The 975,175-nt window shown below is 38.0% G+C and overlaps 1 protein-coding gene across 10 annotated transcripts; it reads right to left on the reverse strand.

Moving 5' to 3' along the window:
* Positions 1 to 397,738: 397,738 nt before the first annotated feature.
* UTRN (utrophin) lies at positions 397,739 to 974,376 on the reverse strand. Of its 10 annotated transcripts, XM_050787306.1 has the most exons (75): positions 974,273 to 974,376; positions 968,923 to 969,093; positions 860,597 to 860,658; positions 842,304 to 842,396; positions 840,642 to 840,719; positions 840,180 to 840,272; positions 837,795 to 837,967; positions 835,312 to 835,427; positions 834,457 to 834,617; positions 829,585 to 829,788; positions 828,141 to 828,322; positions 827,008 to 827,158; positions 825,393 to 825,512; positions 821,245 to 821,346; positions 818,300 to 818,407; positions 817,838 to 818,017; positions 816,831 to 817,000; positions 812,736 to 812,859; positions 809,285 to 809,372; positions 804,088 to 804,329; positions 803,745 to 803,925; positions 801,796 to 801,941; positions 800,260 to 800,472; positions 790,000 to 790,113; positions 789,066 to 789,221; positions 783,882 to 784,052; positions 781,512 to 781,691; positions 778,743 to 778,877; positions 776,551 to 776,700; positions 775,409 to 775,570; positions 774,057 to 774,185; positions 773,156 to 773,329; positions 770,796 to 770,951; positions 765,759 to 765,929; positions 753,995 to 754,174; positions 750,982 to 751,110; positions 750,195 to 750,365; positions 748,634 to 748,795; positions 748,072 to 748,209; positions 742,881 to 743,072; positions 741,860 to 742,032; positions 733,860 to 734,010; positions 731,785 to 731,960; positions 727,364 to 727,499; positions 725,590 to 725,739; positions 722,135 to 722,210; positions 716,080 to 716,294; positions 713,890 to 714,007; positions 709,719 to 709,924; positions 707,330 to 707,484; positions 687,899 to 688,088; positions 585,293 to 585,465; positions 564,083 to 564,239; positions 527,253 to 527,382; positions 509,184 to 509,452; positions 505,626 to 505,772; positions 502,783 to 502,861; positions 499,596 to 499,656; positions 485,614 to 485,675; positions 483,217 to 483,291; positions 475,490 to 475,691; positions 462,645 to 462,730; positions 457,591 to 457,748; positions 453,182 to 453,348; positions 447,956 to 448,067; positions 430,540 to 430,676; positions 423,791 to 423,829; positions 423,501 to 423,566; positions 422,320 to 422,385; positions 415,167 to 415,325; positions 414,253 to 414,493; positions 411,523 to 411,634; positions 409,959 to 410,051; positions 403,998 to 404,020; positions 397,739 to 399,756 (listed from the first exon to the last, which is right to left on the reverse strand). In XM_050787306.1, exons 2-75 carry the CDS (start codon positions 968,999 to 969,001, stop codon positions 399,748 to 399,750), a joined length of 10,305 nt encoding a protein of 3,434 aa, XP_050643263.1. In that variant the 5' UTR covers positions 969,002 to 969,093; positions 974,273 to 974,376; the 3' UTR covers positions 397,739 to 399,747. The 10 variants fall into 10 exon arrangements, with proteins under 10 accessions (XP_050643263.1, XP_050643266.1, XP_050643267.1 ...); XM_050787309.1 differs by lacking the exons at positions 968,923 to 969,093; positions 974,273 to 974,376 and adding an exon at positions 931,493 to 933,426; XM_050787310.1 differs by lacking the exons at positions 968,923 to 969,093; positions 974,273 to 974,376 and adding an exon at positions 930,793 to 930,799.
* Positions 974,377 to 975,175: the final 799 nt, after the last annotated feature.

Consider the following 975,175-nt stretch of genomic DNA (forward strand, 5'->3'; position numbering starts at 1 on the left):
TTAGAGACTTACAAAGAGACTTAGACTCCCATACAATAATAATGGGAGACTTCAACACTCCACTGTCAACATTAGACAGATCAACGAGACAGAAAGTTAACAAGGATATCCAGGAATTGAACTCATCTCTGCAGCAAGCAGACCTAATAGACATCTATAGAACTCTCCACCCCAAATCAACAGAATATACATTCTTCTCAGCACCACATCATACTTACTCCAAAATTGACCACGTAATTGGAAGTAAAGCACTCCTCAGCAAATGTACAAGAACAGAAATTATAACAAACTGTCTCTCAGATCACAGTGCAATCAAACTAGAACTCAGGACTAAGAAACTCAATCAAAACCGCTCAACTACATGGAAACTGAACAACCTGCTCCTGAATGACTACTGGGTACATAACGAAATGAAGGCAGAAATAAAGATGTTCTTTGAAACCAATGAGAACAAAGATACAACATACCAGAATCTCTGGGACACATTTAAAGCAGTGTGTAGAGGGAAATTTATAGCACTAAATGCCCACAAGAGAAAGCAGGAAAGATGTAAAATTGACACTCTAACATCGCAACTAAAAGAACTAGAGAAGCAAGAGCAAACACATTCGAAAGCTAGCAGAAGGCTAGAAATAACTAAGATCAGAGCAGAACTGAAGGAGATAGAAACACAAAAAACCCTCCAAAAAATCAATGAATCCAGGAGTTGGTTTTTTGAAAAGATCAACAAAATTGACAGACCACTAGCCAGACTAATAAAGAAGAAAAGAGAGAAGAATCAAATCGACGCAATTAAAAATGATCAAGGGGATATCACCACCGACCCCACAGAAATACAAACTACCATCAGAGAATACTATAAACACCTCTACGCAAATAAACTGGAAAATCTAGAAGAAATGGATAATTTCCTGGACACTTACACTCTTCCAAGACTAAACCAGGAAGAAGTTGAATCCCTGAATAGACCAATAGCAGGCTCTGAAATTGAGGCAACAATTAATAGCCTACCAACCAAAAAAAGTCCAGGACCAGATGGATTCACAGCTGAATTCTACCAGAGGTACAAAGAGGAGTTGGTACCATTCCTTCTGAAACTATTCCAATCAATAGAAAAAGAGGGAATCCTCCCTAACTCATTTTATGAGGCCAACATCATCCTGATACCAAAGCCTGGCAGAGACACAACAAAAAAAGAGAATTTTAGACCAATATCCCTGATGAACATCGATGCAAAAATCCTCAATAAAATACTGGCAAACCGGATTCAGCAACACATCAAAAAGCTTATCCACCATGATCAAGTGGGCTTCATCCCTGGGATGCAAGGCTGGTTCAACATTCGCAAATCAATAAACATAATCCAGCATATAAACAGAACCAAAGACAAGAACCACATGATTATCTCAATTGATGCAGAAAAGGCTTTTGACAAAATTCAACAGCCCTTCATGCTAAAAACGCTCAATAAATTCGGTATTGATGGAACGTACCTCAAAATAATAAGAGCTATTTATGACAAACCACAGCCAATATCATACTGAATGGGCAAAAACTGGAAAAATTCCCTTTGAAAACTGGCACAAGACAGGGATGCCCTCTCTCACCACTCCTATTCAACATAGTGTTGGAAGTTCTGGCTAGGGCATTCAGGCAAGAGAAAGAAATCAAGGGTATTCGGTTAGGAAAAGAAGAAGTCAAATTGTCCCTGTTTGCAGATGACATGATTGTATATTTAGAAAACCCCATTGTCTCAGCCCAAAATCTCCTTAAGCTGATAAGCAACTTCAGCAAAGTCTCAGGATACAAAATTAATGTGCAAAAATCACAAGCATTCTTATACACCAGTAACAGACAAACAGAGAGCCAAATCAGGAATGAACTTCCATTCACAATTGCTTCAAAGAGAATCAAATACCTAGGAATCCAACTTACAAGGGATGTAAAGGACCTCTTCAAGGAGAACTACAAACCACTGCTCAGTGAAATAAAAGAGGACACAAACAAATGGAAGAACATACCATGCTCATGGATAGGAAGAATCAATATTGTGAAAATGGCCATACTGCCCAAGGTAATTTATAGATTCAATGCCATCCCCATCAAGCTACCAATGAGTTTCTTCACAGAATTGGAAAAAACTGCTTTAAAGTTCATATGGAACCAAAAAAGAGCCCGCATCTCCAAGACAATCCTAAGTCAAAAGAACAAAGCTGGAGGCATCACGCTACCTGACTTCAAACTATACTACAAGGCTACAGTAACCAAAACAGCATGGTACTGGTACCAAAACAGAGATATAGACCAATGGAACAGAACAGAGTCCTCAGAAATAATACCACACATCTACAGCCATTTGATCTTTGACAAACCTGAGAGAAACAAGAAATGGGGAAAGGATTCCCTATTTAATAAATGGTGCTGGGAAAATTGGCTAGCCATAAGTAGAAAGCTGAAACTGGATCCTTTCCTTACTCCTTATACGAAAATTAATTCAAGATGGATTAGAGACTTAAATGTTAGACCTAATACCATAAAAATCCTAGAGGAAAACCTAGGTAGTACCATTCACCACATAGGCATGGGCAAAGACTTCATGTCTAAAACACCAAAAGCAATGGCAGCAAAAGCCAAAATTGACAAATGGGATCTCATTAAACTAAAGAGCTTCTGCACAGCAAAAGACACTACCATCAGAGTGAACAGGCAACCTACAGAATGGGAGAAAATTTTTGCAATCTACTCATCTGACAAAGGGCTAATATCCAGAACCTACAAAGAACTCAAACAAATTTACAAGAAAAAAACAAACAACCCCATCAAAAAGTGGGCAAAGGATATGAACAGACATTTCTCAAAAGAAGACATTCATACAGCCAACAGACACATGAATAAATGCTCATCATCACTGGCCATCAGAGAAATGCAAATCAAAACCACCATGAGATACCATCTCACACCAGTTAGAATGGCAATCATTAAAAAGTCAGGAAACAACAGGTGCTGGAGAGGATGTGGAGAAATAGGAACACTTTTACACTGTTGGTGGGACTGTAAACTAGTTCAACCATTATGGAAAACAGTATGGCGATTCCTCAAGGATCTAGAACTAGATGTACCATATGACCCAGCCATCCCATTACTGGGTATATACCCAAAGGATTATAAATTATGCTGCTATAAAGACACATGCACACGTATGTTTATTGCAGCACTATTCACAATAGCAAAGACTTGGAATCAACCCAAATGTCCATCAGTGACAGATTGGATTAAGAAAATGTGGCACATATACACCATGGAATACTATGCAGCCATAAAAAAGGATGAGTTTGAGTCCTTTGTAGGGACTTGGATGCAGCTGGAATCCATCATTCTTAGCAAACTATCACAAGAACAGAAAACCAAACACCGCATGTTCTCACTCATAGGTGGGAACTGAACAATGAGATCACTCGGACTCAGGAAGGGGAACATCACACACCGGGGCCTATCATGGGGAGGGGGGAGGGGGGAGGGATTGCATTGGGAGTTATACCTGATGTAAATGACGAGTTGATGGGTGCAGCACAGCAACATGGCACAAGTATACATATGTAACAAACCTGCACGTTATGCCCATGTACCCTACAACTTAAAGTATAATAATAATAAATAAATTTAAAAAAAAAAAAAAAAAAAAAAAAAAAAAGAAAATTTTCTCATGAAAGAACTGTCTGTGGCAGCCAATAGCCCATCAGCTTGGGAGTGATAAGTTAAAGGTTGATGTAAGCAGACAAGGAAATATTATACAGCCATCAAAAATAATGAAACATATCCCTATCCACTGATGCAGAACAATCTTCTAATTACAGTGTGCAAAGTAGGATGCCAGGTAATATCTCTAATATACTATCAATTGGTGTATACACACACATATACATGCTTAAAAACTGTTTATAGACACATATACACAAATCTATGTGCTCACATTTTATAGCATATTTCTAGGTCGTTAGACAAGAAGTTTAAAACAATGATTATCTTCTAAACTGAAAACTGTCTATTAAAGGGAGAGATCCAGAGGGAGACTCACTTTTCATTACACCTCTTTTTACCTTCAGAATTTTGATGTTGTTTAAGTTGAGAATCAAGATATGAGATCAGCCCAGATAATCAACTTTGGGGTCTGGCCTGAGCAAACCAGAAAGACACCCTAGAGGAACTGATAAAATGTGACAAAACTGCAGTATCAATAGCTTGCAGGTCTCTAAGCTACCAAAACCAGTTACAGTGGGGAATGAGGGTGGTAGGGTACATATTGGACAGTGAAAAGTGTCTGATAAAGCAGTTTCCAAGTGATGACCTGGTGTGGGTTGAGGGTGGCTGATTGCAGAAGAGATAAAGGTCATCTGAGCAAGGAGATCAGGAGTTGTGTTCTAGATGTTTGCAAAATTCATAAAAACACTGCATCAGTTGACACTTTGTTTTTTTTGTTTTTGAGACGGAGTCTTGATGTGTTAGTCTTGATCTATTGCCAGGCTGGAGTGCAGTGGTGCGATCTCGGCTCACTGCAATCGCCACCTCCCAGGTTCAAGCAATTCTCCTGCCTCAACCCCCCGAGTAGCTAGGACTATAGGCACGTGCCACCACGCCCAGCTAATTTTTTTTTTTTTTTCATTTTTAGTACAGATGGGGTTTCATCATGTGGACTAGGATAGTTTCAATCTCCTGACCTCATGATTCGCCCTCCTCGGCCTCCCAAAGTGCTGGGATTACTGGCGTGAGCCACCAAGCCCAGCTGGACACTTTGTTTTCATGAATGTTGCAAACATCTAGAACTACTGGCAAAAGGTAGAAAGGGAAAGTCTGTGAACCAGGACGCAAAGTTTTCTTTGATGGAGAGTAAGGGGTGATCCTGAGGCTGGCATGTGATGGGGCAAGGATGAGGGAGAAGTTGTACAGTCAAATGACATGATCCCCACAGGTTCTATAAGATCCAGGTTTCATTACCTCTGACCTAACTCCTACCACTCTCTCGGGGTCAAGTGCTAGAGCCACGCAATAAGGTCCTCTTACTCCCTGGAGAAGTCTACCTCATAGCTTTGGCACTGGTCATTCCCTCTGCTTGGGGAACTCTTTGCGGGTAGCTGCAAGTTTCCGTTGGGTTTTTGCTCAAATGTTACCCCCTCAAAGAAGTCTGCCTGGGCAACCCACATATAAAATAGTACTCCTTAATCAAATCTTTTTCCTTCCTTCCTTTTTACCCATAACACTTATCATGTTCTTAATCTTCTCCGTTAATTGTTTCCATTCTCTGGAATAGAAGCTCCTTGAGGGCAGGAAATGTATCTGGGTTTTTGTTGTTGTTGTTGTTGTTGGATCCTCAGTGCCTAGAAAAGTGACTGACAATAATATATACTCAATACTATTTGTGGAATGCGTGGAATTAGCTTTTACATAGGGGTAAATGAATAGTAATCTCAAATCACATTTATTTTCTAAGATGTGTGCATTTAAACATAAAGTGCTTTGAATGACTCACAGATAAATCTCTTCTGTTTCACCAAATGTTTATTGAGCACTTGCCAGGTGCTAAGTAAGCACTGCATGGCAATGCAGATAGAAGAGTCAGACAAGGTTCCCAGTCTCAAGGCTTTCATCACCTTGAGGGGGATATGAACATGTATAACCCCTAATAACAACTCAAGGCACAACCAAATAAGGACAAAGTACTGCATTAATCCAGAAAAATACTTTATTGGTTTCCAAAGTGGGAAGTAAGCAACTCCCTGCCACGTGTGATCACCCTGGGGGTCAGGAAGGGATCATGAGCAACAGCATAAATGGTGATGATGACTAACTTGCTCTCAACACTTGGTGGGATTCTTTGCTCCAAGCACATTATAGATGTATCCAGTTCAACTCTTGTTAACCCCATGAGGGAGTTAACAAGATGAGGACATTGAAACTCACAGTAACTTGCTCAATAGGACTTCATTCTCTCGGCAGTGGAGAGCTGTTGTAAGGGTTTTAGGAAATGACATCATCTGTCTTACGTTTGAAAATAATAACTGACCACATTGTGAAAGAAAGGAGAGGGTGAACGCCTACATTTGTTCAAAGGAAATGGAAAAGAGGGCCAGGTTGGAAGTATTTCAGAGGCATAAATGGTGGAACTAGATTAGGCCATAAGGGGTTGACATATGAGTGTTCTATTTACTGAGAGGCAGCATGGAGGAGATAAATAGAGAATTATTAGAACTCAATAAGTTTTTATATTCATTTGTGTCAATCCTTACTATCCAGCAGCAAGGATAGGAAATATAAGTTTAAGTCATTTCTGGGGAAGACATGGAAATTAAATATTCTTCCTTCCAGTCCAACAGAGATTTTACCACCTACTGGTAAATGCAATTTAAAATAACTGTAGTAAAAGGTGTGCATATGTTTTCTCGAAACTGTTTTAATAGCTTTTGCAGTTTTATGGAGATCTTTACCTGGGTCTAGGATTATAAATGGAAAATTTCACCAACTTTCCCTCTGATATTTGTCCCATAAAAGAAAAAAAAAAACCCTACATTCTGATAGTTATTTTTAATTTCAATTTTATATACTAAAATATTTACTCCTCTGAATTTGGCTCACTTTTTCTTGGACTCCCAGTCTCAACTATACACATCAGGGTAAGAGTCAGCAGGGATCCGGCAGATGCAGTGGGGTGAAGGTGGCCCTGGAAGGCACGAGGTGGATTATATGTCCTCCAAGCAAGGATACCCTGAAGACATCACTACAATCTTTGGAGACTATTTCCTCATCCAGAAATGAAGGTGGTGAATGAGACATTCTAATGTTCATTCACTTCCTAATTAGTCATGTAAGTGATACAGGGCACTCGAGCCCCAAAACTGGGGCTTAGTCCAGGAGAATTCTTGGCTTTGCCAAGGAAAGAATTCAAGGGCCAGCCGGTGGTGTCAGACAGCAGCTTTTTTTTTTTTTTTTTTTTTTTTTTTTTTTGAGACAGAGTCTCGCTCTGTTGCCCAGGCTGGAGTGCAGTGGTGCCATCTCGGCTCACTGCAAACTCGTCCCCCCTGGGTCACGCCATTCTCCTGCCTCAGCCTCCCAAGTAGCTGGGACTACAGGCGCCCGCCACCAAGCCCGCTAATGTTTTGTATTTTTAGTAGAGACGGGGTTTCACCGTGTTAGCCAGGATGGTCTCAGTCTCCTGACCTCGTGATCTGCCCACCTCGGCCTCCGAAAGTGCTGGGATTACAGGCGGGAGCCACAGCGCCCGATCTAGACAGCAACTTTATTGACGCAGCAGTGTATAGCAAGAGCAGAGGTACTGGTCCTTGGGAGCAGGGCTACCCCATAGGACTTGGGCCCAGAGTAGCAGCTCAGAGGCAGTTCTACAGTCATATTCATACCCACTTTTAATTATATGCAAATTAAGGGGCCGATTATGCAGACATTTCTAGAAAAGGGGTGGTCACTTCTAGGTATTCGGGTGGTTGCCATGGAAAGGGGTGGTAACTTCCAGGTGCTGCCATGGCAATGGTAAATTGATATGGCACACTGGTGGGCTTGTTTAATAAAAAGCTGCTTCCACCCTGTCCCTGTTTTAACTAGTCCTCAATTGGTCCAATGGCTGAACTCCACCACTGGGTGTCCAAATCCCCACTCCTACCTCACAAGGATTCAACAAACATACATTGAATGTTCACCATATGCAAGTCTTAGAGAGATATAGAGCTGAAAGAGTCAGCTCTAGGTCTAAAGGAGTTTTCAGTTTAAGAATCCCAAGCTAAGTAATTCTGATTTTTAAAATTAATATAATATTTTAAAAGCTACAATTATATCTCAAGGAAGTGGTCTCTGCATTAGAGCCAAATTAACCATTCCATTGAAACACGTTCAAACTTGTTGATATTTGTTTCCTAGATAATTTATGTTTTAGGCTTTCTTTCTAAAAATTGAATGACTCAGGGAGCCAAGGGAACAAAAGCCAGACTGCACAAATATTTGCTTTCTGTCTTCAGTATTGTTGTATCATATTTGTAAAAAGAGGTCTGAATTCAAGAAAGCAATGTGGAGATACTAGGAGACTCCCAGTTTTCCTCCAGCCCTTGCTTTTGCATTTGAAAAAATGAATTATTTGCCATCAGGTGTCATCTGGGGCAGCCTGTATAACTGGGGAAAAACCTGTGCTTCTGACCCCATACCCTCTATTACCCACTGTCTGCAGACACAGAGAAAAGGCAGGTCTCCTGTGGAGCATAAAGAACATTTTCTATGAAACATTGCAGGAGGGCTGCATTGGCACAGGTTCTCACAGCCTGCCTTACATGCATTTCTTTTCTTTACTGGAAATGCACCATTTCTAGAAAGAGTGTATCTGGGGTCTGCTCCCAAGCACAGCGGTGACCATGGGAAGCCTGCTCGCTCATAACAGGAAAGTGCTCACTGTTCCCATTGGCACGCAGGTCCACAGCTGTCAGCACAGTTCAGAGAGAAATGCTTCTTCCTTTAGAGCTTCAGGGATCTGTGCAGAGCATCATTCCCCTGGGATAACACAACCAACCAGCTCTGTTGTGCTCTGTTTAGCTTACACAGAAAGAACCAAGATTTTCTCCAAGCCTGCTTCTGAATATGAATAACAGCAGGGAAACCAAGAGTCAGGGCTTCTGATTCATGGCAGCTGAGATTTGTCTTTTACTACCAACTAAGTCCATGACTTGAAAAATGGTAGATGCTTAATAAATATTTGTCAAATTAATTATAGGTGATTTAATAAGCTAATTAATTTATGGGCCTAAGCCTAGCACAATGCCTGACATATGGTTAGTGTCAATAAATAGTTGATGAGTGAATGAACCAAGAGCAAAGTCTACAATGCAATTAAGTGTTGGGCTCCAGGAGCAGACCCAAGGCAACATTATGAAATGGATGGCACTATTCCAGACTCTCCCGTCCTCACTTTCAGCTCCTGCATACACTTACCAGGGCCTGCATGGTTCACTCGGGATACAGCTAACCTGTATTTCATTCTTTTAGAGTAATAAACAAGGTTCTGAACCCAGAGAAGAAGGGAAAATGGCGGATGCTGCATTTACTTGTTTAATTCATTTGCTTAGAGAATTCCAGAAATATTTATTGGGGGAAATTATTTGTAGTGGTTCCCAAAGTATAGTCCCATGACCAGTACTGACGTCATCTTGGATCTTGCTAGAAATGTAAATTCTCAGCCCCCCTGCAGATCTACTGAATCAGAAACTCTGGAGGTGGACCAGTAACTTATTTTATAATAAGCCCTCCGTGTGATTCTGAGGCACATTAAAGTTTGAGAACAACTGCTTGGACTTTTGTTTTTCTTTTTGTTTTTCTGTTCCCAAATAACTAACTGCATGAGATCCACCCAGGAGCTCTCCCTGAACACACAGTTTGGTCTCTCCCCTAGATTCTGAGAATTTGTATCTCTAGGATTATAGCCAGGGAATCTGCATTTTGAACAAACGGTTCTTTTACACAATTGAATCATTTTCCTGGGTGCTTTGCTTTCTTTCCATCAGCTATTAGTCGATTAGTTTCAACAAAAGTTTATAATTGATTAGATTTATTTTATTACCTTAAAGTGACAACCAGGGATATTTTAATATTTGACATATAACTAAAGGACCCTCTGTCCTAAAACCAAAATAATCACTAATGATGGAAATTCAGGTCCTGCCACAGGCAGCACAGGGTGATTCTAGACTGGGGTGAGGGTCTCCCCTTCAAATTAAACAGCATCGATGGTTTCCTATTCAGCAAAATGAAAGGGGAAAGGAGAAAAGCGGATTACATATTGACTATTATGTTTTTAGAATTTGGCTATTAAAAAACTTGAAAGCCACAGGGAAAATTCAGCCTGCATATATGTGGGATTTTTTTTTTTTTTTTTTTTTTTTTTTTTTTTTTTTTTTTGAGACGGAGTCTCGCTCTGTCGCCCAGGCTGGAGTGCTGTGGCCGGATCTCAGCTCACTGCAAGCTCCGCCTCTCGGGTTCCCGCCATTCTCCTGCCTCAGACTCCCGAGTAGCTGGGACTACAGGCGCCCGCCACCTCGCCCGGCTAGTTTTTTGTATTTTTTAGTACAGACGGGGTTTCACCGTGTTAGCCAGATGGTCTCAATCTCCTGACCTCGTGATCCCCCCGTCTCGGCCTCCCAAAGTGCTGGGATTACAGGCTTGAGCCACCGCGCCCGGCCTTTTTTTTTTTTTTTTTTTTTTTTTTTTTTTTTTTTTACCATTAAAACATTATAAACAAAAAACTGTTAACACTACACAAAAATCCGAATTGCCAGAATTTCTTGAAAGAATGAAACCTCTGGCCACATTGATCATCTATTCCTACATGGTAACAATAAACTAGATCTGACAAGTTGCTGCTTTTTTTAATTCACCACAGTTGCCATCATCCCCTAATGCTTCGCATAATCTCCCCCAGTTTATGATACATTGCTGTTCTCTATAGGTATTTGATTTTGTGATTTTTGCTTTACATGGATCCACTACCACATAGCCTCAGAGGGAAGCATTTAGAGAAGAACTGGAATTCCCTAAGGAACAAGAGAAGGGACTACAGCACCGGTATCCCAGTCACTCCACAGTTCTGGCTAACTCACTTAAAACAACCAAGCTGCTGGTGCTACTGTTGCTGCTCCCTGTTGGTCAGGTGTATGTTCACGCAGTTTGGTAACCATTTGAGTTTTAATGTGCTTTTCTTGTCTCCTAATCTAGGTCAGGAGGATTTGCTAGCTTTCCTGTCCATTGAGAGTTCTTGACAAACATTTTAATGCATTTGGTTACACTGTGATATTTTTCCAAAAAAATTAAGTAAGCCTTTTATTACAGACATTTCTCATGTTTTAAAATTGCATCACAACATTTCCTCGATTTGGTATTCATTCGATTATGAGAGTGGTCATTTTTAACCAAGCATGTAATCAGGCAAAACAAATTATAGCTGGTCCACTTAAAAGCCTGTCCCCACATACCTATCAGAAATATTATATGCCTTATACTGTTATTGTACTATGTATAATGCATGAAAAACTAACCTTATAAATTTATACTATCTGTCCCTACTACAAATAATCTCCCCTGAACAAATATTTCTGGAAATATCTAAGCAAATGAATTAAACAGGTAAATGTGGCATCTGCTATTTTCCCTTCTTCTCTGGGTCCAGGACCTTGTTTATTGCTGTATAGTTATTTAACTAGCAATCTGGGAGTGAAAAGATTTAAACTCATGAGCTCCAGTAGCCACACAAAGACATGTCTTGCTCATGATAGAACAGGTGGATTGAAAGATATCATGCTTTTTTCCCATGGTGATTTTTACAAGGTAGCCATTATTTCCTCCAATGCTCCTCCAAGTGATCTTATGCTAAAATAGAAAAATGTTGCAGAGGAAGAAGATTTGAAACCATGCACACCCATACAAGTTACTGTCGACTTTTAGCAAGACTTTACTATTCCCTTGACTTCATCAACAGGGCTTTACTATTCCAGGAAACTCCTGCCCACAAAGATAAAAGTTGCAGAAAACTTCATTGTTTATTTCAGAGACTTCTCCAAAATTCCACTTAATTTATTATCAGACTGCCCAGCTTTTCAATAAATAGCATCAAATGACTGTTAACTCTCTGAGACTCTTGGAAATCCTACCCGCCCATTTTAAATTAGTATGATTTTCGCCTAATATTAACCCTTACACATACACCCAAATCTCATAAATATTCTGACTTTTTGTTCTCTTCTCCTTGACTTTATGAGCAATAAGCTTGGGTTTGTCTTATCATCAGGTATTTTAATGGTATTGTTCAGGGAACCAGCATTAACACTCCAACACACCAGAACTATCAATGACTTAGTTAATATTTTTACCAACAAGCTGTTTTCCAAGCTCAATTTCACCAAAGCTTCTTCCTCTATTTCAATTTGGTTGTTTCCTGCCGTGATGGGAAGTTGTTTCGAATTGGATTCCAACTCTGAAGCTTCCTACGCCTGCCCACGTTTCTGGTCCATGATGGCTCTCATTTCCATTTTAGATAGCATTTTTATTTTCCTCAGCTTTAACTTCTACTGAAAAAAGTCACTTAGTCACAGAGTAAACCTAATTTTGGCCTCATCCCACAGATACTTCAGCCACACATTACTCACTGTTTTCATTTCCAGAATGTAAATCACAAATACAAAGGAACACTCATCTCTGGACCCTTGGCAGAATCCAGTGTTGCAATGCACATGTCCAGCTTAGCAGGTTTATCCCACAGACAAATCCCTCCAAAGAAAGAGCAATCCAACCCACAGCAGTTCTTATGCAAATGTTAAATGCTTTAAATATTTTATTTTAAAGTTTCTTGTAAAAATCATGGCTCATTAATCCAGTGTGTTTTTGAACAAGTACCATATAGATCCCAGAGAGGTCTTGGGTTTAGCCTTGGGGAACAGTGAGGAATAAGCTTAACATAGTGTCTTCACCATGGAGCTCAGTCTTATGATAAGCAGCCATGAAGCGAGCATTGTAAAAATAATTGCCTACATTGCAATTGTATAAAGTTCTGTGGAGGGGGAATACAGAGGACTGCAAGAGTATGTCACAGGACACATTGTGGAAGACAATGTGGGGATTCCTCAAAGATTTAGAACCAGAAATACTATATGACCCAGCAATCCCATTACTGGGTATATACCCAAAGGATTATAAATCAGTTAACTGTAAAGACACATGCACACGTATGTTTATTGCAGCGCTATTCACAATAGCAAAGACTTGGAACCAACCTAAATGACCAACAATGATAGAAGAGATAAAGAAATGTGGCATATATACACCATGGAATATGATGCAGCCATAAAAAAGAATGAGTTCATGTCCTTTGCAGGGACATGGATGCAGCTGGAAACCACCATTCTCAGCAAACTAACACAGGAACAGAAAACAAAATGCCCCATGTTCTCACTCATAAGTGGGAGTTGAACAATGAGAACACATGGACACAGGGAGGGGAACATCACAAACCGGGGTTGGAAGGTAGGGAGCGAGGGGAGGGAGAGCATCAGGACAAATACCTAATGCATGTGGGGCTTAAAATCTAGATGACAGGTTGATAGGTCTAGCAAGCCACCATGGCATATGTATGCCAATGTAACAAACCTGCACATTCTGTACATGTATCCCAGAACTTAAAGTAAAATTTAAAAAAAAGGGAAAAAAAAGAGTACGTAAAAGGGGAACCTAGACAAACCTGGGAAGCTGGGGAAGGTCGTTCTACGAAAGTAATCTTTAACTGAGACTTGAAATTATTTCACCCTATTCGTCTCCACAAGGACATGTTGAATGTTAATGACATTAACTAAAAGAACAAAACCTTTAAAAGATAAATATTAGCTATTTTGATTTGGTTTGGTTTGGTTTGGTCGAGATATGTGATATGATAAAAAAATTTACAAACTATCTGAGAAAAAAGAGAAATTTGGCATGTTGTAAATTGACAGGTGAGGCTGCTTATACCAATTACTGTAGCTAAATGTGTGCAGTTATTACTGAGGACTGCTTTTGGATTTTTATTTGCTTGTTTGCCAATATAGATATTCATATATACATGCGAGACATATTGTGGTAATCCTCAAGTTTCAGGCCAAAGTTTTCTGTTCCATCGTCTGAAGTATTATAAAATTAAGTTTAGAAAGTAACGAATGACTTAGTAATTCCTTCTAATTTTTGTTTATCTGGAAGATATTCAATTTTATTTATAATATTTTTACCTTTCACATACTGTTTCCCTTTTACTTATATTGCAGAGAAAATGTCACAAGATGACAGGGCTCTAGAACTTCTTGGAGAGGTTAGACAGATTGTATTATATCTGTTTAGAAAGCATAAATGAGAATTCATGAATATAAAATAATGTTTTATTTTTTCTAGTGTCACATAGAATAGATCAATTACCTGACAAGTGGCAGTGATATAAACAGTAAAACATCTCCTCATTTCTATGCAAAAATACAAGACTTAATAAGACAAATAAAAGAAGTATTTGAAAATAAAAAGACAAACATTCTTTTATGTCTCTTAGAGATGCAGTTGAGGATGGGTAACAGAGGAGGAGGGTTTCATAACTGTGTGATTCCTGGCTCACTATGGAAATTGATCAACGCTCCTATTTAAGCCTGGCTTACAGACAATGGGTTTCACAAATATTTTGAAAGCCAAAATATTAAAATATTATTTTTGCTGAGTCAATCTTATAATTCTCACCCATATCAGGCAAGCAATACAACAGGAAAGACGGAGGGAGATAGGGAAGGAAGGAGGGAAGGAGGGAGGAGGGGAGGGAAAGAACAAAGAAGGGAGAGAGGGAGGGAGGGAGGGGGAAAGGAAGGAAGGAAGGAAGGAAGGAAGGAAGGAAGGAAGGAAGGAAGGAAGGAAGGAAGGAAGGAAGGAAGGAAGGGAGGAAGGGAGGGAGGAAGGGAGGAAGGGAGGAAGGGAGGAAGGGAGGAAGGGAGGAAGGGAGGAAGGGAGGACGGAAGGAAGGAAGGAAGGAAGGAAGGAAGGAAGGAAGGAAGGAAGGAAGGAAGGAAGGAAGGAAGGAAGGAACCCTGTCACCTTTGCACAGACACACAGACTCAGTATTCTGTTAAACAAAGCAAGTTGCCCAAAATTTATGTTTCAGTGGAGCTGATTTCTCTCCAACAAAAATGAGGATATTACAAGGATATCCTGAAAAAACTGTCTGAGGAATAACTGGAAAGTCATTATATGGACATTCAAAACCACACAAGCTGTAGATTTTTGGGCCCCTTGAAGGAGAATCTGGAAAGGTGGAAGACTGGGGGTTTTGTGCCTATAACACCTTAAACTGATTCTCTACGAAGTTTCTCATCTTGGTACTATAAGAAATATTTTCTCCCGGGCCTTACAATGGAAGTGCTCCCTGCAGTCAATAGTATGTCTCTCTGTTTAACTGCCCTTTTTCTTTGTTTCTTTGGATTTCCAGTTCAGTAATAAAATAATCGGTTGACAAAGAGTCAAACTCTGTAAAATTCTTGAAGAGATTTATTCTGAGCCAAATATGAGTGCCCATGGCTCATGACACAGCTCTCAGGGGGTCGTGAGAACATGTGTCCATGGTAGTTGGGGTACAGCTTGGTTTTATGTATTTTAGGAAGGCATGAGACATCAGTCAAATACATTTAAGAATTACGTTAGTTTGGTTTAGAAAGGCAGGAAAACTCAAAGCAGGGGTTTTCAAGCTATTGGTAAATTTAAACATTTTGTGGTTGACAATTGGTTGAGGTTGTCTGAAGACCTGGGATCTATAGAAAGAAATATTCAGGTTAAAGATAAAGGATTGTGGAGACCAAGTTTTATTGTACAGAGGAAGCTCTTAGGTAATAGACTTTAGAGAGAGCAGGTTGTAAATTGTTTTTTATTGGACTTAAAAGGGTGCCTGGCTTTTAGCTGATTATCTCCTGGATCTGGGAAGCAAGGAAGGAAAACAAAGGGGGAAGGGGATTCTCTACAGAATGTGGGTTGCAGGGCAATTTTAAAGTATGGCAAGGAAATATATTTTGGGGTTAAATATTTTTTTTCCTTGTCTCATAATGTTATGCCAGAGTCAGATTGAAAGGTAAGCTACAATATACAGGGCCAAATAAAACCCATCGGATGAGAATTTATAGTTTGTAGGGCATGACTCCCTAGACCTCTTAGGTAGGAATTTGGGTAAGGTTAAAAAAAATTCAGAGTGGCTGGGCACAGTGACTCACGCCTGTAATCCCAGCACTTTGGGAGGCTGAGGCTGGTGGATCACGAGGTCAGGAGATCGAGACCATCCTGGCTAACACGGTGAAACCCCATCTGTACTGAAAATACAAAAATTAGCCGGGCGTGGTGGCAGGCACCTGTAGTCCCAGCTGCTAGAGAGGCTGAGGCAGGAGAATGGCGTGAACCCAGGAGGCGGAGCTTGAGGTGAGCCGAGATCTCACCACTGCACTCCAGCCTGGGCGACAGCGAGACTCCATCTCAAAAAAAAAAAAGAGAGAAAAATCAGAGCTTACTCCTCAATTTCCCAATCAGATACATTACCTTAACTTTAACATCTTCTATTTTTAAAGTTTGAATAACATTTTGCACATGAATGCTAATGAAGCATTTTTTTAAAGAAAACGCTAAATTGAACTCCGAGAAATTAAAAGAAACAATTTCAAAATGCCAAGATAATTCCTTTATCTCTTAACTGCTGCAATAGTTTAAAATGAGAGCCAAACAATGTTTTCAAGGGACAAGGTATTTATCAGAAAAGGTTAGGTCCTCAACCCTGTCCAGCATCTCACCCGGCTTCTGGGAAACCTGACTGAATACGTTGCAAACATTCTCACCTTTTGTCAGATTTCCCATAGTTCTTGAGGTGTGCTTGGAGCTAGAAAGATAGAAATGTTATTTTCCAAGGACACATAAATGATGGTAAGCTTAACTCATTGCCCTGGAGCTGTATGGTTAGACCCCCATTTCAAAGTTAATTTCCTTTTTTTTTTCTTCTCAAGATTTTACAAAGATCTTATCATAACACATGAATTAAGTTCGATCATTTGCCTCTCGTAAATCAGTTGTTGTTCTGTCACAGAATATAAAGGAATAGGGTAAATCCGTGCTTCTGAACCAGTAGCCACAGGCACATGTTGCTATTTAAATTCGAATATGTACTAATTAAAGTTAAATTAAGTTAAAAATTCAGCTCCTCAGCCACACTTGCTACATTTCAAGTGCTCAGTAACCACATGCGGCTAGTTGCTTTTGAATTGGCCAGTACAGAAATAGAACATCCACATTTTTGAAAAAAGTTACATTGGACAGTGCTGCACTAAATGGTTAAAGAAATTAGGAAATTAATTGGTGTCTTAACTGGGCTAAGATTATTTTCCATGGTTGTAGATTTTTTTGTTTTTGTTTTTGTTTTTTGGGACAGGGTCTCACTCTGACAGCCAGGCTGGAGTACAGTGGTGCTATCTTGGCTCACTACAACCTCTGCCTCCAGGGCTCAAGAGATCCTCCCACCTCCGCCTCCCAAGTAGCTGGGACTACAGGCATACACTGCCATGCTCAGCTAATTTTTGTATTTTTTTTTTAGCGGCATGGTTTCACCATGTTGTCCAGCTGGTCTCAAACTCTTAAGCTCAAACAAACCACCTATCTGCTTCCCAAAGTGCTGGGATTACAGATGTCAGCGCCATACTTGGCCTCAATGTATTTTTTAACTTTTCACCTCCTTTAGAAAAAAGGCATGCTCTTGCAACCATATAGCTAGACTAGTATCCAACTTGAGAGTTTAATTCAGTGTCCACTGAGGAGCTTATCAGGCTACATGAGCAGACATAGAACGATGTCATGCAAAGAAGGACCAGTTGAATCAGGCTGTTGATCTGGAAGATGCAGGAAATCAGGTGATCAGTGGTCTTTTTCTGTAGCTGAAACCATGGAACAAGTCAGAGGAGTTAGGGTTGGATGCAGATCACAAGGGAAGTTAAAGGAAAAATGCAGCTGCTGGCAAAAGAGCACAGAAGGATTCACAGATAACAGTTGGAGCTCAATGTCAGAGAGTAGTGGTTACTGACAAATGAGGGCAAGTTGTACTTTCCAGACCATGTCAGCAGACCCCCATCTTCCTTTGAAATAGACACTAGAATTTCTAGGTCAGCTGCTCCTTGGATCAAAGGGTCATGGTCATGCCAAGCTGAGAATAGACTAAGTATAATAAAAAAAAAATTCCAATATCTGTGAAAAGATGGCCCTTCTGGACCCTCCCACTTGAACTCTCTTCTAGTTTGTTCCCACCCTGTCCTCACAGACTCTTCTAATCATGAGTTGCAGTGTTCAATATTCTAATTTGTACCTGAAAAAAAACCCTAGCTCTCTCAATTGTTTATTGTAATGAGAATATACACACACACACATATACATACACAGATACATTTATATATAACAGAATATATTTTATATATATTATTATATATAACATAATATATTTTATATATATTATTATATGTGTATATAAAATATATATAAAGGTAGGCTCTACTGACCCTGGAAAGAACTCTTCACAAAGGGAGTGGAAGCTATGCAACACCCTCACTCCCAGGGCTGTGACACCTGAGTAGGAATTTCAGGTTGCCACACATTCATAGACTTGGTCTCCTGGTCCCTTCCCATGAGTGAGGAAGGAAGCAAACAACTTTTCTGACTTAATCAGGTCCATACCCCACCACCCAACATTCTGCCTCAGCTCACAGTCTGGTCCTGTTTTGCTTATTTCTTCCCTAAAGATTCTCCCATAATACAGCCCAGCACGGGGGTCTACCATTAGTATAAATGACAAGGATCTATTCTATATGTGGAAATTGTTGTTTAAATTAAACTATGTCTTTTGAAGGTATTTTATTACTGCTGATATTTCTCTATTGTTTTAGGAGTTGCAGAAAAGTGTGCATGATTAAAGCATGCAAAGCCACCAATGAAATCATGTACCTCCAAATAGCTGTTTCTTTTATTTAATGCACAGAGAAGTTTAAAAAAAATCTGCAATGTTTTTGGCCAGAAAATTACTCATTCAAACTAAAGTGACATCAAGAATTGCTTTTGCCCTGGAAATATTATTGGGATACTGACAGATGATATTTGATATCTCATGTGCCACTCATATGCTTGAGTAGTTTTTAGAATACAAAAATATTCATCTTTCCTATTGTGATGTTACATCAACTTGCTCTACACAAGCCTCCCAATTCCAGAGTACAGTAATGTAAAACTACATGGAGATTACTTGAGACAATTGAAACCTCCAAAAATATCTCTACTAAAATTCAAAAATCTTCTACAAAATTCTTCTATAAAGCTTCTACAAAATTTCAGCTGCCTATCCAATGCATTCTATTTTACATTTATTCTAGACTACTGGCTATTTTATTTATTCTTCACCTTCTTTTTCCTAGGTTTCAATATCTGGATACTATTTCAGGTATAAAATATTTTTGTTGCTAATGTGGTCAAATAAGGTAACTTTTTCTTAAAAAAAAAAAAATACATCTGGCCATCATCATAATAGGGTGAACTTTCCTGTTACACAATGACAGAATATTTCTGGCAGAAGTTCTGGTTAAATTAATCACTATTTTCTGCACAACAAAATCAGAAGTGATATTTCTGAATCCCTCTCAATTGCACTTCCAAGTAACTTGACCCCATACTTCTTGTAAGCAATGTTCAGAGCACAGGATATGACTACTGTTATGTAAAGGCTGACCTTAGTATAAAAGTAGAAGGTTAAAGAGTCATCCCCAGAAACTGAACCTAAAAAACAGCAAGATAAAATGGATGCTGGTTTCCTATGGAACTCTTTCTAGAAAGGATCCTATTCTAATATATATTTTCTTTTAAAAGTATTGCTGATGAGAATAGGGTGTCTTCTAAAATCCATATGCTAAGACTTTTATACAATGAATATAAAGAAAGCTAAGCTTAACTATTTGATACATGATTGTCATTAGAAAGTTGGAGTAATAGGTTCTTTTGCTAGAATGTTGAAAAGAAGTGAGTTGGCTAAGTGAATACTGGTAAGTATTTACTGAGCATCATCCAAAAAAAATTCTGAATTGTTGAAGCACCAGTATTCTAATCACTAGTGTCTTTTTTACTATCTTGTCTGGTAACATAAGAATATCTCTTAGGAAGAAATGGTCCTCAAAACAACCACCTCATGTTCCCTTAAGAGAAATGAGACATTAACAGAGGGCATGAACATCAGCAATAGACATTGTAATTGATTTGCCTGAGAAAAGAAGTGTAATGTGTGGGATTTGTGCCCAAAAGCAAATGGGAAAGATAAGTAAAGAGGAGTGAGAAAGGGAGGATGAAGAGAGGAGTAATGAAATCTCCAGGGATGGGATGGTCTAGATCTCCATTACACTTGTTTTTCCCAGTGCTATTATGTGACCTTCTTCTCTCACTCATTTCCAAAAATCATTAATAAAGTCTACAAGGCATGAACACTTTGTTTGAGAGTGTGTTTTTGGGAAGGTGGGTGCTAAACTTGAAGGGGATGTATTCCATACCTTCGTCATTGTGGTTCATAATCGAGATTGCCAATGTGAACAAGAAAGAAAGAGGAAGAAAAGAAAGAAGGAAGGAGGGAGAGAGGGAAGGAGGGAGAAATGGAAGGAGGGAGAGGGGAAGGAGGGAAACAGAAAAGGAAAGGAATACGTTGAAAATAAAGTCTCTATTAGATTAAGATTCCTTCTAGAAAGAACTCCACAGGAGACCAGCATTCATTTTATCTGGCTGTTGTTAGGTTCAATTTCTGAGAATGGCTCTTTAACCTTCTGCTTTGATACCAAGGGCAGCCTTTACATAACAGTAGTCATACCCTGTGCTATGAATGTTGCTTACAAGAGGAATTTATTTGGTCAAGTTACTTGAAAGTGCAATTGAGAGGAGGGAGGAGGTAAAAGGAAGGGAGAAGAAGGCAAAGGGGAGGGGTGGGAGAGGGGAGGGGAGGAGGGGAGAGAAGAGGGAAAAGGGAAAAGGGAAAGGGAAATTAAAAAAGGAGAAGGAAAATAAAGGAGAGGAGAAAAAGGAGAAAGAGGAAAGGAGAGAAAGGAATTTGGAGAAATCTTGGGGTGTGACTTCCATAGGCTGAGAAACTGTGACAGAGTGCTGGGCTAATGTTATTTAGATCTCAAAATACAGGTGGCCCCAGCAGATACCTCATTGGCCTTAGGAAGAGATGCTCCTTGTGAGGTTCAGTTACTTTCCTAAACTTTTCTAGAATCTCATTATTATTATTCAATGTCTCTTGCCGTGATGCTGACAGACCCTGCCTTGCCTCCCTGCCTTCATCTTTGACAGTTGCCCAAAGTTAGCCATATTGATGAGTAGGATGGGTAACAGCTTTGTTTCCATCACACAGTGGGAATTAGAATTCACTGTCAGGGCTTGGAACAGAAGCACCAGGGACTACCCTTCCCTAATAAGGGATGGCTCAGTGCACAGAGCTCCTTCTGAAAGTACCCTGGCTCCTCCGTTCCATGTTGCCACTTCTCCTCTCTCACTGGAACCAGACTCTGAACCCAATGCCATTTTATCACAGCCATGGTTTGATGTCTTGAGAGTTCCATTTTGTGAGGTAAAGGAAACTACATTCTAGGATTTTCTACAATGAGAGTCCTTCTGATACTTTAATGATCCAACCACCAAATTGAGACCCCTGGTAATGCCCTAGCCTGATGAGTACCTAGACAGCTACTTCTCTGGGGCCCTGCTTCCTGGGGCATGCAGCTATAATTGTTGAAGCCAGCCTTAGCAGCCTGTGATGTTTTCCCCAGCCAGTATCCCTCACCCTTGAGCTGAGTATTCCAGAGTCAAACTAACCTGATGACATAATATTATCTTCATTTCTCAGGGGAAACTGCAGTTTAGAGCTGTTAAGAAGTTTCTCAAGGTCATCTAGCTAAATGAAGTTCTCAGAAACTCTTTTGTCTAAATCTAGACCATATGTTCTCTCTGTGTTGCCACCCAGCCTTCCATTATTTATATTCTGAACTATTCCACAAAGAATTTGAGGCTTTAAAAATTAACAACTGAATTATAAATTATAAGTAATCCTCCTGTGCAGTTGGATAACATAAATAAATTCCACTGAGATTTATCCTCGTGAGAAGCTGGTCTTCAGTATTACAGATCCAGAAACTAGACCAATGGTGAATTCACCAAAATGCCAGCCCCCTCCATAAGGCTACCTGAAACAATCCTGTAGTCTTTCCCAAGTATAGGAACTACCGAGGAAACAGCTGGGCCTCCACGGGCATCACCGCAGATACTGGGGGTGATGCCTCTTATAAGACTGTTTAGCACTGAGACTTGAGATCCAGTTGCAATTATCCTCAGCTCTCGACAAGTCACCTTAACAGCAAATTGAGTTTAACAATTAAACCTTATGTTTAAGCTCAGAATAGTTGCACTGGGATGAGTTGAACGAGTCAGTCCTCCCAACACATTCTCATCTTAACCTGCCATATTGCAATGCTACCCAGCTGCTAGCACTGAGATACTGCCATAATTCTCCTCAGACTTTTTTGGCTGGATCTTGATTTTTGGAAGCCCAATGGGTATTTTATGTGCTTGACAGACACATTTGGCCCAGTTTCCTATTTTCAAAGTGATTATTGCTGGGTCATCATTAAAGAAAATTTTGAAATGTTCTTCCTTTTTGGTGGACCCATTTTGGTTTTCTACCCTGAGAATGGTCTTTGGCAGCCTAGCTCCTAACACTATATGCTTTAGCTGATCTAGCATCCCAAGTCAGTATGTCAATTTCACTAAAAAGAAGGGATATTTTTTCCAAAATGGCAAAGAGTTTCTTTACTCAGCCTGTTCTTTAGTGCCACAGTGGTTGGGATCTCTGGATTTACAACTGAGTGAAAAAGCCAGCACCAGCATTTACCAATTGTGTGGTCTTGGGCAAATTCCTTAATCTGTCTACACCTAATTCCTTAATTCATTCTAAACTCAGCCTTATTCGACCCTGTGATGATTAACAAAATGTATATAAAGGCACTTAGAATACACTCTTACACATAATTAAGTGTTCAGAAAATAATATTTTTATTAAAATTATTGCCATTCATTACATAAAAAGTGAGAAAATGTGAATTACTCCTTCGAAGGTAGAGAAAATCATTTGTGTATCTAAGATATTTATATGAGTTCATGGATTAGGGTTCCATTTAGTTTTAAGAGGTCTGTCTTCAACTTTTTCTCTATATGAATAATATATTTAGCAGGCAACTGACAGAGTAATCTCTCTAAAACTGAGCACTAATCTGGTTGCACACCGTTTAAAAGACATCAATGAATCATCATTGTCAAATAATTTAAACACACACTCTTTGTCTTGACACCCCCACCCTACCCCTACTTGAGACATTAACTATAAAGAGTCCAGAAGAGGGTTTGAAACATAATTGGCACTCATTAAGTCTCACTTTGCCTTCCTTTCCTTGAACATTATTGCCCAACTCAGCAATAACTCCCTCTACACTCCTGTGTGTAAGGACATTTCAGTGTTTCCTGAACGCAACCAGCATTTCCCAGTTCCATTTCTCATCCTATCAGTCAAAACCCTGCTTTTCTTCCAAGCTCAGGTCAAATGTAAACTTGTTTATAAATCTTTGCCTGTAAATTCCTATTTGAGGGAACTCTGTGTGTATGTGTTTGTGTGTGTGTGTATGTGTGTTTTGGAATAACTTTATATTCTTGTATATTTTACTAGTCCTAGAACTCTCCAAACATTCCATACCACTTTGGAAATGCCAGAAAATTTATATGCACTAAAGAAAATGATGCTGGGAGGATGATCTATTAGGAATCCAACACCCTTCCAACCTTAGGACTTAGGCTTGGATGTGTGAAAGAAAGAGCGCAGGCTTCAAGATTCAGCCAACCTGGGTTTGAATCTTATCTCTAGTATTTAATAATTATTTGGCTATGGACAATTAGTGAATGTCTATGAGAATTAATCTGCTCTAATAGGATCATTAATACCCACTTTTGAGGTTTGGTTCTGCAGATTCTAAATAATATAAATGAATTTCAGTGCCTAGCAAAAGGTGTATGCTAAGTAAATGGCAAATGTTATCATTATTTAGTCAACTGGCAAAAGTATTGGCTCTAGTCCTTACTTAAGCCTGTTAAACTGCTCAGGAAGTCCGTAGAATTTTCCTACGATTTAGATGCCATGTTTCAGTCAAGTAATTCAATTCAGCTATGCCTGTGTATCCAACCCAAAATGGTACCTTGCTTTGAGAAGCCCAGTCAGATTCTTCCAGAGGAATATGAATTCCTTTCATAAATGTAATAAACCACGAAGGGAATTGCTTTGACTCAGTGCCATATCCACATTTCCTTTTGAGAAAACAGGACTTAATAAAAGATGAACTGATCCTATGTCTTACAATTTAAGTATCAATTGTAACTGAAAGCAACTCATTTTGTAACTGAAAAATGTGAGGCGAAAGCATTAATGTGTGTATTTTGTCCAACATCTCAAACCTGTTTAATGACAAAACTAGATCTGGAAACCAGGTCTTCTAACTCCTAACACAGCATAACCCACGTGAGACACATGAAAAGGCCCAGCATATCACTAGCATCCACTGTAAGTATTTTTTTTTTCTTTTCACCTATTCCAAGCTAAACCTCTACTAATTACAATGCCTCCAAACTTATTTCAGTTGGGAAGTTTTTTGCAGGGGATCTAAAATGATGGTGATAAAGTGTTTTTTCCCATGGTGAAGTTATGTACTGTTCATGCAATGGAACCAAGTTGGCTAATGATTGTAAATTATTATATTTTTTAGATGGAGTCTTGCTCTGATGCGCAGGCTGGAGTGCAGTGGTGTCATCTCGGCTTGGCCCAGCTCACTAATACCTCCACCTCTTGGGTTCAAGCAATTTTCCTGTCTCAGCCTCCCAAGTAGCTGGGACTACAGTTGCACAGCACCATGCCTGGCTAATTTTTGTATTTTTAGTAGTGACGGGGTTTCACCATATTGATCAGGCTAGTCTCGAAGGATATCTTTCTCTAGTGAGTACGAAACAGTCATTCCTTCCTTTGGTGTAGAGAAAATTGAAGTACAAGGATAAAAGCTATGTCTAAAACATATCAAAACCTCTTAAACTTGCATCTGTATGTTTTTGACACCATGTAGAGTCAATCAAAGTAAAATTCTGCAAGTCTTAGAAAATCAATGTAGATGAATAATGAACAAGATCCAGAACTGCTGGGCCTCTTTTTTCATGACTTCATTAATTCAGCAGCAATGCTTCTGTATTCCTAATTGTTTCTAAGTATATCTATAGTTTTCTCTCAAAAATCACAGTGGCTTTGGAAAATGTTTATCATCTTTAAAGTCAATAGATTGCTTCATAATTAACAAATTGAATTTATTCTTTTTTATCAGACAAAGCGGGCAATCATGTTAGACTAAAATTTCCTCATTGATGGATATTCCAGGATGCTTGGGATGTTGGGAACATTCCTTACCCACACGCTTGTTAAAAAAAAAAATGTAATATTAGATCATTGGTGTTTGTGCAGTTTTTGATGAAGTAGCATTTTAACCAGACATAATTCAGACTCGCATTTTAAAGCCTTAGTAGGGGTAATCCACATGTTTCTCAAAAACGAGGAAACCCTCTTCTTTAATATTTCATAGGGCAAAATTAGGTGAGTCTGGACAAATACAGTCTGCACACTAGAGAGGCCTCAGTTACTCCATCACAGACAACCACTGCTTCACTCTTTCTTCAAAGTTTACACCAACAAAAAGCAGAGATTGCTGTAGAAATTATAGGATTATTCTCAAGGTCTGTGAAGTTCCAAAACCGAACTAGGTTAAAGCTTTATATGCAGATCTGATGTCTTCAATATGAGTCAGCCCATCAACAAAAGCACTCCACTGATTATAGGGAGGAAAGCATGTGGCAGACACTCTCTTGCCTACTAAATACCCATTTCCCTTTATTCCTTACAATAGGAACTCCTATTGTTGCTGTAATATCAATGTTTCCAGATTAAAAACCAAAATCTCAGCCCACCTTGCAGGTGGGCATAGACAGTGACATCCTTCTAGCTAAAGATATGTAAGTGGAAGCCATGAAGTGTGACTTCTCAGAAAGTTATTTGAAAGCAGAGTGACAAATGCCTTTGGCCCTTTGTTCTTTCCATTACTTTTGCATGGAACACTGATGTGATGCTAGAGATGGAGCAGCCATTTTTCAACCTTGAGGAGGTATGATTATGAACAATCTAATCACAAGCTGAGTGGAAAGATAGAAAAAGCCAGGCACTCTGGAACATCAAGGTGCCACTTTACCAGTTCTCAACTTTCTATCTCATGCATTAGTTATTCTAGAAGACAAACAAAAATAAAAACAACTTTAAAGGCTCTAGCTGGATACATCACAATAAATTGCATTTTCTGTTTTATGCATTGAACTGAATTATTTTTCTCTTGAATGGGAACTTTATGTATCCTGTGGAGAGAAATATGAAAAATAACATGGCTTCTTCCTGATGAAGTCATTTTATGACAGGAATAGAAATCTTAATTTATCAGCAGCACAGAGATTCCTATATTGATCATGCCTACCCTGGAAATGTCCACAACCCAAATTAAAATAAGAATTGTTTACTTACATCAGATCCAGCAATAGAACTGATTAAGTCAGCAACTATTTTACTGCATCTATTGAAATGCTTTATATTTTAGGCTGCTAACATGGCAAATAGCATTGATTGATTTTTCCAGTGTTAAATCAACCCTTATTGCTGGTAAATTTCACATGGTTCTGATTTATCCTTCTTTTAATATATAGTTGTATTCGATATGTGAAAATTTTGTAAAATTTTTGTATCTATCTTTATGAGAAATATTGATAAGTATTTCTCTCTCTTTTTGTATTGTCTTCAGTTTTGGTATCAGAGTAACACTGGTCTCATGGAGTGATTTGGAGTCTTCTATTTTCAGGAGGGGTTAGTACAGAATTAATATTATTTCTCCCTTAAATGTTTGTTAGAAATAACTAGTGACCTTTTCGTGGCCTGGAGCAAGCTTTTGTAATTTGTATTTTACAAGAAATTTGTCTATTTCAGATAAGTAACAAATATGTATCATCCTTCTAATGTTTGCATAATCTGTTGTGATGTCCTTTTAATCAGTCCTGTTATTGGTAGCCTAAATCTCTTTTATCTCCATCAGTCTTCCTATAGCTTTATAAGTTTTATTGAACTTCCAAATAACTAATTTTGGGTTTTATTGATATTCTATATTCTTTTTGTTTTCTACATCATTGATTATTCCTCATATTTATTAATTCTTTCTTTTGGTTTTGGGGATTAATTCGTTCTTCTTTTCTTAAGGTAGACACTTATACTATTGAATTAAGACTTTATTAATAAATTATTTATTGCTATAAATCTTCCTCTAACCATGGCTTCAGCTGCATGTCACAAATTTTGTTATGTAGTGTTTTCATTTTACTATGTAAATTTTTTCTTTGACCCATGCTTTATTTAAAAATGTTTTATTTAATTAGCAAATATCTGGAGATTTTCCAGATATGTTTCTCATGTCTATTTTCCATTTAATTTTGTTGTGATGAGAGAACATACTTCTTGAGATTTCAATCCTTTCAAACTTCTTCCATCTTGTTTTGGGTCCCCCCAAAATGTGCATTCTGTTGTTTGGGTGAAGTATTCCATAAATGTCAATTAGATTAAATAGGTTGATTGTGTTGTTCAAGTCTAATGCATTCTTACTGGGTTTTGTGTGTATGTGTGTCTTCCTCTTCTATTTAATGTTATTGAAATGGCGTGTTAAAATTTCCAGACATAATTGTGTATTTGTCTCCTTTTTTTTGTTCTGTCTGTTTTTACTTCAAGTACTTTGAAGCTCTCTTTTTAAGTGAATACTCGTTTGAGATTGTTATATCTTGATAATTTAACACCTTTTAAATAAGAAATGCCACTTATTATCCCTGGTAATATTCCTTGCTTTGAAATGTATTTAATTTGATATAGTTTTCTATTGATTAAAATTTTATGGTACATAATTTTTCATCTTTTTTTGTATTAAACTACCAGTTTCTTATATTTAAACTGTGTTTTTTTCACTTTTATTTTTAGATTTAAGGGTACATGTGCAACATTGTTACATAGGTAAACTGTATGTCATGGAGGTTTGGTGTACAGATTATTTAGTCACCCAGGTAATAAGCATAGTACCCAACAGTATTTTTTAAATCCTCTCCCTCCTCCCCACCTCCACCCTCAAGTAAGCCCTGGTGTCCAGTGTTGCACTCTCTGTGCCCATGTGTTCTTGTTGTTTAGCTCCCACCTATAAGTGAGAACATGCGCTATTTGGTTTTCTGTTCCTGCATTAGTTTACTTAGGATAGTGGTCTTCAGCTCCATCCATGTTGCTGCAAAAAACATGATCTCCTTCTTTTTTATGGCTGTATAGTATTCTGTGACATATATGTACCATATTTTCTTTTTCCAGTCTACTGTTGATGGGTATTAAGGTTGATTTCACATCTTTGCTATTGCAAATAGTGTTTCAATAAACATACATATGCATGTGTTTTTATGGTAAAATAAACTATATTCCTTTGGATATATACCCAAAAATGAGATTGCTGGGTTGAATGGTAATTCTGTTTTAAGTTCTTTGAGAAATCATCATCCTGCTTTCCACAATGGCTGAACTAACTTACATGCCTACCAGCAGTGTATAAATGTTCCCTTTTCTCTACAATCTTACCAGCATGAGTTCTTTTTTGACTTCTTAATAATGGCCATTCTAACTGATGTGAGATGATACCTCATTGTGGTTTTCATTTGCATTTCTCTATTGATTAGTGATGTTGAGCATTTTGTTAATATGCTTTTTGGCCACAGGTATATCTTCTTTTGAAAAATGTCTCTTCATGTCCTTTGCCCACTTTTTGGTGGGGTTTAAAAAACATTTTTTTTAAGGCCATATGTATTAGTTCACTCTCACACTGCTATAAATAACTACCAGGCCAGGTGGGGTGGCTCACACCTGTAATCCCAGCACTTTGGGAGGCCGAGGCAGGTGGATCACTTGAGGTCAGGAGTTCAAGACCATCCTGACCAACATGGTGAAACCCCATCTCTACTAAAAATACAAAACTTAGCCAGGCATGGTGGCAGGCACCTGTAATCCCAGCTACTTGAGAGGCTGAAGCAGGAGAATCACTTGAACCTGGGAGGTTGAGGTTGCAGTGAGCCGACATCACACCATTGCACTCCAGCCTGGGCAACAAAAGTGAAACTCCATCTAAAAAAAAAAAAAAGAAAAAAAGAAGAAGAAGAAGAAGAAAAAGAAAAGAACTATCTGAGACTGGGTAATTTATAAAGGAAAGAGGTTTAATTGACTCACAGTTCTACAGGATGTACAGGAGTCATGGATGGGGAGGCCTCAGGAAACTTACAATCATGGTGGAATGGTGAAGGGGAAGCAAGCGCATCTTCACATGTTGGCAGGAGAAAGAGAGAGGCACAGGTGAAGTGCTACACACCTTCAAACAACTAGATCTTGTAAGAACTCTATCATAAGAATAACAAAGGAGAAATCTACCCCCTCACAATCCAGTTGCCTCCCACTAGGTCCCTCCCCCAACACTGAGGATTACAATTTAACATGAGATTTGGGGTGGTGACGCAGAGCCAAACCATATCACCATATAATTGGATCTTGCTTTTATATCAATCTGACAACCTCTGCCTTTTAGTTATACTGTTAACCCCTTATCTTAATAGGATTATTCATAAAGGAGGACTTATATTAACATCTGGTTATTTTTTATTTGTCCCATCTAATTTTGAGGGTTTGTCCCCCTTTTTCCTGACATTTTGGTACTAATTGAGTGTTTTTTAATATTTCATTTTACATCCGTTGTTGGTTTATTAGCCTAGTCTCTTTGTAGATTTTTTTATAGTAGCTTTAAAGTTTACCATCTATATTGTTAACTTGTACATTCAAGTAATATTGCACAACTTTATTTATAGTATGAGAACTTTACAACAGTATGCTTGTTGTATTTCCATTTCTCTGCTCTGGCCTTGGTGCTATTTTGTCACAGTGTTACTTTTACATATATCGGAAATGCCAAAATATATTATTCTTTGCTTATAAAAGTCTATTATCTATTAAATTTCTCAAAAATATTTTCATAAGCTTTTAAATTTACCCATATGTTTCCTCTTTCTGATGCTTTTTATTTCTTTGTGTAGTAAATTCAAATTTCTGGTAGTATTTTCCTTTTTCATGAAATATTTACGTTAATCTTTTTTGTAGTAAAGGTCTGATGGTAATACATTCTCTTAGCTTTTATTTATCTGAAAAAGTCTTTATTTTGATTTTATTTTTGAAAAATATATTGTCTGGATATAGATTTAGTTTTTCTTTTTCTTTTCAGCACTTTAAAGATATTTCATCATTTCTTCTTGCTTGGGTGGTTCCTGATGTCACATCTGTTGCCATTCCTCTGTACTTGACTTGTCTTCTATCCTCTGGGTGGTTTTAACATTTTCTCTTCATCACTGATATCAGCAATATTACAATAATGTTCCTCGTGGTGGTTTTTTCGTTTTTTCGTTTTTTTTCTGCTTTGGGTAATTTGGGAGTAATTTAGCTGCAATACTGAGACAATAGCTTCCTAAGAACTCTACCCAATGCCTTGTATATAAAAATATATCTCCCCTGTGACCTCTGGAAATAATAACTATTTCTGATCCATTAATGAGCATTTACGATTGTTCTGCCTGCTCCTTTCCGTGATTCTATGATGCTTTCCCTTGAGTCAGGTAGTTTTCTTACCTGCAAGCCTACATCACTATTTCACCAAAGACTTTAGAGGATCACTTTGTAACCTCTGAAGATACCTACCTCAATTTCAAATAGGTAGGTAGACAGATGACAGAAGGATAGATAGAAGATAGATAGATAGATAGATAGATAGATAGATAGATAGATAGATAGATAGATGGATCTAGAACAATATTATATATCATGTATCTAAATATAGAGATAGGGATAGAAAGAGAAAGAGATAATAGAGATAGAGATATATGAAGTGTCTGTCTCTCTGTTCCTCTGCCTCGCAATGCTAGCTTCCTTGGATTTCCAAACACCAAAATCTTTCTTCTTCCTTCAGTAAGATCACTGGGCTCTAGACATATTTGTTAAAATATGTTAATTTTATATTTGTCACTTTCCTAATTTATTTTCCAATTCCCCTTACATTTCCAGCCTCTTCTTTTCAGGCCTTCAGACCAACACAGTTCCAGTATTTTCCCCTTATGTCCTCAGTGTATGATTTAAAAAAAATATATGTAGCCGTAATCACAGTATGATGGAGTATAGGTAAGTAACAATCTAAGCTTTCCAGGAATCAAGTTTCTGTATTTCAAAATTATCTATTCCTGTCCCTCCAACCCAAATTCCTCTTCCTTCTATGATAGATTATAAAAAAATCTGGACCAAATACAGGAGGGCAATGGTTAAGAGGGTGGGCTCTGGAATCAGACTCGCTGTGTTCACATCTCGCCTCTGCTTCTCACTAGATGTGTGACCAGGGCAAGTCACTTAGTTACTCTGAACCTCATTCTCTCTACTTGTAAAGTAGGAATAATTATAGGTACTGTTAGAAGGCACTGTAGGGATTAAATAACATCATCTGATTAAAGAATTTAGGACTGTGACTAGTGTAAGAAATGCTGTAATGATATTAGGTGTTATTATTATTACTCAGTATGTAACTGATGAACCTCTTAGCACTTTCAAAAGACACTTTTATAGTTTTAGAGGGTGTTTATTAGTCCAGATAAACTCTAGATTTGTCAAATATGTAACTCTTTTTCCTTTGTATTATTCTACTTTCAAACAGCATGGATAGGGAACATTACATGGCAGGTCAATTTTTCCTGTGTTGAGTGTAGTCCCCAAGCCCACAATCTAGCTTGATGATTTGCTAGAGCGGCTAACAGGACACAGCATATAGTCATGCTCATGGCTATGACTTATTATAGTGAGATTATACAAAACAAAATCAGCAAAGCAAAAAGGCACTTGGAAAAATCCAGATGAAACCAAGTACAAGCTTCCAAGACCGGAGTCACACAAGACACACTTAATTTCCCCATCTTTGAAATGGGACAACACAAATGTACTAGGCAGCCCATTGAAGATTCAGTGTCCAAGGCTTTTATTGCAATCTGGTAATAAAGGCATTCTCTGCCTAGCATGTACCAAAATTTCAGATTTCCTTAAGGAAAGCAGGTGTTCAGAATAAATTGTATTGTTTGTATAAATAACTTAAGGAGTAAGCACAGTGAGCCACTTGTTTCATTTAAGGAAGTTTTATTAGGGTAGAACGCTGTGTGCCAGTCAAGTTCCCTGATACCAGACAATGCTCAATCTTTCAGGCAGGCCTTTCCAAGAAAAGAAGTATCAGGTCTACTATGTTAATTCTTTTCTCGCATAGTCACCCTCTTCAAGCTTTTAAATCAACTTTTCAAGGCTTCCTGCCTAGCTTAAAATTCTCCAAAACTTCCAATGGTTTCAATGCCAACAGGCTTTCTAATAGAAGGCAATGAAAGGGGAGAAAAGGTATAGTGTCCAGGATTATTTGCACTATTTTTTTATTATAATTCCAGATGAATACAATGTATTTATGAACCATAAATTGCTGCAGATATATTGTATAATGCATTACTGTGTTAGGGGCAAGGTTTTTTTAGATAAGGCCTACTGAAATAAGATAAGATCATAATTGATATTCAAGAATAATATTTTGGCTAGACAGTCTCTTTCTATCTCAGTTGTATTAACTATCAGAACACGTTTATTTTTATAATTGCTACTAGTAATAAAAATGTTTACTGCTCAGATGATAAGTGTACCAAAATCTATCAAATCACCACTGAATAAATTACTCTTGTAATCAAATAGCACCTGTTCCCCCAAAAACCTATGGAAATAAAGAATTAAAAGAAATAAAAATGGTATTATGCTAATCACCTGAGGTTGAATATTTAGGCAAAATAACACCTTCATTTATTTACTTGTAAATATCAACTACTTTTTTCTTTACCTTATTGACATACAATGAAGAATGATACTTACGTGATATGTATATTTATTATAGGATCAGATCTTTATCCATAGCCCTGATAGTAATACATATCTCTCTCTTACTGATTGAAGATGGGAAAATTGTAAGGAGTCATCTTATGCAGCACACTGAGATCTGTAGCTTAACTAATGATGTGCTAATTTATATGATAATTTATCCCATGAAAATTCATTTAGAAAAAGAATATATATATTCTTGGATACAACTGAAATCACATTCTGGTGGATTACAGTGGTGTACCAACCTAGATATTGACTTAGAAATCAATAACAACAACTACAAACCTTATTTTTAAACTTCATATGTATGGAAATTTAAAACCTGCAAGTTTAAACCGTTCATAAGTTCAAGTAGAAGCTCAAATTATTAAAAATTCTCAACTAAATAGATTAGTCAACATACATACACACATGTGTGCATGTATTTTAATTACTAATAACATTGTAAATTGATACAATAATCCTATTTTGTTCTGCTGTATTTGGATTTTACTTTCAGTAGCTTATATTTTAATTTTCTTCCACTTTCTTTAATTTCCAAAGTTTCTACTTTTTCACTATATGTTTTAAGGCTCTAATATTTCCTCTAAATACTATTCAAAACTTTGTCCTATTTCTCCCAATGTGTAACATTTTCATGAAAGTTTTGTCCCTTTTATATTTTTCTTATGATTTCTTCTTTGACCTATAGATTATTTAAACGTCTGGTGTATTTCACATTTTCATTCATATAGAGTAGTAAAATAAATTAGCGATTTCTAAATTAATTGCATAGTGATCAGGACATTTTGTTCAAATTATACTACTTCTTTTAAATTTATTGACACTTGCTTTTTACCTGAATATATGGTCAATTTCATCCTCAAATTGTATCTTTCAGAAATACAGAGCTAGTTGCCATCTCCTAAAAGTGCCAAGCTCTCCCACATGCAATTCTTATTCTTTCGCTTGAAATTGTAGACTCCTTTTTGAATTCATTCCTTCTCATGGTTTACTCCTTATCAGCTTCTCTGACTCCTAATTGAATTAAACACACTTTCCTTATGTTCCCTTATACCTTGTGCTTACCTAGTTTTATAACATCCATTTTTTGTGTCAAGTTTTCTTGTGTGTTGTATGTCCTACCACTTGCATCGGGGATTACTTAAAATACTTCTGAAAAATACAGGTTCAAGGCTTTACTTTCAGACTTATTGGATCAGAAGTAATATAATTGTTTCAAGTAATCAGGCTCTATTAGAGCCCAGGAATCTACAAATTTATCAAATATTGCCAGTGATTTCTATAAACATTCAAGTTGAGGTACCACTAAGGTATGCCATAATCATTTGTTTATTTCTATCTTCCTAATGTTGTTTGCTGATCTATTGTTTATGACTATAACCCCAGGAGCTAACAAAGACTCAATAAATGGTGATGAATAAAACAAACAATAAGTGTGATACAAATTATAAGTAATAAACCAGGCAGTTGCCCATATGGCATCATTGAAGGAAAGGCTAATTGTTCAATCTAATATTAAGTCTGGGAAATTCTATCAGCTTTTAGTGCCCTGAATGCAGTATTAACAGTTGTAGAAGGTTTTAACTGGTCACATTCATTTAAATTTAAATTAATTTATTCATGACTTCATAGAGTCTCAGAATTATAAGAGAACACTGAACATAAATAAGTTAATCCCTGACATTATACAGATGTGTAATATGAGAATGAAAAGTAAAGTTGCTTGACCCAGATGTTTAGCAGGAAGATCACAAAATTGAGACCAGATTCTTCACAATTTGTTCACAAACAAAAAAGGAAACTAATGAAGAATATTGTGGGAGAAAGGGAAGCTGAGGTGAGGAACGGCAAGGAAATTTTACCTGGTTTGTCTTGGTTTATTGAGATGTCAGATAGACCAAACTGTAGAACACAGATGAGAGAAAGAATCAAGCCACAATCAGGCTGATTCACTAAGGGATACAAACAACATGAATACAGAGAATCAAAGATAAAGAAAACGTAAGCAAAAAACTTTCTATTTTTTTAGGTTTTTCTGACATTTGCTTTCATGTCTAAACAATCGCATTTGAATTAAAATCAGATTAGCATTGCCTACTACATTGGGACAATAAATTAATAACTAGACAAAGAAAATACAATTGAAGCCCAAAGTCTTTCTTTGGTTCAGATTAATTTAAGTTACATATGGGCCCAGATTAATTTTACATACATGGCTCCAGGTAAACTAGCATACTGACTCAGTGAAGAAATTTTACCTCCTTAGGTATTTTTAATGATTCTTTTGGTTTTTTTTGTTTTTTAGTTTTTGTTTTTGTTTTTGTTTTTTTTACTAGTTTCTATTTCTCACTCCTCTCAAACATTCCACCAGGTGGCAGTAAATGCACCACCTATTTTTTAAAAAATGGCAACAACCTGCTGAATTATATCAAATTTATCACAAAGTATTTCATAGGGTTAAATTTTCACTGGTGTAAGAAAAAATTTGCAGAAAAAAATGTAGGTTGGATATTTTCTGTGTTAAATTAAGGGTATAGTCATAAGACTAATGATGAAGAAAAAATCAAAAGAAGAACTGAAATAGAGAATACAAAACACTGACCTTTGTAAAAAATCTATAAATTGAGCCAATAAAAGTAAAAAGGCCAAGTCAGCCACATGTTGAATATGTTTTAGTAAAGTTTTGCCTTTCTTTACTTAGTATTATGTTGTCTTTGAATTAGTTTCAAAGATTTCTTTTCTATAGTCCAACCAGAACACGTCAAATAGATAACAAAAACCATTAAAATTAATGCACATCTTCAATCTACTTGAACGTACTGAAACCAGTCAACAAAATTAAACTTCAGTTCTACCTTGTTAATACAGCAGCACATTGAAATTTATTTGACTAAACTTATTCTGGGTCAATAGCTTCTAAAGCTGTCAAAATGTGCCTGTGCAATCACAGATTGCATTATTAGTATAGGATTCAGAGCAAAAGAGGGGATCGTTTAGTTCTTTTGTTTACATTGGTTAAAATACCCTGGGATGTTAGGCTTTGGGCCTATGACTTTAAGGTAATTGAAAAACTGAAAAACATCTAAAGAATGGCAACCACACTCCATCTCTACTGGACCTTTTGGGTGATGTCAGAATATAGCAGAAAGACCAGCAAGGAGAAATTATACTGAGAGGCCCATGTTAGTTCAATACAAAGCAGATGTTCTTTCACTCTCAGTTCTTACATTGGGAACTGAGATAGGAAGTCACTCCTCCTGCTATAAACAACTAGAAATTTGACATAAAACATAACTGAAAAACAAAGTAAATATAAATGGGCCTGTAAGAAGAAAGAAAAATCTCCATGGGACAGAAATGAAAAAGAAAAGAATGCAACCTTCAGGTGAAGTTGAGATAAGCTGGAGAATAGAAGTTTGGACCCAGAAATTTGCCCTGATAGCCAATGGCTTTAACATTGACTTGATCATGACATTTAAGATCTTGGGCTCCAAAGAGCTAGGGAGTTTGAACAGGACTCCTTGCATAAAGCAGACCCTTGGAAAAGCTACATCCTCAGTTAAAATGTGGCTAGAGAGAACTCAGACCATCAATTCAGAGAGAAGTTTGTCTCTGCTCCAGTGGAAGAAAACTCCTCCAGAGCCCCAACTACCCAGACTTCCCAATGAAAGATTGACTTTTCTCTCAGTTGGTATTTCCCAGCAGTGGTATTTACTGCCATTTGCATCATGCAACGCATGAGTTGGTGAGCTTGTAACCACTTGTACCATGGAAAGAAATCAAGTGAACAATTACTTGGGCAGAGTCTTAAAACTCTAATCAGAATCTGGCAAAGAGAGCCTTTAGATGGGATCCTTGAAACACATTCATAAATACACTTTTTAGTTTTTGTCAAATGACACATCCCATAATACACAGAACTTTTTCAAATTGTGTTAAACCTGTGACACTGCCAGAGTCAAAGCTTAACTTCTAAAGAAAAGGAAACAAAGCCAGGACTCAATGGTCTGGAAAATTTTTACTGTATCCTCTTTTGAGCTGCACATGTTACCCTTTGTAAAAGGAGGAACCTGGCTTTCAGGCCTACTTTGGTTTTATTTTTTGTTTGTTTGTTTTTTGTTTTTTGTTTTTTTTAAGACGGAGTCTTGCTCTGTAGTCCAGGCTGGAGTGCAGTGGGGCATCTTGGCTCACTGCAAGCTTCGCCTCCCGGGTTCACGCCATTCTTCTGCCTCAGCCTCCTGAGTAGCTGGGACTACAAGCTCCCGCCACCACGGCCGGCTAATTTTTTGTATTTTTAGTAGAGACGTGGTTTCACCGTGTTAGCCAGGATGGTCTCGATCTTCTGACCTCGTGATCTGCCCGCATCGGCCTCCCAAAAGTGCTGGGATTACAGATCTGAGCCACCGTGCCCGGCCACTTTGCTTTTAACTAAAGGCACTTTGAAGTTATGTTAAGCAACTTATTATCTTCAGCTTCATCTAATTAATTATTCCATAGTTGTAAAAATACTAACAACAACAGCTCTCAGGTATCCAGTGAGAGCTTAGTATGTACCAAGAGCACTTTACATAGCTTTTTTGTTTGTTTGTTTGTTTGTTTGTTTTGTTTGAGACTGAGTCTCACTCTGTCGCCCAGGCTGCTGCAGTGCAGTGGTGCAATATCAGCTCACTGCAACCTCCACCTCCTCGGTTCAAGCAATTCTCCTGCCTCAGCCTCCTGAGTAGCTGGGACTACAAGTGCATGTCACCACGCCTGGCCAATTTTTGTATTTTTTAGTAGAGATGGTGTTTCACCATGTTGGCCAGACTGGTCTGGAGGCTGACCTTGTGATCCACCAGCCTTGGCATTAAAAATTGTAACCTCCGCCAGGCATGGTGGCTCATGCCTGTAATCCCAGCACTTTGGGAGACCGAGATGGGTGGATCACTGGAGATCAGGAATTCGAGACCAGCGTGTCCAACATGTTGAAACCCCATCTCTACTAAAAATTCAAAAATTAGCCAGGCATGGTGGTATGCGCCTATAATAATCTCAGGTACTCAGGGGGCTGAGGCAGGAGAATTCCTTGAACTAGGGAGGCAGAGGTTGCAGTGAGCCAAGATCACGCCATTGCAATCCAACTTGGGCAACAAGAGTGAAACTCCATCTCAAAAAAAAAAAAAAAAAAAAGAAAAAGAAAAAGAAAAGAAAAGAAAGGAAAAGAAAAGAAAAAAAGGCCGGGCATGGTGGCTCACACCTGTAATCCCAGCACTTTGGGGGCCGAGGCAGGTGAATCACGAGGTCAGGAGATCGAGATCATCCTGGCTAACATAGGGAAACCCCATCTCTACTAAAAATACAAAAAATTAGCCAGGCTTGGTGGCGGGCACCTGTAGTCCCAGCTACTCCGGAGGCTGAGGCAGGAGAATGGCGTGAACCCGGGAGGCGGAGCTTGCAGTGAGCGGAGATGGGGCCACTGCACTCCTGGGCGACAAAGCGAGACTCTTGTCTCAATAATAAAATAAATAAATAAATAAAATTTTAAAAAAAATGGATCCTCAGAAAAACACCGTGAAGAAAGTATTATTAAAATGATCATTTTGTATATGAGGAAGTTAAAGTTTAGAAAAGTTGAAAATGATTAGCCAAGGCCACACAGCGGTAGTAAGCAATAGTGATCGCATGGCTAAATAGAAGTCATGTAAATATACAGATTCCAGGTCTCCATTTTGGAGATTCTGATTCTGGGTTGAGGTCTAGCTATTTTATTGAAGGATACCCTTGGTGATTCTGATATGCAGCTAGTTTGGATAACAACTATCATAGACAATACAAATTCACGCTTCCAATAAGGAATTGGTGTAGAATAACTCTAATTCTCCTTTCAATCAGAGACGATTTTAATTATTTGAGAAATTATTGAAAACCCTTAAGCCCAGAGAAGTTGGCCATTCAGAATGAAGATTAACCAATAGACCTAAGTTTTGGGTCTATTCTTTTGCTCTTTCTTTTTTTTTTTTTTTTTTTTTTTTTTTTCTTGCAAAAAGGATTTCAAGTTTAAAGACGTTTTGAAACACTGCATACTGCACCCTTCTATTGGAGAATGACAGTCCACCACAGTACGTTATAGACTGACAGGTCCCGCCATTAAGAAACTAGTTTTGTTTTACTTAGCCCAGGATTTCCCCAACTGTCTGAGTTGATCAAGCTCTTATAACAAAATACTATAGATTAGATGGCTTATAAACAACGTAAATTCATTTCTTACAGTACTGGAGGCTGGGAAGTTTAAGATCAAGGCACCAGAGGATTTGATGTCTAGTGGTGAGGGCTTGCTTTCTCATATATAGCCATTTTCTCACTCTAACCTCACTTAATATAAGAGATGAGGGGTCTCTCTCAGGCTTCTTTTATATAGGGACACTAATCCCATTCATGAAATCTCTGACCATGACTTAATCACCTCCCAAAGGCTGCATCGCCTAATAACATCAACTTGAGGATGAGGATTTCAACATATAAATTTGGAGGGACATAAACATCTAGATGAAAGCACCAACATAGCTCACCACTAACTTCTTTTCTCTTATAGCACCTGTGAAATCCACAGCAGTTCTTAGTCTAGACTGAAGACATTCAGGGGCCTGTGGAAGCAACTACTGCCAGGGCTTTCTGGCTCTGCTGTGTTAATTTATTGCTTCCCGAATTCAGTCTTCTATTAGGCATGTGCCTTTCTACACTTGACCAGTTACCTGCTTTCAAAATGACCAGCCAGATCCACTACAACAGTTCTTGCCTTCCACCTTGCCCTTAACTCATTGTAAACTGGACTGGAAACCTCTAAGTTATTTAAGCTTTCTTAGCTGGCATTTCTGAACCACTGGTCCAAATATTGGAAAGGCTAGAGAAAGATAGTAAGAGACCAGGACCTTGGTTCCACCCCTATAGCTGTCTTTAAATATTAAATGGCAGCCTTGAGAAAGAGAAAGCAGGCTTGTAAGAGACTTCGCTATCCAACATTGGAATGGAAAGCTCCACAAACTAGTAGTGGTCACCCATTCCTTGACATACTCAAGCGGTAGCTGTATGACCATCTTTTGAAGTTAACTTGAAAAGGATTCTTGCAGAGGGTTGAGCTAAATAATCTAATCCTAGAAGTTGTGTCATTTTTAAAGAAACTGCACGTTCTTTATAGAACATTTGCTATGGGCGAACTGATTAAATCACATCTCCAGTGGCTTTAATATAATTAGTGTTGTCTAGTCAATGAAGCAATGGCATAACCAGATTGACTGCTTAAATATTCAGAGAGAGTCAGCGAGGGCTCCCCAGGATGAGGGAATTCTGCATTCCATTTATCATATGCCCCGTGCTGAATGAGTCTGCAAATTTTACTTCAGTCGTTTAGCCATTTGACTACCTGACTGAAAAGATATCATAGGAGAATTATATGAACACAGTTTGTACTTGAAAAAAGATAAAACATTTAAATTGTCTATTTTTAAAGCAAATAAAATTAAATGCTTATTAACACATCATATTTCATGTGTTGATGGAACATTGCCATATTGTGTCTATCCTTCTAGGAGCATATTCTCTGTGTATGACCATGAAAATAAATGATTTGCAACTAGAGATATATACATAAAAATCAGGATAGTCCATAATGTAAAAAGTAGGTATGTTTGCATTTTATTTGCTAATGAATGAGTGATTGATTCGATTTTTGCAAAATCAGGTTTTTGTATCAGTGATTTGAAGGAAATGAAGTCACTCCACTGTAATAAACCTAGTTGTGCTACTGTATTCTAAAGCTGAAAATTTTGTGGCTGATCTTAGTTTTGACAAACAGCTCTCAACAGACTTATAAGTAGAATCTTGCAGTGGGATAAATTGATGGTGTTATACAAAGAATTAATAGCAGAACAAGGAGAAAATGTTAGGTGTCCAGAGCCTTATCTCTGGATAAATAATGCCTGTTATATTCTTAGTGAGTGGGTCTAATCTTTGTTTTTAAAAACTCTGGCTTATCATCCCATTATTTGGTATATACCCAAAGGATTATAAATCATGCTGCTATAAAGACACATGCACACGTATGTTTATTGTGGTACTATTCACAAATGCAAAGACTTGGAATCAACCCAAATGTCCATCAATGATAGACTGGATTAAGAAAATGTGGCACATATACACCATGGAATAATATGCAGCCATAAAAAAAGGATGAGTTCACGTCCTTTTTAAGGACAGGGATGAAGCTGGAAACCATCATTCTCAGCAAACAATCCAAGAACAGAAAACTAAACACCGCATGTTCTCACTCAGGTGGGAACTGAAAAATGAGAACACTTGGACACAGAGTGGGGAACATCACACACTGGGGCCTGTCGTGAGGTGGGGGGAGTGGGGAGGGATAGCATTAGGAGATATACCTAATGTAAATGACGAGTTAATCGGTGCAGCACACCAACATGGCACATGTATACATATGTAACAAACCTGTATGTTGTGCACATGTACCCTAGAACTTAAAGTGTAATAAAAATTAAATAAATAAATGCATAGAAAAAAAAAAAACCCTCTGGCCTACTTAGTATTTAATGTTGAGCCAAGCAAATAGAAAGAAGGCAACAAAATGTCACCAGTAAGAGTCAAGGATCCTAGTGATGAAGACAAAAGAATATCAACAGTTATCAAAGCTGTAAACTGTGATTGTTGGGACACTCAGAATGTGCTGGGGATGTGTCGAATGACTTGGAAGAGAATGAATGATTAGAGGTAAATGAGCTCCTTTAGTGCAGACGTAAGTCTCACTCCAGTTTATATCTTCAGAATATAGGGAAACAGCAAGAACTCGATACATTTTTTGAGTAAATAGATGGATGATTATCTATTATTTATAATTTAAATGAGGAATAAAATACTTGGGCAAGATGATTAGCCAAGAGAAAAATTCAACTGTTTATTAATAGAACTGAAACTGAAGGGAAATATTTTAAAACATGAAACGAGCATTTTCAGCAAAATGAGATCTTGCACGAGACAAAAAGGAGCCAAAGTATGGAAGAAGAGAGATATCAATTTCTTAATTTTTTCAAGCTATTTAAAAAGTTCAAAGTTATCACATCTCTTCCAGCTTTAAAATAACCTTAAAAGAACGAACATCTTTTGAGGTACTATAAGTCTTAACTCTTTTTACACTAAAATTATATTTTCATTTCCATACTATTTTCAGAGAACTATGAATTCAGATACCTTGAGTCTGGGTTTTTCTTTTTAAATAATAAGCCTACCAATTTAAAATAAGTGAAATAAAATGGATGTGAATAAAATAATGAATTTGGAAAAGTCAGTTTATAAAAATTTGACAAATAATGAAACTGTGTATCATTTCCAACTTGTTCTTTTCAAATGTCCATTCTACATAATTAGTTGTTTATAGAGCACTATATCTTATCTGTCAAAATTGGAACAAGATTAGGACACACGTTAATAAACGGAATGGAGTATTTATCTAGACTTTCTATATTTGTTCTTTTTGCCATTGTCCGATGCCAATACCTCATTGAGCTAGACCATCCCAGAAATGAGGTACTAATAATTTAGAAACAAGAAGCTTAGCTACTCGAGGAACAGGAGGTAGAGGCATTTGGATTCAGACTCTATTAACTGAATTTAAATATCAGTTTAGGAATTACTTGAAGTAAAAACTGAATGAATCAAAAATGTTTTTAATAATATTCACCACCTATGAAACACGATCTACATGAGCAGCTTGCCTCCTGTTTGGAACAGCTCAGACATCTAGAGTTAATATCCTGCAAAGTTTGAGATGGATGGGTGAGCTGAACCCTGCCCATTCTCTGTGTCCTCTGATCAAAATAGTTAATACATTCATGCCTGCACCCTATCAAATATAACCTTCAAAGATTGCCCCTCTTTGTCTTACTACAAAGTGAGATTTTTTTCCCCATCTTCAAATTCTGCCAGTTTTAAAAACATAAAGAACAGTTTTTTAAAAGTATTTCCCATGTGTCAGGCACTGTGCTATGTATATTAAATACATGACTTCATTGACTCCTCCCTTTAGTACTGCTCATAGATTATTGTCCCTGTTTTTCTGAAGAAATTGAGGCCTCAAAAGACTGCTATTTGTTTACTTGCCAGCACCTGTTTTTCTCTCCAAAATAAGTTTTGGGGATTGGATTAGACCTTGGGAATGTTCTGTCTCTCTAAAGGAGAGTAGATTTGGTTACAGCAGAATAGACTTCATCCTTATTACCAAGTAAGTCAACCATTTGACTTCAGTCTTGAAGGTGATTTGGCCCTCTCTTTACCGGACTGTTCACTCTAGCTTATTAAGTCAGGTGTGGGTATATTCTTTAAACCAGAGTTCAAGATTTTTAGAATAAATATCAGAAATATAAATCTGGATGTTATACATTTCCCATCAGAATGGGAAAAATAAACAATATTTATTTCCATTTAACAGAATCAAGAATGTATCTGAAATCTCAGAAAGACAGAGGCAGAGATTAGAGAAGCAACATGAGCAAAACCAGCCTCTCTCACTGCTGGGAGATAGGGGCAGGACAGAAATGACAGGAAGTATAAATTCCATTGTTATATATTGTTCATATGGCAAAAAATACCTTGGATTCTAGGTTATTCCTCTCTTCCAGTTGGAAACTTTTCATATTTGTACCATATGCTTACATGTAGAACTTAAGAATAGCATGTTATAATGGCAATGTGCAGGCTGAGGGGTCAGGTCAAGAGGCTTGGGACCAGGCCCAGGTCTGTAACTAAATAGCCTGGGAGATTGAGCAGATACCAAAATGTTTTCTATCTATCTGTATCTATATTGTTCTTGGATCTTACTTTTTCACAAATCAATAAACATTACATCATCTCGAGGGTTCTTTCCAGATATATGACTCTAGAAATACATGGGTTTGCTTTTCTTTAATTTAGTTTTCTTTTTCTCAGTTATTAGTTCATCTATTCCATGCTTAGATGGTATATATCAAATTGCTATCTGCTTTTACTCTGCTAATATTGGAAATGGTCACACATGTTGTGCTCACAGACCCTAGGAACTTTAAGACATATACCGATATAAAACGCCAAATTTTGCTGCATATATATAGACCATATGGATGCATAAACTGATAGTAGACTAACAGTTATTAACTTGAGAATATTTCTTGGTTTATAAGCCATATCTGATGATTTCCATGATCCTGTGGAGTACATATTATTATCCCATTACCTAAATGAAGAAAGTGAGACTCAGAGAGATTAAATTAAAATGCCCAGATTACTCAATCAATGGACAACTCTTCTATTTGTTGAACCATATTCTTCTAACCTAACAAATTCATCTTCTTTCACAATAGCATGATGCTTTTCAGTGGAACAAACATATAACATTTATTGAAATTTGGATGCAAGAGTGAAAGACAGAAGAAAGGGACATGGAAGTTGTATTTCCAGGTTACGTGGAGCCAGAAATTGTTTGCAGTCAGTGAGTAGGGGAGGAAAGTGATGAACTTAAACTGGTCATCAAAAGGGTTTTCAAAATTTTTTTTTTTTTTCCGAAATAGCATACAATCCCCACTGGGAAAAGTTGGACTTATTTCTAACACAGTCGAAATAATAGACATTTCTGCTTTTTCCTGCCAAGACCCCGAGTGGTGAAAACTACAAGATCTAAGCATGTGATGTTAGTGATACATTTATTAGTACCTCTTGGAGTCCATCACAAGGCAGTGAGGCAAGATAAAGGGGAAGCAGAAGCCTAATTAAGAGATAAGATGAGGGAGGTGCCGACTGTTCAACAATACAAAAACAACTGACACACAGGGAAAAGCACATGCTGGGAGCTAAGAAATCCTAATTGCCACACCAAGCATCCTCCCACCCATTAGAGACAAAAACCAGCCCAGCAGAAGCAACCCATTTAAAATGATTTCATTTGCTTTCTCCTGTTAATAGATATAAAGCAAAGTGCATTGCCAATCTTTCTTTGGAACTTTAAGAGATGCCAAATTTAAAGAGAAAGACTATCCCTGTGAAATCTCTTCTCTGATCATGGAGGCTGGGTTGAAGTTGCCCTGGAAAACTTTGTAAAATAATCTCAGAAAAGGACACCCAAAATGAAGATGGCCTGAATGCAGCAGACATGCCTATGAGTATCAATTCAGCACAATCACATTCTTTCTTTCTCACTGTTTCAGACAGAATTTTGGTGAGAAGATTTATTTTTTCCAAGAAAAGGTAGAAAGACTAACAAACCAAGTTAAGATGACACAAGAAAAGCCCCTAAAAAGCTTCATAACTACAAAATTGGTCACGAGGAAGAAAATGTTGCTTTACAAGTCCTGCATAGAGCTTCCTAGCTTGGGGCTATCTCGTGGATGGAGATAATCACCTCCAGCTGACCCATAATTACCTCGTTTGGACTGGATCCACTCTGATTATGTACCAGTAAATGGATTTAACTGAAATTCAGATTTTTCTAAAAATAAAACAGCCAAAGACCCAGAGCAAATAACAGCTTCTAGATGATTCATCATAAAGGCTAAACTTAGCAAGATTACGACGTCTGCTTGCCAGAGCTCTTGCTGTCTTGTTTTTGTAGACATGAAATCTTGTCTTCCTCTAAAATGCTTGAAAGTCAGCAATTCTGTTGAGAACCACATGTACCTGGGAGACTGAAAGATGGCTCTCTGAACACAAACTGGCCCGGTAGCCAGGGGCTACTGCTGTGATGACAGCAAGCTGTGCAGATAGCAGATGAGGTCACTCAGCTACGCTACATTGAGAAGGAAAAACACCATTTCACTAATTCACAAAAGACTATTACCCAGCAGACAGATGACAGCACTTACTGATTTACCACTGTGTGCACAGACTGTCAAATATGCCGGGAGGGAAAGTCGCAATATTGAAGATGCAGCCCTTGCCCTGAAGGACCTCCAATGGTAATTGAAAGGGTAAGGAGAGTAGAGGAAAGTGTGGTTGTGAAAAGAGAACCAGGTGGAGGCTTTATTCACTACTTACCTGCTGAGTGAATTAGGACAATTTACTTATTGACGAGTCTCAGTTATCCCATCAATAAAAAGGGAATCATATTAGAATAATAATATCCTTCTTAAATGAGAATTTCTTTTGTAAACGATGCAAATATGAGTTTCTATTTATTTGAAAAGATGACAGAAATATTTATTGAGGGCTTGAAGTCTCCTGTGTTTGAATTTCTTTTACTTCCTTCCCTCCTGGCCAATTCCCTTTCCCTTTACTCTCTTCCTCAGTCCACGTAGGATAGAAGCATCTATTGGGGTTCCAAAAGGATCATAGTTACTAAAATACTGTCCTCTCTAGAGCAAGATGATTGAAACCTTAAAGCAAACAACATTTTTACACACGGTCACTAACAGAAGTGTTCTTGAAATGCATATACAGTTCTACTACCAATCCCTTGTGCTAACTTCCAAAAGCAAGGGGAAATGAACAGATTTAAGGAACAGGTGCTTGCATCGGAGACGAGAGGAGAAGGATCTCAGTTTGGTACACTGCCATTGCATTAATTGAACACAGCACATCTACCTGCACTCACTGACCCAGATATGTCTTTTCAAGAATGGCCATCCTTGGTGAGAAAGTTCGCTTTGCTGCTGAACCAAGGTTGAGATTAGCCAGCCAGTCATTCACTGTCACAAGTAACGAGCTGACATCTACAAAGCTTGAGAGGAAAATCTCTCTAAGATTGATGAAATAAATACCTAGAATAATGGAAAAAAACAAAAACCCATTGTTGTAAGACAGAGGTTGTTTGTAAATAATCCAGTTATACATTATCATTTTATTGTCAATTTCCGTATGTGAGAAGTAATAGCTTTCATTGCAAAAATTTATTGAAGCGGATTTCCAAAGCAAGGAACCACCTCTTACTTGTCTTAGGCTTTCAATGTCTAGAAAGATAACTTCTGAATCAGGGACAATTCTCTTCCGCTTTACACATTTTTGTGTTTGAGATCTCACACAATCATTATTGTAATAAATTAACATGTTGAATCTGGTTGTTTATGTTAGTGGAAAACTAACGTAGTGGGAAGACATGGAGCTAAAAATTCAAGTTGTATTTTCGCCTCTGTCAATTACCCTATGACTAACAAATATTTACAGACTTATCAAGTATATCCTTAAATTACCTTAAACAAGGCATGTACTCTTTTTGAGCCTCAGTTGCCACATTTATATGATGATGACAGTAATATTTATTCCATTCTTCTACCTCTCAGGGCTGTTGTGAAGACAAATAGGAGGATATTTGAGAACACAGTGTCCTTCGAGTAAATGTTTTACTTTGAAGTGTAAAAGACCAAGTTTTGCAAGATTTTTAGTTTAAAAAATGTGGTGCCCTTCACAGGTAAAGGAAGCCCTTAGTCCATCCTACCCTGATTTTTCCAATTTGATATGCTTCTAATGTAGTGGAGAGGAAATGCAATTAAAAAATAATAAGTTCTTCTCTGAGAGCTCTAAACAATAAGCCAAAGGCTATGTGACCTTTCTGCCCTAACAATAGCATGAGGAAAGCCCATTTTATAAAGAAAAAGAAACACAGTGTCACAAGTATATGAGTAGTGAGAGAAGCCAAGGACATTTTATTTTCAATGGCACCATGTGCTCTCTCTGCTTTAGCAGAGGCCTATCACTTATCACTCTAATAGATTAAGTGAATTATTCTGCAAGACAGAACATCACACTGACATTTCCAGTAGGCTACAAAATGCACAAGACAGAAAACAAGTTAGAAAGGCCCCATGTCTGAGGTGCCACGTCAACATAATTTACTGTAAGACTAATTCACCCACCCCTTGACAATAACCAGGATACAGAGCTATGTGTCAACCCTCTGTAGCTACTATTTCTCTGTTCTGTTTTGAAATGCCCAGAACAGTGCTGGAACACAGTAGGTGTTCAATTAAAACTCACTGATACTAAACCTGTCTTCTTTCACTCTTATTAGCCTTCTTTTTTGTGTTGAGTAACCATTCTGAAGGATCAACTTTTGCTTCTCATTTAAAAACAATGTACATGCTAGAAAGCTGAGAATATAATATGCATAAAGGGCATGAAGTTAACAGATTTGAGCCTAGAAATGACCTGTCTTATGGAAAGAAGAGCTGCAAACTGGAGCACTTCATCACTCTGATGCTTCCACCTTATGTGGAAGAGCTACTCTATGGATTTGAAAGAACAACCGGGAAAACAGTGCAGCTTCCCTCACTTCTCAAAGCTCTGAGGTCACAGTTCCTGACCATCCAGCACTCTGTGAGGACTGGGAATCTGCTGTCATCATGATCCCAAAATAGAAGTAGCAAGTGCCTCTGGGTGAGATGTAAAGCTTCTTTTTCTTGGTTAACTATGCTCTTCTCAACAAATGCATGGGTCTTTCAGTTAGGTCAAAACATTGGCTTTAAAAATATATACACTTTGATTATTATTTTTATTTTCAGACATGGTCTCACTCTGTTGCCTAAGCTGGAGTGGAGTGGCATGATCACGGTTCACTGCAGCTTTTCACAGCAGGGGCTCAAGCAATTCTCCCACCTCAGCTTTCCAAGTAACAGACCACAGATGTGCACTACCATGCCCTGCTAATTTTTTTTTTTTTTTAATTTGTAGAGATGAGGCCTTGCTATGTTGCCCAGGCTGGTCTCAAACTCTTAGGCTCAATCGATCCTCCTTCCTTGGCCTCCTAAAGTGCTGGGAGAACAGACAACAGGCATAAGCCACCATGCCCAACCTGTACCTGGATTTTGTTTGGGAAATTTTGCTGTTTTGTTGTTTAGTTGTGTTTTCATTAGGTGCCATCTCTTATATTGATGATTTAATGAAATGACCATCTCCATGCCTTCTTTTTCTTGTCAGTATACCTGGTTTATTATTTAGAGTTTCGAGGCACTAATGAACATCAAAAATATATTTTTTCATAGAAAATTTCATGATAACATCAAGTTCTGATCTTGATGTAAATAGAGAGGAGTGATCTCCAAAATTCACAATGACATGATATAATTTGCAGGGGTGAAGTGTGAGATAACTATTCAAAACTTGTGATAAATAAAGCACCAAAATGCCACTGCACTGTAGTCAGGATTCATTTGCAATGCACCACGAGCTGGGCTGACATTAGATGACCTTTCTGAACTGGCTGTCTACAACCCACATGCATTTCTCAGAGTGTCAAATGAAGATTAATAAAAATCACTGAGAAAATAGGGAACAAGACTAACAACTACTCCTCCGTGTTTGCTAGCCTAAATAAAACAACAATACATTGGACAATTTTAGAGGTTGCCACAAGTGGGTCAGCGTGAGTAGTGGCAGTGACCTTGCAGTTCTCAGGAATCTATGGGTTGAAATGGGAATACTTGAACAAATTACCATCAGCATTAGACAAGTTGAGGAAGTGGGGTCTGGCTTATAAACATATTTAAAAAGAAATATTTCCCTCAGTGTGCTATCACTACCTACTTTTATCCTATATTTCCAATTTACATTTTGATGGCTTTAGAAAAAGACAGTAAGAGAGCTCTTCCTGGGAGACATGAGAAGGGAGGCCATGACTCCAGGCTGCATCAGTTTTAACCTGGAGGTCTAAATAGCTCTCCATGCTTCATCTTTCTATTTTTCTTTCTGTTTTCCTGCTTATTTTTCTGAGCTACTTCTTTAATATCCCGCTCTGTTAGATTCCTTGCTCTCTTTCCTTCAACTAGATGTTTACTGAGCACCTCCTGTGTGCCAGGCACTGTATTAGACTCTGTGGCATAGCTAGGTGCAAATGACAAAATCCCAGCCCTCAAGAAGACACAGTTCAGAGATAATATTATCTTCTTTAATCCTCACCATAACTCTGGGAAATAGATATAATTTTTTGATTCACAAATGAAGAAACTAGGGGTCAGAAAGGTTGGGAAATGTGCTGCGAGTAGTGCAGAGAGGATGAGGCAACAGATGAAGCTGACCCGGGGGCAGAGCCCTGAGCTTCTCCACCAGGACTCAGCCACATGGATTCTCCTCCTCGGTCTGCCCTCGTTCGTCACTTGGTACTTCCACAGTCTTCCTTCTAACTCCTAACAACTGCCCTTAACTTCTCCACTAGGAGAAAGCGATTATTTTTTAATTGATAGAAGTTCATTAGTTTCTAACCAAGTTGTTGAAAGCCAAGTGAGAAGAACATGACTCATTTGTCCAGCTTTCCACAGATGATGACGAAAACAAGACCTTGAAAGGAGTCAGAGAAAATTATATCCATTCCTTAAAGGACAATTTCTTGAGTTTCTTTATTCCTGTCTGTTTGTTTTGAAGTATATGGGTGTGAGGATTCACCCTGAGTCCTAACCCAATGCTCTTCCACCTTCTGGTATCTTCTCTAGCCCCACTATAAGAACTGAAATATGCCTTCCTGTAGCAAAGCTGGGAAAGAATAAAGAGGAAGGAAGGAAGGAAGAAAGGAAGGAAGGAAGGAAGGAAGGAAGGAAGGAAGGAAGGAAGGAAGGAAGGAGGAGGAGGAGGGAGAGGGAGGGAGGGAGGGAGGGAGGGAGGGAGGGAGGGGAGGGGAGGGAAGGAGGGAGGGAGGGAAGGGAGGGAGGGAGGGAGGGAGGGAAGGGAAAAGGAAGGAAGAGAGAAAAGTAGAAACGGAAGGAGTGGGGAGGAAGGAAGGAAGGGAGAGAAGAAGGAAGGAAGGAAAAGAAGGGAGGGAGGGGCTACCTTCCCCATGCAAAGAAAACTAAAACATCTGCTTTCATGTATCCTGCAAGTTTGTTGTTAACCAACCACAGTGCATTATCACTAAAATAACTTGCACAAACAATTGATCACTAAAAACAGGAAAGTGAGGGGTGGTGGGGAACACAGAAGAAATGAATTCTTTGCCACCAAATAAATAAATATAAAATAATAAAATAAAATAAGATCTGGGTACCATTCCAGAGGAAGGACAGGTGGACTAAATCAGTATCTTTGAATCAAACTATAAAAAAGCAATCCAGTTGGAAACAAACAAGCCTGACAGAAATTGATCACTTGGGAAACAGGACAAGAGGAAAGAGCAGAAACCAGAAAAGCTTACAAATTAGTGGAACTGCAATGTAGGGTTAACATTCAGGTCATCAATACCTAACAACTCAGATTAATGACACCCCTGGCAAAAGAGTCTAACTTTTCCGTATCACTAATGCCCAAATGGGAAGGATGTGACTATCAATCAAAACAAGATAACAATGTGAAACTATCAAATCTCACCTATTCTCAGTATGAAATAAAAAGAGTTTATAGACAGAACTGGTGCCTGCCCACTCCTTTCTTAAAAAAAAAGCATTAATAAGAGTTAACCTGTGACACCTTCCTGCCAACATTTACAAACCATACTACAAAACAGGACTTTCTACTTAGAAGCAAACAAGTCTAGAGGTGGTTTAAAAGAAAAATGCAACAACAAAATCTTACCTCTCATTTAATCTGCAACTAAACAAACTATATAAGTATAATACTTGTAATAACAGATTGCAAAATTTTCCCCATGCTGCATAGTTTTTTAAAAAAATCATTACTTTTCTGGCAAGTACTCTAATCTAATTATATATCTTTTATTTCACTTCTATTTGGATTTATCCTAATTACATTTATAAACAAATACAAATCAATCCATTTTATAGTCACAATTAGATTAAGACATTCAAAATTTTTAATAATTTTGATTCTGAAATATATTTTTGGTTAATAGAATTTGCAGGAAATTATACTTGGAGAGGAAAAAGTACTTTATCTCCATCAAATAATAGAAGCACATCCATTTGTTATTTTTTAAATGCTGACAGCAAAATCAATTCTAAGGGGGGAAAGGAAAATGAGATTCTGAATTTCTCACCATACCTCTAGTTCCCCTTGACACACTAATTAGTCTCCCACCCTTCTTTTTAATGCCTTACAGGATGTTTGTCTGGAGGAAAAATGAAACTGGCAAAACAGAAAATTGGCAGTGACTAATGAAAAGGACAATAGAGAAGTGACAATTTTTTTGAATAGAACCATTAGCTACATGGTGTTTCCGTTGCTCCAGGCCTCAATAGTCAAGCATTTCCAGTGTTTACAAAAGTTCCTATGGAGGGTTATAGACTGTATATGGCCTCATCCTTGACAGTTTGGTACAGTCATGTGTTGCTTAATGACAGGGTTGCATCCTGAGAAATGCATCATTAGGTGATTCCATCATTGTGTAAACATTATAAAGTGTACTTGAAGAATGTACTTCAGAGTGAACTTACACAAACCTAGATGGCATAGCCTTCTACACACCTAGGCTATATGGCCTAGCCTATTACTGCTCAACTACAAATCTGTGCAATATGTTGTATACTGAATAGTGTAGGCAATTGAAACACCATGGTAAAGATTTGTCCATCAAAACCTATTTAAACCTAAAACAGCTACAGTACAAATACAATATGATAACTTAGGAAGTCACTGATGTATATGTGTTCCATCACTGCCCAAAATGTCATTACGCCGTTAATGACTATATTTGTACAATTAAGGGTAGCATATTTTTTTGTTTTGCTTTTCAAGATTCTTACAGCTCTTCTCCGGAGACTGAAGAGGAGATTAGTGTAAAAGATAGTGTCACCTTATAACCATTACCTTGTAGAATTTAAAAGAAACTTTTTAAGTTGTGAATATCAAGTATAGATGACAGTAAAATTCCCTGAAAATGATAAAAAACTGTTATCTGCACAGTGTGTGGCCAAATTCAATATTTTAAAATGTATAAAGTTTGAATTTTAAATTAGGGGGATTATTTTAACACTTGTATTTTTAGGGAGTTTTTGACACAGTACAGAATTAGAGTTGGGATTTTACTAGAAATCACACATCGAAGAAAGCGTGTGACTGGATCCAAAGTCATCAAGAACTAGTAAATTACTAACGCACAAGAAATGTCTTCATTATTGTACTGTTTCAGGCATGATACTACCCTATCATACTTTTATTTAAATGCCCTGTTATACCTCTGAGAAAAAATAAAGCAAATTTAAAAGGAAAAACAACAATAAAATGTCTTTTAACTCTATTTTTATCATTTATTACATCTTCCAAAATGAACTAAGAAGTGCTAATTATTTATTTTTTCACTACAGTGAGGTCTGAGGTTATCCATATCTGTTAGAATTCTGAAATGTTACAAATGGTATTAGATTTAGCTAAGATATGATTTTAAAATTTAGAGTGAAAACATCAAATTGACATTTAGGGATTAAGCTCAGGGGGGAAATCCTGTTGCTGTGGAAACAAGTGTGAACACATCCTCTATATACCTTAAGTTTCTCTGTATCCAAGGGCTAATTCTGACTTAAGTTAGTCATCTACACACACACAAACCTAGTGTTCTCCACACAGACTGGGTTGAGAAGCAGGTTGTGTAGCTGAATTAGTCTCCAAAATATGCCTCTCTGGCATGAGGACTATTTTCAGCCAGTTATTATAAGACCCTTTTGTTAGAAAAAAAAAAAAAAATCAAGTGCAAGTAACTTCCTAGAAGAAGTCACTTACCTATTCACCATATTCAAGGATGGTTTCTACTAGTTGGTAAAGAGGAGTGGATCCTGGAAGCCAATTCATTTCCTCAGGGACCACCTGCCTGTGGATAGTCCTGTCTTCTTCAAGAGCTTCTCTTGAATCCGCCCCTCCATGGCCTGCAACCCTCTAAAATTTAGGTGAATTCCACCTGGGCAAAAGAAACACCAAGAATGAATCCAAACTGCTATAAAGATACCAAGAGCTGACAAACTGATTATGCATCTTACCTTACCAACTTCATCTATGATAATATTGATGGACACGTTATTCCTCACTGTACAGTTTTCTGTCTATAAAATTGGGGGAACATTCTTTTCCTACTGAGTTTAGTGTGAAAAACAGTGACTAATTTTTGTTAGAGCTTAGAAATTGCTTATTAAAATTAATCCTGTTAACAGATGAGTTCAGTTGTATAGAGAAGGCAGCTGAAGCATAGGAGTTCTTCCTTATTCAGGGAAAGTGCCTAAAAACATGTCTTTTAAAGGTTCTTTTAAATATCCACATACTATGAATGTGTAAATTTTATTCTGACATGCAGATTAGAATAGCTATTTGTAGTGATACGGAGTTTGGTGCTTAGTTTACATTGTTTCTCTGTAATGAAAGAGTTGGGGGTCTCTTCTTACCAGAACAAGTCAATCCATAAAATGCTGCCTTATTAATTTCTGCAATACCCTGGTTTCTCCAAATGGCAGAAGTAGAAAATCTAACATCAAAATACTCTGATCTTGTTTTGTTATGTGTTTAGTTATTTCCTTTTATGAGCTTCAGTTTGCTTTTAGTTTCCATTCTGTCTTTTCTATCCAGACAATAGATGAACAAATTAAAAGAAAATATATTCCCATGCAATGGAGAATTGCTAATAAAAACATATTGAGTTTTAACTCAGTATCTTTCTTCCTCACTTCCCACCAACCAGGACTCTCAGGGAAAAATGTCAGTTAAAACCTATGTTTTGAAGTTTATTTATTTATTTTTTTATTTGGGATGTTATACTGTGTCAGACAGAAACTGGCTGGGTGCAGTAGGGAGGTCTCCAGTAGGTAAGATTACAAGAAGACAAGGGTCATGGATTCATCTAGATCCAAGAAGTCTAGAACTCCTCCATGTGGAACTCCAGCCAATTTCATCTATAAGAACTATAGACCAAGAATATGTGCTTTTCTAGAGAAATTGGTGAAACTTACCAAAGGTAACTCAGAGACATATTCACTAGAGCATGAAAGTCTTAAACTATATAAAATTGTTCACTTTCAAGGTGCGATAGAGTAAAAAAAAGATTACAAATGCCACAGAAACAATGGAGAATGTATGTTTGGCATGCAGAGCTTCTAAAAGACTAGATGAGAATATATGCATTCTCTAAAATCCTTACAAAAGGCAAAAGAAAAGTGTAAGCAATTAATTGATTAGAAATAACAGTATATTGACTCTCTCCAACTACACTTTCTCTCTTTCTATTCTTCTCTGCCTGCTCTGAATCTACTAACATTTTAGCTTAGTTACCTTCTCACCCTAAGAATAAAAACAAAATTAAACAAGTGCCTTACAAAATTAGGCCTTCAGAACAATCAGATGTGCTTCTTTAACCACCTGTTCATTTTGATCAAAATCTCGAGCACAGAGAAAAAGTGAAATGTTTTCCTGTCCCGAAGGAAACTTCCATAAAATTGCCAAGAAGTTTAGAATACTCACTGGAGTAAATGATCCAAGACTATGACCTTTGGCAACTTTACATTTACATGATACTGGGACCTGGTAAACCCTGAAAATAGATGGCTAAAGCCAAACGGGAGGTACTGAGAAATATATCAAAGATTTGATTACTTAATCTTCCAAGATAGACAAAGAAAAGGGTTAAGAAAATAACCTCTTAAAACCCAAAGTACTTCCTAAAAAACTAAACAAACCCTAACTGATCATTCAATCCTGTGAAAAGAAAAAGGATGGGCCAGGCAAGGTGGCTCGTGCCTGTAATCCCACCACTTTGGGAGGCTGAGGTGGGTGGATCACGAGGTCAGGAGATCGAGACCACCTGAACACGGTGAAACCCTGTCTCTACTAAAAATACAAAAATTAGCCAGGCGTGTTGGTGGGCGCCTGTAGTCCCAGCTCCTCGGGAGGCTGAGGCAGGAGACTGGCATGAACCTGAGAGGCAGAACTTGCAGTGAGCCCAGACTGTGCCACTGCACTCCAGCCTGGACAACAAAGCGAGACTGTCTCAAAAAACAAACAAACAAACAAAGAACCTGTTTCTGACTATAAGTAAAGGTTAGAAGTATTATTTATAAAAGATTCTAGTCTATCCATGCTGAGTCCATGAAAATGCTCTGTTTGCCCTACTTATTAATGAGCTCCACACTGAACTCAGTAATCTAGTTAAAGAAACACAAATTGGGTTGAGAAGCAGCCTGTGTAGCTGAATTAGTCTCCAAAATACACCTTTCTGGCACAAGGACTATTTCAGCCAGTTATTGTGAGACCCTTTTGTTAGGAAAAAGAAATCAATATATAAAGAATATCTCCATTTGAAAGTGTGGATCTCTCTCTGCACAAGAAAGCAAAAAAAAAAAAAAAAAAAGGCTAAATCACTAGAAACTCTTACACTGGAGAGGTCTCAGCTTAAATCTATAGAACAAATCTTACCTTTGTTTACGTTGCTTTTTTTGGCCATCTTATTTTAACTGGGCCTTTACCTACACCATTCTTTCTGAAAATGATGGTATTAAAGCACAGGTTTAAACTCTGTGCATTTGAGATGTAATTTTTTTGCCTTGTCTTACCTAAGAGCCATTCCTGGAACCCACATGTACAAAAAGTCAGCCCTCCATAGGCATGGGTTTTGCATCCCAGGAATACTGTATTTTCTATTTGCATTTGGCTGAAAAAATATTGGTGTATATGTGGACCTCCACCTTTCAAACCTGTGTTGTTCAAGGGTCAACTTTATTTAGAAACTGGCAAATAAAAAATCTTAAAACTTCTTTTCACAAATAGTAGTAGAAAGTGTTAACTATCAATGAAGAAAATTTTATTTCATCGACCTTCTGATTAATATTATTTTATAAACTACTAGTGAGTTTTTTATTATTGTACATAGTACATGACATAAATTTGCAAACAGAAGCTGATATCATTTGAATTTGTTTCCCTACCCAAATCTCACGTAACTATAATCCCCAATGTTGGAGGAAGGGCTTGAGGGAGGTAATTGGATCATGGGGGCAGATTTCCAGCTTGATGTTCTTGTGATAGTGAGTGAGTTCTCATGAGATCTGATTGCTTAAAACCGTGTAGCACCTCCTGCTCTGTTCTCTTCCTCCTGCTCCAGGCATGTGGAAAGTACCTGTTTCCCCTTTGCCTTCTACCATGATTATAGGTTTCCTGAGACCTCTGCAGCCATGCTTCCTGGACAGCCTGTAGCACTGCGAGTCAATTAAACCACTTTTTTTTTCTTTCTTTTTTTTTTTTTTTTTTTTTTTTCCAGATGGAGTCTTACTCTGTTGCCCAGGCTGGATTGCAGTGGTACAATCCATCCGCTCACTGCAACCTCTGCCTCCTGCGTTCAAGCGATTCTTCTGCCTCAGGCTCCCTAGTAGCTGGGATTAGAGGCATCCACCATCATGCCGGGCTAATTTTTGTATTTTTAGTAGAGATGGGGTTTCACCTTGTTGGCCAGGCTGGTCTTGAACTCCCAAGCTCGAGTGATCCACCAGCCTTGGCTTCCCAAAGTGTTGGATTACAGACATGAGACACCACATCGGGTCAAACCTCTTTTCTTTATAAATTACTTAGTTTTAGATAGTTATTATATAACAATGTGAGAACAGACTAATACAGAAGCTATATGATCTGTATTTCCTTCTGTCTATGTGCTTATGCACATCTATGTATGTATGCAATCTATATGTGATATTCTTCTATCTACAGATGGTATTGACAAAATTAACTTTTAAAAGAGCTTTATTTAATTGGCTTAAGGAAAACTAAGAGCTTATATAAATTAAGTACAGTCATGTGTTGCTTAACAATGAGGATACCATACGTTCTGAGAAATGAGCCATTAGAGGATTTTGTCACCATGCAAATGTAACCAGTGTAGTCAGTTTGCTAGGTTTCTCTAAAAGTAACCCTTCCCTCCCTTCGTTTCTTGCTACACATATATCTAACTACCTGTTCACTGGAGAACTCCAAAGGCTAATCTTAAAACAAACCAGGCATGGGCGAGTGCAGTGGCTCAAGCCTGTAATCTCAGCACTTTGGGAGGCTGAGGCGAGCGGATCATAAGGTCAGGAGATGGAGACCATCCTGGCTAACACGGTGAAACCCCATGTATACTAAAAATACAAAAGATTAGCCGGCGTGGTGGCGGGCGCCTGTAGTCCCACTACTCGGGAGGCTGAGGTAGGAGAATGGCGTGAACCCGAGAGGCGGAGCTTGCAGTGAGCTGAGACTGCGCCACTGACTCCAGCCTGGGTGACAGAGCCAGACTCCATCTCAAACAAACAAATAAACAAAAAACACAATCCTGGCATGAAGTAGAGATGGCAGTTGCACAGTTGATCCATAACCTGATACCAGCCAGGCCTCTGGATAGTCCATTACTCAAGATAACCACTGGATGACAAGCAGATCTATACCCCACACCACTCATGCACATAGTTTCCATGCCACCTTTCCCCTTAAAGCCCCTTTAGTTAGCCTGAAAGTTTGCCATGGCTTTTTGAGACCAGAATATGGCTGTCTCCCAAGCAGTTACCACTTGAATAAACCTGCTTTCCTTCCACCAAACCTCACTTCCAGTGTCTGGCTTTCTGAGCAGCAAGCAGCCAAACGTGAGTTTGGTTACACAAACATTATAGAGTGTATTTACACAAAACTAGCCAGCATGGTCTGTTATATACCTAGGCTACCTAGTGTAGCCATTTGCTCCTAGCCACAAGCCTATATAGGAGGTTATTGTACTGGATGCTGTAAGCAGTTGTAACACAAAAGTATATAGAAAAAGATATGCTATAAAAGATTTTTTAAATGGTGCATTTGCATAGAGTACTTATCATAAATGGACCTTGCAGGATTGGAAATTGCTCTGAGTGAGTCAATGAGTGAGTGGTAAGTGAAGGCGAAAAACAAGACATCATTGGGCACTACTGTAGACTTTATAAACACTGTACACTTAGGTTACCCTAAATTTATATAAAAACTTTCTTTAATAATAAATTAACTTTAGCTTACTCTAACTTTTTTACTTTATAATCTTTTTTAATTTTTTTAACTTTCAGACTTTTATAGTAACAGCTTAAAACACAAACACGTTGTACAATGGTACAAAAATATTTATTTTAAAAATCCTATAGCTTTTTTCTATTTTCAAATGTTTTTTAACTTTTTAAATTTTTGTTAAAAACTAAGACAAAGTACATATGTTAGCCTAGGCCTACACGGGGCAAGGATCATCAAGATCACTATCTTCCACCTCCACATCTTGTCCCACTGGAGGTTTTTCATGGTCAATAACATGTATGAAGCTGCTGTCTCCTATAATGATAAGGCTTCTTCTGGAATACCTCTTGCAAGACCTACCTGAGGCTGTTTTACAGCAATTTTTAAAAATAAGTACAAGAAGTACAGTCTAAAATAATGATAAAAAGTACAGTTCAGTATAGCAGTGAAGTAATGTAAGAATGTGTAAGAAGGCAGGAACTAGGGAGGGGCAAGGAAGAAATCCAACTCATTGAATGTGGTGATCTGGTGAGTTTCAGATATTCGATACTTTTTTTGACAGGCCTGAAGGATGTTTCCTGAGGAAGGAACTCAGATAAAACAAATATAAGTTTTAAACTTTAAGACCAGAAGGGTGGATTTCTACGTTTATTAAAAAAAAAAAAAAACTATCTGTGGAACTATTGGGTCCGTTTCCATTTATGACCAGTGTCATGCATTATGTACTATACATAATCGTTTGTGCTATAATTTACATGACTGGCAGTTCAGTTGGTTTGTTTACAAAAACACATAGACATGTAGTATCATATAAGCATGTGAGTAATGCATTACACTACAAACCATGCTACAAAGCCATTAAGTAACAGGGCTTTTTCAACTTCGTTATAACCTTATGAGACCTCTTTTTATACACAGTCCTTCACTTACTGAAATGTCATTTTGCAGCACATCAGTACTTTTCTTAAACTCTTGGAATTACAGAAACTAACTCAAAATGTGTTTCAAGTTCTCATGATTGGTAAATCTTTGGTAAATAAGATTAGTTTAATATTGTTCATTTATTAAAAATAGCTGTGGCCAGGCGTGGTGGCTCACGCCTGTAATCACAGCACTTTGGGAGGCCAAGGAAGGCTGATCGCCTGAGGTCAGGAGTTTGAGACCAGCCTGGCCAACATGGTGAAACCCTGTCTCTACTAAATATGCAAAAATTAGCCCGGTGTAGTGATGCGTTCCTGTAATCCCAGCTACTCGGGAGGCTGAGGCAGGAGAACCACTCAAACCGCGGAGGGAGGCGGAGGTTGCAGTGAGCTGAGATTGCGCCACTGCACTCCAGCCTGGGCAACAGAGTGAGACTCTGGTTCAAAAAAAAAAACTGCATCTTCTGAGTTTTCAGTTTTAGGTATAATATGAGCTAAATATGTTTATTTTACCTGGATTTACTAGGCAGATACATTTATCTCTACTAGATATTTAATATCATAAAGAAAATATGTGACGTGCAGTGTGCATTACTAATATATTTCAAGCACAAACAAAAAAAAAACCAGTATAGTTAACTTTTTAGGATTCTTGCTTTAATGATGGCTGTCTAACATGTGCATGCAGTGAAAATACCTATAGGGAAATAACTTGATGATGGTTAGCTTTGTTTGATGTTATGTCTACTTTAAAACAGTTTTTCAGATCTCTTTGGTAACTTATTCCCTTGCACTTTTACTCAGTTAAATTAAATAATGAATATTTATTGAATATCTAAATCACTTTCCAAATCAGATAAATACTGAAACAATAATTGTGGAATGTAAGTTTTTCTACACTTGGCTTTTTATTACAGAAGAAAAAAAGATATTTGGGTCTGTTAGTAAACATGAACTGTGCCATATTGAAAGAGAATAGGCAAAACTGAATAGATACAAGAAAGGTGGCCGGGTGTGGTGGCTCATGCCTGTAATCCCAGCACTTTGGGAGGCCGAGATGGGCAGATCACGAGGTCAAGAGATCAATATCATCCTGGCCAACATGGTGAAACCCTGTCTCTACTAAAAATAGAAAAATTACCCAGGTGTGGTGGTGCACGCCTATAGTCTCAGCTACTCAGGAGGCTGAGGCAGGAGAATTGATTGAACTTGGGAGCTGGAAGTTGCAGTGAGCTGAGATCGTACCACTGCACTCCAGCCTGGTGACAGAGCCAGGGTCAGTCTCAAAATAAATAAATAAATAAAAATAAAAAGTAAAGTTGTATGTTTGTGGAAAAATAATCAAATAATGTTAGGAAAGGAATTGTATCTGTGGTTAAGATGGCTAAGATTTGAATGGATTTGTTTATAAGTTATTTTAAAAAATAATCTGCCTTAATATCAAAAGTCCACTGAACTACAACCAGAATTTGATCTTCTCTTTTAAACTAGTTGTGAAAGTTTTTTCTTTACCTTTAAGTAACTCACTTAGGAGAAAAATTCTGTGTTTTATTAAAATAATTTTCTGTGCTTCTTGTTATTAGGTCTTCAAATACTTAAAAAAACTGACTCCTCTTTATTCAAATAGTGAAAGGATAATTTTCCCTAAAACTATGTAACTTTCTGCATTTGCCTTTGAAGTCTTTTAACTATCACTCTGGTTAAATAAGTGACTATTGTTTCAAAGTGACCTGTGATTGTCTTTTAAACCTTTGATATGTTTTAAAACTTTGATATTTTTTTTTACAAACTTTCCAAAATTAAGTTCTAAATTAAGTATTTTTGACCTTGAACTAACTTTGAGAATTTCTAGGGATTTCTGGAATATATAAAAATTATTTCTCGCTCTTTATAAAAGGAACGGTATCACACTAATTAGACTTATTTGATATGTTAAATTTGTATGGGAAGCATTGTCAAATAAAAAATGTTGTTTAACCTTCTTTGAATTATATTTATATGGATATGTTATGAGCGTCACAGAAATTACATGAAATTTCTAAAAATTTGGTGTGTCCTGACACTTTTATCAGGCATAATTTTGGTATTGTGTTAAAATATTGTATGCCATAGAAATATCCAAATTTCCTTGTCAATTTCATCATTATTATAATGAACTCTCTCATCAGATCTTTAACTATGTCCATTTTAAGCATTGATGTCCGTAGATGTTTACTTGTTTTACTCTGATATTCGGAAAGCTTTTGCAAGCATCTGTAGTCCTAAAATGTTTCATCATCAAGAAGATTCATGAAAAAGACTCTAACAAATACAGGTTTCTAACTTTAAGATCACACCATTGAACTAGGTAAAGAATTTCCAGGACTCTAATGAAGAAACTGATTGGTTCGTAAAACTGCTAACCCAACAACAGGCAGAACAAGAATTAATTACATGGGACTGAACAAATAGATTATTAATTTTATGGCCTTTTTGTTTGAAACATTGCTGGCTCTTTAATGTTTTACTTTTTCAGATTTAAGGAAACCATTTTCTTTTCCCTTAAGCTATCTATAACTTACAGCAATTTGATAAAGTATACCTCTGTGAAAAAAGATGAAATAATTACTTTTTCTTTTTACCTGATCCCTCTAGAATTCAAAAGCTATCTGTGAGTATTCTTACTTTATGACAATATCATTATTTGCATAAGTTCAATAGGAATCTGCTTGCCTTGTAACAGGAGACAACTGGAAACTTTGGTTATACAGTATCATTAAGGCTTTAAATGGGACGTTACATTTGAGAATGTGCATAGAATCCGATATGATCAGACAGTTTTAAAAAACTAAGGTTGACTTTATGTAGCCAATAAAGGCCCTTGTAAATAACTGGCCTGACATCTGGCTTTAAAGTTTCCCAAGCCTCGTGAAAGAAGGCCCTAGAACCTCAAAAATATTTCGCGATTCTTAAAAACAGAAGGATTGCCCTACATTTGTAGGTATTACAGGAAAATTCTTATGGCAAGTCTTTGGCTTACTAGCAGGGAGAACACTTTTAAAAGTCTAATCAGAGATTCCTTTTTAAAAGCAGACTTAAAAGGGCCTATATGGTTGATCACTGTTCTTGCTACACTTGTGTAAATAATCAAGTCAAGTTTAATGAGACTAGATCTGTTTTGCAAACAAATTGGTCTTTCTCTGATTATCTGTGGTAGAAATGTAGGCATCTGTGGAGATGCATATTCATATAATCTTTTTAAAATATTGCATCTTGGATAGCTAAAGCAAATACTTTATCTTTTAGTCAAATAATCTAAATAGAAAAATTATAGTACTTCATGGACAGGCATCAATAAATATCCATTTAAAGAATAAATGAATGAGAAATTTTTTATTTTTTTAAAGATTAATAATTTTCCAAATTGCAAATTTAAGAACCACAAAATATATTTTGACTAAAAGTACTAAAACATTAATATTTTAAAGTTTGACCAGAAAACAACTTTTTTCATATTTATTCTTCACTGAAATAAAATCATTTTTAAAATTTTTTATTATGAAACATATTACCTATATTACTGTTCTTGAGTTGTGTCTTTTACAACAAACTATGGAATGTAAATAAAGTGTTTTCCCAAGTTCTGCGAGCTGTTCTAGCAAACTATCAAATCCGAGGAGAGGGTGGTAGAAGCCTCTGATTTATAGCCAGTCAGTCAAAGTACATGAGACCCAGATTTGCAATTAGCATCAAAAATGGTGTTAGTCTTGTGACACCAAAACATTTAACTTGTGTGACCTGATGCTAACTCTAGGTAAATAGTATCAGAATTGGATTAAATTGTGAGACACACAGCTGATATCCAGAGAGATATAAAACTGCTTCATGTGAAAAAAAAAGCACATTTGCTATCAGAAGTGTTATATGTGTAGAGAAATGGTGTTTTCTTTTAGCTAGATCCCTAGGGGTAGTTAGGTTATAGGTTATGTATGTACTCATATATTAGTTAGTGCCTATTTTCCTAAAATTAATTAATTAATTAATTAATTTATTTATTGAGATGGAGTTTCACTCTCGTTGCCCAGGCCAGAGTGCAATGGCACAATCTTGGCTCACTGTAACCTCTGCCTCCCAGGTTCAAGCGATTCTCCTGCCTCAGCCTTCCAAGTAGCTGGGATTACAGGCATGTACTACCACGCCCAGCTAATTTTTTGTGTTTAGTAGATATGGGGTTTCACCATGTTGGTCAGGCTAGTCTAGAACTCCTGACCTCAGGTGATCCACCTGCCTTGGCCTCCCAAAGTGCTGGGATTGCAGACATGAGCCACTGCCCACGGCCCCTATTTTCCTAAAATTTACACCACCTAAAGTGAGTGGAATTCTAATTAATCAATATCCTCTCCATAAATCTGACATTATTAAATTTTCATATTTGCCTAATCTGATGGTAATGAAATATTATAATAATTTTAGTTTAATTTCTCTTAATAAGCTTGAGCATCACGTTATGTTAATCAGCTGTATTTCTTCTTAAATAAAATACCTGCTTATTTTAGTTCCCTATTGTAGCTCTAATTATCACAAATGCAATAGCTCAAAACATACATTTGTTATCTTATAATTCTTGAGGCTAAAAGTTTGAAATGAGCCTTATGGAACTTTGTGATATTATAATATATAATAAAAATGTGATATTATAAAATATAATAAGAAAAATATATTTGATCTCTACACACTCCTCCTTTTTTTATATACATAGTCCCTAAAACCCTGAGAATCTTACAGTGATTAGTGCCTTTTTGTATGCTGATTAGATCCTGGGGGACTAGCTGGGGTATCCTGGATAGCCTCCTGGTGAGGACTTGTCAGGGGAACCAACCTAGTGAAGAAAGGTTTGCAATTTTCAACCTATGGGGAAGGAAGAGAAGCTGGAAGATGAATTAATCACCAATAGCCACGGATGTAGTCAATCATGCTTACATAATAAAACTTCTGTACAGAACCATAAAGGACAGGGTTCCGGGAGTTTCCAGGTTGCTGAACTCCTGAAGATGCTGGGAAGGTGGAGCACCCTGAGGCATCATGGAAGCTCCAGGCTCCTTCCTCCCTATCTTGCTCTTGCATCTTTCATCTGGCTGTTTATTTATATGTTTTTATATGCTTTTATAACACACTGGTAAATGTAAGTAAAGTATTTCCCAGACTTCTCTGAGCAATTCTGGCAAATAACTGAACCTGAGACGGGTACCTCTAATTTATAGTCAGTCAATCAGAAGCACAGGTTAAAACAATCTAGGATATTGCTTGGCATTCGAAGTTGAAAAGGAGGCAGTCTTCAGGGACTCAGCCCTTAACCTGTAGGGTTTGCACTACAGTTAGTGACAGAACTGAATTAAATTATAGGACACCCAGTTGGTGCTGAAGAATTGCTTGATACGGAAAACCTCACAGATTTTGATGACCAGAAGCATCCTCTGTTGAGAGTGTAGTTGGAGAAAAACGTTTGCCTTTCTGCCTTTTTCTATTAATACAGGCTTGAATAAAGATGTCAGCATGGCTGGTATTCCTTTTGAAGGCTCTCTGGGAAAATCAATTTTCTTACCTTTCTCAGCTTCTAGGATAGCCACAAAAAATATAGAATTCGTATATTCTTCCATAAAAAAATTGTTTTTATGTACTATATTGAATCTTTTCAGATTTTTGGATTATCTTTTTATTATACTTCAAGTTCTAGGGTACATGTGCACAACGTGCAGGTTTGTTATATATGTATACATGTGCCATGTTGGTGTGCTGCACCCATTAACTCGTCATGTACATTAGGTATATCTCCTAATGCTATCCCTCTCCCCTCCCCCATCCCCACCATAGGCCCCGGTGTGTGATGCTCCCCTTCCAGTGTCCAAGTGATCTCATTGTTCAATTCCCACCTATGAGTTAGAACATGTGGTATTTGGTTTTCTGTTTTTGTGATAGTTTGCTGAGAATGATGGTTTCCAGCTTCATCCATGTCCCTACAAAGGACATGAACTCATCCTTTTTTATGGCTGCATAGTATTCCACATATTGTCATGTAATTCTCGTGTCATGGTTTTCATCTCTATCAGTTCATTTATGGCCTTCTCTGCATTGATTATTCTAGTTATCCATTCTTCCATTCTTTTTTCAAGATTTTTAGTTTCTTTGTGCTGGGTACGTAGTTCCTCCTTTAGCTCTGAGAAGTTTGATCAACTGAAGCCTTGTTCTCTCAACTCGTCAAAGTCATTCTCCATCCAGCTTTGATCCATTGCTGGCAATGAGCTGTGTTCCTTTGGAGGGGGAGATGCGCTCTGATTTTTTGAATTTCCAGCTTTTCTGCCCTGCTTTTTCCCATCTTGTGGTTTTATCTGCCTTTGGTCTTTGATGATGGTGACATACTGATGGGGTTTTGTTGTGGGTGTCCTTTCTGTTTGTCAGTTTTCCTTCTAACAGTCAGGACCCTCAGCTGTAGGTCTGTTGGAGTTTGCTTGAGGTCCACTCCAGACCCTGTTTGCCTGGTATCAGCTGTGGAGGCTGCAGAAGATAGAATATTGCTGCACAGTGAGTGTTGCTGTCTGATTCTTGCTCTGGAAGCTTTGTCTTATGGGTGTACCCTCGCATGTGAGGTGTGAGGTGTCAGACTGCACCTAGTGGTGGATGTCTCCCAGTTAGGCTACTCAGGGGTCAGGGACTCACTTGAGCGGGCAGTCTGTCCATTCTTAGATCTCAACCTCCGTGCTGGGAGATCTATTGCTCTCTTCAAAGCTATCAGACAGGGGCATTTACTTTTGCCAAGGTTTCTGCTGCTTTTTGTTTAGCTATGCCCTGTCCCCAGAGGAGGAGTCTACAGAGGCAGTCTGGCCTCCTTGAGCTGTGGTGGACTCCACCCAATTCGAGCTTCCTTGCAGCTTTGTTTACCTACTTAAGCCTCAGCAATGCGGGCACCCCTCCCTCAGCCTGGCTGCCGCCCTGCAGTTAGATCTCAGACTGCTGTGCTAGCAATGAGGGAGGCTCCATGGGCGTGGGACCCTCCGGGCCAGGTGTGGGATATAATTCCTGGTGTTCCGTTTGCTAAGACCCTTGGTAAAGCGCAGTATTAGGGTGGGAGTTACCCAATTTTCCAGGTGTTGTGTGTCTCAGGTTCCCTTGGCTAGGAAAAAGGATTCCCTTCCCCGTTGCGCTTCCCAGGTGAGGCGATGCCTCGCCCTGCTTCAGCTCTCGCTGGTCGGGCTGCACCGGCTGACCAGCACTGATTGTCTGGCACTCCCCAGTGAGATGAACCCGGTACTTCAGTTGAAAATGCAGAAATCACATGTCTTCTGTGTCACTCAGGCTGGGAGCTGGAGGCTGGAGCTGTTCCTATTCGGCCATCTTGGGCATGCCTCCTCAGATTATCTTTTATAATACTTTTGCCTTGAAGACTATTTTGTCTGATATTAATACAGATGTACTACCTTGTTTTGATTAATATCTGCTTAATATATCTTTCTATAAACATTTATTCTCAAGCCTCCTGTGTTGTAATGCATTAGATGAATATATTTTAAATTCATGCCATTGAGTATATTTTTTATATCCAGTTGGTATTCTTTGTCACTTTAGACAATTAGGGCCATTTGTACTTATTGTGATTATAGTATATTTGGGTTTATTTCTAGAACTTAATTCTGTGGTAATACTTTTTTTCCCCCATGTGTATGTGCATGCATGTATGCGTGTGTGTGTGTGTGTATTTTGTGCCTTCTTCTGGATCAATGGATTATTTTACTGTTTCTGATTCTACTTTTCTCCCATTTGTTTGAATGTGCTATGCTGTTTGTTATTCTTTAGTTTTTAAAATTTTTTAGTTAAAAAATAATTGTTAATTTTATGAACACACAGTATGTGTATGTATTTATAGGATATATGAGATTTTTATATAGATATAGAATAGATATACAATGTATAATAATCATATCAGGGTAAATGGGGTTTCAGTCACATCAAGAATTTATTATTTCTTAGCGCTATAAATATTACAATTTGACTACTTCAGTTATTCCAAAATGTACAACAAATTACTGCTAACTGTAGTCAACTTGTTGTGATATCAAATATTAGATCTTATTCTTTGTATCTAACTATATTTTTGTATGCATTAACCATCCCCATTTCCCATATCCTCCCCTGCAACTACCCCTCCAAGGCTCTGGTAACCATCATTCTGCTTTCAATTTCCATGAGTTCAATTGTTTTAATTTTTAGCTCCACAAATAAGTGGAAACATGCAAAGTCTGTCTTTCTGTGCCTGACTTATTTCACTTAACCTAATGTCCTCCAGTTCCATCTATGTTGTTGCAAATGACAAGATCTTATTCTTTAAGGGCTGAACAGTATTCTATTGTGTGTAGGTAGCACAATGGAATACTGTTTTTTTTAATCCATTTGTCTGTTGATGGACGTTTAGGTTGCTTCCAAATCTTGGCTTTTGTGAATAGTGCTTCAATAAATATGAGAGTGCAGATATTTATTTGATATACTGATTTCCTTTCCCTTGGGTATTTTCCCAATAAGGAGCTTGCTGGATCATATGGCAGTTCCATTTTTAGTTTTGTTTTGTTTTGTTTTGTTTTGTTTTGTTTTCCAGGAACCTCCATACTCTTGTCCATAGTTGCTGTGCTAATTTACATTTTTACCAACATCGTTTGAGTATTCCCCTTTCTCCACATCTTTGCCAGCATTCTCTATTACCTGGCTTTTGGATAAAAAACATTTTAACTGGGGTAAGATGATATCTTATGGTAGTTTTGATTTGCGTTTCTCTGATGATCAATGAGGTTGAGTACCTTTTCATATGCCCATTTTCCATTTGTATATCTTCTTTTAGAAATGTCTGTTCAAATGTTTTGCCCATTTTTTAATGAAATTATTGGATTATTTCATATAGACTTGTTTAAGCTCCTTATGTATTATGGTTATTAATCTTTTCTGAGATGAATAGGTTGCAAATATTTTCTCCTATTCTGGGCTGTCTCTTCACTTTATTGATTGCTTCCTCTGCTATCTGGAAGCTTTTTAATTTGAGGTGATCCCATTTGTCCATTTTTGCTTTGATTGTCTGTGCTGTTGGGGTGTTACTCCAGAAATATCCAACCAGGCCAATGCCCTGTAGAGTTTTCCCAGGGTTTTCTTTTAGTATTTTCATACTTTGGGATCTTAGATTTAAGTCTTTCATCTATTTTCATTTTATTTTTATAGATAACGAGAGATGGAGGTCTAGTTTTGTTTTTATGCATATGGATATCCAGTTTTCCTAGCACCATTCATTGAAGAGACATTTCCCCCAATGCATGTTCTTGATACTTTTGTCAAAAATGAGTTCACAGTAGATGCATAAATTTATGTGTGGATTCTCTATTTTGTTCCATTGTTTTGTGTGTCTGTTTTTAATGCTAACACCATATTGTTTTGATTACTATAACTCTGTAGTATAATTTGAAATCCAGTAATGTGATTGCTCCAGTTTTTGCTCAGGGTGGTTTTGGATATTCTTGTTCTTTTGTGGTTCCATATAAATTTTAGATTAATTTTTTCTATTTATGTGAATAACATCATTGGTATTTTCATAGGAATTACATTGAATCTTTAGATTGCTTTGGATAGAATAGAGATTTTAACAATATTGATTTCCAGTCCATGAATGTGGAATATCTTTTCATTTTTTGTATCCTCTGCAATATCTTTCATCAATGATTCATAACTTTAATTGTAGAGATCTTTCACTTCTTTAATTGAGTTATTGCCTAGGTACTTAATTTTATTTGTAGCTATTGTAAATTGAATTACTTTTTAGTTTCTTTTTCAGATTGTTTTTTGTTGGCATATAGAAATGCTACTTATTTTGTATATTTATTTTATATCTTTCATTTTTACTGAATTGCTTTATCAGTTCAAATAATTTTTTGGTGAAGTCTTTAAGTTTCTCTAAATATAAGATTATATCATCTGCAAACAGGAATAATTGGACTTATTCCTTTCCAATTTGGATGCCTTTTATATCTTTCACTTGTCTGGTTGCTCTAGCTAGGATTTCCACTACTATGTTGAACAACAGTGGTAAAGATGGGCATCATTGTCCTATTCTACATCTTAAAACAAAGGCTTTCAGTTTTTCCTTGTTTAGTATGATACTAGCTATCTGTCTGGCAAATATAGTTTTTATTGAGTTGAGCTATGTTTCATCTGTACGCATTTTTTAAGGTTTTTTCATGAAGGGATGTCAGATTTTACCAAATGCATTTTCAGCATTAGTTGAAATGATCATATGATTTTTCTCCTAAATTCTCTTAATATGATGTGTCACATGGATTGATTAGTGTTTGTTGAACTATCCTTTGCATATATGGGATGAATCCCATTTGGTCATGATGAATGATCTATTGAATGTGTAGTTAAATTCAGTTTGCTAGTATTTTGTTGAATGTTTTTGCATCAATGTTTGACCTGTAGTTTTTTTTCTTTTTCTTTGTTTGTTTTTTATGTGTCTTTGTCTGGTTTTAATATAAGGGTAATACTGGCCTTGTAGAATGAGTTTGGAAGTATTCCCTCCTTTATTTTTTTGGAGTAGTTTGAGTTGGATTGGTATTAGTTCTTCTTTAAATGTTTGAAAGAATTCAACAGTAAAGTCATTGAGTCTTAGGCTTTTGTTTGCTGGAAGCATTTTTGTTACAGTTTCAATTTCATTATTGGTCATTGGTCTATTCAGATTTTGGATTTTCCCATAGTTCAATCTTTGTAGGTTGTATGTGTCTAGGATATATCCATTTCTTTTAAGTGTTTCGATTTGTTGGCATATTGCTCATGTTAGTCTCTAATGATTCCTTGCATTTCTGTGGTATCAGTTGTTATGTTTCCTTTTTCATCTGTGATTTTTATTTACTTGGGATGTCTTTCTTTTTTCTTAATCAGGCTGGCTAAAGTTTTGTGGATTTTGTTTATCTTTTCAAAAAGTCAACTTCTGTTTTGTTGATATTTTAATTATTTTTTCACTTCAATTTCATGTATGTATGCTCTGGTCTTTATTACTTCTTTTCTTCTACTAAATTTGTGTTCAGTTTTACTTTTCCAGTTTATTTTTATTTTTATGGGCATGTAGTAGTTGTATATATTTATGGAGTTCATGAAATTTTTTTATTGTTTTATTTTTTTGAGATGGAGTCTTGCTCTGTCACCAGGCTGGAGTACAGTGGCACAATCTCAACTCACTGCAACTTCCAATTCCTGGGTTCAAGCGATTCTCCTACCTCAGCCTCCCGAGTAACTGGGATTACAGGTGCCCACCGCCACGCCAGGCTAATTTTTGTATTTTTAGTAGAGACAGGGTTTTGCCATGTTGGCCAGGATGGTCTCGATCTCTTGACCTCGTGATCCACCTGCCTTGGCCTCCCACAGGGCTGGGATTACAGGTGTGAGCCACTGCACTGGGTCCGAAATATTTTTTTGCTGTTTTTTGTTGTTTTTTTTTTGAGATGGAGTTTCACAGGATCTCGGCTCACTGCAACCTCCACCTCCTGGGTTCAAGAGATTCTCTTAACTCAGCCTTCCGACTAGCTGGGATTACAAGCATGAGCTGCCACACCTGGCTAGTTTTGCATTTTTAGTGGAGACAAAGTTTCTCCATGTTGGTCAGGCTGGTCTCAAACTCCTGACCTCAGGTGATCTGCCTGCCTCAGCCTCCCAAAGTGCTGGGATTACTGGTATGAGCCACCGCACCTGGCCAAAATGTACTCCTTTGAAAGGTCTCACTGAGATTCAAACTCGGATTGCTGGATTCAAAGTCCAGAGTGCTAACCGTTGCACCATGGGACCAACCCAAAATGTTTTAATACAAGCATGCTATGTGAAATAATCACATCATGGAGAATGAAGTATCCATCCTGTTAAGCATTTATGCTTCATGTTACAAACAATCCAATTACACTCTTTTAGTTATTTTATAATATACAATCAAGTTATTATTGACTAGAGTCACACTGTTGTACTATCAAATAGTAGGTCTTATTCATTCTTTCCAACTACTTTTTCTTTTCTTTTTTTATTATTATACTTTAAGTTTTGGGATACATGTGCAGAAAGTGCAGGTTTGTTACATTGGTATACACGTGCCATGGTGGTTTGCTGCACCCGTCAAATCATCATCTACATTAGATATTTCTCCGAATGCTATCTCTCCACTAGCCCCAGAATGGGGTTTCACCGTGTTAGCCAGGATGGTCTCAATCTCTTGACCTTGTGATCTACCCACCTGGGACCCAGTGTGTGATGTTCCCCTCCCTGTGTCAATGTGTCTCATTGTTCAACTCCCACTTATGAGTGAGAACATGTGGAGTTTGGTTTTCTATTCCTGTGTCAGTTTGCTGAGAATGATGGTTCCCAGCTTCATCCATGTCCCAGCAAAGGACATTAGCTCATCCTTTTTATGGCTGCACAGTATTCCATGGTGTATATATGCCACATTTTCTTTATCCAGTCTATCACTGATGGGCATTTGGGTTGGTTCCAAGTCTTTGCTATTGTGAATAGTACTGCAATAAACATACGTGTGCATGTGTCTTTATACTAGAATGATTTGTAATCCCTAGGGCATATACCAGTAATGGGATTGCTGAGTCGAATGGTATTTCTGGTTCCAGATCCTTGAGGAATCACCACACTGTCTTCCACAATGGTTGAACTAATTTACACTCCCACCAACAGTGTAAAAGTGTTCCTATTTCTCCACATCCTCTCCAGAATCTGCTGTTCCCTGACTTTTTAGCCATCACCATTCTAACTGGTGTGAGATGGTATCTCACTGTGTTTTTGATTTGCATTTCTCTAATGACCAGTGATGATGAGCTTTTTTTCATATGTTTGTTGGCTGCATAAATGTCTTCTTTTAAGAAGTGTCTGTTCATATCCTTTGCCCACTTTTTGATGGGTTCGTTTGTTTTTTATTGCAAATTTATTTCAGTTCCTTGTAGATTCTGGATATTAGCCTTTTGTCAGATGGATATTTTGCAAAAATTTTCTCCCATTCTGTAGATTGCCTGTTCACTCTCATGATAGTTTCTTTTGCTGTGCACAAGTTCCTTAGTTTAATTAGATCTTATTTGTCAATTTTGGCTTTTGTTGTCATTGCTTTTGGTGTTTTAGTCATGAAGATTTTGCCCATGCTTACATTCTGAATGGTATTGCCTAGGTTTTCTTCTAGGATTTTAATGATCCTAGGCCTTACATTTAAGTCTTTAATCCATCTCAAGTTAATTTTTGTATAAGGTGTAAGGAAAGGGTCCAGTTTCAGTTTTCTCCATATGGCTAGCCAGTTTTCCCAATACCATTTATTAAATAGAGAATCCTTTTCCCACTGCTTGTTTTTGTCAGATTTGTCAAAGATCAGATAGATGTGTGGTATTATTTCTGAGACTTCTGTTCTATTCCATTGGCTATATATCTATTTTGCTACCAGTACCTTGCTGTTTTGGTTAGTATAGCCTTATAGTATAGTTTGAAGTCAGGTAATGTGATGCCTCCAGTTTTGTTCTTTTTGCTTAGGATTATCTTGGCTATATGAGCTCTTTTTTGGTTCCATATGAAATTTAAAGTAGTTGTTTTCTAATTCTGTGAAGAAAGTCAATGGTAGCTTGATGGGAATAGCATTGAATATATAAATTACTTTGGACAGTATGGCCACTGTCACAATATTGATTCTTCCTATCCATTAGCATGGAATGTTTTTCCACTTGTTTGTGTCCTCTTATTTCCTTGAGCAGTGGTTTGTAGTTCTCCTTGAAGAGGTCCTTCACATCCCTTGTAAGCTGTATTTCTAGATATTTTATTCTCTTTGTAGCAATTATGAATGGGAGTTAACTCATGTTTTGGCTCTTTGTTTGTCTACTGTTGGTGTATAGGAATGCTTGTGATTTTTGCACATTGATTTTGTATCTTGAGACTTTGCTGAAGTTGCTTATCAGCTTAAGGAGATTTGGGGCTAAGATGATGGGGTTTTCTAAATATATAATCATGTCATCTGCAAACAAAGACAGCGTGAGTTCCTCTCTTCCTATTTGAATACTCTTTATTTCTTTCTCTTGCCTGATTGCCCTGACCAGAACTTCCAATACTATGTTGAATAGGAGTGGTGAGAGAGGACATCCTTGTCTTGTGCCAGTTTTCAAAGGGAATGCTTCCAGCTTTTTCCCATTTAGTATATTAGCTGTGGGTTTGTCATAAACAGCTCTTATTATTTTGAGATACAGTCCATCAATACTTGGTTTATTGAGAGATTTTAGCATAAAGGGGTGTTGAATTTATTGAAGACCTTTTCTGTGTCTATTGAGATAATCATGTGGTTTTTGTTATTGGTTCTGTTTATGTGATGGATTATGTTTATCAATTTGTGTATGTTGAACCAACCTTGCATCCCAGGGATAAAGCTGAATTCATTGTGGTGGATAAGCTTTTAGATGTGCTGCTGGATTCAGTTTGCCAGTATTTTCTTGAGGATTTTCACATCAGTGTTCATCAGGAGTATTAGCCTGAAATTTTATTTAATGCAGTTTCTTCATAGTGTCTATGGTCTCTACAATTTGGCATGTTTTTCCAGTGGTTAATACCGGTGTTTCCTTTCCATATTTCGAGCTTCCTTCATGAGTTCTTGTAAGGCAGGCCTGGTGATGACACAGTATCTCAGCATTTGCTTGTTTGTAAAGGATTTTATTTGTCTTTTGCTTCTGAAGCTTAGTTTGGCTGGATATAAAATTCTAGGTTTAAAATTATTTTCTTTAAGAATGTTGAATATTGGCCTCCACTCTCTTCTGGCTTGTAGGGTTTCTGCAGAGAGATCCACTGTTAGTCTGATGTGCTCCTCTTTGTGGGAAACCTGACCTTTCTCTCTGGCTGCCCTTAACATTTTTTCTTACATTTGAACCTTGGTGAATCTGACTATTATGTGTCTTGGGGTTGCTCTTCTTAAGGAGTATCTCTGTGGTGTTCTCTGTTTCCTGAATTTGAATGTTGGCCTGCCTTGCTAGTTTAGGGAAGTTCTCCTGGATAATATCCTGAGGAGTGTTTTCCAACTTGGTTTCATTCTACCTGTCACTTTCAGGTACACCAATCAAACATAGGTTTGGTCTTTTCACATAGTCCCATGTTTTTTGGAGCCTTGTTCACTCCTTTCATTCTTTTTTCTCTAATATTGTCTACATGCTTTATTTCATTAAGTTGATCGTCAATGTCTGATATCCTTTCTTCTGGTTGTTGATTCAGCTATTGATACTTGTGTGTGCTTCACAAAGTTCTCATGCTGTGCTTTTCAGCTCCATCAGGTCATTTATATTCTACTCTAAACTGGTTATTCTAGTTAGAAATCCCTCTAACCTTTCTTCAAGTTTCTTCGCTTCCTTGCATTTGGTTAGGACATGCTCCTTTAGCTCAGAGGAGTTTGTTACCACATTCAAAAGCCTACTTCTGTCAATTCGTCAAATTCATTCTTCATCCAATTTTGTTCCCTTGCTGGTAAGGAGTTGTGATCCTTTGGAGAAGAAGAGGCCTTCTAGTTTTTAGAATTTTCAGCCTTTTTGCACTAGTTTTTCCCTCACCTTCATGGATTTATCTACCTTTGGTCTTTGATGTTGGTGAACTTTGGATGGGGTTTCTGTGTGGACATCCTTTTTATTGATGTTGATGCTATTCCTTTCTGTTTGTTAGTTTTTCTTCTAACAGTCAGGCCGCCCTGTTGCAGGTCTGCTGGAGTTTGCTGGAGGTCCACTCCAGACACTGTTTGCCTGGGTGTCACCAGCAGAGGCTGCAGAACAGTAACAATTGCTGCCTGTTCCTTCCTTTGGAAGCTTCATCTCAGAGGGGCACCCACCAGACCCTAGCCAGAGCTCTTCTGTATGAGGTGTCTCTTGACCCCTGCTGGGAGGTGTCTCCCATTCAGGAGGCATGGGAGTCAGGGACCCACTTGAGGAGGTAGTCTGTCCCTTAGCAGATCTCGAGCGCCATGCTGGGAGATCCATTGCTCCCTTCAGAGCAGGCAGGCAGGAATGTTTAAGTCTGCTGAAGCTGTGCCCACAGCCGCCTCTTTCCTCAGGTCCTCTGTCCCAGGGAGATGGCAGTTTTATCTATAGGCCCCTGACTGGTGCTGCTGCCTTTCTTTCAGAGATACCCTGCCCAGAGAGGAGGAATCTAGAGAGGCAATCTGGCTACAGCAGCTTTGTGGAGATGCAGTGGGTTCCACCCAGTTTGAACTTCCTGGCAATTTTCTTCATGTCGTGAGGGGAAAACCACCTACAAAAGCCTCAGTAATGGCAGATGCCCCTCCCCCCACTAAGCTCAAGTGTCCCAGGTTGACTTCAGACTGCTGTGCTGGCATAGAGAATTTTAAGCCTGTCAATCTTAGCTTGCTGGGATCCATGGGGGTGGGATCCACTGAACTAGACCACTTGGTTCCCTGGCTTCAGCCCCTTTTCCAGGGGAGTGAAGGGTTCTGTCTCACTGGCATTCCAGGTGCCACTGGGGTATGAAGAAAAAAAAAAACAGTGACAATAACAACAACAAAAACTCCTGCAGCTAGCTCATTGTCTGCCCAAATGGCCACTCAGTTTTGTGCTTGAAACCCAGGGCCCTGGTGGTGTAGGCACCCAAGGGCATCTTCTGGTCTGCAGGTTGTGAAGACTATGGGAAAAGCATAGTATCTGGGCTGGAATGCACTGTTCTTCAAGGCACAGTCCCTCACAGCTTCCCTTGCCTAGGGCAGGTATTTCCCTGACCCCTTGTGCTTCCCAGGTAAGGCAATGCCCCACCCTGCTTCAGCTCATCCTCCGTGGGCTGCACCCACTGTCTAACCAGTCCCAAAAGAGACGAACCAGGTAACTCAGTTGGAAATGCAGAAATCACCTGCCTTGTGCGTTGATCTCGCTGGGAGCTGCAGACCAGAGCTGTTCCTGTTCAGCCATCTTGCTAGTCACCCCTCTCTAACTAACTTTTCATATTCATTAATTATCCCCACCTCCCTCTACCCCTACTACCCTACTCAGCTTCTGGTTTCCATCCTTCTGCTCTCTATGTCCATGAGTTCACTTGTTTGGATTTTTAGATCCCATAAATAAGTGAGAATATGTGATGTCTGCTTTTCTGTGCCTGGCTTATTTCACTTAGCATGATGATCTCTAGTTCTATCCATGTTTTTGCAAATGACAGAATTTCATTCTTTTTCATGGCTGAATAATGGTACATTGTATATATGTACCACATATTCTTTATCCATTCATCTGTTGATGGTCACTTAGGGTGCTTCCAAATCTTAATGATGGTAAACAATGATGCAACAAACATAGGAATGCAGATACATTTTTGATATACTGATTTTTACTCTTTGGGGTATATGCCCATCAGTGAAATTGCTGGATCTTATGGTAGCTCTAGTTTTAGTTTTTTGAGGAACTTCCAAACTGTTCTCTGTAGAGGTTTTACTAACTTACATTCCCACCAACAGTGTACGAGGGTTCCCTTTTCTCCATATCCTTGTCAGCATTTGCCTGCCTTTGGATATGAGCCATTTTAACTGGGGTGAGATGATATTTCATTGTAGCTTTGATTCACATTTCTTTGATTATCAAAGATGTGAAGCACTTTTTACACAACTGTTTGTCACTTGTATGTCTTCTTTTGAGAAATGCCTGTTCAAATTTTTTGGACGTTTTTTGATTGGATTATTAGTTTTTTCCTTTAGTTATTTGAGCTCTTTACATATTCTGATTGTTAATCCCTTGTCAGAGGGGTAGTTTGCAATATTTTCTCCCATTCCATGGGTTGTCTCTTCACTTTGTTAGTTGTTTCCTTTGATGTTCAGAAGCTTTTTAACTTGATGTAATCCCATTTGTCTGTTTTTGCTTTGATTGTGTGTGCTTGTGGGGTATCACTCAAAAAAATTTTGCCCAGGGCAATATCCTAGAGAATTTTCCCAAAGTTTTCTTGTAGTAGTTTTATAGTTTAGGGTCTTAGATTTAAGTCTTTAACCCATTTTAATTTGATTTTTGTATATGATGAGAGATAGGGGTCTATTTTCATTCTTCTGTATGTGGGTATCCAATTTTCCCAGCAACATTTATTGAAGAGATCATTTTTTTCCTCAGTGTATGTCCTTGGCACTTTCATCGAAAAGGAGTTCACTGTAAGTGTGTGAATTTGTTTCTGGGTTCTTTATTCTGTTCCATTGGTCTATGTGTCTGTTTTTGTGCCAATACCACAACTGTTTTGTTTACTATAGCTCTGTAGTATAATTTGAGGTCAGATAATGTGATTCCTACAGTTTAGTTCTTTTTCCTCAGGATAACTCTGGATATTCTTTGTCTTTTGTGGTTCCATATAAATTTTAGGATTGTTTTTTCTATTTCTGTGAAGAATGTCATTGGTATTTTTATAGGGCCTCTCATTAAATCTGTAGATTGCTCTAGGCAGAACAGACATTATAACAATATTGATTGTTCCAATCTGTGAACATGGAGTATTTTTTTTCATGTTTTTTGTGTCTTCTTCAATGTTTTTCATCTGTGTTTTATCATGTTTATTATAGAAATCTTTCACTTCTTTGGTTAATTCCTAGGAATTTAATTTTATGTGTGGCTATTGCAAATGGAATTATTTTTAAGTGTCTTTCTCAGATTGCTCACTGTTGGCATATAGAAATGCTACTGATTTTTGTATGTTCATTTTGTATCCTGCACCTTTACTAAATTTGTTTATCAGTTATAATAGCTTTTTTTGTAGAGTCTTTAGGTTTTCCCAAATAGAAGATTATATCATCTGAAAACAAGAATAATTTGATTTCTTATTCTCCACTTTGAATGCCCTTTATTTTTTTCTCTTATCTGGTTATTCTAGCTAGGACATCCAGTACTATGTTGAGTAACAGTGTTGAAAGCCAGCATTCTTGTAGTGTTCCAGATCTCAGGGGGAAGAATTTCAGTTTTTTCCCTGTTCAGTATGATACTAGCTGTGGGTCTCATATATAGCTTTTACTGTATTGAGGCATATTCTTTCTATACTCAGTTTTTTGGGGTTTTTATTGTGAAGGGATTTTGAATTTTATCAAATGATTTTTCAGCATCAATTGAAATGATCGTATGGTTTTTTTTGCCCTTCCTTCTCTTGATATAATGTATTACATAGATTGATTTGCATATGTTGAAGCATCCTTGCGTTCCAGGGATAAATTCCACTTGGTCATGATTAATGATCTTTTAAATGTATTGCTAAATTTGTTTTGCTAGTGTTTTGTTCAGACTTTTTTTTTTTTTTTTTTTTTTTTTTTTGGAGACAGAGTCTCCCTCTGTCGCCCAGGCTGGAGTGCAGTGGCCAGATCTCGGCTCACTGCAAGCTCCGCCTCGCGGGTTCACCCCATTCTCCTGCCTCAGCCTCTCTAGCAGTTGGGACTACAGGTGCCCGCCACCATGCCCGGCTAATTTTTATGTGTTTTTAGTAGAAACAGGGTTTCGCCATGTTAGCCAGGATGGTCTTGATCTCCTGACTTCATGATCCGCCTGCCTCGGCCTCCTAAAATGCTGGGATTACAGGCGTGAGCCACCGCGCCTGGCTTGTTGAGAATTTTTGCATCCATATTCATCAGAGATACTGGTCTATAATTTTCTTTGTTTGAAGTGTATTTGTCTGGTTTTGGTATCAGGGTAATATTGGCCTCATAGAGTAAGTTTCAAAATATTCTTTCCTTCTCTGTTTTTATGTAATAGTTTGACTAGGATTGGTATTAATTCTTTAAATGTTTGGTGGAATTCAACAGTAAAGCCATTGGGTCCTGGCCTTTTCTTTACTGGGAGCCTTTTTGAAGTTTTGATCTCATTACTTGTTACAGGTCTGTTCAGGGTTTGGATTTCTTCCTGATTCAATCTTCGGAGGTTATATGTATCTTAGAAATTGTCAATTTATTCCAGGCCAATTTATTGGTATGTAGCTGCTTGTAGTAGCCACTAATGAACCTTTGAATTTCTGCAGTATCAATTGTAATGTTTCATTTTTCATTTCTGATTGTATCTATTTGGATCTTTTCTCTTTTTTTCTTAGTCCAGCTGAAGGTTTGTCAAATTTGTTTAGCCTTTTTAAAAAACCAATGTTCTGTTTCATTTATCTTTTGTATTATTTTTCTTTATCTCAAATTCATTTATGTCTGCTGTGATCTTTATTATTTATTTTCTTCTACTAATGTTGGATTTGGTTTGCTCTCTTCTAGTTTTTTAAGAAGCATCTTGCCGGGCACAGTGTTCACGCCTGTAATCCCAGCACTTTGGGAGGCTGAGGTGGGCAGATCACCTTAGGTTGGGAGTTCAAGACCAGCCTGACCAACATGGAGAAATTCCATCTCTACTAAAAATACAAAACTAGCTGGGTGTGGTGATACATGCCTGTCATCCCAGCTACTCGGGAGGCTGAGGCAGGAAAATCACTTGAACCCGGGAGGTGGAGGTTGCTGTGAGCCAAGATTGCAACATTTCACTCCAGCCTGGGCAACAAGAGCGAACCCCTGTCTCTCAGGGGGAAAAAAAAAAAAATTATCTTTGGATTGTTTATTTAAAGTTTTTTCTCTTTTTTTGATGTAGATGCTTATAGCTATGAAATTTTTAGTACTACTTTTGCTGCATCCTACAGGTTTTGGTATGTTGTGTTTGCATTATCATTTGTTTCAAGAAATTTTTCAGTTTCCTTCTTCATTTCTTCATTGACCCACTGGTATTTTTCTAGTTCTTTAAAATGTATCATTAGGTGACATTTTCTATGTTTTTGAGGTAGGCACTTATTGGTATAAACTTTCTTCTTATAACTGTTTGTGCTGAATCCCATAGGTTTGGGCATGTTGTATTTTCATTTATTTCAATACATTTTTAAATTTCCTTTTTAATATATTCATTGGCCCACTGGTCATTCGGGAGCATATTTTTTAATTTCCATGTATTTGTATAGTTTTCAAAATTCTTCTTGCTATTGATTTCTAATTTTATTCCATTGTGGTCAGAGAAGATATCTAATATTATTTCAATTGTTTTGAGCTTTACAGTATCTTTTTTAAGACCTAATGTGTAGTCTGTCCTTGAGAATTATCCATTATTCTTCTGTTGAAGAGAAGAATGTGTATTCCCAGCCACTGGATGAAATGTTCTGTAAATATTTATGACGTCTATTTCATCTACAATACATATTAGGTCCAATATTTCTTTTGGTTTTCCGTCTGGATAATCTGTCTGGTGCTGAAAATGGGGTGCTGACATCTCCAAGTGTAATTGTTTTGGGGTGTTATCTCTTTCTTTAGTGCTAATAATATTTGCTCTATATGCCTGGGAACTCCAGTGTTTGGTGCATATATATTTAAAATTGTTACAACATCTTGCTAAGTTGATCACTTCATCATTATGCAATTATATTCTTTGTCTCATTTTATTATTTTTGTCTTAAAGTTTGTTCTATCTGATATATGTATTGCTACTACTGCTCATTTTTTATTTCCATTTGCATAAAATGTCTTTTTCCATCCCTTCATTTTTCATTCTATGTGTGTTTTTATAAGTGAAGTGTGTTTTTTGTAGGCATCAGATAATTGAGTCCAGTTTCTTAAATCCATTCAGTCACTGTCTTTTGATTAGAAAGTTTAATTCACTTGTATTCCATGTTGTTATTGATAAGTAAGGACTTAACACCTGCCATTTTGTTATCTATTTTCTCTGGTGGTTTTGTGGACTTCCCTTTCTTTCTTTCTTTCTGCCTTCCTGTCTTCCTTTTTCTGAAAGTTATTTTCTCTGGTGGTATGTTTTAGCTTATTGCTTTATATTTTTTGTGTATCTGTTATAGTTTTTTTAATTAGAGTATATCATGAAGCTTGCAAATAACATCTTATAACTCATTTTTTAAACTGATGACAACTTACTTAATTCTGCTTGCAAAACAAATAAGGAAAGACAAAGCTAATAAAAACTCCACAATGTGACATCATCTCCACTCCTGCTTTTAAGCTTTTTGTTGTTTCTATTTATGTCTTATTATACTGTCCATGTCTTAAAAAGCTGTTGCAGTTGTTATTTCTGATAGGTTAGTCTTTTAGTCTTCCTAGTCAAGATATGAGTAGTTTACACACCACAATTACAGTGTTATTACATCTGTATTTGTCTGTGTATTTACTGATACCAGTGAATTTTGTACCTTCAAATAATTTCTTATTACTCATTGGGATTCTTTTTTGTTTTAGACTGAAGGACTCCCTTTAGTATTTCTCATAGGTCAAGTCCGGTGTTGGTGACAACACTCAGCTTTTGTTTGTCTGGGAAGTCTTTATTTCTCTTTCATGTTTGAAAGATATTTTCACCAGATATGCTCTTCTAGGGTAAAAGGTTTTTCCCTTCGGCACTGTAAATATGTCAAGTCACTCTCCCTTGACATGTAAGGTTTCCACTGAGAAGTCCACTGCCAGTTGTGTTGAAGCTTCATTGTATGTTATGTGTTTTCTCTTGCTGCTTTTAGGATCCTTTCTTTATCCTCCACCTTTAGGAGTTTGGGAAATACATGTCTGGAGGTATTCTTAATTGGGTTAAATCTGCTTGGTGTTCTATAACCTTTTTGTACTTAAATGTTGATATTTTCCTCTACATTTGGAAAGTTCTCTGTTATTATCCCTTTGAATAAACTTTCTACCCCTATCTCTTTCTCTACCTCCTCTTTAAGACCAAAAGCTCTTAGATTTACCCTTTTGAGGCTGTTTCTGGATCCTGTAGGCATGATTCATTATTTTTCATTCTTTATTCTTTTAGTCTTTTTTCTTTTGACTCTTCAGACTGTATATTTTTAAATAGCCTGTCTTGAAGCTCATTAGTTCTTCTCCTGCTTGATCAGTTCTGCTGTTGAGATATTCTGCTGCATTCATTCTTCACTTTGTCAATCAAATTTTTTGGCTCCCAAATTTCTTCTTGATTTTTTAAAATTATTTCATTCTCTTTGTTAAATTTATCTCATAGGATTCTGAAGTCCTTCTCTGTGTTATCTTGGATTTTGTTGCATTTCCCCAAAACAGCTATCTTGAATTCTTTGTCTGAAAAGTCACACAGCTCAGTCACTCCAGAGATGGTCATGATGCCTTATTCAGTTTGTGCTTTGAGGTCATGTTTTCTTGGATGATACTGATGGATGTGGATGCTCATCTATGTCTGGGCATTAAAGAGTTATTTATTCTAATCTTTGCAGCCTGGGTTTGTTTGTACCCACCTGTCTTGGGAAGACTTTCCAAGTATTCAAAAGGAATTGGGTGTTGTGACCTAAGCTTTTGGTCACTGCAGCCTTATCTGTATTAAGGGTCACCCCAAGCCGAGTAACACTGTGGCTCTTGCACATTCATAGAAGTATACTGCCTTGGTGGTCTTGGATAAGATCTGGGGGAATTCCCTGGATTATCAGGCAGAGTCTCTGTTCTCTTTCTTAACATTCCCCCAATCAAATGGAATCTCTCTTTCTTTCTTTTTTTTCTTTTCTTTTTTTTTTTATTTTGTTATCTTTTGACATGGAGTTTCGCTCTTGCTGCCCAGGCTGGAGTGCAATGGCGTGATCTCAGCTCACCACAACCTCCACCTCCCAGGTTCAAGTGATTCTCCTGCCTCAGCCTTCTGAGTAGCTGGGATTTCAGGTGCCTACAACCATGCCAGGCTGATTTTTGTATTTTTAGTAGAGACAGGGTTTCTTCATGTTGGTCAGGCTGGTCTCGAATTCCCAACCTCAGGTGATCCGCCCACCTCAGCCTCCCAAAGTGCTGGGATTACAGACGTGAGCCACCGCGCCCGGCTGGAATCTCTCTTTCTGTGCTGAGCTGCCTGGAGTTGGTGGAGAGTTACAGAAGCACTCCCATGGCACCACTACTGGAATGTATTGGGTCACATCTGAAGCCAGCACAGTATTGGTTCTCCTCCAAGGCCTGTGGCAACTATTTCCTGGCTATTGCTGATGTTAATTCAAGGCCCAAAGGCTCCTTAGTCAGCAGATGATGAATTGTGCTAGGACTGGGTCTTTCCCTTCAGTGCAGCAGGTTCCCTTCTGGTACAGGGTGTGTCTAGAAATGACATCCAGGAGCTAGGGCCTGGAACTAGGGGCTTTAGGAATCTACCTGGTGCTTTATTTGGGGCTAAGATGATATCCAGGTTGCAAGACAAAGTTCTCTTTCCTCTCCTTTTTTCAAGCAGAAGGCATATCTCCCCATGGCCATCACAGCTGGGAATGTGCTGGGGTCACACCTGAAGCCAGCATGCTACTGGGTCTTACACAGTTGCCCATGGCAGCTGCTGCCTGGGTCTTGCTGATGTTTATTCAAGGTCCAAGTGCTCTTTAGTCAGCAGTTGGTGAATTCTGTCAGGACTAGGTCCTTCCCTTCAGTGCTGTGGGTTCCTATCTGGCCCATGGTGGATCTAGAAATGTCATCTGGGGGTTCTGACCTGGAATGGGGGCATCAACACTCTGCCTGGTACTTTATTTTATGGTGGCTGAGCAGGTATCCAAGTTGCAAGACAAAGTCCGTTTTCACCCTTCCTTCTCCCAGAGCTGTGCTGTCTGGAGGGGGGAGGGGTGACGTGTCACAAGTACTCCCTTGGCCACCCCAGCTAGTATCTCACTGGGTTGCATGTACCCCAACTCCACTGGCTCTGAATACATCACAGCACCAGGACTTTTTGGGAATTGCAGTCCTGTGGCGTAGACTGCCATTGCGTTTATTTAGGACCTCAGAATGCTTTAGTCCATAGTGATGAGGCTAGCCAGAATTTAGGTTCCAGCCACTGGGAGGGATGATTCCCCTCTGGTTAAGGCTGGTCTAAATGCTCCCTCCATGGGCACCAGTCAAATTGTTGCTTGCCCTGTGTTGCTTTGCACTGTGACAGAGCAGCACTGAGTTCTGCTGCAAAGTCCCATGGTAACTTTGCTTTCCCTTCCCCAAGCACACAGATTCTCTCTCTATGCCACATAGCATTGCCAGGTGATGGGGGAGAGGTGTTGTCGGCAATTCAATACTGTGTTTCCTACCCTCTTCAGTGCCTCTTTCCTTGATACCAGGGTAAAACCAGGTACTGTGATTGCTCTCCTGATTTTTGATTCTTATGAAGATCCTTTCTTTTGTGGATAGTTGTTAAATTTGGTGTTCCTGTGGGTGCGGGATGATCTCCAGAGGGTTCTATTTAGTCACCTTGCTATACCTCTCCTAATTATGTTTTTAAATAAGCTTTTTATTTGAAATAATTTTAGATACATAAAGAACTTATGTTATTAGGGTCCAGTATTTTACGTATTAAATGTCACTATTGTCATTACTATTATACATTTTGTGTTTGTTTATACTTACTCCTATATGCATTAATATATTTATTCATCTTTCATAAATTTATTTTAAATACTAAACCTAGACATACCTTCCTTCTTGTTGAAGTTGTCCTTTAGAATCCTCTAGCATCCTCTGATGATAAATTCACCAGCTTTTGTTCAGCTCTGAAAAGTCTTTATTTCATCCTCATTAATGAAAGAAAGCTTTCCTGGAGATATAATACTAAATTGGCAGTGATTTTCTCCTGCAATGTTGAAGATGTTATTCTGCTTTCTTCTGGCTTCCATTGTTGCCTTTGAGAAGTCAGAAATCAGTGTAATTTTTGTTCCTTTGTAGGAGGTCTGTAGTTTTCTCTGTCTGCTTTAAAGATATATTTTTTGTTGATATTCAGCTATTTCATGATGGTGTGTCTGTGTGTTGATTTTTTGTTTCTATAAGTAATTCATTGTGTTCCCTATATCTGAAGAATTGTGCCTTTGTACTTTTCAACAATTTTGGTAAAATATCCTCCACTATCTCTTACACATAGCCTCCTCCATTTTATTTCTTTTAATTACCTCTGGAAGATAGATAGATAGATAGATAGATAGATAGATAGATAGATAGATACATAACATATAGATTTATAGATTTTTACATATATTTATATACAGAATATATGAGTCACTTCTATCCTTCATAAGCATAGGAGTTAATCTGCCTTCATTTCTTTCATCTTGTTTTTTTGGATCAGTATACCAAATTTTTTCAGACCTATATTCCAGTTCACTGAGTTCCTTTTCAGTGTATCCAATCTGCTATTTAATTCATCCATAAAATTTTAAATTTTGTTTGTACATTTTTGATTTCTAGAAGTTCTATTTGATTATTTTTCCAAGGTGTTAGGATATTTTTTGTAATCTCTTGTTTGTCCAATGGGCAAGTTGATTTTCAGCTTATTTAGGCATATTCCATAGTTCCATATTTCATATTTCATTTACAATTCAATTTCTGATAATACCAGAAGTACTTGCGGGTCTGTTTTAATGTCTCACCTCACTTGTTCTCACAGGACCTCGTGTGCTTTGGGATTTTCTACTGTGAGCCTGTTCATTTTCCTTGGAATTCTTTCTGTGAGAATACTTTGAGGCCTGGGTTGAAGTTAAGCTTCTCCAGAGAGGTTTTATATCCGCTTGTGTCACAACCTAGGGGTCACTTGCAAACATGGACCAAACTAATTTGCTGCTTGAAGTTTTTTAGACCACATAGATAGATTGAATCAAGATGATGTATCTTCACTAAGGCTAAATTTCGTTACAAATTCTCAGGTGAGATTATTTTTTCCTCCAGCTCACATCAGAGTAAAAATAGTTAAGTCTTCTTGCTTTCCACTACTAAGAAGGTAAAGACTGTAATTATCTGGAGTTTCAGCTTCAAATAAGTCTCCTGTTAGATTCCCCATCATATATACTCTTGAGTCTTCATATCCATCCCCTTTGCTTGTGCAGCCTTCAAAAGGAAAGTTCAAGGTCTCAGTGCAGATAACCCCAGAGTAAATGCTAGCATTAACATTTGCTTAGACCCCAGAATTTTTGTTTAACTTCGTTTTTGCCTCTCCATCTTTCTTCCTTTTCATCAGTGTACTTAAGAAGCTTTTCAAAACATATTTTATCCAGAATTGTACCTGTTTTAGTCAGGAGAGTCATCAAGGTATCTAATTTGCTATATTGATGGAAAAAGAAATTTCTGGGAGCAAAAGTGCTTTAGTTCCATTTTTAGACTCTGTTTTTGCTTCATAGGGGAAGTTTCCCAAGCTCTGTTATGCAAGTTCGAATAATATAACTCATGAATGTCCTACTCTGGTTTTATTTGTATTACTAATGTGTATAAACTGATGTCTGATATACAATAACACACAAACAAAGTGAAAAACACAGTCAACTAAAAGAAGCCCTGTATCTAGCCTCGCCAATTGGAAAAACTACGTCACCGATTCCTCATCAATCACAGTGTAGTGCCAGAGCTAACACTGATACTATGCATATCACTTGTTTGTCAACCCCAAATTATGTGCAAATTACTACAGCATTGCCTGGCACAAAATTATTTGGAGTAGAATAATGAACAGAAATTGAGAGTCAGGCAATGCTAGGCAGTGCTATAGTTAGCAATGCTAACTATCAATAGTGTGCCTATATAATTTGATTAACATTATGTCCTTGTACTTTTGGGTATTTATTTTTTTAACATTATTTATGAAATTACACAAATAAACTTTTTATAAGTTTTCTGAATCAATGGCCACTTTAAATTATAAACTTTTTAGTCTAAAATTTTTTAACTTTATACCTAAACATCAGTGATTAAGCAGTTTGTTATCTAGTCTTATCAGTACTATTCTCTTTTTTTCCATTCTTTAAACCCAACTTCACTTTCAGCAACTGCTGACAACTGTTAAAAGTTTTCTTTTAAATGTAAAGATGCTAAACTAAAATTTAAAACTCTGTTTCAGTTGCTCTTTTAAAATGAAAAAAAAAAATTAACACTCCCTTGATAACCCACTGATAAGTCTGCTAATAATTTTTAGTGCATCAGTAACCCTAGAACTGTGTGAACTACCTTGAAAACTCATGAAAGTGAAATTCTGGTCTTGTTGACAACAAATTTTTATCATCTACATGAACCACTAACAACATTCTAATATCTGCTCTCTGCAAGCTTTATTTTGCCTTGAAAATTAAAGTTACCAAATGACATTGAACACCTGGATTTATTTTAGAAATTAAGCAATAGCATATATGAATTGGCCATAGGCCTTCCACACTTAACTTCAAAATATCAAACACTTTTTTAAAGTAAGCCTATTTATTGAGTGACACTATAAGAAAAAGAGAAAAATACAGAAGCAGCACCAATCAACAAACCTCTGTTAACTTATTCTTGGTGTAAGGTATCTTGTTCCTTTGGTGTTCTTCTGAAAAATAATGTATCTATTAAGCAGTCTGGTGCTGATAACTTCTCTGAACTATGATTTGGTGACTGTTGAGCCATTTTTCTAAGGGATGTTTGACGTTAGCACAAAGAAGCTAGAACTACTCAGTTGCCCCATTCTGAGTTAACTGCTCATTGGAAGCAGACAAGTCATGGGTTGTCCATCTTACCTAAAGCTCTTTCTTTAAAAAGAGAGTTATTTCTCATTGATTTATTTTTTTCTAAGGCTCACTCAGAGAATGAAGTGTAATAATTATTGGTTCAATTAATTTATAAAACTTAAGAAAAATCAAAATATTCTTCCAGGATATATTACTGGTATCAATGACCAGTAATTACTATATTTGATTTATTGTACTTTTAAGCCAAAATAGGCTTAATATCTAATATCAATTCTGTCTGCATTTTATGGCTTTTTTTTCTATAATCTTAACAGTGTTGAATGGAATTCTCCTCTACCTGATGAGATCACAAACAGATTTTTAAGAAATCTATTTGAGAATGAAAAGGGCATGCAAGAAACATAGAATGACTTGGAGATTTTAGACCCAAGTGACAAGATCAGGTGGAACTTTTTTTTTTTTTTTTTGAGGCGGAGTCTCGCTCTGTCGCCCAGGCCGGAGTGCAGTGGCGCCATCTCCGCTCACTGCAAGCTCCGCCTCCTGGGTTCACGCCATTCTCCTGCCTCAGCCTCCTGAGTAGCTGGAACTACAGATGCCCGCCACCATACCCAGCTAATTTTTTGTATTTTATTTAGTGGAGACGGGTTTTCACCGTGTTAGCCTGGATGGTCTGGATTTCCTGATCTCGTGATCTGCCCACCTCGGCCTCCCAAAGTGCTGGGATTATAGGCGTGAGCCACCGCGCCTGACCCAGGTGGAACTATTAATAGAAATAAGGAAGTAAATAGAAGAAAGTGAGTCTAGAGAGAAGGGGAAGAGAAGAAAATTTTTATTTTGGCATATTGATTTTGAATTGGAAATGCAGAAATGAAACGAATCAGTGATCTCCATGTAAAACAAAATGAAACCAATAGTGGTAAGTAATACAGTTAATTAAAAATCCAGGAGCAACTTAAAATATTAATAAATCTGACAATCTAACCATGAAGCCTTTGAATGACAAGAGACACCATAAACAATGTCTCACGATAAATGGAAGATTGAATATAGTACTTTGGCAACTTATAGATAAGACTAGTATCATTTAATACATGCAGAACTTTTAAAAAATGAGAACTTCTTTTAAAAAAGCAATACGAGAGGCATGATTTAAAATATAAATGGACAGTTTACAGCAAAATTGATTCAACTGGCCTTTAAACATAGGAAACAATATTTAGCCTCACTCATGATAAGACAGATATAGATGTTGATTTGCTAAGGAACTACTTTCCCCTGATCAATTAGCAAAAAAATCCATACTTCTCATAAAGGAGGATAAGATAAGACTGAAAGCAAACTTTTCTGAATTTATATACATAATTTGGACTGGAGCCATATACATTTTAATTTATGTAATTTAAATAATAATTTAAAAGTGATCTTTAAAAATCAAAACCAGACTAAAGAAAATGAACCTGCTGCATATGACCTTAACAGCACAATCAAACAGGGAAATAAATTACTTCATGAAGTTAAAATATAGTACCTTAAGAGCAAATCTCTAATGGAATACATTCCAGAACCAAAATAACTGCAGCAAAACTTGAAAGATTTTGTAGACTTGTTAACAAAATTTTAAAATTATTTTCAAATCATTATAGATGCTTTCCATGACAAAGAAAATAATTAATTATATTGATTTTATTAGAATTCAAGATTTTTAGAAAAAGAGAAGAGATTCAAGTATAAAATCCAAGAATTTGAGTAGCAATCATGTAATCTTATATTTAAATTGGAAATATCAGTATAACTAATATTTTATTCTCTTTAAAAGAAGGAGGGTATTTTCTAGTTCTTTCCATCGAAAAAGCAGTAGTAATGACTCGGTAGAAAGAAACACTTCTACAGCTCACATTGTGGTCTTTAAATACCAATTCTCTTTCAAGGAAACCAGGACTCCTTGATAAACATTGCTTCCAGGTATGATCAGGAAATATACAGGATTTGTTCATCATATACCGTGATGCTAGAAAGCTAGCAAAAACAGATGGTATCATGTCTAAGGGGCACAAAAGCCCATTTTAAGAGAGGATCTCACAGCCTAATCTTCAACAATATGAGCAGCATAAAGATTAATGACTGCAAGGCTGGTCACAGTGACTCACAACTGTAACCTCAATACTTTGGGAAGTGAGGTGAGTGGATCCCTTGATATCAAGAGTTCGACACCAGCCTGGGCAACATGGAAAAACTCCTTCTCTGCAAAAAATACAAAAATCACCCAGGCATAGTGGTGCATGCCTGTAGTCTCAGCTACTCAGGAGACTGATGTGGGAAGAACGCTTGAGCTCAGGCGATAGAGGCTGCAGTGCGCGGTGATCATGCCACCGTACTCCAGCCTGGGCAACAGTAAGACCCTGTCAAAAGAAAAAAAAAAAAAAAGAATGACTGCAAAGAAATAAATGATATCAGATATTTTTTAAGAATTATGAGAATATAATGACATGGACCCCTTCAGAAAATAAAACAAAATTAAAAATTTCTTTCTTCAGTATTGAAGTTTGCCAAGGCATCAACTAGTTATTCTGAAAATTCATAAATAAAGGAAACAAATCAAATATGTATACTGTCTTTCTTGTATGAACTGTATTTCATGGTACTAAACAGTTGATCAAGGAAGATTCTTATAAAATTCCAAGTAAACAAAGACAAAATAATATAATAAGGATTTTTAGCCCTTAATGAAATAGTGGATTTAAATAAGGGTTATCAAAGAGTGCCAAAATCATTAGGTTGATGTTGAACTTGACAATGAATAGATCAGAATTATGTAAACAGAACCCAACGATCAACATTAGCATGAATAACATAAGATAACAAGTTATTATGTGCCTAATTATGTGACTCATTAGAAAATACACAGCACTCTCTGCGTATGGTATATTCTTTCCTAATGTAATTGAACTTGGATCTGGTATATGTAAAACGAAACTGGCAAACTATTGACAAGCTAGGTGATAGGAATGTGGAGATTCATGGTATTATTCTTTATATGCAAATGAAAATTTCTATTAAGCAGGTTTTATTTAAGGAAATGTAGGGGAATATCTTGAATAAACACAATACCCATGGAAGCCACCTTCATATAAGTGAGATAAAGAGATAAACCACGAGATAAGAGATCCTTAAAGAGGGCGAGAAAAGAGAGAAGAGAGTCAAAGAAAAAGTTGCAGGGAAATACTGCATTAAGGTCTGTTAGAAGACAATGACCTAGAGAAAGTAGGGAGTGAGAGAGACCTAGCCAGGAGGAAGGTGTATTACAGACCCTTAGAGAAAAGGAAACAAGCCTAACTTCAGAAGGAGGAAAGAAAGAATGGTTGTCACTGTTAAAACTGGGCATTTCAAAGTGACTAGAATGGGAAAAAAAGAAGCTCAAGTTAGAGAATCTCAAATCTCTCAGACAATAGGAATCAAAAGCATATCCTGAGACTGGTGGTCCCAGGGAAGAATTCTTCTAAGTCATCAAAAACATTTTTTATTTTTTTCTCTGCCTGGAACCAATAAACGAGCAGCTTCCTGGACACTGAAGCATGGGCATAAAAATTGAGAAGAAACTAGTTTCATTTGACATGACAAGAAAAGCCATATCATTGACAGAAATCCCTTTAATGGAGTTTTTATCTCTGGTAAGCAGACACACAAACTACAAAATCTGCCAGAAGAGGAATGGTTGATGGTTTAAAAATATCTCGACGAGAATATAATATCCTGCGCTGAGAAAACACCATTTCACATTATACTCTACTGTGAAATCTACAACTAATACCACTTATGCTCCCTAATTCTAAATATAACCACATAAAAAATTCAATGTCTTTTTTCCAATTAGTGGAATATTTGGGTATAAGTATTAGAGATACAGAGTTGTGGAAACATTTTTTTAAAGGAAAAAAAATTTATCCTCCTTGTTTCATCCAGTTTCTTTTACAGCCAGGCAGCATTTCCCCTAACACATTGAGTTGTACAATGTTCTTTACCCAATCTCCCAGGAATGAAATCCAGGCCTTCTTATTGCTGAAACTTACCAGAAATATTAATTCCCAACATATTGCCATGTATAATACATCTGGGAAGGCAAGTTACTCTGGCCATAATAACATTTTGGCAGGATTTTTACTATCACATCATTAGTGCTTACAAATGGGGAGAACATATGTATTAATAATTAGAGAACTCTCATGTGAGATGACATCATCTATATATGAACTGAAGTGTATTCCCCTATAAAATGAAGCCAAATATTTTTCTGGAAGCAACCTAACTCGTTAAGAATCCTAAATCATGTTGCCTGAAAACTTAAAAAAAAAAAAGTTTTTCCAAAATCTAGCATACAGGTCAGCTTCAGTAGTTCTCAGATTTGCTCATATTCCCTATGGTGTGAGGGTGTTTTAATACACCACCAACAGGCCCAAGCTTCTGGGGCCCCAAGGATGTCGTTTTTATATATTTTGAAGTATGTTTGGTGGTTTAAGATGGAAGATATTTCGTGGGATAGGAATAGGTCAGGCTGCAAATATGGGGGGAATTCCTAAACAAAAAATATATCTCATTAGATGTTAATAACCAAATCAATCTGATTACTGTTCCAGAGTAGATTTTAGATAGGACTAATTTGGCAATATAGGGTAAAATGCTTGAATTTTACCAGTTTGCTCAAGTGTTGATCATACACCAAAATTTGAGTGCCATCCACCTTCAAACCATGGTAAAAAGGGAATACCCTTAAACCATAATAGCTTATGAATAAAAATTCAATTAATTGATCCATTCCATCACTCAACCAGTAAATGCCTAAGATGCTTGTGTTTCCATAGAGAGGTGGGTAAAGCACATGAGAAGAACACTGCAATTAGTCAAAAGATGTAGCTACATGATGTTGAACAAGTTACAGTGAACCTCTTCATATGTCCTTTCCTCTGCTGTAAAATGAACAAAATACCTCACAGAATGAAATGAGTGAATGTATATAAACACTTTCCTCTATTCTAAACCAGTTGTTGACCAGAAATTTAGGCTTTGGGGCCATTCATTTTCCTTCCAAGATGTTGACTCTTTTGTCATCCCATTTTCTTTCTACAGAATTGCTAATTAACTTGAAAATAATTTTGTTTAATTACATTTCATATTTTGTTAACTCTACCTACTTCCGACAGATGCTTAAAAGTTAGTTCTTAGAAGATTGTATTAGTCTGTTCTTACACTGCTAATAAAGACATACTCAAGACTGGGTAATTTATAAGGGAAAGAGGTTTAATTGACTCATAGTTCAGCATGGCTGGGGAGGCCTCGGGAAACTTACAGTCATGGTGGAAGGGGAAGCAAACACATCCTTCTTCACATGGTGGCAGCAAGAAGAATGAACAAAATGGGGAAAAGCCCCTGATAAAACCATCGGATCTCATGAAAACCCACTCACTGTCATGAGAACAGCCTGGAGGTAACTGGCCCCATGATTCAATTACCTCCCACCAGGTCCCTTCCATGACTTGTGAGGATTATGGGAACTATAATTCAAGAAGACATTTAGGTGGGGAAACAGCCAAATCATATCATTCAGCTCCCGGGTCCTCCCAAATTTCATGTTCTCACATTTAAAAACACAATCATGCCTTCCCAACAGTCTGCTAACGTCTTAACTCATTCCAGCATTAACAGAAAAGTCCAAGTCCAAAGTCTCATCCGATACAAGGCAAGTCGCTTCTGCCTAAGAGGTTGTAAAGTCATTAGGTGATCATTAGGTTACTTCCTAGATACAACGGGGGTATAGCCATTAGGTAAATACACTAGTTTCAAATGGGATAAATTGTCCAAAACAAAGGGACTACAGGCCCCACGCATGTCTGAAATCCAGCAGGGCAGTCAAACCTTAAAGCTCCAAAATGATCTACTTTGATTCCGTGTCTCACATCCAGGTCATGCTGATGCAATAGATGAGCTCATATGGCCTTAGGCAGCTCTGCCACTGTGGCTTTGCAGGGTGCAGCCCTGCTCCTGGCTGCCTTCATTGGCTGGCATTGCATGTATGTAGCTTTTTCAGGAGCACGGTGCAAGCTGTCAGTGGAGCTACCATTCTGGGGTCTGGAGAACAATGCCATCTTCTCACAGCTCCACTAAGCAGTTCCCCAGTGGGAACTTTGACTTCACATTTCCCTTCAACACTTCCCTAGAAGAAGTTCTCCATGAGGGCTCTGTCCCTGCAGCACACCTATGCCTGGACATCCAGTCATTTTCATACATCCTCTGAAATCTAGGCAGAGGTTCCCAAACCTTAATTCTTGTCTTCTGTGCACCTGCAAAACCAAAATCACATGGAAGCTACCAAGGCTCGTAGCTTGCACACTTTGAAGCCACGTCCCTAGCTATACCTCAGCCCCTTTTAGCCATGGCTGGAGTGGTTCAGATGCAGGGCATCAGCTCCCGAGGCTGTACACAGCAGGGGGGACCCTGGAACTGAACCATGAAACCATTTTTCCATCCTAGGCCTCTGGGCCTGTCATGGGAGGAGCTGCTATGAAGGTCTCTAATATGCCCTGGAGAAATTTTTCCCATTCCCTTGGAGATTAACACTTGGCTGCTCATTACTTATGAAAATTTCTGCAGCCAGCTTGATTTTTTTTCTCAGAAAATGGATATTTCTTTTCTACTGCATTGTCAAGCTGCAAATTTTCCAAACTTTTATGCTCTGTCACCTCTTGAATGCTTTGCCACTTAGAAATTTTTTCTGCCAGATACCCTAAATCATTTATTTCAAGTTCAAACTTCCCTGCCTCTAGGGCAGGGCCAAAATGGTTCCAGTCTCTTTGCATAGCAAGAGTGACCTTTACTCCAGTTCCCAACAGGTTCCTCATCTCCATCTGAGACCACCTCAGCCTGGACTTTATTGTCCATATCACTATGAGCATTTTTGTCAAAGCCATTCAACAAGTCTCTAGGAATTTCCAAGTTTTCCCACATTTTCCTGTCTTCTTCTGATCCCTCTAAATTGTTTTAACTTCTGCCTGTTACCCAGTTCCAAAGTCACCTCCACATTTTTGGGTATCTTTACAGCAGCACCCCACTCCTGGTACCAATTTACTGTGTTAGTTTGTTCTCATGCTGCTAATAAAGACATACCTGAGACTGGTAATTTATAAAGGAGAGATGTTTAATTGTTTCACAGTTCAGCATGACTGGGGAGGCCTTAGGAATCTTACAATCATGGTGAGAGGGGAAACAAACATGTCCTTCTTCACATGGCAGCAGCAAGGAGAACAATGGGCAAAAGAGGGAAAAGCCCCTTATGAAAACACCAAATCTCGTGAGAACTCACTCACTATCACAAGAATGGCATAGAGGTAACCACCCCGATGATTCAATTACCTCCCGCCAGGTCCCTCCCATGAGACATGGGGACTATGGGAACGATAATTCAAGATGAGATTTGGGTGGGGACACAGCCAAATCATATCAGAGACTTCTCTAAAAACAGTCATACTCTTTCTTTATTTTTTACATGTTTAAAAAAGTAACTTTTAAAACACCTATAGGATGGTTTCCTCATTCCTCTTTTAGAGTATCTGGAATTTATTTAGCTATATAAGGGGCTTAAGCCTAAGCAATGAAAACTAATTGTAGGAATGTAATAGGCTGATGAGAGAATGATTTGACATTAGATGGGCTTTTCTAGTGAACATAAAATAATTTTTATCAAACTTAAAGTTAAAAATACCTCTGAGTATGAAGGGCATGCATGCTTAGCTAGTATCTCAAAAGAAACTTCCCCACAAGGAAGCATTACTCCAGATCTTTCTGGACAGAAAGATCTGTCCAGTATACTTTCTATGATGATCAATGTTCCATATTTGCTTTATCTTAGTCCACTTGGACTTTTATAATGGAACACTGTAGACTGGGTAGTTTAAAAACAACAGAAATTTATTTCTTGTTGTTCTGGAGGCTGGGAAGTCCAAGATCAAGGTGATAGTAGATTTTGGGTGTGGGGTTGGCCCTCTTCATGGTTCATAGATGGCCATCTTCTCACTGTATCCTCACAAGGTGGAAGGAGTGAGTAAGCCCCCTTGGGCTTCTTTTATAAAGTCACTAATTCCATTCATGAAAGGTCTACCCTCCTGACCTAATCACTTCCCAACGGCCTCACCTCTGAACACCATCATATTGGGCAAATGAATTTGGAGGGGGACATAAATATTCAGTGTGTAGCAATCCTATGCCAGTTATTTAGGCATTAAATTATAATTTGGTTGTGCATATATGCTTTAACTCCCTAACTTCATTATAAGTTCTTGATAATATAATATCATCTTTTTTTTTTTTTTCTTTGAGATGGAGTCTCACTCTGCTGCCCAGGCTGGAGTACAGTGGTGCGATCTTGGCTCACTGCAACCTCCAACTCCAGGTTCAAGCAATTCTTCTGTCTCAGCCTCTCGAGTAGCTGGGACTACAAGTGAGTGCCACAACGCTAGGCTAATTTTTTATATTTTTAGTAGAGACGGGGTTTCACCGTGTTAGCCAGGATGGTCTCAATCTCCTGACATTGTGATCCACCCGCCTCAGCCTCCCAAAGTGCTGGGGTTACAGGCGTGAACCACTGCACCCGGCCCAACATAGCATTATCTTTTATTTTGCTTGTTACAGTACCTACTATTCTCCCAGACATATATTTATTAAAGATATTTTTGTTCTGTGAATGAGACTTTCCTTTTTAAAGTCAATTCAGTGAAATCTAACCACTAAACACTATTATATCATTTTAAAATCACTATTTCATTTACCTGTTTTCCAATGCCTCCATCTAAGGTAAGGATAGCAGTGTTGCTGCCAAACAGCCTTATGATACTTCTCAGCATAGCTATCCAGGCAGTCAATCTGTCAACCTAGGCTGCCCTCCTTGATCCAAGCCAAGAAACCAACATCAGAGCTACAAGTGATGCAGTAGAGGCACAAATATATTCCACATTCTCTCATTCATAAAAATAATTTTATTTAAATTATTATTCTATTTAAAATATAACCAACTTGCACTATCTTGCCCCCTTCAGTTTTAGTCCCTCCAGAGTCAAGCTTCCTGTAAGAATCACATACATACACCCTGTATTCACTTTGTCCCCTCCCATTCTCTTATCAACCCACACCAATCTAGCTTCTTCTCCACTAAACCACTCAGTGGATTTTTGGTAAGGTCCACCAATAATCTCCAGGGACTCAAACCCAATAGACAGAGTTCTGGCCTATCTCTCCTACCTTCCTGCTTCACTAGACACAGTTGACCATTCTCTACTACTTGAAACAGTTTCTTTTGATTTCTATGACACATCTGTTTCCAGTTTCCCTTATATTAGGTGTATTAGTCAGAGTTCTACAGACAAAGAGAACAAGTAGGATTTACATACATAAATTGAGAGTCACAGGGATTCATTATTAGAAATTAATTCACATGATTGTGGAGGCTGAGAAGTCTCAAGATCTGCAAGCAGGAAACCCAGGAGAGCCCACGGTATAATTCTTGTCTGCTTCTGAAAGCCTGAGAATCAGGGGAAAGAGTGGTGTAAATTCCAGTCTGAGTTCAAATGCAGGAGAAGACAAATGTGTTAGCTTGAAGACTGCCAGGGAGAATGACTTGTCTCTTGCTCAGTCTTTTGTTCTATTCAGGGCTCCAACAAACTGGATGAGGCCCACCTACGCTGGAGAATGGCAATCTGTGTTATTAAGTATACTGGTTTAAATTTAATCTCATCCAGAAACACCCACACAGACACACCCAAAATAATGTTGAACCAACTATCTTGGTACCCTGTGGCCCAGTTAAGTTGACACATAGATTTAGTCATCACACCACTCCAGCTACTCCATCTCAGTTAACAGTTCCTCATTTGTGGGTGTTAGTGTCACTCAGGGCTTAGTCCTGTAAACCAAAAAGTATCTGAGACAGACCTCAATCACTTTAAAAGTTTATTTTGCCAAAGTTAAGGACCTACCCAGAAGTAATAAATGCAGAGTCACAGAAACAGTCTGTAGTAGATGCCTTTCTCCAAAAATGATTATGAGGGATTCATTGTTTAATGGAGAAAAGCAGGTTGGAGGGGAAACAGGGAGGGAATGGTAATCCACATGTTGCAAGAGAAAAGGGGCAGGTAGGGGAATAGACAATTATGTATTCATCTTATGCTCAGTAAATCAGCACTTTACATAAGATAAGGTGAACATAGAACAGGTACCTGTGGAGATATTTCACCTTTTATCTGTAGCTATCTGCTTAGGAACAAAAGGAAAGCAGCTTCTTGCATGACTCAGCTTCCAGCTTAATTTTTTTTCTTCTGGCATAGTGAATTGGCATCCCAAGTTTTTATTTTCCTTTTATCATCCTGGGCCCTCTTCTCTTATTCACTCTCTCCCTAACAACGTGTATATGACAGATGTATATGTATATGTATACATGTGAATACATACAAACACATATACATACTTGGACACACATAGTTTACATTATCTATATAATGAAATTTCACTACATGTATACACATATATATGATTTACATATATATGTATGATTAGAGATATATATATAATTTTGTTATATGTGTACATGAAATATATAAAATATATGTGTATATTTCACATACACATATACCAAAATTATATATACACACATACAGTGGAATAGAAAATATCAAAAAGAATTATATAGACTCACAAACTATTATTGTGTGAAGCTGCTAATTTCAGTATATGTGTTTATACTGAATATGTTAATTTCACACTGAATATGTGAATTTCAGTATACACATATAGTGAGATTAGCAGCTTCTCACAGTAATCGTTTATGAGTCTTTATAATTCTTTTTGATATTTTCTATTCCACTATACTATATTCACTTCTACCCAGTTTTTAAAAATTTTAGTCTTAACTCACAAAAATGATGTAACATCACTAATGGATTGTGACTCACAGTTCTAAAAACACTGTTTTTCTCGTGACTTTAAACAACGTCTATAGGCTGAGGATTCCTAAATTTATCTCTCCTCTTAGCTACAGGCTTGTAAATCCAACTGCCTGTTTGCCACATTGTAAGAAAATCAAATGTGACTTCATAAAAACTGAGGTCTCCATTTTTCCCACAAATCTTTACTTTTCCCAATTAGCAAATGACACTATCTTGCACCCAGTCGATGGAGCCTGAAAACTCTGTGTTGTCCTCATTCTCCATCTCACCTTGGTTCCCACCCTCCCACCCTCAGTCACACAGAAGCAATCTATGATTAGGTCTGGTCAATTCTACACAGGGTCTAAGATGACAATTAGGATCATTGGGATGACTGGGTTCTGATACCAAACTGTAACTTTTTACCTGGAGTTATGCGAGGCCATCCTCACTTCAGTGTCTTGGGACAGCTGTTTAGTACTAGGTCTGTCAGGAAAGTCCTGCCCAACTTTCTTGTAGGTCAGGAGTTAATATGTTCCTCTCTCCATGAAGCCCCTGAGTCTGTTTCTGCTACCATTCTCCCTGGCGGGATGAAGAAATTCAACTAAGAACTCTACTGACGTGTAGTCCTCCAAGCCTCCATTTAACCCATTCCTTCCTTCCCATTACTGGCCTTTAGTCAGCATAATAATTTGGTTGTTTTAAGAAAGAGAGGCTACAGTGTCTCACCCCAAATCTGCATCTAATAAATAATTCACCAAGAGGCAATGCACTCAAAGATCAGTTCTTCAAAAAATCAATTTTCCACATTTTGGAATATATATATATATATATATATTTGAGACAGAGTTTTGCTCTTGTTGCTCAGGCTAGAGTGCAGTGGTGCAATCTTGGCTCACTGCAACCTCTGCCTCCCGTGTTCAAGCGATTCTCCTGGCTCAGCCTCCTGAATAGTTGGGATTACAGGCATCCCCCACCACGCCTGGCTAATTTTTTGCAGTTTTAGTAGAGACGGAGTTTCATCATGTTGGCCAGGCTGGTCTGGAACTCCTGACCTCAAGTGATCCACCTGCCTCGGCCTCTGAAAGTGCTGGGATTACAGGCGTGAGCCACTGTGTCCGGCCATTTTAATTCTTTATACTGCTTATAATATTTAATATCAACTAGACTGACAGGGTCTAGGAGAATTGTGGGAAGCAATGACTGCAGCGTTTTGGAGCCTTCACACTGTCTCTCTGTCTCAGTCCTACTCTACCCTAAGGCTCCTCCTTTCCTGCGACTGGCAGCCTCCATCTTTTCACCAGTGGGAAGTTTCTTGGCTTTGCCCAGCTTCCAATAACTGAGGCAGCAGGGAGTCTGAACAGATGTAAATCAAACATTCTTTTAAAAGTTGTTATGAGCAGACCAAACTAATCTACAGAGATAGAGGGCAGATCCAGGTCTGAGATGGTTAAGGACTGGAAAGGGAGAGGGTCTTCGGATGCTGAAAATATTCTAGACCTTGATCTGGTTCAACAGGCATATATATATATGTTAAAATCCATTGAGTATAACCTTAGCATTTTTGCATTTTGCTGTGTTCATGTTATACCTCAATATGCAATAAAAATACTGAAATCCCTGAAAAATGTTACAAATACTGCATGTCATACTAATTGTTACAAACTTTCTAAACAGTTAAAAGTATTATTTTCTATCAATTTGATAAATTATTTGGTCATTACACACACAGCAAAACCTGAACCCTAAAAATGTCAAAATACAAGACAAAAAGTGATTTCAAAACAATTGTGAAAAAGAAGAAATTGAAACTGAAAACTTCAAAACAAAATTTGAAATGTTTGACTTGGGATCCCATGTTTGACATCCCAAGCTGAAAGTTGAGATGTTTCCTTAAGAATAATATGTTTAATGTATTAAACAAAAATAGTTTCATGAATATATTTAAAGGAAGAATATATACATAATAAGGCTAAACTACTCTTAACTTTTAACAAATTAAAAATTTCTTAAAATTTTGCTAACTATAATGTATTTCTATAATATTTTCATTGAATATATTCAAGAAAAATGCATTCATTAACACATTCATAAGAATATATTCCTATCCATTGCATACATTTAAGAAAATTATTCTCTTTTAAACCATTTTATAAGGTCATATTCAAACAATTGTCATTCAACCAGTGGATGATGCTTCAGCAAATTGTTCTTTGGAGAATTGTTTTTTAAGGAATTGATCTGTTTTTGGTTTAGATGTAAGACTAATTTTTTTTTTTTTTTTTTTTTTTTTTGAGACAGGATCTCACTCTGTCACCCAGGCTGGAGTGCAGTGGCACCGTCATAGCTTACTGCATCCTTGACCCTTTTAGGCTCAATCAATCCTCCCACCTCAGCCTCCCAAGTAGCTGGGACTACAGGTATGCAGCACCACACGCAGACAATTTTTGTAGTTTTTGTAGAGACGGAGTTTTCTCATGTTGCTCAGGCTGGTCTCAAACTCCTAGACTCAAGCGATCTGCCCACTTCAGCCAAACAAAGTGCTGGGATTACAGGCCTGAGCCACTGCACCTGGCAAGACTGATTTTTAAAGCCAGAAACTACTATGGTTGAGCAAAGATTAAAGTCAAATTAGATTAAGGTAAGTGGCAACAGGTAACAGCAAAACCAGTGGGTAGCCTCAGAGCAATTGAACAATTTTGAAAGAAGAGACTACAGGAGAAGAAAAGAAAAAAAAGGGAGGCTAGACACCATCACTGCTTAAAAATTTAAAAACAATAAAAGTAAGAAGAGCCTCTAAAAGAAATAAAAAAACTATGTGATCAATTTGGGAGGCAAGGATCAATAGGAGATGCACGGAAGGGAGTGGTCTGGATCAAGTCAAGTAGCAACTGTGGAGATCCCTTCAAGACCCAGGGTTTGTAGGTAAACTTGTTCAGAAATTAATGAAGATACCCTGCTGTGGGACAACTGTGTTTCCATCTCTCTTCTCCTGCACAGGTACAGGGCTTCTGCTTCATGCAAATACCTCTTCTCCTTAGGGGAACTCCCACCACAGGCTCTCTGTTCCTGCTGTTGCAGAGCTGGGATTTGCTCTGTATTCTTTCCCTCAGAGAGATGTAAAGAGCCAGCACTTTTGAATGTAGGAGTCCTCTCTGATTCCCTCCCCACACATTCCCTACTCAATTTCTACTTGTTTTGGCAGTCCCTTTACTTACTTTGTAGTTCAGGGTTTCATTTGGAATTTGTGCTTTTGTTTCATATCCTCCTGATAGTATTTGTGTGATTTCCAAGAAAGAAGGGGAAAATTCCAACTTCATCATCATTTTCAAGCCAGACATGGCTAAATGTCTGTGAATTTTAATGAAAGCATGAAGTCCAAGGTAATTGTTTTTAATGTAGGGTACCTTTTAATTTCTATAAAATAGACTTCTATGAGGGGAAAGTATTCCATGTTAAAGCAAGCAAACAAACGAACAGAATACCTTTTAAATTTCGAGTGAAGAAGATGTATAGGAGGAACATCTCAGGCAAAGGGGCAAGCTCCTAGTGAGTCTCCCTAGGGGTTTCTCTGATATTTCCTCTTCCACCCTCAAGCCAGGACCTAGGAGAGCCCACCACCCTCCTTTAAAACCCTGCTCCTAGCTATCCTACCCTCTTTTCAAATGGGAAGTTTCCAAAGATATGAAAGAAGCCCTGAGCAGGAAAGGGTATCTCATCAACTGAGACTGATATCCCCAGAAGGATGAAATCCTGAGAGGGTGTCCTGAGGTGGGGGACTGTGAGTGAGAGTGGGAGAAAAGAGGAGGACTCAGAGCACGGACTCTGTGCTGCACTAGGGATTCAGGATGACTTGACTTAGTCAGTTGTCAGGACACACAGGCTAGACAATAGTTGGCTGATGGATTCAAGCACCCTGAAGATGTGCTGTGATCCATGACCCTGAAAATTTTCCAAAAACCTTTTAAGAAATCAGAACAGAGTAGACCGATGAAACTGACATATCATCCCTACAAGGGGACTGGCCTATGTTTTCAGTAAAAGGTAGGGAATCTGAAGACTGGTCAAACTGGAAAAAAATCTCCTTACTTTAGGAAGACATGTAATCCTCTGCAACCTCACCTCTCAGTAGCTCAACAGTGACTTTTTATTTTTAACGAGACTTTGCTGTTTCCCTTTTTAAAGTTGTGGGGCCTAGCAACATGTCAAATGATCAATCAATCAATAACACCGGCTTGAAAGTCACCAAATCAAAATTTTATGTCCTTGTTCCCCTTAGCATAATTGAGAGAAGAATTTTTCCAGAGGAATTTTATTTTAAAAAGTAAAGGAGCCCCAGATAAATTAAATGTACAAAGAAAACACAAAACGCATAAAACACCTTGCTTCAGAGTGCAAATTTCTAATCCTGCAGTAGTTAACTTCCTAACATATTGACTCATTTGTATGTTAAGCCTGATGAAGTGCCACCCCCACCCACACAGATGCACACATCAACACACATTATGCAGCTAACTCTGTTCACATTCATACTCTTGTGTTCTAAATTATTCTCCTCTATATGAGCAGGGCTGTCAACCTGGTTTTGACCTCTCGATTTGTTTCTTTTCTCAGTCCTGCACTCACCCCTCACATCAGATTCTAATCATTGACCACTGATCAGCTCCCTCGTCAGACATGAGCCACAGTTTATCTTCAGATAGCAGCGCTTTCAGATCTACAGAAGCAGCACCAGGAACCCCTCGGTGGTGTTCTCATTGCTCGAATTTACCTTGCAAATCTTGGAAGTAACCTAAACACATTCTGTTCCTTCTAGAAAATGTCAATTCTGAAATTTACATAATCACCTGAACCCTTTCTACTCCGCTCATTCCCATATTGTTTTCTGAACCCTACCAGATTTCTTGCATTCCTAGCAGAAATAATGGAGTGCAAATGAATCAATGATTCTACCTATGTGTTACAAAGAAATTGTCAAGGCATAGAGGCTTCTCCCTTCCACTCTGCCTGCTCCCTGCCTCACTACCCTCCCACTAGCAGAGTCAGGAGATTTTTCTTTCCCTGCTGCAGTTACAAGAGCAAAATGCTGTATAAATTGAACACTGGAAAAGCCCTAAGTGTGGTATTTATTATGGGTTACATTGTTGGGTCTCATATCTACTATGATGCTTCTTGAAAGTACACTGGAAACTAGGGGGAAAAAATCATTGAATGTGTATATAAACATATTTTCTCTTAGAATTTATTAAATTCATACTACATGCCCAAAACTACTAAGGATGAGGGATTCAAATAGGGATAAGAAAAATTATCTGCATTTAAAGAAACCAGATAAAGGCACAGGTAATTAAAATAAATATAATAATAAATATGGGATTGTAGGAGACAGAATAATTAATGTTGGTATGTTGGAGGAAGAATAGCAAAAATTGTTCAGTATTTGAACTGTAGTTGAAGATAGGAAACTGCATGAATTTTCATGTTAATACATGTAACTAATCTGTAAAATGATATCTGTCTCAATTTTCTTAAACTATATATTTATATATGTAGTACTTAACCATATATGTTTAAATAGAAAAAAAAAAAACCACTTAAAACTGCAGTATTCCTGAGAATGCTTTGAAAAGAAGATTTTAAGGATAGAAGTAAATTCAAGTAAAAAGCCAAGGCACCAGGACTCACATTTGTTATACTAAAGAGGTTTGTCTGCTGCCCTTCATGGCACGATAAGAAATATTGACCAGAGGTATCTATTGTACAGGACACTGGCCAAAGAGGAAGGTGACATCTATTCTCAGCTCTCCCACAAATGTGCTCACTGACCTTGGGTAAATCTCTTGACTTTCTTCTGTTCTCTGATTCTCTGTCTGTTCCATTGACATTTACTTTATTTTCTTTATGGGTAGCCAGGATCATGGATGTATCTTCAAAGTGCTCTCAATTCTTAATCAAAATGGAAAACACACATTCAAATGCTTTTGCCCAGATTTGCATACCAAGTTCGAGAGACTCTAAGTCTGTGAAATAAAAATAGTTTCACTAAAGGATAACTAGTGCAATCAGAATAGATTCAAAACTTCCGTGGTGAAACCTGTAGAAAGATTGATTTTTAAGTGATGAATCTGGATACTCCTTGTTTTAATAGCAACAGTCTTCAAAGTGAACAAAACTTAAGAAAAAAAGAGAAAAAGAATGGATAGGTATAAATAGGTAGTGAATAGAGCAGCCAGGATAGGTATACAGGAATTGCAAATGTAATACACAAGGGCCAGCTCTTGTTCACATGAGAGCCAGGTGGAGCAGAAGACAATCTTGAGCTGTGATGCAGGTGTAATGACAGCCTTGTCTGACCACACTGGGTGCCCTGCAGCTACAATGACCCATCAGAGTTGCCCCATGTTGAACCAAAATGCCCTTGAGATATAAACATCCTTAAAGTACAAAAGGAAATTACCCCAGGCTATATTGATATGGTGCCAGTATTTTTATGGCAAATATTCTCTGGGTGTTTTCCTTATCATGAACTTGTATATGATCACTCATATGCCCACTGCACATGGCTGGTCTATCTTCATTCCTAGGTTTAGCTACAATTAGAGTAATAAGTTGGCATTCTTAACAATAAACTCAATTCTTTGTGAGCCTGAAGAACTGTCTAAGCTGATGGAAATAAGTTTGTGCCTACGTTCAGAAGACTACTACTGCTGGGCCATGTTAAAGGGAACACCCCCACAGCCCTTTCTGGGTTCATTCAGCAGCCTTCATCACCCCAGTTAGCCAGGGACTAATGAGACAGGAGATACTCTAGAGCTCTGTCTTTAACTATGACTATATTTAGGATCTATACCATATATCTACCCCTGCACAGGTCTAGATCTAGGTCTGTAGCTGTCTCTCTGTCTGCCTACTTATCTACCTGTCATCCTTCTTGAAATACTTGCATTAAAAGTGTTGGCAAAGCTTAGATGCAGATTCATGATGGCAAGTTATCTTAGAGTGTGACTTCTTTCTTTAGAAGGGGCCCAGAATCACTCGTAGTCTTATAATTATGAAAAGAATATTCACTTAGTACTGTTGGGGAAGCTAAAATGAGGGTACAGTAATCCAAATGTGTACAACTCAAACTGTATCATTAAGTATTTCTGATGTCATGTAAGGCCTCTTAGAGAGAGAATAAGCATAGTTGAGGGAGATGGGATTTTCAAGCTGCAGCTAGTCTGCAGGAGGTGAGAAAGCAGATGGGATGGAAACAGTGTAAGTGAAGAGGCTGAGCATTGGCGAATGAAAGGACAGCCAGCAGAGGTGACATGTGGTCAGAATGACAGATATAGAGAGTTCCCAGACACTGAGGTCTTGCTGTCTTGCATGTGGGCACTCTTCAGGGACTAGACATATGGATTTTGCTCACTTTACTTCATACTTCTACTATACTGTGGTTCAATCTGGCAGATTGGAGAGATGAGTGTGAAAGTAGAACAAGAGTATATTGATTATATGTTGCATGACTTGCTATATTTTAAGGAACAGCAAATGTACTGAATAGAATTATTGATTCTAATTTTTAATGCAATCATTATTATGTGGATAAAGGGAGTCTATGTGTTGATGAGATGCTAAGAATACTGCTTAAAGTAAATCCTGAAGAATAAGCATTAGTGTAAGAAAACACTGGCATACACGATACAGAAAATAAATAATAACAATTACTGTTATCCCACATTTTACAGGTGAGGAAATAAGGCTTAGAGGGATCACACAGCTTGCCCAAGGTCTCACTTCTGACAAATTTTGTTCTCTTGATTTACGCTCTTAATCATTATGTTCAAATTTATTCAATAAACTTATCACAAAGGAAATATTCTAGCCAAAAATACAGTTGAAGAAATTCAAAAATACAATTGAAGAAATACAATTGAAGAAATGGCTTCAGAATCTTGTTTTCAGCATCCTTTCTCATCCCTACTTGCATGGGCCTAGCACGTAAGAACAGAACAAAGGAATCTAATCTATTAGAAAGTTCCCAAGAAAACTGCCGTTTGTCTTCTATCCTATGACTTAATAATTAATGGTGTTAACAGAGTCATTAATTAGAAATAATATTTTATCTGGTCATTTGCAATTTACAAAACGTTTTCATAGACATTATTTCTTCTTTTATCTATGTTTAAATCCTACAAAGCTTATTAGTTCAACTCTATCTGCATGATTCTAAATATTGGGTAAAATGTTTAGGATGAGAGGAAGTGTGAAAATTAGTCATTCAATCATAGCTAGATGCTTTGCATCCTGAAAGTACCACATACGTATGATTGAGTGATTTTTCCCATTCTATCAGGATGTTTTGTTATATGCCTCAATCTAACTTTCAAAAAAACTTGAAAATATATTCAATGTTTCTCATCTGGCAGGTTTCCCAGATATTTCAAATATATTTTATTTACTAGCATCAGAAGTTAAAGTAGGCTGGTTCTCAGTGCTATGCCATTCAATCACTTCTTTTTTTTTTTTAATCTATTCCTACCTGCCTTTTGAAAAACCCATTTATTCATCTGTCCAGATTCATTATCAATAAAGACACATACATTGAAACACACACACACACACACACACACACACACACCTATTTTCCAAATATATAAAATAAAGTTTGTGTTGGTATAGTCCATGTGATTCATTGATAAATATTCATATAGCAATTATGAGCTCTGATTTGTTAAATATAAAATTTATAATTGACATACTACTTGATTAATTAATACAATTCATTTTATCACTATGCCATTAAACATACATTGGTTGTTTTTGATCATCAGTATTGCAAAATCAAGTGACTAGAAATTAGATAAAGGACATATCACCTGTCCCCAGGTTTCAACAAGATGACTCTTAATCCCTCTGTTTCCACCAATTTGAGCATCTCAAAAATTATTTTTTTCATGTCTTGTAAGGCCATTCATGAAAATTAAAGGTGCTTATGTTACTATGCAACTGCAGAATTAAGTGTTTTAAAGTGTTGGAAAAATCCTTGTGTTTTATAAACTGTTATGCTTCCTTTTATATTGTCCCTACTCCTGTGGTTGACATAGAGTTATGACATCCACAGTTTCTCTGTACCCTGATTCTCAGGGGAATCAGAGCTAAGTGTGGCCTCCATTAGCATGTACTGCTCTTCTTGATACTGGTCTTAGGCTGGGTGCTTCGGGGACATATCCTCTACTATTTTTTACTGAGCTCCTATGTTTTATATTTTAAAAGCAAGTGGTTAGAAATTTTTTTAAAGGTTCCAATATCTCAAGAGTGAATCTCTGTCTCAATTCATCCCTAATACATATAAAAATTCTGAATTTCCACAGAATTCCAAATTCCTGAATGAATTACCTTTCCATCCTTGAATAGAGGATCTATGCATCCTGGGTGTTTCCTTCACAGCTGTGGCCATGGCTGCCATGACCACCTCCACTGGAGTCCCTGGAAGTTTACACAGAAGTACGGTTCTATGAGCTATTGTCACAGAGTGCTTCTCGGAGACAAAATATCTACCTGAACATAAAGGTGGCATCTGATGCTCCTGATGCTCTTGCAATAAGTTAATGGCTCAAGAAATGCTCATGTCAGAAAGATGCCCCAAATATTCACTATTCAACCACCTCTGTGGCCTTGCAGTTCACCGCAGGGTATGCCAACTATTTGCCCACATCACAAGGCCCTGTAGGGGTTGCAATGCTCTTCTGGCTGTAGGTGAGGTCAGACATTCACTGTATCTCAACTGCCACTTCAGAACCAGTGTCCTTTTTCCCAGGAGTAGGGTGATGTTGGGCATTCCATTCCCCAACCTCTCTACCCACTTTGTTCAGAGGTTGAAAGAAAGCCTTGCTTTCCCTCCATCTCCCCATATTATTTATTAAATGGCCATTGACATTATTTTCTAAGCCTTCCAGAGAGTAGTCATAGGACAAGGTCTATCCCAATTTAAGCTGAATGCCAAGCAATCTCTCAATGGTATGCACCTAGCAAAGTGAATCCTGAGAGAAAGACATTTTGAAATAAATCCAATCAGAAAGGGAGAAAGAGGTTTGATTTAGGCAGCAAGACCCCATCCAAGAAGTCTTTTTATAATTCATATTATCTGAAGGCAAGGATAACTGAAAAATATGCCCAGTCATCTATTCTAGCAAACTAGTAAAATGATTATCTTGAGGTTTGAAAAGTCCTGAAACAGGAAGCTAAATTTCTATTCTTAGGTTTTTCTCTTCAGAAATGGCATCATCACAGTTAGTCAGACTATACCTTTAAGTCATATTACAATCTTGAAGATCAAGACTTTTGATTGTCTGTAAGAAAATTACATTTCAAATGGAAAAATGAAAGAATACACAACATAAAGCAAAAATCATACATCATACAGGGATCTCAAAAATAACCCACTGAGCAAATAATTGGTCTTAGAGAAGTCTTGAAGGACATCAGATATTTCAAAAAAAAAAAAAAAAGGGTAGCCAATAACTCTTTTATTGACAAAGATTACAAAACAAACCTTACCATGCCAACAATTTTGAAAAATTTGTAAGACTGAACTGCATGGCATCATTGCTAAGAGACAAGAGTTCCTAATTTTAAAGAGTTTCACTGTGTGCCTAAGTTTACTAATTATTTCACCAGCCAATTAGACAAACTAGCAATTCAAGAGATTATAAAATCAATGTAAGATGAAAAAGGGAAGGAAAAAAAATGGTGTTTTTTAAAATATACACAATTATTCATAAAGGACACATTGGCTATTTTCAATAGAACATTAAATACATCTCTTTTGCTTATTGTAAAAAACTTAGTTTAAAACATCTGCCACTCTGTTTTATCTCTTATGTATTTTCACATGCTATTTTTAAATGAAACCTTTCTAATTTTTTATAGACTTTGCAATTTCATTCTCATTAACTCTATATTACAGTACGAACAGTTTTTATATTATCAGATATATATAGTCATCCCTTGGTATCTCTGGGGGACTTTAAGACCTCCTGTGGATACCACAATCCACAGATGCTCAAGTCTCTGATGTAAATATATATATGTATACATGCATAGTTTTTGCGTATAACCTGCACCCATTCTCCCATATACTTTAATTCATCTTTATATTACTAATAATAACTAACACGATATAAAGCCTGTGAAGTAGTTGTTATACTGTATTGTTTGGGGAATAATAAGAAGAAAAAAGTCTGCATATGTTCAGTGCCAAAGCAATTTTTTCAAATATTTCCCATCTATAGTTTCTTGAATCTACAGATGCAGAACCCACCATTGACTGTACCCAGAAATGAGCAGGCAAAAGCAAACCGACAGAAATCAGCAACTTGGGCATGACTATCCAGCTCTACCCTTATGCAGTTGAGTATGTTTTTGTTCTGATTTGTTCCAGGGCATCTTTAAGTGTTAGCCCCATATAATCTTGGCTTTAGAAAATTCTTTTATACCCACTGTCAAGTGCTAAATTAGGGGGAACATACAGCTAGAGGAATCAGACAGACCTGGGTTTATATTCCAGCTCTGCCACCAAAGGTCAATCTAAACAAATAATTTAATGCTGGGAGGCCCAGCACCCTTATTTGTAAGAAGAATTAACAGTGCCTGGCTGGGAGGGGTGGTGTGGAATCAAGTTAATGTACTCGACACATCTAACTGTAGTGTCTCTCATAGACATGGTGCCCAATAAATGATAGATTGTGGCAGTAAACATTGAAACAGTTTGTTTTCCCAAATTCACCTAGTTCCTTCATTCTAACTTCCAAAATCGTTACCTAAAATAAACAATTCTTAACCAATCTCTTCTTGGCTTAGTCTCTTCTTGGCTTAGTCTCTTTCTAATTGTATTATATGGGGGTTCCACACATGCATGACCTGTGAACAAATGAATAAACAGAAATGCTGTTACTCTTACATTAATCTGTTTTTTTAGTATCTCCTTTCTCGAGTTCTTTGCCTCTAGTTTTCTGTATCGCTCTACTCACCATCTCGTTTGGTTATTCTTTATCCATTTGGATAAAAAACAAGTCTATATTCTTATTTGAGTCACCCATTACTAAATTATTTATGCATATTTCTTCTAGGTGCAAGAAAATGTCTTTATTAGGCGTTAATTATTTTAAAAATAGTTATTGTTATCCTCAATGATTTCTTGGTTATGTTAGGGTCTTTCAGCAATGAGATGATATATGTTACTATCCAAGAAAGCATGACACAGATTAGGAACTCAGGTAACAGTGAAGTGGTCCCTTGTCATGCTCCCACGCTACTCTACTAAAGGAATTCTTACTCTGTACTGTATTTTTTTTTTTTTTTCAGCTGATGTTTCCTCCAACAGATAGTGAGTTCTCCCAGGGCAGAGTCTTTGCATTTAAAGAGCCCAGAACAGAATCTAGTTCATATTAGGCTTTCAATACACATTTGTTGAAAAAAAATCCAATGTTTTACCAACATTTTAATTACTATCCCTTACTAATTAAAAAAAAAAAAAAAAAAAAGAAGAAAACTCACTTCTGCCTCTCATCGGATTTCTAAATATTTAAGCTAATTAATTCTACACTTGGCTGCTTACACTAAATTGATTAATCCCATTCTTATAAAGAGGTGAAACAAGATATTCATGCTTGGTCTAAAGTATTCCACTTAATCAAAGTAAAGGAATGGTCACCTGGCCATGTCCAGCCTGAAAGAAAATTCATTTATTGTTATTTTAGTCCTTTAGTCAACTTCAAAGTCCTAAGATTCAAGACTGTCTGTATTCTGTCAGCAGAGGTAACTGCCCACTAAAGACAGCATTCCTACTGAGCTGCCCTTGGTGATGCCAACAGTGAAACTGGGGGAGTCAGCACTTCCCAACTGAACTAGTCCAGAGAACTTAGGTAAAAAATTAATTTAGAGAATCTTCAGTGAGCTGAAATAAACCAGGCAGAATTGGGAGACCTATCCTTTTGGCAAGGAAGCAAAGAGCCTCTGCCCTTTCACCTAGGTCCAAGCTTCCCTACTAAATAGAATCCCTGTATAAAAAAAAAAAAACAAATTTTTACCTAATGCATCAAATATTCCAGTAACACTAGAGCGGATTATCACCTAGCAACAGTATGCACTGCAAAATAAATTACCAAACAGACTGTTCTTGGGGATCCCTTCCCTACTTACAATACCGAATAGCATATTTAAATGTATTTAAATAAAGTTCATTCTAGAATGAATTTCAGGACTGTACAAAAAGGTTATTTCTGTGATGACTGGCAGATGGACAGTTGTAACAGTGCTTTACAGATTTGTTTCCTTGCCCATAAAAATTTTGTTCAATAACACTTTCTGATGAACCATTATCGTAATTACTTCCTGACTATGTCAGAATTGGTCTCTGTAATGAAGAAAATGTTTTCTTTCCTTCTCCTGATTTTATTTACTGTAAATGGCATATTGTCACAATGGAAAAGAACACTATCCAATTTCCCTTTGGGAAGAGAAAAAAAGAGTCCTTGTGGCAAGTTTACATCAAGGTTTTCAAAAGGTCACGGTGTGCATTTTGTGGATAACCTAAAGAATCAATTGTTAGAAGGTAGAGGAGAAGTGATTAATTATTTCTGTGGAAGGAGTGAAATTGAGACATGCCTCAGAGGAGGGCTATGAGAAAGTATCTTCCCTCCCAGCACTTTGTAGAGTAAGTTTGCATTAAAATATTTCCTGACAGGTAAGAAACGTTATTAAATACAAAACTAAACTTTTCAAATGTTCATGAAGTGAAGCAGGAACTTAGCATTTGTGAATGCTCGTGCCCAGGAGAGGCAGTGTATCCTTGAAACAAACGTTTATTGACCATCTGCTGTTTGCTGAACATCTGAGTCCCCATGAACATATAACCTTGTGAGGAATATGCGAGCAAATACTGACAATAAACTACACCATTGGAAATAAAAGGGTGCATATGAGAGGCAATGAAATAACAGAGAAATTAATGCTTCAGATTGCCCAAAGTAATTAGAAAAGATATTATTGGATTTTTGATTCAGTACCTCTTTTTTTTTTTTCTGTGTCACCCTGACAAACAACTTGGACTCATATTTGTTTAATCCTTGCCACCACCAAAATTATTTTGCTGTACCCACCCCACTTCACCCTTCCTGTACCCTACATACAATGCTATGCTAAGCATCAGGGTAGATTCTCCTCCTGCCTCTTCTTTTCCTTGGGCTCACCAGTCCTCATCATGGAGTGACTAGAGGCTTAACTCTCTGCTTAACTTTAGGGCCTAAGGTGAAGGGCCAAGGATGTTACTAAGTTATTTTTAGTGTATGCCAGAGGCCAAGGCCATCAGCGCATCTTTGCCCTTCACTTATGGCCTGGCCCAGACCCTAGCCGTTTGAGATCAAACTATTTTATTTGTTCTTTCAAGAGATATTTATTGAGCTCTACCAGTGCTGGGCTGTGTTCTAGGAGCTGAGGATACAGTAGTAAAACTAACAGAGAAAGCCCTTGCCTTCGTAGGAAATTGAGGTGGAGAGAGGTGAATTTATTTGCTGAAGGTCAGATTGATGTCACTGGCAGAATCAGGCTTAACCCCCCTAGGTCTCCTAACTTACAGAAATCATGGAGGTATTTTTCTATTGTTATAGTTTTGCTACTTTCACATTGACCTTGGACACTCAAGATCCTGAAAGTGTGTGTGTATGTATGTTTATGTGTATTTGTATATGAAGGAGAGAGATAGCATACAAGCACATGTGGTATACGCCCAGCTTCACAGATCCTGCCAGGCTTATTCAGTTCAGCCCATTGCTTATCATAATCTTATGTATGAGACAGTCCATGTCCTCAATAATTTTATTTGGGTAAATTTTAGATAGTACCTTTAAACATAGTAAGTCCTTAATAAATAGTTACAGAATGAATGAATGGACACATGAAATGTGAAATGCCTGGGTAACAGTTTACCATGACTATACTAATTGTGCAGCATCATCCATTAAGATAAATAATTCACAAATGGAGAAGAACCCCAGAATGAGGATGATATGAGAAAGTCAACCCTCTAATTTGGAAACGTTCTATTTCCAAAACAGGCTCCCTTCTAGTTTTTCCACCAATTATTGAATTGACTTGGGATAAATTGATATTGTTCCCAAACCCATTTTCAAATTTAGCTAGAGTTTCTGAAAGGCTGCCAACGTTCATTGTACACAGCAAGTGCACACTCTCACCCCAAATGCCTCGACTGCTGCACAGCAGGAGACTCAATCACTTCAGCTGTTTAGCAATCAATGTGAGTTACTCTCTGCCATCAGTGCTGATTGGGAAAGTGGCTGAAATGGCCGGGACACAGGCATGCATGTGCTCTGCCCAAGTTTGCATATATTTTCCCTCTCAACGTGCCTCTCAAAGCTTCTTTGTTATTAATAATTAGCCTTCATTATAATCTGAAAGATTTCATGTGAAAGAATTTATTACACTTGCTAAAATAAGTGCGTTTTTTTGAATTTCTAATATATTCTTCATGACATTTTTTTCCTCTCCTTGCCATGGCTCTCGGGCTAAATTATTTCTGTGATGGCTTATTTCTCTTGGGCCTCCTTTACTCATAAGCAGGCAAGCTTTAACTCTGACATCCACAGTGTATATTCAAGCCACAGTGAAAATTGCATCTAATTTATTCTCTGAAATGTAGAAAACAATATTGAGGAAGAAGCTATAAATCAAAAGGTAATAAGGTTTGAAGAACAATTCTGCCACGGCTGTCAGAATGCTGATAAAAGGCAGACTCTTCTTCATAATCAGCCCTTTTAAAGTCAGAAGAAGGAAGAAGACAAGGGGCTGGTCCTTTACTTTGTTTTCCCAGTGATTGAAAGGAAATTCTAACAAAGAGACAGACTGAGGCTTCAGTGCTCCGGATGAAGGTACCTGTGTCATTTGTGATAAATCTCATGCTTAAGTGTGAAGAATTGGCACCCTCTTGAAGATCAGAGCCAGAGCCTCCACCATCCCACACCCTCTCAAGGATTTCCCTAATGACTGCAGGGCCTCAGTCCCTAATGACTGCAGGGAAAGAATGCTTTTGAAAAAAAAATTCCTGTGGTGAATAGTACTTGGAACAGAGTTTTTAATGCATTGGTGCTTTTGATAAAACATTGCACTAAATAATCTTTATAAATCCAAGGAATGTCCATTCGTGCAGCAATCAGTAGTAACTTTTAATTTTATATTATTTAATTTTATTTGTTTTATGTTTAATATGTTTTGAATTATATGTTTATTATATTTATTGTATGGCTATTAATAAATACTACGTTTATTTATTATGTATTTTTTTAATAGAGAAAAGATATTGCTGTGTTGGCCAGGCTGGTCTTGAACTCCTGGCCTTAAGAAATCCTCCTGTCTTGGCCTCCCAAAGTGTGTTAATATATTTTTATATTAAAATATAAGAAATACTATGGGGAAAGTGGACTATTTTACATTGGGTTCTCCATAGGCAAAGCCAGAGACAAGGATTTGAGTGGAAATAGTTTATTTGCAGGGTGATTCTAGGGATCACTGGCAAAGGAGTCAGGAAAGAAAACTGGGTTAGGGAAGAAACCAATATGAATGGGTTAATGAGCAGGTACCACTATGGGCAGCCAGGGCTCTAACTCCAAGGAATCCTCCGAGACACTTTGGAAAACATGGCTTAGAGTTCTTCTATCTAAAAGTCAAGGAAGTTGGGGTACTTACCCACCAACATCTGTGTTATTATTGGTAGAGGGATGCTTCCAGGGATGTTAGCACCAACCAAGGAAATTGAGACCTGAATTTCATACAGACTGAGTACACTCCTGTAACAGAAAGCAGAAAGTTAGAGGTGCCACAGTAAGAAGCTGTGCATGTGCATAGAAACATGAACACTAGGGAGAGATGGGCTGGGCATCAGTAGCATCTCCACAATATGCTGGGTCCAACTCCTGGTTAAGGAATCATTTTCTGCAGGCCACTGATTGGATAGTACAGGAAAGGAAGAGTAGGAATTCCATCAAAGGATCAGGGGGACTGCAAAATTGTAGCCCTCTTGTCCTCCATCTTCTACAGTGATTATAAAAAGTGTGTCCCAAAAAAGAAAGAAAAACATTGACAATTGCATGTAAATAAGAGAAATGCAAAAGCATTCTCCCAATATGTCCTGCAGACAACTCCCAGTTTTGCTGCCTTCCCAAGCAATTCTGGCCCTAGCTCATAATAATAATGTATTGTTTTCTACCCTTTTACTTTTCAAAGTATTCTCACTCTTATTAACTTATTTGACCTTGAGGGGGCAGTCTGGTCATTCTCATCTACATTTTCAAAAGAGAGAGCTAAAAGCATATAAATATCAAATGAGTTTCTGAATAGAGCCTGGGTTAGAACTTCAGTCCCATTGAATATGTATGCAGCATCTATATTCCAGAAACTGTGCTTAGTTTGGGGGACATGGAAATTAATAAGACATGGCCCTCATTGTTGAGGAAGTCACAGTCTACTGATGAAAACTGATATATAAACAATTTAATTATAATGTGGAATTCACAAAACAGATGTTTATGCTTATGGTTATTTAGTAAAATGCTGTGTGAATATGGAGTTAGCAGGTAAATCTTCCTGGATGAGTTAGGTATGTGTTATCAGTCAAGATGGGGCAGATTGTGCAATAGTAACAAATGAGTCCAAACTCTTTTGGCCTTAACAGGGCTGAGATTTACTTCTCACTTATACAAATTCTACTGTATTGTGGTCTGATCACCCACCTGGGTAACTCTTCTCTATATGGTAACACACTGGTCCACGGCTGAAGGAAGATTTGCCACTCAGTAGCTTCATCATCTTGAACACATGGCCTCTTCAGTTGATTCTGCAAGGGAAAAAAGAATCAGGCATGGGCTCTTACATGTTTCCAAGCAGAAGAGAACAGTAAACTTCTCACACTGTATTGGCCAAGTCACATGGCCGAACCTAAGTTTAAGGGAATAGAGAAGTATAGTCTTTTATTTACCTGTAAAGGCAAAAGAATCAAAAATATTGGTAAGAAGCATAATCACTTTCTAAAGGAGATCACATTTTAAATAGTCAGAATAATAATTGGGGAAAAAGTACTTTCGGCAGACAAAGAAACCTGTGTAAAGGCACAAAGATATGACATGGCCTGATGTGTTCAGAGATTCAAAATTCAGAGTTTCAGGAACTTGAAGGTAGAAGGTGAGGTTGGTGAGGTTAACAAGAGCTAGATAATTAATGACTAAATTATTTTGGAATTTGTCATCATGAACCAGCAGCAGTTTAAAAGCATACAAAATACATGACTAGCTGCCATTTTTTAAGGAAACATCCCATGTTAATGAGAAATGACTACATTGTGGCATCTCTCAGCTAACACACATTTCTAAGAGTATCTGAAAAGCTACAGAAAAATCTAACAGAAGAAGTATTTGCGTGTGAGAGCAGCAGCAAGTGTCATGATAGATTCAGAGTGCTGGAATCTCTTATACCTACCCAAGACTCATACCCAAATGATGTCTTGAGCACATGGGTATCAAAGCAAGCAAGTATCAATGAACATAAGCAAGACCCTCCCTTCATTTGTCATTGGAATGGCAGAAACTTAAGTACTATCTTTCCCATATGTCCTTGTTTATGATGTTCCTCTGTGAGTCTAGTCCTTTCTTACCTATCCCATGAGAAAGAATGAGGTTGTAGGTATTTTTCCTGTTGCCAAACTTAAATAGAGTAGACCAAACTTTTCATGTAAAAGATAGATTCAGGAGAGGGGTGAAGCAAGATGGCAGAATAGAAAGCTTTACCAACTGTCCCCCACTACAAGGACACAGACTTAACAACTATCTACACAAAAAAATAAGCAACTTCGTGAGAACCAAAAATCAGGTGAGCACTCATGGTACCTGGTTTTAACTTCATATCTCTGAGAGAGGCACCGAAGAAGTAAGAAAAACAGACTTGAATCACTAATGCCACTCCTCCCCCAACAACCGGCAGCAGCGTCATGGTGCAGAGAGCAATTCTCCATGTGGGGAGAGGGAGAGCACAGCAATTATGAAGCATTGAGCTCAATGCTGACCTGTTATAGCAGAAAGAAAAACCAAACCAAATTCAACTGATGCCCACCCACAGAGTGAGTATTTAAACAAGTCCAAACCAGAAGAAAATTTCCAATCCTAGCGAGAATTTGATTTCCCACAAGTCTCACCACCATAGGCTAAATGCTCTGGGGCTCCAAATAAACCTCAATGCTGTGCTGGCCTCAGGTCTGACCCCTAGGGTGGTGGCCACAGGGCTGCATGTGTTACTCCACCCACAGTTCCAGGTGACTCAGAACAGAGAGAGAGAGACTCCATTTGTTTGGGAAAAAGGAAAGGAAAAGGACAAGCGTCTCTGCCTGGTAATCCAGAGATTCTTCTGGATCTTATCCAAGGTCATCAAAGTGGTACCTCTATGAGTCTGTAAGAACCACAGTGCTAATGGACTTGGGGTCCCACTAAAGCAGATGCAGCTTAGATCACAAGACCCAAGTCCTTTCAAATATCAGGAAACTCTTCTGAAGAAGGATGGGTACAAACAAGCCCAGACTGTGAAGACTACAATAAATACCTAACTCTTTGATACCCATACACAGATGAATGACTCCAAGTGTCAAGATGATCCAAGAAAACATTACCTCGCCAAATGAACTATGTAAGGCACAATGGACCAATCCTGGAGAAACAGATATGTGATCTTTCAGATAGAGAATTCAAAATAGATGTTTTGAGGAAACACAAAGAAATTCAAGATAACACAGAGAAGGAAATCAGAATTTTATTAGATAAATTTAACGAAGATATTGAAATAATTTTAAAAAATCAAACAGAAATTCTAGAGATGAAAGTGCAATTGACATGCTGAAGAATGGATTAGACTCTTTAATAGCAGAATTGATTAAGGAGAAGAAAGAATTAATGAGCTTAAAGAAAGGCTATTTAAAAATACACAGTCAGAGAAGATAAAAGAAAAAGGATCAGAAACAATGGAGCACACCTAAAGGATCTGGAAAATAGCCTCAAAAGGGAAAATCTAAGAGTTATTGAACTTTAAGAGGAGGTGGAGAAACAGATTGGGGTTGACAGTTTATTCAAAGGGAAAATAACAAAATAACAAAGAACTTTTCAAACCTGAGAAATACATTAACATCTAAGTACAAGAAGGTTATAGAACACCAAGCCAACTTAACCTGCAAAAAACTATCTCAAGGCATTTAATAATCAAACTCCCAAAGGTGAAAGATAAATAAAGGATTCTAAAAGCAGCAAGAGAAAAGGAACAAATAACATACAATGGCTCTCTAATATGTTTGGCAGCAGAATTTCAGTGGAAACCTTACAGGCAAAGAAAGAAGTGGTTATTTAAAGTGCTGAAGGAAAAAAACACTTTTACCCTAAAATAGTATACCCGGTGAAACTATCATTCAAACATGAAGGAGAAATAAAGATTATCCCAGACAATCAAAAGCTGAGGGATTTCATCAATACCAGACCTGCCTATAAGAAATGCTAAAGGAAGTACTGCAATCAGAAAGAAAAGGATGTTAATGAGCAATAAATAATCACCTGAAGGTACAGAACTCACTGGTAATAGTAAGTACACAGAAAAACACAGAATATTATAATGCTGTAATGGCAGAGTATAAACTACTCTTAAGTAGAAAGACTAAACAATGAACCAATCAAAAATAATAACTACAACAACTTTTCAAGACATAGACAGTACAATAAGATATAAATAGTAACAACGAAGAGTTAAGAAGCAGGAGGATGAAGTGAAGGTATAGAATCTTTATTAGTTTTCTTTTTGCTTGTTTGTTTGCTTGTGCCAACAGTTTTAAGTTGTTATCAGCTTAAAATAAAAGGTTACAAGATAGTATTTACAATCCTGAGGGTAACCTCAAACCAAAAAACATGAGATAGATACACACACACACACAAAAAGGAGGAAACAATCATATCTCCAGAGAAAATCACCTTCACTGAAAGGAAGACAGGAATGAAAGAAAGAAGGAAGATAAAACCATAAAACAACCAGAAAAAAAAAATAACAAAAATAAACAAAATGGCAGGAGTAATTCCTTAGTTGTCAATAATAACGTTGAATTTCAAAGGACTAAACTCTTCAATCAACAGATGTAGAGTGGGCCTGGCACAGTGGATCACACCTGTAATTCCAGCATTTTGGGAGGTCAAGGTGGGCAGATCACTTGAGGTCAGGAGTTCAAGGCCAGCCTGGCCAACGTGGTGAAACCCTGTCTCTATTAAAAATACAAAAATTAGCCAGGCATGGTGGCAGGCACCTATAATCCCAGCTACTCAGAAGGCTGAAGCAGAGAATTGCTTGAACCTGGGAAGTGGAGGTTGCAGTGAGTTGAGATCGTGTCACTGCACTCCAGCCTGGGCAACAGATCGAGACTCCATCTCAAAAAAAAAAAAAGAAAGAAAAAAAAAGAAAGTATTGATCTATTGCTTGCAAGAAACACACTTCACCTATAAAGACACATACAGACTGAAAATAAAAGGATAGAAAAAGATATTCCACACCAACACAAACCAAAGAAAAGCAGGAGCAGATATACTCATATCAGACAAAATAGATTTCCAGACAAGAACCATAAGAAGAGACGAAGAAGGTCACTATATAATGATAAAGGAGTCAATTCAGCAAGAGGATATAACAATTTTAAATATATATGCACACAATACTGGAGGACTCAGATATATGAAACAAATATTATTAAAGCTAAAAGGAGAGATAGACTTCAAAACAATAATAGCTGGAGATTTCAACATCCCACTTTCAGCATTGGACAGATCTTCTATACAGTAAATCAACAAAGAAATATCAGACTTAATCTGCATTATAGAACAAATGAATCTAATAAATATTTACAGAACATTTCATCCAATGGCTGCAGAATACTCATTCTTTTTCTAAGCACATGGATCATTCTCAAGAATACACCACATGTTAGGTCACAAAACAACTCTTAAACCACTCAAAAAATTTAAATAATATGATGCATCTTCTCTGACCACAATGGAATAAAATCAGAAATCAATAATGAGAAATTTTTGAAACTATACAAATATATGGAAATTAAACAATATGCTATGGAATGACTAGTCAGCCAATGAAGAAATTAAGAAGAAAATTTAAAATTTTTTTGAAACATGATAATAAAAACACATATCAAAAGCTTATGGGACAGAGTGAAGTGCCTACATCAAAAAAAAAAAAAAAAAAAAAGGAAAAAGAAAACTTTCAAATAAACAACCTAACAATGCATCTAAAGGAATAAGAAAGCAAGAACCAACCAAATTCAAAATTAGTAGAAGAAAAAAAAAATAAAGAGCAGAAATAAATGAAATTAAAATAAAGAAAACAATAAAAAGACCAATGAAACATAAAGCTGGTTATTTTAAAAGTTAAACAAAGAGAACAAACCCTCAGTCAGACTAAGAAAAAAACCACAAAAGATTCAAATATATAAAATCAGAGATGAAAAAGGAGCTATTACAACAGATAATACAAAAATTCAGAGGATCATTAGTGGCTACTATGAGCAGTTATATGCCAACAAATTTGAAAATCTAGAAGAAATGTACAAATTCATAGACATATACAACCTACCAAGATTGAACCAGGAAGAAACCCAAAACCTGAACATATCAATAACAAATAACAAAATTGAAGCTATAATCAAAAGTCTTCCTGTAAAGCAAAGTCTGGGACTTGAGGGCTTCACTGCTGAATTCCACCAAATATTTAAAGAAGAATTAATACCAAATCCTACTCAAACAATTTCAAGAAATAGACAAAAAGGGAATACTTCCAAACTCATTCTATGAGGCCAGTATTACCCTGATACCAAAACCAGACAAAGACACATCCAAAAAAGAAAACTACAAGCCAATACCCCTGATGAATATTAATGCAAAAATCCTCAACAAAATATTAGCAAACAGAATTCAACAATACATTAAAAAGATCATTCATTATAATCAAGTGGGATTTATCTCTGGGATGCAAGGATGGTTTAACATACACAAAAAAATTGGTAGGATACATCATATCAAAAGAATGAAGGACAAAAATCATTTCGATTGATGCTGAAAAAGCATTTGATAAAGTTCAACATCCCTTCATGATAAAAACCCTCAAAAAACTGGTTATAGGCCAAGCGCAGTGGCTCAAGCCTGTAATCCCAGCACGTTGGAAGGCCGAGGTGGGCGGATCACAAGGTCAGGAGATTGAGACCATCCTGGCTAACAGAGTGAAACCCCGTCTCCACTAAAAATACAAAAAATTAGCTGGGCATCGTGGTGGGCGCCTGTGGTCCCAGCTACTTGGGAGGCTGAGGCAGGAGAATGGCATGAACCCAGGAGGCAGAGCTTGCAGTAAGCCAAGATCGCACCACTGCACTCCAGCCTGGGGGACAGAGTGAGACTCTATCTCAAAAAAAAAAAAAAAAAAGAAAGAAAGAAAAACTGTTATAAAAAGAATATACTTCAACACATATGTGACAGACCCACAGCGAGTATCATACCGAACAGGGAAAATCTGTAATCCTTTCCCCTAAAATCTGGAACATGAGAAGGATGCTCACTTTCACTGCTGTTATTCAACACAACTGGAAGTTTTAGCTAGAGCAATTGGTCAAGAGAAAGAAATAAAGGGCATCCAAATTGGAATGGAAGAACTCAAATTATCCTTGTTTGCAGATAATATGATCTTATATTTGGAAAAGCCTAAACATTTCACAAAAATAACTATTACAACTGATAAACCAGTGCAGTAAAGTTGTAGGATACAAAATGATCATACAAAAATCAGTAACACTTCTATATGCCAAGAGTGAACAATCTGAAAAAGAAATCAAAAATTAATCCCATTTACAATAGTCACAAATAAAATTAAATACCTAGGAATTAACCAAATAAATGAAAGATTTCTATATTAAAAACTATAAAATGCTGATGAAGGAAATTGAGGAGGACAACAAAAACAGGGAAAGATATTCCATGTTTATGGATTGGAAGTATCAAAATTGTTAAAATGTCTATACCACCCAAAGCAATCTACAGATTCAGTGTAACCCCTATCAAAATATCAATGACATTCTTCACAGAAATAGAAAAGAACTATTCTAAAATCTGTATGAAACTACCAAAGATCCAGAATAGCCAAAGCTATTCTAACTAAAGAAAAAAAATAAACTGGAGGAATCATATTACCTGACTTCAAATTATACTTCCGAGCTATATTAACCAAAACAGCATGGTGCTGGCATAAAATCGGGCACATAGACCAATGGAACAGAACAGAGAACCTAGGAGCAAATCCATACATCTACAGTGAACTTATTTTGAATGAAGTTGCCAAGAACAAACACTTGGGAATAGACAGTCTCTTCAATAAATTGTGGTTGAAAAACTGGATATCCATATGCAGAAGAATGAAACTAGACACATATCTCTCAGCATATACAAAAATCAAATCAAATGGTTTAAAGAATTAAATCTGAGACACCAAACTATGAAACTACTGCAAGAAAACATTGGGGAAACTCTGCAGGACGTAGGTTTGGGGAAAGATTTCTTGAGTAATACTCCACAAGAATAGGCAACCAAAGTAAAAAGTGACAAATGGGATCACATCAAATTAAAAAGTTTCTGAACAGCAAAGGAAACAATCAATAAAATGAAGAGAAAACCAACAGAATGGAAAGAAATATCTGCAATCTATTCATATAACAAGGGATTAAAGACCAGAATATATAAGGAGTTCAGACAACTCTATAGGAAAAAAATCTGATAAGCTGACTTAAAAGTGGGCAAAGGATTTGAATGGACATTTCTCAAAAGAAGACATAAAAATGGCAAAGAAACATATGAAAAGGTACTCAGCATCATTGATCATTAGAGAATTGCAAATCAAAACCACAGTGAGACATCATCTCATCCCAGTTAAAATGGCTTATATCCAAAAGACAGCAATAACAAATGCTAGCAAGAATGTGGAGAGAAGGGATGCCTTGTATACTGTTGGTGTGGATGTAAATTAGTACAACAACTATGGAGAACAGCTTGGAGGTTCCTCAAAAAACTAAAACTACAACTATCATACCATCTAGCAATTTCACACTGGGTATATACCCAAAAGAAAGGAAATCAGTATAGTGAAGAGAAATCCATACAATTTTAAATAACTAAGAGTATAATTAGATTGTAACACACAGAATAAATATCTTAAGGGATGAATACTCCATTTTCCATGATGTATTATTGCATGCCTGTACCAGAATGTCTCATGTATTTCATAAAATATACTCCTACTGTATATTTTATATTTAAAAAAAATATTATAAAAATAAAAGAAGTTAAAGATAGAGGAAAAACTGGAGGTGAGGTCTAAAAATAAAAGGCTTTGTTTTCAGTGGCAGCCAAGATAACTCTATGTGGAACTTTTGTCATCATAGGCCTGATTAGAAAATTGCATGGTATCAACTCAATTCTCATATCTGTATTTTGTTTAAGCGTCCTAAAGGAAGATGCACATTCTAGTGTGACTAAGCTCATAATTCAGTGGCTTATTGAGTACCATCATAGTAATAAGAGCAGCAGATATAGCAGGTCCTCTATAAAGAGAAGTGACTTCAACAAAATTATCTATTTATATTTCTTTCCTTGCTATGCTATTAATTCCTCAAAGACAATGACTATTTCTTACGGACCTTTACGTATCTCTAGGGCATAACCCAGTGCCTGGTGCGTTAGATGCTCAATCAATGTTGATTGAATGGAACTGAATTGACCAATAACTACTCACATGTGATAATTGGTGCTACACCAGCCTATAAGAATTAACACACCTTGCCATTGCAGGTATAGATTTCTCTATAGTACCCAATTCAACCGAGTGAAACAGATCATTTGTTTGAAATATGTATCTAAAATGATAAGGGAGACAAGTTCCCAATTTGGTCTACAAATAAAGTCTTAGAGAATGAATACTTACAATCAGGGATGGAGGAAAAATCTGTCTGCCCTAACATTCTCGGGCCACTTAAACATATTACTCTAATTCAGCTGCAAGCAACACCCAGCTCACTTGCGGGAAAGGCATAAAAGAAGCATCTCCTGTTGATTCTGGCCAGCCATTCTGCTGAGAACAAAGAGTGTTGTTTTCTAGAGGTGACCTCACCCTTTGCTACCCAAATCCTGCACAAGTACCTTTGTGGGGTTACCTTTGAGCCAAATACCCAATCAGGTAACTATGCTAGATTTAACATCATCATCTTATGACATATGAATAGATGGAAACAGAATTCTATAAATTTAGTAAATATATCCTTGGTGGCTCATTTTGATGTTTCTCATGAATGTTTCTAACATTCTTGACTTCTATGCTTATTATATGCCACAATCTTTAACACCTTTTACTCACTAATCTACCAAAAGCCTGTTGATTTCACTCAATTTTTAAGATTTTCTTTACTGTTTCCTTCTTCCACTATCACTACCACACACCTCCAATCTCTTCTTCTTTCAGCAAGAATATTTTAAAGTTAAAATCTGATTATGTCATTCCCCTGCTGAAATCCTTTCTATGGTTTTTCAAAACCATGAAAAGAAGCCACAAGACTCTTGCTCTCACTACTGCCTAGGTCACTCACTCATCAACTTCAATACTCATACCACAGATCACCACCTATGCTAAAATGCTTTCCCCTCCAACCCCAAATACACTTTCCCCTTTTGCCTTCTTAACTCCTACTCTTCCTTTGGATTTCTTGAATTTGTCTGTATTAGTCTGTTTTCACACTACCAATAAAGACATAACCAAGACTGGGCAATTTACAAAAGAAAGAGATTTATTGGACTTATAGTTCCAAATGGCTGGGGAGGCCTCACAATAATGTGGGAAAGCAAGAGGCAAGGAGTAGCAAATCGTATCTTACATGGATGGCAAAAGGCAAAAAGAGCTTGTGCAGGCCAATTCCCATATTTAAAACCATCAGATCTCGTAAGATCCATTCACTATCATGAGAACAGCAGAGGAAAGACCCGCCCCCATAATTCAATCATCTCCCACTAGATCCCTCCCATAACATGAGAATTATGGGAGTTATAAAACGTATCTCTAGGGCATAACCCAGTGCCTGGTGCGTTAGATGCTCAATCTTTGGGTGGGGACACAGAAACAAATTTGGGTGGGGACAGATTTGGGTGGGGACACAGAAACAAATCAGATCATTCTGCCTGTGGCCTCTCCCAAATCTCATAGCTTCACATTTCAAAACCAATCATCCCTCCCAACAGTCCTCCAAAGTCTCAACTCATTTCCACATTAACTTAAAAGTCCGCAGTCCAAAGTCTCATCTAAGACAAGGCAAGTCCCTTCTGCCTATGAGTCTGTAAAATCAAAAGCAAGTTATTTACTTCCTAGCTACAATGGGAGTATAGGCGTTGATTAAATACAACCATTCCAAATGGGAGAAATTGGCCAAAACAAAGGGGCTACAGGCCCCATGCAAGTCTAAAATCCAGCAGGGCAGTCAAATCTTAAAGCTCCAAAATTATTTCCTTTGACTCCATGTCTCACATCCAGGTCACACTGATGTAAGAGGTGGGTTCCCATGGTCTTGGGCAGCTCTGCCCCTGTGGCTTTGCAGGGTATAGCTTCCCTCGCAGCTGCTTTCTTAGACTGGAATTGAGTGTCTGCAGCTTTTCCAGGCGCATGGCGCAAGCTGTTGGTGGATCTACCGTTCTGGAATCTGGAAGATGGTGGCCCTCTTCTCACAGCTCCACTAGGTGGTGCCCCAGTAGGGACTCTTTGTGAAGGCTCTGACCCCACATTTCCCTTCTGCACTGCCATAGCAGAGATTCTCTATGAGGGCCCTGCCCCTGTAGTAAACTTCAGCCTAGACATCCAGGCATTTCCATACATGTTCTGAAATCTAGGCAGAGGTTCCCAAACTTCAATTTTTGACTTCCATGCCCTTGCAAGCTCAATACCATGTGGACGCTGCCAAGGTTTGTGGCTTCCATCTTCTGAAGCAACAGCCCAAGCTGTACCTTGGCCCCTTTCAGCCATGGCTAGAGTGACTGGAATGCAGGTTACCAAGTCCCTAGGCTGCACAGAGCAGGGGTGCCCTGGGCCTGGTCCACGAAACCATCTTTTCCTCCTAGGCCTCCCAGCCTGTAATGGGAGGGGCTGCCGTAAAGACTTCTGACATACCCTGGAGACATTTTCCCCATTGTCTTGGGGATTAACATTCAGCTCCTCATTAATCATGCAAATTTCTGCAGCCAGCTTGAATTTCTCCTCAGAAAATGGAATTTTCTTTTCTATTGCATAGTCAGACTGTAAATATTTAGAACTTTTATGCTCTGCTTCACTTTTAAAACTCAATGCCTTTAACCACACCCAAGTCACTTCTTGAATGTTTTGCTGCTTAGAAATTTCTTCCACCAGATACCCTAAATCATCTCTCTCAAGTTCAAAGTTCCATGAATCTCTAGGACAGGGGCAAAATGCTGCCAATCTCTTTGCTAAAACATAACAAGAGTCACCTTTGCTCCAATTCCCAACAAGTTCCTCATCTCCATCTCAGACCACTTCAGCCTGGACCTTATTGTTCGTATTATTATCAGCATTTTTTTGTCAAAGCCATTCAACAAGTCTCTAGGAAGTTTCAAATTTTCCCATATTTTCCTGTCTTCTTCTGAGCCCTCCAAACTATTCCAATCTCTGCCTGTTACCCAGTTCCTAAGTTATTTCCACATTTTCGGGTGTCTTTTCAGCAACACTCCACTCCTGGTATCAATTTACTGTATTAGTCTGTTTTCATGCTGCTGATAAAGACATACCCAAGACTGAGCAATTTACAAAAGAAGGAGGTTTATTGGATTTACAATTCCACATGGCTGGGAAGGCCTCACAATCATGGTGGAAGGCAAAGAGGGGTAAGTCACATCCTATGTGGATGGTGGCAGGCAAAGAGAACTTGTGCAGGGCAACTCCCATTTTTAAAACCATCAGATCTTGTGAGACCCATTCACTATCATGAGAACAACACAGGAAAGACCTAACCCCATGATTCAACCATCTCCTGCTGGATCCCTCCCACAACAGGTGAGAATCATGGGAGCTACAAGATAAGATTTGGGTGGAGACACAGAGCCAAACCATATCATTGTCACACTCTATATATCCTTGGGAATGTCTTTCCTACACACTCTCCCCAACCCTCAGACAAATTTGCATCTCCCTGTTATCTCCATAGCACTCTGCACCTTTTCCTCACAGCCCTTAGAATTCTATTGTTGTGATTCTGTGAAAGAAATAGGAGGAGAACATGATCTGGGTCTATTTTTCCCCCTTTGTATCCCCAGCACCAGGCATCAGGCTTGACCTTCAACATATGCTTGTATCATGTTGAAGAAATGAAGAGAGAGCCTCCTTGTTCATGAATGTGTATGTGGAGTACATGAAGAGGTGAGAGAGCAAGGCTCATTCAGGGAGCCTACCTTATATGGAAACCATTTCTCGCAAGTTAATTTTGCTATTTTAGAGATCATTAGCCCTATTTCAATTTCCACATAATATTAAATTTTGAAAATCCAGGGTAGAATGTGAATGCATATTATTTATGGAATTTAAATTAGTTTTACATTGACCTTCTTAGTTGTATTTTTATTTAAAAGCAACTCCTTTTTTAACAGCCAAGTAAAAAAAAGTACTGTATCGAATATCTCTATATCTTCTCCTTCTATCTATGTCTCAATCCATTGCAATCTGGCTTCAGACTTGATTTTTGCGTTAACTAATTCTTCTCAATTTCCTTTGCTAAAGATATTAATAACTTTCTAGTAGAACTCATGATAGTTGTTATCTCATTGGACCCCAAAGGAGAATTTGACACAGTCAACCAAACTCTCCCCCTGCCAGGTCTGAGACCCATTCTCCAACTTGTCTCCTATCAGTTGACCCATTTGTTGATGATCTTACCTCCATCTACCTACTAGCCTCTTTATCTAACCTTGCACTTTAAAGTTCAGCACAAGGAGAAGAAAAAAGCCTTATAGATTTCCCAAAACATATCACACTCGTTCTTATTTCTATTCCTTTGCACATACTGCTTCCTTTTCCTGGAATTCCATTCTCCTATTTGTTTCCCATGGAATCTTATTTCACTCGAACCTTTTAGGAAAGTCTTCCTCAACTCCCCAGGATTCCACTGCTCCTTCAGCAGTGCACTCATTGAATGTTTTCTATATCCCCATGGAAGCTATTTTCTTGTTGTTTGTTTGCTTATCTCTTTCCCATTCTTTACTGTTAGCTGCATGAGAAAAAGATCTGTGCTTTTCATCTTTGTCACTGCAGTACTAGCACAATTCCTAATATGTGGCATATGCTTCATAAAATATCCGTAGGTTGACAGTTTAGGAGTACAGTTGGAGGGTGTATTTTTTCTTCTATTATAATTTAGATTCACAGAGTGGGAGCATTTGGGGGATGTTACAGTATTAGAAAATGATTGCCCCGGCCGGGCGCGGTGGCTCAAGCCTGTAATCCCAGCACTTTGGGAGGTCGAGACGGGCGGATCACGAGGTCAGGAGATCGACACCATCCTGGCTAACACGGTGAAACCCCGTCTCTACAAAAAAATACGAAAAAAACTAGCCGGGCGAGGTGGCAGGCGCCTGTAGTCCCAGCTACTCGTGAGGCTGAGGCAGGAGAATGGCGTAAACCCAGGAGGCGGAGCTTGCAGTGAGCTGAGATCCCGCCACTGCACCCCAGCCTGGGCGACAGAGCCAGACTCCGTCTCAGGAAAAAAAAAAAAGAAAAAGAAAAAAGAAAATGATTGCCCCTAAGGCCAAGACTATGGAGAAGAATAAGTAGTCCCAGCTGCCATGTCTATGACCCTGGGACCACGTTCCCACACATGTTTTATTTTATAAGGAATCAAGAATTACAGATTCTAGTTCTCTGTCACTAAGTATTTGTAGCATTTGACCAATGATGAGATTTCTACTTAATCTCTAATATTCTCCCCAGCTCAGAAGTTATTTGAGGAGGCGACTTGTGCTTCTAGTGTGATAGAATATCTGAGTCAAATCAGCTTTCCCAATGAGAGCATCTGTAAACACTAAATAAAATATGTTAAAAATAGCAGTTTCTAAAAGATGGAAGAGCAACGAAGGTAGCCAACATTTGAGAGTGACAGATCCTGGAAAGAAGGGAGGCACACTGAGTTGCTTCATTTGCTCCACCATTTTTTCTTTCTGGGTATTTGTTGATTCATATGTAGTGCAATAGTCAGAAGCAGAGCAGAAACCCGTGGTTTTAGCTTTTGGAACTTAAAAGTTTAAGTATACAAAAGCATTGAGTACTTGAGCGGCCAAGATCCTTAAGAAAATGTAATGTCAGGCCAGGCACGGTGGCTCACACCTGTAATCCCAGCACTTTGGGAGTCGGAGGTGGAAGAAACACCTGAGGTCAGGAGTTCGAGACCAACCTGGCCAACATGGTGAAACCCCCATCTCTACTAAAAATACAGAAATTAGCCGGGCATGGTGGTGTGTGCCCATAATCCCAGCTACTTGGAAGGCAGAAGCAGGAGAATCACTTGAACTCGGGAGATGGATGTTGCAGTGAGCCAAGATCGCACCACTGCACTCCAGCCTGGGTGACAGAGTGAGACTTAATCTCAAAAAAAAAAAAGAGAGAGAGAGAATATGTAACCTCAAAGAAGTAAGCCTACATTCTGCACCACATTTTCCCTCAAGACATTATCTTATTTTGCAGCTGCAGGTGGTAACAATGGAAATTAGATAATATTTTACCTAAATGATAAAGAAAAACATAACACAACATAGTTCATGTGATGTAGCTAAAGCCATATTTAGAGGAAAATGTATAACCTTAAATGTATGTATTATAAAAGCAAAAAATCCAAAAATTATATAAAGATCTATCTCAAGCAATTAAAAAAGAATGGTAACTTAAATCTGAAGAATGTAGAAGAAAATAATGATGATAAGAGTAGAAATAACTGAAATAGAAACAAATGTATAATAGAAAACAATTAACAAAACCTAAAGTTAGTCTCTGAAAAGAATAATAAAATTGGTAAATCTTAATAGGATAGATAAAGAAAAAAATAAGAGAGTAGGAACAAATTATAAATACTAGTATTAGAAATGGTACATAATTACAAAACTTATGGACATTAAAAACATAAGGAGATTGTACTATTAATATTATGGCAATACATTTGAAAATGTAGACAAAATTTCTTAAAGACTACAAATATTAAAACTGACACAAGAAATATATACTTACATACATATGTATATGATATGCATATAAAATTCTTAATTTAAAACCTTTCAACAAAATATTCAAGACTCAGATGACATCAGAAGTAATTTATGACATTTAAGAGAGAAGTCACACCATCTTACAGAAGAAATTCTTGCATAGTAGAACAAAAGAGAAAATACTTCAAAGCTAATTTTGAGGACAGCGTAACCTTGATACAAAAACCTGGTAAAGACATTACAAGAAATAAAAATGTAAAGCCAGTCTCTCTCATTAATATAGATGCAAAATTTCTAAATGTAATATTAGCAAATTGGATACAGTGATACATGAAATACGTAAAAATTATGATCAAATTCATGTTTTTACAAGAATACAAGGTTGCTTCAACATTTAAAAATCAATTAACTCAACCCCTTAGTTTATTTGAATAAAGCAGAAAGACCATACGATCATCTCAATACTTTCAGGAAAAACATTTAATAAGTTATTCTAAGTGAAGTTACTTATGCAGGAGTGGAAAACCAAAACTGTATGTTCTCACTTATAAGTGAGAGCTAAGTTATAAGTATGCAAAGGTATACAAAATGCTGTAATGGATTATAGAGACTCAGAAGCAGGGTATGACAGGGGCCTAGGGATAAAAAAAAACCTACAGTTCAGGTACAAAGTACACTATTCAGGTGACCAGTGTCCTAAAATCTAAGAATTCACTATATAATTTATCCATGTAAGCAAAAAAACATTATTAAAATAAACTTTTTAAATTTAACATTGATCATATTTTTTAAATAAAATAACTCTCAGTAGACTAAAATAAAAGAAATTTTGTTTTATTCCAATAAAGGTCATTTACAAAAATTCTCACCAAACATCATGGTTAATGATGAAATATTAAAATCTTTGTACCTGAGTGATCAGAAATGAGACAAAGATCTCCATTTCCTTTAAACGTTGTAATAGAAATCCTAACCAAAGTAGTAAGGCAGTATTTAAAATTTTTTAAATGTAAAGACTGAAAAGAAAGAAACTAAGTGGTCACCATTTGCAGAACACATGATTCTATATGTAAAAAAATTCAAGGAAATCTAATGATAAAAATAGTAAGTTACTCATGTAACCAAACACCACCTGTTCCCCAATAACCTATGACAATTAAAAAAAATTAAAGTGGTAAGTTAATGTATTAGGCAACACCAATCTATGGTGATAGAATTCAGAATAGTAGTTACACTTTGTGGGGGTAAGCTATTAGAATAATAAGTAAAGCTACTAGATTTAATAAGAAAGGATACGAGATACATGGTTAGAATTTCTACATTCTAGCAGAAAACAAACTCCAATTTTTTTTTTTTTTTTTTTTTTTTTTTTTTTGTGAGACGGAGTCTTGCTCTTGTCGCCCAGGCTGGAGTGCAGTGGCGCGATTTCAGCTCACTGCAAGCTCTGCTTCCCGGGTTCACACCATTCTCCTGCCTCAGCCTCCCAAGTAGCTGGGACTACAGGCACCCACCACCTTGCCCAGCTAATTTTTTGTATTTTTAGTAGAGACAGGGTTTCACCGTGTTAGCCAGGATGGTCTCAATCTCCTGATCTCATGATCTGCCTGCCTCGGCCTCCCAAAGTGCTGGGATTACAGGTGTGAGCCACTGCACCCGATCAAAACCAAAAATTTTTAAATGATATCACTGATAAGAGAACTTTCTAAAATAAAATAGTTATGCATAAACCTAATGGAAGATATCCAAATACTTTACACAAAAATTATAAAACATTATTGAAAAAAATGTTTAAAAGCTAAATAGTCATGTATATTGCCAAGAAAAGGCAAGACAATTTTGAAGTTGGAAAGTTGGAATTACATAACAGACATTAAGACTTTTATAACAAAACTTTATTAGTTAAAACAGTGTGATAACTGCTCAAATATAGACACATAAAAAAGTTTAACAGAATAGAGAACCACATATGATCATTTATTTATAAGAAAGTTGACAGAGAAGTGTAATAAGGATAGAATGGTCTTTTCAATAAATAGTAAATTTATTTCTGTTAGTCCATTGGATATCCATATTGTAATATCAGAATCTTGACCTCTACTTCACAAAAATATTATTTTCACACAAAAATATTATTTCCAAGTAGACTGAAGAATGAAATATGAAAGGTAAAACTATAAAAATTCCAAAGCAAACATAGAGGAATATCTTCTTTATTTTGAAATAAGCAAAGTTTTCTTAACAAAGTGCAAGAAACACTAACTACAAAGAAAAAGACTGATAAATTAAATGCTTTTAAAATCAAGGTCATCTATTCATCAAAAGATGCAATTTGGAGACTGAAATGGCAAGTCATAGAACAGGAGAAAGTATTTGCAATATATACCCCTGAAAAAACTTTTGTGTCTAAAATATATAAGGTTTTCTAGAGGCCAATAAGAGAAAAATAGTCTAATTTCAAAAAGACAACTGCAACTCTCATGCACCTGGTGGGGGCATAAATTGGTGCAATTACTGTGGAAAACTGGTAGAACCTGTCAAACCTGAGTATACAGAGAACCCTCAACTCAGCAATTCCATGTCTGTGTACTGTGTTCCAAAAGACCAACAGACATGAATGAACACTTCATAGCAGCATTAACTGTGTAAGCCAACATCTAGAAATAACTCCATTTCCATCAACAGAGAATAAGTAAGTGAAATGTGAAATATGCATATAATAGAATATTCTATGCATTGATGAATAAATTACTGCTACATAATGGTTTAATCTCACGAGCAAAAGAGGCCAGATACCAAAAAATACACACTACATAAATCCAACTGTATAAGTTCAAAAATAGCCAGAAGTAATCTATGAAAAAGAAGTCACAATAGTGGTCTCCTTTGGTGGAGGGGATGACTGGGATGGATGATGAGTTAAGCTACTGGGTGTTTGTAATGCTTTACTGATCTGAGTAGTGCTTACATAGGTATATTTACTTGGGAAGAATTAACTGAGCTAAGTGCAACTTATGATTTGTGCTGATTTTCTATATGGATGCTAAATTTTAAGTTTAAAGAATTATACTTAAAAATAAAGTGATACTATTTTTCTGTTTAGTAGTATACACAAGCAAATGCAGAAATTTGGGACAGAAGGATGAGAGAAGCAGAATGGCATTCAGCTACTGAAAGCACTAAATAGCTCTTCTTTATCAGAACATAACCGTGGGTTACCTGCCAGCCTCGTCTGCACATTTTATGCCATTGCGTATTTGAGCAAGTGGAGAGAGAGCAGCTAGGCAGGCCAGCTAGACCAGTCTCCAGTGTAGACAGAGTATGTGGCCATATTTTGACACCATTAGAGGTTCCTGAAAACCCCCCGCCCACCCTGGTAAAGCCTACTTCCCACTAACCTGCTACAATCCCTGAAATACATACCGGTAGGTTAAAATAGCAGTCTTAAAATGTGAGTCTGACGTTTCCAACCGAATTTTCTAATTTTGTTGTTTCTTGTATGTGGATAAAAATCTTTGAATAGTCTGCCATTATAAAGACTGTTTCTCTTTTGCAGAGACTTTCTTAATAATTTCTTAAGCTTGTGTTGGTGAATATATTGAAGTCCAGCTACATATTTTCCAAGGTTCAGGCAAAACATTTTACCTATAAAATGACTATCTCCAGAATGCTGCAGCTAACATAAAAACATAAAATTAAGTTGTCCAAGAAGGATAATTCCTTAATTATTACCACTTATTACTAGCTTAGGTGAGCCAAGAGGAGGGGTGAGCAAATTATGGTCCAGGGACCAAATCCTAACCAATGCCTGCTTTTTTTTTTCTTTTGAGATAGAGTTCTTGCTCTGCCACCCCAGCTGGAGTACAGTGTGGTGCGATCTCAGTTCACTGCAAACTCGGTTCAAGCACTTCTCCACCTCAGCCTCCCAAGTAACTGGGATTACAGATGTGCATCACTGTGCCCGGCTAATTTTTCTATTTTTTGTAGAGACAGGGTTTCACCTTGTTCACCAGGCTGCTCTTGAACTCCAGGCCTCAAATAACCCGCCCTCCTTGGCCTCCCAAAGTACTGTGATTACAGGGGTGAGCCATCATGCCCTGGCCCAATGACTACTTTTGTATATAAAGTTTTTTTGGCAAACAACCATTCCCATTCACTTACATATTGTTCATGGCTATTTTCCAGCTACAAGAGCAGAGTTGAGTAGTTGTGGCAGAGAAAATTTTAAGCTCACAAAATCTAAAATAGTTCTTTACAGAAAATGTTTGCCAGCCTTTGGCCTAGATTTATATATGATCTTTCTCATCTCAGAGGAAATAATAGTCCTATACACATAAAACACAAGGTAAGTACCTTTCCTTAATGGCAAGATTAATTAGGTTGATGATGAGATAGAGAGCTACCAGAAAGGTCTAGATAGAACAAGCAGCACAGCAAGGAGCACTGTTCACGTGGAGAGCAAGCAAACCTCGTGGTCAATTTTATTAGGAAGGATTGAGGTTCCTTTGCAGGGTTTTTTTAAAGGCACTGTCAAATAGAAGTATTTCCAAAGGATATGTCTTCTAATGCCTTAGCTAGTATATTTAACAGGACAACTAAATGCAATGTATGATTTTTAATAGGATCTTGGATTAAAAAGAAACTGTACAGAATATTATTGAGATTGATGTGTAAATGTTAATATGAGATATAAATTAAGTAATATTGATCATGTTAAATATATCAACTCGATCATTGTCTTATAGTTTTGTAAGAGAAAGTTACTGTTCTTAGAGGATATTTATTGAAATATCAAGGGCTAAAGTTTCATGATTATCTGCAACTAACATTAAAAGGTATAATCAAGTCATCAGAGAGACAGAGAGAAAGTAAATGTGGCAAAATGTTAATAATTGGTAAGTCTAAGTAAACGACATACGGGTGTTGATTATACTATTTTCTCAAATTTTCTGTAAGTTTGACTTTTTTTTTCAAACTAGACTGTAAGAGGAACATTTTAAAGCATAGATATTGAAAGATTTTCCCCCTGTATTTGGGGAAAAGATGGAAGAGATAAAACAAAGAAAACTCTTTTTTTTTTTTAACTGAGAAGCTAAACTCGTCAGCAGCTAATTTATCTAGATATTCCTACACAATTATATTTCCCTCTCTCTTTATGAGGTTTTATCTCAGACCTCTCTGCATCCCTAAAACTCTGCATTTGATTTTCCGCCCATAAGAAAAAATTGTGTTGAATATTTTCCCTAGGAAAACATTATACATATTACACAAGAGTATACCTAAAATGTGTTATAACCATATGCTTCAAATAAACATTTCCTCCAAAAAACAAACCTCAGTTTCAAAATATTTTGCAGAATTTGTCACCTTGTATGATACAAAATGGAAGATAAAAGAGGTTCAAAGGGATCTCAAACACATATCCCTCATTGCTTCTCGGAAATATGGCGCCATATAACCTTGCGAGATTGATGTAGTCACAGATGACAGTAGAGAATTACCAAGGGACATGCAGCTTCGCCTGGCATCATAATATATGTTGTTGGTAACTGTTAACAGATATTCCATGTGGCATTTAGATATGAATCTTGAAGTGTATTTGAGAGCCTACAGCTCTGAGAAAAAGAAGAGGCCTTTTCCCTAAGTTCTTCAAAGCAATTCCTAAATGTTGATGTGCCCACCAACATACGACGAATGTGTTTCAGCAGCTTCATGGATGCCATTCGTCTGTGAGAGGACAAGGCCAGTTCCTAGGTGACTCAGACTCCACTTACCTTGTTACCAAGTAAAATAATATAGGGTATCTGGTCCCATATCCACATCTGGTATGGAAAGCCAGGCATCTCTATCTGGGTTCTAAATTTGAATTCATTTATCTTGTGTGAAGGCATTTTACTTGACCGACTTACAGAGTGGATCCCTCTATGTACTAGTTCTACTTTCTTTTTTTTTTCTTTTTTTTTTTTTTTTTTAACCCCAGGGCTTTTCAGTAGACACCACTTTTCCTTAGAGTTCACAGTTGGAGCAGGGTCGCACAGCACCATTTACAGAGGAGGTGAAGACAAATTGTTACTGGGGAGGGGAAGGGAACAATGGCAGAAGGGGTTTAAAGTGGAATTGAGTGTGTAACAAAAATACTGTGCTTGTCTAATAAGGCTGAAATTGAGTGGTTGCTTGAATATGTCAAGTGAGCCAGTATATCAGAAAGACAAACTCCGTCCTGTCCTGTGTTATGACTGCAACATGGGTAAATGGGGCCACAGAGTCATAACATCTAACTACCACAACAATATAGAACCTCAAAGACATGATACTTCTCTGTTATCATTCATGTTCCAAATATGAAATGAGCAATAATCCTAATGATAAACACCATTTTGATGAAGTGGTCAGCAAGGAGTATCCTTTCTGGGTCAAAATAATGATAGCAATTCCAGGCAATTTACTTATTTTTAAGACAAAAGGATCAATCCTTGATCTTAAATATGAAGTTTGTGAATATTTTTTATACGTCCTAAATTAGGTAGGTAAGATCTAAATGCTGATGATATGGACGTAGATAATCAGTCAGGATAATTATAAAAGAGGCCATGTAAACTTCAAAAATTTAGCACATGCATCAGTTACATTGCAGGAAGAATAAAACACTGTTGGTTTGGGGCTCAGAGTTAATTCAAATAAGCCAAAAAATTATGTGGCTTTTCTGAAGTCCACATAGATGCCACAGTAGTTGAGTACTAACTGCTCTTTTAAAATTCAAAAAAACAAAACAAAACAAAACAAAACAAAACAAAAAAAAAACCTCAGTAAGTCAGATGGACACTAATTAGGAGAGAATCATAGACTATCATAACCTAAGTTTTCTTGCTTACTTTTCCAGTCATAATATCTAAGATAAAAAAAATTTCCATTACCCCTACCCTGTCTCTTTTTGAAAAAGAGCTTCCAAATGGTGAATATTGTTTTATGGGTTTTAAGAACAAGCAATGAGATTAGAAAATTTGTCTGAAAGTCTTGGGAAAGCAAAAGAGGCGAGATATAAATGAAGCCCTTATTTTTCTAAAATGAATCTTTTGGAACAATTATTACCTCACTCAAAGAAATAAATATGAAATATGAAACTGTAAAATCTACATCAAAAGCATCTATACCTGAATGGCAGAGTTTGTCAGTAGCAGATGAAAGATCAAACCAAAATCTATTTGGAATTGCTTTCAATAGATAAATATCTATTTCAAGCTAATTGTTCTAATACTTGGAGAGGAAATGAGAACTACTGAAAAAAGAAAACTACAAAAACGAGAAGACTGGATTTTAGGGGTTGGCTGACACTGACTTGCTTTACAAAATATTCTATATGTTGTTTACAACCCAAGCCAACAGCAGAGATTTTATTTTAGTGGCTTGCTACATGAATTAGCCAAAGAATTCACCCACCCACAGCATTCATACTCCATGAGACTATAAAGTTCCCAAAGGCAGAAATCCTGTCCAATCTAGCCTAAGCCTTGTACATAGTAGGCACTCATGAAATGGTTTAGTGAATTAAAGTTAGAGAGGAGTGAAAGTGTGAATGAATTAAGAAACAAATGCCAAGCTGATAGGAAATATGATGGCATGAGGAGAATCGCTCACATTAACAAATTTCAGAGCTTCTTTACTCGTAAAGAACCAGATTATCAATCTGTGAACTGTATAGCCATTTGCAACAGGAAGATTAATTGTGCATGATATTTTTTTAAATACATATATTTTGTCTAGACTTCAGAAAAACAAAGCTCCGAAAGTGGTGTCTATCATTGCTGTCAGTTCAGAAATTGCCTTGAGCAAAATTGAATGAGAATTTTCACAAACATTCATGAAAAATTTGGTTTGTATGACTAACCTGTCTCACCAGGTCAGATCACTGCCCTTGACATCCAAAGGCAATGCCGTGGGCATCATGCTCTATAAAGGGGGCTGCTCAGATCTGAGAATGAATGTCTGTCCTTTCCATTTGCTACAGAATTTTTTGTTTGGGGTGTTGCTGTTGTTATTGTAATTGTTTGGTTGTTTGGTTGGTTGGTTGGTTGGTTGGTTGGTTGGTCTGGTTTTTTACAGAGCTTTTGTTCTTTTAGTAACCTTATTATTAATTATGGTGCTGATGTTTTTGTCCAAAGTATATTAAAATAGTTCCTACAATACTTTTTTGCAGCAATTTGCATTTCTCAGCCTATGAGTTGTCTAGTGTCTTTTTCTTTGCCTGGTGGTTTCTTTTGTTTTCTTTTTGTCAAAGAAAGCAATCCCACATTCTGGTAAGCTGCTTAAGAAAAATAACTGAATTATCAACATTTTACTTTAGAGAATATACAGATAATCAAATATGGTTTTGTACGCAATTTAGAAGAGCACTGCGTCCAGGTAAGAAGATTGAGGAACTCAAGCCTGAAGCTCTCACGTCTTATATATGTCTGACTTTGATTGATAACTTATTCTCTCTGAATCTTCTTTTCCTTCACTTCAAACATTTAGGACTGATAAGGGGAGACGAGGTGGGTGGCAGCTAGTTTCCTGCCTTACGTGTTTTCAGGGACTATTGTAGACAGCAAGTAAACTGTGAAAGCATTTCAAAAACAAGAACAGTCCTTACCAATCTCAGCGGGGTGAGTTTCAGCTGTGAAACCTCATTTGCTGATTCTCAAGTCTTCTCAATGCAAACGCCCATTTCTTTTCCTGTCCTAGACTGTTTACAGCCCTGAAAAGGAAAGCTAGTGCCGACTGCTGCCCATCCTTTGCTTTCTTAACCAATCCAAATAGCGGAAATTCCCCCAAATTCACACAGTGTCAGGCAGCAAGTCTGTAGCTTCTTAATTGGTCTGTGTTCTTTCTTGAAGGGCTAAAGTGAGGCCATGGACAAAGGTCGGCTACCTTAGAATGCCCTCAGTAAGATCCAGCATGTAATATTAAAACCCAAGTATGCAACTAAGTTGTGTGACTTTGGAAAAGGTTTTTTTAAAAAGCCCATATGTGACTTAATGTCCTAATCTTAATTCAGAGCCTTTCTTATTTCATTTGCGATGCTATCACGAAATGCCATAAGCTTGGAGGTTTATAAACGACAGAAACTTATTTCTCACAATTCTGGAGGCTGGGAAGTCCAAGATCAAGACACCAGCAGATTCAAAGTCTGAGGGGAGCCTGCTTCCTTGTTCATAAGGTGGCTGTCTTTTTGCTGTTACCTCATATGGCAGAATGGATGAGAGAGGTCTCCGGGGCCTCCTTTATAAGGGCACAAATTCTATTCATGAGGTCTCCACCCTCTTGATCTAATCACCTCCCCAAAGTTCCATCTCCTAATACCACCACATTGGAGATTATGTTTCAGCATAAAGATTTTGAAGGGATACAAATATTCCATCTCTAGTAGAACCTTTCTCATGGGGCTGCTGTGGTCATTAAATCAGATAACAAATGCAAAGCACTTAGAAAAGTGTCTGACTGTAGAGTAGGTGCTTACAGAAGGATGTGAACTTATGATCATTGTTACCACTGTTATTAGCACCACTTGGATTGTCTGGCTGATGTCCTTCCCACTGTCTTCATAGGAGAGACTGAGAAACTGTTTCCTGAGACCAGCAACACTTATGCAGTTCACAAATGGCTGGTTTTCCCAATGCTTATCTGAGGTACTATGTGCAATAACTGATGAATGTCTGTTTGCACCTGCTTGCTTTCATAGCCAGGTACATTTAACTTGATTTCTCTCCGGAGTGAGGTCAAGGATTTGCTCACCCACACATACATGCATTATGCTGAGAATATTCAGAGTCCTCCTAGGTGCCAGGAGCTGTTTCAGCTGCTGATGATATAGCACAATGGCTGAGATTCCTGCCCTTAGGGATTTCTTAATGGGAGAAAGACAATAAACAAGTACATTTTAAATATGACAGATGTTGGTCAGTGTTACCAGAAAATGAGACAGAGTAAGGAGAATGGAGACTGAAATGGGAGCAAGAGCTGTTTTAGTTTGGGCAGCACAGGCATCTCTGATAAGGTGGTGTTTGAGCAGAGACCTGATTGAAGAAGGTAGGGGGTGGAATGCAATTGATTGGGAGAAGAGTCTTCCCTGCAAAGGAAGCTTAGGTGCTAAGATGTGTGGGTTTGTGGTGTGTTCCAGGCACATACAAGAGGCCAGTATGGATAAAACGCAGAGGGAAAGGGACAGAGTAATGGAGATGAGGTCAGAGGGATCAAGAGGGGTCAGATCATGAAGGGCCTTCAAGTCCGTGATAGGGACTTTGAATTTTATTCTGAGAGAGACAAAAAGTCATTGGAGTGTTTCCATTGGAGAAGGGACTGTTGTAAAAGGATCTAGCTTTTCTAGATCTTTCAGTTTCTAGAACTGTTGGGAGTTCTAGCTGTTGGCAGAAGAGTACAGCAGGGCAGAGGTGAGAGAAGGGAGATTGGGTAGGAGGCAAAAATCCAGGGGAAAGTGATAGTAACTAGAAATATGGTGGTCATTCTGGAATTAGTAAGAAATGGCAGAATCCTGGATACTCACTGAAGAAAGAGCCAACAGAATTTGCCAATGGATTGCATTTGAAAGAAAGAGGAGGGTCAGCAAAATCATCCATTCTAAGATGTCTGTCAGAAATGCTTGTTCTTCGGTGCCATAAAGAAATAGCACTTGAGCATAACTTTAATTTCTTCAGCAAGGCCATTGTTTTACTTTCTGCAGAAGGGGTACACTTGCCAGCAGTTTTGCTCAAGAGTACACCAAGCAAAGGAGTCACGGTCTTTTATAATTAGATATGTCCGGTTTCCACTGGCTGGAACGGGACCTCACGTTCTGTATTTATCCTGACTGGCTAGCAACTTAGAACTTTTTAAAACAGGCAAAGGCAGAGGAGAACAAAAGAAGGAGGAAGTAACTTGTCGAATGTTGAGAAAGGTAAAAACACCTTCAAATAAGGAAGAGGACCAGGCTATGACCTAATGCTTGCTTGGAACAGTATAAGCATGCCAGGGCAAATATTTAGGCTAAATTGTGGGAGCTAAGAACATAAAGTACATTGATTTCTTTATTATGGCTAGCAGATATTTAAGAATGTTAGCACAGGTCTTTGAATAAATTTTTCTTCTATGAGAAGCTACTATTTATTGCTGATTAGATGGGGAGGAAAGTCTTTGAAGAGGAACCTCTACTTTACTTTTTACATGTCTAAAACAAATATCCCATTAACAAGGCTTCTTGTTTGCAAGGGACAGAAAACTAAGTCAAACTAACAAGTTTAAAAAAAGAAAAAAGTATGAAACCAAACTGAAAAGAACAGGAGTGATACTGGTTTCAGGACTGTTTTCCAGGCTCTTCCATTTATGTCTTTCTGCGGCCAACTTGTTCTCTCAGAGTAGTTTTTCCAAATGGGAGTAGAGGGGCATAGCTACAGGCATTTCTGAGCCCAGGTTCTTACCCTTTTCACCTGGAGAGGATAGGAATGTCTTGGTTCTGCCAGATCTAGAGATTCCTGGGAGGAGAGTCTTTCTGTTATCACAAAGCAGGCCCCCATCAGACATTGAATCTGTTGTTGCCTTGATTTTGGATTTCCCAGCCTCCAGAACTGTGAGAAATAAATTTATGTTGTTTATAAACCTCCCAGTCTATGGTATTTTGTTATAGCATCTGAAATGGAATAAGAAAGGCCCTGAATTATATCTATTCGAGACTAGGAGATTAAGTCACAAATGGGTTTTAAAAAACCTTGCCCAAAGTCACAAAATGTAGTTGCATAGCTGGGTTTCAACTATTGCATGCTGGCTCACAAATTTAAATTGTTAACCACACAGCCTTAAACTGCAAATGTTCTTTACCTACAGTTTGAGATACAGTTCTCATTGCCACTTAGTGTATACACACACAACAACAACAACAACTAAAGTAAAAGCTTTGTAAAACAATACTTTGCCCACTAATGAATTGTGATCAGCACTTCAAAAACTATAGCGATGGGCTCTGTTTTGTCATCCTTTCTTCTGCCATTCACACCTCTACCCTCAATCCTGCCTTTTCAAAAAGATTCTGGGGTGAATTACACTCAAGTCTCTGTTGATTGAAGGATCTTATTAGAGGGCTAACTCTATAAGGAAACGGATGTCTGGGAGGAGCCTCCTAGAGAGAGAGGGAAATGTGGAAAATAGAAGGTGAACAACCAACATCAGCTTCACCTACTACCCAATTTTGCCTAAGGCTAGCCCTGTCCTTCAAGTTGGAGGATTTCTGCCACTCTGCAGAACCAAAGGTGAGTCTCTGTAGTAAATAGAAAGCCTTAACCTACAGAGGCTTTTAACATTCTGCCAGTCTCTTTTAGCCCAGCTCCCTTTCTGCCATTCAGAGGGCAATGTCATTATCAACTGAGGTGCCCTACTAGGATAGGGAGTTTCAGCTATTTTTTAAACTTCAATTGTCTAATTGTGGGGGTTTTTTCCTGCTATTTTTAGCATTACTACTAGACATTTAAAATATTTGTCTTTTTATCCCTTTTATTTGTGCCTTAATACAGAAAAACACTGTAAAAATATCTGAATAAATTATAAACCACTGAATAGAATAACTGTCAGCTTTTATACAACAACCCCTGATTTTCACTCATACTGTCACCATGTTGCCAAAGGTAGTTTAGAAGTTTGGTTCTGCTGGTTCTAGAAAAGAGATTATTTTAGGATGTTTCAAGAGTAACATAACACACTTTATTTGTATGGCAGTTGTAAATGAAAATATTGGAACAAACTAGTTGTCTTTTATAACTCACCATCCTAAAGCCCAACCCAAAAAATCAAATGCAGTTGATTTTTAAAACTTGGACAAGTTTTATCTAGTTGCATTTATGGGTTTTGACCCATTTTCAGCTGATTTTGTGAAACTGTTACAGGACCTCCATAGGCTCTGCATCCTGATTCTAGGTACTTTCCTAATGCTTCACTACCCTTTTTTACATTCCCAAAGGCCTTTTTGGAAAACCAGTCCAGTCCAGGATGACCACAGCTCAGGGCTTGTCTCTGAGCTACAATTTACAATTACAGGCACCCTGGGAATGTAGTCCTAAATTTAATTAGTAATTTCTGCTGTGAAATGCAAAGCCCTTTGGAAAGTTTCTTTGGAAGCTCTAGAATTAGCCTTAAATTGTTCCTCCTTCTACAATAGATCCTAGCATGCACAGTGAAAACTAAACATCTTAGTAGCACTAAACTGAGTCAAAGTTTGTGATCTTGGAAAGAATGATGCTTATAATATCATAAAAACAGAATTAATGGCCAGGCTCCGTGGCTCACACCTGTAATTCCAGCACTTTGGGAGGCCTAGGCGGGTGGGTCACGAGGTCAAGAGATCAAGACCATCCTGGTCAACATGGTGAAACCCTGTCTCTACTAAAACTACAAAAATTAGCCATGCATGGTGGTGCGTGCCTGTAGTCCCAGCTACTTGGGAGGCTGAGGCAGGAGAATCACTTGAACCTGGGAGGTGGAGGTTACAGTGTAAGAGAAAAAAAAAAAAAAAAACAGAATTAATGTCCTAAATCTAAATCTACTACTTATGAGCTATGTGACTTCTGGCAAGCCCTCTGGTCATGATAAGTCTCACAATCCTCATCTATAACATGGAAGGTGATAATGCCTACTTCATTGCCATGATAGATATTAGCAAAATTGCATACAAGCCATCTGCACATGGTACAGTGGGGGAGGAAAAATATCCTTTTATTCTCTACCCATCTTAGGTCATTAACTGGGGCCCTATGCAATTAGATTGACAAAAGACAGATTAATAGGAGAAAAACAAACGGAAGTTTGTAGCATGTGCATTGCACATATGCGTGAGAGATCTCAGTGATGAAAAACTCGAAGGGGTCGTTAGAACTTGGGCTTTTATAGCTTCTTGGCAAAACGACAATAAATTTTAGAGAAGTGACAAGACAAAAGAAAAGGACTTTGAGTGTTTAGGGCAGCAAATTATGGAAAGGTAAATACATAGGAGTAACCAATGGAAGATTAGTAAAGCTGATTAGTGAAGTCTTTTAAGTAAATTCTGCTGAGAAGTTAAGGGTTGAGAGTTTGTCTCTGGTGATTCACTTCTGTCCTTCTTGATAGAGAGGGAAATGGGGACATCTTTACAAATGTATGTCCTGCTCTTAGGCAAATGAAGGAGGACAGAGAGCTTTTCTTGTATTTGCTTCTTCTCACTTATCTTTAGCTCAAAATAATCAGTATCTGGAAGTGGCATATTTGGGGTGGCCTATTCTGCCACCAGTCATTACCTTGATAGAATGCAAGGTCGCATAGTGGCTAAGAGGACAGGTTCTGGAACAAGTCCAAGTTTGAGCTTCCTCCGTTACTTAACGATAGTAGAGCCTTGAACAATTATTTAACCTCTTTTTCCCTCCATTTCTTCATCTATATAATGGAGATAATAATAATAAAAGCTTCTCCTTTATAGAGCCTTTTTACTAAGAATTCAGAACATTTTTAAACATTCAAAACATTTTAAACAAATGTTGTCACGTAGTAAAGGTTAAATAAATATTAACTCTTAGATACTAATAATAGATAATGAATATCCCTTGATGTCTTCCAGGAATAACTTGAGGGGCTTGAATATTTTCTTCAAGATATAGAAATTATATTTTTTTCTCCCCAAATATGGCATTGAAAAGAAAAACACTGAAGGAAAATTTCCTCGACATCTTGTTTATGTGCTTGTTTACTGAACATAAGGCCATTAAAATCATTTAAGTTTATAGAACATTAAAACATGTATTAGGCCAAGGGAAATGCTGATGCTGAAAACATTTGCTTTCATTGTGTTGCTGGTTAAATAAAAGGCAAATCTCACTTGGCCAGTGATATACTGCTTTCTCCAAGAACTCCAGGAAGATTTACTACTCAAGTGCCCTCAAATGATGCCTCTGCTCAAAGCCAATGTATCCTAGGGGCATAACCGACAGCAGAAACAAACAAACATTCTGGCAGAAGCTGAGCTTAATGTGTGCTTTACCTGGCAATGAATAATTTAAATAATCTCCCAATTTTGGGGAAATATGAGAGGAAAAGTTTTATTGTGGATTTGACAAGGTGTAGTCAAGCATGAGTGGCAGCCAGAAATAGTTTCTTCTTTGGCAGTGATGGAAGTGTCCTGGGTTAACTGATTTAGAACAACTGCGGAGACCTTTTTGTATTTGTGTACTAAATCAGCTTTACTTCCATCAATACAGTATACATTTAGGACTTATAAAATGTATTGTGCACTGGCTTGTTTTTGAATAACAATAAATAGTAGAGGAATCAAGCAAAGCAGAGAATAATCTGCTGATGATACAATTTAAACTACTGCCCCTATGTGTTGTCAAATTATATGCTCACTATTATTAGAAGCACTATTATTGTAAGTTGAAATTGACTAGAAGCTATGTTATAGACCAATATGTAGTTTCAACCTCTGTGTAGATTTGGTAAAAATTGCTTCAATCCTATGTGGAGCCCGTGGAATGGATATATATGATTTTGGAAAGTTTACTCCTGGACCAAGCAGCAATTGCTCTTTTTATAATGAATCAAGTTTGGAACCTAAAGAACAATCTGTGCATGGATGTTAGTCACTGGACTAGGGAAACCCAACTGTGTCCTAAGCCCCATCTACCCTTAGAAAGCTCTCATTATTTCCCACTGCTGCCTTCACACTGGTCTCAAAGACCCTGCCACTTTTTCAAATGTTTAGCAGAAGCATCTCTTCAGACCTGTCCTTGTGTACCTAATGATATAACTGATACAAAGCTGAGACATTTGAGTAAGATTTTCTCAAAGTCTCAGGCATAACAGAAAGAAAAAATACATTATAATAGTAATATGACAGTAGATATTACTGCTAAATAGATATGACCCATTTGCTGGGCTCACAGTATCTATATAATATTCAGATCTTAAGAAAAAATTGAAATGATGTATGTGGAAGTACATTATTTACAAGGTACAAATTATGGCTTGAATAGAGGTATAACATTCAAATTTTTGGCATTTTATACATTCTATGCCTTAAATTTCACCATGTATTACTCATGACTAAAAATACACGGGGGTAAGCCCTAGTGATTAAAGAAATATGACTTAGCGTGATACACTTATGGTTAGCTCATGAAACTTTGCACTTTTCTTTAAGATGAGAAAGTTTTCACTCCAGATTGTGGTATACAGAAAATACCATTATATGATTATTTATACTACAAAGGAAATGTGGAAATAACTTGAGAAAGAAAGTGGGAAAGGAGGGCGAGAGAAAAAAAAGAAGAAGAAATTAATTCATAAGGCTTCTAGATTTGCTTCATAATTGAGGTATCTTATTAACTGAATTGTAGTTTGTAGTCATCCCTTGTTACAGATTTGGTTCATTTATTTCTGGTTCATTTGCTTGTCATAAATTCTAGAGCCCCAGAGGTACTAGAAATGCATTGCTGAATAGCATCTTGCCACAGTAACCTTTTATTTCACCACTTAAGGCATATATTTTATGATGCTGGTTTATCTTGGATAATATCAAGTGATTCTGATATAATGCAGGCTCAATAGCACCCATTGAACTTTGTAGAATTCAGACAACTTCTTTCTGCCATTGGCCCCACCTTCTCCCTAAATCTACCACCTGCTCATTTTCTTTACCACTCCTACTTGCCTTTCTTTGTCACCAACACCTTTCTCTGACATGCATATTCCTTGGAGACAATGAAACTTCCAATGTTCAACCAGAAAAAGAATGCTCCCTTATTTCCTTCCTCTGCTCCTCTTTTCCTTCCCTCTTCCTTCCTTCTATCTATCCTTGCTGCCATGTTCTTCATGCAATAAACAGTGAGAACTTCATGCAATAAACAGTGATATGACAGATACTGTGCTATATCTAATAGATACAGATATATACAGTCCCCCAACTATCCAGGATGTTGCAGTCTGATGGGGATGACAGAAACTCCAACATGTTGTTACATGAAAGTGAGAAAATGTGTGAACATGGTGCTATGGGTGCAGAGACACTGGACACACACCTGGAGACAAGGGAGACTGCTTCCCAGGGCATGGAACCTTTGAACCTGTAGAAAAGATGAGGCTGAAGTGGAGACCAGAACAAGAGCATGGGAAGATCAACTGTATCAAGGAAATGAACTTCACCCTGTGGAGCAGAGGTCGGCAAACTAAGGCCCTCAGGCCAAATCTGTATTCTGCCACCTATCTTTGTAAATAGTTTTATTGGAACACAGCCATGCCCATTAGTTCAGTATTGTCTATTGCTACTTTCATGCTACAATGGCAGAAGTTAGTTAACACAGAGACCATATGGCCCACAATGCCTAAATCTTTCCTATCTGGCTCTTTAAAGAAAAATAAAATGCCAGCCCCTGCTGAAGAGCAATATTTTCCAACTGTTTTCCCCCACATCATGGCATATGAAGAAAATGAAAACATCTGAACAGGAAGTTGAGTGAAACAGAGATTCTGTTTCAGACCAAGGACCTGAGCTACCTAGAGCCCAATCTGTAGGGCCTTGGGCTGGGATGAGGGTCAGCATTTCAGTATGCTGGCATCCATCTTTAGCACATTGGTTGGCAAAGGACTCTCTGATAAAATAAGAAGTCACTGGAGAATATTTTAATCAATAATTTACATATGTAATGTTTTAACCAGAAATTAAAAAAGCACTGGAAAATGCAAAAGTAACTTCCTTAGGGAAACCAGAGGTTAAAAATGTATAGTTCTAAGCAGCAAATTGACATCAATCAGGCAAAAAAAAAAAAATCTTTTATTTAACAACTTTTATCTGGAAGATACTCTGCTAGGTTCTGATGCGAAATAAAGACATAGGTCTAATCATGGATCTGGAGTCAACTTGGTAGAGCAGATTGTGTAGCTGAGTCCAAGCTCATACCACTCACCACACCACAGCCAGTAAGTCAAGAGACAGGGTGTTGAGGCTAAGCAAGTGACTTTATTCAAGAGCCAGCTGTTGCAGGAAGTCAGGGACCCCAAATGGAAGGACCGGCTGGAGCCACAGCAGAGGAACACAAATTGTGAAGATTTCATTTTAATATGAACATTTATCAGTTCCCAAATAATACTTTTATAATTTCTTATGCCCGTCTTATTTTAATCTCTTAATCCTGTTATCTTTGTAAGCTGAGGATGTACGTCACCTCAGAACCCTGTGATAATTGTGTTAACTGTACAAATTGATTGTAAAACGTGTGTTTGAACAATATGAAATCAGTGCACCTTGAAAAACAACAGAATAACAGCGATTTTTAGGAAACAAGGGAAGACAACCATAAGGTCTGACTGCCTGTGGGGTAGGGCAAAAAGAGCCATATTTTTCTTCTTGCAGAGAGTCTATAAATGGATGTGCAAATAGGAAAGATATCACTAAATTCTTTTCCTAGCAAGAAATATTAATATTAATACCCTGGGAAAGGAATGCATTCCTTGGGGGAGGTCTATAAATGGCCACTCTGGGAGGGTCTGTCTTATGTGGTTGAGATAAGAACTAAGATATGCCCTGGTCTCCTGCAGTACCCTCAGACTTATTAGGGTGGGGAAAAACTCTGCCCTGGTAAATTTGTGGTCAGACTGGTTCTCTCTTCTCGAACCCTATTTTCTCTTGTGTAAGATGTTTATCAAGACAATAAGTGTACAGCTGAACATAGACCCTTATCAGTAGTTCTGCTTTGCCTTTGTCCTGTTCCATCAGGAGCATGTGATCTTTGTTCTACTTTTTGCCCTTTGAAGTATGTGATCTTTGTACCTACTCCCTGTTTTACACCCCCTCCCCTTTTGAAACCCTTAATAAAAACTTGCTGGTTTGAGCCTCAGGTGGGCATCATGGTCCTACTGATATGTGATGTCACCCCCAGTGGCCTGGCTGTAAAATTCCTCTCTTTGTACTCTTTCTCTTTATTTCTCAGCTGGCTAACATTTATGTATAATAGAAAGAACCTATGTTGAAATATTGGGGATGGGTTCCCCCAATAGCCAGCAAACCAAGAAGATGGCAGATGAGTGTCCTAAAGAACTGTCTTAAGTTAACACAAATTTTAGGCTCCTTCTAGGTTAGGGTAAGCAGGAGAAGGGAGGGAGTTGAAGTTAACAGGTGACCAATGACCAAAGACATCTGGGCAGCAGTGAGGATCTAGGGAGGTTGAGAAACTTCTTTGCCTTTGGTCAGGTCACATTACTCCTATAGATATTTAATGTAACATTGTTATTTGTGTGTACATCTTCCTTATCTCCTTGGGAGCTAGTTTGGGGAAGGGACTATTATTATCCTCACTGTAAACTATAAACTAAATTCCTCCCATAGTTAGCTTAGCCTACTTTCAGAAATAAGCAAAAGTAGCTAACCAGAAGAGATCACTACAGAGGGTTGGGGGGTAGGAACAAGATGGAGTTAGTCATGCTAAGCTTCCTTTTCACCATTACAATTACTCTGGAGAAGAAGGGTGATTAAACACATGTGGTGGTATCAGCAAGGGGCCAGATTGCTGCTGAGTATCTTAGCACATGCTTTCCTCATAGGACTGGATAGAGGGGCATCATTTTTCTGCCCCTGGTTTACTCTGGAGCAGAGGAGAGCTGGTGCCAGCTGTGGCAGCTTTCTGTGAGTGGATGCCCTGGATTGAGATAGAACCCAGAGTCCTAGAAATGCAGGAACTGCCTTCTGCTTACAAACAACAGGCAGTATACGACATGACTTCTTCATTGCCAGGCAAAGCTAGCTGCTCCTGTTCCTGATGTGATGCACCACCCATCCTATTGCCAGAAATTCTGTTATTAGAGGCTCTAGCTTTAAGAATGTCTTATTGAATTGTAAACACCTCTCCCTCCAGAAGTGACTGAGCCTCTTTTATCTAACATCTTATTGAAGCTTCCATCACTCATGAAAAATTTATTGAGCACTTTCATGATTCCAGGTGTTGGGATAAGCCCTGGGGACACAGAGAGAAATTCAACAGCCCCAGCTTAGTGGAGAAATAGCTTCACTAGGCTCTGTAGGAATAAGACTCAGGACAGCTGCAGGAGTTAAGGGGTGGGGGTGATGCATGTGCACGTGTTGGGAGGATGTTGGGGAGATGACAAGGACTTTAGAAGAGGAACAGAGGCAGGTGCAAAAAGAGAATGTGACAACCTTTAGCCACTTCACACATTTAGCCTCAGGCTGTCCCTGTAAGACAATTTCTTTCGATAACATAGGAGAAGCAGTACCACCCAAGCCTCATGTGTCTGCATGAAGAATTTACATACTTCTTTTCACTTCGTTCTCAGAGGGCCAATTGCTAATTTTCCAGTTAAAGGACCTGCTTATTTGGAGAGCAAACCAGGAAAGCAACAGAAATAAGAAACAGATGCTTATCAGAACCAACTGACGCACAAAGCCAAACTGGCATTTTGATTGATAGCTACCATTCTCCTCAGTGACACAACGGCCTTGGAGATACCCTTCTTCCTTCATCAGATGACCTATGACTGTCTTTGCTCCTTTTCTCCTTTCACTACTCCTGGTTTCAGGACGATCAAACTAAGCTGCCCCCACCCCCGCTATAAAAAAAAACTTCTCAATGGATAATATTTCAGTAACTTTCTTGAACAACCATTCAGAGAGCTCAAAAATAATGTGTCAAATAATCTAGGGCACACTTTATTGAAGTCTTTTAAACTCTATCTGGTTTCATTCTTTCTTCACTGTCACAAGGCATATAAGAGGCATTTTGATTCCAAGCCCATTTCTTTGTTGGGAGTAAATCTGGTGTCACATTCCTAGCAGGTGTGGGCCATTAAGAATAGATTGTTTTCAAGATTATTTACCTGATAAATGACTTCCATCATCCCCTAGCAATATAGCCAGTCCTTTATATAATTGCATGGTTACAAAGGAAGCAATTTAAAGTCTTTGCCAGCATGGGAGATCATCCAGTTCAACGACTAAATTTATTCTATTAATAAGGCAAAGAGTGAAGCTTGGAAATGTCATCTGATCTTGAGCCTTAGCAGATATGATCACATCTGCTTAACCTGATGTGGTGCATTGTCCTATGCTCAAAAGCTGATAGAAAATTGTGATGGCATTTACCTGCTTTGCAAATTGCTCTTGAGATATTGCTACTCTCTGGAGAAAATTCACTAAACACACATTTCTCAGAACTTGCTTCTAAAGTATTCAAGTCAATTCAACCCATACTCCAGAGGAAACTACTATATTATGTGCCGGGTATTGGACTAGCCACTTGGAAGCCAGCAGTAAGCAAAATACTCCTACTTACTACCCTCAGGAAGTACAGAAAAAAAGAATGGGAAGTCTGATGGAATTGCTATACAGAGGTTGCTGAATATTCTGTTTGTGTCCCCTCCCCTCTAATCCTCTCTCTACCTTTTCCAACCCTCCCTACTCCTGAATGCTGACCTATGTGGATATTGCCATGGTTAATTTTATGCATCAACTTAGATAAGAATGGTTGCCAGTGGTTTGGTCAAATACCATCTGGATGTTGTGATTGGTGAAGGTAGATTTTTAGATGTGATTAACATTTCAAATAGCAGACTTTGAGCAAAACAGATTACCTTTGATAGTGTGAGTGGCTTCATCCAATCAGGTGAAGGCCTAAGGGAAAAGACCAGAATACTCCAAGAAGGAAGGAATTCTGCCTTACGATTACGTTTAGACTCAAGACTGCAACATCAACTATTCCTTGGATTTCCAGATTGACAGACTGCAGACTTCAGACTTGACAGTCCCCACAATCACATTAGCCAATTCCTTGAAATCTCACCCTCTCTCTCTCTCTACACACACACACACATACACACACACCCCATTGGCTCAGTTTCTCTAAAGAATCCTGAATAATACAGGTCATATTCATAGGCTCTCTTTTCTCTGGCTTTAGATTTGATCAATAGAAGGTGCAGAAAGGAGCTCAGAGAGAGGAAGGAGATGATCCTTTCTTGTGAGGCCATGGGTTAGCAATGACTGCGTCCCTCCTTCTGAAGGCTATGGCACCTGTCCAGTGGTCCTTTCTTATGCTAGTGTTATAGGTCTCCCTCTGTGTCCTGGTATCCACTCTGTCCTCTTACCCTTCAGTCCCAGTGTAAGTGACAGTTCCTAATATTGTTTATTTGGATGTCTACCATACTTAATTGACATTCTTTAATCCTACCTATGTCTATGTAAATAGTTATTCCACCTAAGTTCTCCTAAATGTGTCTATTTGAATGTGCCAGCTATTTCCCACTGAGACTGTGATTCTGGTTCATAAACATCCAACAAAACACTCTATCTTCTACTTCAATCAAAAATAGTTTGAGAATACATAGGATACTTGAATCGAATGAGTGGATCACTTTTTCCTGGTGTCTATGAATTATTTAGGTGGAGAGGTAAATTCTCTTCAGTGTGACCTGAACTTGTTTACAAAGAATTTATTCTTTAATTTTTAGAGCTGAAGGACAATTGATTAAACATTTAGTTCAGTCCTGATCGAATCCTATTTTCACACTCAAGAAATTAAATGCAAAGAAAGGAAGAGATTGCACCAGATTACACCGGTAGCAATAGAACTGATTGTAGAACCCAGGGGAATCTAAAATTGTTAAAGTGGAATTTTATGACTCAGACCATGATTTTAAAAGTATTTTAGATAAGGAGAGTTGTTCTGAACAAACTATAAAACAAATTATTTAAAAGTTATTCTGCAAATAATAATAATAATAATAATAATAATAATAAAAGTCCCACTGAAGAGCTTCTGCTCACTGAATAAGCCAGCATTGCACTTTATCCTCAATTTGCTCTAGTTATGGGTATTTACTCTCCAAAGCATTGGTGGAACACCCTGTTAGAAGCATATATTTATCTGCACAAACACTTATGACTCTACCTGAATGCAGAGGTCTTTTCTTACTACGATAAATTCTATCAACAGATAATGCAACTATGCCTTTGATGGCAGTCAAGGATTAATGAATTAGTAAAACCACACAACTGGTTTCCATCTGAGCAAAGATCTGTGCCTTTGCTTACTTTATTCTTGTTTATCAGTATCAGAGGCTATCTTAATATTTACAATGGTACCATTTCTGATAAATTGGATAAGCCTATCAAAATAAAAATGTGTTTATAAATTCATATCTTAATATATCAATAATAGTTTACATTTGGACAATTATCCCCCATCAACGTTTTTAGGACTTTGGAGTAAACACATATGAAACTATAGCATAGTCAAGAACCAAAAGTAGACTTTTGTAGACTTATAAAAAATGTGTTCAAAGGAACTTAGCCGCTACCCACACTCAATTCTCATAAGCCACTGAACAGCTGACAGGCATCCCTGGGATATTTCGAACTATCTTGCCTGGATCCAACCCACTGAAGCTGAAGCTGCTGTGCTCCACTTGCTAATCCGCTGAACCCTGCAGCTCTCCCGTACTATAGAAGAGAGGTCCTTTTCTGGCTTCCAGCAGGCTCCAGGGGGAAAAAAGAGTTCATTTAGGTTTAGAAAGGCTGGGGATCCACGTGAGCCTGAACACCACAGCAGGCTGTCCTCAGCCAAGGGCTCAGTCATCAGCTCAGCATTTAAGTGCTCCTTGGAAAAGGAGCAGAAGCTCTACCTGAGCTGCTAATATTGCCTCTTCTCCTTCCTTCCCACCTCCAGGACCCTACCATTCCCACCACACACTTTTAAAATATAGATTAAAAGTTTGTGATTCTATTTTTAGTTAAACTGCATTTTGTTAGCTCCAATGTGGTTTTCTCCAAGACATCAGTGTGGAGGTGCTTGTGATTTACCATCAGAGTCACAGGAGAGCAGGAACATGAGTTTCTGAAGCACACTGTCTTCATCGCAGTATTTCAATTTGTTTTTCTGGGAAGAAAACGCATATTCATTTAACATAGAGGAAAGAGGCCTTCCCCTCGCCTTTTTTATCCTCAGACTCCACAGGAAATCTACCACCATAGGAAGATGATTTGCCTGGATTGTGCAAAGCCCAACAGGTGTTCTAGTAGGGCAAAATCCTGTGCAGTTTCAAATGCTCTCAATCAGCGAAGAAGGAAGGGAGGGAAGGAGGGAGGAAAAGAGGGAGAAAAGGAGAAAGGAAGCTCACATTTCTATACACTGTATTTATCCAACCTTTATCAGATTAATTGACCACTAGGTCAAAGTCCACCATATTGAAGGGTGAAGGAGTTAATATGTTTTTGTTGTGTGCTGATCCTTTACATAGTTTTTAATAAAAATATTAGTTTACCCTTTTTAAGGTCTTATGTCAGGCATTATGGAAAGCATTTTCTGTGCTTTCACTCATTTAATGCTTACAACCATCCAGAAACTATTTTTATTTCTGTTTAAAGAGGGGAAAACTGATGCAGTCCTAGGACTTCAGTCAGTGCCTGAGCTGAAATTTTTACATGGAGCACTGCAAAATCTGTCCTCTTTAATTTTTAAAATTCCTCACTAACTTTAAATCTGTTTTAAAGCTAGAAAACTGAGATTAGATGTACTTACATAACTCGTCCAAAACTGGGCATCTATTTAGCTGTGGGCTTTGACACCCAAAGCCCAAGTTCCATCCACAGCACCTTCTTACCTCTTGGATTCTGACTGAAATCAACATGTTTATAATGTTAACAAAAGACCATGAGATCTGTGAAGGAAAAAGGAAGAGCTTTATTTTCTTAAAACAAAACAAAACAAAATCTAAAAATAAGGAAGACACAGTCTTTGGTGTAAAATGAAAGTGCACTCTGAAGAGGGGAGAGGAAGAACTGGCATTTACGTCTTTCGGGGGCTATGTTAGATGTGTATTTAGCAGGTGTGGAGGAAGTCTATGAATATTTATGAGGGAAGTCAAGCCCTGTGGCAGTAGGCAAACATACATAACAAAAATATTGTGCTTATTTTTGGGTGGAGTTTTAACATTAAAGTAAGGTGAAATTTTATGTCAAAAGGTGAACTAAAGAGCAGAAAGATGTTTGCACATTCTCCATGAGCTGGCTGAAACGGAGTTGAAGTCTGTGGCTGTTTATCAGGCAAGAATGTTTGCAAGGTCAGTCTCCTATCCAGTTAGAGTTGCTAGTGGGGCCACAAGGAGGGGTGGGGGCAGTTCAGTTGGCTGCAGTTGGGTTGTACACCCAGATCAGTTGGGAAACTCCCAGTTGTAGCTGTTTTGACAGTTTTTAAGAGCTAGTTTTTGTTTAGTTACAGGAAAGAAGACCTTATGGCAGCTGATAATATAGGGGTACCTGATCAACCCTTCTCCCTGCTATGGACATTTGATTCCATTTCTGGTGTGTCTCCTTTTAGCCACAGGGTGTTCATTTGGTCTGTCAGCTGGGGTATATTTTAACAATAATAATCTAAACCATGCTGGGTAGGTGGAGCCTTTGAATCGCAATTTCTCTGCCTAGCCCCTTTGCACCACTGCCATTCTTATGCCATAGTCTTCGTAGGAACTGAACTTCACCCTCACCAACACAGCTCCCACATGGCCACTATCGCCGTGCCTGTGTTCCTGCTAGTAGCCACACTGCAGCTTGATTACCAGGATCCAAGAAGAGAAGCTTGCATCAGTAATTCAGCATTTTTGCCCTACAGCAAAACTTCAGACATATAGCATTCTTGGCATTTGTTATGCATTCATTCTGCAAACATTTATTAGTATTCCAACATGAACTATGAATGCTCTTAAGTTTTTAGATATGTGCATACTTCAATGAGAGCCCTTATCCACAAAAATCTTAATATTGATATGGACAGGAGGCAGGGAAATACTGAGTAGAAGAGAGCAGTTCCCCAGCAAAGGCCCCACCCTCGAGCCTGGAAACCCATGGCCTTAAAAGAGAACAGGCATTCCTGTTTTCATGCCTGAATGTCGCCTTTTGGTCCACCACAGCTCACAGTCGTGTGCCTGTATAAACCCCAAATCCCAGGCTCCATAAGCAGAAGAGCAGCAAAGCAGCAGAGCAGCAGACTGGTATGGCAGAGAAGGAGAGAAAAGAAGATACGTCTGAACTTTGAGAGGAGTTCAACTGGGAATGGTCAGAGAGGAGATCAGCTGTAGGATGGTTGAACTCCAGGTTGATGGTTGATCACCTCCCCACTCTATCCCCTCTCCAGCTCCTCATCCCACTCAATAAAATCCCCACATTCACCATCCTTCAAGTCTGTGTGACCTGATTCTTCCTGGATACCAGACAAGAATTCAGGGGACACTGGGTGCAGGAACCCAAAAAGGCTGTCACAGTGACTCTTCACTGAGCTATTTAACACTTAAGTTGTCCCTAGACAGAGGGCTAAAAAAGCATTGTAACACCCCTAGACACTGCCATGGGGTCAGATTCCATGGCTCCTTGGCTCCCGCACCTGCCCACCTGCGTGCTCCTCTTCCATAAGAGGTTTGAGCACATGGAGCCCAAATAAATGAGCCACACCCCTGTTGCACATCTCACGAGGGGGTCAGGGAACTCTCCCATTTCAATATATATTTTGGAAATAGATATGTCAGTCAAACATTTATAAATAAATGCCCTAGGGCCTTTAAGTTAAGTTGAGATGCTATTAGTAGACCAAGAAGAAGTACCTAATTTTTCTTAGGGAGTCCCAAAGGAGCTAGCAACTGACCTGAGTCTTGAAAGAAAAATAAGTGTTTGCCAGGCCTAAAAGCTGACACATCATGCAGAAGCCCTAGCATGAAAAAGGAAAAGTGCGCAAAGAGCACAGCAGATTCTGGAAACTCCACATAGTTCCATGATGGGAATAGAGGTGTAGGAAGTGTGGGAGATTTGGTTATGTAAAAAGTTTTGTACTGTATTTTATAGGCCTCTGAGTTCTGAAAGAATCTAAGCTCCTGGTTGCAGCTCAAGCTAAATACATGGCTAGCCTGGTTTAAGGGCTTGACATTGGCTCCATTAGATTGAATGCTCAGTTGTCTTGTCCACTTCATCTCCCTCAGATCTAAGCTGATGGAATGGGACCAGACTTTCTGTGACCTCCTGTCCTTCCAATATGGTTAGAACATCTCCAGCCAATGTGCTCACAGTCTTGCTGGCTCTGTGCTCCTCTCTCTTCCCTCCTCCCAGCAAAGCTTTGAATCTAAGATAAAACCACCTTCTGCCTTAGTGAATAATTACAATAATAATGGTATTTCTAAGAGCTTTGTCTCTCTCCTCTTCTGTCCTGTGGAGACCTCAGGGGACTGATAAACTCAGAAAATGTTACATGATGTGAAAACTAAATCACACATCCAAAAGCTCCCCAATGAGGTTATTTTGGAAGGGAACACTACCCAGAAAGCAGAAATCAAAATGCCAAGAGGCAGAGAAAACAATATTCCAATCATTGCCCTGATATCCAAAGCCAAAGGAAATCCAAGAGGACCAGGAATACTTGAAGTTAACAAAAATCATAATACATTCACAGAAAGCTGATCATCATACAGGTGAGAATATGAAAAATAATAACCCTTTACACTTGTAGAGCAGCATAGGACTCAACATTTCCCCAAAAGCTTTCATAACTGTCATCTCAGTTGAGACTCACATCTGTCGTGTAAAGGATGGACGCTCAGAGAAACTGGGGGCCAGATGTTTGAATAATTCCCATGGCCATGTGATGCACAGGTGGTAAAGCCGGGAGAGAACCCAGGACCTGTGTCTATGGTCAGTATTTACATAATAAGCTGAATTTGACTTTTCTTCCTGGAAGAAATTTATATTATTTCACAAATATATGTTAGCATTGATTATGTACTATTCAATATTCTAAATATTTAAAGATATTGACTCATTTAACATTGATACTAACCCTGGAGGCACAGAGGAACTAATTAACTTGCCCAAGTTGCCACAGCTGATAAATAATAGGGCCAGGATTTGAACCCCTGATGTCTGGTTCCAGAGACAGGGCTCTTAACCATCACATGCTGCTGCTCCCCTAAGTTCATTGATACATTCTGTTCAGACCTATACTTTTAAAACAAAGAAAAATGATTCATCTCTGATGTATATCTACTGACTTTCTAAAGACTGATTGACTTTTTAGAAGCTCACTCTTTAAATTTCTTTGAAGTCAGTGCATTTCATTGTTGCCAACTGGGGGTTCTAATGTCTTACACCTGGAGATCCTCTTAAAGCCCTTTCATGGGATCCCTGAGAATAAATCAATTTTATGGTAATAGTAAGACATTATTTGCCCCTTTCACTCTCATTCTGTCACAAGTGTGCAGTGGAGTTTTCAGAGGTTACTTAATGTGTAATATTGCAGTAGATTAAATGAAGAAGCAAATATCATATAGCCCTTGTCTGTTAAGCCAACATTAACTTGCAATAATATAAGACAATCCCACTCTTCTCATTAAATTGTTTTATTTAGAAAAGCAATTATTCTTTATTAAAAATATTCCAACATGTAATGGGCTTATTATTGCCATTTTAAAAGAAATTAAATATTTTAAATTTTCCATTTTTAATTTCTAATAAGTAATTATCAAAGGCTGTAACTCACATAAACAATAGCTATTTGGGGTCCCCAGTGACTTACGGAGTGCACACGGCTCCTGGAACCAAACTTGGAGAATTCTTGTCTTAGACTATTTTAAATCTAGTATAGAGCCTAGCTATGATGAGCTCTAAGGTAGAGTTCCAGAGATGCTAAATATTGTAACATTTTGGAAGTGCCTTTTTCAATGTCATGTCCACTCCTACTCAATTCTTTATTAATAAGTCAGAAAACTGAGGCTTGGATTGAACATTTTAGTTTAAAACTGGTACTAGAACCCACATTTTCATTATAAATTAAACTGAATTTTTCTCAAGCTTTTGTTTAATAAGTTTGAAGACAGAATGGGAAATTAAAAATAATGATAGGTAAAATGCCACATATTGATAGTATTTTCGAGTTTTCAAAGTGCTTTCATGCTCATAAACTCTGGGAAATCTTGCACTTGTGATGTCTGATTCCTAGGCAGGGTAGATACCCCATTTTTTAAAATTTAATTTTTATCAAATAAATATGAGTATTTAACTTTGAAAGTTAAATAGTGCTATAAGACTTACAGCTAAAATCAGTGATCCTCTGTTTCACCTGTACTTACCATAGAAATCTTATTCTCTAAGAACAACCACTTTTATGTGCTTGAAGTTTTTTTTCTTATGTTTTGTATTATTTCCAGCTACGTTTCTGAACTAATATGCTTATGCTACTATTTCTTGATGACTTTATTTGCTGTTTTTGGACTTTAAATTATGAAAAATAGGATTTAGCAGTTGTTTGGCTCCCCTATTGCTTTATAAAAATCAGCCCCAAAACATAAACGCTCAAAACAACAATCAATTATTACCACTTCTCACAGTTGTGTGGTTCAACTACGTGCAGCTAGACATGTCCAGCTGTCTCAGGGTTCTTCGTGTGGCAGCGGTCAGGCAGTGGCTAAGTCTGAAATCTTCTTCAAGACTTCTGCACTCACACATCTACTGTCTGGACTGTGATGACTCAGATGACTAAGTGCTGAAACAGCTGAAACCTGTGGTCATATATGTCATCTCTCTCTGCGTGGTATGTCCAGCCCTGTGGTCTCAGGGCAAGCAAATCTCTTATATGACAGATGAGACTCTGATAGCAGGAGTTCCAGTAGAAACAGACATAAGTTGCAAGGCCTTCGCTAGCCTAGCCTCAATAGTCACTTAGTGTCACTTCCACTGCATTCTGTCAGCAACAACTAGGTCAGAAGTTTAGTCTAGATTCACCAGAAGTAAAATTGGACTCCATCTCTTGATAGGAGATTGACAAGGTCACATTAGAAAAGAGCATATGGATGGGAAGCAATGATAGGGCCACCTTTGGAAAATACAATCTACCATGGCACTCTTTGTTCAACCTGTACATCCATACTTCCCTTTCTGCCTCTTCTCAATATTCAGTGTTTACATCCTTATTGCCTTATAAATATTTTACATATTGTATATTATGCTGAGCCACATAATATGCAATAACAACATCACTTTTCTTTTACATAGTTTTATTTTTCTGGAAGTTAGGGATTGTACCTTCTCTCTCTGTGTGTTTTATTTTATTTTTTGCTTAATTTCTGTGTGTTTCTATCACTAATTCTTTCCCAAATATTCAACAGAACTGTCAAAATCACCACATCAGGAAATCTAACTACTATGTTTTGGATATGATTTATTTGGCCCTGCCAATTCTCATGTTGAAATTTGATGCACATTGTTGGAGGTGGGGACTGGTGGGAGGTGTTTGGATCATCGGCGTGAATCCCTCACAAATGGCTCAGTGCCATCCTTATGGGAGTGACTGAGTTCTCACTCTCAGTTCCCTAGGGAGTTGGTTGCTGAAAAGAGTCTGGCACCTCCTCCTCTCTTTCTTGCTTCCTCTCTTGCCATGTGATCTCTGTACACACTGGCTCCCCTTTTCTTTCCTCTATGAGTAGAATCAACCTGAGTTCTTCACTAGAATCAGAAGCAATGGTAGCATGCTTCTTGTACAGCCTGCAGAACCATAACCGAAATAAGCTTATTTTCTTTATAATTTACTGAGCCTCAGATACTCCATTATAGCAACACAAATGGACTGAAACACTAACACATCCACTTTTTTTCTTTCTAGAAATTCTTCCTGAAGGCTTTGTCCCCCTGATCCAGTATGTGCCATGTAAGCCAGCTACTCTGTCTCCCTTATAACCAGGTGTCTTTAGAATAACTTCCTTTAGTCATTAGCTTTTTTCTTTCTCTGTGTTGAATCCTCTGTTTGATGGATTTTATTTTTTTCCTTTTTATTAATTTATTTATCGAACAATGATTCTGTCATCTTGATGAGAAAAAAATATGAGAAGATGAGATAAAAATTTTGAAGACCTTACCTATATGAAAATGAGTTTATTCCACATTTACACTCATTTATCTAGATATAGAATCCCAGGTTGGAAAGAACTTTTCCTCCACATTTTGAAGACATTATTTCATTATTTTCTAGTTTCAATGCATTGTTGAAAAGTCTAGAGCTAATCTCATCCACAATCTGATCACACAATCATTTGTGATTCCCTTCCTTTCCTTAGTTCTATGTGAAAATTATATGATGATGGAAGTTCTTCCTCATTGTGCTGGACATGCAGTGGGGCCTTTTGATATGAAGACATACTTGATATTATCTCTTTGATCACCACCTCCAATCACCATCATTTTATTTATTGTTTATTTTTTAAAATTCTGCTCTTCAGATATTGTGCCTTCTTTCTTGTTCTTCTAATTTTTTCCCTCTCGTGCTTTCCACCTCTTTGTACTTTACCCCTAGTTTCCAGGAGATTTTATCATATTCTGTTTTATTTTTCTATTTATCTCTTTGAAATTTTTTTTTCTTTTTTTTTTATTTCTTTTTTTATTATTATACTTTAAGTTCTAGGGTACATGTGCATAACGTGCAGGTTTGTTACATATGTATACTTGTGCCATGTTGGTGTGCTGCACCCATCAACTCGTCAGCACCCATCAACTCGTCATTTATATCAGGTATAACTCCCAGTGCAATCCCTCCCCCCTCCCCCCTCCCCAAGATAGGCCCTGGTGTGAAAAAATGCTCATCATCGCTGGCCATCAGGGAAATGCAAATCAAAACCACAATGAGATACCATCTCACACCAGTTAGAATGGCAGTCATTAAAAAGTCAGGAAACAACAGGTACTGGAGAGGATGTGGAGAAATAGGAACACTTTTACACTGTTGGTGGGATTGTAAACTAGTTCAACCATTATGGAAAACAGTATGGCTATTCCTCAAGGATCTAGAACTAGATGTACCATATGACCCAGCCATCCCATTACTGGGTATATACCCAAAGGATTATAAATCATGCTACTATAAAGATACATGCACACATATGTTTATTGCGGCACTATTCACAATAGCAAAGACTTGGAATCAACCCAAATGTCCATCAGTGACAGATTGGATTAAGAAAATGTGGCACATATACACCATGGAATACTATGCAGCCATCAAAAAGGATGAGTTTGTGTCCTTTGTAGGGACATGGTTGCAGCTGGAAACCATCATTCTTAGCAAACTATCGCAAGAACAGAAAACCAAACACCGCATGTTCTCACTCATAGGTGGGAACTGAACAATGAGATCAGTTGGACTTGGGAAGGGGAACATCTCTTTGAAATTTATGCTATCATGTTCTGTTTTTAATTTTCTAAAAGTTCTTTCTATTTTTAGTACCAATTAATAGTATTCTCTTCTCAATTAATGGATATAATACTTTCCAAAATAATATTGTGAATGGGTTTTAAATGATTTCAGTTGTTTTTCTTACTTTTTTCTTTAATGTTTATTTTGTTTATTTCATATTGAAAGCTTTCTTCACATATCCAGGATGCTTAGTGTTTCATTCATGTTTAATAATTGGGCACTAATAGTTTATTGCTTCTCTATATGGTGATTAAGGAGAAATCAGGCTGTTTCAAGTAAACAATCTGAATGACGACATCTGTTGGTCTTTTCTCCTTGGCCAATGAAGACAAACTGAAAGTTATAAACTTGGTAGCTAGCATTTGGGCACAGAGATGGAAGATGAGGTAAGAAACATAATGACTTTTTTAGACTTTTACATAATCCTTTGGTTTTTAGCAATTTGCTGCTGCCCCTTAATGTTTTTGGTGCTCCAAGAATACAGTTCCTCCAGTTACATTTCTCCAGAGGAGAAGCTGCTCCTCTTCTTCCAGGTGGAAAAGCAGTAGCTAACTGACTACATGGCATATGGGATGGAGTTGAAAAGATTTGCCTGCTCTTTATACAACTTGGGACTGATTCTCCTGTTCTTAGCACCTCCACTTACCTTCACCTTCCAGGAATGGATCATTCCAGTTCCAGTGGGATGAGCATGTACCTGCATCCCGTTGGTGCCCCATCCACATTTGTTTGGGTTTCAGCTGATTCGACACTGCTAAATTAGAGACTGCACATTCACATGCTTTTCTTTCTCTAGATATTTGCTTGCATATCAATCCTGTTGTACTTCTTCCATTTTCTTTGTTCTTGTGGGCTTATGCTTTATTTATTTATTTATTTATTTATTTATTTATTTATATGTACAGTTGGTCCTCTGTACCCAAGGATTTCACATCAGTGGATTCAACCAACTATGGATGAAAAATATTTGGAAGAAAATCCACAAAGTTTCACAAGCAAAATTTGAATTTGCCACACTCTGAGTACTTTGTTGAACCCACTTGAATGAAGCAATGTGTAGGCACTGTATTAGGTATCATAAGTAACCTAGGGGTGATTTAAGTACACAGGAGGATGTGCATAGGTTATCTGGAACTACTACACCATTATACATAAGGGAATTGAGCATCCTCAAATTCTAGTATCCAAGGGGGTCCTGGAATCAATCTCCTATTTATATTGAGGGGCTCAGAGGGTTTAGAAGTTAATGAGGACATGAGTTTAATCTTCTGGAATATTTAGTTATAAATTCTGTTTCCCCTTCTTTTATCTGATATAAAAAGTGATTTTTCCAAAGTTATAAAGATAGCAACTGGTCAAGTAGATCCCAGAGACTGATACTCTATTTCATTCAGAATAAGGGCCACATCCATAGTCATTTGGGATCACATTCCAGTTACAGATTTCATACTTTTTATTTCTAAGGATAATATGCAAGTTTAAATCTTTCTTGCAGAAATGTGCCCGAGGTTAACAAATTATAATACCCCACTTGAAATCATCAATACAAAAGGCTTATGAACCTTGAGAAATGATAACAAAATCTTAGCTTTATTTTTTATTTCAATGTGTTCCTGAATTAGTTGGATGGAAATCTCTCAGCATCATAGTCCAGACTTACCTGTGATGAAAACAACGTGTCAGGCAAGTGCCTATTTCAATTAATTAGTACTTTCCAAGTACTGTACTACTACTTTTTAAAATTTGTTTGTTTATTCTCAGGGTTTTTAAAGGAGATAGTGTTTCACTCTGTTTCCCAGGCTAGGGTGAAGTGGCAATGATCATAGTTTACTGTAGCTTTGAACTCCTGGGCTCCAGCAATCCTCCCACTTCAGACTCCTGAGTATCTAGGACTACAGGCATGCACCACCACACTCAGCTAATTATTTTTTATTTGAAAAGACATGGTCTCACTATGCTGACTAGCCTGGTCAATATTTGGAACTCCTGGCCTCAAGCAATCCTCCTGCCTCAGTCTCTCAAAGCACTGGGATTATAAGTATGAACCACCACACCTGGGCTACTACTTCTTTTGTATTTAGTTTGGAAGGGTATTTTTTATCTTTTGCTTTTCTATGCTTGGTTTTTGTTTCTCCCTTAACTTATTCTTCAGAGCAAATACATAGTTGTTTTTTTTGTTTTGTTTTGTTTTGTTTTGTTTTATAAGGAAAATAAATGTATTTGGCTCATGGTTCTGGAGGCTGGGAAGCCCAAGAGCAGGGTGCCAGCATTTAGTGAGAGTCTTTATGCTGTTTAATGTTTAATACAACTGGAAATAGTTTTAAATTATATCAATTAATTGCACAGCAGTTCTAAGTAGAGATAAGAATTTGCTTGAATGAACAAAGTCATAGAACTTACACCTGAGTGATACTCTCATGAAACCAGGATGATAGCTAGTCAAACTAATGGGAAGATTTCTTTCAGAAAAGGGTTTCTATTGTTTTTGAGTCTGACAAATACCATTCTGGAAGAGGCAGATGATATAATATGAAAGGCTATAGACAACACCAGCTTTAAGGGATAGGAAATATAGTGTTTAAAAGAGATTTTCCTACCAATGACAAGCAATAATCCAGCAGCTGAGTTGTAGCCACATAGCCAATTAGCCTTTGGTTCTATTTAATAATGTTCATTTGATAATATAGTTATTTCTTTACTAAGTAGAAATTATCTAGCTGAGAAGTGGGAAAGAAAGAGGCATGAAATCAAACATATTCATGTTTTACTTAACAATGAGGATACATTCTGAGAAATACATTGTTAGGTAATCTCATCATTGTGCAAACATCATATGGTGTATCTATACAAACCTAGATGGTATAGCCTAATACACACCTAGGCTAGATGGTACAACTTATTGCTTCTAAGCTGCAAATCTATATAACATGTTACTGAACTTAATATTGCAGGCATTTGGAGTGCAATGGTATATGTGTATCTAAACATGTCTAAATATAAAAAAGGTACAGAAAAATACAATATAAAAGAAAAAAATGTATACACCTATATGGAGCACTTACCGGGAATAAATATTTCAGGACTGGAATTTCTCTGGTGAGTCAATGAGTAAGTTGTGAGTGAATGTGAAGGTGTAGGACATTACTGTTACTACTGTAGACATTATAAACACTGTACACTTAGGGTACACTGAACTTATTTTTAAAATAATTGCACTACTCTATCACTAAGTGATATAACTTTTTCAGCTCTACTGACATCTTATGGGACTATTATACATGTGGTCCATTGTTGACCAAAACATTGCAATGGGTTGCATGACTAGATTATTCTCTCTGAATACTGACTTTGTTATTAGTTTTAAAAATGGGTTTTGGGGGCGGAGCAAGATGGCCGAATAGGAACAGCTCCAGTCTCCAACTCCCAGCGCGAGCTACACAGAAGACCGGTGATTTCTGCATTTTCAACTGAGGTACTGGGTTCATCTAACTGGGGAGTGCCAGACGATCGGTGCTGGTCAGCTGCTGCAGCCCCACCAGTGAGAGCTGAAGCAGGGCGAGGCATCGCCTCACCTGGGAAGCGCAAAGGGGAAGGGAATCCCTTTTCCTAGCCAGGGGAACTGAGACACACAACACCTGGAAAATCGGGTAACTCCCACCCCAATACTGCGCTTTAAGCAAACAGGCACACCAGGAGATCATATCCCACACCTCCCGGGAGGGTCCCACACCCACGGAGCCTCCCTCATTGCTAGCACAGCAGTCTGTGATCTACCGGCAAGGCAGCAGCGAGGCTGGGGGAGGGGCGCCCACCATTGCTGAGGCTTAAGTAGGTAAACAAAGCTGCTGGGAAGCTCGAACTGGGTGGAGCTCACAGCAGCTCAAGGAAACCTGCCTGTCTCTGTAGACTCCACCTCTGGGGACAGGGCACAGTAAACAATAACAAACCCAGCCGAAACCTCTGCAGACACAAATGACTCTGTCTGACAGCTTTGAAGAGAGCAGTGGATCTCCCAACACGGAGGTTGAGATCTGAGAAGGGACAGACTCCCTGCTCAAGTGGGTCCCTGACCCCTGAGTAGCCTAACTGGGAGACATCCCCCACTAGGGGCAGTCTGACACCCCACACCTCACAGGGTGGAGTACACCCCTGAGAGGAAGCTTCCAAAGCAAGAATCAGACAGGTACACTCGCTGTTCAGCAATATTCTATCTTCTGCAGCCTCTGCTGCTGATACCCAGGCAAACAGGGTCTGGAGTGGACCTCAAGCAATCTCCAACAGACCTACAGCTGAGGGTCCTGACTGTTAGAAGGAAAACTATCAAACAGGAAGGACACCTACACCAAAACCCCATCAGTACATCACCATCATCAAAGACCAGAGGCAGATAAAACCACAAAGATGGGGAAAAAGCAGGGCAGAAAAGCTGGAAATTCAAAAAATAAGAGCGCATCTCCCCCGGCAAAGGAGCGCAGCTCATCGCCAGCAACGGATCAAAGCTGGACGGAGAATGACTTTGACGAGATGAGAGAAGAAGGCTTCAGTCCATCAAATTTCTCAGAGCTAAAGGAGGAATTACGTACCCAGCACAAAGAAACTAAAAATCTTGAAAAAAAAGTGGAAGAATTGATGGCTAGAGTAATTAATGCAGAGAAGGTCATAAACGAAATGAAAGAGATGAAAACCATGACACGAGAAATACGTGACAAATGCACAAGCTTCAGTAACCGACTCGATCAACTGGAAGAAAGAGTATCTGCGATTGAGGATCAAATGAATGAAATGAAGCGAGAAGAGAAACCAAAAGAAAAAAGAAGAAAAAGAAATGACCAAAGCCTGCAAGAAGTATGGGATTATGTAAAAAGACCAAATCTACGTCTGATTGGGGTGCCTGAAAGTGAGGGGGAGAATGGAACCAAGTTGGAAAACACTCTTCAGGATATCATCCAGGAGAAATGCCCCAACCTAGTAGGGCAGGCCAACATTCAAATCCAGGAAATACAGAGAATGCCACAAAGATACTCCTCGAGAAGAGCAACTCCAAGACACATAATTGCCAGATTCACCAAAGTTGAAATGAAGGAAAAAATCTTAAGGGCAGCCAGAGAGAAAGGTTGGGTTACCCACAAAGGGAAGCCCATCAGACTAACAGCAGATCTCTCGGCAGAAACTCTCCAAGCCAGAAGAGAGTGTGGGCCAATATTCAACATTCTTAAAGAAAAGAATTTTAAACCCAGAATTTCATATCCAGCCAAACTAAGTTTCATAAGTGAAGGAGAAATAAAATCCTTTACAGATAAGCAAATGCTTAGAGATTTTGTCACCACTAGGCCTGCCTTACAAGAGACCCTGAAGGAAGCACTAAACATGGAAAGGAACAACCGGTACCAGCCATTGCAAAAACATGCCAAAATGTAAAGACCATCAAGGCTAGGAAGAACTGCATCAACTAACGAGCAAAATAACCAGTTAATATCATAATGGCAGGATCAAGTTCACACATAACAATCTTAACCTTAAATGTAAATGGACTAAATGCTCCAATTAAAAGACACAGACTGGCAAACTGGATAAAGAGTCAAGACCCATCAGTCTGCTGTATTCAGGAGACCCATCTCACAGGCAGAGACATACATAGGCTCAAAATAAAGGGATGGAGGAAGATTTACCAAGCAAATGGAGAACAAAAAAAAGCGGGGGTTGCAATACTAGTCTCTGATAAAACAGACGTTAAACCATCAAAGATCAAAAGAGACAAAGAAGGCCATTACGTAATGGTAAAGGGATCAATTCAACAGGAAGAGCTAACTATCCTAAATATATATGCACCCAATACAGGAGCACCCAGATTCATAAAGCAAGTCCTTAGAGACTTACAAAGAGACTTAGACTCCCATACAATAATAATGGGAGACTTCAACACTCCACTGTCAACATTAGACAGATCAACGAGACAGAAAGTTAACAAGGATATCCAGGAATTGAACTCATCTCTGCAGCAAGCAGACCTAATAGACATCTATAGAACTCTCCACCCCAAATCAACAGAATATACATTCTTCTCAGCACCACATCGTACATACTCCAAAATCGACCACGTAATTGGAAGTAAAGCACTCCTCAGCAAATGTACAAGAACAGAAATTATAACAAACTGTCTCTCAGACCACAGTGCAATCAAACTAAAACTCAGGACTAAGAAACTCAATCAAAACCGCTCAACTACATGGAAACTGAACAACCTGCTCCTGAATGACTACTGGGTACATAACGAAATGAAGGCAGAAATAAAGATGTTCTTTGAAACCAATGAGAACAAAGATACAACATACCAGAATCTCTGGGACACATTTAAAGCAGTGTGTAGAGGGAAATGTATAGCACTAAATGCACACAAGAGAAAGCAGGAAAGATCTAAAATTGACACTCTAACATCGCAATTAAAAGAACTAGAGAAGCAAGAGCAAACACATTCGAAAGCTAGCAGAAGGCAAGAAATAACTAAGATCAGAGCAGAACTGAAGGAGATAAAGACACAAAAAACTCTCCAAAAAATCAATGAATCCAGGAGTTGGTTTTTTGAAAAGATCAACAAAATTGACAGACCACTAGCCAGACTAATAAAGAAGAAAAGAGAGAAGAATCAAATCGATGCAATTAAAAATGATCAAGGGGATATCACCACCGACCCCACAGAAATACAAACTACCATCAGAGAATACTATAAACACCTCTACGCAAATAAACTGGAAAATCTAGAAGAAATGGATAATTTCCTGGACACTTACACTCTTCCAAGACTAAACCAGGAAGAAGTTGAATCCCTGAATAGACCAATAGCAGGCTCTGAAATTGAGGCAATAATTAATAGCCTACCAACCAAAAAAAGTCCAGGACCAGATGGATTCACAGCTGAATTCTACCAGAGGTACAAGGAGGAGTTGGTACCATTCCTTCTGAAACTATTCCAATCAATAGGAAAAGAGGGAATCCTCCCTAACTCATTTTATGAGGCCAACATCATCCTGATACCAAAGCCTGGCAGAGACACAACAAAAAAAGAGAATTTTAGACCAATATCCCTGATGAACATCGATGCAAAAATCCTCAATAAAATACTGGCAAACCGGATTCAGCAACACATCAAAAAGCTTATCCACCATGATCAAGTGGGCTTCATCCCTGGGATGCAAGGCTGGTTCAACATTCGCAAATCAATAAACATAATCCAGCATATAAACAGAACCAAAGACAAGAACCACATGATTATCTCAATAGATGCAGAAAAGGCTTTTGACAAAATTCAACAGCCATTCATGCTAAAAACGCTCAATAAATTCGGTATTGATGGAACGTATCTCAAAATAATAAGAGCTATTTATGACAGACCCACAGCCAATATCATACTGAATGGGCAAAAACTGGAAAAATTCCCTTTGAAAACTGGCACAAGACAGGGATGCCCTCTCTCACCACTCCTATTCAACATAGTGTTGGAAGTTCTGGCTAGGGCAATCAGGCAAGAGAAAGAAATCAAGGGTATTCTGTTAGGAAAAGAAGAAGTCAAATTGTCCCTGTTTGCAGATAACATGATTGTATATTTAGAAAACCCCATTGTCTCAGTCCAAAATCTCCTTAAGCTGATAAGCAACTTCAGCAAAGTCTCAGGATACAAAATTAATGTGCAAAAATCACAAGCATTCTTATACATCAGTAACAGACAAACAGAGAGCCAAATCAGGAATGAACTTCCATTCACAATTGCTTCAGAGAATAAAATACCTAGGAATCCAACTTACAAGGGATGTAAAGGACCTCTTCAAGGAGAACTACAAACCACTGCTCAGTGAAATAAAAGAGGACACAAACAAATGGAAGAACATACCATGCTCATGGATAGGAAGAATCAATATCGTGAAAATGGCCATACTGCCCAAGGTTATTTATAGATTCAATGCCATCCCCATCAAGCTACCAATGAGTTTCTTCACAGAATTGGAAAAAACTGCTTTAAAGTTCATATGGAACCAAAAAAGAGCCCGCATCTCCAAGACAATCCTAAGTCAAAAGAACAAAGCTGGAGGCATCACGCTACCTGACTTCAAACTATACTACAAGGCTACAGTAACCAAAACAGCATGATACTGGTACCAAAACAGAGATATAGACCAATGGAACAGAACAGAGTTCTCAGAAATAATACCACACATCTACAGCCATCTGATCTTTGACAAACCTGAGAGAAACAAGAAATGGGGAAAGGATTCCCTATTTAATAAATGGTGCTGGGAAAATTGGCTAGCCATAAGTAGAAAGCTGAAATCCTTTCCTTACTCCTTACATGAAAATTAATTCAAGATGGATTAGAGACTTAAATGTTAGACCTAGTACCATAAAAATCCTAGAGGAAAACCTAGGTAGTACCATTCAGGACATAGGCATGGGCAAAGACTTCATGTCTAAAACACCAAAAACAACGGCAGCAAAAGCCAAAATTGACAAATGGGATCTCATTAAACTAAAGAGCTTCTGCACAGCAAAAGAAACTACCATCAGAGTGAACAGGCAACCTACATAATGGGAGAAAATTTTTGCAATCTACTCATCAGACAAAGGGCTAATATGCAGAACCTACAAAGAACTCAAACAAATTTACAAGAAAAAAACAAACAACCCCATCAAAAAGTGGGCAAAGGATATGAACAGACATTTCTCAAAAGAAGACATTCATACAGCCAACAGACACATGAAAAAATGCTCATCATCACTGGCCATCAGAGAAATGCAAATCAAAACCACAATGAGATACCATCTCACACCAGTTAGAATGGCGATCATTAAAAAGTCAGGAAACAACAGGTGCTGGAGAGGATGTGGAGAAATAGGAACACTTTTACACTGTTGGTGGGATTGTAAACTAGTTCAACCATTATGGAAAACAGTATGGCTATTCCTCAAGGATCTAGAACTAGATGTATGACCCAGCCATCCCATTACTGGGTATATACCCAAAGGATTATAAATTATGCTGCTCTAAAGACACATGCACACGTATGTTTATTGCGGCACTATTCACAATAGTAAAGACTTGGAATCAACCCAAATGTCCATCAGTGACAGATTGGATTAAGAAAATGTGGCACATATACACCATGGAATACTATGCAGCCATCAAAAAGGATGAGTTTGTGTCCTTTGTAGGGACATGGATGCAGCTGGAAACCATCATTCTTAGCAAACTATCACAAGAACAGAAAACCAAACACTGCATGTTCTCACTCATAGGTGGGAACTGAACAATGAGATCACTTGGACTCAGGAAGGGGAACATCACACACCGGGGCCTATCATGGGGAGGGGGACGGGGGGAGGGATTGCATTGGGAGTTATACCTGATGTAAATGACGAGTTGATGGGTGCAGCACAGCAACATGGCACAAGTATACATATGTAACAAACCTGCACGTTATGCACATGTACCCTACAACTTAAAGTATAACAATAATAAATAAATTAAAAAAAATAATAAAAAAAATAAAAATGGGTTTTATTGAAATATACCATACAATAAAATACACTAGTTCTAAGTGCACAGCTCAGTGAACTTTTCATGCGTGTATGCCTGACCAACCACTATGCTGTCAAGATAGAGAACCCCAGGAAGTTACCTCATGTCTCTTTCCAGTCAATACCTCACTCACGGGTGATTACTGTGATGACTTAACTTTGCCTACTGTTGAACTTTATGAAAATATAAGCATACAATTTGTACTCTTTTGTTTCTGGATTCTTTCACTGTCACATTATATCTATGAAATTGATACATTTTGTTATGAGTAGCTGCAGTTTTTCTTCTTCTTGTTTTTTCCTTGTTCCATTATAAGAATATTTCACAATTTATTTTTCCATTCCAACTGATGGAGATTTGGGTTGTTTCCAGTTGGGGCTGTTGTGAATAAATATACTATGAACATTGTTACACATAGATTTTTGCGGTTGTATGAACTCATTTCTCTTGGGCATATATCTAGGAGTAGAAGTGCTGGGTCATAGGTCAGGACATCGAGACCATCCTGGTCAACATGGTGAAACCCTATCTCTACTAAAAATACAAAAATTAGCTAGGGGTGGTGGTGGGCACCTGTAGTCCCAGCTACTTGGGAGGCTGAGGCAGGAGAATCGCTTGAACCCGGGGGGGGGAGGTTGCAGTGAGCGGAGATCATACCCTTGCACTCCAGCCTGATGACAGAGCAAGACTCCATCTCAAAAAAAAAGAAATGCTGGGTCATAGGTTATGTATGTACTTAGTTTTAATAGATACTGTCATATCATTTTCCAAATGCAATTGCTATGTTCTTCACGTCTATTTGTAAATTCCTAAATCAACTGACATTGTTCCATAAAATTTAAATTAAGACGAATTGACTGAAATGTCTGGTTTTAGGGATTATTGTAGAACAAATCTTCCATAAGGTACCATTCACTCTGACCGCTAACGTTACTTCTAATGCTTCCTACATGACTGTTAAGGGCTTTTTCTAGGTTCTGGCACTTTCTATTCCCTCTTAAGCCATTTTCAATTTTGCTGTTAATTCTCTGCAGTATACTTGAACGCTTTCACTTTACGCTTTTTATAGAAGTGCCTTTTGAGATATAGAAGTGCCTTTTGAGACTGACTCACAGTCATCAAATCTAAATCACTCTTTCTTAACAAGCAGTTTCTTATTTACTTTGTCACCAAGGCAAATTTTTAAGTTGATTCAATTACTTGAAAGAATACAGAAGAAATTGTAATGAACTGCCCAAATAAGAGTATGTAACTCAGGTTCACAGAGTCTCATCACACTCAATAGGATTATTTAAATATTAAAGGGGAATCATTCCAGTAAAAAGAATTCTGCAAATTAAAGATCTGTTCTACTATCTGAGAGGGATTATCTAGTCCATGTCCAAATCTATCTTGTCATTTCCATTGCCTCTCTTCTTCACCTTACAAGTAAAGTTATAAACCTGAATTTGACTTTGAAAGAGGCTGATTCTTTTTATTTTTTATTTAGGTTGGATGGGCTCACAAAGGGAAAGCAATTACCTGGATCAAATTAAAACTTTAAAGCATTATATAGAAAAAAAAATTGTTAAAGGTGAACTAGTTTATCTTTTTTAGAAAGTAAATTTCATTAATCTACTCAACATGTCCAAAATGGTCACATGGGTAATATTTCTTGAACCTATATTAATAACTGTAAATATTGAAAGGAAAATCTCATGGCAATATCAAAGTGCCACCAAAAAGTGGGCCAGGCTGTATCTTTACAAGGGACCAACTATCTCAAAAAAATGTGACATGGCCCAGTTTGTGATGGTAACTTTTAAGTTAAGCAACTTGATTTTGTCAGCACATAGCAAATATGTCTATCTCTTAGGATTAATTCATAATAAAGCAAACTCACAAAAGACTTGTGCACAAATTGGATGTATAATTTATGGATTAAAAATAAGAAGTATAACTCTTTCAATGTCCAGAACACACCAGCATTTTCTGTGTATTTCCTCCCTGTAAATCCAGTGATTGTCATGATATTGCTTCTTGAGCAATGGGTTGTTCATTAAATGTGTCAATGGCACCAGGCTCAGGTAACTCAATACATCCATTTCTATGGGAAGAAGAGGGAAGGGGCTTTGAAGTACACTTTCTTCTTAGTGCAAATATTTTACCTTAAGCAGGAAAATTTATAAAAGTTATTTATTTATTATTAAAAGCTATTTATTTATTATTCTAGTTTACAGAATCTTTGAAAGACCAAGGCATGGAGGATATGAGACAGGAGTAGCACCAAATCACACCACAGGAGAACTCCAATGATGTCCTTGCTTCCTTGTGTCAGATACTGGACCACTGTAACACATATAAAGCTGTCCAATGTTCTTTATCAATCTTCTTTCATGAAGCTTGAGGTTGGGGGAAATCCCTCCTCAACCCACTGCAGCACAACGTACCTCTTTCCAGATAAATTATCTTGCTTATTTCCAACCTCCTAAGGCACTTCATCATCAGTCCTTTTGTAGCCAAAATGTGAAGAGAACATTTACCACCTGAATCCACATATAATACCCAGAATTTAGGGTCATTTTATCAAAATTGAAATAGAATTCAGCATTAATATCATTTCACACACAATCTTGTCTATAGCCCTACCATCTGAATAAACCACAGTCAATTATTTCATGTATTTCTTTCTTATCTTTTTTTCTGTACAAGTAATTTTTAAAAATTTTACCACATTTCATCAGATTTGTGTTTCCTGGTTTTTAGAAATAACATTTTATCATTAACATTTTAAAGATATTATTATTCTTCAAAAATGTGACTATATATATCTTTATTTACAATAGCTCCACACTGGAAACAATCCAAATAGCCATCAATGGGATGAATTAATACATTTTGATGTATTCATAAAATGGATTACCGTGCATCAATGAAAATGAATTGACTATAATCACATGCACCAACATACATGACAGACACAAAGAGTATGTAGTGTGCAATTTCATTTACATAAAGTTAAAAGACAGGCACAACTAATCAATGGTGATAAAAATTAGAATAGCAGCTACCTTTGGGGAGAGGTATTCACTGGGAGGGGATATGAGGAGTCTTCTGATATACTAAAAATGTCCTATCAGGGTGTTCACTACATGGGTGTATCTGTGTAAAACATATGAAATTCAGCTGGGCATGATGGCTCATGCTTGTAATCCCAGCACTTTGGAAGGTCAAGGCAGGTGGATCACTTGAGGCCAGGAGTTCAAGACCAGCCTGGCCAACATGGCAAAACCCTGTCTCTACTAAAAATGCAAAAAAATCAGCTGGGTGTGGTGGTCCCAGCTATTTGGTAGACTGAGGTATGAGAATCAATTGAACCCAGGAGGTGGAGATTGCCATGAGCCAAGATTATGCCACTGCACTCCAGTCTGGGTGACAGAGCAAGACTACATCTCAAAAATAATAACAAATAAATCAATAAATAATTTTAAAAATATGTAATTAAATATAATATTCACTGTATTAAGTGTAAGTGAATATTGTGTATTAAATATAAGCGAATATTGTATATTCACTTAATACAGTGAATATTGTATTATTGGAGGAACCCCACCCCCGATATTTATAGTGGGTTCTTTTCTATTTCCTAGGCGTCTCGACTGGGTTGAGAAATAAAGGGAAAGAGTAAAGAGAAATTTAAAGCTGGGTGTCCGGGGGAGACATCACATGTCAGCAGGTCCCGTGATGCTCCCCAAGCCCTAAAACCAGCAAGTTTTCATTAGCAGTTTTCAAAAGAGGAGGGAGTGCACAAATAGGGTGTGGGTCACAGAGATCACATACTTCACAAGGTAATAAAATATCACAAAGGAAGTGGAGGCAGGGCAAGATCACAGGACCACAGGATGGGGTGAAATTAAAATTGCTAATGAAGTTTCAGGCACGCATTGTCATTGATAACATCTTATCAGGAGACAGGGTTTGAGAACAGACAACCTGTCTGACCAAAATTTATTAGGCGGGAATTTCCTCGTCCTAATAAGCCTGGGAGCGCTACGGGAGACCAGGGCTTATTTCATCCCTTTGGCTTCGACCATAAAAGGTGATCTCCTTAAGGGGGCCGTCTATAGACCTGTTCTCAGGGCACATTCTCTTTCTCAGGGATGTTCCTTGCTGAGAAAAAGAATTCAGTGATATTTCTCCTATTTACTTTTGAAAGAAGAGAAGTATGGCTCTGTTCTGCCTGGCTCACCGAGGCAATCAGGTTCCAAGTCTTTTCTCCCTTGTTCCCTGAAGATTGCTGTTACCCTGTTCTTTTTTCAAGGTGCCCAGATTTCATTGTTCAAACACACATGCTCTACAAACAATTTGTGCAGTTAACACAATCATCACAGGGTCCTGAGGCAACATATATCCTCCTCAGCTTACAAAGGTGATGGGATTAAGAGATTAAAGTAAAGACAGGCATAGGAAATCACAAGGGTATTGATTGGAGAAGTGATAAGTGTCCACGAAATCTTCACAATTTATGTTCAGAGATTGCAGCAAAGACAGGCATAAGAAATTATAAAAGCATTAATTTGGGGAACTAATAAATGTCCATGAAATCTTCACAATTTTTGTTCTTCTGCTGCTGGCTTCAGCCAGTCCCTCTGTTCAGGGTCCTTGACTTCCCACAACATTGTATATTCACTTAATACAGTGAATATTGTATTTAAGATTTGTGAACTTGATGTATGCTATAACTCAATTTAAAAATTATAGAAGATGTGCAGAAAAAATATGATTAATTTGTAAGGGCTGGATGTCACTTCATCATTGCCCTATATTTATTATTTATTCCTTACTAAGTGGTTAGTGTTTATTTTCCCATTTGCCACTTTAATATGAAAAAAGTAAGTGGTGGAACATCTTTGGGTACATACCTTTTTCCATGGGAGACATTCTTGGAAGTGAAATCACCAGTACAAACATGCTGAGCATTTTTAATGTCTTTCTGACCACATGGCAGTCCCAGAGTCACTCTGAACCCATTCTGGTTCTGGGGACTACCTGTTCATGAATTATTATTTGCTCAATTAAATTCTGTTAAATTTAATTTGTCTGAAGTTTTGCTTTCAACATTGCCTAAATGACCATACACAGTCCCAATGTTTTAAATACCAAGTTAACTCATGAGTTCTTCCTCCAGGATTAACCACTCTTCGAAACTTCCTATTCAATTTTCCACTGGCAACCTAACTGTGACACTAAAGAATCTTAAGTTTCAGTATCCTTTCCTTTTGCAGGCCCATTTAAAGAGCCTGTGTGACATATATCCAACTTGTCATCTGTTTTTATAAAATGTGTAGAGTAATATATTTTACCTGTGGTTGTTTCATAAACCTATCACTTTCCACTTCTCCTTCTCATCTGTCATACCTTCTCTTCTGTTGAATACAGTTGTAGTGACCAAGGGTCATTAGGATGACCTTGTCAAAACGGAGTTAGTACTGAAAGAAATTTAATGTTTAGTTGGATACATTTTTGTCATTTGAAGTTACTTGCAGATACAGTTAAAGTATTGCTAGCCAGCTTCATTTAGCAGTGACTTCCAGGAATACTCCTAATGTCCTGAGTGCTGACTTGCCGAGTCATTACATAAAAAGGTAAGACCACAGATAACATGTTCTGTAGACACCTAGCATCAGATATATTTGGGTAGTGGAGGAAAAACAAGTTTTGAAATGTGTGGAGACAGCACACCCACTGGAATGACTAAAATGTAAAAATACATCCAGTTGAACAACTGGATCGGATACATTTCTACTGAGAGTGGAAAATAGCACAACCACATTGGAGAACTATTTGGCAAGTTCTAGTAAATTTAAAAATACAGCCACCTTATGCTTTACCAATAACACTCCCAGGAATTTAATTAAGTAAAATGAAAATTTCTATCAAGAAAAGTACTTGTACAAAATACATACAGATGCTTTATTCATAATAGCCCAAAACTGGAAAAATCAAAATGGCCATCAAAAGAAGAATGAAAAAATAAATTATGGCATATTTACACAATGGAAAATTACTCAACAATAAAAAGAAAGAAAACTTCTGATACACACAAAAGACATGGATGAATCTCAAAAGCAGAAGAAGCCTGACACAAATCCCACAATGTGTGATCCCTTTTATAAGTTATAGAACAGTAAGAGTTAATCTGGAGAGATAAAAATCAAAGGAATTGTTGCTTCTATAGGAATTATTGACTAGAAAGTGGCATAAGGAAAGTTTTTTGAGTGATGCAAATGTTCTATATCTTATTTTTAATAATGGTGTACAGGGGTGTATACATTGGCCAAAACCCATCAAAATAAACAATATGTGCATTTTACTATCTGCAAAAAAAAAAAAAAAAAAAAAAAAATGAAAGACATGTATAAAGCCATCAGGTAGTCTACAGAAGAGTCTTCAATTATCAAAATTTTAAGTGTAGGGTTGGTTTTTGTTGATGTCTTGTCTCAATGAAAGTTCTCTTTTACCAGGAAAATCCTTAATTATGCAGTATGTGTAACTATAAATGTATCACACTTTTTTCCTTTTCTGATAGAAATTGTAAAATTAGAATTTATCAGAATTCCTGTATTTCTAAGACCAACTTTGTAGAAGTACTACAAATAGGAAGTTCCTCTGTAGTTCTGTATAAAGTTGCATGATTTATGCTTCCTGACCTTCATTAATGTTTTTAAAAATTGAATTGAACATACTAGGGAAAAAATAACTGAAATGATACAGATAGGAGACAAGGGAATACTGGGTAGAAGAGGGTGGTTCCCTGGCAAAGTCTCCACCCTCAAGCCTGGAGACCTACAGCCCTAAGTGGGAACAAACTTTTCTGTTTTCATGCCCAAAAAGCTGCCTTTTGGCCCACCACACCCCCCTATCCTGTACCCATATAAATCCCGAACCCCAGGCTCCAGAAGCAGATGAGGAAACAAGGAGAAAGAAAGCCTAGAATATTCTCCCTTCTTCCCTTCCTCCTTCCCTTCCTCCTTCCCTTCCTCCCTCCCTCCCTCCCTCCCTCCTATTCTCTCTTCCTTCCTCCCTTCTCCCATCCCTTCCTCCCTCCTTCCCTCCTTTTCTTCCTTCCTCCCTTCTTCCTTTTCTTCCTTCCTTCCTTCCCCCTTCTTTCCTCTCTCCCTTCCTTCCTCCCTCCCTTCCTTCCTTCCTCCTTCCCTTCTTTCCTCCATTCCTTCTTCCCTCTCTTCCTTCTTTCCTTTTTCTCTTCCTCCCCCCCGCTTTCCCCTCTTCCTTCCTCCTGCTCTTCCCTAATCCCTTCCTCTCTTCCTTCCTACCTCTATTCCTTCCTCCCTCTCTCTTCCTTTCTTCTTCCCTTCCTCCCTTCCTTCCTCCCTCCCTTCTTTCCTTCTTTCTTTCCTCCCTTCTTTCCTTCTTTCTTTCCTCCCTTCTTTCCTTCCTTTTTTCCTTTCTTCCTCCCTTCTTTCCTCCCTTCCTTCCTCTCTCCTATTATTTAATTTAGGGCTTGGCAAGGAGAAGAACTCTTTGGTATTTAGACAAAAGTAACCCTTCTTAAAACAACTATGAAAAGAAGTTATATGAATTTAAATTATACTAATGTTAGGTTAATTTAAGAAGAATTTATACCTTTAAATAGTGATTTCTTCCATCTAGCTAAAAAATACCCCAATCTTCTTTTATATCTTTCTTAAGCTTTTGTCCTTTTCTTCATATAGAACCTACACATCTCTTTTTATGTTGGTTCATAACTAGTTAATGGTTTGGATGTGTTACAGCAGATGGAAATTTTTTCCATTACAATTGCTTAACAGCTGTCACTGGTATAAAGAAGTATCGATTTTTGTGCATTTCTCTTGATTCACGTGCTTTTTGAACTCTCATTAATTTAAAGTTCTTCAATGGATTCATTTGGATTTTCCAAGACATTTTCAGATGCATTGACACAGAAGATAAGTCATTCTACCAGTATAAGATGTATTTCTTCACTCTGTTTGCAGTCATTTTCTGCTAATTTTTATATTTTACTTTAAATTTAGTTGGTCCTCCTTGTTCCCACACTCATATTGAACACATGTATGCATGTACACACACAGTCATGAAAAACCAATGCCCAAGACATTTACAACATGACAAAGTCAGGACTATCCTTCATCCTCCGCCATGACCAGTTCAGAATTCTTCTAGATGATGTAGTTAACATGGGAAAAGGGATTATTCCATTTAAAAGGTATGAGACCAATTATAAATGGTCCATGATAAATGAAACCAACAATAGTGACGTGGCGTTAAGGTTGTCTGCTTTACACAATTCTATAGCCTGAATAAACTATGACCAGTTATCTCCAGTATTCTAAGCACAGGCTGTTTCAAAGTACTTAGATGCCATTATTTCTGTCACCAGTCATAAAGACAAATAAAAATGAAGAGAAAGTCATGATGTTATTTAGTATTCTTAAAATTGTAAACGTTAAAATGTTTGAAATGAGTCATGAAGCAATTAAACAACATAGCTCACTCATTCTCATGTGTTACTCATTCCTAAGCAGTTTGTAATCCCTGCCTCATCAGCTCTAGGAGTTAGCAGGATGGAGCTAATTTTGTTTTCTTAACATCAGGTGCAATATCAATATTCTTCTGGTTGCAAGAAATGGAAAGTCCAACTCATCCTGTTTTAAACAAAAAAATATATATATAATGGCTCATTGAACATAAAAATGCAGACATAGGATCCAGCTTTATGTAAAGCTTAGTTTAGTAGCCCCTCAATATCACCAAGGGCCTGGTCTCTCTTTGTACTTTGCCATAGCGTCTGCTTCACCCCAGCCTGCTCTGCCCCCAAACCAATACACCCACTCCATCCTTTAGAAGCTCCAGGTTTCCTTCTGTGGAAGCCATAACAAGAACCAATCAATACAAAATAAAAATAGTAACAATAAAAGATGCCGTATTAGTTCTGGCCCTTGCTTCCTTACATTTTTCAAAGAAGAGAAAAAGAGGACTTTCTTTCTTCCTTATAGAAGAAAGAGGGAACTTCTCTTCAGGGCTGCCCCAACAGATTTCTTCTAACATCTAATTCAGTCCACTGGTATGACATGATATCCCTGATCCAGTCACTCTGACTGAGGGAAAGAGACCCACTGATGGACAGTCCAGACTTATCCTTTGAGAGAGCAGTGAGGTCAAAGCCATGAACCCAGTGACTGAGAATGAGGAATGGTGGCCAAAGACAATGTGGGAGGGGGAATGGATGCTAAGAAGCAAACTGCACATACTCACCACTGATGGTAGGTGCTACCTATGGTTTTGTTTAATTCCTGTGTTCTGAAAATCTGTACCTACCCAGTTCACACGGTGTTAAGGCAGAGTCCCTTGTAAGGATTAAAGTCTCCAAATTTGTGTTCAACCAGCATGAATTCATAGTCACTGTGATTTCAAACTAACCAGTCAAAATATTATGGTGTGTTTATAGTTTTCAACTCCTGTCTCCCCTCTTTTGGGGAGCTGAATATAGACAACTTCATAACTATGAAGCCTGTAGATTTCCTCTATCTTAAAGTCTCAGGCTAAAACACTATCCCTGGATTGCTGCAGGCCTCAAAGAGCCTGGGAGGCAGAGGACAAATAATTCAGTGTAAAGTCATCACTTACTACTGAATTCCAAACTCACAGACATAAATAACCACCCTCTCCCCTACTCCTCTAAGAATATCTTTAGTCCTAAATAGGGAATTTGCTTTTAAACAAGAGTGCAGGCTTGATCATACTCATGCTTGAATTCTGACACTACCCCAGAAGACGCCACCAGTTCCATCCAGATGCAGCTATTCTCTCTGTGATACAAGCCCCCACTCCTATGTGGACCCCACAACTTGCTTTTAGAAATGATCATTTCCCACGAGGTGATGGAGCTGATTCTGGACAGGTCTTATCTCAAAATCCTTGCCTGATTCACTCCACAATCCTTTTGATGCTGCTATAAACATTCTATGTCCTCAATAAATATTTTAATGACTTGATTAATTCAAAATCATTTTGCTCTGAGAATTTTATTCCTTTGGAAGAATTATATACCCCTTGAAATGGAACAAGGCAAGCTGAGACTGCATATATAATACACTCTTATTTCACATATATCTCTCATATGAGCAATGTCTCAGTAAAGTCCCTTTTAGATTTCAACACACACACACAAAACAGTGTTTTTCTGTTAACAATGATAAGGAAAATTTTTATATGAATGTCACCAAAACTCATTACAATATCATTAACAACATCATGTGCAGAAAGAAGTCTTAAGTTACACTCAAAGTACAGCATCACCAAGAGTGTAAAGGGGCTGTGAGTGTCTCAGCTGTTAGTGGTGCTGAGAGTAGACCCTAAGAGAGGATCAAACCACAATGAGTCATGCAGAGGCAGTGACAAACATTATGCTGAAACATATTGGTGATATGACAATATTTCTGTTTAAAACTTTTTCTTTGAAATAAGTAAAGTTGTTTGCTTTTAGCATTTTTTCATCCTAAAGCCTCAACCAGCTCCCCGGGAGATTGATCACAACCTCCTGTTCTGGAGCCTTTCAAATAGCCTCAGGAACATGGTGCCTCTTTATCGGTTCCTCTGATTCTGAGAGTTTGCCTAAAATTGTCTTGTCACTGCTGTGGTCTGAATATTTGTGTCCTCCCAAAATTCACATGTTGAAATACTAACTCCCAAGGTGATGGTGTAGGAGATGGAATCTTGGGAGGTGATTTGGCCATACAGATGGAAATCTCATGAATAGGATTAGTATTCTTATAAAAGAGGTCCGAGAGAGTGCCCTCCCCACTTCCACCATGTGAGGACGCAGTGAGAGGCAATATCTAGGAACCAGGAAGCTGGCCTTCACCAGACACTGAATCTGGACTTGTCAGTCTCCAGAACTGTGAGTAATAAATTCTTATTGTGTATAAGCCACCCAGTCAATGGTATTCTGTTACCACAGACCAAGGGGACCAACACAGTCACCCAGGCACAGCAACTCCTCATACCACCTCTTTCCATAACCCTTGACAAACCACTGCTTCAATCCTTCTCCCCAGTTAAATTCTCAACTTTTTTCAAGCTGCAGATGACGAAGAATTTATTACAAGAAATGAACTTTTTATTGTAACTTTTTGTTTTTTCCCTAACAACTTTATTTATTGATGTGTGTTTATTTCTATGCCTTATCATAAACAAAATATTTATGATGTGGTATAAAAACTGTACATGTTACTGTATAAATAGTCATTACTAACATCCTAATTAATTAGTGATCAGAAAGTGATGTTTAAGCTTTTTACTCCTAACATGGCAGTTACTTCTACCTACACATTTTGCTGGGTTTAGTTATCTTTTAGGAAATTGGTGGGTTGTTTTGTGTTGCCATATATTATATTCTTTCTCCTCTTCAAATAGTGGGCAAGAGGTTCTGGTTAGCATTTTCATGCAAAATGCCTGATTTCAGAAACACAATCTTGTAATTATCATTTCATTACATTAGACTGAACAAAACAATTTATTCAGCATTTGTGAAGTTTCTACTGTATTCAAAGAAATGGGCTAGCTGCTACAGAGAAACCAAGATGATCATTATGTGATTCCCCACCTTCAAACAGCCCCAGAATAGTAGGGGAGACAAATGTCTATTCACCAAATCACAATGCAGGTCTAATTGTGGTAAGCAATAAAGTCCAGGCAGAAACAAAGCTCTATGTGAGCAGAGATGCAATCATTCCAATTGCAACAAAGGATGGAGACTTCACAATGAGGCCTAAAACCATCAAGTTAGAAAAAGAAAGTGTATAAGCATTTGCACATATATTGATACATATTAATGACAGCATCAGTGTTCTAAAGACAACAGCAAATATATCACATCCTCACAGATCCCAGCAGTAGTAGGGATGAGAAACAATTCTGCAATGCTGGTGAAAAGGGAAGTTTATTTACTAAACAAATTGTTTAAATAAGAACATGAATGAAACACCTATTTCCTAAGCAAATGATGTGCTTGGATTATTTTTAAATTATATATTAGTCATAAGATCTTGAGCAAGAACTTCTGTTGGCTTCATTTTTCTCATCTGGAAAACTAGGACTTGAATTAAGTAGTATCATTAAGTATAATGCTGTAATTATATCATCTACATACAATTCGCCTAATTTTTGAGTGTGTATAATGCTGTGTACACTGAAAAATAAAAAATTACCATAATGCATAGCCTCTGACTTCAAGAAACATAATCTTTGTGAAAAGGGCCATCAATATCAGGCAGTATGAACCTAAGTGTTGAAAGGAATGGTCCAAATAATAAGCACTGTGGGAACTGAGCACATAGTGTCTAGGAGCCAAGGAAAGCTTCCTGGAGGAGGAAAGTCTTGAAATATAACTCAAAGGAAGTTAAGATTTGAATAGGATATTGAAGGTGGAAGGCAACCACCATCTTCACCCATCTGCTACCCATGGCCAAATGCATCGCCAAGTGGGTGTGCAGGAATCATTCAGGCTCCAAATCACTGTTTGGAAAATATTGTTATTTCATTTCAGCAGTTACCCACTAAATGTCAATATCCAGGCCATGCATTAGAGCAATTGGCAAAGACTGGTTTTCCAGGCTTTTGTAATGGATTAACTTACAAACATTTTATTACTTCTGTTGGCACTGTTCTTAGTTTTATGTAGTCACCAATTTAAACTTTGAAAACAAATCTACAATCTGCAATAGCAGTAGTGATGAAAACCATGTTACCATATTCATAGAGTTTATTATTCATAGAGTTTATTATTAATGATAATAATGCCTGTTCAATGATTCATCCTCCTTCCTACCTGGAGTGCTCATGGCTGCTATTATCTCATCATCACAGGTATTGTAACTGGACATAGTATTCTATGAAGTGTAATGGTCTTGTGATTATTATATTGTGGCATATGAATAATGTAATTCATCAGTTTATAGACTATCCTTTGTGAGAATATGTTACTATTATTTTGATTAAGATTTCTTAGGAAACAAGAATGAAATTTTAATACCAGAGATGCTTTCAGTTAAATACAATGACTCACTCACAACACATGATCATCATACATAGTCAGTTGGGAAAATTAGAAAAAATGCAAAATTATTTACCTTACTTTTTGTTTAAAAGATCGATTTTAAAACATCAACCAAAATGGGAAACAAAATTATGCAAATGTTCCGTGGCTTTGTACACAGTTACAAACAAAACCCATTTTATAATATATACACTCAATGTCATATTTTTTTTTCACTCACTGACTGTGTGGCCAGCTCCTTTGTCATCTTTCCCAAGATGATCTATATACTTTGACTTATTCTTTCCTGTTAGTCTGTCTTTTTTTCTAACTTCCTAAATGATCATCATTACATATACCTTTTGAGATTTGTAAGGTAAGGTAGGTTTTTATCATTTTTAAAGGGTTCTGAGAGCATTCACCTGTTCATGTGAATGTATTACCATGCATTGTTTATGTCCAGTGAAATACATCAAATTCTACTTTGAGGGAATTTGTACCATGAAAACAATTCTGGCTAATGTCTGGATCACACTAAACATCATGACAGCTTCCCTCCAAGCCCTGAACTTAATTCATAACTTGGTCATGATTTTGAAACCCCAAATCATAAATCTACCTTAGACAAGGTAGAAACTGATAACCAAGACTTCAGATGGGTATATCCCTACTCTATCCCCATATGACAAGGATATTAGAAAACTCCAATGCATCAAGGACTTGACACATCCTTGCTCATACTGTCTAAGGAATCTGTGTCTCATAATCTCTCATTTGGCAAGAAGCACTAAAATCCCTTTCTGTGCTAAAAGGGTGAAGCTTGAGGACTAATGAGAAATTTGGAAACAAGATGCCATTTGTCAGAAATGCAAAAGCATTGTCAGTTAATGCATGCCTCATCGAGATAGGAGGTGAAGGGGTGCATGAAAAAAAGGGGAATCATGCTTTTGTACATAATACAGCCAAATTTTTCACTTTCATAAAAAATCACGAAGATTAGTTTTTTAACAATAGGAGTAAAGAGGGGCATAAACACTGAGAGTAAGCATTTCTTATGTAGACTAAACTTGGGAAACTTTTGAAAGAAAATATCAGTTATCAAGGTCACCATACTATTTGTGTCAAAAATTTCTAGAAAAAAATGAGACCACAGCTCTGTTATTGGGCCAAGTTTGAACAAGAGAACCTTCTGTTATCTCAAACCCGTCTTCCTTACAACCAGAAGTCCCCTTCAGCCATAAGGAGACAGTACCTGTTAGAGCAGACAAAGCTCTGCTGACATCTACTCAAGCTACCCGAAGACTAGACTGGAACTACACATGGGACTGAGCAAAGACTCTGGTGAGTTGGGTTAGTCTAGAGAGAGATGGTGTAAACACTGAACAGTGAAGGATTAAAGAGGATTGCACGGGAGGGACTATGAGAAGGATTGTCAGGAGAAGGCTAGCATCATGGAAGGCAGGGGTATCCACCTGAGTCATCCTCTGAAGAAAGACTCACCACAGGAGAACCTATGTTTTACCAGGACTTAATTCCAGATATTCAAACTCTGCTCTTGTTCAGAACACTTAGAAAGAAATCAGTGAAAGGACAACTTATGCTTCCTTTGGAGACTAGTGTGTACTTACTGGAAGAAGATGGGAAAGGTAATAGCTCTTTGGTCCATGGTCATCTGAAGGGCAGTTGCCAACTCCAAGTAAAGGAGTGTACCAGTCTGTACTCATCTAATCAGCCTAGGAGATTTTGAATCTGATGCCCCAAACTCCTCCTCATTCCCCTGCACAGAGGAGCTAAGAGCTACCTCCAAACCCCGAAAACCCTGCTAAGCTGAAGTAACATATCAGTCCATTTGGTGGTGCTCAAGCAAATCTTTTTTTTTTTTTTTTTTTTTTTTTTTTTTTTTTTTTTTTTTTACCTTGAAAAAAAATTTTTTTTATTTATTTATTATTATTATACTTTAAGTTGTAGGGTACATGTGCATAACGTGCAGGTTTGTTACATATGTATACTTGTGCCATGTTGCTGTGCTGCACCCATCAACTCGTCATTTACATCAGGTATAACTCCCAATGCAATCCCTCCCCCTCCCCTCTCCCCATGATAGGCCCCGGTGTGTGATGTTCCCCTTCCTGAGAGTGATCTCATTGTTCAGTTCCCACCTATGAGTGAGAACATGCGGTGTTTGGTTTTCTGTTCTTGTGATAGTTTGCTAAGAATGATGGATTCCAGCTGCATCCAAGTCCCTACAAAGGACTCAAACTCATCCTTTTTTATGGCTGCATAGTATTCCATGGTGTATATGTGCCACATTTTCTTAATCCAATCTGTCACTGATGGACATTTGGGTTGATTCCAAGTCTTTGCTATTGTGAATAGTGCTGCAATAAACATACGTGTGCATGTGTCTTTAGAGCAGCATAATTTATAATCCTTTGGGTATATACCCAGTAATGGGATGGCTGGGTCATATGGTACATCTAGTTCTAGATCCTTGAGGAATCGCCATACTGTTTTCCATAATGGTTGAACTAGTTTACAATCCCACCAACAGTGTAAAAGTGTTCCTATTTCTCCACATCCTCTCCAGCACCTGTTGTTTCCTGACTTTTTAATGATTGCCATTCTAACTGGTGTGAGATGGTATCTCATTGTGGTTTTGATTTGCATTTCTCTGATGGCCAGTGATGATGAGCATTTTTTCATGTGTCTGTTGGCTGTATGAATGTCTTCTTTTGAGAAATGTCTGTTCATGTCCTTTGCCCACTTTTTGATGGGGTTGTTTGTTTTTCTTCAAGCAAATCTTAAAACAATCATGTCTTAAAATGTTTCAGAATAAATTCACACAGTGGTAGGAGTTTGAACAAGATAACTTGTTTGAGTAACCATCTTGTAACTTTACTGGCAAAATTCAGGGTCCTCATCAGTTATCTCCATTTCAGAAAAAAAAAAAAAAAAAGAGGGGTAGAAAGAGGAGAATCAGGAAAAAATAAAGATAGGAATGAGGAGAAAAACACAGCAGACAACATGAGAGTACTTTATTCAGCCTTAAAAACCCGTGTTCTAAAGCCTACAAATATTATGATTTTCTTCTCCAGGCAAGATGGTGTTTTGACTTTTATTTATTGCACTGAGCTGGAAAAATCCAGAGTACCATGAGACAGCCAAAAGGGTTTCACTGGGCCTTTATTTCCTATTGGATGCAGAACCAATTAATATCCAGACAAAACTTTCACTGCTTCCCACTGCCTGAAGATTGGATTCTGTAATTTTCCAAAACATCTTCAACCCACTTAGGGAATCTTCCCACAAACTTGATACAAGGGATAGCAAAAGCATCAGCAGCCTCTTTCAAGAAATCTTTCCTAAGTCCAGCACGTTCTCTCTTAACTGGCTTTGTTGGCTTGGAAGGAAAGATAGCAATTATTTCTTTCCTCTGTGCCTCCCTTGACTGTGGTTCTGTAGATGACTGAGTCAATTTTAAAAGAAATGTCACATTTGGGTGCTGATAGGTTGCCACAAAATGGGGAATGATAGGATGTAGAATTGTCTACACCATCACACCCTCACCTTATACATTTGGAAATACTGTGTTTCCTAAGGTAAATGGCACTGGCACCCAGATTCCTCTGAGTCACTATTGGCTAGGCTTTTGTCAATGAATTAACACAAGTTTTCACACTAAAGTCTCCATGCAGGTTTCCTATGCTGCCTCCCTTCAAGGTTATGATTCTTAATCTTATAGTGAATATGACAAAATAATCAACTTGCTATCTAGAAAAAAATGAACAGATGCACAAATACTCAACATTTCAGAGGGTTCCTGGTCCCCATGAAGGCCATACATTAGGGGCACATCGACATGGAGTTACAAACTCCTACACAATTGAACTACTTCTGGACTTATACCATAAAGATCTCTGCAGCTGAGCTTCTAAAATTAGCAGCTCTAACTCATTTTAATAACTTCAATCACTTGCCTTGGTGCAAATTTTGAAATGAAGAAATGACATTCCCTTAGAGAATTGAATGAAATAGCCCAAAATGCCAGTAACCAGACTTTTAAGAGTGGCATATAGTATCACAAAGATCGAGTGACAGAACTGCAAAAGGATGCATGTCCAAATAATTGAGAATAAATTTAGATAAAGTCTATTGCCTTATGAGCAGACAGCTTCCATATACTTTACATCACTGCAATTCTCAGGAATTACAAACATTTGTCGTATTTCAGACACTGAAAATCTGTGTTTTAGAGGGTTTCTGGGTTCCCTGAAGCCCATGCACTGCTTGCCTAGGGGCCCATGAGTATTTAGTTACTACCTCCTCCACAAGTACATTGCCTCTGGGAATGCTTACACAATTTAATTCTCAATGTGAGAGTTTTGAGTATCATACATTAAGCAGCCAGTGTAGATAAGGTCTTGATAGAACTTTTTTACTTTAACACTAATTCTCACCTTATAAGAAGAACATGATACTTAACCCCAATAGCAAAATTTTAACAATAATTTTGTATGATATTGACATTAAGCAATAAAGTCAATAATATATTAAATAATATCTTAAGTCATTATCAGCAAGAATACACACAAACAATAAGGAAAGACAGTGCAGTGAGTCCAGAAGGAGAAAAAAGAAGCAGAAACAGAGAAGCATGGAACTCTATCTTTAGATACTGAGAAAAATACAGAAATAAGACATGAAAGAAGATTTTAAATACAGATTTATATAAACTTAAAAAATAGAAACTTTCAAAAAGAAAGGGCTTGGAATATTCCAAAGTCAGGAAGGCATGACACACACAAGGACAACGGTAGCTTGATCCCCTAAAAATAAACCCTATAGAATCATTTAAAAGTTTAAAGAATTTTCCAGGAGAATCAATTTAACCTGAAATATAAGGTGAAGTTTAGAATTGAAGAAAAGCTGACAAACAAATTTTTTTCCGCATGTTAGTATCAAATTTCGTATCTTTTTAATGAAGAGGACCATCTGGCTTGCTTTACTTATGTATACAGTCTTTGGAGATGTGGCACTATTTACTTCTGCTTAATTCTGTAATAGTCTCTTTTCTCTTTTTATAGCTTTCATTTCAAGCATGCCTTAGAGAACAACATTCTCTAGAAGACTGCTGAATTGCATGACTTCTGAGTCTTGGGAAAACATTTTGTTGTTCTTGCTATGAGGAAATCTTTGAGGGAAGTTATGAGTATAGTACATTAAAACAATAAATGTTTAAGTGAGTAGGAAGCTGTACATTTTTGTTATGTTATACAAGATGCTATGGTTCTAATGGGTCGGTTAGTATTAGAGTATTATGAATTTGATTATATATTTACATTTATCAGTGAATTTTATACTTTCACATGTTTTCATGTTATATTAGGTTGGTGCAAAAGTAATTGCAGTTTTGCCATTAAAACTAATGGCAAGAATTGCAATTACTTTTGCACCAACCTAATAATTAGTAGCCTTTCTTTCCAGCTTGAAGAACTACCTTTAGCATTTTCTGTAAAGTAGGTCTAGTGACAGTGAACTCCCTCAGCTCTTGTTTGTCTGGGACAGTCTCTATTTCACCCTCCTTTCTGAAGGATGCCTTTGTAAAGTATTCTTCGTTGATAGTTTTTTTGTTTGTTTGTTTTGTTTTTGTTTTTTTGTTTTTGTTTTTGTTTTTATCACTTAGAACTTAGACTCTGTCATTTCATTCTCTCCTGGTCTGTGAGGATTCTGTTGAGAAATCAACTATTAGCCTTACTGGCGCCCCCATGCAAGGGATAACACTAATATGCACAGGTTAGAAGAGAGTTTTCCTTCTTCAGGGGACCTGCAATTCAGCTTTCAGACAAGACATAATAGATACTAAATTCAAGGCAGTATATAATCAGCATCAAGTAAACAGTACACACAAGTGTACAGAGAAAGCAGGGGATCATGTCGGGTTGGGTGATCATGAAAAGTTTCAAGGACTGGGTAGAAATTGACTGTTAGCTGCATGGACACCTGACTAAGATGGAGCTGAATGAAATATGCTGATTATGATGACATTGACCTAGAACCTCATTTCTTACTCATTTTCCTGGTCAAAATAACATGTACTCTAGTGGTCAGCTCTATACAGAGAATCAACTGCTAATCAAATTTTAGGAACTGAGAAATCATATTTAGATTAAAATCAACCTCATACCTACTTGCTCACTAGAATGAACACAACTTTAAAGAAAAGTGGGAAAAACCTAAAGGATTTAATAGTATATATTTAATTGTATTCCATTAGCCATTTTTCTCTTCTTAAGTGATGCTAAGTGGTTTTGGGAATAAAAGGTTATAATGACATAGGTTTTATTAATTATTCAATTAATGTTGGTGATTAATTAACATGCTATCTTACTATTAGTGTGTTAGTACTTTGAGACTCAATGAAGACATAATACTTTTCACCTTTACAATATTATTATTTTATGTGACAGGTGCATGGGTTTTAATGCCTGTATTTCTCACACAATGGCACATTACCTAACAAATGAGTAATGACTAGAAATGGCTCTGGATAGAGAATTTTTTCTAAGCTTCAAAATATTTATGAAGACAAAGAAAATGGGAGAAGAAGCAGATACATTTTCTGTGCCCTGCTCTATTTCCTTTCAGAATTTAAATACATTTGCATAAATTTTGATCCAGATTGTATGCAGCTGGTCTAATTAGATTTAGACCACTCAGTAAGTCAGGAGATATCTGTAGACTCCTTGTACCAGGTATATATTCTAGTTAATTTCCAATAGAAACATGTCTATTAAAAAAGTTCTGTTAAAAGACCAAAATTTTGACTACATTTGATTAAATGTGATTAAAATACTTGTCCCAGAAAGGTTTTTTTATCGTTCTTATCACAAAAAATTCACTAAGTTTCAAGAGGATGCATGGACAACAAGGTGCAATCATTTAAAGCAATATCCTAACTTGCATTTCCAACCCCACATCTCCTTTCCTATCTTCTACCGTCTGGCCCCTGGGTAGAAACCCAGCAGTGTAAACCTCAACTGATACCATGAACTACAAACTAACTGTAACTGAGGCAAAGAGACTCCAGTTTTCTGGACTCCACAGGCACTGAACACATATAAGCTATATTCACAAGATCTGAGGCAATAGTTCTTCTCACAACACTACAACAATCTGGAAAAAGAAAAACAAGAAACTTTAGAAGCTGACAGCCAAAGTCAATGGGATTCATAGGATAGTATTTTTGGTAGGTTAGGGTTTGGGTCGTGTAGGCCAGGTACAGGTGGGGCAGTGGGGCATTTCTAACAAGTCGTCAGATGTTGCCATTGCTGCTGCTCTAGGGGCTTCACTTTCAAAACCACTGGTCCATCGATAAACTCCTTTCTTCCTGTCATCCCACCCATGTGGCAGTTTCTGGGCACACTGAATCATGCAGCATGCCACTGCTCCCTGTCGGCAAGAATGGACTCTTAAATGGTGACACAACATCTGAAGTAACTTCCCTTATTTATTTTTGAAATGATGCAATACCCTTCCTCAAATATCACTAACATTTTTTCTATGAAGACTAATTTTTGAAATTGGAAGTGACAAATTTATCAGAATTCTAACTGTACATTATTTCATATTAAATGCCGTTAGTATGATTTCATTCATTCTTGTTCCCTCTCTGCCCCTAACTCTCCATCTTGCCTCTTTGTAAAATGGCTCAGTAGGGAAAATGAAGCATCTTTTTTATTCTCATGGACTTCTTGCTCTAAAGACATTTAATGAAAGAAAAATAATGCAAATGTTAATTCTGTCCTAGTTCTGTTTCCAGCCTGGGCGACAGAGCAAGACTCCGTCTCAAAATAAATAAATAAAATAAAATAATTTTCATTCCAGAAAATGGGTCCCCATCCTGGTAAAGTATTACCTTTGAATTAGTCTTTCAACTGTGTCTTCAATAAACTGTTCTTCTGTTCTATTGTCTGGCACTACTGGGTACTGTAACATACCAACAGTGAATTCTACAGTCATGGATTCCCATCTGTACCTCCTTTGCTGGAAAGTGTGTCCACTAGTCTGATGTAGTGGGATTTTTGCTTGGGAATCAAACACTCTCTTGGCCCCTGCTGGTGATGCTGGTGGGAGCCCTGCAGGCAAGAAAGGCAAACCATCCATATGTGGAATATGTGTCTATTTCTATAAAAAGGAATCACTGTTCCTTCCAGGGTGGAAGGATTCAAATGTAATTGACATGCCACAAGTAAATATTGGTCTTCCCAAGGGATGCTATTGGTATCTCAACTGTATTGGTAGCTTAACATTGATCTCTGCCACTGGCATTTTGAGAATGTATTGTCAGCTCAATCAGCCTTCTTGCGCTGTTGGGCCCATGCAGAACTTCCACAACTGCAGTCATGACTATTCATTTCATGCATCTGTGTGACAGCGCTGGATTAAATAGAACAGAAGCTGACTGATTTCAATTCTCTATTTGGTTGTCCTGTGCCTCCTCCAGGGCGTATACCCTTTGACAGGTATTAATAGGCAATATAACAATTTTCACAATTGGTGTTTAATCGAAGGTCCACCCACATGCCTCTCCTCCCAGTTCTCTTGGTTCCTGGTCTTCTAATCTGTCTCTTTTTAGGACCCAGGCCAGTCAACCGAGGCATGAACCTCCACTCATGTGTTTGGATATGTTTCATCCTTTAGCCACAAGGAATACCAGATGCACTGCCTGAAGCTCTACTCAAGAACATACCTGAATTTTACTGTAGTGCAGCCACTGTCCATTTTCAGCTAAGCCTTCTGTGAACTTTGCTTGGGCTTTTTCCTCTTCCATCAGCTTGTATAAAGGTTTTCCCATGTTACCACCAATGCAGACTGAGAGGGAGGCACTGAGCCAGTAGTGGTGGGAAAATGGGTGTCCAACGCACATGCTCATCTAGCTTGCTCATGCTCCTGGTTATGTCTCTTGAGTCATCCTAGATGAACATCGCCTATCCTATGAAAAGTTAGCTTCTGAATGTGCCTGACCTGGACTTACTGGGTCTGAACAAACCTAGCTGATAATGGATACTTCTGTCCACATGAGCACTTGGTGCCCATGGTCAGGTGTTCTGTTCTACTAAGGCCCAGATATATGATGAAGTGTTTTTCAAAAATTGTGTTCTCTTCTTCTTTGTTGCCCTAAAGCCCTGCACACATGCACCACAATTTCCCCAGCAGGGGCTTACCATAAACCCCCTGTGGTATGTCCCCTCCACCAGTATCTCTCACACCACAAGGCCTGCCCACTCACCTAGCCCATATTGCAGAGCAGCCTCACCTACTTTTTGCTGTCAAAGCTTTGCATTTTCTGCATTTAATGGTGTTTTCAGACAGAAGCCTGTTTGGTGATTGTTAGTGAATCCTTTCTTGCCCTGAACCTAACTCAAATTTGGCAGCCTTTTGTGTCACCCACTATATAGACATGTCAGAGCAGTGTTCCCAAGTGTGGAATATGCTGCAGCTAGAGTCCAAACAGGCCTGCCACATGCTGGCCTTTCTTCTTTATGGTAGAAGTTGCAAAATGAATAATTTGTCCTTCATTTTCAGGAGATGTGCTGGTGCGGAGAATGTGTAGGCTTGCTAAACATTTGCAGGTTTGATTGCTCATTCTCTGGAGAATGAGTCCTTACAGAGTTCTCCATGATAGCAATTTCTTGCTTATCCATTCTCTTTAGCATGATATTATCATTACAGAGACCAGTGTAATGTTCTACAGTATGGTCTTCTGGTCAGTATTTGACAGCTGGAGGAGGAAGTGACATAACATTGGAACAAAATGGCAAATGCTAACCTCCATTTAAACACAAACCCTTTCTGTTCCTCTTTTTGGATAGAGATGAAAATAATAAGAATACATGTGACTGATCAGTGGTCAGATATCATGTACTTGAAGCTGTGTTAGTCTAATCTTGCAAAGATATGTCTTCAAGCACAGTATATGCGACCGATCAGTTACTGAGTTGAATTTGCGATAATCTGTCATCATCCTCTAGGGCCAGTCTGGTACTTGAAGGAGCCAAACTGGTAAGTTAAATGGAGATACAGTGGGATCAAGACAACTTTAGGACTTTAAAAAAGGCACTCATTTCTGCCCTATACCCCAAGATAAGATTTTTTTTTCCACAGTATTTATTATTGCTAAGGAGGGTAGCAGAACATTTTAGGGATTTTCACCTGACCATTCCTACTATAATAGTTTTACCTCATAGGCCAAAGACGAAGTTGGGTTGAGTGGAGGATTATGACAATTACCTAGTGTGTGTACTTTTGGGTCCCAGGAAAGTAAATGATAGGTTCATCTAAGGACCCATTGAACCTATCATAAGCTGGACCAGATACACATAATGCTCCTACTCTAACAGGTTTCAAGTCTCCAGGAAGTAACTCAGATCCTTGTCCATCAGACCTCAAAATGTTTGGGTGTTGCTCTTTCCTCAGTATATAATTACTCCCACAAATGGCAGAAGTACCATCGGGGGAGGATTGGGAAGATCATGACTAGGTACATTTGGCCAGTATTGCATGGTCTGTCTCTCAGGGGACCTAGCCTTTCTTTCAGTCAATAAATTCTGGGTTCGAAAACTGTTTCAGGTCCAGAAATCGGTTAAGGAATTGTGACATTTTATTGAATTAGCTGCTCATAGCTTCCTGATTACCCAATTTGATTTCCATTGACTGTACAAGTTCAAGTACACTTGTTGACTGCCATCTATTTTGCCTGTAGGTGTGTTTAACCATCTTGATAACTCTCTTTAAGTCAAGCCCCTTTGCTGCCACTAATTATGATAATTGGGTCCACTTGGCTTGAGAGGGTGACATGCTGCTATCTGGATTCTTTTTTTTTTTTTTTTTTTTTCAGGATCCTGTGATTGCCATTGCCATTTCTGAGCCCGAATCTGTAATGGAATCTCGCATTACAGATGGAAGACACGACCTGTAATGATGTCAGCCCTGAGCTTCTCGGTGATGCTGCCTCCATTCTCACCAGTGCATTCCTCACGGGTATGGCCAATGGCATGTCCCGCAGGCACATCCACAGAATATAGGCATCAAGTGGAATTCCCAGAACTACATATTATATCCTCTCTAGCAAGTCTATTTTTCTGAACCTTCAATTCCTTCTTCCATTGTCTGCTGTAGGAATTCTGGCATTTCCATCTGTTGGTGCAGACCACAGCATTTTCTATACTTCTGAGAGCCATCTGAGAAGAACATTCATGGCATCTCCAGATGCTTTCAAGGTGCTAAATTCTGTATCCTGAGAGAGCACTCTCTAATGATAAGTTCTCTTTTATCTAAATTTCTGTTATGCCACCTCTTGGGCTATCACCCTCAGCATACAGTTGCACATGTGCTCTTCTAGCTCCTGCTAGTACATATTGTCCAGGAATCCCATATTCTTCAGTGATTACTCCCTTTCCTCCACTGGAAGACCCTGCATAGCCCTGCCTTTGACCTAGTTATTGCTCTAGTAGCCAGGAAGGGAAGATCCTGAGGGAGCAGATGATGTCTTCCAAAAGAGAGGCCTCCAAATGCTCTTCAAACAAGAAAGGAGTCCCAGTCTTTTACCTCTGTGGGCTCAGAGGAACTTAGGGATATAAGATTTACATGCACATTCAACACATAAGTTTCCATCCTAAATGCAGGGTCCTATTCTCTTCTGATCAGGGCTTTTACTTCGACATAGCAGACCAGTCTTTTTTTTTTTTTTTTTTTTTTTTTTTTTTTTTTTTTTTTTTTTTTTTGAGACAGAGTCTTACTCTGTCCCCCAGACTGGAGTGCAGTAGCATGATCTCGCCTCACTGCAACCTCCGCCTACTGGGTTCAAGAGATTCTCCTGCCTCAGCCTCCTGAGTAGCTGGAATTACAGGCATCTGCCTCCACACCTGGCTAATTTTCTTTTTAGTAGAGATTTATACATTTTAATTTATTTTTAGTAGAGATGGGGTTTCGCCATATTGGTCAGGCTAGTCTCAAATCCCTGCCCTCAGGTGATCTGCCCACCTCAGCCTCCCAAAGTGCTGGGATTACGGGTGTGAGCCACCACGCCTGGCCAGATCCCCTCTGTTTTTTTTTGAGATGAAGTCTTGCTCTGTCACCAGGCTGGAGTGTAGTGGTGTGATCTCGGCTCACTGCAACATCCACCTCCCAGGTTCAAGCGATTCCCTGCCTCAGCTTCCTGAGTAGCTGGGATTACAGGCGTGCGCCACCACATCTGGCTAATTTTTGTATTTTTTTAGTAGAGATGGGGTTTCATCATGTTGGTCAGGCTGGTCTCGAACTCCTGACCTTGTGATCCGCCCACCTCAGCTTTCCAAAGTACTGGGATCACAGGTGTGAGCTACCGCACCCGGCCCAGACCCCGCTTGTTTTAGAGTTCAACCTTCTTTGAACTTTATGAGAAGGCAGGGGTGGCCTTCTGCTTTCTCTGCTGTTCCACTGAAGGAAATGAAAACCTCTTTATAGGCTGCTAAGGAGGCCCTCTGGCTTTCAAATTTGGCTTTTTTTCAACAATTAATCACTCTTAGCTTTAGAATTATCTTTTTTCAGAGTGCAATATTATCAATAGCTGCCTGATTCAACCATCCGTATAGTTCCCAAATTCCTGACACATGGCACCAACTAATGGTACAATTAACTTTCATCAGTATAGCATCCCATTTCATCACCAGTAAACATTTAAATAATTTCACTGTTAGTGCCATGAGCTATCTGTGTTCCACACACCAATAGTTCCATGTTCCAAATGGACAGTAGGCCATCCAACTCTAAAATCCCTTCTCAACCTCCACTTTCATGAATCTGGTACTCGGTTTTGTATTTGAGTCCTCTGGCATATAGACTTTGGTAGAAAGATGAATGTGTACAATGTTAACTAAGGTGTCTTGGAGCCAACATCTGTGCAAAGGAACAGAAGAAAGGAAGATTCGCAGAGGAAGAAAGTGAGCTGTGATGAAGTCCCAGTGAATGTTTTAGCTGACCTCCAGTGAAGTTCTAGAATTTGTCTGGCCGTTTAGTGGTGTCCCAGGTTGAGGCTAGGGATCAAGCTTTTATATTACTGGGTTAATTAGTCATCGATGTGGACTGTCCCTGAAAAGAGGTATGACTTTGAGTGGGGTATGACGTTAACTGAGACAACTTCCAAGTAAGAGTGACAGCTGAGTGTCATCTTGTGTCAGTCCTTCCAGCAGCTATAAATAAGCACTCTAATCCTGCAGGAGGAATCTGGGCAGCACCATAAAACATGTCTATGAAATAAAAATTAAGTATTCTAAGAATTATGGATACAAAAAAATAGAAAGAATAAGACCTACTATTTGATAGCACAATAGGATGACTATAGTCAGTAATAACTTAATTGTATATTTTTAAACAACTTAAAGAATGTAACTGGATTGTTTATAACTCAAAGTATAAATGCTTGAGGGGATGGATGCCCCATTCTCCAGGATGTACTTATTTCCTATTATATGTTTGTAGCAAAACATCTCATGTACCACGTAAATATATATACCTACTATGTACCCACGAAAATGTAAGTATTCTAAAAATCATGATTATAAAAATTATTATCGAAATAATATGACTGTGGGACACATTACTAATCATGAAGTATTTTGACTAATTATATTTTTCCTCCCAAAAACCCTGTGAGGCTATTAGGTTTGGACACTATTATCTTTAATATACAGATTTTTTAAAAACCAAGTCTCAGGGAGTTTAATTCCTCATAGTAGCAAAACTGTCACTCACTTGATGATTGACATTTGCACATTTGATATTTATATAACTATAAAATGATAATAAAACAATGTAATCGGACTTCATGTTAAGAATGCTTTCCCCTCTACCACTGAGGATCTTTATATGATAAATAAGAGAATAAGAGATCCAATAATAAGAGCATAACATCAAACTTCCCCTCTAGACGATGTGAGTGAAATTTTACGGCTCTGATCTTTTACACCAAGGAATAATTATAAGAACTGACACTCAAGAAACAGGTTAATCAGTGAATAAGAAAATAGATTATTTTTAAAAATAAGAGTTCTTAGCACTTCTTGTGGGCTGTAGGGAGGCATCTCTCCAAACTTGAAATAAATTTCTTCCCTGAGAGTTAAACTTAAAAATCAGGGCTTAAAGATTAGAAAAGAATAAAGTAAATTCCTCTTGAAAAGACATACTTAGGCCCACAAATTTTAACTACAATCGAAATATAAAAAAAATATTTAAAGAGGAATAATGTGCCATTTTAAAGGGGCTTCGTCATGGCAGGAGAGAATCAGGGCTTCAGCAGCAACACTGGCATATTCAGGCTAACCTTGCGCCTAGAAAATTGTGTCCAGCCTAGGAACTGCCTGCCCAGGTCTAGTGAGAGGAATATGCAAAAAGTAAGATAGATGCATTAGATCACCTTAGCTTGCAATCATCAAACATCTTTACAAAAATGAACACTAGGCTATTAAAATTCTATTACCAGGGCTCCTTGCACTCCCTCCTCCCCACAAAGGGATTATTGCATCATCATGCCCTTTTTGCACGGCAGTCAAAACATTTGATGGAAATTCCCCAGCCACTGAATTTTTTTAGACTCTCAATTTTTACACTCAGTTTGTTCTTGGCACCTAGATAGGAGAAGCAATAGCTATCATGAGGCCCATACGGCAGGACAAGGCCATTTGCTTTGCACGGACTAATGGATGGGCTTATTCCAGAAAGCTTCAATTTCTAGGAGGAATGACAAGCCAAAATCTGTATCATTCTTTTCTGAGGAAGCCAGAATTTCTTTAACAATACCCAACCCTTACAAAAACCCTACTGTAGGAAGACCATGTGCTCACCACTGGACTGTCCCCAGAAACAGTAAGTCTGCAGAAACAGCTCTTCCTCAGAAGGCTCTCCTTCCATCACAGCCCTGTCTATGATTCTCCTATTTAAAGCTGACAATAGTTAATTTTTCTTTTCATCAGGGAAATCTCTATTAAAAGAGAACAATCAACTCAAAGAGAAACTGTTCTTAAAACCATTGAATGAATATATAAATATATTGATATATGGTTTGGCTGTGTCCCCACCCAAATATCATCCTGAATTATAGTTCCCATAATCCCCATGCATCGTGGGAGGGACTAGGTGGAGACAGTCGAGTCATGGGGGCAGTTTTCCCCATTCTGTTCTTGTGATAGTGAGTGAGTTCTCCTAAGATCTGATGGTTTTATAAGGGGCCTCCCCCTTCACTGGGCACTCATTCTTCTTCTTGCTGCTGCCATGTGAAGAAGGACGTGTTTGCCTCCCCTTCCACCATGATTGTAAGTTTCCTGAGGCCTCCCCAGCCCTGTGGAATTGTGAGTCAATTAAACTTCTTTCCTTTATAAATTACCCATTCTCAGGTGTTTCTTCAGAGCAGTATGAGAATGGACTAATACAAATATGCATATTAATACAACGTTTTACCTTTACAACTCATTTAGGAATCTGTCATGCCACTCCCATGAACTGGAGGTGGTATATCCAGAAGTAGCAAGTCTTTCTCTTGGAAATGGAGGGAAAGGAAGAAGAAGGAAAGGCCATAGATATCTTGGTGATTGTAGCATCCTTTATTGCTTTTCAGATGTAAGTTGAGCAGTGTCAAAGGATGCACTCAAGAGGCAGTCACTCTATCTAATGAGGCTTCAATGCTCTCCACAGTCCTTGGCTTCTTCAGCACCAAATTAACATAGCTCTCCTGAGAAATGTATTAGAACCCTAAAGTTCACTCCAACATTCTTCAACAAAAATGAAGTAAAGTAATACAATCAAATAATCAATAATAAAGGAAACATGTATTACTCCCTTTTTTGCTGCCTCCCCTATACCTTTTACTATATAACTCTATTGCTTTATCTTAGTATACGAAAATTCTATGTTTAATAGTGTTTCTCTCCACTAGACTGTAGATCTGTTGAAAAGGTTATAATTGGGAGGCCATTAGACTGCTGCACCTTAAGTTTCTATGTAAGCAACCCAAAGCCCAACATGAACAGTAAAATGAAACCACAGACTTTACCAATCAGAAACTGTCAAGTGACATCTAAGAATTTCCACTGTAACCAATCAAATATATTTTCTTTGTCTTGCTCTGCAAATATCATATAAACATTTCTCTATCACCTCATCCCTGCACAGTGGAATGCTAACCTGCTTGCAGTCTGGTACAGCACAATTCATGAATCACTAAATGTTCAAATAAACTCTTTAAAATTTTAATATACCTGAGTTTATCTTTTAACAGTTCTGGTGTCATAAATGAGGACCAGGGTGCTGATGGAGACCCTCAGAGTAATGAACAAACAAGCATAGGTACCTAGGAAGACCACTGTGCTTACTGTTTTTCTTTCTGCACCAAAGGTCAGTCAGTAAGCACCCACTCTCAAATACAAGTTCCACAACTTGGGTCAAGCACCCGTAGTTTATCTGATCACTTTTAATCCAGACTAGATTTGAAAGTCCTATTGGGTTCAACATCAGATTGGGTCTAATGAAACCTGAACTGGGTCCAGTAAGAGGCCTCAGGCAGGAAAGATCATGGAAAGATATCTAGGAAGAATCTGTGAAATAACTAAGTAGATTTAAATAACGGGTTTATCCAAATCCAGAGAGTCTGGATTACTCCATCTTGGAACCTATTATTTTCTAGAAAAATAGGTAAACTTTGCCAAAAATAATTTAGAATTTTGGTGGCCACAGTGGGGAAGTTTTAACCTAATCAAAATTGCTCATCTGTGGAGTTCACCAAAGGAAAAGAGGGATCCCAAATGCCTCAGAAACAATGAGATGTATTTTTGATTATCATGCATAGGTTTCTAAAAGATGAAATAAAAAGTTGCCTCCTAAAGACTCCTTACAAAGTGAAAATAAGAAATGTTAAAGATCTGCTTTACAAATGTTAGTCAAAAGTTTTAGATATTAGGACAGGTAATTTTGTTCCATCTGCCAGAAACAGAATTCACATCCAGATATTTATTTACAAACTAGTAAGTTTTGTATGACTGTACCTGGATCATAACTAAAATTTCAGAATGAAAGCTATAAGATTTGCTTCTGTTCATATGTTCATGTATGTCTATGTATGTTACACATATGTGATATATTTTTCTACCTCTGTATGCTAATGTCAAAATTAATTTATTAAAAAGTTCTATTTAATTGACTTAAAAGAAAAACTAAGCACTTGTATGTTGTATTCTTTAGCCTCTTAGAAAAATAAGAACTAACCCAAAATATTTTAAATTTACATGATCTGATATAACCTTCAGTAAATAAAACCTAAAGTATATTGGTTTAATTAAATGTAAGAATGTCTTCAGAGTGTTGGCATTATATATAATGCAAATACACAACTTTTGTTTTACATGGATTTATTAATCAAATGCATTTATGTTATCTGTACTAGATGTTGAAGATGCTAGAACTATAAATAACTTCTATCTAAGAACAATTGTGAAAATGGATGCAATGTTTATTACTTCATATATATCTAGCACAGCATTACAAAAAACAAAAAAATATATATTTAACTTTTTTAGGATTCTTGCTTTCATGATAACTACTGCCTAACATGTGCACGATGTAAAAATAGCTATCAGGGAAAAAACTTGAGCTAATAGCCAGCTTTGTCTAATGGCTAGCTTTTGTCTCATAAATTTTAAGAGTAATCCAAGATAATTGTTAAATAGAAGTGAATTAAATAACTATAAGAGAAGTAAACATTTATAAATAAACCTTTCAACAATAATTATGTTTTTATTATGTCTGTTAAAATAATTTTCCAAATCTCTTTCATACCTTATACCCTTAGAGTTTTGCTAAGTTAAATTATGAATATTTATTAAATAATCTAGATCATTTCCAAATAAGGTAAATTACTGAATCCTATTAATTACTGAAAATAAGTTTAACCTTATTCACATTTGGCTTATTATAGAAGAACTAAAAACATTTGAGTCAGTTAGTAAACATTTCTTGTGCCACAATGAAAATTGTACTATGAGGAAGCTGACACTTCTCAAAATTATAAAAATGATGCTAATCTACTGAATGCTAATGTGACAGAAAGTTGACAATTTCTTCCCAATTTTTACTAGAAATTAAAGCTACGAGAAGGTAAGAATTCTAATTAATATGATAATTAAAAATAGAATTAAGGGAAGTGACTTTTGTGTCTTATTAAAATAGTTAATAATTTTTGTCTTTTTCTAGTCTTTGATTACTTCAAAATAAATACTGAGTCCTCTCTACTGAGAGAGCTAAGATTTTCTACAACTAGGTAACTTTCTCTATTTGCTTTTAAGGTATTTTAATTATCACTCTGGTTAAATGAATGACTCTAGTTTCCTAGTAGACTATGATCTTGTTTAATAAAGTATTTAAACATTTTGATTTTGTTTGAGCCAAAATCAAATTCTAAATTAAGTCTTTTTGACTTTGAATTAACTTTAGGAGCTTCTAGAGGGGACCCAGAATATTTCAAAATACTTTATTCTCTTTTCTTATAAAAGGAGAGATGTTAAACTAATTTGAGTTATTGATGTGTTAAATTGCATGGGAAGTATTGACAAAAAAATAAGTGATATTTATCTTTCTTTGAGTTATATTTACATGGATGAGTTATTAATGTGTTCCAGAAATTGTATGAAATTCCTGAAAATCTGATAGTCTTGATATAACTTTCAGTCATAATTCTAGTTATTATCTTAAAATATTGTATGTCACAGAAATGATAAAATTTTCTTATCAATTACATTGTAATCAACTCTTATCAGATCTTTTACCATGGTCATTTTAAATCTTGTCATTCATAGACAGTTATTGTTTTATTCTGCTATTTTACTGAAAGCTTTTGTAAGCAATTATAATTTTAAAGTGTTTTGTATTCAAGGAGATATATGAAAAGGACTCCGACAAGTACAAACTTCTAATTTTAAGGATTTTGCCATTGGAATGAGTAAGAATTTCCAGAATTCTAGTGAAGAAACTGATTGGTTCATGAAACTGCTCACATCAAGCAGAACAAGAATTAATTACATGGGAGTGCATGAACAGATGGAAAAAATGGGTTTTCATGGCCTTTTTGTTTGAAATATTGCTAGTTCTTTAATTTTTCAAGATTTAAGAAAATCTTTTTCTTTTTTCTTAACTTACCAATAGCTTACAGCAATTTGGTAAATTATACCTTTGTGAGCAAAATTGAAACATACATTTTTCTCCCTACCTCAACCCTCCAGAACTCAGAAATTATAAAATATTCTTATTTTCATGACAATATAGTTATTTGCATAAGTTCAATAAGAATTAGTTGCTTTGTAACAGGATGTAATTGGAAATATTCATTATATTACCAAAGCTTTGACTAGAATGTCATATTTAAGAATACGCATAGTTTTAGATATGACCAGATAGTTTTAAAAAACTGAGATTGACTTTATGGAGGCAAAAAAGTTCTTGGAATAAATTGGCCTACTATTTGGCTTTAAGGATTCCCTAGTTTATGAAAGTAAGGCCCAAAAATATAAAAAATATTTTAAAGATCTCAAGAGAGGAATTTACCTAAATCTATATGTATTGCTGGCAAAGTTTGATGACAAGTTCTTGACATGGCTTGCTAGTCTGAAGAGGCTTCTAAAATTCGAATCTGAAAGTCTTTATTAAAAGTTCTGGCAAAGCACCCTGATAAGGAGCCTATATGGTCAACCACTAGACTTGCTGCACTTATGTAAATAATCAGTCCACGTTTCATGACTTATTTCACAAACAAATTTGTCTTACTGTGATTTTTCTTTGTTAAATATAGGGACAACGGTAGAGAGAAAAATAATGTTTCAGTAAAAACTATGCTACACCCTCATAGATACCAGATTTATCCTGTTCATTGTTCTTGAAATTTTTTTATATATGAACTTAACTTTTCACAAAACCCTACAAGCAGGAGCAAGACTATTCAACATAAATTTCACAGGACAACTTTTGGGCCTGATATTGTATGGCCCTCTCAGGGAGTTCACCAAGATGCCTGATGCCATAACTAGTGACATTCAGACTGCAAACTAGGAAAATATGCTTTGAGCTGAAATCTAAACATTCTCTTGACTAACTGCCTTCTCAACACAGAGACTGAGTTATATTCATTAACTTGTTTTTGTTGTTGTTGTTGTTGTTGTTTTGTTTCCACAGAAATGTTAGCTTGTTTGGTTTCTGAAAACCTTGGCTAAGCAGCATACTCCAGTCTCTTGGATTTATCTTCCTGATAGCCCTCATTTAATCTCCCAGGTGCACTGTGTTCTCTCAAGGGTTTTAAATGCATGTTTGCAGCCATCAACAGTACAACAGATGGTCTCCCTGTGGTTAGCGACAAGAAACAAGATGAACAAAAGGAATATTTCTACCAATGAGTCTGATGTCGCGAGTTATGAGTTCCATGCTGAGACCAAGACAAAGCAGACATGATTGTGACAGATATGTGCTAATGCTCCAGTTTTGCCCAATCTCTCATCAGTGAGTGGCAGATAAAAGGAGGAAATTGTTAAAAATATTTTTTTTAACTAGAAGGCCATTAGACTGGGGCAGTCAAGTGGTGTAAGTTCCTACATAAGCAAACTGAAGCCCACTATAAATGGTAAGATGAAATTAGAGAATTTATCAATCAGAAACTGCCAAGTAATCTCTAACTAAGGACTTTCTACTCTAATCAAATATGTTTTCTTTGTCTTTCTTCCACGAACATCTTATAAAAGTGTCTCTCTTCACTCTCACACCAACCCTCACCTCTACAGTGAAATGCTAAACCATGTGCAGTCCTGTGCTTCTCGATTCATGCATTGTTAAATGCTAAAATAAAATCTTAAAAATTTTAACATGCCTAAGTTTATCTTCTAACAGTTCCTTGAGGGACTATGGAAATAAACAAAGACCACCACTCGAATGAGAATAAGCATGAGTTGCTTATTCAGAGCGTATTGCAGCAAGGGAGTCAGCCACCACCACTTGCATTTAGCAGAGACACAAAAGTAGGCAAGGGAGTGGAAAAGCTTTATAGTTCCCAAAATAGAAAGTGTCAGGTCTGCTCTGATTAGCAGTTATTAGCATGGGGAAGCTGGGGGTGAGCTAAATAGAAGTGGTGCCTCTTATGTGATAGCGGTCTGGGGAGCATATCTGGTTTTCTGTTTGGTCTTGAGTTAAAAGCAGAGCCAAAAACTAGGAAAGTTGGCAGTCATAAGCAATGCTCTGACCATTCCGGGCTGATTGCTGCAGAGGTTACTGTCTGGCTTCCTGTGCTGTTTGCTACAGAGGTCGTGAGTCAGTGTCCTGTATATGCTCTCACCATTACTCATTCATACATTCAGTCTCTTGGGGAAAATCCTACATCTTGTTTTAATCTTTCTCACTTGTTTCTAGCCCCAAGACTGATAAAGAATAGAAGTTTAATAAGTATTTGAGGAAGAAGAAAGACAAGGAAGGAATTAAAGGGTTCAAATAGCAGTGAACCCTGATTAGGTATTGGGAGCTGGTAAGAGAAGTGTTCATGTAAGAAATGTAATGAAGTTCCTCCAGAAAGCCAAGTGCAGTGGCTCACGCCTGTAATCCCAGCACTTGGGGAGGCTGAGGCTGGCAGATCACTTGAGCTTAGGAATTTGAGACCTGTCTGGGCAACATGGTAAAACCCTGTCTCTACAAAAAAATGCAAAAGATAGCTGGACATGGTGGCAGCTACTCAGGAGGCTGAGGTCCCGGCTATTCAGCAGGCTGAATGGGAGGATGGCTTGAGCCTAGGAGGTCGAGGCTGCAGTGAGCCATGATCATAACACTGCACTCCAGCCTGGGCAACAGAGCAAGACCATGTCTCAAAAAAGAAAAGAGTTCCTCCACAAGATCTCAGGAAGCACTCCTTCAGGTGGTGTTGCTTTGCTTAGCTATGGCTTGATCAGAAACACAAGCAGACCACTTATGGATGTGATGTGCAGCAACCTAAAAGGAGGTCACTTAATCAGAGCAAAGTTACCTGGCAGCCACATGCAAATGAAAAGAGTCACAATGACTGGCCGACAATATTGTCCCCTGCCGGCAAAAGGAATAATCTTTGAGGTAGTCCCCTGTGGGACCAAGTGCTCCAGTGTCTTTTAAACCAACTTTCCCTGAAGAGTGAGCCCTGTTAGAAACTTCTGAAATTCAATGAAAGACAGAGAGACTATCTTCTGTTTAGACTGCTTCTGGATGAGTACTTTCTATTGCTTTTACAAGCACTTAAGCTAAAGAGGACATTGCAGATATGTTTGTCCAATTCCTTTGCTTTTTATATGCACCTGCACACATGCACACCACCACTACCCCACACACACATAAAAGCCAGAGAGAATGTAAATACGTTCAATGTGATCTGAAGGAAAGAGTGATAGGTTCTTTAAAAAGGAAGCAAATGGGTGCCTGAGATATTTGTGAGAGCCCTACTTAAGAAGTGAGAAATAAGCCAAGGGAGGTGAGCAAAGACATAAATTGTATGTTAATTTCAAATTAGCATTTACACCAGTTTCAGGCTTCAAAGGACAAGGATCTGAGGAAAAGGTAGAAGTCTGTGTAGGAAAATTATTAGTCCTCATTGGAAAAAAAACAGTCTTGAGAGATTCACATTAGGGAGTTGGGTACTTGGGATCATTGTCATCTCTGCTGTTTTTAGCTGAGTTGCATGGAGCGAAAAGCCATTTCCTTTGGTGTGAAACTGAGGAGCAGGGAGGCACTGCAGAGCAGGCAATGGTCAAGGGCATTAAAGACTTGAGGTCATAATTCAGAGCCAAAAGAAAATTATGGAAGTTTTGATACCTGATGTCAAGAGCTGTCTTCAGGGCACTGGAGCTATGGAGATAACCACGAAAATCTAGAAAGATATGGAGTGAGAAATTCTGTAGGTCTTGTACTGGGTTAAGTAATTTCCTATTCTTATAAAGATACCAATCATTCTTTTAGAGCAGGCAGATAGCTAGACATAAGCAGGGGCAGGGAGCCCCTGAGAAAAGTGAGGAAAATGTCACACCCCAGAGATCACCAGAAACATGCATGTTAGAAATGAGCTGAGATGAGGGGAAGTACCTATGCAGAAGGAAATGCTTTTTCAAATGCACCAATAATCATTCACTCTGCAGTTAAAATGTCAGAACGTTGTTAGGTACATGCTAATAAGAAAGGAAAGACAGCAGAAGGGAAAATTCCTGAGAAATATGCTGGCACCGTAAGTACAGGTTAGGGCAAAGGGGAAATTCCTAAGAGATACTCAGGTGCAATAAGTATAGATCTGACCACCGTACAACCTTCCTGGCGTGGCAGTAGTGAGCAATGCAGCCATTAGGTAGAATTCAGATCCAACACCGGGCCAACGTGTATGCACCAACTAATAGTAAGTGGGGTCCCACAAGCTTAGGGTGGGAACTAGGCAGGAAAAAGGCAGGGACTTAAGGCAGAAGAAGGAAAACTAGACAAAGAAAAAAGGCAGAGACTTAAGACAGAGGTGGGAACTTCAAGAAAAACATCTGACATCATAAATACCCAAAGCAGAACTGTTGGGCAGCTGTGGGCTCGTACTCTTTATCAGCAGCCTGCTCTGCCTCATCTTTCAAAGTATGCTGCCTCTCTCTAAATAAACTCTCTGCTCTCTATTTTCCTCCAATAAATTCTCTTTCATGGAGGCTAAATTATCTCTTGGTAGAACTCTTTCTCCCAAGTAAGACTAAGAACTTCCCGATAACAATTCAATCAGGGCTCACCCAAACCAGTGTGACTTCATCTTAACTTGAGTACATCTGCAGAGGCCCTATTTACAAATAAGGCCACATCCACAGATCTTAGGTAGACATGATGATATGGTTTGGCTGTGTCCCCACCCAAATCTCACCTTGAATTGTAATAATCCCCTTGTGTCCAGGGTAGGGTCAGGTGGAGATAATTGAATCACAGGGGCAGTTTCCTCCATACTGTTCTCATGGTAGTGAATAAGTTTCATGAGATCTGATAGTTTTATAAATGGGAGTTCCCCTACACAAGCTCTCTTACCTGCTGCCGTATAAGACATGACTCTGCTTCTCATTCGCCTTCTGCCATGATTGTGAGACCTCCCAGCCACGTGGAACTATGAGTCAATTAAACCTCTTTCCTTTACAGTTTACTCCAACTCGGGCATGCTTTATTAGCAGCATGAGAATAGACTAATACACATGAGTTTTGGGTGGGTCCTAACCAAATGACTGGTATCCTTATAGGAAGATGACAGACACAAGGGAGAAGGCCATGTGAAGACAAAGGCAGAGACTGGGGTGAGGCAAGAGTGGTCAGCAAGAAGCTAGCAAGAGGTGAGGGAGCATGGCCCTGCCAAAACATTGATTTTAGACCTCTAAACCTTTACAAATGGGAGAAAGTAAATTTCTGATGCTTTCAGTCACCCAGTTTGTGGTAATTTGTTATAGCAACCATAGGAAACTATTGCAGGACTGAGGAAAAAAATTACATGAAAAGTTCAAAAATGGATGCCTAATAACCTCAGTAGCTATTTATTGTGTACTTGCTATGCCCCAGACTGCAGTTGCAGAAAATATAAGGATATCTATGAACCCATTCTGCTTTTGAGGAGCTTAGAATCAGGTAGGTTTGCAAAACAAGTTAAAAATACAATTATTTTATGATAATGAAATAGCCTTTTTTAACCATCAAATTGGTGAAAGTTTTAAATATTGTAATACACAGTGTGGTAAGCACATAGAGAAATGGGCGATGACAGGAATGTAAAATGGTACAGCTGATTTTGAGAACAACTTGGCAGCATCTTCAAAATTTTTAACTTCCGAAGTTTATACTACTTACATAAGTGGACAACAATGTTTTATTCATTGGCCACATGCCTTTCATTATGCTAGAAGCTGGAATGACAACAATGAAAAAGAAAAACACAAAATCTGACATCAGAGCACTTATATTCCAATAGGAAGATGAGAAAACAACAAATCAATAGACAAATATTTAAATCAATGAAGGGCTGAAAGATAAAATCGAAGCATTATTTGTACTGGTGAACCAACCTGAATAGTATTAGAAGAATAATTGTATAAACCATGCAGAGTCAGGCATTGGTTAATGACAGAAATACATTCTGAGAATGCCCCATTAGTCAATTTTGTGGTTGTGTGAACATCATAACGTGTATTCGCACAAACCTAGATGATCAAGCCTACCACATACCTAGGCTATGGTACAGCCTATTGTTCCTAGGCTACAAACCCGTGCAGCATGTTACTCTACTAAATACTGTAGGCAGTTGGAACACAATGGTAGATATTTGTGTATCTAAGCAGATTTAAACATAGAAAAGGTACAGTTATAGGGTCTTATAATGTTTCAAGACCACCATTGTATATGTGGTCTGTTATTGCCTGAAGTGTCCTTATGCAGCACATGACTGTACATTCCTACTATGAAATATTATGCAAGTGTTAAAAAAGATGAGGTGTACTTTCTGTTATGGGTTGAATTTGCGACCCCCCCTCAAATATTTCTTGAATTTTTTTGGAAATAGGGTCTTTGCAGATATAATTAAGATGAGGTCATATTGGTGTAGGGTGGGCTCTTAAACCAATATAACAGGTTTTTTTTTTATTAGAAGAGAAGAAGGAAAACAAAGACAGACATAAACAGAGAGGAAAGCTCCATGTGAATACAGACATGCAGAGGTGCACAGCCATGTGATGACATTGGTAGAGATTAGAATTATGCAGCTACAAGCCAGGGGATGCCAGTGAACACTGGCAACCACCAGAAGCTAGGAAGAGCGAGCATGGCCCTCCTGGACCTTGATTTTGGACTTCTAGTCCCTAGAAGAGTAAGAAAACACATTTCTGTTGTTTGACTCCATTTGTGGTGCTTTGTTACGGCTGCCCCACGAAATGAATACACTGATAGAAACATTCCCGTATCTAAACATCCTTAACATATATAAAGACAGAACCAAGACAGGAATCTCATTCAAACTATATTTTTAAGAACTCTCTTTTTCCACTGGTATTGATAACTAGCATTTTTTTGTTTTGTTTTGCTTTGTTTTTTTTTTTTTTTTTTTTTTTTTTTTTTTTTTGATACAGAGTCTTTCTCTGTCACCCAGGCTGGAGTGCAGTGGCACGATCTCTGCTCACTGCAAGCTCTGCCTCCCGAGTTCATGCCATTCTCCTGCCTCAACCTCTCGAGTAGCTGGGACTACAGGCGCCCGCCACCACGCCTGGCTAATTTTTGTATTTTTAGTAGAGACGGGGTTTCACCATGTTTGCCAGGATGGTCTCGATCTCCTGACCTCATGATCCGCCCGCCTCAGCCTCCCAAACTGCTGGGATTACAGGCGTGAACCACTGTGCATGGCTGATAACTAGCATTTCCACTAACATGAAAAGTGTGTTTTATTAAATTTTGGGGCTTTTATATGAAAAACCATTCACCAGATCTTCTTCAACAATAAAACACTCAGATTTAGCCCCCAACATGAAAGGGAGAGGACAGCCAAGAAAGGAGTTCATTGTTCAGACCACAGAATTAGAGCCCAGGCTCCGCTGAGATTCATCTGAGGCCAGTTTACCCAAATGCAGGCACAGTGCTGCCAACTGCAAAAGTAAGCCCCAGTACAAATCATAGTGATATCACTTGCAATGTTTCTGTTTTTCATACATCTGACTTATTTACCTCTACTTCCCCAGTTCTCAGACTTCACTTTACCTAAGAGTTGGAGAATCTTTAAAGAAGTCTTTCAGGTTATTCTTTTCCAGTATTACTGGAAAATCGTCCTGCAAACAACGCAGAAAGCCCTCTAAAGTCTGAGCAATCTGCACAATGAGCAGCCTGGGAGGCCTCTGCTCGCATGAGCACACTGGATTGATTGAACTGCCTCATCCCCAAATGTTCTCATGGTTACAAAGCTTCCAGTGACTTTGAAAAATACTTTTTTTTCTTCCTTTAAATAACCCTGTCATGTTAGCAATCTAAGCCACAGAATGAGACAAGAGGATTCAAGCTGTATGTGGCAAGCAATATTTTGAAAAGACCTGTAAACCATGGCAGAAAAATACATGCAACCTTATGACAGAAAGGTACAATGCAGCTCTAGAAAAGTGAACTTTCTGAACCACTTTTCCTACCTAATGCCCATTCCTTTCTCTTCAGTAATAAAGAAGGCCAAATTTGAAGTAGCAAGAAAGTAAAAGGTTGGGGGGAGTTAATGACTAATAGCAATATCAATGCTGACAGGTGCTGGAGGAAACCTCCAACCTCTAGCATTTCTACCCATAACAAACCTGTCATCAGTGAAGGCACTCAAGGAAGGCTCCTTGCTAGTCTTCTGAGCACTAGAAAAATAATTATGGTAATGTAAATGATCTAATAAACATTTCATGAATGAAAAAAGGATGACTCTTCTTCTGAAAATCCCCTTCCAAAATAATAGTTTATCCCCTAGTGATAGAAATTGACTTCTCTCTTCCCCCAGGTAATCGGATTAGAACAATTCCACCTGATATTGATCCCTGAAACTAAAAAAAAAAATAAAAATTTATAAACTCTGGAACTGATGATTCCTGAGGTTAATTCTTCACACGGCCTTTCACATTCTCCCAGAAAGACCTCTTTCCAATATGGTGTGGGTTTGGGCTATGGCAAAGAAAAACTGCATTTTCTTTTCTTGTTAAACAAACAAGGAAGACTTTATTTAAGACGATTACAATAGGGGTCAAGTCTGTTCCCAGAGGGAACACAATTCTGGGTACAACCGAAGCAGCTGGGGATTTGTAGCCAATGGGAAGGGTAAGGGCCTAGTGAATGAAAAATTAGTAAAGGAATTTGGTTAGATATCAGTGGTTGGGGGTGACGGGACTTCTGCTAAACTGGCTTGGCAGGATTCTTACTGAACTTGGCTAGAAGGCCAAGGACGGCAGGCCAGGGATGAAGCTCTCAAGAAGAGAGCTCAGAGGATCCCGAATCAGTTGATACACTCAGCATCTGAGGAATCGACTGCATTGACTCCGTGGTTTTTGCTTTGGTGTTTGTTTGTTTGTTTTTAAGACGGACTCTCACTCTGTCACCCAGGCTGGAGTGCAGTGGCACGATCTTGGCTCACTGCAACCTCTACCTCCTGGGTTCAAACAATTATTCTGCCTTTAGCAAGAGTTACAGGCAGGCACCCCCACACTCAGCTAATTTTTGTTTTTTTTTTTTTTTTTTTGAGACGGAGTCTTGTTCTGTCGCCCAGGCTGGAGTGCAGTGGCGCGATCTCGGCTCACTGCAAGCTCCGTCTCCCGGGTTTGTGCCATTCTCCTGCCTCAGCCTCCCGAGTAGCTGGGACTACAGGCGCCCGCCACCATGCCCTGCTAATTTTTGTATTTGTAGTAGAGATGGGGTTTCACTGTGTTGGCCAGGATGGTCTCGATCTCTTGACCTCGTGATCCACCCACCTCGGCCTCCCAAAGTGCTGGGATTACAGGCATTTTTATAGTTTTTTAATAGAGATGGGGTTCACCATGTCGGCCAGCCTGGTCTCAAACTCCTGACTTCAAGTGATGTGCCTGCTTTGGCCTCCCAATGTGCTGGAATTACAGGCATGAGCCACCACACCTGGCCCTTATTTTGTTTTTGTTTGGTTTATTCGCCAACTGTTTAAAACATTATAGAGCCTGATATTTAAATCACTCAAGTCATTTTTACTAATTGGTATTTTTAAATGTATAGAAAGGCTGCACTTCAAATAACCAATATGATTATATCAATAAAAAAAAAACAAAATACTTAAAAATAACTTTCATGGTGAAGTTGCTTATTTCTTGCTGTTGGTGATAAATTATACATAAAGGACAAAGGGAAGACAGAGAAGACAGGAATGAGGGACACACTCTGTCACCCTTATGCACAGCACCTGGGCCACTCCCTCCCTTGGGGAAGCCTCAGACCTGTCCTCTGACTCACTCAATGTCAAGTGTAGGAGCCAGGATTTGAAGCCAGATCTGTCTGACTCCAGAGATAATATTCTTTCCATTACACCAGTGCTTCCCAAACACCAGGCACTGGACATGGGCCAATTCAGAATTAAGTTATAAGCTGTCAGAGGCAAAGTGAAAAATATAAGGACAATGCGTGAGTTTTTTGTAAAATAAAGTAAATTCAATTTAAGGCACTGTTTCTTCTGAGAGTATGGCCTACTTGAGGTGTTAAAAATGCTTTCTTTTATAAAATGATACTTATTGTAACAGTTATTATTTGTTTTGGTTGTTTAGGGTTTTTTTTGTTTTTTTGGTTTTTTTAAATTGTCCTTACTTGGCAAAATTTAAAATTCAGCAAAGTTGTATTAGCACATCTTTGGTATATCTGGTCACATTGAATAGTAACAGAAAGTATTCTAGTTTTTACTTTTTCTTGCTTGCTTATATGAATAGGACAAAAAGGAAAAAAGACCTTGTTTCCTACCTAACCTGAAGGAGGCAGAATAACGTCATGTTTGAGAATCGTAGAATTAAAACAATTAATGTGTGTACTATCCATTTAGGTGTGTTACTCAAGACAGCTCTCTGAACTCTGGACTTTTCTACTTCCACTCGTTCCAACCCACTCCAGAGACTCAACCTCTCAGAGTCCCACAGGGCTTGCACATGGAAGTGAGTGTGTGCCATGTGCAATGTTGGCTATCTGCCTCATGAGGTCAAGGCATGTTGGTTTACTTTAGACAGTGAAAAGCGCTGCCCAAAGGGCACTCACTTTTGTTAACAACTAACTGTTGGTAGATTGATTGACACTGAGAGGAAATATGACGGCAAAGTGAGGACATGAGTGTTATTCCGAAGACCAATAGTTGCCATTCACCTACTTTGAGGGAATCCATTTCTGAAAACCTTTCGAATTCTTGATAACTTTTCCAAGTTTATTTCTAGGCATCAATGTCCTTTCTTATTGTTTCAAAATGATCTTATACTCAATCTTTTTTTCTTTTTAGTTTATCATCAGAGTTCATTTTTAAACCAAATGATATGGTTTGGCTGTGTCCCCACCCAAATCTCATCTTGAATTGTAGCTCCCACAATTCCCATGTCTCGTGGGAGGGACCCTGCAGGAGGTAATTGAATCATGGGGGGTGGGTCTTTCCCGTGCTATTCTTGTGATAGTGAGTAAGTCTCATGAGCTCTGGTGGTGTTATAAAGGGGAATTTCCTGCACAAGCTCTCTCTCTTGCCTGCCACCATGCAAGACATGACTTTGCTTTGCCTTTGCCTTCCGCCATGATTGTGAGGGCTCCCCAGCCATGTGGAACTGTGCGTCCATTAAACCTCTTTCCTGTATAAACCACCCAGTCTTGGGTATGTCTTTATTAGTAGCATGAGAACACACTAATACACCAAGTTTTACTTTTTACTGAATTTTTTTTCACTGTAAAGTTGATAATCTTATTAGGGTTGACAGATTTCTGAAACGAAGTGGGATTACTACTGGAGGTCACCTAAAGCCACATTCCTTAAGTGAGGTGTCAGCAAACTATGACCGGCAGGCTAAATGGGTCAGCTGCCTGTTTTTGTAAATAAACTTTTATTGGAACATATCCATATTCCTGCATTTACATATTTTCTGTGGCTGCTTTCACACTGCAAAGGCAGATTAAATAGTCATGACAGAGACTGTATGGCCAACCAAGTTGAAAATGTTTCCTCTATGGGCCCTTACAGAAAACCAACTGCTGACCTCTGCCTAATGGAGTCAGACCACGCTGAGGAAAGTTGCTAACATCATAATTAAGTAATCAGTTCTGCCCAAAAAATTTTCCATCTACATGGCAGCATGCCATAAGATCTGATGCTTGAAACTCTTTTCTGTTTTGATGGTTCAAAATTTTGATGGTTCAAAATTACTATCTTCCAATGGGAATTAACCATTGGAAGTTCTACATTAAGAATCATCTCCTAAAAAAGTCCTTCTGTTAATCAGAGTTGAACACCTTAAAAAACTACCTTGGGATAATTTTGGTAGGAAAATAAGAAAATGGAAACTTAGTCTAAGCCTTGATTAAATTTAATAACTGAGACAAAACTCCAGATTTGAAAATTTTTATACCTAAATCGAAACAACAGTTTAGTTGAAAAAAAAAATAAAGTTCCTGTCTCTTTTTACCACACTAGAAGGAAGCTATGTATTGCAGTAGAGTCAACAGCAATATTTTTTTCCTCCTGCCCTCTTTATTTATGTTTTTGTGGTAAAAGCACCCTTGTAAGATTTACTGTCTTATCAAATTTTTAAGTATACAATGCCACATTTTTACCTATAGTCACCATGCTGTAGATGATATCTCTAGGATTTAATTATCTTGTGTAACTGAAACTTTATACTTTTTGGCCAATACCTCCCAAATTCCTCCTCCCCCTAGCCCTGGGCAACTATCATTTTACTCTCTGTTTCTATAAGTTTGACTTGTAGGTTTCTCAAAAAATTAGGATCATGTAGTATTTGTCCTTCTGTGTCTGGCTTCTTCCACTTAATGTAATGCCCTCCAGGCACATTTGTGTTTTCCCAAGTAACAGAATTTCCTTCCCTTTTTAAAGGCTGAATAACATTCCATTATATATATTCCTCACATTTTCTTTATCCATTTGTCTGTTGATGAGCACTTAGGTTGTTTTCATTTCTTGACTATTGTGAGTAATGCTGCAATGAACATGGGAATGCAGATATAGTCTTAAGATACTAATTTTATTTCCTTTGGATATATACACAGAAGCAGGATTGCTGCATCAAATGGTAATTCCATTTCTAATTATTTTTAGGAACTTCCATCCTGTTTTCCATAGTGGCTGTACCAATGTATATTCCCACCAACAGTATACAGGGTTGCCTTTTCTCCACATCTTCTCCAACACTCCATTTTTTTTAATAATAGCCATTGTAACAGGTGTGAGGTGATTTCTCATTGTTACCTCATTTTTCTGATGACTGTTGATGTTCAGCACCTTTTCACATACCTGCTAGCTATTTATGTGTCTTCTTCAGAGAAATGTCTATTCAGTTCCTTTGCCAATTCTTTAATCTGGATATTTCTGACTTTTTGCTATAGGGTTGTAGGAGTTGCTTATATATTTTGGATATTAACAGCAATATTTCTGAGCCAAATCTGAAACCAAACAGTAAGTACTTAGTGTTAATATTAATCAAAGTAATCTATTCTTGATGGTTTGTTCCATTTATGGAATAAGAAACAAAGGATGGAAAAAGGAGACCATGAGATGTTAGGCCAGAAAGGCTACTCCTGGTTCCTCATGAAAGACATTTTTTAAAACTGAAATAAATAAAATATATTTCCTCTAAAGAATCAGAGAGAATGGTGTTCTGTTAAAAAGACAGCTTTCTCTTATTGTTTGTTATTTGTTCATAGTCACTGCCACAAGTTCCATGTATTTTTCCTCTGTGTGGGGGGGTCATATACTGCTAGGTCGCATATGTTCTGAATGATGTTAAGCTTTCACTGACTTCCCTTAATTCAGGCATCAATAAAATTTGCCACCCATTTAAAATTGTCACATCCCTTGTGGAAAGCAATTTGGAAAAATATTTTAAGACAACAGAATGTTCAACAGTCTTTGACCCAATTATGTCATTGTTGGGAATTTATCTTAAGAAAATAATTGAGAAAGAAATTATGCAGAAGAATAAAAATTCTTATTAACTACAAAATTATTTATAGTGGCTAAAACTCTTGACATCCAAAAATAAGGGAATAATTCAATGAACTATGATACATCAACCACAAGAGCTGTTATACAGTCATTTTAAAAATTATGAAAACTATGTAAACACAGAAAGTGTTTATGGCATCATGTTAAGAGAGAAAAGTAGAATGTAAAATTTTATCTGCTTTGTGATTACCATATGAAAAATGACATCTGCATATGAACTAGGACTGAAAGAATCACAAAAATGATTTGTTGGATAAGTCAAAATATAAAATTATTTACAGTGGTCTGATGAATGCTATATATTTTTCTTTAGGAAATGTTCATTTTTATGGTATATTTATAAGATTAAAAATAAAGGAGAACATCTCATTTTTTCTCTTCTTTACTATTTAAATTAATTTAGCGATGATATCAGTCATAGTCTAGTCGGAGAGCAGATAAAATTTTTCCAAATACCTTAAGCAGAACAGAATTTATTACAGGATCAAGACAATTTATTATAGAATGAAGACCAAAAAAAACAGACTCTTAGTTGAGTTTGTAGGGATGATCCTCAAGGATGTACCACATATATTTGGACCACTGAAATAATTGTTTCTCCTGCCATGACCAGGAAGCAGCTTATAAAACAAGAAAGTTCTGCTTACAATGTGTTATCTTCAGAAGAACATTGCCTTTGTGAGGTCTGCACTTACTCAGTAAGATGGGGTTTCCTGTCCTCTTTTTCTATATAACTCAGTTCTGAATTTAAGTCTTGAACAAGCACATCAGACTGACAGTACTTAAATCATATGCAAAATGCCTTATACATTTCCATGTCATAGGAATACACCAGAAGGAGGCTGAATTAAATAGTGAATGAGCCAGTCTGTAGTACCTGCCATGTAGGATTGCCAGATAAAACCAGAGACACCCACTCAAATTTGAATTTCAGGTTAACAACAAATAATTCTTAGTATAAGTATTTCCCAAATATTGTAAGGGACATACTTATACTAAAAAACTATTCATTGTATACTTGAAATTCAGACTTAGCTGAGTATCTTGTATTTTTATTTGCTAAATATGGCAACCCTATTTCCATGAAAACTAACAGAAATTGAATTATTCCCGATTCATACAAAGTTTTAGTGATATTTATTCTCAGATACGGATTCGTGCAATAGAGTGGCCCCAAATATCTAATGGAAGCATTGTCGTTTTTTTAAACCAATAAACATTCTTAGATTATTTTAAGGTTTCTCCCAAAAATAGGAAGCAGACAGGTGTATATGGGTTAGCTGATCAGAGAGTATCTATGCTGGATGAGACCCTAGAGAGAATGTATTCCTTAGAGATAATCACTTTTATCCCTTTCATGTAACAAACAAGAAGTCAAGTTTGTATGTAGTCTCAGAGTTAGAACCCAGGACTCCCAGATTTAACCTTTTCTAGTTGGATGCCTCCAAAAAGATAAAACTTCCTATTTCAGTTGTGGGTTAAATTCAAATTTAAGTAGCTATTACCAAAATGTAGTGTCTTTGTTTACCTCTCACGATTATTGAGTGCTAGAGAAAAAGGTGAGTTCAACAATTGCAGTAGAAAAATCTCTGGGCCATGGATGGCCTGGATTTTAGCTCTGGAAGTGTTACTAATACACTCAATGAATTTGGATATGTGATAATTCTTCTGAGTCATAGTTCCCTTGTCTCTAAAATGAGATCATTAGTACTTTTTCTGTCTCCCTTATGAATTTGCCATAAGGATCAAATAAGTTCAAATCTGCAGGGTTTTCTAAAATATAAGAGGTGCTATTTCAGAAGCTTTGTACAATCTCATAATTGAAAATTTCTAAAGCTTTAAATATTCAGCTGTAGTCCCTTCCAGGAGTCGGGTGGAAGGGTTTATGTGTGATAATTTTAATTCTTGCTTATTTTACTCTTGAGCAGAACCAACTTAAAGTAGTGATGGAAAGCCCAAAGTAGAAATGGTTCAAACAGGATAAACACATATTTCTTGCATAAGTAAATGAATTCTAGAGGGAAGTGACCATGGGATTAAATGATCCTTAAAGACACTGTTTTCTTCTGTGTTGTTTCTCTGCCATCCTTATCACATAGATTCTACCTCATTAGCTAACACGACTGATCAAACTCCAGGCATCACTTCCGCATTCCAGACATTGGGGTAGCAGGATGGAGGTAGTTTTGAGGAGAGTATCCATCCTTCCTTTGCATTGTACATGCTTCCTGGAATATAAATACCATTTTCACTTACATCTTGTTGCCATAACTTCATCAAGTGGCCACATCTCACTACAAAAAGTAGAGAAATGAAGTTGTAATTTCAGGTAGCCACGTGTTCCTCTACAAGTCAAGACCTATATGGCTAAGTCGGTTGGCAGTCTCTGCCACAGTAGGTAAACTCCAAGTATCTTCTCATATGAATTAGCTGGTGATTCAATTAAAGATAATCTTTTTTAAAAATGAAGACACAGCTGGAAAAGCTAAATGATGGTTGCTTTAATCATATAATTAAATCACTGCTAGCTAGATTACAAATGCAATGCAGCAATAGCACAGTATCTGTCACATATTGACAGTTTATAAATATTTGAAGAATGAATTGAATAAACAACTGTTTAAGAAGGAAGAATCTCATATTTTATATCTGCAAAATAAAACTGCCAACACTAAAATTATTCTGCTATTGAGAACGGATATAGAATTAACTTGCAAAACTGTCCTCTGACTCACAAAACAGGTAAAGTATCCCAAATCATTAAATGGAAGCAAATTATCTAAGATCACATTTTTCATCCCATTCAGACCCATATGTTCCAAGATAAAACCACAGATAAACCGATCTAAATTTTCCTGGATTCATAAGCCTTCTGACTGTTCAAAAACACCCGAGTTTACAAATTCTGACCAGAACTCCAGAAGACCTGCCTGTGATTAGCTCCAGCCTACAAGTAATACTGTTGCCTAACTCCCTCTTTTCTGAAACATGGTACAGTAGCCTTGATATGTATTAGTTACACTAATGAATTTAACTTTGATACACCTGTGTTCCTGGTCTTGCTTGGCTAGTGGTCACAGGATTAATTACCTTAACAAAAGATGATGAACATAATTTCCAGGTAATGTTGTATTAAATGCTATGCTTATTGTTAATATCTGATTTCACAGAATATTTAAGGAGCCAACATGTCTTCAGGATGTAGATTGGACAATTCAAATCCTTTCTGGAAAAAGGTAGTAGAAATATAGACAGATAGTGCAACAACTAGAGAAGTTTTTTCCCAACACAAATTATGTGTTATCTAAATTATCCGTGGTAAAAGAGAGAAGAAATTGGCTGAGACACGGTAGCTGTTCAAAAAAATAATGTTATGAGAAGCAGCAGGTACAAGAAAGAAATATTTTGGAATCACTAGTAAACAAAATAGAAAATCACTAGTGAACAAAATAGAAAAATTTTCCATACTGAAAAATATAAGTCAGATACATTTATCTTATGAAAAGTTATTGCATTTCCCTGCTTTTTGTCTTTTCTACAAGCCTTTAAAGGCTAATAACTAGGCAGAAATTGACACCAGCTTTGGATTCAGAATGTATTATTACACATTTTAATTTTGCTTCTTATATGACTTGGGGCACCCATCTGAGTTTTAATAATCTCTTTTGTAAAGTAGAGATATTATATTACATTTAACATTACATGTTTGGCCATATGGTTGCCTTTTATATAATTAGAAAACACTGTAAATTTTATTTTACATCTATACACTATATTATTATATACTCATCTGCATGCATCATGTACTGGTGATATTTATAGTTCTGTACTATGTATGATTCTGCATACAAAACCATATTTATTATTCCTTATGAGCAATTCTAATAATTTTTCACAGATAGTTCTGAAATGTCTGGAAATGTATTGTAAAATAATTTTTTAAACCACTGTAAAAACTATAACACAGGTGAGTGGTTATGAACATTAAAAGAAGAAAATGGTAAAAATGTCGACACACGGTAAGTTCTCCTTTTTCTGGGCCAAATCTGAGTTTTTATTTCCTAAGCCTAAGACAAGCATGTTTTAATGATATAAACAGCAAAAGGGTAACATCTTTTAGCAAAGACAATGGCTGTATTAATGAGAGTCGCCTAACTACACTGAAGGCCACCAGAATATGGCAGTCACATTTCTTCAAGGAATAGAAAGAGACAAATGAAAACAAAGATGACAGATAGTATGGGGGACAAAATTGTTCAGGTCACTACTGGATACTGCCTGTCAGCATAATTCTTTCTCCAGGTAAAGCCAATAAACTTTCTTTATAGGAAGTGCCAGAAACTTAAAAAGCATGACCATCAATGCTATAGATTTTGCCAAAAAAGAATATATACAGAGAGTAAAAAAGAGTTCACAATTCACCTGAAACTTTTTTACCAATGGCTTGTTCTCATCCGTCCTAGCACATTCCTCCTCCATGCTGTGTCAGAGTACATGGATCCTGAGACAAAATGGAGGGCACTCCTTTGTCGTTTCTTCTAGATTCACTTATTTAAAGAGAAAACACATTTACTGTGGTCAAGAGGTGACACTGAGACCAATTATCTAGTCATTCCCATGTCCTTTAAAAAAGATATTCCAACCTAAAATACATTGAAATCCAAAAATATATATTGTCTGGTCTCTTTTCCAACCCTGAGAACTTAGGCCTTAAGGAACTGGACATAAGCAACACATTGGACCGTCAGGCTGTGTGCCTCCTAAAACCCTCTCCTATTTGATCTCTGTGACTTTCAGATGTACCACAAAAGAGATACATACGCTGGGCACAAAAATTCAAACATTCTAAATTGAAGTTCTATAGGAGTTACCCTGCTCTTTTATTTCCTGTCTTTTTGATAAGCTGCGTCTCTCCAACCTATGCATATAGAACAGAAACAATTTAGTTTGCCCTTGAAGAATCCCGCCTCCCCACAAAAAAGAACACTGACGATATTCACATTTTCCAAATGTAGATTCATGTAATGCCATTTTTTTCGTTCAGTTTTGAAAGCTTAAAGAGTGGTGAAAGCTCACATTAATAAGCATAACCATTTATTTTCCAAAATTAATGAGTACAGCTCAACATATTGAGTGCACTGCACCAGAATATTTGATGCCTTTGGAATTGCTATGAAACAGAGAGAGATTATGATGACCAAATGGTGCTAAACTAATGATGTTTTCATAGTAGGATAGAAAAAGAGAGACATAAATATTGTAGCACGCATACACAATATTGTTTCAATTTGCTGATGACAAAACACATTTCATCTCAATTAGCAAGTAAACTTTGTTATGCAGTGCTAGCCAGATTGCTAATAATTAAAAACCCAATGTGTCTTCAGTCATTATAACAGCACAATGATGAAAGGTTGTGAAAAGTGTTTGAATTCTGTTTGCCGTCCTTATTTGGGGAAAGAAAAAAACTCCCTTTCTTCCTGATGAATTAGTTAATAGTGCCTATGATTATTCTGGGTCTTCTGGAAAAGTTAAGATATCGTTTCTGTGTTTTCCAATGATGATACCTCAACATAGAAATTGCATCCAGAGAATCCCCAGGCTAGTTCAAATAACCGCCCACCCCCCAACAACTAACTCCCTGGCACTTGCTCCACATACCTGTGACCCCAATGTCTTTGATAATACTCACTCTTTAAAGTTAGTAAGTAAGAGTTTACTCAGATATGTATGCTTTCTCCTACTTGGGGTTATACTCCTTCTGGGTAACTGGCCTACATGGCAAGTTTTATTTTGTTTGTTTGTTTGTTTTTGTTTGTTTGTTTTGACTTGGACTACATAATTGCTTTAGCAGTTTGTGTTGAGATTACTTTAGCTACCCTCTTGCCTGAATTCTAATTCGCCAGTATCAGTGGCAACGGAGACAGTGAACTAGACCTGCACATGGTGCCCACAATGCCAGATGCTGTCCACAAGAAGCTAAAAAAATGTCCTTTTTGTCCCCTGGGAACTTTCTTTCTGAGATTAATTTGATCTCAAGCAGGATTACAATATGATTATTCCTGACTGAAAAATGCAGACAGAAGTTTCTGGCACAAATATGCCTTAAATTTATTTTGTTTTATGCTGATCCAGAGCCTCATCTTCTTACCAAAAAATTGAAGCGCTCAGCAAATGTTAAGGATATTTTTTATCAGAGTTAGCCATTCTATTTAACCATTATATTTAATTTTCTTTTACATTATACGCACTGCCTTCACCATTTAATCCCAAATACAGACGATTTGCCAATAGGCGATTCTTCTTGACGAGAATGGTCAGGCACTAGATTTTCTATCCTTATGCTTATACTTAATACAAACGAGTGAATAACTCATTCAGATCATAAAATTTGAAACTGTAATAATCATCATCACAGTTCAATTCGCATGGAATTTTCATTTAAAGAATCCAAAGTATTTTCCTGTGTTCTGCTTTATTTTCTATAGTCTCCTAAAATGTAATAAGAAAAAAAATACATTTTATTTTGATTTTCATTTTTCTGACTGGCCTTGTACGGTACAATTTGGTTTAGTTGACTTGCAATGGTGATTCATTCACAACACAGTATTCAATCAATATTTCCAGAGCACTTATTTCATGCCAGGGATTGTGCTACATGCAGGGAATAGAACACTAAAGGAAAACAAACACAGTCTCTACCCTTGAGCTTTCAGATACTTTTATCACCAATTTGAAGTAGACTCTAGAGATTCAATACCTCAATTTCTTATTTATTTCTTTAACCATTAAGATATGATTACCCAACAGATTTTGTTATTAAATTAAATTTAATTATCTCATATTCGTCAACTCTCAGTAGAATGTTTTGGCAGAAATTTTTCAGATATCATTAATTTAGCAGCAAAATTGCTATCAAATGTGATGATATTGTGAAAGTATTGTTCTAATCTTATAACATTTTCTTAGCTTTCTTTATGGAGTCTTCTTAAATGAACAAGTAAAAATAAGAAATTTCTTAAAGAAAAATTAAGAAATTATTATTGACTCAATAATAATTTTTTTTGAAAGTGCAGGTCTCTTTTAAGAAATATCTTGCACAAGACAGCCAGTTAGTGAATGACTTTTTGAATGAATGTAAGCTCCATGACAACAGACTTGGCCACTTTTGTTCACTTCTCTATTTCCAGTACATTAAACAATACCTGGACCATAGTAGGCACTCAGCAAATGTTTGTTTAATGAATGAACATGGCCTAATTGGTAGCAAAATACCAATTCTTACTATTGAACTGAAAAAGAAAAAAAAAATCACATGAAATTCCTCTGTAAAGAACATTTTTGTGATAGTTTTAGTCTACTAACCATGTGTGACAATGTATTTATAGGAGGATTTCTTTTTGAAAAATGTATATTGCTTAGGACTTTCCTGTTTTGTAGATCTTGCTTTGTAGATCTCTTTCTTGTTTCATAGATCTGTTTTCAATTCTGGAAAATTCTCACTTATCTCTTTAAATATTACCTTTCATTTTCTCTATTTTTCTATTTCTGAATACATGTTAAATGTTTGTGAGAGCTTTTTTTTTGTTTTTATTTTTGTTGTTGTTTGTTTGTTTGTTTTTATTTTGTTTTGTTTTTGAGACAGAGTCTCACTCTGTCACCCAGGCTCAAGTGCAATGGCACTATCTCAGCTCACTGCAACCTCCGCCTCCCAGTTTCAAGCGATTCTCCTGCTTCAGCCACCTGAGTAACTGGAATTATAGGCACCCACCATCATACCCAACTAATTTTTTGTATTTTTATAGAGACAGGGTTTCACCATGTTGGCAAGGCTGGTCTCGAACTCCAGACCTCAGGTGATCCACCCATCTCAGCCTCCCAAAGCGCTGGGATTACAGGCGTGAGCCACCATGCCCAGCTGAGAGCTTCTTATTCAGTTTTCTATCATTTAATCTTTCTGTCATGTGTTTTATTATTTTTATCTCTTTCTGCTGTATTGTGTTAGATTTCATTGTTTGTAGCTTCTAGTTCACAGTTTCTTTACTGTGTCTAATCTGTTCTTTAATCTGTAAAGTGTTTAATTACAGCAATTATATTTTTCATCTTCTGAAATTATATTTTTATTATTTTCCAAATCTATCTGCTTCATTCCATAATATCTTGATCATATTTTTATTTCATCTTTTATTTGTCACTATTATGTCTCTAAAGAAAATAATGTGAATCTCAGGAATCTATTATTTGAAGTTCTGGGGAAATGTAAATTCGTATTTTGCAACTTCCAATGACACTTATTCATGGCCTGTGTAGAGAGCGTGGCCCTGCTGAAAAAATTTCCATTTGTTTCTGCTTACTGCCTCCGGGGGACAACGCTAATGGACATTATCACCTCAAGTTTTCTCAATAGGTAAACATTATCTTTTCAAAACACTTAATGAAATGAGGCCAGGACTATAGTTAGAAATTCTCGGAGGTGACTTTTTTCTTCCATCCACCATCAAGGCCATGACAGATAGTTTTACCTTTGCTGGTAACCATATATATGTCTATGGTTGTGTGTGTGTATATATATATATATGGTTTTTTTTTCTCAGTTCATCTTTTCACTATGTGTTGTGATTGTGGTTTTCTATGCAGTTAGTTGATTTCCCATTTTATGGAGTCCAGGTTTTTGTCTCCCCCAAGGGCAATTAAAACCTGGTCACTAAATCTAGCTAATGCCCCTAAGAGAACTCAGCTATGACTTTCAGCTTCCTAGTTGTACAAATTTTCCCTTTCTGTCTTTGAAACTCAGCTATGCAATCAAAGTGTCTTGTTAAATTTTGCCTAGTGACTTTTTCTTTTTTTTGGAAGGGAGGGTAGTGGAATACCTGGTAGGTCATATTACTAAAAATAAAAGTCTTACAAGCTATTTTTAGCTTTCCTTTATTATTTTGCTCTTGATCCTGGCACACATAATTAAAAACTGCCATTTCCATCCGAGTTGAAAGTAAGAAAAGATGACAGATAAACTCTCCTCTTCCCAGGGTGCTGGGACATCTGCAGCCCTGCCAGAAAATACTTCAGCTTCCAGAAACTTCCTTCAAAAAGGTGCTGATGCCTGTGCTGGAGGGTATGACTGAAGTGTAATTTCTTCTTAAGTGTAAAAGAATGCTGCCTATCAGTCTGGGTGAAGGTTACTGAATTTTACTTCCTGTCTCTTTTCACATTGCAGTCTGCTTTGCTGATGTCCCCTTGACTTAGATCCCCCTCTGAGTCAAGGACTTTCTTCTTGAGAAAAAGAATCATAACTCATCTAATCCTAGTAGCATAGAAATACCCATTACGAGGCGACACCCACAAATGAAGAGACTCCTAAATCTTTCAAAAAAAAAAAAAAAAGACAATGCATCCTTGTTTTCAAGCATTTATTTCCTCACCTTCCCCCCCTCCCCCCTTCCCCCGCCCACCACTGGGATCAATTTCCAGTTAAAACTTATGGGGTTTTTGGGGTTTTTGTTGGTGGTGGCTAAATGGAAGTTATGTGTGTTAAAGATAGGAATAGAAGTGAAAACGAGAAAAATCAGTCCTTAAAACATCTTCCTGAATGGAAGGCTCCCACAGCATTCAGACGCCATTCAGTGGTCCTGACAAGTTAAATCACTGGCATAATTATTCTTGCAGAGGAAAGAGAAGTCGTGATTTCAAAAGAATATGAAGAATGCTTATAGAAATCTGCATATTTATCTTATTCTTAAACCTACTCTTTTCAACTCCCACTCTCATCATATTTATGGACAAAGCAAAGGGTGAAGAGACAATTTAAAAGGTCACATGATGTGCAGGCTGATTAAAAATGAAATCCAGATCTGCTGACAATTGACAAAAGATCAGGTCATCATTTATTTAATTGGACTCTGAGTGACAAGAAGGGGAGATGATTATCGAAGAGATGACTCCTTTGTTCCAGCCTCACAGTTTAAGTCATTTCAAATAGACAGGGAACTTCTTCAATTTCTCTAGGACATCAGCCTGAAGAGGTTTTTCAGTTTTAATCCAGGTAATCAGGATCAAGAATACTATTTGCCTCCCTTACAGAAAGAAAAGATTATAGGCCACTGAAATGGAAGGGCTAGGAATGAGAAGGTATTAACTCTGCTGCATGTCAATGAGACACAGGGAAGTGAATAATCAGTCTGTGCAGTTTGACTCTTCCATTTTTATTCAGTGATATAAAATTAGGGCTCAAAAGAGAAGCACTCAACTTTCTTCTTATCACCGGTGTACCCTATGGAAGAATTGGAATTTACAGTTTACAACTGCTAGAATTCTGACCTAGGAGTCTGAGTTCTGGTACAGCAATCTGGATACTGGGGGCAAATATTTTTATTTTCTTTGCATTAGATATATGAGAAAGAAAGAGAAAAGAGTTAAAATTCACTGGTTATCTAATATGTGAATATGTATGAAGGAATGTGCAAGGCACATTAAATATTTTATTATAGTATTTCTCACAATAACCTTGTTTTAAGAAGAAAATATCTTAAATCTTCATAAGGTTGAAACACTTTGAAAAAAAATGATTATTTACATCTCCAATACTTTTTTGTTGGATTTAAAAGTAAAAATGAAATAAAGAGTCAGCTTCGTGACAGAATGATGCTATGTTCCCTGTTTAAAGCTCAAGTATTGGCCACTCCAAGCAAAAATGGCCTCCCTCAATAGAATATCAACATGTCCTTAAAGCAGACTGTATCACTAGTAACTCCCAGCAGCTAAGGGGTACTTTCTGAAAAAGAGGAAGCAGTGACCTGTACTGTAACCCCTCCTTGTGACAGGTGGCACTCCTCACCATGCTAGGGGACTTCATTTCCATAGTTGTAGGGTTGGATTTGATCTGGATAGGCTAGAATCAGGATAAAAGCAAATGGAGAATTTGAAGATTGCTGCTGATGTCAGACTAAATTTTACTTACATAAGTAATGCATGGATATAGGGTACTCTGGAGAAGTGGGTAAGAGTGCTGTCAACAAGCCTTGGGAGATGACAGTGGTATTGTGCAGGCTGAATGGAAGCAGCTGGTGTCTGGAAGGCCACCTTCTATACACCTTCCTCTGCCATTCCAGATGAGTGTAGCTCTGGAAAGACGTGAGTCCGTGAGGTCACCTCAAGACCAATGTCAGCAGGAGAGAGGAGAATTCTCAGATGGTGGCCACATTAAGGCCATAGGAGCTCTCCGTAGAGGAAGCTTCTCTACAAGTAGCCCATTAGAGCATCTGCAGAAAGTGGAGGGCCGGGTGGAACTGCACCACAGTCTGTGCCTGTCACTCAGAGAATCTTATGTTAGACTCAGAAAGGGAGAATATCCACTGTGCAGGATCCAATGCCTAAGGACCCACCGGGCAGGGAGATAGACTCTGAGCACAAATTTCAGAGACTGGGAGAACATCTTTCTCTTGATCTCAAAGAACCTCTTGCTATGCAGTGTATTGATATGTGATTCCTACGGGGAGGAATAAAACCAGCAAGCTATGTGTGCGAAAAAACTTACAAGTATGTGCAAAGATTTTCCAGCAGACAGCAATCTTACCAGGATGAACCTTGAAGAACACAGGAAACCTCTGGGGTGCAGTATAGGCAACAAGTCAGACCAGCAAGGAACAGGGCAGGGCATTGATTAATTATTTCTCTATTCATGCCCAGAATGGAGAGGCCTTTGCTGAAACTGAAAGCAACTTTACACAAAAGTCTATGAATCCCAAAAGACTGGGAATACAACCTACAAACTGTCCTGGTAATTTTATCCTTCAGGGCTTTCCTGAGACCATCTTTGAATCAGATCCAGGCAAACTAACTCTTGCTGACTGCTAAATTAGATTGCAAAGCTCTCTGATCTCTCACTTTATAGGTTTCACCTGATAACAGAGTACGCAAGCATTTTCCAAACTATATCCCGTGGAGTTTCAAGTGTTTCCTGAAAGAAAAATTTCTACATCAAAATAATTTTCAGGATTCTGAAAACAGTGTCTCCCTTGTAGAGAGTCACATGTATATTAGGATATTAAAAGTTCTGAGGAATCCAGCAATAAGGGAATCCAGTTACATTTGTTTAATTCAATGATTGCTAAACTTATCTGACCATTGGACCCTTACTGAATCAACTAATAAAATCTCTTGGAACTTCATTCATCATAATTTAATAGACAGTGATCCAGCAGGTGAGATCATCATTCAAATTCTGTAGACCAATCAGAACAATCAACTTTATTTCATTGTCTCATGGGTTCTGCTTATCTGTTCATTCATAAAGTATTTATTCAGAACAATTTATATGACCCATATAGTAATAGTTGCTGGATAATATGTAAATAAATAGAACATATATGCATCCAACCATTTGGGGAGGAAGGGAAATCAGACAAGAAATAAATACTACAATTACTAATAGTAGCAAGTGCTATGATGAAAATGAAGAGTGAAAAAACATGGTCAGAAAAGACCTGAATTGGGGCCTAGCCATGAAGAATCAAGTGATGTCAACCTTGAGAAAGCTAGTATCAAAGACTCACAACAAACCAACTAAAACTGTGTGCCCTTGGAATACTATTTTTGTTTTTCACACAATAATGAAAGAAACTTCTTAAATTCAAGAAATTGCCTTCTTATTCTACCATTCTAGAAATAAAACGTGGGACATTATCATCAATATAAGTTCCTTACATTATCCTGCATTTTTCTCTCATACTAGTCATTAAGTCTATCTCCTGTTCCACAGGCATCTACTTTGTCTATGGTAAATGAGGCCAAAGACCACGTCTGTCCTATTCCCTATCCTGCCATATATTAGACATTTAAAAACTATTTGTTCCATGAATAAAATATTTACCTGGCCAGGTGCAGTAGCTCACCCCTGTAATCCCAGCACTTTGGGAAGCCAAGGCAGCAGGATCACGAGATCAAGAGATGAGAATATCCTGGCCAACATGGTGAAATCCCGTCTCTACTAAAAATACAAAAATTAGCTGAGCATGGTGGTGCGCGCCTGTAGTTCCAGCTACTAGGGAGGCTGAGGCAGTAAAATCACTTGAACCCCGGAGGCCAAGGTTGCAGTGAGCCGAGATAGCACCACTACACTCCAGCCAGGTGACAGGGTGAGACTCTGCCTCAAAAAATAAATACATACATACATAAATATTAAAAATAAAAATAAATTAAAATAAAAAGTTTACAAATAATTGCCTCAATCCTCAAGAAGGTATCAGGGCAACCCATCACAGAACCTACTACAAATATCTTCCTTTGGATAATATAATCTTTATGTCCAGGGTACTTACTGTGCTTTGTTTTTCAGTACAAACACTTTTAGGTGTCATTAATTTGACACACACAGTCCGAACAGATACAAACGTTCTTTACATTATTCTGTATCTAATAATAGTGGGTTGGAGAGTAGAGAGATGTTGGTCAAAACAGAAAATTTTAGTTAGACAGAAGGAATAAATTCAAGAGATTTATTGTACAAAATGACAACTTTATTAATAACAATTCACTGTGTTCTTGATAATTGCTAAGAGTAGACTTTAAGTGTTCTTACCGAAAAAAAAGTAGGTGACTATGTGAGGTAATGCATATGTTAATTGACTTGATTTAGCCATTTTACAATGTATACATATTTTAAAACAACATGCTGTATACAATAAATATATACAATTTTTATCTGTTGATTAAAATAAATAAATAAAAACTGAACAGTAAAATAGATATCTAGCAATATTTCAAAAGCTGAGGTGATACTCTTTTATTTAATTAGAAAAAATTTAAGGTGATTAATATATATTAAGAATCATTAGCATAAAATTATACCTGCATTTATGTTATGGCCTAAGTTCTCTACACATAAGACTATAACATTATTTAAAGAAGGACCGTAGGGGAGGCAATACCTTTTTCCGACCCACCTTAGGTTCAGGCCAGGGCTCTGTAACTCTGACTACCAAAATACAGATAAACAGAAGAAAAGCAAACACTATTTAGTAATTTTCACATATACATGGGAGCCCTCACAAGAGAAATGAAGACCCAAAGAAGCAGTTAGAGTCAAAAGCTTACGTACCAGGTGGACAAAGGGCAGTAAATTGTGAAAACACAGACTAGAAAAGGGTTTAGGCTGTGGTAGTTAGTTGTGGAAAAATAACTAGGAAGACAAGGGTTGGTTTAACAAGAGTTGTTTGTGCCGATTTATCTCATCTTGACCTCCCATCACTGATGATAATACCTTCCTTCTTCCTGGCACAGGGGGACACACCTTTCACAGGGGAGTTTTATCTCCTGCTTTCAGGAAGAAAATGGAAAATCAGAATGCCCTTTTTGAATCTGCTATTATTTTTTAATGCCTTTAACTCAAAATACTTCTTATCAATACTCAAAATACTTCTTTGCATATTTTGGGATGGCATTTCTGCTGCCCTATAGAACCAATGATGGAACAAGACTCATCTTTTGGAGTGAAAGGAGGGATAATCATAAAAATAACATAACTCTGAGTAATTTTAAAGTTACCATTTCAAGGAAAACGAAGACAAACATTAAAAAAAAAAAAAAACAATAGAGGAGGAAATTTAATAAGAAAACCAGATGACTTTAAGCTAAGAAAACTCTAAGGAGACCATTTGGGCCCTTTTGCTCAATGGCTCTCCTGACAGAGCAAGTGCTTCTGAGCCATGGTCTGAGGTTGCAGCAACTATGTTGATAAATACTTTTTTAGACTCATTTGCTTGGCTCACACTTTACAGGAAGGAGCCCTCTCAGATCCTCTAAATAAAAGAAACCTGATAATGTCTTGACTCAGTTAAACAGACTGCCATCTCCCCAGAATGGGGTTTTGTAACACAACTGTCATCTCTAAATCTTCAACAGCCTTCTGGATAAGGAGGGCTTGGGAAAATGAGGCAGAGATGTGATGCATGTAAGGATGGCTCTGACTAGGATGTGACCAGGAGAGGCTGAAGCACTGTGGTGGGTTTGGTGTTTTGTCCTTGCTCTCTTCTTTTTTAGCTTTCCACAAAATTCATTGTAACTCACAGGGTAGGAAAGCAAATAGGGACACGGGGTCATAAATAAAGTATCTGCAGACTGCTAAAGCCATGCATGAGCAGATGCTTGGTTGAGGCACAGACACAGAAGGGCAAGGAGAATATTGACTGTGTTTATGTTGCCTTGAAAACTAACCTAAGGTATTCACAGCTAATTTCTGTTACATTTCTCCTCAGCCAAGTAACCAAGTGAATAATCAAAGAATGAATGAATGCTTTTTGAAAATGATGTCTAGTAATTAGCAAATCACTCAGACATATTATAATTAAACTATACTAACTGATTTAAATGCTCTCATTTTATAAAATCTAACAAAAGTAAAACAAACATATTTGTGAAACAAGCCCAATTGTCCCATAGAAATTATATTTAGATTTTTGAATAAACATAGTGATTGACCCTCCTGGTCTCAAAACTTGAAATCTGTGTGTGTCACATCTGAGTTCTTCCCTCAGGAAACTGATCCTCAGGCCAGGGACTAAACCTCACCAGATCACCACATCCAGACAATGATACACCAAACCTCATTCCTTATGATTGCTTCCTTACCCCTCCTTAATTCTTATTTTACATTCCTTCCTCACTATATAAACTCCCCAATTTTAGTTGGTTGGGGTGATGGATTTGAGACTGATTTGTTCTGCTCAGCTGCAGCACCTGGTTAAAATCTTCTTTCCTGGCAATACTTATTGTCTCAGTGATTGGCTTTTTGTGAGGCAAGCAATGGGCCCTAAACCAAATCCCTGACATTTGGGTAACATTTGGGATTTTTTTAAGTTGCTCTAAAATAGACAGAAATAATTCTGACAAATATCCTAGGTCCAGAGCTACTTTTTTGGTTGTGTGAATGTGTGTATATATGTGTATATTTATATATTTTATATGTATAATTATATATAATATATGTGTGTATATATGTGTGTGTATGTTTGTATAATTTAATGATCCTTCAGACACTGTTGTGGCATTCTATGTGGCTAAAATTACATATGATTTGTGCCTTCTTTTGCCTTCACCTGTACCACATGTTGTGGTCACCATTTTGTCCCTGAATACTATGAGATCCACAGTTGGAATGCAGATGTAATGTTTCAAGTGCATTTGGATAGTAATATGTCCTGGAAACCCAGAAATGAACAAGTGAATTCTTAAAAGTAACCTGCCCTCCTGACATGCCTCTTTAGGGAAGTCTATATAAGAAACTAAACCTGACTCAAATTATGACTCAGTCATTCCCATATTTGAGTCAGTAACTCCCAGTACTTGTCCCCCACACAGCAAGGCTGGCTGTTAACAACTGTGCTGAGCACACAGCTTAGACCCTGAAGACAAAATGTGGTCATTCACTACCTCCCTCTAAACCTGACTCTTAGAGTTTACCAAGGGCATTTATTTCTGCAAAGAGAGAGATAATGGCTAACCTGCCCAAGGTGAGCCAGCCTGGCCCTGACTAGTCCTCTAACCTGTGACAGCTTAAAGAGAGAAAGCAGGAGAGACAGGCCCTGGAGAGAACTAGAAAACCTCCATGCATTTTTTAACACATAACAACTCTGATAGCCAGTTTTAAAAGTGGCTTGGAATACCCACTTTGGGCCTAATATTTTTCTCCATTAGGAAAGCTGGCAAAATGCATGTGCTTGCACAGGAAAAGGACAGGGAAGATTTACAAATAAAATATTTGAAGTGACTCTCTTCTGGTCTTGGGGTTATATTTACATTTCATATGTTTTATACTTTTCTGTATTTTTCCCAGGGGGCATATATCATTTTTATAATGAGAAAAAAACTTTCAAAAAATGCTGCCTTTTAATATTGGTTTTGGCTTTTAGTTCAAGGACTTGTGAAAATGATAGTCTACAAATTTCAGGAAACATATTATGAGTTTTTTACTGTAGTTTTTACTTTTGATTTGGCAAGAAAAAAAATCATTCTTTAGTTCAGTATTGTTAATGTAAATCACTCATAGGTACATAAATTCAAATTTTTTAGTCATGTCAGCAGTTCCTAGTTGTGTTAACAAAAAGTAGTCTATATTTTAAAATATTTTCCAGGAAATAAGAAAAAGAATTCAAAATTCCTTTTTTTATTCATTCCAGCATTGAACGTATTTATTAGCTACTACACACAGAGTTTATAAAAATGAATGAAACACAGTCCCAAACTCAAAGCATTCACAATCTAGTGGGAAAGACTCATAAATTGACAATCATAAATAATTGCACACATATACATCTACACACACACATAATGTTAGAGAAAAACTAAAAATAACTCTTTTCAGGGGAGATGATGTTTGAGTCTTGAAAAACAAACAAGAGGTAAGTCAGCATTCCAGAAGGGAACACAGGGAAAGAGCTGCTGAGTCCAAGTAATAGTATTTGCAAAGCCATGAATCTGTGAAATACTTAGGGCCTTCACCACATTTCCACTAACTCAGAATGGTTGGAATATGGAATATATGAGTATGACAGAAGGTGAGCATGGAATGTGGATCACATAAGTTTTATAAATTCACTTTGAAGAGATACGATTTAACTCTTTGAGCAATGGGAAGCCAGTAAACATTTTTAAGCTTACAAATGTCAAAGTCACTTCTAACTCAATATATCCAAACCCAGTACATCTAGTTTCCCTCCAAACCTAGCTCTCACCTGGTGCTGCATATTCTGGTGACTGTTGCTATCATCTGTGCTGTTTCATAAACCAGAAATATATGTAGCATTTTTTATATGAAATCACCTTAATCCCCATACTCACTCTGTCAACAGATCACTACTAAATGTCGCTCCAGTCCCTCAGTTTACCTCCTTTTCAATGGTCACCACACCAGTGCAAGTTTCTAGTACTTCTCATCTAGATTATAGTGATAAAGTATTACCTGGTGTTCCCAAATCTCTGGTTTTCCTCCAATCTGATATTCATATTGAAGCAAAAGCTGATAAAAAGTACAAATCTAATTCCATCTTTACTGTATTTAAAACCTGTTACTTTGCAATGCTCTTATGATGAAAACTAAGGACCTTAAAAAGTGCCAGTTATAATTTGCATAACTTGGCCCTTGCTGGATTTCCCAACTCTTCTTCCCTCACTCCCTGGGCTACAGCCATGCTGGTCTTGTCTCAGCTCCTCATACATATACTGGGCCCCCACCCCAACACTGTTGCACTTGCTGCCTTCTCTGTCTAGATTAAGCTATCTTCCCTCCATAGTTTCCACTTCTCTCCTCCATTGTCACTTCCTCAGGCTAACTTTTTCTGACACCCCCAGAAGATCAGGTACTTTTGTTATGTATTTACATATTCTTCAGTGTAATTATTAGTACTTGACTGTGTGTCTTTCTCATTGAACTGTCTTTTTATCATTATTGTATTTCTGGCATATAATGATGCTCAACAAATCTTTTTGAATAAATGAAGATGATATTAACAATTTGTGTTTTAAAAAGCTTTTTTTGATAGCAATATGAAAAAAATGAATTTGCATGAACATTATTAGAAGTAAGGATCGAGTTAAGAGATAAGTTTGATAATCAGACTCGAGATGGTGGTGGTTTGAGCCACACATGGAGGGAAGATTAGAGAGAAGAAGGCAGATCTGAGCCCTATCAAATAGAAGCATCATCTTACGTAGCTAAAATTTCCTTCTGAAATCAGAAAATAACCTATCAGTTTATAGAAATTGCTGGATGGCTGTCACAGTGATATTTGGATGCTTCTAGATCTTTGGGCCAGGACCTTTTCCTTATAGCAGAAAGTTTAATTGATTGTTGACGTATAGGTTCTTTTAAACAAGTACAAAGAGGTATCCTAAGATAAATATAAGTTGTTTCTGTTGTCGGAAGAGGACAGTGGGGAAGTGAGAGAAATCCCAGAACACATGTATTTCAAAAAGTTTCCTATGTGAAATTGACATAACCTTTACTCCTACTTCCACCCTTGTTATTGGCCCCTGATATAAGCACTTTGCCTTGACTCCATTAGGGATGGGAGATGAGTATTACCATAATGTTACCTACAGCTTCAAAAACCTGTAAACTCTGAGCAATCAGAGCTTTTTATGTTGTAAAGAGCTTATGCTAGATGAATAGAATAAAATTGCGACTCATCTATGCATGAGATGTCTTAGAAAAAACTTAGCCACTGTGGTGTAGTCTTAGGCTACAATGAATTTCTGAGAAAATATGACAGTGCCATAATCTATTTCAAAGCACTTGGAACAGAAAAGTCATCTTTCTAATTTTCAAGAAAGAATTTGAAGAGTTGACTGTGGCAACACCATGTTTGCTCTTTCAACCTCCATTCAGCTCTTACACATACAACTCTAGCAACCTTCAGTGTGCTTTGTCACCCATGAATGTGCCTATTACAAGAAATTTGTAGAAATTTGTCTTTCAGTTAGTGTGCTTCCCTGTGAATGGGCTCATCTTTTTAAATGTGGAAAAACATTAGGGTCATTCAGCGTCCACTGCAAGATGTCTATTAGGGATGCAAATGTGTAGATATGGACAAAAATAGTAGTCTCACTTGTAAAACATTGAGTTTGGGAAATTTAACTTAGAGAGAAAGCACTGCTACTTTCCATTTGAGCAAAATTTTTTAATTCTTTGTATCTACATATTCTCAGACTTCATTTCCTCTCCACTCCTCAGATGTGGTCATACGTTTAGTCCTTGGCATTCTAACTTTCTTGTTCTATATTTTTTTATCACAAAACTCTCATACAAATTCTTAGCTTCACTATTTTCATCTGCTACTCTGAGATTTAGTCCAACACCTCCAACTGCCTAGTGCTAGACAATTTTACTTAAACTTAAGAAGTCATAAGCCAAGCTCATCATCCTTCACCTACCCCACCCACAGAGACATTTATCAGTGCAATAGACTAGGTTTCAGCCTACACTTAACACTTTCCGTGTTGACTGGTTCAAATGGTAATCAAGTGCTGTTGGCCCTTACCATGCCCACTATTTCACAAACCTGCCCTTATCCACCAACATTCCTTTAACCTTACCCACCTGTGTCTCTGATGACACCACGGTTCATGGATTTTTTGCCCTTTAACCTGAACCAGGCTGTCAGTACTGCTCATCAACATTTTATTTATCTGTAGTTGAATTGTTTAAATCCTCACCACAGCTGTTGCTCACATCCTCCCATAGCCCGACACCTTCATCTCCACAGTCAAGATCCAGGCTACATATCACAAGCTCTCTAAGCTTGCATACGCTCCTTCTCCAATGTATGTTGTTATATTTATATATATTACTTTTTATTTCCAAACACGTGTTTTACATTTTGCCCAGTATATCCATTTCCCAGTGTCCTAAACCCAGTTTTATTCATTTTCCCTGGCAACTTATTTCCTCATGCATCCTCCATAGTTCCTTCATTTCTGTTCACATAACATCCATTGGCATTTTTTCTCTCATCTACAAGTATATCTAGTTATAAAATTTTCTTAAAAATAAATTTAGAAATGCCTATCTTACCTCTTCTAGCTGCTATACTAGCTCTATCTTCCATTTCTTGGAAAATGTCTATAATCAAATTATTTCTGTATACTTTTAATCCTGATTTCTTCTCTACCTACTTAATGATTTGGCAATGCATGATCAGTCATTGCACTACTAATAAAATCACACTTTCAAGGTCATCAGTAACCTCCTCATTACCAAACTCAGTAACCCCTTTCAGTCTTCCTTTTCCCTGACTACCCTGCATTATCTAACATTTAACTCTTTTCTCTTCATTATCTCTCTTGCCTGGTTTCCATGAGATTACATTTACTGCTAAGCAGATTCTCTCCTTAACTTTGTGACAAATCTTTTTAGCCCCTTATTGGCTCCTCAGTAGTCTACCTCCACAGCTCCTCAGGCTTCTCTCCATGTCCTTTTATTTTACTTCACCTTCAATACGTTCTTCCTTTTTTATTATTATTATTATTATTATTATTATTATTATTATCATCATCATCATCATTATTGAGACAGAGTCGCTGTATGTCACCAGGCTAGAGTGCAGTGGCGTGATCTCAGCTCACTGCAACCTGTGCCTCCCAGGCTCAAGGGGTTCTCCTGCCTCAGCCTCCTGAGTAGCTGGGATTACAGGTGCATGCCACCATGCCCAGATAATTTTTTGTATCTTTAGTAGAGACAGGGTTTCATTATGTTGGCCAGGCTGGTCTCGAACTCCTGACTTCAGGTGATCCACCAGCCTCAGCCTCCCAAAGTGCTGGGATTACAGGCAAGAGCCATCGCGCCCAGCCCCTTATTAATTTTTTTCTGTTGCTATTGCCTTTACTTAAGTGCTCATTTCTTAGAAATGGATCTCATATTTTGTATTTCCAGTTCCAATGCCCAACCCTCTTCCTATACTTGAGGTAATTATTCATTACCACCATATTTTCCCAAATTCTACACTTTAAAATAAATCTCATTATCTTCACCTAAATGCCTCTACCTCCTGCATTTCTTTTGGTTTTCATTTTTTCCAGTTCTCCATATACTAAGTGTGTTCATTCCACATTTACTCTGCTCATTGCTCATGCTGTGTCAGTTTAAGGATCCAAACAGAAAACTAAAAACCACTAAAAATACTTTAAGCAGAAAGAACTTTCTACAGGAAATTGGTTCACAGGTGATGGAAGACACGAAAAGCAAGACAGGATGTCTCAGTCTATTTCTGCTGCTATAACGAAATTCAGCAGAATGGGTAATTTGTAAATAATAGAAATTTATTTTCCACTTTTCTGAAGGCTGGGAAATCTAAGATCAAGGCAAGTTCAGTGTCTGGTGAGGGTTGGGTCTCTGTTTCCAAGATGGTATCTTACCACTTTGTCCTCCAGAGGTGAAAAACACAGTGTCCCTATATGGTGGAAGGTGGAAGATAGAAGGTCAAAGGGGGCCTAAGCTAGTTCCCTCCAGCCCTTTTATAAGGCACTAATCCCTTGCTCAGAGCAGAGTCCTCACGACTTTATCACGTCCCAAAAGGTCCCATCTCTATGACCACCACAGTGGGGATCAAGCTCCAATATGTGAATTTTGGGGGGACATTTAGATCATAGCACAAGGGATGGTGAGGCAACACAGCAACTGCTAATCTTAGCTGGAAGGATGAGGAGAGGAAGTTTTGTAGAAAGCTCAAAATTTAAGTTCACTCAGAAGAAACTAGAACTATGCCAGAAGCTATAGCAACAGAAAAGATGCAGCTGTTCCCAGGGAAGCTGTTCAAGTCAGGAAGAGAGGGTGAGAAATACCCTAGATTCTCACTTCTTCTTGTCCACCAGTCTCCCCTAGCGCCTCCTACTGGCCAAACCAATCTGGAAGCCAGTGGTGATGATAACCTGGGAAATGCAATGTACAGAAGTCATCCCTCCCTCCCTCCCTCCCTCCCGAAACCTGCTATACAGACCAGAGTCAGAGGAGAGTGAAGACTGAATGTGACAGTAAAATAGGCCAAAAATGGATTATTCTGTATCCATTTTTACTATTCAGCCATCTATTCCTATGCAATACCACCAAGCTTCCACCTAATATGTTGTAACTATTCTTTTTAGAAAGTTGTTCCCATGTGCCCTAAAGAAAGGAGATACAAACCTCTGTGTCTATCCCTGTCTATCTCAATAATTCAGGGACTCCTCATGATATGCAGTTATCTACATATATTTCAGATGTAATTTCTTGTTGGACTAGTGACTATGAAACTCAGTTGTAAAGTTAAGCACTGCCACCATCCCTTTTATTAAAAAGTAGAGGAAAGAAAAAGAGGAAAACATAATGTCCTTAGCAGCCTCAGTCCCCATTTCTGTAACTGATGCCAAGACCATAGCTAATATTTTTTTAATATAAGAACTTTTCTGAGATGTAATTCGTATACTGCTTAATACATCAATTCAAAATATGTAATTCAATGGCTTTTATTATAGTCAGAGTTGTACGGCTATTGCCATAGTTTTAGAAGATGTTCATCACCCCCAAAACAAACCCTATGCTCACTAATAGTCACATTCCATTGTTGAAGATCCCTCGTCTCATTTCTTTGAAGATCAGTTCAAGACTTAGCCACCTAGGCTTTTGAGCTCTTCTCCAGATTCTGAAATCTGTAGCATTTACTGTCTGGACAATTCATCTGGATTCCCCCTAGAGCCATTCATCTTGTTATGTATGTGCTCTCTGTCTCCAATTAGATTGTAAGCTCTTAAGAAAAAGACCCTTGTCTTGATTGAAGAGATAGAAAAAATATTTAGAAATGTAGCTCCTTCATCAAATTTAATCCTTTTTCTTTGTGTTTGATTAATTCATATTACTGCATGCTCTTCTCCTAACAAAGATTTTCTTTCTTAATCATTTTCCCAGAGAAAATAATTCAAAACTGCCAGAACAGACTTAAACAGAAAATTTAAAGTGTTCATTAAAATGCAAAAATGGAACAGATTAGAAAAAAAAAATCAGAAATCACTTGTTATTCTCATCTACTGTGAATATGCATTTAAGATGTGCTGGAAATGCTGATGTTTCTTTTATTCCAGTATTAAAATAGTGCCCATTCACTGTCGTATATAACAAAGCGTGATATTAACTAATGGGGGAATAAAACACATTCATTTCCTCTAATAAATATTACATTTGCAAGGTAAGGTCGGCGTTACATCTAGTGCACCTGTAATCAATTCTTTCAAATGTATAAACATTTACATATGTTTTTAAATATGTGTAAGGATACCTTTAAGAGTTTCCTATGAACTGGAACACCTGTACCTATTGTTTATACTTTTCTTTTTCCTCTCCTCTCTTCCCTTCCTTCATTCTTTTCTCATCCTTTCCTTTTTTTTCTTATATTCTCTTGCTTCTTCCATTTCCCTTAGGAAGACATTGGTACAACTTCTTATATTTGTTAGGAACAATCTTGAAAAGTTAAGAAAATTAAAATAACTGTGGAAGAGGACATTCTTATAAAATTAGTATGAAGTTTTTTTCCCTCTCTAAATCTTATGGTCACCATGAAAATAGCAACAGGTCATGTATCCTTTATGTTACACTCTAAAATGAATCCTTACCTTGAAAACTATTTTGAAATATACCAAAAATTTTACATTTGACAGCATCAGGTAACATTTTTATAGTGCTTATTTTGTGTGTGGAATTGCATAAATGGTTGGGAATGTTTTATAATGTAGTAGAGAAAGACATAAAAAGAAAATAATCACAAGGCAGTGAGGAAATTATGTATAAAATGTGATAGGAGCACTGAGCCTGGTCATTCAGTTCACAAGTAATTATGAATGCCCAGTTTGTTCAAGGTACTACTCTAGGTGCTGGGGATACCAAGTATTTTCCTTCAAGCAATTCATGGTTAATACATAGTGACCTTACAGTGTGATAATCCACCCAAAATTTAAAGGTGAATACAGAATGTTATGTGGAAACTAGAGAAGGAAGTCAGGACAGAGAAAGGAATTTCAGGAGTGTCAAGAAAACTTTTGAAAAGAATTTACTTCAGACTGGGATCTTGCACAATGATTAGAAGTAGAACATACTCTGCCTTGTAGAAACAAAGCAAAACAAAACAAAAAACGGTGTGTGCAGATGAAAAGGACAAGAAAAGGGCATCCCATGCAGAAGGGATAGCACAAGATTGTCTTCATCTACTGAGGCTGCTTTAACAAAGTACAACGAACTGGGTCACAACAGAAATTTATTTCTCACAGTTCTGGAGGCAGGGAAGTTCAAGATCAAGGTGATGATAGACTGGGAGTCTGGGAAGGTCCTCTTGCTAGTTCAAAGATGGCCATCTTCTCATGGCATCCTCACATGGTGGAAGAAGTAAGTAAGCTCCCTTGGACTTCTTTTATAAAGGGACTAATTCCATTCATGAGGGCTCTACCCTCCTGATCTCATCACGTCCCTAAGGCCCCAGCTCCTAATTCATCACCTTGTGGGGATGGGAGTTAGAATTTTAACATATGAATGGGGGCAGGCACAAACATTCAGACCATAGCAATGATCTGTGTAAAGAACCAAGTATTGTCTTTCAAGGACTACAGACTGGTATCTCTGAATTTCCAGGTGCTCCTGAGGAATTCACAGGAGACAAGACTGGGAGGCAAGCAAGCAAGCAAGAACCAAGCCATTGAACCTTCTTGTGCCATGCTAAAGTCATCAGATTTCATTCTGAACACAATAGGAAGCTGTTAAAAAATTGTTAAGTAACATTACTCTCAGGTTTATGTTTTAGAAAAATTAGTCTACTCCAGTGACAGGATATGCTGGCCAGCTGAATGTTGGAAGAAAATTATGGAGGATAGAAGGAGATTCGTGAAGAATCCCCATTGCAGTTCTACAGGTGGGAAAGTATGAGGGCTTGAATTGAGGCTCTGGCAGTGGGGATGGAGAAGAGAGTAAGAAGGTTAGAGAAAGTTAGTTTAGAAACAATAGTGTTTAGTACTTCTAATTGTATAGAGAGGATAGAAGAGGAAAAATCATTGTGGCTTGTGCAGCTGATAAGGAACTAAGTAGAGGAATATTTGAAGAGGAAGAAATGAGTTAAATTTTGAACATACTGTGCTTACCATTCTAAGATAACATTAAATTATTCAGGAGGCAAGCTGGGCACAGTGGCTCATGTCTGTAATCCCAGCCTTTGGAAGATCAAGGCAAGCGGATCACCTGAGACCAGGAGTTAGAGACCTGCCTGGCCAACATGGTGAAACCCCATCTCTACTAAAAATACAAAAAAAAATTAGTTGGGTATGGTGGTGGGCACCTGTAATCCCAGCTGCTCAGGAGGCTGGGGTAGAAGAATCTCTTGAACCTGGGAGGTGGAGGTTGCAGTCAGGCGAGATTGAACCATTGCACTCCAGCCTGGGTGACAAGAGTAAAACTCTGTCTCAAAAAAAAAAAAAAAATCAGAAGACAGTTGGAGGTATGGGTTTATGTTTGAGGAAAGAGGTCAGTGTTGACTGTGTGTGTGTGTGTGACAGAGAAAGGGAGTGAGGGGAGAGATTGCGAGAGTAAATCCTAGAGTAAATTCCCAGTTCTAATATCCCAGTTCACCTCTAATATAGTTTGGTTTTGTGCCCCGACCCAAATCTCATCTCGAACTGTAATCCCCACACGTCAAGGAAGGGACCCGTGGGAGGTGAATCAATCATGGGGGTGACTTCCCTCATGCTGTTCTCATGATAGTAAGCGAGTTCTCACGAGATCTGATGATTTTATAAGTGGTGGTTTCCCCTGTACTCTCTCTCACCTGCCACCATGTAAAACACGTCTGCTTTTCCTTCCACCATAATTGTACAATTCCCGAGGCCTCCCCAGCCATGCAGAACTGCGAGTCAATAAAACCTCTTTTTTGTATAAATTACCCAGTCTCAGGATGTTTTTATAGCCATGTGGAAATGAACTAGTACAATCTCCTTCTATTTCAACTCCTCATCCACCCATATTCATGTATAGCAAGAGGGCTGTTGACCTTTACAAAGAAAGAAGATTCAAGAGAGCAAAGTATTTTGGATAAATCCCAAACTGCAATATCAGTCTGTTAATCAATAACTTGTTCTCTCAAGTATAACTATCCGCTCAATGATCCAGTGTATCATGGATATAAGGATCTCCTGGTGCATGTATTGGCACAGCATAGAAGTCCCTGAGGCTCCCAATGAGGCATAAGAAAATATGTGTGTTTTATGTATGCATATGTGACTGTGAGTAGTATGTGGTGTGTACGTGTGTGTGTATAGGTGGTATGTGCATATGATATATGCATTAGTGTGATACTAATGCTATAATATACTAATACTAATATACTAATGCTATAATAAATAAATCCTACAATATAGTAGCTTAACAAAAAAGATGTTTCTTTCTCTTGTGTCACAGCCCACTGTGAGCGTTTCTGATTGGTGGAAGTTTGCCCCTTGTGCAGTAATTCAGGGACTCTCACTCCTGCCATCTCCTGGCTCTGTATTTCCTCAGATATGAGAGTTTACTGCCTCCAGGCAGAAGGAGAAATAGACAGCAGAGAAGGCATGTTCACTTCTTAAACCGGAAATGATACACATCACTTTCTTTCACATTTTATTGGTGAGTACTGATCACATGACCTCCGCCTCCTGGGTTCAAGTCATTCTCCTGCCTCAGCCTCCCAAGTAGCTGGAATTACAGGCATCTGCCACCACACCTGGCTAATTTTTTATATTTTTAGTACAGATGGGGTTTTTCCGTGTTGGCCAAGCTGGTCTGGAACTCCTAGGCTCAAGTGATCCACCCACCTCAGCCTCCCAAAGTGCTGGGATTATAGGCCTGAGCCACTGCTCCCGGCTGGACCTGACATCTTGAGGGCCTTTATTCACCCTACTACTATTAGGGTAGTGGATCATGAACCACATCTGACACAAGGCTATGGGTGGTTGTGTAAGTGTTAAGTATGATATGGTATGTTGGGAGGTGTATTATGGAATATGTATTGGGGGGAATGTGTAAGAGATAACCACATTGTGGCACATGGTAGAGTGAGTATCTTTGTGTGTGTATAATATGTGGGGCATGGATGTATGTTTGGGCTTGCGATATGTGTGCCTAATATTATGTAATGTGTATATTTGTAGAGTATTTGAGTGTATTTTATAGGAATGTGCATAGTTGTGACTCCATATGTTTGCGATGTGCCTTGTGTTTGTGCACATGGGTAATGTGTGTATTTGTAATATTGTTTAGCCTAAGGGTGTTTGCACCTGTGTGAATGCATGCATTTGTGTTTTGTGAGTGGTTTGTGTGTGTGTGGTATGGCTCTATGTACTGATAGTGTGTGTGAGATGTGCATGTGCATAGTAGGTGTATATGTATTTGTGTGCATATGTGTAAGATTCCTTAGAGCCTCACATCAGCATCTGTTTCACTCCCATTACGACTAATATTTGATCATAAACCCTATGAAATACAGATTTGGCAACAACCAAAACTCGTAACTTAAAATGCTGAAAGGAAGAGGAGACTTGGAGTTTCCAACTATGAGGCTCCTAGTCCTAGAATTCCTCTTAAACACAGTTTCTTATTTTCTTCTAGCCCTCCATGCCTTGGTGCCCCCTTGAGGGCCTTGAGGAATTGATCAGACAAAATTGCTCACCTCAGCCTCCTACTAAGAACTCTGAGTAAGTGGAGTTGGGGGGATGAAATCTGAACTGTGTCCTAGAGTGAAATAGAAAATGTCATCCCAAACCTGTGGCTACCTTATTAAGAGCAATGTGAAGGAGGGGGTTGGAACTCTGGAGGGAAGGGAATGGGGAAGACACTTATTCCTTGCTCTGTCAACTCTACTTTGGCAAAGCAGGGAAGAGCCAGAATTTTCATATACATGAGGTTGTCCTTGTTGCAGCATCTTGTCAAATAAATTAAGTCTTTAATGTGCAGTGTGTTTCCCGCCCCCTCCCAAACGTTCACTTTCAATGAGACACAGTATCAAAGGATGGCACGCACTCAATTTCACGAACCAATAAACACAGCTTTTGCATTAATTACCATTTTCAGCTCCTTGGGAAAGCATGACGAGAGTTATCAGGAAGATGTTCATTATTGCCAGACTTCATTTGATGGAAATGGAAATCTGGCTTGTCACCAAGTGAAGATCTCCAAATGAAAACTAGCTATCACTTGTGGGAACACGTCTGGCTGCCCTCAGATAGTTTCTCAATGTTTTAGTAGCAACACTGGGCTACAAGTAAAACTTCTTTCTGCAGCCCTCTCTTCGCTGACTGCCTGGCTCAAAATGATGTCAGCATTTCCAGTTCTAGCCTTGCTACTCTGTTCAACCCTCTGCTGGTCAAGACGATACTATGTGACCCTGTGTCCTGGGCCATCATTGGACAATCCAGGCAAGGTATCCATCTTGCCCAAGCTGGATCAGTCAGATCGGCTCTCCTATACCTTATTGTGAGGTCTGGGGACTGATTTTTACTCGAACTGAGTTGAGTTCATGAGTTTGACTACAGGAGACATTAATTTCTGCTGCTGAAACCCCAGAGTAGTACAAGGACCTTTTCTTCCACCTGGAATTGGGAAGGAACTCCAAATTCTCCCTGTAATTTAACAAACTTCAGTAGTATCTTTCCAATGAATTCTTTTTTCCTTTAAGCTCAGAAGGGTTGGTTTATGTTTCCTGCAACCCGAAGAAATCAAATTAATATTTCCTTTGGGATGTAGCTTAGAAACCAACAAGTTAATCATATTTTCAGCATGTTGCTGAAAATGAACCCTAAATCCTCTTGGAGAACAGCCTCAACATTTTTAGTAGCTATATTACCTCCCTCACTCTTTCCTCACTTCCCCCAGATTCTAAAAAAATCTTCAAGGGACTTGAGAATTTGTCACACTCTACCCGGGGACTTGACCTGCTTCTTACCAAAGTGTAGTTAGAATCGGGGACATTTGGGAGGGGAACTAGGAAGCAGAATTAGAGAGACGCCATGTTTGAGTACCCAGAAGCTTCCCCTGATACCCTTTCAGGCAGCTTTATAGAAAATTCCCCTGGAACCTCAGACAGTGGATTCCAGCAAGTTCTGCAAGCTTGGCACCACAATGAGCTCTTTGCTATCCAGTGAGCCACAGCCCTAGAGGGCTCCTTTTCAATGATGTCTGAAGCTCAGCCTTGTAGAGGTCATTTATTTGGGCTCTCTATCTCAACCCTAGGGGTAGTGGCTGCTCTTCACATCTATTATTCCTGGGTTCTACAGAGTTCTCTTCATATCCTATTAGCCAATCCCTCATTACATCGATCCCCTGTTATAGTTTATAATTTTATACTAAACTTCTCCTCTAAAACTTCTGCATAGCTTCTGTCTCCTAGGTAGACCCTAACTGGCTAATATAGTTAGTATCCCCATTTTAGAGATAAGGAAGCTGGGGCTAATGAGGTAAATAAGACACCTGTGGACAGGGAGCTACCAAAGGGAAAAAAACTAGTATGCCAGTTCTGTCTAATGACAAAGGCTGTTCTCCATGACCTGGAGATTCCCACAGCCTACATGATTCCTGGAGACATTCAGTAGTTTAATAGGGTGATTGCAGGCAAAGCCTTTAAGCATAATGTCTTTTAAACCAGTGCTATTTCATCTGATCTTCAGACTTATACCACTTTGCAAACTGTTTGTTACTGATGTGCAATGAAATAAGCACAAAAATTGAAAGGGTACAAAATCTCAATTGGAAGGAAAAACTTTTTATTGAACGTCATTGCACGGCATGGTGACTTATACAACAATAGTGTATTGTACATTTCAAAACTGCTAGGAGTACATTTCGTATGCTCACATCACAAAAAAATGATAAGTAAGAGAGGCCAAGTGAGGGCTGTGGAGAAAAAAAAGAGAAAGAAAAATAAGTGATAACTATTTGAGGTGATGAATATGTAAATTAGCTTGGTTTAATTATTTCATATTATATTCATAGATCATAACATCACTTTGTATCCCATAAACATATGCAAATATAAATTGTCAACTTACAATAAAATCTTTTAAAAAGAAATTTCACATTATGACAACATTCAAGTTCATTTTTACTGTATTTTACAAAAGTAGTGCAGATCCACAACAATTTAAAAAGAAAAGACAGTACTAATTCCTGTACCATGGACAATTTCCTAAACCTTAGGCCAAGATTAAGCATAAATATACCTCTGCAGTTGTTGCTGCTTTTTGAATTGTAAGTGGAGAATCACTTGAGCCTGGGAGGTGGAGGTTGCAGTGAGCCAATATTGTGCCATTGCACTCCAGCCTGGGCAACAAGAGCAAAACTGCATCTCAAAAAAAGAAAAACCTATTATCAGGGTGGAGATAAGAAGAGATTATAACTAGTATAATTATCACAGGACATAGATGTGCAGTAAATAATATATAAAGTGAATCATCTTTGCCTAGTGTTTGAAAGTATACAGATCTATAGAGACTTTATAGAACCCTTTTTAAACTTCACAATGTTTTACCCATGTTAGTGTGAGCACCAATGTAGTTCTTGACATCTGTGTTGATAATCAGGGAAATTTCAAGTAAGCAGTTTAGATACAAAATAAATTGATATATTTAACCATATTTAACTATATTAAGTTATTTTTTATTCAAGGTATGGTATAATATGTAAATTTATTCAAAATATGATAATGTGCATATCATATGTCTTTAGTTCTCCATACATTTTCCTATTTGGTTCCCTCTTAAACTTACATTGTAATACATTAACTGGTGATCATACATTTACTGAACAGTAACTGTATGCACAAATCTAAGTTTGTCTTTGTGGGTGATTCAGAAGTATTGTGAGTTACCCTTGTGTTGGTTATAATCTGAACCAATCTCAGTGCTATGAATAGGAGAATGGAAAAGCTACAGTGGAATCCAGTGGCTAACAATTGATTAAGTTCTGTAGCATAAATTACAAGTATTCCAGAAGATAAAAAATGCAGACATCATTATGAGTGAAATAACCAAGTCATGGAAAAAGAGGCTTTGAGTTGGTCCCTTACACCCAAGCCTCCTTATGTTGTAGCTAAGATGACCTGATTTGAGAAACCGTAAAAAGGTAGTACAAAGCCGTCAAGATGTGGAAATATTATAAACCAGGAAAACGCCTGAGAAAACATATTGGGGTAGCTCATGCATAGTGCAATTGAGAAAATAAATGGTAGTGTCTGCTTTGATCACTACCCATGGAACATAAATCCTGCCTTTCTTTTAGATTCTAAAGGATGTCACCATGGAAAGAAGAATGAATATTCTACATTTTCTTCCTTGGAAAATATAAAATAGGCTTGCAGCTTCAGTCTGGTAACTTTTTCTTTGGCTGCTTCTCCTTGACTCCTAAGTAGAGGCGTGATTATAGAAGAGAAAAGGAGAAGATTTTGGGGAGAGAGCTGTGATAAATTTATCTATAATCCTATGTCTCTTACAAACATATTTCACTTAACAAAACTCCCCAGCAGAAGCAAAGACTACCCATATAATGACAGTTCCTTCTTAAATTTCTTTTTAAACATGTTTAAAAGAAAAAAAAAAATTGACATGTTACACACATCTTGTCTTCTTAATCAAAAGGTGCTAGATATAATGTTGCATTTATGGAGAAGATAATCAAACAATAGTAAGGTTTATGCCCCTATACTTATGAGAATGAATGAGATTATTGTATAATGTTTGCAATTTAGAATATTTTGCCACTTTCTTTCATCAGGCTCCATTTTTTTCTTAAGTTATAAATGGAGCCTTTTCTTTTACAACTGCACATTCTTTACCCTCTACTGCCTACTCCTTTTTTAGTGACATGTGCTAACAAAACAATTCAATTCAATGCATTAAAATGGTGTCTAGAGTAAAGGTAAGTAGATTTTGAGTGAAAATGCGTACTGCTTTTTAAGAACTAGCTTTTTTTTGTTGTTTGTTTTTTTCCTGAGATGGAGTTTCCCACTTGTTGCCCATGCTGGAGTGCAATGGTGTGATCTCAGCTCACTGCAACCTCTGCCTCTAGGTTCAAGCAATTCTCCTGCCTCAGCCTCCCAAGTAGCTGGGATTACAGGCATGCACCACCACACCCAGCATATTTTGTATTTTCTTTTTCTTTTTCTTAGTAGAGACGGGGTTTCACTATGTTGGTCAGGCTGGTCTCAAACTCCTGACCTCAAGTGATCCACCCTCCTTGTTCTCCCAAAATGCTGGGATTAGGATTACAGGAGTGAGCCACTGTCCCCAGCTGAACTAGGTCTTTGACACAAATTCCTGATCTTGACCTTTTAATTATAAAAAGGACGCAATTTTTTCTTCCATTTAAAAAATTTTTTAATTATTATGGATACATAATAGTTGTACATTTTCATGAAGTACATGTGATAGTTCGATTCAGGAACTCAATGCATAATGATCAAACAAGGTAATTAGGCGATTCATAACCTCAAGCATTTACTATTTCTTTGTGTTAGTGACATTTCAGAAATCATAAAAGTATTTTCGTAATAGGAAAGTTGGAAAAAAAGTAGAAAGTTTAAATAATTGTAATGCCATTTGATTGAAGACAATTTGATTTCTGTGTCTCAAAGAAGCTGAGGTTATCAAACTAGTGGACTTCGGTAGTATGGTCATCTGGATCAGTCACTGCTCACTTAAGACAGACTTTAAGAAGAAACTCTCTTACTCGGAGGAAATCCGACTCCCCATTCCTGCAGTCTGCAACTTGACCTCACAGATTCTATGCTATTCATAAGTCAGCCTCTCCTAGTTCCAGAATGTCCAAGTTTATAAGGACAGTCATAGGTAGAGAGGTACACCCTTTTACTTTGCTGATCCCACACTAATTTGCTGTTCTTCAAGTTTTGGTACTTTTCAAAAGCAAAAAGTCACCCTCAGTATACATAAACACATGTAAAGAAATGTCGTTACTTTCAACCTTAAGAAATCAGTTGGATTACAACCATTTTCTGGTCAGTGGTTCCAGTGGAAATCAAATTATTTAGAAAAAAAATTACTCAGCCTTGGTTAAAATTAAGAAAAAATGTAGCACCTGGTAGTATCTAATAAGCCTTGGAAGGAAGCATCCTGCTGACATAAATCTATTATAACTGGGTTCTGGAAAGATAAAGAATGAAAGATGAGAAAATAGGAACATTCCTTGAAAATAGGATCACAGTGAACAAAAGGCAATGATGAAAGATTATCCTGGTGAATAAAATGTCTCTCAATTTTTACATGTACAGTTCTGTCTTGTTATCCTTACTGAGAGCAAGCAGTGTGCTTTCTGAGATTTTTAACTGTTTACCACAAAGCTTCTGTTTAAAGTCTCAGGAATATAACCCTCAACTACAAAGCATATAAAGATCAGAACGCTCATAAAAATTTTGATTTATGAAATAAAATTAATTCCCATAACTTGTAAAAGAACACTCTAAGCCTTATCTCCAATAACCCTTTTTATTTGGCCATTAATCACCACCATCTGTTAATCAGATAAACTTACACCTTTCCATCCAGTTTTTTTCCTTGAAGATGCGTGAAATAAAAGATGTCTGCAAATTCTAATCCAAACATACAACTGGAAGCCCATTTTCTCCCATCCTCCTAAATATTGGTCTGCACATAAAGCTTCTTTGGTCTGCAAAATCCTGGGGAAAATGAGGAAATGGCATGTTCATTCAACAGATTATTATGGAGCACTATCATGTGCCAGGTAAACAGAGTCAACCCGTGTTCCCAACATAAATTTACTTCACTTTACAGACTCATTTATTCTGGTATTATGTTTTTCTTGCTGTTTTGGGTTAAAATATGGAGATACCAAATGATAATTGGTTCTTTTTAACATCCTTACTTGGAAAAATAAAATGTTGGCGGTCTGATATCAATCCCCACATTTATTTTTGCAATTTTACTCTCCATGAATTCCTCAAAGGCTACAACCACTGATTTTGCTCCTTCCTTCACTCAATCTGTCTATCCATTACTATATGTCCAGCACCTAAACCTATGGCTCCCAATTTATGATTACTGAATAAATAACTACTGGATGGATGGATGGATGGATGGATGGATGGATGGATGGATGCATGGATGAATAAATGAATATGTCCATCTCTCTGAGACCATTTACTGATTAGAAGGAGCCACAGTTGTACTAAATCAGGAAACCAAGATATGTCAAATGTGCCCGAATGTGCCACCATCCTTTATTGGTAATATTAGTGTGTACTATCACAGCTCTAAGAATTTTGTATTTGCCAACTCATTTAGACCCCAAAATGAATCCCTAAAGAAAATAGTTTTATAACATCATTTTACAGGGGGAAACTGGGTCACAAAGAAGATTTAAAAAGTGCTTAAATGGAGGCATCCCAGATTCTACTCTTAGTGACAACATTATGCTGCCTCTTGTTTATAAGGAGAGTGGTAAGAAAATGAACCAGAAAGGAATATAGAAAATTCACCTGTGACTTCCAGTCCACACACACCAACCTTACTCTCATGTAGCATGTGCTACAAATTCTAATTCATAGTAAGGCTACTCCATATTAATCATAACATCAAGTAATGCCTATATCTGGTTTAAAAATTTAAGCTGCTATCGTTTTAGGCACGTGTCTTCACGTCCATTCTATCTTCTGCAGGGCCTAGAATTGTGTCATGCTCATAGTAGGCACTCAAAAATATTTGTTGGTGATATAGTTTGGCTATCTGTCCCCACCCAAATCTCATGTCGAATTATAATCCCCAGTGCTGCAGGTGGGGCCTGGTTGGCAGTGTTTGAATTACAGGGATCGTGAGTTACTGTGGAATCTGGTCATTTAAAAGTGTGTGGGCCTGGCATGGTGGCTCACGCCTGTGTCCGGAGCTGCACGCCCCGGGCCATAGCGGATAATAATTAAAGATTAAACGCCTGAGCTATACTCATTTCCACCCCACACCTTCTCCCTAGATTTACCTTCTTCCCTGTATTAATACCGCCATTAAAATATGGCGCTCTTCCTGCTGCTTCTTCATTCTTTTTTCCCCCGCGCCGGCGAAAAGACTACCTGACTGCGCAGGCGCAACATGACGTCCGACCGGAGAAACCGAGGCTTATCTGGCCACGCCTTCTGCAATGAGGTCATTTCCGCCTTAGCCCAACCCCTTCCCCTCCAAATGTATATAAGGCATTGCCTTACCGCCATTAAACGAGACTTGATCAGAGCACTGTCTTGTCTCCATTTCTCGTGCCTCTTGTTCCCCAAATTCCCACCCCCTCCTCCAGGGCCTGCTCTGACTATCCCGCGGGCCGGGATACGCCTGTAATCCCAGCACTGTGGGAGGCTGAGGAGGGTGGATTATGAGATCAGGAGATCAAGACCAGCCTGGTCAACATGGTGAAACTCCATTTCTACTAAAAATACAAAAAATTAGTTGGGTGTGATGGCGCGTGCCTGTAGTCCCACCTACTCGGGAGGCTGAGGCAGGAAAATTGCTTGAACCCAGTAGGTGGAGGTTGCAGTGAGCCAAGATCACACCACTGCACTCCAGCCTGGAGACAAAGCGAGACTCCGTCTCAAGAAAAGAAAAAAAAACGAAAAAAAAGGAAAAAATGTGCGCACTTCCTCCTTCACACTCTTTCTCTAGCTCCTGCATTCCTCATATGAAATGCCTGTTCCTGCTTCACCTTTTACCGTGACTGTGAGTTCCTGAGGCCTCCTCAGAAGCAGATGCCACTCTGCTTCCTGTACAGCCTGCAGACCCGAGAGCTAGTTACACTTCTTTTCCTTGTAAATTATCTAGCCTCAGGCAGTTCTTTATAGCAATGCGAGTATGAAGTAGTACAGTTGGATTCAGTAAAATTATTTCAGAAGTGCTAAGATGTGAATCTCACAGGTGCAAATTACCAAGCCATACGACTGAAGGCATTGAGCACCAGCTTAAAGCACAAAGTAGCAAATGAACAATTTCTGACATAAGGATCATCCTGAGGGCTTTAAATAAATACATATAGAAATCACCTGAAGTTGTGAAGACTCAATCAATTATGTCACAAAAACCAGGGAAATATACCACCTCCAACAAAGCATTGAGCAGAATCCTCATCAGGCAGTGCTTTCTTGGTGCATTGAAAGCTTACCATTCACAGTACATACCCAATGGCTGTTCAAAGTCATACAAATTATTGCCATGACAACTATGTCTTCAGCAATAAAATTATGAAAACCACAATTTCTCTGGCAGGCAGAAGGAGCTTATCATTTTCTATTCAGAATGAGTTTAATGTTTACCCCTCAGCAGTCATCACAGATAAGACACCTGTCTAGTAATGCAGGCACTCACCAATGTAAAAACAGGTCTACCAGAAGAGTATGGACACTGTTTGGATTTCAGGAAGAATTATCCCCTAGAAGCAAACACAGAAATGATGTCAGAGTTCCACATTAGCCCACAGATGCCTAAATAGCCCATAGGATAGCAAAAATGCATTATATTTAAGGAGGGGGATAGATAACATACAATCACTGTATTCATAATTAACAAAAAAACAAAACAGAAAAGAAAGTTAATCTGAAGAAGAACCTCTGGAGAGTGTTAAGGGCTTCAAGGCTGACAGGATGGTTTGGTTGCTTTGCTCTGTTAAGGAAATTTGTCTCCTGCCACTTTCTCTACCCCGCTCTGCTTCTGCCTCACATACTTCTTGTTTTCTTCAACCTTTCCAGGCTCTTCTGAGCTCAAGGTTTCTGGAAATGCTGCTTCATCAGTCTCTAAATCTCCGCCTCCTACACCCAGTTTCTTCACATTACCCAGGACCCTTATTCATCTTCACAACTTCAGACCAGAGGGCTGTCCTCTTTGAGTAACATAGTGCCCTGGGCATTCATGCATTTACTTCAATCCTAATTCTTGGTCATAGTAGGGTCACTTGTCTGGATAGCTCTTTATTCCTATCTCCCCAACTAGACTATAGGCTTCGTGATGTCAGGGTGCTCTCTGTCCCTGTCACCTCTATGACCCCATTACCTACCACTGTGTGTACTAAATATTTGTTGCATAAAAGTATTTTCAAACCAACCTTCTCTTTTCTTGACAAAAGTGTAGCCTTTACATTACTCTTAAGCCATGCAGTATTTTGAGGATATCATCTCAGAAACACAACAAAGGAAGAGAAAGGGGACTGATCTAAGACACCTGAAAAGAAGGAAGGTTAGATTTTCCACAGCAAAATAAGTGTTGGGGAAAAATCATTAAAAAGAAATGGGCAAATACATCCTCTGCATGCTCTCATTTCAAAGGATAGAAGGAATTGCTAGCAAAGAACTATTGCATCATACAATTCCCAGAACTGAGCAGAAGGGAATATCATGTGGATAGGTAAAGGCTGTCTGAATCAGGTAGGGGCAGAAGAGAATAAAGGCAAAACACAGCTCACAATTCATCTGTTTAGTACGAACACAACTTAGGGGTTTGTAACTCAGGAAATGCCTTTTCAGGGAAGTAGGACTTAAACTTGAAAAATATGTTTAGTTTAGCTTCACTTATTTTTTATCTTTTCTTCATTCATTTAATTCTTGTGAGCCCCTGCTGTATACTAAATCCCGAGCTAGGTCCCAAAGATACAAGATTAACAGGACAAGAGCTGATGAAAAACTCATAATTAGGAAACTGGATGAACAACTATGAGACAATATCGGAGTCCTGTGCCAAAATTGATTCAAATAAATAAATCATTGCATGGACTTGCCAGAGGGAAAGAGGAAATGGGAATGGGGCACTGGGCAGAGGCAGCGTTTAAGCTGAGACTTAGGGTGAAGGGAGTTTTTCTCTCCAACAAAGGAAGAAAACGCACTCGTAGAGAAGGAAGAGCATGTGCAAGGCAGAAGGGAGAGAGTGTGGCATGTTTGACAACAGAGGAACAGTTTTCGGTGGCTGGAATAGAGGATTCGTATTGTAGGCTGGCAACAGTGAGCCTGGGACAGAAGTTGGACTAGATCTCAAGAAGCCTTGGAAGTCACAGGTTTAAAATGTCTTTAAGATTAATGATTTTCCAAATCCTTAACACTAGCAGCTTCTTTCAGACAATCTTATATCATATCAAAGTCTAGCATATAAAGTAGAAAAAGACATAGCTTTTCCAGGGACCACCTGAGCCCCCACCTCCAACCTCCACACTTAGCCTAAGGTTCATCTTTAAAGCCAAGACCTTTGAAATCTACACTTGTGGACTGCCCAGTGTTGTGCAGGCAGAGCAGGGACCCAATAAATAAATCAACAAGTCACATGATTAAGTAAGGCATTCATTTAGTTCTTTAATTTTTGCTTTAGAGATTACTCTGAACGTCATGGCGAATGAATAGCAGATCAGGGAGCTGGTAGAGCAAAGGGCAGGCATCCAAGTGTGGCACAATGCTAGATGGAAGTATATTTTCCCTTCGTAAATATTCTCACAATATTTTCTACTCCCTTCCTTGCATTCCCCCCAATATTTTGATCTCCAGTGCTCCAGGGGACAAAAATATCATTACCCCTAGAACAGAAGTTGCCTTCTGGCTTTCTGTCTATGGCTCCAGGCAAGAAGGAAAAGGTTCAAAGAGGAAAAATGAAGATACCTTCCCAAACCAAAAGGAAGCCTAAGATTAGAGCAGGGACAGACCAAAGGTTTCACAGGTCTAAGTCGCATACCATTTACGGAATCTTTTTTTAAAAAATACAAAGTTGTGAATACAAAATTAAGGAAGAAAATTAATTGAGAAGGAGAAAAAAACACAACAAATTATATATTTTAAAGGCATTTAAAAATAGAAAGCAACATAAATACATAAATAAATTATATTTTATTTATGAACTGCCCTACCCACCTTTATGATACTATTTTTGCTTATGTTTATTAGCTGCATAGTCTTTGATAGCTTTTTCATGTGACAATTGTTAATTTTCTATAGAAAAGGTAGAAAATGTAGTCTTTCTTCTAGCAGAGCTCATTGAATTTTGATGCATTATTGTCTTTAGTTGTTATTTAAACTTTAAAAAATTTTCTTTCAGCTTTACAAATTATTTTGGTAATATCATGTTAATTTTTTGAATTGTCAAATTCAGGAAAACTTCTCTCAAGTTTCTTTTTTATGTGAGTTGTAAGATATCAGGTCATTTCAAGTTTTCTTTGACTGCGATCAATCTTAAATACCATTTCAATTAATAATACTCATTGACCAGTTTGCCATTGATGTCATCATTGTAGTATTGTATTATGCATTTATAATATGATCATTAAAGTCACTATTTCATCTTAAAGTGGCAAGAAATTTAAATATTTTTCTAATGTGTTCACTTCTCTTCGTTAATTGGATTATTAAATAATCCAGGAGCATATTCAGGAATTTCACTTATCCCTTTTACATACAGAGAATTTTTGGAATATTTAAATAAATATTTAAAAGTCATTCATGAGGTTTTAGTGAAAACAGTAGCACACGATAATAACCAGTTGATCACATTTGTTGTAGATGCTATAATAATATAGTAATTTTTGGTATCTGGCTTACCTGATTTAATACTTTATAAGTTTTCCCATTATTTAATTCTAATGAATAAATTGGGATAATTAAGGCACATTTGGTCATTCATTTTGAAATTTTTTCCAAGCGTTCATACAAAAACAAATCAAATGTAGCATTTACTTAGTAATACGCATTATTTCAATAATTTTCATTACTTAAAGAACACTATTTTTCATTGTGTTCTCTGAAGGGGAAAGCCCTTCACTTAAAAATTTGATAGGAAGAATGACATCAGGAAAATGGCAAAATAAGATGTCTCTAGTTCCACACCCTTTACAGAAAGTTTATCTAGCAAGTATCTATAGACTGGAAGATCCTTTGAAAACCCCAACATTTGGCAACAAGCCTGAGACACCTACGTTTTCCATGGAACTGGTTGAAATTTTCATTAGAAGGATGAGGAAAACAGTCTCATATTGATTATGCTGCCTCATCCCTCTTCCAAGTCTACATGGTGCCAGATTGAGAGGAATTTCTTGGGCCTACAATTTCTACAAGGGGAAAAGAGAAGCTGAGGAAATCATCCAGTTTTCCTTGCATTCGAAGATGCTTTCTGGGCAGCTCACTCTAGTCTCATTTCATGGGAAACACTAGGAAAAATGGCATGAGTAGACCAGGTGGAGTTACGTAGAAACAAAGAAAGAAGGCATAGTGACCAGTGCACAGATCTTGGTAGTACCTCTGTGTTCCTGTCAGCTATTCTTGCCAATCAGAGATATCTGAAAACCTCATAGCTCACCTACAAAACCGAGCTGATCCCCTTCAGAAGCATGGTGGGAAGTACAACCTAGCTTGAGTTCCTATACTACTAGTCTTCCTGTGTAGTCTCAGAGCCCTTCCTGATGACCACACCCAGGCAGGGAGACATGTACCTTCCCACATCTCAGGTAAGTGTATCAGAGAGACCAGCCTTACTTTAGCAGTCGAGCAGTGGCTCCACCCAGCCAAAAAGCCTGGCAATCACTCTGCCCAGGCAGAGAGACTCCCACTTTTATGGATTTCAGGAAAGCAGAGGGGCTAGGTCTGTTTGACTCAGGAAGTCAGGCAGTAGCTCCACGCAGCCAAGAAGCACTCCCAATACTCTTTCCAGGCAAAAAGACTTTCACCTCACTGATCTTAGAGAAGCAGAAGGGTTAAACCTGCTTGACCCAGTAGGTCAAACAGCCAGTGAACTCAGCCAAAAGCTCACCACACACATCTCCACCCTAGCAGTGAGATAATCCTCAATCATGCATTTCTAAAGATCATAGCCTCTGATACTACCTATCCTGAGCAACAATTCTACCTATCCTCAAAGTCTAGCCTGCAGACCTGCACAACTGTAGATCCCAAAGAGCAGAATTACCCTGCCCAGAAATACATCTTGTGACCAATCTGATAAGAATCCCTCACAATTCCCAGCCAGCAGCTCCACTTGATAGCAATACCTAGCCAGTAACCTCAACAAACAGTGGAGCACAGTCAGTAGCCCAACCATCAGAACAAAGGCAGTGGGCCAGTCAACTGGAGAATTCACAACAAGCTCTCCCCGCCTGGTGTCATTACAAGCTGACCCTTCCAGAATCACAATCTGAACTAAATAATGAAAGTATATCCTCACCATAGAACCCCTGTAAAGGCTGGAAAAGGAGGCAGTCTCTTCACATGTACAGACAGCAACACAAGGACATAAGGATCACAAAATTCAGGGAATCTTGAAATCTCCAAAAGAAACTAATTAAGATCCAATAACAGACTCCAAAAAATGGGGAGCTATAAATAGTATTCATAAAGAGTTCAGTGAACCTCAAGAATATGCAGATAGAAAATTTAAATGAAATTTGAAGGCAATAGAAGAAAAAAAGTTAGAAGTTTGATAAAGAGCTAGAAACAATTAAAAAAAGAGCCAGATAGAAACCCTGGCAATGAAAAATACAGAGGCTAAACTGAAGCCTTTAGTTGAAAGCTTCAATGAAGACTTGATCAAGCAGAAGTAAGAGTCAGTGAGCTGGAAGACAGACACTTGAAATTACCTAGTCAGAGGAACAAAAAGACAAAAGAATGAAAGAGAATGGAGAAAGCCTGTGAGAATTATGAGACACCATCAGGAGACCAAACCTCCACATACTAAAAATCACGAAGAAGAAGAAAGAGAAAGGGGGCAAAAAAAATATCAAAAGAAATAATAGCCAAAAACTTTCCTAATCTGGGGATAGATGCCAACACCCAGGCACAGGAAGTGTAAAGGTCTCTAACCAATTGCAACCCAAAGAGGAGTACACCACAACACATAATAATCAAACTATCAAAAATCAAAGACAGGCTGGGCGTGGTGGCTCATGCCTGTAATCCCAGCACTTTGGGAGGCCGAAGAAGGTGGATCACAAGGTCAGGAGTTCAAGACCAGTCTGAGCAACATGGTGAAACCCCATCTCTACTAAAAATACAAAAATTAGCCAGGAGTGGTGTTGCGTGCCTGTAATCCCAGCTACTCAGGAGGCTGAGGTAGGAGAATTACTTGAATCTGGGAGGCAGAGTTTGCCGTGAGCTGAGATCATGCTGCCGCACTCCAACCTGGGCGACAGAGTGAGACTCCATCTCAAAAAAAAGAAAAAGAAAAAAAGTCTGAAATTAGTAAATAATAAGAAACACATCACATACACATACAAAGGAATTTGAATATGACTACCAGCAGATTTCTCAGCAAAACTCTGCATACCAATAAACAGTGAAATGACATATTCAAAGTGGTGAAAACAAATCCTACCAACAAAGAATACTTTATCCCTCAACTCTGTCTCTCAGAAAATAGGGAGAAATAAAAATTTTCCCAGACAAACAAAAGCTAAGAGAGTTTATCACCTTAAACCTGCCTAACAGGAATTACTAAAAGGAGTTATTCAAACTAAAACAAAAAGCTGCTAATTGATAATGTGAAACATGAAAGCACAAAATTCAATAATATAAATAAAACAGAGCCATATTCAGAGTACTCTAGAACTTTAAAGATAGCATGTAAGGCAATTGTGTCTCTAGTACAATGGTTACAAAACAAAACTATTAATAACCAACGCATCTAAAATAAATTATCAAAGTATGCACATTGCAAAAAGGTGTAAATTATGACATAAAAACATAAAATGGAGGGGTGTAGAGTTGTATGCAGGCAAATTAGTTGTTATAAGCTTTAAATAAGCTGATATGAGTACAACATGGTCTATGCACACCTCATGGTAACCACAAAACAAAAATATTCTGTGGAAATACAGAACAAAAATAAAAAGGATTCAAAGCATACCACTAAAGAAAGTCATCAAACAATAAGGGAAGATGACATGACAGGAAGAAAGAATCAGCAAAAAATTAGAAAGTAATTTTCAAAAAGTAATAAGTTCTTACCTATCAATAATTACTTAAATGTAAATTGATTAAATTCTCAATATAAAGATATAGAGTGATTTAATGAATAAAAAAGTAAAATCCAACTATATGCTGCCTTCAGGAAAACTCACCTAAGTTTCATGGATACACATAGACTGAAAGTGAAGGGGTAGAAAAAGACATCCCACACAAATGGAAACCAAATAGAACAGTGAGAGCTATACTTGTATCAGATAAAATAGACTTTAAGTCAAAAACTGTAAAAAGAAACAAAGGAGAAAATTATATAATGATAAAACGGTCAATTCATCAAGAAGATATAACAATTTTAAATATATACACTTAACACTGAAGCACGCAAATATGTAAAGCAAACATTAAAGGATCTGAAAGCAGATATAAATTGCAATACTTTAATAGTGGAAAATTTTAATACCCCACTTTAAGCAAAAGACTGTTCACTCCAACAAAGACATTAATAAGGAAATATTGGAATTTATCGTTTAGACCAAACAGACCTAAAAGACATATAAAGAACATTCTACTCAATAGCATCAGAATATGTATTCTTCTCAAATGCACGTTGGCATGCCTCTGTTCCTTCTCTGACTTCCACCATGATTGTGAGGCCTCCCCAGCCATGTGGAATTGTGAGTCAATTAAACACCTTTCCTTTATAAATTACCCAGTCGTTTGTATGTCTTTATTAGCAGCATGGACTAATGGACTAATACAGAAATTAAAGGCACAAATACATGGGAAGATATTTCACGTTCATGGATTGGAAGAATTAATATTTCTAAAACGTTTATACTACAAAGCAGATCTACAAATTCAATGCAACACCTATCAAAATTTCAATGTCATTTTTCATAGAAATAGAAAAAAAAAATCCTAACATTTATATGGAGCCAAAAAAAAATTAATTAAATAAAACTAAAATACAGATAGCCAAGGCAATCATGAGAAAAAATAAACAAAGCCAGAGGTATCACTCTACCTGATTTCAAACCATACTACAGGCTATGGTAATTAAAGCTGCATTACTGGCAAAAAAAAAAAAAAAAAAAATAGACACATTGACAAATGGAACAGAATATAGGGCCCAGAAATGAACCCATCCATTTTTGAACAATTGGTTTTTGACAAAGGTGCCAAGAATATGCAACAGGAAAATTATAGTCTCTTTAATAAATGGTGATGAGAAAGCTGGATATCCATGTGAAGAAGAAAGAAATTGAACCATTATCTCACTCCATTTACAAAATTCAACTAAAAATGGATTAAAGACATAAATATAAGGCAAGAAACTATCAACCTACTAGGAGAAAATAGAGAGGAAAAACTACATGACATAGATCTGTGTGATGATTTCTTTGAGTTTGACCCCAAAAGCACCAGCAATAGAAGCAACAAATAGATAAATGGGATTTCATCACACTGAAAACTTCTGCATAGTAATGGAAACAATTATCAGTATGCAGAGATAGCCTATGGAATGAGAGAAAATATTTTCAAGCCATAACTTTGATAGGGAGTTAATATTCAAAATATATAAGGAGCTCAAACAACTCAATAGCAAGAAAAAAAAATCAATGACAAGATTGCTACAAGGGACCTGAACAGACATTTTACGAGGGACCGCCATACAGTTTTGTATAATGCCTATGCTAATTGACATACCCCCCAACACGGTACAAGGTTGCTCTTTCTCTACCTCCTTGCCAACTATATGGAGGTCTCTCAATAAACTAAAAATAGAATTACCCTGTGGTCCAGCAATTCCACTTCTGGGTATTTGCACAAAATATTTGAAATCAGTTTGTTGAAGATATGTTTGCTCTCCATGTTAATTGCAACACTGTTCAAGTTATGGAATCAACCTAAGTGGCCATAGACAGAAGAAAGAATAAAGAAAATGTGGCATATATACACAATGGAATACTATTCAGCCTTAAAAAAGAAGCAAATTCTGTCATCTGTGACAACATGGATAGAATTGGAGAATATTATGATGAGTAAAATAAACGAGGCACAGAAAGATGAATACCAGATGATCTCACTTGCATGTGGAATCTAAAATGATCAAATTTATAGAAGTAAAGAGTAGGATGGTGGCTACAGAGGCTGTTGGGTGCATAAAATAGGGAGATGATGATCAAAGGGTACAAAATCTCAGACAGGAGGAAATTTTTTATAGTTCTATTTCACACCATGGTAGATATAGTTAATACTAGAGTATTGTACTTTTCAAAATGCTAAGATAATAAATTCCAAATGTCCTCACCACAAATAAGTGTTATGCATGTGTTAACTGGCTTGATCTAATTATTCCACATTATGTTCATAAATCATAACATCCCTTTGTACCTTATAACATTGATACAATTATAAATTGCCAATTACAGTTAAAAAAATAGGCATAACCACTCTTCTAAATGTTTAAGAACAATACTAAACATTAATAATAAAACTGACTCTTCTCTGTTCTTCAAGGTAGTGTCTAGTGCATTTGTTTTTTATTGATATGTAATTCCAGTACCTGCTTGTTTGTGGAGTCTTCCTGACTTTCAGGAAGTTATGTATGCCTATTAAAACATGTTATCAATTACACAATATATACAACATCTTATCTTAGACTCACTAGCTGGGATCTCAAAACAGTTTGAACATTTTTCTTTTGGTGTTGTTCATAATACCAACTTTAAAGATATTTCTATTGTCCCTTGTATATTTGTTAAACTCTCTAATTATTATTGGCATCATAATTTGAAGAGGGAAACAAATTTCTTTTATGAAACAATGCTGGGGTACGTTTATCAGGACAAATATGCCACTTATCAAAGTCAATTAATTTCTCCATAAAGCTGTTATTGAAATTCCATCATGCACTGGTAACTATAAAAATTATGTTTTTCTTTGCTATTACTTTCATTTTCCTTCTACTTTTTGTTCACAGCATGGGAGTCTATTCATTTCTTTACCTCTTCTGTTGTCATCCTTATTATCTGTTCATGTTTTTGTTTGTCTATCATGATTTTTTTTTATGATTTTGACCATCAGAATTCTTAGTTTCAGTTACAATAAAAGAGTTTTTGACATGTTACCAAATTTTGTCTTTTGTGCCAAATTATCTTTTGCCAAGATTGTCTTTTTATTATATTTTCTGGCTTCCATTAGAATATTCTCTTCCCATAGTACCTGGCTTTTTTTGTAGTTAATAATTCTGGATAGCAATGTACAAAATTAATTTGAATTTAAGGTATGTAAAAAAACAGTTCAAACTTATTTTTAGCCTACTGCCATATTGTCATGAGCTCTACAGTTGTGTAATAATAATTTTCTAATATTAAGTATATTAACATAATGACAAATATGTATAGCACATCATTGGACCACTTATTTTTTCAGGGTGTTTTGAAATGTTGGTGGTAATTTTGAATGTCAGTTCATCTGGGATCTCCAAATTACTTCAGGACAATATGCCTCGGATATACTAAGATATGAGCTCATTTGTTGGGAGGCATAAAACGTGATTTCGCACTTAGAAGAATTTAATATTTATGGCACTGCTATGTGGAAAGTATTTGTATTGCGCTACAAATACGAATATTCTGAGTAATAATATTTTCATGCTTTTAGCTTAAAAATAAAAATGTATGTGATATTTAAATAATTGCATATAATGGATTAACAAGTTTATTCCCTTTAGAGAATTTTTTGACTAATTATCAGCAAGAATTGCTTCAATGCTAAACATCTGATAACTGGAGGAATTTCGCATAGAATAGCTTCTGGCTCCAAACTTTTCAAACCTCATTTTTTCTTCATTACCCACATACTTCCAGTGCCTTAGGATCTGTTTATGTCACAATCAACCTCTGGTCCTGCACCACTGTTTTCAACACTGAGCCAGTCATGGGAGCATTTCTGGAAACCATTCCTATACTCATATGAAGAGCAATAATATAATCACACACAGAAGGCACTCAGCATGACCTCGGCAAACTAAATATTTCCTTGATTCAACTTCCATTTAGTACGATTTCCATAATGCCAGGAAGCACTCTAAAGCCATCTAACATGAAAAGAAATCAGTGTACACATGCATGTGTCTTTATAATAGAGTGATTTCTATTTCTCTGGTTATATACCTAGTAATGGGATTGCTGGGTTGAATGATATTTCTGTCTTCAGGTTTTTGAAGAATCACCACACTGTCTTCCACAATGGTTGAACTAATTTACACCCTCACCAATAGTGTATAAGCATTTCTTTTTCTCCACAACCTTGCCAGCATCTCTTAATTTTTTACTTTTTATTAATAGCCATTCTGAATGGTGTAAGATGGTATCTCATTGTGGTTTTGATTTGCGTTTCTGTAATGGTCAATGATATTGAGCTTTTTTCCATATGCTTATTGGCTGCATATATGTTTTCTTTTAAGAAATGTCTGCCAAGATGGCCAAATAGGAACAGCTCCAGTCTGCAGCTCCCAGCGAGACTGACACAGAAAAAAGGTGATTTCTGCATTTCCAACTGAGGTACCTGGTTCATCTCATTAGAACTGGTTGGACAGTGGGTGCAGTCCACGGAGGGTGAGTTGAAGCAGGATGGGATGTTGCCTCACCTGGGAAGCACAAGGTGTGGGGGATTTCCCTTTCCTTGCCAAGGGAAGCCATGACAGACTGCACCTGGAGAAACAGTACACTCCTGACCAAATACTGTACTTTTCCCACAGTCTTAGCAACTGGCAGACCAGGAGATACCCTCCCGTGCCTGGCTCAGGAGGTCCTACACCCATGGAGCCTTGCTCACTGCTAACATAGCAGTCTGAGATCAACCTGTGATGCTGCAGCTTGATGCGGAGAGGGGAGTCCACCATTGCTGAGGCTTGAGTACTCACAGTGTAAACAAAGAGGCCAGGAAGCACAAACAGGGTGGAGTCCACCGCAGCTCAGCAAGGCCTACTACTTCTATATATTTCACCTCTGGGGGCAGGGCATAGTAGAACAAAAGGCAGCAGACAGCTTCTGCAAACTTAAATGTCCCTGTCTGACAGCTCTGAAGAGAGTGGTGGTTCTCTCAGCGTGGCGGTCGAGACTGCCTCCTCAAGTGAGTCCCTGACCCCCGTGTAGCCTGACTGGGAAACACCTCCCAGTAGGGGCCAACAGACACTTCAAACAGGCAGGTGCTCCTCTGAGATGAAGCTTCCCAAGGAAGGGTCAGGCAGCAATATTTGCTGTTTTGCAGCCTCCACTGGTCAAACCCAGGCAAACAGGGTCTAGAGTGGACCTCCAGCAAACTCCAACAGACCTGCAGCTGAGGTGTCTGACTGTTAGAAGGAAAACTAACAAACAGAAAGGAATAGCATCAACATCAACAAAGAAGATATCTACACCAAAACTCCATCTGTAGGTCACCAACATCAAACACCAAAGGTGGATAAAACCACAAAGATGGGGAGAAACCAGAGCAGAAAAGCTGGAAATTCCAAAAAACAGAGCGCCGCTTATCCTCCAAAGGATCGCAGCTCCTCGACAGCAAGGGAACAAAACTGGATGGAGAATTAGTTTGATGAGTTGACAGAAGTAGGTTTCAGAAGGTTGGTAATAACAAACTTCTCCAAGCTAAAGGAGCATGTTCTAACCCATTGCAAGGCAGCTAAAAACCTTGAAAAAGTTAGATGAATGGCTAACTGGAATAAACACTGTAGAGAAGACCTTAAATGACTTAACAGAGCTGAGAACCATGGCACAAGAACTTCATGACACATGCACAAGCTTCAATAGCTGATTCGATCAAGTGAAAGAAAGGATATCAGTGATTGAAGATCAAATTAATGAAATAAAGCAAGAAGACAAGATTACAGTGAAAAGAAATGAACAAAGCCTCCAAGAAATATGGGACTATGTGAAAAGACCAAATATACGTTTGATTGGTGCACCAGAAAGTAACGGGGAGAATGGAATCAAGTCAGAAAACACTCTGCAGGATACTATCCAGGAGAATTTCCCTAACCTAGCAAGGTAGGCCAACATTCAAATTCAGGAAATACAGAGAACACCACAAAGATACTCCTCAAGAAGAGCAACCCCAAGGCACATATTTGTCAGATTCACCAAGGTTGAAATGAAGGAAAAAGTGTTAAGGGCAGCCAGAGAGAAAGGTAGAGTTGTCCACAAAGGGAAGGCCATCAGACTAACAGCAGAGCTCTTGGCAGAAACTCTACAAGCCAGAAGAGAGTGGGGGGCAACATACAACATTCTTAAAGGAAAGAGTTTTCAACCCAGAATCTCATATCCAGTCAAACTAAGCTTCATAAGTGAAGGAGAAATAAAATCCTTTACAGACAAGTAAATGCTGAGAGATTTTGTCACCACCAGGCCTGACTTACAAGAGCTCTTGAAGGAAGCACTAAACATAGAAAGGAACAACCAGTACCAGTCACTGCAAAAACATGCCGAATTGTAAAGACCATTGATGCTATGAATGGTCAAATTCAAACATAAAAATATTAACCTTAAAAGTGAACAGGTTAAATGCCCCAATTAAAAGACACAGACTGGCAAATTGGATAAAGAGCTAAGATCCATCAGTGTACTGCATTCAGAAGACCCATCTCACATGCAAAGACACATATAGGCTCAAAATAAAGGGATGGAGGAAGATCTACCAAGCAAATGGAAAGCAAAAAAAAAAAAAAAAAAAAAAAAAAAAAAAAAAAGCAGGGGTTGCAATCCTAGTCTCTGATAAAACAGACTTTAAACCAATAAAGATCAAAAGAGACAAAGAAGGCCACTACATAATGGTAAAGGAATCAATGCAACAAGAAGAGCTAACTGTCCTAAGTATATATGCATCCAATACAAGAGCATCCAGATTTATAAAGCAAGTTCTTAAGACATACAAAGAGACTTAGACTCCCACACAGTAATAATGAGAGACTTTAACACCCCACTATTAATATTAGACAGATCAACGAGACAGAAGGTTAACAAGGATATTCAGGACTTGAGCTCAGCTCTGGACCAAGCAAACCTAATAGACATCTACAGAGCTCTACATCCCAAATCAACAGAATATACGTTCTTCGCAGCACCACATCACATTTACTCTAAAATTGACCACATATTTGGTAGTAAAACACTCCTCAGCAAATGTAAAAGAACAGAAATCACAACAAACTGTCTCTCACACCACACTGCAATCAAATTAGAACTCAAGATTAAGAAACTCACTCAAAACCACTCAACTACATGGAAACTGAACAACCTGCTTCTGAATGAATACAGGGTAAATAACGAAATGAAGGCAGAAATAAAGATGTGCTTTGAAACCAATGAGAACAAAGACACAATGTACCAGAATCTCTGGAACACATTTAAAGCAATGTGTAGAGGGAAATTTATAGTAATAAATGCCCACAAAAGAAAGCAAGAGAGATCTAAAATTGACACCCTAACATCACAATTAAAAGAACTAGAGAAGCAAGAGCAAACAAATTCAAAAGCTAGCAGAAGGCAAGACATAACTAAGATCAGAGCAGAAATGAAGGTGATAGAGACACCAAAAACCCTGCAAAATATCAATGAATCCAGGAGCAGTTTTTTTGAAAAGATCAACAAAATAGATAGACCGCTAGCAAGACTAATAAGGAAGAAAAGAGAAAAGAATCAAATAGATGCAATAAAAAATGACAAAGGAGATAACACCACAGATTCCACAAAAATACAAAACTACTATCAGAGAATACTATAAACACCTCTATGCAAATAAATTAGAAAATCTAGAAGAAATGGATAAATTCCTGGACACATACATCCTCCCAAGACTAAACCAGGAAGAAGTTGAATATCTGAATAGACCGATAATAGGTTCTGAAATTGAGGCAATAACTAATAGCCTACCAACCAAAAAAAGTCCAGGACCAGATGGATTCACAACCGAATTCTACCAAAGTTACAAAGAGGAGCTGGTACCATTCCTTCTGAAACTATTCCAATCAATAGGGAAAGAGGAAATCCTCCCTAACTCATTTTATGAGTCTAGCATCATCCTGATACCAAAGCCAGGTAGAGACACACTAAAACAAAAATAAATAAAAATAAAAAGTAATTGAATTTTAGGCCAATATCCCTGATGAATATTGACACAAAAATCCTCAATAAAATACTGGCAAACCAAATCCAGTAGCACATCAAAAACTTATCCACCACGGTCAAGTCGGCTTCATACCTGGGATGCAAGTCTGGTTCAACATACGCAACTCAATAAACATAATCCATCACACAGATAGAAGCAATGACAAAAACCACATGATTATCTCAATAGATGCAGAAAAGACCTTTGACAAAAGGCAACAGGGCTTTAACAAAATTCAACAGCCCTTCATGCTAAAAACTCTCAATAAATTAGGTACTGATGGAACATATCTCAAAATAATAAGAGCTATTCATAATAAACCTACAGCCAACATCATACTGAATGGACAAAAACTGGAAGTATTCCTTTCGTAAACCAGCACAAGACAAGGATGCCCTCTCTCACCTCTCCTATTCAACACAGTGTTGGAAGTTCTGGCTAGGGTAATCAGGCAAGAGAAAGAAATGAAGCATATTGGATTAGGAAAAGAAGAAGTCAAATTGTCTCTGTTTGCAGATGACATGATTGTATATTTAGAAAAACCTATCATCTCAGCCCAAAATCCCCTTAAGCTGATAAGCAACTTCAGCAAAGTCTCAGGATTCAAAATCAATGTGCAAAAATCACAAGCATTCCTATATACCAATAATAGACAAACAGACAAATCATGAGTGAACTCCCATTCACGATTACTACAAAGAGAATAAAATACCTAGGAATCCAACTTACAAGGGATGTGAAGGATCTCTTCAAGGAGAACCGCAAACCACTGCTCAACGAAATAAAAGAAGACACAAATGGAAGAACATTCCATGCTCATGGATAGGAAGAATGAATATCGTGAAAATGGCCATACTGCCCCAGGTAATTTATAGATTCAATGCTATCCCTATCAAGCTACCACTGACTTTCTTTACAGAAATGGAAAAAACTACTTTAAAGTTCATAAGGAACCAAAAAAAAGCCTGCATAGCCAAGACAATCCTAAGCAAAAAGTACAAAGCTGGAGGCATCACACTATCCTGATTTCAAACTATACTACAAGGCTACAATAACCAAAACAGCATGGTACTGGTACCAAAACAAATATATAGATTAATGGAACAAAACATAGGGCTCAGAAATAACACCAAACATCTACAACCATCTGATCATTGACAAACCTGACAAAAATAAGCAATGGGGAAAGAATTCTCTATTTAACAAATGGTGCTGGGAAAACTGGCTAGCCATGTGTAGAAAGCTGAAACTGAATCCCTTCCTTACACCATATACAAAAATTAACTCAAGATGCATTAAAGACTTAAATGTAAGACCTAACACCACCATAAAAACCCTAGAAGAAAACCTAGGCAATACCATTCAGGACATAGGTATGGGCAAAGACTTCATGACTAAAATACAAAAAGCATTGGCAACAAAAGCCAAAATTGACAAATGGAATCTAATTAAACTAAAGAGCTCCTGCACAGCAAAAGAAACTTTCATCAGAGTGAACAGGCAACCTACAGAATGGGAGAAAATCTTCACAATCTACCCATCTGACAAAGGGCTAATATCCAGAATCTACAAAGAACTTAAACAAATTTACAAGAAAAAAAAAAAACATCAAAAAGTGGGCAAAGGATATGAACAGACACTCCTCAAAAGACGACATTTATGCAGCCAATAGACATGTGAGAAAACACTCATTATCACTGGTCATCAGAGAAATACAAATAAAAACCACAGTGAGATACCATCTCATGCCAGTTAGAATGATGATCATTAAAAAGTCAGGAAACAACAGATGCTGGAGAGGATGTGGAGAAATAAGAACACTTTTACACTGTTGATGGGAGTGTAAATTAGTTCAACCATTGTGGAAGACAGTGTGATGATTCCTCTAGGATCTAGAACTAGAAATACCATTTGACCCAGCAATCCAATTACTAGGTATATACCCAAAAGATTATAAATCATGCTACTATAAAGACACATGCACATGTATATTTATTGTGGCACTATTCACAATAGCAAAGACTTGGAACCAACCCAAATGTCCATCAATGATAGACTGGATTAAGAAAATGTGACACATATACACTGTAGAATACTATGCAGCCATAAAAAAGGATGAGTTCATGTCCTTTGCAGGGAAGCTGGAAACCATTATACTAAGCAAACTATCACAAGGACAGAAAAGGAAATACCATATGTTCTCACTCATAGGTGTTGAACAATGAGAACACATGGACATAGGGCAGGGAACATGTCAGGGAGTGGGGGTCTGGGGGAGGTATATCATTAGGAGAAATACCTAATGTAAATGACAGGTTGATGGGTGCAGCAAACCAACATGGCACATGTATACTTATGTAACAAGCCTGCACGTTGTGCACATGTACCCTAGAACTTAAAGTATAATAATAATATATATAAAAAGAAATGTCTGTTTTTGTCTTTTGCCCACTTTTTGTTTTTTCTTGTAAATTTAAAGTTCCTTATGGATGCTGGATATTAGACCTTTGTCAGATGCATAGTTTGCAAAAGTTTTCTCTCATTCTGTAGATTGTCTGTTTACTCTGCTGATAGTTTCTTTTGCTATGCAGAAGCTCTTTAATTTAATTAGATCCTATTTGTAAATTTGCTTTCATTGCCATTGCTTTTGTTGTCTTCATCTGATGAAATGTTTGCCTGTGCAGCACCATACACAATAGCAAAGACATGGAATCAACATAAATGCCCATCAATGGCAGACTGGATAAAGCAAATGTGGTAGAGCCCATGAAATACTCTGCAGTCAAAACTAAAGAATGAGAACATGTCCGTTGCAGGGACATGGATGGAGCTGGAGACCATTATCCTTAGCAAATTAATCCAGGAACAGAAAACCAAATACCCCGTGTCCTCACTTATAAGTGGGAGATAAATGATGAGAACACATGGACACATAGAGTGGAAAAGCACACACTGGGGTCTATTGGAGGGTTGAGGTTGGGAGGAGGGAGAGGATCCAGAAAAATAACTAATGGGTACTAGTCTTAATACCTGGTTGATAAAGTAATTCATATAATAAACTCTCATGACACAAGTTTACCTATGTAACAAACCTGCTCATGTACCCATGAACTTAAAATACAAGTTAAAAAAAAATAAAAAGAAATCAGGGTAGACATAGTGGTCTTTTGTAATCAAAAAATTTCACTTCTGAAAATTTTGTAAAACTAATCATGTGAATATATTGCTGGGCCCCATCCAATGACCTGAGAATGTCTTTTGCAAGCGAGGGGTCTTGAATCTAGTTTTATTAGCTTTATAATAGATTCACCTCGCATCCAATGAATGTAAAATCAACAGGATCAGAAAATACAAGGAACAGACCCTGCCCAACAGATGACTTAGAAAAAAAGTACTAATAGTTGTGCCTAAGGAAGCTGACATCTTGGCATCAAAATATTTCCTCACCCACGTGAAACATGGAAGCCACATAGACACTGACTTCTCAGGACTTCAAAAACTTCAACAGTTGTGATCCTACAGAAAACTGGAGGGATCACCTTGAAGTTAGTCTTTTGTCATTACTATTGCTATTGCTACTGTTTTCTAATTAACTGGGAACTTCCTAGTCCCCTGGAATGACCAGCTTCTCTCTCATTAGCCTGACAAGAGGTGGATTCAGAGTGGACTATTTGACAACAAAGAAATGTAACATGTCTTGCATGCCCAGATTTGGGTTTATGACTGCAAATTCATGCCCATTATAATATCAGTATTCCATATGAAATACTTGTTATTTCTAAATGCCACCCCAATAAGCAGAGAGGGTAATAACAAATATATATCATTATAGACAAAGGCATGACACTAGCTAAGGAAGAGTATTAAGGACATTATTTTCACTGAGAATATCTTTTTGTTTTGAGACAGAGTTTCACGCTTTCACCCAGACTGCCATGCAGTGGCATGATCTCAGCTCACTGCAACCTCCACCTCCTGTGTTCAAGTGACTCTCCTGCCTCAGCCTCCTAGGTAGCTGGGATTATAGGTACCTGCCACCACAACCAGCTAATTTTTGTATTTTTTAGTAGAAATAGCTTTTCACCATACTGGCCAGGCTGATCTCGAATTCCTGACCTCAGGTGATCCACCCGCCTCAGCCTCCCAAAGTGCTAGGATTACACGCATGAGCCACCGTGCCCGGCCCATTGAGAATACTTTCAAAGGATAGTCCATGACACCCTTCAATATATGTATGCATAGTCTCCTTTTCATAACACTATAAAGAGTGACTTGCTTCTAGTTAAGTAGTTACATTTTGTTTTCATCAGTGTTAAGGCCAAATATCAGAGTGGAAATACTTTAATGGAAAAGAATAGTGTTCTGTCTTGCACTTGGGTTTCTTTAATGCTTCCTCCTGCCCCGTAATCAGAAACCCATAGTTAGTCTTGTACCTCCACGAAAATTTCTGGATAGAATCATCATGTTTAAAATACTCCCTGGGTCTCCGACAAGCACTCAGAGAACAGTGAACATTGCACTCACAGCTTTTGCAAAGAACACTGGAAACTACTGTTACAGAAACTGCTGCCTGACAAATAATCAGGGATCTCATGAGTTTATCTCCTGGCACTAAATAAAAGAGAGATTCTGTGTTTCCTGACCAATCTGAAACACAAAATACTTTACGTTTTTGCAGCACTTGTGGAATAATTTCGATCTGCCACTAGTTTGACACTATGAATTAGTGTAACATTGGGTGAGAGAATGATGTATACACGTCACTCCCACTTCCTGGAGGAAAAACAAATTCTAGGTGCCTGAACAAAAATTGGTGGCACGTGGAACAGGATGTCAGCAATGATCATTTTGAAATGTAAGTCCCAGTTCTATTGTGCCACAGGGTATAAAATGTGTTGATTTTCCCTTCAGGTTAAAAGAAAATCATGAGTGCCCTGTTATCATTTAAAGGATGATGACAATGTAATCTTTTCATCTCCCAGGGAGACCTGCCTCTAGCAGCTCTAAGAAGTCTGGGTTCTTATAAATGTTTTAGTTACTCTGAGCCTGTAATATTATGCTGCATAAACAGGGGCCTAGAATTAACTATCGATGCCCAGCAACTGAGGTAAGAGATAGCATGGGGTGGATCACTCTGCTCACCCTCACCTGCTATCACAGATGCCTCGGGCTGAAAAAGTGGAGCACAACTGGACCAATTTTTCTCAAAAAAAGAATGTTACTCACTTCTCTTTCAGGCTCATTAACTTGAGGTCAAGCTCCTCCACCAAGAAGGTATGAATTTGCATAGTTGGAGCTGGGTCATCTTGAAGTTATAATGCTATTCCAGTGCTCAAAGTGCACCATTTCTCAAGAACTAGGCAAAGTGGTTAAGAGTGGCTTAGCCTGAGCTCAACCTGAGTTCTATCTCCTTGTGATTTTGTAAAAATGACTTGTTCTCTTGAGTCTCTACTTCTTCCTCCGTCCTATAGAGATAATGCCAGTACTTTCTTCTGACGTTAGGCAAGATAATATATGTAAAGTGCCTGACTCATAATAAACATTCAAACAAAATCGGGCTAATATTATGTTCAAACTCCAGATAGAAGTCGATTCAGTTTTCAGTTTTGAGTCATCCATTCAGTCATTCTAAATAATAGTCACAGCATATTCATTGAATATGCATTGAGCACCAACTCTGTGCGAGGTGCTAAAATGGGCACTGGGGATATAGCAATGGGCAAGCCACAGTCCTTGCTTACTGCCCTGCCCCAAAAGGCCAACTCAAGTCATGTCTGAGCAGGACAAACTCTTGACATGGTGTGTGCCTCGCTCAGACATAACGACTTCCTCAAGGAGACCTAAAAGGCAATCATCAGAAACAAACCACACACTTGAAATTATTCAGAGCCAAATAGATCAAACTGCTTTATTGATTTTTAAACACTGAAGACCAGAAAGATCATACTTCACATCAATAAATAAACACACCTTTTGAAGTCTTGAGGCATTTCCTCAAGAGTCTTCATTGTAAGGCTGGGTCCTGCGTCCGAGCACTATTTCAGAGGCACTGCAGACGTGCATTGCACCATGATGACATTAAACATGCAACTCACCAAATCACTCTGGATTCTGAATCTGTGACCCTCATTGTCATTCACTTTCCCAGGAGCTTAACTACAAAGAATCCATTCCCCACGCAGGCCCACATGCTGCCAGTAACTTGGACATCCTTCCCTCAATTGACAAGTTTTCCTGAATGCCTACAATGTGTTAACTGATGTTCTAGATGTTGGAAATATGAGAGTGAATAAGATAGGTAAATTTTAAATCCTCTAGGAGCTTACATTCTGATTATCAGAAACAGTAGTTTTTCCATTCTTCATGGAGCTGGCTATGGGACTCAGATGGTGGTAAAAAAAAAAAAAAAAAAAGCAAACACCGAAATACTGAATTATCCTATTTATCAACTCTTAAGATGCACTTTTTTTTTTTTCCCACTTTGTAACCTCTCTGAAATCTAGGTACAATTTATAATCAGTGAATTCTGTAGTCACTGTTATTTGTGTCATAGTTTTATGAGGGAAAAAATACCTTGGTTATTCTAACAACAAGAAGCAAGCCTTTGCACACCGATTGCTGTTAACAGGTAAACCTCATTTCAGCAACTCAAAGTAATAAGTCTATTTCTCTCGCAGCCCAAAGCTAGTGTTCCTTTTTGAGTATCTCTCCCTCAAGTACTAATTCAGGGACTAGGTTCTCAAGGAATACCCTCCAATCAGGACTGTCAGAGTTTCTCTGTGGGTCTTTTCCTTTGTCCAGGCAGAAGGAAAATCATGTGGAAGGTCCTATACAGGAAGTTTCTGTGGGCCAGGCCACAAGTGGTCCACAGGACATTTACCAACGCTCCATTGGCCAGAACCCAGTTGCATGGCCATGCCTACATGCAAAGGAATCTGAGAAATAGGGTTCAGTTACAGGAATAGGAGGAAAGGAGATGAGTCTGTTGATCAGTGAGCTGATCTATTCCACCGGCATTTAAAATGATTCTCCATGCTTTGTCTCCTGTGTTTTCAGGAGCATGAAGTGCTTGGTGAAGTGTTTGCTGATATCATTTCAGCATTCTCTCCCTCTTTTTAAGGAGTGGAAGCCATCAGGTTTTTTTTACAGGAAAATAACAACAAGGGTATTATCAGCGTTAGCAGGACAGCCCCGCTATGTGATCTTATCAAATCAGAAAGGGTCTTATTTTCCCTCCAAACATAAGATTTAAACCTGCAACTCAATCATTCAACCAATAAGTATTAATTTTCTAGTAGGAGCCATGTTTATCCTAGATTCTCTCAAAGATGCTGAAGACATGAAGAATTAATCAGTGATGTTCAGGAACTGGCAATATGGCCACAATTTAAAAACTGACTTACGTGAAACAACCAAGAAACAATTAGTTAAACTGTGCAATTTTACCTCTAAGTTAAAATTTGGTTTGAAGACAGAATGATTAGTGTAGGGTGAAAGAAATTATCTGCATCATTTCCAATGTGGGAAGGCTTGAGGTCACCTTCTAAGCAGCGGGCTCAGTCAGCTCTGAAGGCCATCTCTCTTCATTTCTCTCTTCTTTTTACTCTTTCTCTCTCACATATGGCACACCTAAACAGGTAAGTTTCAAGATCTAGATCTGGACTAGGAATTAGAATTCTCCACTCCAGTCTAGTGCTATTCCAGCCACTACCAGAGCTCTGGATGGTGACATGTGCTTTCCCAAATGAATACAGCGATGCTTCCTCTCCTATTTATTGTTTTTTGTGGGCTTTTTTCTTTCTTTCTTTTTTCTTTTTTTTGGTACCTAAACTTAATTGGCCAGAATCTTGGTAGGGAGGAGTTATAGATGGCACCTCCAAGCCCCTGATCATACTCACAGAAGTCTTCTTTCAAAAGATGTGGTTTGAGATGGGACTTTAGCTAAGAATACAGAAAGTGAGAATGATAATGAGAAGCTAGATATTCCACAAAGGGTGTAGAACATGCAGAAAGATTTGGAAGCAGGAATGAGTGTGGTGTGGATGAAAGGTAGTGGAGAGCTTAGCCAGAGGAAAAGAACAAAATGTCTTGCCCATTTCTTTGGCTGAACCTTTAATAGAAAGTGCAATATCTGCTGCTGAGAGCAAGAATCAGGATCAGCTTCAAGAAGTCCACAAATCATTGTGTCTTTCAGACACAGAGCAGGAGGATGAAAAATAGGAAGCTTGTCTAATGGTTTGCACTTCCTAGTATGTTTTAAAGCGCTTGTGTTTTCCTTCTCATTCACCCCTGAAAATAGCTTTCTGAGATGAGTGATTTTTTTGCAAATGAGGGATGGAAACACAAATACTTAGTGATTTGCCTGATTCTATATGGCTGATAATTAGGGTGACCACATTATTTATCTTCTAAACCAGTATATTTTTGAGAATGAAAGGGAGCAGTCTTAATAACTACAATGGAGAGCAGGTATAAATTGGGCCAATCCTGGGCACTCTGGGATCTATTTTCCAGCAGTACGTGGGACACAGTATGAACTGAAGCATGGAACTCTAGTTCACAAATTTGATGTTCTTCCAACTATACTGGATCTGGTCTTTCAGTCCACTTGAAACTAAGAAATTCATGTGGAAAACAGTTCTTAGTTCATCCTAGAGTACTATATTTAAAATAAGCCTTTAATGATTGCAAATAATATGTTTGCAAAATTTTAACAAATCTCAGAAAATGTTCAATAAAAGTCAGAGGCATTTAATCCATACAAGTAAGATAAACTGGGCTTTAACTACAGGTAATTTAGTTTTATAGTGAAAACCAAGGGGAATACAGATTCAGTCAATTCTGTTTTGCACAGGAGAAATGAAATTAGGCGTAGGACTCCGTGCTGTGATCTGTGATTCATGCGAACAAAGGGAATCTGCCACCAAGGGGATATGTGTGATGGAGAGAGCTTTTCCCCTGGACTTGTGAATAAGAGGGACCATGTAATTTATCATCCAAACCAAAACACTTTTGAGAGTGAAAGGAGATTCGACTTACAGGTATTTCAGGAAAGCAAGTATAAATGTGTACCGCCACCTCAAGCAAACTGAGATGTGTGATCATTGCCTACAACAGGAGAAGGAGATTCTCTTTCTTATCTAGCCATGGCAAATTGTGCATAGGCAAAAACCAGGAGTCATGTCTACTTCACCGGTCCACCTTTATGTTTAGAAGAAAGTTTCAGTTAATGAGGGTTTTCCCAGAAGATGCACTAATTTATTTTCCTTAAATTAACATGGTATCCAGAAACTTCTCTGATTTCTATAATCGTATGAAGGACTCCAAAGCAATCAGAATTCCTGGAAATGTTTTTTATTGTAAATAATGCAAATGTTTAATTTATTTATTGGTAAATGTTTGCTTATTTGTATTATTAATAATAGATCTGCCCTATACTATAACAATGTTACATAAAACTGGCGTCTTCATTCAATAATAGTGCTGAATAATTCTTTAGAAATAAGTAACCAACTACTGAGGGAAATGACCAGTTGTTATATTAAACCAGTAGGCCTATTTATCCCAGAGGTTAATCCAAACAACCTTGCATATAACCAAGCCCAAATCAGTACCTCCTTTCCTAGTCTTTCAGTTCCTTTAAAAAAAAAAAAAAAGTGAAATTTTATTCAAAAGCCACTCAATAAAATATCAGCAGAGAACTGCTTGTAGAAGACACAATTAACTTTGATACTGTTACAACTGTAGAAACCGGGCATCCATTGTACATTTTTCTCAATACATTGTTCGCTTTGTTTTTTTGTTTGTTTTGTTTTGAGATGGAGTCTCGCTCTGTCGCCCAGGCTGGAATGCAGTGGCGCAATCTTGGGTCACTGCAACCTCCGCCTCCCGCCCAAGCTAATTTTTGTCTTTTTAGTAGGGACTGGGTTTCACCATGTTGGCCAGGTTGGTCTCGAACTCCTGGTCTCATGTGATCCACCCACCTCGGCCTCCCAAAGTGCTGGGATTACAGGCATAAGCTACTGTGCCCAGCCTACATAGTTCACTTTGGTTAGATCATCCTGGAAGCCTGAAAATAGAAATCCCCTACCCGCAGAATGATTTTCAACCACAGTTGCTCCAACACAATTTCCTGGGTCTGATCATCCCAGGAAGAGGAACAAAGATCATTTGGGTCTCACTAATCACATTTCTAGTGTTATCTGGGGAGCAATCAGAGAGGCGAGCCTTTTGACTCCGTATGTGATCTGGGTCAGGTGTTATCATTGCCTGTGCTTCGTGTTGCCATTATGTACACACAAATGCTGCTCTGAATGTCTGCCACCATTACGTACCCCAGACATGCAGAGACTCAAATGCAGATAGGATAAGAAGATACAGAAATAACCCCAAAACACTCAGACTCAAGTATTTGCAGAATAACAAGATAGAGAAATAAACCCAAATCAACACAACAGTAAAAATAGGGGCCCAGGACCTTTATTATAAGGATTATAGTAATAACAGGGGCCATCTTCATTCGTTGTGCTGATGTTTCTTGTAGCAACTGTAACTAGAAATGTTAGGCCATTGCTGGTTTTCTAAGAGGTTGACGTGAGGGACTCTCACTCATGGATCTACCACTTCTCCAGAAGCCAATAACCCAAGCAATTCTTCCCTCTGAATATACAGAGCAAGCATGTGATAGTGATTTTGCGTATACCAAAGGCACTCAAATGTTTATATTTGCAGAGATACTTCTTTGGTATGTATTCCAGTTACGTATGTGTTAAACCTTTGTTAATTTAGTAACATACAACTATGACAGTTTTATTATGCTCACAGATTTTGTAGGCAAGGACTTAGGAAAGTGCATAGTAAGGACAGCTTTTTTTCTGCCCTACATTGTCTGGAGCGTCAGCCAGAAAGACTTCCGAGGCTGAGAACTGGAGCAGCGAGGGTGAGGGGAGCCGCTTCCAAAGTGGCCTCTTCATTTGCATGGCTGGTGCATGGGCTAGGGTGAGTTGAAGGCAGGCTTGACTGGGACTGTGGACAGAACACCAACAAGTCATTCCTCCATGTAGTTTGAGTTTCTTGTGGCGCAGAGGCTAGGTTTTGAGTGGCAGCATACAAAAAAGAGAGCTCCAAGAGGACAGGTAAAAGCCACACAGCCTTTTCTGACCTAGCCTCAGGGACCACCACCTGACCCATGGCACTAGGGATCAGAGAAATTACAAATCCAACCAGATCCACAGGGAAGGGATGTGGACCCCATCTGCTAGCAGGAGGAGTGGCGAAGAATTTTTAGGCCATGTTTAAACTGTCATGTACGATAGTAGCAAGCGGCCCTTTTTCCTTCACCCTTTTCATCAGAATTGCATTTGGGGGCTAACTATCAAAACCACAACAGTAACAGCTATAATGAGCTATATTTTTAAAATATGAAACAAGTTAAAAGATAATTTGTAAAATAAAAATAATATTGTTGCCGGGTAGTTTTGCCACTTTGAATGTGGTAATGGGTCTGAGAGGGCAAACAAGGAGTGGAGAAAATACTAAATTCAAATTACTTACTCAGGACAACAGTGAAGGCAAACCCATGCAGGACACAGCATAGGCCATTGCTGGACAGGTTTGTACTCTTTTTCTTGTCCACTCTGGTAACAGTGAAGGTTCAGGTGGTCAGAGCCTGAGCTGCTACAGACACTCCTCAGCTTCTCACCTAAACCCTATCTTTAGTCTTACAGTCAGCAGTCATTTGTCTCTGTTTCTCTTATACTAGTCTTTGGGTAAAAATGTGTTCTATGAAGATAGATAGTTACATGATTCCAGGAGATTGGATTGAGGGAACTGTGATTAGAGTCTTCTTCAGTCTTGCTGTCTGGGCCCCTGGAGTTGATAACCGTTTCGTACTTCATAGTACTTTGTTACTGCTTGAGGCAGTGGTTGTCTTAGTCAGAGTAGGTTGCTATAACAAATTGCCATAGACTTAATAAGTGTCTGGTTGGGTGGCTTAAATAGCAAACATTTATTTCCCACATTTCTAAAGGCTGGGAAGTCCAAGATCAAGCACTGTAGGGTGTCTGGTAAGGACACTCTTCTTGTTTGGAGAGGACATCTTCTTGTATCCTCCCATGGTGGAAAACAGAGAGACACTCCTCTTTCATGAGGGCACAAATTGCATCATGAGGTCCCCCCTTCATGATTGAATCAAACCTAATCACCTCCAGATACCATCACATTGGGGATTAGGGTTTCAGCATATATTTTGAGGGAACACAAATGTTCAATCCATAAGAGTGGTGATGGTGGTATTTAGCCCAGTGTTTTAATGGTGGTAGAAGTGGTGGGTCCCGTTTTTCATGGTGGTTATAGATAAATATTCCAGAGAACTAAGGACCACTCTCTCGCCCACCCCACTTCCTTTGCTTTGCTACCCTCCTCTAACCAGGAAAACTCAATGCTGTTCTTGGTCCATATACATGGAGAGCTAATGGAAGGAATCATAACTATGTATATTCATGATTCAAAAGTTTATGATTTCTATGAATTCCAGCTCTGGCCTTTGCTTTGCTTATTATCTTGTACAACAGTTTTCCTATCTCAACCTGTTTCTCTATTGTTTTCCTTTCTGAAAATTGGTGAGAAAAGTATTTTAAATGGTGGTTGTGTAGTTTAAGTGAAATTATACATGTAAAGTGCTTAGCATATTATAAATATGCAGGAAGTCAGTACATATTAACTGTTCTTAGCTACTATGACTCCAGTCCCAGCTGGAACTGATGATTTTAACTTTTCCCTCTCCCATTATACATAATCACAAGTTTGAAACTTTATTTCTCCCCTAGAGCCATATCATTTCATTGCTTCATCTCTGATTGCCTCTGAATTTACAGAGAGTATTTTTCTCTGAGGGTTACTCAGACATTCTCAAAGCTCACAATTGCCTTAGAGTCTTAGAGTCCTGAGTTGCAGGATGTAACTTCTCAACATCTCCTTTCTTCTCCACCCAAAATCCACTCCCTACATACACATAACATGGAGTGTGGCACATGAGAAGAGATGTTGGCCTGGCATTTTAAAGCTTACCCTCCTAACAGCCCTCATCAAGAGCTACCACTCCCCTGCCAGCATTCCCCTCAAAAGGGCCCATGTATGGTAGAGATGCTTTCTCAGTGATTCACACCACGGATACCTGGGAACCAGATCAGAACTTACTCTGCTGATACAGTCTCCTATTCAAACAGCAACACATCAGAGTCCACACATATCAAGGACAAGTAATGAACAAGATGATCCCTCAAAGCCATGCCAGCTCGAATTGCCCATGATGATAACATTTTTATTACTCATGAGCTATGGCCAGTGGTGCACTGGAGCCCAGTTGCACAGGTTTACAAGAGCCAGTTACTAACTTTTCAGGATTTTCATGAGTCAGTCATTAAATAAAGCCATTATTGAAGGTTAAATTATATATACTTATAATCAAATGAATTATTAAAAATATAACAATGTACAACTATTACGTATCCACAATAATTTAAAATAAAAAATTAAAAAGCAAAGATAACAAATACCCCCAAATTCCTCATATCCTAATTATTTAACTACATTTTCCTATTGTCTATGCCTTTTAGGTTCCTTATGTCTAGTATATCTGTATGGAAGGAATAATATATGCTGATGTGCTATTGTGTATCTCTTCACAACTCTGCAATCAGTGATGTTATGTTGGTAGCTTTAAATTGGCCATGGTGGCTACCAATCAGAGCTTGATTTATGCTTTTTCTGATAGTCTAGACATGAGAATGTGATGACAAACATGTTAATAATGCAGATTAAACTTATATGTCTGGTACCATTACAATGTGAAGAGCACAAAAATATTGAGGACTATTCTCCCAGTATTTGAAGCAAACGAGTTGCTCACATCATTAACACACTAAAAATTCTGGCACACATATTTATTTTTTCATTTCACTTTTGTCTTACTCATTAATGCCTGTAAAAATATCAAACAACATTCATATCAGAACTACCTTCATTTATCAATTGCAACCACAGGTTGGCTACATAAGGATAACAATTTCAGCAAATATCAGCTACAGCATTCTATGAAAATCAATTTACAATAAAAATATGTGTATTTTATTATTTTTGTCAGTTGTATGCTATACACACGAATAAATATAATATACATATAAATAAATAAAATTTGTGATAAACTTTTGTACATATATGTATGTATACTTTGTTTGTTTCTTTGTTTTCAGAAAGCCTGTTGTGAAACATTTACTAGACACCACTGATGCAATGACATTTTCTACTAGTTCCTTATGGAAGAGTCAGACAAAGCTTAGAGAATGTGTAGAGGATTCCAGAATTCCCAAGGTATTGATCTTAACTTCTTCCAATACTTGTGATGGCCTCTTTGCTTTATAGCATGACTATGATGTAATGAAGCTGATTTGATAACAACAGCCTACAGCTCTTGCTTACCATAAGGAAGAAGCCCTGGTTTCAGGATACAGTCAAAGCTCCAGGAGGCACCAGTTTCTCAGCATCTGCCTTTCTGCCTTCTTTTTGGTGAAGCATTAGGAAAAAGCAGCAAAGATTCTCTGCAGGATGTCCTAGGGAAAGAAGGTGCTGGATCTTCTGTCTCCCAATAACTCATTAGGCCAGACCCAGTGACACAAGCAGCTGTTCTTGCTCCCAATATGAGGACGCAAAGAATCTATTAAGTTCCATCTGATCTGAGATCGTGTCTGATGTAAGCCCAAGGTACAAGAAGAACAGGGCTACAAGTGAGTGGACAAAGGCTCTCAGGTGCATCTGATCTCCTCAGTAACCTGGCCAACGTGAGTAATAACAACCCCTGGAGATGCAAAGGACAGCCCAGAATGATCCAGCAGTCAAATGAGATGGCAAACAAAAAGCCCGGGAAAGCTAAATTTATGTAATCAAAAAGAGGAGACCCAGAAGGACATGGGTCTATACATTCTTTCAAGGTGCCAATAAAAATACAAAAAGAGAATTGTTGGTAGCATGGGTTAGTGGGAAAAAATAGAGATAGCATTTGATGCAAAGAAAGAAAACCTTTGCTTTTGATTATGGAAAATAATTTAGGGATAAGTAATTCATAAACTGTGTTCTAAGGTAAATAAGTTAAGAGTCTTTTTTAATGAATATTAAATAATGGGTTAAAGGATTACATAACCCTAGGAAAATTATAATGTGGAACTTTCAAAGTGAATGATGCTTTTACAGGAAAAGTTTTAATATGATTCTATGCCAATAAGTTATATAAATATGTAAGCTAATATTAAAACTCTAACTTTATTTCATAGGCTCATTGGTCTATGATCATATTTTTCCTAAGGACATTTATCACACAATAGAAATCCGCATTTCCTGTTTCCTATTTCTCATGATGACAAGCTCATCGTATATGATTTCATTGAATCACCTAACTGGGAGTACAGACTGGATTTCATTATGATTGTTTGGGTTATAGGATATTAGATTTTTACTCAGTAACTACATATCTTAAAAGAAACACCATATTTAACGGCATGTACATTTACAATTTCTAAAATTGTGTGTTCCAGAAGACTCTCTGAAAGGTTATACCTATTTCTAAGACTTGCAAATAGGCACCTTGTTCCCAAATGGAAACGAGTAAAACATTTAATGATTTGTAAACAATTTGTTACAAATTAGCCTCTTGATTTTAATTTTGAATGTGAAAGTTATCATGAATTTCTTTAGGTAAAATGGTTCAGATTGAAAACATTTAAACCCAGGTTCTAGTTTCAGCTAAAATGAGAAATTTGTTTAATTCTCTCAACATACACAAGTAGAAGGCGTTGGAGAAGCAGGTCGGCACTTCACAGACCTTTCTATACCACAAACTGGAATGTTTGCGGAATATCAGTACCGTCCCTGCTGTAGTGGATGTAGTGGAGCTTGTCAGATGAACTTCCAGAGCCCATTCATTTGCCCTTTGTGACTTAAACCCCACCATCAAAACCAGAATGCTGCCTTTGCTATACAACCAGTCCTGGCATGAGAGAATTGACACTCTTTCTTAGCAATCCTTATTTAAATGTGTTCTTATTTTGTCTAATCTAAATCTTAGATAGCATGTTTTATACTTAATTATTTGGCTTTATCCACATGAGCTATGAAAAGAAAAATTATTTATTCTTTGCTTAACATGTCTTCCTGTATTTGAACTTCACCAATCTGTCTTTTCTGAAGAGGAATAGTGTGATGGTTAATTTCATGTGTCAACTTGAGTAAGAGGGGTGTTGTTTTTGGGTGTGCCTGTGAGAGTGTTTCTGGATGAGACCAGCATTTGAATGGGTACACTCAGTAAAGTACTTTCACAATGACATTTCAGTCAAGGATGGACAACATATACAATAATGGTCCCATAAGATTAAAATGCAGCTGAAAATTTCCTATTGCCTGGTGACATTGTAGCCATCATAAGGTCGTAGCACAATTGCTTTTCTAAAAACTTATTAAAAATAAAGTTGAATGTGAAACAGCCTCAGGCAGGTCCCTCAGGAGGAATTCCAGAAAAAGGCTTTGTTATAGGAGATGATAGCTCCATGTCTGTTACTGCCCTTGAAAACCTTCCAGTGGGGTAAGATGTGGAGGTGGAAGACAATGATATCAATGATTCTGAATCTGTGCATGCCTAGGCAAACGTATGTGTTTGTGTTTTAGTTTTTAACAAAACAATTTTAAAGTAAAAAAAAAAAAATTTAACTTAAAAATAGAAAAAAATAAGGCCAGGTGCGGTGGCTCACACCTGTAATCCCAGCACTTTGGGAGGCCAAGATGGTCAAATCACAAGGTCAGGAGATCAAGACCATCCTGGCTAATACAGTGAAACCCCGTCTTTACTAAAAAATACAAAAAATTAGCCGGGCATGGTGGCGGGCCCCTGTAGTTCCAGCTAGGCAGGAGGCTGAGGTAGGAGAATGGCGTGAACCCGGGGAGCGGAGCTTGCAGTGAGCCGAGATCACACCACTGTACTCCAGCCTTGGTGACAGAGTGAGAATCCATCTCAAAAAAAAAAAAAAAACAAAGAAAAAGAAAAGAAAAGAAAAGAAAAAGAAAAAGAAAAAATAAGAATAAAAAATAGAAAAAAGAGAATAGGATATAAAGAAAGAAAATACAAACAGCTGTACGATGTGTTCATATTTTAAACTAAGTGTTATTACAAAAGAGTAAGAAAGTTAACAAAATTTGAAAAGTAAAAATGTTACAGTAAGCTAAGGTTAATTTATTATTGAATAAAGAAAACTTTTTTTAGAAATGCAGTATAGTTTAAGTGTACTGTGTTTATAAAGTCCACAGTAGTGTACAGTAATGTCCTAGGCCTTCTCACTCACGGACTCACTCAAAGCAACTTTCAGTCTTGCAAACTCCATTTATTGTAAGTGTTCTATAAGGTATACTATTTTTATCCTTTATAACTTTTTTTTCCTGTATCTTTTCTATATTTATATATGTTTAGATACATGAATACTTACACTTGTGCCACAATTGCCTACAACATTCAGTACAGTGACATGTTATACAGGTTTGCAGCCTAGGAACAATAGGTTATCCCATATAGCCTAGGAACAATAGGCTATCCCATATAGCCTAGGTGTGTAGTAGGCTATACCATCTAAGTTTGGGTAAGTACACTCTATAATGTTTGTGCAATGATGAAATTGTCTAACAATGCATTTCTCAGATAGTATCCTCATGGTTAAGCAATGCATGACTATAGATCATCCTCCCAAATGTTGGTGGGCATTGTCCAGTTCACTGAGGGCCTGAATACAGCAAATGGTAGAGGGTGAGGAATTTGCTCCTTTTTTCCTACCTGCCTGCTTGAGCTGAAACATCTCTTCTTCTCCTGCCTTTCAACTGTGATTTCCCATGATTAGTTTCCCAAGTTCTCAGGCCTTGGAACTCAGACTGAATTACACCAGCAGCTTGCCTGGATCTCCAGCTCGCAGATGGCAGATCATGAGATTTCTCAGCCTCCATAATGATGTGAGCCAATTCCTCATGATAAGTCTCCATATAGATAGATGGATAGATAGATGATAGACAGATGGATAGATAGATGATAGACAAATGGATAGATAGATGATAGACAGACATCATCTTGACAATTGCATGGGGTAGGCCTAACAGTCTCAGTGTGTGTACTGAGGACCATTTACAAAGCCTTCACTTCAGACATTTCCATGTTTCACAGAAGTCCTAAAGTTTAGTTGCTTAGGGACTTAATTTATTTCATGTGAGCCTAATATTAGTTGTGTCACTGTAAGTTAGAGCTTTAGACAACCTCAGAACCAGTCTCCAAACAGTGAATGTCAAAATTCTCTTTTAATTGTAAAATGTGGAATATCAACTCCCAATAAATTATTCAACTCACCACAGTTAAATTTTCTTTAAGCCCACAGGCGTTATCTACATGCAGGCACATGGCACATGGCACATGGCCAAGCCAAAGTTGAACTATTAGGTTAGTGCAAAAGTAATTGCAATAATTGAAGATTTTGCCATTAATTTCAATGACAAAAACGCAATTCCTTTTGCACCAATCTAATAGATTAAGAGATCACTGAAAGCGACCTAAGATAAAACTTGAAATAAGTAGTTCTCCTGTATTCCTATTCACAGGAAGATAATGAACTTCTTCACAACTCCTAACAATGTGTAGTGAACAATGTAAAGTGAAATTGTAGCGAGGACCAAGGCCATGAGTCATTGTCTGAATTCCACCAAGCTATATTTGCAGTCTCAGAGAGGAGATGCCATACCGCCTAACCAAAAGGAACTGGTAAGCATCTAAGGCAAATGCTAGAAAAGTTTGTAGTGAGTATTCAAATCATCATTATTTAAAGCAGCAACAATCCCTTCCCATCTATTCAGAACACCTTTTATTTATTTAAGGTGTAACATGTTGAAGGAAGTCTGGTCATGAGGGCTTCTCAACAGCAATAAAATAAATTGATGTAAAGTTCTTTTCAAAAACTTTTTGGAAGAACATGTAACAATACTTATTGAATACAACAGGCACAGTTGAGGGTACAGAGCAAAAAAAAAAAAAAAAGGAATCTTTACTGTTTCTCATGTTTGCCTTTCCTTCTCTTTCTTGGGCAGATTTCATAGTTTCTCTGGTGCCTTTCACATAATAATAAACAGTATCATCTTTTAAGATAAACAGACTAGTTCTGTCTAACATCAAACTTCACTCTTAACCAATTTAAAGTTTTCTGCCTCCTGACCTGAGCCTGCAGAAAGGAAGGGACAGGCCCTGCCTCACCTCAGAACAATTTCTTCACCGTCCTCCTTCCTTCCTCCTTCCATCTCACTGTGCTACCTCTGGTGTTTGGGAGGAGGGGAAACAGAAGAAGAAAGAAGGAAGGAGGGCCAGATGCGGTGGCTCATGCCTGTAATCCCAACACTTTGGGAGGCCAAGGAGGGCGGACCATTTGAGGTCAGGAGTTCGAGACCAGCCTGGCCAATGTGGTGAAACTCCGTCTCTACCAAAAATACTTTTTAAATTAGCCAGACTTGGTGGTGTGCACCTATAATCCCAGCTACTCGGAAGGCTGAGGCACAAGAATCACTTGAACCCAGGAGGCAGAGTTTGCAGTGAGCTGAGATCGCACCATTACACTCCAGTCTGGGCAAAGGGTGAGACTTCGTCTGAAAAAAAATAAAGAGAAAAAGAAGAAAAAGAAGGAAGGAGGGAAATGGCTCCCTTAACTAGTATCATAACAAACTATCCCCACAAAGTCCTCTGTTCCACTGTTGGTTCTTTCTTTCCTGGGACAATTCCAAAAACCCTTTGGCCCCCTCTTTACAGAGACCTCTCACAGATAGTCTCTGTGACCCATGTAGTCTCTGGCTGGACCCCTAGCCAAACCCCTCATTCTTGCTGTCAGTGTTTGCCCCAGGTAAGCTCTCTCTGCTGGGGTCCTTCCTGGGATCAGACAGCCCATTGGAGTGGGACCCGTTTCAAGCCTGACCCTTGCTTTGTTCTTCTTCTGGCTCTCAGGAAAATACCCAGCCCCTTTGTCTGCCAAATCAGAAAATGCAGGTGGCCCTCTCCTTTCATGTTGCCATCAGGGGCAATGTCAGCCAGCTTCTCGCCTTTGCCCTTTCCAGGTAAGAACCAGACACAATCTCTCCAGCTGAGGAGGCATAGCTCAAGTTCTCCAAGAACCTTCTCTCCTTTCTTTGCTCTGATCCTAGGGTCATCCCCGAATAGCTCTCCAAGAACCTTCTCTCCATTCTTTGCTTTGATCCTAGGGTCATCCCCGAATGGCATGGGGCCCCCAAGTTTTGCATCCTAATGTACAGGGCATGAGAAGAAGACTGAGATGGCAGTCTCTTCCCTGGAAGACATCCCTCCCAACTTAAAGAGCATCCTTGTAGGCCCTCAGCTCCCCTCTTGGTGGGCTAGCAAGCAATCCAATACCATCCTCTCCCAGTGAGGGCAATACAGCCAGCCAGTCACTTATCTCAAGGAAATCCTCATCTTCTGGATACATCAAGCACCCTCTTTAGAACGTGGGGTATTTACCACTTATTGTTCTTAGTTCTGAGGCCTCAACCACAAGCAAACCAGCAAGAATAGTCTCATTTGCCATCCTGTTACAAAGGTTTGCTCGATTCAGGCCCACCTTCCATTGTCTATCCCTCCAGAGGATCTGCTCAGAGTCTGCATTCTCATCACGAGTCTCACCTTCATCTCCAATGACCTGAGGTTGAAAGCAATGTTTTTGAATGCCAGCCACATTCTTTCATGGCTGCTAGAAAGGCACCACAGGTCATAGCCGGCCTGTGGCACACTTACCAATCTGATTAAAAAAAAAATGTGAGGGAGTGTCCACTACCCTTAGCTTGAAAACAGAGCTACTTTCCTTAAAAATCTGGAAATATGCCCCAGCAATGCTGAGGCTGCTGGCAGAGGTGAAAAGACCAATTCCCAAAACATAAAATGGTGGGTAAAACAAACTTATCAAGTATTTGCCAAGGGAAATTCTACTTTCCATAGATGTATAATAAATACAAGAGGAAGGGAGAGAGACATATACAGTGGGGGAGGAAAGAGACTGGGCAATGGTAAAATGAGATTTTTGGAGGGAGGCAAAGTGAGGACTTTTTTAAAAAAACAGAACTATCCTTAGACTTGATCAGAAAAGCTGAGTGAGGAAGGAAGTTGTGTGCACACCTGCTTAGGCAAGGCAATACTTTGAAAATAATGAGCCAGAATTTTTTCGGCCAGAAATGGAACTCACCAAAAGTAAAGTGGGAAATGTTTTAAATCTTGTTGATTATAATAAATACATTTACTTTCACGTAATTTGATTTTTTTTTAATAATTTCAAAGGCAGAGCAGAATTGGTTGATGGTGAACTGACCTAGCCTGAATACTATAGGTAAGGGTCTGACATCTGGGATGATTTTACTCAAACATTCTCAATGAAATCATGTATTGAATTCTCCAGTTGAGTTCCTACCACGTGCAAGGCACAGTATCAGTGGAGGAGATAATTAAGCAAAATACAAATGCTATAAACATCAGCTATGGAGAACTTGTAAAAAAGCTATTATATTAAGAATATTTAATATTTGCCTTATTGTCTTCAGAAATTTCCAGTTTCCTATTTAAGAAAAATTTCCAGCTTGCAACTTTACCTTCTGATCCTTCTAAATCAAGAGCTTTTGAATATATTTAACACTTTTTTTTTAAAAGGAGCTGGAAAGGAAATGTAGAAATGAGATCAATAAATAGATTCAATAATTTACCATCAGAAGTTTCCTCACAGCTGCCAGAAAATCCCTTGCAAAGTACACAATTAATATTTATGAGGGAGATATGTAGGTCTTACATCTGCCATTGGTTGGTAATTCACTTAATTTCTTTATGGTTCCATTTTCTTAGCACTATGATAGAATCAATCTACCCCACTCCCTTGAGTGAGGGGGTTGGGATTTGTTGTAAAAAAAAGTAAAGACTTGAAATTTTTAAAAATAATCTGGATTGGGTCATCCTTCCTGGATGGCAAAGATAAACCAGTTTGCACCTAGTAGAGGTTCTTGTAACTTGATCCAAGCTCAGGAAAGAGTCAAAGCCTCTTGCAATAATGATAGAGTTTATTATTCTTCAAGGTCAGGGTGACTATTCTTTCTCTGTATGATATTTGGCTGTACAGTCAATTGCCATATCCACGGGTTCCACATCCACAGATTCAACCAACCACAGATAGAAAGAGAGAGAGAGATTCTCAAGAAAGAGAGAGACAGAGAAACAAAGAAGGAAAGGAAAGGAAAGGAAAGGAAAGGAAAGGAAAGGAAAGGAAAGGAAAGGAAAGGAAAGGAAAGGAAAGGAAAGGAAAGGAAAGGAAAGGAAAGGAAAAGAAAGGAAAAGAAAGGAAAAGAAAGGAAAAGAAAGGAAAAGAAAGTAAAGGGGGAGGGAGGGAGGAAGGAAGGGAGGAAGGAAGGAAGGAAGGAAGGAAGGAAGGAAGGAAGGAAGGAAGGAAGACAATATAATAATTTAAAAGAATACAAACAAAAAATACAATATAACAATTATTATGTAGTATTTATGTTGTATTAGGTATGATAAGTCATCTAGAGATGACTTAAAGTATGCAGGAGGATGTGCGTAGGTTATATAAGTTGACCAAAAAAGCCAGACTCTGTAAAATATTTGAAGAGACTTATTCTGTGCCAAATATGAGTGATCATGGCCCAGGACACAGCTTCAGGAGATCCTGAGAACATGTGACCCAAGTGGTTGAGTTACAGATTGGTTTTATACATTTTAGGAAGACAAAAGTTAGAAGCAAAGACATAAATCCATACACGTAAAGTACACATTGGCCTGGAAGGGTGTGACATGTCAAAGTGGTGTGGGAGATGAAGATTTCTAGGTCGTAGGTGAGTTCAAAGACTTTCTGATTTGCAATTGGTGAAAGTTAAACTTTGCCTAGAGAGTTGAAGTCAGCTTAAAGAAATGCGTGAGTTAAGATAAGGGGAGCTGTAGAAGCCAAGTTTCTTGTTATGTAGATGAAGCTTGTAGGTAGCAGGCTTCAGAGAGAATAGATATAATAGATGGTAAATGTCTCTTTTTGAAACTTAAAATGTGTCAGACTGTTAGTTAAACCTCCTGGATCAGGAAAAGACCTAGAAAGGGAAGGAGATTCTCTACAGAATGCAAATTTCCCCTACAAGAGATGGCTTTACAGGGGCATTTCAAAAGACATTAGAGAAAATATATTTTAGGGTAAAATAATTTCCTCCAGAACCTGCTATCTTTCACATGATGCTGTACCGGAGTCAGGCTGGAGCTGGTTATCTTATTGCTACAAAGAGTCTGTTTTTCTTATGATCTTTATTTTAATGTTAGTCCTGGTCAGTTGTGCCTAACCTCCAAAGGGAAGAGGGTATAACAGGCAAGTCCAACCCTGTCTTCCTGTCATGGCCTGAATTAGTTTTTCAGATTTTCTTTAGGATTCTGTTGCCTAGGGGGTGGAAGAGTCCATTCAGTTGATTAGGAGCTTACAATTTTATTTTTTATTTATGTGTACAAATACTGTGCCATTTAATATCAGGAACTTGAGCATATAAGGACTTTTATATCCATGAGCTGTGGATACTGAGGGATGATGGTATTATCCAGGAGAAAGTAATTTTAACGATGACAATGTGTTCTGGCATCTCAGGAAAACTTGTGAGGAAATTTCCCTGCCTATCTCTAGTGGGGAGACTAAAGAGGATTTGAAATTCCCATGTCCATCATCACTTGCAAGACTATAGCTTGTAGTCTCCCTCCTCAAAAACTAATGGCTGAGCAGAGACGAATCTCCAAAATTAGTGTCGTGCTAAAGTTTCAGGAGGGAGAAATGGTGGTAGAAGCATCTCCACCTGGAGACTAATGGAGATTCTCAAGGAAAGGTGTGGGGTTGCTAGAAAAGTTGTTGAAGGGGGAGGCAGCCTAGAAAGGAGAGAGGACTGAGACGAAAGTGTGCAAGAGTGGGGGTCTCATGTGGGTCACCCTACTCTGGAAGGCCAAGTTTTAGGTAAAGCTACAATCTCCTCTGAAGTCTGAACCTTTAGCAAAATTTGTTTCCAACTCCATCCTGATTGAGTATGTGTTGGGTTGGAGAAGACTCAGAAGGAATGGAAGGAGGAGGTGGTGCCCAGGGGAAAGACAATCACCTGTCACTTTTATTCCAGAGGTTTGATCACAGATAGTGAAACCACCTTTGCAAAATTATGACTGAGACAGTGAAAGAGATCTAATTTAATGGACTCCATCTTGCTTCTAACCTCCAAGCTGTCCTTGTCCATTCCTAGGTGTAGGCTGAACTCACTTTGGGAGAAATTTAGTTTATACTGTATAGTTTAAAACAAAGACAATAACAGCCCTTTCCCAAAACAGACCTCCTTCTTGCCTGGGGACTAGATTGCCTTTGTAGGACTAACATCAGCCACAAGATTAGAAATTGTGGTTTAGGAGTCATGCGGCTGGAGGCTACAAGATTCTCACCCTCCATAAACTGCTCCTAAGATCAGTGCTTGAGATATTTTGCAGACCCTGCACTTGATGGATCAGCTGGCACCACTCAGATAGATAAACTGGCTCATCTGATCTTGTGGTCCCCACCCAGGAAGTGACTCAGCTCAAGAAGATAGCTTCAGCTCCCTATGATTTCATCTCTGACCAATCAGCATTCTTGGCTCACTGGCTTTCCCCCACCCACCAAGTTGTCCTTAAAAACTCTGCTCCCCAAATGCTCACGGAGACTGATTTGAGAAATAATAAAACTCCAGTCTCCCACATAGCTGGCTCTGCATGAATTACTCTTTCTCTATTGCAATTCCCCTGTCTTGAGAAATCAACTATGTCTAAGCAGTGGGCAAGGTGAACCCATTGGGAGGTTATAATGGAATGAAGAAGGACCTCCTCCATCTCTACACTTACCTCACCCCAGTCCTGGGGATTTCTAGGCAGAGCTGCCAGTGACCCGCGGAGTGGGGAGATACACAGGCCTGCAACAGCAGAGAGACTTCACTGGCCCACATGGCTGTCTGCCTTAATTGAGTAAGGAACAGTCTTTAAGACTGGGAACAATAAATCTTCAAAAGTACACTGTGAGTATCCAATTCGACAATTTAAATGAAAATACCTTTCTATCTCTAAAGCACTATACAAATAAAAGTATTATTTTTTAAGTATGTACTATTAACTCAATTACATAGATCTTGACCCAAAGTGTTTGGTCTGTCCTTCTGTCTCTAATATCAAAGTAAGTTTTTCAGTGCCTACATATTAGCATTCTGGGTTAAAAGCCACCTTGAATCCAGTATAACCTCTCCATTGACTCTATTTACCACTTGGCTTATTCCCAAGGTAGGCTGGAACAGAGTGTGAATACACATCTGTAGCCTGGAGTACAAATAAGAAGGCATTGAAGTAATTCACTGAACCGTTTTGGAACATCTACTTTGTCTTAGGCAGTGTGGGAGGTATCAAAGAGAAGAAACAAAAAAAAACAATTTGTACTCTAAGGAGATCTAAATCTAGGGGAAGAGCTAGACAACAATTCACTGGAATTTAGGACAGGATGTGCAATGATAGGAGCCTCACTCTTCTTAGAGACAAATCAAAGAGAAGCATTATATTCTAAGGAGTTGGCCTGGTACATTAACAGTGGGGTTAGCATAATACCTTTTACAATATGCCTACAAAAAGGGAGTTTAAATTGATTGCCTAGTGATTCACACTGGCAGATCTCTAGATTTGTTGTGAACTCTGGGTTGCCAAGAATATAAACAAGAATATGGTGGGCTGTGGGGTGTGAGCAGTAGAATAATAAACATGGAAATGCAGAGGACACATCTCAACCATATAGAAGTAGTATCCATGGTCAATTAGTGCCTGGGCTGTAAATCTTTCTACCACATTTGAATTCCAAGCTCTCCTCCCTAATCACTATGTGATCTCCAGCAAGCTAATTTAACATTTCTTGCTTCCATTTTCTCATTTGTAAACTGAGATTAATAAAAGTACCTACTTCAAAGAATAGTTTCAAGAATGAAAAAGAATATCCTTGAAAAATTCTTAAAACAACTCTGGCAAAAAGTGAGGTCTCAGTAAATCCATTTTCAGTGTTATATTTTTCAGCTCCAGGGAAAGTTAAATGGCAAGAATTATTGGGAAGAAAATCAATTTCAAACAGGCAGGCCTCATGAAGTTTGCAATATCATGAACTGATAAGTCATTGAGAATCAGAATAGTGCTAATGCTGTTTTTTGTTTCCAGGCCTCCCTTCCACAGGCTAACCCTTCCTCAGCTATAGATCTGTTTGCTTTCACCCAGTCTTTGCCACTACTGTGCCTCAGCTCTTCTCCCAGATGCTGGGTCTATGGCTTCTTTCTTGACTTCACTGCTGCTGACTTTCCAGTTTCTGTGGGTTCATGCTTCTTCCTCTCTGTGTGGCACTTAATTTCTGCTACTATCACCTACATATTGGTCTGTTTTCACACTGCTATAACGAACTACCTGAGACAGGGTAATTTATGAAGAAAAGAGGTTTAATTGACTCACAGTTCTGCTGGCTTAACAAGAAGGATGGCTAGGAGGCCTCAGGAAACTTACAATCACAGCAGAAAGCAATGGAGATGCAAGGCAAAAGTCAAATCATCTGAAAATGTCTAGATTTTTTTTATGTATGTAAAGTAACATATTTTATGCACAATTGAATTCCTGTATCATGCCTAAATGTAAAACGAAAGAAAGAATACCTTTAGTTTAAACCCATGGAGGCTGCCCCAGGACAACCAATCCATTTATAATAGAATGAAACATCAATTACGAGAGCCAAGAGAGCAAATTTGTGCTCTCTTCCTGTTGAAATATTTCAGTACAACACGAAAATTCAACTGAGTTCAACTTTACATGCACACATATGCGAACAAGGTGGAGTATTCATTCTTCTCCCTTATGGTATGGACTATTATTGAATTTCTATTTTCTAAGCTAAATAATGGAATTTTTACTTTCTGAAAGAATATATGGAAGGAAAAACACTACCCATTTTTAAAAGAAAAATCTACATCTACTAAAGCCACCCTTGGTAAAAGAAAACAAAATTTTTATCTAACTGCCAGAACTATTCAGTAATTTTGAAATCTCAGAGTTCTGCAAATGGCAAGTTTACTGTGCTTTCTGGGTGACACACAGGTGATCTGTGTACTTGACAGTCCATGAGACCACTCACTTCGACAGTCACTAAGGGCCCCTTGCCAATGAGCTTGGTTTTCTCTATATGAATTGCCAACCCGCTCCTCAAACAACCAGTAAACGAAACTTTTAATCTTGGGATTGCTGAGAAAGATTTGATAAAATGTGTTTGATAAATATTTACTGAGTGTCTACTTTATGATAAGCAATATTCTGGTTCTGAGAATAAAGCAGAGAAGTACAAAATCTCCACCCCTGTGGAGTTTACATTCTACTTACAGGACACAGAGAATAATAAAATAAGTAAGTAAAATATATGAAATGTTAGATGAGATGAGTGCTATGAAGAGAATAAAGCAGGGAAGGAGGATAGGAAAACTTGAGCGAGAATGATTGCAAATCTTCATAAGGCTATCAGGGAAGAACCTACTTAGATAATATTATACTTGTGTAAAGACCTACCTGAAGTTGGTAAGAAAATGAGATGTGCATATTTGTGGAGACAGTATTCTGGGCAGAGAGAACTACAAGTACAGAGAGCCTTTATTAATTATTAATAAAATGAAAGCTATTCTTCATAAGGAGTTGTTTGAGATGAAAGAATCACATGCATACCCAAAAACAAAATCTGTTTACAAACCTGCTTCTCAAACTCTATAAAAATTTTTCCATCCTAAACATCAAAATACTAGGTGAATTTGGTTTTGGAAGTTTTGTTATCCTGCATCTATGTTTAACTAAAGAAAACTCAACTTGATAGAATACAGTAGGAAGCATAGTTGAAGAGTTAGTTATTGTATCTGTTAAATTTTTGACAAAATTTCCTACCTCAAAAAAATAGACCTTCTCAAATGGATGACTTACTCAGTTGGAATTTTCTGGCTTTTAATTTTAGAGGGAAGAAATAAATTAGGAGAAAATAAGCTCAGATTAATCATTAAAGGGGCAAAACTAAACTTTCAGATTATGCCTTTGGGTCTTTAATATTTATTCCAGTCTTTTGTGGTTTTTGTATTTGCAATTATAATTCTAGAAAATCAAAACTAATACTCATATGGAGGCATGGAAAAATTTCCAATGTTCAAGGAAAAATAAATTATCTTCATAGTATTGAATTTACTAAATAAGAAGTATATACATGCTGATATCAGAAAGCTCTCTAATGTTGATACATTAATAAACACTAGTATATTATATATTTATAAGCATATAAAATATCATAATCTGTATCACGTCTCTTCGTGAGTCTCAGAAGAGCTAATCACAGATATTACTAAGGGTCTTAGTCAGTTTGGCTGCTATTATGATTACCATAGACTGGGTGACTTTAACAACAGAAATGTATTTCTCACTGTTGTGGAGGATGGAAATTCAAGATCAGGGTGTTCTAATGATCTTGACCCATCATGGTCGGATTCTGGTGAGGGCCCTCTTCCAGGTTTGCAGATGATCACTTTCTCACTGTATCTCCACATAGCAAAGAGAAAGATCATCTGTTTCTCACATCTCTTCTTCTGAGAACACTAAGCCCATTCTGAGAGCTTCACTCTCATGACCTAATTACCTCCCAAAGGCTCCACCTCTCATACCATAGCATTGGGAGTGAGGATATCAACAGGTGACACAATCATTCAGTTCATGGCACTGAGATCCTGAATTCTAAGATGGTAGGGCCTTTTCTTCCTCCTCACAAAAACAGACTTGAGTCTCCAAGTGGTGGGATGAGGAAGCATCTCTGATGTTTGCCTCCTTCAGCAGATGGAAGAGTTCTACCTTTATCAAATGTAGGAACACAAACTCTTCTCCTCAGAACTCCAAGAGGTTTAGCAACCAAAATACTAGGATATGAACCTAAAAGTATTAGCTTTTCAGAAGGTGGCACAGTATGGATATCTACCCTTCATACTAAATTGTGAACACAGAGCAGCCCCACTTTTGGAATATGATGGTGCGCCCTTCTTTATGGTGTCACTTAGCAGTATACTAGACCACATCTAAGATCCTTTGGCAGAAGAGAAGTGAATTCATAAAGTCTGCCAATTGTAATACACTGATGTATGAGGCAAGAGGAAAACATCTTTCAGCCTACTCTGAAATGGTGAGTTGCTTACTCTCCGAAGCATGAGAACCGAATTCTCCTTACAATTTTATTTCGCTAGAGTTTTACTATTGCCTGTTTACATTAAAAAAAATAGTAAAGTCCCTTTGTTAAGCTTAAAATACCCTCAGAGAATTTTAATATACCATGTTTGATGTACCATTCACATAGGAAACTAAAATGACTAAGGTCAAGGTTACAAATAATTCAATCTTCAGAAAGTACTTCTTAACCACCTACTTTGTGCCAGAGCCTGTGCTAGGAACAGAAGCAGACTCTTCCTAAACAGAAGAGCCTAGGATAGAAACAGCTCCTCCCCTCATGGAGTCTATAGGCTCATCTAGGAGGATCTGGCAGAATGACTACAACTAGGATGAGGGGGTTGAAAATGCACAGGGTGCAATAATTACAAAACCTCAAGCACCTGACTTTCAGGGATGTCAGGAAAGGAGTTTCTTCTCAAAGTGCCAATTAACCTGATAGGTGAAGAATGAGCAGAAATTAATCTTGGCCTTAGGAGAATGGCGGAAGGAGTATGCCAGGGAAAGAGGCTCCCAACAGAGGGATCAGCAGTTAGTGCCTTTCAAGCACCAAAGAGAATGTCTTTTGTGACTTGAACACTGTAAGAAGGGCAGCAGTCAGGTCCCGTAGGACTCCAGAGGCCCATGGAAGTTTCTGAACATCACTGTAAGAGTGCTGGGAGGCTTCAAGGGTTTTAAGCAGGAGAATTAAATGGCAGGTTTTAAAAGTTTGAAAGATTGCTTTGTGAGTGCGTTAGTCCATTTTCACACTGCTGATAAAGACATACCTGAGACTGAGTAATTTATAAAGAAAAAGATATTTAATGGACTCACAGTTCCACGTGTCTGCGGATGCCTCACAATCATGGTAGAAGCCAAAAGGCATGTCTTACTTGGTGGCAGACAAGACAGAATGAGAACCAAGCAAAAGGGGTTTCCTCTTATAAAACCGTCAGATCTTGTGAGACTTATTCACTACCATGAGAACAGTACAGGGGAATCCATCTCCATGATTCAACTATCTCCCACCAGGTCCCTCCCACAATACGTGGGAATTATGGGAGCTACAAATCAAGATGAGATTTGGGTGGGGATACAGCCAAACCACATCAGTGTGCAATCTGAAATTTGTCTTTAATGCTTACAGAAAACAAAAAGCATGAAATGCAGGCTCACGCCAGCCTCCATAGGAGAGGTTGGGTACATATGGGTGCTTATGACAGGGCAGCCTTTCCTAGCTATTAGGAAAGCAACTTCTAAACATACGCTCTTGTAACTGCCCACAGAGTCATGGCTGGGCATTGCTCAATGTCTCACAAGAACAGATATCTTACTTGACCTTCATTGACATTGACTGGCAGTGTGGATATAATAAAATTCTCCTCAGAGGTTTTAATGGTCTGTTATATAGCTCAGGTCATAGCCCATCTTGCTAATAACTTTGTCAAAAAGCAAGCACCAATATATCATCAAAAAGAATGTTTTCCTTTCCTTCAGTATTTGAGGGGTGCTGATTTCCTCCAAGCCCAGAGGCTAATGTTTGGTTGTGGCATTAATTAGAGAGCATGTTTGGGAACTTTATGCTGCACTCTGTTTAATATACTGTCTGAGGGAAGAGGTGATATTCTTTTTTTTTCCATTAAGCCCCAGTGCCTACTCCTGGATTCAGCAGGATACCAAAGAGCCTCGGGCTATTCCTGATTCAGTAATAATCCCAAAACTCAGCCAATAGTCTCTAACATGTGACCTCAATCTGCATTTCCCAGATTCAAACCTGCTTGAGTCCATCTAGAACTCACTAGCCCGCCTTTCAGAACACCTAAGAAAAAGGTCTGTGTTTTGTCTTCCAAGGTATACATGTTCTAGGAAGGTGTTCACCAAGCTTGAGTTCTACATGTTCTCTTGGGGCCCAAGGTCAGGATGAGGCAGAGGATGGCTGAGTCCTTCCTTCATGGAACATGCCTCTTCACAGTCAGGGATCATGACAAAGACAGATCAAATTTAAAGTCTTTTTTGGCTCTGGGACTCCATTTTCACCTGGCCAGCCTCCCACCTTAGATATTTTTATGTTATCAGATCAGAGAGAAGAACTCTGAGTGATATCAGGACTTTCCAAAATGATCTTCACAGGAATCTGCTATACCGGATAAATGAAAAATCAACTCAAGAATAGGCTTCTCCCCAGGAGGATGAGAACCAAGGCCATTTAACAAATGAAGGTTGAAATGACACTTTGCAGTCACTTCTAAATTCACATCTTCATTCCACTCTTTTTTCCTCCTTTTATCCATCCATGACCTTACATTAAAAGAATGCACTGCCTTCGTGAAAGACCTCTGTTTTTTAAAAAATATATACTTTCTTAAAGAGTAATTTTAGATTTACAGGAAAATTGAAAAAAGAAACCACCAGAGAGTTCCCATATTCTCTTGAGCAACCGGCCTTCACCAATTTCCCCTATTGTTAACATCTTGCATTAGTACGATTCATTTATTACTTTCAGGAAATAATATTGATACATTATTATTAATTAAAATTCATAGATTACATTAGGATTTACTCTGTGTAGTAGAGTTCTATGGGTTTTGGCAAATGCATAATGTCATGTATCTACCATTATACTATGATATGAAATACTTTCACTGCTCTAAATCTCCTCTGTGCTTCATCAATCCTTCCCTCCATCCCTCCCTCTGAGACTTAGCAACCACTAATCTCTTTACTGTTTCCAGTTTTCTCCTTTCCAGAATGTCATACAGTTTGAATCATACCCTATGAAGCCTCTTCAGATTGGTTTTGTTCACTGAGTAATAGACATCTAAGGTCTCTCCATGTCGTTTTGTCGCTTGATAGCTCATTTCCTGTTTTATTGTTGCATGGTATTCCATTCTATGAATGTACCATGGTTTGTATATCCATTCACCTATTGGAGGACATTTTGGTTGCTTCCAAGTTTGGCAATTACAAACATTGGTGTGTGGGTTTCTGTATGGACCTATGTTTTCAACTCATTTGGGTGAATACTTAGGATCACAAATTCTGAATCATATGGTAAGAACATGCCTTGCTTTGTAAGAAACTGCCAACCCATCTTCCAAAATGAATGTAACATTTTGCCTTCTTACCAGCAATGAATGAAAGCTCCTGCTGCTCCATATGCCGGCCAGTGTTTGATATTGTCAGTGTTTGGGATTTTTGGCATTTTAATAGGTGGGTAGTGATGTTTCCTTGTTGTTTTAATTTGGAATTCTCTAATGACATATGATGCAAAGCATCTTTTGATATACTTACTTGTTATCTGTATATCTTCTTTGGTGAGGTGTCTGTTCATATCTTTTGCCCATTTTTAATGGGATTTTTGTTTTCCTGTTGCTGAATTTTAAGGATTATTTGCATATTTGGATATCGGTCTTTTATCAGAAAGTGCTTTGCAAATATTTTCTCCAATTTGTCACTTAACTTTTCTTAGGAGTGTTTTTCACAGAGAAGACATAGAAGAACACACTGTCCTCAAGAAGGACCTATATCAAATTTAATTTCACACACTGTCAGTTCAAGGTAAGTTCGGTTAAGATGCTCAAGACACTTACTGCAGCAAAATCTAACTGAATATGTGTACATGAGCCCCTAGGGTGTGCCAATATGTTTACTTACATCAACTAGTAATGTTACAATACAACAGTTTTCCCAGGGCTCTGTACCTTCAAGGATTTCATACTTAAGTATTGAAAAGGAAAGTATAAGTGGGTATATAGAGACAATGGTAACGTCCTCAAAAATACAGAGAAAAGGGAGAAAATTGTTCCTTATGAGTTAGAAGAATATGAACAAAGCATTTATTAATTTAATAAGCTCTTACTCTATACTAAATAATAGGCTAAGTTTTGCTGATATCATACAAAATCCTCACATTCATGGAACTTACACTCTAGTGGGTGAAACAGACAATAAAAGAGACAAGACAACAGATGATAGTGACAAATGGTAAAGAGAAAAATAAAGCAGGAAAAGAAGATGAAGTGTTGGGGATAGGGTGAAATTTTAGCTAGAATAACAGGAAGTCCTTTAAAAAGTGGCTTTGGGAATGGGAAACGACCTGTAGGAAACGATCTCAGAGAGAGACCATTCCAGGCAGGAATTCCAGCAAGTGCAAAGGCTGGGCATGTCTGAACAACAGTGGGAAGGCCATTATGGCTGAAGCACAGACAACACAGAGAAGAGCAGTAGGGGATGCAGAGAAAGTTAGTGAGGTGCCAGGCTATCCCAGCCCTCAGAGGTCATTGAAAGGACTTTGGCTTTGAAATAAGGAGCCATTGCAAGCTCTTGAGCAGAGGAGCGACATTATCGGGATTATGTCTTCACAAGATCTGCCAACTGTGGAGAATAGACTGAAAGGGGGCAAAGGCAGAGGCAAGGCCCAATTAGAGACAATCAAAATAACCCAGGTGAGAATTGATGGTCAGCTGGTCTTGAGTGATGAGCATAAAGATAGTGAGAAGTAGTTAAATATTTTTCAGGCATTCTGTATTTGCCATCTGTGCTCTCACTTCACATTAGCAAATAACAAAATTAGTTAATAAACAAATACATAATTAAAATGTTGCTAATAGGCCCAGATTATGATATACAACTGCTAGATAACATAGTAATAGGCTAACCCAAGGAATGGCCAAGGTTTCCAAACTCAATATTATGACCACCTGCCAGAACCTCTGACAGTCCTGTGTGGGTGAGGTAAGAGTTTTAGGAGTTTGGGTTTGGCCACAGAAGGCACCAGAGAGATAGACAGAGAATGTGGAAGTTGTGAGACTGCTGTGCAAGTGTCTGTGGGGCCATTCTCTCTCCAAAGTTTGATTATGCTTTCAGATAATCAAGCCCTCTCCTGGGCCATTTTGAGGTGATTGTTGTGTGTGCAATTTAGAGACAGGTCAAAGGCTTCAGGTATCACATAGATACTGTCAGTTTGGGCTTGGAGCCTGGAATCTTGGGAGAAAATGTAGGGTGTGGAAAACACAGTACCTTATTCCACTCCCTAGAAAACTGCATTATCTGGCCTTCTGGGACAGCCACGCACATCGTTTTTCATTTCTGTCTCTTTAATGCGATGAAAGTCTTTGCTCTGTGTGGAATCCATTTCTTTTACATCTTTTTCTCCTGAAACACATTGTTTTAATCATCCCCACTTTTAAAATGTCTCTTCTCAAAGTCAAAAGGGTGTTTTTCAGCTATCTCAGACAGAGAGTTTTCATGCCCTGCAGCTCTTATGAGACGGGAGAACTTTCTTCCATGTGTTGGGTCACTGAATACTCTCCCTGGCAGACCTAATCTAATCCAGTCCACTGAGGCCCTACACTAGTCAGCCAGTTGTCATCACTCATTAAAGAGATCATTTTAAAGTCATCTCATGAATGATTCACAGACATATCTCAGTGTCCTTCGTATTTCTGATGGCATTGGATCACAGAAGTAAATGTACTTGAAAAATATCCCAGGGCTAACCAGCAACTACTTCAATCAATATTTCCTATTTTAGTTGTCTTTGGCCCTGTCAGGGACCCTGAGTTCTTGAAGATTTTTCTCCCATTTCAAACAGTTTACTTCTTAGTAGATCATCCCTTCACCATTGTTTCCCTAAATCGCATGATTTCTGCTTTAATATTTCTGTGTTCCTGAATTGTATGGTACATCATTCCAAAGCTTTTACCTAAGATTAACATGTCATAATTGGCCATCATTAAAGACTTTTACAAAATAGTTCCTAAAAATATTTTTATTATTTTTTTATTATACTTTAAATTCTAGGGTATATGTGCACAACCTGCAGGTTTGTTACATATGTATACATGTGCCATGTTGGTGTGCTGCACCCATCAACTCGTTTTAAACTTTATCTTCAATTCTAAGGTCAATGAACCAAGCCCAGAAGGAGATGTTAGGCAACTGAAGAGAAATTCCTGAAAATCATGATGCACTGGGTTTCCATAAATTTTTGTTAGTCATAATCCAGAAGGCAAAATAATCATTTGGCATTAAGGTTGACAGCTTAATTTCAGCACTTTCTTCCAAGAATGACCTCAAGATTCTAGCCTGTGTATTTCTAATGCTGGAAGACAGCAGCAATTAGAAAGACCCTTCCTTTACTTGTTTTGAATTCCATACCTCTCAAAAAGCAACGCTACAATGAAAGTAACAGTGCCATCGGCTGCCATTTGTCAGGCTTCTGCTTGACTCAGCCTGGGCTGACAGAGGGGTTACCACTCCAGGTAATCCCTTCCAGCTTACCTGATTTCCAGTGCTAAAACGAAACAGTACAGGCCTTTGGTGTACTCTGCCTCAAATAAAAGTAAACATTTGCTTCCTGAACTAAATCTTTTTGATTTGGTCCTTGGTGTCTGGGATGGGTGCCAGGGCCAGAGAGAGAATAGACCGTGCCAGGGAGGCTCAGGTACTTTGCTCAGCAGTCTTTCCTCACCAGCACCGTCTGTGCTGTGATTCCAGAATGTGTGTTTGACAGTCTTTACAGGCGTGACGGGACAAGCAAGAAATAAATGAAAAAAGAAGGATACAGTTTTATTAATATGCATTAAATATATAAACTATTTTGAATTATCAATACTGAGAGTATTCGTGAGCCCTTCTTTAGGGTATACTTATGTCAAATCTACAAAAAGAGTGAGATGGAACAAAATAATAACAAATGATTTTTTTTCCTTAAGTCAGCCAGCCAGGGATTTTCTGTCCAAGAATTAGATCTCTAGAATTATGGAGTTTTGGGCTGTAACTTTATCAACTAGACCAACAAGCTTTCCAGGTTCTATAGAAGTAGCTGGTAGAAAATAAGCTGGCATGACAGGTTAATAGTTTGTGAAAAATAAACACCCAACAAAGGGCTTAGGCTGCAGGAGGACAGCCACCACAGAGAGAGGCAATGGAGAAAAACAGGTAAGGATGGGAAGAGATTTAGTTAAAGAGGGCAATTTCTTCTACCATTGCTGAACCAAAAAGACAATTTGAATCTGTTAAAATAAAATTAATGGTTCCCTAATCAAAAGTTGCAATGTTTTAGGTTTCAATTGAACTTTCAATGCTTTGCTCACTGTTCTGACTCATCCCCTTCTCCTGCACTGAAACATGCTTCTAACATGGAACTAGAGTTTGGAGACAATTTCTTTATGCTGTGGTACTGTTAGTCTGGAGATTATTATGCACATGTGTCTGGTTAAAGAACAAACATTTGGGGTCAAAGTCAATCATATCTTTTTATACTCCCTCCAAATGAGTTCAACTGATGAGAAACTGAGAGTTAGCAGAGTTAAGTGATTGGTCTAAGTTTACACAGCCACTAAGAACCAGGATCAGACTTAAGGCTAGCTCTAGACGAGTTCAAGTCCCAAATGTAGCAGTGTGTCTTCTGCAAAGTCTGGTCAACCAATATCCTTTGGATGATAAGAGAGTGAATAAAGTAAAAAAAAAAAAATTATAATAACTCTAAAACACTAGCACTTTGAAAAGAGCCTTTCCATAATACCCAATTTCATTTTCCCATTTTTTAAAAAGATATGGGGATGGGGTCCAGGATTGGATAGAAGAGGAATAAACATTTCTTTTTATTTCACCAACAGCTAAGAGATCTCCTTTGGCAAGTCATTTAATCTCATTTGTTTTGGTTCTAAAGAAAATGAAGACACAGTACTGGACATTCTGTTACATTTCCCAATTAGTTTAAGAACCTCAGATGACCTGCACTGTATAAGAATAGTGACTGGAATTGAAGGCCATGCATTCCAAAATTCTTGATTATTTGTTTTTAAAATATATGAATAACTAGAGAAAGCAATCACAGGGTGTCACCTTTCCCACTTGAACTGATGCCTCTGTACTCACTGAAGGGTCTTAGCACAGAGACCCAGAGAAAGATCTAGAAGCCCACCTGCACCCTGACTCTTTTCCCAGTTTCCCCAAGAGATAAAATTTGGGGCCTGTTGAAAGACAGGCTGTCAGTCCTGACCCCTACACAAAACCTGAGTGAAAATGGCTGATGAGAAGAGAAGGACATTTGCTACCTAGACACAGAGAAATTTATGACCATTAATTCAATTATACTAAAGAAATGCTGATTGAGTGCCTCCTAAGTGGCAGGTACTGTGCTCTGTGCTATGTATACAGTTATGAACAAGATGAGGTTTTGCCCCCAGGAAGCTTACAGAAAAGTTGACTGAATCCCAAACTGACACAATGATGTCAACAGAATAGAATGAGGGCAAAAGGAGGAAGAAAAGAGTTCTGCTGGCTGGGCATGGTGGCTCACACCTGTAATTCTAGCACTTTGGGAGGCTAGGCAGGTGGATTGCCTGAGGTCAGGAGCTTGAGACCACCTAGCTAGCATGACGAAACCCTGTTTCTACTAAAAATACAAAAATTAATTGGGCATGGTGGCAGGTGCTTGTAATCCCAGCTACTCTGGAGGCTGAGGTAGGAGAATCACTTGAACCCGGGGGCTGGAGGTTGCGGTAAGCCAAGATCACGCCACTTTACTCCAGCCTGGGTGTAAGAGCGAAACTCTGTCTCAAAAAAAAAAAAAAAAAAAAAAAAAAAAAAAAAAAAAAAGAGTTCTGCTAGAGAAGAGAACATCCTGAGACTTGAAAGGTGAGCAGTGAGTAGGAAAAAGACAGAGAAGCATTGGGGACAGCATGTACAAAGGGTTGGCAGCATGAAACACACCGTAGATTTGAGGAAAAACAAATAATTCCATGACAATAAAAAGATCTGGGTAGTATTGAGGAGAAAGGACACAAAGCAGTGTCTGAAGAGGTAACTTTGAGGAGGGGAACAGAGATGATATGATGAAAGACTTACCAGCCTGGTAAGAAACATAAGTTTTAATATGAAAGCCATAGGAATTAAAGATATTTCGTCAGCAAAGGGCATACAAAAACATTTGGCCTGGCAGAGTTGTGGAAACAGAGTGTAGTAATTGTACAGGCAGGTTTTGGGGGCCAAGACTGAGACTGTAATAGAAGGGATTGAAAAGTGTGGGCTAGACATCAAGATGTTAAAATTTACATGATTTGGAAATCATTTGAATATGGGTAGATGGAGGAGAAGTAAATTAGATAGGTGAGAGTTCATGCCAGGTGCCTGGCTTGGATAGCAAAGTGATAGATGTGGCCAGTCACCAAGCTAAACAAGACATTTGTTTATTGGCTTATACGCATGTGTGCTGGGATGAGATAATGAGCATTAGATACATCGTGTGTATGGTGCCAGTGGAATGGAAATCTGAGTGAAGATGTCCAAGGTCTTGAACACACAGAGGCCCAGGTTATTATGGGTCTGCAGTTAAAACTTTAAGATTAGGTGATATCATTTAGGGAGAAAATATAGAGTAAAAGGATCAAAGTCCAAAGACAAAATGCTCAGAAATAAACATAAACAAAGTATCAAAAAAGAAGAAAGATATCCAGGGGAGAAGGGTGATATGGCTTGGCTGTGTCTCCACCCAGATCTCATCTTTAATTATAACTCCCACAATTCCCATGTGTCATGGAAAGGTAATTGAATCAGGGGGCAGGTCTTTCTTGTGCTGTTCTCGTGGTAGTGAATAAATCTCATGAGATCTGATGGTTTTATAAAGAGGAGTTCCCCTAAGCAAGCGCTCTCTCTCTTTGCCTGCTGCCATCCATGTAAGATGTGACTTCCTCCTCCTTGCCTTCTACCATGGTTGTGAGGCCTCCCCAGCCACACGGAACTGTACGTCCATTAAACCTCTTTCTTTTCTAAATTGCCCAGTCTTGGGTATGTCTTTAACAGCAGCATGAAAATGGACTAATACAGAGGGTATCCTAGAAGCCAAAGGAGAAAAGGATCTACAGGAGGAAGGGACCCTCAACATTATCAAATCTCACAGAGCAGATGAGAAAACAGCAATGTGTCTGTCAATTGGAAAGTGTGAACATACATTTCTAGGAATGTGAGGAGTTGATGGGCTCTGAATAAATGAAAGCAGAAAGTGCAGACTACTTTTTCAATATTCTTGGTTGCAATGGGGTACCTTGATATAGGGCTTTGACTGAAGAAATATAGAGGCCTAGCAGAGGAGTTCATTTACAATGAGAGCAGCTTTCTCATGTTCACAAGGTGTTGAGAAGTCAGTGAAGAGGAAAAAGTTTAAAAATACCAAAGAGTAGTAAATATAGAAGTGATGGGAGAGGATAAATGAGCTTGAGATCAGCTGTAAATTGAAGCTTCTTTCTCTAAGGCTACAGAGGAAGAAGTGAAGATGTGAGTGAGCCTGGAATTCATCCCGCTTCAACTTCAGTTATCTTTGGGACGTGGACAACAGCCTCACAGCTATGAGAAGAAAGTGCAAGGGTGGAATGAGGAACTTGATCACAGCAGTTAAAATCCATGATACTTCTGGGGTGAATGGCAAAGGAAACTGACCAGAGGCAGACAAAGTTCTTGTTCAGCAGTTTAAATGGCTCATCTGAAGCCAAAGACCATTAAAAACGATCCTGATACCAAGGATCCAGATGTGTTATTTTCTCTACTATTCATTAATTCATCTGTAGAAGGAGAAAGAAAACCAGTTAGATTAGATTGACTACAAGATTTGTGTGGTAGAAAAATGGAGGAAACCATTGAAAACATAGGGAAGAACTGATTGAAGTAACAAATTTTGAAGTCTGCTCTGAAGAGGGAAGAATGTTAAATCATAAAAAGAACAAACAAGGAGAAAAAAAGAAAGGATTGAGGAACTAGAAATCTTAGTGATGGTGAAGAACAGGGAAGTGTACGGACATGTAACATGCAGGAGGAATGGGATGAGTTCATAAAAGGAACTTTACTTTTGGTTCACACTTGCCCTTTAACCTTACTGGGTAGGGGCAGAGGGTAGAATGTCTTCTGTTTCTGAATGATCAGGTTCTCAACTCCCGCTCTGGCCCTTTTCAGGTAGCAAAAAGTTCTTCAGATCTTTTACTTCACAAACAATTCAGTAATAAAAATTATCTGATTCAACATTAACCCACCATTCAATCCAGCTTGGAAGATAAGCCCTATCACCCTATCCCCTGCTCACCTTAGGTTAGGGCCAGGCATAGGTAGGCTGCCTGCCACTTGCGGAGGAGGATGGTTTCTTCTCCCCACTGAACTAATATTTCAGACTTTGCCAGAATGGAAGCAGAGGGTGGGAGGAGAGGTAAGGGGGACTCGAAAGTTCTTCACTACTGCTACTTTAACTTGCCTTCATTCTCTCTGAATCTAGCAAATATTTAAAGCTGATTCTTATCTCCAAGGGCTATTTCGTGCCTTTGTTAGAGACTCTCCTTTAGGGACCTCCTGACTGCAATTATCTTGATTCACAGAGCCAGCTTCTCTAGCTAACCATCCCTGATTCACTCAGTTTCTGTCCTTGCTTTTTGTTGCTTGGCCCCTTATCTGGCAGGTCAGAGCCATCTTTAAAGAAGAAAAGAGAGAAAAAATGTGTGTGTGTACGTGTATATATACACATGCATACACACTCACCCACATATGTGTGTGTTTATATGTAATAAATGTATATGTATATCTGTTTTATACATATACACTTGCATATTTAATTTCTTCCTTTGGATTTCAGTCACTGTCCAGTATCAGTTCTTTCAGCCTGAAAGAGTTTCTTAAGTACTTCAAGTAGGACGATCTGCCAGTAACTAATTCCCTCAGTTTTTGTTTATCTTGGAATGTCTTTGTTTCACCTTCAATTTTTAAAAAAGAATGAACAGGGAGAAAATACATCATTGAATACATCATTGGGTATAGGATGTTTGGTGAATAGTTTTGCTACATTTGGCAGTTTGAATACATCATTCCACTGCCGTCTGTACCCCATTGTTTTGAAGGAGAAGTCAATCATTCATTGTTTGTCATTCCCTTGTATATAATGAGTCACTTTTTCTTGCTGTTTTCAGTATTTTATCTTTATTTTTAACATTCATCAATTTCACTATGATGTCTAGAAGTGGGTCTTTTTTGTTTATTTTACTTGGTATTTGTTCAGCTTCTTGGATTTGTAAATTTTTTCATTAAATTTGAGAAGTTTCCAGCCATTTACTTTTTCTTTTTCTTTCCTTTTCTTTTTTTTTTTTTTTTTTTTTTTTTTTGACAGGGTCTGACTGCTTCCCAGGCTGGAGTGCAATGGCACAATCTTGGCTCACTACAACCTCCATGTATGGGGCTCAAGCAATCCTCCCACCTCAGCTTCCTGAGTAGCTGGGACTATAGGCACATGCCACTATGGCTGGCTAATTTTTTCAGGGCTTTCTTTGGTTTTTTTGTTTGTTTGTTTTTGGTTTTTTTGGTAGAGACAGGGTTTCATCATGTTGCCCAAGCTGGTCTCAAACTCGTGGTGTCAGGTAATCCACCCACCTCAATCTTCCAAAATGCTGAGATTACAGGCATGAGCCAGTGTGCCTGGCTACCATTATTTCTGAAAACATTTTTTCTTTATTTCCTCTCTTTCTATAAGACCTATTATTGTATAGATACACTTGATGTTGCCCCTCAGGACTCTAATACTCTGTTAATTTGTCTTCTCTCTTTTTTCCCTCTGTTCTTCAGATTTATCCAGCTTCAAGTTTGCTATTGTTTCTTTTGCCATCTCAAATGTGCTCTTGAGTCCATCTAGTGAATATCTTGTTTCAGTTATTGATCTTTTCAACTCTAGAATTTTTATTGGACTTTTTAGAGCCTCTATTTCTCTCATGAGGTTCCTTTTTATTGAGTCATTATCACAATATTTTTCTTTACTTCTTTGAGCATATCTATGAGAGATGCCTTGAAGCATTTTTCTGCTAAAGCTTACACTTAGACCTATTCTGAGTCTGTTTTTATAAACTGTGTTTTGGGTTTTATTTTAGTATGAATCACACTTCTCTGTTTCTGTGTGTGTCTCATAATTGTAACAACTGTAGATTCTGTTTTATTTTTCCAAGTGTTGCTTTTTTAATAATTTGCTTGGACATAAACTCCACCATCTGTCTCCCCAACAATATGTACCTACTGATGTCTCCATTCTGTATTCTTTTCTTTTTATTTTTCTATTTTACCCTGGCTTCCTAGGTGTTACTCCTATAACTGCAGTTTAGTAGTCAGCCAATAATGTAGAGTAGGTTGTGTTCAAACCCCTCAAGCCCATAAGTTTTCCTCCTTCTGTTCATTGATCTGTATATGGGCTGGGAAGTACATTCCAAGTTACAGCAAGTTTTCAAGTTTCCCTTAACTTATACTTTATGCTAGGAAAAAGCTAGGATAAATGTAGTTTCCCAGTAAGCAAAGGATATATGAAAAGTATATCTTAGGACTTTCATAGCTCTTTCTCTTCAAGACCCTCTTGTTAATTTTTTTGTTTTTCTTTTTTTATGAGACGGAGTCTTGCTCTGTCACAGAGGCTGGAGTGCAGTGGCACGATCTTGGCTCACTGCAAACTCTGCCTCCTGGGTTCACACCATTCTCCTGCCTCAGTCTCCCAAGTAGCTGGGACTACAGGCGTCTGCCACCATACCTGGCTAATATTTTGTTATTTTTAGTAGACACGGGGTTTCACCATGTTAGCCAGGATGGTCTCGGTCTCCTGACCTCGTGATCCACCTGCCTCAGCCTCCCAAAGTGCTGGGATTACAGGTGTGAGCCACCATGCCCAGCCATCTTGTTAAATTTTTACTAGTTCACTGCTCACCCTAACCAGGACCACAAATCTAGACAAGCAAAGCTACAGGTCCTCCCTATTTATATTCTACCAAGTTCTTTACTTTTAGCCGACATAGCTATGGGGTTTTGTCTTTTCCCTCAAATTGATTCTTTCCCCTCTGGCAATAAAGTTGCTGGGTTTTGTAGACAGCCCCACACTGGTAAAACTATACTTCTTGTCAACTGTGCTGGGGCAGGAGGGAGGATGGGAGTAGCCCAAGCCAAAGGGCATAGATGTCTGCGTTTCCTTCCCAAAGCACGCCAGATTTTTAAGAATATGTGATTGTCAAATAGTGGTTTACACACTCTGGGCTCTATGGTCCAGTGCCTGGAAATATTTTATTCTCTTGACAATTTTGTTCAGTTTGGCTAAAAGGATTCGCCAATGTTTTTATGCTACTGTAACTGAAAATCCCTCCAACACAGTCACTTTTAAAATGAGTTAAGGCTGACATTACTAGTGTGGTTCCCATATCTGGTCCTTAGGAATCATGCCCTCTGGTCTGCAGTTGGAATGAAGGCAATGCTTTCACAGACAGTTCACTCCTAACCCACAAGCTACTGCAGGCTTCTCAAGCATGAGTCAAGCCCCACTAATCTGATTCAAAGCCTACGGAGATTCCATATCAAGTTCTCAATGTGATCCCATTGTAGTTTTTCACACTAGACTTGGGATTAGCAGGCAATTGCTCCCTTTATACACACTCTCTCCTTTCATAGGTTGAACTCAACAAGATAGATCACTGCAAAGAAGTCCTCTTCAAATTCTACTTACGATACCCAATACCAGCCACCTTTTATATCATTAAAAAGATCTAAAAAAAAAATCGTATGGCTTGAGAGTCATTCCATCAGTGACCTGACTTACATTTTAGAAGGTGACATCTAGTGTCTTTGGCCTCAATTGAAAGATAGGATGAGTCCTATTTTAATGTCCTGTTATAGGAGTAACCTAATGAAATATTTGTACATACATAGGTTGAAGTTAGATGGCAACAAAAGTGTTGTAACATAGGAGCTTCAATATTGACAGCTTGCTTAATCCAAATAGAAAATGATTCTTCTAATATAGGTTCCTTCAATTTAGTTCGCCCTTAGAAATGAATTGACATTTTCCTTTCCTGTGTAAGAAAACAACTGCCTTCATGCACTGCTCATGCAGACAGCTAATTAAATGAAACAAAAGTTGCCACAAACAGAAAGTTTCATTAAGAGGCCCCTGTGGATGATTCAAGTAATTATGTCTGTCAAGGGAAGATATTATAGGAAGAATGTTGTGTTTGGAGAGTACACAGTGTTATTAGTGTTATATTTTGGCAGTCTGAGACATCATAGCATCCTTTAATGTATCAGTGCCCTAGAGAAGATCAAAGGAGAAGAAACCTCTCTGCCTGCCTTTTTAAGAGTTAAAAGAGATTCAAGAATGTCAGAGCTTGGCTGTAATACAGTAAGCAAACAACCTGCAGGTATCTAGTGATTTCTGTTTTTACTTTTATTTTATTCACTTAATAATCAATTAAGTAGAACACAAACATCATCTCTCTCAGAAGGCAGCGCTTCAATACTGCCAATGTTAGTTAAGAAAGATTTTTTGGTGTCTCCAGCCTCCTTAGGGGTATCTTCAATCAGAAAAAAAGATTTCAAATGAACAATCATGTATATATGTGTGGTGAGGTGTGAAGGGGTATGCACATTTATAATAAGTACATTCGTTTTCCATATATAGAAATACAGTTTCCTGCTTAGGTATTTTTGGCATCACTGAAAGCATTAAGCATGCTGTTAGACAAATTACCTCTTAAGGTCTCAGTTTATCTATCTGTATAATGAAAGGAATCACAGATGGCAAATAAAATTTTCCTGCTGAAACCAAATGGTAGAGACTGTATACTATAAAGAAAATGATTTTGAGGCTATTGAGGGCTTAATGGACAAATGTGCTCTGGTAAATAACTAATGTCTTTCATAGCCAAAGGATAGGTAATTTAATTTGCAATTTTGCCATCTCTAGACAATATATCTAAGGATTCTTTAACATCTTAGAAATCTCGAACTCTATATTATAGTCTGTATTATATCTTCAGGAGCAAGTCAGTCTAGTTCATAAACAGAAATAGAACTGAGGTAGGAGACCAGCAGGACTGGTTTTCTGGACACAACCCTGCAAACCAAATCAGGATCTGGTCCAGACGGATAAAGTGAAGAAACCAACAGGAACCAGCAGATGGCAATGAAAGCAATCTCTAGTGCCACGACTATTTACAAATGCCATGACAGTAACCTGGAAGTTACTCCCTCTTTTCATTCCAACAACTCCAAAGTTACTGTCTCTTTCTTAGACAGTTCCAAATAACCTGCCCCTCAATTTGTACTGACCTGCCTCTAAATTTACATGTAACTGAAAGTGGGTTTAAGTGAGTACAAATACACTTGCCAAGAGCCCATACATTGATAAATCTGGGTGCACTGCTTATGATTAGAACTTCTCTGCAAGGAGCAGTACTGTTCAACAAAAGATTACTGTCTAACACCACCAGCTTGCTCTTAAATTCTTTCCTGCATAAACCCAAGGACCATCCCAGATTAACACTCAATTTTGGAATCCATCTGTCCTGACAACAGATTCACTCCATAGAAAATTTAGGATGAAACTGATTTCACTGGTAGGTAGATTGGTCACTCATTTATATGAAGAGATTTGGTGAAGTAGAATAGACAGAAGTTCCCTTGCATCGTTAACAATAGAAGTGTCTTTCATGGGTCAAGTATTTTCTCTACAGTTTATATGGAATCATTCCTAGGAAATTAACTCACCACACTAAAATGTCATTGAATAATATCAATAAACACTTACATTTTTATTGCTATATTCAGTTTATAAAATGCTTTTACATTCATTTTTTTCTCATGCACAGTTGTTATTTCATAATAAGCCTGTAAAGTAAATATCTTTATTCATATTTCAGGTGAACAGGTTGATGCCAGTGAGGTTAAGTGAATTAGTCGCTCAAGACACCCTGGCTATAGAGATAGTAAGGGTTAGAGATGGGACCTGAACCCAGAGTACAAAGAGTTTGGATTTTTTTTGTTTTTGAGATGGAGTCTCGCTCTGTCGCCCAGGCTGGAGTGCAGTGGTGTGATCCACATACAGTAAAAATGTATGTGTTTATTGATATTATTCAATGACATTTTAGTGTGGTGAGTTAATTCACTGCAAGCTCCACCTCCTGGGTTCACACCATTCTCCTGCCTCAGCCTCCCGAGTAGCTGGGACTACAGGTGCCCGCCATCACACCCGGTTATTTTTTTTATTTTTTTTTTTTTGTATTTTTAGTAGAGACGGGGTTTCTCCATGTTAGCCAAGATGGTCTCAATCTCCTGACCTCGTGATCTGCCTGCCTCAGCCTCCCAAAGTGTTGGGATTACAGGATTGAGCCACCCTTCCTGGCCTAAGTCCAAAGAGTTTTATACCACATCACAGCAAATCCTTCACAGAAAGTAGTGTTCAATAGGAAGAAGAAATATGGCATAACAGAAATAGTGTTTCCAGAAGGCAGAAATGGAGGAGGCTAGTGGTGGTACAGTCAGATGTTTAGGAAAGAAAAGAAAAATCCAAGTCTCAAAGCCACACATTACTGACTCTCTCTTTTATATCTCAGCATCCTTTACTCTGATTTTAAAACTCATATAACCTACAACCATTTCCACAGGGAGAACTGTTTATTTTTACTCCATGCTCCCACCATGCCCAAATCTACTCTTTCCAGAGTTTTCTATATACTATTACATGGCATATTAATTTGCTAGAGATGCCCTAACACATTACCACAGACTGCATGGCTTAAACAATGGAAATTTATTTTTTCACAGTTCCAGATGCCAGAAGTTAAGATCTAGGTGCCATTAGGGTTGGTTTCAGGACTGTCTTCCAGGAATGTAGTTGGCTGCCCTCTTGCTGTATCCTCATATAGTCTTTCCTTAGTCTGTGAATAGAAAGAAAGAGATCTCTGGTGTTCTTTCTTCTTATAAGGACACCAGTCCTGCTGACCTATCCTATGACCCCATATATCCTTAATTTTACCTTTCTGGAGGACTTGTATCCAAATACAGTCAGTCACACTGGGATATAGGCTTCAATATATAAATTTTGGGAGAACACACACAGTCCATAACAACATGGAAAAGCTTTTCAGCCAATTATTCAGGTCAAAATACCAGGAGTTACATTTTGAAGGTAGATAGCTTGAATATGAGATGTTAGGGAAAAGAGGAGTCAAGGATAACTCCTAGTACACCAGTGACTTCTCATCACCTCCACTGCTATGACCAAAGACCAAGCCACCTGCCCTCCCCTGGACTACTACAAAAGTCTCCTACTGGTCTTCCTGCCAAAGTGGTCCTTTAACCCTGTAAATCAGATAACTCCTCTTTCTAAAACCATCAATGACTTCCCATATCCCTTAGAATTCAATCCAAACTCTTCCTAGTATTGGGAAGGTCTTGACTAATCTCCAAGTAACCTCCCCCTTGCTCAATGGTTTCCCCAGCCATCCTGCTTCTCTTGCTGGCCCTCTAACACTCAAAATCTTTCCCATGCCAGGAGATTCGCCCTGGCTCTTCTCTCTGGCTAGAATGCTGAATTTCCTAGAACTGCCCACAGGTCACCATTCACAACAGTCAGGCCTCTACTAAGGTTTCATCAACTACAAGGCCTTCCCTGACCACACCAGCTGAAATAGCCCCCAGCACTCAAACTATCTCAACCACACAGCTCACTGTCTGCAGCAACAGGACATCACTCTTCCAGAAAACCCTGGCTCAGGAAAATGAAGTTGCAGATCATGAGATTGTTTCTTTCAGGAACTTCCCAATGTCCATTTATCCAAACAACACTAGTTTTCATTCAAGTAAACCTCCTTTTCTCAGATCAATAGATTGCTCATCTGGGCTCATCAAACACAGTTCACTCTTCCAAACCCAAGCCTCTCTGTGTCCATTCTCAATCAGCCCTGACATTTAAAAGACCTGTCTTAAACCAGATTTTAAGAACTCGGTAATATCCTACCTTTTCTCTTCCCCTCCAAGACCCTCCTAAGATTTTGTCAAGGTAGTAGTCATCTTTCTGCAGTAGTGATAAACTCAGTTTTGCTTTATCAGCAGGTCATTTTAATGATTTGGAGGAGGAATTGGCATTTGAGTTTATTCATTTTCCACTTCCCCTGCTTATGTTTTATTCATATTATTTATTATCAGCAGGTACCTATATAATCATTTACTTGTTTTTCATTTATTATCTTTCTCTCAGACTAGAATATAAGATCTTCAGTGTCAGGGATCTCATCTATCTTATTCTCAGCAAAATTCCTAGCAACTAGAGCAATGCCTGGCACACAGTAAAATCTCATTAAACTTAAATTTAAAAGAGTGAGCTCTGCAGTTGTGCTGAGCTGGGATCAAGGAGACAAGGCAGAAATAGAAGCCTATCCACATTCATCAAGATCAACTGCATTTCTGGGTCCCTGGAAGGATTAGAGAGGCTGTAGAATATCCCTCCGAGTCCTGCACAACAGCACTGCACCACCAGAGCACAGATGCCATGGGGCCCACAGGGCTGTGTCCAGGGGATTCTGTGTGTTCCAGCACCCCTGCCTCCCTGGAGCAAATGCAGAACTTACCAGTGCTCTGCTCTGCCTTCCTCTCCTACCTCTCCTGTTTGCTGAAGGAAAGAGAGGAATGGTGGTGAAGCAACATGTATGGGAACATTTCTGGTTCTGTCAGCTCTTTCTCCTGAGGTGTGTGCCCTACATAAAAGCTGGCCAGAGTGAGGGTGCATGAAAAGCAGACATTGGGCATACTCTCAGCCACAGCTGCTACTGGAGACACAGTCACACTTTGGGAGGAGCATCTATTACCAGGGCAGCCAGAGAAAAGACAGGATGCCAAGTTAAATTTGAATTTTAGATACACAATGAATTGATTGTAGAATAATAGGACAAATAATTCATGAGATATATGTACACCAAAAATTAACGTGTTGTTTATCTGAAATTCAAATTTAACTGAGTCTCCTGTATTTTTATTTGCTAAATGCAGCAACCCTAATTTATACACTTATAAATGGGCACATGTAATAAATACAAGGGGACTACTGAAGGTACATATCCCCAAATATTCATTAAGGATAACTTGTGTTTTTGTGAATTTTTAAAAATATATAAATCCCTATGACATAGTGGTTTCCCATTCAGATACCATAAAAATACAGCACTGACGGGCATGTGCCAAAACAATTAAGTAACATATACAAGCATAAATAGAATTCACTAACTAAATCAATGCTATGTGGAAAGTAAATATTAACCAAATAGAAAACAACCAAAGGAGTCAGCCACCGTCGCTCATGTTTTTGGCAGAGACTCAGAGGCAGACGAAGGGGTGGAAAAGCTTGGAATAGAGAAAGGAGGTTTCAAATGTGCCCTGATCAGAGACTGCAGGCCTGGAGCAGCCTAACCCATCATGGAGCACATCACATGGTTAGCTAGGGGTGTATATTTGGCTTTCTCTGGTTGGTCCTAAATGAGAAGTGGTGACAAAAAGGAGGGGAGCTGTCAAGTATTATTGAAGTCCTGGTTTTTTTCTGCTAAATGTTACAGGGGTGATTGGCTTCTTGGATTGTTCTTAGAGGTCTGACTTCATGCAAACCTGACTTGGCTTTTTCCTGGGCAGATCACTCTCTGTAATAAGTCAGCGTTCTGTTTTTATCTATAGCGTGGCCATGGTCTGGATATTCAGTACATCAGGTGTGAAGCTGCACTATCCAATCTAGTAACCACTAGCCACATGTGGCTATTTAAATGTGAATTAATTAAAATTAAATTTAATTAAAAACTCATTCCCGCAGTCAAATTAGTCACATTCCAAGCATTCAGTAGCCACATGTGGCTAATGCACTCTTAAATTGGATAGCGCAGATATAGAATCTTTCTGGCTTTGCAGGAAGTCATATTAGACAGTGCATGAGAGGGCAAAATGCTTTTAAAACTTTGTTCATTAGGCTTTCAAACACCTCTAAGAAAACACAAGCACCATTATCAACCCACTGGAAAAGCTCTACCTTCTCCATTTTCCCTCTGAGTCTCATTTATTCTGTTTTTCCACAACTTTATATTCCTCATTCTCCTTCTTCATTACCAGACTCTGCCTGTGCCCTGTTTTATGCTTTTCTAGTTTGCTGAGTTGATGGTCTCTTTTCTTCACAAATAGTTTTTAAAAGTTACTCTAATGAACACTTATTAAATTGTCTAATGCTACTTTTCTAGAAATGACTTCCTTTTCTGCTACCCACAAGGTTACTCCAGAAGCTGACACATTTCTACAGTGTGTAACCCCACCCTCAAACACTGTGGTCTCATTCATTCAATGCCTGAGACAGCAATCAGTTCCTGTCCTGGCAATTGGGAAAGCAATTCTTTAGATTGAGAGAGTAAGAAAGCTGCTTCCCACCGGGCCACTAGTCTGTGATAAGTAACCACTACCTGGAAGCACGAGGTACCAGCCATTTTATACAAGGCCATAGAACCTGTAAGAAAGCAGTGAGAGTCGTGAAAGAGATGTACAAAAGAGGCAGAAATGAGAGATGGAGAAGGGCTCTGGCTTCCTTGCAGCATTGCAATCTTTACTTTGGTTCCTGAGGTCTAGTTGCTTCATTACCCTCAAATCTGTCCAATAAATTTTCTTTCTTTTTTTTTTTTTTTTTTTTTTTTTTTTTTTTGCTTAGAGTAGTTTGAATTGATTTTTTTTATTTGCAAGCAAAAGAGTCCTAATCAATATAAACTACAATCAAGGGAATTTGGAAGTTGCCTTTTTAGACCCTTTTTCTTTCTCAAAGTGTCACATGTGATCATCAAGCCCTTCTTTACTGCTGGCTGGCAGAAGATATGTCATAGCTGAAGCTAATCTCATGAAAAGAAATGAAGAAACACAGGACAAAATGTGGAAAGTGGGGTACACTTGTTTTTAGAATAAAGTAGCTCAATTAATAATGCTTACTTCCCAAGTTCTACCAATAAAAATAGAAAAAAAAAATAGGTGGTGTTTTATGTAATATTATTTAAATCATTAAGGTTCCATAATCTTGATCCTTGAGGAATCGCCATACTGTTTTCCATAATGGTTGAACTAGTTTACAATCCCACCAACAGTGTAAAAGTGTTCCTATTTCTCCACATCCTCTCCAGCACCTGTTGTTTGCTGACTTTTTAATAATTGCCATTCTAACTGGTGTGAGATGTTATTATTGCGGCACTATTCACAATAGCAAAGACTTGGAATCAACCCAAATGTCCATCAGTGACAGACTGGATTAAGAAAATGTGGCACATATACACCATGGAATACTATGCAGCCATAAAAAAGGATGAGTTTGGGTCCTTTGTAGGGACATGGATGCAGCTGGAAACCATTCTTAGCAAACTATCACAAGAACAGAAAACCAAAAACACTGCATGTTCTCACTCATAGGTGGGAACTGAACAATGAGATCACTTGGACTCGGGAAGGGGAAACATCACACACCGGGGCCTATCATGGGGAGGGGGGGGGGAGGGGAGAGGGGGGAGGGATTGCATTGGGAGTTATTCCTGATGTAAATGACGAGTTGATGGGTGCTGACGAGTTGATGAGTGCAGCACAGCAACATGGCACAAGTATACATATGTAACAAACCTGCACATTATGCACATGTACCCTAGAACTTAAAGTATAATAATAATAAATAAATAAATAAATAAATATTTTAAAAAGTTCCATAATCTTTTTTGACAATACAAAAAAATGAATTCTTACCTTTTTATTCACTTTTTTATTTATTCAGTAAATATTTATTGAACACTTTTATGTGCTGGGTACTAAGAATATTAGGATTTCTTTAAAAAATTAATTTCTGAAGTCTGAAATTCTGACTTCTGCGTAATTACAAAATGAATACATACTAAAGATTCTATTCAACTTATTAATAAGATAACTGTCAGAAGGTAATCCTCTCTCTATTACTTAGTATTCTTACTCAGTATGTGTCTCCTTAGTATAGCAATTGATATGCTCTAATGACAGAGAAGGCCTCCTTTTTTCCCTCCCCCAAGCATTTGCTTTTCATATATTAAGGGAAAATGGAGTTGTTTGTCTTCTTTGTGATGAAGACACTTGCTCCGATTCCAAGATGAATAAAATATTTTGCATCTCTCCCAGAACCAAATATTTATTTTCCAGGGAAAAGACCTTCCCCTCTTCCATGACAAGACTTGTTTACATTCTGAGTAATAGAAAACCAAGTAAAAACTAGTATCTCTGTCTTTCTCTAGAGGGGAAGAGGGAGTAGATGTTCCAGCTTCTGTATAAGCTCCAAGCTGCTTCATAATTTTGCAGTGTCTCTCCTGTTGTACAACCCCCTGTACTTAGAGGTATAACCATCTGGCTCTCGTGGCACCATCCAATATGATGCTGGACATGAAAAACCAGTGCTACACTGTTATTGCTGTGAATAGCAAAGGTCTGATATCCTGCCTAGAATCTGGTGTTTCTGCAAGTAAGGTAACATCTCAGGTCCTTCACACTTTCTGACTTGGGAAGTAGTAAAATATTAAAAACTGATTCAAAGGAGAATTTGAAGAACAGATACACAAACACACACCCACATACAAAATCAGAAATGCTGAAATAATTTGGTTAATAAATATAAAGCTGGTTAATATCCTTTATGGCAATAAAATGTAATGTTTTGACCATTATCTCTTTGATAAAACATAAGCTATAAGATAAGACCTTGTCTTTGCATTCCCATGCATGGCTATCTGTTTTCTGTAACTTCTATGCATATAAAACTATAAGATAGCTCAGTCAGTAGAAAAATGATCAAAGATGCAGACTCTTAGAACATTCATAATGCTAAGATAGATACTTAGAGAGTGGAGCTGTAAGGGTCCACTAGACCAGTGGTCCCTAACCTTTTTGGCACTAGGGACAGGTTTCATGCAAGACCATTTTTCCACAGACAGGGAGGAAGGAGATAGTTTCAGGATGATTCAAGTGCCTTACATTTTTTATGCACTTTATTTCTATTATCATTTCATTGTAATACATAATGAAATAATTATACAACTCACCATTATTTTCATAATTATACAACTCAGCCTTATTAACTGAGCTACTTTATTCTAAAAACAAATGTATCTCATTTTCCAAATTTTATCCTGTATTTCTTCATTTCTTTTCATGAGATTAGCTCCAGCTATGACACATCTTGTGCCAGCCAGCAGTAAAGAATCAGTGGGAGCCCTGAACTTGTTTTCATGCAACTAGATGGTCCCATGTGGGGATAATGGGAGACAGTGACAGATCATCAGGCATTAGATTCTCTTAAGGAGCATGCAAACTAGATTCCTTGCATGCACAGTTCACAGTAGGGTTTGTGCTCCTATGGGAATCTAAAGCCACCACTGATCTGACAGGAGGCAGAACTCAGGTGGTAATGCGAGTGATGGGGAGCAGCTATAAATACAGATGAAGCTTCAGCAACGTGCCTGCTGCTCACTGCCTGCTGTGTGGCCCAGTTCCTAACAGGTCATGACCAGCACTGGCCCTTGGCCTGGGGCTTTGGGACCTCTGCACTAGACAGTGCCCAGTACTCCAATGAAAGGATACCCAGACATCTCTTGCCTATTTTCAAGGCTTGTACAATTTTTTTCTGGTAGGATAAAAAGAGCAAAATACATGTGGTCCTGAATTTTTGGATCTTACAGTCTTGTGAAAGAGATTGATATTAATCAAGTAATCATAAGAATATGTTTTTATTTTTTATTTTTTTATTTCCCTGTTCTGAGTCTCCAATGTTTATTATACTATTCTGCATGCCTTCGCATACTTATAACTTAGCTCCCACTTATAAGTGAGACAGTGTTTGGTTTTCTATTCCAGAAGCTACTTCACTTAGGTTAATGGCCTCTAGTTCCATTCAAGTACCGCAAAAGACATTATTTCTTTTTTTTTTTATGGCAGAATAGTATATAATGTATTCACTATGTAATAGTGTATATATAATATATATACACTATTACATAGTGTACGTACATATCCCCATATACAATAATGTCATGCTATTCTGTTTACTATAGCCTTGTAATGTAACTTTAAGTCAGATAAAATGATGTCTTCAGATTTGTTCTTTTTGCTTAGGATTGCTTTGGCTAGTTGGGCTCTTTTTGGTTCCACATGAATTTTAAGATTTCTTTCTAATTATGTGAAAAAATGACATTGGTGTTTTGACAGGAATAGCATTGAATCTGTGGGTTGCTTTGGACAGTATGGTCATTTTCACAATATTGATTCTTCCAATCCATAAGCGTGAGATGTATTTCCATTTGTTTGTGTCATCTATGAATTTTTAAGGAATATTTTGTAGTTCACCTTGTGGAGATCTTTCACTCCCTTGGTCAAGTATTTCCTAGGGTTGTTTAAAAATAACTATTGTAAAAGGGACTGCATTCTTGATTTGATTCTTAGCTTGGTCATTGCTGTATAGCAGTGCTACCAATTTTTGTATATTGATTTTGTAACCTGCGACCTTACTGAATCCATTCATCAAATCTAGGAGTCTTTTGGAAGAGTCTTTAGGGTTTTCTAAGCATAAGGTCATATCATTGGCAAAGAGAGATAGGTTGACTTCTTCTCCAATAGGCTGACTTCTTCTGCTAAAATTTGGATGTCTTTTTGTTTTTTTCTCTTCCCTGATTGCTCTAAGATTTCTAGTACTAAGTTGAACAGAAGTGGTGAAAGTGGGCAACCCTGTCTTGTTCCAGTTCTTAGGGGAAATGCTTTCAACTTTTCCCCGTTCAGTATGATGTTGTCTGTGGGCTTGTCCACATGTGGATTTTATTATTTTGAAGTATATTCCTTCTATGCCTACTTTGTTGAAGTTTTTTTTCATAAAGAGATACTGGATTTTGTCAAATGCTTTTTCTGCATATATTGAGATGATCATATGGTTCTGGCTTTTAATTCTGTTTATGTGATGAATCACATTTATTGACGTGTATATGTTGAACCATCCCTACATCCCTGATGAAGCCCATTTGATGATGGTAAATTAGTTTTTTGATGTGCTGTTGGATTCAGTTTCCTACCGTTTTGTTGAGGATTTTTGCATCTATGTTCATCAGGGACATTGATCTGTACTTTTCTTTTTTTGTTATGTCCTTTTCTGGCTTTGGTATCAGGGTGATACCGGCTTCATAGAATGAGTTGTGTAGGATTCTCTCTTTCTCAATCTTTTGAAATAGTTTCAATAAGATTGGTATCGATTCTTCTTTGAATGTCTAGTAGAATTCAGCTATGAATCCATCTGGCCCTGGACTTGTTTTGATTGGCAGATTTTTTTAGTACTGATTCAATTCACTGTTTATTATTAGTCTGTTTAATATTTCTGTTTCTTCCAGATTCAGACTGGGAGGATTGTACCTTTCCAGGAGTTTTTCCATTTCCTCTAGATTTTCTAGTTTATGTGTATATAGGTGCTCATAGTAGTCTGGAATAATCTTTTGTATTTCTGTATATCACCATTTTCAATCTAAATGCACTCATTTGAATCTTCTGTCTTTGTTTCTTCATTAATCTAGCTAGTGGTCTATCAATTTTGTTTATCCTTTCAAAAAGCTAACTTTTCATATCATTGATAATTTGCATTTCTTGTTTATTTCAATTTATGTTCTGATTTTTGTTATTTCTCTTGTTCTGTGAGTTTAGGGTTTGATTTGTTCTTGTTTCTCCAGTTCCTTGAGGTATGACATTAGGTCGTAAATTTGCGATCTTTCTGACTTTTTGATGAAAGTGTTTAGTGCCATAAACTTTCCTCTTAGCACCTCTTTTGCTGAACCCCAGAGATTTTGATAACTTGTATCACTGTTATTATTCATTTCAAAAAACTGTTTTAATATCCATCCTGATTTCATTGTTAACCCAAAAAGCATTTAGGGGAAGATTGTTTAATTTTCATGCATTTGTGTAGTTTTGAAGGTTCCTTCGGGAATTGATTTCTAGCTTTATTCTGCTGAGAATATTTTTTCTGAGAAGATACTTGATTTGATTTCAGTTTCTTAAAGTTTACTGAGACTCGTTTTGTGGCCTATCATATGAACTATCTTGAAAAACATGTTATGTGCTAATGAGAACAATGTATATTCTTCAGTTCTTGGGTAGAATGTTCTGTATTTGTTAGGCTAATTTGTTCTAGAGTGCAGTTTAATCCAGTGTTTCTTTGTTGACTTTCTGCCTCAATGATCTGTCTAGTGCTGATCACTGAGTAGAGTGTTGAAGTCCCAAACTATTATTTTCTTGCTGTCTACATCTTTTCCTAGCTGTAGTTGTAATTATTTTATAAACCTAGGAGGTCTGAAGTTTGGTCTATATACATTTAGGATTGTTATATCCTCTTGTTGAATTGATCCTTTTATCACTATATAATGAAAAAACAAAAATTTTTTAAATCACAAAAATAGTTCAATAACTAATTGAAAATTAATGAATAAAGATACGACATGTAATGACATGAGAACATATGGGGAACCTGGTATGGTTGATGGTCAGAAAATAGTCCTTAGCAAAACACTGTCATAGACAAAATTTTTCTATAAAATAATTACTTTCTTGTGGTTAAATGCAGATGGTACAAAATTTCAACGGCACCAAATGATATACAGTGAAAAAAAATTTTCCCTCTAACTTCTAATCCCCAGTCATCCTGTTCCCCTCCTGGAAGTGTCCAACAGTTTTTGGTTTATTTATTCCATCATACTCTAGACACAATCATATGCATTCATGCATACACACATACATACATTTTACACAAATAATAGCACTATTCTGATTTGCTTTTTAAAACTGAATAGTAGATCTTTGAAATTATTTTATATCGGTATATATAGAGTGCTTAATTCTATTTAATGATTACAAAACTGCCCATTAAATGTATGTGCCACAATTTACTTAAAAAGTTGTACAAATTTTTAATTGAAGAAAAATATTTACAAGTATAATAACTTCAACTAAAATGTATATATATTACTCATGTCATATGTAAGATTCACTTCTGTCCAGGCTATAATTATCTGTCATTTTTGTGAAAGAGTATTGAGTTTGTTTGATGACGTGTCAGCCCCCATCTTGGCTCTGGTACTTATCACGTGTAAGAGTTTAAACAAATTGCTTAAATTCAGTTGTCTGAAAAACTTGAATTAAAAATGCCTTCCCTATGTAGTTTGAAGTGTAGTGGTAATAGTATATGTCAGTGGTTTTGAAGTTTGATGTATGCAGCTCAAAGTGGTAGAGCCCTTAGTCCACTGAGACATAATTTCATTCCCACAATCTACCATACACACATGTTAACCTGAATATCTCAGCTCTTTAATCTGAGCATCTCAGTTCTTTAATCCATTCATTCATTTTAAGCTTCTGTATTAGTTCATTTTCACACTACTGAAAAAGAAATACCTGAGACTGGGTAATTTATAAAGAAAAAGAGTTTTAATGGACTCACAGTTCCACGTGACAGGGAGGCCTCACAATCCTGGCAGAAGGCGAAAGTCACATCTTACATGGTAGCAGACAAGAGAGAATAAAAGCCAAGCAAAAAGGGTTTCCCCTTATAAAACCCTCAGATCTCATCTACTGAGAACATTATGGAGGAAACTACCCCATGACTCAATTATCTCCCACCGGCTCCCTTCCACAACACATGGGAATTATGGGAGCTACAAATCAAAATGAGATTTGGGTGGGAACACAGTCAAACCATATCAACTTCCAAGCAAGATTTGATTTGAAGGCAAAAAAGAAAAAAGTGGTTTTTAAAATTTTCAAATATATGGTAAATTATAAACTATAAAACAATGTATAAATATAATATATTACTGTTACTATCTTTATTAGGATTTAAAAAAACATAAAAGAAAAAGGAAATACGTTAAGGTGCCAGCAAAACTATAGGACAAGTAGTGTAGCAAAACTCAACTCCCTTGAAGTATCCCTTTTTGAGAGTAAGTCATTTTGGAAAAGGCAATCTTCTATTAGAAGCAACTGAAAGGGATCATTTAAGGAAGAAAACAGCATTAGGAAACTCAATCTCAGTTTGATGACTGCAGAACAAAAGCTTGAGAGACGGTTCCAAATGAATGACTAAGTAGGCAGTTCACATTCGAAGCATTGAAGGCCTACACAGAATCCTTGAATAGGTACATTTTCAGTAGCCTGTAGGCCTGATGTTATTTTGAAGTACCCATCTACTCAACCTTTTCCAGAGAAAAGTACGTTTCATCACAAACACAAACCCACAATCCTTGGCTTAAAGGTTCTGCAGAGAAGTAGTCTCCTGAGTATTACAAGTTATCTTATTTTTAGAGACAAAATCCCATCGTGTGACTCTCCACATATATATAGCACCACAAAAAAACACTTTTTTTTTTCTTTTTTTTTTTCCTGAGACAGAGTCTCACTCTGTCACCCAGGCTGGAGGGTGCAGTGGTGCAAACTTGGCTCACTGCACCTCCACCTTCCGGATTCAAGCAATTCTCCCACCTCAGCCTCCCGAGTAGTTGGAAATATAGGCATGCGCCACCATACCTGCCTAATTTTTGTATTTTTAGTGGAGACAGGGTTTTGCCATGTTGGCCAAGCTGGTCTTGAACTCCTGGCCTCAGGTGACCCACATGCCTAGGCCTCCCAGAGTGCTGGGATTACAGATATGAGCTACTGTGCCTGGCCACAAAACACTTTCAGTATATTGAGCAAAGTGACCAAATACACAAACATAAAAATATGTACACAAAAAGACTTCCTCTTCTGAGCATCAGACAGTCAACAAAGAAAGATATTACAAGCTTTCTCCTATGTGCCCAACATTGTGCTGTGTTAGACACTAAAGCTACACAGATCAATGAGACACAGCAAGAGCTTCCAAAACCTGGAAGAGCTGTCTTTGTGGGAGATAACTAAGCAGATACTAGGGAGGGCATTCCAATCAGAAGGATCTGCTGGTGTGAGATATTAGAATTCACATGAAGAAGCTCCTGCTTCAGGAAAAGGAGTCTAAATGCAAACCAATCATAGACAAAGTAATTGGAAACATTCCAGTGTTTGACTCTCTCTTCTGGTTTCACTTTTCCCCTTGTGGTAAAGTTAATCTTTTTAAACCTTCAGCCTTGCCACAGTTTAGACTAGCTCCTGAGAATGACTCATCTATTTTCTATAGTATTGTTTTTTCATTATATTTTTTACCTATTAATGGTATAAAGAAATGTTATTAAAGTTTGCATATTGTTGAGCTCTCTTTTAGCCCAAAGAATTTTCCCGTTTATTCTCTTACTTTGTTGCTTAAGAGACAACAGCATTTTCAAGCAATGACAGTTTTACCTCTTTCTTTCCAATCTTCATACATTTCATTTTATTTCCTTTTCTTATTGAAAAGACTAGGACATATAAATAGGAATAGCAGACATCTTGTCTTATTCCTAAATTTAATGGAAATACATTCTAAGCATTTACCATTAAGCACCACACTTGTTTTTGATTCTTGATATATCCTTTAGCAAATTAAGGAAGTTTCACCCTGCTCTTAGTTTGTTAAAAGTTTTTATTACTAACATATTCATCATAAATTGGTGTTGAATTTTATCAAATGCTTCTTCCTGCGTATGACTCTTCTTTGTTAATCTCCATGTAATATGCAACATTATATTGACAGCTATTCTAAAGTTGAACTATCATTTCATTCAGCAATAGATCAACTTGGTTATGATGATTATTTGTAATACATTGTTATATTCAATTTCCTGGCCCACAATTTTATTTTCTTATACTTTTTCCAGTTTTTATAACAGGGTAATAAAAATGTGTCAGATAGCTTTAGCTCTTTTTATATTTTTAGGAACTTTTTAAAAAAGATGTAGTTTAACCATTCTTTGAAAATTTGCAAAACTTCGCCTATAAACAGCCTACTGTATTTTTTGAGTGGGTGAGTAGGTGAGGAAGAAATTTTTGTTAGCATTTGACTTCTCTGATGGTCATTGGTCTCTGCAGGTTTTCTATTTGTTCTTTTCAACTCAATTATGCTACTCTATTATTTTCCTTACAAAAAGTTCGTTTCAAATAAGTTTTCAATTTCTAGATGAAGGATCTGGCCCATGAAGAATCTGGCCCTTGTCTTAACATTTTGCTCCCAAGTGCTTAGCAGATGTTGAACTGCAACAATTAACCATTTCAATTCTCTTTTTGCCTAGGCCCATCATTAACTAGCATGGGCTCACTGCCTTCTAAGGGTGGTATGACACATTGATTCCTTCTAAGCCTGTCAATGAATACTGTGTAACTCAACAATCGTGCTGTGATTTGTAACTGTAGCAAGAGAGCTTCTTTGGGGTGATTTCTAGTCTTCTACTACCAAAAGAATCAGTGTGGCTTTAGCACAAAAAGAAAATTATTTTTTCCCACTTCTGTGTGTTGTATTTGCAGTTGCTTATTGATTCTTGTGAGGCAGGACAAACAGAAAGTCATACACCTTACCAGTAAAATGCAGATGTGCAGCCAAGCTCTTCTTTACATACTTTACTTTGAATTTTACTTTGGATTTTATAAAGAATAGGGAGGTCTAACTACTTTTGTGGTCTCTCATTTGTATGACACAGTCAAAAAGAACTATGGCCTTAAAGGAATTACAATGAATGAGAAGACAGTATAAAAGTTCTAAACAGACCCAGAGAGAAGCATTTCATTTAGAATATTTAGTTCATGGAAACATCCAACCAGAACAAACAATAAATATGTGCCTAGATGTTGTAAGGCAGGAGGTCCTTTTTCCTTTTTGGAAACAAACAAAACAAAACAAAAATTATTTCCCCTCCCTCTTTGAACTGCATGTTGGCTGACTTCAAAACCCCTGATCACTCCTATTTGCCTCACACGTGGTCTCCTGATCTTTCCCCCTTGCTTCAGCAATTGCTTTGCTGCCTAACTCTCTACCATTCATCTTGGCATAATTTCTTGTGCAACATCCATTTTCAACATTTTTTCAGGTTCTTGATGTTTCTCAGCCCCAATTATTCTTCTCTCTGCCCCGCCTCAGCCATGCAACTCACTGACAATTAATTTAGCAAAATAGTGCTGCTATACACCCTTAATAAATTTTATCTCCCTCTCTTCAAAATGACTATTCAATAGCTTCTCCTCTCCCTTGACAAAGCCTCTCTGACCAAAGTTTAGTGAGTCGCCACTAAGCCCTTTTCTCAACGAGGCCTTGTGCTTGGGCTTTGCTTCAGGCCTGCATAGCCCAGTTTCAGCAAGAATAAAGCAAAGTCAGTTGAGTAAGAATCATTCACTCTTAATATCTGTTACCTTTGGTGTCTCATCAAATCCTCATTTCCCTGCTATCACCCAAGTGATACCTGATCACCTTGGCCTGTCTTCAGCAAGGATCCCATTAGATCAGTTTAGCAAGAATTCCTCCTACTCTTCCAACCCTTGAGGGTTTTTTTTTGTTTGTTTGTTTGTTTGTTTGTTTGTTTGTTTTCCCTGAGACCAAGTCTTGCTCTGTCACCCAGGCTGGAGTGCAGTGGCACAGTCTCAGCTCACTGCAACTTCGGCTTCCCAGGATCAAGCAATCCTCCTGCCTCAGTCTCCCGAGTAGCTGGGATTACAGATGCACGCTACCATGCCTGGCTAATTTTTGTATTTTTAGCAGAGACAGTGTTTCACCATGTTGGCCAGGCTGGTCTTGAACTCCTGACCTCATGATCCACCTGCCTCGGCTTCCCAAAGTGCTAGGATTACAGGCATGAGCCACTGCACCTTGCTGATGTCTCCTCTTAGTAATTTTCCATCCACCAACCTTGCCTAGCTGCCACCCCAACATGCTGCTTGGCTATAAATTCCCACTTGTATTTGGAATTGAGTCCAGATCAACCTTGAGGTCTGTTTCTCCTATTTACAATATTTCCTACACAAAATCGTCTTTCTTTCTTTCTTTCTTTTCTTTCTTTCTTTCTTTCTTTCTTTCTTTCTTTCTTTCTTTCTTTCTTTCTTTCTTTCTTTCCTTCCTTCTTTCTTTCTTTTTTTTTTTTCTGAAACAGGGTCTCACTCTGTCACCCATGTTGGACTACAATGGTGTGATATTGGTTCATTGCAACTTGTGCCTCCTGGGTTCAAGTGATCCTTCCACCTCAGCCTCCTGAGTAGCTGGGACCACAGGCGCATGCCACCACGCCGAGCTAATTATTTTTTTTTTTTTTTTTTTTTTTTTTTTTTTTTTTAGAGATAGGGTTTCACCATTTTTCCCAGGCTGGTCTTGAACTCCTGGACTCAAGCAATTTGCCCATCTCAGCCTCCCAAAGTATTGGGATTACAGGTGTGAGCCAAAGCACCAAGCCTAATAAAATCTTTTACCACTTTATCTGGCTCTGATTTTCTGTAACATCCTCCAATTTTAACATCTTATCCCCACTCCATTCTTTCAGGTGACAATGGCTCCGGTTCACACATAATGGAAAAAATAGTAGCCATCAATGTAGAACAGGGTCTGTAAATTATAGTTTTAACAATTGGGGAAAAATTCTTTTGAACACATGAAAATTCAAATTTCAATGTCTAGTTTTGGAACACAGCTACATTTGTCTATGTCCTGTCTGTGACTGCTTTCATTCACCAATGGCAGTTGAATAGTTGCAACAAAGGCAGCTTGGCCCACAAAGTCTAAAATATTTACTGTCTAACCCCTTAGAGAAAACATTTGCCGATATCTGGCCTAAGACAACCTCCTCCCTGCACGAAGGTCTCTGTGCATGGCCCATCCTTTGACTGCTTTTCTGTTCCAATGAGAGAACCTCCCTTCTCTAGCTCAGGCTCTCGCTCCGTTTACTTCATGCACTCTTACTTTCTCAAAAATTTCACTTGTACAATTAACCTTTTTTATCCTTCATTACCAATATATTCCTCTCTACTATCAAACAATACATTTTTGCTTTTGCATTTTATTCTATTCTGTGGCCGGTTGTGAGCTTGATATAGCAACAGTGTTTCATAAATATTTTATGTTTGAATATAGAAATAGAAATTAGGGAATGTATTTAATATCCTTTATTAAGGATGGCATATAATAAAATTTCCTGAGTAATAGTACTGTAGCAATTTTGGAAAATGTCTTTAGGAGAGACATGCTAAAATATATAGAATTGTAACGTGGTTATAAATTACTTTCAAATGGTTGAGAAAAGATACAGCCAGGCATGGTGGTATGTGCCTGTAGTCCCAACTACTCAAAAGGCTGAGATAGATGGGAAGGTCGCTTGAGCCCAGGAGGTTGAGGAGCCGTGATTGTGTCACTGTACTGCAGCCTGGGCAACATAGCAAACCACTGTTCCAAAGATAGATAGATAGATAGATAGATAGATAGATAGATAGATAGATAGATTTGATAGATGTTTGCACGTGAGTGTGTTTATGCAGAGAGAGAAAGACATCAAATGTGGCAAAAAGTTCACAAATCTTCATCAAAGGTAGATGGATGCTCACTGTGCTACTGATTTTAACTTTTCTATAGGTTTGAATTTTTTAAAGTAAAACCTTAGAGGGAAAATTATGCCATAGTCAATTTGGGTTCATCCCAAAAATCAACATATCATTCAGCTTTAGAAAAACTATCAATATTTTGATGGTTTAGAAAAACTCTTAACTTTAGAAAATCCAAAGTTTAATGGAGAAAAAAGTAGTGATTTTAACACATACAGGAAAATCACATAATAAATTCAAACCCATTTATGATTTAAAAACATTTTTTAGGAAATTGAGTTTAGAAGAGAACTTTCTTCATTTGAATAAAGAAATTTACCCAAAATCTATAACCAACCTTATTCTGAATGATGAAATTACCATTAATTTCAAGACTGGAGATTCTGGCAAATTAATCAAGGAGAAAAAATACAGATATCCTTGAAAGGAAGAAATAAAAGTGTCGTTCGATGCAGAAAATAAGATTATCTACATAGAAAACTTAATAGACTCATTCATTTCTGGCAATGCAGTATGCTACCAATAACTGGAAATACTCTCTTCCCTTAAAAAAAAAACTAGAAATTTTGGAAAACATAATAAATTTATCCCAAGAACAGTAATTTCCCATGGGCTAGAACAAAGAAGATACTTAAAAGCAAGCAGCAAGCAGAAGCTGATGCCATGGCTGCATGGCGTGAAGGTGCATTGTCTGGTTATCAGAGGGCTTGGGCTCCAACAGCCACACAGGAATAGGAATTAAGGTCTTGAGCTCATGTAAGGCAAAGGATTAGAACCAAAGACCTTCTCATGAAGCCACGACTCTTGATGGGCTCTAGCTCCCATAAAAGAGTGGATTAGAAAAACCTTATCCATCAGTCCAGAGATATGACAAGATCTCTTCTTTGCCTAAAGCTAGTATTTTGGTGAAGAAAAAAATTTTCCCCTAAGAGCTCATGCCTGTATTCATACAGTTTAGAGTTTGAACTTACACTACTAATATCATCTGAGAACTCAGAGGGAGAGAAATCAGCATACAAATAGTTCCAAGATGGTGATAATTCATACATAAAGAGATGGATATATTCTCTGGAAGAATAAAGTAAACAAGGTCTCACAAATCATGCACAACAAAACATGAGCTCCCAATTCTGAAATAAAAGACACACAAGGAAATAATTATTTACAAGTCAAACCTAACAGAACAATCAAAAGTAGACTTAAAACCCTAAGAACCTGAGAGAATAAAATTAGCAAATATAGGTTCAAAAGTTAAAATTATTAAATACTTATGGAAGAAATGTAAATTCATCTATAAAATTAAAATCTAAGTTGATAAGTCAAAGAGTAATTAGGTGCAGCTAAAGAGATAAGTAATAAAAGCATAATCAAGCTCAAGAATGTAGCCCAATTCATCAAAAGAATTGAATAAGTAGAAAATATGAAAGGGAAATAATGAGAGAGAAAGGCTATGAGAAGATGCAACATGCATTTTTTTCATTTTTAAACATTGTTTCAGTAGGAAAGAATAGAGACATTGGGAAGAGATACTATTTTAAGATACAACTGAGAATTTTTCAAAATCGATGAAAGATATGAACTGCCAGAATAAGCAATATTTGAATTTATTAATCCAAGACAAGGTAGATAAAATAGATCCACAGCTAACATAATTAGTATTTGGAATCCTGAAAATCTTAAAAGAAAATAGACAAAAAATGCTGTTTGCTAACATGGAGGGAATAAGACTAACCACATATACATCAATGTCAAAATTAAAGTAGAGAAGAATGAATAATATCTTCAAATCACTGAAAGAAAACTGTGTATCTAAGATCATGTACTAACTAGCAAAGAATGAAGATAGAGTAAAAACTTTTCAGATAGACATAATCTAAAAAACTTTCTTTAACAGACCTCACTTGAGGATGTACTCCAACAAAAAAAGAACATAAACCCACTTCAGGGGCTGTTAAAAAAGGCCTTCTCTATATCTGTGATTTTTAAAATTCTATCTAAAGGACACGAATACAATAAAATAGTAACCATTGCTAATGCTGGGTGGCAGTAATGTAAGTATTTGTTGTATTTTTTTACTCTTTAAAAACTTTTAAATTTAGCAAAATTTATATATGGTGGAGAACCATCAATAAACTCTCATGTAACTCTCCCACAGTGAAGCTGACAATGTTTCTTTGTGAAACTTTTAGGAAATGAAATATTTTTGAACTTTCATTTATTTAAATATATAGTACAAGTGTCTACCGTTCGTCAGACATGCAAGACAAAGGTAACTATGGTCATGGCCCTGCCTCAAGGAGCTTAAAATATGGTAGGGAGATGAAAGCAGCAGACAGATAACTCTCATTCTACAATTATAATCTAAATTAAATGCCTGACAAAGACACAATTAATAAGCAAAAGAAATAGCAAAGAAACCATTATTACTTTCTCTATCTTTACGTTATTACTGGAAGTATTAATGTTTGTAACTTTCAAATTTTATTTATTGTCTATGGCCAAAATATAACTTATTAGTCCCAGAAAATCACAGGTAAATTATGAAAATGAAGCAACGTTGCCATTTAGAGACTGCTAGGAATAACTCAGTGTGCCTTTTTCATAGGAAGAAAAATAACTTCTCTTTTTTTCAGGTATATTTCTAAGATAACTGGAGATGAACCATTGAGAAAAGATAGGAGCTAATATGACCGTCAACTAGAAAAATAGGGAGAAAAAAACATTTTTTGAATAGGATCTTCAAATCTCATACTGCAAGTGATTTGCGGACAGACTCAATTTGTTTTCTGTACCTGGAATGCTTTCTTTCAATCCAGACAATTGAAAGTGTTTTCAAACTACACCTTACTCTTCTCACATCGTATTCCAAGTTATAGGCAAAGGGAAATTACAAGATTATGTTAACGCTTAGAATAGCTATATGGACATAGGTTTTTAAAGTCTTTATTTAATTATTATATTAACAAAAGGCACAATTTTGACATTAGTTATAATGTTAGTGAGTATGATTATTGACCTGATTATTTTAAAATTTGAGTGTAGTGAGATATAAAATATATATAGACTTGTTATGCTAAAGCTGGAATCCCCACTGTTTCTCTAGGAGGAGTCTCCATGCTGCTCCTGTAAGTCATTGCTCATGAGCTATGGCATAAGAAGTGCTTGGAGGCACTTCCTGTATTGAAACACAGGGAGAGAAAACAAAGAAAACAACAGCCTTGTTACATTGAGAAGATGAAGAGCTTAGAAAAAAACAAAATCAGTGACTTGAAAACATGGCAAGAGAAACTATGCAAACTAAAGCACACAGAGAAAAAAGAAAAAATAATTTTTTAAAAAAACAGTTCCTTAGTGACTCTGGAACAATATCATAGTCTGATACACATGCAATTAAAGTCCCACAGGAAGGGAATGGGTGTAAGAAACTATTTGAATAAATTATGAACAAAAACTTTCCAAATGTAATGGAAACTATAAGTCTACAAATCCAAGAAAATGAACAAACCACAATTAGAAGAAACAAACAAAAATCACACCAAGACACATCATAATAAACCTGCTGAAAATGAGAAAATTACAAAGCAGACAGGGGAAAAAAGAATGACTATAGACTTTATATCGGGGAATAAAAGCACATTTGAAAACAATGGTATAATATTTTCAATTTATGCAAGAAAATACTGTCAACTTGGAATTCTACAGCTAGCAAAAATATCCTTCAAAAGTAAAGGTAAACCATGTAGAATTAATCTCAGGAAAGCAAGGATGGTTCAACATACAAAAATCTATCCATGTAATATACTGTATTAAAGGAATGAAGGAAAATAAATGAGCAAGATTATCTTAATTGATACACAAAAGCATTTGACACATGATAAAACCACTTAACAAACTTGAAATGAAAGAGAACTTCCTCAACATGATAAAGGACATCTATGAAAAACCCATAGCTAATATCATAATCAATGGTAAAAGACTGAAAGCTTTGTTCCTAAGATCAAGAAAAAGATAAGGATGCCTACTTTTACATTTGTATTCAGTATTAGATTGGGAGTTCTAGCCTGAGCAACTAAGCAAGTAAAATAAATCAAAGACATTCACTGGAAAGGAAAAAAGTCTGTTGAGAACAGCATCAAAAAGAATACGATAATTAAGAATAAATTTAATCAAGGAGGTACAAGACATGTACACTGAAAACTATAAAATATTGCTCCTGAAAGAAATTAAAGAACACCTAAAAAAGAAAAAACATCTATGTTCATGAGTTGAAGTACTTAGTTGTCAAGATGGCAATATTCCCCAAAGCAAACTACAGATTGAATGCAATCCCTATCATAATGCCAATAGCCCTTTTCAATCATTAAGGAAATGTAAATCAAACACAACAGGATATACCACTTAGCACCCCCTAGGATGGGTATAATAAAAATAATTTTTAAATCCCAACAAGTGCCAACAGTGTAAGAAAACACTGCCAATTTGGAATTCAAGTGCCAACATTTTTGGGATTTAAAAGAATATGGAAATATTGGAACCCTCATACATTCCTGGTAAAAATGTAAAATTGTGCAGCCACTGTGGAAGACAGTTTGGTGGTTGTTCAAAAAGTTAAACATAGAAATACCATATGGCCCAGCAATACACTTCTAAAATAATTGAAAACAGATATTCAAACAGATGTACACAAATATTCATAGCAGCAGTATTTACAACAGCCAAAAGGTGGAAATAACCCAAATGCCCATCAATGGATAAATGAATGAATAAATAAATTGCGGTATATCCATACAATGGAATGTTATTTAGCCATAAAAAAGAATGAAGTACTGATATATGCCACAAAGTGAATCAACCTCAAAAATATACTAAGTTAGAGAAGCCAGACATGGAAAGTCATATATTGTATATTCTACTTACATGAATTATGTAGAATAGTTAAGTCCCATTAGTGGTTGCCAGGGACTAGGGGAGTGAGAGAATTGCGAGTTACCGCTTAACACGTACAGGGTCTCATTTGGGAGTGATGAAAATATTTTGGAATTAGATAGAGGTGATGGTTGAATGACATTGTGAATGTACTGTCTCACTAAATTGTATACTTTAAAATGGTTAATTTTATGTTACATGAATTTCACCCCAATATAAACATATAAACAAATAAATTTGATTTTACTCAATTGCCAAAGAAAATGAAGGCAAAATAGACATTTTAGCAAATCGAATCTGAAAGAATTATAAAAACTAACCTAAGAAAGACCAAACCTCTGTGTGTGTGTGTGTGTGTGTGTGTGTGTGTGTGTGTGTGTGTGTGTTCATCAAAGAAACTTACAGTTAGCTTCATACTTAAAAAAGGCTAAATTCTTTTCACCTAAAATCAGGAATGAAGCAAGTATTCTATTCTCACTACTTCCTATTCAACATAGCACTAAACAGCATAGTCAATGCAATGAGGCAAGAAAAGAAATAAAAAGCATATGAATTGAAAAGAAAAAGTAAAATTATCTTCAGATGACATAATCACAGGCATAGAAAATCCTTTAGAAACCACAAGTTACAAAGAACTAATAAGTGAATTTAGTAAGATCCCAGGATATAAGAAAATATACAGAAAAGCAATTGTATTTATAAGTACTATAGAAAAACAATTGAAAAGTGAAATTTTTAAAAATATGAAAGTTTATTCCAGAAAAGTATCAATAACATGACCTACCTGTGGATAAATTTAACTAAATATGTGCAAAACCCATATAATAAAAATATCAAAACATTACTGAAAAAATGACTAATAACATAAATGGAGAAATATACCATGTTTACAAACCAGAAGACTCAATATTGCTAAGCTATTCAGTCTCCCCAAATTAATCTGTAGATTCATCACAACTTCATTCCAAACCTCAGCAGGCTCTTTTATCATAGAAATTAGTAATGGTATTCTCAATTTTTTATAGAAATACAAAGGCTTAGAATAAAAATAAAATAAAAGAACAAAGTTGTAGGATTTATCCTACTTGGTTTTGAAGACACATAATAAAAAAACATCAACAACATATTATTGTAGTAAAGATACAAATATAGGTCAGAGTAATAGAATAGAGTCCAAAAATAGGCATATACACATACACAGTCAACTGATTTTTGAAAAAGTACCAACTGGGAAAGAAAAGAGCTTTCAAAAAACATTGTTTGTAAAATTGACAATTTTTTTTAATGTCAAACAAAGAACTTCACCCCTACTTCATATTACACACAAAATTAATTTGAAGTGTTAACCTAAGCATAAAAACTCAATTATAGGCTAGGCACAGTGGCTCACACCTGTAATCCCAGCACTTTGGGAGGCCAAGGCAGGTGGATCACCTGAGGTCAGAGTTCGAGACCAGCCTGGCCAATATGGTGAAACCCCGTCTCTAATAAAAATACAAAAATTAGCTGGGTGTGGTGGTGGGCACCTGAAATCCCAGCTACTCAGGAGGCTGAGGCAGGAGAATTGCTTGAACATGGGAGCCAGAGGTTTCAGTGAGCTGAGATCATGCCATCACACTCCAGCCTGGGCAACAGAGCAAAACTCCATCTTAATACCACACATCTACAGCCATCTGATCTTTGACAAACCTGAGAGAAACAAGAAATGGGGAAAGGATTCCCTATTTAATAAATGGTGCTGGGAAAATTGGCTAGCCATAAGTAGAAAGCTGAAACTGGATCCTTTCCTTACTCCTTATACGAAAATTAATTCAAGATGGATTAGAGACTTAAATGTCAGACCTAATACCATAAAAATCCTAGAGGAAAACCTAGGTAGTACCATTCAGGACATAGGCATGGGCAAGGACTTCATGTCTAAAACACCAAAAGCAACGGCAGCAAAAGCCAAAATTGACAAATGGGATCTCATTAAACTAAAGAGCTTCTGCACAGCAAAAGAAACTACCATCAGAGTGAACAGGCAACCTACAGAATGGGAGAAAATTTTTGCAATCTACTCATCTGACAAAGGGCTAATATCCAGAACCTACAAAGAACTCAAACAAATTTACAAGAAAAAAACAAACAACCCCATCAAAAAGTGGGCAAAGGATATGAACAGACATTTCTCAAAAGAAGACATTCATACAGCCAACAGACACATGAAAACATGCTCATCATCACTGGCCATCAGAGAAATGCAAATCAAAACCACAATGAGATACCATCTCACACCAGTTAGAATGGCGATCATTAAAAAGTCAGGAAACAACAGGTGCTGGAGAGGATGTGGAGAAATAGGAACACTTTTACACTGTTGGTGGGATTGTAAACTAGTTCAACCATTATGGAAAACAGTATGGCGATTCCTCAAGGATCTAGAACTAGATGTACCATATGACCCAGCCATCCCATTACTGGGTATATACCCAAAGGATTATAAATTATGCTGCTACAAAGACACATGCACACGTATGTTTATTGCAGCACTATTCACAATAGCAAAGACTTGGAATCAACCCAAATGTCCATCAGTGACAGATTGGATTAAGAAAATGTGGCACATATACACCATGGAATACTATGCAGCCATCAAAAAGGATGAGTTTGTGTCCTTTGTAGGGACATGGATGCAGCTGGAAACCATCATTCTTAGCAAACTATCACAAGAACAGAAAACCAAACACCGCATGTTCTCACTCATAGGTGGGAACTGAACAATGAGATCACTTGGACTCAGGAAGGGGAACATCACACTCTGGGGCCTATCATGGGGAGGGGGTAGGGGGGAGGGATTGCATTGGGAGTTATACCTGATGTAAATGACGAGTTGATGGGTGCAGCACAGCAACATGGCACAAGTATACATATGTAACAAACCTGCACGTTATGCACATGTACCCTACAACTTAAAGTATAATAATAATAAATAAATTAAAAAAAAAAACTAAATGATAATACTGTAAAAGAAAAACTAAACTGTTAGAAAATAATGTAGGAAAATATCATTGTAACCATGATAGGCAAAAACGTCTTAGATAGAACATAGGAAGCACAAAGGATAAAAGAAAAATTGATAAATTGGACTTCATTAAAATTAAAAACCTCTGTTCTTTGAAATATGACATTAAAAAAATAAGGTAAGCTACACACTAGCAGAAAAGTTTCACAATACATATATCTAACAAATAACTTACACCTAGAATTTATTTTTTAAATGTTGTAAATGCAATTAGAAGAAAAGTAACCTAATATACATGGGGAAAATGTTGAAACAAACATTTAAAAATGGCTAAAAAGCACATGAAAATATACCCAACATCATTAGTCATCAAGAAAATCAAAATTACAACTGCAATGAGATAATAATATAAACCCACAACAATGACTGGAATTGAAAAGATGGACAATATCAAGTGTCAGTGAGAATACAGACCAACTGGAACTCTCATATACTATTGATGGGAATGTAAAATGGCACAACCACTTTGTGAAACAGTTTGATGGTTTTCTTTAAGTTAAATTACACTGGCCACACAACCCAGTAATTTCAATCCTAAATATTAACTCAAGAAAATAGGATAAATTACATACCAAGTAATTACCAGTATTACATACCAAGTAATTATTTTGCAAAAAATTAATAGACATGTAAATACATAAACAGATGGTGTTACCTTTGTACAATGTAATATTGCTCAGTGATAAAAAGGAATAAACGTCTGTTACACATGATTCGCATGGATGAATCACCAAATAAAATTTTTAAATGCTGAGCAAAAGAATCCAGACCCCAAAGAATCCAGAACTCCTGTTTATTTCATTTACATAAAGTTCTAAACAGGCAGAACTATAATTGCAGAAAGCAGATTCATTCTTGCCTAAAGCTGAGGTTGGGTGTGGTCTTTAATTGCAAAGCATGAGAAGGAAATTTAGGGAATAATGGTCAGACTTTCTACCTTGACTGCTGTGATGTTTTCATCTCTACATTTGACAAAACTCATTAAACTTTCTCCTTAAAATTACGCATTGTATCTTATGTTAATTATACCTCCATAAAATTGCTTTAAAAAATAAATGCATAAGGAGATACTTAATTAATGTTATTTATGGCATAGGGCTCTCAAGAATGTGTATTTAACAAATATATAGAAAGAAAACTTGTTTGTCCATGCTGAATCTTTTGCTTTTCAGAGAACTCAAGGCACATTTCCTTCTGGCAGACAAATAGAAGTAGAAAGGCAGGGAAACTTTCCTTGTCATAAAAGCCACATATCGGCTGATTCCCAGTTAACTCATCAATTAGAAGAAACTTTCAGGAAACTACCAAAAGCAGAGATCAAAGTCAGATCCAAGAGCAATTTCTAATTCATCATGAAAGAAAACCTCAGAAAATCTGTTTTGGCTATGACAAGAAGTAGTGCACAGGGCCCTGAATCATAGATTTTAAAATCAGAGACACTAAGAGCATCTTTTTTGAATATTTTAAATCAAAGGTGAGGCTATGGCAATTCATGAAGAAAACCTCTGAATCACCCATGGAAATAAGAGGTGCTGACCACAAAGGGCTTTGACCTTCACAGAGCCTCAGAAATTTCATGACTGATCCCTAAGAGCTTTGAAACACACCATTTGATCAATGGAATCATAACCGTATCAGGATGAACATACATAATTCCTCCTCTATGCTTCTTCCTAAAGGAGGTGAGAAATTTATGTCACTAGAAAAAGAAGAAATTATTCTATCTCCAATTGACAAATCAGTTGATTTAATACACTTAGGACCGATAAGGGTATTTTTAAAGGTCTGATGTGAGCCTTCGGGATGCTAAGCAGAAGTGTTATTGATTCCAATTGATTCTATAGTTGACTATGGGCTATGTGAGGTAAAGAAAAGAAGGCAGGGTTGAGTAAGAGGCGCAATTCATGGCTCTGTCACTTGCTGGAGTGTGAGCTTGGGAAAATCACTTGATCTCAGTTGTTTCATTTTTCTCATCTGCAAAGCAAATCTTCCTGGGCTGGGCTCTATGAAGAAGGAATTGGAGCTCTGCTGGCCACAGGAGGCCCATCATGCAGGAGGTTCAGCTTTGAAAGTCAAGTTCATGGGTGAAGGCAAAACCAGCCCAATCGCCCCATAGAAATTATGTTTACGAATTTTCAAATAAACATAGACATTGGCCCTTCTGGTCTTAAAACTTGTAGTTTACATTTGTCTCATCTGAGATCCCCCTCAGGCAAGGGACTAAAACTCATCAGATCCCTGCATTCAATGAGATGCCAGACCCTTCTTTCCTCATAAGTGCTTCCTTACCCTTCCTTAGTTCCTGTTTTACTTTCCTTCCCCACTGTATAAATCTCCCAATTCAGTTGGTGGGGAGATGGATTTCAGACTGACTTTCTGTTCTCCTTGGCTGCAGCACCAAAACAAAGCCTTCTTCCCTAGCAATACTCATTGTCTCAGTGATTACCTTTCTGCATGGCAAAGAACCTAGACAAAATCCTTGGTGTTTTGGTAACAAAACATTAAGCTGTAGCACTGGAGGGGTGTGATAGTTAATACTGAGTGTCAACTTGATTGGATTGAAGGATGCAAAGTAGTGATCATGGGTGTGCCTGTGAGGGTGTTGCTAATGGAGATTAACATTGGGAAAGGCCGACCCACCCTTAATCTGGGTGGGCACCATCTAATAAGCTACCAGCACGGCTAGAATATAAAGCAGGCAGAAAAACGTGAAAAGTCTAGACTGGCTTAGCCTCCCAGCCCTCATCTTTCTCCTGTGCTGGATATTTCCCACACTCAAACATCAGACTCTATGTTCTTCAGCTTTGGGACTCTGACTGGCTCTCCTTGCTCCTGTTTGCAGACGGCTTACTGTGGGACTTTGTGATCATATGCGTTAATACTACTTAATAAACTCTCATATCGATAAAGATGTAGATATAGATATATATCTATCCTATTAGTTCTGTCCCTCTAGAGAACCCTGACTAATACAGGGGGTGAAGTGAGAGGTACTGTAGCTCAGAAATGAAGTTAATTCCCAGAAAATTTTTATTGACATTCCTGTGGGTGAATCTATTGATGGTTTGGTCTGGCTTAAAGTATCCGACTGGGTAGAAAATCAATAGTACCATTCAGGATCATGGTGAGGATTAAAGAAGAGCATAGGTGCCTATTGCAGTGGCTGGCACAGAGTATTCAATACAAAGAGTATTCAAAATACTCAATACAAAGAGTATTCAAAAATAAACTTTGGTATAGGTAATGGGCTGAATTATGTCCTCCCAAAATTCGTATGTTAAAAGTGCTAATCCCTCTAATAACTTAGATTGTGACTGTATTTGGAGATACAGCTTTTAAAGAGATGACTAAGTTAAAGTAAAGCCATTAGGGTAAACCCTAACCCAAAATGACCAGGGTCCTTATAAGAAGAAGAAATTTGGACACATAGAGACGCTAGGGATGCACACACATAGAGAAAAGACCGCATGAGGATATAATGAGAAGGAGGCTGTCTGCAAGTCAAAGAGAGAAGCCTCAGAAGAAACCAAACCTGCAACAACTTGACCTGGGACTTTCAGCCCCTGGAACTATGAAAAATAAATTTCTCTTGTGTAAGCCACCCAGTCTGTGGTAGCTTGTTATCACAGCCCTACCAAAACTAATACAGTGTTCAATTTCAATTTAATTAGTTGAAATTGATTAATTACAGTTAAGCTACATATTCAGGCAGTGAGGAGTATGTATTTGTAAGAAATGGGAGGCACCAGAAAAGCAACTTTCTAATTGGCTTTGTGGATTCTGTAACAACAAACAAATGAAGGAACATTAACTGATGTTCCTATCAATAATGTGCTAAAAGACATGTAAAATATCATATTCCTTAGAGTGTTTACAAGTAATACCCTAAAGTTAACCTTTCTGGAAGTAGACTGAGTTGCAAAAGACAAGAATGGAGAATGAGATCCAGATATTTTTTCACAATATGCTCATGATGTCCTAGAACTCTCTAGAAGTGGTCAGGGTAACCCTGAACTAATTGCCTATGTTCCAGTGCACTTATAGGCCCAGAGCTGTGACCAGATTTTTCTAGTGGCCCAAAGACAGCTGCTGGATGGCTTTAGACCAGCAATAGAGCAGAAGAAGCTTAAGTGTTCTTTCCACCCTCACTGACAGAACAGTGAACATAGGGAGTTCTGCCTGAAGAATCAAGAAAATAGAGGGAGATATCAGAGGAACGCAAACTGACAAATGCCCTGCTTTTACTTAGAGAAAGAAATAAAATGGACTATGAAACTCAAAAGCAGGTAGATTTCGTGTTGCTTCCCGGCAACCTCTTAAAACAGAATTACTTCTGCTTTGAATGCCAGACTTTTAAAAGAGAACAGGAAGAGTAAACAGGGCTATTAGGCAGAGAAAAACCCCGCCGAGAAAAGTGAAAATAACAGACTGGAAGCCTCTTTGGTCCAAGGTTGCAGCTCTGCCAGGTTTCTCTCCAGGAGGGTGGGGAGCAGAAAGGACATCACAGATCCCAGTGTGATGGCAGTCTTGGGTGGCTGGAGACAGCTCCCTTGGGGGAGAAACGTCTGGTTTTTGTACTCCTGCTCTGAGCTTGCCTCTGGCTTTTTAATCATGTGTACCAACACGTCGTTAGAATAGTGAAGGCATCTGGCATTTTCCAAACCTAGCTAGGCTGGTGAAAAAGCCACCTATCCATCATCCATCCAGCCTATGGGATAACTAATTTCTGTGAACCTGAGGGATGTTCCTTCAGTGTATTGCAGGTGACAGAAGAATACAAATTACATGTTTACAGATGTCAGTACCTAGCACAGTAGCCGGCTTGGTGGACAGTGTGGAAACATTGACAGATTTTAATATAATGCTGTCCAGCCATGGGAATGTGTACACAGACTCACAGACTCATCCATGACCTTGGAGGGGTGTCCTTTGTTCTTCAGTCTTCAAACAAAATAAACTTTAGCTATGTAAAACAGAACTTATCCATCATTTTCTTTTTCAATCTTCTGAAACAGTGTTTGCAGAGAGCGAACTGTGTGCCAGGCACTGAGTCACGTGCAAGGGGTTAGAGTGTGAATAATTCCAGCTACTCCCCAAGTGGTGCCTGAGAAACCGCCGACTTATCTGATGACCATAGCATCTTAGGGACAAAGCAGGAGCATCTTCCCTGATAGGAAAGGGAATGAGGCAGATTTATGAAATCTGAGACATCTCATTTTAAAACTTCTGGAGAGGGAGAAATCGTATCATCTTCATGAATACTATAGAAAACCTAATCCTCTGGGGAAGTAATCCATTTCCTTTCATTCTTTCTTCACTGGGGCCATCCTAAGACTCAAAACCATCCTCTTTTTAGCACCTCACAACAAGCATGATATTTCCCTGATGGGTAAGCCAGTGCATCTCTCTTTTCACCCCATCCTGCATAATAGCTTGTGGGAAAGGAGAGGGGGTGGTGTTGAAGGTGAGACAGTGAGAGGCTCACCCATCCCAGCCCTGCGGAACAGAACAGTAAAGACAGAACAGTTCTTTCTTAAGAAGCAGCAGCGGCGATGTATGAGAGACAGTGATGCCACAGAGTCAGTGTCACTGTTCCAGGTTTTGGGCAAAAGCATAGAAGGTGGTACAGACAACGTTGAGGGGAATGACTTGAGCAGTGGACTTTTGAACAGGAATTCAAATCCTATTTGGATTCTGAAACAGATCATCTAGAAGCTGTCCTCTGTTCATGGACAGGTAGCAGAACTTCTTCCTGCTCTCTGGTGTCATGGGAAAATAGCTCCAGTAGTATTGCAGGGCCTGCATTCAGCCTATCTTGAGGTAAGAGAGCCAAAGAAAGAACGTGCCAGAGACTCAGAATGGTCAGGAGCTGAGGGGAGCCCAATTAAACGAGGACTCTGGCCAAGGCAGGGAAGATGTAACCATGAATTACACAAGCCTCCAACTTCAGCTATGAATAGTAGCAGGGACTAGGGGTGAGAAACCATGCTGCAGAGACCAGAGGAGGCAGCTCTGAGGCTCCCTTCCGTCTGCTGGGAGGAAGTCCCAGGAAGCCTGTTTGTGCAGCCAGACAGCACTGCTGTGAAGAGAAGCAAAGGCAACAAGATCTGAATGCAAGCATTCAACCCAGAGAGACCGTTCAAATTACTGAATCAGCAAAAGGATGGTCAGCAATACGCGCTTGGTGGCTGCTGAAAAATGGCAGAATTTCAAGAGATTTTTACTTTCTTCTTTACTCTTATGTATCATTTGGATTTTCTACCATGAGCCTGAATTATTTATATAATCAGAGAAATATGCTATGTTTAGCATACTAAGACTGCTGGATTGGATTAAATCAATTCTCCCCCCTTACACACACATATCTTATCCCTCCTGCTATTTAGTGAGCAAGGGGTCTAAAAATGATCACTAACGCAGGGAGAATAAAAATTACATTTTCCCTGAAGTCTCAGCTTAAGGCAAAGAAATTTGCAACCACCCCTTATGTGCCACCCCCACAGCCATGTCTGGAACTTCAGACTCCATGCCCCTCTTTGTTGACACACCACATCTTTTGTCTCTCAGAAGCAAACTATTTTGTGATTCTTGATTTCCCATAGTCCTGACATGCTCTTATATTTAGTTATTTATCTTTCCCACCCTTTGCCGGTCCTCCTTGTTGAGATAAGGATTCATAATGTCTATAAAGAGAGAGAGAGAAAGCAGATTCAACAATTGTTTCCTTTGGTTTTTGTTGTTGTTGTTGTTGTTGTTTTTTGTAATATTTGTGTGTACTCAAAGACATAGATCTTACTCAACATCCCAAGTAACCTTTAACTAAATTGCTCATGCCATTCAACAAGAACAAGACAGGACTCCAGACAAAGAGGTGAGCAAATTAAACATAAAGATCCAATTCAATGCCCTCTACATAGACTTAACAGGAGTAAGTCAGCCCTTTAATGTGAGCAAAATGATCAGGAGAAAGGAACAAAGATGAAATGGGCCAAAGTGAATTTTCAACGTACAAATAATAATGACAAATGGAAGAAAAAGAACAACTTCCCGCCCCTGGGAGGTGGGATGGAAGGAGGAGAGACCAGAAACCCTCGCAGCCTGTGGGCCCTGTTTTCTCCGGGCTGAATTTAGCAATCCATCCAAATCAGGTGATTTCAGTCCCCTCTTCTCTAGCCAGAGGAGCCTACCTTATTAGCTCCTGTGTGACAATATTTCAATCACTTCTCCTAGGTCTCTAGGGCTGGGATAGCAGACGCCTGTTCAGCACAGGCATTTAGACCCACAGAGAACCTCCCAATTTGTCATTAAAAATGACCTCTTCCACACCCCAAATCATGATTGCCTTTTTTTTTTTTTTTTTTTGGAATTTTGGAAATTTTAAATATGTTTTATCCCTTTTCTTTTATTATTATTATTATTATTATACTTTAAGTTCTAGGGTACATGTGCATAATGTGCAGGTTTGTTACATATGTATACTTGTGTCACGTTGGTGTGGTGCACCCATCAACTCGTCAGCACCCATCAACTCGTCATTTACATCAGGTATAACTCCCAATGCAATCCCTCCCCCCTCCCCCCTCCCCATAATAGGCCCCAGTGTGTGATGTTCCCCTTTCCAAGTCCAGGTGATCTGTGTTCAGTTCCCACCTATAAGTGAGAACATGCGGTGTTTGGTTTTCTGTTCTTGCGATACTTTGCTGAGAATGATGGTTTCCACCTGCATCCATGTCCCTACAAAGGACACAAACTCATCCTTTTTTATGGCTGCATAGTATTCCATGGTGTATATGTGCCACATTTTCTTAATCCAGTCTGTCACTGATGGACATTTGGGTTGATTCCAAGTCTTTGCTATTGTGAATAGTGCCACAATGAACATACGTGTGCATGTGTCTTTATAGCAGCATAATTTATAATCCTTTGGGTATATACCCAGTAATGGGATGGCCGGGTCATATGGTATTTCTAGTTCTAGATCCTTGAGGAATCGCCATACTGTTTTCCATAGTGGTTGAACTAGTTTACAATCCCACCAACAGTGTAAAAGTGTTCCTATTTCTCCACATCCTCTCCAGCACCTGTTGTTTCCTGACTTTTTAATGATCGCCATTCTAACTGGTGTGAGATGGTATCTCATTGTGGTTTTGATTTGTATTTCTCTGATGGCCAGTGATGATGAGCATTTTTTCATGTGTCTGTTGGCTGTGTGAATGTCTTCTTTTGAGAAATGTCTGTTCATATCCTTTGCCCACTTTTTGATGGGGTTGTTTGTTTTTTTTCTTGTAAATTTGTTTGAGTTCTTTGTAGGTTCTGGATATTAGCCCTTTGTCAGATGAGTAGATTGCAAAAATTTTCTCCCATTCTGTAGGTTGCCTGTTCACTCTGATGGTAGTGTCTTTTGCTGTGCAGAAGCTCTTTAGTTTAATTAGTTCCCATTTGTCAATTTTGGCTTTTGTTGCCGTTGTTTTTGGTGTTTTAGACATGAAGTCCTTGTCCATGCCTATGTCCTGAATGGTATTACCTAGGTTTTCTTCTAGGGTTTTTATGGTATTAGGTCTAACATTTAAGTCTCTAATCCATCTTGAATTAATTTTCGTATAAGGAGTAAGGAAAGGATCCAGTTTCAGCTTTCTACTTATGGCTAGCCAATTTTCCCAGCACCATTTATTAAATAGGGAATCCCTTCCCCATTTCTTGTTTTTCTCAAGTTTGTCAAAGATCAGATGGCCGTAGATGTGTGGTATTATTTCTGAGGACTCTGTTCTGTTCCATTGGTCTATATCTCTGTTTTGGTACCAGTACCATGCTGTTTTGGTTACTGTAGCCTTGTAGTATAGTTTGAAGTCAGGTAGCGTGATGCCTCCTGCTTTGTTCTTTTGACTTAGTATTGTCTTGGAGATGCGGGCTCTTTTTTGGTTCCATATGAACTTTAAAGCAGTTTTTTCCAATTCTGTGAAGAAACTCATTGGTAGCTTGATGGGGATGGCATTGAATCTATAAATTACCTTGGGCAGTATGGCCATTTTCACAATATTGATTCTTCCTATCCATGAGCATGGTATGTTCTTCCATTTGTTTGTGTCCTCTTTGATTTCACTGAACAGTGGTTTGTAGTTCTCCTTGAAGAGGTCCTTTACATCCCTTGTAAGTTGGATTCCTAGGTATTTTATTCTCTTTGAAGCAATTGTGAATGGAAGTTCATTCATGATTTGGCTCTCTGTTTGTCTGTTACTGGTGTATAAGAATGCTTGTGATTTTTGCACATTAAATTTGTATCCTGAGACTTTGCTGAAGTTTCTTATTAGCTTAAGGAGATTTTGGGCTGAGACAATGGGGTTTTCTAAATATACAATCATGTCATCTGCAAACAGGGACAATTTGACTTCTTCTTTTCCTTACTGAATACCCTTGATTTCTTTCTCTTGCCTGATTGCCCTAGCCAGAACTTCCAACACTATGTTGAATAGGAGTGGTGAGAGAGGGCATCCCTGTCTTATGCCAGTTTTCAAAGGGAATTTTTCCAGTTTTTGCCCATTCAGTATGATATTGGCTGTGGGTTTGTCATAAATAGCTCTTATTATTTTGAGATACGTTCCATCAATACCGAATTTATTGAGCGTTTTTAGCATGAAGGGCTGTTGAATTTTGTCAAAGACCTTTTCTGCATCCATGATTGCCTCTTTGCTGCTGGTTTTTTGGAGTTGAATCTGTTCTCTTCTGATAAGTCATGCTCTTACCCTGCTCCGTCACACTCAGGTGTATGTTCCCCATTCTGAGGGAATGCACTTTGGTTTTCCTAAGTGCCCTATCTTTGGCTGGACCTTATTGAACATCAGACTGTTTGCTTCTGACCACTCTCCCTAAGTCCCCAAGATCCTTTGTGATCCTGTTTTTTAAGATGCCACTACCACCTGCCTCATTACTTCCTTGACAGCGTCCCCATGCTGAGCACTCCTTTCCATCACTAAGCCTCTAGAAGTTCTCAAGTGGGAGTGATTTTCCTCCCAGGGGACATTGGCTTTGTCTGGAAATATTTTGGGCTGTTACAAAACTGGGGATGGGAGAATTGTTACTAGTATAGAGTAGGTAGAGACCAGAGATGCTAGCAAACATCCTACAATGCCCAAGGCAGCCCTGACAGCAAAGAATTATCCAGCTCAAAATGTCATAGTGCCAAGGTCAAGGGACCACTACCTGGAGGATGATTCAGCCTTCAAGGACCCTGGTAGGTCTCTCCAGTGGGGGTGGTGGGGGGGATTCTTTATCCCACCCCCTCCAGCCCATCAGCCAGACATCTTTCTTCCCCATCCCCCCCTTTTTTTAAGTTATGGAATTGAAGAACACAAATGTTGAAATTGCCTCATTTCACAGATGAGGAAGTTGAGGGCCCAAGGGAACATGCACCTCTGCCAAGGTCAAACAGTGAAGCTGAACTGTCTGGAATGTTCAGTTATGGTAAACACTCCCCATTAATCTACCTGGCAGGCATTTTATTCAGAAATGGAAGCTAGGTCAGTCTGACAGGACCCACTCTTGACAATTCTACTCTGGGTTCTTCTGTTGTCTCCAAAGGACATTACAATGCCATTCTTCAGGCAGGCTTCTGAATTATTCTTAAATTATCTGACATCTCTGTTCCCTGTATTATACATTTAAAAAACACATTGGTGTAATTCCCTGTGTGTCTGCATTGCTCTTTGTTTAATTATTGCATATTACCTTCCAAAGCTACACTTTCCCTGGACTGTCGTTTGCATACTAGGACTTTCAGTAAGACAGTGTGGCACCGTGATTATGAGCTTCCGTCCTGTAGTGACACAAATTCGGATTCAGCATCTTATGAGTCTTTTTTTCAGTTGTGGTGACAGAAGCTTGATTCAGACTATCTTAAGCCTAAAAGGGGAATTTTGGAGTTCATTTATTTGGGAAATTCAAGGTAATGACGGGCTTCAGGAATGACTGAATCTGGGGATTCAAACAATGTCACTGGGATTTATTTTCCCTTTGCCCTCCGTTTCCCCCTGCTTTTTTCCATGGGTTTTCTTTAAACCAACACTCTCTCTCTCTCCGTGGCAAAGAGGACCCTCAATGCCTCAACAGCACTAGGCAATCAAGAGCTGAGCTCTCTTCCTTCCAACATCTGAATCATTCTACAAAAACGTCTCTAGTTATCGGTGCGGTGGCTCACGCCTGTAATCCCAGCACTTTCGGAGGTGGAGAAGGGCTGATCACGAGGTCAAGAGATCGAGACCATCTGGCTAACACGGTGAAACCCCGCCTCTACTAAAAATACAAAAAATTAGCGGGGCGTGGTGGCGGGCTCCTGTAGTCCCAGCTACTCGGGTCGCTGAGGCAGGAGAATGACGTGAACCCGGGAGGCAGAGCTTTCAGTGAGTCGAGAGGGTGCCACTGCACTCCAGCCTGGGCGACAGAGCGAGACTCAGTCTCAAAAAAAAAAAAAAAAAGTCTCTAGTGAACCCACTTGGCAGAAAGGTTGAGGTGCACCTTTGATTGTCAGGCTTATTAGAATCCTATGAAATGGGAAGGAGAAACTTTACCAAAAGGAAGCATTTAGAAGCAGAGAAACTATTAACAACCATATATACTGACAAATATATGTGCCAGAAAACCATCACCACAATCAAAATAATGAACATATTCTTTTCTGCCAGAAAAGTTTGCTCCATAGTCCCAGCAACGCTTGGTAAGGTCACTCTTTTTAATTTTCACCATATGAATAGATTTGTCATGGTATCTTATTATAGTTTCAATTTATATTGTTCTAACGACTAATGATGTTAAGCTTCTTTTTACAGCCTTGTTTGTCATCCATATACCTATTTTGGTAAAGTGCTGTTTCACATCTTTTGCACTTCTTTATTGGGTTTTGTTTTGTTTGTTCCTATTACTGTGTTCCTGGGATGCTTTTGTTTTCTTTGTTTGTTTTTTGTTTGTTTGTTTTTTGTTTTTTGTTTTTTGTTTTTTTGAGACAAGGTCTTGCTCTGTCACCCAGGCTGAAGTGCAGTGGCACCATCTCGGCTCACTGCAATCTCCATCTCCCGAGTTCAAGCGGTTCTCATGCCTCAGCCTCCTGAGTAGCTGGGATTACAGGCATGCACCACCATGCTGAGCTAATTTTTGTATTTTTAGTACAGATGGGGTTTCACCATGGTTACTGACCTGGTCTCAAACTTCTGGCCTCAAGTGATCTGTCCATCTTGGCCTCCCAAAGTACTGGGATTACAGGCATGAGCCACCATGCTCAGCCAACTAATTGTTTAACTAATATGAGAATCAGTTTACCTATGCCAGGCCAGGATTCTTTATGTATTCTGGACACAAGTTTTTTTTTTAATCAAATAGGTGATTTAAAAATTTGTCACTAATGTTTTCATCCTCTTAACAATATGTTTATAAGAGCAGAGGTGATAATTTTGATAAAGATTATATTATCAATTTTTTTCTTTTTTTGGTTGTTATTAGTGTCATATCTAAAACACGAATTGCCTAACCCAAGGTTACAGATATTTCTTGCATGCTTTTTTATAGAAGTTTCTAGCTTATGGTTTTACATTCAGAATTATAATTTATTTTGTGTTCATTTTTATATACAGTGTTCATTTTTGTTGCATCTTCATATCCAATTGTCCCATCATCAGTTCTTGGAAAGACTATCCTTTCTCCATTAGATTGTCCTTGTAATTTTGTCAAAAGTCAATTGCCAGCTTGGCACAGTGGCTCACGCCTATAATCCCAGCACTTTAGGAGGCCGAGGCATGTGAGTCACTTGAGGTCAAGAGTTCGAGACCAGCCTGACCAACATGGTGAAACCCTGTCTCTACTAAAAATATAAAATTAGCTGGGCGTAGTGACTTATGCCTGTAATCTCTGCTACTCAGGAGGCTGAGGCAGGAGAATCACTTGAATCCAGGAGGCAGAGGTTGCAGTGAGCTGAGATGGGCCCATTGCACTCCAGCCTAGGCAACAAGAGTGAAACTCCATCTCAAAAAAAAAAAAAAAAAAGTCAATTGCCCTCATATGTTTCAGTCTATTTCTTGACTGGATCCAGTTCCATCAATCTATTGAGCTAACATTATGCCAATACACACTCTCTTCATTATTATAGATTTTATTTTAAGATTTGAAATCAGGTAGAAGTCCTCCAACTTTGTTCGTCCTTTTCAAAGACTATTCTGTATACTTGGCATTGTGTTTCCACATTAATATTAGAATCAGCTTATCAATTTCTACAGAAAAATTGTGCTGGTATTTTGACTGGGATTGTATTTAATCTTCAAATTAACTTGAGGACAATGGACATCAAAAGAAAATTGTCTTCTGATTTATGAACATGGTATATCTCTTAAATTGTTTAAGTCTTCTGTAGTTTCTCTCAGCAATGTCTCATTCTGTACACGGTTTCTTGCACAACTTTTGTCACCTTGATACCCAGGCATTTTCTATTCATTATGCAATGTAAAATGATATTGCTTATAAATTTTTTCAGATTTGTTTTAAAATTGTTTTCAATTGTTTGTTACTTGTTTACAGTTAATCTTTGTATGTTGATCTTGTACTCTACAACCTAGCAAGGATCACTTTTTATTTCTAGCTGCTTTTTGCAGGTTTTATATATTCTTCATAGAGGATCATGCCATTGGTGAATTTTTTAAAAATCAGTTATCATCTGGAGATTCAACTGGGGAAGAATTTGCTTTCCAACTCATTCAGACTGTTGGTAGAATTCACTTAGAGCTCATTCTTATCTCTAAGAAGTCACCTGCAATTCCTTGCTATGTGGTCTTCCTTGGCACGTCTGCTTATTTCATTATGTCCACAAGGAGAATCTCTGCATACAGTCTTCTTAAAAAACAAAGTGTTAAGGTAATAGAACCACAGAAGTGATATCCTACAACCTTTGCCATAACCATGTAGTTAGAAACAAGTCACAGGTCCTGCCACATGCAAGGGGAGGGATTATACAAGGATGTGAATACTAGAAAGTGATCATTGGAAATCACTTACTGTCTGTCCACCACAAATTCTGACATAGGGTAGCAATATTCCAGCTTCCAAGTGTTCTGTGCTTAGGAATAGGAATAGGTGTGTTTGTGTGTGTGTGTGTGTGTGTGCGCGCGTGTGTGTGACTTTTTGTTGGCAGAGAGAGAGCAATCAGCCCTTTTTGAGCTGCAGTCACTGCCATTTACAATTTTCATTTCCCTGCTTCATCAGTCATTATATGTGATGATTAGTTTTATGTGTCAAGCTGACTAGGCTACAGAACCCATTTATTTAACCCATTTATTGCTACAGTCTAGGTGTTGCTATGAAAGAATTTCATAATGTGGTTAACATGTGCAATCAGATAACTTTATTTTATTTTATTTATATATATTTTTTGAGACAGAGTCTCACTCTGTCACCCAGTCTGGAACTGCAGTGGTACAATCTCGGCTCACTGTAACCTCCGCCTCTTAGGTTCAAGCCATTCTCTTGCCTCAGCTTCCTGAGTAGCTGGGATTACAGGCACCCACCACCACTCCCAGCTTGTATTTTTAGTAAAGACAGGGTTTCACCATGTGGTCAGGCTGGTCTTGAACTCCTGACCTCCGGTGATCTGCCTGCCTTGGCCTCCCAAAGTGCTGTGATTACAGGTGTGAGCCACTGCCCCTGACCACTTTAAATAAAGGAGATTACCCTTGACAAAGTGGGTCAACTTCATTCAACCTGTTGAAGGCGTTAAGAGCAAAAACTGAGGTTTCCGAAAGAAAAACAAATTCTGCCTCAAGACTGCAGCATCAATTTCTACCTGAGTTTCCAGGCTGCTGGCCTGCCCCATGGATTTCAGACCTGCCATTCTCTCTCAATTACATAAGCCAATTCCTTAAAATAAATCTCGTAACATATACATAGGTATCCTGTTGGTTGTGTTACTCTGGAGAATCCTGGTTAATAAACCATACATTTGTTAAAATATTTCATCAGCTGCTAGCTTTCTTTCCATTCTTTTTACCTTGTTAGTTTATAGCTCTTTAAAATCCCTTTACTAATATTTTAATGGAGTCTTTCAAGGGAAACTATACAACCCTGTGCTCGATCTTAAAGCAGATGTCAAGATAAAGATTACTTGGTTAGGTAAGACTTGATCCTCTAATTGCAAATGTGTTACTCTCATGATTTTTTTTTGGTTTTTTTGGGGGGGGTTTTTTTTGTTTGTTTGTTTGTTTGTTTTGGAAGTTTCTTTAAAAGTTTCTTAAAATAATACTATTTATGTGGAAGATGTAAAAGACAAAAGCTAAGGAAAATTACAATTAGAAGCAGCATCCAATATCCAAATAAATTTCTTGAATATCTACTTAGGCCCACAATTCATTCTGAGTGGCCATCTGTCACCAGGGAGAAGCAGATGGCCACTTCAGCTGGATTTGATGTGCTACCTAAGGAAGTCTCTTTTTATTGACTTTTTAATACAAAATTTCAAGGATTTTTCACCAACTTTTCTGTATATCTAATGTATTCACAAGTGAGCAGGAATGTGTTAAAAAGCAAGGCATCAACTGGACTAAGCAATTAATTGCTAGTGAGCAAGCAGGGACAAGAAAGCATTTGATAGTCAGCATGGAAAAGTGGACATGATGGAATAATGGCAGGAAGACTTTAATGTTTCAACTGTATGTGTTTTTTCTCTACCTGCTGAAAAATAGAAATGTATATGTAAGCGCTTTCACTGCATTAACACAGAGAAAAGAAAACATTTTTTATTACATAAGACTTCCCTAGGCAATCATCATAGCTGTAATAGGCATATTTGCACCATAGAAAAAGTCATGTACCTTTTTCAGGATAACATAGATATGCATAGTAGCCAACAGGAAAAGAAATAGCTACCTAAGTACATGAGTACATGTTCACAAAAAAAAATAAATAAATAAAGTCTAAAAGTCTGGTAATTACTGAGATACTGACAATTTAGTGCAGTATTGACAATAACTAACATTATTATGTTCTCCCTAGATGCAAGGCACTGCTCCACATGATTTTCATGTATTGTGTCTCCTTATCTCTAACATTTTTGGCTTCGGACTGTCTTTAGCACAAGTGGTCTCAATAGACTATGCTTATCAGACCACATCAGGCCCTCTTCACTGGTCCAGCTTCATTTCTGCTGCATCATGATATGACTCTCATTCTCCCACTGAGCTTTTCTTTATCTTAAACTTTGACGAACTCTGTCCACTCAAGTTCACACTTCTCTTTTGCTCATTCAGCTTCAGACTTTCCTAGCCTTCATTCTAATCATTTTCTGACTGATCCCCTAAATGTCAACTGAAGTTTTAGTTTATTATTACGAAAAAAATCACTCTTAATCATTGCCATTGAACTTTTAATTACAGCAGTAGCCCTTGTAACTCGACTCATGGTGGCTCACACCTATTCCTCTCTTAGTTTAGGATTTCTTGATTGTCTGCTCCATATCCAGAATATTCCTCTTCTCTGCTGTGAGTAAACATGTGTAAGACCTGTCTCTGTCTATGCTGAGTTTAACATAATTTTCCCCTTTGAAAATTTTCCTCTGCCACCTCTACTGACACCTGCTCCTGAATTTCAACAGATGATTTTTCTCCTCCTGCTCCGTTCTTGTATTTGTGGATTTTTCTGCTGGTGTCTTCCTCATCTTGCACTTATTCTGTCCAGTTAGGCAAGATGTGAAATCTTGTCAAAGTAAGCACTTTGGTGGCTCTGCACAGTAACAAACTCTCAGTAAATGTCTTGAGAAGGATTCGATGTACTATAATGATAGAGTTGCATCCTTAGTTCCCATTTTTCTCTTTGGATTTTTCTTGGGGTCATAGAGTATGAGGGAGAGAGGAAGAGAGAGAAGCTAAAGTTCATTCATGGTAAACCCACCTGGATGGTGGCTGAGTATTCTGCAGGAACAATATATGGATCAGGATTTTTTACATTATTGCATCATTATTCCCTTTTTCTGAACTTCATGATGATGTTTGAAAGAACAGCACTTAGATAATAGTGAACATGAAGGGCTTGGAGACTTAGTTAATGTCCTTAAATACACCAATATACTTTAGGAGCACAATACCTGAAAATCTGATGAAAGTCTGATAGATAAAATATAAACATAAATAATTATAGTCCCTGCCCTTGGACATTTCTCCCTTCTTACACACTGAAATGAACATGCCACATTACTTAAGACAATGATGTTAGACTTGTATTTAATTTTTATTTGGACTACAACACCCTTTCCTTTTTTGGTGTTAATCGCATTTAAGGGAATTTAAATACAGACTTGCTCTTAGCATAAGGGAGATGTATAATAACTATACTAAATATGCCAATATTCCTGCTCTGCCCTCAGACCTCTTCTGAAGAGGGAGAGGTGAAGGCTGATGGGGTCAGAGTGAACCCTTGACCTAAGGGCAACCTGGCCATAGGGTAGGCAGCAGCAGTTCAGAGATAAAGAGCAAAAGGTGCTGCTTAGGCAGGTCACACAGACTGTTTCTACATAGAACTTGCATGGGGAAGTAAAAGAAAATTAACTAGTATTCTAGTTCTGGGTGGGTAGTGAGAGAAATAAAAATAAAATACACAAAGACAAGCAGAAAACAGAAAGAAGCGTAGTCACTAAGGTGGAATAAATTAGACTAGCTGGATCATGGACCTGCCTTGGGTCTTCAAGTACAAGTCTTGTGTTTTTCTGGTAGTTCAATCTCTCTTTATGCCATTGGTCTCATGGTAACTCCACTGCTGGAAGCAGTTATAAGCTCTTGACCACCAAATGGCCTAACCCAATACACCATTTCCTATTATCCTTTATTGTTCTGCTTGATTCTCAAATATGGTAATAACTGAGAAGTAGAGGACAAAGTAGTGTGTATTATTGGTCACTACCTAGCATCTGTTTCCTCCTGCAGCCTTCTTTATTAACAGAAACTGGGATGCAGTTGAAAATCCTCCAAGAAGCTTCTAAGAAGTTTTCTTGTCCTAAGAAAAAGCTACAGGAAGTCACATTCTCCTTTTCTTCTGGTTGCTGCTAGAATGAAGTTGATGCTGAAGAAATCGAAAGAGAGGGAGAACAGCCTGAGTCATGAAATCAACCTGAAGCTTCCTCTACTCCTGGACTTGCCATTATTCACATTTTTAAATGTCTCTTATATTTCAAACTGTTTGATTCAAGGTTCCTAGGACCTTGTGAAACCTCTACTTGATGTGCATCGTTTCCTTTATTTTCTGCTGAAGATTCCTTGTAATGAAGATGAGGGGAGAGATGGGGGGCCACTGGAGTTTTCCTACAACAGGGGAAGATTTTAAATAGGGGCTCTGTCATCCCACATCCAGGCCTGGTACTTCATTCATAGTGTGCCAGGAAACACAGGTCAGTTTCCCAGTCCATACCTTGACCTAAGGCTCCAGGGCAAACCCGAGGCAGAGAGTTGATGTTTAGGGTCTGTTTAGTAAGGAGCAGCATCCACTGCATATTTCTTGGTGCCTGGCCACTCGCTTACGTCTTCTTCACTCCTGAGCATCATAGCAGGCATTGTGTTAATTCAAGCAGCACAGCTCAGGGAAAGGGAACATTTCAAGATGATTTATAATTTAGTATAAGCAAATTTGAGATATTTTATTTAAATTGTGTCCTCATATGGAATAAACAGAAGGGAGAAAGAGGAGGAAATAAAGGCTCTTAAAAAGAGAATGTGTTAGTTTGCCAGGGCTGCCATGGAAAGTATCACAGACTGGTGATTTAGACAACAGAAATTTGTTTTCTCACAGTTCAGGAGGCTGGAAGGCCAAGATCAAGGTGCCAGCAGGGCTGGTGTCCCCTGAGGCCTCTCTCCTTGGCTTGCAGGTGGCTGCCCTTGGGCCGTCTCTGCACGTGGCCATCCCTGTGTGCACACACAATCCTAGTGGCTCTCTATCAGCCCAATTTCCTCCTCTTAGGCCACCTGTCAGGTTGCACTGGAGCCCATTCGAATGACCTAATTTTAACTTAATCCTCTCTATAAAGGCCCTGTCTCAAATACAATCACATCCTGAGGTCCTAGGGGTCAGGGCTCCAGCACTTGAATTCTGGGAAGACATAATTCAGCCTCTAACAGAGAAGAAGGGGGATGCGGCACCAGTGAAAACTGTCTTTTCCTGGGCACAGGGCGACAGCATGTTGGAAATTACATGTTTCGTAGGTGAGGTCCAGAGGGCCCCTCTAAGGAAGGCCCTGGCCCCTGGTGGGCTCTGCTTTCCTCACTGCTTACCTTGTTCACAGCACACCCCACCTTCCTGATTCACCTGAAGGTCAGGCTGTGGCTCTTCCTGGGCACTTGCCGGTCCAGGCAACCACATTCATGACTTGAACCCTTCAACAGATGTCATGTGTGGATGTTCTTGATGTTGGCAGCCCAGCCTCCATTGGCTGCTTTGAGCAACACTTCCTTCGCTCTCAGCCCTTCCTGCCAGCAGTCAGCCCATTTCTCAGAACTACCTGAATTATTTTTAACTCATGATTTTTAGCCCAGGTGTGGCGGCTCATGCCTATAATCCCAGCACTTTGGGAGGCCAAGGCAGGAGGAACACTTAAGGCCAGGATTTTGAGACCAGTGTGAGCAATGTAGCAAGATCCTCATCTCTGCAAAAAGTAAATAAATAAACTCATGATTTTTAAAAATAGCCACCAGCAAGGCTTTCTGGATTTCTGTGCCCATGGGCTTATCCTCTGACCTGGCTGGGATGCTGAACTCCTTTAAAAATGTCAAACGCTGAGGACTCCAATGGTAAAAGTCAAGCAGGCTTTATTTCCACATGGTGGGCAATGTTGTTTTCCTGAATGTCTATCAAAGTAGATGAGCAATGCCCAATTGCATGTCTCTTTCTCGTTTGAAAATGTCTGTCTTTTGTGTCAGCTAACAAGCAGGGATTTCTACCAAGCATTCTTTCAAGCACAACAGGCTGACCTTGAACTCCATGAGTTTTAGGAAAACAGTGGGGTGTTTCTTGTTGGCAAACCACAGTAAATATTTCCAAAAGCTGTCACCATCCATCACGATGATACTCCTGGTGCTGTCTCATGCCATCTGTATCAGACAAAACTGGTTATTGGTCATGTACAAAACCAGTGAAGGAAGAGTACAATGTTTCTATGGATTATTTTTCTACTTCTGAACATTTGATTTTATTTTATCCATATTATATTTGCTATGTTTTATTTTCCCTTTCATATTTCCAATAAAGTGTTTACTTCCCAGCATGGCTGGTTTTTACTCAGTCCAGAAATCGTGGTCCTATCAGTCTCCAGTCGTGGAGTAGAGGAGAGATCTTCAAGATCATCCGAGGTCAAGGGAAGGGAAACCATTTGTGGGCTTCCTCCGGTCTTTGGGTCCCTCTGACATTGTGCCTGTGAACCACATACAACCCTCAGCCATAGTCTCCCTTCTTTTCCATCATGAGATGTTTGATAGCTGGTGACCAATTTCACTACGAAACCAGGCTTTCAACATGACCACAACTTCAATAGAAAGAAGCCAGTTGCCGGAAAGTTTCTGTCTGCCTAGCTCCATATTAATGCCTCCGGAGGTTTCTGCATATACTCCCAGTGCCTGTGTCTGTGGGAAAGATAAAGCCCTAATGTATTCATTTGCCTCCAGGGAAGCATTATCTCTCCCCTAGCCCCATCCATCTTTCTGTAAGTGGACACTGTAATAAATATGTACTAGGTGATGGCCCTAAAGGGGAGAGAAAATTCCTTATCCTCATAATTTCAATTCTAATTTCCAATTAAGTAAACTTAGTGAAGGGTGGAGATGAGACTCTAACAAAACGAGAAGACTCCCTGAGTACCTCTTGTCTACTGAAATGGAATCATAACATTTGTGTGCCAATGAACCTGAATTGCTTGATATCCATTGCTGTCACAGCTAGCCTTGGGTTTCTTCCTCCAAGGGAATGTGTTCATTATAGCTAAGAGAAATGTGAAACAGAGGAGAGGAAGTGACATTTGTATTGAACCCCAAGTCTTGCTCCATCAAGTTTTCACTTTTTTTTTTCACATCTATCTTCTTATGAAAAATTGATAGGAGCTGTAATTACTCTTGGAAAGAAAGAAGTCAAATTTTTTTGCTTGCAGAGAGGTCTGCAGAGATGAGAGGTGAAAGAGCAGCATCTAAACAGAGACACTGCTTGCCTCTCTGTACTCCTGTATTGGATTAAAAGCTAGTCAGGACCATCCACCAGGAGAGGCACAAAAAATAAATGTCAGGAATCAGAAAGATTGTCTCTGTCCTTATTGGTAGCTCAGAGCAAGACTACCAGCCCTACACCATTTCAATCCTTCCTAATTCTATTTTTCCAAAGTTTAGAATGATACCACCATTTAAAAATCATGCCATATTATACATAGGAAGAAGCTGCACTGAAGCCTCAGAAAATTGCTGGCAGCAAAGAGTGAAGGGAAGATGAAAAGATCTAGGAAAGTGATGCATCATCTCAGACCAATAGCCAGTTGGCTCCAATATGTCTGAATATTGTGGATGATTTTGTACGTGCTGTGGCTACAGGGCAGATGAAGGATTTCTTTTTCTTCCTTTCTTTCTTTTTTTTTTTTTTTTTTGAGATGGAGTTTCACTCTTATTGCCCAGGCTAGAGTGCAATGGCGCCATCTCGGCTCACTACAACCTCTGCCTCCTGGGTTCAAGCGATTCTCCTACCTCAGCCTCCCGAGTAGCTGGGATTACAGGTGCACATCATCACACCCTGCTAATTTTTGGATTTTTAGTAGAGATGGGGTTTCACCATGTTGTCCAGGCTGGTCTCGAACTCCTGACCTCAGGTGATCCACCCACCTCAGCCTCCCAAAGTGCTGGAATTAGGGGTGTGAGTCACTGTGCCCAGCCCAGATGAGTGATTCCTTAGATCTGCATCCAGAAGTCAGTTGGAGCTTTGAGAGTATTTTACCTGACAAATGATGGTCACCCCTGCCAACTTTATGGCTGCCTACTACATGGCAGTCTTCCTGTGTCATTATTTCCTGCATCTCTGTGGCTTTCTCAGTGTCCCTTTCTCCAGCCTAACATGGTTCTCATCCCTCACTTTGCCTCTAACAGAATCAAATTTCCAGGGAAAAACAACCAGGTAGGTGTATAAAGCTCAGGGTGAGAGATGGGATTCAGTTGAAAATATTTTAGTGGGGACATTCCTCCACACTTCATTCAGATGTTTGAAAAATGTGGGACTACCTGGACCTCTTCTATTCCTGTGGTTTGAATGTCAGCAAAAGTCCTTGCAAGGCAATTTGATGTAAGTACTAAATTTTTGAAGACCTGTGGCAACCTGGAATCCTCACCATGAATTCTCCTGATTTTTGATGGCTAACTTGCCTCGGGCACCTTCTGTCTCCACCACCATGACAACATGAGCTGCCTCAATCACTGCCCAGGCACAAGCCTCACCTTCCACCCGAGTTCATAACAGATGCACTCACACCATACATGTGGGGAAGTTAACTTTCCTGGAGATACGAGGAGTCTTAGGGAAGGGTCCTATCACACCACATGCAGGCATCGGCAAAACCTCTCTCATCCGTCTTCTTTGTCTTTGTCTCTTCTATCTGTCACCTCCCTTCCCACACCCTTTCCAGAATAAAGGATATATTTGTCTCCTTGTCTCCCATTGAATGGCTGTACTCCTAGGAGCTCATGACATGTCACTGGTTATTGACAAACCCTGATGGGGTATTTTTCCGAACACAAAACCAGTTCTCTTCTTAAGGGGAATTCTGGTGTCAGATGCTCATCTAGTAACATTGGATACTTTTTATCAATTATATTGGCAGCTCCAGAAATGATATTTGTGTCCACTCATGCTAAAGGAGGAACTAGGGGGAACAAGGACCTTAGTGAATTCACTGCCTGCCACCCAAGCAAACCTTTCTAAGTTCTTATGGTTTCCTGTTCTAGGTGCTAGAAAGAACAACAAATAGGTTTTCCAGAATTTCGTTGCTGTGGAGCACATCCTAGGAGGAACAAGTGTTAACTCATTGGGTCTGGTGAGAGCTCCTCTCTGATGCTTCACCCCTCTGCTGTCACGTGGAGCAGAACCGGCAGTCCTGATTTGTGGCTCTCTTCCAAAAGTGCCATCTAGCACACACTAAGTAAAATGCAAATTAATTTCATAGTGAGAATGTCTTATCACTCCAGAACATTCCAGGATTAGGAATCATACTTTTAAAGGTGTTTATTTTTGGTACAAATGATACATTGCAGAAGAGGGTCTGTACATTCATCTGCTTGGGCTGCCATAACAAAATAGCACAGCCTGACTGGCATATTTTCTCATAGTTCTGAAGGCCAAAAGTCTAAGATGAAGGTGCCCTCAGGGTTGGTTTCTGGTGAGGGCTCTCTTCCTGGCTTGCAGACAGCTTCCTTATTACTGTGTCCTTACATGGCTTCTTCCCTGTGAGCACATGGAGAGAGTGAGCTCTTGTGTCGCTTTGTTTTCTTATAAGAATGTCAATCATTTCAGATTAGAACTCTATGATCTCATTTAGCATGTATTACCTCCTTATAGGCCCCATCTTTAAATGCAGTCCCATTGTGGGTTAAAGCTTCAACATATTAATTTTCAGGGGACTGAGCTCGGTCCATGGCAGCCTGAAATCAGACTTCTACATAGAACATCTTCAAAACGTGGCCATCAAAACAGCCATCGCTTTTTATAGCACAGATGATTCCTGAGATAAAACCACACATGTGGGCTTTATAGCTTTCACTATTTTATGAGCAGAAAGAAGGTAGTGTTATCCTTATTTTTGGATGAAGGGATAGGCTCACTGAGAGTAGTTTGCTTTAAAATGTCTTGGCTGGGGAGGGGCAGAGCCACAACTGGAGTCCCCGTTCCTGACCCCAAAGGGGTTCCAGTGCAGGGTTTATGCCTCACGGTGAGCCCTCAGCGTCCTCACACTTGCACAGAAACCACAGTAAGCATTTTCAGAAACACATAAAGTAAAAGGCTGACAGCAGACACATTAAGTGTTTGCCTTAGTGGTAGGGGGAGGAGAAGGAAAGTGGATAATGGCAAAAAAAAAAAAAAAAAAAAAAAAAGAGAATTCTCAGATAAAAACAGGAGAGGGGTCTGGGGCCAAGCTGGGAAACCATGTGACATGAACCAGAGGCTATGATTAACTCAGCCCTCCACACCTGTGGAACACAGAAAAGTCACGGCTCGATGCCCAGAACGTCCCTGATGTGAGAGAGTTGAGGACAGTGATAGAAATACTCATCCTGGTTTATCTAAATCTAAACCACCTTCTTGTAACAAGTATGAAGGAAGCATGGAGCTCTCTTAAAACACTTATTCCCAAAATGTACTTTGTGATGTCCTTGCCTCATTGGAGTTTTAACTTGATTGATGTTAGTTAAACTATCTGTGGCATACTTGCTTCTTTGAGAGGCTGGTTTTTGAGGTGAGAACACAACTTTGGAGTGAGATATATTTGGGTTTAAAGCCCAGGTTTGCCTGTTACCTGCTCAGGAAGTAACCTTGCAGAGCAGGTTCTCTCATCTGCAAAATGGGGCCGTAATAGCCATCCTGCAGGATTTTATGAGAAGTGGAGTAAGGTATGTAATGGGTCTAGAACAAGTGTCTAAGAACATGGCAAGTGTTGAATAAAGGCGAGGTTTATTACTTTTATTTCTAGTAAAGTGCCAGGGAAGAACACATTGGGGAATCTGGAAGTGATCAAATGCATCTCCTCAGTGTTTAGACAGCCACCAGGCAATTAATAAATGACCAGATTTAAGGACAGATTTTACCTTGGGGAAGTCATATATGAAAGTATGAAAGAATGAAATTCTGTAGTTATTAAATATTGGCTATAATTAAATGTATTTGTAAGAATTCAATAGTAATAGGTATGTGTACATTTTTAAACTTTTTCAGAAATTATGATGTTAAATGAATTATCGCATGATTCCCTGAAGAAAACACCTAGTTCTTGCTAATCACAGAGAGAATGGTGACCCTAGGCCAGGCAACAGTGAAATATTGTAGTCCTGTACTGCGTGGTGGTATTTTACTAGATGTTTTAAAAATGGATAATAGGAAAGTTTCTGGTTCATAGGATCACAGGGTGTTCCTTGTTAGGAATGGAAAAATTCCTTCCTATGTTTAAAACAAAATTACTTTCTCAGCATTAAAAATCATCATTTTTCCCTCCTGTTTTGCATGAAGCTCAGTGTTAAATAATGACCAAGTTGGTGTGGTTGCAGGCAAATACGTGTTGTAATTTTTATGTGGCTTTAAAAAATGTTTGGTCAATTAGACAATTAGATCCATCTCCCTTTGTCCTTGAGTTTTGAGTGTGTGAGTGTGTGAGAGAGAGACAGAGAGAAAGAGAAGAGAGAGAGAGAGAGAGAGACAGAGAGAGAGAGACCAAGAGAGACCAAAACTGAGGCAGAAACAAGAAAAGACTATTACTGGTGGACCGGATATAGGTCAACTATCTGAAGAGAAACTTTGAGTTTTCAAAGTGAAGTTTCACAGCTGCTTCCCCCTTTGTTAACTGCCAAGTAAGCAGACACTGAACTTTCTTAAATTCTATGTTCTTCTTGGGTATTATAAGGATTAATGGAAAGAGAATACTAAGATTCCAAATGCAGTCTTTCTTGCTCTTAGGTTCACTTCTTCTCCCTTATCTTGGCACTTTCACTCTTCAGGCCAGAAACTTCTGTGATATGGACCACTCCATTGAAAGGGATATTACATGCCTCCATGGCTTGTACCACATTTCCTTTCTCTCTCACAATTATACTTCTCATGAATTGATACAGATAATGCTAACTAACCTCTTTATTCACTTAGTCTCTTGTGATCTGCATCACTCCCAGTACTCTACTAAAAAATGCACTTTCACAATAGTTAAAAGATGGAAATCACCTAAATATCTATAGAAGTATGAATGGATACGCAAAATGTATCATAAACCTATGATGTCGTATAATTCAGCCTTAATAAGGATGTTAATACATGTTACAATATGGATGAACTTTGAAGACAAAGTGAAATAAACCAGACACAAAAGGGCAAATATTTATGATCCCACTTATATGAAATACCTGGAATAAGCAAATTTATAGACTAGTGGAATTAGTGGTTTCCAGGGTCATGGGGGAATGCAGGACAAGGAGTTAGTGTTTAAAGGGTACCAAGTTTCATAGTTTCAGTTTGGGATGATGAAAATGTTTTGGACATGAATGTGAATGTACTTAATACTACTAATTGTACACTTAGAATAGTTAAAATGATACATTTTGCAATATGGATTTTACCACAATGAATTTGAAATTCTTTTCCAATACTTTTGTAAGTTTCTAATGATTTCCTAATCAATTTTTATGCTTTCTCTTGGCCTACAGTTTCCATAAAAGGATTGGATACTCATCTATTCTTTTGTGTCTATGCTTTTGCCTTCAGAAAGTTCATGTGTCCGAATGTTTAACAATTGTAAATCTCATCTTGACCTTGTTATTTTTGCTCCAGTATACAAACACAACTATATGGTTTTTAACATCTTACTGGTACTTTAAGGAATAAATCTTTAAACGTTCATTTATATTTGTAGATGAGTCATGATTTTACCTTTTAAAAACTATTCTTATCACATTGGTTTTCTCAAGAGTATGGGGTCTCAATTAAAAATATTTGCATAGTTAAAAATATTTGTATAGTTAAATTGATAAAATAGCACAAACTCTCTCAGCCTCCATTGACTTTCTAATTGGTTTCTTCAGTTCCTGTAATCTTTGGGGCCCAAAATATTCAAAAGAATATTCAAAAGAAGCTTGCTATCTTTGTATCAGAGCAATTGGATTCTGCCCTAACATTAGGAGATTCTCAAACTGGACCCTATACCAGGTGTCAGTCCTCTGAGCCCAAGCCAAGCCATCGCATCCCCTGTGACTTGCACGTATAAGCCCAGATGGCCTGAAGTAACTGAAGAATCACAAAAGAAGTGCAAATGCCCTGCCCCACCTTAGCTGTTGACATTCCACCACAAAAGAAGTGAAAATGGCTGGTCCTTGCCTTAAGCAATGACATTACCTTGTGAAATTCCTTTTCCTGGCTCTTCGTGGCTCAAAAAGCTTCCCCACTGAGCACCTTGGGACCCCGACTCCTGCCCGCCAGAGAACAACCCCCCTTGACTGAAATTTTCCTTTACCTACCCAAATCCTATAAAACGGCCCCACCCTTATCTCCCTTCTCTGACTCTCTTTTCGAACTCAGCCCGCCTGCACCCAGGTGATTAAAAAGCTTTATTGCTCACACAAAGCCTGTTTGGTGGTCTCTTCACATGGACGCGCATGACACCAGGGCTGTTAAATCAAGATCATTGGGCCCAATCCAAGAGTTTTTGAGTCAGTAGCTCTGAAGTGGGGCCCAAGAATTTGTAGATCAACAAGTTTTCAGGTGATGCTAATGCCAATGGTCCCCAAAACACACTTGGATAATCAATATCTGAAAGTAAGCAAAACTTACTGACTATATTGCTGAGCAGGATTATCAGATCTTGGTGTGAAGATTCCACTTTACTGATATTAGCTCTCTTATCTCATAAAATTTGACAACCATTTTCTCAGTCGATTAATGATTATTAGGATTTTAAAAAAATATATTAGAACACCCCTCTCACCCCCTTCACCAAAATTCCTTTTATCCAAAATGAACTCAAACAAATGTGTGCACTGCATTTTCAGTTTCAGTTGCTAGCATAATACAATACCCCCGGCCCTTGCTAAATAAATTATCCATGACATGAGGCTTCCTTAGACTCATAAATATCACAATGTAATTTTCAATGAAAATTTGTGATGTACGAGACGAAGTTATAATGACGATAAATATTATTTAAATCATAGTAATTGCATGTTTGCTAGTAGATTTTAATATTGACATCTCTAAATGTGCAGTCTATTTTCATCAATAATATGACAATTGCATATGCAATATTGGGATAATTACATTTTGTGTATATGCAATGCTCCAAAGGAGATAAATATATAAGTATATATAAAAAATCTACCTGTACACAGCTGTCAATGTTAACATGATTTTACTAACATTACTTTAGCATTTTACTGTCTTTGTCTACATGATTTTACTATCTGATAATCTCTTGCCTAGGAAGAAAAAAGTTGCAAGTAACTTCATTGTTTATTCCAGGAACTTCCCAAAACCCAATTTAAAGGAACATCAAATTGTTCGATTTTACCGTAGATAGCATCACCCATCTGTTCACTCCTCAGAGTCTTAAGATTTTGCCTCGGAATTCTTGCCTTGCTATGCCTATAAATTCTAAACTATTATAGTAAGACCCTTACCCACTCCAAAAATTGAAAGATCCTGTATTGAAAGACCCGTCTTAAACCACAATCCAAACCCTTATACGTATACATCCTGTCTTTGCACTCCTCATTCAAGACTGTCAAATAGTACTTTATTAACAGCTGCGTCTTATCAATAGGTTATTTTGGTGTTTTGTTTTGTTTTCAGGAAATCAGTATTTGACACGCTTAGAGCTCCCACTAGGATTCCTGCTCAAGATCCTTGACTTAATAATAGATACTTGGTGGCTTCTTGAGCCCTGGGAGAACTTGTTAGAAATGCAAATTCTTGGAACGGGGGTAGGGTGGGGAAGAGCATCAGGATAAATAGCTAATGCATTTTGGGCTTAATACCTAGGTGACGGGTTGATACATACAGCAAAGCACCATGGCACACATTTCCCTATGTAACAAACCTGCATGTCCTGCACATGTATCCCAGAACTTAAAATATAATAAAATGAAATATTAACAAAAGAAAGAAACGCAAATTCTTAACTCCTCTCCACCACTGTCTCAGAAACCAGTGGTGAGTTTTCTACATGCTAAGTTTAACTCTTAGGAATGAAGAATACATTTTAGGAATTATTTGTTCTCTGATCAGATTTGGAAAACTTTTATTCATGGTGCAAACTGCCTTAGTATTAACAACACAACCACTTGTTTCTGTCTGCCCTTGTCACTTTTTGTTGTGTATTTATAACAGGAAAGAGGACAAGCAGAGATCCCACATTCCTTCACAAACTGACTCTATGGATTGGAAAGGTCGAAAGGTTTCTTCTCAGAATTTGTAAACACCCAAGGGGTTTTTCTTGCCTGCTGCACTGATAAATCCAATTCTCGAAAACAGCATTATTGCAGTAAAGAAGGAATTTAACTAACATAAGACTGGGCAAGCCAAAGGACTGGAGTTATTACTCAAATCAGTCTCCCCAAGTACTCAGAGACCAGAGCTTTTATGGATAATTTGGTAGGCAGGGGGCTAGAGAATGGGCACTGCTGATAGGTTGGGGATGAATCATAAGGGTGTGGAAAATGTCCTTGCACTCTGAGTTCAACTCTGGGTGGTGGGTGGGGACAGGAACCATTGAGTCATGAGTCACAAGTCCCAGTGGGGTCAGTCAGTTGCAAGAATGCAAAAGTCTGAAATACATCTCAAAATACCAATATTAGGTTTTACAATCATGATGTTATACATAGGATCAATTGGCAAAGTCACAAATCTTGTGACCTCTGGCCATATGACTCTGAGCAGTAAGGGATTGTAGAAAAGCAAGTTAGGAGATAAAGGTTAGTTATTTTTTAACTACACCTACATTTTAACAGAATTCAGGCCCCTTCCATAACCCTAATCTTGTGGCCTTTCATTAGTTTTATGAAGGGAATTTCAGTCCCTGAACAAGGAAGGGATCAGTTTTAGGGAAGGACTATGATCATCCCTGCTGTAAGTTAAACTAGAAACTAAATTCCTCCCATGGTTAGCTTGGCCTATGCTCAGGGATGAACAAGGACAGCCAGTCTATGAGGCTGGAAACAAGGTGGAGTCAGCCATGCTAGACTTCTCTCACTGTCATCATCTTTGCAAAGGTGGTTTCAATTTTGTTGTTTGAACAAACCTTGTCCCAGATCACTACGCAAACGTTATGAGAACTTTCCATAGTCTCATCTTGTTTTGTTCACAGAAGTCTAATTCTGGAAATGATCTTTTTCCCAAGCATTTCTATATTCCCTAATTAGTTGGGTTTGCAGTCAAGACAGTCTGGCCTTTAGGCTGGGAGGCTTGAGCCATGAGATACACAAACCACACTTTGATCAACAGTTCCAAGATTTCCAGGGTTTGTCTCAGTCACATATCTCTCTATCTGCATCTCATCTGTGTCAGAGGCATGCAAACCAGAGCAACTGCATTTTGAAAAGGAGCTGTGTAAAATAAGGTTGAGACCTACTGGGCTGCATTCCCAGGAGATTAAGGATTTTTTTTTTTTTTTTTTTTTTTTTTTTTTTTTTTTTTTTGGCAGAATCTCACTCTGTCACTCAGGCTGGAGTGCAGTGCTGAGATTTTGGCTCACTGCAGCCTTTGCATCCCAGGTTCAAATGATTCTCATGCCTTGGCCTCCCAAGTAGCTGGAACTACAGGTGTGCATCATCACATTTGGCTAATTTTTGTATTTTTAGTAGAGACAGTTTTCGCCATGTTGGCCAGGACGATCTTGAACTCCTGACCTCAAGTGATCTGCCTGCCTCAGCCTCCTGAAGAGCTGGGATTGCAGACGTGAGCCACTGTGCCTGGCCTAGGTAAGGCATTCTTAGTCGCAAGATGAGATAGGAGGTCAGCACAATTTGCAAGTCACAAAGACCCTGCTGACAAAACAGGACATGGTAAAGAAGCCAACCAAAACCAAGATGGTGATGAAAGTGACCTCTGGTCATTCTCACTGCTGATTATATGCTAATTAGAATACATTAGCGTGCTGAAAGACACTCCCCCCAGTGCCATGACAGTTTACAAATGCCATGGCAACATCCGGGAGTTACCCTGTATGATCTAAAAGGAGGAGGAACCCTCAGTTCTGGGAATTGCCTACCTCTTTCCCAGAAAACTCATGAATAATCCACCCCTTGTTTAGCATATCATCAAGAAATAACTGTAAGTATACTCAGTTGAGAAGACCATGCTGCTGCTCTGCCTATGGAGTAGCTATTCTTTTATTCATTTTACTCTATAGCCTGTCTCCAAATTCTTTCTTGCACAAGGTTCAAGAGCCTTCTCTTGAGTTCTGGATTGGGACCCTTTCTGGTAACATCTGGACCAATTCTGTAGTTTGAGTGTAAGAAATCTGCATCAAGAGGTGGAGCAAGATGGTCAAATAGGAACAGCTCCAGTCTCCAACTCCCAGCGCGAGCGACACAGAGACCGGTGATTTCTGCATTTTGAACTGAGGTACTGGGTTCATCTCACTGGGGAGTGCCAGACAATCGGTGCTGGTCAGCTGCTGCAGCCCGACCAGCGAGAGCTGAAGCAGGGCAAGGCATCGCCTCACCTGGGAAGCGCAAGGGGGAAGGGAATCCCTTTTCCTAGCCAGGGGAACTGAGACACACAACACCTGGAAAATCGGGTAACTCCCACCCCAATACTGCGCTTTAAGCAAACGGGCACACCAGGAGATTATATCCCACACCTGGCCGGGAGGGTCCCACACCAACGGAGCCTCTCTCATTGCTACCACAGCAGTCTGCAATCTAACCGAAAGGCAGCAGCGAGGCAGGGGAGGGGCGCCTGCCATTGCTGAGGCTTAAGTAGGTAAACAAAGCCGCTGGGAAGCTCGAACTGGGTGGACCTCACAGCAGCTCAAGGAAACCTTCCTGTCTCTGTAGACTCCACCTCTGGGGACAGGGCACAGCTAAACAACAAAAGCAGCAGAAACCTCTGCAGACGCAAACGACTCTGTCTGACAGCTTTGAAGAGAGCAGTGGATCTCCCAACACGGAGGTTGAGATCTGAAAAGGGACAGACTGCCTGCTCAAGTGGGTCCCTGACCCCTGAGTAGCCCGACTGGGAGACATCTCCCACTAGGGGCAGTCTGACACCCCACACCTCACAGGGTGGAGTACACGCCTGAGAGGAAGCTTCCAAAGCAAGAATCAGACAGGTACACTCACTGTTGCAGCAATATTCTATCTTCTGCAGCCTCTGCTGCTGATACCCAGGCAAACAGGGTCTGGAGTGGACCTCAAGCAAACTCCAACAGACCTACAGCTGAGGGCCCTGACTGTTAGAAGGAAAACTATCAAACAGGAAGGACACCTACACCAAAACTCCATCAGTACGTCACCATCAACAAAGACCAGAGGCAGATAAAACCACAAAGATGGGGAAAAAGCAGGGCAGAAAAGCTGAGTATTCCAAAAATAAGAGCGCATCTCCCCTGGCAAAGGAGCGCAGCTCACCGCCAGCAATGGATCAAAGCTGGACGGAGAATGACTTTGATGAGATGAGAGAAGAAGGCTACAGTCCATCAAACTTCTCAGAGCTAAAGGAGGAATTACGTACCCAGCATGAAGAAACTAAAAATCTTGAAAAAAAAGTGGAAGAATTGATAGCTAGAGTAATTAATGCAGACAAGGTCATAAATGAAATGAAAGAGATGAAAACCATGACACGAGAAAAACATGACAAATGCACAAGCTTCAGTAACCAACTTGATCAACTGGAAGAAAGAGTATCAGCGATTGAGGAACAAATGAATGAAGTGAAGCGAGAAGAGAAACCAAAAGAAAAAAGAAGAAAAAGAAATGAACAAAGCCTGCAAGAAGTATGGGATTATGTAAAAAGACCAAATCTACGTCTGATTGGGGTGCCTGAAAGTGAGGAGGAAAACGAAACCAAGTTGGAAAACACTCTTCAGGATATCATCCAGGAGAACTTCCCCAACCTAGTAGGGCAGGCCAACATTCAAATCCAGGAAATACAGAGAATGCCACAAAGATACTCCTCGAGAAGAGCAACTCCAAGACACATAATTGCCAGATTCACCAAAGTTGAAATGAAGGAAAAAATCTTAAGGGCAGCCAGAGAGAAAGGTCGGGTTACCCACAAAGGGAAGCCCATCAGACTAACAGCAGATCTCTCGGCAGAAACTCTACAAGTCAGAAGAGAGTGGGGGCCAATATTCAACATTCTTAAAGAAAAGAATTTTAAACCCAGAATTTCATATCCAGCCAAACTAAGTTTCATAAGTGAAGGAGAAATAAAATCCTTTACAGATAAGCAAATGCTTAGAGATTTTGTGACCACTAGGCCTGCCTTACAAGAGACCCTGAAGGAAGCACTAAACATGGAAAGGAATAACCGGTACCAGCCATTGCAAAAACATGCCAAAATGTAAAGACCATCGAGGCTAGGAAGAAACTGCATCAACTAACGAGCAAAATAACCAGTTAATATCATAATGACAGGATCAAGTTCACACATAACAATCTTAACCTTAAATGTAAATGGACTAAATGGTCCAATTAAAAGACACAGACTGGCAAACTGGATAAAGAGTCAAGACCCATCAGTCTGCTGTATTCAGGAGACCCATCTCACACGCAGAGACATACATAGGCTCAAAATAAAGGGATGGAGGAAGATCTACCAAGCAAATGGAGAACGAAAAAAAGCAGGGGGTGCAATACTAGTCTCTGATAAAATAGACTTTAAACCATCAAAGATCAAAAGAGACAAAGAAGGCCATTGCATAATGGTAAAGGGATCAATTCAACAGGAAGAGCTAACTATCCTAAATATATATGCACCCAAAACAGGAGCACCCAGATTCATAAAGCAAGTCCTTAGAGACTTACAAAGAGACATAGACTCCCATACAATAATAATGGGAGACTTCAACACTCCACTGTCAACATTAGACAGATCAACGAGACAGAAAGTTAACAAGGATATCCAGGAACTGAACTCATCTCTGCAGCAAGCAGACCTAATAGACATCTGTAGAACTCTCCACCCTAAATCAACAGAATATACATTCTTCTCAGCACCACATCGCACTTATTCCAAAATTGACCACATAATTGGAAGTAAAGCACTCCTCAGCAAATGTACAAGAACAGAAATTATAACAAACTGTCTCTCAGACCACAGTGCAATCAAACTAGAACTCAGGACTAAGAAACTCAATCAAAACCACTCAACTACATGGAAACTGAACAATCTGCTCCTGAATGACTACTGGGTACATAACGAAATAAAGGCAGAAATAAAGATGTTCTTTGAAACCAATGAGAACAAAGATACAACATACCAGAATCTCTGGGACACATTTAAAGCAGTGTGTAGAGGGAAATTTATAGCACTAAATGCCCACAAGAGAAAGCAGGAAAGATCTAAAATTAGCGCTCTAACATCACAATTAAAAGAACTAGAGAAGCAAGAGCAAACACATTCAAAAGCTAGCAGCAGGCAAGAAATAACTAAGATCAGAGCAGAACTGAAGGAGATAGAGACACAAAAAACCCTCCAAAAAATCAATGAATCCAGGAGTTGGTTTTTTGAAAAGATCAACAAAATTGACAGACCACTAGCAAGACTAATAAAGAAGAAAAGAGAGAAGAATCAAATAGATGCAATAAAAAATGATAAAGGGGATATCACCACCGACCCCACAGAAATACAAACTACCATCAGAGAATACTATAAACACCTCTACGCAAATAAACTAGAAAATTTAGAAGAAATGGATAATTTCCTGGACACTTACACTCTTCCAAGACTAAACCAGGAAGAAGTTGAATCCCTGAATAGACCAATAGCAGGCTCTGAAATTGAGGCAATAATTAATAGCCTACCAACGAAAAAAAGTCCAGGACCAGATGGATTCACAGCTGAATTCTACCAGAGGTACAAGGAGGAGCTGGTACCATTCCTTCTGAAACTATTCCAATCAATAGAAAAAGAGGGAATCCTCCCTAACTCATTTTATGAGGCCAACATCATCCTGATACCAAAGCCTGGCAGAGACACAACAAAAAAAGAGAATTTTAGACCAATATCCCTGATGAACCTCGATGCAAAAATCCTCAATAAAATACTGGCAAACCTGATTCAGCAGCACATCAAAACGTTTATCCACCATGATCAAGTGGGCTTCATCCCTGGGATGCAAGGCTGGTTCAACATTCGCAAATCAATAAACATAATCCAGCATATAAACAGAACCAAAGACAAGAACCACATGATTATCTCAATAGATGCAGATAAGGCTTTTGACAAAATTCAACAGCCCTTAATGCTAAAAACACTCAATAAATTCTGTATTGATGGAACGTACCTCAAAATAATAAGAGCTATTTATGACAAACCCACAGCCAATATCATACTGAATGGGCAAAAACTGGAAAAATTCCCTTTGAAAACTGGCACAAGACAGGGATGCCCTCTCTCAACACTCCTATTCAACATAGTGTTGGAAGTTCTGGCTAGGGCAATCAGGCAAGAGAAAGAAATCAAGAGTATTCAGTTAGGAAAAGAAGAAGTCAAATTGTCCCTGTTTGCAGATGATATGATTGTATATTTAGAAAACCCCATTGACTCAGCCCAAAATCTCCTTAAGCTGATAAGAAACTTCAGCAAAGTCTCAGGATACAAAATGAATGTGCAAAAATCACAAGCATTCTTATACACCAGTAACAGACAAACAGAGAGCCAAATCAGGAATGAACTTCCATTCACAATTGCTTCAAAGAGAATAAAATACCTAGGAATCCAACTTACAAGGGATGTCAAGGACCTCTTCAAGGAGAACTACAAACCACTGCTCAGTGAAATAAAAGAGGACACAAACAAATGGAAGAACATACCATGCTCATGGATAGGAAGAAGCAATATTGTGAAAATGGCCATACTGCCCAAGGTAATTTATAGATTCAATGCCATCCCCAGCAAGCTACCAATGACTTTCTTCACAGAATTGGAAAAAACTGCTTTAAAGTTCATATGGAACCAAAAAAGAGCCCGTATCGCCAAGACAATCCTAAGTCAAAAGAACAAAGCTGGAGGCATCACGCTACCTGACTTCAAACTATACTACAAGGCTACAGTAACCAAAACAGCATGGTACTGGTACCAAAACAGAGATATAGACCAATGGAACAGAACCGAGTCCTCAGAAATAATACCACACATCCACAGCCATCTGATCTTTGACAAACCTGAGAGAAACAAGAAATGGGGAAGAGATTCCCTATTTAATAAATGGTGCTGGGAAAATTGGCTAGCCATAAGTAGAAAGCTGAAACTGGATCCTTTCCTTACTCCTTTTACGAAAATTAATTCAAGATGGATTAGAGACTTAAATGTTAGACCTAATACCATAAAAACCCTAGAGGAAAACCTAGGTAGTACCATTCAGGACATAGGCATGGGCAAAGACTTCATGTCTAAAACACCGAAAGCAACGGCAGCAAAAGCCAAAATTGACAAATGGGATTTAATTAAACTAAAGAGCTTCTGCACAGCAAAAGAAACTACCATCAGAGTGAACAGGCAACCTACAGAATGGGAGAAAATTTTTGCAATCTACTCATCTGACAAAAGACTAATATCCAGAACCTACAAAGAACTCAAACAAATTTACAAGAATAAAACAAACAACCCCATTAAAAAGTGGGCAAAGGATATGAACAGACATTTCTCAAAAGAAGACATTCATACAGCCAACAGACACATGAAAAAATGCTCATCATCACTGGCCATCAGAGAAATGCAAATCAAAACCACAATGAGATACCATCTCACACCAGTTAGAATGGCAATCATTAAAAAGTCAGGAAACAACAGGTGCTGGAGAGGATGTGGAGAAATAGGAACACTTTTACACTGTTGGTGGGATTGTAAACTAGTTCAACCATTATGGAAAACAGTATGGCGATTCCTCAAGGATCTAGAACTAGATGTACCATATGACCAAGCCATCCCATTACTGGGTATATACCCAAAGGATTATAAATCATGCTGCTATAAAGACACATGCACATGTATGTTCATTGCGGCACTATTCACAATAGCAAAGACTTGGAATCAACCCAAATGTCCATCAGTGACAGACCAGATTAAGAAAATGTGGCACATATACACCATGGAATACTATGCAGCCATAAAAAAGGATGAGTTTGTAGGGACATGGATGCAGCTGGAAACCATCATTCTTAGCAAACTATCACAAGAACAGAAAACCAAACACCGCATGTTCTCACTCAGAGGTGGGAACTGAACAATGAGATCACTTGGACTCGGGAAGGGGGACATCATGCACCGGGGCCTATCATGGGGAGGGGGGAGAGGGGAGGGATTGCATTGGGAGTTATACCTGATGTAAATGACGAGTTGATGGGTGCTGATGAGTTGATGGGTGCAGCACACCAACATGGCACAAGTATACATATGTAACAAACCTGCACGTTATGCACATGTACCCTAGAACTTAAAGTATAATAATAATAATAAATTAATTTAAAAAAGACAAAAGATAAAAAAAAAAGAAATCTGCATCAAATTTCTTACACTCCAAATTCAAATCATGAGTTTAATTTTCAAAATGTCATAATTACCCAAAGATAATTTATCATTATATTTGTTCCTTGGTCTGTGGGGGTTGATTCCAGGACCCCTGCAAATATAAAAATCCATAGATGCTCATATAACTTATTTAAAAGGGTGTACTATTTCATACAACCAATACACATCCTCCTGTATAATTTTAATCTTTAAACTACTTATAATACCTAATACAATGTGAATGCTATGTAAATAGTTGTTATACTACCCACCTCCCAGGTTCAAGTGATCCCCCAACCTCAGCTTCCACAGTAGCTGAGACTACTGATGCACACCACCATGCCCAGCCAATTTTTGAACTTTTTGTAGAAAGAGGATTTCACCATGTTACCCAGTCTGGTGTCAAACTCCTCAGCTCAAGCGATCCTCCCACCTCAGTCTCCCAAAGTGGTGATATTACAAGTGTGAGCCACCATGCCTGGACTATATTATTTTTATTGTATTGTTTAATGCTATATTTTTTGAATATTTTCTACCTGCATTTGGCTAGATCCACAGATGTGGAACCAACAGTCTTGAAACATGTGGATATTTGGGGCAGACTGTACAATGGTCATTTTGGGAGAAGTTTGATATAATCAAAATTGTTCATTTGCAAGTCACCTTAGAATTAATGGGAACCCAAAATTTCAAACATCCAATTGTCTGTAATTTTTGATTGGTATAAGGAAGCATTTAAAAGGCATTCCAATTTCAAAATTGTTTGCTTAAGAACACTCTTGGCCAAAACATAAGAAAACGTGAAAAACATAAAACAATCTCCCTTTTTGACACTCTCAAATCACATGATGAATCTGATGTCTTTATCATGCCATTGCTTTTCCACCACACTACACACCCCCATTTCCCTCTGCTCCTATCTCTCCCTCTGAAACACTGCCCTTCCATCCTAGGTGGCCAGAAACCCCCAAAGCTCAACTATTAAATTTTTCCACAGAAAAAGGAAAGCTTCTGTAGGGGCCAAGGGAAAACTTCTTCTTCACCCTCTGAAGGCTTGCCGAAAATCAACTGACAAAAGGCAGATTAAAAGGAGAAAAGGCATGTAAATATGTTAACATGCATGAGGGAGGACCACAGAGTGATTACCAACGACATATCCCAATGGGACCCAGATACTTATATAGCCTTTTACTAGAGGGCAGGGAGGAGAAAGGGAATAAAAGTAATGTTGATGAGGGTCAATGAATTGTTGCTAGGGAGAATGAACAGGCTGGGGAACAGAGGTTAATTTATAAATGGTTCTCTTTGAAAATTGAATGAACCTGAGAGACAGACATTATCTTGTAAAAGAGTCTGTCCAGGTGTGGTTACATTCTTCAATCTCCTTTTCTGCAGGAAGTAATTAGATAAAATAACAAGGAGGGGAAGAAAAATAATTGTCCTCCTTGGTTTGACCCTCTGGTGTTTATGTAGATGGGCAGAAGGTTCTTCTAGCATCTGTTGATCTTGAAGGGTCTTTATTTATTTATCTTTGAGATGAAGTTCACTCTGTCACCCAGGCTGGAGTGCAGTGGCATGATCTCAGTTCACTACAACCTCTGCCACCTGGGTTCAAGTGATTCTCCTGCCTCAGCCTCCTGAGTAATGGGAACTACAGGCATGTGCCACCACGCCTAGCTAATTTTTTCGTATTTTTAGTAGAGATGAGGTTTCAACATGTTGGTCAGGCTGGTCTCAAACTCCTGACCTCAAATGATCTGCCTACCTGGGCCTCCCAAATTGTTGGGATTACAGACATGAGCCACTACTCTTGGCTTTGAAGGACCTTTAATCCAAATACTCACTATACCAGGAAGCCACATTTTGGGGTGAAATACTTTGGTTTCCTTCACTTCTGATGGTTGATTTTGAGTTCTGTTCTCTGAGCTGACAGCCATTTTCAGAAAGTTTTTAAAGCCCAGAAATTTGTGGAGGAATGTAGAATGGTTTTAGAAACAAACCAGTGTGTCCAGTTCTGTACCAATTAACTAAGTCATTAGTGGAAATTCAGATGCAGAAAATTAAAAGAATAGGCAGAACAGGAAGATCTCAAGGGTAACCCCCAAACAGCCCTAATTGCATAGGAATCTAGAGGGTTTTTTTAAAAAGCTAGAGGTGTGGAACACAGTCTTTTGGAGGCTATCCCCAAACACTTTCTTGTGAAAATAGGCTGGACTCTGATAGTCTTGTAGGCAAGAAAGGATGAGTTTATTGCATACTTAAAGGGCAGGTTCTTTACCACCTTTAGACAGAATGCAGAGGTATATCCCAAGGTAGACATCCATCAGCTTTGCAACCGTGGGTGGCCAGAAAATGCCACCCTGAAGTATGACTGTAGGATCTTAGAATATACCACCCCCAATGCAGACAGTCCCTGACTTACATTGGTTCTACTTATGATTTTTGTACTTTACAATGGTACAGAAGTGATATACATTCAATAGATACTGTACTTCTAGTACCCATATAGCCATTCTGTTTTTCCCTTTCAGTACAGTATTCAATAAATTACATGAGGTATTGTATTATAAAATAGGCTTTGTGTTAGATAATTTCACACAACTCTATGCTAATGTAAGTGTTATGAGCATGTTTAGGTAGGCCAGGCTAATCTATGATGTTCAGTAGGTGAGGTATATTAAATGCCTTTTGACTTAGGACATTTTCAACTTACAATAAGTTTAACAAGATGAAACCATATTGTAAATCAAAGATCATCTGTATGCCTCTTGACCATAAGGGTTAGTTTGAGCTGATTATTTTTAGAAAAGTTAGACACAGGAGAAGCTCTGAAAATGGGATTATCAGTTACCCTTTGAAAGGAAGATTTACATATATAAGTAAAATCTCCATATCTAAGGGTGTTTCCCTCTCTGTACCAGGAAAAGAAGTATAACCTACATCACAAGAGACTCTCACCAATGGAGAAGCCTGGGACTTAAATCTGCATAACAAACCTTAGTCTTGTTTACCATGCCTTTTCTAGTCATCTACCCAAAACTCACGTCCCCCAAACCCATCTTTCTTTGTTTTAGCTAAAGATGATATTAAAGCCCAAGTTCTAAACACCTCTTAGAGTTACTCTTCCCAGACTTTGTCCAATGTATGTATGAAATACACATGTAAACAAACCTTGCTTGGTTTTTCTCTTGTTAATCTGTCTTTTGTAACAAAATGCCCAGCTGAGAACTGAAAAATGTAGAAGGAAAGATTTTCCCTCCCCTACACTCCCCATGTTTTGTCAATAGTCTTAAACTAGAGTAAATCAAAAATAAAATTCTAAGCCTCCCAACCAACTGAATGGACCCCTCCTCTCAGCCAAGGGCATCCTAAAGTAAACCTGAACACTACTTCAGGCCATGATGGGAAAGAGAGCATCAGACATGTCTCATTACATCCTTCTCCTTTTGGAAGTCAGGCACAACTGATTAGCATTAACATTACAAGAGACCTTAAGACCGGCAAAACAGACTCTTTGTAGCAATAAAATACCAATGTGACAGATAGCAAGCCCTGATAGAAATCAAAGTATTTTAACCCAAAATATATTTCTTTGACATATTTTGAAATTGCCCTGCAAAGCTGTCTCTTGCAGGGAAATTTTACGTGCTGTAGAGAATTCCTTTCCCTTTCCAAGTTTTTTTCCTGATCCAGGTGAGAATTAACTGAGAGTCTGGCAAATTTTAAGTCTGATAAGAAATTTTTACAATCTGTTCTCTCTGGAGACTTCATCTGCGTAATAAGAACCATGGTCTCTATAACCACTTATCTTAACCCCAACAATCCCTTCTATTGATTCTAGGTCTTTAGATAAAACTTTTCAACCTACTGCCCATCAGAAAATCTTTGAATCCACCTATGACCTGGAAGGCCCTGCCTCCAGTTGTGCTACCTTTCTGGAATGAACCAATGTACTTCTTACATGTATTGATTGATGTCTTATGACTCCCTAAAATGTATAAAACCAATCTGTTGGCTGACCACCTTGAGCACATGTTTTCAGGATCTCCACAGGCTGTGTCACATATATTTGGGTGACACTTATTTGGGTCAGAATAAATCTCTACAAATATTTTACAGAGTTTGACTCTTTTCATCAAGACTAGAAATGGGGGATTTAATCTGAAAGCAAAAGTGAGACTGGGAAATAGTCTTTTTATCAGGCCTTCAATCCCTCATTGAACATTTTGGAAAAGGCTTACACCAAAAACAGAATAATACTCAGGATAAATTTATGACTTTACAGGAAAAAAAAAATACATCTAGATACTCCCATACCCATCATTGTATATGGGAGAAGGGAGCTTCTGATGAAGTCATGGGTAGTTACTGTAAGCAGAAAGACATTGGAAAAATAATTGTTTTGTATTTGCTAGGAAACTATAGGAGAAAAATAAAGTGGATGATCAATGAGGGTACTCCAGGGAGGAATCAAATACTCAGTTTCCTGTTTTACCCTGAAACTCACAAGGAGAAATTTCTCTAAACATTAAAGGGAAAGCTTGCGATTTGTTGCATTGATAGAGATGGTGCTATTAAACTGAAACCCTGTCTCTGTTATGCAACCTCACTTTTGATGTGAACAAACTACTCATGTGGTAGGTGTCTCTAACAATTGTCATACATTCCTTGTGTTCCAGTCCATAACTGTCACCCTCGAATCTTTAACCAAGATGTATGTTTTCCTCCTTAATGAGAACACACATCTGCTAACTTCATAGGATGTGGTTTGTTGTGCAAATTTAATTGCCAAATTAAATATTCTCTTAGTAGTTCTTTTCCTGAAATCCCCAAGGGTCCTCCTATTCATAATAATTGCATAGCTAATTTGAATATCGATTTACCAATGTCTGTGTATCTCAATCAAGCCCACATTGCAGATCTGAAGAAGGTATCAGCCTTCTATCAACAAATGTTCTAGCATTTGTAGATATCATTATTGGGGCTGAGCCCATCAAGGACACACACACACACACACAGAAACATACCTATGTGTGTATATACATCCAAGGGTGGGCAGGGGACTAGACAATGGCTGCTGCTGGTAGGTTTGGGATGAAATAGGGATGAGGCAAACAGTCCTCATGCACTAGGTGCACCTCTGAGAAGGGTCACAGGACCAGCTGAGTCATAAGTCATGAGTCCAGTGGGGTCAGTCTGAGAAAGATCTCAAGAAAATCAATCTCTGGTTTTCTGATGTTATCTACAGGAGCAATTGAGAAAGTCACAAATCTTGTAGCCTCTGGACATATGATTCCTAATCAGTAAGGGATTATAGAAGCTACACCTACATCTTATCAGAATTCAGGCCCCTCTCATAATCCTAACATTGTGGCCTTTCATTAATTTTTACAATGGCAGTTTAGTTTTGGTAAGAGTTGTTATCATCCCTGCTTTAAGGTTAAACTACAAACTGAATTCCTCCCGAAGTTAGCTTGGCCTACACCCAGGAATGACTAAGAACAGCTTGAAGGTCAGAACCAGGATGGAGCCGATGATGTTAGATTTCTTACTGTTATAATTTTGCAAAGGTGGTTTCAAACATGTGGTTGACCTTTTGTTTTGTTCTAAGGATGAGGTGAGCTCTAAGATTGATTCCATCTATCTGCTTTCTGTTTTCAGAGATGGCATAAGGTTTCCAAAGAGAAGTCACAATTTTGTCAAAGTAAAGTTCATTGCCTTTAATATGACTTTTCTCAAATCCTCTCTTAACAGACTTGGCCTTTCAAAACTTTTCCAGATGAATAACTAAGAAACAGAAGATTCCTGGATCTCACTGCATACAGGAGTTACCAGTTTTCTTAAAATCTCCACTTCACTGTATGGTTTAACCAAATTCTTGATGTATTAGTCTGTTTTTACAGTGCTATAAAGAACTACCTGGGACTGGGTAATTTATAAAGGAAAGAGGTCTAATTGACTCACAGTTCCCCATGGCTGTGGAGACTTCAGGAAACTTACAAATATGGTGGAAGGCAAAGGAGAAGTGAGGCATGTCTCACATGGCAGCAGAGGAGAGAGAAAGAGAGAGGTGAACTGCCAAACAGTTTTAAACCATCGAATCTCATAAGAACTCACTTACTATCATGAGAACAGCATGGGGAAACCATCCCCATGATCCAATCACCTCCCACCAGGTTCCTCCCTCAACACATTAAGCTTACAATTTTAGATGATATTTGAGTGGGAACACAGAGTCAAACAGTGACATTTTATGCTGGGCCCTACCCAAATCTCATATCCTCACATTTCAAGACACAATCATGCCTTCCCAACAGTCCCCCAAAGTCTAAACTCTTTCCAGCATTAACACAAAAGTCCAAGTCCAAAGTCTCATCTGAGACAAGGCAAGTCCCTTCCACCTATGTGCCTGTAAGATCAAAAGCAAGTTAGTTATTTTCAAGATACAATGTGGGTATAGGCATTGGGTAAGTGTTTCTATTTCAATTAGGAAAAGTTGGCCAAAATGAAGGGGCTACAAGCTCCATGCAAGTCTGAAATCCAGCAGGGAAGTCATTAAATCTTAAAGCTCCAAAATGATCTTCTTTGACTCTATGTCTCACATTCAGGGCATGATGATGCAAGGGGTGGCCTCCCAAGGCCTTGGACAGCTCTGCTTTATGGCTCTGCAGGGAACAGACCCCACAACTGCCTTCATGGGCTGGTATTGGGTACCTGCAGCTTGTCCAAGCACACAGTGCAAACTGTCAGTTGATCTACCATTCTGGGGTCTGGAGAATGGTGGCCCTCTTCTCACAGCTCCACTATGCAGTGCCTCAGTGGGGACTCTGCATGGGGACTCCAACTCCATATTTCCCCTCCACACTACTCTAGTAGAGGTTCTCCATTAGGGCTCTACCCCACAGCAGACTTCTGTCTGGACACCCAGGCATTTCCCCATATCCTCTGAAATCTAGGTGGAGGTTCTCAAACATCAACTCTTAGCTTCTGCACACCCACAGGCCCAACACTACATGGAAGCCACCAAAGCTTTGGGCTTGAACCCTCTGAAGCAATGGTCTGAGTTGTACCTTGGTCCCTTTTAGTTGTGGCTGGAGCCATAGCTAGAGCACCTGGGACACAGGACACCATGTCCCAAGGCTGCACAGAGCAGTGAGGCCCTAGGCCTGGCCCATGAAACCATTTTTCCTTCCTATGCCTCTGGACCTGTGATAGGAGGAGCTGCTATGAAGATCTCTGACGTGCCCTGGAGACATTTTCCCCATTATATTGGCGACTAACATTCAGCTCGTTGTTACTTAAGCAAATTTCTGCAGTGGTTTGAAATTCTCCCCAGAAAATGGGTTCTTCTTTTCTACCACATGGTCAGGCTGAAAATTTTTGGAACTTTTATGTTCTACATCCCTTTTAAACATAAGTTCCAATTTCAGATTATCTCTTTGTGAACACATATAATCGTACACTTCAGAAAAACCCAGGTCATCTCTTGAATGCTTTGCTGCTTAGAAATTTATTCTGCCAGATACCCTAAGCCATCTTTCTCAATTCAAATTCAAATTAGGAAATTCAAATTCTACAGATCTCTAGGGGAGGGACAAAATGCCATCACGCTCTTTCCTAAAGCATAGCAAGAGTGAGGTTTGCTCCAGTTCCCAATAAGTTCCTCATCTCCATATGAGACTGCTTCAGCCTGGACTTCATTGTCTGTATCACTATCAGCATTTTGGTTACAACCATTCAACAAGTCTCTAGGAAGTTTCAAACCTTTCTTCATCTTCCTGTCTTTCTCTGAGCCTTCCAAACTGTTTCAGCCTCTGCCTGTTACCCAGTTCCAAAGTCACTTCCACATTTTCAGTTATCTTTATAAGAGTGACCCACTCTGCTGATAACAATTTCCTGTATTAGTTTGTTTTCATACTGCTATAAAAAAAATCCTGAGACTTTGTAGTTTATAAAGGAAAGAGGTTTAATGGACTCACAGGTCTGCATGGCTGGGGAGCCCTCAGAAAACTTACAATCATGGCTGAAGATGAAGGGGAAGCAAGGCACGTCTTACAAGGCAGCAGGAGAGACAGGGAGGAAGTACCAAACACTTTTAAGCCATCACATTTCATGAGAACTTACTCACTATAATGAGAACAGCATGGGGGAAATCTTCTCCATGATCCATCACCTCCAGCCAGGTCCCTCCCTCCACATATGGGGATTACAATTTAAGATGAGATTTGGGTGGGGACACAGAGCCAAACTATATCCCTTGGTAACCAAAGCTCTTCTCTGAGAACCCCAACACAAACGCTCCTTTCAAAAGTTAAAATTAACTCTTCAATAACATCCCATTCTATGCCAACCTAATTATCATAAGCTTATCTATTTATATATAATGTGAGAGATTTGAATAAGCCCTGCGTGTTCTAATTCAACTTCTTCTGAATAATCAGAGACCAAAAGCTCACTACAGTTTCTCTCTTATCCCAGTGGCAAAAGTCTACTCACCTTGCCCAGGGGCAATAGCCACAGCAGCTAAACTAGGGAGGCTCTGTTCACTTGATTTTTAGAATTTTCTTTAAACTTGATGGTCCCTCCCATTATCTGGTCCTTGTCTCTCACTGAAAATAAACAATAACACTCAGTAAGTAAGCTTACCTCCTAGAAGTTCTGTTTCTCTCTCTCTTTCTTTGCATATCTCTATAAATTACTGAATTCTGCAACTCTTCCATCATTTTCTTTAAAAGATGGACGCCTATGATTCTCTAACCTCTCTTTTCAAACTCTCTATTCCCTGAATAGATATGCTAGAAACTACATTAGAAAATCAAGATTTAGTTTTGTTTGTTGATGGACCATAAGACTAAACAGAAAAATATAATATTAGGTAAAACCTACTGTAACAGATCTCACATTGTTCCTAAAATATGACTCCTTGTAGAAGCAAAATCTACCAGGTGGTAGAACTTATTGCCCTCATCAGAGCTTGACAGTTAGTTAAAGATAAATGAGCTAAAATACACACTGAGAGTAGAAATGCTTTAGGAGTAGTTCACAATTTTGGAAGGCTTTGCAAACAAACAAGGATTCTTGACTTTTGTAGAAATCTCAAACAAAAATGCTCAGCAAATTAAAGGAATTTTGAGTGTGCTAAAGCTTCTTAAAGCAGTAGCTATAATAAGGTAGGAATTGGTACAAAGGAGTTCAGGCAACCTTCACCAGGATCCTACACTAGGAAACCAAATATCTGGGTGTGTTCAAAGAAGCTATTTCAGAATTCTAGGATTTGACTCCAGCATAAAGAAAGGATACTGGGAAATATCTAGTTGCAAACTTCCCAGGGATGATTTCAGGCACTCTACGGATGGCCCTCAGTAGCAAAGGAAATTTGCAGAATTTTACATGGAATTACCCACCCTAGCAAGGACATATTTGCCTCTACACTCAGTCAACAGCAGCAGTAAAACTTTACCAAAATGATCAAGGGTCTCTGATACACGTCTCATATGTCAACAGCACAATCGTAGTAAAAGCTATAAAGATGGGACATGGACAACAGCCAACCTTCAGAACCCTTCCAAGTTGATTTCATATCTATGCATTCTGTGATGACTTTTGAATATGTCCTGATAAATATTTGTTAATTTGTAGTTGGATTGAAGCCTTTCATCAGATATTAACAGCTCTAACAGTAGCCAAAAATAATTTTTTTTTTGATTTTGTGTTCCCAAATGTGGGAACTATTTATCACTTTAGTGATGGAAAACCCATTTTACTGGGGCTTAGCAAGAGCTTTGAAAAGCTCTGCCACTTACTCAGGAGTGTATGAGTCCATATGGATTTAGGAATACCTCTACACGATTGCAAGCAGCCATGGCAAAGAATGCTGGGGATTCATGCAACACACTTATTCCTACCATGAACAGGTGGGAGCTGTCTTTCTGCCTCTTAAGTTATCTTTACATGAACTAAAACCTAAACAATGGGTCTTCTAGAAGTAATACCAAACAAAGACAGCCATAAAACCCTGATCCACAGGACCCCTTGAGGTACTGTTAACAATTAGCAGGACAGTGAAAATCCAAGTGGTTTATTCTGGAGCCATGTCTTTCAGTGAAACATAAACCGTCCTAGAAATGGAAGATGAAGTCCCCTGTGAAGACCTCAAGTTGACCTCTATAAACAGACTTTGGGAGGAAATAGCTTCCACCAAGACTTCTGAATTCACACCTTGGATTCATGGAACAAGGCCACAGATTATCAGCTTTAAAATGAATTATTTTGCTATTTTCCTAGTATTTTGTTTCCACTTTTGCTTGTTTCAGTTTGCCTTTAACTATGTTATCTACAAAGCAACTCTTTCTAATTTTTTTTTTTTTTTTTTTTTTTTGCATTCTCAGTCACTGCCAGGTCTCAATTCAATATCTAGCTAGAATTTCCTTGAGAACTGCCATACAACCAAATGTACAGTTTCATTTGTGCACGATCCCTTTGTGAAATATTCTGCTTCTATTCCTACCATTTATTTGTAATGAGTTGGTTGACTTCTTAGGTACCAGGATTCAACAATAAGATAACTTTTTAGATGCAAACACCACAACAGGACTGATCACTGGAAATCTAAAACCCTTATCACATTCGTATTAGTCAGGGTTCTCTAGAGTGACAGAACTAATAGGATAGACATATGTATGAAAGGGAGTTTGTTAGGAGAATTGACTCACATGATCACAAGGTGAAGTCCCACAACAGGCCATCTGAAACCTGGGGAGCTGGGGAGCCAGTCCAAGTCCCCAAACCTCAAAGGTAGGGAATTTGATAATGCAGCTTTCAGTCTGTGGTCAAGGGCCCAAGAGCCCCTGGCAAATCACTGGTTAAGTCTAAGAATCCAAAAGGTGAAGAACTTGGAGTCTGTTTTCAAGGGCAGAAAGCATCCAGCACAGGAGAAAGATGGAGGCCCGAAGACTTAGCCAGTCTACCCTTTCCATTCCTGCTTTTATGCTGGCAGCTGATTACATGGTGCCCACCTAGAATGAGGGTGGGTCTGCCTCTCCCAGTCCACTGACTCAAATGTTAGTCTTCTTTGGCCACACCCTCACAGACACACCCAGGAACAATACTTTGCATAATTCAATCCGATCCAGTTGACACTCACTTTAACAGTAGACATCTGGCGAGGCTGTGTGCGCCCCTTTCTTTGCAGGTCAGTCACTCACATGATAAGAGCTTGTGTCTGATTTTCCAAAATTTCAGCTCTTTCTCTACAGGAGATAAGACTCTAACTCCAGGCAATCTTAGCAGATTTGAGGCTCAGTATATGCTTCTGGAACAGGGAGTTAGAATCCCTGAGTTCATTGTTTTCCTTCATCATTTCGCCTAGCGAACTTAGTAGCAACCAACCAACTTAATTATATTCCTTGGTTCTCCACAAATAATCAAAAGTATTGTGTAATGAGTCACTAAATTCCTTGCCTCTCACAAGCAGTGAATTAAGAGTACTGAATGCATTTATTTTGCATAACCCTCGAAACAGTTCATGCCAAGAACTATGAGTGTTCTCCACACTATTAGAAGTCAAGTCCTTAGCATTTTGGGGTCTAATAATATTAAGCAGCCACCTCCAGAAACGCCAAAACCAACTAAATTCATTCTTAGAATTGTGCTCCTCTGGAACCACTCACGGTACCAATGTACTGTATTAGCCTGTTCTTTATGCTGCTAATAAAGACATACCTGAAACTGGGTAATTTATAAAGCAAAGAGGTTGAATGGACTCATAGTTCCACATGGCTGAGGGAGGTCTCACAATCGTGGGAGAAGATAAATGAGAAGCAAACTCACATCTTACATGGTGGTAGGCAAGAGAGCTTGTGCAGGGGAACTTCCTTTTGTAAAAACCATCAGATCTCATGAGACTTATTCATTATCATGAGAACAGTGTGAGGGAAACCATCTTCATGAGTCAATTATCTCCACCTGGTCCTGCCCTTGACATGTGGAGATTATTACAATTCAAGGTGAGATTTGGGTGGGGACACAGAGCCAAAACATATCAATATCATACCTAGAAAAGTTGGTTCCTACCCCCACCAAGACTATATTCAGGGAACTTTCATGAAAGCTAGTCTTTGTCACTGAACTTTCACAGAAATAGAATTTGGAAACAGAGGGTATATACTTGGTGGCTGTCTTAAACTTTTGCAGCTCTTAAAAGGCACACTTTCCCTTCTCTTTATCTAATGATATCAGTACTACAAATTTCCTTGTCTGGTGTCATGCCACTTTTGATGAATTGTATAAAAATTGTTCAAAATTGCTTGGCAAGGGTTCAACAGTGTTTCATAAGGATATTTTGGCTAAAAAAAAAAAAAAAAAAAAAAAAAAAAAAAAAAAAAAAAAAAAAGATTATTGGATGGTCCCCCAGTGATAAGTATTGGATTTTTGGCTACTGTCTGGATTAGAGGCTCCTTGTGTTGTTAAACTGATGTCCACTTTCTGAATAATCTCTGACATCACTCAGAATATATTTTGGCCAGTTTTTTTCTTGGACAAAGAGATAGTTTGATAACATTTCAAGAAGGCTAAAAATTTCAACTTGATTTGGAGCCATAACTGTTCAAGGAGTGTTCTGGATTACTTTCTTCTCTTTCAAGAGAGATGTCCAAAAAGTTAAGAGAATCATACATACTATACTTCATACACTAGCAGGGGAGTTAGGCAATACCACCAAGGCTATAGAAGCCCTGGTCTGTGAGGTTCAGGAAATTGAGCAAGTGGTGGTTGAGAACAGAGCAGCTTTAATCAGCAGCTCATTTTTATAGCAGCTCTTTTTCTGGGTTGCAGAATTTGGATTTGTGATCCCCAGCATTTTGCATACTCTGTGCAGCCATTGTCCCATATAACGGTCCAACAAATGATCATCCAACAAAAAGAACAGGAAAACTTGACACTTACAGTGGTTGAAAAGACCATCCTGGGAATATAATACACAATCATGACACTGCAAATTGCAGTGAAGGTGTGGCTTGACCCTGCCTCCAGATGTTAATGATTTATTCTTTAACTCAGGCTGAAGAAGCTGAGAACCAAAAGCATCTTACACCCATGCAGCTTTCCCTACATTGACATGACGTTATGAGTTCATTATCTTCAGTAACATAGCTTTGATATTCCTCTGTCTTCAACATCATGACTCTAATAACTTGATTATCTGTTCCAAAAATTTTCTAAAACTTCACTTGTATGAACATCAAACTATTATTCAAACTATTATTAACAGCTCTTTTCCCCAAGATTCTTCAAACTCTTTGCTTGAAAACCCTTGCCTTGCCATGTCTTCCAATCTACAACTATTACAGCATTCTCCTTATGCAAACCCAATCAAGCCGTTTCCCCTCTGAGATGCCACAAAAACTGTCAAGGACTGTTCTCTTATGGCTTTTAAAAATAGCACAGCTTTGTACTATCAATAGCTTATTTTGGTGGCATTTATCTGGAACCAGCAGACATATATAACACAGATTCCTGAGCACGGTCTGCAGAGGTTCATATTCAGTATTTTTGGGGAGAGTCTACCCAGACTCCAGATGATTCTGAGGAGGGTGCTATGAGGACCACAATTTACTGCTCTAATACACAGCTGTGTTTAAACTTGCAGAACCAGGTAAGGTTAAAATAACTAAACAATTTGTCTCTGAGGCTAGGACAAATACAGTGACATGTACTCTGGTGTCCTTGTACGTGTGGGTTTGGTCCTAAGCTGTTCTGATTCAGGAACTCCATTTAATTTATCTATGGGTGGTGATAAAACTAAAGAGAACTGATACTTAATGACTAATCTCAAGAGAATTAGTTCCTATTCACAGGGCACATTTCCAATAATTGCTATATAGAATTCCTTTTGTTATCAATATTATGAGAAATAAATTTAAGAATTAGTACATGCTTTCTCAAAACACTAAAGGAATAGAATTATAAAATATTTCAAATAGGCTGTGACAATCAATCTATGGCACTGTTCTTCTTAAAAAAAGAATAAAATATCTGAAGAGAAATGTGAGTAAGCTTTTACCTGCATGCAAAGGAGCCAGACCTTCAAAATAGAGCAGTTGGAGGAGAGAAAATAAATGGTTCTTATAGTTCTATTTATTACATGGCAGTCACATTCCAAACTGGATAATATTTTATCATTTTTTAGAGATAGGATTTTGCTCTGTGACCCAGGCTAGAGTGCAGTGGTGTGATCACAGTTCACTGTAACCTCAAACTACTGGACTCAAGTAATCCTCCCACCTCAGCCTCCTGAGTAGCTAGGACTATAGGCAAGTACCACCATACCTGCCTAACTAAAACAATTTTTTTTTTTTTAATAGAGACAGGGGCTTCACTATGTTGCACAGGCTGGTCTAGAACTCCCAGCCTCAAGCGGTCCTCTTGCCTCAGCCTCTCAAAGTGCTGAGATTACAGGCATGAGCCACCATGCTTGGCCTTGGATGTTTTAGTCAGTTACAGGAGAAGCCGGGAAATTCCTATTCGTAATTAGGCAAAGAAACAAACAAAACATTTAAAAATCAATATTTTAGTATTTTTGAAAAATGGCCCTAGAAAAAATAATATCAAGGACTAAGTGTAATTACATCCCATGGCAACCTGGAAACTCCTCTCATTTAATTATTATGATGGTTAACTTTATGTGTCAACTTGACTGGGGTAAGGGATGACCAGCTAGCTGGCAAAATGTTATTTCTGGGTATGTCTGTGAGGATGTTTGTGGAAGAGATTAACATTTGAATTGGTACACTGAGTAAAGAAGATTGCCCTAACCAATGTGGAAGCATCATCCAGTCCACTGAGGGCTGGAATAGAACAAAAAGGTGGGAGGAAGGGCAGATTTGGTCTTCCTGTGTAAGACTGGAAGGCCATCTTCTCTTGCCTTGAGACATCAGCACTCCAGGTTCTCAGGCCTTTAGGCTGAGATTAGGACTTGCACCATTTTTCCCCCTAGTTCTCAGGTTTTGGGGTTTGGACTGAACTTACCCAGCAGCTTTCCTGGGCTTCCAGCTTGCAGACAACAGATGGTGGGACTTCTTAGCCTCCACATTCATGTCAGCCAATATTTCATAATCAATCTCTTTCTACATATCTATATCTATCCTATTGGTTCTGTTTCTCTGGAGAACTCTAATACAATTACAAATTCAAAATTTGTGATTTCTAAGGACAGATATATGAGGACAGAGCTAAGCTGAAGGCAAATTTTCAGTTCATTTCTCCTAATTACCCACAAAATTCAAAACTACCAAAAAAGCAGCTGTCTTTAAAAGAATATCTGAATTTAAGCATATGTGTCAACTGCAAATACCCTAAAATATGCCACAATTTGAAGGCCTCCAAAATGAGAGATTAGAGCTAAGTTTGTTAGTTTATGCAAAGTGCAAATAAATTGCATGTTTCTAAACATGCCCCTTGGGAGGGGCACTGTATCACATGTGCCCTACTGATTTGGTCAAAGTGAGGAGCCTCCTACATGTTGTGTGTTCTTCCAACTAAAATTTTTTAACAATTAAAACTGAACAAAGGTTCATCTGAGCAGTTTATTGTAGCATCTTTATTCCATTTCTCACAGTTTTCTTTCCTATTTTTATTTTTCCTAATTTTGCTGTAAGTTTTGAGGTCTTCTTCTCTTAGGACTTTAGGCACAAGCATGACAATTTTCCTACTTGTTTTTTCTTTTTTGAAATTGCTTTGTTAGCTTGGAGTGAAAGGGCTGATCTTCTTGACCTTTGTTTTAAAAGATGCCCCTGTAAAGAAGCTACTGCTGTTTCCGTCCACTGGAGCAGTGGACATGAAGCCTAAGGAAATGGATACTTTATGTTCTGGCTCCAAGTTCTCCGCTTAGCCTATCTTAAGGTTTACATGGTGAAACCTAATGGCCACCAATTCATTATGCTTTCTGTAGCTATACCTATCCTTTGTCCTTGACTTTTACAGTTTCTCTCAGTACAGACATGAAATGTATTCCCATACCAAGACTTGTAATTTGCTTTGACCAACAGAATTTGGCTGAAGTAAAGATGTGCCACTTTTCAGCAAAGGCCTCCTTCTGCATGCCCACCCTTCTGCCATTGCATGAGAATATCCCTAGGTTAGTCTGCTAGTGGATCAAGGAACTCATCCAAGTGTTCCCAGTCATCCTAGGTTAACCATGCCACATTGGTCAACAGCCAGTCAGCTCTCAGACCTGAGTGCAGCCCAGCCAAGATCAGCAGAGCCCTCAAGTGATCCAAAGCTGGCCACAAATGTGTGAGCAAGTCTAACTGAGATCAGAAGAGTCTGCCTGGAGTAGCTGAACCCCATATACCATAAGTTAAATAAATGTTTATTATAATGCATGGGTTTTATGGCTCCCATGCAGCATGACTGTGGCAATAGATAACTGATACCACAGGCAGTGGATGCAATGTAATTGTGATTACCTCCTGCTCTCCGTAGCAGCCTCATTCTGGTCACTTAATTAACCTCACAAAAACATAAGCTGACGTTATATGTTAGTGAAGCTCTTGGACCCTACTCATAGGTTTAAGTAGTAGTGTTAGTGGTGGTTTACTGTATTATCATTAAATTCTCCACTAATGAATTTAGAAAGGCCTCTGAAAAAGCTGGCATACTGAAACAGCGAATGTGGGTGGGAGAAAAACTACCCAAGAGCAAACTACAAAGATTATCTACCTGTCTATCATCTATCTATCTATCTATCTATCTATCTATCTATCTATCTATCTATCTAATCTATCATCTATCTCTATGTCTTCACAGTATATATAGTATACTGTGCCTTGATTGTAACATATATATATATATTTGTGATATATAACAACCTGAAGGCACAGTATATGTCTGTAGTCTATTTTGTGTTGCTATAACAGAATACCACAGATTGGGTAATTTAGAAAGAAAAGAAATTTATTTCTCAGAGTTCTGGAGGCTGGGAAGTCCAATATCAAGGTGCCAGCATCTGGTAAGGCCTGTCTTGCTGTGTCATCCTGTGGTGGAATATGACAAGGCAGACAGCATGCAAGAGAAAGTGAGAGAACCCAACATGCTTTCATAACAAACCCACTTGAGATAGCAAACACACTTCTGTGATGACATTAATCCATTCATGACCTCTAACCTCATGATCCAATCACTTCTTAAAGGTCACACCCCTCAACACTATGGAATGGGGGATTAAATTTTCAACACATGAACTGTGGGTGACACATTCAAACCACAGCAGTATGAAAGCAAAACTGGTTTGTTCTCACTTCTATTTTCAGCTACCTAGTCAACAAGTTGCTAGAAATCAAGTGTTTTCTCAGGAATGCTTAATGTCAGCAGTACTTAATGGTACGCAGGATTTTTAAAATGTTTGTTCATCAGAATGTATCAGTCTTCTTTATTTTAACAAATTATATTTTAGATGATTTTTCTAGTTCATAGACAGCTTTTAATTTTAGAATCAAGCAACATGATTCTCAACATTGTTTCCCACTGAATGGCTTCAGAAATTGATTAAACCTACTAGTTTGGATAAAAATCACACAGTATTTGAGAGCATGAAACTAAAAGTAGATTTGAAAGGAACTTCATGTCAACAGCATCTAGTTATTAAAACACTCAATAGGGTTTATGTACACACCTTTACATCCAATATTACTTTTATCAAACAGCCTTCTATCTATAAAATAAATTGAGAATCATGTACGTATATGTATGTGTAAGAGATGGGGGACAGAGAGAGAATGAGAGCAACAGGAGACTGTATTAGTGTGTATGAGAGAAACTGCAGGAAAATATGTAGATATATCAAGATACAGGCTCTCTCTATATCTTTATTTCATAAATGTGCATTCAAAACTCAGATTCTATCAGTGAACCCAGCTGAAGAATATCAAAGTCATCTTGTGTTAAAATCACTTTTATTCAGGATGAAAAATACAATATGTAACCAGATGATGATAGTCTGTGATTAGTTCTTTACCATATATTTCAAAAGAACTACATACTTACTTCCCATTGTTGTTACTACAATATATTTCTGTATATTTATTATTACTTAGAAGGTTACAATGTAGTGTTTTACGTAGCTTTTCCTTAATAGCAGATAGAGGACATTTTGCATACAAATGCAGGCAGAAAGAAAATTAATACATGACTTTTTAAAGTAAGAACAAGGAAGACACCAAATCTACAACTTGGAGTTGAGAGTTCAGGGAATTGTTTTTTCTTTAAATAGGTGCTTTCTTGGGTATGACATGGCCTGATAAAAGCTCTAGACTTTGCAGACTGCAGCAGCATAAAGCAGTTTCCAATGCAATGGATGAAGATGGATCTGAGGTAGAAAGGTGGTCATGGCTTTCCTTTTATATAAAACAATTTTCTGCTTTTCAAAATATCTCTGCTGCAAATAGACACCCTTGCCCCCCAACCCACCCAACCTATTCTAAAATAATAGCAATTTCTAACTTTAAGCCTCCTTCTGGCCAGATCCCAGCTAAAGAGAACCCAAAGTTAAAATGTCTTTATGTTTTAAAAGCAAATATGTTTGAATCAAAACATATTATTTTCACTTTTTTTTTTTTTGGTTCCTCTACATTTGGTAATTAAGTAACATGTTTAAACTGAATCAATTAAACGTTAAATCAGAAGCTAAACCAAAATACTTAATTGAATGCACTCAAAGATGTAGGTGGAGGTACCATCACGTAAGCATTAATTTCATTCTTCTGTAGAAGCAGTGACATAGATTTTTGATAAACATTCTTTCCAAATATATTGATCAAGTGAAGGGTATAAAAACATCTGATCTTTCACCCAAAAGGTAAAACAAGCTGTGCACTAAATGTGTGTCCGCTTTCAGTAAGAAAACAACTAGGAGATTCAAGAACTATTAAGGACTTGAAAATACAAAACAACAATAAAATTATCTTTGAAGGGAACTAAAGGCAATGATGTGTTCTGGTATCACCATAGGTAAAGGTGTGCTGTGCATATAATGATGAAAATTAAGACATGGGAACTAGGAAAGATTGTACTAAAGTTTGTTTCTGTGTCAAAATGAAAACATGCTTAAGTGGGCAACCTTTGGTAATATGATCTTTGAGATTATCATAATGTAGTCTTCTTTATCAAATAGATTAAGACATTAAATAAATAATTAATTCCTACTTACATAAAAAGGGAATAAAATGCAGGAAAAAATATCCCAAAAGAAATGCCATTTAGGCCCATAGGATTTTTATTACGGTTATCCAAGTGGACAGCAAAGAAGTAAATGGGCAACGTCAAATAAAGTTAAAAGGCATACACAGGGCTGTAGCTTAAACCATATGTGTATATATATAAGATATTTGATTGAAATTTATGAATTTATTAATATGGCCAAATCACGGAAACAAATACATGGGATCTATTTGGTTATATGGCTGATAAATTATAAATAACCAAAACATTGTGGTGAAAGAGTCAAAGAAATAATGAAGTTACTGTGCAACGTTAATAAGAACAGCAGAAGGAATGTAAAAATGTAAAATGGTCTTCTAATTCTTATGTAAGCTTTGTCATAGTTATTAAAAAGATGGCATCATATTAGAAAGCCCCCACCCACTTTCCCAATGCTGTATACATTATACAAATCCGTGACAAATGTATTACCATTTCCAAATACCTCTCTGTTCATTAATTTACACTTGCATAGAAAGGGAAGAAGAAAACAATAATATATGGTTATTATAAAAACAAAATATCCATTTCTCTTTGGATAGGCAGTGTTTTACTCTTTCAGTAGAACACACAGTCAGCACTCAACACTGTGGGCCAAGGAGCCATGGAGCTTCTGATTAAATGGAACTTGGAATTGGCATTTGCTGAAAAGGGCAACACTGTATCTCAGGAAACATTGGCTGGCCGAATCACATTGCCTGTGGGAAGGGAAAATAGCACTGTCAGAACATTTGCATGAAACATCACAGGAAGCAGAGATTTGTCAATTCTTGAAGAAAATAAAAGTGCTTCTTTCAGGAGTCTTACTTAACTCCCATGTGACTTTTGTTTCCTGCAATGAGGTCCTTCCCTCTCATGATGAAGTTACCTAGTCTGCTTTCTATCACTGCAGCTGATTTAGAGGGAGGTCTGAAAGTCTTTTCTCTTGACCAGGCTGAAAGCTAAGTTAAAATGGAGAGGACTTCACTTCTTTCTGCTGGAGGTGAGTGAATGAGGCTGGTGAGTGAATGAGGCTGGTGAAAATATCCCATGTCTTCCTGGGGGACTGTGGGAGGTCATCTGTAGAGGGGGTACCCTAACAATGCCAACCCATCTTGATCTCAAGCTGGAGTCCAGAGAAGAGGAAGAGAAGGCAGGAATCATAACCCAAGTGTGTGCAGTGGTGCCAGTTAAAGTTAAATGTCCCAGGTCAGAGACAATATAATGTCCCAGGCCACACTCACAGAAGTGGTATCAACCTTTTGGAGGGAGGGTCAAACTTTTGGTCTTCTAAAAGGATTTTGAAATTAGAAAAAAATAAGGAAAATTATAAAATGAAATCATCCAAATTGGACCATGCCTCAAAAACCATAAAACGCCATTCTGGACTCTCAGGAAAGATACTCAACTGCTTTACACCTTATTTTATGGGGGACTTTAGCATAAAGTCCTGCTCCCTGGAAGCATGTTCCTCATTGTTCCTGGAAAAGCTGCCCACGGAGCCCCACCTTTTCCCAGGTATGCTGAAAGCGGCAAACTCATTTGACTCTGGCCTAGAGCCTATTCTCCATGACTATACAAACTTGGATTCTTCAGACACTTGCTTCTCCATTGTGAACATTTGATTGTCATGTTAGAGGGAGCAAAAATTCAGCAAACATTGATGGGTTCCAGGCATTGTACTGAGGTGAGGCCCTCCTGTGAAGCAAGTGTGGAAGATATCTCAGCCAGGCAGCCTCATTCAATTCTAATATGAGGTAAGTGCCAGACCTAGTAAATTCAAAGTGGTTTGAGGACACAGAAGGGGAGAGATTAACTCTGTATGAGAAAGGAACATTTTGTTACATACTAATATTGATAACTGAAACTCTGGCACAGATTCATGTTGAATATAAAGCCAAGAGGAGTTTTGCATTCTGTCTATATACTCCATTATCCTTGAGAATTAGATGTGTCTATTACTCGGACACACAATATTTCTCCTTTTAGGTGTCAGAATTCTAAAAATTTAAGTTCAGGCTATGTAAGCATTAGCTCAATCCTCCATGTGAAAATATATAATTTTCATGAGTTTCCATTTGACCCAAGACATGATAAATGAAGAAGAGGGAAGAGAAGGAAAATGCTGAAGGGTAAAGCAAAGAACAAAAAAACAAATGGAGAGGGAAGGAAGAAAATGGGAAAGGGGCCTCTTGTATTGAGTTAGATGTTTGCTTCATCCACTAAGTTGCTGTACAACCAGGAACAATTTAGCTCTTTGTAAACTCAATTTCTAAAATCTAGAAACAGAGTAGGAGGAGAAGGCCTCCTAAGATCATTTTCTGCTTTAAATTCCGAGCACTTGTATTATAATAAGTATTGGAGGATTTTAAAAGACTCTCTCTTCCCTCCTTGCCTTTGTCATTCACAGCCTCATTCCACCTGGGGACCATCAGGACTAACCTCATTTTACCCTTTATCCTTAATTTAATGGGCCACCCTAAAAAGCTCTAGACTCCTGGTCGCCTTTCCATCACCTGTATTCTAGTCATATAGATATCTGCATACCCCTTTTTGTGTCCCCATGCCTTGCCCTTCCTAGCTCTTGAAACCCGTCCCATATGTCATGTGGCCTGTGATCCGCAAAATCCAGGTTCCCAAACCCTTCTCTGAATGCTGCCTGCATCTACTTGCTCTAATGAATATCTGCATCTACCTGAAGACACAGTTTCCCTCATAACCCTCTCACATAGCACTTCCCCTCCCTCCCCTCCCCCATTCCTTATACACTGCATGAGTCTTCCTGGGTCCTCATTGAGGCCTTTGGGGTATCTTCTTTCTCTTCTCCCTAAAAACAGCCAGCTTTGAATCTTAAGTCATCAGACTACACCAATCCATTATGCAGTCATCTACTGACTCCATGGGTCATGTTCCTTCACTTCTTGAAGTAAAAAATGGCTCAATGTCACCCACTCTAAAGCTGTTTTTAAATGTCAGTGATTTCAACACCCATGGAGATGATTCTCCAGCACTCTGGCTTCTCGGATCTTTAGGCTCTTTTCCTCCAATGGTCCTGTCTTCCACCCTTCTTAGCCATTCACACAAAGGTCCAAATACTTGGCAACCCCTCTAATTTCAATATCATTCAATCCAGCTTCTGACAACCACTTCTACCTCTACAGCATACCTCCCCTACAACTGCAAATTTATCCATCCTTTGATAATAGGATCCATTGATCCTCCCGTCTTTATTTCTGTCTCCCACACTGGACATTTCCTCATTCCTTTTGCTACTGAGCTGAAGCATCTGGTTCAATCATTATAATCACTTCTTTGCCTCTTCCCTTGGATCACTGTGCTCACTTTGTCAAACCCCAACTTCAACTTTTTAAATGCAATACTCAGCTCACTCTGGTGCCTCTGCTCATGAACATGAATATGCCTAGAGGGCAACTTAAAACCCTGCAGAATGGCCTCATGTTAAATTCATGAGTGGCATCTTTAATGCTGCTTGTAGTCACACTCTATTTCCCAGGCCATCTGCTCTTCTATTCTCCAAGAAGCTATCACACATCCTCCAGTCTCTCCTCGCACCTCTGACACCTCCTCCCCAACCTCACTCCCTGCTGAAGTCCTAGCTTCCAATTCACTCAGACAACAGAAGCAAGCAGGAGAGAACACCCACAGCTCACCACACCCCTAGTCTACTTCACATACTCTTGTCTTTTAGTTAAGATCCTAGCCTCTCTTGCCAATAAGACAATCATTCAGCAGGTTTATTGTTTCAAAAAGATTAGCAAACAAGTTTATGAAAGAAAATGTTCTCCAAAGCTGCTGTGGCTTTGTGGCACATTATTACTAAAAGTATGTGATAGAAAATGTGAATGGAAAACAAAATCTCAGGATCCCTAACTCACTATGCTAAAGGGAAAAATTAAATGTGGGAACTGAGTCACACAAAAACTACCTTCCTACACAGATAGTTGCAAAGATAGAAGGCCAGTGACCTCCCTCACAAATTGCTCACAAGGAAATTTCTAAGGGCCCCCAAATCTTTACCCAAAAGAGTTTTGTTGAATTTCACCCAGACAATGTGAATTAACAGCTTATCTTTACAGGACAAAGGCAGGACTAGAACTCATCTCTCCGCCCACCCTGAGAAAAATGCGTATTTGACTGCTTCTTCTACTCTGGGCATACTTTATCTTACATAAAATGCAGATTTACTGAGCGTGAGACAAATGCATAATTGACTGTTCCTCCACCCCCTCCTGCCTGCTCTTTCCTTTTTGTGAAGTCCTCAAAATCCTTTTTTTTTTGGGGGGTGGGGGGAACAAAAACAAAAACAAACAAACAAAAAACAAAAACAAAAACAAAAAACCAACAGCAACCAAAAAACCACACACAGGCTACAAATCCTAATGAAACTTATGTCTCTTTTTCCCGGGTGTGTCCTCAACCTTGGCAAAGTAAACTTCTAAATTGATTGAGACCTGTCTATACACTTTTTGGTTTATAGAAAATACTAAAAGGCATAAGGCTATAGCTGCCAACAGTTCTCAGCAAATTTTTAAGTAAAAACTTGAAATATTTTCCCCCTCAAAGTAACAAAACCATCTCTGTGGTACCAGTCATTTTGTTTTTAGGTCAGTGTTCTGTGATAGCCACCTTAAGTACACATTTGAGAGAGCAGTGGTGGCCAAATCTATCTAGAGTGACTTTATGTAGCACATAAGATGCCATTAAAAAGCTGTTAGAACACAAAGGATCAAACACATGGTATTTTCGGTATCTGTGGCTTGGGAGCCACCCCCCACCCCCAGACTGACAAACTGCTGTACAGAATCAACTAACATTTAAATGTCAAGTAAGTTTACTTATTTACATGGAGAATAAAGTAGGAGTAAAATCAGTGGTGGATAATCTGCTTACTCTAGGTTGGGATCAGTAACATAGAGCCAACCAACCCATTAACTCTTACCTGTGGCCTGCTGGGAACATTTGCTGAAAGAGAAAACAAAAGAAGTCACTTAATGGCAGTCCCCTTACTTTGTTGGTTCCAACTTTCAGGCACGCAAACGCATGGAAAGTATCAGTCTACATAGGGTAATAATAGCCCAGCTGTTAAATGGATGCTAATAGGAAAACCCCACATTTTTTTTTTCCCAGCTTAATGCTTCAATGAGGGCTAGTTTTCCTGGTTAGTTTCTCATATCCCATGTGATTTAAGATTTAGTGCATACGCTAAAGCATTTACTGAGCATTTAGTCTTGCAAAAAATCTCATTTCCTATTTAAAACACACTGTGTATTTGGTTTTTGTATCAGAACAGAACATGTTCTACTTACTTTACTGAGCACTAATTCTGACCAAGGGACCACTGGAGGCATAAGTCTTTGGTTTCTGCCTCCCTTGACCCACCCTTGACACACCCTGGACCCTAAGGCCCAGGAAAATGGTGGCCAAGTACTTGTATCAAGGAAAGCACTGGCCTAATCCTCTTTGGGATAGTAATAGTGCCTGGGATGGGCCCAGTTAGGAACACTGGAGAAGTTAGAATATGGCATCTAATTCTCCTTTCCACACAGATAGCTCAATTCTTTTTTGGTTCCAGAGCCCATGGCAGTGAAGACGATCTGGCGGGCATTGCAAGGGCAGCCACTAACATCTCTTCTCTAACACATCTGCTTTTCATCCCCTCTTTTGCTGCATGATCATCTCATTCTCAATGCTGGGAGAAAAAAGAGGAGATCTGTCCCCCAATAATGGAAACATCTGTTCTTGGTCAAATAAGAGTTGTCCCTAATCATCTAGCATGCTACACTCCTTCCATCTCTCACTGTTCTATGCTGAGTGGGAGAAAGGACATCAGTGACCATGTGCTGTGTGCCGGGAGCTATGTGAGAAACAAAGAGCAGGCATGAAGAGTACCCTTCCTATAACGTCTGGAGGGAAAGTGTGAGCCCCAGTATTTGGGGGAGATATCAGGCTAAAAGGAGCCTAGTTCTACCAGATCTGTAAGTTACATCCAGGAGAAAAGAGTGGAGCTCCACAGTGTCCAGGGGATAGCTGAGTTGAATTATTATTAAGTACACCATAGGTTTACACACTCTTTTTAAAACAGACAGAGTTATGTGTCTCTTGCAAGTAACAAATATAACAAATAGCCAAACCCTGGACAGAAGTCTAATCCATTTTGCTCCAAACCAATACTTTTAACCTTACAGCCTTTTATCAAATAAAAGGCTATGGGTATTCGCCTGAACAAATCACACAAAAATATTTTAAAAAGGAAATCACTGCATTGCAGTGGGTTTTTGGTTTTTGATGAGTGCCATTCAAGCTTAATAAACATAGGCAATTCATAGTAAAAATATGCCTGTGGGTCAAAAATAATTTTGAAAGCATTTGGTGGTCTATCAGCAAAAATTAGTTGGCTTACTGCCAGTATTCTATACATTTAAAGGACATAAGTAAAAAATGGACAAAAAAATTTTATACCAAAAATAAAAATAGTTACTGCAGTCAGTATGCATATTTGTTAATTGGCAGTACAGTTAAACCCCCTTCATTATTTCCTTGCCAGGAAGTGACAGAAATGCTTGCTTCTCTGCTCTAAGACTCAACATAAATAATTTAAAAAAGACTTCAAAAGGCCATAATTCAAGGATGTGATCAGGACCAACTGGGATATTAATTCAAAGGAGTTCTAAAGTGTTATCTGCAACAATGTGTAGACACAGTTAAAAAACGGTTATATTAAAGTAGGCAATTCACACAGTTAGGATTTATGAATACAGAGTTTCATTTTAATTCCAAGATTGCCAAGAGTGGAAATTCATTTGGGGCCATGTTAATTTTTAATCCAAAAAGGATAAAAGTCAAGATTAACATGCAGATCAATTCATTGTATGCTGGCGACAAGCATTTTTAAAGTTCTCATTAGTTACAGGGGCTCAAGGGATTGGTTTGGCATTGGGAGGGTGCCAGTCCAATTTGTTTAGATAAATTCTCCAAAGGTGGTTGGTAAGCTTTGGGAATCACAAAAGCTTATTAAAATATTTGCTGGCTGAGCAACTTCAAAGGGACAAAAGAACAAATGAATCCTACAAAACCTTCTGAGTACTATCTAGGAATGCTTCAAGGAAACCTTCCCAGCGAGAAAATGTAATCATTCACTCAAGTCAGAAACATGTACTGGGGCCAGGTGTGGTGGCTCATGCTTGTAATCCCAGCAGTTTGGGAGGCTGGGGTGGGTGGTTCACTTGAGGCCAGGAGTTTGAGGCCAGCCAGGCCAACATGGTGAAACCCCATCTCTACTAAAAATACAAAAATTAGTTGGGCATGGTGGCATGTGCCTGTAGTCCCAGCCACTTGGGGAGGCATGAGAATTGCTTGAGCCTGGGAGATGGAGGTTACAGAGACCCGAGATCGTGCCATTGAACTCCAGCCTGGGCAACAGAGTGAGACTCTGTCTCAAAAAAAAAAAAAAAAAGAGAGAAAGAAACATGCACTGGGCACCAAGTCTACCTCCCATGATGATTTCTATTCTGCATCAATTTTTAAAAGTTTTAATAATTATAGGCAGAATATGAAAATATGTATCAATTTTATAAATAAGTCAATTCAGCTTTTATTTTTATGGAAAGCTGTCCCTATCTTGTATATGTTTATAATACCAGAGAGAAAATATGAATAGCAGAACTTTCAGAAGCCAAGACTTAAAACATGGAGATTTCAAAGGATTCTAAAATACACTTTTCATCATTTCATACATGAATGTGCTTGAATTCTTGAAAAGAAGACATGACTAGTAATGTTCATTCAGAAAACTATGACTATTATAAATATTTGTGAATGTGCATAGTTAAGACTATGAGAACACGAAGCCAGCTGCTCCATACCAATACTTTTAAACCAACAGCTTTTTATCAAATAGACGGCTATGGGTATTTTACATACAAACATATTTAAAAGGAAATCATTGCATTTCAGTAGGTTTTGAGTTTTTGACGAATGTGATTCAAGCTTAATAAACATTAAGGAATCTTAGAACTCCATAAACCACTCTCTGAACACTGAGAATGACATTGGTGAAGATGGGACCAATGCAGGAGAGAGGATGAATCTCTGTGATGTGGATCCCATTGAAGGTACTGTGTATACTCCACTCAGGAACCAATATCAACGAATAGCTAACAAGATGCCCAACAAATAGGAATTTTATACTTGCCTTTAAAGGGAGGCCATAAAACAGATACATACATTTACCTCTTACAATTCATTTTTGCTCTAAATTATGATTATTTATTTTTAATAATGTTCTGTTTTAAAGCCACATGGGTCAATCTTTTATAAAATCTAGATGTCAGAATATACTTTGAGAAAAATTTAAGAGTAAATTCTTTAGGAAATGGAACTTGTAAAAAATTCTACATTTTTAGAGTAAAAATTTTAATATGGAAATTATATATTTTATATTTATTACAAGGTGTATATTGAAACACATTTCCCACCCGGGCTGTCACTGCCAACTGACTTTTACAATTGAAAATGTCCACCATGATATTTAAATAAAAACTTCTAAACATGCTTTGATGTACAGAATTTGTTTTCAACTAATTATTAAGGTTATTTAGGTACAAGTTGAACTAAGAAGTAATTTCCTTTAAGAATTTAATTCTGGCTCAGAAAGACTATGATGAGGTTTTATCTACTTACTAAGTAACATACAACTGAAAATCAAAACCTCTAAATAAATTTGACCTTGAATTATAATTAATAAACAAGTTTTTATCAGTTTGTCTATTACGGTGGTTACAGAGCCTAGAAAATAAGCAACAATCTGGTAGCATGTGTGCATTAACTGACCCTCTTAAGCTTTTGCGAGACTCTACAGAGTCGAAAGTGTGTCTATATGTGTGCACATGTGTGTGCACATGCATGCATGTGCTTTGTGGGGTAGGGATGTGGGTGTGGAGACTGAAATAGTGTAAATGTGATTCTGCAAACTTTGAGAAGCATCAGAGTAAATCTACAAATAAAAACCTGGGAAACAAAACAGTGGCAAAATACAAATAGATATATTCATGTGCTGGTGGAAACCATAATATATCTTTAGGCAAATATTCCTGAAAATTCAGAAAGAAATATATTTTTTATTTATTTTTGTCGTTGTTGTTGCTGCTGTTGTTTTGAGACAGAGTCTCACTCTGTTGTTCAGACTGGAGTGCGGTGGCAGGATCTCAGCTCACTGCAACTTCAGCCTACCGGGTTCAAGCGATTCTCATGCCTCAGCCTCCCAAGTAGGTGGGACTACAACTACAGGTATGTGCCAGCATGCCTGGCTGATTTTTTTTTTTTTTTTGTATTTTTAGCAGAGATGGGGTTTCACCATGTTAATCAGGCTGGTCTCGAACTCCTGACCTCAAGTGATCCACCTGCCTCAGCCTCCCAAAGTGCTGGGATTACACGCATGAGCCAGCACATCTGGTCCAGAAACATATTTTAAATAGCTGTTTTCACATTCTGCTAATGATGGCATTTTAAAAATTACAAAGTCTTATAAAATAAATAATAATTTTTAAATGAAGTAAATATATATTATTCATCTACACTTCTGATAATTTATAATCTCTTTTTCCTCATTTCGGATGGCTTTTTTTTTTTGGAGAGATAGTCTCGCTCTGTCTCCCAGGCTGGAGTACAGTGGCATGATCTCAGTTCATTGCAACATCCGCCTCCCAGGTTCAAGTGATTCTCCTGCCTCAGCCTCCTGAGTAGCTGGGATTATGGGCGCATGCCACCATGCCCATCTAACTTTTGTATTTTTAGTAGTGACGGGGTTTCACCATATTGGTCAGGCTGGTCTCAAACTCCTGATCTTGTGATCCACCAGCCTCGGCCTCTCAAAGTGCTGGGATTACAGGTGTGAGCCACCGCGCCCAGCCTGGGATGGCATTTTCTAAGGAGATGACAGAAAAGGGTAAAATAAGAGGCTATGCTTTACATGAATTCTTATTTTAGTGACTGCCTTGGATTTAAAATCAGTTTAAGAATAAATCTCTCTAAAATTACAAATAATGTCTTCGTATCCTTTGAAAGATTATTTAAAATATAATTGTAGCACAGAGTAATTTATATATATTTATATATTTGTAAGTGTATATATATATTTATTTATATAAACAGTTTACTTGTATGTATATATTCTGTTAGAAACACCAGAAGTGTTTTAGGTGAGAGCTCAGCCAAAATTGCAAGGTGGCAAGAAGCTGAAGACAAAACATTTGGAAAAAATGAATAAGTAAGAATTATTATATAATTTCCCCCGGAATTTGGTTATTTTCTGGCTCTTTGTTGTTCAGATGGAAATTTCACAGGGTCCTAATCTATGATGCCTTAAATTGTTTGGACTTTATACAATGACTATTTTATTCCACGAGAAAAGAAACCAGCAGGAATAAAAAGGGAAAATCTGAAAATAATCCCTTTCTGCACTAGAGTCTGATGACATTGGAGAACAATGTTTGAAGAAAACAGAGGGAATTACACTAGAAAGGCTATTTTCATGCCTTGTTTGGCATGCCACTGGAAGCTTTTCTTTGAACTAAGATGTGTTCCTTATGATAGCTTGCATCGAAGAGGATGATTTCTTCTTAAAAACAGACTTAATTTTTATTTGTCTTCATTTTATCACCCGTCGGGCATACTGAAAAATCTCAAAGAGCAGAACTATGTTGCAACTGTACTCCCGTGACTTGATAGTATCTAGGTTGAGCTTCATTTTCTTATATAATGTTTGCCTTATTTTCAAACAATATTCAGTCCTGTTTGTAATAAGGTTTTTGCTGTCTTAAGGAAGAAGGCGAAGGGCTGCATGCAGAAAAAGAGAAAGGGAAGGAACACGCACAGCTGTGGTGTTGCGATCTTTCCTACTCACGGCAGCAAGATGGAAATGTGCTGTGGATCTGCTCCATGACCTCCGTGAGATCCGTGCTGGTGTCATGCGGTGGGGCCAGCAAGTCCTCTCCAGCTGTGACAGCAAATACAGAGAACAACAAAGCTTCTCAAGTTAATGTCTAGCCTTCCACTAAAACCCAAATTCAGGAGGAAATGCTCCCACCAGCCTCTAAATATCAATGTGAAAAGAGTTCCCGTTGCAAAGGACAATTTTAGGGGAATATACCCAAAACACTTTTGCTTGAGTGTTGGTAAAATAATTTTATATAATGAACATGTACTAGATGCTTGTTTGTGTAGAAAGAATCCACACACCAGGGGACTGAAAAATACGAGACTGAAAAACAAGTAATATAGTCTTACTATTTCAGTGTTTGAATGAGAAATCTATTATTTTTGCACCACAGGTATTTTTTCATACAAAAAAAAAAAAAAATCCACCAATTTCTTTTTCTGTCCTCCTTTCTTTTTGGAGACTTCAGCTTAGGCCAGTTTATCCTGCTACAAAAGTAAAGGCATCTTATGTAAGATACTTTTCACTAGTATGTATTTTCTATTCTATAATCAATAGTCAAAATAATTCTCTTATTTAAAAAATATGAAAATAATCTTAATATTTTAATATATATATTTTTTGAGACGGAGCCTCCCTCTGTCACCAGGATGGAGTGCAGTGGTGCGATCTCGGCTCACTGCAACCTCCGCCTCCCGGGTTTAGGTGATTCTCCTGCCTCAGCCTCATGAGTAGCTGGGACTACAGGTGTGTGCCACCACACCCAGCTAATTTTTGTATTTTTAGTAGAGATGGGGTTTCACCATGGCCTCCCAAAGTGCTGGGATTACAGGCGGGAGCCACCATACCTGGCCAATATTTTAAATTTTTTCTGGTTAATGTACCAAAAGATATCCAACCAACAAATTAACTTGGTTACAATATATAGTTCTCAATAAAATTCTAGAATTTTAATTTAATTGATAACAAAATGTCATTGGTGAACACCTAGTTTACTGAGTCCTTCCTAGCATCAGTGATAGGTCCCCATGGTGAGCAAGGATAGGCTGCATGGGTCCTCTGCCTCTAATGGGACAGGCAGGATAATGTCTATGTGGACTAGGATGAAGAAAAGTGAATAAATGAGTTTCCAGACCTTGGCAGAGAAAACAATAATGTTTGCTATAATATTATTCGTTCTGAATATGTGCCAATATAAAATGTTGGAGACAGAAAGTGTACTAAAAAAATCATTCACAAAGCAAATAATTTAATTTCTTGTTCATTATAAAAGGGAAGAGGAGGTTTTTTCATCTTTCACCAAAATTCAGTCCACTACTACAGATTATATAAACAAGTGTATTATAGCTTATTTGAGAATGTTTGCTTTTTGATATGGTTGAAATGGATTTGCACTTATTTAAGATCGAATACAAAACTCTTTTACTTCCTAAGGCACCAGTGTGTAAGAATGTTACTTAACAGGAAACACAAACAAATGGCAAAGCAGAAAGCAGACTCAGCAGAGGAGCTGTGTGTTGGGGATACCGACCTGCCTGGTGGAACTGTGCGCCAGAGGCATCCAGATCAAGCGAGTAGCTCAGTGCAGAATGCTGAGGAGAAGCCCACGGTGAAACACCATTGATTCGGGTATCAGATTCAGGCTGGAACCACATTCAGGGGTTAAAGCAGAGAAAAGATTAAAATAATCATAAGGAAAAACATTTCCTTTTTAACTTTCCCTCCCTCACCATGGATAATTAAATCATATAGAGGTCTTTGCCTTCAGATGTTTTCAATACATTTTAGCATCAGCGTGGTGGGGGCTTTGGTCCTTCTCTTTCTGCTTGGACACCTTGAAGAATCCACCTGGTTATGCTGCAAGATTCATTTATCAACATCATTTTTGTCCCTCAGTTTTCTATTGTTTTAATGTTAAGTGAATTCATAAGCATATTTCACTCATATTTTAAACATCAGAACTGGGTTTCTAATACAGTAAATTTATCCAATTTCAAAATCAGCTTATATTTCAAGGCAATATTGAAGAGTGGTCAGAAGCATGATTATGGATTCAGATTGCCTGGATTCTAATTCCCACTCTGCCACTCAGAAGCTGTGTAATTCTGGGAAAACTATACCTTAAGTTCTTTACTTGTAAAATGGTGAGGGTAATAATAGTGCTGTGTTATAGGGTTTTGTGAGGGGAGTGAAGAATGACTATTTCTTAAATGGTTAGAACAGCCTGACACCTAGTAAATACTTCGTAAAGGCACTCACACAAATCTTTGATACCGTGATGGATATGCTGACAAGTATGTGGTCAAATTAGAAAGTGCGAGCCACCATATAGGGAATGTAGATGTTACAATTTTTTCATGCAGATTTTTCCATTAAATCTATATTAGTTGAAGCCTGGTAGTTCTGTCAGTTTTTACTATCAGAGTTGAATTTTTCCGTCTACTTCTGGCATTCATCATGCTAAATTGTTTAGAAGAGATAAGAGCTCTGCAGTCCTGGATATAGAGAGCCATTTGGATATCAGTTATCTCTAAAAGCATTACTGTGCGATTCTCAATGCACATGAGCCATTAGGCAGCACTGTCTAATGGTAGGGAGGGAGGGAGGGAGTAGGGGAAGGCAAGAGTGAACAGAAAAGCCTTTTGCTCTCCTGTGAGCATTAACCAGACATGGCAAATAAAGGTTTTGAGCACAGCTTCCTTCTGCAGCGATTCCATCTATGCACTAAGCTGTTAACACTAACACTTCATATTCTAAACAAGAGATTGCAAGAGAAAATCCATCCCTTACATAGCACCATTCGGATACTTCAATTTCATGGAATGAAAAATGTAACTTTTTCAATGTATGTGGCTGGCACTAAGTAAGACTCAAACATTCCGGAGGGCTTCAAGAAACCCACATCTTGGGTCACTCTTGGGAAACTCTTACTTTCCAAATACGTGAGATTGGGAGGCCCCGAAGTAAGCCTTCCACTGAACGGCCTCACCCAAATTCTGAAACACTGAGAGACATAGAGAAAAGTGTATGGTCAGATTATAAAGAGTGATCCATGTGTAGGTAAGGCAGAAATGATACTGTTTTAAATTATCCTGATAAGTTAAAAAGACTGAGAACAACTGTGAAAAGGTAGTTTTCTAAAATTTGAGAGAATCACTGGAGAGAAAGTTGTTCCTGCTTTGAGACAATAAATCATTCCTGGAGAAAGGCACTCCTATGATACCGCCTAGGAGCTCCACACAGCACAGGCTAGAGAGAAAGACAAAAGATGACATGCATGTTGATGTCAGGGATTCTTCAAGAGAGAGGAGCTCGTGGCCCCTGTGCTGGGACCCTACAGTCTCTGCACCTGCTGCAAAGGTCTCTCCATCACTAGTTCTGAGACATCACTCCTATTCCTAACGACTATGTGCCATCAAGCACTTAAATCCCTGCAGTGTGCTGTGTCTTTATATATGAAAGTATCTTGCCGTGATCTCTAACTAGATGGCAGGCACCAGAAAGGCAGAAACTGTATTGATGCTTCTTTTATATCCCAAAGAACAGTGTTTTTCAAAACTGAATGCAATAACCCATTGATGAGTTATAGAATCAATTTAGTAGGTTCTGACCAGCATTAAGAAAGAAAAATAGAAGGAAGAAAGGGAGGAAGGAAGAAACGGAAAACAGAAAATAAGAGCTGGCATTTCTCTATAAAGGCAAGTATTATTTTGTATTCTGCATACATGTATGTATTCATCATAATGTAAATTGTATTTCTTATTGTTCAGAAAGCTTGCAAGCAACTCCCATAAAACATGGTCCAGTGTTAGGAAATAATAGTAGCAAATTAATAACCATCTTTTACTCAATTTCTTGAAAATAGAAAACAACGATTCTTGGAGTCAGCAGAATGTCTCACTGGAAGAAAGCTTTAATGCTGATTTCAGGTCTCTTGCTGCTCCTTAATACAGAGGCTTCCCAGGTATAATTTAGGAAGATATATGTCGTAGGATATTTTCTCTCAAACAGTTCAGAGCTGAGGCAGACTTCATTGTTAAACAAGACTGGGAAATTCCATTGTAAGCTCGGCAAACACATTTTTGTGTGCTAGTGAGGATGTATATGCTTACATGTAAAAGGAAAATTCTAAGCCAGTCTAAATTAACTACAGACGTAAGAAATTGAAAGTGGACTTGTCTGCCTCTCCTGACACCTGGACCATGTCCCAGCAGTGCACAGTTGGCCTGGGGAGGTGTGACACTGAATTCTACACACCTACCTGCTCCAGCAGCTGCCGGAGGCGGTGGAGCTGAGACTCCAGCTGTTTATTGTGATCTTCTAAAATCTGCATCCTAGCTTCCAGTCTACCTTTGTGCTGCCTGAGGAGTTTTGCTTCTGCTATAAGTTCTGAATCCTCAGACGTGTGATGGGGAGATACAATCGACTCTGGCGGTGAACCAACAGGGAACCCCCTTCGGAGGTGCTGGTCCTTCAGCTGCTCATACTCCACCTGTAGATTTCTAATACAGAAAGAGGGAGAAACAGAATTACCACTATGAGCATTATCTTCTCTCCAAAATTATCTGCGAAGTTCAAATTTAGCTCATGCTAGTTCCTCTTATATAAAACCGTGTATTAATAGTAGGATGAGCATGCATGAATAAAATTGTAGTTTTTTATTTTTTTTTTTGAGACGGAGTCTCGCTGTGTCGCCCAGGCTGGAGTGCAGTGGCGTGATCTCGGCTCACTGCAAGCTCCGCCTCCCAGGTTCACACCATTCTCCTGCCTCAGCCTCCTGAGTAGCTGGGACTACAGGCGCCCGCCACCGCGCCCAGCTAGTTTTTTTGTATTTTTTAGTAGAGACGGGGTTTCACCATGTTAGCCAGGATGGTCTCGATCTCCTGACCTCGTGATCCGCCCGTCTCAGCCTCCCAAAGTGCAGGGATTACAGGCTTGATCCACCGCGCCGGCCTTAAAATTGTAGTTTTAAGCAAGTATCCCAGCAGACATCATCACTGAACCCCCAAATGCTGCTGTATTGCAGCCAGCATCCCAGTTTGTTAATGTCCTCTCAAATTTTCACTCCACTGAAATTTCTTAGACAATAGTCTTGGAAAGAGAATAAATAGGGGTTACAGTGAAATTAATATGAAAGAAAGGATGACATATTTCCTTCTCCCAGGCCTAGCACACCTTTGTTCTTCCTCTAGGTCAGCAATGATCCTCTCCAGTTCTCCACGTTCTTCCCTCTCTACCGACTTCAGGATCTGAGCTGGGCTTTGTGGCTGGCTCACCGGGGACTCTCCTCCGAGTGTCTGGCAATACTGCTGGATGAGGGCGTGCTCGTCTTCCCTAGCAAGACAAAGGAAACAGAACCAGAGGCTCACATCTGGATGGTGATGTTTTTGGACATAAAGGAAGTAGAAATAATGATGGACAGGATAGTGGCTGGGACAAGTTTGTCTTAGAGCTCAGTGTCTCCATGACCTCCCTTTTAAAACTCTAGGAAGAAGTTCATCTAGCAGAGCATGTATATTATACGAGCCAACATTTCAGGTTTTTCTTTCATCTAAAAGCTCTATCTCACAAACTTCAGAAGGGATATCTTAGCATAAAAAACAAAAATAAGGAACAACATTTAGTGTAAAAGATACTGTAGACAAAATCAATTACTCCATGCCTAAAGAGTTGATTAAAAGACTACTGAATTAAGAATCATCTGACTTCACTGTCTTCAGAATTTAGTTGAAAGTAATTTTGAAATGATTTGTAACCCATACGATGGGGTTTATAATCCTTATGTTCTTTTATTTAAATAGCTCAGCACAAATCATAATTGTAGATATTTATAACATCTCTACAGATACTTTATATTATTATCAGGTCATTTTTAGGGTTGATCACTCTGCATTAGAACAAGAAACTACATTTAATACATGAAGGTTGTCCCACTTATCTAACTAATTATCTAATGAACTAGACACAGCAGTATCGTGGTTGAATTAGTAATTGACATAAGTGAACGTCTAACAGAGTTGATATATTTATGGCAAGAAAATGCTTTCTAGCAGACTCAGAATTTCTTCTCTTCTTTTAACAAGAGAGATCCAGTGAGATCTTATAAATGTGCAAATACCAGATCTCCTGGCTAATGCTACCAGGGCAGATGACACCTGGTCTGTTTTGATGGCTTTTGGTAAACAAGTCCTGGAATCGATGGCTTTACAGAATAGGGCAGCAGGAAAACCTCATGTCAGTTACGTAGGTATCAGAGTATCAAATGGAGCTATCTCACGACTGAAGCAGCCCCTTCCTGTGTAAGCCATGGGGGTTTGCAAACGTCCCTTAGAGATTCTTCTGTTACTCTGGAGTCAGACAGCATCCCAATGCAGCCAGAAAGAACCTGGTGTGGTGCTGGCATTCCCGGGCCTCTCTCATCTTCACCAGAGCCTTGAGATTACCTTGAGCTGATGAGTAACACCTGATGCTGGGGAAGACCTCTGGTACTCGTAATTCTGATTTGAAAATTCATCTCGGTGTTACTGCAGTTTACTCTAACAAAGAAGGACTTGCAATTGTATCAGAAAGTTGGTGAATTCCTAGAAAAGATTTGTCCTAAGCATTGAGATCAGAGAGACAGATGAAGCAAATGAGAAAATTGAATATTTTGGTATTATGCTTGTCAAACAGCCAGAGCAAAAGTTCAGATGTGTCACTTGTTGATTTATTTTGCTTTCTTCATCAATAAACCCTCTCTCTTTTTCCCTCCCTCTAGGAATATATAAATATAGATATAGATATAGATGTATGTGAATACATATATATTTAAATAAAGGTCATATACTTTGGTTAAGACCACAATATAATAAGAAGTACCTAACCCGACCTTCTTGCTTTTATCAAATAAATTTTAAAAGAGGATGGGGTGGGACCCTTACAGCACAATTAGAAACTGGAAATAAGGAACACCAGTGGGTTAAGGATTGAAGCAAGCTGCGGCATCATCCTTTGATTCCCTTTCCTGGGAAAACGCAGCGTCCCTGAGAAACGAATGAAGGAACCTCTAGAAGAACCCCATGCTTGTTCCTGGGTTTAGAAGGATGAGAAGGAGAGAGTATGGGTACTGCACCACTGCAGAGAGCAGCATTTGAAAGCAATCCAAAAGTTCCTCAGTTGCTCATGTATCTAAATCAAACGGAAATCTGGCAGGGAGATATGGGTCTGTGTATGTGTATACTTTCCTCATAGGAAGTTAATGGCCAACACTCTAAACCTAGCTGTGTTATCCGGGGCAGAAGCAAGCTGTGAGACTAATGGCTCAACACCACTGGGACACCAATGAGCTGCGATGAATTATATAACGCAAAGTCAGTGATGCCTGGAGGCACCTCACCGAGTTCATGTGAAGAGAGAGGTGATAAAAGATGACAAAAGAACAGCTCTAACATATGGATAGGACAAATGGACAAAGCGTAAAGATATAGTAGATATAAAATAAAACAGCAAAATAAGAGTTCAGTAGAACATCTTGTAAATATTTCTCAGTTCTCAGGATGAAAATTATCCGAGTATAGAAACTAAAAAGACAGAGTACCCCAAAATAATAATGACAAAAGAAGCACCTTCACATGTATCCCTGGAAAATGTCTGTATTTTAAAGACAAAGTATCACAAGCAATCTGCCAGAAATCAAAATAAAACAGTAAATCATGTTCAAAGGTGGAAAAATGTTTAGCCTCCTATTTTCCATAATATTAAATGTCCAAAGACAATGGAGCAATATCTACGGTCCTAACCTACCCACTCATATGACCCGGCAGGTCATTCATGTGTACAGGCAAAGCACTTTGTACACATGGTAAATGAAAGAAAGAATGAGCAAGGATAATTCAAAATGGAACTAAAGTAGATGGTAATCTCAGGCATTACGATAAAAAAGAGGTAAACTAATTCTAATATTAGGTAAAAAAAAAAAAAAAAAAAGAAATTAGTTGGCTGCGCACAGTGGCTCACGCCTGTAATCCCAGCACTTTGAGAGGCCGAGGTGGGCAGATCACTTGAGGTCAGGAGTTCCAGACCAGCCTGGCCAACATGGTGAAACCCCATCTCTACTAAAAATACAAAAATTAGCTGGGCTTGGTGGCGGGCGCCTATAATCCCAGCTACTCGGGAGGCTAAGGCAGGAGAATCTCTTCAACCAGGGAGGCTGAGGTTGCAGTAAGCTGAGATTGCGCCACTGTACTCCAGCCTGGGCAACAGAGTGAGACTCCGTCTCAAAAACAAAAACAAAACAAAACAAAACAAAACAAACAAACAAAAAATTAGTTCTATGATATCTATCAATAACATACCTAAAAGAAAATAATAAAAATGGAAAGAAAACATTTAAAATAAGAACTAATATAAGGACAACAAGAATTAAAAGAAAACTTGGGTCCCCTAAGCTACCTGGCTGATCTTGTGGCCATGATTTGACCACAGATCCTGGCATAGAGTTCCTCCAAGATCACAAGCCACCATTATGCCCTCCGAACATTTACTACAGCACCTGACCTCATGGATTAACTTCAGTGCTTACTATTAATACCAAGTAAATTTTTGTTTTAAAGATTTGGAGACTGACTATCCATAGTGAAACCAGCCAAAATTAGATGTGAGATGTATTTTTGTTGTCTACATTCATATAGATTCACTTCTCTGGGGAAGGTGATAAAATTTAACGTATTATTATAATTATCATCCCCACTATCTTTGCATTCTTTCGTTATGGTATCTGGAAGAGAGTTAAGGCAGTTTTCACAAAAATAAGAATTTAACAATCATTTATATAAAACATACAATTTTAGTCTTGTTTTTCACAGATTATTAGGTGTAAAAGTTGAATATAAAAATAGACACATTCTAGTTCTTAATTACATATAGTAAAAACCAAGAACAAACTCTTTAAATGCAGATAGAACATGAGGTACCAGATCAGGGATATTAAACATCAATCGTATGTCTTGTGCTAAAATAGAAAATGTTGCAAAAATAATAGGTTTGCACCAACGAAATACCATTAGATAGAATATAATTATACTACAGTTAAGTCACACATAGTACACACGATCTAGATTACAAAATTAGTACATATCAGATGACAAAAACCCGTGATTCATTCAATGAGCTTTTGAAAGTAGACAAGACATAAACAAAAATAATAATTTTCTTTCTTTTAAGGATTGTTCTGTTCTAGGTTTCAGATCTGCAAACTGCAATGCCTGTGTAAACCACAGCCCACCTCCCCATTCTATCTTTCCAGTGTCACCCAAGGGCAGATGGCAGATGGCAGATGAAGCAAGACATCCTGATAGTTATGGCCCAAGGGATTGTCGTCCTTGAGTTCCCGCTTCTGAGATTCCCCAGAATCGTCATGAGTCCTATCCTGTCCTGAGATGTCATTGCTCAATTTTTCCTTCAAAAATATGTGGTATTCTTTTTTTTTTTTTTTTTTTTTTTGAGACGGAGTCTTGCTCTGTCACCCAGGGTGGAGTGCAGTGGCCGGATCTCAGCTCACTGCAAGCTATTCTTAACATCAATTTCCTTTTAAATTGTGCAGAGTCAATCCAACATTCTCATATATCTAATTGTAATAGATATATGGGTGATCATGGACATGCCATATATCTAATTGTAATAGATATATGAGTGATCATGGACTGTCATTTATCTTTCTAGATGTCATATTCCTTATTTATAAAATAGGACTCATAATAATGCCCATCCAAGGGTTCATAGGAGATTATTTGTCTCCTCACATCATCTAGCACCTTGAGGTCACCTGCATTCCCCATTTTCAAAGTCAACACTGCGGCACCCGGGGATCTCTCTCTGACCTCCGCCTCCATTGCCACGTCTCCTTCTCTGACTCTGGCTCTCCTTCCTACCCTTTATGAGGACCCTCAGGATTACATTGGGGCCACCGGGATTATCCAGGATAATTTCCCTATTTCAAGGTCCTTAATTAAAAACCTGTGGCAAGGTCCCTTTTGCCATGTCAAGTAATATATTCATAGGCTTCAAGGATTAGGATGTGGACATCTTTGGGGGGGGCCATCATTCCGTTTACCACAAATGTCCTCATCATGTCCTTCTGATAGGACTTCTTATCTATTTCCTTTTTAGCCTATAAGATTCATGGAGACAATATCTGTATCTACAGACCTATTGCAGTATTGGGTGCATGGCGGTCGTGAGTTGGTAAATGATTAACAGGTTCTCCAAGAGAAAAAGGCCTTGATTTGTGGCATTTGCAACTTCTGTGATTTAAATACTTTTATCATGGCCAATTTCAAGTTCATGACTTCACTGAATGTGGAACTGGGAAAATATACATATTTGCACACCACCTGATAGAGATAATGAATCAGGAGTATTCAATCTTTTGGCTTCCATGGACCACATTGGAAGAGGAAGAATTGTCTTGGGCCACATATTATATACACTAACACTAATGAGAGCCAATGAGCTAAAAACAAAAAACAAAAAGAAAATCACAAAACAATCTTATAATGTTTTCAGAAAGTTTACAAATTTGTGTTGGGCTGCATTCAAAGCCGTCCTGGGCCACATGTGGCCTCTGGGTTGTGGGATGGACAAGTTTATAATAAATAATCCCAAGGGCATAGATATTAGTGAAATGAAGTAAAATCATTAGGGTGTGCTGAGTTTTGAGAGTTACTTTTGTTTTTGTTTTAATCTAATTTATGTAATTGTAACTATATATATATATGTACATAAATTATTTTTAAAAAGGCTCTGTTTAACAAACAGCTTACAAACATCCTGAAAATGTAAGAATCAGCTCTCACGATTGGCTCCAGCATACCATTACATGGTAGGTATATATTAATAACAACTATGTGTTGGATGGGTGAATGAGTTAATATATCTAATGACAGTATATTAAAATGTATTTGACTGTTAATGTTCTGACTTTTTTTCTTTTCTTTTTTAAAAAAGTTAATCTTTTCTGAAACAGTGCTAAATTTAAAAATAGTATTTGAGCATTACCTTTACTGTGTTCACAGGGCGTGACAAAACATTTTAAAGAAGTAAGATTTTGTTCTGAATTATTATCGTTTATTTCCTTTAATGCTTTGGCTATGGTCAGCCTTGAGGAAATTTGTTGATTTAGGAGAGATTCAAGACACTTAACTACTTTACATGAAATGTACACTAGTAGGTTAAATATGAAACAAACCTTATGAATACACTATTATTTTGATTTGGGAATTGTTCCACACTCGAATGATAATGTATAAATCTCTACCACATTACGGTCAAGTATTAAGATGCGATCTTTGAAATTTGAAATTGAAAAACCTCCTGATAACTTTTATTTATATGCATAATAATAAATAAAACAACGTTTAGAAAATATGGAAAGAGAACATTCTATATTTGAGCACTTAAAGTATTTTAACCTAGCACTCTCCATAGTTTTTTTTTTTAGTGAAAACACCCAACTACTATGTTTGACAACTTTTCTGTCTATTTTAAACCTTCCCATCAGATCTAAACCACAATAAAGCTTTGTAAGTCACATAAGCTTGACAGTATTAAGTCTTTTAGATATTATTCAGAATTAAAAATGTGAATTCCAGGGCACACACAAAAAACGAAAAGTTCCAAAGTAAGATGACACACAATAGTAGGATAATCAGTGATAAAATATTTGCTGAGAAAGTTCCACAACCAAGTGGAATATACACATGTGGGGAAATCAGAAATAAAATAATTGGCTAGAAAGCTTTTTAGTATATAATACCTTTTTAGTATTCTACAGTCAATGAGGCTTTTCTCAGTTGCTAATAAAATAAAACATTGGCAAAGGAGTTAACAGTTTTCAATGAAGGGTAGGAGTATACATCTAAGCACGTGTGGGTCAGAGTTGCTAAATGCAGATATTATGGAAAAAAAATGTTAGCTAGTGGAAGGAAGAGGATTTCACAGAAAGGGCAATCATTCTGTCAAATCACCTTTGCTAAATTCATAAGAAATATAAGACAAATGGAATGAATATATATACCTATTATTCTAAATAAAACAATCTGATTTTCCTGGGGTATATGAGTTGACAAATGTAAGATTTTTTCATTAACTTATATGAAACAAAGTAAATAAACATATTGAGTTTACACTACCATGGCTTGAAAGCATAAAATCTACGCAGAAATTGTTGGAACCACACTTAATAATTTTGATTGGGGTCAAGATTCAGAGCCATGTCAGTGAAGATTGTTTCTGACAGCCATAGTACAAGAACTAGCCTTCCCAGGCAGCACTGATTTCATGATTTACTTACACACTTCCTGTGGTGGAGCTGCTATCAGTGAGAAAAGACCCATTAGTCCTTTCCATCTGTGCCAGTCTGAAAAATAAAAATAAGGAGATTAGACAACGTGGCCATATAGGACACGGTCAATTGGATGTACATCCTTAATCATTTTTAAATTGTGAAAATTCTGACAAAACATAGAAAGATCCAAATCTCCTAACACAATTGTAAAACTAAAACATTTCATGTTGAGCTACCTTTCTATAACCACTGCCTTAATGCCTGTAGGCCTTTATCTTATGCTATGATGTAAAGTCTCCAAACTGACCTAATCTTCTAATTGAGCTCCCAGACCTAGGCTCTCCTTAACCCTCTAGTTGGTCTACATCGAAGTGAGGGTGACACTCTCAAACAAATAAAATGATGTTCTTCTCATAATAAACACTCTCCATGACTTCCTTTTAACTAAGGACATGATCCAACTCCTTAGTGGCTGAGTTTTTCATCATCAGACCTCAACTTTGTCTCTCCACTTTCTCACCTATTTCCCTTTCCCCCACCTGCAGTTCAGTAAACAAACCATGCTCTTTCCCAGCTCAATGCTTTTGAGTATATTATTCCATCAGCCCAAGACTTTCCCCTAGAAATTCTAGTTGTTCTAGACCCAGTTCAACTGTTACCAATTTTATGATGCTTGAATTAACCTTTCTAGGCATAGCTAGTTACTAGAACCACAGACACCTAGTATATACCACTTTTCTGAAAGTTTGTGCACACCATCAAGACCAGCCTACATATTATATTATTTAGAGACTCTAAAATAAACCGCATCCTAAAGCATTACCATAAATTTAATTATATATTATAATTCATATGTGAACCATCTCCTGAGAATACCTGCAATCCCACTTTCATTCACTGAAACTAGGTTACAGTATCTAAATTCTGTTTGTACAGTGTTTGGATTCTCTTTAGCTGGAGAATCACATCCTATTTAGGTTTACTTTTCATAGGATACATAGCAGGTGTTTGGTGAAGTACAAATTGCATCACGAAAATACAAGAGCCCAAATTCCAAATATACTGGAATCATAACTCCGGCAAAACTGCATTCCTTAAATCAAGGTATATTAATGATATTAGATTAATTAGAAATAGATACATTCTGGGTGGCAGTGCAGTGGAGGGCTCTGATCAAAGTTTCTTACCGTGTAGCATATTGTTCTATTCTTGAATGGGTATCATCATGAAACAGTTGAGGAGACTGTGAGGGGCTTTAAAGGAAAAAAACAAAGCAACAATTTTATGCCCAAGTATTGATAGATGTTACGATTAGAAATGTTAGGTTACTGAAGTAATGAATTTGTCATGCAAACAAACCACTAGGATTGTTACCCGGAACACAGAAGTATTATTTTAGACCAAGAGTTGAGTAAGACCCCCATGCTAATACCACTGATCAGAACACCTCTCCTGCACATGGACTCTGAATACTCACTCATAGTGCTCTGGCCACATACTGATGAGTGTGATAGGACTGCAAAGAGGGGAGAGGGAGACAAAAGTCACAGAACAAACACTTTAGAGCAATTTAAGACAAAAGCACTGGGGGTGTGGGGAGATTCTCAATTATCTTCCACTCATATATGTGGTTGCCCTGAGAGCCACTATGGGGAAATCAAAAGTAACAGAAGTAACAGTGTATTCTAGAGGAGTCACTGTGTATTCAAGAGTCTGCAGGGGCCTTTTCACAGATATTACAGGATATTTGTTACAGGATAGCAAATACATCTTTAAACAGTCATACTGGGGAAAAAACCAGAATGCTCGAAAATAACTCAAAATTATAGAATAATTGTAAAGATAATATTCTATATTATACCAAGGGGGGATGCAATCATATTTTTGTTTTTCCTAGAGAAGAAACTTGGTTAGAAACATGAAGTTACAAATGAAACACTACATTATATGTTGATGGCAGAGGTACAATAAAATTAGATTTTTCTGTTCTTCATCTAATTTTAAATGTAAACATTCAAACCCAGATGTATCCAAAGTACCTCAACTCACAGATCCCTTGAACAAACAGGCAACCTAGATACCACCCCTAGACCCCACCAAAAATGTCACATCATAAATAACACTGAAGGCAACTTCCTGAGATCATGATACATTTTCTTCAAAACAATGTTTTTTAGAAGTTTAAACTATGAATTGATACAAGAAAATTTGTTCTGCTTGATTCAGGGGCTTGTGTCTGGAGCCAGATCATTCGGTGTCACTCTTAATGCTGGGGATGTCGCATACTGCCTAGGAATTCCCAAGTCTCCATGAAATACTTTCAAATACAAGTGATCCTAATCAAAAGCTAGTTCCAACCCTAGCGTTCTGAGGAGGAAGGAGAGTAAATGAATGCAGAAAACGTAAAGTACAATGGAAATTATTTATTTAATTAAACAAAGTCTGCAAAAGCTAATAGTGATTGAAACAAAATTATTCCAAAACTTCTTGATTCTCCTATTTCCATTATACACACCTACTTAGGAAAAGAAAGTAGGTATGTATAATGCCTACTTTTCTCTTCATCTCCTATAGTGAAGTGCAGGTTGATGTCTGCACAGCAAAGACTTGTGAACATTATCTTATTGGGATGAAAAACTAAGACTCTTGAGATCTATTTTCAGAACCAGGCATTTATCCACACGATTTGCCAGAATATCTATACTGTCAGTAAACTTAATTTATAGATGTGCAAAATAGATACAATAACAATAAAACAACACAGTATTAGTCAATACTGCTTCCCCGTCACTGCTCTTCATTAACCCTGAAATATGTTAAATGTCAGGTGAATGATATGCTATAGACTTTCTAAAAACAGTAACTGCTAAAGAGATTATTTCTAAAATTCAAATGTAGCAAAACATATGCCATGAACTTCAAATAGAAGAAAAGTGTATATATTTTTCATCTTAATCAACCTTGGAAAAGCTCTGTCAAATTATTTGACTGGTTCTTGTGAACTTAATCCAGTTAGCACAAAAGTGATCCATGACCTAAGATGAGAATAGCCAGGGTAGAGAGCCGAACTAAAGGGTTTCTCAAGTTTTGTTATATAGTTGAAAATTTTCTAAAACAAGAAATAAAGATTAAAAAAAACCCTTGGGCTTCATTGACTTCAGAGAATTTTGATTTGTAGAAAAAAAGATTAAATGATAAGCTTTTTCATTTGATTTTGAAAGGGGAAAATAAGAAACTGCATAGATAGAACCTATCATTAAAAGGGCTTGGAAATAAGACCAATGCGTGTGTTAGTCCAGGCTTCAGAATGCAGCCTATCTCTGCTCTCCAGCATGGAGGCTGAACAGGTGATTTTTGTCAATCACACACTGATATTCCAGAAATCAGACTCTACTACAAATATTTAGATATTATATGAAATGTAATGCAGGCCAGGCTTGGTGGCTTGTGCCTGTAATCCTAGCACTTTGGGAAGCTGAGGCAAGAGGATCACTTAGTATCACGTAAAATGCAACCCAGGCCAGGCTCGGTGGCTTATACCTATAATCTCAGCACTTTGGGAGGCTGAGGTGGGAGGATCGCTTGAGCCCAGGTGTCTGAGGCCAGCCTTGGTAACATAATGAGACCCCATCTCCACAAAAAATAAACACATTAGCTGTGCGTGGTGTCATGATGCCTATAGTCCCAGCTTCTCGGGAGGATGAAAATTTTATCCAGAAGTTTAATCTACAAACTGATACGAGAAAACTTGTTCAGCTTGACTCACAGCCTTGTGTCTGGAGACAGATCATTCAGTGTCAACCTTAATGCTGGGGGGACACCCCCACAACTTCACACACTGCCTAGGAATTCCCAATCTTAATGCTGGGGGGACACCCCCACACCTTCACACACTGCCTAGGAATTCCCAGGGAGGAACGCTTGAGCCTGGGAGGTTGAGGCTGCAATGAGATAGTAAGCTGTGATTGTGCCACTGGGAAACAAAACTGGACCCCGTTTCAAACAAAACAAAACAAACAAACAAACAAAAATATATATATACACACACACACTATTATATTAATATATATACACACATATATATATTTGTATATATATATAAACATGTGTATGTACGTGTGTGTGTGTCTATATACATATATAATAGTTTTATATATAAAACCCAGACTTTGAAGAACTTAGTGACCCTTTTAGTGCCTTAAATTGTCAGTAGACTCTTCCTTGTTCTTTGTCTTCTGTCTTCTTCAATCCATTTGCCCCAGAGCAGGGTAAGTGGGATCCCTGCTGCTTTTACTTAAAGACCCCCAGTGACTCCCCATTGCTCTTAGAATAAACTCCAAACACCTTGGCATGGCTTAGAAGGCTCTTCATTATATAGTTCCATTTTCTCTCTCCACTGCCATTTCTTGCCACTGTTGCTAGTTTTCCACCCCCGTTTCTGAAATTACCTTGCCTCCAAGCTTTTGAAAATGCTTCCTTAGACCAGAAACTGTCCCTCTCCACCTCCCACACCAAACACGCAACCCTTAGCCCTATTAATCTTTCAGGTCTCAACTTAGCTGTCATACTTCCTCCCAGTCGGGTGTTAACTACAATCATAGTGAAACTTACATTGTATTTGGTTCTTGCTACAGCAAAGGCTTAAAAAAAAAAAAAATCTTTAAACTCATTTACTCCCCTTTAACCAATACCAGGGAGAGGTGTCTATTTTACTTTTTTTAATCTTTAGGGAAATCAATCTATCTCTTTAGCTAATAATAATTCTCACAACTCTTGAATTACTTTTGTTACTATTTTAGTTTGTTCCTCAGGTTTATTTTCAATGGAGTATTCTTTAATCAAACTCTACTCATTTATTGATTTATTTTCTGAAAAATTTTGCATAATTATAAAATTAATTGAATAAACCTTAGCATGGATTTGTTTACGCCCTTTTAGTAATAACTCATTTTCCCCATAAATCCCCTCCTCCATGCATGCATGGGCAATTACTGGGCAGAGGATAAAACGTTATATTTTGCAAGGATGAAAAAGAAAGAAGTGAAAGAAAATTCTAATTAGCTTCATAAATAACTTTAACACATTTGCCACTTTGCTGGTTTTTCTCCAATGTTCTCCTCCCACGAATAGGAGAATAAACAAAATCAAACTTTTTTATTACCCACTCACATAAATTGTGACACCAGAAGATTAAGCGGTCCTGTACTAGAAAGGGCTCAGCCGAAAAGTGAACTATATCAAATCCCGAGAGCTCGGTCTAAGATTAAAAAAAGAAAACCTGCCCACTACATCCAGTAGTTCATAAATCTTTCCAATAAGGATCTTGGGGCATCTGATACAAGCTCACACTCCTTCCTTTTTCCTCTTGTTTCCTCTCACTAAAAATGCTTATAAATTCATTTTCAGTTGAATGAATTGAGGTGAGTCATTTTCAGAATTATACCCCAAAATCACAGTACAAAATTATTTGGCATGCTTTTCTGTTAACTTTTACCTAATAGAGCCACTCAGAATAGGATGACTGATGCCAGTGATTATTTTGACATTGAAAGGCAAATTAAAAATGTTTTAAAGGAGTATAAAATACACATCTATCTGCATGATTCCTGTGAAGGGTGTAGGTATTTGGGATGCAAAATGTCAACGGTTTAGCAAAAGATTAAAAGGCACATCACTTAGTTCAAACCTATCAAATTATCCCATAAATTAAAGCACCAAGTAATAATTTTGTGCCTCAGAATTATCCATTCCAAAGGTTAATTGGATGGGAGACAAAAAAGGTACAATTTTGTCTTTATCCTAAGGCGTCAGCACAGTTAAAACATATATTATCTACTAAGACAAATAAGAATCTATTAACACACAGGCTTTTGAAGGAAAGGATAAAAGCATACCCACAAATCAAAAAGAGGACCAAAAGTCTACTGTTCCTGAATGTATTCGAATAGCTCTCTTTAAATTGAAATTGCTTTATTAAAATCTTTTCTAGGGGCCGGGCATGGTGGCTCACGCCTGTAATCCCAGCACTTTGGGAGGCCAAGACCGGCGGATCACGAGGTCAGGAAATCGAGACCATCTTGGCTAACACGGTGAAACTCCGTCTCTACTTAAAAAAACAAAAAATTAGCCGGGCCTGGTGGCGGGCGCCTGTAGTCCCAGCTTCTCGGGAGGCTAAGGCAGGAGAATGGCATGAACCCGGGAGGCAGAGCTTGCAGTGAGCCGAGATTGCGCCACTGTACTCCAGCCTGGGCGACAAAGCGAGACTCCGTCTCAAAAAAAAAAAAAAAAAAAAAAAAAACTTTTCTAAATTATACTATGCAAAGGAATGTTTAGAAAGACATAGATCTTAATTGTACACAGTTTGATATCAAGTGGAAAGAATATATCTTAAGTGTACATAGTTTGTTACCAAGCAGAGTAATCATAAAGTTGAAATTTTTTCTTACATTCTGTATGTGTATGTGTTATACATGGACCTATCTAAATATGCATTTGCATTGTATTTCTTTCTGTATACACACACATGATATTACCTATAGAGAAAAAAAGGTATCTCCTATGCTTTGGCTGTGGTCTTTCTTCCATTTCTTAGCCATTCCACAAATAAAAGAGATAAACCGGCACATAAGTTTACCAAAGTTTGAGGTCTACAGGGATTTTTAAAAAATCGATTTTGGTCTGCAGACCAAATAGTGTATTCTTCTATTTTGACATGTTTGAGACATTGACTATCACAATGCACTAAAATATTACTATTCCCTGATTTTCTCTCATGTACAAAATAAAATGAACTATGAATTTGAAGGTTAAAGTTTCATTTCACAAAAACTACACTTTACATTTTGTATACTTCTTACTACAATTTTCTCTATTTTTTGTAAAGTAGAAAACTTCACACTTTTGAGTTTCTCTTCTCTAGTCATCTGAGACCCTGTCTTTCTCTGACTGGAACTTCATTATGCTGTACAACTAGGCACTCTGTTGATGATTAGTAATAAAAGCTCATTTTCCCCAAGATTCAACCACAAGAAAATGGCCTTAGCAGGAATATTTATGCTGACGTATGAAAAAGCAATTCAAAGATTTAAAATCTATTTTGATCCTAACACATAATTGTTTGCCTTAAAAATACTTCTTTGCATTTTTTTCTGGGTTATTGAAAAACGTTTTTTTCTTTTCATTTCAGGCCATAAATTCTTATTCCCTTTGCTTTATAATCCCATAGTAATTTCACCATCTTGAAGCTTTCATCTATGCTAACCAACTCAAATTACACACTTGGAAGACATTTTTTCTATTTTATGTAATATATGAAGCTATCTCAGTTTGCTGTCTTCATTTTCAATAAAAAATAGATTAGAAACATAATGTGATATTTTAAAATTTTAGCATAAATATCTGAATCAACAGATTATTATTAATAAATTTATATTAAAGACATGCAAAAAGAGTATAAAACATACTATGAAAAATAGTAAAATACCCACCATAAGGGGAAAAAAAGGAAAATAAATAAATAAAAGAATGAAAGACTATATAATGCCACAATTTAAGTATTTTTAGAAAGAAATGACCAACAAAAAAGATGACACCAGTGTGTATTAAGTTTGACATATTAATATATATTTTTAAAGCTTAAGGACATGTACAAGGTTAAAATTGAAATTTTTTTCTATTTTATGTAATATATGAAGCTATCTCAGTTTGCTGTCTTCATTTTCAATAAAAAATAGATTAGAAACATAATGTGATATTTTAGAATTTTAGCATAAATATCTGAATCAACAGATTAAGTATTATTAATAAATTGATATTAAAGAGATGCAAAAGGAGTATAAAACATACTACGAGAAATAGTAAAACACACCCCATAAGGGGAAAAAAAGGAAAATAAAAGAATGAAAGACTACATAATGCCACAATTTAGGTATTTTTTAAAAAGAAAAAGAGATGACCAACAAAAGAGATGACCAGTGTGTATTAAAGTTGACATATTAATACATATTTTTAAAGGTTAAGGACATGTGCAAGGTTAAAATTGGAATTTTGGCTGTGACACTGTCAAAAATGAATAGTAAAAATTCATGTTGTGAAGACTGATTCCAAGTTTAATCCACCTCCTCTAAAATGCAATTGGTATTAAACAATTTCTCGTGTTATTAACATGAAAAAGACAACATCATATATAAATGTTAACACTAGATTTAATATTAAAATCAAACTCACGTCTCTAAGTTGTCACCTTCAAGAACTGTCTGGACAGGCAGGTAACCAAGTCGAGGGTGTTTGGCAAAGTACTTCTTTGACCTGAACTTGTTCTTAAGCACCTTTGTGAAGTCTCGTACATCTTCCCCAGACGTTGTCTATAAGGTTGAAAACAATTACACTTCTCTCAGTAAAATGGAAGGCAATAGCTATCTATAAAAAAATCTGAGCAGATGTAAACTGATGCAATTAAATGTCAACAGTTTTGGTAGTTTTATGCATTTTTGAAATAAAGCACAGTCTCATGAAAACACTTGGCAATAAGAACTCATCACTAAATATATACAGTGATAAGTTTATAATTTTTCATTCTCTGTTGAAAATAAACCATAACTAGTTCATTTCCCCAATACTTTAAAACTTGGGCCAAAAAGTAAAATTAGTTTTGGAAATTTTTCCAAACTAATTTTTCCAAACTACTGGCTGGTGCTTATCACTAAAAAATTTTAAATTTGCTATTACTTTAGTGATGACAGAGTATTGTGGCTATTATGTGGTTTTAACTAAGCTGAGTTAATGGAAATTAGCCATATAGCTGATGCTGGCTACACGCAAGCCAGCATATATTCTAGTGGGGAAAAAGAAAAGACAATAAACAAGCGAGAAAGAGCAAGGCCACATTGGTGCTCTGTTTGGGAAGGAATACTGTCGATTTCTTTGTCCTTTCCTAACTAGGTAGACATATAATTATTTTACCTGAACTATATTTTTAATAGTGGTATAAAATGTTACTGTTCCCTTAGGTATTTCTAAATGATTAGTTTGATAATCATTTAGGGTGATATGGACTAACACTACCCCAACCCCACCTACCCCATCATCCTATCCCATGAACTATTGTTCTCCAAGCCCCAGTTTTCTACTGTACATCACAATTCTAGTTTCTCTTTGCAATACAGATATCAACTGTGATCCTTCTGAAGATGTATTTAAAATATTTACGTTATCTGCATAGAACTTAAGCCCATGATCCTCTGGTTCCAACTTGACTGCTCAACTTACCACTCATTATACCTCACTACCTCCTCTTAGAGACAGAAAGAGAGAGGGAGGAGGAGGAGGAGGAGGAGACAGAAACTTTCTTGTAATCACAGAAACTGAGTGACAAGTATATTTGCTTACCTGCTGCCTGCTCCCTGTCCCCGCCCTTCAGCTTTTCCTTCACAACATGCATGCCCAGGACTCACAGAAACTTGTTTTGTGGACAGAAACTTTTTTTATTTTTTTGAGACAGAGTCTCGCTCTGTCACCCAAGCTGGAATGCAATGGCGTGATCTCAGTTCACTACAACCTCTAATCCTAAGTTCAGGCGATTCTCATGTCTCACCCTCCTGAGTAGCTGGGACTACAGGTGTGCACCACCACACCCAGTTAATTTTTGTATTTTTAGTAGATGGGGTTTCACCATGTTGGCCAGGCTGGTCTGGAACTCCTGATCTCAAGTGATTCACCTGCCTCGGATTCCCAAAGTGCTGGGATTACAGGTGTGAGCTACACCCAGGCAAAAATTAAAAAGCAAAACAAAGCAAAACAAACAAACAAACAAACAATTTTTGAAAACAACTAAGTTCTGAGTCAACCCCTATATAGTTTTGCCACTTTCTATCCGTTCCCATTCTATCAAAACATGTCTGCTTCTAGTAAATAATTAAGGGAACTTTTGATTCTCTCGGCTTGCAAAGCAGAGATGAGGCATGATTAAGCTGCAGCTACTTATCATTTAAAATTCATCAGTTTTTACACTGACAAAACAAAAACCTGCAACAAGGTGTCAGCCCCATGCTATCACCAGGCTTTGCCATCAGATTCACAATGACCAATCTTTTCCTGAATAACTGAATATTAACTACATAATGATCTGCAGTTATATGGATATAGGCCTTCCCAAATGCAAAGCAAAAGTGCAGAAGAAAAAGCTATTCATGAAAAGAAAAATAATTCAAGGAAACCCTGTGGAGGAAAAAGGGTTGTTATAAGATCTGACCATTTGAAGGTATTCAGCTCTTACCAGGCAGAAAAGGAAAAACAAACAAACAAACAAACAACAACAAAAAAACCCGATTGTAGTTGGGAGCAAATAAGGAAACTTTTAGAGAAGGAGTATCTGGGTTTCAGAAAAAAGCCAAAAGGATATATCATCTACTATAAATGATTTTCACATCTTTTGCAATGGTTATCACAACTGCAGATAATTTAGTTTAGAGATATGCTTACCCTAAATGTTTTGGTAAGGAAGGAAAAAAAAAGAAGTTTCCATAATAGAAATATATAAAGAAGACCTGTGTGTAAGGATAAGTATGTATGATCCAATTTATTTCTTTGTCTGCTCTTAGTACACTGTTAATATAGACAGAAATACTTAATGAGCAATGGACTCCAGCTTTTACTTGGGAGTAAACTCCATACCTAGCAATGCAAAAGTTTTGATCTCTTAGGCCAGTGGCTTTCAAGCCATATTCAGGTCTTCAACTCACAGCCCTGAGTGGAGTGAGTGGGTGGGAGAAAAGGCCAGGTGAGCAAGGCATCAGGCCCCTTACCCAGTGTACCTCAGAAAGGGTATGGTACAGTTTACACTTCAGTGGTTTTCAGTACCACTGATGGTTAAAAAAACCATCATCACTATCCAATTACAGATCATTTTCATCACCCCAAAGAGAAACTCTGTACTCATGACCCTTCTCCTCCCACAACTCGTGGCAAGCATTAATCTACTTTCTCTATGAATCTGCTTATTCTGGACATTTCATATAAACAAATTAATATAATACATGGTCTTTTATGACTTGCTTCTTTTACTTAGCATCAGTTCTTCTAGTTTATGTATATCTGAGTTCCAACATGAAATCTGGTTTGTGAAAAAATGACAAATTATTCAGAAGTGCAAGTTCAATTCCACAGCATACATTCTTTAGCTAAATATTTTCAAGACATGAAAGACCAAAGCAAAACCAACCAATAAACAAAAACAACCCCTCTCTATCCCATGCACAAAATAACCAACAACTACTTGCTGTCCCAAAAAGTTATAGCAGTTACTGAAATTAGAGTTGCTAATAATACTCATATTTATATGTTTTTTTAAAATAGTACACATTCACTCAGAAATAGCTTATTTCCTTGGGGAAAAGCTAGCATGAAGAGTTGTAATCTAAGAGCATTAACTCACTAGTGCCACAAACTTTATGCAATATTAAAAGAAAAAGTGAAAAGCAATTCATCCCAAGGAATTAGAGATTATATTCAGGTTATCAGAATGTAATTCTTCAGCTGGGGTAGAGCCAATAAAATGAATTTAACCCATTTTTACACCGAAAATGTTAAAACATTTATATATACTTGGTCTGATTTTTATTATATAATGGTAGTACCTAACATTTTTCTATTTTAAAATGCTAAAGTAATGGTTTGTTTAGAAAAAAAGAAAAAGAAAGAAACAAAGAAAAAAAGAGAACCAACCACTTACCATAATAAATATAACCAAACTCAACTCTATCTTTACACTAGGTACGATACAGTTTTCTAATTTTTAAGCAAATAACTTTTGATATTACAATAGAAAGATAAAATTGAAAGGAACACTCATTACTACACAAATTACCCAACATTTTAAATGCATTTCTTGGAAGATTCGGTTTCTGTTTATTCCTGTAAGAAAAGGAGAACAGATTTTGCAGATCCCATTAGATCAAACACAAGGGTAACATGTTAGCATAGGACCTTGTACCTTATAAATTGTTTTCCTTCAATCTTATTTAACCATCATGGCCTCTCAGGAGATTATCATCAGGTTTTTGAAGCCTAAGTAAACTCACACTAAGCCTTTGATGGACTCCAGCCAAGTTCAGTGAGGAAAAAAATGTTTTTGAAAACCTGAGTCTTTAGAAAAATGGAACTGTTTTAAGTTTTGAAAGAGAAAGACTCCATCGCCATTCACTAAAATATCTAATATTGCATCCTAAATTTTTCCTTCATATTAAATAAAGTACTGCTTAGATGACATGTGGTTGGTTTTTAAAAAAATTGTATTAAAATGTCATTTTATAAATAGGCTGGATGCAGTGGCTCACACCTGTAATCCCAGCACTTTGCGAGGCCAAGGAGGGTAGATTGCTTGACCTCAGGAGTTCGAGACCAGCCTGAGCAACATGGCAAAACCCCGTCTCTCTAAAAAAAAAAAAAAAAAAAAAAAATTAAAAAAAAAATGCTAGGCATGATAGCATGTGCCTGCAGTCCCAGCTGCTTAAACAATATTTAAATGGCATATGTAACACATATTTGGTGTCAGTACAACTAGAAAGAAAAATAAAATATACATGAAGGAATAAAAATAAAAAATTGCCAGCTATTTGACCATCCAGAGATAGCCATTCATAAAGTTTTGGTGGCTAGACTGATTTATTTTTATAATTCTTTTTATCTTAAAGTGAAACAAAATATTTACACAAAAATGTATGGCTTCATGAAATATTATCAATATACCACCTCAGTTGGAAAACAGAACACTGCTGCACATTCGAGAACCCCTTTCAGGGACAATTATCTTCCTCTCTCCATTATTACCATCAACTTCATTTTCTGAAGTAGTTCATAACTTGAATTATGTTTTAAAAATAGTTTTATCACTCCAATGTCTATCCTTAACTGGTTTTGCTCATTTAAAAAAAATCTGATATATTTTAAATCACTTTTAATTTACAGATCCCTCCTCCACACCTGCCATTTTGCTACAGTTTGTCTGTTGGAAAACTCAATTTGACCTGCAGAGTTTTCCAGAGTCTGGATTTTACAGAATGTCTATTTTTGGTACAGTTCAGCACTTTCGTCTGTCCTCTTGATAACCTCCTGCAAATCTGCAACTTGATCCAGATAATGCATCAGACTTTTGTCAAGACAATTAGTGGTATTTGGCAGTGTTATAGGAGGCACATAATAGCTGTCATCTCTCTTATGTGATCTTAGCAGCTGTTCATGCTAAGTGTCCATATCCATTCATTGGGAATTGCAAAATGGTATCATCCTATCATTCATTTTTCATGTATTACTTGGAATACTTTGTGATTGTTAATATTGAGTGTCAACTTGATTGGATTGAGGGATGCAAAGTACTATTCCTGGGTGTGTCTGTGAGGGTGTTGCCAAAGGAGATTAACATTTGAGTCAGTGGACTGGGAGAGGAAGATACACCCTCAAACTGGGTGGGTACCATCTAATCAGTGGGCACCATCTAATCAGATGCTAGTATGGCTAGAATAAAGTAGGCAGGAGAAGATGGAAGAGCAGACTTGCTGAGTCTTCTAGCCTTCATCTTTTTCCATGCTGGATGCTTCCTGCCCTTGAACATAAACTCTAGGTTCTTCAACTTTTGGACTCTTAGACCAGTAGTTTGCCAGGGGCTCTGGGGCCTTTGGCCACAGACTGAAGGCTGCACTGTCAGCTTCCCTACTTTTTAGGTTTGGGGACTCAAACTGTCTTCCTTGCTCTTCAGCTTGCAGACAGCCTACTGTGGGACTTTACCTTGTGATCATGTGAGTCAGTACTCCTTACTAAATTCCCGTTCATATATACATCTATCCTATTAGTTCTGACCCTCTAGAGAACCCTGCCTAATACATACTTTTATAAAGAAACACCACCACGTCTAACATTTAGGTACTCTGTGGTACAGCTCATTTAGAAAAGTCAGGATAAATGTTTGACTGTGTTGACTAATTTTCAATATCTCGAAATGGTTTTTTATCATTTTCCAAAGACGATCAATGCTTTTGTTCATTTTAAATATCATGAGGAACTCAAAGATTATAATGTATTTGATGGACTTCAATCTATTGCAATTCTCATTATTGAACGTCAAGTTCAGTTGGCAACTTTTAATGTGACTCTAACAGTCTTCAACAGCTTCCTTATTAGCTACTATTACAAGATGTTCCAAGCACACCTTTTAGGCCTTTTCAGTGTTAATAGGCTTTTTCATTGCACAGAGCTGGGAAATATGCATTTGAAGGTGAAATTTCTCTTGAAGTTACATTGATGATTCAAATTCAAATTTCTGATTTAACTTAACTCATTTTTTCAAAACCAAAAATCTGGTTCTCAAGGACACAAGAGATGAAGGACCTAGACAATCCCATAATTATTCATTTGCTTTTTTCGTATTACGTACATAATAGTCTTAGAACACTAATACCAATACTACCACTCATATGATTAGTGAAAACATTAAAATATAGATTCACTTTTCTATTTTCCCCCCATTCATAAAGTAGTTACACTGGCATGCTTTATTTGTCACGATATAATTTTGTTCCTTATCTCTTTTTCTTAAAATTGCTTTATATGAGATTTGGTCTTAATACTTTTGTGCCTCATTTTTTTTTTTGGTTGTATAATTAATTTTCCTAAACTTTTATAATGAAGTGAGATTGAGGAAAGCTTTTCTAAACTTTACAGAGATTCCTCTTTTTTTGCTTTTGTGTGGTATTTACAATTACAATATGTGTCTTAATCTATTCAGTCTGCTATCACAGAATACTATAGACTGAGTGGCTTAAATTAAATAGTAGGAATTTATCTTTCACAGTTCTGGAGGCTGCCAAGTCCAAGATCAAAGGATTGGCAGATTTGTTGTCCAGTGAGTCTGCTTCCCGGGTCATATACAGCCGTCTTCTCACTGTGTCCTCCCATGGTGGAAGGGAAGAGAGAGCTCCCTGGGGTCACTTTTATGAATGCACTAATTTCATTCATGACAGCTCCATCCTCATGACCTAATGCTTCCAAGGCCCCATCTCCTAACACTATCACGCTAGGGATTAGATTTCAAACCATGAATTTTTGGGAGATATATACATTCCATTCATAGCAGTACTTGAGTTTGGGATTTCCTGGTCCTGTTCCCCCATACTCTCTACCAGCACACATGCACATTTTGGACTAGGCCTTCTCCTTTCATTTCTGTTGTCTTGAAATGCTCCATGTTGATTCTGTTCCCAGAAGTTTTGCTCAGCGTGAGACCTTCTTTCTAGCAGGAAGCCCTGATAGGTCCAGCCTGAGAGCTCACAGCAGGCAAGAGCATTCTAGAAATGTCACACCTTTTTACCCTAGTCTCTGTGCATGGCAAAACCCTTCCAGGTTTAGCGCTGCTCTAAAGCCAGCTTTCCATTAAATATCTGTTGCCTATTTTGGGGGCTATCCAGTTCTTAGGCACCCTCACTTCCTTCTCTTTCCTCTCATACAGGCAGTGATGTCTTGTACGTTTTGTGGCTGGTGGTGGCTTGTCGCCACCTGGATTTATTTTGGATCTCTCTTGTCATCTAGTTTGGTTGCAAACATTGTACATTTTAGTTTTGCTGTCTAGCCATTCTCTTTACAAATGTCTCTTTATAAATGTAACTACTTTAGAAATGGAAGGAAAATGGCAAAGGCAAAAGATATGAAAAAACTCTGAAGCCATGCTACCACCATCTTCCCCAGATGCCTCTGGACTGATTTTCAACAAGCACATAAAAATTCACATATACAAATTAGGGTTGTCCTTCAAACTGTCATTTTTGGAAAGCTAATGATGGTGACTCACTGTGAAAAATATTTTAGAACTGAACCTACACAGACAAGTGGGCATGTGAATTCTGAAAATGTACTTTACTCCACTGTATTGCTATTAAGTAGCCGTAAGACAATGAACATTTACCTGTATAATAAGAATTAATCAATTTTTTATTTGTTCCCCACCAACTAATATAAATGAATAAAATATGGAAAGTATCACTGAACTATGAAATGTACCCTATGATACATCTATTTGTAGCAAAACCCTAAAGAAAAACCCTAAAGAAAATCACTTGTAAGGCAAAATCAAATAATTTTTTACTTTTGAGATTGTATTTTACCAACCAAAATACAGTTAGGAAATTTTAAATTTTCTTGACATTTTATCCTTGATAGAGAACAAATATAGATACTTCACATGGGACGTAATTTAGAGTTACTGTATCTTTTCCTTGAGTTTGTGTATCTCTATATGAATGCATGTGTATCCTTCTATATGTCCCTGTTCATGTTGCAAAGTGTATAATCTTACTTTATGCTGAAGTCTATGCACTACTGAACTTCAAAAGCATTAATATATGGCTGAAAGTTCCCTTTTCACTAATATGTATCACAAGGAGCAGCAAGGATAAGGTATAGAAGAATCTAGAATGTAGAAAAGCTAACCCCCCCAGTATTCATAATCAAGTGATCCTTGAATAAACAGCTTTACTAGGTCAGCTCAAAGGACTCTTACTATTATCCCTGAAGACCCATAAAGCAGCACACAAAAGGAAACTATTTACAATGCTACCAAATAAGCTAAATCCTGTAACACATAACTTCTAATTACCAAACAATTTAAACAAAACAAGATAAAGAACCACAAAAAAAAGAAACAAAACAAAACAAAAAATATTTGTTTTAATTCTCCCAACAATTTTTTTGGGGGGCCACTTCTTAACTTGAGATATCAGTATTAACTAATTCCTTAATGCTCCGAACAGTGGATTTAAACTGTTAATTACAAATACGAATAAGTTACATACAGAGGAAACCAAGGACTTACAAAGAGGTAAATCAAGGTTATATATTAAAAAAAAAAACACAGTCATTTGGCACAGAAGCAGAATAATTAAACATTATCATTTGCATCATGCACAAGTGCTAAAATCATTGTTGAACAGCACCCTCATTAGCAAGAGTTACTTCTTAAATATAGAAATCAGTAGTCCCAACTGGTGTACGCATACTGCTAAGCGGTACATTTCATTATCACAAGCCTTATTTTAAAGACATTCTTAACAGGTTTTTTTTTTAAAACTATAAAACAATCTCTCAGTTTTTATTTAAGTTTCAATGATTTCAACAAGTTGAAATTCAGACACATTTGAATTCCATGGATAGGATGCAATCAGTAAGAAAAGCTCAGAGACTTTCAAGTCCTAATGAAAAAATATGAAGCTAAAAAAATTAGCATTAGCAGAATCACCAAGGAGTCAAGAATCAGTAGGATGATAAGTCATCCAAAGTAAAATGGATTTTGCCCAAACCTCACCTGAAAAGCTAATGACAAATCTAAACGCACTGGACCTACTGGGAAAACAACATAAGGTGAGCAGAAGCTGAAACACCACTTCAGGATGCTGAGGTCAAAGAAACAGCCGTGATGCTGCGTTTTCAGTATATTGGCAAACACCCCACATCACATCTGAAGAGACAAGACTGCCAAAAACCAAACTTCCCTAATTCAAGGTAGAGCTTTCCAAAGAATGAATCAGCATTTTTAAAATATTTGATTTTTATAGTCTTACGAAGTACATTGATGTTGGCAGGGGTGGACAGGATTGGTCAAAACAACTGCTTCTAGATTTTTTTTCTTTGTTCTTTTTGTTTTTTGTTTTTGTCTGTGAGTTTTATTTTTGCCAATGGCATATAGTTCATTTAAAAAAGGCATAATTTATCTTTTAACTTAAAAAAGAAATTCGATTTTTTTACTACAAAATTGTAATTCTTCTCACTGAAAATATGATTCTTCTCATGGAAAACATGTAATTTTGGCGTATTTCCCTATATGTTAATCAATATTAACAAGAATGCGTTTGAACCTCTTGCTTTAAAAACAACTGTATTTGCTTAAAACCTGCAATATAAATCTCTTTTGAGTGGTATTAATTTAATAAGCTGCTTCTCATCGAGGTATTTTTTTCTTGTCGTCGCCTCTTCTCACTAAACTCATCAAAGTTACCAGTACAAACTAGTCCTATGTAAAGCTCAGCAATTGAACTATGACACTGACAATGAATCTACCCTTGCAATTGAAATGCTGGAAGTAGCTGATGCTGTTGACCTTTCAAACTACAAAATTCTGCAAATATCCTGTCTCTTCTCCCTGAGCAAACATGTCTCTCAAACCACCTTTCTATCCTGGCTAACCTTTCCTTGCCTATTTCCTCCTCCTTTCCTTTTACTATTTCTTCCATTACCTTGCTCTATTTCACATTTTCTCTCCATGGATGGGGTTACTGTACCTCACCATATGCACACAGCCTATCTACCTTTCTTTCTCCATTACAGTGGATTTTGTGTTCTTTAACACATTCCCTTACATCTTGTTCATAATTACTATTTCAACCTACCTCCTTGAATCAATCCTGATGCTCCCAGGATAATGCCATCTTCCATATAATCTTTTTCATTAGTGGCTGTATAATCTCTCTTTCATAAAAACCAAGAGAAAAGGATGTTTACACTTGGTAAGAGTTCAGGACACACTACCTCCAAATATGGCACATTAGGAGAACAGCAGATGTAGCAAGATCTCTCTGACCTTCTCCCACGCTTCTTACCTAAAGGGTCATAAGACCCTTAATCGAGAGGTGCCCTCCTTATTCCTGGAAGGAAGAAACATCCTTATCACTGAAGACAGGAGGACACAGAGAAGAATCCGAACAAACAGGCCTTGCTAAGTTCCCCTAGTTCATTAGCATTAGGTCATATCTTCTTATTCAATCATACTTTTACACAACTGTCCACTCTTCATCAAACCTAAGCATAAAAATACAGAGGCTTCCATGTTTCTTTGGGTCTTCTCTTCCTGATGAAGGCTTCCATGTAATGTAAAATTTATATTAAATCAATTTGTATGCACTTCTCTTGTTAATCTATCTTTTGTTACAGGAGCCTCAACTATGAAACTAAGATGGGAAGAAAATATTTTTTTTTTCTCTCCTAAACACCCTTTCCCCCTAAGCTTCATCTACTAAAGCCAATGTGCCCTTCCCCTCTCCTTTGATGGTACAATGCCAGACAGGGCTATCACCTGTCTGTCACTTCAATTCTAGAGATGCAGTGATGACTTTCTAAAAGCCGTCTCATTTCTAGAACCTTCTGTGTCCTACTTCAGTCACACATTGGGGTGTGGCCATACCCCAGGCCTCATCATAACTTAAAACAGCTTTTAGTCCAAAATCTCTAACTTGAAAAAATCTCTCACTGACTGGAATCTTCTGACTCTTCTTCTCACTTCTTATATTACAAATAAACCTCTTCTTTCCCCATCATCTTGATCTCTAGCCCTTTATCCCACCATGAGATTTCTTCAGCATGAGAATACCTCAAATCAACCACAGTATCATTAACACCTTTGAATTTTTCACTCCCTTGGCCTTCAAATATACTTTTCATCTTTTAATTCCAAAGCTGCTGAGCAATGATGGAGTCATAAACTACAAATCCTTGCCAATTAACCTCAGCTGCACTCCTGTGGCAAGGTAGCAATCAGTTTACTCATCTCTGTGTGACTCATGATTGACCCTAGTAGCTATTCTAAACATTTTCCATTCTTCTTAGTATTTAACCCTATCCAGTTCTCTCTCACTATTGGCAATTGTATGAACTTTTATAAATCATGTGAAATTTAAAGAAGAACTCTCCAATTTAAAGAACTATCTTTGGTTCAGTCATTATGAAAAACAGTCTAAAGGTTCTTTTAAAAATTAAAAATAGAACTATCGCATCATCCAGTAATCCCACTTCTGGATACATATCCAAAGAAAATAAAATCATTATCTCCAAAAGATATTTATACTCCTATGTGCACTGCAGCATTATTCACAATAGCCAAGATACAGAATCAACCTAAGTATCCTATAACAGATAAATGGATAAAGAAAATACAGTGAAATATATCCAGTCATAAAAAAAAAAGGGGAATCCTGTTATTTGCAATGACTTAGATGAGTATGGAGGACATTATACTAAGTGAAATAACCCAGATACAGAAAGACAAATACTGCATGATCTCACTTATATGTGGAATCTTAAAAAAAAAAAAAAAAAAAGTCAAGCTCATAGTAGCAGAGAGTAGAATGGTGGTTACTAGGGGCCAGGAGGTGGAGGAAAAGAGAAGAGACTGGTCAAAGGGTATAAACTTTCAGTTATATGATAAATAAATTCTGGAGACCTACTGTACAGCATGTGGCTACAGATAATACACTTGAAATTCACTAACAGAGTAGATCTCATCTCAAAAAACAAAACCACACACTATCTTTTATATATCCTAACATATAAAAATGTTTCTCATTTGAATTAAATTTCGGTTACTTACAACAAAGATGATTTTAAAGATCTGAGTAGGGTAATTTTCACAACAAAATTAAATCATCATAAATAAAAAAATTTAAATCTGAACATCTTAATATAAGATGTAACTATTTATTTACAAACAATAATCCCTGAATTCAAAGATGTGGTGCATGGATAATATGAAAAAAAAATTGACTACTGTCTTGATTTTTTTTTTTTTTTTTTTTTTTTTTTGAGACGGAGTCTCGCTCTGTAGCCCAGGCTGGAATGCAGTGGCCGGATCTCAGCTCACTGCAAGCTCCGCCTCCCGGGTTCACGCCATTCTCCAGTCTCAGCCTCCCGAGTAGCTGGGACTACAGGCGCTGCCACCTCGCCCGGCTATTTTTTGTATTTCTTAGTAGAGACGGGGTTTCACCGTGTTAGCCAGGATGGTCTCGATCTCCTGACCTCGTGATCCACCCATCTCGGCCTCCCAAAGTGCTGGGATTACAGGCTTGAGCCACCGCGCCCGGCCGATTTTTAATCATTCTAAAAAAAATTACAGTCTTGAATTTCTCCACATAGAGGTATTTTTTCTCCTTCATGAAATTTTCTCTGTATTTCCAACTCCTAGCAAAATGCCTGGTATGTAAAAGGGTATTCAACAAACATAATATTCCAGCTAGGATATATATATAAACTCCTATTTTCCAACTGCGTGTGTGTGTGTGTGTGTGTGTGTGTGTGTGTGTGTGTTTCCCTAATGGAGTTAAGTCACTAAATCCATGCCATCCACTTTGCACAAACCACTTACCTTCTCTAAGACTTAGTTTTTTCTTCAAAATAAAGATAAGTTAGATGATCTCTTAGAGCTTTAATTCCAGATTTAATATTCTATAATTAGTATTTATAAATTCAGATATGAGCTCATTTGGCTTTTATGAGGCAAATTTAACTAACACAGGGAGAAAAGTATAAAAGTCATCCCAGTCCTCAAGGAGGTAAAAAGATAATTGAGAAGACAAAAACATCGCATAGTTAGAAAATGATACAAGGGAACATAGAATCAAAAGTTAATTGGTAAAGTAGAGGCTATTGGCAGAGGCCGCTGAACTAAGTGCTTTGATGAGGGTAAAACTGGAGGAGCTGGGGGAGATTTCACACACAAAGTGGGAGGTGAGCTGTTTTTGTGAGAAAGTAGGATTTGGACATATGGAGACAGAATGATGACAGGCATTAAATATCATCTGTGTCATGCTGTCTCTTGAAGATCAACTCTTATTAAGCCTAATGAAATAATTCTTAAATGTACAAATTTGGATTATAGAATAGTAGGGGGAAATAAGACAAAAAGTCATTTCCTAGAGAAATAAAAATTCTGCTACATTTCTTCAGATAATTTATATATATATAAATTATCAATATCATAAAACACTTTCATGAGTCATGATATTTCATTTATATACCATTAGTCTTCTTACAGCTAAAGGCAAACATTACCATAAATCATAAGCAGATATATTGGCAAAATATTTAGGGTGCATTGTGGATTTAAAATAAGGTTTCCAAATTGCAGAAAGCTCTTAAAAATAGAAACATTCAGAGTCAGCTGTAAAGGACTTTGAAAAGGAAAGAGATGAAGTCAGTAAGGTGACTGGAGCATCTTCTTAACCAAAAAGGGAGACACACTCTGAGGAATGTAAACATCAAGGTCCATATGGAAAAGTCTGATCCACTTAACACTCAAGTGGTGCTTATTACCACTGTACTGAACAAATCTACACTTGAGTTCATTTTCTAAGGCAGACATGAAATGACTTTAGGAAATGTTGAGTAAAAGATGGATGAACCATAAATAAAACAGTAGAGCAAATGTAAAGAATGTGGGCGAAAAGAAAGAAATTTCAGAAAGCAGTTAAATCAGGTCATTCATTGCTATTAAATGCAAGCATCTTTTTAAAGATTCAATTAATATATACTTCTAGTTATTTTACAAAAAGTTGTAGGGTCAAATGCAGAAAGTGACTTGTCATACAGATGATTTATAAGTAGGCTGTTGATAAGATCACCACAAAGCCTCAGAAATGGGCAAAGGATATCTTGAAAAATGAAGCTATCCTTGTATAATGCAGGATAAGCTGCAATCTTGGAAATGGTAACAGTGACTTTTGAAAGACTATGCAACAAGAACAGTTTTGGGTAACTTACAGATTTCATTTAAAATTGGTAGTTGGAGAGTGGAATTCAAACGTGTATCAGTGATTCTTAAGCATGCACCCACTGGATGACAACTGATGAAGATATGTGGGTTTCAAATTGTTTGGGTATTTTGTAAAGCCATTAAGAATTATTATACATTTAAGACCAAGAAAAAGAGTAATTTTATATATCTTTACTATAACAACATATATTTACTTGATGATATTTTGATACTAGCATTTTGTAATCAGCTTTCTAAATTTCTATAATAGCTACTCATGTAAATATTACTATGATGTTTTTCCCCAATCCAAATTCCTTACAATGATCCCCGGGGTTCTATACAATCTGATAGTTGCCTTTCTTTTTAATTCCATCTCCTACTATTGTTTCTCTTTCATCAAATTTGTCCCGGTTTCTTTCTGTTCCCTGGTTACACCCACCTCTTTCCCAGTCTCAGGGTGGGCTTCAAAGATATTGGACCTATGCAGTTGCACAGGGCCCTACAATCAGAAGGGCCTTGAACTTGATTTACTGCTCTGATGTTGCCACTTTGGAAGTCTTAATAATTGTTAAACAAGGGGCCCCCCCAGTTTCATTATGCACTGGGCACTTCCAGTTGTGTAGCCAGTGCTCCTTTCCACGTGTCCCTTGGGGAACAGGCTCCACTTTCTGTAGCCCAATCACGCTAACCTTTTTCCCATCTCACACCACTGTATGTTCTGTTTCTTGTTTCTGAAATATGCTTCTACTAGTTCTTTACAGGCCTGAATTTCCCTCAAACTTGGATCTCAACTCAAATGTCAGCTCAGACAAACCTTACTGATTTCTTTATCTAAAGTGTCTCTTCTAATCATTCTATCTCATTATATACTCATTTCCTTAAAGGCACTTACTGCAATCTATAATAACCTCATTTATTTGTCTCCTTGTTCATTCTCACATATTCTTCCTCCTAAAGGGAGAGTAGCAGGAAAGTCCACAATCTTGTCTTTCTGGGTATACTATGATACATTATCAGAGCTGAAATGACTGACAAGGATTCTCTCCTTGACCAAATTTGTGTTGGCCTCCAGTAAGCTCTGTTTTTTACTGAAACCTTGACCTATAAAAACTGCAAATTTTCAGCACAAATCATTTTGTCCATCCCCTTCCACCCACTTCTCCATTAAAAAACTTGAACAAACATGAACATAATTCCTAACAGTTCAAGGCCACATCCCTAGATTACCCTAAAAAAGGGGATCATTAAGGCATCTGCCCTCTTAAAGCGTCGGCCTGAAAAACAAACTCCAAGCTGCCAAAAGAATTTACTGTTCGCTCTAGCCAACACCTGAAGACAGGTCCCTGCTCACTCTTTCTTAGGACATTTACTAAAAAGGGCTTACAATGGGGAATCCTTCCTCTGTCCCTTTGAGATGTGTATGTATCTCCCACAACTCAGGGGTGTCTTTCTCAAGGACCCGAAAGTCATTTCTCTGAAGTGTAATCATCAGAAAGGATAGGGCCCCTGTCTCCCAGTCTTTCTGGAATGGTAGAATCCTAACTCTTGACAATTGCCAGCTCACAGACACAGCTGGTCTGATGGAACTGATGCTGACCAATGCTGGGTCAGTTTTCACCTTCTTGCCTCTGCTCAAGTCCGTCTTTTGTTTCCCCAGCCTATTCCCTCCTGAAAACACCCAGTCACCTCTGTACAAATAGAAGTATATGTGCATAATCAGTGTATTATTGATTAAAATCTGTCCTTACCATTTTAACTAGTGTCTGGTTTTGTTTATCTTTGACAAGAGGGCCTGACACCTACAAAATGTTCAATATTAATTTGTTGGGTGAATAAATAAGTTAATAATAGTAATAAATGTTGTCTCACAAATTTTCTTGGGGAGCTTTCTTTTTCCTGGTTAAAGCTATTATGTGGTATGGGCACTTCCTCCATTATATTTCAGCAATATTTTCTAGAGATTTCTTCTCCATACATAGGGCACTTATTTATTTGAGATAAGATACTTATGAGTGTGAGATTTATATGTATATCTTTTATAAGTATTGCAGCCCTGCTGTCAATTTATGATCCAAACAAGTAACTCAATTCCCTAAACCAAAGAAAATAGACAGCTTGATGAATACATTTGGGCACTATTTGGAAGGAAGTAAAAGAATAGCTATTAATAGAACATGAGGATAACTTCAAGAAAAAATAGTTGTAAATCAAAGGAAAAACAAGAACTTATATCCAATGCTGGTGGGGCTATAGTAAAATTGAAACTTTAACAAAGTGTGATAATAATGTAAAGTGGGATAAACCTCTTTTGAAAAAAAACCTTGACATCAAGTATTTTGACCATAAAAAATACTCATATTCATTGACTCAAATAACCTACATATAGTGCTTTATTCTATTGCAATGTAATTTATATAATATCTGGAATGAGCTACCTTCACAAAGATACTTGTAAAAGTGTTATTTATAACATCACAAAATTGAAAATAAACGAAATGTCCAAATTTAAGGGAATGGTTAGGTAAAATGTAGTAATTCACTCAATTAAAAATTTTGTGACTAAAAAAAATTATACTGTGTGACAAAATGGAATGTCGAGTAAAAAATATCAGGAACAAAATATATAAATATAAATATAAATATGAATAGAATCTTAAAACCAGAGACATGGAAAAATTAGAGGGTAGTTTATATAGGAGCTATAATTAGGAATTATATTTTTAATATCTCCTTTTTCTGTATTTTTGTTAATATGAATATAGTATTTAACTAAGAAAGCATAAATATGTCTAAAAGAAACATGATTTTTCATTACATAGTATCATTTTCAATGCAGGTCAGTATCAGCTCTTAAAAGAATTTGCTACCAAAAAAGTTTAAAATCAAAACATAGATGTTAAAAAAAGTTAGTATTTTTTTCTGCACTAATTAATTCAACATAAACGAGTTTACTTAAAACAAAAAATATAATCTTCAAAGTGATATTTTTTCAAAAAAGATTAAGTCTAAATAAACAATAACATTTTAGATATTAGTTAATTCAATGGCAATGTATTAAAAACAAAACAGTGGGTTAGTACTCACAGGTATACAATATTCCACCATTGGGTAATGTAATTTGTGACCTTTTGCTGTTCGACCCGAAAAGAAACAACTCTGGCAGACATCGTAGTTAAAATGCTTAAGGCTTCTATACCTAGAGGAAAGAAAAGAAAATTTATTGGCTTGCATTACTATTATTTAGTCCAAATTTGCGGTAAGAAACTTCATTCATCCAAATTACCAAAAAAAAAAAATCAAATTTTGGAGTTCAAGTCTCAAGGGAGACAAATACGCATGTCAGAAGATTTCTTTTAATGTTTGAATATGAATGGAAAATGATGGACAAGAAAATAATTATATCTATTAAGTTGAAACATCAAATTTTAAAATATCAATTACACCATTAATAAGAAATGAATTTTAAAATTCCCTCACAAAGATACAGTTTTTAACAATGAGCACTTTTATATTTGGTTTAAATTAGTCACTAGAAAAAAAAGAAATCAAGAAACCCTGTGTAACAAAGGAAAAACAAAATAGAGCCTTTATCACAATGCATCCTTGAATGGAAATGGTGTTTTAACATCTCTGGCATAAGAATGACACTGCACATTGACTTCTACTTGTATAATCTTACTTACAAAAGCAAAACCTTAGATGACCAGTTTCTATCAGTCTGAGTGGAAAACATCTTCTCCCAAATATATTCTGTCAGCATTGCTGGTAGAACTAAGAACATAAATTATACCCACATCTACAGAAAAAAATTAAATGATACAACCAACAGAATGAAAATGGAAGCAAAATTTAAAGGTTGTGTGGCTATAAACTACTAAGTGCTGAGTAGCTTCTAGAATGACCTGAAAAATCACTTGCAAATCAATCTTAAGGAAATCATTCTGCATATACTACAGCCAGTTTACTTTTGCCAAGGAAGCTACTGGTTTGAATCAATCACATACACTGACAACATCTCTTGGTCTATCAGCATGGCTTGACAGGTATGATTGACATCTTCTTTCTAAATGGAATTTTATCTTCTGCTGAATACTCCCTTGGCAGATAGCCATTCTTCCTTTTTCATTGGTAACATATCCTTGTGCTGTTAGCACATTTTAGCAATGAGCCTTGAGAAAATTGCTGTTTCTTAGCCTCTCTTGCTGATGGTGGTGACCAGTGCAATAGAAACCAAAGTTATTAGGTGAGGATTCTAATTGGAATTTCAAGAGACTGACTCAGTTGGGAAGAGGCATGCTCCCTCTTCCTCCCCACTGGAAAAATGAATCTGACATCCCGAAGAGTCACTTTGTTAGCATGAAGTGACTTTGAAGATGGAAGCCACATGTTAGGGATGACAGTGCATGAAAACAGAGCTAAGGGCCCAGGTGGGCACAAAAAACAGTCTTGGATTACCTACCTTCACTTTGTTTACAAGAAAGAGAACTAAAGCTCTAATTTATTTATGTGACCACTATTAAGCAACTGTGTATGATTCTAACTGAAAAAATTCCCAGCTTACAAAACACTCTGTAAATCTAAGATTTCATTAACATTTAATTTGGAGGTAATTAGTGAAAACCTCTAGCAGTATTTATAAAAGTTCAGGGAAAATGAATATTTTAAATATATATAAATATATGGTAGAAGCTTGATAGAGAGACAGTCTGAATGAAGTTAAGATTATATAAGATTATTCTATAATAGACATATTTCTCTATCTTTATTTCTGTATTTGCCTTTCCATTCATTCTCTGAAGACACAGAGAAAGATGCATCTTTTTACAACTAAGCTAATCAGACCTATTCCAATTGGACCCCATTTTACTATTGGAATTGTTCTTTTATTCATTCCCTTCATGGGTAATCTTTGTGCAATAATTAAGTTACCATTAGCTTGAAGAAACCTTTGCTCGGCCTTGTGCCTAAACCAGGCATCAACTCTGGACATATTTCTCTTTCATTCAAAAATTAAAAATTTTAGATGTACTACATTCTCAATGTAGAAAACAGGAAAAATATACATGCAAGTAAAAGGAAGACAATATATCACTTACCATCTTCCAATTTTCAATATCCTGACATATTTTCTTTAAGTTATAGTTAGATTTTTTAAACAAGTTGTTTGCACATACTAGCCTATGTATTTTCCTGAGCCATCTTTATAATGACATGGATAGAATCCTCTCTAAGATTTCCAATGACTTCTGATTCAAAGAATCTTTCTGATGCACCTAACACCTCTACCATCTTGCTAAAGCCTTCTCTTTTGATTTCCACAACACTATGCTTCTCTACTTCTCTGAAGAATCCTGTTCTCTCCCTTACTATACCTCTCTCTAATCCTGCCTTTTACTGAGTAATAGCATTGTCCAGGTTTTTCCGGCATTTCCACTTAATGGAAATGTTCAACAATACATTCATAGGTTTTCCTACTATCACACTAATGATGTTATTGGTAGTAACAAAAAAAGCCAACATTTACTGAATGTCTACTTTGTGATAGGTACTGCCCTAGACACTTTCATGTATTAACTACTACTATAAGGAAACACTCATAGAATCTGAAGTTGAAGAAACTCAGGTTCAAGAAGGCCAAGTATCTTATTCAAAGTCTCAGTGCCAAACAATAGATCCAGGATTCAAGTCCAAGTAGCCTGACTCCAGAGCTACTTCTCAATACACTATCTCCTGAACATCCTCCCATAACCTTAATCTCTGATCTGCTTGTCAACTTCACATCTCTGTCATAGAGACATCTACAGGCCAATTTGATAGTACTAGCAGAAACTTAAACCCTTGAAATTTAACACGTCAGGTTGTTCACTCTTTATAATTGCTCTTACATATTTTTCTTTTGAAATATTTCAAGTTAATTGAAAAGTAGGGAGAATATAATAAACATCCATGTACCCACAACTCAGTTAAATCTTAATATTCTGCATAGTTGCTTCAGGCCTTTTTAATTTAAGAAATGAAACTTTAAAGGTCATTCAAATATTTAATGTTTTTAGAGTATTTTATCCTGTCCTTCACTTTTCACATCCATCAGATGCTGAGAAATATGGTCCCTCATGGCATCTCTAGGTTATACCAATCACCATATATGGCAGATTATACATATACATACATACATACATATATATACACATACATACATACATATATATACACATACATACATACATACATATATATACATACATACATATATATATATGGATGGCAGTCTCTTCCCAAGTCAATTAATGTGGATATTTCCCATCTTCACATTACAGTTTATATCCAGAGTAATATTTTTGATCTAATAATTAATGCCTTACTTAAATCAATTGCTCTTTCAATACCATTTCATTACTTCTTAATATTAAATCTCTCCTCTCCTAAAAATCTAATCTGCTTTTTAAAACCATCTTGATTAAGAACACAAACTGGAGAACCAAAGCGATCTGGATTTGAATCCTAACTTTGTCTCTGCACAGTCGGCTGCCTGGCCTTGGCAAGTTGACTAATCTTGGAGTCTTAGTTCCTTTAGGTAGAGGTAATACTCCCAATCTTACAGAGTTTTTATGAAAAGTGACTAAAATAACAAATACAACACCTCTTAGCACATTGTCTGGCATAAAGTAAACAATAAATAGCAGTGACTATTAGCTTTGATGACTCTCATTTGAATTATCTTCCGAGTAGTAGACCGACCTTGCCACATTCCAGCTATTCCCTCTCCCGTACACCTATGTCTACCAGATACTCCAAATGCAGCCATTCCAAGAACCCTGCTGCATTTAAACTGTGACTTTACCATTTTTCTCTTCCAAGATTTGTGCTTTGACTTCCACTGGGGCATCTATTACCCTGGCTGTCTGCCAGGCTAATGCTCGCTCTACTTCACACTACCTACCTGTCTTTTCATCCTCTTAGAATGCATAGCAGCAAGGCCCTCTGACCTCACAATACTTTAGTCTTCCCAACTACACCATAATGCGTGAGAGAACTTTTGAATTTCCATTTCTTATGTTAGCCATCCACAAAGAATGCAATGATATGCTTCATACAAAGTATTATGCTGATAAAGTCAGTCATATGAAAGCAATTCTGTTTAATTCAAGCTACTAATACTGATATTATATATAACAACAACCAATCCCAGTCCTCCTGATTTGACTCTCCCTCAGAGAATCACCATCTTGGCACTTTGTCTTCAGGTACGAATAAAAGATACACATAAGGCCACGCATGGTGGCTCACGCCTGAAATCCCAGCACTTTGGGAGGCCAAGGAGGACAGATCACATGGTCGGGAGTTCAAGACCAGCCTGGCCAACATAGTGGAACCCAGTATCTACTAAAAATACAAAAATTAGCTGGGTGTGGTGGCATGCGCCTGTAGTCCCAGCTACTCGGAAGGCTGAGGCAGGGGAATCGTGTGAACTCGGGAGGCAGAGGTTGAAGTGAGCCAAGATCGTGCCAATGCATACCAGCTTGGGTGGCAGAGAAACACTTGGTCAGAAAAAGAACAAAACAAAAACAGAGACACATAAAATCTTGAATTTCCCTACTGAGTAGGCTTATGTTGTTTCATAAAAGATTTCCAAATTAAACTGGGGCTATTTTCCAGATTCCCCCCAGAAGAGAAATATAATATATTCAAGAGGTCAAATGCATACCTATGTTAAGAGGAGTGGATCAGGATGTCCAAAAATCTCCACCTTAGGACAAAGCATAGACTCTGCACTGTCAGCTTTGGGGTCACAAACTGAAGAGTCTGAAACACTGATTACATTAAAGTATGGCATTCAGCAGTGCTCCTCATGGGAAGAAGTCGGGTTAATGTATTTCATATCAAACTTGGCAGAAGTAACACAAAGTAATTTGGTTACTTCTCAGCTGGTAATTAAACATTGTTTCCTGTTTGCTAAGTTTGACCCCAAAGACCTCAGAATATTCACCAAATTCCATCAGGGTTATCTATTTATAATCAGCCATACAATTTTCATGCATGAATCATTTTTGTGACCTAAGTAAATGGACATTCATAGAAATCTCTGGTTCTGACCAAAGTAGTGTAAATGAAAATAATAATAGCAACAATAATAAAATATGCTTCATGTAGTAGTTATAAGAAGAAATGCTACTTTTTGATAGATGAGACATGCTGAACACACCATTTATTTAGAAGGCAAACCTCCAAATGGGAATGGAGGATAGACGTACCACTGAGATTACGCAAAGGGAACAGAAAATAGCCTCCTCCAGCACTGGCACGCCTTACCTGAACCCGACAATTGGACATTCTTTGCAGATGTTGCATTTGGCCTGATGTTTTGCAGTCTCTGCTGCTGCCACTCGATGTAAAACTGGCAGCCAAACCATGGACTGTGGTTCCAAACGCATCCAATCTATAAACTCTTTCACACTTATTTCTGGTTTATTGTTATTCTGGTGAAAAAAGATATATATTAAAAGTGAAGAAATGTCTTCATTTAAATGGTAGCAAGTGCTGTTGCTTCATAATCTTCTGAAAATTTGTGCAGAAGAGGAAACTATGTAACTCTTTCCATGTCAGTTAAGTCACAATGCTTTAAGGTTCTTCAAGTCAAGAAAATTCTAGAACTTATGAGTGAAAAAGCAGAAATTGTCACATAGGAAGAAGTAAAAAAATACCAAGACTTCAATATACTCAGCTTTTGAAAGAAACAAAAGCAAAAACCAAAACCACCCAATTCAAAGTAATCTTTTTACATAAATAATTCTATAAAACTAGTTCGGCCAGGCGTGGTGGCTTAAGCCTGTAATCCTAGCACTTTGGGAGGCCAAGGTGGGCAGATTGCCTGAGCTCAGGAGTTTGAGACCAGCCTAGACAACACGGTGAAACCCCGTCTCTATTAAAACACACACACACACAAAATTAGCTGGGCGTGGTGGCATGCACCTGTAGTCCCGGCTACTCAGGAGGCTGAGGCAGGAGAAACTGCTTGAATCTGGGAGGTGGAGGTTGCAGTGAGCCGAGATCATGCCACTGCACTCCAGCCTGGGTGACAGAGCAAGACTCTATTTCAAAAAAAAAAAAAATTCATCTAAGACAGTAAAAACTTGTGAAAGACTCACTGATAATTTTACAAACTTGAAGGCCATTATAAATACTAAATAAAAGCTGTCATTTTTGTGTGTCCTGCTTGCTCCAGTCCCATTATATCATCACATGGGAACCATATTGCTATGGATGTACTTTGCAGGATTTTCAAATTTATCAGGATAAATTACATAAAACTCCCCAATCCCTCTATAAGTCCCAAAACTAAGCAATTTTCCTATGTGCAAAGCTAAAATTTCTAACAATTTCATCCTCCTGTTGCTGTTGAGGTTATTCTGTGAACCTACATGTATAACTATAAATCATATTTAGAATTTGCATTTGATATTTTTTGTATTTCTAAAACAAGAAAAAGGGCCATTATAAAATGTAATAACCCATGACATCAATTCTCCTCAAAGATATGGTGTGAGCCTTTTTTTCCCCTAGCAATGATAAATCACTGGCTATGCTTTGCCAAAATATCTGTAGACTTGTACTTTATGCATATGTATAACATCAGTAGTAACATTTCTAAAATGTCTTTATATGCAGTAAACATTAAAAAGAAACTAAAGTGCTTTCTCAGTTTAAAATTAGTAACTTAGATCAGTATAAAACTTTGTGTATCTTTCTTTTGTATGCATAGTTTCAAAGAAAAAAACTGATACTTTAATAACATCTTTAATGTATATATATATTTAAAATCTTGTCTTAAAAAGAACTCAGGACATTTTAATTCAGTTATCTAGCAGATACTTACTAAAGTAGGTATGATGTTCAAAGTGCAGGAAATCTAATAGTCTGAATGTTTTTGTCCCCCCAAAACTCATATGTTAAAAACCTAACCACTTAGGAGATGGTACAAGGAGGTAGAGCCTTTAGGAAATGATTAGGTCTTGAGGGTGGAGCTTTCTTGAATGGGGTTAGTGCCCTTATACAAGAGGCCCAAGACCTCAGAAATAACACCACATATCTACAACCATCTGATCTTTGACAAACCTGAGAAAAACAATAGGGAAAGAATTCCCTATTTAATAAATGATGTTGTGAAAACTGGCCAGCCATATGCAGAAAACTGAAACTGGACCTCTTCCTTACACCTTATACAAAAATTAACTCAAGATGGATTAAAGGCTTAAATGTAATACCTAAAACCATAAGGCCGGGCGCGGTGGCTCAAGCCTGTAATCCCAGCACTTTGGGAGGCCGAGACGGGCGGATCACGAGGTCAGGAGATCGAGACCATCCTGGCTAACACGGTGAAACCCCGTCTCTACTAAAAATACAAAAAAACTAGCTGGGCGAGGTGGCGGGCGTCTGTAGTCCCAGCTACTTGGGAGGCTGAGGCAGGACAATGGCGTGAACCCGGGAGGTGGAGCTTGCAGTGAGCTGAGATCCGGCCACTGCACTCCAGCCTGGGTGACAGAGCAAGACTCCGTCTCAAAAAAAAAAAAAAAAAAAAAAAAAAAAAAAAAATACCTAAAACCATAAAAACCCTAGATGAAAATCTAGGCAATACCATTCAGGACATAGTCATGGGCAAAGACTTCATGACTAAAACACCAAAAGCAATGGCAACAAAAGGCACAGCAAAACAAACAAACAAACCAAACTGTCATCAGAGTGAACAGGCAACCTACAAAATGGGAGAAAATTTTCAAAATCTATCCATCTGACAAAGAGCTAATATCCAGAATCCACAAAGAACTTCAACAAATTTACAAGAAAAAACAAACAACGCCATCAAAAAAGTGGGTGAAGGATATGAACAGACACTTCTCAAAAGAAGACATTTACACAACCAACAAACATATGAAAAAAAGCTCATCATCACTGGTCAACTGGCCATCAGAGAAATGCAAATCAAAACCACAATGAGACACCATCTCATGCCAGTTAGAATGGCAATCATTAAAAAGTCAGGAAACAACAGACACTGGATAGGATGTGGAGAAACAAGAACACTTTTACACTGTTGGTGGGAATGTAAATTAGTTCAGCCATTGTGGAAGACAGTGTGGCAATTCCTCAAGGATCTAGAACCAGAAATACCATTTGACCCAGAAATCCCATTACTAGGTATATACCCACAGGATTATAAATCATTCTACTATAAAGACACATGCACACATATGTTTACTGCAGCACTATCCACAATAGCAAAGAGTTGGAACCAAAAGCCCATCAATGATAGACTGGATAAAGAAAATGTGGCACATATACACCACGGAATACTATGTAGCCATAAAAAAAGGATGAGTTCATGTCCTTTGAAGGGACATGGATGAAGCTGGAAACCATCATTCTCAGCAAACTAACACAAGGACAGAAAACCAACCACCACATGTTCTCACTTATAAGTGGGAGTTGAACAATGAGAACACACGGACACAGGGAGGGGAATATCACACACTGGGGCCTGTCAGGGGTTGGGGGGCTAGGGGACAGCATTAGGGGAAATATCTAATGTAGATGATGGGTTGATGGGTGCAGCGAACAACCATGGCACGTGTATACCTATGCAACAAACCTGCACGTTCTGCACACGTACGCCAGAACTTAAAGTATAAAACAAACAAACAAAAAAAGAGGCCCAAGACAGATCATTTAATCTACATGTTTCAGTCCACATTACCAAAGATATATTTTAAGTAAAAGAACACTGTAGGCAGATGGAAGATAACCTCTTGCCTCTCTTTGCAGATCTCTTTAAGGAAGTGGCGGGGCCCACGGAAATGTGTGACCAGAGGCAGCTTTCCATCATATGAGGAAACAGCAAGAAAAGTTGCAATGAACTAGAAGGTGGGCCCTCAGCAGACACTGAATCTGCTAGCACCTTGATCATGGACAGCCTCCAGAACAGTAGAAAATAAATTTCTGTTGTTTAAAAGCCACCCAGTTTATGGTATTTTGTTAGAGCAGCTTGAACGAACTAAGACAGGATACAACAGTAAAATGATAGCCACAGTCCTTGTCTTCATGGAGCTTAGGTTCTTACGGAAGAAACAAACACTAAGCCATGAATTATATAATTCAGTGTGTAATTATAATTGTGCTGAGTATGAGAAGGAAGAGGTGGAAGATATTAAGGTGAATATAATAGGAAAATATAGCATTATCTGAAGAGGTCAGAGAAAGATTTTCAGAGGATGTGAGAGTTAAAGCTAAAATCTAAAGATCAAATAAGGATTAGGTATGAGAAGTGAGTTAGTGGGCAATGGGGAAGGAAGAATGTCTAAACAGCAGACACAGGTCTAAAGGCACTGCTGAGGCAGGAAACAAGGAAATAAAATAGTGCAGCTGGAAAGTGGAGAGCAAGGAGAGGAGTGGTAGGAGAGGAGGCCAGGAAAAGGGCAGAACGAACAGCATTTAATGGCACAGGTTAAACACTGTAGCTTTTATTAAAGAAAAACAGCAAGTCTCTTTGCAAGGGTTGCTATTTTTTGAAGCAAATGAGCCTTAGGAGATAAAATATACCACTTGTTGGATGGTACCCAAAGTCTTTCAGCATTTGGCTCCAGCCGGAGTTCCCTATCCCATGTCTCAGAACATCCTCAAAACCCTTCCCCAACACATCCTGCGTACCAGTGATCCTTCATGCTTACCTGTTGGAAGCAGCTGCGAACACTAGGCTCAATATTACTGCCTCCAAAAGCTGCCACTTCACCTAGCTGCCGGGGTATCTGGATGGCATCATGAAGTAACAGGCCCAGCTGCCTCTGGTCACACATTTCCGTGGGCCCCGCCACTTCCTTAAAGAGATCTGCAAAGAGAGGCAAGAGGTTAACTTCCATCTGCCTACAGTGTTCTTTTACTTAAAATATATCTTTGGTAATGTGGACTGAAACATGTAGATTAAAAAAATTTCAGAAGGACATGAATCTGATTAGTTGCCTCCTGAATTCCAATGACCTTAATATTCTGATCTTAATATTCTGCATTACATATGATATTAGATTATTTTAAGAAGCATGTAGTTAACCCGTTCCTGCAAGAATGGGTTATATATACATATAAACATAAATCATGCATATATAGTATAAATCAGTAAACACAAATTTCCTTTTTAAAATGATACAATAAGCCCATATGAATTAATTTTATGACCTTCATAAGAAATTCCCTTCTTACTGAGAAAGAATGAGCCAAAATAAAGCTTCCTTCATGACTCATCAAAGGAATAGACGTAGTTGGGTGCTGTGGTGCATGCCTGTAATCTCATCTACTGGAAAGACTAGGGCAGGAGGATCACTTGAGCCAGGAGTGAGATCAGTTTGCGCAACATAGCAAGACCCCAACTCAAAAAAAATTAAAAACAAAAAATAAAAGAATAAACGTAACTTACATAACAAACCTTCAAATTTTAACAGATTTGTTTACCAACTTTTTGTGTTCACTCCTAAATTCAATATTCTACTAAATGTACGTATATTATAACTTATTTTAAAGACTTTTACATTCACATCTATTTTATATAAGAAGCACTAAAAAGTACAAGAAGGTGTGCTTTTTCTCTTTCGGGCCAGTCTCCCATTCCTTATTAGCTATAAACACTGTTTTTGTTTTACTTTATGTAACGAAATACATTTAATCAAATTTTAAAATGTGTGCATATTTTCACAAAGTTTTTAGGTTTTTCCATTCATTAAAAAGCTGATCTGTTTTATAATTCTCTTAATTCAACAAAATTAAAACTCTTCTATTTTGTCCACTCTTGGTTTACCTTTTATTCACCATATACAATACTTTGAAGATCAAAATTATTATATAATTTTCAACAATAAAGCTAATATCCTAAGATAAGTTACTTTTGGAAGAGGAAGAAATTTCAAATACAAACAATCCATTTCATTATAGAAATTAATACTTTTTGGAAATAAATTCTAAAAATTCAAAAGCACTTAAAATCTAAATGTTCTTCATGTGAAATTTTCCAAGAATAGAAGAAAGTGGAGTAAATATTAATTGGATTCTAAAAATATTTTCAAACAGTACCTGATATCAGATCACAATGTATCATTTTCTCTCTCTTTTTTTTTTTTTTTTTCTTTTTGAGATGGAGCGTCACTCTTGTTGCCCAGGCTGGAGTGCAACGGCACGATCTCGGATCACTGCAACCTCCGCCTCCCGGGTTCAATCAATTCTCCCACCTCAGCCTCCCGAGTAGCTAGGATTACAGGCATGTAACACCACGCCTGGCTAGTTTTGTATTTTTACAGAGACAGGGTTTCTGCATGTTGGTCAGACTAGTCTCGAGCTCCCGACCATAGGTGATCTGACCCACATCGGCCTCCCAAAGTGCTGGGGATTACAGGCGTGAGCCACTGTGCCTGGCCCATTCTCTCTTTTTATAAGGAATATAATGCTAAATCTAATGCCGTCAATGGTGAAATTTCAAACTGAACCAAGCTCAGTGATACTGACACAGTAATTATAATGAAGTATGGCTTTAATTATAAGCATACATAGGGAAAGCAAATTCAATGAAGATAAATTTCATTTTTATTATAATTTTTTCACTTGGATTTGGTTAGAGCTCTACTTGTTTCTTTCCATTAAAAAAAATAAGGCTATCATAGACAAAAATATTTATCCAGTAGTCTTAATATGATGTTTATTTTAAACCAGTCCCTGGGAAGAGGTCTGTTAAGTAAATAAAAGTTGATGAATATGTATAATAATCTTTACATAAAAGTATATGTTTTCAGCAAGATCAACTATGCCCAACTTTCCTCTTTTGAGGCATAGGGCTATACTACTATGCCACTATTAAGGTAAAACTACTCACAAAACATAAGGACAAAAGTGTCCTTAGACATTTTGACATATTTCTATAAATCCTTATAAAAGTTCCTACAAAAGTTCACATTCTCAACATTATAGTCAGATACAAAAAGCAGTGTCAGGGTAAAGGAATGGGTAATAAGAAAGTCATAATCTAAAAACTCAAATTCTAATAAATCAGCACAGAAGAGATGCTAATGATAATTTAAAAGGATGGTTTGAAAATGTGTACTTTTTTTTTTTTTTTTAAGGTCTCACTTTGTCATCCAGGCTGGAAGTGTGGTGGTCTGACTATGGCTCACTACAGCCTCTGACTCCCAGGGCTCAAGTAATCCTCCCATCTTAGCCTCCCAAGTAGCTAGGACTATAGGCATAAGCCACTGTGCCTGGTCTGTAAATGTGTTTTTGATGAGGCAAGGAAGCTAGCCAGCTATAAGCATAAAGACCAGGGCGCTGTTAGAACCTAAACAAGGGATATTCTTAGGAAAGGACCAAGAGAAAAAAGTGTTATGGGGTTAAGACACTGACATTGGGCATTGTATTAATAAAATCAATGTTCAGACAGATACCGATGATCTTGAATGGCGGCCTTGCCGTTGCATTTGAAGAGCAAACTGTCTGGAATATCAATTCTAATAAAGGAAATAATAATGAGGAAGTTTCTGATATCAAGGGGGAAATAAAAACTGGAATCAGTGTGGTGAAGGTCCTCAAAGTAAAAAGCAAAACAAAACCCCAGGACATTCCAAAGTCTGGATATCTCAGTAAAGATTTAGATTAAAGATTAAAACCCAAGAGATTTCTTATTTAATTAGTCCTAAAATGGCATACTTTGTGGATTCAATTAAATATGAGAAATTTCACTGCAGAGGCTTCTGCTTCCCCTGCCAAAATCTGAAAGTTAATGTTGAATTATAGACAATGAAAGCTTTGAGGTTGAATTTGCATATATTTCAGAGTAAGCTCTACACTATAACTGTTACTTTCAGAGAACTCTAATTATTTCAGAAGCACAAGAAACCCCAAATCAGAGATGATAAAAAATCCATTTCTAATTTTGTAACATTGATATTTTCATTAACATTTGTCTTTCCTGATCATTATAAAAATGATAACTGGGCCGGGCGCGGTGGCTCAAGCCTGTAATCCCAGCACTTTGGGAGGCCGAGACGGGCGGATCACGAGGTCAGGAGATCGAGACCATCCTGGGTAACCCGGTGAAACCCCGTCTCTACTAAAAAATACAAAAAAAAAAACTAGCCGGGCGAGGTGGCGGGCGCCTGTAATCCCAGCTACTCGGGAGGCTGAGGCAGGAGAATGGCGTAAACCCGGGAGGCGGAGCTTGCAGTGAGCTGAGATCCGGCCACTGCATTCCAGCCTGGGCGACAGAGCGAGACTCCGTCTCAAAAAAAAAAAAAAAAAAAAAAAAAAAAATGATAACTTCTTCAGCTTTGGAAATTACATCTTTTCATGATTATGATTCTGAAAACTACTTAAATTCTGGATAAAATGCCACAAAGCAAAAGCTCTGTGCAAAGCCTCCTTCTGCATGGGTAACTAGGCTCTCACTCCGTCATAGCACCCCATCTTGTAATCTTACAATCAGCTTTTCATTTCATATAAATCTACATCTCTTCACTGACATTCCTGTCAAACTATGTAGGAAAAACAGGCCATCACGGTCTAGACCTGAAATTCAAAATCAAATAACCTCACAGCAATCCCAGAAATGAAAAGCTATTAAAATGTACTCATGTTCACATAAGATACAAAACTGAACTAAGTTTACAGGGCCTATAATCAAATATCCTACTGTTTTTTAGTATCTCTCTATTCATAGAATATCCCTAATCCTCTCCCACAAATGTATGGATTTCTCTGTAAAGAATCATCTGGGAATAAGCATGATGGGATCAAATTCACATTTTATCGACAAAAATAAATCAAAATATATGTGATAGTAGTTAAGAGTTTGGGGACTCAGCGGCAATTGCTACCAATTATTCAACAACTGCTATTTCTAGGTACCTTAAACATTACTCCTAATTCTTTTCCAAGCAGGAATTATTAGCTTCAGGTTTCAGTTGAAGAAAATTTGCTAAATTTCAGCTTCCTGAACTGTAAAATGGGAATACTCTTAGTTGGCAATATTCAATGAAATCACATAACCTGCCCAAAGACACTCAGCTACTAAGTGGCAGAAATTTGAAGACAGGCCCCCTTGGCTCCTGAGCACAAGCCTTTTCCAAAGCCAAGATATCTTTCATCAACTGACAGATAAAGGAACACTGTTGATTTATTTGGTAAATCTAAATATAACAAAAATTTAAAAAATCATGTTTTATTTTGTCACAATGGTAAAATATGTTTATTTAGGATTATCATCTATGTCCATAAAGGTTCTAGTTCATCTTTTTCTTTTAAGCATTGGAAGTATAAAGAAATAAAAAAGTTTGGGCTTTGGAGTCAGAAAAACCTAGTATCTAATTCTAGCCCCATCCCTTATTGGCTCTGCAGTCTTAGACTAGATTCTTAGCCTATCTCAGCATTAATTTTCTCAGCCAGAAAAATGGAAATCCCAATGCTTACATTATGGAGGGATTATTCTAAGAATTAAATGAAATATAATTTGTAGTTAGGTCTCACTCCATCCAGGCACCCCATCTCTTAGTTATAATCAGGTTTTCATTTCACATAAAGCCCCAAGTCTGTGCACTGCCACCTTTTGTCCAACTTAGTATAGGCACAGTAAGGTTTAAAAAAAAAGAGAGAGAACTATTACTACTAACGAATTATATAATGTAAGTTTCCAGTAAATTGTTATAATCATTATTATTACTAAAAACACTGTTGGTATATGAAAGCTCTTACATACATCTGTACTTTTCTTCCAAGAGACCTTTGGAGAGAGACATCAATCCAATCTTCAGACTCTGCACTCTAATTTTTCCAGTTCGACCCCTAAAATTATAAGAATGTTAATGTATTAGATGCATTTAAAACCATATGCAGCATGTTAATTGCTTCTGAATATCTACTTTCTTGGCGCTAAACCATTAAAAATAATTATATCTTAAAGATGCAACTTTTCTATTAACTTTTAACAACTAGTATTAAACCTATACTGTAATTTCATGACATATATTAACAGGGTGTTTGGCCAAGTCTAGAAGAATACACAGCTTGAAGTCACTTTGCACATAACACATGAACTAAGAAGGACAAATTAAAGCAAAATGACAATGATAATTATAAAGCTGAAAGATTTCACCTTTAAAAATACTATGAATTAAAACTATCTGTTAATAATTGTAGATGCAAGATTCAAAATAGCTAGAGCTGCACACTTTATACATGTGACTTCATACAGCAAGAAAAATCTAATCATATATCTAAAAACAAGAACACAAACAAGAAAATTATATACTAAGAGCTTACAACTTGCTGAATACTTATTGGTAATTAAGTATTAATTAAGTATAAATATTGGTATTTAAGTATTCAGCAAATTATAAGCCCTCAGTATGTAGTTAATTTTCTGTCAATGCTGTTTTTATTAATTACTATTGCAATTTTAATAGTCAGTGATCTTAGACAGATGTGAAACCCCTATTTGCGGAAGTATCAAATTATAATTAAAACCAGAATGTGTTAAAAAATCAACACTAGAACATGGTTTTACACAACACTAAGGAGAGATCATTTCTATTTCACTTATAAGTCGACCAGATGAAACATGTTTTTTTAACTTTAAAAGCACAGAGTTTTCTTAATTTCATTGCTTATCAAAGAATTACTGAGTAATCTACCAAATGTTAGTCACAGTAGTCCCACTCCTAGGAATTGGAAGATAATTACAAAAATTAATAAGATATTATCCTTGCTATGAAATAACACATAGCCGAGAAAAAAGCCTTTATTGCTATCTTTATTATTGCAGATTTAGGATCCGTTTTCATTTTAGGTTTTTATTGTCAATTTTCTTATTTGTTTTTAACACACAAGTAAAGCACACTTAAAACCTGTAACTGAAAGTTTACATAAATATATGAATGTATAAAAGTTAACAATTTGTGCTATTTTAAAAACATAAATATTTGAATCATGTAACTTTAATTTTATGCAGTCTTCTTGCCAAACTATATTTAATCACTGATTTTATTGATATTTTTACTAGTAATACTAATTGATATTCCTCCACTGTCAATTATATGTACTAAAGGAATTTTCTGTATGCATATTACAACACGTAAAGTATGCAATAAATAAGAAAGGAAAACGTGCTTAGGGATTGGTGCAATGTATTTTCAAAGTACTCCCTCAATAGGCTAGAGTTGGTAATTTATATTAAATCATATCTAATAAACTCACTGAACCCTTAGTATGTAGGTATGCGACATTCAGAATTAACCTCTGAAATGATTCATACTTAATATTAAAATAAGCATAGTCCTTCTAAGCAGACTTTCTAAATTAATATAATCATTCATTTCTCACAATTACAGAAATACTAGTTTCACATTAACCCTACAGAGAGTCATGCTACAAACTGTGTTTCTACTTTATATCTTTTAGAAGTTTCCTAATTATCACATGAAACACAATATTTGCTTCTTTTCAAAAGAAGGAAATGTTTACTCTCTGGACCCAGTCAGACAATAGACTTGCAGAGGATAACAGAAGGCTTTGTGAATGGGCTGAGACAAGTACACGAATGTGGCTAAGGACAAACTGATTCCTACGGGGAAAAATGGTCAAAATAATATGCATTACAGCATGACCCCCACTCTACTGTCACAATACAAGAAAGGAATATCGAAGATAGCCGAATATGAACAGCTCCAGTCTTCAGCTCCCAGCGCGAGCCACACAAAAAACAGGTGATTTCTGCATTATCAACTGAGGTACTGGGTTCATCTCACTGGGGAGTGCCGGACAATCGGTGCTGGTCAGCTGTTGCAGCCCGACCAGCGAGAGCTGAAGCAGGGCGAGGCATCGCCTCACCTGGGAAGCGCAAGGGAGAAGGGAATCCCTTTTCCTAGCCTGGGGAACTGAGACACACAACACCTGGAAAATCGGGTAACTCCCACCCCAATACTGCGCTTTAAGCAAACGGGCACACCAGGAGATTATATCCCACACCTGGCCGGGAGGGTCCCATGCCCATGGAGCCTTCCTCATTGCTAGCACAGCAGTCTGCGATCTAACCACAAGGCAGCAGCGAGGCTGGGGGAGGGGCACCCGCCATTGCTGAGGCTTAAGTAGGTAAACAAAGCCCTGGGAAGATCGAACTGGGTGGAGCTCACAGCAGTTCAAGGAGGCCTGCCAGTCTCTGTAGACTCCACCTCTGGGGACAGGACACAGCTAAAAACAACAACAACAACAACAACAACAAAGCAGCAGAAACCTCTGCAGACGCAAGCGACTCTGTCTGACAGCTTTGAATAGAGCGGTGGATCTCCCAACACGACGGCTGAGATCTGAGAACAGACAGACTGCCTGCTCAAGTGGGTCCCTGACCCCTGAGTAGCCTAACTGGGAGACATCCTCCACTAGGGGCAGACCAACACCCCACACCTCACACAGTGGGGTACACCCCTGAGAGGAAGCTTCCAAAGCAAGAATCAGACAAGTACACTCACTATTCAGCAGTATTCTATCTTCTGCAGCCTCTGCTGCTGACACCCAGGCAAACAGGGTTGCAGTGGACCTCAAGCAATCTCCAACTGACCTACAGCTGAGGGTCCAGACTGTTAGAAGGAAAACTAACAAAAAGGAAGGACACCCACACCAAAACTCCATCATTACGTCACCATCATCAAAGACCAGAGGCAGATAAAACCACAAAGATGGGGAAAAAGCAGGGCAGAAAAGCTGGAAATTCAAAAAATAAGAGCGCATCTCCCCCTCCAAAGGATCGCAGCTCATCGTCAGCAACGGATCAAAGCTGGATGGAGAATGACTTTGATGAGTTGAGAGAAGAAGGCTTCAGTCCATCAAACATCTCAGAGCTAAAGGAGGAATTACGTACCCAGCGCGAAGAAACTAAAAATCTTGAAAAAAGAGTGGAAGAATTGACAACCAGAATAATTAATGCAGAGAAGGCCATAAATGAAATGAAAGAGATGAAAACCATGACATGAGAAATATGTGACAAATGCACAAGCTTCAGTAACCGACTTGATCAACTGGAAGAAAGAGTATCAGTGATTGAGGATCAAATGAATGAAATGAAGCGAGAAGAGAAATCTAAAGAAAAAAGAAGAAAAAGAAATGAACAAAGCCTGCAAGAAGTAGGCCGAGACGGGGGATTATGTAGAAAAGACCACATCTACGTCTCTTTGATTAGCCGGGGGTGCCTGAAAGTGAGGGGGGGAGGAAATGGAACCCGGGAGGCGGAGCTTGCAGTGAGCTGGGATCCGGCCACTGCACTCCAAAACACTCGTTCAGGATATCATCTGCAGGATGGGAAATTCCCCAACCTGAAAGTAGGGCAGGCCAACATTCAAATCCAGGAGAAATACAGAGAAGGCCAACACAAAAGATACAGAGAACTCCTCGAGAAGAGCAACTCCAAGACACAGAATTGCCAGATTCACCAAAGTGGAAATGAAGGAAAAAATCTTAAGGGCAGCCAGAGAGAAAGGTTGGGTTACCCACAAAGGGAAGCCCATCAGACTAACAGCAGATCTCTCGGCAGAAACTCTACAAGTCACAAGAGAGTGGGGGACAATATTCAACATTCTTAAAGAAAAGAATTTTAAACCCAGAATTTCATATCCAGCCAAACTAAGTTTCATAAGTGAAGGAGAAATAAAATCCTTTACAGATAAGCAAATGCTTAGAGATTTTGTCACCACACTAGGCCTGCCTTACAAGAGACCCTGAAGGAAGCACTAAACATGGAAAGGAACAAATGGTACAGCCATTGCAAAAACATGCCAAAATGTAAAGACCATCGAGGCTAGGAAGAAACTGCATCAACTAATGAGCAAAATAACCAGTTAATATCATAATGACAGGATCAAGTTCACACATAACAATATTAACCTTAAATGTAAATGGACTAAATGCTCCAATTAAAAGACACAGACTGGCAAACTGGATAAAGAGTCAAGATCCATCAGTTTGCTGTATTCAGGAGACCCATCTCACATGCAGAGACATACATAGGCTCAAAATAGAGGGATGGAGGAAGATCTACCAAGCAAATGGATAAAAAAAAAAAGCAGGGTTTGCAATACTAGTCTCTGATAAAACAGACTTTAAACCATCAAAGATCAAAAGAGACAAAGAAGGCCATTACATAATGGTAAAGGGATCAATTCAACAGGAAGTGCTAACTATCCTAAATATATATGCACCCAATACAGGAGCACCTAGATTCATAAAGCAAGTCCTTAGAGACTTACAAAGAGACTTAGACTCCCATACAATAATAATGGGAGACTTCAACACTCCACTGTCAACATTACACAGATCAACGAGACAGAAAGTTAACAAGGATATCCAGGAATTGAACTCATCTCTACAGCAAGCAGACCTAATAGACATCTACAGAACTCTCCACCCCAAATCAACAGAATATACATTCTTCTCAGCACCACATCACACTTATTCCAAAATTGACCACATAATTGGAAGTAAAGCACTCCTCAGCAAATGTACACGAACAGAAATTATAACAAACGATCTCTCAGACCACAGTGCAATCAAACTAGAACTCAGGACTAAGAAACTCAAAACCGCTCAACTACATGGAAACTGAATAACCTGCTCCTGAATGACTACTGGGTACACAACGAAATGAAGGCAGAAATAAAGATGTTCTTTGAAACCAATGAGAACAAAGATACAACATACCAGAATCTCTGGGACACATTTAAAGCAGTGTGTAGAGGGAAATTTATAGCACTAAATGCCCACAAGAGAAAGATTGAAAGATCTAAAATTAACACTCTAACATCACAATTAAAAGAACTAGAGAAGCAAGAGCAAACACATTCGAAAGCTAGCAGAAGGCAAGAAATAACTAAGATCAGAGCAGAACTGAAGGAGATAGAGACACAAAAAACCCTCCAAAAAATCAATGAATCCAGGAGTTGGTTTTTTGAAAAGATCAACAAAATTGACAGACCGCTAGCAAGACTAATAAAGAAGAAAAGAGAGAAGAATCAAATAGATGCAATAAAAAATGATAAAGGGGATATCACCACCGACCCCACAGAAATACAAACTACCATCAGAGAATACTATAAACACCTCTACGCAAATAAACTAGAAAATCTAGAAGAAATGGATAATTTCCTGGACACTTACACTGTCCCAAGACTAAACCAGGAAGAAGCTGAATCCCTGAATAGACCAATAGCAGGCTCTGAAATTGAGGCAATAATTAATAGCCTACCAACCAATAAAAGTCCAGGACCAGATGGATTCACAGCTGAATTCTACCAGAGGTACAAAGAGGAGCTGGTACCATTCCTTCTGAAACTATTCCAATCAATAGAAAAAGAGGGAATCCTCCCTAACTCATTTTATGAGGCCAACATCATCCTGATACCAAAGCCTGGCAGAGACATAACAAAAAAAGAGAATTTTAGACCAATATCCCTGATGAACATCGATGCAAAAATCCTCAATAAAATACTGGCAAACCGGATCCAGCAGCACATCAAAAAGCTTATCCACCATGATCAAGTTGGCTTCATCCCTGGGATGCAAGGCTGGTTCAACATATGCAAATCAATAAACGTAATCCAGCATATAAACAGAACCAAAGACAAAAACCACATGATTATCTCAATAGATGCAGAAAAGGCCTTTGACAAAATTCAACAGCCCTTCATGCTAAAAACGCTCAATAAATTCGGTATTGATGGAACATATCTCAAAATAATAAGAGCTATTTATGACAAACCCACAGCCAATATCATACTGAATGGGCAAAAACTGGAAAAATTCCCTTTGAAAACTGGCACAAGACAGGGATGCCCTCTCTCACCACTCCTATTCAACATAGTGTTGGAAGTTCTGGCTAGGACAATCAGGCAAGAGAAAGAAAACAAGGGTATTCAGTTAGGAAAAGAAGAAGTCAAATTGTCTCTCTTTGCAGATGACATGATTGTATATTAAAAAACCCCATTGTCTCAGCCCAAAATCTCCTTAAGCTGATAAGAAACTTCAGCAAAGTCTCAGGATACAAAATTAATGTGCAAAAACAACAAGCATTCTTATACACCAGTAACAGACAAACAGAGAGCCAAATCATGAATGAACTTCCATTCACAATTGCTTCAAAGAGAATAAAATACCTAGGAATCCAACTTACAAGGGATGTAAAGGACCTCTTCAAGGAGAACTACAAACCTCTGCTCAGTGAAATCAAAGAGGACACAAACAAATGGAAGAACATACCATGCTCATGGATAGGAAGAATCAATATCGTGAAAATAGCCATACTGCCCAAGGTAATTTATAGATTCAATGCCATCCCCAGCAAGCTACCAATGACTTTCTTCACAGAATTGGAAAAAACTGCTTTAAAGTTCATATGGAACCAAAAAGGAGCCCGCATCTCCAAGAAAATCCTAAGTCAAAAGAACAAAGCAGGAGGCATCACGCTACCTGACTTCAAACTATACTACAAGGCTACAGTAACCAAAACAGCATGGTACTGGTACCAAAACAGAGATATAGACCAATGGAACAGAACAGAGTCCTCAGAAATAATACCACACATCTACAGCCATCTGATTTTTGATAAATCTGAGAAAAAAAAGAAATGGGGAAAGGATTCCCTATTTAATAAATGGTGCTGGGAAAATTGACTAGCCATAAGTAGAAAGCTGAAACTGGATCCTTTCTTTACTCCTTATACGAAAATTAATTCAAGATGGATTAGAGACTTAAATGTTAGACCTAAAACCATAAAAACCCTAGAAGAAAACCTAGGTAATACCATTCAGGACATAGGCATGGGCAAGGACTTCATGTCTAAAACACCAAAAGCAATGGCAACAAAAGCCAAAATTGACAAATGGGATCTCATTAAACTAAAGAGCTTCTGCACAGCAAAAGAAACTACCATCAGAGTGAACAGGCAACCTATAGAATGGGAGAAAATTTTTGCAATCTACTCATCAGACAAAGGGCTAATATCCAGAACCTACAAAGAACTCAAACAAATACAAGAAAAAAAAAAACAAACAACCCCATCAAAAAGTGGGAAAAGGATAGAACAGTCATTTCTCAAAAGAAGACATTCATACAGCCAAGAGTTCCATGAAAAAATGCTCATCATCACTGGCCATCAGAGAAATGCAAATCAAAACCACAATGAGATACCATCTCACACCAGTTAGAATGGCAATCATTAAAAAGTCAGGAAACAACAGGTGCTGGAGAGGATGTGGAGAAATAGGAACACTTTTACACTGTTGGTGAGATTGTAAACTAGTTCAACCATTATGGAAAACAGTATGGTGATTCCTCAAGGATCTAGAAATAGAAGTACCATATGACCCAGCCATCCCATTACCGGGTATATACCCAAAGGATTATAAATCATGCTGCTATGAAGACACATGCACATGTATGTTTATTGCGGCACTATTCACAATAGCAAAGACTTGGAACCAACCCAAATGTCCATCAGTGACAGAGTGGATTAAGAAAATGTGGTACATATACACCATGGAATACTACACAGCCATAAAAAAGGATGAGTTTGTGTCCTTTGAAGGGAGATGGATGCAGCTGGAAACCATCATTCTCAGCAAACTATCGCAAGAACAGAAAACCAAACACTGCATGTTCTCACTCATAGATGGGAACTGAACAATGAGATCATTTGGACTCAGAAAGGGGAATATCACACACCGGAGCCTATCACGGGGAGCGGGGAGGGGGGAGGGATTGCATTGGGAGTTATACCTGATGTAAATGATGAGTTGATGGGTGCTGACAAGTTGATGGGTGCAGCACACCAACATGGCACAAGTATACATATGTAACAAACTGCACATTATGCACATGTACCCTAGAACTTAAAGTATAAAAAAAAAAAAAAAAAAAGATAAAAAAAAAAGAAAGAAAGAAAGGAATATCATCAGGAAGACAACTGACACTGTCAATCACCCAGTCATCACACCATCACCAGTTACGAAGGCTTACTGTGATACCGGCATTGCTCTGTGTACTGTTGGACCAAGAGAAAAGTAGAAGACATAATTCCTACCCCAGATGAACTCACACACTAGCTGAGGAAGGTAAGATAAGAACACAACTAGAAAACATGAGACAATCCTTTATGTATGGAAATCAAAAATCAAGTACAAGATGATTGTGGCTGTCTATCATTAGTAATATGTAGTCATGTGATACATAGTCATTACGTAGTTTGACTATGTAGTCTATACTAATACATAGTCATTAGTTTTTCAACATGTGACAGAGAAGATAAACCTAAAATCAGACATAGAAGGTATATCATGGCATGACTGTCCCAAGTAGGAGAAAGTAAAGTATCACAGAGAAAGCCTGAGCAAAGGCATAGAGGCAGGGGTGTGAGCATCAGAGATAAGACACGTTCAGGCCGGGCGTGGTGGCTCATGACTGTAATCTCAGCACTTTGAGAGGCCGAGGTGGGCAGATCAAGAGGTCAGGAGATCGAGACCATCCTGGCCAACATGGTGAAATCCCATCTCTACTAAAAATACAAAAATTAGCTGGGCGTGGTGGTGCGTGCCTGTAATCCCAGCTACTCGAGAGGCTGAGGCAGGAAAATCGCTTGAACCAGGGAGTCGGAGGTTGTAGTGAGCTGAGATCGCGCCACTGCACTCCAGCCTGGTGACAGAGTGAGACTGTCTGAAAAAAACCAAAACCAAAACAAACAAATAAGATGTACTCAGGTGGGACAGAGACTTGCATCAAGGTTAACTGGTTGACCAAACTGTACAGTTACGTGGGACCAGACAATAAAGGACATTGACGTAAATGAGCTACCTGGATGTGAGAGACAAGAGGGACACAGTAAAATATATTAGTGAGTGACATAGTCCAGTGTTGAAATATTTAGTCTCCTGATAGTTTTCATAGGCAACTCTTTAAGTTGGTTTAACTGTAAAGACATTTACTTTATAAAATTATATCACCTTTGGAACAGTGGAAAAAATGACCCTGCAGCAAATGAGGTTAATATTTTTGGTAGGAAAAAACCATATTTAAACCAAGTACTCCAGACTATTGCTTTATACCATGATTTAAACACTTTTGATGTCCATTAAAGCCAGAAGGAAGATTGTGAAATTAAGACCTTTTAATCTGGGAAGATGACTGAGGCTGCAAATTCATAAATGAAATCAATTTTATCTTTATAAAGTACTTTTTAAATATATTACTTCATTTGCCCTTCATAATCACCTTTTGTGTGGTAAGCAGAGTGGATATTTTTATTTCAATTTCAATTTTTCAGATGAAAAATTAAGATGCCAATGTTAAGTAGCTGCCAACCCACACAGCAACCAGAACCAAAAATCTGAATTATTGTTATCCACGACAGATGAAAAGAAATTTTTTTTACAAAGTTCAGAATATCAGGAGGTGGGTACATGTTAAAATTGGAAAAAAAAAACTGTTTACTTAAAGTACTATGTTTCCTAGATATGGCAATATAATAAGAATAATCAAATGATTATCAAAAGATTCTGAATATTAGTTCTTTAATTATGACTAATATGTAATAGGTAGATAAATTCTCCTGTCTCACTGGGTAAGGTTTTCAATTAGTAAAGAGAAAAGGGCAGAATTAAAGATCCCCAAATCCTTCTACTTTGAGAATTCTGTGATCTGCGTGTGCATCACTCATTATCAAGAGCTGGCTGAAGCTGAAAACACCAGTTCTGGCTATATCACATGACAGGAAGGAAGGCAGCCACGGATATATGATTAGTGAGTGAATGTCAGGATGGCTGAATGAATAGAAATGTTAGAACAAGGTACCATTCCTCAGATTCACAGATGTATGAGTCTGTAATGTCCTAATTGGAGGGCAGATAGTAATTTCTATCTGATTCTCAAAATTATTGGTTGAAAAGAGTTAATAACTATTACTTAGATTAAAAAATAAATCACGGTTGTTAGAGAAACCTGGGCAACCAGCTCTGGCCATCTGACACTACTGTCATAAGAGTAACTGTTTTTTCCATAGATTAATCCCCAATACTCTTCTCCAAGATAGAAAGCTACATTGAATGTGCACCATTCTGATCCAGCATGGTCTTTGCCATCTTTCTTTTGCATAGAAGGGAGATTAGTCCTGAAAGATTTTTTTTTTCCTTTGAAATGAAAAATGAGAAATTTTGAGATACTGTCTTTCTAAATGGGAAATAGTGGCAAAGTGTAGCAGTTTCCACATTCCCATTTGATGGTGGGAAGTGGAACTGTGCCAACATTTAACTCCCTAGAATATGAATCATGCCATTTCACACACTGCTTCCTCCCAACCAAGTGGCACTATTCCCTTTAGGCTGTCCGGTGAAAAGAGCATATGTGTGCATTATGCCCTGAACTGTGTCCCCTAAAATTTATAGGTTAAGGTCCTAACTCCTAGTACCTCAGAATGTGACTGCATTTGGAGATAGGGTCTTTAAAGATGTAATTAAGTTAAAATGGGGTCATTAGAGTGTGTCTTAATTTGATATGACTGGTGTCCTTAGAGGAAAAGGAGATGAGCATGCAGCAGACAAGGAAAAATCTTGTGAAGACACAGGGAGAAAACGACCATTTGCAGACCAGAAAGAGTGGCTTCCATAAAGACTCAACCTGGCCAGCACCTGGATCTCACACTCTTAGTGTCTAGAACTTTTAGGAAATAAATTTATCTTGTTGAAGCCATTCAGTCTATCATTCTTTCTTATGGCAGACCCAGAAAACCAAAACAGTATGTCAGAGCCATGGACAATAGAAGGCAACTGAACCTCTTCCCCAGTTCTTCCTTAAAAGGTAGTTCAAGATGTATACCTCTACCATATTCTGTAGGACTGAATGGAGTTCCGAAGTATTCTATGAATTTAGCAATTTTCCTGGGATGTAAAAGTTAAGTTACAGGCTTTGTAGTTAAAATACCTTTGTCCAACTATTTTGGTGAATTTACTATGAAAAAGTATCTTTTGAGGATTTAAATTATTAAAGAGCAACTTAATGGTGGATTAAGGCTAATGGTAATATTTTACCCTAGGAGAACTTAAAATGTGCATTAAAATGAAATGTACTAAAAAATATCGGACAGGGATACTGTAAATCCCATATTCATTATGGTAGCTGAGACTCGTGCTTCAGTGAGTTTCTTAAGAGCCCTCAAGCACACAATGGCTGATTATTTAGAAAGACTTTATTAAGATATTTGTGAACACTGAAAGATAGAAAATATTTTTCTAATTAAAAAAATAGCAAGAGGAGGATAGGGAAAGTTTCATTAATTGATATAAAATTACATATAGGTGGGGGAATAAGTTCTAGTGTTCTGTAGCACTGTAGGGTGAATATAGTAAACAATAATTTATCTCACAGGTTCAAAAGATAGAAGAGAGGATTCTGAATGTTTCCAACATAAAGAAGTAATAAATATTTCAGAACAACAGTTCTAGTTTTCTTTTCTTTTTTTGAGACAGAGTCTGGCTCTGTCACCCAGACTGGAGTGGAGTGGTGCGATCTCAGCTCACTACAACTTTGCCTCCTGGGTTCAAGAGATTCTCCTGCCTCAGCCTCCCAAGTAGCTGAGATTGCAGGTGCCCGCCACCATGTCTGGCTAATTTTTGTATTTTTAGTAGAGAGGGGGTTTCACCATGTTGGTCAGGCTGGTCTCGAACTCCTAACCTCAGGTGATCCACCCCCCCCCCTCGGCTTCCCAAGGATTACAGGCATGAGCCACCGTGCCCGGCCCAGTTCTAGTTTTCTTATTTCATCTTTGCATACTTCAACCCCCTACCAGAACAATGAGTAATTCCTAATGTTTCAGAAATGTCAGCCCACAGTAGGTCTTTCTAGAACTGACTACTTCACAAATGCACTGTCGTTTTCAAAAGGGCCAAAGTAATGGCAAATGAGTTATGCTGGGAGTTGTGAGTGTGCTTTATGTAACAGTGAGTACCTAATTAAATGACAGATATTAAAGTGTCCTGTAGCATAAATTATTTAAAACACCATATATATATACACACACGCACACATAACCACTATGCAAATAAAGCGAATATTAAAAGAGTATCTCGTTCATTGCCATTCAAATCACTCTTCAGTTGGATTACAAAGATTGTAGAGCAGATTATTATGAGCTAATAAATTATTCTAATTCATAACAATAAATAGAAGATTTTTTATTTTGAAAAAAGAAATACTGTGAGACATTATGAAACAAGAAGGAAGTAGGACTTAGCTATATTGTTTCCCTAGCTTCTTGGCAAAGAATACTATAAATTTGACAGTCTTTGTAAATTGAAGCAAAATTTTAAAATGAAAGATACACATTCTTTTTTGTTCTATCGTTTGTTAAGAGTTCAATGATTGTAAAATCATTCATTTTCAACAACAAACATAAATATTTCCACTGGGAAAGTAATTTGAAAGCACTTATTAAAAAATACACTTAAAAATCAGACATTTTCCATTAACATATTTCATTCAATTATTATATTTTAATGAGAAAAAATATAAACTTACGTGTCATAGACATTGAGCAACCAATTGAGACACATATCCACACAGAGTGGAACATTGACCAGGTCCTTATGCATTTGCTCAAGTCCATCATAAGTTGTTGTCAGACAGTTGATGACATCTGGAACACTGAGGAGCTGGTCATTTTGGTTCAGCTTGTGCTGTTTGAAAATTTCATTTGTTGTACTCAACTCTAAGAGATCCACTAACCAGGGGAGAAGAAGGAATGTGTACAGTCATTACATTACATAACAACATAAAAACAAAGGCATTTCTAGTCTCAAGTATTTAGTTTGATTCTTCAATTTAAGAATCTTTCCTTTTTAGCTAAATTTCAGCTTTTAAAGAAACAAACACATTTCTATTCTTACATTTTACCACACTTTCATACTTTTGAATCTGGACTCTGTCGCTACCCAATCTTATCCCATTTTTTGCTCTTTGGAATATTAATTTTTCCTACTTTCTTTTTCCGGTTTTCCCTTTGCCAGGCTCTTTTTGCTTTTAAATGTAGCAAGGCATAAATCTCTCAATCTACTTCAAATGGCAACACATATCAAATATTACACTGCTCTCCTCATCTTAACTCCTGCAAACAGCCTGTGCACTGCTCTCTTCATTCTTTGTATCATAGCCAAACTAATTTGTTCTTAAGCAGTTTTTTTATCATGTACATCATTACACACAAAGTTTACTGAAAAACAGGTTTTGTAGAAAAATAACAGCTCTCCACTGCCTTCTGAATCAAGCCCGATTTATAAGATTGTCACAATCTGGCCATAACCTGATTTACTTCCGATGATGCTCTGACACAGAGGTGACCTGTAGCTAAGAAGAAGTACTAGGGCTTCCCAGGACAGTCCCCACATCCATTAGTCTTCATAAATTTGTTCCCATTCTTACTCTTCATGTGCACCATATCTATGGTAGGCATGGCTGGTGATAGAGCCAGGAGGGTGTGCACAGGAGGCAAACGCAGAGCCCCTGCTCTCAAAGACATACTGATGGCTTTACTAAAAGGAGGAGTAAACATGCCCTATGAGAAGAATATGCAAATTTCTGCTAGAGCTACTACTTCTAGGAGAGGAAGGACAACTGGAAAAGGCTCCCTGGCGGGGTGCGATTTGAAATGGGCCTTGAAAAATGGATAAAATACAAGAGATCCACATGAAGTAAGAAAAGAATTCCAGGTTTAGAGAAGTGCTTGAGAAAAGGCAAGAATTCAATCAAGTCCAGAGGCTCTAAGGAATGGTGGACTGCGGTGTGGGTGATGTGTGGCTTACTCATGAGTGGTGTTTGCCTACAGTGAAACAGGAGAAATGCATGGGCCAGGCACACACTGCCCAAGGGGAGGCCTGCAAAGGCCTGAAGGAGGAGTTTAGATGAAAATGACAAAATCTTTCTTTATTTAATCAATTTTGAGTCATTCATTCACTAACTGAAAACAGACAGACAAAGCAGATTACCAAACTACCATGTATCTATACATTTATTGATTGTAGAGATGACTCTTCCAAATCTAAACATCTGAGTAAGGAAAATTAGAGCCCACATTAACTCAAGGTCTGCTCATAGAAATCAGTTTTTATAAAATTCTTTCTCTGTCTCTGTATTTAAGCTTTTGGCATAAGAAAATTAGACTAGAAGAACTCTAATCTTATTTTTTCTTATTTTTTAACTTTTTAGCATTAAAAAATAAGAGGCAAAGAGAAAATATTTGGTTATATACATATATGTTATATATTTAAATTTTTAGCATTAAAAATAAGAGGCAAAGAGAAAAAATAAGGTTATATACATATAAAACCAACTTCTCTTCGTCTGATGCAAAAACTGTTCTCTCAAAAAAAATGACATATTCTGACAGTTAACTAAAATGAACAAATAGCTTCTTTTGTATTTACCCATTTGTAACCATTCAATAACTACTAATTTTGAATTTTTAAAGACATATATGAAATGTGTCCATGCTAGCTCTCTGACTAACATAGAATTATTTATTTTTTCAAGTTATCTACAAATTAAAAGAACTGCTTTAAACCCGTACAGATTAAATGATTTCAAAAACAACTCAACAGGGAAGACTTTTTTTTTTCTTTTTCTTTTTCTTTTTTTTTTTTAAAAAAAGATAAACATAAAACATACAAGTCTGGATAACGAAACAATTCATTTCCTTCAGATGTCAAATGTATCATTGGTAAACTTAAGCTAATAGCAAAAAAATAAGTCAAATAATCCTCATATGAGTTAGAGATGGTGTCAGAAAAAAACTAAGAACTATTTGGAATTTTCACTGTCATTCTTACCTCGTTTCTTTGCCCTGTACACTTGACTCTTGAACAGCGCAAGTTTGATCTGTGAGGGTCCACCTACACGTGGAGTTTTTCCAATTAAAGTTAACCACTGAGAGTGCCTGCCTCTCCTGCCTCCTCTGCCACCTCCTCTACCCTTTCTGCCTCTGTTACCCCTGAGACAGCAATACCAACCTCTTCTTCCTCCTCCTCAGCTTATTCAACATGAAGTTGACAAAGATGAAGACCCTTTATGATGAGCACTTCCACTTAGTGAATATTAAATATATTTTCTTTTATTATTTTCTTGATATTTTCTTTTCTCTAGCTTACTTTGTTGTAGAGTAAGAGTATACAATACATAGCATATCAAATATGTTTTGACTGTTAATGTTAAGTTTTGGGTGTCAAGGGTCAACTGTACAGTTTTCAATTGTAAACTTCTAGAGGGCAGAAGCAAAGAGCCTGACAAAGGAAAGTGTTTAATAAAGGGCAGTAGCTAGGGAACTACAGCTCCCCACAGACACCAAGGAACATATTCAAATATGGCCAAAAGGCTCAAAGTTTTCTGAATTCCAACATCAATTATGCCAGTAACACAGCACTGCTATTGGATCGCCACATGGCATCAGGTGACAACAGACCAAATTCCAAAAAGTCCATTTCCTGCATCAAGCTGTTCCTGTATTTCTTTCTGAAGTCTCCCTGGTGATACACTCTGTAGCTGTGACACTGATTTGCCACATCCCACAGACTATCATGTCTTCAATTTTTAGTGATTTACTCTGACACTTTGTCTTAGTGCCTAAGTCAAGCACAAATCTTCCTGAAGTGTGTCACATTTACGTACCTTTAAATAACTGACTGCATTTAAATCATAGAAAATTATGATTAAGATTTTCTCGTTTAAAAGGGAGACAAATGACAGCTCAGTCATGTGGTAAATGAAACAAACAGCAGAATCATTTTCTATCCAACTTTCTGACTTTTTCTTTAACCCCACATATAAGGCACAGTGGATGGAATAGAAATGCATCATCATTCTCCTGCTCTGCAAAGCAATGAACACTGTTTAGCACCCAATGTTGGGCTTCTCTGACACTTCTCCAGGTGTCAAGCTATGTAGCCATTCTTTATTTTTTAAATTATTTTGTTATTATTATTTTAGCATTTCCCCTATCTCCTCTTCCCCAGAAATATAGGCAGAGCTCAAGGTTTCACAACTGGCCTTTCACTCTGTGAGCCTGAGGCACTCACTCACTCCCCTTATTTCTGTTATTGCTTCTCTTTGAATGGTTCCAGATTCTCTTTTCTCCTGTTGATCTCCTGCCTCAACACTTGACCTGCGTACCATTGCTCTGATCCCTACAAGAGCTACATAATTCTCTTTCAGGAACCTCTACCCATAAAGGCCTAGCCTTCTTGTCATGATGAAATCCAATCTGCAAACCATGAAATATCCTAACATCCTTCCTTCTTCTACCCTCCACAATTTACCAACTACCCAGTTCCCCCAGTCATCAGTTCTCCCTCAGGCAGCCTTAAAAACCCAGACCCTCATCTCCCTTCCTACAACTCCCAGTCAGCTCAGCCTGGATCATCCTTTGCCTGAACTATTTACCCATTCTCTGTTCTCTGCCCTTTGGTCTTGCTTAGCTATTCCCTAAAGCATACTTCCACCTCTGGCCCTATCTGTAAACTCCCACAATAAAGAAAATGCCTCATGGCTTCCCATTCTACAATGAAAAATATCCAAACATGAAATACAACACAGTAAGAACTTGAGGAACAAAATAGAAAGGAATTTCAGGAAAGAAATGACCTTCAAATTGACCTAAACTAACTTTAAGGAAATTTCTGGATATTGGACAAATAGCTAAGCTATTCCATTCAGACTCTATAAGTTGATGTTCCCTGAACACCATCCACACCTTAATTCTCACACAGATAACTCCTTCCCTTCTTATCCCCAATTAACTGCCTCATGCCTAAATCCCAGGTGCCTTTTATAGCCTGGCTCATATGCCCACTAATCAAGGAAACCTGCCTTCTTCATAATGAGGGGACTCTCTTCCTCCTCAGAATATACTTCTCTTTTGCTTCTCTGCTATTACCTATCACATAAAGTTTCAAAATCAAAATAAAAAGGAATACAGAAAATACATACATGTAGTCTAAAAGAAAATAATAGAACAAATACCCATTAGTCCATCACACAGCTAAAAAAAAATAGAATGTTACCACTATCTTGGAAGCCCTTTGGAAATCCTGCCTAATTACATCCTCTTACAATTACGGGGCTAACCACTAACCTTTGTATTTCATTTTCAGTTTTTAAAAGTGTCTATGTGTCCCTAAATAATAAAGCAGTTAGCTTTGCATGGGTTGAACTACATATAAATGGAACAAAGTGGTAGAAATTTTTTTCTGCTATTTAATTTTTTCATTTAATTTTATAGTTCTAAGATTAAATCATGTTGATGCTGATTACTAGCTCATTGATTTTTGTTGCTGTATTATATTTATAAATATGCCAAATCTGAATAAGTTTACTATTAAAAAATGCTGCTATAAATCTCCTTGGACACGTCTTCTGGCGTACTGCTATATAACCTTCAAACTCAAATCATTCACTCAGTGTGTCCTAAGCAACCCCTGCTCTGTGCCAGAAATTGTCTGAGATCCTAAGTAGAGAAGAACACAGACTTATCCCTCTCATGATGGAGAAGCAAACAATAACTAATAAACAGATTATTAAAAATTATGACTGACACTTTGCCTTAGTGCCTAAATCAAGCACCAGAAGTGTCATCTAAGGAAAAGAACAGTTCTATGAGGAGCCATAGAAAACCTCATTAAAAGAGAGGTGATCTACAACATTGAGACCTACAGGGATGAGTGTACCAGCCAAAGGAAGAACAGAAGTATTAAGCTGGTCCAAAAGTAATTGAGGTTTTCGCCATTACTTTTAATGAAATACCCTAACTTACTTTTAATGGCAAAAACTGCAATTATTTTTGCACCAACCTATACAAAGAGCTAGGACAAGTGCTTTTTAGGCAGGAGGAATGGAATACAGAGTTTGCCATTTCTATCACTAAGTGGATGATGAAATGGTGATACCCCGGTGGAGCAGAGGGAAGGAGGTGGACAGAGAGGTGAGCCAGGCAAAGACCATTCTGTTCTGAGGGCACCAGGAATCTTTTGTAAGCAGGGCATTGGGTCCCTGTGCAACGTTCTCCAAATATGAGTTCCTTGATTGTGAGAATCAAGTCCCTTTATAATATTTTATTTCCTGCACAATCTTGGGGCCCAACAAATAAATGAACAATGACACTGCCCTCTGCCTTATGCTGGGTGGGGATTTGCACATAATGAGAGATAGCCATGACTGAAAGTAGTTCACAGTGGAGACAGGGCAATCCACCTAACATTATTCGAGCACACAAAGGCAAGCACTTGTCACTAAGGTGAGAGAACCTGCTATTACAGGCAATCATAAACTACTGGGAAAACCATGGAGACGGGTAGGATTAGCTTATAAATGTTTCCAAAAGAGGTAAATCTTTAACAGTATTTGGGAGGAATAAAGGGTTATAGGCCATTGCAGAGAAAGGGTCAGGGTATTTCTAGTAAATGGAAAGGAAGGGAGAGGAAGAAGCAGATTAATAATAAACTGGTGAGCTCCAGGAGTGGCCCACAGGCCTTGGCTGGAGGGCAGTGGGAGAAGGCAGTGGGAAAAGTGAAGGCCAGTTGGCTCTGAAAAAAGCACCTCATATACTTGAAATCCAATACAATCTAGCCCTTTTCTAACTGTCATTTAGTTGTTTGTCACTACCAATTTAGTTTAGAAGTTGGAGGAGTCCCTTCTGTTCATCTCAGGTTTGAGGGGAAGAGCTGAGGAGGGGGTTTTTTTCTTTAGGAACCCAAAGAACCAAGAGAAGAAAACACTAAATGTGTTAATATGTTTATCCACCCAGAAGTGTTGTTGAAAACTGGGACCATGTTCATAACGACACAAAGCAGTCTTCTGTCAATGGAAATTTTGTGGCTGAGTCATCTGTCCCCATTTTACAGCTCATCAGGCCTGAGAAGAACTTCCAGACCCATCAGCTGAATCCTGGAGGTGCAGCTGAGCCTCTTTCAAAACTGCTGTCACCACGGACTCCTGCGCAGACCAAACATCCCTTTTGTGTGTTCATAATTTACTTCCTATTCCCTTTTCATTCAACATACTGATCAGTAGCCAGAGGGTGGTGGCTTTCTTTCATTTGTCCTGGTAATTCTGCAACACTTGCTGCAACTACTACAACCTGCTAATTATCTTTGAGGTTCTGTGGATTATGCAAGAGTCAAGGTCATCTCATTCTTCCTTGCATAGACTTATCTGGAGGTGTCTTTCAGCCCTTTAGACCTCTCTTCCATATATAGCTTAAGCTTTTCTTATTTTCAAGCTTTGCATTGCTGTTTTCTCTGAATGACATTATACCTCTCTTTCCTCAACTCTCTTCATGTACCAGCTTAAAATTTATTGCTAATTTCTGTTGACTTTCAAGGAGCAGATTTTTCAACCCTAACATATCATTTTTCAAAGCATAATTTTCAAAGCATCACTGAACTGCCTAGACATATATTAACAGTTAACAAAAGGTAGCAAACAAGAATATTTGGAACTTTTCAATTTACCCTATCTTAAAAGAATAGGTAAATACCACTTTCCATATCAACTATCTGACAAGGCCTAGGGTAGACTCAATCATTAGAACTACAACCACAAATAGAATCCAGGTAGCATAAATCTATATGCTAAGTATTCACATTGCTACTTAATTTAGGTTATTTTGGGGGGAAAATATCCTTTTGATGAAAGGACTGTCACAGAATTCCACTCTGAACACATCCTCCACAGGAAAAATGCATTGATAATACTAAATGTGTCAAGATATATTTAAAAGAAAACAGAGCCTTTTATCTAACTTGTTAAGGTGCCAGTTCAAATTTAGATCAGGAATGTGATTTTTTAGTGTTTCTTTATATACATTTGTCTCGTACAAATTGAGACAAAATGGAACTCTACACTTCCAAATGGGCAAAAGGTACTGAAAACACATGACTTAATACTTTCTTTGATTTAATCCTCTTAAACTGGGTGGCAGCACAATTTTTGAAAAAGCTTTTTACATTACTCCTGTGTTTTGGTTAATTTTGTTCTCCAAGTAAGAATGGCATGTGTTCAGTACTGCACACTGATGGGGCAAGTAATAAAATATTTATAGAAACAAAACCAACTCCTTGAGTGAGGAACACTGAAAACCAGATTAACTCGGCAAACACTCCATCCTCTTCATTTATCTTTCTCTCTCTCTTTTTTTTTTTTTTTTTTAAAAAAAAAAAGGCAATTCAAGTAACAGATTGATTAACTTTGGTAGAATAACTTACAACATAGCGCTTTTTGTAGTCTTCGGATTTTGATTGCTGTACGGTAGGCAGAAAAACGTACATTATTCAGGTCAGCTGAAATAGAAAAAGGAACAATTCGAAGATAGGCTTATTATTGAATATATATTGAATGCCAAGAATGTATTTGGTTACTTTGGATGATGAAAAAATATTATGTCTGCCTGAAATAAAAAGTCTTCTCCCAAATTCCCCAACATGTATCCAAGAAAAAAATTAAATGATCTTAAGGACCATGTTGAGATACATCTCAAAGCAGTGCTACACAGAAAATTCTAAGAAAGTATTTTCAAACAGGTGTCAGGGCTCAGAACATGGTGGGTTGAGTACTTTGAAATGAAGGAGACTGAAAGGCCTCAGAAGTAAGGTCTCTCTGACCTCTGGGTCTCTTGTCTCCTGCCCCTCTTTCTCCTCCCAAAGTGATAAACAGAAATTAGAATTCCTCTTCCCCAACATGGGTCATAAAAACTAGAACTCCTCTTGCCCAAAGCAAGCCATAAAATCTAGCAAGTTCACTGTGACCTTCACCCTTCTCTCCTGAAGATTCTCCTGCAACAGATATCCTGTCCCTACAGGAATATGTGGCAGGGAGAAGCCAAGAAGAATCTGAACAGATAAGCCTTGCTGGAATTCCCTTCTCAGTCTATTATCATTAAATTATACCCTTTCATCCAATCACAATTCAATGCAGTCATCCATTCCTCACTCAATCTAAGTGTAAAAATAGATACTTTTCTCTGTTGTCTTTGAGTCTTCTGAAGGCTCTCATGTCAGGTAAAACTTTGATTAAGTAAATTTCTTGTGCTTTTCTGGTTGACCTGTCTTTTGTTATAGGAGTGTCACTATGACCCTTATGATGGGTGAGAAAAGGTACCACCCCTTTCAGTTCATTGGTAGGAAAAAGAGGAAGGTAATGAAGAGAAAGCACAGCTTATTAAATGCACTGCACAGTAGGCAGAGGGCCCTTTCTTTTTTTCCCAATAAAGGAGATTTTCCTCCAGGGGCATCTGCCCCAAGGACACTTCATTTTCTTCCAGCCACACTGTCCAGCTCACTATCCATGAAGCTCATCTTAATTCTATGTTCCTCCCATCCTGATCGATTTGTTTTTCTGTCCTTTTGCAGATCTCGTTAAAATGATCCTATAATCAATACTCAACTCTTTGGAAACAACAGATATTGCAATTTCTTTCTTTGTCCCCTAAAGACAGAGTATCAGAGATTAGTAGAGTTAAAAGAAAACTCAGATATCATCAAAATTTGCCCCTTGTTTTACAAGCTAAGCAAACCAGTGATATGTCTTTTGTTTGTCCAACTTTTGCAGGACCCTTCACCCACCAAAATAAAAACTCACACAGAAGCCCAATAGTTGAAGAGATTAAAAAGGGGGCATCCCTTTTATTGAAACAGGAGAGAGAGGCTTCAGGTGCTGCTCTTCTCTCCAGCATCTCCTTAGTTACCCAAAGAGAAAACTTTAAAAAAACCCACGGAACCAAACAGAGGAAGTAGGTTAAACAATAAGTTGAAAGCCACATTGCCCTAGAAATTAAAACAAAATCGGAATTCTCATCTGTGTTTTCTTGCATTTTTGTATAAAAATGAATTTAGCTTTTAACAATTTAGACAAATTTAAACAAGGTGAGCTAAGTTGATGACATGTACTAAATAAAAAGTGAGCCAAAAGCAAATTTAAGGCAGTGAATTGAAGTTGGCTATATTGTAACTGTATATTTATGTATATATTTTTGCGTGCAAAGCTGAAGGTTAAGATGACTCAATACGAAGGAGGTAAAACCTACAATTACATTCCTCCCTGTAAATCAAGTCCTTTTGGCTCACATTATTTCAAACCACACAATTCTCCTAAGAAAGGCAATACTTGTTTATTGCATTGCCCTTAGAAGTTTAACTGCTTTTAAATGTCAATGACATGATTCTTTTAACATTAACATGCCATGTAAGAAAAGCTGGTGATTAGCTCCTATTTAAGAATATACAGTTCTCGGCCGGGCACAGTGGTTCATGCCTGTAATCCTAGCACTTTGGGAGGCCGAGGCGGGTGGACTGCCTGAACTCAGGAGTTCGAGACCAGCATGGGCAACATGGTAAAATCGTGTCTCTACTAAAATACAAAAAATTAGCCAGGTGTGGCAGCAGGCGCCTCTGGTCCCAGCTACTCAGGAGGCTGAGAAAGGAGAATTGCTTGAATCCGGGAGGCAGAGGTTGCAGTGAGCCGAGATCACACCACTGCACTCTAGCCTGGGCAACAGAGTGAGACTCTGTCTCAAAAAAAAAAAAAAAAAGAAAGAAAAAAAAAAAGAAAAAGAATACACAGTTCTCAGTTGTTTAGGTTAATTAATTACTATTAATAACACTTACCAAGGGATTGAAAGAGTTCGGTCATTTTAGGATGGTCCCAACAGGTGGTCTGTGTTTGATGGCTGGAAAAAAAAGGTAAAATTGTAAAAATAAACAAAAGATCAAAAAACATCATATAGGCCAAAAAGGAAATACCCAAGTGGAAATGATTTTTTTTCAAATTTTTAAAAATACATGCAAAATTACCCTCATTATGAACCATTCAGAAACCCAATGTCCAATTATTACTTAATATTTGAAACATCGGCCAGGGACAGTGGCTCTTCCTGTAATCCCAGTACTTTGAGAGGCCAAGGCAGGTGGCTCACTTGAGGTCAGGAGTTTGAGACAAGCCTGGCCAACTTGATGAAACCCTGTCTCTACTAAAAATACAAGAAGTAGCCAGGTGCGGTGGCGGTTGCCTGTAGTCCCAGCTACTCAGGAGGGCGAGGTGGAGGAGGTGAGTTTTGGGAGGTGGAGGTTGCAGTGAGCCAAGATCCTTTCACTGCACTCTAGCCTGGGTGACAGAGTAAGACACTATCTCAAAAAAAAAAATTAATAATAAATTTTAGCTAGGTGTGGTGCCTCACATCTATAATCCCAACACTTTGGGAGCCTGAGATGGGAGCCCAGGAGTTTGACACCAGCTGGGCAACATAGCGAGACCTCATCTCTCTATACAAAAGTTTTTTATAAAATTTTTTAATAATAAATTTCATTTGAGCAACTACATTGTGAAAAGACAAATGAAATTTTTTGCTTTGCCTATTTCAAACAGAATTGAAACTAAAAATTAAAACCTAGATATAAAATGTGACTGTCACGAACCCTTGGGCCTTGACTTGATGTGGCCAGATCAATGCAGGCTCCAGAATACACCCATATCTGTTAAGCAGATGTAGATATCATTCAGAACAAATCCTCCAACAGCAGAAGTAGTGCTGTGAGAGTCACTACCCTTTAGAAGTCTCGTCAGATTTCCAAAGGCTGCAGAAACAAGTTTAATCTGAATGACATCATCCCACAATCTATGGAGCCTCCCTCCTCTTCTACCTTGAGTCGAACCATCCTCTGTGCAAATCTACCCTTTCTTCTCTTCATGTGTATCTGGATTCCCCGCTCCCCTCAGGCAAGTGTCTCTTGCCACTTTGACTCGGTGTTCCTCTTCTCAGCTTCCTCCCATTAACCAGTATTATTATTTTCTATATGTATTAAACTATTTTCCTCATGTTCTTCACTTTAAAAGCAAGTTGTATACTTTCTCTGTTTCTGTAAATTTCCAAACTAATTCATACGTTAGATGGAACTTTTGGGGTAATAAACTGAGATTAAAACATAAATGGAATGCTTCAATTAAGTTTCTTAGGTAAACAGTTCATGACTTTGTGGGTCAGTGGCCTTACATTTAAAAAGAGTTAACTGCCCCTTATCTAGGTCAGGGTATATTAATAACATAATAGTGCTCCAAAGACTTCTTAAATGACACCTAGTTCTTATAAAATTATTTAGTAAGTTAAATGAACCAGCATAGTACCTAAGACAGTGATATTACAACATTCATAAAATCAAATTCAAGAGAAATTAGTTTTTAAGCCTATGTAATATATCAAAAACTGGGGCATGTCACTGGGAAAAGAACATCATCACTGTTACATACACACAGGTAACAAAAACCCCAAATAACTCAAACTTACCTTTGAAAAATATTTAAAGTGTGTATTTGCAATTCGGTATGTATCCTGGAAATATTAGCAACTGGGTATGTATCCTGGAAATTCCAAGCTCTCAAACAAAATAATATAACTACAATGTGAAGATCTGTCTTAGAAAAAGGTGGAAAGTTGTCTGGCTCCTCTACCCAGATTCTTGACTTCAATGCAGAGACAAATACTTCTACTTCATAGTCCACTACCGAACACCAACAAAACCATTCCACCCTTTTGGTTTGATGGTAGTGATACTATCCAAATTGCTCCAAAGCCCATGGAGTGGGTACTGAAGTTGTTTGACCTAAATTCTTGGTATTCATCATTAGGCTCAGAGCTTTACAGAAATGCAGAGTCTCAGAAAAATTTCCTCCCTATCACCAACAAGTATGGAAGGATTTGCTGATGAGGTAATGCAATTCCAGTAAGGCATCATGGGCTCCCGGTCTGAGAGAACTTACTAGGATTCATCGATCTCTTGTCTTCTCTTTCAGGGAATTTCAATCCCCATGACAACAGTATTGTCCAGAGACAGACATCCCATCATGAAGGAGCAAACCAAGGCTCAAGAACCAAACTAAAGCCATCGGTCATGTAGAGCCAGACGTTACACTTAAACAACAAATATGCTTTCTCTGGAATTACAGGTGTGGGTCTTCACCTCACACAGCCTCTATATAATCACAAGAGGAAAATACCACTATTTCTCAGTCAGGCTGAGAACTGAGAATTCAAGGTGAACACCACTTGCTAATGGCTCTTTTTAGTGAAACCACTATTGAGAGCTGAGGGGAACACACACATTTGGCAAACAGATGGAGGGAGGGAACGGGCATCTCCCTTTGTGAATTCAATACCAGTTGATTCATTAGGCAGAACTGCCAACACAGAAAATAAATACAGCCTCTGGTTACAAAAGTATAACTGCCGCTTACCAAACAACAGAAATAAAAAAACAGGAGATGCAGTTGGCTGCTGGTTTGTTGTTTTTTTTTTTTTTAAAGTCAGGGGAGAAGGTTAAAGCAAAATTCACAATGAACCCAAAGGCTTAAAGTATTTGAACAGCTGGATAGCTCAGCTCCTCTTGCCAAAATGCCTGAAGTTCTCCCAGAGTAGGCAACCAAAACAGAATAGTAGCATTTTACCCCAAAATAACAACAGCTTGGGTTCTAATTAATCTCAAATATGAACAGGGAGTGGGACTTCATATTGTGCAGCTTGATAAGCTCTAAAATAAAATTATGATTTTATTACTAAAAATCCTCTTTTTAAAAGGCAACAGCCATGGGAATCTATCCAACAATTAAAATTAAAAAAATAAAAAATAAAAACCCAACAAAGTAGCAATTAACAGTTAAGTACAAAATCACATGAAGCAAACAATAGTGAGAACATGTGACATGTAACTAGGCTGGCCAGCCATCCAGTTTTGCCTGTGGAGGGAAAAATTGTGAAGGTCTTTGCTGTGGGCAAAAAATCAGTGGGTATCCTGTAAAGCTTAAATTCTCTTTGAGCTATTTTAAGCTCTGCAAACTGAAGAAAACAGATAGTAATGCAAATGATTTCTGTCCATATAAATGCAAATTGTGCCCAGGGGAATGCAATTGATTACTGTCCTGTGGATATTGACCAGTTTGTCAGCTTTGCGTCCAGAGGTAAACTCATTTTAGCATCCCTAATCTGACTATAAATAGGTGACACTTTGTATTCTCTTTGGAACCTATTATAACTTCTTACTGGTTCCCTTATTATGAGTTAAATGAAACATGCTCTTTTTGTATTCATAAAAGAGTCAAGATTTTTTTGCCTATTTTGAAAACTATACTTCAAGCAGCATAAATCCTGCTTTATACTAGATTGTATACAGGAATTGTACATCAGCATCCTGGTATAATTATTAAAAGTGCCCCCTTACTCTGAAGTGCCCCAGCTGGGATAACATATAATCTCTGCATTTTATGGACTTTATCAAAATATTAAGCCCATAAGGTTAAGAAGTAGTATATCCCTCCACCTATTATTATTCATAACAATGTGTACTGATAAGTCACAGAAAGTAAAATACAAATAATATAAGATTGTAGCACCAACAAATAAAACAAAAAAAGTTGTGCTGCAATACTGCCTAATATGTAACACAATGAACCAACAGCAAAGGACATGCACTTTTGATAGACTGGTAAAATATTGATTTCTGGGCAAAGGACTGCTCTGGGGAAGATACTTCTTAAACCCATTTGTCCTCATTAGAGTGGTCTGATATTTTTCCATGAAATCTTAAAGGATGATCAGAAGGCATCCTGCTTGTCCAAAAACTGACACTTACCAAATATACTTGTTACTAGCTATCCAATTTTATGCTTACAACTGGATTTTGTGAGGTTTGCTATATATCATTCCATTCCAATTATAATTATAAAGGCATATAACATAACAAAACTAAAGATGAGTTAAGTAAAAATACAAATGTGGGGACAAGAACTATGTATATTGCCCTGAGATAAGACAATCACAGAAAGAAAAGTATTTCTTCTTTGCTGTGCAAAGTAAAATATAACATACTAGGTCAGGATGTATTATATTAATCACAGTAATAACATGCTACTTGAGTGCTCAATTTGTACCAAGTAAACTTTTTTGGATAAACTTTTTCTATGTGTAAATTCAATTTGGATTACAATTCTGTGATTTGGGTGACAATACTGTCTCCATCTCACAGATGAAAAAAACTAGGGCAGAGAGTGCTTAGATAACTTGCCTGAGGTCCTATAGTAAGTAATAGAAACAAGATTTAAAGAGATAGTCTCATTTTAAGCCTAGACTCTTGATATGGAAGTATATTTGCATAATTAAGGTTTTAAAATATTTCTTGATGAATCTGTCCAAATTTGAGTCCATGGTCTATCATTAGAATCATTACAAATAACTTCATCTCCCTTGCTTCTCTCTCACCCCTTGCCAAGCCTGGATCAGCTCAATTACTTGCCTACTCTGGACCTGAGCAGCTGTGGATAAAAAAACTGGAGAAAATCACTCAACAGACAGACTTGTTTTACTTTAAATATGTGATTTCAAACCTCAAATGTCCAACTCCTGGCAACTGCACTACATTCCCTAATAAACTTGCCTTCCCAAACTCCAAAACAGAAATTCACTACTGCTATCTCTCTCCCCAAACTGGTTTCTTTCTCTGCCTTAGTATCATTTCACTTTATCTCACGCTTCATTGAAAACCTAAATACCACTAGATGAGGACTCTTTTCTCTCTCCACCAACTCAGGAAACCTCCCTCCATCTGCCAGTTTGTCATCCTCTCCCCCCTTTAACTGAGAAATTATCCCCCTTCTTACTAAAGGCCAATTCTTCCCAACGATTTCTTAAAAATTTCTTATGCTGCACTGTCAACCCCTCTTTCAAGAAGACTATCCTTTGTAGAATATAAATGTTTACAACGTGCCATCCTTAAACACACAAACACACACACGCACACACACACCTACCTCAAATCTACATTTTCTGCTAGTTATCACCTTTTTTCTCTCCTTCACAGACAAAATTCACCGATGAGTAGTGTACCACATCTACTTCCTCGTGTCCCATTCACCACTCAAGCCACTTCTGTTTGGCTTCTATCTTTTCTCCTGCATTCAAACTGGTCCTACAAATATTAGCTATGAACTCCATGGTGCCAAGTGGAGTGGCCATGCCTCAGGATGGGGAAAAATAAGAGACGAGAAACACTGTAAATAAGTCATATAGTGTATTAGAAGGTGGGAGGTGCTATGAGAAAACCAGAAGTCTCCAGAAAAGGAAGTTGACACAAGCAAAATACAGGTTCTGTTAACATCTACTTTATGTACACTTATAGAAGTTAGATATATACAGCAATCAGGCATGAGCTCCCAACTAATCAATTTTGCATTCGGCTGCCTAAAGTATGAAGAGTGAAAACAAATGTTGGCAATCTGATATGACATCATTTATTTGAGTAACACCTTCTTAAAGATCTGAGAGGTGATATACTTACTTTGGAATTTATAATCTTTTCAGTCCTTGTTTCACCCAAGACTAGAACATAGGAAGAATGTGGAGTACCCTCATCAATAACATCGATTCTCACTCTGTGCATGTGCTTGTGTGTGGGTGTGGGTTTGGGTGTGGGTATATGTGCCTGTGTGGAAAAGCCCCTGGGGAGAGGATGGAGGTAATGGGTGAGAAAGCTGCAGGAGTAACTTATATATTCCTCAGGTTATACTCAACTTCCTCATCCACTCACAAACACTGTCTACAGTCCTCTAAGCTTTTAAAGGCAGGAAATCCACATACTTTTAGAAAAAAAAAATTAACTTAAGAGAAAAGTTAAGAAGTGTAGAGGTCAGGACTTCAAGAAAAAAAAAAAAAAACATTCTGTCAAAATTCAAATAAGATATATGATCCCACTTGATAGTAGGTACTGTAAAAGTTTAGAGTCTTCCTTAAAAATGCCATTAGTATCTCATGATAATGAAGACAGGAGGCAGGAAGACAACATCGTAAATAATGAATAATTCTGTAGGATTTGACTATAAAAGGCATTTAGGCTGGGCACAGTGGCTTATGACTGTAATTCCAGCATTTGGGGAGGCCAAGGCAGGAGGACTGTTTCAGGTCAGGAGTTTGAGACCAGCCTGGGCAACATAGCAAGACTCCATCTCTAAAAAAACATCCAATTAGCTGGGCCTGGTGGCATGTACCTGTAGTCCCAGCTACTCAGGAGGCTGAGGCAGGAGGATTACTTGAGGCCAGGAGTACAAAACTCCAATAAGCCATGGTTGCACCACTGCACTCTGGCCTGGGCAACAGAGTGAGACCCTGTCTCTTAAACAAGTAACACTTAAAATAATTTCACACTCAGGAGTAGATTTAAAGATACAAACATGGAAAGGACTATATAAAAATAAGCTACCATATCATACACCCCAAAATACAAGATGTCAATATTGCATTTTTGACTAATAGAACCATTGTTACAAAACAATAAGGCAAAGTTTATTTGTGTTTGTTTTTAAATAAAGTAGTAGAATTAATGATCAAAACTGATGTGCCTATGTGCGAGGGGAGGGATAGGTGATAATTGTCTTGAGGGTACTAGATTGTCTAGAAATACAAACATGTAAATACTCAGTAAACCCAGGGGAGCCTCTAGCTTGATAATATTTCTACATGAGCCCAGAATTCATAGGGAACCCCACCTCCCACCCAACCCTACCCTCATCTCCCTGACTCTCAAACTGGGGAGATTCAGACCAACAGCCAAATTCCTGTAGGTCACTGGTTGTTGCACTGGCCCTGGGGAGCCTTGCATGCCCCTATCTGAAGGTGTTAACACCAGGACTATGTTCCCACAACAGTTGAGGGGATCACTGTATCCCTTAAGTTTGCTTTTAAAAGCTGGATTTGTAGCTTTTAGCTTTTTATTTTAAGATAAATTACTACTTTATCTCTTTCTTTTATGTATTTTTAAAAGCAGGGATTAATTACTTCTAATTTTTTCTATATGGTTATATGAAATATTTTACTGTATTATTTTACTTTATAATCAGCATATTTCTATTTATTTTACAATTTTAAACATTATTACTTCTGTACTTTTGCTAATTGCAATGGCAGTTTTAAAAATTTGATCTTTATAGAGTATAGGTATTTTTTTCCCTCTCTGAATGGCCCCACAGTGATCCTACCTAGATTGTATGGTAGAACTCTACTAACTGTATCCCTTACCCTAAAATTCAAATTGCCCAGTAAGGCTGATGGTGCCATTATAATGCAATAGAGTTGGGTAATCTAGAAGATTCCAAGCCAAAATACTACTCCATGGCCCAACAACATGTAGATTAATGGCAGTGAAGGTGATATTTTAAGTCCTGAACTACCTAATGTCTCTCAAAGACAATGTCAATTCCACCTAAATTACCTCAATTAACTAGGACACCAGTAATACATAAGATTTCTTCGCAGTGATGGTTTGCTGGCTGCTGCAGGGCAGGCTTTCTGCTGTTTGGATTTTTAGTTAGCCAAGGTATGCTTATGCTCATTTATCTGAAGCCCCTCCAAGCCCAGGACTTTAGTGATCCTAAGGTACTTACATTCTTTCATAGATCAATTTTGTTCTTACCTCCCCATCAGCAGAGTTGGCCCAGTGAGTTTTAAATATTTATTTTCAATAAAAACAGAGTCACAGACTATTAGAAAAACAGACTCTCCAGTACATTTTTCTTATGCTTCTATTTCATTTATTTCTTTATCATTAAAACCAAAACCACAAGCTCCACTTCTGGAAAGAGATTCAAAGTGTGGCCCAACAGTTCTTCACTTAAAAAACTGGAACCGAAAAGATACCATCCCTCATCTTCACGGAAGAGGGAAGGCAGAAATAAAGACTGCTGTAGGGGCCCTTTTGGAGAGAGCTATCTTTATTTTTTCATTGTTAATTATACCTTTGTTATGGGTTTATTCTGTTCTGGGATAAGTTTTCTATAACCTTTAATGATAAAATGCTTTATGTTAATTCTTTGCAGTTGCTGTTACACATACTTTGTTAGCTTTCATTTTCCTGTTAGGTTGAGTATTTGGAGATTGCCTTGCTGATAACTCCTCTCTGCCCTTCTTTAGGGAAGGACTATTTCTCCTGTATTGCCTAAGCTGGTACACACTTCTTCTAAAGAAATATGCATGAATTCTCTCCTCTAGACGGTATGTGTAGTTCAGCCAAGACAAGTTTATATAATCTACACAAATGAACTGTATGACTGAGATAAAGATCAACTACTCGCTCCCCAAGATTTTACAACTATTACAAACTTCATTTCCTTTCAGTTACTGAAGGATTAGGGGAGGTAGAGGGTGGCCTTGGGAAATGAGAGGGGGTCTAAAAGAGCTTTGCAGGATTATCAATAATGGACACAAGAATAGAAAATAAAAGTAAAAAGAGAGATGTAATAAATTGAGGATAATCTTCATTTGAATCCTCTCAAAGAGGGAGTTAGAACAAGGGAAAGAAATGTTAAGACTGCGAATTTTATAGATATAGACAAGCTTATGCTGGTTATATTTTGCAATATTGAGGAATGTCAGTTTTAGAAAATGTGACATGCATGGTGTATATATAACCAGAGGTTACTAATATGTTCATAATGAAAGCTGTGTGTTGTGTGATATTGTACATTGTATTTAGGGTTCTATGAAGAATTAACGTGCGCACTTCAGACTCCAGTGGGAAAAACCAAGCTATAGAATTGTTAAATTGTGATGGTGACACCTTGTCACAAGAACAGAATAGTCAACCTTAGCAAAACTAAAGGCTTACTGAAAAGTCAACAACTCAGGCTTTAGAGAAGATGTCATAAGGAAAAAGGAAAACCTTATTTCCTAACTATACCTTACTAAATTCTGTTAAATACTGCGACTTACCAACAGGCCAGATGTATAGAGAACCATCTGTGTTTCAAGTCCCTTAGGACTTACAAGCCAGCTTTGTTGGCCATCTTACCCACAGATACTTAAATCTACCCATTGACAGAAATCTTCGGACCATGTGAATGGGGAAAGACAGAGGAAGGCCAAAGAATATGTTTCCCCACCTCAGAGCTCCTCTCAATGTCCAACTGGCAAGGACTGTGGGAATGACATCTTCCTATCTATGAAAAAGCACCTTTCTCCATTACCAGACCACAGTGTGAAACTGCTTTAAACATTTAGAAAATAGATCCTCCTGTAGAAATTAGCCTATGGAAAAGCCTACACAAGGGCAGGGTGGAGTACTGGAAAAAGCATGGGCTTTGTCCTTGGACGGCTGGGCGCAGTTGCTGGCACATAGGAGGTGCATAGTAAATGGTAACCAGTCTACAGTATGAAAGAAAAGATGTTTGCTCATACTTTCTCCACTACTATCCTCCTTCCTAAATATAATGCTTCATCCTGTTCAAAGTTTCCATGGGACTAAAAACTTCCATCCTCTGACTCAACTAATATTGGGGCCAGGACACAGCACCGCATAGTGATCAGGAGTTCAGGAGCTGTAGACAATCCCTGGGTTTGAACACTAGCTCTTCTACTTACCGGCTATGTAATCTCAAGCAAGCTGTAAGTGTGCTTATTAACTACTTTTAATGCAGTTATTGATAATTCATTAAGCCTTATCCGTAAATGCGGGTAATTATAGTACCTATACTTCACTTGGCTAATGAGAGAATTAAAAGTGATCATCTATGCACAAGATTCAGCACAGCACCTGGCAAATGACTGTTCAAAAATGTAATTTATTACAATGATCATTATTATTTCCCACAGCAAATATTTATTATTATTATATGTTACATTATTTCTGTGGCAAACTGAGAAGTGGTGAATTTTACATGATTAATGTGATGCATTAAGAAAGTTCAGCCGAACCCAAAGCTTTCATTCCTCTTATCCCTCATACTCCCTGGAAGTTAACTTTTAGCTGAGGAAATGAACAACTTGTGCAAAATACATAACCAAAAATTTACAATGAGAGAGATCTGGCTTTTACGGCAGATTATCGTATATTGTGAAGGCAGCAAGAACCATTTTAAATTTTCTTTTCCTCTGTCTTTTTTTTTTTTTTTAAAGGAGACAGAGTTTCACTCTGTCACCCATACTGTAGTGCAGTGGTGTGATCATGACTCACTGCAGTCTTGACTTCCTGGGCTCAAGTGATCCGCCCACCTCAGCCTCCTGAGTAGCTGGGACTATAGGTGCATGTTACCATGCTCCGCTAATTTTTTGTAGAGATAGGGTTTTGTCATGTTGCTCAGGCTGGTCTCGAACTCCTGGAGGCAAGCAATCCACCTGCTTCGGCCTCCCAAGCATTAGGATTATAAGCATGCGCCACTGCACCCAGCCCCATTTTAAATGTTCTTAAACCCTGAATACAATGAGCTCTCACTGCACTATACTAGGAGAAAAGAAATCACTAGGTCGGTTTCAGAAAGTCTACCTTAGGGGCAGCAAATAAAATTTTCGAATGTTAGTATTAACTCAGGATATTAACAAATAGAGGGATTTATACTATATAGACTAGTTTTTAACTTAAGATATTAATAAATTGAGGGATTTATATTATATAGACTAGTTTTAACTTAAGATATTAATGAATAGAGGGATTTACACTATATAGACTCTTTCAGTTCAGATTTATATTCTATCATTTTCTACACACATGAGTCATGGAGCCACCGTAGTGCACTTCAAAATATTAATAAGGAATTACCTAGAGAGACAGAAATGCAGTGGGAAGCCAGCAAAGTGGGTTTTAAGTGATCTATAAAATTAAAATATGACATAAAAATAATTTGTTCTTCCTAGTCTCCTTTCAACTTTCTGGCCATATTTTAACAGTGAATACATAGATGATATACTTAAACATCGAAAACATTGAATATTTCTACCTGAATATTATTTTTTGTTGGCCATAAACATTCTAAATTTGCCCCAGGGAATTCTCCTTGCATGGCAATCATGCGAAATTTGTTTTAAACATTTTTCTTCTACTTTTGAAGTCATGCAAAGGGAAGTGTATATTAAAAGCTTTTTCATTCACCGTTTGCTTGGTTATTAATTTGGGAATTAAACTTTGTTTTCATAACAATTCTTCACACATAAATACTGGCTTTTATAACTCTAACTTCAGAATTTGATGTTCCTTCTTCATGAGGAAATAAACTGTTAAATTACACAATGAAAGATCCTGGTTAAACAAGTTTTGTGAAAATGGGAAATTGCTATATACAAATGGGCACATTTCTAAAAATTTGAAAGACTTAAAAGACATTTAACACTAAAACTACATATATTTTAAACAATCCAATCTTTTACTGGTGATGGAGAAGATTTTTTAGACTGCTACAGTCCTAAACGTTATTATTTAAAATACTGGCCATCATTATATTATATCTATTTTCCAGAGCTGGTAATAGTGCTCTAGCCAATGGGAAGCCAGGTAAAGCTAACTTTTACTCTGCCAATCTGCCCCATAAGAACTCTGCCCCATAAGAACAAGAACACAATCCTATTAGATCCTTCCAAAATTATAAACATTTTGAACTAGAGAAATTCTGATTTAGACAATTTAATTCTCAGTCGTATATAATTAACCTGAACATACGGAAATTCATTTTTAAAAAAGAGCTAAAATTAAGGATGGACTTTAAAAGTGCCAAACCACACAGATAATCATGATAGAAACATAAAGCAAGAGATTTAATATTTTCTTTATCTAGTAAAATCCATATACTAGATCCAGTTTGCATTTTTAAAAAATCAGATGATAAAGGATTCTAAGTCAATTCAATAAGTAATTAATTTCAATTAATTTGCATGACCTTCTTGAGTTTTGTATAGTACATGCATTAATTTTCTATTGCTGCTACAAAAAAGTCTCCCTGGGATAAAATCAAAGTTGATAGGGCTGTATTCCTTCTCTGGAGGTTCTAAGAGAGAATCCCATTTCTTTGCCTTTTCCAGATTCTAGAAGTTGACTGCATTTAAGGATCATGTCCGCTTCCTTTACCTTCCAAGCTAGTAGCTAGCATCCTCAAATCTCTCTTTGTCTCCTCTGCCACTCTTAAAGGCCACTGGGATTACATTAAACCCATCAGGATAATCCAGAATAATCTCCCTAATTAAAGGTCAGTTGATTTGCAACCTTAATTCCATTTACGACCTTAATTCTCCCTTGCTATGTAACCAAATATTTTCATAGGTACCAGGGATTAGGATGCAGGCATCTTTCGGGGGTTGGGAGCAGTTATTATTTTGCCTACCACAGTACATCAGATTTATATCTAAATTTGTAATACTAAATTCAAGTCAATATTCACCCAAGCGAATTAAAGTTCTCTAATACTATTACTATTATTATTGTTATAATGTACAATAAAAATGTAAACAGTTTTAAAGGTTTTCAGTTAGACAATCACATCTTCTTTCACTAGAGACATGCCAACTTATCCAGCGTCTGACCTCTTCCCATTCTTACGTGGGCAAATTTGACACCAATCAATTGCTTCAATACCTTGTTTTCAACTCAGTTCACAACTCAGTGCATTGTAGGTTATACACTGATAAAAATATTAAACTCCCATAAGATAATATAATATATATTGCTTATTATATTTATTATATATTAGGCAAACCTGTTTTTTACTCTGAGCTTACATCTCAGACTGAAATAAAAAATTATTAAGAAAAGACTATTTCACTAACATGGACTTCACACAACGTTTTCAGGAAGTATATTGGAAGAGCAGATTATTAGCATTTGCATAGATTTTGGAGATACCACACTCCATGTTAGAAATGATACAAAGGAAACTTGGCCCAGAGATCTTCATCTGACTTACCTGAGGTCACACAGCTAACCTGAGACAGAGCTGTCTCCTGACAATAAGTAAGTGTTGTCATGATTATGATGTTGTTCATCTGACACATAAAATAGGGTGAACTATGACTCATCACTAGAGCACACCGTAAATTAATATCTTTACTAAGTTACACTACAAGGGACTGCAGAAGTAGTATTTTATCATTCTGTTCCATGACAATACATAGCCCTAAGCCAAGGATCAAGGCCTACTAAGAGCCTGTGTAAATTATACAAAACTTATAAAATGTCATATAAGAAGAAGAAACTGTGTGCAAGGAGGAGAAACTAACTGGACAACAAAATCAAAGAATGATGAGCCTATGCTAATAATGCAGATAACTTCTATAAGACAAAGAAAAACTTGACAATATTTAACTTTTTCATGATAAATCATTATTTCCTACTGGTGGAATAAAATAAGAAGAGTATAAGACATTTTTATATGGATTTTCTTGGAGGAGGAAAAATGGCTTAGAATTTGCACAGTTTGGCAAATATCATTGTGTCAAGAGTATTTTGAAATTCTGTCATTTTCTCCAATTTTTTTTTTTTTAATTTTTTAGAGACTGGATCTTACTCTGTTGCCCAGGCTGGAGTACAGTAGAGCCATCATAGCTTATTGTTTGTCTCCAAATATTTTAATCTCTACTTTAAAATATATCAGCTAAACACACCTATATCCCTAACCTAATAAATGAAAAATATAATTATCATGTTAAAACTAGTTTCTTTTTAACATTAAATATATCATAGTTTCCTTCAGATAACAGGACTGAATTCCATTTTTAAAAGTTACGGGGGGAGAAGCCTCTTAAGTTATCAATAAAACATGATTTTCTTGGTATTATAAGGGAGAATTAAAATCAACTTACTTGATGTAATAGGGCACTTTATTATGTGAAATGGATCTTTGCCACGGCAGCTGGACTGATGCTGAGGAAACAAAGGGAGATTATTGGAAACTCTGGAAACCAAAAAGCCTTACACCTTAATGCAAAACAACTGAACATTTTATAGCAAATTCAATGAACTGCTCTGGTTTCTGAGCTGGATTCCTATGATTATGAGATCCACTGGGCCAAACAAAAAATGGCTTTAAGGATTCATTTGAATAAAACAAGAAACAATACAGGTTCAAGGTCTAATGCCAACTAATTTAACCTGTTGATAAAAATACGTTTAAATTTTCAAATGGTGTTGTTTATAAATACTACAGTTTAAACCTTAGTGCCATCTGGAAACTGTACTCCATATATATTTTTGATAAAACCAAAATTAATTTTACCTGGTATATCCAGATTAAAAATGAGATTTTTGAAGACTGAATTTTCCAGATGACTAATAACATTCTTTACTTTGCATCATAGTCACAGGAGGAGCTATTGAGTACAGATGGCATTTAAATATATTCAATTCTACAAAATTTAAAAAGAGGAAATTTAAAAATAGGCAAAAAGTTGTGAAGAACTAAGGCAATCGTCTAGGCAGAAAAATCCCAATTTCTTACTTTCATCTGAAACACATAGAGAGCCCAGTCTCCTACTTTTGCACTAGACCTTACTATGATTGAGATTTTATGGGGGTTTTTAATTGAGGTACTTTTTTTTTTTTTCAATTCTAGTTACTTCTTACATATAAAAAATACTTTATTCCTACATTAACCAATTATTTTAAGACTTATTTAAGAAGAATAGTACATGTGAATTTAGTGCCATAACAGAATTTTGCTAAATGAACAAATACCAACATTCAGATAATACTTTGAATTTTCATACTTTGCAAATATCATCAGATCCTCATGTAGCCAGTTGTCACCAATACTTTTTTTCTCAATTTCATGTCACATTAATATCTTACAACTATTCAGCATTCTAAACTTTGTCAAGCATTTTCAAATATATCTTTTTGGTAAGGAAGCCAGCAAGATACACGTTAAAGTTCCATTTGATAGATGAGGAACTAAATGCGTAGAGATAAAATAACTTGCGCAAAGAGTGATAGCCAGTAAATAAATGGTCGAGCTCAGATGTGATCTCAATTTCTGAATATCAGTTGAGCAATTTTTCTACTCAACAATTCTTCCTCTCTTTATAAAAGGCAAATATTCTTTTCTCAATCTATGCCCACCAAAGTATAAAAAAGGGATGAAAATGAGGAAGTAGGTACATTATATTTCTCATTAGAGCCAACCTCATTTCAGTGTTGGCACCAGGCTAACAGGTCAGTTTTTATTTTGTGCCTAACTAAACAGGCTTCTTTTATAACCATGGCTAAAGTCCAAGAAATATAATAAAGCCAAAGATTCCAAGCAGAAAAGGATAACAATTATTAAATTTATTAATTGGGACTTTGTTTATACTTCTCCACTCATTTTAATAATTGTTTTGATTTGAATAACTTCCACCTCCTTGGACTCTCAGTGTTAGATAATACAAGGCCATGTATTTGACTTGCACGAAATGTGTGTAAATTTCACAATATTTCACTTCCAAAAGAATATGTGCTTGATTTCTACTATGACAGTGATTGCTAGGTGAAAGTGTAGCATTTCATCAATATTAAAGATAACTGATACTTAGAACTGCAAATACAGTCTCAATTATTTTGTAAACTCCTCTTTCATTTGATCTTGGTACATAGTTTTACATTTTGAGAAACTGAGCTTTAGAAATCTGGAATACTTAATATCTAATAAGTATACAGCAAACCTATTTACTTCATCAACGTTGATGGTATCTGGACTTTAAAAATGTGTCCTGGCATCTAGATACACAGTATATTCCAGCAAGGCCTATACCACTCAAAGATTAACTAGCTAAGGTCTAAGGTTTGTGAAACAGAAAAACTATATGGTGTTGAGGTAGGGGTGGGGGCAGGGAGGACAGTGAGAGGTAGAGAGGTACAGGGCAGGAAGGGGCAGGAAATGACTGATTAAGATTCTTGAAATTGTAAAAGAAAAGCCCAACCTTTAACTGAGGTAAGGCAGTTTATTAATAGTGACAAAAAGATTAAGAGGAAATATAATGTAATCACTTTAGTTAGAAGATATAGTATTTTTTAGCTATTTCTATGGTTATAGTTGCAAAAAACTGTCATGATTGAGAAACAAGCTTTGTCCTAAGTTTTAAAGTTTACTTAAATTGAATTAAATGAAACAAATTTGCTTTCTTACATATATTTGCCAGAGGAAATGAAAGGAAAGGAATTAATATTTACTGAAAGCATTTGTGTCAAGAACTGTGCTAGGTGCTTTGTGTAATTGGATATGCCTTGTCACTGAGTTCTCAAAACAATCAGAAGAAATAGGTAATATGGTATTTTAAGACACAGAAATCAACCTTCAGAAATTCACAGGTCTGGTAAGCGGCAGAATGAATGTTTAAACTCAATCTGTTTGACTATAAATCCTACATTCTTTAGTATCCTCAGCAGTGAATGATAAATAAAGTAGAAGCTCAAATTGTTTATTCAAGATCTCAAGAATAGTCTATAAATTAAAAAATTCCAGTTGAAAAATATTACATAAAATTCTACATAGGTGGTTTGGCTACATATGCAATACTTGAATAGAAGAAAAACTAAATATAATTGCAGTGAGCCTAATAAATCAAAATCTTCCCACTTAAAGATTTATGGGGAGTGATTTTTTTACTTTAAAAGTTGAAGGTGTATTTTAAATAAGCACTTTTTAAGCAGAAAAATTAATTTAAAATCTTAAAATACAAAACTGATTTCTTTATTATGAAAAAGTTCACAATCTTCGCCTATGACACAGCAATGATGATATGATACTATGTTAGTTATCATAACAGACATTCCAATGAAAACCCATAGCTAAAGATGAATTCATTTCTGTTCCACCTTGAAGACTTCTCAGTTGTCATTACATTAATACAAATAATAACCATTAAGCAATATTTTCATTGATGTTAGTACCTCCTTACATGCATCTATCTAAATAAACATATTGATAGCAAGGAATACAGCTTCTTCAATTAAAGTGAAAGAAAATGCTAATTCATTCAATTAATGCGATCAGTCCAGTTTATTAGTACTTACTAGAGAGAAAATGCTGAGAGGATGGTCCAAAATCTCTGTGGGCTTCCTGAAGCTGTTTAAGGCGATCATCCACAGAAACCTGTACACATGCACATGTGAGACAGAGGAAATAATTTAATTCTGAAACAATAACTTTAATAATATCTTTGCTTTAAAGACTATAATAAATGATGCTATTGCCCAGGATATGATTGTTTATATAGGCTCCTTCTCTGTCTCTGGTATCAGAGTAATGGTTAAAAAAAAAAAAAAAAAAAAAAAAAAAAAAAAGACTCCTGGCCTCAAATAAGAGTAAACAGAGTCAGGCACTCTTCTAAGCAATTTATAGAAATTAACGCTTTAGTCTTCATAATAACTGTAAAAGTTATTTTAATCATCGTCTTACAGATTAAGAAACTAAAACACAAAGAGGTACCCAAGGACATAAAGCTAGTGAGTGGCAACACTCCTGTTTGTATTTTGGTCATACAGTGCCAGAATCTGTGCCCTAACTGTTACTCTGCATTGCCTCTAAGGCAGTACATTATCTCTAAAGCCTCTAAAGTCAAAATGTGGTCATGGAATCAGTGACTACTCATCTCTCTTTTGTAAGGAAGATGGTACAAAGTGTTATAGGGAGCAAATGAACAAGAAGCCTAGGAAACTAGATAGTTAGATAATAGATATATATATATATGGTGAGAGAGAGAGAGAGAAATAGACAGTACATAGATAGTGGATAGTTAGAAGGATAGAGTGAGGTGGTAGAAGATAAACAGAAAATGAAAAGACATGTGAGTATGCAACATCTTATTTTCCTCCAAATTTATATCTGATCATCTCTACTTGGGGTTGAGACATATATTTAAGTTTGTACAGGCATATTAATGTACTCTCCATATTTTTTCATATACATTTTTGGGTTTGGTTTTGTTTTGTTTGTAAAGACAGAGTCTCACTATGTTGCCCAGGCTGGAGTTCAGTGGCATGATTATGGCTCACTGTAGCCACGAGTTCGTGGGCTCAAGCAATCCTCCCACCTTAGCCTCCCAGGTAGCTGGGACTACACGCATGTGCAATCACACTGGGTTAAGTTTTTTTTTTTTTTTTTTTTTTTGGTAGAGACAAGGTCTCACTATGCTGCCAGGTTGGATACTCTACATCTTTTATCCACATCTTTCTTTTTGTTTTCTTTTTAGAGACACGGTCTCACTCTGTTGCTCAGGCTGGAGTGCAGTGGCACAAACATAGCTCCCTGTACCCTTGAACTCCTAGCCTCAAGTGGGCCTCCCACTTCAGTCTCTCAAGCAGTTAAGACTACAGGCGCACACTACCACACCCAGCTAATTTTTTCAATTTTTATTTTGTAGAGACAGGCTTTTCCTGCGTTGCACAGGCTGGTCTCAAACTTCTGACCTCAAGCGACCCTCTCACCTCAGCCTCACAAAATGTTGGGATGACAGGCATGAGCCACCATGCCCAGCCTTTGTAAAATACACATTCTATAGTTAGTTATCTGCATTATGAAAATGTAAAGGGTTACTAAACTGAGAAACTAAATGCAAATCAATAACAACTGCACACAGCCTACTGACATTTCCATTTCCTTTTCCTAGCCTTGGTCATGTAATGCTAGTTATTGTTCCACTTAAAAGGACAACCTCATTTGCAGCTGTCCTTAAATGAAACTGTGTATGTCTGGTTCCCTGGACAGCACTAGTTCCTCCTGGTTAGCTATTTAAATTGCATTAGTATGCACTTTGTTCATTAAGGCCTAAAAGCATTCAAATGCCACACTTTATGAGTAAAGAAAATATTACTCCTGTAATTCAACAGTGTTGCCCACCAGCATAGATTTTTCTCTTCTTATCCAACCAGCAACTAACATCTGAGCGCTAGAGGTTACCAGGATCATAGAGAAGGATGACAGAATACATATCTTCTTTCAAGTATAACATATTCCCTGACTTCTAATTGGAATGGTGATAACAGAAATAGAATGGTAAGTAAATCAAGATGGATCATAAGAATCATCACATGAAGATAATGAATTAGAGAAACAAAGCAGAAGAAAAAAAAAGAATAAAGAGCAAATATTTCTGTGTTCCACCCACTAGAAAAACATGTATACATTTAACAGATTTTGCTTTACTAATCCTAGGTTATTAACACTCTTTTCAAAGACTGAGATTGTAAAATATTATACACTAATTTCTTCTTCAATTTCATTAAGAAAATATGAACGATTGAGTGCTTGGATATTTGAATTAATTCAGCAAATCTATTATATGATAAAATATTATCTCTCTCAAATGTTTGTATGCGCTATATCAAAACTGCATATTTAAATAAGGTCTGGAGTCATTAAACCAACTGCATTCGCTGAAATCTGAGAACTAAAGGTAAACACCACTGGTATAAATATGCTATCTTGAAAAAAATAAGAGAGATATTTAAATAGCAACCAGTTAGAAGAAAAACAATAGAGACTTTCCTAATTTTTCAAAATGAAACAAAAAAATACATGACGAAAGTAAGAAAAATGACTCCTTTATGAGCCATTATGTGAAAAATGTTTCTGTGACCTAACACAGGTTTCAATTACTGTGATTTATTTAACCTTTTGCAATTTTCCACAAATATCATATGAATAGTACACCAAAAAATTGAATTAAACTCTATAAATAAAGAGGCCTTTAGGTTCAAGATACTGAAAGACAAATACCTGATGTCATCACATGCTAAATTCATTATCAAATACCATCAATAAAGAAAGAGAAAACGGTGAGTAGTAGAATAGTGAGGTAGGGTTTAAAGGCCACCCAAGGTGTAAGCCTGCATTACAAAAGGGAATAAGCTGACACCTGTAACAGTTTCCATCGCATATTAAGGTCATCTAGCTGGCGAGACATCTTTAGAGAGGGATGCAGGTCAAGTGGAGACAGCTGACTGGATAAATCATTCACTGTTTTAACTTTTAAGTTGATTGGCGCAATTTCTTCTCTAAATGCCTAGAAGAAAAGAACCAAAAATATATTATTGGAAAAGAATATAACAAAAGCTGGTACAGCTGATCCTTGAATAACTTAGATCTGAACTGCATGGGTCCACGTATGCACAGATTTTTCTCAACCAAACTGCCTGGGTCCACTTATGCACAGAGTTTTTTCAATCAAACATATGGAAAATACAGTATTTGCAGGATGTGAGACTCACGTATATATGGAGAGCTGACTTTTCGTACATGCAGGTTCCATGGGGAAATGTGGGACTTGAAGTATGCATGAATTTTGGTATATGTGGGGTCCTGGAACTCTACTTCCAAATAAATGGCAAGGCCATCTCAGAGGAAATCAACTACAGTTGCCCACTCAACAACAGCTGACTTAATTCAGGTCTTCGGTAACTTGGATGAAGAACCAAAAAGTCACTGTTTATTACCCAAAGAATGTAAATAAGTGTGTGAAGAGAAAAATAATTCAAACTTATTTAAATGATTATGTATTTCCTTTCATGCTTTTTATTATATGCAGTTTACTCTGGAAAATGTTTGCCATTATTTTCTACTTTACTGATATCTAATGTTGATTCTATCTTTAGTTTGTATTCATATTTTCTTTTTATTCTGTTTTAACATAGCTACCGTAATATTTTTTCACCAAATCCAACAACTTGATTTTAACATGTTTCCACTTAAAATTAAGTTAGAAAGTGGCCAGCAGAAACAACATTCCTAACCATGAAACCAATGCCTATTACAGACTCAAGAGGTAAGATCTATCCCTGTCCAAATCATTTATAATCATTCTGTGGTTAGGCCTTGGGCAGGAAGAGTGGAGTCTACAGGAAAAAAGGTAAATGAGTCTTAGAATTGACAAATGCCACCTCTGAGCAAGGTCTAGAATCATCAAAACAACTCACTAAGAACACTCAGAAATTGTAATTATGAGCATCCATATTCTTGACGTCCCCAATGAAGAATGGAAGCTGCTTGGGAACAGACGCTCACTATTCAGTACAGGACATGCAATCCAAAAGAGACAGAATTAATTTCTATTGACAAAGGCCCACAAAATTATATTTGAGCAATATTTAAGCTAAAACAGAATGGAGAACAGAACTGGGATACTAAAGGAAAACAGTTTAAGTTTAAATTGGCCGCAAAATTATAGTTAATAATGTTCCAAACTTAAATTAGAAGTAGTAGGGATGGGGGTAGGGGGTGGGATAGCATTAGGAGATACACCTAATGTAAATGACGAGTTAATGGGTGCAGCACACCAACATGGCACATGTATACATATGTAACAAACCGGCACATTGTGCACATGTACCCTAGAACTTAAAGTATATATAAAAAAAGTAGTAGGTGTTGTAAACATCCCATTAGCTTTGGCCCTCAGGTTTCATCATTTCTACATTGTCCACTCTTTAAGTAGGGAGGCTCTTTAAGAGACTAGGGTCAGCGTAAGAACTATGAATGTTGGAACTTTGAAGTCAACATGTGTACCAACATTTCAAAGACAGGGTAGAAGAAGGGAAGCATACAAATTCATGGGAATTGCTGCAATATGGAAGGAGAAGAAGAGCTGAGGTAGTTTTTCTCCATTGCTGTAGATTTGGCATTTTAATAGATGACAGAATGTGCACACACAAGCCAACACACAAATACAATTAAATAAGAAGAGCAGTTGTATGGTAACAGAGACATTATAAGTGTAAACAATTCACAATTAATATAGAAGCACAGGGAAGGAGGAGGTGTGGGTTAGGGTGGGCAAAGGGAATGTTTCACTCTGGACTTTGAAAAGGCCGGGGTCCCTCAGCTTCAATTTGAGAACAATTACAGAATTCAAATCCTTCAAGGTTTCTTCAGTCATGATTTTAACTGTATGCATTAATATTCTCTCCATGGGTAGGTACCTTGGAGGACTCAAGAACTGTAATTAGCTTTTAAAATCAACATCTTTTTATTTTTTATCTATTAAAGATTAAAAATGAAATGCTAGAAAATGTTTTGAGATGCATATAATTTCAAATAATAGCCTATTTTATTTCAAAAGATAGTAAACTTTAAAACAATAGAATATAACTTCAAGACAGGCTTTAAAAATCTTTTGGAACAAAAAAGAAATTTAAATTTTTCCTCTCCAAAAATAATGTTTCTCTATATAAGCCACAGGTTAAAACATTTTAAAAGCTTTGACAAACAAGGTCTTTGGTTTTCGTTTTTCATTTTATGGTCAGGTGTTATATGGCAATGAGGAGTCTTTGTATCAAGAAAGTTTATCTTTTGTTTTTGAAGAGCTTCCAAATTAAGGGGCTTGAGATAAAGCAAGTTTTAAAATGGTTTCAGAACTGCTGTGTGTTCTAGTATAAAGAACCAATTTATCATGTTATGACTGCACTTTCCTATAACAGAATAAGAGACTATGTGGCCTTCCTTGCCATAAAAACAGAACATCTGCTAGTATCAAAGGTGCTAACTGGCAGTCTGTTGGCAGGTGTGACTCCTAAGCCCTTCTCCTGCCAGAAGGTGTGTACTCTGTAAGTAAGAATGATTAACGATAATTTCAGGGAGTTGACATAATCTGATTATCCCCAAGGATTTTGTTTTCCAGTTGCTTTGACATATTTAATAATATTTAGCAAAATTCAGTACTTATTTTTATCTGACTACACTGTCAATGAGATTTGGTGTACACTTTAAATCATCTCTTATATCTCTTATTATCTAAATTTTATTAACTTTTTTTTCTGAAGCTGTTCTAGAATATGGAGACCAAAGGGGAGGTAACCATAGGTCTAACATCCATAGCTTTGGTCAATTCCTGACTACAAACAGAATTTATAGCTAAACTAATTCTTCATTAATATACAAAAAGATGCAATTTATAGATGAGAGTTCCCAGTAAAAGAGTGTGCTTTTGATTAAATTTCTATCTCCAACCACCAATTTACAAGAGATATAGAGTAGAGAGGAACCTGGAGACTATACCATATGGACACAACTCTGCAAAATCCAGGCTCTGGGAATCAATACAAAACAAACAATGCAGTGTCTTTAACAAATAAACTGAAAAGAAAAGAAAAAAGGAAGAGAGGGGAAATCTGGAGATTAAAAATATTTTTTAAAAATAGGGAAACCTAATCTATATTTTCTAGAGATGCAGAGTTGGATAAAAAATAAAAATAAATGTAAATTATCATAAAAGTTGCATTAGTTGTTATTTCGGGGCAGGAGGTTCCAATGGTGAGGGTCATATGGAAGGCATCTGTCCTGACTCCTGATGGGTGAGGCTGCAGCAGTGTTGGCTTTGTAACAATCCCTTATAACAATTTATATGTGCGGCTCTCTTCATTTATGTTATATTTAACAAGAAAACATTTCTTAAAAATCTTTCAAAGACAATGATGCTGACCATGATTTTTTCAATGTGATCCTGCAGCGAGTCAATGAGTAAGTCTCCCACGGGCTTCCAGCCATTGCGCACGGACTCTGCCTCCTTCATGTCAGCGTCCAGGTCGTCCATAGCTCCCTGCAGGTCTCTGAGTTTCTCCAATGCCTTGTCCACTTGCTTTTGCCAATTGCTAGTTACAGCATTTAGACTTTCCCATTTTTCTTTGACTTCAGAAGACTGTTTGCGCATGGCTTTGGCAATCTTTTGGGCTTTCTCCTCAGGAGTCAATTCTGTGATTAAAAAAAAGAAAAAGAATAATTTGGATGTCTGATTGTATATTCTTAATAGCCAAGCGTGAGTGTTACCATAGCTACTGAGGTATACAGAGAAAAAGTAAGAAAAAATTAATCTAGGATAAAAATTGTCCAGGTTAAGAAAAAAATTCTCCATACTTCATCCATGAATTCTCTACTACACCTAATCATACACTCAAAAGGAGAATAAAATAGTTACTGAGATTAGTAAATTGACCTGATTTTTGAATTTTAACGTATTTGTAAAGCCACTGAAATCTAAGAAGATAACACAAGAAATAAACCAATTTTTCTTTATCATAAATTTAGTTACACAAAATCCAAAGACACTTTTTAATTTTAGTATTCTCAAGATAAATGGTAAGTATAATTAATGAAGAATGACTATAAATTATAAGCAAAAACTCTCAGAAAATAAGATTAATTTATTTTGTTTCTAAAAATAAATAACTGAAGACAAATAACGTACCTTAGATAGTGGTCATCTCTAAGGCTGCTTGGCAGTTTCTTTTTAATAAAGGGCATCATCTGCAGCCCACAAACATTTTAGCAGGAAGATAGCAAGATTTCAAGGACCACCCTAAGTATGTAACAGAACAAGGGGGCTTCCACAATGCCTGAAATAAACTTTTTTCAGATAAAAATAGCAGGCATAACACATGGACAGGCCACAGGATGTGGGCTGGAACCGTCCAGAGGAGAAGCAAAGGATACAGACAGAAATCAAAGTCAAGTTCAAAGCCAAGGGTCAGAAATATAAGAGATGGGGAGCTGGTAAAGCAAGGGCAGAGAAACGCGGTCAACACTGAGGGGAAATTCTCAAGACAGCTTAGAAAGGTCTCCAGCACAGTTCCACACTCCTGGGACTTCACTATCTTCTACACCTTAAAATACCTCCTTTCCTATCTAGCTGGTCTGATGGTGGTATCTAACCGTCCGCTGCAAATAAAGAGGCAGTGCAATCGACATAAACTGTACATTAATTTGAGACAGAAAACACATTCTTCTTTGTGATAACATCTCATCTTTCAGTACACAGCACATTAGCAATTTCCACTTCACCTCAAAATGTTCCAAATCACTTGGAAAATGATCATCATAAGATGAACTTCATCATAAAATGCACAGAAGCGAGCTCTCCTAAACCGTAACTTTCATCCTCAGTGTAAATTGTTCTGCCTGACTTTATTTAAATATTACATAAAAGCCAAGTCAAGGGTGGTGGAACACATATGTTTGTCTCTCTAAATTTCCAAAAAAATCTAGACATTGATATTTAGCAACCACAGAACCACGAGTTGTGCCGCTTAAGTGGTGGAAGTCTACAGGGAAACTTCAAAAATCTCTTGGCAGCTGAATTGAAGGAAAGAAGAGAAAACATCACAATCGATAGATAGGCTGAACATACCAGTACAAGATAAATAAAGAAAATAAGTGAATTAGAGGCCAGGTGTGGCGACTCATGCCTGTAATCCCAGCACTTTGGGAGGCTGAGGTTGGTGGATCACCTGAGGCCAGGAGTTGACCAGCCTGGCCAACATGACGAAATCCCGTCTCTACTAAAAATATAAAAATTAGCCAGGCGTGGTGGTGGGTGCCTGTAATCCCAGCTACTCAGGAGGCTGGGCCAGGAGAATTGCTTGAATCCAGGAGATGGAGGTTGCAGTGAGTGGACACAGTGCCATTGCACTCCAGCCTGGGTGACAGAGTTGAGACTCTGTCTCAAAAAAAATAAAAATAAATAAAAAATAAAAAAAATAAGTGAATTAGAGAAACAGGTTCAAGTAACCATCAAGGAGCCCAGAGAAAAGCCCTAAAACATGCAACATGTCAGGATTGCAAAGGCTTCTGAGAAGGAAACTCTCTGAAGGCCGGTGTATCATTAGAAAGGCAAACTTTATTTAAATCTTTATACCTGCAAGATATCTAGGCCAAGCACAGTGGCTCACACCTGTAATCCCTGAACTTTGGCAGGAGGTCAAGGCGGGTGGATTACCTGAGGTCAGGAGTTTGAGACCAGCCTGGCCAACATGATGGAAACCCCGTCTCTATTAAAAATAAAAATAAATTAGCTGGGTATGGTGGCGCACGCCTGTAGTCCCAGCTACTCAGGAGGCTGAGGCAGGAGAATCGCTTGACCCTGGGAGGCAGAGGTTGCAATGAGCTGATATTGTGCCACTGTACTCCAGCCTGGGCAACAAGAGCAAAACTCCATCTCAGAAAAAAAAAAAAAGATATCTAAAAAATGATATATAATACTTACATTGCATACATTTTATATAAATATAAAATGCTATACCTAAGATGAAAAAAATCATTCTTAGTCTCATGAGGTGGTAACTTTTATGATTAAACACCTGTGTTTGTTAATAAGTTACTTGGGCTTTTTCAAAAATATATCTTAAGCATGGACTACTGTAAAAAAAAAAATACTCATTTCAGAACGGACAACTTAATTATGGTAATTTTCCTCAGATAAAGTAAAAACTCATTCTGTCAGACATTAAATAACCTGGCACAGGGAGGCCCATGGGTTCTTTGTCTTGTGAGAAAACATCATCTAGTGCCTCTGACATTTTTGTCTTTCCTTAATGTAAAAATCTATTGATTGAGCAGTCCTTGTGCAGTATTTCTTACATAATCCCCACTCAAGTAGCTACTCAGAAGAAAAGAAAAGTTCTATGTTCAATCACCATCTGTCTGCCAGAAAGGAAACATTAACGAATCACTTTTGAGTCAAAATAAGAGATTCCCAATGCAGCAACAATCTCAGCTGAATGCATACTTTAAGCCAAGCACAGAGCAAAGTAAAAAACAAAACAAAAACGTTCTAGAAGTCTGTGAGACACATAAGAAGAAGCAACATGTGAAATATGAAGGTATGACTATTTAGGGTAAAATAAATAAATAAATAAATAAATAAATAAATAAATTCAAACATCCAAAAAGCAGAAAAAAAATGAAAAAAAAAAAAAGGAAATGATTGCATTCTTAAAAAAATAAAGTCCTCTCATTTGAAAATCATAGGACAAATGCTACTTGAGAATTTCTGAATAAGTATTCTGTGGTAAATGCTAAAGCCCACCTACACGAGTAGAGAATCTTCTCCACCAGTGAAGAACCCTGGTGTCATATTAGAAACGACCCTCACAGTGAGGGATTGAGTGAGTTTTTAAGGCTAATAATCCAGGGGCCCTCCCCCAAAAGATAATGATTTGGTCAGCGTAAGGTCTGCCATGGATAGATACCAAAGCTCCCCAGGTGGTTCTAACAGGTTATCAGGATGGAATGCAGCTAGCCTATTGGCACGTAAATTGATTTCTCTGGACCATGTAGCTGAAGCTCATCGGACATTTTCACTCCATTGGGTTCCTGGGTCAACCCCACACAGAGCACAGTCCCTAAATACTGGAGGGACTGTGAGCAAATGAAGCTCAGTGATAAGAGGGTAATCTAATTTGCATTGAGAAAGGTGTAATAGAGGCTAATGCTAGAGACAGAGGAAACAGCAGGAGAAAACCAAATAAATTTGCTAGCAATTCTGAGACCAGAAGACTTTTTTTTCCTATGTCACTTTCCTACTCTCTAAAGTGTGTGTGTGTGTGTGTATGTGTGTGTGTGTGTGTGTGTGTGTGTGTGTGTGTACCCTGTCACTCTCCATTCTCCTCCCTTCAGGTCTTCCCATTGAACTGGCCAAAATTTGAGGGTAGAATTATATTTTAATTTTTATTACATACATATACCCTCAGCTACGTAGAAGAAAATATATATATTTATGTATAATATACATAAGTAAAATTATGTATATATTATATATAATTATATATATATATACACACACACACACACACCATTTTTTTTTTTTTTTTTTTTTTTTTTTGAGACGGAGTCTCGCTCTGTCGCCCAGGCTGGAGTGCAGTGGCCGGATCTCAGCTCACTGCAAGCTCCGCCTCCCGGGTTCACGCCATTCTCCGGCCTCAGCCTCCCGAGTAGCTGGGACTACAGGCGCCCGCCACCTCGCCCGGCTAGTTTTTTGTATTTCTTAATAGAGACGGGGTTTCACCGTGTTAACCAGGATGGTTTCGATCTCCTGACCTCGTGATCCGCCCGTCTCGGCCTCCCAAAGTGCTGGGATTACAGGCTTGAGCCACCGCGCCCGGCCACCATTTTTCTTTAGTCACGGTCTTGCTCTGTTGCCCCAGTTGAAGTGCAGTAACATGAGCATGGCTCACAGCATCAAACTCCTTGGATCAAGTGATCTTCCCACCTCAGCTTTCTGAGTAGCTGGGATCACAGTTACGTGCCACAGTGGCCAGCTAATTTTTTTTTTTTTTTTTTTTTAGGGATGAGATCTCACTATGTTACCCAGGCTGGTCTCAAACTTCTGGCCTCATGTGATCCTCCCACCTCAGTCTCCAAAAAGGTCTACGATTACAGGCATAAGCCACTGCACCTGGCCTCTTACTTAAACTTTTATATTTATTATATATTTATACAATATGAACATTATAGTTATTTTATATTCATATTTTATAATTTTAAACGTCAATTTATTTATTGCATTACAAATCTATTTAAGGGAGCACAGATAATTATCTTTTAGAAAGAAGAAACAGGAAGAAGACAAAGGAAGAGAGGAAAAAGGAAAGATTAATCCTGATGTTTTCTGTCATCCAACTACCTTTACTTCTTCAAATATGCAAATTAGTGGCACAGCATTTATGCCACACTCTCCTTTATACCATGAGGAAAAAGACTATAATATACGTCACTAGAATGCAGGTGAAAAACCAAAGCTGGACCATGAACAGAGACTAGGATTTGGAATCAGTCCTGCTCCCATTTTGCCCATTGCTCCTAGGCCAGTTACTTGACCTGCCCAAGCCCAGTTTTATCAAGTGCAAACCCTATTTTCTCATGCTAGAAAAATATTTCAAGAGTCTATTTTACCTCAATTCAATTATTTAAGAAGGTGTAGCCTCTGTACATCTCAAAGAAATCTTAATAGTAGAGGGGAAAAAAAAACCTTCCTTTGAGTGCTCATGTAAAGCTATCTTTTAAATTTTAAAAATGAAACTATGTTTCTCCCATGAAATAATGATAGAAATTTATTAGAATTAGCCCATGTTATTGTTTAATAAACATTTCCCATATGTATTGTATTTTTTTTCTCAATTATGATATCAACATTTATAATCTCCATTGTGGCTTTTCTACTCTTAGGTTTTAAAGCCCAATGTCATGAATGTTTTCTTTCTTTTCATATTGATTTTACAGTAGCCAGTCTAGAGACTGGTGTGTCCTCAGTATATAATTGCTTAAATGAATTGGACTGAATAGAATTTTTAGCGCTCCTTTTTATTGAGAACATTCAATTTTACACTTTTAAGTGGACATATTTTCACGTCATTTTTCTTCCTCTTTCTCACATCTGTGTAAAACACTTATAAAAAACTATCATGAAATAGAAGGATCAACCTTACAAAGTCATTTCAAGTATGGTAATTCCAAATACCTTATTTATACTATTTGCTTTTTTGCATGTATCTAAAATCATATTGTTTTATTCTACCAAAAGATGAAAAGGAAATATTAAAACAATCAAGCAAAGAAAAAAATTCACAACTGGCATTTTTACTGCTGGACAATTTGATAGAAGAAAAGATTAGGAGATTGTATGCCAGTTCTAATACTAACTAGTTACATAATCCTAGATATATTCCTTGTCTCTTTCAACCTCAATTAATACATAGAAAAGTACTGGCACATGTGTGGCACACAGTAGGCTCTTGAGGAAGGTTACTCTTCCATTCCTTTTTAATATTTTATAACTAGCTCTGGGAGGTTTAGATATCTGTAGAGATTTTCATGTAAGCAAACCAGGTTGATTAGCCAATAAGAACTCAAGGGAAAAGACTTGACTTGCTCTCTCTCAATCTCTCTCTCTCTTTACCCCCCCTCCTATTTCTCTCTCTCTTTTCTCATGACCAAAAGATGTTTCTGATGAAAATATTGGGAAATACATTATTTCCTAATTTTCTGATTAAGTGATTAAGATCCATTTAGTAACTCTGAAATGTTCAATCAGTGTTTGAGAGGGCCCTGACCATTTCCTACTCTGTACAATAACTGATGACAGCCACTCATTATGAGCCAGATTACAAGTACATCATCAAGTGCCATGGCTGATTAGTGCTTCTAATTATGTCAATCTAATAAATTATAAGGATGAGAATAACAAGAGGCTACTCAGAGCAGATTCACCTGTTAATATGCAGCCTAAATCTTTCAATATGGATATGATAAAGACGGCATGGAGTCATCCATGCTGCCAGTGGACTTCTCAAATTCTTTTTTTTAAAGAAAAAAGAACATAGATATATTTAGAGAACATCAAGACCTCAAAAGTAAATAGACTTAGGGACTACCTTCCACAAATATTAAATGCAAGTTATTAAGAGAGGGGACACAAATGGAGGGGAACTCAGAATACAAAACACACTGTGGAGGGAGCTACATGGCACCACTGACCTGAAGTCAATAGAGGCAGAATTGGAGTCCAAATATATTCAAGGTTTACTCTCCCTGTGAAATGGCCAAAGTAAGTAAGCCCAGCATTGAGTGGAGGAAGAAACAGGGCCCAACCACTAGACAGACACAACTCCAAGGAAAGAAGCAAGAAGATCAAAGAGTCCCTGGAACAGACAATCACAGCCTCACTAAGCAACCTGAGATCTTTCCATTTTCTTCATTCAGGAATAATCCCTGAATTTTCTCCAAGTAGTGGCAGTTTTGCGATTTATTCAAATTAATTCATTTGGGCTGGACGTCAACAGATGGGTCACTGGGGGCAGGCGGGTGGCAACAAAAGGAAAAAGGAAAAGCTGAGAATGTTTCAGAAGGAAAAATACATCTGTTTTGCCCACTACTGTATCCCGAGTATCTAGAACACTCCCTTGCAAATGGTAGGCACTCAAAACGTACTTGTTAAATGCACAAATCAATCTCTGTACAATATCTTTAACTAGAAAAAGAAAATAAAAAAGAAAATTCTCCCCTTTCTCCTTCAAGAATCAAAGGACAGGAGATTTAGATTCAAAGTCTTTTATTTCTTGCCACACAACTGCCCATCTCTCCCAAGGCTGCTTGCCAGCTAAACACAGCCCCTAGTGATTGATCGAGCTACAAAGAAGTCTGGAGCTTTCTATCCATGCTCTGCCATTCTAATAAGTTAAATATGGCTTATGTTTATGTACTGCCAAAATAAGTGATGAGCTTAATTGAAGAGGAGAGTTGATGCCTTTGCTAGGATTATACTTCTTAAAAAATGACAAAACCTCCAATTCTTGGAAGATTCCAGCTTTCTACTAAGAACAACAACAATCACAAAAAATAAGTATATTATACCACACTAAAAGAGCCTTGTATCCTCCTGTCCTTTATGTTTAAATCAGAAAGTAATGTCCCAGATGCTGATTATAATAAAATACACATGTGTAAACTATTGCCATCTTTTTATGAGGCAAATGTGATTTATGAATGGCTGTAACACTGATTAGAGAACATAACAGATGGTAAACAATTAATTGAAAATGCTATGTCCACCAAACAAACCTTTATCATATAATTCTTCATGAAAACTGTTGTTTATTTAAATGAGATTTTATTGCTACCTTTATCATATAATTCTTCATGAGGACTGTTGTTTATTTAAATGAGATTTTATTACTACGGTAGGAGTTAGCATGAAAAACATTTTCCAAATTTTTACCCAATCGATGGGCTTACTCAGCTGGCTCGTTATGTTTTAGAAAAGTTGAAGACTAGACGCATTATATTCATACAGATATTATAGAACTTTAATTTGTGAAAAATCACATTACTCCTCTGTAGTTAAGAACACTGGAAAAGAAAGTAACATTATATTTTTCTGTGCTTTTTCATGCATTACAACTTTATGAATCTAAATTGGACTTGAGAAGCTAACGAAATTATTGTCGTCGTCTATAGGCCTGAAAGCAATTACTTACACTTCAAGTTTTTATATGAAAATTAAAAAGACAAAGTCTAATATTGCCTAGACACCTTCTCCCTCGGTGTTAGGAAATCAGTGAACTGTTTATGATTCCATTATGCAGTGTGGTATTTCAGTGAAGAAAGAGAAACAGTAAAGAAAAAAGCAAAGAGTTATAAACATGTTCAATTACTGTGTGAATTATTTTAAAATCGAAGAATATAGAAAATAAAATGTTGTTTCTACTGAATATCTACAAATATTAACTATTATTGAAGTAGTTTAAGATAGTACACTACGGCAGTTTTAAGAGCATCAAGTTTTGTGACATAAGCCTTAGTTCATATTTTGGCTCTGTCACATAGAAGACAGTATGCCTCTAAGCCTCTCAGACTCTCAGTTTCCTCATCTGTAGAATGGGTGGTAAGTATTCACCCTCAAGAAGTTATTATGAGAATGCAATTAAACAAGGCAGGTAAGTTTCCTGGCACAGTGTGTGGCACATGGTCAGCACCTGTGAAATGCTGGCTTGTTGGGAATGTCTGCATTTACCACCATTTTTCACTTTCCCCTTCTTTTATGGGATTGGATACTTCCTCCATTTAGCATGATATTATGAAGAGGGTCTGCCAATCCTAGCAGACCCTGAGTCCCATGTTACTCAAGCCAAGTCAACCAGAGCCCTCTCCTGGAATATTCTGGATCTAAAGAAGGGTGAGCCCTTCCTGGTATGAGGTTGTGAGCTATACGGTTATAGGAAAGCTAAGAAAATCAAAACCTGTACAGAGAAGCAGAAAGGAAGACATGGAGAAAAGCCTTCTGGGTGGTATTCCAGTCCCTGTGGTCAGCTACGTCTCTGCCGTGGTTCGGTTATGGAGGCAGATGCCTTCCCCTTCATGCCTACACTTAGGGAAACTGTGTGCCTGTCATTTACAATGAGTGAGGCTCCAATTAATAAAGTTGTTATAAGGAAAACAAAAGCCCCGGGAGAAAACACCCATTAGTTTTACTAGCCCAATTACTTGTATTAACTAATGTGAAATTTGTACTCATTTTATTACATACAAGAAAATAATGTTATAACCTTAAGTTATATGGAGAATATAAAAGTAACTTCTACTAAACTATATAAATTTCAAATCTTCACTCATTTAATAACTATGAAATTGTATTTGCCTAAGTTTGCTAATACTGGCATAAAGTGGACTGACATAATAGACTGAATATGTCACTTATCAATTCTTTGTTAGATCACAAAATATGTGAGATTTTACAGAGAAGAAAAATACTCTTAATACTTGGTTTTCTAAAATATCAGGAAATATTTAAAAATTAAACAGTATACCCTGAGTTAAATATTAAATACTACTAAATATACATAGCCATCTGTCAAAGGACCAAAGAGGAAAACTTTAACCCGTATGTACTTTTTATCTGAAAAATTATTATTAACTATTCATCACATATACATTCATACACAACTATATAAAGTTGTATATGCATATGCATATACACACATACACAACTATACCCACTATACTCAACTATACATGCACAAGTATACTAAATTAAGTAATAACTGGGTTTTTCTATGATTAGTAATAAAATATTTAAATTAAGCAAAACTGATTGCTCCAGACTGAAACGGAAATGTCAGCTTAAATAAAATAGTAGTTGTAGTGACAGTAATGTTTTAACTGTAATAATTTTAAAGACGATTCCTGAGGAAACTGATGAACAAAATAATGCAATCTCTTTTTTAATCTAAAAATATCAAAAGCAGAGGACAGGTATTTTCTCCATACATATGTATACAATGAATTGCGTAATTTTCTAAACACATTTAGAGGTGAAATAGCCTATAAAATTGTTAGAAGTTTTATTTAGTGATTGATAGCTTTAAATCATAAAATACGTTTGGTCGTGGGTGCCTGTGCATATGCATGCCTGCCTGCCTGCATCTGTATGTGGTACAGAGAGAGGAAGACCGACAGAAGGCACCAACTCCCCTGTGCATATCTGACTTTTAAACTGAACTGAAGGTAATGAACAGAAGAGAAGACACAAGTATTCCCTGATTCCCTCTGGAGGTCTGGGGGTAGGGGTGGGTGAAGGCTGTTGTCTTGCACAGCTTCATTGTGCAGCAGTGTAGTTCACACAGGAATTCTGATCTGGGACTGAGAACAGCCAGGGGAGGTTGGCAGCACAAGGGAGAGACCAGAAAACATGGATGCAAGGTTAAGAGGCTCTAGACATTGAGATCAAGGAGAAGTTAGGAAGTTAGGGGCTAGATGGCTGTCAGTGAACACAGACAGAGGAGATAGAATTGAAGGGATGAGTCAAAAGCCAGCCAAAATCCAGAGGTTAAGGAAGTCATTGTCATAGATGCTTAGGGATCTATTCTTGAATCTACCTTTCATTAGCTGGATGACTTTGGTCAGCACCATAATACCTTCTTGACCTTTGTGTTTTTATTTATTTTTTTAAATCATACTGTATGATCAGCTCAATTCATTGGGATAGACAGGAGAATGAATATAAAAGTGGCTTGAAAAGTACAAAGAACAATGCAAAGGATGAGAGACTGTTGTACTGTGATACTTTCTAACACATGCAAACTAGGGATTAAAATCAAATGAAAAACAGTTCAATTGCATTAAAAGGAAAAAGTATACATTGACATGATACAAATTAAATGAAATTAAGTATTTCCATATTGCTCAAACAAAAGTCAGGGACTACTGACAAAGTTGTGAACTTGGCAAAATTTCTACATGGATTCAGATAATTTTAGTTCGGCTAAAAATCATATTTACTTAGTAGCCATTTGTAAGCAGAAATTTGAGTAGTTGAGTTTTCCAAAGAGCTACATTTTGCCCATTTAGCCCTATTTTTCTATGGTTACCATTTTGGAAGAAAATTTACTAAAATATAATATAAGTTCCTATGCCTTCTCTTAACTGATTTATATTCTGTCTTCAGAAATACGCACACCATAATCCACAGCTTCAGTTTTCTTTTACTGTTGAAAGTTCCAAAGACTACCTGGTTTTGTTTCATTTTAGGATTCTTGCATATCTTTTTATCATTTCTTTCTCCTTATTGCTGTCAGACTGCTAGAGTCATTTCTCACCATTAATCTTTGTCCCTGTCCTGTCACTTCATTTTGCTACTTACCTATCACTCACCGGACATCAAGTTCATACCAGTGTCTACAGTAGAAGTTAATACCTCTAAGAAGTACTTCAGTGGCTTCTTTCCCATGATCTAAGAAAAGGATCTGCACTATGTTTTCCACACAATCTCTATCCTGGCTGCTCAGATCATTTTTTTATACTCTTTCAGATTCTGCATCAATGAGGGTAGTCACTAAAAAAAGAGGAAAGGGCTGAGCTTCAGACACAGACATTGGAAAACACAGTGAGAGAGACAACAGGGTGCCAGGGAATCATGGCAGAGAGCTCGGGAAGGGAAAGCGTCCAGGAAGACACAAAGCCCCAGCAGAGCCGGCAGGATGACTAGCAGCTGCGCGGGCCAATGAGGCAAGCATTGGAAATCAGGTCAGAGGACCTACAGGCAGAAGACCGGGATGGGCAATGGGGCAAAGGCAAGGAAGACCACTACCTGCAGAACGTCGTGAGGAGCCTGGCTTCCAATGAACCTCAAGAGTGGAGTGAAGAGAGGCACGAGGTGGGGCTGGATGGAAAAGCTGAGGCCAAAATGCTGTGCAGTCTTCTGTGCCAGGTGGAGGAGCTCAGACCCCATGGCATGCACTACGGACAGTTTTTGTCCCCAGGAAACCTCATGACAGGTTTGTGCTTTAGGTTTATCATTTTAGGATTTATGTTAGTGGAGAAATGCCAATTAAGAATATATTGAAATAGGCCTGGCATAAGATTGGCATGGAGGAAACTAATGTGGAAAGGTCAATTAATAGTGATTTTTAAATACCTTAAAAATACATACAACACTATAAGATAATTAATAATAGAAAAAAATTTTAAAGGAGTTGGAAGGAAAAAAGGCGTTGGAGATAAAAATCATGGAGGAAAGTGTTTTCTAGAATAGTTACTTAAAAGAAAAGAGGTGACTCCATCTTGGTATGTCTTTATAGCATGGTACACATCACATACTCACAAAATGCTTATTGAATAGAACCAAAAAAAATCACTTGATTTCTTCCAGATCTAATCTCTCCAACATTGAGTACTTCGGCATCAAACAGGATAACTAATGTTCAAATGCTTGCTGCTTCTAATAGCAGATGTGCATAAGTCATAGTAAACAACGAAACTATAAAAGCTATTATGGATAGTTTTCTTTGACTTATTTTTAACAACAGGTAAAATCAGCCAGTGTTATAGAAAATAATGTCAGGAAAGGAGGCAGTATGAACATTGCTAATAATAAACAAATAAACAAAAAAACTAACATAAAGTTAAATTGACATGACTTTTTTTTCTTGCCCCCCAAATGTAGTATTAAAAACATGAGGCTTAAAACATCCTGAATGTCGCAGTAAAATAAGAACTCAAAAGCCAGTATCTTTTTTTTTTTTTTTTTTTTCTGTGTATCTTTCTAGACATTTTATTAGGGATTTGAAACATGAATGCCCAAATGTACAGACTTCCTCACCAACACTATGATCCATAACTAGAATGTTCATGAAACTTTTTAAAAATTATACAATATCGTTTTAACCCTTAAATGACTGACCACTGAGGAGAGTCGAGAATAATGTGGAGTTTTAGTGATGTAACAGTTTGTACTGCTTTAAAGTAGCTTTTTATAAACTTTGCAAAGTACTCGAGAAGCAAGGAGACAAGAAAAGCCGACTGAAGGTAGATTTTAAATTGGATAAGATGAGACAAGTGAACTTCTTATTTTTTTCCCCAAGCTTAAAAAAACAAAACTGTAGTAGCACCTTCTTTCTTGTTGTATGAAGTTACAGTGTTCTGCCTGACTTTCCAGGTCCTCTGTAGTCTGAACTGTTCAGCACATACAAGCATCTCATCCCCATCTGCCGTACAGGCAACCAGGCCAGGCTGTCTACTAACTCCCCAAAATACAGCTGCATTTTCCTTATGGCTGAGCTGTTCTGCTAAGGATCCTGTCCCCCAGTATGGCCACCCATCTTTCTCGAACTTAATCACTTCCTACCTGTCCATACGCCTAAGACTAGCTCAGAAATCAACCTCTCCACTCTGACCCTCAGAGTCCTTCTCTCCTGGAATGCCCACATCACTTAGAATCCTCAGGACACAACTGAGTGCATGAGTATGGACACTTTTACATGGCTTGCCTTCTCACCCTCTGTGCTAGTTTTGATCTCCCACTAAATTGAAACCTCAGGAACATGTCTTATACTTCTTTATCTATCTTGGACAGTACTCAGCTTATGTATGTATTCATTCAAACACTATGTAATAAGCACCTACCATGTTCCAGATAATATTCTAAATATTACAAAACACAGCAGTGGAAAGAAAAAATAACCCTCTGTCTTCATGGAGCTTACACCTGCAGGAAGTGGAATGAAAGGGACCATAATAAGAGACCAGGTCAGAAACGTAACATGGCATCCCCTGGCATAGAGTCTGTGAGCCATTATAAGAATCTGACTTCTCTGAGTCACATGATATGACTTATATATTCAAATGTTCCTTATGGCTGTTGTGTTGGAAATCTCTAATAAGGGAGCAAAGTCAGAGCAGGGAGATGAGTTGAAGGAACCTGCAATCATCCAAGGGGTAGTAGGGGCTTAGACCAGGAGAACATAGTAGATGTGGTGATAAAGGATCATATTCTAGGTACATTTTGAATGTAGTGATGACAAGACTTGCTGATAAAATGGATTTGGGTGACAAAAGGACAAAGGAGCCAATAGTGACCAATGGATTTTAGCCTGAGCAACCCAGAAGATGGAGGGGCATGAGGTAAGATGCAAAGACTGCAGGAAGAATGGACTCAGGGTGGCAGGAGGGGGCAGGCGTTTCTTGATAGATATAGGAAAGGAATTTCGTAAATGTTGAGCGTTTATTCTAGAAAAGTTGGGGTTTATTTCCATTTTGTCTTAAAAACCAATAATCCAATTACTCTACTGCTGATAATATCAGTTTCTCCCATCTACAGTTATTCTTTATAGACTCAAGATTGTGAGGAAAAGTAAGTACTGATGAGTTCAACTCTTTCAAAGAATTCTCTACAGTTTGGGCTTGTTTCCTTTTTGTAAATTTTTTGTGGGTACACAATAAGTATACATATATTTATGGGGTACGTGAGATATCTGGGCTCATTTTCCTTGTTGTTAAATATGGTGATGGTGGAGGGAAGAGTGGGGTAGAAAGGAATCATTGTTAAACATGTAGCTCATAAAAACATTCTTGTAACAGGTTGTATATAAAGTCAGAATAATAAATAAATGAATTTCTTTATACCTCTTACTTACTCAGGCAGTCATGTACCCTTCATGAAACTTTTATTGAGTACCTGATATACACAGGCATTGCATAGGTTGTAAAATGATCAAAACTGGATTCCTGAATTTAGGGTAAGTAAGAAAATGTTAACATCTGAAAATCAATACAAATAAAAGCTGCATATGTTAGATATCCAACAGGACTGGGCTGAGACCTGAGCAATTCATTTTTCCTTGATGGACCTCAGTTTTCTCATCTATTAAGTGAGTAGCCTTGGACTAGTTCATCTCTAAGGCTCTTAACCATTCTAATATTGTATATGAAGGACATAAGCAAGCCTTAAAATGTTCTTTTGAAAAAACTTCAAAAGATGAAAGAAGAGAAGGTAGCACATCCATGACAAGACAGTTCCAAAATCATTCAAGGAAGTAGATAGTATAGATTGGTTATGGAACTATAAAAATGGTAGTAAAAAATTTGTTGAAAAATCAGGAGGGCTTCAATTACAAAGTTTTTTTTTTTTTTTTTTTTTTTTTTTGAGACAGAGTTTGGCTGTGTCACCAGGCTGGGGTGTTATCTCGGCTCACTGCAATCTCTGCCTCCCAGGTTCAAGCGATTCCCCTGCCTCAGCCTCCTGAGTAGCTGGGACTACAGGCATGAACCACCAAGCTTGGCTAATTTTTTGTATTTTAGTAGAGACAGGGTTTCACCATGTTGGCCAGGCTGGTCTCCATCCCCTGACCTTGTGATCCACCAGCCTCGGCCTCCCAAAGTGCTGTGATTAAAGGTATGAGCCATCGTGCCCAGTCTACAAAGATTTTTAAAATAAATATGCTAGGCTGGGCATGGTGGCTCATGGCTGTAATCTCAGCCCTTTTGGAGACCAAAATGGGAAGATGGCTTGAGCCCAGAAGTTCATGACCAATGTAGACAATACAATGAGATTCCATCTCTACGAAAACTTTTTAAAAACATAGCCTATAATCTTAGCTACTCAGTAAGCTGAAGTGGTAGAATCACTTGATCCTGGGACACTGACGTGCAGTTGGCCATGATTTCACCACTACACTCCAGCCTGGACAACAGAGCAAAACCTGTCTCAAAATAATACATAAAATTAAATAAAATGAAAATAAAATAAAATAAAATAAAATAAAATAAAATATGTCATGCTGGAGGCCAAGATTTTTTTTTCAGTATGTAATGGAAAGTCAAGAAAGATGTATAATCAGGGGAGAAACATGAATATGATTATATGATAAGATTTACTGATCAGTAGTAGACTAAGTGGACAAGGGAGAATATATGGGCAAATACTATGTGCTGCACACAGATGATAGAACAATGCAAGGGGACCGATGCTACCAAAAGTAGCAACAGATTCTGCCTAAAACTATTCCAAGTCTACACACAGAAGCCTGAGAATGTGGAATTATGGAATTAATGGCAGTATGTGTGTGCACATGAGTATATTGTGTGTATATGTACGTGTGTGTGTATACATTATATATATATATATATATATACACACACACACAGTACTCAGAAGGAATAATTCTTCAAAGACAGAAATAGCAAATGTAAGGCTGAGTGCAGTGGCTTACGTCTGTAATCCCAGCACTTTGGGAGGCTGAGGCAGGCAGATCACTTGAGGCCAGGAGTTCGAGACCAGCCTTGCCAACATGGAGAAACTCATCTCTACTAAAAATACGAAAACTAGCTGGGCGTGGTGGCAGATGCCTGTAGTCCCAGCTACGTGGGGCACTGAGGTATGAGAATCGCTTAAACCTAGGAGGCAGAGGTTGCAGTGAGCCGAGATCGCGCCACTACACTCCAGCCTAGGTGACAGAGTGAGACTCTATCTCAAAAAAAAAAAAAGAAAAAGAAAAGAAATAATAATTATGAGTGATTTGTAGACCACCGGATTTGGTGAAAAGTGGAAGACTCAACAATGACTTAGCTTTCTAGGAGGCTAACTGGAAAGATGGTGATACCACCAGCAGAAAATAAAAAGAAATGCCAGACAAGTTAAGTGTGCTCTGTGTGTGTGTGCGTGTGTGTGTACATACACACACATATATAGAATTAGTTTCAGAGAGTCAAAAAGATTATGGTCTTGATGGGAAATTTATTCAGACTGAAGAAGGCTCCTTGCGTACGATTCAGTAGGAAAATGGCTACCTGTCCATATGTCCGATCCAGTTCCACTTATAGTCAAAGAAAGCATTTTCCAACTATGCTTCCCTTACAAGTAATAAATGTTTATGATTTACACAGTAAGAGGCAATCTTTCAGGTTTGCTGTTACTATGCGAAGTGAATGATGAAAAATGATTTTGAATGGCATGTTTATTTTAAAAAATGTATCAGAATGATTTTATTGTCAGCAGTGAAAAACCACAATACAGATATACAATGGACCCAGAATTCATTACACATTTTCTCTTAAGTTTATTATATGATGTATTGCTATTTGTTAGTAGGGTAGTTACTGTTTCAATTTTAAGCTAAAGTACATAAATGTTACAGGTTATTTTTATTTTATTTTTATTTTTATTTTTATTTTTTTTGGAGACGGAGTCTTGCTCTGTTGCCCAGGCTGGAGTGCAGTGGCAGGTTATTTTTAAATTAAACAAATGCTGTTGTCTGCTTGTAAAAGAAAAGTATTTAGGTGTCTCATTTTTAAAAGTAACCTTACATATAGATATTTAAATATTTTATATAGTTACTATTATATTTTAATAAATTTCTTCTACTTGCAATTATTATTACATAACATGTTTAAATATAAGAAATTTTTTTTTGCTAGTAAAGTTGCTAGTAAGGTAGTTATCATTTAGATTTTAAGTCAAAGTAAATAAACACTACACTGTGTTATTTTAAAATTAAAGAAATGTCTGCTTGTAAAAGAAAGGACTTTGGTGTGTCATTATCAAGAGTAATCTTACTTATAGACCTTGAAATATTTTATATATTTACTTTTATATTTTAATAACTTCCTACTACTACTTGCAATTATTTATCATGTAACTGGTTTATAAGAAATATAAATTTTTATTTCTTACAGAAATATTTTTATAGTTACAGTACACTTTTTAGATCAATCCATTTTTTCTGCAGTTAATTTCCTTTAAAATTGATATTGAGGTATACAAAAATTTTATTTTCTTAATTTAAGAATCTAGATATCTGTTAATTAATGACATATTTGAATAAAGTAACACTTAGAAGAAAAGATTTAAATATTAGATACTAAAATGCTATAAGGAAATTTCCTACTTGATTTTGGGTCTTTTGTTCTCCTAGCATGTGTTTTTATGATGTAGCGGAGAAATCAGTCTCACCTGTTTTTGATTGTAGGTTTCTTCTTGGTTCTTCAGGGGCCTCAATCGGCTGATCAGCCAAGAAAACTCGGGCCTGGTCGACAGCATTCAGGACGGAATATTCTTTCTCCTTTAACTCCCGTCTCAGGGCCTTTCGAAAGAGAAGCAAAAGTTGAGTTTGTAACCTCACGTGTTCACCAAATTAAGGGACATCGTCAACTATACCACTTCTGACCACACTTAGCAAGAAAATGACTAATAGCAAGCATTGCAGCTAAGTTAGAAGCCAAAATGTAAATTTTATAGATATGAAGAAAAATACAAAGGAAAAAAGATAATTTCTGTAAAACTTAACTGTACAAAAAAAGAAACAGCTTTAAAATTTTTACCTAAGGGAAATTGTTACAGTGTATTTGAACTTGCACAAAATGTACTTTTAGGCTTTTCACAAATGTCAGATTGATAAAATATAATAGCCTTTGCTAAGATACTTTTTTCTTGTAAGACTGACTGACAAAAAAATTACATCCAATGATACAGAGAAAGGTAATTTCACAAGTAGCAATAAGAGCCTCTGAAGGGTTTTACATTATTTAGAATCCATTAAGAAAAAAAACAAATGAGATAGAAACAAAGTACATACATGAAATCAAAACTAAACCAATGAGAGCACATACAAAACAATCTGCAATTATCTTAAAATATGTTCCATCTCTCATGCTGAGGCAATTACTATTTTTCTTTTGTGAGGTTTTTCATGCAAATCTATGATTCTCAGAATAGATTCTCTTTAGCACCTTTGTTCTTTTAAGTGTAGCTAAACTTTCACCCCTGCACCTATAAAAACAGCAAAACTCCTTCAGCGACTGCTGCAAGATAAGAGTAAATGAAGATTTTCTCAGGTGCAATTTTAATGCTGTTGCCAAATGGAATTTGTTAATATTGTTATCCTCTTAAAATTAAACACATAACCACCTACTGGCTCTAATATTTTGCTTTCAGTGTAGTTTCCTGGCAACCTATTATGAAAAGTCAGACTTTTATTTTCTAAAATACTGAACTTTCATTATATTTTAGAATGAATAAAATATTTCCTTTGGAAGACAACTAAATTTTTAGTAGTATTTGACATCACTATGTTGAGATGTTACAGTATTTGCAGGCTAGATCCTTTTCTTCCGTTGTCAATAAAAAGTAAGAATGAAAAAATCTAGAAATACCAGAATAATCATCTTATGTAAAATATGGATCTAAGCAACACACACACACACACAAACCAATGGTAATGAAGTTGACAGAAACTAATGGGCTACATTTTCTATATCCAGAAAATCTCATGATAGCCTTTAGGAAATCGAAAGATTCAAGGAGGATTTAGCAGTAAATCAAGAGTAGAGTGCTTGATTGAGTAAGGTCATGAAGCATGCACATGCCGCCTGTCACCCTCCTCAAGAACTACTCTAGAAACCACTATTACTGATAATTTTCCTATGCGCGTATAGAGGAGATAAGTCATAACATGGTAAGCGTACTGGAAAGTGCGTTTGGACTAACCAAAGTGTAGCTTAACCATCACAGGTGGGGAGGGATGAGAAGAGCTGACAAGAACTAGTGAGAGATAGAGTGACATAAATACTATTTTTTGTGTGTAAGTATTGTCAATATAATTTGACTTTTAAACTACGCAATTATTACTTCGATAAAAAATTTAAAATAAAGGAGAAAAGTGAACCAAAAAATCCACAATTAAAATATAGTGATGTAACACAGGATATAGGATAAAATAAAACTTTCTCTAAAATGCAAAGGTACATTTATATATCTTTCCTAGATTCCGTAAAACCGAACACTGACAGCAAGGTAAATCAACTAAATTCGCAGAGCAATTATCACTGATGAGCATTAAATGACTATGTTGGTTGGTGGGGGGTTGGGGGGGGGGGGGCGGGGGCGGGCGGGGATAGCAAACCTTCCACCATCTCCTGTTTAACAAACGCAGTTTGTGAAGAAGTTGCAGGATGTGACATTCAGGAAATTTAAAAAAAAAAAAAAAAAAAAAAAAAAAAAAAAAGATTATATACATCTGGCACTTAAAACTTTAATATATGGAAATAAAAAGAGACACAAGAGAAATGGAAAAAAATATTTTTAATCCAAAAAAATACACATTTACAAGTCTTGAGCCAGTTCTTTAAACTTAGATTATTATGTTATTAGAGCACGAAGCTCTAGAGGAATAAAAATATTCCTAGCATTTACTTCCAAAATCACCTAAAAATATATAATAATGACATGAAAAATCATGCTACTTAAAAATTGTGAAAAATAGTAGGTAATATAGCAAAATTATTTTTTTAAATTTTAGTGGTCAAGATATCTCCCAAACCCAAATCTAATCAGTAAATATGGGAGCAGTAAACATTCCTTTTTTTTTTTTTTTTTTGAAATGGAGTCTCACTCTGTCACCCAGGCTGGAGTGCAGTGGTGCAATCTCTGCTCATTTGCAACCTCAGGTTCAAGTGATTCTCCTGCTTCAGCCTCCCAAGTAGCTGGGATTACAGGTGCCCACCCCTGCGCCCAGCTAATTTTTGTATTTTTAATAGAGATGGGGTTTTACACCATGTTGGCCATGGTTGGCCAGGTTGGTCTCAAACTTCCAACCTCAGGTGATCCACCTGCCTTGGCCTCCCAAGTGCTGGGATTACAGGTGTAAGCCACCACACCCACCTAGGAGTAGGTTTTGTTTTTTTTTGTTTGTTTGAGGCAGAGTCTTGCTCTGTCGCCCAGGCTGGAGCGCAGTGGTGCAATCTCGGCTCACTGCAATCTCTGCCTCCACCTTCCGGGTTCATGCCATTCTCCTGCCTCAGCCTCCCGAGTAGCTGGGACTACAGGCGCACACCACCATGCCTGGATAATTTTTTGTATTTTTAGTAGAGATTGCATTTCACCATGTTCGCCAGGATGGTCTCGATCTCCTGACCTCATGATCTGCCTGCCTCGGCCTCCCAAGTGCTGGGATTACAGGCAAGAGCCACTGAGCCCGGCCCAGGAGTAGTAAAGATTCTTTAAACGCTGTGCAAGTGCTATGCTAGATTTCTTCCTGGGGAAGGGGAAGTCTCAGAAATGTACGGATTTAATGCAAGCCACTGAAGAGAAGGTGAAGACCTTAGAACACCTCTTCACTCTGTTTTATCAAATAGGAGGAAGAATTCACACAATGGCAATTAGAATTTAGCACAAAAGATCAACCAGAAAACAGCAATAGGCAATTATGTGGAAAGAAATTAAAAAATGAGAGAAGACAGGACATAAAGGTAAATGACTCAGAGAAGGAAGAGCAGAGGCAGAACTGGCCCTCAGGAAATATAAAACTACTATGGGCATATATTTCACAGGCAAATCCAGATCTTGTGTTGGAGAAAGAAGACAATATGATCCATGCAACTTAGGTGTACGGTAATTTCTGACTAGGAATTCTAGACTATTAATAGTCCACAAAATGTGCATTGTGTAGGAGTGTGGGGAGGGAAGACGGCAATGGAGAGATTTGTCTTTGAGCTTCATTTTAGATTTCAAAAATTGAAATGGAAATATGTATATATTGGTCTATATATAGAAAGGATACTTTGGAAAACCAACCTATCAACTTCCTTTATGGATGGAATTTTATTAGTTTAACATGGAGACTCTGACAATAGAGTAATCTCTTTGGCTGGCTGTTTGCTCTGCCTGGAAAGCTCTTTTCCGAGATTTAGCCACATCACAGATTCCCTCACCCTTTTTAAGGCTGTCTAGAAGGTGAGGCCCATCCACCTGCCTTATTGAATGTAGCATTCCACCTTTCCCATCCCCTACATTTTCCATTCTCATTATTCTGCTTAACTATCTTTGTATTTCCTAGACCTGTCACCTTCTACTATGCAAGGTAGGTGACATTTCTATATTTCTTGTTCAGTTTCTCTCTTAGGTAAAATATAATCTCCACTAGACTAGAGACTTTTTCCATTTTTGTTCAGCATGGTAAACAACGCACCCAGATTAATGCCATGTCTGGGACCTAGTACAGCCTTGGGGGATCTGTAATGCTTCCTGGGGGAGGTGGTGCCTAAATTGAGTCTTGCAGAGAGAGGAAGGTACTCCCAGCAAAGGAAACTAAACACTAGCAGAGAATGCAGGAGTGTCACAGTATGTGCCCTCAGGGAACTACAAACATTTCAGTACTCAGAGAGTGGCAGCAGCTCAAGCTGAAGGTGTGGGCGGAGGTCAAGCCACAGAGACCACTGCAATGCACTGAGACTTATGCACTGAGACTCACTCATCCCAATCATGGGCTATGGAAAGCCACTGACAAGTTGGGGGGTACTGTCAGATTTTTATTTTTGTTTTTTATATCATTGTCAGGTCTCCTGGATTCATTAAAAGCAAGTCTGAGTCAGATTCTATTTTCCTTCCTAACCACACTAAACTCATGTGCTTCAGGAAAAAAAAAAGAAAAAAGAAAGAAATCCTCTCTGTGCAGGGTGCTGGCTGGAGAATGTCTTGTGAACTCCTTTGATATACCAATGTAGGGAAGTACAGGAGGCAAGCCTGGGCAGGTGGGAACCATGTCAAGTAAGTACAAATACGGGGTTCTGGCCCTCATGCTAATGCACCACCCAAATATCCTACCAAGCAGCATACATGTAATAATTTTCATTCATATCCTATTTTGTAAATTTAATTTTGTTATTCAATTTGTCCTACTTCAATTATATTTAATTGTATGTCAGACATAGATTTAACTTTCAACAGCTTTACACATATAATCATTTCACCCTTTACCTCTCTCAATTAGACATAAAAGAAAACCTGCATTTCCCAACCACCTGGTGAACACTAATGATAAGATCATTAGACTCCAGCGAGGTGTTTCGTACACAGAGCTACAAAGTGGCATTCAGCTTTAAGTTCCAATATCACGTGACTGATATATGGGCCACCTTAATTACATATAACATAATCTAATTAGAATTTTTCTGTTTTAATGAGTTTATATTTTCATTCAAAACAGTTCTGCTTCAGATAATAACAACTTTTGGTGAGGATGTGAAGAAACAGGAACCTTGATGCTTGTTGGTGGAATGGTAAAATTGCAGCCAGTATTAGTCCATTCTGATGCTGTTAATAAAAACATACCTGAGACTGGGTAATTTATAAAGGAAGGAGGTTTAACGGACTCATAGTTCCACATGGCTGGGGAGTCCTCACAATCATGGCAGAAGATGAAGGAAGAGCAAAGGGACGTCTTACATGGCGGGAGGCAAGAGAGCATGTGCTGGGGAACTCTCCTTTACAAAACCATCAGATCTCCTGAGACTTATTCCCTATCACAAAAACAGCATGGGAAAAACCTGCCCCCATGATTTAATTACCTCCCACTGGGTCCCTCCCATGACACGCGGGGATTATTACTATTCAAGGTGAGATTTGGGTGGGGACACAGAGCCAACCCATATCACAACCACTCTGGAAATCAGTTTGGCATGTCCTCAAAATGTTAAACACAGAATTGTCAACATGACCCAGAAATTCTACACGTAGGTATATACTGAAGAAAAAGTAAAACACATGTCCACATAAACACTCTTACATGAATGTTTATAGTAGCCTTATTCATAACAGCCAAAAGATGGAGACAACCCAAATATCCATCAACTGTTGAATGAATAAACAAAATGTGATATATCCATAACACAATGAATGACATCTTATTCATTAATAAAAATGAATGAAATACTGATATATGCTCTAACATGGAAGAATTTTAAAAACATGCTCAGTGAAAGAAGCTAAACATGAAAGGGCATAGTGTAAGATTCCATTACCATGCAATGCCCCAAACAGGCAAGTCTATAGAGGCAGAAAGTAGACTGCCGGTTGCTTAAGACTAGAGAACTTGGAGAGTGAGGGGAGGGATAGGAATGACTACTTATTGGTATGGATGTTCTTTTTGGAATATAAACAAGCTATGGGCCAGGTGCAGTGGCTCACGCCTGCAATCCCAGCACTTTGGGAGGCTGAGGTAGGAGATCACATGGTCAGGAGTTCAAGACCAGCCTGGCCAATATGGTGAAACCCCATCTCTACCAAAACTATAAAATTAGCCGGGTGTGGTTGCGGGAGCCTGTAGTCCCAGCTACTCGGGAGGCTGAGGCAGGAGAATTGCTTGAACCCAAGGGACGGAGGTTGCAGTGAGCTGAGATTGTGCTACTACACTGCAGCCTGGGCCACAGAACGAGACTCCGTCTCAAAAAAAAAAAAAAAAAGTTATGAATCTAGATAGCAATGATGGTGCACAATTCTCTGAAAATACTAAAAGCTCCTGAATTGCACACTTTAAATGGGTAAATATTATGATATTGAAATACTATCTCAATAACGTTATTGTTAAAATAAAACAATAATTCTGTTTTTTACCCAAAACAATTCTCTAGGTAATGTGCTTCTTTTTTCTTTTTTTTTCCTTTTTTTTTGAGATGGAGTCTCACTCTGTCACACAAGCTGGAATGCAGTGGCATGATCTTGGCTCACTGCAACCTCTGCCTCCCAGGCTCAAGCAATTCTGTGGCCTCAGCCTCCCAAGTAGCTTGGATTACATGTGTGTGCCACCATGCCTGGCCAATTTTTTTTGTATTTCAGTAGAGACAGGGTTTCACCATGTTGCCCAGGGTGGTTTTGAACTCCTGAGCTCAGGCAATCCACCCAACTTGGCCTCCCAAAGTGCTGGGATTACAGACGTGAGCCACTGCACCTGGCCTAATTTGTTTCTTTTCTAGTCTTTATCCCCAGTGCATCTGCAAACTAAGAGCTCATTCTGTATGTTCAGTACAGGCAATAATAAGGTGGCTGCTCCCACCTCAGAGCACTTCCTATTCCTCTAACACAGCTTATACTGTGTTAATATGCATATATTTTGACCATGCATCTGTTCCCTCCATTAAATTGTGAGTTCTTCCATGGTAACATTCAGGTCTTAATCATTTAAAATCCTCTATTGTACCCACCTAGACATATATAGAAAACACTCAATAAATGCTTGAGCATAATAAATTAAGGAATAAATGCTTTCAGAATTAAATACTATGAATTTAATATTACAAAATATGTCAGAGCAAGATATAACAAAGTCACCCAATCTGTTCATCTTAAATTGAAATAATTAATGGATTCCAGTTAGGTCTGTATTTTTTAACTATCTATTTTGCAAATTACTGGTAATAATTTTTTGATGTAAAACTAAGTCTGTGCTATTAATAAGTATTTCAGTCTGCTTTTGGTTTTTATTTTAGTAATAGCAAAAATCCTTTTCTATTTTTAGATAAATAAGGAACTGATCTCACTGTCATGGATGGTATGGATTCACTCTGTCTTCCTCATTTTGTCACATCCTCACCCATGAGGTAACTCCTTAGGGCATGGTTTCAAAATTACTGTCAGTCATTAGAATTGAAGAGTGTTTCCATTATCATGATTGTATATCAAACCTATATAAAGCTTATAGCTTAAAACAATGACAATTATTTTTCATGATTCTGTGGGTTGGCAATTTGACCTATTCTTTGGCTGGTACCACCTGGGATTACTGGTGAGGCTACAGTCATCCTATAGCTTGGATGGGTGGGGCGGGACAAAACAGCCCCACTCACATGTCTGGAAATCATCACTGTCTATTGTCGGGAGTACCTCAGTTTCCCTCTCTGTGGTCTCTAATTGCTCTCCAATATGGTACCTGCTATTCACACTCGGTTATTTAGTATCTGAAATACGACTAGTACAACTGAGGAACTGAATTTTAAATTTTATATCTAATTGTGATTTAAATACAAATGGTTACATGTGCCTAAGTGTTCTTATGTGAGACAGCAAAGCTTTAGAGTTTGCACATCACTGTGTCACATTCTATTGTTTGAAGCATGTCATGAAGCCAGAGCAGATTCAAGAGAATGGGAAAATGCACATCATCTTTTGGTCACAAGAGCAAACATTTCCCTCTGCATAGGAGTGTGCACACAGGGAGTCATGATTCATTATTATAAAAATGTACCACACAGGATAAGCAGGAGAGAGATGGCTGGGCTGAAGATGAGGGTTGGTAATATTTTGTGTAAGTGGTCAGGGAAGGCATCCAAAAGATAGTGATATTTTTTAAAAGACTGGGAGGAAGTGAGGGAGCAAGCCATGATCTGGCAAAAGAGTAATCTAGGCAGAGAAAGTGGAAAGTCAAAGGCTCTGAGGCAAGTGCATGCCTTGCTTAGAGACTGGTGCTGTCACAGCTGAGTGAGTGAAGAATGAGGGTGACTGCTTCTGTAAAAATATTTTCTATCAAGGAAATTAGGGAAAGAGTCCCTGTGGTTGATGGGAGAGGCACCTAGCAACCACATACTTCTCTGTGCAGCAGACATTTGGCTACTTGCTGACTCGAGGCTTGGCCATTGAGCTAAAAGTGCTCTTACATGACAACCTGTCACAAAGCTTATGCATTTTGCATTCCACAGGTTGAGCATCCCTAATCTGAAAATCCCAAATCTGAAATGCTCCAAAATCTGAAACTTGAGTGCTGAAATGATTCCACACCTGATACTCTTGCTTTCTGATGGTTCAAATGTATACAAATATTAGTGCATGAAATCATTTAAGTATTGTATCAAATTACCTTCAGGCTAGGTGTACAAGGTATATCTGAAACAAATGAATTTCATGTTTACCCTGGGGTCTCATTCACAAGATATCTCATTATGGATACACAAATATTCCAAAATTCCAAAAACTCTGAATTTTGAAACACTTCTGATCCCAAGCATTTTACACAAAGGATGCTCAGTCCGTAGTAGGTATGTGAAAAGACCTTCAATTCCCCTCTCAGACAAACGGTATAAAGTGAAGTTTTGGTCTCCAAGCAGTAGACCAGCATCAGTTAGAACAAGTGGGAAGATACAAAATAATCTCAAAAAGGAAAACCGAGGCTGGCTGTGGTGGCTCATATCTGTAATCCCAGCACTTTGGGAGGCCAAGGCAGGAGCATTGTTTGAGGCCAGAAATTTGATACCAGCCTGAGCAACATAGCTAGACCTCATCTCAGTAACAACAACAAAAATTAGCTGAGACTTCAATAGTCTCAACTACTCAGCAGGCTGAGGCAGGATTGCTTGGCTCCAGGAGTTTGAGGCTACAGTGGGCTATGATGGCGCCACTGCATTCCAGCCTAGGCAACGGAGCAAGACCCTGTCTGAAAACAACAACAACAAAGGGAATACTGAAATAGTATTTTAGAAGCTGCATGCTCTGAGGTGTTTAGTAGAAGAAGATATCATGCCAAATACCTCAAGAGTCAAAAATAACAACTGGAGAGCACAATGATTATCTTGAGTCCAAAAAAAAAAATTCACATTTTCTCCCATCCTTAGGCAGCATTAAATTATATAATAGATTTTCCAACAAATATTTCCACCAAAAAAAAATTTTTAAGTACAAATATATACAATATATAAAAAACATGCTAGGCATAAGAGAAGGCAACAATCAGCTATAAACCCATTCTTTAAGAAACTTATAGTCTAAAGGAGAAGAGAGAATACTAGCCCAGAACGTGGTTAAGTGCCACAAATCTTTGAAAGAGGTACGCATGGGGTACCAAGGAGCCTCATTATGAATAAGTACACAGAGGAGGGAGGGAGTTCAACTTCTCAAATACACACGAACTATGTGTTGAAAAAAACAATTGTAACTAGCTTAAAGGTAATAAGGTGGAAAGCAACTCAAGAAAACAAATAGAATAAATACATTTAAGGTAATGTAGTCTCTCATGGCTTTTCCAATTGTGTACCTTCCAAATACTTACTTAAACTAAATGAAGCTCTTGAAATGGCAGATTAATGAAGACCTGATTGTAAATATCAGAATGTAGCTACTAAAAATCACAGTTTCCATTCTCAACAGAATTTCTAAGAGCCCGAATTCACTTTATTGAAGACACCTTTCCTCCTGTCCCACTCTCTGACTCCTTCGAACTCAGCGTGCTCTTTGGATGCTACAGGTGTGCCTCTGAGTGCCAGGCAGCCGAGTATTGCTGCTTATTCAACTTTAAATATCTATAGAGAGATTCCCAATTATCCTCCTTTAATGGACTGGGAACATTTCTCCCCACTTGCTATAACTTAGTGGGAAGGACAAGCGATTAAAAGATAAGAAGGTATAAAGAAGTGACTGGCATGGCTTAGGGTAGAAATACTCAGAAGTCAATCAGCTGCTCTTCATTTTCTTCATAAGCGTGCCATCAGTTCACCATAATGGCTGGGTTGCTGACATCACTGACTGAGACCGAATCCTGCAAATCTTTTAATAAGAAAATAGGGTCTAAGAGAATTGGAGGGAAGAGGGGAATCCCTGCTAACCCCTTCTGTCCTAAACTAGCAGTTGGTCATATGGACTGAGCTAAGAACAGACAAAATGCAAACATGTGGGTGTGAAGTAAATTCTGGGGTCAACCCCCTTCTTTAAATAGCAACTCTTTCCTATGCTTTCTTCAATCTAAAGCCATTATCCAAATCGTCCGTATATCAAACATCAAACTTTGCTAGCACACACTTTTCTTAAAATTTTCTAAATTACAAAATTAAAATGATAGATAAATCAGATCCTGTCTTCTGTTTAAAATCCTCCCATGGCTTCCTGTTGCACTTAGAATAAATTCTAAACTTCCTCCCAAGGTCTGGACCCTCCCCACTCTCTGATGTCATCTCCTAATACACCCTCATCTCTAGCTTCAAAGTCCTTATTTCTGTTCATAGAACATGCCAAGTTATTTCTTCCTCATGGTCTTTGCAATTCAGAAGGCTTTTGCTTCAAATTTTCTTTCTTTCTTTTTTTTTTTTTTTTTGAAATGGAGTTTTGTTCTTGTTGCCCAGGCTTGAGTGCAACAGCGCCATCTTGGCTCACCGCAACCTTCGCCTCCTGGGTTCAAGCGATTCTCCCGCCTCAGCCTCCCGAGTAGCTGGGATTACAGGCAGGTACCACCATGCCCAGGTAATTTTTTGCATTTTCAGTAGAGACGGAGTTTCTCCATGGTCAGGCTGGTCTCGAACTCCCGACCTCAGGTGATCCACCTGCCTCAGCCTCCGAAAGTGCTGTGATCACAGGCATGAGCCACTGCACCCGGCCTTGTTTCAAATTTTCAATAGCTGTGCTCCTTCTCATTAGATTTCAGCACTCAGTATATCCTTTGGATTAATGAATAAAAAAAGAATAAACTGGCATAAAAGAAAATGTGGAACCTCAGGAGGCCACTGTTAGAAGAGGATCAAGGAAGGAAAACTCCTGCAAAACGGGAGCATTTCATACAAAGTAGATCTGTGGAAGAAAGCAGCATGGAGCAACTCCGCAGCAGGAGAGCGAAGGAGAGCGAAGCAGTCTTCCCCTTCCAGCCCCCATAGAAGAGATTATTGTCTCAAGACAACATCTGTGTTGTTTTGCTTTCTTAACAATCTCATTGACCCTCACTGGTGAAAGTCAAAGAAATCCACAGGAGTCACCCCTTTTGACCCTTTAGGGATCCGGCTCCAATGCCACCTGCACCAGCAGCATGAACCACAGCCTTCCCTCCCAGTGATCCAGCATTCACCACACTCCCTCACCTTTTTGCTAACCTGACTCTGGTGCCAGACAGCCCTCATGAAAGGGTGAAATTTGTGCCAGAGCAGGTATAGTGGAAAGGCAATAAATTTTTGTATGAATGAATGAGGAGATGTTAAAAATGCCGTTCTGCAGTAAAGTAAAACCAGATAAAGATTTGCAGCCAAAGCCTTAGGTACAGTCCAGTCCACACGACACAGGCACATTCTTACCCATCCTGTGCCCACGAGCCCTTACTTGGGTTTGTCTCTTAAATTCTCTGCATGTTAATCATATCTCTCATTTTACTAACTTCACTGGTGAGACAGTGAATGAAAAGATATTTTGAAACTATTCAGTGCTGTAGAATAAAAAATTACTTTTTTTAAGAGACAGGGTCTCACTCTGTTGCCCAGGCTGGTACGTCATCAAAGCTCACTGCAGCCTTGAACTCCCAGGCTCAAGCGATCCTTCTGCCTCAGCCTCTTAAGTAGCTAAACTACTTGCATGCCACAATACCAGGCTTTTTGTTTGTTTGTTTGTTTTGTAGGGACAGGGTCTTGCTATGTCAACCAGGCCAGTCTTGAACTCCTGGCCTCAAGTAATGCTCCTGACTCTTCCTCCTAAAGCACTGGGATTACAGTGCTTTAGGAGGAAGAGTCACACCCAGCCCATTACTATTAAAATGATGCTAATCTAAAATTCTACCATGTTTCTCAGCTCTTCTCTCAGACTGAATTTCTTTCCAAAGCCTCTGTTCACTCTTACTTGTAGAGGAAGGTTCTAGCCATTTTACTTAGAGCTTTAGTTGACCAACGCCAGAACAAAGCCCTCCATTTGCAGGAACATCTGAAAGTAGATGACTTAACTCTTCTAAGGGCTAAATTATTTAATTATGAAAAAAATGGGCTGGCTGTGGTGGTTCAGGCTGGGCGCAGTTGCTCATGCCTATAATCCCAGCACTTTGGGAGGCTGAGGCAGGCGAATCACGAGGTCAGGAGTTCGAGACCAGCCTGGCCAACATGGTGAAACCCCTGTCTCTACTAAAAATACAAAAATTAGCTGGGTGTGGTGGCAGGCACCTGCAATCCCAGCTACTCGGAAGGCTGAGGCAGGAGAGTCGTTTGAACCCGGGAGGCAGAGTTTGCAGTGAGCCGAGATCGAGCCATTGTACTCCAGCCTGGGCAACAGAGCGAGACTCTGAAAAAAGGAGAGGAGAGGAAAGGAGAGGAGAAGGGAGGGGAGGGGAGGGGAAAGGAGGGGAGAAGAGAAGGGAATTATGTGATTCTCCAAGATGAAGCCAAAATGTTTCATAAGCAGAAAACTGTGTTGCAAGACTCTTATATTAGTTTAGATTCTTAGAGAGCAAAGAAATAAATGTAGTGGTTTTTTTGTGAATCAATTTGTTACAGAATAAAAGGGCAAAGCAGTGCTCTAAGGAGGTATAAATGGTCAGCTAGATGACATCACACACACTAATTTGGGATAAACATAAATTTTTTCAACTAATGTGTTTAACAAACCATGGACAGCTTTTCTCCTATCCTTCTAGGCATGACTAACCTAAACATCGAACCAGTTCTCTTCTTCCTCTTTGTGGAGAGAACCTTGACTCAGGTGTCTGATATTCCAAAATTGTTTTCTAAATTTCTACACATTTATGAGGTACTAGTATTTTAATGCTAACAATACAAGGATCACTAAAAATAGAACAAAAATGAGAAATCACAGACCAGGGTACAGTAAAGCTTCACTTTCACACATTGCTGGAGGCAAAAAATTGGTTTGATTATTTGAGAAAGTAGGCTGGTAATATATCAAGAGTCATTATTATGTTCATATTGTGTGAAACAGGAATTTCGCCTTTGGGAATATATCCTAAGAAAATGATCCAAAAAAGCTACAAACACAAAAGTGTTCATTTTAATATTATTTATGATTTTTAAAAAATTGAAAGAAACTTAAATCTCCAACACCTGGAATATATTTAGGTTCTATGATATGGCCACACTAGAGATCATTATGCAACCTTGAAAAATTATTGTGATAATGACTACATAGCAATGTGAAGAAATAGGCATGACATGTATCCAAGTGAAAAAGACAACATAAAAACTCTGCACCCAGCTGAAACTATGCAAAAGGTAAATATGCAAAAAGAAAAGGGTTGTTATGGTGATGAAATTATGGCCATGTTTTTATTCCTTATTTTATAAACTCTGCAATATGTTATTATTTTCATAATTAAAATTATACTTTTAAAAAAGGAATGCCCACTAGAATTGAGCTCATTTAGCATTGAATAAATTACTACTTTCAAAGAACAGTATTATTAAGAATTACAAATGTGTTTTAGAAGCCTATTTTTTATATTTGTAACAATCATAAAACTTTCCCTTTATATTTTGTTTCAGTGACCTCAGGCTAGATTTATTTATAACATATAATGCATGACCACATAGTCACTGAATGAGAGACTCCATATGTTTAAGCTACTCCCTGTGTTTGTTAAAAATCTCAACTCATCTAGCTTTCAAAGGTATTAAATTTCTACAACAGAGAGAAGCACAAACATGCAAGAATCTGGCAATATTCAGCACATACAGCTAAAAAAAATAAGATATATTTTTAAAACTATCTAAACAATTAAAGGTATGCCAATTCATTTTCCCTTACATAAAAATCTTTCCCATTCTTGAGTTGAACGATTCAGGCAGTATTAAGATAGAGAAAAGATAACCTCTGAACTGACTACAATATCGAGGCATAAAGTGCAATTGTGTTATTTAATTTGTTTACATTTCAAATATGTAACTGAAATGATTTCTAGCTCTTGAGAAAAGATTATTGCTTACACTTCTATGTCAGCTATAACCTTTATTAAAGATTCCTATTTAAAGTAGGAATATTTTCAAAATCTAATATTCTTTAGAACGCAAATGAATACAAAAGAATTATTGAGAAATAAAGAGACAAAAGGAATATTCACACCAAAAGACATGTTCCCTTTGGGTATAGTTCTCTCAGTCAACATTCAACTTCTATCGAGCATCCAGAGTACCAGGCATAAAAAAAAGACATAGAAAATAAGTCATTGTGTTATATTCTGATAAATGCTATAGAAACAGAAAGAAGTAGAAAAGCGTTGGGGGGAGGGAGGGAGAGAGAGAGCGAGAAAGAGGGAGACAAAGAGAGAGTGAGAGAGAAGGAGTGCTCAGAGGGAGCGGTAGTTCAACTAGAGAAGCTGAGTTAAAAAAACGGGCATTCTCTGCACCAGGCACGGTGGCTCATGCCTGTAATCCCAGCACTTTGGGAAGCTGAGGGGGGCGAATCACAAGGTCAGGAGATTGAGATCATCCCGGCTAACATGATGAAACCCCATCTCTACTAAAAATTAAAAAAATAAAATAAAATAAAAATTAGTCGGGTGCGGTGGCGGGGACCTGTAGTCTCAGCTGCTAGGGAGGCTGAGGCAGGAGAACGGCGTGAACCCAGGAGGCGGAGCTTGCAGTGAGCCGAGATGGCTCCACTGCACTCTAGCCTGGGCGACAGAGCAAGACCCCGTCTCAAAAAAAAAAGAAAAAAAGGAGGGGCATTTGTGGCAGAGCAGATAGCCTGGCACTGTAACTGAAAGCTCAGCAAGGGACCAGTGAGGCTGAAACCAGTGTGTAAGAGAAAAAACAGCAAGAGAGGAAATGAGCAAGGTGTGAGTAGGGGGTAGGTCAGATTGGGTAGGGCCTTGCAGACCATTCCGAGAACTGTGGCTTTTCCTCTGAATAAGTTAGGAAGCCCCTGCAGAGTTTGATTTATTTTAGTAGGAACACTCTGGTTGCTGGACTGATACTTCCAGAGACAGAGGAGTGACAGGTGGTAGATTCAGGTTCTATATTTTGAACAGAGAACCAACAGGATTTCCTAAGAGACTGAAAATGAGAGAAAGACAGGATTGAAGGTGATCATTATTTGTTACCTAAGCAACTGAAATAAGATTCCTACCAACTGAAATGCAGAACACTGGGTAGAACATGTTATAGGGGTCAATTCAGGAAGTCAGTTTGGTCATATTAAGTGTGAGGTGTTTATTACACACTCAAGTAGAGATGACATGTAAACTGATATATATTTGGGAGTGCTTGGCATATAGATGGCACTTTTAAACCCAAGAAGGAGTGAATATAGAGAAGGTGACATGGCCTGACAAGTGACACATTCCAATTTTAGGAGACAGGGGAGAGAAGGAAGAACCAGGAAGGGAAACTGAGAAGGAGCTACCAGTGTGGTAAGAAAAACATCAGAAGAGTGCAGTGTTCTAGAAGTCAAGTAGAGTGCAAGGAACAATGAATCAGTCAACAGGAAAGGTGAGGTCTCGGAATGCACCACCCCTAGACAAAGCTCAGCCAACACTAACAAACAGAGACATCGCAAATTATAAGCGGCATGGAACTCAGAGTGGGGCTCAGGATGGCTTCCTTACCTGGAAGGAGATAGAAAGATGCTTGAAGCAAGTTTTAAGAGGCATTCAATGTTGTGTTCCATTTTACGTGTGTCAGGACATATACATTAATGTTCTTCGCAATGTAAGCAGGTCTGGCTATGTGATTGCAGACCTCAGCGTGACAGGGTCCCTTGTCCAAATATTACTAAGAATCTCAAGATGGCAGCAGAAGAACATTAAGCCAAGTGCAGAAACCTTGCAAGAGCAGAGCCCTGTGTGACTGCACGGGACACCGAGAAGCTGGCCCTAAATGCAGGGCAGCTGAACTATAACAAATAGAGGTATTGTTGGTACAGCAGGCTTCTTTAGCTTTTGGTTTCAAAAAAGCAGTTAACTGCTTACTGGAGAATATAAGCAGAAAAAAATAAATGATGCAAACATGAGACAAATCTGCTAGAATGTAATTTACTTTTTTCCCAACTTGCTTTCAAAGTTAAATCAGCATATATGGATCTGAAGTCATTAGAGAATGACAGCAGAAAAGGGCAGAGCACTCATTAAATTTGATAGCACTAATAAAACTACGTGAAAAAAGAGAAAGAAAACAGGCTTACTTTCCATTGGTATACAGACAAAATAAATTAAAAAAAAAATCTCCTACATAGTGCTTTGAAAGTTTTAGTTAACATCCCTCAATGAGCAGTTAATACACAAAATTCATTTTGGTTCCACCTCATGGACATCAAAAACAATGCCTGAGGCCGGGTGCGGTGGCTCAAGCCTGTAATCCCAGCACTTTGGGAGGCCGAGGCGGGCGGATCACAAGGTCAGGAGATCGAGACCACAGTGAAACCCCGTCTCAACTAAAAATACAAAAAATTAGCCGGGCGCGGTGGCGGGCGCCTGTAAATCAGGAGGCTGAGGCAGGAGAATGGCGGGAACCCGGGAGGCGGAGCTTGCAGTGAGCCGAGATTGCGCTTTGGGCAACAGCGTGAGTCCGTCTCAAAAAAAAAAAAAAAAAAATAATGCCTGAATCAGAATACTAAATATCAATGTTAAAAATAAGACAGAAATTCTTTTGCTTTTCATAGTAATAAAATAGTATCCTTCCTTGTATTTTTTTTTTGAGACGGAGTTTCGCTCTTGTTTCCCAGGCTGGAGTGCAATGTCGCAATCTCGGCTCATGGCAACCTCCACCTCCCGGGTTCAAGCTATTCTCTTGCATCAGTCTCCCAAAGTGCTGGGATTACAGGCATGAGCCACCACTTCCGGCCCCCTGTACTCTTTAAAATACATGCACACATAAATGTATTCCTTCATCCAGCTAATACATGCAATACAGGTTGAGTATCTCTAATCCAAAATCTAAAATACACCAAATCCAAACATTTCTGAGTGTCAATATGGTACTCAAAGGAAATGCTCATAGGCACATTTTGGATTTCAGATTTTCTGATTAGGGATGGTCACCTGGGAAGTGTAATGCAAATATTCCAAAATATGAAAAAATCCAAATCTAAATACTTTTGGTCCCAAATATTTCAGCTAAGGGATCCTCAATTAGTACTTATTCTAATGTGGCACTGGATTAGGTGCTGAACTTGTATTTTCTTCTTTCAGCCTTATTCCATGTATCATCACAAAAGGAAGTAAGCAGCACCCCTTACTCTATTGTGTACTCCAAAACATGCCATGGCTAATTTGGAGGATTTTCTCCCTAAAGCATTTTGGCAACAACCTTTAGTGATTTCTTACTTATTCCAAGGTGTCTTTCAGCTCAAAAGCATCTTACTCTATGGAGCCTTTCCCAATCTTCCCAAGCACAAATAATCGTGATTCGTGTCTCCTTGGCTGTGTGTCCATGCCTATATTACAGCACTTTTCATATCTACTGTAGTTACTTGTTTTCATGCCTGCATCACTGCTAGACAGTGAAGTGAGCTCCACGATGGCAAAAATAGTCTTACAAACTCATGCATGCTTGGCACCTAGGAAAGTATGTGGCAAACATCAGGTCCAATATAGAAGTTTCAACCTGAATGAATACGTGAACTGCTAGATAAAATAAATTGTCTCTGGGCTAAATATGTACAGAGGCAGTAAAATGATTGTTTTGTAAAGGGGTTCATTGGTTTTACAGGCCTCTGTTTCTTGCCTACATTTGTGATCCACTCTTAATTTTACCACCAGAGAGTGACACCTATTAGGCTGTCTCACCTTTCCCTCTAAACATGGATATTCTATGGCCCTTTGGGGTAAGGTTGCAATATTACATATTACGATTAGGAGACAAGTCCACGTGCAGACAACTGGGGTGTGGCAGGTAGGTGCAGGCTCACTGAGAGAACCGCTGCTTCAGGCCTGCACACAAGTAACAGCTTAACTAACAGGCTTTAGGGAGCTGAGCGTTTAATAAGGAGGAAGTCAACATAGATTGGCAAAGGTTGGAGAGGAACTTGGAAATTAATTTGTTTTTAATTTCAGAAAAAGACCAGTTTCCCACTGTAGGCAACCTTCTAACACAGCAAGACCTCAAAATTACAGAACTGCAGGCAGAGTCTCCGATTACTTTAGCAGGGAAAAAAAAAAATTCTACCACACCTACATTTGCATGCGCACACACACACACACACACACAGACAGCCTAAATGTAATGGTAGGGTGTTGTTGTTTTAAAGACAATGTTAGAATTTGTTATTTTAATGAGTAAGTTTGCTAATGTTTCTTGGTAATTCAGCTTAAGGCCAGATATGTTCTGAGTCTTATATAATAAAGCTTGAATATAGGAATCAAGCGGGTTAAGCAAAAGCCAGAGTAGCCCTGAGGGAAAGAACACACAAACAAGAAATTACACCTGAATCATGCACTTTCAATTATTCTAGATTTGCTTTTCTAACATCAAATATGCGTTCTATTGGAGAAAGGGTATTAGAGCTCTGATAATTGCCCCTATATAACTTTATATTGTTATGAAAATGAAGTGCAAATTGAACAGTAAAATCTGCATCTGCAATTTTATCCACTCAAGAGTATTTGACTAGAGTAAATCCATAACATTACAAATGCTATATACATTGTAGGTGCATTATAAGTAATTGTTGACTGAACGATAAGCTCACATTCTTGAAAGGGAAGTTGCACATACGTGACCTCAGCTTCTTCAAAGCTTCAAAAATGATACTAAAAATTTGATTTAAGTCATTAGATGGGAAGATTCAACTTTATCCATTTATTTTATTATTTAATTAGTAAGTTAGCTTTTTTGTTTTTTTTTTTGAGATGGGAGTCTCAATCTGTTACCCAGGCTGGAGTGCAGTGGTGTGATCTTGGCTCATTGCAACCACTGTCCCCTGGGTTCAAGTGATTCTCCTGCCTCAACCCCCCAAGTAGCTGAGATTATAGGCACCCACCACCACGCCTGATTAATTTTTATATTTTTAGTAGAGATGGGGTTTCACCATGTTGGCCAGCCTAATCTCGAACTCCTGGCCTCAAGTGATCCACCCGCTTGGCTTCCCAAAGTGCTGGGATTACAGGTGTAAGCCACAGTGCCCGGCCTATCCATTTATTTTAAAACAGTCCTTAAAACACTACATGTTTTTTAAGTAGCAATTTATTTTAACATTTGGGGGAATCAAATATGTACTTACATGAAAAAAATAATATGATTGTGCTGTTTACCAAACTTTACTTGCAAAGACTGGAAGATGACCCTTGTCTAATTTGACAGGTTAATCTAGACAGTAATTGAAAGTTATTTCTGTTGGGTTATACTAGGTGGTAAATAACAGGTATTAATACAGTTTTACTGAGTTGAAACTGCTCATGTAGCCTATATAGTTTTAAACAAAATAAAAATGATCAAAACTATCAGAAAAGACTCCCACCAATTATGGGAAAAGATATCAGCCACCTTTTACTGAGTGTTTACTATGTGCTAGGCCACAGGTCTCAAATGTTCATGTATTGTTGAAGCACTGAACAAAGTATTTATTATTGATGTTGCTGAAAATATATCAACATTCTGAGACACTGGTTAAAACACCCAAGAAAGTACACACATTTAACTAAGGGTCAACAATACACTGATGTTTCATAATAGCAGTTCCTGGGGCATTTACACTACAGAAGGAAAGGAAGCCAATCTGTGAATCACTCATTTCCGTGTGTAAGAGAAGGGTTTTGAACCCAGTCTTTGCTATGGGGCTTCCTACCTGCCCATCACCAGAGTCTGCTACATTTTTCCAGCAGCATCAACATCAGAAAAGCTAACAAGCAGAAAAGCTAGTTCGCTTCAACAAGCAGAGAAGCTAGTTTGCTTTTCTGCTTTGTTTCTGGCCTGTAGAATGACTGTCATGTTTTAGAGCCCACAATGCCATGTTTGGTTTTCTGTTTTTTATATCTGATCTATAACTGCTAGGTGTTTGAACATAGGAGATGCGTTAAAGCATTGCTTTATAGTAGCATTCTAAAGGGAAATCTCAGAGCCATCACCTAAACATTTAAATGTAAAGTATTCTCTCTGGATACAGCCAACAAACTACAAGCACAGGGCTTTTGGTAATAGGAATTATTAAAATATATCACTGAGGTGCAGAGGCTGTACCTTATTGCTCTTCGTACATAAGCATCAACTTTAACATTAAGGCATTTGGTGAATAGTGTGGATAGGTGGATGGATGGATGGATGAATGGATGGACGGATGGGGAATGAAATGATTGGCACTACCATTATCACAGACTACCCCTATGAAAAGGAGTCATTAAATCATTTACGTACACATAAAGGACTAGAATATATAAAGATAGTTAGGAATGGGAAGACTTAGAATATATGAGTTTCTATAAATCAACCCCTAAAGGTTGTATACAGTGGCATTCAAAACTTGCATTTATGAGATCATATATTTTGGAATAATTAAGTTAGTGTTAAGTTCTTTGTCTCTTCACAAAATTCCATCTGATATTCTTTAGACATCTTAAATTAGCAGTGAGAGTTTATGTCAAATTAATCAGTACTGTGTTGCTTGAAATAAAGTAATTTAAACTATTACCTTAAGATTAGAGAATGAATTAGAAATCAAGTACAAGGTCCCCTACTTTCTATGGGAAATTTTAGGGAATAAAAAACCTTGGCTAATATTAGTATCAAGCCATCTGAGAGTTGATCTTGACTGATTCTAATTACGTACTTTTGAGCTGTAAGACAAGAGATTTTTGTAGCTAAAAAGATTTTTGATTTTATTACAAAAAGGAAAAGACCTAAAAAGTAAGAGATCAGAAAAAATACTAACAGAATTTATAATAATATACAAGACTAAATGAAAAGAGAAGCAACTTTATTCCAGTAAGCTAAAACATACCTGAAAAAATTGGTTTTAAAAGTTATTTCATGTTTCGTTTAAAGCTACATCATAATGTTATAATTGAAAAGAGTTCTATATTCCCTTAAAGAAGAGATTAGAAATAAAGTGGGTACATGAACTGAAAGCTTGCCTGAATCATAACAAAGTGCTGTGGTTTGAATGTCCCCTCCAAAACTCATGATGAAATTGAAGTGACACTGTGCTGACATTAAGAGGAGCCACCTTTAAGAGGTGATCAGGTCATGAGGGCTGGACCTTCATGAATGGACTAATGTCATTATCACAGTGGGAGTGGGTTAGTTACAGAGGGAGTGGGCTCAAAGGATAAGTTCAGCTTCCATCTCCTCTCTGTCACGAACACTCTCTTGCCTTTGTGCTTTCCACCATGAGGTGACACAGCCTGAAGACCCTCATCAGATACTAGCCCTTGATTTGAACTTCCCTGCCCCTGGAACTGTGAGCCCAGCCTCCAGAAGTGTGAGTCAAATAAATCTGTTCTTTATACATGACTCAGTTCCTGGCATTCTGTTATAGCACCAAAAGACAGACTAAAACACCAAGGAGAAAAATTGGGGTTATAGAAGTGGATGACTGGGCAAAGACAACCAGAGCTTTGGGATAACAATGTGCAGTTCACAGCTCAGCCATAACCTCTTGGGAAATGATTTCTCAAAACACAGAGAACAAGAACTCTAAGTTTAAGGATAAGCACAGGATCTCCCTTGAATGTAAATTTCACGTAAACGGGGGCTGTGTTTTTTTTCTATACCAGGACCTCTCTTGTGTCTTAGATCCTAGAAGAACTCAGAGGGGACGAAGGCGTGAGGAGTCAGAGGCCTAAGAAGTCAGAGCCTCTAGAGAAGAAAGGAAAATATGAAAGGCCAAAGGCAAAGCCTCTAAATACTTTATCTAAAAAATGGCACTCTTTTTTATTGATTCAGTTTCGGGACTGGAAAATACAGAAGACTTCTTGGTTTATACATGGTCTTGTAAAAGAATCAGTACCTATAGCACTGCTGCAATTCCAAGTATCGAAGCAATCACAGAATTACCTCTAGACTACAAATTTACAAGATTCTCTTCAAGCAATTCAAAAACAGCTGGTTACTATCCAAACCTTCCATTGCTCTTGTCAAATGATGAGACACTGATAACCAAATAAGATATCTTTACTGAAAAATGAAGTGAAGACCTACATATGCAGCTAAAAAAAGTTAATTTTCAACAAAATACTGTAAAAGGCTTTAAGAAACAAGTTTTTAATGAAAACTGACCAAGAAGTTGATATTTGTCCATAGGTCTCCTTTCTATAGGCCATCTTGATGTTTAACAGCTCTTATTATATTAAAATCTCAGTATCCTAGAACTTAAAAGAACCTTATTGAAATTTTGTATACGAATACTTTTGAGATAAGAATTCACCTGGGGACACACACACATGCACACACACACACATTCAATCTTACAAAAATGCCTAGTCCAGCAGTTCTCAAAGTGTGGTCAATAGACTAATAGCATAACATTACCGGAGAACTTGATAATTCACATTTGCAGGCCCCACCCAAAACTTGCTGAATCAGCAGCTCTGAAAGTGGGGCCTACCAATCTGTGGCTTAACAAGCCCATCAGGTGATTCTGATTTACACTATAGGTTGAGACCATATCCTCCAGAGACTGGCTTAATTGGTCTCGGTAAATATAACTGAGCATTGATATCTTTTATATGCCCTAGGAAAGTGCAGCCAGAATTGAAAACAACTGATGTATACCAATTCTTTCAATTAATAGCCTCACTCAGTCCAGTGAGATTAAGTGATTTTTCCAAGCTATTAGGTTTTATGCTATTACTGTATTCTCCCAAACAAGAAAATAAAGAGACATGATTTCTTCCCTGATGGCACAGCAAGTATGGGACAGAGATGGTCTAGAAGTCAACTATCTCAACCTCCACTCTTACTCATTAGGTTTTTTTCTCTTTAATAAAGTTAAAGGCTATTTAATTTATTTCAACTTTAACCCTTACATTCTCAACTGGAGACAAAAATTGATTCTTGGGGTGAAAAAAAAATCTTAGATATGGATTATGACCTTCCAAAATCATCCTACCCAACAAAATCTTTTAGTATTAATTTTTCTCATTAGGAAGAAATATATAGTTAAAGCTATTTAATTTAATTTGAATTTAATTTTTATAATTGAAAAGGAGGTTAATGATAAAAAAAGGTTGAGAAAAAATGCTTTAAATGGTTTTACACATATACTACAATTCAGGATTGCTGTGTTCTATGTGCTATGTATAGTCCTATTAGTAGCTATTTGTTGCAAGATACTTAGAGCCAGATAATGTTTATACTATAGGTTCCTGGCTACTCTTTATGCTGTAATTTCACTCTATCATGGGCAGTATTAGAAAATACACTGGTTTTCACACACTATCATTATTTTACTTGGATTATAGTGGAGAATTTAGCATATTGATGCATGCAATGGAAAAAAAATAATTTGTTAAAATTTGAGAATGTTCAGAAAAATCCCAGATATACAGTGGGATGAGTATCTCTGGGTAGATAAAAAAAATTACTGAAAATTTTCCCTCAAAGTCAGTAGCTTTGTTTGATATTTACCAATAAGTTTATGATGACATCCTTGAAATGTATTTCCAGAACATCACTGGAATATTATAATGAGAATACATAATCAAGTTTAGGACTAAATGAAAGATGTTGTCTTGTGTATGCTTTAAATAGGGAATTAATTTCTTTTAAAAATAAACCTATTTTTCCTTAAAAAGTAAAATAAACTGCCAGGCATATAGTAAGTAAATGAAAGTAAGAGAGGAAAGGAGGGATGAAAACTCAGGTTTCCTTAAACTATACTGTGGATCTCATGTTCCTCTACCATAAATAAGTGGACTGGACTAACTTACTTCTTAGGGTCCTTTCAGTCCAGTAATTGACAATTCTAAATTATACATGCATATACACTAAATAAAGACTCTTCTTGATCAATAGAATATGACAGCAGAGAAAAAGGACATTTTCAAGGACCTAAAGAAAAAAAAAAAAACTGCCCTGAAATATAGAGTAATCTCTTACACAACCGTAAGAGATTTTGATTTTAAGAAAAGACTCAGGATAAGTTAGAGACTTATGTTTATGTTAGAACACTGGCCAAAAACTATTAAATAAACTCTTAGGAAGGGAATTGTTGGATGCAAGGCTAGGGTGAAACTATGCTTAGACTGTTCAATAATTATGACTGATGATGTTCAGTAAGATAAATAATTACAGGTAGGTATCACATTTCTTCAAATATTGCTCTGAATCTACAAATGTATAATCATTAGCCCTAATTGTAATAATATAGATTTATATAAGTATGAATTAATGTAATATAATTTTAAAACATTACTCTTGGTAATTGGTAAACAAGGTTGCTTTTGACAAAATATACATAATTGAATAAAATTATATATTGCCCTTCAGCACTTTACTATTCCTAAATTACTTCCATTTCCAATATTTCATTTGATTTTCAGAACAATTCTGTGTAGAAATGAAACTACTTGCTATAGTTTGAATGTCTATGTGTTACCAAAATTTACAGGTTGAAATCCTAACTCCCAGAGGTCAGGAAAAAGATGGCTGAATAGGAACAGCTCCAGCCTCCAGCTCCCAGCACGAGCGACACAGAAGACAGGTGATTTCTGCATTTTCACCTGAGGTACCGGGTTCATCTCACTGGGGAGTGACGGACAATTGGTGCTGGTCAGCTGGTCAGCAGCCCGACCAGCGAGAGCTGAAGCAGGGCGAGGCATCCCCTCACCTGGGAAGCACAAGGGGGAAGGAAATCCCTTTCCTAGTCAAGGGTAACTGAGACACACAACACCTGGAAAATCGGGTAACTCCCACTCTAATACTGCACTTTACCAAGGGTCTTAGCAAACGGCACACCAGGAGATTATATCCCACACCTGGCCCAGAGGGTCCCATGACCACGGAGCCTCCCTCATTGCTAGCACAGCAGTCTGAGATCTAACTGCAAGGCGGCAGCGAGGCTGGGGGAGGGGTGCTCGCCATTGCTGAGGCTTAAGTAGATAAAGCCTCCAGGAAGCTCGAACTGGGTGGAGCCCACTGCAGCTCAAGGAGGCCTGCCTGTCTCTGTAGACTCTGCCTCTTGGTGGAGTCTGACAGCTGTCTGACAGCTTTGAAGAGAGTACTGGATTTCCCAGCATGGAGGATGAGATCTGAGAACGGACAGACTGCCTGCTCAAGTGGGTCCCTGACCCCTGAGTAGCCTAACTGGGAGACATCCCCTACTAGGTGCAGACCGATACCTGACACCTAACACAGCAAGGTACACCCCTGAGACAAAGCTTCAGAGCAAGAATCAGACATCAGCACTTGCCGTTCTGCAATATTCTATCTTCTGCAGCCTCTGCTGCTGATGCCCAGGTAAACAGGGTCTGGAGTGGACCTCAAGCAATCTCCAACAGACCTACAGTTCAGGGTCCTGACTGTTAGAAGGAAAACTAACAAACAGAAAGGACACCAACACTAAAACCCCATCAGTACGTCACCATCATCAAAGACCAAAGGCAGATAAAACCACAAAGATGGGGAAAAAGCAGGGCAGAAAAGCTGGAAATTCAAAAAATCAGAGCACATATCCCCCTCCAAAGGAACGCAGCTCATCGCCAGCAACGGATCAAAGCTGGACGGAGAATGACTTTGACGAGTTGAGAGAAGAAGGCTTCAGTCCATCAAACTTCTCAGAGCTAAAGGAGTAACTACGCACCCAGCGCAAAGAAACTAAAAAATCTTGAAAAAAGAATGGAAGAATGGATAACTAGAATAATCAATGCAGAGAAGGCCATAAACAAACTGATAGAGATAAAAACCATGACAGGAGAAATACGTGACAAATGCACAAGCTTCAGTAACCGACTAGATCTACTGGAAGAAAAAGTATCAGTGATTGAAGATCAAATGAATGAAATGAAGTGAGAAGAGAAGTCTAGAGAAAAAAAGGAAAAAAAAAAATGAACAAAGCCTCCAAGAAATATGGGATTATGTGAAAAGACCAAATGTACATCTGATTGCTGTGCCTGAAAGTGAGGGGGAAAATGGAACCAAGTTGGAAAACACTCTTCAGGATATCACAACAAGAACTTCCATAACCTAGTAAGGCAGGCCAATATTCAAATTCAGGGAATACAAAGAATGCTACAAAGATATTCCTCGAGAAGAGCAACTCCAAGGCACATAATTGTCAGATTCGCCAAAGTTGAAATAAAGGAAAAAATGTTAAGAGCAGCCAGAGAGAAAGGTCGGGTTACCAACAAAGGGAAGCCCATCAGACTAACAGCAGATCTCTTGGCAGAAAATCTACAAGCCAGAAGAGAGTGGGGGCCAATATTCAGCATTTTTAAAGAAAAGAATTTTCAACCCAGAATTTCATATCTAGCCAAACTAAGTTTCATAAGTGAAGGAGAAATAAAATCCTTTACAGACAAGCAAATGCTTAGAGATTTTGTCACCACCAGGCCTGCCCTACAAGAGACCCTGAAGGAAGCACTAAACATGGAAAGGAACAACTGGTACCAGCTGTTGCAAAAACATGCCAAAATGTAAAGACCATCGATGCTAGGAAGAAACTACATCAACTAACGTGCAAAATAACCAGCTAATATCACAATGACAGGATCAAGTTCACACATAACAATATTAACCTTAAATGTAAATGGACTAAATGCTCCAATTAAAAGACACAGACCAGCAAATTGCATAAAGAGTCAACACCCATCAGTTTCCTGTATAAAGAAGACCCATCTCACATGCAGAGACATACATAGGCTCAAAATAAAGGGATGGAGGAAGATCTACCAAGCAAATGGAGAACCAAAAAAACGCAGGGGTTGCAATCCTAGTCACTGATAAAACAGACTTTAAACCATCAAAGATCAAAAGAGACAAAGAAGGCCATTAAATAATGGTAAAGGGATCAATTCAACAGGAAGAGCTAACTATCCTAAATATATATGCACCCAAAACAGGAGCACCCAGATTCATAAAGGAAGTCCTTAGAGACTTACAAAGAGACTTAGACTCCCATACAATAATAATGGGAGACTTCAACACCCCACTGTCAACATTGGACAGATCAACAAGACAGAATGTTAACAAGGATATCCAGGAATTGAACTCAACTCCACACCAAGAGGACCTAATAGACATCTACAGAACTCTCCACCCCAAATCAACAGAATATATATTCTTCTCAGCACCACATCGCACTTATTCCAAAACTGACCACATAGTTGGAAGTAAAGCACTCCTCACCAAATGTAAAAGAACAGAAATTATAACAAACTGTCTCTCAGACCACAGTGCAATCAAACTAGAACTCAGGACTAAGAAACTCAAAGAAAACCGCTCAACTACATGGAAATTGAAGAACCTGCTCCTGAATGACTACTGGGTACATAACGAAATGAAGGCAGACATAAAGATGTTCTTTGAAACCAATGAGAACAAATACACAACATACCAGAATCTCTGGGACACATTTAAAGCAGTGTGTAGAGGGAAATTTATAGCACTAAATGCCCACAAGAGAAAGCGTGAAAGATCTAAAATTGACACCCTAACATCACAATTAAAAGAACTAGAGAAGCAAGAGCAAACACATTCAAAAGCTAGCAGAAGGCAAGAAATAACTAGGATCAGAGCAGAACTGAAGGAGATAGAGACACAAAAAACTCTCCAAAAAAATAAATGAATCCAGGAGCTGGTTTTTTGAAAAGATCAACAAAATTGATAGACTGCTAGCAAGACTAATAAAGAAGAAAAGAGAGAAGAATCGAATACATGCAATAAAAAATGATAAAGGGGATATCACTACTGACCCCACAGAAATACAAACTACCATCAGAGAATACTATAAACACCTCTATGCAAATAAACTAGAAAACCTAGAAGAAATGGATAATTTCCTGGACACTTAAACTCTCCCAAGACTAAACCAGGAAGAAGTTGAATCCCTGAATAGACCTATAGCAGGCTCTGAAATTGAGGCAATAATTCATAGCCTACCAACCAAAAAAAGTCCAGGACCAGATGGATTCACAGCCGAATTCTACTGGAGGTATACAAGGAGGAGCTGGTACCATTCCTTCTGAAACTATTCCAATCAATAGAAAAAGAGGGAATGCTCCCTAACTCATTTTATGAGGCCAACATCATCCTGATACCAAAGCCTGGCAGAGACATAACAAAAAAAGAGAATTTTAGACCAATATCCCTGATGAACATCGATGCAAAAATCCTCAATAAAATACTGGCAAACCAAATCCAGCAGCACATCAAAAAGCTTATCCACCATGATCAAGTGGGTTTCATCCCTGGGATGTAAGGCTGGTTCAACATACGCAAATCAATAAACGTAATCCAGCATATAAATGGAACCAAAGACTAAAACCACATGATTATCTCAATAGATGCAGAAAAGGCCTTTGACAAAATTCAACAGCCCTTCATGCTAAAAACACTCAATAAATTTGGTATTGATGGAACGCATCTCCAAATAGTAAGAGCTATTTATGACAAACGCACAGCCAATATCATACTGAATGGGCAAAAAACTGGAAGGATTCCCTTTGAAAACTGGCAAAAGACAGGGATGCCCTCTCTCACCACTCCTATTCAACATAGTGTTGGAAGTTCTGGCTAGGGAAATCAGGCAAGAGAAAGAAATCAAGGGTATTCAGTTAGGAAAAGAAGTAGTCAAATTGTCCCTGTTTGCAGATGACATGATTGTATATTTAGAAAACCCCATCATCTCAGCCCAAAATCTCCTTAAGCTGATAAGCAACTTCAGCAAAGTCTCAGGATACAAAATTAATGTGCAAAAATCACAAGCATTCTTATACACCAATAACAGACAAACAGAGCCAAATCATGAATGAACTTCCATTCACAATTACTTCAAAGAGAATAAAATACCTAGGAATCCAACTTACAAGGGATGTAAAGGACCTCTTCAGGGATAACTACAAACCACTGCTCAGTGAAATAAAAGAGGACACAAACAACTGGAAGAACATACCATGCTCATAGACAGGAAGAATCAATATCGTGAAAATGGCCATACTGCCCAAGGTAATTTATAGATTCAATGTCATTCCCATCAAGCTACCAATGACTTTCTTCACAGAATTGGAAGAAACTGTTTTAAAGTTCATATGGAACCAAAAAAGAGCCCACATTGCCAAGACAATCCTAAGTCAAAAGAACAAAGCTGGAGGCATCACACTACCTGACTTCAAACTATACTACAAGGCTACAGTAACCAAAACAGCATGGTACTGGTACCAAAACAGAGATATAGACCAATGGAACAGAACAGAGCCCTCAGAAATAATACCACATATCTATAGCCATCTGATCTCTGACAAACCTGAGAAAAACAAGAAATGGGGAAAGGATTCCCTATTTAATAATTGGTGCTGGGAAAATTGGCTAGCCATAAGTAGAAAGCTGAAACTGGATCCTTTCCTTACTCCTTATACGAAAATTAATTCAAGATGGATTAGAGACTTAAATGTTAGACCTAATACCATAAAATCCCTAGAAAAAAACCTAGGTAATACCATTCAGGACATGGGCATGGGCAAGAACTTCATGTCTAAAACACCAAAAGCAACAGCAACAAAAGCCAAAATTGACAAATGGGATCTAATTAAACTAAAAAACTTCTGCACAGCAAAAGATACTACCATCAGAGTGAACAGGCAACCTACAGAATGGGAGAAAATTTTTGTAATCTACTCATCTGACAAAGGGCTAATAGCCAGAACCTACAAAGAACTCAAACAAATTTACGAGAAAAAAACAAACAACCCCATCAAAAAATGGGCAAAGGATATGAACAGACATTTCTCAAAAGAAGACATGCGTACAGCCAACAGATACATGAAAAAATGCTCGTCATCACTGGCCATCAGAGAAATGCAAATCAAAACCACAATGAGATACCATCTCACACCAGTTAGAATGGCAACCACTAAAAAGTCAGTAAAAAACAGGTGCTGGAGAGGATGTGGAGAAATAGAAACACTTTTACACTGTTGGTGGGATTGTAAACTGGTTCAACCATTGTGGAAAAGAGTATGGTGATTCCTCAAGGATCTAGAACTAGAAATACCATATGACCCAGCCATCCCATTACTGGGTATATACCCAAAGGATTATAAATCATGCTGCTATAAAGACACATGCACACGTATGTTTATTGCGGCACTATTCACAATAGCAAAGACTTGGAATCAACCCAAATGTCCATCAGTGACAGACTGGATTAAGAAAATGTGGCACATATACACCGTGGAATACTATGCAGCCATAAAAAAAGATGAGTTTGTGTCCTTTGTAGGGACATGGATGCAGCTGGAAACCATCATTCTCAGCAAACTATCGCAAGAACAGAAAACCAAACACCGCATGTTCTCACTCATAGGTGGGAATTGATCAATGAGATCACTTGGACTCTGGAAAGGGAACATCACACACTGGGGCCTATTATTGGGAGGGGGAAGGGGGGAGGGATTGCATTGGGAGTTATACCTGATGTAAATGACGAGTTGATGGGTGCTGATGAGTTGATGGGTGCAGCACACCAACATGGCACAAGTATACATATGTAACAAACCTGCACGTTGTGCACATGTACCCTAGAACTTAAAAGTATAATAATAAAAAAATAAAATAAAATAAATAAATCAGGGGTTGCCACAAGAAAAAAAGTAAAATCCTAACTCCCATAGTGATGGTATTAGGAGGCGATTAGGGCATGAGTGAAGAGCTGTCATCAGTGGGTTCAGTATCATATAAAAGACTACCTTCCACTATGAGAGGACACAGTGAGTAGACATCATCCATGAACCAGATAGCGGGCCCTTAGCAGACACCAAATCTACTAGTGCACTGATGTTGAACTTCTCCACCTTTAGAACTGTGAGAAATAAATTTCTGTTGTTTATAAGTCACCGAGTTTATAATATTTTTTTATTGCAGCCCAAAGGAACTAAGACACTACTTATTTCCATACACTGAAGCTTGGGTAAGTCAAATGACTTTTTCAGGGTCACCCAGGTCATCAGAGACAGAGCGAGCCATTAAATAAAAGTATTCTTACTCTAGCTCAGTACCTTTTCTACTAGCAGTACCTCACTAACACCTCTAACCCAAATTATCACACCTATGAGGAACCAACAACCCTCCTTACCTGCCTCTAGTGCACCCTAAAATCCATGGCCACACACAATTCACAGTAGATTATCTACATTATAGATCTTGTGTCTCACATTTAAAAATGTGACACTGGGGAGGCTGAGGCTGGTGGATCACAAGGTCAGGAGATCGAGACCATCCTGGCTAACACGGTGAAACCCCATCTCTACTAAAAATACAAAAATTAGCCGGACGTGGTGGCAGGCACCTGTAGTCCCAGCTACTCGGGAGGCTGAGGCAGGAGAATGGAGTGAACCCGAGAGGCGGAGCTTGCAGTGAGCCGCGTTTGCGCCACTGCACTCTAGTCTGGGCGACAGAGCGAGACTCTATCCTGGGAAAAAAAAAAAAAATATATATATATATATATATATTACACTGGACTTTCAAACCTTTACTCACAAAGCAACAGCAAATGTCACAACCTATAAAGAAAATATGAAAAATTCATGTTTTGGGGTTTGTTTATTTTTTGTTTTTTTGAGATGGAGTCTCACTGTGTTGCCAGGCTAGAGTGTAGTGGTGTGATCTTGGCTCACTGCAACCTCTGTCTCCTGGGTTCAAGCGATTCTCCTGCTTCAGCCTCCTGAATAGCTAGGACTACAGGTGCATTTGCCACCACGTCCAGCTAATTGCTGAATTTTTAGTAGTGGCAGGGTTTCACCATGTTGGCCGGGAAGGTCTCGATCTCTTGACCCCATGATCCGCCCACCTCGGCCTCCCAAAGTGCTAGGATTACAGGTGTGAGCCACCATGCCCGGCCAGAAAATTCATGTTTTAAGCTTTTAAGTTTTTCTTTTCTGTAGGCGTAATATCAAACATGATGAAAATTAACATACTTATTAATACATGATGACTACCCTGGAAGGAATCACGGAATTCTCCAGCCCTGCGACTTCAGCTATGACCTACAAAGAATGCTTACCCCAAACCCAGCACACTTTTCTGTACTGTATCATGATCTAGAGGAAGCAGATAGAGGAGGAGAGGAGGAGGAGGAGGAGGAGGACGAGGAGGAGGGTTTTTTCTATAAACTCTGTGAATCAATTTATTCAACTAATCTATACTGAGTACTAATTTAGCAGAAAGCTAGCACTATACACTAAAATATTCGTTCTTGAGAATAATATGTTAATATTCATTTCTTTATTGTCCATTTTCAGAAGGCCGCTAAAGAAAAAGATAGGGTGAAAAGTTGACCTCAAATTCTTCCATAAACTAAGCCAGGAAATTGACGTAATGGAGCAAAAAGAGGGAACAGATTCAAGTAAAAACAAAAACAAAAACGTGAGGATATATCCCCAGTGCTTAGAATGGTGTTGGGGCATAAACGTCATTTGGTAAAGTAGGTTTTAAATGGATGATGAATATATTTGGAGTCAGACAGACCTAAGACCCACTGCTCCACTTGTGCAATGGATCCCATCCTCTCACTGTTTGAGCTGGTATCCTCTCTCCTGCGTCACTGATTCTTCCCACTTCACAGAATCATTCTTAGCAGCATAGAACATGCTGAATAATGAAATAATATTTATATATTATTTCATAATTCACTACTCAGCAATGAGTTATAAAACCACTACTTGACTCTACATTCTTTCTTCAGCTACTATCTGATTTTTCTGTTACCTTTGTTATAAAAGTCCTTAAAATGGTTTTCTGTACTTTGGTTCATATTCTCTCTTGAATCTACTCCAATCATGCTTCCAACTCCATCATGCCACTGTAACACCTCTTGTCCAAGGTCAACAAGATGGTCTCGAGATGATTAATTTTCTGTCCTCATCTTATTCAACCGCTCAGCAATGTTTGATCTTCGTGATCATGCCCTCCTTCAAAACACATTTTCTTTCTTTGGCATCCTGGACTCTGTTCTCTCGTGGTTCTTCTAGCCTTCTGGCTCTTCCTTCTCAGTCTCCTCATCTTCTCAGCCTCCAAAATTGTGACTTCTCAGGGCTCATCTCTTGGGATTTTTTTTTTTCCCTTGGTAAAATCTCTCCCTATAGGTGATCTCATCCAATCCCAGGGCTAATACACAGGCTGACAATTTTGATCTCTAATCTTGATCTTTCTTCTAACTTCAGATTCATATATCCAACAGCTTAAACATCTATAAGCTTAACATGTCAAACATCGAGCTCTTCCATTTCCTTCCCAGACCACTCCTCCAGCAGTTTTCTTCTCTCTCTAAATGGTACTTCCATTTTCCATTTGCTTTGTCTAAAAATCTCTGACTTCTGACATCTTTGGTTCTTCTTCTCACATTCCACACATTCAATCCATCAGCAAATTTTGTTGATTCTTTCCAAATGTCTGCAGAAAGTAGTTACTCTTCATCATCTCTCCTGCTATACCCTTTTCCAATTCACCACCACTTGGATTACTGCAATAGTGCTGAACTCCTCTATATTCTACTCTTCATACAGTATTAGATCACAGCACTATAGACACCTACATCTTCCATGGCTTCCTCTCTCATTGAGTAAAAAAGCCAAAGTCCTTAAGAAAGAATATTCAAGGACCTAAATGATCTGAATCCCTTTCTCCCACCCACCACCCCAGCTTCATCTCCTATCTACCATATTTGGTTAAACATTTTCAACCATATTGGTCTCCAAGCTATTCTTCAAATATGCCCCAAACATTGCAAGCTCTGTGGCCTTTTTGCTTTCTGCCTCCTTTCCCTAAATGTTCTACTTCTAAGAGGGGTTGCTAAGTGCTTACTACATCACTCCAGGTCTCTGTTCAAAAAATCACCCGATTTGTGACACTTTCCTGATCTTCTCCATATAAAATAGCACCTTGGCTTATAATCCCACATCCTCCTCTATCTTCTTGACCTTGCTTTATTTTTGTTATTACTGTGGGACATATATATTTATTGCCTATTTGTCGAGTGTCCATCTCTCACTATCAGGTAAGAACCTGGTTTTGTCCATTATTGAGTCACCAGTGACCAGAATATGCTGGCTCATATTAGGCACTCAATAAACACTTGCTGAATAAATGAACCAATTGTATTACCATCATTATCAGTATTACCTTCATTACCTAAAGGCTTAGGTCTCAAGGACTGAAGCAGAGCAACTGCCTGCAGTGCTCTAAAATGGAGCAAAACACAACGTAAATCCAGGTTACCTTGTTGGGAGGGAGGCCAAAATACAGCCAGGGCACACTGAGAGGCGGATATGTATTTTATGTGCTAAGGCCAGAAGAGGAAAATCATTTCATACTTCAACATTTGGATTTCAGTAAATACTATTAGCATATGGCCACAAGCAGCTTGTATTCCTTACAGAGCACATCTATTAGAAGAGCTTTGTGTTATTCTATTTTCATCCCTAATAGTGTAACCCACAAAAAGGGAATACTATATGAATAACTAACAGAAGCAAAAGTTAGAAACAGTTAGGAGAGAATGTGATTTCCTTAAATTGGTCATTTTAAATCTTCTATTATTATTATTATCTTGCGTATCATACATCAACAGTGTTTTCCTTTTTCTTATCTTGGAGCTATTTCTTTATCATATTCCTGCTTCAAGTAGAAAGAAAAAAATACACCTAAATGGTAATTTTAATAATCTAGTCACAAGGGTTCAAAAATCCAATAAATAAATTTCAGGGTCTTATCATTTTGTATTAAAGCAACTTATTACATAGATTTTCCTTTAGTAGATATGTGCATTTGTGTTTGTCATTTTTAAAATGGAAATAGAATCATAATGTCACCTTAAAATGACCAGATTTAGAATGAGAAATTTCATTACATGGGAGGAGTAAAAAGTACAATAAAACAAGATGATATGTATGTACGAGAAAATGGGCATAAAGAAATCAATGGAAAGTGAACAAGGCACAAATTTAATCACACAAGGATCTAAGAATTAATGTGTCAGTTGATAACATTTCAGCATATCTTTTGGCTAATCAGAGTAAAAGTATAGATTTGCATAGGAATAGAAATTTGAGCAGAATTATAATTCAAAGAAAGGGCTTGGCTCAGAAAAGTAAAACACATAAAATGATCTTAAATAGTATGGGCTTCATCTGCATTACTTTTTTTTTTTTTTACTACAAGTCCTTATTTTTCACTTTTATTAAACATAAACAAGATAGTTTGTAATTTCTTATGATTCGATGACTTGAATTTAAGATTAAGTTAATTTGTAGTTTAAAAACTTTCTCAGGTCAGTTGAGGTGGCTCACACCTGTAATCCCAGCACTTTGGGAGGCCGAGGCAGACAGATCACCTGAGGTCAAGAGTTCGAGACCAGCCTGAACAACATGGTGAAATCCTGTCCCTAGTAAAAATACAAAAATCAGCCAGGAGTGGTGGCATGCACCTGTAGTCCCAGTTACTTGGGAGGCTGAGGCAGGAGAATCGCTGAAACCCAGGAGGTGAAGGTTGCAGTGAGCCAAGATCATGCTCCAGTCTGGGCAACAGAGCGAGACTCCATCTAAAAAAAAAAAAAAAAAAAATACAAAATACAAAATTAGCTGGGCATGGTGGCAGGCACCTGTAGTCCCAGCTACTTGGGAGGCAGAGGCAGGAGAATTACTTGAACTTGGGAGGCAGAGGTTGCAGTGAGCCGTGATCATGCCACTGCACTCCAACCTGGGTGACAGAGCAAGACTCCGTCTTAAAAAAAAAAAAAAGTTTGTCGGTTGTGATGGCAGGCACCTGTAGTCCCAGCTACTTGGGAGGCTGAGGCAGGAGAATCACTTGAACCCAAGAGGTGGAGGCTGCAGTACTCCAGCCTGGGCAACAAGAGTGAAACTTGGTCTCAAAAATAAAAATAAAATTTTAAAAAATTTGATTATAAAACCTATTAGAAATTTAGATAAACTTCCTAATAAGCTAAAAGCAATATTATACTTTAGATACTGGTAGTGTTTGAAAAAAAAATTTAGTTAAATGTGAAGATAAAACTTAATTTAATACAAATGGAAACAATGTATGCACTTTAAATGTCTACTGACAATTAAAAGCAGACAGTGGTGGTGGGGGGAATCCTGCGATAATTGGTTCAACTCTGATACTTACCTATAATTTTATTTCAAATATCTACCTCACTAGAATTTGAATTAAGCGACTCACTATAGGTTATCCACTTACCTTACAATGGTCATACTGGAGCTGTAAGGCTGGAACATCTCCTCCAATAGGCATTTGTTTCTTAAGCTCTTCATCTTTCATATTCAGCCATTTGATCAGTTCTTCTAAAGACATCAGCAATCTGTTCCACTTCTCAGCACTGGCCTCCAAATGGGCCCTGTTGAGAAATAATAATAATAATAATAATAATAATAACAACAACCACCACCACATTTAAGAAATGCAAATTACATTCACAAAATTATCTACTTTCCTTAGCATAATAATCTCATCTGACCAAGTAATGTTTACTTCCACAAAAGAGAGTGACTCCTTGCAAATACATATATATATATATATATATATGTATTTACACATATGTATACACACATACATCCATTTCCTGTAAGAAACAGCTATTTTGAATAGGCTATAATATTCAGAGGATTTATTGGTAATAACTATCAAAATTTAAAACACAGACCTATACACCACGAAGGCTTTCAAGAAGGATGTCCATGATAGAATGTAAAATTATAAACCAAGTTTTAACAGTTGGGCAAAATCACTGAAGTACTTTATACTCTCATTTAAAGGTGAGGTCTTTGTTTCAATAATAATTTCTGTATTTAACACAGAAATGTACCTTCAAGTTCTTAGATTATGAACTCCATAATCAGGGAAATGTTTAGGAAATACATTTTTATGTGGTTAAGTTTCCAATAAGAGCAAAGGCCCTTGAGAATAGGAGTGTAAATCTGCGCACATGTTCCTTTTTTGCTCTTGTTAGGGCCCTGGTGAAAGCCCACTTATCCAGCCTCAGGCCCACAGTGGGCTGGATTTGAAAATATGAATCAGTCAGAAACAATTCCAGTGACTCAAGGAATCGAACTGGACTTGACTCAATCCTGCATCACCCCAGAGGGCAGATTGTGAATATGGACTTATGCCTTAACTTGGGGAAATGGAATTACTGTGACTCTCCACGATCTTTGAGGTTTAGAGGTGTAACAAGGCACATGTCTGCCTTTAATCAGCATATGCTGATTTTTAAAAAGTTAAGTGTGAAACAATAAAAAAAAAGTTTAAATTCAGAACGAAGTTCAAAGCATTTTGTAAATCTCTGAGAACGGTATGATTAGAAAATTTATTTTCTTGTATTTACTATCAGTTCTATTTATTCCACAGGTGCTACAACTGAACTCATTTTACAAAACTGTGTTTTAACAAGGTCCTGATTCTACTTGAGCTCCAGCTTTTCTGTGTTCATATTGATTAACTTTAGGCCAAATACGTAATTCCCTTTCTCTGATAAACAATAATTTCATTTGTCACAGAGCAGAACTAAATAATTTCAACTATATTAACTAAAAATTCTCTCTGTAGTTATAAGCCATTTTGCAGCAAATAAATTTGACTGAGCTACTGCAATTTATTTCCAATATTTTTAATTGCAAAAGCCAGCTAGAAATCAGATGTCCTCAATCAAGAAGCACTTGAGTGTCTCCGTGTGCAAAATATTTATACGTGTTCCCTGCCTTTTATTTCAGATGATTTGATCCTGCATCTTCAATGTCTGTAGTTTCACTCATTAATCAATAACTAAATCACACATTATATTCATTTGAAATTGAGTTCCAAACACTTATTGTATTGAAATGCCCACAAATGTATTTTTCAATGCAGTCTTTTTTGACTGCACAGAAATAATGAAACTGATCACTGAAACTTACAGTATTTAGAATCTGAAGAACTATCTATTAATTATAAGGATGAAGACAATACTTTTTAAAAGAAATGCTGAAGTGGCTTCGAAATAAAAAAGAAAACGTTGGTATTTGTGTGCTTCTCTACATCTTTGATTTCCCATAGTAAAAAGCAAGTTGATCTGGCAGAATCTTTGTCTGGCAAATCTGTTCTGGTTATTCTCAAATAGATTATAACTATGTGTTTAGTGGATTACTACCATATGCCCAAATAAATGCATGCTTCTGTAGTAGCCTTCAGTGTTCTAGTTTCATTTGAATTCTTTCATCTTGAAAGATGAAAGCCTTTTCTTGGGCAACAGGTCGAATGCTTTGTAGGAAGAAACTTTAAATTTGTGTTCAGCTTAGTGGTACTTTCTCAATTATCCTATAAACATTTTAAAACTTAAATTTCTCTAAGACTATTGATAACCAGTGATCATCCAGAGTTTCAAAATCTTCACTTAAAACATTTTTTTATCAAACATATCTGTGGGCATTCATATTTTTAGACAATTGACTTATTCTAACATCTCGGCTGCTTCAGTTCACTCCTTTAGTACTTTGATATGTACAAAGCAATAAACACTTTTATTGACTGTATTATCAACCTAGGATGATGTCGACTACAGAATATCTTTTACACAAGTTACCCCTTTTAAAAGTGAATCAGGTTTTACAACTCTATAAGCATTTTTAAGTGACCAGTTATTCTTAAAAAATGTAATGCAAAAACGTGTTAGAAGGTAAAGACCCATAAAAATGGTACTTCATCATTTAAGAATAGTAGAAAGGAATTATGGAAGTAACTACAAACCAATATCTGTTTTAAATCAGCAAAAGCCTCTCTGCCTTTCAAAAAAACTGCATCTTCAAGCAAGTTATTATTCCTTCTCCCAGTGTACAGATATAAAAGGAAATAGTGTGAGTGAGTGTGAGAAGGAGCACTGGTTAAAATAAAATACAGTTTTTCATTTACTCAGTACAAGCAAACATTTATGGAGCACCCACTCTGGTAGAGATATCCCATCCTCTGTTGTATAATGACTACCCAGAGTCAAATGTCCAATTTGGCATTCTTACTACAAAAGTACGTACATACACATATTTTTTGGTTTATGGTAAAATCTCCAAACTATAAATTGGGTTATAATGAAAGAAAATGCCTTAATTAGTCCAAGAATAACAGGCAACTTTAAAAGATTATTGCTGCTCCCAGGAAACGAATTAAGACATATTAGGAGAAAAGAGTCAAGTCTTCAGAATTCAGTCTGACTGTGCTGAAAAGAACACCAAAGCCGTGATTCCAATATGGTAGACACCAGTAGCATGTGGCTATTTAAATTTTAATTTAGGATAAATACAATGAGTAAATTTTGAAATTCAGGTTATCAGTTGCACGGGTCACATTTCAGGTGCTCACTAGGCCACATATGGCTAATGGCTATTATATTAACCAGTGTAGATATAGATAATGTCTATCATTGGAGAAAGTTCTATTGGAATGTGCTACACTAGATAAACCAGAAAAAAAAAGAGACAGCAGTTGGATCTTCCTCTATTAGATTTGGGGAAAAAAAAAATTAGTAGTTTTATAATATGGTTAGGAAAACCAACTATCTAAGGCTAAACATAGTGTCAATGACATTGTAAAATGTGGTAACATTAGATTTAAATGATGATGTTAAAGGTTAATCTTCTCTAGGGGCTTTTAAAAAGGTGCCCTGAATTTTTAAGAGACTCATAAAAGAAAGGGAAGATAGAATTTTATCTTTGAACTCTGTTTTCATTAGATTTGACAATTTTGCTGGCCTTTGAAACCATATGTTAATAAAGGTCTATATTAAACATCGTTATGCTGATAAATGGATATTTAATTAACATAATCTCAAATTAAATAAGTTTAACATGAAAATTTAAACCTATGTCATCCACAGCACAGAACGTATTAGTGTGATTCCAATTTACATTTTTTCAGCGAGTAAAAAAATATAATCAAAGTTCCTGACAGCCTGTCTTCTAGCTGACGTTTCAAGTCAATAGCATTCTTCTCTTATACAGATTGAAGTGAAATTTATCATTGTATGTATTGTTCTAGATGCTAAAGAAGATGTAGCATGTTGGATTTTAGCATTTAAAAAGTTTAATCACGGCTATCCAAAAAGACTGAAAAATAATATTTTAAGATATTAACTCGTGGTATTGGAGCCACATATTATTACATTGTTCCAGTGGCCACATCATGGTCAAAGAAGGTAATAACTGTGAAACACTTAGGGTAGATCTAGCATATAAATATTCAATAAGAAAAAATTATGATAAATCAGAGCAAATGTTCCCTGCCATGACATTTTATGCTATAAAAAGTTTAATATCAACTTTAGCACAATAAAAGCATAATGTGGAATACAGAACCAATTCATATTAAATGCTCCAAGTAGTATAAAGAGTATCAATCGACGGCCTCATTCTCAAAACAAACAAACAAAAAAAATGAAGGCCACCTGCAGAGAGAGAATTTGGGGACTAAAAAGGATCAAAATCTTTTAAAATAGGCATGGTGATATCAGAGCGGAACTGTAGGAGACTGAGACACACACACAAAAAAACATTTGAAAGATCACCTTATCCAGGAGCTGGTTTTTTGAAAAAAAAAAAAAAATTAATAAAATAGATAGACTGCTAGCAAGACTGATAAAGAAGAGAGAAAACTCAAATAAACACAATCAGAAATGACAAGAGGGATATCACCATTGACCCCACAAAAATACAACCATCAGAGAATATTATGAACACCTTTATGCACATAAACTAGAAAATCTAGAAGAAATGGATAAATTCCTGGACACATATATTCTCCCAGGACTGAACCAAGAAAAAAATGAATCCCTGAACAGCCAAATAACGAGCTCTGAAATTGAGTCAGTAATAAATAGCTTACAACCCAAAAAAAGCTCAGGACCAGATGGATTCACAGCTGAATTCTACCAGATGTACAAAGAAGAGTTGATATCATTTCTAATGAAACTGTTCCACAAAATTGAGGAGGAAGAACTCCTTCCTAACTCATTATATGAGACCAGCATCATCCTGATACCAAAACCTGCCAGAAACACAACAACAACCAAAAAAAACTTCAGGGCCAATATCCTTGATGAACATAGATTCAAAAATCCTCAACAAAACACTGGCACACCAAATCCAGCAGCACATGAAAAAGCTAATCTACCACGATCAAGTAGGCTTCATCCCTAGGATGCAAGGTTGGTTCAACATACACAAATCAATAAATATGATTCATCACATTAACAAAATAAGACAAAAAACACATGATTATCTCAATCCATGCAGAAAAGGCTTTCAAGAAAATTCAACACCCTTTAGGTTAAAAATTCTCAACAAACTAGATATTGAAGGAACATACCTCTAAATACTAAGAACCATCTACAACAAACCCACAGCCAACATCATACTGAATGAGTAAAAGCTGGAAGCATTCCCCTTAAAAACTGGCACAAGACAAGGATGCCCTCTCTCACCACTCCTTCAACACAATATCAGAAGTCCTGGCCAGGGCAATCAGGAAAGAGAAAGACATAGAGGGCTACCAAATAGAAAGAGGGGAAGTAAAACTATATCTGTTTGCAGGTGACAAGATTCTATATCCAGAAAACTTCACAGTCTCAGCCCAAAAGCTCCTTAAGCTAATAAACAACTTCAGCAGCATCTCAGGATAAAAAAATCAATGTGCAAAATTCACTAGCATTCCTACACATCAAGAACAGTCAAGAGAAGAGCCAAATCAGGAACACAATCCCATTCACAACTGCCACAAAAAAATAAAATACTTATGAATATAGCTAATCAGGGAAGGGAAAGATCTCTACAAGGAGAACTACAAAACACTGCTCAAAAAAATCAGAGACAACAAAAACCAATAGAAAAACATTCCATGCTTGTGGATAGGAGGAATCAACATCATTAAAATGACCATACTGCCCAAAGCAACTTATAAATTTAATGCTATTCCTATAAAACTACCAATAATGTTCTTCACAGAACTAGAAAAAACTATTTTTAAATGTATATGAAACAACAAAAAAAGAGCACGATAGCCAAGGCAATCCTAAGCAAAAAGAATAAAGCTGGAGGCATCATGATATCTGACTTGAAACTATACTACAGGTCTATAGTAACCAAAACAGCACAGTACTGGTACAAAAATATACACGTAGACCAATGGAACAGAACAGAGAACTCAGAAATATGGCTGTATGCCTACAACTACGATCTTTGACAAAGCTGACAAAAATAAGCAATGGGAAAATGATTCCCTATTCAATAAATGGTGCTGGGTAACTGCCTAGCCATATGCAAAACACTGAAACTGGACTTCTTCCTTACACCATATACAAAAATAAACTCAAAATTGATTAAATGCTTAAATGTAAAACCCAAAACTATAAAAAAAATAATCCAAAAGACAACTGAGGCAATACCATTCTACACATAGGAATGGGCAAAAATTTCATGACGAAGACACCGAAAGCAACTGCAACAAAGGCAAACATTTGATAAATGAGATCTAATTAAGCTAAAGAGCTTCTGCACAGCAAAAGAAACTATCAACAGAGTAAACATACAGAATGAGAAAAACTGTTGCAAACTATGCATCTGACAAAGGTCTAATACTGAGCATCTATAAGGAACTTAAACAAATTTACAAGGAAAAAACAAACAATAACATAAAAAGTGGGCAAAGGACATGAGCAGTCACTTTTCAAAAGAAGACATATATGCAGCCAACAAGCATGTTAAAAAAAAAAGCTCAACAGCACTGATAATTAGAGAAATGCAAATCAAAACCACAATGACATACCATCTCACACCAGTCAGAATGGCTATTAGTAAAAACTCAAAATATAATAGATGCTGATGAGGTTGAGGAGAAAAAGGAACACTTTTACACTGTTGGTTGGAGTGTAAATTAGTTCATCGATTAAGGAAGACAGTGTGGCAATTCCTCAAAGAACTAAAAACATAAATGCCATTTGACTTAGCAATCCCATTACTGGGTATATACCCAAAGGAATATAAACCATTCTGTTATAAAGATACATGCACATGTGTTCACTGTTCACTGTATGTTCACTGTAGTACTATGCACAATAGCAAAGACATGGAATCAACCTAAATGCCCATCAATGATAAGACTGGATTGAAAAAATGTGGTACATATACACCATAGAATACTATGCAGCCATGAAAAAGAACAAGACCATGTTCTTTGCAGGAATAAGGATGGAGCTGGAGGCCATTACCCTGAGCAAACTAATGCAGGAACATAAAACCAAATATCATGTCTTCACTTATAAGTGGGAGCTACATGATGAGAACACATGGATATATAGAGGAGACCAACAAATACTGGGGCCTATCAGAAGGTGGAACATGGGAGGAGGGAGAGGATCAGGAAAAATAACTATAGGGTACTAGACTTAATACCTGGGTGATGAAATAATCTGTGCAACAAGCCCCCATAACACTAGTTTACCTATATAACAAACCAGTACATGTACCCTGAACTGAAATTAAAAGTTAAATAAAATAAACATGAAATCTAAATGATAAATAATTAAAAAATAAAATAGACAAGGTGGTGAATATAATAGAAAATCATTGAAAATAACAATACCAATTGTAAGTAGAAAGTATCAAATTATAGCAGGACCAATGTTACCATTTTTCACTTTCTAGTGTAACACTAGGCAGAGTCCAAGATTAAAGGCAAGGGATAGAGAGGGTGTGGACATTGGAATGTCAGAGACTGGGAAACAGAAGAAGTTAAAAGGGGAAAGGAAATTCAAGGTCCTGACACTGTTGAAGTATCTTATGATGGGCTCCAAACTAGGTAGAGGGGATTAATGGAGTCTGAAAAGAGAAAGGGTTTGATCAACTAAAGATTAGAAGAAAGATGTGAAAATTCAGGAAAAAAAGGAATAAATGTTTAAAAGCTGGAGAATCTGACAGTTGAAAATACCAGAGGATATGCATTTTAATATAATCAAGCTGGGGCTGGGTGCAGTAGCTCAGGCCTGTAATCCTAGCACTTTGGGAGGACGAGGAGGGTGGATCACTTGAGGCCAGGAGTTCGAGACCAGCCCAGTCAATATGGCGAAACCTCGTCTCTACTAAAAATACAAAAATTAGTTTGGCATGGTGGCACGTGCCTGTATTCCCAGCTACATGGGAGGCTGAGGCTTGAGCATCACTTGAACCTGGGGGATGGAGGTTGCAGTGAGCTAAGACTGCACCATTGCACTCCGGCCGAGGTGACAGAGCAAGACTCTGTTTCAAAAATAAGTAAATAAATAAACACACAAAAATCAAGTTGAAATATTGTAGATCTAGTATATAAAGTGAATAAAACTTTTTTTTCCCCTAGATGGTGGATTGGAAGCATTGTTAGCATGCCTCTTCCACTTGGAAAGACAAAATAGTATGTAGAGATTCATACTGTGAATTTATTTCCAAGAAGCAACACAGGAACTTAACAAGGAAAACTGACAGACACCACAGACCGTTTGAAAGAAGCAGCAGGCTGCAGCATACATCACGAGCCAGGCCAAAAATTGTAAGTCCCCAGAGTGTGAGAAAGGGAGAAACTGCCTACAGGACATACACACCCACTGGGGAACCTGGCAATCCAGGTTAGGGAAAAGGCCTTAACCCTACCCAGCTCTGGAGCTGATGTAGTGAGCAATGGGGAGTAGATGAGAAGGAACCACATTGGGATGTGCTGTGTGTGCACTCCCAGTCTCCAGAGGGATGAAGGGAAGTCATTCCTGATTCTAACTCATAGGAGACCTCGTGGAGGTCAGCCAGTTAACTCAGGCAGGGGTCACAGGTTGAGAGAAGCTCCTAACTGAGATTCATGATATAAACTTGAGTGGGCACAGGAGCTGGGTGCCCTTGCTTCATGGGCAGATGAGGATGGGCATGGCCTGAAAGCCCTGCAGTTTCCATCTCCACTGGGAAGGCTTATGATCTAAGGCAGTTTTGAGTTTGAGTGCAGACTGACTGGAACTTTGCTAGCTGTTGCTGCTAGTGGAATGCTGCAGATGTGAGACCCGCCTTGCCAAATGCAGGGGAGCTAGGTGGGGCTTACTGCTGCTGGCTACTCCCCATTCCTCATTTGCACTCTTTTGTGCAGCAGAGGCAACTGTGCTCCTCCTTGTAACACTACCCCAGCAGCCAACAAAATGTCCTCCAATCCCCACGAGAGCTGCTGCTTGCGTCCGCCTGTAGAGAGCCTTGCTTGACCCACCTCCCTACTGGTTTTGCCCCTTCACTCCTCCTGGTAGCTTAACACACACACCAAAAAAACCCAGAATCTTTTGGGAGCTCTACGGCCCCTCCCATTGCTTGGGACACCAGAGTACCTCCCCGGGGTAACATAAGGCAAGCATAAATCCCGCCACTACCACCACAGCCAGTGCTCTTTTCCAAGTGCCACCTCTAGCTGGAGGCCAACTGACACAGTCCATGATAGCATCTGCAAGGAGAATCACACTGCACCAGGAAGGGGAAAACTTGTGTGACCTCGGCTGTCACCATCACCTGCATCACCCTGGCTAATCAGGAGGCCCTGAGTCTGCCCACGTGACCTGTTCATTACTGTTACACATGGCATGTGAGAAAGCCAACACACTAAGCCTATTTATAACCAAGGAATATCACAGAGTCTACATCACTCCTCTGCAGCCCCCCTCAGAGCTGGTGCTGGGACTCACTGCTGTGAGACTTCGGGACAGGTCACATCACTGGATCCCTTGCAGACATTCCCCCATACCAGCTTGGACTGTGGCAGTCCAAATGGGTTGCTAGACCCAGTGGAGCAGCAGCATTCACAGTAGTCTGGCCCTCAGGAATTCCTACTCCTACGGGAAAGAGGGAGTGCTCCAAATCAAGGGAGCAACCTGTGGGACAAAAGAATGACAAAAGAATGAAGATGGCAGGCCTTGAGTCCCAGACATTTCCACCTGTGGGAAGTTTCTTTCAGCAGAGGCATGGGTGTAATGCTGGGCTCAGTGGAGAAAGTCTGTAGCTCTGCCCCAACAGTCAGGCAGCCCTGGTGCTCGTGAAGGGTCTTGGAGAAGGGGACTTATTCTCTCCTTCACCCACCATAACAGATACAGCTGGAGGCTTCTCCCACAGGAGCCTAGCATGGGTACACTTGTAGACAGCCTTTCTAGAACAGTGGGGTGACTGTATCCCCACAAGAGGAGTGCCCTCCAGGTTCAGGCTTTCATGAGGGGTGGAGTCACAGTCCCTCTCTATGTGTAACATCAGCATTCCTACAGATGGAAAGAGGTACCTGTGTCATCTGAATAGCCAGGAAACTGGGTCAGGAGAGTGACACACCAAGCACATTACTACTACAATGAGGATCTGAGAAAGCCATCATACAAAGGCTCCATAACCAAGGAACTCATGCAGAGTCTTCACCCCTGAAAGCATGCAGAGCTGAATTAGGTTACAATAAACTAGAAACATTAAAGTCACATCCTCAAGGAGAGAAAAAGAAATTTAAAAGAACACATAGTCAAATCTAAAATAAATTCAAAAATAATTAGAATAAATAGTCTTCTGCAGTGAGAAGGAGCCAGAAAAATAATTCAGGGAATATGAAAAAGCAGGGTTCTATAGCACCGCCAAATGATCACACTAGCTCTCCAACAATAGATCTAAACCAAGACGAAATCTTTGGAAATACCAGATAAAGAATACAAAAAGATGACTATTAAGTTACCCAAGGAGATACAAGAGAAGTGTGAAAAACAACATAAAGAAATTTTAAAAACAATTCAGGATATGAAGGAAAATTTTTCTAATGAGATAGATTTAAAAAATCAGAACTACTGGAAATAGAATACATATTTAAGGAATTACAAAATGCAATGGAAAGTTTTAATAATAGACTACACTAAGTAGAAGAAATAAATTTCAGAGCCTTATCAAAAGTCTGTCGAAAGCCTGTTGAAAGACAAGGCTTTTAAATTAACCCAATCAAACAAAACTAAAGATAAAAGAATGAAAATAAATGAAAACAGTTTTCAAGAAATATGCGATTATGAAAAAGGGCCAACTCTAAGAATCACTGGTGTTCCTGAGAGAGAAGAAAAACCAAATAGTTTCAAAAACCTACTTGAGGAAATAACTGAGGAAAACTTCTCTAGCCTTGCTAGAGATTTAGACATCTAAATGCAAGAAACACAAAGCAGTCCTGGGAGATTCACTACAAAGAGTACATCACCAAAGCATATAGTCATCAGGCTATCCAAGGTCAACGTGCAGGAAACATTTCTAGGAGCACTGAGACAAAAGCATCAAGCGACCTATAAAGAAAAACCTACTGAACTAACAGCAGTCTTAGCAGACTGCTAAGTCAGACTCAGTAGAAACCTTATAAGCCAACAGGAAGTGGGATCCTACCTGTAGCCTCCTTAAACAGAAAAAATTGTCAGCCAAGAATTTTGTATTCAGCAAAACTAAGTTTCATAAATGAAGGAGAAGCATTTCACACAAGCAAATGCTGAAGGAATTTGTCATATGCATATATATTTAGGATTGTAATATCTTCTTGTTTGACTATTTCATTATTATATAATAACGTTCTTTGTCTTTTTTATTGTTTTTGCTTTAAAGTCTGTTTTATCTAATATAAGAATAGCTACTCCTCCTCACTTTTGATTTTCAATTGTATAGAATATACTTTTCCACCTCTTGACCTTAAGTCTATAAGAATCCTTATGTGTTGGGTGAGAAAGAGAAAATCTTCCCTAACTCATTCTATGAAGCCATTATCAACCTGATACCAACATCAGGCAACAACATACCAAAAAAAATTACAGACCAATATCTCTGATGAACATAGATGCAAAAATCCTCAACAAAATACTAGTAAACCAAATCCAACAGCACATCAAAAAGATAATTCACCACAATCAAGTAGGTTTCATCCCAGAGACCCAGGGATAGTTCAACATATGCAAGTCAATAGAAGACCAGGCATACAAGAAGTGCTAAAAGGAGTTCTCGGTCTTGAAACAAAAGGTCGATGTGCCCCAGAAAAGAACCTTTTAAAAGCATAAAATTCACAGGGCCTATAAAATAATAACACAATAATGAAAATGAAGTATCTACGTGACAGTAAACATAACTGAAACAGTACCTCACATCTTAATATTAACATTGAACGCAAATGGTCTAAATTTCCCATCTAAAAGACACATAATGGCAGAATAGACAAAAACAAACTAAAGTGTCTCTTGAAGACACTCCCCTAACACATAAGGATTCTTACAGACTCAAGGTAAAGTAGTGTAAGAAAATATTACATGCAAATGGAAACCAAAAGTGAACAGTAGTAGCTATTCTGTTTTCCTTTTTTTTGAGATGGAGTCTCACTCTGTCACCCAGGCTGGAGTGCAGCGGCGTGACTTCGGCTCCCTGCAACTTCTGCCTCCCGAGTTCAAGCAATTCTCCTGCCTTAGCCTCCCAAGTAGCTGGGACTACATGGCCTGCCACCATGCCCGGCTAATTTTTTGTATTTTTAGTAGAGACAGGGTTTCACTATGTTGGTCAGGCTGGTCTCAAACTCCTGACCTCATGATCCGCCTGCCTCAGCCTACTGTAGTGCTGGGATTATGGGCATCAGCCACCACGCCCAGCCAGTAGTAGCTATTCTAATATTAGATAAAACAGATTTTAAATGCAACAACAGTTTTAAAGAAAGACAAAGAGCCGGGTGCAGTGGCTCATGCCTGTAATCCCAGCACTTTGGGAGGCCGAGGCAGGCAGATCATGAGGTCAGGAGTTTGAGACCAGCCTGGCCAATATAGTGAAACCCTGTCTCTACTAAAAATACAAAAAATTAGCCCAACGTGGTGGCGGGCATCTGTAATCGCAGCTACTTGAGAGGCTGAGGCACGAGAATCACTTGAACCTGGGAGGCAGAGGTTGCAATGAGCCAAGATCGTGCCACTGCACTCCAATCCAGTTGACAGTGCGAGACTCCATCTCAAAAAAAAAAAAAAAGAAGGGACAAAGAAGGTCATTATATAATGATAAAATGATCATTCCAACAAGAAGATATTACAGTCCTAAATATATATGCATTTGCTCTGGAGCTACCAAATTCATAAAACAATTACTACTAGACCTAAGAAAAGAGATAGACTGTAGCACATTAAAAGTGGGGACTTCAACGCTATACTAACAGCACTAGGCACATCATTGAGGCAGAAAGTCAACAAAGAAACACTGGACTCAACTGCACTCTAGAACAAATGCATCGAACTGATATTTACAGAACATTCTACTCAAGAACTGAAGAATATACACTCCTCTCATCAGCACATGGAACATTCTCCAGAATACAAAGGCCACAAAACAAGTCTCAATTAATGTTTAAAAATCAAAATTATATCAAGCATCTTCATAGACCAATGAAACAAAATAGAGAACCTAGAAATACAGCCAAATGCAACCAACTGATTTTGACAAAGCATGCAAAAACATGAATTGGAAAAAGGACACGCTATTCAATATATAGCTAGAGAAACTGGAAAGTCACATGTAGAAGAGTGACACTGAATCTCTATTTCTCACCACATATGAAAATCAACTCAACATGGATTAAAGACTTAAATCTAAGACCTGAAATAATAACAATTTTAGAAGAAATCCTAGGAAAAACTCTTCTGGAAATTGGCCTAGACAAAGAATTTATGACTAAGACCCCAATAGCAAATGGAAATCTAGCAAGAACAAAAATAAATAAATGGGGCCCACTTCAACTAAAATGCTTCTGCACAGCAAAAGAAATAATCAACAGAGTAAAAAAAATAACCCACAGAATGGGAGAAAATATTTGTAAATGATGCACCCAACAAAGGACTGATATCCAGAATCTACAAGGAACTCAAATTAGTGAGAAAAAACACAAATAATCCTTTAGTAGGCAAATGACATGATTAGACATTTCTCAAAGGAAGATATACAACTGGGCAACAAACATATGAAAAAACACTCAACATCACTAATCCTCAGGCAAATGCTGGTAAAACCACAATGAGATACCACCTTACCCTGGCCAGAATGGCCGTAATTAAAAAGTCAAAAAACTAAAGATGTCGATGAGGATGTGGTGAAATGGGAATGCTTATACACTGGTGAGAATGTAAATTAGTACATTCCCTAAGCAGCTTTCTCAAAGAACTAAAAGTACATCTACCATTTGATCTAGCAATGCCACTGCTAGGTATCTACCAAAAGGAAAAGAAGTCATTATGTCAAAAAGACAATGGCACTCATACGTTTATCACAGCAAAATTCACAATTGCAAAGATTTGGAACCAACCTAAGTGTCCATCAATCAATGAGTGGATAAGGAAAATGTGGTATGTGTATACCATGAAATACCACTCAGCCATAGAAAAGAATAAAATAATGTCTTTTGCAGCAACTTGAATGGAGCTGGAGGCCATTATCCTAAGTAAAGAAACTCAGGAATGGAAAACCAAACACCACATGATCTCATTTATAAGCGAGAGATAAGCCACGGGTATGCAAAGGCATACAGAGTGATACAACGGACATATGAGACTCAGAGGCGGAGGAGGTTACCAGGGCAGTGAAAGATTAAAAAAAAAAAAAAACAAAACAAACAAAAAAAAAACCTACAAAATGGGTACAATGTACACTACTCGAGTGACTAGTGCACTAAAATCTCAGACTTCACCACTATACAATTCATTCATGTAACTAAAACCACTTGTACCCTTAAAGCTATTGAAATTGTAAAACTTTTAAAAAATAAATAAGTAAAAAATAAAAATGAACCGGATAAAACTATAAAGTTACATAATAGTAGATAGATAGGTCCAGTATATAATAAGCTAATGAAGAAGGCACCCCCCTGGATAAGAGTCATAACTTCAATGTGAAGGAGAGCTGTTTTACTGATGAGGTTATAAACAATTCTTATTTGATTTGATACAACAGAGGGCTCTTTACTAACTAATAGGGCAAAACAAATTGCATTCGGATGCACATGGCCAGGTCGAATGTAATAAAATAAAATGTGTACTCTGGAAAACAGTCTGCCCTTGATCTCCTGGAGATTGATTATCTCAGGGATGCCAAGATGACAGGAAATGTTAACTGACTTCCAGTGTGACCAGGTCTATGGGACTTAGAACAGGGATAAAGGCATTTACAGGTAAAGCAAAAAGAAACTTGGAAATCAAAATATAAAAAGTTATGAATATGGATATTGCCACCAACAACTGTAGCTGAGAAAAGGATAGAGAATGAAAGGTAAATGGGGCTGAGCAAGGTGGCTCACGTCTGTAATCTCAGCACTTTGGGAGGCCAAGGCTGCTGGGTCACCTGAGGTCAGGAGTTTGAGATCAGCCTGGACAATATGATGAAACCCCATCTCCACTAAAAATATAAAAATAAGCTGGGTGTGGTGGCAGCTGCCTATAATCCCAGCTATTCGGGAGGCTGAGGCAGGAGAATCACTTGAACCCAGGAGGCAGAAGTTGCAGTGAGCTGAGATTGTGCCACTGCACTCCAGCCTGGGCAACAGAGCAAGACCCTGTCTCAGAATAAAATAAAATAAAACAAAAAGGTAAAGGGACATTTGAATGAATGAGGAATGTAGAAAGCATGCCCTACATATAGATCAGGAAGAAGCAGAAATAAGATGATGAAGGATAGAATAATGGATGCATTCACTTCTAAGGAGATGTTGCTGAGAGATGGAGAAGTAATGCTTAACAAGTCACAATGAGGCTGGCAATTGTCCCTCTTATCCCTGTGTGACAGGGCTCCCTTTTCAGCCAGTGTTTTCTGGCACCACATTTGATGTTTATGGCTGGTATTCAGACCGTTTGATGTACATAGTAGTTGGTAAAGATTCAGAATATTCTCATTGGCTGCTAGGTGAGGAAAATGAGGAAATTAACCTCGGTTGAAGAGTTTCAAGTAAAGTAGGCAATTAAGGTGAAACCCAACATTTATTTAGAGAGAAAAGTTACGGAAGAGTTTCAAGAAATACTTAAGACATAGGACAATGTGTCACAACAGAAGGTAGTATAAGGGGCAGATTGTACATTAAAGGAATGAGAGGAAAGAACAGAGAAGTAGGGCTGAACAGTGTGCTCCACAGTGATCACTTACAGTAGGCAATGAAGGAGTCAGGAGCCTGGGAGGTGGACTGCCTCTACAGATTTGTTATGAGAACACTCCTCCCACTCCTTGGGGAGGGATTTATCTCACTAAGCACACTCCGGTCTCTTCTCCACCCCTGAAACTCACCGAGTCCCTGCAGAGGTGGAGTGACGAATCTGATCTGTAAATTCAGGGAGAATAATTGGGCATGCATGTTTAGCTCAGTCCATACGGACCACCTGACAACAGGCCATGCACATACTGAATTCTTTTCTACTCTTCCATGTATGGTTTCTCACTTGGTAAGCCACCTTGCCCAGTGACTGCTGGTGATTCTGCCTCATTCTGGGGTTTGGTTGACAGCCCTACTCACCTTCACTCTAAGTTACCACCTCCAATCTGGCCTCTATCAGTAATTAACATGGCATTTGAATTCTGTATTGGCCGCACGATGAATGCCCTTGAGCACACTTTGTTTCATACTTGTTCAGAATCCAGCCAGCAAAGGGGGAAGCTGTTTTGGAAGACCTTCTTAGAAATCCCCAACATTACCAACCAAGAGGGAAAAACATAGGGTAGAGAGAATTTCTATGTCTTTTCAATTAGTGCCAAACAAAGAGGTAATCAATGAGAATAATAATAGCTAACGATTACTGAGCACATACCATATGCCACTATTTTTGGCAAACGTAGAGGCTAAATTAAATAAACCATTTTATCTTTTATAAATATGCAAGTAATAACAAATACGCTATTTTAATTTTATCTCATTCATTTTTTAAATATAAAAATGAAGAAGAGATCATTTACGCCTTTAGCTAAACATACCTAATCCAGTCAAAAATGGCTTTTATCCAAAAGTCAGGCAATAACAAATGCTGTCTAGCATGTGGAGAAAAAGGAACCCTTGTGAACTGTTGGTGGGAATGTAAGTTATAAACATTATGGAGAACAGTTTGGAGGTTCCTCAAAAACCTAAAAATAGGGCTACCATATGATCCAGCAATCCCACTGCTGGCTATATACCCAAAAGAAAGGAAATCAGTATATCACAGAGATATCTGCACTCCCATGTCTGTGGCAGCACTGTTTACAATAGCCAAGATTTGGAAGCAGCCTAAGTGTCCATCAACAGATAAATGGATAAAGAAAATGTATTTATACACAATGGGGTACTATTCTACCATTCTGCCACTTGCAGCAACATGGATGGAAGTGGAGATCATTATGTTAAGTGAAATAAACCAGGCGCAGAAAGACAAACATTGAATGTTCTCAGTTATTTTGGGGATCTAAAAAACAAAACAATTGAACTCATGGAGATAGAGTAGAAGGATGGTTACCAGAGGCTGGGAAGGGTAGTTGGTGGGGCAGGGGGGTGATGGGGAGGAAATGGTGATGATTAATAGGTATAAAAAATAGAAAGAATGAATAAGATCCAGTATTTGATAGCAAAATGGGGTGATTATGGTCAATAATAACTTAATTGTACATTTTTACATAACTAAAAAAGTATAATTGGATTGTTTGTAACACAAAGGATAAACGCTTGAGGGGATGCATACCACCTTTGCCATGATGTGATTATTATGCATTGCATGCGTGCCTATACCAAAATATCTCATGTACTCCATAAATATATACACCTACTATATGCCCACAAACATTAAAAATAAAATTTAAAAAATTTTTACAATGCCATACTGAATCCCTGTAAAAGCACAGACAGGTCTATATAGATATAGATACAGCCACCAGCTGTTATAAACTTGCAATAGTATCAACTATAATAATACAGCAAATGCATTCTTCCCTCCTCTTCCCTTCACAGATGAGTTCCTTGAGATAATGAGACTGAGTAGACTCAGTTCTATTGCCGCATCCTCACCTCCCCTTCTATCTCTTTAGTCCTCTGCAATCAGATTTCTCCCTCAACCGAAAAAAAAAAAAAAAAAAAAAAAAAAAAAAAAAAAAAAAAAAAAAGGGCCCTGGCAAAAGGCCACCAAAGCCCTTCTAATTGCTCCTGGACTCTGCAGACCTGATCTTGCTCCACTTCTTTAAGCAGCTGACACTATTACTTATGCACTTCTTTTAGAAACCCCTCTTTCCTTGGCTCTTGACAATATTCTCTCCCGGATCTCGTCCCTCTTCAGGATAGGGACTTCTCAGTTTCCTTGCTGCTTCCCTCTCCTTTGCCCATTCCTTATGTATTAGAGTTTCTTGGACTTCTTTGCTTTGCCCTCTTCTAATGTTTCACCCTCTCTAATAACTAACTCACAATGGTTGCCTGCCACCTGTCTCTGGACACCCTCTCCCATCTGTCTATTTCACCTACTGCACTCTTTTGAAGAGCAGATCTCCATCTAATGGCTTTGGCTATCTTCTCCTGGATGTCTCTCCAGTGCCTTAACAATGTGAACTAATTATCTACTCCATCTCTCTTCCCTTTCCTAGATGCTGAAAGTGTCTCTTACCAGGTCTCCCCTCTTCAGAACGGGCTCATCCAAGGCATCCTCCATAGTTGTGTGAGGGATTCCTCCAAAGCCCAAATTTAATCATGTTACTCAAAAGGCTCCCAATTGCATCCACAGTGGAAGGGAGCTTGGTTACACATAGGTATGCATGATTTGTCTCTTACCCCTCTCTCTTTTGGTTAGCCATAGTCTTTTCCCCACGACACCAGCAGCAAACTGTATTCTCAGTCAGACTTAATGTATTGATTTTCATATAAACACAGTGTTATTTCAAGACCCCAGCTTAGTTACCCTTCCCCAGTCATCACCTAGACCATCTGGGGAATAACTATGTATGTTTCAAGGCTCAGCTAAGGAATGAACTCTTTTATGAAGCCTTCTTCGATCATCTGAAGTGAGAGTAACCACTCTCTGCTTTGGACCCTACCTTAATCTGAACAGATTTGTGAGCCTCTAGTGGTAGGGACTGTATCTTATTAATAGCAATGCCTCAAGCATAGAAATAAGTTTGTATTACATGCTTGAATAAGTGCTTGAATCTCTTGAGGTGACTAATCAAAGTAAAAGTTATTTTAATTCATCATCACATTAATTTATTATCACATTTTACTGGAATATCTGATCTACCTTAATGCAAAAGTCCACTGGCACAGGCATATTCCCCCGTCTTCTAAAAATAACATTAACTTACTTATTACATAATATTCCAGCTGTAGTTTATAAGTTCTTTCTTTCCAGTTTAAAAAACAAAAATTTGTCATGATAGGCTTAGGCAATAACTCCCAAGAAAGACCAAAAATTTTTTGTCTATAACTTTTTACTTATCTGTTTATGTTATAGGTCTTCATTAAATTATTCTTCCTAAATAAGTCATTCTCTAACCTCTGAAATTCCCAGCACCATGTACACTTCACTAGGACCAGCTCTGGAATTCTTAGGTTGTTGGCAGAGATGACTTTGTTGGATGCTCAGTGAATGCTTTTCACTATTAACATTTTAAATATTTTTGCTCATATTTATAAGGAATGGAAAGTTGCAACCTGATGGGATCTAGGCAGTTGAAAATTCAAGTCTTAAACAAGAATAATCCCTCACTACATAGTACTCCCTAATTTTCTTCTCTTTTTTTTTTTTTTTTTTTTTTGAGACGGAATCTCGCTCTGTCGCCCAGGCTGGAGTGCAGTGGCCGGATCTCAGCTCACTGCAAGCTCCGCCTCCCGGGTTTACGCCATTCTCCTGCCTCAGCCTCTCCAGTAGCTGGGACTACAGGCGCCCCCCACCTCGCCCGGCTAGTTTTTTGTACTTTTTAGAAGAGACGGGGTTTCACCGTGTTAGCCAGGATGGTCTCGATCTCCTGACCTCGTGATCGGCCCGTCTCGGCCTCCCAAATTTTCTTCTCTTATTAAGAAAAAGTAGTTGGCCAATGCTGATCTATTATATTTTCCAGTGGGAACTTTCTACAGAGCATCCATGTCCATGCTACATTGCTCCCTTCCTCACATGTAAAGGAACTGCAAATTCTACTCTCTGAGCTCCAGAAGAATAAAAACCTTTGAATACATCTTAGAAAAAAATTTTTTTAATTCATTCATGATAGGTAATCATTGAAGATTCTGTTCTCCATTAAATCTTGAAACCAGCGGAGGCAGACCCACTGAGCCCCTTTATGTATAAAAATATTTCACTAGATGCTTTCTTAGGCAGGATTTACATAGATTAGGGAACTATCAAATCATTCCATTCAATCTTCATAGCAATCGTGAGTGTTAAATATTTCTATTCTGATTTTGTAAATAAATTTAAGGCTCAAAGAGGCTGAGTAGTTTGTTCAAGATCAGAGAGTAAATAGTAAAGTCTGAGTCAAATTCAAGACCATTTGGTTTAAAGGTTGTACACATGGTACGCTGCAAAAAACAAAACAAAACAAAACAGATCTAGGACTTCCTGTCAATGTTCTGCTTTTAGATTTTTGCACAATAACATATTTTTCAGCCAGTATTCACTACATTTATATTTAATTAGGACCTGTCCACTATCTATTAAATATGATCTTAAAATATTCTTGACCCCAACAACACTAATCATTCTGTCTCTCTGGGTAATTTTCAAGGTCTTTTCCTAGTCAGAATTCTGGTCCTAAGGTTCATCCTCATTTAATTTTACTCTCTCCAAATGCAGACATGAATCATCAATTTTCCATTTTAGTGTCCATAAGAGATATTTAATTTCTATAAATACATCTTGAATGAGGCATATAAACAGCATGATTAAGCAAAACATGTTCACTGCCAAGAGTCAAAAAGATCTAGATTCAAATTCTGGCTTGGCACTTCTTAGCCTCAAAACTTGGCAAGTTGCTTATATTCATTAAACCTCTGTTTCCTCATAGAAGGAATAATGTTACTACCTACCTTTCTAGGATTTTTTTTATTATGAAATAAAGTAACATTTGTAAAGATCCTAACAAGTACATAGTCAAGGTAAACACTCAGTAATTAGCAGATGTTGCTAACAGTATTATTGCTAGTATTGTTAGGTTTACAATATATGAAGATTTATGAATAGTCTGGAACAGTTAGTAGACAGTATTGGACACAAATAGAGTTTGAACTATATAACTCAAGGAAACAGGCTTTGCATTTAAATCTTAAACTGCTTCTGATAAAGTAGCAGTGGTGGTAAGGCTGCCCTTTCTCTTTCTGATATACAAAAATCACAAGTATCTGCCCCCTCCACCCCATTATTTTTATTTTGATATTGACTATTCTGACCTGATGCTAGCAGATTTTGCTTTTAAGTCATTCCATCTTTGGTTCATATCATCCAGTCGATGTTGAAGCATAGTAGCCTCTTCAGAATTTCCCAAAGCTTTTACCATCTTCTGCCTGTTTCCGTCAATACTTTTAAATATGTCATTGTGGGCATCAATTTCTGCCTGGATGTCCTAAACAGAAAAAAAGCAAATAGATAATGCAAATATTAGGAATCAGTAATAGGTATTGAAATTTCTGCATAGAACTTTATAGCTTTATATTAACGGAAGAGTTTCTCTCAAGCAAAACAGTTCATTTCACCTTAAATTATAAGAAATTCAAGTGCTTCCAAAATTCTTATTATTCTGAAAATAATAGTCTTTAAATCTTCAGTACTTCCAGCTTTGTTCTTTTTGCTTAGGATTGTCTTGGCTATACAGGCTCTTTTTTGGTTCCATATGAAATTTAAAGTCGTTTTCTCCAGTTCTGTGAAGAAAGTCAATGGTAGCTTGATGGGAACAGCACTGAATCTATCAATTGCTCTGAGCAGCAAAAGAAACTATCATCAGAGTGAACAGGCAACCTACAGAATGGGAGAAAATTTCTGCAATGTATCTATCTGATGAATGGCTAATATCAAGAATCTACAAGGAACTTAAACACATTTACAAGAAAAACGCAAACAACCCTACCAAAAAGCGGGCAAAGGGTTCGAAGAGAGACTTCTCAAAAGAAGACATTTATGTGGCCAAGAAACATATGAAAAAGAGCTCATCATCACTGGTCATTAGAGATATGCAAATCAAAACCACAATGAGATAACATTTCCTGCCAGTTAGAATGACAAACATTAAAAACCCTGGAAACAACAGGTGCTGGCGAGGATGTAGAGAAATAGGAACGCTTTTACACTGTTGGTGGGACTATAAATTAGTGCAACCATTGTGGAAGACAGTGTGGCAATTCCTCAAAGATATAGAACCAAAAATACCATTTGATCCAGAATCCCATCACTGGGTATATATCCAAAGGATTATAAATCATTCTACTATAAAGACAAATGCACATGTATGTTTATTGCAGCACTATTTACAATAACAAAGACTTGAAACCAACCCAAATGTCCATCAATGATAGACTGGATAAAGAAAATGTGGCACATATATACCATGGAACACTATGCAGCCATAATAAAGGATGAGTTCATGTCCTTTGCAGGGACATGAATGAAGCTGGAAACCATCATTCTCAGCAAACTATCACAAGGACAGAAAACCAAACACTGCATGTTCTCACTCATAGGTGGGAATTGAACAATAAGATCACTTGGACACAGGGTGGGGACCATCACATACCAAGGCCTGTCGGGGGGTGGGGGGCTAGGGGAGGGATAGCATTAGGAGAAATACCTAATGTAGATGATGGGTTGATGGGTGCAGCAAACCACCATGGCACATGTATACTTATGTAACAAACTTGCACGTTCTGCACATGTATCCCTGAACTTAAAGTAAAATTAAAAAAAACAACAACAATTTTTAACTTGTGAGCAAGAATACTTCCAAAAGCATAGAATAAGTGATATAGTTAGGCTTATGCACACACAGGAACAGAGAAAGAGGGGAGAGGAAGATTTTGACAAGATCTAGCCTTTATGCACGTATTGAAGTGATGTTATTTGATTTAAAACGATTCTTAAATTTATCAACCTAATTATTTTATTATTGATATGAAAGATCATTCTTGGGAATAAACACAAAAACATATATTTGGCATGTAAATAACAATCTAATTCTTCCGTAACAGAAAAATTTCTGGCTAAGTATAAAGAAAATACAAAGAAAGTCAGTCTCCCTAACTTTACTTGCCCTTAATCTATTTTGATAACTAAATATAAAAGAAAATATTATCCCACTGATTTATCCAAAACAATTGCATGCATTATCTGGGGATTTCAATAATTTATTTATATCTAATATTAAATTAAAAAGCCAAAAAAGAGTTTATCTTTATAAAATAAATTTGGAGGCAGTTTAAGTAAAATTAGAATTATTATAAAATTTTTTTAAATTGGTTCAGATTTTGGGGAAACATTTGGTAATCTATATCAAAAGCCACAGACTTAAAATTCTTTTGAGGAAAATGGCAGATAGGAGACAGGTCTAATGCACTGCTCCTGCTTAGATGGACAGAACAGCATCTGGAGACTCAAGTTGTGAACTTTTGCTCCAAGAACCACTGCAGGAACACACCAAGAAAATCAAAAGAATTCACAGACCCTTTTAAAGAAGGAAGTTGCCACTGCAATTGCCACAAGACAGCATAAGCTCTTGGGAGTTTTACAGCCTCACCCATCACCTGAGATGACCTGAGTACTCATCCTGGCCAACATAGGGCAATATTATACCATCCTACTACTAGTGCAGCTGGCGCTGTCCTGAAAGCACCACCTCCTGGCTAGAGGCCAACCAACTCAAGTCATGACAGCCACTCATAACAGAACAACCCTGCTCCAAAGAAGGAGAAAACAACAGTTAATTCCACTGCTTACCAAACAGCAGCTTAACCATAAGTTCTGAGTCTGTTCACATGACAACTTCACTGCTAGCATAACTGGCATTCGAGGAAACCAGAGCACTAAACAAAACTACAACCAAGGATTACCACAGAGCCCACTTCACTCCCCTGCAGCCTCCACTGGAGCAGGTGCTGCTATCCATGGCTGGGAGACCTGAGGACAGATCACATCACAGGACTCTTTGCAGACATTCCCTAGGACCAGATTTGAGCCCCGTAGCCCTGCTGGGTATCTAGATGCAGAAAAGCACAACAATCACTGCAGTCTGATTCTCAGGAAGTCCCATCCCTAGGGGAAGAGGGAGACCACTACATCAAGTGATCTTCTTACAGGGCAAAAGAATCCAAATAGCAGCCCGTGAGTTCCAGATCTTTCTGATGAAACAGTCTATTCAAATGAGAAGGAACTAAAAAAGCAGTTCTGGTAATATGACAAAATAAACCTCCAAAAGATCACATTACCTTTCCAGCAATGGATCCAGTCCAAACCAACAAGAAATATCTGAATTACCAGATAAATAATTCAGAAGGTTGATTATTAAGCTACTCAAGGAGGCACCAGAGAAAGGTAAAAATGAACTTAAAGAAATTTCAAACATGGCTAAGTGTGGTGGCTCATGCCTGTAATCCCAGTACTCTGAGAGGCTGAGGCAGGAGGGTCACTTGAACTCAGGAGTTTGAGACCTGCCTGGGCAACATGGCGAAATCCCGTCTCTACCCAAAATACAAAAAAAAATTAGCTGGAAATGGTGGAATGCACCTGTGGTCCCAGCTACTTGGGAGACTGAGTAAAGGATTAGAAAAGATATTCCATGCAAATAGAAACCAAAAGCAAGCAGGAGTAGCTATTCTTATATCAGACAAAACAGACTTTAAAGCAAAAACTAAAAAGACAATAAAGGATATTATATAATGATAAAAGGATTAGTCCATGCACCTAACATAGGAGCTCCCAAATTTATAAAATAATTACTACTAGACCTAAGAAATGGGACAGATGGCAACACAATAATTAGATGGGACTTCAATACTCCACCGACAGTACTAGAGGAGTCATCAAGACAGAAAGTCAACAAAGAAACGATGAACTTAAACTATATCCTAGAACAAATGGACTTAACAGATGTTTACAGAACAGTCTACCCAACAACTGCAGAATATATATTCTTTTCATCAGCACATGGAACATTCTTCAAGATAGACCATATGATAAGCCACAAAACAATCCTCAATAAATTTAAGAAAATCAAAACTATATCAAGTACTCTCTCAGAAGACCACAGTGGAATAAAATTGCAAATTAATTCCAAAAGGAGCCTTCAAAAGTATGCAAATACACGGAAATTAAATAATCTGCTCCTGAATGATCTTTCAGTTACCAAAGATATCAAGATGGAAATTAAAAAATTATTTGAACTGAACAATAATAGTGACACAACCTATCAAAACCTCTGGGATATAACAAAAGCAGTGCTAAGAGGAAAGTACGTAGCATTAAATGTCTACACCAAAAAGTCTGAACGAGCACAAACAGACAATCTAAGGTCACAACTCAAGGAACTAGAGACAAGAACAAGCCAAACCCCAAACCCAGCAGAAGAAAAGAAATAACAAAGATCAGAGCAGAACCAAATGAAAGTGAAACAAACAAACAAAAAACACAAAAAGTAAGTGAAACAAAGAGCTGGTTCTTTGAAATGATAAATAAAACTGATAGACCATTAACATGATTAACCAAGAAAAGAAGAGAGAGGATATAAATGAGCTCAGTTAGAAACGAAATGAGTGATACTACAACTGATACTACAGAAATATAAAAGATGATGCAAGGCTACCATGAACAATGTGAACGCCTTTACACACATAAGCTGGAAAACATAGAGGAGATGGATAAATTCCTGGAAATATACAACCTTTCTAAATTAAACAAGGAAGAAAGAGACACTCAGAATAGACCAGTAACAAGCAGCAAGATTGAAATGATAGTTAAAAAGCTACCAAAAAAAATAAATAAATAAAAAACAGTCCAGGACCAGATGGATTCACAGCCGAATTCTACCAGACATTCAAAGAAGAACTGGTACCAATTCTATTGACACTATTCCACAAGACAGAGAAAGAGGGAATCCTCTCTAAATCGTTCCACGAAGCCAGTATCAACCTGATACCAAAACCAGACACAACAAAAAAGAAAACTACAGACCAATATCACTGATAAACACAGATGCAAAAATCCTCAAAAACATACTAGCTAACTGAAGTAAACAGCATATCAAAAAGATAATCCACCACGATCCAATGGGTTTCACACCAGGGATGCAGGGATGGTTTAACATACACAAGTATCTGAAACCATAAAAATTCTAGAAGATAACATCAGAAAAACTCTTCTAGACATTGGCTTAGGCAAAGACTTCATGACCAAGAACCCAAAAGCAAATGCAACAAAAACAATTATAAATAGATGGGACTTAATTAAACAAAAAAGATTCTGCACAGCAAAATAAACAATGAGCAGAGGAAATGGACAGCCCATAGAGTCACAGAGTGGGAGAAAATATTCACAAACTATGCATCCAGCAAAGGACTAACATCTGGAATCTACAAGGAACTCGAACAAATCAGCAAGGAAAAAAAATAATAATCCCATCAAAAACTGGGTTAAGGACATGAATAGAACAAAAGAAGATATACAAATGGCCAATAAACACATGAAAAAAATGCTGTACATCACTAATTATCAGGGAAATGCAAATCAAAACCACAGTGTGATACCCCTTACTTCTGCAAGAATGGCCATAATTTAAAAATTAAAAAAAATAGATGTTGGTGTGGATGTGTTAAAAAGGGAAGTTTTACACTGCTCATGGGAGTATAAACTAGTACAACCATTATGAAAAACAGCATGGAGGATCCTTAAAGAACTAAAAGCGGAATTACCATTTGATCCATCAATTCCACACTTGGGTATCTTCCCAGAGGAAAAGAAGTCATTATATGAATAAGACATTTGCACAGGAATGTTTATAGCAGCACCATTTGTGATTGCAAAAATATGCAACCAGCACAAATGCCTATCAGTCAACAAGTGGGTAAAGAAAATGTGATTATACACACACACACACACACACCCCATGGAATTCCACTCAGGCATAAAAAGGAATGAAATAATGGCATTCACAGAAATCTGGATGGAGTTGGAGACCATTATTCTAAGTGAAGTCAGTCAGGAATGGAAAATCAAACGTCATATATTCTCACTTATAAGTGGGAGCTAAGCTATGAAGACAGAAAGTCATAAGAATGGTATAATGGACTCTGAGAGCTCCAGCAGGAGGGTGGGAGGTAGGATGAGGGATAAAAGACTATACATTAGGTTCAGTGTACACTGCTTGGGTGATGGATGCACCAAAATCTCAGAAATCATCACTAAAGAATTTACGCATGTAACCAAACATCACCTGCTCCCCACAAAACTACTGCAATTTTAAAAAGTCATAAAAATGTTGAAATTATCTAACTTAAGAAGATTTATGTCTAAAAATGTTTTAACACACTGATTGTTTTTAGAGAAAAAGAGTGGAAGCTATCATAATATATTAGTGGTGATATCATATTTTTAAAAACAGGATATAAAACTATATATCATAATAATTTCATTTTTAAAAGTATGTACTTTAACTGGCATATGCATTTGTGTATAATTGTACACATACACAATAGGACTATAAAACAAAAATAGTGTAATCTCTATAGAAGAGGATTACAGGTAAGTTTAGTTTTCTTCTCTATACTTCTCTGAGTTTTCAAAAAGTTCTACACAAAGTTTCTTTTTATAATTAGATAAATCTAACAAATTTAAGATATGGAGTGCCTATCCAATTTTCTTACTACTCTTCCCTTATAAAATTGTCAGCAACTATCTATATTAGTTTACCAATTATCTTTTCCTCCTGAATTTAATGGAAGCAACCTAGTTGTAGCTAACTCTGGTGTGACAGCCATTAATGTACCATAAGTAAGTGTGAATCTACAAACAGAAAAATAGGCACCAGAGGTAGCTATGAAGATGTGGTGAGTTTCCATGGCTTTCAGTGGTAATGAACAGTAAAACAGCTCACTGGAGAAGTAAAAAACTTTCATTCAGGCAATGAATCTGAACTAGTAAAGGTGAGCAAACTCCTAAACACTGTAGTTCTATTGTCCTTCTACTTTCAAGCTTTTCTTCATATGACTCTGCTATAGTCTGAATATTTGTGTCTTCCCAAAATTGTTTTTTGAAACCCTAACCCTGACAATGATGTTATTAGGAGGTGGGGCCTTTGGGAAGTGATAAAGTCATGCTCTCATGAATGAGATTACTACCCCTATAAAGGAAACCCCAGAGAGCTGCCCTGCCCTTGCCATCATGTGAAGACCCACCTAGAAGGTGATACCTATGAACCAGAAAGCAGACCCTCACTAGAATATCTAATCTGCCAGTGCCTTGATCTTGGACTTCCCAGTCCCCAGATCCAAGAGAAATACATTTCTGTGGTTTACAAACTACTCAGTCTATGGCATTTTGTTATAGCAGCCCAAACTGATTAAGACGGCTTCACTCATCATAAGTTTCTCTTGTTATAAATAAATAAACAGGGTGAAAATTTACATAGTAATACTTTAAATACTCAGAGTGTTTTTCTTCATTTAAAACTCACTCCCGAGATCCTGAGCAAGATGGCTGAATAGGAACAGCTCCAGCCTCCAGCTCCCAGCACGAGCGACAGAGAAGGCAGGTGATTTCTGCATTTTCAACTGAGGTACTGAGTTCATCTCACTGGGGAGTGCCAGACAATCGATGCTGGTCAGTTGGTGCAGCCCAACCAGCGACAGCTGAAGCAGGGCGAGGCATCGCCTCACGTGGGAAGTGCAAGGAGGAAGGGAATTCCTTTTCCTAGCCAAGGGAAACTGAGACACGCAACACCTGGAAAATCAGGTAACTCCCACCCTAATACTGCACTTTACCAAGCGTCTTAGCAAACGGCACACCAGGATATTATATCCCACACCTGGCCTGGAGGATCCCTCGCCCATGGAGCCTCCCTCATTGCTAGCACAGCAGTCTGAGATCTAACTGCAAGGCAGCAGCGAGGCTGGGGGAGGGGTGCCCGCCATTGCCGAGGCTTAAGTAGGTAAACATAGCCACTGGGAAGCTCGAACTGGGTGGAGCCCACCACAGCTCAAGGAGGCCTGTCTGCCTCTGTAGACTCCACCTCTGGAGACAGGGCATAGCTAAACAAAAAGCAGTAGAAACCTCTACAGATGTAAATGACCCTGTCTGACAGCTTTGAAGAGAGCAGTGGGTTTCCCAGCATGGAGGTTGAGATCTGAGAATGGACAGACTGCCTGCTCAAGTGGGTCCCTGACCCTTGAGTAACCTAACTGGGAGACATACCACACCTCACACCTCACATGGCTGGGTACACCTCTGAAACAAAGTTTCCAGAGCAAGAATCACACAGCAACGCTCGCTGTTCAGCAATATTCTATCTTCTGCAGCCTCTGCTGCTGATACCCAGGCAAACAGGGTCTGGAGTGGACCTCAAGCAAACTCCAACAGACCTGCAGCTGAGGGTCCTGACTGTTAGAAGGACAACTAACAAACAGAAAGGACACCCACACCAAAACCCCATCAGTATGTCACCAACATCAAAGACCAAAGGCAGATAAAACCACAAAGATGGGGAAAAAGCAGGGCAGAAAAGCTGGAAATTCAAAAAATCAGAGTGCATCTCCCCCTCCAAAGGAATGCAGCTCATCGCCAACAATAGATCAAAGTTGGATGGAGAATGACTTTGATGAGTTGAGAGAAGAAGGCTTAGGTCGATCAAACTTCTCAGAGCTAAAGGAGGAACTACGTACCCAGCACAAAGAAACTAAAAATCTTGAAAAAAGAATGGAAGAATGGATAACTAGAATAATCAATGCAGAGAAGGCCATAAACGAACTGATAGAGATAAAAACCATGACATGAGAATTACGTGACAAATGCACAAGCTTCAGTAACCGATTCAATCAACTGGAAGAAAGAGTATCAATGACTGAAGATCAAATGAATGAAATGAAGTGAGAAGAGAAGTCTAGAGAAAAAAGAGGAAAAATAAATGAACAAAGCCTCCAAGAAATATGGGATTATGTGAAAAGACCAAATCTACGTCCGATTGCTGTGACTGAAAGTGAGGGGGAAAATGGAAACAAGTTGGAAAACACTCTTCAGAATATCACCCAGAAGAACTTCCCCAACCTAGTGAGGCAGGCTAACATTCTAATTCAGGAAATACAGAGAATGCCACAAAGATACACCTCAAGAAGAGCAACTCCAAGGCACATAATTGTCAGATTCACCAAAGTTGAAATGAAGGAAAAAATCTTAAGGGTAGCCAGAGAGAAAGGTTGGGTTACCCACAAAGGGAAGCCCATCAGACTAACAGCAGATCTCTTGGCAGAAACTCTACAAGCAGAAGAGAGTGGGGGCCAATATTCAACATTCTTAAAGAAAAGAATTTTAAACCCAGAATTTCATATCCAGCCAAACTAAATTTCATAAGTGAAGGAGAAATAAAATCCTTTACAGACAAGCAAATGCTTAGAGATTTTGTCACCACCAGGCCTGCCCTACAACAGACCCTGAAGGAAGCACTAAACATGGAAAGGAACAATTGGTACCAGCCGTTGCAAAAACATGCCAAAATGTAAAGACCGTCGAGGCTAGGAAGAAATTGCATCAACTAACGAGGAAAGTAACCAGCTAATATCACAATGAAAGGATCAAGTTCACACATAACAATCTTAACCTTAAATGTAAATGGACTAAATGGTCCATTTAAAAGATACAGACTGGCAAATTGGATAAAGAGTCAAGACCCATCAATGTGCTGTATTCAGGAGACCCATCTCACATGCAGAGACACACATAGGCTCAAAACAAATGGATGGAGGAAGATCTACCCAGCAAATGGAAAACAAAAAAAAAGCAGGGGTTGCAATCTAGTCTCTGATAAAACAGACTTTAAACCATCAAAGATCAAAAGAGACAAAGAAGATCATTACATAATGGTAAAGGGATCAATTCAACAGGAAGAGCTAACTATCCTAAATATATATGCACCCAATATAGGAGCACCAAGATTCATAAAGCAAGTCCGTAGAGACTTACAAAGAGACTTAGACTCCCATACAATAATAATGGGAGACTTCCATTGTCAACATTAGACAGATCAGCGAGACAGAAAATTAAAAAAGATATCCAGGAATTGAACTCAACTCTGCACCAAGACGACCTAATAGACATCTACAGAACTCTCCACCCCTAATCAACAGAATATACATTCTTCTCAGCACCACATCGCACTTATTCCAAAATTGACCACATAGTTGGAAGTAAAGAACTCCTCAGCAAATGTAAAAGGACAGAAATTATAACAAACTGTCTCTCAGACCACAGTGCAATCAAACTAGAACTCAGGACTAAGACACTCAAACAAAACTGCTCAACTACATGGAAACTGAACAACCTGCTCCTGAATGACTACTGGGTATATAATGAAATGAAGGCAGAAATAAAGATATTCTTTGAAACCAATGAGAACAAATACACAACATACCAGAATCTCTGGGACACATTCAAAGCAGTGTGTAGAGGGAAATTTATAGCACTAAATGCCCACAAGAGAAAGCTGGAAAGATCTAAAATTGGCACCCTAACATCACAATTAAAAGAACTAGAGAAGCAAGAGCAAACACATTCAAAAGCTAGCAGAAGGCAAGAAATAACTAAAATCAGAACAGAACTGAAGGAGAAAGAGACACAAAAAAGCCTCCAAAAAATCAATGAATCCAGGAGCTGGTTTTTTGAAATGATCAACAAAATTGATAGACCGCTAGCAAGACTAATAAAGAAGAAAAGAGAGAAGAATCAAATACATGCAATAAAAAATGATAATGAGGATATCACCACCGACCCCACAAAATACAAGCTTCCATCAGAGAATATAATAAACACCTCTACACAAATAAACTTGAAAACCTAGAAGAAATGGATAATTTCCTGGACACTTACACTCTCCCAAGACTAAACCAGGAAGAAGTTGAATCCCTGAATAGACCAATAGCAGGCTCTGAAATTGAGGCAATAATTAATAGCCTACCAACCAAAAAAAGTCCAGGACCAGACAGATTCATAGCCGAATTCTCAGGAGGAGCTGGTACCACTCCTTCTGAAACTCTTCCAATCAATAGAAACAGAGAACCAAATCATGAATGAACTCCCATTCACAATAGATTCAAAGAGAAAAAAGTACCTAGGAATCCAGCTTAAAAGAGATGTAAAGGACCTCCTCAGGGAGAACTACAAACCACTGCTCAGTGAAATAAAAGAGGACACAAACAAATGGGAAGAACATACCATGCTCATGGATAGGAAGAATCAATATTGTGAAAATGGCCATACTGCTCAAGGTAATTTATAATTTCAATGCCCTCCCCATCAAGCTACCAAAGACTTTCTTCACAGAATTGGAAAAAACTGCTTTAAAGTTCATATGGAACCAAAAAAGAGCCCGCATCGCCAAGACAATCCTAAGTCAAAAGAACAAAGCTGGAGGCATCACACCTTCAAACTATACTACAAGACTACAGTAACTAAAACAGCATGGTACTGGTACCAAAACAGAGATATAGACCAATGGAACAGAACAGAGTCCTCAGAAATAATACCACACATCTACAGCCATCTGATCTTTGACAAACCTGACAAAAACAAAAAATGGGGAAAGGATTCCCTATTTAATAAATGGTGCTGGGAAAATTGGCCAGCCATAAGTAGAAAGCTGAAACTGGATCTTTTCCTTACTCCTTATACGAAAATTAATTCAGATGGATTAGAGACTTAAATGTTAGACCTAATACCATAAAACTCTAGAAGAAAACCTAGGTAATACCATTCAGGCCATAGGCATGGGCAAGGACTTCATGTCTAAAACATCAAAAGCAACAGCAACAAAAGCCAAAAGTGACAAATGGGATCTAATTAAACTAAAGAACTTCTGCACAGCAAAAGAAACTATCATCAGAGTGAACAGGCAACCTATAGAATGGGAGAAAATTTTTGCAATCTACTCATCTGACAAAAGGGTTAATATTCAGAACCTACAAAGAACTCAAACAAATTTACAAGAAAAAACACACAACCCCATCAAAGTGGGCAAAGGATATGAACAGATGTTTCTCAGAAGAAGACATTCATACAGCCAACAGACACATGAAAAAATGCTCATGATCACTAGCCATCAGAGAAATGCAAATCAAAACCACAATGAGATACCATCTCACACCAGTTAGAATGGCAATCATTAAAAAGTCAGGAAACAACAGGTGCTGGAGAGGATGTGGAGAAATAGGAACACTTTTACACTGTTGGTGGGATTGTAAACTAGTTCAACCATTGTGGAAAACAGTGTGGTGATTCCTCAAGGATCTAGAACTAGAAATACCACATGACCCAGCCATCCCATTACCAGGGAGAGGGGAGGGGTGAGGGATGGCATTGGGAGTTATATCTGATGTAAATGACGAGTTGATGGGTGCTGACGAGTTGATGGGTGTAGCACACCAACATGGCACATGTATACATATGTAACAAACCTGCACATTGTGCACATGTACCCTAGAACTTAAAATATAATAATAAAAAAAAGGTGAAGAAAGAGAAAAAATAATAATAAAATAAAATAAAACTCACTCCTAGTAAGCACACTCACACATTCTACCAAGAATCCAGGCTTAGGCACCAGTATCTAAGTGATTATTTTTCAATCACCCATAGACCTCCAGTAACCAGAAACACCCATGGAAGGGCCTTTTGCACCTCACTACTCCCAATCAGCATGTTAGGAAGACATCACTTACATAAGGTGAATGGGCAGCACTGACCTAGTATTACTCCTGACGGGATCTGAGATGTCTAACATGACACTAATAGGGTTACATTTGGAGACTTGGTGAGATGAACACAAAGTTTAATAGACAGCTCCTGCAAGATTTATGGTCCAAATTTGCAAACCCATTGATCTCTGAGGTTATCTGACCCAAATGACAAACCCAAATCTGGTCCAATGCAAAGTGTGGTTTGTAGTTTGCAGAATTAGGCCTAACCACTGAACAAAAACTCGGAGATTGTTGAATCTTTTGCATTTCACAGGCAGTTCTATCCCACAGCAGTGCAGAACAGAAGTGAATAGGGCAGCCGGGAAACAGAGCCAGATAATGATTCAAGGTTCTCAGGAGTGCAACACTATGTATAGAAAATTGCAGTCTCATTATAATCATAGTTTGAGATGTGCCAAATAGAAATTCTCAGTGAAAAAAAGGAAAAGGGAAGTTCTGCTGAAAAGTTCTTTGGTGTCATCTCCTGATACAACTGTTCTATTTCTGTGTCCTGAAGTGCATTTTAAGACATCTAAAGAGACATATTTAAAGGTTTGCAGATAGTGTTTTGCAATGGTTTTATGCATCTGGTGTATATCTGTATGGTAGCCATCTTTCTCAAGAAGCTCAATGATACAACGAGCAAGGCACCTCTTTGCTCTCTATTGCCAAGGAGAACCTGGCTTCAAATTTCCTGTTTAAGTTCCTATACATCATTATCGATGAACTACACCTAAAATCACAAGACAACTTCAAACGACAACATCCTGATGTAGTCTGACCTATTTGATTCCTTTCATATTGAAGAGAAGAAAAAAGTAAAAGGCCAGGGCAGTGGCTCATGCCTGGAATAGCAGAACTTTGGGAGGCTGAGGCAGGCGGGTCACCTGAGGTCAGGAGTTCCAGATCAGCCTAGCCAACAGGATGAAAACCCCATCTCTAATAAAAATAGAAAAAAAATAGCTGGGTATGGCGGTGCACATCTGTAATCCCAGCTACTCGGGAGGCTGAGGCAGGGAATCACTTAAGCCCTGGAGGCACAGGTTGCAGTGAGCTGAGATCATGCCACTGCACTCCAGCCCGGGTGACAGAGGGGGATTTCTTAAAAAAAAAAAAAAAAAAAAAAAAAAAAAAGAAGGAAGAAGGAAGAAGGAAGAAAGAAGAAGAAGAAGAAGAAGAAGAAGAAGAAGAAGAAGAAGAAGAAGAAGAAGAAGAAATGCATTAAGATGCATAGTTTTCTAAGTTTCACAAGAGCATACGCAACATCAGGACATTTGGGTGGCAAGAACATAAAGCAAATTTGCCTTCTCACATCAGATCAGGCGACGTGTTTTCCAACCCAGCCACCATGAAGAATGGGAATGAAACAAGACTACATAGCTGGCCCAACCAAGGATGATAAGCAGTTCCACAAAGGTTTCCTTAACTGTGCTACCAGTGGTCGTATGTTCATGTTAGAATATAATTTTCAGAATGTGGAAAACCCTTCCACACATGATTATCATCAAAAGTTGGGAAGAAAATCAACCACCACAAGTGATCAAAGAAAATGAAATCCCATACATTATTTTGTTTTATTTGACATTTGGTGGCATATTAACTTTGCCAAACATACCTGGAGCTCCTCAAAACAGAAAATCATCTTAATATTTCTTCTGTATCCTCGCAGTCTCTGTTACATAGAAGGCGCCTAATGTAAACAGAGTAGATAGATGACACATAGATACACATTATCAATGTATGAATGGATTAATAGGTTTATCTTGATTGACTAGCAAATTGGCCACTATAATGCTAGGAGAAAACCAAACAATTGAAAAATTGGAAGGAAATGTAGTAATCATTTTGTTCAATTTCTTCATTTAAAAAGTTTAATGGGAGAACTTAAAATAATTTAGAAGCCTGCACTGCAAAGTCCTGGCTAAGCTCGCACTGAAAAATTAGAAATAAGTGCAGTTAATGAATCATGTTTCTTCGTAGATCAATATGTAATGATGCACTGATTTGAATCTCAGGATGTCAGCATGGGAGGCTGTCAGATCATGACCCTGATGTGGCGTCAAATGCTACAATAAATTAAAGTTCCATGAAAGACGGCTGACTCTCGCTGCACATTTGGGAGACTTGGCCCTACTAATGCTTACCTCTGTCACCTGCAAGCCCTTCTGAACTTTAAACAGCACAAAATGGTTACTGATAATGAGTTATGGGAATGTAATCCATCTTGAAACACAAAGCAATGCTCTTCCAAGCATTTAACATAAACCGCTCGTGTGCACAGAGGGGCCACAGCAAAATATTCAAGCAGTTGAACTAACATTTGAAAACAGGGCAGAAGCAATGTCTTAAGGATTCACTTGAAAGGTATTTTAAAATAATGTAAGTATAATGTAGAAGGTTAAGAAAAGCCAGGAGTTAGAAGAATAGGACTACACACTTTTCTCTAAATAAAACACCATCCAAAGTATAAGATGCAAACTCTCAGAACAGCCCTCCAGAAGATGGCTACAAAAGCTCACGGAGGTTCCCTGACAAATGGTTAGTCTTTCTGTAAATAACACCCACTATTCAGATCAAGGTAAACTTCATAAATATGGAGAAACATTTATTTATTTACTTTTTACTTCTTTAATAATTAGTATTTTAATACAAGTTTTGCCCTTAACTGGGCATTTCTCTAATGATACAACCCACAGAGATATAACTGTAAACACTTTATAATGTATATCACATAACTTGTTTATAATGTTTCATAGTCAAGCTACTACTTGATTACAAAGCTACAAGTAGTAGCTTGATTATAAAACATTATAAACAAATTATGATATATATTATAAAACAAATTAATAAAACATCATGAAAATAAAACATATTTTGCTTAAATATGTAAGCAAAAATATTTCCTCACATTATAATAAACAGAACTGTCTGAAATCTCTGACAGGACACAGAGATTTAGAACAGTACTACCAGGAAGTCTTCAACAACTAAATGGGTACTAGACTAGATTCATCCTTTTTGGTCTTGTTAAAATAATTTTGGATTATTTTTGCAACACCTATCTACTTAACCTTATGTGGCAACAGTGATGCTTTTTCTGAAGGAGTTCTGACCCCTTTCCTGAAGGTGAAGAAGAAACGAGGTTAGAACAACTTCGCTATCATGTCCCAAAGCTCAGACTAACTAAACAAAGTTAATCATTAGGGGAAAATAAATCCACCATTCCTTTCAAAAGTTGGACTGGATTTCAGAATTGATTATCAGCAGCTCAGCAGGATTACTGCCACAGCTTTAGGTTTTGAAAATGAGGAATCATGATTTAAAAAAAAATACATATATATTACTTAAATAATAATAGAATAAGCAAATAATATCAGCTTCAAAGGTTATGTCACATGTAAATATGTTTTGAAACAGTTTGTGAGATTTCTGGGATAGTGAGTAATTGCCATTAATTATTCAATTAATTTATTGATTTTAATTATTATTCTATAAATTTTCTTCCAACAACTAATATCACAGATTTTAATCACTCTACTGAATCACATTTTTGACTGACAGTAGAGGTGGTATCATCAGGTCTACAGCAACATTTCTAAATTAAGAAATTGATGCTAATAATGTTCTTTTCCTGTTATCTGTGATGATAAATATAAGTAAGACTTGAGGTGGGTGGATAGCTTCATCCCAGGAGTTCAAGGCCAGCCTGAGCAACACAGCAAATCCACGTCTCCAAAAAAAAAAAAAAAAAAAAAAAAGTAAGACAACAGAGTAGAAAACAGTCAAATTACTAAGTGGAACAAACTCAGATAATGTAATGAAAACTGAACAAACAAATCAGATCATGTAATCAAAACTGAACAGGTTAGAAAACCCAGAGAAAAATTATTGCATTTCAAATGTTTAAAACTACAAGCCTGGGGCACAGAGCTCCTCAGCTTCTGACCCATGTCAAAGCAATCCCTGTGACCCCGAAAGCTCCCAATTTCTTCCCATGACACAGGTCCACCCACGGGCCACACACATGCACACACATTGGTATATAATCTTATTTGCTTCCTTCAACTTAAACTCATCTGTTAAGTCTCAGTTTAAATGTAATTTCTCCAGGAGAGACTTCACAAGTACTGAGATTAGGGCTACTATTACTCTTATAATTTCATCTGCCTTTGCTTAATTATGCAGTTCTCACTGAAAACATCCTTGTCTGTATCCTCCCACTTGGCCATAAGATCAATGTCTTCTCCATCTATACACTTAGACCAGCACCTGGTACATATTTCATAAATATTTGCTAAGTAGGGAATAAATGAGTAGACTTTGAAAAGTGTTTACTATATCTTATTGAGGACACATTTGTTTTAAAATGAGATACTGCAAACTGAGCAATACAGTATAGCTTCAAATTGTAATTTTAAAAATTAGAGTCATGCAAAAGGAGGCAAATGCCATAAAGAAATTCAGCATTGAGTGGTTTCTCTCTGTGTTGTTATGATGGGAAGCATCTTTGCCCAAGGAGTCACCAAGAGAATGGTACTAAGAGAATGGCACTCAGACACACAGCAGACACACACATTAAAAAAAAAATTCCTTAGAGAACTACCATTATCATTAATCATCCAGTAGCAGGTCTGAATAAATTAATAAAAGGCAACAGTCACTCAAAATGTCACTGAGCTAAAATTGGCCATTACACTCTGTGACTAATAAACAAAAGAAATACAGTACACAATGCAAATGGCTTAAGTATGACAGTATGTTAATAGTCCTTAAAGTCATGAGAGATACTTCCTTTGGGAAGTACTTTCAGGAAAAAAAAAATTAATTAAAATCAGGTTGGCAATAAAACTACCTACTGGCTGGATCTCAGAGTGATGTGTTGGACCAGTCAACTTTGAGAGCGAACTCTTCCCATAGTCACCTTGAGCCCGTGGTCACAACTTCTTATCCCTCATCACTTCACTAGATGATTAGGACCTGCTTGCTGGCAGGCACATCTTGCTACGGGGTCATCCTCCCCTGGTAAGAAGTTCTTCCTCCTTAGGTACCACTCTGGAGTTGGCATGGTTCCCTCCAATTGGGACTTCCTAATCTGTAATGAGCTGCCATCTTGTAGGAACAGAATACTTCCTGCCTGCAAGAGACTCCCAGCCTTGCCCTTTCTGGTTCCAGAAGACTAGAAATTTGTACCCAAGGTTAGAAACTGCCCACCCCGCCTGTGCCCAGCATCACACATGCTGAGACCAGGTGCTCAACCACATGCCAAACATTCTTATATGAGTGGATATCCAATAAAAATCACAAAACCACTGGATGTCTCCAAAATTCAAAGATATCAACTAAAATATCCCTTTCAATTTACCTTCAAAAACAAACTGCTGCCTTAACGTTATGCTGAAGGTCTGCTTTCACCTGGGAATTTTAATGATCTGACCAGTCTATAACTTTCCAGATTAGCCACCATCAGCAGGCCTGCTGCTCAGCTGTTGGCCTCAACTACTGAGTGTATCAGGATTTGAGTCTACTAGTCCAGCAGCGGACTCTCGTTTTCTTAAAGCCTGAAATTTGCTTCAGGAATACAGCAAAATCCCCTTTCCACTGTGGTCACCTAAACTTCAGACTGAACAATGACAACTGCTGATATGAAAAGTGGTAAATCGTTAAGGCTAGTATTCTCTCTAGAAACAGGTTACTAATACTGAGAAAGAGACAGGACTGAGAATTGAGAGTAAAGGGACTCTGCCTTTGCATATAGAATGACTGTTACTCAGCTTCTGAAGGGATCCTGTGGCTTCTGCATTATAGCAGTAGGCCTTGGTCTTTCCCTAGAAATGGCATTATTGTTTTGTTCGGGGAAGGTGGTTAGTTGTATTTGAGAGGTGTGAGGTACTGATACTTTTCCGTAACTCCAGTTTTCCTGCCAATAAACCAATGAAGCAACGTCTCAATATATGAGACAGATTTTGTAAGAATACAGAAAGGATTTTAACACTTGGGAAAGAACACATCCATGTATGACAATTTCCTATAAGTAAAATATGGCAAAGAGATCAACTTTCACATAGGTTTGTATAAAAGTGACTAACACAAAAATACATATATATGGAGAACTTCAGACTGAGAATTACAACAGGACTGTTTCTTTGAGTTTGCCTTTGTCTCAAAATAAATAAATAAAAAATAAAAATAAAAATCCCAAATCAAGCCTTTGACAGGAAGAAGCCAGTAGATATCTTTTATTGTCAACTCAACAACTAAAATAGAAATAAGAAATATTTAAATATTAAGGCTTGGGAGTTAAAAGGGGAAACATGCTAATATAACCAGAACTTCTAACTCTGCCAGTAAAATGGCTTGAAGGTGGAGGCAGGTCAGGAACCCCTGGTATCTGACCTAGGCTTTTAAGACTAATAGCAGCAATTACAATACAAAAGTCCAGCTATTGCCCACAATTACTGCCTCTCAGGGGGTCTAAGTAATGAATCATTCATGTAACATATGCTCTATACCTTTTCAGGAAGAAACAGACAAATCTACACAAAACAAGCTAACAGACCTCTTTATGGTCATAAAGTTTGTCACCTGCTGTTACCAGCTGCCATAAGGAAGATATTCCTGGCTTTCTTCGCCCCTTCTAAGTGGAGAGCAAGCTGAGGGAGAACCTCTTTTACTCTCAGGAATTTAGATGCTTAACGACATATTAAAGTGAGAGGTTGAAGTCCACCCTGTGTTACAATCCTTCCATTACAGTAGAGGTGCAGGCAGAGATTGGGAGAAACAACTACTGCCAGGAGGGAGCACCCACCAAGGAGGAGTTACATTCTTCTCTCTCCACACTCATCACACCAAAACGTTCCTATCATCAAAAGGCAAGCAATGACTGCAATTGTTTTGGAAAAGCTTCCAAACTTTTCAGATGGCATAATACTGCATCTTTTCCCTCTGGCAATTGTGGTTTGTAAGAAAAAGCCCATTATTCTTTTAATGACTCAATCCATTCTTGCTTCTGCAGTATTTGTACTTGCAATGAACCACGGGGCATTCACGGTAAAAGCCACTGAGCACAGCTTTTTAAATATTAATCATTGACTTACATACCAACGGAGGGAGGACTTCACCCCGTTCTGCCTTTTCTTTAAAGACTGGAAATTGGAAGAAGATTGGTGCTTGGCATCCAAAGGCTAAAGAGAGCAGGAGTGCACACATGCATGTGGAGGTTTTCTGTTTTAACTATAAATGTAAGGTAGTATTTGGCAGGCTAGACTCCATCTAGAGTGTGCCAGGAGCCTTCCTATGGAAAAAAGAGCTACATGCACATTTAATAATCCAAGCATTAAAGCTTCACAGTGCATGCAAGCACTCTATGTTTAAAACAGACACGCTCAGATAAAAAGCCTGAGGTCAGATGTGCCACTGTCACTGTGAAGCGACTTCTGCCACCCAGAGCTGAGTCTCCAGGCAGAGGGCTGTACAGGGCAGTGCACGGCAGGCAGGGGCTGGACAGATAAACCTGAGGGGTATGGAGAACAGAACCCATGCCTACGAAGTCAGACTTTGGCACCAATACCCAGTGTTTGTTGCTGGTTTTTTATTTTATTCTCATTTTATTTTTTTTTTTCTCCAAAGAAGTTTCAGTTAAATTACCAGCTGACTTGAGTACAAAGAGTTTCTTCTGATGTGGAATTCTAAAAGTGACAGGCATCATGAGAAGCCCTCCTGACGAAAGGAAATAATTGCTAATTAGCCCTTTACTTGAAAAGCATATTTAAAGGAGAGAGCAAAATCAAATATTCTTTATAAATTACACTAAACCACCAAAGAGTCAATAGAATAGCTGTTATCTAAATGTGTAGTGAAAAATAAAAGGCAAGAAAGAAAGGAAAAAAGTACATTCATGAAGTTTGCTTTCTGCATACCTTTTCAAATTTTGTCAGCAGTTCCCGTAAGTTGAAGTTCAGACCAATCATTGTCCAGTAGCCCTTGAAGCCTACATCTTTCTGGCAAACTTCCTTCAGACAACAGCGTTTAACTTCTAAACACCGTATCTTTTCTGGCTATACTTTAAAATCCTTTGTAAAATCCTTTACAAGCCTTGCCCTTGAGCTATGGTCCATCAGCAGCGGCAGCAGCTTGCGCTGGGACATTTTAGCCACCCCACTGTGGGTCCGTTTTTTCATGGACTTCGGAGTTCGCAAGGAATAGACCTGCTTCTGTATTTCCTGGTAGCTGTGCTCCACGAGGCTGGCATGGTCTCCTCTTTCTCTGGGAAGCCCAGGATTCCCTTCTGCTCACCTCACTAATGACCTGCAGGCCACAACTGTTCTCTCCTGGGCCCCAAGCTTAGAGTTTGGTCTCAATTACACACAGCAAAAAAAGAAGCTATATCCTGGAAACTTGCATGAGAGAAGAAAAAAAAAAAAGGCCAAGTATTACCAACTTCCTCCATTCAGACTGATTTCAGAATGAAAAAAAAAAAAAAAAAAAAATCCTGGGTAAAGAGCCAGTTTTCAAAGAGCATGACTTGTGTAGAGTTCGAAGGAGGAGTGTACTCTTAGCTGAAGAAACACCAAAACACAGGACAAGAGGCCACCGGTTCTCACTCTCCCAGACACCAGCAGCCTGGGTTGCTATGGTAACCACCAAGCTAGTTTCAGTCCATTTCCCTAGGTCAGCCTGGCCTAAGGGATGCTGTCAATGCAACAGAACTAAAGTTGTTTTAAAAGGTGTTCTGTCTGTCCAGAGAAAAGCTCTCGCAGTAAATCTCCTAGTCCCTTCTGCCGGCTTTGTGGCAGGGGAGAGTAGCCTCAGTGGGCTCTGGCAGCTCCCCTGGCTGATCTGACAGCAGTGTGGTAATCAACTTCTCTTTCCAGCAGTTGTTTATTATTTTAATCAGCATCCTCCCTTTCCACCACCCCTCACACAGTTTGAAGTGAAAGCTCACTCCCACTTCCTGGAGGCCTGCCTGCCCCAAAAGTCAGTTCTCTATCTCTTACATTGTCTCAATCTTGAATGGATCACAGGTTCCATGTTCCAGTTGGGAGCCAACCCATGAAAAGAAAGGGGAGTGAATGTACAAAACAGCACAAATCACAAAAGGAAATACGTGTTGATTAATTTCACTTTTCAAAAAGGTGTTAGCAGGAAACTGACGAAGAAAATACTTTTAAAGTGTTTTCATCTCTTTGATGCCACTGAAAGTCATACAGACTGTTTTCTTACAGGGAATTTACTTGTTTCTGACATAAAACTTAATGAGAGAAACTACTATACTCAAAATATAAGTAATAACTACATTGAATTTGTCTTCCATTTTGATGTTAAATTACTACTGACACTCAAAGAAATACCATCTTCCACAAAGTTTTAAGTGTCATCACTTTAAAAAAAAAAAAAAAAAACTCCAATCCAAATTATAAATTCTTTGTAGTGATATTATGGATATCATTCCAAGGCAAATGTGATTTTGCTTTTGCATTACATAGCTGTACAGTATACCAATAAAGTATAACAGAAATGTCCATTTGAAACACGTTTCTCTAGTTGTATGCAGAATTCCATCATAAAGATGCAGTGCTTATAATGGTGACACTATCACAAATAGAATAATGTAAATTTTAATACAAGTAAGTTTACTTTTTTGCATCAGGGCATAGACCAAAATGGGAGAAAACGCTGAAATTGTAATATGCATCTCCTAAAGGGCTAATGAGTTGCTTAAATATCAATACTGTTAGCACTCATTTAATCATGGGTAGTAAGAGATTCCATTTAACACCAGAAAAACTGAAAACCAATCAGGGAACAATATATAATATTGTTATTATTTTTTGGATTTGCAAATCATTTTTCTTTCCATTTCATTCCTAACTTATTTTCATCAGTATTTAAATAGCATGTGTTTTACATATGCCCATCTATACAAATTTTAACAAGCTTTTAAAATATTTTCATTATTTTTTCATAAAAACCTGCATGTCCCCAGGGGAAAAATGGCTTTATGAGCTTTCTAGCAGAACATGTTTCACCTCAACGCACATTTGATTTCAAAAACAAATGTGTTAATCTAATGGTTATTCAGAAATTCACAAGTAAAAATAATCTACAGTTTGGATCAAAACAGCACTGACACCCGCATGAAGACCAACCATCAGAACTGTGGTGAAGAAACTTACAGGGAAAGCGGCCACAGGGAACTTGGTGTGTAAAGACTCTAGGGCCACATGCTGAGATCTTTCAAGAGCAGCAAATGAACTTTTTACATAAATACAAGACAAAAGAAACCAGAAGCACCATCACCACCACCACCACCACACACACACACACACACAAATAAATAAATAAAAGAGGGAGAGAAAAAGAACAATCTTTCTCAGCTGGGCAAACTTCCAGCTACCACCCAGGGTGCTGGATGGCTGGGATCAGAGACATGTGCAAACACGCCATTCCATTCCCCCATGCACAGATCAGAAGGGTAAATTAAACAAAAACTCTGTGGAACAACAGGGAATATCATAGTCTTTCTCTAAAGTAGACCCTTTTCTGTTTAAAGGGCTCTTACAACAAGACAAGAATGATATGTTATTATTAGAGCCCCAAATATCTTGTATCCACACCCAAGGCTAAACCCAAGGCATAAAGATGAGGGAAAAGAAAGAATATCCTTTGTATTAGGCCTTCTTCCCAAAAGATAAGAGCAAGGGAACTTTTATCAGCCTGGTAAGCACCTGGGTCCTGGACAGGAGAAGGGAACAAGAGTATGTTCTCCCATGGAATTCGAGAGTAGAATATCCAGAAGTTGTTGCCTCTGTATCAGCTACCTTCTTAGAACTGACATCCTCTGCTAAGGTAGAAACGAAGACACTTAACGAAAACTCCCTTATATACAGTTATACAGCAACAAAAACTAAGATATTGACACATCTAGCTACGATGGCAGCCTCTTTTTTTTTTTTTTGAGATGGAGTTTCACTCTTGTTGCCCAGGCTGGAGTGCAATGGCACGACCTCAGCTCACTGCAATCTCCACCTCCCCGGGTTCAAGCAGTTCTCCTGCCTCAGCCACCCGAGTAGCTGGGATTACAGGCATGCGCCACCACGCCCGGCCAATTTTGTATTTTTAGTAGAGACAGGGTTTCTGCATGTTCGTCAGGCTGGTCTCGAACTCCTAACCTCAGGTGATCCACCCGGCTCGGCCTTCCAAAGTGCTGGGATTACAGGCATAAGCCACTACACCCAGCTGATGGCAGCCTCTTTACAAGAAAGAGTAGAAAACTCAGTGGATCCATATTCAAAAATGGATCATCAAAAGAACATGGGATCATTCGAAAGAATTTTTTTTTTTTAAATTCTTAACTAGTTTTAATTACAGGGTAACTATACTCTCACGAAAACACAAGAAAGCAACTAAAAATGTTTTTTAAGTGTTAAAGGCAAACAGATTATCCATGTAAATATCCAAAGTCATTCTGTGAAATTCAAATAGCTAAATATTTAATATACTACTCAAAAGTATTGCACTCTTTGATAACTGATAGTTGCTTTAATAAAAGTGAGTTGCTTTAATAAAAGTGAGCACATTTCATCACGAATTTGTGGCTGATATCTATAAGATAGAGTGTACTTTCCATTACCCAGATGTAGTGGCCTATGACGATAATCCCAGCTACTTGGGAGTCTGAGGTGGGAGAGTCACCTGAGCCCAGGAGGTCAAAGCTGCAGTTAGCCAAGATCATGCCACTTTGCACTCCAGCAGGGGCAACCAGAGTGGTGAGACCTTGTCTCAAAAAAAAAAAAAAAAAAAGAGTACTTTCTTAAAGTCAGTACACAAAATATCATCTTGGTAATATACCTACATTTCCACAGTCCTTTTTTACCAACCAACTCTTTGATACACTATCACCTGTAATCTTGTAATTATTAAAACAAAAAATAGATGCCCAGTGAAAGCAATACATCACCAGAGAGACTTAATAAATTAGATGATGACATTTGAAGTAGTTGACATTTTCCCAATTTAAGCCAATGTGCAAATAAATTATTCACTAATCCTCAGTAGGTGGAATATGCTTGACACTACCAATCCCTATAACAGATCAACACTGAATAACCCAGGAATCTCTAGCTAAACAAACCATGTTTCAAACATAGACATAGAGTTTCATGAGAAAGCAAAAAGGTTCCAGAACCACAGAGAAGCACAGGAAAATTCAACAATGGACTCAATAAAATCTATATCTAAATTGCTCAATAAAAACCACATTCCAATGCCAAAATGAAGAGAGCTATGTGTATGGCTTTGCCAATAACTTTCAAAGGGTAGGACAATTTACAAACTTTTTGTACTTAAAAACTATATTTCATACAATTTATTAAAAGATGACCTATTTAGTAATTTTATTAAGGCAATAAAATATTCTTTATGGTTCAGGGAAATAAGAACTTTACATCTTACTCCTATAGTGGATCTTAAGGCACCCTTCCCACTAAACACAATTTTTAAAACTGTAAAGATGAAATATGTTTTCTATGTAAATTCTAACAGGTTTCTCTTTATATTGGTGAATACAAAGGACAAAAAGAAAAGAAAAGAAAAGCTTCTTAGGAGTCTCTAAAGTGAAGCATATGGAAGGTCAATAGGTGATTACACATAAATTGCTACATCATGGCTTATTCATTACTAAAATGAGGAGCTTCTGGCATGGGGAGAAAAGTTTATTTGTTGTAAGCCCATTCTGACTTAAAAAAAGATCCAGCTTATTTCTTGTGAAAGAAATATACACAATTATCCTTTTTATAACCCTTCTAACTTGGGATTTATAACTCAAAAATAAAATAGCTTCAAGACCCTAATTGTGATCTGAGTTTTCAACTCATTGTCTTCTACCACTGAAGTTCCATTAGGGAGAGATCACTCCATACATTTCGGCTTTCGAATCAACACCAGCCAGCAGCGAAGTGTGTCAGCTGGTAGCTATTTAAGGTAATATACAGCCCTAAGGGGCAAAAAGTTCAGTCTAAGGATAGAGGCCTGAGTCCCCTGATGAAAGGGAAAACTCTCCTTTTATCCCAGGAAGTTCAGGCACTATGCTTTGTACACAAAGAATTATTTTTAATGTTTGTCTCTTCAATATAATGCCATCTACTTTGATAATTTTACAGGTTGTCATAGAGAAATAAAAATTAGGATTCATAAGAAAAAGATTCAATACTTAGTATATTTTCTATAACACATAACCAGAAGATTCCAACAGACATTTAAAGAGGCACAAAGAGCTTTTTCTTCTTCAGGGGAATGGGTGGGTGGGGTACGGGTTCAGGAGGAGAAATACCAGCTGATTTGCTTCTGAATTAGCCAACCAGATGCTGGAGTCAGCCTTCAGCAACCTTCTAAATATTTAATAATTCAGACAGCACTTTATTAGGTGACTAAAAATAATGCCAAGACAAGTTAATGCTTCCAAACCATATACTTCCTAAAAAATTTGCAGCATCAGACAAGAGGGAAACAATCTCAGGAGGCCAAGTCTCAAATTCCAGATGTCTACTGACAAGCCTGTAGGATATGCAACTAAATCCACAGGGCTCTGGGAAGAAGGCTTTTAAAGGTTTTCAAAAGGTTTCATAAAGGTTTCTCCAGTTTTTTCCAGCTATGCAGATTTAGAAAATTAAAGCCAAAATTAAAATGCAAATTTTAATAACAGCAACTAAAATGTCAAAACAAATCAAAATTGAAAGCGCTGTTTTCAGTCACAGGTAAAAAACTGGTACTTTCCCCAGGAGGGCATTGTTCCTATAATCTGAATACATATTTAAGGAACTGAACAGTGGGCAAACACAGAGGAAGTTCAAACTAACCCCATGCAATCAGCTATATTTTTGTGTATAATACTAAGCAGTGGGATTTCTCTCATGCTTGGAAGCTAATCCATTCATTGTGGAGTTACTGCTTCAACTCTGAACCAAGTCCCTGTCATCTTCTTACTTAGGAACCCATTCTGGATTCTCTGCAAAATCACACTCTAAACCTACTTCAACTCCCTAATCATGATCCATCTTCACTAATATCACCAATAACCAGTCAATACTTAACCACATGAACCACTCACACTTACAAGTATGGTTTCTCACAAAAAGTCATACACCACAATCATCCTTTTTATTCCCCTCTAGTCATATTTACTTTCTGTACCTTTGTCTCTCTTCCTTCAGATGTTTGCTCTGTGCAATGAGTTCTACATAGACAGGTAACACAATGGATTATGCAGCTTACATGGAAATCAGTAGGCTGACTACAAAATGAAGATTTCCTTTATGTTAAGCCATTACATTTCCTAGAGATTATTAGAATCTGCCAAATTTGAGGGTAGGGGATAATTTAACAATGCCCATCAAATATTAAAATGCATATAACCTTTAACTCAGAAATTCTATCACTAGGAATTTGCAAACATGTGTATAGACATATGTACAAGGATGCTCAATAAGTCCTACTTGACTTATTGAGCTGAAAACAATCTTTATGTCCATGAAAAGGTAACTGGGCAAATAAGTTATGGCAGACTCACATAATGAAATGCTGTGCAACTATGGAAAAGAGGGAGATAATTTCTTTTTTCTTTTTTTTTGAGACGGAGTCTCGCTCTGTCGCCCAGGCTGGAGTGCGGTGGCGTGACCTCTGCTCACTGCAAGCTCCACTTCCCGGGTTCACAGCATTCTCCTGTCTCAGCCTCCCAAGTAGCTGGGACTACAGGCGCCCACCACCAGGCCCCGCTAATTTTTTCTATTTTTTAGTAGAGACGGGGTTTCACTGTGTTATCCAGGATGGTCTTGATCTCCTGACCTCATGATTTGCCCGCCTCGGCCTCCCAAAGTGCTGGGATTGCAGGTGTGAGCCACTGCACCCAACCAAGAGGGAGACAATTTCTAAGAGCAAATAATCTCTACTATGTATGCAAATGCATATCCTATGTATATGCCTAAAAGGCGGGGAGTGATATAGTTATGTAGTTATGTCCAGGTACAATCTATGAGGTATAGATAATATTTCTGTGAAGATCTATAATATAGCAATAGTGACGACCTCCGAGGGAGGGACTGGAGAGCTGAGTGTCTAGAATGGAACATTTCAATGTTAAATCTTTTATACTGTGTGAAAATTTCACCGCAGCCTGTGTTACTATTTTCACACAAAATTAAATCAATAGATGGAAAATACCCAAGTAAAACACATTTATCTTCCTGGGTAGATACCTATTCCAAAAAGGGTGGCATCATTACATTTGAAAGCTAATGCTGCTGGAGACAATTATTTTTGCCTCTAAAAGTTTCAGAAGTTTTGACGAGCCAGATGGTCTAACACTCTACTAAACCAGCACTCAATAGAAACAAGCCTTCTGCAGCAGTGGGCTGGTCAATGGTAAGCTTTTCTCAAGGGACACATAGAACAAAGCCTTTTTGTTCTCATAAGTTACTTTATAACTAGTAACTCCTGCTTACTTAAAGGACAACTTTGTGTCTAAACAGGTATTATATAACTCAAGCTATTCTCTTCCCAAGGAAACGAGTATCCCTATTGTCATCTAATACTGTGATACTAGGGTCTAAAGTTTTTTGGAATGTTTATAAAAATCCATTGTTAACACTTGAAAATGAATGTCTGGCCTGATTTGTCCAGGCAATGGAAGCATCGCTTTATTTTTCAAGTAGGTTTAAGTGATCCCACCTAGACTGTGGCAGAGTGAAAGCGCCAGAGTCTACTAGTGTCTAAAGAGATGCTGCAATACGAATAGCACCTTCGTTCATGGATCTAAATTGCAGAAGTGAAAAAGAAAATTATAATTTAATCATGAGGGCAGGTCTTTCCTGTGATGTTCTTGTGATAGTGATTAAGTCTTATTCCCTGGACCCTGCTTGTCAGGTTCAGAGACAGAAGGCTTTATGTGCCATGAAGGTTACTGTAACAAAATACTAAAAGAAATGAACCTCCACAGGTGAAGCACCATCTGAGACTGACATCAGCCATGTTCTTGTTTAGGGATAAGTTAAGCCACAGTAGGAGGGACTTTGCAATGTCTGGTCATCTCAAGCTTTGCATTTGAAATTGCTAAACCAAGGAATTTAAAGTACAATTTCCATCTAGAATTTGATCTGGAGATTGTTTTAACTTTAAAATCGGAATACAGAACAATTAGGAAGTAATAGAGCCTTTACAGGTACAACACCGTGGGGACTCAGGGAAAAGGGCGGGAGGGAGGTGAGGGATAAAAGACTACACACTAGATACAGCGTACACTGCTCGGATGATGGGTGCACCAAAATCTCAGAAATCCCCACTAAAGAACTTATTCATGTAGCCAAACACCACTTGTCCCCCAAAAACCTATTGAAATAAAATATTGTAAAGAAAATAAAAAGGCAAGACAAAAACTGGAAGAAGATATTTGCAACACGCAAATTGACAACACTACACATTGGTATAGAAAAGACTATATATAGTTCAGGATGATAAGAACTTAAGTCATCAGAACATAACTTCCTCACTAAAAATTGAGTCAGATCATTCTACTACCATGATAGTCTGAAAAGCAATAAAGAAAACTTTTTAATCGTATGAGAAAATATTCATTGATGTTACATGTAAACTAGATGACTTATCTGTATTATTTCATCCTGGCCCTATAATATATGTTTCATGGGATAAATAAGAAAGAATAACACTCTTGAAATCAAAAGACCTGTGTCATGATTTCCTTTATGACACTTATCTAGCTGCTTGACCCTGGAACTCTTGTCTGAACCTTGATTTTTCTGTGTAGAATGTTCCTCTAACAATTGAGCAAACACTCTTATCAAGAAAGACATTGACTAGTACTACATAATTGTGCATTTGTTTCAACAAAAATTTATTGAGAGTTAGATAGTTTTAGTTACAGGACAATTAAGACTTTCTTATTATTATATGTATACCAGGAATACCGGCATTGACTTTTTCAGAGGTGAGGGTTCCACCAGTTTTCATATATTTCAAAAAAAATTGATAAAAACTCTAAAAATATATTATTATAGTATATTGTTTATGTTGGTTTAACAGCAAAAAACATGATTACTTTTGCACAAACCTAACATTTTGAGAGAAGCTGAGTGTATGATATTTTAAAATATTTCTTCATTTTTTACTACAATGAAAACTTGTTAAGAGTTAACACTATTATTAACAAAAATTTAAAATAAAATATAAACAGATTACATGAAAATTTATCAATGACCAGTAATTATTATTATTGTTGTTATTATTATTATTATTTGAGACAGAGCGAGACTCTGTCACCCAGGCTGGAGTGCAGTGGTGTGATCTGGGCTCACTGCAACCTCTGCCTCCTGGGTTCAAGCAATTCTCCTGCCTCAGCCTCCTGAGTAGCTGGGATTACAGGCTTGTGCCACCATACACAGCTAACTTTTGTATTTTTAGTATAGACGGGGTTTCACCATGTTGGCCAGGCTGGTCTCGAACCCTTGACCTCATAATCCGCCCACCTTGGCCTCCTAAAGTGCTGGGATTACAGGCGTGAGCCACTGCGCCTGGCCTATGACCAGTAATTATTAAAAGCCACATTGAATAATAAAATATTCATCACATCAGTGAAGCCATTCCTAAAATAGCAATGCTACTTTTATTATGAATGCTAAATAGCAATGCTATTTTATTCATTGATGTAGCCCCAGAAATTATAACAGTCTGTAACATATAGTAGACAATGAAAAATCATTATTGAATTACTAAATTTTCTTATACATAACATCTCAAACAACTTTTAAACTTTAAAACAACTTGGAATCACCAATTAATATACCCACATATACACACTACTTAAATATCAAAATATCTTAATATTTTTTCATATTTCTTGCTTCACTTCTCTTTCACCTCCTGATATGGTTTGACTGTGTCCCCACCCAAATCTCAACTTGAATTGTAGCTCCTATAATTCCCACGTGCTATGGGAGCGACTTGGTGGGAGGTAATTAAATCGTGAGGGTGGGTCCTTGCCATGCTGTTCTCGTGATAGTGAATAAGTCTGATGAGATCTGATGGTTTTATAAAGGGAAGTTCTTCTGTACAAGCTCTCTTGCCTGCCACCATGTAAGATGTGCCTTTGTTTCTCCTTTGCCTCCAGCCATTATTATGAGACCTCCACAGCCATGTGGAACTGTGAGTCCATTAAACCTTTTTTTTTTAAAATAAGTTACCCAGTCTTGGGTATGTCTGTCTTTATCAGCAGCATGAAAATGAGCTAATACATCTCCTCATAGGATTTCTTCACGCCATAATTCCTGACTCCATTCTCTCTGTATTCTCAAGTTCTGTATGCTGCACAACAAATCTGAGCTCGAAAACTAATGAAAAAGTTACTTCTTTTAGCTCACCTTCTATTTCCTCACTAATGTTAGTATACTAGTAGTTAATTTAAAATCAAAATTAAATATGACAGTTTTTAGAACACTTATACAAAATGTTTATAACTGACAAGTTCTGTTTTTGCTTCATAGAAAACACTTAACATTTAAAAAAAGATTAAAAAAAAAAAGAAGTTCCCTTTAAGTTCCTGGCTTACAGATTTAAAATTCAAACATTCGGCTGGGTGCGGTGGCTCAGACCTGTTATCACAGCACTTTGGGAGGCCGAGGTGGGCAGATCACGAGGTCAGGAGATCAAGACCATTCTGGCTAACATGGTGAAACCCCGTCTCTAGTAATAATACAGAAAAATTTAGCCAGGCGTGGTGGTGGGCACCTATAATCCCAGCTACTCGGGAGGCTGAGGCAGGAGAATGGCATGAACCTGGGAGGCAGAGTTTGCAGTGAGCCGAGATTGTGCCACTGCACTCCAGCCTGGGTGACAGAGCGAGACTCCATCTCAAAAAATAAATAAATAAATAAAATAAAATGAAATTCAAACATTCTTTATATTATCATATCATTCCCTGTTTAAATTAAAACAAAGTAAAATTCAAACATTCTTTATATTATCATATCATTCCCTGTTTCTTTAATGATTCTCCATATTCCAACCCCAAAATAACTAAACTGTGATCCAGTAATTCCAACAGAACTTTCTGTAATAATGAAAATATTCCATCTTTGTGTTGTTCAATAGTAGGATGGCTATTAAACATCTGAAATGTGGTTAATGATGTGACTGGGGAAATAACATTTGATTTTAATTTTAATTCATTCAAATGTAAATAGTCACGTACAACTAGCGGCAATGGTATTGGAGAATGCAGCCCTAATTCCTAACTTTCAAGGTGCCACAATACAGCCTTATCCTACATACCAGGCATCATTCCTACAGTGTTCTAAACAACAGACTTTCCTAGCATGCCCTGATGCACTTTGTACTTTTTCTCTGTTGACAGGATTCTATTTTCTTAAATAATATCCTCCTCATGGTTTTTTTTCATCTATTCAAATTTTACCCATCCATTGAGGTCCAATTCAATTTCTACCTTCTACTCAAAGCCCTGCATTATAATCCTAATTCAACGATTTCCTATCCAAATCGGCCATCTCCATTATGCTGTACTGTTACCCTGTACCTTATTTACATGTTGCCTTGGCTTGTTTACAGGTTGTTTCGGCAATGTGCTTTCCCTTCCTTGTCACCCTAAGGGAGTTAAGTTCTTTGAGAGTTAAATAATTAAGAAAAAAGTTAAATTTATTTGTCCCTCAAATAACCTATACAATCCTACACATAAAACCATTGCTCAATAAATACTTATTTGACAAGAGTAAAACAATGTGAATATATTAAAATGATTCACTCTGCATGTTTTGCCATAATAGAAGAGAAAGACATGATCTTGACAGACTTTTACACATTTACAAAGTTACCATAATAATCTCCAATTCAAATTGCAAGTCAAAAATTCTAGGGCTTGATTTTAATCCATCGTTCCATTTTCTAAGGATCCCAAGTTACCCTGCAGATCTGTACTCATTTTAACTCATAAATTTCCCCCAGGACAGAGAGGCTCCTGTCTTCCTGTAAATCATTCAAGCTTAACTTTATGATGGAAAACATTAATTTGATTGTATTTTTTGGGTCATACTTTAAATTTTAAAAGAAAGTGCTGCCCTCTTGTGAAATGAGGTAGAAGATTTATCATTTCCCACACTACAAAGGGATTAAAAGTTAAATTTTAACATTAAAACAAAAATAGAGTTTCTCTCAAAGTTGTAAATGTTTCCCCTGAGGTCTCTCCCCACTGTGCTTTTCTGCTCTGTCGGTGAATTTCCCAACCAAACGAGAAATGGATATTAGGGTAAACTGCTCGCCCTTGCACTATAATTGAAAGATAACGAATGAGTGGTATATATTCACTCTATTGGGAATGAAAGGCTGTAGTTTCTTTATATTACTGAAGGGATAAATGGGAACGAGAGCTAGTGAAGGAGAAGATGCATCAGTGACAACATGGGAAGACTCAAGTCAACTCACTGTCTGACCTTGGGCAAGAGGTTAACCCATATGTACTCTACTCTCTTAGCTATAAAGTGATTATTTCAGTAATATTCCAAACTGTGTAGAGTTGTGTTAATGTTAAGTGAGAAGTTTAGGTGACATAAATAGCATAGTGTTTATCATCACATAGTAAGTGCTTATTATAAGTCATTTAAACAATAGGGTCCCTAAGAAAATCTAACAACTGTAATATATGTGGTCCTTTATTCAGGCATTCACTATGTGGCACAGGTACTAGATACCATGAAAAAAATATATATATTAAGTATTATTTTGCAGGAGCTTCCATTCTGAACTATCCATGTGTGAAAGTTTTAGATACCAAAATGGAATAAATTATGTCAAACCCTAGCACATGGAGTTGGAAGGCCATGAAGGGGGAGCCCTCACTCACAAATGCCTGTAAAGGCCTTATAGTAGACATTCCTGCATTTACTGCACATTTGCCTGTAACAGGACTTATAGCAAGGAAATTCCCCTAGACTGCAAAGCTCCAGATTAGCAGCTTGCACAAGGACACCTGTCTAGTAACGATGTCTTTAACAATGATTTGTCGTCAACTCTTAGAGCAAGCCCTTGTAACCAATGATATTTCTGGTTTAACAGTTTATGACGACTTCTTCTCTTTGTCTTTAAAAGTCTCCCTTTGGTCCCAACCTTTTTGACGTGCCTGTGATTGGGCACAGCACACATTTTCTGGGTTGCAATCCTCTGCTATTTTCAAATAAACTCCTCTGCTCTGGAGAGCCTAAGTTTCTTTTTAGGTTAACACACAAAAATACATGAACAATTATTCCATAGTTTCATGAAGAACAAGTATGAGCAGATTCACAATTGACAGAAATGACCAGTATAAATCGTATGGGCTTTAAGGATCCTATAAAATATATCAGTTCACTCAAAACCTACTTGAGTGACAAACAGTGAATTATCTCAATTCTAAGGGTTCTAAGAACTAGACAGGAAAAAACAAATCCCAAACTGAGTATTATCCAATAGAGTTTTCTTTTTTTCCAGTGTGTGTTTTTTGGAATAAGATTTTGCTTTTACTCCTACCCTCTGTTTTGGAATTAGGATGAAGGGAGGATGAGAGATTGGCTGGACAAAATAGTATAGCAAGAGCAGACTGAGCTATTTTGACTATTTCTCTAACATCATTAACAAAACTTGAGTAACTCACACATTGGTTTTCATTTACCCACTACATTTGGTCTCACATGTAAATAGGTCCATTTACATAAGAATATTAGGAACAGGTGTGCCCATTTTAAAAGGTATTTAAAATGTAGAACATTCTTTGATTTTCAGTACACTGAGGGAGTTGTCTACATAAAGTAATCTTCAGAAAATTCTTCTGTAATGTAGGAGATCTTTTATCAAATTAAAAGCCACCCCCTGATACATTTGCTTTCCCAGTTTGAATTTTTATGTGTGAGAGGTTTTCCTTACTTAGGAAAACCTCCCATTTCTTGATGGGTATTATGATAGGGAATAAAGGAATGTTGGCATGGTGAAGTGAAAAAAATGTCTCAAGGAGAGTATGGATCTTATATTTCCTTAATATAATATGTATTTTCTCTTTTTAAGCAAAATCTCTTTTTAAAAATAACCTGTAAGAATGGAGGAATGACAGTCATGTTGTTCTGTTATTCTAATTAGTTGCTTGTCTGTTCAAATAGCAGACAGCCACACAGAGGAACCTAGTAACATGTTGGTGAGCTAACTGTGGAAAAAAGTCTCCAATTAAATGCTAAGAAAGGAAATTAACATGCACACATTTTAAATTAAATAATGCTTTGACTTTACTGGAGTCAGGCAAAAGCAACGTTGACTCATCATACACTTAAGGGAATACTTCTAATAAATAAATCAAGTTTAAAAAGGTGGAAAAACATGCCTCAATAACTTTTCCAGCCAAATAGAACTGCATGACACTGTAACCACTAATTTTCTTAATCTTGTAGAGGGGGTAGAAGTCTGACAAAGTGAACTGTTAAGTAAGTATACAGTAAAATCGAAGGAGTAGACCTAGGCCTTGTTACCATTTATTTAATCAGGTAAAATAGAATCGGTTTAGTGACCCATATGAAAGATCAACAAGAAAAGGATTTCAAGTTCAGAGAATAAAAGAAATGAACCCCGAGAGTGTGTGCTAAATAATATGTTTTCAATAAAGGTGTGTTGATTCAATGTGATGGACCACTGAATACCATTTTGACATAAATTTTTTTAAAGAGTTGCTTTCTCCCCCACTCCAATTACAAGCAGCCAACTCTGCTCTGACCTCCCACTTTTTGCCAGTCAGAACCACGCTTTGAGGAGCCCATAATACTCGCATCACCAACACAGCTTTCTCCATACCTCCGGCCCCTTTTAAAATTTGTTCTCCTTGAGCCCCAACAGCCCCGTTATACAACACAGATTTCTTGATCATCACCTTTAAGGGTGTCTTCTCCAGCTCCTTTTATTTTTTCAGATTCTTATACGTTTCCTCTTAACCCTTCAGATTCTGTCTCTTGTTATTAATCAAAAAACTAACATCACCCATATATTTGCTACCTTGTTAATTTTGAAAAGTATCAATTTATGACGTGAATCCTTTTCCATTATTTGCCTAAATGTTTGTGTTTCTCTGTTCCTTCTAAATTGAACTAAGAGGAAAGCCCAAGGAATAATGCAGAAGTTATCTTTGAAGTCAGTAAGTTTAAAGACATCTTCAAAACAGAATACTTCATAACAAAACAGTATCTAAGGACTATAACTATTTTTAAAGGTACAATTCTATTGAACTGAATAAACAAAATTATTTTTGACAATTAAGGCAGACACAAATAATTCCTTAGAGTGTCCTCAAGAACAAAAATTACTTGGGAATAGAATCCAATTTAATCCCCGGCATGGATAAAACTCCAGGACTTTACAAAACTCTATGCTAATCTCAGCCTAAAATAAACAATAGAGGGACCAACTCACCACAACAAACAGTTTCTTGAGAATAGCAAGAAACTGCAATTCGGGTTATGCTTGCTATGGCTGACCACAGGTGCATGCAAAGAGGCTGAAGCAAGGGGAAGATTTGAAAGAAAAAAAGTCCACATGAACTGTTTTGAAACAAAGACCACCGGTTCCAGGAGCTTGTTACAGGAATCCACATTAGCTCATTGGTGAAAGCAGTTCTTGTTATGCAAATTTCCTTGTGCAAGCAGCTTATCTGGAATACTATGGTTCTGAGGAATTTCTTGGGATAAGTTCCATCGTAGGCATACATGTGTGAGCTCCCTTACTTCATGGCCTCCTGGCTCCATTTTGTTACTGCTTGACATAAACCACTCCATTTTGGTACTGGTAAGTCTTATATCAACTATATTCAAATTTATTATTACTCTTTAATGAAGTTGAGATAAAATTGGTTTCTCTGACAAACTAAGAATTACAAAATGATACAGTTTATTTTTTAGAAAAACACTGGAAAAATGTTACTAAAACACTGCCAGGGGAAAGCATATAAATTAGGCCCTAAAAATGTACGACTAATATATAGCCAAATATATAATTCCATATACTTTATATTTTATGATTATCATAATTATCTCCATTTTTAGAACTTCTTGAGATTATTATGATATTAACAGTTTGTAAAACTAAATCATATTACATGTGTAATAAAGTATTTATTTTTACTACTTAATGAGTCAGATAAAAAGCATTCATTTTGAATACCCTGGTATTTCATTCAAAAATGCTAATTCAGTTTAGAAAAGTATTGAACCTATGTATGAAGCTCTTATATTTTGCATGTCTGGATCCAAAATAACATGTAAGCATCAGCCATTTGAACAAATCAGGGAGACTTTTCCAATATTAATTTTAGAGTTAATTTAAAATGGCATAAGGGGAGAAAGATTAAGAATTTTTACTTAACAAGCATTTAGTTCTGTGTATAAGGTTTCTACATAGGTCTACATAGGGTTTTACTTTTCCTTCACATGTATTGATTTGCTTTAGCAATTGTGGATCCATGCCTCTTATTCACATATTTCCCTGCTTTGCAAAGGTAAATACAAATTAGTCATACATGACTCAACATTAAGAAGAAAAATTTCCCATTGGTTTTGCCTTTTTCAGGAAGATGACAAAAATAATTAACTGCATTACAAATGTGACATGACACAAACATCATGAACTCAATTGTGTAGGTAAAACAATTTTTAAAAACACATGTGCATATTTCTAGAAGAATATAGTGGTGCAATTATTGATCCGGTCTCAGGACCACCTCAGCAAAATTAACACATTTTTTTTTTTTTTTTTCAGATGGTGTTTCATTCTTGTTGCCCAGGCTGGAGTGCAATGGCGTGGTCTGGGCTTATTGTAACCTCCACCTCCTGGGTTCATGTGATTCTGCTGCCTCAGCCTCCCGAGTAGCTGGGATTACAGGTGCCTGCCACCACACCCGGCTAATTTTTGTATTTTTAGTAGAGATGGGGTTTCATCATGTTGGCCAGGCTGGTCTTGAACTCCTGACCTCAGGTGATCCACCTGCCACGGCCTCCCACAGTGCTGGGATTACAGGCATGAACCACCGTACCCAGCCCAATTAACACAAATTTTTAACAAAACAAAATTATTTACAAAATAAACAAAAATCTGAACATCATAACTATCCAATACAACCTACTCTCTTACTGGAAAAAGTTAAACTCTTTTCTTCTTGTTTTATTCAAATGCAATATTTTAAACCTTAACTTACACTTTGGATATTTATAGTCTCCTTAAAATACATTAGTTTCCATTCCTCTCTGATAAACCAAAATCTAAACTTTCACCTTTAAAGTGGCCCTTACCAACTTCCATGACTCTTTCTCTAGTTTTAAAATAACCATTCACGTATGTTACTTTCTAGTCTCCATCATCTTCTGATAGAGACATGAGCTGTTGACTACCCAGAACCTTTAAGTTTAGCTTTGAACTTTTCTCTCATGCACCAATACGTTTTCCAGGACAATCTACTATAAAATAGTAGATACTACTATAAAATAGTAGCTATATAGATACTATAAAATAATAATAATAACTCCAGGAAAAACATCCTGAAGATCATGATGAAAGGAAGACTGAAAAAGAGGATTTGGGATTCTGATAGACTCCATGGAAAAGCAAAAAGTTTATGTAAACTCAGAAGGAACAAAAAAGTATTAAATTAGGCTCACGGTCAAAATTTCTCTGATTATGTAAAATCTATTTGAGAAGCACATCCAATAACACATTTTACAGTCATAAATATAATCTACCCAGGGAAATCAATATTAAAAAAACCATACCAATATTTATTCCCTCAATTCTAGGGGAGATTATATATTCAAAATAAAACAACTACCCTACTGGGAAAAGAAAATCTCCTCCTTGGGTTCGGAAGATTGTGTCACTGTTTTGTAATTTCCCCAAAATAAAGAAGGCATTTCAAATTAAATAGATAAGAAAACCTGACATTGTATAGTCCCCTGAGAGAGTAGAGGAGGTTCGCAGATTTGTGACATTTTATCTCTAGACGAACTCTCCTGTCACTAGTACAAAACAGGAGGAACGGAGCCATTTGCAGCACAACTTATCTGAACAAGGGGAAGGCAAGCAGAAAACTTCTCAAAAATTCCTCAAAATGTATTACTTTTGCCTCTTGGGATTAGAGTTAGGAAAACAAAAGATTGCAAACACACACACAAAAAGATATTAAGGTGAGAATGAAATCAGATCAGCAGAAAATGAAAAAGAAATGGTTTGAAATAAGATCTAAATATGACTAGGGCAACTAAGACAAAAAATTAGGCTTTATACAATGAGCGTAATTTCTGTGGACCCATACTACATATTAAACCCACACCTGTTAATTTTTCTGGCTCATAATACTGGGTATTTATACAAGTAGTCTAAATTAAAGGAAAATTAGCCATAATAAAAAGAGAAGTACAGACCACACTTTTGCAGCTTTTTAACTGGGTCAAAATTGGCCAGTCCAAACACAGACAGTAATTAAGAAAATATCATCATCTTTTCAAAAAGGGACATACACTCTATGCCCCGTTTGAGATCTCATTAATTTGGAATAAGTTCTAGTCAAAGACAAACAGGTTTTACATACCATACTAGATTTTAATTATAGCTAAATATAGTTGCTAATTTTATATTCATGTAAACACTTGCATTGCCTTTGTCAAGATTCCTCAGCAATATTTCTGTGAACCGAAAAACATAAAGTCAACCAATCACTAATCAACTGCTTCATTCATGGCAATATTATTCGGGTCTTGAGTATTTTTTCCTTAATAACTGAGTTCTACCCAATTGAATTTTGAAAGCATAAGATAAACTCAAACTCTAAAAGTAGCATTTTGCTATCTTACTTAATATAAGCATGGCATCCAGAATCTATAATTACCTTAGGGCCAAGGAATCATTTCCATAATGGGTTATGTAAACCCAAAATAAAACTCTACATGCCCCTGCCAACCATCTGAATGGACCAATCCTCTCGACCAAGGGCATTCCAGAGTTAACCTGAAAAACTAGTTCAAGCCAAGATGGAAGAGGGGGTCAACATGCCTCATTATACCCCTCCAGCATTAACATCAACACAGACTTCAAGTTTGACATGAAACATCCGTAATCTGTTCTCTCTGAAGTCTGCTACTTGGAGGCTTCCTCTGCAGGATAAAACCTTAGTCTTCACAACCCCTTACTGTAACCCAGACATTCTTTTCTACTTTGAATAATCTTTCAACCAATTGACAATCAGAAAATTTTCAAATCTACCTATGACCTGGAAGCACCCGTCCCTCCATTTTGAGTTGTCCCACCCTTCCAGATCGAACCAATGTAAATCTTACATGTATTGACTGATGTATTATGTCTCCCTAAAATGTATAAAAGCAAGCTGTAACCCAACTACCTTGGGTACATGTCCTCAGGACCTCCTGAGGCTGTGTCATGGGTGCATCCTTAACCTTGGCAAAATAAACTTTCTAAACTAATTGAGAACTGTCTCAGATACTCTTGGGTTCAGAGTTATTATCATTGGTGAGAATGACTTAGGAACCCTAAGATACAATCTAGTGCACAGTTTGTATTATTAATAACTGATCTTCCTCAATTCCAAAGGAAAAAAAACATTTTATTTCACTCTATTTACTTATTAATCTGAAATAAATACTCTTTGTTCAAGGACTTCTGGTCTTTCAATGAAACCGATAACCAAAAGACAGCTGGCATTAAAATCTATTTCAACTGCAAAAATTAAAAATTAGTATATTATAGATTTCAAAAACAATGATCACAGTTGAGAAGTAGTTCTTTTCAAAACATTTTAATTTATAGCATAAATATTGAGACCAAGTTGGCAGACTTTTATACAAACCCCTAATAATAACAGTTGTTAAAACAAGCTTTTACATAGCAATTTTCAGGAGACCAGAGCTTTGAACAAACAAATATAAACTGTACTCCTGATTATATACCTCCCTGCTCAGATCTGTAAGTTGTAAGATACTCTTTAAGGGATAAAAACTTAACACATTTTTTTCTTGCAATTTCTCAATAAGGTGTAAGTTCATGATCTTAGTATAGAAATATATAAATTAAATGTATGATACCAGCTGAGGAAGATGTAAAATAGAGTTTAGACACTGTAAAGCTTTTGGGGTTCTTTGGTATTATACTAAGGGATACACTTAATGTATCATGTTTAGGATTGGACTTTGGTTGTCCTCTCTAATCTACTCTTTACAATAATTCAATTCCATTTATAATATACTTGATAAGTATATTCTGATTTATCTTTGAGCATCTGACACAATGGGGAACTATATCTCATTAACATTAGATTCCACAACTTCTTATTGATATTAAGGTGGAGGGGGAGATGTTTCCATGATGCGTCTTAGCTTCCTCTTATATCACAGAACTAACACATTTTCAAAAGATAATCCTTCCTCTATTTGACTATAACTATCATGATCCCTTGGTTTCTCTCTGTATCTCTCACTCTCTCTCTCTCTCTCTCTCAATCTCTCTCTCTCACTCTCAAAACCAAAAACACTTTGTTCATTGAGCCATTTTTTGAAATCTTAATGCTGTCTGCATAATCTCTGGCACATGCTGGAGCCTTTCCTGGGAATAGCCTCCCTCTCTCCTGCCCCTGATAATGCCTCATGGCCCTATGGCCAGGATACTATCAATACATTCTTCAGAATTATCTGCAGATGCCCTTCCCTGGAAAGCCTGCTTTAGCATCTCAAAGCTTTGTTAATGCCCCTCTTCCACATAGAAACTCCCACAGCAACACCGTGCAGACAGCCCTAACACAACACAGATCACCTTGTCTGTTGATACAGCTTCATGATTCAAAAAAATGCTGAAAATAAAGGCAATAAGATGAGAAAAAAAAAAGTAAGAAGCAATAAGACTGTGCATTCATTGATTGATGGGGTATGGAAAGGAATAGAAACAAAGTATTCGAGAATGATACCTAAATTTCTGGCTTGAGTAACTGAGCAAGATTAACAAACAAGGGAATATACTAAGGGAAACAGATTTGAGTTTTAAAGGGTCGGTTGAATCACAAACTTGTATGTCCTGTGAGCAGTTGCATATAATAGTTTAGAGCTCAGGAGACAGTTACGGGATGGAGACAAAGATTTGGGAGTCATTAGCAAACAGATCATTACAGAAGCCTGGGAATAGTACATCCAGTGAAAATGAAAGAGATTTAAAGACAGAAATCTGGAAAATCAGTTAAGCACGGAGCAAAGGAAAGTGAACAAAGAATTTTTTCTTTGTTTTTTTCACTTTTTAGTGAAAAAAAATGGCCAAATGTAGCAACAAAACTAAGAGTATATGATAAATCCAGAGGAGAGGACACTTCAAGGAGAGTATTGTCATTGTACAATGGACAGGAAGATGAAATTATGTAAAATTTAGGGAGAGGTAAGCAGTAAGGTCATCCATGATCTTGGCAATGCCCATGCTGTTGTCATTGATGCAGAACATCATTGCCTTCCTTTTCTTTTATTTTTATTATTTTATTTTATTTTTTAGAAACAAAGTCTCATTCTGTCCCTTAGGCTGGAGTGCAGTGGCAAGATCATAGCTCACTGCAGCCTTGAATTCCTGGGCAATCCTCCCACCTCGGCCACCCGAGTAGCTGGGACTACAGGCATGAGCCATGCCTGACTAATTTTTTTAAAAAGTGTCTTAGAGATGGGGGTCTCGTTATGTTGCTCATGCTGGTCTTGAATTCCTGGCCTCAAGCGATCCTCCCACCTCAGCCTCCTGAGTAGCCCCATTGCCTTCTAAAAGGATCATAAGCAATAACTACAACTTAATATATACCATTCTATCATACAAGAAAAAGAAAACACACATAAAGTACATGTGCAACTTCCAAAATTAATTTTAAATACCACTGGTAACTCAGAGCACCATTTAGTAACTTTGATTAATTGAAAATCAATTCTGATGCAATTTTCCAAACAGATATATCCCAGACCTAACTCTTTGCTAAGAAAACGGATGTTGTACTACTATGAAATTCTACATACAGTGACAAAGACAGACCTATGACAGACCTACGTTAAGTGACTTCTTGACTGTTAAACAAAATTTTTGAGTGTTAAACAAAATTTTTTGACTGTTAAACAAAATTTCTGACTGTTAAATAACAATTCTAGTGATTTACTACCTCCGAATCCCTATTTAAAGGAAGCATCCAGGCCCTAGAGATAAGCAGTCCCAAGAGTAACAAAACCAGTTTCACCACATTCAAAACAAAACACTGTGGTCTGAAAGAATGACAAAAAACATGAACTATTTTTTCTATTTAAATATATTTCAAAGAATAAAAACAGTGTGAATACATCAACAAGGATGACAGATGCGCAAGAGCTTGTCTTCCCAGTATAATGAGCACTGTTTTAAAGAAAAGTCCCCTGTACTTCAAAATTGTTTCAAATGTTTCAACTAGAAAATCATTAGTGGTTTTTTAAAACAGTGCTCTCATTAGATAAAAAGCTTTTCTGAGTTTATAAACTATATTAACCATTTGGAGTATTTCAGAATTAACTAACATGGTGGAAAAGAATATTTCCTAAATATTATCTTGCTATCTAGAGCTTCCAGACACTAAAGTTATACAAATACAGCGTAGTGTCTAACAATGTCTGATGCATAAGGTTAAATATATCCCTTCTATGAGCCGTAATTCCTGAATCTTCCTATTCACTCAAGTTGTTTAAAAGGCTCACATAAAGAAGCCATAATAAAACTTTTTTAAAAGATTTTTTTAAAAATTCAGAAAAAGAAGAAAATTAAATCAGAAAGCGGAGGCTATGGTAGCAACTATAATTGAGCACAGGGCTCCCAGCAAGTATAAATGAGCCTGGAGCTCCCTGGCTGCCAAAGCAAACAGAAAAGCAGAAATTAGTTACATCATTAGCCAATGTCAATTAGGGTGGAGGGGAAAAGGCAAGATATTGAAACATATGCCATGTACAGAAAAACACCATTTCTTTCTTTTTTTTTTTTTTTAAACAACGTGCATGTGAATACAAGTGCTTGTATATACATACATAAAATGTTCTGGAAAGCTGTATAAGAAACAGTGGTTATTCTGGGTGTGGTACTTAGGAAGTGAAGAACCACAGGGCAGGAGATATTTCATGTTATAACATCTATATACTACTACAGTTGCTCTTTCAAGAAACGTGCATTATTTCATAGTGTAAATGTCTATATTAGATTTATATATAGTTTATATTAAACTATAATTTTATTTTATAATTTAGAAGTATAAATGAATGTAAAATAATAAAGAAGATAGTACAGGGCAGAGTAATCTAAGGGCCACATAACTACATTAGATTCTGAACATCACAATATGATAGAAATCAAGAAGCACTTGACTGGGTGCAGTGGCTCATGCCTGTAATCTCAGCACTTTGGAGGGATGAGGCAGTTAGATGGCTTGAGCTCAGGAGTTTGGGAGCAGCCTGGCCACATGGCAAGACCCTGTCTCTACCAAAAATACAAGAAATTAGCCAGGTGTGGTGGCATGCACCTGTGGTCTCAGCTGCTTGGGAGGCTGAGGCAGGAGAATAGCCTGAGCCTATACAGCAGAGGTTGCAGTGAGCCAAGATCACACCACTGTACTTGAGGCTGGGTGTCAAGGAAGACTCGGTCAGAAGGAGAGGAGAGGAGAGGGGAGGGGAGCGGAGGGGAGGGGAGGGGAGTGGAAGGGAGGGGAGGTGAGCCGGGAAAGGAAAGGAGAAAGGGAAAGGAAAGGAAAGGAAGAAAGAAAAGAAGGAAAGAGGAAGGAAGGAAGGAAGGAAGGAAGGAAGGAAGGAAGGAAGGAAGGAAGGAAGGAAGGAAGGAAGGAAGGAAGGAAGACTTCAACCACTTCATTACAAAATAGTTACCATAAAAAAAAATAATAATAAAATAAAATAAAATAAAAAACCTCAAGGTTACTCTGTTACAGTTTGGAATCAAACTTAAAGATAGCTCAAAGCAGAAATCCAATCATGTTCTTTCACAAGACCAGTGAGAGAGAGAATGAGAGCTCAAGAAAGAGAGAATGAATGAAGAAAAAATAAGGAGGATGTAAATCCTATACTGCAAGCAACTATAATCTCAATTTATAGCACTGGAGTGAGTTATAAAGATTAAAATGTCTGTAAATATGTATTAAAATGTCTGGAAATATGAAGAAAAGAATACTTCTGCTGCTAAAATCTATTTTCTTTGTTATCTTCTTTATCAAAGAAAAACTTGCTTAGATAAACCAGTTTAAAACTATTTTTTTATTATACTTTAAATTCTAGGATACATGTGCAGAATGTGCAGGTTTGTATCATAGGGATATACGTGCCATCGTGGTTTGCTGTGCCTATCAACCCATCATCTACATTAGGTATTTCTCCTATGCTCTACCTCCTCTAGCCCCCCACACTCTGATAGGCCCCGGTGTGTGACGTTCCCCTTCCTGTGTCCATGTATTCTCATTGTTCAACTCTCACTTATGAGTGAGAACATGCAGTGTTTGATTTTCTGTTCCTGTGTTAGTTTGCTGAGAATGATGGTTTCCAGCTTCATCCATGTCCCTTCGAAGGACATGAACTCATCCTTTTTGATGGCTGCATAGTACTCCATGGTGTATATGTCCCACATTTTCTCTAATTACAAGCATAAGAAAGTATGAAACAAATTATGACAGCTTATAGTTCGATGGAATAGAAACATTTATTAATAATTTACAACATACTATATCTTAAAAATTTCCAGTTTTAAAAATATTATCACTATTACACTCAATTCTAGGGTACTTAAAATTCATACATACAAATTATAAACGCCCGAATACAGTGTCAAAAGTCATCACATTCATATATTTAAAAAAATAATAATTTTCTAACCTGTCACAGCCAAAGAAAAGAATAACTAGGTTTAGATATTTTAATAATGTGAATTATTAATTTTTTTTTAAGTCAGCAGGGTGCCTAGGCTGACCATGATGGCTCATGCCTGTAATCCCAGAACTTTGGGAGGCTGAGGCAGGCAGATCACTTGAAGTCAGGAATTCAAGACCAGCCTGGCCAAATGGTGTAATGTCATCTCTACTAAAAAATACAGAAATTAGCCAGGTGTGGTGGTGCACACCTATAGTCCCAGTTATTCAGGAGGCTGAGGTGGAAGGATCGCTTAAGCCCAGGAGGTCAAGGCTGCAGTGAGCCCAGATAATGCTGCTGGACTTCAGCCTGGGTGACACAGTAAGACCCTGTCTCAAAAACAAAAAAAAAAAAAAAAAAAAAAGGAAACCACAAATAACTGAAGATTTTAGATTGTTGATTAACAACCATTTCATACTAGGTGACAATATTCCCATATATATCCAAAAGACTAAAAACATATTAACAGGCCCAGCAATTCTACTCAAGAGGAATAAAATCACACAAAAACTTGTGCATATATGTTCATAGCAGCATTATTCGGAATAGCCAAAAAATGGAAACAACCCAAATGCCCATCAATTGATGAGTGGACAAACGAAATGTAGCCTATCCACAGGGTGGAATATTATTCACCAATAAAGAGAAAGGAAAGTACCACAAAAGCTGCAACATGAACGAACCTTAAAAACATGATCCTCAGTTTAAAAAGCCAGTCATAAAGCACTATAAACTGTAGGATTCTATTTATATGAAATACCCAGAATGGTAAATCTACAGAAACAAAAAGTAGACCCGAGGTTTCCAGCAGCTAGGGAAAAGTGGGGATTCAGAGATAATAGCTAGAAGGTGGTGATGGTTGCACAGCTCTGTAAATACACGAAATACCACTGAACTGCACGATTTCATGGGTACACTATTTAGAATGTGAATTATATTGCAATAAAGATTTTTACAAAATAAAAAATGTATTATCAGATTTTCTACTATTGTTGCCATTAATCTTAACCTCCTAAGTCCTAATTCTGCGCCAGTGCTGACAGAAACAGAAAGAATCTACGCCATCCCAGCCATGCATCTGTCGGGGCATATTCAAGTAAAGTCTCCTAGTTGTCACCCACATGGCACCTCTAACTAGGGATGGCCAAAAGATGTCCCTGACGGACAGTCACAAGGTGGCAGCTCATCTGAAGGGCCCCGAACTGATACCAGGACTTCTTCACCCAAGCTACTCAATTCAAGATACTTCAGGGTGGCCCAACAGTTCAGATTTTCTAAACCCAAGTTCTCATGAGCTATTTACTGGGCTCTAAAATCCTGAATTCTTGAACACTGTGAAGGCAGCAGATCCACACATCCCATGCCTGGACTTCCATGTTCTCACTAGGCACCAGCACCGGCTCGGACACTGTGCTACAATAGCATGACCTTATATTTTGCTGGAATGGGGCTGAACAATAGGAGTTTCCCTGAGCAGCCTGTTCTCACTGCAAGGTTGGGCTTTTTTCCTTAGCTGTGCAGCTAGACATTTAGAAGCAGGCAGAATGCCTATTCCTGCACATCTAACCTAAAAAGTTTCTAGCCATAGGAAACACTATACTAACCATGCCTGAGATTACCAGACAGTCAAGCAGTGAGAAAATATTTTCTGACAAATGCAAAATAATATTTTTTCAAGTATTTTCAGTTTCCCGGGATTGAATAAAAACTTTTAAAAGAATTTATCATACCAAAGGGAAAGAAAAGAATGAAAACTAGTCTAACAGGTAACTAAAAACATGCAGTCAATTCATCAGATAGAATATTAGCATAGTGCAGCCAATTAAATGTTACTTACATGGCTTTTCCTTTTGATGACTACTCTGGTGACTATCTGAAAGAAATGGTGTGTTCACTGAGATAATGTACTCACTACAAAACAATAGATCATTCAATGTCACACTTCTAAGGAAAAAATATTTTGTGAACAAAATGGACAAGCAGCGGGTTATATTTCAAGTTTCCTTATTCCTTAAGAAATGTACTATCTGATGGAATAGGTAAAATAATTATAAATATATATGTCCAATTTATTTTGTTAAATGCCTCATTGCACATAAACAATGAAGCATTGGCAAGATACTAAATTATGCCATATACTATTGATTGTTTAAAAACATACTTTAAAAAGGTAAAAGTTGGGCCAGGCACGGTGGCTCACACTTGTAATCCCAGCACTTCGGGAGGCTGAGGCAGGCGGGTCACCTGAAGTCAAGAGTTCCAGACCAGCCTGACCAACATGGAGAAACCCTGTCACTACTAAAAATACAAAACTAGCCAGGCATGGTGGTGCATGCCTGTAATCCCAGCTACTTGGGAGGCTGAGGCAGGAGAATCACTTGAACCTGGGACGGGAAGGTTGCAGTGAGCCGAGATCGCACTATTGCACTCCAGCCTGGGCAACAAGAGCAGAATTCAATCTCAGACAAAAAAAAAAAAAAAAAAAAAAAAAAAAAAAAAGGTGAAAGTTGAGAATATAAAATTAAGTCTATTCTTACACAGTATTTCTAACATTTGTGAAAATAAATCATGGATATGCTTTTGCTGTTAAGATGGGGTAAAAATTAAATAAGACCACAGGTATCAGAGAAGGGAGTTTTTGCAGTTCAAGACTGAGGACAATATTTTACAAAACTGTACATCTCTGCTGTCAAGAAAGACCATTTATAAAGGTCTGAGTCATGTTTGCTATTATTTCACTTCTCATATTTCTGAAATTTTCAGAAAAAAAAGTAGAAAAAAACTGCACCTCAATCTGTCTTTAAATTTCTATTACTTACTTCCCAGATCTTCAATTTGAGAAGATGTCCCCCATCTTACTGAGACTCTCCAGCCATATTCACAAATGTTTCTCAGCTTTTGATTTCTTTTTCAGTGTCAGTATATTTATAAATATATGTTTAACACTTGGATACAATTATAGAACAGAATATAGACAATATGAATAACCAAAAACCAAATGTTTAAAAAAAGAGGATCCATTTTCATAACTTAGTGCAGTTGAGACTCAAGTTGTTTTCACATAGGATGGAATTAAGAGGAAACTGGGAGGAAACTGGGTTTTCTCAGTGCAACTTTGGTTCCCTTAAGATCATCTAAAAGCTATGTGGTCCCCACGGAATTCAGAAAGCTTTTGGATACGCACGTTCTAATAAATGTCTTTACATTTTTGATGGACCCTGGCGCTTCCCAGGTCCCTTACAAGCCAAGGTATCTGAAAGACTTTTTCTTAACATCTAAAGGGTAGCAATGTCAGTCTTTTATGATTACTCAGAAAAGGTCAGAATTTCTTCACCATGGAAAATTTAACCTCCGTTCCCTCTAAATTAATTTTCCTTCTTTTTCTTTCTTTCCAGAGCATTAGTATGCCTCAGTGAAGTGTGATATTATTGTATTCCCAATGCCAAGTGGAATAACTTGTAAAACATTTTTTAATAGAAGGAAATAGAAGATAGAGCCCAATCCCTCCCAAATAAGAAATGTGAAAAGAAGTAAACTAGAGGAGAATTGATCCACAGTAGACAATATGAAATAAAATACTCTACGCTCTTTTGAAATCATGACAAGCACCTCTCTCAACATCCTTGATTACCTGTTAAGTTACCACGATTTTCCAATACATACGCCAAGCTCTCAGCACTCCCTGCCACTGCTTTCCCTCCCAAAACCTTTTCTTCCTTAATTATGGATCCCTAAAAATTAGTCATTTTTGGAATTTAAAGAATGATGAGCCAAGAGTATCTTAAAACTTCTCTAAACTAAAATTTCTTTCCAAACTCCCTCTCTTTCCTCCAATATTTGGAATATAAGCTATACAATAAGATATCCTAAGATCAGCACTGCTGGAGTTGGCCAGGTGAAATAAATGAATGCCAAACAGGAGGTTACTCAGGAATAGTTCCATGTCATCTTCAAAAGAATAGTTATACACACACACACACACACACACTCTCTCTCTCTCTCTCTCTCTCTCTCTCTCTCTATATATATATATATATATATATATATATATATCTTTCTCTCTCTCTTTTGGTTTTATCTTTAGCAATGCAATCTCAAAAACTTGGGTGGATCATGAGGTCAGGAGATTGAGACCATCCTGGCGAACACTGTGAAACCCCGTCTCTACTAAAAATACAAAAAAATTAGCTGGGCTTAGTGGTGGGCACCTGCAGTCCCAGCTGCTCGGCAGGCTGAGGCAGGAGAATGGTATGAACCCAGGGGACGGAGCTTGCAGTGAGTGGAGATCGCGCCACAGCACTCCAGCCTGGGCAACAGAGCGAGGCTCTGTCTCAGAAAAAAAAAAAAAAAAACAAAAAAAAAAAACTTGTCCTCCATCCTCATACTAGAAGGGAATATGACTTAGCAGGTTCAGCTATAGACAAGGAGAGAGAAGGGTCTTTCCACTGCAACTGATATGACACACTCTGCTTTGCCTCAACCGAGGTCAAGGGACATGAGCACTAATACCACTGCATATAGGAAGAAAAGGCAAAGCAGGGAAGAGAGAAGAACCAAAACCAAAATAATAAAAGTATCTTCTTTCTTCTAGGTTTTTTTCTACATACAGATGAAAAAAAAAATCTGAAAATTCTTCTTGGGGTGGTTATTGCGAAAGATCAGGGCTGAATGAGGGACAAGGAGGGTGACAGCTGCAGCACAGGACAAGTAAGCAGATAAATACTAAACTCGAGCCTAATCTTCAGGCCTACAAACCGAGAAAACATATTAATGGTATGCAGAGTAACTTAAATATGCATATAACAAACTCTCCAGCTCAATCCTAGTCAATAAATATTTATTAATGACCTGTTTTGTATCAGGATGATATGGTTTGACTCTCTGTCCCCACCCAAATCTCACCTTGAATTGCAATAATCCCCATGTGTTGTGGGAGGTAACTGAATCACGGGAGAAGGATTTTCCCATGCTGTTCTCATAATAGTGAATAAGTCTCATGAGATCTGATGGTTTTATGAAAGGGAGTTCCCCTCACACACTCTCTGGCCTGCCGCCATGCAAGACGTGACTTTGCTCCTCCTTTGCCTTCCACCACGATTGTGAGGCCTCCCCAGCCAAGTGGAACCGTAAATCAATTAAACCTCTTCCCTTTATAAATTACCCAGTGTCAGGTATATCCTTATTAGCAGGATGGGAACAGGCTAATACACAGGCCCTCAGCAAAGCATGAAAATTAACAAGACAAAGCTCTCTTTTTGAATGTTAATCCTTCCCATAATATATATGTTTAGTAACTACCAATCAGAATGCCACTTTATTTTTTATTTATTTATTTATTTATTTTTGAGACGGAGTCTCGCTCTGTCGCCCAGGTTAGAGTGCAGTGGCGTGATCTTGGCTCACTGCAAGCTCCACCTCCTGGGGTCACACCATTCTCCTGCCTCAGCCTGCTGAGTAGCTGGGACCACAGGCACCTGCCACCACGCCTGGCTAATTTTTTTTTTTGGTATCTTTAGTACAGACAGGGTTTTACCATGTTAGCCAGGAGAGTCTGGATCTCCTGACCTCATGATCCATCCACCTCAGCCTCCCAAAGTGCCAGGATTACAGGAATGAGCCACGGCGCCTGTCCAGAATGCCACTTTTAAATGCTTTAAAAATTTTTTAACTGTCTTCCATATTCTAGATCTCCATTCTACATTAGCAGGTATTAGCAGGTATAGAATATGCCTAAAATGACACAAATAAATTAAATTACAAAGGTGTCTTAGGTATGGAATTATCTTTCACATATCTAAATCATGCCATGGCTAAAGCAGAAGCAAAGTTTCAGCTCAGATGAGGAGCACAGTGATTACCTGAAAACATCTATATTGGAGTTCAAAAGCACGAGGAACAATCCAACCATGCTTAAAGGAATTAGTCTCTAGACTTAAACACTTAGGCATATAGGATGCAACATCCCTGCTTCCTTGCTGGACATGGAATCACAAGACTCAGAATAGAGGTTACTTTTTGAGAGAAGAAGGGGGATCCGATCAAGGAGGCACAGACAGCTTCCAAGGATCAGCAATAACTTGGAATACTGATTGTTTTAATTATGATTCTTCATGTTGTCCATGTATGTTTTATATACTGTTCTGTATGTATGCCACACTTTAAAATAAAAGACAATACAGCAAGTATCTCTGGAAGAACACACAAGAAACTGGTATCAGTGGCTGCCTCTTGCAAGTGCAATGATAGTCTATGGTCATGATGCATCATTTAGGATGCAGTACACTAGATTTTTACCACACATCCTTTTTACTTTTTTTTAAACTAAGAATATGTAGCACCTTCTGAAAAATAAGTAAGAGCAAATAGGCAAATATGCTAACACTTTGCTCGCGCATGATATTAAGATTCAAGGTAAGCAATGAAGATTTGTACGTCATGGTCAACGGGAAAGATTTTCAAGAATGTGGATAAGTACTGCTATTGGCCACGCTCAGAATAAAAGAAAATTTCATAAAGAGAGCTACCAATGTAATAACCAATTTTCCATATACATGGTAATCATTAATCAAATTTAACAGTAGCAGAACCTTATTCCTCCCGCCCAAAGATTTGTCATATTTTACAGGTACAATGTCTACACGGGTTAAATGCCCTGATCAGTTAAACCAGTCCTCAACTCCAGAACCTCCTATCTCCCCAGGCAGTTTAATTCTGTAACAATGACGATTGTATCCCAAAGAGATGAGAGTTGTGAATCATCAGATCTATGATCCTCAGCCTCAGGGAGCCCTCTGAGGAATCTGAGATTCACCATACTGTAAGAACCCTTAATAGTCACAGACCAACCAAAATGGAATCAACAGAATGTTTCTATGTATTCTTTTGGATGATTCTATTTAGGATATGAGTTAGTAAGCCACGAAATCCAGTTCAGAGAACAACTCAGAATGAAAGAGTTTTAACTAAAGCATGTCTATTAGAGAAAAAGTCAAGGAAAAGCTGAAAATGTTGGAAGTTCTAAAGAAACACAGTTCTAACAGCTCAGAAGGGCTTCTAAAGAGAAGCACTTCAGTGGAATTCTTATGGGACAGAAACCAATGGTTTCTGGTGCAAGTTTTAAGCACCGGAGCTCTGCATACATTTCAAAAAAAGGGGGGCTAACACCCTCCTCTCAGGAGTACAATAATAAAAGAATATTATATGCAAACAGATTTTTCAAAGGAAGTGAACACTGGAACAAAAGCTTTGAGAGATAAATAAAATATCTGATTAAAACGTCATGTTTACACAGACCCCAAAGAAATGAAAGCAGAGACTCAAAGGAATACTTGTATACCAATGTTCATAGCAGCATTATTCACAATAGCCAAGAAGTCTAAACAACCCAAGTCCCATAGATGATAAAGAGATAAGCAAAATGTGATATATACATAATAATTAGCCTTAAAAAGGAAGAAAATTGGCCAGGTGAGGTGACTCGTCTGTAATCCCAGCACTTTGGGAGGCCGAGGTAGGTGGATCACGAGGTCAGGAGTTCGAGACCAGCCTGACCAACATGGTGAAACCCCGTCTCTACTAAAAATACAAAAAATTAGCCGGGAGTGGTGGTGTGCACCCATAATCCCAGCTACTCAGGAGGCTGAGGCAGGAGAATCGCTTGAACCTGGGAGATGGAGGTTGCAGTAAGCTGAGATCACGCCACTGCACTCCAGCCTGGAGCCAGACTCCATCTCAAAAAAAAAAAAAAGGAAAGAAATGTGGAAACGTGCTACAACCTGGATGAATCTTCAGGACATTATGCTAAGTGAAACAAGCCAGTCACAAAAAGACAAATATTGTATAATTCCACTTGTATGAGGTACTAAGAGTAGTCAAATTCATAGGTACAGAAAGTAGAGTGGCCATTACCAGGGGCTAGAGGGAAGGAGGAAGTGGGGAATTACTGTTTAATGGGAACAGAGTTTTTATTTCAGATAATAAAAAAAATTCCAGAGATGGATAATGGTGATAGTTGCACCACTGTAAATGTTTCTAATGCCACTGATTTATACACTTAAAATGGTTAAAATGCCATATTTTGTATATTTTACCACTGTTTTTAAAAATATCATATTTATAGTCAGAGTAATCAAATAGAGCAATGAATTCAAAGACAGAAAGATAAGGGTTATCAATATTATTCAAAATGCCTTTTATCTGAAATCATTTGAATAAACAAAGTAAACTGATAAATGACTGTAGCAGCTATTACTCCCTTTGACAATGCTTTGGCCTTTACAATGGGAATGACACCATTTAGATGCAATGCCCTTGTGCAAAGCACAACTGTACCCAACATCTTCCTCTTGGAGACAACTCTCCCCCCAATCCTACCCCACCCCACCCCCCATCCCATTCATCCTCCCCCTGTGCCATGCTCCTCCCCAGCCTCCTAACCTCCAACCAGCCGACACGCACGCACACACAGACACACAGGTAGGGGAAAAGATTACTGAATGGGGCCTAAAACTAGGTCAGTGTTTTATTTGTATAGATCAAATCTTATTTCTCAATGATTACAAAGACATAAGATATAAACCAGAGCTGCAAACTGAAATGCCTAAAAGAGACATGCAGGTAACACAAATGCAGACTGTGATTTGTGTGTAACAAAAGCCACAACACAAACTTGCTACAGAGGCAACAACCTCAGTGCTGGGGGAAACGTAGTGGCCTGTAGGCAGCTGTGGCCATGTGCAAACCCACTGTCACCAAATCTACTGATTTTTCAGTCTTAAAAGAGGAATTATTTTTAACTCATGAAGGTGGAGTAGAATTGGAGAAGTGCAGAAAGGCAAGGAGGAAAGTAGATTCACATTTGAGGTAGGAATGTCATTTGAGTTCTTCTCTAGTCTGGCCCTTGACCAGCTGCAGGAGGGAAACTGATTTAAAGGAGGTGAGAGTGATACTTTGTGCCCAGAAAACCTGCAGCTGTTTCTGAAAGCCATGCTTGGGATAACAACCTATTTATTACTGAACCTGTGATAAGGAGAGTTTTTCAGGTATTTGTTGAAATAATTTTTGCAGTACCATAGTAAACAAACGGAAAAGGTGAGAGATAATAGACTAGTTTAAAAATGTAAATCAAGATTTGCATGAATTATTTAAATAAACACCCACCACTGCTTAACATATTTTTAATTAATAACTATACAAAAGTCCACATTTGCTTTCTTTGAAAGTTTGAGGCAATGAAAATAAACTACTGGTCACTGTCAGGCCCTAATTTCTGTGATACAGCTTTAGAAATATTGTCTGAAAGAAAATTGTTTGCTCCGTCCAGTGTCAACAGAAACTTTCAAGTCAGAAATTTTTTTTTCCTTCAAGCTTAGAACAAGGCTTTATAAAATCTCTAGTTTTATGTTTTCAAAACAATTAAATGTAATTTGATGTTTCTCAATTATTTTTGTCATATAAAGGAAGATGAAATATATTCAATTGGCCCCACGAAAGCAAAAATAATCTTAGTAAGGCTGTGCTTTAGGTTTACTTCTACGGCACAGAAGGTAAAGGTTCTAATAAGTAATAGACGACTAAGGGGTCCCAGGGAAAATATGTAGAAGAAATCAATTCATAAGTATTTGCATTAGTACATTCCTTCATAAATTTGCCAGCTTCTCACTGAACATAGCACCAACTTATCTCAGTCCTCCGGCTTTTCAACCACTTCCTTCGAAAAATCTAAATGAATTCTAATGGTTGTGATTTTAAACCAGTATTCTTTATAAACCAAAATAGACAAAATTCTCTGAAAATCAACAAAGTCAAGAAGTCGCAGGTAAGCTAAGGAATCAAATATACAGATAAATACCTCACAAAAAGATTATCCTATCAAATTTCCCTGGAAAGCATAAACCATAAAAGTCTAACTCAAAATAGTATAATTCCATAGCTTTCCATAAGACTGGTAGCCAGTAAGGGTATCCAAAATATTTGATGAAGGCAAAAGACAGTTATTTTAACAAGAAATTGACTCTGTGAATTCATTGCTGACCTAGCATTATGGAAGCCTGCTGTGGCTGCTGTACACTTGAAACATCACATTCACTGGTTTCTTTCCAGGGGACATCACACTATTTCTTCCAGACATGTGGATATTTTCTTCCTAATGAAAGTACTTCATTAGGGCCTTTATTGCCAATCCAATAATTCAATGTTAGTAGCCATTAGAGTGCCTTAATTTCAATTTTAGCCACTGCTGTGGAAAGTGAAATGGAATTTCAGAAGCATTATTTTCCTCTCTTATATTGTTCATCTTGTCCTCTCTTCTGACTCTGCCCTCAGAGAGAAAACACATTCTGCTCTCTTTTCTAAAAAGAAATCTCTCAGTCTCATCACTCCCTCAGCGTATTCATGGTATTTGATTTCACTGTCAAAAACGATCTAGACTGACTGCCTCATCAAGCATTGATTTTTAATCTAAGTTCCTAGGGCTATTTACTCAAATGCTCTTGTAAAGACCTGACTTCCTATCCTATCTTAGTACTATATCACCACTGCCTGCTGCACATTTCTAGCTGGAGAGCTGACTTGGCAGCCAAGATGTCAATGAAGCCAAAAAGAAACTCCTCATCTCCTCCACATTGCCCCTCCTACCTAGCCCCAGCCAACCTTACCCTCACTTCACTTTTCCTGGTAATGGTCCCTGGCCACCCTTCTGATCTTCTGAACTGAAATTTTGGAAGCATCTCCAAATGTTCCCTCTCCTCTCACACACCCATGATAACCAGGTATCGGTGGCTATTTTCTACCAATTCAAACTGCCCATATCTACTGTTTTTCCATTTTTAGTGACATTTCCACTTTGGTTGTTGGCTGACTCTTGTCTAAGCTCTTACTGTCATCATGCTTGGTCTCCTTCTTCTTTCCACCTATTACTTTTCTGTATTACGTTATAATTTGTGGTCAGATTAATCTTTTTAAAGCACAGAAATGCCCTCCCTTGCTCAAAAACCTTCAGTAATATCCTCAAATCTAGACTAAAGTTCACATTCTTTGACAAGAATTCAAAACCCTGTATTATCTGACCTAATTTTACCTTTCTGTCCTCATTTTCCCAATATGCTCCTTTTAACAGACACTACTTGGCAACACTGGCTTCATTCCATTCCCAAGCCACTAATCAAGCTGTCCCCTCTGCCCTCAATGTTGTTTTCTTTCTTTCCCACCATTTCTACCCTTAGGAACCCAGCATAAAACATTTACCTGGTGGACAATTTTCCCAAATAGAAATAGTCTCCCAGTTCTGAATTATTGTAAGACTTTGTTCCTGTCTCCCCAAGATTACTTTATTCTACTTGTCTTCTTTTATTGCCCCAGAGATATAGTTTTATCTGCTCTCCAAAATTCCAAAATTCAAAATTCAAAAATTATTAAGGGTATCATGTATTTTCCATCTTCCTATCTTTCAGTCCCCTACCAATGCAGGATAATTTTCCCAGGCTGGGCTATAGAACCTGTTGTTGAATGAAGGGAAAAAATTCCACAAATAATTTTTTAAGCACTGAAATCTAAACACCAACAAAGCAAAGAGTGAATTAGAAATATTAAGATTAAATACATTTTCTATCTCGGTAACTTACAAAGCTCTAAGACATTTTTACACCAAGACTTCCAAACAGCTGACTTAGTAACCTATCTGAAAGAGGACTACCACTTTTCTTCACTAAATTCTGTGTGCCATAATGAAATTAAAGGCAATCTCTGCCAGTATTCCAAAGGGGATCTATTTCAATGTATGAATGAAACAACGTAGTTAAGAGTAACAAGTACTTAGAATCATTTAAAGTCATTTACAAAATAGCCTTAAACATTAACTCTTGCTATCACTGTCATTTGCAAATAAAACACTTTGTAAAAAATTTCCAAAGGTGAATTAAAGGTGTATTTTATATCTAAGTTCCTTAAATGACTGAAAAAACGAATTTATATACATAAGCTTCACTGACATCACTAATATTTCTATTATGATTGATAAAATATATTGCTAAATCAATTATTGCAACCTTTCTCATATTACAGATGAAGAAATTGAGGCCAAGAGAATCTAAATGACTTGACCCAATTCACACAGCTAATTCCAAAATCAGGACCCAAACTCAAGTGTTCAGTCCTCTATTTACAGAGCTACTACTTAGGCTGATAAAGTAACACCAGTGGGAAAATAAGTTATCTAAGAGATTCCTTTATAATTTTCTGTAAGAAATCTGGCTGATTGGGAAAACTGCCACTGTATTTCTTTAAAATGCCGTGTTACTAGCACTGTCTCTATACTGATATCAATGGAGTTGCCAACAGTCTTGCTTTTCTGTTAATTAATTTTTTCTCATTTTAAAAACAAAGGTGATCCAGAATGAAACAGGTATCATCTACAACAATCACTGTCCAATAGGAGAGTGACAGTCACTTTCCAATGCAGATGGGAGTTCCTACAATCCTTTCCTGTTTTCTAGAGCTAAATTTCCTCTGTGAGAAAACATACTTTAAAAATCCATTTATAAATAAAAGTCTATAAATGTTCATGCTTTATTTCCCCTTGGATAAGGTAAAACAACATTACAATACAGATGATTTCTAATGTACCTGTAATGATATCAGAAAAGACACATTATTAATCCATCTAAAATAATAAACTAGTATATTTTTCTTATCACATGATCCCACAAATATATAAATGGCTATTATTCTTAACTTTAATGGCATAATAATACTTATATCTTTTCTTGATTATAAGATACCATCCAGCCTGGCACAGTGGCTCACACCTGTAATCCCAGCACTTTGGGAGGCTGAGGCGGGCAGATCACTTGAGGTCAGGAGTTAGACACCAGCCTGGCCAGCATGGTAAAGCCCCATCTCTAACGAAAATACAAAAATTAGCTGGGTGTGGTGGCATGTGCCTGTAATCCCAGCTACTTGGGTGGCTGACGCAGGAGAATTGCATGAACCTGGGAGGCGGAGGTGGCAGTGAGCCAAGATTGTGTACTCCAGCCTGGGCGACACAGCAAGACTCTGTCTCCAAAAAAAAAAAAAAAAAATACCATCTATTGTAAGATAAAACACTGATTTCACGGTAATGAGAAAAGTAATATTATAAATATGTATAAGTAATAGAAAATATTCAACTCTTTATTAAAATTTCATGAAGAATGTGATAAAACATATCATGAATACAATGAAGATCTATTTATACTAAGGATGAGCAAAAATAAGCAAGAGCTTTAAATAAACTAACTATAACCCAAAAAAAAAAGAGAAGAGGTAGAGAGAGAAGGAAGAAAAAGGAGGAAAAAAAAGAAGAGGAGATGGAAAAGGACAAAAGGAAGAGGCAAAGGAGATAAAAAGAGAAGGCATAGGAAGAAGAATAAACATCTTTTCCGTAAACCAAACAGATCAGCTTAACAATTCCCTTGAGCATTACTAGGAAATGAATCAGATAGTTATTACACTCTTATACTGGGGGTCTCATATTCAAGGTAAAAGATATGGCAGTGATTGAGGTATAAGGAAAGTCTGACTTGTGAATCCGAGAATCACTATGCCTTTCCTAATCAAGTATCAGCAACATCCAACTGTTTCACATACACAGGCTACGTATGTTGATTATTAAAACTATGAGAAGACTCTGCATTCCCATCAAGGAGAGAATACACAAACATGAGATGAGAATTGCATCATGGTGAGATAAGTGCTAGATTAAAAATAGTCATTAAGTGCTATGGTAGCCCAAGATAGGTCGTAAACTCATTCTTTCTGAAAGGGTTGAGAGACAATTCACTGATAAGATAACATTTGATGTGGGCCCTGAAGGATCAGTAAAACTTTCTAGAAGAAAGCCATCCAAGCAAAAGGATAGGTACAGTGTCAGAAAAAATATGTGGTTTCTCTGGAGAACCATAAAAAGTTTCATATAGAGTATGGTTTGTTCACATTAGTAATAAAACAACTATCGTTCTCTAAAATGGTTCGTAATCAATGTTTTCTAACTTACTGAAATTGCTATTCCAACTCCTAATAATAGTTATTAGTAAAAACAAATATTACAAATAGGCATTTTTCTAAGCACTTTACCTGTAATAGCTCATTTAATCCTCAAAACAACCTTAAGAGGTAATACCACTATTAATTACTCTCATTTTATAGATGGAGAGACTGGGGCCCAAAGAGGTTAACTAGTTTGTCCAAGGTTATGGTCTGACTTCATGATACCCTTAGATCCAATGCTGGAAATCATACAATCAATCATTAACCCTACTAATACCTCACTGGAGCTGCTCTTACTATGCAAGCATCTCCTCACTTACACCTGACCAACCTAAGTATGCTGTGGACAAAAAGAATGGGAATCCCAGATATCAAACCCATTTCATGCCTCCTTTGAATCCTTACCATGTCTCTTCTTTTCCTTCTTCTCCCTCAGTGTTTCAGACCTCAAAGTCGTTATTTTGCTTTACAATAATCCTTAATTCCCTCCTCATTCTCATAGTAATATCACCAAGAAGGCAGCAGGATCAAAAAGAAAAAAAGTAAAGAGTTTGTCTATAACAGGTAAATCCCCAGAGCTGTCTTGTCCCCAGCTCACCACACCTCTATTAGAGGAGGTAGGTTTTCATGAAATACAGACATAGAGATGTGCAAGAGATGGAAAAAAAGTAGTAAGAAAACCAGTATTATCTTGGATGTTATTTCTCATTGACTACATACATCTCAGCACAGTGATGGCAGAAATTTAACATCTCCGAAATAATACATTTTTCAAGAGTTCTGGTTCTTCTTTCCCTTGAGAAGCTATGCTTTTTTTCAAAGTGATTTTTTGAAATAAGAAAGACCCATAGGTTTACCAATTAAGCAGATGGAGCCTTTATTAGAACAGGAGCAGAAGCTAAAATGGCAATGGCATGTACATCCCGATTAATTTACCCAGGCATCAGAGTTAAAGGAACCGGCTCTGGAGCAAAAACATATTAGCCAATAAAATGCAAATGGAGACTTTAGCAGCACAGGTGGGTACTTAAAAATGATTTAAACAAACTGGCACATAGTAGTGACATTTTCCATTCTGCAATCATGGCCATCACAATGATCTCATTAAATTTACAAGCTAACTCCAAAAAAGCCAGGCTCAATATAAGCAGAAGGCATCTAAAGTGATGCAAGAGGAATCCAATACATAACTCTCCATTTACATAGTTAACAAAAAAGATAAAGAGAGACACATTCACATAGACACACTGGATATCTGGGAGAGAGGTCCAGAAATACCCACACTTACACATTACATGGGATGCTGTACTCTAGGTTTAAAGACCTTTCCTATTACAGAAGGAATGCCCTTCCTGGGTGGTCTAGTGTTGAGTCACCCACCTGGTTTTAAAATGCTTCCTTTTTTCTAACTCAATTGCAATAGAAATTCACAAAATTTCACTTTCAAAATGGGGGCAAATATTAAGGCATCATTTTTAAGTCCTCTTCTCTCCGATGGGGTCCATCTAACTTTGTCTTCTCCTTTGTCATCTAATTTTGTCCATCTAACTTTGTGTTAGAAAATTAGTAGAACTGGGATACTTCACAGTTTTGGCACATTTTGACAAACTCAACCAAATTCCACAGCAACTTCACAAAGATTAATGGAAATCTCCAGAAATAAATCACACAGAATAAAAAATGTATTCACCGTTGAGAAATTTCACAAGGCACATTAACACCTTTTTCCATGTAGACACCCAAAAGTTTTAAAGGTAAATTGGGCTTCTCCTATATTCTTGTTTAAGAGGTTGTAAAGGTGTATTCTGCTTCAGTAAGTAGCTATTCTGCTTCATTCTATAATGAGTTGCATTTCTAGACTGACCAAATTGATAGGCAGAGTCCTCAAAGGATAATGGCATCATTTAAAGTAGAAGGCACTGCTTAAATGCCAAGTAATCCTGATGACATAAAAAACAGCTGCCACATATTGATTTAAAAATTAATAATGATAGCCCCAAAACTGACGAGTCTATTGGCACAATATTAAAATGTGTTTATCGACCAATTTGAAATGAATTTTGTTGTGCTTACTTAATCACATAGATAGCAAATTAATAATATGCTACTAAGACCTCGAGGTAGTCATCTATGACTCTAAACTTACTATGATCACAAAGAAATTATATCTAACATAATGGGTTATTTGCTAAGTGTCAACAAAAACAAATGATTCTATTGAAAAGATCAAATAGTTTAATCACATCAAAGTTATGTGTGGTCAAATTAATCCTTATCTTTAAAAAGGCTCTTCTTGAAAGAATACAAATTCTGATGCAAGGAACATAAAAGTTGTTAAATATTATACCTAAATATATCATTTTAAATATTTGCATGTAAATAAAGTGTATTTGGTGTGTTCTAACTTTATTTGGCTGTTATTGTTGTGTTGAATGATACAGCACCATGCTTAGCTTAAGTAATATAACATATAATATAGAGTATTTTAGTTTCCAAACTTTAAGCAATAATAACAGAGTAAAAGACCTGGGAAAAGGTTATCATTGTGCCAAATACATAGTAGGCAAAAAAATAAATACCTGTCAAATAAACGAATAGCTAGATGGATAAATAAAATTAAAATGGGGCTCTTTTTTTAAAGTTTCTTGATTAACTATTGACTACTAAGATTCTTTGAAGCAAATAGATTTTGAAAACCAACTCTAAAGTCTTTTAGTCTGTAACCAAAGTACAGTTAGTGCATGTCTAATTAATAGGCATGTGTTTTTTACATGCCTAATTAATACATGGAAGATTAAATTCAAATGTCAAGCTAAAGACTGGTTTGTGGCAAAGTATTCATACAAATTGAAGAAATATTTATTAAGGAATACACTCAAGGAAGCACTGTACTTAGTAACATCATCAATAAAAAGTAAGTATAATTTTTAAAATTGAAAGAAAAAATTTCAGCTGAATAAATTTCCAAATTTACCCCCAGTGGATATCCCGAAGCTTCCATTTTCTAATTTATGACAATGACATTAAAAATTATGACCCTAATTAGAACTTTCAAATAGTGACAGATGGCTTCTCTGAATGGTCTCTGTACCTTTTAATTTAGTTTGCAAAAAAGGTCCATCTTCTGAATTACAATGTAAGTGCATTAGCGCTCACATGTATTCTCTTTTTAAACACCCAGGTGCAATTTAATCAAAACAAGCTTTTAGAGAAACAATACGATACAGTCAAAGTAAAGGATTTCTCAATGTTCTGCTAAATTGAGGGATGGATTTTTTGATTATCTGGAAAAATAGTTGAACTGCATATTTCAAACAATCCTGCCTGAACTACCAAGCAAGCTCTGCATGGTACTGAGTGGGTGGCAGTAAATTTGAGATTATGCTCCCCTGCAAGGATACTCCCCAGTAGAACAGTAGCTCTTATTCAATGCAAGATGATCATGCTTCAACAACTTGGCTATGCAAGACTGATGGACATTTACGAAGAGCTTAATAAAAAGAACACCTTCCTAAAGAGAAGTCCACCTCAGCTCTCCTGAAACGATCTGAAGAAGAACAGGGACCAAGTTCACTCAATGCAAACCCAAGGGCAATCTCCTACAGTTCATCAACAAAGCACAGCCACAATGACTTTAGACTGGAAGATGTTCAAAGCAAATATAAATCAATACTCATAGTTCTGGTCTCCATAAACATAACCACAGCAGGTCTAGTATTAAGAAATATAACTTGCTGAGGCTGCCAAGAGGAATTGATTGCCAAATGAAAACCTGGATACCAAATTGAGGTGACTTACAGTTATACTACTTTAAGTAGAGGAAATATCATGTGAAATCATGATGATGGTTTCAGAATAGTTAATTGATAGCAGGGATTGGATGGGTAGGCCAGTTGGTGATTAAAAACATTCTTAGTTTATGTTTCTAGACATATCATTTGTATAACACAGAATGCTTCTCTTTTTGCTCACCAGAGTGATGGCATGGTGGATATAATTCAGCCAAAAGTGGCATCAAATCATGAAGAACTCACAATGTGTAGACAGATGGAATACAGAACACATTCCTGACTGATCCCAGTGAAAATTATCCACTGATATCTCAAGAGATCATTTCTATTGACCCTGAATGTAACCAACTACAGTATAACAGTATTATGGCACAAGTTCTGCTTGAAAATCAATAATGCAGGGTTTGAATTGAATTCATGGGACTTTATTCAATAATAGATTTCTGCTCACAGATTCAAAGGCAAAAGAATAGTCAATAAAGGCCACAAATAGTCTTCCCGTATTCCTAACAGATTTCTACACCAGGTGGTAGAACGCTATGGCGGGCTGGCTGCACTGATGCCCACCTGCGCCTGGAATAGAACCTGGCACGAGAAACACAGGCTCACAATTTATAAGAGCGGAACTGGCATAGACTTCAGAGAGACTGTACAATAAGCCTGTGGGCATAGGATTTGGGGAGACTAAAGAATTCTTTTCTTGAAAAGGAAGTGGTAAGCCATTCTGGGTATTTTTAGAGGATATTAAATAACTATAATAATATAGATAAAAATCAAAGTAAAAGGCTACCAAAGATGTTCACTTTGGTTAATCTTAGATTGTGTGAAATTCACCTTTATTTTTAAAATCTTTTTTAAAAAAGGACTTTTCCAAAAAAAAAAACAAAAAAAAAACTATCAGACAAAACACAAATTTCTGAAGCAACCACTGATCCATGAGTACATAGGAAACAAACTGGCTCATATTTGTCATTAGCATTACAAGGCTTGCTACTGCAAATTATAATGGCTTGTGGCTTAATCCAAAAGATTTGCTAACAGTTATTTCTCTCATCTTTATTATACATTTCTATAAATTAAAGGTATCCAACAAATTGTCTTTAAATTCCAGCTACAAACCCTGCTTTATTAAGTAGTTCTTAAGCAATAATGGTAATTACAGTTAACCGTGTGAATTATTTAACAATAGTTCAGAATCAATACTTGTTAAATTATTCAAGATTTCACCTCTATGCTGTTAAGGCCCACTGATTCAGAGTAACTGAATTAAACACAGTATAAAACATTGTACACTCTTAGGGTCCACTGCTACTGCCAAGAAGGAGTTACAACATGGAAATCAGTGAAAACTGTTTCAGGATAATGAGACACTAGTACAAAGATCCTGTAGTAGGAATGCTTGGTATGTACAAGGAAGAGAAAAGAGCCAAATACAGTGGGCCAGGGGACAGGAGTGATGTTTAAAAATTTTAAAAATGTCAGAGAGACAAATGGCCCTGCCTGATCATGCAGGACCGGGTAGGGCAGGGTAAGGGGTTTAGATATTATTGTAAGTGTAATGAGAGCCTTTGGGTTGTTTTAAGTAGAGAACTGACATGGCTTGGGTTATGTTTCTAAAAGATCACTGGGGCTGCTGAGCAGGCTGTAGGAACATTAATCCTAGAAGCAAAAAGAACACTTAGATGGCTACTCCATTTGTCTGGATAAAATGGCATGGCTTTGATGGATAAACCATGAAAATGAAGAGAGACAGATGATTAAGAATATACTTTGGAAGCAGAGACCAATGTGCTAGCTGAGATGCACCAAATAGGAATACAAAGGGTAGGTGAAAAAATGAGCAATCAAGCATGACTTACAATGTTCTGGTTTGAGCTAAAGGATTCAGAAACTAACTGAATGAAAAAGACAGGACAGGAAAGGGTATCATATGAGCACAGAGAAACTCCTAGTCCAGGTGTCTAAAGGGAAAGGCAGTGAGATAGGCTTCCCAGGAGAAGTAATGCCTGAGATGGCAACTGAAGTTAGACAAGTGGACTCCTAAAGAGAACAATCTAAACAGACAGAGGAAATCATATTTATGAAGGCTCAGAATTAAAAGATTATGTCTAATCATGTATGAAACTGAATTAATAATGATTAATGCCAAGTAATATAGGAAATGACTTCTAGGAAGCTGCGCCATTGAGAAGTGTGTGATTTTATAATATATAATACTGACTCTCCACTGAAACTATAGATCTAGTGCTTTGTGGACATTCTTTCAACATAAGTATTTCTGAATAATTACAAACAAACTTTTAAATAAACAACGTTTCATGAAATTTAGTATCTTTTCTGTATCTCAACTTTTCTGTCAAATATTTTATACCTTATAAATGAACATCGGGAAAGAGGGGGTCTGTTATTTAGACTATACTCTAATTTGTGTCTTTGAAATGTTCAGTGTTTCTTAAAGATTCATATATTGAAAGCTAGAAGTTATTTTTGTTTAAGGTCAGAAATTGCTTCTGAACTTCTTTAATTATCATGTAAATAACTTTCCTGAGAGGAGAACAACTTAGAAAAAGCCTATACTTCCAACCCTACACAGACTCCACAGCCCACAGTACAAGAAAGAATTTATTCATCCACATATTTACCACCACTGTGCAAAAGCACATTTAACTTTCTCATTTACAAGCTAATTCATAGAGATCATTCTAACTGAAGTGCTGCTGGTAATGGAAGCACCACAGGCCAAAGGAAGCTGGCAAAGTTCAGGGAATACCTAGCTCCTTTTGTTTATCAATTCGATTGTTCATTCATTCATTTACTTTGCTTGAAGAATATGCAACTGACATGTAATCCATCATATATCTGAGAAAACATTACAATTATTTTAGAATTTGTACTTAATTAGGAAGATGAGCTGAGAGTAAAAGGATGTATTTAACCTAGTGGTTAGGTTCGAAAATTCACTGGAAACCTTCCCAGGAATCTGTCACTGGGGGAAGGTCCTGGAACTCTTGTATTTTTTTCCTATGATTTGGTAGCCACTCTTTTCACTCATGTTTCTCCTTCATTTGCTCTTTCTAGAATCAGTTGGATTTTTTCTCTGTGCTCTACTGTTTCTGTTTTAAGATAACATTTGAATTTATATTCTTGTTTACCACCATGAATCTCACTCAACACCTCCCCACAGCACCTTTTAGAAGCAGGAAAAAGCATTACATACCAGCATTATACCTATTCTTTCAGGCTATACCTGCAACAATTGGTAAAATTAATGACAGGTAAACCAAGCTGCGGAGAAGACTTCAGTGTTGAGTCGTTACTAAAAATTCAGAAAAGGAATAAAAAGGCTCTGACTCATAATGAGAGAATCATTCTTTCCTACAGTCACAGGTGAGAGGAGGAAAGAGGAAATCAATGACAATGTGATGAGTACTTTTAGTATGGAAAAAGTCAGATTAAAGAAAATAGTGTTGGAAATATATATGTTTGCATACATGCATTAGAATATGTTTTAAAGCATGTATATACCTATTTAATTTTACAAAATACAAGAGAATCGTATTACTATTTTTTATAAGTTCCTTCCTCAGTTTTCTTTGGGGAGGGGGTTCTTGTCAGCTTTATTGAAGTACAATTAATTTAAAATAAAATTTTAAGTACACAATTTGATGAGTTGTGGCAAATCTATACAGTAGTGGGACCACCACCACAATCAGGATCAGGTCATTTTTAATCAGACGGTATTTATCATTCTTGACAAATGACTTCAATCTCTTTACATAATGACTGCCAGGCTCATTCATGCTATCACAAATGACAGGATTTCCCCCATTTGTAAAGGATAAATAGTATACTATTACGGTGATATACCACATTTTCTTCATCCATTCATCTGTTAATGGACATTTTGTTGTTGTTTCCATATCTTGGCTGTTGTGAATAATGCTACAATGAACATGAGGGTGCAAGTATCCCTTTAACACCGATTGCAGTTTCTTTGTATATAAAGACCCAAAAGTGGGATTACTTGGTTGTATGTAGTTCTATTTTTACTTTTCTAAGAACCTTCATACCATTTGACATGATGGCTGTACTAATTTACATTTCCACTCACAATATATGAGTTCTTTTCCTTTTCTCTGTATCTTCTCCAACACCAATTATCTTTCACGTTTTTGACAACAGCCATTCTAACTGAGGTGAGGTAATATCTCACTGTAGTTTTGACTTGCATTTCCCAAATAATTCGTGATGCTACGCATCTTTTCATGTACCTGTTGATCATTTCTACATCTTCTTAGATACATCTGTTTAGATACTTTGTCAATTTTTAAACCAGTTTATTTATTTTCTTGCTGAGTTGAGTGCTTATATATGTTGGCTACTAATACCTTATCAGAGGTATGGTTTGCAAATATTCTCTCCCCCTCTGTAGGTTGTCTCTCCACTTTGATTGCTTCCTTTGCTGTGCAGAAACTTTTTAGTTTGATTCAATCTCATTTATCTATTTTTGCTTTTGTTGCTTGTGAGCAGTCATATTTAAAAATTCATTGCCTTACCCAATGTCAGGAAGCTTTTTCCCTACGTTTTCTTCCAGGAATTTTAGTGTCAGGTCTTATATCTAGGCAAATGCTTAAATCGATTTGAAGTTGATTTTTGCCTATGGTGTAAGATAAAGATAAGGGTCTACTTTCATTCTTTTACATGTGGATATCCAGTTTTCCCAACACTATGCATTGAAGAAACTGTCCTTTGCCCACTGTGTGTTCCTGGCACCTTTGTCAAAAATCAGTTGACCACAAATGTGTGGATTTATTTGTGGGTTTTCTATCTTGTTCCATTGATCAATGTGGAATTGTATGCCAATTTTATGGCAGTACTATGTTGTTCTCATTACAGTCTCCCAAAGTGCTGGGATTACAGGTGTGAGCCATGGCGCTGGGCCTTGTCTAGCTTTTGTATTGCTAGCTTTGTAAAATTAATTCGGAAGTATTCCCTCTACTTTGATTTTCTGGAAAAGTTTAGAAGAATTAGTATTAGTTCTTCATTAATATTTGGTAGATTTCAGCAGAGGAGTCATCCAATTCTGGGCTTTTCTTTAGTGGGAGAATTTTTATTACTGATTCAATCTCCTTACTTATTATTGGTCTGTTCAGGTTTTCTACTTCATGATTAATCTTGGTAGGTTGTGTGTGTCTAGAAACTTACTCATTTCTTCTATGTTATTCAGTTAGTTGCTGTATAATTGTTCAGTTTCTTATGATCCTTTGTATTTTGGGAGTACCAATTGTAATGTCTCCTTTTTCATTTCTGATATTTACTTCTTTAGGTCTTTTTTATTTTCTTACTTAGTCTAGCTAATGGTCTGTTGATTTTGTTTATCTTTTCAAAAAAGAATCTTTTAATTTTGTTGAATTTTTTCTTATATTTTTCCAGTCTCTACTCCATTTGTTTTGGCTCTGATATTTGTTCTTTCCTTCCTTCTGGTCACTTTCAGATTAGTTTGTTCTTCTTTTTATTGTTCCTTGAGGTGTAACATTAGATTGTCTATTCATAATATTTCTTCTTTCTTGATATAGGCATTTATTGCCATAAATTTCCCCCTTTCTGCTACTTTTGCTGCATCCCATAAGTTTTGGTATGTTGTGCTTCCATTTTTCTTTGTCTCAAGGCATTTTAAAATTTCATTCTAATTTTTTCTGTGACCCAATGGCTGTTTAGTAGCATATTGTTTAATTGCCACATATTCGTGTATTTTCCAAGATTTCTCGTGTTATTGATTTCTGGTTTTATCCCACTGTGATCTGAAAGGACACTTGATATGATTTCAATACTCTTAAATTTGTTAAGATTTATTTTGTCGCCTAACATCTGATCTTTTCTGGAGATTATTTTATGTTCACTTGAGAAAAACGTGTATTCTGTTGCTGTAGAATGGAATGTGCTGTTAGGTCTATTTGGTCTATAATGCAATTCAAGTCCAAAGTTTCTGCACTGATTTTCTGTATAGATAATCTGTCCACTGTTCAGAGTGGGATATTGTATTCCCTTGCTATATTAGCATTGCACTCTACATATCCCTTCAGATCATTTAATAATTGCTTTATATATTTAGGTGCTCTGATGTTACATTCATATGAATTTACAATTATGTCTGTGAATTAATACATTTATCATTATGTGATACTCTCCTTTGTATCTTTTATGGTTTATGACTTTATATCTATTTTGTCTGATATAAGTATAGCTCCCCTGGCTCTCTTTGGGTTTCCATGTGTGCGAAATATCTTTTTTCACCCCTTCACTTTCTGTGTACATCCTAATTAGGAAAGCAAGTCTGTAGTAGGCAACATGTGGTTAGATCTTACTATTTCTTTAATCCATTTGGCTACTCTATGTTTTTTTATGTTAGAGAATTTAATCTATTCTTTATTTCCCCATTCATTGAGCCAGTCTTTGTGATTTCATTGAAGAATTTAATCCATTTACATTCAAGGCAGTTACTGATAGGTAAGAATTGCTACTGCCATTTTGGAATTTGATTTCTAATTTAGATCCTTTGTTTCCTTCTTCCTCTCTACTGTCTTCCTTTATGGTTTTCTGGTTTTCTTTGGTTGTATGTTTTGAATCCTTTCTTTTTATACTTTGTGCAACTACTATAGGTTTTTGCTTTGTAGTATCAAAGTTGCAGATACCAAGATGAAATTACTCTTCTCAGACCCAAACAAACTGGAACCGGCAAAGCACAGAGGCAGAGGTCGTGTGTGGATGTCTGACATAAAACCTATCTCAAGTACTTTCTAAAATAGCCACACAATAACTTTTTCATGTCTTTCACACATCTCCCTCAGGCAAAGGGTCCCAAAATGGTGAGGAAATGGAATATCCTCCTCCAATTCACTTTTCCCACTGTAGAAACCATGGGTCTAGGGAAATTCTCTGTGTGTGGCAGCTTGGGGAAGGGGTGGTACAGCCAAACAAAACTGTTCTGCTTATTGTTCAGTCACAGCTTTTCTCAGTTCTGTGGTCAAGTGGATGTCTTAAGTTCTGGGATATTCACAATGGTATTCTTGCCTGATGATAGTTGTTAGCTGAATTTCTGGCGGCGGGGGCGGGCCAGGGGGGAGGTGGGGGACACAGAATGAGGCCAGAGAAACTCCTATTCCACTACCTTGCTGATGAGATTTATTTTAGGAAATTTGCTCACATGACTGAAAAGCTTGACAAATCCAAAATCTGCAGAATAAGCCAGCAGACTGGAGACCCAGTGAAGAGCTGCTCTTCAAGTCCAAAGGCCATCTGCTAGTAGGATTCCCTTTTCTTCTGGGGAGGTCAGTCTTTTTCTATTAAGGCCTTCAACTGATTGGATGAGACCCATCCACATTATGGAGGATAATCTGCTTTACTAGAAGTTGACCGATTTAAATGTTAATCTCATCTCTAAAAAATAATTGCATAAAAGTCATAAAAAAGGATGAGTTCATGTCCTTTGCAGGGACATGGATGAAGCCGGAAACCATCATTCTCAGCAAACTATCACAAGGACAGAAAACCAAACACTGCATGTTCTCACTCATAGGTGGGAACTGAACAATGAGATCACTTGGACACAGGGCGGGGAACATCACACACGGGGGCCTTTCTGTGGGTGGGGGGCTGGGGGAGGGATAGCATTTGGAGAAATACCTAATGTAAATGATGAGTTGATAGGTGCAGCAAACCAACATGGCACATGTATACCTATCAAACCTGCACATTGTGTACATGTACCCTAGAACTTAAAGTATAATACTAACAACAAAATAATAAAATAAAATAAAATAACTGCGTAAAACATCTACCATGGCTTAATCAAGTTGACACATAAAACTAACCATCACAACATTAATGTGGAGAGATAAAAGTGAAATCTGGGGAACAAAGGATTTGTGTTAGAAGGCAGTAGAGTGATTGACCATCCTGCGTTATCTGGAACTGAAGGGTTTCTCAGAGCAAGAGGATTTCAATGCTAATGCTGAGACAGTCCCAAATAAAACAAAACGAAGCCACTCTAAAGTAAGGGTATTTCATCAGTCCTTGTTCTTGTTTCAATCTCTTCCAGTTTATCTCTGACCTTCTAAGTTATACAGATTCATGGGTGCAATGGTCTTTGGACAAGAAACTACCAAAATAAATGAATAAACGTATTGTAGTTTATACAGAAGTTTTTGGTGAATTTTGATCATGATGATGAGTGTCCATCTCTCTAAGTGTACTGATAAAGTCTAGCGTCCAAGCCTATCAGGATAATACCATCAAAGTCACAAAGTGCCCAAAAAGTCAGAGCACTAGCCTTTACCCAGTGAAACCTGTGGTCCTTTTTGCAAATTTTCTCAAACAAGATTATCAGTAAAATGTTAGTATAACAGAAACAGCATTTCCTAAACTTATTTTCCATGGTAAAAGTTGGCTCAGGAGAAAAGAAGATGTTTAGAAAATATTGAGATGAACAAAGTTAAATAGCAGAACTTTTCGTAGCCTTAAAAATACAATGTGCATCATGCGGCTCCAAAGGAAGGCATAATTTGCAGAATTTTCCAAATTGGGCCACAGAAATCACTTTCCCAATACACACTGTCTCCCAGAATAGGGTTTAACAGAGATCCAGTTTGTTAAAGACAGGATTAACAAGACATACATAGAAAATATTTCAGCTCATCAAAATATTTGCAGAAACGTAATTTCTGGCTCGACATTGATTCTCATAAGCAATTTTGCAGACTCCAAATTTGTCTATGTATCTTAGTAAATGATTCAAATGTTGATTCGCTAATGAGTTTTACCTTTAAAGAGAAAATTACTTTTCTTCTTTCACTTTAACATATTTACAGACCAGCAAATAAATGGGTAAAGGATGTACAATGAGGCCAAGGACATCATGTGGTGGAGCCACAGCCCCTCACTTCCCTCCTCCTTACAGAAGCTCACCTGAAGCATCCTGGGTAACAGATCTCTCTCTGAGTGAGGAATCGCAGGTCACCTGTAAAATTATTCTGATTGACTTACACTTCACTAAATTTTTAAAGTTAATATTGGTACTTAAACCTGAAACAGAAATTCCAGGATAAAAACTTAAGAAAGCTAAGACAATGAGATTTTAGGAAAATGTGTGTTGCAGGTTACAGAGAATTTCTAACTCAGTATCTAAATCATGTAAGATCAAACTTACAGAATCCAATTCAAGAGTATTGGATACTGTATTTCTATGAGTTTGTAAAAATGCTACTTTGACCCACTGGAAATACTGCTTTAAGACCCAGATCAATTTGAGAAAAGGTCTGAGAGACATTTTTAATATAATACAAGGCATTCATGCAACTTGAAAACAGATGAAAATATTGAAAATGTCAGTACATTATGTATAGCACTTAAACTAAGCATTAGCTAATTTTAATGATTGCTTTTTCCTGTGTTACTGCCAATATTGTCAACAACAGATGTTGTTACTGGAAATGCTAATTATTATAGGTCATAGACACCCTCTAGCTCACTCTCTCTCGCTCTGTCTTTTGGTTTGTATTGGTAATTATGTCTGTGCATGGAAAAGCTGCATATAATTTGAAGTCGTGTTTTGTGTAGGATGATGTCATCACATCAAAATAACAAAGAGATCAGTTGTTTAACTTCCCAATGTCAAACGTTGTTTTACAAATAGTACTGAATAAAACTAAGTTCATCTATGATCACCAATCATTGCATTGTCACATTTCAGGTCGGCAAGGTACAATTAGAATATATTTCCATTTGGTTATAACAAGCAAATAACCTCAAATTAAAATGTTAAGACATGAAAAAAATTACAAAACATATGCCATATTAAATTTCCAAGAAAGAGTTTTTGCAGTATGGACATAAATGCCACTAAGATAGGTACACAACTTGAAAATTATTTTTAGTCACTCAAAAATGCAAACATTTACAAAGAAATATAAGGAGAATTCAAAATAAGAGTAAAAAGCTGTGATAAAATCCTCAAAATAATTTCTTCTGCTTAATTTTTAAAATCCTAGATATCAGGAAACTTAGCCTGCATTTATACTATCAAAACCTGAAATTAAGATTTCTTACTTTATACTTAAGTATTAAGTTCAATTGTTAGATATAAAACATGGAATAACAACAACAACAACAAAATGGCACCCACACTGAAGTTAACAAATTCTGAGATTAGCTGCAAGAAACAGGAATGTAGCATTTTAAAATAGAGGTGACACAATAAATAGAATATTGATTTACTTCTTAGTAATTTTATACAAATAATTGACAGGTTATCGCTTGCCAAAACTGAATGGTACTGGAAAAGTTATTCAGTCACAATGAAGTAAGAGTGGGAACAGACCTGGAATTGGAGTTTCATAATGAAATAGCAAAGGAAGTTCTATTATCAATGCCCTGCCTAGCAAACTGGTAGTTATATTCTATCCTAATTCATCTCATAAAGTATTCTTGAATACCTATTATACGCCAATGCTGGATATCAGGGCTGTGATTCTGTGTATAGCAAACCTTTGGCTGATGTGCTATAAAATTTTGATGCAGGAACAATTTGATTTTGTTACAAATTTTGTACCATGTCATTTTGGATATGTAACTATCAGGGAAAACAGGATTAACTGAGAAGGTCCTATGACCCGGTACAAAGGTGATACCATTAGCCTAAGATCCAAGGGGTAATGTTCAAGACATTCCAAAGACAGACCTGTGTTCATTAGTAATTGGAAGAACTTTTTCAAGGCAATAGAGTTTTACTCAATAGCACCAGAGAGCTGCAGGAAAGCCAACGATATATTGTGACAAGTGGATCCTTCCATAAATATTATATGAGACTAGGATCAGATAAAATATTTGCAAACTTTAGTGATTTTTTTGTCTTTTATTTTTCTTTCATTTATTTATTTATTTTGAGATGGAGTTTCACTCTTGTCACCCAGGCTGGAGTGCAATGGTGCAAACTCGGCTCACTGCAACCTCTGTCTCCCACATTCAGGTGATTCTCCTGCCTCAGCCTCCCCAGTAGCTGGGATTATAGGCGCCTGCAACCATGCCTGGCTAGTTTTTGTATTTTTTAGTAGCGACCAGTTTTCTTCATTTTAGCCAGGCTGATCTCGAACTCCTGACCTCAGGTGATCCACCCGCCTTGACCCCTCAAAGTGCTGGGATTACAGGCATGAGTCACCACGCCTGGCCCTTTTATGCTACCAAACTTTAATAGTCAAAATTGAAAAAAATTACAAAATACTCCACATACTGTACTGGGGAGACACATGACAGAAAAAGACAACTTCTTCATGATAGAAAGAACACACCATTAGTTGAATAATAATAATTCATTTATACAAAGCTCCTGAGTTTAAAAAAATTAATATTTGTCTAGAGTCAGTCTCATAATCTTGCAGATCAGCCTAGAATTTTATTAAGTATGGTAGCAACATGCAGTTTTTAATTCTTTAAAGCCTTAAAATTGGCTAATTGATTGCTTCAGGCAACATCATGCATAATTGAGTGGAAGGTGCTCCACTTCACACTCTTCTTTTTCTTTCATAATCCTATATGACTTTCAGAAGGCAAAAGGGAGTATAGCTACAGCATATATGGTATACCTTATACATGTGTAGGCAACGTGCTGGGTAAGACCTGGCCATGCATGGTTTACCTTATGAGCTCAGAGATATGAATTACTGTTTCTACTGCCTAGATGTGAAAAGGGCTCATAGAGCTCCAAAGTAACATAATCAAATGTAAAACAGTATCTAATTTTAAAGACCAATGGATCTGGAATTACAAGGAAGCAGAAAAATGGAGACGGGATGCAGAGGTAGAATTCACATTTTGGAAAGCATCATATTTCAAACACACCCCTATAATTCAAACATTTTATTTGATGGAAATCATATGAGGCTCTGAGTATTGACACACCACTGCTGTGTCAAGAGTTGATGAGACCATTTCCGAATTAATTAAAATATAAAAGTAAATTCCCTTAAAAATACTAGCTATTTAAATAATGCTGGGGCCATTCTTGTACCTTCCGCTTTCTTTTTGGGAACTAATGGATATATCAATGACTTTGTATTTTTAATAAATCATTGGAATGTCTACTTTTTTCATGAAATATCAAAAGTTTTTACGACAAAGACTGAAATTCTGTTCTCAAATACTTAGAGAACAATACACCTCATAACTTCATGACAGAACTCCTTCCTAGGAATTTGCATTTCTTAACATCAACGAGGTGTTAACATGTGTTGAAACATCAAACACATGTGTACCACCTCAAGGGAAATAAACAATTTGTCATGGACAGAGTCAATAAAAATAAGCAAAAATTCTTACAAGTAATCACTGATTGATGCATAAAATGCTCAAATCAACAAAGATTTTAAAATTATAAAATTCAAGGCTAATCAGAGTATGGCGAGATGAGTGTTCTCATACATTACAGGAGCAGACATTGGGATAGCCTTTCTGGAAAGCCACCTCGTGATGTATAACCTTTGATCCAGCACCTACACTTACAGAAACCTATCCTAACAAAACACAATCATTTGTTACAGTTAAAGATTTATGCATGGCCAGGCGCGGTGGCTCACGTCTGTAATCCCAGCACTTTGGGAGGCTGAGGCGGGTGGATCAGGAGGTCAGGAGATCGAGACCATCCTGGCTAACACGGTGAAACCCCGTCTCTACTAAAAATACAAAAAAATTAGCCGGGCATGGTGGTGGGCGCCTGTAGTCCCTGCTACTCGGGAGGCTGAGGCAGGAGAATGGCGTGAATCCAGAAGACGGAGCTTGCACACCACTGCACTCCAGCAAGGGTGACAGAGAGAGATTCTGTCTCAAAAATAAAAAAAAAAAGAAAAGAAAAGAAAAGAAAAACGAAACCCCGTCTCTACTAAAAATACAAAAAATTAGCCGGGCGTTGTGGGCACCTGTAGTCCCAGCTACTCAGGAGGCTGAGGCAGGAGAATGGCCTGAACCTGGGAGGCAGAGCATGCAGTGAGCCGAGATCGTGCCACTGCACTCCAGCCTGGGCGGCAGAGCGAGACTCCGTCTCAAAAAAAAAAAAAAAATTATGCATAAATAATTCATTGCAACCTTATAAAAATCAGAAAGTTATTTGTGTGGAACACAAAATGCAACAGAATGTTTACCAGTGCACTAAAAATATGGCATAAAATAGTTAAAGAAACACAAATATGCTTATAAAGTACTAATAGGGAGAAACAAACAAACAAAAAAACAATATCCATAAAAACAAAAGGAATTCTATAAAAGACAATTCTAAATTTGTACAAAGATGCTTTACATGCATGCAAGCATACCTTGAAGACATTGCAGGTTTGGTTCCAGATCACCACAACAAAGCAAATGAGTCACACAAATTTTTTGGTTTCCCAGTGCATAAAAAAGCTGTTTTACACTAAACTAGTCTATTAAGTGTGCAATAGCATTACGTCTAAGAAAAATAATACACAGCAGGTCCTAGAATAATGTTGTTTCATTCAGGGTCATTTCATTTAACATTGTTTCATTGTAATATTGATGAGAAAAAACAATGCTTCCAGTCAGGGCCCCTGTCTGTATGGAGTCTGCATGTTCTACCCTTGTCTACACGGGTTTCTCTGTCTACTCTAGTTTCCTCTCACGTCCCAGAGTCGTGCATGTTAGGTTTACTATTGTGTCTACATGGCTCCAGTGTGAGTCAGTATGACCGTGAGTGTGAGTGCGTTCTGTGATGGGAGAGCATGCAGGCCATGACTGGTTTCCTCCCGGCAACCCGAGCTGCTGGGACAGGCTCCGGCCACCCACAACTCTGAACCAGAATATGCAAGTCGGAAAATTAAGGAATGAATCAACACAAATTATTGCCAAATAAAATTCATCAGATCTACGACTGTCATACAAAACATATACCCTAAACCATGTAGTCTGAAAGTGTTCAGTGAGTAGTGCTTGTTTGTGAATGTTTTGGAATTGCATGATGGGAGGAGGTGATATTGAGAATTTTCACTTTGCAAACATTTGCCCCTTTATTAATCTACTCCCACCATGACAGACATCACTCAATTGGGTATTGATTCACCTAAAACTGGGTAAATAATTATCTCACTTTTATTTACTAATCTTTCTTAAATGTAGGCATAACTTAACTTCAATGTTTTAGAAGTATTTTGGTCTTTATTGAGAAGTTTGGTGATCTTTTGTGATGAGAAATATGCTGTAGGAGGCTAGGTGCGATGGCTCATGCCTGTAATTCCAGCACTTTGGTTGGCCAAGGCGGGCAGATCACATGAGGTCAGGAGTTTAAGACCAGCCTAGCCAACATGGTGAAACCCCATCTCTACTAAAAATACAAAAAAATCAGCCGGGCCTGGTGGTGCATGCCTGCAGTCCCAGCTACTCAGCTGGCTGAGGCAGGAGAATTGCTTGAACCTGGGAAGTGGAGGTTGTAGTAAGCCAAGATCGTACCCCTGCACTCCAGCCTGGATGACAATAGAGTGAAACTCAGTCTCAAAATAAAGAAAAAAAAAATATGCTGTAGGAATTTAACTCTTCTTTGTATCAACTGACTTATGATAAAACTGGTTTTGTTATATCACATTCTGTTTAAAGTCATAGTTTCCAAGAACCTATCGACGGTGTTAAGGAAGGACTTACTGTACATACCTTAATTTTAAAATACTTTATTGCAAAAAAGATGCTAACGATCATCCATCAGGGCCTTCAGCAAATCATAACCTTTTTGCTGGTAGAGGGTCTTGCCCTGATTTGATGGCTGCTCAGTTAAGGGTTGACTGACATTTTCTTAAAATAAGACAGCAATGATGTCTGCTTCATTCATTGATTCTTCCTGTCTGCCCCATTTATTGATTCTTCCTTTCATGAAAGATTTCTCGGTAGCATTTTATCCACATTAGAATTTGTTTCACAGCTGGATTTGTTACTCTCAAGCCTCTCAAAGCCACTACTTTATCTACTAAATTTGTGTAGTATTCTAAATCTGTCATTATCATTTCCATAATAATCATAGCATCTTTACCAGGAGTAGATTCCATCTCAAGAAACCACTTTTTTTGCTCATCCATTAAAGGCAACTTCCCAATGATTCAAGTTTTATCACGAGATTGCAGCAATTCATTCCCATCTTCAGACTCCACTTCTAAAGCTACTTCTCTTGCCATTTCCATCACAGCTGTAGTTATTTCCTCCACTGAACTCTTGACCCCCTCAAAATGATCCATGAGGGTAGGAATCAACTTCTTTCAAACTCCTGTAAATGTCACTACTTTGACCTCCTCCCATTAATCAAGAATGCTCTTAATAGCATTTAGAGCAGTGAACCATTTCCAGAAGTTTTTCAACTTACTTTGCCCAAATCCATCAAAGGTATTACTATCTATAGCAGCTATAGCTTTATGAAACATATTTCTTAAATAATGAGACTTGAAAATCAAAATATCATCTCAATCCATGGGCTGAAGAATGGATACTGAGTTAGTAGCATGAAAACAGCATTAATCTCCATCAGAGCTTTTGGTTGACCAGTACCTTGTCAATAGCAGTAATATTTTGAAAAGAATCTTTTTTTCTGAGCAGTAGGTCTCAACATTGAGCTTAAAATGTTCACTAAATCATGCACAAACAGGTGTGCTGTCATCCAGGCTTTGTTGTTCCATTTATTGAGTATAGACAGAATAGATTTCACATAATTCTTAAGGGCCCTAGGATTTTCGGAATGGTAGTTGAGCAATGGTTTCAATTTAAAGTCACCAGCTGCATTAACCCATAACAACAAAGTCTGTCATTTGAAGCTTCGAAGTCAAGCACTGACTTCTCTGCTCTAGCTATGAAAGTGCTAGATGACGTCTTCTAATAGGAAGCTGCTGTTTCATCTACATTGAAAATCTGTTGTTTAGTGTAGCCACTTTCATCAATTATCTTAGCTCCATCTTCTGGATAACTTGCTGCAGCTTCAGCATCAGCATTTGCTGCTTATTATTTCTACTTTCATGTTATGAAGATGGTTTCTGTTCTTCAATTTCATGAACCAACCTCTTCTAGGTTCAAACTTTTCTTCTGCAGCTTCCTTACCTCTCTCAGCCTTCATAGAATTGAAGACAGTCAGGGCATTGCTCTGGATTAGGCTTTGGCTTAAGGAAATGTTGTGACTGGTTTGATCTTCTATCCAGACCACTAAAACATTCTATCAGCAATAAGACTATTTTGCTTTCTTATTATTTGTGTTTTCACCGGAGTAGCACTTTAAATGTCCTTCAAGAACTTTTCCTTTGCATTCACAACTTGGCCAACTGTTTAATGCAAGAGGCCTGGCTTTTGACCTATCCTGGCTTTGGACAGTCCTTCCTTGCTAAGCTTAATCATTTCCAGCTTTTTATTTAAAGTGAGCATTGTGCAATTCTTCTTTTCACTTAAACACTTGGAAGCCAATGTAAGGATATCAACTGGTCTAATTTCAATATTGTTATGTCTTAGTGAATAGGGAGGCCCAAGGAAAGTGTGAGGCATGAATGGCGTGTTGATGGAGCAGTCGGACCACACACAACGTTTATCGATTAAGTTCAGCATCTTATATGGGTGTGGTTTGTGGTGCCCAAAACAATTACAATAGTAGCATCACAGGTCACTGATCACTAGGTAAAATAACATATAATAATAATGAAAAAGTTTGAAATATTGCAAGAATTACCAAACTGTGACACAGAGAAACAAAGTATATGCTGTTGGAAAAACAACACTGATCGACTTGTTTCACAAAGGGTTGCCACAAACTTTCAATTTCTGAAAATGCTATAGCTGGAAAGCTCAGTAAAGCAATGTGCGATAAGCTGAGGGTATGACTGTGTACACACAGAAAAGAAGAGTGAAATGAAATTAAGACATTAATAATATTCCCTTCTGAGTAGTATGGTTAACTGGTAAGTTTTATTTTCTTCTTCCTTTCTTTCTACTACATTTTATAAAATGTGCACTTTCTTTTTAATATATACAAGAGTAAAAACGTAAATGCTATTTTAAAGCTAATGAAATCTATTTTCATTTGCCAAACAAAATTATAAGTGATTTGCTGTACAAGCATATTCAAGCTGTCATTATACTTCTTTGACATTCAGAGGCTTTTCTAAAAAACATTTTTTATACCTCATAAAACCAACTTAGAGAGTTAAAAAAAAACAAGTTTCAGCACAGTTAGTTGACATATCCATTTCACTCCGCACAGTTAAAGCTATGTCCAGAATGATAATCTCCCGCCTCCAACCCAGTGTGCCCCTCACTGCTTCATTAAGTACCTTAATTATTTGTTTAACTTCTCAAAGATTTTTTTCAATACAAAATAATATCATGAGAACTATTTAATTGAATACTCTTTCTCACTTTCTTCCAGCCCTAACCAACCACCCCATTTCCCCAAATACACCTGTATTAAATCACGTATGTATCAGGAAATATATGGGATGCTTAATTCCTCGTCTTCAATTGCTGTCCTTTATTAGTAAAGAAAATATTCTACTGCTTTACACAGTGCTTTGTGCCTTAAATGAGATTTCTCCGAAACTGCAATAAATATTTGCTAATTTTGATTTAATTTAAAGACCAAGGAGGTTAACCAAGAGCAATTAATCAAGAGCACAAACTAGATGTTATAAATAAATAAATACATTTTAAAATTCTCCAACAACCTTTGAGTTATTTCTAGTCTAGCAATATTCATTCTGATTTGGAAACCAAAAATAAAATTCTATGGCCCCCAACCAACTGAATGGATCCCTCCTCTGGATTGAGGGCATTCTAAAGTAAACTTGAAACTCTAGTTCAGGCCATGATGGGAATGGGTGGTTGGACATGCCTCATTATAACTTCCTCTCGTTGGAATTCAGGCACAGCTGACTAGCATTAACATTAATACTAGCATTAACATTAATACAGTGACCTTATGATTGACAAAACAGACTCTCTGTAGTAACAAGATATCAACATGACAGATAGCAGGTCCTGTAAGAAACGTAAGTATTTTACCCTAAAATATATTTCTTAGACATATTTGAAATGCCCCTGCAAAGCTGTCTCTTATGGGGAAAATCTACATTCCAGAGAGAATCTCCTTCCCTTTCCAGGTCTTTTTCCCTATCCAGGAGAGAATTCATTAAGAGTCTGGTACATTTTTATGTCTGATAAGAAACATTTACAATCTATTCTCTCTGAAGCCTGCTACCTAGAGGTTTCATCTGCAATAAAAAGAACCTTGTTCTCCACAACCCCTTATCTTAACCCAGCCACTCCTTTCTATTGATTCCAGGTCTTTAGAAGAACTCTTTCAACCAACTGCCAATCAGAAAATCTTTGAATCCTCCTAAGACATGGAAGCCACTTGAAGTTGTCCCGCCTTTTTGGACCAAACCAATGTACATCTTACATGTATTGATGGATGTCTATTTTCTTCCTAAAATGTATAAAACCATGCTATAGCCTGAACACCTTGGGCACACGTTATCAGGATCTCCTGGGGCTGTGTCATGGGCCATGGTCACTCATATTTGGCTTGGAATAAATCTCTTCAAATATTACAGAGTTTGACTCTTCGTTGACAGATTCATCCTTGGAAACCAGAATGATACATGTTGTTCCATACAATTTTCAGTAAATAAGGAACAATGGTATGTTTTGAACACAGTAATTCCTATCATTCTTTCACCAGATAAGCAGGGGAAAATTCAGGTTATCTGGCAATGTAGAAATTCTAGATATAAAGAGGTTTAAAATGTAATGATTTAAAAACAACAGTATGTGTACTAAAAGAATCACACCATACGTGATTAACTCAAATTATAAAGCACTAGCTTTAAGTAACGACTCAGAGAAATGAGAAAAGCAAAACAAAAAGGTATAGTTATGAATGGGCTTTACAATAACTTATGATGAGTAAATCATTCATTTGACAAAGTTTATGCTTCTTTCATAAAGACAAGGATAGTTCTAGAGCTTAAGAATACAAACTTGATAACTTTCTACTAACCTTGATGAATATGAAAGACAAAAAGATACTACGTTAACACCAAAAGAAGGGCCCCCATGCCTATCTCAACAAAAGTTATCAGTTTCAAGCCTTGTTAAATAAGGTTACACACCAACTTTCCTATTACATTGAATTTTAGAGAATGACAGCTTTCATAAAGGACAATTTTGTTGCTCATTTCTACAGGAATTAGTAAAATATAATAAATGAGGGTATCAATCCTACATATTTCATGCTTTGAAAAGTTGCAAACTTTTATAGTAGGCATGCCCAGCTTTTGCAAAACAAAAAATGAATTTTTAAATGTGTTTCACTTAAATGTAAATGAGCAAAATGAATGAAAGCTGCAGACTCGTAAATGTTTATTGCCAGGTAACTTAAGACATTTTTTTTTTTTTATGAGACAGAGTCTCGCTCTGTGGTCCATACTGTAGTGCAGTGGTGCAATCTCGGCTCACTGCAACCTCCGCCTCCCAGGTTCAAGCTATTCTCCTGCCTCAGCCTCCCCAGTAGCTGGGACTACAGGCGTGGGTCATCACACCTGGCTAATTTTTTGTATTTTTAGTAGAGACAAGGTTTCACTATGTTAGCCAGGATAGTCTCAATCTCCTGACCTCATAATCCGCACACCTTGACCTCCTAAAGTACTGGGATTACAGACGTGAGCCACTGCACCTGGCCAAGGCACTTTTAAGCCATTTTGCACTTGTCACCATCTGAAGTTGAAACATGAAGAATACAAAAAAAAACAAAAAGCATTTTAAATTCTTTTATGATGCTCAACAGTAAAGTATGCACGGGTTCAAGTAATCTGACCAGGTTTTATTAGAAGAGGGTTATTGTTACCTATAAGACATTTTATCATAAAAATATTCAAGCATACAGAATAATTGAAAAAAAGTAAAATAAATACCCATATGCTGACAACCAGACTCAACAACTGTTAAGATGTTACCATATGTGTTTTATCTAAAGTGACATATTTCATTAATTAATTTTTGGAACCACCTTCAAATAAATCATTTACTCCAATTATTTGATCATTTGGTATCAATAGTCCAAATTAGAAACATATAAAATACACTTTGGTAGTACAGTCCCATGAAACCCAAAAATGGAATATATCCATATCATCGCAGTTTGGTCACTGCCACTATTAATTAATCCTATAGGACAAATCACTTAACTCCTTTAAGCTTCTGTCTCCTGATCTTGAAAAAATTAGGAAGCTAAACTTGAAAATATCCAAAGTCACCATAAGTTATTAAACGTTATCATTTCAATACCCACAGGAAAACTCTACTCTCACTGCCCTGTTTGATCTGCATATGAAACTCGGAAAAAACGTAAGACACCTGAACGACAGCTGGCCAGAAGCTGCCCCGTACCCTAACCCATAAGGATGTGGACACATTTCTAGAAATCACTCCAGCTTTTAAAGTAAGGATGACATTTGGCATAAATAAACTATTGAATTATTAAGTTGTCTAATGAGGTATTGATTCTCAACCACATGCAACTTCCTGAAATTTTGGTTTACATGATATAATTTCTCCAATCTTTCACTAGCTTCCTTCCTATCAAGCTTACTGCTCAGCTTTTAGAAAAAAAGCATAATAGGTCATTAGGCTTCCATTAGAAGCAATTACTTCAAAACAGAGCAAATGTTCCCCTTTCTTTACCACCACACCATATAAGGATCTTCCACAAAGGCAGGCTGTGTAATGAAGCAATTTAGGTTTTGTTTCAAGAATTGATGCAAAACAGCACTCGGTCATTATGGTCATTAATTCAGGTTATTCATTACCTATCAAAATCACACTCTCAAAAAACATATTATGCAAAAACCATTTGAGATTTATCAGAATGTTTAATTATTATTGAAATTCAAGAAAGATCTTCCTTCTTCAAGCCTTCCCAGCATCTAAGATTACTAACATATAGATTTTTAAAATTATGGCTACCCTAATTTTGGATGGAATAAAGACTTCAAAATACTTCGTTTGTCTAGATGCTGCAGACTCAGGGGCTATTAGTCCCACTCTGAAGACATGGACCCTTTTATGTAGCCCCAGTTTGAATCTAAGTTGTTCAGAAATAGTATGATTTTACTGGCAGAGAATGTACCTTAATATGGAAGCTGGCTGTGTGCCCTAGGAAAGAAGAAAAATGAACTGACCTTGCATTGCAGAAAGACCTCAGGTGGTTAGTATTCAACATTCTTCCACCTCAGTTGAGACACACAGAAGTTTGAGTCAGTCACTGTTTTCAAAAAGTATTTCAGCAGTGAATGGTGAGAAAATCAAATGTAGGTAAATATTGTCATTGATTGTTATTTGTTGTTTTTATTTATAGGAAATTTAATATTTCGATTTCCATAATACTCTAGCTCTGCATAGCAAATTCATAAACATTAATACACTGGTCCTATAACAGCTTTCTAAAATCTGGGATGTAAATTATTCCCACTGTCTAGAAGACAAAACTGAGGACTGTTATGTCACTTGTGCATTACATAAGATCAAACAAGTAAGGAATCAAATCTAGATATTGTGATTCCAAATTCAGCATTTTTCCCATTATACTTTACTTGTATTGTATTCTAAATAATTACTATTAAAAGTACATCACTGTGCATATTTTATAGATATGATTTGCATATCACTTAACATAAGCTACCCTAGATAGTACTAAGAATTAAAACTCAAAACTATCAAATTCTCCAAGATAAAGCAGTAAATTTATCACAATAAATTAGAATTATATTTCCATGACTTTTACCTAATCCCATGGTTTCAAAATCTACTGCCAATCTAATATTAAAAAGAAAAAGTGTTCAGGGTTGCCTAGGCCTGGGGCAGTGAGGTGGGAAGAAATAGGGAATGACTGCTCATGAGTATGAGGGATTTCTTTTTGCTAAGAGACAAAAATGTTCTAAAATTAGATTATAGTGATGGTTGCACAACCCTGTGAACATGCCAAAAACACTGAACTGTACATTTTAAAAGTGAATTTTACTGAATTATATAACAATAAAACTATTTTAAAAAGAAAATAACTAGAGTCAAAGCATATAGAACTTCTGCTTTACTGTATTAATTTTTAAATCTAAGAAAAAATTGAAATTTGTTCTATTTATTCAATATTTACAAATACTGTTTTGTTCACAGAACTCGAAAACAAGGGATAGCCCCAAATTCAAGAGTTTACAATTCAGAAGTTCAAACAGAAATAAAATAGCTAATTATAGTACCAGGCAAACTTAAATACAAATTCTACAAAAATAAATGCATGTAAGATGTAGTGAAACATACTAGAGTAATCTCCTGGGAGCTTAAATATGGACTACCAGTGGGCTGTATGACCTTGGGCAGCACAAAAAAAATATATTAAAGCACTTTAAGAGTGCTTTATGTAAAGCTCTACATAGATGTTAAGGCACTGCTTCCCTATTTATAAATAAGGAAACCGGTCAAATCATTTCTACAATTTGCATAAACTCTAATGTTCTGCAAATCTATAATTTAATTCTAGACAGACCGACTTTTACTGTGAATTATTTTTCATTTTTACGTGAAATACTGTGTAATTCCCTCATCAACTAAGTCATAACATAAAAGTATAACATTTTTGTCACTCCCATACCAAACTGACTTACATCCAAAAGAAGGCTGTTTCCTTTAAAAGAGGCATTCTGAAGAAGTATTCCTTATTTTAAAGATATAAATATTACGCAATTTCTTTTTTAGAATTCCTTTTCGGAAATGCTGTCTGTGTTTGAGTATCTCCAATATTCACAAATATTTTTCCTTTGAAAATGAACTAAATTTTGGAAACAGAAAGATCTGGCATACATAGCTGGCAATCAAAAGGGCAACTTTTTTTATTAATATAAAAATGTAAATGAATGCACTTTGCAGACATGTATGATGGACAAGAATCAGCATACTTTTGTGCTCCATGTCTGAGGCAGGAGAAGAGGGTCTGGAGACAGGGAGCCTAAGGCCAAGCCATGGCTGAGTTCTTGGAACTGGACCAAAAGGAAAACCCCATCTCTCCATTCCCAAGTGACAAGGGGCCAGAGGCTCCTCTCTTTACAAAACCCCTCTACCCTACCCCACAAATGGGAAATGCCTCTGACTGGTCGCAGGCAAAGCTTCACTTCAGCCTCTGATTGGTCACAAGCCAAGGCTTCACTTCAGCCTCTGATTGGTCACAAGCCAAGGCTTCACTTCAGCCTCTGATTGGTCACAGGCCAATCCTTCTTTCACACAGGGTATTGTAACCAATTGGAGGCTTCTAAGGGTACCTAGGGGTGTCACCAAATATTTTTAGTTTAATAAAATCCCTAAAGAAAATTGCAATCAGGTCTTTTGGGTCACCTGTTCAAGCCCATTCCCACTCTGTGGAGGGTACTTTTCTTTCAAAAAATCTGTGCTTTCATTGCTTCATTCTTTTGTTGCTTTGTTTGTGTGTTTTGTTCAATTCTTTGTTCATTGCACCAAGAACGTGGACAGCTTGCAGTCAAGACTTTGCATCTGGTAACATGTTTACTCATTCAGTCTATTCCCAGAGTTTTCTGCTCTACTAAAATTCTGTCTACTCCTCAAGATCCATATTAGTACTACATTTTCTCCAAATACTTCTCTGACATTTTAAATTCAGATTTTACTGCCCCTTCTTCTATGTTCAAACAACTTCTAGTTTTATTATACTGTATTTGTTACATCCCATTGTAGAAACTATAGTGATTGGGTTCTCAGTATCTGGAATTCAGACAGTTCTGGGATAGAATATTTGATCCCACACAGGTAAATAATTCAACTTGACTAGGTTTTCAGTTTATATTCTATAACATGGTTATGATTTTCATCTAACAACTTCATAAAATATTTTTAATTGGTATTGCCTATTGTCTGTGAGAGTACAAGAAATTAGGCATTCAAGCAGGTAGTGGTTATGTAAAGAGGTGCTACCTTGCAAGATGGAAATCTGGCAATATATATCAAAAGCTTTCCATTGGCTGGGTGGTTTATGCCTGTAATCCCAGCACTTTAGGAAACTGAGGTGGGGGGATCACGAGGTCAAGAGATCAAGACCATCATGGCCAACATGGTGAAACCCCATCTCTACTGAAAATACACAAATTAGCTGGGTGTGGTGGTGCACGCCTGTAGTCCCAGTTATTCGAGAGGCTGAGGCAGGAGAATCGCTCGAACCTGGGAGGCAGAAGTTGCAGTGAGCTGAGATTACTCCACTGCACTGGAGATTACTCCAGCCTGGCAACAGCAAGACTCTGTCTAAAAAAATAAAAAATAAAAATTTAAAAATTTAAAAAGCTTTTCATTGTTCTGATTCTTTTGGTCCAGTTATGCCATTCTAATAACACACCCTGGACATAATCAGGATGCACTTAATGATGTATAAGGATGTTCATCATGGAATTATTTATCATGAGAACATTGGTAACGACCTAGTTACCTAACCATAGTGGGTTCCCTGAATAAATTACGGTGCAGCCACTCAACAGAATTTTATTTACATTGTTTTTAAAAAATCACAATATAAGACATAAAAAGCATTCATGATATACAAAGCATTCATGATGTGTTAAGTGTAAAAGGAAGGTTATAAAATCCCAGAATAAAGCTACAGAGCAAATAGCATCTCCCATACTTCTATATCACAACCACCCTGGCCTGCAGGATGCCAGGGGAGGTGCAGCTACACTGTAGTCTTGTAAAATTCTGAAGCCAGAGTAAATACATGATCAGATAATGTTTTCAACTAAAGAAGTTCCCCTTTTTCTCTACCTCTTTAACTCTTGCAACATTTACCCTGAAAAAAAGGAAAACTCATTTTATAAAATTTTTGAGCCAAGAATCAAGAGCTTTTTTTTTTAAGGCTCCTGTATCACTCCTCCTGTATCACTCACAGTAAAGACGGCTTCTTTCCTTTGCTTTGTTTAGTTTCTGGCAATGGAATAGGACTTCTTTTTAATATGAAGTTTTATGTCCATCAGCATTATATCAGTTTCTGTGTGGGTTAACTGGATTTTTAGGGGCCATCTCAGAGCCTAATCTGTAATCCAGAAGAGGCTTCATAAATTGAGGAGCATCCTACAGGAGTTTCTATCACAAGCCCCACTGGTCAAGGGAAGTTTTTTCTTGCATTTCCTCAAGCTGAGACTCAGAAAATAACAACCCCAGGGGAAATTACAAAGAATTATTTTCTCCTTCCCTGATGAAAGCAGGAGTTTATGGCACCTTCGCAGGTGACCAGGGTGCATCTGAACTCCAGTGAGTCAAAGTCTGCGGGGGCATGAATCCTTTGGAAAAATTCTCTGGCTGACTGTAATGTGAACATCCTTGTTAAGATTTAAGGGTTACTCCAGAGATAAAGATAATGAAGATGATGATACCATCACCACACCCAAGAGACATGAGACTGTGCTGGGCATGTCAGGTGGATCATCTCATTTGATCCACACTCAATCGAGGTGGGAGAATAACCCTACCAATAGTGGTAACTGTAACAACAGTAGCCAACCCACACAGCAGTTATGTGCCAGCATTTGTTTTTACCATTTTATCAATATTAACTTATTTAACTCCTACAACAACCGTGTGTGTGTGTGTGTGTGTGTGTGTGCGCGCGTGTGCGCGTGTGTGTGTAGAGAGAGAGAGACAGACTAATTCCAATCCTATCTTCTGAAAAGGGAACTGAAACACAGAGATGTGGAAGGATTTGCCAAGGTTACATAACTGGTAAGTGGCAAAGCCAGAATTGTTTGAATCTAGTCTCACACTAGACTCGTATGAACGACTAAAATTCCTCAGAACAACTTATTTGTACTTCCTTGTTCCCCATGGAAAATGCAACACTGCATTTTACATTTATGCTGCTTAGCACATATCTTTGGTGCATGACAGCCATTCAATACATGTTTTTTGAATTAAAATTTTAAATATATATATATATATATTTCTTATTTTAAACAGCTCAGTCTGTTAAGTTAGTTGACTCCTTTCAGTTTCTTTCTTAGGGAGCTATTATATCCTTTTAAATATAATGATAAAAAACTACATTTGGGTATGGAGAACTGGGTTCAATGAACACATAATTTAATGTTTGTATTATTAAGAATCAAACCAAATTAAGTTATAAATAAAAAACCAGAAACAACTATATTAATATGGATGGAAATGACACAATCCATCTTTCTTACCAAAGTGTAAAATGAACTCATTTTTAAAAATCTTTATTTCCTTAAAATTATATAGCCAATACTTTAACATCGAACATCAAAATAGTTTTGAAAATAATATATTTCCTTACTTTTAAACTTCTAGGAAAACAAGTACATAGCCACCCGCTCAAAACTGTCAGCAACTTTGGAAAGCCGAGGCAGGCAGATTGCTTGAGCTCCAGAGGTCAAGACCTGCCTGAGCAACATAGTGAGACCCTGTCTCCACAAAAAATACAAAAAAGTTAGCTGGGTGTGGTGGCATGTACAGTAGCTGTGATCCCAGCTACTCGAGAGGCTGAGGCGGGAGGATAGCTTGAGCCCAGGAGGTCAAGGCTGCAGTGAGCCATGATGGCACCACTGCACTCCAGCCTATGCGACAGAGACCCTGTCTCAAAAAAAAAAAAAAGCTGTCAGCAATAAAACATCCATTATAGACCGTCTCTGTTTCCTTATGTCCAAAATGAAATGGTTGAATCAGATGATTTCCAACATCTCCTCATTCTCCAGAATTCCACGTTTTAAAGGAACATGGAATGTTCTCCTCATGCTCCAGCTCATGTTTTAAAGGAGAGTGTAGAGGCTAAATTTCTTTAGACAAGGAAATGCATATGGAGATAATTCAGAACAAAACAATATTTATTTTCTAGTTAATGTAATCTCTCTTTCTATATCTTCTATACTGAATGACCCATTTTATCCCCACATAATTCCTAAAATGATCTATCTAAAATTACATGTAGAGAGACACTGGCTATTGAAGCAGAAAACCTATGTTGAACACAATTTGCACCACATACTAGCTGAGCAACTACTGGCATGTTCCTTCACCTGCTGATTTGCAAAACAAATTTCTTTTCTACCTATCTCTTAGGACACACAATAACGTAATATTGTTAATATTATATTTATTAATGATGTAATATATGAGAAAACACATTGTAAACTCTAAAATACTAAAAATGTAAGGAAACTGTACTAGCAGTATCAAGGTATTTTCCCATCATGACAGCTAACAGTTATTCTATTGCTCTAGTCAATCATTTTTTCTCTTAATTCTGTTAAAATAAAAACAAAATAGTTGTCTATTGTGAAGACAGTTCAACATCGTCTTCCATTTGATGTTTTTCCAAAATTCTTGCTTAACTTTATGAAGCCACAGTTTCACATAAGCCTATTATTTATTAAGCATTAAAAGGCACTGTCTGCTTTTATAAGTGAGCTTTGTTATAAATTAATCTTTTAGAGTTCCATAGAACTGAACAAACTAGATGATGAAAAATGAAAAGCAACCCTCTGATGCACTTCACATCCTTTCCAATTTCAATTATTTGGACTCATTTACCTCGCCCAGAAATGAAAAAGCTTTGTGAAACTAAGAAAGCTACCATGGCACAACATTTTCTACATTCTTTTATCTCTATGGTAGGAACTCTCCTAATTACTTATTTTGGAGAACTAAAAATGAACTACCAAATATACTAAGAGAAGTTGGTAGTGATCACAGTTAAGAGTAAGAGGAAGGAGCGGTGTCTGCACATTTAAAATCTAGCAGTACCTACAGCTAGGAAATTTCCACTTGAAATTTAATAAACTTTGCCTCTAGGAAAACACAAATCATCAACCCTTTAAGTTACAATTATTACATAATACTCTACAAATAAAAGAAGACTTTTTATCTGTATCATTAATACTACTTCAATTCCCTCTCAGAAGCACTTTCTATTTGTTCTGGATTTGTACTAGTATTACACTTCTAGACATACACCAATGACAATGATATTTTGGCCATAAAAGAATTTTAAAATGGTACATTGTAGAAAGTATTAGTTATTTTTAATTGAGTGACAAAGCATTGCATCAGATCTAATTATACTGCTTTCAGTTAATTATATTGACTTTATCCAAGTCATTGATGGCATGACTTTTCTGATTAACAAAATGTTAGTTAATTGGATAACTTTTTAAAAACATAATTTTGACAACACACATCAACTTGGGGAACTACAGCAAAACAGAGGTCCAAGAGCCTTCTAAAATGGCACTTGTGTTCTTGGAAGCCACAGGAATCATATCTGATAGTGGCAGGCAGGGGTGCGGGTGCTTTCTCCTTGATCACATCTCACTTTTGTCTGTAATCTTGACCTGACTAGGAACTGCAGAAACAGAGGCAGAGTAGAGAAAGTAGTCTGTGTGGGCATCCCTACAGTTCCCAGAAAGCACTTACGACATCCATGGAGAGGGTTAGATGGAGGCAAACCCGTCTACATATGCCATTTTTCTCCATTAAACCTCAACCTTCACACACTTTCTGAACTAATCCAACCAAGACTTTCTCATGAACCAAGAAGAGACGACTCCTCATATGGTCAAGTGGGAATTCTAACTTCTAGACTAGAGGGTTATGACTCTGAGCTCCGTGGTTCAAACAATCTATGTCTGAGTTGATTATTGAGAGAAACTGAGGGAATCCAAGAGTTGACCTTAAAATACATACATCTCAACAATCAGATCATGGTAAAGTAAATCTCCATCGCCCTGGATCACTTCAGGATTTAATTGTTCAAGGAGAGCAGGGTTCTCCATGTGAAAAAAAGGTAGGGAAATGTTTGAGAATAAAAAATACAAAATTCAACCTGTCGAAAATACACCATTCCATTCAGTGTCTTCTAAAAAAACCACATACTCAACCTTAACTACCTCTAAATACAGGGAGCTATACATGTAGATGAAAAATAATGTGTGACCTTACTTCATCAGTGAATCTGAAAACCTGCTGAGAGATTAATGTGCCTTCGTGTTCATTATCTATTACTCATTAGCACTACAAGCAACTACATAGTTCTGTGTTGTCCACACATGAAAACACACACACACACACACACACACACAGCCACAAAGCAAGCCTTTTGTAGACATCACTGGTCAATCGTGACTTGTTAGGTAGAATCTTCTGGTCTCTTTCTATTTTTCACAGAATATTCAGAAGTAGCTGCTTTAATACCACAGAAGACACAGTTTTCCGGGGAAGACTTTGAGATCAGCACCACACTGAAAGCTCAAGCCCCCCAGAAGGCCAGGCTAAGAATAGCCATAGTTTCACTCTGTATGTAAATGACTAGTTACTGAAATCGCGTGTGTATACCACATAGAGAAAAAGAATCAACTGGGGTACAAAAAGGCAACAGTAGAAAGTAAGAACAGAATTATACACTACTAATATTTAATATAAGATTTCACCATGGCATATGTGTATAACTTTTAAATGAATACACATCTATATACAACTAGATGTTTAAAATATTTTTGCTGAAGAAACATGATCAGAATAGTTTGGGGGTGAATAAAACCACTTAAGCTAAAATGATTTACACACACATTCAAGCAAATAGAAGTTACATCATTTAAATCAACATTTTCTAAAATGCCTGAGTCATGAAGAACTCAATTTACAGCACTAAATATTTTTAAATTTTTCTTATTATTCCTATAATATTCATATTCCAATCTACTTTACAGGAAACTGCTTTTTACCATGCCCTCAATTGTTAAATATTTTACAGAAATTGGCACTAAGAAAAAAATAAAGAGGACTTATAAAAATCTCTACCGATTTAACACTAACACAAACAACCCATTTCTAATCTAAAGACTTAATGATATAAAACACCCCAAAGTAATCACATAATAAAAATAAATTAAATTCAATATTATTTTTCAAATCATTTATATCAGCTTTGTTTCTACTGTGCTCTATTAAAAGAAAAATTATAGGCATGAAAATTTTAAAGAAACTAAACAAACAAAACCATATCTGAGAAAATTAGCATCCAGTGTAGGGTGATTTTAGGTCATCAGGGCAATTTCAATGCTGCTAATTATATGTCCAAGTAAGCAGCACTTACGTTTTTGCTTCCTGCTCAAATTTTATTGGATGTATAACCGAGAAGAAATATTTTTAAAGGCAAAAAATACACATGAATGTGTAAATAGATTGTGGGAAGGGAGTATATTTTAACTCTGAGAGCTGTGACATGCCTTTTTTCATTCCTCCCTTCTCTTTGAAACATATAAGAAAACCCACAAAATGAGAATATTCTACACAAATATCTACTTGTGTAACGCACACGCTATCTTCTGACAAACAAGAGATGTATGAAAATAAACAGAAAAGACAAGCTGCCACAGAGGGAAAAGTCTAATAAAAGACTAAACAAATAATACCTAAAAAGAATGATCCTAAAGAGGAATTTAAAAGGGGATAAAAATATTCAGACACTGAATTTCAAAATGCCAATATGAATTTTAAATAGTCAAGTTTCCCTCAGATGATGCCACATTTTATTCTCATTCATTTTGGTCTCTAAATGTATTTACAATAGACTGTTTCTATATTTTTATGGAGAAACACAAACTTAAAGCATTTCTTTTCTAAGAAACTAAATTTAGAGAATGTGGGAGGAATAAGGAGAGAGAAAGTCAAGACAGCATTTACAATTTAATGGGAAGAGAACTTACAGTGTTTTAAAGCAAATAAATGTCAAACCTATTTAAACTTTTAGATATGACACATGGGCTATTGATAATTAAAATATAATTAAGTATTTTTGCTTGGTATAGCTACCTCTATCAGTATCAGAGATGGCAACTGTTAATATTTAAGTCTACAACTAAATTTTTATTTATTTCATTAAATTAATATAGCCCAAAAACTTAGATCAGTTTTCAAAATATAACCACACAAATAAAATTTATCTGTTACTAGTTTATTTATTTCATAGTAATTGTGCCGCTTCCTAATCTGGATTGCCAGTTCTTTAGGCAAAATCTCATATTATACTGACACCTGCTGGAAGGTACTGGAATTGTACATTTCTCATTGCGTTATCCAGGCAGTTGTTAATTTTGCATATGTGAAAGACTACGTGGAATATAGTATTTCAACAGCAAATAATGTAAATTTTAATTTTCTAAATGAAATAAGTAACATTTATTCTAAACATTTAAATTTTTGTGATATCTTTAGGAAATTATAAATCAAGAAGTCTTCCCAAAAAGCACTTCTGATGGTAATTTATCCAATGACTTCAGTGATTTAACTTGTGCCTATTTGAGGTAGAATTAGGAAACTAATTAGCAACTTTCTCCAGTACTTGACTTCTGCTGTTTCATACTTTGCACTAACTTAATACCTTGGAATTTAGAAAAATATTTGGTTTTGTGAAAGTGCACACACAAATGGATCAGGAAAATGACCCTGCTCTTTTAAAAAAAGAATGCTTTATATATTCATATTGGTGGTTAAAAAAAATAAATAACATTAATTAGTGAATGAGCTTTTCTTATCTATTATCAAAATTGCCTTTTCATGAAAAACATAAATGTTTTACCAGAATAAACTTATCCTTTGAAGTGGAGCAAAACACAACACATTGAAATACTTAGGTTTACAAATCTTTGTAACTGAATTAATTAAGTTCCGTTAAGTTTTAATTAACTTCTTATGCAAAGAAAACTCTTCTAAGTATTTCTGAAAAGAATACCCCACTACCTGAATCTGTCTCCCAAAACGTCCGGAAAAAAAAAAAAAAAAAAAGTCTCCAGACAGCAATACATCTAATTGGCCAAATTGTAAAAAAAATTACACTGTGATATAATAAAGTTAATGGAATACTGCTTCCCACCTCAATCTGCTGCCACATAAGCATCATCTAGATGCCTGGACATGCCATATTGTATATCATCAGAAAAATAATATTTTCTTTGAGGCAGTTGTTTTGATCACAAATGAGTTTGGGCAGCTAACAGAGCAACAAGATACATTCTTGAGAACGGTACTAAAAATATGATAGGAAGGATGAATATAGTACTGTGGTAGTATAAAAATTGCTATTATAATTCTCTCCTTTTATATCAAAACACTCTAATTTTGACGCAAGTAATGACATAGTATCACCATAGTTTGAATAAAACTATGATCAAACATATAACAGCTGACTTAAAAAAAATACAGCAGCTGATTGAATGGTTTATGTTCAGGATGATGTAGTATTAGAAATTTGCAACTGTCAAACAAGTTGCCTCCTGTAAGTCTACTTAATTCACCTATCCAAATGAAATTAAATTCTTCCAGTGTAACTATAGTATATGGAGATTCAAGAATATGGGGATGTTTTATGATGAAATTAAGTCTGATCATTTTTTTTAAATGTGTTTTAATTTTTTTAATTGAAAAAGCAATTAGCTATAAGAAGATGGAACATTTTTAAAAAATCGACTGAAAGATTATTTGGCACTCTTCTTTTAATTTTACTAAAATTTACATAAGATTAATTAAGATACTGCAAAGTACCACAGAGGTAACAGGTCTTAATGAATGTAGTAGTTTTGCTATCATATTTTCTCCAAACAGTTCACTAGACCATCTCGGAAGACAAGATGATGTCAATTGCAAAATAAACGATGTACTAAACAAAATGTAATTATGCAATTCACTTTAACAGATTTCAAAATCAGTTACTAAGAAAGGGAATCTTCCTTGATAAGAACCTGAAAGATTAGTTTTTAGAGCCTGAGAAACAGTACAACTGTCAGACACCCGGCATCCTTATTTTCAATCACTCAGTTACCTTACAGAGCTTCTGATACCGAGGAGAAGAAACTGCCATCCTTTGTAAACGATGCAACAAAACCACAACTTTCTGCAGAGACGTTCTCACCACAGCCATCATTTTAAGTTTACCACACTTCTGGAGACACCTCAGAATTTGCATTATAAATGAAGAGCAACGATCATTTCCTCCCGGTCACTGGACAATGATTTGTCAGTTCTCTGAGCATGCTCGTTTCCAGAAAGCATTTGAAAGATACAGGGGGTTAGGTTCTAGGAAAAAGGAGGCTGGTATTCCTTCAATTTCTCAATTTAAAAAACACAGACAAACGCCACAGAGAAAGCCCCCCAGCAGATGCTCACAGCCAGCACTTGCTCAGCCCGGCATGGCCAGAAATGAAGGAAGCTGTCGAGCAGCCAAGCGCTGCCGGCTGCGGGAGAGGAGTGCGCTCAGTAGCCAAAGAAGATATTAAGTGAAACATTAAAGCTGCAGATAGAAAGCAGACATCCCCTGGGAACAGGGATTCAACATATTACCACCACCACCACGGTGCATGCCTTGCAGCTGGTTTCTATTAAGAGAGTGGAGCATTCACCCTCTCTAAAGAGGGATACATTCACTATGGAAGAAATCCAGCTCTAGCTGTGCTCTGTGAATTAGTGAACAGGAGACCCTGTTATAAATCTTGAGAAGAGCAGAAGGGTACACCTGACTCTAATAACAACAGCCCATACATTAAGTGCTAAAAAATCACCCGCCAGACAGGTCTCAGCCCAAGATCACCTAAAACAAAACAACAACAACAATAAAGCAAAACAAAAAATACTTGTAGGGGTTATGTGACTAAGATGCCCTAAAAGCAGAGGGATCCAGTGGATTCGCATCTGCCTGCCTAGAAGGAAAGCCATTAAAAATGGAATAGGTTAGGATTTATCTAATTAAACAGCTAAGTTAATAAAAAATTAAAAGTCTGTAATTGACTACTGAACATTCCAAATTGCCACATTTCCCCTTAGACAGCATCTTCATGATCTCATTTTATTTGCCATAAAGCTGTTTTAATTTTATGAATAGGAAATATGAGGCCATAATTATATCATATAAAAACCTGGTACAGAATTTTGTGGTTTTATGTGTATATATACACACTTGAGACATATTCTCTACTGCAGCCTGAATATCATTACAAACATCAACTGGGGTAAAGTACTATCAGGAGATGCGCAAAATAACCCTGGATGATTAAATGACTGGGCCAAAGAGCACAGCCAGATATAGAACCCAGATGTTGCTCATTATCAGTGTCCTGCTCAAACTGGTAACTGGGCTAATGCTGCAATTTCACCTCTGTCTAATGTTGTCATGATTCTTTAAAAGAAATGCAGTATTTTCAAGTATTTGTTTTTCCTCCTTTACTTCATTTGTCTTTCTTAGTCCTTCATGTTAGAATGATTTAAAGTCCTATATTGTGTCTTACAGAACGGTGTTTATCAAGCAGCGTTTTGCCGACTTTATTGGGTCTTATAGAACTGTGTTTATCATGCAGTGTTCTGTGGACGCCTGCCTGTATCTTTTTTCCCTGTAGGTCCATACTGAGAATCTACACTGCCTCCCTCTGGTGAGGCTAACAATGTCACCATATCTGTGTGAAGCCAAAAGTGGAGAACATAGTCGAAGGATAGAATACAAAATGTTAAGGTATTTGGCAAATAGATAGAAATAGATTAGTGATTGTTCAGGGGAGAGGGAATTGGCCGGGAGGAATGGGAAATTGATAGTAAAGGGAAGGGGTTTCTTTTTGAGGAAATGAAAATGTTCTAACTTGATTGTGGTGATGATTGTACAACCGTGAACAGACTAGCAACAAATGAATTGTAAAATTTAAATGAATGAACCATATAGTATGTGAATTATATGCCAAGAAAGTTGTTATTAAATAAGTATGAAGCTATAATTCTTCTCCTAGAACCAGCAGATGAAGTCCCCATGAGATAGGCATTCACCCCTCAAACACAGTGCTAAGCATGGAGCTGGGCACAGGAGAAAATCTTAAAAAATCTATAATCAAAGTCTGCACATACGAAACAAGAGGATGAAAATGAGGCTAAAAGCAAACATAGGAGATAAAAGTGTAATAATCATAAAATATAAATTGTTAGAGAGCAAAACCAGCCACCCACGACAACACCACTCCAGAAAGCAGGAACTCAGGATTTTACCCAGGAAAGAATCAGAGCATCTCAGTTAATTGGTAATGCCAAACGTACAGCTAAAATTTTTAAATATAATTAGAAGAATAACAATCTTTTAGAACATGAACATGCACATTAAGAATAAATGCATTTGAACTAATAAACTAGTTGGAAGTCAATAATGGGCTTTCACACAGAAGCAAAAAATAAAGTTTCTGCATCTTTGGCCAAATACTCTTATCTGAATACAGATTCACAGTGACAACTGCATATTAGGCATCTCCTTCTGGATGTTACTCCAATGCTTCATTTCAACAAAGCCAAAATGGATGAAATTTGCCATCCCTACACATTTCCCACTAACTTGCAACCCTGCCCTGACATTTTCTTCTATGTTCCCAGTCTTAGGCTCTAACACCACTTGGCAATCTGCCTTTCCCCTTCCTCAGTCTAGGTATACTATTGAGTCATTAGATCTACTACCCCTGCCATTGTCTCCTTTCTGGTCATTAACACCTGTAGCCTGGAGGGCTACATGAGTATCCTAACAGGCCTCTCTTCTGTCACTCTTGTCTAGTTCAAATCCATTCCTCATACCATCAGCTAAATTCCTATAAAGCAAAAATCCGATTGCATCACTCTTGTTACTATCCTTTATGACTTCTCTTCATTGCCACTGGGTTAAAATATAAATACTTGCATGGCATTTAAGACCCTCTATGAGCTGGACTGCTCAGTTCTCAAGGAGCTTGTCTCTCCTGCAGGTCTCCAAAGAATCGGCTTTTCTCTTGCCAAAAGGCCTCTGCTGGGGAATAAAACCTAACAGCCTTGCAGCAGGACGATGAAACATAGATACATAAATCCAAATCATCATCCATCCTTAACAGAATGGCATGTATCATAGCGTACTCCCAAAAGTTAATCATCTTCCATGTGCTTTAGAACTATCCTTATCAAAATTCACCCAAGATTCACCTTAAACCGAACATAGAATAAACTGCTTTATCTTCATGAAATACTCCGAAGGCCTTGGATCTGGTTGTCACAAGACATGAAGCAAGTATAAACAGTGAATGTGTCAGCTAAGCAGTTCTACATACACATCCTGTGCATGCAGCACAGATACACAGAGCTCCTCATTCCATCTTCCTTAGTGCACAGAGACTGTGCACCACCACGGCCACCACCACCATCGCCGCCACCATGCCACCAGAATTTCTCTGCTATGATTGGCCATGCTTTTTACAGTCATTTTCTCAAACAAACATCTCTCCATTTCCAAACAAGTTTCTATTTTAAATGTCTGTTCACTCATACAAAAGGAGAATCATTAATATACAACACCATAAAAAATTAAAATTATACTGCCTCAGAAAAACTCAGTAAAAGGTAATGAATCTCTAACAATCATCTATCTATATGGTGCTGAAAATAAAACCATAGAATATTTTTTAAACAGAATGGAAAGAACACCTTAAGAGCATTTAATAATGAAGCAAGGGAGGAAAAAATCATGCAAATTACTGTAATATGAAACATTTTAAACATAAATGTACATATTTATCTTTAAACAAAGGAATTTTAGTAGACTCTTAGTAAATGTCCTCTTTATTACTTTCTACCAGCCAAAAGAGACTATTTTTAGCAACACTAAAGTAATAACATGTTATAATATATTTTATAAAGCATTATAATGTATTTTAATATTTTTATCAGCAACCTTTCTTTCTTGATGCTGTTTGCCATAAGTAATCCTGTGCTTAGTTATTTTTATTTTGAAAGATTTTAAACATTTCTATTTACATTTGTCTTCCACTGTTTGAATATTCATTAACTATTGAGAAGAGTCTTAGCCACGGTAAGAATATATCCTAACACAAAACATGTCAGAAGACATTAAACTCTAGAATAGGCCTGTGTTTTGCTGATGGTCATTACCAGGGTTCATTTAAAGCCTCCTTTACTCATTGTGTATAAACTGTTACCTACTCAAGCCTAGACAGCTATTGAAATTAAAACCATTGCATCAATTAACTGAACATTTATAGGGCAGGCTTTTTCTTGTTTAAATCATTAAAAAAAAAAAAAAAATCCAGCATCTACCCACACTTAGAGTCCTCTATGACCTCCTAAAATACAGATGATGACTGAATATTTTATCAATTAACATTTATAGTGACCTCATGAGGCTCGAAAGAGTGAGACAAAGGAACAGATTTAATTTTGATACTTGCCTGGTCACACTCATTACCAAGTCACAAATGTATTGTGCAAGGCATAAGAAACAAGCAGCAATGCATTTAAACAGAAATTTTCATCAAATGAATCTTAAGAACTCAATAGCAAAACATCATGAGTTTTCATGCACAGGGACAATTTATAAATAAGCTCATTCCAAAAAGATCTGTTTTTCAAATTGTGTAACTTTTCAGTGAAAATAATTTCAAACTTAAAGAAAAATTGTAAGAATCAGAGTAGTTCAAAGAAAGACTCTGTATCCTTCATCCAGATCCACACATTTGTTGACATTCTACAAAACAGTCTTTTTGATGTTTTAAGAGAAAAGAGTTCCTAAGAACGGATTTTAAAAAGGTATCAATGCTGAGTTTCATAACGGTGAGTCAAGGTACAAAGACAGCAGTCAATATTTACTTAGGATTTGCACACAGGGCACTGCGTAGGCAACAATATGGATAATATAATCTCTGCCCTTGAAGAACCATGTGATCAACTGGGATAGGAGGAGACATGCATCAAAAGACAATGGAGGTCGCGCGCGGTAGCTCAGGCCTGTAATCCCAGCACTTTGGGAGACCAAGGCAGGTGGATCACTTAAAGTCAGGAGTTTGAGACCAGCGTGGCCAATGTGGTGAAACTCCATCTCTACTAAAAATACAAAACCTAGCCGGGCATGGTGGAGCACACCTGTAATCCCAGCTACTCAGGTGGCTGAGGGATGAGAATCGCTTGAGCCCAGGAGGCAGAGGTAGTAGCAAGCTAAGATCGCACCACTACACTCCAGCCTGGGCGAAACAACAACAACAACAAAAGACAAAAGACAATGGAACACGTGTTCACAAGTATGTCAGAAATAATCATTGTCAAACTGATGTGAGAATGGCATGGTATAAAGTAATCAGATGTAATACTATGGTTGACAAGGAGACTTCCCCATTGAAACAGGTTTTTGTTTTGTTTTTTTGGGGAGTGGACAGAGTCTCGTTCTGCCACCCAGGTTGAAGTGCAGTGGCGCAATCTTGGCTCACTGCAACCTCCACCTCCTCAAGTATTCGCCTCAAGTATTACCTCAAGTAATTCGCATGCCTCAGCCTCCCAAGTAGCTGGGACTACAGGTGCAAGCCACCACACCTAGCTAATTTTTGTATTTTTAGTAGAGACGGGGTTTCGCCACGTTGGCCAGGCTGGTCTCGAACTCCTGACCTCAGGTGACCTATCCACCTTGGCCTCCCAAAGTGCTGGGATTACAGGAGTGAGGCACCGCACTCTGCCTGTATCAGATTTTGAACTGGAAGTTCAAGAGCACTGAAGCAGAACTACTTGAGGGCAGAAAAAGATTCAGACATATTTCATAAGATTCCTCATAATGTTAGTAAATAAAAAGTTTTATATTAGCACATTTTGTGTAGAAGAAATATTTGAACGTCAGACTACATATACAATCACAGTTATCAAGCTAATGACATAAAAGTAATACCATCAAGCCTAATATTCTTAGTTATAAACTAAGCCATAGAGCTTTTGCAGCTTTTTATTAAGTATGTACAATAAATGGAGAAAGAAACAACTTCACATTAAGGGAAAATGCCCCTATAATTTAGGATTCAATAAAGCTAACTGTAATAGGGCTTAAAATGACAAAAAGCAGAATAGCTGTGAGCCTCTAACTCTAAATAAACACTTATTACTTCCATAAAACAAGGTGGGCTTTTTCCCTCTAATATTAAGTAAAAAGATCTGATAGAGCTTATTTCCAGAAACCAATTATTCACAGGAGAGCACAGATTTCGTCAGAGAATAAAGTGACAACCTCACCTTTTCAGGGTAACACATTTGCATGCAGAGGGATCAAAAGTGCACAGGACAGACGCAAGTACTGGTGTGGTTTCCCATGCACTTACCTGCATCTGCTGTTTGAGTTCCCTGGCCAAGATACTATCCTGAAGAGCATTCTCCCGATGAGAGGCATCTGCAAGCACATTCACTGTGGTCTCTGCTTCTTGGATCCACTTTAGGAAGTTTTCCAGATCTCCGCGAGAGGCCTGCACCGTCCTCCACTCAGCCTCCAAGGCATTCTGTCTGTCAGCAATACTGAAAGTAACGATATGACAGCACGGCTCCATTACTTACAGTAGTGACATCCCATATCACACATCCCTAAATAAAAAACTAACAGGCAGCCCCCAAAGGACCTTTTATTCAAGTCACCATAGGTATTTGGGAGATTTATTTGTATGTGTGTCTTGAATAATCCTTAGTGGAGGGGTCATGTGAATTCTGAGAAGAGTGAAAGGGGGAGAGCCATAAATATATTAAAATCACATCCATATCATAAAATAATTATAACTACATTTTACAGCTCATAATTTTAAGTTAAATTATTCCCCCATATGTTGTAGGTCAATACAAAAGGCAACTGTATTCATCCAGTCACTGAATCCTACCACTCCTTTAAGTATTAAATATTCATACAGTCAGTGACTGTCAATGCAATTGCCTTTTGTGTTGACTTACATAAAGACAATATCAACAAATATTCATACAGTCAGTGGCTAAATGAATTCTAGGAAGAAATGAAATCTGAAGAAATATTTAAGACAAAATAAAAATAATTGAAACAGCTGACTTTATATATTTTAAACAATTCATATCAATACAAGTTGGTTTCTTATTTAGTAATATTTAGAATGCATTGGACAAATGAGCTTCTATAAACCCTTCATTAAATCTACCTCAAAATTAGAACACAGAGCTATCTTGGAGTTATATGAGCTAAGAGATACACACACCTGTAAATTCAACATTTAAAACTTCATATTCTTCAGAGCTCTATAATAAGAAAATAACTCAATTTTTAAAATTAGTATTAATCATTTCACTCCTAGGTATTTAATTCCAAGAGAACTGGAACATATTTCCACAGAAAAACTTGTACACAAATGTCTATAGCAGCATTATCTCTAATGGCCAACTAGTAGAATTAACCTAAATTCAGAGAGAAATTAATAAACAAAATACACTATATCTATACATAGAATATTATTCACCCATAAAAACGAATGAAGTACTGACACATGCTACCATATGGATGAACCTTCAAAACGCTATGTTAAGTGAAAGAAGCCAGACACAAAGGGCCACATATGGTGAAATTCCATTTACATAAAATTTCCCAAATAGGTAAATTCATAGAGAGAAAGTAAATTAGGTGTTGCCTAGGATGGCACAGTGGAGGACAATGGAGGCTGACTACTAATGGTATGGAGTTTCTTTGGAGGATGATAAATTTTCTGAAATTAAGAGTAGTGGTTGTTGCCCAACATGGTGAATATACTAAAAATCACTGATGAAGTATGTGATACAGCAGTGCCCCCTTATCTGTAGGGGATACATTTCAAGATCCCCAGTGAACATCTGAAATCACACATAGTACCAAACCTTATATAGACCATGTTTTTTCCCATACATCATACCTATTTTTGCATTATAAATTAGGCACAGTAAAACACTGATGATAATAACTAATAATAAAATAGAACAATCATAACAATACACTGTGTAAAACTTCTGTCAATGTGATCTCCCTCTTTCTCAAGATTTGTTTTTGTATACACCACAGGTAACTGAAACCACAGCAAGCAAAACCACAGATAAGAGGGAACTACTGTATACAAATTGTATCAGTAAAAATCAGCATATCTAATGGACTTTATTTACATGTATTTTTTTCTCTCTGTCCATCTACTCATCCATCCATCCATCTGTCCTTCTATCTGTATATATACATAGAGGGAGAAATGTCTGGAATATTAACTTAATATTCAAACAATTATTTTTGGGTGCTGGAATTTAAGTTGGTTTTCTTTCCTATTTGTACTTTTTGGCATTTTTTAAATTTTATAATGATGCAGTATCTTTTTAAACATATCATTTTAAAAAATGGACAAAAGATTTAAACCTATACATGACCATACAAGATGTTTTGATGACAAATAAGCAAATGAAAATATGCTCAGCACATTAATCATTAGAGAAATGTAAATTCAAATCACAATGAGACATTGTTTCACATTAAAACGGCTTTAAGAAAATGACTATACCAAGGATTGGCAGGAATGTGGAGTAACTGCAACTCTCATACATCGCAGGTAAAAGTACAGCCATTTTGAAAAACAGCTGGCAGTTTGTTATAAAATTAACCACACATTAGTGATACAACTCAGCAATCTTACCCCTAGGTATTTATCCAAAGAAACAAAAACACATGTCTAGATGGGGCACAGTGGCTCATGCCTGTAGTCCCAGCACTTTGGGAGGCCAAGGTAGGCAGATTACTTGAGGTCAGGAGTTCAAGACCAGCCTGGACAACATAGTGAAATCTCTTCTCCACTAAAAATACAAAAATTAGGTGGGTGTGGTGGGGCATGCCTGTAATCCCAGCTACTCGGGAGGCTGAGGCAATAAGAATTGCTTGAACTCAGGAGGCAGAGATTGCAATGAGCCAAGATTGTGCCACTGCACTCCAGTCTGGGCGACAGAGTAAGACTGTCTCACAGACAAACAAACAAACAAACAAAAAACCCACCATATGTCTATATAAAATCTGTATGCCAGCAAATATAGCAGCGTTATTGGTAATGGCCCAAAACTGAAAACAACCCAAATGCCAACTGGTATTATATACAGATAGACAAAGTTTGGTACAGGGATACAATGGAATACTATTCCACAGTAAAAATAAGCAAACTACTGATACATGCAACAATACTCATGGAATCTCACATGCATTCTGCTAAGTCAAAGAAGTCAGACATAAAAGATTACATACTAACATTCTGTTTATATGACATTCTTGAATGTCATCAACTTCATCCTAGCGCTTACTTCTTAACCTGCAGAATCAATTCAAATTGCCTCACCTGGAATTTAATTTCCTCCATAATTGATCCCAGTTTACTTCTCCAACTTTATCCCCTAGTTTTCTTCAATACTCTGTTTAGGTAATAGTGGTGTGCTCCTTTTTCTCTAGAATATTCTTACTACTGTGTCCACACGAAAATGTTATATCCATATAAAAATGTCCTGCTGACCCTCTCCATTTATCATAATCCTACCACAATCCTACCACTCCTTTAAAGGTTAAGGACTACCTCTTCCAGAACATTCCATCCCAGTTAGGTTTCCTTGTCATGAGTTCATAAAAGGTCAATAATCCTCTTCGAACAACAATTATTCACACGGATCCTGGAAAAAGGCCTTGAATGATGATCTTGTTTCATTCTTAAATTGTATTTTAACTACATTACAGTTTTCGTATTTTTCCACCCGTTCTATAAACTATCTTTCAGCAGAACTTTTTATACCTTCATATTCCTGAATCCTAGTTATACAAGTATTTACAGAATGACAATCTTTCTATAATATTATTTTATTTTATTTTATTTTTGACACAGAATCTTGCTCTGTCACCCAGGCTGGAGTGCAGTGGTGCGATCTCAGCTCACTGCAACCTCTACCTCCCCAGTTCAAGTAATTCTCCTGCCTCAGCCTCCCAGGTAGCTGGGATTATTGGTGCCTGCCACCACACCTGGCTAATTTTTGTATTTTTTTAATAGAGACAGGATTTCACCATGCTGCCCAGCCTGGTCTCAAACTGTTGACCTCAGGCGATTGGTCCGCCTTGGCCTCCCAAACTTCTGGAACTACAGGCATGCACCACCATGCCCAACAGATTTTTGTATTTTTTTTTTTTTAGTAGAGATAGGGTTTCACCACGTTGGCCAGGCTGGTCTTGAACTCCTGACCTCAAGTGATGTGTCTGCCTCAGCCTTCCAAAGTACCGGCATTACAGGCTGAGCCACCATGCCCAGCCATGCTATGTCTTTAAAATTAGATCCTACACTTAAACAAATTTACAAGAAAAAATCAAACTACCACATCAAAAAGTGGTTGAAGGATATGAACAGACATTTCTCAAAAGAAAACATTTATGTGACCAACAAACATATGAAAAAAAGCTCATCATCGCTGGTCATTAGAGAAATGCAAATCAAAACCACAATGAGATACCATCTCACACCAGGTAGAATGTGATCATTAAAAAGTCACGAAATAACAGATGCTGGAGAGGATGTGGAGAAATAGGAACGCTTTTACACTGTCGGTGGGAGTGTAAATTAGTTCAACCATTGTGGAAGACAGTGTGGTGATTCCTCAAGGATCTAGAACCAGAAATACCATTTGACCCAGTGATCCCATTACTGGGTATATACCCAAAATATTATAAATCATTCTACTATAAAGACACATGCACATGTATGTTTACTGTAGCACTATTTACAACCCAAATGCCCATCAATGACAGACTGGATAAAGAAAATGTGACCCATATACACCATGGAATACTATGCAGCCATAAAAAAGAATGAGTTCATGTCCTTTGCAGGGGCATGGATGAAGCTGGAAACCATCATTCTCAGCAAAATAACACAGGAACAGAAAACTAAACACTGCATGTTCTCACTCCTAAGTGGGAGTTGAACAATGAGAAGGGGCTCTCCTGTTAATGGTGAGAGGAGATCACAGAAAAGACGGTGTGAATCCAAACTGGAGCAGGTATGGGCTGTCTTCAGCATTGCCACCACTCTGTATTCCTGTTTTAACATGACAAAACTTACAAAGGAACACTCAGACAAAATCAGGAAATCGCCCCAAAGAAGAAAACAAATAAACCAAAAAACAAAACAAAACAAAAAAGACAAAAACAAACAAATAACACGAAACATCCATGAGATCCAAGAAGCAGAGATTGTAAAGTAGGAGCAAAGCAAATACCCAGCATGATGGCTGTGTAGCAGGCCTAGAAAGCATGTCTCCAGAAGAGACGTCACCAAGGAACAATATTAGAAGTGATAGCCTGCTTAATGTGATTGGCATTGTGGAAAATTGTACTGTCAGGTCACTGGAAAATGTGGGAGCATTAGCAATAGGTGCAAAGAAAATTAGGCATATAAAAATAAGGCAATTATTAATTTCAGGTAAAACAAACACATAGGAAACAAAATTATAGTAAACCTCAGTTTTCAGTTGGTAATAATGTTTAGACAGAGAAAATAACGTCAACACTTTATATTTATTTATCTAAAATTCCATGATGAAGCTGGGAAAAGAACAGTGGCATCCCTAAGCAACTTCCTATGTATTTACCAAAATAGGACATCAGCAGACAATGTCTAATACTGAAGAACTGAAAGATGATGGCATACTCATCTTATTTAGAATATGGAAATGCAAAAGGTAAAGAGAATAGTTGCCTCTAGGAAGGGCACTGCGGTGAGTCGAGGGAAAAGAACTATATTCTGTTATAAACCTTTCAGTGCTTAGTGGTTGTTGTTGGGGTTTTTTTGTTTTTTTGTTTTTTTGTTTTTTGTTTTGTAATCATAGGTGAATACTTTTTTAATTTTTAAAATTTAGAAGTTACTCACTAGAATTTCAGTGGTTGTTGGGGCTGATGTTTTATCGTTCCCCAAACCCTGTCTATATTTTCTATTTTTAAAACATCAACAGAAAAAACATTAAGAATAGCCAAATGAAGGCTGTACTAAAAAAGGCACTAGAAAACCAAGATTAGAGGAGTGCACATGTGCAATCAATCCACTACGAACAGGTGATTCTCCTTTAAGAACATTCAATATATAACATTTAGTCATTAAAAAAAATTTACTAAGGTCAAACACCTTCATTTCCCATAATCAGAATTCTGTTTTATTATTTAAAAATATTCATATGCACATAATAGGTTATATGGCAACAGCTAATGTAAAAAGACATCATTACAGAATAATTATATTAAACCCTGAGAATGTCCAAACTAGGGAAGAGGATGTAAATGTCTAAGAACCCTAAGGGTAAAGGCAAAGGATTCTCTTTATATAAGAGTAAGAGATACTTAGATACCTAGCAAGTATAAAGAACCAGGTTAGGAGGGGAGGTGGGCAGCCTAAGGTCATGCTTCAAAGGAAAAGTGAGCTAAGAAGACCATGAGCACTTGGCCTCAGACGGTATTCCACTGGGTAGAGTAATTCCAGCAGCACACTTTGGTCACCAGTGGAACATTCTCAATCCAGAAGCTAGAGCACCTATTGACAAATTATCTACTGATCATCAGTGGGAAAAGAGATACTACTTTAAAAATATTCACTTTGTAGGATACTTTCCTTTCAGAAAAACAAATTTTAGTTGTTCTGGAAAAGATGTCTACTTTGTTGGTTAATAAATATGGATTTTGGATTAAGGTAGACAAAGCTCCATTGCTCACTAGCCACAAGCGCGTGGGCAAGGATTGTCTTCATCATCCCTAAACTCTGCCTGATACACAGGTTTTCCATGATCTGACTCTGGCTCACCTCCCCAGCAGGCATCTTCCCACTTCACACTTCATGTGTTATTTATCTACAAAAATGAACCAATTATTAGTACTCTGAGAGGTCACTGCCTCTGTCACATCCAGAACTCTACATTTTACTTTTTTTACCTTAAATATCCTCCTGCTCCTCTCCTCCAGCCTCCACTAATTTTCCCCGTCCCACCTGGTTAACTTCTACTGACCCTCCAGACCTGGATGCAAACACTTTCCAAAACCATGGTACCTTCCCCAAGGCATCCCATAGTTTCCCCTACCATAGCTGTTGGTGTTTCATCGCTGCTATCATAAATAACCACAAACTTTGTGGTATAAAGCAATACAAGTTTATTGTCTTACAGTTTTGTAGGATAGTGATCAACATGGGTCTCCATTAGACTAAAATCAAGTTATCAGCAGGGCTGCATTTATTTTTGGAGGGTCTAGGGATGAATCCGGTTTCTCTTCTTTTCCAACTTCTAGAGGTTGCCACATTCCTTGACTCGTAGCCACTTCCTCCACCTTCAAATCCAGCAACAGCAGGTGAAGTCCTCACATCACATCTCTCTGAACCACTCTTCTGCTGCCTCCTCCACATTTTTTTTTTTGACACAGAGTTTCACTCTGTCGCCCAGGCTAGAATGCAGTGGCGCAATCTCCGCCATTCTCCTGCCTCAGCCTCCTGATTAGCTGGGACTACAGGCACCCGCCACCATGCCCGGCTAATTTTTGTGTGTGTGTATGTGTGTGTGTGTGTTTTTAGTAGAGACGGGGTTTCACTGTGTTAGCCAGGATGGTCTCGATCTCCTGACCTCGTGATCTGCCCACCTAGGCCTCCCAAAGTGCTGGGATTACAGGCGTGAGCCACCAGGTCCAGTCCGCCTCCTCCACTTTCAAGGACTCCTGGGATGAAATGGGGCTCACCCAGAAAATTCAGAATAATCTCTTTGGGGGCCACTTTTCTGCCTTCCTCATTGTATCTCTGATCATGACGGTAAGCAAATATCTTCTTGCCTGTTTAAAGCTGTTGTTCGTCAATGCATCCGGCATATGTAGGACCAGGACCTACCTACAGTAGCAACTCAACAAGTATTTATTGAATAAACTTATACAGCCATAGGAATAACATCTCCATATTGCGGCAATATTTTCAGGAGAAAATGAGGTATACACACACAAATGTATCAAGATATAGTGAATACTCAATAAATATTTTCCCTAACCTCATGTATGAATTTGGCGAAATACTACGAAATTATTTTTGCTTATTGAATGCAAATGTGAAATTTAATGATAAGTGTCCTGGAATTTTTTTAATGCCTACATAGTTGGTATCAAATTTTTATCATAAACTTAATCAACTAATAAACATAATGACCATACTAAAAGTCAAGCCCTACTTACAGCAGTTCAAATTGACTTCATATTATTATGATGAATATACATGTTTAAATTTAAAATCATAGTTTATACATGTTATTTTATATTCTGATTTTTGAAATTAATATAATTTATAAAAATTTCTAATAGACTATAGCTCAGTTGTTTCCTCCACCTCCAGTTTATTTTTTCTTACTTTTAAAAATTAGATCCTAGGCTAGAGTACAGTATACTCAATATTACAAGATTTTTAATCTATTTTCAAGGAATTTCACATGATTTATTATAATATCATAAGTCAATAAAATCACTGAAATTAGAGTCTCAGGAACATGTATTCATACTTTATTACACAGGCTAATCTACTACCTTTAATGCCATTTGTACACTGCTCTCAGAAGACAATGACCTAATTCTATCACCTCCACCATTTACTAGCTGTATGGCTTGGGATAAATCATTTCAAATCTCCAATTTATCTTTTTCATCCTTAAAATAAGGGGCTTGTACTGGATCAGCAAATGACCCATTTCAAAATCTCCAGAGATCCTTTTAAAACTACATAATCCATTACAGGAATTACAAAACCTACTAGAAATGTTCCTCCACTCTCACCTCCATCCCTAGTTTCAAATTCAGCTTCATTAAGAATCGCTGCATGTAAATGAAACGTGACTGACAGGAATAGATGAGTAGTGTGCCGATCGCAAAAAAGGTTGAGAAGCATTAACACAGAAGAGTTCTAAGATCACATCCAGCACTGAACTTGCATTCGTTTATGATTCTCGATGTAGATTTCATATTTGGCAGTTCTGACTGTTACGTCTCAAGAAAGATCAGAACACAGCTAGAGGACGTATTGAGAAAAGTAACGAGATAATACAAGGGAAGGAATACTGTTAAAGGAAAAGAAATGGTTTTAAGCTTAGGAATTTGTGGCTAGAAGATAAAGGTAAAGAAAAATTTTTAAAACTTTTGTTAAATATACAAATCACAAAGTAAAAAAACCTAAAGATACAACACTTTAAGTTTAGAAGGGTAACATTAGCAGAAATATTTTTTTTTACTTCAAACAGAAGAAGTAACAGACTATAAAAGTCTTTACTGCAAGAAATGATACCAACTAAAAATATAATTAGCTTCCCATAAAAGATTTAAGGATATCCATGGGTGACAGATTTATAATAGTTTACATTAAAGGGAAGTAGGATATTTTTTAAAATGTAAACTCTTAGCTTTTTAAAGATATTTTTGTAATAAAAGCAGCTATGATACCCTATAGGCTACAGTCATTTTGTAACATAATAAAACATGATATACCTGACTTTTTAAAATGTTATTTTAAAGATGTTAAATAATACTTGATATTTTAAGCTACAAGATATATTATTTAATCAATTATGCATTTACTTATAATTGGTCAAAAGAGTATTTGAACGTGAGTAGGTATGTCTCTCTTTTTAAGGAGTTTAATGAAAAGATCATCTTAGGAAAACCATCGATGTGTGTTGCCAAATTTTGGTGTGCTCAAAAGGTGACCTTTACATTAGTATAAGATTTAAATACATTTATCTCTTTTAGAATGAAAAACAGTAGCATCAGTAGTTTGAGTGGCAGGTAGAAAACTTAATATAAAACAATTCTTTAAACTTTTCAATGAGCACCTTCACAAGGGAATTTTGTTCTTTCAAATAATTCTCACCTGGGAAATTAACATTAAAGCATGCTATGGGAAAAATGCAGTTGAAATGAAGAATCAGGCACTGCACGTATTTCCAAAGATCTATGGTCTTTTAGTGACCAATCCTGGTTACGTAGAGGATAGATCGTCATCATATTTGAAAATTCGCTGCATGGGACTCAAGGAGACCCCGTCTTAAGCTGCTAACTCCCATTGACAGCCCCACCACAATGCCCTGCAGCTACCCCATGATCCCTGCCCACAGCCCTGCGAATCGAAAGGAGCATCTCTCCTGGGGCTGTGATTGTCAGGAAATAAATAGTCAAGACCACAGAGTCATTTCCTTGAGAGAAATTCCCTCACCACATCCTATTTCCTCTTTAGCTAAGTCACTACCAGATATTTGGTCTTTATTAGTCAACGAGTATTGAACCGTAACTCCAATACCTTCCCCAGTCTGTGCCAATACACTCCCCCAACCCTTCTTCCACCATGCTCTAGAGCTCCTCTTCTACGATCAGCAGACTCTACTGTATCTTCCATCTCCTCGAACCAATCCCTTTTTGTCTTCACTGAAACCAGTTCCCTTAGGGCCATTATTTCTCCTGCAAACTTCTTGTTTTTTCCAGAGTCTGGTTCTGTCACCAAGGCTGGAGTGCAGTGGTGTGATCACAGGTCACTGCAACCTCCACCTACCACCTAAGCCTCCCTAGTAGCTGGGACTACAGGCATGTGTCACCACGCCCAGCTAATTTTTGTATTTTTTGTAGAGATGAGGTTTTGCCATATTGCCCAGGCTAGTCTGGAACTCCTGGACTCAAGTGATCCACCTGCCTTGGACTCCCAAAGTGCTGGATTACAGACATCAGCCACTGCATGGGGTCCCCTGCAAAATTTTCATGAAGTTTTTTCCTTTTTCTCTCAGATCCTTTATGCCTCAGTCTGAGGAGTTGGCATAAGGGTCGTCCCTGCTCCCCACTGCTACCTCCAGGTTATTGTTTACCCATCTTCCAGGCAAAATCCTGCTGTGGAAAGTAAAACACACGTATCCGCTATGTTCCTATACTGAGTTTCAGGTTCAGGGGCACTGTATATATTTATAAAGGTTGACCACTGCCTCAATGAGGAAGTGAAGTTTGAAATCCAATTCGAGATCTGTTTGCCAAGCCACAGCTCCAGTGAGGGATGGCACCACCCAGAGAAAGGGACACATGAGACACCATTATGGACCAGAGGCAATCCTGTTCTCTCATTTCCAAAGATCTTACTCTTCCCTGCTCCATCTTTCTCCCACTTCCATCTGCATTCTTCTTCATTGCCTCATTGGGCAGATGAATCCTATAAAGAGCAGTTCAACAGGGCTACCTTTCCTTACATTTAATAATATAAACCACAAATAGGCACTCATTACTGCCCAGAAATACTATAAATTTACCCTAGGAAACTCTCCATCCCACTCACAAAGATCTGATCTTACACCCAATCCTCTCTCTTCCAACTTCTCTTAGTCCCACCTCCAACCTCACTGACAACGTGCTTGATGGATCATAAAGCTCAGTTCTTGCATGAAGAACCTTTCGTTTTCCACCACTAATGGTCTAGTTCACCTACATCTAAACTCATCTTCTCGTTGCCTTTTCTGGTCATAATGAAAGGTGCATTCCAGTTCTTACCAAACCCAGTTCTCTAAATCTCACTTTCTTATCTTCTCAAAGCCTTCTTGTCCTCCTTTCTTTGTCCCCTCTATGTTTGATCACCAGTCTCTCATCTAGTGGGTCATTCTCATAAGCACACAAACATGATTTACTATAATCCATTTTAACAGAAAAGTCAATCAACTCTCTTTACCCTACAGTCCCCACACTAAGTACTACCAAATCTCTCTGTCCCTCTTCACACAAACTTCTCTAAAGTTGTTTCCACAAACTGTTTCTACTTCTTCACCTTCATCTCACTATCTAGCTTCTGGCCGTTTTACTTCCTCCAAATTGCTCTTTCCAAAATCACCAGGAATGTCCAAGCTGTCGAATTCCCAAAATCGTGTACTGTGTCATCTTATTTGATGATTCAGCCCAATTCAACCCAGTAGAACATTCTTTCTTAGACACATTCCCCTATCTCCATTTCCTCTAAGAGATATTCTCCTCCCTCTATTTCTGAACGTGACAAATCTGCAATTTTTTTTTCCACTTCATTGGAAATTTTTTCTGAGACCCTTTTGCTCTTTTCTCCTTTTTTGCTCAATCACCAAACCCTAGGCCTTACAGACTCAGTCAGGCATGCCCTTCTCATCTTCATCTTCACTCCCTCCCTGGTGATCTCATCCAGTCCCACATGTTCAACCTCCAATGTGAATGCTGAGAACTCTCAATTCATATCTGAGGTCTAGAACGTCTGAGTTCCAGATATATATACATAATTGCCTATTTAACTTATATACTTAGATATCTAACAGGCATCTCAAACTTACCATAACCCAACTTATAATTTTTGTTCTTCCAAAACTCCTGCATCCTTTCCCAATTCAGTGAATTGTACTACCGCTCATCCTTTTACAAAATTCCATCTTGGATTGTTTCCAAGCCCTTAAGGCATATATCTAATCCACCAAAATGTCTTTTCTACTTCCATAGCATATCGCAAATCTACCATCTTCTTTACATCATTACTGGCATACAATAGCCACGGGGACCACCATGTCCCAGCTGGACCACAGCCATCACTTCCTTTCTGGTCTTCCCAATTATTCTACTATACCCACTACCAACCTATTCTCCATATAAGATCCAGAGAGATTAAATTTTATTATATACACATCAGACAGTGTCACTCCCTTCCTTAACAATTCCAAAAAGTTTCTATTGTACTTTTAATATCCAAACTCCTTCCCATGTGATATGATTAGGTTTTGTACACACACCCAAATCTCACCTTGAATTATAACCCCTATATCCCATGTGTCAAGGAAGAGACCAGGTGGACATAATTGGATCATAGGGATGGTTTCCCCCATGTTGTTCTAGTGATAATGAGTAAGTTTTCACAAGATCTAACAGTTTTATAAGGGGCTCTTCCCCCTTCACTCAGCAATTCTCTTCCTGCTGCCTTGTGAAGAAGGTGCCTTGCTTCCCCTTCACCTTCTGCCATGATTGTAAGTTTCCTGAGGTCTCCCCAGCCATGCCGAACTGTAAGTCAATTAAAACACTTTCCTTTATAAATTACCCAGTCTCAGGCAGTTCTTTATGACAGTATGAAAATGGACTAATATACCATGTCTTACAAAGTTCAGCATGATCTGGCCTCTGCCTTCCTCTCCTACCGCATCTCAAGCTCTTACCATCATATTCATTATATTGCAACCACATGCTATGCTCTTTCCTGCCTCATGACTTTTATATTTGCTGTTCACTCATTTTCTTCAGATGGTTCCTTCTTAGCCTTCAGAACCAGTTCAAATGCCACCAAGTTATGCTTTCTAAATTTGCCTCAGTTAAGCCCCTCTCTTACATAGCACCTCTTTAATTTCTCTCGCCTCCAAAACAATCTCCTATAATTATGTATTATGTTCTTATTTACCACTTATGTACATTGCATGGCTCCTCCTAAGCAATGTAAGCTTCCTGGGAGCAGGAACACGGTGTATTTATGGTTGAATCTTTAGGGCTGGTCACAGAGCTTGGCAAATAGGAAGCTAAATAAATACTTGTTTAACTAGTTGATTAATCAATGAATGGAAAAAGAAACAAATGAAAACAAAAACAAAGACTGTGGGCATTGTTTCTGTGGGCATTGGCTCTTTAGTTTGTTTGATATGGAGCTAAATGTGCTGAGAAAATATCTGCATGCTTGAGTTTGATATTTACAAAATGAAAACACTAACATTCACAGGCATTTATCACAAAGACATTGTTGGCGATTGTTTTTAAAAAAAGTAATAAAATGATACTTGAGATATTAAAACAACATAACAGAAGAGGAAAATATAGAAGACTATAATTTTTATACTTCTCTTTTTGGCCAGCTTTATTCCCAACTTGGAAGGGAAAACTAAAAATCAAATGCTAGCAGAGAAAACAAACAAGTTGAAAAATAAAGGTGATTTTCAGGGAAAGAAGTAAGCTTCCGAGAGGATAAATCAAGTTGACTGACCCAAATCTCCGAACCTCATAGTTTGGGACATGCTAGGAGGATAAGGCTACCTGTACTTTTCACCTAAGCCCATTCATTCGGGAACAACAGCTGCTACAGCATTCGTTTTAAGAGCTTGAAGGTTGAGCCTGGCTGTTATCAGGCCTTATGAAACAATCCCAATATGAGTATCTTCTATTGATGACTGTTAAAAAGAACTGACCAAATTGGACAAAGAATAATTGCTGAAAAAAGCTTCATTTTTATTAATCTATAGGGACAATAAACATCATTACTGAAAAAGTAATAACATATAATAGAAGCTTCCAAATATACAACAAAATTAATTGGAAAATCAATCAAAATTAAATTTTTGAAACTTAACCTGTTTTCAGAATAGTTACAAAATCAATCTTTAGTATACACAATTTTTAAATAACCTTTTGAAAACTATATACACTCCACATGTCTAGCTGGCCATTATTAACTAATAAACATTAATGAGAAAGACAATACCATTTCAAAAGAAGAAAATAAAGTTATCTTACTGGATAAATCTGTATTTGTGCCTCCCACATTAAATAATTGTGTCTTATGAACAGACACTTCTCAAAAGAGGACATTTATGTGACCAAGCATATGAAAAAAAGCTCAACACCACTGAGCATTACAGAAATGCAAATCAAAACCACAATGGGATACCATTTCATGCTAGTCAGAATGGTAATTATTAAAAATGGTAATTATTAAAAAGTCAAGAAACAACAGATATTCGTGAAGCTGTGGAGAAATAGGAAGGCTTTTATGCTGTTGGTGAGAATGTTAATTAATTCAACTGTTGTGGAAGACAGTGTGGCATTCCTCAAAGACCTAACAATAGAACTACCATTCAACCCACCAATCCTATTACTGGGTATATACCCACAGGAATATAAATCATTCTATTATAAAGGCACATGTACGTGTGTGTTCACTGCAGCACTGTTCACAATAGCTAAGACATGGAATCAACCCAAATACCTATCAATGATGGACTGGATAAAGAAAATGTGGTACCTACATACCATGGAATATTATACAGCCATAAAAAGGAATGAGATCATGTCCTTTGCTGGGACATAGATGGAACTGGAAGCCATTATCCTCAGCAAACTAATGCAGGAACGGAAAACCAAACACCACATGTTCTCACTTATAAATGTGAGCTGAACAATCAGAACACATGGACCCAGGGAGGGGACCGTAGGGAGGGAGCAGGAGAAGGGAGAGCATCAGGATATATAGCTAATGAATGCTGGACTTACTACCTAGGTAATAGGTTGATAGATGCAGCAAACCACCACAGCACACATTTACCTATGTCATAAACCTGCATGTCCTGCACATGTATCCTGGAACATAAAAAATAAAATAAAATAAATAAAATCATTTAAAAAAAATTGTGTCTTTTTAAATTCTGTACCTTTCCTTCCCAGGATGGTTGATTTTTGCTTTGGCAGAAAATGCTTAATTGCAAGGTAAATTCAGCAACTGTGATAATTCTGCAAACCAAGGAAACTACATTTTTTAAGAAATTTTATGTGTTAACAAAGTTTTAGAATATCTATACTGCACTCAGAAAAGCAGACAATCAAGTATTTTATCATTAAAGTAGAAAGAGTTTGAAATGACTATGAACAAACAACTGACTCAACCTTCTGCTAATTTAACCACAGAAAGTACGGTACATGTGGCTAAAAGCAGTGGATTTATCAGAAAGGCATATGAAAGAGCAGATGATGACAGTTTGGGCAACTTTTTCTTAAGTATAGACTACCTACTAAGAACTTTTACACATAACTTTTGATATCACAATAACCCTACATATTAGACATGTTCTCCACTTTAGAATCAAGGAAATGGAGATTCAGTGAGTTGAAATAACTTCCTACAAGTTAGCACAAAAGGCAAGTGCATAAGATGGGCTTTTAACCAAGGATTGCCCCATATTCCTTACATTCTGTGCTTTCTGTTCTACCTGTACCAACCTAGAAATACCTTAACATAGGCAAGGTAAAATGTGACTTCATGGGATAAGGACAAGGAGAAAAAGACAGAGAAATTAGTGATTTCTAAGAAATTGTTTACAGCACACAGCTATGCTGTCTCATTTCCTCTACAATGCTTCAGTGTAGATAACTGTGTGTGCATATACATGGGTGTGCATATATATACACATACCTGTATATACATGCATGTGCAAACACATCTATACACACATAGTTATACATGTGTGAATACGTGTGTGTGTGTTATAGAATGTTATTTTGGCCCTGGAGTACCAAAATATATACAGCTAAAATAGCATTTCAGACCCAAATCAGGCATCAACACTGACTGTGCTATAAACACATTTCAACAATCACTATCTCAACAGGCACTAGAAAATTTGTTAATTAGCATTAAGAGATGGAAGGGAAAAAAAAAGTTATAAGTCAAAAAAGTAGTGGTCAGGATATATAGATTAGTTAGAAACATTAGAGACAGGCCTATTGTACAAAGAATCCAAAAAATCAGGATTCAGTTGTGTTTCAGAATTAAGATTTTTTTGAACATTAGAATACTAATATTATGAAAGTAACTATATTAACTACTACTCCTGAACAGGGTCTGGGGAAGCAATCAAACACATTAATATTTCTGCAGCAAGGAACAAGGCCATTCACACTAATCAGAATAAATAAAGACTTTAATAAATACCCGCATGGCAATTCAAAGCTTTCTGTTATCAAAGCTGTTTTTAGATTTTGGCATTGTAGATAAGGGACTGTGGACTTAAAATTGTGAATAGCCAAATTATTTAGGCTAACTGCAATTTATACAAAACATTTCCTTTGAAAGATGATATTGAACTTCACACATTATGCTGCACAGTATTCCATGTGCAAGTATAACAACCCTTCACCCCTCCAGAATTTGGCTGACAATGATGTATATACAGAATAGGCTGGAAGATAAGAGGGCAGCCATGGTAAAAAGGCCTCTCAGCAGCCATTAGACAGGGTGTGATGGCCATGTACTGGAGTGCATTACATTATGCATAAAAAAGGTCCATATCTTTCATCTGATATGGCTTCTAAACTCAACACAGATAAGAATCAGTAAGCGGAATTATAGACAGAACTGAGAGGCGGGTACACAAAGCAGTCACCAAGAATGTCAGCAAAGGCTGACAGTCTGATTGAAAGAAGAAAAATGAAACTGTTTTTAGAGATGATAAGAGCCTGACTTGCCAGTCAAGCTTGAATTCCAATCCCAGCTCTGCCATTATAAGCTGTGTGGTCTTGAGTGATTCCTTAACTTCTCTGTACTTCAGTTTATTCATCAACACAGGACTGATGAAAATGCTACCTCTCTCCTGCGGTTGTTGTGAAGATTAAACGAAATGATGTGTGTGAAGAGCTTAGTACAGTGCCTGCCAATGAGATGATACTCAAAATTCATATGCACAAAACAAAGCCCCAAATCTCACAAAGTATAGCAGCCTGAATAAATTTACTGCCAATTCTTCAGAACTCAGAGCATGAAGAGTATTACCATTTAGCATAGAAAAATATCATCCTGACTGTGTTGCATGACTTTGAACATGTCATTTAACTTCTCTGAGTCTAACAACATTAGATTAGACCATGTATTCTCAGCAGAGGTAATAAATGGTTATTTCTTTTCAGGGGGAGGGTGAAAAAAATGTACTCTTTTTATATATAAAGCACAACCATACAGTACACAGTATATCATGGTATTAAAATTTCATGGGGGAGATGAGTCTACAAAGGCTCCTTAGGGAAGCAATAATGTAAGGAAAGGTTGAGAAATACTGGTTCGGAAGCACTCTAAGGTCACTTATATCCATCAAAGTTCTTTAATTCTATCTTTGCAACAATAATACCAAGAATTAAAAAAAAAAAAAGTTAAATATACATTCACAAGCTTTAAGAAGGCAAAGAAAGATTTATATATTCTACAAAGATGTCCATCTAAAATAGTTAAAAATTTAAATATCACTGTATTTAAAAGAGAAAACTCTCTTTACATATAGAAGCCCTAGTTGTCATTCGTGAAGGGATCCTATGAGCCAGTTTTGCTCTGTTTTCCCTGCTTTATAGATAACAATATATCTAAATCATGTCTAAATATTAATATAATTACTTATTTCCCCCACCACCAAATGCAAAGAAAAACAATAAGACAACCACTTGTAACTCCAAAGCAACTGGAACATTGTGATTGTCTTAGCTATGATAAATGAAAAATCGCCTTGCAATATAATTCATTTTTAATTGCCTCTTCCATCTAATCCAACTACTGCTGTAGGCCGTCTTAAAATATTTACAAAGTAGAAGCAAAAAAAAAAAAAAAAAAAAAAAAAAAGAATTGGAGGTTCTAAATAAACCAGGCGACACATTCCTAAGGGATCAATTTTTTGTTAAGTTACGGGGAAAACAAGTCCTAACTCTTGTACATGGAACTTTTGGAAACACAAAGATAAAGTATATTTAAGGACTATATCTCTTAAGGTTAAAGCTGTTTTTAATTCACCTTCTTCCCCGCGTGAGTTATGATATCTTTACTATATCCAAATAACCTATTATAATAAAAGAGAAAAGTTGTAGTAAAATGTTAGAAAGACCAATATTATACTCACTCTGCTTTAACCACTTGCGAAGTTTTGTCTTTGCTAACCCAATCTTATTTTCTCCAGTATCCTAGGTATATCTAACAACACATTCAACCTCACATTCTGCCCTCACAACTCTCTTCTTCGAGTTTTCAGAGCTTCAGAGATTGTAACTAAAAATAACATTCTGGAAATGTATAAAACTTCTCCATGTCAAAATGTTATTAAATGCTTGGTCATAGTTTATTATCAGGAATATATCAAGAATATAAAGTGCTCTAATACCCATTGTATTCATGGCAAAAGAGATGTGTTTTGATACCAAACTGGTTTTAAGACACTTGCATTTTAATAGATAACGATGCACGTGATTTCACTTAGACACAAGCATTCCCAGTACTATATTCATGATGTAAATATCTTTTTTTACTAGTGATGAATATAAATACGCAATCTTAAAGAGATACTAATCACTGTTTATAGTTTCTCAAATTCTAGGTGTTCAAGTGACAGAAAATTCTCTTGTAAACACATATTCTATTTTGGGCTGTTCCAAATACTCTGACTAGACAAAGTAATGGGAAAAAAGATAGTAAATTAACTAAAACCCTAAATGCACGTAGATTATTTCAGGGGTTTAGTGTTGGGTCCATGTGTGTCTGGTCCTCAACTTAGGATGCCCCACCCAAATAGCACACTATTACAATTACCTTTAGGGATACTATTACCCTGATGCATCTGTAAACACCTGCACTCCTTACATTCAGTGTACTACAAAGTGTATTCCAAATAATACCAAGAGTATAAGATAATCAGAGCACGTAATCATTGGCAAGGTTTAGGCTGATTAAAAAAAAACAAAAAAAAAACAAAACTCCATTGTAAAAATTCAAATACGTATTGTATAAACATACATTCTGAACTAAGTATGATAATACTAACTCAGCACATCACAATATAAAAACAAAAAAACATAAAATGTACTTGCAGTAGCCACATGTTTGGCCAGGTTTCCATGAGAAAGCCAAAGCAATCAAATTCTCAACTTGACAATATACATTCACCTGCCAGGGCCTTAGAGTTACCTTTGTTTGAGATTGATCCATGACGTTTTTAAGTACTCTGTGGTTTCTTTCACATTCCTTGTGTCATCATTCCCATATTCCTCCAGGAGTTTCTGCAGGATGTTATCGAATGCCATGACGATACCATCTCCAGGACCCAGTTCTTGAAGCAGTATCTGAGGTGCAAATGCAGGTCTGTTTGTTAGACTTGGTCACTCAGTAATTAGTATCATCAAAACAATAGTACTCCCAGCAGATTTTGACATGCTTTAGATACAGATATCATGAGATGAAAACAGACTGGGGGCAAATCCTTTCTTATATGAAGCAGAAACCAAAATTAGGAGAAGTGAAAAGAAACTATCTAAGAAAGTGATCAGGTACATAGATGACAATATTACAAGATTATTATCTTTTTCTTTTTGAGATATTTTCCTTCCTCAAACCATTTGTCTTTTTCATTCCTTCTGTTGTACCTCTGATCCTTACAGGGACATGCGTCACAAAGGACTGAATACAGAGAGAGTTCCTGCATACATGCCTGGAGAAACGTGAAGGATCAACAACATGGACATCTTCCATCACTTGCCCCTGGATCACAAGGTGTGTTTACAAAGAACCACTTGAATGGATCAAGCTGCCAAGCAAGGTTTACTGAGAGTTTACTTGAATAGCCAAACTGATGCTGAATTTGTCCACTGGCATTGGTTCTTTGATATAGTTTTTCAGCTTCTGAGAGTCTCTGGATGAAGGTACTCACCATGAAATCTAAATGACGACTGAAACTTTTAATATAATGCTTTTTGTAGCAATTGGGAAGATTTTAAATCAGCCTAAGGTTTCAGAAGAAAATAACCACACTGCTGATTAGAAAATAATCTTCTAATATGATAACTGAAACACTGACATCATTTTAATTGTACTCCTCTAGTTAAGGGGTCAGGGGCTTCACTAGGACTTAGGAATCACTTGGTGGAAACAATCAGCAGTATCACAAACACAGAGAATGATCCAGAAACACGTATAACTGGCCACCTGCTTTTAAAACTGTAACCAAGTAAAGTCTGCATTTGTGGAGAATAAAAACATACTTCCACATTTTTGATTGTTTTCTACGTATACTCTCTTAAATTCTTCACAGATATACACTTCTATCTTAGGCTAGCTGAAAGGCAAATAAATGTTATACCAAACTATAACCTCACAACCAAAATCTCTAATTCAAGACTATTTTATAATTTTATACAGAGAATCTTAAAAGCACTTTTAAAACTACCATAGTTGTTCAATATTATCAACTCTATAACTGACCTGATGACAAAAAAGATGCTTGCTATTATGAAATTAATAAAACCGTTTGGTTAAAAAGACATTAAAGGAAACTAAACTTACCTGATTTGTTCACTACAGTAGCCCTCAAAAGAAAGTCTTGGAACATTTTATTAATAAAAATAACCTTCAGGGTAAGTAAGTAATATGGTTTGGATTTGTGTCCCCACCCAAATCTCATGTTCAATTGAAGGAGGAGCCTGGTGGGAGGTGACTGGATCATGGGGATGAATTTCCCCCGTGCTGTTCTTGTGATAGTGAATTCTCACAAGATCGGATGGTTTAAAAGTGTGTGACACTTGGGAGGCCGAGGTGAGTAGACTACTTGAGCTCAGGAGTTGCAGATAAGCCTGGGCAACATGGCAGAACCCCATCTCTACAAAAAATACAAAAATTAGCTGGGTGTGGTGGTGCATGCCTGTCATCCCAGCTACTTGGGAGGCTGAGGCAAGAATCGCTTGAACCCAGAGGTGGAGCTTGCAATGAGCTGAGATCGTACCACTGCATTCCAGCCTCAGCAACAAAGTGAGACAATGTCTCCAATAAATAAATAAAATCTGTGGCACTTCTCCTTTCTATCTTTCTCTCTCTGTCTTGCTGCCTTGTAAAGAAGGTGCCTGCTGCTTCTTTGCTTTCCACCATTATTTTAAATTTCCTGGTGCCTCCCAGTCATGCTTCACTACATTATCCCTCAAATGAACTGTGAGTCAATTATATCTCCTTTCTTCATAAATTACCCAGTCTCAGGTAGTTATTTATAGCAATGTGAGAACAGACTAATACAGAACGGAAGGGAGCAAAAGAGGCTTCCTGGAATCTTGAAAATGTTCTCTTTCTAGATGCTGATTTGAGGGTGTGTTTCACTTGCAAAAAGTCATGCACATTCTTACTTGCTACGCCTCCAGAAATTTTTCAGAAAAATCTTCCAGATCAAATTTTTCAATAAATTTCAATATATACTCTAAGAACTTAGGAAAAAAACATGACAAGGTCCTATTGTTAAGAATTACAGTGAACAATAGGAAAAAAAAAAGTGTATCCAACAAAATAATACTGCCAAAAAATATCTGATGAGTCTTACTTGGTTATCAGAAATTTGTTTGGTGAGTGGATCCCGTCGGGATTGCTGAAGAATATAGAGTCGAGCCTCATGTTTTCTCATCAGTTCTTCAGTCTCCTCCCTGTGGTCATCCCACTGAAGACTGTCAATAATCATGTCCTCAAGCTGCTGCTGTCTTAGCTCAACACCATGCTGAGTGCCATCCCACTGGTTCTTGACCCTTTCCACTGAGGGTAGCATTATAAAAGAAAAAAAAAATCCCAACATGTAACTCTCAGGAGAAAGAAAAAATACCAGATATCAAATGTATCACAAATAAGTCTATGAGCAGAAAAAAGAAAGAAGGTGAGCTGATAAACACATTTTAAAGGAATTTTAATACACATCTGCCATCCTATACAATTGATATATTTCTGAAACCATGCTTGAGAAAAAAAATCTTGAACTCTATTTTCAGTGCTCTAAAACAACTCACAAGAAAATATCTACTATTATAAACAGACACTACCAAAACATTATAAAGAAAATAATTTTCTATTTAATTTTGTATTTATAGTTGTATTTATAGACCTGGTTTGATGAAGGTAGGGTTTAACAGTACTTCATGATAGAACTTTAAGACAGTCACTTGTTACCCTCAAAGGAGATTTTTCTCAGGCAGTCTTGATTTTAGAAGAAAATGAACTGTGTAAGAATATTTTTGCATTTATTTTACTGTAGCAGGAAAATTTTCTAAAAGGAATTTTATATGTTCAAGTTCAAGAGAAACACTAAAAGTAAAAGAGACTCATGTACTATGCACCCAGCAGCTCTTCACCATAAAAATTCCACACTGGTTCTTGTCCCTCGTCTTTTATTGTTGTTTATTTCTAGTCCTTTTACTCATTATCACCTTCTCTATTTCTCTTGTAGCTTCCTCTCTTCTCCTTTCTCTATTTTTAACATGATTTTAAAGACAGAGAGATCTAAGGAAACTTTTTTTTTTTTTTTTTTTTTTTTTTTTTGAGCGAGAATCTCGATCCCTTGCCTAGGCTGGAGCGCAGTGGCACGAGCTCAGCTTTTGCCTTGCTGCATCCTCCGCCCCCGGGTACAAGTGCTTCTCCTGCCTCAGCCTCCCAAGTAGCTGGGATTACACTTGTGTGCCATCACACCCGGCTAATTTTGTATTTTTAGTAGAGACCGGGCTTCATCACGTTGGCCAGGTCTCAAACTCCTGACCTGTCTGCCTCGGCCTCCCAAAGTGCTGGGAATACAGGCATGAGCCACTGCGCCCAGTTGGAAACTTAAATTTTTATTTTTTATTTTTATTTGTATATATTGTTTTCGAGACGGATTCTCGCTCTGTCTGGAGTGCAGCAACACGATCTCGGCTTAGTGCAAGCTCCGCCTCCACTTCCCGGGTTAACGTCATTCTCCTGCCTCAGCCTCCCGAGTAGCTGGGACTACATGCATCTGCCACCATGACCGGCTAATTTTTTGTATTTTTAGTAGAGGCGGGGTTTCGCCGTGTTAACCAGGATGGTTGCGATTTCCTGATCTCATGATCCGCCCGCCTCGGCCTCCCAAAGTGCTGGGAGGCCCTAAATCTTTTGTAAGTGCTGCACCCAGCCTTAAATTTTGTATTAATCACTTCAGAGTTAGTTTGTAATCTTGAACTGAGGTACTAATAAACAATAACTTAGAATATCTGCAAGAACCTGCTGATAATAAGTAAGTAGAATGTTAAAACCACACTGCTGGAAGATGCTTTGATTATCAGACAAAAAGAAAGGCTATAGTTAAGTACCAGGCCCAGGAGGAATGTAACTAAAACAAAACATTCCAGCTGAGTTATCATGGAACACTTTGGCAAAGTTCTTGGGATAATATATGGTTATAGTAAAACATGAAAGCTATCAACTGGCTGGGTGCGGTGGCTCACGCCCCTAATCCCAGCATTTTGGGAGGCCGAAGCAGGTGGATCACCTGAGGTCAGAAGTTCAAGACCAGCCTGACCAACATGGTGAAACCCTCTTTCTACCAAACATTCAAAATTAGCTGGGCGTGGTAGCGGGTGCCTGTAATCCCAGCTACTTGGGAGGCTGAGGCAGGAGAACTGCTTGAACCCGGGAGGTAGAGGTTGCAGTAAGCCAAGACTGCACCATTGCACTCCAGCCTGGGCAACAAGAGTGAAACTCCATCTCAAAAACAAACAAGCAAAAAAAAAAGCTATCAACTTAAGGTTGTTCAGAAGACCTTAAGTTATACTTACGTGACATCATTCTTTAAAACTTGCTCAATGAGACAATCTGTTTTATGATGTCGTAGCTGTTTAAATAAATTGCTTAAGTTTTAAACTTAAGAGAGGACAAAACTATCATAATGTTCCATCAATTAAAAAGTTACATAAAGTACTTATGACCAATTCTATTACTAATAGAATCTTTTAACATTAAACAAATGAAACCAAAGACATCAAGCGAGAGTAAATATCACAGGTTTGTCATAAAAAATAAGTAAATTGTCCCATTCATTGTGTGTTAAGCCCTAAAACCAGGTTACTATTGGTAGCAGGACATTCCCGCTGAGAAGAGTTTTTCATATAGTGAGGAGTGATGAAGGCTATAGAACATCTACACACACAGAAATATTTATATAGAGAGAGAAAATAGAGTGTGTACATTAAATAGGAAAGGGAAGATATTTAGGAGAAGGAAAGTCTTGTAAAAACGAATACACAAACAAACAAACACCTGAAAGAAGTTTTGGACAAAAAGAGAGGTGATGAAAAAAAAAAAAAAAAAAAAAAAAAAAACATCAAGATGATAGAAAAAGCAAACTGGAAATGGTTTTGTCGATAGTTTAGTATCACTAGAGCAGAGGAGCTCCCCTGCGATGTGAGGGAAACTGGCTCACTCCAAAGTTCCATAATAGGCACAATCCATCCATTCACAAAAAGAGAAAAGAAGGAAAACAATGTATTTAGTAAAAATAAGCCAACACTTTCATACACTAAAAGTTCTTTTCTAATGTATCTCCTATAATACCCTTGTTGCTACCATGATTTTTTTTGAAATCAAAACATACTTTTTACAGGAAGAGTAGCTGACTTCCTTCCCTTGAGAAAGATTAGGCTTTATCCTTCCAGTTTATATTTTGCCACAAGCATTTATTAGGTAGTTAATTTGTATTGGGAACTGTGAAAGGCCCGAGGGCAGAAAGATGGATATTCACAATCTATGGAAGGGAGAGAGAATTGAAGTAGTTGTGAGATCTATAATAAAGCTATGGGGGGAAAGGCCATAGAAGGAACTAAAAATAGAAATTAACATTCACCAGGGACCAGAAGAGGAGGGAAAGACATCACAAAGGGGGTGACATTTTAGCTGCTGCGTAGAATTTCACCTGGGAAGAAAAGGCCAAGAGAAAAAAAAAAATAATGTGAATAAAGGTAAGAAGACCAGGAAATGTCAGGATATTTTAAGGAATAACAGCATAACTACAGGCTGGACTGAGGGCTGAAGTGAGAGAAGGGGTAGTGGCAGCAGATTGTGACAATCCCTAGATGTCACTCTTGAGAATTTAGACTTCGTTTGCTATTGGTAGTACATTTCCACTAAGAAGGGTTTGTAGAAGCTAGATGCTTCTGAGCTAGAATGCAAACCCCAAGCAAGAATCTTTGTTTGCTATTGTTTTGTATGTTTATTTTTTGTTGTTGTTTTCTCTCATTTTTAACTAAAGTATCCCCAAATTAATGTCAGTCACATAAGCACATAGTAGTTGTTCAATAAATATTTGTGGACTGAATTTTGGGTTGAGTTAAAATACATACTAAGACCTGATTTTAGAGAATACAGTATAATGAGAGAAAGGATTTGCATTCTTGTGCGTTTCTCTGACTTTTTTTTATTCCTCTAAAAGAAAGCCTAAGTTAAGAGAAGAAAACCCAACGTGTAAGTAATTACTTAAGAGTCATGATCGTAATAATTAAGGGCTTCATAAGGTCATTGTAACAATGTTCACAAAAGATAAAAACAAGAAAAAGCTACGTTTCTGTATAAATAAAGAGTAACAAATATTAAACACTATTACTCTAAGTTGAATAATCTTTGAAAATGTGTGGTTTTTTTTTGTGTGTGTGTGTATGTGTGTGTGTGTCACCATTTGCAGGGAAAGTGGATGATGATACATAACTTTAAAAAAAAAAACTTACATTTTTCTGTAATTGCTGTTCTCACATCGGAACTGGAAGCTTTATTTTTCAAATTCTGTGCCAATGTAAAAACATAATCGAGCTGAGGATGGCGCTGTTCTAAGTCAGCCTTTGTAATCTGTTAAGTAGAAATGATTATTCGGATAGGTTAATAAGCCATATGAGAAGAATAATAAGCAAAACAGATGTGCTGACATCAAAGTTGTCATTATTTTCCTTCTCTCCGCACAGTGAGGCATCAGCAACATGGCAGAAAATGAGTGCATGATTTAAAGTCAAAGATCCTGCATTCAAATCTCAGTTCTTCCATTTAGCACCTGAGTCACCAGGCAAGGACCTTTACCTCTCTGTGTTTTTGTTTTCACATAAAACAAATAATAAAATACTGACACCTCAAGTACATCCAGTCTGAGGACATTAAATAAAGAAAATCCCTTCAAAAGCTGAAAAATGCCCTGAAACCATTAGCAGTTAGTGCTGCTGCTGATGCCTTGCATATGTGTTCTGTGTCAGATATGAACACAAACTAATGTCGTAGGGTTGGGGATGACATAGAAAAGTGCTAAGAGGAATAACTATAAATTAAATCCTCTTAGACATGAAAAACTGCTGCTGTAGGTGGTTTGTCTCTCAGTGATGATAAATATGGGAGAAATGGCAACAACATCAGGAAAATCATGTGTTTTCAGTACAGAACTAATAACAGTCATAGAGACTAAAAAACAATTTACAAAAAATACAAATAGTAGCAAATGACTTTTTCCCAGTCCTTCCTCTTTACAAATTCACCAATTTTGTAGATTTCAGCTACTCCTCTGGTGTCAAATGATTGCTCACAATTTTCAATCCTAAATCCCAGGGCACATGAATGTTGATCACTTCCTTCTAAATGGCATAAGGACTCCTCACCACAACACGTCTGAAACTAAATCACTCAAACTCTCATTCACACTCCATGTCTTCTATTCCTTATTTCCACTAATTGCAACAGCATCATCTTAATCATTTCAGAAAGGGCTCTTTGCCTTGATTTAAGCATTTCTTGCCTCCAATCCATCCTAGTCTTCTACTAAAGCAGAGCATTGCTATCATGAGTTTCTAGCCATAATTTTAAAAAAGAAAAAGAAATGGGAAGAAAATACTTACCAATTTCTTACAGACTAAAAATCCAAAGGGCTTTGCACAGCCTGCAGGCTCCTTCACAAAGGGAACTTGAACTGCTTTTCCTGCCTTGCTTCACACTATATTTCTTAATTGCACAAATGTTGGCCCTACTGTCCTTCGTGCCTCCTGTACCACATGACTTTATTCACTCTGTTCCCTATACCAGGAATGTCATCACTTTATCCTAGATACCAAAACCCCACACAGTTTGCTTTCCATCACTGGAGAAGGGATCCCCTTCCTCATCCCGGCTCCCCCAACAGGTTGCTCGTACTTGTCCTGAGGCTTTTATTAGACTCTTGCCTTGCCACAGTAATTTGTCAACTCATATGTACTCAGTGCCTCTGCCTCGGTGTGGGCTTATTTTTAATGTGGGGATAGAAACAGTACCTACCTCACAAGATTATTACGTAACTGAATGAGATAACATGTATAAAATACTTAGAAAAATGACCAGCACACATGAAGCACTTAATAAAAGTTAACAATAGCTATTATTATTATTTTGTCGATTCCCAATTTCTACCTAATTCTTGTCAGTATCCTTGTACCACTTGCAACCCAGAACTTAGCACACACTAAATAGGGAAAAATAATTTTACAAATTAATATTAGATGGTACATGTATAGTAATAGAAGTATAGGAGATACTCACTTCTCAAATCAGAAATTAATCTCATTATGAAATATATGTTGCAAAGGCACTTTAGGAGATTATCCTACATCACACAATAGGCATGAAATGTTAACACCAGCTTATGTTTATACTAATGTGCCTAGCTTTATGGTATCAGTTTTAGTTTTTAAAAATGCACTGGGTCTTTAGTTTAAGTCATATCACAACAGTATAAATGCAAGAAAGGTTCTATGCTTTATAGTTAGCCCTGGATGGTTGTTTGACAGATACAGAATTTTTCAAACCTCATTCTCTCATAGTTTAGGATAAACAAAAGGGATTCAAACAGATCTAGTCTACTTCTGGGTTGTGGTGTTTCCATGACAAGGCTTTATACCCTATGCACCTACTTTCATTCGGGAAACGGTCTTATTGATCTCTTCTACATCCCCGACAGTGACAATGTTGGACTTCAGCATCTGGTCGATTAATACCAGCCAGTCGGCTAGTTCTGTTATAGTTTTATCAAGATCAGCAGGAATTGAAATTTCTGAAGTACGATGAGACTGAACAGGAATATCTGACGCAGATGATACTAGCACCACCTTTTGGACACTAGGATGAGCTGAAATAAAAAACGTAGCAAAAGAGAAATCAATCAACAGGATGTTTTAATTATGGTGGTGTCACGGTGCATATGTATGTGTATTTAAATAAAATTTAGTTTAAGTAAAAAAACTCTAAGAGGTTATTTTTTCATACTGAAATGGCTATGGCATTACCTGTAATATCCGTATGTCTTTGGTAGCTATCAAGCCAACGAAACAGTTTTGCAACATTCTAGAACGTAATCAACACTGACACTGAGAAAAACTAAAAATACAAATGTGGGAGAATTGGAAGTATTATTTTATTTTGGCAAGATGATTTTAATTATAAAGCCAACTTATTCAAAATTTTTATTCTTTTTTCATTTAACTTTATAATGTGAGCATATTTTATTCTTATTAAATACAATTGTGAATATCTATGTAATAACCTATACCCATGTTCACTTTTATTTAACCCTTTGATATTTAGATTGCTCCTGAAATTTTATTTTAATTTTAAAAAAACTTGGAAGGAATATCTTTTTGTGTAGAGTATGTTGCACATTTCTGATCCCTATCTTAGTATAAATTTCCCAAGTAGAATTACTGAGTCAGGAAATACAAAAAAAGTATGTATTTAATATCCATTGCCACATTGGTTGGTTTTGATACAATAAGTAGTTGAATTAGTAACTAAAACCATCTGTAACTGACTTCAGGTATATTAGATGAGGCTTAAATAATTTTCTAAAATGTACAGCCAATCTGTAAATTCAGCACAATCCTAATAAAAATCCCAACAGTGTTGAGTGTAACTTAACAAAATCATTAATTGAAATTTCTGGTTATAAAATTAATATAAAAGAGAAAACGACAAACAACAGTCAATTTTATTATTATTATTATTTTTGGTAGAGGAATATGCCCTCTCAGATACTAAGTTATATTATTTAGCTAATAATTATTAACTCAGTATATTATGGACTGAGACATTTAAAGAGACCAACAGAAGAGAAGAGTCACAGTGTGTAGGTGGCAGAGAAATCTGACCTTGGCAGAGACTGAATTACAGATCAATGAAGAAGAATTTACTGTTCAATAAAGTGGTGACTCACGGCTGCAGCAGGGCAATGATGGGACTGATTTTAACCTCACATGCACCATAGAAAAATTAATTCTTAGTGGATTAAGGACCCAAATATGAAAAACAAAATTGTTAGTTAAAAATATGGAATATTTTTATTACTTCAGAGGACTGAAGTAGCTCTCAAACAAAACACAAAAAAGGGAAGCTATTAATAAACCATTAATGGTTAAGAATTCCAAAGAGCACCATAAGTAAAGATTTTAAAAGCCTTTGAAACAAGAAAGGAGATGGTATTTGCAATGCACATTCCACACAAAGAACTGATAACCAAAATACTTTTTCTAAAACTTAAAAAATCGTCTAAAGACAATCCACAAAAGAGGAAATTTAAAAGGCAATAAACATAAAAATGTGAAATAAATGTCCGACCTCATCTATAACTGAGATAGTACAAATTAAAAGGAAATACCCTATATCCAATGACCACCATCAGCAAAGTGACATCTGAGAAGCTCCAGGTTTCTAGAGACCCTTCCAAGGGTCGAGATGCCCTACACTATTACCATCAGCATATTATTTGCCTTTTTAGGTTCATTCTCTCCCAAGTGTACAGTGTGTTTTATCTAAGTCTACATAACATGTGATATCACAAGAGACCAAATGCAGAAGCAGAAATAAGAATACAGGTGTGTTCTATTAAGCTAGACATTTAAGAGATTTCAAAAAATATAAAACTGTAGCTTTCCCAGGTTTTTGTTTGTTTTAGAAAATAGTTGGGTTTTTGTTTGTTTGTTTATTTTTTCTTTGAGATAGGGGCTCACTCTGTCACCCAGGCTGGGATGCAGAGGCATGAAAACAGCTCACTGCAGCCTCAGCCTCCTGGGTTCAAGTGATTCTCCCACTGCTGCCTCCTGAGTAGTTGGAACTATAGGCCTGCATCACCAAGCCTGGCTAATTTTTTTTTTTTTTAATTTTTTGTAGAAACAGGGTCTCCCTATGTTACCCAGGCTGGTCTCAAACTCCTGGGCTGAAGTGATCCTCCTGCCTCAGCCTCCCAAACTCCTGGGATTATAGACATGATCCCCTGTGCCCAGCATCTTATACTAATATGTTACAAAACATGCTATTTTTGTTAACATATAAAACCTTTATTATTATTATTAAAGAACTTAATAAATGAATTAATGGAAATGTTTTCTAGTTAGGTAAATATCGATAGATATCACTTACAAAAACAAAAGCTCTCTGAGAGCCCTCAATAATTTTTACAAGTGTAAAGGGGTCCTGAGAACGAAGTGTTGAGGTGCTGGTAATGTTGTAGAACAATAAGAACCCATCACACACAGCCAGTGTCAGTGTAAACTGGGTCAAGTAATCTAGACAGCACCCTAATGGCAGCTACTGAAGTAGAAGGCACCCATACGCTATAACCCAGTGATTCCGTCAATAGATACACACCCTACAGAATACCTCACACATCCTTCTGCCCAATTTTCACTTTTAACTTTTTTTGTAGTTAAAAAAATTTATTGTTTTAATTCACCAAATACCTATCAAGAACCTATTATGTGTAAGGTACTATTCTAGATGCTGCAGGCATGGGAGTGTGCAAGACAAAGTTCGGGCTGAAGTGCAATGGTGCGATCTCGGCTCACTGCAACCTCCACCTCCTGGGTTCAAGCGATTCTCCAGCCTCAGCCTCCCAAGTAGCTGGGATTACAGGCACCTGCCACCAGGCCCGGCTAATTTTTGTATTTTTAGTAGAAACAGACTTTCACCATATTGGCCAGGCTGGTCTCAAACTCCTGACCTCAGGTGATCCACCCGCCTCAGCCTCCCAAAGCGCTGGGATTAGATTACAGGCGTGAGCCACCACGCCTGGCCAGAGTTTGCATTCTATAGCGAAAATGGATGTGTATTATGAAGTAAAATCAATACAAGAAGACAAAGAGAGACAGGGTGTATCTGAGATATTGTGGGTATAAAAGGGCTATCCTAGAAAGGGATATTTGAAGAAGAACTAAAGGAAGTGAGTACGTGAAACATGAAAATATCTGAGAGAAGAACATTTGGGGAAGACAAGAAGAATGGCAAGCACAAAGACCAGAAATGCATATGTTCCTGGCATGTTTGAAACAGCAAGAAGACCAGCGTATTTGAAACAGAATGAACAGAGGGAAAAGTAATAAGAAATGTGATTAGAGAGACAGGCAGATATGCATGGTGTTCTGGACCAAGACCAGACTTTGGAACTCATTTATGTGGATGGAAGTGATTAAAAGACTGTGATCAAAGAAGCAACACAATCAAACTTATGTTTAGAAAGCATCACTCTATCTGTTATCAGAGGAATAGGTCATGGAGAAGCACTGAGGCAAGAATAGAATCAGGATTATGAGTTAGGGGTACATTCCAATAATCTAGATAGAAAGATGAGGGTGTTCAAGACCATGGAAGTAGGTAGAATGGAACATGGAAATGATACTACTTGCTGATGGCTTGAATATTAATTCCAGAGAAGAGTTGAGGTTGACTCCAAGTTTATTGGCCTAAGGACTGGGTGAATCATCTACAGTTTAAAAAAAAAAAAAATTGTCTACAGTTCTGGGACTGGTAAGCATAGGTACAGAAGAGACTTTACAGGACTGTAGTATATCCAATGTTACATAATATTGTACATCAGTTTAAATGAGTACACTAGAACTACATGCATCAAAAGGTATGGCAATAAGGATGATCCAGTAGAGTATTAGATAAAGAGGATATGTAAGCAGCCCAGAGAAGATGGGATCCTATGCATAAGTAGAGGAGTTTGTCTTAGAAAGGAAAAGAGATAATAACCCTTTCTCTGAACAGGAAGGAAGTATGTAGAGTGTGTGAGTACAGCATCAGGTAGCTTGATGGATTCTCTGGTGGGAAAACGAAAAAGATTTTATCTGGAAAAAGAAAAAGCTTTTTTTCTTCCTTTAAAAATGAGATGAGGTCATTAGTTGAGAAATGAGTACCAAGGAGTACTCAGAAGAAAGTATGGTAGGACTGTCTCTTAGTGCTGAGTGCTTATTTGAGATAGACAGTCATAGCTCTGAAATGAGTACAGTCAGCAAGGTGTTGGCAAGGATGAACCTCAAAAACATTATGCTAAGTGAAAGAAGCATCGTACGATTCCATTTATATGAAATATCCAGAATAGATAAATCCATGGAGACAGAATGCAGATTGGTAGTTGCCAGGGGCCGGGAGTAGGAGGGAATGAGAAGAAACTGCTTAATGAGTAAGAGGTTTTACTTTGGAGTGATAGAAATATTTTGGAACTAGATAGAAATAGTGGTTGTACAACATTTTGAATGCATTAAATGTCACTAAATTGTTCACTTTAAAATGGTTAATTTTATTTTCTAAATATAATGTTAAAAAGAAGAAGGAACTGCATTAAAACATTGTGCAGGAGGAGAGAGACATACTAAGATTAGCTTCAGGTCTCAGGCCCGTCCCAAGAACAAATAACTTGTTAAAAATGAGCCATCCACCTAATGGAAGTTGTAGCTTCGCTGTTAGCTTTTTATACTTCTAAATATGTATTCAGATTTTCCCTGCTCTTTTACCATAATGAAGTTTTAAAAAGAAAGATAACCCATGACGATTTTGTAAAATGCATCAAATCTGTTCCCTATGATTATGGAGTTGAGCTTGTATTTGCAAAGCAGCAGTACCCAAATGTCAACTCAAGTGTTCTGAATATTAATCAAGAAACTTGATCAGGCCCCCAGGTATTTTTTGTGCAAATTTCCAGAAAGACAAGTAATAAAGAACACAAACATGGCCCTCAATTAGCTTGCAATCTCAAAAAATGAAAAAAAAAAAATCTTGTCTCTCATCACTTTTTCCAAAACTTGAGGGGAAGGAGGAGGAGAAGAAGAAAAGAAAAATAAGAGGAATAAGAAAAATAAACAGGACCGGAAAAAAAAAAGAGGCGGAAGAGGTAGAGGTGGAGGGAAGAGGTAGAAAGCAGAAGGTGGACATGGAAGTCAAGGAGGAGGAGAAGGAGGAGGGAGAAGAAAAAAAGCAGGGAAGAGCAATAAAAAGAATCAGCAGAAGCAGCTGGCAGGGTGTGAGTGGACAGTTAGTCACATTTGGGGTTTTGCCACGTGACTCAACAGAGGAAGAGCAGGGCATGATGGTTCAAAAAATCTACAAGGCAGTGGCGACAGTGGCTATGGGGCAGCAGCCTGCGATCTAATCTGGATAAAGAGAGAAGGAAATAGTGGAAAACATTCTTCTTTCTCCACATCCAAGTGAGAAGTATTTGTCTCCTAGCATGGAGAATGCTTCTAAATCCCCATCTCCCACCTGCTTCCCAGGATATCTAAGCCTTTTGTTCTCAGTCACAATCAAGGTCTAATTACATATCCTAACCAAGCTCACATTAACACAGCAAGTTATAGCTGATTTCCTGCAAAGCCGCATGGACCCAGAAAACTAGTCCCCAGTTTTTTCACCTAGCCTCTCATCTTCCCTTCAGCAGGACCTGTGGATGCCCAGGTAGCCCTGGAGTCCAGAGAAAGTCCAGCCTTATCTACCGTAAGAACAAATGCCTTGCCCATACTGGGCAGCCAAATGTGTCTTGGGTTTAAGAAGATGTTTTTTTCAAATCATTGAAAGTAGATTAAATAAAGAAAATGGCACAATGTTACTAAATAAGTCTTTCTAATTCATATATGAGGCTCATATCACAAAATTTTACTTTATTGATTTTTAAAAAAATTTTGTTAAAGATAAACTATATCTTACCAGCAATCCTTGTCTGTGAAACAGAACTGGGCTCCTGGATGCACTCCTTCAGGGTGGTAGGCACTTCTCTGCAAATCTACCACATCAGGACAAACAGAAAGAGAAAAATACTATATAAATAAAGATGACTGTAGTTCAAAAGAGGAGGTGTTATTGTGAATGGCAGCTCTGCCACTCTTCTTCCCCTAACCACCTAAACTTCTGGCTCTACATTCACTCTCCACTGCAATCTTGTTTGAGCCCCTAACTCCGCTGACATTGCTAACAAAAACACCAACCAGTCCTTAGCTGTCCTGACCCATGTGTACCAGTTAATGCTGACCACTCCCCCTCCCTGGAATTTTGTTATCACTCTGCAATTCTAGCTGTCCTCCTGCCTCTATGGCTGGCTGGCTCTCCTCAATTTCCTTCACCAGCTCCTTTTCCTCTGCCCATCCATCAAATACCAACATCCTCCAGGGTAGGTGTGTTGCTCTTCTAGCCCTTCACCCTGGGCTCTCCCTGAGTCCTGGTTTCCAAAGGTTTCAGGAATAAATGGAGTTTTGAGAGGCTATTTTGAGAGGCTAAAGACTGCCCAAAACATATCTTCAGTCCAGTCCAGCCCTTTCTGTGAACTAGATATTCAGACATGTCCAAATCTGAATTCCTTTTCCCTGTCTTCCCTGATACCCATTTCATAAACTCTTCCGAAGATTCTAATTTTTCTGTATCAATTCTTAGGATCACTCCATCTATCTCTGTAGTAAAGCTATAGCAATATTTCAAAAATATGACTTTCCTCTGCTTAAAACCCATCAATAGCTGTCCACTACCCTCAAAGTGGTAGACTGTTTGCAACATAGAGCTCAAATTCCTTGGGATGCACAGTGAGTCCTCCAGGCTCTCATCTCTGAGAACATCCCTCAGCCTTTCATTCTACATTGAGCTGCTTCCTGGACCTATATATACACTGTGTTCATTCTCTATCTCTTCTAGACACTTTCATTTGCCACTTCTCTCTACATTGCCCTTTCCCTCATTCTTCACCCGACCAATTCTTATTCATCCTTCATAAATTAACTGGAATGTGATCTTTTCAACAAAACCCTCCACAGCTACCCCTCAAAGCCAGGCAGGTGCTCCACCTTTATGTGCCTATCAGTACCTGGATATTAGAATTGCTTGTCTACTGGTCTCATCCATGATAAGCTCCTTGAGTTAGAAGGAATGCCGTGCTCTTTAATACATTCCTATCTCTTAAAATGATACCTGGCAGAAAGTAAGACTCCAATAAAAACCTATTGAGTGAATGAATGAGTGTATGAATGAATGAAATATCCCATGTTAGAATTAACCAAAGTATGTTTGTTGAGATTTTCTGCACAATGAGCATTCTTGGCCCCAGACATTCATAAATCACCACAGTGAATTATATTAAAATCTACATGAAATCTTGCAATAACAAAAGCTCTAGCTTTGTCTGACATAGTGCACCCAAATTAACCACTGTGCTCTTTTCTGCAGAATACCCACTGATACCCTTCGTGTTAAATAAATATGTGTGCTTTGACTGAATATGGACAGCCTTTCTGGCAAGGGACACAAGACCTAATATGTCTGGAAAGGAATGTAGGGGAGAGAGAGCAGTGGATATTGTAGGAGAGATCAGATGATGCCAGGCCATGAGAAGTCTTATAAGCCAAAAATGCATTTTGGCTTTGACCCTGAGCAAGAGAAAACCATTGGTGGACTTTGCTCAGAGAAGTCACTTGATCTGAACTGTGTTTTAACCAATCATATTGACTGCTTTGTCTAGCACAGAATAACAAAGGGCAAAGGAAGAAGCAGGGGAGATCGGTGGGGCAGACTTTGTAGTCATCAAGGGAAGACATAATGGCAGGCTTGAAACAAGTTAGTGGCAATGGGGGTAGTGAGAAGCAGTCAAATGTATGATATTTTTTGACCTAAGAAGAGTTGAAAGAATTGTAGTGGAAACATCTATGTGCCATCTGACATCTACAACTGTCAAACTTCTGCTACGTTTGCCTTATCATATGTAGCCATCTGGCTAGCCAATAAACCATCCATCCAGTAGATATGCACTTTCAAGGAAAAGCTCATAATGGTGACTGAGGTATAGTTTTTGGTTTGGGGGTTTTCTTCACTTCTTTTTGTGATAGAATTCATATACCATAGAATTGACTCCAATGTTTCCGACCTAAGTAATAATAAGGATGAAACTTCCATTGACTAAGGTGGGAGATGTACATGAAGGCACAGAAGGGAGAGGGATATCAAGAGCTCGATTGTGTATGTTAGTTTGAGGTGCCTACTAGACATTTAAGGAGAGATAGGTAGTTGTATATGCAAGGTATATGAGCAGGTAGTTGTATATGCAAGTCTAGAGTATGGAGAAAGGTCCAGACCAGAGATACACATGTGTGAATCACAGTGACTCAACAGGCAGTGAGACCAGATCAATAAAGTACCTGCATCATTAGCTATAGGATAATGGCTACCATTTAAAGAGGATGAGAGAGAAAATGACTGATGTGGAGTCCATCCAAATCAAGGACAGGGATATATCCATTTAATGTCCTATATAGACCTCATACTCTGATATGGTATGTACCACGTCTAACAAAAAAAAAAAAAAATCTATGATTTTATCTACTTTTAACAGTTCAATGGCAAAAAAATAATAATAATGGTAGGAGGGAAAAATATCTTAGCTGTATTTGTAGTCATATGCCATTACATTTCACTGGAACCTAGTAAATATATATTTAATGAATGAAATCATTGAAAATAAACATACATGTGTGAAAAGTCATGTGCAAAATCAGGATGCTATTTTCTTTTTTGTTTGTTTGTTTGTCACCCAGGCTGGGGTCCAGTGGAGTGACTGCAGCTCACTGCAACCTCCACCTCCCAGGTATAGGCAATTCTCGTGCCTCAGCCTCCCAAGTAGCTGCGATTACAGGCATGTGCCACCATGCCTGGCAAATTTTTGTATTTTTAGTAGAGATGGGGTTTCACTCTACTCTACTAAAGTAGAGTGTTGGCCAGGCTGGTGTCAAATTCCTGGACTCATGTGATCCCGCCCATCTCGGCCTCCCAAAGTGTTGGGATTACAGGTGTGAACCAATGCACCCGGCTCAGAATGCTATTTTAAGGTCTTCATTTTCAGAATATAATCACTGGAATCTTCTTACCTAATTCCAACATATATTCATTATTTAATGTAGTATATAATGTATAAATTCCCTAGGCCAAAGAGTTCCATATAAAATAAAAAGTATTCTTCTAGAATATATGCCTCTGTCTATGATCGATAAAAAATATAAACATTAGTAAGCTTTAGTAAAATTTGTCCCATTTGGATATACTTGAAAGTAAAGCAGTTACATGATCCCACATCTCTGACAACAAAATCAATCAGTTTGAGATATGTGTGTTAGTAACTTTATACACACCTTATTCCATGTCATATTTACAGTCCTTAAGCTTTCTGAAATTTTATCCCTTTCAGGTAAACTCAGACTTTTATCTGAAAGTATCTCCAATTCAGTTCTATTCAGCCATTTGAGTTTTTCAGCGTGTACTTCCATTTCTTGAGTTAAGTCCTGGAGAAGTTAAAAGACAGGTGTAGTTAGAAGGTAATCAGATAAAGGAAAGTTCAAGAACTGTATTAGAAACCTTTTTGACATTATATAAATGTAAATTTCTAATTTGTTAAGTGAAAAATAAACTTATAAGAAGCTTAAGCTCATGCTAACAAATGATGACTAACGGGAGTGAGCACGTGCCTTCCGTGTGTATTTTTGAAATCCTGGGCACAAATGCGCTCTCTGGTACTCACTGTCTCTTAACCAGGTCATATATTATTTTTACATTACTAATTTAACATTCTGTTCTTATCTCCTCCTTGCTATTCCATCCTAATATACTGTCCCACCTTTTCTAACTCTCCCCAAATTGTTTACAAAAGAGACATTCCCAAAGAAACTATTGAAAATTTTAGATAAAAAAGGAAGTTTGTTAGATATTGTCACATTTTAAAAAGAAAACATAATATATGTTTCACAAAATATTTTTCATCATTATTCTATGTTTCTTTCTCAAAATGTTTCAATCATACTCCTTTATAGACAAAATTTCTGATTGAATTAGTAAGTAACCTTTCACATACACTTTTATGCTTGTACATGTATGAATACACACTCATAATTTCTTTTCTTTTTTTTTTTTTTTTTTTTTTTTTTTGAGACAGACAGAGTCTCGCTCTGTCACCCAAGCTGGAGTGCAGTGGCACAATCTTGGTTCACTGCAATCTCTGCCTCCTGGGTTCACGCCATTCTCCTGCCTCAGCGTCTCGAATAGCTGGGACTACAGGCACCCACCACCAAGCCCAGCTAATTTTTTTTTTTTTTTTTTTTTTTTTTTTTTTGTATTTTTAGTAGAAATGGGGTTTCACCGTGTTAGCCAGGATTGTCTTGATCTCCTGACCCTGTGATCTGCCCGCCTTGGCCTTCCAAAGTGCTAGGATTACAGGCATGAGCCACAGCACCCAGCCCACAATTTCTTTTTTAAAATAAAAATGTGAGCATATTATGCTGAGTGTTCTGCAACAAGTATTTTAATTTTTAACACAAAAAATAAATATTTATGAATACAAAATTTATGGATATTTAAATATATTTATACATCTATATATGTATGAATTTTTATAGATTGTATACATATACAACCATAAATAATACTTGTTAGTTGCAAACCAACAAAGAAAATCTGATTAATACAACCATGATGCTAAACCCATTGCAAGCTGCATTTTGTTTCTCAGCAATTCACTCCGATAATTACTGATTATTATCTATAAAGCTGAGTTTTGCAGCTTTATAGATAATAATCAGTAATTGTCTTCCAAATCTAAAAACAAAAAAACTGTATTTCATAGCCCTATTGTATTTTAAAATGATAAAGTCAGTTTACAATATCCTGAAAACCTTTGGTCTAATACTGACACCATAATAGTTTGTTCTTTTTATGTAAGTGAAGTTTAAGCTCTGCAAGACCAAAATTATAACTGCTCTTTAAAAAAATAAAAGATATTCCTCTTTCAAGTTCACCACATTTACCAAAAAGTACCAAGTTTCTTTTCCCTTTTCTTCTTCAGACATGCAGTATATGATTCTGAAGTATAATGTTTGGGCACCAAAGGCATATAGAGAGAAATAAACAACTTACTCTTAATTCTTGCAGGTTTTCTCCCAATTCGGCGGTCGATCTCTCTTGCATAGCATGCTCAGCCTTTGTTAACCAACAGATAATCCCATCTAGCTGATGCCTGTACTCCATCATCTGCTTGCTTTCTCCTTTCAGCCTAAAAGAATATATTATTTTAAAATATTGAGGAAAAAATGCCCAATTAAGCAGAAAGTTATATATTTGCTTTGGATATCCTGAATAAAGATTTCCCAAAATAAGTAATTTCTAATAATTATTTTAATATGTATTTTTAAGTGAAACTATGTATTCTACAATGCTAAAGACTGCTTAATAGACCAATAAGTTTTTTTCTTCATTAAATTCAAAACCATTGAAACTAAAGATTATTATCTTCTCTCATCATAAAAAATTATGTAGAAATTCAATACAAAAGACTTTTTAAAAGTTAGATACCACTCTGCAACATAATGGAAATTTTTTAAAGCATGAAAAATGTCTTTATCTAAAATAATAGGGAAAAAGTATAATTCTCTTTGAGTGTTCCACGAATACTGAAAGGAATCATTATATGACATGTTATCACATTAGGTGGTAACTATTACTCTACGTTATTCATAGGACAGAAAGAATAAGAAAAAAGCAAGGCACAAAGAATGGGAGAATCTTACAAGTATTAGGGAAGACAAGAAACATGTGAATTTGGCTTGTTTATTAAAATAACCATTATATTTGAATATAGAACTAAGTTACAAAAAGATGTAGAAAAAAAGCAGAAATTTTAAATGATGCAAGGAAAACAGTCAAATGAATATAAAAAAGGAACTGCCTCAATTAGATCTTTATAGTGTTGTAAGAATAACATTTATAAGAATATAAACCATCTGTCAAAAGATAGGAATATGATTAGAACTCATATGACAAATAAGATTATGTGTTTTTTAAAAGGATTTGAAAGCTATTAAAAGCCTGGTGGTATCTTTATTTTTATAGCTGCTATGATTAACTGCTGGTTTAAAAACTGAATGCAATTTTTAAATGAATTATATCATATCATCCCTAATAAGAATTTATGGTTTAACGGCTAGGAGTTTTCATTTTTATTCACAAAAGGTCTAACATAATCTTGCAATACATGTAATAAAATACTAAATAATACTCACATATTTAATAAACAGTCAATATTTGATGTATAATGTTTAAAAAATGAAAATAACTACAAAATCATAATTTTTAAGTATCCATCGAGAAAGAATGCTCCTTTGAGATAAAAAATAAATAAATACAGCAATAGCACTAATTACTAAGACTAAACCAAGTAATCTACCCTCCATAGTGAAAAGTATTTAACTTAAATAATGACTTTGGAAACACCCAAAATATTATTATAGGCCTTTGTTTCCAAAAAACGGTTGAAATTTCACTTTCCAATGTTTCATGATCATGACTAATTTAGTACTTTGAAAACAGAACTATAAAGGAAACTAGCATTATCAAATGATTTCAATAAGATATATTTGAGTCACCCAATATTTTCATCTGCAAATTAGCTAAATATAATCTACCTTTTAAATGTTACCTCCAAGAGTAAAAACAAATTATAAATTCATGTTCTAACAGAAGATAACAATTGCTCACTAACGAATAACCCACTGGGCATGGTGGCTCATGGCTGTAATCCCAGCACTTTGAGAGACTGAGGCAGGAGGATCACTTGAGCCTAGGAGTTCGAGACCAGCCTGGACAACATGGTGAGACCTTATTTTTACAAACAGTTTAAAAATCTGCTGGGTGTGGTGGCACACACTTGCAGCCCCAACTACTCAGAAGACTAAGGTGAAAGGATTGCTGGAGCCCAGGGGCTCAAGGATGCAGTGAGCTATGACTCCACCATTCCACTCCAGCCTGGGTATCAGAACAAGACCTTGTCTCCAAAAAAGGGAAGAAATAACTCCGCAGGTTGCTGAACTATGCAAATACTTAACTACAGGCACTCAATACAAAAACAAATTGAACTGCGTGATAATTTTCAATGACTTTATTAACAATATATATGCAATCTACCCAAGATGGTCCCAATTTAATATAGATTACAAACCTAAAATGAAGTTTAGCATTAATTTATGAAGATAAACATTGTTTTAGTCAAAATATAAGCTGTTGGAGAAGAGATTCATTATTCTTTTCACTTCCACAAAATGAGTAAAAACATGTATTACCTTCACCTTGTGAGTTTTAGCAGCTGTAATTACCACACTCCACAGAGATCTATCTTTAGAAGAATTTCTGCATTTATGGTTAAAACGCTCCCAGCAGGTACATGTTTTTCCTTAAAAAGGTCTAGGAGAGGACAGGCACTGTGGCTCATGCCTATAATCCCAGAATTTTGAGAGGTCAAGGCCAGCGGATCAACTTGAGGCCAGGAGTTCTAGACCAGCCTGGCCAACATGGTGAAATGCCATCTCTACTAAAAATATGAAAATTAGCCAGGCATGGTGGCAGGCACCTGTCTTCCCAGATACTAAGGAGGCTGAGGCATGAGAATTGCCTGAGCTCAGGAGGCAGAGGTTGTAGTGAGCTGACATCATGTCACTGCACTCCAGACTGGGTGACAGAGCAAGACTCTGTCTCAAAAAAACAATAAAGGTCTAGGAGATAAATCATTTCAAGCTAAGACCCTCCATGCAAACTGAATAGCATGACATATAAGATCTTATGGGACCTCATTTTCCAATCCTTCCCCTGGTCATTGAACCCTCCTCTCCTTTCAATCCTTTGCAGATCTCTCACACGAGGATGCCATTCATACCTCCCACTTCTGCTGTTTTACTTCTTCTGCCTAGAAATTTATAGGAAATTGCTATAAATGCTTTAAAACTCAGCTTTGGCATGCTTCCTCTATGACACTTAAATTCCACAGCCCATCATATCTGCCTCTGTGACACTCTTATCTCTTTAATGATGTTTTCTTTCATCATTTTCTTATTCTTAGAGTTCCTTAATCATACTTGTATCTTCAGTGCTAAACACAGAGCTCAATAAATACTGATCAAGTCATTAATCAATCATTGGCAAAATTCAGCAATATGCTTAGAGAATAAGTTCTAAGCTAACTTGCTTTCATCAGAAATAGATACTTTAAGTGTTTACTATGAATAGTCAAGGCATGTACATTTTGCAAACACTATTGCATTTAATCCTCATGACAATCCTCTGTGGTGATATCATAGTTCTCATTTCCAGAGGAAGACACTTTGGCCAGAGAGTTCTGTGTTCTTTCTAAATTTGTACAGCGTAATATTTGAGAGCAAAAGATAGCACGATCACTTACTTTCTATGACATCTTGGACAAGTTACTTAACCTTGCCTCTTAGCCTCAGTTTCTAAAGCTGTACAAGGCCTAATAGTTGCCTAAGAGGTGAGTCATGACTCCTAAACAAGGCAATGTGTGCAAGGTGCCAAATACTCTCTCTGCCATGTGGTACTCTCTCAACCAAAACATACAAATTATTATTTGTCTCTTAACAAAACACACAAAATTATAGATTTTTAAAATGAAAAGCAACTGTAGGTCACATGATCCTTGAATATTTTAGGTTGCATAATACTGGATCTGATAAAGTATTAGATTGGCCTTTCACAAAATGATAGCTTATCACTAAAATAATACTTCATCAACAGAGTTAAAATTAACAGAAAAAAAATATAGTGGAATTTTTAACCCTAAACTACGAAAAAGAAACAAACAAAAAAGATCATTAATGACGAAATACATGAAGCAAAGTAGAAATCATTCATTAAATCTTGACTGTCTCAGAAAATAATGTCAAATAATTTTAAATATGGAAATTGTATATAGTGTTGAGCATTATATTCCTTGGTAATCAAACATATTTGCAACCAGAAGATGCCCAAATAAAATCTGAGTCACTGTAACATAATCTGACATAAAAATTAATAATACTATATTATATTAGTATATTACATAGATGAAGAACTTTATTATTTGCAAAGCACGAATAGAACACAACATTTGACACTAAAACAACTTAGTGAGACAGATTACTAAGGTAGGTTCAGTCAGGAAATAAGCAAAGGGAAGGTCTGATCTTGAACCCAGACTTTCAAACCTGAAACCTGGAGTTTCAGTTATTTCAACTACTTTAAATTCCCACCGTAATCACCATATCATAATAAGCAGTTGTAAATAAAAGGAATAAAGGTGTTTGGTTTTTACATATGTAATATTTGAGTAGAAAAGTGAGACTTTATGGACAGCCTAAAAATACAGGAAGGGGGAAAGTGGGCAGCAGAGGTCTTAAATGTCAGTAAAATTCCTATTATAATGTCAAACAATAAAAGAACTCATTGGATTGCATCTTTAAAGATTCTATTCAAAATATGTTCACTCTTGTGCCTGCAAACAATCATAGCTAAATCACCTTGGCTGCCTATCCTTCACTTCTGCAATAATTGCATCCCAACGTTGGTTTAAACCTGCCAGTTTGTCTTTCAAGAAGCTTCCATCTGCCTGGGAGAGTTTCTGCACAATCCCATCCCCAGTTCTGTTTAGTGCTGCAAAACTGGGCCGGTGGCTGCTGATGCCTTCCTCAAGTTCCTGTAACAGAGCACAACTCAAGATTAATTTCACCAATAATTAAATGATTCTGATGCAATGAGTCCACCCAAGTATTGTGGTATCAATTTAAGTGTGACAGAAACAAATTCCTGGAAAGATATTTTATGTTAAAAAAAAAAAAAAGGCATTTTAAAACAATTTAATTACATTTCAATGAACATGCTAAATGAAATCTATTTTGAAATCTAACCCATCCTCATGAATGTCATCAGGCAAAATACAAGGAAATAGGACAGCTTAATAACTAAAATGAATAATAGCTGTTTACATTAAAGCATAAGAATCAATCATGTTTGATGAAAATGAGTTGCTCACCTTCTTCCAAACAAGTACTTGAAAGCACTGCTTTAAAAAAATTATATACCCCAATATATCCTTATATCCTTGTGTCCTACCATATACAAGTAAACCTAAATGTGCATTTTACTAAGATATTGCTTCACTGGTTGATATGGTTTGGTTGTGTCCCCACCTAAATCTCATCTTGAATTGTACCTCCCATAATCCCCACATGACATGGGAGGGACCCAGTAGGAGGTAACTGAGTCATGGGGGTGGTTACCCTCATGCTGTTCTAGTGGTAGTGATCTGATGGTTTTATAAGGGACTTTTCCCCCACTTTGCTCAGCACTTCTCTCTCCTGCCGCCATATGAAGAAGGACATGTTTCTTTCCCCTTCCACCATGATTGTACATTTCCTGTGGCCTCCCCAGCGATGCTGACCTATGAGTCAATTAAACCTCTTTCCTTTATAAATAACCCAGTCTCAGGTATGTCTTTATTAGCAGCATGAGAACAGACCAATACACTGGCCTACAAGTGTTTAAGTAACAGATTAAATGGATATTTTCAAGTCAAATTTAAACACTTATCTGTAACTCCAAAAATAAGAAAAATGCCTTAACACAATTATTTATTTATTTATTTATTTATTTATTTTGAGACAGAATCTCGCTCTGTCACCCAGGCTGGAGTGCAGTGGCACAATCTTGGCTCACTGCAACCTCCACCTCCCAGGTTCAAGTGATTCTCCTGCCTCAGCCTCCCAAGTACCTGGAACTGCAGGTGCCCGCCACCACACCTGGCTAATTTTTTGTATTTTTAGTAGAGACAGGGTTTCACTGTGTTAGCCAGGATGGTCTTGATCTCCTGACTTCGTAATCCACCCGCTTTGGCCTCCCAAAATGCTGGGATTACAAGAGTGAGGCACCGCGCCCGGCCACATTAACACATTTATAAGAAAAATAAATGAATTATCTTTAACTTGTCGTGTCCTTCTAAATAAAATACATTTTAAAAATTTAATAAAAGAGAAAATATTTTTATCAACGGTAGAATTAAAATTGTGTGTGCTTTCTATTGTTATTTTTAAAGAGCTGTTGTCATCAGCAGAACTAACTTTGTGTTATATTTTCCCAAGACTGAATTAGACTTACATGAGCAGCTGCCCTGCTGTCGCTCCAGGATAATTTACTTTATGATAATTATCAATGATACAAAGAAAAATGAGATGCCTAAGTGTTTTAAGTACAAAAAACACAGGTGAGGCATGCAAATATTTTTTCTGTTCTTAATATAGTCTTAGGCATAACATTTTACAAATCGTATTCTAAACATAAAATTGTTTAAATAAAATTGTATTTCACATTACCCACTAAAGAGTATTTTTATTTACATCTCTTTGAAATCTTGATTGAAAATTGTGATTGACCAATTTCTTAAACTTTTATAACTGGTAACAAGAACTGGAACAAAAATTACAAATTGTCCATTGGCTTCTGAAAAAATAATATATTTTGTCCCTACTTCTGAAATCTGTCTTAACAGGCATACACTAACCATATGTGTAATTCCCCTCCTCTAACAGAAAACACTCACCTGCTGATGTATCCTGGCTTTCTCTAAGTCCAGGCTGCCACCTGGAGCACAGGTATCAACCAGTAATTCTTCAGCCTCTGTTATCCACTGTGTGAGGTCATTAAGGTCACAATGGAACTGTCTCCATTCTTCCATAGCCCTATCAAAATAACTAGAGGAAAACAAACAAAATAAAATAGGTTTCTAAACTTTCCAGGACTGCCTAGGAGCAATTTTTCTAAAAAAGAAAATCAAATCTCATTTAAACAGAAAGACCTCAAAAAACTGAATTCACAGCCTATTGTTCCACAAAACCAATTTTCGTAGTGGGATACAGGTAATAATTCCTCTTAGAGATATAGGCATCACACCAAGGGCAAAGCAATCTGCTCACACCACCAGCTACCAAATCCTCTCTCTCATACATACACACATGCACACTCACATACACATACACACACACACACTCATGAACACACTCATGCACACATTCGAGCAGCTTTTCAACTAAAAAGACGTAGCCTTTTCTGGCTTGAAAAATCAGGATCAATTAGTCCTAGGCATGTTAACCCATCCAACTTTATGCATTTAACATTTAAATACCATGAAATATAAAATATGATTCATTATTTTCTTGGGGAAAAATATGTCGTTTTAATACCAGAACACTTAATTCCTGGCAAGAATAAAGCACAAAAAGCCAAAACACTTCAAAATGCCCATATACTCCATTATCTATATGTTATATACAGAATTGTGTCCAATCAAAATTCTTATGTTAAAGCCCTAACCCCACAATGTGACTGTACTTAGAGATCGAGCTTTTCAGGACACAAATAAGGTTAAAAGAGGTCATAAGTGTGGGGCTCTAGTCTGAAAGGACTGGTGTCCTTATAGTAAGTGGAAGAGGCACCACAGAGCCCTCTCATATGAGGACACAGCAAGGTGGCCATCTGCAAGCCAGTAAGAGAGTCCTCACTAGACATCAACTCTACTGGCACCTTGATCTTGAACTTCCAGCCCTCCAGAACTGTAGGAAAGTAAATGTCTGTTGTTTAAGCCACCCAGTCTACGTTATTTTATTATGGCTGCCTGAGCAGATTAACGTACTTCGGGTAATCACTGGTCCTGAGGGTCCCATTTACCTAAATACAGCAAAGTATAAAACTGCATGCAGAGCCCAAGTTATGCAATGAGACAGAGGGCTATTGAGATTTCTGTTTAAACCAAATTCTTCTAAAGATGGCAAAGTAAAACCGAGTGCTTGTCATATTCAGAATACATGAAACAAGTATAAAAAGGAAAAGCTTTATTGGACTAGGATCCTAAATAATTTTTTCTCCTATCTTTTTGTTTAGAGTAATGGAGCTGAGTTTTAGAAATGATCGCTGAGATCTTAACAATGTTAATAAAATTTATATTTTATGTAATAAGATACATATTTTTTAAATAAAATGGCTCCTAATATCAATAACTCCTAAATAATGTGTATATCATCTTTTTCCATGAAAATTACTTTTAAAATTTTGCTAACACTGCCCACAGTAAAGCAATTTTCTATTAAGCATGAAAAAAAAAAAAGCACTTTAAAAAAAGGGCACTATGAGATGATATTAAGACACTCATTGTCACTTGCAAAAATTCACAGTAACTACACAACAATCACAATTTCCAAATTCGGGATGCTATAAGACTGTTTCAAAGATCTAAAGACTTTGAAAATATAAACATTAAACTTAGAAAGTATCATCAGTGAAAGAGAGAAAAAAAGTGGTGGATAGAAGGAAGGACTAACTTGCAGCTCCCACTCAGACAAACAGCAGCATGTGCAGACACACAGTGGACTTTTGTCCCAAGAACTACTGCAGAAACATATCAGGAAAACTGAGAGAATCTACAGACCCTTTGAAGTAGGCGGAATGCTGCTGCATGCTGCATGGGAGAGCCGAGGAACTGGAGACCAGCTTGTGCTCTCAGCTGGGAGACTTGTCACCTGGGGCAAGTTCTGAACCCTGCTCACCAGCTGCCTGGAAATAAACCCAGTGCTGTTGGGTGGGCTGGGGGGTGGCAGCAGAAGGAGGTCCTGATAGGAGTGAGACTGGCCTTTTGGGCCGTGGGCTGCGTGGAAGCTGAGTGAGGCCTGCCGCTGCAGGCTTTCCCCCACTTCCCTGGTGACCTGTGTGATGCAGCAAAGACAGCCATAATGCCCCTGGGAACATAACTCCACTGGCCTGGGAACCACACCCCTATCCCCTACAGCAACCACAACAAGCCATGCACAAGGAGAGTCTGACTCAGATACACCTAACCCTGCCCCAACCTGATGGTCATTCTCAACTCGCCCCAGTAGCCAAAGAGAAAGAACATAATCTCTTAGGAACTCTATGGCCCTGCCGATCACCTAATCCTGTCTATACTACTGCAGCTGATGCTCTCTTGTAAGCACCATCTCCTGGCTGGGGGCCAACGAATAGAAAACCAGCGAACTTAACCAAAATACAACCAAGGACTCTCACAGAGTCCACTTCACTCCCCTGTTACTTTCACCCGACCAAGTGCTGGTATCCACAGCTGAGACACCTGAAGACAGATCACATCACATCATGGGACTCTCTGCAGACACTCCCCAGTACCAGCTCGGTGCCCAGTAGCTCTGCTGGACAGCTAGCTTCAGAAGAGAAATAACAATAACTGCAGTTCAGCTCTCAGGAAGCCCCATCCCTAGGGGAAGGAGGAGAGCACCAAATCAAGGGAGTTCTTTGTGGGACAAAAGAATCAGAAGAGCAGCCATTGAGTCCCAGACCTTCCCTCTGACATGTTCCACCCAAATGAGAAGAAACCCGAAAACCAGTTATGGTAATATGACAAAATAAGGTTCTTTAAAACACCTAAAAAGATCATACTAGGCTGGGCACAGTGGCTTATGCCTATAATCCCAGCACTTTGGGATGCCGAGGCAGGCAGATAACCTGAGGTCAGCAGTTCAAGACCAGCCTGGCCAACATGGGGAAACCCCGTCTCTACCAAAAATACAAAAATAAGCTGGGTATGGTGATGCATGCCTGTAATCCCAGCTACTCAGGAGGCTGAGGCAGGAGAATCACTCAAACCTGGGAGGCGGAGGTTGCAGTGGGGAGATCATGCCATTGCACTCCAGCCTGGGCAACAGAGTGAGACTCCATCTCAAGAAGAAAAAAAAAAAAAAAAAGATCACACTAGCTCACCAGCAATGGATCCAAACCAGGATAAAATCTCTGAATTGCCAGAAAAAGAATTCAGAAGGTCAATTATTAAACCAATCAAGGAGGCACCAGTGAAAGGTGAAGTCCAACTTAAAGAAATCAAAACAATGACACAGTATATGAATGAAAAAATCTCCAGTGAAATAAATAGCAAAATAAAAAACAATCACAGCTTCTGGAAATCAAGGACACACTTCGAGAAATGCAAAATGCACTGGAAAGTCTCAGCAAGAGAATCAAACAAGTAGAAGAAAGAACTTCAGAGCTCAAAGACAAGGTTTTTGAATTAACACAATCTGATAAAGAAAAAGAAAAAAGAATTTTTAAAAATGAACAAAGCCTCCGTGAAGTTTGGGATTATGTTAAAAGAACAAAGAATAATTTGTGTTCCCAAGGAAAAAGAGAAATCTAAAAGTATGGAAAACATATTTTAGGGAATTATTGAGGAAAACCTCCTGGCTTTGCTAGAGATCTAGATATCCAAATACGAAAAGCTCAAAAAGATCATTGCCTAGGCACATGGTCATCAGGTTACCTAAAGTCAATAAGAAGGAAAGAATATTAACAGTTGTGAGGTAAAAGCATCAGGTAACCTATAAAGAAGAACCTGTCAGATTAACAGCAGATTTCTCAGCAGAAACCTTACAAGCTAGAAGAGATTGGGGTCCTATCTTCAGCCTCCTTAAACAAAAAAATTATCAGCCAGGAATTTTGTATCCAGTGAAACTAAGCTTCATCAATGAAGGAAAAATAGTCTTTTTCAGACAAATACTGAGAGAATTTGCTGCTACCAAGCCAGCAAGACAGAAGCAGCTCTAAGTTGTGAAACAAATCCTAGAAATAGAACAAAATAGAATCTCCTTGAAGCATAAATCTCAGCCAGGTGTGGTGGCTCACATCTGTAATCCCAGCACTTTGGGAGGCCAAGGCAGGCAGATTACCTGACGTCAGGAGTTTGAGACTAGCCTGGCCAACATGGTGAAACCCCATCTCTACTAAAAAGTACAAAAAAAATTAGCCAGGCATGGTGGTAGGCACCTGTAGCCCCAGCTACTCAGGAGGCTGAGACAGAGAGTTGCTTGAACCTGAGTGGCAGAGGTTGCAGTGAGCCGAGATCATGCCACAGCACTCCAGCCTGGGTGACAGAGCAAGACTGTCTCAAAAAATAATAAAAGCATAAAAGAACCTGTTAACTATAACAAAAAAAAAAAAAAAAAAACAAGGTATTGAGGCAAAAATATCATGATAAATAGAATAGTACCTCACATCTCAATACTAACATTGAATGTAAATGGCCTAAATGCTCCATTTAAAAGATACAGAATAGAAGAATGGATAAAAATTCACCAACCAAGTATCTGCTGTCTTCAAGAGACTCACCTGACACATAAAAACTCACATAAACTTAAGGTAAAGGGGTGGAAAAAGATAGTCCATCCAAATGGACACCACAAGCAAGCAGGAGTAGCTATTCTTGTATCAGACAAAATAAATGTTAAAGCAACAGCAGTTAAAAAAGACAAAAAGGGACATTGTATAATGATAAAAGGACTAGTTCAACAGGAAATTATCACAATCCTAAATATATATGCACCTAACATGAGAGCTCCCAAATTTGTAAAACAATTACTACTAGACCTAAAAAATGAAATAAACAGCAACACATTAATAGTGGTAGACTTCTACACTCCACTGATAGCACTACACAAGTCATCAAGACAGAAAGTCAACAAAGAAACAATGGAATTAAACTATACCCTAGAACAAATGGACTTAACAGATATTTATGGAACATTCTAACCAACAACTGCAGAATATATTTTCTATTCATGAGCACACAGAACATTCTCCAAGATAAACCATGTGATAAGCCACAAAACAAATCTCAACAAATTTAAGAAAACTAAAATTACATCAAGTACTCTCTCAGACCACAGTGGAATAAAATTGGAAATCAACCCTGAAAGGAACCCTCAAAACCATACAAATATATGGAAATGAAATAACCTGCTCATGAATGATTATTGGGTCAACAATGAAATCAAGATGGAAATTTAAAAATGTTTTGAACTGAATGATAATAGCGACAGAACCTATCAAAACTTTTAGGATATGGCAAAAGCAATGCTAAGAGGAAAGTTCATAGCATTAAATACCTACATCAAAGAGTCTAAAAGAGCACAAATAGACAATCCAAAGTCACACCTTAAGAAACTAGAGAAACAAGAACAAACCACACCCAAATCCAGCAGAAGGAAAAAAAATAACCAAGATCAGAGCAAAACTAAATGAAAGTGAAACAAACAAAAAAAAATACAAAAAAATAAATGAAACAAAAAGCTGGTTCTCCAAAGAGATAAATAAAATTGATAGACTATTGGTGAGATTAACTAACAAAAGAGAAAGGATCCAAATTAGTTCAATTAGCAACAAAATGGGTGATCTTACAACTGATGCCACAGAAATACAAAAGATCAAGGCCATTATGAACACTTTTACATGCATAAACTAGAAAACCTAGAGGAGATGGATAAATTCCTGGAAATATACATCCCTTCTAAATTAAACCAGGAAGAAACGGAAACTCTAAACAGACCAATGACAAGCAGCAAGATTAAAATCATGATTAAAAAATTACCAGCAAAAAATAGTCCAGGACCTGATGGATTCAGAGCTGAATTCTATCAGACATTCAAAGAAGAATTGGTACCAATCCAACTGACACTATTCCCAAAGATAGAGAGGAAATCCTCCCTAAATTATTCCATGAAGCCAGTACTACCGTAATACCAAACCCAGTAAAGGACATAACAGAAAAGAAAACTACAGACTAAATCCCTGATGAAGATAGATGCAAAAATCCTCAACAAAATACTAGCTAACTGAATCCAACAGAATATGAAAAAGAGAATAAACTATGTTCAAGTGGGTTTCATACTGGTGATGCAGGGATGGTTTAAAATACACAAGTCAATAAATGTGATACACCACATAAAGAGACTTAAAACAAAAATCACACAATCATCTCAATAGACTGAGACAAGGCATTTGACAAAATCTAGCATCACTTTATGATTAAAATCCTCAGCAAAACTGGCATAGAGGGAACATACCTTCAGGTAATAAAAGTCATCTATGACTTTTAGCCCATAGCCAACATTATACTGAAGGAGGAAAAGTTGAAAGCATTCCCCCTGAGAACTGGAACAAGAAAAAGATGCCCACTTTCACTACTTCTATTCAACATAGTACCGGAAGTCCTAGACAGAGCAATCAGACAAGAGAAAGAAAGAAAGGGCATCTGAATCGGTTAAAAGGAAGTCAAACTGTTACTGTTTGCTGATAAGATGATCATATACCTAGAAAACCCTAAAGACTCATCCAAAAAAGCTCCTAGAACTGGTAAATAAATTCAGCAAAGTTTCAGGATACAAAATTAATGTACACAAATTAGTAGCACTAAAAATTAAAAAATAAAAATAAAATTGAGGTGTAATCTATCACTATTACATTGGCAAAGATTTTTTTAAACAATAAAAAAAACTGTTAATGTTAGTAAGGGCTCAAAATGAAGGGCATTTTTACAAATACTGTTGGCAGGGGTAAAGTAACCAATTTCATGATATAACACAGAGGTTTAAAATGTCATTATTTTTAAAGAAATTTGTCTGTATCTAATGATCAAACCTAAAGAAATTTAAGTACGGATAAAGATGTACATAAAAGAATGTTCTCCAAACGTACAAAGGGAAAATTTGTAAAATCCAACCAATGAATATACCAAAGGCCACTAAAAGCTATCTTTTCAAGGATTAGTCACATTGAAATATGTGGGCTAAAATAAAAAAAGACAAGGAACATGATGCCTAGTTTTGTGCGTATGTCTCTCATTACCCAAAGTATTATTCTGTGCTCCCTTTCCTCTTATACAGCACTTTCCATTGGGTTATTTCATAATTTATTTGTCTTTCCATCACATCCACAGCTACTGGCAAAAATCTCAACTGTTTTCATTTCTACCTATTAACAGGCCTGGTCAAAATCTAGTAAGAAGAAGGCTCAAAAGCATTCATTTAAACAGAAGATTATTAAAAAGAGTTTGGTATTATATATGGATTCTAATTATCTGTAGCTGCCTCTGTTCTTCACTCATATTAATTATCAAGCGTGCTGAGAAAGTGAACATTAATGAAAAATTTATTTAATTTTTTTAAAGAGAATGGACACTATTTAGACACTAAAAATTTGAAGTGCTTCCATATTATTAAGATATTGTGTTATAAATGGTCATCTATATATGATCACATTTCTCCTTTAAGGACCTATACTTATCACAATTTATTAAACAGGGCATACAGCCGGGTGCAGTGGCTCACACCTGTAATCCCAGCACTTTGGGAGGCCGAGGCAGGCAGACTGCCTGAAGTCAGGAGTTCGATACCAGCCAGGCCAACATGGTGAAACCCCATCGCTACTAAAAATACAAAAATTAGCCAGGCGTGGTGGCGTGCGCCTATAATCCCAGCTACTTGGGAGGCTGAGGCAGGAGAATCTCTTGAACCTGGGAGGCAGAAGTTGCAGTGAGCCGAGATCGCTCCATTGCACACCAGCCTGGTGACAGAGCAAGACTCCTTCTCAGAAGAAAAAAAAAAAAAACAGGGCATCCTACAAGGATATGAAACATGTTCTCATTAATCTCAATGTCCACACGACTCATTTCATGGCCCATGAACTTGCAGGCATTTTTTTAACTTAAACATTAATTTCATTTACACCTACCCTTTCCGATCACTGTACATTCTATTAATTCTGTCCCATTTTGCATTCAGCTGAGTAAGCGTATCTCTGATCTGAATGGCTTCAGGTCCAGAGGCTTCAAGGATGACATCTGGCTGTTTTTCATGAATGACTGCAATCTGCTCTCCAAGTTTGTCCAGTTGGTCTTTGATATTCTAAAAATATATTGTCATAGATTAACAAAATCCAGCAAAGTAACAAAAAAAAGGAATCACAGATGACCAGAAATTTATATTGTAGAACACTCATTTGAAATAATAATGAGACATAATCATTGTTAATCACACAACTGGAAACTTTTTAAAAAAATAATACCCTGTTTTGGCCAAAGTGTGTGGAATATGCTACATAATATACTCATGGCAGGAAAAGAAATCCTCACAATAGTAGCATTTGTACATGACACATGAAAAGCTTCAGTAACATTCTCTATAGGTAATGAGGTATTTGAAGCTGGAAATACTGATATTTTCAAATATCTAATAATGCTAGTTTAAATGAGAGGAATGCACTATCAAATCCATATTATCAGTGAGTTTATTGTGACTTTAAATATAAATGCAATCAAGTTACATGAAAATGCCTTGCTAGAATTTAAAAGTTTAATTAACTTACAATCAAGATGCCATTCCACACCTTAACAACTGGCCAATTTTAAACCATTATAGATTGCCTGATAAATGCCGACAATTAACATCAACTGACAATCTAGTTTACAAGACAGGAAGGTGGTCTGTGTCTCTGTTTAATTTTAAACGAAGGCTCTGATGTTGCAAATAATTTATAGCTGTGCACACTTAACAATCCATACCCACTTTTTAAAAATTCAAAATGTTTTATGTTTTCTTGGACAATATAGGAAAGCTTTACTAGTCATACATATTATTAATCCCCTGGCAAAAACTGTAAAAGATATAGACCATCTAAGTAGGCATGAGAACAAATTTCTTCCTCTACTTCTGCATTAACTGTGGCCATTCAAACACAATGCCCGGAGGTCTACCTTCAGAGAGTCTTCCTGAAAAGAGAAATCTTCGTAGATAGCAGTGTTGAGCTCTGGAATATTAAGCGATAATTCAACATCATCCATGCAAAGTAAAATTTTGTTAATTTCAACCAGATAATCTGTAGGAAGAAGTGATGATCTAATTCCAGAAGCAAGTTGACCCATTTTCCTCTGTTGAATAGGGAATGCCTACAAAAACAGGAAAAAAAAAAAAAAAAAAAGGATTAAAATACCCCAACAATGAATAATAACAAATTAAGAAAATATACGACTATTGTGTGAAGGAATGAAATATCATGAACCAAATTTTTAAAACTTAGTTTTAATGTTTTATATTATAAACCTACCTTGCAACAGAAACCCTTAACAATCTGTATTCTAATTTTCATCTGCAGCATGCTATTAAACAGTATAAGTATGTTAATAATTTGACAGGCTTTAAGGTCTATGTCATCTAAACTCAGCAAACAAAAAACATAACAATTCCTTTCTTGAGTTGTTGAAAGAATGAGAATATGCTGCCAATCATAAAGTTTCGTATGAAATAAAACATGTTGATACCATTATTATTTCACTCTTTTAGAAATATCACAATTTTAAAATTGCACCTCACTGCTAAAAATATAAGCAAGTTAAACATGTTTCCATAACACAACATGGAATGCACAAAGGGTTTTGATTAAAATAATATCCAGGTAATTCAGTATGTAATCTTAACCTCTGAGAATAATATTACAGAGCAGGAATATCCTACATGAGAAACTAGATCACGAAGTGCCATATTTAGACAGACTTGAGGCTCTATGGACTACTCATCTGCCCTAATATAGATTTTCTAGATCCTCTTCTCAGATCTTTCTTTTTCATTTTTATTTTTTTGGTGGGGTGGGAACAGAGTGTTGCTCTGCCTCCCAGGCTGGAGTGCAGTGGTGTGATCTGGGCTCACTGCAACCTCTACCTCCAAGTTCAAGTGATTATCCTGCCTCAGCCTCCTGAGTAGCTGGGATTACAGGCATGCACCACCACACCCAGCTAACTTTTATATTTTTAGTAGAGATGGGGTTTAACCATGTTGGCCAGGCTGGTCTCAAACTCTTAACCTCAAGTGATCAGCTGACCTTAGCCTCCCAAAGTGCTGGAATTACAGGCATGAGTCACCGCACCCAGCCCTCTTCTCAGAGCTTTCTAAACAATAAAGTGCTCTCTGGGATGGACCATCAGTCCTTCAGGAGTTCAAATCCTCTACTCCTAGATGGCCACAATTTAATAAATGCTGTCTATTACCACTTCCAAAGGGCCAAAGTGCAGCTGCTCATGAATTAAGGTACCTTCCTTGACACTTTCACTTCTCCTATGTTGAACTTCTAAAAAAAATATAATCATCTGTAAATTTGAGATGATAGTTAAAATGATCACAAATGCATGTTAATTTAGTTAGTGATCTTGAAAATGGTTACAAGGCAATCTCTAAATGAATCCAAGACTCATGACTAAAATCATTGAGTGGATAACATGGTGTTGAACCTAGAGGACTGCATTATTGCCTCCTAGAATTTGTAAACTGTTTTCATCAATTGATGGGCAGTTCTGGATAGCCAAGTTACAAGCAGGTCTATAGATTTTTTGACTTTAACAACAGAACTAATTATACTTGTCACCAAGATTAATTTTATCCTAATGCCACATTTTTACAATTTAGTCAGAAAGCATTTCTAGATGTTTACCCATATGTCTAAGGAAGCAAATTCTGTGTTTTAAGCAAATATAAAAGAATGCTGAAATAAATAACATATCTACCCAGAAACCAGCTACGAATAAAAAGATGCTAGTATTTTTTAAGAAAAGAAAAAATCAAAAATAATTCTTTCAGATTTTCATTTCAAATAAGCCAATGTTTTTATTTTGGAAGATCAGAAAACTAGGTTCAATTGTTCTCCCTCTTAACTTTAAGGAAAAGAAAATAGCCCAATGAAAGTGTTTCTAGGTTGAGTAATCATGTCAAAAAAGTAAAAGAGAAAACTGGGACCCATTTTCCTTCTTGGCTTCCCATCTATTAACCAAAATTTTGCTGGAAGGTCATCTGTTTTCCAAAAGACCAAAAAACTCCAGACATCCAACTACTTTATTATACTTGTAGGACATTTACCTTTGTAGTACTTTCCTCATTTAGCACCACTAGATAATACATGTCACATAGGTAAATGTTGAGAGCCACTTTTATACCTCAGCTACTACTACAAGACTGGAAGTCCTGTGCTGCTTCTTCAGTTACGTAATGGATTGTCATTCTGCAAGACCACATGTACCTGAAGCTTTAGAATAAACTAGGGAGGTCAGTAGGTATCATAGAGCTCCAAGTTTAAAAAATTCACATTCATTAAGACAGTCTCTTTTTCTTTTCAGACTATAAGACAATCCAAGATTTTTCTGAGTCTTCACACTCTTACAGAAGCAGCAAGGCAGTTCAAGATTTAAACATGTGCTTTCTGTATTCCTGAAATTGATTTTTTTTTCCCCCAACAGAGTGATCAATCAAAATGCCCTAGGACTAAAAAAATGTCCTCAAGATCTGACCGAGACGTTACTTCTGGACAATTTTATTTTTAAAGAATTCTCCTAGGACACGGAAACACAAATATACTAGAGGTCAGTACTGACATGAGACAGTGTTACATGATGTAGCTCACATCATATAGCAAAGTCCAGATTAAAGAGATTTTTAAGTGACTGTTTTATTAAATTTCTAAGTTTTGTTTTTACCAAACCATAGGAAAAACCTGGAACTAAACAGAATTGAATATTCATCAACTTTCTGGAGGACAAAAACTTTTTAGATCCCAAAACAGGAACCCCCAAAAAATCACTAAAGAAAAACATTGTCACCTGTGGCTAAACAAAAATTTTAAATGGTTGCATCTTAAAGGTAAAATAGTTAGAAGATAAATATCAATAAGTAATATGTTATAGCAACTATGGCAAGTGGTTAATATCTTTAAAAAGTGCTCATACATAATTTAAAAACAGTAATACTCTAGTAAACAAATTGGAAAAGGTCACTTAACATATTTCAAATAAGACAATGAGTCCTGTAAACTAGTGCTTCTCAATCCGAATTGTATATTACAATAATCTACAAATGTTTTGTGTTTTGCTTTTGTAAATGCCCACACCTAGGTCCAACCTGAGAGATTCTGATTTAACCGGTTCAGGAATTAGATTTTGGCACCGTAGTTTTTTTAAAGCTCCCCAAAGTAATTCTAATGTTCACAGTTAAGAATCATATCAGTTTGAAAACTATAGATTTGAAGTATGTATCATAGTTGGCCTACCAATGTTAGTAAAGCCAGAATGAAATTAGCTTGTATAATATACATTAGTACTTTTAACAAATTTATTTATGTATTAAAAGCTTAAAACTTATTTCTATTTTGTGCCAGTAATAATTTCTGATTTCAGACCCAAAGATGAAAAAGATATGGCCTGAACTTGGAGAAGCATTAGGGAAGAAAGATACTTTAAAAAGTCACAATAAAGCAGAAAACTATAATATAATCTGACAGAAGTTAGAAATAAAAATGGAGCTGAGTCTTAAAAGATAATGCATTTTTCAGCTAACCTAAAAAGACAAAACTCACTCTAGGGAATGGGAATAAAATTAGTAAGTTCCCAGATGTGCATATGATGTGTTTAGGAAAATGTAAAGAAAACCAGCGTAGCTGTCCTACATGGCAAGTGACAGGAAATCAAAGACATAAGGAGCCAGGGGTTAGACTGAAGACTTTGTATGTTGTTACATTGACGAATCTTGCATTTAAAGCTTTTTCTGTATTTTGCAATATTTTCCTAAACAGTTTCTTAGATGAAGGAATGACATGATCAGCCATGACTTGGGGGAGAATAACTCTGAGGAAGATACAAAGGACGTGCTAGAGTGAGAAAAAAAACAGACATAAGAATATGTCCATGGGATATAATATCATGGGAGAAAATCATAAGTCTAAATTATGGAAAGGATAGTGAAGTAAAATAAGCTAAGTCACTTTCTCATGATCATAAAACAAGCAGCTGGTAGAGTAATATCTAACTTGAGGTTCAAACCTGTATGTTGCTTCAAGCAGACCCAACGGTTTTAATGCCTACTCAGTGTGATGTGAGAAAGTATGTGAGGAACAAGAAACAGTTAACAAGGATGTTGAGGCTTCAGCCTTGAGAGAATGGCTAGTTTTTAAAGTATAGTCATGCATTGCTTAGTAACAGCAAGGACATGTTCTGAGAAATGTATCTTTAGGTCATTTCATTTTCATGCAAACATCATAGAGTGCGCTTACACAAACCTAGATGGTGCAGCCTCCTGCACACCTATGCTATGTGGTATAGTCAATTGTTCCTAGTCTAAAACTTTACAGCACGTTATTGTACTGAATACTAGAGGCAATTTTTGAAACACAATTGGAAGTATTTATGTATCTAAACATATCTAAACATAGAAAAGGTACAGTAAAATTACAGTACCATCATTGATCTACTTAATTTCCAAAGTCATCAAACAAAAATCATTCAAGAAGGAACTACCAAAGAACAGACCCCAGGGAACAAGAGCACACTTTAAATGCAGATAGAAAGATTGCCATTTTAAAAAGAGCTGGAGCTGGGTATGGTGGCCCACACCTGTAGTCCCAGCAACTGGGGAGGCTGACACAGGAAGATCACTTGAGCCTAGGAGTTCAAGATCAGTCCGGGCAACATAGTGAGACCCCATCTTTTAAAAAAAGAAAATATAAAGAAATAAAAATGGAGCTGGTAGTGAATCTTTACTAGAATATAAATCAGATTACATCAGTTTCACAAATTTAGTTATTTTTAAACTAGAAACTTTTTTTTGCCATAGCCAAGACCTTCACAAATAAAAGAAGGAACTGGAGGAAGCCACTTCTGAAATAGATAGATCTCTTTTAGGTTTGATACACAATCAGAAATCCAAAAGAGATGGCCAATAATAACGTTTTACATTTCTATTTTGAGTTCTGCACCATCCAAAAATATGAACACGTCTAGTAACACACACTAGAGGAGGAGATGATATTCCAGCTGGTGTGTTTTAAAGCATCTGTGATGCAGCATCACACATCTGAATGGCAAGAGTTAAGTAAGGTATTTAAATGCAACAGAGACTCTCCAGTCATAATACCTTAATTTTGTTGTATCTTGTATGCAAAAGTAATAACTGCAAACGGATCTTTTCTTTTTTATTATCTTCCATAGGTTGATGTAACATTTCTTCTCCTCTTTGTAGAACTTCCTCAATCTGGGCTCTCTCCTCATCCATCTAAATGTTTAAAAGGAAAAAAAAAAAAATGACTCAAAAGAAAAGTGCTTAAGGTCACTTCCTAGCAGCTCCTAAGGAGGAAAACCAACCTACTTCATATAGTGTAAGTCAAGATTGTTAACCTGAACGATCAAAAAATTTATATTGTTTAAAGATATTTTATATTTGAAGATAAAATATCTCAAAGAGAGTTTAGCAAACATTAGATAATACTGAGAATTATGTTTAGTTCAGAAAGTGTGTCTATTTTCTTTTTAAGTACATGAATCATGTGACTCTTACATCAACACACATCAAAAAATCACATTTGAATCTGTTTCATCATGTTTGACAGATTATATGGGTAAACATCATTGATGTAAAAATAAAATTAATAGAGAAGAAAAATGAGAACACCACGGTTTTGAAATCTCCTTGAACCAACCTTTTCATCTTCATCACTGGATTCCAAGTGTTTTTCCACAACTTTTAACATATTTTCTATGTCATTTTCTAATTTTTCCAAGTCAGAGAAAGGCACACCAGTTTCAAATGTTTCAGTGGTGACCAAACATCGGTATGATAATGGTTCCTGAGCAATTAGCAACTGTAGAAGGAAAAGAATTCTCTGAAAATAGATTTTTAATTTGACTTTCCATCACTGATCAGAGAGATGGTGTGTCAAGAGAGAAACTAGCATTTTTTTTAATTGACTTTCCTATTCAACTCAGATAACATTGGTTTCATTCATTTATATGGCAACGATTTTACCAGTTTAGACTTTTCTGAATTACCCGTTTTCTTCAAACTCTAGCCAGGGATGTGATGTAGTGTTGCAATTCATTGTGGCTGCCCAAAGTGTTGTGGCGTGGATCTGGAGACCACATGCGAGCATAGTAGGAAACTATGGCCATGATCCAGAAACCATCTTTACCATGGCTTCAGAAAGGAAGAACAGCCACCCAGCCCCCTAGGGCAGGGTCACCTCACAGAATGTCTCCCAGTTAAGTTTCCTCAGTAGAATTCCCCTTGAATTTTCATACACAAACGTCAAAGAAGTGCATATTTCTCAATGTCGTCTTTTCAGATATCTACATAGAAAAATTTTATATTTAACTAAAACTCAATAAAACATTTTTAATAAAAGTAAATGCAGATAAATACCTTCTGAGGTTGGCTAAGTGTGGGAAAACTAGCACTCTCTCATAAAGCTCCTATTTATTACCCTCTTAATTAAATGTATAAAGCTCTTTTTTAAATTTATAAAATCAGGTAGTACTTTCCTACCTTAGGTTTAAATTGTGAAATTATCTAACTTTTAGATTTGTCATCATGTAAAACACAAAAAATAAGTTCTGTGGTGTGTGCAGTGTGAACATTAATATAGAGTATGACCATAAAATAAAGGGTTTAAATATTTATCCCTAGCTTGGGAATTAGTTTAATCATTTCATAACCAATTCAAACCTTTGATTGAGTCTTTGAAACCTTTTCTCAAATAGGTTATTTTCTTCAATACTAATTGCTTGTTTTCTCTCCTTCATATGCACAATCACAAAAAAATAAGGACAAATTCCATTCAAAGAAAAAGTGATCGAAAATATTTTAATTTAAAAATTGTTGGCCGGGTGCAGTGACTCACGCCTGTAATCCCAGCATTTTGGGAGGCCAAGGCAGCTAGATCACTTGAGGTCAGCAGCTCGAGACCAGCCTGGCCAAGTTGGTGAAACCCCATCTCTCCTAAAAAAAAAATACAAAAATTAGCTGGGCGTGGTGGCAGGCGCCTGTAATCCCAGCTACGTGGGAGGCTGAGGCAGGAGAATAGCTTGTGCCTAGAAGGCGGGGGTTACAGTGAGATCATGCCACTGCACTCCAGCCTGGATGACAGAGCGAGAAAACAATAAAATTAAAATAATAAAATAAAAATTGTTTATGTATATACTGTATGACTATCATTTAGATACATACCCATAGGAAAAATGGTTTACCCCAAAAACATTACTCACTTTGGCACTTTTGATATGTTGGGACACCTTTTCAAAGTTCCTATTCAGCTCAGCTAACTTTGGTTCTACAAGCTCCCTGCTTGAGCTTCCACGGGCATTCATCAAAATAAGGGCTTGATCGCGGACATTTTCAACCTGGAGGTTAGCATCATCCAGCTCAGATACTAAACGCTAATTATAAGAAAACACAAAATTATCTCATGGGAAAAATCAAACCCAAACATGAGTGTGATGCTTTTACAGAATGAAAGGTAGTTTAAATAAATATCTGGAATCCCCAGTAAGAGATTTCAGCATAATCAACCAGGCAAGAGCTGTTCACATAGGGCTCATTGGAGAACACAGAGGTAAGCAACTCTCATTGGATAATACAGAGGTAAGACTCGCTGGAGAATATAGAAGTATGTAAGACATATTGGAGAGTACAGAAGTAAGACAGACTCATTGGAGAATACAAAAGTAAGTAAGGGTCACTGGAGAATACAGAAGTAAGCAGCACTCAGTGGAGAATGCAGAAGTAAGCAAGACTCATTGGCATCTTATGTGCATAGCTTTTACTCTTGTTGATTGTGCTGAAGTCTCTTACTAGTCTTTCGATTTCAATTCAAGTTTGTCTCTTACTGAGTTTGTCTCTTATTGTCTCAGTTTCTCCCATCAAAATAAATGTTAATGAATCTAATGCTTGGGAGGAATAAGAGCATAAGTAACTTAGAGCATTCCACAAGAGAAAACATGACAACAAAACATTCCACCCCAAAAGTGTTACTGATGTCTCTATGTTTGCCACCTTCACAATTTCTTCCCGTTTACTTGCTGGTTTCTTTTCAATTTCATCCAATAGAGCTTCAGCTTGATACAGCCAGGTACTTATGTGGGCCACATTTCCATCAAATATTTCTAGCTGGTTCTGATGGTTCTACAAAGGAATTAATAAAATGCTTACATAACCACATGAAATATTTAAGATGATAATCTTAAAAGAGATTTAAAAGACCTTCAAAGAGCAAACTGTATCATGAATTTAAAGAAAAGCTTTCACCTTCCTGCAGAGCTCTTCTTCAGTGAATAAATCTCATTCCTAAAAATGCACATCTATGCTGCTTAACACTTCTTAAATTTATCTGATTTAGACCTCAGCACAATAAAAAGTTGAAGTAGAATAAAAGTTGAAAGTTTTTTTTTCAATTTCAATGCAAGTTCATCTCTTATTCCTCATTCTTATATTACAACTGATCTGATTTGCCCTCCTCAATCTTTTTTTTTTTTTTTTTTTTTTTTTTTTTTTTTTTTTTTTTTTTTAAGATGGAATCTTGCTCTGTTGCCAGGCTGCAGTACAGTGGTGCAATCTGTGCAATCTCGACTCATTGCAATCTCCGCCTCCCGGGTTCAAGCGATTCTCCTGCCTCAGCCTCCTGAGTAGCTGGGACTGCAGGTGTGCACCACCACCCCCTGCTAATTTTTGTATTTTTAGTAGAGACAGAGTTTCACTATGTTGGCCAAGATAGTCTTGATCTCTTGACCTTGTGATCCACCCACCTCAGCCTCCCAAAGTGCTGGGATGACAGGTGTGCACCCGCACCTGGCCCATATTTCTTAAACACTCACTTACTGAATAATTTTTTTAAATGATGAAAATATGAATTGAAAAAAAGATGCTGTATGCTCTGCTTAAAGGACAGTGCCTTTGTCTCCTTACCTCTATATCACCAGCCCTTAATATTACATCTGGCATAGACCACAGCAAGATGTCCTGAAGCAGGACATGAAACGTGCTTGACAGAACAGATTTGAAAACAGAAGCAACAGTTAAGCAGATTATGACTGGGAAAAGCAGTTAATCTAAGGCAAGAAGTTAGAGTGTGACCGAAAAGGGTAAGGAGGCTTATGATAAAATTAACATTTAGCAATTATATGTTGTGGGATAAAAGAAACTGGAAAATGCTTAGACAGTAAAAGTTTTTACAAAGAAAGAAATTATTAATCTATAATATGAAAAATAGTTGAAAAAAGAAAATGTAGGCTGGGTATGGTGGCTCACGCCTGTAATCCAGTACTTTGGGAGGGCCCGATGGGAGGATCACTTGACCTCAGGAATTCAAGACCAGCCTGGACAACATGGTGAAACCCCATCTCTAAAAACAAATAAAAAAATTAGCCAGGTGTGGTGGCGCATGCCTGTAGTCCCACCTACTCGCAAGGCTGAGGTGGAAGGATCACCTGAGCCTGGGGAGGTCGAGGTTGCAGTGACCTGTGATCATACCACTGCACTCCAGCATGGGTGACAGAGTGACAGTCAGCCTCAAAAAAAAAAAAAAAAAAAAGTGAACAAATAAGAGACATAAAAATAAAAGAAAACAAACTTGCACTTGTGCCCCTGAATTTAAAATAAACATTAAAAAAAAGAAAATGTGAACTAATAAATGATATGAGAAAATATCAACAGTGATCTGGATCCTAAGTAGGAAGAACTGATGAGCACCAGACTTGTTTACCCCTTTCAAGCAGGTAAATCAAATGTTCTAACAGGGTTAGAAAGATACTGCTTGAATGGAGAGTTTGAAAGGTATAGACAGAAGAATACAGAAATCAGGGCCATGAGAATGTGAAATAAAGCTAGTAATTAAAAATTAATATATAAAATATTTAATGAGCATATTCTATGAGCCAAGAATCTCATATTCACTATTATATTCTCTGTTAGGTATATACTTTTGTTCTCATTCTCTATATATGGAAATTTCAGCTTAGTAACATTAAGTAACTTAGCTAAGGTTAAACAGCTAATAAGTCATGGACTGTGGATATAAATCTGTTAGAGATCAAGAGCAAAGTCCATGCTCTTCACTGCCCTACACATCTTGATGAATTTAAATAAATATTCAAACACACAATAATGTATGCTTGTTGTCTCTATCCATTACCTAGTAATTCTATAAATTTGATAAAAGTCCTATCTCAGGTATTTCAGAATTTAAAAAATATATATTTTTAATTATATATATTTTATTAGAATTTCAGAATTAAAAAATTTATATATAAATGACAATGCCTTCCTCAGCAGGGGAGGGTGGGGTGGCCATATATTCACAGTTAGTATCATAGGAACGTAAAACCACTATAAAAATTAAATGATAACTATTTCCATGAGATAATTTACAGAGTAGTGGCATAACCAAAGACTAACACATATACAATATTTAATAATTATAAATATAGCAAAATCTAAAATTGGTTGTTTTGGTTATTTAATTGGTTATTTAAGAGCACTACATGTTTAAGGCTCATAATTAATCATTGCAAAACTGTCTGAGACAGACATAATAATGTCCATTTTACAAATTAAACAATTGAGGTTTAGAGAATGTTTGAGTAACTTGACCAATGTTACTGAGCTAGTAGTGAAAAATTTTACATAGGCCATCAGATGCTAGAGCCTGTGCTCTTAACCAGTATGCCATTATTCAAACACTATAAAGATTATATATAAAAATAGCTTCTGATAGTATGAAAATTAAATACAATATGAAATCATTAAAATGAAACAAATAAGGTGCATTTACTAAAATATGAAAATACCTCACTCCATGTAGATCATGAATATTTTAGAAACATTGTAAATTATTTCGTTATTACCTTTTCAAAGAAAAAACAAAACCTAGTCTAATGAAATTAATTCACAAGCAAAATATTACTGTGACACACAGTAAATAGGACTTGAAATTTAATCAAAGTTGTACTCATTTAAAAAATAACTAGAAGAGAGGAGGAGATTTCATCATTAATTTTTTCCTGAGACATACCATCAAGGTATTGCACCAATCTTCAGTCCAGGTACGAACTCGGCTCCACCCAGCGTTAAGGATGCAGAGCTTCTCTTCTAAAATAGGCTCGCTGCCCTCAATCAAGTTTTGCAGGGCAGCACTACTCTCTGTGATGGCATTTAAATCAACTTTTCTTTTTTCCAGATCCTTCAGAACATTCTAGAAAATAAAAAAAAAATCAAATACTTGATCCTTCAGAATATTATAAAAGTGTATACAACCTTAAATTATTAAAAACTTTTCCGCCACATATACAAAGTAGTCCATGACTCCCTAATTTACAATGACAAAGTTTACAAAATTCCTAAACTTATTAACATAGTGAGAATTTTTAAGTTCCAAATGAAAAACAAAATGTGTAATTCAGCAAATACCAATGAGTGTTAATACACTCAGCTGTGGGAAAGCAATTATTTCATTTATTTAAATATAAATCCATTTATTACATATGAATGCCAATTACCTTCATCATCTCTCTAAATGTAAAGGCGCAATTTCATTTTCAGTAACTACAAGCTGGCAAAGCAGAAGGATCCTAGAACTCACAACTTAAAAAAATTCACAATGAATTTATCTCCTAGATTACCAAAGGAAACTATTGATGTGTACTATAGGTACTTACAAGGGTAATATTTTATAGCTGGCTGATTTCACATATAATATCTCAAATAAACATTACAAAAAAACATTTCATATAAGTAATTCACAAGAGAACAGCAAGTCTAAGTTTTGGTCTTACAACTGCCATAAGTGCAAAGATAATACTCTGGATAGTATGATGATAAAGTGATTGGCACATTCATAAGTTTTACCAGGCAAAGTGTATAGTCACAGAATTGTAGAGAGAGCATGAGTTCCACAATTAAAACTACGAAGCTCTTTCAGTCAAAAAGCATATGCATGTATCTACCCTACTGCTACTATTAATGATCATTTTTTAAATCAACATTTAAACCAATAATTTTAAGGAACTCAAGTTTATATTTATACATTAAATCACACCTTGGAAAGCATACCAATTACAAAATCACAAGTGAGTTCAGGTTTAAACATTCACTTGGCCATGTCAATTACTGGTATATTTATGAAGGAACTAAAATACTACTTTCCAAAGTTCTTCTCTAGTGGAGGGGGTGGGGGAATAAAGGATACCCAATATCCATGCGCTCAGCAATTATTAATAAGAACCTTTCATTTCTTCAGTGGGTATATACTGATTGACTAGAATAGCGTTTAAGAACTATAAAAAAATGAACTACAAGTAATTACATCTAAATAGTACACATCCTTTTTTATAGTAAAAAAGATTACATTGAAAATAGTGATATTTAAGTTATGGAAGAAGTTATTTCCATTTCATTCAGAAATGAAAATATTATTTAAGTTTTGCATTGAAAATAATTTTACATAATCTTTAAGTGCAAATACATCAAAATGCTGTGAAATCTGCATGTTCCTTAAATCTGAAAAGACAATGATAAAAAGATGGTGGTTATGTTATTAATACATACGGATTTTTCATTTGATTAACTCTAATGAAGAGAACGTGCTGTGAATTTATGTCTTGTATATATCATCATTATTTCAATTCTGAAATAAGATTAAATGGAAACTTAAAAGCATATTATTCCAAAAGAAACAAATTTTTCATTGCTTTCAGTCTTTACCTAAAAAAGCTATGAGAATCAGCTGAAAACGAATTGAATTTATAAGTACAGGACCATGGATGTTTAAAAATTAAGTATATAAAATCAGTATCACCTATGTACCAACAATAAGCACTCTGTAAAAAAAGGAAAAGTATATTTTTACATAGCAATAAAAATAGATATGAAGGAATAAACTGTGCATACATGAATAATATTTGTAAAGAAAAAATCAAAACATTATGTAGGAATGTGAAAGAATTTGGGAGAAAAATGAGATATGTATGTTACCAAATAGAATTAATATAACAAACATAGCAATTCTGCACTAAACAAGTGTATGAATTTAAGGCAATTCAAATCAAAATTTCCAGTAGAATTTAAGAATTTAACAATAAAAATTCTAAAGTTCATATAAGATACCTACCAAAAATGAAGCATAAAGAGAGAGAATCCATTAACTGCAGTTAAAATTTACTATAAAACATGGCTAAACACTCTAAACACTGGTACATTTCACAGGGTCAGATCAGTGGAGTAGAAAACAATGAAAGGCAACAGGAAAATAAGAATATATGAACTTAGCATGTCAAATCCGTGGGGACAAGGTTAATTATGCAACCAATAGTGCTGAGATAATTGGTTATCCTTTTGGAAAGAAGGTTAGAGCCTTACCTCATGAAATATACCATAAATTCCCTAAATTCCAGAAAGACTAATGCATTAAAGATAAAAAGATGAAACTATGAAAGAGCTAGTAGAGGAAGTAGCTGGCAAGATAGCCAAATAGGAACAGCTCCAGTCTGCAGCCCCCAGCAAGACCACCACAGAACGCAGGTGATTTCTGCATTTCCAACTGAGGTACTTGGTTCATCTCACTGGAACTGGTTAGACAGTGGGTTCAGCCCATGGAAGGTGTCACTTCATCAGGGAAGCACAAGGGGTTGGAGAACTCCCTCCCCTGTCCAAGGGAAGCCATGAGGGACTGTGCTGTGAGGGACGGTGCTATCCAGCCAAGATATTACACTTTTCCCAAGGTCTCTGCAACCCACAGACCCAGAGATTCCCTCAGGTGTCTACACCACCAGGGCCCTGGGTTTCAAGCACAAAAGTGGGTGGCTGATTGGGGAGACACTGAGCTAGCTGCAGGAGTTTTTTTTTCATACCCCAGTGGCGCCTGGAACACCAGCAAGACAGAACCATTCATGCCCCAGGAAAGGAGACTGAAGCCAGGGAGCCAAGTGGTCTAGCTCAGCAGATCCCACCTCCATGGAGCCCAGCAAGCTAAGATCCAATGGCTGGAAATTCTTGCTGCCAGCACAGCAGTCTGAAGTCAACTTGGAATGCTGGGGCTTGGTGGGGAGAGGGACATCCACCATTACTGAGGCTTGAGTAGGCAGTCTTCCCCTCACAGTGTAAACAAAGCCTCCAGAAAGTTCAAACTGGGCAGAACTCACCACAGCTCAGAAAAGCTGCTGTAGCCAGACTGTCTCCCTAGATTCCTACTCTCTGGGCAGGGCATCTCTGAAAGAAGGGCAGCAGCACCAGCCAGGGCTTATAGATAAAATTCCCATTTCCCTGGGACAGAGCACCTGGGGGAAAGGGCAGCTGTGGGCACAGCTTCAGCAGACTTAAATGTTCCTGCCTGCTGGCTCTGAAGAGAGCAGAAGATCTCCCAGCATAGCACTTGAGCTCTGCTAAGGGACAGACTGCCTCCTCAGGTGGGTCCCTGACTCCCGTGCCTCCTGACTGGGAGATACTGCCCAGCAGGGGTCGACAGACACCTAATACAGGAGAGCTCCAGCTGGTATCTGGCCAGTACTCCTCTGGAATGAAGCTTCCAGATGAAGGAGCAGGGAGCAATCTTTGCTGTTCTGCAGCTTCCACTGCTGATACCCAGGAAAACAGGGTCTGGAGTGGACCTCCAGCAAAGTTCAGCAGACCTGCAATGGAGGGACCTGACTGTTAGAAGGAAAACTAACAAACAGAAATCAACAACATCAGCATCAACAAAAAGAATGGCCATGCAAAAACCCCATTCAAAGGTCACCAACATCAAAGATCAAAGGTAGATAAATCCACAAAGATGAGGAAAAACCAGCTCAAAAATGCTGAAAATTCCAAAAACCAGGATGCCGCTCCTTCTGCAAAGAATCAGAACTTCTTGCCAGCAAGGGAACAAAACTGGATGGAGAATGAGTTTGATGAATTGACAGAAGTAGGCTTCAGAAAGTAGGTAATAACAAACTCCTCCAAGCTAAAGGAGCATGTTCTAACCCAATGCAAAAAAGTTAAGAACCTTTATAAAAGGTTACAGAAACTGTTAACTAGAATAACCAATTTAGAGAAGAATATAAATGACCTGATGAAGCTGAAAAACACAGCATGAGAACTTTGTGAAGCATACACAAGTATCAATAGCTGAATCAATCAAGTGGGAAGAAAGGACATCAGAGATTGAAGATCAACTTAATAAAATGAAGTGTGAAGATAAGATTAGAGAAAAAAGAATGAAAATGAACAAACGAAGCCTCCAAAAAATATGAGACTATGTGAAAAGACCAAACCTACATTTGATTGGTGTACCCAAAAGTGACAAGGAGAATGGAACCAAGTTGGAAAACACACTTCAAGATATTATCCAGGAGAACTTCCCCAACCTAGCAAGATAGGCCAACAATCAACTTCAGGAAATACAGAGAACACCACAAAGATACTCCTTGAGAGGAACAACTCCAAGATACACAATCATCAGACTTACCAAAGTTGAAATGAAGGAAAAAATGTTAAGGGCAGCCAGAGAGAAAGGTCAGGTTACTCACAAAGAGAAGCCCATCAAAATCGCAGCAGATGTCTTTGCAGAAAACCTACAAGCCAGAAGAGAATGGGGGCCAACATTCAACATTCTTAAAGAAAAGAATTTTCAACCCAGAATTTCATATCCAGCTGAACTAAGCTTCATAAGCAAAGGAGAAATAAAATCCTTTACAGACAAGCAAATGCTGAAATATTTTGTCACCACCAGGCCTGCCTCATAAGAACTCCTGAAGGAAGCGCTAAATACGGAAATGAAAAACATGTACCAGCCACTGCAAAAACATACCAAAATGTAAAGACCATGGACACTATGAAGAAACTGCATCAACTAATGGGCAAAATAACCAGCTAACATCATAATGACAGGATCAAATTCATACATAACAATATTAACCTTAAATGTAAATGGGCTAAATGCCCCAATTAAAAGACACAGAGGGGCAAACTGGTAAAGAGCCAAGACCCATCAGTGTGCTGTATTCAGGAGACCCATCTCTTGTGCAAAGATACACATAGGCTCAAAATAAAGGGATGGAGGAATATTTACCAAACAAATGGAAAGCAAAAAAAAAAATGCAGGGCTTGCAATCCTAGTCTCTAATAAAACAGACTTTAAACCAACAAAGATCAAAAAAGACAAAGAAGGGCAGTACATAATGGTAAAGGGATCAGTGCAACAAGAAGAGCCATCCTAAATATATATGCACCCAATACAGGAGCACCCAGATTCATAAAGCAAGTTCTTAGAGACCTACAAAGAGACTTAGACTTCCACACAATAATAGGGGGAGACTTTAACACTCAACTGTCACTATTAGATAGATCAGTGAGACAGGAAATTAAAAAGGATATTCAGGATTTGAACTCAGCTCTGGACCAAGTGGACCTAATAGACATCTACAGAACTCTCCACCCCAAATCAACAGAATATACATTCTTCTCAGAACCACATCACACTTATCCTAAAATTGACCACATAATTGGAAGTAAAACACTCCTCAGCAAATGCAAAAGAACAGAAATCATCACAAACAGTCTCTCAGACCACAGCACAATCAAATTAGAACTCAGGATTAAGAAACTCATTCAAAACTGCACAACTGCATGGAAACTGCACAACCTGCTCCTGAATAACTTCTGGGTAAATAACAAGATTAAGGCAAAAATAAATAAGTTCCTTGAAACCAATGGGAACAAAGACACAACATAACAGAATCTCTGGGACACAGCTAAAGCAGTGTTTAGAGGGAAATTTATAGCACTAACTGCCCACAGGAGAAAGCTAGAAAGATCTAAAATCAACACCCTAATATCACAATTAAAAGAAGTAGAGAAGCAAGAGCAAACAAATTCAAAAGCTAGCAGAAGACAAATAAGTAAGAGCAGGGCAGAACTGAAGGAGATAGAGACACAAAAAAACCCTTCAAAAAAAATCAATGAACCCAGGAGCTGGTTTTTTGAAAAGATTAACAAAATAGATAAGCCATTAGCCAAACTAATAAAAAAGAAAAGAGAGAAGAATCAAATAGACACACACACAAAAAAAGATAAAGGGGATATCACTTATGATCCCACAGAAATAAAAACTACCATCACAGAATTCTATAAGCACCTCTATAGAAATGAACTAGAAAATGTAGAAGAAATGGATAAATTCCTGGACACATACAGCCTCACAAGAGTAAACCAGGAAGAATTTGAATCCTTGAATAGACGAACAACAAGTTCTGAAATTGAGGCAGTAACTAATAGCCTACCAACCAACAAAAGCCCAGGATCAGATGGATTCACATCTGAATTCTACCAGAGGTACTAAGAGGAGCTGGTACCATTCCTTCTGAAACTATTCCAAACAATAGAAAAAGAGGGACTCCTCCCTGACTCATTTTATGAGGCCAGCATCATCTTGATACCAAAACCTGGCAGAGACAACACAGAAAAACAGAAAATTTCAGGCCAGTATCCCTGATGAACATCAATGCAATAATCCTCAATAACGTACTGGCAAACCAAATCCAGCAGCATATCAAAAAGCATATCCACCACGATCAATTCGGCTTCATCTCTGGTATGCAAGGCTAGTTCAATGCAAATCAATAAACGTAATCCACATGCAAATCAATAAATGTAATCCATCACATAAGCAGAACCAATGACACAAACCACATGATTATCTCAATAGATGCAGAAAAGGCCTTCAATAAAATTCAACACCCCTTAATGCTAAAAAACACTCAGTAAACTAGGTATTGATTGAACATATCTCTAAATAATAAGAGCTATTTATGACAAACCCACAGCCAATATCATATTGAATGGGCAAAAGCTGAAAGCATTCCTTTTGAAAACCGGCACAAGACAAAGATGCCCTCTCTCACCACTCCTATTTACACAGTATTGGAAGTTCTGGCCAGGGCAATCAGGCAAGGGAAAGAAATAAAGGGTATTCAAACAGGAAGAGAAAAAGTCAAATTGTCTTGGTTTGCAGATGACATGATTGTATATTTAGAAAACCCCATTGTCTCAGCCCAAAAAATTCCTTAAGTTGATAACCAATTTCAGCAAAGTCTCAGGATACAAAATCAATGTGCAAAAATCACAAGCATTCCTATATACCAATAATAGATAAACAGGAAGCCAAATCATGAGTGAACTCCCATTCACAATTGATACAAAGAGAATTATATAGCTAGGAATCCAACTTACAAGGGATGTGAAGGACCTCTTCAAGGAGAACTACAAACCACTGCTCAAAGAAATAAGAGAGGACACAAACAAATGGAAAAACATTCCATGCTAATGGATAGGAAGAATCAATATCGTGAAAATGGCCATACTGCCCAAAGTAATTTTTAGATTCAACGCTATTCTCATCAAGCTACCATCGAATTTCTTCGCAGAATTAGAAACCAACTACTTTAAATTTCATATGGAACTAAAAAGAGCCCATATAGCCAAGACAATTCTAAGCAAAAAGAACAAAGCTGGAGGCATCATGCTACCTGACTTCAAACTACACTATCAGGCTACAGTAACCAAAACAGCATGGTACCGGTAACAAAACAGATATATAGACCAATGGAACAGAACAGAAGCCTCAGAAATAACACCACACATCTATAACTCACTGATCTTTGACAAACCTGACAAAAACAAGCAATGGGGAAAGGATTCCCTGCTTAATAAAGGGCTTTAGGAAAACAGGCTGGCCATAAGGAGAAAACTGAAACTGGACCCCTTCCTTACACCTTATACAAAAATTAACTCAAGATGGATTAAAGACTTAAATGGCAACACCATTCAGGACACTGGCATGGGCAAAGACTTCATGATTAAAACACCAAAAGCAAAGGCAACAAAAGCCAAAATTGACAAATAAGATCTATAAACTAAAGAGCTTTTGCAGAGCAAAAGAAAGTACCATCATAGTGAACAGGCAACCTAGAGAATGGGAGAACATTTTCGCAATCTACCCATCTGACAAACGGCTAAAATCCAGAATGTACGAGGAACTTCAACAAATTTACAAGAAAAAAACAAACAACCCCATCAAAAAGTAGGTGAAGGATATGAACAGGCACTTCTGAAAAGAAGACATTTATGTGGCCAACAAACGTATGAAAAAAAGCTCATCATCACTGGTCATTAGAGAAGTGCAAATCAAAACCACAATGAGATACCATCTCATGCCAGGTAGAATGGTGGTCATTAAAAAGTCAGGAAACAACAGATGCTGGAGAGGATGTGGAGAAATAGGAATGCTTTTACACTGTTGGTGGAAGTGTAAATTAGTTCAACCATTGTGGGAGACAGTGTGGTGATCCCTCAAGGATCTAGAACCAGAAATACCACTTGACCCAGAAATCCCATTACTGGGTATATACCCGAAGGATTATAAATCATTCTACTCTAAGGACATGCACACGTATGTTTATTGCAGCATTACTCACAATAGCAAAGACTTGGAACCAACACAAATGCCCATCAATGTTAGACTGGATAAAGAAAATGTGGCACATATATACCACAGGATACTATGTAGCCATTATGTAGCCATTAAAAATGTGAGTTCATGTCCTTTGCAGGGACCTGGATGAAGTTGGAAACCATCATTCTCAGCAAACTAACACAGGAACAGAAAACCAAACACCACATGTTCTCACTCATAAGTGGGAGTTGAACAATGACAACACATGGACACAGGGAGGTGAACGTCACACACTGGGGCCTGTCAGGGGGTGGGGGGTTAGGGGAGGGATACCATTAGGAGAAATACCTAATGTAGATGACAGGTTGATGAGTGCAGCAAACGACCATGGCACATGTATACCTATGTAACAAACCTGCATGTTACGCACATGTATCCCAGAACTTAAAGTATAACAATTAAAAAAAAAAAAAAAAAAGAGCTAGTGAAAAAAAATAAGTAAATAATTAAATGCACCTGGAGTAGAGGTGGTCTTTCTAAGCATTAAAGGCAGAAATAATGAAGAAAAAGATGGATTTTGTTGATTAAAAAATATTCACAAGGGCTTACTTTTTTTCCAAAGAAAAAAGCTTAAAAAAACAAAAAAGGAAGCTATAGTAATAAAACAATTTTTTTGCAGTCAAACACAACTCACTAAGCATTGATAATCAGAACAGATAAAAAGTTTCAAATTAAAAGACCAATTTGGTGATTTTAAAAAAATGGTCAGAATTAGAGGAAAAAGCAGTATTTTTAAAGGAGCTATAGAAGACTTATAAACTAGTGAAAAAATGTTCTAATTAAATAACCAAGACATGATGTCAAGTAGAAATTCTCATTCTCATGTGGTGGGTGCACGATTTCTGAAGGACAATTGCATAATTTATATCAGACTTAAAAATGGATATATTCCTGTCCCTTGACCAATAATTTTAGGGTTAAGAATTTATCCTCAGGAAATAATTATGAATGCATGCTATGGTTTAGTATATTCATCACAGCAGTATCTATAACAGAGAAAATGGTAATAATTTAAATGGACATAAATAGAGAAATGAGAGAATAAAAACATTAAGAATGAAATACTACACATATCTCTAGTATGCTATACAAAAACAAGTATAGGTAAAGAAAAATGTTAAAGATGTAAGTTTTTAAAAGAAGGTCAATAAATGCTAGTTACAACAAAATTTATTTTTAAATACATGCTTTTGCATGTGCACATCGATATGTGCCCCCAAAAATGAAAAAAAAAAACAGTATTATTTAATTATAGGTGATTTTTGCTCCTTTTTTGTTGTACTACACTAGGCAAATTTCATTCAAATAACTTCTATTACTTACTTATGTTACTAATAAAAATGTAATGATTTTCAAAGTGTACTGCACGAGGAAGATAATATTTCCTTGAAAAACTTGAATTTAACAAAAATAAAGTTTGGTGTTTTTGTTTTGCATTCATCCACAACACACTGATGACTTGCAATGTTCATTTCCATCATACATTCCTTTCTTCACTTCCGTCACACTCACACAGCTCATGGCATGATCACGCTGTTCATGAGCTTTTTTCTAAACTGAGAATAGTCTTTCCAGTGTCTACTATCTTAACTTTCTCCCAGCTGTCATCTCTATAGAGCATTCAAAGTAAGTAAGAGTTGTGTCATCCCACAACCTCTCAGCGCCTTCTCCTCAAGGCCCATAGCAAACATGTGTAGAGCTGTAGAGGATGTGAAACTGATACTTGTGGCTTTATATCAACATCAGTATTGATTGATTATAAATGATCACAGTATTGATCTTTATAATCACCACTTCCCACTAGTATACTTGCTTCTTTCTCAGGAAAGAGTTAGGAAAACAGAATGCCTTGTTAAAAGAGCCACTCATGTTCCATTCAATTCTTTGTCTACTGCAAATAATTTGCCTACTGCAGAAGCCAGAACCAGCAAATCAACTTTCTAATCTCTGTGATTTCAAAGTATACAGCTAAAGAAAACTCATGTATTGATTTTTAAAAATTCTATTCCTATGTTCTTTACATCTGTAAGTTTGCAATAGAAAGGTTAGTTATTGGTTTTAAAATGTTATTGAAGAAGAATTAAAGTCAGCACAATTCTTTGTAAATACTCTGTAAATATGTGTCATTGATTTTGAAGGTGGTGAATTAGGCTTTTAAGTACTATATTAACATAATACCTATAAAGGCATCGATGATCCATGAATGTAATGCCTTTGGAATCAAGATAAAAATATCTTATTAAGTGAGCTGTTTTACAAATAATTCCATTAAAAAATGGGCAAAGAAAATGAATAGACACTTCACTAAAGACATACTAGCAGCCCACAACACATGAAAAAAATGCGCAACATCACTAACATTAGAGAAATGCAAATTGAAACCATAATGAGATACCATCTCACACCATTCAGAATGGCTATTATTAAAAAGTCAAAAAATAACAGATGTTGGCAAGGTTGCAGAGAAAAAGGAACACTTTTATATGCTGGCGGGAATATATATTAGTTCAACCTCTGTGGAAAGCAGTTTAGAAATTTCTCCAAGAACTTCAAACAGAGTTCTGATTACTGACCCAGAAATCTGATTACTGGGTATATATGCAAAGGAAAATAAATTGTTCTACCAAAAAGATACATGCACTCATATGTTCATCAGCACTATTCACAATAGCAAAGACATGTCATCAAACTAGGTGCCCATCAGTGGTGGACTGAATAAAGAAAATGTGGTACATATACACCATGGAATACTACATAGCCATACAAAAGAATGAAATTTCCTCTGCAGCAACATGGATGCAGCTGGAGGCCATTATCCTAAGTAAATTAATGCAGGAATGGAAAATCAAATGCCACATGTTCTCACTTACAAGTGGGAGCTAAACATTGGGTATGCACGGCCATAAAGATGGGAACGATAGACAATGGGGACTAGCAGAGGGGAGAGAAACAGAGGGAGGCATCAGCTGAAAAACTACCTAGTGGGTACTATGCTCACTACCTGGGTGATGGGATCATTCATACCCCAAACCTCAGCATCACACAATATATCCATGTAACAGACCTATACATGTACCCCTTAATCTAAAAGTAGAAATTATAAACAAAATAAAATATAATCATTGTTTTAAAAATATGTTTTCTTAGGACAGAGAAGTGGATAAACAACGCAAAAAAAGAAAATGCTTGACTTAATATGAAATGGAGGGTCGTGGCATCCACCCAGATCGCCCAGAACAAATGTCATGTTACACTGGCATCATGCTGGTGTTTCATCTGAACTGCAACTTACTTTAGCCCAGGAAATTTCTGTATCCAAGTCACCAAGCAGACCTTCTGAAGTGGACTTCTGCACCAATTCAGCTTCAGTGGCAGAAAGCCACTCAGAGAGAGAAGCAGCCTCTTTCTTCATTTTCCGGGCCAACTGTGATGCTCTTTCCAGATCCTGTTTTCCTTCTGTCACCTGAGACGGAGAGAGAGACAGGGCGAGACTGAGCGTGAGATGAGAACGAACATAAACGGGAATGAATCAGGATATTAACTAAAGATGCAAACTGATTCATATATAACCCCCAAGACATTCATAACCTTTGTCTGTAGCACCTTAGAATCCTCTAAGCTTGCATTTCTGCAAGGAGGCAATATACTGTAGTAGTTAAGGGCCAGGCAATCCTGGGTTTTCATCTTAGCTCTATCATTAATTTCCTAAGTGACATTTGTAGAGATGTAGCCCTCAAAATATTGGTATGAGGATGGGCGCAGTGGCTCATGCCTATAATCCCAGCACTTAGGGAGGCCGAGGCAGGCAAATCTCTTGAGTCCAAGAGTTTGAGACCAGCCTGGGAAACATGACAAGACCTTGTCTCTACAAAAAATACAAAAAATTATCTAGTGTGGTGGTGCATGTGCCTGTGGTTCCAGCTACTCAGGAGGCTGAGATGGGAGAATCGCTTGAACCCTGGAGGCTGGGGCTGCGGTGAGGCGTGATCCTGCCACTGCACTCCAGCCTGGGCAACAGAGCAAGACCCCATCTCAAAAAAAAAAAGAAAAGAAAAGAAAGACTGTTATGAGTATTAAGTGAGAAAAACACATATAAAAAGGGCTGAAACAAAGTTAAAAATCTCTAAATAGTATCTATTATAATTTTGAACAGACGATATCTTAGAATCCTCTCCACAAAGGAGTTTGTTTAAAAAATACTGTATTATAGCAATCTGAGGGGAAAATGGCACCATTTTCACAATTATATGTTTTATAATTAACCAAATAAACTTAAAATACAGTACATTACTATGCATCCTAAACCTTATTAATATTTCGCTCTTACTGTTGTTGACAGAAAGCAAATGAACTTAACTAACATTTACCAAGCTCTTAATGCAGCTTCTGTGTTGTGCTAAGGAATCTTACACATGTATGCAATAAAAATTCACAAAACCGCTTTCTACTTTATGGATAACGAAAACGAAACTTAACGAGGTTAAGACCGGCAAGGAGCAGTAGATCATGCCTGTAATTCCAGCACTTTGGGAGGCCAAGGCAAGCAGATCACAATGTCAGGAGTTTGAGACCAGCCTGACCAACATGGTGAAACCCTGTCTCTACTAAAAATACAAAAATTATCCAAATGTGGGGGCGCATGCCTATAATCGCAGGTACTCAGAAGGCTGAGGCAGTAGTACTGCTTGAACCAGTGAGTCAGAGGTTGCAGTGAGCCGAGATTGTGCCACTGCACTCCAGTCTGGCAACAGAGTGAGATTCCATCTCAAAAAAAAAAAAAAAAAAAAAAAAAACAGGTTAAGGCCAAGGCCGGGGTGGTACAATCTTTGGATTGAGCCATGCCATTCTGGCTTCTACCTCCATCACTCCTCAGACATTGCCCTTGCTAAGTTCAATACTGACCCCAGTGGCAACTGATCCCCTGGCTTCCCAGACCTAGCACTCGCCTGTGTGCCTACCACGTCTTGCTACTTATGTTAGTTTCTTTTGCAAGCTCATCTTCCTCAGATTTCTTACTAAGTGATACAATTCCTAAGACCTGGTCGAGGGCCCTCTTCTTTCACTATATCCTGTTCCTAGACAATCTATCATCCCTGATTACTTTAATTACCACCTCTATGCTGATGACTCATAAAATCCACCTCTTCAGTCCAGATATATTCTCCAGACCTGAATAATCATGTGAGTACCCGACATTTCCAATTAACATTCTCAAAGGTACTTAAAATGTCAACATGTCCAGCCAGGTGCGGTGGCTCATGCCTGTAATCCCAGCACTTTGGGAGGCTGGGCGGGCGGACTGCCTTAGCTCAGGAGTTTGCGACCAGCCTGGGCAACACGGTGAAACCCCATCTCTACTAAATACAAAATTTAGCCAGGCATGGGGGCATGCACCTGTAGTCCCAGCTACTCCAGAGGCTGAGGCAGGAGAATTGCTTGAACCTGGGAGGTAGAGGTTGCAGTGAGCCGAGATTGCACCACTGCACTCCAGCCCGGGCAATAGAGCAAGACTACATACCAAAAAAAAAAAAAGTCAACATGTCCAATACATACCTGTGATTTCTGCATGCTTCCTTTTTTTTTTTTTTTTTTTTTTTTTTTTTGATGGAATTTTCACTATTGTTGCCCAGGCTGGAGTGCAGTGGTGTGATCTCGACTCACTGCAACTTCTACCTCCTAGGTTCAAGCGATTCTTCCTCCTAGGTTCAAGCAATTCTTTTGCCTCAGCCTCCCGAGTATCTGGGGTTACAGGCACACGCCACCACACCCAGTTATTTTATTTTATTTTATTTTATTTTATTTATTTTTATTTTTGTATTTTCAGTAGAGACGGGGTTCCACCATGCTGGCCAGGCTGGTCTCGAACTCCTGACCTCAGGTGATCTGCCCCCTCAGCCTCCCAAAGTGCTGGGATTACAGAAGTGAGCCACTGTTCCTGGCCCTCTATCTTTTCTTACAGCACCCATCTCAATGACCACACTATCCACATCATCAAGCCAGAAACCAAGGAGTCATCCTTCTTCTCTTCTTCTGCACCAAGTCCTGTTGATTTCACTTCCTACATATGTTTGAAATCAGTTCCCTCACTCCATCTCCACTGTCCATCCTAGTTGAAGGTACGACCATCTTTCACCAAGAGTACAACAATGATTTCCTAACTGGTCTCCTCACATCCACTCCAGCCTCTCTCCAATTCCTCTTCCAAACTGCAGTGAGTAATCCTTTAAAAGACATATCTGCGTATGTGATTTCCCTACTAAAAACTGTGCAATAACTGCTTAAGACACAGATTTAAATCTATAACACAAACTCTATGACATTGGCAAGAATTCGTCTCATCCCGTCTCCCTAGCACCATGTTCCCCACACTGGCTCTCTCTGCTCTAGCCACATAAATGTGCCACACTGCCTCCTGCCTTAGAGCCTTTATATATACTGTTTTATCAGTCTTGAAATCTCCTCTAGTTTCACCCAGGTTACTCCTACCCAGACTTCGAATCTCAGCTTACGCATCACCTCCTCAGGGAAGCCTTCCTAACCCAAGACTGGGTGAAATCCCTCTTTACCTATACTGTTAAAGAACCATGTACATTCTTCATAACTCTTCAGACTGATAATGTAACATCATTTCATGTAACTACTCAATATTTTCCTCTTTCACTACCCTAAGTTCCATTAGACAAAGAGATAATTTATCTTTTTCCTCACTGTCTCCTTTTCCCTCACTGTCTCTTTTTCCTCACACTCTCCGCACTGTATAATTCCCGACACAGAGTTAAGTCTCAATTAAGTGAAACTTTAAATGATTAAATCAATTAATACTAAAATTATAGTCACAATTGGAGAAGTAGTGCAAAAACCAGCAATATCATTCCATTCATAAATGCCCAGTGAATAAATATAATAATATTTAATGAATAACCAGCTGTATAATTCCAAAAAGAAGCTCTAAGGTATGCGTTTCAGACATGTAATGCATCAAAATGTACCACATCAACAATTTAAACTTGAGGAAGTAAGATCAAAATCACGTAGAAAAAGCATAAACCGGTCATTCTGATTTCAACTGAAAACAAAATTTCAGCTGTTTTTCTCTGGGCTTATGTAGAAACTTCAATATTACCTCAACTGGAAGTAAATATTTCCTAACTGAAGAAGGATCCAAAATACCATCAAACATGGTTTTCCAATATTACCTATTAAGGTTTCACACTTCCACACATTCTTTACTCTCCTGGTTTCAGGACAAAGATTCAGTCACTCACAATAAATGCTCAACAACTCCTGCATGGATTTACTAAAATGCCCAAATTAGAGATATTTCTTGGCAGGATTTCAAATCCTGGTAGATTAATGTGAACTTCTTGCCACTGGTTATTTACTAGAGCCCTGATGTTTTAACATTTCTCAGTAGACTATTTAGGAATCTAAGGACAATAACTTGAGTTTTTACAGGGACTATTATTTCCCATTTTTCCTACATGAAATGGGAAAACATTAGGACTAAAAACAGAATGTTTATCACAATTAAAATTACACTTAGAAAAACCTTACATGTTATGACTAGAAAAAAGCCAACACTGGCTACTGCTATCCATTGAAATTTGGAATTATTAACATTGATTGTTTCTCTTGTATTTCGTTGAAGTACTAAGTCTACCACAATGAACATATATTACTTGTAGTTTCCTTAGAATAACTTATGGAATATCAGTAGCCATTAAAAGTGTAACTATCAGCTTGAATTAAATATTAAAAATAAAATTTTTTGAAAGAGTGTCTCACTCTGCTGCCTAGGCTGGAGTGTAGTGGCGTGATCTCAGCTCACTGCAACCTCTGCCTGCCAGGTTCAAGCAACCATCCCACCTCAGCCTCCCAGGTAGCTAGGACTATAGGTATGCACTACCATCGCTTTTTTTTTTTTTTTTTTTTTTTTTAATTTATTTTGTTTTTGGAGGTTTTCGTTTGTATTTTTTTGTAGAGACAAGGTTTCTTCATGTTGCCCAGGCTAGTCTCAAACCCCTGGGCTCAAGCCATTACCCACCTTGGCCTCCCAAAGAGCTGGGATTACAGGCGTGAGCCACTGTGCCTAGCCAAAAATAAATTTCTGTGTAACTATGAATCACTGTAATATTAGCACGTACATTTAAAGAAATATAACAAAAATTACTACAATAAATTGAAAACACATATGAATCTCCTAATTTTCAAACAAGCATTTTCCAAAAAGTGAAATTTAAAAATACATGAGAGAGAAAGAGAGAGAGAGAGACAGCGAGTGAGAGAGAGAGAGAGAGAGAAGAATGAGCTGTGGGACTGCTCTCCTTACCTGTGCGCCCAGGTCATTGTAAAGGACCTTCAGGGAAGTCAGCTGCTCATCCATCCCTTTTGGGTTGTCCGTTTGCTGTTTCTGGACAATATGTCTTCCTGTTTTAATTACAGTTTCCACTTCAAGTTTGACTTCACTCAAAGTTTTATACAGTTTCTTTAAAACAAACAAAGAAAAAGACAAATTACACACTGTGGTGACAACTTGCCAACTGGCATCATATCAGAAGACAGCTTACGCAGACTGACAGCCAAGACCTAACTATGGCGATCAGAGGCCATCATCTTTCTCAGATTTGGTCTGAAGGTCGAGTCAAATGAAATCAAGCTTGTAATAACTTCTTCAAATCTGACAAGAAAATAAACTAATAGAGTTGATGCTCATTCTTTTAAAATCTCAGACAAATGTTTTAAATGTTTATGAAAGTACTTGATAATATAAATATTTTTGCTACATAAAATGGGAAAACATCAGGACTAAAAACAGAATGTTTATCATAATTAAAATTACATTTAAAAAAATCTTGCATGTTATGACTAAAAAAAGCCAACACCGGCTACTGCTGTCTGTTGGATTTGGAATTGTTAACATTTATTCCTATTTCTCGGAGGTACTAAGTCTACCATAATTAGCATATATTATTTGTATAATAAAAAATACAAAACTCGATATATCAAGATGTATATGATTATAAGTAAACAGATTTCTGATGTAAATCAAAACCACAATAAGACACTGTCTCATACCAGTCAGAATGACTATCATTAAAGAGTCAAAAACAACAGATGCTGGCAAGGCAGGAGAGAAAAGGGAACACTATACACTGTTGGTAGGATTGTAAATCAGTTCAGCCCCTGGGGAAAGCAGTTTGGAAATATCTCAAAGAACTAAACACAGAATTATTATTCAACCCAGAAATGCTATTACTGGGTATATATGTAAAGGAGAATAATTGTTCTACCAAAAAGACATATGCACTCCCATGTTTATCACACCACTACTTACAATAGCAAAGACATGTCATCAACCTACGTGCCCATCAATGGGGGAATGGATAAAGAAAATGTGGTACAAATACACCACGGAATACTACACAGCCAGAAAAAATGAAATCATGTCCTTTGCAGCAGCATGGATGCAGCTCAAGGCCATTATCTTAAGTAAATTAACGCAGGAACAGAAAACCAAATACTACATGTTCTCACTTATAAGTGGGAGTTAAACGATGGGTACACATGCACATAAAGATGAAAAGCAAAGACACTGGGACTCCAAAAGATGGGAAGGAGGAAAGGGGCAAGAGCTGAAAAACTACCCATTGGGTACTACATTTATTATTTGGGTGATGGGTTCAGTCGAAGCCCAAACCTCAGCATCATACAATATATCCATGTATCAAATGTGCACACGTACTTCCTGAACCTAAAAGTCTTCAAAAATTAAAAATTAAAATAAATTTAAATATAAAAAAAGAAATCAGAGCTCTGTAGGTCAAATTCAGAGCTGTCGTCATCCTAGTTACCTGAAACCAAAAAGCTTTATTCTAAACAGCTTCTCTTGACATCATACATCATCATCTCAACATCTCATAGGATGCTGTCATGTAACAGACCCCTGACCTATGTTCCATGAAGTCAAGGACAGCACTTTCTCCAATTACCATTATGTCACAATAATCAAATAAATACTTATATACATGCACATATATATTAAAAGGTATCCTTTGTTTTGAAAAGCACAAAGAACTGACCCTATACCTCTCCTATCCTAAAGAGTCTCATCTTAAGTTTTGTGATTCTCAAGCAGAACACTAATTCTAAGATTGTGTCCCCTTAGCTACTTTATTTTTAAATTTCTATTCAATTGAATTATAAAGTTCAAGACTAAAAAGGTAATAAGGCCTTATATATCATTTCTTCTTTCCTATCTTAAGATTTAAATTTCTATTTGAACTTCTATTTTCCTAGAAAATGAAATTTTTATGATATCCATTGTAAGTATGGTTCTTCTAGCTAACTCAAATTTATCCTTGAAAACTTTGCTTATTAGTCACATTCTGCTGAAGCCTTCCTAACTTCACATGGTGATTAAGACGTGTTTCTTTCGCTTTGGTTTTTGTTTGTCATCATGTTATATACATGTCTATTGCAGTTTCCTCTGCTATCTCTCTTATCTCTTCTAATGTCTTTGGAGGGAAAGACCACACTTCTTATTTTTTAACATGTTTTCCATCATCAGTCCTTATGTTTAGCACACTCTAGACTAGTGATCATTGGACACAATAGGCATGTACTTGCTAGACCAAGCCATAACAGCTGCTGAAAAAGCCACTGCATGTGCCAATCACCCAACAACCTCACCATACACTTGTCCAGGTGGGTCTGTATGACATCAGGGTCTACGTCCTTCACATCCAGAACATGAAGTTCTGCTTTCACGCCATCCAGCACACGCTTGCAGTCCAGCATGCGCTGTTCGAAGTTAGCAGGCTTCTGGAAAAGCTGAAACTTTGTGGACACCTCTCGGAGTTTCCTCTGTTTGCAGAAATGAAAATATGCAATTCCCCATCAGGATGATTATCTCTCTCATCATGAGCATAACACATACTACTAAAAATTTGTACCATAAAGTACCAAAAAAAAAAAAAAATTCAGTAATATGACCAAAAAAAAAAAATCCTAATGAAACTTGGTGAGGATACCCTATCGCCTAAGTGAACTGCACAGCCCAGCGTCAAAAATTACAACACTCAGTGTCTTAATCTCAGAAGTAATGGATTTGGATAAGAAATTTAGATAAAGCTGGCCTCACTGGAATTAAAACTTCATGTTCAAAAAGATTGTTCAGGAACCTAGAACTCAAAATGCCCTTCATCACAAATTCAGAGTGAAAGTCAATGTCATATCGACCACGAAAGAACTAAATGATGCATCCAATTCATGTTCAGCCTGCCCACAGTATCAGCCACACAATACTGACAGAGGCTCTGCATTAAAGAAAAAGTCTATACAAAGCTAACTTCTAAATCTGGCTCACTCTCCCGTTTCTCAACTCAATTATCAAAATCAGATTTAATATTTTTCCATCCATGCAACAATTTGTTTCTGCTGTCCTGGGATGCAACCTTCAATACATCACTCCCATCCCATGGTTTACATCATAAAGAATATCAACGGTGCCCAAGTAATCAATTCTTTCTCTTTAAAAAAAAAAAATTCCCAACATGTTGAAAAGTAAAAGGAAGCTCCTGGCCCTCTTTACCTGTAGCACATCCATCTGACTTCCTCCTCTGGCAGTCCTACTCTCTGGGGAGGTCGGGGGCTGAGAACGCATATTTCTTCTCAACTCCTCTAGGGTTAGCTCATGGGCTGAGATCTCTGCTTGGATTTTCTACAAAGAGATTGGAAAGGGGAGAGGATGTCCTTTTGTTTTCTTAAGTATAAAAGGAGACAATACAAAAGTTCTATATCGTTGTATTATACATGATATTGTATTTTACATAAAGTTGACCTCCACAGAAGCTTTAATAAGTTTTTGTAGTCCGGGAGCGGTGGCTCACGCCTGTAATCCCAGCACTTTGGGAGGCCAAGGTGGGTGGATCACGAGGTCAGGAGTTCAAGACCAGCCTGGCCAAGATGGTGAAACCCCATCTCTACTAAAAATATAAAAATTAGCCAAGTGCAGTGGCAGGCGCCTGTAATCCCAGCTCCTCAGGAGGCTGAGGCAGGAGAATCACTTGAACCCGTGGGGCAGAGTTTGCGGTGAGCTGAGATCATGCCACTGCACTCCAGCCTGGGTGACAGAGTGAGAATCCGTCTAAATAATAATAATAATAAGTTTTTGCATAATAATAATATGGCCCACTGCATGGTATGACTATTGTACGTGACGCCCATGCTAAGGTCTTTGCATTTGTCGTTTCTAATGTTCACAACTTATTTATAAGGAAGGAATTGTCCCAACTTCACAGCTAAGAAAACTACAATTTAAAATATACAGGACTTTTCAGCCAGGCACAGTGGCTCACACCTATAATCCCAGTATTTTGGGAGGCCGAGGAAGGCGGATCACCTGAGGTCAGGAGTTTGAGACTAGCCCGGCCAATATGGCAAAACCCTGTCTCTACTAAAAATACAAAAATTATTGGGAGGCCAAGGCAGGCACATCACTTGAGGTCAGGAGTTCAAGACCAGCCTGGCCAATATGGCGAAACCCCATCTCTACTAAAAATACAAAAAATTAGCCAGGCCTGGTGGCGCACCCTTGTAGTCCCAGTTATTTGGGAGGCTGAGGCAGGAGAATCACTTGAACCCAGGAGGCAGAGGTTGCAGGGAGCCAAGATCGTGCCACTGCACTCCAGCCTGGGTGACATAGTGAGACTCTGTCTCAAATAAATAAATAAATAAATTTAATTTAATTAAATATATAGGACTTTTGCCAGAGTCTCACACAGAAAGCAAGAGAACTCCAAAACCCAAATGCTGCCCTGTAAGTAAGTCAATCTTTCCCATTGACTCTCGGTTTTGGATGGCAGGAGGGGTTTTCTTATGGTTGAGGAGGCAACTACATAAGCTCTCTTTACGGCTCAGAAGCCCTCAAATACATGGCAATACCTGAGCTTCCTGTGGAACTTGGAAAGCATCTATCCTGTCAGTCAGGTACGTGGTGAGCTGTTTGTCCAGCTCCCCCAAGCTCTCTTGCAAGACTTGAAGCATCTGGTCAGTTTCCCGCAGGACCTGGAGTTGCTTTTCCAAAGAAATCTGCTTGCTCTCTGCCTGCACAGAGGAGAAATTGAATCATTAGTTGCCCAACACAAATATAAATAGCAGAATATATATATTCTGGCCATTAAGAAAAGACTAGAAAAGCTTTCCTCCAAGACTTTAGCCTTCTTTATAAATAAATAATAATTACTAATGATAACAGTGAAAATGTCCCACTAGGATCTTATGTACCATGCAGCTGAATTACTAATTATTACTTCTTTCTATATACAATGTCGAAATACAAAAATGTAAAGGTTTCCCAAAAGATGCATTAAACAGAAGATAAAAATTTGCTATTTATTATAATTTTAAAGCATTTTTAGGAATCAGCCAATGTCTGCCAATAAGAATATAAAACATAAGAAAAATGTCTATTAATACATAAACATCAGAGTCTCTTTTTTTCCAAAGCCTAAAACAAATTCTATAGGTGTATATACATATCAAACTACTATTTACTGCACTTTTGGTTTAAGCTTGATGTTATTCATGGGCTGAACATCAACAGTTATTATTTAATATGTGTTTGGAAGTACCTAATATTCATACCCAACCTTCCTATAAAAGAAGTGCTCTTTCTCTAATTCGTGATACAAATATGTATGTTACAACCTAGATATGAACTAAGAGACTATGGCTTTGCAGCTTATGTCAAATATCATGGCACTAATATTTACTAGGATAGTATGAGTTGTTGTTCTTAGATACAGCTATCATATGATCCTTAATGAAAATTAAATATTTTTCAAGTAGGAAATCATCTCAATAATAATTTTTTAATCATCAAATTCTCAAATTCTGCCTTAGAGTGTTAGATCTATTCTTCCCTAGTGAGTACTTCAATACCCTCAATGCCCCTGTGAGCACTGGTTACCAACTTTAACCAACATTAAAGATTTTCCCAACATTAAAGCTCTGTGATATAGAGCTTAAGGCCAGCTCCACTTCATCAATACCTAATCAACACCCATGCACATCCCAACTCTCACCAGGTGACTTAGATCTTCATATCGGCTGTTGAAAGCCTCCAGTTTCTCACTGATTATATCATCCAGGATCCCCCCATCGATCAGAGTCTGGCCAAGTTCTCGAATCTGAGTGCGATTATCAGCCGGGTGGCGCAGAACAGATTCCAGAGACTGGAATGGAGATGGGGAAAAAAAATAATAATGCATTTACTAAGGCAAAAGTTATCAAGGATCCTCAAAATGTCTATTTGTTAAACAAGTAATTCTATTTTCTAAAAATCTACCTAAGGAACAGGACCAAAAATTAAGAAAATTACTAATTCACAAAAAATACCCATCCCAGTATTAAAAAATGCATAAAAATGAGCAATTAGCACACGTGATATATAATAATATAATTTCACAAAAATAATTTCAACTATTATTAATTATGGGAGGGTAAGACAGGAGGATCACTTGAGCCCAGGAGTTCAAGGTTGCAGTGAGCTATCATACCACTGGAATCCAGCCTCGGCAACAGAGCGAGACCACGTCTCTAAACAATAAATAAGTGAATAATAAAAAGTTAAAAAGAATTATTAATTATACGAGGAAATGTTTACAATCTGAAACAAAGTTTAAAGGTGGAGACAGTACTATGCAAACAAAATTAGCTCAACTTTTATTAATTACGTTACTAAAAATAAGTACTCATTTTCCTACAATATACGCAGAATAAGAGGCATTGTTTTATATAAACACTTTTTATATACATAAATCTAATTAACCATATGGGCTAAATAGCATTCCCAGTTTACAGATGGGAAAACTGAAGCTCAGAAAGGTTAAATAACTTGCCTACATACATGCAGTCAAAAGAAGAGGAAAGATACCAACATGGCTCTAAAGCCTTTAAGACCCCAAAGCCTGGCCAAGCGCGATGGCTCACACCTCTAATCCTAGCACTTTGGGAGGCCGAGGAGGGTGGATCACTTGAGGTCAGGAGTTTGAGAACAGCTTGGCCAACATGGTAAAACCCCATCTCTACTAAAAATACAAAATTAGCTGGGGTGGTGGCACACGCCTGTGATCCCAGCTACTCGGGAGGCTGAGGTATGAGAATTGCTTGAACTCAGGAGGCGGAGGTTGCAGTGAGCCGAAATCACACAATTGCACTCTAGCCTGGTCAACATAGGGAGATTCTGTCTCAAATAAAAAATAAATAAGTAAATAAAAGATCCCAAAGCCTTTGATCCAATATACTACCGTCTAGTATGCATATATAAAAGACAGTAGTTAGGAAGAAATCTACAAACCATTTTAAAATGTTTATCTTAGAGTTTTGCTTTACACTTCTCTTTATTTTCCATATTTCTAGTATGTACACGTATTCACTCTTACATTAGGAAAAAAAATTAAGCTTTTTATATTTTTCATTCACTCTGTCTCTCACTCTGCTATATTTGAGAAGTGACATCTTTTCTCTAGCAGAGCATCCATCTCCTGGAATGTAAGTGCCACATTTTACTCATTTCTGACCTTCAATCCATTTGTCCACTCAGTTCCCACATGGTACCAAGACATTTTTAAAAGCATATCTACCCCTTCCCCTTTTATTTTTTGTTAAGCAGACCCACCCCCTTTGCATTGTATTTCATTTAAGAAATGGTTATTAAATTAGCGTGTGCTACACACTGTGGTGGGAACAGAGGAATAACAAGGTATCGGGTACATTTCCTGTCCTCAATGAGTTCAAAGTCCAGGCTTGAAGATAAGCTCCTACGACAAGATCCCATGCCTCAACCACTGTCTTTTAACTTCTAACATCTGAAGGTAAGAGACAGGAAGCCCCTGTAAACCGTCAGTGCTGTGTTTAGTGAGTAAAAATAACTTGTTGACAAAACAAGAGAGCAGTTGTCCTAATAACATATGGCAGAGCTTTGTCCAGGGCCTAGTAAAATAAACTGGAAAACCACTAGAGTGCTTCAACATGTCTAAAATTTACAAATTGTGAAACAGCTAACCACATCTTGAGGCTGATATAGTGGGTCACCAATAAACTAAATACACATGATTGTATAAACACTTCAGGCTACGAAAGAAAATGCAAGTGACATTGAAAATGACTGAGGAAGCAAATGCATTTGCCTGCGTAAAGCATTACATTCCTCATTGTAAACACGTGTGGCCTCATCACAACAAAGAGAAATGCCATGGAGACTGTGGGTTCCAACCTCCAGGGCTTCGTTGACAGCGTCCGTCTTCTCAGGCAGGACCTCTGTGCTCTTCATCCGCTCTTCCAAAGTGTTTAACCAGGTGGTTTCAAGATCCAAATAGTGAAGCAGTTCAATCCAACAAGACCAGACCTCCTAAAGCATGAAAAAGTTTAAATTAGACAAAAAGCCATTTCATATATCGTGTATCTAGTGCTACACATTCTCTTTAATCACTAATAATTTCATCTGAATGTGAGTATATCTAGGAATTCAAAAACTGATGGAGTTGAAACTTCAAAAATAAAATAAAATAATCCAAAAAAAATCATATTAGACCAATTGGTGAGGGGTGTGGAGCAAAGAGTGGGCAAGAGGCTGCCTCACTCTTTAAAATAAATTCCATGATCTGATTTAAATGTCAAAAATACAACTATATAGTTAGTAGGAAAAACAAGAGAGAAACATTATTTAGTTTGTTTTTTAAAGGCCAAGTTCACACCTGTAATCCCAGCATTTTGGGAGGCCAAGGCAGGTGGATCACCTGAGGTCAGGAGTTCAAGACTAGCCTGGCCAACATGGTGAAACCCCATCTCTACTAAAAATACAAAAATTAGCCGGGTGTGGTGGCAGGCACCTGTAATCCCAGCTACTCAGGAGGCTGAGGCAGGAGAATCGCTTGAACCTGGGAGGTGGAGGTTACAGTGAGCCCAGGCCACACCACTGCCCTCCAGCCTGGGCAACAAGAGTGAAACTCTGTCTCAAAAAAAAAAAAAAAAAAAAAAAAAATTGTTTTTTGAACGAAAGAAAAATATTACTCACAATTGTAAATTTTAAAAAAATTATCTCATAGAAAATTGAAATCTCCCGGGCCCCACCCAATTCCAACTCAGAGCTAACTGAAAAAGTTTGCAATGTAGCCTTCCCAACTTTTTTCTAAGTTCATGAGGCCATATCAATATAAGAAGAAAGCCACATTTTACCAAAACTGGAGTTATACTGTTCTTACTATATTGGTTTTGATCACTCATTCCCCTCTAAGGTTTCCAGAGCAGGGACCCAGGGGTTGTGTAGTGGGTGGATACATTTATAAATTTATAATCCCTTATAAGAGGAACTTATTTGAGTGGTAAGTTTAAGAGAAAGAATTCAGCTGGATGCCTCCTGGGCTGGTCGTCTTGAATGTACTAAATGAGTGAAGGCATCTGTTGGTCTACATAAATGAGTGAAGGCACCTGCTGGTCCACACTCCATATGAAGTATGCTTACCAGATCGGGGGCAGTACATTTTTCTACAAAGGGCCAGACAGTAAATATTTTAGATTTGGGGGACACATTTGGTTCCCATCACAGATTCTTCTTGGAGGGGGTTATGTGTTGTACAACCCTTAAGAAATGTATACACTACTCTTAGTTAACCAGGTATCCAAAAACCAACCTACAAGTTAGATTTAATCCCTCAGCCAGTCCAGGTGCAGTGGCTCATGCCTGTAATCCCAGCACTTTGGTAGGCCAAGGCAGGAGGATGGCTTGAACCCAAGAGTTCAACACCAGCTTGGGCAACATAGCAAGACCCCCATCTCTATGAAAACATTAAAAAATAATTAGCCAGGTGTGGCGTTGCAAAGCTGTAGTCATAGCTACTCAGGAAGCGGGGACAGGAGAGTCACTTGAGGTTACAATGAGCTGTGATCACACCACTGCACTCCAGCACAGGTGACAGAGCAAGACCTTGTCTCAAACAAAACAAAACAAAATCCTCAGCCATAATTCGCCAACCACTGAATTAGAATTAAAGAAAAGAGTTTCTATTCCCCTATTTCTACAAGCAAAAAGCAGACCAAAAATCTGCTCAGTTGCAAGCATGACCTCTTTTCTAATGGGAAAGCAAAGATGACTCAAAGAAGATCACTCCCAAGAAGCAGATGGATCCCAAAACAAGTAGCTTTCTTACTAACTTGCCTCAATGATACATATTTATTTTAGCACAAAATTGGTTTAGAACAAGCAATGAATGAATTTACAAATGAATGATCAAAGTAATGAATGAACTTAGGTTAAATATTGCAGTTGCCATTTTTTACCATTTCAGGATTTACCACAATACAAATATTTGTTTTACATTAAATTGAATGTAAATTAAACTGTTGTAAATTGAAAGCCTTCTTAAATCTTCCAACAAGCAATAACAATCATACTACTATAAAAACAAACAAGCAAAACCTTACTGTTAGTTTAAAAAAATTTCATAGAATCATCTACATTTTACATGTAATGGCCAGGAAGAAAAAAGAAAGGTATTTTATCTAAGGCCCAGTAAAACAGTCACATATTTAAGTACTGTTTTTCCCTCAGATGACTCTCGAACTTTAATACCACTCAAAAGAAAATAATTCCTCTCTGTGTACTCAACCAGACAAGACAAAATAAAACAAAAGAGAGGCTTGCAATGTGCTCTGCAGTTTTTGGACTGGAACAGGCTCTACAGATCATCTGCTACATGAAAACCTGGATTGCACATATAAATAAAGTAAAGTTTGAAGATATAAAATGACTTGTCCAAGAACCTTCTGATAATTAGGGACAGATTTTGGTCTCCTATTTTTAACCCCTCTTTCATTTTTATCAAACTATTTCCCAAGAACTATTTTTCCTTTATGATCCAGAATTTGAAAGAAAAGTGAAGTTTTCTCCAAGATTTGAAAATGGCCAAAACATTACAGAGTTTGGATCTCAGAAATACATCACTGAATAATAATAATAATAATAATAATAATAATAATAATGTACCTCTAGTGTGTGGCACTTTCCTCGAATTCTGTTACAAAGAAGTTGGTAATTCTCCAGCACAACATTCAGCTCAGACGTCAACTCCTGGCCACCAGAGGGCACCTTGGCAGCTAATAACTTGATGTTGTCCTTGAGAATCTTCACTCTCACCTCCTTCTGCAACACATCCTCTTTTGCCCTCTGTTCCAAGAAAGGATGGATGAACTTGAAAAACGTCTCCCTTTCTCAGTAACCAATTTCTTTTCTTTTTTTTTTTTTTTCAAGAATTAAACCAAAGTTAAAACATCTGGATGATTCTGTCAAAACACTACATTACATAGGTAACAGTGAATGGTTCTTTGTGGGGTTTTGCTTTTGTTTTTGAGATGGAGTCTTGCTCACTGCAACCTCCGCCTCCCGGTTCAAGAAATTCTCCTGCTTCAGCCTCCCAAGTAGCTGGGATTACAGGCGCCCACTACTACGCCTACCTAATTTTCATATTTTTAGTAGAGACGAGGCTTCACCATGTTGGCCGGGCTGGTCTCAAACTCCTGACCTCAGGTGATCCACCCACCTCGGACTCCCAAAGTGCTGGGATTACAGGCGTGAGCCACTGCACCCAGCCTAGTGAGTGTTTTTGAAATAAGAATGCTAACTCTAAAATTTCACTCATGCATCCAATGTACTCAGCCCCCACAAATGTTTTCATTTCATAACAGCAGTGTTAACATAAGTTATCCCAATTATGTTTACTGACATGAAGCATTTTCAAAGTCTGGGTCCAAGATCAGAATTTAAGTGAGTGAATTTTGATTATCACTGGAGGGCTGAGCAGATTACACTGCGATAAATACATTTTCACAAAAATTGAGGTACACTATGGTAGAAGTATCTTTAAAGGTTCTCTAAATAATTTAAACTTTTTTAAAAATTCTAGAACACAGGTACATGTATCCTTCTGCTAATTAATAGCATTTCAATGATAAAGTTAGACTGAGATGATCTGATCCAGAAATAGCTGTTTCTCAGTGCTCAAGATAAACAATCTGACATTCAGGAAAATCAACCTATTAGGTTGGTGCAAACGTAATTGCGGTTTATGCCATTATTTTTAATGGCAATAAATAAAAATAAAATAGCCTTTCACTTTCCCCTTTACTTTTCTCTACTATTTAATGGTTTTGAACTTCCTTACTTTGGGGGAAAGTAATTAGGTGTAGTGGTTTTGTAAGTCTTAATGGCTGTTTGAAAGAATAAAAATAAATAAAATGTTGCCCAATCAAATATTTAAATATCATTTTTCTCAAATCTCATCTATAGCAACTTTTAAAATCCAAAGAACTACAATGCCAATAGTGTAAAGAAAGATAATAAATGAGACAATTCTTAACATGGTAGCCTATTTTAAAATACCTATGTACTGAGTATTTTTAAATCTTTCAAAAAGAGCTGCACTTACAACAAGTCTCCTGTCATATTCACTTTGATTCATGTATAGTAATGTATGAATGTCACATAATCCCTTTTTTGAAAAAAACTCTGCACAGAGATTTTTGCTTTAGTTACACTTCTAGGCAAGTTAACTTTGAGGTAAAACAGTCACTGTGTTGCTTAAGCTTATAGGGGAAAAAAGCTTTGAAAACACAATCTCCTTTGGCTTGAACACTCAAGGACAGTTGAAGCTGTGTTAGAAATTTGGGAATGATGCCCAGTTCTTTTATTATATATAAAAAAAGAGTGTTCAAGACTATCAACATAGGAGTACAAATTTACAGGAAATGTATCCAGTGAATCCAACTAATAAGAACTCCCTTGATGCATTCCTACCGCTACTCCTACCTGCTCTAATGAAACGTCGGTGTTCATATGTGCCGTAAGTATTACCTGGAAGATCAGTACAAGGAAAATAATAACAAACCTCAGACAACTTGGGAGGTCTCTTTTGTTCCCCTTGCAAAGAATAATTCTTCGTGAAAATTTTTGGAAATAGTGATGAATGCAATTAATGCCACTGGATTGTGCACTTAAAAATTACAATGGCCAATGTTATATGTATTTACCCCAATTTAAAAAAATGATCATTCTTCCTCACGCCCACTACCATAGGGTTTTAAATCATTCTCTGTAGCCTCCCAGAGGTCTAACTTAAGAGCCTGTCTCACAGGCCCTCATGGACTCAACTCATGGGCCAAGCCATACATGCGGACTCCTGGCTTCCTTCCCCTGCTAAAATCAGAGCAGCTACCCTGTTACACTTTTTTAATTCAAAAACCTACTGTGAAAGATGCTATGTGCACACAGTGCTTGACAGTTGGAGAGACAATTGATGGGCTGGTTTTAAAGGGAGGAGGGAGGCATGAAGTCTGTTGGCACTGGTTGTCCCCGCCTCACCTTCATCTCTTCCACAGCACTCTCAAGCTCTTCTGGTGACTTGTACTCAAAATCCCGCTCCAGGTATTCTTCCTCAGCCTGGGTCATCCATTCCTGCATCTCTGCCAAGTCTTTCTTTAGGTTCGCAGCTTTTTCTTGACTTTCAGACAACCTACTTTTTTGAGTAGCGATCTACAAAGGAAAAACCATTCCCCCAAATAAACAAATGTTAATGTGTTCAATATCAAGTTTTAGCTCTTCATATTTAAAGGCACGTGATAACTTTCCACAACAAATTGCATGCTTTAAAAATTCAGATAAAATGTCATACACTTCGTGCTAATGCTGTGGAATATAAGCAATAATGAAAATAATCTTATGACTGGAATTCTACACCACATTTGGATAATACTCTTATCTCGAAATATCTATTATAATTTTGGAAACGCATAACTGTTGACTGTAATCCCAGATGTAGGAATCTATAACAGTAAAAGCACATATATGAAGTAAATTTAATGTAGCACTGTTTATAATGAAAAAAAAAAAAAAAAGGAAAAACAAAAAACCTAGAAGCCGGTCAGGTTTGGTGGCTCACGCCTGTCATTGCAGCACTTTGGGAGGCCAAGGCAGGGGGATCACCTGAGGTTAGGAGTTTGAGATCAGCATGGCCAACATGGCAAAACCCCATCTCTACTAAAAATACAAAAATTAACCAGGCATGGTGGCACATGCCTGTAGTCCCAGGAAGTGGAGGCAGGAGAATTGCCTGAACCTGGGAGGCAGAGGTTGCAGTGAGCCGAGATCACACCACTGTACTCCAACCCGGGGAACAGAGCAAAACTCCATCTCAAAAAAAAAAAAGCCAGAAGCAACCAAAATGTCCATTTTCTTCTTTTTAACTGCACTTCCCATTAAGATTTCACTTTTAAAAAGCAGCGAGGGATAGGCTGCTATTAAAGATGTCATAAAACACTGCTCTGTAAAATTTTGGTTTTGATATCTACTATATTTGTATATGCCACACAGACACAAAAAAGTTACAGTAAAAAATAAATAGTTGTCTGATTCTGATTCAGTAACTTAGTTAAAAATTTCAGAGAAGTCAAGAAATATTTTCAGAGCACTCCTCCCCATAACAACAAACTGACTTCTACTGTGAGAGAAGGCATCGTTCTGCAGTCACAGTCCAACCCCTACGTGACAAGTTCAGCCTTATGCTCAAATTAAATGCTGCAGTAGTGGCCACACTGCCAGGGCCTGCTTGGCTGCTAGGTTGATAGTAACCGAAGGCCAGCACAGGAACTGGATGGTTCTCACGGAAGTTAAAGTTAAGCAAGAGATAGAGGCTCCAGTCCCTCTCTCCAAATAGGATCTCTGGCATAAAAATAGACAGGACCAAACAAGAGCTTTTCTTCCACTGTCCCCACAGGGTAACCAAGGAACTGGTGCCAGCAACACTCACAATCCCATTCCCAAGCCTGGCTGATCATCAGGTTAACCTGGTAAGCTTTTCATTAAAATACATGCACACACACAGAAAGAGAAAGAGAGAGAGAGAAAGATTCTTGGGCCCCACTTCCAGAAAATTCTCTGTATGTGTACTTTTTGAACACTAGTCAGCAATATAATTTTCACAGATCCAAACACAAATGAAGAAAATAAAGAAACTACCACAACAACAACAAAACACCCTCAAAATTATCTTTAATTATCCTGAGAATATATACTTTCTATTTTTTGGCATTTAAATGTTCCTGTTTTACAGGATATCACGAATATAATAGACAAAATAAACTATCTTTGTTGTTGATTTGTTTTACATGCCTGTTCTTTTCGCAAAATGAAAATTTGACAAAATTGTGTTTGTCCAAAACTACTTCAACATTTGTACTAGTCAATGCAATGCAATAGTCTGGAAATGCTCTAGATAACTTTCACACCTCCTTCCTAAGGACACTTTAAATTTCCCATATATTTATTCCTGTATTTTGAATCAGCAATTCACAATGAATTCTTTGTTGTCACATTTATGTGGATGGATGGATGGATGGATGGATGGATGGATGGATGGATGGATGGATGGATAGATCGATAAAGATACAAACTTCTAATTATCACCTTCCTTGATCCTCACTGCCACTTCCAAACCATTCTCTATGTATTTCCTCAAAAACCCCAGTTCCTTAAGGCACATGCCATCAGATTACAGCATATTGAGAAAAATTTGAATTTAGCTAGGGTAAGAGGTGAGAGTACAACATTATTAGCTTCTTAAGTGTGATCATGGTATTGTGATTTTGCAGAAGAATACCTTCATGCTTGGAGAATCACGCTAGAGTATTTAGGGCTGAAGTGTCATGATGTTTTCAATTTCCTGTTCAAAAGTACCCAAAAAAAGGGTGTGTGTGTGTGTGTGTGTGTGTGTGTGTGTGTGAAGAGAAGGGCAGAGAGAGAGAAAGCAAAGGTGATAAAACATTAGCGAGTCTCTGAATGGATGGATATACAGCTGCTCCTTTTATCATTCTTTTAACTTTTCCTTACATTTGAACGTGTTCAAAATAAGTTAGTTGGGTAAAACAACAAAAACAAAGCAAAATATTCAGTTATGCAAATATAAATTTTTCTGATACAAACATTAGCCAAAAGCATTTTATTAAGAAATATGTACTATCCACATGACTGTGGGGTATGCCTATATTTCACATTGACTTCTATTTTTCACTGCTTTGTCACTCACTTCAGCTATATATAGCCTCACTATTATTCCACTAATAAAAATCAAAGCAATCGAGACAGAATACCTCCCAGTTCTACTGTTCCATATCATTTCCTCCCTTCCATTACCATGGAGAAACCATATCTCTAGCAACATCTTCACTTAGATCGTGGATCTCATCCTTACATAATCACAGACTTCACTTGAGAAATTCTCCTATCTCAATCTCTTTCTGCACCATCATTTTTTTCTAAATGAGAGGTCCTCTCATTAATATCTCTCATTTAATATCTCTCATTATAAAAAATAACAAAACCACCTCTTTGGATTCCCATCACCAGTACCCACCCATTTATCTGCTCCCCTGAAGAGAAATTTCTCAAAGTTGGTTATGCTTGGTGTCCCAGTTCCTCAGTTCCCATACCCTCCTTGACACTCTCCACTATGATTATTTTTCCCACCAGATCACTGACCCTACTTACTCAAGGTTATTAAATGCCTCCTTCTTATCAAATTTGAAGCTTGATTTTCTGTTTTGATTGGCCCCTGCAATCCTCAGCATTAGGCACTGTGAAGTTTTCTCCACCTAGCATTTGGGACCCCACATTCCCTGTTACTGATTTTTCCTCCTTAGCTTCTAGCATCAAATTTAACCCTTCCAGAATGGTAGTCATCATTTCACCTACACCCACAAAAGCTTCTCCTTCGTTATTGCAGTAAATGACACCACAATTCACACAAAGTGGAAGCTTTGCAAAAATTCTGAGTCATGCTTGACCGTTCACTTTTTCTCCTATCACACATCCAATTCTTTCCTTAGGTCTCTTCTTTATTTTCAAACCTAGTATTTCTCATGCCCTCCATCACTACTTCTCTAGCCTCTCTAGTACATGGGGCCATCCTCTCTCTCCAAGATTGCAGTAACCTTATAAGGATTCTTTCTATTTTCATTCTTGCCTTCCCCGAGAAAACTACTCACATGAAAACTAGAGAGAGGCTGAGTGCAGTGGCCCATGCCTGTGATCTCCATGCTTTGGGAGGCTGAGGCAGGAGGATGGCTTGAAGTCAGCAGCATCTGACCAGATTGGCATCTGGTCTCAAACTGCTGACTTCAAGCCATCCTCTTGCCTCAGCCTCCCAAAGCATTGAGCCAGAACCCCATCTGTACAATTTTTTTTTTTTTTTTTTAGACAGGGTCTGGCTCTTTCGCCCAGGCTGGAGTGCAGTGGTGTGATCTCAGCTCACTGCAACCTCCATCCCCTGGGCTCAAGCCACCCTCTCACCTTAGCCTCCTAAGTAGCTGGGACTATAGGCACATACCACCATGTCCGGCTAATTTTTGTAATTTTTATAGAGATAAGGTTTTGTCATGTTGCCCAGGCTGGTCTCAAACTCTTGAGCTCAGGCAATCCACCCACCTCAGCCTCCCAAAGTACTGGGATTACAAGCATGCACCACTGCATCTGGCTCAAAAGTATTTATAAAATTATCTAGGCATGGTGGTGAACACCTATAGTCCCAGCTACCCAGGAGGCAGGAGGATTGCTTGAGCCCAGGAGTTCAAGCCTGCAGTAAGCAAGGATCCTGCCACTGCACTCCAGCCTGGGTGACAGAGCAAGATAGTGTTGCTAAAAAAAGGAAACAAAACAAAAAGCCAGAGTGACCTTGAAAGATCTATATCACATGTCACTTCCCTGTTCAAACCCTTCAAATTCCTTTCTGTGTAATATCATACTTGAAATAAATCCCAAGTCCTTTCCTCCAAGGCCATAGCTAATCCATCCTCTGCCTACCTCTAACCTCAAATATTCCCATTCTCCAACTCACTAACTCCTCTCTACACTGCCTTCATTCTCTATTAAACAGTCAAAGTTCATTCCCACCACAGAGTTTTAAAACTTGCTATTCTCCATGCCTGAATGTTCTTATCTGAACCTTACAAGGTTAATCTCTTACTTTACTCAGTTCTTTATTCAAACGTCCCCATCTCAGAAAGTCCTTCCCTGACCCTCCTATTTGAAATAACCCACCTAGCCCTAACTCCTTGCTACTCCTCCATGATATTATTTGTTATCCATCTACCTCACTAGAATGTAAGCTCCTTAAGAGGAGTTTCTTCTTCCTTGTTCAATGCTGTACCTGCAGTGCCTAGAATGATGCTTGACAGTTGGCAACTGATTAAGAAATATTTGCTAAGTAAATAAATGGTCACACTCAAATGTTTTAGGGGTAAAGCAAGTGTCATAAATGTGTTTCAAGACAGGTTTAAGACAAGAATGGGTAAGCCCTGAGCCAAACTGCACAATCAGCACCCTCTCTTAATTCAAAAAATGATGCCCTTTTTTTGCCCCAGCTCGCTACCCACGCTGGAGTTATTTTAGACCATTGTTTTTCAAACTGGATGGGTCATAATACATTTAGTCAGTTAAGAGCAGCTACACTCTACATCTCTTGAAAACCACAGATAGCAACGTTGAGAAACTCACCTCCTTGCTAAGTTTCTCCAGTTGGGTTTGGTAGTCACTTAGTCTTGTCTGCACCCAAGTTTTTATTCCAGCAACGGGACCACTTCGAAGATTAGTCTCTATTTCCTTCATGTTTTTCAGAGATGATTCAATTGTTTCTATTTCATTAACAAATGCCTAAACACATAAAAGATGCATGTTGAGTTCATTACTATATAAGTGGATGCCATAATTATAGTTTGTCTGCTTATCTCCCTGCAAATATTATAGAAGCAGACTGCTTAAGAGTCATTACTTCTAACTACTTAAGAAATATTGTGCCATAAGAAACTCATTTCACCTGGGTGCTTGATATAGCCATCTGACAAATTAGATCAGAAATACTTGACTCTCAGCAGGGAACAGTCTTTTAATTAATGTAGAGAAGACTAATGATTTAACCAAATATAAACTGCAGGCACTATTACTAGCAAATTTATTTGGTTTTTTTTGGGGGGGGTTGTTTTTTCTTTATACTTTAAGTTCTAGGGTACATGTGCACAACGTGGAGTCATTGTATATTGCTTTTCTTGTGCCACATGGTGAGGATTTAAGAAAAACATACTTAACAAATGAATTTGATGAACAGACACTTCTCAAATTCATTTGTTACATTTTTTTTTTAATCCTCAACATGTGGCACAAGAAATGCAATATACAATGACTTCTAATGAACTAAAATTGTTCTTGTTCTCTATTCTATAACCTCTCAAAATTCTATAACCATGGCCAGAAGTAAAAACATGAAGAATCTTTCATTCTTTTATTAGCTATAAAGTCATAAAAGCTTTATGATGATATTTTATCTAGATTTAATGCTATGTTATATTCTCACAATTTTAATAATAGCAGCGAAAAACATAGAAAAAGAACAAAACATTATTTATGACAAATTCCCCAGATCAGCAAAACTCACAGAGCACTGGTCTAACTGCCTCTGTAGATCCGCATCGTTTCCTCGGGCAGCCTGCTGTTTCATTAAGAAGTCTTTCACGCCATCCATCCACTTCTCAATGACTGTTGAATCAGCCTAAATCGAACACGATAACGGAGAGGGATATTACTCCATGATGTTCAGTCTACTACATCTCAAGATCTACCGCCACTGGAACAAAGGCAACTTTTTAAAGCTCCGATGGTATCATTTTCACTTAGTTTATTTCTTTTTTTAAGGCTTCCAACTTTGAAAATGATTACTTTCTTCATTCTTGACTAAAATCCTCAAGAGACAACAGGCTAGTAACCATTCTAAAAATTTCCCAACATTAGCTCTTTTTGCTTAAATGCAAACAATAGGTATGATTTAAAATGCAAATTACAGGGAAAAAATGCATTTCTAAGTTTAATCAGCTATAAAATATTTTTCTCTCATATAATTTAGAACAATATTTCTTTAAAGTTAGTAACTCAGAGCAGGAATGAACAAATAGCACGGTGGAGGGAATACAATAGACGGCTCTCATTTCTGCTGTTGGATGCCTTTTTATCTGAGAACTCAGGACAGTCACTGCTCTGCTCCATTCTTTCATCCAACATTTATTAAGCAGCTACTGTACACATAATCTAGTTACTGTGTATGATGATAAGGGTTCAAAGACAAATGTGAAAGCAAACATTTTGCAAAGAGAAAGAGGCTTTAGAGAGAAGGTAACATTGGAACTGGGCCTTAAAGAATGCAAATAAGGGTCAGGCATAGTAGCTCACGCCTGTAATCCTAACACTTTGGGAGACCCAGGCCAGGGATCACGAGGTCAAGAGATTGAGACCATCCTGGACAACAAGGTAAAACCCCATTTCTACTAAAAACACAAAAATTAGCTGGGCATGGTGGGGCGCCTGTAATCCCAGCTACTCAGGGGGCTGAGGCAGGAGAATTGCTTGAACCTGGGAGGCAGAGGTTGCAGTGAGCCAAGACCACACCACTGCACTCCAGCCTGGCAACAGAGCAAGACTCTGCCCTCCCCACCCCAAAAAACAGAAAAAAAAAAAAAGAGAATGCAAAAAGTAGATATAATTTGAGCTTTTGAGCTCTAATACCAAAGTCATTTCTTTCCATAGGTGGGCAACTGCCATGTTTTTCTCCAGTCTTCTGCTGATGACATGTTCCCAATTCCTTCCATGATGTCTGCAGGACATGACATCTAGGTATTGCTCACTACTCTGATCAACATGCTCTGGAATCTACATCAGTTTTTTAATGTCCTTAAAATATGCCACCCAGAACCACCTATTCTGATCCTTATAATGTTTGAATTGATCACAAAGATCTAACTAGTTTATACAAGGTTATGAGAGATTATCTCAAACACTTTGGTGAAATCAAGACTTGCCAAGAATGTTCATTTGTGAGCATTATTTGAACTAAATGAGAGAGCATCTCCAAATGTGAGATGTTATCACTCTATGCATCCAATAATCTAGTCTTCCTCCTCAAAAAAAAAAAAAAAAAAGAAAAAGAAAAAAAAGAAAAGTAGTACTTAAAGGAAATGAGTCTGGACAAGGCCTATTAGTGGTATCCCTGTTGATTCCTGGTGACCACCACATTCTTTCCTAAGCACATATAAAGATCTCTAGTCAGTTATTTATCTTACAGTTTGGCTAGGAACTCACATCAAACTTACTTTATAGCTTCAGCTTCTAAAAACTAATGTGTCCTCTTAATTAGGACATTTCTCCATCTCCATTTTTCTGGTAATTTCTCACAAGTTTATGACATGACTGACCCTGAGATCATGGGTAAAAATCCTACTTGGGATGCAGATTTATACATCTGGAGGAACTCTGAGTGCTTTTGCCTGTGGTCCTTAGTTCAGGCTCTAAAGCACTCTCAGTAATGACTATTCTATACTTTCTAGTTTTGAAGGCCATTCTCTGAAGAAGATGGCAAGTAAAAAGTGCTTATCCAGCTAGGTTTCTCTGTGTGTCCTCCATTAATATTACACCATCCTGTTTAAGCACCTCTGCATCTAGTTTATTCTTGGCACAGTTTTGAAAGCCATTTCAGTCCCATTGCACACTTTCCCCAAGCTGCTTCCTCCTCTCTTCTCCAGTCTGTCTGACATGATTCCATAGGTCCATGCTACCCTTATATATTTTCAGTTGGTTACAGGTCATTTCTGTGTTTGCTCCAGCATTTCAAGATCTTAGCATAGAAGGCATCTTGGGAAGACATGCTCAGAGCGGGTAGAGTGGGGCATCCAAAAAAGACAGAAGTGCAAAAAGAGAGAAAGTGTGAAGACATTCATAGAGTTCATAAAATACGACTTTAAAAATTCTCGCTTAACTTGTCACCACAGATTCCTGCACTGCTAATCTCCATTCTGCACTGTTAAAGAATGCATTACAGGGGCCAGGCGTGGTGGCTCATGCCTGTAATCCCAGCACTTTGGGAGGCTGAGGCAGGCAGATCACGAGGTCAGGAGATCGAGACCATCCTGGCTAACATGGTGAAACACCATCTTGACTAAAAATACAAAAAAAATGAGCCAGGCATGGTGGCGGCGCCTGTAGTCCCAGGTACTTGGGAGGCTGAGGCAGGAGAATGGCGTGAACCTGGGAGGCGCAGCTTGCAGTAAGCCGAGATCACGCCACTGCACTCAAGCCTGGGCAACAGAGCAAGACTCTGTCGCAAAAATAAAAATAAAAAATAAAATAAAATTTAAAAATGCATTACTGCTATATAACTGGGAAATTCATTAACTGTACTTTGAATAAGGAAAAATGATGGTCTCCTCAGCCAAAAATTTTCAAAGTGTATATGGAAGCATTATATTTCAAGGAGGTTTTAACCACAATTGGCTTTGACTTGACAAAATGGCCTTAACTACTCCAGTCACTGGCATATGAGGAAGTTTTATGGACTTGACTGCCTTCCTTCCTCCCTCCTTCCCACACTCTCTCTGACACACACAGACCCATGAGGGAACACACATTTCACATGTGTCTGTTCCTATTCTCCCTCTTAAACTTCGACGTGAGAAAAAAGAAAGAGAAAAGCAACAGACAGACAAGCCATGTAGGGCAATGGATCATCCCAACAGTGAGGAAAGGAATAGAAGGGAATCTGTACACACTGTAATATTTTCACTACTAAAAATCCTGCATGTAATTCTGACCATGCTGTGTTCTAAAAGAGACAGTGTGCCCAAATAAAGAAATTCTAAGGTCTGACTACCAAGCTCAACACCTGCCTAGCCATGGGGCTTTGAGAAACTAATTTTTCTTTGAGCCTTAGTAACTCATCTGTAAAATTAGAATCATAACAACTATCTTGTCTGGTTGTTCTGAAAAACAGAGATTCCCACATAGAAGAATGCACTAAATGGTAGTGATTATTATACTAAGATCTACAAAACTAACTCCTTTATTATTACCAAGATTAAGACCATAAGAGTTACCACATCCAAGTTTTGGTGTTTATGTCCCATTAGAGGAACCACAGGAATGAACGGACAAGATGAGCACGTGTTTGAGTAAGCATCGATTTCACTTTTTTAATTGCTGCCAACATTAATGCTTGTTCTATCCTGTAACTGTTTCAAACCGCTACTGCTTATATATCTGGCCAGACCTGGCCAAATACAGCTCATGGGAAGGAATCGGTACAGAAGGAAAGGCCCACCCTTCAGAAGTGCTTAGCAGCTGCTTGACACGGCACGGGAAGGGTTATAAGTCCCGAAGATCAATGCTGTGAGGGTGAAGGCAGGAGACAGGGAGCTCTGCTCTGCCTTCCATTCTCCCTATCCTATCTCCTCTTTCCCTAAGCAAAATATTGTCACAGTCAACCTGTAGCAGATGTTTCCTGTGCTTTTCAAACATACCAAAAGGCAGTTCATCTTTAAGACAATTCCACAGCAAAGAGGTTGGTTACAAAGATCGTGGAACAGCTCACATGAAAATAGTGTTTCTCTGTCCATTTAAAAATTACCCAGCTGATGCACTTAAAGGCTTCTGATCTACAATAATGATGATTTTTTTTCTTCACCTCCATCTGCTTACAGAACACACACACACTTTTTTTTTTTTTCTTTTGTTTTTTGAAACGGAGTCTCACTCAGTCAGTGGTCCAGGCTGGAGTGCAGTGGCGCGATCTCGGCTCATTGCAAGCTCCGCCTCCTGGCGTGAACTCATTGCAAGTTCACGCCATTCTCCTGCCTCAGCCTCCCGAGTAGCTGGGACTACAGGCGCCCGCCACCACGCCCGGCTAATTTTTTTGTATTTCTTAGTAGAGACGGGGGGTTTCACCGCGTTAGCCAGGATGGTCTCGATCTCCTGACCTCGTGATCCGCTCGTCTCGGCCTCCCAAAGTGTTGGGATTACAGGCTTGAGCCACCGCGCCCGGCCAACACACACACTTCTTTAAGGGACTTCAGTTCTTATAAACCAAAACAAAATATAAAAACTGCTAGTAAATTTCTAAAGCAAATGTCATTATTTCACATGCAAAAAAAAAAATAAACTAAGTACTAATCTGGGGCAGCCATTTCTCATTCCTGTTTTTACTCACAAATATTCAAATAAATATAAAATTACTAATACAGTATTTTTTGAAAATCAAAATATCAAATATTCTAGTTTGGAAGGGTCAAAGTCTACACGGACCACCACTGCTCAAAAGCAATGATTTCTAAGCATTTCACCTGGGCAACACCCTGCTATGGGATCACAGAAAAGGAACTGCAAGGTCATTAAAACAATTCCTTTGATCCTGACTCACATCGTCTCCCACCCCCAATCCTGTCAGCTAAGGATGGAGGTAATTTAAAGCTTGGTAAATCTGGATTTAAGACAGTAAGATTCCAAGGTACACAACTACCTCCAGAGACTTGATTACAGCTAAATTCTTGGAATTTTTTTTGCTCCTCCCCCATCTGTTGGAATGTCCACAGCTTTTTAAGACATAGACCAGAAAAAAAAAAAAAAAAATACTGTGAAGCCAGAATTAAAACAGTAATTTAAGGTAGCAAGGTTCCTATTTTGTTTCACTTTATAATATTCAATAACCTCAAAATCACAACCTTGAAAATGTGCTCTCTCACTTAGTAGGGAAGATAAACAATGACATTGCTACTACACTTATTTATCAAAAACTAATAAAGTCCTTAAATCTAAGGTAGGGAATATATGAATATTCCCTTCAGTAAAGTAAAATGTGTTCACAAATAAGAAAAAAAAAAAAAAAACCCTTATGAGAAATCAATTATATATTACCTAAACAGGGTTAAATCATCTGTACTAATATTACTCTTAGAAAGTATTGCATTTTTACCCTAAAATGCTTTTCAAAGTACTTTTAAAACCTGGTTCTGCCTGTTGGAGCTCCAGCACCCCCGCTTCCAGATTCCGGGTCAGAGCAAGTCCATTCATGTGTGCCTTTGACTGTTCAACAATCGAAGGAAGAGGCATGACTACACAGGTGTCCTGCCACTTAGGATAACCAGGCATTTAGACTGTATCAATCCACTCTCACTAGAGAGGCCCGACACATCAATTACATTCACATCTGCTAACTTGCTCTATGCCTGACGGGGAGCCAACCCTCAAAGAGCTCATGCCTAGTGGGAGGAGAGACACACACTTCTCACCATAATAAAAGACGGCCTGAGATGGGTCGTGAAGGTGTAAATGACACGCAGTTGAATCACAGAGGAGGGAATGATTATCTAGCTGTGGGTGTAGTGATGAGCTGGGCTGAAGACAGATGAGCAGAGAGGAGGAGGAGGATGTGAATTCCTAGCAAGTATGTGACATTTCCAGAGAAAGGCTATAGTCTAGGGTGGTCTTTGGTGACCCACTGTATTCTCCCCACCTGATTCAGCTCACAGTGGAGATGCAGGGAGGGCTTCAGGGCAAGAAAGGGACATTTTGTATTAATGGCACTTTGTATTAACTTGTATTAATAGTGAAGACAACCAGATCCTTTCAGAAGTACACCTCTTGTATTGGTGTGAAAGATGAATTCTAGAGAGAAGAGACAGGAAGTGGGGGTCAGATTTAAAGGGTAATGAAATTGTCAGGGCAAGAGATTGCAGGAGAGCCTGAACCCAGAAGGAAGGGGTTGGAGGAGGAGCCTGAAAAGACAGGAGCGCTGGAAAATAGAAGACAGTTTGGTGTGTGCCTTGGGGGCATCTTTCATGATTTCCCAGTTATACACACGGCAGAAGCTCTTGAATAAGGAAAAGGAAATACGTAATATGAAATACCTTGCAGCCCCTAATTCCAAAGATATTACTGCTGGTGAGGAGAGATCTATAAGCAGCCTCTTAGGATTTTATAATATTTTATCCCTATGATTCACAGGAAAATCCAGTCAGTAAAATCAATAATGGAAAAAAGAAATACCCATTTCATGTATTTTCAAATGTTTTGTCACCTGGAAGGGGTACAGTAGATTATAAAAGTAACAATGAATATTTTACCTCGTAAGTACCAGAATGGAGGTTATTGCTTTGGCATGGCACAAATAAAAATAATTTAAGAATGTATTTGGGCATGACACAATGAGTAAGAATATGTAGGTCCAATCGCTACATGCACAAAAGGAACCAGCCATGGAGACAAAGGAAATGCAGGCAAAAGAGGAAAAACACTATGATGCCAACAAATAACAGAAAACTAAAATTTGCACACAACTAACAGCCACTTACAAACATTGAAGGATAGCAGAAAAAAGCAAGCACATAGCCACGAAAACACCTTCAAAGTTTAAATGTGCTGTATCAATGAAAGACGTTATTAAGTAGTGGGATTCACTTCCGAACTCTATCTGGACTATAGATTTAAACGTACCTCACAGAGTTCCAATATCATTTGTTTCCATAGTGTGGGGAAAAATTATAAGAATTAGCAATATTTGTCCATTTTTCTTGTCCAATTTCAATGTACAAGGATCCACTGTTAATATTAGCTGCCCCCAGGAAAGAAAATGGTATTGGGGAAGAATAGGAACTCTAAATGTTCGCTGTAAGTATTTCTGTGTTATTCAATTTCTTCCCAATGTGTAGGCTTCAAATGCTACTCATATATGAAAAATGCATTTTAAAAATAAACAAGTCAACTATTTTATTCCTATGAAACATTATTATGAATTGGCATTGAATCTAAAACCTACTGTGCTTCATGCCTTAAAGACAAAAATAATTAAATGCCTAAAAAATTATCTATCAGGTCATTGAAAAAGGGAAAACAATGATAATCAGCAAGTAAATATTTATTATAATTATCTAACAATTTGAGGGCTGGAGCTTAAAGTTTTCCCAAGTAAATCATGAGTAGTTAAGTAACCAGCAATTCCTGTAAAGCAAAAAAAAGGAGTTTTCTTATGAATTTAAAATAAAACATGTATTTCAATGAAAGAGTTGTACAATTAAGAAATACAGACACTGTATTCCTTAACTATAATCTTGCAGTTAGTACCCAAGAAGCAAATAAAAAAATAACTGGACATTACAAATCTGCTACTGTAACAACAAACACTTAAATATCCAGACGCATATAGTTTATGTTGGATATTTTTAATGGAAATAAATATTTAGCACACACTCCAAGTGACCACTTTTCATGCCTGGATTTGCTACATTAATAGCAACAGCCCACCAAAGCCTAAAGCTGGATTACTATAACCACAGGACTCTTTTGTGTTTTGGGAGAATATTTATTCTCATTAAGCTCCATATTGAAATATTAGCATACATTTAGCTAACCCTAAGATACACTTTTAAGAGGCAGAAGAAGACTAACCCTGAGGTTAATCTCCATTTACACTTGGGACTTAAATCTGAAAACAAAGGGATGATCTTTTGAAAAGATGGGAAATGTTTAAGCGGCATTGCTAAACGTTGGCACTACTGACATTTGGGACCAGATGATTATTTTGGTGGGAGGCTGTCCTGTGCATGGTGGGATGTTTAGCTGCATCCCTGGCCTCTACCCACTGGAAGCCTTTTCCCAGAGTTCCGACAGTAGAAATGTCTCCAGAAATTTACAAGTCTCCTCTGGAGGGTAAAATCACCCCAGCTGAGAATCACTGATAATCCAATGCTGGGACCATAACCAAACACTTTAGAATTATAGAAAAGGTCAATGCTCATTTTGAAAGCTGGAAACAATTACAACGGATAATACACGATGAGAAGTGAGACCATCACAAAGCATAATGGGCCAGGCGCGGTGGCTCATGTCTGTAATCCCAGCATTTTGAGAGGCTGAGGAGGGCAGATCACCTGAGGTCAGGAGTTTGAGACCAGCCTGGCCAACATGGTGAAACCCCGTCTCTACTAAAAATAAAACTTTAGCCAGGTGTAGTGGCATGTGCCTATAGTCCCAGTTACTCGGGAGGCTGAGGCAGGAGAATTGCTTGAACCCGGGAGGCTGAGGTTGTAGTGAGCCAAGATCGCACCACGGCACTCCAGCGTGGGGCAACAGAGTAAAATTCCATCTTAAAAAAATAAATAAGTAAATGAGTCAAAAATACTAAGCCACACAAAACACATTTCTCTCCCTAATTACTGGTTTATTTGAATGAGATCTCCATCAAGAACTGCAGGTTACACCTAGAGAAAAACTACCTCCTGTCACTACAATCACACACAGCTACCCACACATACACACAACCCCTCCATCTGTGTCTTCTGCTGATCATTCATTGGAACTACCCATTAGTTCCTAAGTCAAAGAACGCTCCTCCAAATTCAGTGGTGACCACTCAGGGAATCTGGCTGGATCCCTTCCACACTAATCTGTGAGGTCTTCCAGCTCCTCTTCTACCACGTGTTCTCTGACTTTGATTTTCAAAACATACATTTTCATTAATTTTGTCTTCACTTTCAATCTTTGCACTTTTTTGGGGGCAACATTCCTTCAGCAAATTTGCTTAGCATCTAAATCCAAATCTATATATATTTACATGTAGATCCAAATATATGTAGATATAATATTTAGATGTAGATCCAAATATATGTAGATACAACATATATATCTACATATATTTGGATCTACATCTAAATATATATAGATTTGGATTTAGATTCTATATATAGATGTATATACATATATACACACATACATATACGTCTATATATAGAGAGACATATACATACATACATATACATATACATACATACATATACGTCTATATACAGAGAGAGAGATATAGCTCTATATTTGGATCTATATAGAGAGAGATATAGCTACACATATTTGGATTTAGCTTCCAAGGGAATCTCTCTCTCTCAGTATATAGATATATAGAGATATAACTAAATCTAAATCTCCTATTGCTAATTTCATTTCATTCATTGAAAAATATTGATTGGATGCCTTCTCTGTGCCAGGCATTGCTCTCATTAAGAGTACATCTTGGTATACATCAGTGAATAAGAAATTTCAAAAAGACAAAGATCCCTGACTGATGGGGAAAAAAAAGAAAAAAAGACCAAGGTAAGGAGTCACTGGGAGGATAGGAAGCCTTGCAGGGAGAGAGTGTGATTGGTTCATTCTCCACCCAGAACTTTCCTATTAAAATACCAGGTGACCTGGAGACTCTGCTTCTCCATTTTTCTTATGGGCAGAATGTTAAAATCCAACCTGTCCTATCTGACACTGACTTCTATTGACATTGACTCTCTCCTTATATGTCCTCACATTTATCCCTTCCTCTTAAACTTTATCACCGCTGCATCTGTCGACATTTTCAGGTGTAGTGAAGGATCCTGCTTCTGCATTTTCATGTCCCTGGAACTATTTGCCTTCCCACTCTCTCTGACTTTTGACTTCAAATGTCAAAAACCTGCAAAAAGTAGTTTCAAGTCCTCAGCAATTTACTACTACTTGGGCTATTACTACCACCCCAACCAAGTTACCACTATAATCTAATCAACAGTCTGTATTTCACACAGACCCTCCATGCCTGAAACATTATTCTGACCATTTTTAAGCTATTTTCTCTTATCTTCAAGGTCCAGTTTACTCTACTTTTGACTTTGCTTCCAGGCAAAAGGAAATAAATGTGCTCTCCAGCACATTAAAAGTACATCTTTGATAAGTCCCAACTTAAATACATAATAAATGTGGGTCTAGAAAGAATGTAAAATATTCAAATAATAAATATGTGAATCTTACAAGATAATTACTATTTACTCTGTAATAAACTTAAACTCCCAGTGGCCTCTGGATTTACCTCAAAAGCTCTGAGTTTGAGAGTAATTTCTTCAAGCAAATGCAGATCTTTGGAAACCAAGACCTTTAGCTTGTTCCACTTTCCTTGCACATCATCAAATTCTTGTTTATATAATTTTTCTACATCAGGATGAACATTTTTCTCCAGAGCCTTTGTTTCTTCTGCAAGTTTATGTAATGTAGGTTTCTGATTCTCAAGGATTTCATCAAGGGCCTAGAAAATGTTTTAAAATATTAAAAATATGCACAACAATGTGTCTGCACAGATAATAGTAAAATGGGCTATATAAAGTCAAAAGTCACTTTAAAATGCATTAGAAAGAATTTTTATCTAAAAAGAACAGTGGGTGGGAGTGTAAATTAGTTCAACCATTGTGGAAGACAGTGTGGTGGTTCCTCAAAGACCTAGAACCCAAACCAGAAATACCATATGACCCAGCAATCTTACTGGGTATATATCCAAAGGAATACAAATCATTCTCTTATAAAGATACATGCACACTATGTTCATTGCAGCACAATTCACAATAGCAAAGACAAGGAATCAACCCAAATGCCCATCAATGATAGACTAGTTAAAGAAAATATGGTACATATACACCATGGAATACTATGTAGCCATAAAAAGGAACAAGATCATGTCTTTTGCAGGGATATGGAAGAGCTGGAAGCCATTATCCTCAGCAAACTAATGCAGAAACAAGCAAACAAAAAAAAACAAATACTGCATATTCTCACTTATAAGTGGGAGCTGAATGATGAGTGCACATGGACACATGGTGGGGAACAATACACACTGGGGTCTGTTGGAGGGTGGGGTATGGTAGGAGGGAAAGCATCAGGAAGAAGAGCTAATAGATCCTGGGCTTGATACGGAGTGCAGCAAACTACCGTGACAACACGTTTACCCATGTAACAAACCTGCACATACTGCATGAGTACCCCTGAACTTAAAATAAAAGTTGGAAATCAAAAAACAAAACAAAACATGAACAACTCACAAAAAAATAGGCATAATCATAAAAATTAAAGCTTTTTCTTCATGAGTTGTGTGTGAGCAATACAATGTATTCTCAACACTAAACACCGAGGGAATGGCACAGCAAGTGTGGGCCAAGTGTGCAGTGCTCAATGGCTGCTCTCCTTTTCATCTGATAAAATAGTGCAGAGCCATAAAGCTGCTCAACTAAATGACCAGGGCAATACTCCTATTCGATGCAGAAAAAAGTATACATCAACATATTGACTGATAGTCCTCATTTCATTAAAGATAGTTTAGCAGATTATGAACAGGTTGAGAACTTTAAGCTAATCACAGCAGAAGGAGAAAATATGCTTTTCTTCTATGAAAAAATATTTAACAACTGTATTTTCTTTTATGTGAGGTCAAACTAACCCTCAAATCATACATAAATTTTTGGACCAGTGATGAACAAAACTGACCAATTGTTTTTAATCTCTGATAAAACTTTTCAAAATATGTAAGAGGAGATATTAGAAGAAGCACTAGAGTTCTAACACGGAAAATATATGTTACCTTTTTTTCTTGCAGGGCCTTCTCCACCTTGGCAGGATCATTAAGGACACTCAGAGATGCCTGGGCCTTATTTTCTGAATCATTTAGCACAAATTTCAGTGTTTTCAATGTTTCCAGATATGCATGTCCAGGTTGGCCCTTCAGTTCTGTTGATTTAAAAATATTTAATTTGAGAAAATCATGTTAGGAACCCAATATGATTACATAGACCATTATCCTAAATGAATTCCAATACATGGCAAAGGAGACCCCATGATTAAAATGTAAAAGGACCTCTGTTAATAACATAGATCATTCCATTGGCATTTCTGAGAGTCAGACAGTGACTTCATTCCTGCGGATGTTGACATTTGAAATATTAACTAACCCACTATAATTTTTCTTCATTTCTTTATGATGAAATGTCTCTCTGAAGATGGAACAACAATGTCCCTTTTGTCCCATATAATCTCCTCTTCCTTAGCAGCTACACAAAGAATAAAAGAAAGCAAAGATCCCGTCAACCAGTCTTGCTGTTAAGCTCCGCCATATAGACAAACCCATCTATGGAGTGGAGGAGATTATATGGAAATACTGCCACCATGCTGCCCAGGTACCCTGAGAAATAATGACTGAACAGCCAGCTGGAACAGTGCCTACCTGAGTCAGTAACGTAAACATCTCGTAGAAGTAACACTTATGTGGAAAGAAAGTGAGTTCTCTTGAAGCACAAAGAGGTGAAATCAACTAGCAGCAAAAGTTAAACTGCCTACTGATCCTTGTCAAAAGTGAAAGCATAGTTTGTACCAATAAGTGGAGAAAGAGGTACCCTCAAAAGATTTACTTCACATAACTGAATTCAAGGAACAAAGACACACTGTCCTGATGCACTTTCGGAAGAAAGGCAGCACAACACATTTGCCTAGCATGTACACATACAGGTACTTCCAGTCATCACACAATCTACAATTGCTGAAGTTAGGCTGGGTTACATGTGGAGCTTTTCAGTGTGCACTACCCAAAATAATAATGCACAATGCAACACAGTTCCTAACTCAAATGGCAGCTAGGAAGTAAACAGTGTAACGTAAGAGGAAAGAGCTTTCAAAACCTTTAACAGTGAACCTTCCAAAACCAAGTGTATTTCAAAAGTAAGAACTCTAAAATTTTTCTGAATTTGATAGTGGAATACGATTTCTTTTAAAAGAGACTACGGGACTGCTAAAACTTTAACTATTTTGAGGAAACAGAAGTAAGGGATCATTCATTTTAATCCTCCTAGCAATGATATTAAGTGGCCTCCTCAGCCAAAGGAAGAAATTGCACCTGTTTCTTTAAAAAAAAAAAAAAAAACTATTTACAAATCATTACATCCAGGTCAGGTACAATGGCTGACTGACACCTGTTATCCCTGTTATTTTGGGAGACTAACACCTGTTAATTTGGCTAATACCTGTTATTTTGGGAGGCTGTTATAACACCTGTTATAATGGCTAACACCTGTTATTTTGGGAGGCTGAGGTGGGAAGATCACTTGAGCCCAGGAGTTCTAGACTAGCATGAGCAACATAGCTAGACCCTGGCTCTACTAAAAATAAAAAACCAGCCAGGCATGGTGGTGCATGCCTGTAGTCCCAGCTACTCAGTAGGCTGAGGCGGAAGGACCACTGAAGCCCAGGAGGTCAAGACTGCAGCTATGATTGCACCACTGTACTCCAGCCTGGATGACGGAGTGTATCCTACTGACACAATTTTAGAGCACATGAAACTTATCTATATATTTACAAAAAGGTGTGAATCTGGAAAAGAATCTGAATACAGGAGACTTTAAGACTTTGAACAATACAGGCACAACGGAAAATGGAGAAGGTTGGTGCAAAGCAAGCAAGCGTACTCAAGTTCTAAATGTCGGGAGTCATGTTTAAATTAAGGCAAACTGAGAGAGGAGATATTAAAATTGTTGGGTTTACCATTCTCTAGCTGTTGTTGACGATCCTTTAAAGCCTGTTGTACAGCTTGGTAGCGGCCCAGAAAGCTATCGAAGCCCTGCTGGACAAAATCTGGGGCAGAAGGCTGAGACTTCAGGGCCGAGCAGCTTGCACGCGCCATTTCAATTTTGGGGTGGAGGCCAAGAAGATTTGTCAATTCCCGCTAAGGAAGAGAAAATATGGTCACATAACTCACTGAAGATGAACATCCTCACAGGGAGTTAATCAGGGCAGCATTAACTTGAAGTTCATGATACAAGAAGCCCTCCTTAACTCTGGGACTGCACACAGAATTCCTCCATGTTCCAGACAGTTGGCTCCTTACCTGACAGGAATCCTTCAAGCTTGGCAAGGACTGCCAGGAAGATTCAGAAACGGAAGTGTGTTTTACCCACTCCTCCTTTGTCTTGATGACCTTTTCAAGCTCATCGAGCTGCTTGAAATAAGCATTTATATCTTCCTGTAGCTGAATTTTTCTTTCCAGATCTTTCAAATGTTGAGATACATTCTTCCATTCTGATAAAACCTTCTCCAGAACATTTTTTATCTCTTCAGTAGGAAGGCCTTCTATGCAGTCATGAAAAACAAGCAAACAGTCTATATATTACAAAATGCGTCTTGAATTTATTCTAAACATTCTAACATTCAGAATAGTTAGGCAATGTCACACATAATGATCACTTTCTTAAGTCCCTTTTAATACAACAACAAAAATGTATAATGATGCACTTAAAAATAATTACGCTTATTTCAATTCCTTGACCAAAGAAGGAAGACATTTTAAAATAACGATTCAGGAGCAGTGCGGCTATTGCAAAGGGCACATCAGTAGAACTTCAGCCACTGCCCTTTCTAGGTAATATATGTTTCCATCCATACCAGGCTTCCACTCTGCTAGTTTATCACCTGAGCCACTGAAATAAGATCAACTACCTTGATCTGTCTAGGCCCCTGACTTCAGAAAGAAGACCCTTTGTCCTAAGAAAAAAAAACAGCTGGCTAGAAAAACTAGGAGGCAGTTCAAGTCTTGGTGACCAAAGCATAGTGTCGTATAAATTAAGAAATGAATGGCGAGAATGCCTTATGCTGGGAAGCAACCTGGTGAGTGCAGGAATATTAAGCCAGCAGCCAGGCTCTAGAAGCATCACAAGCCCATTGGAAACCTTGCACATAAATAAGCAAATACCAAAAGACTGAGGCAGCAATAAGATGATCTACTTTAGAAACACATCAGGGAAAACAATGCCACCATTTTTATTACTGAAATCTTATCATTTTATTTGTCTGATATTTTTGAAAATTAGAGAATGTTCCTAAAAATAATAAAGTTATATATTATAATAGACTTTATCATAGTCCTTCCCTTAATCTAAAATACCTTCAAATCCTCTAAAATGACTATGAAAAAGTCTGGGAAATCTTCAAAGGAATCTTTCTATTAAGAGGAGAACATGCGTACTGAAAGGATGGCTTCACATTTTTACTGAGTAGGAAGGCAATAAACAATCCTGCTTTATAAACATATATAATCAAAACCCAGGATAATGAGAGCTTGAACTAAAAAAAAAAAAAAGGCATAAAAACAAAAAGTCATGTATGATCCACAGACAATGAAACTTTGAAAATTTTATAATACACTGTGTCCACTAAAAATTATAAATGAGGGCATATCATGCTGTAATTTGAATGTGTCACCAATGTCAATTGCAGAAGCTCACTGTTTACCACCATCTCTCAGGTAAGAGAATATGAGACATAAACAAAGCATTCACACCACAAGCCATGCTGTATTATCCCTGTTAATGGGGACAGTATACAAAATAAATCACCATTTTCCTAACAATCTGAACAATGGAGATATGGGCTGTGCCTTTACCCTGTCATTTCTATCCTAGTTAGGCAAAGGAATAGTAACACCAGCCACATCATCTTTAGGTTGGACAATTTATACTAATCCAGGAAGAAAATTAAGTAGGTAAATAAAATTTCTGAGATGGAAAATTATCACTACTCATCTAGAACACTGGAAAGAGGTGCTCACTTCAAGAACAAGGGCAGTTAAAACAACTTCAGGTATTTTTTCACTGACAATGTCTTATAAGCCATTCATTTTGCCTCTTTAAACTGATTTTAAACATCTGAATCTCCCCTTCTCTAATCCTGAGATATTGCTGGTTACAGTGATGTCCAGTAATGATTCAAACACAATTTACATCTTATAAAAGGAAAACTGCCATTGTCTTTAAAAATAGTTGTTTTACTCCCAGAGATCCAGAGTTTAAAATTTTCTATTTCTATAAAACACAGAGTTCTTAGACAATGACTAGTCAAAAGGCAAAATCAACAGCATATCACTTTATTAATTATCTAAAAGAGAGAAAATAGAACACATTCCTGCCACTTAGTCTCACTTGACTTTACACTTCTCAGTCTATCACTATTGGAATCAAGGGAAATGTTTACAAAACATAGAACCTTCACCAAACTTCATGGGCTTATATGCTTAGGCAACCACAATGGGTATCAACTTATAAAGCCATGTTATCCAGATGTCCAACTACTGTATTTTATTAGATGAGGATCTCTAGGAACAAGGTAAGCTAAACAAAGAAAACCAAGTATATCAGCTGTGAAAGTCAAATGAAACACATTATTTTATTTTAATTATTTTTATTTATTTATTTATTGTTATTGATTGATTGATTGATTGATTTTTGAGACAGAGTCTTGCTCTGTCACCGGAATGGAGTGTAGTGGTGCGATCTCAGCTCACTGCAACCTCCAACTCCCTGGTTCAAGCGATTCTCCTGCCTCAGCCTCCTGAGTAGCTGAGATCACAGGCACGCACCACCATGCCCAGCTAATTTTTGTATTTTTAGTAGAGACGGGGTTTCACCATGTTGGCCAGGATGGTGTTGATCTCCTGACCACATGATCCACCCACCTCAGCCTCCCAAAGTGCTGGGATTACAGGCATGAGCCACTGCGCCCAGCCTCATGCTATTTTATTTTCTAAAAACATTTTTATGCTCGATGACATATCTCAAAACTTACCTAAAATGCATTAGGCAGGAAAGACCTATCAGAATTGGCTATGGTGGGCTGTTTGATGGAACTGGTTTCAGAAAAACAGTGACATGATTATTCAAACATGGGTTCTACTGAAGAATTTGACATGCCTCCCTAACTGAACTGGAACATACAGAGTTTATTCAGTTCAGCTCCCCCATTTCTCAGCTTCCTACTGTTGTCCTAAAACAATTTTTTTAAACAGATGCATCTTTAAAACAAAAAAGAATTAGGGTCCTCTAAGGAATATATTTCTAATTCCACCAATGCTTGAAAAACAATTGATAATACAATATATAAAATGTTTCCTGTGAAATTGTACAAGTATATATTAGGTGACAAAAGCCCCATGTCATCTATTCTCCAGTGTTGCCTTTGGCCTTTTGCAAGTAGCACTTTCATGTGAATTCAATGTCCAGAATGTGTCTGTTTAGGACCCGTTTATGGTAAAATTTTATGGACCAAAGCCTATAGTCAGCTAATAAACTAATAGTCAGCGGATAAACTAATAGCTAAGAGTCAGCTAATAAACTCCCTCACTTTCCAGACACCAAGGCAAAGAAACGCAAGGGTTCCAAGACTTTCCCAAGGATAAGAAACTAGAAAAGGACAGGACAATCCAAGTTCGTCTGTTCCCCCAATCACTGTTATTCTCACTGTAACATCACCGTGCACCAACTTCTCATCTACATCAAGTCTCCCCCATCTTCATAATTCTACCACACTGCTGAAAACCTGACAGAAATGGGAGTAAATTCAGTGCACAGATTCAAGAAGTTATCCCATATTCACATCAGATAAAGTCCGAGTCACTTGCTGAGGTAGAAGTAAAAAAAATTTATGCTTGTAAAGGAAATAAATTCAACATCCAATGCATTAAAATTATTGAATGAACCAGCATCTCAAGGGAAGTTATCATCTGTTTGTGTCTCTGGATCTCTTTAAGTAAATACTGGAAAGAGAAACCTCCAAGTGGGATGCCCACAGGCAGGACAACTAAGACAGTTTGCTAGAATGGATTTTGAAAGAAAGTATTAAATACTATTCTATTTAATTTATTTAAGGAAGAAATTAACCTTTATTAATAATATATGGATTGACAATACATTTGCATAATTTCAAAATAAATGGACATACACTGTCTACATGGTTTACATTCCGTATTTTATGTGTATGTGTATGTATCTATATATGTTTGTGTTTGTATATATGTTTGTGTGTGTGTGTGTGTATATATACACATCCAGTATACCTACTAAATAAATAAACATATTTGTTAAAGGCTGGAAGCAAAATAATCTAAGGTCAAAACAACATCAACAGTTGTTTTCTGGAGGGAGGAAGGTGACTAACCCGAAAGAGAACTTTCTGGAAAGGTGGACATTTTCTACATAGTGATGTGTGTGTGTAGGTTACACAGGTATATCTATTTATCAAAACAGCACAGCTAAGTCATGTATTTCAATGTAAGTAAATTTATTTCCAAGAAAACTGTAAAAACAGTAATACTTGAGAGGCTGAGGAACGAGTAAAGGTATAGATAATTCAAGAACGGCAGAATTGTCAATTATTGAACTAGGTAACTGATACAAGGAAGTTCATTATAGTATTCTATTTGCTTTTATGTAGTTATATTTTCCATAACAAAAAGTCAAACAATAAAAAATTAAATGCTACTGCTTTGAAGACTCTTGTCAAACTAATATTCCTAATTCTATACAGATATCTGTACGAGTGTCAAGGAGAGTTGCAGCAGCCTTCCAAAGTGCTAACTATTATTAGACCAAGGTACATGGAATGCAAGAAATGTCTTTCAACATTACTCTAGAACAAAGAGAGATTCACATGCAAAACTGCACAGCAAGAATATTAATTTTTAGCTTATTCTAAGCCACTGGGAGCTACAGCCAAAAAAAAAAAAAAAAAAAAGTCTTGGACACAGTTAAAAATTTCATATACAAGTAACACTTTATCAAACTTAACTATAAAAATACTGTAGTAAATAAATATAGTAAATATAATGCATTAAACATTACCAAAAATCAAAAACTCTTGATGAATTTAATATAACTTCATTTCCCAAATGTTGCCAAATAAAGTTTTCTTTTGCTACCCCCCTGCAAAACAAATTCCCAATATATAATCCCAAAGGATACAGTTTTAAAATCTACTATGCTAGTGGGTTTTAACTGTTCTGCTAAGGTATCAGGGTGTCCAGCCCCGACCCCATATAAAATCAGAAAATCTTTGCTTTTATCTGTTTTTTTACAATCAGCTTCAGAATAAAATTTCATTTTTTAAAAGATTCTGCTGCCTAAAAACATTTTTGAAAACATTTATCTAGCCAAAAGGGGATTAGAATGTTAAAGCAAAATATTTAATAGGGCAAACTGTAATATTATTCGATGCCACCATCTGAAAAATATGGGGGAAAAAAAAATCAAGGATTTTACCTTTTCCCATTTGCTCCACAAGGATTTGTCCCGTTTGATTTAATTCATCTGCTCTGGGGATTCTTTCTCTCTGTTCTTTTTCTAATGCCTGCAAATGAAGTCCCAACATAAGAATATTGAAAACTTTCTTCTCAATATAATATTGCTGTTTTAAATGTTTAGGTTTAATGTCCCTCCTACATTCTTTTTAAATCTGAAAAGGTAAATTCAAACAGTAATCATAGCAACTAAAAGACAGTGGTTTCTTTTATGAGAAAAAAATGTACATGATAATTATAAGCTCCTATCAGAAGGAAATAATTAAAATTATGTTTTAGATCCAGTATATCTATTTACATACATACATTGAGTTTGCCATGCCATAAAAATAATGATTTGAGTCAAATTGAATGTGTTATGACAGAGGTTGCTGAACAAAAATTAACTAACAAGCAAAAGAATAGGCGGGCATGGTGGCTCACACTTGTAATTCCACACTTTGGAAGGCTGAGCGGGGTGGATCACTGGAGGTCAGGAGTTTGAGACCAGCCTGGCCAACATGGTGAAACCCCATCTCTACTAAAAATACAAAAGTTAGCAAAGCATGGTGGTGCTTGCCTATAATCCCAGCTGCTTGGGAGGCTTAGGCATGAGAATTGCTTGAACCCGGGAGGCAGAGGTTGCAGTGAGCCAAGATCGCACCACTGCACTCCAGCCTGGGCAACAGAGAAAAACTCCCATCTCAAAAGAAAGAAAACAGGAAAAATGGATAGAAATATTTTGAGGCTCAGCATTATTTGTTTGCATTATATTAAGTCTAGGGTTTAATGTAAACTTCAAACACAATCATATTTCATACATAATTTTTAAATAATGAAAATAGAAAATATGCTTTAGAACCCAAACCAAAGCATTTTTTTTTTCTTTTGAGGCAGTTTCTCACTCTGTCACCCAGGCTGGAGTGCAGTGGCACAATCGTGGATCACTGCAGCCTCAACCTCCTGGACTCAAGGGATCCTCCCACCTCAGCCTCCGGAGTAGTTGGAGTTATAAGTGCAAGCTCATGCCCCGCTAATTTTTTTTTTTTTTTACTTTTTGTAGAGACGGTGGTCTCCCTATGTTGCCCAGGCTGGTCTCAAACTCCTGGGCTCAAGTAATCCTCCCTCCTTGTGCTGGAATTACCAGCGTGAGCCATGGCAAGCCCAGCCCACATTCTGTTCTTTATATTTGAGAAATGCTTCTTAATTTCATTTTTTTATCTCTATAGTTTGATATTCCCAAGACAAAATTCTTTCCAGAACTAGTAAGAATGAAGCAAGTAAAATCAGGTATACATGCACAAACACAAGTATATGTGCACACAACTCAGTATTTGAATTTTCTCCTGTTCCTCCATCCTCAACTGATATTTATATATTAACTATTCAAATAGTATCCATCATAACAAAATCAAAATTTCTGAGCAACCCATATTACTTCAACCAGACAATCCAGAGAAGAATCCCAATTCTAAATTCTTTACATGTAAGTGCTATCAAATAAATTCAGCTATCCTACTTTGATTTTCACAAAGTTTATTGTGACTTGGTAGAACAACCTTCTTATAGTCAAAGATCAAGGAATATTAGCAAGAGATTCTAAGAAACATCATTTACTTTTGTCTAACTAAGGATCAATGTAAAAGTCACCATCAAACTCGAGAAAAAGGCAATTGTCTCCTTTTTACAAGTAGATATTTTGCTTCCTCTTAAGATGGCAGGAGACTAGACTACAGATTCTCCACCCAGGTAATTCATCTGTTGGAACAAGATACTCCTTCACTAAATAATAAAAATAAGAAGAAAAATAAGTTGATCTTTCCTCAGTTTGCAAGAAAAATAGGGGATTAGAATAATGCTGAAATTTTCTTTGTTTTATATATTTTTTTCCAAATCTTTGGCATCTGTTACTACTCGTCTGAAACAAAATAAATGAACTTCTAGATAAATATTAAATGAAACACAAAGGAACGCCAATCACGCCTTACATACTTTATCCCCCCAAATATAGTAACAACTTCTGCCAGTAAAATTTTCCTGGGTCACAGGATAGACTTTAATTTATCAATATTTTGTGGAACTTGTTCCATGAAGATCCGTTACTACTAAATTTTCTGCCACCTGAATATCTTTTAGAATTGGGTGGTCAGTGATCATTAAAATCATCTATCCATCTTTCAGAACTGTGAGAAGCATATGAAATGATGTAACACAGGCCCCACTTCTGGCTTTCCCAACTCTCTGTGCAGAGAGGGCTCTGATAAAGTTGCTCCCTGCACAACCAACATCCCCATTCCCCCTGCCTACCCACAATCATCACACTCCGCTTCCATAAGCTACAAGAGCTTTATTAAGTGCTGAATAAAAAGGGTGCAATGGAAAATTATCTTCAATTTCTAAGCCCTCACAGGCAGACATATAAACAGGCAGACATATAAACAGGCAGACATGTAAACAAACAACAGCATAAATGCAAGGGCTTTCATGGAGACATGGCCAAAGCCACATGAAGTCAAAAGATTAATCACTGAACTCTTTCTAGTGAGGTTAAGGGAAGCCTCCTGCAGTGGGGACATTTCAACCACACAGAAAGGTGCGTCATTCTGGACAAAGAAAACAGCTCCCTGTGCTTGGTGTGCCCTAAGCCTTCTTGCAAGTTCGAGCTCAGACCACCTCGCCCTCTGGACTTTGTGATTGCAGGGAGACACCCGCAATCCCAGCCTCATCTTAATTCCCATTTCACCCACCACTTTCCAACTTAAACTTTAGATATTTATGCACATCTTGTTTTTAAAATATCCTCCAAACTCTTTAAAAATGAAACTCCACTGTTGATACAAAAACCATTGCAGGCTTACACCAGGTGCCCAAATAGTTACTGCAGTAATGTGTAGGAGACGTATGAGCACCAAGGACAAAAAAGTTCTACAAGCTCCCATCACACTCTTCAGAAACACACATAAGCATGGAAAGCGGCAGGGCTAAGATCCCACAGCTTTTAATTGTATTTATTTTTTACAACTCTAAAGAAAATATATTGAAGACACTTTTTGATTTAAAATAGTCTGTTGTATTCTGAAAGCAAAACATCTTCAGCCTAACGTTAATATAAAGTCATAAATTATTAGATACCAGATTAAGAGTGATCTAAACTAACTAAAAAGTAGTACCACTAACTGGATCACCATAAGAAGTGTTCCTCACTGTACATCTCCATGATTGATAAAGATGAAAACAAAACCCTCCTCCAAATAGGGATCTGATGACAGCTAGCATGAATGGATTCAAAATTCACTACAATGTACTAAAAGCTACCTTCTGCCTACATTTATTTTACAGGAGGCTTTTGAATTCCATAATGTCTTTATGCCAGCAGAAAATCCAGCATGATGAACTATTTTTGCAGTAGGATATATGTGGTTTATGTTTTTTACCTTCAACTTCTTTTTCATTTCAGAAGTGTCTTGCATCTTCATATACTCTTTTATCTCCGTGGTCTGAATGGCAGGTTTTGATTTCAAAATCCAGTTCAACAGCTCGGCACTTACAGCATCAAACCTGTTTGAAGATTCAGAGGTGACCATTTGTCATGTTTTCTTCTATTGTTTTACTTGACTCCAGAAAGAGCAACCCAAATGCTCATCAGAAATAATTTTTATCACTCCCCCAAAAACAGCAACCCATAAATAGGGTAATGATGCAAAATAAGATAATATATTTCCAATTAAAAGTATGAAAAAAGTAATAATATTATAGGGTTAATAAATAATTGAAGAAAATAATTAAATAATTTGTTGCTGCTGCTGTTGTTGTTTTTTCGAGATGGAGTCTTGCCCTTTCACCCAGGCTTGAGTACAATGGCTTCTCGGCTCACTGTAACCTCCGCCTCCCGGGTTCAAACGATTCTTCTGCCTCAGCCTCCCGAGTAGCTAGGATAACAGGTGCCCGCCACCATGCCCAGCTAATTTTTGTATTTTTAGTAGAGACAGAGTTTCACCATGTTGGCCAGGTTGACCTCATGATCCGCCTGCCTTGGTCTCCCAAAGTGCTGTGATTACAGTCATGACCCATCATGCCCGGCCTTAAATAACAGTTTTTAAAACTTTATATATTAAAACAATGTTTACCTTTACAAAGAATCACTTGTATTTTTATAAATGCTTGTAGATAATAAAAACCAGATTTGGTTAGATCGTCAGCAAAGAACAAGTACAGACATTCCTAAGGTAACATCTTCTTTTGTTCAATATGTAATGATTGAGCCTTACTAAATGTCAGGCATTGGGTTGGACTCTTGATATGGAAGTGAACCAGATAAAAATCTCGGCTCCCAAGGAGCTTCTAGTCTAGTAAGCAATGGAAAGTAACAGGCAATAACAAAAGAATTTGCTGGGTGCTAATTCCAGGAATTCACAGGAGTGGCTTCTAATCCAATCGGGGCACAGATGGCTTCCTAGAGGAGAACGACAGCATTATACTGAGGAATTTCCCTTGCCAAGGGAAAGCAAACAAAGGGAAGATCACATCTTGCAAACTGCAAGTATTACTTAGGCGTGTCTGGAATAATGAGTACTGAACTCGCAAGGGAGGGACAATTGACGATGTGGCCAAGAATCACATGGACCAGCTACAGGAAGGCCCTGCAGGATGTATTAAGGAGTTTGGACTTAACCTAAAGGCAGCTGAGAGCTTAGGAAGAGTTCTATGCATGGAACTGACATGATTCTATTTATCCTTTACTGTTCACCAAGGAGAAAGCATTAAAGAGAGACAAGCGCCGAGAACAGGCTGTGAAGCAACAGGAGTCACAATTAAGATAGTAACAGTGGGAAGGAAGACGAAGGGACAGGTTTGACAGGTGTTGAGAAGGTTGGTCAAAACCACAGCAAGGAGGAACAAGAGGAGCCACGATCACTGATGTGATCGAAGTGTTTTATGTCTATTATTAACTCAAGGAATCCTCACCAGCACCCTATGAAGTATACACTATTATTATCCCCTTTAGAGATGAAGGCACTGTACTCACAGAGGTTTTCAATAACTGTCCCATGTCACAAAGCTAACAAAGGGTGAGGCTGGGATTCAAACCGAGACTCTCTGTCTTCTTAACTAGTACCCTCCCCACAGAGCTTCTCGGTACGTTAAGCACAAGTCGTTACTGCTGATTCTTGTGAGAAACTTTGCTTAAAGTGTTTCCGGTGAATTATGAATATTTTATCTTTTCATCAAGGTAGATTTTCCCTGTAATATGTGAGGGATTTTGTGATGCTCTAGATAAATAACTGGGGTCAAGGTACTGCTCAAACAGGGATACGTTCCTCCTGTCATCTTAACAGCAGCTTTCTATTTAATCTTTCAGAGAAGAGACAGTCATCTAAAAATCACACATTTACAATGACCTTGGAGACTCAGTCAGCAACTGCTTTGAATACAGGCAAGAGTGACGCAATGATCGCAGGTCACAGGAACAGGTATCTACATTCTAGGAAATGACTGTCCCACTGTACCCTGAGCTGGTAAAAACCACCACCACAGCAGCACCAAGCAAAGAGAAGTGGAAATGAGCCGCCATTTTTTAAGCATATATTTTAAACTAGGCACTGCATTAAGCAGTCATTTAAGGCCCTCGATTATTGGGGTAGTCCATTTTAAGGCAAACTAACAGTGATTTCCGGAGCAGACAGAAGATATAAAAGGGTCTGGAAACCATTTTAATAGTAATGGTTAAGGATCTCCTGCACTTTATGACAATAAAAACTGGGATATAAAAGGCTGAGGAGGTCACATATTGAAAAAGGCTATGTGGCTCTCCCTATCATTCCAAAAGAGCTAGCACATGTAGGTAGACTTAGAGGTGGCAGAATTTGAGCATGAAAATGACCTTTCTATAATAATGAGATTTAACTGTAATGAATGGATGTATTCAAGCCTCTATTCATCCAAGAATCCACTGAAGGAATGTTTGCATCAGTCAAGTGGTGGAGTTGATAACTGGCATCCTCGCAGCTGGTTGCCCACACGACAGACACCCTCTCTCCATAATTCTTCCTTGCAGTTGGAGTCCCCAAAACACAACTACAGAGACTCAAAAGGCCAGATAGTTTCAACTTCCCATGCACCAGGGGATCAGGGAGAGCAGGGCAGAAGTCTGCTAAGAAGACAAGGGTAAGGGTAAAAGCCTTAGAATGACAAGAATGACAAGAGACTGCAGATGAAGGGTTGCTGAACCACACCCTTCCATTAAAACAGAACTTCCCTACCTCCAGAACTTTTGTAATATGGGATTACCAATGATCTCATTGTTTAAGACACTTTGGGCACGGTATTCTGTTTCTTGCAGCACAAAGTACCCTATACAATACAGTCATGTTTACGATTTCACAGTTATGTACTCTAGTCTTCGACAACCTTCTGTGCTTCCAAATGCACAAAGTCAGTATTGGAGAGATACACTGCCAGATACACCTGGCAGATAATATCCACTGAGGAAATGTGAGATCTATGCTAATATTAACATTAGAAGCATCTTTTTCCTGTGCTGTCTTGGCTCCAAAAGTAAAGGTTCCACAACTGCTGCTTGCAACTCAGAGGTACGCTTGTCCTACAAGGAGATGCTATTAGGAGGCAGAAACATAGCCTTATTATCAAAATAAAAACCATCTGGTAACACTGGAATGCTGCTTTCTTAACAAAAGCTAAGTTGGAGAAACGTATAATTTTTATTCAGGCCCAAAATAATTGCCCATTTACCCAAGCATAGGATTCTACTGTAAGAGGGAGAGAATAACACTACTACTCAAAGACTGCTTTGAGGATTACCTGCTGTAGTTCATGTCAGGCACAGTACCTGCACACAGTAGAGTTGAATAGAATAGCTGACATCAGTAAAAGCTCGATATATGTCAGCTGTGATTATTCTTCTTCAAGAGATCCTGAGTTTTCTTTTGAATCAATAAGACTAAAAGAAATATTTTATGCCAAAGATGGATCTTTAAGCCAAATACAAAGAATATGTTAATTAATCTGACAAATTAATAAAGGAAACAACAAAACATGAAAAAGAATAAGGAAGAAAGGGGAGAAAAAAGGACACTAGAAATGAATTATTTCCCTGAATTAAGGATTTTTTTAATGGTGAGAGGAGGAAAGAGATTCACCAAAAATACAGATGTCTACCTAAAGCAAAACTGTCGAGTCGTGAACAGTGAAAGAAAGAATAAAAAGACAGTCATGGACAATCATATCCTTCCAAGGAGAATGACGGGAAAGGAAGAAAGAAAGGTTTGACCACAGAGTTCTCCCAATTGAACATAGGATAAATAAAATTATCCAAGTAGATGCTTAGCTGGTGCCAAGTAGAATATTCAGAAGACAGGGGCGGTGGGTGGTTCAGTAGTTGACTTTTCATAATAATGATAATTATTATGTCTAGACTTGCCTATGATTAATGATTAGTACGAAATAGGCACCAAGTAGAAAATACAGTATGTACAATATTGAATTTGAACAATTACTCTATCTCTTCTCACTTTTTCTTAGCTTCAATATCCACATGGATCTGTCTCTTCTTTGGGGGAGGAGGAGGAGGCAGTTCCTGCTTAGATTTTTTTGTAGTTGCTTGTTCTCTTACACGAACAGTCTCCAAAAGGTCCTTCTGAGGAATCTGAGACATCCCCAGCTTTGCTACAGCCTGAGTCACCTGAAATAAAAGCCATCCAAAATTTCAATTTTTATAGCAACTTCATTGAGATATAATTCACATGCTATAAAATTTTCTTTGAAATATATAATGTAATGGTTATTAGTATATTTATACAGTTGTATAATCATCCTCACACTCTGTCTCCAGAACATTTTATCACTCCCAAAAAGAAATCCCATACCCATAAACCATCACTCTCCATTCCCCACTTCCACCAGTGGCAACCACACATCTACTTTCTGTCTCTGTGGATTTTCCCCTTGTAGACATTTTCTGTGAATGGAATCATAGTGCATATAATCTTGTGATTGGCTTCTTCTACTTAGCATAGTGTTTTCAAGGTTCATCTATGTTGTAGCATGTGTAAATACTTCATTATTTTGTATTATCAGAAAATATTGTATTGTATGCATACACCCCATTTTGTTTATCCATTCATCTGTGTATGGATATTTGAGTTGTTCCAGTTTTTGGCTATTATAAATAATGCTGCTAAGAACATCTGTCTACAAACCAATGTTTTATGTTTGACTAATTCATTAAAATATTTTTAAGATTAATAAGATTACTTAAGATTTAAGATGTTTAAATTATTTATTGGCTAAGTGTAATCAGTTACTATGAATTAAATTACAGGTTATTAAGAGAATCTATTAAAACTTACTTTAGAAAACTGAAGGCAATTTTCACATGTCAATTTTTCATCAGGTATAAGGAACCAACTTTTTAGTTTGTCTACTACTCTTTTATTTCATACAAATTAAAACTAACCTGAACATTTAAATTTTAAATGTTTACTTCATGGTACAACATACCATCTAAATCAAAAAGTACCTGGTTGGAGGAATCTTCTAGTCTCTGAACCAAAGAATCCCATCTTTGAGTCAGTTCCTCTGAGTCACTATTGATCTTCTTAGATGCCTTGGAATTATCAAGTAATTGTCTCACATCCTGGCCAATCTCACTCAGCTGATCCAATGTTTGACGCTTCATTTCCATGTCTTCCTTCAAAATCTAGTATTTCAAATGTTTATTAGATGACTCTTTTTAACAGGACTTTATCTTCCCTTCCTCAGCCAAAAATTTTAAACATGTATATTTTATAGTAAAATGTACATGCTTTGCAGCTCACTATGCTAAAAGGTAAGACTTGTAGTTCCAGATTGTTACAGGGCAGCAGTCTAATGCTAGGTAATGAGCTGTAATCTGTATTCACTAAATTGTATTAACCATTAGCTAGAAAACATTAAGATATTATAGGCTTACAACACAGATGCTGACAACCCCATGACTTACAGCCAAACGTCGAACACTGACACTCAGTTCCTTTTGGTCTTTGAAGTTGCTTGTCTGGACTTTATTTAAAGCCTCTTCCTTTTCGGTTAACCAAGCTTTCAACAAGCACTACAAGTAACAAAAAAAATTGAACTTTATCTGCAGAATCATTTGATAATTCAATTAAATCATACATCCAGATTTCTTTTATTTTATTAGAGGCTTCACCCTTACCTGGGGATAAGAAGGCCTTCAAACACCTAAGTCTGAGGCACAAATGACCCAGAAAGACACCTTTCTTTAAAATATTATCCTTCTCAGATTTGTAACAGAACAATCTGACATTAGCCTCATACCTAGGGAATTAAACCTAATTCTCAAGGAGATAAGTGGAGGGAAAAGGGAAAATCCAACTATGCAAGTCTCCAAAGGAGTTACATTATAACTTTCTAGAGGCAGAAGAAAGCTGGGAGATTGTCTTGTCCCAGCCCCTCATTTTAGAGAGGGAGGAAAGAGAAGTCAAGTTACATGTCCCAGATCACTTGGCTAGTTAATAGCAGAGCTGGGTCAAGGGTCCGCACCCCAAAACCAATGGTCTTTCCATGGCATCATGTAGGAAATCCACCCTAGCATTCAAGGTTTAACAGCGATTATGATTAAAGGAGGGAGTTTGAAGATCGCCCAAAGCTCATGTAAAATTTTTAAACTTCACTGGCCAACAATGCGTGTTTTCTAAGCAGAGGATATTCAATTACGTAGAGAGATAATCCTGAAGAAGGGATGGAAAACAATTCTAGCTACATTTTGATAATTTTTCCCAAAATGTAGCATTTAGGGCAGAAACCCTTTTCTATTTAGTAGGGAGGGAAAAAAACTGGTTCTGTATTTGCAATGGAATCAATTCTTTCTCAGTGATTTTATTTATCAATTAAATATTTAACAACTATTCCTTGCCTCTATATTTCACCCCCCAAAATAATGAACATTGGGAAAATAAGAGACAAATATGGATACTGTCCTCAGTCTAGTGAGGCTGGTAAAATATGCACATAAATAATGATGCCATAAGACAGAAAATGTAGATACTACATACACACACAAAATGCATAGTTAAAATGTCAGATCATTATATAACACGATTGAAAGGTCAGCCACTCTACTTTTAAACTATTTTTTATCATCAAATTAAAATTATTTCCAAATTTGCAATTGTTTTACTGGATAGAAGAGTAACACAATGGTTTTCTCTAGTAATCAATGTCTTCTACTGCACTTATTATTATTGCTATTATTTTTATTTTTTGAGACAGAGTCTCACTCTGTCACCCAGACTGGAGTGCAGTGGTGCCATCTGGGATCACTGCAACCTCTGCCTCCTGGGTTCAAGCAATTCTCCTGCCTCCAGGGCCTCCCAAGTGGCTGGGATTACAGGTGCCCACCACACACCTGGTTAATTTTTTGTATTTTTAGTAGAGACGGGTTTCACCATGTTGGTCTGACCTCAAGTGATCCACCCGCCTCGGCCTCCCAAAGCGCTGGGATTACAGGCGTGAGCCACTGCGCCCGGCCTTTCTACTGTCATTATTGAAGTAAAATTTTAATTATTCTATGAGGCTCTTCAGCCTAAATACAAGGTTCACAATAAACGTAAATATTTATAAAGTGAAATGTAAATGTTTGTAAAGTGAAATGTAAATATTTCAGAAATCAGAATCAGGTCCCTTTTGTGATTCCTAACAAGATAAATCTGACCACAGATTGAGGGAGGGGGAAGTAGTCATTACCAATTTATATTTGGACAAATTCTGCAACCTACTTTTTAAGATGTACTATCTGCCACCATATTTAGTAAGCCACAAAACATCATACACTTGGGTTTTTTCCCCTGAAGAGAATATAGTTGCTTCTTATAGACGGAAATGAAAAAGTATTTAAAAGAATCAAAATGGACACTGAGAGATGTGGGAATAGAGTATCTGCTTTTTTTTTTTTTTTTCTTTGAGAGGGAGTCTTGCTCTCGTCTCCCAGACTGGAGTAAAATGGCGCAATCTCGGCTCACTGCAACCTCCGCCTCCCAGGTTCCAGTGATTCTCTTGCCTCAGCCTCCTGAGTATCTGGGATTACAGGTGCTTGCCGCCACGCCTGGCTAATTTTTATATTTTTAGTGGAGACAAGGTCTCACTACTTTGGCCAGGCTGGTCTTGAACTCCTGACTTCAAGTGATCCGCCCGCCTCGGCCTCCCAAAGTGCTGGGATTACAGGTGTGAGTCATCTCGCCCTGCCAGTATCTGCTTATTTTTTAAACCACAACTGTTTGGCATTTGGGGGGGAAAGTTTTGCTTATTTGTATTTTGTTTCGATGGTTGCTTTTCTAGAAGGCCAGAGAACGGGCAAAGAGCCACCACTCCTATTGAAAAATTAAGGTGGCAGCTTTGTACAACAGACTCACTTGCTGGGGTAACACTTAGTGGAAAAGATATGCAATTAACCCAGTGTTAAATCAAAGGTTTTGCTAAATAATATTTTCTCATTAATTTCAATATTTGTTAAAAATCAAGAAAAAATCTAGGGAATTAAAGTTCATAATGTATTGAGTGGATTCATAATTCATTATTTATTGAGCACAAATTATATGCTAGGCCTTGTGTCGACACAAATTCAAACACATCACCCAACACAAATTCACTAATAACTATAATGTCAAACAAATCATGAAAATAGCATATCCAAGTACTAACATTCCGAGTAATGAAAACAGGTCAAATTAATGGAGTCAAATGACATAATGTCTATGAATAAGCTTCATGATCAGCTACCAACTGGATAGAAATTTGATCTTTAAAATAATTATTTATATATTTCCCTTTCAAAGAAAAGTAAACAAGGCAACTTTATTCTAATGTCACAATAAAAGATGGGTTACTTTTCACCATTTATTTTGCCCCTTATGGAAAACAGTTTCATACCTGTTCTTCCAATAATTCCTGCCACAATATATTGATTTCTTGTAACCTATTCCAACGTTCTTCAGTCCAACGGCATACTGCTGTCCAGCGCTCACCAAGTTTCTAGGAAAAGGAGAAACCATCCTTTGTCAACACAGCCTTAAGAGAGAGTTATCACAATCCTTGAAGGAATTCATGATTTCCATTGTTCTTTATTATAGCATAGCAACTTATAAAAAGTATTTTTATAAAAGTTTCTTTAAAATAACACAGACTAGGCCTATAAATGTATGAATTAGAAAAACTAATTTCCATAGAATTAAACAAATGATTTCACATAGCTAGAAACTAGCATAACTAGAACTATTGTCTGAACTATTGTCTGAACTATTGTCTGAATTGTTTTTATGACAATATGACATTTTTACGTATTATTAAAAAAAACAGCAAACATATCTACTTTTTGTGCTTCAAATTTTTCCAATTTTTACAATTTTTACCTAAAAAATCCAGCATGTCCGTTATATTCCTTAACTCTCTTTTACATGACAAGAAAATTTTCATCTGTAGTACCAAAATTATGAAAAATGTTTAACTTACAAAACTGTTTTGAATAAGAGAATTTTTACGAGACAATAAAAACATCAAATGATTTGTTCTGTTTACATTATGTGATCCATAAAAAAATTCCCCATAAGTTACATAAACTAGCAACAGAATCTTATTAGTATCAGCAATACTAAATAGATAAATGTTATTTATTATAAAAAATCACTCTTCATGATTTTTTCTGCCAAAATCATTTTATTACAATTTTATAAATGATTAACAAATATTAAAATTTATTTTTGTACTATATATATGTGAACAAGAATTCTTTAATTCATATTATACTATTTTGATACTTAATACGAGAATAAGCTTTTCATAGTGCAAAGGGTAGAAAACATAAGAACCAGAAGATAGATTTCTAGTCTCAGCATGATAACTCATTGTCTATTTAAATCTCAGGAGGACTACTTAACCTCTCTGTATCTCAGATTCCTTACTGCTAAATAGTCAAGGCATGAATACTTAGCTCTCAGGTTATAATAACTAACTACCACATACAAGTCTTGGAAACACTGGCTGACTTTAAATATTACAAAAGCAAAAGGACCTCGTGTGATGAAATTACACTTTGGATTGCCTCACTTAATGAGGCATCACATTTAAATAAATTGGCAATGTCTTATCAGGAAATCTAAGTATTGTTCAAATGAAATACCAATAAATTTATTTGTTAAAGACTTATAAAGATCCACTATTGCCTTGTGCAAAAAGAAACAATTTTGGGGGGTTTCCAAAACTATGTGTTGAATATATGTGTTGAAATAATATGTGTTGAAATTCACATATTAATCTACTGAAAACAGTGAGATATTGAATTCTACTAGATGAAATTCTCAAATTTTAGTATGCACATAATTTTTCTTACATTGCAAATTCACTGCACCCCTCCCTCACTTAGATTTAGGTTCTGGGTAGAGCCTAGGAATCCACATTTTAACAAACTCCTCAAGTGCTTCTGAGAAGAAGTCAGTGGACCACTTAATAAGATCAGTTCCTGTGTGATATCGTTTGCCTGTGTCTCCATCCAAATCTCATCTTGCATTATAACTACCACAATTCCCACATTTTTTGAGAGGAACTTGGTGGGAGGTAATTTAAGCATGGGGGCAGGTCTTTCCTGTGCTGTTCTCATTATAGTGAGTAAGTCTCACAAGATCTGATGGTTTTATTAAGGGGAGTTTCCCTGCACAAGCTCTCTCTCTTTGCCTGCCGCCATGCATGTAAGATGTGACTTGCTCCTCCTTCCTTTCTGCCATGATTGTGAGACCTCCCCAGCCACATGGAACTTAAGTCCATTAAACCTTTTTTTTCTTCCCAGTCTCAGGTATGTCTTCATCAGCAGTGTGAAAATGGACTAATATAGTACATTGATACCAGTAGACTGGGGTGCTGTTGAAAAGGTACCCCAAAATGTGGAAGTGACTTTGGAACTGCATAACAGGCAGAGGTTGGAAACATTTGGAGGCCTCAGAAGAAGAGAGACAAATGTTGGAATGTTTGAAACTTCCCAGAGGCTTGTTGAATGGCTTTGCAAAAAAATGCTGATAGCAATATAAACAAAAAAATACAGGCTGAGGTGGTCTCAAATGGAGATGGGGAACTTCCTGGGAACTGGAGCAAAGGTGACTCTTGTTATGTTTTAGTGAAAAGGCTGGCAGCATTTTGCCCCTATACTAGAAATTTGTGGAACTCTGAACTTGAGAGAGATGATTTAGGGTATCTGGTGGAAGAAATTTCTAAGCAGCAAAGCATTCAGGAGGTGACTTGGGTGCTGTTAAAGGCATTCAGTTTTATAAGGGAAACAGAGCATAAAAGTTTGAGAAATTTGCAGCCTGACAATGCAATTGAAAAGAAAATCTCATTTTCTAAGGAGAAATTCAAGCTGGCTGCAGAAATTTGCATAAGCAGCAAGGAGGCAAAAGTTAATCACAAAGACAATGGGGAAAACATCTCCATGGCATGTCAGAGGGCTTCACATCAGACCCTCCTATCATAAGCCCAGAAGCCTAGGAGGGAAAAATGGTTTCGTGGGTTGGGCTCAGGGTCCCCATGCCCTGTACCTAGGTACTTGACGCCCTGCATCCCAGCTGCTCCAGCAATGGCTAAAGGGGCAAAAGCACAGCTCAGGCCATGGCTTCAGAAGGTGCAAGCCACAAGCCTTGGCTTGTGGTGTTGAGCCTGCAGGTACACAGAAGTCAAGAATTGAGATTTGGGAACATCCACCTAGATTTCAGAGGATGTATGGAAACACCTGGACGTCCAGGCAGAAGTTTGCTGCAGGGGTGGGGCTCTCACAGAGAACCTCTGCCAGGGCAGTGCAGAAGGGAAATGTGACCCAAACAGAGTCACTACTGGGGCACCACCTAGTGGAGCTGTGAGAAGAGCGCCACTGTCCTCCAGACCCCAGGGTGGTAGATCCACTGATAGCTTGCACCGTGCACCTGGAAAAGCCGCAGACACTTAACACTGGCCCATGAAAGCAGTCAGGAGGGGGATATTTCCTGCAAAGCCACAGGGGCAGAGCTGCCCAAGACCATGGGAACCTACATCTTGCATAGGTGTGACCTGGATGTGAAACATGAAGTCAAAGGAGATCATTATGGAGCTTTAAGATTTGACTGCCCCACCGGATTTCATACTTGAATGGGGACTGTAGCCCTTTTGTTTTGGCCAATTTCTCCCATTTGGAACAGATTTATTTACTCTTTACCTGTATCCCCATTGTATCTAGGAAGTAACTAACTTGCTTTTGACTTTGCAGGCTCATAGGCACAAGGGATTTGCCTTGTCTCAGATGAGACTTTGGACTGTGGACTTTTGAGTTAATGCTGAAATGAGTTAAGACTTTGGGGGTGCTGTTGGGAAAGCACGATTGGTTGTGAAATGTGAGGACGCAAGATTTGGGAGGGACCAGGGGCAGAATGATATGGTTTGCTTGTGTCCCCATCCAAGTCTCATCTTGAATTGTAACTCCCACAATTCCCACGTTTCAAGGGAGGAACCCAGTGGGAGGTAATTGATTCATGGGGGCAGGTCTTTTTCTTGCTGTTCTTGTGACAGTGAATAAGTCTCACGAGATCTGATGGTTTTAAAAAAGGGAGTTTCCCTACACAAGCTCTCTCTCTTTGCCTGCCACCATCCATGTAAAATATGTCTTGCTCCTCCTTCCCTTCCGATATGATTGTGAGGTCTCCCCAGCCACATGGAACTGTAAGTCTATTAAACCTCTTTTTCTTCCCAGCCTTAGGTGTGTCTTTATCAGCAGTGTGAAAACGGACTAATACACTGTGCTTCTAAATCTTGTCATTATGCACAAGGAAGCTGGGGACTGCAACCAGTCTCATTCATTCACCCCAAGAGCTTAAGTAAAGGAATCAATACCTGGGTACTCCTGTAGCCCACACACTGTAGAATCCCAACTGGGAAATACAACCAAAGGTAGGTTTTTCTACCCTTCTGGATAAAGAATGAGAAAGTACATGAAGAACAAGAGCAATATGTAATTGGGTCTCAGATCACAGGTCCCTCAGGATTATCCAACTTTACAGGGCCCTTACCTGTAACTGGTCTTCTAGGATAGCTGTAGCACTCTCACCACTGTTTTCATCAACAATGACCACCATGTGAGTTAGCGAATTTACTTTCACCTGTTCAGCCTCAAGATCACTTTGCAAACTCTAGAGAAAAAAATTAAGATAAACCATTATTTCTACTCTTTCACATTTACCTATTTAAAATGCACTCAGTTGTCAATAGTAATTAAGGACAGTTATGAGGCATCGTATTTAAATTTCCAGTCAGTACCCCAAGTGTTCTACTAATGAAACTAATTCTATCTTACATCTTTACATTCCATTATCAACAAAGGCAGTTTGAGGATGCAATGTTATAACAGACTGCAAGTGGAGATACCACCACTTTTATTCAAGTTCTGACCCTCCCTCAGAATTTATAGCATAAAGGAGTTGAGTGTCCATACTAAGAATTAAGACAAAAATGTAGAGGTGATAAAGCAAAAAAGTCCAGAGCTTAAATATACCAAGTCAGAAATCATTTTATCTAGTGTAGGACGGTATAAAGAGATAAGTAGAATGCTACATGATAGTCAAAAGTTACTCTGATTAGCTACCCAATAAAGTGGCTAAGGAAGTATGGACACCTTAGATTCTCTCACCTTTTCCATGGGAAGAGCATAGTCATTGGATACATGTGTATAGAAAATTTATAGGCTGGGCATGGTGGCTCACATCTGTAATCCCAGCACTTTGGGAAGCCAAGGCAGGTGGATCACTTGAGGTCAGGAGTTCAAGACCAGCCTGGCCAACATGGTGAAACCCCAACTTTACTAAAAATACAAAAAATTAGCCGTGGTGGCACACGCCTATAGTCCTAGCTACTTGGGAGGCTGAGGTGGGAGAATCGCTTGAACCCAGGGGGGAGCTGAGATTTTGCCATTGCACTCCAGCCTGGGTGATAGAGCAAGACTCCATCTCAAAAAAAAAAAAAAAAAAAAAGAAAAAGAAAAAAAAGAAAAGAAAGAAAATGTATTTAAACACTATCAATAGTGTTCTCACAAGCTTCTCAGAGGTGTGTTTAATGTATTCCTAAAATTTTACGCATCAGTTACCTCAGTGTTTCACTAATCAATAAAAGTCTTCAGTTTACAGAGAGCATATTTTATTCTACCTTTCCTTATCTTAACTATGAAAAGTTTATCTCCTAAGCTTGTGACCAAAGTAAAAGCCCAACTAATATCAGTTCCTCCCGTAACGCCTGATGCTTTCCTGGATCACAGACAAAGAAACAGCTCTCCTTAAAGGTTTAGGTACAGACACCTCTCAGAATTTGCTCTTCACCCACACACCGTGTGAACGCCAGCAATGGTAGGGTTCTTCACCACTTACAGGGTCAAAAGAACCCTTCTCCAGTTGTATGAAAGCTATGTACTTTCATAAGAAAACTGCACATCACATATAAAATTTTACCCTGCCCTTTTATCCCTGGCTCAGAAAAGTCTCATCCCCATCAATTCCACCGTGAGCTACTAAATGAAGAGAACCCTGAAGAAGTGTTGCAACTTCATGTTAATGATAGACATCATCAGCCTCTGAGATGCTAAGTGCTGCTCTTTCATATTTGATAAGGTATCAAAGAAATACGAGACAGATTTACTTTATGTTCTTCTAGCAGCTTTTGTAGGGATTTTACATCATCGTCCAGGGGGCAAGTTTCCATCTTCTGAATGCGCTCCTCTGTGAGTGTTAACCAGGTGGAGAGCTGCTGCAGTTGCTTCTTCTGTAGTTCCATCAGCACGTCGTGCAGCCTGCCCGTGGGGAGCACAGCATTATTCCTACAAGCCTTTTCCCTTTGCAAAGTCAAATACACATTCTGGGCACCAGAGATACAGGGCAAGGGAAAACACCCTTGTCTAAACATTCTAGGTAGCATTTAGTCTTTAAATATAGAAGCCAGGAAAGTAAACTTTTATTTTTTCCTAAATGGAGTTCATTAAATGCAGACAAAGAATGCAAATAACAGCACCCTGTATTCATATCAGAATCATTATTTCTTCAGTCAGGAATTCCTACTTATTAAATAGGTGGAAGTTTGCTCCAGAAGATACAATACATGAAATAAAATAAACCATGAGAAAGCTTTAAAATAAAAGTTACAAAATGGAAAAGTAGATCAATACTACATAGTCCTGTCTTCACACCAAGTTAATGTTTAGCTGATTTTAATATTGCAAATAAGTAACTGCCCATATGAAATGTCTTTTCCTTTTTTTGGAGACAGTCTCACTTTGTTGCCCAGGCTGGAGTGCAGTGGCTGAATCTCAGCTCACTGCAACCTCTAACTCCTGGTTCAAGGAATTCTCAAACCTCAACCTCCCAAATAGCTAGGATGACAAGCGTGGCCCACCATGCCCAGCTAATTTTTGGATTTTTAATAGAGACAGAGTTTCACCATGTTGCCCAGGCTGGTATCGAACTCCTGGCCTCAAGTGATCCACCCGCGTCGGCCTCCCAAGTGCTGGGATTACAGGCATGAGCCATCAGGCCTGTCCTCTTTTCCCTTTTTGTTAAGTTCTGTATTCCAACTTTTACCTTCTGGTACGGCTAGCACACCAAAGGGGAAACAAAGATCATGCAAAATTCCAGCAATATTACCCATAGAAAAGAGTCTTACTTTTCCGAGGCAAGTTCTGTAATCATCTTGCTTTCACAGACATGCAGACATCTCCTAGAGCTCAACTGTGCAAAGCAGCCTGTGGAATTAAGTGCATTTCTTGGCTTTCCACTCACCGGGACTGTCTGTCCATACTCTCCACCCTAAGAGCCTCCCATCTAGCATTCAGCAGGGTCATCTGTTCCTGAATCTCAAATTCCTCTTCGTCTGATAGAGTTCCTTGTGTTATCAGTTGGTTGCCTGCCTGCAGGACGCTGCCCACACTGCTCTGGTGTGCAGTCAGTTCCATCATAAAAGCCTAGAAAGGGACATTTGGTATAATTTGTGAGTTACTCGGTGCAAAAAAAAAAAAAAAAAACTGAACAAATTGCTAATGCCTAACCTAAATGTCAGTGATGCAAAAAAAGGTAGCCTAGTAGAGTGCAAACAGTGCAGACATTGACCCCATTTTTTAAGCTCTGAAAATAGGAATAATCACCTGCCATAAGTTAAAAGAGACATAGCTAAAAGCAAGCAATGTTGCACCTGATAATACCAGCTATTTTAAAGTAAATGCTGACTACGCTACTCATAGACCATGGACATGAAATTCTAAATAAATACAATAAATAAAAGGCCGGGCATAGTGGCTCACACCTGTAATCCCAGCACCTTGGAAGGCTGAGGTGGGTGGATCACTTAGGCCAGGAGTTCAAGACCAGCCTGGACAACATGGTGAAACCCCATCTCCACTAAAAATACAAAAAATTAGCTGGGCGTGGTGGCACATGTTTATGGTCCCAGCTACTTGGGAGGCTGAGGCAAGAGAATCGCTTGAAGCCAGGAGGTAGAAGTTGCAGTGAGCCGAGATCACGCCGCTGTACTCCAGCCTGGGCGACAGAGTAAGACTCTATTTAAAAAAAAAAATATATATATATATATATATATATATATATATAAAATATAAAATAAAATACCATACTCACCCAAGAGGAATTATTTAAGAGATGTTACCACTTATATTATTTTCTATCCAAAACAACAAATAAGATCTGTCAATTAACATACTTATACAAAAGAAAAATTTAACCAAAAGAAATCTCCATATAGTGAAATTCACTATGCTGCAATATAGTATGTCCTCAAAGGAGCAGGAAACTTTTAAGATATAAAAAAATACAGGAACCCTGGGTATGACATTTGTCTAATCATGCAATTAAAAAGAATAATCATTTCCTAGGGAACACTCAGATCTTAAAGATTTGGTGTACTGGTTCACTCCTTCGCTTTTCAAATATAACAATGCACTTCAGAACTGAGCAGTACTATGCAATGATTTTCATCAGTGGCTCTCCAAAACATACAAGGAGACTAAAATCTAAAATCTAATTCTGAGGCACAGTTTAATCACCCATACCAATTATGTAACAAAGCACTATTTAAATATCACAGTTCCTGAAATAAACCATTGACCTTTCCAAAGAACAGAATTCGGTAGATAACAAATAGGAGAGTAGAGTCCCTAATTAAGACTCAGGTACCGTGGGGGACACACCCTGCTAAGAAACTACAGATATTTACTTCATGGGTTGCAAACTGGTCTTTGACTTCTTCAACATCATCAGAAATATCATCCTGCTCCTGGAAAGTGTCCTCAGCAGAAAGCAACCAGGTCAGCACTTCCTCCAATGCTATCTGATAGCTGTCCAGATCCGCGTCAACCTCAGTGACAGTGCTGGGGGTCTCAGCTCGGGGAATCTCATGCTTCTCCTCGGGCGCTGTACTCTGTAAAAACAAAGCCAAGAAAAACCCACACTTACAATGAAAGCAAGAGGTGTTTAGCGAACTCACACTGTATGGCAAACCCAAAGTAGACACCACTCTGTCTTAGGCACTAATCCAATTCTCAGGAGCCAGGTGGGCACAGCCGTGAATGAGTCTGAAGCATTGAGTAAGTGCACTAGGGTAGCAAAGAGTATAAAAGCAGCATGCACTCATGAATTCTGTACTCAAGGAGATTCTAATATAGTCAGGGACAGAGAACCTACATGAATCACTTCTGAACAGAAATTAAAAAACAGCTATTAGAAAAGTTGTAAATGCCATGGTCCCAACAAGGCATGATATTTGAGTTCAACAAAGGCTAAAACAGTCAGGAAAGTTTCATAGAGGAGTTACAGCATGTTGGGCCTTTTCTGTAATTTAAAGAAAAAGAAAAGTGAGACTTCTGCTTTGACCCTTAGGTAAATTGTTTTTGCTGAACTGCATTCTATCATTGCATTTTAGACACTAAAAGACAGCCACACAGGCTGTTGTACTGATTGTATTTTTCTTAGGCAATTGCCCTCTGGTTTATTTGATGGCCTTTTAGGGCTCATGGAATAAATTTCTTTCAACTTCTTTCTAAACAACTGAGTATTTCCTTATATACTTTAAGAGCTTATAACCAAATTGACTCTCCCTAGTTCTTTTATTCCCTTTCAGAGCAAGACTTCTTTAAGACTTGCCTACATTCCGTCTCTACTTTATCAACTCTCACGCATAATTTTTAAGTAGAATATTTCAAACGTATAGAAATGTATAGAGAACAACACAAAAAATGCTCAGGTATTTAACAGCTACGGTTTGTTAACATTCCCTCTAACTTCAACTTGCTATTTGCCCCATGACTCAACTGAAAACGCTTTTGCCAATGTCACCAATAACCTTCTCATTGCCAAACGGACCTTTCCAGCATCATCTTCACGGTGACCATATAATTAACCAACAAACTAATTTTTGATAATAACGATGCTCGAACAACAAATCTAAATCAGAACTGCCCAAGAAAGCCCAGAGAGCTGGCCACCCACGTTCCTTGCTTCAGCCCTCGGTAGCATTCCTCAAGGCTGAGCAACCTCAGCTTCCGGAAGCTTCTTTCCCTGCTTCTGCGACACTGCCCTGGTTTCTTGCTGGTTCAACAGCAGCTGCTGACTCATAAGTAATAAGTCTCCCCTAAATTAAGTCCTGGGCTCTTTTTTCTCCCCTCTCTATAGTCTGAGTAATCTCATCTACTCTTATTGGATTTAAAGAACCATCTAGAACCACCTAGGAGTCTGGATTCCAAACTCTCATATCCCACTGATCTTCATATCTCTACTTCAATGCCTCCTAGGAATATTAAACCATGTTCATATTCAAACCCTTCACTTTATTCCAATTGTTCCTCCTCAGGCTTCTCCATCTCAGTAGAAGCTCCTCCCTACAACTAGGTACTCCAGCTACAAACCTGGGAGCCAGTCCGGCTTCTCTCCTTCACCTTCCACATTTAATATGTAAGTAATTCTGACCTTCCTTCAAAACTTATCTCAAATCCATCCAGACCTTTCCCTTTCCACGACCACCTACATCCATCTTCTGAACCGGAATACCTGCTAACAACTGCCTTTACTTTACTGTTTTCCCCCACCCAACACTCTCACCTTCATAATCCACAGTCCTTTTCTCACACAGCAGCCAGAATGATCTTTCAAAAATGTAATCCCATCATAAGACGTACCTGCTGAAAACCTTTCGCTGGCTTTCCCAATGCTCTTAAGATATAATTTAAAATTCTTAGCACAGTTTACAAAAATACTGTGATAGCAAGAAACCAAGATAGAGAGACAGAAAGAGAGAGGCAGACAGAGAGTTGTATTTTGATAGATTAATCAGAAAAGACTTCTCTGAAAAGGCTCCATTTAAACTGAGGAAAAATGTGCAGCCTGCCATATAATGGTGGGTGGAGAAGCATTTAACAGATGGGAACCTGCATGAACAAGAATCTTGGGGAAAAAGTGGAAAAAGTCCACTCTAACTGCAGGGCAGAGTGGCAGAGGTAGGCCACATCTTGTAAACTATAGGAGAAAATGAAGTCTTTAATTAGTATGAAGGCTGGAATAGAATGAAAACACACACAAAAGACATTTTGGAGGAAGACTTGAAGAATCCAGCAAACTGAATATATGAGTTAAGAAATGAGCCAATCAGCACAGAGTTGAAACCATGGATAATTGAAAGACAGATGGTGCCAAAGACAGAGAAATAAAAATGAGTTAAGTTATGGACCAAAAATCCTAAAACTGCAGAATTAAAATAACCCCTGGAGATCATTTAGCTACAAACCTCTATACTAAAATGAGAATATCTAAGAACCAGGAAAGTTAGTGACCAGCCAAAAGTCACTGAGATAGGCACCAGTATCCATGAGGTCGAGAAGGAAGGCATTATCTAAACACAAATGTTCAGATGGTATTAATTCAAACACATGAGGAAACTTTCAACTGACAGATATTTAAAGAGTGAATATCTGAATGCAGGAATTATTCACTGACCACCAGCGTATGTTTGTAGAAAGAATAGGGCAGAAGAAGTCTGGCTATTAGGAGAGTAGTGGACGGCAAGCTATGTCAGAGAGATGATTAAAACTTGATCACGGCTGGGCGCGGTGGCTCAAGCCTGTAATCCCAGCACTTTGGGAGGCCAAGACGGGCGGATCACGAGGTCAGGAGATCGAGACCATCCTGGCTAACACGGTGAAACCCCGACTCCACTAAAAAAAATACATAAAACTAGCTGGGCGAGGTGGCGGACGCCTGTAGTCCCAGCTACTCGGGAGGCTGAGGTAGGAGAATGGCGTGAACCCGGGAGGCGGAGCTTGCAGTGAGCTGAGATCCGCCACTGCACTACAGCCTGGGCGACAGAGCGAGACTCCGTCTCAAAAAAAAAAAAAAAAAAAAAAAACCTTGATCACATTTTAGTTTTCAATTAGTGTAATTCAGCCTCTAAGGCACTAATGAAAGCTTGCAAATGATGACGTTAGTGTTAACACACTTGCACCTAATCAGATAGCAAATGTTTTCTGAAGTTCTTATCATGCCGCCCTGAGCCCTAAACATAAGTGATTATTTTATCTGCACATCACGAAAAGTAAATGAAGTCTCCCTCCTTTTTAAGAGAGAAGGTCCTTAACTATAAGAGCTAAATATCTCCACCTTCTAACAAAATGCAATAAGGAAATGAATCTAAAACCCCAAAACAAACCCAGAAGATCATCTGAGCCAACTAAAAACGTGCATCATTAATGTAGAATGATAACTACACTTGTAGAGGCAAATGCTTCCTAGCACTTTTTTCAATTACAGTAAGTTAGGAATTTTCGTCAGCATCATTTGATATTCACTTCAAAAGAGTGGGTTCACAATTAGGCCTCATTTCTCAATCCTTTCTTTTCAATAAATGTTTTTTTCTTTTTCTATAAATCACTCTATTTTTGAAGTGGGGGAAATAAAAGGATTGGTACACACTACCCAAATAAAATTTAAAATAATAAGTAAATTCTCTGAATCTCAGAGGAAGGAAAAGGATGCTGTGTCAATTCAAGACTAGTATCATAATATGAGAATTAAATAATTTTTTAAAGAAATCTGTTAAATGAGAATGCCAAAACAAATCCAGAAGAAAAATGATAATAATGATAGCTGTTGCTTGTTGAGTGCTTATCAATGTCATTTTAGATACTTTGAATTCATTATCTTTATGAAGTAGGTGGTTTTAACCACATTTTGCAGACAAAATTGTGATTGAGAGTTTAAGTAACAACCCAAAACAAGTAGCAACAGGATTAATTTAAGGTCTGGAACCCAAGCTTGCTTTCTCTCTGAAATGTATTTCTTATAATTTTGAAATCTACATGTATGTCTTGGTTGCTTGGTCACCAGAATATTGAACCAAGTGACTTCTAAGGTCCAACTCTTCCGACTCTCTCATCTTATGAATTACAAGGACTGGTTGGACTAAAACAGAATGAGATTAAATATGGATTCATTCAAACAGTATAACTAAGTAAGAAAATAAATTATGATTTTATTTCTCTCTTTAAAAATTCATTTATATCCTGATGAATGAAATCATCATAATCCCTTCATGAAAAGCTCACCAGTAGTTTACCATACATTACTGGTCCTAAAGGAAAGGGAAAATAAGGCTTACATTTTGATAGCCCTTGTGAGACATATAACGGAAAAAAAAATCTTTTTTTCAATGGCGAAAAAAGAAAGACAATTAGTACTTAGAACAAAAACTAGGCTGATATGAGAAAAACCATCCTTAGCACATGACAGAAATAAAAGCTGGCAACCAGATGATGTAAAAACATAGATTCTCAGCATGTCATGCAGCAGCATGATCAACAGCCCAGTTTTTCTGGGTGAAATAAGGTATTTTCCTTCTTAATAAAGTCCATTGAGTTATGGTTTTTCTATTACATGAATGTGACAGAATGCTAACTGCTAAACTGAACTTCTTATGCAAATGTAAGCTGAGAAACCAAGATGTTCTCAGTCAAGAAAAAAACCCTCTGAAGGTGTTTTTATCTACTGCCTAGGAGAAAACAAATAGGGCGAGCCAAACACTTTAATAAAATATTATCTGTACCTGTATATTAATTGCTTCTTCCTCACATTCTTTCTTATATTTCCTTGGGAGTGTCTCTACCTCACGGATGGCATCTATAGTGACTTGCTGAGGTAGCACCTCAAACAAAGATGTTAAATACATAATTATGGATTTCTTGTCAGGAAGCTGAACGGCAACATCTAAAAGTGGAAGAATATAAGAACCAGCTTAAATTAGGTGTCCAAAATACGTGAATTGCTCAATATTAGATATAAAATAACTCTCCTTAGTACCCATAAACAATACCTAATACATAATCTTTGCAATACCACAGCTCAGTAAATTGCCACTTCAAAATATATGAGACAAAGGCAAAAGGGATTACTTATTTTTGTTCAGTATATCATTTTTTAAAGTCTTCCCTAAAAGCTTCCCCAAAATGGTCAAAGATAAGCTACCATATGTTACCATTTAAGATAAAGATACAGACTTTATTCATACTATGAAAATAAGTCTAGAATTCAATCCTGCAACATTTATAACTAAAGTCTTTACATCACATGCAAGAAGCTCACATAAAAATGCTTTTTAATGGACTAACCAGATACTGAATTTATCTAATAATTACATTTTCTTAAAACTTTAATTCTTACTTAATTTAGATTAACTATTGTCCAGTGCTGTAGTTAAATTTCTACCTAAAGGATCCTACAAATTGCTAAGTACAAAAGTATTAATAACTGTCAGTAATAAAATGACTTGCACCTATACTCCAAAAAGGAAAAGGTTCTTCAAGTCTCATAATTCATTTTTAAAAGGACAAAGAGACACTGCTTTTCAAGAATGCAAAACTATAAAGTAAAATCAAGGTTGAAATTAAACACTGAACAATACCTTCAGGATCTAACAGCTTTTCAATTCCCAAATAAGTTTGAGCCTTGCTGAAGGCATGTTCAAGTCTCTCAATTGGTGACATTTTGACAACTTTATCCCAGCTGAAGAGATCAGGTCTGAAAACCATGCAAATAAAATGCAACGAAGATGAAATATGTGGAAACAAAGTAGGCATTGTTATACTATAATACATTTTAGTTTTAGATTATTTTTATTTGTGAGGATTTTTTGTGTTTATTTTTATATTCCAAAGACTTGTCAAATACATACTTGAAATTAATTCACAAATATGAAAATAACAGATAATACTTTCCAAGGATCTTGTATTAGCTAAATAGGACTGCTATTTTCTGTGGTAACCATTAAGACTAGAAGTAGTATGTAATATTTCCCAAAGAGCAGAAGAAAAGGGGGTAAGGGGGAACCTACCAATACAAAAAGAGATAGAAAGTAAAAATAAAAAATAAAAAAACACAGAAAAGATAAGACAAATGAGCAGCTCACACTATGTTGTAAAAATGAACTTAAATATATAAATTATCACAATCAATGTTAATGGACTAAATTCTTCAATTAAAAGATCAAGATTAGCAGAACACAAAATACAGCTCTAATCTGTTCTCAGGATATTCCTAAATCAAAAGCCTTGGAAAAGTTTCCTTCCAATGCCCCGCTTCCATGCTACTATATTGTCTAGTACTGTATTTCATTTCTATCTTGGTTTTCTTTTAATACCACAAATTGGACATTATTGTTGCTTTGACTTACCCAAAAGTTCATCATTTTCCTTATTCTGTATCTGTTCTTGCATGTTAGATCCACCCACCTTCTGAGATGTACTTCCCCCACTTCCCTCCCTGAATTCATCTCCCATTATTCCCCCAACTCAGGTCACTGCAGCCACTGGCCTCTCTTATCCCAGGTGCCTCCTCTGCTCTTGTCTGATGTATTTTTCTTCAGTGTGTGTACTATTTCTATATACTACACAACTTTATTATTGTCTATCTCCCTCTGTTGGAACATAAGCTCAAGGAGAACTAAGACTTTTGCCCGTTTTGTTCTCTGCCGTATACCCTGTGTCTAGCACGTAAAAGGCACTCCACGCATATTTGTTGAATCAATTAATTAATAAATTGAAAGGCATATTGGCTAAAACTCTACACTTCCTTGATAAAATCCCTTAACCAAATAGAAACCTAGGGCAACCTTCTTAAACTGACAAAGGAGGAGTGGATGAATACTGGCAGGGAGGGATTCTTTAACCTCATAAAAAGTGTACCCAAAAAGCTACAAAAAACATTGTTCTTATGGTAAAACACTAAAAACACTCCTTTTGTTATCAACAACAAAAATTCTACCCACTATCACCAATTCAAATCAACACTGCATTGAAGGACAAGGCACAATAGAGAACAAAAAAGAAAACAGAAGAAATAAAAGGATCATAATTCTAGGACATTCTAATCCCTCCTCTCCCAAAAAACCTACAATCTACAGAGACAAACTTACTAAAATGTGTAAGAACTGATTAAGTTTCCAGATATAAGATGTAGAAACGTCTATTGCACTTTTATATACCAGCAAAAACAATAGAGGAAATGAAACTTGAGAAAAGTAATCATTTACAACAACAATAAAACATAACAAATTTTGCCTTTGGCATTTCAATCCCTGATTCATGTAGAAATTATTATTATTATTTTTTTAGTGTGGTGAAGTAAAGATCCAATGCATTTATTTATATATGGGTAATCAATTCTCCAAACCATCTATTAATCTGCAATGTCAGCTCAAGCATATATCAGATTTTCCTGTGTAATGGAGCCATTTCTGAGTTCTTAATTTTATTAGGTTGAACCATATGAAAACACCACTCTTATACAGCAAAACAGTCACGTAGGCAATTTCATATGGTTCAGCTTACATTGGTGTGTATATTGATAGTACTGCATAGTCTTAATTAATATAGCTTCATACTTTCTTTTTGGAAAGTATTTTAGCCTGGTTCTTCTTCAGAAGTCTACTGGCTATTCTTGGGCCTCGTCTTTTATATAACTAGAATCTGTTCACAAGTTTCATTAAAGACAATTTGGCTACTTTTAATTTTAATTGGGAATGCATTGAATTTACAGAGTTTTACTTTCGGTATGAGAAGAAAAGCTAACACAATTTTTTGTATATATTATCAGTTAGTGCTGAATGACTGGGGTTGAACTATGTGAGTTATTTCATATTTTTTAAATTCATAAATATGCAGGAGAAACTATGGACCTTGTATTGTGGCATTTAATTCCTAAGGAAATAAAGACTTGATGGGTAGTTTTCTTCCATGATATTTCTTTTCTTAAGGTTTTGGTAGAACATGTGCAGAAAGGAGAGCAGTGGGACTGGAGAAGGGGCTTCAGGGAGTAGTGGTGGCAGCAAAGGGGCAGAGAAGAAACATGAATTTGTAAAGCCCACTTCTAGATAGAGTAATGTCTCACTTATGTCGGTGGAGGACAGCATTAAAGGCGAGTCCATCTGTCCAGCTGGTGGTGAAGTTGAGGACGTTGACTTGGCTGTAGGGCCTGGTGGTCTGACGCACCCAGCTGAGCAGGATCTTTTCACTGTTGGTCTGCTGCAGGTCTGACATGACATCCTTCATGACATCTTTCACCTATGTAAGAGAAACCAGGCCTGTCTATAACTAATACTTCAATCGTTTACTTCTATTTAGTTCAATGAAGTCTTTGAAAAAGCAATATTGCACTAATTAACCATTATGGATCAGGTAACTGGCATTCATTTTACTTCAGATTTTTCTGTAGACACTGGAGCAATAAATTTTAACAGTGATTATTTTGGGGGACAAAATTTGAGGTGATTTTTACCTCACTGTTATACATTACTGTGTTTTCTATATCTTAAGCAACACTTATACTGTGTTTGGTTACAATGAACACTACTTTCATAGTCATAGAAAGTCATAGTTTATGTGTTTACAAAGACCTTTTCAATTTAAAAAAGTTTATTTTCTACAAAAATTAGAAAGGAAAAACTTTTGAGTACGTAAAAATAAAGTATCTTTCCTGATTGCAATCACAATTATACTCTAGAACTAACATTTTAAATTATTATTCTAAATTAGTAAACATGTTTCAAGAAAGTGCTCAAAGAATGACACAGATCTATCTAAGGGACACAGGAGCCAATTTAAGAGGCTCACACTGGCCAAATCTAGGATGACTTGAACACTCAAATGAATACTAGTAAAAGATTATAAACCTATGCAAATGTCCATGAATCTATACTGATATGTAAATGACTAAATGAATGGAGAGAGAGAGAAGATAGACAGAGAAACAAGAAATAAGGGGAAGCTCTTCCTTACAAGTAGAAAGCCAACTAATGTAGAAGGAATCATGAAATTAGAAAATCATGATCTATCAAGCATCATAATAATAGCTGGTCCAGGCAAAAAGTATGAATGGGTGCTAAAACTAACGAATAAAACTTCGATAAAAACTAAATATTTATACAATCTCAAAGTATATCCCCACCCGATACTTTTAATAACAAAGGGTAGTCAAATTACAGGAAGAAACTTGGTAAATACCACCTTAGTCAAACAATGAAAGTTAACACTGCCAGAAAAAGAACTGACGGACATCCCTATCCCCGATATGATGCACTAAGAAGAACTCACGTCACTTTTGTGACGTCCCTGCCAAAAGTGAACAACCTGAACTTAATCATAAGGAAACCTCAGCCAAGCCCAAGCCCACCTAGAGAGATATTCTACAAAATAACTGGCCAGCACTCTTCAAAAATATCAATATCATGAAATACAAAGACTCAAAAACTTCCAGATTAAGGAGGACTAAAGAGACATGAAAAATAAATGTAATGCATGATCTCAGATTTTCTTTCACTACTAAGGATATTACTGGGACAACTGACAAAAATCTAAGATCTGTAGATTACATAATTGTATTATTTCAATGTTATTTTCTTGATTTTAATAATTGTATATTAAGTTTTCATATTTAATAATCAATGATTGGCATTTTAAATATCAGTATTTCACATTTCATATTATTATACCAGTATGCTATTGTGTTTACATATGAGAGTTCTTGTTTTTAGGAGAATGCCATGGTTTTAGAAAATACACAGTAAATATTTTAGGCAGATAGGGAGAGAGTACAAATGCAATATTGACAACTGGTAACATTTAGGAAATGTGAGTGAAAGTTACTTGGGAATTCTTTGAACTATTCCTGCAACTTTTCTGGACATGAAATTATGTCAATTTTTAAAATTTAACATAAGAAAGGTACGTACTTTTTTTCCTAGACCACAAAAATAGGGCATTTTGTCAGCCTCTTCCATTGAAAATTGTTATGAGTTGAATTATGTTCTCTAAAATTAATATGTTGAGTACTTCAGAGAGGGGCTCTATTTGGAAATAAGGTAATTGCAGATGTCACTAGTTAGAATGAGGTCACACAGGAGTAAGGTGGGCCCTAAATCCAGTATGACTGATGTCTTTACAAAAAGAGGAAATTTGACACAGATATGCACACAGGGAGAACACCACGGCAACACTGGAGCTATCTTATCACAGGTCAAGGAACCGCAAAGATTGCAGACAAACCGCCAGAATTTGGGGGCAAGGCATGGATCAGAGTCTCCCTCAGAGACTTCAGGAAAAACCAACCCTGCTGATGCCTTGATTTTGGACTTCCAGCCTCCAGAACTGGGAGACAACAAATTTCTGTTGTTCAAACCAAGCAGCTTGTGGTACTTGGTTATGGCAGCCCTAAGAAACCAAAAGACAAACAATACATTTTCCATCTCTATTAAAAAGTGATTGGAAATTTCCCCACCTGCCAGTGCAAAATGATGCTCCAAAGTAGACCCAAAGTCAGTTTGTGATTTCCATCCACAATGTCAGTTCCCCCTATATTCACTAATTCCACCTATTAAGAAAAAAAAACAAAAAAACAAAACAAAACAAAAAAACACTTTTAAGACAATTTATTCACAGAACTCCAGGTTTTCATTTTAGCACATTTGGACAGCAGTATAAGTGAGAGATAAGAGAAATTTCATTTTAGAGAATCAGGTGAACCTAAATCTCAAAAATGTATTATTTATACCACAGATCAACATAGCCATCAGAAAAAGCACATGACTGTTTCTTCACTCACAGAAAAAGTTCAATATTTCTCATAATAAAAAATGTTTGCAAGAATCAGTGGATGCCAATGCATCAAGCAGTTGGCGAGTTTCACAATAAATAATGCTGATGGCAGCACAGACCCCCAAAACTCACATTACAAGCTTACATTGTTCTGATGTAAAACCTGCAGCACTCTGTTGACGTTATTTAAGGCATGTACCCTTGTGGAACCACGTTCCTTTGGCTGGAAAATAAAACACAAAAGCAAGTAAAACTGATTGTCCCTCCATATGTCTGACAAACACTAACATTGAGATATACACAGAAGAGCAGCTCAGCGTGCAGGGCCCCTCAGAGGCAGGAGCTCTAGCTGAAGTCTCAGGTTACCACCCTGGAAGCTGGTGGTCACAGTATGTAAATCCCTCAACTAACAACATCTTAAGATACCAGTTCCCTAACTTGCAAGCACATTGAAATGTCCTAGGCAGCTTCATAAAAACACCAATCCCTCAGCCCAACCCCACCCCCAAAGAGTGTGGCTTAATGGGTCTAGGGTGTGGTCTGGACTTGGGATTTTTAAAAGATTGCCTATAGTTCAAATGTGCAGACAAGTTTGGAAAACAGTGCTCTATGAACAAAGCTTCCTGTCTCTCAATTGGTATGGCTGCGGAAGGATTTTAGAGAAGCTGTGGCCTCTTTATTCTGCACAGATGTGAACAGAGCAAGGAGGATTCAGAGGCACCATCCCCAGGCTCCAGGTAGCATTACAAGAGCCCTCGGAAGGCAGGGAATCCCCACCTGGGGAAAGATAACCTATGCAGCTTCTTTCTACTTCACTGGCCAGGGAACCTTATCTGAGAGAGGGATCAGCCTGTCTAACAGTTATCTACCCACCACCTGGAGGGCAAAGGGAGAGAATGACACCCCACACTTCTGCAAGAAAGAAATTCATCTTCAGGAGTGCATCTGTCTGTCCTGTGATAGTACTTCTACCTCTAGAGTTAACATTTGTACCCATAAATGCATCCTCTTCATTGGCATTTTTTTCTGCATGACTATGGAGTATCCTACACATAAAATAATAGAGGTGTATTTAAAAAATAAATAAACAAAATACAATCCTGAAAATCTGAATAAAAAATGGATGTCATTGTTTTTGACAACTTTTTGTGTTTTTTTAGAGACAGAGCCTCGCTCTGTTGCCCAGGCTGGAATGCAGTGACGCAATCTCGGCTCACTGCAAGCTCCGCCTCCCGGGTTCAAGCAATTCTCCTGGCCTCAGTCTCCCGAATACCTGGAATTACAGGTGCATGCTGCCACGCCCAGCTAATTTTTTGTATTTTAGTAGAGACGGGGCTTCACTGCACTGCCCAGGCTGGTCTCGAACGGCTGAGCTCAGGCAATCCGCCCGCCTTGGCCTCCCAACGTGCTAGGATTACAGGCGTGAGCTACTGTGCCCAGCCTGAACAACTGTTTTAAAAAATATTTAAAATTTCAATGTGTTTGTCTCCAGACTCTGCTGTTCAAAACATTCTGCCCTCTCTATAAATCCATTCTTTTTTGTAATTTCTCTCATCCTGGGCTGTATCAGAGCAATAAACAGTTAAGGTAATTTTATCTTCAATAAAAACAGAGCCCTCAGAAGAACCGAAATGTTGTTGCATCAAAGCACTCATTAAAACACTTCATTAAAAATGTTCCCAATTTCAGCCTTTACATTTGAATGTAAAGTAAAATGGATACTTTCACTTTAATGGGTACCCACAGTGGGTCATCAAGTATCAGTAATGACTGGAGACTCCATTGTTTACAAAGATGACTTGCTCACCAGTGATGTTCCTGTGAGGCCTTCTAGAAGATCCAATAGCTTCCTTCCATCTTTGAGGTCTGTGAACATATCATTGATTGGTGGTTTCCCACTCTGTAAAAGAAAAACACAAATAAAGTATGGGGTATGCCAACAGCAGAAACTCCACATATACCTGCAAATAAATGAGTGCCTTCATTTTTTGCTCAATTAAAATGTTGTGGATGATCTGCAGACTATCCAAATTTGTCTTTCATAGAAAGAACAAGTACAAATACAGAAATTTTCAAATCCCATAAAGAATATTTTAAACTGAAATAAATTACACTTTTCCTTATAAAGAAAGCAAATCAAGCTGCTGTTAACATTGATAGGCCTTCGGGCATCGTGGTTCATGCCTGTAATTTCAGCACTTGGGAGGCCGAGGCGAGCTCAGGAGTTTAAGACCAGCCTGGCCAACATGGTGAAACCTCATCTCTAGCAAAAATATAAAAATTAGCTGGGAGTGGTGGTAGGCACCTGTAATCCCAACTACTTGGGAGGCTGAGGCAGGAGAATTGCTTGAACCCAGGAGGTGAAGGTTGCCGTGAGCCAAGATCGCACCACTGCACTCCAGCCTGGGCAACATAGCAAGACTCCATCTCAAAAAAAAAAAATCTACAAAGTCTGGACATAATTTCACACAAATATACAGTAAAGTGTTAGAAAGAACAATGAACGACAACAAAATAATAGACCTTGAATATGATATATGTTCCTGAGAAAGCAATGATAAGGAGATGCATTAAAATGTAAATGAGCCTACAACATCCGGGTGCAGAGGCCAACAAAAAGTATGAGGATTGTCACTTCATCACTGCATTTCACATCACAGTGTGACAATGTCTTCCAGCATTTCCATTATGGGAGCACGTGATTTGGTCATCAATTTCAGGGCTGAGGTGTTCAGTCTGTATTTCTGGTTATTAATTTCTTAACACTTAAGGCACTTTGGGCTTAACAATTAAATACTTTTTGTGCTTAAAACTAGTACCACTCCAAGATTTTGTCGGTTGAAGCTTATAGAATTCCTAAACTCTTGTCCCTGATAAATAGCCTCAACTCCCACAGATAATCCTGCTCTAGTGTCTGATGCCAGAAAAGTCCACTCCATTCACTGTAAGTTTGGTAGATCCTTGCCTGTCTGTGACACAATGGGGTATTGTGCAATGGGGCGATCACCACATAGAAAATCAGGAAGCCTCGGCTTTAAGTCCAGTTTGACCATTAACTACCTGGTGAACCTGGCTCAGCTACCTAAACTTTTAAATCGAAAGTCACTGTAAAGATCAAATAATATAACATTATAAGAAAATGCGCTGAAAACTATAGAGTACAATTTAATATTTAATAAATGTTGTATTATCTTGTATCAAATTACTGCCTTGTATAATAAAATCTCCACAGAGATTAACAGTTCCACTTCCTGTCAATAATAGATATTTTTTAACGAATACTTCTTTTATCTTCTTCATTTCTCACTTTAAAAAATAAATATGTATCATTTATATGAAGCAAAACTTTACCGTGAGTTTGAAATGGAGGAGGGGGAAGAAGGAGCCATTCTGAAGCTTCCTAAAATTTGGCATTACTCCTTCCTTCCTCCCCTCGTGATTCCTTATCTGTTTTTATTGTGTGTGTGTGTGTGTGTGTGTGTGTGCGCGCGCGCGTGGTGTGAGCATGCATGCCTGAAGAGACCTGAATTGCAAAGATGAATAAAGATTCCACATTTCTGCACACTCAACAGCTTACCATTCAGTGGAAGAGATACTCTGTTTCAGAAAATAATAATTACAGTGCGATGTGTAAGGTCTGGAATAGAGAAGTGTGCCAGTGCTATAGGAGCACAGAGGAGAGAGAGGCCCCAAGAGCACTGCAAGCCAGGGAGTGGGCAAAGGCTTCAGACAGGAGTTGACCCTTGAACTAGACTTGATTTAGTTTTTTACAAGGCATAATTTACTTATCTTTTAAAAAATTTAGATTCAGGAAGTTCATATGCAGGTTTGTTACATGGGTATGTTGTGTGATGCTGAGGTTTGGGTCTCGAATGATCCCACTGCCCAAGTAGTGAACATAGTACCCAGGAGATAGTTTTTCAACCCTTGTTCCCCTCCCTCCCTTTATCTGTTTTTAAATAAGTATTAGGTATTGTCAACTCATCATTTTTAGCATGTGCCTTCTTCATTGTTCATATACTCCAGATGAGGCAAAGTGCAGTAAAGTTTTCACCACAGAATCAGTAAAGAATACACTGTTACTTATTCATATCTGAAACAAAGCTGCTTTTCTATTCCCAGCTGCCTTTTTCACAGACAGCAATGGATTCAGGGTCAAAGAGATTTTCTCCATCAATCAAAATAACACAGAGATGTGCAAGATGCAGGAACCACTTTTCAGAGGCAGAACTCCAGGAAGCCAGGCAAGGGGTAATGTCTCCCTGAGGGGAAAGTCCCATGAGGACTTGCTACCCACTGTCAGTAAAAGCAATGGGCAGAAGTGGCCTTCATCACCTGCCTACCTCTAATCCCCCTCCCCCACCCAACTAGAAGAACAGTTCTGCAAAATAGCCAACAAATAACCAAATTCACTTTCAGGTCTTAGGCATAGCAAAAATATATCATACAGGTAAAGCACATGGGAGAAACAAATGGGGGTATATAGGCATAGAAAGGATCTTAGAAAATACTGATGATGGCAAGGGCAACTAATATAATACCTGGGCATCCTGTAACCTTTCTCAAATCCACTCTCCACTTTCCAAAAAATAATATAATACAAAACAACTGGTTGGGCGCAGTGGCTCATGCCTGTAATCCTAGCACTTTGGGAGGCCGAGGCTAGAGGATCACTTGAGCAGGAATTTGAGACCAGCCTGGCCAACATGGCAAAACACCATCTCTACTAAAAATACAAAAACTGGCTGGGCGTGGTGGTGCACACCTGTAATCCCAGCTACTTGAGAGACTGAGGCAGGAAAATTGCTTGAACCCAAGAGACAGAGACTGCAGTGAGCTGAGATCATGCCACTGCACTACAACCTAGGCAACACAGCAAGACTGTATTTCAAAAAAACAAACAACAAAAAAAAAGCATTATATAAAGGAAATATAAATATTTATTCATATTATAAATAATTATGGATATCCATCAATGACCTCATCTGTAAACAAGAGGCCTCTTGTTGGCCATAGAATTTTGGGCAAGTTACTTGGCCTTTCTGCATCTATTTGTTTACCTGTTAAAAACTAAGATGACAGATGTTCATTAAATGGTTGATGTGACTATATCACAAGCATAACTTTAGTGTTTTCTATTGGCAGAAAAGTATAATAAAATATCAACAATATCTAAAAGGACTGAGACAACAAATAAGCACTTCTTCATCTCAGGCAGGAGGGCAAAGCAGGCCCTGAACATGGGAGCATGGTAGTGTCAATTCACGGAGAAAGATCTCACAAGTCTGAGGTTTCATTAATGTGTCATATGATGATCTGCAGGAATATACGTCATTCAAAAACAATTAACTACCTTTTGTTGTAAAATGAAAGCAGCCATAGACAATACATAAACAAATACACCAATTGGAATGACTATCTTCTAATAAAGCTTTATTTGTGGACACTAAAATTTGAATTTCACATAATTTCCACATGTCACAAAATATTACTCTTCTTTTGATTTTTTGTAACAACCTAAAACTGTAAAAACCATTCTTAGCTCATAGGCCATACGGAAACAGGCAGTAGAAATATGAAATGTTCTTAGACATAATGATAGCAAGCATTCACTGTATCAGATATGTTCTAAGAGACTTATAAAGATTTAATTGTATTATTTAGATGTATTATTTATTTCCTTATGATAGTATTTCAAGAAAAATAGCATCATCTTCTTCATTCTACAGGGGAAGAAACTGATGTGGAGGTGACTTAACAAATGAGAGGCAGAACCAGGATCTGATACCACAAAATCTGACTCCAAATCTATGTTTTCAACATCTGTGCTATACTGCTACTAAAATTATGAAGGCACAGGACGAGGACAGATGGGGAAGAAAATATTTCATCACTGGACTGGGATATATAACGAAAAAAATATTTAATCACTGGGGTGGGTGGGATATATTTAGTGGCCTCCCAAAGAGAGCAACAAGATATATACTACATTTTGATGAATTCAAAATGCAGACTATTTTTTCCTAGTACGCAACTTTAAAGTGTGTCTGGTGCTTTGGTATCACAAGCTGTAAACTTGGGATCCACTCTGGCAAACAGCTTGGAAATGTCAGAAGTCATCTACGAATAAAAATAAAAACTGATTCATCCTGACAGTTAACCTCTTATTTCGATTTTGAAATCTTTGCAAAGACTCATTTGCAGAGACTTCTCTGACAAAGAGAATACAGTTGAATAATGCATTTGGACAAATATTTAGTGAATACCTCCTTTGTGCTTGGCCCTGTGGAAATGCCAAGTTCAGGTCATTCTCCTTATTCTCAAGACAGTTTCCATAGTTTTCCAATAAATACAAAAGGGTATAAATGAACAGTCTTGAACTTGAAAGGTATATAAGCCTTGGGTCACATTTAACTTTAAAAAAATTAAACAAACACATTACATGACTCTAGATGACAGATACTACAGCCCTGGCATGGCCAGCTTTGGCTGTACCCAGGTCTCAACTCCCCCTACCATCACCATTTGGACAAGTGAGACCAGCATTCATACTTGCAGCTGGGACACTACTGCTGCTGGATTTTAAAATGTTAGAGCACAAAGGCAAACGATCATCACAATGCACGGGGAGAAGCCAGGGTGTCTCGTGGGGAGCAGGGGCTGCAAACAACTGCAGTGATGACACATTTGAGGGAAGCAAACCTGATGGGCCCCAGGCACATCTGGAAAATCAGCTGGCTCTGCAGGCTCAAATGGCAGCTCCTGCTCAGTTCTAGTCCAGAGTGGCCATATGGGAATTCAGGTTCACTGTGGGCAGAACTTCTCATTTTTAAAAAGAAGGTGGAAATCTGTATTTATATGTATAATCTCCTGATAACTATAATTTCCTAAAACACTGTGCTAAACAAATAGATCTTGTCTACAGGCACACCAGGTCATAGGGTGACTGATGAGCATGCATACAGCATGACTACATATAGGTGAAATATAGGATTAATCAAAGAGGAATGCCTTAAGGAACTGGTCAGTTTTGGAGAAAGGCCACACACAAATATGCACATACACACACACACACTCACACATCCATGGACTATAGAATATGAATAATTGCAAATATATCATATATCAAGAAATAATCACTCTTGCTCAGGCCAAAAACACAGGGAGTCATTCCTGATTCATTTCCTTTCACTTATTCTCCATCTCTAACCCACCCACAAGCCCTGTCCTTCCACTTCCAAAAACACATCCCAAACGTGATCACTTCTTACCACGGTCATTGTGTCAACTCTAGCCCAAACCGCCATTATCTATTGCCTGAACTCCAGCTCCAGCCAACTGATCTCTTTGCTTCTACGTAAGAGCCAGAATAATTCCAGTTTTAATGTGCAGACCACATTGTGTCATTTCCCTGATTTACCCTAATGGGAGTCCATTATAGGCAAATCCAATCCAAACTCCAAATAAAAATCTTGTGAGATCTGGTCCCATCCTCTCTCTGATCTGATACTGTATTATTCTTACCCTTCTTCAATACTCCCAAAGCACAATTATTAATATTTCTATCACAGATCATGTTTTTCAGCAACAGTAGTAGTAATGGAAAAAATCTATAAAAGATTGAATAAGGAAGTAAGATTTAGAAAGTACAGTTTGGATTTCTTAAAAGAGTGAAATTCTAATTCTTTGTATCAATAACAAATCAGAAGCAGAATTGGGCCTTGGATTTTCCAGTAGGGAGATAGATCAGTGCCTACTTTCTGTCGTACAGTATGCAAAAACCAAGGCTGATAAAAGCAGCCCTTGACTTCACGGCACTCAGACTCCAAATACAATCATGAGTCACTTAAGGACAGGGATACAGTCAGAGAAATGCATCCTTAGGTGATTCCATCATTGTGCAAACACCATAAAGTATATTTACACAAACCGAGACGGAATAGCCTACAACACACCTAGGCTAGATGGTATAGCATATCACTGCTAGGCTACAAACCTATAGAACATGTCACTGTACTGAATACTGCAGGCAACTGTAACACACGGTAAGTATTCATGTTTCTAAACACAGAAAAGTTACAGTAAAAATATGATATAAAAGATTTTAGGCTGGATACAGTGGCTCACGCCTGTAATCCCAGCACTTTGGGAGGCTGAGGCGGGTGGATCACCTGAGGTTGGGAGTTGGAGACCTGCCTGGCCAACATGGTGAAACCCTATCTCTCCTAGAACATAAAAATTAGCTGGTTGTGGTGGTGCACACCTGTAATCCCAGCTGCACAGGAGGCTGAGGCAGGAGAATTGCTTGAACCTGGGAGGCAGAAGTTGCAGTGAACCAAGACCGCACCACTGTCCTCCAGCCTGGGCAACAGAGAGAGACTCCATCTCAAAAAAAAAACAAAAACAAAACAAAAATAGTACACCTGTATAGGACACTTAACATGAATGGCGTTTACAGGACTAGAAATTGCTCTGGGTGAGTGGTAAATGAATGTGAAGGCCTAGGACACTACTGTATACTACCGTCGACCTTATAAACACTGTACACTTAGGCTACACTAAATTTATTTTAAAAATATTTTTCTTTCTTCAATAATAAACCTTAGCTTACAGTAACTTTTTTACTTTATAAGCTTTTCAATTTCTTTAACTTTTTGACTCTTTTATAATCACACAGTTTAAAACACAAACACATCACACATCTGTGCAAGAATATTGTTTCATTTTTTCCTTATTCTATAAGCCTTTTTCAATTTTTAAAACTGTATTTTTTTAGTTTTTAAACTTTTTTATTAAAAACGAAGACACAAACATACACATTAGCCTAGGCCTACACAGGGTCAGGAACAGCAATATCACTGTGTTCCACTGGAAGGTCTTCAGGGGCAATAACACGCATGGAGCTGTTGTCTCCTATGATACCAATGCCTTCTTCTGGGACACCTCCTGAAGGAACTGCCTGAGGCTGTTTTATAGTTAACTTTTTTTTTTTAATGAGTAGATGGAATACCTTCTAAAATAATGGACTGGACACAGTGGCGCACACCTGCAATCCCAGCACTTTGCGGGGCCAAGACAGGCAGATCATGAAGTCAGGAGTTCGAGACCAGCCTGCCAATATGGTGAAATCCCGTCTCTACTAAAAATACAAAAATTAGCCAGGCATGGTGGCACATGCCTGTAATCCCAGCTACTCAGGAAGCTGAGGCAGAAGAATCGCTTGAACAGGGGAAGTACAGGTTGCAGTGAGCCATAATTGCACCACTGCACTTCAGCCTGAGCAACAGAGCAAGACTCCATCTCAAAATAAATAAATAAATAAAATAATGATAAAATTATAATAAACACATAAACCAGTAACATAGTTGTTGGTTATCACTACCAAGTATTATGTACTGTACATAATTGTATGTGCTAGCTATTTCTACAACTGGCAGCATGGTAGGTTTGTTTACAACAGCATCACCACAAATACCGGATGATACGGTTTGGCTGTGTCCCCACCCAAATCTCGAATTGTAGCTCCTATAATTCTCACATGTCATGGGAGGGACCCAGTGGGAGATAACTGAATCATGGGGGTGGATCTTTCCTGTGCTGTTCTCATGATAGTGAACAAGTCTCATGAGATCTGATGGTTAGTTCCCTGCACATGCTCTCTCTCTCTTGCTTGCTGCCATGAGAGACGTGACTTTGCTCCTCTTTTGCTTCTCACCATGGCCTCCCCAGCCATGCAGAACTGTAGGTCAATTAAACCACTTTCCTTTATAAATTACCCAGTCTCGAGTATGTCTTTAGTAGCAGCATAAGAACAGACTAATACACTCGAGTAAATGGCATTGTGCTATGCCCTTATGACAGTTACAGCATCACTAAGTTATGGGAATTTTTCAGCTTCATTATCATCTTCTGGGACCACCACCATATATGTGGTCCATCAATGTCCAAAACATCCTTATGCAACACATGACTGTAGATATAAACAAAAAACAGTACTAACATAATATGGCAAATATGTTGAGGTGAATTTGCAAATCTAGCTTGGTACTGCCAAAATTATACAAAGAAACAGATATAGCAGGGAGACAGAATCTGTCCTATGACTTACCTAAACCCATTATAAGCAATCAAGTTATAACTGCATATAATAAAAAGAGTTGGAAGATAACAGATTTTAAATGCTTTCAAAAGTAATATGTCTGATGAGTGTCATCTTACAAACGAATAACAAATTTGAGCCCTTTGACACTGATTATTCTATTATTTATTTACACCGTTTTCAAAACAGGATTTGAGACACTCTATTTAATTCAATTACTAGTCCCATCATTTACTGTGTGTCTATGTGTGTGTGTGTGGGTATACAGTATATATATACACACAAACATACATAGTGTACATATCGTAATATATTCATACTCTCCTCAGATTAATCTGATGCCCCTGATAGTTCAAAATGATGCCCCAGCATCTGATAACATTGTAAATTTTATGGTCTCTCTCTCTCCCCCTCCTCATCTGTTTTTTGCAAGAAGTTGGTTAATTTAAAAATTCCAGTAGAAATAACTTAATTCAATATTTCTCAATCTTTTCAAATTAGAATCTTTAACTCATGAACCCCAATCTCAACACTGACACAAATGTAGCACCCTTTTACATTCTTGTAATTCTTCAATTTTTAAATAATCAATATTGCATCAGTAAGCACTATGTACAACATCATCTTAGTTAATGATAATATATTTATATGATAATACATTTTTAAGCCATTATACAACAAAATGCTACACTTTTTCTCTTGGTGGTGGAATTAAAAGTAGTTTGAAAATTTTTCTTTGGATTTACTCTTTTATCTAATTTTTACAAAGTTTATGTATTATTGCATAAATTAAATAATAGAAGTCTTCAAAAGAATGTTGGCTCTAGTCAAGATTAAGCAAAATTATAAAATTACGTTCATCTCAATTATAAAATGTGTACCTTAATCAATGAAATGAAGACTGTATGGTATTTAGTATTTACTTTTATGATTCAACTCCATGGTAAAAGAATAAACACAGCATTGCTTTCCACAGAGAAGACTAAAAGCAAAATAAGGGCACTGAAATAATGCCTAATGAGTTCCTTCCACACCTCAACAACAGAAAACCAGCAAAATGTGCTCCAGTCACTTAAACAATTAGTGAGTGCAGATCTCTCAGCCGTCCTCTTTAAGAATTCTGGGTGGTCAGCACAAGTTGTTAAGAATTGAAAAAGATTCCTTTTAGAAGCTTGCTTGGAAGGAGGGAGGGAGAGAAGAGGAAGAGAGAGACAGAGACAAGAGAAACAGACGGTTGCAGATCATCACAGAGTATGCCACATTAACTAGAGAGCAATGATTTACAGTGTTTACTGTAAATGTGCAGAGAACAGTCCAAATCAGTAAATGTGCACCTACCTTCAGAACTACAAAATACTGTAAAACACATGCCAAACCAAGTAATATCTTTCAGGGAATCACAAGTCACACAGACATGTAACAGAATGTTTACCTTGATTTTGGTAAGTTATTGGTATAGTGATGATAAAATCTGGAATGATAAGGAACCAATGTGGGGCTCAGATACCTGGTGGCCAGAGGCAGGGGCCACTAGCGTACTCCATGGACAATCAGGTGAGGTCTGGGGGCTGAATAAGCTCTGACTCCAAATTAGCAAGAAAAAAAAAATGGGCTAAGGACATGAATAGACAATTGTCAAAAGAAGATATACAAATGGCCAACAAGAATATGAAAAAATGCTCAACATCACTAATGATCAGGGAAATGCAAATCAAAACCACAATGCGATACCACTTCACTCCTGCATGAATGGCCGTAATGGAAAAATCAAAAAACAATAGAGGTTGGCAAAGATGCAGTGAAAAGGGAACACTGCTGGAAATGTAAACTAGTACAGCCACTATGGAATACAGTGTGGAGATTCCTTAAAGAACTAAAAGTAGAACTACCATTTGATCCAGCAATCCCATTACTGGGTATCTACCCAGAGGAAAAGAAGCCATTATACAAAAAAAGATGCTTGCACACATATGTTTATAGCAGCACAATTCGCAAATGCAAAAATATGGAATCAGTCCAAATGCCCATCGAACAATGAGTGAATAAAGAAATTGCAGTATGTGTGTATATATATGTGTGTGTGTATATACTATTAATACTATACAAATAGTATATATACTATTATATATATTATATATTTATATATTATATATTAATTAATATATATTAATATATAATATTTTTGTAGTTGCAAATTGTGCTGCTATAAACATGTGTGTGCAAGCATCTTTTTTGTGTAATGGCTCCTTTTCCAAATGCCCACCTCTGATGGGCATTTGGGCTGTTCCATATTTTTGCAATTGTGAATTGTGCTGCTATAAACATGCGTGTGCAAGCATCTTTTTTATATATAATATAGATATATATTATATATATACTAATAGTATAGTATATATATAGTATATGAATAATACTATTCAGCCATTAACAAGAAATGAAATAATGGTATTTACGGCAACCTGGATGAAACTAGAGACCATTATTCTAAGTGAAGTAACTCAGGAATGGACAACCAAATATTGCATGTTCTGACTCATAAGTGGGAGTTAAGCTGTGAGGATCCAAAGGTATAAGAATGACACAATGGACTTTGGGGACTGGGGGTGGGAGGGGGTGGGTGGAAGTGGGGGTGAGGGATAAAATTCTACAAATTGGGTACAGTGTATACTGCTCGGGTGATGGGTGCAGCAAAATCTCACCGAATCACAACTAAAGAACTTACTCATGTAACCAAACACCATCTGTTCCCCCAAAAACCTACGGAAATGAAATAAATAAATAAATAGCTCTGACTGCACATGCATACCAGGCAAGGTCTGTAGGCAAACTCAGGAAACAATACAGCTTATTCCATGTATACACAACTGGCAATACAGTAGAAATGTTTGAAGAACGCAGTCCTTCAAAAGATAGGCTTCCATGGGACTAGGGTGAGGCATTGGTAATGCACTGATTCTGACAGTGTAAAGGTAAATAAAATGAAAGTTCCTTTGTTCAATATATATAAAGGAGAGGCAGCTACACTGCTCCTTCCCTTCCCTTAGGGTGTCTCCTTAAAACAAGATAGACCCAATTTTTGTGATCAGGAAATAGATAAACCCAGTCTCGTTTTCCAAGTTAAGTTAAACACAGGAGTTGTTGAGAAGTTGGACAGAAACCATCACAACATGGCACATCTAGTTGTCTCTCACAGAGACAAGTGTTCGTTGTTCTTTCTCCTACTTTACTGAATATTTGTGTGAAATTCTGTCTAGACTTTGTCGTCTTTAACCAACTGCCTGCATGCACTTAACCACACATGCACACTTAATTGTAAATTGTATTTTCTCTGTATTCTATGTTGGTACCAAGAGGTACCAGTGTTGGTAGGATTTTTTATTTCTCCAACAAATAATAACAAAAATAAATGTCAGCTTCCCCCCAAGTGTGACTCCCCTTATGGCTGGTGAATTGTTACCTGTGGCAATTGTAGCTAAAAGTTTCCCAGGCCAGATACGGCTGGTAATGGGTCCAGTGTCTCCTTACTCTGTGTAATAGGTAGAGCTTCTCTCCCCTCAACCACTACCTCTCAGCAATCCCCTCTTGATACCTTACTTCCCACCCCGGCATAAGCCCACCCTTCCCTGCACCACCAGAGCCCATCTCTGAAGCTAGAGATGGTGGGGCCACAAAAGGCTGAATGGAAAAGCACAAGGAAGGTGGTCCTGCTCACTCCTTCCTAGGTGAAGGGTGAATAGTCATTTCCTCCCAGTTGATCAATTTCTAAACTGATCATCAATTATAAAGACTACCAAATTTGCTTCACAATTATGAATACCAATAGGCCGAATCAAAACCCTTTATTAAGTACTCATCAAAGCATAGCATATTAAATAATACCTAACAGTTTTAATTTTAATCATTTGTTTTTAGTTTTAACCAAGGTGAAGTTCATTTTATAAACAATTTTGAGATAAAAATCAAATTTTAAAAATTCAAACTGAATGAAAACAAAACAAACAGCAACAACAACAAAGCTTGCATAAGTACAGCCAAAGTATATCTGGAAGCTGGTGTTTAAGAATATGGAGTATATTTTATTGTTTTCTTTTTAGAGGTATTAGTGAATAGACACTAATTCACACTTCTTTTTAAGGAACCACTTGAATGTGAATGGCTCCTAAAACAATCAGTTGAGTTGCCATATGCATACTCATGAAATAAACCAATGGCAGACCCAGTGTGTAGCTCTTCAAGCTCAAGCCTCTACTACAGATGGTATTTATCATCACATAGGAAGCCTGTCAGCCTGTTTATAGTACTAAAGAGAAGATTGGACACCTAGAGGTGGAAAAGGGTTTGGGCTCCTTTTATTGCACCTCCTGTACAAATCTCTCTCCTCATCTTTTCCCACCCCTATTTTAGTGATCATTAACTTCCAACACGAAAAAAGTAGAAAAACAATATCTAAAAGCAATGTCTCATTGTCTCCTAAAGGAAAGCATCTTAATAGCTCTCCATATTGGAATCCATTAAAAAAATGCTTCATAGCTTTTCTCTCTTAGGTTCTGTCAATTTAAATTTCAAATTTGGAATTGTAACTTACATGAAAACTTGGCTCATCTGTGTCTTAGAAAAGAGAAAAGCAGAAATTTGCACAAACTCAAGTTCAGCATTTCTAAGTTTGCATATTTTCTACCTAACCTTTATTTGTGAAGCCTCTTTAGAGAACTGTCTCACCAAATTGATAAAATAACTTATGCAATTTGTATGTTTTCAGCTCTGCCAGATGAGCAGCTCTGAAAGTCAGCCAAAGAAAATGCAGGCTCAAAGTCAGAGCAAATTTCCCAACAGCAAAGCAATGAGGCCTTTGCTGCCTCCCTTGGGAGACCGGCTGGCTAACAAACCAGAGGCTCTGAAATTTAGAAGGGGCAAAAAACTCAAGTCATATACACCATACAATGGAAGAACGTGAGCTTAATGAGCCAATCCTTTTTCCCTTTTCTGTTTATATGTGTCGCACAGATCCACAGATCAGGAATATCACAAATTCAAGGTACCTGATAGGTTTTTTATTTTGCATTCCTAAGTAATTATCATCTCCTATACACTTCACAGCAATGCCTCAATATTTCTTCATGATATAAGGCAGGTAATAATGACCAATTGTGTCTTATGGCTATAGAAATGTAGACCAGGTGACCTGAAAAATTTGACTAATAATTTGCCTGAGGTCATAAATAAATGAGCAGGATATCCAGAAATAAGTGTTTAATTTCCTAACTTTTTGCTTTCTTTTTTAGATAATCACTTTTTTGAGCTCTTCATAAGTTTTAAAAATCCAAGAGCCATAATTTACTGTACACTATGACTTCTCAGGATCCTTGAATTCCAAAGCACCGTATACTCTATGATATGTTAACAAGGATTTGCGGCAAAAAGAATACATATTTTGAGTGAGTGCTGTCTTGGCTACTGTATATTCATATGCAGTTACAAATTAAAAGATGGTTTTAGACCAATATTATTGTCAAGTTCTTCACCAAATCCCTTATCAAGAAAAGAATTGTGCTAGCCTTAAGTTTTTAGTCTTATTTTTCTTCACAGTGAATGTAGTAGTTAGATCCTATGTGAAGAACTGTACTGGGTAAATAAAACAATAATATACATTAAGTCCAAGTGGTCATTTAACAATCACTGCAGCACAACTCCAAGAAATCAGGTAAACAGGGAAAGTTTGGATAGCTGGATTTGCTTATTTTTGTGAAAAATGCAGCAAAAGCCCTGATGCATTATATTCATATCCAGGACATAGCACAATTCATGCCATGTTGCACTCAGTCCTAAACTCTACTCTTGTCTCTTTCCAATGCAACCATCCCCAAGTGGCTTGTGAACATATAGAATTAGGCATATTCAATGTATGTCTATGTCATTGTCATTCATTTATTTATTAAGCCTACAAATACTTTACTGGATACCTACTAAATGCCAAAAGATATGCCAATGAGCAAATAGACAGTCCCTGCACCCACAGAGCTTATGCCTAACCTAGGAAAAAAGACTGGCAACTATTTAAATTACAGTATGGTAAGTGCTTCAAATCATAACACTTTCATAGTATACAGCTTTTCTACCCTAGTCTGGAAGCTCAGAAAAGAGATCCTTGAGGAAGCAACATTTAAGTTCAGGCAAGAAGGAAGGGTAGGAGCTGCCCAGGAAGAGATAGAGAAAGGACTGTGTGCAAAGGCCAGGAAGGCCACCGGGATGGTAAGCAGAGACAGCGTGGCTGGAGCATAAAGAGGGAGCGAAAGGAAAGTACAATAAAATTAGGAGTAAATTGGGAGGTAGCTATTTAGAGTGTTAAGAACCAAGTAAGACCAAAACATCACACTATATATCAAAAATATGTACAATTTCAATTTCTAATTTTGTTTTTTTTAAAAAGGACAATGGGCACCCAATGAAAGAGCTTACAGAAGAGAAAAACGTATTCAGGTTTACCCTTTAGAAACACTATAGATACTCTCTTGAAAATGGAAGGGGAGGCCAGGTGCGGTGGTTCACGCCTATAATCCCAGCACTTTGGGCGGTTGAGGCAGGCAGATCACTTGAGGTCAGGAGTTCGAGACCAGCCTAGCGAACACGGTGAAACCCCATCTCTACTAAAAATACAAAAATTAGCTGAGCGTGGTGACATGCGCCCATACTCCCAGCTACTAGGGAGGCTGAGGCAGGAGAATCGCTGCAACCTGGGAGGCAGAGGCTGCAGTGAGCCAAGATTGGACCACTGCACTCCAGACTGGGCGACAGAGCAAGACTCTGTCTCAAAAAAAAAAAAAAAAAAGAAAAAAAGAAAAAAAAAAGGATAGGGAGATGGAGAAGGTGGGGCATGGAATGAAGAACCAATTAGCAGATTCTCACAGTGGTCCATGTATTCAACGATAATTTTCAAACAAGGTAAGGTTATCACTCTCAAACCAATGTGATAATAATGTGTGTTAAAGACTTTATTTAACTCATTAATTAATGAGGGACCCAATAAGGTGTTACAACCAGTTCAGGGGAAAATTTTTAAAAACACATGTTTTATATAAGAAAGATGAAAACTGAAGTAGATTTGCAATAGATGCAAAAACTGGTCTATCCAAGGAGCAATAATTAACTGCTTTCCAAATAATTTTCATTTTTATGGATAAGAATCACTTGCATACCTATTTTCCACAACTTACCTAGTTGTAATGTAGCTCAAAAATAATTAAAGGCAGAGATAATTCAGATGCCTGAGCTAACAGGACACCCACTAGTCTTTCTTGCCCATTGTAAAGTCTCTCACCATTTTTTCCAACACCAATAACAATGACTTAGAAAAGAGACATGTCACTCTACATAGAGTAAGTGGACAATTTTGAATATATGTACATATTGGAATTAACAAGACTTGATGTTTGATTGAGACTTTTGATGGGAAGGAGGCCACAAAGGAAATATCCAAACAAATGCCTGTTTTAAAACGAATTCCTAAATGGCAGAAGGTGCCATCAGCACAGGGGCCCTGTTGCTCTGTTTAGGAACCCACACTGTAGGGGAGTAGTGGACCCACTGAAAAATTATATTGTAAAGCTCACCACAATGTGCCAAAGGACACGGATTTTAAAAAATTCATTCCCTTCAATGGGATTTTTTTTTCTTGTTCTAGCCTCTGCATTACCTAGTAATACCAGGCACAAATACAGTCTTTCCCCAGCTCAGCAAGGGTTAAGCCACATGGGAGTCTATGGAAATCTCCCGGTCTAGAAATGTGTTACTCTCTCTTTCACTATCCCCAATTGGAAGCAGTTCAGCTTATGGTCTTAAGACAGCCAGAGGAAAGAAAAAATAATGTGAATGTTTAGTGTCACTGCCATGAGCCTCCCATCTCCAAATATTCATAATTTCTCAGACAAATTCCTTCTAGGTTTTGATTTCTTGCTAGATGAAAATAAAAGTTTTCAGAGTCATCCCACTTTTGGTAGTTTTTCTCCAAACACCATCTCCAAACACTAACACAGAAACTGAGCTCAGAAACTACCATCTCCAAACACTAACACAGACACTTTTAGCTAAAAGCTTTTAGCTAAAAGTTCTGTGTTCCATAACTATAACTTTTACTAAAAATGATAAAAATTACCAAGTCTTTTCTAGTAGTTTGGTAAGAAATACAAATATCCCAGGGCAAACAATTTAAATGGGACTTAAAGCCCCCATTTATATTGCAAAATAATAGACATTATAAATGTACAAATTTAAATATCAAGTTCGTTTAATAAACTAGTCTGGTACTACCAGAGTTTGTTTTATGTGAGGTCTTTTTAAAGGTGTCAATGATCCGCCATAAACATTGAGAACTTTCTTTTCAATTATTCTTTCTCAGTTCTCGTCTCTCTTCCTCTGCAAACCCTTTTCATGTCCTATCGTACTACCTATTGCTCTCCATTGTCATACATAGGTAAAAAGTAATTTACCCAGTTTCAAATGCTTTCTAAGCTTAGCTCTACCAAGTTTAATGCTTTCAAAACAATCTTCAAAATTAGTTCTAAGGCAATTCTTCCCCAAAGACTAAATTAAGCTGCTAAAAACTGCTTCACTTGTTCTATCTAAACAATTCCCGTGTTATCCTCTTGAATAACCAGGATGAATAATCTTACTTATACGAGCAATCATGAAACCACTGGAATAAAGCCCCTCATATCAGACTCCCAGTTACTAAAACTACATTCTCTGGAAAATGGTCACATGCAGATGAATACTTCAAAAGTTTTTATTCATGTTAAGCCCGAGATGCACATATGTTACCTGTGTCTCTGGAATAAAACAGATTAAAATTTACCAAAATATGCCTACATGTGCTTTGGAATAATCCTACACATATAACTGCCAATTATGCAAGCACCTTTATGTTCTAATTCTCTATATTTTTAAACCTCTGTCAAAGTTAATTTTCACATTCCTTACATACTCACAGGCAAGATAAAATATCCCTCAAGATAAACTTGTAAAGCCTAAGAAGCAGTGAAATCAAATAACCAACTATAAATATTGGGATGTGGGGCATTTTTTAAACTATGCTGCTACTCAAACTAACCTTAAGATATCCTCATTTTTTCCTCAGGAAATACCAATGTTTGTCTCCCTGACCTTTACAACTTTCGAAAAGCAACCAAAAATTTTGAAAAGCAAGTCTTCATTAAAATAGCTTTTATACTGTTTAAAAGACCATAACAGTGTTTCTCTGAGAAACTTCTATTTTTCATCTTGCTATAGAAGAGTAACACAATCTGTTACCCTGAAAACTCTCTTCCCACCTGAGGCTTAGGGCACAAAATTCCAACACCAATAACTAAGAGATAATCATATTAGAACAGATTTGAAAATAGCACTGACAATTCCTCTCTTCAGCATGGTCTGCCCCTAAGAAAAATTATTGCTCAAAGCATTGATTATATTCTAAATAGTCAGAAATGCTAAGAGCAGATCTTTGCAGGGGAGGGGGGATGGAATTAAGGAAGTACACGAGAAAAAAAAAACCACAAGGCAGATAAATATTATTAGCCACATCTACAAGAATAAAAATCCATAAATATTTTTGACAGGGTAGAAAGACTTCCTGAATGATAACATTTGGTTTTAACCAGGCAAAATGAAATCATAATCCTCTTAACCAAGGGAACACAAAAATTTTCCCAATGATATATCCTTTCCCAGATGTACCCAGGATTTGCAGAATCGAAAGCAGCTAATTGTTGCCTTAAATATCTGGAGAAGGCCAGGTAAAAGTCAATAGCGTCCCATAAACTATGTATGTGAGAATTTCCATTTAAACATATTTTGGAAGAGAATAAAAGAAGAATAAATGTATCTGCATACTTAGAAGACTTCTGCTAGGTGACATTTCCTGGGGAAAATTTACTGCACTTCCAACCAAACTCCTTCAATCAGAATGACGCATCCGAACCATCAAAGTTTTTGAAAGTGTCGGTTACCTTTGAAAATCGAGCATTTATCCATTTGGTAAAGGTTTTCTTCTGTACATCATTGTGTTCATCTGTGGAATGGAAAAAGAAAGAGAAGGAAAAAGTATGAGAGTCTGTACCTTTAGTAAAGCACCAAATAAGGTTATCTCTATCCTCGAAGAGTTTAAAATAGTCCTATTAGTCAAGCTCCTGGAGCACAATGATGCGCAGCTGATGCAGAATGTGATGACTGCCCGGTTCACCTATGGAGCCCAACACTGCCTACAACAGAGGGAGGCTCGGGCACCTTTCCCAAGGGACCAGGCTGTCTCACCCTAAGCCCCGGAGTCCTGCCATCAGAGACCAAATCCAGGTTTATGGGATCGAATCAGGGACCTACTTTCCAGCTAGTACCCACAGCACTTTCTGCTACATTTTGTTGAAGTAAAATTTCAGCATAATCAAAATGTCTTCATGTTCAAAACAAAAATTAAAGTTATCCAATAAAAACTCAGGAATTCGTGACTTCCTCCCTCTTCATACTGGTCCTACACCCTCTAGAATGACAGCATAAGGTTTATGGTCAATCTTGTAACCCATTTTCCTGTAGTAAGATTGACATGAGGTTTTAATGATCTTGATCTATACAAACTTTTACAGGTAGAAAAATCAGAAGAATTTAAAACCATTATCAATTTTGGTTTTGATTACAAATTAATTTTATAAGCCATAAAAAATGAAAAGTTACTTTAAAAGACTGACCACCCTGAACTTTTTAAAGATGGGTAGAAGGATTTGGTTACATATAAGAAGGCCGTGTGGCTAACAAAAAGAGAAAAGGATTTTCTCTAGAACCAAGTAGACAGTGTCCCAATCCATTTATTGTGTGACCTTGGGTCATTATAACATCGCCTAGCCTCACGGTTCTCATCTGTACAATAGGGATAAATAATATCTAGTTTGCAAGAGCACTGTAAAGGTTAGTGAATATAAATGACAATCACTTGACGAAAAGCTGGTGTCCAGCTTGTTATAATGATTATAGTAAAAGTGTAAGCAAGGCAGATAAATATCCATTGGACCTCTTCAGATCATACTCTCTTCCATCACCACTCGATTTTCTGTTAAAGCCAGTAAAAGAGTCATTGTTGTCTTAAAGCCTACAAAACAGCATTTTGACAATCTCTATCAGTTGTTCAGAAAGCTGTCTTTTTTTTTTTTTTTTTTTTGTTTTTTTTGGTTTTTTTTGTTTTTTTTTTGTAGTTTTTTTTTTTTTTTTTTTTTGTTTTTTGTTTTTTTTTTTTTTTTTTTTTTTTTTTTTTTTTTTTTTTTTTTTTTTTTTTTTTTTTTTTTGTTTTTGTCAAGGAGTATCTACAACAGTGCAGAAAGGTGAGGCTCCATCCATATGTGTGTCCTGCCTCCTCTGCCACCTTTTATACTGCTGGGCTGCCTCCCACATCGGAACAGCAAAATAATAATGGAGGAGGCCCAGGTGTGCTTGGCCCTCCAGCATCGATTCCACATTAAATACAGACCTGCTCACAAACCTCTACTAGGATCATTAGACGTTCATCTACCACTTCACCCAGTCTGTGGTCTTTGATCCTCACCCCTTTGTGGAAGGAGAGTTTGTAATTAAAAGGTCATTCCCAGAATAAATATAGCAGCAGCTTCAGAAAAAAAAAAAAAAAAAAAAAAAAAAAAAAAAAAAACGCATTTACAACTCCATAAAGGTAATTGGAGACCTTCTCCAAGACACTAAGGGAGCAAGTGGTATAGAAAACAAAACTGCTGTTTAAGAAACTCCTTGATGTTAATGGTGCTCAGAGGTGACCTTCCTTCAAGAAAGGACAGCAAAGACAGCAACAATCCCTATTTCAAGCTTTATATTATCCGATCAAGGCCACATAAGCCATTTATTAGCCAAGAGAAAGTGCTTACACACTGAATGACCCTTTGCCATCTTCATATCAAAGAGGGACACAGCAGAGATTATACTCAGAATACAAGGCTACCACCACACATCAACCTGAAGAAGGCGCTATACCAGCCTCACCAAAATGAATTTAATATTAAATATCAGTGTTTAGGGCATTTGGAAAATCCAATTATTTGTCCCACTACCTTAAAAAGATGTATTTTTATAAATCTGGTTATATGCAGTTTTATTTAATCCTATGAATAAAAAATATAGAAAGGTCATAAATAAGTATTAAATTATCTTAATTTGATAACATTCACACAACTTAAGAATTTGAGGCCATAAAAAAGGAAAAAATTATAAGAAATCTCACTACATTTTACATTTTCTTAACCTATTTCCAGAGCATTTAACTTTCTTATTTCAAAAACATATTAAAATATCTCATACTATGTAGGTTTCTCCCCAGATATAAAGTGGACAAAGAAATGAGCACTTTTACCTTATCAAATGACAATAATCTTTCCATTTTATCACATATACAATGAAATCAAATTTATGGATTCCCATTCTTATGTTTGTAAAAATGAATAAGATAATGTTTCAACAATAGTCTTTATTTTATGGGTCAAGTCAATGTCAGAATATAAGTCCAAGTAACAAATAAATTATTCGTCTGTAAACAATACATTTTCTAACATCCAAATGTTTCAAAAATACTTCAAAGTTTATAAATACACTTCTGCATTCATTCTCTTGATACAGTTAAAAATGGGGGAAAGGGTGTACATATTTCAAAGACTAGTTTGCATTTTCCTTTTTTCAGACACACACACATACAAACAGACATACTTATTATTTTCTACTAGACAGGAATTCGGTAAAAAAACAAGAATTTGCCTGTGGCTTTTCAATTATGAGATTTAAATGTAACAAACTTGCCACACTTACTAACCTCCACATCACAACAATTAAGGTAAACAATCTTGGCCTAGATCTGGGGGGCGTAAAAATAGCAGACGGGTAACAGGATAACTAAACTTCTGTCATGCTATTCTGATCAGCCATTTTGTCTGCCTAGAAAGTTATATGGAACTTCCACAGTCTCAAATTATTTCAATCCTCATTATCAAGCCAATTCGTTATTTTAACTTCTCCAAAACAAAAATGTGTAAGAATACAACAAACTTACATATAATTTGATTATAAATAGATATGTATAATATTAAGCGAATGAGTATAATTTCTACTGCACATAAACCTTCTCCAAATGTATTTTCAAGCTTCCAAATTCAAACCAGTGTTTTCCTTAGGCTTGGATTTTTGAAAACCATTTTGTTTCTGAAAGCCTTTGCTGGCTTAGCAAATCTTATCCATTAATGACCTTTCTCCATTAGAGGGATGAACACGAGACTGAATTAGAAGAAGAAAAATGTGTTAAATCCCTTAAGGCTGCTTTTCCAAATTCTTCCTCTAAATATTTTGCTCTTCTTAAAATGCTTTTGACATGCTCACACAGATCCAAAGGCCTTCACTGCTGCCTAGCCTGGAATTTTATTTCTGTGATAGGTAAAAGAAGTAAAGCAAGATGCATCAACAAAACTGCTTGATAAATCTTCAAGGAAACTGGTTTGAAAATGTTTTCACTTCACCAGCTCAAATGCGTATTGAAAATTGTTTTAGCAGAATGTAGCAACATATCTCAATTTAAATCCTAAACTGGAAATGTGGCAGAGAAATTAGGAGTTGTTTCCCCTATGAAAGCACACAAATCACCTCTAAAACTCCACTGTTATTAGAGAGAAAGCATTATCCTCTAGTACACCATTTGAAGCAATTTAAGAGTGTCCAGTTGGCTGGCACTAACGTAACATGAGTTCCCTAAAGTGCAGCTATTTAAAAAAGAAGCACCTAGACCTTTAGCCAAGAAAGAAATCTCTTATTGGATGATTTTAAACTTGGATTGATTTTATCAAGGCCTCTTTCACACACACAAAATTTAACACACCCTAGAAAGCCAATTTCTCATTAGCAAAGAAGATTATTTTGGGAGCAACAAAAGTATTTCAGATCATACTCTCATTTCTTCCTTTTGTGGGCCCTACATGTGAATCACCCCCAATATAAATCTGCTGCTCACACTTAGTTATGCCATTATGCTCTCTTGTTTCATCATACCCAATCATACCCAAACACTAATTCATTTATTCAAACAATATGTATTAAAATATCAAATGAAAATAATAAATATTATATAATAATCTATAAAATATTATAAATATGTAGACAAAGAAACAAAGCCAACAGGAGACAGACTGCTCTCAAACAGAATGTTTAACCTCCCTGAGTTTCTTTCAAAATCTGACATCCTCAGAGGACCTAAAAAAAGCTAAAATTAAAAATGTAGTTTTCAGAATTGTCAAAACTACCTAAGTGTACAAGAAGTTTAGATAATTAACATTTCAAATGATATTTTTGTGAGTTTGCCACATTTAAACATTGAAGTTATTAAAGCTAAAACCCACATTTAAAACAGACTTTCACTTCACTCTAAAAAGCTAAATACAAGTTGATTTTTTTTTAACAACATACTTTGCTTTAGTTTACAATGGACTAGTTGCGTGGGGAATGAATCCGATGGGTAATAATAACACAAGTGGACCATGTCTTCCCAAGATGCTGTGCCACCTCACTGGCTATCAAACCTGTGAAGCCGTTATAGTCTCATTTCTTCTGAGAGAAGAAGCCCGCAAGACAGTGAGCTATTCCTGGTATTTCCTCGATCCCAGAGGCTGGCTCTTCATGCTCTAGCCAGCTGTTCCTCTTCTCTCAGTCCTGCTATGTATACATCATAGCTCCTGGGTGCTTCTTCATAATAACCTGACCTGCCATACAGATAATGATCCTGATATCCAGACTGGCCTGAACAATTGAAGTAGTATCATTGTCCTGGATAACCAATAATTGGAGGGGAAAAAAAATGCCTGCACATGCTTCCATGATACTCTTCAGAGGCCCTTGAGTGTGCACTAATGCAACAAGAATCCCAGCCAGATGCCCAGTGAAGGAAGTCCCTGGTGAGAATAAGTGAAAAGGCACAAGTGTGGCCCGACAAGCAAATCTGTTTAGTACAAGGAAGCCTAAAATGTTGACAAAGGCTCCAAGGCAATGATGGTTGTTAAGAACCTCTAAAGCAAACAAAACTCCTGGGAAAACCTACAGCACAATACCTTCCGAAGCCAGGTTCTTCCAGAAATTAAAGAAGATTACAAGAGCAGGTACACCACCCCAGGGAACAGGGAAAATGTGGTGATGACACAGGCAAACCATCTACTTCCCAGTCTTCTTTCCAGATTATTCCTTTCCAGAGTGTGGACATCGTATTAAAATACAAATGCCAATCATCAGCAATGGTGAGCAGGAAAGAGCAGGCAATGCTGCCTGCCAGTCTTTTTGCTAGTAACTCCTCTCCGCCCTAAGGCAAGGAGAGGTGGAAATGGTGGAAGTGAGAAGGAAAAAGAAAACAACTCCACTTGTCAAAGAAGAAGGCTGAGGCAGAAGTAAATGAATTGTCCAGCATCACCCACCCAGCAAATGCTGGACCACAAACAGAACTAGGTCTAACTGACTGTGGAGTCTGTGTTCAATGCACTTCCATGTAGGAGGAGGTTAAAGAGGGTTTAATGAAAAAAAGAAAGCTTTAAAACATATCTTGAATAATAGACGAAGTATAGTTCATGCAAACATGGGAAGGGCATTCTAGACAAAACAAACCTTATCAATACCTCTTCATTTCAGCCTCAGATTCAATACCTCACAAAAAAGAACATGTTTAATATAATCGTGGTATCTACAAGAAAACACAGAGGGCTATAGCATATAATGATGTCAAAATAAGGCTAAGATAATCCAAATTTCAGGAAGTTTTCAATCCTGAAAACTGTTTATGCCTATAAAAAAAAGAAGAAGGGTATGGAGTTAAAATATATGCTTTAAAAATGTTCTTGTAATAAAATAGAGATTATTTGGAAAAAAAATCAACCTCCTTAAGCAAGCACATGCTCTGCTGGCATGACCCAGTGACCCATCCACTCTGCCTAAAACTGAAGGCAATTATGGAGCCTTGGGGTTCTAGAATGTCTACAGCCACATCTGGACTGCATTTAGAATTTACATCATTTTCAGCATCAGAGGTCAGAGGAATTTTTTTTTTAAGATGGAATTTCGCTCTTGTTGCCCAGGATCGAGTGCAATGGCGTGATCTCAGCTCACTGCAATCTCCGCCTCCCAGGTTGATGCGATTCTCCTGCCTCAGCCTCCCGAGTAGCTGGGATTACAGGTGCATGCTACCACGCCTGGCTAATTTTTGTATTTTTAGTAGGGACAGGGTTTCACCATCTTGGCCAGGCTGGTCTCGAACTCCTGACCTCATGATCCACCTGCCTCAGCCTCTCAAAGTGCTGGGAGTACAGGCGTGAGCCACTGCACCTGGCCAGAGGATCATGTTTGTTCCAGCTGAGAACCAACCTAACCCACCAAAACTATCCGCCTTACTATCACGGAGCCACAGAGGATAGAAGTAGGAAGTATGGAAGAGGGTGCCTGATGGGATCCCGTCCTGTGACCAGAGAGGTCAGGGGCTTACCCCTCATGACACACAGTTGAATGGTGCCATAAATCAAATCAGGATCCATGTCTCCTTACCTAGCTCTCCTCCTACTCACAAGACTGCCTCTTTTTAAAAAACTGTTTTATGAAGGTATAAAATTCACCTACCATACAATTCACCCACATACCTACCATACAACTCACCAACCATGCAGTTTACCCATTTAAATTCACCTACCATATAATTCACCCAATTAAAGTTTACAATTCAATCGTTTTGGGCCCATTAATAGATTTTTTAATTGTGGTAAAAGATATATAACAATATTTGTGATTTCAGCCATTTTAAATCATACAATTCAGTGGCATTAGTTACACTACAATGTTATACAACCATAACCACTATCTATTCCCAAAACTTTTTCATCACACTGAACAGAAACTCTGCAGTCATTAAGCAGTAAGTCCCCACTCCCGCCAGCCCCTGGTAATAGCTAATCTACTTTCCATCTCTATGCATTTGCCTATTTAAGATATGTCATGTAAGTGGAATCATACAATATTTGTCATTTTGGGTCTGGCTTATTTCATTTAGTATAATGTTTTCAAGGTTTCATCCATGTTGTAGCTTGTATCAGAACTTCATTCTTTTTTAAGGGTGGAAAATGTTGCATTGTATGTATAAACTACAGTTTCTTTATCCGTTCGTCTAAAGAGGAGCACTAGTTGACCACTTTTTGGCTATTCTGAACAATGCCACAATGAACACTGGTGTACAAGTATCTGAGTTCCTGATTTCAGTTCATTTGGGTATAGATGCAGGAGTTGAAATTGCTAGGTTAATATATGGTAATTCTATGTTTAGATTTTTGAAGAACCAGCAAACTATTTCCCATAGCGGCTGCATCGTTTTACACTTTCACTATAATGCATGAGAGTTCCAATTTCTCCTATCCTTGCTAACATTTGTTATTTTCTTTAAAAAAAAAAAAAATGTATAGCCATCCTAGTGTAAGACTGGCTTTGAAAACAGAAACTACCAAACGAAACCCCCAAACTTAGAGACCTCCTGAAGACTTTCTGAATGAGTTCAAGTTTAACAGCATGCTAACCTGAAGAAGCTGGGGTTCAGAAATTGCTTTTTCACATTTAATCCATACCATATTGCCAAATGATTGATTTACTCTCAAAATAATTATTTTCAGAATTAAATGTAACCATTAATTCCATCTTCTAATTTTAGTTTATTTACTTCTTAACCTATTTTCTTTTCAACAAACAAGTTTTTTTAAACAATGTATAGGAATATAGGAGATAATGTTCTTCTACTTTCGCTTTCTAGAGCTGCTAAACTTAAACTGAAAGAATGTTTCTAAGATTTACAGGCATCTGCTACTGTTTGAAACCTTTCCTCTAGAAATATATTTTGCCAAAAAAAAAAAAAAAAAACCTTTTCTATCAACCATATTATATGTGTTGCAAATGTGGAAAAACAGACTCCATTTATGGGGGTAGAGACTGTAAACCTTACATACAAATACTTCACTTTGAATTTTTTTCCTGGAGTGAAGATTTTCATTAAAATTGCTAGCAATGTCATAGAGCAAGGAGGGATTATTTAGGAGACTTAGTCATATGAATTAGTCATAATGATATGAGTCACCGTCATGAAAAGCCAACAGAAACTATTTTTTTATTGATTGACAAAAGGCTAACCTTACGATAGAAAATTTCTATGAAATCAAATTCGTCTCTTCATTATTATCAAATAAACATCTATTATGTTCTACAAACTGTCTACAGAAATCTCAAGAAAAAGCAATTATTTCATGAACATATAATTCTAGATGTATGAGCCTCGAAAAAAATGAGGAAAACATTTTGAATGTAAAAACCATTCCAGTGATTTGACCTTCAGACTTTCTCATGACAAGTTCTACTTGTCAAAATAGCAGCAAAAATATGTCCTTGCAAGACTGCTAATTATTCAAATAATATTTTTCTCACTTTAATTACTTTATTATTTTCCTCATGTTATGAGGGATCTTCCTCATATATTCATAGAATAAAACAATATCCAAAAAACAGCAATTTTCAAACAAAAAGAAATGTATAAAATATCCGAAGAAAAATTTAAATATCTAAATATCTGCCCGTATGCATATGTAGGAATGCTATGATTTTCTATAGAGCTAATGTAGGAAATCTTTCACTGTATGCCATGTGTCTTCTAAGATCATGACACTGGGTCATCACAGTCAAATAAAAACTATATTGTGAGAGAATACATATTGATATGGTTTGTCTGTGTCCTCACTCAAATCTCATTGAATTGTAGCTCCCATAATTCCCATGTGTTATGGGAGGATCCTGGTAGGAGGTAACTGAATCATGGGAGTGGTTTCCCTCATACTGTTCTTGTGGTAGTGAATAAGTCTCATGAGATCTGATGGTTTTACAAAGGGTTTCCCCTTTCCTTTGCCTCTCATTCTCTCTTGCCTGCTGCCATGATAAAGACCTTTTTGCTCTTCCTTCATCTTCTGCCGTAATTGTGAGGCCTCCCCAGCCACGTGGAACTGTGAGTCCATTACTCTTTTTCCTTATAAATTACCTAGTCTCCACCATGTCTTTATTAGCAGCATAAAAACAGACTGATACACATATATATTAATATATATGATAATTCAATAATAAATGGAAAAGCATCAAGCAGTGAATGAGCACTGTAAAAGCCAATGATAACATTCTGAAGCCAACAACTCCAGTGAATCAAAAGGACCAGCAATATAGTTTGGCTTGCTTCCTTACTTCAATTTAGTCCTCTGTGTGTCAGAGCCCATATGACACCTTGAGAAAGGCAAGACCCAGACAACAACAATCCACATACGTTAAGGCACTGGTCTTTCCATTCTGCCAGACAGGAGAGTCCCCAGGTGGCAACAAAGAACAACGCAACCTGGAAAAACTCATGGGTCAAAGAAAAGTGTCTCCAGCTCATCAGGATTAGACATCTACAAAACTTTAGATAACCTCAAGGGCCACAATGAACATCCCCTCAAACAAAGCTGCCAAGCCTTCTTTACTACACCCCATCATTTGGAGAATCACTGGAGCAAAGACTCTCCCCCTCTTTCTCTCCTCTTCATTTTCAGAACCCACCTCCTTCTGCCTGCTCTACTTTTTCGAACATTGAAACCTCCCTCCGTCATGTATCGTTGAATATTCTTTTTCAACACCCTTCTCTGGACCTGTCGTGACACAGGCCGCCATCTTGGAATTCTCAGCCACAGAGTCTGCCTACTGTACCAGTCTGGGCCCCTTGCACCATATAGGTCAGTCTCTTTCTACCATTTCTCTTCTGGATTGTCTTTTTCCATCTTTTGTTTCTCTTCTTAAAACTTCCTATATAATGTCTATAATATACTTTAAAAGCTTTCAACATACAAAGTGTAATATGCTTGTGTTAAACTAGTTTAAGTCAGAAGCTTCAAACACTCTTGTTCATGAACCTCTAAAAGAATTTCTGTGCACATTTTAAAGTTGACAATTGATATTTATCATAAATTTAAATCGTCAAAAAAGATGTAATTTCTAGCATGTTGTTAAGGAGTTGCAAATTTAGCTCATTCAATTAATAGAAAATGCCTCCTCTGGTACCTAATTAGCAAAAGTCGTCCTCACTGTCAAACTAATCAGCCAAAGCAGATTTATTTTCTGACAAGAGGAGTCTGACTTGGTTTTGGATTTAAAAACCATGTTACAGGTGTTTCCAAATAACATCTCACTTCAGAATTCTCATTCTAAGATAGAGGAATGGATGGATGGATGGATGGATGGATGGATGGATGGATGGATGGATGGATGGATGGCAGGCAGCTGGACACAAAGCCTTGCCCTGGATACAACAAGGCACCAGTCATTTAAAAAAATTTTTAAGGAGTGTTCCTTGTTTTGCATTCTTAAATTGTCCTCTTGTTTGATATCTCACAGCAATGCAGCACAGTAAAGTTTGGGGAGAGTGAGAGGTATGACTTTCTTTTATAAAGTGGAAAAGAAGAATTATGAAAGAAAAGCTAAGAAAGGAGACAGCTAGGTTGCTATCTTGAGTGCCTTAACCACTAGAAAAGCTTGCCACGGTCACAGTAAGACACACATATTCTAGTGTGCAAACCACACTAGAGGCTCACATTTGTCCCAACCCAGTATAACATTCCAGAGAAGTTCAGCTATAATTTAATTAGAAAGGCTAAACTCCAGAATGGGCCACTGAAAAGGCGTCAGTTATCTTTATTTTCATCAACACCAGAGACTTTGTTAAATAATCTAATGAATGTGAGAAATGTGCTTTTACTGTGGCTTAATAATTGGCATAATTAGAATGTTAGAAGTATCCTCCTACTGGTGACTTTAGTGTTATTCAATGAACAAGGATTGGTCAAAATATTTTCTAGACATGCCCCACCATTGATTAAACAGAATATGAAAATCTAGTGAGTCTGGGAGGCTAGATCCCTAAAGGTCCTATGTTCAGCCATTGGCTGGAGGATTTTAGTTATCTGCTGCTGATTATAAGACTAAATCTTCTCCCTAAGACAATATTGTCTAATAAAAATATAATGCAATCACATACATAAATTTAAAAGCTGCATTAAAAAACAGGTAAAATGAATTCTTAGTAATATGCGCTATTTAACCCAATATCTCCAAAACATTATCATTTCAACATATATTCAATATTTTAAAACATCTTGAAAATACATTTTATAGTCTTTATTTCTTACTAAGCCTTTGAAATCCTGGGTGTATATTACAATTACAGCATCATCTCAATTCAGACGATCTACAGTTCAGGAACTCAGCACACAATGCACCAAATTATACAGCTCTAGAATATTGCTGCATTTACTTTAACTGACCTTCAAAAGGACACAGAGCTGCCGGGCGCAGGGGCTCACGCCTGTAATCCCAGCACTTTGGTAGGCCGAGGCGGGCGGATCACAAGGTCAGGAGATCGAGACCATCCCAGCTAACATGGTGAAACCCTGTCTCTACTAAAAATACAAAAATTAGATGGATGTGGTGGTGCATGCCTGTAGTCCCAGCTACTCGGGAGGCTGAGGCAGGAGAATGGTGTGAACCTGGGAGGCGGAGCTTGCAGTGAGCCGAGATGGAGCCACTGTACTCCAGCCTGGGTGGCAGAGCAAGACTCCATCTCAAAAAAAAAAAAAAAAAAAAAAAAAAAAAAAAAAGACACAGAGCTGCAGCTTACCTTACCAACTTTATAATGCAGGCTGTATGAACTGTTTTTCAAATTGTCTTATGTCATTTTGTAATACTTCTAGTCAAATCAACGGACATAAGAACTGGGGGCCAGGCAAGTGACTCACACCTGTAATCTCAGCCCTTTGGGAGGCCATCCAGGGAGGATCCCTTGAGCTCAGGAGTTCAAGATCAGCCTGGGTAACACAGGGAGACTCCGTCTCTACAAAAAATCAAAAAAGTATCCAGGTGTGTTGGTACATGCCTGTAGTACCACTTATTCAGGAGGCTGAGGTGGAAGGATTGCTCGAGCCCAGGAGTTTGAGGCTGCAGGGAATCGTGAATGCACCACTGCATTCCAGCCTAGGTGACTGAGTAAGACCTTGTGTCAAAAAAAAAAAAAAAAAAAAAAAGAACTGGGACTATTTCAAACTCTTTGTTATGTTCGTTGTCTTAAGTTTTATATTTTCTAGTCATTTAATAAAAATTAGTTGTACAACCATTTTGTGAAAAACATTGTACAAAGAAATAATAACATTTACAGAGCATCTAATATGTGTCAGTCCCAAAAGAGATCCAGATGTTGCTTTCAAGGAAGCTGTGGTCCGGCGGCCTGGGGTGGTTGGGGAAGGGACTAAGACAAGAGAAAATTATAACTAATATATCAGGTACAGATACATTCATAAATTCATAGAAAAATATGTCTTGATGGGGATGAGAAATGGATCAGGGAAAGATTTGACAAACAGGTTGCATTTGAGCTAGGCCTTGAATTACTATGTTTGAGGCATGTAAAAATTGTTAGAAAGCCATTTGTAGAAGAGAGAACAGCTACAGCAAAGTCCTAACAACATGATGCAGACACAACTGTGAAGAGGTTCCTTTGGCTAGATGGTTTTTGATCAGAGCTGTGATGCCACTGAATTTTCAAACAGGCTGCATTTAAATTGAAGAGGACTTTGAAGGCCACAGCAAGGGGTTAAATGAGCAGGCAGTGTGGGCCATTGGCTTTTCCTGAGCAAGAGCGTGACATGATCAGAAGGGTGCTTTAGTGAGATTAACATGAAAAATGGACTTGTGGGGAGGGAGGCCGGAAGAAAGTAAGCCAGTTTGAGGCTTATTAGAATTGCCCGTGCTAGACATCAGAGAGCCTGAAAGAGTAGAGGAGTAATGAGACAAGAAAGGGGGAGATGGACACAATGGGTATTGAACTGAAGAGAGAAGGTTGCTGCTGGGACTTGGTGAGGTGGGTGGGCATGATCATTATTATACAACCTGCCTCCCATTCTATTCTCAATTAGACTCTATGGCTCTTAAGAGGCAAAATTTTATTTATTAGTGCTTTTGCCTCACATATTTACCATTTATTTGTGATAAGAACACTTAAAATCTGCTCTCTATGCTATTTTCAAATATACACCAAATTGTTATTAACTATAATCATCACCTTGTACCATAGATCTCTTGAAGTTATTGCTCGTGTCAAACTATATTCTTTGACCAATATTACTCCAAGTCCCCCACCCTCATGCTGGGACTGGACTACTGAATTATTATAAGAGTAATGAAGGACAGGACAGGCACAGTGGCTTACGCCTGTAGTCCCAGCACTTGGGGAGGCCGAGATGGGTGGATCATCTGAGGTCAGGAGTTCAAGACCAGCCTGGCCAACATGGCAAAACCCTGTCTCTACCAAAAATACAAAAATTAGCTGGGCGTAGTGGCGAGCACCTGCAATCCCAGCTACTCAGGAGGCTGAGGCAGGAGAATCGCTTGAACTTGGGAGACAGAGGTTGCAGCGAGCCGAGATCATGCCACTGCACTCCAGCCTGGGCGACAGAGCCAGATCTCATCTCAGGAGAAAAAAAAGAGTAATGAAGGGGAAACGGAAGTGCAAAAACTTCTAAAACTTTGGTAACTTAAAAGATGGTGTCTCTCCATTAAAAAATAAAAAGTGTGAAAAAAACTTTTAAGCACAGAAAGAAATTGATTAAGGAAAGAAATTCCTCTTTGCACCAAAAAATGTGAGAGATTAGCAGGATACTCAGGTGAACTTATCAAGGAAGCCCAGTGTGAAAGGAAAATAAATCTTGGGGCCCCAAAAATCACTAAGCTAAAGAGAAAAGTCAAGCTGGGAAATGCTTAGGGCAAACTTGCCTCCCATTCTATTCAGTCACCCCTCTGCTCACTGAGATAAATGCATATCTGATTGCCTCCTTCGGAGAGGCTAATCAGATATTCAAAAGCATGCAACCATTTGTCTCTTATTAACCTATGACCTGGAAGCCCCCTCCTCACTTTGAGTTGTCCCGCCTTTCCGGACCAAGCCAATGTTCATCTTACATATGCTGACTGATATCTCATGTCTCCCCAAAATGTATAAAACCACACTGTGCTCTGACCACCTTGGGAACACGTTGTCAGGACCTCCTGAGGCTGTGTCACAAGTGCACGCCCTCAACCTTGGCAAAATAAACTTTCTAAGTTAACTGAGACCTCTGTCAGATATTCAGGATTCATACCAGGAAAATGCAACGTTAGAACTGACAGGAGAGCGTCTTCACACTAAGGAGCTCAAACTCTCACAGGGGGCTAGCTTTCCCAGTGTCCATCCATGAGAACTGTTTAAAAGTATATTTTCATGCATAAAGACAACCATTAAAAAGGATACTAGCAGGCAGGGCAAGGTGGCTCATGCATGTAATCCTAGCACTTTGGGAGGCCCAGGTGGGTGGATTGCTTGAGCCACCAGCCTGGGCAACATGGCAAAACCTCATCTCTACAAAATAATACAAAACGTAGCCAGGCATGGTAGCGCATGCTATGGTCCCAGCTACTCAAGTGGCTGACGTGGGAAGATCACCTGAATCTGGGGAGGTGGAGGCTACAGTGAACCGTGATCGCACCACTGCACTCCAGCTTGGGCAAGAGACATCCTGTCATAAATAAATAAATAAATAAATAAATAAATGATATTAGCCAGGCATGATGGTCCACACCTGTAGTCTCAGCTACTCTGGAGGCTAGGGTGGGACAATTGCTTGAACCCAGGAGTTTGAGGCTGGTTGTGCCACTGTACTCCAGTGGGGCAAGAGAGCAAGACCCTGTTTCTAAAAAGAAAAAACAAAAGGTTAAAAAAATGATATTAAGGTACATATAATGAATATGTAAAGACATGGAAGGATTTTCACCATGTATTAAGGGGTAATAAAGCAGGTCATTAAAGAATATACACAGTGCTTCATTTATACATATGTGTACGTATGACAGAAAGCCAAGAGCCAAAATGTTAACACTCTATCTGTAAATTAGAAGATTCTGACTCTTATATTCTATTATTTGTTAGCCATATTTTCTAAGTTTGTAATAAATACGTAATACCTTCTGTAACATTTTTTCTTTAATGCACTCATCTTGTAAAAGGTGTATTTTTCTCCACTTTAATGAAGACGAGTAGGAAAGGAAGAGAATTTGTCAGCTAAAAAATAAACTGGGCTGACACAAGATCTGTCTGTCTGCGAGTCTGTCTGCTTTGGTGGAGGATGGTGAGAATAAGGGAGACTTCTGCATATCTGCAGTTACATGCAGACAGGAAGGATCTAGGAGGAAGGAAGATACTGCAGACGCCAACACTCAACCAAAAACAAAAAGAGCTCCCAAATCCCAAAGGATGGGAGAGAGAAATATACCATGAGCTAAGCTCCTAAACTGGATAAAGCCCACATATTTCTAAAACTGAAACTTGCCAGGTTACACTGCTTTATTTGCACCTGCCTGTCCAGTGGGGTTTTCCACTTGGAACTAATTCTCTCTTCAGAGAGAGAATTAATGTAAATAACTGTGTTTATGGAGGTCACTTTCTTCCCAGCTTCCAGTCTATTCACTACAGAAACACCATGGAAGAGGGAACTGAATCATTTAAAATACCCTTTTTGCAATAAATTCAAGTATTTTAAGACAAAATAATTAGTTATTGACATGGTAAGAAGCCCGGGCGCGGTGGCTCACGCCTGTAATCTCAGCACTTTGGGAGGCCAAGGCAGGGTGATCACTTAAGGTCAGGAGTTCAAGACCTGGACAATATGGTGAAACACCATCTCTACTAAAAATACAAAAATTAGCCAGGCGTGGTGGCATGTACCTGTAATTTCCACTATGCAGGAGGCTGAGACATGAGAATCGCTTGAACCCAAGAGGCGGAGGTTGCAGTGAGCCGAGATCGCGCCACTGCACTCTAGCCTGGGTGACAAAGTGAGTGAGACTCCATCTCGAAAAAATAAATAAATAAAATGGGAAGAAAAAAATAGAAGATTAAGGCAAAGCAAAATGCTACCAACAGATCACACCAAACTACCTAGACTTTCTCCAAAGTCTAATATTTTATTCACTTTCAGAAAAAGAATAGAAACTTGGGAAAAAATGAGGAGTATCTGTCCTTTGCTTATGTACTTTGATGAAATGCCAACTACTACTATAAATAGCATTCTTTTAAACAAGAAAAAATGGAGTATTTCAGAAGTGGTTTTTGGGTTTTTTTATATTGAGTTTTTTTGTCTTTATTTGGACAAAATTTTGTCTTTATTTGGTTTTAATATCCACCATGACAAGTTAAAAACAAAATGTGAATTTATAAAAAAAGGAAGAAGAGTCATTTTAATAATTAAATTTGTAAAATTGCATGTCCGCTAAAATACAATCCTTTGTCCAAGAAAAATATTTATAATAAGCAGGAAAAACAAGTCAGAAAGGAACACTGCATTCCCCTTCAAAACTCAGGGCTAAAAATTTGTTCCCATGGACTTCACAGTTTAAAAATTGGCCCATAAAGCACAGAACTCTTTGCCTCAAAGGGTATAAATTGAAAGTTAATAAATACAAGAATTGAAAGGTTAGTCTCATATTGAAAAATGCATATTCTTATTTTTAATTTTCATAACTATGAAAAAGTTCACATAAACTACTAATACTTTTTGTTTGAGACAAAGTCTCACTCTGTCACTTAGGCTTGAGTGCAGTAGTATGATCATGGCTCACTGCAGCCTTCACTTCCCAGGCTCAAGTGATTCTCCTACCTTTGCCTCCCAGGTACCTGGAGGGCATACGCCAACATGCCTGGCTAATTTTTGTATTTTTCTGTAGACACGAGGTTTTGTTATCTTGCCCTGGCTGGTCTCAAACTCCGGGGCTCGAGCAATCCGCCCGCCTACACCACACAAAGTGCTGGGATTACAAGCATGAGCCACTGCTCCCAGCCTTACTAATGCATTTTTTAATTAAAAAGCTTATTCAGGTAGGGTTGGACAAGGGGGTCAGATAAAATCCATTACCTGAGCAAAAGTGCAAGAAACTTCATTTACAGGCCACTCCCCTTCCTGATGATCATGTTAACTTCCTGTAACTGTTAAAAATTAGGGTTCTGGGCTGGGCGCAGTGGCTCATGCCTGTAATCCTAGCACTTTGGGAGGCTGAGGCAGACAGATCACCTGAAGTCAAAAGTTCGAGACCAGCCTGGTCAACATGGTTAAACCTTGTTTCTACTGAAAATACAAAAATTAGCCAGGCGTCATGGTGTGCGCTTGTAATCCCAGCTACTTAGGAGGCTGAGGCAGGAGAATCACTTGAACATAGGAGGCAGAGGTTGCACTGAGCCGAGATCACACCTCTGCACTCAAGCCTGAGCTGAAAGAGCAAGACTGTCTCAAAAAAAAAAAAAAAAAAATGCATTTTGCCCCAAATCAGCACTATCTTTATTTAACAGTCGACTGTGAGTCTGACATTTATTTGCCTTTAAAAGAAAAAATTTGTAAATTTAGTCTATACTATCACTGGGTACTGCAAACTTGCTAATTATATCTTCAGTGTAAAATAGCTCTTCCTCTCATTTGTCTTGAACATGTGCTGGTCTTTTAAGCATGAGAAAGTCCAGATAACAGTTGAAGGCTGGAAGAATAAGTTTATGTTTGCTTTTCTGAAATAATTAAGCTTAGAGCTGGTAAGTATGTCTTCTTTCCACTTTCATCTTTTTAGAGTGAAGAGTGCTGATCACTTGAGTCAGTTTTACAAAAGGAACAAATGCATTCGCTTCTGGACTTGGGTTGCCTTCACCGGAATACCTTCCACTGATAAATCAGTTAAGTAGGAGACCAGAATCTCAGATCGTAATCCATGTGCACAGTCAACATGGCTTTGTAAAAGAAGGATAATGTTCTCTGTTTTCTTTCTTGTTTCTTTCCTAATGACACCCCAAAACCTAGCATTTTTCTGCATTGCAGCACCACAATGGCATCTTTTAGGAACACTAGAATTACTTCCCTTCCCTGAGCCTATGGATTGTATAGAATATAACCAATGATCACAAATTTTTCTTGGAGGTTAGCAAGAATGAATCAAACAAAAATTTGGATGAATGATCTTTCCTCAAAACTTTAGCATTTCCCTCAAGACAAGAATAAGCTAACCACCATTATCTAGGGTTCTGTCAAGGAGAAACAGGATCTGAGGAGAAAGCATATGCAATGATATAACCAAAAGCACTGAAAGCAGAATCTCAGAGATATTTGTACATCATGTTAATAGGAACGCGATTCACAAAAGCTAAAAGATGGAAGCAACCCAGTGTCCACCAAGAGATCAATTAATTAGCAAAATGTGGTATTTACATAAAATGGAATAATAACCAGCCTTGAAGGAAAGGAAATTCTGACACATGCTACAACATAGATGAACATGGAGGACAGTATGCTAAGTGACACAGCCAGTCACATAAAGAAAACTACGGTATGAGTCCACTCACATGAGGTACCTAGAATAGCGAAAGTAAAATGGTGGCTGCCAAGGGCTAGGAGGAGAGGGGAGTGAGGAGTTGTTGTTCAATGCAGTAGTCCCTAACCTTTTTGGCACCAAAAAGAGACCAGTTTTGTGAAAGACAATTTTTCCATGAGCGGACAGTGTGGGAGGCAGTGGGGGAGTGGTTTCGGGATGAAACTGTTTTACCACAGATCATCGGGCATTAGTTAGATTCTAATAAGGAATGTACAATCTACATCCCTCACATGCCCAGTTCACAATAGGGTTCGTGTTCCTATGAGAATCTAATGCCGCTGTTGATCTGACAGGAGGCAGAGCTCAGGAGGTAATGCTCGATCACCCACCACTCACCTCCTGCTATGTGGCTTGGCTCCTAACAGGCCACAGACTGGTAGCGATCTGTGGCTCAGGGCTTGGGGACCCCTGGTTTAATGGGTATACATTTTCAGTTGTTCAATAAGAAAAGAATTTGGGAGAAGGATGGTAGTGATGGTTACATAACAAGATGTACATACACTTAAAATGGCTAAAATAATAAATTTTATGTTATCTATATTTTGCTGAAATAAAACATAGAGAAAAAAACATATGCAATAAACATTTTTCATGTCCATTTAACGTGTGATTTTTTTTCAAGAAAAGAGATGAATTTATCTCAACTTTTCATATATTCCCCAATAAGACAAATGGAGAAACTGTACTTGGTTCCAATTTTGTCTTTTAAAACTCATATTTTCAACCTATCATTCTTTCAGAATATAATTACAGGTAACCTGAATTCTAGAATCAGATTGTTTTCACTATGACCATGCCTCTAGACGTGGTATTTAAGAGAGAACTATTTGCTGAAACTCACTATGGTAGACAATCCTAGTTGCCTACTCAAGCGTCCTTTCTCTCCTTCTCACTTACAAGACTAATCCCATTTTTTCCCCTGTAGCAAGGCGGCCAGTTAAAATATTTGCCTCGCCTTGCAACTAGAGATAACCATTTGGCCCAATTCTGCCCAGAGGAGGGGAGAAGTATATTGGGTGGAAGACCCAGGAGAACTATTAGTTCCCTGATAAAAATTAACAGACTTGGCTGGCATGAACATCTTGCCCTGGGCCTTTCCGCTTCCTCCAGGAAGACAGAAGCTTCCAGTTTCCCTGAGCAGGTAACTAGCCCTGGGTTGCCTACCTACAGACTGAAGCTTACTTGAGAAAAATGAGTTCTTTCTTAATTAATCTTTAGTAAAAGGGTTTCTCTTACTTGCAGCTAAACTCAATCCTCACTCAATCTGGCACCACTGAGATGAGTCTGAGGAAAGAAATTCAGGAATATTTCTGGTCTACAAGTTGGAGTTGGATGTTCCAGATCTGTAAAAGGAATGTTAATAAGGCTGAAATGGGCTGGGCGCAATGACTCATGTCTGCAATCCCAACACTTTGGGAGGCCGAGGCAAATGGATCGCTTGAGCCCAGAAGTTCGAGACCAGCCTGGGCAAAATAGTGAAACCCTGTCTCTACAAAAAGTACAAAAATTAGCTGGGCATTGTGGCATATGCTTGTGGTCCCAGCTACTTGGGAGGGTGGGGTGGGAGGATCGCTCGAACCCAAGAGTTCGAGGCTGCAGTGAGTCATGATCATATCACTGCACTTCAGCCTGGGTGACAGAGTGAGACCCTGTGTCATGAAAGAAAATAAGATAAAATAAGCCTGAAATGCAACAGTCCCCAGTCACATGTCCTATAACTCCGATCTAAGATGTAACACTGAAGGACAGATGACTGGAATAGTGAGATGCATGCACTAAGGATGCTATCAGAGCATCCATCCATAAATCATGTTTTCTCATAATAAAACTGACATTTATTAAATGCTTTCTATGTGCCAGACACAGGGCTAACTACTTTGTACACATTATCTCATTTAATCCCAACAGCCTTATAAGGTAAAACCCAGCTCCCAACTACTTTATTGAACTGCTTTTTGACTGCTTTATGTCTTGAACAATTTATTTTTCTCCTATATACAAAGGGGGTAAAATTACAACCCTTAAACAATTGTTATGAGAATTAAAGATAATAATCAGCATGCGGCAAGAGCCACATGGTTAATTCTCAATAAAACCCAACTGTCATCATGGTCAAAAAGAATAGCAGACTGCACAAATTCCCCGATAAAGCAAAACATCAGAATCCCCTGGACAACTGTCTTAGAATACAGACTCCTTGACTCCAGCCAGGCTTAAGGAATCAGATGGGGCCCAGTCATCCAGAGATGTGAAGGAATCTGGTCTAAGGGAATACCAACTGCTGTATTCTCAAGATACTAAAAACTTTACCACTTTGTCACACCACATCATCACAAAGCTTACCTAAGCCACATATAGGAATCCACCCTGTGCCCACACAACTGCCTTCACAGAACCTACATTTAAAAGTATGCCCTCTGTTTTTCCCAAGATTTAAGAATGTCTCTGTAGTTTATGTGAAATTGCTTTAAATAAAAGAAGACATACATGTGGCCAACAAGCATATTTTAAAAAGCTCAACATCACTGATTATTAGAGAAATGCCAACCAAAAACACAATGATATACCATTTCACACCAGTCAGAATGGCTAGTATTAAAAAGGCAAAAAATAACAGATGCTAACAAAGTTGAAGAAAAAAAGGAATGCTTACACACTGTTGGTGGGAGTGTAAATTAGTTCAAGTATTGTGGAAGACAACATAGCAATTCCTCAAAGACCTAAAGACAGAAATACTATTTGACTCAGCAATCCCATTACTGGGTATGTATTAGTCTGTTTTCACACTGCTGATAAAGATATACCCCAAGACTGGGCAATTTACAAAAGAAAGAGGTTTAATGGACTTACAGTTCCATGTGGCTGGGGAAGCCTCGTAATCATGGTGGAAGGCAAGGAGGAGCAAATCACATCTTACATGAATGGCAGTAGGCAAAGAGAGAGCTTGTGCAGGGAAATGCCTCTTTATAAAACCATCAGATCTCATGAGACTTACTTACTATCACAAGAACCACACAGGAAAGACTTGCCCCCATGATTCAATTACTCCCACTGGGTCCCTCCTATAACATCTGGGAATTCAAGACGAGATTTGGGTGGAGACACAGACAAGCCATATCAAGCTATATACCCAAAGGAATATAAATTGTTCTGTTACAAAGACACTGCAGCACTATTCACAGTTACAAAGACTTGGAATCAACCTAAATGCCCATTAGTGATAGACTGGATAAAGAAAATGTGGCACATATACACTATGGAATACTATGCAGCCATAAAAAGGAATGAGATCATGTTGTTTGCAGGGACATGGATAGGGACATGGATAGAGCTGGAGGCCATTATACTTAGCAAACTAACACAGGAACAGAAAGCCAAATACCACATTTCTCACTTTTAAGTGGCAGCTAAATGATGAAAACACATGGACATATAGCAGGGAACAATATACACTGGTGTCTATTGGAGTGTGGAGGTTGGGAGGAGGGAAACAATCAGGAAAAATAACTAATGGATACTAGGCTTAATACCCGGATGATGAAATAATCTGTAAAGAAACCCCCATCCTGTGATATATATTGACCTATGTAACAAACCTGCACATGTACCCCTCAACTTAAAAGTTTAAAAAAGAAATCCTTCCACAGAAAAAAAAAAAAAAGAAAGAAAGAAATTGCTTTAGAGGGCAAGGTGCCTGCCTCACTTCTGCTCACTTTGGGGACCAGGCATAATGAAGGCTGTCTTGACAAAGATCAGAGATCTTCTTTGTATCACTTTGTCTTGGCTGCCAGGAAGTTCAGAGCCAAATTTTCTACTTTAATTTTTCTCAATCAAGTTTTTTTTTTTTTTTTTCTTTTTTGAGGTTCCAGGCTGGAGTGCAATGGCCCAATCATAGCTCACTGTAGCTTTGACTTGGGCGCAAGCAATCCTCCCACCTCAGCCTCCTGAGTAGCTCAGACTACAGACATGAGCCACCAAGCCCAGATAATTTTTTAAAAAATTATTTTAGAGATGGAGTCTTGCTATGTTGCCCAGGCTGATCTCAAACTCCTGACCTCAAGCAACCATCCCACCTCAGACTCTCAAGGTACTGGGGTTGCAAGCGTGAGCCACCATGCTGGGCCCCTCAGTTGAGTTTCGAGTATAATTATTTTCATTATTTTTCTTTATTTTGGGAGGGGATATTTTCAAACATTTTATTACAAAAGCAATTCCCATTTATTAGGGAAGATTTAGACAAACCAAATGAAAGAAATTTAAATCACCCATTTTCCCTCTGCCCAGAGATAACCAGTATTAACAGGTTTATATATATCCTCCTAGACATTTTTGTCTGCTTCTTCCTTACATAGTATTTTATATTTATTTAAAATACATTATAAATCTGTTTTTATTAAGTGCACATTCTTTAATAATGTCATTTTAAAGCTTCATAGGTATTTTATTGTCTGGACATTAAATAATTTTAACAATACCTCCCAGCCTGGTATTATGCATTCCTAATGCTGATTTCTGCTCTTAATTTTATAAGCATTTCAATAATAACCATACTTAGAATTAAAATTTTGAACATATACATGACATTTATTTATTCGTTCTTCATTCATTTAGAGAATAAATTCTTAAAAATGAAAATCAAATACACATTCCAGTAGGCTTCCACTGAGTAGAACACTCCCTGCCTGAAAAATTCTTCTCATCTTCCCAGATTCCATTTCTTCTTTCTCCTCCACTCCTACACAGCAGATCCTCTATAAGTCAGATTTCCTAAAGGATCAGTCTTGGACCTCTTCTCTCTTTTACTAAGTGGTCACTCATCTACTCACTCCACAGCATCTATGCGCAAAACTCCTGATGTCTTATTTCCAGCCCAAACCTTTCTTCTGAATTACAAAATCATGTGTGGTGGTTTTAAAATACATTCACAAATCAGTTTGGTGGCTGTCCATTTAAGTGAGGGGCTTAATTCCCCACCCACTGAGTATGGGCTGAAATTGGTGACTCACTTCTACGGAATTCTATGGAATAGAATATGGCAGAAGTGATGATGTGGAACTTCTGAGACTAAAGGTATTACAGCTTCCCCCTTGCATTCTTTCATATCTCTCACTCTAGGAGAAGCTCACTGCCATGTCATGAAGACACTCAAGCAGCCCTAGAGAGAGGTTCATGTGGCGAGAAACTGTGGCCTTCCACCAAGAGCCAGCAGGGAACTGAGACCTTCTGCCAAAAGTCATGTACATAAGCCATCTTGGAATCAGATCCTCTAGCCTGGGTCAAGCTTCAGATGATGGCAACCCTGGCCAACATCTTGAGTGCAATCTCATGACAGACCTTGGACTGGAATCACCTAGCTAAGCCACTCCCCAATTCCTGGCCAAGGAAACTGCATGAGATAATAAATATTTGTTGTTTTAAAGCACCAAATGTTGGGGTGACTTGTTACAGAGCAATAGATAACTAATATAGATTTCCTGCTAAGTTTCATAATAATTTACTATGCAGCAAGAGATAAACACATACTATGTATCTAACCACCTACTTAACATCTCCACTGAGATAGCTCACAGACTCATTTCAACCTTAACATATCAGAAAACTGAACTGTTGTTCCTCTCTCAAATCTATTCTGCCTCTAGTCTTTCCCAACTATGGGAAAGCACTTTCATCCATTCACTTGTTCATGCCAGGATGCTGAAATGAATCCTTTCTTCTAATACCACAATCTAACCCCTCTATCAACTTTTGTTGGTTCTAATTCCTAAATACAGCTTGAGTCCATCCACATCTCTTCAGTTCCACTGTCAACCCCCAGTCCAAGCTACTGTTATCTCTTGCCTCCAACCTAAAGCCAATAAGCTTCTGACACTGTCTCCTAAATTCTCTTCTTATTCCTTCTAATCGACTCTCTGAACTTTGGAAAAACTAAATTAACATGGTTTATAAGGCCCTGAATCATCTGACCACTCCTATGCCAAGCCTTGTCTTGAGACACTCAGCCTCCTCAGTCTGCTCCAGCACACCGACCTTTGTGTTACTCTGACAAACCCAGCCCTTTCCTGCCTCAGGATATTGGTTCATGCTGCTATGCCTGCCTCCTTCACCCTGTTCTCAACCTGCTTAATTCAGATGAACACTGCAGGTTTAATTTTCAACATCTTCTCTTCAGAGCAGACTTCTGGACGACCTCTCCAGTCTGTAAAGACAACCTGTCTTCCTTCCTTGTGCACCCAGTACTTATCTTAATTTGATTACATATTGTTTTGTGTAAGCCCAAGAGGGCAAGAAATGTCAATTTTGATCTCTATAATATATGCAGCTCCCAATACAGGTTGTCAATTAAAAAATTTTTGAATAAGTTTATTTAAAGTGTTCATTAAGTCTAAACACAGTGTGTATTCAATGTAGACCTCTAACTTGTCCATTTCAATAAAAAGAACATGCATCTGTTGTATCTACTGCCTTTTCAACCTTCTGCAAAATTGCAGGACCATCATCATCAAGATGATCCACTGTCTTTCTCATCTTTTTCACATGTTTAAGGATCCTTTAATTCTTGGCATAGATGAAATTGTGACTTCTAGAGACATTAAAAAGAAGAAAAGCTGGTATAATCATAGTCCCTAAAGGCGGACCAGAAAAGCAATTCTAAAAGTTCATTAGAAAATTAAGTTGGCCCCTGATTGATCTAAATAGGAACATTTTATCCTAGTGTTTAGAGTTGTGATGAGTAATCATTTCCCTTTCCAAAGCTCAGTGTTTTGTAAAAACAGGGAGGATCATGACTCTGTGCAAGATTATTTTTTGGTGAAGAAATCAGAGACTCACTGATGGCAGAACCAAGAAATACTAATAAGGGCATGCTGAAGCACAGCGTAAATCAACAGTGCCCTGTCTCTTAACTTCCAGTAAATAAGACACTGACTTGTAACCAGAGACAGAGTAGGTCTGGGAGCCAGCCGACTCTGTGGGTCCTGAGGCAGAGCCATACACAGGGAGCAGCCCCACAACAGTGTTCACAGCAACTATCCAGAAAAGAAACTGTTAATAATGGCACTCCGGTAGAAAAAAAATAGCAATCATCCATGCCTCACTTTTGCCATCCGCATTCATACACACAGACTCTCAGGCTAGCACCAAGGCTCTGAATTCAAAGATCATATAGGTTTATATATATATATATGTAATCACACCAAACTTTGATAAGTGGCACAGATTTTAACTGAATAGATTTATGGGAAATACATGGTGACAGAATATGATAAACTCAACTCTGTAACAAGCACATGTATATTCTTGCACACAGAAATAAATGTTACTTGGTACAGGCCGGGCACCATGGCTCACACCTGTAATCCCAGCACTTTGGGAGGCTGAGGCAGGTAGATCACTTGAGGCCAGGAGGTCAAGACCAGCCTGGCCAACATGATGAAACTCTTTACTGAAATACAAAAATTAGCTGGGTGTGGTGGTGCATGCCTGTAATCTCAGCTACTGGGGAGGCTGAGGCACGAGAATCACTTGAACCCAGGAGGTGGAAGTTGCAGTGAGCTGAGATCACACCATTGCACTCCAGCCTGGGCGACAAAGCCAGACTCTTTCCCAAAAACAAACAAACAAAAAAAGAAGTGATTCGGTATAGAAAAATATATAATAGTCATAGATTTGAAATACTATAGCTTTGGTCACTTCATTTATTGTGACAAATAGGGTGCATATTTTTCTAATCTGTAGTTTAGAGTATACAGTATTGTTAACATACTGTACTATTAACTATGATTTATTTATTTCTGTAAACCAAGTAATAAAGCTAGACCATTTTTACTTTGGTAAATTCTTCAGTTCTCTAGAAGTGAAATCTTGGTAAAAGAATTTAATCATAGGCACCTATAGCAATTTTATACATAATTCTTTAATTTGCAAATTACCAGTAGTCACTAAACTATTTTTTTCTAAGCAATAAAAAGTAAAGAACATAATGCTATAAATATTTAGGATACAATAATCATTCTAGAAAAATTCTAGAAATCATTCTAGAAAAATTCAAATTAGAATGACACTGGGAAGCCTGGGCATGGGAGCTCACACCTATAATAATCCCAGCACTTTGGGAGGCCGAGGATGGCAGAGTGCTTGAGTCCGGGAGTTCGAGATCAGCCTGGGCAACATAGTGAGGCCTCTGTCTCTACAAAAAACTTTTTTTTTTTCTTATTTTGAGACAGAGTCTTGCTCTGTCACCAGGCTGGAGTGTAGTGGCACGATCTCAGCTTACTGCAACCTACACCTCCCGAGTTCAAGCGATTCTCCTGCCTCAGCCTCCTGAGTAGCTGGGATTACAGGCGCACGCCACCATGCCCAGCTAATTTTTTTATTTTTAATAGAGAGCAGGTTTTACCATGTTGGCCAGGCTGGTATCGAACTCCTGACCTTGTGATCTACCCACCTCAGCCTCTCAAAGTGCTGGGATTACAGGTGTGAGCCACCGGGCCCGACCCAAAAAACTTTTTTAAAAAGGTAACTGAGAATGGTGGTGCACACCTGTAGTCCCAGCTACTCGGGAGGATGAGGTGGGAGAACTGCCTGAGTCCCAGAGTTCAAGACTGCAGGGAGCTGTGATCGTGCCACTGCATTCAACCTGGGTGACAGAGTGAAGCCTTGTTTCAAAAAAAGAAAAGAAAAATGACAGTGGGTATCAAAAACCCACTACAACATACAAAAAGCCTGCTACCCTATGTGGGAGGGAAAAAACATGCCATCAAAAGCCAGGCAGAACGTGCTAATTGACATAGACCAGGCTGTGCACTAGACCAGAAGAGAGGTACCCTCAAACAAAGAGGAGGAGCTAGGAAGCAAGGGCTCCAACATCTAAGGCCTTCAATGGATACATTCCAACCAGCAAGCAACACCAAGGCAGCCGCCTGGCAGGGCAAGGCTAGATTCTTCCAACCAGGTGAATCCCCCTAAAAATGAATCAGAGTCACAGCTTTATCAAAGGTCAAAGTGAAACACTGAGAATCAGTAGCCAGGCAAAAGCAAACAGGGGTACAGATATATAGCAATCAAAGACAAGTCAAACAAGGCCACATATCCAAACAAAGAGCCTGGAAAAAAAAAGTCACCATGAAGCCCAACTACCAGGAAACTGTGAAATGATCTTGAGATTGATAACAATGAAATTAGAACACCCTTTAAGCTTGAGGAAAGAAATCCAGAAATGAAAGGTGTAGCCCAGATCACTTTTAGATCTGTGCTAGATAGCTAATGTGCATTTCCCTAGCCATAACCAAATATTCTAACATGCCTATAAACCCTGAGTTATTAATGTTTACACACTTGCATAAATATCATTTAGCTCTTATAACCACAAAATGCCCCCCAGTCGCATCGGTTAATAGTTATCAAGGATCACAGCACTTAGGATATGGCTGACGCATTTAGCAAACATAATCCAAACGTTAAGTCTAGATAACCAACTAAAGAATAGAGTCCATCTGGGACGTGTATTTTATGTAAAATGTTTTCAAAAAACATTCAAGTGTGATTACATTAGCATAGTGCACTACTAGAAGTCTCATACTATGTAGCTACTGCCCCAAAGAAGGAAACACTCCTTGTTTAACTATGGGAGAAAACATGAAAAGGATATTTCATCAAGATTGAGGAATTCCAATTTTTTTTAAGTATTTACTTTTAGTTACCTTTTATTTTTGAGACGGAGTCTCACTCTGTCACCCAGGCTGAAGTGCAAGGCACAATCTCAGCTCACTGCAGCCTCCGCCTCCCAGGTTCAAGTGATTCTCCTGCCTCAGTCACCCAAGTACCTGGGATTACAGGCGCGGGCCACCACACCCAGTTAAATTTTGTATTTTTAAGGCTGGGTGCGGTGGCTCACGCCTGTAATCCCAACACTTTGGGAGGCCGAGGCAGGCAGATCCCAAAGTCAGGAGATTGAGACCATCCTGACCAACATGGTGAAACCCCATCTCTACTAAAAATACAAAAATTAGCTGGGTGTGGTGGTGCGTGCCTGTAGTCCCAGCTACTCGGGAGGCTGAGGCAGGAGAATCACTTGAGATCGGGAGGCAGAGGTTGCAGTGAGCCAAGATCACACCACTGCACTCCAGCCTGGTGACAGAGTGAGACTCCATCTAAAAAAAAAAAAAAAAAAAAAATTGTGTTTTTAGTAGAGACAGGGTTTCCCCATATTGGTCAGGCTGGTCTTGAACTCATGACCTCAAGTGATCTGCCCACCTTGGCCTCCCAAAGTGCTGGGATTACAGGAGTGAGCCACAGTGCCCAGCATCTTTTAGTTATATTTTAATATCCATGCTCTTTTTTGTTCTGTCTCCACTGATTAATTTTTAAATTTTGTTGTTTTGTTATATGTACTTTTTGTAATCCACTGAACCTGGAACAAAGTATAGAGCTTTTAACAAATGTAAAATATTTACCTTATTCCATGAAATAAACTCAAATTATTCAACCAAAAATAAAAAACAAAAAGAAGATTGAGGCATTCCTTAGCGTTATCCTATTCTTGGTTTCTTTGCTTTCACTCCATCATGTGAGTTGAGAGTACCCAATTATATAAATCAAATAAAAGAAAGTAAGAAGAAAAATCTATAAATGCCATATGTTCTGCCAAGAAGTACTTTATTTTATAGTAAGAAGATGCGGTGTAAGCAAATGGATAACACATACACCCACAGTAATTCAAAGGCTTTCCATCCCAGGACCTGTTCACAAATGCAGACCTTTGAAAATATTCTGCAAGCACTGAGTGCCTAATATTTGTGTAATTTGAAGAAAAGAACTAGAAATAGTATAACCATAAGAAATTGATATTTTTAGGAATCATGAATGAAATTAATTTTGTAGTAACAATGAAGATGATGACAGCAGCAGCAAAAATAACTAAAACCTAGAGTGCTTACCATGCTAGCGGCATGGTACCACCTCCCAACTATTATCCTATTTTTTGTCATCGGGGATATAATTCACATGCTATAAAATCCATCCGGATTTAATGGATGTACGATTCTGTGTTTTTTTAGTGAATGCACAAAGTTGTGCAACAATCATCCAATCTTAATTTCAGACACTTTCATCACCCCAAAAAGAAACCCATTAGCAGTCACTCCCTCATTCCCTGCCAGCCTCCCAGCCCTAATAAACCACTAGTCTACTTTCTCTCTTTATGGATTTTCCAATGGCAGACATTTCATATAAATGGAATCATATGATATGTCACCTTTTGTGCCAGACATCTTTCACTTAGCATTATGTTTTCAAGGCCCATGCATGTTGCAGCTTGTAACAGTCCTGCATTTCCTGTATGGCTGGATAATACTCCATTATATGAAATGACCATATTTTGTTGATCCATTCGTCGGCTGATGGGCATTTTGGTTGTTTCCACTTTTTGCCTATTATGAATAATGCTGTTATGAATATCCATGTACAAGTTTTTGTGTGAACATATGTTTTCAGTTTTCTTGGGCATAAAACTTAGAGAGAAATTACTGAGATATATGATAACTCGATGCTTAACTTTTTGTAGAACTGCCAAAATATTTTCCAAAACTGCTACACTATTTTACATTTTCACAAGCAATATAAGGTTCTAATTTTCCCACATCCTTGCCAACACGTATTTCTTTCCATTTTTATTACATCCATACCAGTGGGTGCAAAGTAGAAAAATCTGGCTATGGTATTGATTTGCATTTCCCTAAGTGACTAATGATGTTGACCATCTTTTCATGGGCAATAATTATTAGCCATTTGTTTATCTTTTCTGGAGAAGTATCTATTCCTTTGCTCATTTTTCAATTGGGTTATTTGTCTTTACATTGTTGAGTTATAAGAATTCTTGGATGGACATGGTGACTCACGCCTATAATCCCAGCACTTTGGGAGGCTAAGGTGAGCATATCACCTGAGGTCCGGAGTTCAAGACCAGCCGGGCCAACATGGTGAAACCATGCCTTTACAAAAATTAGCCAAAATTAGCCATGCATGGTGGTGCATGCCCATAGCACCAGCTACTTAGGAGACTGAGGCAGGAGAATTGCTTAAACACGGGAGGCAGAGGTTGCAGTGAGCCGAGATCGCACCACTGCATTCCAGTCTGGGCAACAAAGCAAGACTCCATCTCAAAAATAAAAAAGACTTCTTTATCTATTGCGGATACTAGACCTTTATCAGATACTTAATTTGTAAATATTTCCTCCCATCCTCTGGAATGCCTTTTACTTGCATTATCTTATTTTAATCCTCATAAGAGCCATGAGGTATTATTGTGGCTCTTACTGTCCCATTTAACAGATGGGAAAACAGAGCTGACATACACAACTAATAAGAACTGGAGCAGAGTCCAACCCAGGCAATCTGCCCCCAAGCATCCGTAGGATATACTGTCAGAAGCATTGAGCTCGTTAGATGCTATAGCAATAGGCACTAAATAAAATAAGCAGGATTAAAAATGATAAACTTAAAAAGAAACAGTATTACTGATGCTTTGCACAGAAATACCAGAAGGCCCTTCTTAACTTGAGAAGGAAGAGTGGCTTAAAATAAAGCACATTCAGCCTTAAAAGGAAGGCAAAACTTGGCCTTTAAACACTGTCTATTCTTTTCAATTGTAGGAAGCTTTTTTTCTTATTGAGTTATGTAGTTGAAACAAAGGAATTCAGAATACAAATGGTATTTTTGCTGAGATGCAAACATTGTAAATAGTCACAGTGGGTGTTCTGTTAGGTGGAGGCCTATTTCTTAGTCAACAACCCCCTCTTTTCAAAATGTATGCCTCTCCTAGCCCTATGCACCCACTCTCTGAGACGATGAACAAAGCAGAGTTTTAGCAACTAAGATATCACTCCAATCTGTCACTCCTTCTTCTACCCTTATTTCTGCCATCAGCTATGTGAAATATAAAAGTTACTCTGCAAAGAACTTTAGTATGTCTGTAGAATTATGTTCATGGTAAATAACGGGTAATACGGGGATTTAAAAGAGCATGCTAGATCTACTAATACTGGCATGGAAACGAATTCAGTATATTTAGCTAAAGAAAAACAAAAGCTATAAACAATATGAAAAATATCATCTTGTATTTATTAAAAATAGGCAATATAAATTCATATTTTAATACTCATGTTAGTAGATGCACACAAACAAAAAAAAAAAAATCAGTGGGGAGAGAAGACCCTATTGAACTTGACTCTATTCTGGCACAGTGAAGAGACATGAGAGGTGTAGAATAAGTGGGAGGCCCCCTTGCAGGGATGAGTCAGCAGACCCCCTTGCAGGGATGAGTCAGGACAGTGCTAGGTGGGGAGTTTGACTGGGGCAGTACCTCTGTCAAACAGTAATGCAGGTGTCCTAAAGTGAGCTAAGGGAGGACAGAAACATCCCATGGAGCAGAAGGGCAAAACTTACTTGATCTTAATTTTCAGTATGAATACAGTCTGAATAGATGCAAGTCTGAAATCGAGCAGGGGCAGTCGAATCATAAAGCTCCAAAATGATCTCCTCTGACTCCATGTCTCAAATCCAGGAAATGCAGATGCAAGAGGTGGGTTCCCATGGTCTTGGGCAGTTCCACTCCTATGGCTTTGCAGGGTACAGACTCTCCTGGCTGCTTTCACGGGCTGGCATTGTCTGTGGCTTTTCCAGGTGCACGACTGTCAGTGAATCTACCATTCTGGGATCTGGAGGATGGTGGCCCTCTTCTCACAGCTCCATTAGGCAATTCCCCAAAGGGGACTTTGTGTGGGGGCTCCCACCTCACATGTCCCTTCCATGCTGCCCTAGCAGAGGTATTCCATTAGCGCTCCGCCCCTGCAACACACCTCTGCCTGGACATCCAGGCATTTCCATACCCCCTCTGAAATCTAAGTGGAGGTTCCCAAACCTCAATTATTGACTTCTGTGCACCTGCAGGTCCAACACCATGTACAAGCCTCCCAGGCTTGGGTCTTGCACCCTTTGAATCAAAGGCCTAAGCTATACGTTGGCCCCTTTTAGCCATGGCTGGGACACAGAGCACCAAGTCCCAGGACTGCACAAAGCAGCAGGGTCCTGGGCCTGGCCCACTAAACCATTTTTCCCTCCTAGACCTCCTGACTTGGGATGGGAGGGGCTGCCATGAAAACCTTTGACATGCCCTGGAACTATTTTCCCCACTGTCTTGGGGATTAACATCTTTCCGGGAAGCCCTCCAAATTGTTCAAAGCTCTGCCTGTTACCCAGTTCCAAAGTCGCTTCCTCACGCCTGTAATCCCAGCAGTTTGGGAGGCCAAGGCAGGCAGATCACGCACAAGGTCAGGAGATCGAGACCATCCTGGCTAACACAGTGAAACCACATCTCTACTAAAAATACAAAACAATTAGCCAGGCATGGTGGCAACGCTTGTAGTCCCAGCTACTTGAGAGGCTGAGGCAGAAAAAAAAAAAAAAACAAAGTCGCTTCCACATTTTCAGGTATATTAATTAGTAGAACCCAACTCTACCAGTACAAATTTCTTGCATTAGTCCATTTGCATGCTGCTGTGAAGAAATACCCAAGACTGGGTAATTTATAAAGAAAAAGAGGTTTAATGGACTCATAGTTCCACATGGCTGGGGAGGCCTTGCAATCATGGCAGAAGGCGAAGGAAAGGCAAAGGTATGTCTTACATGGCGGCAGGCAAGAGATCATGTGCAGGGGAACTGCCCTTTATAAAACCATTAGATCTCATGAGACTTATTGAATATCACAAGAATAGCATGGGAAAAACGTGCCCTCATGATTCAATTACCTCCCACCAGGTCCCTCCCACAACACACGGGAATTATGGGAGATAAAATTCAGGATGAGATTTGTGTGGGGACACAACCAAACCATATCAGAGGGTTCCCCACTAGGAGTAGGGTGTAATTTTTTTTTGTTTTTTGTTTTTTGTTTTGAGATGGAGTCTCACTCTGTCGCCAAGCTGGAGTGCAGTGGCGTGATCTTGGCTCACTGCAACCTCCACCTCCCAGGTTCAAGCGATTCTCCTGCCTCAATCTTCCAAGTAGCTGGGACTACAGGTGTGCGCCGCCACGACCAGCTAATTTTTGTATTTTTAGTAAAGATGTTGGCCAGGATGGTCTCGATCTCTTGACCTCGTGATCTGCCTGCTTCGGCCTCCCAAAGTGCTGGGATTACAGGCGTGAGCCATCACGCCCAGTCCAAGGTATAATTTTTATGCAATGAAATGTTTGACTTTTAAAATACAACTATACAATATTGTATTTAAAAAGAAAGAAAACAACTAAGGGTAGCACTCTGTCAGATGGTCCTACAAACCTTATAAGCCATGGAAATGAATAAACAAATATGAATAAAATGAACAAATGAACAGATCTGGGTAAGTATTAGTGACTTTCCAAACTTCTTAAAGTTATAAGAAAAATAATGCATGTCTCACATATGTGAATTTGAGCACATTCAGAAATTCTATATCCTCCACACCAATTTTTTTAAAGAGCTCTCAATCCAAAAAAAAGTTTATGAACACTATCTTTAGAGACTTCTATAAGATCTCATTTTATGAAAGGTCAAAACAGAAATTAAAAGACAAAACAAACAAAACAAAATCCCTTAAGTCAAACACAGTAAAAAGACACCTTGTAAGTCACAAAAGAACTGTCATTAGGTTCTCTTAGATCCTGATCTGTAATTTCCAAATTGCCACTAAACTGACCCTAATTTTAAAAAACCTTATCACTTATAATTCTTTTTTTTTAAGACAGAGTTGCCCAGGCTGGAGTGCAATGGCATAATTTTGGCTCACTGCAACCTCCCTGTCCGAGTTCAAGCGATTCTCCTGCCTCAGCCTCCTGAGTGGGACTGCAGGCGTGTACCACCACACCCAACTAATTTTTGCATTTTTAGTAGAGATGGGGTTTCACCATGTTGGTCAGGCTGATTCAAAACTCCTAATCTCAGGCAATCTGCCCGCCTCGGCCTCCCAAAGTGCTGGGATTACAGGCATGAGCCACCCAGCCAAGCTTATCATGTATATCCCTTAATGGCAAAGATATGTTTCTCTTTCCTTGAGATATAACATGAACTCCTTTCCTAAGGCCAAAAAACAAGTAATCCAGCATATAAAAATTAACAAACTAACATATACAAACAAATTATTTGGTTCATTGCTTTAAAAAACATTTATTGAGCATCTACTCTGTGCCAGGCTCACTGTTCTTTTAATGTCATATGTCTTTCTGGTTTGATATATGTCACAGTTTTCTTTCTTCTACACACTGCAGGATAAAGAAACTGAAGAAATCAATGGCCAGAATTAGATTATCTTCAATGTCCATGTGATAATTCCCAACAGCCTGTACCATGGCTTTTTATGGGACATGAAAAGGGAAAGTAGCAACAAGCTTATAGGATCTCAGTCTTTAGATCACTAAGGATTATCAGTAATGAAAGAAACAGAAGGCGGGGCACGGTGGCTCACGCCTGTAATCCCAGCACTTTGGAAGGCCAAGGCAGGTGGATCACGAGGTCAGGAGTTCGATACCAGCCTGGCCAACATGGTGAAACCCCATCTATGCTAAAAATACAAAAATTAGCCAGGCTTGGTGTCGGGTGCCTGTAATCCCAGCTACTGGGAAGGCTGAGGCAGCAGAATCTCCTGAAACCAGAGCACAGAGTTTGGAGTGAGCCGAGATCGCACCACTGCACTCCAGCCTGGGCAAAAGAGTAAAACGCCATCTCAAAAAAAGAGAAAGAAACAGAAACTTCTCCTTATATAGGGGTTTTCACATTCTTAGGATTTTTCTCCTGGCCCCAACCCAACAAATAACTGTCTTCTTGAAGATAAATTTCTCCTTGAAAAATAAAAGCTAGTAGAATTTATCCATATAAAAACAAAAGATTCAGGCAGTATCTAACCTAGTAGGTTACTACGCTATCGCTACATCTATTTGTCTATTACAAAATCCTTACTTAATTCTAACAGTAACTTGAATTTTTCAGAAATGCATAATAGAAAATATTATATTATTCTAAATAATTTAGATATTATTTAACAACAATTGCATTGTCTATATAAGAATTGAGGAAAGTCATAAAAACAACATATCTATAAAATAAAATTCACATCTGTAAAATTAACCAAAAAAAGTGACAGGTCTGAGTAACGTATCTATAATTATCTTGGAAGGTTTTTTTTTTTTTAAATAAATCCTGACTCATGTATAATCCTTTATTAAAAACGCAGGTAGAGGGGCCAGGCACAGAGGCTCACACCTGTAATCCCAGCACTTTGGGAGGCCGAGGCAGGCAGATCGCTTGAGGTCAGGAGTTCAAGACCATCCCGGGAAACATGGTGAAACCCTGTCTCTACTAAAAACACAAAAAATTAGCTGGGCATGATGGCACACGCCTGTAGTCCCAGCTACTCCGGACACTAAGGTAGGCGAAAAGCTTGAACCCAGGAGGCAGACACTCACTGGAGTGCAGCGAGACAAGATTGCGCCACTGTACTCCAGCCTGGATGACAGAGCGAGACTCTATCTAAACAAAAAACAAACAAACAAACAAACAAAAAATGCAAGTAGAGATACCATCTCACATCACTCAGAATGGCTGTTATCAAAAAGTCAAAAAGTAATAGGCACTGGCGAAGTTGCAGAGAAAAAGCAACACGTACACACTGTTGGTAGGAGTGTAAATCAGTTCAACCATTGTGAAAAGCAGTGTGGCGATTCCTCAAAGACCTAACAACAGAACTTCCACTCAACCCGGAAATCCCATTACTGGGTGTAAACCCAAAGGAATATAAATCATTCCATCATGATGATACATACATGTATATGTTCACTACAGCACTATTCACAACAGCAAAGACATGGAGTCAACCTAAATGCCCACCAGTGGTAGACTGGATAAAGAAAATCTGTTACACATACACCACAGAATATGTGTAGCCATAAAAAAGAACAAGATCATGTTATTTGCAGAAACATGGATGAAACTGATGGCCATTATCCTTAGCAAGCTAACGCAGGAACGAAAAACCAAATACCGCATGATCTCACTTCTAAGTGGTAGCTACGTGATGAAAACACATGGACACATAGAGTGGAACAACAGACACCGGGACCTACCAGAGGCTGGAAGATGGGAGGAGGGAGAGGATCAGGAAAAATAACCAATGGCTATTAGGCCTAGTACCCGGGTGATGAAATAATCAGTACGACAAACCCCTATTACACAAGTTTACCTCTATAACAAACCTGCACATGTACCCCAGAACTTAAAATCAAAGTTAAAATATATAGAGGTAAACATTTATTGAAAGCAACATCTCCCATGAGTATACTCTCCAGGCTTTCAAGTAAATAAACATGAGCTGTACTGATTTAACACATCAACTTTTATTTTCATGTGATTATGCTGTTTATTGTGTCAGAAATAGAATGTGATGCACATAAATCTCTATCAGCTGCCATAATATTTTAAGTTAGTGAAAATAAATTCCCAGACTGGGTGCAGTGGCTCACGCCTGTAATCCCAACACTTTGGGAGGCTGAGATGGGTGGATCACCTGAGGTGAGGAGTTCAAGACTAGCCTGGCCAACATGGCGAAACCCCGTCTCTACTAAAAATACAAAAAACTAGCCGGGCGAGGTGGCGGGCGCCTGTAGTCCCAGCTACTCTGGAGGCTGAGACAGGAGAATGGCGGGAACCCAGGAGGCAGAGCTTGCAGTGAGCTGAGATCCGGCCACTGCACTCCAGCCTGGGTGACAGAGCGAGACTCTGTCTCAAAAAAAAAAAAAAAAAAAAAAAAAAATTCCTTCCATGAATGAAATGATCATTGAATCCACAGATCACACACACACACAAAAAATACCTTAAGTAATCTCTGAACTTCTTCACTTTTCAAAAAATAGGAGTCATTTAAATCCCACTTTCAGTTTGGCTACTCATTTTCTTTCCAAGTACATTTGAACACTGTGGTGAATGTGTGTCGCTTGGTAACAATCCTGCCAATGACACTGAGAAAAAACCATTAAAATCACATTAACTGAAGCATGCAGTTTCAGAATAAAGTGTGAAAAGTGGAGAATCCTAAGTGGTTTAGGTACATGCTTTTGTCACAAGAAAGTTGACTATCTACTCCTCATGATCTACTCCAGAATTCCAATCCTAGGCTGTCCCTAAAGTTGAAAGTACTTGAGTCATTCCTTCCCTTTTTTCCCACCATCAGACATATGCATCATGACACACACATGAACAGGAAAAGCTTCTTCTAACATTATTTTTTAAATAATGATTAAGTCAACTGCCAAAAGAAAGTGATGAAATTTATTTCAGGAGAAAACAGGAATGACTGGAGAATTATCCACCACTCTCAATTCTTTCTGCAGATGCTCTTTTTTAAAAGAAGTGAAAATCAAGAGCTATGCAATGTGGCAAGCAGAATAATACATCCTCTTCCTCTCCACTTGCAAAAGAGGCCCATGTCCTGTGAGTACCTTAGGTTACACAGCAAGGGGTAAATTGAGGTTGCAGATGAAAGTTTTTGTTTGCTGATCAACTGACTTTAGGATAGAAGGTTATCTTGGGTTAGCCTGGTGAGCCCACTGCAATCACAAGGGGTCTTCTAAGTGGAAAAGGAAGAGACAGGTGAATAGCAGAGCGAGCAACGAGCCGCATGAGAAGGACTCAACCCACCATTGCTGGTTTTGAAGACTAAAGAGCGTCATGAGCCAAGAAACATGGGCAGCCTGTGGAGGCTGGAAAAGACCAGGGAAAAGAGTCTCCTCTGGAGCTTCCAGAAGGAACATGACCCTGTCAACACCTTCATTTTAGCTCAGTAAGAACCATGTCAGACTTCTAACCTCCAGAAATGTAAGATGCTAGGTTGTGTTTTTTTAAGCCACCAAATTTGTGCTAATTCGAAACAACCACAAAATGAAACAAATACACCCACTCTTCTGCAACACTTCTCAGTCATTCATCCCTGCTTGTGAATCACAAACTGGAAAACAGAAGATCAGAAGTAAAAACATGAAGCAAGGACAGCAAAGCCATAGGTGCCTGAGCTTGTAGCCCCAGCTAGCTATAAGTACATTAGCACCCACACACAAAATCTATACCAGGAGTCATCCCACACAAACCGACCCAAAACAAAGACATTTGACCCAAATCACTCCTTTTACCTTTCAACAGAAACATAAGGGAAACAGTGGGGAGAAGCAGGTCCCAATCAGAAGCAATTTCTGCAGCTACCAATTGAGTTCCTAATCAACAAACCAATAATAGCACAGACCTAACAGGAGGGAGACTCTCACACGCCAAGTTCCTTCCATTACAGTTACACTGAAAAGAAGAGTGAGCTCAGCTTTCAGAAGTGGAATCTCAAATATTAAAATCCATGAGGAGAGTTTTGTCATAACTCAATTTAATTCATCAACAGAGCCCAGATATTCCCAGGCTACCAACCTCAACATCCAGGCCCTCAGTAGCATTCTCTCAAGGTACCACAATAACCTCCCATACTCTCTATCCTTTTTCGCATCTTAAACACCTCTGACAGATTCACCTTCTTCTGATCACAAAATATCTTACACTCCAAACCTCCGAATATCACCTGCTGCCTTTAAATTCAGATATATCTATATGCTACAGGGCTAAATGCCTACCTAGCATGGTATTCAGCATGCTTTTATAGCCACCCCCTATTAATTCTGTGCCCTCTACCTGGAACATTTTGCTTCAGTCCTAATGCTGCCATCAGCATCTGCAGCAAATGGTACCCCCTTTCATGAAGCCTTTAGATGGTTTCTCTCCCAGCTCTAAACCCATCCCACCCTCACCTTTTGAATTCATATGGTACTTTATTCCTTATTTATAACAAAATATTGTATATATACACGCCCATATGATCTCCTCTCCCTTTTTTGTTTTGTTTTCTTTTATTTGTTTTAGACACGGAATGACTGTAATGGGAGCTGACTGAGGAGTTTGTATCCCTGCCCATCTGCAGTTTTTGCTACTACACAAATTCCTACCAACTGAGTTGGGACCTAGACGCTATCTTGAGATGTAAGACCCATGTAGAAAATAAACCAATAGTAATAATGCTACAAAGAAACAGGACCGACCAGGCCAAGTCGGTCCTCAACCATTTTACACCTCACCAGTTCTGGAAAACCAAGCTCTCTGTGTGTCAATTTCAAAATGATTTTAAAGTTGTAGCTACCAGGTCACTATACAAATGGACATCTGTATAGAAATATTTCAGTGCTTCTCCAAGTGGGAAAATTAAAGATGGATAGACTTTTTCCTAACATCTGACTCAAAGGCCTAGAAAACACATAGAAAACAAGCAAAAAATACGGTTCTGTAAGATACTGTGTTTTGCGTGCCATGGTTTCTCTATTTTTAGAGAAAAAATAACTGTGTGTCCATCAGTTATTATGTACAATCATTAAAAAATCTTTTGAAAACATAAAATTAAAAGTGCTAAGTACTGAAAAACTTATTCAAAAATCATATTTCAAATAACAAACAATACCCAAAAAATTAAAAATATATTTTTTAAAAATAGCAAACCCATATAATACAAAACCTAAGAAAAACTGAGAACTTAACAAAATAAGCATAAATAGAACACATTACTTGGCATAGAAAACTCATTCTAAATGACCTGGCACACAGTAAGTCCTCATTACACCTTTGTTTTAAAGTCCTGACTCAGTGCAAACTCCTTAGCCTCACAGGTCAGATGTTGTAAGGACCCAAGATAGTGCATCGAGTGGAAATCAACTTTCACATCACATAAAAAACGGCATGTCCTTTTTTTCCCTTCTCTGCTGTATTTCTAAAACTATTCAGGTGTTGATACAGACCTTTTTCCACATCTTGGCAAAGTGTAATTTGAACAGGCAGTTTCTCATGACCTTCAAGTCTGTGTTCAACAATGAAATCATTTGGCTTTATATCCTATCCAGTTATTAATCACAAACAACAAAAGAAGAACTTTCACACGGAAAATGTGAAACCTATGCTGGCCAGCACTGACTCTGGGTCACTCCAGGTCACACTCACTTGGTGCTAAGTTCACTGAAGACCATGCAATGACCTCAGCTATTTAGAAAATACATTCAACATTTTCCTGGAGAGGAAAAATACAGCTATGTGACTTTAAGACAAGTGCTCCTGGAAGTCAGCAGTCTGAAAAGGGTACAATGAACAACACGGCTGGGTCCTGGGCAGATACATGGTGGTGTGCACAGGTCGCTGGGTGCCCCCAGATGGGCGGTCACATCACCTACCCTCCCTCAGTTGGCTCCTTCACTAAGTGCCTAAGCAGGAAATTTCTACCCTGGCATGGAATGCTCACACCAAGATCTCAGCATTCCCACTCTACCCATGTATGAAGGAATCCAGCAATTCTAGCAAGATTTAACTTTATATAAATCAGCTCCAATGAGTTGATATTTTTAATAACAAACCAAACATTTACAACTATTCTCCTGGTCTGATCTTTCCTCTTCTTTCATCAATCAAGGTCAAAAGAAAAGTTGGCTAATATCTTAGTTTGGTTCTTCCCCCAGAAGCAGACCCTGAGACAAGGATTCAAGTTTAAGTAGTTTATTTCAGAAGTGATCCCAGGAAACACTGGTAGGGAGTAAAGAAAGGAGACAAAGAAGGAAAGGCGGCCAATAAGAAAAGGGTCATTATCCAGCAAGTTACCATTGGATCACAGCCCAACTGGGAACTTGGAGATGCAGTATAAAACGTTCATCTCAAAAGCAGCTGACCTGAGATGCAAGAGAGCTGGAGAATTTATACTATAGCAGCAGTCACTGGCTATGGGTTGCTGGCCACTGACACTTCCTGCCAGCCCTGAGTGTGAACTTTCCAGCCAGAGAATGCCCTCAGGCAAAGTCATGCAGGTGTGGGCAGCTGGAAGTCCCAGTCCACCAGAAGTACTGATGGCAGACAGTGGGGTCACCAGCAGCCTCTGCTACAGCTAGGATTGGGGTTATCTCTAAAACGGTACTTAAACAAGGTCTGGTACAGTGGCTCATGCCTGTAATCCCAGCACCTTGAGAGGCTAAGGTGGATGGATCACTTGAGGTGAGGAGTTCGAGACCTGTCTGACAACATGGTGAAACCCCGTTTCTACTAAAAATACAAAAATTAGGCAGGCATGGTGGCAGGTACCTATAGTCCCAGCTACTCGGAAGGCTGAGGCAGGAGAATCCCTTGAACCCGTGAGGTGGAGGCTGCAGTGAGACAAGATCATGCCACTGCACTCCAGCCTGGGTGACCAAGTGAGACATGAAGAAAAGAAGAAAGGAAGAAGGAAAGAAAAGAAAGAGAGAAAGAGAGAAGAAAGAGAAAAGAGAGGAAAGGAGGAAGGGAGGAAGGAGGGAAGGAAGGGAGGGAGAGGAGAGGAGAGGAGAGGAGAGGGAAATAAAAGTGTACTGAAACCAGAGGCAATCATTTCTGTTATAGGATACATATCACTGAATACAGAGTTGAATTCTTTTCCACAAAATTATCCTTATATTTAAATTTTGGAAGGTTTCATATTATGCAGCATCACTGGGAAAAACACAATAATCCAAAAGGATCTGAATCAATGTTCTACTCAGAGGCTGTTAAACATCAAGCAATGAAATGTAATACAGGCTTGGCTACTGAGGGATGAATTTCATTCAACTTTAACTGTTGAATGGCAGAGCAACCAAAAAAAAAAAAAAAAAAAACAGAAGGGGAAAAAAAAAAAAAGGTGAGTAGACAAAGGTTGTCACCAGAATCTTCAAATGTGGCAATGCAAATAAAAAAATATCATAAATGCTCATGATGACTAGTAACTACAGAAATTGAAGACAAAACAGTATTTTGGGTACTCACAATTCAATACTGGCTGGGCCTCAGAGATACTGACATATTTATATAAACTGATGATGTTAAACGTGTTACAGTCCTCTGAAGGGCATATCAGAAACCCTAAAACTAACCTCTCATCCCATAAATTCTGTTTCTAGGAATTTACCTAAATGAATACCTGAAATGAAGGATGGTACCAACAACAACAATAATAGTAGCAAATATCTACACTGCACTCATCAGGGCAGTGCCAGGCTGTTCCGCTGACTTTATAGCAGCGGTTCTCAACTGGGAACGGTTTTGCCCCTGCGAGACACCTGGCGATGTCTGGAGATATTTCTGTTTGTCACCACTGGGGAGTGGAGGCCAGGGATGCTGTCCAGCATCCCCAAAGCACAGGACAGCTCCCACAGCAAAATGGAACTGTATCACGGTGGACCAACCTGCCTCATATCTATCCCCTCATACAATCCTTACAACAACCCCGGGGTACTAGTATTATCTCCATTCGACAGATCAATAAAGATAATTTTCACTGTACTATTATCCATAATGTTGAAACTAGAAGTAAACTAAAAACGAAAACAGGAAAATCGTTAAATAAATGATGGTATAACTACCTAACAGAAAAAAATGGAAAATGCTTATAAAGTAATGTCAAACTAAACCACCAGAACTAAAAATTAGAAATATTACATAATTCCAATTATTTTTATGAGTATAAAGACTAGATGGGAAAATAACAAATGAAAGTTACTATTGTATTAACATGGTAGAAATAGAAATGGATGCTTCTTTCTTTTCTAATTTTTAAAATGTTATTACAATTTTTAAAAGAAAAAGCACTCAACAATGAAGATATGAATACTGAATATTCTACTAAGGAGGCTGAAGTCGGAGGATTACTTGAGCCCAGGAGTTCAAGGCCTTCCTGGGCAACATAGTGAGACTCCCCATCTCAAAAAACTGAAGAAAGAAAGAAAGAATACTGGAATTTTTTTAAACAACGCAAGAGTTAATAGAATAAGAAGAAGATGGTTAATATTAAGAAATTATGAATAAGAATTTCCATAGGACCCCACCAAATATTGGTGCTTTAAATTTGAATCCATAACTCTTTCATGTAAGGCTAAAAAATCTACATGTTATATCTACATCCTTCTGTATTTTACTTATTTCATGGCTCACTATCACCTACAGTAAAGAGGCAAAAATAATCAAATTTCAATTCAGCTAAACCTGATTCATTTTAGCAGCTCCATTATAAAAAGTGTGTGTGTGTGTATACACACACTGTTACGGTATTTCAACTAAGATAATTTATACTGTTACATAGTTCTAATATATATGGTAATTTAAACTGTTATTCTAAATTTATCAAAAGTAGCAGCCATATTAGTAGTAGTAACATTGCTGATGTTACTATGAACAACATTTACTGAATGTTTCTTAAGTGGACTACCATATAGTCTAATACTCACAATATCCATATAAGATAGATGCTTTTGTTGTCCACATTTTTCAGCAAAGAGCACAGACATTTAAAGTTAAGCAATTTGCCCAGTTAAAAGTAGCTGAATCCAAATTCAGGCAGTCTGGCTCCAAAGCCCAAGTGCTTGAATCAAAAGAGTGTATAAGAATGGTTGGGGACAAGATGGTGGTGAGGCAGCCATAGGCTCCTACCCTTCCTCTCCCTACAGCAAGGAACTGACTGTCTCTGTTCTACCAAATGTAAAACCTGGGTTTTGATACAAGTTTACTAAGTTGAGTAGACTTAACAATAATTTTACCAGCAGCATCTCATTTGAAATAATAATTATTATTATCAACCAATGTCAGCAAATGAATGTTTCCCAAAAATACCTAAGTGGATTCAAAGGAGGAAAAAAAATAAGGCTGTCAGTTTCTGTAGAAAGTACTGAGATCAATGATTCTAACATGGGGAGATTTTTATCTGATCCTCATATCCCACTGACTACTCCGTTCTCGTAGACTTGAGGATTAAAAAACAAAATCTTCATCCTGTTAATAGGAAATTGGATACTGTAGAATCAGTAATAGAAGGAGTGTTTACACAATGTAAGCATCTGTTTCTAGAACACTGAAGAGGAAAGAATAGGAGGACTACAAATAAAACACTCTTTGTGGATATTAAATTGTTGGGCTTCAATGTCTCTAAGTCTAGTCTCACCTGCTCAGAGCATATATTATGAAATGAAGCCACTGTAAACAAAATGCTATGATCTTCCGAGATTCCTGAAGCACAGCTTAACTTAACAAATAACAGGGATCAGGATACTAATAACATATCACCGTGCGGAAATGAGGGGAATTTGGTATAAGCCGAAGTACAGGCTCCTATCTTTGCTGAGCCACTATCAACTAAAAGCAGGTTATGGGTAGATGTGAGGAAGTCTGGAAGAACAAGTGGTCTACAAATTCCACACTCATGTGCTCCAACAGCCTCAAACCTTTCTCAAGGCTGCAGTGTCAGGAACATGGCAGGTGAGGACGAGTAAAAAAAGTTGAAAATCTCCCTAAAGAATAGAACTTACATTTCTTCCTACAACAGCCTATGGGTTTCTGACAAATTCTGAATAAATCTTACAAAAAATGTGACTTTATTTTTTATGCATGTGGTGATTTAACTATGTAAAGAAATCCTAATATGTCTTGCTAAGCAGTATATGTATGTGTGTATATATACACACATATCTATATATACACACATATACACACACACATATATATACACACACACATGCACACATATATATATATTTATATTTATATTTTAGATGGAGTCTTGCTCTGTCGCCCAGGAGGAATGCAGTGGTGCGATCTCGGCTCATTGCAGCCTCCACCTCTGCCTCCACCTCCCAGATTCAAGTGATTCTCTTGCCTCAGCCTCCCAAGTAGCTGGGATTACGGGCATTCACCACCACACTCAACTAATTTTTGTAATTTTAGTACAAACGGGGTTTCACCATGTTGGCCAGGCTAGTCTCGAACTCCTGACTTCAAGTGATCCACCCTCCTCAACGTCCCAAAGTGCTGGGGCTAAGTAGTATATGTTTAAAAGTTATCAGAAATAACAAATGAAAGATACCAACAACAATAATAATAGTGAATATTTAGAAAGCAGTTACTAGAGCAGTGCCAGATTGTTCTAACTACTTTATATCAGGAGTTCTGAACCAGAAGTGATTTTGCCACCTACGAGACATCTGGCAATGTCTGGAGACATTTTTAGGACACTTTAGACATTAATAGGACCAACACATTCACCAGCCACATCCCTTCTGATTATGTGAACAGCAATCTGATTGGTTGAGGCCTATGCCAACCTGTTAAATATTTTGAATAGCACCTCTGCCTGAATATACTATAAATAATTAAAACAAATATCATATCTAACAAAACCTGAGACGTCGATAAGTAGTGATTGCCATTCATATGGAGTACTACAGATAGATTAAATGAATGTTGGCCTTTGAAAGTAACCTCCCCCCTTTCAAGGTTCCAGAATGTGAATGACACCTGAAAAACCTGTTTTAGAATCATTCTCACAAGAATTGGTCTATTTGCTTTGTGGATATAGTCCCAACTATGACTACATATGAGAATTCAAAAGTTTTAATTCTTAAAATCAAAGAATTTAAATTTTAAAATATTTCTAATTCAAAGCTGGTGTGTTCTAAATATTATTTCATCTATAAACTTAAAAATCTTCAACAATAACTCTTAAAGTCTTTAATAATAATACTATTGATATCAGTTCATTAATTGTGATCAATGTAACATAGTAATGTAAGATGTTAACAGTGGGGAAAACTGGGTAACAGTGGGGAAAACTGGTAACTGGGGAACTTTACATACCATCTTTGCAACTTTTCCATAAATGTAAAACTATTCTAAAATTAAAAGTTTATTTCAAAACAGGTGAAAATATTAATCATAAAGATACAGTATTATTTTCTTGGGCCAGAAAATAAGAAAAGCTATTTTTGTATATCCACATTAAATTTTAGGTTTCACATAATGTTGATTTACAAAACAACATGGAAAAATGGGCCGGGCATGTGACTCATGCCTATAGTCCCAGAACTTTGGGAAGCAGAGGCAGGTGTATCACTTGAGCCCAGGAGTTTAAGACCAGCCTGAGAAACATAGGGAGTCCCCATCTCTACCAAAAATACAAAAACTAGTGGGACATGGTGGTGTATGCCTTTAGTCCTGGCTACTCTAGAGGCTGAGGTAGGAGGATCCCTTGAGCCCAGGTTGCAGCGAGCCGAGATTAGACCACTGCACTCCAGCCTAGGTGACAGAAACTCTGTCTCAAAAAAAAAGAGAGAGAAATGAAAAATGGTCGAAAATCCTTCAAGCGACATTTGATCACATTGCTGGATTTGGATTCCACAGGCGGTAACAGGAATTCTATCTCATTCACTGAACAACAACAAAAAAATTACAGGAATTCTGTGTCATTCACTGAGCTACAACAAAACAATTTGAGCAACTGAAAAATGTGCCAGGAGCTAGGGAAAGTTTAAAGATTCAAAGACAAGAACAGGACCTTCTTCAAGCTCATGGTCTAAAGGAGAGGTTCTCAAACATCCACAATGGCCACCTGAAGATATTATTAAAAGATAGGTTTCCACCTATCTCACAGCACCGTGCAGAGATAGACCTCGTTTTCAAAAACACTGATCGGTAACATCCGTCATGAACGCTGTGACAAACGAAGACATCTTAGAATCTCTGAATTTAATCCAAGCAGGGAGGGAGAAAGCAGAGAAGAGGGGCACCCAACCCACACTTGGAGGTCAGCAGAGAATTCATAGAGAAGGTGTCCTTAACCGGCCATAGGAGTGAATGGCTGATGACCTAAGGGCAGCATGAACCATGAGGACAGGCCCGGCATCCAACAGAGAACTGCTCAATACCAAGAACATTTACCCTGCTTCTGAAATTCACTGGACACCTGCTCCAAAGTACCAATCAGAGCACTGGAAACCACCTAACTCAGGCTACTACCCAGCCAGAGAAAGGCGCTTTGTTTTAATCTAGTTGGGTCCAACAAAATATGAAAACAGGATTCTAGAGCCTGGTGGGATGCTGCAGCACAGAAAACCAAACTACCTGCCTTAACTTGCATGGTCCTTTCGGTGGAAGAACTTTTTCACATGCTAATTATTTCTCCAATGTTAGCCTACTTGAGTAGCAAAATATAGCTTCCTATTGACCCAGGGGGCAGAGCTTTGAGACATTTTTGTCCTGCCCTTTATTTTTTCATCTCCTCTGCAATCAGCCTGTCAACAAGCATATCATTATTGTCAGGGTGTCAGTTTATAGCAGTACTCACACCCACTACCTTTCTCATTTACTGCTTTAGATCTAGAAACTGATACCAAAGTGTGAAAACAGTTGCAAAATTAGAATCTAAGGCACTTCACCGATGTGCCTGCACTGCACAGGTCAGGAGACAAGTGTCCATCATCTCTGCAAGGCATATGCAGTGGTTCTAGGCTGCCAGTAAGTAGACTCCTTAAGTTTAAAACCAACTTTAAAACATCCCAGCACCTTCAACAACTACCACAGCACCCAGTAAACCACAGGTGCTCAATAAATGTTCACTGAGTCATTTATTTTTGGCTCCTTGGGGTGTTTTTGTTTTTGTTTTTGTTTGTTTGTTTTAGTCTCGCTCTGTTGCCCAGGCTGGAGTTTAAAGGCAATATCTCAGCTCACTGCAACCTCCACCTCCCAGGTTCAAGTGATTCTCGTCCCTCAGCCTCCCAAGTAGCTGAGATTACAGGCGCTCGCCACCACACCCAGTTAATTTTTGTATTTTTAATAGAGACAGGGTTTCGCCATGTTGGCCAGGCTGGTTACTGTTTTCTTATTTCTAATTCCTAGTCATGTGTGGCATAGCTGAAGTTGACAGAAAAATGAGTGCTGCAGTAATTAGGAAACATATATAGCCAGGCACAGTGGCTCACGCCTGTTATCTCAGCACTTTGGGAGCCCAAGGTAGAAGGATCACTTGGGCCCAGAAGTTCAAGACCCTAACCTGGCAATAGTGAGACCTTGTTTCTATTTAAAAAAAAAAAAACAAAAAAAAATTCAGAAGGGCTGGGTGCGGTGACTCACGCCTGTAATCCCAGCAGTTTGGGAGGCAGAGGTGGGTGGATCACAAACTCAGGAGATCAAGACCTTCCTGGCTAACATGGTGAAACCCCATCTCTACTAAAAATACAAAAAGTTAACCAGGCGTGGTAGCATGCACCTGCAGCTACTCAGGAGGCTGAGGCAAGGGAATCACTTGAACCTGGGAGGGGGAGGTTGCAGTAAGCTGAGATCGCACCACTGCACTCCAGCCTGGGTGACAGAGCGAGACACCATCTCAATTTAAAAAAAAAAAAAAAAAATCAGAGAAATTAGCTGGGTGTGGTGGCACATGCCTGTAATTCCAGCTACTCAGGAGGCTGAGGTGGGAGGATTGCTTGACCCCCGGAGGTCGAGGCTGCAGTGAGCCTAGATCATGCCATTACACTCTAGCTTGGGTGACAGAGCAAGACCCTGTCTCAAAGAAAAAAAGAAGAAGAAGAAGAAGAAACATAAATAAATGAGAAAATTTAGAAAACTACTGGAAAATCAATGCTAACAGTCTTCCTAACACAAACCCAATATGATAAAAATGATTCATTATAAAACACCAGGCAAATTTTATTTACTGAATGACTTCCAAATTATGGGAAATAAATGTCAATACTTTATTTCAGTAATCAAGACATAGATTTACCTTGAACAACCTCAGAAATTTTGCAGCATAAGGCCTAGTAACAAATTCAGCAAATATACAGAATGCAATCTCAAGGACTTTTTAAAAAACTAGTGCACACTTCACTTAGTCACCAAATAAATTCTCATCATAAAACATAAGATCCTCCTTGCAACAGTAGGAGAAATGCATAGGAGGGAGGCAGACAGATACAAAGGGTCCCATGGGACGTGAAAAGGAAAATAAGAACCATTTCCTCAACCCACTTGCAAAATATCCGTTACCTCCCTCTTTTAAATACCATCACTATGAAATTTTTAATGCATATAAGCAAAGTGAGAATTTAATAATTATTTTAAAGAATTCACATGGGCAAAGATAAAATACAATAATTCATTTCAAGATGTTTATTTCTCCTCTGTCCCCAAAAGTGCCTTAAACCACATTCATACACACACAAAAAGATTCTACTTTTCCTGCTATAACACTCATTACTCAGAGTTAGATAATAAGTACTGATTAACAATCAGCAGGTCTCAGAGTATTGGCAGATGCTAGATTGCATGGGTGGGTTAGAGTTAGCTCAGTAGAAAGTGAATCTGCTAGGGGAATAAATTTCTTCTCTCAAACACAATACAGGAGCTACTAATACCAGAAAGAGAGTCATGGCCAATGAGTCCAAGGAGAAGCTAAAGGCACAGAATCCAGAAGTCAACAAGAAAATAGGCCAGGGCAGAAGCCAAGAGACTAACTCTGGCAGCAGGTTCCCAGCAAGAGACTGGCTGAGCCAGAACAAAAGTAGCAGTGTCGGTGTGATAGGAGGAGTTGCTTCTCAGAGCGCCAAGTGGATCGCTATCTGATGAGGTATTTCTACTGATGATTAAGTGCAAGTGACCTGGAAGAATCTGTGCAAGGTGCCTATCTTACAAGTGTCACACAGCCCAGCCTCTCCAAGTATTTGGATCAGCGGCATTCAACTGAAATCTATCACGTTTCCAGACTACTATGACAGTTCACCTCTATTTGGAGAAATAACCTCTCTGCAGACTAAATAAAGCTTTTTATATAAGGCACCAAAGGCAAATAGGTCATACAGCACAGAATCATAGGGGAGGCGGCTGCGTGCCCTTTTCCTTTGCTTTCCTGCTTGCTTGCAAGCAATAAAAACCCTTCTGAACAAATGATACAAACTTTGAAACCAGCAAAACATTTTGGGCACCTTGCCACAAAGATATCCTCCATGCAACTGCAGGCCATTTGCTGTCCTGTATAGCTCTCTATTTCCTGCCATTTACTGGATCTGTGGTTAAATGAACCCAGCATAGAATTACAGCCTCAATGCTTTGATGTGAAAAATCACTAACAAATCTTAATTGAAGGACGAGGACAAACTGGTAAATTTTCAATATGATGGTACATACGGGGCTCATTTAAACTAATGTCTTATCTTCACTTAGCATCTAAATGTATTTTTTCCTGTATTGACTTGAAAGGCTCTGACACAAACAGCCACCAATTATTATAATCCTTCTTGCAATCTGTCAAGTTATGTGCAAAAAATTTTAGAAAGATGCACCTTTAAAGACTGACAACAGCTCCACAACAGGAGGTAGAATCGTTAGGACTTAATTTTAAGCCTAACTCAACAGCATCTTTCTGCTAACTCCATGTTCCATAAAATATACAAAAAAATGGTTTTTTTTTCATAAATAAATCTAGGACTTACCATCCATATGGAAATAATTTATCAGTATATGAAAATGTAATAAAATAGTGTATCTAAATAATTACTAGTCTCAGTACAGTTTGGGATGATGACGTCTCCCATATTAGCCAAAAAAAGAAAGAGAAAATACGACAGAATCTAAGTCCAAAGACTCAAACCTCTGTCCTAGAGATCTAAAAATAATATCTATCTTTTAAGGTTGCAGTTAACCATTTTAGAATTCAAAAGAAATTCAAATAAGTCATCCCAAATCTGCCATTTTGTAGGAATTTCCTTTGGAATCATTAAGAGTATAAAAGTCAGAGATCCAAGCAACAGAAGAAAATGAGCAATATATGTATGAAAAGTCAAATCACTGAAGAATTCATACAAAGAGCCAATAAACATATGCAGAGAAGTTCAATTCCACAAAAAAGAAATGCAAGTTCAAACGACTATAGACTACATCTCATCTCTCTACATGTCATCTGTTGTAGATGATGATTTGACAGTAAAAGCATATTTGCCCCAGCGATTGCCCAAGTAAGCTAAGATACCATGTACACAGGCGGTTTTAATAATTTTTTAAGTGGGATGCCACCAAATCAGGATGGTTTCAATTTTAGTTCAAAAAAGAAAAGCCCTGCCTACCCATAGAGGCATATATTTTTGCATTCATAGAAAACAAGTGTAGCAGAAGAAACAAAACTATTAACAATGGTTTTGGAGAGAGGAAGGAAATGACAATTTTCTACTTTGTAGAATTTTCATTTTGCGTTACTTTTTTTTTAGAAAACTGTCTCATTACTTAAGATATTTTAAAAGATATTTGAACTATATTACTAAAAATTAAATTTGAAGTCAAAAATGTATTTAAACGCTCCTTTTCCTTGAGAGCAACTCCACACAGAGGGCCACAGGAATTCCTGCCCAGCTCACAATCCAAGTTTCAGTACTCTGCATCTCAGACAGAAAGTTTGGCCTGTGTTCCTTTGGTCCTAGACTAAAATTTCACTTTAGCACAATGGTGGAACTCGGCTATGAGTCATCTTCCTCTGCAAAACAATGAACGTTCTAGTTCAGTGGGAAAAAAACGACTTGAGTTGCCAGTTCATTGAACTGTTCAAATGAAGGTCAAAATACTGGAGCAGGAGCAAGGGAGTCGCTGTGTCCAGATCCTATCTAATCCCACACCAGTCCTCTCAATGGCCCTCCAACCAAGTCTTGAATTTGCAAACAGTTAGAATAGGAAGCACCTGGTGCCCTCTAAGTAGGGGTCAGAGAACCCAAGTGAAAATATGAAACAGATCCAAATCCAGTTTCATAAGCATGCCTTTCAAGTAATGTCAAGGAAAAATATACCAAAAACATGATAGAGCATACAGCTTCAGCTTAAATATATTTCAAGTACCATGATGAATATAATGTTTGATTTCCTACCCTAGAATCTACCTAAAAGAGCCCATTATCAACAGACTAGGTTTTTATAATTTTTACATAATTTATTACTCCATTTATTTACCTGGAACTATTACTATAGCTTGCAAAGAACTTTAACATGTGTAACATCATGAACCCTGACCACATCCTCCTGGGGCATCCTCCCTGGTTGGGAGATCCTGTGATCCTCCTGGTTGGGAGTCCCCTTCTCAGGGGTTCAGTGACTTACCCTGCCGATGGCAGTGGTAATGGAAACCCAGATCTTGAGGGCCAAGTCCCATCCCTTAAAGAACTGCTCAGGGCTGGGCAAGATGGCTCACGCCTGTAATCCCAGCACTTTGGGAGGCCAAGGCGGGCGGATCACGAGATCAGGAGATTGAGACCATCCTGGCTAACATGGTGAAACTCCATCTCTATGAAAAAATACCAAAAATTGGCCGAAGGTGATGACAGGTGCCTGTAGTCCCAGCTACTCGGGAGGCTGAGGCAGGAGAATGGCATGAACCCAGGAGGTGGAAGTTGCAGTGAGCAGAGATCGCACCACTGCACTCCAGCCTGGGCAACAGAGTGAGACTGTCTCAAAAACAAACAAACAAACAAACAAAAAACTGCTCAGTACCATGTCACTCTTTCTACTCTTTTTCTCCCAACTTAACAATTCTCATTCTCTCACCTCTGTACGTTATAGTTACCTGGCCTTCCTAACCACCTACTCATTTTCTCTATAATTATTAAGATCTGCAAAAAATTTACAAGTCCTAAGATACCTTCCCAGACAAATATCACTGCCCTGTGATCACTACAAATTCTATGTTCCTTTATTCGGATACAGTCAACTGGTGGGTCAGGCAATCCCTAACATATGACAAAGATGACGACATTCCTTCCTTTCAGCCCCCAGCAAACCTAGCATTCACTTTCACACACCATCCCTTCCGGGTTCTAACCTTCACAGGGGAAGAACCAAATCACCTTCATTTTTATATCCCCATACCTCCCCAGAGCTGGGCATACGCCAGGCACCTAGCAAATGCTGACTGAATAGATGAGTGTGGTCGTCAACTTCCTGGAGTTCCAACACAAAACACTGGAGTTCCTTTAAGAGTGAGTCACAGCTGGGCATGGTGGCTCAGGCCTGTAATTCCAGCATTTTGGGAGGCCGAGCGGGGAGGATCGCTTGAGCTCAGGAGTTCAAGACCAGCCTGGGCAACATGGCGAGATCCCATCTCTACAAAAAAAAAAATATTAAAAATTAGCCAGGTATGGGAGCACATACCTGTAGTCCCAGTTACTTGGGAGACTGAGGCGGAAGGATCACTTGAGCCTGCGAGGTCAAGGCTGCAATGAGCTAAGACTGTGTCACTGCACTGCAGGCTGCGCAACAGAGCGAGACTTTGTCTCAAAAAAAAGAATGAGCCACAGTTCAGGAGATTCTCCCAGGAGTGTCCCCACCTGGCCTCACATCCACATTCACACACACACACACCCAGCCCCTGATGAAATTCTCTTTCCCAAAGTTCTCAACCTGCCTTGCCTCATAAGGACACCGCTGCTCTGCAGCCTTGTCTCTTCTGAGAGGTCTGTTCAGCACTCCCCCAGATCAGCCACCTGTTCCCCTGTGACTATTTCCTAGAGTGTCTTCCAAGATGACAACCACTGTTCAGCATAACATAGCACACTCTCTTACATCAGCAAAGACCATAACTAAGCCTCTGTCCAATCTTCTTCCAACTTCCTGTTACTCAAAGGAACTCATTCATTCATTCATTCCACAAGCAGCTACTGAGCCTCTCCTGCACATCAGGCACACATTCAGGTGCTAGGGGGCAGCAGTAACGAAGCTGCCTCTAGTCCCTCCCATGGAGCTTTCAGTCTAGTGGGGAACGAATACATTACCCTGTACCCTCCACACTGGACACCCTTGGCTGGCTTTTGACAAGCTGCAGAGCAGGGCCTCGGTCCAATCAAGCCGCGATCTCTGACTGTGGGGCACCAGCATGTTGATCATTCTAATGGGGAACCCAAGTAGTAAATCTTTTAACCCTTCCATCTAAAAAGGAAACAGCTGACACAGAGTCCTGTCGGCCGGCAAGAAAGCAGGAAGGATGGCAAGACGAGCAGGGCTCCCAGGAGTGGCTTCCTGAGCAGCAGCAATTTCCAGACATGAGTCATCTGGGCCTTCATAGATGCCTAAATGTCCAATCATGCCTCCAAATTATTCATTTCACATTTTCAAGCTTTTCTTAAAACTTTGGTTTATCTCAGTGATATTATTGTTAACATGTAGTGAAAATAATGATAGAGCTAGATGATAGAGATAGAGATAGAGATGAGATAGATAGATGATAGATAGATAGATAGATAGATAGATAGATAGATAGATAGATAGACAGACAGACAGATAAGCTAGAGAGAGTGATAGAGATAGTGATAGAGATAGAGATCTTTTTTTTTCTTTAAACAGAGTCTCATCCTGTTGCCCGGGCTGAAGTGCAGTGGCTCAATCTCAGCTCACTGCAACCTCTGCCTCCCAGGTCCCAGCGATTCTCCTGCCTCAGCCTCCCAAGTAGCTGGGATTTCAGGCACCCAGCACCACGCCCAGTTAATTTTTGTATTTTTAGTTGAGACGATGTTTCACTACATTGGTCAGGCTCCTGGCCTGAACTCCTGACCTCAGGTGATCTGCCCTCCTCAGCCTCCCAAAGTGCTGGGATTACAAGCATGAGCCATTGTGCCTGGCTGAAAATACTATTTTTAACATTAAATTTAATGTCCTTATTTCTAAAAAGATCACTAAAGAGTCTATACTATGGACACACAAAAAAAATTCAGTTCAGTAATAACTGATGACAATCTAGGCCCCTGTGAAATTCGAAATCATGTACACATTGGTTTTCTATTTTTATTAAAATAACATGCACTGAAATACATTTTATTTTTTAAAATGGTATTTTCCTAAAAAGCCTTTTGATTGGTCATAGAGCAGGAAAGAATGTTATCTAAATGAACCAGTACTCAACCAGCACAGCAATTAAATATATTTAACACTGTAGCTACTCATTTAAAAGCCTGCTTTTTTTTTTTTTTTTTTTTTTTTGACAGAGTTTCACTCTGTCACCCAGGCTGGAGTGCAATGGTGCGATCGCTGCTCACTGCGACTTCTGCCTCCCAGGTTCAAGTGATTCTCCCATCTCAGCCTCCCAAGTAGCTGGGATTACAGGCACCCGCCACCACGCCCGACTAATTTTTGTATTTTTAGTAGAGACCAGGTTTCACCATGTTGGCCAGGCTGGTATAAAACTCCTGACCTCAGGTGATCCGCCCGCCTTGGCCTCCCAAAGTGCTGGGATTACAGGCATGAGCCACCACCCCCAGCCAAAGCCTGCTTATTATTTAAAGGTTTGTTTGTACTTTTCTTCTAGTTGTCTTCTGATTTCAAACACTATGGTTACCCCAGACCCTTTGTAGCAAGACCCTTTGATGAAGACTAGCTGACTACAGAGACTCTCAATGTCGGGGAAAGAGAGAGGATTTAGTAACAATCAAAGGAAATCTTCGAAAGGTCACAAGTCTGCAATAGATGCTCCTATGCAGGCTTTTGAGACAAGATATCCCTCTGTTGTCCAGACTGGAATGCAGTGGAATGATCATGGCTCACCACAGTCTCAAACTCCTATGTTCAAGCTATCCTCCCACCTCAGTCTCCTAAATAGCTGGGACCACAGGCACATGCCACCATGACTGACTGATTTTTTAATTTTTTGTAGAGATGGAATCTCCCTATGTTGCCCAGGGTGGTCTCAAACTCCAGGCCTCAAGTGATCCCCCTGTCTCAGCCTCCCAAAGTGCTTGGATTACAGGTATAAGCCATCATGCCCGGCCCTCATGGAGTTTTAATTTAGGTCCCTGAGAGGTATTTTGATTTTGTGTTGGGATCACATGGTTATTTAAGAAAGAAGTAACAGCTAATGATGAGAATTGTAGTACACCAATCTTCTATGCCACTTGTTCAAGACACCCAATTCACTAAGAAAATATGAGCTGCTCCAATCATTTTGGTTTGAATTTGCTCCACAGAGACAACACTTACAACCCCTTACCACCTCATTCGCTGAAGCTAAGAAGGAAAACATTAAGAGGGAAAGAGTAATTCCACAAGAAAGAAAAACATTAAAAAAGAAAACCAACCAGCCTCAAAGTTTTTCATAGTGACAACATTCGTGCATGATGTGTATAATCAAATAAAACACATCACTTGGGGTTATTTTTCTCTCCAAAAGTTCATACAACCAGTACACACATGTATACATTAAACAAGATATGAACATCTAAACTGATCAGAAAAACTAAGTCACCCCGGAAGTAAACTTCAGTGAGAGAAAAGTGCATGACACTTTCCCTACACAAAGTTACGCATATACACGTCTCATAGAGAAGCCTGCACTGAAACAGAAACCCCAGCGCTTATACAATCCCCCAAAGTACAAACGTTTTATTCTCCCCTTTCTCAGGTTGAAACTAAATATTTCAAGAAGTAAAATGCCTTTTTAGCCAACAGAGTAAATCAAATACAATATGGGATGAGGTCGACCAATACTCAACACCACACAGGAGGCTTCTTCTCTATACGGCAGTAAACGGTCAGCACAGAGTAAGCTATTTTGAAAATCTACAGGGAGGTAAAGTGAAGCACATTTGCTACCACAAATGTAGGGATCCTGGAAATCTTCTTTCAAAGAAGCTAATAACTCTAGTGAATTATCACCTCCTGAAGAGAAGTGCAAAGCAGACAGCGTTAGTCTCTACTCTTCAGGGTCCACAACAGATGTGGCAGCAGGAAGGACAGGCTGTCTGTTCCCGTCACCAGCCTGGTCCTAAGCTTTGGTACTTAACAAAAGTGAACGAGAGAGCCCTGTCTTCAGAGGCGCTTCCTATGAAAACCTCACTGGCTGGGAGTAGCACAAGTTGACAAACTTACCTGGTAATCTCTTGCAAGCCTGGACAGCTACATGCCCTGGCAAATCCAATCTGCACTTTTTCCAGTGAAACGTGGTGGCTGCCGGGCTGCTCATCACCTACATCTGCTTAGATGACAAGGAAAAAGATGTGGAGGAAGTGGACAACAAAAGCAGCCTTCGAACTGCACACTGGGATGTCCTTTTTTTTTTTTTTTTGTGGCTTTTATTTTTCTCATGAGAGGATCTGACTAAACCTAACTAACCCCACCTCCTCTAAACGCCAGACAGGAAGTTACACTTTGCAGTCAGTGAAAACTCCTTAGGTAGGTTTTTTGTTTTTTTAATAGTCACAACTAAGGGCCTCTATTCATGTTCCTATGACAGAGATTATAACTTTGCTTCCTGTTTTGACAGTGTCAGCTGGGAAGGGGCACTCCACCCACCTTCCTACCCACTGTGTACATAAATAAAGGTGTTAGAAGGTGATTGCCCTGGGTATACAACTGGCCTTAGGAGTTTTGTTACATATTAACTATACTTCAAAGAATAAATTGGGCTTATTATTTCACTGTAGTAGCTATATATACCTTGGGGAAGTAAAACTCAAAAGGATTTCTTCTTCAACCCTTAGAAATTGCTATTATGGAAAAAATAAACCTAACCACATGCAGCTATAAGATAAGAGACCACCATTTAGACTATTTTTTCCAGCCTATTCTCTTTTATGGTCGCTTTGCTCTCTTTATTATCATAGTTTTTTTTTCCACTCTTGTCACCCAGGCTGGAGTGCAATGGCATGATCTCGGCTCACTGCAACCTCCGCCTCCTGGGTTCAGGTGATTCTCCTGCCTCAGCCTCCCGAGTAGCTGGGATTACAGGCATCTATCACTACCCCTGGCGCTTTTTTTTGTATTTTTAGTAGAGACATTGTCTCACCATGTTGGTCAGGCTGGTCTCGAACTCCTGCTGTCACTTCTGCATGTGTCCTCCACATACATGCAAAAAGCAAGGAAAATCATTATTCATATGATCATTATCTACTTTCTAGTCCTTTTCTCATTCTTTTTCTTGCTTGTTGTGAAATAGAAATTTTCTACTTATTATCAAAGACTTTTCATAGAATATGTATCTTTGTCAGGATACACACAGGTTTGAATTCAAAGGCATCGCTCATCCTGCTACTGTACTGTGGTACAGAAAAGAGAAACTGACAGTACTTCCCCTTCGCTCCTCCTCTTCATCTCTACATTTTCCTTAGACTAGCAGCTGCATAACTCTGGCAAAATACTCTCTCTCTCTCTCTCTCTTTCTCTGTCTCTCTCTCAGCCTCAGTCTCCAAATCTGTAAAATGGACAAGCTGACTTCACCTGTCTTCTAGGACTGTCACAGGCAGAGAGACCAGGAAAAGCGCAGTGATACAGATGATGTCACATAGTCAATACCCAATAATCTCTTTCTGCATCAAACTTTATTGATATATAATTTATATATTATACAATTAGCTCATTTACACTGTATAACTTAATGATTTTTAGTATTTTCAAAGAATTCTACAACCATCACCACAATCGATCCCCATCCCTTAGCCCAACGCAACCACTGAAATCTACTTCCAGTCTGTAGAGTTACCTATTCTGTACATTTCATATAAAAGAAATCGTACAGTATATGGTTTTTTGTGACTAGCTTATTTCACTTAGCATGATGTTTTTGAAGTCCATGCGTGTTGTAGGATGTATGGGTATTTCATTTCTTTTTAAAATATTCCATTGTATCGATAGACCACATTTTATTATGTGTTTATCAGTTCATGAACATTTGGGTTGTTTTTATCTTTTAGCTAATACCAGTTAATTCTGCTATGAGCATTTGTGTACAAGTTTTTGATGTGGGCATTTATTTTCATGTCTCTTGGGTGTGAGGTGAGTGTGTGTGTGTGTGTGTGTGTGTGTGTACCCAGAAGTAGAACTGCTGAGTCATATGGCAACCCTGTGCTTAACCTTTGGAAGAACTGCCAGACAGCTTTCCAAAGTGGCTCCATCCTTTCACATTCCCACTAGCAGTGTATGTGGATACCCATTTCTCCACATCCTCACCAATATTTGTTATTATTTGTCTTTTTTATTATCGCCATCCTACTGGGTATGAAGTGACATTTCATTGTGGTTTGATTTGCATTTCCTTAATGGCTATCGAAACCCGTCTTTTATCCATAGGCCAAAAATGTCTTCATTTCTAGAATCAGGACTAAATATTCAAAACACAAAACAGCCAGGGAGGCGTGGGCACCACCTAGTCAGAACGGATACTGGCTACAATCCTGAAGTGAGGTCCTGAAGGTGTGCATCTTTAACAGTGGCTATTTTCCAATAGGAATCAAAGATTTTCAACATTGTTCCTGGTACAGCTGTCTGGGTTCACACCAGCTAAATATTGCTGGACTTCATATTTCTATCTACAGTAAGAGGCTGTGAAAGAAGTTGGCCCTGTTTCCTCTACCAAAGGGTTCTTCTGAAAACTGGTAAGGAAATGAAATTCTGAATGTAAATATGACATTTCAATCTTTACAAATCAGTTCTTTCCACCTGTCTCTATGTGTCTTCCTCTGAAATAGAAACAGGCACAATAAAAGCAGCCTTTTGTCAGTAAATAGTCATAACTGTTTATAGGAAGAATTTTTAGACCAGATGTGATTTAAGATTCAGGATCTCAAATTTTGAAGGTAGCCAAGGAAGACAAGTCAAGATCTAGACACTAGCAACAATTTCTCCTTCCCTCTCAAAAGTGCAGTACTGGGAGAATAGTAATTATTGAAACAAGTCTACATCAAAGGGAAAATCTTTTTTTTTTTTTCAGACCTTACTGTGTTAGAGCAAATTCATGTACAATGATGTTAATTACCTTTTTCCTAAAACATTCTATTTTAGTATTTATTTTTTTGATCCCCCCAAAACTAAACAGAACAAAAACTATACAAAATATAACAAAGAAAATATCAGAAGGCTATTAACTTTAAAAAATTAAAAACTTTTTTCCTTATTTTTTGATGTAAGACCTCGGGCCTTGCAGCATATATTAATAATATGACTCATCCATCTACTAAAAAATTTCCTGTGTTGCAAGGCTATACTCTGTAATCCATTGTTTTATTTATTTCTTGCCCTAGAGCTGACTATGAAACTGACCATTGAACTTTCATATGTCAAACAGAACTTTCCATGGTGGGAAACTCCTAAAACATTCGTATTAAGCTAAGTAGAAATGCCATGATAACTCAGGAGCAAATAAGGTCTGTAATAGCCAATATAACTTCCAAACTAGATGCTATGGAGGAAAAGCAAACCATTGCACACACACAAGTGCAAAGGCTTCCTTGGAGTTTCTGTAAATACTTGATGGTGAGGAAAATCAGAAGCTAAAATCAGTTTATCTGAAGGTTCTTCTAAAAAGATCGATAGGAGGGCACTTTTGAAAACCGTTGTGCAATGTCAGGGCCCACTCTATTCACAGATCTGTTGTTCTGCTAGATTACACAGTGGCCTCATTTTCTAGTTCTTGTGAAATCAATAGACCATTTATGTTGCAAGTATCTGTCTAGGGTATGCACTTTCTTATTCAATCTGGTGTTGACAGCAGTAATCAAATTTTGTTCATACCACTAGCTCTATTATAGCTCAATAGCAACTGGCTGCCAGCCTAGGTCTACTCTCATCAAAAAAGAAAGAAAGAATTGGAGTGGAGAGAGAATTACAGAACAAATTAGCTGAAACTACAGGAGGTAGTGTCGAAGTGAGAGAGGGAAGCAAAAGAATTCAGAAACCAATCCTCTCTCCATGGAGAAAATATACACCCAGCAGCATCAGCACCACAAAATCCAGGCGAGCTGACCTTGGCCATGAAAGGTACACATCTTCTTCATTCTTCCCTGTTATCTGTAAACCCTCTTGGCTTTGAACATCATATTATAACTGTCAGTCCTAACTAATAAACCTACACCTCACCTTGCAGAGCTACAAACAAGAACTAGAGCCAAACCACACCCTCCAACACCAGAGAGACTAAATGCAAGGGCCAAGTTATGGCACTTCCCATGAGCTCTCCATTTTATAACTCTTCTTTTTTTTTTTCTTGAGACCCAGTCTTGTGTCGCCCAGGCTGGAGTACAGTGACGTGATGTCAGCTCACTGCAACCTCCGCCTCCCGGGTTCCAGAAATTCACCTGCCTCAGCCTCCCGAGTAGCTGGGATTACAGGCGCATGCCACCACGCCCAGCTAATTTTTATATTTCTAGTAAAGATGGGTTTCACCATGTTGGTCAGCCTGGTCTCAAACTCCTGACCTCAAGCAATCTGCCCACCTTGGTCTCCCCAAGTGCTGGGATTACAGACATGAGCCACCACGCCTGGCCTAGTACTCTTCTTTGTACACTTAAACTACAGTCAAGCATTTTTCTCAGATCAGAATATAAAAAGTTAATCTTACAATAGAAACCAGGTCAGCTTTTTTAAAAAGCAAAAATTGGGAGGGGGTGAAGACCTGACTGAAATTTTACCCGATTTGCACTTTTAGACTTCGAATTCTCCAAGAAAACTAGACTTCTTCTCATAGATACTCTCTACTTAAAAGCATCATGGATGATGCCATTCCCTGATATGACAAACAGCTCTTTTTCTTTTGTCATTTTTCAAATGTTTATCTTGAAATAATTTTAGACTTATAAAAGAAGTGGTAAAGAAAAAAAAGAAAAGAGTACACAGAGTTCTCATATTCCCTTCGTCCAACTTCCCCAAATATTACCATCTTACATAACCAGAGTACAATGATGAAAACCAGAGAATTCACATAGAAGCAAAACTGTGAATTAATCTATAGGTCTTTTTCAAATTTCTGCAATTGCCCCCTTTTTCTGGCCTACGATTCAGTCCAAGATCACATACAAGCAACACTTCAAAAATTCAAGATGCATCCTTTTCAATAAATCATGCCTATATAATGAATATTTCTGACCCCTTCTAAAGTTCTACTTCCCTTCAATGTTAATGAGGCGGTGTCATCATTAACTTTTGAGTCTTCCCAGAAATGTTCTTTTCTTCCATAGATCTTGCCTTCATTTCTTATCAGTCAGTTTCATCAACCTTATCCTGTAAACACACGTCAAATAGTTTTACAACCTCTTTTCCAAAACCCTAGGGCCAGGGGTGCTGCTGAACCAGAACTCTTCCCATTTGAGAAAAGTTATATAGCACAAGTCATATATTACAGTGAAAACAAAAAACAGCAAGATCCAGGGCAATTTCCCCTAATCAAACACATGAATAGCCCTGCAGCAAATACATATGTTTTATGAAGGATGCCTGACATACGTAAGGACTTTAAAAGTGTCCCAGCTGTTCAAGTCAGGCTTCAACACCGAATGAGTTCAGGTCAAACTCAAGTTTTCCTGCCAAATGAACTACAAATAAAACGCCTTCTGGTTTTCAGAGGTCTTCTTCAATAGTGTAGCTGCAGATGAAGGATGATGAATCTTTACCTATGAAATCCACAGCTTCATCCATCTCCCACCCACCCTCACCACATCTTCTACCTGGTCTCCTGGCAGAGCCACCTGCAATGCTCCATGGGCCTCTAGGGGCTCTTCCCTCTGAATCACTCTCCCACAGAGCCTAGAGTGATCTTTCTAATAACCTGTACCTGCCCAACTTCAAAATCCTTAAAGGTTTCCCATGCGAGGATGGAGTCTCATCTGCTTCATGCAGTTCACACAGCTCCCTACAATCAAAACTAAATCCCATGACTATACTGATCAACTACACGGTGCCCAAGAAGAATGCAAAAATGAAAAAGGCATCAACTGTCCTCAAGAGTCTTACAGTCTAATTAACTCCCCTTAATATCTTCATCAGACTCATATTGTTTAGAATACAACTTAACCAATAATGGAAGAGTATGTCAGGGTTTTTTTTAAACTCATTTGTGTCTAGCTAGGAAATTCCACCCTCGTTCTTGATCATAGTAATGATTGTAAACAAAACTCTTCGTGTTGACACAAAAAGAATTTTCACATGATTTTAACAGCACATCTAAAGATACTCATTATGCTACTATTGATACGGTTCAAAAAATTATAAAAAGCAAAAGCCAATAAAAACTGTTTTAAAAACAAGCAAACCCAAAAAAGTAATGTCAAGGATGGTATTTAATGGGCTGAGTGATTTCTCCAAATCATGCTTTGTTTTTCCAAAGCATGAAGATATAAATGAAATCTGAAATCATGCCTTTGTTTCCATGTGAGTATACAAATGGAATTGAATGACAATATAATCAACAAAATTAAGTCAGAGAGAGTTAAATCTAAGCCGCCATCATCAAAGAGCTTAGAAAATATTCCAGGCTGGGCTCAGTGGCTCATACCTATAATCTCAGCACTTCAGGAAGCTGAGGCTGGCGGATCACCTGAGGTCAGGAGTTTGAGACCAGCCTGGCCAACATGGTAAGACTCCATCTCTACTAAAAATACAAAAATTAGCCAGGTGTGGAGGTGTGCGCCTGTAATCCCAGCTATTTGGGAGGGTGAGGCATGGGAATCGCTTGAACCAAGGAGGCAGAGGTTGCAGTGAGCCGAGATCGCACCACTGCAGTATAGCCTGGGAGACAGAGCAAGACTCCATCTCAAAATAATAATAATAATAATAATAAAGTATTCCAAACCACACGGAGTCAGATGTCAGATGCAGACCTTAAATAGCACACCAATAAAAGCAGGAAAATCACATTTAGGTATTAGTTTCATTTTCTAATGTGCAAACAGACAAAGACGCCTACTTGGAATGATGAATTTAAAAGAAAACTCCTAGAAGTTGTATTTCAGGATTAAATTATAACCTTTCTCAAGAAAGCTGCCTGCAAGTAGTGAGATTAAAAGGGAGACAATAATCGCACCGAAGCCCTTAATGAGGAGGTAAAGAGAGGTAGTAATAGGGGCACGCAGCTTCTTCCTCCACCAGGAGATAGAAGGAGTGGGCTGAGACGGGGGAACTCAGGGTTTCATCCCAGGGTGGCCCTCCTCTCACGTGTGTGTGTGTGTGTGTGGTGTGTGTGTGTGTCTCTGTGTGTGTGTGTCTCTGTGTGTGTCTGTGTGTATGTCTCTGTATGTGTGTCTCTGTGTGTGTCTGTGTGTGTGTTGTGTGTGGCAGGGTTTCTCACTGGCAGTGTTGCTTCTAAACGAAGTGGCAGCTGTCTGGAACTCAGTGAGTGAGGCCTCCAGTGGCCAACAGCGATCTTCAGGAGAACAGAAAAACACTACATGGAAGCCAAGTGATGCCACCAACTTGGTAGAAAGTGGATTCAATCTGCCAGGGCCACAGGCGCAACCCTACATGACTGGCTGCTTAAAGCAGTCATCCCTGGGATGGCCCTTCTAGCTTAGAACTTCTCACTCTAGTGGCAGGAAGGAAGGCCAAGAGTTCTTCAGGGAGACAAGAATTGTCATTTAAGGCAACAGTGAACGAAATTAATAAAACATCCCAACTACTTTAAAAAGAAAGGAATTTTAAAATGCTACTTGAAAAAAAAAAAGAAAGAGGGAGTAATTTTTCTGGACTCTCTTCATAATCTGTTTTTATAAATCAGGTGGCAACCTGCTGGACTGTGGAACAAAGGTCAGCAAGTGAGTTTTCTGGAAGCACACTTGCTGTCACAGTGAGGAAAAGTTTTCTAGTTTCTGGTGAGCTTTAGAACTTTCAAGCTTCATGGGGAGGAGTGAAGAAGAGACACCTAGAGATTACTCTTTGGTGTTGGCAGGAGAAAAAAAAAAACACACACACACAGTGGGAAAAGTGACCAAGTGTCCTACAGGGCCACCAGCCTATGAACCCCAATGTGGTCTTCATAATATTTTGTTCCTTGGTCACCTACAGTCACAATCTCTACCTCAGAAAACTTGTGCTACTGCCTGTCTTCCGTCTGGCTCTCTGCAGGTGAGTGTGCCGATGTCCCCAAGCCCTGAAGGTTGTTTACTGTCGTTTGGCTTGCCCATGATGATGTCGGAGTCTGGACTGAAGTTCCCACCATATCAGGATCACCCTCCATGAGGCAACACTTTCCCTGCCTACAACCTTTCTTCCACCGAGCGCCACCTGCCCCAGTCCAGCAGACACACCTGTATGCATCTCAGCCCTGATCACAGGATCTGTGTGCTTCCTCTTGCAAATGCCCACATGCAAATCTGAGGATGTTGGCCACTCAGAAGATGTGTGAGTCACTGTAGATCCTGCCGCAGCCGGTACTACACAAAGATAGTCCTGTCTAACCATGGGCACACCCACCCACTCTCATGTGTCCTATCTCTACTTGGGAATGAGACATAATCATCTACTTGTGACAACGTAGAGCCGAAAGTGAAGAGACAATGAAGAATCTAGGTGTTCATTAGACAGAACTGATGCTGAGGAACTGACCAGAGGTATTTCAAATCAGTTCCAGGGTTTCCAAGACAGTTCCAGGATGATATTAAGAGGGAGTCAGGTGAGAACTAGAGAACTCAAATGACAGTTATCACTTGAGAGTTTATTTATGAGCTATGACATTCAGCAGTGGGTTCACAGGGCCAGAGTTCCTGGAAAGAGCATTTGGGAGAGCCAGGCCCCTGATAGGTCTAAGAAGCGCCTACTGTGTTCCATGTAGTACAGCAGTAAAAGAGCCGGTTCCCAGGCCAGGCAAGACAAGTGCTATAGATGGAGAGTTGAGGCATCTGCCATATCATTGCCTCAGGGATCAGGTTCAACTATGGAGGCAGGCCAGAGCATGCCAAAAGGGGGAAAGGAGAAGGCAGAGGCTGAGGAAACAGGTGAAAGTGAGCACTGCAGAGGCAAGACAGGCACAAACAACCTATTATTAAAATACTCTACAGAGTTGCAAAGGAGCAGGTGGCAGATGGGAGGAGGGAACACAGAAACAATGTCAGAAGGTACAAAGGAGAAAGGGTGATCCAGAAATAAGACAAGAACAAAGCTGGTCTCTCTTATTCCAGGGCAGTCTTCAGTGGTGAACAAGCCGTTCCTGAACTTGCAAGTCGGGACCACTTATGTGCCATTTCACATTAAACTTTTTCCATGAAATTTTTCTCCACCAGAGAATGTCCAGTAGTAAATCTGTCTATCTATAAAAGTCTGAATAAATTAAACATGACAAAGTTGGTTTAAAATTAGGAATATCAGGCTACCGTAACTTCCTGGAGGTTGTCAATGCACTACAGTACTGGAACTATGGATGTTCCTACTTGATCATCAGGATATAATTTGGTCTGTATTAACTTTTAGAAATCTCTGAACTTCAAAGTGCATTCAATTTATTTTCACTGATGCCTGCAAAATTCTTACAAGTTAAGCTGTGTCAATATTTCAACTCTCACTTGAAAAATAAGGTTACTGAGGTTTCAGGACACAAAGTAAAACATCAAATTCGTGCTGTGAGTGGATTTAACCTCAGGGCCAGGTCCCAGCTCTTGAGCCATTCCTTCAGCCATAGCACGCATCTGGCAAAGCAACTCCCTGGCTTTCGAGAGCATCGCCTGAACCAACATGAAGCCTAGAGGTGTCAGAGTTGTTTCTATGAAAGTAAATGATACTATGCAATACCTCCTGTCTTCCTCAGTCATAGCCAAACAGCAGATGAAGCCAAGAGGAAATACATGTTCCTCAACAGCAGTAAGGTTCCAGGTATCGGGTGGCAGCAGCAGCTGCTGAAAGCCTGTTCCACTTCACCCCTCCCCCAGAACCCCAAACTCAGGTATAAACCCATGTCTCAAACTCTTGAGGCTGCCGGATTATGAGTCTTTCGGCGACAGATGACAGAGTGACGCAACACTACGACTCCTGGGGGCGCTAAAATCATAGCCTTGAAGGAACAGGAAGGTGGTGACTCTTCACAGGAGCTACTAATCTGCCGCCCCCCCAACCCCCCACCCCCACCCCAACACACACACAGACCGGAAAGAGGGAGCAGGAAAAGGAAATGAAAGCAAGTGACTCTAGGGCCTGGATTTCATATGCAAGAATAGCCAGCAACAGGTGCAGCGTTCCAGTGAAATTAAGACACTCAAAACACCATTTGCCTCCACAGCATAAAGAGCCCAGGCACAGAAACCCAACATTAGGTAATGATGTCAGAAGTGCAAATCATCATCATTCTCTAGCCAGTAGCAATTTCGTAGGAAAAAAAAGTTGGGGTGGGGGGAGGACATTTCTCTGTTGATACATAATTTCTTTTAATTTAGGAGTGCTCTCTTAAAACAGTTTGAGGCCGGGCGCGGTGGCTCAAGCCTGTAATCCCAGCACTTTGGGAGGCCGAGACGGGCGGATCACAAGGTCAGGAGATCGAGACCATCCTGGCTAACACAGTGAAACCCCGTCTCTACTAAAAAATACAAAAACCTAGCCAGGCGAGGTGGCGGGCGTCTGTAGTCCCAGCTACTCGGGAGGCTGAGGCAGGAGAATGGCGTGAACCCGGGAGGCGGAGCTTGCAGTGAGCTGAGATCCGGCCACTGCACTCCAGTCTGGGCGACAAAGCGAGACTCTGTCTCAACAACAAAAAAAAAAAAAACAGTTTGAAAATAATTTTAGCACTGATCATCAATATACTTTTTTAATGCCTAGTGACTATCACAGTGCCTAGCACATAGTAGGTAGGTAGATGAATATTTACTGAACGAATGAATAAAATGAGAGGTAAACAAAAAATTTCTTCACAAATAAAGATAACCAAAATCTACACTTGTAGTATATAAGTGTATCTTTTTCTCCATTTCTCCAAGAAGAGAACAAAAGGTTGGAATCAGTAGCCAAGGACACTGGCTTCATCATGTTGCTGATGAACACATCAGGAGGTGCAAACCATCCATCCCTGGCTGAAACTGAGAAGCCTGATCTGCTACCCCTTGAGGGATTTATGCAGGGAATCCTCAACTGCAGAAGATCCAATGGGAAAAAAAAATCACGATCCTTTAAGCAATCCACCTTTAGACTTTCCTTTCTTTCAATGTGCCATTTCACATAACATTTTTTTACCCGCCATTATAAGAGAATTTACAAGATAAATCTTCCTCAAAGTGATAGAAGTCATCAACTCATAATATGTTATGGAAAATGTCTTAAGCTGCGTGTGACATGCTATATGAAAAATCTGAATGTGGGATAAGATGTTGTAGAAAGGAAGCCATTTTATAGGCTCTCAAAACTGGCAGAAGCAGGAAAGAACAAAGAGCAATAAAAATGAGCCCATCGATGGGAGAAGGTCTGTTACAAGAATACTGTATTGAATTAAAAGGTTAATACCAGGCTGAGCTCAGTGGCTCACACCTGTAATCCCAGCACTTTGGGAGGCCGAGATGGGTGGATCACCTGAGGTCAGGAGTTCGAGACCAGCCTGGCCAACATGACAAACCCCATCTCTACTAAACATACAAATACGAAAATTAGCCAGGTGTGATGGCGGGAGCCTGTAACCCCAGCTACTTGGGAGACTAGGGCAGGAGACTCGCTGGAACCCAGAAGTGGAGGTTGCAGTGAGCCAAGATCACACCACTGCACTCCAGTCTGAGTGACAGAATGAGACTCCATCTCAAATAAATAAATAAATAAATAAATAAAAGTTTAATATCAGCGTCAGAACATTACTGATTACGTAAGTTGAAAGGTTTCAGTAAGTTAAAAATAATGATATTAATTATAAGAATAAAGTATTCAGAGCACAGATAAGAATAAATCACCAAAATTATCAAGATTTTAGAGAATTGCGAATACACATAAAAAGCAGTGTCATAAATAACTTTACAAAATTACTATTAAAAACGGTTTGACTTAATGATACTCTTTGTTCAATTATTTTAATCTATGAATTTTTCTTGTGTTTGTAACTTAAGTATTCTGAGTAGGAATTATCTCTTCCCTATATATTCAATTTAAAGAGTCCTTATATTTTTTTCAAGTTAACTTCCAAAGATCCAAAATACTCCCACTTTGTTTTACTTTGAGGTAATACCCAAAGGTCTTGACTACGGTTCTTAATGAAGATCCTAAGTGGCTAGTTAAGAATTACTCCAAATTTCAAAGGATAAACAGGAATAGGAAGTGCATTACAAGTGCTTTTGTTCTTTTAAGTGACTCCGCCTTTTCATTCATTCATTCACTCATTCATTCATTCATTCACAAGGATCTATCACCCCTACAGAACAGACACTGTACAAGGCACTATGGACACAATCATGAACAAGACAACCTTGGTCCTTGCCCATATGGAGAGCACAGTCTTGGGGACCTATCAACACTAAAGTAAATGAACAAGTGAACAAAAGCAATGAACAATGGTGACAAGTGTGGATCATGGGAACAATAGTACAAAGTCTACTTCAGGTGAGTGTCAGGACAGGCTTCTCTGAGCAGGTGCAATTTCATCCAATGCCCAATTCCAGAAGGAGGAGAAGGAGATAGCCAAGAGCTGGGGACCGGTATTCCAGGTAGAGGAAAGACCCTGTAAACAGAGGTTGTTCCCAGAGCTGAAGGCTGACCAGTGCGGCTGGATGGAGCAATGATGGACAGTGAGCAAGGAGGTGCATTACACATTTGAAAATGGCATCTCACCATATGACTCACTGAATATTTGCCTTTCCAAACACTTTCTCCTCGGTCTAGAATTTCTCCCTTCCACATTCCTCTCTGCCAACTTGCAAGTCACTTCTCTGGGAAACATTCCTTGATCCTCCGAGGAAGAGTAAAAACTCCAGGAGTTTATCCTTCCTAACCTGTGGTCCCACAGCACATAGTATGTATCATGAGCACACGTCTTACCACGCTGCTGACTCGCTGTGTTTGAAAGCCTGCAAGCAGCGATCTTGCTTGTCTGCCTCCCAGCAGCCTATCACGTAACTTGGCACCAGCTGAGAGAAATAAATGACAGTGAACGAACCAAGAGATAAATGGACAAATTAAATGGATGCAGGGGCACTAAATAACTACTCAATTGTTGGAGATTTGGAATAGTGTCAAGGTTACGGCTCCTTAACTCATTTACAGTTTAATTTCTACCCCATACGACTTTCATATCACACACACTTTTGGGCAAATCTTTTTCCATCACAGAGAAGTGATGGAATAACTTTCACAGTGTATCATTAGACACTGGACCCAATCCATTCATATTCAACAAACACGCATTAAGTGCCAGGTTCTGTGCTAGGCTCTGAGGCTGACAGTGGTCCTATCCTAGATGATTTATGAGGCCAGTAAGCAGAATAAATCATATTCAGAAAATGTTTTTAATGACTGACCTTGTTAGATTCTTTACATGTAACTATCTTATTTCATAACATTATTAAGAAAAAAACGTTTTTTAAAAACTTCCTAGGTCACCCAGAGAACAAAATAATTTAGAATCTGTTAACTCAGTAATTTTCACACTAATTCTTGTCAGAGAGTCATGCCCAGGCTTCCTTTCAATGAACAGGTGGACAAAATTTAAGTAACCACATTCTCAATGAGTCTTCTTTACCTGCCTGTGACTGTCTGCCGTCTCCGTTCGTGGATTCAGATCTCACTTCCATTTCTCGTCGGCTCAGCGTGTCCTCCAAATGTAGCTAAGACTCCCAAACCAACAGTGCATGATTTCTGAAGTCACAAAGGGATGTGTACCCCTCGGCTGGAGAATGTGCTTTGATGGAGTCAAATTGAAAAACAGGGTCAAACAGTATGGGAACCGTGGATAGATGTGTTCCTCCTTCCCCAACTGCCCGGACCAGAATGGCCACATTCCTGCCTCTGTGAAGAGCCCAATCCTGGTCTGCTCTGTCTGAGCCTCTGCCAGGTGTGGAGCCTGTCGCCTTAAAATCTGAAGACGTGTGACAACACTTATCTGCCTAGGAACAGCAAGGTATGCATTTCTACAAACACCACTGCTGAAATTGCTCGGTATACAGAGAAGCCAAGCCCTTCCTCTCTTCTCCTCAGGTTTTTCTTAGATTCAAGCCAAATAGAAATCTGAGTGAGGAAAAATGTTAAGAAATTTAGCATTAGAAAAATTTCTTTTTTATGTTTCTAACTCTTGCAAGAGTTTGTTCTCATCAATTTTATAACCTATTTTTCAACTTACATACTCCAAACTAATTCCTAATGCTTTTAGGGATCCATCCATTAATGCACTAAATAATACATGCTCTCAAACTAAGAGGTAAACCATGCCCCTTCAATCAGGATAAGAAATACTACTGAGTGAAACGCAAACTGCATCTTTCTGCCAATCTCAATGCACAGCCTTCTGCTCACTTCATTCCCAATCACTGTCCTCACTCAGGCGTTCTCTGGGCCAAGTTCTGCCAACTTAGAGCCTGCACACAGCTCTGCCTTCAGCCAGCGCCCTCCACCACCTTGAACTATGGATTTGAATAGCTTCCTCAAGAAGGCCTTCCCTGACCACTCAGACTACCACTCATTCCAGGTCCCTGTGAAGTTCCCAAGTGATTTGCCATCACAGCATTGCAGAATGTCTACCCCCGAAGCAGTTAAATAACTATCTGTATGCTCTGCAGTTTGATGTCTGGTTCTTGTACTAGTCTATACACTCAAGAGGCCAGATGCCATAATAGAGCTCATCGATTTTGTCAACCACACCCAGGGCAGTGCCTGGCATATGGGGCACTCACCCAAGACTACTTTCCATTTAAAATTGTTTTCTCTTTTAAAACACTCTGTGGCACACTGCTGCCATTGCTGAGGTCTAAGGAAACAAATACTCTTTTTAAGCCATCATCTTTATCAGGAGTATTACTAGGCAGGGGGTCCATGAACTTGGGACAGGAAAAGCAATTAGATATTTTCACTGACCTCTAACAGAAATTTGCATTTCCTTCCATTGTGATGGCAGATCACAAAACACATTATTAGTGGTAGCTTTGACAGCGTCACCAACAAAAATCACAACCATTTTCATATCACTTTATAACTCTAGCAGGTACCTTGAAAATACCATTTGGCTCATTGTTATTTCAGAAGGGTACAGAGCTTAGATATGCTAGAAATTCTTACTGAACACACTAATCAAACAGTAAATATTACTCTCTCACAGACTTTTTCAGTATTTTGGTAACTGTATGCATGGAATGCCACGTACTCTATTTTATGCATTTAAAAATATTTGTCAGGACAGGCGCGGTGCCTCACACCTGTAATCCCAGCACTTTGGGAGGCCAAGGCAGGCGGATCACAAGGTCAAGAGATCAAGACCATCCTGGCCAACATGGTGAAATCTTGTCTTTCCTAAAAATACAAAAATTAGCTGGGCATGCTGACACACACCTGTAGTTCCAGCTACTCGAGAGGCTGAGGCAAGAGAATCACTTGAACCCGGGGGTGTAAGTTGCAGTGAGCCAAGATCAGCCCCCTACACTCCAGCCTGGTGACAGAGTGAGACTCCATCTCAGAAAAAAAAAAAAAAAAAAAAAAAAAAAAAGGCTGGGTGCGGTGGCTCACGCCTGTAATCCTAGCACTTTTGGAGCTGAGGCGGACGGATTACCTGAGGTCAGGACTTCAACATGGTGTAACTCCGTCTCTACTAAAAATACAAAAAAATAGCCGGGTACAGTGGCTTGCACCTGTAATCCCAGCTACTCGGGAGACTGAAGCAGGAAAATTGCTTGAACCTGGGAGGTGGAGGTTGCAAGGAGCCGAGATAGCGCCACTGTACTCCAGGCTGGGCAACAGAGCGAAACTTTGTCTCAAAAAAAAATTTGTCTGGCTTCACTAAACTGCCAAAGGAGTCTATGGGGGCGATGAAGGGGGGATGAAGATAAAGAATAAAAACCCTAATCTATTAATAGATCACTATCTTGAGACATAAACATCTGATGCACCAAGAAATAATTATATTTTGTTCTGAATGGATGTATTTTTACTCATTGTAAAAGGAAATAATATTTCCTTAAAAAGACAGTGCAAAATAAAATTAATTAAGATACTATTTTTAAAACAAAAAGATATTTATTTCCTTGGTTTTAATACAAAACAACTATAAAAGAAGAAATTCCCAAGAGACATTAACAAGTTTAAGGGTTACTTAACAGTTCAACTATGAGACACCCCTGGCACTCCTAAGAATATTCTTGATTTGATGAAACTTGTGGTAACACCTGGAAGCTTTTCCTTTGTTCCATCACCTCTCTAAAAATTAATTATTCCTTTGTTAAGATGCTAGATAAGCCCAGTTCTAACCAACCCTTTGAATACTCATGTCTGGGTACTCCCATGTGTATGCACTACGCATATCTTAATAATCATATTTGGGTACTCCCATGTGTATGGGAGTACTCCACATGTCTGGGTACTCCCATGTGTATGCACTACGCATATCTTAATAAACATATTTGTTTTTCTTTTGTTTAAAAAAAAAAAAAAAAGGAAAGAAACTTCTCCCCCTTTTTTCCAGAAAGACTCATCCTTGAACCATTAAGGCCCTGAGCTTGCAAAGGGAGGCTAGCAGACAGGTGGGGTTGCGGAATGTATTACACTCCGATTTCCACCACAGTGTTGTTCTAGTTCTCGCCTAGCAGTTGGGGATTCCGCCCCATCTAACTTCTGTTGTTTTTTTGTTTTGTTTTGTGTTTTGAGACAGACTTTTGCCCTTGTTGCCCAGGCTGGAGTGTAATGGTGTGATCTTGGCTCACTGCAACCTCTGCCTCCCAGGTTCAAGTGATTTTCTTGCCTCAGACTCCCGAGTCACTGGAATTACAGGCACCTGCCACCACGCCCAGCTAAATTTTGTTATTTTTAGTAGAGACAGGGTTTTGCTTGCTGGTCTCGAACTCCTGACCTCCGGAGATCCACCCGCTCGGCCTCCCAAAGTGCTGGGATTACAGGCATGAGCCACCACACGCAGCGCGGCCCCATCTTACTTCTGTAACAACTCTGTGAATATACACACATAACCACCCGAAAGAGTTATAATTAACACCTTACTATGAACTGCTTTCATCAGCCAACCATTAAAATCCAGGGAAAAAAGAGCTTTGATGAGAGGGGAAAGGCCGAACCTGAAGGGAGTTAGGCCAGTGGGCAACACCCGGAGGCTGCCTCAGCAGAAAACGGGCTCAGAGAAGACACCAAAACCAAGCTCTACAGAACCTCAAGGGCAGCCAGAGGGCCCTGGTTGCATTATGCGGGCTTCTCTGGAAGAATAAATACCACAGCATTTCTTTTACACAAATTAAGACAGGTTCTGACCAGTTCAGTTCAGCAGCTCCAGTTACATTCAGGAGCTTTCTCACTCTCTCCCGCCAAAAGGAAAATGCGTAACAGGAAAAGAAAGGATCCTGGCACCCCTCCTCCTTCTCCTCCTCCCACTTCCCCTCTCCTTCACCCCCTCCCTGTTTTCTGTCTCTAAAACTTAGACTCCAAGCCCAAGGTAGACCTGATCTGTCTGCTTTCATCCACAGGCGTCACATCTCTTACAGAATACTCACAAAATCCCCTCGACTTCACACAGCAAACAGAAGCCTAAAATCCCTCCCGAAACATCCCTTCTCAGGTACAAATCCACCAGACGAGCATCAACAATGGCATGAGATTTGAAGGAAAGTCAGAACTCTCCTTCAGGTCCAGGTGGCCTAGAAAAGCAGAAAGAATGCCAAGTTCGGACCCCTAGTCATCTCATAGGAACAGTTTCATCTTGAGAAAATCATTTTCTCCCTCCTTGAGTGGGATTCCTCAGGCATAGGGGAAAAAAACTGGACTGGTTGGCCCCTTAAAGCATCTTCCAGATCTAAGATTCTGTGAGGGTCTGTGTTACAACAGCCATGCAAGGTTACAAATGAAGGGGAAGAGCAGAAGGAAGCCACTTACTATTAAAAGTGGTGTATCGGCCAGAAAATGTTGGAAAGAGACCATTTCAGCTTGAAAGTCGGCTCGCTCTTAGTTCTCATTCAGGATTCCAAGTTCCTTGCATTTGTATTTCACTACTAGCGAGTTAAATATACCACGAGTATAAAATGTCTCACAGAAAACACTCCCACCATCACCAGCAATATGGAAAATAAGTGGCCGTCACATCGGAGGAGAAACTTGCCTCGAAATAATTTGGATATTTACAACCACACACAAATGTGATGATTTAGATGATTTCTAAAGCCATGAAGCTTCTCAGGCCTGGCAGAAAGTATAAAAAATATTAGGATCACTGTGCCTGACAACAGCAAGAATTTGGTGCTGACAAAAGAGAGCTACTAAAAAAAAAACTAAGGGACCATGTTATTCACAGAGGTTTATGAAACTGCCAAAATAAGTAACAGTGCAGCGTTTTCTGTACTATCAATAAAATGTTTTAATAAAATGACTTGTACAGTCAATCTCATTATATATTTCTCAATTTTTATCCAAGTAATAAATGCACATAAGTTTGTTTTCAATAAAATAAGATGATAACACAATGCAGCAGGCTTGGGGAATCCCCTTTCCTCTGTTATCTGTTTCTTCTGACAACGGTTTATGCATTTCTAAATACTATGCTTCTAAAGCTCCTTCCTGATTGCAAGTCAGACATTATTTATAAGATATTTTTTACTTACCACTTTTATATCCACTCTTCCAATCTCTACTTGAGATCTTGTTTCTGACATCACACTTTTAATCTACAATATCTCTTTCTTATTCTCTGATTTTTTTTTTAATCACATTCTGTTCTTGTTTCAAAGACAATTATTTTCCTACTTCTCTGAGGATACACGCCAAATTCCTGTTTCCCCTAAGTGGCTCCTTCCTTTTGTTTGTGTTAATGTAGGTTCTGTTGGTGGAGGCTTTCAAACATCTGCTGACTCCTAGCAGCCCTTCCCATTTCAAAATGAGGCTCAACAGTGCATAGGCTTGGGTGTCATCTACCAACTGGCAGTCTCAAAGTAAGGTAATCAATTTACGTGCTGTAACTATACTGCACTCCCAGTAAAAGCACTCTTTAATTGGGGGCTCATCGGCGATGGGAGGCTGTCTTAGTCCATTCGATGCTACTATAACAGAATGCCACAGACTGGGTAATTTATAATGAACAGAAATTTATTTGGCTCAAGGATCTGGAGGCTGGGAAGTCCAAAAGCATGGCACTGGCATCTACTGAGGGCTTTCTTGCTATATCATCCCATGGAGAAAGGTGAAAGGGCAGAATGTACTGACAGCAAGTAAGCAAGAGAGAGTCAAACTCACTTTTATAACAATGACATTCTCAAGATAACTAACCCACTCCTGCAATAACAACATTAATCCATTCAAGAATGAGAGCAGAGCTCTCATGACCTAATCACCTCTTTTAGGCCCCACCTCCAAACACTGTTGCACTGGGGATTAACTTTCCAACACATGAGCTTTGGGGGACACTTCAAGCCATGGCAGACAGGAACTAGGGGAGCTCCTGGTGTCAGTTAATCTTCCTGATGTCTATTCAGAGCCTTACCATGCTCTCTGGGCTAAGGGTCCCAAGTCAGAGTTCAGTTTTTCCAGAAAAATACACAAATCTCTGTTCTCCTGTGCAGGTGAGGAAGAAGGGGAAAGCTCTGAGAGTCAAAGTGCGCCGTTTACAGATTCTCAACCAAACTCTCAGTTTTCAGTTTCAAACTTCTCCCACTTTCCCCTGACCCAACCTCAAACAGTACTGGCAACTTTCAATCAGAGGGCTTGCAAAATCTGTGAGATGCATGAGAAAGCCACTCCACCATCATCTTTCTTCCCCAGCAATGACTATTTCATTTCCACTTCCCTTTGACCACAGGAGTTTATTCCTTTTTGTTCTTTTATTGTAATTATAGGAGCAACATGACAGCAAGCAATGATAAACACAAATTGCTCTACCACTTTTAACTGTAAGTTCTGCTCTCTTTAATTTATACACAGGAAGACTCCTAAAATGGTCCCATTTCCATGAGACTGGCACTGAGTTTCAAATGGCAGCAGTGTGCAAGCAAGATATGGGTCTCATAGTCTTGAATTCCAAAAGATAGTCTTGCTAAATATTTTATGGTCAAACCCAGACTTTGTGCAGTAATATTAATAACATCAGCTGTAACTGTCAGTTAATTATTCTCTTTATGATTAAGTCCAATTTGAAATATGCAATGATTTCCCAGAGAGAGAAATTTTATAGTCATAGCATAAAATTACTTTTCCTTTCCTTTATTTTCAAATGTGAAATTTTACTTTAGACTTGGTAAATCAATAGAGCCAAATTGCAGCTGCTATTTTGGGACCTCGATGCAGACTTACTTTTACTTTATGTGCTGAAAATCCTAAATTGCATTAATGTTTTATTAAAAATTTAAATAAATTTTATCGCTAAAAATGTGTGCTAAAATCAATACAGAAACTCAAAGTTCACCTATGTGTATTAAAGCAAATCTATAACTGTATCAAGATATTAACAATGAAAGAAAAATACACCCAACGTAAAGGTTTCTAGAACCCAAATGCTCAGCTTTCTCCGATCCATAAAAGTCTGCCTCTAAGTTCTGAAAACAGATAGCAATTCTCATCCTGGCTGAAAGGAACACAAATGTTGTTGATAGTAATATGGTGAAATACAGAAATAATTTCTCAAGACCACCTTGTAGACCAGAAAGAACTTAACATCTGATACCAATGTTCCCCACAAAACCCAGTAAAATTGTCTTTGGCTACCTAAGGATGGGGAAAACTTCCCAAGCTAATAAGTAAGATTTTCCAACGAATTCATAAAATTGCAAGCTTTCGCCCAAAGTACTTGGTTTAAAAGGGCACATACAGCCAGTTTGATTAATCCCCTGGCAATCAAGGAAGCTTGTAAAAAATATTTTGCCCACATTGTGATATATGTTTAATATATGACCAAAAAAAAAAACAAGCAATGGAGAGAGAAATTTTAATAAAGTGTTCTTTCTTTTATTTTCATTAAACCTTAATGTTTCTGAGAAAGCTTAAGAAAAAGATAAAAGTAATTGCTACTAAATGACTGCAAACTTTTAAGCAAAATAAATATTAATGATGTGCTTCATGGATTCTGATACAAGAATATTTAAAATCCCCTAACATTCAAAACAGATTATCACAAAAAGTGATCTCCTTGCTCTTTTCCAGCCCATCATTAACTGGAGGGAGGGAGGGCTCTTCTGGCTCTCATTCAAATTATAATAATTTGTCTATTAGTCTTGACAAGGGGATGGAGGTGAATGATGTTGGAATACTCATAAATAATCTTTATAGTAGTTAATCCACCATTTACCTAGTGGTCATGATGATTTAATAGCTTACTGAAGGACATATAGTCAATCCAATCCCCAAATCTAAGAATTGCCAAGGTTATGCTTCATCAATGCAAACATCTTTGTTACTTAAACGTAAGCATTAGACCTTGAATTGCTAGGAAGCCAAAATAGTGCCACTCTCCACATTTAAACTGGATTTGCCTCTAAAAAGATCAGAATCACACACTCCGTACACATTTCCCTGTGTGTATCCTGCTCGCTAATCCTTTATACACAGAAGAGTCCCCATGTACAAAGCACTGCTCAAGACAGTGACTTACAATGGCCCATGAAATCCACTTTTCTTCTCCTACATTTTGCCCACCAGGATGTTAATTTCATTTAATGAGTCCCTGTGTGGAGCATATTTCTGAGTTAAAGTGTCTTGAATTTCCAAATCCTACTAGAGAATGATAAAAGCTCTTGGTGATGAGTCACAAGGGTAGTTTGGTGGTCAAAATAAATTCCTGCTCCACAAAGTCCCCTGCAGGGCAGCTGGGAAGGGCCACTCACAGATTTAGGGGGATTAGCTGAGCTATAAATTCACAGATGAGTGTAGTAAATCCATCAGACACACTCAACGAATGCTCACTAGGTGCTCACTAGCGCAGGACACACTGCAGAGAGCCACCAAGATCACTTGCTACGTAAACACCCAACTAAAATATTTATTTAACAAATGAAAACAGTCAGCTCCCAAACAAACATCCATCCAAGGTAAACAAAAGAAACCAGTTTCCATGTGAAAAAACTGTATCATTTCATAAATTTGTTTTTAATAAAATAACTTTCGGCATATTGTGGTAATTATTTAATTATCATTTGCTTGGAGTTACAGACTCAGCACTGAGAAGTACTCCAGGGTAGTGATTAAGAGTATAGGCAGCCGGGTGCTCATGCCTGTAATCCCAGCACTGTGGGAGGCTGAGGCAGGTGGATCACTTGAAGTCAGGAATTCGAGACCAGGCTGACCAACATGGGGAAACCCCCATCTCTACTAAAAATGCAAAAATTAGCCAGGCGTGATGGTAGGCACCTATAATCTCAGCTACTCGGGAGGCCGAGGCAGGAGAATCACTTCAACCCCTGAGGTGGAGGTTGCAGTAAGCGGAGATCACGCCACTACACTCCAGCCTGGGCAACAGAGCAAAACTCCATCTCAAAAAAAAAAAAAAAAAAAAAAGGCTGGGCGCAGTGGCTCATGCCTGTAATCATAGCACTTTGGGAGGCCGAGGTGGGCAGATGACAAGGTCAAGAGTTCGAGACCAGCCTGATCAACACGGTGAAACCCTCGTCTCTACTAAAAACACAAAAATTAGCCAGGCATGGTGGTGCACACTTGTAATCTCAGCTACTCAGGAGGCTGAGGCAGGAGAATCGCTTGAACCCGGGAGGGAGAGGTTTCAGTGAACCGAGATCATGCCACTGCACTCCAGCATGGTTGACAGAGCGAGACTCCATCTCAAAAAAAAAAAAAAAGGTATGGCACAGCCACTTGGGTTTAAATTCCACCTCTGTTCCTCATTACCTGTGTTGGGCAAGCTACTTACCCACTCTCTGACTTGGCTTCCTGGCTGTAAAAAGGCAATAATAGAAGTGCCTCTTTTATAAGGTTATTGTGAGGATCAAATGAATTCATATGTGTGTGTACATGCACATGTCTGTATGTATATAGACAAACACATATACTCAGATATGGGTGTATATGGGTGTGGGGGGGTGCGTGTGTGTAAATAATAGTAAAACTGTTAAATAGTGGCTGGCATAGAAAACATGAAAAACCATTAAGCTACTCTTCTTATTACTACAATACTTCTTATACATCAAATTATTTCATACAGTGTTTCAGGTTAAAATTAAGCAACCACTAAACGTGTGAAACTGTGTTTAATACGATGAGCTAGAGATGCTTGAAAATTATCAGCTGATTCCAAACAGCTGTGCCCTCACAGCCACTGCTGCACAGCGAGCTTGTCTGAGTGCCTGCCACAAGCACCTCTCCCCACTCCATCCCCATTGGCAGCGAAAGACAATAAGTGAATCTGGTGAATAAGGTGCAAATAGAATCTCAACAGTTAACAGATTTCAAAAAGCAGACTCGGGTAAATAAAAGTTCCCAGTATTAAATGAGGCACATGGTAGTTCATCATCAGCCTGAATGCGAAAGCTCAGACCATGCCTGAAAGGAAGGGGTGGAAAATCGAGTGAGTGGTGCACTAGTTTTTTTTGATCAATGGTTCTACCTCTGTAATTCTACCTATGGAAACTGTCCTTTGCCCCAGAATACCCTTCTCTCCTTTGATTTCTCACTGCTCTGTTGTTCCCTTGCTTCCTGCACAGAGAAATCTAACCAGAATGTCAAATTGTGTGTATACGTCTGAGCATCAGACACATTCCAACCAATTTATAATTTATTATTTCATAATCATTCTTTGTATATGTATTACTATTTATAACATTCACAAAGGCAAAATTCCAGTGGCCAGAAACGTGGGTCAGAGTCCATTCATTCAGACCTGGCAACCTGGATTGGGAGACATCCCCTCTCACTATCAGCAGCCTGGAGACAGTCAGAGGCAACGATACAAAGAGGGAAAGAGGGACAGGAATGAAGCCAGGACGTAATAGTAATAGTAATAATAACAACAACAAAAGCAACAGCCTCTAACAATATTAGCCATATACTTTGAACTCATTTAATCTTCACAATTCTAACGATCTGTTAAAACATAATAGAATAATTATTTTTATCTGAGTCCACAGAATTTACACCTTTAAAAATTTACTTAAAGGCCAGGCATGGTGGCTCACACCTGTAATCCCAGCACTTTGAGAGGCGGAGGCAAGCGGATCACGAGGTCAGGAGTTCGAGACCAGCCTGGCCAACATGGTGAAAGCCCATCTCTACCAAAAATACAAAAATTAGTGAGGCATGGTGGTGCGTGCCTGTATTCCCAACTACTCAGGAGGCTGAGGCAGGAGAATTACTTGAACTTGGGAGGTGGAGATTGTAGTGAGCCATGATTGCGCCATTGCACTCCAGCTTGGGTGACAGAGCAAGACTCTGTCTCAAAAAAAAAAAAAAAAAATGACTTAAGGCTGGGCACAGTGACCCATGCCTATAATCCCAGCTCTTTGGGAGGGTGAGGCAGGCGAATCACTGGAGCTCAGGAGTTTGAGACCAGCCTGTCTCTACAAAGAGTACAAAAATTAGCCAGACATGGTGGCATGTGCCTGTGGTCCCAGCTACTCTGAAGGCTGAGATGGGAAGATCATTTGAGCCCAGGAGACCAAGGTTGCAGGGAGCCGAGATGGCGCCACTCACTCCAGCCTGGGCAACAGAGTGAGACCCTGTCTCAAAAGAAAAAAAAAAATTACTTAAAATAACTTGGGACCAAAAACTGAAGGTAGAAACATACAATGTTTCAACTAAATCTTATAGTATATAAAATTCTACCAGAAAATGTACTAGGCTTCCTCCTTTGCAGAAGTGATCATGACGACAGGAAGCAGAAAGATGTTAGTCAACCAAGTTATTCTGAGAAACAATCATCTAAATGTCTACTACCAAGCAAATGCCTCATGAAACAATTTGCCATTTTACCAACAAATCCTTAAGTGTCGAGGTCTCTGCCAAAAGACAACACACAAGTACAGAAAGTCTAACATACCCAAAAACAGCATTTCCAAGGAAAATGTCAGACCCACAACTTAACAGCCTGATTGGCAGACAGACTACCCTGGGCCACAACATGAAAAGAGTAAAATTCAAGTACCTTAACTTGGAAAATGTGAAATAATAATGAGGGGGAAAAAAAAAACCTAACTAAATATTATAAAATTACCTCTAATTCAAAAAAAAAGTTAAGCAAATTTATTTTTGTTTGTTTTGTTTTGAGACAGTGTCTCACTCTGTCACCCAGGCTGGAGTGCAGTGGCAACACCATAGCTCACTGCAGCCTCGACCTCCAAGGCTCAAGTGATCCTTCCACCTCAGCCTCACAAGTAGCTGGGACCACAGGTGCGGGCATCACATCCAGCTAATTTTTGTATTTTTTGTAGAGACAGGGTTTCACCATGTTGCTAAGGCTCAAACAATCTGCCTACCTACACCTGCCAAAGTGCTGGGATTACAGGTATGAGCCACCATGCCCAGCTAGATTTATTTTCAATAAACATCATAGGCCAGGCACAGTGGCTCACGCCTGTAATCCCAGCACTCTGGGAGCCCGAGGCAGGCAGATCACTTGAGGTCAGGAGTTCAAGACCATCCTGGCCAACATGATGAAACCCCGTCTCTATTAAAAATACAAAAACTAGCCAGGCGTGGTGGCAGGTGCCTATAATCCCAGCTACTCAGGAGGCTGAGGCATGACGATCACCTGAACCTGGGAGGCAGAGGGTCCAGTAAGCCGAGATCACACCATTGCACTCCAGCCTGGGAGATAGAGCGAAACTCGTTCCCGAAAAAAAAATAACAAAATAAAACAAAATTAGCTAGGTGTAGTGGTAGGTACCTGTAATCCCAGCTACTCAGGAGACTGAGGCACAAGAATCACTTCAGCCCAGGAGGTAGAGGTTGCAGTGAGCTGAGATCCCACCACTGCACTCCAGCCTGGGCAATAGAATGAGACTCCATCTCAGAAAAGAAATGAATAAATAAATAAAAATAAAGACATTATAAAGGAATTAAACTAAGCAAGACTTTATTTCTTGGTATTCCCTAAATAAACTCGAAGAAGTAAGAAAGACGGAATACACTGAAGGAAAATTTTCCCCTGAGAATTGGGAGTTACAGAGAAGTCCACAGCACTTCATCATTAACAGTATTATTGTACAGGCTCTTAACAGTGAGAAATATTTTCAGTATATATCACAGGGTGTTAAAACAAAATCAGGTACAAGCAGAGTACCTAAGCCAAAAAATGAAATTCAAAAGGAGATAATAGGTCAAAAAATGGTGAAACATACAGTTGTGAGGTTTGTCGAAAGAAAACAATCCCATCTGGAAGCTATTGCAGGAAAGGAAAGGACAGAACAAAGCCCAGAAAGAAATGCTTATGTTCAGATTTACTGACTGTGAGAGCAGAAATTTATATAAAGCAATGGAAACAGTACCATGCAATATGATCAACTATCAAAGGGTTCCTTAACAGGAAAGTGTGAGGACTATTTTTAAAAATTAATTTATAAAAAGAAAGGTAAGAGAAGGTACTAATCTCTATTATAACAATTTGATAATTTATCAAGACACCAGATTGGGGCTGGGCACAGTAACTTATGACTGTAATCCTAGAACTTTGGGAGGCCAAGGTGGGTGGATCACTTGAGGTCAGGAGTTGGAGACCAACCTGGCCAACACAGTGAAACCCCAACTCTACTAAAAATATAGAAATTAGCTAGGCATGGTGGTGGGTGCCTGTAATCCCAGCTACTTATGAGGTGGAGGCAGGAGAAGTGCTTGAACCCGAGAGACAGAGGTTGCAGTGAGCCAAGATGGCCCCACCGCACTCCGATAAGAGCAAGACTCCATCTCAAAAAAAAAAAAAGATATCAGATTGCAATGCTTAAATTGGCTCCAGGATTAAGGCAAATTGTTGGCAAACTTCCTGAAATCTCTCTTTTCTTAAAATGATTTTCTGTATTGTAACTGGTTTACGGTATGGGATGCCACAAATGAGAGTTGTATTAATCTAGATTATCACCTGTAGCTGAAAAAATAGCTTCCTCCATATCATTCACTGTCCTATTTATGAGGTTCTGAGTTTGGGGGGCCTCAGAACCAAGAGAAACAAAAACTGCCTCATTTTATCAAATGTATTTATGAGAATTTATGAATTATGTCAATCTTAAAACTAACCATTTTCTTATTGCTTTGTCTAATATGACACTTTGAGACAAATTTACATCCAAAGTTTAACAAGGCGTGCGAGCACGTTAGAGAAAGCAAGCAGTTTCTGTGAATTACCCATGGCCTTATCTTACCAATCCACTCATTTCTTCCTCTCTGCATTGTTGTTGATTTTTGTTTTTTCAAAATCCTACTTCCTATGTGGCGCTCTGTAAGAATTCAGAATTAGATGGGGCATTTTTTTAAATATGACAAAAAACGTACTCTAACTCCTAACAAGCATATCCTCATCTATGAAACACTGACAATTATATCTTCCCCATAAAATTATTGTAGGGAGTAAATTAAATAATATATTTGAAAGGCCCAACACATACACCCAGCTCTCTGCCTCCCTCTGTTATTTTAGGAAATATTTTCTCCATCTAAAATTAATTGCCCTTATGTGCTCCAGATTAGCAAGCGATCAATTCATTCACACTTTGCTAACTTTTATAGTGAAACTAACTGGATACAATTTTAAAAGTTAATGTATATCCAGATACTTCCTGTGAAAAACATTGACTTGGCTAAGACTCCTGAACCCATACATTATTGGAAGTAAAAGTTTAACAGATTATGGTTAATTTTAAATGAAAGCAATGTAAGCGAAGAGACTGCAAACAAAGCAACTGCTATACTACTAATGTATTTCCCCAGACCCTCTCATTTCCGATGCTTTCTTTCAACATGACAGCGTTTCTCAACTCAAATGGCACCAACATTGTGCCCACTATCGCACAAACCACCAGAATGAGAGCTATGGGGTCAGTAAGAGCCACCAATTGCCACATATATTCAAATAGGAACCAATATCGGTCCATCCATTGTTTTGTTTTTTAGAGACTTTTTTGTTTTCTTGCAGAGACAGGGTTTCACTATGTTTCCCAGGCTAGTCTCAAACTCCTGGCCTCAAGTAATCCTCCTGCCTCGGTCTCCCAGAGTGTGGGGTTACAGACGTGAGCCACTGTGCCAGGCCCCACTTTTTAATACAACCATGAAAGATGAGAAGGCCGTGCAGAATGAAATAATTGAGAGAAATATATCCTGAAATCCCCTGGCTGCCTCTTCCATTTCAAAGGAGGGAGTGCACAGGGAACAGTCCTGTCCAGATAGCAATGGAGCCCTGAGGCAACTGTCAGCAGCTCATAGCACCATGACATTCTCATCTGTCAAATCATGGTAATACCTATTCTGCCAGATCATCACCAAATCATGCCAAAGATTCAAACACATATAAAGTGCTTTTCAGGTAGATTCCTACTAATGCCAAGCTGCCTGAAATCTGTCCACTGCATAAAGGCATGAGGCCAAGGTGGCAAAAGAGGCTGAAATCCAGCCAGTACAGCAGCACGGAGGAAAGAATACCTTTTGCTTTGCACAAAGGCACAGCCCACGAAGTACTGTGTCCTTCAGACTGTCTCTCCAGAGTGGCGGCCTTTGTCTAATTGCCCACCCAAAAGGGCTGCCTTGGTCTCAGTTAAAATAATGCCCAGCAGCAGCACTAGCTAATGGCAATTTCTAGGTGAGAATAGGAACAAGAGTTTGGCATCGGGCCCTGTCCAACTAGTGTCAGAACCTCAGCCAGTAGCCAAGTCCCCCTTCCCTGACCTCTTCGATGCACATCAAGCACCCGAACCTTCCTTCCTCTCTTCCCATCTCACCACAGTGCTGCCCACACTGCCACTGGCTCCTGGAACAGTGCCCTGACTGACCTATTGCCCCTGTCAGCCCTCCAGGAAGGAAGATAAGCCACTGGTCAGGCCAAGGACTCCACTTCCTGACCCCGCTGGTTGAACTTAAGATGCCTTTTCTTAAGAAACAATGTTAGGATAATTACAACCTATGGTACTTTTACTGAGGTATTGTCTTTCAGCTACCATTAAATGTGAAACAGGATTCTGCAGGCTGGCTTATGTTTCAACGTTTCAAACAAGCAAATTAGAAACTCTTACAGCCCACTAAGTGCCCAGGCCCTGGGTCCTGGCCTCTGTATGCAAAGAACATCATCTCCTCTTGATCTTGTGTAAGCCATTCAAGCTCACGAAACCTGTTTCCTTAGCTGTAAAAAAAAAAAAAAAAAAGGAAAAATATATATATGTGTATTTTCTTCCTAGGTATATTTGTTGTGAAGACTTAAAATGCAATACACGTAAAGTGGCACCAAATAGACACTGAGAAAGCAGTCACCATACCAGGTACACAATCCCTTATCCACAATGCCAGGATCTGAAAAGCTCTGGAAACCAAAGGCTTTTTCATAACCCATTTGGCAGCAAAATGTGACCTGAACTGACCTGAGGCTATTTATAACCCTGTTTGTGTTCTACTTAGTGTAAATATTCATCTATTTTGCTGCAGAATTATTAAGATATTGGATGATAGGGTGCTATCCCAAACTCCTCTGGAGGCTTTATGTAACATGGGCATATGGGCCATAGCGTTTCTGAAATGGGAAAAAGAAAAATCATAAATTCTGAAGCTTATCTGGTCCCAAGGATTTGGATAAGGGATGGAGAGTTTTGCCATGAAAGAAGTTTGCTGGCCAACCAAGAGCAGCTTTTTGTGCTAGACTCTCAGCTCCATTTCCCAGCAGCAAGTTGTCGTGACGTCTGAGCACAGCAACAGCTCAGCCCTGAAGAGGTCAGCATCCAGGTCCTGGGTCTGGGCTGGCCAGCTCTAGGGAGGGGACAGGGTTAGGAGCTAAAAGGCTGAGCAGAGAGGGAATGCGGAAATCAGGCCCGCGCCGTACTTCACTTGCTCTCAGACAACCCAAGCCATCAAGCACATTCTTACGACTTGTGTAGTCATTTTTTTTCCTAGATTTTCAAAGTGAATCTTAGTTTTTATTCCCAACACTGGCTCCCTCTAGTCTGGGCAAGCTGCCATTTAATCACAAGGGCCACTCAAAGGTTGTTTTTTCTTTTTTTTAAGCTGTTGAAAACATTAAGCTAAATAAGTGAATATTCTCCAGCCTACCTCCCTGAGTCCCTCCCTACTTTTCTCATCCATTAAAACAGCATTCCATTTCCTTCCAAATATTCTACTCCTAGTGCATTAAAGATATAACATGTATATTATAAAACGTAAATGTGAATATTAATGAAGCAAAAGCATGAGGAAAAGGGAAAATTTTAAGAATTGAATCAATGTAACGTTCTCTTTGTAGCATCACCTGTAGACCTAGACAAGCGAGGACCTTGCCTTAAATCCTGCCTTTTAGAGGGCCTTACTCTACTCTCTTCTATCCCCATCTCTCCCCCAGAAATAGAGAAATCAGAGGACCAAGGGGATATGCAAGTCCTACAGAACGGTCTAGAGGCACAGGATCCCGGTACTCCCTGCTCAAATGAGCACTGGGCTCATTTTCCAAGGGTAGACTACACTACTGCTTGCAAGTAGCGGAGAGTGGGAGACCATGGGTGCTTGGCCAACTGACCACAAACTTGAATGCAAAGCCCTTCCCAGTGCCAAATGGAGCTGGCATGGGCAGACAAAGGGGAAAGTCTGCAAACTGGAGCCAGAGGTCAGCTCTCTCCACCACCATGTTCTGTTACAGAATATGAGGACCTGGAGAATTCCAAATTCAAACCTGGCCCATGAAATTGTTGTAAACGTATATGTATATTTATTATTATCCATTCTTCCTTTCTATTTTCTTTTCTTTTGTTTTTTTTTCAATATCAGAAACCTGCTCTTCTCCTCCATCCCCACAATTCTAGCTCAGTGGAAGCCCCATTTCTCAACCTCCCTTGCAGCAAGATGAGTCCACATGGCTAAGCAGCAGCCAGTGGGATGTAAAAGAAATCAGGAATGCAACCTGAGGGCCATGCACTTTTTTAAAAATTGCTTATTTTTGACTTCTCTTTTTTCTTTCCTCGGACTAGAACTTGGACGTCGTGTTGAGGGGCAAGCCTCACCAAGAAGATGAAACAACACTTTGGAAAGGCAGAACAAGAGAGAAGGAACCAGGATCCCCAAGAGACCATATGAAGCAGAGCCACCTTCCTACCCTCCATCAGCCCCCAACTCTGAACTGTAAGGAGAGAAAGAAATAAAGTTTGATTTTATTTGAGCCACTGTATTTTGAGGTTTCTTTGGTACGCCCATGGAGCCTCTCTGTAACTAATACATTTGCAAATGATCTACATAAATTGGCTGGAAATTAGTTGTGTGAACCCACTATGGTGATTTCAGCCAAAAGAATATAGTATCCAGCCTCAGCAAGTAAAATAAAATAAAATGGAAGAGGAGAGCTACTGTGTGATACAGTTATTTTTTTAAGAATTCTACCAGAAAATCATTCAAATATATAAACATGGAGGAGAAAAACTAAAAGAATTCCACAGGACAATTAGCCATGAAAAGACTTAGTCTATCCTAGAATGTCTTGTTATTAAATATAAAGAAGCGGAAAAGGGGAAATTCTGTATATTTAAGAATAAAAACAAATTATCCTAGAGCAATATGATTAAAACTATTTTTAAATGCTTATTTTAAAAGACTGGAAAGAAATAAACTCACATTACAATAATTATTCGTATGGAGGTAAGGCTTACATTTATTGAGTGTTTCTATGTTCCAAATTGCTTTATCTATGTTAATTCACTTACGTTTTACAACACAAGGAGGTTGGTGCTATTCCTATCCCTACTTTATTCAGGCACAGAGCAGCTAAGCCATTTGTCCAGGTTCACAGAGCTAGCAAGTGGCCACGCTTACACCCACAGCACCTGATACTGCCTGAACCACTCCCTAAAGTATTTCTACAGAAGAGTACTAATAAGATTTTTAAATCCTGCAGGATTTTTCTTATTACTCTTTTCAAATATTGTGTAAACTAATACTGTGCCGTCCCTGATATCTAATTCATTTTAGAGATAAAAATGCTTATCCTAAATACCATCACATAATCTATATTGCTATAACCCCAACAGCAATATTTCAGGTAAGAATCCAAATGTGCAGAATATTTGTGAAGATCAGTGTAGATAATATTGAAATGACAGTGATGAGGAAAAAGGTACTAGAACACAGCCCTTTCCAAGCACAGCTCTCACAATTAAGCATTAACAATTAGGTTCTCTGGAGCTTAGAAAGTGATCAGTGTGAGGTCATCTAGTCCATAGTCCTTACCTTACAAACAAATCAATTAATTGTGCAGACAGATTGAGTGACATATTCAAGGTCACACAGCTGGTGATCTGCAGAGCTAAAACTAGAACCTAGTTCCTCTTTGACACTAAGGTAAGCTCTTTTTTTTAAATAGGGCATCCAGGTTTGCTAGAATTTAGCAATTGAAGCAGTGACTTTTAAATTGTGTTCCAAAAGACATGAAGGACCCTCAGAAGCCTGGAGTGAGCTACTCACCTGCCATTCCCACCCCCCAAACCCTGCTGTATAGAAAGCCACGTCCTACCTATCAGCAATGCATCATCACATTACTAAAATGAGCCTCCACCAAAGACTTGTTTGCGGAAAGACTTCTAAGGCAAAAATAAAAATCACATAACAAAGTGAAGTATTCGCATCATTACTTTCCAGAGCCCCATAACCTGGGGCCTTTTGGAGCACTTAGTCATCTGAAAAAAGCTTCTTAGGCCAGAATTCATCTCATAGGAAGACGACTCCCATCATTTCACTAAATGGGCATTTTCATGCCAAATAAAAATGTAATATAATCACACAATAAAGGGCAATCTTAGAAGAGGAAAGGCAGTTGGCAACCACGCTGACAAATATCTATACTACACTGACCTCGGTCTGCTCATTTCATGATTGCCTGTTGAAAACAACATCAAGTGATCTGTCGTGAGCATCTGGGAAACACAGTTAAACGCTGACATGCAGCTAATCAATCAGGACAGTGAAGATACCACAAAGATTGAACTGATATTTTGCTCAGGGATTGCATACTTGTCTGTTTTTTGTGTGTTTGTTTGTTTGTTTGTGTTTGAGAAAGCATCTTGCTCTGTCATCCAGGCTGGAGTGCAGTAGCACGATCTCAACTCAGTGCAACCTCTGCCCCCTGGGTTCAAGCGATTCTCGTGCCTCAGCCTCCCCAGTAGCTGGGATTACAGGCGCCCACCACACCCAGTGATCCCCACCGTCCACCTCAGCCTCCCAGGTAGCTGGGACCACAGGCATGCACCACCAGGCCCAGCCAATTTTTATATCTTTTGTAGAGATGGGGTTTCACCATGTTGCCCAGGCTCACACTTGTGGAAAGCAATGAAAAACGTGATTTGCTTCTGCACACGACATGTATTTATCGAGCACATACTATGTGCCAGGCACTGTTCTAGAGACTAGTGATTCAACTCAGACAAAACACCTGCATTCTCGTGGAAAGAGACAATCAATATAATCCAATAAATGCTATGGGAAAAAATAAAACAGGATAAAGTGGGTGGAGAGTGCTAATGCGGGAAGGATTTGCTATTTTAATTGGCACAGTAGCTCTCTGAGAGGAGGGAGTTAGCCACAAGGTTATCTACTAGAAGAGGGCTGATGCCTGCCTCATATAGTGAGCACAAACAAGTAAGGGGAGATGAAGCCAAGTAGGATAACCAGGGTCCTATAGATCACTGTAAGGTCTTTCACATTTATTACAACTGGAATGGGGAGTCACTGCAAACTTGGAAAGATAAAGCTACATATCCACTTCTGATTTGAAAAGGATCCCTCTACTGCGGGGTTCAGACCAGCCTCCATGGGCCAAGGGAGGACACAGAGAGATGAGTAAGGAGACAATTCTGGAAAAAGCAATGGTCCCCTAGACCAGGGTAGTAGTGGTGGAGATACTAAAATATGACCAGATTCTTATAAATTCAGTATTAGGAAAATAGAACCAGCAGGATCTGCTGCATTGGATGTGGGTATAAGAGAAAGAAAGGACTACAAAGATGACTCCAAAACGGGGGGTGTGGGCAATTGGAAGAATCACATTGCCTTTATCTGAGACAAGCAAGGCTGTGGGATCAGCTTTGGGGTTTAGGGGAGATCAGGAGTTCAGATTTTCAGATTTCAACATAGAAGATATGAAGTAAACAACTGGAAATGCAAGTGTGCAGTTCAGAGGAAGAGGTCTGGGCTAGAGATAGAAATTTGAGACAGCATTCAGATAGTATTTAAACCAGGAGACTGGTGAGATGACAAAGAGTATCAGTGGGGACAGAAAGGAGGTCCAAGGACTGCGTCCTAGGCCCTCCAATGTTAAGAGGAAGAATCAGCGAAAGAGAATGGTTGGGAAACCAGGGGTGTGTGGGGTGTCCTAGAAGCCAAGTGAAGAAAGCGTCATGGAGGAGGGAGTGATCAATGGTGTTAATGCTATTGAGAGGTGGAGTAAGGTAAGGACTGAGGACTGACTGCTGGATTTAGCAACAAGGACGTCCCTAGCAACTTTGACAAGAACAGTTTTACTGGACTGGTAGGGGGTCTGTCTGATTTGAGTGGTCTTAAGAGGAAATGAAAGGAGAGGAACAGCAACTGTTGGTATATACAATCTTTGAGGAGCTCTTTCATAAAGGAGAGCAGAGGAATGGGGTGGTAGCTACAGAGACAGGTGGCATCAAAGTGAAGATTTGCTAGAAGAAAAACCATAGCATGTTTGTAAGCAGATCCACTAGAGGGGAAATCGTAGGGATGCAGAAGAGAAAAGGGAGATGCCCTTGAGTAAGTAAAGGAGGATGGGTACCATGTCCACGGTTAGGGTGGCCTTAGGCGGGTTCTGGTTGAGGATAATGTGGTATTGGAGTTTCTGGATTCCTCTTTGGTTTGCTTCCATTTTCTTAGGACAAGAGTAGGCAAAGTCAGCCCGACATGGTGGCTCACACCTATAATCCCAACACTTTGGGAGGCTGAGGTAGGTGAACTGCTTGAGCCCAGGAGTTTGAGACCAGCTTGGGCAACATGGTGAAACCCCTTATCTACAAAAAAATACAAAAATTAGCTGGGCATGGTGGCACATGCCTTTAGTCCCAGCTACTCTGGGGTGGGGGGGACTGCTTGAGCCCAGGAAGCAGAGGTTGCAGTACCAAGAAAATGGGACACTTAAAGTCGGATGACAGAGGGGCTGCCACCATAAACAATGACCTGGTCCAGCCAGAATATACCCACTATAGTGGGAGACAAGATCACTAGAAAGAGAACTTGGAGAAATTAAGAGGACAGAGTATTAGAAGGATCATCAATGTTTACGCCCAAATCACTAAAACAAGAGTAACTTTTAGAGAGAGTGACAGAGCTAAACTCACTGAGAAATGAGAGAGTGGTGGAGGGAGGGAGTGACATCTCACCAATGAGGTTGAGTTGGTGATGCAATCCAATGGCAAGAGATTGCAGCTAGGGAATCTGGTCTGAATGTGGAATGAGGAGCAAAGGGCCACTATCTCTCTCTCCTGTAGTAGGAGAGGGCTGGGAGAAAAGAACCCACACAAAAGGCAGTCACAACAAACATATCTACACTTTGACAAAGAAATTTCTTTTGATGTCAGAAAAAATAAAGCACTGTGATACCCATTCCACCTGAGCTTGATGAAGCCCAAGTTTCATTAATTAAAAAAAAAAAAAAAAGCCTGAGGCAGACTGTTAATTAGTAATCTATGTCTGATTATTTGCCACTTTTAGCAACAAAAGAGAAAGATTCATCAACAAATAAAAATTCATTATATGCAAAACTGGGTCAAACATTATCAGAAATTTTGCCCTTCAAACTTTGTGTCTTCTCACTCTAATTCTTGCAATCCGGTCTTTTGTTTGGGTGGCTTTGAGGCAGTAGAAATAAAGTAAGGACCAGAATTTGAGTTACAGCAAGACTGTGAGACCCTCAAATCATGCCAGGGTATTGGACTGCCAATTTAATTTCAGAAAAACAGAAACATTATGAAGACATAACCCTAATAATATGTCACTCTTCCTCTAACAAGACTTAACTTTTCATTACATCATAGGTCTCCTTTGAGAATATAATGAAAACTGTGGACCCTTTTTCCAAGAAAATATGCAGAAGCACAAGTGTAAAAACTTCTGCACGCATTGCAGGATTTATTGTTAACCTCTTCTCTCCCTCCCCAAACATCCAATCAGGCTAGCTAGAGTGATATCTGCAAGGGGGCTTCCTATGCCCTTGGGAGATAAATACAGTCAACAACTGTGGAATCAACTAATAATATCTACCAAAAAATATTACAAATCAAAAACCAGTTCTTAATTCTTCATCTTCCACTGCCATCATCTACCATCCAGATGCTCATTCTAGGGTCAAATATCTCAGAAAATACAAAGAGAAATAAAATATGCAACCGCTGTTGATTTTTTTTCTTTTCTTTTCTTTTTGCAACAGAGTCACGCTCTGTTACCCAGGCTGGAGTACAGTGGCATGATATTGGCTCACCATAGCCTCCACGTCCCAGGTTCAAATGATTCCCATGCCTCAGTCTCCCGAGCAGCTGGGACTACAGGTGCACAACCCCATGCCCAGCTAATTTTTATTATTTTTTTTTTTTTGTATTTTTAGTAGAGACAGGGTTTCACCATGTTGGCCAGGCTGGTCTTGAACTCCTGACCTCAGGTGATCCACCCGTGTCCACCTTTCAAAGTGCTGGGATTCCAGGCATGAGCCACCACATCCAGCCTCTTGAATTTTTAACATTATCTTGCAAAGAGCTCAAAAAATGACTGAGGAAAGTACTCAAGACTCCAGCTGCCAGTTTTCAAGGGCAGATCCCAGCCCAAGCCACTCTCATAAATGTAAGAGAAATATATATATTACATATTTTTCCCAGATATCTCTAAGCACCTCAAAACTCAATCTAGGACTTCACTTACTAACCCCTTATGCACAGCCCTCTCCACAAAACCTAGAAAGAAAGACTTTGTTTGCGAGTGTTAAAGTCAAAACCTAGGCTTCTCTCTCCATCCCATCTACTACCCATCATTGGAAGACCACCACCATGTCCTATCAGCTCTGCCTCCTACCTAAAGCTTCCAAACTTTCCCCCTCCTCCTTCCCAGCTACCTCACAATCAATTTTGGCTTCAATGCCTCTTACCCTCTGACTGTGACAGCCACCCAAAGGTCCTCCAGAACCCCAGCCTTGTCGCATCCAGCACCCACCCCACACTATCCATGCTCCACGTGGCTTCTAGAGCACCACTCAAAAAAGCAAATCTGATCAGATCAGCCCTGTGTCACAACCTTTCAGAGGCAGCAAGGCCTTCCTAAACCAGGAGTGAGACAGAGGAGGCCATCTCAAGTAACCAAAAACACAGATAAAAGGGAAAATAAAACAGAAAGTATGTAACCTGATATTACAGCTACGGTTTGTGGTATGTAGTGTGTGCAGGGTGTGGGGTATGTGTGTGTCGGGGGGGGGGGGTTGTTTGGTGAGTACTGCTCCTAGAAATTGGAAGCTTTTTTAATTTAATATGTCATGTTTTTCAGACATACAAATAGACAATAATAGGCAAAATAAAATGGTACAAGGTCCATGACTGTAGTGAATCCCTGATCCAGATCTGCCTTTCAGGCAGGGCAATGCACAAATTCATTCCCCCAGCAGCTGAGGGCTCATAGCTGAGCATCCCTCCAGGAACTGCCCTTGGCCAAGTTGCCTTGCCCAGATTTTCACCTCACCTCCTTCCCAGGGTCAGCCTAAAGCCTACCCGTCAAGGCAAAGGTCCCAAGCCTTTAGAGGTTGTAGTGAGCCGAGATCGTGCCATTGCACTCCAGCCTGGGCAACAAGAGCAAAACTCTGTTCCAAAAAAAAAAAGTCAAAATATTAACAGCTGACAAATTTCAAATGAGGGCACCAGCATATCTGATATATCATTTATTGTACATTTTTTTAGATTGAATACTTCAGGATTTTAAAAATGATAAACATATAAATAATTTTTTTTTACATTTTAAAGCCCTTTCAAAGATTCATCATTATGCTTAGGATACAATCCAAACTCCTAAAGATGGTTTATAACACTCTTCATTAACTGGTCTCAGCTTCATTCCCCAGCATCCTGCTTTAGCCATATTGAAAAACTAACAAGTCTCACCTCCAAACCTCTTGCCATCAACTTTCTCTGCCTTAACAGCCTCCCCACATCCCCACTCATTCTTTCAGATCTCAGCTTAGATATTCACTCTTCCAAAATGCCCTCCCTGAAGCCCTGGGATGTCAGGTACCCCTCCTGAGAGCTCACACAGCAATCTGTGCTGTTTTTACTTTTACAACTGTGTAACTGCCTGTTTAATCTGTTTTCTTAAATTCCTGTATACCTGCCCTCTCTAGGTGACAGACACTTGACAACTGGAACTGTGTCTTAGTCACCATGTGCCAATCCATAAGCCTAACACGTTGTAGAGACAAGGCAACAAAGTACTATGCAAAAGTCTCTTACTGGCCAAAGCAAAAACTTGGGTACCACCAAGAGACAACCCAAGAATGTTTGCAAGAGTTCACAAATGAGAACTGTTGCTTTTTCTTGAGGGTTAAAGGAACCACCATTTCTGAGATACCAGCACATATACTAGATTTTAGTTATCCACTGACTATAAAGAAAGATGAACTTACAAACAATATGACAATAACAGCCTCTTCTTTCTTCTATTCCCAAAACCTCCACAGCAGAGCATCACATTAAGAAAAGCACCTGTTACCTGAATTATTATAATTTCTGAGCATCCCAGCTTCATTAACTGAACTCCAGGGCCTTTCTACCACTTAATTATTCCCTAAATGTAAGACATTTCTCAACATCTGCTCCTAATTTATTTTTAATTTGCATTTATTCTATCCTATTTGTTGAAGCTGAAATTAGTAATAGAGGATGACATTATCTTCACAGCATCACATTAGACTACCCTTCAATTAAAGTTCCTCTGAAGTAGTTTTCCAAACTCTTTTAGTATACAGATTTTCTCTTAGCTGTGTAAGAGTTTTACCTTCACTTTAAGATGAGATTAATATTATATTTCTTTGCTACTTTTTCAAAGAATTATTATAGTATACTGCATAGACATGAATAAACCATCTCTTTTCTCCTTTTCATCAACTTTTTCCTAAAGCGTGACCCTTCTTTCATAATATATATAGAAAAAAAATACAGATCCTACTGCAACTGAACTGAATTGGAAGTTCCCTATATAAACTGACCAAGAGGTACTATGAGAAAAACAGCAGTAGTCAACTTCAGTAAGAAGTAGAAGTAACTGTAAATGGTTAAGAAATTGATCAAGTTAAGAAAAGTAATTCTAAAGGAAAAGCTAATAACTGAAAGTGTTGAAAATTTGAATTACAGTAGGATTGGAAAAACTATGTACCTGATTGAAAACATAAAGCAAATCCCACCAAGGTGAAGTTTACATTGAGGCTTTACAGATACTGCTACTAACAAGTCCCACAAAGGTGCAATGTACCTAGAGGCTTTATACATACTGTTACTAACTAACAGATCCCACAAAGGCGAGGTTTACATTGAGGCTTTGCACACACTGTTACTAACTGCTAGCCACTTTTCACATCCTTTCCCCTACTCCGTGTCCAAGTCCTTATACTCCTTAACCTCAATTTTTTTCACAACTCTTACCTATTCCCTGCCTTCCCCTAACTCTGCTACCTTCCAAATTTATCTTTCCTACTGCCAGCCAAATTATCTTTCTGAAAAACAGTTCTGAGCCATTCATTAACTCACCTAAAATCCTGTAGTGGCTTCTTACAGGGAAAGATCAAATAAACCCTGCTTCAAAAGGGCTTTTGAAATCTCACCCCAGCTTCTCCCATCATCCGCATTACCCCAGCTACACTCAGTTACCAGGGACAGACTTCAAACACCTTGCTCTTTTCCCATCAATCTGCACTGTTCTTCCCACATTGTCCACAGGGCTGCCTCTTACACATCCTTCAAGACACACCTCAAATTCCTTGCCTCTTTCACGCTCTCTTACTCAAACCTACCCTCATTCCAACCAAAGCAAGAACCTATCCTTCCTCCCTCCGTGTTTCCCTGGTTTGTGTGGGGATGTTTATTAATGTCTTTCTCCCCAGCTAGCCTGAGAGCATCTTAAGAACAGAGGTGGGTTTTGTTTATCTCTGAGCTCAGCATCTAACAATGAATAACAAATAACCATTTGCTGAATGAATGAGGTATGTATGTAAGCAAGTGTACTTTTTTAAAAACCATTAAAAGGTATAGCAAGTCTTTTTTTTTTTTTTTTTTTTTTTTTTTTTTGACAGAGTCTCTGTTGCCCAGGCTAGAGTGCAGTGGCACAATCTCGTCTCACTGCAACCTCTGCCTCCCGGTTCAAGTGATTCTCCTGCCTCAGCCTCCCAAGTAGCTGGGATTACAGGCGAGTGCCACCATGCCTGGCTAATTTTTGTATTTTTAGTAGAGACGAGGTTTCAGCATGTTGGCCAGGCTGGTCTCGAACTCCTGACCTCAGATGATCCGTCCACTTTGGCCTCCCAAAGTGCTAGGATTACAGGCGTGAGTCACTGCATGTGGCCACAAGTCTTTATTAAGCACTTACTGTGTGTGTGGGGACTAAGCTAAAGGCTAGCATCAGAAAGTCAGATGAAAAAAGACATATAGACATACACAAGCCAGTAGGGCCACAAACAGAAATGAAGAGTGAACACGTGGGAAAGATTGATTCTGGCATGGAGAGAGCAGAGAGAGTAGAACACTTGGTGGCACTGATGCTGATGTTTTAAAGATGGAGGTTGAAAAACTAGGGGCGCAGGGAGAAGGAGAACAATCAAGGCCAGAACACAAAACAAGCAAAGTCACAGAGGTAAGAAAAGGACCATGGGCAGTCTTCACCTGGTGCCCGCTGCCTCCTTCATGGTGGTTTTAGGGGCGAGGGAGAGGGGAGGGCAGTGCTGTTAGAAAGTTGGATGGCGGCTGCGAGCAGTGGCTCATGACTGTAATCCAACATTTTGGAAGGCCGAGGCAGGCAGATCACTTGAGGTTAGGAGCTCAGGACCAGCCTCAGCAACATGGTGAAACCCCGTTTCTACTAAAAATACAAAAAGTAGCCAGGTGTGGTGGCAGGCACCTGTAATTCCAGCTACTTGGGAGGCTGAGGCAGGAGAATCATTTGAACCCGAGAGGCGGAGGCCGCAGTGGGCTGAAGTTGAGCCACTGCACTCTAGCCTGGGCAATGGAGCAAGACCCTGTCTCAAAAAAAAAAAAAAAATGAAGAAAGATAGGATAGCATTAGACTTCCCTAAATGTCTCCCTTAGACATATATGCAGAGAGTCCCCCTCTTCGAGCAATCTGCCATGATGCCAAGGCCCTCACAATAAGATATGTCTGACACCAAATGCCCAACAAGGCTGCCCTGAGACAGCAAGCCTATGTGTGTGTTCCGAAAACACCAACACTCTTCTAATTTACAACAGCTTACATATCTTGAAAAAGCACATGCAAGTTGAAATAATTCAAGTCAACTCTGATTTTTCTATACAAACTATCAAAATGGGAGTTAATATATAATTAAGGGTCTGATATGTTAACATTATAGAACTGGCCATTGATATCACATGTAAAAACACAAAAATAAACATTTTTTATATGCAGTAGTATGTCATTTTCTAATCACCTAAAGGAACTAGATGAGGTAACAGAGTAAACTAGAGCACACACAGTTTTATTTATGAACCCCCGCAAAAGCTGGGCTTTGGGGTAAGGCCAGGAGTCTTTAACGCTAAATAAGATGGAGATTCATCCTCCCACCTCTGAGATAATATTTACATTTCAAATTTTAAAAGATAATACAATTTCAAAACTGGCAATATAACAATCACTTTAAGAAACTGGTCATATACAACTTAGGACCAAATGTTGTTTTAAAGTCTATTTGCTTGGGGGTAGATTTTATTACTTTTATTTTGCAGTTTCTTAGTTTCAAATAAATCTGAAAAGGCTTCCTCCTGTTTCATGAAAACCTACTCCACACTTGAACATGGCCAACCTCTGCACCAAAGTCTCTGTTCTAATATAGATTACCAGCCCATTCACACCTTTCCAGTGGCTCCCTTTTTGATCCTTAATCTTAAAACTGCCTGAGGAGCAGGTCTCATTGAATTTTGAGACGTGATCTCAAATACCACACAATGATATATGAAGAAGCAATTATGTATCTCAAGTCACTCTGAAGGTTATTTTATCAATGAAGAAATAAAGATCCCTTCCTGTATCTTCAAAGAGGTAAAAAATTAAAGCTCAAAAGACAGGTAAATAACCCCAAAGATCTACAAATAACCCAAGGTCTATGAAAGGGGTGGGGTTTGTTATTTGCCTTGATTTGGTTTGGTTAACTGAATATAAGGATATCACAAGAGGCCAGGAACCATGGTTCATGCCTGTAATTCAACACTTTGAGAGGTTGAGGTGGGTGGATCACTTGAGGTCAGAAGTTCGAGACCCGCCTGGCCAACATGGTGAAACCCATCTCTACTAAAAAAACAAAAATGAGCCGGGCATGGTGACACATGCCTGTAGTCCCAGCTACTCGTGAGACTGAGGTGGGAGACGCACTTGATCCTAGGAGGCGGAGGTTGCAGTGAGCTGAGATGGCACCACCGCACTCCAGCCTGGGCAGCAGAGCAAGAGGAAGATTACGGCTCAAAAAAAAAAAAAAAAAAAAAATCACAAGACTTCTGGGCTGTTTTTACAAATCCATAGGGAAAATGCTATGGTGGTCTATAAGTCACTTAACTCTTTAATTCATCTTCACATAAAAATCACTATTCATCTTTTAAAATTCACTCATTTTAAAGAATGGTAGGCAAATTATTTCAAAAGCAAGCATAGTTATATTAACTATGTCACCGATTTAGAATTAAAAAACAGGGAGACAAATATTAATACATATGTAATACATTTCTCTAATCCTAAAGAAGATAAGAAAACTAGCATAGAGCATGAATGTGAGGATATTTTTTCCCACCATGATTCAAAAACACACCTATCTTTGAAATAATGTATTAGAAAATATACACAATACATTTTTATAGTGAATGCATCAGCAGACTTGAAGGTGATGCATTACCCAGGAAAAGAGTTTAAGATGTGATGTTAGGCTCACAGCAAGAAGATCTTAAATACACATTGCAGCAACGACTAAGGACTTCAGTGGAGAAATATGTCGGCACTAGATATATTGGTATCATCTTCTGGTTCAATGGGCCAAAATAAGAAACACAAGGTTTCATCACTCTCCTGACCCACTTTCCTCAGTTTTAACTTCACCCAACACAACCCAAACTCTTCAAAATACAGTGTAAAAGAAAAAATGCCCAACATCATGAAATCTATTATCTTTTCAAATTATTTAAAGGAAAGTGTTTATAAGTAGAAATAATAAACATTGTAGCTTCCCTTGCTCCTCTAAAATGCAGATCACTTTCACTTTGGTTCTATGACTTGTAAACCTGCCTTCCTTGTTTAAAAATTAAGAGCACTAAAGAGAATAGCCCACAGAACTTGTTAAAACTCCAGATGCTGGGACCCCACCCCATATAACTGAGTCTGGATCCAGAAGGGTGGTTCTGACATAAAGCTTGAATTAGGAACACCATATGTGAGAAGCTCAAAACCTAGTTTTCAAAATAAAAGCATGTGCATAAATCTACATATTGACTGGATCAATGTTAAATAACATGACTCACACATAGCCTTTGAGGGGCAAGTGAACAAATCAATTAGTATCAACATCAAAAATGCTATTTCCTGCACCGAAAGTCTTTTGAATATAAATGTTGTATACCAAAATCTTAATTAGAGAATGGAGTTGAAGAAATTTGCAAATATCAAGACTATGAAATTAAAGAAAAAGATCTAAAGACATCATACTTTTGAAATTATACAGATGTGTTAATTTCAAAGCAGTATCACTTTAGAGACACAAAGTCATATTTTTTATTGGATTCCTCTGCTACATCAGAAATGCCCTTATATGCTTTTTTCTACACTTTGAAAAAAGATTTTGTTCCACAATTAAATGTTAAAAGGATTGAACTGAATGTAAGTAGCCACCCATCCACCTACCAAAAAAGGCTCTTGTGAAAATGTTCACACAAAAAATGTGACTCTCATGCTCTATGTGTTGTTGAATTCCACTGCTATGAAAGACAGATCTGCATTTTTTTTTACACTTAATTTCTTAAAAGTGACGGTGAGGTTATACCACCATAAACCTTAATCTTAGCTGCCAGATGCGCATATACAGACATTTCCCTGATTAGCCAGGCCAAGAGAATGTGCTTCTGATAGAAGAGTTCCACGGGATATAAATAAACCTCAGGTATTTGGTTGTTTAAAGGCACAAACGCAAAGATGGGAGAACCACATGGATACTGGAAACTTCACCTGCTTCCTGGAATTGACACGTGCAAATCTAGTCAGTGTCACAGGAAGTAAAAGTGAAACGACTGGGACCTGGTTTCAATTTCTCAGTCCACAAGCCATCATCTCGAGAGTAAATATATATTAAGAACTCATACTGCCTCATATTTCAAATATTGAATTAAGTTTATTTATTATTAAACAGTTAAGGCATATAAAAAGATAAAAATATAACATAGTAAATGTCTATGCCTCCACACAATTTAAGGGAAGAAAAAAAATCTAGCCAATGCATCTGAAACCACTTGAGCAGAGTAGCCTTTCTCCATTGCTTTAGATTAAATTTTAACTAATATTTACAACTGCTCAAATGGTCTTGCATGTTGACTTGTTCCCATAAAATCATCATATCAGCATCTAGTTCAAACTTCTGGGTTCAAATAAGGTTCAATAAAATTGAGTTCTCTGTTCTGTCTATATAATTAATGTACTTCCTTTGCTTAGAATCATCATCAGCAATTCACATTTTCCAGTCGTGAATGGATCTCTTCTAAAAGTTTCACAACCATAGTAACAGGTCATGAGAATCACATTAATACAAAAAACTTTCTCATGATTGCACTACTTCAGCATAATGAGGTAACAACATGGAGAATATTTTTACAAGCAGGACAAGAATAGCTGCCCTCCTCTGCCAGAGTTGAATTTCCATCAGGGTTACTGTCTATCACTACAAATCCCCAGGGCTCACGGAAAAAAACAAACCTGCTCAAAGACCTCCCTTCAAAGCACAGGTATTCCAGCCAAGGAAAGCTTCAGGAGAAACAAAAAATGAACTATTTTTTCATAGTCCCTTGAGCTGCTTAGAAAAATCCCCTCACAGATACTGCTTTAAATGGAAAAGAAAGAAATAGATGGATGACTGCCTAAATACAACTTAACCACTGTCTTTCCTCAAGAAAGGTCTCAGAAAGATAAACAAATAAGGTAATCCTCCTCAGAATTTTCATAAAACTGAATCTTGTTATCAATTTTACTTTCCAAACATAGCAGATTTTCAGGAGGCTTGCTATAAATGTAACCAGGTATAATATTTCATATTTAATAATTTGTTTCATTTTTATTTCACTGGTGTGTCTTTGCTTCCTTCCCCCACACTCCTCAATCAACCCTTTCATTACCACAGATACCTATCTGGGCATCGGACCAAGACCTCCACTGTGCCAAATGTCAGTCCTTCTGAAATTCACTACCTTTTTTTTTTTTTTTAACTTCAGCCAGTTAAAAGCCTTGAGCAGTAGTCAGAAGAAAAGAGAAAAAGGAATTCACGTCAGAAACACATTATCCATTTCTCTATCTTCCACCCAAAGGACTATTTGTCCTCTGGTATTTTCCCCTTTGCTAACTCCACAGAGAATGACAGAGACTAGAGCCAAAAATCAAGAAAGGCTGCGACTGGCCAGAAGCAGTAGGCTGTGTCTCTTACAATTAGCCTTCCCTTGACAGGGCTCTGAGATGCTAACCTGGGGTCCAGAGGAGCTCTACCTCACAGCCCAGGGTCCCACCCCTGAAAACTACAAAAAAAGAGATAGAAGAGCTGTATGAATACAATTAATACAGTGCAAAATGTGTAAGGGACAGAATTAGGCACAAAATGAAAAAGAATCACCCAGCAGCAATGGAATAAAATGCCTTGTTAATTAGGAGATTGGGCACTCCATAGAGGTCAAATGCAGGGTTTCTAGAGTCAGATCATCTGAGTTCAAATGCCAGCTCTGGCACTTCCAGACTCCATAGCCTTTATCATTGAAGAAACATTTATTGCTCACCTATTATGAGCCAGGCATTCGGCTCAGTACCAGGGAAGTATTGGTCCCTGCTCTCGGGGAGTTAATTATAGTGCAGCAGTCCCCAGCCTTTTTGGCACCAGGAACCAGTTTCATGGAAGACAATTTTTCCAAGGGATGAGGGGAATGGTTTTGGGATGAAACTATTCCACCTCAGATCATCAGGCATTAGATTCTCATAAGGAGTGTGCAACCTAGATCCCATGTGCAGTTCACCACAGGGTCTCGCTCCTATGAGAATCTAATGCTGCCGCTGACCTGATAGGAGGCAGAGCTCAGGTGGTAGTGCTTGCTCAGCCACCACTCACCTCCTGCTGTGCCACCTGGTTCCTAACAGGCAACGGACTGGTACCAGTCCAGGCCCTGGGGGTTGGGGACCCTGTTCTAGTGGGAAGTCTATTAAAGAACACACAGTACAAGAAAAGGTGCCAGAGAGTGGTAAGAACAACACAGGGAACGTAAATACAGTGATGCAGTCAAGAGTGACTGTGAGAGCTACTTTCTAAAGTCAGCAAGGAAGATCTCAGAAGAGGTGACATTAGGCCTACATCTAAATGACAAGAAGGAACCAGCCAGGCAAAGATGGAAGAAGAGAGATGTGCGAAGGCCCTGAGGCAGACACACTGGGCCTTTGGAGAAATGGAAAGAAGGCCAGTGCCACAAATCACTTCAGTATGGCTCACATTTATCAACTGCAAAATGGTGGTTGTGAGGATTAAACTGTTAGCACCACATCTGCACACAGAATGTGTTCAATAAGTATAAGTTGCTAGAATCGTCATCATCATCATCGCCAGTGAGACGCCATCATTGGAGGTGTGCAAACAGAGACTGGGTGAGCACATCACAGGCATGGCTGGGTTATAGGGCCTCTAAGGTTCCCTCAACAATTAGACCCTAGGATTAGATAAGAGAAAATGCAAAGGAAGAAATGATAAAATTATTACACGCAGGTTTCCAGCCCAAGGTCACTTAAAGAACACATTGAATTATCCAAAAATGTGAAGCTTGCCCAACTATTTCATTCATCAGATAGTTCTTTCCCAACTGAGGGTCTGTAATCCCAAACTGTCAAGAACTCCACATGGAGCCAGCTGACACACTGTCCTTAGCCCTGAGGTCTACTCTTTCTATGGCGCTCTGGACTAAAACCACAACAACACTGACAGCAACAGAAAAGGATGACTTATTCTATGTTACTAGGTTTAATGTATGCAATTATTGAATGAAATAGCAGTGAGGATATTCTTCGATTGCATATGTATCCCAAGCCATTTTATTATTTCATGTTTAATATGTTCCAAGCACAACTTTCTGCATCACATACTCTACAGGTAATAAATTTCACTTTTTAAAAATTCTTACCCTTGGCCTATTGTTTCAAAATATTTACTAACTTGTTGAGCTTTCTGAAGCCTACTAATTAAGGCTGTTAATAATACAGTCCTTGATGATGAACTTGGCATATGGGCCTTTAAGTTAGAGAAAGGCAAGTCTACTTTTACCCAACACCAAATCCTTGATCATTATAGATCGAATTCTTTCCAGTTCCTTTCTAAAACTCACCCAAACCCAAGGCAAGTATACTACAACCATAAATAAATACATGGCTTTGTATTTTGAAACTACTTCATTACCTACCCTTGATAACTTCCTATTTGTTTAGATGGTGGGAATGGCTTTAAAATTATAAAATTAAAAAAATTATAATATTCACAAATGGCATGAAACAAAGTAATACTAAGTGAGGGCAATAAAAAAATCACAATAATTTAACATAAAATGCATATATATTTTTATTATGGCAATTTTATTATGCCAGGCTTTTGGATTGTCCAAACTCAAGGATCTGGACAGCGGAAATCACACTCTCCATCTCCCCACTCTCATCCACTTTCCCCCCAAAAAAGAAACCTGGAAGAGCAGATGAGGATCAAAATTTTCCTATAGGAAAGTGTTCCCTTTTAAAAAATGGAAAAACAACAAATTTGGCATAGAGTATGTAGACAGAGGATCTTTAAAATACATATATTATATGTAGACAATTCCTATGACTTAATCTAAACTAAAAATCCCTTAAAATATGTAAATTTTGGAGTACCATGAAATACTACCTCTGTATACTAAGCATCTGCATTAAAAGAGTCAAAAAAAGTCCCTGAGAGGAAGCCAGATTGGGGCTAATGGGCTCATTCAAATCCAAATTTATCTACTGGCTTTTGCAACATAATTCAGCCAAAAGAATGTGATTCATATCTGAGCTATGTAACAACACATTTTCAATGTGTTTTGAAGTAGACGCCACCACAAAAAAAGTAATAGTCATAACCTTGGCATCTAAACATCCTAAGCAATTTGATAATCTTTAAAAATATAAGAACTTAGTAATGTGGGTTCATTGAAGAACTTTAGAAAATATAAATCATCAAAAAAAATAGTAATAATCTCAAACACCAAGATGACCACTATTAACATTTATTGTATACTTCACTAATTTTTTAAAAAATATTTTTCACAAAAACGACTTCATATAATACATACTTTACTTACTATATCAAGAACACATTTCTATGTTCCTACACACACACACGCACAAACACACACACACAACTGTATCACTTTTTATGAATGCTTAATCTTCCACTTTATGGATATAACCTAATTTAGTGAGCTCTACTGGGATCATGTATGATCTGTTCAGATGTGCTAGAGTAAAGAAACAGAATACGTTTAAACAACTATTTCCCAAAGCTATTTGACTATAACATCCTTTTGTGAATTACACATTTACAATCCTAGAACTTTTGATCTTTTCAAAATACTTTGGGAAATAACGATCTAACCAATTCCTAATATTAGATTTTCACGGTGTTTACAATGTTTTCTATTATAAATGATACTGTGATCAATTTCTTAAGTATACCTTTTTATGTATTGCCTAGGGAAAAACTCTAGAAATAGAATTACTCAGTTAATTGGTATGCATGTGTTAAAAATATGTTATCATTTTTGCCAAACTGTTCTCCAGCAATATTTGAGGTTTGTCAGCCTTTTTAAAAGATAATTTTAAATTTAAATAGTTTGGGAGTTTATATGTCCAATATATATACACAGTAATTCTGAAATTAGATAATTACTCTTTTAAGGACATGGTTAAAGTACAAGTTATAAATATCAAAGGTCTTACTAGAATGAAGGTTGACTCAGAAAACTATTTAGGAATATACTTCCTCACAAATTAAGGAAAATGGCAAGTATGGAGACATTAAATCGTCTCTCTTCCATTTTCCTCTGTTATATTTACATATGTCTGAATATGTATTCCATACTCCTAAGAAGATATTAATAATCCCTTACATTTTTATACCACTAAAACATTTAAAACAAAAAGAACTTTACAGGAAGAGAACATCCTCAAAGCATATTTTAAAACAAGATATTAAGCTATACCTTCAAAAGACCCATCAACCTACTCAATAGTTGCTACATATTTACAGCCAAATCTATAATAACTAAAATCTTTATCAATCAATCAACACAGGTATCATGGAGGAAAATGTGTATTCTAAGATAGTTAATTTAGATCTTCTTTTCACTATGTATTTCTACAGTTTCACATAAGAAGAAGTAAGCTCCTAACATAACATAAAGATGGTTCACACAGCAAATACAGGCTTTGGGTTCCTTTTTTGTCTTTAAAGTGACACTGGATGTAATTTTATACCTCAAAGTAACTTTTCAAAGTTACTTAAGTATAGTGTTCACACTCAGGGTGGAGTTCTGTGTAATTTTCAAAGCTGAGAAGTGTTCTGCCTGTTCAAAAATATCTCCCCTTTGAGTTTGTCTCAGAATCATATTTGAAGCTTTTTAAAAATACAGAAATTTTTCTTCAATGGGTCTGGAATGGAGCCAATGCATCTGCGTTTTTTAAAACTCCCCAGTTGATTCATCTGTACAGCCAGAGTCAAAAAGCACTCAGTTATATAAAAAGATTGGAGGAGGGGGTGGTATCCTGAGGACCCCGATTTAACTGTTCACATGAAAACCATGAATCTGAGTCTGGTTTATTAGATTACCTAGGTGAAAATTTTACCTTGAGAAGGTTCATAAGATGTTTCAAGGTAGGACACCTGTTGGCCTATCAATGGCTACCAACAGGGATGGGGGTGAGGATATATGGTAATGAAATCAAACTGTGAAAGGATCCTTCCTGCCAGAAACTGTGGCACTTCCTACATTAAGCATATAATCCCTTCATTTTCCAAAAAATAGAAAGAAAAATGCTCAGTTATATTTTGTTTTAATGGAGTAGTCTTCCAAATGAACAACCTTTAGCTATAAGCAGCAGTTTCACTAAGCAATGCCAGTCAACATACAGTGAGACAAAATTCTGTTAAGAAAGGATAGGACACTCAGAGATATTACACCTTTTACATATACCTTTTACAAAATTATAGTCATTTGTCAGAATTCAGTTTCTCGAAAGAACTTCACCTCCAAGAAGTGCTTGCAAGAACAATGCAAATCAATATAAGAAATATAGGTTTTCTAAATACATAAAAATCCATAACTGTCTTGAGCTTCCTTTACCTACCAGATCTGGACTTAATGATATCACTGAATTCGTTCTGCCCATTGTCAGGACTGGCTTCATGTTCTCCATACTTGGCCATCTTGCCTGAGTTTCAAGATAATCCAAAAACTTTACCCAGTCCTCTTTCTAAGACTTTCAACTTCCTACGATGGTTCAGCTTGACATCAATACCTAAAAGGAAAAGGAAAAGTACTGACTTGAAAAAACATATTTATATCTTTTATATACAATTATGCATAGTAACTATTCATTCACCAAATATTGAGTGCCTATCATGTGTAAAGCACTGAGCCAGGGAATGGGGTTATGACTATCAACAAGAGACATAACCTCTGCCATTATGGAGCTTACACACACTAAGCAATTAATTATACAATGAATTATTTCATTACAATACTGATAGACCACAAATCATACAAAGGAGAAGTATAGAAGAAGCAAAGGAGAAGCATATTCTACTAAGTACTAAGAGCATACAGCAGAGGAATCTGACCTGTCCTGGGCAATTAGAGAAGGCTTTCTTAAAGAGACATTTGAGCCAAGCCTTTAAATATGATAAGAATTTAATTAGCCAAAAAGGGAAACACAAAGAGAAAAGGTAAGAGCTTCCCATGCAAAGTGGCAGAAGGAATCATGGAGCAGTCAAAGAGTGGAGCACAAGCCAGTGTTTCTGGAAGGAAGACAGCCAAGAGACAAGTGTACCTGTTGAACCAGGTGAGGAAGCTGGGCAGGACCAGGGACAGGACCATGGAGAACAGGTCAAGGGTTTGTGTCTTTATCTGAAGAGCAATGGGGAGCCAGTAGATGGTTTGAAAGAGGGAACCAACATTGTCAAATTGGCCTTTTTAAAAGATCATCAAGGGCCGGGCGCGGTGGCTCACGCTTGTAATCCCAGCACTTTGGGAGACCGAGGCGGGTGGATCACGAGGTCAGGAGTTCGAGACCAGCCTGGCCAGCATGGTGAAACTCCGTCTCTACTAAAAATACCAAAAAAACTTAGCCAGGCATGGTGGTGTGCACCTGTAATCCCAGCTACTCAGGAGGCTAATGCAGGAGAACTGCTTGAACCTGAGAGGTGGAAGTTGCAGTGAGCTGAGATCATGCCACTGCACTCCGCCCTGGGCAACAAGAGTGAGACTCTGTCTCAAAAAAAAAAAAAGAAAGAAAAGAAAAGAAAAATCATGGCTTGTAGGCAGACCATGGTAATATGTGGGGAACCAGTGAAGACTATGGCACAATATAGCAAAATGCTAATTAAGGAACCTAGGCCATGGGTATATGAATGTTGAATGAAAATTTCTTGCAACTCTTCTGTATGTCTGAGAATGTTTTCATAGTAATATGTTGGGGAAAAATTCCTAACCTTAACCAAGTGATCAAAATTAACATAACCAATCATGGGGCATCATGCAATTCAATGGAAAATTACCACATCATCTACACAATATCCTTGCCAAGATGTTGAACATGAATCTTCTCATAAGCAGACAAATCTAGACTGTGGCTAGTTTTCAAAACAAATGACCTGGTCTCTTCAAAACTGTCAGTGTCTTGAAAACCAAAATTACCTGGGAGAGGGGGAACTTTGTGAATTAAAGGAGACTAAACAAACATAACAACTAAATGTAATCTTTGATTGAATTCAGAATTTTAAAATAAAACATTTTGAGGATCATTTGAAAAATCTGAATTTGGACTATGTAATAGACAATATTATTGTATCAATGTTAAATTTCTTTAACATTAGTTAATGGTATTGTAGCAGGAGAATGTCTTTGTAAGACATATGGTGAAATATTTAGCAATGAAGTGTGATGGCATCTTTAACTTAAGTTCAAACAGAATAGCATATATCTGTCTATATTGATACATACATATTTAGTTTGATATATGTATGTAGACGTATATATGCATATACACACAGACAAGCAGAAAGATGCAGCAAATATTGTAAAATAAGTGGGAAAACTAGGCCGGGCATGGTGGCTCACGCCTCTAATCCCAGCACTTAGGGAGGCCAAGGCAGGTGGATCACCTGACTTCATGAGTTCGAGACCAGCCTGGCCAACATGGTGAAACCCCGTCTCCACTAAAAAAAAATACAAAAATTAGCTGGGTGTGGTGGCGGGTGCCTGTAATCCCAGCTACTTGGGAGACTGAGGCAGGAGAATCACTTGAATCCAGGAGGCAGAGGCTATAGTGAGCCAAAATTGCGCTATTACACTCCAGCCTGGGTGACAAGAGCGAAACTCCATCTCAAAAAAAAAAAAATAAAGTAAGTGGGAAAACTAGTTTAAGGGCATCTGGGGCTAGGCGAGGTAGCTCACACCTGTAATCACAGTAATTTGGGAAGCTGAAGCAAGAGGATTACTTGAGCCCAGAAGTTTGAGACCAGCCTAGGCAACATGGTGAGACCTTGTCTCTACTCCATGTAAATAAAAATTTAAAAGAATAAAATAAAAAGGACATCTGGGTGTTTATTGTGCTAGTCTTTCTATTGTAATATTATAGGCAGGAAACAATTGTGGTCTAAACAAGAATAGATGGAAAGAAATGGGTGAATATGTGGGATATTTAGATATCAAAGAAAGTCAATAGGATTTGGGAACTGATTGGATATGAGGGATTCATATCCAATGTGCAAAATGTACAAAACAACTCCCCAGTTTTGGCTTCAGCAGTTAGGTGAAGTGTGAGTCATTGAGCTGGGGAACACTGAGGATAGTGGGCTGGGAGAAAGGAATCATCAATGTGGTTTGGACTCACAGAGCTTGAGGTGCCTCTGAGTTATATAAGCAGAGATGACAAAAAGATAGTTGGGCTCAGCATGGTGGCTCATGCCTGTAATCCCAGCTCTTTGGAAGACTGAGGCAGGCAGATCACTTGAGGTCCAGAGTTCAAGAGCAACCCAGCTAACACTTGAGATCAGGAGTTTGAGACCAGTCTGGCTAACATGGCGAAACCCTGTCTCTACTAAAAATATAAAAATTAGCCAGGCATGGTGGCAAACATCTGCAATCCCAGCTACTCAGGAGGCTGAGGCAGGGAAATTGGTTGAATTCAGGAGGTGGAGGTTGCAGTGAGTCGAGATCGCTGCCACTGCACTCCAGTCTTGACGAACGAGTGGGTAAGACTTCATCTCAAAAAAAAAGAGAGAGAGAATTGGATATAAAGAATTGGATCATCAATTTGACAGATTTTATGACAGTCTAAGAAACTTTTTTCATTTTTTATATGCTCTACTACTGCTAAAAATTTATGGATTATTATGTGATTACGTTCTTTCATTCAACTACATAACTATAAAGGATTTGCTAAATTCTTAAGTGTATTTTATTATATTCAAGAACCAAAAACTTTGTTCAGAAGAATGTCTATAAAAGTTTATTATGGAAAATTAAGTTTGCCCAAGGAAAAATTCTCTTTCCTGGAAAGATCTACAGTGTATCACTTTGGAGTGGTAAGTCTAATGCTTTTCTTCACAATTGGTCTTAGCCAAGATCTCCACTTCTATGCTTCCCAAAGCCTTTATTCACCCATAAAAGAGAAAAGTAAACTGTTTACACACTACTATATTCCATTTGCACACTATCAGTAATATTTCTTCACTATAATGTTTCACTTGACACTCTCCTCAAGGTGATTTTTCAAATTTTCTCTTCTTGATAATGAAAAGCCCTTACAAGTTGCCAAAGATACAGCAGAAAAGGTGATCAGAGTACAGGGGAAAATGGGGAGAAAGAAGAATAACAGAAGGCTATTTAAGTACTGATAGCCACTGAGGTTACTTGTTGCCATTAATGGCCAGAGGAATTTGAGTAAACTTAAGGCAGACGATGACTCCTTCTAATTGCCAAATGCAGCATCTTTGGTTTTCAGGAGACAGAATCAAAGTTTCACCACGAACAATGTATCCCAGTGTGACTCTCCCTCTTCCACACCTATAAAACGGAGGGAACACCATCTTCACAGAAGGCTAGGTGAGAAACTGAGAATCAATGAATGAGATGTTGCTTTAGAAGCTTTAAGCCCTATATAAATGCAATTTATTGTTACCTCTGCCCTAGATTTCCCTTCCCTCAAAATGATATTCTGTAAAATTTAGCCAGATGTTCTTACTGAAACCGATCCAGTCAAATCGATATTCACTAACTCTCCCTTCAGAATGCTTCCGGCTGTCATATAGACCACAAGGCAAGAATGTATGAAATAAACATAAGGTGTTTAAAAAATAAACATAAGGTGATGGCCTTAAAGACAAAACTAATGTTTTAATTTTTTAAGATTTAGGAATTACACAGTGAATATATGTATATAATTTTTATTTTGTACTATATTTTACGTATATAGCACATATATATCCAACAGTGTGCATTTTGATGGAAATGCTGTGTAAATTGAAACACTATTCATTAATTTACTCTAGGAACCAAAACCTAGGAATGCTCAAGACAGTAGAATAGGAAGCCAAGCGCACAAGAGTTTCCTGCTCTGCTTGAAACACAGTAAAAGAAAACCGTGAGTGCCAAGAACTACCATTTACAAAAAAAAAAAAAAGGCGCTCCAGGGAAGGTTAATACTACTGTGATTAATACTGTTTACAGGGCCAATAAATTTTAGGTAAACACCCAAAGGAGAGTTAAAGTGTTGTCTCATCGGTCCCATAAAGGCTGATAAAAGGGGCGGGGAATGGTTCCACGTTAACCCTGGCCGTCACCGCAGAAGTACCCACAAGCTTTTCATTCCTCCAGCTCTCCCCTGACCCTGAGCTATCTGCAGGCTGCGTCTTCCCATGCCCACAGCCAACGAACCGGGAGGACCCAGATCGACTTCCTGAGGCCGGTGCAATTTACAAAGGAATGGATGCTGCCGCTGCCGCCCGGGAGGGAGGCCGGGAGCTCCGGATCAGACCTAGGGAATCCGGCCTCCCCAGCGCTCCGTGCGCTCTGGCCGCCGCGACCGCTGCACTGACCCTCCCAACCGCGGCATGGGGAACTGGCCCGCAAGGCCCTGGTGATCCAGGTGATCTGAAGGCTGGGAAAGAGGAGGCCCTGTCCTGGACACCTCAGAGAGCGGGGTCGTGGAGTTAGAACCCGGGCTCTGCAGTTCATTGTAAAACAAAGTGCTGGTCCCACGGCTCTCTGGGAGGTCGGGCAACGTTTTCTCCCTCCTCCTTGAAAATCGCACTGGAATGAGTCCCTTTCGTAATCTGAGGCTTGGAGAAAAAAAATCCCCTTGAACAACCTGCGATCTAAAAGTTGCACAGCCTTCAGTTGGTGCTTTGTTGGTTTTTAAGTGGCCTTGAGCAACCAGAACCTCGGACCCCGGGCCGAAGAGGGGCATGGATTACCTTGTCAGTTGCAGCAAGAGATCCCCAGAGTCCGGAAAAGGACAGCCGGCGACTGCGCCGGACTACACACCAATGGGGCGCCCCCCTCCTCCTGTCCCCTCAGCCTCTCCACGGCCGCTGGCAGGGAGCTTGGCGATCGCGCCACACTCTCCGGAGTCCCACCCTTGGGAGCAGCAACCACCCAGAGGTCAAGCATGCTCCCCGCCGGGCGGCTAGCTGGGAAGCGCTTTGCTGGCCGCCGACCACACAGTCACCCTCTGCCCACCCTCTCCTGTGGACACCGCCGGGGCCCCGCCTTCCCCGGGCCCGGGTGTCTGTGACAGACTCTCCTAGGAGGCCACGTCCCCTCTTGCAAATCACTGGCCCAGCGCCCTGCACCACGCGATGCACGGAGGGCGACCCTGTCACCCCGGCGGGGAGGAGGATTGGGGAGCAGGGAGGCAGTACAGAGCCGGTCAGAGAAGTTTGAATCGTTCACAACTAGTACGGATCCCCAGCTCTCCACGCCTCCGGCATTCTCTCTCGCACCGCGGGAAGCTAAACTGGGGCCCCGAGGAAAGGGCACGCAAAAGTTACTCCCATCTTCGACTCTGGGACTTGGGAAGGAGCTCGGGACGCCGATCCCACGCGGAAGAACCGCAGAAAGCCATCCTCCTCCCGGTCCCCGCCCCATTCCCTTGGGGGCTGTAGTCACATTACCAGCCCTAGGCTTCAATAATGCATGGGCTTACCTGGTGCCCGCGGGCCGCCTCGCCTGCCGGCCGCCACCGCCGCACCCCGAGCTGGCCAAGGGCTCCTCTAGGAGTTTGAGACGGAGTAATCGCGGGGGTGTGTGCGAGTGTGAGTTTAGTGGTGCGATGTATTTTTTTAAAAAATAAAACTTGGAGAAGCAGACAAGATCCG

Source organism: Macaca thibetana, chromosome 4 (assembly GCF_024542745.1).
Source record: "Macaca thibetana thibetana isolate TM-01 chromosome 4, ASM2454274v1, whole genome shotgun sequence".
NCBI lineage: Eukaryota > Metazoa > Chordata > Mammalia > Primates > Cercopithecidae > Macaca > Macaca thibetana.

Bases quoted from the DNA above. Each gene is read 5' to 3' on its own strand.
- UTRN (XM_050787303.1), bottom strand. From the start codon at position 918,064: ATGAGCAGCCCGGCAGCCACCACGTTTCACTGGAAAAAGTGCAGATTG. The intron at 781,692-783,881 runs GTGAGGCGGGGA...TTCTTGGAACAG, and splicing joins GTGCTGTGGAAGAGATGAAG to AGGGCAAAAGAGGATGTGTT. The intron at 748,796-750,194 runs GTGAGTAATGTT...TTCCTTCTACAG, and splicing joins AACATATCAAAAGTGCCAAA to TTGCTAATTGCTCAGGAACC.